This window comes from Thermobia domestica, chromosome 8 (assembly GCF_964235325.1).
Source record: "Thermobia domestica chromosome 8, izTheDome1.hap1.1, whole genome shotgun sequence".
Classification (NCBI taxonomy): Eukaryota; Metazoa; Arthropoda; class Insecta; order Zygentoma; family Lepismatidae; genus Thermobia; species Thermobia domestica.
Genome location: NC_137461.1, coordinates 273,259,562 through 274,076,757, shown reverse-complemented (window position 1 = coordinate 274,076,757; position 817,196 = coordinate 273,259,562). Strand labels below are relative to the sequence as shown.

The following is an 817,196-nucleotide window of genomic DNA, read 5'->3' as shown; positions in this document are numbered from 1 at the left end:
GTTCCAAATGGAAGAAAGTTGTCACAATGGATGAATCATGTCCATCTCACGGCTGGTGGTCACGTTCGGGCGATCACATATCGTGACATTGAAGACAAGGAGCGCAGCAACTTTGTTCGCCAGTGCAGGGAAAGTTTCCCTCGTGACCTTATCATTGTTACTGGATTCTGATATGAGAGTAAGTTGCTAATAGGCAAGGTGGACGAAAACGTGAAGGTGAATGCAAGATACTTCCAATAATCCATTCTGACACCTATCTATCGGAGAGACATCCCACAATTGTATGGAATGGACGCGAACCAGGTGGTGATCCATATGAACAAGGCTTCGATTTACATCGCCAAAACATCACTACGTTTTTTTAAAGTCAGGAAATGGCAAAGAAATTAGGAATTCATGTAATTCCTTTTGAAGACGTCCCTATGAAAAGCTCAAATGCCAGTCCAATGGATTTTGAACAGTACCACACCCGGACACCCTGCATTGCCTATGGAAAGCGTGCAGAGAGGAGTGGGACATAATTCTCATGCCTGTTCTGCGCCGGAGCTTGCTGCAATGGAAAATGGGATGCCGTTTGAGAGTCCACAATGCTGGGGGTGGCGGCGGCGCGGTATCTCTTAAGGTCAGTAGCCGTCGAAAATGGTTGGATATAAAGCGAACAACCTACTGTATTGCCAATCTACTTGTGATTCAAATATTGTTGTTGCAGCCACTTCGAGAACCGGTAAATAGTTAGCTTCTGTAATAGTTACATTTTTTTCCACTTTGCAGGTTTGACTCAATTAGTAAGGGGATGAATCGCAGCTGCTTTGAACAAAGGAAGACCTCCAGATTGCTGATCACTGAACCACTTTTTCCTTTTCTTTTTTTTGTAAGAATTATAAGGTATGTGTTGAAGGTATCACAGATAAGTACTTAGCAAAGTACTGTGCTAACAAGACCGATTCTATCATCCTGATTCAGGAGGAATAAGACGAAATTTCTAAGCCAAGGGCATTAGTACCCATTGCAAATACTTTTATCTTTCTCCTTTGTCTTTTTCATTCTACTGCAGGGGCGTCATTTAGGGGGAGCAGAGACGGGCATTTGCCCCCCCTGAGTTTGAGATTTATATAGATTTTATCAATAGAATAGTAATGAATCAGTGAAAAACGCGAAATTTTACTTATATCAAGGGGTCTTGCCCCCCCCAAGCAAAATCTGAAATGACGCTCCTGTTCTACTGAAATATTGAGGTAAAATCAGCCATTAAGAAAAATCAAATGAAATATTTAAGTTTTACCTCTAACAGTTATGCCGGGTAGGCTAAAGGAGACGGTGATGATATGACAATGTATGAAATGGTGGAATGAAGAAGGTGGAAGGAAAGAGGAGAACCCCGAGAAAACCCACGCACATAGTATTTGTCCCCCACAAAGCTCTCTTTGCGGGAGCTGTGTTTGTGTGTTTGTTTCAAAGAGCGCTCTATCTCTGAAACAACCATAAAGAAAACGCTTAAACTTTTTGGAACAGGGTCAAGCATTAAATTCACAAAACTTCAGTAATAATAATAATAATAATAATAATAATAATAATAATAATAATAATAATAATAATAATAATAATAATAATAATAATAATAATAATAATAATAATAAACTTTTAAAGTTGCCTTAAAATTAGGTAAAACTTAAAGGTAAAGTCGGGATTTTGTGGAGGGGTCTGAACCTTAAGGACTCACTCTGATTACGTTCCTGCAACTACCCAAATATTAAACGAAAGCGTTCCACGAAATATATATATACACCGTGGTTCCAATCCGAGAACCTCCAGATTACTGGTCAAGCGCCTTGACCACCGAACCACTTTCAATACGCGCTAAATGATTCGTATATGTAATATGGCAAACCATGTATATTAAATACCAGACGTAATAGAGCAACCATGGAATAGGCCCCCTTCTAGAAAATTTCCTTCGGGCGCCCCTGTCTCCATACCAAACTACAGATATGACAGATTTAATTTTCATACTCTGCATTTGGTTTCAAAACAATCGCCATTAACTGGTAAAGTAATTTTGTCCGCCACGATACATGTGTTTTGCTTTCATATACGTATTGAAGGAAAAATATTCAGATTCTAGACAACCCAAGGAAACTTTGAGAGGGCTCGACCCCCCTAGAATCGGCGTCTACGGCTACATATGTTAACCATAGTCAATCATTGTCAAGCCACTTCTGGATGAAGATCCGTCCAACGCTTCTCTACATCCAACTATCTCGGTCAATTCTCTTCCACGTTACACTACAGTGCATTTTGATTTCGTCACATCACTGTAAAGAAAGTTTCCTAGGTCACTTCTTGTATCTTGGTCTCTAGTCAAGAATTGCTTTCGTCCTCTGATCATCATATATTCCCAAAATATCTGCAGTCCATAACCACTTTAATGCTTTTATTGCCCCGTGATAATATCGTGTTTTCATCTTTATGATTCATGCTATTCTTTTCCTACCCTTGTGTGTGATTCCTAGCATATTTGTTTCTGTTTATTATTATTATTATTATTATGTCGTTTTCAGACAAAGTATTTCTGATTTTGTTCGTGTTAGTATCTCCAATCCACGTATCAAAACAGGTGGAAAACATTCAATGAAAATTTTACTCTTTAAATGCACTGGTATTTACTTTTCAAAATGAAGCTGTTCCTTCCGAATACGCTCCAAACTTCGTTATTATTATTATTATTATTATTATTATTATTATTATTCGGAATATTATTACAGCCCGTAACCTCGTTTCTGATTGCGATCTTGGCTGAAGATGCATTTTGTTACCGGAAATTTCCCCTACTGCACGTAAATATAACTATTCATATATCATATTATCGCACAAATAAAATCCTATTTATATTGCATTATTTTCTTTTTCTTCTTTTTTTCAAAACGTCTTCTTAATCTGCCAGTATTAAGTAGTAAACAGCAAACATTGCACTAAAATTAGTGAACTTCAAAGGAAGTGAGATCCATATTTTTGCCCTTTTTTAATTCAAATAAAACACGTCAAAACGAAAGAGTGAAATATAGACTAGACTATAAACTTTTATTTCCCCAAACGATGCCAAGAGTTATATAGAGCGCATGCACTATCTGATTTGATTTGCACTGTGTCACCATCTAGCGAGACATTTCGGAACTTAGTAGTTGATGTGTATCGGCTGCAAGTCCACTCAATTTGACGAGTGCGGCAAATTCTACTTGACAAAGGTAAGTACCATGATATATCTTTGAGTAACTAGCTAGATGCAATGTTGCATAATTCTAGATTTAGATACGAATGTGAAATCCACTGGAAATAACTCACAAAAAAGGAAAGAAGTACTTGAACATCACGTTTCATCCCCATTTCACACGTGCTTGCTGTCTGCTGCCGGGGTTGAAAAAAAAATGTCATGGTTGCCAAATCATGTATTGTGAGACCAACTTGTCTCACATTTTCTCTGTTAATTTTTCTTTCTTTATAAGCATCAGCATTTTTAAAGACCAGAAGTCTTGCTTCATTAATGATTGAGTTCAGTAGCGATAATCTAAACTAACTTATGGTGGATTTTTTTGAAATAACAATATATTTTAGGATATCAGCTGATTGAAGCGGACTATTTATAGTATCCATGACCTACTTTTATTTAAGCTCGAAAACATTGTAATTGCAACACTGATAATTAAGCGGAAATAGCTCGCATTAAAAGAAAAATAAGCTTTGTTGACAATATTAAGGTGACAGCAAGTTGACAGTTATAAACAATTGGTTAATTGATATGATAGATCAACGGAAATGGGATAATTAGTAATAATAGGAGCGGAGATTATAACCGGAACATGAAAGAATAGGACATGGGTGACAGACAGTGATGCTTTTATATTTCCCCGGGAGGAGGTAAACCATGGGTGAATGTAGTAGTAACATCATTTCAGATTTTGTCAGGGGGCTAGATTGTGTACTGATATAAGAGATTTACATTTTTTTTATTAGTATATTAGTAGAAAATTTATTAAAAAAGCATGTGATCCTCAAATTCAAAGGAGGTCGCGGTGGCGCAGTGGTAGACTGTTTACCTTTGATAGGTAGGATCTTTCGTTCGATCTCAGCTTGCCCAAGTGAGCTTTGTGGTGGATAAAGACCGTGTGAGTAAGTTTTCTCGCGGTTCTCCCGTTGGTTATAGTTAAGGAGCCGTACTTCCCATTTAGGGAAGGACGAGAAACGCCATATTTTCAGGAATTATTCATTGACTATCTAGGATGTTAAAAAGTAGGTAATAGAGTGAGTTCTTGCCCTTGTACTTAGGGTGTTTAGGTAGTGCAACAGTAAGATGTATCCTCGTGCACGGGAGATGAGAAGTAGCTGTTCTTAACTATTACCCTCCCGTTTCCTCCCACTTGCCATTCCACTATTTCATTAACTTATCATCACTGTCTCCTTTAGCCTAAACAGTGTAAAACTTAAATATTTCGTTTATTCTTTAAACTCCTGCCAGGGATTTTAACAAAATCGTAGATTCTCATGTTGGGGGGCTCTGGTGCTTCCCTACTTATCATAGAGTCACGATTTATACATCGGTGGAAAGCTAAGAAATTTTCTTTTGATCTGATGTGAATTACTGATATTATTGCAGATTTTTCTCTTGGAGAATAAGAACTCAGGGGCTACCAGATAATGACGATTAATATAATGCTTTTTAGTTCTAATAGTGGCGTACGCAAAGGGGATTCTGGGTTTTAATTGCCCCTCTCAAGATATGAAATATAAATATTTACCATATTAAAATATTGTGGTAACCACGATTTGTGTATATACCTAATACCATCAGGGATGTACGCTGACGCAGTGACGTGGCTATGAGGGAAATCAGGGCTTGTGTCCCGGGTGCCGGACTGGGAGGCCGCAAAATTGGGAAAATATTTAAGGAACGTCTTGATTTGGTTGGTCAAGGGGGTCCTAAGGCGAGTTTTTGCCCGGGCGACAACTAGCCTAGTAATTTCGCTGTTCAGACGGGGTCCTGGATATTCGGACCTAGCCTCCGAAGTCCCCCCCCCCTTTTTTTTTTTTTTTAATATTTAGTCTATAATTTATCTTCATGTTGAATTTGTTTATCTCCAAAAGCTTTAGACACCTCCCGAAATAAGTTCCTGCGTACGTGCCTGCTAACCACCGCACGTACTTTGGAGATTGGCACTCCACCCGTTTATAAAATTCCGTGTGCATAACGGGTCTTATTATTTTGTTAGCAGCTTCGTACCAAGTGCGTACAGATTTATGATATGGGTGCAAACATGGAATGACAAATAAATGCCATTAAAACAATTACTCGAATGTCTTCTTAATTCATTTTCACTAGGTTTGCTTGCACGAGATTTGTTTGCGGACATACCAGGAAATGTGGGAGCGGTAAAAGTAGAAGCATGTGAGTAGTCTTTATTTCAGAAAAGATGTTCCGGGGGCCACACTTAGTATTCGGAGGGGGATTGCTGGTACTATTCTATTCATTATTATATTATAGACGGAACAAAGTTAACATTTGAAAATCTAACTACTGTAGTTAATTGTACATAAAAGTGAATTTTAGTTAAATAATAATAATAATAATAATAATAATAATAATAATAATAATAATACATTTTAAAGAAAAATCCTTGTGGCAGCCTGGGTTCTCCGGCAGCGTGTCTTCAGTTCTATGCAGGCAAGTATCCACGGGGGTGGGGGTAGGGGCCGAGCTCCCCTACATTTTTGGGCTTGCTACGGGCCTCGTTCTGTGTTTTGTGAAATTATTATTACTGTTTTTTTAATGATTTGGTTTAGTGAAAATCAGATGTACATGTTTTGTATATATTCCAATTAGTTCTGGAGGCACTGTGCTTTATCTATTGTACGAGGGCTGTCTAAAAGGTATCCGACCTTTGGCCAGAAAAATAGTTGCGAATACCTGACAGATTTGGGACCCTAATCCCCTTCAAAGTAGGCCCCTTGTGCTTCCACACACTTAGCCCACCGATCCTTCCACTGCTGGAAACACCGCTGGAAGTCTTCTTTTGGAATGTTGTTCAGCTCCGTCGTCGTGTTCCGCATTATGTCTTCTCTACTCTCAAAATGGGATCCCTTCAGAGGCGTCTTCAATTTTGGAAACAACCAGAAGTCACAAGGAGCCAGGTCTGGAGAGTAGGGAGGTTGGCGAACGGTTGTAATTCCATGTTTGGCTAAGAACGTGTGGATCAATTGGGATGAATGTGCTGGGGCCTTGTCATGATGGACGTGCCAGTTCTTCGCTGTCCACATGTCTGGTCTTTTGCGCCGGACTGCGTCACGGAGTCGCCTGAGAACATCTTGATAGTACTCCTTTGTCACTGTTTGTCCTTCCGGTGCGTACTCGTGATGCACAATTCCACGGGCATCGAAGAAAACAGTCAGCAACACCTTGATTTTGCTTCGCACCTGCCGCGCTTTCTTCGGCCTTGGAGAATCGGGATGCTTCCATTGAGACGATTGTTGTTTTGTTTCTGGGTCGTACCCATACACCCATGACTGATCTCCAGTTATCACGGAATTCAGATACCCAGGATCAGTGTTGGTGGTGTCCAGAAGGTCCTGTGCAACGTCAAAACGGGTGTCTTTTTGTTCCTGAGACAACAACTTGGGTACAAATTTAGCAGCCACTCGTTTCATGTTCAAATCGTCACGCAAAATTGCATGTGCAGAATCTTTACTCACTCCAACATCTTCTGCAATCTCCCGCACTGTCAAACGGCGATCTGCCATCACCAAATTTCGCACCCGCTCAACAACAGCTGCATTCCGAGCAGTTTGGGGCCTGCCGCTACGCTGCTCACTCTCGACTGATGTGCGGCCATCTTTGAATGGGTTGAACCATTGTTTAATTTGTGTTACACCCATCGCATCTTCTCCAAACACCTGCTGAATCTTACGAATTGTTTGGCTTTGAGAATCACCCAGCCTTTGACAGAATTTGATGCAGTATCTTTGCTCAATTCGTTCAGTCATCTTGCGAGAAACACTAAATCCGACGAACACTACCAACAGCACCTCACTTCGCGACCACCAGCTCACGACTGGCACACGCGAACGCGGTGAAAAAATTCAAGCATGCGCATTAAGGTTCCTCCTTGCACCGTGCACGGTGGCGCCGCCTGAGAATCACTACTTTGCGTGGAAAAAATTAAGGTTGGATACTTTTTAGACAGGCCTCGTATATTATGTAGCATTAATTAATGACTTTGTGTCACCCTAGGATGGAGTAATAATCTTATTGATATTTACATAAAACAACAGGTTGTCTTAAAAGAATGAAACCTTTAGAGCTCAAAATTCGGAATACATTTATGTGAAAATAATATATGAACGTTTTACTCTACGACCTTCTATTGTTACGGTGTCATCATTTTGCCTATAGAACTTCTGTGCTTTCTGGTAAAAAAAAAAAAAAAGAAAAAGAAAAAAAGAAAAAGAAAAAGAAAAAATGTAAAAAGTTATTTTCACAGACCTCTTTTAAAGCTAACTTAACACCATTCAGAGAGTTCTGCAGAGACCGAAACAAATGACAGTTTGACGGTACCAGGTCCGGGTTGTATGGTAGATTCATTAAAACCTAACGGGCCGCAGTGGCTCAGTGGTTGAGCGTTCACTTCTGGTGCTTGCGGGTCCCGGGTTCGATCCCAGCCTCCGTCAAGTGAACTTTGTGGTGGACAAACACCGTGGGCGTGGGTTTCCTCGGGGTTCTCCCGTTTCCTCCCACTTTCTTCATTCCACCATTTCATTCATTATTCATCATCATCGTCTCCTTTAGCCTAACCGGCATAACCGTGGGACGTAAGACTCAAAGATTACATTTCATTTCATTAAAACCTGCCAGTCAAGTTCTCTTAGTTTCTGGCGGGTCCTTAAAGATATATGCGGTCTACCATTGTCAGCTTAGAATACGGCTCTTTTTCTGTTGACCAGTTCCGGTTGTTTCTTAATTGCTCGTAGACTCACTGTCGCTAATTATCAAGAGTACAGGTCTGAGTTATCGTCGTTCTTCCCGATGGCAGCAGCTCGTCATGCACGATGATCTTCCAGTCCCATCAAACGCGCAACATCATCTACTTGGACGTCAGAATATGCTTTGTTAGAGACTGTGGAGCTTCTCGCTTCCATTACGATCCTTTTCCGCACGTTGTTGTAAGTTATCCACTTTCCATCACTGATGATCAACCGCTTCAGAAGTGGCTGGAATTTGTTACGTTTCAGTAGAGATTCTCAGATAGAAATTCGATCGAGTAAACGTTTTTGAGTCAGATCATGTTGCACTAAAACGTGTAGCGTCTTTTCTTAGCCAGCTTTCTCCAAATGTTCTAACACACTTCGGATAGCTATGATTGCTTAGAGCAGCGTTTCCCAACCGGTGTGCCGCGAGGAAATCGAAATAAAATTATTAATTATATAGCAACCAGATTGCAAGACATAGGAAAAAAATGTGTATTTTTGTATTTCACATTACTATGAATTTCTAGCATGAGAAAAATACTGTAATTGTAATACATTATTCTACATCTATTACTGTGTACCAGACAGTATTTCGGCTCGTACACATTTCCACGGTTAGCTGCTATGTTACGCTTCAATTGAGAGTCATACTAACACCGAGAAATGGAAGCATTTGTACGGTACGCGTCAAATGAACGTTCGTAGAACACTCATTCGCACATGAATGACAGAACAACACTTTGTTCAACAGCTGTGTTTTGACTTCGACGCATCGCAAACTGTGTGATTGCAATAATATGCACCCGTTTTGGTTAAAACAGCAAAGTTAAAAGTACAGGACATTTGTTTGTGCGTTCGTTATTTAGTGATCTTCGTTCTTACTGAAAGGTTGGATACAGTTTTCGAAGAAGAAAGCGTATTTTTAAAAATCTGAGTCCTATATTTCATTGCAATTGTTTTCTATTTTAAAATTAGAATAAAAAAATAAGCATAATGAATTAGCATAGAGGAAAACCAGTGATCGAGCTTTCATCTCTGTGAGAAGGAAATCAGTAATCACAGAAAAAAATTTCCATGGTATTTTATATTCGCAAATAATAATAATAATAATAATAATAATAATAATAATAATAATAATAATATCTATGAGTGTGCCGCGAAAATTCAAGTTACACCCGTAGTGTACCGCAAGTTGAAAAAGGTTGGGAAACGCTGGCTTAGAGTATTGGCGACATCATGATTACTTACGTGCCGGTCTTCCTCGACTTTTGTCAGAATATCATCCACTTTTGCTTTGATTGGTTTCAAAATTTCCAGAACGAAAACAACTGAATTACAGTATCTTTCAGCTGTTGATTTTGATAACGTAGCTTGTCTATAAACAGCACAAATTTCTTCACTGCTCTGTGCAGCATGTGCGCCTCTGATTATAAGAATACCATCATTTTTTGCACATTCACTATCTTCAACCGTAAACTCTTAAATAACATTAACACCATCTCATGCAGAGAAGGCTCACTACTTTTTAGACTACCTGACATGATATAGGTATGTCAGATACTTAGATTTTCAAATTTTAATCATCTTAAACCGTAATATAACTGACAGAACAACTACAACACTGTTTTTCTGTCGACAACTTGACATAAATATTCATAAAACTATATCAGAATACTTTGAACATTAAAGTAGAATTTATGTTAAATGAGTAAACTCCATTTAAATTACTTGAAACACTTTAAAGACATTTCGCCTTACTGTGCAGAATGACTCAGTTTGAATCTGTAAAGAAAAAAAAAACTTGCAGTTGTGTTCTCCATGATGCACTTTCATATCCTATTCAACAACTCACTACCTCTTTCTTGACTATCTGGATATGCCAGCCTGTTTGCAAAACGTGCACAGAGTTTGTGACATTTGACGCATGACCTTTTTTTAGTCCATCCCTGTGTTATGTTTCTGATGTGAGTTTCCTAGCAAACATCTCGTTCGCACCAATCTAACAAGATATGTACGCAAAAGTCCTGAAACTACAGGAATTTGGGGCCTTCAACCCTCCACCTTGGTGAAAAGTTCTGTCTGCCTAAATCAAGAGACCAAGAATGTATATCATTGTTAGCTCTCATCTATTGAAACCGGAAGTGGTTGAAATCTCAATAGCTTCCGGTTTCAATACTGATCCCCGTAGAGCAGAAGTGGTAATACTGGAAAGTAGCTTAACAAGGTTTTTAATATCAATTTTGCGGCTTAAGAACAAGTTTGATTTTATTCGTCTGTTTAAACCGGAAGTGGGACCTGCTGTCACTTCCGGTTCCAATATTGAGTTTTCCGTGGTTCTTAAGTAATTTAGTTTACCAAATACTTCTTTTATGTATTTACACTGTCCGTGTGTCAGTTCGTCTGGGAAACAAAAAATCCGAAGAATTACTTGATGCATCACCATTAGTTTTACAGTATATTGTGTAATGACTAGGGTATCTTTAAATGCTGGTAAATGTTCTTCAGCATATTGGTACAACCCGCGGCAAAAAACCTGCAACATGAGGATGTAAGTTTATTGTAAAACTACGCCTAACAGCACAGGGAATGAACATAACGTCTAAGTGGAACGAATCACGCCAGGATAAACCTCGGCCTCCTCCCGTGCATACTTATTTTGGAGCAAAAGACTTCATCACTTCACAATAAACTTATATGCTCATGTTGCAGGTTTTTTGCCGCGGATTGTACAATAAAGGGCGCCCATCAGGGGGGTCAAGGTGGGGCACTCGACCCTCCTCCCTACAAAAAATTGTACTTCAGAATATCGAAAACCCAATAGAATTTTTACATTAGTTACAGCAAAATTTGAAACTATTTTTGAAATGTCGCTTATACTTGCCCCCCCCCCCCTTGGAAACCACAACATGGGCGTCCTTGGGTACAATCAGTTTTATCAATTTACACTTTTTATAAATGAATTACATAACACCAAAACAGTGTTTCTGAGGTTCAAGACTTCGGTGAACTAATGTTTTCCACAAGACTTGTAAAATTTTTAATCTCGTCCCGAATTAAAAAAAAAAAAAAAAAAAAAAAAGTATTTCTCGTCTTAAATCTCGTTTCGTTTTCGAGACCAGAATCGAGACGAAACGAGAATTTTATCGTGTCGTATGTAACAGTATTCATGAATTAATGAAACTGTTCAAACAAAGGGGCGCGGTGGCTCTGGTAGAGCGTTCACCTCTGATACATGAAGTCCCTGGTTCGATTCCAGCTCGCAAAAAGTGAACTTTGTGACAGACAAACAACGTGTGCGTTGGTTTTTCTCGGGGTTCTCCCCACTTTCTTCATTCCACCATTTCATTCATTTCTTATTACCTGTAGCCTAGCCAGAATAACCATAGGACGTAAAACTTAAAGATTTTATTTTCATTTCATTTCATTTCAAACAGTGCTGCCATCTGTATGAATGTACAAATGTTGGAAACCCACAATCTCGTAGAAATTCTGTCCTAAAAGCATCATTTTTTTTAAATGAGTAATTTAAAAGATACGTTGCTCTTGTATAAAGAATTTCTCTCGTAATTTTTCGGTGCAAACCAGGTTCAAAGGAAATTTATCGCCGTTAACATTTATGGATAAGATTTGTTAGTTATGTGTATAAGTGCCATTGTTGGTCCAAATCTCCTTTTCTTTCAACTCAATTCCGGTTTCTTCGTTCTGTGATTTGACATATATTCTTTTTTCCACCGTTAACGTTTTGTATAAACTTTTTATATCTGGAAATGGAAAATTTGGAATCGCATAAATGCTGGGATAGTTCCGTTATTGATAAACATTACCTTATTACGTTCCACTCTTATGCTCTATAGTAGTGATCCGCAACCTTTTGCTCCTCGCGGCACACCATAAATTATTTATGACCCAATATTGCAGACCAAAAAATGTAATTTCGCTCATGTAATGTTGATATTGGCACAGCTAATACAAACATGTAATATAATCATTATTTAGATTATATTATTATTATTATTATTATTATTATTATTATTATTATTATTATTATTATTATAAACAGAATTGTAGTTCTGAATTTATTAATAATTTATGAACTTTAATTTACTGTAGATGGAGTGTAAAAATATAAGAAAGCACACTTTTCTATTCGACCTGCTATTAAAATAAATAATTGTATTCATACTTTACACAGTAATGGAATAAAAATTAAATAAAATTTAGTTATGAAAAATTTGCGTCATACCTTTCACGTTGTACTGACACTCCGTTGTACCGCGGCACACCGGTTGCAGATCACTGCCCTACAGGATAAAAGAGGTGGATGAATAATGGAAAGGAATGCTTATGAAAGAATTGGTGGAATGAGAATATTAGAGAAAATGGAAGAAACCCGATAAAAAGCCATGGACACGGTGTTGTCGACCACTAACTTAGGTAATGAGGAATGAAAACGAGGATCTCTTTCATCATAACTGAGCGGTCTACCATGGAGCCACCGCCCTCTGTTGTTTTTAGCGTCCCTTATGTGTTCTTGTGTTCTGGTTTCTGCGTTTCTTTTAATCATAAAGCTATAAGTTCGTAATAAAAGGTTTTTCCAGACCAGCTATCCTATATGAGGTTTTCCTGGTTTTTCCTCATTCATACCAGACAAATGCTGGGATGATACCTAACATACAGATCCCAGGTCGCTTCCTTTCTTCCCTTTCCTTGGGTAGTATGATCACCGAGGGACGTCATCCCTCATACTCAGTGGTCGAAGTGAGACGGTATGCGGTGGTAGCTATGCCATACCATCTCAAGTTTTTCAATGATTAAAACATACCGTCACTGGAAAGTAGATGCTAAATATCTTTAACAAATCCATTTTTATACACAGTAATTAAGAAATAGCTTTGCACGTAGAAAGATTGTATTTCTTATGTAGAAATAATTGCTAAGTTGACAACACCGATATTTGTGTTATCTTTCTCCTATCTTTTGTTTTTAAAATGAAATGTCTTCAAAGAAGTTCATCTAGTTTATAGTTTGATGTGCAATATTGAATTGTTTCTTTCTTATGAATGTGTATTCTTGTCTGAATGCATATAAATGCCATGTTTTGGGCATGGGCAGATTTATGGGCTGTCTGGTATGGGGACGAGCCTTCCGGGAATTTGGAATACCTCAGTCAAATGAGGGACTTGAAGTTTTCCCACAGAAAATTGTTAATATCCTCATTCGGTTTTTGAGCATTTTCGTGTATAATTCGCTATAATACAACATAAGGGAATATATATATATATATATTTTTCCAGAAAGTTGTTGGGTGATCAAAGTCTCTGCATACTCCCCCCCCCCCCCGTTATTACAGAGAAGCTCTCCAATGGTTTTCAGTCGTTATGTAAATAGAAATGCAATGTTTTAGGCAAACTATCCTCACTGCATTTCAACATTTGGATACCCGGTATGTCGAGTCAAAATCGTAATAAAACATACCACCTCTGGGGTTTTTTCCACTTCGAACACTGCTCATACTTGACAGTCTAAAATGGCCATAGATGCCGAGAGCCTACAAATCTAAATCCCTTATACTAATCCTAACGAAGGCCTGTAATATCTGTATTAAAGCAATATGCATACAGCATCGAACCCTGACTTTAGGAAAGAAAACTCTTATTTCTAGAAATATGTTCATTATTTTTGGGAAACATCATGAAACAAATATGTTGATAAATTAGTACTTCCCTCGCACCTTCCCCTTACTGATATGACTTAATATATCATGTAATGCGTACATAACCACGTGCACTGTAAATCAAATGTGAGCCAAATTTTGTTTACGTCCGTTACGCACTTGGCACTTAGTTTAGTTTAAATTTGTCCAGGTTGGTGTGGTACTTAAAACGGATGTTTCCTTTAATTTTTAAAACGCAAAGAAAGGAAGAAAAGGAATGAAGGAAAAAATGCATGAATTCACTTTCTAATTCAAGACAGGCCATAGCTTCCAACTTACTGACAGAACAAGATGGAATATATAACTTATGCACAGTTTCAAATGAACTATTAATTTCCAGATAGAAGACCTCGGTTTCAAATGAACTATTTATCTCCAGATGGAATAACTTAGTTTCAAATGAACTATTTATTTCGTTATAATAGCTTGGTCTCAGATTAGCTATTTATTTCCAGATAGAATAGCTTGCTTTTGAATGAACAATTACTTTTAGATAGAATCGCTTGGTTTCAAGTTAACTATGTGTTTCTGGATAGAATAGTACAAAAGAACTATTTATTTCCAGATGAAGTGGGTTGGTTTCAAATGAACTGTTTATTTCCAGATGGAATAGCTTGGTTTCAAATGAACTATTTATTTCCAGATAGAGCAGCTTCTGCATTATATTAAAGTGGGTTTAATGAGTTGAGTTTATTATAATTTAGCTTCCTTTTCGGCAGCGAGGCTATATGAGACGTGGACCTACTGATTAACGTGGAATCCGAACCACATGAGCTCCCGCCAGAAATCGAACCCGCGTCTCCCACGCCATAGGCACGTGCGCTAACCGCTTAGCCACGAAGGAGCTCTAAAATCAGTTTAAAGTAACGCTAATTACAACAGATGGCAGCATATATTCCCTATATTTCCCATATATTTTATAGAGAGCGGCAATATTCACAATAGTTGAACCACCTTAAAGAGATAAATATTCAGATTTTGTTTCAAGACAAATTAAGTCAATAATTAGAGAATAACACGTGCACTTTTGTTCTATTTTATGCATCTCGATCTAGGACACTTTACTGTTAAAAACATACTTTTGAAAAGTAAAATTAAGTGCTCTGTACAACTTTCCACACGTCTTGTCAACCATTTTAATAAGTGTCTACCTTCTGTTTTGATCTCCTTTGATATTGAACGAGCATTTGATACTGTTTGGATGAGGGGTTAATTTATAAACTCAAGCTTCTGCTTCCTCAGAGCTCTGTCGGATTAATAGCCAATCTTCTCCATCAGTGCCAGGCTTTTGTTCAGATCAACCTGGCAGAGTTACACACCCTTGAACTCCGCGCCGGTGTGTCCCAAGGATCTGTTCTATATCCTCTAGGATATATTCTTTATGTAGCTGACATGCCTCAACCTCAGCTTCCACTATATGCCTTACAATTTGCTGATGATACCGCTTATACAGCGTTGGGATCTTTTGTTTATCGCATTAATCAACTTCTACAACCACTTTTGGACAAACTCGTTATATGGTGCCTGTAATGGAGGCTCGAGCTGAATTCAAATAAGACTCAAATGACTCTCTTTGGGCTCAAACGCAATAAATACTGTATCAGTCGCAATCCAGAACGTCTATATTTAACTCTTGTTGACTCTCCAATACCAATTCAAAACAGTCTCAAATATCTGGGTGTAATGTTCGACAAACATCTTACTTGGAAGCCTCATCTGAATCAACTGGAAGCTAATATCCAGCGCCGTTTGAACCTTTTACGAAACCTTAAAAGTACTACGTGGGGTTCTTTGCACGTCCAGCAATCATGTGTGCACATCTCGCCTGGTTATCGGCAGCACGAAGTTTCTATGAGCGCCTAAAAGTCCTCGAAAGACACGCCTTACGTCTGGCCTACTCTCTTGCTTTCGATATTCCCACTGCTGAAATATATCATCGTGCGCAATTTCCCACCTCTACCATCTACGCCAACGCTACATAACGATACGACTCCAATTAGCACATCCAATTGTCCTTGAGCCTGTTAGACAAGACCAAAACCCAGCTGACCAAGCCAGACCTAGTTCCTGCTGTACCACGCTATGCCTACCCACCCACCACTGGATCATCTCTTAGCTAAGCCATAGGCCAATATAATCCAGACCGCCATATCTACCACTGAAATCCACATATATATTGCACATAACCTCTGTGCTTGTACTCAAGAAGCATTTGATCACAATAGTCGGCAGAGCCGTGCCGAGGGGGAAGGGGGCGAGGGGGACAACGGCCCTGGGCGCCGAAGTAAGGGGGGCGAAAAAACCGGAGAAAAAGGGGTAAAAGAAAGGAAAAATTACTTGGAATATATGTATGGGGGCGCCGTCGTATACTCTCGCCCCGGGCGTTGATTTTCCACGGCACGGCACTGATAGTCAGCTCTGACACATTATCATCAATTTGATTTTGTCATTAGTTTTCCTACTTCAACCCATATTATCATATAGCCTGAAACCATTCTCCATGTCTCATAATCCATAAAGTTGAAAATATCTCTGGCCACAGAGAAGGTGTTGCCTTCTACGACCTGCCTATGCATTGGATGGGAATGAAACTCTTGTTTATAAAGTGCTCTGTACGAGGAATAAAACAAAGTAATCCAAAAGTGCACAGATTATTCTCTTAATTGTTGATTAAATTTGTCTTTGGACCAAAATTTGGAAGTTTATGTCTTGAAATTGGTTCAATTATTCTGAGATTGTCACTCCCAACAAAATACTTTGAAAAGATAAGTGCTGCCATGTGTTTGCCAATAGTTGAACCTTTACACTTACCTTTAAAAATGTGCAAAAGAATTTTATTTTATTTTATTTATTTATTTTTGCACTCGTTACTGAGCTAGTAGCTAACGTGCCTTCCTTTCATGCATAAAGTCCCGGGTTTGATTCCCGATGGAACGATATCGCTCTGAAGTAGTTCAAATTCACTTAAGGTATTGTTCTATTAAGACCTCCCTGCTAATAAGTAAATACAAATCAATCGATGAATCAACATTCTTTATGAGCGCTCTTTATTCAGTGATAGAGCGCTCAAATCTATTTCGATCTCAGGTCATCACAAGCGCTAACTACATTCAAAAATTCATTTTAAACAATTTAATAGTTTTTGGACGTTTGTCATTTCATGAATACAAAGTGGAAAAGAATTTTACAATATTATAATTCATCACCATATTATAGTTCATTTGCAAGCCTACCGTGAAAATTTTAAGGGGCCCAGTAAAAATTTAGGGGGGCCTGGCCCGCTAGACCCCCTTGGATACGCTGTTGGACCCGCTTGGATCCGTTTATGTTCAATGAGTAGTTCATATTCTGCGTTTCATCTTTCTAACCTTAACGACTTGTGACATTTCCCTTCTTCCTTCCTTTAGGATACATATTTTAATCTCCCTCCCAAAAATGAAATTTAATTTTTAAGTTTTACGTCCCACAATTATGCCGGCTACGCTAAAGGACACGGTAATGATGAGAAATGAGTGAAATGGTAGAATGAAGAAACAAAACAAAAAAACACGGGAGAACCCCGAGAAAACCCTCGCGCACGGTGTTTATTCACCTAAAGTTCACTTGACACGAACTGGAATCGAACTAAGGACCCATGCACCAGAGGTGAACGCTTTACCACTGAGCTACCGCGGCCCCCGTAATTTAATCAAACTATAACATGACAGATACCTAGTTCGAAGTCGGTATGCTTAAAACTTTATTTTAAACGGTTTAAGTTACCCCTTATAATGATAATGAGTAATATAGCCGATAGCCTCAAAATTTTCATCGGCAAGAAATGTATTAAAAATTTATTCAATCATATTTTCTTTATCGACTTAACATTCACTTTAGTTTCATAGTGAAAATTTAGCTTTTGCAAAACAGTAACTCTGGCGCCGCTTCAATTAGATAAAGCCCAGAATATCTTTATTTAAAACAATAGTTGTTAAGTATATGAGCTCATAATGTGACATAGCATTAGTATAGTTTCGCATATCATTAATAAATATTCCAATCATTTTATTTCGTCCATTATTTTTTTCTTTATGGTAAACATTCAACTTCCTGTTCATTGTCCCAGCAGCCAACCGGAAGGGGAGTGTTTATGATTGGAAGTTGCCCCTATTGGAAAATGTTGGGATGATTAAATAAAAATATTGGTAGAAGAGAGAGAGTACTTTTTTCTATATAAAAAAATCAATTAATTCTTCGCTTAGACAGAAAAGTTGCAATGGTCGGTGACATGAGATGTGACGTCAATTTTGAATGTCGACAAACAACTATGGAAGTTGCCCCCGTACCCTTCCCTTTAAAAGCTAAGTTTTCGAAAACGTTCTTAATGAGAAACCGAGTTTCATATTCCTAATTATCTCTTGCCGTTTTGGTTCTATGGGGATTAAATATAGTACAGAATATATACTAGGGGGCCGCGGTGGCTCAGTGGTAGAGCGTTCACCTTTGGTGCTTGGGGTCCCGGGTTCGATCCCAGCGAACTTTGTGGTGGACAAACACCGTGTGCGTTGGTTCTCTGGGGATTCTCCCGTTTCCTCCCACTTTCTTCATTCCACCATTTCATTCATTTCTCATAATCACCGTTTCCTTTAGCCTAACCAGCATAACCGTGGGACGTAAAACTCAAAGATTTCATTTCATTTCAGAATATATACTACTTCCGGTTTGTATAGAGAAAATGGTGGGGATAGAAGCTATTCGGGACACTGAATCCACATTAAAGAAACATTTCTCGCTATCTCATAACTTTGCTGTAAAGGAAAACGATGTACCGAAACCAGAATTGTACACTTATTATTATATAAAAATAGCCTTAATGAAATAACATGTATATACAGGTGATCCATTTACATCATGCGCGACGACTATGTGGGTTTCGGGGTTTCGGCATCTACAAGATTTTTAGTTTGGACCCAAGTTTGAACCCGTTTCTCTTGCGTTTAAGTCAGCCGTGTTACCGACTGAGCTAGGGCAGCTCCAACTTATCGTTATAGTACCGGCATATTTTAGTTAATCACAGCACAGGCCTTTATGACGGTGTTCATAAAAGATTTTAACTAAAAATAAATGAGTCAAACGTCGAGACTTCCCTGAAAACTTTTAGGATAACACGACCCGCAATTGAAAAATGAAATGAAATCTTTGAGTTTTACGTCCCACGGTTATGTCGGTTAGGCTAAAGGAGACGGTGATGATGAGTAATGAATGAAAATGGTGGAATGAATAAAGTAGGAGGAAACGGGAAAACCCCGAGAAAACCCACGCACACGGTGTTTATCCACCACAAAGTTCACTTGGTGGGGGCTGGGATCGAACCCACGACCCCAAACACCAGAGGTGAACGCTCTACCACTGAGCCACGTTCCGCAATTGATATGCACTCACATAAATTTTGGAAAGTCGGCGCCGTTGTTTACAATGATAGTGGTTAAATATCTCAGAAAACAAAATTTCTGTGCCTTTAGGGCAGAGAAGCGAAATTTTGCGCCAAGAATCTGTAGGGAGAGGGACAACGTCCTAGGTATTTTTAACATTACCGGGTGAACAGTGTAGCCAACCTAATGTGTAAACTTATGTGTTTCAAATGACACTACGTCAGATTATTACGTATTTCAAATCAACATGTCAAACGAAAACTTAAAATACCATTTATTATGCAGTGTTGCAAACTTAGGATGTTATAGTATCATAAACATCCAAAGGTTGGAAGCCTCTATCACACATATAGCACAAAGAAGATGGACAGAATAATGTACATCGAAAGTACCTTAGCGTTGGATACCATGGTCATGATATGACTTGTTTCGAATGAATAAGAAGGAAGTTACAAGGGCTTGGAAATTTGAATTTTTTAAAAGGGTTTATTTCGAAAAAAAAATGCTTAGGTAAGTGTAATATCTAGTTACTTGTATCGTTTGCAATTGGCAAACAAATCATTTTGCCGTTTACAGCATTTCGATATCTCAAACCGTTCCGGAGATATGATAAACATTGATGAAGTTTGCAACACTGCTTAAATCATGTAATTGCAAGAACTTTTAATTACAGCTACTAAAAGTTATTTCTGTAATGCTGTAAAAGAGAAAGAGAACAATAATCATTTTAAATATTTTGCACAAATACACCATTTTCAGCAGTGTTGCTAACTTTACCAATGTTTGTCATGTCTCCGGAACGGTTTGAGATACCGAAGTGCTGTAAACGGCAAAATGATTGGTCATGGACAATTTTGCCCCCTCAGTTAACGAAGGATAATTTTTCTCCGCAGTCAATGAAGGACGATTTCCTCCCTTCAGTCAATGAAGGACAATTTTCCCCCATTTGCACTTTACCGTCATTTATTAGTTTAATGTTACAACATATTCTTTCATACCTGACGTACTGACGATGAGTGTGTGTTATTGTCATATTTCTTGATTTAAAAACTAGACAACTTACCATAATTCTAATCGGCGGGCCACTCAATTTTCTTAAATATATTAACCGCACCACTAAGAAGCGTACAGACTGGCGCGTGTATGTAAATAGCATCTGATTCTACGCAAAAAGATGTCAGGATGCTGTGAACGCGTACTCATTCTGAAGGGCACGCGATTTCGAAGAGAAGGTTATTCATAAACGGACCTTACTTACAAAACTACCCTTGAATATTAAAATATTAAAACTTTATTATTCTATTATTATTCCAGTTGTTAAGAAAATGTCATGTTTATATGTGTCATAATCCATCATTATTTCTCTATTACGTCTACTATTGCGTCTGCTAGTATAACCCACACGACTTGTCTGGAAAAGATGCCGAGAAAGTGCTGTCTCGTCTCGAAAAGTTGTTTCTATTGGAAGAGTTGTCTCGTCTCATATGTGATACTGTCTCGTCTCGTGTGCAATAGTATCAATAACATATGCTCAAATCTTTTATACTCCTTTCAATCGTTTTTATTCAATTTTCTAGTTCTTTTCTTTCTTTTTTTAAAAATAATTTTACCCTTTTTTCTGTAATTTTGTCTGGTTATAAGTACGTAATATTTATTATTGTTTGTATTGGTTTGTGATCGGACTTTTCCAGCAAAGTTAATTTAAGAAATCCCATCTAAAAATATAGTAAAACAAACATTATAAACATTTTCATTAACTACTAAAGGGACAGCGACACCGTCTACAGAAAACTGAAAAAATAGAAGTCAAAATTCAGTTATTTTTAATGAAATTAATCTCTGTTCGTACTTCTGAAAGTAAAAATTAACCATTAAAAAAAAAAACATAGGATAGTTCTATTTATAAGCAAACTAATATTAACCGTATAGTAACAAATAGTAGCACGGCTGATTGACAACTGAATTCTGAAAATATAAGTATGGTTCATATCGTGTCTCAAGTAACGTGCACAGAAAGAAATGAATGGGGTGAAGTTGTGATAAGTGTCCTCTTCATAATGTAAATAGCAAAATATAGACTGCTATATAATGAATATGTAGCTAACGAAGATCACCTACATGATGTAAAAGTACATAAGCTATTGTCGTAGAAATGCTTAAGAAGCAAATAGACATACCAATCTGAGATCGTGTCCAAAGTACCGTCTCGAGGGCATTGAGTTGTCTGGTCGTACAAGAAAGAGCACAATATTTGAGTCCCCAATAGGTCTTGACCCCAGATTTCTCCTATATGAGACTGTGGTTTGGAGCAGTATTTCTTAAAAAAAAAAAAAAAAAAAAAAAATGTTCCGGGGAGACAGTGTTCGGTATGTGTTAGTATTCGGAGGGACATACATACAATATGGAATGATTAACAAGACTATTCACATCACCCCAAAATAAGTTAGTCATCTCACCCCACCTCGCCGTCTTTTTTCAAAACTTTTTTTGAAATGAAATCTTTGAGTTTTACGTCCCGCGGTTATGCCGGTTAGGCTAAAAGAGACGGTGATGATGAGTAATGAATGAAATGGTGGAATGAAGAAAGTGGGAGGAAACGGGAGAACCCCGACGAAACCCACGCACGTGGTGTTTGTCCACCACAAAGTTCACTTGGCGAGGGCTGGGATCGAACCCGGGACCCCAAGCACCAGAGGTGAACGCTCTACCACTGAGCCACCGCGGCCCCTAAAACATGTTTTGTAGCTGTATGTTCGCAATATATCGAGACACATCTACATACATGCGTACCTAATAATCGCCTCATGCTGCTATAGAAGTATTGAGTACAACATGATCACTTCAGGAAAGAATTGCCCTAGTTTTTTACTGTTTCATACTACAATACCACAGGCACGTAGCCAGGATTTCGTAATAGGGGGGTCCGTGACATGAAATACTGTGCTTATCGCACCAGGGTTTCGATCATTCTAAACTATTTTACTGGCAACATATATTGGTTCGTTGAGCCAGGATTTCGTAATGAGGTGTGGGGGTCGTGTCTTGAAATACAGTGGTTGCACACCAGGGGCTTGATCAATCTAAACTATTTTACTGGGCAACATACCCATATTAGTTTGTTAGGACAATAAAATAAGAGTATGTTAATATTTTAATAACAAACTATAAAAAAATATCGAGTAAAAGAATATTTTAAAAATATTGAAAAATATATAATCTTCCGAGGTCATTCGAACTCGGTTCTTCTTGTCTTCTTCCTTTTCTTACCTTCGATTAATGCCGTCAAAGATAGCAACGAGATCTCTTTCAGCGGTAAACACATCCTATAAAATGGATTAGTTGTTGCCGCGAAATTGAAAATTAATTTAACAAGTGTAACTGGAATTTATGTTGCTAGGCTCATATTATTGGTGGTTGTGGGGATTTCTTAAGTTTTACCTAAGAATCTATCTGAACAGGTTTATCGATTGTCATTTATAGTCCATAGGATTAGCATGGAGCTAAATGGAATTTGGATTGATCTCTTCCAATAATATCAATTTTTAGATTGAACCCCTTCCGTTTCCTCCACACAAAGTTCCTCATAAGAAAGAGTAACCAAACGTTTGCTGTAGTTTTATATTTTTAACGTTGATTTTTTTCTCGTTTCTTTTTGTTTCATCCTTCCTTAATTTTTTCATTTATGGTTTCGAAGGGGGAAGCCCAGACCACCTGGACCCACCCCTTGGCTACGTGCCTGCAATAGCAACAAAAAAGGCTACAAATCTACTTACCTTCCATGCTACCTATGCTTGCTGCATTCAATAGTTCGTTTCTTTCCTCTGTAAACTACCTTCTTCGTCAGCCACAATAAACTCACATTATGAGAATTAAAAAGGCAATTAATTACCTGTCTTTCTTTCTTTCTTTCCTTTCACCTCATCGGGCGAATTACCTATGAAGCAGTTATTAAGATTGGTTTAAAGGGACAAGTTTGGCCGATAAATGGCACTACTGTTTTCGTATCTCTCCCATGTATTTTTTATCTTTCACGAAAATTCACGATTTCTGTTACAAATTCAACCTACAGACTTCAGATTTTTAGAAAAGGAACTTTATAATCTAGCAAAGGCAATAATCCGTGCCGATTTTTTATTTAGAATTTTCTTCATTGTTGAAATGGCTTGATTGTTGAAATGGATATCCAAACCTTTAACAATGGAATTGTTTCAACAATGAAGAAAATTCTAAATAAAAAAAACCGGCACGGATTGTTCCCTTTAATGGGTTATGAAGTTCCTTCTCTAAAAATTTGAAGTCTCTAGGTTTAAATTTGTAAAAGAAATTGTAAATTTTCGTAAAATATAAAAATTACATGGGAGAGATACGAAGACTGTAGTGACATCTATCGGCAAATCTTGTCCCTTTACACTAACCTTAAACCGATTCCTCTACAATAGCAGAATAGTGAAAGATGAGTAGAAAATTTCCAGTTTTCTGAAGGATACATACAGCTGATCGATAAATTATCTTCCCTTACAATTATAACATAATCCTTCTGTTGTCGCTAACATTAATTGACTTCTACTTATTTTTGCCATAAATACCTCTCAGTTGATTATAATCCGATTTCATAACTTTTTATAAGTTCTCGTGACTATTTCCGTAGTTACCAGATTTATTTTTCTTATTCGAGGTATTTGGGTTGTGTTAGTTAATCATGCCCAAATCAATTTATTAACTGAACTCCAAACAGACTCTGAATACTAAAATGTATACCCTCTTTAGTACAGAGCTAATATGATGCTAATCACATGACTAATGTTAGATTAACGAATTTTCTCCGAATACCGCTCAGTATATTTTAGAAATAAATTATCGAGCGCCTTCTGCTTATGTAATCTAAGGCGCGCAGAAGTTTAGCCGGTTGCAGACGAATAGGCGTTCCTGTTATAAAAATTCAAAAACTGTTTTTTTTAATGTACTAAAAGTTTTTTTTTCTTTTTTTGGTTGAAGTAATTCACTGTTATTGCCTTATAAACAAAAATTTAGAAAACTCGTGCTAGAAAGAAGAAAATAATTATTTTGATGAAGAAATGAGACGACGAATAAAAGAATTTGGGGCGGGCGAACCACTTCCTCAATATCCGTAAAAACTTTAGACCTCAACATCAGGAAGTGCGCCTAATGCTTTCCGTCAGCCTTAGGTGCACTTCTTCGTTTTACTTTGCACAAAATCCTCATTCTAATAAATTTTTTGAACGTTAGTTAATTAGGCAATGACACTGAATTACACTACAATAAAATCTTCTTAAGTGCATTTTATGAAAGCACTCAGGGGCGTACGCAGGGGGTGGTTCCTGGGGATCCGGATCTTCCCCCCCCCCGAAATCCCAACTTTTTTGTAAATGTAGTCTACTTTTAGGGGCAATTTTAGAAATGTTCATATAATTTAGCCTCAAATTGTATTTGGACCCCTCCGAAATGCTTTAGATCCCTCCCGAAATAAATTCCTGTGTACGTCCCTGAAAGCACCGTTTAAAAATTTGTGTGAGTCATTATTTTAATGTATGCCTTGTACAAGTGAGGATACGGTAACATCTCCCCTGATTTCGTTGTCATTTCTGTCCAAACTGTAGCTTCTTTGAAAAGACTAAAATAAATAATGTGCTCGTCCGAAAGCCGAGATAATGCGTACAATAGAACTTCTTTTGGAAATAGTCGTCTTGACTAACGTAATTATCAATATGCAACCTGCTAAGGGGCTATGGTGGCTTACTGGTAGAGTGCTTACCTGTGGTGCATGGGGCCACTAATTCGATCCCGGTCAAGTAAGTTTGTGGTGGACAACGTGTCCGTGGGTTTTGAAGGGTAATCCCCAGGGGCGGATCCAGGACGGACTTCTGGGGGGGGGGGCGGTGGGTTGTAATACTGCTACTTAGAGCTAGTTTCAAGGAGATTCAAACTCTAGGGTGGGTTTTATTTATATATAAAATAAAAAACTTCCCTCTTCTGGGGGCTATCTGGTACTCCCACATTATCATTCCACCGACTCTTCTCCATCCTCATTCACTTCCCTTAAACATCCTTCCCCCTTAAGAGTCTTCATCGCGGCGAAATTAAAATACCGCTAATTTTACAGTAATTATGTGATATCTTCAAATAGATAAAAGATAATCGAAATATGGAACAAGAGCGCCCTAGACAATATTATTTTACATGAGATACCGTTATCACGACTCACTTATCTGCTTTCGATTTCGAGCCATTTTGAAAATCGGCATTTATTTTCGCGTTTCTAAACAGCTGAAAATGGAAAGTGACTTGTGATAACGGTACCTTACGCAAAATAATATTGTCTAGGGCGCTCTTGTTCCATATTTCAATTATCTTTTATCTATTTGAAGATATTACATAATTAATGTAAAATTAGCGGTGTTTTAATTTCGCCGGGATGAAGACTTAACGTAAAGAGCACAATCATAGGTCGTTAAATTGAAATATTTCGTTTTCATTTTGCAAACTGCTTATAACCTCTGTAATGTTTTCCATTTGAACGATGTTGATTTTGGATTTTTTTTTTGTAAGCGGAAGCTCTAAATCATAAGCGGGATCAGATAGCAACACTGCTCCTGAGCTATACCAAGATTTAGTAATAGTTTCCTCATAAGAGTTGGCAACCCTGGTGACGAAGGCCTGTTCCATTGATTCGTCTCGAAAGTTCCAGGAGCGCCACGAAGCAAGCAGTCTCTTTCGAGAAATCGATAATCCGACCAACACACAGTTATTCCGGGCTGATAGAACAGAAGACAAACGATATTACGCGCTGACAGTAGGCGTATTATAACATGTAAAAAAAAGGGAAATAAAAGGTTAAAATATTTTATTAAGTGTGGGTTGAGCGATAACTACTGTAAAACACACTTTGCTTTCTGTAAGCTTCCTCTGGTTAATAGGAACTGTTGGTAATCACTGTCTAATTGTAAAGTAACCTAACGCCTGCACGTGTTAAATGAGAACTGAATGCTTCTGTTCAGGAGCCGTTACGCTACTCACAACTCTTGCCTTCTGAGCATGTGGACACAGAGTGGTTGTGTTTCATACTTGTAACCATATTCTTAAACACATACTGTATGTATAGAGTTCATGTTGGTTAGTAAAAATGAAAATTTTAAGTTTTTACGTCCAACGGTTATGCTGGCTAGGCTAAAGGAGACGGTGATGATGAGAAATGAAAATGGTGGCAAGAAGAAAGTGAGATGAAACTGCAGAACCCCAAGGAAACCCACGCACATGATGTTTGTCCACCATAAAATTTACTTGGTGTGAGCTGGGATCGAACCAAGGACCCATGCACCGGAGGCGAACGCTCTACCACTGAGCCACCACTACATATTGGCTAGTATACTCGGCGAGAAGTCCTGATTTGGTTCCCGGTGGAGCTCGTGTGATTGGATCCCACGTTAAGCTGTAGTTTCATTTCTCATACAGTCTCGGTGCTGAGAAGTACGTTAAAATTCAAAACACACAACGTCGTGGGAGGCTCTAGTTCGATTCTCAGCGGAAGCTCATGTCCTTCGTATTGCACGTTAAGCTGTAAGTCCATGTCTCATATAGCCTCGCTGCTGAAAGGAACGCTAAACAGAAAAATCAAACCAAACAACCAATCAAAAAGCGTATTCGATATTTCTTTGACGCTAATGGTTAGCGTTAAACATTCTTCGGCGCGTAAGACCCTGCTCAGTTTCACAATTGAGGCTCATGTGGTTCTAATTGAGATCCACGTATTATATAGGTTAAAAACTGATATTGCTTGGTATATCTAGGTTTGACGTGGAAGATCGAGAATTCTGGTTCGAATCCCACGTTAAGCTGTAATTCCACTTCTCATGGAAGCTCCATACTGAAATGCAAGTTATAATCTAAAATAAGCAACACCTTAAAAGGCGCATTCGTGAGTACTCTTAGTATACGAAACTTGGGCTGTTTCGCGGTAGCAGCTCATGTGTTTCGGATTCCATGTTAAGCTTTAGATCTACGTATTACATATTGTGTGCCTTCGGTGCTCAAACGAAGCTTAATATGCGTTCCACATACACACACCTACACACACAAATATATACGCAATGTACCACGTATTTGTGTTTACAAACACCTAATATACGTACATGTGTGTATTTATATTATATAAATTATCTATTTTCCCAATTAAGGCTTACTTCAAAGAAAATGCATCGAATAGGCAATATTAGGCACTAAAGCAATTACTTGTAGTAAGGGGCGAAATAGGCAAAATAAAATTGGCCTAAATCGAAACTATAACCCTCCATTTAAACTTTAAACCGTCATCTTTGATCGTATCTTTAAAATTAAAGAATAGGAATTTTGCCTAACATCAGATCTCCAGTTATTAGTTTAGAATGTTAGAAACTTTGAAGAAAAGCTATTAAGGTTGGTTTAAAGGGACAAGTTTTCCCGATATATGGCACCACAGTCTTCGTATCTCTCCCATGTATTTTTTACATGTTAGGAAAATTCACTATTTCTCTTACAAATTTCAACCTACAGACTTCAAACTTTTAGAAAAAGAACTTCATAATGTATCGAAGGCAATAATCCGTGCCGATTCTTTATTTAGAATTTTCTTAATTGTTGAAATGGCTTGATTGTAGAAAGATATCCAAACCTTTAACAATGGAACTGTTTCAACAATGAAGAAAATTCTAAATAAAAAATCGACACGGATTGTTCCCTTTAATAGGTTATGAAGTTCCTTCTCTAAAAAAAAAAAAAAAAATGAAGTCTCTAGGTTGAAATTTGTAAGAGAAATTGTAAATTTTCGTGAATAGTAAAAAATACATGGGAGAGATACGAAAACTGTAGTGACATCTATCGACAAAACTTGTCCCTTTACACTAACCTTAATAATGTGACAGTTGTTAGAAAGGCAAAAGCAATGGTGATAGGAACGGAGAGAGACGGGCAGCTATAGAAGTCAGAGGGGGAAAATGGATCAAGTGAATGTTTTTCGAATGTTTTAAATTTATTCTATACCGGAAATTAAAGCAAGGATAGAAATGACAAAAGAAGCTTCTAGAAAGAAATATACTTTCTGGTTTGCTAGGTAAAGAGTTGAAAAAGAAGTACAGTAAATGTGAGTATTGAGGAGAACGGAAAATATAACTGGAAAGAACGAATATTAAAGAAGTAATAGTAAACTTTTAGGAGAGAAATGCAATACTAGAAATATGAAGAAGAAAAGAAACTGGGTATGACATTTTTTTAAGAAGATTAATGCAATGGAAAGCATGGTAGAAGGTAAAACTGGAAGGGGAATGACCTTGAAATTGATTAACAATATTAAAAAGGCACTTTTTGCATTAAAGCGAAGAGAATAGCGGAAAATCGTAATGCTTGGAAAATTCTCGACTTGCGAGAAGAAACCTATCAATAATAATGAGAGATCATTATGATTATGTAGGCTGAGAGGGGCGGACGATGGAGAAACGTATTAAATGAATGTTATCAGATGAAAAGAAAATACTCTAAGAAACTACGGATGTGCTGTCCAAGGATCGAATCAAGGACCCATCGCAACAGAGGAACGTTTTGTTTTCGGAACCAACATAGTTCGTTATCTTTTTTTTTTTTTTTTTTTTTTTTATCGCGGTAGTTAGTTTCAACACACTTTCCTGTAATTTGAACAACAATGGTGGTCTTTTAACACAAAATACATGAAGGATCAAAATTGTCAAGGGTGTCCCATAAAAAACCCAATTTTTGAAGTGCCCGCCATTTCTATTCTAGTAAGTTGGTAGCACTGAACGTTATATGATTTTCATCTATTGTCTTTGTGGTTTGTAGTCATGGAACGCTGAATACTGCATGATCGTCATTTGTTTTCTATACGGGTAAGAATCTAGCGCTTCACGACGGAACAATGTGTTATCGTATTGACCGGCATACTTGTCTGTCGTGAAGCGTTCAATTCCTACACGTTATTCGGCGTTCCATGACTATTAAACAAAAAGACAGCAGTGAAAATCATGTAACGTTCAGTGCTGCCAACGTACTAGAACTGAAATAGCATGTATTTGAACAGTTGCGTTTCTTTACGGGACACCCTGTACCTTCATTCAGAATGTGCGGTAAAATCTATTAACTTGCCCACTGCTTAGCTGGGTTGCATATCTGAAGAACAATTACTTTCAGAAATACTCTGTACTCATTTTGTGAGGAGTTTGTTCCAGCAAAAGCTCCTTTATATCTGTCGGTCCATCCGGGAGAGAACAAGATTTCAAGGACTACTCGTGATGGATCTCCATCAATTTTGGCCAGGATGCAGACGTAAAATCTTAGGAATTGAGTTCGTTAATGAAGGTAGTCCATCTAGTTGAACCCATGTCCCATCATATGGACAATCAAAAATCGTTTCCCCATGTATTCATATGTATGGGAGTAATTTTGGGTATTATCCTTGCTTGATCGAGTATCAGTAATGTCGCTGATATTAGCGGGTTAGTGTAATCCTTAGAAAGAAAAATACTAATCTGTCCGTAGATCATCATCTTCATAGGTATGCTACTTCTATTGGTAGGATGCAAAATACTAATCTGTCCGTAGATCATCATCTTCATAGGTATGCTACTTCTATTGGTAGGATGCAAAATACTAATCTGTCCGTAGATCATAATCATCGTAGGTATTCTACTTCTATTGGTAGGATGCAAAATACTAATCTGTCCGTAGATCATCATCTTCATAGGTATGCTACTTCTATTGGTAGGATGCAAAATACTAATCTGTCCGTAGATCATCATCTTCATAGGTATGCTACTTCTATTGGTAGGATGCAAAATACTAATCTGTCCGTAGATCATCACCTTCATAGGTATGCTACTTCTATTGGTAGGATGCAAAATACTAATCTGCCCGTAGATCATAATCATCGTAGGTATTCTACTTCTATTGGTAGGATGCAAAATACTAATCTGTCCGTAGATCATCATCTTCATAGGTATGCTACTTCTATTGGTAGGATGCAAAATACTAATCTGTTCGTAGATCATAATCATCGTAGGTATTCTACTTCTATTGGTAGGATGCAAAATACTAATCTGTCCGTAGATCATCATCTTCATAGGTATGCTACTTCTATTGGTAGGATGCAAAATACTAATCTGTTCGTAGATCATAATCATCGTAGGTATTCTACTTCTATTGGTCGGATGCAAAATACTAATCTGTCCGTAGATCATCATCTTCATAGGTATGCTACTTCTATTGGTAGGATGCAAAATACTAATCTGTCCGTAGATCATCATCTTCATAGGTATGCTACTTCTATTGGTAGGATGCAAAATACTAATCTGCCCGTAGATTATAATCATCGTAGGTATTCTACTTCTATTGGTAGGATGCAAAATACTAATCTGTCCGTAGATCATCATCTTCATAGGTGTGCTACTTCTATTGGTAGGATGCAAAATACTAATCTGTCCGTAGATCATAATCATCGTAGGTATTCTACTTCTACTGGTAGGATGCAAAATACTAATCTGTCCGTAGATCATCATCTTCATAGGTATGCTACTTCTATTGGTAGGATGCAAAATACTAATCTGTCCGTAGATCATCATCTTCATAGGTATGCTACTTCTATTGGTAGGATGCAAAATACTAATCTGTCCGTAGATCATAATCATCGTAGGTATTCTACTTCTATTGGTAGGATGCAAAATACTAATCTGTCCATAGATCATCATCTTCATAGGTATGCTACTTCTATTGGTAGGATGCAAAATACTAATCTGTCCGTAGATCATAATCATCGTAGGTATTCTACTTCTATTGGTAGGATGCAAAATACTAATCTGTCCGTAGATCATCATCTTCATAGGTATGCTACTTCTATTGGTAGGATGCAAAATACTAATCTGTCCATAGATCATCATCTTCATAGGTATGCTACTTCTATTGGTAGGATGCAGAATACTAATCTGTCCGTAGATCATAATCATCGTAGGTATTCTACTTCTATTGGTAGGATGCAAAATACTAATCTGTCCGTAGATCATCATCTTCATAGGTATGCTACTTCTATTGGTAGGATGCAAAATACTAATCTGTCCGTAGATCATAATCATCGTAGGTATTCTACTTCTATTGGTAGGATGCAAAATACTAATCTGTCCGTAGATCATCATCTTCATAGGTATGCTACTTCTATTGGTAGGATGCAAAATACTAATCTGTCCGTAGATCATAATCATCGTAGGTATTCTACTTCTATTGGTAGGATGCAAAATACTAATCTGTCCGTAGATCATCATCTTCATAGGTATGCTACTTCTATTGGTAGGATGCAAAATACTAATCTGTCCGTAGATCATCATCTTCATAGGTATGCTACTTCTATTGGTAGGATGCAAAATACTAATCTGTCCGTAGATCATCATCTTCATAGGTATGCTACTTCTATTGGTAGGATGCAAAATACTAATCTGTCCGTAGATCATCATCTTCATAGGTATGCTACTTCTATTGGTAGGATGCAAAATACTAATCTGTCCGTAGATCATCACCTTCATAGGTATGCTACTTCTATTGGTAGGATGCAAAATACTAATCTGCCCGTAGATCATAATCATCGTAGGTATTCTACTTCTATTGGTAGGATGCAAAATACTAATCTGTCCGTAGATCATCATCTTCATAGGTATGCTACTTCTATTGGTAGGATGCAAAATACTAATCTGTTCGTAGATCATAATCATCGTAGGTATTCTACTTCTATTGGTAGGATGCAAAATACTAATCTGTCCGTAGATCATCATCTTCATAGGTATGGTACTTCTATTGGTAGGATGCAAAATACTAATCTGTTCGTAGATCATAATCATCGTAGGTATTCTACTTCTATTGGTCGGATGCAAAATACTAATCTGTCCGTAGATCATCATCTTCATAGGTATGCTACTTCTATTGGTAGGATGCAAAATACTAATCTGTCCGTAGATCATCATCTTCATAGGTATGCTACTTCTATTGGTAGGATGCAAAATACTAATCTGCCCGTAGATTATAATCATCGTAGGTATTCTACTTCTATTGGTAGGATGCAAAATACTAATCTGTCCGTAGATCATCATCTTCATAGGTGTGCTACTTCTATTGGTAGGATGCAAAATACTAATCTGTCCGTAGATCATAACCATCGTAGGTATTCTACTTCTACTGGTAGGATGCAAAATACTAATCTGTCCGTAGATCATCATCTTCATAGGTATGCTACTTCTATTGGTAGGATGCAAAATACTAATCTGTCCGTAGATCATCATCTTCATAGGTATGCTACTTCTATTGGTAGGATGCAAAATACTAATCTGTCCGTAGATCATCATCTTCATAGGTATGCTACTTCTATTGGTAGGATGCAAAATACTAATCTGTCCGTAGATCATAATCATCGTAGGTATTCTACTTCTATTGGTAGGATGCAAAATACTAATCTGTCCATAGATCATCATCTTCATAGGTATGCTACTTCTATTGGTAGGATGCAAAATACTAATCTGTCCGTAGATCATAATCATCGTAGGTATTCTACTTCTATTGGTAGGATGCAAAATACTAATCTGTCCGTAGATCATCATCTTCATAGGTATGCTACTTCTATTGGTAGGATGCAAAATACTAATCTGTCCATAGATCATCATCTTCATAGGTATGCTACTTCTATTGGTAGGATGCAGAATACTAATCTGTCCGTAGATCATAATCATCGTAGGTATTCTACTTCTATTGGTAGGATGCAAAATACTAATCTGTCCGTAGATCATCATCTTCATAGGTATGCTACTTCTATTGGTAGGATGCAAAATACTAATCTGTCCGTAGATCATAATCATCGTAGGTATTCTACTTCTATTGGTAGGATGCAAAATACTAATCTGTCCGTAGATCATCATCTTCATAGGTATGCTACTTCTATTGGTAGGATGCAAAATACTAATCTGTCCGTAGATCATAATCATCGTAGGTATTCTACTTCTATTGGTAGGATGCAAAATACTAATCTGTCCGTAGATCATCACCTTCATAGGTATGCTACTTCTATTGGTAGGATGCAAAATACTAATCTGTCCGTAGATCATCATCTTCATAGGTATGCTACTTCTATTGGTAGGATGCAAAATACTAATCTGTCCGTAGATCATCATCTTCATAGGTATGCTACTTCTATTGGTAGGATGCAAAATACTAATCTGTCCGTAGATCATAATCATCGTAGGTATTCTACTTCTATTGGTAGGATGCAAAATACTAATCTGTCCGTAGATCATCATCTTCATAGGTATGCTACTTCTATTGGTAGGATGCAAAATACTAATCTGTCCGTAGATCATAATCATCGTAGGTATTCTACTTCTATTGGTAGGATGCAAAATACTAATCTGTCCGTAGATCATCATCTTCATAGGTATGCTACTTCTATTGGTAGGATGCAAAATACTAATCTGTCCGTAGATCATAATCATCGTAGGTATTCTACTTCTGTTGGTAGGATGCAAAATACTAATCTGTCCGTAGATCATCATCATCATAGGTATGCTACTTCTATTGGTAGGATGCAAAATACTAATCTGTCCGTAGATCATAATCATCGTAGGTATTCTACTTCTATTGGTAGGATGCAAAATACTAATCTGTCCGTAGATCATCATCTTCATAGGTATGCTACTTCTATTGGTAGGATGCAAAATACTAATCTGTCCGTAGATCATAATCATCGTAGGTATTCTACTTCTATTGGTAGGATGCAAAATACTAATCTGTCCGTAGATCATCATCTTCATAGGTATGCTACTTCTATTGGTAGGATGCAAAATACTAATCTGTCCGTAGATCATCATCTTCATAGGTATGCTACTTCTATTGGTAGGATGCAAAATACTAATCTGTCCGTAGATCATCACCTTCATAGGTATGCTACTTCTATTGGTAGGATGCAAAATACTAATCTGTTCGTAGATCATAATCATCGTAGGTATTCTACTTCTATTGGTAGGATGCAAAATACTAATCTGTCCGTAGATCATCATCTTCATAGGTATGCTACTTCTATTGGTAGGATGCAAAATACTAATCTGTTCGTAGATCATAATCATCGTAGGTATTCTACTTCTATTGGTAGGATGCAAAATACTAATCTGTCCGTAGATCATCATCTTCATAGGTATGCTACTTCTATTGGTAGGATGCAAAATACTAATCTGTTCGTAGATCATAATCATCGTAGGTATTCTACTTCTATTGGTCGGATGCAAAATACTAATCTGTCCGTAGATCATCATCTTCATAGGTATGCTACTTCTATTGGTAGGATGCAAAATACTAATCTGTCCGTAGATCATCATCTTCATAGGTATGCTACTTCTATTGGTAGGATGCAAAATACTAATCTGCCCGTAGATTATAATCATCGTAGGTATTCTACTTCTATTGGTAGGATGCAAAATACTAATCTGTCCGTAGATCATCATCTTCATAGGTGTGCTACTTCTATTGGTAGGATGCAAAATACTAATCTGTCTGTAGATCATAATCATCGTAGGTATTCTACTTCTACTGGTAGGATGCAAAATACTAATCTGTCCGTAGATCATTATCTTCATAGGTATGCTACTTCTATTGGTAGGATGCAAAATACTAATCTGTCCGTAGATCATCATCTTCATAGGTATGCTACTTCTATTGGTAGGATGCAAAATACTAATCTGTCCGTAGATCATCATCTTCATAGGTATGCTACTTCTATTGGTAGGATGCAAAATACTAATCTGTCCGTAGATCATAATCATCGTAGGTATTCTACTTCTATTGGTAGGATGCAAAATACTAATCTGTCCATAGATCATCATCTTCATAGGTATGCTACTTCTATTGGTAGGATGCAAAATACTAATCTGTCCGTAGATCATAATCATCGTAGGTATTCTACTTCTATTGGTAGGATGCAAAATACTAATCTGTCCGTAGATCATCATCTTCATAGGTATGCTACTTCTATTGGTAGGATGCAAAATACTAATCTGTCCGTAGTTCATAATCATCGTAGGTATTCTACTTCTATTGGTAGGATGCAAAATACTAATCTGTCCGTAGATCATCATCTTCATAGGTATTCTACTTCTATTGGTAGGATGCAAAATACTAATCTGCCCGTAGATCATAATCATCGTAGGTATTCTACTTCTATTGGTAGGATGCAAAATACTAATCTGTCCGTAGATCATCATCTTCATAGGTATGCTACTTCTATTGGTAGGATGCAAAATACTAATCTGTCCGTAGATCATCATCTTCATAGGTATGCTACTTCTATTGGTAGGATGCAAAATACTAATCTGTCCGTAGATCATAATCATCGTAGGTATTCTACTTCTATTGGTAGGATGCAAAATACTAATCTGTCCGTAGATCATCATCTTCATAGGTATGCTACTTCTATTGGTAGGATGCAAAATACTAATCTGTCCGTAGATCATAATCATCGTAGGTATTCTACTTCTATTGGTAGGATGCAAAATACTAATCTGTCCGTAGATCATCATCTTCATAGGTATGCTACTTCTATTGGTAGGATGCAAAATACTAATCTGTCCGTAGATCATAATCATCGTAGGTATTCTACTTCTATTGGTAGGATGCAAAATACTAATCTGTCCGTAGATCATCATCATCATAGGTATGCTACTTCTATTGGTAGGATGCAAAATACTAATCTGTCCGTAGATCATAATCATCGTAGGTATTCTACTTCTATTGGTAGGATGCAAAATACTAATCTGTCCGTAGATCATCATCTTCATAGGTATGCTACTTCTATTGGTAGGATGCAAAATACTAATCTGTCCGTAGATCATCATCTTCATAGGTATGCTACTTCTATTGGTAGGATGCAAAATACTAATCTGTCCGTAGATCATCATCTTCATAGGTATGCTACTTCTATTGGTAGGATGCAAAATACTAATCTGTTCGTAGATCATAATCATCGTAGGTATTCTACTTCTATTGGTAGGATGCAAAATACTAATCTGTCCGTAGATCATCATCTTCATAGGTATGCTACTTCTATTGGTAGGATGCAAAATACTAGAAATAATCTGTCCGTAGATCATAATCATCATAGGTATTCTACTTTTATTGGTAGGATGCAAAATACTAATCTGTCCGTAGATCATCATCATCATAGGTATTCTACTTCTATTGGTAGGTTACTTGCCACAGCTGAGAAGCTTCCATGATCCACGGTTTTCCGCTAATCTCTTCGTCTTCACATAGGGTTTTTCTGTTTTCATATCGCCCATTACTTGTAATCTCCTTCGCCCTCTCCCTCTCTTTCCTGTCACCATACCCTCTAGCACGTCCCGCATGATACAGTACCTTCTTGGCAAATGTCCCAATCAGTTTCTCTTCCTCTTCTTAATAATATCTATAATTGTTCTTTTCTCCCCCACCATTTCTAACACCCTCTTATTCGTTTTTCCGCTCGATCCAGCCAATTATCTCTATTCTTCTCCAGACCTACATTTCGAGAGCTTCCAGTTGTTTTTCATTATTTTGCGTGATGTCTATGTGTCGTGGTTCTTCATATGTTCCTACGGGAATAATTATGGATATACTAATCCACGCTTGATTGACTACCCTCGGTGCTGCTGAGATTAGCGGGTTAGTATGATTTTTAGCATACAAAAATACTAATCTGAACGTGAAATATAACGCTAAAAATGAAAAAAGATTACATTTTAGTCAAGAAATCTAAAGACTTAAATATTGTCTATTTTCAAGTATTAATTCGCTTTAAAGTATACTCTATTTAATTTAAGAGCTCCTTCGTGGCTAAGCGGTTAGCGTACGCGCCTTTGGCGTGGGAGGCCCGGGTTCGATTCCCGGCGGGAGCTCATGTGGTTCGGATTCCACGTTAATCAGTAGGTCCACGTCTCATATAGCCTCGCTGCTGAACGGGACGCTAAACAAAAATCAACTCAACTCTATTTAATTTAAGGCAAAATGCTATATTTAAATCTAGGCTTGGTAAAAAGTTAGCTTGTTAAGGAGTTTGGTTACCATAACCAAAACCAAACTCCTTTACGTGGTATACACTGTGACATTGTTGCTTGTTTAAAGAAAAACTAGTTGGAAACGGAGCATTGGATCAAGTATTACTTACAACCCCATAATTGTATACAGTTCAGCATAGTTCACGTTCAATCTTTAGTTTAATTGGCGGTGATGATTTCGGGGAAGGAGGTTGAGAAATTTTCTCACCTTCAAGATCTAAGAAATCTCCCTCGGGGTGTGTATCTTCGATCATGGTCAATGTGGCTATTAGTATTTTCGCAGTCCTACAGTCATCTTCCATGTACTGAAAATCGCCTCGGGGAAAGTGTTCGAAAATCATCATCGCTGCTGATTGGATCATTAAAACAATTATGGCCGTGTGTACCAACGACGTTCAACATTAAGGGGCTGAGTTAAAATCTGAGGGTCGCGGTGGCTTAGTAGTAGAGCGTTCACCTCTGATGCTTGGGGTTCCGGGTTCGATCCCAGCCCCCGCCAAGTGAATTTTGTGGTGGACAAACACCGTGTGCATGGGTTTTCTCGGGGTTCTCCCGTTTCCTCCCACTTTCTTCATTCCACCATTTCATTCATTACTCATCATCACCGTCTCCTTTAGCCTAACCGGCATAAGCGTGGGACGTAAAACTCAAAGATTTCATTTCATTTCCATCATCAGAGGCTTCAGAATCTCCATAAGGTAACATGTAAAATTTAATTCGTAAATATCTTACAAAATACTGCATTTAGAAACTTGTAATTTTCTATACGAATGCCAAAGAACAATACAAAGGAGATGGTTATCTCAGTGTTAAACTTAATGACTTAGATTAATTGTAATAATTACTGGTAATCGCTACTGCAGGTGAAGGACCAAAACACCACTTTCATACCTCATAAATTACTACGGGTCCCGGTCAAGTAGTGGACGAACTAGGCTTAACCTTGAACAACCGATTTTTGGGATTAACTTCGTTAGGCCCGGCACAAACGTTACGATATACCTGTCAGGTAAACCTTACCGGTATACCGGAAAGATATAACTGTGCAGACTAGGGCACACACACACAACGGTAAACCTGAAGATTTTAACTCAGTCGAGAGATGGCGAGCAAACAAGACGACGACGACTGATGCTCCCTATTCAAGGGACTACTCACAACTCACCTAAACACTGTACAGGTGTGCCGGAGTGACTGTCACACACGCTCAGTTCTACACGTCTGTGCAGGTAGTAAGAATTGAATTTCGATTCTTTTCCGGTCGCGTGCACTGGTCGCTACGCCTGTGCTTTTTGGCCAGCAGCGGCTGGCACACACGCTCCGGTTTAAATGTACAGCTGACTTGTACAGGTAAACCTCACCGGTATACTGGAACATGTGTGCCGGGTCTTAGTCTACAGTATTGAACCAAATGTACTGAATTTATATTTTCATGGTGCAACAAAATTCCTTGCAGTACATTCAAGTTATAAAGTTCGATTTTAAACTTGTTTACATGAACGCTCATTTGAATTTCGTTGTGCGCACGGCTGGTAGTGTTGTCCATGAAGACAAAGACAGAATTTTTCGTGACAGAGCTTTTAGAATTTAAGCAGATAGGACAAATTGGGAAGGGGGGAATTGGGAGGTATGTTTTTTTCAATCTTTTTTCTCTCATAGGTTATAGGTGTTTCTCTAGTTTTTAAGAACTGATTGTATGTTGCAGGTTCTTCTGCACGTACTATGATAGTGATAAGCTTTCGGCATCTTTACTTTTGATGCTGAGCTCCTCCGTGGCTAAGTGGTTAGCAAGGCGCGGAGGACCCGGGTTCGATTCCCGGTGGGAGCTCATGTGGTTCAGATTCCACGTTAATCAGTACGTCTACGTCTCATATAACTGAAAAGGGACGTTAAACTCAAAATCAACTCAAGTTTTGATGCTGCAACATTTTTATTGTTGTTTGTCTGATTTCCACCCAATTACCCCCTAGCCCCTAGGAGGTAATTGAGTGCAAAATCATCAAAACCATTGCCGGTGCACATAAACCCGTGACGGTGATTGGGTGTAAATGAAGAAAACTCAAGCTTTCATTTGGTGTATATAACTTGTATTCCACTTAAAAACTAATCGCTTTATGTAGCCTAGAAAAAATATATCTGTGTTTACGCAATATAAGGAGTAACTTATTTCTAAATCTCAAAGATATTTGAATGCCTTTTCAACCCTTGCAGTTATTGTTTATAGCATAGCAGATTGTCCTGTGAATTTAATTCAAAATATATCGCATAGGAAAAAAATATATACAAGAGGTCAAAACTTCGGCCGAAAATGTGAAAAAAAAAAAAATAGAATAACCAAGAGAACAAGCCCTGATATTCAAACAAACATAGGAAAAGGTAATGAGACTAACGCTAAATAACTATAAACTATTACAATAGAACATGTGTTGGAACTCTGGATTGGTAAACAGGTCCTATTTACATTATCAGCACTATTAGCATACGTAACGGCCACTGGAGGCCTAAGTTGAATAAAATAGCTTAATAAACACAATGCACTATGAAACAAAAGTGTACACAACAAAAGATAAAGATAGCACAGATTTTAAATGAATTCTAACAAAAAAAAATGTTCAGTTAAGGCATTCCACCTAATTACCCCCACATCATGCGCCCAATTACCTCCTGGGGGTAATTGGGGGGTACAAATTTTAACAAAATTTTAACTGCCTCACAGTGAGGATTCAAGATGCTGCTCTTCACTGCACCATCCTTATGATGTTTTTAAGCAGCAGCAAAAAATCAAGATCAAAACATTAAGAAATGCGCGATTTATTGTGACAAACCAAAACACACACAAACTTGAAACTCGGTTTCATATATGTCATTTCTCAATCAAATCAATTTTTGTTTTGTCTTTTATTCAGTATTACACTCACTCAAAATTCATCAAATCTTTTTTTTTTTTTTTTCTGATCAACATCTACCCACCCAACATTTGGGTATAACTAAATTCCATAAAAATATACTGAAATGCAAAATATAAATTTTTAAAAAGTTCTCCACCCAATTACCTCCTCCACCCAATTCTCCCCTTGTACTCTATACTTTTTTCGAGACTTTCACCTTTCCGAGACAAGACAGTCTCAAATCACGTCTGAAGTGAAAATAAATCTTTAATTTAACGTCCCACGATTATACCCCGCCCCCGGGCGAAAGAAGACGAGTGATTAATGAAATTGAATAACTATGGGAGAATGGTTGTAACAAAAATGTGGAGGAAACGGGAGAACCCCGAGACAACACATGAACAAAATTGCGAGGGGCGCGATGGCTCGGTGGTAGGGATCCCTGATTCAATCCCAGTCCATGTGAGTTTGTGGTGGAAAACATCGTGTCCGTGGGTTTTCTTGGAGTTCTCCCGTTTCTCCTACTTTCTCATTCCACCAACTTTTCCCCTGAATAATCTCCTTTAGCCTAAAGGTCATAAATGTAGGACCATTAAATTAGAAACTTCGTATCATTTCTATTTGATTCACAAACTCCATGGGATAGAATTGAATCAGGAATACCTAACACCGGAGGTAAGCACTGTATCATGAAGCCACCATGAACAACACTATACAGGGTGTTTCAAAACAACACCGACAACATTTGGGAGATGATTCCTGACACCAAGATAAAACAAAAATTATAGACCAACTTGAGTGCACAAATGCTTCCTTTCGGAGTGGACGAAAACATGAAAAAATGAACTTTAAAGGTCCATAGCTCCAAAACTATGGGAGCTACCGTAGTCGGGTCAAGATTTCACTTAGGAACTAATATGTGTGCTATCCAAAAATACATGTTTCAGAATCCTAAGATACTCACAAAGCAATTTTTACTATACAGTTGGAGTTTGCCTACGGGCATATAATTTGAAGACACGCCAATTACCTCTATAAAAATTGTTGCGGAAGTACCACAGGATTTTGAAACATGAATATTTAGATAGGACACATACTAGTTCCTAAGTGAAGTTTTGACCCGACTACGGTAGGTCCCATAGTTTTTGAGCTATGGACCTTTAAATTTCATTTTTTCATGTTTTCGGCAGCCTATAACTCCGAAAGGAAGCTTTTGTGCACCCAAGTTGGTGTATATACTTATCTTTGTCTTATCTTGGTGAGAGGAATCACCTCCCAAACGTTGTCGGTGTTGTTTTGAAACACCCTGTATTGATAAAAATATATGATTGGAAATATGATCGTGTATAAACGGGATTAAAGAAGTACTTATGAAGAATACGAAAACCATTGTACCGGTATCAAATTTACAGCTTAAAAATAAGTGAATATATTGTTCCAGTAGGCGACCTAATCTCGTACAGAGTTCTATCGTAAATACAGCATATCAACGTACCTCATACAAGATACACAAAGGACCATACAAGTTTGAAAAACAAAATAGTTACGGTCATTAAAAAATAAATGAAAACTGTACGTGAGTCTGCCTGGCGCATAGTTTCTATCGAATTACATTGCAATTTCATTTAATTGGAACGAAGCAGTTTTGCAGCTGATCACGTGTTCTAATCCCGTGAAACACCTGCACACTCAGAGAGACATAACACATGTGTGGTGAAATAGAGTTTGGCAAGCACTCAGTTTTTTTCTTTCCTTTTTTTTTAAATGGCTAAGTAACTTGTGGGGTAACAAACCAGTGAATTCCAGATAGAACTTGTTAATGTGGACCAAACGTCCTCAGTTCCAATGGTGTAGCAAAAGAAAAGGGTAGCAGAGTGTTCAGCCCCAATGAAAACCTTAAAAAGTAATATTGTACAGAGTATGCTGATTAAACCAAATATCGGTAACCTTAAAGGTAGTTTTCTTGTCATAACCTCGTTCCCTGCAAAAGATAAGTTCTGGGTATGGGACTTCTCGGATACTTACAAGTTTTAACTTCGAGGCTATATGAGACGTGGACCTACAGCTTAACGTGGGAATCGAACATAGGTCTCCCACGCCAAAGGGGCATACACTAACCGCTTAAATACGGGAGATCTTAAATAACCACTTTCTATTTGCACAATCAAACGTCCAAAACAGGTTTGTTTTTCATAAGTTGTTCTTGGGTATTTTTGGTCATGTCACAGGTTCCTTTGTTGAGTGTGTCGCGTCACACTAACGTTGGTGTTGGTCACTCTGTGGCAGATTCTCGTTAAGGGTCTTCAATACAGCAAAATTAAGCTACCGCTAATTTTAGAGTTTTTCTGTAATATCTTCAACAAAAAAAAAAAAAAAAAAAAAAAAATCGAAAAGCAGAAACGTAGTGAACTAGACAATACAATTTTGCATGATACCTTTACCACAATTCACCTTTCTGCTTTTGCTATGCCGCTATTTACAGAACCCGCAAAAAATGCTAAATCTGTCTACAGTTGCAAATCTAAAGCTGATAGATGAGTTGTGATAACGGTATCATATGCAAAATCGTATTGTCTAGTTCACCACGTTTCTGTTTTTCGAATATTTTTTATTTGTTTTGAAGATATTACAGAAAAACTCTAAAATTAGCGGTAGTTTATTTTCGCTGTAGTGAAGACCCTTAGCTAGTGTCCACTCTAGAACATTTGTGGAAAATATAGTAGATATTTTTAGGCCTATGAAATATTTTTCTTCTTCCTCTTTTCAAGTTCGTATTGATTTATATTACAGTAAACTCACGATTATCCGCGATCTTCCTTTCTTTTTTAATTTGTCTGCATCGATAAATTGTTTACTGTATCGACAGCAGCTCTACTGTACATTGACGAGGTTACTTAATGTCTGGGAACAAAACGATGTTATCACTTTAGGGCATTTTTTTTTACTAAAAAAAACTTCAATTTCAAATAAAGGAGAGACGTTCTAACACGAAAAAACAAAAAAGCAGTTGACTTTTTTTTGTGAAAGTAAACCAAGAAACTTGTAAGTAGTGGCGGATCTACCCCGGGGCCTCCCAGTTTTTTTTTTTTTTTTAGTAAACAAAAGTAATTCAAGCTATTATTTATACATTTTTAAAAGTTTATAGTAAACTCATTATATACGTATTATAATCTGGGTTTTGCCCCACCCCCACCCCCGTTTTTACCTTTTAGACCCGTCTCTCTTTGTAAGTACAGAAAATAGTGATGCGCACGAGACGAGTCGGGACAGGATTTTCCTGACAAAATTCGAGTCGAGACACGGCTCTTCCAATAGAAAAATATACATTTTTCGAGTCGAGACATCACTTTTAGAGCACATTTTCGAGACGAGACAGCCAGAAATCTTGTCTCGTTCGCATCCCTAACAGAAAACTACTGTTCATTAAATCATAGTTGTATATGTAGTCCCTTCTGTAAATAATACAAAAATAAAAAATATTTTCATGTTCATTTCAGTCCTGTTTCAGTCATTTTGCCGCGACACCCAATTCCGCGGACAATCAGGAAGTTTTATTTATTTCCCGCCTTCACTGTCACATTACACTGATAGTTCCGCGGCACACATACATACCGAATTACGCGGCACACCGATTGTAAATCACTTGCCTAGGACTTTAGGAGTTGACCTAACATCGGGAGGCAATTGAAATGAAATTAAATGAAATCTTTGAGTTTTACGTCCCGCGGTTATGCCGGTTAGGCTAAAGGAGAAGGTGATGATGAATAATGAATGAAATGGTGGAATGAAGAAAATGGGAGGAAACGGGAGAACCCCGAGAAAACCCACGCACGCGGGAGGCAATTGAGCTATTTGAGAAAAGAAACTGACTGTAAGCCAAGAAAGACAGAAATTAGGCTACTGAGAATCGATTCACTGACCAAACAGCTAAACGCACGCTACCTCTATGAACAAGCACTTTATGTGTTTGTTTATTGGGTTATACAATTAATATACAATTAATAAAACGAGTTTCCTATACAAAGAGCGCAGTGGCCCAGTAGGAACTCAACTTCAGCATCACGGATATCTGTACCTAAATCCAGGGAATTAGTTTGTTTCACAAACGGAAGCGAAAATTTTCAAGTTTTGAATCCTTATTAACGTATAAAAGGCCTTCTCCTTATAGTTTGCTACAGTTAATATACTTGTACAATTTCAGTTTACTTGGAGTAAGACCAAACTGCATCTAAGCTTCCAAAATCTTTAATTCAACTATGCTCAGGGACAATGCTTATAAGCGTTTGAAGACAGCGCTCCGAGTTTCCTTTAAACGACGCTGTTAGCAAATAAGATGGCTGCGGTGTTGCCAGAGAACGAGATGTATCTCACTATATGAAAGATGTAGAGGGAGAAAGTATACCTGCAGTAAAGTATTGGGGAATTAGCTATCCTAAGGGACGCCTTTTATGCAGTCTGCGCTCCAAATTCCTTTTAAACGCTGTTAGTAAATGAAAGGCTGTGGTGTTGCCAGAGAACAAAATGCTGTCACTATATGAAAGATGCAGAGGAAGGAAGGATACTCGCATAATGTATAAGGTAATTTGTTAAGCTTAGAAATAGTATTTATGGCGTTTCAAGGTGGCACTCCGAGTTCCCTTTAAACGCGGTTAACAAAGCTGCGGTGTTGCTATATCTTATCCATCTTGTTAAAAGAGAGAATGAAAAATATGTCAGCTGCTCATTTGCTCGCGTTGAAGTGTGTTTCTGTTTAGCCGCATTTCTTTACTGCCTGGCAACTTCGTGTCATTGCTTTCCTTTCATTCGCCTCGTTATGTGCCTTCGACTGCGCTCCACCCACACTTTAAATATGATAAGAATAAGTTATCATTAGACAGTTAAATGGAGCTTAGAAATAAAATAAGTATTCTAGGTTTAATTGAAGCGTTTAGACATTACTCCAGAGCATATGATAATACTTTAACTGCTTGATCTGAATTGGCCTTTCCGATTGTAATGGTCTAAGGCTTAATTATCATAGGTATCTGAATAATTATTGGCTACTCACGGTGATGAATCTCTGCTTTGTTTCCAACGGTGTTAACCTCACAATCTTTAATTCTCAGAGCTAATCTCTTGTACCTACCAAGATATCTCGGTTTGTGGAATCCTTAAACTTCTCTGTTGTTGCATTGTACTTAAGTGAATTACTCTTACGGAAATCCTACGTTACATTTCAGTAAAGAACGAACTCTTTTAAAGACGGTAAAGAGGATAACGCCAAACTTAAATTTATGAATAAATAAGGTTACGCTTATAACGGGAATTAAAAATATCTAAAGGTTTGCAACCCGTAAATGTTTATGCAACCCGTAAGTTTAGATGTTTTTAGGGTTGTATATTAGCATTACGCGAAACTTATATTTATAAATGAATGGCATAGCGTGCGCGCCTTTTTTGTACAGGGTTGTGTATTTCATTCCCAGTGGGAGAATCTTGAGAATTTTGTGCTGAAAAGAGAGACAAAATTTCAAGCAACCAATCAACTAATGATTAAAATATATCTTAAACATATGAAACCCATTACATACAGTTCTTCGCTTGATGATTTGCATATTAATGAATACAAGATGTATGAAACATATGCAACCCATTATACACAGCCCTTCGGTTGTTGAGTTGCATGCCAATAAATAAGATATACCTGAAACATATGCAACCCATTATACACAGTTCTTCGGGTTGTTGGGTTGTATTCTAAATATTAAAAAGATACATGAAAAGTGTGGAACCAATTTTATTTAATAAATTTAAGAGTTCTGATATTTTGAATATTGAATTCCCGTAGTTTGTAAATCTACCGTAATTACACAGTTTTGTTTTATACTTATTATTTTTTTTTCTTGTATCAAGCATGAGAAACTTCGGTGGTAACTTATATTGTCCAGTACCAGGAAATTAACTACGTCTGCCGTTTCGCACTAATTACACTAATGGCTAGCGCATGTTTATAATCATTCACAGAATAATTGATTTAAACACCAATATACTCTAGCTGTAGAGTCTATGTATGTAAAGTGATAATGCAGAAACTCAATTCCGATCATTTCGTATCAATTACGCATTCATATAATCAGTTACGTATGTTAATCAAAATACAGTAAAGCTGGGTTAATACTTAAATAAGTGAGATGAGGAAGGAGTTGATTGGTTGATTAATTAAAAGCTTAACAACCGCTGTGGTTTATGTGCTCCAATAATCTTTAAATTAATCATGAGATCCATCTGAAAGGGTAACAGCACTCTTTATCATTATTAGAACATGGTTAATTCAAAGAAAATGTATACAGAGAGAAAGTACATGCAGTTTTAATCTGACTTTTTTTTTTTTTTTTTTTTTTTTAGCGAATGAAAAATTAACGCAAAGCGCGATGATTAAATATATAACAAAGAAATGGAAGTGACATAGATCACACACATGGTTCAGTGTCTCTCAGCCCTGTGTTTGAACCTGTGTGTCTCTGCATCTAGGTTGCACACACAAAAAAAATCATTAGTTCTTTGAAGCATCCCTGAGAGCATACTGCGAGAGCTGCCCAGAAACTAACAGACGTTTTGAAATAAACAAGTAACAGACGGTTTGAAATAAACAAGTAACAGACGTTTTGAAATTAACAAGTAACAGACGTTTTGAAATAAACAAGTAATAGACGTTTTGAAATAAACAAGTAACAGACGTTTTGAAATAAACAAGTAACAGACGTTTTGAAATAAACAAGTAACAGCCGTTTTCAAATAAACAAGTAATAGACGTTTTGAAATAAACAAGTAATAGACGTTTTGAAATAAACAAGTATCAGACGTTTTGAAATAAACAAGTAACAACCGTTTTGAAATAAACAAGTAACAACCGTTTTGAAATAAACAAGTAATAGACGTTTTGAAATAAACAAGTAACAGCCGTTTTGAAATAAACAAGTAATAGACGTTTTGAAATAAACAAGTAACAGAATGAACAAACCAAATTGTATTATATACATTTGAAAGGTACACTCTTAAGCTATTTTTTCACATAATCGCCATGCAAATTAAGGGACTTATCATTCAATGGCACAAGTTTTTCAATACCGTCACGGTATAAATCTGGTGCCTGCAATTTCAGCCACTGGCTTAGCGTACACCGGCATACAGTCCGGCGTCAGTATCAAAGCGTTGTGTAGCGAGCCGTGTCTTTATCGCTGGGAAGAGGTAGGAGGCGATTGCACGTATTTTGTCGTCGATTTGCCTCACCATTTCATTAGACACAAGGCTAGGCCTACCACTGCTGTCCTCATCATGAACATTTTAGTAGCCATTTTTAACATCAATACACCATAGCCTCATTCGGTCTTCGCACATTATGCCCTATCTGTACACTTCACACAGTTGGCAATTTTTTTTTTTTTTTTACCAACAAAAACCTAAACACAGAACGCACCTCACAAGAGTTTTTCTATTGCAACGCAGATTGAAACGTATTACAGAAAGCACAGTAAGAACGTCATAGTTCTCACCAGGGCCGTAACTTGTGGGGGGCAACTGCCCCCTAGGGAAGCTCCTCGCCATTCGAGGAGGGGGGGCATTTTAAGATAAAATTTTCTTACTCCATACACGATACGAACATGAAATCATAAATGAAGTATCAAACAGGTTCACTACATTACATAAACAAAACAGCACATAAAGGGTAAATAAAACAAAAATGAGTCGTGGGCCCATTTCAGTAAAAAAAAATGCACACTATGAGGGGCCCTAGAAATTACTATGGCTTTGAGATCTGGCAATATTGTCCTCTTAATTAATTTGTCAGGTATGGAACGGGCCCTGGGGCGTAACTAACGGCCCGCAGATCTTGGCGTGCGGAAGGGCCCACAGGTTCCGGGGACCCATAAAGAGTAAGAGAAAGATGGAAAATGGGGCCCAAGAATTAGAAAAACATTTTTTCCAGGGGGCCCAAATACGCGTATTAGTGCTTGTCCTCCCTCTCCCCGGAGAAATATCTAAGTTATGGCGCTGGTTCTCACGCTACCACAGCTGGATGCGTACTGATTGTGGCAACATTCTGACACAAAAATGGCGACTCTTATCACCGCTTATTGCCGCGATAGGTCAAAACGTCTGGGACTTTCTGGATAGCCCTCGTACCTTTGATTAGTGTTACCGACGAGATGAGACAAGAGTAGTAGGGACCGACGTATATGCAGCCGAGTCAGCAAAAATTTTTGTGACGTCATAGGTCAAAGGTCAATGACCTTGGCCCGGGGTCAATGACCTAGGGGTACATAGGACCACCCCCTCTAAATTTTGGCAGGGGTACCTTGGCCCACCCCCTAAATTTTGGCAGGGGTACATAGGACCACCCCCCCTTAAATTTTGGAAATTGCCAAATCTAAAAATTTGGTGTGGTAGCCTAGGACCATAGTATGTACCTCTATCAGTATTGGGTGTCTATGTCGTTCCCTTTTATGGGTAAAAAATTGCCAAAAATTCCAATTTCGGGGGTTTTTGACCTAATTTATCCCCTTTGATGAGGTATTATTACCCTATATAGTTATATGGGCGTATACAGGGGTCCATTACATTTCATAACATATGGGTATATTAATGCACCCCTTGAAAAATTTGGGAGGGGTACCTTGGCCCACCACTTAAATTTTGGAAATTGACCAATTTAAACATTGGGTATTATAGTACAGGACCCTAATATCTATTATGATAAATTTGGGTGGTCCACCTCATTTCCTTCTAGGGGTACAAAATTGCCAAAAATATAAACGTAAGCAATACGTTATACCACGTGTTTGGTTTTTGGCTCAATTTATCCCCTTTGATGAGGTGTTATTACCCTATATGGTTATATGGACGTATACAGGGGTCCATTACCTTTCATAAGACATGGGTATATTTGTGCACCCCTTGAAAAATTTGGGAGGGGTACCATGGCCCACCCCTTAAATTTTGGAAATTGACCAATTTAAACATTGGGTATTATAGTACTGCACCCTAACATGTATTATGATAAATTTGGGTGGTCCACCTTGTTCCCTTCTAGGGGTACAAATTTGCCAAAATATAAATGTAAGCAATACGTTGTACCATGTGTTTGGTATTTTGGCCCAATTTATTTCCTTGGATGAAGTCCTATTACCTTATATGGTTATGTATAGGGGGTCTATTCCATATCATAAGACATAGGTACATTTGTGCACCCCTTTAAAAATTTGGGAGGGGTACCTTGGCCCACCCAAATTGATCATTTTATATATTTGGTATTATAGTACTGGACTCTAACATGTATTATGATAAATTTGGGTGGTCCACCTCGTTTCCTTCTAGGGGTACAAAATTGCCAAAATATAAACGTAAGCAATACGTTATACCGTGTGTTTGGTTTTTGGTCGATTTTATCCCCTTTGATGAGGTGTTATTATCTTATTTAGTTATATGGTCATGTATAGGGGTCCATTACCTTTCATAAGATATGGGTATATTTGTGCACTCCTTTAAAAATTTGGGAGGGGTACTTTGGCCCACCCCTTAAATTTTGGAAATTGCCCAATTTAAACATTTGGTATTATAGTACAAGACCCTAATATGTATTATGATAAATTTAGGTGGTCCACCTCGTTCCCTTTTAGGGGTACAAAATTGACAAAATATAAACGTAAGCATTACGTTGTACCACGTGTTTGGTTTTTGACCTAATTTATTCCTTTGGATGAGGTCCTATTACCTTATATGGTAATGTATAGGTGTTCATTCCCTATCATAAGACATAGGTACATTGATGCACCCCGGGAGGGGATTCGGTATCATAGTACATGCCTCAACATGTATCATGATAAATTTGGGTGGTCCATCTTGTTCCCTTTCATGGGTAAAAATTGCTAAATATAAACATAAGCAATATGTTGTACCATGTGTTTGGTTTTTGGCCCAATTTCTCCCCTTTGATGAGGTTCTATTACCTTATATGGTTATATGGTCATGTATATAGGTTCATTTCCTATCATAAGGTATGGGTACATTGATGCATCCTTTAAAAATTTGGGAGGGGTATTTTGGCTCATCCACTCGGTTTTAGAAATTGTTTAATATAAGCATTTGGTATCATAGTACAGGTCTCCAATATGTACCACTATAAACTTGGAAGGTCCACATCGTTCCCTTTTCATAGGTAAAGAACTACCAAAAATCAAATTTCGGAGGTTATTGACCCCTATTTAACATGTTATATGGTATGTACAGAGGTTTATTACCTTTATATGTTTATGTTCCCTTTTAAATTTTGGAATTATCAAATAACAAAATTCGGTAAACGTTTTCTAGGACCCATTGTAGATGTTGATGTTCCTCTTATGGCCAAATATTCAAAATTTAAATGTTATTGACCGGCTTTATTATTGAATAAGTACAGGATTTATTACTTTTTTTCATAAGACACAGGTGTATTTGTGTACCAATCTTAAATTTTGGAAGGGGTACATTTCTTATTGTCGTATCAATAATTGGTAATTGTTCTTAAAATTGGATAGTATCTCATTCATTGGGTAAATCATTATGATCACGTGATCGGTTATTGACCTATGATGGGATTAGGAGTCCAGGACATTGGTACATTGAAACTTTGTAGGATAAATTGATAATGCGTCATTGGTTTTGATTATTCCCGCCAAATATAAACGTAAGCAAGACGTTGTACCACGTGATTGTCCTTGATGAGGTAGTGTACAGGGATTCATTTCCTTTGTTGTGGTACTTCTTAAGTTTGAGTACACACACACTTCTAGAAAACAGTTGGTTCTACTCAGGTAAACAATTGACGGACATTATTGACCTTATTGAACATATAATGATATGATTAACTCTAAGACTTAGGTATATCAAGAGAAGTATTCTTTAAATTTGGGAATGGTGATAAACAGAATTTTAACATAAGGTGCGAAATTTGAAACAATACATTGAACTTTAGTCACAGCCCATAGTCTAAGATCATTGGTGGTGATTGATTTGAAATCTGATAGCTAACCTTATTGAATCTTATGACTCATAGACGAAAGGCAATACATGCTACAACAGTTTGAAATTTAATCATAAGGTGATGTAATCTGACACTAGCAAAGTTAATGCAATTTGATTGGATGATCACTATCTTTCCTGCAATCTGATTGGTTGATCACTATCTTTCGTGCAATCTGATTGGTTGATGATTTTCAAATCTTTGCTGTATTCAGTTTTAAGTTTTGTTTAACATTTAAAAATCTTGGTTTCGTTCAACATTTTGCACTCACTGATAAATATGATCAAAACCGTTTATTTGTTAATCGAATAGTTAAAAACCGGATAAAGTTTGACGGTTAACCGTGAAACGTAAAAATTTTTTAGTTTGAAATTTTTTTTGCTTGAAATTTTTTTTGTTTTGAAAATTTTTTCGTTTCCAAATTTTTTTGTTTAAAAATTTTTTTTTCGTTTGAAATTTTTGTTTGAAAAATTTTTCGTTTGAAATTTTTAAAAATTTTTTCGTTTCAAAATTTTGTTTAAAATTTTTGTTTGAAATTTTTCGTTTCCAAATTTTTTCGTTTGAAATTTTTTGTTTTGAAATTTTTCGTTTCCAAATTTTTTCGTTTGAAATTTTTTTTGAAAATTTTTGTTCGAAAATTTTGTTTAAAATTTTTTGTTTGAAATTTTTCGTTTCCAAATTTTTTGTTTGAAATTTTTTGTTTCAAAATTTTTTCGTTTGAAATTTTTTGTTTGAATTTTTTTTTCGTTTCAAAATTTTGTTTCAAAGATTTTTGTTTGAAATTTTTTGTTTCAAAGTTTGGTTTGACATTTTTAAAAGTTTGTGCACCCATTAGTAAAGAACCGGAACTGTTTAGAACAAAAACCTCTGGCAACATTGTGGTGCAATAGTACACGTCAGAACATGATAATGCAACGTCATCAGTTTTGCATCATATATAAGTATCGTTTGAGTTAGTATTCATGATAACATCATCATGGCTACTTGTCTGCAGTTTCTAAACACACGTGATGTGATGAAATCATTTACCAAGATTACTGATTTACAACAGAATGTACCTTATAGAATCTTAGCTAGCCAAATGATCCCTACAAAGTTTGGATTAAGAATCGTAGTGAAGCTTGAAAATGATAAGAATATAATTTTACCAGCAAGATATTTACCCATGGAAGCATCAAAACAAGAAGAACTGCTGCGTTTCTTAAATACTGGATCTGTATCTTTATGTTACAAAGGATTCTTGGGTCGAAGTCATCAATTTGAATTTAGTACACAGACAGATTCGTCAGCAATTGTGATGAAATCATGAATCAGCACATTTCTTTCCAATGACGTCAGCCGTAGTTGTATGAATGTGGTTGGTCGGCATGACGTCAGCAACTGTGATGAAATCATGAATTCAAACGTCAGCACATTCCTTACCAATGACGTCAGCAATAACTATAAACCAGCAAATACAGTGTCAGCTCATGAAATCATTTGAGCAAGTGCTTTTCAGGAGGAAAGATGTGTACTTCTAACGATAAAGAATTCATCTTCGCAAGCTATTATCCAATAAATATATTTCAAACGAAACATGTGATGATTGGTATCAGTGCTAGAACATTTGAACCTGTGATTCGATTGGGCAAAGCAGAACAATTTGGTGTACAACTGACCTGTGAAGAATGGCAAATATTATGTTCACGAATCGACCAAATGAACGATTATTTTCATGATGAGCTAAATGTGACCATAGTCAAATCATTAGGCTCAAATCATGAAGTGGTGCTGCGTACAGTCCTCGAAGAGAAGATGGTGCTGTTACGTAAAAAGAGTACATTCCATGTCCCTCGCAACATGGTGTATCTAACGGAAACAGAATGGAACAAATTCATCAGCGTATTTCAGTGTGTGAAACATGCAGTGGAAGTGTGCAACAAAACTAGTATATTCCTGAAAAAGTACTATTTTGAAAAATGTGTTATGCATATTGTACAACATGTATCTAGATATTGTGATGGTTGTCAACATCGTTCGTGGGTGCATACCTGTATTGATAAACAGTTTATTTGTGATCAAATGGACATTGAGTTTCCACCAATTGATATCGCAATAGATCTTAAAAGACTTCAACTGGAATTAAAATTATATGCTAAAGACAAACTAGTGCAAGAAGTTCAAAATACATTGTATCGACAATATCCAGAACCACTATCTGGTATGGATGTATGTGGAGTGTAATAAATGATCCATTTCAATGAATTGTGTTTTTTCATTTCAAGTACAACCCCAGGTTCTGACGTGTACTATTGCACCACAATGTTGTCAAAGGTTTTTGTTCTAAACAGTTCCAGTTCTTTACTAATAAGTGCACAAACTTTTAAAAATGTCAACTCAAACTTTGAAACAAAAATTTCAAACAAAAATCTTTGAAACAAAATTTTGAAACGAAAAAAAAATTCAAACAAAAAAATTTCAAACGAAAAAAATTCAAACAAAATTTTGAAGCGAAAAAAATTTCAAACAAAATTTTGAAACAACAAATTTCAAACAAAAAATTTGGAAACGAAAAATTTTAAACAAAAAATTTTAAACAAAATTTTGAAACGAAAAAATTTCAAACGAAAAAATTTTCAAACAAAAATTTCAAACGAAAAAAATAAACAAAATTTTGAAATAAAATTCGAAACAAAAAAATTTTAAACAAAAAAATTCAAACTAAAAATTTTACGTTTCACGGTTAACCGTCAAACTTTATCCGGTTTTTAACTATTCGATTAACAAATAAACGGTTTTGATCATATTTATCAGTGAGTGCAAAATGTTGAACGAAACCAAGATTTTTAAATGTTAAACAAAACTTAAAACTGAATACAGCAAAGATTTGAAAATCATCAACCAATCAGATTGCACGAAAGATAGTGATCAACCAATCAGATTGCAGGAAAGATAGTGATCATCCAATCAAATTGCATTAACTTTGCTAGTGTCAGATTACATCACCTTATGATTAAATTTCAAACTGTTGTAGCATGTATTGCCTTTCGTCTATGAGTCATAAGATTCAATAAGGTTAGCTATCAGATTTCAAATCAATCACCACCAATGATCTTAGACTATGGGCTGTGACTAAAGTTCAATGTATTGTTTCAAATTTCGCACCTTATGTTAAAATTCTGTTTATCACCATTCCCAAATTTAAAGAATACTTCTCTTGATATACCTAAGTCTTAGAGTTAATCATATCATTATATGTTCAATAAGGTCAATAATGTCCGTCAATTGTTTACCTGAGTAGAACCAACTGTTTTCTAGAAGTGTGTGTGTACTCAAACTTAAGAAGTACCACAACAAAGGAAATGAATCCCTGTACACTACCTCATCAAGGACAATCACGTGGTACAACGTCTTGCTTACGTTTATATTTGGCGGGAATAATCAAAACCAATGACGCATTATCAAATTATCCTACAAAGTTTCAATGTACCAATGTCCTGGACTCCTAATCCCATCATAGGTCAATAACCGATCACGTGATCATAATGATTTACCCAATGAATGAGATACTATCCAATTTTAAGAACAATTACCAATTATTGATACGACAATAAGAAATGTACCCCTTCCAAAATTTAAGATTGGTACACAAATACACCTGTGTCTTATGAAAAAAAGTAATAAATCCTGTACTTATTCAATAATAAAGCCGGTCAATAACATTTAAATTTTGAATATTTGGCCATAAGAGGAACATCAACATCTACAATGGGTCCTAGAAAACGTTTACCGAATTTTGTTATTTGATAATTCCCAAATTTAAAAGGGAACATAAACATATAAAGGTAATAAACCTCTGTACATACCCATATAACATGTTAAATAGGGGTCAATAACCTCCGAAATTTGATTTTTGGTAGTTCTTTACCTATGAAAAGGGAACGATGTGGACCATCCAAGTTTATAGTGGTACATATTGGAGACCTGTACTATGATACCAAATGCTTATATTAAACAATTTCTAAAACCGAGTGGATGAGCCAAAATACCCCTCCCAAATTTTTAAAGGATGCATCAATGTACCCATACCTTATGATAGGAAATGAACCTATATACATGACCATATAACCATATAAGGTAATAGAACCTCATCAAAGGGGAGAAATTGGGCCAAAAACCAAACACATGGTACAACATATTGCTTATGTTTATATTTAGCAATTTTTACCCATGAAAGGGAACAAGATGGACCACCCAAATTTATCATGATACATGTTGAGGCATGTACTATGATACCGAATCCCCTCCCGGGGTGCATCAATGTACCTATGTCTTATGATAGGGAATGAACACCTATACATTACCATATAAGATAATAGGACCTCATCCAAAGGAATAAATTAGGTCAAAAACCAAACACGTGGTACAACGTAATGCTTACGTTTATATTTTGTCAATTTTGTACCCCTAAAAGGGAACGAGGTGGACCACCTAAATTTATCATAATACATATTAGGGTCTTGTACTATAATACCAAATGTTTAAATTGGGCAATTTCCAAAATTTAAGGGGTGGGCCAAAGTACCCCTCCCAAATTTTTAAAGGAGTGCACAAATATACCCATATCTTATGAAAGGTAATGGACCCCTATACATGACCATATAACTAAATAAGATAATAACACCTCATCAAAGGGGATAAAATCGACCAAAAACCAAACACACGGTATAACGTATTGCTTACGTTTATATTTTGGCAATTTTGTACCCCTAGAAGGAAACGAGGTGGACCACCCAAATTTATCATAATACATGTTAGAGTCCAGTACTATAATACCAAATATATAAAATGATCAATTTGGGTGGGCCAAGGTACCCCTCCCAAATTTTTAAAGGGGTGCACAAATGTACCTATGTCTTATGATATGGAATAGACCCCCTATACATAACCATATAAGGTAATAGGACTTCATCCAAGGACATAAATTGGGCCAAAATACCAAACACATGGTACAACGTATTGCTTACATTTATATTTTGGCAAATTTGTACCCCTAGAAGGGAACAAGGTGGACCACCCAAATTTATCATAATACATGTTAGGGTGCAGTACTATAATACCCAATGTTTAAATTGGTCAATTTCCAAAATTTAAGGGATGGGCCATGGTACCCCTCCCAAATTTTTCAAGGGGTGCACAAATATACCCATGTCTTATGAAAGGTAATGGACCCCTGTATACGTCCATATAACCATATAGGGTAATAACACCTCATCAAAGGGGATAAATTGAGCCAAAAACCAAACACGTGGTATAACGTATTGCTTACGTTTATATTTTTGGCAATTTTGTACCCCTAGAAGGAAATGAGGTGGACCACCCAAATTTATCATAATAGATATTAGGGTCCTGTACTATAATACCCAATGTTTAAATTGGTCAATTTCCAAAATTTAAGTGGTGGGCCAAGGTACCCCTCCCAAATTTTTCAAGGGGTGCATTAATATACCCATATGTTATGAAATGTAATGGACCCCTGTATACGCCCATATAACTATATAGGGTAATAATACCTCATCAAAGGGGATAAATTAGGTCAAAAACCCCCGAAATTGGAATTTTTGGCAATTTTTTACCCATGAAAGGGAACGACATAGACACCCAATACTGATAGAGGTACATACTATGGTCCTAGGCTACCACACCAAATTTTTAGATTTGGCAATTTCCAAAATTTAAGGGGGGGTGGTCCTATGTACCCCTGCCAAAATTTAGGGGGTGGGCCAAGGTACCCCTGCCAAAATTTAGAGGGGGTGGTCCTATGTACCCCTAGGTCATTGACCCCGGGCCAAGGTCATTGACCTTTGACCTATGACGACACAAAAATTTTTGCTGACTCGGCTGCATATACGTCGGTCCCTACTACTGACAAGAAATAAGGTTTTATCGTCTCGTCTCAATTCTCGAAGAATACTTTCCCGTCTTGTCTCGATTTGTGAATTTATGTACACTCATATCCAAAATTATTGTTGCATGTCTATAAATATATTGTTTTAGGAATATAATTTGATAACGAATCCTCCAGGTATTTCTTACAATGTTAGTTTGTGTATAATCGGTAAAGACATGTATGTGCCAAATTTCATGTCAAAAGAGCAGTAAATAAGAACAATAAAACGATTTATCAACATTTTGTTTTACTCATTCTAATTTTAGTATTTATAATTCTTTTCCTATTAAATTTACCGCAAATATACCTTTCCCGATTATACACGTAGTATCAGTATTATATGTACCCTGCAAAATCATCATCAAATTATATTCCCACAACAAGACAGTTATAGATATGCGACAATCATTTTGGACATGAGTGTACATACACACTGTGTGCCCTGAATGTTCGAATCAGAATCCTTGTGTGGCACAGAAGTTCACTTAGAGTATGATATAACAACTTTTAAACCATATCTATTGTTGGAATAAACTGTGTAATGACATACAGGGGTGTAGCACGGGGGCCCATCGGGAACAGGCCCACTAAATGATTTCCTTGACCCCCAAATAACCAGCTTTTAAAGCATCATCGTAAGTTTACCTCGTTTCAATCATTTAAAAATAACAAAGTTTATATATAATTAATAATTTACGGTAAATTATTTACCGATCCTTATCGATCGAAAAATAGTATGGTATCTCTTCCGTGTATGACCGAATGCACAGCTTGCTACTGTATCTGCTACAATCGATTGATCTAGTGCTCCTGTGCGGATCATGTCCAATATGAAACATGAAAATATTTTATATAGGTATACTTTTTAAAATAAACTATCTGGTACATAATATTTATGAGGGAAAAGAAAATAAGGTAAAAAAGAAACAGTGTTTTTAGTTTTCCGGACGGAAACAAACATTTCCGTTTTTTTCACGCCTCAAAATCACTAGTTGTACCTTTTTTTGACTTTGTACATTGTGGCTGTCCCCCCTCACAGACGACGAGCCCCTCCTAGATAAACCTGCTGGCTACATCCGTGTTCTTGTATATATTTAAACATTCGTAATGCTCCCTTTCGGTCATCCAGTCATTCGACCATGAAAAGAATGTCCAATTTTAATGAATTTGTTGCAAATGACGCTGGAAGGATAAAAAATTCTATGCACCATTCGTTATGGAGTGTCCGGTACCGTATATGTAAGCAATTATAAGAGTGTATTGGTATACAAGCTTTTCCCTCATATCTGTTCCGTCTATCAGCACCAAACTTGGTGTACGCATTTCTTATCCCCTGTACTATTATTTGAGATACATTGGATTGTGTGCTTTTACCCGAGGCCCTCCAGAGAGGTCCAAAGTTGATGGTAGGGATTTCTGGAGGGAATTTTCCCGACATTCTCCCAATTTCTCAGTTTCAAGTACATTATGGGTCCCAATACATAGCACCTCTGGAAAACTTGTTTCATGCTGAAGAGAATGAACTATAAACCATGACTTTCCAATGAACAGTGTTGATGCAATAGTTATTTCACTGCGAGTCTACGAATTTCTTTATACTAACAAGATTAATCGGCCCCAGGGACTTACTCCGTTGTTCATGCCACGTAATTTTTTTTTGTGCATTAATATATCTTTGCTATGTTTACCGAATTGACTAGGTTTGATTCGGTTGTCCGGATGACATGTTCATTTCCGTTCCTAGTTAGGAAAGAATATGGGGGCCCATATGAGCATTGAGGGGCCCGGGCCCCCGGCTCCCCAGGATTGGCACCCTTGGAAATTGTTAAGATTATTCTAATGTTCTACAACTATGCTAATCTCAAATAGGCTTACTTTTGTTTATGGGTAATCTAGTAGGAAACTATGAATGGAAGGTGAAGTCAAGTATCCTTACCTCTCAAAAAAAAAAAAAAAAAAAAAAAAAAATCGCCCACTTAGCACTGGCTACTGGCCTTGTTGGGACCCAATGATGTACAATATTCTTCATTTATCACGTGTTCCATAGACACATCAACTGGTATTTGCTGTATTAACAGGTGATTAATTTATCTGGATTAAATATCAAGGTAGTTGGGAATGAATAAACGAACAGTGTTGATTCTGAAAAGATGTCCCATCGGCGGCTTCAATTGAAGGCCATTTCTTCCGATCTACAAACAAAACAAGATGGATTGAATAATTGCTAAGCAAGGTCTTTAAACAATAAGATTAAAGTAATTTAAATCAAAACTTTCATTTCTCTTAAACTTTTCTTTGCAAAGCTTTTATCGTGAAATTTTCCGTGGAAATTGAAAAAAAAAAATACTTTGACATTCATTCATTGTCATTTTCTTCTCTAAAAAAATTAAATCAGTCAGAAATATTTAATCTTTGTTTAATTCTTTTGATTTATCTTTAAAAAAAGAAAGGATAATATTGTAAAATTCTTACCTTTTTAGGGATAGGTAGAGTAAATTAGAATCTGGAATCGACTTCCACTACGGGCTTTAACTATAAAAATCTTCTAATAAAATGTAAAAGCATTTATAGAAATACTACTTTCTCTAATGTAAGGTAGAAAAAAGGTGGCCCAAGACCGTGCAACCTTAGGTCAGAATCTCTACATATCTCGGAGCAACATACACAGAGTGGTGTAAGAATCCTCAATGCTCCGAAGCAAGCAGTGAGGGGGTCAAGAATCACAGAGCCCCGAAGCAGGCTAAGCGACTGAGGTTGGGTTCCTCACAGTGTTCCGTACAAGCTAAGGCGGTAGGAAGTTAAGCCTAGAGTTCCGCAGCAAACTAGAGGCTTTTAGGTTAGGATTCCTCTAGAGCTCCAGGCAATCTAGAGGAGGAATGACCAATCGCATACTGGTAGCTGTCCGTTGAATCCTCTTCTTTATATAGGCACTCCGGGCGGCGGTGGCGCTGCTGTTCCATTGTCATGTGACTTGTAGGTGGTGCTGGTGGTCGTCGTCTGCTTGTTGTCGTAATCGAACGTGAGGTGTAGTACTCCATTACAAATACATGTGATTGTTGTTTACAAACAGGAGCACGTGTAATGTTTATAAACACAAGCACATGGTACATTAGAATATACATATACAGAATACCCAAATCGAAACGCCATAATTTTAACTGACTACGGTAGTACTGGGTACATTTAATGCAGTAAGAATTATATATCAATGAATACAGATAGTAATAAAATAACATGTGTGCAATCAGTAAATTTCTATGTGTGCCCTATCAATGACACGTGGGTTGTCTAGTGGATATTTAATTTCTCTCCAGGTTGCTTGAAGCATCTGTGCAAGACCTTTCACCACCTGGAACGATATAACAAAAAAGTATACTGATGTCCAAAACTTAAGCACGGATGTGGTTTCCCCACAAATGTACCCATTTTGATGCTTACGACCAAAACAGTGTCATATACAAAGGAAAGCAATAACAGACCCACCTAGTCTGCCCACGAATGGCATATCGAGTTGAGCAGTAGTCGGTGAGGGTGGTTAGTACAATTGATGTGCGTGTGCATGGTGAGAGGGCATTCGGTTACGGCTGCTTTCTGAAGCACTCCGAAACAGTAAATAAGTGTTAGAGTCCAGTGTACTATGACACAAAAATAGCATTTGAATGAATTTGAGGGTAGTCTCATTATCGGGAAATTGGAAGGAGGACAGACAGCAGCCAGTGTGGCACGAGAATTGGGAATTTACCACTCCATAGTATCAAGGGTGTGGTTGAGGTACCAGTCGACCGGAAATGGTGCTAAACATGTCGGAAGAGATCGTCCACGATATACCATCCCTGGAGAAGACCGTTATTTGGTGTTAAGTGCGGAAGGAAACCACCGCGGTAGTGCTCGGCAACTGATTATTCAACTTTATGCCAGCACAGGGACACACGTGTATTGCGCCAAACTGTAATCAGACGATTATGCGCAGTAAGACTTTATGCTCGCAAACCAGTGAAAGGTATCCCATAAGAATGCTTTGCAAACGGGCTCGTCTACGGCGGTGTCGGACAGGACTGGGATCGAGTGATGTTTTTTGATGAAAGCCGCTTTCGTCTCTCATCTGATTCTGGACGACAGTATATCTGGTATTCGGCACTGCCAAGTACTCGGTACTGGCACTCGGCACATCGTGGAAACGAACAAGCCAGTCCGTGAAATCATGGTCTGGGACTGCATAATGATGGACGAGCGTATTGAGTTGCAATTTATAGAAGGAGGGATACTAACTGGCGCCAGATATTGTAATGATGCTCTTCTCCGTCATGTTCGTTTGTTTCGTGGAGCTGTCAGTTCAGAATCGTTTTATGGACGACAGTGCTCATCCACATCGTACAGCTGCCGTGGCCAGCGTACTCCCCGCATGTCAATCCCATAGAGCATACATGGGATGCTCTAGGAAGACGTGTAGCCGAGCGTATACCTCCACCCAATACTCTTCCAGAACTCCGTCGGGTCCTCAAGGAGAAGTGGCAGGCCATGTCACAGGAACTGCTTGGTAATCTTTTTTCCAGTATGGCATGTCGATGTCAGTCGTGTATTTATGTTCAAGGAGAGCATATTCCATACTGATTCTCTACGTGAATACTCTACTGTACTCTTGTTTGGTGTATTCTAGACGTAAGTTTCGACATTGGATATGTCTGCTTTTCATATTCATCATATACGACACTCCGTTTCTATACTAGATACTCCATGAATACAATAACTATAATGTTACCTTCTGTATTGTATTTCTAACCCCAACCGACACTCATACAATCTCATATATTCAGGTCTTAGGTCACCTTATAGTTCGTGCTTAAGTTTTGGACATCAGTGTAAATAAATAAATAACAGAATCTTTAGTATTCATGATATATTTAAAGTTTCTACAGTTTAGCTACCATCTGCCAATTAACAAACTGTTCCATGTTTATTATGAATATTTGAAATTACAACGTTTCAATGCAGACACTAGGTATATCGCACTCTGTCATCTAATCTTGACCACACTTGGCTTTGTGGTATGTCTTGGCAAGCTTAATAGGCATGTAAAATATTATACTGTGCCAGCCTGTAGTTACCACGAAATGGATAATCGAAGTTGGGTTTCGATAGAGCAAAATACGTGGAAAGAAGTTGCAATTAAACGCTTATTTGAAGCACAAGAGAGTAAGTACATGATGAGGCGATTAATTAGCATTAGTAGTAATTGTGGCACTTGAGGCATATTTTGTGCCCCTGGGTCCCTGGTTCAGGGGTGCACAGGACCACTGCCTCATTTTTGACAGGGGTACCTTGACGCACCCCCTAAATTTTGTTAGGAGTACCTAGGACTACCCTATTAAATTTTGGAAATTGCTAAAACTAAAAATTTGATATGGTAGTATAGGACCAGGGTATGTACCTTTGTAGGTTTGGGAGGTGCATCACGTTCCCTTTCACGGGTTAAAAATTACCAAAAATTCAAATTTCGGAGGTTTTCTACCTAATTTTTTCCCTTTGACGAGGCCTTATTACCTTATATGGTTTTAAGTTATGGTCCTATGCTACCATACCAAATTTTTAGTTTTGTCAATTTCCAGTTTGATAAGAGTAGTCCTAGTTATCTTTGTCAAAATTTAGGGATAGGCCAAGGTACCCTGACCGTCCAAAGAATTAGAGGGATGTTGCTATGCATCATTGGGCAGGGACCATGGTCCCTGGATCAGGGACACAAATTTTGCCTCAGTTGCTGCAATCACTACTGCCTTGTTGTAAATGCCAGTTTACCGGTAGGAGCAGTATCTCCGGGCATAGAGAAGTAACGTTCGTAGGAGCTCACGTTGAACGAAAATGTAATTAGCAACAATATTGCGAAAGTTGAATAATATAGTAATAATAATGAACAAAATTGCAGAAAGATAAAGAATAGTTATCGTAAAAATAAACCATAATGTTACTTGCTGTAGTAGTAACCAAGAATGAACACATATAGGCATATATATATATATATATATATATATATATATATATATATATATATATATATATATATATATATATATAAAGATAAAACACCACGTGAATCAAATTAATATTTCAGCTTCTTAGCAATAACAACAAAAAATATTACTTCTATAGCATGTGATTTGGCGCGAAACGTATGTAGGTAACCTAGTTTGTTGAAGAGTTAAATTGGAGCGCGACACATTTCAGTTACACATAAGATGATTATTTTTTTGACAGTTCTGTGTTGAAACTGAAGAAAATTTACAAGATTTATGGCATCACTTAAAATATGTTTGTGAATCTATGTTGCTTGAAGTGTTACTCCTCGAATATCTATTGGCAAAAGCTCATACACACGCATGCTTTGAAACTAAGTCTCTTTTTCAAACAGCTGAAAATGTTTACTTAATAAGACATCGTGTGTCGTCTCGGAGAATATTTGTGGATCATAAAGTATAGTTTTTTTAATTCCTTGCCGAAGTATACTCAAGTTTATTTTTGTAATAAATAAATGAGACAGAGGGGTAACTTGTCATCTTTGCATTTAGAAAATACGAAAGTGGCGATGAAACTTTTTTTTTTTTCAAAACAAAAATCCAAAGAAAATTAGCATTTTTTTTTCTCTTTCCCAATTTTTGCGCCACATATTAAAGGCTTCAAAATTATCTCTATAAAAAAAATGTATAATCGTTGCCTCCATGTTCGTATACCCATAACTTCCCAATAAAAGACTAATTTTTGTTCATTATCATCACTAGATGTTGAACACACCCAAGCCTTCTATAGGGTCTAGGTTAAAATTGTGCTTTTTAAAGGCTCTAATTGTTTAAATGTAAGAAATTGATTTTATATTTATTATTGAGCTGAGCGAAGCGAAGCTCTTATACTTGGGTTAGCCGTTTGGTTGTCCGCGAACTCCTCCTAGACCGTTTGGCCGATCTCAACCAAACTTAGCACGCTGATAGAGTATGTCGTGCTGAGTGACAACATAGGTCGAAATCAAAAATCCGATGTACCATCGAGGAATAATCACCGAAAAACGCTTCCTCCTAGACCGTTTGGCCGATCTCAACCAAACTTAGCACGCTGATAGAGTATGTCGTGCTGAGTGACAACATAGGTCGAAATCAAAAATCCGATGTACCATCGAGGAATAATGACCGAAAAACGCTTCCTCCTAGACCGTTTGGCCGATCTCAAGAAAACTTAGCACGCCGATAGAGTATGTCGTGCTGAGTGAGAACATAGGTCGAAATCAAAAATCCGATGTACCATCTAGGAATAATCACCGAAAAACGCTTCCTGATTACGTAGTTTAAGCTCGCTCAGCTCATTTCATTGCAATCGGGTATATACATTGCATTCCTAGTTATAATCTTATTATTATTATTATCTTGAGTTTGTCGGTGCACACGAATAGAAAAATCAAGGGTTTAGGAAAAAATCTGTAGATTTCAGCTTTCCTGCTGTTGATCCTTCCACGGCAAAAGAACTACAATTTTTGTTGTACTGCAGATTTTCTCTACTGCGTTCAAAAATGATTTTTTTTTTTAAAAAGTTTAGTTTATGCCCTTTAAGTTAAAGAAGATGAGTAATTAATTAATGAAAGTGTATCACCTGAAATTATTTTTCCTTCACCGGAAATCGAACTTTAGCGTCAAAGGCATACATGCTAGCCACTAAATCAGCGGTAAAGTCGTACTGCGTTTTAACCACGTCAGCCTGAAAAAAAAAAAAAATACAGATCTTTTGAGTAAAGTCAAAGTGACGAATTATTTAAAGTGCAATTATTAATTAGAATAAGTGCAATGCCTCCGATACAATCGTGGGTAGTAAGTTTAGAAGCTTTAACAACACTTAGAGTATTTCGTTTAAAAAAAAAAAACAGAGGTTGTGGAAGCGGAAAAGAAAGAACCCAACTTAAAATTTATTTTATTTATTTATTTTTATTTGACAACTCTGTTATCGTGGAGGCTTCTGTCGTGTTGACTTGACAACCATTCCTTACACCGCTGAAAAAGGAACAGACTTTTTTTTTTTTTTTTTTTTTTAAGAAATTACAAGAAGAAGTTTGTTACGAACAGAAGTTTTTAATCGTAAACATGAATGTCCGCACACAACCAAATCATGTTTATCAAAAGTACACAACCATTGTTTTATGTATTCTGTACGTGTCGATGGAGGATACACATCATTTCCATCTATTTAAGGTTGTACAGACTGGTCCTTGCTAAGCAACAAAACTGTACGTAGCCTGGTACAGAAAAATCTTGTGTCCAATACAGAATCCTGCTAAATTTTCCTCCCAGGATTTTCTAGACTAAAAGTCAGCACTTTTCTTCTAAGTGCAACTATTCGAAACTCCCATACCACATTTTTAAAGCAATTACTCAAACACTTGGTTATACACAACGATCCTACCGGTAGCGACATCTATTAGCGTCAGGCAGACAAATGATAGCACACTTGGTGACATCTATTAGCATTAGTGTTTATTATTAGGAATTTGAAAATTTAAGACGTTTGTTCGTTGTTACTTTATTAGTGAGGAATTCTCATTGTACCCCTTGTTTTATACAACCAGCATTACATATCTGTTGAGCAGAGTTGTGTAACATTCCAGGATAATATGATTAACATGTTTCCGTTTTATAATTACGATAGATATTCTGACATTATTGACAAGTTATTTTCAGCAAATTGAGATGCTTCCATGCATCAAAGTCCTCAGTTAACCTCTTTGTCTTCACGTGTGATTTTCTGTTTTAACAATTTGAGTGTTAACCCATTTGACATTATTTTAATACTGAGTTATTAATGTTTTGAAATAAAAATTTATCCATCATTCCTCCCCACCTTAGCAAACATTACCAAAATATGTAAAACACTTTTTGTATAATAGTTTTAATATAAAGGGTGTTCCATAAAGAACACTACTTTGGAGTACATAATAACATAAATTATGAAAATAAGTAATTTCCATATTACATATTTAAATATATTTTTTGCAGTGTATGCTACTTGTATAATTATGTATGAAATATGATATTAATCAAATGCGCTCCACGACTCTGCGGACATACTCTCGTTCTTTCGATGAAAATTTCCACAAATTTGTATACTTGCAACTCTAGTTTTGAAATTCTCGGTTTTGATCTCTAGAAATGATCGTGGCTTGTTGGCGTACATACGAGATTTTAAATACCCCCACTGAACGAAATCACATAGTGTCAAATCACAACATCAGGGTGGCCAGGGAACCTCTATCGTAACAAGTTCATATATGTATATATATATATATATGGCGTGACGCGGGGCACTCCACTTTCTTTAACATTCTTGTTGTTATTGTTAATAATTCGAGTGTAAATCAAGCTGGCAGGCTGTACCTGGGAACAGTGGCGGATCTAGGATATGATTAAAGAAGGGGCTAAACCATAGTTTGCAGCGTAAAGCAGGAATCAGGCCCATTTTAACCAGTGTGTACCTGAGCGTCAAGGGGAGGCTATAGTCCCTATGGATCCCCTTGGATCCACACCTGCCTGGGAATTTGTTAAATACATAGCTTCTAAGGATTATTTATTCCCCAGCTTCCTAGGTTAGTTTACATAATTGTTATTTCATCAGTTTCAAGGAGCATTTTTTTATGTTACTTGGTTTGATTCCAAGCACAACAAAACCTGTACGAACCTTCAAAACAAAATGCTGGTTCCAAAAAGGACGTTACTCTCTGAAGAAACTCGGAATATAATTTACGAGATTTCAACACTACAAATTCTCTACAGATGCCATCTACCACATCTTGGATCCATTGTCTTTCTTTTGACTTGGTGAGTTGTGTCAGTGTGTTTGTATGGGTTATATACATATCTACCCAAGGTTAACGGCGTTAGCTCTTCAGCTGGATGGTTCGGTTCAGTTCAGAGAGTTGCATAAGCTTCATACCTTAGGCAGCTCAATAATTCTTGGAGAGATTTCTTGTCAGAGCTCTTTCGAAGGAGAAGAAGACAATTCCTTTTTTTAATGTATTCAAAAACCTTATTAGCCAAACTTCTATTTTTTCAATATTGTTAGAGTTTAGAGAAATAAATAAATAAATAATAAAGACGAGACATTTACCAATTGATAAATCTCATTCGGCTAAACAAAATGACATGAATGAATGTAAATCTTCATGAGTAGTTTTCGAGAAAATTTACAAAAACGAAGTGTTGGTAAATCTAAGAATTTATACTGTGGGACCCATTTGTTAAGACGAAACTGGTACTCAAATATCCCTCATCAAATTTTTCATTATGACATTAGCAAGCGGGTTACGTGTGCGTGTGTGTGTGTGGGGAGGGGGGTACTTGGGGTTTTATCATTTCCTCCCACTTTCAACGTTCCACCATTTCATTCATTCTCATTATGACAGTCATTTTCCAGGGGCAGCGATCATCGAATAATGAGTTCTTATAAAATTAACAAACGATTTTGTCCGAAAATACAAAGTTTTTCGTCATTATATGGTGTCGTTCAGATTCTTAATCCGCACTGTTTTAGTACACGCACATGACTACACTGAGAAAAATCCGTTCTCCGGACAGCGGTATATTGTACAAATATACGGAATCCTTATGTTTACTACAGAAATAAGTACGGAGCATACATTATCCGTAAGCTACATAAGCACTGCCCTTAGATGTTACATCATGCCGTTGCAGGATGGCTGATATCTAACAATCTTCCTTGTATTAGATACGTGCAGGTATATGTATGTTAAATGTTACCTTCGTCAGCTATATGTTATATACGACCATTTGTATGTGAGATCCTGACCGCCTATATTGTTTCATACGGAAAGTAGATAGATGGAACACTTATACAAAAAAACATCATAAAACATGCGTTTTCAGTTATACGTCTGCTATACCTTAAATGTAACATATGATTTTACGTACACCACATACATTTTTTTTCTCAGTGTAGTAGTGATAAAAGGTATCTTTTTCCTTTATTTAGTTTTACGCAGATGATTACACCATCTTTTTTTTTTTTAATAAAATTTTTATATTGTGGATTTTATAATATTTAAGTCATTCCGCTAAGCTCGTCCCCATTTTTTAAGTTATAGTCAGGGAAAAAAAGTGAAGTGGAACGCGGGGGAACGTCCCACTCCTCCCAGTTCCAACAGCTATCTATGGCGTCCCTCCATTTCCTAAAAAAAATACGTTGGGCAAAGAAAGAGACAGAGGACGGCGTGACATTTTCAGATCCACTTTTATCCCTATTTATAGTGAACAACTTTAAGACGATGAATAACATAAAAAATGTGGAAAACAAGGGAGATTGGATCTATAAAGTGCAATTACTTGAACTATTAATTGTTTTTAAAAACCTTTCGTATCAATTTTGGTGGTCATCCAATAATTATGACGTTATAAAATTTCCACACCCAAATTTCAACCTGATAGACTTTTTATATTTCTAGATCAAAAAAACTGGGACGCCCTATGAAAATTAACAGTAAATTATATTAGTAGTTATGTACTTAATATTTTCTTTAAATGTCACAAATGAATCGGGACGTTTGGAAGCCCTATACTAGGGATGGCCTATTCCGGAATTGTTACTTTCGGGAATCCGGAAAGTAAAATCGGAAAAATTCCGGATTTCGAAAATTTTTTCGGAATTCTTCATTTCCAGAATTTTTTTTCCGAGATCCAGAAAGTGAAATTTCCGATCCCGAAAATCTAGTGGCTCTATACCTATCTCACTTTTTATATTTTTTTATTTCCAAGTGACGCAAGGAGAGAAGATATGACAAGTGTGAAAGAAAGAAAATCGAACTCCAGATGTCAACGGATTAACACGTTTCATGGGCCCTCTGTATGCCGAAAAAGTAATATTTGAATGTCTGTCCCGATGTAAATGTGTTCACTCGCCTAGAAACCGTACCGACCAACGTATAACCAGAACCCAAACTATGATATGTATATCATGAGTTTACTATAAATTTCCAAAAATATATAAATAATAGCTTAAATTATTTTTGTCATTCCAAAATCTTGGGGGCTAGGCCACCCATCCCCGGTCTAGATCCACCTCTGCCGAAATCCTAGAAATTTCATTCCTAATCCTGATAACCAAGTCCATTATTTGTAACATGAAGCTGATATACAGTCAAAGCCCCTTATTCGTGGGGATTACGTTCCTTAAATGCGCTGCGCATAAGGAAACCGTGAATAGGGAATAGGAAATTGTATGAGATAAGTCCAAATTTATGAAATTACAAATTGATAATGATAAAAACAGTGTTAATTACAGCTTTTTAGTAATATTAACATAAGCAATTAACCGTCTTAGAGCTGCCTTAAAGATTTTTTTTTTTCTTGTTTCGCAGCTTTTAAAGGATCTTGTGATTTAGACTGGTATTCCGCAGTGGCTTAATCAATTTTTCTTTAGAAAAGACTTCTCCTCTCCATAGATGGGTCAATTGTTATGAATAAGTCACAGAGATCATTAGCCATTCGTGCTCCTCCACTCAAACTTGTTAAGGTCAATGTTATCTTTTCAATACTGGTTGTAGGTTCTTCTTCAGTAAAATCAATGTTTTTTTCCAATTCCATTTCATTTGAGTCTATCTTGAGAACTGTAGTGGTTCAGTGGTAGAGCGTTAACATCTGGTGGTGGGGTCCCTGGTTCAATCCAAGCTAGTGCCAAGTGAATTTTGTGGTGGTCGAACACCGTCTGGGTGGGTTTTCTCGGAGTTCTCCCGTTTCTTTATTCCACCATTTCATTTATTTCTCATTATCACCATATCCTTCAGCCTACACGGCATAATCGTGGGACGTAAAACTTAAAAGATTTCATTTTCTTCATTTTGCGATTCGAACCACTCTTGAATGTCATTTGGTTCCAACTGTTCGAAACCATCTCGAGCTGTTGTTTGTAATTTCAACCATGTTTTCAAGCAGTTTGTATAGTATGTATAAAATTATTATTATTTTCAGAATCAAAATGTGTCATTGATTTTTCCAACATACTGACAATGTGAACTGCTTCAACACATGCAATGACTCTTTGCGTACATTTTGCGATGTCAATTTCTTTCCTCCAGGATTTCATTATATTTATGTTAATTTACCTAACAAGAATTTTGAGAAACCTAAAAATGCTTCAAAAGATTGCGATTTTGGCCAATAATTGGTTTTCGAATCAGAAGCCAGAAAATTTTTGAACGGCCCCTAAATCGAGTTTTCTGTATTTACTACGGGATAAGCACATCATACTGAATTAAGTGATAGTTTGGGTTCGGTTACACTGTATGGAGTTCTCCAGATATAAGGCGTACAAGAAGATTTTTGATTAAAATTTATTGGGTCTTTTGTCCAATAATAATAATAATAATAATAATAATAATAATAATAATAATAATAATAATAATAATAATAATATAAGCCGTATATGTACAGTCAACGACAAAAGTTCTTTCCGTTTCAAAAAATTAGTTTTGTAAATAACTTCACAATGGAAGGACAATTTGAGTACACTTTTCAGTAAATTAAAAAGAACGTAATTTTCTATACGATCCAGCTGTACCACCGTAGTACGTTCCAGCCATACAATCGTTATTCCCAAAATAAATTTTACCAAACGGAAAGTCGTTGCCTGTACTTATGCATCAATAGGAATGAATTAATTTGAGATAGTTTTGTGATCCGCGAGTAATGATATTCTTTTCCGGGAGTGAAGAAATTGGTCACTATTATTTTCACTTCGAATCGCGAAACCTTCGTAACACAACTTACTCAAGAAGTATTCATTCATTTCCAGTGTTTGGCAATCCTGCTTTAGATAAGATCAATAGATTTATTTTTGTTTGTTAGTTATCCATCTTGACCTCTAACTTCATTCATTAGTTTGTCAAGTCACACAACCAACACAGAAGATAGTACAGCCTTCTATTGCGCCATTTGCATTGCATATACGCACGTGGCGCCTTCCGCTTTTGGAGCAATATAATAATAATAATAAAAAAAACTGGAACGAGAATAGAAAACAAAACACGCTACGCTCTTAAAGGAAGAAAAAAATACAATGGCCTCGTCCATTCAGGATTTCAACAGTCTGCTATTAAGCAAACACCCACAAAATATCATTTTACATCCATTTATAGAGAACAAAAAGATAACTGCCAAGGAAAGTCCAACTGCCTTGTGCGACACGTGTGCGATTGAGGTTGCATAACGTAAAGGATAATATTTTACTTCAAAATGAGAGAAATACTTTTTTTGGTAATAATTTGAAATAAATTCTTGAGTTAACTCTTTGAGTTACTAAAGAAAAGGAAACAATTGCTTTTATAGAAGCGAGATTATAGTATTTATTCGTACAAAAGAGCTCTGCTCGTATTTTGTAGGGGTTATGGTAGAGTGGTGGAATTTCATTAATACACAGTATGTCAGAAAAATAACGGAACTTTTTAAATTAAAAAAAAAGAATTAGGTATTTTACAAACTGTAGCTCTTTTTATTCAAAATACACCCCTTCCGCATCAATACACCGCTAGGTATGTTCAACCAATGCTAATATATTAGGTGATTTACCAACTGTAGTTCTTTTAATTCAAAATACATCCCTTCCGCATCAATACACCGCTAGGTATGTTCAACCAATGCTAATATATTAGGTAATTTACCAACTGTAGTTCTTCTTATTCAAAATACATCACTTCCGCATCAATACACCGCTGGGCACGTTCAACCAATGCTAATATATTAGGTGATTTACCAACTGTAGTTCTTTTTATTCAAAATACGTCACTTCCGCATCAATACACCGCTAGGTATGTTCAACCAATGCTAGCGTAATTTTGAATGTCTTTTTCCGTAATCATCTCAGTGATCTTCGTTATGGCACATTGGACGTGGGTAACATTGTCATAAAATGTTCCTTTCATGTCCAATTTTAATTTTGGGAATAGGAAATAGTCACATGGCGATAAATCAGGCGAATACAGAGGATTTGCAAACACACAGATTTGTTTTTTAGCCAAAAAGTCACGAACTGCGACGATTGTGTGACATGGTGCATTCCGTTTCTTTAAATCCTTTGTCAAAATTTCGTGAATCATGTCTTTAGTCGTATTTAATTCCTCCGCCGTCCACGTCACAAGGTGAGCGATGATTTCACGAACTTGTTCCACCAACAACTCATAGCCATTTTTGTTTTTCGATCTGTCTGGCTGTGGGTCCTCTTCCAAGGTCTCTCGACCGTCCCGGAATCGCATAGACCATATACCACTCGAACACACGAGGTACGAGATAAGCACTTATCACCATTAACTTATTTCATCATTTCCAATGTTTGTGTAAATGTTTTACCTAGCATGAAACAAAATTTAATATTGACTCTTTGCTCCATCGTGTTTTTGCGACAAGGTGATACCAAATACACTCACGTTTCTTGCTCTAACTTGACACTCCGTTAATCGGTTCTCACGATTGTGGTCTAATTTTGTTGAACAGATATTCAGCTTTCCGATAATAATCGCGTCAATAGATGGAACTGGTGGTTATCTGTAAAGAAAAAAATTCCGTTGTTTTTCCGACATACTGTGTAAGAACCTACGTTCAGAACTCCATAGTTTGACTATACAATCATATTTGTAAACAATTAATACATTCTGCATGGTTTTTACCGACGAATTATTTCATAGTAGTCTATTTGCATTTTATCATTGGACATTACTGTGGGACAAGTATAAGGGTTTCTTCATTATTGTACCTTGGAGCGATCGATAGGAGAGGAGGAAAAATAATAGAATTTAAGATTTCAACGCATTTAAACGTTTCATGGCCTGTGCATGCCGAAAAAGTAGGTTATTTCTGTCTGTTTGTTCCAATAGTGTATATACACTCATCTAAGCCAGTGATCCGCAACCGGTATGTCGCGGTACACCTGAGTGCCAGCATAAGATGAAAGGTGTGACGCAAATTGTTCATAATTATATTGTATAAAAGATGGATTTTATTTCATTTTTATTCCATTACTATGTAAAATATGAATACGATTACTTATTTTAATAGTAGGTCTAATAGAAAAGTGTATTTTCTTATATTTTTTACACTCCATTAACAGTGAATCAAAGTTCATAAATTATTAATAAATTCGGAAGTCTATTTCCATTTAATAATAATAATAATAATAATAATAATAATATAATACATGCTTGTATTACCTGTGCCAATATCAATATTACATGAGCGAAATTACATTTTGGTCTGCCGTATTGAGTTATAAATAATTTATGGTTTGGCGCGAGGAGAAAAATGTTGCGGAACACTGATTTAGACCATACCATTCAATGTAGCTTATCTGGATCAAATTTTAAAACTAAGGTTTTTAGAAGATTCTTCAGGGAAGTTTTCAAAAATTTCATTCTATCCTCCCAAATAAAGGTAGTTTACTGAAGAGTCAAAATAAAAAAAAAATCTATTTTCTCGAAAACCGGCCTAATGATTTCGTTTATTTCAACATTTTATTAACAAGTCTAGAATATGATATAAGTAATTTTTATGGGGAAAAAATTTGACATAAATAAATATTTCATTAACAGCTCTAACGCAACTTCTCGTGAAAAACTACTGCAATATACAATTAAATTTTGCGGTCACAGTTCGATTAAACTTAGTTTAATAACCACCAAAATTTACTAAGAGAATTATTTCCATAAATTAAACTTTTTTGTTACTTGTAAACTTTGTTTTTCCTTAATACTTATCATTCACTTTGCAGAAATTAAAAATACACTTCCATCACTTATAGCTTCCTCACTTATTATATCCAGTGTTCGTAGGTTGCCTTAAGAAAATTTCTCTCGACTGACGAAAAATTTTCTCTATTCTTACAAAATTTTCCTTTGTTTGTTTAGTGTCCAATTCCTATAACAGAAATTATGTAATAAGATTAAAAGTAAAATAGTACCAATCACATTTGCTTTATTCATTTGTTTCTATTTTTAAATTTTTCCTTCACTTGTTTTAAACAAAAAATGCACCGAAATACACGTACCCAACAATAAGTACAAATTATGCTACTTTAAACATTCTCTCTCTCTCTCTCTCTCTCTCTCTCTCACACACACACACACACACACACACACAATTACTATTATATTGGTTCATTTCTAAAGAACAAAGAAAAATTTAAGCATTTATATTGGTCAGTCAGTCAGCGCGAGAAATTTCCCTGGATTTTCAAGTTTTATCGTAGAAATTCCCTTTTCCCTTTTTGCTAACATTTACCTATGAAATTTCCCTAGATTAGGGAAATTTCCCTCAAACTATGAACACTGATTATAAAGAAAACAAGCATAAAGAAAACAAGTTTAAACAAGTCTGGGCACAACATTTGTTATCATAAGGTACCGGACTATTGTCTTTGTTGACCTATAACTAAATATACATAAACTTTATCGTTGCACTCCACAAGGAATAGTTCACTTTTATAGTGAATTTTTCCGGACAAAATTGTTCGAAAACCCCTTCTAATTTTGTTCATAGTTCATAAATATATTTTCAGTAATAACTTCTGCATGACATGGTTTAAATTAGGAAATTGAAGCGAGAAAGGTTTGGGGCGTAGCCCGTACTTTTTAAAATTCTTCTTTGAGAGAATGCAAATCTGGAAATAATAATCTGAAGTTATAGGAGAGGCTGTTACTAGAAACCAAGTTCATGAGAACAAATGGGAAATATTCCAAACGTTGCTATTGATTCTTGGTGGTGGGTTAGCGTGCTCAAGGTCGTCGAAGAACTGGGCCAGAAATGGGAGGTTCACGTACCCACTTATTACCGGTTCAAATCCAGTTTGCAGAAGTTATTTTGGTTTGTGTAGGAAGTCAGGAAAAGAAATCATAGAAACCATTTGCACGAAACAGGAAGAAGAGTAGTGGTTCGTTACTTACAAATAACAATCAAACTAGAATTATGTTTTGGAGACGAGTTATGATACGTGTAAAGATAATCAAGGTCAGGCCCATAGCCAACTTGATTTCTTAGGGGTAGGGGGCAGAAATGAATACTGAGGGGGCAAAGTCAAAGACATCAAAGAACACAAAATTGTATATTTATTTATATATTTATTATTTACAAAATCTGTAACAGCTTTAGCGTCTTTTATACACAATATCCTATATTGACAATATTACAGTACACAAATTCAAGATTAAAAACAGTGATCATTAACATATAAGGATTAAAAAAAGATGCTATAAAATTGAGGTGCCTGGGGCGAAATAGTGCTATACCACATTTTTTTTTAAAAAAATGAGATTTCACTATTTTTAGGATCCTTGGATATCTTATGGCCCGTTGCTGTTGACAAGTTCTGCAAAAATTGAGATTAGATGTTAGTAAATATCATCAGCTATTTAATAATGAAAATTGAAGTATTTATTTTTTAAACATTAGAACAAAATTATATTACAGCAATTTTAGATTATATCAATACAAAAGAGAAGTATGTATGTGTTTTTATTCAACGTTTGTACTCAATTTTCTACCTTCCAAAATAAGCGAGACACTACAGTTTATTTATATTCACAACTAACATTGTGGACTATGACACTGTTTGGAAGTGCACCTGGTATCCTTGGATGCTTGTCATAGTTGCCGGAATTAGGAATGCGCACGAGACGAGTCGAGACAGGATTTTCCTGACAAAATTCGAGTCGAGACACGGCTCTTCCAATAGAAAACTATACATTTTTCGAGTTAAGACATCACTTTTACAGCACATTTTCGAGACGAGACATCCACAAATCTTGTCTCGTGTGCATCCCTAGCCGGAACAGGGTACAGTTTGAAATTCTTGAAATGGGTAAAGGAAATGGAAGATGTTTGGTGCATCTAACAAGAGAGATATAATTTTACACAGAAATGAGTAGAATTCGCAAAGTGAAGTTGAATTTGGTAAATATAATTGCAAGAATTTCACTGGTTTTGAGTCAGTTTGAAAATTCTCTTCAGAGCTATTTTTTAGATGGGGCAAAAATAATTAGGGGGCAGAGCTCCCTCTAGCACCTCCCTGGCTACGGGTCTGATCAAGGTGAAACATTGCTCCTAAAATGTCCGTCCGTCTGACTAACGTACATCCGCCTAGAGGCCATACTGTTCAACTTACCTGGATCATTTTTTTTTTTTTACAACATTCTCAAGGGAAGGAGAAAGGTTAGAATTTTAATTCTACCCAAAAAAGTAAGTATAGTTTCCGAACAATGAAAATTTAATATAGTGAGTTTCATTCTAAGGATTTTGTTTATATTTCATAAATCAACATTTCATTATTCAACCCCATAATATGGTTTACGTAAATTATTTTTCTCGGAGAAATCCAAAAAGTAGTTTACTCTTGGATGTAAACGAACTTTTACAAGCAATGCTTTTATGAAATGCACTAAAAAGAAGAAAGTTCTTTTAGTGTGGAAAAATGAAGAAATGGAACCAAGGTTAAAAGCATTGGGTGCTTTTCCTGAGGTTGAAAGCTCACACCCAATGCTTTTAGTCGTAGTTTCTTCATTTGCTTTTATTTTAGCCTCAATTTTTTCCGGAGGTTGAAGGCTCGTATCCAATGCTTTCAGTCTTATTTCCTTCATTTTGCCCACTAAAAAAGTTATTTTCTCCTTTTTAGTGCAATTTCTAAAAGCATGTATTTTTGTTCTTTTTCCTTAATCCTATGAGTGTGGAAAGCTCCATCGTGGCTAAGCGGTTAGCATAGATACATTTGGCGTGGGATACCTGGGTTCGATTCCCGACGGGAGCTCATATGGTTCGGATCCCACGTTAAGCTGTAGGTCCACATCTCATAGCCTCGCTGTTGACAGGAACATTATGCTGAAAATCAAATCAAATCAAATCCTATCCAAATATTGTGTTTATGTACCACATCTGTTTCCAAGGGAACGATCGGCTGTGTTTATATGCCATGCCCATTTGTAAAACGTTAAAAAATATTTTGTAATCAAAAAAAAATTCTATGAGCATATTGTGGTAAAATGTAATCGTTTTAATATTCTCTTTCTTGTGCCGGTCTTGAGGTTAAGTAGATATACCGAACTTTCTGAATAATCCTCATATATTTAGTAATATACTTTCTCTCTCTCTCTCTTGTAGAGCTGGGAAGCAACAGCCCAAAAATGAAATATATATATATATATATATATATATATATATTGGCTTTAATCCGTGTTGATATACCTAGAAGGTGTATGGTCTGGTTATCTGGAGGAAAACACCTTGCGTGAAAGCAGGTTACTGGGTCCAAACAGCTCGAAATCAATACATCTCCTAAAACCAGACAACGCACTTTCTCTTAAGAGAGGTTTTTACGGATGGTGGGTTTTTAAATTTGGGCGATAAGACCACTTCTTTTCTATTTTCCAGACACCCGTGAAACAAACTTGTTGTAGACAGTTGTGTTATCCAGTCTATAAAGATAGTTTTAATATATTGAAGCACTTAGAAGACAGGAAGAGAAAAGAAAAAAAATCAGCTTCTATTGAGGGAAGGTATTAAAAAATAGGTCTGGAGGATGTCAACAGGAGAGCTTGTCTCCTAGTGTTATGTCATAATTGCATGTTTTACGTAACACAAATCATCTTTTGAAGTCTTGGTCAGTTGCTGAGCTGCCTTTTGTAAATATCTGCATAATCGTTACAAAGCAAAAAGAATTGACTGAAGTAAAAACACCTAGGAATCATAAGAGGAAAAATGGCTCCTCGAACCCACAAGATAACTTAAAAAAAAAAAAAAATGTTATCATCCAGTTGTTCTTTTTTAGTTATTTGTTACTTGCGGCTACAATTTGCCATAGGGGTCTCTGGTTTTCAGGTGATAATCGTTGTGTATATTTAATCTACGAGCCGCTGTGGTTCAGTGGTAGAGCGTTCACATCTGTTACATGGGATCCTTGGTTCGATCCCAGCTCGCGCCAAGTGAACTTTGTGGTAAACAAACACCGGGTGCGTGGGTTTTCTCGGAGTTCTCCCGTTTCCAGCCACTTTCTTTATTCCACCATTGCATTCATTTCTCATTATTACTGTCTCCTTTTAACCTAGCCGACATAACCTTGGGAAGTGAAACTTAAAGATTTCATTTAATTTTCATACTTGGTGACTCTAACAATGTTTGGTAATCGGTATAAACTATGGAGTTTTAGGGGTGATTTTTACAAATTTGAATATAATTCTTCTTATATTGAATTTGGACCCCTCGAAAAACTTTGAACCCACCCTCCCTCCCGAAATAAATCCCTTCGTACGTGCCTGGTCGTGAATATACTAACGTGTGTAGTTTTGGAAGGAGGACGACAAACATTTGTGGCGCTAAAATATTTATCTTGGGAGTATTGTGGCTCAGTAGTAGAGCTCCTATCCTATCTCTGGTACTTGGGGTTCGATCCCCAGCCAAGTAAGTTTTGGAAGACAACATGTGTTCATGAGTTTTCTCGGTGTATTTCCAATTTCCTCCCACTTTCTCATTCCACCAAATCTTCCATCATCAATCATTTACTTTAATCATCGCGTCCTTTAGCCTAAAGAGCATAATCGTTGGACGTTACACTGAAAGACTTCATTTCAACAGTATATTGTTCATTCCCAATAATAATTTGACAGTTTTTATTTTGCCGGAAGAAATTGTAATATGTGTACTGTACAGAGTGGCCCAAAAGTAGGTATACAGACCTGCATCGATCAGGTATGACGTTTTAATTGATTAAGTTAATGAATTTATTTGCTTTGGTTTGTTCCGAGTTTAAGGTATAAATGAAAATACATTAAGAATAGATATGGAAGAAATTAAGTCAATTATTGTATGGATAACAATAAGTAAATGATATAAAATGCCATGAGCCGATTAGTACGGGACTGTATACCTGCTTTTGGGCCGCCCTGTATATGTAGCAAAGACACTGTTAACTAATACATTGAAGATATTGTCTTGTTGTAATGGTGACACTCATACTCCTTGTAATAATAATAATAATAATAATAATAATAATAATAATAATAATAATAATAATAATAATAATAATAATAATAATAATTTCCTTCAATTTCTTATTCATTGTTACAAAATCGAAATCATCTTTTTGCGCAGTCACGTCCCGGGTTTAGAATCTGTGACCTCTCGACTACGATACAAACCGCGTGATGATGGTTCAGCTACAGCTCTCTGATTTACGAGAAAAGCCTTCCATTACGAGAAGAAAACACACCCAGAAGGAAGCAGAGATTAATGTGTTTACGCCACACGCAATCTCACCCTCTCATCAAAACACCACATCTTCTATGTTACGCCACCAAAAACCCTTCTTCGTCATTAATCCTGTCGCCTTGACCCCATTCCACATAACATTTTATTATACATTGGACATACGTTCCTCACCCCCACATGAAGAACGTTCCAGGGAGACCTGGCATCGCGTGACATTCCTTTCCAGCGTTTTGGTGTTATCTTTGTCACTGTTGTTCTCCATTACATCACCTGTATAACATAAGGTCTTTTTGCCATACCATTCTGAATAGCGAAAGAATTTACACTTGTTATAATAAGGTTTATGTTAATAACATATTTCAGAGATTCTTTGAATCTTGAGTGACATTTAAAAAGCACCAAGATGTTGCTTAGGGTGGCTATTAAGTTACTCGTTGCTTCTCTTAATGTATTTCCCATAGAAACATGACAAGGCTCTTACTGTGTGATACATATATAATGGATATAGGAAACTATTTGTCAATAGCTACATATTTTTTCCCCACTTTGCCAAAGTTCTTGTGTTGAAGTCACTGGTGTAGCCAAAGACATCTTAAGGAGTCCCTACAAAGTTCAGACTAAGTAGAAGGAAGTAGTAGGAAATGAAGTGAAATCTGTCAGTTTAACGTCCCACAATTACGCCCTTTAGATTAAGGGAGACGGCAATGAGTAAGGTCAGTGAATGACGATGGAAGAACTAGTGGAAAGCGAATGTGGTAGGAAACGGGGGTGCCCTAAGAAAACCCACGATCACGATGTTGTCCACCACAAACTCACATAGCCGGGGATCGAAACCAGGGATCCCACACACACCGGAGGTAAGCGTCCTACCACTGAGGCACCATGCCTCCCCCCCAACAAATAATATGCACTTATTGCACTCAGCAGCATCATTTCAGATTTTGCTTACTGAAGGGGGATTCATTATCTCAGTAGATTTTCAGATTTTTCATTGGTATTATGGATAAAAATGTATATAAATATCAAATTCAGGGCCGCAATTGCCCTCCTTTGGAGCCTGAAAGTACGCCTTTGTAAGCACTATACAAGATGTTTGGAAACAACAATACAAAGCTTTAAAAATATATATAAACCAAGATGATGCACAACTGAGCAATTTCGGATCAATATCCCGCTGACAATTGCTCGGAACGATAAAATGAAGTATCATAAGTCTAGTATTATAGAACCACATGTCGCATGAAGGTTAGGTTAAAGAACGCGATTATTTTAAGTCTGTTAAGCTTATTTGAGCCTAATGAATCTATTAATAAGGTATCAGTGGATCCGGAAGAGGAGTAGCGACATGGTTAGCCTCAAATCATAGATGATTCATGAGGTTATCTAAATGCAAAAACTCATGGATCAGGAACTGGAAACCGTCTTACTTTCCATATCAATTGGCACACTAATAGAATCTATCTAGGCAGGCACAAAATGAGTATGGACAACTTTTTCACCTTAGAGATTGCATGGAGCCGCCGAACCCCAGTGTGATACCATGTAATGCCTAACTCCACTGCAAGGGCACGAACACTTTTCCGAGCGTCCACTTCCACGGTGTTCCTGAGAAGAAGCTGTTCCGAACATGATTTTCGTCTATGCAAACTGGGCACATTTTGCAAAACTGTTACAGGAATTAAATTTGACAAACCAACGTCAAATGGTGCATTGGTATCCATTCCTGGCCCAAATACACTGCTATCTAATTATTTATTACTTACTGTACAGTGTGTTCCAGTTCGAAGTCGTAAATTAAACTAAGTGTGCTCTCTTCCAAGTGTGTGCTCTTCATGCTGCACTTCCGTACGAACGTCAACAACGCACTTTCTCGCCTCCTGACTGTCTGGGTACCAAGTTTGTGACGTTAGACATGTGACCTTAGTAATCTATCACTGTGCTGTGTATCTGAGGTAAGTTCTCTCCCCAGATTTCAAACTGTACATTTAATTCACACGAGCCTAATAAAATGATAAACAAGAATTTTAGGAATGATCAAAAAATTACATCAAAAGATTGCAATATTAGCTAATAATTAGTTTTTGGATCAGGGCCCGCAAAATTTTTGAACAGCCCCTAAATCGAGTTTTCTTATTTTCTCCGGAATAAGCACATCATACTAAGTTAACTGATAGTTTGGGTTTGGATACACTATATGTAGTTCTCCAGATATAATGCCTACAAGAAAACTTTTGGTTTAAATATATTGAAGCTTTTGATCCAACAAAAAATAACAATGATAAAGAACGCATAGACCAGTCATTTTCCAACTGAATAGACTGTGATGTCACCATTTGCTGCTCTTCTTCTGGGTAAACTACATGGAGGGGGAAGGAGCTGGCAGGTACACTGACGTTTAAAATACAGAGGTGACATAAATAACAATATCGATAGTACAGTCGATAGTGTTGAAGACATGCTACAGATTTGATTTGATTTGATTTTGAGTTTAGCGTACCTTTCAGCAGCGAGACTATATAAGACTCTAATTAACATAGAATCTGAACCACATGAGCGCCTATCGCGAATCGAACCCAGATCTCCCACCAAAAGGCGCGTACGCTAACCACCTAGCCACAAAGGAGCTCTAATATGCTACTTATCTATCCATGACTGCGCTAGCACTGGCAACACTTGTTCTCCTACGTCATCACTCCCCTCTTTATTCATTGTATTTCTCTTTGCGTTTTCTCTTATTATAAAACCGCACTTCTACGCCATACGTCACCCATTTGGAAATTAATGCCTCAGGCTTTACTGCTGTTTTCATGAATATGATTACATCCAAAACATTGTATTACCGAGAATCAAGCATTTTGGAACACTCTGTATGATGGAGATGTATGACAAACTGTCGCCCTAGGACATAGGGCACTTTTGTATGTGTTCAATAATATCCATTCTCCTTCTCTTGTAAATAACAGCATTTTCTCCTGCAAACTTATATAAATGGAAACACACACACACACACACACAAATACAAGACAACACTGTGTCACGCATCTTCAACCGGAGATAACATTTCTACGCTCTTTTCCTTCAGGAGAAGAGGATCCCTTCGAAAGAAATGCCGCAGAAAAACCTTGTCGTATTTTCTACCTTGAGACGCACAAACTAATCTCAAAACAGCCTATCTTGCCACTCCATCAAACAACGTGGATTTTTTTCTGGTGCCAAAGTTTTTTTTTTTTTTTTTACTTGTTTCTTTTTTAGGCCAACAGAGAGGAAATGGGAGATAGAAAAATGTCAAGGTCACGTGTCCGTATCTTTGGAAAAAAGGATGCACGTATGAGTTTTTGGGTTTACGCTTGGAAATTTTTGTGTTCAAGGTAAATCTTCAAGTTTGTTATACGTCTTCATTTTATTTATTGACTTGAAACAAAAACAAAAATAATCTTTATTTGAATGTATTGTCCGGTCCGTGCTGCCACGGTGGCTTAGTGCTAGAGCAATCACCTCTGGTATATGGGCTTCTGGTTCGATTCCATCTCGTACCTAGTGGGCTTTGTGGTAGACATACAGTACATTACTTGGAATTTTCTCGGGGTTCTCCCGTTTCCTTCCAGTTTTTTTAATTGCATAGTTTTATCATCATCATCTCCTTTAACCCCGGAGCAGCCGTAAATTATGTGAGGGGGGGGATGTCGTACCCAACTGCCCAAAAAATATTTATGGCGTCCCTCCACTTTCTATAAATTGTCTCCGGGCAAAGATAGGCACGGGGGACAGAGTGACGTGATGCGCCCCCCTACCTTTTCAAATCCACTTTTACCCCTGTCTGTCCCGAGGCATAATCGTTTGACGTTAAACTAAAAGAAATGTCTGTCCTTATGATATCATACTTTTTCTAGTTTCAGTTGACGACAAATTGATTGGTTTAGTGTAATTTCCTTTTTCGTCTCTAAGAATAGAAGAGACAAGGACTTACAACTTACAGTCCATTTAATACAACTTGTCCTTTCTGACATGCTTTCTTCTATTTTTTCCTTTCTGTACGTGGTCATAATCAGGCAAGAAAAACTGCTTCTAGGGCAACAGCACGTTCAGCCAATTATAGTGGTTCATTTCTGCCGTTCTCCAATGGTAAACATTCCACCCTTTCCACACGTTGCCAATTTGAATATAAACAAATGCACATTGTTTTAGCCGAATGTCCACTTGAGTAGTGAACCTGCTGGTTATTGAGAGCATTCTTTTTAGACCTCTTTTGTGCCATTTAGTTTTATAAAACTGATATTTACTTGCAGTGAATAATTTCGTGTTTCAATACCCGATGCAAAAGCTGGCAACACAGCATTGAGCACCATGTGGACGCTGCGAGCTGTCAGAAAGGACAAGTTGCATCAATTGCAGTATAATATGAGCTCCGGACTTTCGCATCATTTGTATCAAGTTCGAAATTCTTACTCCCAACAGTTTCGGAGATCTCGTATTTCACTCTTTTCCTCCCCAAGGGTCGCAATTCCCAATGTTTTGTCTTAGCGGTAGTTTAGGGTCATGTATAGCATTTGTACAAACTTTCAATTTTGTACATTTAACAATTTTGGTGAAATAGTGAACGGGTATGAAATATTGAGCGCCAGTTTCCACGCGCTGAAACATCGAATTTTGCAAAACTTTGTCTTATCCAGAAATTAGGACTAAAGACAAATAATGTACAAAATTTCATATCCTACTTCGAAAAGCTATAAATGCCTGGAGAATTTCTACACTGCCTATCCCTTTAAAGGTCGAATTTTGCGAAATCCCGTTTCTTTTTTTGTAACTTGGAGTTGAAGGAGGACATTCGTAGAAAATTTCAGATCACTAGGCTTAAGAGCTTCAGAGATAAGGTGATGAGTGAATCAGTAAATCAACGAATTTCGTATTTTAAACTGTGGAAAAATAGACACACATAGATTGCAGACCTTAGTAATCTGACTTTCTAAATAACTAACGATCATGCCACTGCTTAAAAATAGTGCCCACTTTTGGATTTTTTATTTTATTTTTTTTAGTTACGCTTTTCTACAAACTTGACAATTCTGAATCAATGGAACTACTTTTAAACATACTCGATCATGGGATCGCGAGAAAAGTAATCTCAAAGCTGTAATATAAATACATATAATCATTCCAACTTCTAGATAATTTTTCTTATAATCCCATGGAAATATGCTTTAGTTCTGTTCGGATTCGCCATTTTCAAATTAATATAGGGGGCGCGATGGCTCAGTGGTAGAGCGTTCGCCTCCGGTGCTTGGGGTCCCTGGTTCGATACCAGCTCGCGCCGTGTGGACTTTGTAGTGGACAAACACTGTGCTCGTGGGTTTTCTAAGGGTTCTCCCGTTTCTCCCACTTTCTTCATTCCACCATTTCATTCATTTCTCATCATCACAGTCTCCTTTAGCCTAACCAGCATAACCGTGGGACGTAAAACTCAAAGATTTCATTTCATTTCAAATTAATATAGACAGCACAACTAAAAATGTATCCAAGCATGAGGACTTTTACCATTGGCAGAAGAGGTAGTTCAAATATCTGAACTTTGAGGTCATTTTTTTTTTCTCCTGGCCCCATTGATAGATAGGTTTGAATTCCACATGCTCAAATTAATGTAAAAAGTTCAACTAGAAACGTATCCAAACGTGGGCGTTTTCTCACAGGCGCATGAGCGTTGGTGCTTTATAGGTTCGATGTATGTCAGTAAAGTGAGAGGAACATTAATTTAAACGACTTCACCTAATCGCAGACACAATATCAATTTCACTGTTCATATTTTATCACCTTTTCCAATTGATTACATGAACAAGAAAGATATAGATCAAAATAGATCATCTGATGGAAGAAGTGGAAAAACTCTGTTACTTAGGCAGTAAAGTAACGAGCGATAACAGTTGTAAACAAGATGTAAGATGCAGAATAATTCAGGCAAAGAAGACATTTGAAGAAAAACAGAAGCTTCTAACCGGAAGCATTGGCATAGAACTGAAGAAATGGTTGATGATAGTACAGTAGTGTGGCACTGAATGGATGTGACACATGGACACTAGGAGAAAAGGTAAAACGGAGAATGAAAAGCTTTGAAATGTGGTTCTATAGAAGAAGAATAAAAATTAGATGGACGTACAAAGTATCAAATGACAGATTATTGGAAATAGTTGGAGAAAAAGGGAATATCGTGAAGAGTATTTCGAAAGGATGAAATAGGATGATTGGATACATTATAAGACATGGAGGAATCTCGTTATTAGCTATGGAGGGAATTGCAGAAGAAAAAATATCTTAGGGGAACATTGAAATATACTTACCAAATAATGCAAGATATTGGGAAATGAAAAGTCTCTCCCAGGATACGATTCACGTTATATAAAAAAAAATCCCTTTTTACTAAATTTAGCTACGAAATTTCCCTAGGTTGCGGGAAGTTTCTCTCAAACTACGAACACTGATTATATCTCTGTGTGAAACGCTCATATCTAATAGTCCACTGTTACCCTAATAGGTGTCTCTTTTTGCACTGGCTTCCGTGTCTGATGTCAATAGATGGCGCGAGCATCCAGGCAATTTGCACATTTAATTGCTACTGAAAATTTGCATTGTTCTTCAATATAATTATTTTAGAGTAGTACAAAACGCATATTTTCGAAATACACTGAACTCTAGCCAGAAGGCATTGTGAACGGGGTTACGCTTGGCAACAATGTAGGAAAAATGAATGACGTTTATATCGCGATCACGAGTCATGACCTACATATACCACAAAGTAAACGCCAGCTGGTGTCGTTCCTGGTACCCGAGTGGGTTAGCGCAACATACTAGTAAGGGAAATCGTTGTTGGCGTGGGTTCAAGTCCTGCTTTAGGAGAGTTTTTTTTACTACTTTAAAAATTTTTTTATAATACTTCTTTCGTTAAAATAAGATTAAAATAATATTGAAAAAGTGATTTAACGATTATTTTTTAAAATTTTCATTAAACTTCTTTCCTTAAAATAAGTTTACCCTTGTACTTATACAGATCCATAGTAAAAGTAGTAGTAGTAGTAGTAGTAGTAGTAGTAGTAGTAATAATAGTAGTAGTAGGAGGAGGAACTGGTTAGAATGCAATTGAGCATTCGTTTCCGTGCGATGTTGCCAAACCTAATGCCTTCTGGCTAGAGCTGAGTGTATTTCGAAAATATGCGTACAAAACACGATTTTATCTTATAGCGTTCAGCGAGACGGAGGCTAGGGACGAAACAACTAGTTGTTATATAGAGATAATACATTTATTTATATACGAGTTTTCGTTTATTCGGAAGTTATTAATACTGCGTGGATGATTTGTGTAGGAACATGAACAACAGTACAATTGTCCATTAAAATGTTTAATTTAAATCCAATAGTCATTGAGTTCTCTTGCGGAACAAAAGAGCATCCCACATCGAATAATCTCATCAGCTCTTTTCTACACTTTTTTTTTTCGAAAGCGAATCATTTAACTCTGATATCAATATATCGTTATATAACTCATTATGACTGTTTAATATAAAACCAAAAGCATTTGCTTACTCTGAATCAGTTTTTTTTTTAAAGCGATAATAATGTTAGAAATGTAATATTAATTCAGTTGCGTCACAGACAAATTTACTAACATAACGACAGTTTCAAATACTTATTATATAACCATATGATATTAACAAGAATATATTAAATGATATATTGTGTTTATAAGTAAATTGGATTGTAGGCTTGTCAATAAATAGACTCCAATATTGTCATGGGCTGTCTTTGACATTTCTTAATTGCAGTTCACAAATATTGGTGATATGTGAGATTTCCGGTTCGATTCGCAGCAAAGTGGTAATCGCATTTCCTCCCATATTTTCATTCTACCAGTTATTCTATCATCATTCACTTGCCTTAATCATCATGTCCCTTAGCCTAAAGGGCATACTTATGAGACATTAAACTGAAAAAAAAAATATTTACATGGCTGTTACAAATATTCTATAAGTTACCTTTTCGTGGGGCCATATTTAGATATTTTATGCCTCGAGCACCCAAAAACGTTTGCACCCCTTCCAATTTATTTGTTTGTATTCTCTGCTAGTCTTGGACTACACGAACACCGTAAACGCGGCGTTAGCATCGCGGAAAAGTGGTCGTTATTTTATGCAACTATACGGGCGCTAAATACGCAGCGTTGGTAACGCGACGCTAGCGCCGTAACAATACTATACGGCAGGGGCGGATCTAGGGGGAGGGCAATCGCCCCCCAGAAGAGGAAACTTTCTTATTTTGTATATAAATAAAACCCATTCCAGAGTTTGGAGCTCTTAAAAATAGCTCAAAGTAGCAATATTATAGAAGTCCGTCCTGGATCCGTCCCTGCACGGAGCGTGTTACAAGCGTTGGCGGTACATTTTTGCAACAAAATTAGTTTTCCTTTCTCAGTGGTGAATGTGGACACGATGGAAATAGTAACCGAATATTTAAAAAGTGAACGTGACCGGGAAATTAAAAGATAGGGAACTCATCCTTTGTTGACAAATCAACTTTCAACTGGCCAGTGTCATTTAATGTTCGCGAAGCCCCGGAAGTACAAAGGTAAATTCTTCCAGTGCTACCGTATGTAAGTGAAATCCGTTGATTAATTGTTGGGGTCGGTTGGTGGAAGGTTTGCTTAGAAGGAAACAAATATAAAAGTCGCGTTGTTAGCGCGCCCATACACATGGAGTACGCTCAACGCTTAGTTAACGCGTCCTCGCTCCGCGATGAAAGCGTTCGTTTAGTCAGCCATTGCCCCAATTAGCCGGTGTTAAGGTGCATTGTTAACGCCGCGTTTACAACGTTCTTACAGTTCAGGCTCTATGTGTAAGCAAAAGCAACACACACACTATTGACAAGAGGAAAAAAGCACTATAGTGAGCCTCTCGGGTACAAAATAAAAGCAATAATTATAAATTACTAAATACTAATCTGTAGAAAAGGCAACACAATATTGTCAATAAGTTTCCAAATACACTCAACCAGTTTAACTATAACTCAACAACCTGTTTTCCCACACACCACACACCATCTTTTCCTTAAATATATCTCTCCTGGAAATTTTTCGGCCTGGGCTCGATCTCCAGTGACCGATGCGTACGGTTGCCATGATTTTGTTGATACAAAATACGGACAAGCCTTAAACTGACGATCCATCAAAGATACTGTGCCCAAATTCGGAACAAATATTTTGAAATTTCTTACCTAAAAATCTTTTTAGGTTATCAGACAATTGTTTACTCTAATACTTAAAACACTATTGGAAACTAACATGTTTTATTATTTTTTTTTTTCAATAACACAAATATAATAAATCATGCCATTAAATTGCATATATTAAATGTTACCAAAAGAATCATGGAATGGAAAAATGAGACATTTTAAAAAAAAAAAAAACATAACCTACTTTATTAATAGTAACTAAAATATAAGCTATATGATGAAAACACAATTCTTTTCGCCCGAAATATTAGTGATTCCCGACTCGGAAATTTTCGGGCAGCTCCAAAAGCTGTCAAATAGGGACATTTTCCTATTTCATGCTTTGTACGATACGAACACAGACCCCAAAATACAAACAGTCCGTACAAAATATGGATATATGGCAACCCTACCCATGCGTAAATACGAGCCTATCGTTTTGTAGCGAGACAGAGATGTCAATGTGATAATACAATCTTCCAAATCTTTCAAGATCATCCATTTAATAAGAGAGAAGAGAGTTACTAAGAACTTTTGCCCTACAATGTCTAATGGGGACAAAAGTTGCCCGCGACATTGTATTCCTTGTGCCGTAAGCTCAACTATTTCAGCTGCAACACTATTTGGACGCAAAACTTGGATGTCTAAACTATGTAAAACAAATTATTTTATGTTCAGTTGTCTCTTCGTTTGGGAAATACGCGACATTTTCAAATCCTGCGAAACTTACAAGATACCAATGTATTCGGAAGCAATAGCAACAAAACTTTGGGACATATTTCTCATATGGCTCAAAATAATCACTATGTTCTTTTACCCGACCTTGATCCCATATTTAATTCTTGAGTTATGTACACTCATGTCCAAAATTATTGTCGCATGTTTATAAAATGTTGTAGGAATATAATTTGATCATGAATTCGTCCGGTATTTCTTACAATGTTAGTATGTGTATAATCGGTGAAGACATATATGTGACAAATTTCATGTCAAAAGAGTAGTAAATAAGAACAATAAAACGAAAATAAAACTTTCTTGTCCATTTAGCAACTTTTTTTTTTTACTCTTTCTAATTTTCGTATTTATAATTCTTTTCCTATGAAATTTACAACAAATATACATTTCTCGATTATACACATAGTATCAGTATTAGAAGTACCCTGCAAAATCATTATCAAATCATATTCCTACAAGAAGACAGTTATAGATATGCGATAATCATTTTGGACATGAGTGTACCTTGTTTGCATCGTTTTGTCCAGATGCCCCTAACTTCGAACTGGTGTATTTGTTCACTCATGCGCTTAACGCTCCTTTCAGCAGCAAGGCTATGTAAGACGTGGACCTACAGCTTAACGTGGTATTCGAACTACATGAACTCCTAAGCTCCCTCGTGACTATGTGAATAACGAACTCGCTTTTGGCACGGGGACCCGGTTTCGATTCCCAGTGGAAGCTCATCTGGTTTGTAGGCCCACGTCTCATATAACCTTGCTGCTAAAAGGAACGCTAAATACAAATCAAACCTAATAAAAATACTCAATGAACTCCTACCGGGAATAAAACTCGGGTGTCCGCCTTGAAGACACACAAACTAACGACGTAGCCAAAAGGGATCTTTTGAGTCATTTAAGTCATCAATGATTTCCAGAGAGATATTTAACCATTCCGTATGCAGCGCAGTACTGAATTCTGTATTGTTTGAAACTCAGAGAGATTTTGTATTTTGCATCATCACTGACTGCTAGTTTCAACACCTTCCCCGGTTCTATTCCGCCTAACGTACTACATACTATTTGGTCTAGGAATTAATTCGTGCGGTTGGTACGCACACATTGAAGCTGTAGTACAAACACAAAATACATAAATACCTTAAGAAAAATATTGTCCATCGCTAGCCACCACTTTCGCCCATCTGTCAGGCAATGTACGGATTCCGTGGCGAAAGAAGTCCTCATCCTTGGAAGCGATCCAGTCAGAGACCCATGTTTCGATATCTTCTGAAGAAGTAAACCGCTGTCCAATCAAATCGTTGTTCATGCAATCGAACAAGTAGTAGTCCGAAGGAGCAACGTCTGGTGAATACGGCGGGTGGGGTAAAACTTCCCATCCGACATTTTCTAAATAGGTTTTGACCGGTTTTGCGACATGTGGGCGAGCGTTATCATGTTGAACAATAAGTTTATCATGTCTGTTCTCCCATTCTGGTCGTGTTCTGGCCAGAGCTTGCTTCAAACGCATTAATTGTCGTCAATAACGTTCTCCATTCATAGTTTCACCCGGTTGCAGCAGCTCATAGTACACCACACCTTTCATATCCCACCATATGCACAGCATAACCTTTGCACAGTGAATATCTCGTTTTGGTTGTGATGGACCTAGTTCACCTGGTTTCACCCAGGCCTTTTTTCGTTTAGGGTTCTCGTAATGGATCCACTTCTCATCACCCGTAATAATTCGATGCAGAAACCCCTTTCTGCTCTGTCGTTGAAGCAGCAATTCGCAAATGGTTTTTCGTCTTTCAACATCTCTGTCTTTCAATTCATGTGGAACCCAATGTGACATCTTTTGAATCATTCCCATGGCTTTCAAGCGTTTGGAGACTGTTGTTTGATCAACGCCTAATGCTGCTGCAAGTTGTTCCTGCGTTTGACACGAATCCTGCTCGAGCAATGCTGTCAATTCTTCGTCTTGAAATTTTTTTGACTGTCCAGCTCGCTCTTGGTCTGCCAAGCCGAAATCACCACTTCTAAACCGTGCAAACCACTTCTGACACGTTCGCTCAGCTAGAGCATGGTCACCATACATTTCCACCAAAATACGATGACTTTCAGTCGCACTTTTCTGCATGTTAAAGTAATGCAGCAGGACACCCCGCAAAAACACTTTATCAGGCACAAATTGCGCCATGTTCACTTAACTACAAACTGGTGTTGTTGACGCTTTAATCCACTGCCCTATACTACGAACGATACGCGATGACAGGGGTTTGCAACACATGTGTGGATACACGGAACTGTGGTACGCTCCGTTCGTTGCGCCATCTCTTGTCCACCCGCACGAATTAATTCCTAGACCAAATATTACCTAGCATTTCACTAACAACGGCCAGGCAGTGCACACGTTGTAAACCACAAGCGTTTTCATTATTTTGATGATAATCTGTATATATATGTGTTTATGTTTAAAATAAACTATATCTTATTGAAACACGTGTTAAAGGTATGGGTGTAGCTTTAGCAGCTTTGTAACTTAACGCTATTTTAAATATCTAAACATGTGTTAAAGGTATGGGTGTAGCTTTAGCAGCTTTGTAATTAACGTCATTTTAAATATTTAAACACGTGTTAAAGGTATGGATGTAGCTTTAGCAGCTTTGTACTCGTGACTTATTGTCACTTTACTCACTAACAATAAAACTTTTTTAGAAAATATATTTTACACATGTAACTGTCATTTTCACAATATATTGAAATATATGTTGTGTGACCTTTTTAATCATCCTGTTCTATATATGTATATATAAACTTTGAGTATCGTACAACTGTTAATATCGGACTGATCCCTTTTGTCCAAAAGAATGATTTTAACACCAAATCGTCTGTGTGCTAAAGGATGTGATTGCAGAAATCAGACGACTTGATTTGATTACTCAAAAATCTGTTTTGACAGGATATCGTTCGCTAGAATAAATCGATGTCCCTTGGGGTGAGCGAAAGGGGCAACTCGTGTGAAAAGTTGAAAAAGTCTAGTCTGTTCCAGTTGCACAATGACCTTTGACCTTTTGCCAAATATTGATTTGGATACGGAAGTTGTCAGAGACAGACGTCCTGGTAGTAACTTTATTTTTCTTTCTTTCTTTCTTTCTTTCTTTTAAATTTATTCTAGTCTGCAATTCGTCCGTCAGTTCTAAGTGCTTGTTTAACGGGGAAGGAGAAATGGTTTTTGTATCTTTCTCTCTCGCTCACCATATTTTCTCAGTTCAATCGTTCTTTCCGTAACGTCACAATTTGGGTCTCATGATCTTGGCCTACTGCATGACAACGCTATGGCGCAACTACGAAAAGTATCTGTCTCTCTATCTTTCGCTGGTCGATAATGCTTTCCTAGGGAAAAAAAAAAAAGAAAATTAGTCAGTAAAGAGATAACGAATAGCAAGCATAATATCTAACGTAGGGTACCTCAAATTATTTGGAAACTAGAAATATTTTCGGGCATCGTACTTGCTGGCATATGAACCACTTCAGACAATATACAGGGTGAACCTGAAAGATTTGCATAAACGTCGGGAGATGATTCGTGACATCAAAAGAAGACCAAAAAAAAAAAAAAAATCCTCTTGTATGTTTGCGAAGTCTGCGTCGTGTACGAGTGACAGGGGTGCCAACTTGGAATCGATAATCGAATTCTGAGAATTGGAATGGAACAGAAACTATCTTTGTCTGAGCAACTGCCTAATGTACCATTTTGCTGATATTCATAGCCACATTTAACTAGTTTTGATGTTACAAATCACTTCCCGCAGTTTGTGCATATCTTTCTGTTCCGTTCCAACTGTCAGGATTCGATTGTTGATTCCAAGTTAGCACCCCCTGTCATTCGTACACGACGCGGACTTCGACAATATGCAAGAGGACTTTTTCTCTTCTTTTGATGTCACGAATCACCTCCTGAGGTTCCTGCAAATCTTTCAGGTTCACCCTGTATAATTTTGGTGAAGCGAGGGGAATATGACTACAAGTCACTACTGAATTTTAGAAGTGTTTTTCGAGGAGGACGAGTTGATGTCAAAATACAGTTTTATTTATTTATTTATTCACAAAGTTTCGTACAGCATTAAGCCAGTTGACTAAAGCTGAACAACATAAAAATAACATTATATAAAATAAAAACAAACAATAAAAAAAATACAAAGAAGTTTCACCTCTAAATTTACAACGTTCTCTTTAGCTGAGTTCTAAAGTTTTCTTCAGAAGTAACAATATTTCATCCTGTTAGCAACGTACTGTAATCATTTGCTATTCTATAAAACAAGAAGCGTTTTACAATTGATAAATCTAGGTGTCTTGTAAGTTAGCAAATTAAGAGAACGAGTTCGCCGGGGAGTAACTCGCAAGTTAATCTGTGATAGTAAAAATTCACAATTAATTTTAGCATTGATATTCTTATATAGGTAAAATAGGTCTGTAGCTCGGCGTCGTTTGTCTGGGGTACATAAGTTCATTAAAGATATTATTTCTTGTGTAGTGTGATCACGTAACTCGGGAATTCTAAATCTAACTATGACTATAAAGAAGTTTAAGACCGAGCCAATGCGAGACAGATTAGTAGGTACTGCCATATTCCATACAGGTGAACAATAATCAATGATCGGAGAAACATAAGCCTTATAAAACATTGTAAGGGCATGGAGACTTTGTATTTCAGGAAATCTAAAAAGTAGACCAAGTAGTTTCATAGCTCTGGATGAGATCGATAAGATGTGATACATAAAGGAGAGTTTTTTCATCAGACAGCACCTAGATCTTTTTGAGATGACATACGTTTAATAGGTATATTAATAGGCAGGGCCGGATCCAGGATTCTCTGAGGGAGGGGGTGCACCAATAACTACCAGGACATTTGAATTAAATTTGAGTTGTTTAAACACTTTTAGTTATCTGTGGTGCGAATGAGGAATTCCTTTGGAAATGGTAGGTGTTCCTTCAACCTTCAGAAAATTGACTTAAACTACTGATTTTGCAAAACTCACTGCTAGCTTCTCACTTTAGGTAGTGTATCTTTACAACGAAGGGGGTGGGGGTGCATGTGCACCTTTGTCCCCCCGCTAAATCCGGCCCTGTTAATAGCTATTGTATGATACATGAGATCATAATAAAATAGCGGAATATAGTATTCGAAGTAAGGCTGTTCTTTCATTTCCATTTATACCGAAGTATAATTCCGCACAATTGAAAAGAACAAAAATCAGTATGTTAATTTAGGGTTAACACCCGTCCTGATTTTGTCGGGGCAGTCCTAATTTCAGAGATGTTTCGCGTCTCGAGGTGGCTCAATCGGGACATGAAAATTTTCCGACTTTCGTGTTTACTGACTGAGTTGGTAATTTTTATGATGATTATTATTATTATTATTATTATTATTATTATTATTATTATTATTATTATTATTATTATTATTATTATTATTATTATTATTATTATTATTATTATTATTGGAATCCACATTACTACACAGAATCTTCAAAATAACAATAAACCTCAGAAGAGACAGCACACACACAACAGAGTGCTCAGCAACAGAATCTAAACTTCTGAACCAAATTTCCGTTACCTCCATAGGCAGAGGGCGGGAAACGTTCGTTGTGCCAGCAACAAAATACTGAAGCGGTTGGACATGCAGCGTTTTCCCGGTAATTCGTGCGCCGCGCTAGCGCTGTTGTATAGTTCGGGGTATCGAAATGTTGCTTACCTAAAATTTTTAACTGAGCAAAAAGAAATACCAATGGATGCGTTCAATTCACTTCTGTTCTACGTTCAGTTTAAATGGTTCAAAAATAACGCAATTTAAATGGCTCAACTGGGGTATTATTATTTAAATTGTGTCTTTCCTTTTGTCAATTAAATAAATGATTCGTTTTTTTATATAATGGCTTGCAGATATTACATTATTACGGAAAAAAGGACACCTGGTACATTTCTGTCCTTATTAGGTACATGAAGCGTCCCTTCATTTTGTTTTGGACAGGTGGAAACCCTACGGTAAACTGTAACTTTAAAATCTAGAGGAATATTGCTCCCCCAATTCAAGCACTTTTATGTGGAACCACCGTGTATAGTACCTTCAAAATGATAGAGATACGTACATGTCGGTTTCAAAATCTTACAACGTCAAATGCGTGTACAATTTGTAGGAAACTCGATTGAACAGCCCAGATCGCGTCAAGTGAACTTTGTGGTGGACAAACACCGTGTGCGTGGGTTTCTTCGGGGTTCTCCCACTTTCTTCATTTCACCATTACATTAATTTCTCATCATCACTGTCTCGTTTACCCTAGCCGGCATAATTGTAGGACGTAAAACAAAAAATTCATTTCGATTGAACAGGTATTAGTTAGGAGGGAGACATGTAGGTCTTATGATGATCACAAAACCAATTAAGCTTAGAAAGAAATGGGTAGCCTTTGGAAAGGGGTGTCGCCGCTACTGCCCTCCCCATGAATCCGCCATTGTTACCAATGACGTATGTAAGAGAAGTCAGATAGATAAATATTACAGACTGAAAGGGAAACAGCTTACCTAATTTACGTCTTCTTCGTCTTCTTTAAGTTTCCTTCTCTTAGCCTCTACTGATAAAATTGATTCTTTTTATCGATGTGACTTTCTACTGGTAGATTATGGTTAAGGAGTGAAAGTTCATGACCTACAAAATATAGATAAGTTATATGACCTATTATATGCCCTTAACAAGAATTTTAGGAGATCCTAAAAATGGATCAAAAGATTGCGATCTTAGGTTTTGGATCAGGGGCCACAAAATTTTTGAATGGCCCCTATTTTTTTTTTTTTTTTTTTAACAGAATAAGCACATCATAGTGAGTTAAATGATAGTTTGGATTTGGCTAGATAAGTAGTTCTCCAGATATAAGGCGTACAAGAAAATGTTTGATTGAAATATAATGGGTATTTTGATTCAAAAATATGGAAGAATGATCTAAAAATTGTAAAAAAATGACGACTAAATTTGTAACTCCAACAGAATACAACAAACATACCAAATGATGGACATCGTGTTCGCGATACCAGATGAAAATAAGGTAGCTTCTTCAGTTGAAATATGTAAATTTAATTTTAAATGAAAATAACCAAATAAAATATAAATTTAAATAATCTAATAATTAAGACAAATACCGGAAATTATTCAGCGTAAGAATGCACTTACTTCCCGCATCTCGGTCTATTATGTAGCATGGTGTGTTTCCATGCCCTGCGCGTTATTGCAAAGATAAAGAAATAATGTCTCCACGTAAATTGTTTAAAATTAACAAAGTGTATATGAAAAATCGGACAAAACCAGGGACACTCCGGAGAGGGGGAACTTCCTAGACACGCTGCCTCTTTCCGCCAAGATCCAGACCGTCGAACAAATAACAAATTTTAACAGAAATGATTTTTTTTTTTTTTTAATATTACACACACACTAATTTTGGAAATATTTAATGAAGATTAAAACTCTGAGTTTTTCCATTTACCTTACATGTTGTTTGCAGAAGGCGTACAGCACCTTTGTCTTGATGGCATTAAAAAATAATTTTAAAAAAGAGGACTAATACGGTATTTGTATTCAGATGCTCTTTTTTCTTTTTTTTTTTTCTTTCTTGGCTTGTAAATTGTCATCTTATGAGAAAATGTGTTTACCTCGGTGCAAAGTCTTGAGCATGTTGCCAAAATCAAAAGAAGAACAAAAATACTAATAAAATTACCGAAACGTACCAAAAATAACGAAAAAAAATCACCGAAACTTGGGACAAATTTTAAAAAATGACCTAAATGCTGGAAATTGGCAAAATATACAATAATATGTGCTTTAAAATTACCGTTATGTTTCTGTTTCAGAACGAACTTTAATATAATGTGTATTTCATGGGTATTGTGTCCGCGATATCAGAAAAGAGATGACATTTCATGAACTTCCGTCTCGTAGCCATGGTAAATACCTGAAATCTGGAAAGCCAATTTTACACGTTGCTGGAATACTAATTTTTTAGTTACCGCAAATCGATTAAATTTAGGTCAGAGGTAGAATGTTGGATTCCCAATAAAAGCAGATGTGTCGTGGGTTCAAATCCTGGTCGAAAAACGTGTTTTTTTTCTGATTTCAAGTCTTGAAGGGGAGATTTTTCTATAGATTTCTTTTTTTATTTTGTATAGTCATTCAGGGGAAGATCAACTATTGGGGAATACCGACACTTCTAAGCTTAAAACACTATCAATTCTACCTAGAAGTGAAGATCTTGACAATCAGTACTAAGTGACAGGCCCGTAGCCAGCCCTAAAACTTAGGGGGGGGGCGGCTGAAGTTAGGGGGGCCCGATCCAACCATATGATAGTTCATCACCATATTATAGTTCTTTTGGAAACCTACTGTAAAACTTTTAGGGGGGCAGCAAAAATTTAGGGGGGGCCCGGCCCCCTAGACCCCTCTGGACACGGGCCTGCTAAGTGAAACTGTAGGGTGTATGAAATGTATATCTGTAAACGTTTAAAAATAAGTAGAATAATTTGACGAGAAATGTGTAAATTTATAAAATAAGGTGTAAGAGATATGTGACAAGTCAAGGGTCATTGCAAAGTTTGTGTGTATTTTGTTAAGCTCTTGTTTCTTATTCGAAGTAAAAATTGTATTGTTGAGTACTCATGGTGGACAGCATACAGCTGAAAGTTGTGCAATCACAGGTAGTTGGTTCATCAGTGTGCAGTGTTTCTAACTTGCATAAAATATAGTTAAGTGCAACATATACATTTGGTGTACTTTCCACATTAACATTTAGGGCACGTAAAACACATGCTTTTCCCCCCTTTTGTTATGATTTTTAATAACTATTTATCAAAAATACTACATTAGTGTTAACATACAGATAATAGAATGTCTACATCCTTTTTCCATTGCATGAGATACTCCTGGAATTTGAACAAAATGTCAGTAGCCATAGAGCCCTTAAGTAATGCAGTGCTACTTGCTACTGCTTCAAGAGCTTTTCAAGTCCCTCGGATACATTATGTGACAGGTTATTAAAAGTTAAATGCAAGAAACATTTTGGTGAACATACAACATTTGCTAAAGAAGACGAACACGTACTAGAAGAAAAGTTAATTATCTTAGACGGGTATGGGTTCAACCAAGAAAATAAGATGTGGTAATGTAAAGCGAAGGACAATAGTACCAAACTTTTAACATCAGCATAAAAAAAGTAGGAAAATCAATAGGTAGTGACACACAAAAGAATGTACAGATACATAAAAATGTTGCAAAACACACTAACAAAATGAGAAAACTCAAAAAGAAAATTGATGTGCTATCTTCCGAGGTTGGTTTTACTACAAAAACAATTCCGCTGATTGATTTCAATGTACAAAATATTTTCATCGGTTAAACGAGGACTGTGTTCTTCATCCAGACGATCCCTTCTTTGTGTGTCGACAGTGTGAAATCTCAGACATATATGAGTATAATGTTTGCTCTTTCCTGTATATGAAGCTAATACTAATACTAATAAATTACTAATACTAATACTAATACTATACTAATACTAATTAAAATATACTAATATTTTAATCTATAACCATACTTTTGGTAACACATTATTAACATAAATTAACAAATTACTTTTTCATGAAGTACAGAATTTTTGTGCTCTCTGCACTAGCTCACATTTAGCATGTTATTTTAAAAAGAAATTCGTGTTTCATATATTTCTTGTAACTGAACAAATATTGTGATTATTTTTTCCCTCATTTGTAAGTCAGTGACATTTTTAATATTTTTTGTAGCTATAAATAAAGATATTCTACATCCCTAAACTTATAGATTCCCATGTTTGTTCAAAGCTCATGAACTACTTTACGAACGGTAATGTGCGTTGTGGAATTATTAATTACACTATCATAGTGTATAAGATTTTAACGTTGATGTCGGTATTACCCCAACAACCTGTCGGTCTTCCCCATAGAGTTGGGGAAGTCCGACACTTCTTCATTGTTCATTTCAATTGTGGCTCCAGAGCCACAGTTTGCTTTTGTGTAACAAGTATTCTATTTGTCAACTAGTTGAAATAGTATACTTGACCATTGGTTATAATTCGTTTCCTTAATAGTTCATTACAATCTTGTAGTGGTGCTAATGTCCTTAGGGTGTCGGTATTGCCACAAATGACTATAATACTGTAATTAAGAGGCAAAGAACATTAATCTGTATGAGAAAAGGGAAGTAAATGAGATTATTATAGTGGGAATTTTTAATCATACAGTAAAATCTGTCTTTAGCGGAATCGAACCGGGCCTGCAAAAATGTGTTAGTTCTTTTTTTAAGTTTAATTTGTATTTATTACGAAAGTACATGGAAAATAAATCATGAAATGGTTAATTAGCTACGTTGTAAATGCAGTGCATACTTATAGTACAGATATGTTCTAAAATCACTGAACAACTTTTTTTTTTTTTTTCCCCGCAATAGGAATGCTTACTAGTTCTAGACAAATTATAACTTCCGTTGTGTGTTCTATCTGTGGAAGCATCCCCTTGAAATTCCAGATGAATTTGGCAGCATTAAAATCTGCGGCACAACAATAATATTATATGTCTGACACGACCCGCATTTTTAAAGGAAACAGGACATTGAGAGAGAGAGGGAAAGACAGAGATGAGTAGTCGGGGAGGACAAAGAATCCCTGGAAACAGATGACTGAGGTCTCTTATCGATCAGCTGTTCACTCCGTCCGTTGCTACTGCAGTGTAGAGGAAGGTCACTGCGTTGTGTTTCCCTGTCTCCAGCCACTGTTTCCCGGATGCTTACAGGTGGTCGATTGCTTTTCTTCTTCAGTGGCGTAGCGTGAATGTTAACCATTAGATGCTCAGCTAACCGCAAATCTATAACTTCCGCTCTGCGAACTAATTTTAATGAGTGAAGCCCTATTATTAGTCGGTAAAATTGTAAATATTTAGAATGAAACTGTTCTTTGTAACAAGAGAGGTTGGAATATAGATAATTCAAGAGCTGGATTCTATGAAGGTTAGATGTTCGTATATGAGTCATAAGAATCACATTTATTCATATTTATTTTCTAAATTTAAAATCCGTACTATGGGTCATAATTCATAGTATGAGTATTTTTAGTACCAGAGGTGGCCATATGGAGTTAGAGCTCGCTCGGGCTCGTGCGAGCTCAGACTTATTGTCTTCAAAGGAGCTCGCACTCGTACTTGCTAGAGCTCATTAACCTAATTAGGGCTGTATTCAGTCGAATTTAGGCTTGCCGATTGAGTCCGAGTGCTGGGGCGTGATGGCTCAATGGTAGAATGTTTTGATGCATGGGGTCCTTGTTCGATCCCAACTTGCGCCAAGCGAGCTTTGTGGTGGACAAACACTGTGTGCGTGGGTTTTCTCGGGGTTCTTCCATTTCCTCGCACATTCTTCAATCCATCATTTTCATTCATTTCTCATCATCATCGACTCCTTTAGCCTAGCCAGCATAACCATGGGACTAAAACTTAAAGATTTCATTTCATTTTCATTTTTGTTTCATGAGCCCGAGTGCTGGGTTTGCAAGTTTGGACGTATCTGGTATTAAGCCTGCCATACGTCCCATAAAAAAAGGTACGGATTGAGTATAGCCCGCTCCCCCCAGTGATATTTAACGAATCATAGTGATTCTAACGATTCATACTAGTCCATAAGCCAACTGGACAGTCCCGGTTTTGCACCAGAGTGTCCCGTGTCCCCATAAATTTAGTCGGGACATGCAAATGTTCCGTATTTTAGTCTTGTCCCATTTCTGTTGTCAATATCAGCTTATCTACTGGGAACCTTGTTATTAGTAAACGAACAATAAGTTGTAACATGAAACAGCTTGGAGCACGTTATCACTACACCACTCTCTCCGATTTCATAGCGAGCAAACCAATAGACTAGACTCGCAGCACAGAATTGCAGTTGACCGTTAGCAGTCAAGCGGATCTACAATCTTTGATAAAGTGCACGAGCTGAGCTGTTCTTGATAATACATCACAAGTAAAGTGTTCTAGTTTTGTATCAACAAGAATGCTTAAACGAAAATGCACTTTTTCTTCAAATTTGAAGCGTATTCAGGTGAAAAAATCTCATGTAAATGCAACAGCTCATAGCAGGAGTTCTCCAGAAACATAAAATTTCTTGAAGAACAGATTGTACTACAGATTGTTCGTTGCTTCTTTGTATCCATGTCAAATAATGCAGGGAAATTGTTATACTTCACCAATGTTAAAAATTGATGGCATTACTCGAGCAGACGGCTCTACCAAATTTTCACACATCTATTGCATTTTCCGGTTTCTTCTTGCACAGCATGCACTAAATGAGGAGCTAATGCATAAACCACGACAATATTACGCTCTTTATCGCACAGTTCTTTGTAATAGAATCGTATATTGCATTACATGCATCGCAAACGTCCATTGCTAACACGAACAGAATCTTCCCGCCGTTTATTTCCACCTTTTTCGCGCCCTTGTACCCTTCCGCTTCAGTAAATAGTTACACTTAGAATACGTTCATTACCATTCAAAATATATTTCAATATGATACCCACTGACTGAAATTACTTATATTCACACTCCTCTTCTTCTACGAAAAGTGTTTGACATCGTATTTTACCTATAAATTTTGTTTTTGGTAGAGCCGTCTGCTCGAGTGAACCCAGATTGATAATCTAAATATCGTTTAAAAGCAACGTTTCGATTTTTACTATATATTTAACTATTAATCATTATTACAGGTTATATCTTGAACATAAATTTCATTCCGTGATCCGATTACGTATCACAAATCATAATTTACACATTTCTAACAAGTCAAGCATTCTTCAATTTTCTTCTTTTTTATAACAACGGCATGTGCACTAATTTAAAACAGAATCTGTTCCGATTCTGCCCCTAACAGAAATATTTCCCAAAAATTCATGTGTTGGGAAGTTTGGGGGGGGGGGAGATCGAAGATGTCTCGTATTCTCATGAAAAAAAAATATATATGGCAGGCTTATCTGGTATGTACTATGAATAAACAACAGATTGTTTTGTATTTTTGTTTATTAAAAACACAGAAATAAATTTATTCTAAAAATTGGTTATTTATCAGATCGATAGTTTCATCATTTCGAAACTTAACACAAACTTACTTTGGATAAATGTTACAATACTCGCTCCAGCTGCACGTCGGTAAGTAAGACCGCTTTAAAAGAATAGTAGAGTAGGCTACAATAAAGTAAGGTAAGGATAAGTAGGGTAGGGTAGGGTGGGATAGAGTAAGGTTGGGGAAGTTTGGACCCAATTTGTTAAAATTATTAAGGTGTAATTTCTCGTCTCTGCGTAAGAGAATACCAACTGGAGCGGGCGTCGTAAAGTTAACCCTTTATTTCTCTTCAATCTCACTAAAAGTTGTGCTTCAAAGTGTAGAGATGTCAAGAAAACAATTAATTGAAGCCCTCTCCGCTGGTGTAGTAGCTAGAGTGTACCTTTCGTGTACGGGATCCTGGGTTCCATTCCAGTGATAGAATCTTAAAATTTGAACGCATTATGGTGGTTTGTATTTTGAGGTCCACCAACCGCCTTAAGCTGAGGTCCTCCCCTCATATAACCTCGGTGTTCAAATAGTGCGTTTTCTAACCTAATTCTGTCATTTAAAATCAAATATAGCAGAGTTTTTTTAAATTCAAAGTTCAAGGAGGAACGGGAATAGGGAATGGAGGAAACTTCATAACGAGGATCTGCATAATTTATACCGTTTACCAAACATTGTTATGGTCGTCAAGTCTAGGAGGTAAAGATGAGCAGGTCATATAGCCAGAATGGAGGAATTAGGAACGTTTTTAACTTGGAAATGCAATCGGAAAACTACTTTTTTTTTCGTCTCCCAAACGGACATAAAACAGACAAGATAAGTATATATAGAGGAGTGTTGGTGAACTTAGCTCCTTAAATTTGGGTTTTAATAAAATAAAGTGCTTGCGTAATTGCTGTCGAGAACGCACCCTAAAATCAACAGATACCAATTACTAGTAGCTTCGTACTGATTAATGTATAGTATGGTTTCCTGGTGGAGAAATTTGTGGAGTTTAACTTATTAAAATGTGTAAATCGATTTTTTTTCCTGATGTTCGAATATTAGAATTTTTATTCAATATTCTAAAAATTGTTTTAATAATTATTCATGATTCGAACAATTATAACAACTAATTTTATTCGCGTAATGAATTATTTTAATTTTAGAAGAAATTTGACTGAATATCAACAAATTTTCTCAGAACTACTGATGCATATCTAAAGGTAATAAATAATCCATCTTAAAGTAAAGTGCTTTGTTGTTTAGATGTCAAATTGACTATAAATTCAGTTAAGAATTAGACATTCCTCTTACTTTCTATATGTATAGAACTACTACCACCTTATCATAATGTCTCCGTTTAGAATATTATCAGTCTCGAATTCATATCTATGACGCAAATGGTATTCTTGAAATTATAACTTACTAGCATTGCTTCAATAATGTTATCGACAAGATTATTAATGATGTAGTGTTTAGATCCATTACCTTTTGTCGACAATATACGTGTGTAATGCTACGTTTCCGATTGCACGTTTCACCTACTCTGAAAACAGTCTTAGATACTTATCTTGTGTCAAATATTCATAAGATGAACACATGTTATAATAAGTGTGATATTCATACAAATATTGTTATTGACATCTCTCTTTTTTTTAGCTCCCAATGGAGTTTAACTCTAGGTGAATGTATAAGTGTGTATTTGGTACTTTCTCGGTAACTACGAAGTGTGATCAAAAAATACGGTGAATAATTTTATTATAAACTGAGTAATAAGCTAATCTGGCCTTTGTTAGCAATACGCTTATCCCACCGTTGAATCCATGGCTGGAAATATTTCCGTAAGGCTTCCTTTGGAAGGGTGTTCGTCTGCTTTGTCGTGACCTTATCAAAGTCAATTAATGTTACAGTTTTAATGTTTGGGAAGAGGCAGAACTTGCATGGTGCTATATCTGGAAAGCACAGCGAATGTGGACAGACAAGAACAATTTTTCGGCCAAAAACTCGCTGATCAAAAGCAACATGTGGCACGGCGCGTTTTCGTGGTGAAGACGGAAGCCATTTGCCCATTTAATCGACGGTTAAAATGTTTTTCACGGACCCCTTACAAGATGTTTAGTTCTTCGGAAAGGTCACAAATAGTCATTCACCTGTTTGAATAAATAATTTATGTCATTTTCTGCACTTTTTAATATGTTTTTGACATCGAAGAACGACTCGATCGTTGCTAGTTTTCAACCGACTCCATGCCGCTTTTGAATCGCTCATACCCTCTGTGAACAGTCTTCAGTGCCACCGTTTCCTCGCCATACACTGACTTTAACATTTTGTGAGCTTCTTTGGCACTCTTTTCTCAGCTTAGAACAATACTTAATGTCAATACGCGCGACAGAAACTCTTAACACGTCCTCACTCTTCTGACTGTGGAAGCCAACTAACGTGTCACAGCTCTCTCAAACTAGAGTATGAAGGTTTAGACTACCTAAGGTTTAGACTACCGAACTTACTAGTTGAAATGGATACAACATCGATAAATGACATTGCACAACTACATTCACCATACCAGCATAACCGTGGGACGTAAAACAAAGATTTCATTTAATTTCTCTAATCAACGAACAGGCCCGCAAGTGGGTATGTGTTAAAGACTTCGGGCCGTATGCAGAGTCGTTCTGATGCGTGATTAGTGCCATACTAAAGGAGTTTGACTAACATATATTTCCTGCAGTAGACAAGTCCTTAGTGTGATGCTAATCATACTTCAAAACGACTCTGCATAAGGCGGTTCATTTTTGGTACTTTAAATGGTATTAGAAGTAGAACTACATGCCATGTGGAGATTGTATTCCTATTGGGAATCGAACTAAACCCGTACTGAATGGATGGATGAATTTTGCGTCTCTTTTAGCACCGTGGCTATATGAAATGTAGATCTACAGCTTAAGGTGGAATCCGAGCCACCGGAGTGCTTTTAAATTTCAAGGCTTTCTCACTGGGAATCAAATCCGGAACTCCGTGAACCGAAGCGCGGATGCTAGCCACCAGACATAGAGGGCTAGAGAGTCAGGGCTAGGTGTGCTAAAGATAGCCATGCTAATTACTAAGCTTCTAGAACCCTGTATTATTGTTATCAGTAATACTGGGTAATAAATTTCATGTAAATTTAAACAAAACCCATTATCAGTGAGTACAGTTTAATTGACCTTGAGTATATTAAACGTACGCTTACAAATGTATATCGCGTAAACGCGACTCACTACAAATTTTCAGTTGTGTGGTAAATGTTTAACATACGAGCATAAATACTCTTAGTTTTTTTTAACGTGTTAACAAGTGTTTAAAGAGACCACCGCTGGAAATTACTTTAGTGTATGAGTAATAATGAGGATCTTTTGCATACTACGACACAGGAGTCTGTTGAGGAGCAATTTACCAATCCTCGTTGTGGAGTCAGTTCCTCTTTTATACATATGCCTAATTTGAATTTAAGATTTAAAAAAAAAAAAAATGAATTTCGTTTCGCGTCGTACGGAAGACTTGAAAACTGTGGGGATCAACTAAAATATTAGTATACTAAAATAACGAATCCTTTGGGATCTCCGAAATAATATTATTTAGTGAAATAAGTTAATTCTCAAGAACTTATCTTTCTTATGTTCACTGCAGGATTTACATGACTTCAACAAGAATTTACAGACAAGAAGTATGAAATGTATAATTAAACTATGAAAGCGTGTGAGTGTAGTCGCTCAGCATTTATTCATCCATTCATTGAGTTAAAATATGAAGTCCTAACAACAAAATGTACTTACTTTCGTCACAGAGTTCTCAAGAAGGGAGTGTTACGTTTAAAAAAAAAAAAAAAATGGCTTTCTCCAGGCACTAACCTAGAAATATTTGTTGGGACGTGGCCAAGCTTTGAAGGGATGGGACCTATGATATTTGTAAAAAAGAACTACAGGTTCCTTTGGATATTGCAAGGATCCCCACATCACAACAGACGCACTTGTCAGCTCAACACGTGCTAATGATTATAAACAACCTAGCAGACAACAAGCCGACACGAAAGACACCGAGGAACACCGAAAGAAGACGGACCCCACGGAAGGACCCGAAGAGGACAAATAAAAGGAGGACCACCGAGAGACCCAGCATCAGTCGTCCAACTGATCGAATCACCTACACCGCCCTGAGGTCGCACTGGATGGACTAGGGGTACACCTATCCTTTCCGAGGTCGCACTGGGCTAGGGTTCCTTTCTACAACCAAGCCTCGCCAAGCTGCCTTGAGCTGAGGGGGCTATCCTTCCAGACTCACCGAACCGGCAGGTGCCTTGGAGACTGCCTTGAGAGAAGGTGCATCAGGCAAAACACCTATTCTCCTGTACTTGGACCAGGGGCGGATCCAGGACCGACTTCTGGGGGGGGGGTTGTCATACTGCTACTTTTAAGGGCACCAAACTTTGGAATGGGTTTTATTTATATATATAAAATAAGAAAGTTTTCCTCTTCTGGGGGGGGCGATCGCCCCCCCTGGATCCGCCCCTGACTTGGACATTAACGAGGAAACTGTATTGTGCTCTTTGTAATCAAAGATGTTTTGTATTTATCAAATTTTATAGTAAATTGGTGAAGGGGATAAATCTCGGTCTCTACCAAAATCATTATTGACTCTACCAAAATCATTACAATATTAATATTTATGGCTTTCAGGAAAGTCGAATTTTACTTTTTTGTCCTACTTTGCCTTGATTTGATACTTTCACATATCATCCTATTTTCCACTGAAAAGTATCTGTAATTCAACTAATTAAAATTGAAATTCATCGTAAATTTGGCCTATGACAAATACTTTACCATTTTATATCATAAAGGTCAGATCCACTGGTATTACAACAGAGCGGTGCTTGAACGATTCGCCGCAGAACTTGAAACTCCGATTTAGTACTGATGATTTCACAGCCTTGTTTAATTACAAGTGTTAACTCTTTAGTCAGTGAGAGGAGGGCGTGGCTCAGAGTTCATGACGATAGGTTTTGGTGAGTGGTAGACCATGGTGGATCATGGGTCAGAGTGAGTCACGGTTGGTCGTGGATCCATTGGGTCACGGTTGGTGGTGAGTCAGGGATGAAGTTTTCATTGACCCATATTCAAACAAATTAATACTTCATAAACATTATCAAAACTGATTTTGTTAGATATTAGTTTGGCTTGGCAGAGATTTCAGTTTTTATAGATATAGTAATGAATGAATTTATGCTTTCAAGTGCTTTATTGTTATTTTCTGCTTTTAAAGCTTTTATTATTTTCGCGCTTTTTTTTAGCACTTTCATTATTTCCTATTTTTAGCTTTTATTATTTTTTTTTGTTTTTAAAGCTTTTATTATTTTCTACTTTTGGTCTTTTTATTTTCTGTTATTTAGCGCTTTTATTATTTTCTACTTTTTAGCGCTTTTGTTTAAGTTGATTAATATTGATTTTTTAAAAGTATTTTATAATATACAGTTTTTGTTGTATTTGTATTTTAATATGCATTTTTTCACTAATTTCGTTCCGTCCTTATTCCAGTAGTTTGTAAAAAGCAATTCTTTAATAATATTAAAATTTTGCTTAATATGTTTTGCTATGATTGCCAGTGAGGATGAACATAAATATTGTATAACAAAATCAGAAAATAAAAGTAATCTTTAAAAAATTATAGTTTTCCTTTACTAGATTCTAATTACATTCATCAGTTTTCACTTCCGTTCGCGACCCTCAGATTGAGAAACGGTACCTTAAAATGAGCAGATGCATAATCGAAACAAATCCTTAATGATTGCAGTTGTTTTTATAGTATTTTATAATAAGAGAAAACCTATCTTGATTTCTTATTTCTTGCATTGGAAGATGAGCAAGGTTTATTTAATGGAATAACGACGCTCATTGGTTATTTTCTAGTCACTCTTATGGTTGAGCGATTGAGTACATGTAAGATAAATATGGCTATTATATCATCCGAATAATAAAATAATGTTATAATAAAAACATTTATGTTATAAAACGAGGTAAATTTCAATTATGTTCTTTAAAAAAGTTAAATATAGGCAAAAAGACAAAATTTTTATTGGTTATTGAAAGTTCAAAATTCTTTAAAATGGAATGTTTGAATACATATTGTGCGAGCGGTCCCGGGTTCTATTTCCGGTGGGGACACTTGCTCGAAACAGTGTAAAAAAATATCTTTTTCAGGACAGCCATCCTGAATGATGTTTTGCTGGATTTTCCTCATTCACACCAGGTAAATGCCGATGTGGCACCTAGAATACAGGTCCCAGGCCGCTTCCTTCCTTCCCCTACCCTTTCTTCTTTCCCTTTCCCCGGGTAGTGTGCTCGCCGAGGTACGTCATCCCTCAAACGCGACAGCCTAACATGGCCATAAATACCGAAAGCCCAGAATTCTAAATTCTAAATCTGTTGAACACATATTAAACAGGATAAACGGAAGGAGCCTAAAACAATTTCATCATTTGAAACTTTCGCTGTACTGGTATTTGATACAGTAACATTTTACTGTATTAATGATGGTGAATATTATGCGTTGTATTTAATAATCAAATAACATAATAATTAAATCGAATTATAGAAAAATCAAGTTACACATTTAAAAAAGAAAGAAAATATTCCATTAGCTGATTCAAGCTAATTACAGCGTTTATTTAGCTTTATTGTTTACAAATAAAATGCGAACTTTTACATATCTTGTGAACCTTGGTCTGTTGATTTAATATCATTTCTAATAATGTCCAAGTTTTTCATATTTTTACAGCATAAAACCAAAGTCTAAAGTTCTTTTTCTATTTTTGAAATGCAAATTATCTCGTCACCTTCTTTTCGTTTTATATATATATATATATATATATATATATATATATATATATATATATATATATACTTGAGCTGTTTATATTTCCTATTTTCTTTTGTAGAGAGACAAAGGGAATTCGTATTTTACTTGTCCTTATGCATGTTCTACTCAGAAGGATTTTCAAAATGGTGCAGTTGTTGAAGGGGAGGGAGGGGGTAGGTCATGGTTAGGGTTGGCTACTAGACATGAGTTGAGGCTGTCTCGTCTACAAAAGATATAAAAGTGGTGTCCCGTCTCCGAAACTGTGTCTCTTTTTATTGGAAAAAGATCTAGGTTCTATCGTGTCCCGTCTCAAGAGGAACCTAACTCATAGCCAAGGGAAAGTATTGTGGCGTGGCTATGAATTTAATTTGTTTTAGCTTAACGTCCCACATTATGCTTCGAGGTTAAGAGACATAGTGATTATATTAATGATAATGAAGGAAGCAAGGGGAAAGGGAGAAGCCCGAGAAAACTCATCAACACGGTATTTGTACATCATAAAGCCTACTTGATGCCAGATGGAATTGAAACAGGAACTCCATGCACTAAAGGTGGGCGCTGTACCACTAAGCCATTGCAGCTCCGAATTTAGCATTAGCACTTCAGTAGTATTATTGTTATTGGCTGTTTATTACTGCACTAGATTCACCTTTCAGATTAGTTTGGTAGTTTCTGACAACAAGACTTTAAAAAGTCCCTTCATATGAATTTATTTTACAATTCTTAGTCATGGACAGTGCCGATTCTTGCGGTAACTCACATGGAAAGCTGGGGCCGCGGTGGCTCAGTGGTAGAGCGTTCACCTCTGGTGCTTGGGGTCCCGGGTTCGATCCCAGCCCCCGCCAAGTGAACTTTGTGGTGGACAAACACCGTGTGCGTGGGTTTTCTCGGGGTTCTCCCGTTTCCTCCCACTTTCTTCATTCCACCATTTCATTCATTACTCATAATCACCGTCTCCTTTAGCCTAACCGGCATAACCGTGGGACGTAAAACTCAAAGATTTCATTTCATTTCACATGGAAAGCTAAGGAAAGAAAATATACCTAATATCGTAATTTACCTGAATCAGTACATTAGGTAAGATTTCGTAATAGCTTGTAACGATAAAATTTTAATTTTTATTCGTGTGATTTCCATGAAGAGAAGCCTCTCGTTACAATGGGGGCCGCGGTGACTCAGTGGTAGAGCGCTCACTTGTGGGCATGGGGTTCTTGGTTCGATGCCAGTTCGCGTCAAGTGAGTTTTGTGGTGGACAAACACCGTGTTCGTGGATTTACTCGGGGTTCTCCCGTTTCCTCCCACTTTCTTCATTCCACCATTTCATTCATTACTCATAATCACCGTCTCCTTTAGCCTAACCGGCATAACCGTGGGACGTAAAACTCAAAGATTTCATTTCATTTCACATGGAAAGCTAAGGAAAGAAAATATACCTAATATCGTAATTTACCTGAATCAGTACATTAGGTAAGATTTCGTAATAGCTTGTAACGATAAAATTTTAATTTTTATTCGTGTGATTTCCATGAAGAGAAGCCTCTCGTTACAATGGGGGCCGCGGTGACTCAGTGGTAGAGCGCTCACTTGTGGGCATGGGGTTCTTGGTTCGATGCCAGTTCGCGTCAAGTGAGTTTTGTGGTGGACAAACACCGTGTTCGTGGATTTACTCGGGGTTCTCCCGTTTCCTCCCACTTTCTTCATTCCACCATTTCATTCATTACTCATAATCACCGTCTCCTTTAGCCTAACCGGCATAACCGTGGGACGTAAAACTCAAAGATTTCATTTCATTTCACATGGAAAGCTAAGGAAAGAAAATATACCTAATATCGTAATTTACCTGAATCAGTACATTAGGTAAGATTTCGTAATAGCTTGTAACGATAAAATTTTAATTTTTATTCGTGTGATTTCCATGAAGAGAAGCCTCTCGTTACAATGGGGGCCGCGGTGACTCAGTGGTAGAGCGCTCACTTGTGGGCATGGGGTTCTTGGTTCGATGCCAGTTCGCGTCAAGTGAGTTTTGTGGTGGACAAACACCGTGTTCGTGGATTTACTCGGGGTTCTCCCGTTTCCTCCCACTTTCTTCATTCCACCATTTCATTCATTACTCATAATCACCGTCTCCTTTAGCCTAACCGGCATAACCGTGGGACGTAAAACTCAAAGATTTCATTTCATTTCACATGGAAAGCTAAGGAAAGAAAATATACCTAATATCGTAATTTACCTGAATCAGTACATTAGGTAAGATTTCGTAATAGCTTGTAACGATAAAATTTTAATTTTTATTCGTGTGATTTCCATGAAGAGAAGCCTCTCGTTACAATGGGGGCCGCGGTGACTCAGTGGTAGAGCGCTCACTTGTGGGCATGGGGTTCTTGGTTCGATGCCAGTTCGCGTCAAGTGAGTTTTGTGGTGGACAAACACCGTGTTCGTGGATTTACTCGGGGTTCTCTCGTTTCCTCCCACTTTCTTCATTCCACTGTTTCATTCATTTCTCATCATCACTGGCTATTCGGCATAACCGTGGGACGTAAAACTCAAAGATTTCATTTCATTTCATTTTGAATCTCAGAGAAAGAATTTAAGCCCTCCTTGCTGGTCTTAGTACCTAGCGCGCTTGCCTTTTGTAACGTAATCCTAGGTTCGAATCATTCATTGAGATCGGAACACAGTATAGTGATTCGGACTCCACACTTAAACTGTAGCTCCCCGTCTCATATAGCCTCGGTGCTAAAAGAAACGTTAAACTCAAATTCAACCAGTCAATCTATATATATAAAAGAGAACGTACAATTTTTTGTCCGCTCATCACGCTAATACGGCTGAACCAATTTCTTTCATTTTTGGGGGGTTGTTAGGATTTGGACCCTAGATGGTTTTTATCATATCACTTTAATTTTTAATTACCAGTGTCTTGAGATAATTGACCATTCAGGTGTCCACAAATCCTTTGTTATTAGTTCATCATAGGTAAAAATAAACGTATTTATATGCAACCCGCATGATCTTATCACTCGGCGGGTTAACATAAATGACAGGCGATATACAGCGGAAAATAGCTTGAATCTTCTGTTTAAAATTTTTTAATTGATTTGCTTATTTTTACAGACACTTTTACAATATGCCAGCACCGGGATGACCGCAGCGAAGCGGGGCGGGTTAACATAAATGACAGGCGATATAATGTTAAGATTTACTGCAATCTTCTATGGTTTTTATCATATCACTTGAAAGCGAAAAAGTAAAAAATATCTAAGTAACAAAGTTTATTGCGTTCCGGGGTGACCGCAGCGAAGCGGGGTGAACGCTGCTAGTTTTAAATAATACAATAGCTACGATAGTATTTTATTATAGATCTCGCATATATTTCATTTTTTTAAAAGACGTTCCGATAATTATTTCAGATATCAAAATAGTGAACATTAACTTTTGGAAATCCAACATAGAACAGCAAATAGTATTCTTAAAATAAGTTTGACGAAATATATTTCTCTATCCATCATGTATCAATTTCATAACTATTTCTTTTAATGTCCAGATTGTTGTCAGATTGTGATATTTCTCAATAAATTCACTTTCAAATTCAAACCTGTCACTTTTAATTAAGATATGTTACTATATTCTTTTTATCATACTTTTCGTGTCGTTTTGTGTGCTATCGATAAATCATTTGAAATGATAATATTTATTAAAATTACTGAATTCATGAGCAATTTTTGTCTTCACAGAATGTAGGTCAATGTCTTAATTTTGACTTCATTTCCTACAGAATTCTCAAAACAGTGGCGTAGCTATCTATTCTATAAGTTGTTTTGGTCATTTTCTTTTATGGCTGTACCCTCTTCAATTGTGCAAACATTCTAATCGTACTGGTCAACCGGTTTCCATGAGATCGTCGAAGTAAAGCAGTTTCGGATCGGGTCAGTTCTGTTGTTGGCCACGATCAAGGGTAAAAGTGGATCTCAAAAGGTAGTGGGGACGCATGACGTCACACCGTTCCCCGTGCCTATCTTTGCCCATTGTATTTCTTTAGAAAGTGGAGGGACGCCATATATATTTTCTGGAAGTGGTGGGATTGCGTCCTCCTGCGTTCCCCCGCACTTTTACCTCTGACCATGATACTAGATTTGTATGTGTTGTCTCGAAAATGTATAGTGAAAGTACTTTCTCGTTTCGGAAAGTCTCGTCTCGACTCGTGGATAACACTATAGTGAACGTGGCGACTCGTGAAGCCTGGACTCTACACGAATCATAAAACTGTTTTCCCCTCACGTGTGATGCATCGCAAGAATTCGGGACGATTCGTGAAGCTACCTTTCAAACGCACACTTGAGAAAAAGTGACACAACAGATGTGGATCAACAATGTTGTCAAACTTACAAGTCATGGCGAATGAGCGACAAAAATAGCACATAAAGAACTATAACACGAACTTTAACGATTATTCGAGTTGAACGGTAATAATAATAGCAAAAGTATAAAATAATAACAACAACAAAACGAAACTTAGCAGCAATCTGTCAACACTGGATCTTCAGGAGATATTCTCCGTATAGCGCGAGAGAGGACACTGTCAAAATTTCATGGGTGGAGGTTGACGACCGGGACACACCCTGGTGTTCTATTGGGTACTGAAATTAGTAAATCTAGATCAAGCTTCACGACTCGTTGCGATCACTATAGTCTGACTTACTTTTAGATGAGTGCCGCTGAGGAAGATATCCCATTGTTGTAAATTTACAGCGACATGTAACACGAGAAATGTGGTTGATATTAAAATAACTGCCAGTAGCAATAATAGTTAATCATTATTTATGTTCATTTCGGCACTATTCCTTGTTTTAAACATAACTGTACTTAAACTTCAAACATAATCTATTTGTATTTAAGAAATTTCATATATTAGGGTTGATACACACACCATCCCTTTTTTATTAGGATTGATTCGATGATTCAATATCATGCCTCAATTCGGGTCGTGATGGCTATAAGAGTTCTTTGTCAGTAATTCTTTGTATTTAAGAAATTTCATGCATATGGATTGATATTCTAGACACGCTTTTCTGTCCTACTCGTGGAGGCTTGCTGCTGAATTAACCCACTAGCAACTAAAGTGGTAGTCATTTTGAGTTTTTTTCAACACATCATTTTTTACAGTGCTCCCACCAACTGAGAACCTTTTATGTAGCATGGTCTTCAGCTAATGTCTTCGTCTTCATGTAGCAATTCGCTCGAATAACTAACACTTTCTGATCAGAAGTTATTTATTAAAATTAAAATAAGGTGTTGCATTTTCGACTTATTAAAATTAAAATAAGGTGTTACATTTTCGACTTATTAAAATTAAAATAAGGTGTTACATTTTCGACTTATTAAAATTAAAATAAGGTGTTACATTTTCAACTTATTAAAATTAAAATAAGGTGTTACATTTTCGACTTACTAAAATTAAAATAAGGTGTTACATTTTCGACAACTTATTGTTGTCTTCATCAGATACACAGTAAAATAGACATCTTCTTAAGAACACATATTACGTATAACCTTTGTTCTTTCAACCGAAGTGCAGTTTGAATATAAAGAATGCCACCTTCTACATGTGGTGGTTCGTGCCATAAATAAGTAATCGTCGGAGGGATCTTACACCCCGATAACTAAATGGCCAACCAAAACCTTCGTTTCAAGCAACTGACAGTCGTTTGTCAACTCCACGTGGAGTCTTAGTTGCCACAGTTCTAAATACCGTTCTTTAAGTTAGTACTGCTCAATTTCCTGTTCCCAAAACCAGCTTCTTTGTTCTTAAATTGCCTGATATCTGTTTCATATTAGCCATAGTATGGGGAAGAAAGAACAGACACAATGGATGTTAAGACGTTGCATCCCTGCAAATGCGGTCAAAAGAGAGAGAAAGGGATGTTGTTATAAAAATCAGCATGGGAACTTGAATGGCCGAGCTGCACTTCTGTTGAGTAAACGCACTATATATCAATATATATATATATATATATATATATATATATATGTTTTTAAGATGTTTCTTTCATTGAGTATCTGATAAAGATAACGATAAGTTGTCGAAACTGTTACATTTTATTTAAGTTTTAATAAATAAATGTATTTAAGTTCTAGTCAGAAAGTGTTTGTTATTCGTGTAGTAAGTTCCAGAGTCGTGATGATAATGGAGCTACAAGCCATTTTCTGAATTAATATTGTTCAAGAACTGGCAACCTCTTTCGCCCCATTCCTCTTTCCTCCTGTTATTATACTTTCTAGTACCTCCCTAATGATACAGTCTCTTTTCAAAAATAAATCACAAGATCTCTTCATGTCTTCCGATTCTCTTAAGGGGGCAGACTACTAAATATTTTTCCAAAGCTAACAATTTTTCTTTTGTTAGTTTTTCGTAAGTGAAAAGAGATAATGAAATGTTACTTACCTCAGTAATAGATAATGTTATTCTACACCCGAAAATACGAATCGGAAGAATTTTCAATGTTGCAATCCATAGAAATTACACTGTGGCCAGAATTTGAATTACCCAAAAATCTAGGTCATGACAGCGACTAGAAAAATGAACTCAACGGCAATTGATGACTTATGCTGACTGTGTTCCTTGTTAACTACTTTTTAAATAATATTTGTATTTTAGTTCTACTGATAATAAAAATTATTTATATTTTGTACTCTTAATTACAAAATAAATACAAATATTATTTAAAAAGTAGTTAACAAACAACACAAATAAGTCATCAATTGCCGTTGAGTTAATTTTTCTAGTCGCTGCCATAACCTAGATTTTTGGGTAATCCAAATTCTGGCCATACTGTAATTTGTATGAATGGCAACACTAAAAATTCTCCCGATTCGTATTTTCGGGTGAAGAATAACATTATCTATTACTGAGGTGAGTTACATTTCATTATCTCTTTTCACTTGTGAATAACTGACAAAAGATTAAATTGTTAGCTTTTGAAAAATATTTAGTAGTCTGCCCCCTTAAGTATTTGTCTCGTCTTTGGTGCTAGCGCTCCCAGGTTCGATTCCCGGAGGAGACACTTGATCTAAAAAAAAATGTAAAAGCTTTTTCAGGTCATCGATCCTGAGTGAGGTTTTTCTGGATTTTCCACATTCACAACAGGCAAATATCGGGATAATACTTAACATACAGGTCCCAGGCCGCTTCCTTCCTTCCCTTTTCCTGGGATAGGTGGTCGCCAAGGGAGATCATCCCTCATACGTGATGGGATAACACGACTATAGATGCCGAAAACCCAGAAATCCTAGTCCTAATCTCTCAACCATTTACTGGCAGAGTCTCTTACTTAAGTCCGGACAGAAGCGGATTTTGGGGGGTGGCCAATATATCATAGATAAATTTTGAACTCGCACGTTCGGTGATTTTTACCACTACTCTGGTCCTGCGGAGTCATTAATGGCACTAGCCCCCCTCGCATCTAACGCCGCCTTTGATTGATGTGTAGTTTTTGATAACTTGAAGAAAGTAATTTGTCTTCCTTTAATTTTTGTAAACACACTCTTTCTGATCTATCAATCTATTCTATCTCAATCTCTTTCTCTCTCTCTCTCTCTCTTTTTTTTTTTTTTTTTTTCATCAAGCATTATGATAAGTATATCAGCATAATTGAAAGTAATATACTAATCAACATAAACAAAAAAATCGCGACTTTGATGTAATGCATACTTAAAAAAAAAGAGAAAAAAGTGAGATTATTTTCCTGATTCATCAAAACTTTCGGTGACATCTGATCGTCGATAAGCAAGACAGATAGATCTATTGAAAAATAATCTTAATAAGTTGACATTTTCCTTCAGTTTAAAAAAAAAAAAAGTGTTATGAATTAATTTTTAATCCTAAAATCAGATATCCACAAACTGTACGCATTTTTTTTTATGGTAGTCTTTCGAGTCTTGACAATTCAGCCACAAAGGGTGACACACGAGTGACTCCGCAATTATTGTGGTTGCATCTGCTGTAGGTATGTTCAATTTTGGTTTCTATATAATACTTCTCTTACTTTAAAATTATTGTAATGTAATTTACTGGTTTGGGGGTCAAATTTAGCATTAGTTCAAATGGAAGCACGGGTACTAGTAGGGAATTTTTCTTGTTATGATGGTGTTAAGATTCAGTTCCATATCACGTCAATTTGTGTGTTGACATAATCTGTCCTTGTTTCGTCCCTAAATTCTGTTTTTATTTTTATTATTATTATTATTATTATTATCATTATTATTATTATTATTTTACAATCTTCTTCTCGCCTACACGAAATACCCGTGGTTAGATTGTTCATTTACAGTTTAACACTTTCACGACCAAGGAGTATATTTGTCCCATTTCTTTAAACTGCGGGGGGGGGGGGTCACGGTGGCTTACCTCTGGTGCGTGGGGCTCCTGGTTTGATAACCTTGTGTCCATAGGTTTTCCGTGTTCCCTCCCCCATTCTCATTCCACCAATTCTTCCATAACCATTCACTTGCTTTAATCATCGTCTCCCATACCCAAAAGGGCATAACGTGGGACGTTTAATTTTTTCTTCTTCAAACTGCCCTAAAATTGTGCTGGATCATTTAAAATGTTTCTATGTTCGTGTGTGGGATGTTAAAGATATAAGAATGACCTACATCAATTTGGATAGAAATTAATATATATAAATATAAATTGCTCTATAATAGTTTTGTAATCAGCCCCTGGTTTCGTATTTGGTCTAGGAATTAATTCGTGCGGTTGGTACGCATACATTGAAGCTGTAGTACAAACACAAAATACATAAATACCTTAAGAAAAATATTGTCCATCGCTAGCCACCACTTTCGCCCATCTGTCAGGCAATGTACGGATTCCGTGGCGAAAGAAGTCCTCATCCTTGGAAGCGATCCAGTCAGAGACCCATGTTTCGATATCTTCTGAAGAAGTAAACCGCTGTCCAATCAAATCGTTGTTCATGCAATCGAACAAGTAGTAGTCCGAAGGAGCAACGTCTGGTGAATACGGCGGGTGGGGTAAAACTTCCCATCCGACATTTTCTAAATAGGTTTTGACCGGTTTTGCGACATGTGGGCGAGCGTTATCATGTTGAACAATAAGTTTATCATGTCTGTTCTCCCATTCTGGTCGTGTTCTGGCCAGAGCTTGCTTCAAACGCATTAATTGTCGTCGATAACGTTCTCCATTCATAGTTTCACCCGGTTGCAGCAGCTCATAGTACACCACACCTTTCATATCCCACCATATGCACAGCATAACCTTTGCACAGTGAATATCTTGTTTTGGTTGTGATGGACCTGGTTCACCTGGTTTCACCCAGGCCTTATTTCGTTTAGGGCTCTCGTAATGGATCCACTTCTCATCACCCGTAATAATTCGATGCAGAATCCCCTTTCTGCTCTGTCGTTGAAGCAGCAATTCGCAAATGGTTTTTCGTCTTTCAACGTCTCTGTCTTTCAATTCATGTGGAACCCAATGTGACATCTTTTGAATCATTCCCATGGCTTTCAAGCGTTTGGAGACTGTTGTTTGATCAACGCCTAATGCTGCTGCAAGTTGTTCCTGCGTTTGACACGAATCCTGTTCGAGCAATGCTGTCAATTCTTCGTCTTGAAATTTTTTTGGCTGTACAGCTCGCTCTTGGTCTGCCAAGCCGAAATCACCACTTCTAAACCGTGCAAACCACTTCTGACACGTTCGCTTAGCTAGAGCATGGTCACCATACACTTCCACCAAAATACGATGACTTTCAGTCGCACTTTTCTGCATGTTAAAGTAATGCAGCAGGACACCCCGCAAAAACACTTTATCAAGCACAAATTGCGCCATGTTCACTTAACTACAAACTGGTGTTGTTGACGCTTTAATCCACTGCCCTATACTACGAACGATACGCGATGACAGGGGTTTGCAACATATGTGTGGATACACGGAACTGTTGGACGCTCCGTTCGTTGCGCCATCTCTTGTCCACCCGCACGAATTAATTCCTAGACCAAATATAATAATTATCAGCTGGCTACGGATGACATACACAAACATTATAATTGCTAAACACTATGCAGAGGAATAAGAATTAAAAAATATATATATATATATCATAGGCAGAACTGTTTATGCTTATTTGTTTCAAAAATCAGTTATTGACTATAGGGACATAACTAAATAACCTAACCATAATTAGGTAACAGTTGAAATGCTCAACTCACAATGATGATCTTTGGAATCTACCTAGGTACACACGGAAAAGAAAACATTCTTCAGTTGACAAATTTTCTTTTCCCAATAACTCGGGAACAAATGAATTAATTTGGATCTTTTTGTCGTTATCCTTAGAATAGTTATAGTTTGATAACTTGCCAAAACCGGTACTCTAATAGGTTAATTTATTCTTGAGTCATTAGAATAAGAAATTTTGTCAACTGAAGAATACTTTCTTTCCCGACTGTACATGTCAACTGCAACCTAAATAGGCAATTTGTTTACACTTCTTACGGCCCTGAATGGGTTAACGCAGGGGTAAAAGTGAATCTGAAAAAGTAGGGGGACGCCGTCCTCCCAGGTTCCTTCTCACTTTTACCTCTGAATTAACGTCCTTTCCCAGCACCGAGACAATAGAAATAAGGCGTCTACCGCGAGTTGAATCATTGACTCACAGACCAAAGGCAGGAACACTAGAAGTTTAGTTAATAGGGAGTTTCAGGGAAACTGAACTAAATATTTCATTAATTCATTTACTGATAACAACTAAGAACATACACCAAGCAAAAAGTATTTACTGTAAGTACAATGTAAAGAAAAAATACCTTTTGTTGTGGCCCAAGATGAGCAATGTTTCTTTAAAAGGACAAAAATGTTAAATATAATTGTAAACATAAGTACGATTCTGGACACAAATGTAAGAATATAACTGTATAATTCTAAACACACAAAAATATAAAATATAACTGTGAATACAAATGCAAGAATACAACTGAGTTCAATTCTGTACGCAAATGAAAGGAAATAACTGTGAGTAGAATTCTAAACGTTCATGCAATAGTATAGCTACAAGTGATGAATTCTGGCCACAAACGTAAGATTATAACTGTGAATTCTTAATTTGGAACACAAATGCAAGAGTACAACTGTGAATGTTAAATTCTGGACAAAAAGCAAGAATGTAGCTGCAAGTATACAATCGCGGACACACATGCAAGAATATAACTGTGAGTACTATTCTAGACAAACATGCAATACTATATCTGCAAGTGCGTAATTCTGGCCACAAACGTAAACATTCATGTCCTGGAACACAAATACAAGAATACAACTGTGAATGTTAAATTCTGGACAAAAAACAAGAATGTAGCTGCGAGTATACAATCGCAGACACAAATGCAAGAATATAACTGTAAGTACAGTTCTGGGGACAAGGAGCGAGAGACCACCAATTTCCGTCGATACAGTTGCAAAGGTTGCGCAAACCAGTGACTGTAGCAGTTGGTTCGTAAGTTGGGAAGAACATTTGGCCGAAACACGCTTTAGCAACGACGACGAGGTAGAAGATAAAAGTTCAACGCTTCCTCAAACACATGGCGGCAGGTTAGCAGCGGCGAGTATCCGACTTTCTTTGTTTTGGGGAAAGACTACATGGTTTAGGTTTGCTAAAATTTGCGTCATGGAAGATGTATCCATGATGTGCAGGTGGTGTTACTTTCATTTGCATACTCTGTTGTAGAGGAGTAATTATGTTAAGTGTTCTTCTGTGATCTCGGCGCGGCTAAATTAGTAAAGACATGGGTATATGGATAGGAGAAGAGAACGAAGTCACAATTGACTCCTTAGATGCAACCGACTTTGCCAAGGGTTGACAAAGTTCGCGAAGACCTAGAGAAGATTGCCAGCTGTGCAGCAAAATGAAACCAATGTTGATTGTTCCTCGATTACTGAAGCAATGTGCAACATGAATGGGTACAAGAAGAACGTACAGATGACTTTTCTTCAGACGTTTCCCGTCGTCTACATGATGCTCTTTGTACGAAATGACCAGATCTGTGGAGTTTAAAGCCCCGAAAACTGCGCGATTATGATTCCTTTCATGCTGCTCATGTGGTTGTCATTTTTACAACACGTGATTCCGATGTTTCGTCAAGCTCCCTAGTCCCGGGTATAGCCTCGTTTGACTTTGCTTCTTCCCCAAAACAAAAGGTGCCGGAAAGAAACTCGCTTTCGCACCTTAGAGGAGATCTAGTGCAACGCAACGGCTGCTCTCATACTACTTCCCGATCAGAGGTTCCAGGCTTGTTTCCTGCAGAGGGTATCAAACTCTGTGCGTGGAAGCAGGGGCGTCATTTAGGGGGGCAGGGAGGTGCATTTCCCCCCTGAGGTTGAGATTTTTATAGATTTTATCAATAGAATAGTAGTAAGTCAGTGAAAAACACGAAATTTTACTTATATCAAGGGGTCTGCCCCCCCAAGCCTAATCTGAAATGATGCTACTGCGTGGAAGCAAGAGAAAACGAGTTTAAAGGGAGATCAGGACGAGGAAAACGTCCAGTGAATGTATTGATTTTCCAGGAGGGGGATCAGGACGAGGAAAACGTCAAAATGTATTGATTTTCCAGGAGGAAGATCAGGACGAGGAAAACGTCAAGTGAATGTATTGATTTTCCAGGAGGGAGATCAGGACGAGGAAAACGTCAAGTGAATGTTTTGATTTTCCAGGACCATGGTCGGATACTTTTCCGATAGGCCTCGTATATCCTTGACCTGGCTTCTTGTTGTCTTTGAGATTTCCTACTAAGTTGACCTAAGTTAAAGGTGATATACAGTAATTATAAAATCATAGTAAGATTAATTATATACTATCCGGAAATAATCCCTTTGATATGGTAGACCTTTGTAAAGCTAGGTTGCTATGCTACAAGAATCTTGTAGCTGTCATTAAAAATATCCTGCAACCCTACAATACGTATTTCTCCATGTAAACATAGTCTTGAAAGGGAAATACATTTTTTTCATCTTGCAAGGAGTCAAACCATGTTCAACTTTCTCGGTCGTCTTGCTTTTTATCTGCTATCGCCTTCCCACTGAAAAAAAAAAAAAAAAAAAACAGTTCTCGCCTCTTCCGAAACGACGGATTGTTTTAGACGAGGAGGGAAAGCATGCCAAAATACACGCATTTGTCCACTAGAGTGCAGTGCTGCACGGGTGAAGATATCCTTCTTGCTTTCAGAAAGTTCTAGAGTGTAAACAGTAAATAGAAAGATGGGATTGCAAGATTTTGTAACGATAGCTACAAGATACTTGCAGCATGGCAACCTAGCTTAACGAATTAAGTTCTTGCTCCTAAAACTTGTCAACCGCAAGTTTGAATCCTCTCCTATTCGTTTTATTTCCTTCTGACTGCATATTTAAGTGTAAAAGGCAGAACTGGTGAATATAAAACTAAAATAGCCTACATAAATAACACCCTGAAGTGCATGTCAGGGGACTCTCGATTCAGCTTTTCTGCTCTAATTTTTCCCAGGATACTTTGCGTTTGGTGACATCACGTGGAGGTATCTTCAAGGATGTTATAAAATACAGGATCTGTCCATACCACAAAATCGTATTGTAACTACATGTCTCTACATATGAAGATCGCAGCGTTTTGAGCCAACATATATGGGTGTCATTCAGTTACCTAATAGGATGAATATCGTCTATTTTATAACATCCTTGGGTATCGTTCAAGATAACAAGTGAAATACTGCATATGCAATTACGCTAGTTGGTATACTGTTTAAAGGTTTGCAAAAGTTCCTCGACAAGACGTCACGGACAGAGAGCCAATCAGAACGCTGAACGCAAACTGGGGCTACCTGTTATTTTATATACCTTGGACCTTGGTGCATGTGTTCTGATATTTAAAAGTGTTTCTTGCTCGTAATATGTTCGTCAGAATGAAAATGCCTTTAAATAAAGTATAAAGTGACATTTTTGCTAAAAGGAAGAACTCTATTGCAACATGACAGCCTGCATTTTACTGCAAGAAAAGCTTAACGTAGAAGCCATGAAGTTAGTGTACGAACCATTCAGACCTAGAGCAACGTCAAGCGCCCTGCTGACTGAATGCTCAATTGAATCTCGTATGTGCTCTATTTAACACATCGTCTGCGCCAAAACAAATGGTGCAGACTCTATATAGGTAACGCTAGTTGAAAATATCTCTTTTACCCACTTTCCTCTCTGTACGCCTACAGTTTGTGCTCTTAGCCGTTGTGTCAAACGATGACATTTTAACACGATTTAACGTAATGTAACCATTAACCGATATTAAATCACAATAAATAAAGGAGGGCTTAGGAGGTAAATTCAATTTTTTAAAAAATCTATGTAAATATCTCGAACAATAATAGGAAAAGAAGCCTGTGAATTGCTATTTAAAAATAGCAATGCGGGAAATATGGGTGGCATGGTTGCTTAGTGGTAGACCGTCCATCTTGGGTGCGAGGGCTCGTTGGTTCGATTCCAGGCTGTTACAGACATCATCATATCCATTCCAGGTTTCTCTCGTTTTCTCCCACATTCTCATCGCACTGGTTCTTTCATAATCATTCACTTTTATTAATCATTGTGTCCTTTAGCCTGGAGGGCTTTATGCGTGGGACGTAAAACTGCATATTTCATTTCATTCCCGGGTTTCATTCTCGTTGCAAGCTAATATGGTCTGTATTCAATGTTAACTGTGTAGCCGAGAACTCCAAAACAATAATCATCAAATGTGTAGCTTGTATGACTTTCGTGCACAAGGCCCTTGGTTCGATTTCCTGTGGTGGTATAAAAACCAGAGTAATAGACAAACTGAGCCGAGGTGGCTCAGTGGTAGAAGGTTTATCTTTGGTAAATGGGGTCCCTGGTTCAATCCCAGCTCGCGCAAAGTGGACTTTGTGGTAGACAAACATCTTGTGCATGAGTATTCTCGGGGTTCTCCTGTTTCCTCCCGCTTTCCACATTCCATCATTTTCATTTATGGTCATCATCGTCATTTAGATACAAAACCACACACGGATTGAAAAACGTAACAAAAATTTCACTAATGACAGATCCGGCATATAGTCCTGACCTTGCCCCTTCTTCGATTCATTGTATACTTTCTGAAATCTGATGTTCACTAACCAGAACGGGAAGGAAACAACGGTGACTGACTTCTTTGCCTATAAGAAATAAGGAGGACAAGACGTGGAATGAAGGAGCTGCCAGAAAGTTGGTTGGAGACAATACAACATAAGGGGCTATACTTTGAATGTTAACCTGTTTTCACTGTACTGTAATAAATACAGGTATATTGTGTACCAGAATATTGCAAGACTTATGACGTATCCTTGTATTATTAGATTAATTAGGTAGTCGAGAAATATGCAACACACTTTACGCTTCGAACATTTGGACTATCTAACACTACAGGATACAGATAGGTCATATCCCAAACATGTAAGTTTCGTGTAACTGTTTTCTCTTTAGAAGAGGTTATTGTAAAATGTTCCTGATAGCCTTCAATTATTAAAATTCTAACATTTATCATATATCTTTCTAGTTGGCTGATTGATTAAAGTTCGGCGACTCGTTCAGCAGCGAGTCTATACGAGACATGGCTCTACAGGTTAACGTGGGATCCGAACCGTGGACGCCCGGGACCCCCCGCTCACAAAAATGTATACGTAATATAGCAAACCACGTATATTAAATATCAGACGTAATATAGGAACCATGGAGATGGCTCCTTCTAAAAAAAATTCTTCGGGCACCCATGATTCGAACCAGGAGTAAAAGTTTATCTGAAAAGGTAGGGGGACGCATAACATCAAGCCTTCCCCTGTGCCTACCGTTGCCCATTGTAATTTTGTTAGAAAGTGGGAGGACGCCACGGATATCTTCTGGAAGCGGGCGTTCTCCCACAGTCTTATCCCTAATTCGAACCACATCATCTCTCACCGAGTTCTTATAGGCCTACTAACACGAATAGAAAATAAGAATAATTTCATAAATACTATTTTAAAATTTTAATTATGTTGATGTATACTCAAAACATACAAAAAAACAGGAATTTGCTTTCGGAGGGGACAAGAATAGGGTCCGTAGAACATTTTAATAAAAGTGGTCCACCATTTGAAAAAGTTTGAGAAACGCTGTATTAAGTTATTCATATTTTCCCTTCCATTCAGTTATATTTCACTGAAACCACGTTAATTTTACTGCTTCCGAAAACAGTAGGCCTAACTGCTTGCAAATGGTACGCAATACTGCTTGTGACTTGTTTCAATTGCGAACGCACCCAGCGCCACCTTGTTTTAATTTTTAAAGGAATTGTAACGCAGGCGCATAAGAGAATATAGAAGCGAGAAGTTCTTGCACCATATGCAGGCAACGAGACAATCTTTGGTCAGATCAGATCAATAGACTTTCAAGTGGATAGGTAGATATCCCACTGTGATTAAATATTGTACAGTGTTACGTCATCATAGCCTATATCACCATCATTACAAAATTATGATTATTATTACGGAATGCAAAATAACTAATGGCGTCATGAGTTTTTTTTTTTTTAAAGTTAGGATTATTCATTTTCTAGTCACTGTGATATATAACTTTTCCATCCGTCACAGATTATTTTCTTGCACGCATCATGTATGAAACCACACACAGCACTTCAAACATTCGATACATTCTTCTTCTTGGAGAGATCACATAAATCCCGTGTTTTAAGCCTCTTCATTTAACATCATTCAATATGAGTAGTTTTACTTGACATGGGTGAGTTTAGCGAAATCCTACCACTTTCTTCTACAAATATGCAACAGAAATTCGTTTATTAGGAACAGTAGTTAATTCCTTACTCATTTTTCTACGTAGGCCGTATAGGCCCATATAAATATACCCTGTTATAGATTTATAAATTTCTTTTACATTTTACTGGTACAGTCAGCTTACTTTATAAAATTCTGGTTTATTTTACTATATTCTAGCTGGGACCTGTTTCTTAAAACTCCTATTCTTCTACTTCACAAGTTAGAAGTTACGAGTCTGGATTTCAGAAGTTCTTGTAATTCCTGTTTCTCAAAAATTTGACAAAAACTTGTGAACAAGACAGTGTTTTTCACTAATCAAAAATCTACAAATCAGCTTATAAAACATAGAAAACCAAAAATTATATGAAATGATTCTGGTTTGGCATTTTTTTTTTTTTTTGGTACTGTTAGTTAATTCATTCCCAAATAATGACAGAATTGAAGTTAAATATTTTGAATATGATAAGAGAGTCAAAAATATGTAGTTTGGCACGTTATTTACTAATTTGACACAGAAAGCCAAAGTAAATAAATGGACTAAAATATTGTAGGCATATCAGGCCCATGGGCTCGTTGCAACGCGTAAAGATAATCATAGTTTACATGTTCGGGACATGTATTAGTCTGAGATTACATTATATCAAACGTATATAATTTATCATAGCAAGCAAATAAAGAATAATGCTCAATGTTTTAACTAACTTTCTCAAGTTGAATTCCAATTACTTCGTCATATCAATGATTATCCAGTCACCTGTAATATTTAGGAAATACATGTTACGAAATTGTTTCAAATCTTCATTTATTTATTTATTTATTTTTCATCTTGCCCAAAAGTAAGTTTAAAACCGAGAGGATCTGAAAATTTTAAACGTAAAATTGAGCATTTGGTTTTGATATGAAGTACAAATTTTTTGTAGATGTCAGAAATAAACATTCTCACATAGGGGACACCATAGTCTAATAGTTGGATCGTTGGACTTACATCCACGTGATTCCAAGTTCGATTCCCGGCTGGTGTTTCCCAATTTTCGGCGTCCACCCAGCGTCGTGAGGCTGAGCTGGACGTAGTTAACAGATGGCGTTGAAGTGACTCAGGTCCACAAAGGGTTGTCACCAAATGGTTTGAGTTGGTTTTTATTATCTCGCATATTAATACGCAGCAACTACATGTGATTACCCCAATTAATACAGATGAAGCTAAGGGGAGACACGAAAGATATGCCTATAAATTATATCCTTTTTGCAGATTGAGAATATCCCAGCACTATAGAGGGTGTTTCAAAACAACACAGAACGTTTGGGAGGTGATTCTTGACACCAAGATAAGACAAAAACTATAGACCATCGTGGGTGCACAAATGCTTCCTTTCGGAGTGATTGGTTGTCGAAAACATGAAATTTAATGGTCCATAGCTCCAAAACTATGAGACCTACAGTAGTCGGGTCAAGATTTTACTTTGTACCCTATCCCAATAACCAAGTTTCATAATCCTGTGGTACTTCCGCAACATTTTTTAAATAAAGGTAGTTGGTGAGTACGGTACTTCAAATTATGTCTGATTCTGAAAAACGTAGTTTTGGATAGTGAATATGAGAGTTCGTAAGTGAAGTCTTGACCCGACTAAGGTAGGTATACTTATTGGAGCTATGAAACTTCAAAGTTTATTTATTTATTTATTTTTATATATTTTCAGCAGCCTGTAACTCCGAAAGGAAGCATTTGTGCACCCAGGTTGTTCTATATTTTTTGTCTTATCTTGGTGTCAGGAATCATCTCTCAAACGTTGTCGGTGTTGTTTTGAAACATCCTGTATATGAAACCATATGTTTGCACCATTTTGATTTATGAAGGTGTACAGGTTTTCTGAAGCTTTCCCACAATTCCTACAGCTTGGGGGTTAGAACCAGTCAATAATGATGAGCGACCCCCACTTCTCTACGATTTAAAAAAGCATGTTCCTTGAAAATTGAAAATACAAAAAAAAAAAAAAAAGTTTCTGAAATATAGGGATGTCGTTAAAGTGATGAAAATTTCCAATTTAAATGTCTTTTTCTTAAAAAAAAACAAAACAAAACAAAAAAAACTATTCTATGATGTACGTATTTACTGCCTCACAAGTTTAGATTCCAGATTCGCAACAAAGCTGAAATGAAATATCTCGTACATCAGAGATTTTGTTCCAATATTGTCACTTGCTTCCAGACTGCGGATTCCAGTATCCTGCACATAAAAAAACCTGTTGCGCCAGACATTCCTTTAGCTGCCTTCCAGATGGAATTCACATCCAAACTATCTAGTCACCTTTTAAGCTATTCCCTTATAGATTTATGGAGTGCACCTTCAACGTGAGTGAAGATAAATTTTATCCGTTGCCTAGACACATTTTTTTTTTTTTTTTTAAAGGTTGTTTCATTGTTTTCTACATTTTTTGTTCCTTCACGGCAAATTAAGTTTAAATATTCTCTGTCTGATAGAATCTGTAATAATACTTTCACCACTCTATGACTTTCAAAAAGGCTCTTAAAAATGAGCTAAACAAGTAAGGCAGAGTCCTGTCTTCTATTCCCTCCAGTTTCCCTCGCCCTATATTGTAGATTGGCCCTTCAGTATTTCCTTCGCCCTATATTGTAGATTGGCCCTTCAGTATTTCCTTCGCCCTATATTGTAGATTAACCCTTCAGTATTTCCCTCGCCCTATATTGTAGATTGGCCCTTCAGTATTTCCTTCGCCCTATATTGTAGATTGGCCCTTCAGTATTTCCTTCGCCCTATATTGTAGATTGGCCCTTCAGTATTTCCTTCGCCCTATATTGTAGATTGGCCCTTCAGTATTTCCTTCGCCCTATATTGTAGATTGGCCCTTCAGTATTTCCTTCGCCCTATATTGTAGATTGGCCCTTCAGTATTTCCTTCGCCCTATATTGTAGATTAACCCTTCAGTATTTCCCTCGCCCTATATTGTAGATTGGCCCTTCAGTATTTCCTTCGCCCTATATTGTAGATTGGCCCTTCAGTATTTCCTTCGCCCTATATTGTAGATTGGCCCTTCAGTATTTCCTTCGCCCTATATTGTAGATTAACCCTTCAGTATTTCCCTCGCCCTATATTGTAGATTGGCACTTCAGTATTTCCTTCGCCCTATATTGTAGATTGGCCCTTCAGTATTTCCTTCGCCCTATATTGTAGATTAACCCTTCAGTATTTCCCTCGCCCTATATTGTAGATTGGCACTTCAGTATTTCCTTCGCCCTATATTGTAGATTGGCCCTTCAGTATTTCCTTCGCCCTATATTGTAGATTGGCCCTTCAGTATTTCCTTCGCCCTATATTGTAGATTGGCCCTTCAGTATTTCCTTCGCCCTATATTGTAGATTAACCCTTCAGTATTTCCCTCGCCCTATATTGTAGATTGGCCCTTCAGTATTTCCTTCGCCCTATATTGTAGATTGGCCCTTCAGTATTTCCTTCGCCCTATATTGTAGATTGGCCCTTCAGTATTTCCTTCGCCCTATATTGTAGATTGGCCCTTCAGTATTTCCTTCGCCCTATATTGTAGATTGGCCCTTCAGTATTTCCTTCGCCCTATATTGTAGATTAACCCTTCAGTATTTCCCTCGCCCTATATTGTAGATTGGCCCTTCAGTATTTCCTTCGCCCTATATTCTAGATTGGCCCTTCAGTATTTCCTTCGCCCTATATTGTAGATTGGCCCTTCAGTATTTCCTTCGCCCTATATTGTAGATTAACCCTTCAGTATTTCCCTCGCCCTATATTGTAGATTGGCCCTTCAGTATTTCCTTCGCCCTATATTGTAGATTGGCCCTTCAGTATTTCCTTCGCCCTATATTGTAGATTGGCCCTTCAGTATTTCCTTCGCCCTATATTGTAGATTAACCCTTCAGTATTTCCCTCGCCCTATATTGTAGATTGGCACTTCAGTATTTCCTTCGCCCTATATTGTAGATTGGCCCTTCAGTATTTCCTTCGCCCTATATTGTAGATTGGCCCTTCAGTATTTCCTTCGCCCTATATTGTAGATTGGCCCTTCAGTATTTCCTTCGCCCTATATTGTAGATTAACCCTTCAGTATTTCCCTCGCCCTATATTGTAGATTGGCACTTCAGTATTTCCTTCGCCCTATATTGTAGATTGGCCCTTCAGTATTTCCTTCGCCCTATATTGTAGATTAACCCTTCAGTATTTCCCTCGCCCTATATTGTAGATTGGCACTTCAGTATTTCCTTCGCCCTATATTGTAGATTGGCCCTTCAGTATTTCCTTCGCCCTATATTGTAGATTGGCCCTTCAGTATTTCCTTCGCCCTATATTGTAGATTAACCCTTCAGTATTTCCCTCGCCCTATATTGTAGATTGGCACTTCAGTATTTCCTTCGCCCTATATTGTAGATTGGCCCTTCAGTATTTCCTTCGCCCTATATTGTAGATTAACCCTTCAGTATTTCCCTCGCCCTATATTGTAGATTGGCACTTCAGTATTTCCTTCGCCCTATATTGTAGATTGGCCCTTCAGTATTTCCTTCGCCCTATATTGTAGATTGGCCCTTCAGTATTTCCTTCGCCCTATATTGTAGATTAACCCTTCAGTATTTCCCTCGCCCTATATTGTAGATTGGCACTTCAGTATTTCCTTCGCCCTATATTGTAGATTGGCCCTTCAGTATTTCCTTCGCCCTATATTGTAGATTAACCCTTCAGTATTTCCCTCGCCCTATATTGTAGATTGGCACTTCAGTATTTCCTTCGCCCTATATTGTAGATTGGCCCTTCAGTATTTCCTTCGCCCTATATTGTAGATTGGCCCTTCAGTATTTCCTTCGCCCTATATTGTAGATTAACCCTTCAGTATTTCCCTCGCCCTATATTGTAGATTGGCACTTCAGTATTTCCTTCGCCCTATATTGTAGATTGGCCCTTCAGTATTTCCTTCGCCCTATATTGTAGATTGGCCCTTCAGTATTTCCTTCGCCCTATATTGTAGATTAACCCTTCAGTATTTCCCTCGCCCTATATTGTAGATTGGCCCTTCAGTATTTCCTTCGCCCTATATTGTAGATTGGCCCTCTTCAGTATTTCCTTCGCCCTATATTGTAGATTGGCCCTTCAGTATTTCCTTCGCCCTATATTGTAGATTAACCCTTCAGTATTTCCCTCGCCCTATATTGTAGATTGGCACTTCAGTATTTCTCTCGCCCTATATTGTAGATTGGTCCTTCAATTTTTCCCTTGCCCTATATTGTAGATTGGCCCTTCAGTATTTCCCTCGCCCTATATTGTAGATTGGTCCTTCAATTTTTCCCTTGCCCTATATTGTAGATTGGCCCTTCAGTATTTCCTTCGCCCTATATTGTAGATCCACAATTCGCACAGCTTTGTGTTGCACGATCAAAATGCCCGTCTCATCAACGTTGAACACTTTGACCGGGTTAAATTGCACTTTTTCCAGTTCTGGCTTTAACAGAGCAAAAAACTGTTCAACACTTTGAGGGGTGAATCCTTGAATCCGATCAAGTGACAGAGATTGTGGTTTTCGAAATGAGTTTTCGGGATGTCTTTTGAAGAATAGACGCATCCACTTACGTCCAGCTGTTTTATTTTCTACTGAAAACGGGTGTGGAATATGGTTCCGAATAGCAAGTTGATAGGCCATGCGTCGTAAATCTTTCAGTGTTACACCTTAAAAGTGCTTCTCCATGACCATGCAGTATTCAACAAGTTGTCTCTCCAAGTCGGGGGTCAGCACTGGTTTCCTGCCAATTGTCTTCGCTACCAACTCTTCTCCACTTAAATGTCCACCTTTCTTCACATAGTCTTTCAATGTCGCCCTAGGAACATTATACATCTTACTGGCTGCTTTGTATCCCAACTCTTTCTTCCGCACTGCAGCAATCGCAGTCCTCATAGCATCTTTATTCCATTGTTTCCGGGGACCCATCTGAAACAAATGGAATGCATGTGTGAGTTCCTAATTTCGTCCCCTGGGAATAAGGGGACGAAATTCGGAACATACAGGGGGACGAAATTAGGAACAACTTTCACGCTCACATGGCTCCTCCTACCTTCCTAACAAAAATACCTTGTGACACGTAAACACATACAAATATTGCTATTGTCATCTACTTACACCACTGACATGTGGACAGTACCAAACCAATACTTTCAACAAATACAATAGAATAATATGAACAACACTGCAAGAACTCACCTTCGCAAAAATCACACGTTTCCTCGTCAAACAACAGCACACGCGTCCTTGACCGCTACACTCTCACAACTGCCCCCGCTTGCCTTCCCCTGCACAAATGTTGCTGCACCGACAGCGCTCCTACCATCAACAACGTGAAACTGAAGGGGACGAAATTAGGCACGTGGACGAAATTTGGGCCCCCTACCTTATATATATATATATATATATATATATATATATATATATATATATATATATATATATATATATATATGTGTGTGTGTGTGTGTGTGTGTGTAAGTAAGTAAGTAAGTAAGTAAGTAAGTAAAGTGAATGTTTTCATCTTTGTTGTTCATGATTTTACTCTTTTATGATGAAAATTAAAGACTTTACTACTTCAAACAACTAGGGTACATTAATACAATTGATTTCTAATATAAGTAAGTACTTATTTAATCGCTGGGTTTAAAATACAGTATGTGTGTCTGGTTGATTTAAGTGGAAGCAAAGAAATACACTTTTACAGGTCAAGAAAATAACTTATAGGTTCATGTCTCTACTTAAAAGAGGATCTTTCTATTCTTGTGGGCAGCAGCAAACTTATGAACAACTTCTTCAAGATCTAACGATTTAGCAATTTTCTTCAATATAAAGTAATCCTAAGTTTTTCAACCTATCATCAGTCATAGAATTGCCTATATGTCTTTAATCTTTTCAAACATGAAAATGACCTTTCACATGTAGCACTAGAAACTGATATAGTCACAGAGATGATATCTAGCTTGTAGGTTTCTAGGAATGCGTTTTTGTAGACGCAAAGATCAACGAAATTCATAAAGAAATTAACTTTGGTTTTCTCTCGTCTTCATACAATTTAATTGTGTTTGGGATGATTTTGAGTTCACATTTGAATATTTCCAGATCACTTCCATAATACTGGGCCATAGACTCCACAATGTTGTAATTAAGAAAGTTTTCACTTTTTGGATGCGGAGTGGTGATTCATCTAATGATTTTGCTACGTGATCCAAAGCGTTTTTCCGTTTCAGTGATTGTCTTATCAATAGTAGGCAGAAAAATGTCTCTTAGTATATTATCTTTAAAAAATTCATTTTCTGCCTCCAATGAAGGAAGAGATTCACCCAAAATGAATTTGTGATATTTCGATGGCAAACGTCTAGTTCGTTTCCACGAGGAACCCCTCTATTCTATCTGTTTCTCGCTCTGGAATTTCAAGACCATTTTTTTCTTTTTAGCATACCCACAATTATTCTTGATAAATCTGATCGAATGTTGCTCGTTGAGTCATATTCTCCAGACCTCATCTTCGACAGCGTTTGAACTAGTGAATCCATAAAAATCAAATCTTCCGACATGTCTACATCTACTTACGATAAGGCGAAGCTCAAAGTTACAGCATGGTAGCAGTCATCTCAAATTTTACCAGTCCGAAAACATTCCCTCTCGTACAGATCACACTAATTTGCCGGATGGAATGATGGAAATAAATAAGTATCACAAGTTCCAGATTTGGCTTGATACTGCATAATAATATAAATAGTTGATTGGTAGATAAACTGTATTATTAATAATAATAATAATAATAATAATAATAATAATAATAATAATAAAATAAAAAGTGATGTACAAGGACAAAAGTTCTTACGAGACAAACGTCGCACAGAAGCAGGACTGAACTCTAACAGGACACTGATTTATCGTTCCAGCCCATTTTAAATTATAAGCCTTGCTCTTGAAGCTTAAGTTTCACTTTAAAGTAAACTGTCAATAATTATCATGTATTCTTAATATTTCAGGAAAATGTCCCGATTTCACGCTCTAAAAATATGGTACCCTAATCAGTGATGAAACTAGACATTTGATACCCAGGGCAAATTTTGCGATAAATGCACAGATTAGTTTGCTGGCGCCCGGGGCAACTGCCCCGATTGCAGCATCTTGTTTTGGTCTGGCCGTCGTTCAATTATTTTTGGTTACTTTTACCCTTGAGCTCTAAAACTGAGTAATGAATGTGCCTTTACTTTATTAAGATGATGAAGTGAGCACTCTTTGAAGCAAAAGGAGGAAATGTGTTTTTCTTTCCCTAATATCAGTGTTAAAACAGACGTTTCAATCGGGACTCCTTACAGCAAAAGAAGTATACGTGGCCTTTATCTTTCTTTCGTTTGTTCACCTTCACTAGTTTTTAGAATTTGATGTGAATTCATGTACACAAACACTTCACACCCACACCGAATGGTTAAAGATCAGAGGTAGAACATCAGCTTAAGATTCGGAAGGTGGTGTGATTGATCCCTCGTGGATAAATATTTCAACTGATGAGACTACCATGATTCTTCCTTGGTGTCACTAAGGAAATTTTTATGGACCTACTTACTTGTTTCCCTTATTTCTATCCTCTGAGTCTCGGATGTTTCAAAGCCTTAAAATAAATTCAAATGTAGTTGAAATAACGCTACTATCCTGTAGTCGATGCTAAATTAATATTGTTAGTTTTAAGATTAGATTTGAAGAAGGGGTATTAATTAGTACATCTTGTTGAAAATTCATGTCACCACTGATTTACTGTTCTGCCTAATTCCTACAATGTAATTTTCTCAGAAATGCTTAATGCTTAATTTTCTCAGAAATGCATATTTTGACGGAGAACTAATATAAATCTATGATAAAAATGGATATTCACTGACTGAACTTACTGAATGGAATATCTGTGGACCAGTCCACAAACTCCTTATATATATCTCTGATTACTAAACATCAGATGACAGGATGATACAACCTGGTCATGGGAGTAATTACCACTCTTACACAAAATAGCATTACTGCCGCGACCAAGTTGTATCATCTCGGTATATTACCTGATGATTAGTAATCAGGATATTGTAGCACTGAGTCTGTGATAAATTTCGGAATTTCTCAAATAGTAGCAGTTTTGGGATTAACCTACAGTTAAAATCGTTTAAAAGAAAATACTTTTGAACGATTTATTTATAAAGAACCACTGATTTTAGTTAGTCTCATTTCCCCCCAGACTTTAGTTAGTCCACCAAGAGCTGACTCCATTTTCCTTGGAGATCGCTAGTATCGCTCATTAGCATCGCAGCAGAAGGTTTCTACCTAGTTGCCACGGCCAAGAGCGTTAGGAAACTAGACGTACTAGAGACAAGACCAGAAGGTAGTCGAAACGTAGAACTAGTATCAGTAGCAAATAGTAGGTGTTGGTAGTATTCAGTATTTAAATTTTCTCGAACGATTGGCATACGAATAGCAGAGAGAATGACAGAAATAATAAAAACTTCCGCTCTCTTCTTTCACTGTATATTAAATAAGACGGCTCGATATTATTTGATAGAAATAATAATAATAGCAGATTATCTAATGGATGCTATGCATTTGTTCTATGTCACCATAATCGATAGAAATTAATTACTTAGTGTACGAAGACTTCTTTCGTCCAACACGAGTATACTGTTTTACTGCAGTGTATGAGCTATTTATAAGTAAGCATCTCTTATTTTAGTATGACTTTCAACATCGAAGCGAATGAGAATGCCGACTGATTTTGCTTTTTTATCTGGTTCTTTGTTGGAAACAAAGGAGATAACCAGATAAGGGACAGAGATTAAAAGAAACGTTCAGATGGTGAGGTCAGTGCAAGCACCTTACAGATTTCGAATTAGATCTTGCTGTACTACAAACAAAAACGAGCCTGGAGATTTTTTCTCGGAACGCAGACTATTGCGACATACGGTATTCTGCAATTGGTAACTGTTGTCGAGAGATGTTTCGGTAGTAGTTTCACTTGTGGCCACTATCAACTCACCGTTTGTCGACCTATAGCAGTATCACTCTGTGCGTGGGGGGAGCACTAGGGGGGCCAAGATTTTGAGCAAGGGGGCCTTTCTTTTTTGTATCCACAGTCTACGTTGTTGCGGGTTCGACTCCCTGACGAAGAAACTTGTTTTAGGTGTCAAGAAAACAAAAATTCAGATCGTGTTTTGGTGATAATTTTGATTGTGATCTTTATACCTATGATTTGATAATTCTATGCACAAAGTTACCTTAATTTGCTGAAAACCAAAAATACGTGACGATTCATAGTTTTGGTTCAAGACATGGTTTTACTTATTGATCTGTCCTTGAATAATTCCGTTAACAGATCTTAGTCCTTGTCGTGACAATATAATAATGAGCTTCTTACAATTTTATAGGCATTGTCCTTTTGTCTTGGAGTTCCAAGTAATTTGCACTCTTAATTGCTTTTTCTAATAAGAACAGGTTTTAATCAGTGTTGCCAGGAATACGTAAGTTTTTGGTCTTTATTTATCTTGGATTTGAGGTCGTATTATACAGAGCTTTCAAATAATAATAAAAATGGTTAATCCATAAAAGAACCCTTAAAGGAATAATATTTCGTTAAGCCCTTAAAAGTACCACCCCCACGAAAAACACGTTTGGTTAGTCCGTGAAAGTAGTTCCCAAGAAAGAAACAAAAGATAATTTGGTTGACATCCATAAACGTACCCTCAAAAGAAAGAAAGATGTGGTTAAATCCATTAAGATAACCCTCAAAGAAAAAAGATTTGATTAATTCCATAAAATTAGCCCCATCCCTCAAAAGAAAAGTTTGTGTGAAGTCCGTAAAAGTAATTTGTCCCAATATGTGGTATACCATTTTAGTGGTGACACCAGGAATTTGCTTTGAAGGAGTCTTCCCTTAGATTGGTTGTGGGCTAAGTGAGAACCCATTTTTCGGTTTGTAAATGTGATTATTTGTGTACAGGGCCGCACCCACAGAGTGGGCTCCACTGGATCCGGACTCCCCTTCCAAACTTCGTAACTCAATGTACACTCATGTCTAAAATGATTGTCCCATATCTATAACTGTCTTCTTGTAAGGATATAATTTGATAATGATTTTACAGGGTACTTTTAATACTGGTACTATGTGTATAATCTGGAAATGTGTATTTTTGGTAAATTTCATAGGAAAAGAATTATAAATACGAAAATTAGAATGAGTAAAACAAAATGTTGCTAAATGGACAAGGCGGCTTTATTTTCGTTTTATTGTTCTTATTTACTGCTCTTTTGACATGAAATTTTCCACATATATGTCTTTGCCGATTATACACGTACTAACATTATAAGAAATATCGGGCGAATTCGTTATCAAGTTATATTTCTACAACAACATATTTATAGACATGCGACAATAATTTTGGACATGAGTGTACATTTCTACACTTTCTTAAAATTACACTTGTTTAACGGGGAAATGATTGATGTAGCATAAAATTTTCCTTGGAGATATAGGTGGAAGTGTTTTAGAATTACTTATCGTCTTTTTTAGGGGGTACACCCTAGTCTACTGATTAAAGCGTTAGACTGACGTTCGCGTGGTCCTAGGTTCGATTTCCGGCCGGTGCTTCCTAATTTTAGGCGTCCATCCGTCGTGAGGCAAACTGAGAAGGAAAACAAGACGTGACAGGGTGTGACGCGCCTGTTAGGAAGGGCATCGCAACGCACTGATCACGTGCTCGCCGCTAGGCTAGATGTAGTTCAGCTGGTCGCTAGCAGATGGCGCTGGAGCAGGCTTAGGCTCACAAAATGGGCTGTTACGGCAACTGGTTTGGTTTATCGTCTTTTCGGATGCAGAATAATATCCGTTCAATACTACATAGACGTTAGTGGGTTGTAGCATTTGGAGCTTGGACCCCTTGCAACAAAAAAAAATTCTGAGTGCGCGCCTGTTTGTGTGCGTAGTAACGCTGCTAACTTGAGGTAAATAAATAAATAAATAAAAAGAAAGAAAGAAAGAAAGAAAGAAAATGTGAAAAACTTAACAGGAGACGAAATGCGTTACGTTGCCAATTTACTTCATTTCCATCTACTCTGGTGGTATCTTTCTGTCTATAAATTGTAAAATTTTGAAAAAATGAAATCTTTAAGATTAACGTCCCACGGTTATGCCGGTTAGGTGATAATGAGAAATGAGTGAAATGGTGGAATGAAGAAAGTGGGAGGAAACGGGAGAACCCCGAGAAAACCCACGCACACGGTGTTTGTCCACCACAAAGTTCACTTGGCGGGGGCTGGGATTGAACCCGGGACCCCAAACACCAGAGGTGAACGCTCTACCACTGAGCCACCGCGGCTCCTGTAAAATTTTGAGTTTTTGTGTTGTAGTATACCGGTATGTCTTTATTTAGCACCTAGGTTATGAAGGAGAGAACCTACCGTTGATGTGCGCTCCACGCCATGACCAGGTGTGAATGCAGTCAAGTTACCAGATGCACCTACCATCTTTGCATGATCAACCGTCATAGCATAGTCCGTTTCCTGTCACACTACAAGCATGACATCTTTATAAAAAAAAAAAAAAAAAAAAAAGGAAGTATTTACATAGAATAGTTTATTCTAGGAAGAAATTTTCTGAAAGAAGACTCAGAAATCTTCAATATAACATGGTTTAGTTTAAGAATGGTAGCGAGATCGTTTAGTGCGGTGACCCTTACCTTTTATTTAAAAGTCCAATTTTCCTAAATATAACGTGCATTTAAAACGAATTGAAAATGAAATCCTTCAGGCTAAGGGGGACGATGATTAGGGCAAGTGAATTATCATAGGAGAATTGGTAGAGTGATAGTGTGGGAGGAAACAGATGCTGTCCACCATAAACTTGCTTGGCCGGGGATCGAACTAAGGACTCCATGCACTAGAAGTAAGCATACTACCACTGAGCCACCGTGACGAACATTTAAGACTTAACTCCTATTGGTTGGGTCCCTTTCCGCTGGTGTAGTGACTAGCACGCGCATCTTTGTGCGGAGTGCTGGGTCACATTTCCGGTGGGGAAGTGCCTTGAAATTTGAGTGCGTTACAGTGGTTTCGATTGTACGTTAAGCTATAAGTCCACATCTCGTATAGTCTCGGTCCTGAAATGGAACGCGCAACTCCAATTCAACTGCGTTGGGTGTGTAAAGTTGATTTTGTTCGGTCGTTTGTTTTCAAAATATATCGTTCCTTTGCAGTACTGAAGCTATATGGGACATGGAACTATAGTTTAATTCGCAATCCGTTCAATACTGTCCCATTAAGAATCGAATCCGGGACCCCTTGCACCAAAGGCATGTATGCTAGTCATTAGACCAGAGGTGAGGGGTTCGAACAGGGGTTGAAATTCGTCAAAGGTAAAAATGGAGACATCCCCAATCTGCAAAGCACGGTTGATAAATATAATATATACAGTTGGTCCCCGATATCTCGAATTGCGAGAAATCTCGAATTTTTTCACATTCCCTTGAACTCTGCACAACACTCAATATTAAAGTAATCTCTGTAAGTCGAATGTTTAAAATTACAACTTCGATAAGTAGAATTTTAAGGGTTTCATAATGATATTTTACAACCTCGGTAAGTCGAACTTTCGTATCTGCGAATCTCTACAAATCGAAGTTTAACTCTAGAACTCGAATTTCTTTTGATCTGACCTCGATATCTCGAAGCTATAGCTATATGCTTTTACATAATTGTCATTGTTGCTAATGTTTATTGTAATTTTTATTTCTACTAATCGTCTTATTTTATTTAAGGAACTTTCACAACTTCGAGCTATAAAACTGAGTTATAGAGGTTATACAGGGTGTTTCAAAACAACACTGACAACGTTTGGGAGATGATTCCTAACACCAAAATAAGACGAAAAGTATAGACCAACCTGGATGCATAAATGCTTCCTTTCGGAGTTTTAAGCTGCCGAAAACATGAAAAAACGAACATGAAAGATTCATAGCTCTAAAACTATGGAACCTGCCGCAGTCGCGTCAGAACTTCCCTTAGGAACCAGTATGTGCCCTATCCAAATGTCCATATTTGAGAATCCTGTGGTACTTCCGCAACAATTTTTATGGAAGAAGTTGGTGAGTCCTGCAAATTATATGCCTGTAGCTAAACTCCCTCTATAAAAATTGTTGCGTGAGTACCGCAGGATTCTGAAACATGTATTTTTGGATAGCTCACACATTAGTTCTTAAGTGAAGTCTTGACCGGACTATGGTAGGTCCCATACTTTTGGAGCTATGGACCTTTAAAGTTAATTTTTTTCATGTTTTAGGTTGCCTATAACTCCGAAAGGAAGCATTGTGCACCCAGTTTGGTCTATACTTTTGTCTTATCTTGGTGCCAGGAATCATCTCCCAAATATTATGGGTGTTGTTTTGAAACACTCTATAGGCTACACTTTACATGAGGAATGCGGAACCTTGGTATCTCGAATTTTGGTTGTAGTTACCTTGATAACTCAAACCTTGATTGCTATCGAGGTCCCACTGTATTTAAAATGTCAGTGCAACTCTACTAGCACTGGCAACTCTGTAAGATATACTTCTGCTGTCATAGCTGTCTGCTTACGTCAGCATCAATGTAATTTGCATATCTCACTGTGATCTGATGAGGTAAGATGAAGTAAGGTGGGAGGGGGGAAGGTAACAAAGCTCATGCCTTGACCATCGCATCCTACTCATTCCAAAGAAGCATGAAAAGCTGGATTCATCCAACACGTGAAATGCACGTGACCTCTTGTCTCGTAATATACATAGCGTTCTAATGCAGAGTACAGCTGCATATTGGTATGTATGTATTCACCGTTTCTTTTTCAATGACATGAGCATGGGTGTGAGGAAGACTGGCCTTCCACTGATCATGAATGGCACGTGGTTATTCTTATGAGGACGCGCACGTAAATGCCCTTACAAGAGTCGATCAGAGAACTTTGACCCAAGTTATCTCCTTTTTTTCCTTCTTTTTTTATTACTCTTTTCTAACCCATAAAACGAGTTATCATGTATTTTTATTCAATGACATCAGTTTTCTACACAGCATGTGCTTCGCTGTTTTTCTCCCTTTAATTCCTGATCCTTGCTGTTGCTCGCATTTGGCATTGTAAACAGACATTGTCTTCTATACTTCTAGCTATCATTCGTTCTGATACACGATGGACGTCGTTTCTTTTCGTGTTCTAGCAATACATTATTTTTTTAGGACAGTAAAGAGGATCACGCCAAGGTTACATCTATTAAACTGATACCAAAGCAAGAATAGGAATGGCGAAAGAAGCCTGTAAAGTCTGTTTTGTGAGGCAGAAGTAAGGAAAGTCTGTTTTGTGGGAAGGATAGGAGCAAAGAATATGTTTTGTGGGAAGGATAGGAGCAAGAAAGTCTGTTTTATGGGTCCTTGAATAAAGGGTTGAGAAAAAGACTCACAAAGTGCTTCGTATGGAGTATTGTGCTTTATAATGGTAGAAACATGGACATTATTCAGAAAAGATTAAAAACAATTGGAAGCCTTCGAAATGTGGGTGTGGAGAAGAAAGGAAAGAATTAGCTGTGTCGAGCTGAAGACGAATGAGAGGGTGTTAGAAATGGTGGGGCAGAAAAGAACAATTTTGGATATTATTAAGAAGAGGAAAAGAAACTGGGTGGAACGTTGGCTAAGAAGAAATTCTATCATGAGGGGCGTGCTAGAAGGTATGGTGGTAGGAAAGAGAGGGAGAGGGAAAAGGAGGCTACAGTTGATGGACGGTATCAAAACGGAAAAATCATGCGTTAAGACGAAGATGTTAGCTAAAGATTGTGAAGCATGGAATCTTGCCAGTTACGGCAAAACAAAGACCTGTCAATAATGGCAGAATACCTATGATGATGATCAAACATGACTCTAGGCTAGTGGTTCCCAATTGATTCACAATTACGGATCCTCTTCTATTTTAGCTCAAGTCACAAACCCCATATACCTTCACATGTTGGTATATATGTAGTAATAGTAGTTGAGAAGTAGCAATATTAACAACTAAAATACAAACCTTTATTTTACTTCGACGCATACAGCATACAGTACATATTAGCAGGGGATCCATGACACATTTAATTTCTCTTTTATAATATGAGATGTAATAGACGGTAAGCCACTAGATCAGCGATTCCCAACCTTTTTCAACTTGCGGCACACTATGGGTTTTACTTGGATTCTCGCAGCACACTTATAGATATTATTATTTGTAAATATAAAATACAGTGGTATTTTTTCTGCGATTATTAATCTCCTTCTCACAGAGAAGAAAGCTAGACCACTGTTTTTTCCCCGTGGGAAATCATTATGCTTCTTTTTCATTCTAATTTAAAAATAGAAAACAATTGCAATGAAATATTGGACTCAGGTTTTTAAAAATACGCTTTCTTTTTAAAAACTGTATCCAACCTTTTACTAAGAAGAAAGATCACTAAATAACGAACGAACAAACAAATCTCTTTTACTCTTAAAAGCACAAATGTAGGTAATTTGTCGAAAGGATTGAATGATATTTTAAATTTTCAACTTACGAAATCTGCAACAATAAAGAAGCAACAATGGTCATAACAATGATAACTATGATAACTATTTTTTTCAACATTAAAAATGTAGAGAACAGTAACCTGGTATGAGACTTAAAATTGTAGATTCATAGTAGAGGTTCATAGTAGGGGTGTTCGATAAGGCTGAGGACCTATCGAAATTCGGGAGTGAAAATTCATCGAGTTGTCATCGGTTACTCGAAACCGTTCAGTATTTGAAATTATCGAAGTTTCGGTTATTATCGAAATTTCGAGTATTATCGAAGTTTCGGGTATTACGACATTTCGAGTATTATCGAAGTTTCGGGTATTATCAACATCTCGAGTATCATCGAAGTTTCGGGTATTATCGACATTTCGAGTATTATCGAAGTTTCGGGTATTATCAAAAGTAGTGATGAACAGTTCGGTTCCTTCACCTCTCCAATGATTTCTTCTTGCAGCCAAACTAGTCAAACATCTTTTTTCATCTGATAAGTTATTGCAAAGTTGTATTTGTCGAAATCATATGTAAAATTATTTTTCTGCCTGCCCCGTTATTGGCGCAATCGGCAAAGTGACTATTAATAGTCTAATATTGTCTTGGATTCCAATTCCATTCGGGTGATGCATGTTTTCTCTTCCTCTTTCTCTCTTCTGACAGACTGCTTAAACCTTGTACAGATCTGTGGGGAAAAAAATTTTCCTTCACTACATTGCTAAGGAGAGAAGTTTTAAAATGAACACTCTGCATATATGTAATACATATTATATACAACTATGATAACCTCGAATACATCGTTTCTTTCGAATACTCCGATAATCCCGAACTTTTCTAAATATTCAAGCGACTCGACAAATGCGATCATATTGATATATTTCTGTATTTGCTGCTTTCAAACAATTCGAGATTCTCGAACAGTTCAAGTGTCTCGAAGTTGTCTAATGTTTCTTACATTTCGAGTGCCTCGAACACTTCGAGAGTCTTGATCATTTCGAGAGTCTCGATTATTTCGGGAGTCTCGAACATTTCGAGAGTCTCGGTCATTTCGAGTCTCGAACATTTCGAGAGTCTCAAACATTTCGGGAGTCTCGAAAGTTCGATAATTCGATAATATTAAAATTCTTTATCGATGAAACGGTTTTGAAATTTTATCGAATTGTTATCGATTACTCGATTATCGGAACAGCCCGAGTTCATAGTAATGTGAAATACAAATATACATTTTTCCCTATGTTTTATTTATTTATTTATTTATTTATTTATTTATTTATTTATTTATTTGCGAAAGTTCCAGATACAGCAAGGCAGCCATTTTACACTGAAACTATATAACATAGAATATAAAATTAACAATAACAAGTATAAACAAAAAGCTATATAAAGGTCCATAAGTGTAGCAATAACAAATTGAAATAAAACTAAGGTTCCATAAGTGTAGCAATAATTTCCTGTCGGAAAACATTCTCAGGTTTAAAAATATCCACATCAGAAGCAATGGAGTTAAATGCAGAAGCCAGTCTATAGAACAAAGAACGCTGAATAATTGATAATCGAGGCGTGTTGCAATGAAGTAGTTCACTATTTCTAGTTCTTCTTGCAGGTACCCGAATATTAAATTTAGAGATTAGTTCTTCAGTTCTAAGTTTCCCATTTAGAATTCTATGAAGAAACATCATATCAAATAGCATGCGACGAGATGAAGGTGTATGGATGCCAAGAACAGTCAACAATTCAGGTTTACTTAAACAGCGTACAGAAGGTATTCTTTTCCTGACAATGGCAAGAAAGAAATTTAGAACTGAGTCAATGCGAGAGAGAGTTCATACGCTAGCCATACTCCAAATGGTGGAACAGTACTCTATTTTGGTTGAAATGAACGTTTTATAGAATATACTTAAGGCTGTAATATCCCTAATCTCAGTAAACGTGTACAGGAGACCTAATAATCGCATAGCACTCTTGGTCATGGCAGCAATGTGATCAGCAAACAGAAGTCTTTCGTCGAACACAACCCCGAGATCCTTCTGAGATGAGACGTTAGCAATAGGATCATCTCCAATGAAGTAGGTAGAAGGGATTTTGTTTTTCTTTAATGAAAATGTAATGGTAGAAGGTTTTAAGGGATTTACTTTTAGATTCCACATGCTACACCAGTCCAGAAGATCGGAGAGGTTTCTTTGCAGTTCAATCACATCTTGAGCTGTCCTAATTTCCCGAAATAATTTGCAGTCGTCAGCAAAGAGAAGAATTTTGGTATCAGATAACTTAATATAAGACGGGAGATGATCTATGAGGAGAAGGAAAAGAAGTGTGCCCAGAACACTACCCTGGGGAACACCAGAGAGAACAGGAACAAAATTCGAAGCAGATCCAGAGAGAACAACACGTTGTTCACGTTCGGTGAGATAGCCTCGTAATAATGAGAAGAAGTTGCCGTGAATATTAAATCTATGTGCTAGTTTATGAAGAAGAAGCTTAGTGTCAATACGATCAAAAGCTTTAGTTAGGTCTAGATAGATTACGTAAAGTTGTGTATTATTGGACAGAGATTTAGTTGCTTCCTAAAGTAATAAAGATAAATTTGTGATAGTAGAACTGCCAGGAAGAAAGCCATGTTGAGCAGAATCTAAGTAGGGTGAAACAAACTTATGCATTCTATCTTTGATTATTTTCTCGCACACCACAGAAAGGATGGGCAAGAGAGAAATGGGTCTGTATGATGAAACATTGTTCGCGCTGCCAGATTTCAAAATAGGTACAATATTAGCCTGTTTCCACGATCTAGGAAAAACACCTTCACTAAAGCATCTATTTAAAAATCGTGATAAAGGGTTGGCCAGAGATTCTGTAGTATTACGTAAGAAGATTGAACTGATATTGTCAGGACCAGGAGAAAGATTCAAAGGTAAAGAAGAAAGATGATGCCTTACCTCATCAGGAGAAGTACTGAGTGAAGACAACGAGTGTGAACAAACTTGCTGAACAGGGGGAAGCGGCGTAGGAGTAGTCTGAACACAAAAATTCTTGTAGAAATAATCACTAAAAATATGAACTCTATTTTCACCAGTTGCTACAATCGAGTCGTGAAAAATTTGCTATTTGATTGCCATAAAATTAATAATTTTGTTTCTATTCCTCACGGCACACCGGTTGGGAAACGCTGCACTAGATAAACGTTCCTTATTGGGGGGAAGACACTACCACTTGGTACACTGACAGAGAAAGATTGGCAGAGGAAAAAAAATGTCTGTTGGCAAACATGAAGGTGCATCCTTTGCCACAAAAGACCCTATGACGTCATCAGGATACTATTTTTGGCGAAAACAGAACCAAATTTGAATTACCGTAAAATTCACCGATTCAACTTTTTTCATTTCTTTTTAAGCTTAAATTTTTCAAATCAGAAAACCAATAGTGACCATTAGAATGGTTTACCACTCACCTGGAAGTAGCTGTTCATATGTTATATGACGTAAACACAGAAAACTTGTAGTGAAAAGTAGCACTCGCGTTAAACTGTCACTAAATTTACCGAGCCACGTAAACTTTTCTCAAACCCAAAGACCAACATTAGAATGCTTTACCACTCCATTACATAGGAACCCTATGACAATGCTTTACCACTCAATTACATAGGAAACCGATGACGTGATCAGCTGTAAACGTTTTGTGAAAAATCTTCCATAAAACCTACCACGAAATTCTCCAAATCGCGTCAATATATACTGTATTATTTTAATCTTAGATTTTACGACACCAAAGCATCAAGAGGTCAGAATTAGAATGGTGTTGGACGGAACTGGCAGTCGATAGCCATGATGTCGCCATCAGCTGCTCTTCCTCTCTGTATTTGTGGCGATGGGAAACGTTTCGACTTATTGAACCTTAGCCTATATGTTTCAAAAAACAAATTATATCTCTTTTTAAATGAGTTTTACTTAGGAACACTAGTCATGAATTTTTCTTTAGCACGTTATTTTAATGTCCCAAGCCTTTGAAAATAACGTCAGTGAATTTATAAAATCTGGTCAGTTATTTGTAATAACCCTGTAGATCAAAAATGTTAAGATCAAAAACGATGTTTAGATATATATTCAGGATATAAAAAAAAGATTTCCACCTTACCTCGTTTCTTTCATAGAAACAAGAAGTGTTAGAAATCTACTTGAATTCCTGGTTTCAACTTAATTACCATAGAGCAAAAACTGAGAGAGATTACGAGAAGCAGCTTTTCGTGTGGATTCAGCGTCCCAAAAGTGGGTTCCAGCTCCGATTTTTAGTTTATAACAGAGTCCACTTATTATTATTATTATTATTATTATTATTATTATTATTATTATTATTATTATTATTATTATTATTATTATTATTATTATTTAGAAAAGAACATTTGCGATCTATATTTTCTCTCGCTGCAATATACATAGCCTACGAAGGCCAATTGCCAGACAGACAGTGTGATTGTGGTATGTTCTCAGCGTTTAGAGTCCCATTGGGGTCGTGCTTGGCTTTCTAGATTCCACTTCTCCACCTCTTAATTTAAATAACTCCACCAATTAACACACGATATTGGGTGAACATCGAACGTTGCATAACCGCGAAAGGGAATTGAAGCGGGGAACACGCACCAAACAGAACGAGCTGAAATCATATTAGAGCTATGGAGGAGCACTCAAGAATTAACAACCCGAAGTAATTAAATTAAGTACTTTCTTTATCGATAAAGAGAAAGGCTAATAATAATAATAATAATAATAATAATAATAATAATAATAATAATAATAATAATAATAATAATATAATAACACGTGTGTTTGGCATCAATGACCATTCTGCATGAAACACTCACTGTTGTATGACCTCGCACTGGAAAGGAAAATAGCGAAAGAAAAGTCAATAGAATTGTGCATATGCAGTTGAGAGCGTGCAGTAGAATTTGCTTTAGTGGTTGTATAGGAGGTCGTTGGGTACGAGCCAACTCTGGAGAAGAGGCTGCAAGAAAACACTACACGCAGCTGCATTTTATTGAAAAATCAAATCAAGCTTTTAATTTAAGAGTTTGAACTAGAATGATTTGGTTTTCAGTTTCACCACGCTGCGTATGTTACAAGAAAAAACAAGCACAATACGTTGCGAGGTAAACTATGATCTCTAATGTTATTACAATGTTCCGTTTTTGCTTTCTTGCACGAAATATTCCATCTAGCATGCATGTTTCATTGGCAAGAGCGAATCCATGATTTGCGCTGTAGATTTTAGCTCCCCGTTAGATCCAATTTTAGATAGCGTTGAATACGAGACACAAATTGCGGCTGTCTCGTCTCAAAAACATGTCCCGTCTCGAAAAGTGCATTTGTTTCTATTGGAAGAACTTATCTCTCGTCATGAAAATTGTTCCTCGGGGGAGGTGCGCACCCACGACGGGTCCACCGTGTCCGGAGCCCTTCCCCTCCAAAAAAAATCGTAACTCAACTAACATTTGTAGACTTTCTTAACAATTATGTTTGTTTAACAGAGAAATGATTGATGTAAGCTAAATTTGAAATTGCTTCTCATCTGTACTCTTCCTTTCTTCTTATAAAATATAGGTGACAGTACTCAATAATTACTTATCTATTTTTGGGGGGGGGGGTGCAGGATAAGACAAGTTTAATATTACATAGACTTGGACCAGGCCCGTAGCCAGCCCAAAAATGTAGGGGGATCCGGTAGAAGTTAGGGGGGCGACCCAAACATATTATAGTTCATCACCATATCATTTGTAAGCCTACTGTGCAAATTTAGGGGGGCAGTGAAATTTTAGGGGGCACCCTAGCCCTCCGTGGATACGGGCCTGACTTGGATCCCCCCCCCTAAATGCCTTGGATTGTACCCCTCCCAGCAAACATTTCTGGGTGCGCGTCTGCTCGTGAGTATCTTTTTACGAGTACTTATTAGGACACTTGATATGACTGTACGATGAATAACATTGACGTGTTTATCCATTTTCCCGCCACCTTTTGACAAATCCTTGTCCCATTGCCTGGTCCTTACAATATTCAAAGTATAGCTTCGATAGTACCGTTATAGGGTATTCATTACCAGTAACACCTCCAGGAATTTTTCTAAGGGGTGCAGGAAAGACCGACACACAAGCGAAGTCGCGAACACACACATACACACACACACACACACACACACACATATATATATATATATATATATATATATATATATATATATATATATATATATATATATATATATATATATATATATATATAAAACGGTAATTTGAAGCTTAAAATATATAAAACAGTAATCATGCCTGTTGTTTTGCATGGCTGCGAAACATGGTCACTTATTCTGAGGGGAAAATGAAATGAAATGAAATCTTTGAGTTTTACGTCCCACGGTTATGCCGGTTAGGCTAAAGGAGACGGTGATTATGAGAAATGAATGAAATGGTGGAATGAAGAAAGTGGGAGGAAACGGGAGAACCCCGAGAAAACCCACGCACACGGTGTTTGTCCACCACAAAGTTCACTTGGCGGGAGCAGGGTTTGAACCCGGGACCCCATGCACCAGAGGTGAACGCTCTACCACTGAGCCACCGCGGCCCCTTATCCTGAGGGAACAACATAGACTGAAAGTATTTGAGAACAAGATCCTAAGACGAATATTCGGATCCAAGAGGAACGGGAATGGGGAATGGCGGAAACTTCATAACGAGGAACTACATAATTTATATGGTTTACCCAACATTGTTAGGGTCGTGAAGTCTAGGAGGCTTAGGTGGGCGGGTCATGTAGCTAGAATGGAAGAAAGTAGAAACGCTTTCAAAATCTTGACTGGAAGACCAATCGGAAAACGACCATTAGGAAGACCTAGGCGCAGATGGGAGGACAATATTAAGATGGATCTCGCAGAGATAGGAATACAAAGTAGAAACTGGATGCAGTTAGCTAAGGATAGAAGTCAGTGGAGAGCTTTTGTGAACGCGGCATTGAACTCCGGGTTCCATAGGCCATAGAGTTATATATATAAAATTATGCACGTATTACTTCATGTACAACAATTATTGAAGCACATTGCATAACTTTATTAACTACTAAATACGAGGGTAAGTCAAAAATTATCCCCAATGTAGCTATAACTTTTCTTACATTGTCCATGTGCCTTAGCTTATTTTATTGTTATGCTGTTGTGGTCATGCTATGAAAGTTTGAATCTATTTCCTCCAAGTTTTGTAAGGCAATAAACAAATGTAAGAATATATATTTTTTTAAAAAGCTGTTAGGTCTTTTGTTTGGTAGCTCACAGTGATATTTAAAAACGGTACTGTAGTTCAGAAGCTTCATAAGTTTGGCGACCACTATTCTACACGATCGATTTCAGTTAGAAATTTTGGCAGGTTCGGTTAGTAAGGTTTCACTGTACTACTACTACTACTACTACTATTATTATTATTATTATTATTATTATTATTATTATTATTATTATTATTATTATTATTATTATTATTATTATTAATAATAATAATAATAATAATAATAATAATAATAATAATAATAATAATAATAATAATAAAAGTAGTAGTAGTAGTCTAATAAACGATGACACTATATCCTTGAAAAGTGTAGTGCCTTCTGATGGCTATTTTCTAAAATTGTATGTGAGATCAGCACATGGCTTCTAACGCTGTTTAAAGATCACTATGGCAAAAGAGATTTCTGAATTCTGTTACTGACAATCCCGAAACGAATATGACAGCTTTTAAAAAAAGAAAAGCTTAATTCGCCCCTGACCTCGAATCCTTTTTTTTTTTTTTTTTTTTCTGCAAACCCACGCTATATTCATCATCGTATCAAAATAGCCAAGTTAGTTGGTGCATATGAAACTTATATCATGCTCTATTTTTCATTCAAGTAGAGAGAAAGAAGAAAAAAAAAATAGTTCACGTGTCAAACCATCCAGCACCTACGCTTGCTAGTATTTACAGGTCCTCCCATGTATGCCTTCTTGTTTTAGTGCCAACTGCTGTCATATATGCATCTTCATTAGGTCTCTCTCTCTCTCAATTTGTGGTTCAGTCCTTTCATATACCGTGTGTATCCAATAATTACAAGGGCCTTAACGGATGTCAACTGCAGCCTGGAAAGTGAAATACACACAGGCTATGTCCTCCGTAATCCTTATGATGAGAAGTGCTTATTGTATTCACTCAACCTCACAGAGAGGACTATTGTCCTCCTCAACCAAAGTAAGTGGGTGTGTCATAAGTCAGTGATTCTCAACGTGAGCGTTAGCAACTCCCAGTAGTCGCACACGAGAATTTTTTGTTGCGAGAAGTACAAGCTTTAATGGGGGATATCCAATAGTACAAACCACTACGTCTATGTAATATTGAACGGGTATTATTCTGAACCCCAAAAGACAATAAGTATTTGTAAAATACTTCCACGTATATTAAAATTATAAGATAAAGTGTACAGATGAAGTTTAACATCAAATTTTTATGCTACATTAAGCATTTCCCTGTTAAGAGTCTTCATCTCGGCGAAATTCAAATACCGCTAATTTTACAATAATTATGTGGTATCTTCAAATAGATAAAAGATAATCGAACTGTGGAACAAGAGCGCCCTAGACAATATTATTTTACATGAGAAACCGCTATCACGATTCACTTATCTGCTTTCGATTTCGAGCCATTTTGAAAATCGGCATTTATTTTCGCGTTTCTAAACAGCTGAAAACGGAAAGCCACTAGGTGACTTGTGATAACGGTACCTCACGCAAAATAATATTGTCTAGGGCGCTCTTGTTCCATATTTCAATTATTTTTTATTTATTTGAAGATATCACATAATTACTGTAAAATTAGCGGTATTTTAATTTCGCCGGGGTGAAGACTCTTAAACAAGCGTAGTTTTATTCAGAAAATGTACAAATGTATATTGAGATAGGAAGTTTTCTTGGAATGAGGACTCAGTGGACCCTCTGTGGGTTCACCAAAGTCCCAGAGGGCATTGCCGTTTTCAAAGGAGGCGCTAAAAAATTGCATGAGTAAAAGTGGATCTGAAAAGGTAGGGAAACGCTTGACGTCACACCGTTCCCTGTGCCTATGTTTGCCCATTGTAGTTTTTTTAGAAAGTGGGGCGTCGCCAAAGCTATTTTTTGGAAGTGGAGGAACGACGTCCGCCCGCGTTCTCTCCCACTTTTACCCCTGATTGAGGGGCAATAGACTATGTAGGCGGCGTTGTGAGATTTCAGAATCTTAGAATTTTCCTCATAATTGAACAAAAACCATTGTGTACTTTACAAATTATATAATATAAGTTATAATAATAGGTTGATTGTAATACACATAAAATTTCCTTTAAATTAAATCGGTCAAAGAAACGCTCGTTAGTACCTTTCTTCTGGAAAATAATAGGGCAAGCGTATGTTAAAAATAAATAAAAAAAATAGCGTTTTTTATTTAGAAAATACTAGCAGCGTTCACCCCGCTTCGCTGCGGTCACCCCGGAACGCAATAAACTTTGTTACTTAGATAATTTTTACTTTTTCGCTTTCAAGTGATATGATAAAAACCATAGAAGATTGCAGTAAATCTTAACATTAATCGCCTGTCATTTATGTTAACCCGCCCCGCTTCGCTGCGGTCATCCCGGTGCTGGCATATTGTAAAAGTGTCTGTAAAAATAAGCAAATCAATTAAAAAATTTTAAACAGAAGATTCAAGCTATTTTCCGCTGTATATCGCCTGTCATTTATGTTAACCCGCCGAGTGATAAGATCATGCGGGTTGCATATAAATACGTTTATTTTTACCTATGATGAACTAATAACAAAGGATTTGTGGACACCTGAATGGTCAATTATCTCAAGACACTGGTAATTAAAAATTAAAGTGATATGATAAAAACCATCTAGGGTCCAAATCCTAACAACCCCCCAAAAATGAAAGAAATTGGTTCAGCCGTATTAGCGTGATGAGCGGACAAAAAATTGTACGTTCTCTTTTATATATATAGATTTACTTTATACAGGGTAGCCCAGAAGTAGGTATACAGTACCGTACTGATCAGCTAATTGCATTTTATATAATTTCTTATTGTTATCCAACAGGTAGCCTTGGTTTCTTTATTATTTGTTCTTAATGTGTTTTTACTTACATCTTAAGCTCGGAAGAGCTGAAGCAAATAAATCCATAAACAAGAATTTTATACTTGATCAATACAGGGGTGTAGACCTACTTTTGGTCCACCCTGTATATATAAGGGTAAGTGTTGGAGGCGAGTAATGCTGGAGATAGCTCAAAAGCAACGAAAGAAAGTAATTTGTGTGTTGCTTGTGAAGTTGTCTTATTAACCATCTGATAAAGAAATAAAAAATAATAATAATAATAATAATAATAATAATAATAATAATAATAATAATAATATAGTCTATATATTAAAATGTTAGGTTTATATGTTTGTGGTCAAGAAAAGTTTGTTTGTAGCCAAGCCTTTAGAAATTTTGTTCTCGGTAACCATAGGCTCTAGAAAGATGCCGTTTTCACTGATCGATTGCAAATTTTGTGTAGATTGTTCAGTACTAATTGAATATTTAAAAAATAACCGTTATTTCTTTATTAATTTTTTAGGTGTGCACTGGAAGTACTGAAATTTTAAAAAGTAAAGCATCATATCCTACGAGTTATACATTCCAACACCACATATTGTGTATATAGGGATTGTATATCTCTCAGGTGTTTGTTTAATGGCCAAATGATAAGAAAAACAAAGGATAACCATTTCTCCAGGCTAAGATGAATCTTTATTGCTTGGAGTGTTTTGCCCAATGAACACTATTGACATCATAATTAATTGTGTGTGTAATGTATTTGCTTATTAGATATTGCGTTTGCACGTTTACAGGAAGAAAGAAAACATTGATCATATATGAATTAGAAACTCCAACCGGAAGTAGGCCCAAATCTTGCAAACGTGCGAAATATTGAAAAAAAATAATCGAAAAAAATCTCTTTATGGCACCCCTTGCCGATTTTTATCAAGTCGTCTTTCACGTGTATCCCTCAAGGGACATGTACAGATGTTCTGACGAATGGCAAGGAGATTCATTGTCATATGATACGCAGTGTAGAGAGCGCAGGTTCAGCTAATAATAATAATAATAATAATAATAATAATAATAATAATAATAATAATAATAATATAAGAAAGGGAAGAAGAAACTTCTTATTCCAAAACAAAAAGGTAAACTAAAGAATGATACAGAATCATTTTCAAATTAATGACAAGTGGACTGCGTTTCATGACTGAATATTTGAAATAGCTCCTTGCTAATACTTTCTTTGCTGTAGTGTCACACAGTACATTAGATAAGATGTAAAATTAGGAATAGTTATTCGGTTTTGAAACTTTCTTTTTTTCTGTCTTTGATTGTTGATTAGGAAACTATTCATGTAATTGCGTCATATTCCAAGGGTTGGTTGGTTTCGTCACCAGGATGCCTGATAGTTTAGTGCAGCTATTTCAAAGATTAAGAAAGAGTGAGCAAGCGAACGCGCGCGACAGAATGACTACAGTATATACCAACGATTTTTTCTTCCTTTCTTCGCTGCTTTGCTTCTGTCTTTCTCGGCTGTCGTTCTCGAGTTCTAATTCTTAACGAAGTACTTCACACTTAACCTACCCACGTTGTTTTAAATTTAGTCGAACTGCTGTTCTGAAAATTTGGCAACGATGTGTTTCTCAGTAATAGGGTATAGAGGCCAACTTTTTTTCTCTGATCTTTCTTTCTTTCTTTCTTTCTTAAAAGAACTTTCAACTTCTCTTTTTGACGTATTCCTCTTCATACGCCGACACATATAAGAGTATATACCTATCTTTTTCTTTGCCCATCTATCAATCTTGTCCGTTTGTGGAACACACTTAATTCTTCTTTCATTCTCGATCCATAAACAATTACAATTACGACCTGTTTATGTAATCGCACCTACACATACTTTCATATATATAATACAGGGTGATTCGGGAGAAATGTCACATAATTTGTGAGGTGATTCTACGTGTGAAAATAAACCGAAAAAGTCGTGTGAACATGTGTTCGATTTTCGATCATTACGGAACTGGAGCAGGTTGAAAACTACATAATCCGAGAGTGATTATGAAGACAGTTCTGAATATTACTTACCTCATCTGTATAGGCGCTGTGGTGGACAGAATAATGGTGGGGCAGATGACTGATCCATCCTACAACAGATCGCAGCAGTGTGATCAGGAGAGGCTTTAGGATTTTAATTTTGGGTAGGCCCGCTCACTTGCTTATCGATACATATACACAATTGATTGATTAATGACACTAGGAAATTACTTTTACAGTAGTTGTTGATGCTATTTGTTAAATAATTATCTACCATTAATATAAATAGTGGAAATATATTTACTCTTTATTGTATCTTCTAACGTTTATATATTTTGCAAAATTTTTCGGTAGGTCCGTGCCTACTCAGCCTACCCGCTAAAACCACCACTGAATGTGACTTCGCACCGAGGCGACAGCTGCAAGAGTACCCTGTGTGCAATCATGGGTCGGATCAGTGAGCAATCGTGAGGCAGTGTGCGTGTCGTGCTTGAGTATTGTTTAATTGAGCAAGTCCATTGTGTCCGTGAATAGCAACATGCCATATACGTTCATCCATGCAGAATACGCAGACATGTTGTTCATATATGGGCACTGTAATGACAGTTCCGGCTGTGACAGAATACCGGAGACGTTTCGATGAACTCCCTGAGCCAGGGTATTTCCCAATGTTTTTCCAACATTATCGTGAATCTGGAACACTATCCAGTGTACACGTAACATCAGAACGCGAGGCCATCCAGTCAGTTGAGGAAAAGGAAGACATTATTGCAATGGTACAACGGAGTCCCGCCACCACTACACGGTGCATTAGTCGTCATCTCGAAATTACACAAACGCGAGTGTGGCATACGTTACATTCCGAGGCGTACGTTCATACCCATTCAATGTGCAGCCTGTGGAACATCTGCATATAGGTGACACAATAAGCCGGCAACAATTTCGTGAATGGTTGGCTGTAGGCAGAGACGTGGTGCAATACATTTGATTTACAGATGAGGCTACATTTACACGCAATGGTATCATGAACACCCGCAATTCTCATAAATGGGCGATGGAGAACCCACATGACACTAAGAAAACAAGATTCCAAGTTAGGTTTTCAGTGAGCGTCTGGTGTGGTATGATCGATGAACTGATGGTAGGGCCTGTGTTCCTGCCAAGTCGCACGACAGTCGCAGCATACGCACATTTCCTGATAGAAGACCTACTCGCTCTTTTGAAAGACGTGACATTAGAGCAACGACGTTAAATGTATCTGCAACATGATGGAGCACCGATTCACTGTATCAGACAAGTTTTCCAGTATCTGAATAACACATTTCCTCAACGGTGGATTGGCCGTGGCGGACCCATTAACTAGCCTCCCAGATCACCCGACCTAACACCATTAGACCTGTTTATGGGACTGGTTAAAGGAGGATGTGTACGAAGGTGGATACATGTGAAGAACTTGTTGCTTGCATCACCGACGCTGTTGCCCGCATTAAAGCCTGCCGAGATTATGTTCAATGTGTAACACAACCCTTTCCCCCAACGCGTTGACAAGTGCATTAAGATGGGTGGGCTACTTTTGGAACACCTCTTGTAGGATGGATCAGTCATCTCTACCAACATTATTCTGTCCACGACAGCGCCTTCACAGCATTTCGGTAAGTAATGTTCACACTTGTCTTCATAATCATTCATGGATTTGTGTAGTTTTCAACCTGCTCCAGTTCCATAACATGTAGAAATAAAGAGTCTCTAGTCTGTTAAAACTGAAGACGTGGTACGGAGGTAGTTCTTTGTGGAAGAATTCTTAGCTGTTGTGTGTTTCATACAAAACAAAAGCGTTATTTAAAAATGGAATGATAATAATTAAAATATTCGAGGAGTTATTGCTGATGACTTTCCTCAACGCTAACAACAGTTATAGACGCTGATTGACTTCCATATAGACGAAATTGATGTAATCATTCATATGTAACAGTGCGTTGTATTCTGTGAGGCACTCAATACTCTTGACAATTGCCCGACAGCGCACTTCCATTGGAGAAGACTTCTTTGCAGAAGTACAAAGAATATTCTTGTTGTAATGCTTTTCAAGGGTCGGAACTTTGCGCAACTTACGAAAAGAGGGCGATGTTCAGAAGTCCAAAGGCATTGGGCTCGTATCGTGACTCCTTACTCGGATATCCTTGAACGAAGTAGCAAAAATTCCGGTCCGCACTTTCATACGTCCGTAGAATGTCAGCGGTGATTTGGTTTTGTGACCAGACTCTGTGTCCTGATAACAGTCTTACCTGGTTGGTGTCTGCTCTATGCAGTGTGAGGATTTCATTGTTGTTGCAGTAAATATACAGCATGGATGAAAATTCAACCACAGCCATGAAAATGCGTAGATGACTTTCAGTGAATGGGTGAAATTACTTCAGTCCTTTGCATTGACATTTCTGTACGGAATTGCTCGAATCCTTCTACATTTGGGGATATACCAAGGTATATTCACTCCTCACCTATTCAGCGACAACAAACTTTACAAATCTCCCATCGGGTGGTGCGCCTATAGCTTTCTGCAGTTGGTTTTCCTTCCCTCGACATGACTGGTTTTCAGTGTATAAACATTCGCCATACGGTCTACCTTGAGATGTTAACTTTTTGTGAGTGGCCAGTTGGATGATTAGTTGGGACACGTGGAACAATAGCACGCTGTGGCGATGGATTCTCTGACGCCGTCAGTGACTCAATGCCTGCAATTCCGTACAACAAGAAGAGTCTGTTTCAGATATGACTTAGTGATACATTGTCTGGGGACAGTCGAGCAGCATATTGTCATACTATGACATTCATAGTGAAGGATGTTTAATTATACAGAAACAATTAAAATGTGCATCGGAAGCTGCTACAACGTATCCTTTCTATAGGACTCACTCTGGGAAGTAATGCTCCCGGAAGTAGGAACCAAATACACGGCTCTAATTGGTTGGTGTTATCCGTTTCTTGCCACGTAGCCTACATATAGAAATCAAACGCTTGCTGCTGTGGACCCTCGCGGCCAAGCGTGCTAGCGTAACATGCTAGTAATGAAAGTCGTTTTTGGCGTGGGTTCAAACCCGACCCAAAATTTTCATAAAATTTTCATAACACTATTTCCATTAAAATAAGGTGAAAATAATACTCAAAAAAGGGATTTACTTACTTTTGTGCAGATAAATAGTAGTAGTAGTAGGAACGGGCTAGAAGCCCCGCAGGGCACGTTTTGTTCCACCTTGACCCCTATGATATGTGACCAAGTTAAGACAGCTGGCTAGGGTAGCGCGCAAAAGAAGTTACTTCCGGGAGTATTACTCTCCCGAGCTGGTAGACTTTCCATTGCTTTGCTAGCTGACACATCACACATTACAACTTCCACATTTCTTTACTGATGCTGCGCAGTACCATGTCCTTTGCATTTCCTCTATATCACTGGTCCCCAACCTTGTTTACCTCGAGCATCCCTACTTGAACCTTCCATACTTCATGCCAATCTTCTTTCTTGTTGGTCCGACCTCTTTTTCGATTTCACATTTTCAGATTTAGCATTGAATTCTCAAATATTTACTACTACTACTACTACTACTACTACTACTTATTATTATTATTATTATTATTATTATTATTATTATTATTATTATTATTATTATTATTATTATTATTATTATTATTATTATTATTATTATTATTATTATTTGCAGAAATTTAGTTCCAACAAAACTTGTCCTTATCATTGTAGTGCAATATTATATTTTACGAGCTTTGTTCTCAATGGAACCATATTTCTTGTTCAATAGTTACTTTGTATTTGTACAGTAATTAATTTAACGTCTCTTCGTTACAATATTCTTAATTACAAATATATTTTATTTGTATCAGCAACTTGCGCGTCCTTACTCACTCTTTATGGGCCTAGATGGTCACGGTGGCTCAGTGGTAGAGCGTTCACCTCTGGTGCATGGGGTCCCTGGTCCCAGCTTGCGCCAAGTGGACTTTGTGGTGGAGAAACACCATGTGCGTGAGTTTTCTCGGGGTTCTTCCGTTTCCTACCACTTTATTTATTCCGCCATTTCATTCATTTCTCATCATCACCATGTTCTTTAGCCTAACCGGCATAACCGTGGGACGTAACACTTAAAGATTTTCATTCATTTCATTAAATACAATTAAGCAAATACGCTGTTTCTGCTACAAACTCAAGTGGCGTGAAATTTGAACCATGGCACATTTGTAGTCACAAGAAAAAATATATTTATATACTCCAGTATTTCTTCCTCAAAATACTTTCAAGCGAATTAAATCAATCAGAATAAAAGTTTCCGACATTATAACTGTTCTTTCTGTGTCAAAAGAAAACTGAATCAAAATTGTTTCGAATTCTTTGAAAGTTATTGATAAAGAACTTACGGAGTGCAGTGACTGATCCAAAACGCACTTCTGGGGGAGGGGGTTGTAATACTGCTACTTAGAGCTACTTTTAAGAGCTCCAAACTCTGGGATGGGTATTCTTTATACATAAAATAAGAAAGTTTCCTCTTCTGGTGGGGGGACGATCGCCCCGAATACCCCTCCTGGATCCGCCCCTGACGGAGTGTATGCCTAATTTTCCTTTTCACTGAGAAGTAACCTCTCTACTGAACAACGCAATTAAAATGCCTGAAAAATAGTAAAACTGTGCTCGTTATTATTTTTTTTATACTTTTGTTTGTATAGTATTTTTAAACAGAAGTTACACATTACTTTTGTGTGATTTTTATAGTTTATTTTTTTAAAAAAATGTTAAAGTTCTTTGTTTCACCGGTATAATTGTTTCCTTTCTTTTCTCCCTAGGTAAGTCTGTAACACGGAATTTTGGAATTATCTTCTGAGTAACACAAAATCGTAAGTAACTGTGAATTGTTTTGTTTTAATTATTAGTTGCAAACATCCCTTACATAATTGTTTTCAATAGAGAATTGAAACTAGCTTTCAAGTACAGAATGTCCATAATCTAAGGTTAGTTTCAAGTGTGTATAAAATTCACTTGTGAAGTGAGAGGCCCGACATGAAGGTTATCTAGCCGATATTTAATTTTTGTTTATAGAACTTATTTAACATAGCTTCATTAGTTGTTTCAATAGTTGCGATCATTCGTATGCTCATTTGTGTACCTTACTTCAGCGGGATACGCAATATCTGTTCCAACAAGATAAAGTCTATGAGTCTTATGCATGGAGAAAGAGAATTTTAAGGAATTTGGTTACCTCGTCCTGTCCAATCTGATCTGGAAAATTTTCAGTTCAAAATTCAGTTTTTTTTTTTTTTTTTGTTCGAAGTATCGGCAAATGAGATTGCAATCGGGGTGCCAGCTCAACTTGGTTTCATATCAAATACAACTGAAAGTAAATAGTGTTTTGTGATTCCTGTTTTCCTTATATAATATCTTTTTAAAGAACGTGTCTCCTTTGAAAAGGAAAATACGTTTTTTTTTTTTTTCGCTTTACCTCCTACGTTTATGCGCCGAGGCTAACAGACAATGACAGTGAACGAAGTAGTGGAATAAGGAAACTGAGAGCAAACAGAAGAATCCCGAGAAAACACAGGCGCATGTTATTTGTCCACCACAAGGATTACGTGGCAAGTGGCATGAGTTGGGATCAAACTAGAAACTCCACGCACCAGAGGTGAGCGCTCTACCACTGAGCAACCGCGGCCCCACGCAAAATAATAGTAAGAATATAATTCAAATTCTTTATATTTAAAAATAAATTAAAGCTTGTTATTTTCTTCCCGCTGTTAGCCAAGAGAGTGGCTCGTTATTATCAGCAACTTCTTATTTTCTTCCCACTGTTAGCCAAGAGAGCTGCCCGGTTATTATCCACAACTTCTTATTTTCTTCCCGCTGTTAGCCAAGAGAGCGGCTCGTTATTATCAGCAACTTCTTATTTTCTTCCCACTGTTAGCCAAGAGAGCTACCCGGTTATTATCCACAACTTCTTATTTTCTTCCCGCTGTTAGCCAAGAGAGCGGCTCGTTATTATTAGCAACTTCTTATTTTCTTCCCACTGTTAGCCAAGAGAGCTGCCCGGTTATTATCCAAAACTTCTTATTTTCTTCCCGCTGTTAGCCAAGAGAGCGGCTCGTTATTATCAGCAACTTCTTATTTTCTTCCCACTGTTAGCCAAGAGAGCTGCCCGGTTATTATCCACAACTTCTTATTTTCTTCTCTCTGTTAACCAAGCGAGCCCCGCGGTTATTATTAACAAACGATACACGTAACCAGTGTGGAAATGTGACGAAGGCTGCATTCTCATCCCCTGAAGAAAATACTCAGTGTGAGATATGTTTCTAAAAGATACAAGTGGTGTTGTTGTTGTTCTCTCGAGTGCAGTTGCGATCAGTGCAGTCATTGAATTAATAAATTGCAAATTGAAAGAAAAAAATAAAGAATATTAATTCATTAACTTTAATCTTAGCTAACAAAGACGATAGTTACGTACTCCAGTTCAGTTGTCTTTTGCTTAATCGGGTTGCTCCCTCGGCCAACTACTGCAGCACTTGCCGATATTGCTTCGCGCTTTCGGCCTCGACTGAAAACAAACACACAATAGTTCGCAATTTGGCGGAGAGCCACCATGTTACTCAGCCCGAAATATTCAAGTTGTACAGTCCGCAGTAAAAAAAAAAAAAAAAAAAAAAAAAAAAAAAAAAAAAAAACTGCAACATGAGCATGTAAGTTTATTGTGAAACTATGCCTAACAGTGCAAAGAATCAACATAACGTCTAAGGTCACGAATCTTCCAGGAAAACCCTCGGCGTCCTCCTCAGCACACTTACTTTGGAGCAAAATACCTCGTCATTTCACAATAAACTTGCATACTCATGTTGCAGGTTTTTTGCTGCGGACTGTACCACAACGTATTCTGTAGGAAAACTATATTTTCTGATAACCAAAATGGACCAATGAGTTAATTGCTTAAACGATCGCATTATATATTGGTCCTCTTACTCTTACATTCCACTTGGTTGAATGGTATGGTGGTTTTCCTAGATCTCAAGTCCTCGCCTTATGCTTCTTAACGTTTCCAGATACATGGAAAACTACCTTGTTCTTAAAAGGAGCGGATCCACTACGTAGTTTGTATCAGTGTCAAGAGAGGTCACCAGCGTACGTCGCTTCTAGCGCCCGTAGTGAACTCAGTTGGTTCTTGCTTCTCAAACTGTTTCCATCTCAACATACCAAATGATTTCGTTTCGTTTCGTTTCATTAAAGTACAGGGTAAATCACCCTGAAATTGGAACAGGCCAGTTTTTTTTTTTTTTTTTTGGCACTTTGTAGATTTTTTCAGATTTATTAACATCGGCGTTATCTACTTTTCCCCCTGTCTTTCGTCGATGACATTTCCAAGTGGCGTCTGTTTATTTTTTTTTTTAATTTATTGTAAAAAATTCGCTTTTAAGTGAAAGGCTTTCATGATATTGAAGTTTTCTGCTCGATTCTAGGCAATAGGTTAAGGAATATGTTTTGTTGCACATATTTTATGTTGATCGCTTCGTTAAGCCCTAAAGAATGTGCATTTATGTCATACTGTTAAAAATTGTACATTTGTCGCATGCTTACAACGGTGCCAGGAACGTAGCTAGGAGAGGACAGGGGGGCCCACGGACCCCCTAAAAGTTGGCTTAGCCCTGCAAATATTTATTTAAAGTTATTTATATGGAGCCCATTTGCTAATATGGCTTCCCAAAATCAGAACTCTAACTACGTTCCTGAACGGTATCAAAAATTAGAATTTCTAATGTACACTCATGTCCAAAATTATTGTCGCATATCTATAAATATGTTGTTCTAGGAATAAAATTTGATAACAAATCCGTCCAGTATTTCTTACAATGTTAGTATGGGTAAATTTCAAATGACATGTGGCAAATTTCATGTCAAAAGAGCAGTAAATAGGAACAGTAAAACGAAAATAAAATTGCCTTGTCCATTTAGCAACATTTTATTTTACTCATTATAATCCTCATATTTATAATTCTTTTCCTATGAAATTTACCACAAACATACATTTCCCGATTATACACATAGTATCAGTATTTAAAGCAACCTGCAAAATCATTATTAAATTATATTCTTAGAAGAAGACAATTATAGATATGCGACAATAATTTTGGACATGAGTGTACATAGACAACCTTTACTTGGCACAAGGATATAAAGCAGTTCTAGAGATGTTAATTTGATACTATTCAAGGTAACAGTCTACTAGAGATTAATTTAAATTAAGGTCTTCTACTTGGTCTAGTATCTAGCACACTTGCCTTCGGAGCTCGCTATCCAGGGTTCAATTCCGGTAAGAGATAGGGTACAGTAGAACAAAAAAATGTTCAGATACCGCTAAAGGCAGTAGATCTCCTGCAGCCACCATAGAATAAGAGTAAAGCGTTAAAATAAAAAAAATACTGATTTTCTTGATTTTTAATTTAAAAAAGATTATCCCAACTGGTCACTAACTGCCTTGTAGAATCTTATGCCTTAGGCGAGCAGAGTTGTCTTCAACATTGGGAGGCGGGCAAATTTGAGGTTTATTCTGAGTGGACATTAATTTCATCTCACTTTCCTTTCTGGCGACCGGACACAAATAATCAAATTTCTCCCCCCAAAACACATTTCAAATCGGATTATTGGGGACAATCCCCCCAGTTCCAAGATAGGAGGGGACATGTCCCCTTCACCCCCCGGGATTTGCGCCAGTGTATGTATGGAGCAATGTAAACCAAAATTACTAATTCGAATCTTATCATTTAATCTACTATGACATTAGTGTTAATTGCATGGAAAACAAAATAATATACATACATACAATATGTAACAGTTTTCAACAAAAATTAAAATTAATATAGTTTGCAATGTACCGCAGCATCAATTCTCATCGAAACGAAAATAATATTTACGACATCTATTTAAAACGGCATTGATCTAAACATGTTTAGGCATAGGCCTATTTTTTCTAAATTTTGTACCGTCCTCCACACCTCCGTCCTGCTAGGAGTAAGATTGTAATTCGTGGAATAAACTAGACGATGGAACATGACAGCTATTGTCACGGTCGAGATGTAAGAATGTAAAAATAGTTCGTGCCGGCAGGGTCAGAAACAAGAGAATGTCATTTTTCCCCCACCTGTTGGGAAGGAGACCGAGGTGTTTGGAATCTTGGCTAAGATAATTGCCGCTAGTCTAAATTGTGAATCAGCTAGTACAAAAAATGTACTGAAAAAGGAAAAGGTATTGTGCTTATAAAATTTCATCCCTTCACTTCAGCTGTTGTTTTTGGCAATGAGATAATATCGAGTTCGCAGAAGGAAGTCTGCAAATGGGAACAGCTCTTCAATCTTCTCTTCCGTGGTCAATAACCCCCCCATTTGCAGTGACCTTCACAAAAGACTATTTCTGCTTCAGAAGAAAAATAATATTGCTTGCTTTGTCCATTCATCTGTGAAAACTTTCAGGAATGTTTCGGAGCTCATTTGGGTGTTTCATATGAACATATTTCGCGAAAAATTCACACAGCCAGGAGTGGAAGCGGAAACTATTGAAAGCCCTGTTGTTGGCGGGAGGTGTTCCCTATCTCCACAGAATGTATACTAACAAAAATTATATTACTTGTGCTCATAAAAGAATGCCAAGTTGAACTTTTGATTTTATGTTTAGCGTCCCTTTGAGCAGCGAGGCTACATGAGACGTAGATATACAACTCCTGAAATCCGAAGATTATCGTTCAATGCACTCCCATCGGGAATCGAACACGGGATCCCATTCACGTCGCGCATAATAGCCATTAGACCAGCAGGGAGGGTCACCCCAAATAGAACATGGATAGCAAACAAAACAATTCATTTCCCATCTTCACAATCATTAGTAGGGTGAAATAACAACTTACAAACATTATTTTAAAAAGAATGTGGTTAGTTGAATATATAGATATATTCGTCGGCTTCACCCCTAGATCTCCCAGTTTGCTCGGTTTACGGCCTCTCAGTTCATGAACCTAGAACCATATTTAATTTCATTTGGGGCTTTCCTTTGGGGCTTCGTCCTCAGCCTCCCTTATCCCTTTTGCTCGGCCAACGGCCTTGCATCCGATAAACTTGCAAGCACACCGAATTTCATTTCAGATCCGGAAATTCGCTCCGTGTACGGCCTCGCATCTCATTAGGCGTTTACTCGACCTCATAATCCTGCAAGCATATTGAATTTCAGTTGTAGTTGCCAAAGGATTAGCTTCAACCCAGGTTTTGCAGGTTGAGTCAGATTGAGTACGTGGGGGCTTCGCCCTCAGATCCAGGGGCGTAAATAAGGGCCCCGTAGACCCTGCATTGCGGGCGGTCTCAAGCCATCAGGGGCCCCCAAATCGCGAAGTGGGAAGTAGGGAAGGGCCCACTCCACCCTGTCTGCGGGAGGGCCCTCAAGCCTTTAGTTACGCCACTGCTCAGATCCCCTTCCCATATCACTGCCCATAACTTCTTTTGCTCCACCCTCCGTCCACATATACAGTTATCCATGGTATACCATCTGGATCTACATGGCCCTTTTCAATCGCTAATCTTCTTTCTTCCTCTCCAGCTTCTTTCATCTGACTCCAAAGAGAATCCCACACCTACAAAAGATATACAATGTTTTAGAATACATGACATATCGTTATTTTGTTCTAATTTTAATTCATTACAAATCTCATTACCTTTCTACTTTGAGTGATATCAATAACGAACAAAATAAATTTCCCTAGTCATCGAGAATGTGACTCAATTTCTCTACGATTGTGCAGAAACTATACGGATAAATAGTTATTTTTTGTCTCTGTATGCTTTGTCTGGTATGTATTGTAAAGACTAGCAACGCTAAGAAAATTTCAGTTTGAATTTTACTTTGTATAAAATGTAGATAGCGATTGAGGCTTCACCTCTTGACTCCCACATATGCTCACTCTACGATCTCGCATCTAATAAACATAAAATCATCGATGTTTGGTTAGCCTACGGCCCTGCACCTTATGTCCCTGCAAGAGTGCTGAATTGCAGTCGAAATACCGGGTGGCCAAATAGCGTTCTCGCTTGCTGCGTGGGAGATTCGGGTAATATTTCGTGAAAGATCAATGTTTTAGATTTCACGTTAATTTAGATTAAAGTCTCGTATGGCTCCGGTGCGCAACCATCTCATCATACACACTATAAAGTATTCTTGACAACATCAATATGAAAATTCCACTAGAGCAGCAAAACGAGTGTGATCCACAATTCGTTATATGGCGGTTTACGTAGGTTGAGGATCATAACGAGACTATGCTATGGTCGCAGAGTGGTGCAAACTCCGAAAACGTAATCAAAAACTCCTAAATCGAAGTTTCAACTTTGATACTTCTCCAAATGGATAGGTTAGATTAGTATTTTAACCATTAGGAACCCGTTTTTTTTTGTTTTTTTTTTTTGGGGGGGGGGGTCAGATGCATTATACTGAAACTCCACCCTCCGTCCACTCTAAATATTTTCCTTCCACTTCCTTCATTCCACCATTATCGCTTATTTCATCATTACCGCCTTCCTTAGTCGCGGTGCAGAAGAAGAAGAAAAATAAGATTTTCTCAAAAGCAAAAGTAATTTATTATAAATTCGTCATATTTGATCGCTATCAAAGCTGAAATCACCGATTTATGTGCAAGTTTTTTCTTTTTCTTTTTAACGATTAATTTACGTTTTCGAGTTTTTCACATTTTTGGCAATTGAAACTACTACGTTGCCCTTGTAACCAGGTCAGCAACTAGAAGGGGGCAATGGGGCCAGACCTCCCTAAATTTTTCATGGCTCGCAGATCTCAATGCATCATATACTATATTAACACAACAAATCATGAATTTATATATTTGTAACAATTATTTTAAGACTTGGGACCCCCTAACATTTTTATGGCACCCCCAGACTTCTATGGCTGGTTGCGGGCCTGCTTGTAACTAAGATTACTTTCATTGCGCAATTGCTATTATGATAAAATCTTCTATACAGAATTATATCAATGCAACTATTATATTAGCTACTTGTGATATTGTTGATAAGTAGGAAAGTCTATTTTTCAGGTTTTTTATTTTCCGGGAAGACCAAACGGATTTGTCAATTATTACTTCCAGATCTTGTTCAATCTTGTTGAATAGTTTGAAGCTCATACATGGGATATCCATAATACTGAGGAATTCCTCTAGATGAGAATACCCACTTCCAATGGAAACAGTGCCCCAAACAGCCCCAGTATTGATTACAGATCTTTTAGACTGTTGTTCCTCCTCCGTAGAGTGACATACTTCGCGTTTGCACACGCGGCACTTGAAATAGAGGTAAGACACTACTCCTGAACGTCTCTCTCTATGAAAATCCATTTTTCCTAAAACACATATCTTTCTGTGGTTTTCTTGGAGCTTTATGGACCACTTGAGAATGTGTCCCAAATTCGATAGCCATTTGGAAAGTCATTGCGACTAACAATCTCTGTTTCGGGCTCCACTACAAGAGATAGTAGAGACTCAGTGTCAGAGCTGAAATGACATAAAATAATAATAATAATAATAATAAAAATTTGTAGAAATGAAAATGAAATTTATAGAAATTTAGTGCTTATATGTTGAACGATATGGCTTATATGAATAGGGTGAATAAATGAAGGACAGATGGTCAAAAATTACTTTTTTCCTGTATGTAGGACTAGAAATGTGTTTATCTTTTTAAAAATTCGAATTAGATTTTCTTCTCTATGACTATTAAATTATCTCCTATTGTCGCTCGAAAATTAAACCAGAAAAGTAACTTATATATGAAGTTCAAATGTGAAACTGGTTTTGTTCTTTCGTTTGCAATTTAGATAGATTAAAACAGTGCAATTTTAGACTCGGTTTCATGACTTTTTGGGGAATAACCAAGAGTAGAAAATCATGTGGAGTAAAAGCCACGACAAAAAAAAAAAAAAAAAAAAAAAAAAAACGTTGAGGGCAAAAATCACGCTGCCGGAATCTTTCATGTAAACAAACAACTGAATGTTGTTGTAGGAGGCTGAGTCCCCTTCAGGGATGAGTTGACCAAGTATTTCTAAAAATTATTTAGTAGGAATAATCTGTAAATTAAGCGTGATTTTTTAAAAAGCTTTCCACTAATAAATTGCGTATAGATATAATTACTTTTTCCTCTAAACCTTCAGTTACAATGAACATTTTAGCAGGTGATTTTCCTCGAAGTGTACATATTTTAGCAGTAAACCATTATAAAATGTATGATAAAATGAGTCGAGTAAAGTACATTTCTTCAAGTCTGAAATATTAATAGTCCTAAAGTAAAATAATCGTTTAATCCTTATTGTAATTCTATATGTTGTCAGTTAAATTAATTCCTAATTTTTATTTTAGTTGTATATTATAACAAGTATTTGTAAAGCATCTAACTCAGGTGAATTCTAAACAGTATCAAAGAAGATGGGAAGTGTATTAGGGTATATATATTATTGAACCAATAAAAGTAAACACTTAATAAATAAGGTAGAATACATTTCCTAAAATACCTACATATACAAACACATAATATTCAGACATAAGATGCAATATATATATATATATATATATATATATATATATATATATATATATATATATCGCTGGTCTAGTGGCTAACACGTGCGCTTCGCTTCAAGGGGTCCTGGGTTCGAGTCCCGAGAGGAGAGCATAGAACGATTATGGTTCGGATTCCATGTTAACCAGTAGGTCCATGTTTCATATAGCCTCACTGCTGACAAGGGACGCTAAACTAATATATATTTATGATCAGAGAGAAAAGTGAAATTTGCCATTGCTTCATAAAAAAGTAATTTAAACAAGAATACTTATGATATCTACTGACCCTAATTTCGATTTTTGCAAACTTGTCAAGATCAACGGGTTATCAGTGATCGATTTGGAGGGAATACGGAGAACGTCGTTCTCCATTTACCAGAAAATCGAATATCCGTTCCCCTACTTTATTTCGTTCTGGGACGCGTTACCCCGGAATCTTAGATAATAATTTTGTTATTCAATCTATTAGAGCATTTTATATTAATACATAGTGTTCCCCAACTTCCAAATCGACTACTACAGGTCGTAAGATATGCAAGGATCCTAAAAATAGTGATTTTTTTAAATGTGGCATATTGTTCCAAGCCCTTCATATCTAACATTGCGCATAATAGTATTATTATATGTATCGCTGTATAAAATTAAACACGCAAATGTTTCACGTAATTGTATTTTTTTAAAAATAATACACCTAGCAATATTATAATAATCCACTAAAAGATTAGTGAAACATGTTAAGGGTACAGGGAAAGAACAGGGCTAAGTACATTTTTTTCTTCGATTTTGAGATTGCACCCAACCGTAAAAGTATGCGTTGCACACGATGTTTTAGACTACCCAAAATGGTAAAAAAAAAAATTTGATCATTCCTCTGTAAATTGGATGTTAAAAGCAGCTATATACGTAAACAACACGCTCAGTCAGACTACAAAAATAGTTTTGGTATAAAATCAATAAAACTGGATTTACAATGTTCTTTCCCTGTATACATTTAGATAGAATGATAACAATTTTATTAAAGAATAATTTTATGTTGGTTCAAAGTAATTAATAATCAGGATGGAAAGTAAAATAAATCTCACCTTTCTTTATCATCTGATTCATCCCTTGCAATTGGAACCTCCATAGAACTTCCACTTGTTTCTTCCAAAGATACACAAACAGAAGTGTCACACTTGGAGCTATCTTCTATTTCACGCCTTTTTATCCAAGATAAACGAATAGCCTTAGAAAGCTTATTTCTCTTCCTACTTCTGGAAGGACATCGCCGCGTTCGACCCATTTCTAAAACACTAGCTGAATAAAACTGTGCGTTGGCAACTCTGTCAAGACTTATCCAGACTGCAAGAAGTTCCGAAAAAAAACGTCGCCTGAAGTGGGAGGCGCCACCTCACAAACCAAGAGGGTGGCATTTTGCATATAACGAAATTATTTCATGTCTTTTTTTGAAATGCATATGTCTATATCCAAAACTGTGGTACCAATCAAAAGATAAATATATAGGGATTTGCCTGATATGCAATATATAGGTATAAATAAAGTATTTTCCACAAAAATAGTGCTCAAAACTGAAAGTTTGCTCCTCATACGGAATTCAGTAGTATCAGCAATGCACTTTTCCATTTTCAATTAATAATAATTTAACATCTGTCACGATATTGACGCGTATTATTATTTTATGTCAATGAGAAATGTGTAAAGAATCATATACTTTTTTAAAAAAATGTTTCTGACAATTGATTACAGAGAAAGACACGTAATAAATATGCATAATTAATAATTAATTATGCAGTAATTAATTATCTAATTTTGTATAAAATCACTTTTAATCATACATATAGTCAATGTAATTGTGTTTTCATGCAGACAGAACATGAGTAATGCATTAATATTAGTAAATCTCAAAATGGCAAATGTCCCCTTAAAAACAAGTGTGGTTAAGAAAGAGATCATCATTGATTATCAGCAGAACCAGCCACAGAGGTTTAGGGGGGGGGTCATGAATATGTTAGGGGGGTCAAGTCATCAAAAATTCTCTTACAAATATCTAAATTGTGTTTTTTGTATTGAGGTCTGGAGGAGCCACGAAAAGTTTAGGGGAGATCAGGCCCCTTAACCCTACTCTAGTTGCGGGCCTGTGCAGAACAAGAACAGCTAAATCTCTTTATTGTTGTTTACTATTCGTTCAAATTCTTTGCAATAATTAAATTATATGCACCTAAAACTAAACTCCTGGAGAAACAGCCTTTACGAGACCAGGGCTTTACCAACCAGCTTGTGGGACTCATACCTTTGAAATTATGTTTTGTAGGTAGACCGGCTCTCCTAGCCGTTAATGGCGCTTTTCTAGACTGGAATTCTCGCTACTTCTTTCTTTTGAGTAGCTCCCCAACTGTCCTCATAACGATAGGTGGAACACCGAAATGTCCCTATCATCTGTCAGCATAAGCAAATACCATCTTTCCTTTGAAGCGATATTACAGTGCTGCTAGGCCTTTTGTGTAATTATACATACATAAAACAGAATAAAATATTCTTCCGAAGAAACTTGTGAGTTATTAATACTGACAATTTTAGGCGAAATGACGCAGTAGCGTGTTCACTTAACTAATTCTAACGAGGTATAGCTTATACCTATGCTCCAACTAGAAAGTATATTATCTTCTAGTTTGGAAAACTCAAGTTCTGCCTTTTCATTACAAGTAAGAATATACTAAAATTTTCCTTAGGCATTATTGGAGCAATGAACATATCCACAAAGTATCTGTGAAATGTAATGGTGCATGCCTCGATTCTTTTCATCTCCAAACCGAGTTTACAAACAGCTAATATCTACAGAGGACTCACTTACTTTTGGAGATAAGCTGTATAGGCCTATACTGTATATCACCTGATGAATATTTCTTTGCTTACGTGACTAAAATAGAGATTAAATTAAGATTTGTAATGATTAATTAAAATTGATATGTTATCTATCAATGTAAATTCTATAAAATCTAATCATTCAGTTGTATGTAGTACTTGGGCAATATGTTTACACTATATACTGTGTAGTTATGTAACAAATGGATGGAATATGTATGAACAGGTGTTGATCCAGTCACACGTTAATCCGATTCTTACTTTCTTCGGGATTAGGCTTTCCCAGTATTAAATTAATTACCGGGAATTTATAGTTTTACGTCTAACAATTATGCACCGAGGCTAAGGAAGACGGTGATGTTGAGAATGAATAAGAATGGTGGAATGAAGAAAGTAGGAAAAAGGAGAGAATCCCGAGAAAACCCAAGCACGGGGTGTCTGTGCACCACAAAGCCCACCAGTGCCTTGCCATGGGACGGGGGGGGGGGGCGAGCGGGTCGACGGCCACGGGCGCTGAAGTAAGGGGGCGCAAAATTCGGGAGGAAAAAAACAAAAGAAGGAAAGAAAAAGAGAGAAAAATTACTAGTACCGTATATACTTAAATTCTCATCTTGCTTTAGGAAGTGGTCCTATAATGTTACTCATATTAGGAAAATCAGGGGCGGATTCAGGACTGACTTCTGGGGGGGCGGTGGATTGTCATACTGCTACTTTTAAGGGCTTCAAAGTTTGGGATGGGTTTTATTTATATATATAAAATAAGAAAGTTTCTTCTTCTGGGGGCGATCGCCCCCCCCCCTGGATCCGCCCCTTAGGAAAATGCATGTGCACATATATAAAATGGAAGGAAACAAGCAATAAAAAGTGCTCAAAATCAAGGGAAAGCAGGGTTTATTTTATTTATTTTATTTTATTTATTTATTTATTTATTTATTTATTTATTTATTTATTTATTTATTTATTTATTTTTACAATTTTCTTAGGATTTGCGCCAACCATGGTGGCGCTTCGCGGCTGATTTGTTGACCTCACTTATACGTAGGTGCACCGTCGTATACTCTCCGTCCCGGGAGCTGATTTTCCACGACACGGCACTGAAGCCCACGTGACTCAATTTGGGAGCGAATTAGGAACCCCATGCTCCAGAGATGAGGACTCTACAACTGAGCTAACGTGGCTCCGCCCCCGCTGTCTCGTATGTCTTGCTTCACTTGGTCCCGTGTTCGATTTCACGGTTATGCCCTTCGTTTAGGCTAAAGGAAACAGGTTATTAATGTAAATGAAGATTGTGAATGGATTAATGGAATGAGATTGTGGGAGGAGTCGGGAGAATCCACTTACATAATGTCCACCATAAACTCACATGGAGTAGGGCCGAACCAGGGACATCTTGCACCAGTAGCCAGCGCTCTACCACTGAGCCATCTTCGCTCAATTTCGGCATCTGCAGTTAGATATGGCGGCATGTGTGTCATGGTGTGAGATTCAATTTAGAAAGGTGATCATAGTAACTTTAAAGAAAGAAAAAAAAAGAGAGAAGCAAATAAGTGTTACAAAAGGCATGGATGTAAACGAAACTAAATTTATAATTCAACATCTAATAGTTATGCCCTTTAGGAAAAAGCACGGATAATTAATGAAAGTGAATGAATATGAAAGATTTTATGGAATGAAAATGTGGGAGTAAACAGGAGGAGAACCCCAGAAAACCCACCGACAGGATGTTCATCACAATCTCACATAGTGTAGAATCCAACCAGGGATCTCTGCATCTCTTGCATTAGAGGCGAGCGCTATACCGTTGAGTCATCTTACTACAATTCCACCATTCTCTGTTGAAATATGGTGGTTGTAGATTCTTAATTATTTTATTTGACATCAGTGCTCCGAAATGCATTTTTGAGGAGTTTGGTTTACCAAAATAATCTACTTTAGGTATTTACCCTGTCGGTTCTTGTGTCCATCCAGAAGGCACAAAATCTCAACTACTTGACGAATCACCAACAATTTTGTCCAAAGTGTAGAGGGTGAAATCTTAGGAATCAAGTTAATTGATGGAGATGATGATCCAGTTGATCCCAAGATATGGACAATCAGGAATTACTTCCCCATATAGTCCTACGGGGATAATTTTGGATATACTAATTCTTGCTTCATAGACTAGCCTTAGTGCTGCTGGGATTAGCGGATCAAAACAATCCTCAGGATTCAAAATACTAATCCGTGAAAATAATGCTAAAATGAAACTCAATGACTGTCCATGGAAGATAATGCTAAAATGATACGAGTTGTCCGTGGAAGATAATGCTAAAATGAAACTCAGTTTGTACTCGACAAATGTAAAGACTTTTAAATATTTATTCGTCTTAAAGTAGACTATACTTCATTTGAGGTAAAATGTTATATTTAAGTCTAAGCTTCCTAAAATTTAGCTTGTTAAGTTTGGTTTACCAAAAATCAAACTTTTTCATGTGGTATACACTGTGACACTGTTTATTATTATTATTATTATTATTATTATTATTATTATTATTATTATTATTATTATTATTATTATTATTATTATTATTATTATTATTATTATTGATAGCCAACTGTCTTTAAATATATTACTTACCTTACTTACCACTTGGTGCTACAGTCCTGGGTGGGCTTTGGTCTCTTCCACTATTTGGCTCCACTCTTCCCAATTTCTACATTTTTCTTTCCATTCTCGAACCTTCAATTTTCTCAAATGACTTTCTACTCCGTGTAGCCATCTGGTTTTTGGCCTTACTTTTCTTTTGCTGGAGTAGAGTCTTTCGTTCATGATTTTGCATGGCATCCTGTCGCTTTCCATTCTTAAGGGAGCAGACTACTAAATATTTTTAAGAAGCTAACAGTTTTTTCTTTTGCCAGTTTTTCCTAAATAAAAAGAGAATGAAATGTAACTTACCACAATAATAGATCATGTTATTCTACACCCAAATATATGAATCGGTAGAATTTTCAGTGTTGCCATCCATAGAAATTACAGTGTGACCAGAATTTGAACTGCTCAAAAATCTAGATTGAGGTAACGACTAGAAAAATTAACTGAACGGTAATTGATGACTTATCATGCCGTCTTTGTTTCTTGTTAACTATTTTTTTTAAATAATATTTGTATTTATTCTGTAATAACTTACATACGTTATTACAAAATAAATAAGTTATTACAAAATAAATAAGTTATTACAAAATAAATATAAACATTATTAAAAAGTAGTTAACAAGGAACACAGATAGCATGATAAGTCATCAATTACCGTTGAGTTCATTTTTCTAGTCGTTACCTTAATCTATATTTTTGAGTAATTCAAATTCTGGTCACACTGTATTTCTATGGATGGCAACACCGAACATTCTTCTGATTCGTATTTTCGGGTGTAGAATTAGATTATCTATTACTGTGGTAAGTTACATTTCACTATCTCTTTTCATTTATGAAAAACTGGCAAAAGAAAATCTGCTAGCTTCTGAAAAATATTTAGTAGTCTGTCGATTCGACTTTATAAACCTGACTGTATCCTGATTCTCTACTATGTCATTTATCTCTTCGTTAGTTCTGATTCTCCAGGTTTCTTGTTCTTTAATTGGTCCGTAAATTTTCCTTACTATTCTCCTTTCGAAAGTTCTGAGATCCAGGCACGTAGCCAAGGGGGGGTCCGGGGGGTCCGGACCGCCCCTTCGAGACCAGAAATGAAAAAAATAGGGAAGGACGAAACAAAATAAAATGAGAAAACGAAGGATCAGTGTTAAAAATAAACTATAGGAAGCTTTTGGTTACTCTTTCTTATGAGGAAATTTGTATTACTTGCAATACATGGTTGCGGGGTGAGCGATTTATCCTGGAGGAGTCAGGGAATTTGAAATTTCTAGAAAAGTTGCAGAATTCTCAGAATTTCTGCTACTAGTCAGGGAGATTTCAAGCTTCTGAAAGCATAGTACCGTTGTGTAACAGCGTGGACATTTTTTATCATAATTTTTCGTTGTCGCATCCTTGCAATATCAAACATGTTATTTCAAAAACAATTTTCTACTGCTCCTTTAACCTGTCATTTGAAACAGACAGTAGTTGACGGAATAATAAAAACAAAAATATATGTGGAAAAAAAGTTCTGTTAACATTTGATTCAACAGAGAAAGGAACGCAGATATTGCAAAATATTTTACAAGACATTATTGAGTATGTACTTTTTATAATAGTGAATATGTACTTTTTATAATAGTTGAGGTCATAATGAAAGGAAAATTGTTATATTTGAATAAACAGAGGAAGGATGTAAATATTGTATAATCGTTTTCAATACTTTTTTTTTATTTATTTTACTCGAGATTTCTTCATAGTTTATTAAAATACTTACAAACATATCCTCACAAAACATTATATGTTGATAGTAAAGTAGTTTAGATTGATCGAGCTCCTGGGCCTTCAGAATTTCATGTCATGCCCCCCCCCCCCTTCCGTTAAAATCCTGGCTAAAACAACCAATGTATGTTCCAGTAAAATTGTTTAGAATGATCGAGCCCCTGGTGTGATGACCACAGTATTTCATGTCACGGACCCCCCCCCCTTCACGAAATCCTGGCTACGTGCCTGTGAGATCTTTCTCAATTTCTTTTGTCAGTGGCCATGTTTCGGAGCCGTATGTTACTGCTGGTCTTATTAACGTTTTTGTATATTCTCATTTTTGTTCCTCTACTTGTGTTTTTACTTTTTAGTAACTTCATGTTTGCGTGGTATGCTTTGTTGCTTAGCTGTATTCCTTCCTTTACTGTATCTTTTATGGAGTTCTTATCTGTGATTGTTAGACCTAAACGGTGTTATTACCATGTACTTTGTTTTCTTTATATTAGTTCGCAGTCCTATTTTGTTAACCTCTTTCTCTAGCTGTGTGTATGTTTTCCTCATGTCTCTCTCTGTGCGTGTTACTATGGCTATATCATCGGCATAGGCGCATATTTGTGTGGTTTTCGTGAATATTGTTCCTCCTTTACATATGTTGTAGATTGCGGCGTGCAGTGCTACTATTATGAACAGTGTTGTGGATAAGCTGTCACCCTGTTTCACTCCTTTATAGTACTTGAATTCTTCGCTTTGACTGTCTTCTATTTTTACTTTTGCTGAGGTCTCCTCTAATGTCATTCGTGTGAGTTTTATCAGTTTCCCAGGTATCTTGAATTCCTTCATGGCTTTTATTAGTTACTTTCTGTTCACGCTGTCAAATGCTTTCTCATAATCTACAAATAGAATATGCAATTTTACTCTGTGTTCATAGTGTTTTTCAATGATCTGCTGCAACGTGAATAATTGGTCTGTTGTGCTTTTATTTGGCCTAAACCCGCATTGATATTCTCCTAGTATTTTCTCAGCGTGTTTCTTTATTCTTTCATTGATTATCCCTGTCAGAACTTTATATGTTGTGTTTATATTAATTACCTTAAAACTTGTGGTTTATATATATATATATATATATATATATATATATATATATATATATATATATATATATATATATATATATATATATATATATATATATATACAGGGGCGGATCCAGGATATGATCAAGGGAGGGGCTAAACCATATTTTGCCGTTTTATCCAGTGTAAAGCAGGAATGAAGTCTATTTTATCCAGGGTATACCTCACCGTCAAGGGAAGTCCCCTTTGGATCCGCCACTGTATATATATATACTTTAAAAGGAAATTAAATTGGACTTTCCTCTTTAATCTTGAATGACTTCCTCTTTCGGTTATCAATTCCAGTGCATATCTAAATTAATTAAGATTTAGTTGATGGTCATTGCAGTTCAAAGTCGTCAATTTGTTGCTTGGACAAGCAGAGACGGGATATCAATGGAGATAAACACAAGTGGTCAATAGCGGTCAAGGTTAACATAATCCATCCATTACTTGAATGAGGTAGGCGTAGCCTCGACGTAAATCGTCAGCAGGTTATGACGAAGCGGTTTCTCAGTGATAATGCATCCAATCTGGCCACTTACAATATTAGATACACGTTATCACACACGAACAGCTGTGCTTCTGCATATAATTTGCTGCGTTTCCCTCCTTAGGTGAGCGCATGATGAAAGACAAGAAGGGGAAGATATCCAGTGGCAGAATCGGGCCGGTAGTAGCGAGTAGAGATGCAAGGGCTCGGGAAAAAACGGCTTTTTTGAAAAAAAAAATCGGTTTTTTCTGCTTCGCTTTTTTGCTTGGGAAATTTTGGGCTTTTTTGAAAATTCTGCTTTAAATTGATAAACCAAATTTTGTTTCGCTTCTCTACAACACAAAAAGTCATTTAGTTAGTGGTTGATGCCGATGATAATATAAAACCTCAAAAATAAACCATGAATTTCGAAAAGATATTTCAAACAGTTTTACTTCTCAACATATTTACATTATGAATTCCAAAGCATGAACCAATGTATATAATAAGATTTTTTTAACCTCCTACATACAAAAGTAAGCAGGGTTGGCAAGAACCATGGTTGTTTTTGAAAATGCCAAAAACCCATTTTTTGGGGGGAGTTTAAACTAGGCTTTTTTGGTTTAAACCAGGTTTTTTTGGGTTTAGATATTTTGCTTTATGTATTTATATTACATATTGACAGAAATAAGTTTGTTTCGCCTTGGTGTTATTATGCGACAACGGGGTTATGCTGGAAGAGGTCACATAAGCTTAAAGAAGTCCGGTCAGCAAATTTCTTAAATTGAGAAACTCCCGCCCTAGCCATCGGGAAAATCCCGCCATTACTCTAAATCCTGTTATTGCTTTGCATGTAAAATTTAAAGGTCAACATATCATAATCAGTACGCTAAAACTGAGGTATTAAATTACAAATTTAGTACGTACATATCATGGAAAGTACAATCCAAGCTAATGTTGGAAGCTACGTAGGCAATCGATAAATTTTGCCAATTTATATCAGTATATTGAAGCAACCTTGGCTTCTTTATAAAACAACAGGCATTCAGGCATGCAGAAATATACAATTTAGTTTCGTTTCGTGTGTTCAGGCTTAACATCCTTACGTAATATCGAGGTTATCAAGAAGAAGACTTTCGCTTAAAGTTACATCCGAACCGCTACTTTGTTTACGCATGAAAGAAGGGTTGTGGTTCGACCGAGAATTGAACATGGGACACCTTGATTAAAAGGTGAAAAGGAAATAAAACTAATGCAGATGGTTTGATGTGTGGAAACGTCACCATGAAGTTCACACGATTCGCATATTTCGTTCTTTTTTCTTTTTTTTCTTTTTAAACCAGTTGTTTATTCAAAAAAGAAGAAAAACAGCTGGTGTAAACCAGCCAACCCTAAAAGTAAATACTTCTTTTAAAAAAAAATACTCAAATAAGTAGCAAAATTCCATGTAGTATTTTTACTTCAAAATATTCCATACCCTCTTTTTGGAACAAAATAAAATTAAAATAAAACATAAGAAAAATACTTAGATTTATATGAGACACTTAAAGGCTGCACATCTAGAGCTTTTGGTTTTGTATATTCTTGAAATTCTACAGTTTTATATTAGCACCATCACGGTTTACTCAGTCCTCAGGTTTTCTGTATTTTTAACAAGAGGTATTCAACATATGAAGGGTGTGAGGTAAGAACATGGTAACCCACAATTTTACTATTTTAAGAAATTAGAAATTTTCTGCTGCACAATCCATTTTGAAAGTCGGAAAACTGATTTTTCACATAAGACTATACATGAGGGATTAAACGAAGCGGTATGCGTTGCTGTCTATCTGGTGCTGCATAACTCAGCAATTCAAAATTTGTTAGTTACCATGTTCTTGGCTCACACCCTTCATATCATTATGGAACTCTTCCCACCCCACCAATAACAAAAAAAAAAAAAAAAAAGGACTACGGAATATATTTAAGTTAAGATAAATACAACTGCACAACAAACATGACTGAGTGGAGCTTTTGCGCTTCTATCGGGAAGTCCGGATTCAATTCAGCATTCGACCATTCTGACAAAACTTTTCTTCATTCCATCTATGAAATAGAAATAGTGCGTGTACTGTGAGTTGGCCGACTTCATTTCTTATTGTTTTTAAATCGTTATTATTACTAATTACCAGCAGTGACGGTTTTGCGAAGGTTAGGGGGGCGGTCTTTCGGACTGAAACCTGTTCCCCAAAATTACGGAATGTCTAAAACAAACGAAATATCTATTAATTATGCCTTTACTCATAAACTTTAAGCTCCCGTCAAATAAAAATTACGAATGTTTAGAAAAACTAAACATTAGTAAGAAAAAAACCTCCCAAAATACTTTTCTAAATCCGCCACTGATTCTCAGTATAAAATGATCTTCAAGGTTGTATCCGGAAGATTATCGCTAAATATATAAACGAAACGAAATACAGTATTAGTTATGCCTGTACTCATAAACTTCAAGCTCCTCCCAAATAAAATTAAGACATTTTAGAAAATGAAACAATCAGAGAAACCCGTCCCAAAGTACGTTTCTAAATCCGCTACTGATTGTATAAATTAGTATTCAAGGTTGTATCCGGAAAATCATTGCTAAATCGTTGCACAGCTACAGTATAACAGAAATGTGGAAGTACGGTTAGACGGATAAATTGAAAAACGTACGCTTTGACGGATATATAGAAAAACGTAAGTTTCTTTTGCGCTAAAAACTAGAGTACTAAGCTCTTAGAAATGAAACACAGACGACAAACTGAAATGATCCCGAGAAGAAAAAAATGTCGATAACTGAAAAGTTAAAATAAAGTTAAATAGCCTCTAAAATTGAGCTCAAATAGTACATTCTTCATGTTAGCTTTAATTCGTAAAACATGTGCTCCATCCATCTTGATGGTGAATTTTAGAGCGAAATATGGCGTTCAAGTCATGGAATTCTTATCTAACTATAGAATATACTATAAGAAAGCTATTTAGATAGAAAAATCATGAAAATGAAAAAAGCCAAAATTTCCAAAATTCTCGTTTTTTTTCCCAAAAAAGCCGGCTTTTTATGTGAAAAAAAGAACATCGATTCAAAAAAGCCGGCTTTTTTGCATCTCTAGTAGCGAGTAATGGCATAGCGGTAGCCTCTGATAGAAGTTACGTCGGTAACAATTTAAATTTTATGGCTGTAAACTAAGGGAAGAAAACGCACCAAATGACTAACGCTTTTATACAGCTTCAGAAAGTTGTATGTACATTTTCTTCTTGGTTTGAAGCGATAAATGTTATTTATTTTTATCAATGTGACTTCCCTCAGGAGCCGCTACTGACTGTTAATAAATGAAGATGCTAAAAGGCATATAAACGGTAAATATTTAACATAGTATGGGGGAGCGGGGCGACGGCCCCGGGCGCCGAAGTAAGGGCGCACAAAATTCAAGAGGAAAAAGGAAATAAAAGAAGAAAAGAAGAAAAAAAGAGAGGAAAATTTTCTTGGGATATTTTAGATTAACAGCAGTATTTTTAAATCTAATATTTAATTTGACCATGGTCAGCTTTCCTAGGAAAATGCATGTGTACAAGCCTGCACATAGGCCCTATATAAAATGGAAGGAAAAAAAGTAATAAAATTTGTTCGAAATCAAGAAAAAGCAGGATTTATTTTTGAAAATTTTCATATGGTTCGCGCCAACCATGGTGGCGCTTTGAGGTTGGTCTGTGGACCTCACTCATATGCACGGGGGCGCCGTCGTATACTCTCGCTCTGGGCGCTGATTTTCACGGCACAGCACTGAAAATACATAGTTTCTACAGTATCTAAGTTAATGTTCAAGTGTACGGTACACTCATTCAAAGTTGATAGTATGTAACATCCGAACGTTACAAGAATTTGTTTAACGTTCTTTTAATTTATTATTTATGATGTGACAAACATTTAAATCATATTTACTACTACAGTGTATTGCGTAATGACTTACGCATTTTTAAATGTTGATAAATGCATTTCATTGTCCTCGTACAATCATTTTATCAGTTTATAGTGTTTATACTATGAACCAGCTAACACAGAAACAGTGTTTGATATCAAAGACTTTGGTGAACTTGTATTGCCCACGACCACGAGACTTAAGAAATGTGTCATCTCGGATATAAATATATTGTAATATTTTGTGTTGTGGGGATCCTTACAATATATATTTTTCATCTCGAGGGAAAGAGTACACAGTACTGTGCTTCAAGCCTCAGTTTAACCTTTAAACTAGGGATGGTATCGAGACGAGACGAGACTTTGTACAGTCTCGGTCTCGTCTCGGATATAAAAAATCCGTCTCGGTCTCGTCTCGGTACCATCCCTACTTTAAACGCCCATTAACACAACTGCTGCGTCGGGGCTTTAAACCTCAATAGCTCAGTCCTTAATTAAGGTACGAAGATGGTTTTGATACCAATGTGTTTCTGAAGGATTCAGCTTTCCGCCTGTGTGCGCTTTACGTACGGTATGTGAGAGGTACCATGGCGGGTCGAGGAGGGTAAAGATCGTGTTTTTTGCGGGGTGGGACATTCCCCCTTGGGGATACAATAATAAAAATTGGTGTGTGAAGCAATAAAGTATCCCATTACATGCTAATATCCTGTATTTGTACTTCTTGCTTATATGGGAGGAGTGGGGAGGGGGCAAGGTTGGCTAATTTTTGGAGATTCAGTTTTTCGACATAAATTACATTTATATTTACGACAAACGCCAATAGCTCAGCCCCTAATTAAGCTAGAAAGATGATTTGGTTCCAATGTATTCCTGAGGAATGAAGCTTTCCGCCAGTATGCGTTTTATGTACGTGGGAGTACCACGGCTGAGGGAGAGAGGGTGAAGTTCATTTAATTTTTCATCAGGGTTTGGGGGCCATTCCTCCCCTCTTTGTGGTACATCCATAAAACTTGGTATGTGAAGCAATGAAGTAGTTTCCTACATGATAATAACCTGTATATGGACTTGTAGGTTGTAGCGTACACATTAGCATCATTTTGTCAGCGTAGGATGACTGCATGGGTTGCCAGGGCCCCACAAAATCATTTTTCATATTGTTTATGATTTTTTGTGTTTCTTCTTCTACGAATATGACGGGAATTGCACGAATTTTACCTCGTTGGAATCTGTGGCCTATAGACTTTCCAACGGTGTATGAATCATGGCTCTGTGATAATTAGGGTGGTCATCAGAGCCCTCAACGCAAGAGTCTATAATTTTGTTAAAATCCCTGGCGGGCGTCTAAAGGTTAAACTCTGCATTTAGTTCTATATAGCCTCCTTGGCGACAAAAAGTTAAGAAAAAAAAATCAACCAAGTTTTTGTGTTTCTTCGTTATATGACGGTTTAATCTGAGCAGAAACAGAATTACTATGTCATTATTACTACTGTGATCCTACACAGAAATGAATCCCAAGAAATTTTGTGCAATTAAACTTACTTAACATCACAGAATAATTGAATAGATCGGTCACAAAAGAGAATTCAAGGTAGAAACAGCAGAAGGTTAGTTACACAACAGAAATATATCTGCATTATATCAGCCTATCTTACGCAAATGTCATTTAACTATCTACAGTACATTATATTCGGAATCAGTGTGTTACGTGTTATATTTATACTGTGAGCTAGCTGTTATGATTAAGTAGGTTAAGGGCAATGGTTTCAGGAAAATAGTTAACTCTTGAGCACTCTCTTCAAACTGCAATAACTAATTACGAAACTACTTAAAATTAAATCAACAGCTGTTCATATTTCCATAATTAATATAGCGTAAACATTAAGTAGCAATTACGTAGATGGCGTTTAATTAATAATCACTCAATATAATGTTTGTGGGTTATGATGTCTCTGAAGCAAAATACATTTTAAAACAAGTGAGTTTCTTTTTACAGTGAGGAATTACGGTAGACTTCCAAGTTACACGAATTGAATACTCAAACTTGAAGTAGTACATGTATAACTACTGGTTTGCAATAGAGGAATAAAATGAAAATGAATCTGTACCTCGGACATTGAATCAATATATATATCAGGGATTTTACTAGCCTACATCCCACAATAGAAATCATTTATTTTGCTTCGGTATGATATTAAATACTCGCTCTCACCCATGAAGCCCCGGGCGAGTGTTTATTTGCATCCCTGATATATATATATATATATATATATATATATATATATATATATATATATATATATATATATATAGATATAGATAGATAGATAGATAGATATAGATATAGATAGATAGATATACAGGGTGCGGCACGTAAAACTGGCCCGTAAAGTGAACACATAAAATGAAATGTAATGTATTGAATATGACTACTCACCTTCACAGCAGCCTTCACAGCAGGTGCTGAAAGTGTCCTCCGACCACTTCAACACACATGTGAGCACGATTGAGGAGATTCATATATACCCTTGTCAGTTCTTGTGTTGTAATGCTATTGGTGACATCCTGAATCCTGGTCTTGAGTTCTTCAATTGTGTGTGGATTTGTTTCGTATACTCTTCCCTTTTACAGTCCCCATAAGTAAAAGTCACACATGGACAAGTCTGGTGACCGAGGAGGCCATAAGCCTTTGCTGATTGTCCTCTCTGGTGTGAACATCTCATGCACAAGGGACAATGATGCAGCTGATGTGTGGCATGTTGCACCGTCCTGCTGAAAGTAACATAACTGACGCTCCTCTTCGGTCAAATGTGTATAAAACTCCTCCAGGATTCCCATATACACGTCAATGTTCACTGTCGTCTCAAAGAATATGGGCCCAATAACGCGTGTGGCGGAAATGGCACACCAAACACCAATCTTCTCATCATGCAAGGGTACCTGGTGGATTGCGTGTGGATTTTCTGTCAACCAATACCGGTTGTTTTGGGAATTTACGTACCCAGACAGGTGGAACCACGCCTCGTCACTCATGATGAGCGTTAGTGGATCCAAGAAACCACTGGCAACATTGCTCAATAGCCATGAACAGAAATGCACCCTCTCCTGCAGGTCAGGCTCCTTCAGTTCTTGCACAACACTTATCCGGTACGGTTTTAACTTCAGTCCCCTTAAAACACGTCTGCAACTTCTCTCACTCGCATGAACCTGTTGACTCAGTCTCCTGGTTGACTTTCGAGGACTTCTTGTTATTATCTCCTCCACCTGCATCTTTAATTCAGGTGTGCAGGCAGATGGTCGTCTGTTCCTGGGAGCATTTTGAACCGATCCTGTACGCCGCCATTTTTCAATCAATTTCTGAATGGTGCTTTTTGCTGGCACAGAACGTCCTGGAAATTTCTCCCGAAACAAATTCTTTGTTTTCACAAAAGATCCAGTGAGAATGAACCCTTCAACAATGGCAACACGCTCGGGTATCGAATACGGCATTATCACACACTGACTCTCACCCGGCTTAACACAACGAGGCCTTTTTCTCAACTGGTTTCGACAAGTTTCACTGGCTGCGGCTGCACGTGACTGCTGCAGGTCACGTAAGTCGACCCGACCTCGACACGCCATCTCTTAGTAGGAAGGTAGATTATTTAAGTGTTGCCAAAAACACAATATACCAGAATATTACGACGGGCCGGTTTTACGTGCCGCACCCTGTATATATATATATATATATATATATATATATATATATATATATATACAGGGTGCGGCACGTAAAACCGGTCAGAGCATATCTTAAAATTCGGTTGATGGAAGGTCTGGGAATTTCACCCTGCAGGAATTCTAAGAAAAAGTAAAGAAAAGAAAGAAAGAAAGAAACTTGAGTTCAAGAGGAGGAGGAGGAGATGTACGAAATTTCGACTTTCTAGCAACTGCTAATACTTTGTACACCCATTGAACATTAATGAAATATGCATTTTTGGATTGCGTATGCATGACTTCCTTTACGCTGATAAGTACCACCATCCACACACAGTCTCTCGAATTCGAAATAGGGCCTCTTGAAATTTGGCATTTTCGAGATTTTGGACAGCCCTAGCTCTGAAAATATGCACTTTTCGCCATAGATCCATATGAACATTTTCTCTTATTTTGATGTGAGGAATCACCTCTTAAAGTTTGTCGGTGTAGTTCATTAACATCCTGTATATTATATATATATATATATATATATATATATATATATATATATATATATATATAATATACATTTTTACTTCCCAACTTGAAATATTAGAAAATTTTCTGGTTCCCGAAAGCTAATTCGAAAATTATAATTTTTGCTGTCTAATTTTCCTCTACAGGAATTGAATTTTATATCCCATTGTGCAGTTAAATATAGTAGAAAATTTTGCACTTAACATCACTATATATAATATCTAAAACTGTCCGGCTTATGAAAATTTTTCCACTTGTTTCTACATCGCAATGAAAATTTTTTGATCCATGAAAATTCCTTTCACTTGTTTTTACAGAGCAATAAAACTTTCCGATTCAAAAAAGCTGTTTCACTTTTTGCTTAAAAATGATGAAAGTTTTTCGACTCTCAAAAAGTTTTTCAATTTTCCCATAGAAGACAGAAAATATTTCGATTCATGAAAAATTGTTTCACTTGTTCCTACATAGTACTGAAAGTAGGGGTGTTCTATAAGGCTGAGGACCTATCGAACTTCGGGAGTGAAAATTTATCGAGTTGTTATCGGTTACTCGACACCGTTCGAGTATTTGAAATTATCGAAGTTTCGGGTATTATCGAAATTTCGAGTATTATCGATATTTCGAGTATTATCGAAGTTTCGGATATTATCTAAAGTTCGAGTACTATCGAAGTTTCGGGTATTATCGACATTTCGAGTATTATCGAAGTTTCGGGTATTATCGACATTTTGAGTATTATCGAAGTTTCGGGTATTATCGACATTTCGAGTATTATCGAAGTTTCGGGTATTATCAAAAGTAGTGATGGACAGTTCTGTTCCTTCACCTCCCCAATGATTCCTTCTTGCAGCCAAACTAGTCAAACAACTTTTTTCATCTGATGAGTTATTGCAAAGTTGTATTTGTCGAAATCATATCTAAAATTATTTATCTGCCTGCCCCGTTATTGGCGCAATCGGCAAAGTGACTATTAGTAGGCTAATGGTGTCTTGGATTCCAATTCAATTTCGGTGATACATGTTTTCTCTTCCTCTTTCTCTCTTCTGACAGACTGCTTAAACCTTGTACAGATCTGTGGGGAAAAAACTTTTCCTTCACTTCATCGCTAAGGAGAGAAGTTTTAAAATGAACACCCTGCATATATTTAAAACATATTATATACAACTATGATAACTTCGAATACATTGTTTCTGCCGAACACTCCGATAATCCCGAACTTTTCAAAATATTGAAGCGACTCGACAAATGCGATCATATTGATATATTTCTGTATTTACTGCTTTCAAACAATTCGAGACTCTCGAACAGTTCGAGTGCCTCGAAGTTGTCTAATGTTTATAACATTTCGAGTGCCTCGAACATTTCGGGAGTGTAGAACATTTCGAGAGTCGATCATTTCGAGAGTCTCGAAAGTTCGATAATTCGATAAAATTAAAATTCTTTATCGATGAAACGGTTTTGAAATTTTATCGAATTCTTATCGATTACTCGATTATCGGAACAGCCCTAACTGAAAGTTGTCTGAGCCATGAAAAGTTTCAGATTCTTTAAACGATCTTTCACTTTTTAACCATTTGTTTAGAACGGAAAATTTTCCGGAAAAATATAGAAGAAAATTTTCCACCTCACATCACGACTAAACAACGATGTAGGAATAAGTGGAGTATGTTTTTATGAATCGGAAAATTTTCATCACTGGTCGTAACGGATATGGACGATTTTAACGGTGTCAATCTATTGAATCCTATACGTGTAAGCATTTTTAAAAAATTTTTGCAATAGGTGGCAAGAGCAATTTGCTCACCCAAGTTCGTTAACGGAGTCAGTCCGTTAACGTATTAACGAATAACGGCCAGTTTAACGGTGGTTATCTATATCCCATACCCCATACATATAAGCGAATTTTTAGTTCTTTCTTTCCAATTGAAAGCTAGGGAAATTATCTCGACCGAGTAAATTAATGGAATTAATCCGTTAACATCTTAACGGATAACGTTGACATTAACGATAGCCACCCATATCCCATACCTATTTCGCGTGATCCCATCTACTGTCTTTACTAGAGTTTTATTTATAGTGTATGTTTGTTTACGGTTTCGAAACAATGTCAAGACTAAAACGTAACTGTTTACTTAATGTGTTTATTGTTGTATGAAAGGCCTATATTCTTGTCGAATATCGAACACTGCTGAGAACGAAAGTTACTTATTTCTTGGAAAATTGACGGTTAATGAGAGGGCGGTTAAAAGAGTCTGTATACTAGTATTTGCTCAAAACAAAAAGTGATTAATTTACTTGCCAAACAGCAGGAAGAGCAGGATGGTCCATAGAACAGTCTGTCCAATACAGTGGTCCCCAATTGAAATAAGTTTGAGAAATGCTAATGTATCACTACAAAACTAAACAGCCCTTTATGGGCCTGAGCGACTCTAACGCCATCTGTTAGCGATCGTCTGAACCAAGGGCGTCGATTTCTCTGTAAATTGGGGTGGGGGCGTTAAGATGCAGAAGGGATATATATATGAGGATTTTAAGACAAATTGCATTCAAATTATGCCAAAATTGGGGGCCCACATGAGTTTTTGGGGGCCCCGGTCACCCAGGATTGGCGCCCTTTGGCTGAACTACGTCCAACGTAACTATCAATACATAATCAGCGCGCTTCGTCGCCCTGTCTCTTAACGGGCATATCAGGAATTTCTAGACCTAGTGACCGTCTCATTTATTCACGTGACTCCTCAGTTTGCCTCAGGACGCTTGATGGAAATTGGAAATTACCGGCTTGGAATCGAATCCGGGATCACACGAACGTGACTCCAATGATCTAAACCACTACACTAGTTTGTCCCACCAGACGAAGGTCCTAGTTGCACGGGAATCATATTAGGACGTGGTTCGAACCTTCAGATGATTGACACTTCGTAAAAGCGTAACACAAAACCAGTCAATTGTCCCATTAACTACATTCTTTTAATATAAAACATTCTATAATACTGTGCTTTACATTGGTATATTGCCTATTATGATAATTTTAATTCAATCGCAAAATACAAAACATTCTACACTTTTTGTATGTAATTAGTGAATTCTAATTATTATTAGTTATTAGAAAGTTAAAGAAGTAATGCCATAAACATTGAATTAAATACATGACACGTGTAAAAGCATGTGCCTCATTGGGCACAGTGAAGTTTTAGTGATTTTTACGCAATATTGGATGATTTATTATAATAAACGTTTCCGCAAACAAAGCTTGCTATAGCAAAATTCTACTGTAACAACAAATAAAAGCAACCCAGGCCTATTTCCTGTTACATCGTCATTTGCGCAATTTAATACCTTGATCCTTAGTTATAGAGCGCAATTATCACAACTGTTCTTATAGGTTCAATGAGATCGTGGAATCAATATCTAAGTGAAAAAAAAAATACTATTTGAAAGGTCTACATGAACAATAGTGTTGCCCACGAAACGGAAAATGTATATTTAAATTCTAGACAAGGGCCGCGGTGATTCAGTGGTAGAGCGTTCTCCTCCGGAACAGGAGGTCCTTGGTTCGATCCCTACTCACGCCAAGTGAGCTTTGTGTGGTGGACAAAGACTGTGTGCGTGGGTTTTCTCGGGATTCTCCCGTTTCCTTCCACTTTCTTCATTCCACCATTTCATTTATTTCTCGGGGCCGCGGTGGCTCAGTGGTAGAGTGTTCACCTCTGGTGCTTGGGGTCCCGGGTTCGATCCCAGCCCCCACCAAGTGAACTTTGTGGTGGACAAACACCTTGTGCGTGGGTTTTCTCGGGGTTCTCCCGTTTCCTCCCATTTTCTTCATTCCACCATTTCATTCATTACTCATCATCACCGTCTCCTTTAGCCTAACCGGTATATTCGTGGGTACGTGAAACGTAAAAATTTCATTTCATTTCGTTTAAATTCGAGATAAGATGAGAAATTTCTCGACTACCGGTGGGCAGCACTAGTTCACACAAATCTTAGATCTCGAACATTGTTTTAGTGTTACACAATTCATAATACAAATTGGTGAAGTGATTGCACAAACATAATGAAGAGAATTTGTCAATGTTTAAAGATACACAGAGAAAAATCCGTTCTCCGGACAGCGGTATATTGTACAAATATACGGAATCCTCTTGCTTACTATAGAAATCAGTACGGAGCATACGTTATTCGTACGCTACATAGGCACTGCCCTTAGGTGTCACATCATGCTGTTGCAGGATGTCTGACATCTAACAGTTTTCCGTATATCACATGCATACTTATGTTATCTTCGTCAGCTATATGTTATATACGTCCATTTGTATGTGAGATCCTGACCGCCTACATTGTTTGATACAGAAAGTACGTATAGATGGAACACTTATACAGAAAATATTATAAAACATGCGTTTTCAGTTATACGTCTGTTGTACGTTAAGTCCAAAAACTACAGGAATTACGCATGTAACCTATCTTTTTAAGTACACCACCTACATTTTTTTTTCTCAGTGTACACGCATCCATTACACAATATACTCCAATGCTAAATGTGGTTTAAATGTTGTTATATCACACGATTCGTGGACCTCTCGTAACACTTCTTCTAAACGTTTTCTCAGCCAACTGAGGTCTGCTTTTCAGATAGCCGCTCTTCACGTGTTTCTATCTTGTGTCATATCCACAATGACACCACACTGCATCATATACTTCGCACGATCTCCAAACTTCTTCTTTGGTCAGCCTCTCACTTGTTACCCATTCTGTTCTGTAGCATGTGCTCGGTGAGCTGCTTACTCCAAAGATCATCTTACATGTCCAAACCATCAAACTCTATTTTCCTGAAGTTTTTCTACTACTGGTTTTAACTTGACTATTCCTTGGATCATTTCATTCTGTCTTTTCGCGTCGCTCCACACCAGCACCTTCATCTACGCAACATGCTACTATTTTTTTTATTCTCTCTGCTTCCTCGTCCAATATTCCACTCCGTATAATACGGCAGGTCTTATTACTTTTTTTTTTTTGTAAACTTTTCTTTTAGGGCGTATTGGTATCCTACGGTTACACAATACTCCTACCGTTTTTCTTTATTTTGTTCAATCACTACTAATTCTGCTGTTTAAATATTCTTCTATATGTTTTGTACTTTCCTGTAATATTGATCTCAAGCATTTCGTCATTACCACTTCTTATTCGTCCAGTCATATTCTTGTATTTTCAATTACGTTTTTGCTGAATGGGCAATGTAAATATTCTGTCTTGGTTTGAGTAATTCTTAAGCCATTTTTTTTATCCAATGCTTCTCCTCAGGTATGTAATTTCTCGTGCAACCTTCTTTACTGCAACTTACCTTCTTGTCACACAGTACCCGCTCATATTTTTTCAGTTTAGCCACGTAGATTGTAATCTGTGTTTATTTTGCATGTAATCCACCATTGTTCTGTATGTTTGCGAAACATGGTCGCTTACTCTGAGGAAAGAACATAGACTGAAAGTATTTGAGAACAAGATCCTGAAAAGAACATTCGGACCCAAGAGGAATGGCGGAAACTTCATAACGAGGAACTACATAATTTATACGGTTTACCCAACATTGTTAGGATTATCAAGTCTAGGAGGCTTAGGTGGGCAGGTCATGTAGCTAGAATGGAAGAAAGTAGAAACGCTTTCAAAGTCTTGATTGGAAGACCCATCGGAAAACGACCATTAGGAAGACCTAGGCGCAGAGGGAGGACAATATTAAGATGGATCTCGCAGAGATAGGAATACAAAGTAGAAACTGGATCCAATTACCTAAGGATAGAAGCCAATGGAGAGCTTTTGTGAACGCGGCATTGAACCTCCGGGTTTCATAGGCCATAGAGTTAGTTAGTTAGTTAATCCACCATCCTGGTCGAGGTACGATCTAAGAGATTTAAATTTGAGGTAGGTAGTAGTCCCTTTCTTTCTCTTGTAGCCGTAAGAAGCTTCCATCTTCTTTGTTGAGTGCCATGTATTCTTTCAACACCCTTATCCATTCCTGCAGTTTCTTCTCTGCCTTATCTTTGGTTGTTTCACACAATGTTTGGTAAGTTACTCGTAAAAATGTAACGTTTTACAAGTTACTTTACTTCCCTTAAAATGTAATGCATTACTAACGCGTTACTTGCTCAAAAAAGTAACTGTTATCTTACTTCGAAAGTAACGTGTTACTATTAGGTCCAAAACTGAATATGTAAAGAAAAATTGTATTACTTCAATTTCCCGTACTACTACTACTGCCATTATTATTATTATTATTATTATTATTATTATTATTATTATTATTATTATTATTATTATTATTATTATTCCACGTTCTGAATCGCTTTATGTAGATGCAAGAACAAATTCTTACTTGACAGCTATAAGAACATTTTCATATAATGTAACACTGACTAAAATGCCATACTGCGTTCAAAAAAAATGGCTGCTTGCTTATTATTATTCTGCTAAACTAATTATATAATAATAACAATATTGTTATGTGAAATTAAAAATACAGGATGTAGAGAAGCATTAGACTACAACTAATAATATGAGAACACATGAACTGGGGGTGAAGCAAAACTTGCCAGTAACTAAAATCGATACATGCTTTTTAAAGCTAGTTGTTCCAAACTCTATAATCAACGGGACTCTAGGATACGCAAACTGATCTGATAGAACTACCATCAACGAACTATTTTCTAGTAATAAAGTAGGCCTGCTCATCAGAACACAGTTTATTCATATTAAGAGTCCCTATCACTGCGAAATTAAAATACCGCTAATTTTACAGAAATTATGTGATATCTTCAAATAGATAAAAGATAATCGAAAAGTGGATCAAGACCTCCCTAGACGACGTTATTTTGCATGAGGCATCGTTGTCACGAGTCACCTAGTAGCTGTGCGTTTACAGTTATTTAGAAACGCGAAAATAAATGCCGATTTTCTAAATGGCTGGAAATCGAAAGCAGATAAGGGAGTCTTGATAACAGTATCTCACGTAAAATAATATTGTCTAGAGAGGTCTTGTTCCACTTTTCGATTATCTTTTTTTCTATTTGAAGATATCACATAATTACTGTAAAATTAGCGGTATTTTAATTTCGCAGTGATGAGGCCTCTTAACACCTTACTGTATATCGTTAATTATGACACCCTACCTGTTGATAAATATTCCCAGTCGGAGCACTTCCGACACTTTACTTTTAAATTCTGTCCACCAAGAACAAGTATTCTTTCAAATGTTCGAACGGTAAAATATTTTCGTTCTCCATCTTCATAAAGACAATACAGACAATCTCTATAAAGACAATCAAAGTAAAATAGACTACCATTGCACTCGTAGTTCATTTACTGAATGAATACATTGATTTGGAGCTGTCAAAATCTATGACAAAATCTTCCAGGTGCTTGCAATCAGTACATGTGATTTCCCTGAGTTTGTCCTCATGTTCCAAAAACAGCAAGCGGCACTAAGATCTTGTCTGTTTTTTTGTGCGCCGGTGACTGACTGTCGGTCACTGACAGTTCATGTTTCATTCCTCAGAAGTTCACTTACAGGAAAGACATTTGTTTCCGAAAAAAATATACATACTGGATATTGTAGTTACTCATCCGAAATGTAACGCAAACTAGGTACGTTACTTAAAAATTTGTAACGCGTTACTAGGAAACGTTACTTAAAAAGTAACGCGTTATTTCCGTTATGTAACTTCCCAACACTGGTTTCACATATAACATCATCATCTGCGAACAACTTACTCCATTGAGCTCTACTTCCTTTTTATGTTCGTCGGCTTTACACCCGTTACCAAAGGGCCTGTGTGACACATCCATAAGGTGTCTGGGCCACCACTGCCAATTTTTGATGAAACTTGGTAGACTAATAGTACACTTTGCGAAACTAATGTAACTAGCAGGAATTTGTAGAAAAAGCTGTAGTTTCTGAGATAGAGTCGATTCATTAAAAATGACATTTGTCGTGATATCCCGGGAACGTCTTCACCGAGAACAAGTAAACTTTGCAAGCCATAGTAGATATATGTTAACTTTAAAACGAAATTAAAACGAATTGTCTGCACCTGCGAGTGTCCGGGGGCAGACCACCCCAACATCTCACCTCAATTGCTTAAAAACGCTCACCTTCGAGTCTAGTTTTTTTTTTCTTGCATTATGTTATACTTATCATGTAGTTCAAACTAAACAAGAGCAAAATATATCGCAGTCTTCACGTTTTCGAGATATGCACATGCGCACAATTATTTCCGCATTATGCGTAGTTCTGCGCAAGTGCAGACAATTCGTTTTAATTCCGTTTTAAATCTATCATGTATCTACTATGGCTTGCAAAGTTTGCTTGTTTTCCGTGGAGCCGTTCCCGAGATATCACGACAAATGTCGTCTTTAATGAATTGACTGTATCTCAGAAACTACAGTTTTTTTCGACAAATTCCTGGTAGTTACATTAGTTTTGCAAAGTGTCCTATTAGTCTACCAAGTTTCATCAAAATCGGTTGTTGTGGCCCAGACACCTTATGGATGTGTCACAGGCCCTTTAACATATGTTACTGAGAGCTGATCCCTGATGTTATATCCATAGGTCTCTCTTCCTTCGTGCATGTGCCCTATCAACCGTATATGTTTCCCAGGAACCTCCTATCTCGTGCATCGCCATGTTTCTTGTTTGGGCACTGTGTCATATGCCTTTTCCAAGTCTATGAAAACGAGATAAAACTCCGCTTGTATTTCCCTATATTGTTCCATCAAGTGCCTCAACGCAAAAATTACGTAAGTTATTTTTCTTCTTGGCCATGAAACCAATCTGTTCCTCTCCAACAGTCATCTGTTGTTGTATGCTTCCTTCAACTATTATTTCCCAGATCTTCATGGCATGAGATATTCATTTAATTCCCCTGTAATTTCCACAGTCTTGCACATAACCTTTCTCTTTACGAATTGGTACTAGTATACTTTTCCCCATCTACCCGGTATTATTTCTGCTTCCACAACTGTTTCGTAAAAATCCCTTATGATATCTATTCCTTATTGGCCCAACTTCTCCAAACCTCTACATGGATTTGATTAACTCCATTGTTTCCCATATTTTATTTTCCAAATTGCACTTCCATCCTGTTTACTTCTTTCATTTCTCTTTCTGTTAACATTTCATCCTCGTATATTTCCCTCCGTTTTCCACAGTTGGTAGCTTCTTAAAATAGTCTCTCCTCTTTCCCTGGGTCATCTTCTGGTCTTGTAGCACTCTGTCCTCATCGTCTGGAGTTTGTGGTACGTCCGGCGTGTTTTTCGTAGTATGAATGAAAATATTGATACACAGTCTTCTGGAAAATGAGGTTGTGTAGCACTCATTACATTCTCATCATATCGATAAATAAAGTAATTGAACTAATTGTATTTTTTGAACCTTACTGCAAACCTGAGAATGGTAAAAGCAACATCCTTGGACTTTGGCATTTGAAAAAATTTTGGAAATGCAATTGACAGCCGACTTTTTCAAATTTGTCACTTTTTGTGGATTTGATTCCAGTTCTTTCTTACTAATGATTTCTAGAATTACATGATTGTGCATTGTTATTTTCTTCGAAGTAAAAAAACATGCGGAAATCGATGGAACAATTTGGAAGTCCTATACACTAAAATCTCTTTAATGAGATCCAGAACTACCAACATGCAAGTATATCGTATTTTATCTTCGCTAATAACAGGAACTCTGTGCCTATTAGGTATTAGGCGGAACTCGAATAGACTCGGTTGGATCAACACCGAAAACTCTGTATCCTACCGAAAATCGAACTCAGGGCCTCGTGCATGTAAGTCACGGAATTTAACCACACGAATACATGGTAATCACATCTTTCTGACATGAAGTAATAAATAGCCATGTGACGAAACAAAAGACAGGTCCATTGAAATCTTCTAGTGGAGAGCTCGCATTGATGGAGGTACCTCTCTAGGATCGAACTCGCAACTTCAGAGGTAAATGAACTGATTAGTACACTGTCGTCGCGTCTGAAATTCCTCTGTGCTTACTTCATACCTAAGTCTATGCTATAATGATTGTACGTTGGAATCTGCTATTCCAAGAAGATCGATTTAAAAGCAATTTCTTGCAATTTTGTGGGTATGTTGTAAGGTCATCAGCTTTGTATTTCGTTCCAGATTTTGTATTCGTGATGCACTTTTGTGGCTGTATGTCAGAAGTTTGGGATTTTGAGGAGTGGGGAACTGAGATAAAAAATGTTGAAGAAAAAACGCGAGGGAAATGTGCGCGCTCGTATTAGTTTCCAAGATTGCGGCTAGATGTCGTAATAGTCGTAGACGAGAATGAGACTGTGCGAGAGGGAAGGGGGGAGAAAAGAAGGTTACTGTCGGAACAGATCGGAAGGAAGCAAAGAGGAAAGAGTAAAGGGGGGCAAAAGTACAGGGTTGGTCGTCGCGCCAAAGTGCAGTTTGTGTAAAAAGGAGTGAGCGACGAATCTGTATTCCGCGGGAGGGGACCGGGACGGAAATCGTTCCCCGCCAAAACGAGGAGCCGAGCGGAACAGCGAATCGCTGAGTGAAGTTCTGCCGGGAGCAAAGCAGATCCGTCCTCGTGTGTGTAAAGTGTACAGTGCTATATAGCAAAACCCGGTGAGTGAATCAGTTTCCCTCACCCACCAATCGATACCTGACATCGTATAATTATCAGTAACAAGGTAAGTACACAGTTTTATTATTCGATACCATTGTGTAAAAAGCACGTATCATAATTCATATATCCTCGAGATGAGCCATCCACACGAGATGTGATGTTCCACTGTTTTCTTGGTATCGGCGGTTCGATGCTGTGCTAAGCGAATGGACCACGTGTCGCAGGAATGTCTGCAGTCGCGAAGTCTTTTGTAAAAGACTACATAGCTTTGCTGTGTTGTAATTATACACAAAGTAACAACGTTATGAATATGTGCACTATTACACAAGAGACAATTAGCTAACCTATGTAGTGTTGTTGTATGTTATTTACTCAAAGCATACAGTTTTCCGTGTTTTGTCGGTGGATAAAATTCTTTTCACGTGTTTCTAAACAGAATATTGTTTAGATACGAGAAGCGTGAATGTACCTAAATGAATACGTTACTGACAAATCTTATGTTGTATGGCATTGGAACATTTGCAAGACAATTTTTAAGACCCATATTCTTCTTCTTTTTGACGTTTCGTAAGCTAAAAGATCCTTCGGGATTAAGATTAGGAATTAGATTTCTGGGCTTTCGGTATCTGTGGTCTTTTTGGCCCGTTACGTAACAGGGATAACGACTGACGTCCTTCGTCAATCGCACTATCCTAGGAAAGGGTAGGAAGGAAGCAGCCTGGAACCTACATGTTAGTTACCACCCCGGCATTTGACTGGCGATCCTTCGGATCAATCAAAGTTAATAATAACGCAAGAATAAGTAGAATGATAAAGTGGGAGAGAAAAAAATGAAATCTTTAAGTTTTACGTCCCACGGATTATGCCGGCTAGGCTAAAGGAGACGACGGTGATGAGAAATGAACGGAATGGTAAAATGAAGAAAGTGGGAGGAAACAGGAGAATCCCGAGAAAAAAACCACTCACACGGTGTTTGTCCACCACAAAGCTCATTTGGCGCGAGCTGGGATCAAACCAAGGACCCCTTGCACCAGAGGTGAAGACTACCACTGAACCTCCGCGGCCCCAAAAGTGGGATAGAAAATTCGAGAAAAAACATTAGATACGTTCAGATACAGAGAATCATGTGAACTGTTATTGAATCAAAGACCCGTCGTATCAAAAGAGCATTTGCACGTGTGTTTCCATTATCGTGAGTCAGAGAGAAAAGTTCTGAGATGCAAGGAATTACGTAATCAGAAGCTCCTAGGTTCGAATTTTGCGAGTAAGAGGTCATGCTGCCAAATATTTTTTTTTCGGTTTGCTAGATAAATGTTGTGATAGTACCTCTCGACTTCGTTTCAGAAATTCTTTTTATCTTCCATTCTTAATTTGTCAGTGTAAAATGTGTTCAGGACCGGAGCCCACAGTAATAGTAGGGTCTATGAGCTGTCATGGGCGCCCGAAGGGGGCCGGGTTCCCTGGCTCACGAAAATATGTTAAATTTCGTAAGATTTTTTAAATACAAATAAAAAAATACCAAACGTAATGTAGAAACTATCGAGATGCCCCCCCTAGAAATTTTTTCGGGCGTCCATGGGTCCTGTCTTTCACAACCATGGTGTTGGATAAGGATGTAAAAAACAACTATTCAGCTCAAAAGATAACCTGAATGTACAGTACAAATGTCTTCGGTGCGAGCGGTCCCGGGTTCGATTCGTGGTGGAGAGACTAGGTCAAAAAAAGTGTAAAGTTTTTTAGGCCAGCCATTCTGAGAAAGGTTTTCGTGGGTTTTCCTCATTCATACCGGGCAAATACCGGGATGATACCTAACATATAGGTCCAAGGCCGCTTCCATCCTTCGCAATCCTTTCTTCCTTCTCTTTCCTCGGATAGTGTGCTCGCCGAGGAACGTCATCCCTCATACGCGACGAGCTAACATGGCCATACATACAGAAAGCCCAGAAATCTAATTCCTAATCCTAGCTTGAAAAATCTAGCTTGTAAGTACTTGCCAGCCAAAAAAATCAACTAGCCAGACCATTTTGCAGCCACAGTGTTTACATAAATAAACAAAAATCACTTTGCATCACAATATATATATATATATATATATATATATATATATATATATATATATATATATATATATATATATATATATATATCAATGCATTTTTTTATTATTATTATTTTGTGTATTGACACGTCTCTTACAAATGCAAAAAAGAGTAATATCTGCTATTTATTCTTGAATGCACGTTTTTGTTCGATCGGATTTTACTCGTCAAATGTAGAAAAGTAATGGCCACTGGCGAGTGGTTTTTTCAAGCTCTGCTAATCCTAATCCCGAATGTACAAGTACGCAGTTTTTCCTTTTTACTGCATCGACACTAATCGGTATAAGATGGATAAATATTCATTAAGGTGAGTCCATGTAATATGCTAAAATGCATCAAGCTAACTCATTCCAAATGAAAATGTATCAAATCTTGGATAACTTAACATTACGGAGAAATATTGTCTAAAATGCGTCCACCTAGTAAATTAAAATGCTCAAAGTATGTCACCACAATAAAAATGCATCAGATTGATACAGTTCCTTTTATTTCATTCTGTTTGTACTTTCCATGTATATGATTTCAATCAATAATCTTTTGTAATTGAGCAGAATAACTCTGTATGGTTATTTCGTAATTCAAATGTCGGTTCTCATGTCACCGAATCATTAGATGTGAGATACAGCAACATTTTTTTCTTCAGGAAAGAATACATGGAAGGGGATCAAAAATCAGCAAGGTTTTCTTTTATTTCTACATAAATAAAAATGAATGAATATAGCGATGTTTGCTCGCTAACTCGCTGGACCGATTTTAATAATTTTTATTATATAAAAATATACCCTAGCCTAACTTAGGTTTTTAATACATTTTCGGAAAGGGATGAAGGAGTCATATATAAAAATAATAAAAAGCGACCGATATTAAATGTCCAGTCTATAGTTTTCAGGGTCGCTGAGATGAACAGTGACACTCCCGATGCCACTTCAATCTAAACTAATCTCCTACCAACACGGAGGAACGGGATGGAGAGGGAAAGTGTTGACATGTAAAATAAAATCGTAAACGATTGATATTAATGTCTAATCCATAGTTTTCGAGGTCACTAAGGTGAATAGTAGTACTGCCATTGGCATTCAAGTCGAAATTAATCGCCTATCAAGTAATAATTACGAGGTGGAGTTGGGAGACGTTGATGTATAAAAAAAACGAAAACGATTGACATTAACGTCTAATCCATAGTTTTCAGTATTGCTGAGATGAACAGTGACACTCCAGATGCGTTTAATGAAATGAAATATTTACTTTACGTTGCACGATATGCTGTGTAGGCGAAAGAAGACAATGTTGGTCAGAATGAATGAAATGGTGGAGTGAAGAAAGTGGAAGAAAACGGGAGAACCCCAAGAAAACCCATTCACAGGTGAATGTCCACCACAAAGCCTACTTAGCGCGAGATGAGATTGAACCAGTAACTCTACGCTCCATAGGTGAGCACTCTGCCACTGAGCCACTGTCCCCCCCCCCCCATGTTGTTCAAGTCCAAATTCATGCCCCACGCGTATCCTAAGGAGGAAGGGGTTCAAACACTTTCCAAAACCAATTCTCCCCATTGAAGAGCATCCATAGGTAGAATGGATGATGGTAGGGTTACCAGTTTAGTCACTTTATGGCTTGATCTGGCAATTTTGAGAACCTAGTTTTTCTGTTTTATTTTTTCATGTCTTGCTTCACTTTTGCGCTCAGTTCCATTGAATTTATCTACGCCCAGTTCCATTGAGTTTATCCATGTTAGTTCCATGGAATTTATGGTTAGTTGGTAGGCTATAATCACCTAGAGATTCGAATATAGATATCAGTGATGGTTTATTGAGATAGGTTCCATTATTTTTTTTCTGTTAAATGAATACATACATTCATCATCTCTAAGAGTTTTATGTTATTTAGTACCTTGTACTTTATCAGTATTCCAATCGGGGCTCATCAATAATGGCTACAGCTTCAAGTGAATCGTTAAAACCAGTTTGCCATGTGACAGCTCTTTCTTTGTGAATGACAGCTTTTTTCTGTTTATTATTCACGCCTTTCTACCTTCTTGTGCAAACACCGATACTCGTCCTCGAACCCGGATGCTGCGTTGATGTCAAGCTTCTTTCAAGTTGGGTTTGTTAGTTTGGGAATAATCTCTTGTTAACTGACAATGGAGGTTATCGGGAACTTTGTGCGTGGGGAAGTGTGTGACCTGCCAGTGGTGAAGGAATAGATAATACGCATAATAGTGTCTCTTTATAGCCAAGTAAGCTATATTGTCGCTAGGGCCGTCTGTGCCCTTGTGCTCGAGATCCCGTATTCCGATTTTCGCGGACGGAGCGTTGAACGGAGTACAGTAAGGACCGTAGAGGCCAAAATAGGCCATGGCCGAGTGGTATGTTTGGAGGACGGAACATTTTATCGAATCATTCTTTTTTATACTTCATTCCTGGAAATTTCAGAAATATATTGCGCATAGATTTGTTATGGTGTTATAGGGTGGCAGGCGCGCATGCAGAATTTTTTGTCGGGGGTTCAAGCTTCGGAATGTGGGTCCATTACTTCAAGCCACTACGTCTTTGTAATATTGAATGGTTATTATTCTGTATCAGATAAGTAATTATAAAATACTTCCACTTATATTTTCAGAAAAAAAAGTTATAGAACTAGATTGTTTTTATGAGAGAAATAGTACAGACGGAGTGTAAAATCCAAGGATGTTATAAAATACAGGATCTGCCCATACAACAAAATCGTGAAGCCATACGTCACAGCTTCGTCACACCTACTCTGCCCACTCAGCGCCACTAAGATCGTAATGTTTTGAGCCTGGCGGAAACGAGAGTAGCCAATCAGACGTGCCGGATCAGACGATGCTCGCTTGTTTTTTTGGCTTCATTGACTTCATATGTTGAAGATACGTATGGGCAGATCCTCTATTTTATAACATCCTTGGTAAAATCAAATGTTCATGCTACATCAATTATTTCCCTTTTAAACAAACATAGTTTTATTAAGCAAGTATGCAAATGTATGTTGAGTTAGGAAGTTTTAGGGAAGGGGGTTCCGAACCCGTTAGACTCCCCAGTGGGTGCACCCCCGGAACATGGTGAAAAATGATAGACTAAAAAACAGGACATATCTGGGAAAAGCAGGACGGATAATAAGCCTTACTACTACTACTATTAAATATCAAATATAACTGAACGCTCTTATACCAGAGGGTAAAAAGTGCGGGGGAACGCGGGAGGAGGCCGTGCCCCCATTTCCCAAAATATGGACGGCGTCCCCCAGTTCCTAAAAAAAAATACAATGGGCAAATATAGGTGGGGGGACGGTGTGACGTTATACCGCTACCTACTGTCCCCCTGCCTTTTCAGATCCACTTTTACCCTTCCCTTACACTATAGCCTCCAAAGTATACTAATTAATGAGATGTATGGGAATAATTAAAGGTTATTCAACACATACATCATGTTCTTATTTTTGATTTTGTTCACTTCGATACTTCTTAGTTCAAATAGAAAAAAAAAAAAAAATAGAATGAAAATCTTTCATTGGCATTCATGTTTGCTTCCGTGAACTAAAAGATGCGAATGATAAAATGTATATTAAGAGTCTTCATCCCGACGAAATTAAAATACCGCCAATTTTACAGTAATTATGTGATATCTTCAAATAGATAAAAGATAATCGAAATGTGGAACAAGAGCGCCCTAGACAATATTATTTTACATGAGAAACCGTTATCACGACTCACTTATCTGCTTTGGATTTCGATCCATTTTCAAAATCGGCACTTATTTTCGCGTTTCTAAACACCTGAAAACGGAAAGCCACTAGGTGGCTTGTGATAACGGTACCTCACGCAAAATAATATTGTCTAGGGCGCTCTTGTTCCATATTTAAATTATCTTTTATCTATTTGAAGATATCACATAAATTACTGTAAAATTAGCGGTATTTTAATTTCGCCGGGATGAAGACTCTTAATGACTACGGAAGAATTGGAGGAATGAAAAAAGGAGGATGGTTATGTGAAAATCACTGGGACATTATCACACACATTGGTTAGAAGCGAACCAGGAACTCTTCACACAAGTCCTGAGCGCTCTGCATGTGCGTTACTGCACAACATGGCTTTAATTCAGCTAACTCTCCGGTTCCTCTTGATGTTCGGTCAATAACAAATATTTTGTTCCTCTTCCGCGAATCGAACCCGGGAATCATTCTCACGCTTCTCTGATTTCAGTCAGTCTGCTAAGGGATAATGATAGTGATAATAATATAAATATGAGTTCGAATATTGCTTTAGAAATACTTTTACATTACATAGCGATAACAGCTAAATCATTCACCTTGGAAGCATAACGTCGAGTTCTATCCAAGGTCATACAATGTGGATGTAATTGTGTGTATATCGTGTGCGTGTTTTGTCGGGCCGTCTTCTCGTACCTCTTTTCATTCCATAAATTCTTCTATTAGAGCCACAGTTGTGCTCGGTCGGTAAGACGCCTACGTACCAAGTAAACGGCCCTGATTTGATGCCCACAAGCTCGGATTTAGGGAAGGGGCATAAGGGGACTTTCAGCCCCAGACATTCACTGGGACAGATCCTCCACTTAGAATGAGGAATGGTTTTGAAAAGATGATTACGAAATTAATATTTCTATTTAAATATTGATGTGATTTAAAAGCATACACAAAGAATTTAAAGAGGGCTGATTTGATTTAGTTGATTTTCAATTAATTTGCATGACGTTTAATTGTACAATTCCGTTTAAATAAATGTTCAAACACTCAATTCAGTCATTTGTGGTCGTGCTTTGCGTAGTCGCCAATGTTCCCGCCGTTGGCGATTCCGGGTTCGATTCTCGGTGGGGTCACTCGGTCGGAAAGGTGTGAAATAGGCCAGCCATTTTTAGTGAGTTTTTTTTTATCTGGGCACACCATGCAAATGCCGAAATGGTACCTAATATGAAGGACCCAGGCTATTTCCTTCCGTCCTGATTCCCTTCTTTCTTCCTTCGCCAATCCAGGGGTGCCCACAAGGGGGGGCTATGACGCAAACTGCGTCATTGAAATATTTGGGGGGGGTTAAAATCTATATAAATATGTTTGATGAGGGGGGTAAAATTAATCGAAAAGATTATTTTTTCATGGAAGAACACCTACGGATAGACAATTGGGGGGGGGGGTGCGTCATAGACATAAGGGGGGGTGGGCACCACTGGCCAATCCCCTGAGTAGTGTGCTAGCCGAGGGACATCAACATCACGAGCTAAATTGGCCATAGATGCCGAAAGCCCAGAAATACTAGAACTTTCCATTCAGTCATATTCTTTCTGAATGTCTCTCTTTCTTTATAAGCTTTTAAATTACGGTACAATATTTTTGTGTACAGGTAAATCTTTGAATGTTGACAAAGTTTAGAACACGCTAAATACAAATATAACGTGGGGAGGGCTGATCATGAGACGAGACGAGACAATTTTTATAGCGAGACCCGAGACGAGGCATCTCTTATGATAAAAATGGATTAATTTTTTCAAGACGACATTACTTGACGACTTACTTTCGATACCAGTGTCTCAGCTCTTCCCAATGCAAATCCATAAACATGGCACAACTTAGGAAACAGCTATTACTACTATTAATATAATTTGAAATATATCTTTAGATAAATTTTATCTGTCCTTACACTGAATAGTGTTACTTTTAGTCAGTAGAGCCCACACAACCTTGTTAGTGCCAGGGCCCCAAATACATAAATCCCAGTCGAGATCCCCGGTGCGGGTGGGGATTAGTTTTCGTTCTATTTTCATTCCAATGCGACTCAGGTATTTACCCAGTCTCTTTAAAAATGGATACTTAGTGGAAACTAGGGTGGTGAAAAAGTAATACATCCAGAGTGTGGTGCTGATTGTATCACCCTCTGTGCAGGGGTTCACCCACGGGGGATCTACCGGGTTCAAACCCTCCCCAAAATTTTCTAACTCAACATACATTTGTACACCTTCTGAATAAAATTATATACCCTAATTGTTTAGCAGGAAAATGATTGATGGAGCATAAAAATTTGATCTTACACTTCATCTGGATTCTTTCTCTTATAAAAACAATCTCGTTCTATCATTTTTTCCCCCTGAAAATACAAGTGGAATGTTTTACAATTATTTATCATCTTTTCGGTTGCAGAATAATACCCGTTCAATAAATAATACAAGTATTGGACTACTTCTTCCCAAGCTTGGACCTCTCGCAACAAGAATTTCTTGGTGCGCTCCTATCACTAGTAAAAAGTCCTCGCGCTTGGATAAATTTGCTCTTTTTATCAAGGATGTTATAAATAGAGGATCTGCCCATATGTATCTTCATCCTATTAAATCGATGAAGCCAAAAACACAACCGAGCATCGGCACGTCTGATTGGCTACTCTCATATCTGCCATCGTCTGATTGGCTACTTTCGTTTCCGCCATGATTGTTGCCTCAAAACATTGCGATCTTATTGGGCGGAGTGGGCAGAGTAGGGATAGCGAAACTGTGACGTATGGCTTCAAGATTTTGTTGTAAGGGCAGATCCTCTATTTTATAAGATCCTTGCTTTTTATACTAATTTGAGGGCATAGCATCCAAAGAAGCTATTTTAAAACTTTTCTGTCCATGATGTCATAAGGAAAATTATCTCAAGTTTCAGATCCTTAATGTACCGTTTATGCCAATAGTGAATCCACGCTTCTTTTGACACGCTTCTAATTGCGTTTTTCATACCAATTTCAAGGTGCTAAATCAAAAGAAACTATTTTTTTTTAAATGTATTCGTTTATGGAGTCGTACGAAAAATGACCTCAAATTCGGAATATTTCAACTATCGTTTATGCCAATGATAGAAAGTGAAAATTTTGGGGACATTTACTCCGAAGTTGGTCGTCCACCTGGTTTTCGACAAAAAGCATAATAACAGCTACGAAAATTTAAAAATCGATTGTAGTGTTGGACACTCTCCCTCTAAGCCTGGACACCTCCCAATAAAAATTTCTGTGTACGAGATCATAAAACTCGTAAGGAGGGGGGGGGGGAGGAATGTAAAAAATAGCTCTTTGCACTGAAATGTTTCGATATAGAGAGTTTCACATGTTTGAATATGCACAATTATTAGTCCATGTGTCAATGAATTAGAAATACATTGTAATTAAAATTTGTAAATTTCTGAAAATAGTGTCGCTACATTTATCCCCAGTAAATTATTGGTGGGGGCAACATCCTTTCAAAATAATATTAAGTGAGGGGAAATTTCCTCTGAACCGCCCAAAATTTCGCATCCTGAGTCTCCTGGCACGGTGGTTCTGTGGTAGAGCGCTTATCTCTGTTGCATGGGGTTCACTGTTTCGATCCCCGACCAAGAAAGTTTGTGATGAACAACATTGTGTCCATGGGTTTTCTCGGGATACTCCTGTTTCCTCCCACTCTCTCATTCCACCAATATTTCCATCATCATTCACTTATCTTAATGATCCTTTTCCTTAGCCTAAAAAAGATAATTGTGGGACGTTAAACTGAAATATTTCGTTGTATTTTTCGAGTCTCCTATTAGAGACCTGCACAGGCCGAATTTTTCGGCCCAAGCCAAACTAATTATCGTTTAACGAAAGTCAATAATTATTAAAGAATTGCAATTAATCGGTCCCAGCCCGGCCCGACCTGAAGAGAAATCAGTGTCGGCCTGGCCCAAAGAAATAACAGAGTCGGTCCACCCAAGCCCGGCCCGTGCAGGTCTCTATCTCCTATACCTCGTATCCGAAGAAGGAGACAGCTATTACGTTTTATAAATTGTCGTATCATCATTCATTTCATCCAGTCATTCTTAACCGCTGTAGTGGTATGAGCTAAACCTAACGCGTGGAATGTACGGTAAATGAATACAAGCATATAATGGTCTCCCCTTAATTTATCTCATTGGTCATTCTATCCAATTATAGAAATAAAGTAATCTTTCACTGTTTCAAAGGAAATGACAGTCATTATCACTTTTCCTGTTAATAGCAAATTAGAGTACACTTCAAATGTTAGAATTTCAAAGGTATTTTTAAAACAGAACAAAGTGTCCTTGCATTATTTTCTTCAAAAACCTATAAATATTATGTATCCTGAAGATATTTCATTAAAAAAAATCTCTTGTTTGACAAGTTCGTTTATAAGCTGTTGAATGCGTGTGCGTATGCCATCTGCTCCTTATGACCTTCATTGAAATGAAAGATAGGAAAGAAAAGAAGGAAAAAAGAAGAGCGGGAAGAGGAAAAACCGCGGTTTTTCTGATTATTATTGCTGTTTAGGGTTGCAAACTGTTAAAAATTTATCTTAGGGTCATTACATTTCATTTTTTTTTTCATTGAATGTAACACAAGGTGACCAGATGTCCCGTTTTAGCCGGGACAGTCCCTTTTTTCCAACCGTTGTCCCGTTTTTTTCTGATTCTCGAACGGGACGCCTAAATGTCCCGTATCAACACTCGTTGCCAAAGTTCAGCCGCGAAAATCTGAGTTTTCAAATGGGAATTGAGTATTCGTGGTTCAAGTGAGAATTGAATGGGAATTCTGAGTGTTCAACTAGTTTAAAGAATTGTTGGGTAGAACTTGCAATCAGTAACCATTATTTGTTGTGTGGTACACGCAAAGTTAGAAACGGTGCAGTGGCGTATTTAGGGGGGTGGCTTCCGGGCTTAAGCCCCCCCCCGAAATCTTACTTAGTATAGTAAAGTAAATGAAATATCTCGCAGAATTTTCACATTTCCAGGCAAAGCCCCCCCCCCCGAAAGTTAGCAAAGCCCCTCCCGAAACAAAATCGTAAATACGCCACTGAAACGGTGTATTATCACTCTTGTATATTTTGTAAATTGAGAACACTGCCGAGTCCCAAAATGGAATCTGGAAGTCAGATATCACCCCCCCCCCCCGTAGCCGATTCTTATGCGTCCCGTTTTCGCAAGTGAAAATTCTGGTCACCTTGATGTAACATCCCTTTCAGTAGCAAGGCTACATGAGACGGGACCTACTGATTAACGTGGAATCCGAACCACATCAGCTCCAACCACATATTGGGCATAAAGAGGGGACACGTGTTGAGCGTTGGAGTCATGTCTGTGTGGTCTCGAGTTCGATTCCCAGCCGGTGCTTCCCAATATTCTGCGTCCACCTAGCGTCATGAGGCAAACTAGGGAGTGACGTGAAAACAAGACGTGATGACCACTAGGTCTAAAAAAAACTCCTGATGCGCCTGTTCGTAGGTTTTCTTAAGAAAATTTCCCTCGACTGACACAAAATTTTCCCTTTTCTTATCAAATTTCCCTTAGTTCGTTGACTGTCCAATTCCTATGATAGATGTGATAAAATGAATTTAGCTATATTAAAGGAAGTGCAAACACATTTGTTTTATTTATTTGCTATTTGCTTGTATTTTTTTTTTTTACTTTTCCCTTTCACTTTTTTTAAACAAAAAATACACAAAAATACACCCGGCCAGCAAGAATTTGCATAATTGGAGCAAATTATAATACTTTGAACACACACACACACAAAACATACACAAACTATTACTATTGTTTTGCTTTATTTCTGAAGGACAAAAAAAAAAAAAAAAAAATGGCGCGAGAACTTCTCTGGATTTTTCGCGTTTTATCGAAAATTTCCCTTTTTGCTAAATTTACCTATGAAATTTCCCTATATTAGGGAAGTTTCCCTCAAACTACGAACACTGGTCGTAGCGCGCTGAACACGTGCTCGGCGCTACCTGGACGTAGTTCAGCTGGTCGGTAGCAGGTGGCGCTGGAGCAGTCTTTGGCTCACAAAATGAGCTGTTACGCCAAGGTTTTTTTTTTTTTGGGGGGGGGTTGTTTTGTTTTGTTATAGGGCATAAAGATAAAATGTCACAAGGTAAATGCAATCAATTAAGGCATCCTTCCTTGCAGATTTATTATTGCTATCTGTAGTCCTACCAAATTCAATATTAAACCCTCATACTGTGCGATATAATATTAAGGGGAACGATGCAAACCATGAAAATATATATCTTAAGGGTCTTCACTACTGCGAAATTAAAGTACCGCTAATTTTAGAGTTTTTCTGTAATCTCTTCAAAACAAATAAAAATATTCGAAAAACAGAAACGTAGTGAAGTAGACAATACGATTTTGCATGTGATACCTTTACCACAATTCACCTATCTGCTTTTGGTATGCCGCTATTTACAGAATCTGCAAAAAATGCTAAATCTATCTACAGCTTCAAATCGAAAGCAGATAGATGAGTTGTGATAACAGTATCGTATGCAAAATCGTATTGTCTAGTTCACTACGTTTCTGCTTTTCGAATATTTTGATATGTTTTGAAGATATTACAGAAAACTCTAAAATTAGCGGTAGTTTAATTTCGCTGTAGTGAAGACCTTTAACTCTGGAATTTCCTTTCTTGCAATCAATGTGCACCGGAATCTAAATGTCTTATGTTCCTGCTCCAGTTGCATGTGATTACAAAGCGTTAACAAGTCTACCGCAATATTTGTTTCTGTTAATTGCAGTTGGCTATCTGTCGGATTTAGATAAATCAAGCCCTAAACGCGTTCGTAGCGTTGGCGCGGAAGAAATGGGTTCTAAGTGATAAGCCAAAGCAAACCAAAAAGTAAGGAAGTAAGATAAGGAAATTCACCTCCTCTGTTATGATTTAAGAAAGAAGGAAAAAAAATCCTCTCCTAGATTTGTCAGAAAAAATTAATAATAATGCCGTTTTGTAAGTTCATAATGACAATTTCATTCATTTATGAAATAGCTATGAACCAGGCCCGTAGCCAGCCCAAAAATGTAGGGTGCCGGTAGAAGTTGGGGGGGGGGGGACATCCAACCATATTATAGTCCATTTGCAAGCGTATCGTGAAAATTTTAGTGAAAGAGGCAGTAAAATTTTGGAGCTGCTCGGACCCCGTTCCCCGCGTGGATACGGGCCTGGTATGAACAAAATCTCATTTTTTTTTATCTCTATCCCCGGCCGAGTAATTTTGTGGTGAACAACATCGTGTCTGTGGAGTGGATTTTCTCGGGGCACTCCTGTTTCCTTCCACATTCTCATTTCGCTGATTCTTTTGTCATCATTCACTTGCCTTGGAACTAATCATCCGTTTTTCTTAGTCTAAAAGGGCGTAATTGTGGGACGTTAAACTGAGAGATTTCATTTTATTTCAAGTTTTGATCGAGTTTTGTTCGTCAATGAACGACAATACTCTAATTTAGAGGAGGAAGCGCGGTGGCTCAGTGGTAGAGCGTTCACCTCTGGTGCTTGGGGTCCTAGGTTCGATCCCAGCTCGCGCCGTGTTGACCTTGTGGTGTACAAACACTGTGCTCGTGGGTTTTCTCGGGGTTCTCCCGTTTACTCCCACTTTCTTCATTCCACCATTTCATCATCTCTCATCATCACCGTCTCCTTTAGCCTAACCGGCATAACCGTGGGACGTAAAACTCAAAGATTTCATTTCATTTTCTAATTTAGAGGAGTATAAAAAAGAAACCGGTGGCGTTCCGCAGAATTTCATCAAGGGGAGCGAGTTCAAACACTATTTTTATATCCTTTCAGCGCAGGCTTAATTATTGTGTACATGTCCTTTGTGTACAGTAAATGTGTTTACTTTTCTATAATAGGCCTATCTTACTCAATGAGAGGTTAAAAGTGCGAAACCTCATTGAGTACGCCACTGAAAAGTACTAACACAGAACTCTATACGCCAGACCGTTATCGCCATATTCGGTCTTAAAATCTTAAGAATATGATTCACTGCTTCCATTCATTCCTTCTCTACTTCCTGGTTACTGATTACAGTAATACAAACAAATAAACAAAACACAATGATTAAAAAGAGTAACGTAATCCTCTTTTACGAAAGTATGTAGTCAACACATTTACATTTTTCTTCTGTTATTTATAACTAAGTGAATATTCTTATGCAGTTAACATCTTTATTTTTGTTTTTTTATACAGGGGGCGAGGAGGGACGACCGCCACCCCAATATTTTTTCTGCCCCTCCTTCGCCCCCATTTTCCTAGTACAACCGGTGAATAATTAATAATAATAATAATAATAATAATAAGAAGAAGAAGAAGAATAAGAATAAGAATAAGAATAAGAATAAGAAGAAGAATACAACCGATAATAATAATATTCAAAGTAAAGCAAGTGTGGCTGCCTCGCCACCCCAAAATTTTTCTTGCCTTCCCTCCTGCCCCCCTACTATTACGACCCTAGCGCCACTACTGCTTAATGGAGGACTTACGTTATGTTTACAGAGATCTAGATGGAAAGAGTTTAGATGAGAGAACTTTGGGTGGTCGTAGAAGGAATTGGAAGATAGCATAAACGAGGACCTTCGGTATATGAGTGTATCAATTTTAACTGGATTAGTGTGTTGCAGGGCAGGATTAGGGATATTGTTATTCTTCTGCAGTGATGAATACTTCGATTGTTAAACTATAGAGTTAGAAGGAATATAAAGCTTTTCCGCCAATCCTCTAAAACCAGCGTTTCTCAACTGGTGTGTCGCGACACATTGGTGTATCGCGAATACATAGGCCCATCAGGTGTGTTGCGAGATTTTTAATGTCTTCTAAAATCTTCCGCAAAGAAATAATCTTTTGAAGAAAGTAAACATTTATGGCCAATCGACTTGATTTCACACTTGTTTTCCAAGTTTTAAACTGAAAAGTTTGTTTTTAACGCTGTTCATTTTCCTTTGGAATGAAACACTGGGCATGGGAGAGTGTCTGTCAAGAGTTCCCCCACGCATAGATATGCTTAGCAAAAATCGCCAGGGGCAAATATTTCATTAGTTTTAAGTTTGATGTCGTCTTATATTTCTGCTGGTAATATCTCTTTCTTGTTTTCCTGCTTAAGAGTCATATGTTATGTTAATTTGTTTCTATTCAAGAGTCTTACGTAAGTTGCATGTGAGATTTGTATATCATACTCGTGCCATTAAAAAAATGTATTGTATGAACTTTTGTGTTTTCTTTTTTGCATCCAGGAAGAAAACACATGCACGGGTGTCGTGAAAGTTTGAAACGTACTTTGGTGTGCTCCAAAGAAAAAAAAAAGGCTTACAAACGCTGCTCTAAAACAAAGTAACAATAACTTCCACAAGCACCACAAAGCCCTCTCCGCTGCTGTAATGCCCAGCATGAGTATCTTTGGTGCACATTGTCATGAGTTTGATTCCCGATAGGAGAGACTTAAAATTTCAACTTACTACGGTGATACTGATGGTTCTGGAAGAGAGAGAAAAATTTAATTTACTCAACCAATAAAGAAACAAACACCAACAGTACTTATTTTTGTTCTAGATTAAACTCCACTCCTCTAAATTATGTAACAGATTTGCATCTAAGGACAACACTACTCTACCAATATTAAAGGAACTTATTAAGTTTATTAAAATATTCGGCCCACCTTTACTCCGAGCATGTTGTATTCAACAAAAATATTTACCACTCATTACAATAATTTTTTAACTTAAAACAATAATTATTCGCAACCATCTAAAATGAAATTCGTCTATGGAAGATGATTTTTTAAGACATTAACATACACTTTTTATAAGTAAATAAATAATAGAAAGGTTAGTAATGTTTCCTAGAAGTCGATCAAGTCCTATATCTGGAGCATTGGACTGTATAGTTCAGAGACTTGGACATTAAAGAAGTTAGAGAAGAAATATTTAGAGCTTCGAAATATGTTGTTGGGGGATGAGAAAATGAAATGGACAGAGAGAGAGAGAGAGAGAGAGAGAGAGAGAGAGAGAGAGAGAAACAAACGAAGATTTTTAAAACGGATGGGAGAGAAGAAGACGCTTCTAGCCAGCATTCTTCATTGGAAGGCCAATTGGATTTTATATATCTTGCGAAGAAATTGTCTTCTTCACACCGCCATAAAGGGAAAGATGGAAGGAAAGCGAGGAATAGGAAGAAGAACACAACTGATCGATGCTTTGAAAAATAGAAGAAAATGTTGGGAATTGGGAGGAAGCTGAAGATCGAGGAACGTGGAAGAAACATTTCTAGGCCGAAAAAAAAAAACTAGTTCCAGGGCCTGCCAAAAGGCAGAATATTCAATAATAATAATAATAATAATAATAATAATAATAATAATAATAATAATAATAATAATAATAATAATAATAATAATAATAATAATAATAATAATTATGACGAACTTACCAAAAAGTAGTCGTCAACCTGGTTCGATCGATGATATATGAATCTCGAGTGGTAGTAATAATTTGCATGTAAAAATATCTTTAATAATTATACATATTATTATTCTCACCTTTTCTATCAAAATTATAAAGTCGATGAACGGTATACAATGGTTTATTAGTTGATACACTTTTATGTATTTTTATTCAAATTGTCATGCAAATTATACAAGATGATTAGGTATCCATAAATAACTACATAGCAACTAATTACATAACACTATCCCATAATAATCTCTTACAGATATTAAAAACATTCTTCTTTTGTTAATACTAAATTAACATTCTATTAAGTATAGTGCACATGTATGAGCACTTTCTGCCCAAGGTACAGGTAATTATTAAACTATCCAAAGTATTTCGTTATATAATAATAATAATAATAATAATAAAGTCTTTCTATGGTGGCATCCACGTTCTTCACTTGTTCTGCTAAGGTGGGAAGTGAAAATGGAAGGTCGCTAATAAAATAAAAAAAGAATTGAAGGCAGTAATGATCATTTATGTATAAAGAATTAACTAATTTGTGCTTATTATGTAATGGCTCCAGATTGATCAACGCTACGAAAAAAAAAAGTGTTTCGCAAAATGGATTCCAAGATGGGTACAGGAATAGCAAATTAAGTAATTCTGAATGAGATTCCCAGATGGCAACAAGAGTGAGCAAGAATCTGCAGCTGCTCAGAACAATATCCTCTTATTCACTGCTGAGTTTCAGTATTTAAATAGATTACAGCATATTAAGGTTAACGTAGAAGGTGATGGCGTTGCTTTTGCGTTTTCGCTACAACCAATTCCACATTTTTATTTGTTAGGTACGCTATTTACACGTGTAGAGTTTGATCTTCGAAATTTAAGGTTACCCGCGAGACTGGATGAGACGAGACAAAACTCCTTCGATAGAAACAGGTACTCGTTCCAAAACAACAATCCAGTTTCGCTACTTCTTTCCGAGACGAGGTACTATCATTATTAGACGTTTACGTGATTGTAAATAATCACGTTTGTATTCGTACTTCATCCGCAGTATCTTTATTCCTATCAACACTGGACCAACTCTATCCGCATCCGCATGGGGGGGGGGCACCTGCCTCCTGTAGCATCGTCACTAATTATTGGACTCTCTGGGAAACTGAATAAAAGTATACGGAATCTTTCATGATTTTTTTTTTTTAAATTAAGGAAAGTTAAATTAAGGAAAGCTTCTGCTGTTCCGAGCTTAAGATATAAGTAAAAATACATTAAGAACAAATAATAAACAAATTAAGTCTACCTGATGGATAACAATAAGAAATTATTTAAAAAGCAAGGAGTTGATCAGTACGGGACTATATACCTACTTTTGGGTCACCCTGTATATTATTTTGTTATATTGTCAGATTTTAAACAACTGTTAATCATAATTCTGTTCACATTTGCCATATAGTATGTGATACTGATAGTACTAAATCAGAGTTTTCAGTCATTATTTAAAATTTAATAACGGACATTAAACAAGGTGGGTGTATTTTAACATTTGATGTAAAACCTTAAAATATATAAATTAATAAAAATCTACAAATCGGGGAAGACCTTTCAGAGGACATGTGGACCAGCTGATTTCACTCTCAGTGTTTCTCATATACTTAATAGTATTTGGTGTATTATTTACCTAATTTCTATTTCTATTTTATTATTATTATTATTATTATTATTATTATTATTATTATTATTATTATTATTATTTCTTAAAGTTTGATTTATTGGAAATCTTAAAAAAAATATAAAAATATTTCTTTTACTCCAGTGTTTCCAATCCGAAAATTAACTCATCACTATTTCCGCTTTGTGCTAAGGTCCTTAACTCATGCGGTTTATAGAATAAAAGGGCGATACCCAATGGCAACGAGCGAGATGTGTTATTACACTATTTTAATCTGTAAGATGCTATGAATTTACCCTCTTTCTTCTGACTAATTTCAACAATAGGACTAAATTTCTAATATTTTATCATATTCTGTGTATACAGGGTGTTTCATAACAACACCGACAACGTTTAGGAGATGATTCCTGACACCAAGATAAGACAAAAAGTATAGACCAACTTGCGAGCACAAATGCTTCCTTTCGGAGTTATAGGTAGCCGAAAACATTAAAAAAAAATGAACTTTAAACGTCCATAGCTCCAAAACCATGGGACTTACCGTACTGGGGTAAGACTTTACGTAAGAATAGTATGTGCCCTATCCAAATATTCGTGTTTCACAATCTTGCGGTACTTTCACAATTTTTATACAGGTAATTCGTGAGTACTTCAAATTATATGCCCGTAGCCAAACTCCCTCTATAAAAATAGTTGCGTCAGTACCGCAGGATTCTGAAAAATGTATTTTTCAGAACATGTATATACTACAAGTCTTGACCCGACCACGGTAGGTCCCATACTATTGGAGCTATGGACCTTTAAAGTTCTTTTTTTTCATGTTTTCGGAAGCCTACAACTCCGAAAGGAAGCATTTATGTAACCAGGTTGGTCTATACTTTTTGTCGTATCTTGGTATCAGGAATCATCTCCTAAACATTGTCGGTGTTGTTTTGAAACACCATATGCATATCAATATGCAAACATGAAACATGAAGTGAATGTTATTTTTACCGCTTACTCTTGAAAAATTTCAACCCCAAATGATAGGCTTATCTTCTAATGTTGGAGAAAGGTATAGATCAAAATTAAAATCGGGTAAGTTTGAGGAAAATCAACGTGTAATAGCTAGTTAGACGAACAGGCAGACAAAAATGCCAGTTAAGTCGAATGGAAGATTCTCACTTCAGTGAATACAGAAATCGTGTTGATTAATTAGTATTATTATTTTATCAAGGGACAGAGAAAAGCATATATTTTTTTTCTTCGTTTCATTTTTCAGTTGTGATTTCTTTTCCATGCATGTGAGAAGGTGTATGGGGAGGGAGAGAAGAAAGCATTGTAGAAAATAGATAGTGGCAATTAGCCAAGACGACGGCTGAGTAACTGTTCCGGTATTTTTAAGTAACAGTGCTCACATTGCATTTAGTGTGTCATAGTTGTGGAGTTGACCCAAGCCTCACGAGCTATACTTTTTGTATCTGAACAGTAAGGGAGGGGGATCTCTTCTTGAGTTACCTGAAAAGTTGCTATGCAATTAATAAAAGTAGTCAGTTTTGGCTTTTAATTCCGCTTGTCTGACCTCCAAACTCATAATACATAATTAGCAATGGAATTAATCCATATACCATGGATTAATTTCATTGTTTATTATCTATTATTAGTGTCTATTCAAGTATCATGTTGTCTAATGATACCTGCAAATACTGAAAATTTGTATAGACACTAAATACTGAAAATATACCAGAAATCATTGTGTAATACTGGAGAAAGGTAAAAATTTTCTCCAAGATGGGATTGCTCTTTCGTGGCTAAGCGGTTAGCGTACGCGTATTTGGCGTGGGAGTCCCGGGTTCGATTCCCGGCGGGAGCTCATGTGGTTCGGATTCCACGTTAATCAGTAGGTCCCCTCGCTGCTGAAAGGGACGTTAAACTCAATATCAACTCAACCTTCAAGATGGCAGTCCCATCATCTGGGTGTAAATGGTGATAGAGGGCTAACTCTCCCCTAAAATCCAGACTTTTCTGTACATTTGGTGTAATTTCAGGGATGATTTTACAAATTTTAATATAATTTATTTCCATATTCAATTTGAATCCGTCTAAAAAAAACTTCCGAAATTAATTCCTATCTATCTTTCATCGTTGCGAATTCTGTCGAGAAATTTGAAGCTTAAAAAAATATAAAACGATAATCATGCCTGTTGTCTTGTGTGGTTGTGAAACATGGGCGCTTACCCTAATGGAAGAATACAGACAAAGTATTTGAGAATAAAATCCTGATACAAATATTCGGACCCAAGAGGAATGGGAATAGGGAATGGCGGAAACTTCATAACGAGGAACTACATAATTTATACCTTTTACCACAAATGGTCAGGGTCTTCAAGTGTAGGAGGCTCAGATGGGTAGGTCATGTTGCCAGAATAGAAGAAAGTAGGAACACTTTCAAAATTTTAACTGGAAATCCAATCGCAAAACGATCATTAAGAAGACCTGGACGCAAATTAGGGGGTCAGCATTATGGTGGATCTCACAGAAATAGGGATACGAAAGTAGAAACTGAATCTAGTTGGCTATGAAGAGCTTTTGTGAACCTTCATATCCAACCTTTTGTGAATAGCCATTTCAACAATGAAGAAAATTCTAAATGAAAAATCGACACGGATTGTTGCCTTCGATAGGTTATGAAGTTCCTTCTCTAAAAATTTGAAGTTTCTCCCCCCAAGTTGAAATTTATAAGAGAAAATGTGCATTTTTGTGAAAGGTAAAAAATACATGAGAGAGATACGAAGAATGTAGTGACATCTATCGGCAAAACTCGTCCCTTTAAACCAACCTTAAATCGAACATGTTAGTTTTAATTAAAGCTATTGTTTGTTGTGAATAGGATAGTGAGCAAACAAAACTTTTATTGTATCATATAAAACTAATAATTTGTGATTTCATGTGTGAAAATAAGGAAGTAGCACATTCTATAAGTGGAGTTAAAGTCTGCAGATAATTAAAAGTAGCCCAAAAGTGGCGTGTCGTCACATTTGAAATTTTGATAGCGGGGTCACTTCAAAAAAAAGTCGCCCAATCCCCTACTTGTAACCAATTTGGCAACACTGAGATCGCCTAGAACCTTATTTTGCTGCATTCTTTGCAAGTACAGAGGGTGACTTTAAAAAAAAATAGATAATCTTATGTCATTCTGTGGTTATGTACTTTCCCAAGTGATCTCAACGTATGCCATACCTTTCATACATTAAACCACCAAGGACGAGTTACGGTTCAATGCGCTGTGAAGAAATACCGCCTTCTTTTTTTTTATCATCTTTCCTGTCCGCCTGAGTAGTAGTCATATTGGGATATGTAACCTTCGTGTGAGGTATTATAGACAATAGATAGCCGACAAACACCATTGTAATCGTAGCAGATGCTTCTTTTGAAGCTGTCACGTATTTTCATCTTTGTGTCAATTAAGGAAGTAACAAAGTGTCAATTTAATGTGACATATGGATGTTGCACAATACTTTAAATGTTGGAAGGCAGAGAAACACGTCAAATAAATTTTAGAAACATGAGAAACATCAAAGAAAAGCTTCTTGTAAGTGTCACGTAATGCCATCATTCTGTCAATTAAGGAAGTAAGAAAGTACGAGTTGAAAGTGAGATATGGGTGTTTGAAAATAGTGTAACAGCAGGACGTGAGAAAGTCATGTAACCTAAGAATGGCATGGGTAGGGAGAGAATTCTTTGATGTGTACTAAAGAAAGAAACATATACACAGGTGTACTGTAATTTTGGGTGGTCCAGTTTTTTGGAGGAGGAGGGCGAACTATGCTCTGGACATGGGTTAATTGGGGGCACTGTAACATGCACCCTATGGAGAGGTACCGCTCATTATACTGAAGGAGAGAGAATGTAAGAAAGAGATAGTTACGTGTGACTTTGTGAGAGTTGTTACATTACCCCATATTGAGAGACGCGGCATAGAAATGCATAGGGAAAGTGTAGTGTCCTTTTGACCAAAGGACCAGTTTAAATTAACGTGGGAATAGTTAAAATTACTACAATAGAAAGCGAAACTTTTTTTTTGTGTGTGGATGAGAAATTGTCATGTTGGTTGCGACACACGTGCATGTGTAACTCTTTTTAGAAAAGAAAGAAAAAAAGATCTTTTAAGTTGTTGGGATATAGAAAGTTATTTGAGAAAATGTATGTGACATTTATTGTTGAGGGATGGGACCCCCTGTAATTTTGAGTTGAACGTAACTTTTTTTAGAAAAGAAAAAAAAAGATTTTTCTGACTTAGACAGAAAAATGTTCCATTTAGCATGCCCTGTTAGAATGAAAAAAGAAAGAAAGAAAAAAAGTCCTTTTTCTGGAAAAGATTCTTGTTAACTTTAAAGAATAGCTTTGTACTTGTTTTTTGTGAAAAAACGAAAGGGCGAAAACAGACAGGTTGTGAGTAAGATTGTTATTATACCAGTGGTTTAACAGAGTGAGAAAAAAAGAAAAAAAAAGTATTGTTGAAGTTAGGGATACTATCATGAATGGATTTTTGTAGTTTTGAAAAGGAGTGTGAGAAACTTACGTGGAAAATAAGATAATATTTGCAATAGAAATTTAGATATTTCGGGGTTATGGATTTGTTTGAAGTTTTAATTTAGTTGAATTTTTATGTTATATAGTTGAAAAGATGCAGATGAGAAGAGACATGATTGATTTGATATTATATTATAGTTGAGAAAAAAAAAATAGAATAAAATATGGGAAAATATATATGCTGTGAGCTGAGGATTGGAACATAGATGTTTGATACATTAAAGATAAATATTTTATTAGTGTTGTGATAATTGGATTAAAATTGATAGGAAGATACATGAAAATTCGAAGGAACACAATATGAATTGAATGGATTTTGACTTGACTTGATGTTAGTTTTGCTTTGGTTTCAACAGCGACGCTACATGAGGCATGAAGTTAGTGAATAATTTGTGTATAATACTGATGCTTACAAACTTATATTTTTTGTAGTTGGAATATTGAAATTGAAATTTTTAAGATTACGTTGCATGGTTATTTGGATTAGGCTAAGGGAGACGATGAGATAGTGGGAGGAAATGGGAGAATTGCGAGAAATTGCAAGATGATAGTATTTAGATGCTTTTTTTATATTGACGTAGTAGCTAGGACGCGCACCTTTGATGCGTGTACGGCTAAGGTGAAGGAGACGATGATTATTTTTTGGTTCGTTTGTTTTTTACAAACTCTGAACAATCTAATGTGTTTGAACTAAATATGGGAGCTAAAATAAGCTCTTAAAAGTATATAGGAAGTGGGAGGAAACGGGAGAATCCCGAAAAAACCCACGAACACGGTGTTTGTTTACCATAAAGTTGAATTGATTGGGTCGGGGATTGAACCTTTGCTACGTTAGATGGGATAATGTATAACGTGAATTATAGATATATTAAAATATGTATGTGGTGTAAAGTGTGACTGAAGCTGAGACTTGAAGCACGAAAACTGAACGCCTTAGTATTGAAGAATTATGTTAACGTATGGTGCGATACTTACAGAGAGAGAGAGAGGGAAAAGAGCTGTTCCAGTGCTGAATAAGATAATAAAACTGAAAAAGGCAACCTTTGGTTTCGTTTTCGTTTTGCAGAACCTACAAAAGTGTATTGTATTTTTTTGGCTATTGTGAATTATGTAGACGCTACAAGCTGTATTTAAGGGAAAGAGTTTCTTTTATGTGTGAATTTATTGTTTGTAGAGAGATAGTTGCGTAAATTTTGTGTTGTATTGAAGGGAAGTTGTAGGGGGTAGTGTTTTAAAAGAATTTTGCTTTAAGACATACAGTAATTGGACGAAAGTGTTTGCAGGGGACGCTAAGATTTTTAAAAAAAAAAGAAAAGAAAAGAAAGCGTAAAATGTTTGGCGTTAGTTTGAATCTTTTATTTGTGAAAAAAATATAAATATGTTGTTTTGGAGAACACGCTTAGTTGTATTTTAGAACTTACTCTGTGCTAGTTCGTCTGTGTTTAATATTTGAGGAAAGGAGTTTTTAGTTGACCGGAAATATCTATATTTGGAAGGTAAGTTGAATTTTGTTTTTTATATTTATTCTATAAAGTAATAACGAAAGAACTTAACTTTTATAGATAATTGAAGTGAGAATATAATATTATTTTTATTTATTGACTTTTAAGAAAAATAAAATGAGAAATATTGAAAAGCTGATGGTGGAATTAATTTTTAAATTTATATAATAGCATAGAACTTAATTCTAAACCACCCAAGTAATTTTTATTAAAGTTTATATATATATATATATATATATATATATATATATATATAGAGAGAGAGAGAGAGAGAGAGAGAGAGAATGATATTGTGTGCTTGTGAAGGATGTGTTGAATTTATACTAATTATTTTTTCTTATTTTTGTTTTAGATTTTTTCCTGGATCGATTTTTTTTTTTATCAGCGTTTTGAAAGAAATTTGGAGATTTGAGGTAAGAAATAAATTATTTTATTTATTTTTAAACTTAAGAGAGGAAAACTGTGGAGCTTATTATGTTTAATTGACTTTTTGGAAAAGATTAGTTTTAGTTGCGAACATTTTGAGTATAGTATGTGTAGCCTAGTTTTATTGAGAGGAAAGCAGGAAACGCTGGAAAGATAAAAGCTTATAAATAACATAGAAAATGCAATATTTGAGTTTATCGTGCCACGATTATGTCCTTTAGGCTAAAACTGATGTGTGATTAAGGCAAGTGAATGATGCTGGAAGAATTGGTGGAATGAGAAAGTAGGAGCAAAAGGAAGTACCCCGAGTAAACTCACGAACACAATGTTGTCCACTAAAAAGTTACATGTCTAGGGATTAAATAAAAGACCTTACGCATGAGAGATACCGTTGAAACATATATAGAGGAAACGATGAAAAGATAGAAAATGAAATTTTTAAGTTTAACGTCCCACGGTTATACCAGTTATGCTAAGACTGACGCGTGATTAAGGCAAATAAATAATAACTCAATAATTGTTGGAATAAGATAGTGAGAGAAAAACGTGAAAACCCAATAAGAGAATGATGTTTAACACAAAGTTAATTTGCGGGGGAATTGAAGGAGGGATTGCACGCACCAGAGGTGTACATTATAACATTGAGGTACCGTTGGAACATATGGAGAAAAAAGCACAAGATGGTGCAAAAATAAAAGTTTATTAATGATATAGAAAATAAAATTTTTAAGTTTGACGTTTTACCCTTATGCAGGTTAGGGTAAAGGGTAATAATGAGAGATGGATGAAATGGTGGAATGAGAGTGTGGGATGAAAGGGAAAAATTGCGAGAAAATGCATGATGAGAGTACTTACATGGTTTTTTACAGTGACGTGGTAGCTAGGGCGCACACCGTTGCTCTGTATTTCTGTTAGGCTAAAGGAGACGGTGATGATGAGTGAAATGTTGGAATGAAGAAAAATGGGAGGAAGCGGGAGAACCCCGACAAAATGTAGGCATACGGTGTTTGCGCAGCATAAATTTGACTTGTTGCGGATTGGGATTGTATGAGAGATTTGAAGCACCGGAGGCGCGCGGTACCGCAAACTGGCTTTAATAAATATTGGAATTTATTATTAGAAAGAGGATATGAAATATAAACTTTTAGTTAATTCATGAATTGGAAAAACAAAAGCAATGTTATGTAAGATAATGTGCAATTGAAATTAGTTGAGTGAATGTGTTGAATTGAACTGAATTGTTTTACGTTTAATGCACCGCTAGCTTAATTGGAAAAGTGTAGTTTGCCATATATTTTTGCGTGTAGATAGAAGGTTACGTAAAAATGCCATGGATTTAAAACAGACTGTTATTAAGTACCAGTTTGGCAATGACAGTTTTTTAATATTGGAAACACACACCAACATTTATGACATGAAAATTGGTAATGTAGGTGCAAGTGTGTCATAATTATTTTGGAAAAGAGATAATTGAATTATATTTGTTAGTTAAAGAATTGGGCAAAACCATGCATGTGTAATATTAGTATAGATTTAACTAATAACGTACAGAGAAATGTTTTAATGCCTAAATTTAATTGAAATTAATACCCATATGGACTTTTTATTGGGAATATCACTATTTCACGGCGTGTGCTTGCGACTTAAATATTATTATTATTTTTGGAATATATATGGCGTTATACCTGTTGTATAGCTTTATGTAACTGGCCTTATGTCCGAAAGAATAAAAAATAAAAATACAGGAAACATAAAAGCATTGCGGGGCTAAAATATTTACTCAGACTGAAAGTAAATTTATGAATTATATTATATTAATATAAGTATGGAAAAATCAAATGACCGTATTTAAAATGTATGTATAAAGAAGATTTCAGTTGAGTTAAGTTGATTTTGAGTTTAGCGTTTCCTTGTGCAGCCATGGAATATGAGACGTGGACCTACAACTTTACGTGCAATGGGCACCACATGAGTTTGCCACGGGAAGCAAACGCTGGTTACCTATGGCAAATGCGCGTACGTTAACCGCTTAGAAATGTAGGAGCTTATGAACGAGAATAGTTTTTTAGGAAAAATGGATTTTGTTTTCTTATAATAATTTATTGAAAATATTGAATTGATTTTATGGCACTTAGCACTTTATATTGCACGGTAATGCGAGTCAGGGTAAAAGAAGATGATCATTAAGGATGTGGAAGGAAACGGAAGCATTCCGAAAAAATTATGATGATAATATTGTTTAGTATAAGATTAGTTAACCAAATCTCTTGTTAAGGAATGTTCTAGAGGGTATATTAACAAGAAAGAAAGGGAGGGGGCAAAGAAGACTACAATTAATGACTGATATTAAAACAGAAAGATTATACGCGAAAACGAGAAGGTCAGCGGAGGACCGTGGTGCATACAAACTTGTTAGCTGTGGCAAGTGACATGGTATTAAAGGTAAAATATTTATAATGATGACTTAAGCAGAAAATAGAACTATGAACCAAATGTACTAGAGGAAATTAATTTAGGATTTGTATGGAAAAAGTAAAATAAAAACGTAATGATAACTGAATATTATCTTGGTAGTATTGTAAATAGAAATGTTTCCTAGGAAAAACTTTTGCTTAATTTTTATGGAATTTCATATAAATGATACGAATATGTTCATACAATGGCAATAAGGACGTATGTTATTTGATATTTTGAATATGTAGGCAAAAAACAGACAGACATTGAAATTTTTTGTTGGGAGGGTTACAAAGTAATTTTGTTAGAATATGTTTCAAACTGGTAATTTTTAAGGTATTGTAGACAGTTATATGTAGGTTACTTTTAAAAGTAAGGTAAAAAAAATTGTAGAAAAAAATAGATTGTTTATGTTTGAAGGAATGAAATATTACTTTTGTTGGAAATATAGGTAAATTGCCTTATAATTATAATTTAGGTAACTTAGATCCCCAGAGTTTTTTACTGATGTAAAATAAATAAATAAAAAATAATTAGAGTCATTATTTGTATTGAAGATCCAACTTTTAAGAACTGATATTTAAATAATGAAATAACTCTGACAGATCAAATTATAGGCGCTAAACGAATAAGTATAAGAGTGATAACTGAGTATTCAATGTACAGTAGCTATTTATTTTGAGAATAGAACAGTGAATTGATTGGATGAATTATTGAGAGATATAAAAAATAAGATGATACCTATTTTGATATATTTTTAATAGAACGTCTGCTTAAATATAACATGTGAAATTTTATAGTATTATTTGATATTTATAAGTGTTTATTTTTGTTTGTTGCAGGATGGCACAACGCAGAGAAATTCAAATTATCGATTTAAGTATTGAAGATATTGATGTGAGGCATTTACATCCCGAAGAAGAGGAGGATGAGGTGCTCATAGTAAATCACGAAAAAGAGGAGGATGAGGTGCTGATATTACATCCCGAAGAAGAGGAGGATGAGGTGCTGATATTAGATCCCGAAGAAGAGGAGGAGGATGAGGTGCTGATATTAGATCCCGAAAAAGAGGAGGATGAGGTGCTGATATTAGATCACGAAGAAGAGGAGGAGAATGAGGTGGCGATAATAAATCACGAAGAAGAGGAGGATGAAATGGTGATAGTAAATCACGAAGAAGAGGAGGATGAAATGGTGATAGTAAATCACGAAGAAGAAGAGGATAATCATTATGATGAAGAGGATAATGATGATCATGATGATGATGAGGTGGGGGAACAAGAGGAAGAAGAAGAAGAAAACAATAGGGTGATTGAAATAAGTGAAGAGTTTTTAAAAACAATGATTAAATTACAAAAATTTTTAAACGTAGCGACGGATGCTAAAGTTTTACATACATTTAATCAATTTTTGAATAATTGTCAAGATTTATATAATGAAGGGAATAAATTGTAAAAAAAAAAAACGAAAAATGTAAAAAAAAAAGAAAAAGAAAAATGTAAATATAAGAAATAAAAAGAAAAAAAAGAAAATTAGATTAGACAATATAATTTGTGTGTTTTATTAATTCCAATATGATTACTTTAGGTAATTTGAACTGAGAAAAATCAGGTTTTAAGGTTACTTGGTTGTTTGGGTGGTTGGAAGGCTTTATAGCGACCACATTTTTATGGTTTTCTCTTTCAGTTTTCTGGTGGATTGTAGGAAGACTTCAGCTAACAAATGGAGTGGAGTAAGGTATTGTATAATTTTTTATGGAAGACCCAGCAAAGAATATTAGTTTCACAGGGATTTAAGATTGTTTTGGTGTTAAAATTACAGGGAAAAAGTCTATAGAAACCTTATAAGAAGAAGAAGAAGAAGACTGTTGAAAATATAATTTTCAGTTACTGACTAAAGATGCTTTTTTGAACTTGATTAAAAGACAAATTTTAGGTAGTGCAAGCTGGAATCCAGCTCAGCTATCTAAATATTTATTATTATTATTATTATTATTATTATTATTATTATTATTATTATTATTATTATTATTATTATTATTATTATTATTATACATTTGACAGACCTGGAAAATAATTTTGACTCTGTTTCTTTAAAATTATGCTTATCTTATTCTTCCTATCCATTACTTTCCTTCTACTTTTTCCTTTTATATTCATATAAAGAAAAAAAGACAATTTTTTCGTAAACTATATGCAATGAAATGGTTGTCACACATAATCTCTTACTCTGAGTGAAGTATTTGAGAACAGAATTCTAGGAAGCTAAGAGGAATAAGAATGGTGATTGGCAAAAGCTTCATATTGAGGAACTACATAGTTTATAGAATTACCCATTATTGTTAGGGTTATCAAGTCTAGGAGGCTTAGGTGAGCATGTCATATAGGTTTAATAGAATGCTTTCAAAGTCTTGACTGGTAGACTTATAGGAAAACGATCGTTAGGAAGACCTATGCACAAATGGGAGGAAATATTAAGATGAATTTCGCAGAAATTGGAATACAAAGTACAAACTGTATACAATTGGGTACGGATAAAAGTTAGTGAAGAGCTTGTGTGAACCTCTGGGTTCCATAGGTCATAGACTTAGTTAGTTAATTTTATATGCAATGAAAATAATAATAATATTAAGAACAAGAAAGATAAATAAAATTCACCTCTTTTCTGCTACCCGTTTTTTAAAATAATTTTGCTTGTTTCCCTTAAAAAACACTATTGAAGCTTTATAACTTATGTATTGGTAACGTATTTTGATCTTGATTGAAGGAACACTGAAAATCAAGACCAAGTTTGTTTCTAAGTGGAAAATTTACTTAAAATTTTGATATATAACTCATAATTTCCATGGGATTATTTTCATATTTCATCGATTGCTGCATTTTAATAGATTAATTTGAAAAATATTTCATAAAAAATCATTATGTGTACAAGACTTCACTGAATATGTATGATATTTAAAAAAGGAAATCCTATGTACATTTTTCACTAGTGAAACTTATAACATAAACGAAAATCAATGGGAATATTAAAATGAATATTGCATAAAGTACAGCATAAATCCAATTGGTTAAGAATAAAGCTGAATTAAAAGTTTTTGTAAGCGTTATTATGAACGAAAAAGAGGTAATAGTTAAGAACAGCTACTTGTCATCTTTCGTGCATGAGGATACATCTTACTGTTGCACTACCTGAACACTCTAAGTACAAGGGTAAGAACTCAGTCTATTACCTACTTTTTAACATCCTAGATAATGAATGAATAATTCCTAAAAGTATGGCGTTTCTTGTCCTTCCCTAAATGGAAAGTATGGCTCCTTAACTATAAGCGAAAATCAATGGGAATATTAAAATGACTTGTGTTTGCTTTTATTTATTGGACAAATGTCAGATAGAACCGTTGTTATGAGACTTATTTGTGAAGATTGAAATACGGAAACCAGAAATGTTGTGCATTTTGTGGATATTTAAAACACCAAGAAGCCCAATAGTGAACGGATAGGTTACCTACCATAAGACAGCGAGAGAGAGAGAGAAATAATATGGGAAGCATGCATATACGCTGAATGCATGCTATGAAGCGAGGGCGGGAGGGGGTGTTTCTAGTTTGAAGGAAACAGCAATAGAGACGGGAAGGGTGTTTTACGGAAAGAGTGTATGCGATAAAGAGAGAGAGAGAGAAAGAGAATGTTTGCAAGGTTGGATAATTGAGTTTGGTGCGTAAGAGGAGAGGAGAGGGTGGGAGGATTTTGGTGCTTGTACTTTGACGAAAAGAGCAATAGTGTGCGTGAACGATAGATGCGGGAAACACACATAAATGCGTTAGTGTGCGTGAGAGGAGAAGAGAGGGGCGGGGGAGAATATGTTTGTAGTTTGACTTGAAGAGTAAGAGCAATATAGACACGAGCAAAAAGATAGGGAGAGAGAGAGAGGTAGAGCGAAGCATGCATACGTGTGCTGCTGAGCGGAAGACAGGGGGAAGGCGCGGGGTTAACCTGCTTCAGGCTTTTTTTTTTTTTTTTTTTATTCCTAGTTGAATGCAATGGAATTTACGGTCTTTTAAAAGGAGGGGAAAAAGCGTGATGTTGAACACAGAAACTGCAAGTTTGTGTAAGCCAAGAGAAAACAAATACATGAACGAAAACGAATAATTTATCTGTTGATATCAGTGGCGTATATGCACGCGTTTATTGAAATTTTAACTGAATATGTAAACGGGTTTGAGTGACTATTTTTTTTCTTTTTAAATATGTAAAGTTAGATTATAATGTTATGATGTGTACTAAAAAACACATGTAAAGTATAGAAATGTTAAAATGATGATACTTACCTAGGATAAACTGTTTTGTTTGATGTTTGAAGCACATACGAAGCACTAATATATGGAGGGAAACGACAAAATGATTTCGTCGGTAAACGTATAAGGCATTTCCGGTTGTTTAAATAAGACGAGACCCATACGATGTGATGCTAACCGCACAAAAGCATGAATGGTACTGACACGTGTTTGTATATAGGTGGCGTTGATGCATAAAGACTAAGATTTTTTTCCGTATAATAACTTTAAATGGGCATAGCTCCTAAACGATTGATTGTACGATAAAATGGACTACAGAAATCGATTTGTCAGGTCGAAATTTATATAGAAAGACACCTTACATGATAAAATTAAACAATTTTTTGTGGGGGGCCAACAGTGGTGGGTGGACATGTAGGGTTCTAACATTACATTTTTTGCTTTTGACGGCCAACTATTGGTTGTAGAAACAAAAGAAAGGTATTTTCTTGAATGTTAGGACCTAACGAACACTAGTATACAGATTAAAACAATGTAACTTGAAAATAATTTTAAATGTGCGTGGCTCCTAAACGGTTCATCGTAGGTGAAAATGGACACCAGAAATCGATTTATCAGGTCAAAATCTATATAGAAAGACACCCTACATGATACATTTGAACAATTTTTATTTTTTTGAAATTTATATACAGTGTGTTTCAAAAGTACAGTTTTTTATTTTTTCGCTTTTTTGGCCAAACTATTGGTCGTAGAAAGAAAAGAAAGATATTTTCTTAATTGTTAGGACCTAAGGAACACGACTATACAGATTAAAACAATGTAACTTGAAAATAATTTTAAATGTGCGTGGCTCCTAAACGGTTCATCGTAGGTGAAAATGGACACCAGAAATCGATTTATCAGGTCAAAATCTATATAGAAAGACACCCTACATGATACATTTGAACAATTTTTATTTTTTTTGAAATTTATATACAGTGTGTTTCAAAAGTACAGTTTTTTATTTTTTCGCTTTTTTGGCCAAACTATTGGTCGTAGAAAGAAAAGAAAGATATTTTCTTAATCGTTAGGACCTAAGGAACATGACTATACAGATTAGAACACTGTAACTTGAAAATAAAAATTTAATGAATTTGCATAAACAATATGGCGTCGAATTTTTTGAAACTTTGGAAATATGTTTATTAAAAGATATATTTTTATATGAATAGGTAAAATGAATAATATTACTAAAATAAATACCATTTTTGCGCGTTTTTTACCGCGACCGGTACGCGCCGCGCGTTTTTTACCGCGACCGGTACGCGCCGCGCGTTTTTTACCGCGACCGGTACGCGCCGCGCGGTATATGCGGCCGAAAAAAGGTTTTCGCGACGCGGGACGCGTAAAATATTGCCGCCCGGAAACTGCGCGGGGTATTGCCGGACAAACAACACTCGGTAACTTGCTATGGCACATGTACACACACGCACAATCTTATACACACTAATGTGAATGTTATGATACAGGTGTCGTTCTTTCAAGAAACAAATATGGCGGATGAATTTTAATGTGCATTAATCTAGTATACATTATTTTTTAAAACAGTAATAATTAAAAATTTAAACAAGTTAACACGAACTTAACCGAAGTTTTACGAACATTGCCGAACATAATCCTAAGAGTTTATTTACAATTTGTGTACATGTATTACACGAATGGTTGCAAACATAAACATAAAAATGTATTATGATTTACCGTACACGTTTTGTATACGTATACTATGCATGAATTATAATTTAATTACCGTCCAAAATAATAATTATAATATTAACACGGAGTATAACACTACTACTTGTATACAATGTAACACAGTTTGTAATCTCGTACCCAAACGCATTTTCGTTTTGTAGTCTCGTACCCAAACGCATTTGGTTTTGTAATATTGTACACAAAGGCATTTCGTTTTGTAATCTCGTACACAGATGCTTTAACATATTTTAAATTTAGTATCAGTAATATTACGCAATATGATGTAATTTGTAAATGCATTATTAAAGTTTGTAACACTTGAAACAATTTTAGATGCTTATCTTTTTAATAGAACACTCATAGAGTGTGATCGTATTTAAATTGAGGTGCAAACTCCTAATTTTTATTGCATCGTTTGCTGTGCAAACTCTTTATTTATTTATCTTCTTGTATTTTTTTATTGTATTGTTTCGTTTGCTTTGCTGCAGGTGTTTAAATCGGTTTAAACTAGTTAATGTTTTTTGTTATGCAATTATTCAGTTTTGCAAAAACTTCGGTGTTAATTTTTTATTGGTTCGTTTGTTGTGCAAACTCCTTATTTATTTAACCTCTCATATATTTTATTTTATCATTTCCTTTGGAATTTTAGTTGCTTATCTTTTTAATAGAACACTCATAGAGTGTGATCGTATTTAAATTGGTAAGCAAGCTCCTTATTTATTTAACCTCTTGTAATAAATTACTCGAACACTTCGTGTGAGCATACTAAAGATGTTCCGAAAAATACTAAAATGTGTGAGCATACCAAAGATGTTACCTCAAAATGTGAGCATACCAAAGATGTTACCTCAAAATGTGAGCATACCAAAGATGTTGTACGGATATTTGAAGCACAAAGGATATCACTGTGTTATAACCCATTTACATATAGATTCTAATTCATTAGAGTATTCATACTTTTAGTTACTTCTAAGATGCTTGTTCACCTTGTAGAAGACATTATGCCATCATTATGGTTTCCAACTTAGAGTTATTTATTGTACGAACATAAAATATGATAAATAACCTTATATGAAGCATACGTATTCTTTCTTTATCTTATATAGAATACAGATACTTCGTATGATATGAATATTTGTTTGGAGAAATAAAACATATTATTATAAATTGTAACGCTTTATTGTATTTATATACTCTACAATATTCTATTTTCCAATATTGATATACATATTTAAATAAGATATATTTAAATAAGATATTTACATGATATATACGTACAAGTACCAACAGATAGGAAAGTTATGGACATATTTGATGATATTATGACATTATAGTACCTTTAGACAGTCTACTATTTACATATATACAGAATACCATTCATTTTATGCACTTAATACTTTGATAACCATATGGTAATGTTCTATAGTCAGTAATACTGTTATGATTTAATCGTCGTCTTTTATTTTGAACTTTCTGATGTGCTTTAGTTTCAGACTTGGATACAATGACAAACCCAGGCTTACGAACAATTCTTCCTGGATTGTGTAACTGTTTTTTGTCAGCTTTATCCCGAACTAGTTGATAAAAATGATCAAAGTTAATTTCTTGTCGTGTACGATAATTTAAAGTAATTCCTCTAATTTTAAATACATAATCTACTTTCCCTGTTTGAACTTCTTTCATCCTATAGGCATAATTTTTTGGTCCTAAGCCTATAAAGACATCAATTTCCCACCCATCAGGAACTTCATTAGTTAACTGACCTAAATAGGAACCCATAGAAAGTGGAGGGTTTTCATTACGTGGTTGTACAAACATAATACTATCAGTGTCGCAATATAATACACGCTCAGGATCTATAACTGTCAATAATTCATAAAGTTTTAGACGTGCCCACGACGTAATAAAGGCTGCAAGGACAACATTGGAAAATTTCCATGGTTTGTTTTTTGTTTTCAATGTTTTTATATGATACAATGAGATGCCGCTCTCCAATAGGCAATACAGTTTGTACCTCATATTGTGGTGCTCAAAAATTTTTCTGGAGTATCTACAATTACAGATTGAGATAAATCTGTTCTTTGTCCCCATTTCCCATACAATGAATTGAGAAATATTTTGGAAATATATCTTAGACCGGGATTTGATTCAATGTTATTTTCCGTTAACTGAATGCATTCATGTTCATAATAGTCTGTAATATATTTTTCTTGATCTTGTTTAGTTTTGCACCAGCTAGGAAATCCTAAAGACTCCTGCTTCATTTTTAAGAAGGAATTGACATAATCTTTAAACAAATTATTTTCTGATCCGGATAATTTGAATTCCCAAATTTCAATAATTTGTAGAATTTTGTATCCGAGATCTAAAGCTACAGTATGTACCAGTAAGGACACGCTCAGCATCATTATGAATGCAATGGTTGTCACTTTGTTCCATAACCCAAACAAAAGACGTTCATTACATGTATATGGTAAAATTGGAAAATATAAGTCTTTGGGAGGTAAGATACTACATTTCACTAATCCATGAATACTTTGCACTTGTGGAAAGTCAGGCCCATTGTATATTATAGGTTTTCCTATAGGCAATGGCTTACGTGCCATTACCCACGGATAAAGACTGGTAACATCATAATATAACACAAACTCTTCGCTGGTACATTCGTGCAAGGCATTAAAACATCCCACCATCAAAACTATCTTTAGGTACCAGATGATTAATACTTTTTTCAGTATTTTTATTAGTGTGTAGTATGCAATTTCAACTTTTTAAGTTGCAGTATTTGTAGTACATGTTTACTAAGAAATCTTTTTTTGTTTTCACTAATGTTATACTTTTAGGGAAATATTAAAATAAACTGTTAACGAAAATATCAATAGCATAAACCAATAACGTTCATAATAATTTCTCGTAAACTTTTTGTAAACGTTGTTTCTTATTTTTTCATTAATAGTTATTCTCTTGCGTAATAAAAAGTCATTCTAAAAACATGTCTTAACAATATTTTCGTGTACTAAAGAACAAACTCGCTGTTAAAATTTCTTATCATATTAAAGTATTAATATAAACAATAGTTCTTTTTTACTTACCTTTGAAAAGTTTTTTTTTCTTTACAAATGTTATTTCATTTTTTATAATTTACCTAATTCGATTTTATGCTCAATTATAAAATAAATTCCAATGCATGCAAAATTACAACTAAATCCGTTTGCACATAACAATGCAAACTATTTGTGCGTACAAAAATTACAAACTAGGTATTTAAAAAAAAACTCAAATAAAAAATAACAAAAATACTTTTATAGAAATAATATTTTTATTTTTCACATAATTTAAAACTGATTACATATAAATAAAAATTTGTTTCAAAGTATATAATATAAATAAATATGTAATGTTATATTCTATTTTAATTTTAAATTCATGTACATGAAAACAATTTCATCATACTAAAATTATAATAAGTATTGTTTTCAAATTTACTATATTTACAATGTATAACTTTTACTTCGTTTACTTATATCATTAACACATCAAACAAATTAAAAAAAATTATAAAAATTGTAAGCAAAATCTTTTTTTAACAAAAGCTCTGTAATTAAATCAACATAATTTTTGTTTAATAAAATATTATATAACATATAAACAAAGGTCCAATCATCTATTTCAATATCATGATATGATGAAAAAATTTCATACAGTTCATCAAAAGTACGACCTCGTACCATAACACACCATGCATTAAAGCACATCATTTCATATTCACAAGTAATACAATCATGGTGTTCTATAATATGAGAGTTTTCGAAACATCCTTCACATACTAGTTTATATTCTGGTTTCCATCTTGAAATACAATCCAACACGCACTGTTCATTCACAAAAAAAGAAGTGCAATTATACAGACACGGTCTGATTCCTGTAGGCATTTTTGTCACTTTTTAAAAACACTTCCACTAACTCAGAAATATAACTATCACAAAATGTGAGTGATTCATATGATAAATTAAATCTATTTAAAAGCGTTTTGTTTTGTTTGTAATTATCGTGTAAACAATGTTTCTTCAAATACAGTTTAAACACTATGTCACGAGTTGTCTTCTTAATTACAAATTCCCACACAGAACGTTTTAATCCATTATTATATGCTAATAAACATAAATGAAGGCGCTCATCTGGTATTCTTAATGAACAAGCAGAACAAAGTAGTGGTTCATTCAGTTTATAATTTTCAAAAAGTTCTTTTATGCACAACTTACTTACTTTAAAGCGATTGCACTTACAGTTTATAATATCTAATTCACGAATTTCAATATCTGTATTAGGATACACTTTTTCAAATTGTATTTCATCATCATTTCGATAAAATCTTCTAAACGAATTACAATGTTCTTCATTAGAATGTAATAATTTCACCTCACAAATAACTTTCTTCCTATTAACAATTTTAAGTTCTTTCTCTCGTGGTGAAATATATTCGGAATGGGATACTTTTCTACTACACATCTTCACAAATACTATACTATTTAAGTATTGTTCCTGTGTATACATAAATAAATTTGCGCATGCGTATGAACTTTTAACAACTGCGCATGCGTGTTACAAACTTATATTTACTTTCCATTGGATACCACAGCTTCCAACTCCAACATGTGTTTTCCTTTTCACAAATAAATTTGCGCATGCGTATAAACTTTTAACAAATGCGCATGCGTGTTATAAGTTAATATTTTACTCTCCATTGGTGAATATAGTTTCCATTGGCTAACAGAGCTTCCAACTGCAACATATGTTTTTTACTTTTCATTATGCAGGTATGTATGTATGTTTACATGTATTTTTCATCAAACAAAATAAAATTGTGTTGTATATCCAAAACAATAAATATTAATATATGTTTTGCACATTTTATTATTAGTTCACACAACATGGTCGTGTAATTTATTACGCAATGTTAAATAAATACTTTTCGTAAAACAGTTATGATAATAATACGTAAGTTTAAAAATAAAAAATTAGTTAGTAAAACAAATTCTCCAAACATTTTTACATAATACAAAAAAAGTTTATTCAAAACAAACAATAAAATATAAATGTAAAGTTTTCTTTGCGATTTCTAACACGGCAATACAAAGTGTTCAAGTAATTTAGTATTTTCAAAAATCATTTGTTTTCAACATAAATTATTTAAGTATTAAACTTTTATTATTATTTCTATTTATCTTTAAATATTTTCTTAAAATGTAAAATAATATTATGAAAAATTAAAAAAATGCAAGCGTGTGAAACAATACTAATTGTAAAATAATATAAGTAAATGCAAAAGAAAATAAATATCAAACAAATGTTAGTTGCAATCATTTTCAAATTTTTCTAATTATTTATTTCATTACTCATTTTAAAAACAAAAACAAGAAAAATTATTATATTGCATAAGTTTATTTCTATATATTTTCATCACAATACAATACAATAAAATTACATTAACAAAAAAACTTGATGTTATTTTCATTCAATACATAAAATAATAATAATTATTATTTCTTCTTTGTATACAATACAATTAATGTTATAAAAATTTTAAATATTACAAAAATATTTTTAATCCATGTGATTTTTTTTTCTACACCTTTACAATAAAAGGTTGCTTCTTGTTTTCTAACAAAAAAAACGTAACATCAAATTCGATGATCACGCATTTTGCGTGTAAAAATTATACTTAAAATTTCAGTATCATGTTCTTCAAATAAATTAATAAAAGTTATATCGTTGGATAAATATCCTACAACAAAATTTCCAATATCATAATAAAATAAACATTGTTCACAAGAAATATTATTATTATTAAAACGTAAGTATGCACTTGTATGATGTTCACTATACGATACACAAAAAATTATTTTCAAAATATGTAATATGTATACATATATAATTAAAAGTTTAAAGTATAATTCTTTCTTTCACTTTTTTTTGTGTCTTTACACAAACACAAACAAACACAAAGTACACTTTTCATCTGTAGTTCAATTCACACATGTTTTCTGTCTTTCATTCTAAAAATTTCAATTACATCACTTAAAAATGTCTTATCCCTTTCTTCAACCAAATCATAGTATAGTTCATAAAACAATTCTTGAGTACAATTAATTCTTTCTTTCACTTTTTTCTGTCTTTACACAAACACCAACATAAGGTTCACTTTTCATCTGTAGTTCAGTTCACACATGTTTTCTGTCTTTCATTCTAAAAATTTCAATTACATCACTTAAAAATGTCTTATCCCTTTCTTCAACCAAATCATAGTATAATTCATAAAACAATTCTTGAGTACATATGCCTATTATATGTGATTTGGCATATGTATAAAACAGTTCTTCAACTTCTATATCTATTAAAGTTGATATGGCACGTTCCTCCAATTCTTCATCAGTCATGAATAAACATTCATCGCCCATTTGATTGTTAACACTTTCATAACATCCGCTACAAATTAACATTTTATCTGTTTCCCACTCTTTAATCGCTTTCACAATACACTTCATGTCCACTTTATAATTACTGCAGCGGCAATTCAACCTCCACAACCTTGATGTCCTCGATAGTAAGGATGGTGATCCTCCCACAAATTCTTCATCTTCTTCAATATCAATATTATTATCATCATCATCATCCGAAGATGATGATAAATAAATAGTTTTTACACTGTCTGGAGACTCTGCTCTGCTATTTACCGATAAAATGCTATTCTCGGTATTCGGGTTATGCTCCACAAATGGCGGAGAAAACAACGTCTCTTCATCCGCGTACACAAAATCTTCTTTCTGTATAGCAGCCATAGCTAAAATACATACAACATTTTCCAAAACTCTCGTATTTAAACAGTTCCAACAAACAAGATGGCGTCCTCTAATACCATCAAGTTCATACAAGTCACCTATTCCTTTTCAAAACAATATTTAAGCATGTTAATAACACAATACAAAAAACATAAAAACTTTTCTTTGCACTAACAAAAAAAAATCCCAAAATTCTTTTCATATATACGTTCAAGGTCCTCTCTTTTACTTCATTTTCAACATTATTACCATCCGCGCCCAACCGTTCGCGCCTCCCGCGTTGCGTTCGCGTTTCCGCCGCCGCCGGGTTAAAAATGTTTTTATAACAATCCACTATTGTTCGTCAGCTACATTATTATTCTTTACACACACCTGCAAGGTTTCTCTTTTATTATTCTTTTCAAACAGCTGCAAGATTTCTCTTTACATACACCTGCAAGGTTTTTCTTTTATTATTCTTTATAACAATCTAGCATTGTTCAACAAGTTTTCCAAGGTTTCTCTTTTATTATTCTTTACATACACCTGCATGTTTTTCTCTTTTATTATTCTTTATAACAAGCTTCACATTGTTCATTCATTTTCCCAAGGTTTCTCTTTATATACATCTGCAAAGTATTCTATAGTTCTATTATTTCTTTATACCCTTGTTCAACGATTTTCCCAAGGTTTCTCTTTTATTATTTTAAAAAAATACAGCTGCAAGGTTTCTCTTTACATACACCTGCAAGGTTTTTCTTTACATACAACTACAAGGTTTCTCTTTTATTATTTCTTTATAACAAGCTAGCATTGTTCAACAAGTTTTCCAAAGTTTTTTTAAAATCATTTATCTTTTCAACTTTGACATCTTTTATTATTCTCTTTTATGTCGCTACTATACATACATTAGTACAACAACCAATACCTGTCATCATATGTCATTTAAACAATAGTGTATTTCTATACAACTATACTCTCTACCCATTGTCTCCGGACGCCCCGCTGGTGCTCCACTATTACGAATACAATAGGTTTCTATTGTGTTTACCACCCCTTGTATTGGTTACATTTCCCAATATGACTACTCGCCTGATATTATTATTATATTTTTTTCGCACTGTTTTGCCAACAAATGCAACAGTTGATTGAAAAATAATTAACATTCTTGATTTTTTTTTATAGCCTTTTCAAGCACTAAGGTTGCATTTCTTTCTTTTGAAATGAGTTTTTCATTAAAGTCGCTTTAATAGTAGAGTATAAGTTCTAATTCAAGGCTCTGTCGTTGTAAATGCAGTTGCTCTGGGAATGCAGTTCTGTTCTCATTTTCTATTAGTTTGCATTTCCTCAATTCTCCTCCTTTATTAAATGTAATCAAGATTCCATTAAGGAAATAATAGCTTTTGATACGCAATGATACGTACACTAAATACTTTTTTTTTTAAAGTTTGTTTTTAGCGTTCAAAACTGCGGGAAAAATGTATAAATTTGCATCGCGATGTGTTAAGTTTTGATTAAAATTTTCGTCAGCGAAGGAGAGGAGCACGGTGGCTCAGTTGTAGAGCGCATGAGGTCCCAGGTTTGATCCCAGTCCAAGTAAGTTTGTGGTGGACAATGGCGTGTCCGTGGATTTTCTCTGGGTACTACAATTTCCTCCCACATTATCATGCCAGTAGTTCTTCCATCATCATTTACTTGTATTATCCATTATCTTGCTTAGCCTAACAGGAATAAGCGTGAGATTTTAAACCGAAAGATTTCGTTGGCTTTTTTTTTTTCGTCAGAGAACGAAAATAGGTATTTAACTCATATTCTACCGAAATGCTACCAGCATCCAGTTAGTTTTTCCATTTTTAAAAAACATTCTGAACTCAACACTAGTCTTCTAGTTTTCTTTCAGCTTTTCACTGAAAAACAAGGAGAGGATTGCAAAATGAAAATTTCTGGACCTACACCATGAGAAAACTTGATGTGTCATTTACGAACTCCTTGTGGAGCTTGAAACAACTGTGAAGAGACACAAATGTAGCAAAGGGTAATTAATACCTGCTACATTCTGGGTTTCTGCTAATGGTGTAGTTTCGATGAGCTGCGTTCTTGCACTTCGATACCATATTTGGGTACGTGCACATTGTCCAATTATCGTCATTCTGCGAAGAGCAATCTGGTTTTCCAGGCATTTATCACTAAACTTAAACGCAATGTAAGATCGGAATAGAGCTGTTATCTCATGCAAGAAATAATAATAATAATAATAATAATAATAATAATAATAATAATAATTTCCTAAAAACCTTTCCGGAGCATTTTTAGGGCCCGAAAGTGAGAACATGTCCAGGTATTAGAGGACATCTGATAACCCTGTATGCTTTATAGTAAATTGATTTCAAAAAGCGGTCCCGGATTCGATTCCCGGTGGAGACACTCGGTCGAAAAAGTGTAAAATCTTTTTCAGGCCAGCCAACCTGAGTGAGGTTTTTCCTCATTCACACCACGGTAGGTCGCATAGTGTTGGAGCTATGGACCTTTACAATTCATTTTTTTCATGTTTTCGACAGCCTATAACTCCGAAAGGAAGCATTTGTGCACCCCAGATTGGTCTATACTTTCCCAAACGTTGTCGGTGGTTTTGAAATACCCTGTATACTACATATACCTATAGGTTTATTATGTAAAATTACCCTATTAGGGCAACTTAGATTGTGTTGCTGTAGTGTTTTTTGACTGGTGTAGCATAATCCGAGAATGAACTAATTACATAAATTACAGCGTACTTTTCAAACTACGTACCATTATAAGATCGTATATAAAAATCTTACACTGAAAAATAGAATACAATATACGATGTCAGTTGTCCAATTTGTTGATCATTCTATTATACCACTTCATATAGCCTATATGCGATTTTTAAAATGACGACTAGTTATGAACGCAATCTAGTAAATGGACTTCCATAAACAGATTTTCTTTTCATATGAATAGTCAATTTGTACATTTTCTATAACCTGAGATACTAACTTTACGCACTGTCAAGACTCATGTTAAAAAAAAAAAAAAAGTAACGTACTAAAATATAATAATATATGCATGTGTAATACGTATATATGTTTGGTGCGTTATTAATACTTTCATAATACTTTCTGAATTAATACTTTCTGAAAGAAGGCTTTTGGTTTGCTTTTACTATTTAAAAAAAATCCCCTGAAAAACTCTGTACGCTTCCTCCAGAAGAAATTGCTCGGTACGCCACTGAGTTACTTAACATTCAAGCTGGATAATCATAGGGACACGCTTCACTGAGCGTACAGTACCTCAGCGTTCGGTCAATATTAGAACACACTTTGAGACCCCAGATCGTGACTTCGATTCTAGCCCGGGCTATGTGGCCGTAGTGGTTGAGTAACGTCATATATGTGTAGGTTTTACCCATGTACTCTGGTCTGCGGCTACTTGGTCATTTCACCAGCTCTTTTGCATTTTTTTCTTTTTCATTAGGATGTAAACTATCCATGCAGCAATGTAGAATATATAGTCACAATGATTAACGAGTTGAGAAAGGAAACAAAAATGCGAATCCATTTTATATCATTAGTTCGTCACATGTAATTTAAGGTACGGAAGATATTTTCTCTGACTTTCGTCGGCATTCTTTCATGCTGGGCTTTTGTGTATTGTAAACAATGTAGAAATTAAAACTGACAAAATGGTGAAGGACACTTACCTGATTGAAGGGGAATCTCTTAATGAATCAAATTATTAAAATTCCTTAATCATGCCACTGAATGGAAGAATACTTTTGGTATTTGCACTATGTGCAATGTTGCCGCCTGCAGCCTCTCATACGTAATTGCGATTCTGTCATGTGAAGACTTTACAACGTACATTCTGACACAACATTTTTTTTTTTTTTTAATTGCTATGAAACGTTGATCTTCAATACGGAACCTCAACGTACTTTTCTGTTTGCTATTAGGACAAAGGCGTTAACCATAGCTGGATTTGAACATTAATGTTTCTGTAACTGTCTGTTGGTTGGTGAGCAAACACAAACATACGTATTAAATAAATAAATAAATTTGTTACATGTAAATAGTTAGGGCTTTTATTTAAGCGCGGTTTTAACCTATAGTGTGATACGAGTCAGTGGCGGTTCTAGCCCGGGTCCAGGGGGCCTACCCCCTAGTTTTTTAGTGCCTAAAATTATTTAAGGCATTATTTATCTATTTTTGAAAGTTAATTGTAAACTCATGAGCTACCTATCATAGTCTGAGTTGTGGCTGCCCCCGCCCCCTTAGTTTTTACCTTCTGGGACCACTATTGAAAGGAGCCAAAGACTTGGGCACAGCAACTAAAAAAATGTATTACATTTAATATATATACTTACATTTAATACATATCATCACTATATTCCAGATTGGCAGTGGTTTTCAACCGGTGATCCGCGGAGCTGCAGTTGTCCGCGAAATTATTTTACCGATCCACATTAGTGTGTGGTCCAGCTTTGGCCTACGACAGGGTGCCATGTTGTTCACAACACTTTATATTTACGTAACTCTGAGCGCTAGATTCAAGAGCCAGTTTCGGCTATCTGTGAGTAACAAACAGGGGTGCACCCACGGGGGGTAGTCCACCAAGTCTGGATTCCCTCCCCCACGAAACTTTGTAAATAGACAGACATTTCTACACTTTTTTTTTTTAAAAAAAAAAAAGAAAACTGTGGTTGCTCTAGAAGAGAGAGATGTTTGATATACCTTAAAAAAGCTTATATTACATCTGTACTGCTTCTTTTCTTATAAAAACATTTTGGTTTTATTATTCTTTGCTGAGAATAGAGGTGGCAATACTTTAAAATTACTTATCGTTTTATCGAGTGCGGAATAATACCAATTCAATACTATCTAGACATAGTGACTACCACTGCTGATCTCCCTCAACATACATTTCTGGGTGACGAAAATGTCGGTCTAAATAAATAAATAAATATAATGCTTTGAAATTTTTAGTGACTCTTTCAAAACGTTTATCTGAAACACCATATTTTACTCTCTGTACAATTAAAATGAAATGAAATGTTGAGTTGTACATCCCACGGTTATGCCGGTTAGGCTAAAGGAGACGGTGATAAAGAATAATGAATAAAATGGTGGAATGAAGAAAGTGGGAGGAAACGGGAGAACCCCGAGAAAACCCACGCACACGGTATTTGTCCACCACAAAGTTCACTTGGCGGGAGCAGGGTTTGAACCCGAGACCCCTAGCACCAGAGGTGAACGCTCTACCACTGAGCCACCGCGGCCCCACCCTGTGCAATTAAGACAAAAAAAAAAAAAAACAGGAAATGATTAAACGTTAATAAAGCTCTACGTCTTGTAGTTTCAACGCTGGATCCACAAATCGAGATTATTGTAGCAAATAAACATCGAAAAAATGTTCCATTAAGTCTATAAAAAAACCTCAGCTGTTCTCGTCAGTGGCGTGTCCACGAGGCGAGACGAAAAATAGTGTCGTCTCGATTCTCGAAGAATTCTTTCTTTCTCGATTCTCAGAATGTTTTTCTTGTCTCGAAATTTTTGTAGTCTTATTCTGTAAATGTATGGACAAAGTTTATGGCTTTATTTATTTTTTCTTATTTTCATCTAGAAGTTATTACAATTATTTAGCGTCACGAGAGGCCCACGAAAGGTATGATACAACAGCATGTAAACCATTTTTACTGGAGTATATAGTATTATGACCAGGGGCGGATCCAGGACCGATTTCTGGGGGGGAGGCAGTGGGTTGTAATACTGCTACTTTTAATGGCTCCAAACTTTGGGATGGGTTATATATATATATATATATATATATATATATATATATATATATATATATATAGGCCTATATATATATATAATAAGAAAGTTTCCTCTTCTGGGGGAGGCGATCGCCCCCCTGGATCCGCCCCTGATTATAACTGTTATATCTTTAATGTTCTTCATTGCGTTCGTACAATCGCCTTATCATTTTTGTACTACGGATCACGTAACACTAAAACAGTGTTTGAGTTTTAACACTTGATTGAACTAATGTTGTTTCACTAGACTCGAGAAATGTCTTGTCTCATGTAGATGACAATTGTCTCATTTTTTTGGTCTCGTCTCGAATTTGAAATTGTATTTCTTGTCTCGTTGGCAACACTTCATACTAACCACATAGGCACGATGGAGTATGGGATATTTTACTGATTCTATTATAGACCACAGGGGGAGGATGGAGAATACTGCACGGTGGGTCGTGGGCAGAGTGGGTCAGAAAGAATCAGTGATGCTATTATATTTTTTAACAACCAGCGTTTATGGAATTACACAGGAACTGGTATACGCTCTATCTAAATATCGATGTTTCAGAATTCACCGGTATCAGCGAAAGGAACGCACTTTCTTTTTACAGTTCCTTTCACCGATAACGGAAGATGGTAAAACATGGATATTTAGATAGAGAGCATACTAGTTCCTGTGTAATTCCTTAAACCGCTTTGGATAGGTCCTATAGTTGCTAAGTTAGGGAGTTTTGAAAAATGATTTTTCGAATTTTCAATGTATCATAACTCTGAAAGGAGGCATTTTTGGGCTCATGTTTATTAGAACTTTTTACTTTCATTTCGTATAAGGAATCGCCTCCCAAAGTTTGTCGGTGGAGTTACCTAATACCCTATATATATATATATATATATATATATATATATAGAGAGAGAGAGAGAGAGAGAGAGAGAACCCTCTTAAGAAAGAAAGAAACAAACCATACTAGGTAAACAAAAGCAAATTTTTCACTGGATACCGGAAGTGACAAGTAATAAACCTACACAGCTTCCTAACACAAGGTGGTGTGACGAAATTAGGTAGCACTGCGAGTATCTTGGAAACGATATCCAAGATAGATGGTTGTCAAAAAGTGTTGAAAAGACCTTAATTCAGCAATGGATCGACAATTTTTGATAAAGGTATACATGCGTTTCAAATATAAATTACCCTCATCCCTACACTCGTGCGATCCCAGTGAAAGAAAACGTTAAAAAAAAAGTAGTAAACGAAGAAGAGCAATGTAGAGGAGTCGCTAAAATTAATTCTCTTTGAACGAGGGCGATTACTAAACAACACCTACTAATTGAAATCATGATTATTTTCCAATAAAGTAAATTTCAATAAACTTTCTTGTTATTGTTCGTCCCTTAATGCATACTCCTCTCATGGTTAATTATCCCATATCGGACTCCCGAAGAAAACTCATCGAAACAACTTATTGACCGTGCCAATAGCGACTACTCTCAGTCATGACTCCGTTTTCTTTCATTCAGAAATAGAAAAGAAAGAGAAGAAAGTAGAAGGGTAAAAGAAGGAGGTAGGAAAAGGGGAGGAAAAGAAAGAAAAGAAACAAATAGAGTATTTTATTAAGAAATAGATTACTGGATAATTCTGGGAATATAGCGAGAAGTTGAGAAAGTTGTTGAAAGATGAATCATTTTAAATGTTATTAACGACTACTCAATTTTGGAATGCTTCAGAATAGACACATGTTCCCTCATACCATCCAGACCTAGCTCCAGGCACCACGTTTGTAGGGTTGCCCAGATCTAGACCAGGAAACGAGAAAATCGAAATCATTTTTTTTGTAATGTTATTCCAACCGGTAATTGATAACCATCCAGCATCTGAACTCTGTTCTCTAGGATCGACCACACATATGAATTAGCCGAGAAAGAAAGAAAAAAAATCAAACTTATAAACTCAATATAAATTTATGTATCGTATCAATAAGAGTTTCAATTTCCTGGAAGAAAGATGTCGTATTTAGGCTCATCCTGCTATTTTCGTTTCACTCCTAGAGCCGATTTGAACCATTAGTAGCGGTCCTTCATGACCTAGGTTATTTACCTTACCACATATATTAAAACATGACACATATATTATAGATGTTAATATAACAAATGATATAACTAAAATTACTTAAATTAAATCTATCATGCATTCACACGCTCACTCACTCAGGACAGTGTATATATGTTTAAAGGAAACCAACTAACTACAAAGATACAAATAATTTATTACATCCATAGTGAAAAGAAAAGAAATAATTATAAAGAAAATATTAAAAGCACAAGTTCTTGGTTATATATCAATAGAATACATAAAGTTATACTTTAGTAAATCTTTATATGTTCAATCCTATTGACAAATGTAAAGAAAAAAAATTACATGTATCATATCTTAGGCATGCTAAAGCAAAATTATGATTTGCGACATACGCAAAGGAGACACTTATTTCACTTTAAAAAAATGGACAAAGAGGAAAGAAAAGAAAAAACTTTTAGGTGTATTAAAACTTATGAGTCTCTACCTCACGTTGAGAAATAAAATATTAATAATTCTGAGCGTTCAAATCACAAATCACGCACTACTCGTAGTGTCCAAAAACATTTCGCTCCATTTAACTTAGTTTGTGTTTATATCTATTGGTTTATAAAAACCATTCATCAACTATATTTAGTTTGTAACTCTTAGCAGTTTATATCTGCACTCGCATACTGCGACATTTATACCCATCTAGGGATTTTGAAAAATCACTTTCCGCCAGAGGATGTTTCTCCTCTTAGTCAGTCCATTTCCAAACTTATTAATTGGATAATTTCAAGTTATTTGTTCAACACTGGGACACGTCACGAAACCTTTCCTTTATCCAGGGTCACTTTTGTATATATGTATACATGGTTCGGATTTAAAACGATCTTCTACAGGTGTACGGAGTATGATGGTTTAAATTGAGGATAAAAAAAACTGTTCAAGTCACAGGATACATATGCAGGTGAGAAGGATTAAAGGTACACTTTCCACAATGGTTTTAGGTTGGTAGTTCAGGGATAATATTCATTATGATGTTGGATATGTTTAGACCTGCCGTTACTTCTTAATACATGCCATTAAATAATTACATAGGTTATCATTTACATCTATTCAGAGGAAAAGGAAAATTATTTGAGTGCACGGCGGTATTCTTGACAAAAATCTATATTCTTATATTCGTCGGAAAACTTACTGGTAAACTATAGCAACCAATACACGTTTGGGGGGACAGACACGAGCGCTCTTACATATATCCATATAATACATTTAATATCATACTTTACTTTAACATCATATTCACATACTAAGCACATGTACATTTCGACGTATTCATTTCTCTCTCTATATATATATTTATAATAAATGCGCACACATTTAAATTAATCACCCCAACAATAATTTTTGAAAAGGTTGCAAGTACAAGAAAACAAATGACTTCCGACGTTACATTAAAAAAAAGAGAATTGATCTTTTTACCTGATACCGCGCGTCTATAAATTTTAACTTTTATATAATCAATTCGTGCTTAAATAATTAAATAAAAAAAAACTTTGTGAGGCAGGCACGTAACACAGAACATTCCTAAAGATATAAATAGATAAACCAAAATACAATTTCTGGGCCCAGATTAACTACAAGATAAACGAAAACCAAAACAGAAAGGAAAGTGACCAATGGATTAAAAAAAACTTAAAGGGACGACGGTGAAAGAACGTAATTGAAGTGTCGTCAAATATGAAGTCGTTATTCATTTTGGCAATAGGTCAAAATGTGATGGAGGACCCAATCACTATCTACTTTATCCATGAATCGTGTCTTGCAACGTCTCAGCTGGTAATTTCAGATCAGAGTTGTACGTTAAATAAATCGTAAGCGACAAGTTCAAAACCGGGGGGGGGAGGTTGAAATTAGAAAAAAAACTCTAGAGAAGAAGTAGAAGAAGTATAGGTAAAAAGAGAGGAGACAAAACACTACAACTACGAAAGATAAGTGGTCGAATTTACGTATACAACATACTATATGTCAAAAAGGGTTCGGCTTACCAAATAAATAGCCGATAAAAGATCTCTGCGAAGATGAGACAAGTCTATGTCCCCGATGGGATTTTCGGAAAGACAAAGGCTTTAGGGAAATCCCACCACTCACCGTATCCTGTCAACACCCTTGCAGATCCCGGAATCCTCCGGAAGGTTAGAGACGGCGTTAATTTAGAATTTCAAAAGAAAAAAAATCATCCGACCTCTTGGAAACTAGAAGATTCCAGAATAGTAATGAAATTAGAGTAATAGCTAAGATATTCCTAATTAGTGATTTGCCAAAATAAGAAAAAAATTAAATAAACTGAATTTTGGAACGGTGATTTCTATTGCCAAACTTCACCGATAGCTCCCCTTCGCAGAATGCGCTAAATTCTGAGGCATCGATTAATTTCCATCACTATCTAGTTTGAAAACTAAGAAAAGAAAACGAAAATATTCAAGGGGGGAGGGGTCGATGCCCGGGTACGGTATAAATAAATTTCAATAACTAATTGTTTTGATTCTGTAACCCTGTCAGAGCTGTCGCCTCCATGAACATTGTAAGCTAGCCCGAGTAAGTAACGTGAACAAAAAAAAAATCTCACGGAGCAGGATATTCTATTTTAAAACCGACCAGAAAATATAACTCACTACAGCCCCGTTGTATAACTATTGTCTTTCCATAATTTATTATTCAATATGTCTAGTCAGCGATTGTACGATGCTACCCATGCTATCAGATGATATTATAGTTGATCATTACTATAACACATTAAACTATAAAGTATTGCCATAGTCCGACTATATATCGCCCTCCTGTCCGCGTGATATTCCAGCGCAGGGGTCAGAACCTGAGATGCTTGTAGCTATACGTATCTATTCAATATATATATATATATATATATATATATATATATATATATATATATATATATATATCAACACGTGGCGAAGTATGCACTGGGCTACTATATATTTAACTATATGGGTGTCCTATCTTCTATATTCATCTACTACAATATTCATATACTTCATATTCATATTCATATTAATATTCATATAATATTCATATCATCATCTTTTTCATTTACTACGACGCTATATTCTACAAACACCCTGTTTCCTCTATCTACGCCCAGCCTATATACACATTTCATCATAATACTTTAAAATCTATAGTCACTACAAACATTTCCCATTCCGATCACTGCACGACAACCTCACTCGAACTCAAGACTCTTTCACCACACACACAATACTATGTAATACCTGGTAGCTTTATTAAGAAAGAAAAAAAATCATACGTATGTTCACTGAAAAATAGAATTATCTCCGATAATATTTAATGTTTATGAAATTCTGACAACAATGAAATTATTCTGCAGCCACAAAAAAATGAACATTTAATATAATTTCAAAGCGAAGAACTAGCATCATATCGCCCGACTTCTGTTAAGAAATTACGTATTGTTTATTTACTTAAATATTTCGATTTCTAGACTAAGCAGAATGTTGTAATTTTCAGAATATATTAATTTTGGGTCACTTAACCTAACGGTACATCCATATGGGCTGGGAATTATACCTTCTAGGTTTTATTTCGAAAAGAAAGGTCAATTCCATGGAAACTAAATCACTAAGAACATCGACATAAGAATGACGGTTAGTACTGACTTTTGACACTAGGGGGCTAGTGACGATATGATCAACCCTTGAACCACTGAATGTGACCTTGTACACGGAATTATTGTACTATATTACGTTCACTTTCAAATATTGTTTATAAGTTCATTTAATGACGGAATAATAAAAAAATTATCGCATAGTAAATACTACACTGTCCATATTTAATTATCTCACACACTCTTTCATCACTTAACTACGACAATTACTACTACTAGAAAATGTTTACTACATTACGAACACATACATGCCACATCCATACTACACACTACATTAATAGATGTTATACTAATAAATATACACAGACAACATTCAGATTTTACCATTTTAAATCGGCTCTATGAAAGGTAACGAAAGGAAAGGGAAAGAAAGGAACAGGGCCAATTGGCCCTTGTATTCACTGAATCACATTCTTAACTCAACCTGTTTAATCAATGCCCCGAGGGGACGTATCAAAGTGTTGACTAACAATAGGACCCCTGCCCTGAAGGGGCAGGAACCCGGAACAAACTACATGTTCAACTCATCCCGCTGGAAGCCGTACTCCCAATTTGGGAGTAGACAGGAGCCCTCTTGAAACTTTACACGTGCATTATGATTACTATCCTAACTACAAAGAAATTAAATACCGCCATGTTACTAATAAATAAATACAAAAAGAAATCACATCCGCTACATACACCAAAACAAACGGCAGTGAGGCAGGCCTTACGTAACTCGAAAAGAAATAGTTTTTAGGATAAGCATATTTTAAGGGAGAAAACACTACTCCTCCGAAACTGTTTGTGGATCCCTAAGAACAACTCGCAAACTGATGCACTTCGCAGAACCTGTCCATCACTAACTATATCTGCACAACATGGCGTCACCGAGTTATGCTTCCTATTTTAGTTCTTCAGTCCGGTTTTTACTATGAAAATCTAGCAAATTATGGCTCCTTAGCTTCCTGGATGGTAGTTATTCAACTGTTATATTAATTTTACCTTTTACTGCAGCTTTTCTAGCTCCTTTTTATCTTTCTGAGCTGGAAGATCCGAGTCTGGCTATTGTCAGCAAAATTTTCAGGCATGAAATGGGAATAATCGCGCTCTAATATCATAGCGTGGGTGAATCCTCCAATCAAAACAAAGCATTTTTGGCGGTGGGGCTTTGAAATGAATAAAATTTGGTAAAATCTGGATTAAACTAGATTTCAGAAGGACCTAGGTATCTAAAAGAGAGGTGAAGGGTGGTCCTGAAAATTCTGTCGAATTTTAGATTGGTTATTTGATCTGAAAAGTTCCGTCCAATGGTGGACCTATATTTTCAGATCGCACTGACACCGTAAGAATTGTAATAATCCATTTACATATCCATATACAAGACTTATAACTAATTTAATATATAAATAAAGATATTGATTCCCAAAACTATAATTCCTAATAAATTTTACAGTTTTCCATGTTAATTTGAAATAGAATAACAAACAACATTACGAATTATATGAACAGCCAGAAATTTTTTGTTAAACGTCAAGTACAGTCGGTGCAAAAAATTTCGGGCACCCTCCTATTAAAACATCATCACATTAGACTGTAATGGCATATTACAGTTCCCCGGCGTCGTTAAAAAAATTTTTGTTTAAATAACAAAATTTTGTTGAACAGAATTAACATGTATTAATACTAATAAACTAACTACTCACTCATACTCTCATACACTCAAATGAGACAGTGTAACATTCACTTTGGGTATTGAGATAGAAGTTCCCGTTTTTTGTCCTCGGTACAGTTGAAAAGCTTAAGATTCTGGAAATTGTGAGTTCACCTTTTAGGTCGCAGGAAAACACGAGGTAGTCCGTTAGCAATGTTCCCATCGAAAGTGGGAAAATGTTCAATATCCCGGAGGAAAACTTTAGAGCTCATACTAACATAAGTAGGGGAATAGCTAGTGGGATTTAACATATTATCCTGCACAGTCGGAGTAGTCACCGGATTTACCACCGACGACGTCGTAGCGGTGTTATAATTACCCATGTAATTAAAAGGGATTCTGTTGGTCGTATTGAATATGTTGGGCTCCATCTCCGGACCAACCGCACCCGTGAACAACGACTCAGAGTGGTACCCATCTCCTCTTCCCGGCAACACGCTATGTGATTGTAAACCTCCATGTAAGGAGGGAGCACTCACGCTAGTGACCGTAGTCGTCACAACACTCGACTGATTCGGCACACTATTGGAATTAAACCACGACTTTAGTTCTGACCGATTCATGGGGTAGTGCGTCGCAATATCCCGTGCATCAACTGACATTGAATTTTCTTTTCCTGCACTACAGGTAGTTGTTATAGCAGGTAATATTTCCGAGGAATCGCTACCGGGGAAAGGATAGGTTACCTCTGATTTTTCGCGACTAGGTTTCGTTATTTCTTTTTGAATATTCACTATTTCGTCCTGAATTTTCAAAATTTTTTGGTCAGTTACTTCCAGTTTGGTTTCTAGTGATAAATCTGACAAAGTTTACTTTAAATTATCAATTTCGGCCTGCTGTGTTTCTAGTTTTTTGTTGACCTTATGTAATTTGGTATCTATTCGTTCAAACTCTGAATTTACATGATCAAATTTACTCTCAGTCTCCTGCTGAAGTTGCTTTATAGATTGCTGAGCCTCGCATCTGACCAAGTCAATTTCATTAGACATTTGCTCCCTCAATGTGGTTATTGAAGAAGCAAAGTCCGAACATATGTTGTCTATTTTCTGGGTTAGTACCTCGAATCGAGATTCTGTTTCTCGGTTCGAGGTGTCTATTTTCTCATTTATTTCGCGTCTCATTTCCAGGCTATTCTTATCTATTTTCTCATCTATTTTTTGTAACATTTGTTGTAATGAAAGGAGGAGAGTGTCATTATTAGATGACACAGTCTTCCTTTGCTCTTCTTTGGTTTTATCACCAATTGAATCCCCATTTCTTTCATCATCATCGAGGTCAGATATCTCCACTGGAGATATTTGGCCTAGGTTCTTCGGGGTACTATACCCTCGCTCACCGTCTGAATCGGGATGTTCATTTTCTTTCTCAGAGGATAGACTCATGGGTTCACGCGACTGGTGGAGCTTTCCCTCACATTCTTTACAGTATTTAATTATCTCACCAGTCCGGACCTTTTCTGCATTTTCAGCAGTATCCTCTAAATTGGTACAACTGAAATGAATCCATTTCAGCCCACACTCGTGACACTTCACTAGCCTACGGGAGACGCGAGCTCTTTTCTCATTACTTTCTAACGTACATTGTGTACATGAGACTTCCGCGTTCTCGTGTGATACAACTTCTCTATTGGTTGCCATAGCTTCCGTACAAAAAAGACACAATATAAACACACATGCAATTATATACTTACAGACTAACAGAACTTACTATCCAGATACTGTTCATAAATTAAAGGACTCCTATCTAATTCCCTCCTTGGGTCAACTTCCAGCATTTTCAAATTTTAGAATTCACTTTGACAAATTCCTTCATTTCCCCCTTTCTACAGAGAGAGACAAAGATAGCAGAACAGCCAATGACTATAATTATTTAATCTCACTGTGACTTTTTTTTTAATTATTCACCCTTCTGTGGCCAAGTCAATATGTGCTCGATCCTAAACAGTGTTAGTAAATAATTTCAGATCCGTTACCAGGGAAAACAATTGTTTCCATGGTAACTGTCCAAAGTCAACGGTCGCCAATTGTAAAAAAAACGTTGTCCGTTGCCATAGAAACCGCCGTTTCCAGGGCAACAGATCCTGACACGGTTAGCCAAATGTAAGAAAACGGTAAAAATAAAAAAGTAGTAAACGAAGAAGAGCAATGTAGAGGAGTCGCTAAAATTAATTCTCTTTGAACGAGGGCGATTACTAAACAACACCTACTAATTGAAATCATGATTATTTTCCAATAAAGTAAATTTCAATAAACTTTCTTGTTATTGTTCGTCCCTTAATGCATACTCCTCTCATGGTTAATTATCCCATATCGGACTCCCGAAGAAAACTCATCGAAACAACTTATTGACCGTGCCAATAGCGACTACTCTCAGTCATGACTCCGTTTTCTTTCATTCAGAAATAGAAAAGAAAGAGAAGAAAGTAGAAGGGTAAAAGAAGGAGGTAGGAAAAGGGGAGGAAAAGAAAGAAAAGAAACAAATAGAGTATTTTATTAAGAAATAGATTACTGGATAATTCTGGGAATATAGCGAGAAGTTGAGAAAGTTGTTGAAAGATGAATCATTTTAAATGTTATTAACGACTACTCAATTTTGGAATGCTTCGGAATAGACACATGTTCCCTCATACCATCCAGACCTAGCTCCAGGCACCACGTTTGTAGGGTTGCCCAGATCTAGACCAGGAAACGAGAAAATCGAAATCATTTTTTTTTGTAATGTTATTCCAACCGGTAATTGATAACCATCCAGCATCTGAACTCTGTTCTCTAGGATCGACCACACATATGAATTAGCCGAGAAAGAAAGAAAAAAATCAAACTTATAAACTCAATATAAATTTATGTATCGTATCAATAAGAGTTTCAACTTCCTGGAAGAAAGATGTCGTATTTAGGCTCATCCTGCTATTTTCGTTTCACTCCTAGAGCCGATTTGAACCATTAGTAGCGGTCCTTCATGACCTAGGTTATTTACCTTACCACATATATTAAAACATGACACATATATTATAGATGTTAATATAACAAATGATATAACTAAAATTACTTAAATTAAATCTATCATGCATTCACACGCTCACTCACTCAGGACAGTGTATATATGTTTAAAGGAAACCAACTAACTACAAAGATACAAATAATTTATTACATCCATAGTGAAAAGAAAAGAAATAATTATAAAGAAAATATTAAAAGCACAAGTTCTTGGTTATATATCAATAGAATACATAAAGTTATACTTTAGTAAATCTTTATATGTTCAATCATATTGACAAATGGAAAGAAAAAAAATAATTACATGTATCATATCTTAGGCATGCTAAAGCAAAATTATGATTTACGACATACGCAAAGGAGATACTTATTTCACTTAAAAAATGGACAAAGAGGAAAGAAAAGAAAAAAAAATTTTAGGTGTATTAAAACTTATGAGTCTCTACCTCACGTTGAGAAATAAAATAATAATTCTGAGCGTTCAAATCACAAATCACGCACTACTCGTAGTGTCCAAAAACATTTCGCTCCATTTAACTTAGTTTGTGTTTATATCTATTGGTTTATAAAAACCATTCATCAACTATATTTAGTTTGTAACTCTTAGCAGTTTGTATCTGCACTCGCATACTGCGACGTTTATACCCATCTAGGGATTTTGAAAAATCACTTTCCGCCAGAGGATGTTTCTCCTCTTAGTCAGTCCATTTCCAAACTTATTAATTGGATAATTTCAAGTTATTTGTTCAACACTGGGACACGTCACGAAACCTTTCCTTTATCCAGGGTCACTTTTGTATATATGTATACATGGTTCGGATTTAAAACGATCTTCTACAGGTGTACGGAGTATGATGGTTTAAATTGAGGATAAAAAAAACTGTTCAAGTCACAGGATACATATGCAGGTGAGAAGGATTAAAGGTACACTTTCCACAATGGTTTTAGGTTGGTAGTTCAGGGATAATATTCATTATGATGTGGGTTACGTTTAGACCTGCCGTTACTTCTTAATACATGCCATTAAATAATTACATAGGTTATCATTTACATCTATTCAGAGGAAAAGGAAAATTATTTGAGTGCACGGCGGTATTCTTGACAAAAATCTATATTCTTATATTCGTCGGAAAACTTACTGGTAAACTATAGCAACCAATACACGTTTGGGGGGACAGACACGAGCGCTCTTACATATATCCATATAATACATTTAATATCGTACTTTACTTTAACATCATATTCACATACTAAGCACATGTACATTTCGACGTATTCATTTCTCTCTCTATATATATATTTATAATAAATGCGCACACATTTAAATTAATCACCCCAACAATAATTTTTGAAAAGGTTGCAAGTACAAGAAAACAAATGACTTCCGACGTTACATTAAAAAAAAGAGAATTGATCTTTTTACCTGATACCGCGCGTCTATAAATTTTAACTTTTATATAATCAATTCGTGCTTAAATAATTAAATAAAAAAACTTTGTAAGGCAGGCACGTAACACAGAACATTCCTAAAGATATAAATAGATAAACCAAAATACAATTTCTGGGCCCAGATTAACTACAAGATAAACGAAAACCAAAACAGAAAGGAAAGTGACCAATGGATTAAAAAAAACTTAAAGGGACGACGGTGAAAGAACGTAATTGAAGTGTCGTCAAATATGAAGTCGTTATTCATTTTGGCAATAGGTCAAAATGTGATGGAGGACCCAATCACTATCTACTTTATCCATGAATCGTGTCTTGCAACGTCTCAGCTGGTAATTTCAGATCAGAGTTGTACTTAAATAAATCGTAAGCGACAAGTTCAAAACCGGAGGGGGGAAGGTTGAAATTAAAAAAACTCTAGAGAAGAAGTAGAAGAAGTATAGGTAAAAAGAGAGGAGACAGAACACTACAACTACGAAAGATAAGTGGTCGAATTTACGTATACAACATACTATAACCAAATATTCTCTTTTATGTCAAAAAGGGTTCGGCTTACCAAATAAATAGCCGATAAAAGATCTCTGCGAAGATGAGACAAGTCTGTGTCCCCGATGGGATTTTCGGAAAGACAAAGGCTTTAGGGAAATCCCACCACTCACCGTATCCGGTCAACACCCTTGCAGATCCCGGAATCCTCCGGAAGGTTAGAGACGGCGTTAATTTAGAATTTCAAAAGAAAAAAATCATCCGACCTCTTGGAAACTAGAAGATTCCAGAATAGTAATGAAATTAGAGTAATAGCTAAGATATCCCTAATTAGTGATTTGCCAAAATAAAAAAAATTTAAATAAACTGAATTTTGGATCGGTGATTTCTATTGCCAAACTTCACCGATAGCTCCCCTTCGCAGAATGCGCTAAATTCTGAGGCATCGATTAATTTCCATCACTATCTAGTTTGAAAACTAAGAAAAGAAAACGAAAATATTCAAGGGGGGAGGGGTCGATGCCCGGGTACGGTATAAATAAATTTCAATAACTAATTGTTTTGATTCTGTAACCCTGTCAGAGCTGTCGCCTCCATGAACATTGTAAGCTAGCCCGAGTAGGTAACGTGAAGAAAAAAAAATCTCACGGAGCAGGATATTCTATTTTAAAACCGACCAGAAAATATAACTCACTACAGCCCCGTTGTATAACTATTGTCTTTCCATAATTTATTATTCAATATGTCTAGTCAGCGATTGTACGATGCTACCCATGCTATCAGATGATATTATAGTTGATCATTACTATAACACATTAAACTACAAAGTATTGCCATAGTCCGACTATATATCGCCCTCCTGTCCGCGTGATATTCCAGCGCAGGGGTCAGAACCTGAGATGCTTGTAGCTATACGTATCTATTCAATATATATATATATATATATATATATATATATATATATATATATATATATATATATCAACACGTGGCGAAGTATGCACTGGGCTACTATATATTTAACTATATGGGTGTCCTATCTTCTATATTCATCTACTACAATATTCATATACTTCATATTCATATTCATATTAATATTCATATAATATTCATATCATCTTTTTCATTTACTACGACGCTATATTCTACAAACACCCTGTTTCCTCTATCTACGCCCAGCCTATATACACATTTCATCATAATACTTTAAAATCTATAGTCACTACAAACATTTCCCATTCCGATCACTGCACGACAACCTCACTCGAACTCAAGACTCTTTCACCACACACACAATACTATGTAATACCTGGTAGCTTTATTAAGAAAGAAAAAAAATCATACGTATGTTCACTGAAAAATAGAATTATCTCCGATAATATTTAATGTTTATGAAATTCTGACAACAATGAAATTATTCTGCAGCCACAAAAAAATGAACATTTAATATAATTTCAAAGCGAAGAACTAGCATCATATCGCCCGACTTCTGTTAAGAAATTACGTATTGTTTATTTACTTAAATATTTCGATTTCTAGACTAAGCAGAATGTTGTAATTTTCAGAATATATTAATTTTGGGTCACTTAACCTAACGGTACATCCATATGGGCTGGGAATTATACCTTCTAGGTTTTATTTCGAAAAGAAAGGTCAATTCCATGGAAACTAAATCACTAAGAACATCGACATAAGAATGACGGTTAGTACTGACTTTTGACACTAGGGGGCTAGCGACGATATGATCAACCCTTGAACCACTGAATGTGACCTTGTACACGGAATTATTGTACTATATTACGTTCACTTTCAAATATTGTTTATAAGTTCATTTAATGACGGAATAATAAAAAAAATTATCGCATAGTAAATACTACACTGTCCATATTTAATTATCTCACACACTCTTTCATCACTTAACTACCACAATTACTACTACTAGAAAATGTTTACTACATTACGAACACATACATGCCACATCCATACTACACACTACATTAATAGATGTTATACTAATAAATATACACAGACAACATTCAGATTTTACCATTTTAAATCGGCTCTATGAAAGGTAACGAAAGGAAAGGGAAAGAAAGGAACAGGGCCAATTGGCCCTTGTATTCACTGAATCACATTCTTAACTCAACCTGTTTAATCAATGCCCCGAGGGGACGTATCAAAGTGTTGACTAACAATAGGACCCCTGCCCTGAAGGGGCAGGAACCCGGAACAAACTACATGTTCAACTCATCCCGCTGGAAGCCGTACTCCCAATTTGGGAGTAGACAGGAGCCCTCTTGAAACTTTACACGTGCATTATGATTACTATCCTAACTACAAAGAAATTAAATACCGCCATGTTACTAATAAATAAATACAAAAAGAAATCACATCCGCTACATACACCAAAACAAACGGCAGTGAGGCAGGCCTTACGTAACTCGAAAAGAAATAGTTTTTAGGATAAGAATATTTTAAGGGAGAAAACACTACTCCTCCGAAACTGTTTGTGGATCCCTAAGAACAACTCGCAAACTGATGCACTTCGCAGAACCTGTCCATCACTAACTATATCTGCACAACATGGCGTCACCGAGTTATGCTTCCTATTTTAGTTCTTCAGTCCGGTTTTTACTATGAAAATCTAGCAAATTATGGCTCCTTAGCTTCCTGGATGGTAGTTATTCAACTGTTATATTAATTTTACCTTTTACTGCAGCTTTTCTAGCTCCTTTTTACCTTTCTGTGCTGGAAGATCCGAGTCTGGCTGTTGTCAGCAAAATTTTCAGGCATGAAATGGGAATAATCGCGCTCTAATATCATAGCGTGGGTGAATCCTCCAATCAAAACAAAGCATTTTTGGCGGTGGGGCTTTGAAACGAATAAAATTTGGTAAAATCTGGATTAAACTAGATTTCAGAAGGACCTAGGTATCTAAAAGAGAGGTGAAGGGTGGTCCTGAAAATTCTGTCGAATTTTAGATTGGTTATTTGATCTGAAAAGTTCCGTCCAATGGTGGACCTATATTTTCAGATCGCACTGACACCGTAAGAATTGTAATAATCCATTTACATATCCATATACAAGACTTATAACTAATTTAATATATAAATAAAGATATTGATTCCCAAAACTATAATTCCTAATAAATTTTACAGTTTTCCATGTTAATTTGAAATAGAATAACAAACAACATTACGAATTATATGAACAGCCAGAAATTTTTTGTTAAACGTCAAGTACAGTCGGTGCAAAAAATTTCGGGCACCCTCCTATTAAAACATCATCACATTAGACTGTAATGGCATATTACACCAGTTCTTATTCTTGATATGTGAGCATTTCAGATTAACAATTAAACGCTTATATCTTCTTCTGAGAGGTCATATGTTTAACCCTGTAGCTGTAACAGTTTCGGAAAGCAAAGTTAGTTAAACTAAACTTTACTGTTCCTAGGTAAAATTTACTATTATGTCTAGGTATAACAAACGGTTCTGCAAACACGAAATATTTTAGCAACCGGTTCTAGCGAACCGGTTCGAATCGGCTGAATAGCACCACTAGTCGGAATACTGTAGGTTTCTCTAAATCAAGGGTCAGAGTGGGTCTTATTGAGTGATGGTTTCAGTGGGTCGAAGGTCCAAGGTGAGTGGTAAGTCAGTGTGTTGTGGAGCAAGTTTTGAGTGACCTACCCCATCCCCGCACCACTGGTATTGATGCAACAAGACAATAGATACACCAAATACTTGCAGTAGGTAAATATAGCAACTTTAAGACTGCTTAGTTAACCATGTTTTTTTTTTCGAAAGTATTTCCGGCCTACGAAACATAATAAGACAGTGAAATGTTTACAGAGTATACACGTATCTTTTTTTCCATTGCGAAACATGCTATAATTATTTCCTTTTAATACATCGTGCTGGTTTATATTTAATTTATAATGCTTCTTTGTGAACAGCAGATAAATATTGGATGCAGAGTTCACAAAGGCTTAAATAATAGACTGAAGACTTCACGAACATTACAACATGGCTAATATATGTACTTTTTTGTTTCCTTTGCGTTACGTAACGGTTTGTGTATTGAAACTATACTTGCCCTTGGAATCAAAAGAAGCAACTAATAGATCATTAAGTAGAATCTTTAGTGCCAAGTTTTTTCTTTCTTTCTTTCTTTCTCTCTTGCTCGAGAAATAAATGCCCAGTTCTACCTATATTATTTAAAACAAGTATGTTGTAATGATTGGATAGTTCTTGTTCATGAACTCGAAAAAGGAAACGGGAGAACAACTTAAAATATTTTATTGTAAGTGTGTGGTACGGTGACGCATAGTGATTTGGGACATCATTTTCTGGTACCAAAAGTGGTCCTATACTATGCAAGTTTGTGGTAGATATATTGATTGATTTTTAGTTTACCGTCCCTTTCAGCAGTGAGGCTATATGAGACGTGGACCTATTGATTAACGTGGAATCCCAACCACATGAGCTCCCGCCGGGAATTGAACCCGGGTGTTCCACGCCAAAGGCGCGTACGCTAACCGCTTAGTCACGAAGGAGCTACTTGATAAGATAGGCAACCAAAACAACGTTTGGGGAGTGGTGGTTGCATAGCATATACTTGCTGGCAATAAATTCAATGCCACTTCGAAAACCTATCAGGACAATTAAGTTTGAACTGAACATAGGACTCACAAGTATTGGATGATGTAAACGCACTTTTTTAATTGAAGAATCCACTACAGAGAAATAAAAGTGGTATTTGACAAAGTCATAATAAGTTAAAAAGAGCGAAAATTTCAAATTCCCCCCAAAAGTGCTGGTTTTATATATATAAAGCTCCGTCCCAAACGAAAAAAGCTGGCGTTTTTGCATCTCTACTAAAAACATAATTTAGACTTTCTAACCCGGAGTTGGACATATATTAATAAGTCTTTGGTGTTTGTGTTCAATACCAATATCTTAAGAAACTGACTCAATTACACAAGCTTTACTAATGTTTGAAAATACTTCGTATTTCCTTGTTGTGTATGTCGCAAAAATTCATAAGCAAGCCTATTATTTATAATAGTTATGCAGCTGTTAGATTAGCTTCTAATGCTAGTTTCATTGAATCAGAATTTCCATCACTCGTCCAGCTGCACATTGACCTAACATTTAACCCATATCAACAGTTGATACAATATCTAAGAAAAGAGCTTACGCACCTCGGTCAATGTGCTATGAAATATGTTTTTAACTGGATCATCAATATAGGCACAATGCCAATATATTTAACAAACATTAAAATCAAAATAATACGAAATTCTTCGTGCCACATAATCCAGAAGGGCTTAAGTCAACCAGTATGGAATTTTTAGTTGTGGAGAATATATGGTTAGCTCATCTCGAATTCTGTTTTGTGGTTATTGCTGCTTTTCTTAGCCGGAATCCGGTATTTCTTTCGTTCAAGTAGATCTTGTAGTAGCGTCTCACAGGGTACGTAATAGTTGAAGAGTTGGTTTACTAACTTGAACTACTTTCTGTGTCCGTGTGTCCGTCCGTCCGTCCGAGAGACAAAATACAGTTGGAACTCGATAACTTGAATTCCATGAAAATTCTAATTTTTTCGCATTCACTTGAACTCTCCATAACACTCAATGTTAAAATAACCCCTGTAAGTCGAATAATTAAAAATTACAACCTAGATAAGTCGAATTTTAAGGGATTTATAATCATATGTAACAAAGTCGGTAACTCGAACTTTCGTATCTGCGTACTTCTACAAGTCGAAGTTTATCTCTATAAGTCGAATTTCTCTTGATCTGACCTCGACATCTCGAAGCTGTAGCTCTATGCTTTTACATAATTGTCATTGTTGCTAATGTGTACTGTAATTGTGTTTTACTCATGTCTAGATATGAAAGCCCTACTCCACCTGTTTCTAGGCCAGTAACTACTCTTCTTCCTTCCGCAAATTAACCCAAGCTTGTCTATTACGCTGTCATCTTGTTTAATTTAAGGAGCTTACAGAACGTCGAGTTATAGAGGTTGTATGAATACAATTTCAAGTTACAGGGGTTGTATGAATAAAACTTCGTGTTATAGGGGTTGTATGAATAAAACTTCGTGTTATAGAGGTTGTATGAATAAAACTTCGAGCTATAGAGTTTGTATGAATAAAACTTCGAGCTATAGAGTTTGTATGAATAAAACTTCGAGTTATAGAGGTTGTATGAATAAAACTTCGAGCTATAGAGTTGGTATGAATAAAACTTCGTGTTATAGAGGTTGTATGAAAAAAACTTCGAGCTATAGAGTTTGTATGAATAAAACTTCGAGTTATAGAGGTTGTATGAATAAAACTTCGAGCTATAGAGGTTGTATGAATAAAACTTCGAGCTATAGAGGTTGTATGAATAAAACTTCGAGCTATAGAGGTTGTATGAATACAACTTCGAGCTATAGAGGTTGTATGAATAAAACTTCGAGTTATAGAGGTTGTATGAATAAAACTTCGAGCTTTAGAGGTTGTATGAATAAAACTTCGAGTTATAGAGGTTGTATGAATAAAACTTCGAGCTATAGAGTTTGTATGAATAAAACTTCGAGCTATAGAGTTTGTATGAATAAAACTTTGAGTTATAGAGATTATATAGCCACTTTTAATGAGAAACGCTGAATCTCGATATCTCGAATTTTTGTTGTAACCATTGCGATAACTCGAACCTTGACTATTCGAAAACCTCTATAACTCGAATTTTTATCTATTCCCTTCAGCTTTGAGTTATCGCATTCCCACTGTATCTCAATAACTACTGTGCTCGATGGATCGCCATCAGTTTTAGGCAGGATTTTCAGTAAAAAATTAGGAATAGTTTGTTAATGGGGGTGATATTCAAAATGGAAGTGACATAAATCAACCATTTCCGGTTTTAATGCTGTTCACTATAGAACAAAGACGGTAATAGATACGGAGAAGCCATTTTGTGCAATCTATTAAGCGTCCCAAAATATATTGCTTCTCGATTACAACTTCCGGTTCTCGACTGCAAATCGACTACCACTTCCGGTTTCAGTGTTAATTTAGAAGATATCACGCCATACAAACCCAACTCCTTCACGTGCTATTACTACTTGTTATTTATATACGAGGTGCATACCAAAAATTCATGCCGTTTTCTTATAATTCAACAACTAATCTCTATATAACTGAAAAATCACTTAACTGACTGATCTACGCGCAAGCCAAACCGTTTAATAGAAATTTCAAATTTAGACATGATGTAGACTTTGTGATGTAAAGTCCCACTAAGGAAAACCTTTGGAAGTTTGAGTGGAAAGGGTGAGCAAGAAGAGTAACAGTTATTATCTTGAAATTACCATATCTCGGAAACTCTTAACCCCTTACCGCATGCCGTGCCATATATGACACATACCCTTTTTTCACTTTAGCTTTTTTGTCATTTATCAAAGGCATCAAATGACCGTTTTGTCTGCTGTGTGAGATATTTACGTGTATGAATAAGAGATTTTGGTGTCATCTGGCATGTTCTTTGTAAGTTTCAAGTGTGTCGTATATGACACTTCCTTATTTCTCGTCGGGATTAAGTGAAAAATCTAAAAATTCAAGTTTTAATTCATTTTTCAAGTTCTCATATGAGGATTTCCAATACTGATTATTTTTTTCGCTAAAAGAAACAAATCATGAAGAAAGGGGTTAAGGCTAGAGACATAAAATTCAGTATTTGGATATCTCATTTAAAATTAAAATAATTAGGGGCGTGTTTTACATTTTTTTTTATATTTGACTAGAAAGGAATGAAAAAAAATAAGGAAAAAGTGCGCTGTTTTAAGTGTTATAATTGAATAGCCATATCTCGAAATTCGTACATGTTAGAGACATGAAGTTTGGTATTTAGACTTTTCATTTATAGTAATTAAAGATGTGTTTCAGCGTTGTTTGATGTTCCCCATACAAGGCAAGATAAAAGGCTAGGATTAAAAGAAAAGAGTTTGGTTTGCATTTGTTAAAATAACATGGCCGTATTTCGAAATTCCTTAAGGTTAAAGGCATGAAAGTTAGTATTTAGGCTTTTAATTTAAAATTATCAAAGAAGTGTCTCAGCGCTTTTAGATATTTTCCTTAGAAGGGAAAAAAGCAGGAAGAAGAAAAGGTTAGAGATTCAAAGTCAATACTATTGAAAATCGACGTGAAGCTTTAGAGCAGCCATTTTAACCTCTTCGATTATGATGTAGTAGCACCAACGGAAAAGCGACAGAGAGAAACGGATAGAGCAAAGGAAGAGAGTAAGCGAAATATTTCAGTTTTACGTTCCACAGTTATGCCGGCTAGGCTAAAGGAGACTGTGATGATGAGAAATGAATGAAATGGTGGAATGATTAAAGTGAGAGGAAACAGGAGAACCCCGAGAAAATCCACGCACACGGTGTTTGTTCACCACAAAGTTCACTTGGCGCGAGGTGGGATCGAACCAGGGACCCCATGCACAGAGGTGAACGCTCTACCACTGAGCGACCATGGTCCTTAAGGGAGTAAGCGAAGAGGGAGAATGTAGTAGAAGAGGGTTGGCACTGTATTATAAATAGTAATTATGAGTTTGCGATTGGAGTATCTGCAAAACCAACGATTCTGCTATCGATGTCATTGTGTGACGTCACTAGTGCTTTTGTTAACATTAGGTTTCTCCTTTTGTTTGTCTGTCCAAATTAGTGATATGGGAGAGAGAAACCTGTGACGTCACAGAATACATAATTGAAAACGTGTTTTGTTAGTCCATAACACCTCATATATCCTCGGCACTGAAGAGAGAGAGAAAAAAAACACACACACACACACACAGTCAGCTATCCTTAATAATTCCAAGAACATGGATAATTTCATTACTCAAATACACACCTGCTTTTCCTTGTAGTCATTCTAGGAAATGCGTTAAAGAGAAATATATATGTAAATAATATTAATGATGATGAACGTCTGTAAAATATATTTATGTTGAGAATACTTTTGTAACGTAATATTTCTTCTCTACCACTCAGCCACTGAGTTCTTCCCCCCCCCCCTTTCACTCTAAAACTACGGTAAACTTTCAAATTATCTGAATCCAATATTGAAACATATGTAATAGTTTCATCAATTCCGGTTTCAATATAAGGATAAAGACGGATGTGGTCTCTATTTTTGGGACTCTGAGTCCATGTGAAATAATATCTCACTATATCTTACTGTTTTTGCACTATGGAGATTGAAAGCTACAAGGGGAGATCTCATCCACTTCCAGTTTTGATAATTGAACAAAGGAGAAGGTAACATCTGTTTTTGGAATATTGAATTCGTACAAAAAAAAATTTCTCGCTATATCTTAGCATGTTTTCTCTATGGGGATATATTGAAACAAAAAGTGATTTTGTTTTAAACCACTACTTTCGGGTTGAATAAAGTGATAAGGGCGAATATAGAAAATATTCTTGGTACTCTGAATCCATATATATGAGGATATTTTCAAAAGTTTCCAGCCTCAGACGGAAATATCTTACCACTTGTAATGAGTCGTTCCTGGCGTATAGTGCTATCTTTAAAAGACATAATGTATCAGTTTCAACCGTCAAGCCGGTCAGTTCGTTGGAGGCAGTTATTTGAATCAGTCACATGCGTTGAGCTCGCCTAGTGCATGACAATATTCCAGTCCATCCGGCTGTTGTTGCAGTGTTGCACGGATGTTGAAATGAAAGATTGTCGCTTCGAGGAGATTTAGCACTCACCTTACAGCCCAGATTTAGCTCTTAGCAACGACATTCAGCACCCACCCTGAAGCCCAGATTTAGCACTTAGCAACGACATTCAGCACCCACCCTGAAGCCCAGATTTAGCACTTAGCAACGAGATTTAGCACCCACTTTTCAGCCAGATCTAGCACTCAACAAAGAACAACCTTGTGGATTGTTGCATCATCCAGTGATACAGCGAGTCACCCGTGACCCAGAAGATCCAGAGGCTGTAACCATAACCCACCAAACATGGAGGCCCAAATAGACCCATTATCCAGAATGATCCGTCTTCCTGGTCGCCGTATGAGTTGAGTCACCGGGAGTGTCTGGATCATGGGTCTGTTTGAATTGCGGGTCCGAGTCACGTATCTGTCTGGATCTCTGGATCTATCTGTCTGGGTCACGGGTCCGATCCACGAATCTGTCTGGGTCACGTGTTCGATTCACGGATCTGTCTGAATCTCACTGGGCATATATGTCTGGGTCACGGGGCTGTCTGGATCTGTGTGGCATTGTGATGCATTTTGCGACCTCAACACAGAGCTACTGCATCAAATAACTGCTTCCATAGCGAACTCACAGTCCTAAACAGTTGAAGTCGATCCTGGCACTACGGATGCTATGTATAAACGGCTTATTACCGGTGACGCGATATTTCAGTATCAGGACGGAACTTTTAGAAAAACCCTCGTATATAAACCATATTTTGCTATTTTTTTTTTACTTCTTTATTTTCATAAATACTCAGAGAAAGACAGGGAGATGGACGGATTCGTTCTACAAGAGTACACATTTTATTCCTAGAATAGTTTAGAGGTCTAAACAATTAATCCATATAGCAGTAACTATTAATCATTTGAGAGGACTGTTTTTTCTATCATTATGTTCTGGACATTACTCTTAAATCTTTTCTATTTGACATCTTTGCCTTTAAACTGTTAAGCTACTCCGAGATAGTAGTGTGACGTCATGATGACGTAAAACAGCAACATCAGCAAAATTGTAAATAGAAAAAAAAAGAAGGAAAAAATCACCGGAAAAGCTAGGCTTTGAGTATTTTCGATTTTGTTCTTTTCTTTCTTTCTGAAGTCTCTCTTGGCGTCAGTAAACTTCCTGGTTGTGCGAAAGAGCATTATCAGCACCTTTTTACTGTTTTTAGTTTTGCCTGTTTAGTATCAAGGTGAAGATTTAAAAAAACTATAATAAAACCTGCTGTTTTATATTAGTTCATTGCTTTTGAAGAAAATAAACTTACATTGTATTCGTTTTCCGCATGATATGGATCTTTGAAATGAATATAAATGAAAAATTTCAATTTTACGTCCCACGAATATGCACTGTAGAATAAAGGAGGGTGATTAATGGAACTGAAAGGGTGGTGTAGAAAGATTGTGAAAGGAAACGACAGATCCCCGAAATATTCACGATATAGTCTACACTCACATTAGCTGGGATCGAACCAGGGACCTCTAGCACCAGCTGTGAGCGCTCTAGCAGTGAGCCAGCGTGCTAGACCTAACCGTTCTATAATATAGCTAATTCTGCTGTACAGGATGATTTGGAGGTTAGGAGCCTGACACACTACAAATAATACAAAATTTACAATTTTTCTTTTGCTTGTTTTTCATAAGTGAAAGGAGATAATGAAATGTAACTTACCACAATCATAGATAATGTTATTCTTCAACAGAAAATATGAATGTGAAGAATTTCTAGTGTTGCCATCGATAGAAATTACAGTGTTGCTAGAATAGCATTTACTCCAATATCTAAGTTAAAGCCGCGACTAAAAGAACAAACTCGACTGTATTTGATTACGTATCATTTTGTCTTAATATCCTGAGAACTACTTTTTTTTAAAAAAATAATAGTTGTATTTAGTTTGTAATTAACAAAAAAGGTTTTAACATACGGTTATTAAAGTTAAATAATAATGTTATTTAAAAAGCAGTTCACAGGATAACGAAACAACATGATGCGTAATCAAATGCACTTGAATTCATTACTCTAGTTGCTGCCTTAACTTAGATTTTGGAGAAAATGTTATTCTGGCAACACTGAAAATTCTTTAGGTTCATATTTTCTGTTGTAGAATAACATTATCTATGATTGTGGTAAGTTGCATTTCATTACCTCCTTTCACTTATGAAAAACAAGGAAAAGAAAAGTAGTAGAAATTTTTAAATTATATTTAGTGTGTCAGGCTCTTAATTATTGTAACTGATAATGTATGTTTCCTCTAAGCCATAAGAATTACCTCCGTTGGTTGGGGTTGGGGTTGGGATTGGGATTAAAATCAGTCCAGGATAAGTGGTGGTGTAATCCCTCAACTTAAAAGAAAGAGCTTCTGAAGTAAACAGCAGCAGTAGTAATGTTTTGCTAAAAGACAATAAAGAGAATAACGTTCGGTGGCACGAAAACACGTTTATGAATGAATAGCCAAGCGTCTACATTAAGTATTAAGAATATTTAAATATTTCCCTCTAGATGTTATGGAACCCCGTAAGTCTTTAATGCTTTTAGCTTTCACATAATTCCGTATCCTTTGATTATAGGCAACCAACATTTCTTTGCTAGTGTTCAGGTTGCATGGAAGCTAGGGTTTGTTAAAGAATTTTTAACGGAATATTTATAGTCATCGTTAAAGTCGTCTTTGTCCGTGAATATTTTAACGGATTAACTCCATTAACGAAATCAACGGACATAACTGAAGTATAACTAAAGCAACATATTCTTTCATAGTAGGCAACCAACATTTCTTTGCTACTGTGCAGGTTGCATAGAAGCTAGAGAATGCTGTAGACTGTAAAGTGTAAACACGATGTGGATAGCCAGGAACATCTTGGCTCCATTAACGAACTCAGCCGAGATGCTTGCTCTAGGGCTATCTATTGCAGAAACCAGTATTCAAAAATTGGGGTTCGTTCAAGAGTTATTGTGTCGACGAACTTGCGTACATCTTACATTACGATTACGTACTAACATTACGATCTTAAAAGACCCACTAGCGAGATTCCTCATATTAACGTGCACTGATATACAGGGTGTTTCAAAACAACACCGACAGCGTTTTTGAGGTGATTCCTGACACCAAGATAAGACGAAAAATATAACCAACCTTAGTGCACAAAATGCTTCTTTTCGGATTTATAGGCTGCCGGAAACATGAAAAAATGAACTTTAAAGGTAAATAGCTTCAATACTATGGGACCTACCGTAATCGAATCAAGACTTCACTTAGAAACTAGCATGTGTCCTATCCAAATATCCAAGTTTCAGGATCCTACGGTACTTCCATAACAATTTATATAGAGGTAGTTGGAGGGTACTTCAAATTATATGCCCGTAGTCAAACTCCATCTATAAAAATTGCTTCGTGAGTACCTTAGGATTCTGAAACATGTATTTTTGGATAGCGTACACATTAATTCCTAAGTGACGTCTTGACCCAACTACGTCCTGTTGTAGAATAGTCCCAAGTCTTCATGTTCAATTTTTGATGTTTTCGACAACCTATAAATCCGAAAGGAAGCATTTTTGTACCCAGGTTGGTTTCATAATTTTGTGTTATCTTGGTTTCAGGAATCACCTCCCAAACGTTGTCGGTGTTGTTTTGACATACTCTGTATGTCGTACCATTATTCTTTGTTCTAGAGAAGTTGTAGAAAGTCCTAGAAAATGTATGATAATTTTTAGTTCGAACCCTGTCTTTGATTTTGCTCAATTGAATTCACGTCCGTTTCTCTCTGCGTCTGTCTGTCTTGTGTTCAAAGAAGAATTACTTACACTCACCTGTCTTTTGTCAACTTAGTTATAATTGGAAGATACTTCATTTGTTGCAGACTTCATATTACAGCAGCGTTGTAAAGCGTATATATTCATCGTTACAAGATTTATAGACATCATCTCGCTTAAAGAGATATTGGCTGGAGCAAACGTAAAATGATTCGCGAACTATAAAATATAATTATCCTCCGTTTGGGTATGGCATAACTATAAATTTTACTACTAACTCAGACCTTGAGAATTTGGCCTTGAAACTTTTTTCAGTGAATATTAAATACAATTTAAAGATCATATATGTATAGTTTTAAAGCTTTTGAAAGAACTAAAATCATTTCCTTGCTCTTTAAAGTACCGCATATTGATGCTTGGGGTTTCACGTTTCAATTACACAACCATTTCGGATGTCTTCAAGGGGCCGCGGTGGCTCAGTGGTAGAGCGTTCACCTCTGGTGCTTGGGGTCCCGGGTTCGATCCCAGCCCCCGCCAAGTGAACTTTGTGGTGGACAAACACCGTGTGCGTGGGTTTTCTCGGGGTTCTCCCGTTTCCTCCCACTTTCCTCATTCCACCATTTCATTCATTACTCATCATCACCGTCTCCTTTAGCCTAACCGGCATAACCGTGGGACGTAAAACTTAAAGATTTTTTCGGATGTCTTCAAGTTCAAAAGACCTAGGTACTACCGTCGGTGTGCTATGCTTCGATTCATATTTTAATTGTAGTAGCGTTGCCCAGGAGAATAGACGAGACAAATTTTGTTATGCGACAGAGGTCTTCCAATAGAAAGATATAGAGGGTATTTCAAAAATTTTCTGGCTAAAGCTGAAATATTGCAGCACTGGTAATGAGCTGTCCATGACACACAGTGCCATCTATGGAAGAAATTATGTATCATGTTCAAGTGTCTAGCGTCGTCAAGTCAGTTCGTTGGAAGCAGTCATTTGAATAAGTCGCTATCCGTTGAGCGCGCATACTGCATGGCAATGTTCTGCAGACGGTAATTGTTGCCAAGGCAGCAGGGTTAAATCTCAGCCTGTAGGGTGAGTACTGAATGTCCTCGAAGCCACAGTCTTTCACTGAATCCTTGGCAACAACAGTCGTGTGGACTGGAGCATCGTCATGCAGAATACGAGTTCATCACACAGTGACTGATTCAAATGACTGCCTCCAACGAAATGACGCAGCTAGACAGTCAAAACTGATACATAATTTCTTTCATAGATGACACTACATGACATTGACGGCTTGGCGCGATATCTAAATGTCAGGTAGAAAACTTTTGGAAATTCCCTCGTATGCTTTCCAAGACGAGATATCCTCAGTCTTGTCTCATAAAGAACTCTATTTAGGTCCACGTCTTACGTATCCTTGAAGCTGAAAAGTAAAGGTAAACGACAAGCTTAAATGATAGGTCCAGAAGTTTCTTTTTATAATTTATTTATTGTTTATTAGCAAAGTTTCGGATAAATATGCAGTCATCTTGCACTGAAAATGATTATCAAAGAAACTAAAGAAGGGATTCGGAAGAAAATCCATGTTTTGAAAGGCATATTTAAGCAAAGTAGGTAGGAATTTTCGGAAAGAATACTTGATGAGATTGACGAAAATTTCTAGAAAAATCTCTCTTAAAATGGCCGATCACATAAAGATAGCGCTAAGGGTACAGGCCTTGGTTGACCGTGGCGCACCCAAAATTACGTTAGTCTACCCATTCTCCCATTGTGATCCTGATCTTTCCAAAGTTAAATCTGACGGCATAATTTAAGAATATTATATTAAACTGTGCGTGCATTAATGTGATTATAACATGTTGATTTTGTACCCAATAATATGTAAAATTATGTGTATGGCGTATTCTGAAGTTATCTTATTGTTGAGGTAATTAGTATGCGTTTTTTTTTTTTTTTTTTTTTTTTATTATCCAGAAAGAGAAACTGCTTATAAATGATCGAATTTAGCTTCTTTACCAACGTTTTTAGAAACTTGTTTCTCAAGGGGTTTTTAGGTTTACGGTAGCACAGAAGGTTGGTCGTGTTCTATTCGACCGATTTTGAAGTCTTTACAAAAAAATCCGTGTTGCCACCACCGTTGTGTTCTATCGACCGCTACCATTATGGACATCGCAGTTTTACGCAACAAACTATTTTGGACCACATAAGACCTTTTTGGATTGTCCATTGATCAGTAAGGGCGAAGTCATAGAGGTTGCTTTAACAATCTAAATGCGCAAAAATCTATTGGGTTGGCGTCAGGGTTTTTGATAGAAATGTCATGAAAAGGGAATAACATGGATTCCACATTTCCTGTCCCTTGTCATGATAAAACCGGAGGGATGATCGGGCGATATGTCTAGAGGCTTTATCCTTGTGGATTCATATCTAGTTCTTGTTGGCTTCGTACAACCGAGGAATGTCGCCCTAGATTAGGATTGGACGACAATAAGTGCGACACAATTTGTCTGTACTACTGACAAAACCTCGGTATGTCCCTTGCAAGAAATGTCACGGTATGTAATTGCTCGAATGTTACCATTACAAGTGAGATAAATGTAGAATTTAGTTTTTTATTTTGAACCCACCAATATCTTGCGTGCAGATATTCTTCAGCAATGTGACGCGGGAGAAGGCTATTTGAACGCTTATATACGCACCGGTGAAGACAGCAAAAATTGACGCGACTGACAGTGGACTGTGCCAGATTTAATCAAGGGAGCCATGTCACATTGGAGTTGTGGATTCTCCTGGCCTCGCAGTCGACGAATTCCATGAAACAGACAGGCGACACCTTTGGTGATAACCTCAAACAGGACTTTTGATGGCGAGTATTTCTGCATGTGTTCCATTTGTGTTTCCCTGGTCAGAATATATTTATCTGTATTCCTTCCGAGGATTGAAGCATTTTCCCGACTGTTTCACTATTCAGAAAAAAAGTGGAGAAGAGCCAAGATTTACCTTTCCCAATAATGACTTCCTTTCAGTGGCCTTTCACTATAACCACCAACACGATATTCTGTCACCTGCAAGCTGAAACGTACTGATAACGTTGACAGTTTTGTGACTTTAGATACTTATAACGTTCACTGTTTTATGATTTTGGATACTGAACATTGTCTATTTTATGATTTTGGATACTGAACGTTGTCTATTTTATGATTTTGGATACTGAACGTTGTCTGTTTTATGATTTTGGATATTGATCATTGTCTATTTTATGATTTTGGATACTGAACGTTGTCTGTTTTATGATTTTGGATACTGATAACGTTTTTTTTTTTTTTTATTTTATTTTAGCTAAGCTACACAGGTGACAATAGCGTTGTTCTTCTACCTTTTTAAAAACATTTTCCACATTAAGTATTGGGAATGACTACCGTTTGTTCTTCACACACCATACGTCAATCCTCTGAGAATTCAGTGGCAACTCCTTCTGTACATGTGGACTGTCAGTGGCCCATAATCAAGAATTTTGGACATTACTATATCCATCAAGGTGGAACCATGCTTCATCAGTCTAGTACCAGTCATACAGTTCCATCTCTTCTGATGATAGATGGTATGAATCAATGAGAGTAGTCTTTTCGGGTATGCAAATGTCTTCAGACAAAAGTTACTGGACCGCTTTACAGGGATACAATTTCAAACAGTTGCACAAGGCCATGTGTGCATTGCCAATGGAGTACCCGGACTGGCTCGAAAGTCGTTGCGCATTTTGCACGTTAATCAACTGTCTTCTATTAACATCCTTAGTTGACCACTTCTCAGTGTGTCCATTACACTACCTGTCTTCTGGAACTTGGCGTAGGATTTGTTTGGAGCCATTTGATGAAGGATTTGTTTGGAACATCTGTTCTGTATCTCTCTGGAGCATTGTTCCGTATCTCTCTGGAACATCTCTTCCGTATCTCTCTGGAGCATCTGTTCCGTACTTCTTCTGTGTAGGCCCTCTGGGTCAAAGCATAACTGCTGCATGGTACGATGTAGGATTAGGATTTAGATTTTTGGGCTTTCGGCATCTAAGGCCATTTAGCCCGTCACATTTGAGGGATGACGTCCGTCGGCGAGCACACAATCCGGGGAAAGGGAAGGAAGAAAGGATTGGGAAGGAAGGAAGCTGCCTAGGACCTATAAGTTAGGTACCACCCCGGCATTTGCCTGCTGTGAATGAGGAAAACTCAGGAAAAACCTCATTCAGGTTGGCTGGCCTTAATAAACGTTTTACACTTTTTCGACCGAGTGCCCCCACTGGGAATCGAACCCGGGATCGGTCGCACCGAAGGCGAGATGGTGCGATGTACTCTGTCACAATGAATATGCGCTGTTGCAACGTATAGCCCATGGCTACTGATTTATTCAAAACCTATAACGACACAGAAATAATTCATGAGATTTCCCCCTCAAGGTGGCGTAACTTTTTAAACACGCTGTGCAGGAAACAGACTTTCGAAGTTATAGCAACTCATAAGTACGACCAGAAGAAATAATATTTTGAACTTGATGATCACCTTTACTTATCATTGCGACTAAAGGAGGTCAGTACTTGTACCCAAGCAAAGACGTAGCAGAGAGTGAATATTTGGCTTAGTCACGTAGCACTTCAGAAATGCGTTAAATTGTTTCTAGATTAAAATTCTTAGTGTGGGTATCCTGAAGGGACTGAGGTCTTACCTCAAGTGCAGTCACATCATTGCTACTAATAAGATTAAGTGACAATGAGGAACCAAAATGTGGTGTGTCTGGTTCCGGAGATAGAAGATTGAGTGCAGTTTGGGAAAAATGTTCAGTATTGATTACAATTGGCAGAGCTGTTGGTAACAAATCAACACCAATGATCAGTAATTGTATGTTCTTATTTAATTGACTGTGTTTTGTTATTTGTTTCTTTTTCTATAATGACACAGCAGTTTGCCTTAAGCAATAAATTATTTTGGTCACCTGTAATTCCTTTATACTAATGTTCTTCGATTTCGTTGTTTCGTCTGGTTTCATTATTCTTTACCTTGAGGAATAGTCGCAAAGAGTTCTTTTTGTTTCACTTTTGCTTAGCTGTTGTTGTCTAGTCTCCAACTGGCCCAGTTGGAATTAAGAGGAATCTAAAGAACGGAATCAGTGTTTCTTTGTGTGTGTGTGTGTGTGTATGTATGTGTGTGATTGGCAGTTCTCCATGGATGTTCAAGTCTTTGCTGTTTGACCATCAGGGTCAATCTCTTTCAATGCGTCTCTGCTTGTACTTCTTTTGGAAGTGGTTCACGAAAAGGAGACACGGTTATCAATTCAAGATGTCGGTGCAAAAACGAGACATCTGCACTTTTGAGGTTTATGAACATATTTTTCGATATTATTGTAACAATTTATAGATATCATTCTACGTAAAGTTATATGATGTTGAAATCTGGAGGTAATGGAATTTTCTCTGGAGGTTTCTTGTAAACTCGGCATCTTGAAGTTGTAATGTATTACGTTACTAATAGATTTTCTTATGGAGATTTTGATTGTTAATATAATATATTCTAACTGTAACATTCGTACGTCCATGAAACTTCTATTGTTGTAGTTGCATCATGTATTTGTTGGTCATATTGAACATTCGTGTCATATCTTCCCCCAAAAAATCAGACCTGAGATACGAGGGTTGATCAAAAAGTTACAAAGTATAAAACATTTATGTTATTGACTGTAACTTAACGAGTCTCTCTTAGTGTAGGTTTGAAGACTTCAGGTTCTGATCATGTATATTCGAGAAACGGACATTAAAAAATGATGACTCGTCTGGAAAATTGGTCAAAAGTAGAAGTGAAGCGGTGCGGTTCCTGTGGGCCAAAAACACTACACCTGCTGATATTCATAGGCAGATTGTAGAGGTTTATGGGGAGGGATAAATATCAGAGCAACATGTAGGGAAGTGGTGTCGTGCCTTCAAAGAAAGACGGACCAATATTGTTAATAACAACCATGGACACAGCGATAGATCCAGTACTTCAACGCTGACGTTACGCTTGGAACAACTAGAGCACCCCTTTTACAGCACTGACCTAGCTTCAGTGACTCACCTTTACCCTGTTCTAAAGCCCAAAAAAAAAAAAAAAAAAAAAGGCTGGTCACCATTATCTGGCATGTGATTATGTCAAAACTGCTGCCTTACGGTGACTACGAGAATTTGACGCGGATTTCAATGCAAATTGTTGAGAACTTTATTGCCGTTGTAATAAGCGGTTGAACAAAAGCTGTGATTACATCGAGCACTTGTTGAGTGCCGTCTATCATCAGGTGTGTTGACCTTCCAGCTGTCTCACACATACGCCATGACGGCAGGCTTTGTAACCTTTTTTTTTCTCATCATTCCTCGCATATAACGAAAATTGTTTATATCTAACGCCTAGGGTCCCTGGATCGATCTCAGCTTCCGCCAAGTGGGGTTTGTGATGGACAGACATTGTGTATATGGGTTTTCTCGGAGTTTTCCCATGTCGTCCCACTTTCTTCATTCCACCATTTCGTTTATCATCATCACTGGTTCCATTAGCATCAGAGCATACATAAACTAAGAATCTCGAGGAAACTCACAGACACGACCACAAATTCACATGGCCTGAGGCTTGAAATCCTCACCTCATGAACCTTTCGCATTACTTTGTTATGAGCCATCGTTGTCATAGTCGTGGGCCAGAATCATGTAGCTCCATGAAAAATAATGTGAATTCTCCTATATAATGTCACAAAAAAATTGCGGAAAATAGCGTTAGAATTATTATTTTTAAAAATTAAACTTGATTACAGGTTAATTTTGAGTTTTCTTTGTTCTGGTAAACAAATTACATTTATTTTTCAATTGCGAATGATTGAGATTAACGCAGAAGACCGATCCTGATCGAGTTAGCCAGTGGTGCCCACCCTCCTCATATCCATGACGCACCCCCCTCAATTCTCTATCCGTGGGTGTTCTTCCATGAAAAAAATCTTTTCGATTAATTTTTACACCCCCTCAAACATATTTATATAGATTTTTAACCCCCCAAATATTTCAACGACGCAGTTTGCGTCATAGACCCCCTTTGTGGGCACCCCTGAATTAGCTACGAAGAAGTTAACATCTGTTTTACAATGCAGAGTGGTCTCTTTGACTTAGCTGTCAACAGGAACGTATCCTAGAGGAAGGGAGTCCAGAGAGTCCAGGCATCCCTCAAAATACCGACTTTTCTGTAAATTTAGTCTAATTTTAGGAGCTTTTTTCTTTTCTTTTCTTTTCTTTTCTTTTTTTTTTTTTTTTTTTTTTTTTTTTTTACAGATTTTAATGTAACTTACCCTCTTATTGAATTTGGACACCCCGAAGTGTATTCCTGCGTACATCCCTGCCTGTCAGCGTAATTTTGAAGCTCGATTGGAGTCTCGCAAAATTTGATAGGAGTACCTATACCTAGTGTTGGAAAATTTCATGAAAAGTTCAAACTTGAAAAGTTCGGCTCATTTTTTTAAATTGTCCATTTAAAAAATCTCTGTAAAATTACAAACATTTTGGTATATAACATGGCTATATTAAAAATCGAAGTAAATTTATTTTAGTTTTCTTTCTCTTTCTAATAGTACATAATTTTCACATTTTTTCAAAAGACGTTACGGAGCGTTACAACTATGTATTTGAAATTTCAAGCCTATATCATAAAACAGTATGTTTTCGGCAGAAACCTTCAATTTTACATGATGCTGACAACCTAAAACTTAAATTTGACTTGCACAAACAAGTTTATATCACAAACTCACGCATTACTAATACTAAATTAATTATTTTATTTAATATTTTTTTTCTTTGTGGAAAGCACTGCTTCAGTTACAATAATGTGTTTTACGTGTTTATCCATATCATGTGTAATGTCAATGTGTGTCAGTCCATCTTGTATCATTGTGGTGCAAATAACTATCCTGCAAATAACATAGCTAGCTCACAGTTATCACACTATGTTCAGAATAAGTTATTATATAAAAATGAGTGTCGCTAATTAGTAAATAAAAGAAAGCGAAAGTTCGGGAAAAGTTGCTTATGAAAAGTTCGAAAACGAACTTTCGAAAATGAAAGTTCGCCTGAAAAGTTCGCTCATTTACATCTCTACCTATACCACTATTGCTCACTGTTGTTTCCAAGAGTATCTTTCTCACACAAGTGTCAGGTTTACTTGTTATCTAGGATGCAAGAGTGGGGCACTTTTCACATGTTTTTCAAGAAAAATTAAGTGTCACAAATAGCATATTATTTTTAGATTTTCTTCTACAAATGTACTGAAAGTTATTTATTTAAGACTATTAGAATACCCACTCTTCGCACAGGGGGGGGGGAGTACATTTCATTTTGGACGTAAAGGAGTGAACTTGGATTTAAACCGGATCGGAAGTGTCACCGTTCGTCTCAACGGTCCCGAAAACTATGGATTCAACACTAATATTGGCCATTTTCTATCATTTTTAAAAATCTCCCCTCTCCCTCTCCTAAGTTGCACCGTCAAAGTGAAATGGTAAAAAAACATTCCAGGACCGAACCTCATTTATGCTGAAAATGTGATGGAGATCGGTCGTGGGGTTCAAGATATTTGAAGTCACAAATACAGTCACTTTCAATTTTACCTAGGTACAGTGGCGTGTTTACGATTTTGTTTCGGGGGGGGGAGGGAGCTTTGCCTGAAAATGTGAAAATTCCGCAAGATATTTCATATACTTTACTATAGGAAGAAAGATTTCGGGGGGGCTTAAACCCGGAACCCCCCCTAAATACGCCACTGCCTAGGTGGCATATTATAGATTACAAAGCCATCGTCACTTCTACATACAATTCTTTGAAAGGAAACATTAAGGGTCTTCACTACAGCGAAATTAAATTACCGCTAATTTTAGAGCTTTTTCGGTCATATCTCCAAAACAAATGAAAATATTCGAAAAGCAGAAACATAGTGAACTAAACAATACGATTTTGCATGTGATACCGTTATCACAACTCATCTAGGTATCTGCTTTGAATTTGCAACTGTAGATAGATTTAGCATTTTTTGCGGGTTCTGTAAATAGCGGCATACCAAAAGCTGATAGGTAAATTATGGCAAAGGTATCACATGCAAAATCGTATTATCTAGTTCACTACGTTTCTGCTTTTCGAATATTTTCTATTTGTTTTGAAGATATCACAGAAAAACTCTAAAAATAGCGGTAGTTTAATTTCGCTGTAGTGAAGACCCTTAAGTTGGCTTGTCCCATGATTTTGCAATTGCTTTCGATTACGATGTCTTTTTCTTCTGAAAGTTCTTTTATCTCATAAATGTTTGTTCTTGCATTCTCTTCAGTAGCACAAAAGCACCTTGTACTCCTGTGATAATGAAGTAAAATGTATGAAAGAAAAGAGACACATTTCCATACTACTGTGTTAGTGATTGCGTAACACGAAGATATCATATGGATGCGTCGGACCTTTGTACCGCATTACCTCAAATCTAAATCAGAAGTCGCTTTAACACCACGTGTTGTTCTGTTCAACTTTACCATACGAAAAAGCTACTTTCAAACGTCGTCGCCAGAGGGATTTCATATTCTTCTTCCAAGTTCTCACATTTTTACACACGATTGAAGTTTTGCCAACTTTTGAATAGTACAAGGTACAGTCTTAAAATAATGCATCCACGCATTTTCTGTTGTTGGAAGGTGCTTGGTGCAAGCCCCGATTCCAGTTGTTCCAAGTGTTCTTTTGCTGGTTCTAGAATAATGCCGCCGTATTAATCGTTTTTATTAATAGAGTAGAATGTGTGCTGTTTCTATGGCTTTGTACAGAGATGAGAAATGTTTGCATGTGTCATTAAAAATATCATGAACATCTGTTCTTTGCGAGTTTTGCGTTGAAAGTCAAGACAGGGGCTGTTTTACTACATGATAAACAATGTTGAATCATTAGGTCTTGGCTTCCTGTTTGTAACCATTATGTTCGTTGAAGTTGTCCCTTTTCAGCACAAAAGCTACATGTCTACAGTATAAAGTTTTAATAACAACAGCAATGCGTTCAATTTTTTAAAAATCGAACCCGGGATTATGAGCGCCAAAAATGCGCGGGCGTAGCCACTAGACCAAGGGAAAAATAATTACACGTACGACTAAGTAAATCTCGGATTCGATACCCAGGATGAGCAACAGACTTTTTGGTGTGACCTACTGTTGCAGAGAGACCTAATTTTTAGGGTAGGGAACTTCAGCCACAGGAGAGACGAGAAATTTCCACGAGACGACAGAAATTTCATCGTAAGAAATACGAGACGAGACACACTTCTTCCAAATGAAACATATATACTTTTCGAGACGAGACAGTACTGAACCTCGTCTCATGGGCACCCCTATGCAAGAGGTCCCGGTGGGAACACTCGGCCGAAAAAGTGTAAAACGCTTTTTCAGGCCAGCCACCCTAAATGAGGTTTTCCTGGGTTTTCCTCATTCACACCAGACAAATGCTGGGATGGTACCTAGCATTCAAATCCCAGGCCGCTTCCTTCCTTTTTTTCCGAAATTCGGAATTTTCTAAATTCCGGAATTTTTCTGAAAACTAGAATTTTTTCGATTTTACTTTCCGAATTACGGAAAGTAAAAATTCTGGAATTAGTCATTCCTAGTATGTACGGTAAGATGACAAGATGTCTCGTTTTAGCCTGGATAGCCCCCTTTTTTTTATCAACCGTTGTCCCGTATTTTTCTGATTCTCGAATGGGACTTGTTAATGTCCCGTTTTGTGCAAATATGAACAAATTGTCCCATAATTTCTATCCAAAATATAAATGGCCATAGCAAATTCTACATTCCTTTATTAAAATAACTGTCTATAGAGCTTTTCTTGTGCCAACACTTCCTGGGAATTTTTAGGCCGTGCCTGGAACTGACAATTATTGTGTATTACTTAAGAACCGCTGCGGTATCATCTTTACTTGTGTATTTTGTAACTTCAGAACACTGTTGGCGCCCAAAATGCAATCTGGGAATTTTACCGCCCCGTCTCTGTGATTCCGTTTTTGCAAGTTAAAATTCTGGTCATCTTAACGTATGGTCTTTCCCGCTAAAGACTGACTCTGTTACTTTCTGTACAGGTTCATACTGGAGTTTGTTCCTGCATCTACTTATGGCATGATACTCTTAAACGGTTTGACTAATGTGGAATATGCTTTTGCTTTCTCTTGTGTTGTACTTATTGAAAACAGAAGAAATATTTCTGTCGTGCAAGCCGAGTCATGTTGATACAGTCCGTCAGACACTTGGGTTAAAAATAACCCATAGAATGGCAGCCAAAAGTCATGCCAGGAATTTCGTCTTTTTTTTTCCTTCTTAGATGAAAGTAGTAGTAAGAATATGGCTTTGCATTCCATCGTTACAGAAAATAAAAACTGAAATTTGATGTTTGGCTCTGGTAATATTTATTGTGTTTAGACTTACAATCGAAAATAAAAGAAGTCGTCTTTTGTGAGTCAGTGGTGGAACCAGAACTTGATTTGAATGGAGCTGTGACTTTATGTTCTTATGGCTGAAAACTTAATAATAATTTTTATCCTAAGCAACTTTTATAATCGTCCGTCTTGCGCAGCCAATACATTATTATTGGCCTCCCTGAGGGTACTTTTACTTTTTTTTTTCATTCCCTCCATAGGCATGAAACGTAATTTTCCGACTCTTGTAATCTGTCCAATGATTATCTCTGTTCCTCTTGAAATATCCTTCGGTATAGTCCTTTTTAAGGAGTTTTATTAACCAAGGCACCTCCATATATTTACCTTATCTGTCGTGTGCCCGTCCAGGAGAGACAAATTCTCAAGAACTACTTGATGGATTAACATGAATTTTGGCCAAGATGCAGAGGGTCAGGAGTTAGGAATAGAGTTTGTTGGTGAAGGTAAATTTCAAACTTGAATTTGGTAGAAATTAACCATTTTTCAGTTTTAACGTTGATTGTTGCAAGGTGAAAACGGTAATAGATAGCGAAAAGCGGATTCCTGCAATCGATTAAGTGTTCTAAGGACTCATTTCATCTCCATCCTTAAGTCGATACTAAAATCAGAAGTACTACAACTTTCGGCTAAGAATAATTCCTGTCCGTTATAAAAAGGTTACTAAAAGTCTGGGGATAACAAAGACTTTCCGTGTCCGTATCTGAGTGTGTCCATAAGAGAGAGGTTTCTTTCCATAATAATTCATATATTTTTGGCGTGACAAAAATATATTATGGAGATGTGGTTATGGAAAATTACTCTATACTTTGTAAGCGTAGCGTGTAGATATACTTCATTCAATCTGTCCTGTTAGCGTTTCATCCATGCAAACGTTTGGACCTTGAAGATGGAGATGACCATTGTACAATCGGCCTCTAGCTTCCTCGTGACCATATGATTAGCATACGAGTTTTCCGGAGCGGAAGACCCGGCTTCGATTCCTGGTGGTTAAGCCAGGGAACTCACCCACGGGGGTTCCACCTCGTCCTAATATAACCCCCCCCCCAAAAAAAAGCTTCGTAACACAACATACACATTTGCACACTTTCTCAATAAAATTACACTTTCTTAACAGGAAAATGACTGAGGTATCATGGAAATTTGATCTTTCATCTGTACTCTTTCCCTTATAAAAACAATTTCGTTCTATCAATTTTTCTGAAAATATAGGAAGTACTTTACAATTACTTACCGTCTTTTCGGGTGCAGAATAATACCCGTTCAATACTGCAGATACATAGTGGCTTGCATAAAGGTAACCAAGAAAGTTCTGTATATTTTTGTGGAGGTCTGTGTTCAATTGCCCCTCACACCGTGAGTTAAATGTGAATTGAGATAAGGCGAAGGTCAGTTGTTGGTGTGGGTATATCCAACATACTACCTGGTTGTGGCAGTTCGGTTACACTGTGAACTTCCGTAAGGACAGAGTGAACTAGGGATGGCCACAAAGTTCCGGTTCCTCGAGGAACCGGTTCTTGAAGATCCGGTTTTCAGAACCGATTCCAGATTTGGATCCAAAAAACCCGGTTCCGGAACCCGATCTTAGGAGCCGGTTCCAGACGTGGATCCGAAAACCCGGATCCAGAACCGGATCTTAGGAACCGGTTCTAGATCTGGATCTGAAAACCCGGTTCTGGAACCAGACCATAGAAACCGGTTCCATACCTGGATCCAAAAGTCCCCTTAAAGGCCTGTAAAGGAGGTACAAAATTCACTTCAAAACACTGCAAAGTGGACCACGCGCTTGTGCCCTTCCCGCCCAGACCTACTTATGCCCCCCAGAAAAATGTTTTGGTCCACCAGTGGGTGTTTAGCCAGATGAGTTTGACAGTTTGCCTGTTTAGCCAATGAATTTGCCAGTTACCCAGTTTGTTTAGCCAAATGAGACAAGTGGCCGCCGCCTGCCTTTCGCTTCCACCTTTTCATCTAGCACACTATTCACAGCCTGCCAGCAGCTCGGGTTTAGCGTAGGGATTGACACGAAGATCCGGTTCCAGGGGATCCGGTTTTCAGAGCAGGTTCCATACCTGGGTCCGAAAAACCCGGTTCTGGAGCAGTCATAAGAGCGTGTATGCTGTACGAGTTCAAACTGGGGTCAAACGCCGCTGCAGCGGGACGGAAGATACGCTAGGCCTTCGGTCAAGGTGTCGTCGTGACTACGCGGACAGTCCAGAGGTGGTTTAACAAGTTTAACGATGGTGACAAAACACTCGAAGACGCACCACGTGCCGGAACACCAACACATGACCAAAATGAAGATCTTCAAGCAGCAATTGAGGCGAACAGTGGCCAGACATGTGAGGAACTGGGACTACAATTCAGTGTGAGTGGAGAAACTATTCGACATTAGAAGTGGGGTCTATGAGTCCCACTGATTTGACTGCAGGCCAGAAGGCAATGGGAGCAGACACCTGTGTTTCTTTGCTGTCTCGTCTGAGGAAGGAGGCAATTCTGGACAGGATGTTGACATGTGATGAGAAGTGGTCCTGTACGAAGCTTCACAGTGCCGTCATCATTGGTTAGCAGCCCATGAATCAGCACTACACCAGAAGAAGGTCCTCCTATGTGGTTGGTGGTTTGCTCGCGACATCGTGCATCAGGAACTGCTACCAGCTGGTCAGAGGACCAAATTGCAACTGCGTATTGTTAGCAGTTGAGCTGTGTTCAAGAGAAACTCAAAACTCTGGAACCAGCACTTCTGAATCGCAAAGGTGTCCTCCTGTTACAGGAGAACGCTAAGCCCCACGTGGCTGGGATGACCCGGAACACCATTCTGCGCCTTGAATGGGAAACACTATTGCATCCGCCATATTTCACAGACACTTCACCGTCCAATTATCACCTGTTCCATTCCTTGGACAATCACATTAGAGAACGCCAGTTCAAATCCCTAGTAGAGGTACAAAATGCAATACCAAATTCTATCGTGATGGAACAGAAGGTCGTCGATGCTGATGGGGACTATTTTTGATCTTCTAGGTTCGTTTTAGGCAGTGGCGAAGGGTGATAGTTTCAAGAGGGTAGGCCCAATATTCTAATAATAATAATAATAATAATAATAATAATAATAATAAAATGAAACAAATTAGACAAATATTTTACTACAGAAATACATGAAGGCGAATTCACATAAATTTAATACAGTTGTAGTTCATCGACAGCACTTATTCGATCCGGAACTCAATTTTCGTAATGAAACTGAGTATGTGCCTCATAGATGATTTTAATTCGCCGTAATGTAATTTAATTCTTTTAATTGGCGTGATCGGGTGGGGAAGATGGACTATCACATTATCTGCGCTGCACAAGAAACATATGTTGTTTAGCCTACATGTACTGAAACAAACTCTGCTTGTAAAATTTTGTCTTTAATTATATTGTTCAAAACACATGACAAGCATTCAATCAAGATATTTTGTGTGTCACTTAATTCCCCTTTAAAAACAGAATCAGACTTAAATATTTTTATACGCTGCTCTTTATTTCAACAACTACAAATATATATAATATATATAATACACATTAATTTTCAAAACACCACTGACATAGAAGGTTCTTTAATACGAATTATATTACGTATATTCATATTCTCCACTTACTGACATTTTCTCTCATTCACTTTTGCAAGTGTAAGAAAAAATATCACTCACAATATCTCAAAAACACACACTCTTTCAATGAACTCAACGAGTCTGATTTCGTAAAGGTTTGCGCCAACGCAACGGAATTAAGAGCCATTAGTTTGCGATAATAAGCGTAGCGCCTTTGGAATTGTTTGTTCCAGTTTTTGCGTTGCGTTAGAGTCCGCAAAATTAAGCAAAGTTGGAACGGAATGGAGCCTACGTTATCTTGCTATTTATTTGTTTGATATATCGAATCGAAATCGAAGGTCTCGAGAGAAACTACTAGGTAGAAACAAAAGTCGATAAACGCTGAGGCCGGTCTCTTTCGCAGGTTATACGCTGGCGAAGAAAACGTGATTTCCAACCGTTCTCTCGCGGGATTTTCTGAGTTGCTTGGCGGTAGTTCTACTGCCGCCTGAGACACTGCAAGGTGAGCCTCCCAGCAGTGGTGCCAACCAGATTTCATTATCGAACTTTTTTTTTTTTTTCAAATTAGAAAATATAATGCATTCTGTGCAAGGAAAATGAATTAATTATAAATTATAATTTCTGAAAGTAAATGGGTAGGCCGGGCCTCAGGGCCTCTTATCACCCTTCGCCACTGGTTTTAGGTGACATACCGCTGTTCGAAGGTGGTGAACGAAAGAGCGACAGAATTTTCTTGGTTACCTTTGTAGTATTGGCGCACCACCCCAAAGCTTGGACCTCCCCCAAGAAAAAAATCTGTGTGCGCGTCTGTGTTAAGCTGCACATGTGACTTCGCTGCTGAAAGGGACACTAAGTCCCAAATCATGCTCGTGCTCACTATACTCAATGTGCTTTTGCTTGCTCAAACTTGCATTCGATCGAGCGCAGGCTCGCTCATTAATCTTATCACTGACTCCTCTAGGCTTACTGCACTCATTGGGGCTCGCGCTCGCTCGGATTACGGCTCTAGCTTACCCACTACTGGTGGACTCAAAAACCAGGTTTCCCGCGAAAATAAGCTTTTGAAAACTTCCACACTTTTCCCCTTCAAAACTGGTTCAGTTTTCCAAAACCGTTTTGGTTTTCTATCAAAGCTTGTTTTCGCCTCGTTGAACTACATGAACAAAAGCAGATGATTTCGGCGAAAATAAGAACACTGCTTTCAGTAAAGCTTCAAAACTCTCTTGAAGAAAACCGAAACTGGTATTGGTTAAAAAAAAGTTTTTTTAAAAAAGAAAACCGAAACTGATTTCGGTGAAAAATCGATTTTTTGTAGAAAACCAAACAGGTATCGGTGAATAACCGAATCTGTTTTGAAGAAGACAGCAGAGCCTAGCAACCTGTTTCCAGCTTTTATAAAAACCCATCTGAATTTCCAGATGATCAAAATCCCAGTGATGATGTGTGATAAGGTTAAGTAAAGGTGAGATCCAAATGGAGTCAACGTGAGGTTGAGTGAGCGTGATGTTGGATTATTGTGAGGTGAGTTCGAGTGAGCGGGATGTCGAGATGATGTGAGTGTGAGGTTAAATGAGCGTAATGTTCGGTTTGCGATGTGAGCGTGGTGTCGAAATGATATTGTGAATGTGAAGTCGAGTGAGTGTGATGTTGGTTTGACAATCTGAGCATTAGGTCGAGTGAGGGTGAGGTAGAAATGATGGAGCGTGAGTTTGAGTGAGATTAGTCCAAAGTGGACATCTATGATCACTATCCACTTACAGGGCAAGTGCTCAGGGGTTTGTTCCAATTACTGACGTGATCTTCAGGCATGTCCAGAAACCAAAGGAAGAAGGCTTCATAAAGTTGTATACAGTAATTAGTAGATGAACTTTTTTAATTTAGTCTGTAAAGATTATTATTATTATTTTACAGATATGACTTCTCTCAAAAGTCGTCACATCAGTGTTATCTTTCATCCAACTTCGGTAAATATTTGTGCTTTCTGCCGAGCAATCCAGTGCAATGAATATGTACACTCATGTCGAAAATGATTGTCGCATATCTATAACTGTCTTCTTGTAAGAATATAATTTGATAATGATTTCGCAGGGTACTCTTAATACTGATACTGTGTGTATAATCGAGAAATGTATATTTGTGGTAAATTTCATAGGAAAAGAATTATAAATACAAAAATTAGAATGAGTAAAACAAAATGTTGCTAAATGGACAAAAAAGTTTTATTTTTGTTTTATTGTTCTTATTTAGTGCTCTTTTGACATGAAATTTTGCCACATACATGTCTTTGCCGATTGTACACATACTAACATTATAAGACATACCGGGCGAATTCGTTATCAAATTATATTCCTACAACAACATATTTATAGGCATGCGACAATAATTTTGGACATGAGTGTACGTACGTACCTGGTATTCGTGTATAAAGAAAAAGGAATGTGAAAAAGTATAGCAGAGTCCTGTGTTCTCTTCTTGATAAAGGCACAAAATTGACCTCAATACAGTGAAGGGATTAGAGAGTACTTGAATCAAGGGATGGAGAACTTTGCTTACAAAGCAGAGATTAGCTGTAGTACGAACAGATGTGCTCACCAAACGTTAACAAACTGCCATGTCAAGACTCAAGCGCTTAGCATTATGGAGTTCATTGTTCTTATTCACAATATCAGCTTATCCAGATGATACAATGTCTTATCTTTTATATCATATCCAGGTGTGGCGTTCAATTTGATTCCCGTATCCAAGCAACAAGTATTAGCTTCTTATCTCGCGCTGGTCTTGTGTAATCAGATAAAAATACCCAGTTAATGGAAGTGCGAAGAGCGTTATGTAGGAAACAAGAGAAAACTTCCGAAATCTACAGTGTTGCCAATCCCTATGATTATTATGGATCATTCAGTCGTCAGCAAAAAGTGCAAATCCTTACTTTCTCTTTTCAGTAATTTCTGAATGAATTTGCGTGATCTTTACTGGCCATGTTACAAGCCTTTTGTTCTTTTTTAATGCAGAAGTTCCAGATGTATCTGTTTCTTTCGGTATTAGTAACAAAGAAACAATTTAGTAAGTTGCTGTCGAATATACAGTTGTGAGCTTAATAGGCACTGTTAGTTGCATAATGTCAGTATAACGCAGGCTACGTTTGAGACACGCTCGGAGCGTTAGGAGAACTAAACATGATGTAGAATGAGACACGCAAGTGACTTGTACAGTCCGCAGCAAAAACCCTGCAACATGAGCATGTAAGTTTATTGTGAAACTACGCCTAACCGCAAGGAATCAACATAACGTCTTAGTGGCACGAATCACGCCAGAAGAAACCTCGGCATCCTCCCCTGCACACGTATTTTGAAGCAAAAGACTTGGTGTCGTTTCACAATAAACTTACACGCTCATGTTGCAGGCTTTTTTGCTGCGGACTGTACAAAAGTGGCCCGCGTCCGTAGTCGCGCGTTAGCGAATTTGTGCACGAAGTTGTGTACCGTTCAGTTTAATGTTCCATAATTATGTCCATTAGGCTAAGGGAGACGGATGATTAAGGCAAGTGAATGATAATGGAAGAAATGATGGAATGAGAATGTCTGAGGAAACAGGAATACCCCGAGAAAACCCACGGCAACTATGTTGTCCATCGAAAAATTACCTTCCCGGGGATCGAACCAAGGACCGCACGTACCAGAGGTAAGGGCTCTGTCACTGAGCTACTGTGCCCTTCAGTGTATTGTCTTTGCATATTATTGAATAGGCATGAGGTTTTCTCTTATGGTTACCTGAACACTTTTAGTTACAATAAGTTTTTTTTTTTTAATATGTCATTTTATTCTCATTTATCTTCTAAACTATTCATTTTCATAACAAATTTAGTACAGTTCAATTTTGTACTCGAATTCTTTTCTCTTAGTCCCTATAGTTTTGAGATATTTAAGGAAAAAAAAGGAAAACATATAAAAAAAATACCTTATACTTCCCTCCACCGCCCACTGACACCGCATCTTTGAAGGCTTTTAGGTTAGTGTGTCGTTTAGGGTACTCTCCCTCCAACAATGCCAAATTTCAAAATTACAGATTTTTTTTTCTATTTTTCTTTCGTTGACAGGGTTAGTGATTCACATTCTGAAACTATAATAGGCTTTAAGAACTGATTGAATGTGAAATCATCTTATAATAATAATAATAATAGTAACGTAAAATAACTTAAAAACAATGGTTTTTATAATACCAAAGTACACTTTCCTTACATAGCAGATCTATTATTTGGACCGAAAATGTCAGTTTTGGAAGCTTGCACTTAGATGGAAAGCGGAAGTGACGAAATTACTTCACTCATCCATAAGGATACTTGCTAATTGCTGTCAGCATATGCATTATACAGTATCTCATGTTATTCGTATAACCATACGTAATAGTGCATTCTAGCTCGCTGTTTCCGTTTCTTTCACTTGATTTTGTCCTTTTCGTACGTACATTATATTCATGAATTACAATCGTAGTCTTCCTCGTTGGTCTAGTAGCTAGTGCGTTTGCCTTTGGTGCTTGTGGCGTTGGTTCGATTCCCGGTGAGGAAACCACAAGAAATTTAATTTCTCAATCATTCACTTCCATTAATCAACCGTCTCATTTAGCCTAAAGGTCGTAACATGGGACGTTAAACTTAAGAAAAATGTCACTTCATTTTCATGAATATAGTGCTAATTCTAAAATGGAAACATGTTATCTGCGCGTCACAATATCCTAGACTGTTATACTACCCTGCTCAAGAGGTTTGTAATGTTGGTTGTATAAACATCAGGCGTTGTATTGTTGGTTGTATAAACACCAGGGGCATAATGAAAATGCTATATAATAAACGGCAAACGTCTCAGTGCATCACGCTAATTCGTAAGACTTAACAGTCATAGTAATAGATGTCGTTAGTGCTCTATCACTTGCCTGCCTGATGCTAATAGGTGTCGCTACCTGTTCTCTGCCTTCGAGATTGCTGTGTATAACGAACTCCTGGAATAATTACATAAAAGAATATTGGATGGAGTTTGGGGTGGTGGTTGATTGGCAAACTCAATAAATACGAGAAATGGATACATTTATTAAATGTGAAATAATTATATCTTTTAATTGAGCACAATTTTAACCGAAGGCTTGATCAAAACTAATAAATAAATAAATAAATTGGAAATGACAATTGATCTTCAGAAACTGAGAAAAAGAAAACTGATTTGGCTCTATAATATTCCTTGAAGTCGTTGGCAACCCTGATCGTCCCGTGTTCTTGGCTTGTTACGTGATTGGTAGAATAATAGGGCTGCGTCTTTTGGTTGCTCACATCACATGTCAGTTGACACAATCCCATCAAGACGTACACTCATTTAAATTAGGTGTTCATGTGACTGCTGCGTGACATTGTGCACTCTCGTGCAGAACGTGCCAACGTAACGTTGTTCTCGTCGCGATTTGCTTAGGAGGAAGAAAAAAAAACACGCGGCCACAAAAGTAAGCAAACGGATCCCGTTTCAGTACTGACACAGTAAAAATATCACGTGCGAATTGTTCGGCAGCCTGAGCTTAGTATACACATACAGTGCATTGTTTTTATTTTTTAAATCCTGCTGTTTATACAGAGGTGGAGACCTGAAAGGTCATGAACTTACATGAAAATTTGTGATTTATTATGAAACTAAGATTTAAAAACAACCTAACAGATGTCAACCACGTACGTATACTTAGCGTTGTAAAAACCACTGTTATCACATGTTGAGCACACGTGACAAAGTGCGGATGTAAAGGAAAATCAATTTCTTTTGTTTACATTTTACGTACATTTAGTTTAGAAATGTGCCAGCATCCTGTGCTACTTTCAAGGTAGGAAGCGCATGTAGTAACCTAAATCAGGGGCGGACATTTAGATAGATGATTGATTTGGAGTTTATGAACGTCTCTTTCAGAATCGAGTTCGTACCTATGAGACATGAACTCAAGGATTGTTCCCATTTCCTCCAAGTTCTTGGTCGCAATACCCGCCAAAAAAGTAATAGATGAGACCAGAATTGCTTGTGACAAAATCAAAATATCCTGGTTCAATGGTAGAGCGTTCACCTCTGGTGCGTGCAGTCCCTGGTTTGATCCCAGCTCGCGCCTAGTGAACTTTGTGGTTGACGAAAACCGTGTGTGCGTTTTCTTTTTCGAGGATCTCTTCGTTTCCTACCACTTCCTTCCTTCCACTATTTCATCCATTTCTCATCATCACCGTCTCCTTTAGCCTTGCCGGCATAATAATTGGGGCCGCGGTGGCTCAGTGGTAGAGCGTTCACCTCTGGTGCTTGGGGTCCCGGGTTCGATCCCACCCCCGCCAAGTAAACTTTGTGGTGGACAAACACCGTGTGCGTGGGTTTTCTCGAGGTTCTCCCGTTTCCTCCCACTTTCTTCATTCCAGCATTTCATTCATTAATCATCAGCACCGTCTCCTTTAGCCTAACCGGCATAACCGTGGGACATAAAACTCAAAGGTTTCATTTTTTTTGCCGGCATAATCGTGGGACGTAAAACTTAAAGATTTCATTTCACTTCATTTTTCAAATTATCTTGGGAGACTAAATGTTTTCAATTTCAGTGTGACTTACCCGCCGTAACCGTAACTTTAATTTACCCAATTTACTGAAGAAAAGCTTTTAAAAAAAAAAAAAAATTCTAAGGCAATATGAGAGACAGACTTATCTATAGATTCGTACTGTTACTCCTATGTATATGAACTCAGGACATAATGATGTGATGTGTGAAAATCTCATATAGGCTACTTTTTCTTTTTTTAAATGTAAAATTGATATTTTGTATCTAGGCTAGAATTAGCGCTAGGCTGAATAGGCTAAAAAAAGAAAGGTGTTTAAAAACCGGATCTTACGTCTATGTACGCTACTGGGTGGCTTTAAATAAGTGATGTGGTGTGTCCTAAGTACATGATCTTTCAATATCGTTACTCTTCACTTTGTATAAAGAAGTTCTTACGAACAATTAGAATAAAATTCAAATTTAATGCCTCTTGCCTGGAGTTGAACCAAGTATAAAATAGTCTTTGAACGGAATAAGCTTCCAGGAAAAACTTGAATGTCCGGGCGCGGATTTAATTAACAAAAATCGTGCCTAAGTAAAACCAAACAAACCAATTATTATATTTAAATTTGATGCGTTAAAAATATTCCTAAGCTTTAAAATTGTGCTTTCCGTTAAAAAAAAAAGCACATCTAACGACACTGAAGAGAAGTAGGGTATATATTAAGTACCAAAACCATACATCACGTAAAGAACCGATCAATATTGTTCAGGTATAATTTTCATTCATATTCCAAGGTCGTAGAAAAGCTTCCGTGAAGGCTTATTATTTTGATACATCTCGTGACATCTAGTAGTAAAATCTATAACTACTTGTAGAATTACTCTGCACAGAGTGCAGTATGTAGGTTACATTTTGTTTCATCGTTTATAGTGACAGATCTAAAGCAGGGGCAACCAGATGAATAACGTTTATTTTGGACAGCTAGACACATATTACAAATAATTTATAATAATTGAGGGTCAGGTGACACTAGCGTAAATACAACAAAACGGCTACTAATTGCATTTTTGAGAAGAAATATTTATAACATTTACTCAGGAAAAATTCTTTGTTTCAATTTTTTTTTTTTTTTTTTTTTAAACCAATACAAGGGAGTTACATAAGTTTCCGGGTTCGGAATGAAAACGTGACGTCACGTACTAGTGGGGCATTTGCGTAGGGCGAACCGAGCAACCACCCGGAGCCACTTGCATGGAAAAGCCCTGCACTTCAGAACAATACTTCCGATTCTGAAAAACATTTATGGACAACAAATTATACATCATTTAAGAAAATTTTAGTATTCCAATTATTCTTCACATCTCAATGTATTAGTGAGTCCCGTCGGCCTTCAATTCACTCTAGTACTTCTGTATTAGCACCTATCAGGGAAGTGCTTTGTGACGTCATAACTCCGAAGAAGCTTTGAAGTTTAGTATGAGCATTCAACTTTTGGGAGAATCGGATATGAGACTAAACAAAACGTGTTACCATTTGAATGGGGGGGGGGATTATTTCAAAATAATTACAACTTTATGTACTAAGCAAAAGGCTTTATACAGTGTACACGTTCCCAGGCCGGTAGCCAGCCCAAAAATGTATGGGGGGCTGGTAGAAGTTAGGGGAACCCGATCCAACCATATTATAGTTCATCACCATATTGTAGTTCATTTGCAAGCCTACCGTGAAAATTTTAGGTGGGCGCCCCCCTAGATCCCCCTTGAATACGGGCCTGCATGTTCCTATGTTTCTTGAGTAATATCATTGCCAAAATCTTCGTGCATTACATTCTTAACTTTGACAATCCACAACGTTCTTAGTATTAAACGCAGGCCAGCGAACGCAAGGCAAAATCTCGAGTATTGCGGTTAGGTTTGATTTTGTTTGTGGGGTTGATTGATTGATTGATTTGAATTTAGTGTCTCTTTCAGCAGCGAGGCTATATGAAACGTGGATCTACAACTTAACGTGGGACCCGAACCACGTGAGCCGAAAATCTAATCCTAGTTTCCTGTGCCGAAGGCACGTTACAATATAGCTCTGCTTGCTAGGGAAGGGGTATTTGTCTAACATGATGTTATATTGACTATCATTTATCACAATTGTTTCTGATTTTCCGATTTATCTGACAAAACTCCTCCATCGCTATATTGGTTAGCGCGGGAGACTGGATTCGATTCCCAGGGAGCTTATGTGGCTTGGGTCCCACATTAAGCTGTCGGTCCACGTTTCATATAGCCTCGCTGCTGAAAGGGATATAAACTTCAATTAAACAATCTATTTACCCTATAAAGGCGAGATGTTAACAGAAAGAGTCAACTAATAATTCCGAATAGACTGATTTTGTCAAATACTGGAAATTGTGTAGCGACTTAAAGCATATCGTTATATTCTGAAAACAAGTTGTATTTATCATAGTAAACCATTGTCAATCTACTGTTAGGTGAATGTTTCTTGAACTCTATTCCGCTATCATCTTTGACAATTCTTATCCACGCTACTCCAATGCTTCTTGATTTCATTACACCCACCTCATATAAAGGACATTTCTTAGTTCTCTCCTGGTCCCTTGGTATCTTATCAAGTACTGCTTTTGTCTACCAATCATCATTTTTTTTTCTTGCAATATGATCTACTCGCTGTCACGCCTTTTTTTTTTTTTAATGATAATATCCGGGCCACTCTCGTCTACTGAGGATTAGGTGCTAGAGCAGAAATATGCTGAATCTCACCCGCTTGAATAAAGCCTTTTCAATTCAATTCAATACTTGATGCGTGCAATTGATTTCTTATATTTCTTATAATCTTATATTGATTGGCGTGTACATCTTCCCATGCTTCGTTTGAGTTTGCAGACGATGAATGTCTAATATTGTTATTTTTTTAAATTTCATGTTGTTTGTTGGAGTTGAGTTGATTTAAATTTCCCTTTTCAGCAGCGAGACTATATGAGATGTGGACCTACTGATTAACACGAAATCCGAAACACATGAGCTTCCGCCGGGAATCGAACCCGGGTCTCTGACGCCAAAGCGCGTATGGTAACAGCTTACCCACGGGGAAGCTGAATTGTTTGTTGGAGTTTAGCGTTCAACATCAAGGCTATATGAGAGTCGACCTACACTTTAAGGTAGAATCCGAAGGATCGTAATACCTTCAAATAATGTTCTCTCACCGGGAACCGAATCCATGACCAATGGTGCACAGACTAGTGCATAAACGTCACAAAGACTGTTGGTTTGACGTCTAAAAGACTGAAACAATGGAAAAACTATCGATGACGTACCCTATACATAAACATTCGAGCGAAACAACAGCTCTGAAAATATATTTTAGATAAATTATTTATTAGTCATTGTTCAGTTTCTAGCTTCATACAATTTAGAATTCAGGAGTTATCTTACAAGAAGTACTCAAATGAATTTTAGAAGAACCAAGTACTACTCCAGTATTCTTGATTGTACACGAGATAATGCTGCTATTCTCTGTAATATTTGCCGTTTTTAAACAGACACTGCTAAAATCGAGTGATCGAATCTGTCAATTGTCACCGGGTCACTTGAAACATGACTTCCATGCGGGTCATCTGGGTCAGGGTCTCGTTTCTCAGACCCGGTCTGACCTTTTTGATTCGGACAGACTCAGTCATCCAGTCAGACCCGATGACAGACATATCCGATCACCCAGTCTAACCCGGTGACTCGGACACCCAGACAGAAGACAAGGTGGCCCAAACTTAGTGACCTAGTCAAGCCCGCTGACTCGAACACCCAGACATATCAGGTGAACCAGTAAAACCGGATGAATCGGTCACCCAGACATAATGTGACTCAGACAAACCCGGTGACTCGGATACTCAGACAGATTCCTGATCCGAACAGACTGAAACAATCGAAATATCACCTGTTCAGCATTATTTCAGAATTTTCTAGTTGATTAATGATGTCCACGACTCGAGCACGGACATTTATTTATTTATTTGATTCTCAGTGTGGTATTTTATAAATCAAGATACTATATTTTGAATTTTTCATATTTTTCATAAATATAATTTCATGTTTATTCCTTTCCCCATACGTGGTTTTTCAACATAGTCTATATAAAAACAATTATCAAAACACAGCTTGGGGTCAGCGGTATATTTTATACTCTAAAGGACAAGTTTTACAGGTCGAATAAACTTCGGTAATCCCTCATATGCGAAATATGTAGGTTTTTTGTGACTAACGCGTTTGTATTCTGATAAATCATGTAGTTATCTTTCAGTGCAAAAAATTTCCTACTCCGATACTTGTAGTCCAATCTGGCAACACTGGGTCGTAGTACATATAGTTTCGAATGACAATATTTTGTTTCTGTGGCGATGAACCTTCGACATTCTTGAAAATGCTTGGTGACGTCACTGGTCACGTCACAGCTCATAGACTTCATTCAGATCAGAATGTACACTACCAAGGGCACCCAGTGTTGTCTTAAGCCCGTGAAGAAGATATTAATGTATTCACGTGGTAAAGTGAAGTTCTAAGACCCTGTAAGACGTGAAGGAAACAGGTAATCCTAAGAAGAAGCTGCGTAAAAAAATAAATAGATCTTACGAAATAAGTGTTGAAAATGATGCAACGTAACTAAACTGACATGCAATACAAATTATCACTTCCCCCCCTCTGCCTGCATACTTTGTTCCCGTTTTAAAAATACCCAGTCATCTTACGTTCGTAGTATACAGTTAGCGAAACTTGATAAATCGTTCTTGGGAACAAACGACGAGTGGGTGCATTTGCGAATTCTGTCATTGGCAACACGTGCGTGCGAGAAGTGTATCTGAAGTGATACGACATCTGTGAATCAACTCCTGAAGTATTAGACGTGAGTACTGTAGTTCTGTATTGGATATGTAGATATACGGCCGGTAATATGTTGATAATTTTAATATTTCACTATTTTTCGATGTTTTGATATGTCACTATTTAGATATTTTGCATTTGATGTTTCGATATTTAACATTGTCATTTGACGTTTCGATAATTTTCGATATATCGATCAAATTTCAATATTATATCGATAGCGACTTTCGATATCCAGTTATCCAAATCTGGATATTTCAACCCGGACCGTTAAGTTTATATGCAACCCCTAATGTATATGTAACTCACTATACATGTATCGAGGGTTGTATACCTTGTAGGCAAGGATGTTATAGAATAGAGGATCTGTCCATACGTCACAACTTCGTCACACTACTCCGCCTGCTCCGTGCCAGTAAGATCGCAATGTTTCCAGCCAACAATCATGGCGGAAGCGAGAATAGCCAATCAGATGTGCCGGCTCAGACGATGCTTGGTTGTTTTTTTGGCTGCAGCTTCATTGAGTTCATATGATGAAGATGCGTAATTATGAACAGATCCTCTATTTTATAACATCCTTGCTTTTAGGCGCTGCGTACGCAGAAAATTAAATTAAACGTTTTAGTATCCCACGTTTTCTTCTTTTCAATTAAATAAAGAACTATCCACTTCTAAATCTTTCTATCTCTAATTCTCTCTAAATCTTTCACCTAGATCAGTGTTTCTCAAAGCGTGGGTCGGGAAAAGTTTTTCCTTTTAATTGTGAAAATTTTATTTTGATGCAGAAACATATGTTGTAAAGTAAGTGCCATTCAGGAAATGAAAATTGAAAGCGTTTGTTAATGGGGTGAAGAGTAAGTGGTTACTCAGAACTCTGCCCTGCTGTACAGTCAGTAGAGATGCTGGGTTAAGATGAAAAGAGAATGGCTGAGTCAAAATCTGTCACGGGGTAGGGTATTGCGTTGAAAATAGTGTTAGCTCTGTGTTACCTTTATATGAAAAAATTAGAAATATGATTTACATTTAATTCGTTTGAAATACCACCATAAAAGTAGGTGGGCCACAAAGTACTTTTTAATATTTAATGTGGGTCACGGTAACGACAAGTTTGAGAACCACTGACCTAGATTGTTGGCGAATGGGAATGGTGAACCTTTTGTAAAATAGCTTTTTTTTTTCTTTTCTTCTGGGAACTTCATGCGATGCAAAACACAAAATCATTGTTAAGTCAAGTATGAAGTAATTAGGACTAGGGTTAAGAATTAGATTTCTGGGCTTTTGGCATCTCTTAGCCCGTCACATATGAGTGATGACGTCCCTTGACGATAACAGTATCCGAGGAAAAGGAAGCGGCCTGGGACTTGTGTGTTAGATACGATCCCGACATTTGCCAAGGATCTTAATATTTCATAATACGTCGAAAACGTGAATGGGAAAAACTCAGTCAGGATGGCTGACCTGGAAGAAACTTTTACACTTTTTCGACCGAGTGTCCCCACTGGGAATCGAATTCAGGACCGCTCGCATCGAAGACGAGAGCGTTAGCGACTACGCTATGCGTGGCCACACGAAGTAATACCAGCTCGCTTAGTTCCAGTGTTTGGTAGTAAGACGAAAGCATATGCTAACTCTATAAGATAAACATAATTCAAGTCGTAACTATTATGAACAACTTAAATGTATTTTTAAGTCATTTTTAAAAATAAATTTATCATCTTCATTATATAAAATAAATTTCACTATGATATAATTTTGATAACGATATAGACGTCCCAAAATATGTTCTATTTTCCTGTTATTCCACTATTGAAACTGGTATCCGTATACTGAAAGCAACAGACAGAGAAATAGTGAGAAATGTTTCTGATATGGATGCGGCGTCCCGAAAACAGGTTTTTCGTTTCCTGCCCTTATCTCTCCATCTATAGAAACCGGAAGCGGTAAATCTCTGCCAATTCCGGTTTTAGTTTTACAATGTTTTCACGAAACTTTTTTTTTTTTTCGCATAGTGAAGTTCGCAAGCACTGAACCAGATTTTTTTTATTTTTTTTGGGTGAGGGAGTGATTTTTGATTGTTTCAAACTCAAGGGGTTGAAAACATTCTAATTTTGAATTTGAGTATTTGTGCTTTGTGTTCTTATAGAACATCGAGCCTATAGAGTAAACATGCGTTTCAAACCAAGACTGGAATTCTAGTTGGCGAGTACACAGGCCATCGTGCAAAATCTATTTCCGCAGCATAGGTTCCTCCTCACCACACTTTCTCACCTTCAAGAGAATTGGATGAGAAGCCCTTGCTATCTAAGGGAAGGGGCATGGTGGCTCAGTGGTAGAGCGTTCACCTCTGGCGCGTGGGATTCCTAGTTCGATCCCAGCTTACACCAAATGGGCTTTATGATGGACAAACACATCCTGTTCGTGAGTTTTCTCAAGGTTCTCCCGTTTCCTCCCACTTTCTTCATTCCACCATTTCATTCATTTCTCATCATCACCGTCTCCTTTAGCCTAGCCGGGATAACGTGGGATGTAAAACTGAAAGATTTGATTAATTTTTTTCAAGACCTTGCTACCAGCTCTAGCTTTTAGTCATTGTAATAATAAATGTTATGATTTTATTCTGTGAGAGTTTTATTTGGTATATATACAGTATACAATTTTCATGTTAAATTAATGACGTTTTCTTGGCAGACGGGGGAGGGGGAGCAAAATACTAAATATAAAATTGGAATTCCTCACTGCAACGAAACACGGATCTTCCCACTGCCCCTTCCCAGTGCAGATCTAAAAGGTAAAAAGTTGGGAGTGGGCTAACCAGAACCCAGACTATAATAGGTATATCATGAGTTTACATTTTTTTTTTATTTTTTTTTTATATATATATAGATCCTGCAGAAGTTTCTGACTTAACTCTCTCCTGGTGTTTATTATGGCTAGGTTGGACATTGACATTGTGGACCTCAAGTATTGTTTTACACAGTGCATAACAGAAAAAAAATGCAACTGAAACTGGGATACGGACAAAATCTCGCGGCCGAAACATCGCCGCCCAAAATCTCGCCTGCCAAAACCTCGCGTGGGCAAAACCTCGCCGCCCAAAATATCGCTTGGCAAAAACCTCGCTGCCCAAAACCTCGCTTGGTCAAAACCTCGCCGCCTAGTGATGAGCAAATGCAAGACCAAGACCAAGACCCGGGTGGTCTTGGTCTTGGTCTTGGTCTTGCACATGCAGTCTTGGTCTTGGTCTTGCACTGTAACAGTCGGTCTTGGTCTTGGTCTTGGTCTTGCACACCTAGTCTTGGTCTTGGTCTTGGTCTTGGTCTTGCACACCCAGTCTTGGTCTTGCTTGCAAGAGTCTTGCAAGTTTTGCTTTTAAGAAATCTATGATTTTCATAAGTAAATTTTACTCTGGATATAAGGGATAATAAATCCTACATTGCGTCAATAGTGAGGGAATTGCAATGTATGTTTCTAAATGTAATATATTTTACCTTCGTGTAAGTGTGATGATACTGTACAACATAGGCGATGACCTTTACTTTTTTTTCAATGGGTGATCACGCTTCACTACTTATAAGATAAATCACAACATTTCGTAATATTTTTATATGTTTTAACAGATCCAATACTCCACTGGTTCCCAAACTGGGGAGGCTACCCCTGACAGTAAGACGCATGAAAGAAAACCAAGACGGCACAGATTACTGAAATACCATAAATTGCAAAATTATTTTTTACACTCTAAAGGCGTCAGATTTTTTTCTTTCCAACCACGACTAGCTCATCTTTGTATTGAACAAACTCCCAATTAAATATCAAAATTTTGTTTTACTGATTCTAATATGTACTGCACGGGGCAGAAACAAGGTCATTACGCAAAAACGATGAAACAGTTAGACTTTCGAAATGTGGGCATGGAGAAAAAAGAAGAGTCTCAGCTGGGTTGAACGGAAAACGAATGCAAAGGTTTTAGAAATAGTAGCAGTAGGGGAGAAAAGAAGAATTTTAGATGTAATTAAGAGGAGGACATTAGCTAAGGAGGAACTGTATTATGAGGGACGTGCTAGAGGGAGGGGGCGAAGGAGATTGTAGTTGAAATGAAATGAAATCTGTTGTTTTACGTCCCACGGTTATGCCGGTTAGGCTAAAGGAGACGGTGATGATGAAAGATGAGTGAAATGGTGGAATGAAGAAAGTGGGAGGAAACGGGAGAACCCCGAGAAAACCCACGAGCACGGTGTTTGTCCACCACAAAGTTCACTTGGCAGGAGCAGGGTTTGAACCCGGAACCCCAAACACCAGAGGTGAACGCTCTACCACTGAGCCACCGCGCCCCCCTGAGATTGTAGTTGAAGCTGCCAATAATGGCAGAATAGCTATTATTATGACGATGATGATATGTTTTGCAATATTGACCAAAAAAGAGAGAAAAAATTAAAATAATAATAATTAAACCTCTTAATATTTTAGAATATAAATGAAATTAAATTTGTAAGTTTTATGTCCCACGATTATGCCGGCTAGGCTAAAGGAGACGGTGATGATGAAAAATGAATGAAAATGGTGGAAAGAAGAAAGTGGGAGGAAACGGGAGAACCCCGAGGAAACCCTCGCACACGGTGTTTGTCCACCACAAAGTTCACTTGGTGGGGGCTGGGATCGAACGCGGGACCCCAAACACCAGAGCTGAACGCTCTACCACTGAGCCCCAATATTTTAGAATAATTTGGGTGAAAACTGAAAACGACTCAACTGTCTGTGTCTTTTGTGTAAACTCAATTTATATAAAAACTTTTGACCTACATTAGAAATACATAATAACGGCATCAAGTTATTTGCCATAAGTGCGAAATCAATTTCAGTTGTGAATATAGATTATTTATTGTTGTATAATGTTATATCGTTGAATCCTAGATATGCCGTATACCTAAGGGGGCTATAAGTTATATTGATAAACAATTATTCAACGTATAAGCATCCACCTATGAAATCAAACTTGCGGTCACATGCGCTGTTTTTGTCAATGCCATGAAAATGTTATTTCAATATTAATTTTATAAGTACACATTAAAAATTTCCAACGGATGCTTGAACCTCAGAGCCAAGGCCATACCCATGTAGTCGGCACCTATGGTGTACGGAATTGCCGATGTTCAATACTACATTTCTTTAGTTTTGGAACGTCCCACGATTATTACACTGAGGCTAAGGGAAACAGTGATGATGAGAAATGGTGGAATGAAGAAAGTACGAGGAAACGGGAAAACCCACGCACAGGGTGTTTGTTCACCAAAGAAGCTCACATAGCGCAAGCTGCGATCGAACCAGAGCCACTGAGCTACCGTGTCCATAACATGTTCTAGTTTATTTTTGCTTATCCACTTCTTATGGACACAACTATTCTTCGTATGATTTCCCAAAATCCAATGATGGGCCGTCTGAATGATCAAGTGATGACCAAAGTAAATCAGACACTGAAGTTATTATAGCTATATAATGATGCTGTTGATCGTCTCGTGAACAACCGATTCGAAAAACGATATACTGTAGCTATATGTTACAGGAGCAGATCGACTCACATGGATTGCATAAACTACTGGGAACACATTCACTCCGGCGGTATTTTTACTGGAGCCAAGAAATTCACGTGAAAGATATAATGATTTTTCCCCTTCCTTTTTACATTCTATAAAAAATCAAGTAGTACCATACTTGTGCAAGACTCTTGCGCAAGAGTCTTGGTCTTGGTCTTGGTCTTGCAGGTATGGTCTTGGTCTTGGTCTTGGTCTTGCACCCCTTGGTCTTGGTCTTGGTCTTGCATCGGGATTCCTGGTCTTGGTCTTGGTCTTGGTCTTGGTCTTGCATGCAAGACTCTTGCAAAAACTGCAAGACCAAGACTCTTACGCTCATCACTATCGCCGCCCAAAACCTCGCGGGTCAAAATCTTGGCCAGGTTTTGGCCACGCGATGTTTTGGGTGGCGAGGTTTTGGCCAGGCGAGGTTGTCGCCGCGAGGTTTTGTACCCAAACCCTGAAACTATCTAATGTTTCAAAAATTTTCTAAAGACAACACTTCCTATAAACGTTCAAAAATATATAAATAATAATTTCAAATAGTTTTGACAAATAGGTTTGACCCGAGTTAGATCCGCCGCTGCTTCTTCCATTTTGAAAATGGTCGCTTATTTTGAAATGTGAATGAAGTCAATATCTCGAAAGATCAAGCACTACTGTATATCTTTCTTTCTCTGTTTAGTGTAAACAACATTAAAATTTTAGATTTTTCAAGGTTGTAAAGGACATCTCTAATAACAGTATTCACGTTATTAGAGATGCGTGAAAACATCGTCTGTAACAGGTCATTGCATCTTCCTAAGAAAGAATTTAATACTTAACTTGTTTCCTATAATTGAATAGTCGTAAGATGCGCTAATTTGATATGAAAAGGAGTCTAATGCACTTGAGTGTTAATTTTTATTTAAGTGCTAGAATATTTTTTTTTTTTTTTGATTCGTTCGTTACCCTTTAGGGTTTCCCATAATCCACACGAGGGCGAAGTAATGTCCATGTCTATCTATGTAGCAAATAGTTCTTTCGCTTCGTTGGAAAAGGACGTATTATAAGGTACGGAAATACGCGGAAGTTAGGAAACAGCTGTGTTCTGTAGAGGATTTTTTTTTCGTTCTTTAAGTGGCTGCCAGATGCAATCCATGTTTCCTTTCTTTTCCAAGCAAAAAAATTAGAAAAATCAAAGAATGAAAAAAGGAAGATGTATCGCGAAAATTTATAGACAAGAGTTGTAAGAAGTCCAAAAATAAAAATGGCAACACTTTTTTTTTTTTCGTTTATACCTTCAAAGGGTCAAAGAACTGTTTTCGACATTTTATATATTTCTTCGACTTTTTCTTCTTTCTTCCAGAAAAATCTCTTCCATAAATCATTAAACTTTTAATCAGAAAATTTGTACTTTAGACAAATAAATGTGTTATACCTTCTATTTTTTACCTAAAAAATTGTCATAACATTAAAATCTATTTTTATTGTCTTGTTATTTGAAAGCTGTCAGAATTTTTTTATGTATGAATTTCTTAAAAATAGAACAGACACTACATTTGATAACGAACCTTATTCGCCGTGTACTTTTTCATCCTTTTGGGGGGGGGGAAGGGGAGATAGATAGAACACCACGATGGTGTTGATTCTGCACAGATGTCATTGACATTGAAAATGTTTAAGTTGAGAATTTTTATATTACCGGTATTTTGGCAAATGTGTGTGTTTTCTCATGTGCCTGTGTACACATAAAAAAAGCCTTTTTAGCCCCGAAAAACATATAAAGTATTTTTGCTCAATACATAAATCTTCTATATTGAAGAACTTCTCAGTGTTTGACCTTGTGAAAGATTCTTATACTCTCAGATGAATAATATCCACAGTATATGCACAAATAAAGGTCTCCGTTATTTGGGGAATGATTGATTTATTTGTTCAAATTTGTTTTCGTTTTACAGTCCATATGTCATAGAGCTGTTCGCTCCTTGGAGTTGAGTTCTTCAGTTTTTCCAGTTTGTATTTCTTAAAGGTCTTTAACTCCCCCACTAGTTTTTGCACTAAAGTATCCAAATTTAAATTCATGGAACAAAGTGATCTGTATATCACTTGGACCCAACATGGTGCACAGGTTTGTATATGAGGTTTTCTTGAAGAATTACTTGAATTTGAGTTTAACGTCTCTTTGAGCAGCGAGGCTATATGAGACGGAACCCACTGATTAACGTGGAATCCGAACCACATGAGCTCCGGATCTCCCACGCCAAAGGCGCGTACGCTAACCGCTTAGCCACGAAGGAGCTATTTCTTTAAGAAAATTTTGTCAAGGGGCAAGGGCAAAATCGAGAAAAATATGAATTCAAACAACTTGTTATATTTTAATATTTCACCATTTTTCGATGTTTTGGTATGTCACTGTTTTAGATATTTTTCATTTAATGTTAATGAAAAATATATCGATCAAGTTTCGATATTTTATCAATGTCGACTTTCGATATTCAGTTATTCAAATTCGAATATCACAACCCACAGTGTTAGGTTTAATACAACTCCTGATGTATATGTAACCCATTATACATCTATATCGACGAGTGCAATAATATTTCTGTAAAATTGTACGTGGAGCTCTAGTAGGAAAATTAGGAAATGAGGGATTCCACATACTGAATTATAGTTAAATATATGTTGAAAATTCGTAAATGCATATTTTAACATGTGATTGCTTCCTAATACAAATTCCCACCAATATGTCTTTTAAGGTTGGTTTAAAGAGACAAGTTTTGCCGATAGATGTCACTACAGTCTTCGTATCTCTCTCATGTATTTTTTACCTTTCACGAAAATTCACGATTTCTCGTACAAGTTTCAACCTAGAGACTTCAAATTTATAGAGAAGGAACTTCATAACCCTATCGAAAGCAACAATCCGTGCCGACTTTTTATTTAGAATTTTCTTCATGGTTGAAATGGATATCCAAACCTTTAACAATGTAACTGTTTCAACAACGAAGAAAATTCTAAATAAAAAAATCGGCACGGATTGTTGCCTTCAATAGGTTATAAAGTTCCTTCTCTAAAAATGTGAAGTCTCTAGATTGAAATTTGTAAGAGAAATCGTGAATTTTCGCGAAAGGTAAAAAAATACATGAGAGAGATACGAAGACTGTAGTGACATCTATCGGCAAAACTTGTCGCTTTACACCAACCTTAAGCCAAAGGAGACGGGTGATTAACGGAAGTGAGTGATCATTTAAAAAATGTAGAATGAGAATGTGGGAGAAAACGGGATAATCCACTGACACGATGAACTGGAATTGAAACAGGAACCTCCTCACACCAACACGAAGTAAAAAGTGTAGTTACATGTTCAGATATCTTGAACATGCGTCTTCTTCTGTTAATTTTCCACATTTAGCTTTTTTCTTTTTTCATATGGAAGTAAGGAAGAGTTCAGTACGTCAAAGAACTTGCAAGAAATTCTCAAGCAAAAATTGAAGACGAACTTTTCTTTCCAGAAGCATTCAAGAAAAGCCAGTAGACCAGTTAACTAGTTGCCTGGCTAAGATAGCTTTTTCAATTCCCTTCAGAATTGTGTTGCATACGAGCCGAGACGAGAAATAAGACGTTTGTCCTCTCGTCTCGAAATTTTTTTCCTAGTCCCGTTTTCTAAACGAGTATATGGGCATAAGTTGTACGTACATTTAAAACCCGAAATTTCAGGTCATATTTTTCTCGTGAGCCATGGACAGATACGTTTTAAAATAGTTTCTTCGGAGTTGAGTTGATTTTGCGTCAGTTTTAGCAGCGAGGCTAGATGAGACGTAGACCTACAGCTTAACGTAGGATCAGAACCACATGAGCTTCCGCTGGGAATCGAACCCGGGAATAATTTATTAGGATTCAGTGCTCTCAAATTAGTATAAAAAGCGCAATTAGAAATTTATCCAAACGTGGGGACTTTTCACTAGTGACATGATCGGGTGTTCTTAGTATTTCTTTTTAAATCTTGAACACACTTTCTTTTGAACGGTATGTGCTATTCAAATACGATTAGCTATTTTCTGGTTAAAAAAATGAAATCTGATAAAGACTTTAGAGAAACCTTGTACTTTGTTCTATCTAGTGTATTTCTTCTTAATTCGTGCCATATTAGTAGCCATTTCCCGTCAGCGATAACTGTTCTCATTCTTGCTTTACGGAAAATGTTGTTCGGGTAGAAAGCAAAAACAAATTGTGAGGGGGTTGTAGTTGTTTGGGACACTACGTAGATATTTGCTAAAGGATGTACCATGGTCAAAAGTGACATAACACAGTATTTTATCCAGACATGGTAAGACGAGGGAAGAGAAATTCCTTCAGATTTTGAAGATACAAATGTAGCATGTAGCTGATGTATATGGGCACCGTTAGAGCTGTAGATTCCCTCTTTCCCCATCCCAAAACATTGGTGACTTGTAATTGCAATGTAATTTATTTTACTACTGGGGAACTGCTTGGTGAACTCCGGGGTACTTTACCCTCTCCGAAAGCAGTGGCGCCGATTTTTATGTACATTTTGGGAGGGGGTGTTTTTTTTATTAAATACAATCTACAAAATGAAATAAAGTTAAATCTTTATAAGTTTAATGTCGAATGAGTCCAGTGAATGATGATGGAAGAATTGGTGGAATAAGAATGTAGAAGGGAATTGAGTGCCCTGAGTAAACCTATGGACACAATGTCCACTACAAATTTACTTGGTCAGGATAGGGGTCGAACCAGGGACCCCACCTACCACGGAGTCACCGTGACCTCCTTACAGTCTACAAAATATCAATGAACATTTTAATCCAAGTAAACTTTGCGGGAGCCCAACTCCCCTTTACCACCCCATTCCAGGATCGGTGCGAGTGTCTGAAAAAAAAAATGTTTACTATAATTAAAACTTTCCAGCTACGAGGTGTGTCTAATTAAACTGGTTAATAATTTCCTTCCGAGGATTCTGCCTGCCAGCAAAAAATATGTAGAAAAAAGTGAAAACCAGCTTGAAACAGTGAAATTTCCTTATGACAAAATTTCCGGAGCACAAAGATTAGGTTCTAAGAAACCCATATAAGCTCGCTCATATGGTAGAACAGTGCTTATTTATGCTAAGTGCATGAGGATGTTAAGTTTATAACTGGTGCTTCGTTATTCCTTATGACAAGGTCTGTCAAATATAGATTCTTATGATTCTTCTCATAAACGTCTAAAAATATATTAGCGAAAGGAAATCTGCATAATCGCAACGGATATTTCAAGACAGTCGTCTGCTCTGTGCTTCTACATTATATTCACTTAACAACAGCAACGCCGCGTTGTGACAGGTGTACGAACTATCTCTAAACATTTTCTCAAATGTGCAGATTTTCGCTCCGCTTCGTCCGGAACGTTGTCCAAATTCGCTTTCGTCTGAATCAAAGGATTTGATGTAATGTCATAATGACGTAAGCTTTGAGATTCTGAAGAATCGGTGTTAGTAAATGTTGAAAGAAAGTTTGGAAAACAAGAACAACACGTATAGAGATTAGTTGATAGACACACACAGTTTAGAATCGAAGTTTTTAGCATGCATTTTCCCCATAACTCGTAGTGATTGAACTATTATAAGTGCTAAGAGTTATCAGGAAAACATCTACTATTACAAGCAGTGTCGTACACAGAATTTTATTAACGGGGGTTTAAGCTCTGAAGTTCATATCGGGACTTTCTGCACAAAGGGTTAGGGCTTTTAAAAGAAAATATAGAAGTTTTAAGGAGAACTTGTTGGACGTTTTGAAACGTAAACTATCGTTATTGCAAGAGACACTATTTTTTTTTTAAGTTATAAGTTTACAAGAAAAACTAAAATTGAAATGGAAGTGTTATATATATATAAAAGGAAGTGTTAGAACTCCTAACATGAAAGGTTGTAACTTTTAAATACGATTATAAATTTAGCACTTGTAGTGAAAAACCTTTCGGGTCCTCGTTTGGAGACCCGAATTGCACTATGTGGCAACGTCACGGGTAAAAAACATAGTAGAATACTAATGTATCAGTTACATCGATTTTCTACAGATGACAGTTGAAATCGATAGACGATGATACTTGCACCACGCATTAGCGTAACAATCGATGTAATTGCTTGATGGATTCGTAGAGCAATGCTAATAGTTAAAAGTTAATCTGCGACGTTGCCACATAGTGAAACATTTGATGGCTGAAGGAGGCTTCGGAGGATATACCAGTATACAGCATTTTCGCTTTTTTTTTTTTTTTTTTGACACGAAGAATGACACTCTAACCATTGAAATCTCTATCTTTTGTCTTAATACCGTAAGTTCATTTCTAATACTTTCAGCCTTTCCTTAAAAGAATAGTCAAAATTCTTCTTTAACTTCTAAGTTTTCACATACTCGTACATATACATATACACAACAAAGTTTTAGAAAATAAAATTTTAAAGGAAAACTTAGAAGTTAAAGAAAAACTAGGACCATATTTTTAAGGAAAGGTTGAAAGTATTAGAAATGAACTTATGATATTAAAACAAAAGATAGAGATTTCAATGGATACTTAAAACTTGAAGACAATTACCGTACGTTTAGTAAATCACAGAATAGGAGATTTTAGAAAAGTAAATAAATAAATAAATTAAATAAAGAAAAGACATTTTAGAATTTAAAAACATAAATTGAAACTATTATAACGAAAAGTAGAAAAAAATTTACTAAAATATTAGCACTTGAAGACAACTTTTTTTTTTTTTAATTGTAAAAGAAAACTTCCAATAAATACTAAGACAATATTAGGAGATTATTATTTTTTTTTTTAAGTTACGTAGCCCTTAAAAGAAAATATGGATTTACGAAAAAATTAAGATAAGAATTAGTGCTAAATTTACAGAAAAAGTGGAACACTTTAGTGAAAGCTATATCTATCTATCTATCTATCTATCTATCTATCTATCTATCTATCTATATATATATATATATATATATATATATATATATATATATATATATATATATATATATAAAATAAAGGTAAAACTTTCAGAACAAATTAAAACTTTAAATAAAGTTACGAGGATTGGAAGAAATGTTAGGATTTACGTAAAGATTAGAATTTAAGAAAAAAGAGAGTTTAAGATTATTAACCAGAAAGGATTCATAAGTTAAAACATTAATAATAAAATTCCAAGCTTTTATTCTTAAATCTATAGATACTAAATGAAAATAACTCAGTTTAGTACCATTTAGATCGAAAAGCACTGCAATATACATAAGTTAATATGCAATTGAGTAGATGCAAGTATAGTGTTACATTATGTAATCCTGCTAATGCACTGGACGAGAATATATAATTACAGCAATTGTCCTGCCATTTTATGAGTCATGCTTTCAATTACTGTCCCTTTATTTATGCATGTTGACGTGTAACGTCAAGTGGATGCGTCATGTATCATTTAATATAAATGGATTCTAGTTGTTTCATACCATAATTTAACAATAATGACTGTTATGTGGTCTAGAATATAGGATAATTGAGATTTAGTTTAATATTATATGTATCTGTGTTGCATTGTTTCGAAAATTGATTTTGTGTAAATGGCCATACCGGATTGTAGTGTGGGTAATTGTAAAGTATATTATATGTTTATTTGTATGTACATACACTGCTGTTTGTTAAAATTACAATTCAAAGTAATAGACGTAGGCTATGATTGGAATTAAGAATTGTTTCTGGGCATTACGGCATATGATTGGAATTAGGAATTATGTTTCTGGGCATTATGGTACCGGTATATGATTGAAATTAGAAATTATGTTTCTGGGCATTATGGTATATGATTGGAATGTTTCTGGGTACTACGGCATATGATTGGAATTAGGAATTATGTTTCTGGGCATTACGGTATATGATTGGAATTAGGAATTATGTTTCTGGGCATTATGGTATATGACTGGAATTAGGAATTATGTTTTTGAGCATTACGGCATATGACTGGAATTAGGAATTATGTTTCTGGGCATTATGATATATGATTGGAATTAGGAATTATGTTTCTGGGCATTATTGTATATGATTGGAATTAGGAATTATGTTTCTGGGCATTACGACATATGATTGGAATTAGGAATTATGTTTCTGGGCATTATAGTATATGATTGGAATTAGGAATTATGTTTCTGGGCATTACGGCATATTATTGGAATTAAGAATTGTTTCTGGGCATTATGGTATATGATTAGGAATTATGTTTCTGGGTATTATGGTATATGATTGGAATTAGGAATTATGTTTCTGGGCATTATGGTATATGATTAGTAATTATGTTTCTGGGCATTATAGTATATGATTGGAATTAGGAATTATGTTTCTGGGCATTACGGCATATGATTGGAATTAAAAATTGTTTCTGGGCATTACGGCATATGATTGGAATTAGGACTTGTTTCTGGGCATTATGGTATATGATTGGAATTAGGAATTGTTTCTGGGCATTATGGTATATGATTGAAATTACGAATTATGTTTCTGGGCATTACGGTATTAATGGCATTTCAAGCCTGGCTTTTACACCTTTTCGACTGAGTGTCCTTATTGGGAATCGAACTCGGAACCACTCGAATCGTTGGTTATGATTGGATTGGAGCTCAGCGTCCTTCTCAGCACCGAGGTGATGTGAGACGTTGACATACAGTTTAAATTGGAATCCGAAACACCGTTCAAATCTCAAGGTCCTACTAGCGGGAGACCAACGGGAGAGCAAAAGTGGATAACTGAAAGAAATTATCGAAATTTAAAACTGTACAACTTTAACTATGATAAATCAAAATGATGAGAAGCTGTTCTTTGCTGCATAATCTGAGCCTTTATACGTCGTGCATTCAAATCAAACATGCGTTGGATGTCTTCCTGATAAATTGTATGTCTGTTATGTCTCCTGTAGAACCGTGACGAGCAAGCTACTCACCAACATATACATATGTACGATGGGGGATGTAGAGGGAGTTCGGCTACGGGCGTACAATTTGAAGTACGCACCAACTACCTCTATAAAAATTGTTAAGGAAGTACCGCAGATTCTGAAACGGATATTTGGATAGGGCACATACTAGTTCCTAAGGGAAGTCTTGACCCGACTACGGTAGGTCTCATAGTTTTGGAGCTATGAACCTTTAAAGTTCATTTTTTCTTGTTTTCGGTAGCTTATAACTCCGAAAGGAAGCATTTGTGTACCCAAGGTGGTCTATATTTTTTTGTCTTATCTTGATGTTAGGAATCACCTCCCAAACGTTGCCGGTATTGTTTTGAAACCACCCTGTATAACTTCAGTTAGTATATAAATTTTCAGTATCACTTCCCACGATTATTATGCACTTTGGACTAAAGGAGACGTATAATTAATGAACGTAAATGATTATGAAAGGGGTTGATGGAATGCGAATGTAGGAGGAAATGAGAGAACTCTGTGAAGATCTATTGGCAGGATGTACACTCATGTCCAAAATTCTTGTCGCATGTCTATAAATATGTTGTTGTAGGAATATAATTTGATAACGAATTCGTCTGGTATTTCTTATAATGTTAGTATGTGTATAATCGGCAAAGACGTGTATATGGAAAATTTCATGTCAAAAGAGCAGTTAAGAACGATAAAACGAAAATAAAACTTTCTTGTCCATTGAGCAACATTTTGTTTTATTCATTCTAATTTTCGTATTTATAATTCTTTTCCTATGAAATTTACCACAAATATTCTTTTCTCAATTATACACATGGTATTAGTATTAAAAGTACCTTGCAAAATCATTATCAAATTATATTCTTACAAGAAGACGGTTATAAATATGCGACAATCCTTTTGGACATGAGTGTACCCACAAGCTTGCGAGGACTGGATCGAATCCGGCGCCTCTCACACTGAGGGTGAGCGCCCTTTTACTGAATCATTGTGGAAACAGACATAAATTGAAATATTCAGAATGTCGGTTAATCATATCATTGGCTTTCTCCCTATCCTTTTCTTCTCGAATCTAGAGAACAACACGAGAGTAAACCAAATCCTAGAAGGTTCCTTCCCTTCTTTTTCTCTACTGTAGAAGTAGTAAAGAACAAAATTGAAAATAATGAGATGAAAAGGAAATGAGATACAATGGAGGAGGATAATTTCATATACAGAGCCTTTGTATTTTTCCGGTACAAGGAGTATCTATTATAGGGTGACAAGCAGTAAAGATTACTATATTGTTACCATAATTAAACGATAACAAATCTACAAGGATAGAGTACGTACTGACTTACGTAACATCCTGCTTTTACTGACATGAGAGGCAAGTAGTTCATTCATCTGTCGGCAGATGGCAGTGTCATGCACATTACTAGTGTGTATATCCCGTGTTCTTGGTGCTTTCAAAGGATGTCGATCACATTTCTTGTGAGATCAGAAACAGTTTTTTTTTTTTAATTCCATGGTAAATCCATGGTATTCATTTCGTCACACCATGTTGTGAGGTCCCTTCTTCTCTATTGAATATGTAGGTTTCAACAGGGGCATCATGTCAATTTATGGGGCCTGGTCAGCAGGGCTGGATTAACCATCTGTAGGGCCGGGGCTAGAAAAAATATGTGGCCCCTTCTGACTTCACCTAATACATTACCGTAAAAGTACAGTAGAAAAGTTAAGGAAATATGTTTCATATATTTGGTTATACCTTATTGTATGCTGTTAATTATTGTATTCTCATGATTCTTTTTAGATTTTTATCAGAGTGGAGGCCCGGGGCTATAGTCCCCCTAAGCCCCCCTTAATCCGTCCTTGCTGGTTAGGCCCATAGATAGGGATTGGCCAGGGGTGGGTAAACCCCCCTGCAATAATCTTCAGTCCCTCGTAAATTTTTAGTTATTTCTAAGCATTTATTTGGAATGTAAGGTGAATTCAAGTTAGCTCCCTCAGCAATGATCCTTCACTCCCTGCCGTATTTTTTTGGCTACAGGCCTGGTCCCATATATTGGTTTGGTTGAAGAACGAGATAAAATGCAATAGGAACAAACCTGCAAATTATAGTGCAAAATTGAGATTTAACCTTTAATTTCTTTTACCATTTTACGAAGGGCATTTTTTAAAAAAAAAAATCCGATTTGTGTATCCTGGGTTCTTTGTAAAGTACGCAATCAACAAAATCCATGTGATCTCCTTTAAAGTTGGTATGGTGGTAGACTTTGATGAGTTTAGTGATCTCCTTTAAAGTTGGTATGGTGGTAGACTTTGACGAGTTTAGTGATCTCCTTTAAAGTTGGTATGGTGGTAGACTTTGATGAGTTTAGTGATGTGACAGTTGCATCATTACCATTTTTTATTTAATTTTTAAATAAATCTTTTAAACCCAATTTTGCGTATAATTATGAACATTAGTGAATATAATTTTCATTTTCATTTTTGTTTGTTTAAAGAGGAAAAGGACATTCTCTATTTTCCCTTACTATCCGAGAAGTAAGATGTTTTATTTTTTTCTGTATACCTGTCCGTGCGGCGAGGACAGTTGGAAGACCCTTCCATTGTCTCTCAATACCACTGCCTAAGCCACACACGTAGAAAACCACACACAGCAGAGTTCCCGGCGTGAACGCAAGAAAGAAGAACAAAACAGCTTTTAGCATCTTTTTTGTGAAATTGAGAAAAATAATAAAGTCCTAACACGTTGAATAGAATCCAAGTAGAAATATAATCTCTGCGAATTTGTCAAAATCACAGCATAGACCATACGTCGCCACTCAGAACCAAGATAAAATTTTAACATAGAACTGTGAAATGGTCCAAAACCACGCATGAGACGACTAGGTGCCAAATCAACTCTCATAAAAATTTTCGATATAACATGTGAAATTTGAAGGAAGCACGTACGTTAGAGAAACGACGCCCGAACACCGTAAATAGGCGGAGACCAAGAGAATCAAAATTTAGGACACCAAAATGACTTAACGAATAAGAGAGCAGAGACGAAATCGAAGACACCGTTAGAGGCGTATCCAAAAAGTTCGGCAGGTTAAAAATTCAAAAACTCCAAGTCAGTCGTAAAATAATTCTTCACCGGGAAACAGCGTACCACCGCAACACAAAAACATACCCGGAACTTACACACACACTACATTCATAATCAAAAGTTAAGTTCACAATAACAATGTGCGGCTAAACTTACCGAAGCCGAGTGTACGAAATTACAATCTTTCCTTAGCATAGTAACCTACACATTGATCTTCTTCAAAATATATTTATATATATAAACATATATATATAAACTTTGTAACGCTGCTAATATATATATATATATATATATATATAGATCGCGAAACGCCTACAAACATTGTTTTTGAGTGACAGAGTTTCGTACTTATAAACGTAATCACGAGCTATTACAGACAATTAGAATAACCTACATACACACCGAAAGCACTTGAACTAGTTTTTAATCATACATAATCAGTTTTGAAGTATTATACACAATGCTTAAAAACAATAAACACTGTTTATCCGTGTAACACTACACTTTTAACACCGAGAGTGATGTTGGTGCAGTGTGACGTCTGAAAGTGCTTTTAGTGAGAGTGCATCCTATCAGAAATGGACCAACAGAAGCCCCACCTTGATGGATCAGGAGACGCCCAAGAGCGACGCCCCTTCCAGTTTGAGAGGAGGACGCAGCGGGAATCGAAGAGAGGAACTCCGAATCCAGGACACTTCTCACGAAAGAAGGAAGCCAGTAAACGCAGGGACATCTGTATGTGTGTTGTGAGCTTGGTGGTGAGAGCAGTGTGTACGGCGAAAGGTAGGACCCATCCAAATTATTTTTTGTTGATTCCAAAAGGGAAATTTTCGTCATTGAATAGAATGCAAGACGTTCGCGATATAAAGTCGGAACTATTTGAAAACTGTTAATGTATTTACACCGCGTGGAGAAAAGATTTTCCAACTCGAACTGTAATTGCTAAACAATTAGAACTCTTTTTTTTTCTTTCTTTTTGAGCAAGGCTTATTAAAAATAGAGATACTTTTTACAATGATACTTATATATATATATATATTCTGTGACTTTAGTGAATATGTCGTTGTTTTTATTAAGGAGATAGTAGTTTAGGCCATCACTCTATTTGTCACTTAGATTTTTTTGATAACATATAAAGAAAGTTAATTTAAAAGTAGATCGAATGACGGGTTGTAGACCTTTAACGATGAAAGAAGTATTTCCTTTAACATATGGAAATTTGTATGAAGTAAAAATGCATCATCTGCGCTATGTACATGTAATATGAGAACTTTAAGATAATTTTGAACAAGACATAATAGATATTCCTAGAAAATATATTCAAGACATTGCTTCAATTGTCCAAAGATTATAGTGTTTGTAAAGTAATTTTGCATAGAAGTGAACGTACTAAATGAGTCTATTTCGATCTATATACTAGTAAAACTCTAATAAATAATATTGTAATGAATCATCAAATGTATGTTACGTAAGAGAGCTAAAGGATTAATTAGTAACTATGATGTATATGCGACTAGTCTCGCAATTAATCATTTTCTTGGTTGGAGATACGTAATCCATAAATAAAGCGGAACCGACATTAGTACAGTCAGGTAGAATACAGATGAAAAATACGAAGTAGGCTAAGTAAAGCCGCAATTATTACGTCAGTCTGATCCTCTAACAATCGAGCGATCAGACGTTTATGCGCATAAACTAGACGAACAAACATAGAGGAATACATGAAAATGTCCGGCCGTATACCAATCCTATTAATGATAAAGAGAAAATCACGAAAAACTCAATATATTCAGATTAAAGAAATCTCGAGAGACGTCTTGACATTTATTTATATTCATGTGTTATTTGATTTTTTATGTATGTATGCATGTATTTACTTATGATTTTACATATATATATATATATCGATATATGTTTGTGTCTATTAATTTTCTACTTGTGTTAATATGAGTACATATATGTAGCCTTTATGCATAACGAAATGGTAATGCTACGCTCATTGATTTTATGTATTTGATAGTGTATGCTTGTTAGGTAAATCTCAAAGTGCATATTTAGTGCACTTATTCTCATTCTCAGTTATTAATTTAAATAATTAGAAATGGTTAGCAGTCAGGCAGTAGGTTTATTTAACTCCTTTAGATCATTCTATGTTTCTTGCATACTTCCCACAAATCTCAAATCAAAGTCATGACTTGTTTCTCAATTTATTTTATTTTAGTTCAAGTTACTTCAACTCATTTCCACTTACTTCAACTAGTTTAACTCATTTTAAATCATTTCAATACTTAGTTTTCACCCGAATAAAATATAGGTTATTATATTCAAAATTCCGTCTAGCTATGTAATATCTTAATCTCGTAAATATTAAAAAGGTTATAGTCAAAGCATATCAGCTAATCAACGTAAACTATATACTTAGCATGCGATGTCAAATAATTAGGTATTTTTCAAATGCAAAATTGTAATTTAACCAGTTTGGTATGATATCTATGTAAATCAGGAAAGCCATATATATAAAATGTAAACAATGTAAGATTGCATCTAGCACTGGTTATAAACATCAATTCCACAGATTGTTTATTATTATCAGGTTAATGATAACAATTCATTCACTACATAGTTCAATGTAATTTGCTTAAATTGATTTTTTTTTGTGTTAAGGCCTTATGCCTTATTCTGAACATTTGTTGTCAGAAAACCCAAAATTCAATATTAACCTTCAGCTTGCTTAATTTTTTTTAGAAAACATTTTTTTGTTATTGTTTTCATTTGCTCATTAAAACTTTTATTACATTGTTAATCAAATTCGTAAGCTTTTTCTTTCATAAACAAGTTGTATCCCTAACCTTAAGCATATCATTAGTTTCTAAAGGATCTGTTAGGCAAATTAGGCAATATAAGCATTTCTCGATTATAGTGGGGATTAGACTGATTTTCAGAATTTCCAATTAAAATTCTAAATTCTAGATATTCGTTTATTTTCTGGTTTTATTCTTATTACTACTATTATTGTTCAGTCCACTTGGAAAGTGAGAGTCAGTCTAGTTCGTCCACACAAACCAAACATTAGAGCAAAATTCTCTTTCAGCGTTGCAGCATGTGAATTCAGGATATGTATGCGAATAATATCAAGTTTCATTTGCTTACACGGTTTTAGAGGGATCTTGTTTCCCTAAAGCCCTGGGACACCGCGGGGAGATAGGATTTCCAAACCGTGAGACCAATCCTTATCGAGTCACAAACCATCTTAGTTCGGGGAACGGAGACCGTAACGGTGGTGCACAGGGAATAAATAGTGACAGACGGAATGTGAACCCAAAACCCGCTGTCTAATTTTTTTTTACTTTTATTATTACAAAAATCTGGCGCTACAAACGAACACCACCGGGATCTTTCTCTTTTCATTTTTCAAATTTTACAAATATGGCGCATCCGAACAGGAACTCGATAGTTAATTTTTTTAACTCGATAGTTAATTTTTTAACTCGATTGTTAACTTTCGAACTCGATAGTTAATTTTTAGACTCGATAATTTATTTTAAACTCGACAATTTACGCTTAGACCCGATAATTAATTTTTAAACCCGATAATTAACTTTCAGATTCGATAACTTATTTTTAGATGCGATAATTAATTGTCAGACACGATAATTACTTTACAGTCTCGACGAATACACTTCAAAGAACTCGATTACCATTGAAGGGTTAAAAAAAAAAAAAAAAAAAGTAACTGCTAAGATTATTATCAGCTACATAATGAGCCTTGGAATCGAACTAAATTCAACGGAAGTTGAACAGTACTTCCAGGAACGATCAACGTTCTTTTCTCCTCCAATTTCATTTCTTTTTCAGCCAGAAGAATGTAAGTTACGTTTACGTTGAGCTAGCAATAGAGAATATTCAGTTTGCAGAATTCATTTGTATTGAAAATGGGTGATTGAACAAGAAAAAGAAGAAAAAGAAGAAAAATAAGGTAACCAGGTGAGGAAAATAGGAAATAGGGTAATAACTACAAGTTGCTAAAATCAAATCGAACCTGTTACCATCCATATATTTATAAAATAGTCATTTATATATATATTTACATAGAAATAACTTTTCTTCTATTAGTTTATATTTAAGGTGTGCATATATTCGTTTATCATTTGATTTTTCAGTATGTATAGGATTAAGCTAGAAATGTATCAACATTAATGTAGATTAAGTATAGCATTTAGTAAAATTTAAGATAAGATGATTTAAAGTGTGAATTACTATGCTTTGGAATTATTGCAAAAGATCGTACACTCAGGCTTATTTCATGAATAAGTAAATAAATAACGTAAAACGTGTTGTGTGTGTGAACAATTATAAGCGACGAAACTAAACATTTTATTAGTATGCCTCAAGAGTACTGTTTTTAAAAAAAATTAAATTAGTAATTAATAAATCTATTTTTGTGTGTGTGCAAAAATAATTTGGCACCAAAGCCGTATATTTTTAGTTGCAGATGCAGAAACTTTTTGCATAGACGCCAGAGATAAGGAGCAAAATGGCGACTGAAAAACGGACGGACGCTCCCAATAGAAGCCCTACAAAGAATAATCTGTTCGCCATGCTCCAGACAATGAGAGAAGAAATAAGAAAACTTAACAAAAAGATTGACGAGAACATTCAAGAAATGAGAAGAGAACGAGAAGAGCGAGAAAGGCTCCGAGACAAACAGAATGAGACAGATGAGATTCGAGAAGAACCACTTCAGGGGGAAAATCTGCAAGACGCTGAGGTCATTCCGGAACGAGAACAGCACAGTCAAATGGTAGAAAGGAGCGAACCGGAAGAAGTGGTACTGGAGGAACCTCCATCAGAAGAAATTGTGCAAGATACACACCAGGAGGTCAAACAGACTGACCCACCTGCAGAGATAAGTACAAGTGTTTCCAACGCTGTGAACGCTCCGAAATTCAAGATTAAACGCAAAATGCGTGGAAGAATGGTCCCTGGGAAGACAAGAATACAGCCAATACGGCATAAGGATGCAAGAATAAAAGGCTTCTACGACAAACGTCCAGGATGGCAACGCAGCCATAACTTCTGCCGGAGGAATAATCACCCGAAGCCATGGAGAAAACCGGCAGAAGACTCCAGACATACGGAAGGAAAAAGAATACTTGAGTTCGAAGACCAAGATGCATGGATAAATTACAACGGCCCGAGAAGTCCATGTGACCGGCAAGATACACACAGTCAGGCCAGAGCAGTTGAAACGCAGGAGATGAGCGATGATAACTGGGAGAACGAAGCAAATCCGCAATGTATTACCGTGCAGGATGAAGGTACCAGGGGAGGAGAACACAAGTTAGACGCACGATGTAAAGATGGCCGAGACGATACAATGATTGCCCCTATCAAAGTGGTGAGAACTCAAGAAGTGAGTAATGACAATTGGAGGTACCCAGATGATAGAGAGGAAAACGCCGAAAATGACAAGAATGGTATCGGCATTGTCACCATTCACCCGGCTATGACATTTGTTTACTAAAAATTGACTTGCAACGGTCCAGGTTCGAGTCAAGGTCACGTGACAGCTTGCTAGAAAACAACCTCAAATACACAATGGCATGAAAAGAAATGGAAGCCCAGTAATAGAATGATTGCATGCAAGAAGTAAAGAAGAAGAATTGCAAGAAGATAATGAAAGAAAAGAAGAATGGAAAACTGAAATATAAGCGCGGAGAAGAAAATTTAGCAGAAAGCTGATGAAGGAGATATAAGAGAATTTTGTCTATGGCACAGCGCATTTGAATGTAACTGCATCTCTTATCCAAGTGGCTAACTCTAGAAGATAAACATAAAGAATAAGAAGATGAATTATATGGACGCATAATGCCCAGAAGTGAATTTGTTTACCAGCGTATTTACTTTAACTTGATTTCAGATACCGGATGTGAGACAAACCAAATTACAGAGGAAGATTGGAAAAAGATATTCGCCAATGTGCGCAACCCAGCATTAAAACCGGCCCAGGAGATATAATTTTTGTTATGCACGAAGAAGTGCCTATATACAGAGCAATCGGTAGAGAAGGATTCCCGATTTGAGCTCTCTGAAGTGGAGTTTTGCGTTTAGAGCAGAGACTCAACGCACCCCTTCCCCTTGGTGATGATACCTGCGAAAACGCGCCGAGCCAAAGAATAGTGAGCTACGAGCTGCGAGCAGATGACAATTCCACCAAGATGTTTGCAAGTTCCCACAATTGAATGGTTGCGACATGGAACTTTGCCTTAATCATTTTACTCTCCTTATATTTTAAAGTTGTGTTACTGAAGAAGAATCATGGCCGAAGGATAAAAGCAGAAGTGCGAGCAGTGGCTTTGCCCTCGCACATGGAGGAATTGAAGCTCCATGCCACCCTCTGTAACCAATGCTCTCTTTCCCGATGATCCCAGACGCTGAAGATGATATAATATTATTGTTTTGTTGTTTTGTTACCTAGGGCAGCCAGCACTTTGGAAGAAAAGTAAGAAGTCGTATCCCGCGCAGATAAAATAACGAAGAGTTCCAATTATTACACCTGCGATGATGCAGACCAGAAGGAAGAAAATTAAAGAAGAACTCCAAGAGACAATTAAAAATAATGTCATATATTATTTAAAACATGCCTCATAAGCTTGTGTCCAGCAGCTTGAACTGACCACAAACTCGATACCTGAGACCTATAATCCAGATTGAAGATTAGAGCACACGAGGTAAAAACCATTCGGGTTCGGATTTTTTATGTATTTCAACTTTTCTATGAAGGATTTTCATGTACTTCAGAATATTTTTGTGAACTTTGAAATTTCTGATTAGGGTTCGGATTTTTATGTAATGTTCAATTTGCACTTAGAATTCATGATGCAATGTCAATCACAAAGTTTCTCTTAGGATGGAGATCTGCTTCAACTAAGTTGCATCATCTGCTCCATCTTAGGAGGGGGATAACTGTGACAGTTGCATCATTACCATTTTTTATTTAATTTTTAAATAAATCTTTTAAACCCAATTTTGCGTATAATTATGAACATTAGTGAATATAATTTTCATTTTCATTTTTGTTTGTTTAAAGAGGAAAAGGACATTCTCTATTTTCCCTTACTATCCGAGAAGTAAGATGTTTTATTTTTTTCTGTATACCTGTCCGTGCGGCGAGGACAGTTGGAAGACCCTTCCATTGTCTCTCAATACCACTGCCTAAGCCACACACGTAGAAAACCACACACAGCAGAGTTCCCGGCGTGAACGCAAGAAAGAAGAACAAAACAGCTTTTAGCATCTTTTTTGTGAAATTGAGAAAAATAATAAAGTCCTAACACGTTGAATAGAATCCAAGTAGAAATATAATCTCTGCGAATTTGTCAAAATCACAGCATAGACCATACGTCGCCACTCAGAACCAAGATAAAATTTTAACATAGAACTGTGAAATGGTCCAAAACCACGCATGAGACGACTAGGTGCCAAATCAACTCTCATAAAAATTTTCGATATAACATGTGAAATTTGAAGGAAGCACGTACGTTAGAGAAACGACGCCCGAACACCGTAAATAGGCGGAGACCAAGAGAATCAAAATTTAGGACACCAAAATGACTTAACGAATAAGAGAGCAGAGACGAAATCGAAGACACCGTTAGAGGCGTATCCAAAAAGTTCGGCAGGTTAAAAATTCAAAAACTCCAAGTCAGTCGTAAAATAATTCTTCACCGGGAAACAGCGTACCACCGCAACACAAAAACATACCCGGAACTTACACACACACTACATTCATAATCAAAAGTTAAGTTCACAATAACAATGTGCGGCTAAACTTACCGAAGCCGAGTGTACGAAATTACAATCTTTCCTTAGCATAGTAACCTACACATTGATCTTCTTCAAAATATATTTATATATATAAACATATATATATAAACTTTGTAACGCTGCTAATATATATATATATATATATATATATATAGATCGCGAAACGCCTACAAACATTGTTTTTGAGTGACAGAGTTTCGTACTTATAAACGTAATCACGAGCTATTACAGACAATTAGAATAACCTACATACACACCGAAAGCACTTGAACTAGTTTTTAATCATACATAATCAGTTTTGAAGTATTATACACAATGCTTAAAAACAATAAACACTGTTTATCCGTGTAACACTACACTTTTAACACCGAGAGTGATGTTGGTGCAGTGTGACGTCTGAAAGTGCTTTTAGTGAGAGTGCATCCTATCAGAAATGGACCAACAGAAGCCCCACCTTGATGGATCAGGAGACGCCCAAGAGCGACGCCCCTTCCAGTTTGAGAGGAGGACGCAGCGGGAATCGAAGAGAGGAACTCCGAATCCAGGACACTTCTCACGAAAGAAGGAAGCCAGTAAACGCAGGGACATCTGTATGTGTGTTGTGAGCTTGGTGGTGAGAGCAGTGTGTACGGCGAAAGGTAGGACCCATCCAAATTATTTTTTGTTGATTCCAAAAGGGAAATTTTCGTCATTGAATAGAATGCAAGACGTTCGCGATATAAAGTCGGAACTATTTGAAAACTGTTAATGTATTTACACCGCGTGGAGAAAAGATTTTCCAACTCGAACTGTAATTGCTAAACAATTAGAACTCTTTTTTTTTCTTTCTTTTTGAGCAAGGCTTATTAAAAATAGAGATACTTTTTACAATGATACTTATATATATATATATATTCTGTGACTTTAGTGAATATGTCGTTGTTTTTATTAAGGAGATAGTAGTTTAGGCCATCACTCTATTTGTCACTTAGATTTTTTTGATAACATATAAAGAAAGTTAATTTAAAAGTAGATCGAATGACGGGTTGTAGACCTTTAACGATGAAAGAAGTATTTCCTTTAACATATGGAAATTTGTATGAAGTAAAAATGCATCATCTGCGCTATGTACATGTAATATGAGAACTTTAAGATAATTTTGAACAAGACATAATAGATATTCCTAGAAAATATATTCAAGACATTGCTTCAATTGTCCAAAGATTATAGTGTTTGTAAAGTAATTTTGCATAGAAGTGAACGTACTAAATGAGTCTATTTCGATCTATATACTAGTAAAACTCTAATAAATAATATTGTAATGAATCATCAAATGTATGTTACGTAAGAGAGCTAAAGGATTAATTAGTAACTATGATGTATATGCGACTAGTCTCGCAATTAATCATTTTCTTGGTTGGAGATACGTAATCCATAAATAAAGCGGAACCGACATTAGTACAGTCAGGTAGAATACAGATGAAAAATACGAAGTAGGCTAAGTAAAGCCGCAATTATTACGTCAGTCTGATCCTCTAACAATCGAGCGATCAGACGTTTATGCGCATAAACTAGACGAACAAACATAGAGGAATACATGAAAATGTCCGGCCGTATACCAATCCTATTAATGATAAAGAGAAAATCACGAAAAACTCAATATATTCAGATTAAAGAAATCTCGAGAGACGTCTTGACATTTATTTATATTCATGTGTTATTTGATTTTTTATGTATGTATGCATGTATTTACTTATGATTTTACATATATATATATATATATCGATATATGTTTGTGTCTATTAATTTTCTACTTGTGTTAATATGAGTACATATATGTAGCCTTTATGCATAACGAAATGGTAATGCTACGCTCATTGATTTTATGTATTTGATAGTGTATGCTTGTTAGGTAAATCTCAAAGTGCATATTTAGTGCACTTATTCTCATTCTCAGTTATTAATTTAAATAATTAGAAATGGTTAGCAGTCAGGCAGTAGGTTTATTTAACTCCTTTAGATCATTCTATGTTTCTTGCATACTTCCCACAAATCTCAAATCAAAGTCATGACTTGTTTCTCAATTTATTTTATTTTAGTTCAAGTTACTTCAACTCATTTCCACTTACTTCAACTAGTTTAACTCATTTTAAATCATTTCAATACTTAGTTTTCACCCGAATAAAATATAGGTTATTATATTCAAAATTCCGTCTAGCTATGTAATATCTTAATCTCGTAAATATTAAAAAGGTTATAGTCAAAGCATATCAGCTAATCAACGTAAACTATATACTTAGCATGCGATGTCAAATAATTAGGTATTTTTCAAATGCAAAATTGTAATTTAACCAGTTTGGTATGATATCTATGTAAATCAGGAAAGCCATATATATAAAATGTAAACAATGTAAGATTGCATCTAGCACTGGTTATAAACATCAATTCCACAGATTGTTTATTATTATCAGGTTAATGATAACAATTCATTCACTACATAGTTCAATGTAATTTGCTTAAATTGATTTTTTTTTGTGTTAAGGCCTTATGCCTTATTCTGAACATTTGTTGTCAGAAAACCCAAAATTCAATATTAACCTTCAGCTTGCTTAATTTTTTTTAGAAAACATTTTTTTGTTATTGTTTTCATTTGCTCATTAAAACTTTTATTACATTGTTAATCAAATTCGTAAGCTTTTTCTTTCATAAACAAGTTGTATCCCTAACCTTAAGCATATCATTAGTTTCTAAAGGATCTGTTAGGCAAATTAGGCAATATAAGCATTTCTCGATTATAGTGGGGATTAGACTGATTTTCAGAATTTCCAATTAAAATTCTAAATTCTAGATATTCGTTTATTTTCTGGTTTTATTCTTATTACTACTATTATTGTTCAGTCCACTTGGAAAGTGAGAGTCAGTCTAGTTCGTCCACACAAACCAAACATTAGAGCAAAATTCTCTTTCAGCGTTGCAGCATGTGAATTCAGGATATGTATGCGAATAATATCAAGTTTCATTTGCTTACACGGTTTTAGAGGGATCTTGTTTCCCTAAAGCCCTGGGACACCGCGGGGAGATAGGATTTCCAAACCGTGAGACCAATCCTTATCGAGTCACAAACCATCTTAGTTCGGGGAACGGAGACCGTAACGGTGGTGCACAGGGAATAAATAGTGACAGACGGAATGTGAACCCAAAACCCGCTGTCTAATTTTTTTTTACTTTTATTATTACAAAAATCTGGCGCTACAAACGAACACCACCGGGATCTTTCTCTTTTCATTTTTCAAATTTTACAGTGATCTCCTTTAAAGTTGGTATGGTGGTAGACTTTGATGAGTTTAGTGATCTCCTTTAAAGTTGGCATGGTGGTAGACTTTGACGAGTTTAGTGATCTCCTTTAAAGTTGGCATGGTGGTAGACTTTGATGAGTTTAGTGATCTCCTTTAAAGTTGGTATGGTGGTAGACTTTGACGAGTTTAGTGATCTCCTTTAAAGTTGGCATGGTGGTAGACTTTGATGAGTTTAGTGATCTCCTTTAAAGTTGGCATGGTGGTAGATTTTGACGAGTTTAGTGATCTCCTTTAAAGTTGGCATGATGGTAGACTTTGACGAGTTTAGTGATCTCCTTTAAAGTTGGCATGATGGTAGACTTTGACGAGTTTAGTGATCTCCTTTAAAGTTGGCATGGGGGTAGACTTTGACGAGTTTAGTAAGTAAATGAAATAGTATGTTGTGTGGGCCTTTTGGCTCCTGAGTTATGGGGCATCAAAGTTAGGGTTTGAACTTCTGTCAAGTGTTCAAAAAAAGAAAAATCTCTACGCGATCGATGAAACTTATCCAATCTTGACCAAACTTGGCAAAATGGTAGACCTTGACGAGTTTAGTACGCATGTGAAGTATTATGGTGCTCAGGCCTTTGATTCCCGAGTTATCGGCTATTAGAGTTTGAACGTACCCAAATTTTCGTGCAAATATATTCAGGGCAAAAATATTATACATGAAGAAACAAATCTGTCATCAAAAATTAACTTGAGGCATAAGGAAGTAATGATGAGGTAGTTGATAAAAGGCGTTATAAAATACAGAGCGTATTCAGAATAAAGATGTACGAACTAAAAAAAATCAATGAGGACTAATTTCTTCTGCACTGTATTGACCGCGACGACTCGTAAAGTCTAGGCCATGGCGCAAAATTTCCGGTCGCCAGCTCGCCATTGGCGACTAGAAATTTAAAGCTGGCGACCAGTGTTCAGTAGGAATGGTTTCTGCCTAAACTTACAGGGATGCGCAGTGTCTGTTTCGCACATAAATAATTGTCACTGAGTGAGGGGGAAAAAAAACCGGAATTTGAAGTCTTCATAATGGACATGGAAAGTGAAGTCTTCAGAACGTTGTAATTCGCCCCTCCTTTCCCACCCTCAATCGAAATGGTTTTTCCTCATAATTTGCACGTGTGAGATAGTGTCGACCATGATTTTTGAATTGGCGAGTGCATCTGACTGAAATTTTGCGCCCTAGTCTAGGCTCTACACCGTACTAGTGCTGTTGAATTTTTGTGACATTTGCGGTTTTCGGTTTTTGAGAAAACCGATTTTCTGAAAACCGAAAACCGCAAATGCGGTTTTCAAAACCGAAACCGCAAATGCGGTTTTCAAAACCGAAACCGCAAATGCGGTTTTCCAAACTGAAACCGAAAAAGCTCTTTTCGAAAGCGAAAGCCGCCCGAAACCGTGTTTGCGGTTTTATAAGGGATTGTCCTTTTCAAAGTAGAAACAATGTTTGCTGTTTTTAATTACACCTTTTAACAATTGTGAAAGCATCTATCGATCGAGACAAATGTATTGATTTATATGTGTGTTTTAACTTTTTTTATTTGCTCCAAGACTATTATGGTAATATGTGCAGCACAGTGCGAAAGGGATAATTCGATGGTTGTACAAGTCACAGCTAAATTAGGGTGACAAATACTGACGTTCGATCCTTAGCTTTTTTTTTTTTTTTAGTTATTTCTTTGACGACTATTCAATGTACTTTTCGGCTGCAGGGAAGCAAACTGGACCCCACCTGATTTTCATATATGTTGTAAATTAGACCACCAGGAACACGAATCTCAAGGAATTTTGACATTTCGAATGTCGGAACTCGAGATATTCGAACATAAATTCACCATGGAAGCAAACTGGACCCCAGCTGATTTTTATATATTTTGTAAAGTAGACCACAAGGAACACGTATCTGAAGGAATTTTGACATTCCGAATTCCGGAACTCGAGATATTCGAACATCAAGTGAAAACGGAAGCAAACTAGACCCCAACTGATTTTTATATATTTTGTAAACTAAACAACGAGAAACACGAATCTGAAGGAATTTTGACATTCCGAATTTCGGAACTCGAGATATTCAAACATAAAGTAACCAGGAAGCAAAAAGGACACTATTTGATTTTTATATATTTTGTAAACTGGACCAAAATTAGCAATTATCTGAACGAATTTTGACATTCCGATTTCCCGATCTCGAGATACTAGAACTTATAGTTTTATGTAATATGTATAAAAGTAACGAAGAAAGTTCTGTCGCTTTTTGACCTATCACTTAGAGCATAGATATGTCACCAAAGACGTACCTGGAAGATCAAAAATAGTACCCATCAGTATCAATGACCTTCTGCCAACGTTCGGGATGGGCATGGATTCCTTCGCGGTAGAACTTGGTTTGCCGTGAAGCGAAGAAGGTATCAAGTGCATTTAGCACCTCTACTACGGAGTTGAACTGGAGTCCTCTAAAGTGAGTGTCCAAGGAAAGGAACAGGTGATAACCGGACGGTATAATGTCCGGACAGTATGGCGGATGCAATAGTGTTTCCCATTCAAGGTGTAGGATGGTGTTCCGGCTCATTCTAGTTATGTGGGGCAAAGCGTTGTCCCGTAATGGGGGAACCCCTTAGCGATTGAGAAGTGTTGGCTCCAGGGTATTGAGTTTTTCTTGAACACGGCTCAACTGCTGACAGTAGACAGTTGGATTGATGTTCTTCTCTGACCGCCCAGTAGCAGTTCCCGATGCACGATGTCGTGAGCAGTTCACCAAACACACAGGAGGACTTTCTGGCCCGGAAACAAATCATCTGGGACACATAGACCCAACTTGTAGTGCTTCCCAAATTGATGGAGGTGCTGGCGAATGGTTTCTCGACTAACATTGAATGTTAGCACCAGTTCCTCACATGTCTGTTCGGCTCAATTGCTACCTGAAGATCCTCATTTTGTACATGTGTTGGTCTTCCGGCACGTGTGGTGCGTCTTTCGTGAGTGTTTCGTCACCGTTCTTAAACTTGCTAAACCACCCTTGCACTGTCTGCGTAATCACGACACCCTCACCAAAGGCCTGAGGTATCTTCCGCCCCGCTACAGTGGCGTTTGATCCAAGTTGGAACTCGTACAGCATACACGCCCCTATGACGCTCTGTGAAGGTTCCATATTCACTCCGTCCTTACATACGTTTACGTTGTAACTGAACTTCCACAACCAGGTAGAATGTCGGATATACCCACACCAACAACTGACCTTCGCCTTATCTCCATTCGCATTAAACTCACGGTATGAGGGTCAATTTTACACAGAATTCCACAAAAAGCGACAGAACTTTCTTCGTTACCTTTATATATCTCTCAGGACATAATATGTTTCGTATAGAGAATATTGTGTTTTTTTCATATAGCGTCTATATTAAACTTTAAGTTTTAATATCTCGAGTTTCGGAGGTCGGAATGTCAAAACGCCTTCAGATTCGTGTTCCTCGTGATCTAGTTTACAAAATGTATAAAAATCAGGGGAGGTCCAATTTGCTTCCCTGCATCCTACTTTTCAAACGAAACAGTTTTCCAGATTGTACATTTTGCTTCAAACTGAGTTCTGCCCTGGCTAAGAAACGTAAATTCGCTTCTATAAGAGTCTTTAAAGTTACACTTGAAATTGTCGTTCGGCATTCTTGTAGCTTGTGAAGGTATGAATAATTCAAGTATGTTTGTTACAACATCTACAAACGAATATTCATTCGTATAGAACCTCCAATGCATTACATAGAAAACACATGAACTATACAAAGAAAACCATTGTGCATTAGAGCAGATCTCTTATTAGCAAATGATTCTGCACACGCGCACTGCTCAGATAGCCCAGAGCTTGAGCCTGAGCGCGAGTCCAAATTTAACTCAATCGCGATTGAGATTGTCAAAGGTGTAGCGGTTTACGGGGAATATATCATACCAACACTTTATCAACTAAGTTTTCTTAGATTTTTCTCCAATCCCAAAAAGCGGGTGGTTTTTCGTGATTAAGATAAGTTTAAGCGGGGGACGAATATATAACCTGAAAATCGGGTGGTACCCGCTAAAATAGGGTAATAAGCCAACACTCAATAGAAATAAGGTATATCCCTATTTAAGATCACTACACATGCAACTCATGAAATTCAATTTGAAATATCATCCACTTAGACATCTTTTATATTATTATTACTCTCTCCCCATATTTTTAAAAATAGTACTGCCACTCTTTCTTTTGTTAACAAAAAGGCACCACCTCCCTTTCTTAATATAAAGAAAGAGAAAAGAAAGAAAGAAAATCTCTATCGCAATACACAATTTTATTGTTGATTTGTTGCCACTCCGATAAATGTGAATGTTGTGGTTTTGCATGTGTCGACTGGCTTCTTATCGCAAGTCCCAGACACCTGCAATAGTTTATACTAGACGGAAACACGGATCATATTTTATTCTGTATCTTTTTACTTCCCAATAACGATAGCCGTGCCTCTTTGAGAAATTGCAGCTTTTTTTTTTTTTTTAATTCTGCCAATTGTAAAAGTATAGAATTTCCCTACACTTTAGGACATTTTAAGAAAAAATACCTTCTTTTCCTTCTGCAAATTTTGATCATTTTTCCCTAAGCCGCCGAGGGAAATTTCCCTCAATCTGGCAACTGAGAGCCGGTGTGGGGAAAGATTCTTTGCTGTTTTCTCGTCGTTACTTGATATTAGTGCTGTAGAATTTTTGTGACATTTGCGGTTTTCGGTTTTTCGGAAAACCGATTTTCTGAAAACCGAAACCGCAAAAGCGGTTTTCAAAACCGAAACCGCAAAAGCGGTTTTCAAAAGCGAATCCGCAAATGCGGTTTTCAGAACCGAAACCGCAAAAGCGGTTTTCGAAACCGAAACCGCAAAAGCGGTTTTCAAAACCGAAACCGCAAAAGCGGTTTTCAAAACCGAAACCGCAAATGCGGTTTTCAAAACCGACATTTCGGTTTTATGAAATTTCACTTTTTGCAAAAACCGGTTTTCGGTTTTTTCAAAAACCGATTTCGACAGCACTACACCGTACTTTGTCTCACGTGTCATGCATCGGAAGAATTCGGTATTATTCGTGGAGCCACCTTCCGAACACACGCTTGAGAAAACGTGAAACATCGGAAGTTCACAAACAACGTTGCCAAACTTAAAAGATATGATGGATGAGCAAAAAAAAAAAACACTTAAAGAACTATAGCACGAACACTAACAATTATTGGAATCAAATAATAACAATAATAATAGCAAAAATATAAAACAATGACATCACCAATAATTACAAAACGTAATTTAGCGTCAATCCGACAACACTGTACTCTCAGAAAATGTTTTCTGTATAGCGTGAAAGACAACACCAGTAAAATTTAATGGATGGAGGTTGACGACTGGGACACATCTTTGCGTTCTATTGGCTGGTGAAACCCGTAGATCTAGGTCAAGACTCACGACTCCTTGCGATCACTTACAGAGAAACTTTCCTCAATAGAACGGAATAATTGGAGCACTATAATGCAAATTGATTGGTTGATTAATTAGAATGTAACGTCTCTTTTTCAGCAGTGAGGTCATATGAGACGGGATCTTGTTGGGAGCGAATCATTAGTTGGGTTTTTAATTTCGCTTTTCTTTTTCTATCCGGGACGATGCATACAAGACGTACCTAAGTTAGCAATTTGATCACGAAGAAGGTATGATTTCAGCTTATGGACAGGACATATAAGACTCTCAACTGTTATACACTCTCTGTTCAGATACAATTCCTTGTTCTGATCATGAACCAACTCCTGGTCTGCATCTTTGGGGTTGTTTACGACAAATCTTGATTGTCCCTGAACTCTTGGGGTCTTTAAATGCCGTCAGAAGATGGTGTCAAATAACACGTAAGCATTATTTCTACCTCTGGATTTTCAGTGGAAAAGTGAATGCGTAATTTATGATAAGGTTTCAAATCAAAAGTGATTGTTACCCGGAAAGGACTAAAGAGAAATAAAATATGTGTAATCAACTCTGTGTTGCTTGTTTTTGTTTATTTGTATGTTGATTTGATGATGTATCGAAGTCATTTTTATTGCCTCGTGTTTCTAAGTAAGTGATTAGCAAAGAAATGGAGGTTATTTGTTTTGCTCCTGGCGTAAAGTCCGTTTCTTTCTTTGCCTTGAAGATAATAATTATGAACTACTGACGTTTGAAGAATAAAATGGATCAAAGGATAATCCACTTTTCAAAACGCTTAAGCAGCTTCACAGATTCTTTCATGAAAATTCAGATATCAGAACAAAATGTTTTGAATATAGCCTGCCTAATCACACTATTAATAAGATTTAATCAAACGTACTACAAAAAATTAATATTGCTAGGCAGGGAAGTACGCAGGAATTTATTTCGGGAGGGGTCAAAAGCGCTTTGGAGGGTCCAAATACATTTTGAGGCTAAATTATATGAAAATTTCTAAAATTGCCCCTAAAACTAGACTACATTTACAAAAAATTCGGGATTTCTGGAGGGGTCCGGACCCCCAGGACCCACCCCCTGCGTACGCCCCTGTTGCTAAGTCCTTCTAGTAAATTTATACGAGGTGTAAACGTTCATGCAGCTCCAGTATGCAACTAACTCAGTTACCGTTCGTTTAGCAATCGACTCTGATTGACAGGCAGATAACATTTGTCAGTTTTTGATTTAAAAATCCTAGTCAGCGACTATTCGGTGACTGATTCTTGGAACGAAATTCTTGATAAGCAGATTATTAAACCAGTTGTCAGATTCTACTTTCTTTATCTGTGATTAGAAATAAACTAACTACAGTACAAAACATGTGTAAACACTAAACTTTGCATTGCATTTAAAAGCAAATTATTAGTTCCGATTATAGAAACAAGTTTTAACTGGTTTCGTGAATTGTTTCAAAGTTCATTTAAGGAACTAATCACCGATTCATCGCAAACTGGAATTTTTCATCATAGTCATAAATGTTACCAGCCCGTCAATCAAAGTTGGTTGCTACACGAACGATAATAATCTTCCATCACAAACTGGAAATGACCGCAAACCATACGAGATGGACGCAGCAAAAAGTATGAACCAACGTACTTTATGCACCAGGCCCGAAACCAGCCACAGATTTTTTTTTGGGGGGGGGGGGCAAGCCATTAAAAATTCTCTCACAATATTCAGTTCAGAATAGTGCCCAAGGTATTTTCGATGTTGATACAGTACTTCAAAATTATTTAAAATAACTTGTTAACTAGATAGAATATTTTGTAAAACTTTTTTCACCAACAGGTTTTCTCTTTAAATTCTTTGTTTTCACTCTATAAAGATCAACGGATGTAGTTTATTTTTACCACTTCTGGTGTTGGTAGAGAGATTAGAATGGATATGAAATATATCATTGAGACGCTTAATCGATTACAGAAAACTGCTTCTTGCTACTTGTTGCCGTTTTCACTTTATAACGATCAATGTTAAAACTGGAAATGATTCATTTATGCCATTTCCATTTTTTTAAAGTACAAAGATTGGAGTGGAGATGGTATATATTCTTGGGACGCATATGGCTAGCTAGAAAAAGCTCTTATACTTTTTCGACCGAGTGTCCCACCTGGAATCAAACCCAGAACTGCTTGCACCAAACGCGAGAGCATTAGCAACTACGCTATGCAGGACCACACTTCTAGTTTCAGTAAAGACATTACTGTGGAGATGGAATATATTTCTTGGACACCTGATTAATTGCTCTCTTATCTATTGCTGTTTTTATTCTATGGCGATCAATGTTAAAACCGGAAGTGGTTAACTTCTGTCACCTCTGGTTTTAATACAGGGTTAATAGAGAAAATGGTACATACTCTTAGGATGTTAAATCGATTACAAAAGACCGCTTCTCCCTATCTGTTATTGTTTCTGCTCTATGCACATCAATATTGGAACCAGAAGTTGAAATTAGTAGATATCAGCCACTTCCGGTTTTAGTAGAATCTTGAGGATGGATACGTAACGTACTCTTGGGATTCGCTTGTTGAATACCGCATCTCACTCTATCTATTACCGTTTCACTCGAGCGATCACCATTAAAACCGGAAATGGTTAATTTTATATCACTTCCGGTTTGAGTATCGGGTAAAAAAGCGAACTCGGTTCCTAATTTTTGGCTCTACATTCTGAGCAAATTTGATGATCATTGCTCAAGTGATTCTCGAGATTTCTTGTTTTTGTCTTCCGGACAGGCTAAATATAAAGAAGTTTTGGTAAACCAAATTCCTTAAAAAGTAAGTGAGGGTAGCTTGGTGTTTGCAGCGGAAATGTAAACATCGGTTTAGTGAAGTACGGCGTGGAAGAAGGGTAAATAGTGAAACATCTTACACTTTACGCTACACAAATACCTTCTTATAATTCATAAACATATGCACATATATTCACGTTCTTTTTATTTCTGTTCTTTTCACAAAATTTTAATTTTCTACAACTTTTCTGTCCCAACCATCTGGCCAACTGGCCCTCTTTCAACAGTAGAATCCTTTCCCGATTTCGACATTTTACCTTCCTTTGACAATTCATATTTTACTCGATTTTGACATCTTTTATCCCTAATTATGACTTAATTGCATTACACGTTTATTTTTTCAGCAGGTCATGTTAGTAATTAGGCAATTCGACATTTTATTCGGTTATAAGATGCAGAAGGCGTTGACCGCCATTTGCAATATATATTTATATAATATATATAATTACTATTTATATAATATATATAAATAATTCAAACTAACACATTTTTAGCACACAGGAACTCTATGTCCGGCGCACCAAATAACACCGTTAAAGGTGATGAAGATAAGACAAAGACAAAGTAGATGAAATGATGTAAGGAAACTGTAAACCCAATTTCCTTGAGATATTCCGCATAGCAAATGGAGTGTGCTTGAGGGGAGTTAAGATGGCGGCCATTCTGTTAACTATATGGGAGCTTTGATCTGCTTATTATTATAATTATTATTATTATTATTATTATTATTATTATTATTATTATTATTATTATTATTATTATTATTATTATTATTATTATTATTATTATTAAATTTTAACTTTTAAACAATTTTTACTTTAGAACATCTCTTGTCTGGTACAATCTTAAATGTTTAACAGATATTTTTTATATATGTTTGGAGCCACTTTTCTCCCTCTAATAGCTTAAAACAACCTCACTTTTAACCGGCCGATCGTCCATATTGGATGGGTCATTTTGTAATACAAATATTATTATATGACCATTTTCAGCGACATAATCGAACGTGGCTTGATGAAGCTGCGACTTTCAAACCTTAGTCCTCCCAAGAGGACGAAACGGTACGAAATGATATTCCGCATGATAATAGAAATAACATCACGATTTCCTATCAAGAAGCAGATTGAGAATCCCAGCATGAAAATTGAAATCTTACAGGTTATATAATTTCACAAAAAAGTGTATATAATGTTTAAGGAATATATGTATGGAAACGATGATCAGTAATTATAATAATAAAATGCAGATAACATAAATATATATTGTAAATGCCAATTTACCTCTGTGAGAGAATCACGATATAAAATGCTTAAGATATTTTGAAGTTCAGTGACTAAATAATACCACTCTTGCACATACAGGGTCGTCTTAACTATAAGTGCTATTCGCCTACTTTGCTCCTACAAGTACTTTGCACTTCCCAGTGGGTTAGAAATGAAGCTTCTTATGTAAGCATACCTAACAAAATATGGAAGTCTCCTAGGTTCAGTTTTACTATACGAATCCATAGATTTAAAATGTACAGAAAAATTTGGGCACGTCTTTAATTTGCCCATTTGGACAAGTCTTGAGAACATAACCCAACCAACCCCTGCGGGGCTTCTAACCCGTTCCTACTACAACTACTACTCCTACTCCTACTTCGACGATATTTTCCATAAGTAGAAGCTTTGCTTTGTGTATACTTAAACACAAACAAACTATTTGCTGAGCAAAACAATATATTCACATAAAAAACTACATGCGTGTTACAGTTTCGCAAACTAACATTTTGGCTTCATCAGACACTATCTGATGTCTGATGAAGCCAAAATGTTAGTTGGCGAAACTGTAACACGCATGTAGTTTTTTATGTGAATATATTGTTTTGCTCAGCAAATAGTTTGTTTGTGTTTAAGTACTTTGACGACTATTACTACTTATACTATGGATCCGTATAGTAAAACTGCACGATCTTCTAATAATATAATCGCACTTCAACGTTTAAAGGCGAGTTTTGTAGTAACCAAATAAATAATTTAAAAAAATGCTTTTATATCCATAAAATATATGCTGAGTATTGTTAATCTGCATGCTTTCTAAAAGTAAGAATTAATACTTATTTTACATGGTACTTATATAATAATCCATAGTATGTGCGTTTCATATACATACAACGAAATAACAATTATAATCCTGTCTAGATCTTGATCTCAAAATTGAGTAATTCTTTCAAGGAGAATGCTCCATCCTATTTATATACATCTCTGGTATAAGATAATGTTCATTATTTGAGTGCGTTGGGTGTAGCTTAAATCAGGGAACCATTGTGTTTGGGCAATGTGTAGATAGTATCAAAATAATTATCTAACTTAAAATTATATCTGAAATGTTTATCACAGTTGAGTAACTCGTGGTTACGATATTAGGTATAAACTTTTTGATCTTCAAATACAATAGAAAGTGCCTGTTGAAGCTGAAGCATTATACCTACATACTGGTACAGGTTTAGTTTGTGGGAGCCACATTTGTAAAATTTTAAGGATAAAGTTTAGAGTTGCCCTCTGCTTTTTTAAAATAGGAAAATTTACAGGAGAAATGAAGTAATAAATTATGATTTGGAGCTATTACGTGATGTTTAGGTGTAAGCTTGGCAGTAAAGTTATGTTAACGTAAAAAGGCATGTAGAAGTGAGTGGCTACTATTTACAAGACGCGGAAGGTTTTGGTTCTTTCAGCAGCATGATACTCGTATAGGATAGCGAATTGGTGCGTTGAATGTGATATTTCCGTGTTGAGTTTTACAGAATTATATAAGAATAATGAGGAGACTGTATCAATTTTTTATGAGAACCACGGATTACTGAATTTAAGAGAGAATTGAAACTTCTATGAGAACCGGTTCCAGTCACTGATCTAGTGTAACTAAAGTCTTACCGGGTAACCTAACCTAACCTAATTAACCAAGCCTAACTTAACAATTTTTAATGTTTTAACTGCTTTTTTTTTTTTGTAGGTTTGAAACTGGAGAGACACCTCTAAACTTGTATATCTATCGTATGATTAAACGTTCGTTCCAGGTTCTATAAAATCCTGGCAACTGACGATGAAAGAACTTCGTCAACGTTCCAATGCAGATAGTGTTAGAATCTTTGAAAATAAACCTGGCGTTATCGTACTTCATTCAAAATTTACATAACAAAAGTGTTCTATGGAAAGGAATAAACTTTTGTCGATGATTGTACACCAAATTCTGGACATCCACCTTATTTTAAAAACTTTTGTATTAACGTTAGTAGAAGAGTTTGTTCCAGAGGTACATTTTTGTTGTCTTTTAGATTCTTCTTACGAGCCTAATTCATAAAGTACCATGATGAATTTCTTAAAATAGATATTCGTTAATCGGCAAGATGTTGTTATAATTGTCAAGAATTTAACTTTCTAGTCACATGCAATTTTACGATGCTCTCGTTATAGTTTTTAAGCAACATGAAGTTTTTTATATGGGTAAAATTTTATTTATTACTAAGGAATATAACATATTTTAAAATCACAAGATTATTCACTTTTAGGACTCACTCGGGGAAGTAATGCTTCCGGAAGTAGGAACTAAATACACGGTTCTGATTGGTTGGCGTTATCCGTTTCTTGGCACGTGGCCTACATATAGCAGAAATCAAACACTTGCTAGTGTCGGCCGTCGCGGCCGAGCATATTAGTGCAACATGTTAGTGCATGTTAGGCTAGTATTAGAAATCTCTTTTTGGCGTGGGTTCAAACCCTGCCCAAAGAAAGTTTTTTTAAAATAAATTTTCATAATACTTTTTCCATTAAAATAAAATGAAAATAATACTCAAAGAAGGATTTACTTATTTTTGTGCTGATAAATAGTAGTAGTAGTAGTAATAATAGGAACGGGTTAGAAGCCCTGCAGAGCTCGTTTTGTTCCACCTTGACCCGCATGATATAAATTTTGTGATCAACTTAAAACAACTGACTAGGATAGCGCGCGAAAAAAGTTACTTCCTGGAGTATTACCCTCCCGAGCGGGCCGTCTTTTAGGAAGACATAATTCACAGAAAGCAAATACCAAACATTAATAAAGAGCTTATTTGCTTATAATCATATGATTAATTAAAGAATAATGTTACGACTGTCACGAAGACCGGTTGGTTTAGAATTTAACATCCCTTTTATCATCAAGGCCACATGAGATGTGGCCGATATCTTAACGTGAGATTCGATCCATAAGTTCCAACGAAAATCGAGAGCTCCCTAGTGGCTAAGCGATTAGCCTATGTGTCTTTTTGCGTCAAGACATGGGATATGATGACGTCATAACAAAGGATTTTTAGGCCTATTTTTATCATTTTTGGCGATCATACTTTTGCACCTAGAAAGACTGACATTTTGCACATATATTCGGTGGTGCACCCTTAGTATTTTCCAGATTTTTCAAACCTGTGTTTAAACAGTGGGGGGGGGGGTCCAGAGGGGCAAAAAGGTAAAAAAAAAAAGAAATATTTTTAACAAACATCCTTTTCTTATTGATCTTCCCGCCTCAGATACACGATGGAGACATGTGAATGGTACCGTTTGAAAGGGTTTTCCATTCTGAAGAGAATCATGTACGAACCATGATCATAGAATAAATAGGGATATCTCAGGAAATATTTATATTACATCCGGGTCTTTTGCAGTAATCTGGAACATTGTGGGGCTCATTGGTAAATATTTTTTCCCTGCTCTTACTATTCAAGATAGAAGCTTGAAATTTTGGATACACATAGTGGTCAATCAAATTAATTTTACGTCTTAGCAATCTTGCTACTTCTAGTGAGCGTTACTTCTTCTTCATAAGAAAGTATCTCTGATCCTGGGAGCGGCTGTCTATTCTCGGAGCACTAATTTGACATGCATGTGTACGCAAGGGCGCCCATGTTGTGCTTTCCAAGGGGGGGCAAGTATAAGCGAGTTCAAATTTCCAAGGAGGGGCAAGTTTCAAATATAGTTTCAAATTTTGCAGTAACTAATGTAAAAATTCTGTTGAGTTTTCAGTATTCCCAAGTACAATTTCCTCTTAGGTGGGAAGCAAGCGTCCCACTTTGCACCCCTGATGGGCGCCCTTCTGTGTACGTACAATCAAGTTCCAAAACACTGGAAACCGACCTGTTTTTAAAGTGCTATATTCTTGCAGCCTTGCGTACGAAATTTGTAACGTTTTAGCTTGAAATAATTACCTTAATACACGATACAAATATGATTAGTTCTATTTGAGTTAATGGATAAGAATTCAGATTCTGTATAGAAATTAGAGTGGATAAGTTTTTTTTTTTTTTTTTTTTTAACAATATTATACATTTTAAAAACAATGTTTACGAATTCGTTTCTACCATTTAGATTTCATACTTTTAATTTACGATCACAGTAGATTAAATTTGAAAAGATATATGTTGATGAACTCTTAAGTAATAGAAATTTTATTTCTCTTTCTTTCCAGATGATTGGATTCAATCAAAAGCGTTGTACCACCACCTCGGACAGCCAATCCGTCTCTTAGCAACGGCCAATCATAAGGCAGGAATCAGCGACCAGAACTGAAATTTTGCGAGACTTAGACGAGGAAGAACAACATACTCGAAAAGATCTACACCTGCCATTCTTCGACTTTTGCTTACCTTCTTTTACCAACCACTTTGGTCAGGAAAATAAAATTTTTGGTCAAAAGTTTCGGAAAAGAGAGTCATTCATTGTCAATTGTAAGTAACAACAACTTTTTAATTTTTTTTATTTGCATTTATATATTACATTTAAGATTTGTTCCTAGGGTTGTGCGAACCCCGAATTTGGATATTAATGTGGATAAAATATGGATAATTGGTCCAAATACCTACTTATATAAATATTTGGAAAATACTGAATACCGAAAATTCAAACAAACATCTATATATTGTATGTCCAAATATTGAAGATACCTAAAAAAAGGTTAGGTCTACTGTATCAATATATTGATCAGTAATATTTTTACTTTGGAGCTAAGGTAGGAGTGAAGAAAGTATCATTGTCATTATCATAGGTATTCTGCCATTATTGGCAACACACAAAGCATTTTATGGGGTTTTTCTCAACTTTTTATTCCGAGTCCCACAAAATTGTATTTTCTTCCTTCGAAAGGCTTCTTTCGCCATTCCTCCTTGCTTTTATTTCCCGTTCACACTTTATATTACCACTAATAATACTACCCAGGTATCGAAAAGTAGTCACCTGTTCTATTTCCCCCTTCTCCTACTTCTATATTTGACACCGACCTCTTCGTTCCAGTCACCATGGCTTTTGTCTTTCTAACATTGTATTTTCATCCCGTATTCTTCACAGACCTTCCTCAAGTTTTCTAAAATCTTATTGATTTTCTCTTATCTTTCTATCTATCTATCTATCTATCTATCTATCTATCTATCTATCTATCTATCTATCTATCTATATATATATATATATATATATATATATATATATATATATATATATATATATTATATAAATTTTCTCTCAAACTGTTGAGAAGATTTTGTTTATATTTCATAAAGCAATATTCCATCAATGGCCCTATAATCTATATATAGAACAAGAATATTAGGAACGATTCAAAAAATCCATGAAAAGATTGTGATCTTGGCCAATAATTAGTTTTTGGCTCAGGGCCCACAAAAATTTTTGAACGGCCCCTAAATTGAGTTTTCGTTTTTTTTTTTGTTTTTTTTTTTTCGGAATGAGCACATCATACTGAGTTAGGTGTTAGGTTTGGTTTGGCTACACTGTATGTAGTTCTCTGGATATAAGGCCTATAAGAAAATTTTTGGTTGAAATATATTGGATCTTTTGATCCAAAAAGAAGTCCTGACTGATCAGCCACTACGCTAAAAATGCTTTAAAAATTAAAATTTGAACAATTCATACGTTTAGTAACTGATAGTATCAGTAAAGAATGGTTTTTGGTAAATTCGACGTTGAAAGGGTGAAATTAGACGCAATAATATCTTGCATTCCCTTAAGGCTAGACACATGTAATTCGGTATTTGCACTTTTCATTTAATAGTTAAACAGGTATGTAACTATTTTTTTTTTTTTATTTTGAACCGGAGGAAAGAAAATGGCCGGGAAGAAAAAGAGGTAGCGTGTTTCACTAATCTAGGACAAATATAAGAAGAAAAAAAACACTAAAACATGTGTTTACTTGAAATTAAAAAGTCCAAATACCAGATTTCATGTCAACAGAATAAGAGATTAGAGATATGGACATATTATTATTGGAAATTTAACTTGCAAAAGGGTGAAATGGGAGTTGTAAGATATGCATTTTATAATAATATTACAATTATAATGTTAATGGTTTCTCACTTTAAAAATCCACAAGGGATAATTTTCTCTTCAGAATAATTCTTCACCTCAGATATTTAAAAAAAAAAAGAAAAGAAAAGAAAGAAAGAAAGAAAGAAAGAAAGAAAGAAGAAAATAAAAATAATAAAGACAGGTAATTTTGTTCACAATCCCTAAATAACGTATTTTTTCCTAACTATATAGATTTAATTAATAAAACTACATTGTGGCTTAAGTGATTTTTGACGAAAAGATCCACAAGGGATAGTTTATTGTTGGGGTTAGTTTTCTTCGAAGCTTTTCGAGAATTATTATAATTTTGTTCGAATTATATTTAAAAGAATTAGTAATAGCTGCAGCATGACTTGATTTCATTTAAAGAATGAGAGTGAGAAAGTTCAGTACGATGGCCCTTATCTTTTTATTGATATCGGTATTTGAAATTATCGCACAGCTCTAGTTTCACCTAAGTTATTATTATTATTGAGTAAAAACTTAAACACAAGGAAAAATATTAAACATAAGCGAGCCAGATATGGCCTATCCACAATGACTTGATGACTTGAAATAACTTTAAATAATAAGGCAACAGCTCATTTTACGAGGGGAAATTAGAAAGTAAAGTTCCCACCTCATGCATAGTCTTGGTTCTGGATATAAACAGAAATATTTACATGTAGAATGAAGATACGTCCTCCCCCTATATTTCGACATAGTCACCTTCTATGTTGAGGCACTTGTCTAGGCGGAAAAGCCATTTGTCAAAACCCTTCATCGATAAAAGATGGGATACTGAGCACGAAGCCATGTTTGGAGTACATGGTTGACGTCAACATGTGATTGATGTGAACTATTTCCCACGCAGATGTTCTTCCATTTTGGGTAAAAGATAGAAATCTGACGGGGTGAAATCCGTGCTGTACGGTGGAGACGAAATAATTCCTCAGCCTCACCGCTGCAAAAGATTGACTGTAGCATGAGCTGTATGCGGGAGCGCATTGTTGTGGAGCAAGTGCACCGTCTTGCCTGATAGTTGAGGCCTTTTGTGTTGACTCATACGCAACAGTTCATTTAGAATAAATAATTTCCGGTTTTTGCTTCAATGACAATTTTCAGGGAAATGGTATCTAAAGACCATATTCGTTGGTACTTGCTTTTTCAATGCTCAACTTTACAGTCACTGGTTTATATTCTGTGCTTGTTAGATATGTTCTCGAGTATTCCAGGACTTGCGGTTCTCCTTTTATCTCAGTGAAGTAGATCAAAGTAGAACAGTATTCAAAATTATTAATAAAGTACTTTTGCCTATAAAGCAGTATTAAGTACCATTTATGTCCATGTAAAAGATTCAGTGTAAGAACACTGAATTGAAGAATAAAAACCCAGCAGAAAACTTAAATCCCAAACCAACTATTCCTGATTGTTGGAGAGAATATGTTCTCATGGACCAATCTGAAAGCACAACAAATTCTTCCTACCCACCAGCTTCAAGAGTTAACATCTGGAAATATTCACATGAAAAAAAGAAGAAAGAAAGAAAGAAAGGAAGAAAGAAAGAAAGGAAGAAAGAAAAAGAAAAGAAGAAAAGTGTAACGTGTTTTTAATTCTACGCAGGCCCGAAATCAACCTCAGAGGTTGGGGGGAAGGGGGGCATGAATATGTTAGGAGGGCCAAATCATTAAAAATTGTCTTACAAATGTTTTTTTTTTTTTGGTATTAATAATAGTATTTTGTATTGAGGTCTGGAGGGACCACGAAAAGTTTAGGGGGCCCAGGGTCCTCTAGCCTCCCTCTGATTGTGGGCCTGATTCTGCGTATTGTTCGTGATGGTAATTAAACCTGCTCTCTAACTCGGAATATAAACTGAAAAGGAAAGTTTCCGAACGTGTCAAATCAAAATAAGTTTTCTTGTTTTCTCGTTAAGTTATATCTAGTGGTGGCAATAATAGCTCTGCAGACTTCGAGGTGCGAGGTCTCAATAAGTTATGAAACTCAATTCGTGCAGGGCTTGCTTTTAAGGAGTTAGGTTTACCAAAATTCGTTTATATATTTACTCTGTCCGTGGGTCTATCCGTGAGACAAAAAAGTTTCAAGAGTTACGTTATATATCACCATCAAATTCTTGGGTATAGAGCAGCGTTTCCCAACCGGTGTGCCGCGGCGCACTGGTGTGCCGTGAATGGGCCGCCGGTGTGCCGCAAGGAAATCGAAACAAATTATTAATTCTATAGCAATGAAATTGCAAGACAAGACAAATATAGAAAAATGTATATTGTATTTCACATTTACTATGAATCTACAACTTAAAGTTTCATACCGTGTTACTTTTCTGTACATTTTTAATGTTTAAAAAAGTATTTGTTATCATTGTTATGACTACTATTGCTTCTTTATTGTTGCAGACTATTTCGCAACTTGTAATTTTAAAATATCATTCTATCCTTTCGACAAAGCAAACATGCATACAAATTACCTGCATTTGTGTTTTAAAACTAAAAGAGATTTGTTTGTTCGTTCGTTATTTAGTGACCTTTCTTAGTGAAACGTTGGATATAATTTTCGAAAAAAAAGCATAGTTTTAAAATCCTGAGTCCAATATTTCATTGCAATTGTTTTCTATTTTTAAATTAGAATGTAAAATAAGCGTAATGATTTACCACGGGGAGAAACCAATGATCGAGCTTTCTTCTCTGTGAGAAGGAGAACAATAATATCATAGAAAAAATACCACTGTGTTTTATATTTACAAATAATAATAATATCTATAAGTGTGCCGCGTGAATCCAAGTAACACCCGTAGTGTGCCGCAAGTTGAAAAAGGTCGGGAAACGCTGGTATAGAGGGTGAAAAGTAGGTATAGGTTTCGTTGATGGAGGCAGTTCAAAGTGAAAGTGGTATAAGTCATTCATTTCCGGTTTACACGTTGAATACTATGGAACAAAAACGTTAATAGATGTCTAGAAGCGGTTTTCTGCAATCCATAAAGCCTTCCCAGAATATATTTAATGTCCATCCTTAACTTTACTAACACCAGAAGTGCCACTACAATGTCCAGTTTCAATATTGATCTCTTTAGAGCAAAAACGATAAGAAATAATGAGATACTTCTTTTTTGTAATCGATTGAGGGTTTTAAGAAAAGCTTCTCTCTCAACTCCATTTGAACCGGAAGTGGAAGAATTAAGCATTTCCGGTTTTAACGTTGATAGTTTTAGAGTAAAAAACGGTAACAGATAGATAGTTGTTTTCTGCAACCAATTAAGCGTCCCAAAAATAAACTTAATAATCACTCTAGTATCTCTGTTAAAACCGGAAGTGGCAGAAAATGAACCATTTCCGGTTGTAACAATGATTATTATAGAGCAAATAGGCGACGAAAAGGGGCTCTCTGCAATGAATTAAACGTCCCACTCCAATGTCCCTATTAAAATCAAAGGTGGTAGAAATCTACCACCACTTCCGGTCTCAGTATTGAGAAAATTTCAGACCACACAAACCAAACTCTTTCATGTGGTGCATACATGACACCGCTACTTGTTTAGTTCTGCGGGATACGGAGGCAGAACCTGTTTTGCCGCCACTAGTTGTACCAATAGTCAGGGCCGACCTGAAGCCAATTGGATTGATTGCCCGCGCTAACTCACAGCTTGTCAACTACAAGCTACAGCACATTATCAGTTGACTGCGATCGTGGGGCCGACCAAAATTTTTCCCAATTGGGCGTTGAAAAAGGTCGGCCCTGCCAACAGTAACATTTTTAGTTGTGTGTATACGGATTTGTATTAGTTTGTATTATTATACTGTATTGTATCGTATTAGTAAATATTATAATTTATAGTGTCTAACCCAAGGATGTTATAAATAGAGGATCTGCCCATATGTATCGTCATCCTATTAAATCGATGATGCCAAAAAACAACCGAGCATCGGCACGTCGGATTGGCAACTCTCCTTTCCACCATCGTCTGATTGGCTACTTTCGTTTCCGCCATGATTGTTGGCTCAAAACATTGCGATCCTATTGGGCGGAGTGGGCAGAGTAGGGGTGGCGAAACTGTGACGTATGTCTTCAAGATTTTGTTGTAAGGGAAGATCCTCTATTTTATAAGATCCTTGGTCTAACCCACTTTGGTCCATACTTCAAAATCACCTTTGGTTTGCTTGTATCATTACATGTATGTTAAACATGTCTTTCTTAATAAGTGTAAAAGTACCAGAAGCTCAAGGATTGTGTGTTGTGTTGTTTTATATTATTGTTGTTATTTAATACAGTAGACTCTCGCTAATCCGGCCATTCCTGGCACATATGGGTACCGAATTAGCGGAAGTGCCGGTTATTAAGTGTCTGACATTTGTTTGATTTATTTATTTATCTTGGTGTTTATTTATTTTGAAAACATAGGGGATATAGTGTACTGAACTTTATTAAAGCGAAGGATATAATTTTAAAACGTAGAGGATATACTTTATTAAATCCAAATATATATATTAATTTTCCAAGAAAACTTAGTTCTTGAGTAGTATCACTCACTATGAAACACGTCTCTAATATTTAACTGTCCCAAATTGGAATACCGAGAAAGCTAATTAGATTAATTAAGATATGTTTAAATGAATCCCAAAGCAAAGTCCGGGTAGGAAAATTTTTGTCCACGAGCTTTCACGTCGAAAATGGCCTGAAACAAGGAGATGCGTTATCGCCATTATTATTTAACTTCGTTCTGGAATACGCTATAAGGAAAATCAAAGATAGCAACCAGGGCCTAGAATTGAACGGTATTCACCAGGTTATGGCATATGCTGATGATGTAAATTTAATAGGGGATGACAGGAGAACAATAGAAAGAAATGCAGAGATCTTATTAAACGCTTGCATGGACATGGGTTTAGAAGTAAATGCAGAGAAAACTAAATACATGGAAGTGCGTCGGGACCGGAATACAGCAAATTATGGATGCGTTAAAATATTAAATAATACTTTTGATAAAGTGGGTAGTTTCAAATATCTGGGATCAATATTAACAGATGAAAATCATATTCACGAAGAAATTAAATGTCGACTAAAAGCAGGGAATTCGTGTTACTATTTTTTTTTCAAAATCTCTTGTTGTCGCGAATTCTATCGAGGAATTCGAAGCTTAAAATATACAAAACGATAATCATGCCTATTGTTCTGTATGGCTGCGAAACATGGTCACTTACTCTGAGGGAAGAACATAGACTGAAAGTATTTGAGAACAAGATCCTGAGACGAATATTCGGACCCAAGAGGAACGGGAATGGAGAATGGCGGAAACTTCATAACGAGGAACTACATAATTTATATGGTTTACCCAACATTGTTAGGGTCGTCAAGTCTAGGAGGCTTAGGTGGGCGGGTCATGTAGCTAGAATGGAAGAAAGTAGAAACGCTTTCAAAGTCTTGACTGGAAGACCAATCGAAAAACGACCGTTAGGAAGACTTAGGCACAGATGGGAGGACAATATTAAGATGGATCTCGCAGAGACTGGAATACAAAGTAGAAACTGGATGCAGTTAGCTAAGGATAGAAGTCAGTGGAGAGCTTTTGTGAACGCGGCATTGAACCTCCGGGTTCCATAGGCCATAGAGTTACTTAGTTAATGATGATATGCGACGATGGCATGCTTTATCACGTAACCGAACTGTAAAGCAGAGATGGGCACCCTCACTCATTTTTGCCTTCAAGAGGGCCGCTCTCACCCTCACTCGCCCTCATTTTGGTAGATGAGGGTGGCTGAGGGTGAAGGAATCGACTGAGAGTGAGGGAGTCGATTGAGGGTGAGGGTGGCTGAAAGTGAGGGTGTCAATTGAGGGTGAGGGAATCGACTGAGGGAGGGTAAGGGTGGATGAGGATGAGGGAGTCAACTGAGGGTGAGGATGGCTGAGGGTGAGGGTAAGGGAGTTGATTGAGGGTGACTGTGAGGGAGTCAACTGATGGTGAGGGTGAGTGAGGGTTAGCAAAAATGCCCATCTCTGCTGTAAAGAATGCTACAATTTCGAATACGTACAGTATATGAAGGATTGTTTAACTTAGTCTTGTTGCGCATGCGCACGATAATTCATTGTGCACTTGTTTTTGGTTGGATGTGCGCCGGATTAGCAAGAGTCTAGTGTACAATATTATGATTTCTAGTTTCTAGCAGAACGAAACTTAATTTGTACGTGCTATACCCATGCGAGCTTGATATGGGTTTTTAATCAATTTTATGGTAATTTACTAATGAAAAATGTGAAATATCCCGTGCTGCTCGAGTTTCAAAGACACGATATTCATTATGGGTTTTAATAGATGGCAAAGTTCTTTTGCTCCAGCTTCAGGGCTTAATGTAGCTGTAGAGTGAGTACTGAATCTCCTCTCAAGCCACAACGTTTCACTGCACCCTTAACAACAACAGTTGTGTGGACTGGAGCATTGTCATGCAGTAAACGAGCTCAACGCACAGTGACAGATTCGAACATTTGCCTTTTACGAACTGACGCAGCTAGACATTTGAACGGTTTGTTACAAGTGGTGCAAACTTCTGAAAATATCCTCGTATCTTCAACCTTCACTTTAGTTAAATCCACATTTTTTTACAAACCAAAGTTGCTACTTACAAATAATTATACAGTCATTTCTAACTAAGTGCTCTGTCACGTCACTGTTTACTAGAGAAAGGAGCGACGGGAAACATGGCATTAAGAAAAATTAGTGGTTACATGCATTCAAGAACATTAATAGTGTAGTCGATGGTTTTTCTGGCTAAGTCGTTATACTGCCAATAGTCGCTTACTGCGTTCCTCTACCTGTTCCCTCTCTTTCTTTCGTATTGGGGAGGCGAGTTCCCTTATTTTTTTAAACCAATGTTCAAAGTATTTGTGAATTTGAAAAACAAAGCTATGGAAGATCAGGGGAGCAGAGTTATCTTCAGCATTGGGAGGGGACAGATGTGAGGCTTATTCTGGGAAGGGGGAGATGAGGCTCATATTATGGTAGATGAATCTGATTACTGAGGTGAACCTGTTGTATATTATATATCAGGCGATGTAGATGAAATAGTCGTACATATCAAATCGGATTATTGAGGGGAGTCCCCCAGTTCGAATATTGGGGAACATGTCCCACCATTTCCCTGGGATTTGTGTGCGTATCTACAGCTGAGACAATTTTCCAGCATAAGGGGAGGGACATATCCTCCTCTGCCACTTATTGCAATTTGTGTCTAAGTAGCGGAAGCGAAATTAATACTGATTGATGTGACCTAAATGCGCAAGGACACGAAGTTCAGTTTGAAATATTAAAGAATACGATTCGTTTTTTTTAAAAAAATGAAACAAGTCGAGGAACATCAATTTTATCTCGCTTCTCTTTATGGCAGTCGGATACAAATAATCACATTTCTCCCCAGAAAACACATTTCAAATCAGATTATTGGGGGGACAATCCTCTCAGTTCCAAGATTGGAGGACATGTCCCCCTCTTCCCCGTGGGATTTGCGCTAGAGATTATAGTTCGTGGTATAAACCAGCGAAATTTACTTGTTTGTTTTGTTGTGCGCTTCTTTTCGATCAGCCGGTATACGTACAATAAATAAATTGAGGTCTAGTTTGAAATTTATGTTGTTTTTGTAATATGGTTGAGTCGCAGCTACTGTGTTGTCAGGGAGAGAAAAAGTGCCGTATTGTTTTATTTTGCGTTCTTGAATAGAAAAGAGAAGAGGGAAAAATTTCTTAGAAATAACACTGAAAGGTTACGTGAGGTAGATGGGGTGGTTACCTTGGTAACGCTCTTCGGAAAGTTCCAATGGTGCAATTTTTGCCGCCAATAATGTTCTGGTAGCAGATTTATAGGATACTTTACTCTTAGACATTTAATTAGATCTCTCTCTCCCTATCTCACATTTTCACCTAGATCAAAGTTAAAAGAAATATATATAATTTTCTGGCAATTTGAGAACGTTTGAAAGAAGGCTGTTTGAAAGAAGGCTACACAACATTGAGCAAATAGATGAAATTCTTTGGAAATACATTAATTAACACTGAAGTGGTCTTTTCACTGTTTTATTAGATAACGCTTTGACAATCAATAATTACAATTTCAAGTAGGGATCTATGATAAGCTATACTGTATTATAGACTCTCATGTGCATTTTCCCCTATAATTGTAGAAAAATAAAACATACGAGGGTTGTTACATAAATCCTAAGCCTAAGCAAGAAACATTAGAACTAGAAATGTAAGACTTTTTAGCCCAGGCGTGGATTTGTGCCTAGGTTGAGCAGGCTCAAACCTAGAGCGACATATTTGGCTTTCTTTGCTCCTCACATATTACAAATGAATTGAAATTTGTCAGTTTTACGTCACACGATTATGCCGGCTGAGCTAAAGCAGACGGTATAATAAGAAATAAATGAAATGGTGGAATAAATAAAGTGGGAGGAAACGGGAGAACCCCGAAGAAACCCACGTCCGTGGTGGTTGTCCACCACAAAGCCCACTTGGCGCGAGCTGGGATCGAACCAGGGATCCCACACACCAGAGGTGAACGTTACCACTGAGCCACGTGCCCCCTTCACATATTACAGAATAACAATTTATTGTACTAGAATTTTCCAAAGTGAGCATTTCTGTACTATATATCATAAATGGTTTTCCCTTTTTGATCGATCTTGCCAGATAAATTTGTGTTGAACAATAATTCTTTGTGTAGCCGCGACTTTGTGTCTGATCAGTTATTGACGGCAATTTAGTCGTTGTAAGATCTGGACTGAACGGGCGCTGTTAACGCCGGCCGATTGGAGCAGTGGCTAAGATCTGGACAATACGGACGCTATAAACGCAGCGTTATCGCCAGCCGATTGGGGCAGTGGCTAAGATCTGGACTATACGGACCCTATAAACGCAGCATTATCGCCAGCCGATTGGGGGAGTGGCTAAGATCTGGACTATACGGACCCTATAAACGCAGCGTTATCGCCAGCCGATTGGGGGAGTGGCTAAGATCTGGACTATACGGACGCTATAAACGCAGCGTTATCGCCAGCCGATTGGGGCAGTGGTGAAGATCTGGACTATAGAGACGCTGCAACCCTGAAACCAGGCTCAGGTCAAGTATTGTGATGTTAGTAAGTTGCTTTATTACGTAGAAATACTGAGAAGACAACGCGTCACTGAGTGTGTGGGATGGAGAAAAGAAAATGGCAGTTAATATGTATTTAATTAGTAGGAGACGAATTTCTAAATAGCGATAAAATCAATTATCCTAAGCTAAATAGAAAAGATTACATTGCATCGTGTTTTTATATCATGATTCTAAAACTTTTTTTTTCTGTGTTGAGTAGCGTTTTAACTTTTTAATTCTTTGCGAACTTTACGAAGACCTTTCCTTTTTTGGATGATGATACGCGCTGTACATTTGTTACCATGTTAAGCTTCTTTTATGCAAGCTGTTGCGGTAACGTTTGCTTGTGCCACGGATCCGCTAGTGCCCTTTTCATCGCGGTTGTGTTTGCGGATGCTACTGGAGATGACGGGGGAGCAGAACTTCAAATACAGCTCTACTGAGCTACGTAGGCCTATATATACTTATATTATTCTGTACTAAAATTGAAATAAACATCGAGAAAATTTTAGCTATGTCTGTCTTCTGCTTAGGTTACAAACCATCAAAACCTCGATGAAATATGTACTTCTACCAATTGTTGCTTCTTCAGACTATTCTAAGTGTACGGTCTCACTTCGATTTCTTTAATAAACTGTCCTTTATTGAAGTCACTCATGCTTAGGTTCGTCTACTTCAGACAAGAAGCTGTTACTGTGGAGACTGGCAGCACTGTGGGTAGTCGGCAAACCGAACCGCTGTGGGTAAAAAGTCTCATATGACAATGTAAATTGAAACCGCCCAACCGCCGCGGTTGGATTTTCAGACCGCAGCGTGTGGATATCGTGCCAGTATGGATAAGAAGAGTCATTCGACTCAAATGTAATTAGAGAACGTGTTAGTTGAGCAATTGGTACTAGAACCACTGCATAAAAAGTATAAATATAAGTTTATATGTAATTAATTTCAATATCTCGTTTATTAAGAATTAATGCGTAGCATCTCAGTGTGACCTGATTGTTTCTAAGAACAATCTCAAGGTTAATTACTATCCGTTTAGAATCTGTCGTCATCTATTTACCAAAGATCATCTTTATTGAAGGTCAAATCTTGAGTCTCAGGGAGATTTTTTTTTTTTTTTTGCGTTCTTTATGTATGGATTAAGATTATTTCTAAAAGCAAGTACCTTTGTTCTTGTGAGAGAGGGGTCAACGAAAGTTCTAGATTTGATAACATGGAAGTTGATAATAGATAATTGAAGACATACGTCATGCGTGGCCTACTTTCTAGAGATTTATCTTGTTGCAGAATAATGTAAAGCCTCATGCATCAAGTACGATGAAAAAAAAAATATATTGGTTGTTGAGTTTGTCTCGTCCATCATATTTCGCAAATCTTGGTCCTACTATTATGTGTATAATGGTGTAGCATATCAAGATATTAAGGGAGGGACTCAGTGGTAGAGCGTTTACCTCTCTTGCAACGGGTCCCTCCCTGGCCATATAGATTTGTGGGGAACAACATCGTGTCCGTGGGTTTTCTCGGAGTTCTCCATTTCTTTCCACACCCTCATTCCACTAACTCTTTCGTTATCATTCTCTCTCATTAATCAGTGAGGCCGCGGTGGCTCAGTGGTAGAGAGTTCACCTCTGGTGCCTGGGGTATTTGGTTTGATCCCAGCTCGCGCCAAATGAGCTTTGTGATGGACAAACACCTTGTGCGTGAATTTTCTTAGGATTCTCCCGTTTCCTCCCACTTTATTTATTCCAATATTTTATTAATTTTTCATCATCACCGTTTCCTTTAGCCTAGCCGGCATAACCGTGGGACGTGAAACTTAAATATTTCATTTTCTCTCATTAATCACCTCACAGGATTTAAATAAGTGACGTAAACTAGGTGATTTTTTTAAAACAACAAAATGGTGATTCTATTCTTTAGAGATGGCCTTTTCCGAATAATCTGTTTTTCGATGTTCGAAAATTTTCGTTTTTTTTTTTTTTTTTGAAAAATCAATTTGAAAATTTTTTCGTTTTCTAAAAATTCATTTTTCGAAAAGATATTTTGCGATAAAACAAGGTCATCCTTAGTCTTAAATTTTTTTTGTTTGTTTGTTTCTAAAGCGGGGAAGATAAGGAAACATTCCTTTCAAGACCAAGATAACGTAACTTTCCTCTTATCTGCATATTTTTGTACATTATTCAATGTGTATACAGTGCATATAACCCGAGTGTTGGCCGCGACGTCGTGGACTCCAGTGGAAACACATAGTTCTTACCTTTGCCAGGACTGCGCCACAAACGGTGACACCCTTCCGCCATCTACACATCTATATGCTAACTACTTGTTAAACAATAGACAAGTTGTTTAGATCAGGATTCCTCTGTATAATGTCGTTATTATCGATTAACATAATTAAAATAGTTTTAAATACACTTCACTCAAAAGTTTCCTATTATAATTTAAAATTGAGTTAATATTTGGACTGCGGGTTCTGTAGTTTTGCATTCGTTGAAGAATTAGATTCTTTAAATTGTGTTAGTTACAATAACAAATGAAAATAAATTTAAATAGTTTCCCGCCTAGTGTTGGATGAATTACACATGAGCGCAGATTCTCAGATTTACACTGCCTACTTGTCTTGCTTCCAGACATACTTCCGGTCAACTCATCCTAGGAATTGGCCAACCGCCTCCCCCGGAGGCAAGATAAATTAAATTATAACTATATGAAAAAAATATATGAAACCTGTCAGTTTTAGGTTTCAGGTATATGCACTGAGATTTTTCAGTTTTATATCTCAGGCATATGCACGGAAATCTTCCAGTTTTATGTCTCAGGCATATGCACTGGAATCTATTTTTTGTCTCAGGAATATGCACTGAAATCTTTCAGTTTTGCGTTTCAGGCATATGCACTAAAATCTTCCACTTTCATGTCTCAGGCATATGTACTAAATTTTTCCTGTTTTATATCTCAGGCATATGCACTGAAATCATCTAGTTTTTGTCTCAGGTATATGTAATGAAATTTTCCAGTTTTATGTCTCAGGCATATGCACTGAAATCTTCTAGTTTTATGTCTCAGTCATATGCACTAAAATTTTCCAGTTTTATGTCTCAGGAATATGCACTAAAATCTTCCAATTTTATGTCTCAGGCATATGCACTGGCTAAAGGAGTCGGGTGATTATTGAAAACGAATGATTATGACATAGTAATTGGTGACATGAGCATGTGGAAGAGAACGAGACTATCTCAAGAAAAGCATCGGACATTGTGTTGTAAATCACGAACTCACATGGGCTGATATTGAACCAGGGACCCCATCACACCAGAGGTTAAAGCTCTATCACTGCACTATCGTTTCCCCTACGGACGTTTGGATAACAGGTATTTGTCAAATGAGTGACATATGAATCACATGTTACATCCAAATCTGGGACACCTGAACACACCAGAAAGTATGTGGATGATTACCTGGTGACAGCTAACATTCGCTTACTAATTATTCGATACCTATGATTCAGATAAAGTCTGATGTATACAATTCGTTCGGACGCGTGGTATTTGTTTCCAGCTAGTAGGATGTCAGATGAAACGTTTTGGACAATAATGCCCCAGATCAACAAATCAGCTATCTCACTTTATTCTGGACACTCTGTGTCTGAAGCGTGCATTACATTAAATATAAATAATAATATTTAAAAGTGTGTCAGTTTTATTATTTTACTAGCAGAATACCCGTTCCTCCCACGGAGATAACACGTTTCATTTTTGACAATGAAGGACTGAATTTGGTTTTACAGTTCAACGGAAGTGTCACTATTCGTCTCAGCGACACCGAAAACTATGGATTCAGCACGAATATCGGTCATTTTTGATAACTTTTATGTATCTCCCCCTCCCACTTTCCCAAGTTGAGAAAGTGGGAGGGGTTAGATAAAAATGATCGAAAACGACCGATATTAGAGGGGGCTGAATTTGGATGGAAAGGGCATCTGAAGTGTCACTATTCGTCTCAGCGACACCGAAACCTATGGATTCAGCACTAATATCGGTCATTTTTGATCATTTTTACTTCCCCTCCCCTAAGTTGTACCGTCAAAGTAAAATGATACAAAAAAAAACCCAGACCTGAACCTCAGTCGAGTGATTCAAGACGAATGAAGTCACTAACATAGCCACTTTCATATATATTTCATATATATATATGAAGGAATAGTATAAACCAGGGGCAATCACCCCGCCCCCCCAGAAGAGGAAACTTTCTTATTTTATATATAAATAAAACCCATCCCAAAGTTCGGAGCTCTTAAAAGTAGCTCTAAGTAGCAGTTGTTGAGTTGAGTTGATTTTGAGTTTAACGTCTCTTTCAGCAGCGAGACTATATGAGACGGGACCTACTGATTAACGTGCAATCCGAACTACATGAGCTCTCGCCGGGAATCGAACCGGGATCTCTAAGTAGCAGTATTACAACCCACCGCCCCCCTGGATCCGCCCCTGGTATAAACAGAGCTTTACCCTTTTGAAAATGGATATTGTATATTTTATTAGCTATATATTTTGGCCTTTGCTAGTGTAGAACTCAAATATGAATTCTGTTTTTGATTAAGCCGTAAGAAAACATACGGTAGAGTTTCCTTTTAAAACTTTTTTTGTTATTGCAAACAAAATGCGCATATAGTTGATGACAGGAAACTAATTAATCAAAATGATATTAATTATATCTTCTCTTTTTTGATTGTTTACAGAAGACATCACTATGATAATACATAGTACGCTTTACTGATAAACACGTTATGACTCAATTTTATCTAGATATACAGTACACACACAAATGTCAATAAATACGTAACCGCAAGAATCTTCCGTAACTTTCTTTCGTATTATCTCTTTAGACTTTTATAGAAAAGGTATTTGGGAAATCGTAATGGATCGGATTTACTTGGACTGTGTTTCGTGGAACAGAATAGGCGCGTGACGGGGATGACATTGGTAACCTCTTCGTTGCTGATACTGAGAAATGAAACTTTGCCCTGTGATATTTTTCACAAAACGTTGCATCAAATAAAATTATTAAGGTGCCCTTAACTTTCATATTCGTTTGTTCTGGAATTTATGAAGGAGATTTTACTTCCTGATAAGCAATGTGTTAGGCACATGAGCAGTTACCAAGGAATATGCAATTCCAGTGACAGCGCCAGCTTTAATTTCTTGGGGGGTGGGGTAACAAACGGAGGAGTAGGCTTTTTTGGGGGGGAAGGAAGCTTTTTATTGTACAGTAGAGCGTCGATTATCCGAACGTCGGTCAACCGAACGACCGCTTAACCGAACTGTGTACTCGCTCGCACCTGTTACTCTCCCACCCTACCGTCCATCATCCCCCTCACTCCCAAACCAAGTTTTCCACAGTAGTCGCCGCACTGAGCCACCGCTGGCGGAACATTGCTTCTAATGGGGCCTTCATAAGGCGCTGCTGACCGGCCAAGCCGCCAGTCGCTGTGTTTCAACAATCAGCACACTTCTGTCGGTTTGGCACTGGCTGTAGAAGTCCAGTCCAGTCCAGTCCAGTACAGTACAGTCCAGTACAGTACAGTTCGATTATCCGAACAAACCAGTTTTCCGAACACCCATGTCCCCCAATTACTTCGGATAATCGACGCTCTACTGTAGTTGTATATTACTTAACCAACATTTCAATACAACATACCTGGAGAGCAATCGAAGGCTGATGCAGCCCTATGGGACGCCCGCCTTCCTTCTGGCGTCGTCATTGTTCAGTTCACATCATTTAGATTTTAACATGTCTTGTAACCTTTAACAAAAATATTATTTTTACTCATTAATGTTTCTCATCGATTATTTATGAGTGTGTGTCACCATCATTAGAAGTATTCTGCAATGCCGTGCCGTCGGGAGGGCAAGCGGGGCGACGGCCCCGGGCGCGGAAGTAAGGGGGCGCAAAATTCGGGAGGAGAAAAGATCTGTCGACCTCTCATATGTACGAGGCGCTGTCTTTATACTCTCTCTCAGGGCGCTGATTTTTCCACGGCGCGGCACTGGTATTCTGTCATTTGTACGTAGAAATATGTCTCATTATTGTTGAAAGCATTCTGTCAATAGTGGAAACATAATCACCAGCGTTACTAAAACTATTTGTGGAAGTGTGTCTGATCATTATGAACATTCTACTATTTATGGAAGTTTCCTCAACATCATTGGAAGTATTCTGCCATTTATAGAAGTACAGTATTTCATTAGTATCATAAGTATTCTGTCATTTGTAGAATTGTCTCTCTTCATCGTTACAAATATTCTGCCATTTGTGGAAGCCTCATCATCATTAGAAGTATTCTGCCATTGTGGAGGTGTATCTTCTGATCATCATAAGAAGAATTCTATAATTTGTGGATGTGTGTCTCATCATCATTCTGCCATTTATGGAAGCTTTCTCAACATCATTGGAAGTATTCTGCCATTTATAGAAGTATTTCATTATTATCATAAGTATTCTGTCATTTGTAGAATTATGTCTCATCATCGTTAGAAATATTTTGCCATTGTGGAGCTCTTTTTATCTATTCTTCTCCATATCTACATTTGCAGGGAATCATTTTTGTTGCCTTTTGATATTTGCTACACTTTGACGTTGATCAATAGACAGACTGTAGTTAAATCAACGAATTAGTGATGTCTTTTAGGGGGTAGTTTGGAGAAAGGTGATTGTTTTGTCAGCGTTGATAAATGAATTGTATACTTAGTTTGTTTCGCTGTGAGAGCCAGAATTCCTGATATCTTTCTCTGGATATTACGCGTGCCTTGATCAAAATCTTGTGCATTTTCCTTTGGTACGCGGGGTCCCGTGTTCGATTACCTTTGGAACAGCGTTGGACGCATCACGGTGGTTCTGGTTCTACTTGAAACTGTAGGTACTCGTTTCATATAGCCTCGATACTGAAAGGGGACGCTAATCATCCATAAACAAACAAACAAACAAAAACAGTTGATCGAATCTTATGCAAAGACAACTTCAGTAGCGCTGTTGCTTGCTATTTTACAGGATGGGCAGTTGTCCCCCCTCATTTTATTTCCTCCATTTTGCTTACGAAGAACAGAAAATTGTCAAAAAGGATTTGTGAGAAAAAATGAGATGATAAAATTTCCCTTTCATTCCTCAAAAACAGTAAACATTAATTTTTACTGCGATTGGGCGAACTGGCTTTCTTCAATGATTAGTTAATGCGCATATTCTTTATTTTAATAGCTTTACGTAGGATCTATTAATCAAATATGATAAAACACCAATTACTGAAAAAATGTTATAAAACAATATATGATTGATTAATTTGTTTATTCGCGCAAAATTTATATGGTAACCAAACCAAACATTTACTCCCATCAATGCTTCACACAGAAATTTTGTATGTTAGCGGAAATTAATACACCTATACATGTTTTACTTATAATTTTATTAAACATAGCATGTTAAGGAACACGTGTAATGTTCTTTCAACAAGAATTCTAGCTTTGCGTCCTTGATGGGCTCTGAGACCGCCTGTGATTTATCATAACGGTTCGGTTGCCATAGCACCAACTTACTTTTAATGTTTCAGAAACAAGGTTCAATCAATAAGGAGTATTTGCAAAGTGGGATTTTTTGAGGTGGTATTTCCGCAGTCTCTTTGGTGGAAAATATTTAAAACTATGAATTTTTAATGTACTTGATTCAGTGTAAGGAATTATATGATAATATTTATCGGAAAATTAATACTCGTTATTACAAATGATTAATCTTTTATTAAAATAGTTCTGACCGACTGGCTGACTAGCGCCTAGATCGAAGTACTTACGTTAGGATCTCGAAATTTGGACCGTACATAGGGTACATAGCACTAAGGAAAGATTTTTTTTTTCTTTTGGACATTCAACGTGGAAAGAGAGTGGGTTACGGGTAACAACTATAAGTTGTCCTTATCTCGGAATCCTCTCAGGTTAGATACATGAAATTCGGTATTAGGACTTTTTTATTTTAAATATTTTAAACACGTAGTTAAGGATCTTTTTTTTAAAAAAAAAAATATTTGACCTAGAAGAAAAGGGTGGGGGTTGGTTCGTTAAGATTTCCATATCTTGGAATTTCTTACGTTTGGAGAAATTAAATTTGGTATTTAGAATTTTTATTTAAAACACTTATATTAAGAACGCATTTTTACGCTTGTTGATACTTGACTTACAAGGGAAGAAAAGGGAATAGAGACTGTTACAAGGGAAGAAAGAGAAATGGTGACGTTACAAGGGAAGAAAAATAGCGGAGACGGTTATAAGTGGAGAAAAAGTAGTGTAGACTGTTACAAGGGAAGAAAAAGGAGTGGAGATGGTTACAAAGGAAGAAAAAGAAATGGTGACATTCCAAGGGAAGAAAAAGGAGTGGAGATAGTTACAAAGGAAGAAACAGGAGTGGAGATGGATACAACGGAAGAAAAAGAAATTGTAACGTTACAAGGAAAGAAAAAGGAGCGGAGATGGTTACAAGGGAAGAAAAATAGCAGAGACAGTTACAAGGGGAGAAAAAGTAGTGGAGACTGTTACAAGGGAAGGAAAAGGAATGGAGATGGTTACAAGGGAAGAAAAAAAGTAAAGATAGTTACAAGGGAAGGAAAAGGAGTGGAGACTCTTCACTAACATACTTATAGAAGCGTTCGAGTGTACGAGACTTCAAGTTCGTACGAATTCTACCGTGAAATATACAACAGGAGGAACACGAAATATTACATGTAGAATTACGTCAGGTAACTTGATAATAATAATAATAATAATAATAATAATAATAATAATAATAATAATAATAATAATAATAATAATAAAAAATCCTTGCCTCGATCCCAGGCATATTTTTGTCATTCCATTTGTTTCGTAATCATCCAGTGGCCATACTTAAAAAAAAAAAGAAGTTTGATGTATACATGCGAGAAACAGTCCTACATGTATAAACAATATGGTATGGAAATATTACATTTAAATATTGTAATATTAACAGTAATCCTTTTACATTTTATTTCGTAAGATTGATGTGCCCAGTCTTGGAATACCCATAACCTACCCCGTAAAATGTATCTACGTTTAATTTTTTCTAATGGTTTCAAACTCCAACCCCACCCTTCCCCTCCTTTATCATGGTGTAGCTTTGAGTAAGCGTCATTCTTGTATAAACTAACCTTTTTCCATACATTTTTGCTTTCCTCTCGGTTCTAGAGTGTTAGGGCGTGCATCTTCGGTTAACGTAACATTGAGTTCGATTCCCGATAGTAGAGTTTTTTTTTTTTTGCACACATTACATTGGTTCGGATTCCACTTTAAACAGTAAATCTACGTCCCAAATAGTTTGGTCCTAAGAAGAGACGCTGAGTTTCAACAAATAAACAAATAAATTATTGTTGCTGTTTAGGTATCCCTATTCTCCCCTAAAATTTCAATGGCATATTTTTGTCATGTCGCCCCCTCTCCAAGGGCTTAGGCGCAATGCCCCTTAATATTTACATTCTTCCTCTCAATATATACTATTCCCCCCGCAATTTTACAATTGTACCCTCAAATTTACAGTTTTGCCCACAAAAATTACCATTCTGCCCCCCAAATCTACAATTTTGCCCCCAAATAACTTCATAAAGCAACCTCTGCGCCTTAAAGCCCTCTGTGGACATCCCTGTTCCTCTGATCATGGGGCACCCATGCTATAGATTTGTATAATATGTAAAAAAAAAAAAAAAAAAAAAACGATCAATTCATTTCCTAAAACCAATGTCTGTCGAAGGAAATGGAAAATAGTGTTTCACGGTCATACTCCTCACTCAGATTAATATTAATACGGTCTTCTTTCGTGTATGCTATACGCTTAAACAAACGATATTGTAACATCCCTTTAATGTATTTAAAAGTACGAATCAGAAGAGGAAGAAAGTTGTGCGACATTGAATGGAACTTTGTAGCCTTTCCGATAGATGGAGTCGCTAAACGTTTAAGAGACGACACTTATCTAAGACCTCACTCACGTCTTTATATGCTATTGCGCACCGTGAAACTTCCTAGTATACAATTAATCGCTCGTGGAAACGGACCGTGAAAGTTCGTAATTCGGCGTGTACCGGTAACGTGTTTACGAGTATTGGAACGCATTTTCGGATCCGTATGGAGAAACTAGGAAACTTGTCGGTCGAGTTCGTGGTTAATTTCGCGCGGAAAATCGTTTAACGTTTCCAACAGTATTACTTTATAAATTTGTGTACCGGAGAGCGCGTGTATTGTATTTAAAGAACTATTCTATTTATTAAAACCAGGAGGACTTGTAAAATAAAAAATACGTCATAATGTTTGTGTTAAAACAGAAACTGTCTGTAGTGTACGTTTTGATAGTATTCATTATATGTATTGCAAACATTTTAGAAATAAGTGCACAGGATGTGATAGAAATTACAGCGCCACCGCCGTTGCCAGGTACGGATAAATGGCGCCAAACAGTTTTGTGGATTTTGATCGTAGGATTTTTAGCTGCTTTCTTCCTGGCTTTTGGAACTGGTGCTAATGACGTAGCAAATGCTTTTGGGACCAGTGTAGGGTCCAAAGTTATAACACTTAGAAATGCCTGTATAATTGCAACCATCTTTGAGCTTCTGGGCTGTAGTTTGATTGGTAAGTCTGTCAATTTTTAGTGACTGTGTTTTTTCTTTTTTTGCTTTACAGATTGTAGTTAAAAAGTTCCGGAAAGAAGAACGAAGAAACTATTTTGTGGTATACAGATTCTAAATTAAAAACAACAACAAAAATCGATCATACAAATCGTGATAGAATACTTTCTACGTACACAAAACACTAAATTCATTTTATCTGATAACCAAAACAAGGCAAACAATTTTTGTTCGTCGAGAAAAACAGAAATTGGCTGAAAATTTGGAATCAGCATTTATTGTTATTCTTTTGTTTCTTTCTCAAAATCGATTAAAAAAAAAGCAATCGAAAATTCTTAACGCTGTTGCCAGCACAATCCAATAGGTTAGTTAATACGATTCGTACAACTCCAAAAAGTATCAACTGAAAATATCACGATAAAAAAAGATAGTAACCAAGTAATTTAGATCAATCAATAAATATACACATCGGATACTATCAAAACAATCGGAAAATACAGGGGTACTTAAGGGAAGAAATATATATATATATAAATAAATAAATTTATATATATAATCGTATATATATACGTATATATAATTTTTAAAATAATATATAATTTATTTTTATAACTTATTCTCCTACGATTTAGACAGTATATACACATCACATTAGGAAGGCGTTGAACGTCATATTGTGAAAAGTGCGTGAGTTTTGTGTGTGAGTGCGTGGTACATTTAAAGTACTTTTGAAAGCGAGAGAAAAACATTATTTGTGAATTATGTAAGGATGTCGATTTTCCTGGATAAATACTAAAAACTTTAATCTGTGATATTTGGTTTCTCTTCAGCTTCGCTTTCAAAACTTTTTTTTGGGTCCTTGTTACTTAAGAAAAAGGATAAAATAATTTATTTAAAAAAAAGAATATCGTACAGAACTGTCAAGGAAGCGTGATCTCAAAACAGAACCAAAGCATTTTTTTTAAAAGAAAGAAAGAAAAGAAGTTTGTTTATACTGTTTCACATTCGCTCCAGTACTTGTGTTATTTTTTATTAATTAAAAAGAAAACAACGAACAATATACTATTGAGGAAATTTATTATTATTATTATTTGCTGTTTATATATATAAAATACAAAATAGGCAGGCCTATTATAGGGGCAGCAGATAAGTCTGAAATATTGTAAACAAACCAATTTACACATTTATACATACACACATAATATATATACATATATATACACACACACACACTTAAATTAACAAGAGGAGCACAATGCTTGATCCTATGTCCGCCGACGTATTATGGGTTGTGATAAGTGGATTTCTGGTGTCCTTCATCTTGGCTTTTGGAATTGGAGCGAATGATGTTGCTAATTCTTTCGGAACGTCCGTTGGGTCCAAAGTACTGACGCTCCGAAGCGCGTGCATATTGGCAACAATTTTTGAAATTGCTGGAGCTATACTAATTGGTAAGTATCTTATTTATGATAGAAGTTGTTACTATTTTTGTCAGTCATGCAGGGGCGGATCTCGAAGGTAAAAACTGGGGGGGGGAGCCACAACCCAGATTATGATAGGTATATCAGTAATTTATTATAAATTTTCAAAAATATATAAATAATAGCTTAACTTATTTTAGTTACTCAAAAAACTGGGGGCCCTAGTCCCTCGGCCCCGGGCTAGATCCGCCTGTGCAATCATGTTACAAGAAATACTGTTATTTTGTGTTATGTTTAAGGATAAGTAACTTATTTCCACAGGATGTTGAGAGAGCTAGAGAGAATAAAAATCAGAAAACAAAAACATATCCTTATTTTTCGATACTACAGGCCCTGTGGTATGAGTTGAACCAATCATAAACAGAGATGGTATCCAGGTTTGTCAGTTTAGTGATTTTGCCACAAAGTATGTGGTTTTATATACCCAGTTCCGTGCTGTGAAAAATCAGCGCCCAGGACGAGAGTATACGACGGCGCCCCCATACATATCAGTGAGGTCGACAGGTCAGTCGCGAAGCGCCACCATCTCACCATGGTTGGCGCGAAGCGTATGAAAATTTTCAAAAATAAATCCTGCTTTTCCTGGATTTTGAGCACTTATTATTACTTTTTTTCCTTCCATTTTATATATGGCCACATGCATTTTCCTAACATGATAACATTACAGGACCATTTCCTAAAGCAGGAAGAGGATTTAAGTACGTATTAGTTTGTACTGATGTGTTGACAAAACTAGTTAAATTAATACCTTTATGTGCAAATTACAAATGACAGGTTGATTTATTAATTAAAAGCTATCAAGATTTGTATATGTACCGATAACATAATCTGCAATAAATCCTAGATCTTCATATGGCAAACTATTGTCAGTAAATGCCTCTGCTGTGGTAGAAGAGATTCAATTGCTCCCCCTTCCCAGTGATTGGGTTGTAAATAGACGGGTGGAGCGCTTTGAGCAAGTGTCTGGGGACGCAAAAGATATAAATCGGACCCTGGTCAATTTAAATATTAGGTTGATAAATACTGCTGTTGATCTAAAATATTCTAAGTAATTTTTCCTCTCTCTTTTTCCTTCCTTCCTTTTCTTTTTTCCTCCTGAATTTGGCGCCCCCTTGCTTCGGCGCTCAGGGCCATTGCCCCCTTCCCCACGACACGGCATATACTGTTCACAGGGAGAATTTTCCATGAAATGTTTAGTGGGTGGTGTGATGGGCTAGGATCAAACTACAGGCTTTATTCTTAATTAACCCTTTCACTGTGGAAGGCGACGGAAAAAATTTCCCTAACCTGCGAATGTCGATTATAGTCGACGTGTTAAAATTTGTCTGTATCTTGGTTTTGTCGATTGTAGTCGCCAAAGGTTTTCTGTGTGATTTCTATTGTTTATCGAAAACAATAGAACACACACAAAAAAAAAAAAAAAATGAACGGTACAACTTTGGCGACTACTCTCGACAAAGCCAAGATACGGACAAACAAATTTTAACACGTCGACTATAGTCGACATTCGCATGTTAAGGAAATTTTGTTTCTGTCGACAAAAGTCGACTTCCTCTGTGCAAGGGTTAAAGTAAATTCAGATTGGGGTTAGGCAATAAATGGTTATGATTTTCATCTAGTGGGATTGTGGTGAGTTTTGAACTCTGATATGGTGGAGAATTAACATAGTATGTTAATAACACTGATAATTGCATATGATTTCTATTACATCATTTCATTTATCTTGAAGCTTGACTTTTGAACTTTTCATAAAGTATGGCTCTCATTGAATTCCTTTGTCGTCTCGAGGGGCATGGTGACTTAATGGCAGAGCACTTACCTCTGGTGCGTAAGGGTCCCTGGTTCGTCCCCGGCCAACCATGTTTGTGGTGGACAACATCGTGTCCGTGAGTTTTCTCGGGGTACTGCCATTTCTTCCCACTTTCTCATTCCACCAAATTTTCCATCATCGTTCACTTGCTTTACTCATCGTATCCTTTAGCCTAAAGAGCATAAACGTGGGACGTTAAGCTAAAGATTTCATTTTCCTTCGCCGTCCTCCAGTAGCTTTGGGTGTTTTCTAGTAGGATTATGTCAATACGTTCGTCAACTCAGGAATATTCTTCAATGGAATCTAGAAAGTTTTGTGTGTATGTGTTTTTCTGTGTCTATTCCCTGTTCAGCGTAAGCTCTAAACTCCGATAAACAAAATATTTGTATCCTTCCGCGTGTCACAAATACGATTGGCTAGTGATGTATCAATCCCACACCCCACGGGGAGGAGCAAATTATACACGTGCATTTTGACAATACTGTCTCGTGTTGTCCAGATACAGCAGCAGCAGAACAGAAAGAAAGAAACCCAAAAGATAAAAAAAAAAATCGCTGATAAACAATTGTTGCTTAGTGAGTAAAGGTTTTCTTTGTTTGTTTCACAACAACACTCGCGGAACCGGGATTCATGCCAGCCGTCTTTCAGGCTTGAAAGCAGAACACGCGCCCACAGTTGAATTGGCGCCATAATTACTGCGCATTCTTACTGTTTATTTCTATTGTTTCATTAACTACACTCGATTTCAGTTTTATTAGACAACTCGTATTATATTTTTGTCGTTTATAATAATGTAGCAGTTTTATATGTAGCTTCATAGTAAAAGTAATAATCAAATCATATAAACTATTTTGCGGAGAAACAAAAGCGTCGGTAGGCCAACAGCAAATCAGCGAGATTGGGTTTCACATGGCTTTGTTTATCGCAGTTAAAGCTTAGGGCGAACAGGGTTTAGAACTTGCTCGTTGCTTGAAAATGATGATAAAAAAAAAAAAAAAAAAAAAGCGATTGCTCATACCAGTGATTGAACGGGGGCTATACATGAGTGCATAATAATATATGAAAAAGTATTTATATCTATTCTCTTGTAGTGTTCCGTCAGATACTATAAAGTCATTGAGTCAATCAATCTTTGTGTTTCTTTTCTTTCTTTCTTTAGTTAGTCTCTCTTTTCTTTCTTCTTCTTCTTTTCTTTCGTTGAGGTAAGAGGACCTTGACGTTTCATGTCAGAATATCCAGTATTAGAATTTCAAGAACAGCTCTCCTGTTGTTTTTCAGGGTGTTTCCTTTATCCGAAAATGGGAATGCTAGCAAGGGCGCCGATTCTGGAGGGCCGGGGACGCGACCCCCAACACTAATGTGAGCTCCATATGCTTTTATGAATATGTATTTTATATGTACTTTTATTGTTATATTATTTTTTATGAATATACAATATTTAGCATAATTTGAATTCAATTTCGTCACATATATCTTCTTAGACCCTTGTCTGCAACCAAACACACATCTGAATTCGGCCCCCTAAAATTACAGAGAAATCGGCGCCGTTGAATGCTAGCCTTTAATATACGGGATATGAACGACTTCCTTCTAAATTTTCCTTTTCTATTTGTTGGGGATGTTTCAACGTAATGTTCAATGTAAAATACTTTATTGATTGCGTCAGAAGTTTTGAGAAAAAGATAAAAACTTTGTTTTACGTCCCACTGTTATCACCTGTAGGCTGAAAGAGACGAGTGACTAATGAAGGTGAGGGGCGAAAGGGGAAGAACCAGGGACACTTGCCCACCACAGACTTACGTGCCTGGACTGGAAGCGGACCTGTTGAGGGATCCACTGCACTGAGCCTTCGTGCCACCATTGTGTCTGAAGTTTCATGATATAATTCAGGGTTAAGGTCACTGGTTATTCTTAAAGTTGCATTTTTTTTTCTCAGACAATCTGCAATATGATTCAGACGATTGTGTTATTTCATGAATTAGTATTTCATTATCTGTGTTGTAATGTGTGGTAACTCATTTCTCATTTAAAAAAAAAAAAAATCAATAAGGGGTAGTTTGCTCTTGAGGCTCCGTTTTCTTCGGACGAAGTTCTTCGAAAATGCCTATTATAAATTTGTTTATATTTCGTAGAGAAATATTTCCGTAATAACTGGAGCAGGGTCGGATCCAGGACCGACCTCGGGGAAGGGGGTTGTCATACTGTTACTTTTAAGGGCTCCAAACTTTAGAATGGGTTTTATTTACATATACAAAACAAGAAAGTTTTACTCTTCTGGGGGGGGGGAAGCGATCGCCCCCCCCCCTGGATCCGCTCCTGAACTGGAGCATGACATGATTCCGTTTAAGAAATGAGAGAAAGAAAATTTAGTGTGGTGGTCTGTACCTTTTATTCCGTTCAGGAAACGTGAGATGGAAGAAATTGTAAAATATTTAATTAATTAAATTGTTAAACACGTGTTATCTTACACTCTGTCAATCCTTTTAGCAGTAGTTTCTATAATAGAGATTGGGAAGGGATAAACATATACATTTATCAACAACACTTGAACGTATTTTATACAAAAGAGTAAAGGAGGCCATGCAAATAAAATAAGTGACAAAATAAAAACAAAGTATAGAATAAAGCTGTTATCATTTGTTGTTGTTATTTTATTATCTATTGGGTAATAGGTCATTGAACTTTCTTTGTTCATCAATAGTCATACCAGTTCTTCTTTTAACTTCTCTTGTGGTTCCTTTCTGGCTGGTATATATCAGTGGAACGTGTTTATGCACGACGATTATTCAGATTTATGGAAGTTATGGTTAGGTTGATATTATAACACAATTGAAGGGATAATTTGGATAAGGGCGTATCGACCTATTTCCGGTAAAATGAAATATACATATTTTCTGCAAGTTTGAGCACCTCCGCAAATGTCTAGGTGGTATTAATGTAATATCTCTGCTCCATACCAAACGCCTGTCTCCAAAAATAGTGTGTGAATACGTTGGTTAGTTGGATAAGGGTGTTTGTTTTTGTGCTCTCCTGAAAAATTGAAGAATTGCTAGTTAGGCCCTTATCCAAATTTACCCCTCAATTATACTTCCGCCGCTGTTACTACCGGCCTCGCCCAACCCATGTAGAGTTAATCCTGTGTTGCAATTTAGCGAACACCTCCTGAATTTACCCAATCAGTTACGGGGATACAGCTGTTGGTTATTGGTGTGACGTGTCAACAGCCAAGGGCTTTCAAGGACATGAACTCATCAAGGAGCCAAGGGCAAGCGCGCTGTCTCCTGGTTTAGACCGTATAGTGCTACGTGATTGGAGGACGGTACATTCGTACATAGAGCAGCGCGACATTAGACCAGTGTTCGTAGTTTGAGAGAAATTACCCTAATCTAGGGAAATTTCAAAGGTAAATTTATCAAAAGGGAATTTTTCGATAAAACTTCCAGGGAAATTTTCGTCCTGACTAATTGACAAATATAAATCCTTAAACTTTTCTTTGTATTTCAAAAATAAACCAATAGAATATCAATAATGTGTGTGTTCAAAATAACATAATTTTGCACCTATTGTTGGTTGGATGTATTTGTGTGTATTTTTTTTTTGTTAAAAAGTCAAGGAGAAAGTAAAAAAAGGAAGAAGCTAAAAACAAATGAAGAAAACAAACGTGGTTGGCACTTCCTTTAATATAGCTAAATTAATTTTGTCACATAACTTCTATCATTGGAATTGGATTTTTAGCAAACTAAGGAAAATCTGATGACGAAAGGGAAAAATTTGTCAGTCGAGGGAAATTTTCTCAGGGAAACTTACGAACACTGCATTAGATGCCATTAGGGAAACTTTCATTTATTGGGAGGCTTCAAAATTAAACTTTCAAAACTGTATTTTAGACGAGCAACTCCGTACGATCAGATACAGGAGAAAGATAACATACTGAACACCAAAGTGGTAGGGAACGAAGTAGGTGGGATGGGATAAGACAACGTAGGCAGTGTTCGATTAGTCGTGAATCTACGACACAAAACCATAGTTACGCCTTATTTGTCTGCCACCACTGTCTTGTATCAAGACTAGCTATACTGTCTTATTTTGTGTGTGTGGTGGGGGGTGGGGCTTAAGCCGGAGGCATATTGACCAGAGAAAGGCCAGTATAGCCGAGGCAGAGGGAGGCAGTGACTACATGTTTCATTCACAACGTTGGAGAAGCCTTTGTGGTAGAATATGTGGAGTGAATATTTGGCTTTTTTGCATTGCCCACAGTACTGATCTTCGGCTTGGTTGTCCTGTCCTCTCCTGGTCAATATACGACCGGCCTTAGTGAGAAAACTGTGACGTCACAGATTATCCATTTGGAAATGACTGATTTAAGGAGCAAAGGAACAGAGTGACTACATGTCTCAGTTGCAATGTTTGAGAAGGCTTTGTTGCATTACTCATAGTACTGAACTTCGGCGTGGCTATCCTGTCCTCTCCTGGTCAATGTAGAACCGGTCTTAGTAAAAAAAAAAAAAGCGAGCAGAACTGTGACGTCACAGATCATCCAGTTCAAAATGACTGAGTTAAGCAAGTTAAGAAATGTATATGACTATTTTTATCATGAAAAGTCTAGAAAAGCGTGAGATAACTTCAGACGAACTGTAAAATAAATACCTACTGAAAGAGGAGTTTAGAAAAGAAACCAGCAATCCCTAAGAGCCAGTGCCTCTTTTCTGTGTGCATGATACCGCGTTCGATTCCTGGTTGGGATAGATTGTAGTGGATTGGACTCCATTTTAAGCATTCGATCACGTTTTCGGCAGCCTCAGTGCTCAAAAGGGACATAATTTCAATCAACCAACCAAAAATCACAAATGTACATAAGATATATTTAATCCCATCTTTCCTAACGGCTTACCAGCTATTGATTTCTCTAACAAGGCAGGGTACCCGGTGTAACACTCCGATTGTGATAAGATTGCACACACACAGAGAACATCGAAAAAGATGTGACACGTATTTTTTATATCGGCCAACAAGCGCATTGAAAGGGTCAAATAGAGGCATAAAAATGGGTCAAAATGAGATTATGTGGAATATAGTGAGAACGAGAAGAGATATCGGAAAAGGTTAAATGTACGAAATACTACCCGTAGTCGATGCAAGGCAATGATTTAGAACACATCCATGCGAAGAAAGTAGAACATCCGGAAATGCACCAATCACGTGTCCAAAATTGTCACAATGTGTTACGGAAATGAGCGAAAAGGGTGGTAAGAAGCAGGAAGAAAGAAGAAACGAAAACAGAAAATATGTTGTTGCTTTGGTCCATACGTCGCCCGTATGCGAAAGAGACTCAGATTCATCTCAATGCAAGAAGATATGAGAACATCGCAGGAAGGATGCTAACGCCGTTAGTATCGACAGCCAACGGGACAGCACTGCGCAGTGGGTTGCATATATTACGTAATGGAAACAACGATGAGATGCATGCTGGAATAGAAAATGTGTGTAGGCAGTATTAACACAAAACAAAAATGTTACTATTACTGCTATATTGCATGCGTATTTTTGTAGTAATGTAATGTTGATACTCATGCGTGGTATACTGTTGCTGTTTATCGTACATATGTGGACCACTTGTATTCTTCTGTGCTGTGCATTTTTGTTCCCATTACACGATATATGTAACCCATTGCAATACTGTCCCGCTGGCTGTCTATACGAACGGCGTTTGCATACTTCCTGCGTGTTCTCATATCATCGTGCATTAAGATGAATCTGCGTCTCTTTCACATACGGGCGACATGTGCACTCAAAGCAAAAACATATTCTGTTTTCGTTTCTTCTTTCTTCTTGTTCCTTACCACCCTTTTCGCTCATTTGTGTAACACATTGTGACAATATTATACACATGATTGGTCCATTTCCGGATGTTCTGCTTTCTTCGCATGGATGTGTTCTACCTCATTGCCTTGCGTCGACTATGGGTAGTGTTTCGTACATTTAACCTTTTCCGATATCTCTTCTCGCTCTCGTTATATTCCACATAATCTCATTTTGACCCCATTTTTATGCTCCTATTTGACACTTTCAATGCGCTTGTTGGCCGATTTAAAAAATACTTGTCGCATCTTTTTCGGTGTTCTCTATGTCTGTGCAATCTTATCACAATCTATAAAAATAATTAAAATATCAGAAATCTATAAAAATAATTAAAACTTAATAACTCTTGAACCACCCGACCGATGTCGATCAAACTTTCAACATAGATAAGGTTCGGACTTGGGATTTTTCTTCTTTTCACTTTTACAGTGCAACGAAGGGGAGGGGGAGATATATGTAAAAATAAAAGTGACTGTCTTTGTGACTTCATCACGCTTAAACCACCCGACCGATCTTTTTTAAAAAAAATCAACAGATAGGTTCGGACCTGAGGTGGTTTTTATCATATCACTTTAACGGTTGAACTTAGAAGAGGGGAGGAGGAGGGGAGAAATCTATAAAAATAAGTGAAACTTAATAACTCTTGAGCCACTAGACCTATCTTGATCAAATTTTCAACATAACTAAGGTTTGGGCCTGGGATGTTTTCATTAGTTCACTTTTACGGTGAAACCTAGGGAGGGGGAGGGGATGATATATGTAAAAAGAATAAAAATAAATGTGACCGTATTTGTGACCATCGCGCTTTAACCTCAAAACCGATCTTAATCAAAATTTCAATATGGAAAAAGTTCGGACCTGGGGTGGTTTTTATCATATCACTTTGACGGTAGCCCTTTCGGAAGGGGGAGAGAGGGGACAAATATATAAAAATAAATAAAATTTAATCTCTTGAACCACCCAACCGATCTCGATCAAATTTTCAACATAGATGACGTTCGGGCTTGGGATAATTTTGATCATTTAACTTTGACGGTGCAACGTAGGAGAGGGGGAGGCGGAGATATATATGTAAAAAATAAAAATGAAAGTGACTGTTTATGTGACTTAACTCTTGAACCACCGGACCGATCTCGATCAAATTTTCAACCTAGATTAAGTTCGAACATGAGATGATTTTTGGCATACCACTTTGACGATGTAACTTAAAGGAGGGAAAAGACATTTACAAATGATCGAAAATGACCGATATTAGTGTCGAATCTATAGTTTTTGAGGTCGCCGAGATGAACAGTGACACTTCTGATGCCATTTAAATCCAAATTGAGCCCTGCAAAAATTGTGAGAGGGGAGGGAAAGTGTCGAATTCATACTTTTCGGAGTCACTGAGATGAACAATGACACTTCCGATGCCGTAACCCACAACATGGGGAGGAGAGGGGATATATAAAAATAATAAAAAATGACCAATATCAAGGAGCGCTTTAGTAATAGAAAAAATGATTTATTAAAGAAACATGTTACTTTTTTCTTAATTTAACCTAGCGAAACGGATAATTGATGCTAGTATATATATATATATATATATATATATATATATATATAATATTACGAAAGCTATCGAGGAACATATTCCTATGTCGCTAGGGGGAGTGGTAAAATTCTCTGTCATTCTTGATTGATTTTAAGCCCAAGCAGTATCATCGAAGACCCTAAAAGAAAAAGCTATATAAAAATACCTAGGTAATCGAATTTTTTTATTGACGAAAGTTATCGTGGAATATATTTCTTAAGAGGACCCATAGACGATCCACAAGTGTTTGCGCAAACACTCGACAATACACGATTCAACTATTTGCACAAACTTCAGTTCAATTTTGCGTTTGATCGCATAAACATATCCACTGAAGCAGCTTGTTTAGCGATAGTAATTGCTTGTGCTTTGGAAGGGGAAAGACCCGCGAAACCAAAACGGAAGTAGAGGGTGTGGATGAAAGCAGTGGCGGCGATTGGACGTTAAAAGTGGGGGGGGGCAAGACATGATCTGAATATTCCTATATCAATCTTAGTTTTCCTGGTGGTTTCTAACACTTTGTTTCACGAAAGGTTGTATAACTAATAGGATACTATATTTTTAAGTTAAAATACTGTATATCGTATTTCATATTTTATTAAGTAAATTGACAAAACCAACGCAAGTTGGTACTAGACGTTTGTATTCTGAAATAACGAAAATGTAAGAAGAGATTTGATTCCTTGCTCATGAACATCTTAAAATTCTGTCTGGAAAATTGTATAATCAGATTATTTAATAACAAATTTGAAAACCAAATAAATAGAAATAATAATATTAATCATAGTAATGAATGAGTTTTGCTTTGTATATGCTATACTGAAACTGATGATAATTGAACAACTTAATCTTTAATTCCACACATGCTATTAAATGCATGTTATTACTCTTAGAAAATGAAAGACAGTAAATACTACAAGCATATGCTACGACATTTAAAGCAATATTTGCTTTTGAAGCTTCCCGAAACATGTTCGTTGCCATTAAGTGCAGTTTTCACTTTCTTGGAACACATCAAAAGACAACAATACTTAGAATCACTCTACACTCCAGCTATACAAAATAATCCTAAAACCTAGAATTACGTTGAATTCACTGTATATACAGTTACATTAATGTATATACAGTTACACCCCTAAACACACACCATTTCACTCGTATATTACATTACAAAACAATTTAAAAGGTAGAAGTTGTTTCTTATTACGCTCTTTTTAATCAATATTCCTTACTTTAGAAAAAAGATAAGACATTTTAGGAATTGTCAATTTTTGTGCAATTAAAGAATAACTTGTGAAATACTTTTTTTTTTTTTTTTTTTTTTTTTTTGCTTGCGAAATGTTTTCTCAATTAGTTTCAAAGCGGCTGACTAACATATCGAGCCCTTGTAAGAAAGGGTTATAGAAGCAAAACCTGCTAAATCCATTTTTGAATTTTGTCTGGGAACGAAGAAAAAGTGACGCCCTCATGTTTTCAGAATTGTTGAACAACTTATTTTGTTTAATAGTTGATTTCACTCATTTGTATTAAGTAGGGACCTCTAAACAAGAAAATTGTTAAACAATTCTGAAACATAACCAGGGGTGCCCACAAGGGGGGGCTATGACGCAAACTGCGTCATTGAAATATTTGGGGGGGGTTAAAAATCTATATAAATATGTTTGATGGGGGGGGTAAAATTAATCGAAAAGAAGATTTTTTCATGAAAGAACACCTACGGATAGACAATTGGGGGGGGGTGCGTCATGGACATAAGGGGGGGTGGGCACCACTGACATAACGACATCACTTCTTCGTTTCCTGACAAAACTGAAAATGGATTTAGCAGGTTTGGCTTCTATACCTCTGGATTGAAAGTATGCTCGAATTGTTGTGCTCCAATGGGTTAATTTTTGAGTTGTTTTCCGTCGCACTTAAAACGCAATTCCTGTAGCTTTCTTAACTTCACGGGAAGACATCACGCAACGGCAAATGTTACATAGCACCATTTTTCTTATGAAACAGTAATACATACATAAACTTTATATTTCCAAATGAAACTACGGTATATACATTAATGGGTTGCTTCAAAAAAGTGGGGGGGCAACTGCCCCCCTTTGCCCCCCCTAATCGCCGCCCGTGGATGAAAGGGTGGTTCAAGAAACAGTCTAGTTTAGTCATCAAAATTTAATAGCCGAGCTTGAGATAAGTTCGACTATGGACTTATTTACGAATGATTCAAGTATATTTGGTGAAATATTGGAAATGGTTACGTCTCTTATTCAAAAACAGGATACAAATATGAGAGATGCGATACCTCCCGATCAGAGGTTGTTCGCTACTTTGCGTTATCTTGTGTGCGGAAACACGTATGAGGACTTAAATTTGAAACAGCCATTACACCCCAAACGCTTGGACAAATTATTATAGAAACATGTGGGGCCGCAATTTTCAGATTCCTGTTTATATAATCTTCACTCTTTACCTTCCACAGTTCAGGTAAATTTCGAAAAAGTTCAATAAATTCTCTCCAGAATTCTTGAATCCTATTCATTGACGCCACAACGCAAGAAATAAGCGTTTGTATGCTAGGCCTCCTACTCGGAAATAAATGTCGTGTTTGCACAAACATGCCCATACACGATCTATGTGATTGCGCAAACAGCATGCTCATGTAAACAATTTTCGAATTCGATGTGGAAAATGTTTGCACAAACGTTTGCGCAAACAGTTCATACAGCAGCATACACGGTCAAACTGTTTGCACAAACAGCCTTGTTTGCACAAACCGTGGACCGTGTATGAACGGACGGATGATAAATTTACAACTTAATTCTCCACTGATAGTTAACTTTATGCAATTGAAATCGTTGGGAAGCTTCAAAGAAAACATGCGTTATATTGCATCAAAATAGAATAATTTTCATGAAAGTATAGACGAAAATTATTTTATTATATTATTTAAATAAAACACTTTGAAATTTGGGAGAGCTTACTACCTTGTCCGAATTTATCCTTGAACGATTTCAACAGCAGCCAATGAGCTTCTGTTAGTATAAGTTGGTATTATAAAGCTATAAACCTTTATTAATATGTCCAACTGTAATTATTTCCTTCAACCGTATTCAATTTAAACTGTAATTTGAAATATATGTTTCTTCTGGCTATATCAATAACGTTTCTTTTTGTATGTTGTGAATATGCTATATTCACTTGTTTCTTATGCATGCTACTGCAAAGGCTAGTTCCCTAAAGGGTTATGCCCTTCGTTTGTGGTACTTACTTGTGGTCTGTGGAATGTTTGAAGATCAGTGACGAAATATTGTGATTTCGTAGTGCTGATGGTTAATAATCTAGAGCATAACTTCCCTCTTTAGTACAGAAATTCCCTAGTTATCACTTTAGGCGAAATACGAGGCATCAGTGGTTGTTAAGACGTTAGGCGAAATGGGTGAACAGCATAGAATATTGTGTAGGTTTTACCGAAAGCCAGGGTTGGGCAATGTATTGCACAAACGGGAATAATTATGGATATTTTGCATACGGTAATTAGTAATAGAGCTAAAGAATAATAACATTCTTAAAGCTATTTCTCTTTTGTATTCGCATAAATTTCAGTAACATGATCAAAACTAAGGAAAGTATGTGAGAAATACTAGTTTTGGAATAAAGAAAAAGAATCAGCACTAACATTGTAAAGGTTATTATTATCATTGCCGTTCCAGACTAATGGACAGTTTGTGTGAGAAAGTTATTTCTAAATATTGAGACGTAATCTTAATAGTATTAGGATGCCTCAGTACAGTTATAGTTTTTGCTAATTTGTTATTAGTTATTCAAGTGGTAACTAATATTAAGTTATTAGTTATTATTGAAAGTTATGACTAATATTAAGCTATTACCTATTAAAAGTTATGATTAATATTTTGTTATTAAAAGTTTCTAATTATTATTTTTTGCAATCTTTTCCAGGGTATAAGGTGTCGGATACTATGCGAAAAGGTATCCTCAGTGTAGAACAGTATGCTGGCAACGAAAAGGAATTAATGCTGGGTTGTTTATCGTCATTAGGTGAGTATCGTTTAATGTAATTGCATTAACTCTAATGTTTTCTTTAAAGGTAAATATTTATTAATACGTGAGGTTGCATTATTTGTATTATGTATATAATCAGCTTAATTAACGTCTTACAAACGTAAAGACCTACGAGGGAGTAACATATACCTGTATAGATGTTTTCATTACGTTGGTGTAACAAATTTAAATAATTTGTGTGTATCAAATTAATTATTATTAATCTGGCAGTTAATTTGCATTTATCAAGTTAATTCTGATTACTGTGGTAGATAATTTGCATATATTAATGAATTTCTCATCTTGGTAGACAATTTGCATATATCAAATTAATTCTGATTACTTTGGAAGAAAATTTGCATATACTGTATGAAATTACTTCTCGTTACTTTCTAAGAAAAATTGCATTTTTCAAATTAATTCTCATTACTTTGGTAGATAATTTGCGTATATCAATTAATTTAATTACTTTGGTAGAAAACTTGTATTTAACAAATAAATTCTTATTACTTTGGTTAATAATTTGCATACGTTGACTCAATGCTCATGCTCATTACTTTAGTAGTTAATTTGAATATATCAAATTAATTGTTATTGCTTTTGTAGATGATTTGCATACATTAAATTAATTCGTATTCACTTGGTAAATCATTTATGGATATCGGAGCTCTTATTTCGTTGGCAGATTATTTGTTTAGATCAAATTTATTGCAAGTATTTTGGGAGAGGATTTGTAGACTGAAAGTAAGATCCGTGCCTAGTGCCATTGGCGTCTCTGGCATGTAAAATTAGGGGGGGACATCAAAGGAAATTATCTAACTGCTAGTATCTTAGCGGAATGTTAGATTATGTCACTTCAAAATATTGGGGGGGGACGCGCCCCCCCCCGTCCCCCCCGCCAGAGACGCCCATGCCTAGTGCCAAAAATGGGAAAATTCAGTTTAATATGAAAATGTGGGCTATGTGATTAACACTGCTCAGTTAAAATTGGGCTATCTAGTGGAAGTAGTTCAAATGATCGCCACCTCTTAAACCTACAATTCTACCAAATTTTAAGTTTCTTTTCTTATTTCAATATCTAAAAGATAAAATTTTGTATATATATATATATATATATATATATATATATATATATATATATATATATATATATATATATATATATATATATATATATATATATAAAACGAACATTTAAATAACATGAGGAATTTCTTCATCTCCCCTTAGACCACCTAAAAATTTTTAAAAAATTAACTTTTGGCAATTTTCCTATGGGTTAGTCCCGAAAAGCTACAATCGTGTCAAATTTAATCATTGCAACCCTACAGGAAGTACCCAATAATTTTGGGGTGTAAAAGGTGTCCCATACAAATAACATGGGAAAGAGTTTTCAGTTCCCTATAAAACCACTCTAAAGTTGGAAATTTTTATTTTTACTGATTTACTTAGGTAATGCTAACGAAAACGTATAAGTATACCGAATTTCAAGTTTTTATTCCAATTCCAAATACCTAAAGCATGAGATTATAGGCCCCCCCCAAAAAAAGACCCATGTAAATAACATGGGGAAATTGTTCATCCCCTTTTTAGACCCCCTAAAAATTTAAAATATTCACTTTCGGCAATTTTCCTGTCGGTTAGTCCGACCGACCGATTTTGTGAATTTTTCAATTTTTTGAGCCCTTCATTATCAGCATATGTCTTCGTGAAACTACATGTCGAAGAACGTTTCAACAGAACTCTTAAACAAAACATGTGGGGAAAAAAATTAGTACTCAAGGGTATTATAAATGGATAGATAAATTGTATGAATTGTTTAATGAGTATAATAATAAACTGCATAGAACCATTGGTATGAAGCCTGTAGAACTTAATAGGAAAAACTAATTGTTTTAAAGTTCGTTTTCGCCATGCTCTTGGAGTATTCTCAACTGGTTATTTATTTATTTACTTATTTATTTATTTATTTATTTGTGTATCTATATTTGGGGTACTGATAGTAATTGAGGCATTTGATGCAATAAGGGCGTAAGTCTGAAACATGCAGGTGGAGAAACACGGTGTTGAAAATTTAAGTAGTGTTTTTTTTTTCTTACATAAAACAATGTAATATGCAGCATTTTATTCCGATATTGAATTGAAATGTTACCAAGAGGCTAAACAAGAATGGCAACGTCCTCATTACATCAAACTCCCCTATTTGTTTCCAATTCGAGATCAGCGCTTTTAACAAGAAATCTTTATGACTGTAACACTATTTGCTGTCAGTGAATGCATTCCCAACAAATATATTTAATGCTGATTTTAAAAGGTTAAGGGTGGAAACTTTTTGATCTTCGAGCCTCCTTCACTATCAAATCTTTTTTTTTTAATTCTATTTTCTGTCTCTGTCTCTGCCTCTATCCTCTTTCGCCTTTTATACTCGTATTATCAATTGGAACGGTATATAACATTTCACAGGATAGATCGAGATTCTGATTGGACTTTGAGCTGCCTCTTGCAACTGATTTCTTTCATCTGTAAATGCTAAAAGAAGCTTCTTTGGTGAAACGCTTTACGGGAACTATTTTTAGAATCGAGAGCGTTAACTTTCTGCAATGTTGTTAATTCGTTTTCTCAATGTATGAAGAATCGTTACGTAAGATAGCGTTGATAAACAAGAATGATCTTACTTCCCTTCGGTATTACATTGTTTTGGACATACACCGTGTGCGTGAGTTTTCTCGGTATTCACCCGTTTCCTCCTCTTTATTCATTCCATTCATTTCTCATCATCACCATCTTCTTTAGCCTACCGAGCATAAACGTGGGACGTAAAACTGAATGATTTATTTTTTTTTTCGGTTTTACACTGTGCAAATTATTAGTGCGGATATAGACGAAATCGATCAATTACCAACCAGATATTTGCCATTCAGCAAATACTCGAAAAACATGGTCTCTTTCTCTGAGGGAGGAACGCATACTGAAATTGTTTGAGAATAAAATTCTGAGACGAATATTCGGACCCAAGAGGAACGGGAATGGGGAATGGCGGAAACTTTATAACGAGGAACTACATAATTTGTACGGTTTACCAAACATTGTTAGGATTATCAAGTCTAGGAGGCTAAGGTGGGCGGGTGATGTGGCCAGAATGGAAAAGTAGGAACGGTTTTAAAATTTTAATTGTAAATCCAATAGGAAAACGACCATTATGAAACCTAGGCGCAGATGGGAGGACAATTTTAAGATTGATCTCGCAGAAATACTAATACGAAGTACAAACTGGATCCAGTTAACTAAGGACAGAATTCAATGGACGCGACATTGAACCTCCGGGTTCCATGGGCCCAGGGCCGTGCCTCGGGGGGGCGAGCAGGGCTACGGTCCCGGGCGCCGAAGTAAGGGGGGCGAAAAATTCGGGAGAAAAAAGGAAAAAAGATAGGAAAAATTACTTGGAATATATGTATGGGGCGCCGTCGCATACTCTCGCCCCCGGGCGCTGATTTTCCACGGCACGGCCCATGATGCGCCATAGAGTGAGTTAGTTAATTATAGTGTCCAATGTTGGTGTAATAAGTATGCACATTAGTGATCATATTTTATTAAGTATACCTATGTATTTCCGTTGTCATAGCCAAGGCATTATTGTGTGGAACAAATGAGTGACAAGCAGGACTGGATATGCTTGGCATTATCTTCTGGAAACTTATACCATTTCCTTATCTTAAATCTCACGTTATCTTATCGTGTACACTGTCCCACTTAAGTGCATTAGATTTTGATTTCTGCTGATATCGGAGTTCTGTCAATCAGTGATTGTATGTAATTATAATAATGTGAATACTACATGACTTGGTATTAATGAGGTGATAAATGCCTGTGTCAAACAAACTAACTTTCAGTTCTGCGAGACAGAATCTGTAAGTATGATTAATGGTTGGAAGATACTTTGTGTAAATGTAATAGACTTTAAAAACAAAATGACTATGATTGTATAGCAGCGATTTGTTGATTTTATACTTTGACATAAACGGAAATTTGAAGTTGATGTCTTCGACTAACAAGGTAATGATTCAGTGGCATTACTTAAATAAGATGAAATGATTTCTTTCAGTTTCACATTCCACAATTATGCCGTGTAGGGTGAAGGAGAAGGTGATGAGAATGGATGAAAGAGTGGAATGAAAAAAACTGATAGAAAATGGGAGAAAACTTACGTACACGGTCTTCGACCACTATGCTTGAAGAATAATATAATATGACAAATGAATTGCAAATGGTAGAGTCATTGTGATAAAAGTTCAGATGAGTTAAAATGTTACTGTCGTGAATTGTTAGTGCTTGTACAGTCCACAGCAAAAAAAAAAAAAAAAAAAAAAAAAAAAAAAAACCTGCAACAATGAGCATGTAAGTTTATTGTGAAACGACAGTTTTTTGCTCCGAAATAAGTGTGTAGGGAAGAACGCCGAGGTTTCTCCTGGCGTGATTCGTGCCACTTAGTAGACGTTATGTTGATTCCCTGCGCTGATAGGCGTAGTTTCACAATAAACTTACATGCTCATGGTGCAGGTTGTTTTTGCTGCGCATTGTACATCGAAACAAATGTTTAAAGCTTATTCCAGTTGTTATTGCTATAGTTAATAATAATAATAATAATAATAATAATAATAATAATAATAATAATAATAATAATAATAATAATAATAATAAAGCCCATCGTTGTTACTTGTGGTCTGTGATAGGGATGTACTCAAGGAGATCATGGGTACTTAGGGCCGGACCTCGCCCGAAACCTCTGTAAATTTAGTGTAATTTTTGCGGTGATATTACAAATTTTAATATTTATCCTGATATTGAATTTAGACCCCTCCACAGAAGCCGCCGAAATGAATTTCTGCGTACGTGCCTGATCTGTGATATACTGATCAGAATTGCTTACGGACGCGCACACAATATTTCACAACTTGTTTGAACTGCCTAACTTTACAAGTTTGTACTTTATGTTGATTTGTTGAGAAAGGAGTTATATTCGGCTTCACTCCGTATATCGTCAATGAATTGGTGTTCGAAGAATGGAACGAGATGATCAATGAAATTGCTTGCTCTTAAAATAAGTTTCGTTATTCTGGAAATATTATTCAACAGTAGGAACAGAAGTATTATTATTATTGTATTCCGTAAAAGAGTTTCAGCATACCTATACTGAATTCATAAATCCTAAATACTAAATTCATAAATCAGTTCTCTAGTTCACAGCAACATTTTAATATTCGTACATACGGGGGTTCGTTCATATGTATTAGGCAGGTTTGACAAAAAACATGGTTTTTATTGAAAACAAAATCCCGGTTGTTTGGTTTAAACCTGATTTTTTTTGTTTAAACCAGGTTTTTTTTTTGTTTAAATAATTTGTTCTATGTATTTATATCACATATGGACAGAAATAAGTTTGTTTCGACTTGGTGTTATTATGCAACAACGGGATTATGCTGGAAGGGATCACATAAGCTTAAAGCGGAATCCAAATTACTTCTCGGCTTACATCCGAGAGAAACCGAGACTCCATTTGAACTAGAAACGGAGACTTAATTGGCCACAAATGCGATACGTCTGCCTACTTACTCACGAAGGACTTCTGATAAAAATACGTTGTACAGATCTTTACATATTTGTTAATATAGTTGTCAAGAGGCATTTCAGGACAAAAAGATTTACAGTTGCAAAAGTGAAACCATTATACAGAATTACATATTGACAATATCAAAATACTGCAGAGACAGACGAACTAATTTAGTCCAAGTTAGTTCACTATGACTTTTATTAGTCCAAGTTAAAGAAATGCGATGACTTAATTTGTATATCAGTAAGAAGAGTGAATAAAGATACGAACTATTTTAGTCCACTTTGGCTCTGACCCATTTATACATAAATAAATACCAAAAATACTTCCGATTCCAATAAATGCCTTTCGTGGGGTTTGTATGACCCCCCAAAGTACGGCATTTCGATGTATTTTATCAATAGTAAACATTATTAAAACGAAACAATATTTAAAATTTTACTTTGATTGCAATTGCATAATAATAACAAACTATAAAAAATCACAAAACAAACATTCATAAACTTTCACACAAAAAAAGTTGCTTTGTAGTAGATCTATCTATCTATAATCTATTTGAGTAATGAATGGGGAATTTAGGTCTGAATATAATACGAATAATATACGGGAGTGAAACGTGATAACCTACAATTGTGTGTTCATCAAGATTTTACGAATACTTACACTTTTACCAACATATTTCGTTTTTTGGTTTAAACCAGTTTTTTTTTCTTAACAGCTGGTTTAAACCACCTTGGTTTAAACGAGCCAACCCTGGTATTAGGGATGCTTATAATTCTTGAAAGAAAGAAAAAAAGAACTGAAACCTCAGCCATTGTCCTCTTCATTCGTTAAGTTTAACGTCCCTTTCAGCAGCGAGGCTATATGAGTCGTGAACATTAACGTGGAGTTCGAACCACGTGAACTCCTTCCCACACCAAAGGCGCGTACGTTAACCGTTTAGCCACGAAGGAGTTTCTCTCCCCTTTCATTCGTATCTGACAGTGAAGGCCCATAGCATCAGTGTAGGTTTTTCGCCAAACTTCGATCTTCGTATTGACTTTCTACGTCAAATCTTGTTTTATTCGGACCATACGATTCTTCTACAATTTCGATTGTCTTTTCTACAAGGTCCCATGTTTGATTCCCGGTAGGAGAGCATCGAAGACACTGTGGTGGTACTAGTGGTGGGTACAAAAATTGGGTTTTCGTTTTTTTTTAGAAAAACCGGTTCGGTTTTTCACCGGATCCGGTTTTCTTCAAAACCGGTTCCGTTTTTTCCCAAAATTTGTTCTATTTCTGACCAGAATAATGTTTCGTTGTTCTCCGGAAACCGAATCCGTTTCCACAGAAATAGTTTTATGTGTTTTCCAAAAGTTTTCACCGAAACCAGTTCCGGTTAAATCCCGTGAAAAACCGAACCGGTTTTGGAGAAAACGGAAACCGGTTTCGGTGAAAAAACCTAACCGGTTTTGGAGAAAACCGAAATGCTGGTTTTTCGGGTTTCGGTTTTTCTAGAAACTGTTTTTTGGTTTTTATAAAACCCGGTTTTGCCCATCCCTAGGTGGTACTGATCTCATTTCAAACTGTAGGTCTCGTACCATATAGCCACGCTGTTGTCAAATAACGTAATCACAAATCAATCTCATCCCCTCCATATCTGTATGGATTGTTATTAGGTTAACGCAGCAAAGCTTATAAGTAGAAGCACGAGTTTTTCGCAATGTGCGATAAAACGAAATGCGTCAGAATTAAGTAATTTTCAGTTTTTTTGACGTTTTATGATATTCTATGTGCATTTTCTGCGTGATAAAACGCGAAATTGGCAGTTTTGCGCGAAATTTCTAACAATACACAAAATAACACGAAATTTTCAAAATACGTTTCCATTAATTTAAAAACGCTAGTTTTCCGCTGACGGAACGGTAGAACGTGGCATGAACGATGTACTTTTCTGTGATTCGGACACGTCTGTAGAGAATATGTTCCGCGTTAGCTATTTCCATCGCAATTGGATGGGGAGCTCCGAAGTGATGATTGTTTGAAGTTTGTTGTAAATGCACTTACATATGTGTGGCTTCCAAGAAGCAATGTTAGTTTTTTTTTATGTGGAAATATGTAACATGCTTATGTTTAATGCTTAAATGTAACTTGTGCCTATATGTTTCCAGAAGACAGCAAAATGATTTTCCGTAAAATTCACAATGTCAAGTGAAATTTGTAGTGTATTTTATTTCTAACTTTTAGGTAATTAATGGTTTCTTTCCGTAGTGATCTATGAATAAAAGGAACGATTGTAAAAATGTCAAGAAATATATTTTCCACAAGAGCTACAAAATGCGAAACTTTATTTGAGAAATGCGACAAAACGCGAAACATGAATAACGAAACGCGAAAATTTCAAATTCTTACTGCGAAAAACTCATGACACTACTTATAAGACTATGTAGTACGTCACCCGTTCGTTACTTGACACGATAACTCTTGAACGAGAGCGAACTTATTCTTTTCTTTTCTTTTCTTTTCTTTTCTTTTCTTTTCTTTTCTTTTCTTTTCTTTTCTTTTCTTTCTTTCTTTCTTTTTTTTTTGCGATAGATAGCTAGAACAATTATCTGGTCGGAGTTCGTTAATGAACTGATTCGTTAACATCTTAACAGCTAACAGTGACTTTACGAGCAGTGGCTATATATAGTTCATATTCCATACATGTAAACCAATTTTTGAATTCTATTTTTTTACAATAGATAGCTAGAGCAATTATTGTGCGCGAGTTCGTTAACGGAGACAGTCTGTTAACGTATTAACGGATAACGGTGGCTATCTATATCCTATACATATAAGTTTTCGCGTGATCCTCTTTACTGTGCTTATATATTATGATGCACTCTTTTTGATCCTCTGTTCTATTCTTTTGTTCGATTGCAGGTGGCAGCGCAGTATGGTTAATTGTGGCCACTTTCTTCAAACTCCCAATATCCGGGACGCACAGTATTGTTGGGGCCACCATTGGTTTCTCGTTGGTGGCTCGAGGCAGCGAAGGACTGAACTGGAGCATGCTGGGAACAATCAGTAAGTAACTGCATTTGGCTCTTCTTTTTCTCTCTCTCTTATCTGTTGTAAAACTGAAATGAAATCTTAAAGTTTTACGTTCCACGCTTATGCCGGCTAGGCTAAAGAGACGTGATTATGAGAAATGAATGAAATGGTGGAATCAAAAAAAAGTGGGAGGGAACGGGATAACCCGTAGAAAGCCCACGCACACGGTGCTTCAAGAAAGGCTTGTCCAGCACAGAGCTTATTTGGCCCGAGTGTCGTTACAAGAGAAAAAAAATATATTATCTGTTTTAAGTGCTGGTGTTTGTTGTAGCCATCTTTTCAAGCTAGTGTGGGTAAGTTGTTATTCGCCGGGCGAGACAACCAAGTGCTCAAACCAATGATCCACAAGTAACCATGAACAGTCACAGTGACACGCTTGGCGTTGAATATTCAGAGCAAGTTGTCAAAAGCAAAATCTACAATTTCGAATTGGATTACACAGATCTTAGATACGAAATACCTGCTGAGCCTAATCTGCATGAGTGGCTTAAATCAATGTTCGGTGAAAAAGAATGCAATTTCCAAATTCAGTGTTATTACACAAGGCCTTGATTAGAATATTCTGTTTTAAGAGACTAGGCGTTCTACTATTCTTACAGGAAGCTTATAGGACTATTCTTATAGGAACAGTCTACGGGATCAGACTTTTACTATGACAGTGTTCAGCGTTGGAGCACAGGAAGAAACCACGTAGAAACAATTCAAATTTGGGAGGAACTTCAAATTAAGACAGTGCAGGGGAAAAGATGTTAAAATAATTCCTAGGTGCGAAACAGATATAGTGTTAAGTGTATAGCTGAGGTGGTGAATTTTCTCGCAGTAAATGAGCTGTCATATCGTGGGGATTGAAGATGTGGACTCAAAGACATGGGCGCCGATTTCTCTGTAACTTTGGGGACGGGGGGCATTCAGATGTATGTTTGGTTGCAGACAAGGATCTAACAAGTAAGAAGGCATATATAAGGATTTTAAGACAAATTGAATTGAAATTTTGCCAAATGTTGTATATTCATAAAAAAAAATACTTATAAAAATCATATTCATAGGAATATATGGGGGCCTGCGCCCCCCAGGATCGGCGCCCTTGCTCAAAGATCTACAAAAATTAAATCCTTATGAATTAAGTTCTACTGGACTTTTTACAGCATTGTTCAAGTACACAATGGAAAATTATTCGAAACTGAAGTCCATAGTTATGCATATTCCACAGAACGAAATAGTAGATGTATTGGTAGTGATAGTACTGGGCAAAATCAGAACAGAATATGGTGAAAATGAATCACAGTTTCTTTGCTTGAAACCATATGAAACATGGGACTCCATTGGTGTGGGAAATTTGTTATTGGTTGTGAGATTTGTGAAAGAAGGAAATATGCATGAACATTTATTTAGGCGTTTTCAGTTATCGGATTTATTTTCTAAAGCCATACCACAAGAAAACTATTGAAGCTCTTTCCAAAACAGAATTTCGAAAAGAAGAAATAATTTACCAATGTTATGATGGTGCTAGTTTGATCGCAAGATATAAGCAAGGTGTTCGAAAACTACTGCAAGAAGAACTTCAAGAACTAGTCTCTTACATTCATTGCTGTAATCATCAGCTTTATATTGTAACTAGCCTTTGGCTTCGCCCCCAGACCCCCGTGTTTGCTCGGCCTACGGCCTCGCATATCATATGTTCGTGCATTTATTCTTAATGTTTCCTTAAATCGGCCCAACATCCCCACATCTCATATTTATCAACCTTTGCTCCTTAATACTCTGCTTAATAACTCAGTTTATTTTTTTATAGCAACCTTTGTTTTGTCAACCACAATTTATCGACTTATTATATAATGAATGATGATGTTGGATTCTCATTTTCAGAGGTTTTTTTTTTTCTTATTTATAATTTTCAAAAAAGAAATCTGGGATTTTTGTTCGACCATAACTCTTGCATATTTGTAAGACAAAGGTCGATTCTTTTTCTTGTAACTTTGTAGTATTTCCACACCACCCCTGTGGTATCCTGCTACACGCATACTCCTTTGAATGAAAGCTTTTGCTTCGTCATGTCTTTCGTATACTAAAAAAACTGGAACGTAAGTGGTATTTGTGTCTGGGAAGGTTCGTATCATAGTGTGAAAATGAAGTTCTATATGATTTGTATTTGGACAGGCACCAAGCATTCTCCATAAAGAAGCTTAAAGGGATTTCTTTTTGCGTAGACTCTTATGTTACTATCAACTATAACTGAAAAGGAATTTTTGCAGCAGACATGTATCATACTCCGAAATGAAAGTCCAATGGTGTTTTTCCCTGGGTAATTCCATAGCTATCACTCACTAAAAGGAACTATCGTAGAAGTTGTGGGTATACAACATTCTTTACAAAAGCGGTTCCTTCAATTATTCTTTCAGACTGAACCAGTAACACAACTGAATCCCTTGACCGGTCACGCCCAAGTGGGACATACAGTTGGCCGTGAGCGAATACATCACTAAAAATCCCCTAAAAACTAAAAATATTCACTTTTGGCAATTTTTCTTTGACATGCCAAATTTAATCATTGTCATCCTAAAGAAATTGCCCAATAATTTTGAGATATAAAAGGAGTTCCTATAAATAAACCCCACCAAAGTTGGAATTTTTTATTTCTGTTAATTTATAAAGGTAAGCAAGAAAGTTCTGTCCCTTTTGTGGAGGTCTGTGTTCAATTGGACCTTCCACCGTGAGTTGAATGCGAATGAGGATAAGACGAAGGCCAGCTGTTGTTCTGCGTATATGCAGCATACTACCTGGTTATGGTAGTTCAGTTACATTGTGAACTTGCGTAAGAACAGAGTGAATGAGACCTCCACCGAGCGTCATAAGGGCGTGTATGCAATACGACTTCAAAGTGGGGACAAAGGCAGCTGCAGCGGAGCGGAATTCTACCGACTTTCTTTTTTTTCCTATCTCAACTATCTGAAAGATAAGATTTTGTATCCCAAGAAAACGCCCATTTAAATAGCATAGGAATTTCTTCATCCCCTTTCGACCCTTGAAAAATTCACTTTTGGCAATTTTTTCACGGTTAGTTCTCAAAGGCTACAATCATGCCAAATTTCATCATTCTAATCATACCGAAAGTGCCTAAACATTTTAGGGTGTAGAAGACATCCCACATAAATAACATGCGAAAGTTTTTTTCAGTTCTCCATAAAACCAATCTACGGTTGCAAATTTTCATTTCTGATGATTCACTTAGGTAAAGCTAACGAAAACGTAGAAGCATACCGAATTTGAAATTTTTATTCCAATTCTAAGTACCTAAAACATGAGATTATAGGTCCAGAAAAAGTCTCATTTAAATAACATGGGGAAATTCTTCATCCCCTCTTTAGACCCCCTAAAAATTAAAAATATTCACTTTTGGCAATTTTCCTGTAGGTTTGTTCCGAAAAGCTATAATCATGTCAAATTTAATCGTTGTAGCCCTGCAGGAAGTGCTCAATAATTTGAGGGTGTAAAAGGTGTCCCATATAAATAACATGGGAAAGATTTTTCAGTTCCCTATAAAACCACTCTAAAGTTGGAATTTTTTACTTTTGGAAATTTTTTCTGTCGGTTAGTTCTGGAAGGCTATAATCATGCCAAATTTTATCATTATAATCTTGCCGGAAGTGCCTAAACATTTTGGGATATAGAAGACGTCCCATATAAATAACATTGGAAAGATTTTTTCAGTTCCCCATAAAACCACTTTACGTTTAGAAATTTTTATTTGTGATGATCCACTTAGGTAAAGCTACCGAAAACGTACAAGCATGCCGAATTTGAAATTTTTATTCCAATTCTAAGTACCTAAAACATGAGATTATAGGTCCAGAAAAAGTCTCATTTAAATAACATGGGGAAATTCTTCATCCCCTCTTTAGACCCCCTAAAAATTAAAAATATTCACTTTTGGCAATTTTCCTGTGGGTTAGTTCCGGAAAGCTACAATCATGCCAAATTTAATCATTGTAGCCCTACAGGAAGTGCTCAATAATTTATGTCAGCTCATGTAGTTTTATATATAGTTAGGATAATCCATACTTGTTCAGCGATCCCTCGTGTAAAAGAGTATTTTAATTTAGTCAAGTTGCTATACAGGTTTTTCACAAAACATTGGATGTCACAGATGTACAAAAGCCAGAAGCTTAGAGGTTGATGGATCAATGATGGACTTGGAAACAGCGAAAACTATTTTTAAAAATTCTGATGATATAGTATCTATTTTGGAGTTTTGTTTCAAAGGAAATAGGCCATGTAGATACTGAGTTATCTGTTAAAGCTACTGAACCTTTAAGAAAGTGTTACACATTAGAATTTTATTTCATGTCCCCCTTTAATGTTACACATTCTATCAACATGTGAGTCAGCTAAGAGACAAATGCATCTCGGAAAAGATCAAGTTGTGAGCTCTTGTCTGTTAGTATTGGAGCAGAAAAACAGTTTTGATTTGACAACATGCTTACTACGCACAAAGACAAATTATAGAATGATTTGCACTTGAATATCAGATCATGAGTTTTCTCCGTTAAAGCGAATTCAGAAGATCCACCCTTCTTCAAAGTTTTTTGTTGTTAATGAATCTCTCAACTCAATATGACTTTAAGATGAAGCAGTTCACCTAAAACAAATCGTTAATGAGGCATTCGACCATATAAGATTAGAAATTAAAAGAAAGATTTGCAAAGCATAATGAACAGTATTTGAAATCCTTCGATTGGTTGCCACAGTCAGGAACATTTGTGAAGAGTTCCGAAGTATTGCCACTGTTGAATCCGCAGGCTGTCTGCAACAAGCAACCTTTCGATTTAGAAGTTGAAATAGTTTAAATATATATATATATATATATATATATATATATATATATATATATATATATATTCAACAAGAGCGACATAATATTTTTAAAATCTTAGATACGTTGTATCCCTATAAAAATGTTTTTCCCATTGTGTATAAATTACATGCAGGAGCTGCAACAATTGGTGTTTCAACAGCAACATGCGAGAACACATTTTCTTGCCTTAAAAGAGTTCATACGTTACAAAGAGAATCAATACTTCACGATAGAAAATCTAACCTTGCTCTGTTGGCATTGGAAAAACAGTACTTGAGCATTTTTTATATGGAGCGCTTTCTCGACAAATTTCGAAGGCGCTCTCAATGATGACAACTGTGGAAGGTTTATGTCGTAACAAAAGTAGTTAGTATTCGGTTTACAGCTTCTAAAAAAAATGGAAGAAAGATCTTAATCCGGGTAGCATTTGACCACAATATGAGTCAGAAAAATAACACTTGTGCGAATTAAGTTATTGTGTTTTTGCCACTATAATAAAGGTACGTAATGCCAACTCTCAATTTCTTGACGATGTTACGAATTCAGAAAAAAAAAAATCTGAGCACATTCTAACCAGCTATCATCTTAGAGAATCTGTAGATACATTTTTACAAATAAAAAAATGTTTATACGGAGTGGCGCGATAGCTGGGAGTGGGTTGCGGCTGGGATATGGACAGTGGATAGGATGGCATTTCATAAGAACAGTGCAACAATTACAATGAACCTTTTGCGTAACGTAACCACTACACTTTAATGACTGACTTTGTTTCGTAGTAATAACGAACACAGAAAACACATTGTACAACGCTCCAACGATATCTATTGTAACTGTTATGGTATTCCTATAAAATGGCACCCTATTCTTACAATCTCCCACCTGTAATCCACTCCAAGCTATCGCGCCGGCGCAATATTCAACTTTGAAATTTGTCAGTCCCTCTCCTGCGCGCCACCACGTATTTGTTCTTTCGTGTTCACATAAAACAGTAACATACTGAAGTACTGAAATAGATAATTTTCTTCATACAATATATAATCATGATGATAATTTTTAGTAGGTCCCCAACAAGAAGGTATGCCTCCAATAAAATAATCATGGTTACGGACCTGATATCTGGGGGACAGTCGGGGGACGGACGATGATTGGAGGACGCTCACCCCCTTGTCCTCTCTAGCGTCGTCACTGCCTAGAACTAGTATTGTCCAAGAGACTTAATTTCAATAATATGAAATTTATGTGTGATGCTAAATCCATTTTGGAAATATCAAGGGATATATAACTAGATTAGAAGGAGATAACAGTAAAAATGGCGTTTTACTCAACATGTATACGAACCACACGTGATCTGACACCCAAGGGTCGAAACGCATATATGAAGAAAGCATGCATGCTGGCCACGGTTACTCGGAAGCCGGTTACCCATGTATGTTGTACGTGAAAAAAAAAAAAAAATACGTATATTTATAACCAGTCCTTTCATGTTGCCGCTGATTGTTTTTCTTACGAGGAACTGTGACTACATTTGGGTGAAAAGGTCAGGTGATAAAAATAGGGAAGAATTTATAGTTCTTGCTTTGATTTATTTCTTTGCAAAGAACAGTGTTGGGAAGTAACGTAACGCAAGTAACGCGTTACTTGTAACGCGTTACTTTTTAAGTAACGTTTCCTAGTAACGCGTTACATTTTTTCCAAAGTAACTGTAACGGTAACGCGTTAGAAATTTTTAAGTAACGTACCTAGTTTGCGTTACTTTTTTCACGTTACATTTCGAATGAGTAACTAAAATATATATGTATATTTTTTTTTTTCGGAAACAAATTTTTCTTTCCTGTAAGTGAATTTCCTGTAGTAGTCTATTTTAATTTGATTGGTGTTGTTTATATAAAGATGGAGAACGAAAATATTTTACCGTTCGAACATTTGAAAGAATACTTTTTTCTTAAGAGCTGAGGATGATGGTGGACAGAACGTAAAAGTAAAGTGTCTGAAGTGCCCCGGCGGAAAATATTTATCAACAACTAGGGTGCCATAATTAACGATTTAGAGTAAGGGGTTAATATGAATAAACTGTGTTTTGATGAGCAGCCCTACTTTATTACTAGAAAATAGTTTGCTGATGGTATGTAATATTGGAGTTCTTTCAGATCAGTTTGCTTATCCTAGAGTCCCGTTGATTATAGAGTAGTGTAATGTTTCTCTACATTCTTTATTTTTAATTTTACATAACAACATTGTTATTATTATACAATTAGTTTAGCAGAATAATAATAAGCAACCATTTTTTCTAACGCATAGGAATGAACACGAGTCAAGTTAAAACTTGACTCGACTCGAATTCAAGTCGAGCTTCGAGTCAAGTCAAGGGTAATATCCTCGAGTCGAGCTCCGAGCCGATTCAGTTTTTCGCGTCGAGTTTCGAGTCCAGTCGAGTTTGATAAATGGCTCGTTCGTTTTAAGTCGTCTTGAAATCGTGGCCTGATTACACTGGAAAACGAAAGCCATGGAATATTTTGAGTGCTGTTCACGAGAGGGGACACTGCTCGCATTTCGTCTCGTCTCGATAACGAGACCACAAGAGATATTTTTTATAACAAGCTCAGCTCGGCTCGGCTCAACTGAGAAGATGGCTCAAGCCGGCTCACTTGGGGTGAACCATCGGCTCGAGCTGGCTTGGTAGGGATGAGCCATTTCCTCGGTTCGGCTCAACTGAGCCGAGGGCTCTAGGCGAGTCGGTTGGATGAGCTGTTGGCTCGGCTCACTTCTCGGTTCCGTTCGATAGTGAATGAGTTGTGAACCGAGCTGCTCGAGTCGTTGACAATTCTAAACGTGGGACGAGCAGTTTTGAAGATATTTGGCCAGTGCCCTATAACTTTTAACAGTGTTTGGCTCGAGCTCGAAAACTCAACCTAGACCCTCAACCCAAATTCAGAAGCTCGTGAACAATATCCTTGTTCCTAGACCTCACGACTACCGAGGTTGGCAATCAATTAGTTTTTTAGTATTCAAATACAAACCGCCTATCTTTCTTTTTATATACAGTGTTGTTATAATTAATAATAATAATAATAATAATAATAATAATAATAATAATAATATAAGTTGTAGTAGTAGTAGTACTGTAATTGATAATAGTTATACTGTCTATGTAATATACTTGAAAAATGTACTCGAAACTACACACAGGATTTGGCTCGAGTCGACTCGGAACTCGACCCCAATTCGAGTCGAGTTGGAGGAAGTTTTTCGAGTCGAGTTCTCGAGTTGAGCTCAAAGATATCTGTTTCTAGTCGAATCGAGTGTCAAAGAAAACTCGCTCGAACTCGCTCGTGTCCATCCCTACGAGTAACGCAGTAGGTCTATGGCATTTTATCAATGTTACATTACATGAAAATGTTCATATATCAAGTAAAAATTTGTCCTTGCATTTACATAAACCGATTCAGAACGTGCAATAATAATAATAATAATAATAATAATAATAATAATAATAATAATAATAATAATAATAATAATAATAATTGCGGTAGTAATAGTAGTACAAATTGGTCATATTGTTTTCACAGTTTTTAAAGTTTCGGACCTAAAAGTAACGCGTTAGTAACGCGTTACTTTCGAAGTAAAGTAACAGTTACTTTTTTGGGGCAAGTAACGCGTTACTAACGCGTTACATTTTAAGAGAAAGTAAAGTAACTTGTAACGCGTTACATTTTTACAAGTAACTTACCCAACACTGGCAAAGAACACGCAAATGCACTTGCTGAGATCCAGATACAACAAATGTTCATTACTCCTTAAAGCAGAAGTACCGACGACAAGGGAAATTTACAAAAAACACAAACAACTTGTTTTCCTAGAATACACAAAATAAATATTATTATGTAAAACTGTTTGTGATTTTTTTCAACGAAAGTTAAGTGGTTATCGGAAAAAGATGAAATCTTTAAGTTTTACGTTTCATGATTATGCCAGCTAGGCTAAATTAGACTGTGATCATGAGAAATGAATGAAATGGTGGAACAAAGAAAGTGGGAGGAAACGGGAGAATCCCGAGAAGACCAACGTACACGGTGTTTGCCCACCACAAAACTCGCTTTGGCGCGATCTGGGATTGAACCATAGACCCCATGCACCAGAGGTGAATGCTCTGCCACTGAAATGGTTATTGGAGTTTATATTTGTTTAAATATTTCTTTTTACCTTATTATTGATATTTTAGTCGGCGGGTTAAGGAGACCTTCGCGATGGATTTGATTTACATAAGAATTAAAGAATTTGTTCAGTAAATTGGTTGCATATGATAACGCTCACTGTGCTCTTTCTTTTTATGATGAGTCGTAAAGCGTGGACTCTACACCAATTATAGAAATGTTTTGCTTCACGTGTGATACATTGGATGATTTCCGTGCGATTTCTTCCGAACATCCACTTGAGAAAACGTCAAACATAAAAATGCGCCAACAATGTTGCCAAACCCTGAAGACATGTGAACACGCGACAGAAAAAGACTCCCCAAAAGGGCTATAACACGAACGATAACAATTATTTGAATTGAACAATAACAGCAAAAATATAAATCAACAATAAATAAATAAAACTGAACTTAGAGGCAATTTGACAACACTGTACCCTCGGCAGATGTTCTCCGTTTAGCGTGAGACGACTGACAAAATTTCATCAATGTTGACAAAACTTGACACAAAAATTCGCTTTAAACTAGAGATGAAATTACTCCAATTTGGGGTAAGAAGTCGCTAAAAATAAAAATAAAAAAAAAATAAAAATAAAATAAAAAAGTCATAATACTTCTGACCCAACTATAAAGTACTTTACTTTAACGCTGTAAGTGCTTAATTTGCAGTGCAGAGAAAATTAAATACACGGGAGTTCGCCGGGATCGTAATACTGCAAATTACGGAAGGGTCAAAATATCAAATAAAACTTTCAACAAAGTAGATACGGCTGATTTAAATTATTCGTTATTGAGGAATTACTATTGGCATAGCAAAACTATATAGAATCTACTGATGCAAATATAAAAATGTAAAAGCTTATAAAATATTTCTCTAGAAAAAGATGGGGGGTAAAGCTTGTCAAACAGATGATGCCATCAATAGCAAAATAACTCACCGACGGCAATTTTGCTTCGTCAATGCATGCTTACAATCGTTTAATAGATTATATTCAAACTTCTTGATTTTTAATGTAAATTTTATTTGTTAATGTAAACATTATTGCAATCTAATCGCATATTGAGGATATGCAAATATTTAGCACGTTGTATACTTGCTTAAAAAAGTATTTTGAAATTTGTAGGTTACTTGTATCTTGTATTTGACAGATTGTCTTAAGTACAAAACAAAGATTTTAGGAAAACTAAAAATGGATTAGGGTCCACAAAATTTTTGAACGGTCCCTAGATCGTATTTTTTACGAATTGGGTTTGGCTACACCATATGTAGTTCTCCAGATATAAAGCTGGCATATAATCATAGTCATACGTCTTGCAAATAAAATCAGAAAAATGAAAACAGTGCTGAACAAGACTGCACTTATTTAATATAAAAACACATTTATACGTGACGTTTCGATCTTCTAGCCAAGATCCTCATCAGACGTACACTGTGTACACAGAGTGTACGTGTATAAATGTGTTTTTATATTAAATAACTGCAGTCATGTTCAGCAGTGTTTTTATTTTTCCAGATATAAGGCCTACAAGAAAATTTCTTATTGAAATATATTGAAGCTTTTGATCCAATAATTCTAATACAATGGGAAATGAATTGATGGGGAAAATCAGTGAATTAAACGAGCAAATTGAGTGAAAAATACTTTTATTTCTAATATCAGGAGCAAGAGAAAGTGTTGTCTCCATTTTGTAAAAATTTAGGCTGCATTTGCATGTGGCTACAAAATAAAAATTATACAACTTTTATGAATACAGGTAAAACACTTGACAATATAATACAATTAAGAAAACAGAAATAGCATTTAAAAAAAAAAAGTACGAACGTAAAAGCAAGCAACATGATAAATAAAATAATTCAGAAAGTAATCAGTTTGAATGCTAATTGTATCTTTAAAAAAAAAAGAAAAGAAAAGAAAGAAAGAAAGAAAAATTACAGAGAGATTTTTAAAAGTGAAATTATAAAACAAATTAACAGAGTGAAGCGTAATCTCATAATATAAGTTCAAGTATTATAAAAACAGTATTGTTTGTTTATAGTAACAAATCATGGTTATATTAATAATCTTTTGTAAATTATCACATTATTGCTAGAGTAATGCGTAAATATGATCTATTAAGCCTCAAAATCTAACTTAATAAGACTTGCTTCTTTTGTTCGTCAAGGACCAAAAATAACATAATTTAACTTGTACAGATCAGCAATAAAACTATGTCCATAAATACATAAGATGGCGTCGTAGACCTTGAACAAATTAATTTATCGTTTTTTAAGTACAGTTTACGATATTATAATGTGAATTCATTTCTTCAGTTCATTCTTTTATAAGTGTTCCAACATTTTCAAGAGCAATATTTACGATTCTGATTCTTCTTCTTTGTGTCAATAATTAATACTATTGTTAGCACTGTCACGATCATTGTTGGCTACCCAGTCGTTTTAATTCACTTTGAGATTGCTTCTCCTTTATGTTTAATTGCGCATGCTCCCCTAAACAGTACCCCAATTGCTTTTGCCAAATACCGCGTGATTTCGTGCACTGTGATTAGTTAAGAAAACGTGGCCACGTGATAAGCCAATGGTTGCACTCGTGAAGGTTTTCCTGTCATCAAAAATAACGAATTGACGTCATATAAAATTGATGATCCGATGGCAAACGCCTACAGAAGCAAAATATATTAATGACTTTATAAAAAAAAATAGTAGAAAAGAAAATATTTTCAAGGTCAGTTAATACAAAAATGAAGTCGTTCCAATTTTTATTAGTGTTTAAATTACTTGAAAAAGTAAATGTCTTCAGATGAAATTAGAAAGGAAATTCCTTTGGTATGGCGGTTTCTAATGGACATTCATTCTGTTTGCCTGTATGTGCTTTCTGTTAAGAAAGGCAAATTTTCTACAGGGCACAATGAAAAAATTAAAAAGAGGACATGAAAACAACATTCAGTTTAATAGGAGCTGAATTTTCGATGTGCAAAAATAACTTCCAGGCTCTGTGCTACTACTTGCTGTCTTAATGTAAAAGAAGTGAATTTCGTTTCACAGTCGTAAAAGTATTTATTTATTTATTCACAAAATTTCATACAGCACTAGGCCAATTAGATGAAACTGTACAACATAAAGATAAAAAGAAAGTAAAAAACACACACAGAGAGAAAAAATACAGAAATAGGTTCATGTCTCAATATACAAGGTTCTCATCAATTGAGTTCTAAATTGTCTCTCAGTGATAGAAATGTTCCATTCTCTTGACAATGTTTTGTAATCGTGCGCTAGGCTGTAGAACAAGGAGCGTTTTACAATCGATAACTTAGGTGTCTCATAAGTTAGCAAATTGAGAGAGCGAGTTCGCTTCCGAGGAACGCGAAAGTTAATCTGCGACAGTAAAAAATCAGAATTAATCTTTGTCATTGATGATCTTACACAGGTAAAGTAAATCAGCTCCGCGGCGTCGTTTGTCAGGAGAACATAAGTTCATTAAAGACATTAGTTCTTGTTTCGAGTAATTACGTAACTCGGGAATTCTAATTCTAACAATGGCAAGGAAGAAGATGAGAGATGAATTACTATAGGTACTGTATATTCCATACAGGTTAACAATATTCAATGACCGAAGAAGAAAAGAACTTATAAAACATTGTAAGGGCGGAAGACTTTGTATTTCCGGAAATCTATAGAGTAGACCAAGTAGTTTCATAGCTCTAGATGAGATCCAACTGATATGATCCGCAAAAGAGAGTTTTTCATCAAAGACAACACATAATTCTTTTTGAGATGAGACGCGTTTGATACGTACATTGTTAACATTATATATCTCCGAAGAACAGTCTTTGTTAAGGAAATAGAGATCGTGACACATTTTTTTTTTATTGGAGTTTAGAGACAGATTCTAGTTACATCAACAATTACGTAGCATATCTATGCTTGCAGTGAAGAAGCATCGTCTACAGTGTTAACTACTCTGAAGAGTTTACAATCAGCAGCGAAAAGTGATGATGAAGAGGTTGAGAAGATGCTAGGCCAGTCGTCCATATACAATAAAAACAAAAGTGGACTCCGCACGCTCCCTTGAGGCACTCCGAATAATAGGAAACTTCCGAACTATGGAATTTATGATGAAACAGAGATGAAACGTGTTAAGTGGAAAATTTCTAGCAACTTCGGTTTAAATAAAGGTTTAATGGGAAAGATGAAATTAATTCGCTTCTCGATATTCGCTTTGCAAAAAACCGCTTCTCGATATCTCTTGCCATTTTGCTCTATGGGATTTCCACTTCCACTTCCGGTTTTAGTATAATGTTACTGATGGAGATGATAGGCCTTATGCAGAGTCATTTTGACGTATGATTAACGTCATGCTAAAGGACTGACTGACTACTGCAGGAAATGTGTGTTAGTCGAACTCTTTAATGTGGCACTAATCACGCGTCAGAACGTTTCTGCATATGGCCCGTTGTCTTGTTGAAACGCTGAATCGATTCAAAGTGATCTCTTGACGCGTTATTTATTACTATTTTGGTCATACTGGATCCACGTTTAAACTGGAAATACTAGTAAATCTTTATCACGTCATGTTTTAGTAGAGTACAGCAGGTAACTTTTTGTAGAAAACTTTTTGATATCTCTGACCGTTTTTGCCCTATGGAGATTGATATTGAAACAGCAAGCACTAATAATTGTTTGCCACTTCAGGTTTAACAGAGTGTTACGGGTGGAGATGGTATTTTTTCTTAACACACTGGATCGAATTTCAGAAAACCATTTATCGCTCTATTACAGTTTGTATGGTGCTCAACGTTACAACTGGAAGTTCTTCTACATATCTACCACGTCCAGTTTTAGTATAATAATACGGATTGAGATGAATCCTTTCTTAAGACATTGAATCGATTTTAAGAAACCTCTTGTCGCAGTCTACTACGATTTTTATTCTATAGCGTTCAACGTTGAAACCGGAAACGGTGATTCCTATCACTTCCGGTTTGAATAGAGGGTTAACGGAGGAGATGAAACCTTTTTTGGGTCGCTGAATCCCGATTTTAAAAAAATCTCAATTTCTTTAACCGTTTTTGTCCTGATACCTGTCAACAGACAGACGGACGGACGGACATGGCTGTTCTAAAACTTCCGACCCTTATGCATAGCATAGATTGGAAGTCTAAAATTCCTGTACTTGTGGAAGAGAAAAACGGTGAATAATATGGGTATCAAAGTCTAGTCTGGGTCGGTTTTCTTTTTACTATTAATAGTTAGGCCTGCCATACACTATAGAATAGATTCTAGGAAATTCTTTCGATTTTTCCTACATTCAAAATCTTACCGTGCATGGCATCGATCGCATGTCATTTCCTATGCTTTGAACGATCTTGTGAGATTTCTTTTGTTTAGAGTACGCTCTATTTCGGAAAGAAAATTCGTAAGATTTCGATTTAAGCGATACCAGGCGAGAGAAAGTGAAAATAAATTTGTTTGCTCCCCGCCAGTCGCCATATTTGTTCACAATACAAAGTGATCTGTGCACGATATTTAAGAGAAAATCAGGAGCTGGAGCAAAGATGCAAGCACTACCAATGGCTTAATTAACTGTATGCGGCGCCATTTTTTCCATAGCGCATCCATAATGCACTATGGATCAACATCTCGCAAGTCATTCGGACAGACAGGAAAGATCTTTGCATATATGGCACAAAAGGGTAGGATTTCTTACGAGATATGTCGTAACATTTGTCCTAAGATATTTCCTAGGATTTATCTCATAGTGTAGTGTATGCAGGCCTTAGTGTCTTTTGCAGTAGTGTATATATAAATTACAGGAATGCCTTGCGTAACGCTGTTAATTCACTGCAGAAAAGATTGTATTGCATTCAAACTATAGTTGACAGTTCGCTTTAATATTCAGCGTGACCCGTTATTGGTGGTTTTCGTCCGTCCCTCACGATAAACACAACAAAGTTATCACTTTGGACACGCTCGCGCTACGTAAGCGAGAGCCAACAATTTGCTCTCTGGAAATGAGAGAGGTGGATAATTTTACACTATCACCGTGTGCTCAGGTCACCGTACACTGCCGTTCTACCACTCCTGGCGTAGTACGGAGTTTACCCTAATACATGCGCTAACCCGGCGCTACCGCCACCTGACCGTTGCAACCCAAATATCTTATGTGTTTCTGACTCCAGGAGCTTGCATTAAAATTGATAAGTATAATATATAAATAGCAACATTTTGAAGACAAGGAATGAAATAATGAATGTTCTTATGAACTTAGAGGAGAGAGAACTTCGATCATATTCGTATGTTATGACGTCTTAACAGCAGACACATATGGTCTAATTAAGAATTAATCTTACAGACCATAGCAACATGTGTTCCAGAACGATTAATATCAGATTCTATTTCTTAACAGACCTGATACATCATTAGTAGCTGATGTTCTGCTTTTTCCGAGTTCTTAGTGAAGCCATAAAGCGTATTTTTCCTGTTATATGTGACAACATGTTTTGGGATTACAGAAAATCCTGATATTAGCTGGTCATTGAAGACTTGTGAAGTTTTCCTGGTCCATGAGTTGTTAAACCGATTGAGTACTATATTTCCAAGCTTAAAGAATCGTGTTTTATGCACATGAATGATATAGAGGGAATATATGGATGTAGTTTCAGTTTCAATTTCTCAACAATATTTTTACTCATTTCCTTACACTCAACTATAACACTGAATATTCGCAATATGAACGTTCCGTGCACCTCTGTACCTACACCTTGTACCAGGGTGGTATTCTAATTGTTTAACAACCGGTTCTGTATAATTGAATATAGAAGGAGAGAGAGAGAGAGAATAGATTGATAGATATAATTGTCTTAGGAATCAAACCATAAAAAGCAAAATTTTTACTGGATACCACAAGTGACAAGTAGGGATCTACGCATCCTAATACAAGATGGTATGGCGAAATCAGATATCACTTCTAATATCTTGAAAACAAATTATTCAAGATAGATAGTTGTCAAAAAGTATTGGGGAGACTGGATTAGGGATGCGCACGAGGCGAGTCGAAACAGGATTTTCCTCACAAAATTCGAGTCGAGACACGGCTCTTCCAATAGAGAAATATACATTTTTCGAGTCGAGACATCACTTTTACAGCACATTTTCGAGACGCGACAGCCACAAATCTTGTCTCGTGCGCATCCCTAGACTGGATCGACAATTGTTGATAATGGTATGTATGGTTTCAAATATAAATAACCCTCACTACTACACTCAAGTTAACCCAATTCTCATTCTTGATATCTGGGCATTGGAGATTAAGAAATAAACGCTTATACCTTATTCTAAGAGATAATGGGCGTTATGCAGAGTCGTTCTGACACGTGATTAGTGCCATACTCAAGAGTTCGACTAAAATGTGTTTTCTGCAGTAGTCAGGCATTTAGTATGACGCTAATCACATGTCCAAACAACTCTGCATAAGACGGAATATGTTTAACTCTGTAGCTGTAAGAATTTGTAAACATTTTAAAGAATTGTAAGAATTTTTACTGTTCTGGGTATAACTGAGTAAAATTTACTGTTTCGTGTGGGTGGGTATAACAAACGGTTCTACGAACTCGAAGTATAACAACCGGCTGAATAGCCACTGCCTTGTAGACATTTATGTCCAATGCACGTTAATATACACATGAAAATGTCACTAGATATGGATATTTTATGGATTTCTTGCAGATGTTCATTGTAGCTATGCGATAAAGCATCCCGAGTCTTTTTTATTGAATGTTTATACAGTGTTCGTTACAGGGGGTAAAAGTAGATATAAAAAGGTAGGGGGACGCATGACGTCACGGCGTTTCTCGTGCATATGTTTGTTCATTGTAATTTTTTAGAAAGTGGGGAACGCCACATATATTTTCTCGAAGTGGAGGAGACGGCGTTCCCCGCGTTCCCCCACACTTTTATCCCTGGTTCTTTCGCATAATTTGGTAAAGCACTCACCTCTTATGTGAGATTCATTTTTCGATCGCAGGTCATATAAGTTTGTGATGGACAACCCCATATACGTGGGTTTTCTGGGTCTGTCCTATTCCTTTTCACTTTCTCATCCCACCAATTATGTCATAACTAAACTGCCTCCTTTATCCTAAAGCACTGGCTCCCAACATTTCTTAACTAACAACACACGTTACTGAACGCGAATGACAGTGCTGTGCCGTTGAAAATCAGCGCCCGGGGCCAGAGTATACGACGGCGCCCCTGTACATATGAGTGAGGTCGACAAGCCAGCCATGAAGTGCCACCATGGTTGGCGCGAAGCATAAGGAAGTTTTCAAAAATAAACCCTGTTTTTCCTTGATTTTGAGCACTTTTTATTACTTTTTTCTATTTATTTTATGTACGTGCACGTTCAATTTTCTGACCCTGGTCAAATTAAATATTAGATTGAGAAATTTTGCTGTTAATCTAAAATATTCCGAGTAATTTTTCCTCTCTCTTTTTTCCTCCTGAATTTTGCGCCCCCTTACTTTGGATCTCGGGGCTGTCGCTCTGCTCGCCCCCTCTACGTCACGGCATTGACCATTGACGTAGCGACACGTTTGTTTGATATTCTTTTTATCAATAATAATATAGTAGTGTAAGACCAGGCCAGTAGCCAGTCCAAAAATGTAGAGGGGGCGGTAGAATTTAGGAGGGGCCGATCCAACCATATTATAGTTCATTACCATATTACAGTTCATTTACAAGCCTACTGTGAAAATTTTAGGGGCTAGTAAAATTTAGGGGGGGGCCAGTTCCCCTAGACCCCCTTGGATACAGGCCTGTGTAAGACGAGAAATTTCTACAAAGTAGAGACTCTTTGTTGGACATACTGAGCACTATGACTGCTGTTGGACGCGTTGGCTGGTACAATCTGTTTCAAAATTATTTTTAACTAAGTATTAAATACTTTTAAACTTTCTCGTGGCTAAACGCCTTGCGTATGCGCCTTTGGCGTGGGAGACCCTCGTTCGATTCCCAGCGGGAGCTGTTTCGAATCCCACGTTAAGCTGTAGGTCCACGCGTCATATAGCCTCGCTGCTGAAAGGAACGTTAAATCTGAAAATCAAATCAACTTTTAAATTCTAAAATTTCGAGACACACCGGTTGGGAACCACTAACCTAAAGAACATTAAGGTTACCCACGAGATAAGACGAGACAGCGAGAGGTCTTCTCATAAATGCTGGTATACTTACCGATACGAAACATCCTTTCACGACATATTTTCGAGACGAGAGATAATCTCTTGTCTCCTAGACAATTGTAAAGGGCATAACTGTGGGATGTTAAAGATTTAACCCTTTACGGTTCACTATCTTTTCTGTCTGTTTCCGGCACTGCTTGCAAAATAATATATCAACAGACTACCTTCCGTGTAAAATTTACCAGAGTTGTCACCAGGAGGCAATAGCTTCTCTAGATCGCGGAAAGCATGTACACAAATAACCACAAGTAACAATACCTAAAAATAATAGTCTTCAAACGCAATAGGCAAGATCAAAACATGTGTAAACATATGGTAACAAAAACTCGTTAAGGGTTAATTCATTTTCTTCGAATGTATTTCGTCGTCTTTAATCCATCCATACAGCTCATGAAACTATTGCATGTATCAAACCATTGCCACGTTCCATTATTTTCAGCTCTCGCCTTTGGTGCGAGCGGTTCTGGGTTCAATTTCCCGTGAAGACACTCGGTGGAAAAAATGTAACAGCTTTTTCAGACCATCCATCCTGAGTAAGATTTTCAGGGGTTTTCTTCATTCACATCAGGTAAATGCCAGGATGAAACGTAAGGTAATGGCCCCAGGCTACTTCCTCCCTTCCCCATTTCTTTCTTCTTCCCACCTTTTTCGGGTAGTGTGATCGCCGACGGACGCCATCCCTCATACGTAACGGGATAACATGGCCGTAGCTGCCGAAAGCTAATTCATGATCCTAATCCATTATTTTCAGTTGTACAATTACGATGGGCGTTCGGAAAGTAATCTCCAATTACTCACAGAGCGTGAAGTAGTGGGCCTGCGCTACCATCGTTGCACAGACGTGCGCGGTAGATCAGTCTGCGTCCGGCCGTGGTAAAGTGAAGGCTGTCAGATCACTAGTTCCACTTGTGTAGCTCTTAAAATGTATGCTGCAATAGAAAACCGCGCCAAGTACGAGGTGCGAGCTGTTATACGTTTTCTTACAACAATACAAATTCGGCAGCGGCTATTCATCGGGAACTTTGTGCTTGCTATGGTGTATGGACCAAGTGTGTTGGGGTGAAGCAGTTGTTCGTGAATGGATTCCTTCATTTAAAAGTGGACAAAGAAACATTCATGACGAAAAGAGGAGTGGTAGGCCATCAGTGGTCACTGATAAACTCGTTCAGCAAATTGATGGAAAAGTTCGTGAAAATCGACGTTTCACCCAGCGATTATCATCTCTTCATGCATATGAAGAAGTGGTTTGTATTTCAGCGCTTTTTTGATGATGAGGAGCTGAAAGGTCACAGGCTGGCTCAAAGCACAGGCGGGGTATTTTTATGTTGATGGAATTTCTAAGCTAGTACAGATAAATAGTTTAAGTAGTTTTCACATGTATATAATACATTCTTCTGATTTACTTTGCTGTTTTTTCTTAACCAATCGGAGGTTACTTTCCGAACATCCCTCGTATTTTATTCACAATTCTCGCTGCTGTTTTTTCTTAACCAGTCGGAGGTTACTTTCCGAACATCCCTCGTATTTTATTCACAATCCTCGCTGCTGTTTCTTCTTAACCAGTCGGAGGTTACTTTCCGAACATCCCTCGTATTTTGTTCACAATCCTCGCTGCTGTTTTTTCTTAACCAATCGGAGGTTACTTTCCGAACATCCCTCGTATTTTATTCACAATCCTCGCTGCTGTGTTTTCGTAACCAGTCGGAGGTTACTTTCCGAACATTCCTCGTATTTTATTCACAATCCTCGCTGCTGTTTTTTTCTTAACCAATCGGAGGTTATTTTCGGAACATCCCTCGTATTTTATTCACAATCCTCGCAGTTATATTTAAACTCAGTTTGTCACGACTTAAGAATCTGTTGAAATTTGTAGAAATTCGATCATTTTTCAGAGGAATATTCAATAAACAACCTGTGGACGTCGAAAACACTTTCACAAACTCGTTTCGTGTTTTCGTTGTCGTAGGAAATTGATATGAATTCAGATTAATTGGGATCTAAGAATCGTAACCCAACAGAACAGGGACAATGATGTTTTTATAGAGTGTACAAATCGAAATATTTCTGATACACAGAGTAATCGCTATTCCATTGCTCTCATAACTCTGACATCATTTTAAATATCTATGACGGGAGAGTTTGTGTACCATAGGAAACTCCAGATAACGATTTCTAGAAGAAACTCACACAGTTTTCGACTTCTGGCCAACAAAGTCATAGATTGCGTCATCAAATTTAGCTTTGGAAACCTAGTAGTGTTTCGTAGATAAAAAAAGGGGGGAAGGTGAAATCAACCATTTCTCTCTCATACTTTATCGCAGGTATGCGTTGTTTCGTAAAGAACTTCCTAGAATGGACTGGGTAAATTCAACATATATAGATATCCTCAGATCCTCACTTGTGTTACTTACGTAAAAATAAATATATAAATATTTCTTTTCTATGCTTAATATATATGTATAAAAATGAAAATGACTATGTTCGTGACCTCATACCCCTTGAGCCACCCGACTGATCTCGATTAAATTTTCAACATGGATGAGGTCCGGGCCTGGGATGGTTTTTATCATTTCCCTTTCACGATACAACGTAGGGAAGAGGGAGGGGTATGTGGTGTGTATATATATATATACACGGAGAAAAATGCATAATCCAGTCGGCATGTAAATGCTGTTTTTACCAGGTTACGCGCGTCACCACATTAAGTAATGTTGTTTCATCAGTAGTACGATCTACACCACCGTCCAGCGAAAATTTTGGATTTTGGGACCACCATTTCAGATCTAGAATTAACGCCATACCCATTCCGACGGTGGTAACTTAGGTATATAATGTTGTTACTACCTTCCTACGAGTGTCCCCTCTTGGTTCTTTCTAAATCTGTGATTCCCTACCTTACGAGAGTAATAGTTTTTAACACGCAATCAATCATGTGAATAAAATTATCCAATCACAGCGAGTCTAGTTCGACGCCGAACTCCAGACTTGGCATGGCGTTCCTACCTGCTGTACTTTTATGTAAATACGATGTATCCACACGGAAATCCTAGTCCTTTTTCTCCCAGTATATATATATATATATATATATATATATATATATATATATATATATATGGCATGTTTTTTTTTTAATCATTTAACTTTGATGGTGCCACTTGAGGGAGGGGAAGATATTTAATGATGATCGTAAATGACCGGTATTAGTGTCGAATCCATAGTTTTCGGAATCGCTGAGATGAACAGTGGCACTTCCGATGACATTTAAATCGAAATTAAGCCCCATAACTTGAGGGGGGTATATAAAAATGATCGAAAATGACCGATATTAGTGTCGAATCCGTAGTTTTCGGGATCGCGGAGAAGAACAGTGACACTTCCGGTGCAGTTTAAATCTAAAGTTATCTCTTTGGGCCTTATGCAGAGTCGTTCTGACGCGTGATTAGTGCAATACTAAAGCATTCGACTAATATGTTGCCTGCAGTAGTCAGACGTTTGGTATGACGCTAATCATACGTCAAAACGACTCTGCATAAGGCCCTTTACATCCAAAATGAAACGTAGAAAAACAGGTAGTCTGCTAGTACACGAATATACGGTAATAAGGTATTAACAATCAATTACAAAAAAATAAACAAATGAAAATGGAAAGAATGAAGTAAGTGTAGGACTATTTTAATATGATTCAAATAAATGTTCTAGAAGGAAATAGATCTAATGGCATGGAACTGTAAAACATCTCGTACAGATTTTAGGAAATAGAATATACTAGCATATATTACCCGCTTCGCTGGGTTGAAATGAAAATTTAAGTGCACAACTCCGTATCTCATGTGTTTAGTACCCCTGAAATATGCTCTTTTCGTTTTTAATGGCATCAATTTAAACAGCTCCGGAAGATCGTTAATCATCTCGGCGACCGCGAAAACCATGGATTCGACACTAATATTGGTCTCGATCATTCATTCATATATATATATATATATATATATATATATATATATATATATAGATAGATAGATAGATAGATAGATATCCCACCCCCATGTTGCGGGTCATGGCATCGGAAGTGACACCGTTCATCTCAGCGACCCCCAAAAATGTGGATTTAGCACTAATATCGGTCATTTTCGATCATTTTTAATTCTCTCTTCCTCCCCTCCCCCTACTGGCAGGGCTGATTTGGGATTTAAACCATATCGGAAATGTCACTGTTCATCTGAATGATCCCGAAAACTATGGATTAGACACTAATATTGGTCATTTTCTGTTATATATAGCTCCGCCTCCTTGTTGCGGCACACGGCATCAGAATTGTCACTGTTATTCTCATCTACTCCTAACATTATAGATTCGACACTAATATTAGTCATTTTCGATCATTTTTAAATGTTTATCCGTTGTACCCTCCCCTTCCCCAATTATCAGGGCTGAACTTAGATTGAAACAGCATCAGAAGTGTCAATGTTTGTATCATCGACCCCAAAAACGATGGATTCAACACTAATATCAGTCATTTTTGATCATTTTTAAATTTCTCTCGCTCTCCCCTACGGTATATATAGCTCCCCTTCCCCTCCTCCGTGCTGCGGCACACGGCATCAGAATTGTCACTGTTAATCTCAGTTACTCCTAAAACTATGGATTCGACGCTAATATTAGTCATATTCGATCATTTTTAAGTGTTATCCTCCTCCCCTACGCTGTACCCTCCCCTCCCCAACTATCAGGACTATATTTGGATTGAAACAGCATCCGAAGTGTCACTGTTTCTCTGATCGACCCCGAAAACTATGAATTCAACACTAGTATCGGTCATTTTGATCATTTTTAAATTTCTCTCCCCCTCCCCCTCGCCTACGTTGCATCGTCAAAGTAAATAGCGTAAAGCAATCCCTGTCCTTAAACTCATGTGTGTTGAAAATTTGATTGAGATCGGTCGGGTGGTTCAAGAGTGATGAAGTCACAAAGGCAGTCATTTTAATTTTAATTTTTTTACATATATCTCTCCCCTCCCCCTCCCCTAGGTTGGCTCGTCAAAGTGAAACGATAAAAAAAAAAACACTTAAGGCCCGACTGTCATATATGTTGAAAATTTGATCGAGATTGGTTGGGTGGTTCAAAACTTATTAGATTTTGTTAGTTTTTATTTATACGTCCTCCCTCCCCCTCCCCTAGGATCTACCGTTAAAATGGAATTACAAAAATATTTCCAGATCCGAACCTGATATATCTTGAAAATTTGATTGAGATCGGTCGGATAGTTCAAGAGTTATTAAGTTACAAAAATAGTCACTTTCAGTTTTATACAAATTGATTTTTATATATCTCCCCCTCCTTCTCTTCCTCTACGTTGCTCCGTCAAATTTAAATCATAAAAATGATGCCAGCCTGAACCCCATCTATGTTGAAAATTTGATCAAGATCGGTCGAGTAGTTCAGGAGGTAAGTTTTATGTATTTTTAATACCCCTCCTCCTCAAGTTTTATGTATTTTTAATACTCCTCCTCCTGAAGTTTTATGTATATTTAATACCCCTCCTCCTCCCCCCACCCCTCAGTTCTAACATCAAAGTGAATAGACTAAAACCAGTCCAGCCTCAAACCTCATCCATGTTACAAATTTGATCAAGATCGGTCGGGCGCTTCAGGAGATTTAGTCACAAACATAGTGATTTTCAATTTTATATATATAGATTTTTAAAACTTTGCCATCTTTACCATAAATATTGAAATGTTGTCTTGAAACTTGGTGTGTTATGTCAGAAATGTAACTCCATATGGTGCCAAGTCGCGTGGCAGTTATTGGTAGTTTTATACTTCTCTGTGAGCTCTAAATAGAAAGTTGCAGTTTCCACCTACTCCTAGGCTGCATATAAATTCACTCGTTGGATTTTTTTTTTTTTAAATAAATAAAATTGTCAACTAAAGCTTGAATATGCAGGCACGCACGGAGAAAGGAGGTGAAGGGTTTGACACATGCGACAGCCCCGAAAAGAAGATACGTCTAATAATAGAACAAGGTTACTCAAGTATTACTGCATATGCTTTCATTATTTTTTTTCTTTCTTCGGTGGGAGGAATTTAGATTTTGCCCCCTCATTCTTAATATAACTAGCAATGCTTAGCGCAAATAGAACGTAGCAACCGCAATTAGATTGAGTACAATAGACGCGTCTAGTGCTTTTGTTCTGAAAACCATTACACAAATTCTTCGCATATATAGTCGCTTGGTGACCTTGTGGTATAACCGTGTGGGTTGGGCAGTGGTGTGTGCAAGTGGCACTGGGCGGTCAAGAGCTTCGTTAATTCATGCTGATTCCTGATTTGTGGAATAAGATCAAATATTTTATTTTTAGAGAGAGGGAAAAAATGAAGATAGTTCTTGATTGTTTCATCTTTTCCTTTCCTTGTCTTTGGAACTAAGTTGGTCTTGACAGTAAAGAGCAAAAGAGACAGAAACTGGCCGTCCTACCCGTAGAGATGCAGACAATAACTCCAATAAAAACTTGAAATCATGGGGTGAGATCAGTGGGAGGTTCTAGATGCAGAGAAGATAGTACATTGTACAAAATTTGGCAGTCATATAATACTTCTCATACACATATGTGAAGATAGGAAGTCACATATGAGCTAAAAAAAAAATGGTTTGTACAGGGTTGTTATAAAGTCCTTGCTATAAAACAAATGCTTATAACTTCCTTTTTTTTAAAGAAAATAATGATATTGCAGTGAAATAAATGATAAGATTTTTATTGAGACTTAAATTTTGTATCATCATCCATAGATACATCGCCGCCATCATCGCCACACCTTCAGCTGGCCTAGATTGACATCCATACATTCCTGCAGTGTCCAGCGAAATCCGTAAATGCTATTCCGTCTGGCGTCGTTAGAAATGCCATAGATCACTTCACTAATCTTAACCTTACAAGCCCTTTCGTTTTTCCCCAAACACCTCTGTCTTAACATGACTCCACAACCAAAAATCACAAACTTTCAAATTGAGAGACTTGGGAGGCCAGCGGTAGGGTCCTCTGCGCCCAAACCATCTGCCAGGTAGCTCACAGTCAAGGTAGCCCTGACGACTTGTGGGAAATGTTGGGGCTCCATCTTGCTGGTAGTGGATGCGATCCTTGATTCTCAATCTCGTCTGAATTTTTGCTGCACCAACACACCTGATTTCAGTTCTGCATACCAACACACACACACTGTGCTTCCTCTTGTACCGTCACCATTTTCATGACGTTTGTTGTTATCAGTATTGCCAACCTCATCGTTGTGATAGTCTTGCCACCAAAAATTTACATATCCAGGGGTGCCCACAGAGGGGGGCTATGACGCAAACTGCGTCATTGAAATATTTGGGGGGGGATTAAAAATCCATATAAATATGTTTGAGAGGGTGTAAAAATTAATCGAAAAGAAGATTGTTTCATGGAAGAACACCTACGGATAGACAATTGGGGGGGGGTGCGTCATGGACATAAGGGGGGGGTGGGCACCACTGACATATCATCGCACAATTTAAAATGTATTTCACTGCAGTATCTTTATAATAATGGTATCTTGTATAGCAAAGATAATGGTGTTAATACAACTACTCAGTTTTAACACAGACGTAGTGGCCGCAACATGATTACCATTTTAGCGTGTTATTTTAACACCAAGAACCCGGTGTTACTTTTAACACAGACCTGATGTTACCGGTTTGACATAGAGCTTATGTGAAAATAGTACCGCGGTAGTGATATAAAACTAGCTGAATGAACGAAGGAACGCGGAGATAAGAACAGTATTATGATCGGTGCTCTTTCAATATACAATAACCCTGTGTTGATATTAATGCCCCAGATTGCATAGTGAGCACGAGTGTATATACCGTACTTACACATTCGTCAGCGATCAACGAAACCTTTCATTTGCTAAGAACAACGACTTAACTAAGTATGCATTAAATGTAAATTTGGAGCGAAGCGATCTACCTTTATTGATTATTCGGAGAATTTTTTGTATTATTCGGAGAATTTTTTGATTATTCGGAGAATTTTTTTGATTATCGGAGAATTTTTTGATTATGCGGAGAATTTTTTTGATTATTCGGAGATTTTTTTAAAGATTATTCGGAGAATTTTTTTTAGCGCATCAATTTTTTCGTGAAGGAACACGAAATGCAAATAGTTGAGTTTGACATCTCAGCGAAAAGCATAATAGTTTTGAAAAATTGTGTTCGCAGAACAAAACGAAATTGGCAGCGCCCTATTTCTAATGCTGAAAATTCTATTTTCCATTGTTTACAATGAGAATTCGCAAGCCAAGATTAAATTTATGGGTATTCCCTTATTCGGTGATTATCGGTGATTATTCCTCAGTGGTAGTCCTTTCAGGACACATGACCTTTTACGACACTCAGCGCGTGCTCTCGTATCACCATGTCAAATTTGGTTACAAAACGGTTCAGACGTCTTGGGAGGGGTATCCGAATAAACGAACGCCTAACTCGAGTATAGACGAGCTTTGCTACAACAAAGTATCACAGCCACTTCAAAATTATGTGTTCCAGATAAATACATATATACCGTAAATTTTAGTGCGCACATTGTTTTGCAAGAATATACGTGTATCGAAGTAACTGACGTTGAAAATTTATACTAGTTTCTATTCTTAGCTAGGTCTCTAACGTAAGAACGAACTCATTATTGTTGGTAGTCTTCCGTGAGTATTCGTGGAACCTATCTTTGGCACACCTTCCAATATTGCACCTTTTCCGCCTAAATCCTGTGAATGGTGCTTCGGGAAACCTCAGAAACCAGCAAGTTGAGATACAAGACTGAGCGTCCCGTCCCGATGAGATGCGCTCACAAGCTTGTTTGGGAGTGGAGAAAACCCATGCAAGAGTGTTGCCAACAGCCATACAAACAGTTTCCACGTGTCCCTACAGCTTTGGAAACCTTACTTTTGGAATTACCCTCGTATAAATGCATAGATAATTATAGACAATGTAATATTTTTAGTTCCTTGGCCCATAGACTCCTAAAATGTATTTCAAGCTTAGGCGGTGCCTAGAAATCATTTCCATGAAATGGAATCACCATCCCTGGTAAATAATAATAATCCATTTGATTTTACGGATTACAATTTAAAATCATTACAGTTTTAATAATTTTGCAGATGTGTGCAACAATTTTTTCCAAGCTTTAATATGTTTGCACTACAATTAATACAACGATAAAATTACAAGCTCTCTTAAATTAGCTTCAGCTATCTACTTTCCAATCTGACAGATATTTTGGCGATACAAATAGATAATTGTTTAAAGGACTCTAATTATAATGGAGGATTATTTTCTGCTATTTATAGTTTCGAATATATTTATCTTATCTTCTTTAAGTACAGAAACAGAAATAGCATATCATTCAATTTCTAACTGCAACGAATGTGTATAGTTGTATAGTTACACATGATTGGTGAGGTTGTATTCAGTTCATTTGCACGTGCTACATGTATTAATTAAATTTTTAATGTTCAGGATATTTGTGGTAATGAAGTAATAAATAGTTTCTCTTAAAAGCTAAAAATTGACCTTTTCTTACTTGATTTTAATGCATACATATTCCAATAACTTAATAGCATGTGTGGATATGATTAAGTTTTATTTATCTTTATTGTAAAGTTCATTAGGGTTTGGAAGTTATCAATTGGACGAAATTCAAGCGAGAGAAATTTTTCCGTGGAGGCGGAAAGACGAAGTTCATGGACATTCTCAATCATGCATTAGTGCAAACAACTTTTTGATTGGAATTGTACTTGGAATATGATGTTATCGAACACATGTACTCGTGCTGAGTTTTCTCATTGTTAACACAATTTTGGGGGTGCGGTGGCTCAGTGGTAGAGCGTTCACCTCCGGTGTTTGGGGTCCCTGGTTCGCTCCCAGCTCGCGCCGTGTGGACTTTGTGGTGGACAAACACCGTGCTCGTGGATTTTCTCGGGGTTCTCCCGTTTCCTCCCATTTTCTTCATTCCACCATTTCACTCATCTCTCATCATCACCGTCTCCTTTAACCTAACCGGCATAACCGTGGGACGTAAAACTTATAGATTTCATTTTTTGTTAACACAATTTTGCATTTACAGTGTACTTTCGATTTACGAACCCCTCGGTTCGCGAACAGTACGGTGTGCGAACAAGTTTTGTGAACATTTTGACGGCGCGAGTATGCCTCGGTTTATGAACAGTATTTTTCGAGATATGCCTGTATGATCGACAATTCCACGCGCCCAGTACTGCTTTCCAGTATTTGCCGTAAATTACCTCTCGGAGTATTGTGTCCGGAAAAATACAGTTATTTGTTGCACGTTTTGTGTTTTTAGCCCCCATACTGTTTTGTTTAAATAAGTGTTACATATTTGTGTTTTAAAAGGATAATATTATTTTCATTTTATATTGATTATCACAGAAAACACTTACATGTAATAATAATAATAATAATAATAATAATAATAATAATAATAATAATAATAATAATAATAAACTATATAATGCTATGTAATCTGTGGCTAGAACATTAATAATCATTTCCATTAAGGGGGCAGACTACTAAAAGTGACACAAAAGCTAACCATTTTTTCTTTTGCCAAAGAGATCAGGTCAAGTATAGCCATAGCGAAAGAAGCATTCAACAAGAAAAGATCACTCTTAACTAGCAGGCTCAATATTGGACTTAGGAAGAAGTTGGTCAGATGCTATATCTGAAGCATTGTACTGTATGGTTCAGAGACTTGGACACTAGGGAAGTTAGAGAAGAAATATTTAGAGAGCTTCGAAATGTGATATTGGAGGAGGATGGAGAAGATAAAATGGACAAAGAGAGCTACAAACGAAGATGTTATAAAACGGATAGGAGAGAAAAGGACACTTGTAGGAAGGCCAAATGGATTGGATACATCTTACGAAGAAATAGTCTTCTTCGTACCGTCATAGAAGGAAAGATGGAAGGAAAGCGAGGAGTAGGAAGAAGAAGAACACAACTGATAGATGATCTGAGAAACAGAAGAAAATATTGGGAGTTAAAAAGAGGAAGCTGAATATCGGAAAACATGGAAAAAACATTTCCAGGCCTAAATCTTAACTTAAACAAACAAACAAACAAACAAAAAAACTCTTTAGTCCCAGGACCTGCGAAAGACAGAATACTTAATAATAATAATAATAATAATAATAATAATAATAATAATAATAATAATAATAATAATAATAATAATAATAATAAATACGGCAATCGTAATATTTTAAGTTTCTGAAATAATGGTCTACTTGGTGTATGAAACGGAACTGATAGTGTTATTCCTAGTACTTTCTTCTGCATACTTTCATCGCATGACAGATATTACCCCAGAAAATGATTCCATACGATAGAATCGACTGGATCAAGCGGAAATATGTTGTTTTCAATGTATGTAGTTAGAATTTTACTAAGTTTACGTACTCAAATGCCGAGCATTTAATTTATTGCCAACTGTTCTGCCACAATAACTTTTATTAGAATTTATATAATATGCACATACTGAGATGCCAGACGATTGTTATCCGCTTTACAATAGTTTCCGTCAGAGTTTCTGCGGTTTTAAAAAACGTAACATGTCTTTTCTGTGATGCATATGAATCACTTCTATTGCAGTGATATCAACCTGAAATGTTATAAAATCCTATTTCGAGAGACATAAATTCCCATTTTGCTCTTGAATTTTCCACGATATACTAATAGCAAAATTTTCTACACTTAGAAAACAAGAATAGTGAAATTAGTGTATATCAATAATTTTCTTCAATATATGAGTGAATTATTCAAAAAATTCCGATCGTCTACGTTTATTAAATACTTTATGAACAAGTATTTTCTTTCATTGACAGAGAGAACTGAAAATGCGAATGAAAATAAGTAAATTTTGTTGAGAGTTTAGTGTTTCCATCACCATAATGGCTTTGTGCCATAATCTTCTACTGAACTTAATAAAACTACATAAACTTCATTCTTCAATCATTTCGAATGGAACGATTTGGAAGTTCAACTTTCGTCGTTTTATTTTCTTCCGTTAATTCTGTTCTTTCATTTCTCTCTCTTTTTTTAAATACCAGAGTACAATTACCGTTCTTTGGCACTTGTTTTTTGGGATTTACAAGTCACTGCGTAAATCACTTTAACACTGACATGCATTCTACAATAACAACATTTGACAATTAGCATTAATTTCAAGTGTATTGGAGATTCGTTTGTCTACTCCTCGTCCATAAACAATTTTATTGGTGTCAATGGAAGATATATGAAAAATGCCATATGTCATTTCGAGGAATTACTGTCAAAAACTCGCACAATATAGGAGTTTTTTCCACTGGTTGGCATCACTGGTTCGAATAGTGCTGTTACGATAATCGAGTAATCAATAACAATTCGATAAAATTTCAAAACTTTTGTCGATAAAGAATTTTCATTTTATCGAATTATCGAACTTTCAAGATTCTCAAAATGTTCGGGGCACTTGACATGATCGAGACTCTCGAAATGTTCGAGGCACTCAAAATGATCGAGACCTCAAAGTATTCGAGACATTCGAAATGCTAGAAATATTCGAAGAGTTCGAGACAAAAAAAAAAAAAAAAAAGGAAATCATGGTTGGCAAAATTGGTGAATTCGAAAACTTTTGAATACTCGATGAACGAAACTTTGTAATAAGTCGACAAATAACCGAAATGTCAGTAATATATAAAGTTTGGATAATACCCAAAGTTTCAATAACACCAGAATGCCAGAAATTTTCTTAATATTCGAAGTTCCGAGTATACGCGAAATTTCCTAATAACAACATTATCAATATTACCTGAAATTTTGAAACTAGAACCTTCAAGTATCCGAAATTTCGATAATACCCGAAAGTAAGATAATATTCAAACTTTCGATAGTACCCGAAAGTTCGATAATATTCGAAAGTTCGATAATTTCAAATACTCTTTAACAGTTTCGAGTAATCTATGACATCGATAATTTTTTACATCCGAAGTTCGATAGGTTCTCAGCCTTATCGAACACCTCTAGGTTCGAATTGGTCAAGGAAACATGGAAAGATGAATTTAAGTCTGTCTTATAAGTTTATGCATACTGAAATGAGATGTCAGGCGAATTGGTTCATTATGGTAATTAATTAAAATATCCTTGGTTTGATTCTACTATGAATAGTGTGCTTAGTAATAGATTTTCCCTTCATGAAATCGGTGTTGCTAAAGTCGTAGACCATAATCACAAATCACTTGACATTGTAAAAATTATCGGATTAATAAAAGACGTAATTATATTTATATATATATATATATATATATATATATATATATATATATATATATATATATATATATATATATATATATATATATATATAAGCAATGTTTCTAAGGAAATATGATAAAGCATTCTGTTTCTTTGTAATAAGAACTACCATTTCTCTATAGAGGCCAAAGATACACCAAGGTGAAATGTCTAATCAGGTGATTAGGATTTCACATAATGATAATAACAGTTTAATCTCTTTTGAATATTTACTTCATTGTCAATCTCACTTCCAAAAGGGTTATCAATGTCATCAAAGAGCTTAAAAACCGGTGTATACTGGCTGAAGTACAAGAAAAGAAAGATTTACTACGCTGATAAAAAAGCAGGTCATTGCGAACATGCGGAACAACGTAATACTATCATAGAATTGATTTCACAATTAGTATGAATTGAGAATCAAAATCGGTGGGAAAAAATACAATGATAGTTTTAGGTATTTAATTACAATGATTATATTACTTTTGGATCCAAATTGTAAGCAAAGCACATTGAGAATACATGGGTGCCCTACGAAAACTGATAACATGGAACAGTAGTTCATGGTTTTACAGTGTAAATAAGGAGAATTTCGTTCGTTAGTAAAATGTGATCAATTATAGTCGCAAAATTGCAATTTGAAACATTTGTGATTCAAAAATTATTGTGATGGTAGTATTTATTATCATTTGTTGTTTTAACCCTCGTAGCCCCAAAGGGGGTGCACGTGCACCCCAAACTCAATTTTTTATGCACAATTCCTTTGTGTGTTTTAGCAGAAATGTATGCGTTTAGGACATTGCTTTTGTAAGTGTCACGTTTCTTTGAGAAAATTTTCAGAACATTTCAGCAAATAATTATACGTGGAATATTTAGTTTTGTTAGTGGGGTGCAGCTGCACCCCCCGTTGGTGCTTAACGTTTGTTGTTTTTATTTCTTCACTTTCGAGATTTCTGAGTTGCAAACACTGATTGCAATTCTGATTTTGTGAACACTATTATATAGTAACGCTTGGCGATAGTTTTGTTCGATTTTGATCTAAGTTCAATTGTTTTAGCCATAGATGTCACTCCTGTGTAATGTTTTTTTGTCTTTTGCCGCATTTGAAGAAGTTGTATTCTTTTGCTGTTTAGTGCTCAGTGCTGAAGGTTAGTACTTGACTTTGAACGGTGCGTTGTGATGTCTCAGAAACGAAAACGAAGCCCAGTTGCTTCAACTTCTCGTGCATCGGATTGTAGTCTCACAGAAAATGAAATCGTGAGATACCTTGACGAGGAGGACTACGACGATCCAGTGTTTGCACTTTCAGAATCAGATATTGAAGAAGACTATTTGCAAAGTGAAGAAGAATGTGCTGACATGCTTTGTGGATCATCTAGTGACAGTGAAGGTGAAAATACAGCCCATATTAGCAGTTTTAGGGCAGCAAAATCTGATGAGAAGTGGTTTAGGGAGCCGTTTACACAGAAAAGATATAAAGCGCATAACGTATTACACCAGAAACGTGGCCTTACACAACACAGTGCTTCCGTGACTCAAATGGACGAATCATTCAAGCTTTTTATTTCAGATCAAATTATTGATATTATTGTGATTGAGACAAACAGAAAGGCAGTTTCAGTATTTGATAAATGGAACGAACATCACCCTGAAAACATTCGTACCTGACAACCAACAGATAGGACAGAAATAACTGCTTACATTGGTTTGTTGATTACTGCAGGAGCTTTGAAAGCTAACAAAGAAGCAGTCAAAATGTTGTGGACGAGTGATCTTGCATATTGTCGACCGATATTTCCAGGGACAATGTCAAAGAACAGATTTGTAGCTTTGACATCTTTCCTTCGTTTTGACAATTTACAAACAAGGGAAGAACGACGAGCTGTAGACAAAACAGCTCCCGTAAAGGACATTTTTGAAATATTTGCTGAGAATTGCAGGAAAAACATGAATCCGGGACCACATCTGTGTGTTGATGAACAACTTGTAGGGTTTAGGGGGAAGGCTTCGTTTAGAGTGTATATGAAGAATAAGCCAGATAAATATGGCCTAAAATACTGGGTGCTTGCTGAGAACGAAATCCCGTATGTACACAATATACAACTTTATGCTGGGAAGATAGCAGAGAAGGCAGAGAAAGATCAAGGGAAACGAGTAGTTCTAGACCTTGTAAGCCATCTGCAAGGTGGTTATGGTATAACAACAGATAATTTCTTTACAAGCAAGCAATTGGAGAAGAACCTCACATTGTGTGGAACCATAAGAAAAAACAAAACTGACATTCCGTCGGAGTTTTTACCAAACACACGACGAGAAATATACTCAAGTGTATTTGGCTTCACTGAGAAACATACACTTGTGTCGTATGTACCAGCTAAGAATCGAGCTGCTGTTCTTCTATCAACGGAACATCACGACGCGAAGATATCTGAAGGTTTAGAAAGGAAGCCCGAAATAATCCTCCATTACAATGATACAAAGGGAGGCGTCGATACAATCGACAAAATGTGCAAAGAATTTTCTACCAAAAGGAAAACCAAGCAGTGGCCTATGACAATATTCTCCAATATGTTAGACATTGGCGCTATAAATGCTTTCGCAGTTTGGGTGACAAAATTCCCCGAGTGGGAGTTACAGAGAAAGGACAGACGCAGAATATTCCTCTTGTCGTTAGGGAAAATGTTGCTTTTGCCTCAAATTGAAAAACGGAAACAAAATCCTGTGGGTCTCAATTACACAGTGTTGAGCTTCATGAAATACTTGGATCCAACTGTTCAACTAAAGAGGTCTGGAGAAGAGGACATTCCAAGAACGTCTGCTTCCCAGGGGAGATGTCACTTCTGCCCGAGAAAGAAAGACAGAAAAGTTCGCACAACATGTACAAAATATATGAAGTTTGTTTGCACAGAACACAGTACTGTGGTATCGAAAAAAACTTGCAACATATGTACGGAGGGTGAAGAAAGATGTACGTAATTCTTCAGAAAGACAACCAACTTTTTTGACTCAAATTATAAGTTGTTTTCATTACTTGTGTATTATAACTAAGGACATAGGTGCATTTTTACCAATCAAGGAACATTTTTGCAAACTCTGAATTCAATCAAGTTGCAAGGAAAGCAACATCATTGTATTGGTATTGTTATTCGAGGTGAATAACATGTTGAAACAGTCAATATTTTCTCCGGTTTCTTTTTCTGTGTACAAGGGTCAAATTTATAGTACTGTGTATTAGCCCTTGTACAAAGGAATCACAGGAGAAAATTGTATGGTTTGCCTTTGTATAAAACGAAACACAGAAAAAAAATATTGACCATTTTACCAGGTTATTCAACGACCCAAAAGATTCAAGAGAGTGAGTACGCACTATAATACAAGAGATGACAAGGTTTTATGACAAGTTTGTCGGAGAAATACAATAAAAATATACTAAATATGTTAAATGATTGTGTTAGTTAATTTCAAATAAAAATATGGCCATATGTCGGACAGAAGGGGGCCAGAATTTATTGCCAAAAAATGTTATTTTTTTAAAGCAAATATTGGCTAATTTTGGTTAGATTTCGTTAGTTGAGGTTATTTATGTTAGCCTTGAGTAGATTAGGTTAGTTAAGATAAGGTTAGGTTAAGTTTGTTTTACCAAAGACCATTGATATGATATTCGCAACGAAATATGCACGTATTTTAATGTCTTAAGTTATTTTAATTACATATAACATATAACATATGTGTTTTTAACAATTGTACTTCACAAATTACTCACAAATCAATTACGCTTTCATGATATGAACTCATTCTTTCTGTAAACATTCTGTTTTTTACTAGTTTTGGCCCCCTTCTGTCCGACATAACCCAAAATATGAAGCTTGGACACTGCGTTAAATAAGAAATAAATATTTTAATATGGGGTGCGCTTGCACCCCACCTTGGTGCTTAACGTAATTTTTTAACCTTGGGGCTACGAGGGTTAAAAGCAGATTTCTCTTTGAAACTGGGACATAGAATAATGATAGGGATATAGAATGATTGCTCGGATTCGAGTATTTGAAATAAAGTCAACCTGAAAACAATAAATACCTCTTAATGACAGCTCTTCAGAGTTTTATAAGACGGAAATCACATTGGAAAATTAAATCTGTAAGTTTTATGGCCCACAGTTATGTCAGCTAGGCTAAAGGAGACGGTGATGATAAGAAATGAATGAAATGGTGGAATGAACAAAGTGGAAGGAAACGGGAGAACTAAAAAAAACACTTACACGGTATTTGTCCACCACAAAGTTCACTTGGTGCGAGCTAGGATCGAACCAAGGACTCCATGTACCAGAGGTGAATGCTTCAGCACTGAGCCACCGCGGCCCCGGAAGTCATATTGGAAACGGTGGTGAAACCAGGTTTGCATCTCTCCGCTGCAAAATCAACCCCTAGCTCGGGGGGCTTCAATGATTTTTCACTTACAAGACATTCTTTAATTTCTGATGTAAGCAGTGGCGTACGCAAGTGTATATACGTGTTTTGAAAAAAATGAGATTGACTGTTTGAATCCCCTTGCTGAAATTTTGCTTACGCCACTGGATGGAAGACAAATATTACAGGAAAAATAATAACTCATTTGTCATTGCATAATCATATATTTAGTATATACCCTACATACATGATTATTTAACTTAATTTTACGCATTTTACTTAACATAAGGAATTCAATCTATTTAAGAAATGAAAAATAAATGGGTGTTGCCAACATCGCTCAAACAATTTCTTCAATTTGAATTTCCCAACCTATTCTGTAAAAAAAAAAAAAAAAGTTGGTTACATATCCGTTGGCGTACATACTTACGTACTACAGTGTAATTTGAAACGGATACAGAAAAACTAAATAATGATTGAAAAGTTTAATAGCTTCATTTATAATATTGGTTATAATATTTATTAATAAGGCCAGGATGATGTTTCCATAAAGCATTGAAATTCAAGAATACATTTGATTTTTTTCGTTTCTAAAGCAAATGAGATTTCATTCGACCAGTCATTTTCAGTACCTATACGCTAGACCTACTGTTTAACGGAAATCGGAATCACAGGTGTTCCCACTGGAAATCGAACCCTGGTATCCCATGCGGAAGACGAGTTTGATAATCACATATTTACGAGGAAATCCAAAATATGCATGCAATTCCACAAGTCTAGCGAAGATCGAATTTACTAAGCACAACATGAGCTTTCTCTGTCTTAAATCAACTCTATATGATTTGACATTTGACTATTCCCTACTTAACGGTGTTTTATTATTATACAATATAATACGTGTTTGTCTGTGCCTTCGCATAGCGCTTCCACAGTAATGTTTCAGTGGTAAATCAAATTACAATGTAGCTCAAGAATGTTTATTCGTTCCCTTGCAAAGAAAGTATGCCGAAATTGTGAAGTACAGTAATAATGTATTCCAAGGTCGACGAACCTCGAAAGTATTCTGTTTTTCCCTCCATAATATGTATATGAGCGCCATATGGGAATGCATCGAAAATGACTGCGGAGTCGTCTTGCCCTTGAAACGATATGAGTCAGTCTTTCCCTCAACAGCCAGGTTTCTCCTTCCATTTTCATCGTGTATAGCGCGCTAAAGCAGCACAGGTTGAGAGGGTCCAGGTCCACCTGCTTTCCTATAGAAAAGAATTTCTTCAGTCACGTTAGAAGCGTGATTATATTATACGCAAGGGTAGACGTTTAAAGGGCTACTCTGTGAGGCAGCCTAACGCGAGAAAGAGCCAAGCCAGAGCACGTGAACAGTAGATAACAACAAGCATTCAACTTACGCTGTTGACAAACGTCTGCTGGACTTTAATAGGGTTGTATACTCTATATTAAAATAACTAAAATTTTTGTTCGGTCGTTCCTCATTCCCATACAGGCATAAATGTCCATAATTATTAATCATTATTCTTCGCATTAATTGGAAACGCATGTGACTTCGTGACTACATTACAGAACCGCCCCTGCTCGTAAGTCTTCATTTACTCTTAAAGATTGTAAACTTGTTATTTTTAGTTTAGTGATAATTAGTTGATACAGTTTAAATGGTTCGTTGACTACTGTCAAGTTCATGAAGTAATAACAATATTTACACAATTACGTTCATTTATTTCCTCTGGTGTACATTCTCTTCTTCGGAAAGTTGCGCAAAATCCTAAAATCCCTGATCACACTTCTATGATAAAGGCAATGTCAAAAGTACAAGGACATCTTATTTTGCTGAATGAAGAATGTTTCCACACATTTCACATACGTTTACTATTTATCGACACGTGTAACTATTTATTCCTAGACAAGCTAATCATTTATCTAAAAGAGATCATAGAAAACATTTGACAGTTAATAGTAAGATTGTATGGTTGATTCCCTCACTTGCCTTATTTAAATTAATGATTCATTCAGGTTTTAAATTGATTTTTCCGCATCTTCAGCAGATTCAGTAAATAAGGCATATGGAAGTTTGAGGGTTGCAAACAGGAGCACACCCAGAAATTTTTTGTTGGGGGAGGTCCAAGCTTTGGGACTCGAATACTATGTACAAGCTACTACGTCTATGTAGTATTGAATGGGTATTATTCCGGACACGAAACTGAGAGCAACAATCTTCAGCTTTTTTCTTGATTTGCTGAAACATGCACTGAGAAAAAAAAATGTAGGTGGCGTAGGTGGCCTTAAAAAGACAGGTTACATGCTTAATTCCTGTAGTTTTTGGATTTAACGTACAGCAGACGTATAACTGACAACGCATGTTTTATAATACTTTCTGTATAAGTGTTCCATCGATACGTACTTTCCGTATGAAACAATGTAGGTGGTCAGGATCTCACATATAAATGGACGTATATAACATATAGCTGACGTAGGTAACAAGTATATGCATGTGATATACGGAAGACTGTTAGATGTCAGACATCCTGCAACGGCATGATGTAACATCTAAGGGCAGTGCCTATGTAGCATACAGATAACGTGTGCTCCGTACTGATTTCTACAGTACGCAAGAGGATACCGTATATTTGTACAATGTACCGCTGTCCGAAGAACGGATTTTTCTCTGTGTGGGTGTGTACAATGACTCATTTTTGCTTTGCAATAAGCAGAAAAGGAGTAGAAAAAATGTCCAAAATACTTTCCGCGCAATGTATATAACTATGAAAATAGACGTGGACAAATTCTGAGTGTTCCATCCATCACTATCTTTTCGTTCCTTTCATTTTACAGAAATTTCCTTTCACTTTACGGTGCCGCAGTGTGCTGATATACCAGCCATCTTGACTTTCTCAATAATTTATGAAATAATTTGTTTGTTACTTGAAACTTGTATATGTGATTACAATATTACGATGGAATAAATTTCTCAACATGTAATATCGGCGTACTTCTGGTGCAGTACAGGCTTTCCACAAACTTATGTAAACAATAAAATCCCATATTCTACGAAACAGGAACATAACGCATTGGATTATTTTTCCTGTTCCTCAAAACATGGCAACGCTAAGCAATGAAAACCAATTTGAACCCTTTTCTGCGAAACAGAAACACACGGCTTCCTTGTGTTTTTTCTTTTCCTAACTGTAAGACAATCCTTTACGCACCTATTATTTGTAAGACATGTGAAGAATTTAGTTACAAGCACGTTACAAAACCAAAGACTCAATTTAAAATTCACGATAAAATTAGGTTAGCATGTTTATCTAGGGACATTTTTTTTCTTTGTTTCTTTCTTCAAGACGACTTGCAAACCAAATTGTCTTTTATCATGTATTAATCTATTTTATTTTATTTTACTTTATTTTCACTGTAAGATTAAAAAAAGGGGGGAGTATGGAATATTAATCAATAATCACTATTCAATGTACTTGTTATTATTCTGTTATCTCACAGACAGAAATACCATTACATTACTACTTTCATATTTTAAGTATGTGTTAAATACTTTAAAGAAGATAGAATATAACTTAATGCATTCTAGTGATCAATTAACTGTATTATGATAACCATGTGATTCATGGAATACTTTCCGCTTTCATTTTGAGGATTTTAGATTTTTTTTGTGATAACCTCTATATACTTATCAAAATATCGTATGTTCTCTCATTCCATTGTTTATTTTCTATCGGTACCTATCTACAGATAAACAAATTATCTTTTCAGTTTTTTTTCGTCTATTCATTTGTTTTCTAATATTTTATGTAATTATCAAATACAGGACGTGTGCAGATGTGATCAAACATATTTTAATATGCATCAATATAAAACAAATGAACATACACTTAAAAAAATATGTACAAGGTGAACCTGAAAGATGTGCACAAACTCCTGGGGTGTGATTCGCGACATCAAAAGAAGACGAAAAGTCTTCTTGCATGCTGTCGAAGTCCACGTTCTGTACGAGTGACAGATGTGCCAATTTGGAATCGACAGTCAAATCCTGACAATTGGAACATCAGCAAAATGGTATATTAGACAGTTGCGCAGACAGAGATAAGAGTTTGTGCACATCTTTTTGTTCCGTCCCAATTGTCAGGATTCGATTGTCGATTCCAAATTGGCGCACGTGCCACTCGTACACGACGCGAAATTCGTCAATATGCAACAGAATACTTTGTCTTCTTTTGATGTCACGAATCACTTCCCGGAGTTCGTGCACATCTTTCTGTTCCTTCCGAAATGTCAGAATTAGACTGTCAATTCCAAGTTGGCACCCCTGTCACTCGTACACGTCGCAGGCTTCGACAACATCCAAGAGGACTTTTCGTCTTCTTTTGATGTCACGGATCACCTCCTGGAGTTTGTGCACATCTTCCAGGTTCACCCTGTATATTAGCATAGGTACAACCAGAAAGCAATCATCCACCATTTCTAATACATGTTTTGTTTCCAAATACAAATATCAACCCTATAAGTATAAATGTTTTGCAAGGGAATTCATATTCGACAATTAGAGTAAAGGAAACCGTCACGAATTCGCAACGCGATTTAAGGGAAGATCGCGAAGTTTTTAATACACAATAATCTTACCATTAGAATACAAAATACTAAAAGTATAAAGACCTAAAAAAAAATTGAACACATTTTTATTTCTGTATGAGTTTATCTCATATTTCTCTCGAAATGTTGTCTACATTGTCATTGTAAAAATCATTGTTGGTTTTTGGATTCATAAAAATTAGAGAATTTGATTTAATGAGTTTTCGTAATATTTTCAGCTCCGGTAGTGTTTAACATGAGATCCAACTGGGAATCAAACTTGGTTTTCTGTACCAAAAGTGTGAATTCAAACCACTAAGTCATAAGAATTCACGTTGCAAATTTTGTGTAAACAAAACTGTTTCCAACAGAGTCACAATGAACCTGAAAGAAAATTTGCAATGCTTGTCCTGGCAACTTACCATACGCGTACAATTCACACAAAGTAGACCATAGTTCAAGGTAAAACTACCCATAAATTATTATAAAACAAGATGCTAGAAATTGTGACAACTTCTTCGTATGTTAACAGGACGTGTGCATTGTTATTTGAATTTTGGAAGCTTCGTAATATATTATGTAACTGTTGGGATTTGGCAAAACATGAATTCATGACTGCAGTTTTGTTCTGCTTGACAAACTATATTCGAGAAACTACAACCATCTAAATGCCTTAAGCACTTAGATGCAACTATTGTATGTCTAAAAATGTTATAAAATGCGAAGATAAAGTTGCTTTTTGCAAAATTTACTCAATTTTAATGATGATTGGTACTAATTAACTGCCCTTTGCTTCTAAAATTATTTTGATATGTATCATTGTTTAGGAATTCATGCTTCAGACATAATTGGTATAGAATTATTGAAATCTACAATATTAGTAATGTTTAAGTAAGATGTCAAAAATAGGAGACGTACCAATCGATATTTCTTATTCAGTTGAATAAAATTGTTGTATTCTACTTATTAATATGAAACTTACATTCAAGTACATCCTGATTAGGGATGGCCAGAATTGGTTCCTGAAATACCCAGGTTCCGAGTAATAAAGCTAAAAATTGCTTCTGTATGATAAGCACACCACCTGTTAACACTGGAGTAGTCGCGTGGAGGACAATAGTCCTCCAGACGTTTTTCTTACCATTTCAGTAAATTCTGTTTTATTTATTATTTTTTATCATCTTAATAGATTCTATTTCATTTAAAAGTAGTTAAATAATCCTTGACATGGAATTCATACACAATAAACGTTAACTGTATAAAATACAGTAATTACAGTAAATTTTAAATGGAGTACTATTGTCCTCCACGCGACTAATGCCGTTCTAGTGGGCTATGCGACCACTGCAGTGTTAAGGGAAAACTTATAATAAAGTGTATCCTGACTAGACATAACCAGAACTGGTTCCTGAAATACTTGGGTGTCGGATAATAATTCATCTAGGTGCTCGATTCTCTGTTCCGGATCTGAGTACCCGATTCTCACTGGATCTGGAACCGGGTAATTTTGGAACCAGATAGCTCGAAGCCGACGTTTCCTTGAAATCTCTAATCCTGACCAAGATTTTCATTGTTACATTAGGAAGATGACAGTATATAGTATGCTTAATGAATATATAACCCAAAATCATGATTTTTTCTTAATCTTTTAATTTTTGATGAACTATAACATTTTCCAAAGATGAGATTATGTCAATCGGTAGATCACAACGAGATGCTAGAGAGGGTAAATTCTGATGCGCAGTTTACGATAAAATCGACAAGAAAAACTAATTTCTTATGGCGCTGAAAAGTGTGTTCGTCCCTGGTTCAATCGTAGCTTGCACCAAGTAACAGTCGTGTGTGGAGAGCTCTCTCGTGACTAAGAAGTTAGCGTACGCGCCTTTCATGTGGGAGATCCGGGTTCGATTCCCGGCGGGAGCCCACGTGATTCGGAATACATGTTAAGCTGTAGGTCTATGTCACATATAGCCTCGCTGCTGAAAGGGACGATAAACTGAAAATCAAAACAAATCAACCGTGTGCGGAAGTTTTTTCTCGTGGTTCTTCCGTTTCCTCTTACTTTGTTCATTCCACCATTCCGTTCATTTTCATCCTCAGCGTCTCCTTTAGTGCAAGCAGAATAATCGTGGGACGTAAAAATTGGAAGATTTCATTCCATTTCATATATTGTTCGTTCCCAATAATAATAATAAATTATTTTCTTTCTCCTGGCACAAATTGCTTGTTTATTTAGACACTGTATATGTACATATGTACTGTTAAGTAGCGTACTGTGTGTTGTTGTATCATCCTAACAGTAACACACACACAGTCTAAACAATGATACACAAACACTACATGTAATCAGTGTTTGCCAATTTGGCTATGTTATGGCTAAATTTAACCATTTTCATTTGCTAATTAGCTAGAAAAATGTGGTTTCGCTAATAGCTATAATTTTGGCCAATCACACACACACAATTGGCAGTTTCTAGTCATTTGTGCTCAGCAAAATTGAATATCCTTTCCAATTAAAAAAAAGGTAAAAAAGAAAAAAATATGAATTTAAATGAAGTCTTGCTTGCAATTTTCTAACCCATCTTTGTGCAATACCATTTACATTGCCACACCAGTAAAGATATCTTGTTTACTCATAATTAATTTGTGTATTGTTTGTTCACAATGTATTTTAACTTGGGTCCTGCTACTTTTATTGAGGTAAATCATAATATCACCAAAATAAAGCCAGCATTACCACAAAAATTGGAAATGAAAAAATCATGGGATTTTAGTACTTCTAGTCAATAAGGAAGAAAAAATGATTAAACATATTTTAAGGGTAAACGGTGAGAGTGTTTAAGAGTATCAGAAAACTATTACAGTATATTTTAAGTTAGTACACTAAAACTAGGAACTTTTTTCTTCACTGTATTGTTAAATTATATTAACTATAAATTTAGCTATAATTTTAGATAAGTTCAACAATTTTCAGCTAGATTGTTTGGTCATTTAGTTATTTTTTGAAGGAACCTATTGGCAACACTGCTTGTAACATTGTAATCTAATGTATAACAATTGTATAAAATACCTGTGAAGAAACTTGTGTATACCTATATGACCATGTTTTTCTTTCTTTTGTTCATTTCAGTTGCCTCCTGGTTTATTTCACCAGTTCTCTCCGGTGTCGTTTCTGTTTCAATCTACCTCCTTATCAGAAGATTCATCCTCAGACACACTCAACCGTTAAAACCGGGGTTGCGAGCGCTTCCGTTCTTTTACGGGATTACCGTACTTATTAATATCTTCTCCATCGTCCACGATGGACCAAGATGTAAGTACTAGTTTTATATTACTATTCTTTTTTACTTCTGTGATTGTTTTGTAAAGTTTTTCAGACGTTTCAGGTACAGATCAGAGTCAGTTTTACGTTAAAACAATGTAATATAAAATATATAAGAAACAACATAACAAGTAAGACAAAATTACAAGGAAAAAATACAAAAAATACAAGTTGTACAGCATGTCCATAAAAAACACTCCGTGATTTTAATTGGTTAATGAAAACCTTTTAGAATTGTGTGTTCATTTTTTCTTTCTTTTTTTTTCCTAAAAGTATGTTCAACAGACAAAGTTTCAGATGGAAGCTTGCTATATCACTGAAAATAATCTTAGACATCAGGTTATCATCATTTTCGAGTAATTGCTGGAGATCTGAATAGAACTGTAGTCGCTTTGGATGCAGGGGCGTCATTTAGGAGGAGGCAATTGCCCACCCAAGACATTGAGGAATACATATACTTTAATCGATAGTCTACTAATATACTAGTACAAAATGTAAAAGTCTTATGACGGTGGTGCTCTTGCCTCCCTCAAGCAAAGTCTGAAATGACGCCCCTGTTTGGATGGTCTTCAGATTTCAACTTCTCCAACAGTTGCAGTTTATACGGAATGAAAGTGCAAACGTTTGCGTAAGATCTTGCTAACCGTGCTTCTTGGGATTTGTGTAGTTCTTGACTAACTTTGTGCGCAGATTTCTTGGGGCCCCGCACAATGGTTTCTTTCACATCAACAACTTCCTGCGGCACTGGTGGTCGGCTGGAATACCCTTTACGCTTGTTTCAGATACACTCTTCTACGAAATCGTTGTTGGTACTTCCAAATGAAGGAGGTTGTGCCTAAACGCACGTTGCACAGACACAACACTTTGTTGAGTGAAATCCCAAAACACACTAGATGCGTTGCTGTTTGACGAGCGCCATCTTCAATATACTGTCTCCTAGTGGAACGAGGAATGAATGTTAGAACCTGTAGGGAAGAAACAAAAATGTTTTGAGTTAATGCTTTTTTTGACATCTTATTTATAAAGATATTGTAAAAAGTTTTCATTTTATACTCAATTGAAAATGTGTTTTTGTGGACACACTGACAGTGAGACATTAATTTTAGTCTGAAATGTTTCTCAGAGTCAAAAATATCGATATCTGATGGTAAACTATTGTGCAATGATGCCAGCCTGAAGTACAAACAACGTTTTACAGTAGAAAGTACGGGCGTTGCATATGTTAGTAACGAGTAAGTACATATAAGGCGAGAGGATACAGGAAAATTGAGATCGGAAATGAAGAGTTCAGAGTTATTTTTTTTCATTAATAATCTTGTGAAAGAGCAACAAGTCTTCCACCATGCGTAGTGTCTAGGAAGTCTGTATTTTAAATTTATTAATGAGTTTAGCTCTATTAAATATTCGCACCGAAGGAACGCTTTGTCTAACAATGGCAAGAAAAAATTTAAGAACAGAATCAAAACGGGATAAGTTAGAAAAAGAAGCCATATTCCATATCGGTGAACAATATTTAATTTTAGATGATACAAAAGCTTTGAAGAAAATATTGAGAGATTTCAGAACACGAATTTCAGTAAACCTGTACAAAATACCCAGCATTCTCATAACACTCTTCACAGTAGCAGTAATGTGATAAGCGAAAGTTTCTCAATTTGATTTGAACAAATATATGCGCATAATTCTGTATCTTATATGTGATTAATAGTAGATTTGTTAAATTAGATTGGGACGTAACTACCTTTGGGAAATCAATGTTTGCCTTTGTGGATATATTTTCTTTTCTTTTTCATATATATTTGCACGAATAAACGACTGAAAAGTTTAAAATGACTTTGTGAATATAGTTTCTACATAAATTGAGATGGGTTTCCTATTACTTATTTCACTTTGATTGATTTTTTTTATTTATGTTTTTACGACGAATTGAGTAGGCCCCGAATTTAAGAATATGTAATTCGATAAAAAAAAAAAAAAAAAAAAGTGAATACGCGTTCCACAGTTACGAGAATTCCGTTTTTAAGCGGACAATTTCTATAGGTATAATATTCTAATTTCCAATAATATATTCATAAAATTCCAATGTAAGGATTTTTTTTTAAGTTTGGGTAACTTGAAGTTTTTTTGTTACAAGTATAAATAATAAATTAAATTATTATTCCAACATTTCATATTCATGGTGTAACAAAGTATTGTGTGTTTGCATCATATTTTCGTCAAATATAGAATTTTTGAATGCTTTAAAAATCTTGTTTACGTTATTTTATATTTTATAGTATGTTTATTTCACTTTTATTTATTCTACAAAGTTAATTATGTAATATTTTGTCTGGAAATAAATGATCATGTATTAGAGCTTAGATATAAGTTATTGTCGAGAGCTTTCTATGACTTTATCTACTTTTTTATCTCAGTTATTACTTTGAATAATAATAATAATAATAATAACACAATATAGTATTAATATTAAACTGCTGTTTGATGTACAAGGATTTATATCTGGATAATCTTCAGAGTAGAAATTTTATTTTATGATGCATATATAAAACAGTGAAATTTGTTTTGAGCTATATTAAGAAGTAATATTCTCAAAATTTTACATGTATCTAGGTTAGAATGTTGTGGTTAAAGGTGAGAAGAAAATAAACCTGGAAATTCGCGGAAGTTGTCCACTTTTCCTCTGCTCACCACAATCACTTCATACCCAAGAGAAGGAATTTTCGACAAAGATACTAATATTCCAAGCATTCACAAGTATTGTTTAAACTAACTTTAAATGAATATAAATATATGTTACATCGATTTCAATGAACGTTAATTAGACGTATGATATTAACTTACTATTTTCGATTTTGGAGTGGCACTTTGAACTTGTGAAACAAAATGAAATGCGTAGTTTAATGTATGAGGGCTAGAGGAGATGGATATTAAATACAAATTAATAAATGATTAAGGTAATTGGTAGATTGAGGGAGAGAAGCTCTAGGAGAGCCCCAAGCACAATATGGCTGACTTCAAACACATATGGCCAAGAATCGAATAACAAATCCTTCGTATCATAGACGAGTGTTCTACTATTATACTATTGTACTACCTCCCTTGTTAGATATTGGCTTTACGTCTATATCATCTACAAAGTCCGAAAGAAAAGTATACGTACTTTCACGATATGATGTATGTTAGTGCTGAACTTAGTTATACATCATAAGTTGAATGCATTTTACAAGTGCTGAACTTAATTATACACTACAAGCTGAATACATGTTACAAGTGCTGAATTTAATTATACATCAAAAGTGGAATAATATTACAAGTACTGAATTTAATTATACAGTTGAATACATATTGCAAGTATTCAGTACTCAACTTAATTATACATTACAAGTTGAATACATATTACAGGAGCTGAACTTCATGATACATTACGTGCTGAATACATGTCACAAGGATTGAGCTTAGTTATATATCACAGGTTGGATACATATTACGATTATTGAACTTCATTATACAGTACGTCACAAGTGAAATAAATATTACAAGTGTTGAACGTAATTATACACCACAAGTTAAATATATATTACAAGTGCTGAACTTCATTATACATTACAAGTTGAATACATGTTATAAGGATTGAGCTTAATTATATATTACAGGTTGAATACATATTACAATTGTTGAATTTAATTATATGTTACAAGTAGAATACATATTACAAGTGCTGAATTTCATTATACATTACAAGTTGAATACATATTAAAAGGTTGAGCTTAATTATACATCACAAGTCACATACATATTACCTAGATACAATGAAGCACAGTACAGGTTTCCTGCACCTGCACATTAACTGTGGCTCAAAATACTCGAACTTTTCTAAAACCATAATCGAAGAAGCATAACTTGTAGCTGTACGAGGTATTTCGAGACATCCCTTGTGCATATCACAAACCATACCATGCAACTCAAACTTGTCACAAAGCCGTGTAAGTGCTAAGCGTGTACGAGCTTCTGTTTCAAACTCACGTCTCCACAGACGTTAAACTTCAGCGACATTTTCAAACTCAAAGTACTACTTTAAAATAAGGTGTCCAGGTTTAGAAAATAATAATAATTATTATAAAACTGGACAAACTGACATAATTTGACAATCCATCTAGCGGATCTACGCGTATCCTTAGATTCGGCCCATGAAATCTTATCGAATATCAAAACGTGGAGTTACTGTGGAGTCATTATTAAAAAAAAATATGAAACTACTCTACAAAATTTCGAAATTTTTCCAAACGAAGACTCAACTATAGTTTAAGAAGATATAAACATTATACTAACTACAAGCCAAAATCGGGAGTCTTGTTTTAAAAAGAAGCGACATTTTATATCTCGTTTTTATTTTTATTTATTTATTTTTTTTCTGGACATTGGACGGCTTTCTGAAAAATGGGACGTTTGGTCATCCTACTTTATAATGGATTTCCTCAAATGTCAAGCGTGCATCAGTTGTGTTGCGTCACTATCACACGTCATACGACCTCTGTTGAGAAAACCCCAAACTATCTGTTGTAATGATAATTCATTTCAACGTCGACAACAATACTCATATACATATACATATATATATATATATATATATATATATATATATATATATATATATATATATATATATATATATATATATATATATATATATATATATATATATATATATATATATATATATATATATGGAGTCCTAGGAAGTTTATAATACTTAATAAAGATATTTAATATTTGTAAAGATACGCTGCGCAATCTTATTTAACAAATTGTTTACATTGTAAACGAACAAATGACAAGTAGTAACTAACCACTACGTACATTCTTAAGTGCACTGGGCACAAACGTGGACGCAACCCGTGTCTGCAGTTGCCAGCTATTTTTCATGGAGGGATGGAAGAATGTTTGCTAGTAAAGGATGTACCTGGACTTGAACGGGAGAATCCAAATAAAAATAAAAAAAATAAATAATAAAAAAAAAAATACTGAATAGTAGTAATCGGCGGGCACAGAAACAGTGGTGTTAATCATTCTCATGCTCCAGACGCCATTTTCCTATACGGGCATTGAGAGTAACAGAGAGGTACTGAGACAGGAATCATTATATTAAGGACCAAAATACACATTCAATCGTCGAGGCGACGATGATACAAGTAAAGAGACAGAATATGGAAGAATTTGTAAATACGTCATTATGTTTCTATACTAACGTGTAAGTGAGAAAGAGTGGGTTTAGACCTCAAAATGACCTCAAATTAGATGTGGGATTCCAAGTGTTTAAATAATGAGATAGGTAAGGTTTAACATTTTGAATTAGCTAAGAGAGGTAAACATTTGATGGACAAGTATTTTTGCCTGTCATTAATTGAATTACACGTAACGTAAAATTAAAAGACTAACGTTTTGTTTATTTTTTACAAAATACAAAGCTTTATTTATATACAATTATGAGTTTTTTTTAAGACAAACGATATAAAAAAGGATAGATAAAAAATAACAGCTTTCTGCCATTACACGGGAAACCAAACGTTAAGATTAGGACATTAAAGCGACATCATTTGATATACAAGAATGAAAAATACAACTTACATCACGATTAAGAGAGGTTGTGTAGGTTTTCTTTGTCCACCGATGCCCGAGTCAGGATTTGAATTCGAGTGTGAGTCTGAATCTGAAATTTGAATGAATGCCTGGTCTCTCGCGTACCTTTTTATATTTGATAATTTACATTATTTTGAACCCTGAGGATTTTCTAGAATGGCTGTTTTTTCTTTTTCTTCTAATGACTTCCAAGGATACATGAGAATACGTGATCGCCTGAGAACCTCATTAACTAACAAGACATTTAAACTGTTTGTCTAAAAATTCTTTTTGTTTCATTTAGATTCCCATCATCTAATTAAGAAAGTATTTTCAGATTTTTAACAATAGCTATTTCCAAAAATAATATTGATTACTTAAGTGACCTTTTTAACATTAAAATAAAACTTCTTAGTATGTTTTATAAAATATGATTTTTTTATTTTTATAACTGTTCTTAAGATTTCATTACACAAGGAAATGGTCGAAGCATAGTGGAAGTGTAGTATGCACATTTGACAGTCGCTACGGACTCATAGTCAGAGTCTGCAGTGTAACAGTTCAATGTCAAATCTACATTAATGACATTATCAAATGATGATGTGGCTGAACCGTTGTCGTACCCGGCCTTTCGCCAAACATACTGCAGCATAGGCTAGCAGATTAGTGCTAAAAGTTGATTCTAGATCACAGAGTGCAGCTTAATAATGAAATAGTGATCACATAAATTCACCTAAGGTTTCTCTTATTGAAACCGTACCAAATCAGAGATTTTATTAGCGAAAGAACCAAACTTCAAGACTTCGGCAATATTTCATTGTTTTGGGTGTCTATCTTTTACTCCAAGGACGTTGGCGTATTTGACAGGTCGTAACTTTGACTATTTCGACGTTCATGGAATTAGTGAGCCCCATCGTGCCCCTTTACTCTGTTATCACTATTGCCCACAACAGAACTCTCCATGGAATGGGATCCTTCTGCTAGTACACTGCGCACAGATTTGTATTATTTTGCGATGTATTTTTCACATACCACCGTTAGATGATGACACTTATGCATAGGAATGACTAACACCACTGTGTCTGTGCTTGCCGATTTCAACTGTCCATTTGTTTTCATTTGGAAATATCTTGGAGTACACGTGTTTGTTGTTTCCATTTGGATCCTCCTGTTCGAGTCCAGGTACACTCATGTCTAAAATGATTGTCGTATATCTATAACTGTCTTCGTGTAAGAATATAATTTGATAATGATTTTGCAGGGTACTTTTAATACTGATACTATGTGTATAGTCGGGAAATGTATATTTGTAATAAATTTCATAGGAAAAGAATTATAAATACGAAAATTAGAATGAGTAAAACAAAATGTTGCTAAATGGACAAGAACATTTTATTTTCGTTTTATTGTTCTTATTTACTGCTCTTTTGACATGAAATTTGCCACATGCCTGTCTTTGCCGATTATACACATACTAACATTATAAGAAATACCGGGCGAATTTGTTATCAAATTATATTCCTACAACAACATATTTATAGACATGCTACAATAATTTTGGACATGAGTGTACATCCCTTGTATGACTATCAGAAGATTCTTTAAAAGTACGCTCCTGATAATTTGCATTGGAAATACATACGACGAGAAGTCCAAAAATAAGTTTCCCTTTTCGTTTCCTTCGCAAAACCGAACAGCAATGAAGGAAACAAGACAGCAATGGGAAGGGGGGGGGGGGGGGGAGTCCTGATCTCGCATCAAGTGAATTCCATTTATTTCCGGCTTTTAAGAAAGCTCTCGGTGGCAGGCGCTTTGGAAGCAATGCTGAAGTCACAGAAACTGTTTGACGTTTTTTCCGTATGCAGAGCCATGAATTTTTCCTGGAAGGGTTTTTGAAGCTAAGCTTATAGACCGATATGACAAATGTTTCAGTATACGTGGTACTTATGTGGAAAAATAAAGGTACGTCTGATCGTTAATGTCGCATGGTATTTTTGGTCTTGCATCCTCACCTTTATCCACAGTCGTCTGGAGAAACTTATTTTTCGGATTCCTTCTCGTAAATCAGAGTGATATAATGAAGGAAAACTATGTTAAATTAATATATGTATTATATTAAGAAAATGATATATAATAATAATAACGGGAGACAGTTAAAAAGAGAAAGAAAATTAAAAATTTGTTTCGTAGTTAATAATTTATCGAATATTAATTAGAGATATCATATCATATTTATTTATTTATTCTTGAACAGTGCTCTATTTCCATTACATTCCATGGTGGGGTGCTATCATCGCGAGTGTGGGAGTTGGTATCATTGTAGCAGTAGTTGTGCAACTATTCGTTGTTCCATGGCTCAGGAGGAAAATATTAGGTAAGTGTAAAACATTTTCTTCACATAATTAGTTTTGAGATTTATATGTATAATGAAGAGAGTAAATTGAGTGCTTTGATTTATGAAGAACTTCAATTGTTTGTGGGGATTTTAATGTTTTAATGTGTGCATTAATGGTTTTGTTTTATACTTATATTGTTATGGTTAACAACTTATCCTTTTGTCCAAGACGTATGTATTTAATTTTACGCACATAAAAATGTTTTAAAATAAAATTGTACGGTGTTTAGAAACTATTTTTTTAATCAGTGGTGTCTCTTAAGGCAAGTCATGTCTGTAAAAATTACAGTTTTTTTTTTTTTTTATCGTTATGAGCTAAGGGATACACAGATTAGTACATTAGATTACTTTCCTTCCCTTAGTTTGTTCTGTATGATTGTGAAACATTGTTACTTACTTTAAGAGCCTGGCTTACTAAAAATAATACAAAATTTACAATTGTTTCTTCGCTTGTTTTCATAAGTGAAAGAAGATAATGAAATGCAACGTACCACAATCATAAATAATGTTATTCTACAACAGAAAATATGAACCCGAAGAATTTACAATGTTGCTAGAATAACAATTCCACCAAAATCTAAGTCAAGGCAGAGACTAGAGGAACGAACTCAACTGCATTTGATTACGTATCATGTTGTTTTGGTATCCTGTGAACTACTTTTCAAATAACGTTATTATTTAATTCTAATAACTCTATATTAATACTATTTTGTTTATTACAAACTAAATACAACTATTATTTAAAATGTAGTTCACAGGATACCAAAACAGCATGATACGTAATCAAATGCAGTTGAGTTCGTTCCTCTAGTCGCTGCCTTAACTTAGATTTTGGTGGAATTGTTATTCTGGCAACATTGTAATTTCTTTGGATGGCAACACTGAAAAGTCTTCAGATTCATATTTTCTGTTATAGAATAACATTATCTATAATTTTGGTAAGTTGCATTTCATTATCTCTTTTTACTTATATAAAGAAAAAAGAAAAAAGAAAAAAGAAAAAAAGAAAAATGATAAATTTTGTATTATTTTTAATAATGCAGGCTCTTAAGGAAAGAACGCAGACTGAAAGTATTTGAAAATAATATCCTAAGCGAATAGAATGGGGAACGGTGGAAACTGCATTATTTATATGGTGTACCTAACATTGTTAGGGTCATAAAGTCTAGGAGGCTCAGGTGGGTAGATCATGTAGCCAGAATGGGAAAAAGTAGGAATGCTTTCAAAATTTTAACTGGAAAGCCAATCGGCGAAAGATCTTTGGGAAGACCTAGGTGCATATGGGAAGATAATATTAAGAGGAATATGAAGCACAACTGGATTCAGCTGGGTAAGGAGGGAACTTCTGTGAATGTGGCATTGAACCTCCGAAGTCCATAGGCCATATAGTTAGTTAAGTTTGTTTTGATAAAATTTTAACTATTACCGCTGTGACTTCCTGCAAGAACCACCATTGATTTTTATAGAGTGAATGTATGTTTGTATTTGAGGAAGAAAGTGCTTTCCTTTTTCTTTCTTTCTTGCTCATATAATTGGTTTATGTCTCTAAGAAATTACGTTGAAGATTGTTGAGGGTGCAAATTACTATCCTACGTTGTACTTGTGTCTGTGTTTGCTTTATAATTAAAAATAAATATATTTCGTCCTTTGAAATTGTTGATCTATGTAATTCTAAATTAACTGAATGAGTGTATAATATTTGTTTGCAGGTATAAGGTTCCGCTTATAATTGTGTTAACCTACTGTTCCACTAGCGGCAGTATTAACAATTGACTATTTGAATATTCTATAAAACGATGTCATTCCATATAGACAGACATTTTGGATTTTAGCTATACCACACACGCCAATACTGTATTTGAATTTTTATTGATTTTCACATTTAAAATATAGGTTGATTCGTACCATATTCTCATAATATCGTCATAGGTATTCAATGCCATAAAATAGGCACTGGTTTGTCTAAACTCAACAAGATTTACAAGCTATGTGATCTGAATATATGCACAACGATCTCAAGAGTGAAAAATGTGTAGCTGGAGAAAGAATTGAATTTTTCCTGGCGACGTGATTTTAGTAAGTCTCCTCGGGCTATCAGCCAGGCGAAGGTATTGACATCCGACGTTTCGAATGCAGACATCGCATTCATCTTCAGGGATTGTAATAAGTCTTCCAGGGCTATTAGCCAGGTGAAGGTATTGACATCCGACGTTTCGAATGCAGGTATCGCATTCATCTTCAGGGATTGTAATAAATCTTCCAGGGCTATCAGCCAGGTGAAGGTATTGGCATCCGATGTTTCGAATGCAGACATCGCATTCATCTTCAGGGATTGTAATAATCTTCCAGGGCTATCAGCCAGGTGAAGGTATTGACATCCGACGTTTCGAATGCAGACATCGCATTCATCTTCGGGGATTGTAATGAAGAAATCGGACATGTGAGCATGTATATATGGTGACTACTTAGGGGCAGAGCTGTGAATGGGGGCTTGTAATTGGCTGAGGGAAATGCTAGCTTCTGATTGACTGAGGGATGCTGGCTCCTGATTAACTATTGTGGCTACGAGGGAAAAAAAAATCAACAAAGTCATATCTCGTAGCTACAACAACAACCATTATCACAAGCCCGTATTCATAGCTCTGCCCCTAAGTAGTCACCATATATACATGCTCACATCTCCGGTTTCTTCATCACTATCGCTGGAGATAAATGCATTATCAGCATTTGAAACATCGGATGCCAATACTTTCACCTGGCTGATAGCTCGAGGAGACATTCTAAGAAATGTGTAACTGTTTAGGAAGCGAATTGGTTATCAGAATGGTAAACCGGAGAACCGGGTTCAATTCCCGTGTCAGCCCCTCACTTTTTCGCTCTTTGACTTTTCTGCTACTTATACTTCTTTCGTAAAATATATTTTAAAAATTAACTTTTAATATAGTATTAAGTCACTAATAATAAATCACAGTTTATACTTATCGATAAACTAATTTGATACAACTTAAGGAATTAAATTAACTCATGATTACGAGTATTAACTTTGATTAACTTTGATATACATCTACCGTGTAGTAATTGCGGAATTTTTTATTCAGAACTCTCATCTTCCTCAGCGGAGTTTTCTTAAAGCATCGACTGCAGACTTATAATCATATCACAAGGCATCAGTTGTTATGGTATAGAAGAATCAAACAGTTTTTTTTTTTAATTCTAGAAACAAAAACGGAGTGCAACTTACTGATAATATTGAGATATTTATAAGTATTTCTCTTTCTAGAAGAAAGGTTTTTGTTTGATACTTCTACACTTAACATTTTACTTACCATTACAGGCAGGGCCGGCTCTACGATATGTGCAACACATACATTTGCACGGAGCAGCAATTTTCGAGGGGCGTCAAATCAGTCATAACTATATTATTTAAAATAAATATATTTTGTTGGAAACGACTTCATGATTATGGTGATTAAATTTACTAAGCTGACCTTCTATTTGAATACTACATTCATAAATCATGATTAGGTCGCCTTAGTTTAAGGTCACATGGACAATGCTAAAGCAAATGGTCAAACAAATCCAAGCATGAATTGCTTGATTGTTGTCAAATATAAGAATTAAATTCTCGAACATCAGCGAACACCTGTTCCATTTAGTTAATTATTACAGTTTTGGTATGAACATTAGTCTTGTCTTTGTCATAAACAAGTTCGTTATCTCTGAAGGTAGAAACATTTTTAAAAAAACTTTAACATATTTAGAAGAAATAAAAATAAAAGAGGTAGTTCCACTGGAATTGCAAACTGAAATATTGAGACTGAAGCTCGATATTGAAATTTGTAGAAAGGATCATCATTTTTTCTCTACAGGTGTGTTTGTTTTATTTTTCATTACTATTTAAAGCAGGGTGTCTATCGGTCACGAAAGTCACGAAATCAGAAAACGGTAATGAAAGTCACGAAAAAGTCACGAAATTTAGCTTTTGGGTCACGATTTTTTTTAACTGTACCAATGTAAGTACAGATTGGAAAATTTCGTTCTATAAAACGTCAAAATTCACCACCAAAAATGTCCATGGTCGGCTTTAGACGCTACCAAATCGCAAGCAAAGTACGTTTCTATCGCATGGATGAAAATTCGGCCTAATTCGCACCCAAATTTGCTCTTGAAAATGTTAGGAAATTGTATGATTTGGTGAAGAAAATGTCACGAAAAAGTCACGAAATTTCATTTTGGAATTTTAGTAGACACTCTGTAAAGGAAAAAACAAACAGAACGCAATTGTATTTATAGTGTTGAAGACTTTCTGAGTGCAAGTGCACTTTCCCTCCGTTTGTCGTTCATAATAGGTAGCATACCTAAAATCGTGGCTTTTAAGATTCATTCTTTCTGGAGAAAGGGGGCGGCAAATGATACCACTGCACGGAGCGGCAAATTGCCTAGAGCCGGCCCTGATTACAGGAAACTTATACGTCTCAAATACACAAGCGGAAAAGGAAAAACGTTATCCACCACAAATAATAATAATAATAATAAAAAAATCTAACAGAATTACACACCAATAGTTTTTATAAGTAAATCATTGATTTCTCACTTGTGCAATATCTACGAATGATACAAGAACTTCAACAAGAGAACAGACCCGGAAGACCAAGCAAATCCCACAGACAACCGAACTCCACAATTACTACACTTCAGAAAGCTTCGAAAATAGGTGCGCATCATGTTATTAGGAAAAAAAAAAATCCAAAATCAACTAAAATAGAACTTTGGGTAAAATATCGAAAATGCTAGACATCCTTACAACCGTCTGCGAGGGTAGGAAACTGACATTTCTTAAATTGACTTGAAGATGATGCTTTAAGGAAACGCCACTGATGAAGATGGGAGTCTCATTGAAAATTGTGTTAATTATTAAGTGATAGACGTATGCAAGGTTAGTTCAGATTAATACTTGTAATTATGGTACACTTTTTATTGTTCAGATAAGAATTGTATTTTTCTTTGTGAGCCTAAAAGTAAGTTACGAAGGAAACATTCATTAAACATTGGTAAAGATGTTCCTAAATGCTTTAAAGTTTTATATCGTAATATTTCTTTATAATAATAATACAGCCACACATACAGATAATAATAATAATAATAATAATAATAATAATAATAATAATAATAATAATAATAATAATAATAATAATAATAATAATAATAATAATAATAATAATAATATAAAATAAAAAATAAATAAAAAATATAAGTTCTGTTCCAGATCCCACTGTGTGGATGCGATGTATTTTGTTACGCAGAATCCAAATTTTGAAACCCTAAGACGATCGATCGTGTCAATTCTTTTTATATGGGCGAAAAACTGTAGCAATTTTGCATAGGGAGAATACACGTAGTACAACACATATGTGTCTCGCCCATAAAACTAAAATTGACACGGTCAATCGCCCTGGGGTTTCGAAATTTGGATTCTGTGTAACAAAATTCATCGAATTCATACCCTGGGATCCGGAGCACAGAACTTTTATTTTCATTTTTTTCTTTTCTTTTATTTTTATTTTTTATTTTCTATTTTATTTTATTTTATTTTATTTAATTTTTTGTGGCTGTGTGATAATTATTCTTTTCCTAAATATTCATTAACTTTTGGTTTCAGCAGCGCAAGATATAATTCTCTTTCTTTCTTGGAAGAGATGCCAATCTTCAATCTTGGTAATAATAATAATAATAATAATAATAATAATAATAATAATAATAATAATAATAATAATAATAATAATGTGAAACAAGTCCATGATGATGATGATAATAATAATAATCATAAAGTTGTGATTAAATTTGCAAAAGATAATTGGAAAAATTTTTATTTTTTGTCTTTATTTCCTGTAAAAATGCTGAAGCTCCAAAAATTTGTTTAATCTCTTGCACATTAAATGATAGCAATAAAATAAACAATTAATATATACTTTAATTATGACTTCAGTAATAATTAGTACAAAAATTTACACAGAGAACAAAAATTTACACACAGAATGATTTGAGTATCCAGATTTTTGTAACTTTGGGAGCGAGAAGGCTTATAATAAAGTAAGTGTAAGGAGGAAAAAAATAGAATTTAAAAGTAATTTTTTGCAGATTGGTACTTTTCTTTTTTTTTTTTTTTTTTTCTACACCTAGATCATCTCAGTTGCTTTTTAAGTATAAAATTTTGTCCCTTGGAGTAAAGCCAGACCTCCCAAGAAAGTTTTTTCACTCTTTGGACAAGCGCCAGTTGTATTTACTGAGTATAAACTTTGGTCCAAGGTTTATATAAATAACATGTTCTGGTAGGAGAGCATTCTGACGGACAATCTATCAAAATTGCTTGGCAGAATACTTAACAGCGTGTTGTTTGTGTAAACTTTAGACTCAAATTTTATATATTTAATCTCAGTATCTACTTGTGAACTCTGAAGTCTCATTTTATAACAGTAAATTTGCCTTAAACTTTCTGGATGTAGTTGTAAAGAAAAAAGAATTACGACATTAATCTTAGAAATGGACATAAATAAGGAGCTAATTACTTTTGCTATCACTATATAAGGAAGAACAAACTTGTGACGTCATTTTTTCCCCTGATAGTTAGTATTGTTTACTTCTTTCTTTGACAGAACTTCCGTATAATCTGTTTCTTTTCATAGTTTAAGAAATTAATATTTGCAACATTCCATAATAAAAAATTGTATTTGAAAGCTTAGATAAACGAGTTTCCGTTTTCCTTAATATATATATATATATATAATATCTTTATTAATTTTAGATGCTTTCCTAAAGTTCAAATGTTTTTGCTCTGGCGTACCAGGGTTAAATAAACTCACGTTTTTAAGATACTAAGCTTTGTTTTCAAGCTTATAAATATATGAGAATATTATTTTCAGCTTAAGTTGATAAAAACTAACAGGACTTATGAGCTTACTCTATCAGAATATAAGGGGCCACAGTGACTCAGTGGTAGAACGTTCACCTCTGGTTCATGAGATTCTTGGTTCGATCCCAGCTTGCACCAAGTGAACTTTGTGGTGAGCAAATACCATGTGCGTGTGTTTTCTCAAGGTTCTCCCATTTTCTTCATCCAACATTTCATTCATTTCTTATCATCGCCGTCTCCTTTAGCCTAGCGAGCATAGCCGTGGGATGTAAAACTTAAAAGATTTCATTTCATTTCAAGGACAAATGGACTTGAAAATTATGTTAGTTGTATCCTTAAGAATTTAAGATTGAAATCTGACTCTCATTTTAAAACAAAATAAATTCTTTAATAGTCTCTTAACTGTGGAGCATTCATACACAGCAAACGTTTGCTAAGACAATCGTAGATAAATAATATACCGGTTTAAAATAATTCTAAATTACAAAAAAAAGATAGCTGAAGTCTAATGTGGAAAATTATTCTTAATGTTTAAATTCAATGTAAAGTCTACATACAAGAAGTTAAAACAAATTTTCTGTTAATGAATTGTTAAAATATACCTAGCATTCATCTGATTATGGGTTTTGTTAATTTGTTTTTAATGTTTGAAAAAAATGTAATATTTTCAGTTTGAATGTAATTAGAAATCTTGTATAAAATGCACATCGGATGATGATGAATACTCTACAACACAAAATGTTACGAAAGTTGGTAAGATTTTTTTTCCTCTCTCTCTCTCCCTCCAAAATTACAATTTTGTTTTCAAACATTTTTATTATAATTGTTATTAAACAACAATAATAATAAAAGATTTCTTTTGTCGGTCATTACGTTTAGTATTTAGTGCTTCCAGTAAATCAGCACAAGTAGATGAACATTTAAATTGCATTAGAGAAAACGAGAGCGCTGTACGGCAAAGTACTTTTCTTCTATACTGCTAGAGTAGAATAAGTAAGCTATTAACTACACTAAATATTGTAGGTACATCATCAAAATTTTGTATACCGTCTAGCATGTTTACACATATCATATACAGGGTGTTTCAAAACAACACCAACAGCTTCTGGGAGGTGATTCCTGACACAAAGATAAGACAAAAAGTGTAGACCAACCTGGGTGCAGAAAATCCGTAATTTCGGAGTTATAGGCTGCCGAAAACATGAAAATATGAACTTTCAAGGTCCATAGCTTCATACGGGACCTACCGTAGTCGGGTCAAGACTTCACTTAGAAACTAATACGTGCATTATCCAAATATACATGTTTCAGAGTCCTGCGGTACTCACGCAATATTTTTTGTAGAGGGATTTCGCCATGGGCATAATTCAAAGTACTTATTAACTATTTCTATAAAAATTGTTGCGGAAGTACCATAGGATTCTGAAACATGGATATTTGAATAGGGCATATACTAGTTCCTAAGTGAAGTCTTGACCCGACTACGGTAAATCCCATAGTATTGAAACTATGGATGTTTAAAGTTCATTTTTTCAGGTTATCGGCAACCTATAACTCCGAAATGACGGATTTCGTCAACTAAGTTGGTCTATACCTTTTGTCTTATGTTGGTGTCAGGAATCACCTCCCAAACATTGTTGGTATTGTTTTGAAACACGCTGTATTTTTATTAGTATTTCACATCGGTAGTTGTAGATAGAGTAGTACAATAATTTTGCACAACGCTATTCTATTTATACTACACCCTAGATTTGAATTTCAACGTTAGCTCAAGTATTGTCGATTAAAAGAGAAATAAACTGTAGGTTGAACAAATACAATAACTGAAAGGTTTGCAATACTTCCTACAGGATACTTGTTTTTGTTTTTCAACTTAACTAAACCATTGGTAGATTGCCGTTAATTTCCATATTTTCTTTCTCGAATAAATAAAGCAGTTATACAGGGTGTTTCAAAAAGAATAATTTGATTTTAAAAGTCCATATGTATTGATAAAAACATACTACAAAAATGGGATAAATTGCAAAAACACCCACAAAATCTTCAAGTTTTAGCTATGATATTACAAATGCTCTATGTGTCTATCAGCAGCAGCACGAACAACATCTAGACGATAGCTAAATTCGTCATACACTTTACACAATACATATATATATATGCGTTTACAGCAGTTATGGCGTCTGTTATTCTGTTCTTCACTTCTATATCAGGAGGTAAAGAGGGGATGAACATACTATCCCTCACATATCCCTACGAGAAAAAATCGCATGGACATGCCTGTCGATCTTGGAGGCCAAGAATGTAGGACAGTGTCTCGGAGTCCCTGCACCCTATCCAGCATAGAGGCAGAGTGTGATTGAGAAACTGACGTACATTATTGTGCCAGTGTAGTGGAGCTCCATCCTATTGTAAAATAAAGTCATTGGAGTCCTCCTGAAGTTGTGGAAATAGCGAATTCTGCAGCATTTGAAGATAGCTCATTCCAGTCACTGTTTTTGCCGAATTGTTTATACAATTTCATCGGAAACCTTTGCACAAGCATCCTGTCTCTTCAAATTGGCGATACCAAGGACGATTGTTTTTATATGCAGGTGGATCAATGCAAAAACGCCGACGAAAAGCACGCTGGACCGAAATCAGTGATTCAGTCTTTGCAAACTGCAGCACATAAAACGCCTTCTGTTGAGCGGACGCCATCTTACTTCTGACTGAGTGTTAATTGAGAAGATACATTAACTGACATCTAACGGCGATTTTCTGAAACTAGGCCACGCCCATTCAAACAATTTTTCATTTCCTTGCCGGTACTTCCCTGTTCTGTAATTATTACCGTCCAAAATCAGGTCATTGTTTTTGAAACATGGTGTAGGTGTATGTTTTTGAAACATGGTGTAGGTGTATTTTTACTTCATAAGGGTTGAAAGGATTAAGATGTAAGGGACGACAAATAGTCTATCTCCGTTTCGATATTACAGCAAATGCTACTCAGAGAAATTAATTATCAAAAGAATGAAACTCCTGAGTAATGTCTTGAAGCTCGTGTTTTGTAATTCGTTTTACAACAGAAGCTGATTTAACTTACCGTATGTAACTGTGATAAATAAATAAATAAATAAATAAATAGAGAATTTCAGAAATGTTGGAAATGTATTTAGAAGAACAGGTAAATTTATGACTTAAAGTAAGCCATGTGAATTAATCGAGACTTATCCTTACTGATACTTAAAACTCTGGGCGTCCAATGTGTAAAGTACGAGTGTGTTAACCACCCGAACTATTCATAGCCGTAGATGAATTGTAAGGAACTTCAGTTAGTATAAACATACATGAAGTTATTTACATTATTTTTAGCTAGGGAACTACGGTTATCACTGTTCATAAAATAAATTTATGTGAAATTTTTTTTTTATCTTCTTAATCGTTTCTAATCAAATAAAAGAAGCTATATACATATGGATATGTATCAGCTGATAAGGTTCATCTTTGATACTAAATATACAATCTTTGTTTAATTCGCCTTTAATAATGCATTATAAGGCAAGATTTCGTAGTGATATTATTTTTATCACATTATTTGACATTGCCACAAGACAGTCGATCCCAGCATGTACCAAGTGGGCTTTCATGGGATGCGTGGACAAACAACGTGAGCATGGGTTTCTCGGGGTTCTTCTATTTCCTCCTACTTTCGTCATTCCCCATTATTATCTATCTCACACCACTTCTCTCTTAACTATAGTACATAATTATGGACTTCAAACAAGAAAAAAAAAGTACATTTTTTCAGCTTTGCGTAATAGATTGCTTTAAGCGTACGAAAAAAATATAAATTTACGTGATACGTTCATTGTATGTTAAAAGTAAATATATAAGTGTCAGATAGCTGAACGTTAGGGATTCTATATTTTTGAAAACTTCGGTTTGACTTTCTTGATTGCCAAAGGATATAAATTAACGGGGGCTCAGTGAAAGTAAATGAATTGTGATGAATTCGTGAATGATAAAATCATAGATTACCTACAATTATCATGTTTATCGGCCTGAATCAAATAAAACAATTACGGACACGAATTTTGGTATGATATATACATATATCGGTGCAGTGATTCCAAAAAGGTATGACGTGGAACGTTACATGTCTGTCTATATATAAGTTTCCTAACTATTACAGAAAGATATGGATTCTACATTTTTATATCCTCACCACTAATCTCTGTAGATTTGCTACAGCAAGATTTTGTTTGTGTACGTTTTTTGTCACATTTGTTGACTTCTGTCTAACTGCCCAATCACGTAACATAACAAGCATGCCTTTTAAATATTGGCTTGTTTCTTTACCAGTGTTAATATTGCATATATTTTGTTGATAAATGGGCGCTTCTTTTGTTGAAGGGTGTTTACCGCACTTCATTCACACTGTTTATACAAGAATTTAGCACATAACGTACTCGAAATTGTGTTAATATATGTGAATTCAAATATCTACATTTACAATTCTTCTATGGGTAGGTACAAAGTAAAAGTAGACTCTATTAACTGTGTAAGATACGTTAGAAATAATTGGCCTTGTACTAAATTCTTGTGTAAAATAAATTGAAATGAAAATTGAACAGCATACACATTTTCTTAAATTGCCATATTGGATTTTTGCCACGGGATTTAATCCGCGATGCTAACTAATTTTACGGGATTTAATTAATAAACTGATGTAAGCTATTTGAATTAGTACAGACTAACAAATATTGTGTATTTGTTGATGATTTAAAAAAAAAAAAGTTGTTATAATGTCTATAAACAGAAGCTAAATAAGTTACGTTTATATATTACTTTTCGTTCAGTATGAATTCCCAAAAAGGACTAAATCGCATTTTTTGTTGTCGCAATTGCCGTGAAGTATGTTAAAGAGTAGACACCGCCTGTTAATCAAGTGCTCATTGAGTTTTCTTTCACATCTCAATGGTTAACATGGATAAGTAATCTTATGTTTAAAATTCAAGTATCAGTTCAAAAACTTGGAGAAAATAGGACCGATTGCTAGTCACCCTCCAAAGCCAATTTTTAATTTGTTTCTCAAGGATTAATTAAAACAAGAATTTGCTGCAGTTAATAACAGACACAGACGTTCAATTTTTTTTTTCAAACATTCTTTTATTGTATTCTTTACAACGTGTTTTCAATGGATTTTCAATTTCAGATTCCGCTCATGTTAGGATTCAGATTAAAGAGAAAATATACATGATAGTATGCACCTTTATTCTGACTACAACTTTCCGCGTCCTGAACAAGCAGTGCGTGTACTTTTGCTATGATTTGAAGGTTGGTCTAAAGGGACAAGTTTTGCCGATAGATATACAGTCTTCATTTTTTTAACCTTTCATGAAAACTCGCAATTTCTCTTACAAATTTCAACCTACAGACTTCAAATTTTTTACAGAAGAAACTTTATAACCTATCGAAGGCAAGAATTCGTGTCAATTTTTTATTTAGAATTTTCTTCATTGTTAAAATGGATATTCAAACTTTTAACAACGGAACTGTTTCAACAATTAAGAAAATTCTAAATAAAAAATTGACACGGGTTGTTGCCTTCGATAGGTTATAAAGTTCCTTCTCTAAAAAATTGAAGTCTGTAGATTGAAATTTGTAAGAGAAATTGTAAATTAATGAGAGAGATACGAAGACTGCAGTGACATCTATCAGCAAAACTTGTCCGTTTACACCAACCTTAAATGTTTATTATTATTATTATTATTATTATTATTATTATTATTATTATTATTATTATTATTATTATTATTATTATTATTATTATTATTATTATTTTGGCTCAACTACAATTTCCATCAAATGCTTACCAATCCAACATTTGGGCATGGGAAGCACGTGCCTTTTAAATTGACATTCGTGACTTGAACTCTGGTAATTTTCGGAATCTCTAATACGGATTCTAATAGAGATCGCACTATTTAATTAAAGAAAACGGGAAAAATCTTATTACGAGATATATTGTGCATATGTTCTATATTTATATAGGCAAAACTATCTGATCAAACTACAAGTCATAAAAAGAGTTCAGTAGCGCGTCTCCGTTTATTTTAACGATTTCGATATGAAAAGATATTTAGGTATATTAACAACATGATTTTCTTGAACAGTTATTCTAAATACCCTTTCCGTACGAAGTACGTCAGATCTAAAAGTTGGAGATAAAGCAAATAAATCCAGCATTTATTTTTTAGAATTCAAATTAAGTTGGGTGTTTTATATATAGATCAGATATATTAATATTAAAACTTTAAATGCGTTCGTAGGAAACTTTTGCTGTAGTATTTTTTTTTTTTTTTTAATTGTAAAATTCGTGTATATTTTAGTGTTGGAGTATAAATTCAGCTACCGAACGCAAATAAGAGGACGGATTTTATCTTTTACACTTGTTATAATTATACATCCGAAATATTGTTTTTATTTTAAAGTCAACAGAGGAATTAATCTGGAGAAAGTGTTTTAAATCGAAAATTTTATTTTAGTATTTTTAACAAATGATTTAATAATTTTCCGGTTTTGCTTGGATATAATTGGTTTTAATATAACAAATGTAATTTTAGGAAATAAATGTGTATGTTGATAATTGGGACCTAATGTGTATACTTCACTGTAAGCCAATGCACTCTCTTTCTTGTAGTAGTAATAGTAGTACTTGTAATTATGTGATAATTGCTAGTGTTTCCCTTTATCATAGTAGTTGTCTTTAACATTGTAGTATTATTGAGGAAACTATACAGTAAATTGTGGCGCGATTAGAAACTATTTCGTTATACAGTGAATTTTGTTACAGAACACTGAATGATAAATATACATCATGAAGGTAGATTGATAATGAAAATATCTGTATAATGTAAACGACATACAATTTCTATATGTGACAGATAATGTGATTTTTAGTATTAGCACACTGAATTCAAATTAGATGATTTTTTTTTTTTTCGGATTTTTGTTCGGTATAGCTATCTTCCATTGTAAGTATAATACTAAAGCTGTTATTTGGAAATGTTCTTTAAAGTCATGATCAAATGCATTGTGAAAGAATCAATTACAGTGTGTTTGGAAACAACACTAGCACACTTTGGACAATGATTCCTCAAACAAATATATATATATATATTACCAACGTAGGTGCACAAATGCATCGTTTTAGAGCTACAACCCGTGAAATTGCGAGGATAGATAAGAAACTTGGTCATAAGTCGTGAACGAAATATCAGAGCAAGATTGGGTAATAGAACATAGTGTTTATTTTAATTTTTTATTCCACTTGTGCGTCAAATCCCTGGTTCGATCCCCGATCAAGTAAGTTTGTGGTAGTTTCGATAACAGTCCAATAGTGGACTGACAATAAGTAATCTCTGTTAGTGTTTTATATATACATATGTTAGTGTATTATATGTATTAATATAGCTAAATTTTCTTACATTGCCACAATCTACTGTATAGTTTCTATTTAAGAAGAGAACACATAACTACAATAATACTATTGTGTTAATTGTTGCAGCTGTTTCCTTGTCCTAGAACTTGTCTGGGTTACACAAATTACAATTCATGATTGCTGTCTAGCTTTGTTGTGACTTTTGTTTGTGGGCTTGTGTTTATTTTCTCGCTCCTGGTATCATCTCATTTTATTTTTTGTCACTTATTTTTGCAGAACTGACCACAAAAGAAAGTGCTGCAGATGTTCATTTTACATTCGGTGGCTCAGCAGGTAAATGATGAATTTAATCAAAGAAAAACAAACGAACACAATCACATAAGAGGCTGCTTTTTTTTTTTTTCAAAGGGCTATTTTCTGTCTTTTCTTCAGCAGTCCTCTGCTAACTACTATTGTCGTGTCTTGTTTATACGCCAGTCTACAAGTTTTCGCATTTTTCTAAAGTTTTTTTTTTTTTTTTTTTTTTTTTTTTTAAACTGTCTTTAATATGTGTCGAGAGTGTGGGTTTGAAATTTAACCTAATTTTCTAGCAAGAATACTGGCAGACTGGATATCGCCAACTGGATGGTAAGCTCGTGTTATAAAATATACAGCATCTTTATTTATACAATAAACTTCAGGGTAGAATGTTTTGAAGATTACTTCTGACTTTCGTTCATACATTTGCCGCACTTCAAAGTAACTATGTAGTGTATTTCTTATGTAACACGATTAAAAGTGGCCCTTACTCTAAGTACAAAATATTCTATTAATGTTATATTTTTAGTAAACAAAAGCATTAGTAGAAGGCAATCACCCAAACATTTAATAAACAATGTAATTTAACAACTTTGCTTCCTTCTATAAAGGCTTTCCCATTGAAAAGAAGAATAAAGAAAGCTACTAAATACATACAGGGTGTATTAAAAAGTACTTTACAAATTTGAAAACTCATATTGATATATTTTGCTACAAATGGCACCAAAACCATGTCTGTAAGCTAAATAAATAAATAAATAAATATATATATATATATATATATATATATATATATATATATATATATATATATATATATATATATATATATATATATATATATATATTTTTTAATAAACCTTATATCTAAAGAGGTTCAATGTGGCTTCCATTTGTGATGTGGGACACGTCTCATCTGAAGTCGATGTAGCATTTCCACACAAAATCCAATCAGTGTCTTTTAATTCTTGCATCATTTGTAATTTGTATGGTTTGAGATGCAATCGTCTTCTCAACACACGATAAACTATCATATGTGAGGTGCCCAGCTGTCGAGATGCACGCGGGGTTAATTTTGTAGGACTGTGTTCACAAAGCTTTGTCTCACTTGCTTTACAACGTCTTCAAGCGTACCAGGACGATCTGAAGATTTGTTGTGTCTTACCGAACATCCAATTTTAATAAAACACTTATGTCACTGATAAATAGTAGGCCTACTGGGAGGATCTTTATACCATACTTTAAACAAAGATTAAGTGCACAATTGTCACAGACTTAGGATTCTTCAAACCAAAACATACAACTTGCACGCTCAGAACCAGTAAAGGAACCCATCTTTGGTACAACTGCCACTAGCGCTTGCGGTGGCTTGTTTCTGAACTAGTGTACTACGTGAGTCAAAATTTGATGTATTTTGCTACAAAATGACACCAAAACCATGTCTGTAAGATAGATGAATAAATGAATATGAGTTTTCAAAGTTGTAAAGTTCTTTTTGATACACCCTGTACAAGGAAACCTACATACAAATACATAAAATAGTTGTACAAACTTCACATGTAAACAAGGGTACAAATACTATTATTATTAATACTAAAAATAAATACAATTAATTCATAATATAAATATTACTTAAAGGCTGCAAATAAAATCTCAATGCTACACAAATTATGCTTTATTACTGATAAAAAGCGCTGCCTAATAGTCATTTTAATCTTCTTGTTATAAGTGTATTTTTTAATATTTAATTATATCTTAACTTGTCATTTAATTGTGGTATTTGTGAATAGGGAACATATTAATCTATACTAAAGAGATGATATATCTATAAACGTACATATAATTATTAACGTTAAAATACACATATGAATTTACAAGGATAAAATTGACAAATTTTTGTTAAATAAGATACTTGCCTAGCTAGATAAAATATGTTATAAGACATTTAAAACTTCTTCAATTTTGTTAAATATAAACTAATTATTTGCTGAGTAAAACTATATATTTTCATTAAAATTCAACACGTCTGATGAAGCCAAAGAGTTAGTTGGCGAAACTGTAACACGTGTTGAATTTTAATGAAAATATATAGTTTTGCTTAGCAAATAATTAGTTTATATTTAATTATAACAAAGCAAAATCTTCTACTTATGGAAAATATTTCAATTTTGTTACTTAAGCATTAGCTTAAGTTAAATTAACATATTATTAGGAAAGTTATAGAATAATGGCAAACTTTTCTATTGTTTTGACACGTAAATAGTACTAAAAGTCCTATAGGTTAGAGACGAGAAACTTAAAATTCTGTTGTTCAGGTAAACAAAAATATTATCTTTTATTTTACACAATAAAGAGGACATGTAATAATCACATGAATATGGAATATACAGGGTATTTGTTACAAAAGTTTGAGAATAGATTTCTCACATCAAAATAAGAAAGAAAAAAAAAAAGTTCATATGGACCTGTGGTTCAAGGTTCATAGTTTCGCAGTTATAGGGTGCCGAAAACGTGAAAAAATGAACTTTAAAGATCCATAATTCTACTACTATAGACCAATCGTAGTCGGATCAAGAAATTACTGAGGAACTAATACGTGAACTATCCAAATATCCATCTTTCAGAACCTCCGGTACTTGCACAATCATTTTTAGAAAGGCTGTGTGGGAGTACTTGATCACTCTCCACCTACCTCTCTCAAAATTGGTGTCCAATTACTGGGGCATTCTTAAACATGGATATTTGAATAGTTCTACATACCAGTTCCTCAGTGATGTCTTGACCCGACTACGATAGGTCCCATAGTAGTGGAGCTGTAAAATTTTAAAGTTCACTTGTTTCACGTTTTCGGCACTCAATGACTCCGAAACTATCCATTTTTGAGCACAGGTCCATATAAACTTTTTTTTTTTCATTATTTTGATGTGAGGTTTGTAACACCCTGTATATGCCGGGAAATAATTTGAAATATAGAAATTACTTCTAAAATACAAGCTAAAGCCTTTTATGTACAAAATTAGATCGACAGTTTTCAGATCCACAGTTTATGATTCGCAAAGCCAATACAAAAGTAACTAAATGTAGTTTAATACATTGATTTATAACTATGTACATATTCTTTCCTTGTTTTACGAAATCAATGCCAATTTATCGTTTTATACCTTGTGCTTAAATTAAGAAATTTTGTTTAATGATTATTAAAAACAACTTAATGAGAAATATTCATAAAGATTTGGAAATGTATTATATATTTTGTCACATAAAGAATATATAAGTGCATGAGATTAAACTGTTAAGAACTTGCTTGCATTACAATAAAATCATACAATATAAAATATTTTCTAATCATGAAAAAAAACATCTTTCGCAAATTGAGAACAGGGAAGATTTGATATAAAATATTAAGGTAATCACGTATATTTAATATTCTGAGCATTATAATTTTTACTGTACGTAGTATGGGCTTCATTGTCAGAATTGTACAGAAGAAAGTGCATAAAATGAATGCATGTTAGATATTTATCTTGGTATTATGAGCATGTGTGCATTTGTTTGCCATTACTTAATAAGAATGATGCTTAATAACAGAGTTGCAAGATAACTAACATAACACTTTGTTTTTTCTTAATTGATTACTGATAAATTCTGACCAGAGTTTCGTATTTTATAACAGTTTTTAATGTGTGCGTTGAATATGACAACTTTGTTTTACGTTGTTCTGTCTGTTGTAATTCGTGAAATTTCTTCGTTTCAAGGCTTTCAGTCAGAAATCTAGGCAGTTATGCTAACTATTCTTAGACAGGGTGTCTATCGGTCACGAATGTCACGAAAAAGTTACGAAATGAGAAAACGATCATGAAAGCCAAGAAATAGTCACGAAATTTAGCTTTTGGGTCTGTTTTTTATTTTTTATATTTTTTCATCTGTACAAATATACGTGCAGGCTGGAAAATTTTGTTCTAGAAAACATCAAAATTCACCACCAAAGATGTCTATGGTCGGCTTTACACGCTACAAACTCGTTACCAAATTGCATGCATGAAAATTCGGCCTAATTAGCATCCAACGTCGCTTTTGAGAATATTCCGAAATTTTATGGTTTGATAAAGAAAAGGTCACGAAAAATTCACGAACTTTCATTTTGGTATTTTAGTAGACACCCTGTTAGAGTTGGGGCATTGTAACTCAGTGGTAGAGTGCCTACTTCTGGTATGTTGGGTCCCTTGTTCGATCTCCGGATCAGTAAATTTGTGGTGGACAACATCGTGTCCGTGGGTTTTCTCGTGGAACCCCCGTTTTCTCTCACTTGTCATTCCAGCAAATCTTCCATCATCATTCACTTGCCTTAATCATCGTCTCCCTTAGCCTAATGGACATAATCGTGGGACGTGAAACTGAAATATTTTATTTCATTTCGCGTTCTTAGGGTTTTCACTTAATCCTAGAAAGTGAAAACTGGCATAGTAAGCCTGGCTGCTTTCCTTCGAAAAATGGACTCTCATGTACCGTCAGCGCTGTGAATATAAAGTGACATACATATATACGCGGAACTTTGTAAATGAATAAGTAACAATTATGAAGTAGGATGGGATTCCGTTCAATCTAAATATTAATTTTAAAAAATAATTATTAAAAAAAAAAAAGTTTGCTTCTACACTGCTCCTTGACGCCTTATTGCGAACTGTCTTCAAGCGAGAATGAAAGCAATTTACAGATTGTGATGTATCTAAATGGATTGGAGATGAAACAATAATTAGTAACCAGCATGATGGCTAGCTGATCTCTGCTGTGAAAGATCCCTGGTTCGATCCCAGGCAATGTGTTTTCTCGAGTTTTCCCTTTTTCACACATTCTTATTCCACCAATTGGTTCATGATCACACACTTTATTTATTTATTCACTAACTTTCATACAGTACAAGGCCATTTGGCTGAAACTGTACACCATCAACATGGAACACAAATATAAAAAGAAAAAAAAGAAAAAGATAAAAACAAATACAAATAAAAGAAAGTTCACCTCTAAATTTAGAATATTCTCTTCAGTTGATTTCTAAAGTTTCGTTCAGTAGTAAGAATGCTGAAACTGTTGAAACTATGTTATAATCTTGCGTTAGTCTGTGAAACAAGGAACACTTAACAACTGATAACATAGGAGTCTCGTAAGTTTGTAAATTTAGGGAGCGAGTTCGCCTTGGAGGAACACGAAGGTTAATCTGTGGTAATGAGAATTCAGAATTAACTTTACCATTGATGATCTTATATAGGTAAAGTAAATCAACTGCGCGACGTCGTTTATCAGGGGGTACATAAGTTAATTCAAGACATTAGTTCTTGTCTCGAATGATCATGTAGGAATTCTAAACCTAACTATGGAAAGAAAGAAGTTTAAAATCGAGTCAATGCGAGTTAGATTAGTAGGCAGGGCCGTGCCGTGGGAAGGGAGGCGAGCGGGGCGACGGCCCCGGGCGCCGAAGTAAGGGGGCAAAAAAATCCATAGAAAAAAGGAAAAAAGATATGAAAAATTGCTTGAAATATATGTTTGGGGGCGCCGTCGTATACTTTCGCCCCGGGCGCTCATTTTCCACGGTACGGCCCTGTTAGTAGGTACAGCCATATTCCATACAGGTGAACAAGATTCAATGATTGAACAAGCAAAAGCCTTGTAAAATATCCTAAGGGCTGGGAGACTTTGTATTTCGGGCAATCTAAAAAGTAGACCAAGTAGTTTCATGGCTCTGATGAGGTCAATGTGATGTGATCTGCAAAGGAGAGTTTTTCGTCAAAGACAACACCTACATCTTTTTTGAAATTAAACCCGTTCAATATTACTTCGTAACTTTCATTAATCATGATCTCTTGTAGCATAAAGGACATAATCATGAAACGTTAACATAAATATTCTACAAACACAGATAACCGCTTTGAAAAATCCTTCTTTCCTTTTTTTCTTTTTCTTTTCTCCTTTTTAGAAAGAAAAAAATGAACTTGTCAAAGTGTCTATTTCTGTATCAATTCACAATTTATTGGAAGATTTGGTGTGTAACTTTCTAAACATAGATTATGTTTACGTTCATTAGTATCTTCTGATTATTCATTACTGTTCCCCTGAAAGGTAAGTCATAATTAAAGCCATGACGGAGAGACATGCTACACTATTCGGAAGCAAATCCGTTTAGTACTCCTATTTCTTTGTGAGTGTGAATATATGTATTATATATCGGGTGTTCTAAAAATGGCGCCCATGGGCTACAGAGCACTGTTTTAGAAGTCAAACATATATATACAGGGTGGCCCAAAAGTAGATATACATCCTTGCATTGATCAAGTATAACATTCTAGTTTATAGATTTATTTGCTTCGACTGTACCGGGCTTAAGTTATAAGTAAAAAGACGTTAATAACGAATAATAAACAAACTAGGTCTACCTGTTTGATAACAATAAAAACACAGTGAGGTAATAAGTACGGGACTGTATACCTACTTTTGGGCCACCCTCTATATATATACCTTTCAGATCCTCGTCTGGAGACGCGAATTGCACTATGTGGCAACGTCGCAGATAAAGAGCCATAGATTAGATCTACCAATCCATCTAATAATTACATCGATTGTTGCCAGATGACAGTTAAAGTCAATAGTCGTTGACACTAGTACCACTTATTACCTCATCAAACTATGTAACTGTTTGATGGATTTGTAGAGCAGTGGTAAGGTTCCAAGTTAATATGCGATGTTGCTACAGAGTGAAATTTTGATTCTCCATAGCGCCTGAAGGAGGTCTCGTTGTTTATGATGGAGAACATTCTATCATACAACGTTGTCGCTCTATTTTGACCTGTAGAATAGTGCTCCGTGGTCTGTTGGCGCCATTTTTAGAACAACCGATATATAGATATAGATATAGATAGAGAAAAATTGCTTCATCCTGATTATTGATTCAAAATAAAATAAAATCGAACAAGAATAGAATCGTTGCTTTAGACTTCATACACTTGCAAGTTTCCCGTTCTTGTTCGATTTTATTTTATTGTGAATCAATAATTATGAAATATTAATTCTGCTATTAGAGGTGTACTTATTTTTTTAAATTTTAGATAAATGTAGGTTTTGTTTAGTGTATGTATATATATATTGGATCTAAATTAAGTTTATTATATTAATAATACCTGGTATGTGGACGCCAGTGGCGTATTTACGATTTTGTTTCGGGGGGGGGGGGCTTTGCTAACTTTATTCCTGGAAATGTGGTAATTGTGCAAAATATTTCATTTACTTTAATATAGTAAATAAAATTTCGGGGGGCTTAAGCCCGGAAGCCCCCTAAATACGCTACTGGTGGACACACTAAATCTATTTTAAGATTATTAATTTTACAAAAAAAGAACTCGCCTTGCACGCGTTGCTATTTCGTTTTATTTAACAAATTATATCTTCGATATTTTAGCCTGCTCTGTAGCTTTAGTCACAATCAATCCGTCCGTTAACTAGAGGACAGTAATTGCTTTTTGTCCTGGAAAAAATCTGAAAAGTACTAATATATAGTTTAACACTTAAAGGCTGGAATTGAGTCCATTCACTCTTAAGAAATTAAGATAATCTCAATAAGGTTTATTTTGTTATGTAACAAAAACACTTCCATATGAATACTTTACACTGCATGTAATTTTATTACGTAAGGTTCATTAAATTTTGTCTGTTCTCACTATGTACAAAACAACTGATTTGTGATTAATTTAAGTAATATTGCTTGCATGTCCGTTATAGAAATTGTCACTAAACCAACTGCAGATGTTCAATCGGATATATGTGCAAGTCATTCTTGCCAGAAGATGGTGATAAAGAGATATTTTGCAAAGGGGCTTATCTGGTTGCAATGTTGTGAACACACTTTTGAGATGATGGCTGAAATTTAGCTCAAATGTAGAAGCGAGTACGTAGATTCTATATTCCAAAAGCAAATAGTCCTAAAATGGATGGAACATAGTCAAAAAACCGGAAACATTAACATTAATGTCAATGGAACATCAATGAAAAACAAATAATTCCTCCATTTATCTCAAAAGCCAAAAGAGGGAGATGGCTGAAATTCAACTCAAGTATAAAAAGGACTATGCAGATTCTACATTCAAAAAAGAAATTGTTCTAAAAAGAATGAAATATAATCAAAAACGTACTAAACATTAACATTAATGTCAATTGTAAATCAATGAAAAACAAATAATTCCTCCACTAACTCAAAAACCAAAAGAGAGAGATAGCTTGAATTCAGCCTAAATACAAGACAGACTATGTAGATTCTACATTCAAAAAAGAAATTGTCGTAAAATGGATGGAACAAGTTAAAAAAAAAAAAAAAAATCACGAAACATGAACATTAAAATCAATGGAAAATCAAGGAAAAAATTAAGTCGTCCACATATCTTAAAAACTATAATAAGGAGATGGCTAATTGAAAACTTACTGCAAAGACATAATGAAGAGTTTAAGAACGGTGTATAGCACGTAAAGTAAATATGGATAGAACATTGTCAAAAGTCAAGTTGCTTGAGTAAAATCAATAATAATGATAAAGTATATGAAGCTTCTCCGAATTACCAAGGGCGTCCCACGCGGAGGTTACGTGCTTAAAATATATCACATCTTGATTTGGAATCTCCAGACTCGATTTAGCACACAACGTGACTTTTGACTTGATCATGTGACATAGTCTGGTCCTTATGCCAAACCGGGTAGGTCCTTTCATTAGAAGCACGAACTCTAAATCTGTAATGGACATCAAGAAATAGCATTACTTCAGTTAATCACAAAACAGTTTTTGTTCATAACAAAAACAGACAAAATTAAATGAATTTTATATGACAAAATTTCATGCAATATTGTAAAGCGTTTAGTGGATAGGAAGTGATTTTATTACATAAAAAGAACAAGTCACGCTATTGAGATTATTCTAATTTCTTAAGAGTGAATAAACATAATTCCAGCCTTCAAGTGTTACGGCATACATTAGTGCTTTGTTTTTTCTTTTGTAATAGGACAAAAAACAATAACGAATGTATTATTAGTGTCTTCAGGTTTACAGACAGACTGATTGTGACCAAAACCCCAGCGCGGGCTGAAATATCGCAAATATGATTTCTTAAATTAAATGCAACAGGAGCGGGTGAAAACGATATACACGGTGTACTAACATTGTTATCGGTACAAACTTTGCTTAAATTCCTTTCGTGGACAGCCTTTTTCACCAGTATACCGAACTTCAATCTTGATTTTTTAAAATATGCCGCCCCTGAAAATTTACCACCCTGGGCCTGAACCCCTATGGCTCGTGCATAGATATGGCCCTGGATGTATCGGAATATCTATTTAAGACTTTCATATTCATGTAAATATAAACTTTTTCCTTCTTTTCACTTTTTGTGCTTAAGGTTACTGTAATATCTTGATTTGGTACTAATTAATGCAGAGGAATGTGTTACATAAGAGCTAATTCATTTGCTTTGCTAATGTACTTAAACTTGTCCTCTGGTTATTGCGTTGTCATTTTATTTTCTGCCCAGTATTTCACTTTCGTTTACTGCTGTAAGCTTTGATGACGAACGAATTTTCTGAGATCAAATCTTGAACTTCCTCTTCCTCCTTCCTTGCAGCCTTGTTTTATTTTTCTATATGCAGGTAAGTATGAATAATTCTCTTCAGTTCTAAATTTGTATAAAATAAGTTTTGGTTTAGAAAAGTATCGTAAAAAATAACACTCACGATCGCGTACGAACGGCCATAAAGAATATGCTTATACTGATCAAGCTTGTACGTTGTCTAAGCACCCAACAGATAGACAACAGTAATCTTGAGCATATATATACAGGGTGGCCCATAATTGTATATATGATGTTTGACTGACTGTAATATTTGTAAATCTGGACAAAAGGTTTTGATATGGCAACACTGTGTAGCTAGAAAGTTGGGATAACGGGTCACTGGACTTCGAACTGTTAGTATATTCCAGACAGGATGGTGGGGCTGTACGAAACATTACCGAACCTCTGGATCGGTCGACGTTGGTCTGCGGAGTGGCCAGCTCGATCTTCCGAATTAACCCCACCTGACTTTTTCTTGTGGGGATGTTTTAAGGATAAAGTATATCAACATGACATAATTTGGCCGAACTACGGGAAGCTGATGGGTTAATCAAGCGTTGTTTCAGAACAATGTGTTGCTTCCTCTCCACCTGTGTTCTGAGTTTGAACAGAGGTGGAGAGAAAGCTACACATTGTTCTGAAACGACGCTTGATTAACCCATCCAGTGTTTTTTTTTTTTTCCTACAGTAAACAAGTAAATTCATATTTAACAGAAAAATAGATCAACGTTATATTGTTTCTACAGTGTAGAAAAGTTATCAATTAATGTAAGTCTTCAAGCAACGTTGATTTCTTAAGGAGTTTTACTAATAAAGATGTCAAATTGTCATCGAAAGATCTGCGGTCAAGAATACCATTGCCTAACAGTCGGCTACTTAGGTGAGTATAAGTTTGATTAATATTACATGCACATCCTATGAATTTATTAAGTAATATGTACTTATATTCACGTCGACTAATCTTGGTATATACCTTAGGAAATTCATCTCCCGTCAAAGCTTACAGTAGTAAACGTGAGTGAAATTTTGTGCAGAAAATAAAACGACAACGTAACAAACAGGTAAAATATTTATTTATAACATATTTGCGTAAAATGTGAATTCCTTAATATATTACCTTTCGTGTTTTCCATGGATTTTTTTTTTTTTTTTTTACTGGTAAGTGAAATCTTTTCGTTCTAGGTTTTTATATTTTTTTCCTTTATTCTTGTTGCTTTTTTTTTTTTTTTTTTTTGCCATAAGAGCATTGTAATCGCTAGAAAGGTGAAAGGCGACAAAAAAAACTAATTACGTGTAGTCTTAAAGTAGTCACGTTATAAGTATTTCTCTGTGCATCAGTATGTATGATCAATATAAACTCAATTCAACTAATTGGGTATGTTTCAATAATTTGGTGTCTCTTTCTTCAGTGTAATCGTAAGCACCCAAGAGGGGGGGGGGGGGCAGGGGGACCCGGGCTTCCCTGGCTCACGAAAATGTATACGTAATATAGCAAACCACGTATATTAAATAGCAGACGTAATATAGCAACCATGGAGATGCCCCCCTAGAAAATTTTCTTCGGGCGCTCCTAAATGTAATGGTATATTTTATTCTTTATTGAAGTAGGTAACAAACTCAGCAGTCATCCAGATATCTTTTAAAAGTTATCAAGAATGGAATTTATATAACATTCCTTGATTTCAAAAATTATATTCAAGTGAAGCGCTTGCGTCCTTAGCATAAAGTTTAGAACATAATGTAGATTTTGATGAAAACGGATGGATATTTTCTAATAGTATGATTAGTAAGATTAATACTTTTTTTGCTCTATCTCTATGATTTTGTGAGCCTCTCGGATTTTAGCTAAATAAAACCAATGCCATGCCCTGAGGGGGAAGAGCGGGACGACAGCCCTGGACGCCAAAGTAAGGGAGCGCAAAATTCGGTAGGAAAAAAAAGAAAGGATATATATAAAATGGAAGGAAAAAAGTAATAAAAAGTGCTCAAAATTAAGCAAAAGCAGGGTTTATTATTGAAAATTTTCTTATGCTTCGCGCCAACCATGGTAGCGCTTCGCGGCTACTCTTCGACCTCACTTGTATGTACGAAGGCGCCGTCGTATACTGTCACCCTGGGCGCTGATTTTCCGCGCACGGCACTGGCTAAAAACAGAACTTTTTTTTGTTGTTTTATTTGTTTACTACTGTCTTGTTCTGTATCTTTGCTGATATGAGGTTTTAAAAGTATTGTTTAACTTTGCGGTGTACATTTCCACTGCTAAATGTATGTTAAATATAAAATTGCTTTGTTCTGGCTATATATATAAGTAGATATAGCCCTTTCCATTGGTGTAGCAGCTAATGCGTGCGCCTTTGGTGCATAGGATCCCGAGATTGATTCCTGAAGGGATGACTTTGAAACTTGAATGCTACAATGATTCGGATTCCAGGTTAAATTGTAGGTTTACGTCTAGCGTCGGTGCTGAAAAGGGCGCTGAACTCCAATCTAACCAACCATATATACAGGGTGTTTCAAAAATGTGGTACAGTATTTTGGGAACAGATTGCTCACATCAAAATAAGGAAAAAAAAAAAAGTTGATATGGACCTGTGCTCAAAAGTGGATAGTTTCGGAGCTATAGGGTGCCGAAAACGTGAAATAAATGAACTTTAAAAGTTCATAGGTCCACTACTATGGGACCTATCGTAGTCTGGTCAAGACATCACTGAGGAACTGGTATATGAACTATCCAAATATCCATGTTTAAGAATTCTCCAGTACTTGCACACCAATTTTTAGAGAGGTAGATGGAGAGTAATCAAGTACCCACTCTAAAAATGTGATTGTGCAACTACCGGAGGTTCTGAAAGATGAATATTTGGATAGTTTACATACTAGTTCCTCAGTCGTGTCTTGACCCGACAACGATCGATCCTATAAGTAGTGGAACTATGGACCTTTAAAGTTTTTTACGTTTTCGGGTCTTTATAACTACGAAACTGTGCACTTCCGACCACAGGTCCATATGAACTTTTTTATTTTGATGTAAAAAATCTATTCCCAAAATATTGACATTTTTTTGTAACACCCTGTATATAAGGTGCTAATTGCACATCTTTGGCAGAAACGCCGACTGTTGGAGAAAGAAATTTTATTTAGTTTCTGGCATAGAAAGTGTTAACATTTGAAATAAATAAATAAATAAATAAATAAATGTAGAAGAAACTGTTCCTTTCTCGTATAATGGAAATTGAATTCGTCTCAGTAGTATGTCATGGTTCCATAAATTACTAGAATTTTTACGTATGTAATATTTTTTCTTTCCAGAATCTTCCAGAGATCCAAGTCCACATGATTCTAAAAATATATCTACAGAAGATGTGAGGAAAATGCACTCTGAAATGATCGAATTCTCGAGGATAAACGAGAAGGAGACTCCGCTTAACAATCTAAGTGTTCCAGCTCATACTTATCGATTCACCCAGGCAAATGGTACTTTGCAGACGAATGGATATCTGCTAGCTGAAACAGCGTTGAATGGAAAGGTAAGAATATTTGAAATACATCACGAAATGATCTTTTCTCTTAAATACAATGTATTTTTTTCTTGTGTATTAGAAGAAATTATTTCCTATTCTGTTTAGCTCTATAGATTATGTAGAAGAATATATTTAAGATTAAGATATTTATTGATTTAGGAACTATGTATTGTGTGAGTATTATGTTGATTCGCTTGTAGTGCTATTTTTCATTAGTGTTGGTGTAAGAATTTTTCTTCAGCTTGTTTTTAGCAAGTTGAGGGTTAATATTGAGGTAATTAGGAAATGTAAACAGCTGGAAAGTTTACAGTTTTCAGGCCAAGGTAACATATAAGAGAAGACGACTAAAGTAAGGTAAGAGACATGAGCTTTCTCTAACGACACGTTTGCCTAAAATTTGCACATGTATGTGTACGGGACATTTTACATTATCTGTACCTTATCAGACTAACATTATGCATGTCAATTTTAAGTAGTATTTTTTGTGTACTTAACGTGCACAGATTAGTTCAGTGCGAATGCTGGTTCGTCCATTGTTTGGTATATTGATTTGAAGGATTATTTTGTTAAGTACTTGATTTGAGTTCAACATAAAATTCTTCGTTAAAAGTGAATACAGCTAGTATGGATTAAATGCTCGAATTTAACATGGGTCATGATCACTTAGGTATAGCTCAGACCTATGAAGATTTTTGATAGAAAACGTCACAATAATTCAATAAAAAACGTTAAGGCGGCTGTATCGATGGACATTCCTTGAGCATATTCAAGTTTTAACATTATATTAATAATCTCTACGCCGTGTTTCAAAAAGTGACCTGATTTTGGACGGTAATAATTACAGAACATGGGACTTGCCGACAAGGAAATGAGTGTTGTCTGAATGGGCATGGCCTAGGGTTTCAGAAAATCGCCGTTAGATGTCAGTCACATCTTCTCAGTTTGCAGTCAGTCAGAAGTAAGATGGCGTCCGCTCACAGAAGGCGTTCTGTGTGCTACAGTTTGCAATGACTGAGTCAGTGATTTCGGTCCAATATGCTTTTCGTCGGCGTTTTGGCATTGATCCGCCTGCACCCAAAAACATTCGTTGGTATCGCCAGTTTGAAGAAACGGGATGCTAATGCAAAAGTAAAAGTCCAGGTCGGCCTCGCCTCCGATGAATTAGTGGAAACAATTCGGAAATGTGTGCTGCTACTGGTGCACACACAAAGCATTTGTAATAGTATAGCTAAAACTTGAAGATTTAGTAAGCATTTTGCAATTTATCACATTTTTGTAGTATGCTTTTATCAATACTTATAAATTTTTAAAATCAGGTTATTCTTTTTGAAACACCCTTTATAATAAATTACAATTAAAATATACTCATGAATAATTACTAATAGGTACAATAGGGTACATTTTAACAAAAAATTAAACTTATATTTGTACCCAGTACCTCTTTTTTTTCTTTATGAGTTTTATGTTTCAACCGTCTTGAGGGTCATGGACATGACTTTTTTTAGGCTAAGAAACACAAATTCTCACATCGTCTACTATTTTCTTGTTCCATATAAAAACAATGGCTCCAGATATTGCCCCCCCCCCAAAAAAAAAACTTTAAGAATGTGTTGTATCTATTAAAATTCTAGGTAGTTCCATCACACAATTTTGTTTAATACCTTAGACGCTTCTCACTAAAAGTTCACTCTAAATTATTCTTTTTCACATATAATTATTTTAATATTTGTCTGTTTTAATTATGTACAAACTAGCTGAAACCGCGCTGTCTACTTAGCGCATCGTCCTGTTATGACCATGAATCTCTTTTCCACTGTGCATGTCTCCTTACTCTCACAAGTAAAGGATAAGAGGCTCACAAAGGAAGTGGATTGCTATATATAGGTATTGCAGTGAGTTTGTAGCAAATTTGTAGAAGTAACACGATTTCAAGTGGAAATATTTTTTTCTAATAAATCCACATCCATCCGAGTACGATTCATTGCATCTCTTGAGGCCTTTGAAGTTGCCAGCACGCAATAGGTTTTGCCATTCAGGTTTAAGCAAAGCGCCTGCAATGTCCGTCGACATTGTACTTTCGGCCTACAACAATGTTAATCTTATGGGCTCAAAACGGTCCCTAAAATGTTGAATAGAACAATAGCGATTCGTTTTTTAAAAATTTGAATGAAAACTGGACAATCTACACAAAATTTGGAATCGACCAGTGAAAACAGCACGTTTTTAGCACTTGTGGTTTTCGAGATCGCATTGTCGAAAGGATTGTGGACAAACATATAAACCTAGCATTTTAATACATAGATTACTTCAAGAATTTTTTTTCTGTGAATTATAAGTAGGAATTTGTACCTAGTTGAAACAAATATTAAAATAATATCTGACAAACAATCATTCAGAGTGAATTTTACTGAGAAGCATCTAAGTTATTAAACAAAATTATTTAATGGAACTACCTTCAATTTTCTCAGATAGTGTATTGACACAACCAGCTTTAATGTGGAAAATTATAGTTTTTTCGCAATATTTGGATCCATTTGTTTTTATAGTACAGAATACCAAATTAATGTTTGTAAGTTTTTTTTTTTAATTGTTTAAGATGCCCGAGAGAGTTAAATGTAGAGGAAAATGAACACATAAAGAAATACCGGGTACAAAAGCAAACTTAATTTTTTTATATTGAAATATACTCTATAGCATCCATTAGTAGTTTTGCATGGATATATTTTACTTGTAATTTATAACATTAATAAACGAAAACTCCATAAGGAAAGCAGTTATTAATATAATAAATTAAAACTTCCATTGGTACAGCTATATTAACGTGTCTGTTCCTCACATTCTGCTACTGTGCCATTTTAGACTACTTCTCTGCGCATAAGTGCTAGAAGTCTTATACGAGGGTAATTCGAAAAGTAAGGTCTCCAAAGCGCTGGAGACACAAGGATACTGTTCTTGCGGCTGTTGGCAACATTATTGTGTTTATTGGTTTCTCCACTCCCAAATAAGCTTGCGGACACCTCGCCGGAACGTTCAGTCTTTATAATGCAGCTGTTTATAATGGAGCTCCCGTTTGGCGCTAACACCAAGTGCGAAGTTCTCGCATTTTCAACGCAAAAGACCCTAAACCGATTAAAATTCAGCACCAATTGACAGGAGAGTATGGCAAGTTGTGCATACGTGTCCAAAACGTCTACAGATGTTGTAGAGAGCTTGCAGGTGGTCGTACTGATATTTCTCATTTCATCAATTCTTTCATCGTCTCCCTTAGCCCAAAAGGGCATAAACGTGGGACGTTAAGGTTGGAAGATTTTTCAATAAACTTCATAGATTGGAGATATATTGTTAAAGATGTTCATTGCCCAGGTTGAATTGTAGCTTATAAGCAATGTTAGCTGTATCCACTCCTGATTCCTGCTGATAAATAATACTTCATTTAAGCAATACTATTATAAAAGATTTGTGCTTGATTAGAAACAATGCATGAATTACCTCTTAATCAGACATTTTCCTTTTTCGCGTATTAAGTTTCTTTTAATAATTTTTATTTCAGTATTATTTACGTAGAATAAATTAAGACAAGTTCTAGATTTCTTCTTTGTTTCTAAAGCAACACACTGCATGCTGTAATTTCCAGACATATTTTCTTGTTTGTATTAATAGTAATCATGAATCCACACTAATAACTCACATATATCCACTAGTCCTTGATACTGGGTTTCTAATATTTTAAATACTTATCTTTATTGTCACATGTCACGACTTGTAACTGAATCAATGGAAAAATAATATATATTAGAAATCGTGGGACGTTAAACTTAAAGATTTCATCGACAGTGTAAAAGAATGAAATGAAATCTTTAAGTTTAACGTCCCACGCTTATGCCAGTTAGGCTAGAGGAGACGGTGATAATGAGAAATGAGAGAATTGGTGGAATGAAGAAAGTGAGAGGAAACGGGAGAACCCCGAGAAAACCCACGAGCACGGTGTTTGTCCATCGCAAAGTTCACACGGCGCGAGCTGGACTTTGTAGACCCCAAGCACCGGAGGTAAACGCTCTACCACTGAGCCACCTCGCCCCCCTATCGACAGTGTAATTTTATACTTGCCCCGAAGTTGAGAAGTTGAGTAGATTTGAAATTTGAGACTTTTTAATTCATCGTAATGAATCCGTAATTTTCTTTTACAAATATCGGGTTAGTGGATATTTTATTTTTACTTATTTAACAATCACCAGATACAGCTCAGAGGCTATTTTATACTGGATAACTAACAACAACAATAACAATGGAAAGAATTTGGGAAAGTATCGGCCAGGAGCCTATTTAGTAGGTACCATCCTGGCATTTGGCTGGTAGGACTGAGGAAAATACCAGTCAGGATGGTAGATAGCGGGAATCGAACCCACAACCTCCTGAATGCGAATCCAAAACTCTACCACTTGAGCTAGTTCGCTCGGTATTAGTCAGCTATGGACTTTTAATTTGCTTCTCACTGCTGAATAACATAAAGCTAATATTGCAAGGCATTGTAAATATTCTAAATCCTCACGAAAGTACATCCTTTTTACTTGTCATTATTTCCTAATAGTCCGATGTTAGAACAAATTATTTTCTTAAAAAGGAAAAGCTGTAAATAATGAAGTAATATTCTTTTAACATTGAAAATATACGTCTAAACATATAGTTATTTTCTACTGCCCTTACATTACCAAAAATGAGAGCTGGATTGCTACTGCTATTTTAGAATACTCGACATTGATACCGATCTCTTAATACTTTTATTTTTCCGTAATGCAAAATAGTGAGTTATTACTATAATTATTAAAACAAAAGTTTTATTTTGTCTAATGTCCGTAATGGTTTCTTTCTTTGACTGTGTACACTTAAGAATTAACAGTGTAGTAATTTTCTTTGTTTTGGTTTTCTGTTCTAGTAGCTTAAGAAGAAATTATCTTTACTTTCTTCTAAGAAGTATTACTAACACATCTGTAGGGTGTTTCAAAAATACAAGGCATAACTTTAGGCGCGGATAAAGCATTCTTAAACATGTAGATAACAAAATGAGGCGTCAGTATAGGCTTGGAAGTGAGATACTAAGTTTGTTGTCAAACACTTTTTCGGGGGTATATTTTAAAGAAATTACTGACGTACTTGTAACACGATGCTTTAAATCGTAAAATAATTGTATTGAAATGAGCTATGCCTCGTCTAAAATTTTCCATAGCCCATATATTTAATATATATTTATATTACACATGTTCTTCACTTTGTGATGAGAAAACAAGAATTTCAGAAATGATCCCAAAAAATGCATGAAAAGATAACGATCTTGGCCAATAATTAGTTTTTGCATCAGGAGCCACAAAATTTTTGAACGGCCCCTAAATCGAGTTTTGTTATTTTTTTATGGAATAAGCACATCATACTGAGTTAGGTGATAGTTTGGATTTGGCTACACTATATGTAGTTCTCCAGATTTAAGGCCTAAAAGAAAATATTTGACTGAAATATATTGGATCTTTTGATTTAAAAAAAAAGAAAAGAAAGAAAAAATTAAAAAAAGAAAATGAAAATATTACAACTAAACAAAATAAATTAATCTAAATACACACTTTCCTTTTGAAATACCGTCAGACACGCAAACTACAAAATATAATATATTAAAATCTTTAACCTGTAACTCAAATATATGTGAATTTTATTTATTTCAACAAAGTACAAAGAGAAAACTTTACTAATAAGTCGTATAATGGAGCGTATTTAAGAAATCCAATTATTCACGTATGGTTTCATTATTCGCCCTACTACATTTGGTCCATTAGATACATTTGTAATCGATATTCTGATTGTGAGCTATAAGCTTTTACATGACGTGTAAGCCACACCGATACAATTAGGGATTATAGGATCGTGTCCAAGAATTATAAGTTTTCTTTTTTGAAATATTATAACGTAAAAGCATGTAACAAAAAACACATAACACAAGACTTTCCTGATCTAGTGATCAGTTAACTTATTTTTCTTATTTACTTGTCAGGAATGTATTCCTGAAGTTTTGCCGAGTATTTTTAAAATCCCCTGTGTATTCTTCACTCAAAATCCTTCTTTTGCTTTCATTTTAAAACTGTTAATTTCGAACTAACTAATGAAGGAAAATGCGGATACGCTCAGAAGCCTTGTTTTAAGTGCTGTTACAAACAGGTACGTACTTAGGTGTAGAAAGACACTTGTTGTCTGTATAAAACAGAAACCTTTTCCTGTTTACTGCAGGAATCAGCTCCGATTGACTCTGAAAACGGTCATGTGACCCAACTGTCTGCCAATGGCAATAGTCTTCTTGCACCTCAAGGTACTCCTAGTGGCCAGGTTTCCCCTGCATGTGGTATGTATTTCACAAGTGCATTTTCAGGTTATAGTAGATGTTTTGCGTTTACATATATACTATTTATTTGGTTTGTCAGTGATACTGCAATACTTTCGTAATATGGGAGGTGGCGATACTAAATACCAGGATTAAAGGGCACAGTAACTCAGTGGTTAGAGCACTGTCCTCTGATGTGAAGAATCACTGGTTCGTGGGTTTTTCTCCCTTCCCTGCACATTGTCATTCCACTATTTTTTTCATAATGATTCATTTTCATCCGTCTCCTTCAGTCTCAAGAGCATAATTGTGGGACGATAAGTTGAGAAAATATATATATATGCATGATTTTTATTACGTTATTGCTATTTCCTGTTAGTTTATTATTCCAGTATATTTGTTTCTCATTGCCTAAATAGCTGTATAGCAAATATATGTTTGTGGCTCTGAACTATTACGTAATAAAGCATACATTATATGGGGATCATAGTAGAAGAAAATACAAGTTTATATTTGGTCTAGGAATTAATTCGTGCGGTTGGTACGCACACATTGAAGCTGTAGTACAAACACAAAATACATAAATACCTTAAGAAAAATATTGTCCAACGCTAGCCACCACTTTCGCCCATCTGTCAGGCAATGTACGGATTCCGTGGCGAAAGAAGTCCTCATCCTTGGAAGCGATCCAGTCAGAGACCCATGTTTCGATATCTTCTGAAGAAGTAAACCGCTGTCCAATCAAATCGTTGTTCATGCAATCGAACAAGTAGTAGTCCGAAGGAGCAACGTCTGGTGAATACGGCGGGTGGGGTAAAACTTCCCATCCGACATTTTCTAAATAGGTTTTCACCGGCTTTGCGACATGTGGGCGAGCGTTATCATGTTGAACAATAAGTTTATCATGTCTGTTCTCCCATTCTGGTCGTGTTCTGGCCAGAGCTTGCTTCAAACGCATTAATTGTCGTCGATAACGTTCTCCATTCATAGTTTCATCCGGTTGCAGCAGCTCATAGTACACCACACCTTTCATATCCCACCATATGCACAGCATAACCTTTGCACAGTGAATATCTCGTTTTGGTTGTGATGGACCTGGTTCACCTGGTTTCACCCAGGCCTTTTTTCGTTTAGGGTTCTCGTAATGGATCCACTTCTCATCACCCGTAATAATTCGATGCAGAAACCCCTTTCTGCTCTGTCGTTGAAGCAGCAATTCGCAAATGGTTTTTCGTCTTTCAACGTCTCTGTCTTTCAATTCGTGTGGAACCCAATGTGACATCTTTTGAATCATTCCCATGGCTTTCAAGCGTTTGGAGACTGCTGTTTGATCAACGCCTAATGCTGCTGCAAGTTGTTCCTGCGTTTGACACGAATCCTGCTCGAGCAATGCTGTCAATTCTTCGTCTTGAAATTTTTTTGGCTGTCCAGCTCGCTCTTGGTCTGCCAAGCCGAAATCACCACTTCTAAACCGTGCAAACCACTTCTGACACGTTCGCTCAGCTAGAGCATGGTCACCATACACTTCCACCAAAATACGATGGCTTTCAGTCACACTTTTCTGCATGTTAAAGTAATGCAGCAGGACACCCCGCAAAAACACTTTATCAGGCACAAATTGCGCCATGTTCACTTAACTACAAACTGGTGTTGTTGACGCTTTAATCCACTGCCCTATACTACGAACGATACGCGATGACAGGGGTTTGCAACACATGTGTGGATACACGGAACTGTGGGACGCTCCGTTCGTTGCGCCATCTCTTGTCCACCCGCACGAATTAATTCCTAGACCAAATATATATATATATGTATAGTGCGAGGTGTGCTCAAAAAGTATCAAACCTTATTTTTCTTCCCGCGTAAACAAATGAAGCACAGGAGACTTTCTTCAGTGTAGATGTAGAGGGGACACTCATGCGTAGTCGTGATTTTTTTTTCCCGACCACAGAAGGCATCAGTCGCTGGCAATCGGCCATCGAATGAAGACGTATAGTGAGCGGTCGTCCGCTTTCAATTCTTTTTGTAAAATGACAGAAAAACTTGAGCAGCGATGTTGCATCAAATTTGGACAAAAGCTTGGTGATACCCAAGCGGAAATTATTCAACCGGATCGGTACATTCAATTTTGAACGAGAATTTGAGCATAAAAAGAGTCTCCGCAAAATTTGATTCAGGCCTTTATAGCCAAATACAACATTCCTGTAAGTCGTCAGTCTCCCTACTCACCCGACATGGCTCCGTGTGACTTTCGATTATTTCCGAAGCTGCCAATGCCACTAAAAGGGACCCGATTTGAGTCAAGAGAAGACATCATGCGGAATGCAACGGCACCACGGTTGCTCAACGTTCCAAAAACTACGTTCCAGAAGTGTTTCCAACAATGACGGGTGCGCTTGGAGAAGTGTGTGCATTACCAAGTGGACTACTTTAAAGGGGATCAATGTTTCGGATTTCCCAATCAATAAATGTATTTTTACCAACTAAAGGTTCGATACTTTTTGAATACACCTCGTATATCAGAGCTAAATAAATAAATAAAATCCTATGTGGACGAGTATCAATTTGTATGCGTAGTTTTCGAGATAATGGAGAAAAACGATTTTTTTTTTTGTAAGTCTAAAAATTGATGATGTACGACAAATACGCCACATATTAAGATAAAAGTGCTACTGACGTCTACCGTCTTCAACCCTTATATTATGCCATTAGCAAAGACGAAAGGAGATACTATGATTAATGAGATATAGTCCAAACGTTATAATTATCTTTAAAATTGTATTTTTTGTGTAACTATAACATTGTCTAAAGATGAAACATGTATCAATCGATAGGTCACATCCAGCTGAACAAAATGACATACTTGAGGGTAAATTTTCATGCGTAGTTTTCGAGAAAATCGAAAAAAACTACTTTTATAGGGCTTAGAAGTGTGTCATTCGTTGCCAATAACAAATGATAGTTTTTTTTTATTCTACTGATACAAATTTTACTTATTTATGTCATGCACATGTAACGAAAACACTCTGTAAAGTAGTGTGGGGGGGGAGGGGAGGAAGTATCTATTGCCTTCTGTCTTCTATCAGTGAAATTTTATTCCTAACAGTGGGACACACATGCTTCTAACAATGACATATATTCCTAACAATTACACACAGTCATAACAATGACACATACTGCTAACAGTGACAAATACTCCTAAATATGACACATTCGTAATAATGGCACATAATTCTAACAATGATACACACTCGAAAAAAGTGACACATTCATAACAATGGCACGTAATTCTAACAATGACACACACTCGAAAAAAGTGACACATTCATAACAATGGCGCATAATTCTAATAATGACACACACTCCTAATTGTTGAAAGATATTGCAGTTATAAGTGTCAGCTCATGACAATGTAAAATTGTTGTTAAAAGAAGAAAAAGAAGTGTATATATACTATTCTTTAATATATTGTGTTTTTGATAGATTTTGCAGCGTTAGTTTTTATATTTAAATTTTATATATACGTTATATCAGTTTATATGAGAATACAAAATGGTATTAAAGTGCACGTCTGGTATTTGCTAATTGGTGTTAAATTATTTGGTACACATTATTTATATAAAATAAAGTTTAGGTGTTGTTAGGCCTAAAAAATAAGCCTAATGTTATAAGTGGATGATACTGCATAAATAGCATTTAGGAGCAGTAACCCATGAAATTTTATACATGTTAACACTAATAATGGTAAATACTCTCAAAAATTACGCACATTCATAACAAGGACACATCATTCTAACAATGATATACACTCCTAATAATGGCACATATTCCTAACAATTACATATACTCCTATCAATGACACGTGTTTTAATAATAACATATTCTCCTAACTATGAGACATGCTCTTAACAATGGCTTATAACCCCAACAATGACACATACTTGTAAAAATGATACATATTCCTAACAATGGTACATAACACTAACAATGACACATACTCCTAACAATGGCATATTTCTAACAATGTCATCATCTCCTTATAATGACATAATTTGTGGCATATAATCTTAACATAGATACACACTCTTAATGACACATACTGCTAACAATGCCACACTCTTAACAATGAAATACTCCTAACAGTGACACACTCCTAACAATGCCCCATACTCCTAACAATGACGTATAGTTCTAACAGTGAAGGATATACCATTTGCAAGTATTTGAATTCTGATAAACAAAACAAATTTGCAGTTTAAGAAAGAAATTAATGTTATAGTACAAAAATTTTGATACATTGAAGACTACCTTGAAGCAGATGTTTGTGTAAAACAAACAAGTATAAAGTTCTCCAGTGATAGTGCACTTCATACTAGAAGTGAATATTGAAGTGTATTTATGGAGTGTTACATTCCGTGGTTCTTCTTGATATAAATTAGCAAATTCGGGATTTAGCTAAAGGATAACGTAAGACTTATAAAGATTGCTTATCATGGAGAGAAAATATTAAGCACACACAAATATATAAAAGACAAAACGTTTAACGACTATCGGCTAGCATGATTGAGCAATATAAGGCATTACGCTGATGATCGTAAGACATGTCAGTTGTGGTGTTGAATCCCGTTTAGGGCATGGTTATTTTGTGTTGTTCTTTTACAGTCCATTTCTCATCATTTCCTTTAGCCTGAAGGATAGAACCATGGGACATAGAATTGAAAAGTACGCATAGTATAAACTTTGGTAAAGACAGTAAAGAGAATCACGCGCAAAGTTTACATTTATGAATGAATCTGCGCTGGTAGTCGAAGCGGTCAGTATTGCATTCCCTCTCGTACTCCAAATATATGAGGTTTCAACCTCATCAATTTTTGAAGTTTAACCAAAAACTCTAGTTGAGTTAAAAAAAAGTAATCTCAAGAAATATTTTACCTTGTAATCTCAAAAAATAAATAAGTAAATAAAATAAATAAATAAAAATAAATAAATAAATAAATCTAATGTCAGCACGTATTTCTGTGTATTGGGTATGGATGGCCACCATTAAAGTCACCATGACTTTTGAACAGATTAACGGATTGACTCAATTAATTGCCTTGGTCGAAATAATCGATCTAGCTGTCTATTGTAGGAAACAGAACTCAAAAATTAGCTTTTGTTGAAGAGTTATTATGTAGAGTAACGGACGGACGCCTCCCATTTGAATCTTATAAGGACCATTAGCAGATTGCCCATTCTTCGCACGGGGAGAATACGTTTTATTTTGTACATAAAGTACTAATGGGGCCTAAATTTAAGTTAAACGTACCGGAAGTGTCACTGTTCATCTCAGCGACACCGAAAACAATGGATTTGACACTAATATCGCTTGTTTTCGAATCACTTTTAAATATCTCCCCCACCTCTACGTTGTACCGTCAAAGTGGAATGACAAAAACCATCCCAGGCCTGAACCTCATGTATGTAGAAAATTAGATTGAGATCGGGCGGGTGCTTGAAGAGTTATCAAGTCACAAACAAGTCACTTTTATTTTCATATATATGCATTAATAATCTTAATAATATTTCATAATTGACTTGCCTTTATTTAATTATAGATGGGGTCATCACATATAAAGATTAATTGATCAAACAATAAGTCCTTTCAGAAACAAATTGCATATGTTAAAATTTATTGAACTACCCTTTCAATCTTATGAACGAAATTTCTTTTAAAAGATTATATATATATATATATATATATATATATATATATATATATATATATATATATATATATATATATATATATATATATATATGTATATATGTATATATGTAAATGAAAGTCTCTATGTTTGTGACTTCATGTCTCTTAAACTACCCAACCGGTCTCGATCAAATTTTCAACATAGGTTAGGTTCTGGCCTCTTTTTTTTTATCATTTCACTTTTACGCTGCAACTTACGGGAAGGTGAAGGGTGAGGTATTTAAGAATGATCGAAAATGACTGGTATTAGTGTCGAATCCATATTTTTCTGGGCCACTGAGAAGAACAGTGACATTTCAAAAGCCTTTTAAATCCAAATTCAACCCCTCAACTTGAGAGAGAGAGAGACATAAAAATGATCGAAAATGACCGATATTAGTGTCGAATACATATTTTTTCTGGGTCACTGAGATGAACAGTAACAGTTCCGATACCATTTAAATCCAAATTCAGGCCCGAAAGTTGGGAGAGGGGGAGATATATATATAAAAATGATCAAAAATGACCGATATTAGTGTCAAATCATAGTTTTCGAAGTCATTGAAATAAACAGTGACATTTCCGATGCCGTTTAAATCAAATCCAGCCTCACAACTTGGGGAAGGAGGAGGAATATATATATAGAATGATCAAAATGACGGATATTAGCGTCGAGTCCATAGTTTTCGGAGCCACTGAGACCAACAGTAACACTTCAGATGCCGTTTAAATCCACATTCAGCGCTTTATGTCCAAAATGAAACATATTTTTCCCGTGCGAGAAACGGGTATTCTGCTAGTATAAGTCTAAAATTATATCAATGTTTCTAAATTGTAATGAAGTTTAATGATTAAACTTCAAATAGCACTTCATAGATACTTTATGATAACTTCCGTATTAAATAATATTAATTTGAATAGTAATAGTGCTCGATACATACGTATAATAAGAAAGTATTGCAGATGATCATTGACTACTACTGGAATTTAATTTCAGTGCTTACTCTTTGCAATAGTGGATAATTGATAATTGCAGAGTAGAAATTCATTGCTTTTATTCGTTTTATAGAATAAAATACCTATGAGATTCTAGGAAATAAAACTCAATTATTTTTTACTAATGTAAATACACTTCTGCGTAGATTAATAGTTATTATATTATATACATATATTCTTTGGTACCTAGTAATTATATTTAGTAAACTATAAGTTATATTGCGAGATACTAATATTATAGTCATTACGAACTACTAAATTTAAAACTATTTCCTTGTTTTGTTTGTGTGTGTGTTTTTAATTAATTGTAATATTATATATTATTTGGTATATCTTTTACTTTATTCGCTATAAAATACGCAATGTATCTAAACATTGAGGAAGAGAATGATTTCTCCAGGTGAAAATTGGAGACAATGTTTGCATTCGAGGTTATAGACAATAACAGTTCTTAATATTCGATTGTACTTAAGAAATTTGAATACCACTGTATAACATGATGTTTTATAAAATAAACATCAAGATTAGAGACATCATTTGTTAAGAAGCCAGAGCACAGTTTGGAGTGAGTACCCTGCAGGTTTTGCTGAAACTTAACAAAATGTTATTTACCTACTAACTTGGGAACAAAACCGTTCTCGATACCTTATTGAGAAATGTAAGGAAATTTAAGGGTATCGAACAACTGCGCCATCCTTACTTATTGACGAGTGTAAGGAAATTTAACGATATCGAACAACTCGATTATCTCTACTTATTGACGGATGTAGGGAAATTTAACGATATCGAACTGCGTCATCTTTACTTATTGACGAATGTAGAAATTTAACGATACCGAACTGCGCCATCTTTGCTTATTGACGAATGTAAGGAAATTTAACGATATCGAACTGCGCCATCTTTACTTATTGACGAGTGTAAGGAAATTTAACGATATCAAACAACTGTATTATCTCTACTTATTGACGAACGTAAGGAAATTTAACGATATCGAACTGCGTCATCTTTATTTATTGACGAATGTAAGGAAATTTAACGATACCGAACTGCGCCATCTTTACTTATTGACGAATGTAAGGAAATTTAACGATACCGAACTGCGCCATCTTTGCTTATTGACGAATGTAAGGAAATTTAACGATATCGAACTGCGCCATCTTTACTTAATGACGAGTGTAAGGAAATTTAACGATATCGAACAACTCGATTATCTCTACTTATTGACGAATGTAGGGAAGTTTAACGATATCGAACTGCGTCATCTTTACTTATTGCCGAATGTAAGGAAATTTAACGATACCGAACTTCGCCATCTTTGCTTATTGACGAATGTAAGGAAGTTTAACGATATCGAACTGCGCCATCTTTACTTATTGACGAGTGTAAGGAAATTTAACGATATCAAACAACTGTATTATCTCTACTTATTGACGAACGTAAGGAAATTTAACGATGTGAAACAACTGCCCCATCTTTACTTTTTAGACAATAGGTTTAAATGGGGAATTATTTCTTCTGTTTTCTTTAAAATTAATGAGACATTTAACGGTTTGATTTTACTTCTTCTTGTTCTTTCTTTATGTTTTCCCCACTTATGTGGGGTGGGTCTTCTTCATAACGCCATGTCCCGAGATTCTTTCCATGTTAGACCTGTATCCGTGATGGCATTCTTAACTGTAGCCATCCATTTCCTTCTTGGTTTCCCTCTACCTCTCTTTCCATGCATTTCCAATTACTATCACTTTTCTGACCACATAGTGGTTTACTTTTCCCATTAGAAGTCTATACCATTGCAGTTTTCTTTCTTGGATCTTCTTAGATGTCTACAATATTGGTTCCTCTTCTTACTCTCGCTTATTCCTCACTGTTTCTTCTTTTTATCCCACATACCCAACGCAGCGTTCTTATTTCGGTACTACTCATTCCTTTTTTTCTGTGCTTCCTTTATTGGCCGTGTTTTTGCTCCGTACGTCATTGCTGGCTTAACCACTGTTTTATGAATCACGTTTATTCTTTACTGTGATTCTGCGATCACACAAAACAGCACACACTTTCTTTCAGTTTCGTTCCTTGCATTCTGTGTGCTATTTCTATGTCCAAATCACCATTCTTGGCAACAGATAAACTTAAATATTTGTAACTTTTCACTTCATTCAGCCATTTTTCTTGTAAACCTGCTTCTGATTTCCTTCTTCATTGAATAGGGAGAGGGAACGGTGGCTTAGTGGTTGAGTGCTTACCTCTGGTGCGTGGGTTCCTGATTCGATCCCCGACCAAGTAAGCTTGCGGTGGACAAATCATGTCTTTTTTTTTAAGTACTCCTGTTTCCTCTCACACTATAATTCCACCTATTATTCCATCAGCATTCATTTGCCTAAATCATCCGTCCACCTGAGGCTAAAAGACATAATCGTGGGACTTTATAAACTGAAAGATTTCATTTCATTTTTCCTTCTTCGTTGAACTCGAGATATGCCCGTTTCTTTCTACTAATTTTTCCAAAGACTTCCTCGAGCTCTTTATTTTCCTTTCAGTTTCTTCCCTGTTTCTATTACATAGGACCATATCATCGAAAAACATCATACACCAGAGGGCTTGATACATAACATTTTGAATTATTACATCCACGATAAATGTTGAAGAACTACAAGCTTACGGGTGGCTGAGCCTTGGTCTTCGCCTTTTAAATTCATTACAAAAAAAAAAAAAAAAAAAAAAAAATTAGTAAAATCACATACAATAAAGCCCCGAATATTCACAGGTGCCGCAAAAATGTTTTAACCTTGCTGCAGCCGCGCTCAATTATTTTTCGTAAGTAGTCACTGCGAACTGACAATGTGCATGCAAATAAGTACTGTATGTTCTGAAACAAAAATAAATTGCATTGTAAAAAATCAGTATTTCCAACAATAGTGCACGTTTCGAAGTGCAACTATACTCTGATAAGCAGAAGCCAATTGTTATAAGGTATGAAAAAAAAACAGTTATTTGCGTGGTAGTAAATTACATTCATTGTTTACTGCGGAATGAGAGTCTGCGGGGCGACCACTGGAGGGTTAATTACGAACATCAAAAATTGAAATTTTAATTACAATATAACCGGGAAAATACAATAGGCTGTACAGTATGAAGGTCGAAAATTACTGACAAGTTTATTGTTCATCGTAATCCTATAGGCCTTCTCGGAATTTGTGGGTGAGTGACAAGCTCTTGGTTTTTGTTTTGGCCATGGAATTCACATTCTTTAATCACTGATCTTGACGGTCCGAGCAGCGAAACAATAAAACATAGTTTTAATGCTGAAATACTGTATTTTTTTTTTCGTGTTTACCCTCATTGTTAGTCTTTTTTCGGGTTATCCGCGGTACTCTTAACATCCAATTTCGTGGATAATTCTGGCTTTAAAACTCATTCATTTCAAACAGAACAAGAAAATAACTTCCCGTATAAATAAGTGCGCTAGAAAAATTTAAGATTACATTTATCAATGAATTATTTAACAAATTACTTAACAGAATTACAACAATTTAACATAGCACTCAAAAAAAAAAAAAAAATACAAAAGGCACTTTCGCTGAATGCTTCATCGGATAAGGAAGGGAAGAGTACAAATAATAGCTATTAAGTTTCCAGATTGGGCGCCATATCGTGAGACGATTTTCCCGTCACTTTGATAGGCATATGATAATATATTTCTCTACTGGTATTATATTATAGAGGCTTATCATTGAGTCAAGTATAAAATGTTCTTATTTACCACACTAATTCGAAATCTGAAGGAAGTTAGATAAAATAGTTAGCAATATCGGCTCGTGAAGGAGGTCACAATCGGTAAAAATTACAATTTTGTCTCTAAAAGCTAAAGGACTTTCCTCGGTGTGACTTTCCTCGCGAAACGCTACAACAGCTGGGGATTAGAATTTGGACCCACATCATTCCAAATTTGCATAAAGTTGAATCTTTACTCAATAAATCAGTGTTAGTTAGTAGGATTTGGGGAGCTTCTAAAAACAGTGATCGCATTTGTGAAGAATCTAGACTGATTAAGAATGCGAAGAAAGAAAAATAAAACTTCTTGTGGGTTGGATGGCCTTTGGGTAAGAAAGAACAGACCTACAGTGTCGTGAACTATAATATAAAGGGATTTGATGTAACTAGTAGCTCTGTGCATTTCATAATTTTAAAGAGAAATGAAAAAATTTACAGTGTGTTCAAAAATGTGTAACAACATTTTGGATATAGATTCCTCCCATCAAAATAAGAAAAAAAAAGTTCATATCGACCTGTGGTCGGAAGTGCATAGTTTCATAGTATAAGATGCCAAAAAAGTGAAAAAAATAATAATAATTTTAAAGGTTCATAGCTCCACTACTATATGACCGATCGTAGTGAGGTGAAGACATCACTGAGGAACTAGTATGTGAACTATTCAAATATTCATCTTTCAGGATCTCCAGTACTTGCCCAATCAGTTTTAGAGAGGCTTGTTTGGGAGTACTCTCTCCGTCTACTTCTCTGAACATTGGCGAACAAGTACAAGAGCATTATTAAACATGGATATTTGGATACTTCACATACCGTTCCTCAGTGGTCTCGACCCGGCTACGATAGGTCCCATAGTAGTGGAGCTATGAGCTTTTAGAGTTTACTTATTTTACGTTTTCGGCATCCTATAACTGCAAAACTATCCACTTTTGAGCACAGGTCCATATGAACTTTTTTTCTTATTTTGATGTCAAGAATCTGTTCTCAAAATATTATAACATAATTTTGTAACACCCTGTATATTGTGACGAATTCAAAATGTTAGATACACTGTGTTTTGTAGAGAATTTATTTTAATAATTTTTACTCATGACAGGGTTCTATAAATTATTATACAGAATGCTATAATGTAAATTTATAATTTTTACAGGTTTGTCTCCCAACAGCAGTGCAGTTCCATTAATCAAGGAAAAAGCAACGGAGGGAATGGTATATATTCTTCTTCTATCTTAGTTTTACCTTAGACTTTCTAATGAATATGTAAAGACGTTGGAAGTGTTTAACTGAAGAAAGGTTAATATTTTGAATTAAATCGTCATATAAAGTTCATTATGTACGAGAAAATCTCTGCCCTAAAAGGGACTGAAACAATGAAATGAACAATGTGGCGATAAAGTTGCCATCTAGCGCTTCTTATGATAAACAATATATTGGAAATACGGCGGGAAGAAGAAGAAATAAATTATTATTCTTATTATTTCAGGATCTGTGAATTTAGCAGGATGATATTCTGTAATATGCGTTGTGCAAAACTTATTGAACACACTTTGTATTTTGGTTTATTGGTCGAGTTGGCATTTAACGTCCTTTTCAGCACCGAAGCTAAATGAGACGTGGACCTATAGCTTAACGTGAGATCCAAACCACATGAACTCTGGGCTGGAATTGAAGCTAGGTCTCCCGCGCGGAAAGCGCGTATGCTAACCACATAGCCATGAGGGAATTTGTATCGTAACTTGCGTACTTTGACATGTATCATATCAGGGGCGGATCCGAGGGGGGTGATCGGGGCTCTCGGACCCCCCCCCCCCCAAGAAGGAAACTTTCTTATTTTATATATATAAATAAAACTCATCTCAAAGTTTGGAGCCCTTAAAAAGTAGCAGTATGACAACCCACCGCCCCCTTCCCCAGAAGTTGGTCCTGGATCCGCCCCTGGTTCATATCAATCAGAGTAAATACTCTCTTCGTATTTAAATACTTAAAGTCCTTTCCTTTCTGTGTGTCGATCGACATATTGGCAGTTGAAATTTTCAGTTCTTCTGAAATCACAATTTTCATTTTAAAATGTAATATTTGCTATGTAAATCTTAATACAGAGTAGAACAGATTTCTAGATTGCTAATAGATCCTATTGCTTTCACATAGTATTTATCTAATATTTGTATCTGTTGTACTAAAAACTCTCATAAATTAAAAGAATCCTTTATAGAATCCACAGTAAATTTTTACCGGAGATTTGATATAGTTTCGAATGTGTTATCATGTTCAAAAAGTTTAAATGCCTACCACTTTACAGAAATTTATATCGTTAGCCGTAAGATGGGTCAAAGCAAACTTAACCAAATATTTTAGAAATTGATAACAACGAACACATTTCAATAATTCAGTAAACTAGGGATATGGCAATATTTTAAGACCTTGACTGATCCATTGGTCCTTACGGTGCTTAAAGGTAAATGGAATGTCACCTTACGTAGTTACATCTTATCAAATAACTACTACGCCTTTACTTCAAACTTTTGAGAATTGCATTTTAAGTGACTTTAGACTGTGAAGTTTTATAGTTGAGTTAATAGCAACTTGCTGAAATCAGTGCCGTGCCGTAGTAGGGGCGAGCGGGGCGACGGTCACAGGGCCGAAGTAAGGGGGCGCAAAATTCAGGAGGAAAAAAGAAAAGAAAAGAAGGAAACAAAAAAAGAGAGTGGGAAATTACTTGGAATATTACTAGTATGTACTTAAATCCTCTTCGTGCTTTAGGAACTGGTCCTATAATGTTACTCATGTTAGAAAAATGCATGTCCACTCGTATATAAAATGGAAGGAAAAAGTAATAAAAAATGCTCAAAATCAAAGAAGAGCAGAGTTTATTTTTGAAAATCTTATTATGCTTCGCGCCAACCGTGGTGGCGCTTTGCGGCTGCTCTGTCGACCTCATTCATATGTACAGAGGCGCCGTCGTATACTCGCGCCCCGGGCGCTGATTTTCAACGGTACGGTACTGGCTGAAATCAATATTGCAGTGGTAGACAATTTAATTTTAGTTTCCAATGTGTACTCTTTAATGGAAGAGGTGTACCATAAGATGTAATTACATTAGAAGACACATATTTCAACTTTGGTCTTCATGATCAAATGGTCAGTCAGAATCGTGAAATATTTACGCGTTTTATGCAATTTGGATATTTTGATGCAGCTACACTTACCAAACAAGATACCTTCGGATATGAGTCAACCGCTTTTTTTTAAGTGAATTTACATATTAATAATAATGAGTGTGGAATGATAAAGGAAGTTCTTCCAGTCTCTTTTGAGTAATTCCCGCAAACAAATAGATTCACTATGAAACAATACAAAAATATAAATTGAACATGTAAATGAATGTGAAATAGTAACTACTTAGGTTATAGAAAGGTATTTTCCTGATAGTGTATCATTGTCATTATTCATAACGCAATTCTTGATGAACGCAATTCTTATTCGATTTATTTTTTCCTGTCCGTGAAATCTTTCTGAGAATCTCATCTTCGTTATTATTTATGCTTCCTTAGCATAGGTTAGTATGGATACATACAGGATGATTATAAATGATTCATCTGGTTTTAGAGTGAAATATGTCAGAAACTATTAATACAATACGTTTGCGCTAATTATGAAACGAAAGAACGTATTTGAAGGTTTAATTTTTCATATTCGTAATCTTGGCTTTTGGTGACAGATGGCAGCTCAATATGCCGTTTTAAAATGGCGTCTGTGCAGCAGAAGGCATAAAATACCGCTTTTCCCATGGCCTTCTAGATCTTCCAGTCTGACGGTTTTTGTGATTTTTTTTTTTTTTTCGGGGACATGTGAAAGACACAATGTATGTGCCCCCACAACCAACAACTGTCGATGAGTTCCAAGATCGGATTACAGCTGCATTTACTATTATTAGTAAGGATATAATAGAATGAGTATCAAGCGAACTAGATTACTGCATAGATGTGTGTCCTGTGATGGAAGGAAGCCACATTGAACTTTTGTAACAGTACGTATAAAACTTGGATAGTTTCTGTATAATTTAGTGTATCATTCGTTATTGTATATGTTATGCAGTTTTTATATTGACCTTTCAAACACGATTAATCATTTATAATCACCCTGCACATATTTCTGTAGTAGCATTTAGCGTTCCTAGATATGTACCAATCCCATATATCAGGCACAATACTTACCTAACAACATCCGGGTCTAACAACTACTCTCTACTAACTCTTGTTGTAAGTGTTTCAGAGATAAATTCCCCATTTTCAGTCCCTTCTGTAAGTGAAATTTTACATTGCCTGAAGAACTAAATTTTCTAAGAATTTTCCTACCTGGGAACACTGATAAAAAATTATTCCAGCATTCTAAACCTATGAAGTATTTTCACTATTTGAGAAAATGTTTGAAGTAGAGAAACGTCAACAAATTGTAAATCAATGCACAAAGACCTCAAATCATTTTCCACCACTTCCAGTGTAGCGTTTTTTCTTAAAGTTTAATGTCACACGATTATGCTCTTTAGACTAAAGGAGACAAATGATCCTTATATTCAATGTTTTCTGTGTTCTCCCACCGGGAATCGAACTCGGGACTACGTACACAAAAGACATGCGCTAGCCACTAAACCAGCGGGGAAGGCGTATGACGTGTTAATATTATTGAGATGTATTCTTGGTTTCATTAAGTAATTACCCACATTAGATATTCTACTTTTAGTTAAAAATCGTTGTCCTTGCTTCTAGTAATTTCTTGACTAATTTACTGTATACTCTCTGAACTTTGATGTTTAAAAATTCCTGTAGTCAGGGCCGGCTCTACAATATATGCAACACGTGCATTTGCACGGAGCGGCAACTTTCGAGGGGCGGTAAATCTGTCATAATTATATTATTTAAAATAATTATTTCTTGTTGAAAACAAACTTCATGATGATGGTAGTTAAATTCACTAAACTGTCCTTCTATTTGAATACTATATTCACAAATCATGTTTAGATCGCGTTAGTTTAAGGCCGCATGGATAGTGCTAAAGCAAATGGTCAAACAAATCCTAGCATGAATTGCTTGATTGTTGTCAAATACAAGAACTCAATTCTCCAACAGTAGCATACACCTGTTCCATTTAGTTAGTTATCACAATTTTGTTATGAAAACTAGCCTTGTTCTTGCCACAAACAAGTTCCTTATCATTGAAGGTGGAAACAGGTTTTATTATTATTATTTTTTAACACGTAGAAAGAAAATCAAGAAATAAAGATAAAAGAGCTAGTTGTACTGGAATTGCAAACTGATGTATTGATTGAAACTCGATATTTAATTCTATAAAAATCACAATCTTTCCTCTGCAGGTGTGTTTGCTTTATCATCGCCGGCTACGATCTCTTAGCGCCTTCCCAAACAGCACAGACAAGCGAACACAGCCTAGTTCCTTTAGGAGCCGCTGTGGCGCTAGTTACGTGCACCAATATTTTCTCTGTGTAGCAGGCAAATGAAACGGCTAGCTATAACAGGAAAAGAATTCGTAAGTCCCCCCATATAGTCTCACAAAAACTAAACTGTTTTTAAAATTGAATACAATTAGTATCGATTAATTAAGAATAAAAGATAATACAAACACACCGGCAAGAAATCCTTTACAAATTACAAACGAGGCACTTCCCCAGATAATGGCTTGGCATTTAGAAATTTTGCATGTTCAAAACATCCTGTTTCAACATCTGCTATGTTCTTCAGCAACACTGGAACTATTACATCGCAAATTTTTACACTTAATTTGAATGAATGATTGTCCGAAAAGAGGCACTGCAAATACTAAACGTGTTGCAGAAAGGAAACAATATAGGCGGAAAGAGTTTCCGAAATTCGGGTGTTCACAAACCGATTGGCCTTTTCAACAACGTGAATCACCCATACTAGTTCTTTTGTAGGATAGCGCATTACGTTTCTACTATATTGTTTATATATCAAGTTCATAAGCGTGGATTTGCATTTGTCCTGACTGATAAGTTTGTGACATGAGGCACAATCTATACTTTGAATAATTGTCCGATCTACAAAACTTCCTAAGAAAGCAATAGAAGCTAATTTCACTGTTCCTGATAAAATGTCTGAAAAGAAAACCATAAATGGGAACATTAAAGGATTATACAAATTGTGACAATAGTAGTGAACAATAGGCTAAAATGTTATGAATTGACTAATTTCTTAAAAATGTTTTGAGTTGACTAATTTCTTATTGTGTATATAGTGTGTACAGTCTGAATTAAGGATTGGGTTTCATTTGCGTTATGATTTAACTGAATTTCACTTTTAGTTTACACTTTAATGAGTCTATTTTTCTCCTAGTGCAAAATGGTTATTTTTTCCCTCTCATTATTGTATTAGTAGGTTTCATATGGTAGATTGTCAGAAATACATAAATATCTTTCTACAACATGGGATCTTTGTATATTATCTGTTTTAGTAAGATGTAAATAGGAGTCTACTAATATATTACTACGATATTTCACAAAAGTAAATAAAATCATTTTATCTAGATAAGTATTACGGAAATTTGAGGTTACTACTGGCACACCAAATACTGGGATAGTATCTGAAATAAAGGCTCTGGGTTCTTCTTCTATTCCATTAGCAAGGGCATCAATCTTGGGAAGCTTTGGAGGCCAGGCCCCCCGAAGTTGAAATTGGCTTCCCTAATTGGCTCCCCTAAGTTGAAGTAAGTTCTCCAATTTCTACAGTATATGGTAATTCGTTTTCCTGTTATACTAAAGCGTATCTGCCATAGGGCTCCTCCAAAGTTACACAGAAATCGGCACTCTTGCCCATAAGCTAAGGTTTTAGATCTATTTTTTCTTTAGAAAAGAACCAACCTACGCATAGATCCCATTACTACTCAGAAACATAAATAAATAAAATTAATTACACAAGCAAAAAACAACAGTTACTAGGATCAGTATGAAGACCAGTCAACAATTCTGTAACTGTATCTGGTATGGGGATATATGTTTCGGAATCAGGAAAGTGACTGAGAATATGTATTTTCCTTTGAAATATTAGTAGAATTTGCGGTGGAAGGCAGACATAGTAATCCAGTTTTTAAAATTGGAGTACATACAATGTCTCTGCTAACCTATATATCACTGCTCCCAGACAAAATGATACACAACAATATACCACAGTTAAAACAATAAAAGAATACTTTTTGTGCAGTTAATTTTAGTACATATACTGCAAGTATTATGCAACTATAGTGCCTACACACGCCACGTGACTTCTTTTTCTTTTTAGCAAGGAGAAAAATCACGTAAAACACCACACTCAGGGTTCCCAAATGTCCCGGAATTTAAGGGACAGTCCCTTATTTTATGATTTTGTCCCGCGTCCCAGGGAGCTTCGATACGGGGCAGCAAAAGTCCCGTATTTTGCCCAAATGACGAATTTACCTCAATGACCTCAATGCCCAAATGACAATGACTTTAAAGCCCGCAATTTTTAATGAGTCGTCATGAGCCTGGCCAGTAAATGGCAAATGTTATTTCAGAAAAGCTCCGATTTGCCAAATTTATTTAAAGTCGTCCCCTTTCGCCTAAGGATCCCACCGTCAAATTAATTTGTGGAAAGAGTTTTCTCACATATAGATTTGAAATGGACTGACACAGAAATGTGTGTTTCTCCCAGTTAATGACAGCTAAGTTTTTCAACAGCCTTAAAAAAAAAAAAAAAAAAAAAAAAAAAAAAAAAAAAAAAAAAAAAAATCCAAACGAAAAATTTTATCAGTACAGTTAAGTCAAGCGTGAAGTAGGATTTTTGAAATAGTTTAGATTACGTAAATTCAATGTTTTAAAAGTAAGATTTACCTATTTTTGTCTTAGATCTATATTAACTCTTTGTATTAGTTCATACTTTTGTATTTCTTTCAGTCTAAAATGATTACTTTTTATGTGATGCCTGGCTCATTTTCTACCACTAGATTATGTTTATTAAAACCCTTCTTGTTAATACTCATTGAAACTCGTCAACCCATCCCTTATTTAGACTATTTTTCTTTGGCAATCCTGACCACACTACACTTGTCTAAATCCACTCAGACTTATGTGACAGGCAACCTGTCCTTCTGTTTAGTGCACGTTAGTAGCGCCACAACGGCCGAAAGGTCAACTATCCCCTGTTCGCTAAATCTCATGTTACGAGAGGGATATGGTAAGGCGCTAAGGGATCGTAGCCGGCGATGGCTTTATCTTTCACTGAGATACATTATAACATAATAGATTATTATTTAAAGGAAAACGACTCAATGCGATTGTATTTGTAGTGTTTAAGTCTTTCTGAGTCCGAATGCTTTTCCCTACCCTTCGTTATTCATGATGGGGTAGCACAGTTAAAATCGTGATTTTTAAGATTTGTTCTTTCTAGAGAAAGGGGGCGGGAAAATGTCTAGGGCCTGCCCTGCCTGCAATCTTTAGTGGTTTCTTTTATAATTCTTATTTGTTTATCTTGTTGGTTTTGTTTCTTGATATCATAGGGGCTTCAGTTTTTCTTGCCCTGTGCAGAAGCTTAACTCATGTGCAACTTTATCTTACACATTCCGAAGATAGGTGATTATAGTTTCACACAGATTATAGATTATATGCTGTTGTCTCTCCTATACCATTTGTTCTCTCTTCTGCGCAACTTTATTTTAGTATTTCCATTTATTTTCTAAATATGCTTCTTCTGATTACGGCAGTTAATTTACTGTACTTGTGTCTTCAAGGATGTTGAGTTTTTATTTTTTTTATTTTTTTAATACTTTGTGAGAAGAACATGGTAATAAATAATACCATGTGTCATTAAAATATTTATGTATCAAATGACCTTAAAATTGCCTGTTGAATAATGATAATAATTTCTTATAAACAAATATTATAATTTTCAGCCTCCAGCAGTGAAATTAGAAGATTCAAAGGATTCAGCTGAGGTGGCAAAGCTGTTTTCTTTCCTCCAAGTACTCACGGCAACTTTCGGTTCTTTTGCCCATGGTGGAAATGATGTTAGGTGAGCTTTTACTTTTTATTTATTTATTTATTTATATATTGAGCTTTATTGGTTTTCGAACTACGAACTGCCTCATGAGTTTGAGCTGAGACACGAACGACATAAACTACAAAATGGACCCAGCTATACATCATCTTATCGCAATAGTATTAGACTCTTGATGCATTATAAAAACTAAACGAAACTCCTGATCCAACAGCCCCTAGGGACCCAGGGCCTATAGGCTGACTTGTGGCACTACTATCTTTGGGATGATGTATGGTCAGCATATCGGTTCCTCTTGCTGTTAATGTTGACTTTTTAGAACAAAATTCGCTACTTATTTGTTTCAAGTAGCTCTCCAATTGTCCTTCTTACATTGGATGGACGACGCAATGCCACCTATCTTTCCTCTAACCAGACCTGGCACTGCTTGACTTTGCTGATCTTACAAGAAACAGTATCCAGTATAGCTAGGGCATTGGCATTGTTGATAAAATATTATAAAATTCGGTTTCAATTATGTTTGCTATTGCGTTTATGATACTTAAAATTCATTGCAACAAAATTGTTTTAATTTTCCCTCCCCATATAGTATTATTTTCAATTAAATTTCATTATAAATATTAACAATATGTAGCATGGATTTTAATTTTCACAAAGGGATGGGCATTTAAATAGACTTGAAGAAGCCATTAGTGAAATTGAACCATTAAAATCTTTGTTCATTTTAGAGAAAGAAAGAATACTCAAAGAATACTTACCTATATAAATCAATGACCAGAGTGCTTATTTTAAAGAAAAAAAAAAAATACTTTTCCATATAAATCAATGGGATGAGGAAAATAGAATACTTCTCAGTCAGTAGACTGAGAAACTAAAATGGCGTAAATACTCAATCCTCTTACAATAATACTTAAAATAAATAGAAAAATAAAAAGATTATTGGATTTATAATAAAATTATTGAGCCCTTGAGAGGACAGAAGTTTTGGTGATGTACGTAAAAAAAAAAAAAAAAAAAAAAAATCTAAAGAAAATTCTTTGTATTTTCAGCAATGCAATTGGTCCGTTGATAGGATTGTATTTGATATACGTCGAAGGCTCTGTGCAGCAAAAAGCTGAGACTCCGTGGTACATTCTGGTGTATGGTGGTGTAGGAATAGCGCTTGGCCTTTGGATCTGGGGCAGAAGAGTCATCAAGACTATTGGTGAAGATCTCACGAAAATAACTCCCTCCACGTAAGTATTCACGAATGGATTTATATATATATATATATATATATTGTAAAATATGCTCAATCCGAGAATTGATGTTTCACACATTTTAGCAGGAAAAGTAGAAATGCTATGGTGCAGTTGATAGTCAGAATATGTACAAGATGTTCTCTTCATTCAGTTAATTTGTACTAATTGTCCCTTGGGTATCGACATTATAATGCATTTTAAACATGCTGAGTGAAATTCGTAATCGATAGTTTAAAACGATTCCAATGATTGCAGATCCATAATCGACGTCCATATAGGGGCAAGAGAGGGCAATCTCTCACCTTGACATTCCAATTTTTTTTTTTTGTTTTTTAATGAAAGAAAAATACCTGGGAACACGAGTAATTACTTTATTACCCCTGTTTATATTTGTAAATTCTGTATTAGTTTCAACTGTCTCTGTCCCATGATATGTAAAATAACACGAAACATACAAATTAACGAAACGAATGTACGAATATAAGTTGTACAAAGTTGCTCTTTTTTTAAAATACTTTTAGTTTTCACAATATAAGTGACAATAAAGTAGTTGTTTCTACGAATTTCAAGAAACCGAATTCACTATTGTGTTTCTGAGCAAATGCTAGCCTTTCTTCGTGTATCGCACTTGTAATTATCCATTTAAGAAATTCGAGCTAAATCCAATATGGTGGATACCAAGAGATCAGCCGTGGTTGATAATCAGCCCGATTGTTCATGTATTCTCAAACTAATGCTATTTGGTGCACTTTTCTCAAAAGTAGCCCGGTATGACTTTTGGGACACCCTGTATTACTTGATCCATGTTTCAGATTCCCGGTACCGACGTAACGAGTCATATATTGTACGTTACGGTACGGGGATGCATAACAAAATGTAATGAGAACATTTGCAGAGTACAGAAGAAATACAATTAATGTTATTTATTAAGATATTCTGTGTTTCTGGAGCATGTGAAATCAGCACATTTATATGCATATCAATGACTTAAAGTATTTTATTCAATCCTCTTTGTGTTTCGTCCAAAGCCAAATATTTGTTCGTGCTCAAATTTTATACCGTAGCAACAAGATATTCTCTCCTCTTGTACTTTTTAATTTAAAAAAATGCATAATAAATAATAATAATAATAATAAAAACACCTTCCAATATCTCAATATAAGTTACTTGTAGAATAGAGGACAAGTTTGGAGATTGAATAATGAGTGATGATGCCATAACTCTGATTGATTCAGGTATTGTAAAAGTAAAACAAATACCACTATCATGTGCAGTAGCGTAGCCAGGACTTTTGTTTTGGGGGGGGGAAGCTCAGTGTTGGGAGGCATATTATATATATATATGCGTTTGTTGTGCCAGAATGTTTAGTTTTAATAATAATAATAATAATAATAATAATAAAGACCCCAAAATGTTGACATTTTTAAAGAACAAAAACGATGTTGGCGAACGCAGTAGGCCTTATGCACATTCGTTCTGATCGGTGATTAGTGCCATATTAAAGAGTTCGACTAACATATTTTTCCTGCAGTAGTCAGGTATTTAGTATGACACTAATCATACTTCAAAACGACTCTGCATAAGACCTAGTTTGTCTAGGAACTGTTTAGTGACATATTTTATTTTCAAATATAGTACATGAAAGGCAATTGCTGTTTCTTCCGAAAAAATAAAATTGCGAACATCAAAGTACCAAAGTGAAGTGTCAGAACTCTTTGGGAGGGGGCGGCCCCCCTGGTCCCACCCCTTCCCTACGCCACTGATCACGTATACACGACACACACCACTATCACGTGAAGTTTGGTTTGCATGGTGTGCTATTTTCTCAATTATTTTTTAAAGCGGAGATGGTAGTAGATTTATACTGCTTCTGGGTTTAGTAGGAAGTTTAGAGTGAAGATAGAATATATTCTTCGGACGCTTAATCGATTACAGAAAACCGCTTCTCGCTATCCACTATCGTTTTCACTCTATAGCGATCGAAGTTAAAACCGGAAGTGGTTGATTTTCTGCCACTTCTGGTTTCAATAGAGAGATTAGAGTAGAGTTGGAATATACTTTTGGAAAGCTTAATTGATTGCAGAGAATCACTTCTTGCTGTCTATTACGGTTTTTATTCTAAGATGATCAACCCCCGTTAAAACCCGAAATGATTAATTTCTACCACTTCCGGTTTAAGTATCGGTCCTAAAAAGGAACTCGATTCCTAACTCTTGACCCTCTACCAAATTTGAGGATGATTGGTCAAGTAATTCTTGAGATTTTTTGTATCCCGGACGCACGGACAGGGTAAATATACAGGGTGTATCAAAAAGAACTTTACAACTTTGAAAACTCATATTGATTTTTTCATTTATCTTACACACTGGCGCAAATCCCTGGGTGTGGGGGGAACATGTCCCCTCCAGTCTTGGAACTGAGGGGACTGTCCTCTCAATAATCCGATTTGAAATATGTTTTTTTTTTGGGGGGGGGGAGAAATGTGATGATTTGTGTCCGATTGCCGCAAAGAAAAGTGATATGAAATTGATGTCCCCTCTAGAATAAGTCTCAAATCTACCCGCTTCCCAATGTTGAAGACAATTCTGCTTCCCTGATCCTTGACAGCATTGTTTTTCAACTTCATATTTTGAACATCGCTTAAAAAAATGCGAGAATGGTCTTAAACGTCCTCTCAATAGACAGATTTGATCTTACAGACATGGTTTTGGTGTCGCTTTGTAGCAAAATACATCAAGTTTTGACTCACGTAGTACACTAGTTCAGAAACAAGCCACCGCAAGCGCTAGCGGCAGTTGGAGCAAAGATGGCTGCCTTTACTGGTCCCGAGCGTCCTAGCTGTGTGGTTTGGTTTGAAGAATTTAAGTCTGCGACAACTGTGCAACATAATTTTCGTACAAAGTATAGTAAAGATCCTCCCAGTAGACCGACTTATTTATCAGGTTGTTCCCGTACTTCTGAAGACGTTGTAGGGCAAGTAAGACTTCAGATGGTATGTATGCACCATCAACAATGGAAGCAGCATTGAGCCTTTTTAAATATAAGGTTTTAAAAAAAAACGATGTATTTTGCTACTAAATGACACCGAAACCATGTTTGTAAGGTAAATAAATCAATCAATATGACGTTTCAAAGTTGTATAGTCCTTGTTGATACACTTCGTATAAAAGAGTTTTGTCAAACCACACTCGTTAATGAGTGATCCATTGGTGGAAAATGAACATGCACTTATTTTAAGTAACCACCACCATCTCACTTTTTTCAAATGTATTATATAGCTTGTTTTCACAGTAATTGATTCAGTTCTCTTTTGCTGACGTGTAACATTACAAATTCATCAATTTTGTATTGAAAACAATAGTTTTGTCGGCGCTGTAACACATTGCAACTTGATTTTTCAACCCTGTCCTCCTTCCCCCCCCCCTCCCAAAAAATCTAAAATTAACAATGTAGTGCTACTTGTCTATTTAATATTTTGTTGTTATACAATTTGTAATATAAAAAAAAATATTTTGTAAATTTAACAGAGTAAATTTATAAGGCATTGTTGTTCTTTGTTTCCACAGTGGCTTTACCATAGAAATTGGTGCTGCGTTTACTGTGTTGCTAGCATCCAAAATTGGACTACCAATCAGTACGACACATTGTAAAGTGGGATCTGTCGTGTTTGTTGGGTGGGCAAGCTCTTCCAAACAAGGCGTGGACTGGAAACTTTTCAGGTGAGGAAAACAGGTTAATTAAAATTATTTAGTTTGTATTGTAATAAACAGTTTCAGAAATTCATCATATGATCCAATTGATGGATCCAAGACGGTTCTCCAGAAAGTTCTAAGTATTTGTAATATGTATGCATGGGCTTGAATAAGTATTGGGGTGTTGCAATTGAAATATCCGGATGACATGTGTCTTTTTCAAAGGAAAGGCAAAAACAATGAAAATGGAACTACAATCCCTGGTTAGTCACTCCGACTGCAGCCTTAGAATTTTGACATCATTCAGCCAGCCAATTGGATTCTATGATCAAAGAAGTATATAGTCTGCATTCGAAGAAGTCCTCAACCATCTATTGCACCATCCGGTTATCAGAAAAATTCTTCCCTCTAACAAATTATAGTGATGCCGGAGGAGATGGTAATCGATGGAAGAGATACATTCGGTAAGGGATGGTTTCATCGAGATTCATGTGAGAATGAATTTTCGTGCAGCATGATTGTCGACCATTCCTAGATGTTTGCAGACAGGTTTATCGTGCATTTCATGGAGCGATGGTTACATTGCATTCATGAGTAACAGTCCGCACTGATGGTTCTGTCTCGACGGAGAAAGACTTGCTTGATCACTTCCACCATAAACCAGTGGTGCCCACCCCGCCCTCATGTCCATGACGCACCCCCCTCAGTTGTCTATCCGTAAGTGTTCTTCCATGAAAAAAAAATCTTTTCGATTAATTTTTACACTCCCTCAAACATATTTATATAGATTTTTAGCCCCCGCAAATATTTCAATGACGCAGTTTGCGTCATAGCCCCCCTTTGTGGGCACCCCTGCCATAAACCACCATACCAACACCTTCTGTGCTTGGAGGAGTGGTTTTGGAAACTGCCCTGGACGTTGATCACATTCCAACCACCGGATTGATCCATTGTATATCGGAAGTGTCAATCCGATGCAGGGAGTCTTCCTGGCTATTCTGCGAACTCAGACAACAGCGCACCTCCAGACAGCGATCCTTGTTGGCCGCTGTCAAAACTCATGTGGTATCTATTACTTAAACTTTTTCAGTTTATCGATTGCGTAGAGGCACTGAAGGAAAGTAGTATGGTGTATGTCTAACTCATCTGCAATTGCGCAAACATTTTCCCGAGGGTTCGCTTTCACGTTGTTCCTGAGGAGCTGCTCAGAACACGCTTACAGTCGGTAGCCGCAGGGCTTATTCTTTAGTATTGCCGGAAGGAAATTTCACATACTAACAGCATATGGTGAGTTCAGTCACAATTCCTAGCCCAAATGCGTTGTTGCTGTTTCTCGCAGCTAGATATACAGAATATTCCAGTTTGAACTTGTAAAGGAAAGTCATTCGCAATTTGTGTGCTCCCCATGATTAACTTTCAAAAGATCCCGTTGAACAACAGTACCGCCTAACTAAATAAGTACTCCATGCTATTTTCTGAACATTGACAGAGTGTCTGACATCATACGCGTTACCTTGATTCATCCATTGGTTTGGTTAGAGGAGGTGGTTTTCCACCAGACGTAAACGGACATTTCAGTCACACCAACCCAATACTTATGCTTGGTTTATAATATAGACTTAAGCATTGGTTTGTAATAAAGATATTGGTTTTAGTAAAGAGTAGGTGTTTACTTGTAATGAAGACGTAGGCGTTTGCTTTTAATAAAGAGTTAAACGTTGGGTTTAAATAAAGACTTCCAGACTTTGACTTCTATTAATGATTTATGCTTTGGTGTGTAAAAGGCTTAGACGTCGGCTTTTAATACTTTCGCTCCTAGACTTATATAGCATAGGCATTAGTTTTAATACAGATTTAGGCACTAGCCTATAATAAATATTTAGACGTTCACTTGTAGTAGAGGAGTAGACATTAGCTTGTACAGTTTGTAACGACGTACGCATGACATTACTTCATTCATTGATTGCATTATAGAGGATAATTTCCCTCCAGACGTAAAATTTGACATTTCAATCACACACACATCCATACTTACGCGTTGATTTATAGTGTCGACTTGACGTTGACTTGTATAAAAGCTTAGGGGAAGATGTTGTACCTTTGAAACAATGTACCTTTGAACACCTGTGCTTTTCTCGAATTCAGAGCTATCTAGGTGCAGTGATTAAAATTCGTTTGAAAGAGTACATGAAAAAATGCACTACAAACGCGTTTGGCTGTTGTTTACTGAGTATTGTGCCGAGTAATGTTCCTATTAATTTTTTTCACCCCCAAAACGAAGATTTTTTTTGTAGTTACCTTTTGAGTTTTGTGCTCCTCGGTTTTCGCAGCTTGTGATATTTATTTGTCCAAACTTGGGGTAGAATCATTGGTGAATACAGTAATATTTTTAGTTTTAACTTCTGTTCAATATTTAAGGTAGTGAAGCACTTTTTTTTTCTTAATGGTGGCTCTCTTGTACCTATGAACATTAATGCACCGTGTACCTTTGAACGATAAATAATACTGTTTAAAGCTACACAATGTAAGTAGTTAAAACAATTGATATATTTTATATAGGTTAGGTTAGGATATAAAGTTATTAATTATAATTTTAATTAGTTTCTAAATATTCGTTTATTGTATAACATATAAGGTTATGTTAAAAAGTTGTATATGCTCAACTTTATTGTTCACAAGTTTTTGTTAGAACTTCTTTCAATATTTAATTTAATCAATAAAATTTCAGTTCTGGTTAACTTTTTATAGCTAAATCTTTTATTGTAATTTATAACTATTATTATTTGTGGCTTCTTTTTTATATTATTGCCTCAGAAACGTTGTAATTATCAGCTTGTTCAAAGGTACAAGAGGGTCTGTTCAATGGTACATGACCATAATGTACCTGTGAACTAAACGGATGGTTTTCTTATTATATCCTATAAAAGCTACTGTAATTATGTAACACGTTTAAAAATCATCCTATCTGATAGCAAAGAGATGGCACTTCAAATATACGACAAAAATTGGGGGGAAAGTGCTGAATATTAGCACCAAAATTTCGAAGACTCTAAAAGTGTTCACAGTTACAACGCCTTCCCCTATGCATTGATTTGCAATAAAGATTTGGGCTTGTCTTGTAATAAAAACAGGCATTGCTTTGTAATAGAAACGTAGATGTTGGTTTAATAAAGACGTTGGCGTTGACTTGTAACGATGACGTAGGCATTTTTTTTTTTTTTTTTTAAATAAATAGTTAGACGTTGGCTCTAAGTAAATACTTCTAAATGTTGACTTCTATTAATGGCTTACGCATTGACTTGTGACAAAGACTCGGGAGTTAGTTTGTGATAAAGATCCAGCCATTCGTTTGTAATTGGCTATTAGATGTTGGCTTTTAATAGAGACTTAGGTGTTAACTTGTAATACAGTAGAGATGTAGACATTAGCTTGTACAGGGTTTTTGACGACGTATGTATGACATCGGTCGTTCTATTAGTTGTGTAACAGAGGGTGGTTTCTCACCCGATGTAAAATCATACATTTTAATTACACAAGCTCATACTTATGCGTTGACTTATAATACAGACATTGGGTTGTAATAAAGACGTATAGACGTTAGTTTATAATAAAGGCTTAGACGTTGGATTTTCATAAAAACTTAGGCTTTGCTTATAATAAAAACTTAGAATTGACTTGTAATAAAAGACATAAGCGTTGCATTTTTTAATTAAAGTCTTAGACATTAGGTTGTAATAAATACTTAAGCATTGGGTTCTAATAAACACTTAGGCACTGGCTTGTAAAAAAGCTTAATGCTAACTAACGGCTGAGAAAGATATAAGATTTGCTGTCATCTGTCTTTTCTCAATGTCTGATGAAGAGGACGTTAGGTCCTTGAAACTGAAAAAAAAAAAGTATAACATTATTAAATAATTCATTTTGTTCTGGTCAGAACTGTGTTTTAAATGTTATTGTGATTATCCAGAACCATGGAGTTTATATATATATAAATCTCTCCTAGCAATAGAGGGGGAGAGGGAAATCAAGTCATAGAGTATCGTATCTTTAAATCGGAAAAATTTGCACTGATTTTTTGTTCGAAGTTATTGTTAAGTTTAAGCATAAAGCCAGAGGCCACAACGGTTAATAATAGTTAGCTTGGCTTTTTACTCTACTTTCTAATGTGAGTAAAATCTTACTTGAAATATTGTATTTTCTCCCTCCTTTACGAAAATATCATTTACATTATAAATATTAATGTATTTTCTCTGCCCTGTGCAGAAATATCATTTACATTGTAAACATTAATGTATTTGTTTCTCTCCATTGCAGAAATATTTAGATTGTAAAAATTAGCGCATTTTTTCCCTCCCTTGCAGAAATATCATTTACATTATAAGTATTGGTGCATTTTCTCCCTCCCTTGCAGAAATGTCATTTACATTATAAGTATTGGTGCATTTTCTCCCTCCCTTGCAAAAATGTCATTTACATTATAAGTATTAGTGCATTTTCTCCCTCCCTTGCAAAAATGTCATTTACATTATAAGTATTGATGCATTTTCTCTTCTTTGCAGAAATATCATATTCGCGTGGGTGGTAACAGTTCCTGTAGCTGGGGGACTAAGTGCAGCTTCGATGGCCATATTACGAGCAGTAGCTCTTTAATTATAAAGAGAAAAAGAAGAACAAAATTGCAGAAGATGTCATCAATTTATATAATCGACATTGCATGTTGCGTCTTACAGCAAATTGTTAATGCAGAGGATTTACAGCAAAAGAATGTATTGTTATGCATAAAAGCATTTTCGCTGAAAGTTAAACAGCATGTGTGTGGGTATTTCATTTTGTAAAACAAAACAATAAGTTTAAGATGTAAATATTGCCAGAAGTATATATATATATTATACATGCATATATAAACAAATAATGATAAATGTGACGTTATTGCATAGACTTGTTAAAAAAAAAAAGTGTTAAAAGGATACTGTGTGAGTGATTTGTGAATTGACAGATATGGACAATGTTGCCATGTAAAATATGTAAAGGAAGAAGACAATATCTGTCTGAATAGAAAAATACAGACTTACACATCCAAAACTATACATGAATTTGCGCGTATGATGTGACTGTATGTATTGAACGACAATTGAAAATTTTTGACAAATGTGGTGAGAGATAGTGACGTAATGAGAGTTTTAAATACATATGAACTTGAGAAAATATGTACAAAGTTTTTTTTTTTTTTTAAAAAAAAAAAGAATTATGAAATGTATTGTAATAGAAGTACATTTCCATAGTCTGATTTTTCCCCCCTTTAATGTGCTTATTTTATACATTATGTGAAGAAAGTGAAAATTCTTTTTACTTAATTAAGAAAGGAATATGATCTTTATGATGTTTTCTTGAGTTATTTTTTTTAAAAAAAAACAAGCTGTTGTTTTAGTTTATATATATATGTATGCATATTGTAGATAAATAGGTAAATATATGTATATGTTAGTTTTTTTTTCCTAATTTATAGACGAAAATAAATTGGCACATATGAACAAAGTACAAAAAAATAATACATACACACAAAAAGTACAGTTTGCTCTTTTTGTTTTAAAAACAAATAATTTCTTGTATGAAATTGCCAAATTTTTATTTATTATTTTTAAAAAGCATGTAGACATAGCAGATATGTGCACAAGCAATACTACGGAACTCATAACTCATCTTGAGTGTGGTTATATATAAATATATATATATATATATATATACACATACATACATTGTTAGTTGCTCATTGATTTGTGACGAAAGTTAAACACGTTGTTATTTATGTTTGTAATAGTTATCAGCTGTTGTGCACTAGAGTTTATCGGATTTGAATTTGTCTTAGTGCTCAGCAAACTGTACCATAGAACGAGTTGCATAATAATGATGATAATAATAATAATAAGCATAATAATACGTATGTGTTGTTCATGCATAAATTGAAAAAAAAATAAATAAATTAATTCTACTCATGTCAAATGTTAATTTGAAAGAAAGAAAAAATGAAATGAAATTGTTTATTACGCTTGCTTCATATATAAGTAATGTGTATAATGTTGTACACAAAATCTTGTTTAAGTGCTTTCATATGTGAATAATAAATTAATTTAATTGAAAAGAAAGAAAGAAAGAAAAAAAATATTTCAACCGAAGTGCATTTTTTGCATTGAGAATTCAAAAGAGGAAAACAAGAAAAAAAAAAAATGCTCTTTCGAAAGACTGTGTAAATTGTTGCTTTTTTATAGGAAAGATAAAAAAACAAAAAGGAAATGTGAAAAATTGTAGTAATAATTTAAAAAAATAAAGATGAAAACGAATTTTGTTTTGTTTCATTTGTAATGTAATAATTTCTGTTATGACCAAGTTTGTAGAACTCAATGAAAATTTTAATATGATTCAACTTGCTGTGTTGGTTATTGGAACAAATAATTTCTGTTTCAAAAGTTATTATTACCTTCACATCAAGACTCGTTCCATTACCATATTATGAACTTCCTTCTTCTTTCTCACCTCAACCATAGGTTGGTGGGCAATATAGAAATTTTTAAACTTTTCTCTCTCTTCGGAGAGGTCTTTTATACTTTGAGAAGGCCTCTTCTTCATAACTGCATCTAAATATTCTATCCTTGGTCTTTCTCTTCCTGGTTTTCCTTCAGTCTTTCCCTTTATCAGCACGGTGATCCAATCGGAGTGCCGAATAAGATGGCCAAGCATGCTGTTTCTTCTTTTTCCTATTATCTTCATGATCTGTCCCCCTCTTACTTTGATCTTTTCACGGGGTTCTTGGAATAACAATTTTTCACTTGGCGAAAGGTAGTCCAACGCGATACTTATTTGGTAAGTTGCACTTTTTTCAGGATCTGTATATATATATGAAACGTTGTCAATTGTTAATGTCATTGGTTGGGAACGAGTCTTATTGTTCTAACACTCAGTTATAGCTTAAGGTTGGTGTAAAGGGACAAGTTTTACCAATAGATGTCACTGCAGGCTTCGTATCTCTTTCGTGTATTTTTTATCTTTCACGAAAATTTACAATTTCTCTTACAATTTTCAACCTAGAGACTTCAAATTTTTGGAGAATGAACTTCATAACCTCTATCGAAGGCAACAATCCGTGTCAATTTCTTATTTAGAATTTTCTTCATTGTTGAAACAGTTATATTGTTAAAGGTTTCGATATCCATTTCAACAAACAAGCAATTTCAACAATGAAGAAAATTCTAAATAAAAAATCGTTGTCGATTGTTGTTTTCAATAGGTTATGAAGTTCCTTCTCTAAAAATTAGAAATCTCTAGGTTAAATTTGTACGAGAAATCGTGAATTTTCGTGAAAGGTAAAAAATACATGAGAGATATACGAAGACTGTAGTGACATCTATCGGCAAAACTTGTCCCTTTAAACTAACCTTAATTGTAATAAACAACGAAACATACTTGATGGAGCTTTTTGGATCAAAAGATCCAATATATTTCAATCAAAAATTTTCTTGTAGGCCTTATATCTGGAGATCTGCATGTAGTTTAGCCAAACACAAACTATCACTTAACTCAGTATGATGTGATTATTCCGTAGAAAATACGAAAACACGATTTAGGGGCCGTTCAAAAATTCTGTGGCCTCTGATCCAAAAATTAATTATTGACCAAGATCGCAATCTTTTGATGCATTTTTTTTTATCATTACTAAAATTCTTGTTAGGAGCCGTAGGAGTTTAAGCTTCCGCAATTTGGAGGATGAGCCTTGTTGGTAGGCTGTCTTACTCCTTAAATTCTAATAACTTGAATTTTGAAGAGTAACGCCTTCGGCACACAATATCCCAAGTTCAAGCCTTCCGACATCTATGGCGTCCAAACCTCCGGATTTAGTCTTCCTTTAGAAAATCCAAATGTCACCATTCTGTAGCTCAACTCAATACGAAAGGGAGAAAGGAGACGCAGTGTGTTGCCCGCGTAACACTTAGGCTCCTGACGTGGGAGACCCGGGTTCGATTCTCGGTCTTTGTATGTACTAACATTGGGATTTCTCCTAAAGTATATATATAATATTTCATTGCGATCTTCCTTGTTGTTACATGGTAAGTGTACGAGACTTTGGCGCGGGAGATAGTGTTCAATTCCCGATGGGAATTTGTACGGTTCGGACTCCACATTAAGCTGTAGGTTCATGTCTCATGTAACCTTGGTGGTAAAAAGGGACTTTAAACTGTAAATCAAGAAATCAACCATTTGGTTATGTTATATATAAAAGTTTGATAATAAAATTCCATGCCTGATGTTGAAACTCGAAAAGTTAGCAAATCGCGGAGGGAATTATTCAAAGTAGTCTCTATTTTTTCTCAATGAACAGATTTACCTTCTTTACGAGATCTCTAAAACCGGTTTGAACTCGTTCTCTGGAGTCATGTCGTTACAGATATCTGAATATCCTGAACAATCATGAGCTTTAGTACCAGTTTAAATTTGGGGAATAGAAGAAGTGTGCGGTAACCAAATCCGAGGAATGAGGAGGATGGAGGAAGTTGAAGATTCTATACTTGTCTGCTCTAAATACAAGGGACGTATGCGAAACGTGACAGCTAGATGTTTATGAAAATTGGTACCCTGACTAATTGTGGATCACTAATCATCTTGATGATATTTACTCGGTGCGGAAATGCCTTGTTTACCCGCTACGTATAATAAATATATCAAGCAGTGATCGGGTGAGGCTGTGCCGAGTTATACCTCAAAAACGCCGGAAAAAGGCAGAAAGTGAAAAATGTGTACGTACGGGAGGGGGACACGTGACCAAGAACACAGCAGTACTGTCACACAAGCAGTATTGCCATCCCAACACTATCTTACAGCTTTTCAAATAGAACGTATATCATTTTATGGCATTATAACAATTGGCATAAAATGTGAAAGAAAATAAGCAAAAAGGGGGTTATCAGTGTTGCCAAATAAGGGAGATATGAGGCTCTGAAGTTGAGAAATTATGGGGTCCGTGCAATGAAACGAACAAATGTATAACAAGAAGACTGCAGAAGGACCAAATGTATAGTAGGGAGTAAACCACAGCATCCGGTGACTACAAGGCTTGATACGTCATGTCGAGTGTGCGGCTAGGGCGAGAAGTGTACGTATTTTCCCATAATATCTGTGGCTTTTCTGTTGTATGCATTGGTGTATTATACAGTGTATTAAAATATTTTGCACTTGTATATTACTGGTAACTTAAATGCAATGTATTTTATCTTCATCATTGTCTCACATGCTAACTATACGTTTCCCATACTGTCGGCTGACACCTATCACAGTTCATTAATCTTTGCGAATCGATTCTGACGTACTTTCTTGTCATATATTTGTTACATATCGTGTCACAGCTTTTCTGTACTCTTTTTCAGGCGCTACGCCTTCGTTTCTGTGGTTTGGAAGCCATGCAACCCCAAGACAGTTCGTTTTATAGCTCTCGGGAACGGGTCAAGATATCGATTCCTCATCGGAGTTGCTGCGGTACAGGAAGATTTGTTGTTCAGATTTTCGCATAATGTCTCATGGAACTTCTTTCTACGGCAATTCTATTATGTGCTCTTTTTGGGTGAATTCTGTATCAAGCTCGTTAGTTACTGGATGCTGTAGTTTACTCTCTACTGTACATTTGGTTCTTCTCAAGTCTTCTTCTTGTACATTGTTCATTTCCCTGTACGAACCCCATAATTTCTCAACTTCAGAGCCTCATATCTCCCTTATTTGACAACAATGATAGCACACTTTTTTCTTATTTTCTTTCACGTCTTATGCCAATTGTTTTAATAACATAAAATGGTATAGGTTCTATCTGAAAAACTATAAATTTGTATTGGGATGGCAACACTGTTTGTGTGACACTACTGCCGTGTTCTTGGTCACGTGTCCCGCTCCCGTAGGTATCAGCTTACCTGCATACATTTTTCATTTTATGTCTTTTTCTGGCCTTTTTGGATTATAACTCGGCACAGCCTCACCCGGTCACTGCTTAATATATGTATTATAGCGGGTAAACAAGGCATTTCCGCACCGAGTGACTAGTCAGGGTACCAATTTTCATAAATATCTAGCTCTCACAGTTCGCATACGTCCCTTGTTAGCTAAGAATTGTCTCAATTACAGCTGGGTGAGGACTCGCATTATCATCGAGAAGGAACCAGTTGTCGCATTCTTCCACATGATGAACTCGCTTCAGCAAGTATGGAGATCGTCGCGAAAGAAAAGATCGTTGATTGTGCATCCTCAGGAATTCCTTATGAATGATGCCTTGACTGTCAAAAAAAAAGATGGAAATCTACAGGATTGAGTACTCCGCGTTCTATAGGTTCTGAACTACTGGGAATGAATTCTGCACCACCAAGCGAAGCTTGGAAATATAGACAGAGAACATTAAAGTCAATTAAATAAAACATAAATGATACGGTTCCCAATTTCTAGCACTAAGTAAGTCTGGTAGAGACGTGACCTGTAAGCATGAAATAACGTGAGATGTACTCAGAATTGATAGAAGTCAACTAGAAATAAGGCTTTCATGATAAACAAAGCAATTCGATAATAACAAGGAATATGCATGTAGTAGCAAAGAGTAAAGCAGTGCCGGAATGGCTACGTTGGCTACTTGGCGATTGCCATGGGCCCGAGGCCTGAGGGGCCCCGTCAGGGATCACAAGACGCAGTACCTGTAGGCCTTGATCGAATTTTTGCGATCGCAAATGCTTTCTTAAATCTTCCTACCAAAAAGGTTGCGGAAGCCTAAGTTCGCCTTTCCGAAAGAAGTTTTCTGGAGCCCCTTGTTCATATCAGTACGGCCCTGTGAGCCAGTAAAACTTCTCACAGTAAAACTTAGCAAAGGACCCCTCTAGTCCGAAACGGCCTCTTACACTTATTCGCTTTCACCTGTTGTCTCATACGTGCATCGTTCATATATACTACCCAACTCCCTAAGATCTACGGTAAGTCAAAATCATTTGTCTGCTTTGCTTTTTATGTTTAGATAAAGATTTATTCCAGAATGTAGATAAAGAAAAAGTAATTGATTTGATTGCCTCATGAAGTGAAGAACTGCGTAAAAAACTGTCAAAGTAACTGAAATAACTTCACGATTACGTTTGATAGTATTATTGAATTTTTTTTTCGATCTGTTTTGTACTACATATTTACTCAATACAGAAAATATGATTCTGTCACTTATCATATTTTGCAACTGACGTGTTAAGTTTATACATATATGTAAGGGGACCTTTAAGGACTTGGCCAGTCCAATACTGGGGTACACTAAAATATTTTAGCAACTACCTTAGTTTGTCTTCATGTTGCAAATACTCCTTGCTACACGCACACACACTGTCACTGTTTATTTACGGTACACACACACACATCTGTCCTAAGACTAATACCACCTCTTGGTATCGAACTGTGATTTCCGACCAAAACTCACGTAAACAAGAGTTCCTTTAAAGTTTGTTGGTGACGTGATATCCACACACGTGGTGGTTATTACCATGAGTCGATGTCGTTCTCGGAGGTCCTGTGACGACCTCAGCTTTGCTGATTTTAACGTACGTTGTCCTCGCTCGAACCCTGAGCTGTCGATGGCACTTTGTGACCTGGTCACACGCAGCTAATACAAAAACAACTAATTTATTCTTGGGTTGATATGGGCATTCTCGTTCACTGCTTCTGTTTTGTCGTCTAGTTGTTGACGTCGAATGCTGTGTCATTTTCTGTCAGTGGCAAAGCATTCGATGGCCTGTGTTTTGTTGGACCTGCAAGTCAGTGTTTCAGAACAGATTAGAGGAAAAAAGAATCTGCTGTCGACTTTATTTCGTAGCTTTACAATTTTTGTGTTGCTATATACATCACGGCTGAGCGTTGCTACAATTAAGCGTACATGTCAACCTCCTGAATGGTATACATATCAACCTCCTTGAATAAAAATTGCTAATTATTGGGAACAAACGATCTACTTTTTACCGCCATAAAAATGTTTTTTTAAAAACATATTTTCGAATACCACGCATGGGTATTTACCCATACCCATTTTGTTGAATTTGATGTCACCTATTCATTGATATACGAGGTATGTTCAAAAATATGGAACTTTTAGTTGGCAAAAATACATTTATTGATTTGGAAATCCAAAGCACTATTCCCCTTCAAAGTAGTTTCCTTGGTAACGCACACACTTCTTCCAGTGCGGCTGCCATTCTTGAAAACACTTCTGGAACACAGTTTCTGGAATGGTGAGCAACCGTGTCGTCGCGTCGCATTCCGCATGATGTCTTCTCTTGACTCAAATAGAGTCCCTTTTAATGGCATTTTCAGCTTGGGAAATAACCAAAAGTCATGCATAGCCATGTCGGGTAAGTAGAAAGCCTGACGACACACAGGAATGTTGTGTTTGGCGATGAAAGCCTGAATCAAATTTCGTGGACATTCTCCTCGTGTCCAAGTTCTTGTTCAAAATTGAATGTACCGTTCCGATCGAATGGTTTCCGCTTAAGTTTTGCCAAGCTGTTTCGCAAAATTTGATGCAATATTGCTGCTGAAATGTTTCTGAGATTTAAAAATCTGACTGCTCACTACACGTCTTCTCTCGTTGGCCGACTGCCAGCGACTGGAAGCTTTGTGCGGGCGGGAAAAAAAAATTCACGGCTGCACATGAATGTCCCCTCTACATATACGCTGAGGAAAGTCTTCCGCGTTTCCTTGGTTTACGCGGGAAAAAATAAATTTCGATAGTTTTTGAACACACTTCATATGTATCAATTTTGAGACATTATTTTAGTTACACAGAAGTTAAAATTTAAGGATAAATTATGACTTTTGATTTTGACTATATCTCATTAACGATACTATGTTCCGCCATCTTGCTAGTGTCATAAGGAAGGAGTTACTGAAAATACACTATTGTGTCTGTTTCACATTAATAGGTGGCCTGATTGTTACATGTAACAGATAGTACATTAAGAAAGTTTCCTAAGATATATATATATATAAGGACCGTTTCTTCAATACTCGATAGAGCAAATTTTGAGAAACGGAGGTATGCTTTTTAAGCTACCAATAGAGCTGTGAATTCAGAATTTAGAAATATCGAAATGTGCCATGTGCATAGAATACTAAATCATGAACGTTTTGTGCTTGGGGTCCCGGGTTCGATCCCGACCCCCGCCAAGTGAACTTTGTGGTGGACAAACACTGTGTGCGTGGGTTTTCTCGGGATTCTCCCGTTTCCTCCCACTTTCTTCATTCCACCATTTCATTCATTACTCATCATCACCGTCTCCTTTAGCCTAACCGGTATAACCGTGGGACTTAAAACTCAAAAATTTCATTTCATTTTCATGAACGTTTTGTCAGAACTCGATAGAGGTTATGTACTGTACAATAAAAACAAAAATGCGATTGTTGTAAAAAAAAAAAAAAATGTTTTGTGCTCTATCGAGTTTTGAAAATAAATGAATGTGAAAGCTTATGCGTTGTTTGAGATATATATATCATCTTTCGACAATTATTTTTCCGTTAAACCAGAGGCGGCTCGTCAGGGATTTCACACTGGGTTAAAGGAAACTTTCTTAATGTACTATTTGTTACATACAACAATTAATATATTAGATGACCCTATTCTCTTAATTTCAGGCGATAGAAGTTTAATTATAAGCAGAGTAACTTCCTCAGGAGGCGCCTCTGATTACAACTCATAATATAATTTGGTTGCACAAAATAGTTTATTTTTTTCTGAAGATTTTCTCTTACAGTTACACAAAAATCCATATGAAGATGTATACAATAAAAATGGAAGTTTATAAAACGTTAGTATGTTCATCTTAAAATACACTAAATCGACTTTTTGCAATATACTTTTCTTAAAATATGAACATGCATTTAGTATGACATAATTAGCCAAAAGTATTGTATTTAAAATAAACAACATATGTACATAAATTTCTAAAAATAAAATGTTACGGTGTTTAGAAATCTACACACGTTTACAGCTTAAGTAATTCTAAAATACCATATATACACGATGAAAAAAGACATATTAAATATATATGTTGAAATATATGTATAAATTTACAGAAGGAAATCCTATCTTTTGAGCCATATTGATGATTTTCATCTCGAAGAAAATTCTTCAATGCAATGCACAACTTTTCTGACGTCAAAATATTAATATAAAAAATAAATTCCTTAAATATTGATGGAGATAAAAAAAAAAAAAAAAATCAAACGAAAATGTTACCTATGCATCGATACGACCTTCGGGACAAAGCTCCGGACAACCTTTGAGATCTTCTTTCTGATACAAAGATGGCTTTTCTTGTCTTGATAAATCACACAGTTGTGGTTCTTGCATGACATCCTGAATGTCTTTGTCACATAGCACTGGAGGACTAGGCTCATCTTCGACGCCTCTGCCACAAATGTACGGCTTCTTCTGTTTGTCTGCAATGTCATCACCCAACAAACCCTCGCGAGCTAAGTAATTTCTTGCACTCTCCATGATCTCTGGAGTAAACTTCTCAGGGTTAGCTTGCATGTAGCGATACGAATATAAGTCGATCCCAGTGATGATAAATGGTTGGTGGAATATTTCGATCACAGCACCTACAATTGCAGATACACATTAATAGACAAGTAGACATACAATAATACAATGTTTCAAAAAAAAAAAAAAAAAAAAAAAAAAAAAACTAAGTGACAACACTAAGAAATGGATTCCTAATACTAGATACGAAGAACAAGATTCATCATCAAGTTTACGTATCGTACAGTGGCGGCTCTGGAGTGATGGGATGGTATCTAGGTGTGCATTCTATAAGTTGTTATTTGCAGCTAGTAAGTTGCATGTTGACGAAAAGTATCCAGAAAAATACAACTGAACCCTCCTACGATTTGATATTGTTTATGGTTGCGATGTTTGTGTTCTATCAAAGAATTAACATCGTTGTCGTAGTTTTAGTACCTACTTCTGAGGTACATATATGAAGTTCTAAAAATGGCACCCACGGAGCACAGAACATTATTCTACAGGTCAAAATAAATAGAAATGTATATGATAGAATGCCCTACGGGGCTTTCTTCAGCCGCTATGGGGAATCAAATTTCACTACTTGGCAACATCGCATATTAACTTGGAACCTTACCACTGCTCCACAAATCCATCAAACAGTTACTTGACTTTACCTGTCATCTGGCAAGAATCGATGTAATTATTTGATGGATTCTAATCTATGTTTTTTTATCTGCGACGTTGTCACATAGCGCAATTAGCGTCCAGAGTATACAAAACTAAGTCGGATATATATAAACATGCGCGCCGACTACATGGGTGCTCCGGGGCTCCGGCACCCACACAAATAATGTTGTGAGTGCGCCGCAACCACAAGATTTTTAGTTTAAACCAGATTTCAACCCGTTTCTCTTGCATTTAAGTCAGCAGTGTTACAGACTGAGCTAGGACGGACCCAACTTATAGTACCGGTGTATTTTACGTTATCACAGCACAGGCCTTTATGACAGTGTTCTAAAAAGATTTTAACTAAAAATAAATCATATTCCCTGAAAACCTAACACGTCCCGCCCTTGACATGCACCCACATAAATTTTGGAAAGTCGACGCAGTTGCATATAGGTTTATTTTGACTTCTAGAATAGTGCTCTGTGGTCCGCGGGTGTCTTTTTAGAACACGCGATATGTATAACTCTAACTTTAAAGGTCCATAGTTAAAAAGTTCCAATACTGTAGGACCTATCGTAGCCGGGTCAAGACTTCGCTTAGGGACTAGTATATGCCGTGTCCAAATATGAATGTTTCAGAATCCTGCGGTACTTCCACAACAATTTTTATGGAGACCGTTGTTGAGTTCTTCCAAATTATATGTCAAACTTTCTCTATCAAAAATGTTGCGTGAGTGCCGCAGGATTCCGAAACATGTAGTTTTGGATAGCGCACATATTATTTCCTAAGTGAAATCTTGACTCGACTACGATAGGTCCCACAGTATTGGAACTATGGACCTTTAAAGTTATTTTTTTCATGTGTTCGGCTGCCAATAACTCCGAAATAACTAGATATCTGCACAAAGGTTGGTCTATACTTTTTGTGTTATCTTGGTGTCAGGAATCATTTCCTAAACGTTGTCGGTGTTGTTTTGAAACACTCTGTATATACAACAGTAAGTAAAATATATCGTGGATTGTCAATTATGGGACAGATTCTTCTGAATACTGTAGAATATCGTCAAATCTTTTGATTTTCAAGAACATAACTATTACTATTCAGGTATTCCAATTTACATTACAAATAATAGGTATCCAATCCTAGCCTAACTAATAATTTTATAGTTCAAGCAAAGAACCATAATATTAAATAATAATTTCACCTTAGACAAAGAAATAAAGTCCCCTTAAGCATAAATGTAACTACATCTTAATTATTAGGTATTAATTATTAATTTTGAGCATCTTTTAAGAATACATTATGGCTAAGGTTTAGGTTTAAGCAGCATTGGTAATTGCGATATAATGAAATGTGATTTGGACAAATATTGAAGAAATTATAACTTAGTTTTAACATTAACTCCATTTGTGCTGGGTACCATAAACTAATAATTAATTCTTCAGTACGTGTAAACAGCATACCTAAATATCCCACATTGAAGAAGTCATATCGGTAAAAATTAATTTTATCATTACAAGCTAAGGGAAGAAAAGTTACCTAATGCCATCTTGTATACAATTGGGTAACTTTTGTTCCCTCAGCTTATATACAAGAATTAGGTAACTTTTGTTCCATTAGCTTACATACAAGAATTATGACATTAGGCAAGTTTTCTTCGCTTAGCATATGTACAAGACTTAAGAGATTAGGTAACTTTTCTTCCTTAGCTCGTACACAAGAACTATGACATTAGGTAACTTTTGTTCCCTTAGCTTACATACAAGAATTATGACATTAGGTAAGTTTTCTTCGCTTAGCATGTGAACAAGACTTAAGAGCTTACGTAACTTTTCTTCCCTTAGCTTGTATACAAGAACTATGACATTGTGAGCGTGTGGCCCCCCTCACTCCCATTCCATTTTAAATTTCCCAGTTACTCTTGGCTGAATTGGAATGAGGCTTCATGTACTGTTCGTCGACGCAAACTGTGTTTTGGTTTTATCTTTGTATAAGTTGGCAATTCTGTGAGTGATGACTCGTGCTTCCTGTCCACCGAATAAAGGAGGTGTAAAGTGGTTATGACAATCGAAAATATAGTCCCTTGAATTCAAATGCCATCGTAATATACCTTCACTGTTTTTAACACTTTAATTGTTTTGTGTTAATTGCAAACTTATTTAACGCTCTTTGATATTTGTATTTCTGATGAAGGATATTTATTATGAATATTTATAAAATCTTTTCTGGTGTGCTCAGCGTAAAGATATTGACGCTGAGGCAAAAAAGCCGCGAAAGGTACTCTAAGTGGTTATGGTGGTCTAGATTGGTTCTACTACAGTGATGCCCGAGAAAAATATCAAAGTTTTGCCTCGCAATCATTGAAGATTTATTAAGTTTGATAATAAAAAGAGTAAGCTAAATCTGCGCAGGTATATAAATATAAATTTAACACAAAAAATATGTTCGTATACCAAGACAACGTTTAATATGTGAAATCACGTAAGTAACGAGGCATGAGCAAAGAACTCGTACAAGGAAAAGGGTGAATTCCGCTTGGAATTGAAAAGTAATTATTTCCATGGAAGCTAAATAATGACTGATCAACGAGGAACAAGAAGCATGAAGAAATCTTCTTCGTAAGAATAATTACATGATTCCCCCCCCCCAAAATCCATCAATTTATAGTGTGGTTAAGTGTGATGCCGAAATAGCGTGTGTTTAATACTGGTGCATCGCGTAATATAAAATTTAGCCGGCATTCGTAGTGCGTCTTCTTCCTTAAAGAAAGAAAGAGAATAACATAAAAATATATAATAATTTCTTCGCATAAATTACACATTAATAAAGTTTTGGGCTTATGGTGTGTTGGTACATGTTAAATGAATCACTAATAAAATGCTGTAATGTTGTAAACGTAAGTATTATAAACCTGTGTTAAGCGAATAAAATTTACACACTATTTATTTCTTTATGTGCAATTACCTTTACAGTATTTCTGCACAATCACTACAGAGTGGCTGGATGATATGTCTAATGACTTGCACTTATTCCGCCGATACTAGCAGGCGTGGTAAGGATGGTGGGCACTCGCAGTCGCAACCTCAATGAAATAGTATTTTGGTTCGAGATCCAACTTGGAGGTTTGCGCACTTTCTGTTGTAGTATCATTATTTGTATTGCGAATGTCTTCTTCACGCCAATTGCTAAAAGCCACCACAGGTAAGCCGTATTGAACAGAAGTCGTTTCCAGCGGAGTTATAAAAATTGGTTATCCCGAATGGGATCAGGTAAGAATCAGACTCTTCCAGTCACAAAAATGGTTAGCTCGAACAAGAATTAAACTCTTCCGGTCATAAGAATAACTGCCCTGAACAGGAACCGAACCCAACACGATCCAATCGTGTTACAAAAATGGCTAGCCCGAACAGGAACCGAACCAATTGTGTTACAAAAATGGCGCTCCGAAACAGGAACAGAACTCCTTTACCGTACATGTAAAAAGTAGTGATTTATGTGTAGAAACGTAAAGGTATAAAGTATCTGACTCGTACTTAGAAATTTTTTTTGCAATTGTGAAAAATGGATGCAAGTAACGTTAAGTCACTTTTAGAAGCAATTAAAGCTGAAATGCAAACTTTGCACGAGTCGTTAGAAACTAAAAGTGTTGCTTCTAATAAAGAAATGCAAAATTTACGTGAATCTTTAGAAAACAAAATTGAAAAAGTTAATGAGTCTTTAGAAAGCAAAATTGTTGAGATCAATGATTCCTTAGAAAACAAGATGTTAGAAATTTCAGAGGCAACAAAACAGCAGATCGACGATAAACTTGAGGTGCAATTAGAAATATTCAAAAAAGAATGCGTAGGTAGATATGAACAAATATCTAAAGAAATAGATGAGAAATATGAAAAAGTTAATGATAAATGTGAGAAAATATGGGGAAAAACAGTTCAGAATTATCAGGAACTCGAGAACATTACGGTCGATTTGGGTAAATGTGAAGAAAAGGCGGACCGAGCTTTTGAGAAAATTGAAGCAATCGAGGGGTCAGTAAATAAGATTGAAGATAATTTAGAAAATAAAGAAAAAATGCTAGTGGGATTAAGTGATACGACCCACAAGTTAGAAAGAAATGTTGTTGTATTGCACAGTAGGGTTGACACTTTGTCACAGAACACTATCCCTCCCGGTATTGATATCATTAGCATGAACCAAAATATTGCTTTGATAGGTGACAGGTTGTCAGGGTTAGAAATCAAGGTAGATGAAACCCAAACGAAGTTAACCTCACTGACTGAACATGCTAGCAGAGAGGGGAGTGAACGTAACTGGCGTAGATTAAGTACATCCGGTGATGATAGGAGTAGCCATAAGTCAAAATACAGCAGTAAGGAAGAAATTAGTAGTGACAACCAAACAGATTGTAGTTCTTCGACAGCTAGTGAGACAACAAAACTAAAGAAGCGTATTAAAGTAAGAAAATCAGATAGGGGTGACGTAAAAAGGGCTAAACGACGAATATTGCGTCACGGTGACATCGAAATGTTCCCGAAATTTTCTGGTTTAGAAGATGATGAGTCACCAACTTCGTTTTTAGAGCAGTTTAAGATCGCAGCGCACGCTGTAGACGTACCTGAATCACAATATTTAGATGTATTAGGGTTTATTTTTACCGGTAACGCTCGTGAGTGGTACAAGTCAAAACTAGGTACATTTCGTTCATTTAAAGATTTCACTAAAGAATTCAAAGCTCAATTTGGTTCTGAACAAGTCATCGCAAGCAAACTCTCAGTGTTGCAATCGCAAGCGTTCAATCCGAAAACTGATGGTACGGTTACGGATTTCGTTCACAAAAGGTTCAATAAGATACGGGGTTTGTCACCTAATATACCGGATACTTTCATCGTAAATACGATTAAACAGTTGATCCCTATTTCTTACCGACGACAATTAGCGTTGTTCCCAAATTTAGATTTCAGTTCATTTTTAACAGCCATACAAAATCTTGAAGCACTATATTATGACAGCAGAAATACTAACGATAGAAACAACTTTCATGGTAGAACTGTACGTGTCAATCAGGTAGACGAAGTGCAAGGGAATTACGAGAATTTTAATAAGAGGGGAAATTATGGTAATGAAAACCACAAAAACTCAGGTAAAGGTAAGTTTGACGGATCCAGAAGAAAGGGAACTCCGAACAAGAGAAAGTTCCATTGGAACAAAGGTAAGAATAATTACAGAAGGAATAATGATCGCAATGAAGGTCAGGGTAATAATCGTAGTAATTACGAAGATGATCACGAGTATGAAAATTCAAATCAAAACGAAAGAGTGAGTTTTGTAAATAGTAACCATGATGAAGGTATGAACCGAACACAGCCAATGTCTACATATACTCAATCTGCACCACAATTTCCGTATTATGGCCCAAGAGTTATGTTTCCACAAAACAAAGATCAACATTTAAACTAAAGTTGCTCTCCAACGCGAGTGCGGTTGGCAGAGTTGGTAATGTAAATGGTAAGTTTGGTACTGAAAGTCAAAATGCACTCAATGATTCGCAATGCGAGCTTATTGTAATTGGAAAAAATGTAGTAAATGTAGTAAGCTGGGACACTGATTCATCTGAAAGTAGTGATGAAGAACAGAAATTTAATAGCCAAGCTAGGTCAGCTGAAATAAAAGTACATATTTTAAATCAACCAGTAGTAGCCTTGTGTGACTCTGGAGCTTCGGTTAGTATTTTGTCGTTAGAGACATGGAAACGTATAGCGTCAATAATATCACACCCTCACTTGCGACCAGCTCCACATATTTTGTTGGTGGATTTTTCAGGTAAGAAAAAGAAACAGGTGCAAGGTGAAACAATATTGTGTATTGAAATAGGGAAAGTTAGTTTTGACGTACGTGTGCTAGTTGTCTCTGATTTGAATACTGAATGCTTATTGGGTAGAAATTTTCTCACACAATCCAAGGCAAAGATAGATTTTGGTGATAATTCTATTACGGTTGAAAAGGAAGGAGAAATTGTTAACGTACCTATGCTAGGTGGTCAAGCTGACAACATGAAAGTTACAAAAATTCTGACTAAAGGTGATGTACAGAAGAAGGTAAATTTTGTATCTCAAGTGGGTATTGAAGCTAAAATGAATGTTACTAGCGACAGCGATGATGAATCAGAAATTTTATTTGAGATTGGAAAAGTTAATGTAGAGTGTCCCATAGTAAATAATTTGGTCAGTGAAAAACAAAAATTAGAAAAAGAATGGGTTAATCACGTTGTTCTTTCTGATCAAGCTTATAATAAAGTTCGTAATTCTTGTAGTAATGAAAAAGAAATGAAAGTGTTAAATCTAGAAGTTGCTAACGAAGATAAATTTTTGTTTGATTACTATTCACAGCAAATTTCAGAAATAGATTGTGAGATCGAAAAATCGCATTGTAAATCGTTAGATAGAGCTGCAGTTTGTAATACATTTGATAGTAAAATTGAAAGTGAATTTGTTCCAATTTCAGAAATACGGGAAAGGGTTATGGAAGCACAATTGTCTGATTTTGAGAAAGAGAAATTGTTCAAATTGTTGTTGAAACATAGAAAAATTTTTAAAAATATTCCCGGACGTTGTACCAAATTTGAATATGAAATTAAGGTAGACACTGATCAACCTTTGGTTAAAAGGCAGTATACATTACCATATAAATTCAAAGAACATATTGATTCGCAAATCGATGAGTGGTTACAATGTGGCGTAATAGAATCTTGTGTGTCAATCCACTCACACCCAATCTTTTGCGTCCCAAAGAAAAACACTAGTAAAATGCGAGTAGTGGTAGATTTAACTGTTTTGAACAAGCATGTAAAAATAAAACAATTAAAGGTAAATAAAATTGATGATCTGTTGTTAAAATTTCAGGGTGCTAAATACGTATCAAACATTGATTTAGTAGGAAGTTATACACAAGTTCCAATTTCTGAAAATTGTAGAGATTATACGGCATTCTCATGGAATGGGAAAATGTATAGATTTACATCTATCCCTTTTGGATATGCAAATGGAGGTGTAGGATTAATGGCTTGTCTTTTGGTTGTTTTAGGTCATGCATTGTTTGATAAATTAGTTACGTACATCGATGATATTTCTGTACCAACATTTTCTTTTGATGAACAGTTAGAAATTTTAAATTTGTTGTTTACAAAATTAGAAGAAGCCAATATGACTGTAAATTTAAAGAAATCTTCATTTTGCAATACGAGTTTTCAATTTCTTGGTTTCGTAGTCACACCTGAAGGCGTGAAAAAGGATCCGTCGTATGTAGAAACAATTCGAACATTGCCTCGTCCCAAAAATGTAAAAGAACTTAAGCGAGTGTTAGGTTTGTTCGAGTGGTGTTCTAAATTTGTATATCATTTCGCTCATTTAGCCAATCCATTGTTTGAACTTCTGAAAAAGAATAAAAAATGGGTTTGGACGGACGAATGTGAGCAAAGTTTTACTCAGTTAAAAGCATCGTTAGCTGAAGAAGTGTTGTTAAATCATCCGCTGTTAGATCACGATTTTTGTCTAGTGACAGACAGTTCCTTGGTAGCAGTGGGGAGTATATTATTTCAAGAAGTTAACGGTGAAAAACACATACTTGGTTTCTACAGTAAAACTTTGAATAGTGCACAGCGAAATTTCACTATCACAGAATTAGAGGCGTATGCAATCGTTACAGCCGTACGTAAATGGGGACATTTATTATATGGCCATCACGTGAATGTTTACACAGACCATAACTCATTAGTGTTTTTGAATAAAATTCGCCATTGGAACTCTCGTTTGGCTCGGTGGAGTCTTGAACTACAGGGATTTGATTTAGAAATAACGCACATTTCAGGTAGTGAAAATGTGGCTAGTGATGCATTGTCCAGGATAGTTTTAGCTCCTCCTAGTGAAATTTTGGACATAAACAATTTGGAAGTACTTCCATCATTCTTCAGAAATCTCACACCAGGAGAGTTAACCGAAAAACAAAAGGAACATCCTGAGTACAGTAAAATCATTAAATTCCTAGAGAAACCAAATGATCCCTATAGTAAGATGCAAAACAGAAATGTAGAAAAATTTTACAAACTAGAAAATGGTATATTGTTGTATAAGAACTTTCACTTTCCTAATAGTTGGAGAATTTGCATCCCACCATCTTTAGTAAATCTGGTTATTGAAGAAATGCATAATAACCGTGGACATTTCGGGTGCGAAAGAACAGTAAGCTTCATCAGCGAGATCTGTTATTGGAAATCTATGCGGCGAGACGTGATGAACTATATTAACGATTGTCTCGAGTGTAAACGAACTAAAGTCGATACTCGACCCCCGGCGAGACCTTTAGAAACCATACAGGTGAAAGGCCCTAGGAGATTAATTTCGATTGACATTATCGGACCTCTTGTGCCATCTCCCTCAAAGTGTAAATTTATACTCTCAGTTTTGGATGTCTTTACTCGTTACCTTGTTCTTTATCCGATCCGGAACGCTACTACGAAGTGCGTAGTTAAATGTTTGGAGACATTGTACTTTGTGCACTTGGGAATACCTTCAGCTATATTGGCGGACAATGGTAGTTGTTTTATCTCTAAAAACTTCAAACAGAAAATGGAGGAATATGGTGTTAAGATATTTTATTCAACGCCTTACCATCCGGCGTCGAACGCAGTGGAGAGAATCCATCGGGAGACGAACAGGCTGTTTAGACTATTTTGTAAAGATGATCATGGTTCTTGGGAGAAATTTATACCACAAGTCGTTGTGTTGCTGAACTATTCTATATCTAGCAGTCTTGGCGCGAGTCCAGCTAGTTTACATTTGAACATACAGGCTGAAAAACCTATCTTCGAACATTTTGGCATTTTTACGAATGATACGAACGAAAACGATAATGAAAGTTGGGACAATAAATTGGTAATGGCAGATTTTAAGAGAAAAGAAGTGATCCGAAAGCGAAATGAAAGGTATAACTCACAACAGGAGAGTAAACACAAAATACAGGTGAATGATTTGGTTTTTTTGAAACAGACAAACTTAAGTTCCGCAACAGACAAGAAAATTTCCAAGTTTTTCAATGTGTTCAAAGGACCCTATCTTTGTGTTAACAAACCCTCCAATTCAGAAAAGGTGTTCGAATTGTTAGATCCTTTAACTGGTAAATCAATTGGTTCACATTCAGTGGATAGACTTAAGGTGTGGAAACCTACGAAACAAACTCGTAAAATCTGGTTAGATTTAGCAGTAAAACATAGTTCTGAGAAGTACCATGATGTAATTTCAAACGAATTTAAAAATTCAGACCTAGAAAGTAGTGTTGAAACCGTTCTTTGCAATGCATTAACTACAACACCAGTATGTTTATCTCAAAGTGTTCAATCCAGAAGTAATAACCAACGAATACATAAAATATTGGAGAAATTGCTAGATATTGATAAGTATTTGAATTTTCTGTACTGTAAAAATTTGTGTTCATCCGATGTGTTGGAATTTGCGTTAGTAAATCTACAGAATCCTTATGTGGCACTAAATGAACAAGTGCAAGGAATGTAAAAAAAAAAAAAAAAAAAGTCGTTTCATATGATATATGCAGGCATCTGTGACCCGCTATGCGACTTCCAGATGGCCGTTGATATTTCTTTTCCAAAGCAATGGAAAAACCAGCAAAGAAATATGCCAAGTCATGGAGATGAGGTCCCCCCCCCCTTATGTATATTGGGTAATGTAACATGTTTTTAACGCTCGGAGTAAGCTATTTTGGTAAATCCCATTCTTTATTATTTTAAGTTTTTAACCTTGTATTCTTTAATTCGGCCTCATCTCGGGGAGGTAGAACAAATAATTCATTGTGGGTAGGTTCCTTCGAAATTTAGCCAGGCAGATCCCGTCGAGTGATCAGAGAGAGTCATAACTAAATTATTACGTTGTAAAAATTTAGCTGTGAATCTTTAAGGCGCCGATAAATTTAATTAAATCTCGACAAAACGTATATTACTCAATAGTGTGTGAAATAAAGTTTTTAATATGTAATATGTTTTAAATATTTGTTTACGAATGAGAGATTTCATTTCATATATTCGTGTTATTGTATTATTGTATTGTGTTTAAAGTTAATTAACTAATTAATAGTGCTGTTTAAATGTTATATTTTAAAGGTTTGAAGAATGGAAATATTACATTATTAGGAGTTATTCTGAGAATTAGTTATAAGGAAGCATATATTGATGAAAAGGTTATTTTTGCATTTCGTGTGTTATTTTTCTCAAAATATTGAAAATTTTATGTGTTTAGTATGATAAGAATATTTAGTGTAAGGAGTAATACTACGAGTCAGATACTTACAAAAAAAAAAAAGATTGAAATCTTATAATTTAAGTAATGGTGTAAGAAATATATTAGTTGATGTTAGTAAATAGAATATGAATAGTATATAATATAAAATGAAAATATAATAGATAATCAATATTATTCAACTTATATTGAAATCTTGTCTTATAAAAACAAATGTAATTTTATATTTTCGCATATACACACACACAAAAAAAAAGAGAAAGAAAGCCCATTTAAAATAAATAGCCCATAAAATAAAAGCCCATCTACGTTTGTGGAAAGTGTTAGTGAATCATAATGAATCAAATGTTAATAATGGAAGAAACAAGAGGAATAATAACCGGAAAAATAAATTTAAGAAGAGGAAACGCAAGATCCCAGGGTTCTGATAATCTTCAAAGAAGATCATCGTCCATATCGCACGCCATATGTGAGCGTGTGGCCCCCCTCACTCCCATTCCATTTTAAATTTCCCAGTTACTCTTGGCTGAATTGGAATGAGGCTTCATGTACTGTTCGTCGACGCAAACTGTGTTTTGGTTTTATCTTTGTATAAGTTGGCAATTCTGTGAGTGATGACTCGTGCTTCCTGTCCACCGAATAAAGGAGGTGTAAAGTGGTTATGACAATCGAAAATATAGTCCCTTGAATTCAAATGCCATCGTAATATACCTTCACTGTTTTTAACACTTTAATTGTTTTGTGTTAATTGCAAACTTATTTAACGCTCTTTGATATTTGTATTTCTGATGAAGGATATTTATTATGAATATTTATAAAATCTTTTCTGGTGTGCTCAGCGTAAAGATATTGACGCTGAGGCAAAAAAGCCGCGAAAGGTACTCTAAGTGGTTATGGTGGTCTAGATTGGTTCTACTACAGTGATGCCCGAGAAAAATATCAAAGTTTTGCCTCGCAATCATTGAAGATTTATTAAGTTTGATAATAAAAAGAGTAAGCTAAATCTGCGCAGGTATATAAATATAAATTTAACACAAAAAATATGTTCGTATACCAAGACAACGTTTAATATGTGAAATCACGTAAGTAACGAGGCATGAGCAAAGAACTCGTACAAGGAAAAGGGTGAATTCCGCTTGGAATTGAAAAGTAATTATTTCCATGGAAGCTAAATAATGACTGATCAACGAGGAACAAGAAGCATGAAGAAATCTTCTTCGTAAGAATAATTACATGATTCCCCCCCCCCCAAAATCCATCAATTTATAGTGTGGTTAAGTGTGATGCCGAAATAGCGTGTGTTTAATACTGGTGCATCGCGTAATATAAAATTTAGCCGGCATTCGTAGTGCGTCTTCTTCCTTAAAGAAAGAAAGAGAATAACATAAAAATATATAATAATTTCTTCGCATAAATTACACATTAATAAAGTTTTGGGCTTATGGTGTGTTGGTACATGTTAAATGAATCACTAATAAAATGCTGTAATGTTGTAAACGTAAGTATTATAAACCTGTGTTAAGCGAATAAAATTTACACACTATTTATTTCTTTATGTGCAATTACCTTTACAGTATTTCTGCACAATCACTACAGAGTGGCTGGATGATATGTCTAATGACTTGCACTTATTCCGCCGATACTAGCAGGCGTGGTAAGGATGGTGGGCACTCGCAGTCGCAACCTCAATGAAATAGTATTTTGGTTCGAGATCCAACTTGGAGGTTTGCGCACTTTCTGTTGTAGTATCATTATTTGTATTGCGAATGTCTTCTTCACGCCAATTGCTAAAAGCCACCACAGGTAAGCCGTATTGAACAGAAGTCGTTTCCAGCGGAGTTATAAAAATTGGTTATCCCGAATGGGATCAGGTAAGAATCAGACTCTTCCAGTCACAAAAATGGTTAGCTCGAACAAGAATTAAACTCTTCCGGTCATAAGAATAACTGCCCTGAACAGGAACCGAACCCAACACGATCCAATCGTGTTACAAAAATGGCTAGCCCGAACAGGAACCGAACCAATTGTGTTACAACATTAGGTGACTTTCCTTCCCTTAGATTTTATACAAGACTTAGGATATTACGTAAGTTTCCTCCCCTTCGCTTGTATACAAGAATTATGACGTTAGGTAAGTTTTCATCGCTTGGCATGTATACAAGAAGAATGACATTAGGTAAGTTTCCTTCGCTTAGCATGTATGATATACAAGACTTACGAGATTAGGTAACTTTTCTTCCCTTAACTTGGAGCAATAAAATTGTAATTTTTACCGATATGATTTCCTTAAAGAGCTGCATCTGGTATCGTATACATGACTCATCGTATTGTGAGTCGATTCGTACACATAAACTTAAATAGGGATCAAAGTTATTGTATATCAAAACAAACTACACAAAGCTTAAAGTACAATTAACGTTTAACTGTAGATTTAAGATTGTAACAGTATTTTCACAAAGTGACTGTTATCAGGAATCTGAAAAGGTAGGGAGATGGATGACGTCGCGCTGTTCCCCGTGCTTATCTTTGCCCATTGTATTTTTTAGGAAGTGGAGGGACGCCATAGATACTTTTTGGAAGTGGGGTAACGGCGTCTTCCTGCACTCCCCCTCACTTTTACATCTGCCTGTTATCAATAAGCAAAATTTCCACAAACTAGCACAAAACTATAAGTTTTCACGAAAATCTTGTGTTTTTCTTCAGCAACATGACTTTCAAAAGAAGAAGTCTTGATTACAATATCAAATTAACCCGTCAACGCCCAATGTCACCCACAGGTGACACTACTTTAAAGGCGTCTTCTTGTTCACCAATCGTCCACCAGAGTCCTAGTGAACCACAGTAGCACCAGCTACTTACCTATATATGTTGCATCACCACACAAAAAAGTTTCGAAGTCGACGTAGTGTACAAGGAAGAAGACGCCTTTAAAGTACTGTCACCTGTAGGTGACTGGGTGTTGACGGGCCGAGAAATTTAATGTTCTATGATTATGCCTCAATGAACGATATGGTGCAACGAAGAAAGTAGGACACCAAAGAACTCCGAGAAAATCCACGCACACGGTATTTGTCCACCATAAAGCCCACTTAGAGTGAGGTGGGATCGAACCAGGACCTCCCACCCAGAGATGAACGTTCTACTACGGAACCACTGCGGCCACTATTGTGTATTTACAAGTGTTTTTTTTTTTTTACTTTATCATTGTTTACAGTGCACACGAAAAAGTGCAGGATGAAATTCTAAAAGTGAGATGAATTGCCAAGATTGAGAGGACGGTGTCAGAGATAACCAAAACTTACAATTAACAAGTAGTAAATAGAAGAGTGTAGTTGACTTTGAGTTTTAAGTCCCGTTCAGCAGCGAGGCTATATGAGACGTGGACCTACTGATTAACGTGGAATCCGAACCACATGAGTAGTAAATAGAAGAGTACGTTTACAAATTCAGATAGGCTATGTCGTCATTGTTAACACGACCCTGTACAATTCAAATTGTCGTACCGAAATAAATTTAAAAGCCTATAGTTCTTAAATTCAAACTATACATTGCACATGTTCCTTACATGCTTATCTAGGACAATAGCAAAACGAAACGTACAAATTAAACTATTAAAAATCAAACAAAATCTATGTTTTAGATACTAACCTCTGGAAACTGTCAATATTATTAAATACACCATACACAACTAAATCAGTACAGAATTACATGTTTTTCCCAGGTGGGATGGATTTCCCATCCATATACACACCTACCCATCACACACACACACACACACACACACATATATATATATATATATATATATATAATTGGTACACTGACATATATGCAAGGAGAGACATCTCATGTCAGATGTCTAAGTTGGCAACGGTCAGGTGGCGACCGAAGTGCCGGGTTGTTGGTGGTGATGTATTAGAGCAAACTCCGTACTATATGAGGAGCAATGGAATGTCAGTGTGAAGTGAGTTGAGCAGACGGTGACAGTGTAAAATAGACAATCTTTCTGATTTCTAGTGTCTACGCCTAACCATGAAACATAGCGGCGGCTATGAGTCGCAACATCCTAGTTTTCAGTGTGCCTTGTGCTGACGTTTACCACTCGCGTCACCGCCTGTGACTATGTAGCCATTTTGATGATTATGTTTATTCTATGGTCCAGATGTTGTTTCCGGGTAATGACGTCATATTCCAGGATGATTATTCGGCCATTCACAAAGCTAAAACTGTTGCAGTGTGGTCTGAGAAATATCGAGTTGAACACCTTTCCTGGTCCGCCTAATTTTCGGATTTGAATATAACTGAACATCTGTGGTCCGTTCTGTAGGCAAGAATTCAGTGCAGATTTCTGCCTCCATCTAATATCATGAAACTGAATGACATACTGCATGCGAAATGGAGTAATATTCTCCATGCCATAAACGTCGCCAACACCTAGTGGTCCATTTGCCGGTAAATGTCGATATAGCGGCGCGTCGAAGGATTGCCGCATGTGTGCCACTGGTGGCGGGGGTTTCGTCGAGTCGAAACAGATATCTAGAGTCTGGGTGTTGAAGTTACCATCGCGTAGCAGCGAGGACTTCATTTTGGTTCACGTCCTTTCGATTCGTCGCCGAAAATCGCGAAGAGACCAATATGAACTATCACCAGTCATGTGCATGCGATTATTATTATCTTGAGATGAGTGCGTAATTGTATGAATTTAGGTGGCAACTGTCGCCGATCATTATAAAGTGAATATGGGAGAACTATGAAATAAAGTAGATAGACTCGTGCCATTTTGTAATAAAATTACATGGCGAATACATTTTATCTGATCCCAAATGGTTATCGTCGCATATACACGGTTAAAGGAGCTCTGATGGACCAAAATTGGAAAGACCGATTTATCCCTCAACGATTTATCCCTCTACAAGCGAGGTTTTCTTTATCGTTTCCGTGGCGAAGTTGGAAGAACACGCGCTTAGTAATTATATCGTTGGTGGTTCGCACCCATCCCGGGGTACTTGCTTTCATTTTTTTTTTCATTCGTCTTAATGTAAAGGGTGCGTTCACAAAGTTTCAAGGCTGGTGTGAGAATAACAAAAATGTACTACACATTTTCGTACACCGAAGTAAAAGTCTTCGAAATATGACCCTTGGACATCAACACACAAATGCCTGCGTGTTTTCCATTGCTCATAGGCTTCCTGAAAGTCTTCGCGCGCAAGGCTGTGAAGGGATCTTGTCGAAGCTGCCTGGATCGCTGGAATCGTGTCCAGAAAATGGGGATCATCTTGCAAACGATCAAGCATTTCTTCGCAAACAGCCAGGCGCCGCACCTTCTGTTCATCCGTCAGAACTTTGGGAACACGTTTGGCACACACTTTTCTCATCTTCAAATCTTCTGTCACTAACTTGAACACTGTAGTCAATCCCAATCACAGTTCATTTGCAATTAATCTAACACTAAGACGACGATCAGTGTTTAAGAGTTCAAGCACTTTCACAAGATTTCCTCAGTTCGGCCTGTTGCAGGTCTCCCAAAGCGGTCATCGTCTTCAACATCCTCGCGGTCCTCTTTGAACCTCTTGTGCCACACATATATATATATATATATATATATATAAACATTGTACATGACATGGCGTCTTCTTTGTGGGTCTCTTGAATCATACGAAAAGTCTCTGTAGCTGTTTGGTTCAGTTTCGCACAGACGTTTACAGCATAATGCTGTTCCAAATGCCGCTGCATTTTCCACTCACTCAGGTTTCGACGGGAGTCACTGACACACACTCACGCCACTAGCGATCTACTCACTCTCGCGTCTCGGAGACGACTGACCAGTGTTCGCAGGTTTCCTTAAGAAAATTTCCCTCGACTGACATAACATTTTCACTTTTCTTAACAAATTTTCCCTAGTTTGTAGAGTATCCAATTCCTATGACAGAAATTGTTATAAGATTAATGTAGCTATAATAAAGAAAATGCCAACCATATTTGTTTTATTAATTTGTTTTTTGCTTCTATTTTTTACTTTTCTCCTCACTTTTTTAAATAAAAAATACACACAGAACAATCGGTGCAAATTATGGCACTTTGAACAAAAAAATAAACAAACACACACACAAACTATTGCTATTATATTGATTCATTTCTAAAGAACAAAGAAAAATTTAAGCATCTTTGTTGGTCGGTCAGTCAGCGCGAGAATGTCCCTGGATTTTCACGTTTTATCGCAAAAATTCCCCTTTTCCCTTTATGCTAAATTTACCTATGTAATTTCCCTAGATTCGGGAAATTTCTCTCAATCTACGAACACTGCAACTGACGCTCGTGCGGTCGGTTAGCTGACACCCTCCACTACCGCACCCTGTCGGTAGAACGGGTCTGCGCGCACGCTCCTACTCAGAGAACACTCAGTCTTGAAACTTTGTGAACGCACCCTGTAAACAAATCACACATATAGGCGATTTTGGGAAAGTAATTTTATGATTCATTGGCGTTTCGTTGTTTCCCTGCCGCTGGTGGCATAATTTTCAAAACGGTAGTGGGGCAACCGCGGATCGTCGCTATGGGGCCGCCAAGTTTTGACGAGATATCGCTAGTTGCCCATCGGTGGTCCACCGACGCTTACGGCGTGGGGTTCCACTTCCTACCTACCACTCACGACCTCTATAACTCCATTCTACGTCGCACCAAAGTTGTTCTGAGAGAGAAAGTGGTCCAACGCCACATTATTCTGATAAGATACACTTTTTCAGATGTTCTCATGAAATTGATTAGAATGTGTATATACACTGTAGATTGCATGCCTATTTTTCTTTGGTTCGCTTAGAATTAAAGAACTACGTACATACCTATATAAAAATCCAGTGGTGTGTAGAACTGTGGATTATCAGGATCTGTACCAGGTTTTGGAACAAGGGTAGGCCTTAGATACTTTCCTGTCTTGAATCCAGAATTCCTTTTGGCAATTTCATAGATGATAATTGTATCATTTGCTAATGAGTATTTGAGTAGAAAGTCCCGTATTTCATCTTCTGGATGGACCCACTTCATCTTTAAGGTGTAACGCAAAAACTGTGGATAGAATATGAAAGCTTTAAGATTATTTTCGCATAATAATAAAGAAGTAGAATTTCCACTAGTATGATCGTAAGGTATACAACGAGAGTGGTTAACCCTTTAGGGGTGGCTTATTTAAATCAGTTTTTCTTCCGAGACGAAAACAGATTCAAATTGACATTTTATTATACTGCAATACATATTACTTCTTTGAAAAAATAAACCCAAACGAGGTTTATAAACCATACGTCCTTTTCGTCCTGATTGTGTTTATATACTACAACTCTTATCAATGGAATTATGTTGTGTGTTTATATGCCACGTGTGTCTCTAAAGGGGTTATTTGCTTTATTCCGTAATGGTTTTGAAAAGCAACTATATTGTAAACATAGAGACAGTCGTCGTCCGTCAAAGCTAATTAAAATAAAATATAATTTTAAAATTAAACGAATAGTTTTAAATTCTGATATATTTAAAAGAATAAATTATATTTTTGGGTTTACCATCTGAGAAAAAAATGACTCGATATCCCTCCTAAACTTGGACTTACTTAATGTATGATTTGAATACATATATCGACTAAAAATCACATTGTACTGTTTCTTAACATTTTCTTCACTTCTAAAAAAACAATCAATTCACAACTTACTTATCTAAAATGCAATTCATAGCATAGCGTTTCTTAACATTTTCTTCACTTAAAAAAAAAAAAAAAAAAAATCAATTCACCATATACTTATTTAAAACGCAATTCATATCAGTATTAACACACATTTTCACTTAATGTCGAATTTATAGTTTCTTCAATGTTCTTTTATTTTTCAAAGGACAAAATTGTCAATATTTCTACATTTTCTTCTTTTAAGATTTTGCCTCCTTACTGTAACTACGGAGTTGTATTCTGAAAAAATATCTTTCAGAATCAACATTGGAAGCTGGCAAAGATATTGCTTGAAGAGCATAGGCAGCAAAATCTCAGGGGCAAACTTTCACTGACCAACTGGTCTAAAAATATAATTCTGTGAATTATATTTTGTTATAAAGGTCTTCTGTGAATTACATCTTGTTATAAAGGAAACTTGTGTTGTTTTACTAGTATTACCGGCCAACATGGAGATTTCGTGAATCTATCACTTTATGTAGTGGTTTTGGTGTTATTTTGAATAAAGTACCCAATTTGCGTTATTTCGCGATTTATAAACACCAAAAACGGCCTTCTATCATATATTTAGGTATATCTATATACTTTACTTTGCCTCTTTCAAGTTTTCGATGTTATCGTTAAAACGAAAACTTCACGTCCCTAATTATGTATAAATTTTATTGAATAATTAAACACAGTGCAAATTCTTATCCTTGTTTTTCCCTTATTTGCTGTTTTAATAATGCAACGCGTGTCTATTGATATTCTCTTCTATATCAGCTATACTTTTGTAATGTTATTTTGTTAAGTCAATATTTTATTGTTGACCAACTTGTCAGCTAGTGATTTGTCCAGGATGATGTTGTTGCACGTTCGCCTACATACACATTTTCTCTTGCCAAATCTGACTTTTCTACTTCAATTCAACTGAATTGGAAATTCCACGCTGAACGATTGCATTCCAAGTGAAGTTGCTTTTGGTCAATGCTTGAGGTCCACAACATCGGAGGTACATTCATGTCCAAAATTATTGTCGCATATCTATAAATATGTTGTTATAGGAATACAATTTGATAACAAATTTGCTCAGTATTTCTTACAATGTCAGTATGTGTATAATCGGCAAAGACATGTATGTGGCAAATTTCATGTCAAAAGAGCAGTAAATAAGAACAAGAAAACGAAAATAAAACTTTCTTGTCCATTTAGCAACATTTTGTTTTACTCATTCTAATTTTCCTATTTATAATTCTTTTCCTATGAAATTTACCACAAATATACATTTCCCGATTATACACATAGTATCAGTACTAAAAGTATCCTTCAAAATCATTAGCAAATTATATTATTACAAGAAAACAGTTATAGATATGCGACAATCATTTTGGACATGAGTGTACATGTCATGTGCTTTCTAGATCTTTCGAATTTACGTCATGACAAGGTGATTGTTGATATTCCTGAAAACCCCAGTCTCTTATCTTTCATGGCGAGGAGGAGAAAAAGGGATAGATTTTGTGTAAACAGGCCCGGAACAAAACTTCGATCATCGAGTTGGACGAGAGAGTATGTGTTAGATTTATGGAAGAGAGGCTTCGAGCTACGACGAGAACTCATGGATCTTCAGCTAAAAACTGAGGTATTGTGTTGTTGGCTGACATATTAGAAACACTTTATAAAATCAAATAATATTAGTTATAGACCATATTTCACCTTCCTTTGTTCTGCTCAACTTTTAAATGAAAATGCATTTTGTTTATTTCACTAATAAATCTATTTATCTTTTACAACTAAAGCTACGTCCTTAGTCTGAAACTTTATGAATTTGTTTGTAACTGTAGAACGATTTTATCATGCATATTTCCAGAATTTAACTGCTGGTGATGGAGAAAAACATCTCCAACACACTGGAGCCACTGATAATTTACATTTTGAGGCTGCCTTTAGTATATCTAAACGTTACTATAAATAGCAACATAATAGTATATTAATGTATTTCCAGGACAAAGCACACAATTAGGCAATAAAAGAATTCATATTTACACGAATCTACCTTACCTTGCAATCGTTAAGGATATACTTCACTTCGTCCTTCTTTGGTGGTTTTGGTATTACACGCAAGCAATTTTGCAACGAGTCTTCAGGTGCACCGATTCCATTATGTGGTGGAACTTGCTATAGAGAAAATAATATACTTTATAAAATATGTCAAAATTCCTTTTTACTAATATAAGAAGCCATTTAAACACCAAAAATAAATAGATAGCTGAATATAGAAGCATTAACAATTTAAATGTATCTGTACTAGAATAGCAGTTGTAGGAATATATCCAAAGTTACAAAATTTTTGTTTTAATATAGTTTCGATCTTTCTTTCAAAAAACCCATACTCTCACGCTAGATAAGGTTATATGAACTAACGATTTCTGTAAATATGAAACGAAACAATATAGCATTCATTATTACAATCACATTTACATTTTGCCTAAAAGTCTAGATATTCACAGGTCTTTGAAGACTTGAAAGAGAAAAATACATTCAAGTTTTATACACAGAATTAAGTGTAAACGTAATTGCCAAGCACTATGTTTATTAAGGTGATCTTTAAATCTTTAATATTTTTAATGATTCTCTGCGGCGGAGTGTTAGCATATCTAACAAAACTGTGACACACACAACATGACGTGACTGATTTTTCGTATCATATGTCTGGACAAACTATGTAGTTAGTTTCTATGTTTTAAATGTTTAGTTTATGCATAACTCTAAATATTATTTGAATAATAAGATTAATGCGTAACTTCCAGATATCATAGGAATAATAAAATCAACAGGAAACTTCTAGATGTCATATATATAATAAGATTAATACCTAATTTCTAAGAAGTAACTTTTAGATATAATATGAATAATAGATGAATTCCCAACTTCTAGTAATACGTATATGAATAATAAAATCAATACATAACTTTTAGATATAATAAAATGAATTCGCAACTTCTAGATATAATATGAATCGTAAGATCAGTTTCGTAACTTCTAAATATCAAATGAATAATAAGATCAATACGTAACTTTTAGATATAATAAAATGAATTCGAAACTTCTAAATATCATATGAATAATAAAACCCATTCGTAACTCTAGATATTAACTTCTAAATATGAATCATAAAATCAATTCGTAACTTATAGATATAACATGAATAATAAGATCAATACATAACTTTTAGATTTAACGTGAATAATAAAGTGAATATCATGTGAATAATAAAACCAATTCGTAATCCTATATATTATAAGAAAAATAAGGTCAATACGTAACTCTATATTTTCTAAATATCATATAAATAGTAAAATGTAGTAAAATTAGTATGTTGAAGTTAGTAAGATAGTAGAAATAGGATGTTGAAGAACTAGGTAACAATAATCCTGATACATTTGGTTTGGGAGATGATAAGATCCAATTAATAGCTTCTGTTTCTGCGCCGAAGACCCCCCTCAAGTTTCTTATGCCATGGAACTATAAATGATTACAAAGTTCATTTATAAGCATCTTATAACATTACACACAGCAACATTCATTAGCGAATAATTTTTGTACAAGTCCGAGATTGATCAGATGGACACATTATTGTTGTCAGATCTCCAGGCGTCGCCTCGAGAGCCCATGTTTGAAGTACATTCTATACTACGGATCAATGAACTAAATCTACGGGTTCCAATATTAAATTACCTATAATATAATATCTATGCCATTTATGCTTTATAGTATATTTTGTAATTAATTGTTGTTAGTTATTTGAAAGATTATTCTAACTGTATATTGTAACAAAAGGCTAGGTTTAAATTCTTTTGATTGTTGCACTTATGTTATCGCGTGGCACCAACAGTTTTCGTTTGATGATATGACAGATGTTGGAATGAAAATTCAAACAGTTTCAATGAAAATACATTTAAAATGAGTTCTTTGTTCTAAAATCCATAGTACTAACACTTAATAGAAAGGATAATAACAAGTAAAATTATGAAGTTCGTTTTGAGAGAAAGCAGATACGTCAAACTGTATTTAAAAAATGCACTATATCCTCGCTATACCAGTCAGTAATACACATGTCGAACTCGTGGTTAATGTAATAAAAGCTTTATGATCAGATGACAGAAGCAGAATACCAACATAACTCGTGATGGCCAAAACTGTGTTCATATGAACTTGAAAATGACCCCTTAATTTCTTCCACAAAACTGTTTTGGAAAATATGATTCTTCTTCAGCAGCGAGAAGCTCAAAAAATATAAATAATAAGGTAGGTCTATAATCATTAACGTTTTTTATTTTCACTTAGTTTAGTACAGTATAAATTTTGTTTAATAGGAATACATATAGGAATATATATACAAAATTTAATAACTCTTCAACCACGAGACCAATCTCGATAAAATTTGCCACATAAATGAGGTTAGGGCCTGAAATGATTTTTATTATTTCACTTTGACGGTGCCACCTACAGGAGGGGCAGGAGGAGATGATCGAAAATGACTGATATTAATGTCGAATCTACAGTTTTCGGAGTCGTTGGAATGAACAGTGACACGTCCGATGTCGTTTAAATCCAAATTCAGCCCCGCAACTTGGGGGAGGGGTAGATATATAAATGATCAAAATTGACCGATATTAGTATTAAATCCATAGTTTTTGGGGTCGCTGAGATGAACAGTAACACTTTTGATGCTGTTTAAATCCAAATTTTTCAGCTCCTCATTAGTACTTTATGTCCAAAATGTATTCTCCCCGTGCGAAGAACGGGTATTCTGCTAGTAAATAAATAAAAAGTTCAGTTTCACATTTGTGTCTCCAGCTGCAACAGAGGCTGCTGGTCTCCGGGCTTCTCATCAATTCAATCTGGCAAGCCTAGGTCATATTTTCTCTTCAGTCAAGGAATCCAGAACGTAACAACCTATATACAGTGTGTTCATGAAAGCATCCGTTTCATCTGTATATACTTTTCTATCATCTATGAGTTGAATGCAATCTCATAGTCTGAAGTTTTCAGTAGGTTAAGGTTTCTTTTTCTTTTTTAATCACACTAACGAAGACGATGTTGGTTCATTGAAACAGCTTATTGCTATCTACAATATTGTAAAGCGCTTAGAACTGAGTTCTTTAAAAGTTTGAATGAACCCAATATTATGTTTCAGCTATGTTCATAAATCTCTTAAATGGTCCAATCGTTTGAAATAAATTTTTGAACATAGTAACTATCTCGAACTAGATTATCATGTCACTCTGACTAAAATGTGTATTCTAAGGAAAAGGAGGAGGGATTGCCAAAAATAGAGAATCTTACGAGCCCCTCAACCTAGGGAGATGAAAGTCGGTACACAAACTCCTCATTAAAAAATTAGATGTGTGACCTACCGTTTTCGAGAATTACGTTTCTAAGAGGAGAGAAGGGGGAAATTTATGTACTATTTTCCTCCATATTTAAATCAACGTTGTCTGTCTTATTGCCACAAGAAAACAGCTCAATCATTCGAAATGATTCTACTTACAGATTTCTGTAATTCCTGAATATTCTTTATATTTCTGAGCTTTCGACTCTTCCCTAAAGTCTTGGTCACGGAGGTTAAAAACAGGAAGAAGAAAAATAAAAACATCAAGGGATAAAAGTGGAATGGACGACGTGCAAGGGACAGGTGGTTTTCAAATGGTAATGATGCAACCTGCAATATAGTGGAGTCTATTTGTGTACTATTTTGTTCTTTGTTGGAAGGTTGCCAGCTGATGTTATTATTTTTGTTTCTGTGCCAATGCTATGAGAATTTTGTAATCACCGCGCCCCATTCGTCGCTTAACCATCCCTTGTCCAAATTTAATTTTGGCTTTTTAAAATCATACATAAATTTTCAAAAACAATTCTCTTTACTTCATTTCTAGCACTCAATAAAATGTTTGAATCTTCTACCTTTTATTTTATTTTTTTTTTTTTTAAATAAGTTTCGATAAACCTGACACCGGGTTTCCCGCTGTTAAATCTCTAATATGTTCCTCTACTCGAACTTTCAGATTTCTTTTCGTTTTACCTGTGTAACTCTCATGGTAACTGAATTTTATTTCGTAAATGCAAGATTTTTCATTGAAGTCCGTGTAGTAACTCTTTAATCCGGACAGAAAGACGTCCGAACCATTTGAAATTAATTCTTGAACGTTTCTTTTTCTTTTCTTTTTCTTTTTTTTTAAATTACACTTTGACTGAAATGCCTCTTCTAAGGGGTCAAAAGGGGGTGAACTTTTGAATATAATTAGCACCTGTGTTGAGCTGGATTATTACCATTTCATTCGATCCTAATACGTATTCAGGAGAAAGGGAGTTCAAATATATTCCATAAACCTATTTTGCCCGCGCAGAGAACGGACAATTCAGCTGGTCTTTATATATATGCAAACGAAAAGTTGTATCGCGAAATGAGATACATCTATGATAATAATTTATTATTGAAGTGGGCTATTTTTGTAATAGAAAACAGTTTATCATTTTTTTTTTCTTTATGACAGAATGATTCTCTTTCGATCTTACATACAGTTAAAGCTCAGTGATTAGTCTTCGTGGAAACCTGATGTTTACCTTTAGGTGTCTGTTGGTTCTCAAGAACACAATCTACATCTCACTACTAAGCAAATTATTGGAAACAGGCCGTAGCAACTGATGACAGAGACCATACCCTCCTCGACACTTTATTCTATCTGTAAAGAAAGTGGCTCAATCGACTCTGTGAATCCAAGACTCGAGCTTACTTTTCAAAAAAATAAGGTTATTAGCTAAAATACGGGATCTCAGCAGTAGTCTTTTCTGTCCTTCTATTTTGTTCATATTTGTTTCATAGTATTGGCCTGCAATATCTGTTTTGCTATGCTCGCTTATTTTACACTGAAGTTACGAAATAAAAGTGCTCGATTTTAAAATGTTTAAAATATGGAAAACGAATTGGATCCGAGTAGCAGTTAATTACAATTAGAAACTGAACTTTATGTGAAATAAGTTATTTTGTTTTATCGTAAAAAATGACGTTCACTTAGTAGTGTGTAATTCCAATTACCCATTTTTTCAAATCACTACGGATTCAAAACTTAACAACGGATTATTATTACACGTATCATTAGTCTTTGGCAAAACTTATCTTTGCGGATTGTATTGTAGGATATTGGAACATTCAATTACAAATATTAAATTGTTAAATATATCAAATACAATGGTAAAAACTTATCTATACGGATTGTATTGTAGATTATTGGAACATTCAATTACAAATATTAAATTATTAAATATATCAAATACAATGACAAAAACTTATCTATAGGGATTGTATTGTAGGATATTGGAACATTCAATTACAAATATTAAATTATTAAATATATCAAATACAATGACAAAAACTTATCTATAGGGATTGTATTGTAGGATATTGGAACATTCAATTACAAATATTAAATTATTAAATATATCAAATACAATGACAAAAACTTATCTATACGGATTGTATTGTAGGATACGGGAACATTCATTTGCAAGTATCAAATTATTAAATATATCAAATACAATGACAAAAACTTGTCTATACGAATTGTATTGTAGGATACGGGAACATTCATTTGCAAATATATCAAACACAATGACAAAAACTTATCTATACGGATTGTATTGTAGGATATTGGAACATTCAATTACAAATATTAAATTATTAAATATATCAAATACAAAGACAAAAACTTATCTATACTGATTGTATTGTAGGATATTGGAACATTCAATTACAAATATTAAATTATTAAATATATCAAATACAAAGACAAAAACTTATCTATACGGATTGTATTGTAGGATATTGGAACATTCAATTACAAATATTAAATTATTAAATATATCAAATACAATGACAAAAACTTATCTATAGGGATTGTATTGTAGGATATTGGAACATTCAATTACAAATATTAAATTATTAAATATATCAAATACAATGACAAAAACTTATCTATACGGATTGTATTGTAGGATATTGGAACATTCAATTACAAATATTAAATTATTAAATATATCAAATACAATGACAAAAACTTATCTATAGGGATTGTATTGTAGGATATTGGAACATTCAATTACAAATATTAAATTATTAAATATATCAAATACAATGACAAAAACTTATCTATAGGGATTGTATTGTAGGATATTGGAACATTCATTTGCAAGTATTAAATTATTAAATATATCAAATACAATGACAAAAACTTGTCTATACGAATTGTATTGTAGGATACGGGAACATTCATTTGCAAATATATCAAATACAATGACAAAAACTTATCTATACTGATTGTATTGTAGGATATTGGAACATTCAATTACAAATATTAAATTATTAAATATATCAAATACAATGACAAAAACTTATCTATAGGGACTGTATTGTAGGATATTGGAACATTCAATTACAAATATTAAATTATTAAATATATCAAATACAATGACAAAAACTTACCTATAGGGATTGTATTGTAGGATATTGAAACATTCAATTACAAATATTAAATTATTAAATATATCAAATACAATGACAAAAACTTATCTATAGGGATTGTATTGTAGGATATTGAAACATTCAATTACAAATATTAAATTATTAAATATATCAAATACAATGACAAAAACTTATGTATACGGATTGTATTGTAGGGTATTGGAGCATTCAATTACAAATATTAAATTATTAAATATATCAAATACAATGACAAAAACTTATCTATACGGATTGTATTGTAGGATATTGGAATATTCAATTACAAATATTAAATTATTAAATATATCAAATACAATAACAAAAACTTATCTATACGGATTGTATTGTAGGATATTGGAACATTCAATTACAAATATTAAATTATTAAATATATCAAATACAACGACAAAAACTTATCTATACGGATTGTATTGTAGGATATTGGAACATTCAATTACAAATATTAAATTATTAAATATATCAAATACAATGACAAAAACTTATCTATACGGATTGTATTGTAGGATATTGGAACATTCAATTACAAATATTAAATTATTAAATATATCAAATACAATGACAAAAACTTATCTATACGGATTGTATTGTAGGGTATTGGAGCATTCAATTACAAATATTAAATTATTAAATATATCAAATACAATGGCAAAAACTTATCTATAGGGATTGTATTGTAGGATATTGGAACATTCAATTACAAATATTAAATTGTTAAATATATCAAATACAATGACAAAAACTTATCTATACGGATTGTATTGTAGGATATTGGAACATTCAATTACAAATATTAAATTGTTGAATATATCAAATACAATGACAAAAACTTATCTATACGGATTGTATTGTAGGATATTGGAACATTCAATTGCAAATATTAAATTGTCAAATATATCAAATACAATGGCAAAAACTTATCTATACGGATTGTATTGTAGGATATTGGAACATTCAATTACAAATATTAAATTATTAAATATATCAAATACAATGACAAAAACTTATCTATACGAATTGTGTTGTAGGATACGGGAACATTCATTTGCAAGTATTAAATTATTAAATATATCAAATACAATGACAAAAACTTATCTATACGGATTGTATTGTAGGACATTGGAACATTCAATTACAAATATTAAATTATTAAATATATCAAATACAATGACAAAAACTTATCTATACTGATTGTATTGTAGGATATTGGAACATTCAATTACAAATATTAAATTATTAAATATATCAAATACAATGACAAAAACTTATCTATAGGGATTGTATTGTAGGATATTGGAACATTCAATTACAAATATTAAATTATTAAATATATCAAATACAATGACAAAAACTTATCTATGCGGATTGTATTGTAGGATATTGGAACATTCAATTACAAATATTAAATTATTAAATATATCAAATACAATGACAAAAACTTATCTATACGAATTCTATTGTAGGATACGGGAACATTCAATTACAAATATTAAATTATTAAATATATCAAATACAATGGCAAAAACTTATCCATATGTATTGTGTTGTAGGATACGGGAACATTCATTTGCAAGTATTAAATTATTAAATATATCAAATACAATGACAAAAACTTATCCATATGTATTGTGTTGTAGGATACGGGAACATTCAATTACAAATATTAAATTATTAAATATATCAAATACAATGACAAAAACTTATCTATACGGATTGTATTGTAGGATATTGGAACATTCAATTACAAATATTAAATTATTAAATATATCAAATACAATGACAAAAACGTATCTGTACGGATTGTATTGTAGGATATTGGAACATTCAATTACAAATATTAAATTATTAAATATATCAAATACAATGACAAAAACTTATCTATACGGATTGTATTGTAGGGTATTGGAGCATTCAATTACAAATATTAAATTATTAAATATATCAAATACAATGACAAAAACTTATCTATAGGGATTGTATTGTAGGGTATTGGAGCATTCAATTACAAATATTAAATTATTAAATATATCAAATACAATGACAAAAACTTATCTATACGGATTGTATTGTAGGATATTGGAGCATTCAATTACAAATATTAAATTATTAAATATATCAAATACAATGACAAAAACTTATCTATACGGATTGTATTGTAGGGTATTGGAACATTCAATTACAAATATTAAATTATTAAATATATCAAATACAGTGACAAAAACTTATCTATACGGATTGTATTGTAGGATATTGGAACATTCAATTACAAATATTAAATTATTAAATATATCAAATACAATGACAAAAACTTATCTATACGGATTGTATTGTAGGATATTGGAACATTCAATTACAAATATTAAATTATTAAATATATCAAATACAATGACAAAAACTTATCTATAGGGATTGTATTGTAGGATATTGGAACATTCAATTACAAATATTAAATTATTAAATATATCAAATACAACGACAAAAACTTATCTATAGGGATTGTATTGTAGGATATTGGAACATTCAATTACAAATATTAAATTATTAAATATATCAAATACAATGACAAAAACTTATCTATACGGATTGTATTGTAGGATATTGGAACATTCAATTACAAATATTAAATTATTAAATATATCAAATACAATGGCAAAAACTTATCTATACGGATTGTATTGTAGGATATTGGAACACTCAATTACAAATATTAAATTGTTAAATATATCAAATACAATGACAAAAACTTATCTATAGGGATTGTATTGTAGGATATTGGAACATTCAATTACAAATATTAAATTGTTAAATATATCAAATACAATGACAAAAACTTATCTATACGGATTGTATTGTAGGATATTGGAACATTCAATTACAAATATTAAATTGTCAAATATATCAAATACAATGGCAAAAACTTATCTATACGGATTGTATTGTAGGATATTGGAACATTCAATTACAAATATTAAATTATTAAATATATCAAATACAATGACAAAAACTTATCTATACGGATTGTATTGTAGGATATTAGGACATTCAATTACAAGTATTAAATTGTTAAATATATCAAGTACAATGGTAAAACTTAACTATGTGTATTGTTTGTAGGATATTGGAACATTCAATTACAAGTATTAAATTATTAAATATTTATATTACAAATCTTTATGAGGTTCAAATAGTGGAAACGCAACAAATAGTGCAACGTTGTTAGATCTGAGTAAGGCTTTCGATACAGTGTGTGAGCGTGTGGCCCCCCTCACTCCCATTCCATTTTAAATTTTCCCAGTTTTTCTTGGCTGAATTGGAATGAGGCTGCATGGATTATACGTTGACGCAAACTTTGTGTTAGTTTTATCCTTTTTATGAGTTGGCAGTGCTGTGAGCAGTAACTTGTATTTTCGGTTGACCGAACAAAAAGGACGTGATATGGTGATGTTCCGAAAAATAGTACCACAGTTTCAAAAGCCATCCTAAGATGTTTTTATTGATTTCAGTATTTTAAGTATAATATGTTAATGGCAAGATTGTTTAACACCCATGATCCCTATTTCTTGTTAACAATACTGCTTATGGATATTTTTTTTAAAAATAATCCTTTGGTGTGATTGGAGTAAGCTAACCGACGCTAGAGTAAGAAGGCGGGAAGTGTGCGCGAAAATGGATGCCGTAATGAAGAGAAGAGGTACATGGCACAGCATCAAAATCTTAAGTTAATTTACTAATCCTTTGTGAAATCGCATCAATATAAGTAAGAGTGAACTGCAGAAGTTGTGTTATTTTATAATTCACGTAAGTTACACTGAAGTTCTACGAAAATAATACAAAATGCTTCAAATCAGCTCAAACTAAGTACGAGCACACCTTTTCAGTTTTGTGACAGCGTTGTTGTTCAGACCTAAATAACAAGTCTAATGTTGAGTTTCACTCGTGTTTATGATAAAGGAACGTAGGTAAAACAAGAGATCAATATATTTTGTAAATTGTCAATCAGTGGAAACATAAGCAAGTACATTGCCAACTACACAGCTGAATAATGAAAATAGAAACTAACGTGGAAAACAGGACATCCCTTCGAAGAAAAATGAAAAGAAGATTCTAAAAAAAACTGCCCTCCAATACATCTATTGCCCCCCCCCTCTTTTTTTTCAAAATCTCCAAAACCCTAGTGCGTGTGTGAATTGGTGATTTGTTAAGTAATTTGCCGGCTTCGTCGTTATAGTTTAAAATTCAAATTCAAGTGTTCAAAATCCTTTTTTTATTTTTTTTAATTTTCCAATAAAATTCATGGGCTTGTATTCAATATGGTAAATGACAAAAGAAAATCCTAAAATATAAAAATTACAGAGGTATCAAACTAAAACGTTGAAGTAAGTATGTATGCTGTATGTATAATACTTGTGTTTAAGTAAATCAATATCATCCATGTATTATGTTTCAGTTGCTCCATACCAGTTTCTCACGCAAACCACTACTGGAACGGTAAGAATATTTGGTTGGTGTAGAAATTGTACGGATGTGTATCGGGCGTGTCACTGAGCGTGGGTACGCGCATAAACTGACTTGGATCGAACCCATCTTAATTAATGACTATGTACAATTCATCCCACAATCTCTAACCACCACTGCACAAAAAAGAATCTTATACTCCGTTCCATCATTCAAATTCATTACAAATGGAAACTCTCAGTGTCTAAATAAAATAATTATACTTAGTGAAATCATAATACAGGCGTACCGATCAAGACACGAGCCCTACGGTCGTAAGAATGCCTGCCCCAAACCGGAACCGAATCCAACACAAACCAATTGTGTTATAAAAATGGCGCTCCGAAACAGGAACAGAACTCCTTCACCGTACATGTAAAAAGTAGTGATTTATGTGTAGAAACGTAAAGGTATAAAGTATCTGACTCGTACTGAGAAATTTTCTGTAATTGTAAAAATGGATGAAAGTAATGTTAAGTTAGTGCTGGATGCACTTAAAGCAAATAAAGAGGAACTCATTGAACAAACTAATATGGTACGCGAATCATTAGAAAATAAAGTTGAAAAAGTTAATGAGTCTTTAGAAAGCAAAATTGAAAAAATCAACGAATCTTTAGAGAATAAAATAGAAAAAAGTAATATATCTTTAGAACACAAAATTGAAAGGGTTAGCGAGCAAACTAATAGTGTACGTGAGTCTTTAGAAAGCAAAATTGTTGAGATCAATGATTCCTTAGAAAACAAGATGTTAGAAATCTCAGAGGCAACAAAACAACAGATCGACGATAAACTCCAGGCACAAATAGAAGTTGCAAAAAAAGAAATTTGGGGTAAAAGTGAAGAAAAAGGGGTCCAAGAAAAAATTAAATCAATTGAAGCTCCAATTGAAAAGGCTAGTTGTGCAGATGTAGAACAAGGGTGCCAAAAGGTAGTAAATGAATCAGTTTTTGTTAGCGCTTGCAATGGTAAAGAAACAAGTAGTCAGCCAGTGTCATACAAATGTAAAGGTTTTGTTAGCCAAACCGTTACGTCATGTAGGCCTAGTGTTCGTTCGAAGTTTAAACAGAAAGTAGATGCGTTGAACGTAAAATATTTGTCATTTTACGGAGGAAAATGCACTGATAGGTTTTGTACGTGTAATTGTACTAATGTAGTAATATTAATGAATGGAGGCAAGAGAATGCGCTCTTTACTCATTAGTCATATGTTGAATTTAATGGAGCTAGGATGCGTCCAAAGCACGTCACAAACAGATAAGTTTGCATGTATTCCAAGTAATGACATATGTTCGTACTTCGTGAACATAGTTAGGGTTCAGATTGACAAAAAGGAAAACGGTGGTAACAGTTCTCACTTGGTTGTGATAAATGTGTATGTTGCAAGTTTCAAGCGCATAAGGTTTTATTGTTTTCTATGCACCCAAATATGTGTAATGAATGATGAAATCAGTTCAGGCACTAGTAGCATCAATGACAATAATGTTAGTGGAATATCATGGCGCAAACAAGTTGAAAGTTGTCGAAATAATTTTAGTAAGTTGCAGTACATTTTGAGTAAATCCGTCAGTAAGTATAAATATTGGTCACAGCGTAGTAAGCACACGTCCGATAAGAAACGAAAATTGTGCAAACTGAAACGAAAAATAAAAGGCATGCACAAAATATTGCGATCTTTTGAAAGAATGTCAAAATTTGTCCGTAGGAATTTTAAGAAAACCCAATGTCAGCGCAAAGGTAACTCCATGGTAGCTAATTTTAGTGAAAAAAGCAATGTAGTCGCTTCAGAGAAAGCACAATCAGAAAATGTAAGTGAAAAGCGAAATGAAAAGTTGAAATCTAGTAAATCTTGTAAGTTGTTCAAAAGGTCAAAAGTCAATGCAAAAGGAAACGATATGCAGGAATTAGTCGTTAAAAATCATGATGGTGTCCGTGAAAAATGTGGAAATCAGGTGAGAAAACCGTGTCGTAGCCAAGCGTCGAAAATTCAAAACAAACGCGAGAAAAAGGCAAAAGTTAGGTTAGTCCAACGAACTTGTGCTAGGTGGCACGAGCATTCAGTAACAGCACCTACGCGTAAGCACACAGAGAAAATGAAAAACTGGGTTGATCATAAAAGCAAATTCGATATTTCATACAAAATTGGGCAGAAAATTTCACGCAACAAAATTTTGAACGAAAATAAGTGCAGTAAACATAATTACAAAACACGTGAAAATTGCAAGTTCGTGAAGCAATGTGGTAAGTTGAAAGTCAAAATTTCTGTCAATATACGATTTGTTGTTGCTACTGACAGTGAAAAATCATACGCGTATGGAAAGCCAGTGTTTATCAAAGTAAATATTTGCTGCAAAAAACATACAAGCAATTACGAAGATGTGTTTATTAAACGTTTTGGAATAAAATTCAAAATTCTTGTTGTACTTGAAAAACCAAGAGTAGGAATTGGATAAAAATGTGCTTGCGAGAAAACTGGATTGTGTACATTTTGAAAATTTGACCGTAGCAATGTTTAATATACTTGAATATTACAAAAAAAAAAAAAAAAAAAAATGAATGCATAATATTGATGAATGCAAAATTAAATATTTCCTTTTTGAATCGTATGAAAATTAGAAATTGAGAAGATTGGTAAATTGTTAGATCCTTTAACTGGTAAATCAATTGGTTCACATTCAGTGGATAAACTTAAGGTGTGGAAACCTACGAAACAAACTCGTAAAATCTGGTTAGAGCTCGCAGTAAAACATAGTTCTGAAAAATACCATGATGTAATTTCAAGCGAATTTAAAAATTCAAATCTAGAAAGCAGTGTTGAAACTGTTCTTTGCAATGCATTAACCACAACACCAGTGTGTTTATCTCAAAGTGTTCAATCCAGAAGTAATAACCAACGAATACATAAAATATTGGAGAAATTGCTAGATATTGATAAGTATTTGAATTTTCTGTACTGTAAAAATTTGTGTTCATCTGATGTGTTGGAATTTGCGTTAGTAAATCTACAGAATCCTTATGTGGCACTAAATAAACAAGTACAAGGAATGTAAAAAAAAAAAAAAAAAAAAAAAAAGTCGTTTCATATGATATGCAGGCATCTGTGACCAGCTATGCGACTTCCAGATGGCCGTTGATATTTCTTTTCCAAAGCAATGGAAAAACCAGCAAAGAAATATGCCAAGTCATGGAGATGAGGTCCCCCCCCCCTTATGTGTATTGGGTAATGTAACATGTTTTTAACGTTCGGAGTAAGCTATTTTGGTAAATCCCATTCTTTATTATTTTAAGTTTTTAACCTTGTATTCTTTAATTCGGCCTTATCTCGGGGTGGTAGAACAGATTATTCATTGTGGGTAGGTTCCTTCGAAATTTAGCCAGGCAGATCCCGTCGAGTGATCAGAGAGAGTCATAACTGAATTATTACGTTGTAAAAATTTAGCTGTGAATCTTTAAGGCGCCGATAAATTTTATTAAATCTCGACAAAACATATATTACTCAATAGTGTGTGAAATAAAGTTTTTAATATGTAATATGTTTTAAAAATTTGTTTACGAATGAAAGATTTCATTTCATATATTTGTGTTATTGTATTATTGCATTGTGTTTGAAGTTAATTAACTAATTAATAGTGCTATTTAAATGTTGTATTTTAAAGGTTTGAAGAATGAAAATGTTACATTATTAGGAGTTATTTTGAGAATTAGTTATAAGGAAGCATATATTGATGAAAAGGTTATTTTTGCATTTCATGTGTCATTTTTCGCAAAATATTGAAAATTTTATGTGTTTAGTACGATAAGAATATTTAGTGTAAGATGTAAAAACACGAGTCAGATACTTACAAAAAAAAAAAAAAATTGAAAATTATGATTTAAGTAATAGTGTAAGAAATATATTGGTTTGATGTTAATAAATAAAATATGAATAAGATATAATATAAAATGAAAATGTAATAGATAATTAATATTATTCAACTTATATTGAAATATTGTATAATGAAAACACATGTAATCTTATATTTACACATACCAAAGGAGAGCCCATTAAAGTATATAGCCCATAAAATAAAAAGCCCATCTACGTTTGTGTAAAGTGTTAATGAACCATAATGGATCAAATGTTAATAATGGAAGAAAGAAGAGGAATAATAACCGGAAAAATAACTCTAAGAAGAGGAAACCCAAGGTCCCAGGGTTCTGATAATCTTCAAAGAAGATCATCGTCCGTGTCGCACGCCATTTGTGAGCGTGTGGCCCCCCTCACTCCCATTCCATTTTAAATTTTCCCAGTTTTTCTTGGCTGAATTGGAATGAGGCTGCATGGATTATACGTTGACGCAAACTTTGTGTTAGTTTTATCCTTTTTATGAGTTGGCAGTGCTGTGAGCAGTAACTTGTATTTCCGGTTGACCGAACAAAAAGGACGTGATATGGTGATGTTCCGAAAAATAGTACCACAGTTTCAAAAGCCATCCTAAGATGTTTTTATTGATTTCAGTATTTTAAGTATAATATGTTAATGGCAAGATTGTTTAACACCCATGATCCCTATTTCTTGTTAACAATACTGCTTATGGATATTTTTTTTTAAAATAATCCTTTGGTGTGATTGGAGTAAGCTAACCGACGCTAGAGTAAGAAGGCGGGAAGTGTGCGCGAAAATGGATGCCGTAATGAAGAGAAGAGGTACATGGCACAGCATCAAAATCTTAAGTTAATTTACTAATCCTTTGTGAAATCGCATCAATATAAGTAAGAGTGAACTGCAGAAGTTGTGTTATTTTATAATTCACGTAAGTTACACTGAAGTTCTACGAAAATAATACAAAATGCTTCAAATCAGCTCAAACTAAGTACGAGCACACCTTTTCAGTTTTGTGACAGCGTTGTTGTTCAGACCTAAATAACAAGTCTAATGTTGAGTTTCACTCGTGTTTATGATAAAGGAACGTAGGTAAAACAAGAGATCAATATATTTTGTAAATTGTCAATCAGTGGAAACATAAGCAAGTACATTGCCAACTACACAGCTGAATAATGAAAATAGAAACTAACTTGGAAAACAGGACATCCCTTCGAAGAAAAATGAAAAGAAGATTCTAAAAAAAACTGCCCTCCAATACATCTATTGCCCCCCCCCCTCTTTTTTTTCAAAATCTCCAAAACCCTAGTGCGTGTGTGAATTGGTGATTTGTTAAGTAATTTGCCGGCTTCGTCGTTATAGTTTAAAATTCAAATTCAAGTGTTCAAAATCCTTTTTTTATTTTTTTTAATTTTCCAATAAAATTCATGGGCTTGTATTCAATATGGTAAATGACAAAAGAAAATCCTAAAATATAAAAATTACAGAGGTATCAAACTAAAACGTTGAAGTAAGTATGTATGCTGTATGTATAATACTTGTGTTTAAGTAAATCAATATCATCCATGTATTATGTTTCAGTTGCTCCATACCAGTTTCTCACGCAAACCACTACTGGAACGGTAAGAATATTTGGTTGGTGTAGAAATTGTACGGATGTGTATCGGGCGTGTCACTGAGCGTGGGTACGCGCATAAACTGACTTGGATCGAACCCATCTTAATTAATGACTATGTGCAATTCATCCCACAATCTCTAACCACCACTGCACAAAAAAGAATCTTATACTCCGTTCCATCATTCAAATTCATTACAAATGGAAACTCTCAGTGTCTAAATAAAATAATTATACTTAGTGAAATCATAATACAGGCGTACCGATCAAGACACGAGCCCTACGGTCGTAAGAATGCCTGCCCCAAACCGGAACCGAACCCAACACAAACCAATTGTGTTATAAGTGCCACATGATATGTTGCTTACAAGATTATTTTAATATGGTGTTAGATAATTTGAGGTGTCATTAATTAAGTTCTATCTTAGTAATAGACGTCAAGGTAATCGTATTGCAAATGAAAGGTCAAGACTTTACATCAGGCGTGCCACATGAGAGTGTTAGGACCTTTACTCTTTCTTATCTATTAAATGTCTCTCGAAGTTTTCTACCTTACAAACCTGTTTAGTATGCTGACGACACAACACTTAGTACAGATAAGAATTTAATGTCATTGTAATTTGTTAAAATTACAAATATGGAAATATTACGAAGTTAATAATATGGCTAAAATATAACAAACTTTATTTCAGTGAATCGAAGAAGAAACCATTTAGTTTTATCTTAGTAGTCATGTGACTGATGTAGATGTGGGCCATTTTGTGAAACTTTTGTGAATCTATCTACATCCAAAGCTAACCATGGGTATTCGACTCCTCTTTACATGCTTTCCACAGCCCGGTGACAGCGCGAACTCGACGATGGGACAAGCGCCGCTTGAGGAGTCGAAAGCACAACTGTCCATTGGGCTGGCATCTGGACTCTTGACAGGGATATCAGAGAAAGGCATTGTATAACAGTTTCCTGTTTCAAATAGCGATAGAATTTCAGTGATGTTTTCGCTGTGTGGCTGGATGCCTTGTCTTGGTGTAATTCGACCTGGTTCACATCTTGATCGTACAATGCTAGGATTTCATGCTGGTAATTTCAATCAAAGCATGAATCTGGTAGTACGAAGCATTGAGTTTGACATTTAGCTCCACCTTTCGGAGACGCAGTTTTCCCTTGTACGAGAGACCGACCACAATCATGAACCCTTTTGGGAAATGGTTCTAGCTGCTCGCCTCGGTGTGGTAGACCCAGGCTTCTGTGCCGTATCCCTTTCAACACGGGGAAACACAATTGTGCGGGTTGGTTAAAATCGATATAGAAGTGCTCCTTATTACTTTTGTGCTTCGAAACAGCGTGGAGTGATTGTGTAAGTTTCGTTCAACGATTTGCAGTTGTTTTGATTTGTGATAGGTCATTTTCGGCGCGCACAAGAAGAAAGAAAAGCAGTGTTCTCAGCGAAGCCACGACTGTGGCCGTGTTGAAAGAGGTATATTTCCATACAATATGATTCCCAGTGGCAAGACCTACATAAAACTTACGTACTTGATACATTTATACGACGCGCGATGCCGTGAGCATATCGTCGGGTAGGGCCACAATTAACTCCTCCCAGAATATGTTCAGTTTCGGATACGTGACTAATGAGATACTGTTGCTTACCTCGTGGAAATTTCACAGCGATAGGTTGCGCGTGCGGTACAGTTGCACCTTGACTTCGGCTCAATCTAAATGGATGAACCTCTATACTTACCTTTCTTTTCTTCCTTTTTATCCCAAACATTCTTTCTTGTATCAAATATTATGTCATTGTTTGAAATCTACTTACGGGTTTGGGATAACTTCTTTTCGGCACTGCAACATCCAAAGGAGGTGGCTGTTCTATTCCAAGAACATTCTTGTAATATTTTCTAGTAAATGGATCACAATCGTACAGCAAAAATCTATAAAATAAAAGATGAAAATAAATGGAGGAAGTAGAAATTTATAAGTTGTGTTTGAAAACTTGATAAGTTCGTACATATGAGACAAATACCCATATCAATCTTATCTTTTTCAAATTCTGTGAGTTGAAAGGCCTTGGTGTATAAATATCTCTGGATTTAATAGATAAAAGTAGCATAAACATTTAGCATACGAGGGACAGTCAAAAACTTCCCGGAATTTTATTGTAGTTCTTTATTACCACAATACTTAGTCGCCCTCAAAGTAGGCACCTTCGGAACACACACACACAGACTTGTTCTACCGCTCTTGTGATTACTACAAACACCGACGGAAGGCCTCTTTCTAGTATATTCCGAAGTTCAGCCGTCGCGTTGGTTTTGATGTCTTCTGCTGTGACGAAACGGGTTACCGATGCTGTTTTCCTTAAAGCATTTTCACCATAAACCGACTTTAAAACTAGCAACGCAGGTATGCGAAGCAAATTACCCCAATTTGCAGAAAAACTAGATGTTAACACGTTGCTCGAACTGCGACAATGCACCAACTGATCACTACATACCCGTCCGGTTAGGAACAGTACTTGTAAACTGACTGTTATGACCTGTTCACATTTGTCATATTCATAATTAAGGACTGTATTGTATAAGATTTGTGATTGGATCACAAATACCAAAACTACTACAACATTCCGGGAGCTTTTCGACTGCTCTTCGTATATATATAATGAAATACTAACTAGCTTCTGATTTAGTTTTATACTGTTAGTTCAATTGTTCTAGTTACGCGAATTAAAGCAAATGTATACAGGAAGTACATGTACATAATAATTTACCTTCTCCCTAGAACAAATACTGTTTTTCCAATTACTAAGTCTTCTGGGCTATAAAACTCGTGTACCTCATTCTCCGGTAGTTCCAAATAACAGGTTGGAAAATTAACTGTAAAGAGATGCAAATAAAGGCTTAACACACCATACACTTGTAGTGTAATTTCAGTGTTTGTGTGTCAGTGGTTCCAGGTATTATTGAAAGTGTAGTCAAGAAAAATAGTGAATAAATGGTTAAGAGCTACACTGTAGAAACATTTACAGTGCAAAAGAACCGATAAAATATATCCATAAGTATAAGGTTGTGACTGAGTGTTGCTTTATTAACCATGTGGTTTAGAGTAATAGAATATAAGTAGAAATTTCTCATTCACATTATTACAATATTTACTTAGAATAGCAGCACAATTGAACAAAGTATCAAATAAAAAAAAAGAAAAGAAAAGAAATCAAAAGTCCTGATGAATGACGGTTTCTGTAAATATCAAACTCAAAATGATCAATCAATGACTGTAACATTTACAACACAAAATCAGAAGAAAATATTAAAATACTGTAATTTGCAAGTTCCATCAGAATTTCGTAATTGTATTTTTTTTAAAAAAAAGAGAGAATAGATCTCCTTATTTAAAAACGTCCAATATTTCGCAATACTTGCATACAGTTTCGGAGTATTGCTAACTACTTCGTCAAAGTTAGTGGAGAAAAGGTACACAGCTCAACAAGTGACATGGTGAAGAAATATCCTATCCGGATGATTCTGTCAACCATTAGGAGGGGGAACTTTCGTTTTTTATACTCCTCAAATTTCGTGATTAAAAACTAACAGACAGTGCATATTCTTCTCGGTTAAGTGCCGCGTCAGACCACGTTGATCTCACATAAAATATTTCCTTACGGCCACGTGGTGCTGCTCACACAGTCTCTTGTTAGTTTATGGCTTGTGGTGACTCACTGATCTTACTTTTTACCTTAAAACTTATCATAGTGTATAGGGTCGGTCTGGTAATACGATAAACAGCTTTCGCCTATAGAATTGTGAGTCCAACGTGGTCTCACATAGTTCTAGCCAAAGTGGCAAACATAGATCGCGCTTTCCACATTACCCAAAGATCTAATGTTTATTCAAGTCACTCAAAACTGAAGGGAGGGCCTAAGTTTAAAGTTGTCCCTCCAGATTCATACCTACAAAAAAGCAGTAAAAACATTTAAACGTGCAGTTTTACTATACGGATCCATGGTATATGAAGTAGGAGTAGGAACGGGTTGAAGCCCCGCAGGGGTTCATTGGGTTCTGTTCTCGACATAAAATGGGCATGCTGCTCAATAATCGAACTTTCCTCGTCTTGCAAATAGTACCAACTTCCAAATATCTTTTCTCGCATTAAACATAACTTTACTGGCAAACTTACACATCTAAACATCACATAAGAACTCCAAATCATCATTTGTTACCTCATTTCTCCTGTAAATTTTCCTATTTTTTTTTTAAATATAAAAACGGAGGGGCAACTCTAAACTTAACCCGAAGGGAGACAACAATCACGTGGAGTGAAAGTGCAACAAAGCATGCAGAAGTTGCCGCTATACTAAAATTGTCCCGAGAAAATCCGGACACAATTGGCTAAAATTTATGTGGTGACGTATTGATCTCACTCGGCCACTTAAACGTATTCCGGGCGTCGGTCTATATGGGGCAGCTTGAGACTAACGTATCATCACAAGAAAGTACCAATATTACATAGTACCGATACTACAGAATTACCTAAAATGTTTAAATTACTACTTAGAATACACAGAAACTAGAAATGATGAAAATAAATTTTCGTCATAGGAGATGTTTCTGTTGAGGTATAGGTGGCACTTAATCTGTTAAGCTACAGAAATTTGTATTGAAATCAATTCATCTATTCGGAAGTTGTTGGGGAAACAAACCCATATCTAAGAAAAATCAAGTTTTGTAGTTAATTATGCAAAAATCATTCAACAGAACTAATTAAAATCTAACACTAATTGTTCTCTAGTGGTGTGTAAACTGCACTATAAATCTATATGATAATATTAGAAGAATTTTGATAAGACTACAAACATGAAAATGAAATAAAAATAAAATAAAACAGGCACATACACATATACACATGCAAAAATTAGAATACCTGGCACATCCTTCCAATTCTTTGGTAATTTGATCTTTTTTAAGAAACATGGGAAAGGATCCCTTCCTTCATTGCGGACATGAACTTCCTTAATGGATATTGTATCATCAACCAAAAAGTAATTCAATTTGTAATTCCGGCGTTCTCCGAATTCCGAGTCATCATCCCATACACAGTCAAAGCTATTGGAAAAAAGAACAAGCTCACTTTTGTTAAGTAGAACAGCGGAATATTTAAAAGTCAAATTAATAGAGCTAAAATTACCATTGCATTTACTTCAAACCTGTATCGTAAACTAACTGTATACATATAGCTTTTTATAAATATTATTTACTAATATTTATATAGTCGTGCTCAGTATGTGAAGTCAACAGGAAGGAATGAGAGGCAAAATTATAGTTCTTCTTCTTCTTCTTCTTCTTCTTATTATTATTATTATTATTATTATTATTATTATTATTATTATTATTATTATTATTATTATTATTATTATTTATTGTAATATATGTTCCCTTTGCAGTTTTGTTAGAAGTAGACCATATGTTACATCTGCAATGGGCATAATTATTATTCATTAGAAATAATCTGATAGAAGATAAAAACAAGTTTTTTCGCCCAGCACAATTACGCACCTTGTCCAACAAACGTGAATTTTGGTGCTCCTCTCTCCACTATCTGTCCACACGTACGGAAGTATAAATTGTATCTAAATATATTTATAATATAATACACCTTTGTCTGTAAGTAATGGTAATTTCTAGTAGTTAACAATCGCCGCTCTGCTATGTTCGCTGCCTGCCTACCCGTCTGCTTTCATTTGAAAATTTATAGTGACGATGCTGAACACGAACGTGCTTTGCTGTTTATTATTAACGCTGCCTGCCTACCCGTCTGCCTTCATTTGAAAATTTATACTGACGATGCTGAACAGGAACGTGCTTTGCTGTTTATTATTAACGCTGCCTGCCTACCCGTCTGCCTTCATTTGAAAATTTATACTGACGATGTTGAACAGGAACGTGCTTTGCTGTTTATTATTAACGCTGTCTGCCTACCCTCTGCCTTAATTTGAAAATTTATACTGACGATGCTGAACAGGAACGTGCTTTGCTGTTTATTATTAACGCTGCCTGCCTACCCGTCTGCCTTCATTTGAAAATTTATACTGACGATGCTGAACAGGAACGTGCTTTGCTGTTTATTATTACCCAAAATCTTGCTGCACAATACATGTTAAAATCGTGCTTAATTAAAGTTCTTATTGTTTACCTTTTTTCTAGTTTGCCCACCAATTAACTTGCGGTTATACAAATATTAATGCTCGAATATAAACATGGGTACCTCGTCTTAGCTCTTTGTGTTCAGTACCATCACTACCTATTTTATAATAACTGAACTGAAAGAATATAGTTAAGTGGCAATTAAGTTGTCACAATATATAACTGTAGAAATACACAGTTAAATGTCTTCGCGAATTCTGTCGAGCAATTGGAAACTTAAAATATATAAAATGATAATTATGCCTGTTGTTCTGTATGGTTGCGAAACATGGTCGCTTACTCGGAAGGAAGAATGTAAACCTAAAGTATTTGAGAACAAGATCCTGAGACGAATATTCGGACCCAAGAGAAACTTCGTAACGAGGAACTGCATAATTTATATCGTTTACCAAACATTATTACGGTCATCAAATCTCGAAAGCTCCAGTGGGCAGGTCATGTAGACAGAATGGAAGACAGTAAGAACAAGAAAGTAGGAACGTTTTCAAAGTTTTAACTGGAAATCCAATCGGAAAACGTCCATTAGGAAAACCTAGGCGCAGATGGGAGGACAATATTAAGATGGATCTCGTAGAAATAGGAATACAAAGTAGAAACTGGATCCAGTTGGTTAAGAACAGAAGTCAACGGAGAGCTTCTGTAAACGCGGCATTGAACGAGGCTCCGGGTTCCATAGGCCATAGTGTTAGTTAGTTAGAAATATACAATCATTAATGCTGAAATCTAAATATGGTTACAGTTCTTGTACCTTGCAGTAGAGCACATGTAGTGTAACTTTCTACTAATTCGATAAAAATTATAATTTCATGACAATGGGAAAGAACAGGACAGTTTTTTGCAAAACTTATTTTCGAAAGTTAAAGACGGTTCCTTTACAGCAGTCCGTGTAGTACAACATTTTTTTTTTTATCGATGTAGAACAATAAAGTTTATGTTATAGATATAGAACAATAAAAGTTCGTATTATCGATGTAGAAGAATAAAAGTTTGTTTGTGTTATTGATGTAGAACAATAAAAGTTCGTATTATCGATGTAGAAGAATAAAAGTTTGTTTGTGTTATTGATGTAGAACAATAAAAGTTTGTATTATCGATGTAGAAGAATAAAAGTTTGTTTGTGTTATTGATGTAGAACAATAAAAGTTTGTATTATCGATGTAGAAGAATAAAAGTTTGTTTGTGTTATTGATGTAGAACAATAAAAGTTCGTATTATCGATGTAGAAGAATAAAAGTTTGTTTGTGTTATTGATGTAGAACAATAAAAGTTCGTATTATCGATGTAGAAGAATAAAAGTTTGTTTGTGTTATTGATGTAGAACAATAAAAGTTTGTATTATCGATGTAGAAGAATAAAAGTTTGTTTGTGTTATTGATGTAGAACAATAAAAGTTTGTGTTATTGATGTAGATCAATAAAAGTTTGTGTTATCGATATAGAACAATAAAGGTTTGTGTTATCGATGTAGAACAATGAAAATTTGTTGTTGATCTAGAACAATAAAGGTTTGTGTTATCGATATAGAACAATAAAAGTTAGTGTTAATGAATCTGCATTGTACTTTAGCTGAGACCAGTAACATATGCATAAAAGGAACCAGTGATACAATGTATACACAGAAAAGAACGAACGTTAATAAAATGATCTTTCATTGTAATGTCCCACGATTAGGCTATGTCCCTTAGGCTAAAGAAGACGGATGATTAAGGCAAGTGAATGATAATGGAAGAATCGGTGGAATGAGAGTGTGGGAAAAAACCGGAGTACCCGAAAAAACGTACGGACACAATGTTGTCCACCATAAACTTATTAGACCAGGAATCGAATCAGGGACCCCACGCACCAGAGATAAGCGTTCTACCACTGAGCCATCGTGCCTCCATGAATGTAAATAAAAAAGTTATAAGTAAATACAAAAACAAAAAATGAAAACTTCGTAACCGAAAAAAGCAAGCAAAAATTGGAGCCTGTCTAGTATAATACTCAATAACTTACAGACACAACAATATATTATCAAACATTAAAAAAATTAAAAAAAAAAAAAAAAAAAAAGCGAAATCATACTTCAGAATGAGACCATCAAACTCGAGGAACATCCTTTGCTTGTCTCTGAGAACTTTAGTGGTTGCGCAACTTTTTGGCTGTTCCTTTAGTTTGCGGTTAAGAATGTAAGGATCATGGGGCATTTCTTCCGGATCATTCAGCTCTATGCCTTGACTTGCCAAATATTCCTGCAAGAAAGATTAGTTTACATTGATACCAGATCTCTTACTCTTATTCTCTATGTCAATTCTGTGTAGGTTGAATACATAACAGAAGGCAATAAAATCACAACATATTATACGCTATATTACATTATCAATCTAGAAAATTATTCATGCGAACACTCTTTTTCATTGAGAATACGTATATATGTAACTGCTACCAAGAAGACCACGGCTTAAGGAATCTTTTCACACCGAAAAGTTTCAAACTACCAATGAAAGAGACAAATCTTTGTATATTTAAAGCTTCTATAGTAGTTACAAAGTATTCATTGTGGTAATGATTTTTCTATTTACGGTTTTCAGCATGTTGCAAACTATTCCCTAAGGTAATATCTTTTACTATTTAGTTTTCTTTCTTTCCTTCTTTTTTCCCAACATATTAGCTGTAAGCATGATATTATCGGTAAAATTTTTCCCAATATAATTGAAACTATAATCAGTGATTGGAACATGAACTTATTTAGTTTGGGAAACTACAATTAGTGATTGAAACAGGAACTTATTTAGTTTAGGAATATAATTAAAACTACAATTAGTGATTGGAACAGGAACTTATTTAATTTAGGAATATAATTGAAACTATAATCAGTGATTGGACCAGGAACTTACTTAATTTTTTTAGCATGTTATCTGTAAGCATAATTTTATCGGTAAAATTTTCCCAATATAATTGAAGCTATAATAAGTGATTCGAACCAGAGATTATTTTTTTCTCTTGTAAGCATACAGTAATTTTAACGGTAATTTTTCCCAATATAATTAGAGCTATAACAAGTGATTATAGCAGGGACTGAATATATTTGAAGCTGCGAGTTGAATTTTGTTTTCAGGATGTTATAAGTAAGCATAAACATACCTAAAATATTTCGTCATTATGTAGTTGGACCACAATAACTCGAACCTTGGTAAATCGACTTTTTCACATTTCCTTGAACTCTTCATAATACTCAATGTTAAAATAACCTCTGAAAGTCGAATGTTTAAAAATTACAACCTCGATACATCGTATTTTAAGGCTTTCATAATGATATTTAAAAATCTCGGTAACTAGAACTTCCGTATCTGTGAACCTCTACAAGTTAAAGTTTACCTCTATAAGACGAATTTCTCTTCATGTGACCTCGATAACTCGAAGCTATAGCTCTATGCTTTTACATAATTATCGTTGTTGTTAGTCCGGTAAATTGTTGCTAAATTATATAGTCACCTTAATGAGGAAAACGAAACCTTGGTATCTCGAATTTTTGTTGCGTTCATCTTAATTAACTCGAACCTTGATTACACGAAAAACTCGATAACTCGAATTTTTATATATTCTCTTCAGCTTCGGGTTATCGAGGTCCTGCCGTATGACGGAAGGCATCAGGTATGATTAAAACATCAGTGTGTGTATTTATATTTAAACAAACAAAGTGTTGACGAAGGTGAGAGTTCCGATTGAACATTTGGGCATCCATAAATATTGACTTATTCCTGAGCTTGACTTAATAGTTATATACATAAGTATATTTGGACTAATGATAAATTAAAATACTGATTCACCACACACACACACAAAAGTACATATGAAAAATCACAGAAATTATAGCGAATTAGAATAATATATACGGTATACCGGTATATTCAAAACTAGATCAGAGGTATGGAATGGAAAACAAAGTTTGGCATTAGATATTGGAGAACGCCCAATACATTTCGAAGAATCAATAACGCCTGTTGCATCTGTTACCCTAAGAAATAAAGGCTTCACTGTTTCTGCCTCCTTTGCGAAAGAGGGTATGGGTCTAGTCGCACCGGATCTATCATCAGTGATCCTTCATTTAGAGCAGTATGAAACTTTGTTTCAGCTCTATAAGCAAGCAAATATAAGTTTATTTAATCTAAGTATAAGTAAAGAGACGCGTATATGGTTTTAGTGTACAAGTTTGATGAGCTTAAGAAATTCAAATTAGAACAAAGAACAAGAAATGTGGGATAGAAAATTTTTGTAATCAAGTATTCGCTATAGTCTAAAACCAGCTCACGAAACGGCAAAACAATACTTAAATTGGTGAATACACGTAGATTAGAAATATTGATGTAAAGGAATGTACCTAATAACAAAACAAACTAATCCTTTCTAAAGAACACTAGGGATTTAGGACTTAGATTTCTGAGCTTTTGGCATCTATGGCCATTTAGCTTTGTCACATATGAAGAATGATGTCCCTCAGCGAGCACGCTATCTGGGGAAAGGGAAGAAAGAAAGCAACCTGGGACCTATAAGGTACCATCCCGGAATTTTCCTAGTGTGAATGAGGAAAATCCAGGAAAACCTTATTCGGGATGGCTGGCCTGAAAAAAGCTTTTTACACTTTTTCGACCGAATGCCCCCACCAGGAATCGAATCCGGGACCGCTCGCACTGAAGGCGAGAGTGTTAACGACTACACTACACGGGGCCACCACGGTAGTACTAGTTGTTTTAAATTGCATAGAACTTTACATATATTCGAACATATACCTTCGTATGCAATAAATGTACTTTATATGATTATTCTTTTTTCTTCAAAACGCACAGAAAAAAAGATTAAGATATACTTAAAAGCTCATTCAATTTTATTGTAATATTTATCTCTGACTCTCTTGAAATCACGTATACGAACACTTGTACATCATTAAAATCTGAATATTAAGTAATAATAATAATAATAATAATAATAATAATAAGGATGATGATGATGATCGGAATATATTGCTCTCAACAAGTTTGAAAATTAGCTTCCTTTCCTATTTTATAAATACACATTTTACTATCTACTCTACACTACGATGTAAGTAATTTTCCTTGGGAAAATCAGGAGAATTAGTTTAATAATAGGTGTAAGTTCTCATTTGACCACGTCATTCTTCATCAGTTCGGCAAGTTAGGGACCGGGGATTATAGAGTGCAATCGTCAGTTGGGTTAAGTGTAGTAGTGGTCACCAGGTGGCAGCAGAAGAGACCAACGTGTTTCTCTGGAAATCCAAGCAGAACTCTCTTTTATGTTGTGTTCTTTGAGCAGCCATGATTTGTCAAGGACCAGTATTAACTACTGAGTACGAGACTATATGGAAACAGTTAATGAAGGCGACCAGACTGAAAACTAGGGATGAAAGCAAAAGGAAGCTCTGGAATGACCTGCAGCAACCCGAACTGTCACTGGCCAGAATTGTGAATTTTTCTTTTTTGCTTTCTCCAACAAAGACTAGAACCCTTGGCTCTTTGTGATTTTCAGATTGTAAATAACACTTTTAGTATTGTTTTATAGAAATCATTCTTTCACACTGGTATTTGTTTCCCTTTGCCCTTACTGATCATAGTGATTGTGTGTGACACGTAACAGATTGTGCAAATGCCTCTCACTACTGGGGCAGGTGTTATCCTCATATTCACAAAAATACGACGGATACACGAAGTGGAACAAATCATTTTTCTTAAAACAAATAACAGTAGTAGTTTACTGATAGTAGGATGAGCTTATTTTTCTTCGATAGATTTTCTCAAAAATAACCAACGTGATTTTGTTTGAAATATCTGCTGAAATCTTTAGAATTTTCACTTGTCTATTGAGCTACATCAAGCCGACCTTCTTGCAGTACAAAATAGTTTGATCTGCTGAAATCCCCTGATTCCTCCTTGTCTATTGAGCTATATCAAGCTGACTTCTCTCAGTGCACAATATTTTGCTCTGCTGAAATCTCCAGAATTTCACCTTAGTTATTGAGCTACATCTAGCCGGCTTTCTCCAGTGCACAATCTTCTGATCTGCTGAAATCCTCAGAATACACCCTTGTCTATTAAGCTACACCAAGATGACTTTCCCTCATTGCATAATATTGTGGTCTGCTGAAGTCCCCAGAACACACTTTTATCTATTGAGCTATATCAAGCTAGCTTTCCTCCAGTATACAATCTTCTGGTGGATCGTGACAATAAAACTTTGTTGTTAAGAATCGTTAGAGAGGTTTCTTCTTCTTCTTCTTCTTCTTCTTCTTCTTCTTCTTCTTCTTATTATTATTATTATTATTATTATTATTATTATTATTATTATTATTATTATTATTATTATTATTATTATTATCTAGTTGTGAGTAACTCTTATTCCTCCAAGTTCCAATAAAGAAGTAAAATATTTACCTTAGTAAATCTGTCACAATCCACAATGTGAAAAACTCTCCCAAAGAATGCCACATCTATTCCGATATTGAGTTCTTTCCAATGCCAGAAATCTCCTTGGTCATTTCGTGGAATCTTGCAGCGACTTAACATTTTCCCTTGTGGAAAACCAGCATTCTGGGGAAAGAAAAAAAAAGATGGAATAAAATACAGAATTCAGCATAAATAAAATCATACAAATAAGTTGCAATTAATGTACTGTTATAATCGGATCGAAATTAGAAAGGAATTGACAGTTCAAAATCACGTGGAGATTTGGGTTGAAAAGGGGAGCTACGTCATGGGCAGGGGCGGCGGTTAGGGGAGGGGACAAGAGGAGCCAATTGCCCTCACTCACTTTTTTGAAGTGACCCCTTAATATATATAGTCTCATTTGAAAATGTACAGTTTTTGTATGTATTACTCGTTCATAGAAAAAAATGGTGCCATATAATATTTGTCGTTGTGTCAGTACGTATTGGTTATTTGTCTTTCCGTGGAGTTAAGAAAGCTACATTCAAAGCAACTAATATTGCAATATTATTTAACTCAGTTTTTAATTTTCTCTTTTCCTATATCTTTAGTTTCTGTTGTTCGCAGGGTTGTCCCCGATACTCGTTTTCCGAAGTTCAGCCAATCTATGGGATTTGTGGCCTAGGCGAAAAACTCCTTCTACATCCATCTGAAATTGAACACGGATCACTGGATTGGCAATCGGACACTTTACTGATTGATCTACAATTCAATCCATTATATTTTAGTTAGTAATTGTAAAATACTGCATTTTTAAAATGCATCTTCTACTTACTAGCAGCCAGCTGTAGCCTAATCTAGTTTCTCAATTCGTAAGAGTTGGGGTGGCTCAGTGGTAGAGCGTTCACCTCTGGTGCATGGGGTCCTTGGTTCGATCCCAGCTCGCGCCAAGTGAACTTTGTAGTGGACAAACACCGTGTGCGTGGCTTTCTTCGGGGTTCTCCCGTTTCCTCCCACTTTCTTCATTCCACCATTTCATTCATTTCTCATCATCACCGTCTGCTTTAGCCTGACCAGCATAATCGTCAGACGTAAAATTTGAAGATTTCATTTTCATTTTTTATTCGTAAGACACACATTTGGTAAATTTCCTTGACTACTTGTATGTTTTCCTGACCAAATGCCATTTCCCTGATTCTCGCTAACTTTCCCAGTCTGTAGAAATCCTGTTGTAACGATTTAACGAACATTAAATCATTAACACCATTTTAAGTTAATGACGAGAAGAAAGAGAGAAAAAAAAAGTTTTACCTCTACTCTTGGTTCCATAATTTTGATAGTGTCATCTTCAAGGTAGTAAAGTATGTTGACATGACGAACCCTATAGTTTTCATCTGGAGACTCTGGTACACTTTCCTTTGTAAAAGCCATGAAAGTTAACATTTTGTTTCCCATCGCCACATATTTTGGTATAATAATAGGAGGCGGTTTGGTTTTTACACGTCCGTAAGTCAATGTTGGATCAAATCTAAAACGCATAAAAGATGGTCAACATTTTACAATATATATATTAGATAAAATTTCAGCACATAACTCCTACACACAGCACACCATTCATTAACTTTAAACTTAGACTATAACTGCTAAAATAGTGGGATAGTTCACCATTTTGAAGTGAAATATTAAAGTAATTTAGAGAAATATTGATGTTAAATCTTATACAAGCAGATACGAGGTGTTTTCAAAAAGTATCGAACTTTTGGTCAGCAAAAATGCATTTGGAAATCTGAAAAACTAATCACCTTCAAAGTAGTCTCCTTGCTAATGCACACATTTCTCCCTGCGCTAGCGCCATTGTCGGAAACACTTCTGGAACGCAGTTTTTGGAATGGCGATTAACCGTGCCGTCGCATTCAGCATAATGTCTTCTCTTGACTGAAATCGGGTCCCCATTAGTGGCATTTTCAGCTTGGGAAATAACCAAAAGTCACACGGAGCCATGTCAGGTGAGTAAGAAGCCTATCGACACACAGGAATGTTGTGTTTGGCAATGAAAGCCTGAATCAAATTTCGCGGACACTCTCCTCATGCCCAAATTTTCGTTCAAAATTGAATGTACCAATCCGATTGAATGGTTTTTGCTTGGGTATCACCAAGCTTTTGTCAAAATTTGATGCAACATCGCTGCTCAAGTTTTTCTGTCATTTAAAAAAAAATGAAAGCCGACGATCGCTCACTACGCGTCTTCACTCGTTGGCCGACTGCCAGGGACTGACGCTTTCTGCGAGCGAGAAAAAAAAATTACGACTGCACATGAGTGTCCCCTCTACATTTACACTGAAGAAAGTGCCCCGTGCTTCATTGGTTTAGGCGGGGGGAAGGTAAGGTTTAATACTTTTTGAATATACCTCGTATATTCAATACAGCTTAACAGATAGAGTAGACCAAATTCTCTTTCAGTGCTCGTTACTATAATCAATATTCCTTCATCATTTCAGATCATCCACAATCATAAACTGATCGTGAGTATTATATTCACCGAGCTATAGTAGATCTCATTCAAATAAAGCAATAATCTTCCAAATGTGTTAAACAATATTAACTGGGGCAGAAAAATGTCTAGTGAATTTAGCATAGTAGTTACAATGTTTTGGTTCATTTTGTTTATAGGTTAGTCAAGAATGATGTAAATAATTCTTGGCTTAAAATAGAATATTTTCCATAAGTAGAAGCTTTGCTTTGTATATACTTAAATACAAAGAAACAATTTGCTGAGCAAAACAATATATTCACATAAAAAACTACATACGTGTTACAGTTACAGACAGATTTCTCAGATAGTGTCTGATGAAGCCAAAGTGTTAGTTGACGAAACTGTAACATGTATGTAGTTTTTTATGTGAATATATTGTTTTGCGCAGTAAATTGTTTATTTGTACTTAACATAGAAAGATTCAGTGCAAAAACAATCGAAAGTAATTTGACGTTTGCAACTGGAAAAAGTAAGTGTTAAGAACATAATGTGTGGATCCAAGTGAAGAGTGAATGAAAATTTGTATGAACCCTCCATAGCACGCGTGGTCAATTGTAACATCAAGGCACGCGCGTGGAGTCTCACTCCGCAATATTTATTTATCTTATTTTAATGTGTATTTTGTTTTGAAGCGATATTAAATTGTTTCATATTTTCTTTGCAATGTTTCTGACAATTCACCACGTATATTTGACAGCACAAACTACTTTAACATTTCTAAGAAAACTAAAATTTCTCTAGCCGCGGAGTATGATTCCGCGGCGCGTGCTACGGCGGGTTAAGATACAATCAGACTTAACTGTTGTAGAGTGAAAGAAAAAGTGAAAAGGAACACGGCAAAAATGTGTTTATTCGCAGATTATATCTGCACATGGAACAAGGATGGGGGAAAAGTACAGAGGTTACTAGACGAATGCGTCAAGAAAGTAAAGGAGTACGGAGTGAAAGAAGATAGATAAAGATAAGCCATTTTTTTGCCTATGATGCTCACAAAAAATAAGTATGTTCATAAAAACCAATACGAGGGGCAGTCAAAATGTTCGAGGAATTTTATTGTAGCTCTTTATTACCACAATATAAGTACTCACTTAATCGCCTTCAAAGTAGGCACCTTCGGAATACACACAATTCCTCCACCGTTCCTTCCATAGCTGGAAACACTGACTATAGTCTTTTATCTATATCTTCTGAAGTTCAGCCGTGGCGTTGTTTTTGATGTCTTCTACGATGACGAAACGAGTACAGGTGCTGTTTCTTTAAAGCATTATCACCGTAAACTGACTTTAAGGCTATCAGAGTATCTGAGGGTATCTGTAGCAGATTTCTCCAATTAGCACTAAAACTAGATGTTTTTTCACGTTGCTAGAACAGCAACAATGCACCAACTGATTACCACATACTCGTCCGTTTAGATACAGTACTTGTAAACTGACTGTCATGACCTGTTCACATTTGTCATCTATATATTAATAGCGGAGTCTGTGAACAAAAAACTTCAGATCCAAATTGAAAGTGACTATGTTTGTGACTCTTAATTTCTTGAACCGCCCGACCGATCTCGATCAAATTTTTGAAGTAGCAGCAGTTCTGGCCTGGGAGTGTTTTAGCTATTCACTTTGACTGTAGAACTTAGGGGAAGTGGAGGAGGGGGGAATTATAAAGAAATAAATAAAACTTAATAACTATTGAACCAAACAACCACTCTCGATCAAATTTTCAACATAGATGACGTTCGTGCCTGGGATGGATTTTACCATTTCACTTTGACGGAACAACGTATGAGATGGAGAGGAGGGGGAGAAATACAAAAATCAATAAATATAAAAATAAAAGTGACCATGTTCGTAAGTTAATAACTCTTGAATCACCCGATCGATCTCAATCAAATTTTCAACATAGATGAAGTTCGAACCTGGGAAGTTTTTTTATTATTTAATTTTGATGATGGAACTTCAGAGAGGAGAGGAGAGGAGAGTAAATATATGAAAATGAATAAAACTTAATAACCCTTGAACCACCCGATCGATCTTAATCAAACTTTCAACATAGATAAAGTTCGGACCTGGAGTGTTTTCGTCATTTTACTTTGATGGTACAATGTAGGGGAGGGGAAGGGGGGATATATGTAAAAAAATAAAAATAAAAGTGACTGTTTTTGTGAGTTCATCACGCTTAAACCACCGAACCGATCTTAATCAAATTACCAACATAGATGAGGTTCGGGTCTGGGGTGGTTTTTATCATATCCCTTTGACGGTAGAACTTAGGGTAGGAGAAGGGGAGGAGATATATACTGTATATATATATATATATATATATATATATATATAAAACTTATAACTCTTGAACCGCCCAATCGATCTCGATCAAATTTTCAACATGCATGACATTTGGGACTGGGATAATTTTTATCATCCCGTGCCCTAACATGGGGAGGAGAGAGGGATGTATTAAAATCACCGAAAATGGCCAATATCAAAGAGAGCTTTAGTAATAGTAAAAAGTGACTGACTAACGGAATATATTACTACTTTTTCTTAATTTAACCAAGCGAATCAGATTATTGATGCATAAAAAAAACTTAATATAACATAATAGAGAATCTCTATTGTGATTCCGAGAATTCATTGACATCAGAGTTGCAGCAATTGTTCTGAAAAGCAGAAAAATACACTACCCAGTTTAAGAATAGATTAGAATTGGATTTCCATTATATTCATATAGATTCGAGGAGGTCTTAAATTCGAGTAATTATCGAGAAATTCTTAATTGAGGATATTATTAACGTGTTATTAAAACTACTTTGCTAGCCATAAATATTTTAAATCTTGTATCATATTCAATCATTCAGACAACAATAGTGTCCTGCGCTTGCATAGGACGTGCGGGTTTGCTACTATTTATAATAGGAAATTTAAGGACTGTACTGTGTAACATTCATTGTAATTGTATCACAAATGTCAAAACTATAACAACATTTCAGAAACTTTGCGACTGGCCCTCGTATATTATATGAACATGAAATTCAAACAGTAGATGTTACATCTCTGTAAGATGCACATTAAAAAGCATAGCAAGTCACATCAAGAACCCCGCAAATAATGTATGGTTGTTGATTTTCTGCCAGTTTATACTTTTTTTTGAACTTCTAGAATAATAAGTTTAGCATGAGGCGCTTAATGAACCACACTATATGAATGCTTGTTGATAAGCTTATAACTCTAGCCTTCACAAAAACAAGAAATATAATCGTCTTGAAGCTGTTCATGTTAAAATTATTACAAGTTCGGAAAAACATCACAGCCATTCGACAACTAGCTGAAGATGTCAAGATAAAGGCAGGTGAGTGAAAAAAAATCCATGAGTATATGTACATGCATAAGGTGTCTGTTCGATGGGTTCTCCGGCTACTGACATCTTTCCCAAAGCAGGAACGATCACTTGCTCCCAGGAACTATTGACCCTGTACCACCAGGACCGGCTCGTCCATATAGACAAGCTAGGCGGCTGCCTAGGGCGGAAACATTTAAAGGCGGGCATTTTTTTTTTTTTTTTTAACGTGCGGTTTATCAACATAAGCCAAAACGTACGTGCGATAGTGCCCTACACATTTAGGAAGAGGAAGTCAATGAAAAGCGGGATCATCCAAGATCGATTACTGGTCACCTATATGGAGCTGAGGAACATCTATCTGGTCATAGTACGTCTCTGTGTTTCCACTGTTCATTACATGACTAAAGAAGATCTGCATTACCTGAATATCCAGACTTCGGATGCTCGCAGAAATGGCTTTGACCTAAAATTTCTACATAAGGTAATCAATGGAAACTGAAGGTCTGAAGCCCTACTTCAAAAATTATCCCTTCAGATTCCTACCTGTGTAGCACCAAATACCCATATCTTCCGCCTTTCCCGCCCTAGATTGTCGATTATTCAAAGGTCCTTCTTTCACAGAGCATCAAATTTATATAATCAGATAACAACTGTCATGCACATTTTTTAAGTTACTCAGCTTTTGACAGAAAAATTACACAAATTCAAAATAACTAAAAATGAATTAAGAAAATTCATCTTTGCTTTATCTTAATCATCTTTTGTTTTATATTTACAATGGACATCGACATGGGTTACACTATAATCAAACTTTAATTTCCTGTTGCCCGTGATTATATTAGTAAAATTTCATACGAATGCCACAACTATAAAAATGTTTTTTATTTTTTTAAAAAAATAATTGGCTTATAGATTACTTATTAATACCATAGAGAGAGGCATTGGGAGTAAGTTTTATTTTATTTAATGCTTAAACAAATGGTAACAATGTGATGATGTGGTGAAAATATGAAGGGTGACAAGTCTCCACTTTGGTTTGAGTTTGGGAATAAGAAGATTATGGGAGCGCAGACATGTTTATTGACCTAGGATATAAAATATCCTAGAGCCGCCCCTGTGTACCACAAAAACTACGAAGACGTTTTTTATAAACCAAATAACTCAGGATGAAATGTGAACCCATCGCTATGACCCAGGGGCTAAGGTCCAGACAAAGCAATGGCTACTCACCAACTCCAACGGAAGTCCGTGATCAACTCTCAGCGGGTAAGATCATGCTGACAGTAATTTTGGGGGGAGGGGATTAGTATGGAGTAGTGATTATGGATTTCCTGGAGAAAAGTACCACAATTACAGGAACATACTACGCTTCACTGCTGCAGAAATTACGGGATTCCATCAGAACCACGAGGCGTGGAATGCTGACCAAAGATGTCCGTATCCTTCAAGACAACGTTTCAGTTCAGAACTTGCACCTGATCCACACAGAAACATGAAACTACGGGTATGCAATCCTACCCTAATTCCTGTACTTACCTGACTTTATACCATCTGATTTTCATTTTCCTAACCACGTAGTCAATTTTTGAAGGGAAAGCATTACAAAGACAATGTAAAGTTTATTTCCAAGGTCAAGTCATGATTTCTGCAACAATCTGCGGACTTCTACAAACAAGGTCTCCACAAGTGCATAAAGTGATAAGAAAACAGCGTTGCTATTGGAGGTTTTTATGTAGAGAAAGACTAATGTTTGTACCAAATTTCGTCTACTTCAGTCAACGGTAAGTGAATCAGGGAAAATCTTTACTGAACATCCCACGTATTTGGAATGTATTTCACCTTCTCAATGCTCTTCGCGACTTGTAAAGTTTGACATATAGAGGATAATTGTTCGCATTGCTATTGCGGTATATTTTAATGCTTCTCTTATCCGCTAGCAGGTGCTACTGTTCTCTGTCTCGGACTGAAGCGCAGATGATACCATGAAAGAAAGAGTAGCATATTAAAGATATGCTCTGAGGAAGTTTCCGTACTTGATTATATTTTAATTTTATCAGCGACAAACGCGGCAACATCAAGAAATCGGCACCGGATCACAACAGAATAATAAAAGATCAGAAAATATTCCACATTCTTCTTTTTATTGTTTACGACTTTGCTGCTTTTTTCCTTCAGAGCCACCTACCGGCGAAACAGACTATTCCGAATATATATATCATTATACAGAATTTTATTACATATATAGTATGAAAACATCATTCAAGAAAGGACAAAACTAATAAAATCAAAATTAATAAAATCACTAAACACTAGAAAATGATCTTGTTAGCTTCAGTGTTCATTTAATACGGTAAGCAGAAGTAATACTTAAAAAAAAATGTAAGTTATGGTCAAAAAAGAAAACTGAAACGAAAAATGAGGAAAACAAGAATGGGTTATACATAGCGCCAAAAAGGGGATCAAAATCAGTCAGCACCAAGTGATCTTTTTATATAAAAATAAAATAAATAATATTATGTATATCATAAAACTACCAAAAGTGAACATTAATTCAAACAAACAATGTAAAAGATTACTTAGAAAACAATTTATCATCTAAAAAATTGAAAACTGAATGTGCAGCAAAGTTTACCCTTCCCTTCTTAGTATTTCTTGGGTTAATATTGTAATAACTGACCTTAAAGGTTCGAGGGTACATCCAGAGCTTTTCTGCTGTACCGCTGCTGGAAGAGGTTTTCCTCCAACACTTGTCTCAACCTGTCGAGGGATAGGGACTCCATTCCAGAAGTCAAACAGTTGATGGCGGTGAAACCTAGTTTGCTGAAAATAAATAAATAAATAAATAAATAAACAACAAGAATTTATGCATTATATATATCAGATAGTATCTAATACAGTACTTTTCAACCCCTTTTCTTTAAACCTTTTTGCTTAGAACTTTTTTTTTTTTTGTATGTGTGTGTTACGGGTATCCTCTCTATCCAAAATCGCTAGTTTTTTGCCCATAAAAAAATTTAAAAAAATTGACACGATCGATCTTTCTGGGGTTTCGAAATTTGGATTCTGTGGAACAAAATACATCGAACTATCTAAAATCACTGAAGTTTTTCGCCTATAACAAAAAATTGACACGATCGATCTTTCTGGGGTTTCGAAATTTGGATTCTGTGGAACAAAATACATCGAACTATCTAAAATCACTGAAGTTTTTCGCCTATAACAAAAAATTGACACGATCGATCTTTCTGGGGTTTCGAAATTTGGATTTTGTGCAACAAAATACATCGAATCCATTACCCTGGGGTCCGCTGTACAGAAATTTTGTTTATTGTATGGCTATGTTACATGAATTATTCTTATCCAAAATCGTTTAAGTTTTTCACCCATAAAAATGAATTGAGACGGTCAATCATTTTGGGGTTCCGAAATTTGGATTCTGTGGAACAAAATACATCGAACTATCCAAAATCACTGAAGTTTTTCGCCTATAACAAAAAATTGACACGATCGATCTTTCTGGGGTTTCGAAATTTGGATTTTGTGCAACAAAATACATCGAATCCATTACCCTGGGGTTCGGTGTGCAGAGCTTTTATTGTGTGTTTGTGTGTGTGTGTGTGGCTCTGTAATTGGGGAGGAAGAGTGGAAGATCATCACATCCACCTATGTTACATATCATACGCGTCAAGTAATTTTGTCATGTAAGTTTCATTATGAAATAAAACAAAACATTTAGTAACTTTTCTATCAAACAATCAAATCTCACTTATTTCGTATGAAAGTCTGGAGAATAATTAGTACAGGGTAGAGTTTTAATAATGAACACTCAAAGACAACGTGAGGTGAGAAGGTACTTAAATGGGAGTATGTAAGACACGAACTAGAATTTGGCGAGCTGCGTATCTTAACTAAAATTCTCTCTTACAGTTCGCAGCTATTCTTTATATTACGGTTGTTTTGTTAAGACATTTTGTTTAAAGAGAGCATTATTACGTATTCGGTTATAATACTGTGCTCATATCTCTGCAACATACATTTGTGCTTTTGATCTTCTGTCATTACTTCAATGGTATCTTGTATAATAACATTCTCAAGCCAGGCAGCGGAGGGCTTGCGGGAAAAAAGTTTGCCACTTTGTGTGTGGGATTCTGAAAGACACCTTCTTTTGTCATACAGTTGAAAAGCTGAATTTCCCTATATTTTATTTCATATTCATAAAATCACCCTTTTTCCTTCTTTAAAAAATTCTTTGCTAAATCACCCTACGCTGCGAGAAATTTCCCTCAAACTAGCATCAGTGCTATGCCCTCGGAAAGTATGCGAACTATACTTCGGCCCCATCCCCGCCATCCTCTGACGGAGGAAATTCTCCCTTTGCTTACGGAAAAGAAGTGAATGACCTCAGCTGTATTGCCAATTTCTCATTCAATCGTTTGGTCGTGGGCTATTTAGAATGGCTAACAAGATAGAGGACAATGAAGTCCGTGAAATAATTCATTGTGGCAACGCTTCCGCATCTAACAATTGAAAGATCTCAGCCCTAACAACTTCTCCCTTCTCTTTTGAGTGAGGTACGAGAAAGCACACATCGACTGCAGCGCCAGAAGAGGCACATATCAAATAGAAAGGCTCTAGTCAGTCATCATTTTGTAGTTGTACTTTTTGTATTATTTACTTTAATAATGTATTAATTTCTATATTTTTCTTTTTTCTTTTTTTCTTTCTTTTTTTTAATGTGCTGTTTGATATAATCTGTAAGCAAACTTAAGTTTCGGTAAAAGCATCTTTTTAGTGATTTAAAAAAAAATCAAAGTGTCTTCCTTTTTGATTTTACAAATCTGGCAACCCTAAACGCCGACTCAGAAATTCTTGTTGGTGGGGAGTCCAAAGTCGAAAATCCGGACTTGATAGACCCTCTCGTGAGCGCGCCTCAGGTGCAGGTAAAACACAAGTACCGTATATTATTTAAAAATAATTTCGAATCTTTTTGATGGATTCGTACCTGGTAGACCCCGTTAGTGCGTCTATGTCACTATATTAACATTATTATTAATAATAATCCCTTAATTAAATATTTACTGGGGTATTATTATCAGGATCAGCTCTAGGCATTTTGATACACTAGGCCAGAAATATTTCTGCGCCCCCTATCCCCCTCACATTTTATCCCAATCAGATAAAGTGATGAGGCAAAAAAAGAAAAAGAAAGGGAGTAGAATCCAATCAATCTGTGAGACTGTGAAGCTGATATTACTTTTTTTCTTTTCTGTTTAGGTAAAGAACGTTTACCTAAACAATAAATACTATCCTGACCAGGGGTAAAAGTAGATCTGAAAAGGTAGGTAGCACCATGACGTCACACCGTTCTCCCTGCCTATCTTTGCCCGTTGTAATTTTCTTTTTAGTAACTGGAGGGACGGCGTACATATTTTTCGAGGTGGGACGGCATACCCCCGCGTTCCCCCTCACTTTTACCCCTGCACCTGACCTGAACATATATTAATGTGATTTCGATTCCGGATCAAGTACACGGTAAAGTATTTCACGGTAAAGTAGTATCATTACAAAAGAAATAAGTGATTATGCAGTATTAATACATATTGTTAATATTTAGTAATGTAAATCGCATTAAGAAAGCATTTATTTATTGCTGACTTGATTTATTTATTTATAGTTTGTGTATAGGACAGTGGTTCTCAACCTTTTTTTACTAACGGCACACACTACTGAATGTCCAGAACATTTCAATACAGTTGTTTGATATTTTAATGTAAATAATAATAATAATAATAATAATAATAATAATAATAATAATAATAATAATAATAATAATATCTATTATAATAATGAAACCAATTAGTTTTAGTAATGAATCTATATAGCACTGACTATTATTGCTATCCTAAAGTGCTGACTGGTACAGACTGTCTCGATTTTAACTAATTATTGTTAAATCTTCATGATTTTCAAAATCTAAAATTTCGCGACACCTTAGGCGATTGTGTGACACACTATAGTGTGTCGTGACATCGGTTGAGAACCAGTGGTATGAGAGATAGTTGCGACTACAAAATTACGAAAGAAAAAAAATGTTATGTTTGCGTTTTATCTTCAACATCTCACCTGTTTCATGATGATAATGTCACGCAAAGCGAGGAATAAAGCGTCTCCACTTATAGCTCAACCTTTCTCTCTAGTAACCTTGATTTCGTCTTGTATCTCAACACGAACAATCTGCTTCATGGGCAAGTCGAGAGCCCTCCCCCCATATTTTCTTCGCGCCTGCGCTTATCTATTGTATATCAATATGGCAAAGTAATACCAGGATTTTTTTTTAACGAAAATGATATACTAATTAACATTTATAAAGTAACAGTGTAAAATTTACAATGCCCGCTGCAGTTTGTATCGTTATGCAGACACGAGGAATTATAAAGGTAACCAAGAAAGTTCTGTCCCTTGTTATGAAGGTCACTGTCCAATTGACCCTCACACCGTGGATTGAATGCGAATGGAGATAAGGCGAAGGTTAGTTGTTGGTGTGGGTATATCCAACATACCACCTGATTGTGGCAGTTCAGTTACACCGTGAATTTGCGTAAGGACAAAGTGAAAATGGGACCTGCATAGAGCGTCATAAGGGCATGAATGCTGTGTGAGTTCAAACTGGGGTCAAACACTGCTACAGCGGGGCGGAAGATATGCCAGACCTTTGGTGAGGGTATTGTAACTTCGCGGACAGTGCAACGGTGGTTTAAAAAGTCAAAGGACGATGACGAAACACTCGAAGACGCACCACGTGCCGGGAGACCAACACATGTATAAAACGAAGATCTTAGGCGAACAGTAGCCAAACATGTGGGGAAGGAACTGGGACTACAATTCAGTGCGAGTGGAGAAACCATTCGACAGCACCTCCATCAACTTGGGAAGCACTACAAGTTGGGGCGATCGCGATAGGTCCCACATGATATGTCTCCGGGCCAGAAGGCAATGCGAGCAGACACCTGTGTTTCTTTGCTATCTCGTCTAAGGAACCATTTCTGGACAGGCTGTTGACATGAGATGAGAAGTGGGTCCTGTACGAAGCTCCACGGCGCCGTCATCATTGGTTAGCATCCCATGAACTGAACTGAAATGAAATGAAATCTTTGAGTTTTACGTCCCGCGCTTATGCCGGTTAGGCTAAAGGAGACGGTGATGATGAGTAAGAAATGAAATGGTGGAATGAAGTAAGTGGGAGGAAACGGGAGAACCACGAGAAAATCCACGCACACGGTGTTTGTCCACCACAAAGCATCCCATGAACTGGCTGCAAAACATTCGAAACCAGCACTGCACTAGAAGAAGGTCCTCCTGTGTGTTTGGTGGAGTGCTCGCGGCATCATGGATCGAGAACTGCTACCAACTGGTCAGATCATCAATGAAACTGTGTACTGTCAGCAGTTGAGCCGTGTTCAAGAAAAACTCAAAACTCTGGAGCCAGCAATTCTGAATCGGAACGGGGTCCACCTATTAGACAACGCTAAGCCCCATGTGGCTAGGATGACCCGGGACATCATTCTACGCCTTGGACGGAAAACACTATTGGATCCTGACATTGCACCGTCCGATTATTACCTGTTCCATTCCTTGGAGGACGCCAGTCCAAATTTCTAGTAGAGGTCAAAATGCACTTTCTTCGTATCACGGCCGACCAAATTCTACCGCGATGGAATCCATAGCATTCCAGATCGTTGGCAGTAGGTCGTTGATGCTGATGTGGATAATTTTTGATCGTCCAGGTACGTCTTAGGTAACAAAGCGATGTTCGAAGGTAGTGAGTGACAAAGCAACAAAACTTTCTTAGTTACCTTTATAACTCGGTTAATTTCAACAAAATGTGTCGAAACTTCCCTAAACTAACCGCACTCTATTATATCCTCTACCTCTTATAACAGCTCTACTTGCAGATGCGCAGCTGCAGCGTGTATTGTAATGTTTACCCAACCACAGTATTAACACAAGTGTTGTTACATTAGTAAAATAATATATATCTTATTTAAAATAAACACAAAACTAGTGCGTTATCATTTGAAACTACTTCCAAATTAAGTTAAGTATACTTCATAATCATAAGTGAAAAATATTAAACACATTTTCTTTCTTACTGTTAAGTCTTTAAATTCGTATCCTGGCAAAAAAGGAAGACCTTCCATCAGAAAATAGTTAATTCACAACAAAGCTTTAGGAAACGCAGACACTTTTAGGTTCAGGTGTAATTTACATGCACATTCGTTTGATAACTTGACTACTCGCGCTACTTCAAAACTGTTTACTTATTGGTTTCCAAGCAACGTCAAACACCTCACTTCACAGCGTTAAGTGTCTAATGAAAGTATGAGAAATTTTGTTGGAACAGTATTTATAAACGTTTCTTTCATTATATTTAAAAATTATGAATAAACTTTTAAGAAATATAATAGTTATATACAATAGCTACGTAAATATAAAGAACTTATTGAAGATTATTTAGTGAAGAAATACTTTAGTAACAAATTAATTATGAAAAGATTCCAGTACTCTCTAATAGCTATGGCAATCGTGGAAACAACTGACTACGTTGATGCGTTTTCCTTTCCGTCGTTCAATTTTGGTTGTGTTCGTGAATCGAAGTGTGTGCGGGATTGTTAAAATTTTTATTAATAAAGTGCTTGATCTTTATGTACAAAACGCGGTGTACGTATTCGGTGAGTATCGTTGCGTGGGGTGAAAGAATACTGTATATCATTTAACAATGAGAGAATAATTATTTTAATGTTTAATTATTCATAATATAATTAGCCGTAAGAATAATACATGAGGAGTTTTCATGACATTAAACGGGCGATTTTGGTAATCGAAGAAAAGTACGAAAATTCGGTTAGATTAGATTAAGTTACGTTAAATTACGTTACAGTAAGTTAGGGACAAGAAACAAACCAACCTGTGCTAGGTGGTCACTATAAAGCACGAATGCTAACCGTGCGAGGGCAGGGCGACGCTGGTGGGCTGTTACGGTAGCACGGTGCGTCCGAAGGAAGCAGGCGCGTCAGTGACGGTGGGTATATGCATAAGTGAGGGTAGTGAGAACATGTGGGCTTTGCAAATCAAAAATTTCAATAGCATTTGTCATGGTTTCATACTAATAACGCTTAACTTGTAAACATAAACTACAACTTCTGTATACTGTACAGAAATACATTGCTGTTAGAAGTCACTTGCCTTCAAAATTGAGGTTTGTAATTTGAAGATGAAAATCGTGTACATGAGTTTCTTAACTGTCGCTAGTTAATTTTTAATAGTTCTATGTAACTCACACATGATATGTCACACCCTTGACATACACGCACCATTTCCACACTGCCTTTCGCGTCACTATATCTTAACAAGTGTATCTCTCCGTGAAACATGCCATCCAGATCCACAGTGCCGCTTACAACATCACTTTCTTAGCTTTTACTATTCCCTTTATCTGACTTCTACTCATTCTTCCTCACAAATAAATTCTTCAGTTGACCTGGGTAAATTTCCTAAAATTGGCCCATTTTTTCATCGAATAGTTGGATCAAAATAAATTAACACATATCAAATGTATAATAGTAATATTTCAAATGATGCACAGGAAGTTTCATGCTGTCCCATTTTTAAGGTGTCATACATGAAATATGACTATATTATATTTCACTGGAATATGAAATTCTTGAAACAGAAAATGCATTCCTACTATCGTAGAAAATGTTAAGGAATGAGTTGCAGTAATCTGTGCAGATTCAATTCTGGAGGGCTGAGTATAAATACAGGGTGTGTACATATGGCATAAAGGCTACAGTGCATAAGACTAATTAATGTTAACACTCAAACCAACTCGTGCTAGGTCTCCACTGAAAAGCACGAATGGTATCTAACGAGGTCATTGGAGGGACGCAGCAGAGGGTCCCAAGCTTTAGCAACGGGTGTGTCTGTAGGGAGCAGACGGTACATCTAGGATAGGTATACGCCTAAACGAGGATAATTGCAGGTCAATTTATATGGTATAAAAACAAATGCTTTGCGTATAGCACAACTTTGTGACATTTCTTCGATTATTTTTTACTGCCTTCACAGCCCTCCATCATGGCTTTTTTTATAGAGCTAGCTTTGCATTTCGTATTTCTACCTTATTGTAGATGTAAGAGATCCTTAAAATTCTAACGTTTTATGCGTTCCAATGTCCGGTAATTCAAACTTCTGCTTAAATTTTCGCTGATATTTGAAGACAACACTAAAAATCAAAATTCATATTTCTTTCGTAAATTTCACAAAAGTGTGCCACCATACCACCGGAAGTTCTTTTTTAACTGCACATTGAAAAAAGGGCTATAATGTATCACCAGTATGGTTCAGCTTCTAAATAGGGCTACCAATACAAAATTACGGTGCAGGTGCAGAATATGCCGTCAGATTTCTTTTTAAAAAATCACTTTTCTTGCTACAATGATATGTCGTTTTGAACAGTTATTACCCTGGCACATGCTCAAATAATTGCGTACAGATTCATAAAATACGTGCAAACTGATGTACTTTCCGTTAGGATGTCAATTCGAGTCATGACACACGCCATAAAAACGCAGAAAACAAAACAACTTGTGCTAAGTGGCCACTAGAAGAGAGTCAGGGCAGGAGCGCAACTGGGGTCCCGCGCAAGGGTGCGTCCATAGGAAGCAGGCGCGTCACCGTTGTAGTGAATGCATTGAAACGAGGATAGTGTAAAAGCATCTTATATCGCATAAAGTAACTAGAGCACTTGTAACAGTTTCACACTAGTATTTTTATACTTGTAAACATAAAATACAGGCTTCCCACGCCGTGCAGAAATACTTCGCTGGAGGAAATTAGTATGTTATTCATGTTCAATATACACTCAGTCTTTTCACCTTTAGTATGGCTCTTGTGATAGTTTAACATTAGTAATATTAGACTCGTAAACATAAAATACTGGTTTCTAGCATTATGCAAAAATGCTCTAACAAAAAAAATAATATCTTAGACAATTCTCTTTGATATCCACTCACTCATTTTAGCCGTAAAATTACCATTTTTATGGCTGGTTATTGTGCAGCAGTACCAAAACTGTTATTTGAATTCGATTAAATCTGTTATTAATATCTCCCAAAATTGTATTATACGCCTATATACAAGGTTCCAGTCCTCAGTGCTGGCTTCGACATAAGCATAATGCGGTAAAGGCGGTTTCTGTGCAAAAACTGTTATCTATTTTTCTAGGATGCGTGCAGGAGAGGGTTTGCTAAGTGACCCATTGGGGAGAATAGAATCCTGAAGGCTGTATATACGAGGGTACATCCAAAAAAAAGTTTTTAAAGCTGAGGGAGAAGAAATACAAACGGGAAAGAAGCGACATATGTCCCGATCAGTTTTCCACGTAACCACCAAACAGATTCAGACATTTATCAGAACACTGGACCAGCCTTTCTAAGCCTACTTGTAGAAATCACGTCTCTGCCCATTCAGTCAGTTCTCAGCAGGTGTTTTCTCATACCAGTCTGTGAAGCGAACCTCGTTTCGGAGAGGGTCTCCTTCTTCAATGCCGGAAAAAGGAAATAGTCACTAGGGGCCAAATCTGGGCTATAGGGGGGTTCTGCACTTCTCAGTTACAGCAGTGTTTGAGTGTGGCGAACAGCATAGAGCCTGGCATTGCTATGCAGGAAGTTAACACCTTCACTTAGTTTAGCCAGGGCGTTTTCGTCGGATAGGTTCACGTAACCTGATCAGCGATGGGAAGTTACAGAATGGCCACGTTTCAAATACTCGATCAAGATCAAACCACGTGAATCCTATAATATGGTTGCTGTAACAAAAGCAAGAAATTATAAATTTCAATACTGCAACAAGGCAATACTATTACAGTTACCCACGTTAAAAATACCCGGCTCCTCCATCGCCCAGTTCTTCGAAACTGCAATCAGACACTGGTCCTTTAGGTTGGGAGTTGCGTCGGGGCGCTCACCCAGCATTTAAAACCTGCAATTGAGCAAAGTACAAAAAATAAGCCTCGGATGTGGACTACTTTCTTTTGATGCCAACCTCGCTATGGCCTGTTTCCAATAATTGGATTTATGATTTGGGAGACGTATAGAGTGGTGCCCTAAATGGTTGGTGGGAGTCTTGAGAAGTAGATGGTCCGTGGACGTCTTTCTACATCCGGGGTTGACGTCCATCCATCCCGGTTGGCTGTTGTGTGCGTCCAGTGTTCGTGTTGTCTAGTGTCCAAGTCTTTATATATATATATATATATATATATATATATATATATATATATATATATATATATATATATATACTATTAAAACGTAAAAAAAAGTTAAAAATAGTAAAAGCACAGAAAGATAAGCAATCCGCACACTTTGTTCTGTTGTGGGCTAATGGTTGTTTCTTTTAGTTCCAATTTATTTTTTCCGGGGCCATGGGGCAGAATTGTCGATGGAAATTGTATTCCTGCACCCCCATTCCCCTTGACCACATCGTCCCCACGCTGATCGTACAGTGAGGGCGTGGTTATGGGATAGCTAGGGGAGTAGCGCAAACGCCCCGGTTGAAGTTGCGGTGTTCGCACACATTTTCTCGATATAAATGTATATTTAGTTCCAACTTACTATGGGTACTGTCACTAAAACTTTAAAATCAAGTCCGGGCTGATCCTCTCGTAAAAAGCCTAAACCAAATGAGAGTGAGACAAACTCTTATGGAGTAGATAGTGTGGAAAAGACAAGTATTGTGATGCATGTAGTCCGATATCATGTAATTAAAGATGCTGATAGTACCAATGCTGAAGTTAACCGTCTAAGTGCTATTAAGAGCTTATCCCCTTTACTCATTAATAAAGTTATTACTTATAACACCGGACAGGTTAGAGATATCAAGATGTTGCGGAATGGCACTTTATTGGTGCAAACTGTCGACCAGAAGTAACAGCGAAGCTACTCAAATTGACTAATAGTGGACCAGTATGAACGTGTCGGTGGTCTCTCTCGGTGTAAATATCATGTTAGGATTTCTTAAACGCCACCGAGAAGGACATTAAATCAGAGCTGGCTGACCAACATGTTGTAGAGGTAGCTCGCGTCAAAACTAAAAGAAGTCAGATAAACTCGTTGCTACTCAGTCGCTAATTCTTACTTTCAGTTTTCCTGCACTTTCGGAATAGGTGCCTGGTTATTATGGACATATGGTCCGTCCCTATATTTCCAGTTCCCTGCGTTTTAAATGTCAAACCTTCGGGCACACCAGGACGTCGTGTAATGCGAGTGCTGCTCTTTGTGGCTACATAGTCATGGTGTAGAGCCCTGCACCCTTGGATTCGTCTCGTATTACACTGGGAAGTGTGGAAATCGGAGTGAGTAGATTAGTTGATTTGGAGTTCAACGCCTGTTTCTGCATCGAGAATACGTGTAAATGGACCTCGGCTTTACGTAGAATCTGAACCACTTATTTTTTCAGTGGGAATCAATCCAGGACGATGTATTGCAATTATGTGAGACAGAAACGAAATTTGGCAAACCAACGGCGAATGGTGCGTGTATTTGTCATTCTTGACTTAAATGCACTGTTGATAATTTTGCGACTTGCTATACAGAAAATCCCAGTTTGAGTTCGTTGAAAAAAAAAAAAAAAAAATTGCAATTTTGTGTTTTCCGTGGTATATTTTCGTACAACAACACATTGTCATCTTACTGACTGGGTACCCGAGCGTGTTCGCTTGACGTGTTTAAAGTTCGTAATGTTAGACACGTGACCTTAATGCATATTTGTGTTGTGTTGCTGAGGTGAGTTTCCCACGAGATATCGAAACCGAGATTTCATAACATTAGGTAGGAAATGTGCAAATGTGAGGAATTTTCAAGATACAACGAGCGCTTAAAATGAGGAATATATTTGTTATTAAAATTTCACGTAGTAATATATGATTTTTAAATGGTAACATATCTCACAGTATTAGAAGTTCGAAAATCTGCAATAATCAACGAGTATTGGGACACAAGACTCACGTTTCTAAGTGCAGTAGTTCAGATTCTACAATAATTTTTGTTCAAGCAGTTGCTGAACAATGTAATTATGGCCTATGCCACTTAAATTTTGTATTTTATAACAGTTGCTTCACAAAAACAGTACATACGTGAAATATTTATATGGTATTCACAGTTTGAGTAAAGAAACATATTCACCGAAACTTTGTTTAAAAATACATTGGTTGAGTTCATATGGAATGACCCGGCTGAGAAATGTCAAGTGTGAATTTTGGTAACTTCTGCACTGAATGCTTGAGCACTTACCTCCAGAGTGCAGAATGTGGCTGGTCGAAGAACGGACTGGATAGTCTAGTGGCTACCGCCCCGGCATGAATCCGAAGACACGGGTTCGCTTCCTGGCTTAGTTACCCTTTGAATTTTTAGATATACACTACCCCCGAAAAGTTTCCGTACAAAGTAGGTTTATGTGTACTTTACGTGTATTCGAGAAAAAGCAAAGACATATCAATGGAATTGATTTTTATCTGGAATCTACAATATGTATTTGAAAAGAAAATACAAAAAAATAACAGAAATGGACCTTTGTTTTGTCAAAAATTTAAATCTTTGATTCATCAAAGTAGCCTCCACGTGCTGTGATAACAGCTTCACAGACTTTGGGCATTCGCCGTATTAGTTTCTGTAGAGTTTCGGGCTTGATTGCTACCCAGGCTTTGCGAAGACACTTAAATAACTATTTCTCGCTAGAGGGACGCATCTTTCGAACTGCCCTATCAAGCTCATCCCACAGTAGCGCAACTGGATTACAATCCGGTGATTGTGGGGGCCACACCATATTCTTGAGATCTCCCTGTTGCTCTTTTGCTGACAAATACCCTCTACAAAGTCGAGATGTGTGTTTTGGGTCTTGCTGCATGATGAACCCACGACCAATGAGCCTCTTCCCAGAAGGCACTGCGTGTCTGATCAAAGTCTGATGGCACTGTTCTTTCTGCATTGCACCCTGTATTTGCACTAAATCGCCCACTTGATTGTTACCAAAGCAACCCCACACCATCACAGAACCAAGCCCGTGTTTTACCGTTGGCAAAATACACGACGGAAGCAGTCTTTCGCCCTTGGAGCGACGCACGAAAACCCTGCGTCTATGACTGAAGAGCTCAAACTTTGATTCATCAGTAAATAAGCACTTGTTCCACTGCTCCGGTCCCCAGCTTGCAAATTTTCTTGCCCACAACAATCTCTTCTTTTTTGTTTTGAGGGCATAAGAGCGGTTTCCTAGTTGCTACACGACCGTTTAGTCCCCCATTAACTAACCTCATTCGAACAGTTTCATAGCTGATCGGTTTTTCGCGAGTATCGTGCATTTCAGCTTGTATTTTGGGCACTGTTTTCAACCTGTTGCGTTTGCTTGTCACTATAATGTACTTATCCTCTCTTGCAGTAGTAGCTCTAAGTCTTCCAGATCTTGTTCGAGAGCGATTTTCCCCTGCTCAGCAAATCGGTTTAAAGTATCATTAACTGTAGTATGGGGTATTTTCACTTTTGCGGCTATTTCCCGTATTGTATAGCTTTCTTCTCGTAAAGTAACTGTTTTTGCTTTCGTTTCAATACCCAATTCCCTTTTCGTACGGGGCATTATGCTGACTAATAGGGAACACTTTACATCTCACTTCAACACACACAACAATTAGCGTGCAATAGACAACTCCCAACAGTGAGATCTGAGAGAGAAGTAAAGTAGACAGAGCAGCTTGAGAGACACCTATGAGGCATTTATTGTGTGTTCGACCTTCAATTTGCAGTGTAATGGCCGTTTTGTATCGCACGCGTACGTAATGCACCATCACAACGGCGGGATATTTAAGTTTATTTTTCTTAATTCATCCACAACAGGCTAAGACATTTCCTCCGGTCGGATTCTAAATCGTTTCACCTTTCATTTGTGAGCAAATTGTAATGCATTCTTACGTTACATTTTGAAATTTTCTTTATTTCGTGTTTGTCCGGAAACTTTTCGGGGGTAGTGTATGTAGATCATCATCTTGGTATTTTTGATCAGAAACATTCGTGTGATGATGATAAGTAAGTTAGTTTTGCGAGTTTTAGTTACATTTTGTCGTGCAGAAAAGATATCACATTGGCTGGTGTGGTATGTTCTCTGTTTCCTGGAGATCCTAAATGAAACATAATGTAGAAAATATAGTATAGAGTAGATCTCGAAGGGCTCTTTCGTGGCTAAGCGATTAGTGTACACACATCTTTGGCGTGGGAAATCCGGGTTCAATTCCAGACAGGAGCTCATATGGTTCGGATTCCACATTAATCAGTAGGTCCACGTCTCATATAATCTCGCTGCTGAACGGAACGCTAAACTCAAAATCAACTCAATTCAATAGATCTCGAAATATACCAGGTGACTGGAAATACAAGTCAGGCATGTAGCTTTTTTTTTTTTTTTTTTTTTTTTTTTTTTGTCGTTAGTATTCGCGATTTCTACTTTTTGATTTTTCTGTTCTTCGATAGGTTACAAACAAATTATAATAAATTCTTTATAAAGTACAAAGTTTCCAATTTTCATTTGACGTTAACATGAATGGCCCTTCATCAGGGAATTTTGATTTATTCACAACAGTGGACAGTTAGTATTTTTGCACTCAGCTGTAGACTTAAAGCACGTACTGCTGCTTTGTAAAACTTCATTTATACTAACTTCAATTACTCTTATCTTTGAAGGATAACCTATAGACTGAGCAATGCCTGTACTTTTTATATCAGTTATTATAATTAAATGCTAAAATATGTAGGCTTATGTATCAAATTAAATTTGTATTGTTTAGCAGCCTGGTTTTTAGAACTAGCTCCTAGATCCTAGTTTTCGAACCCTGATATGGACTAATAGATGTGAAGAAAATAGTACTAAAACAGGGTGTCTATCGGTCACGAAAGTCACGAATGTCACGAAAAAGTCACGAAATCAGAAAATGGCCATGAAAGTCACGAAATTTAGCTTTTAGGTCACGATTTTTTTTAAAACTGAACAAATGTAAGTACAGATTGGAAAATTTTGTTCTATAAAACGTCAAAATTCACTACTAAAAATGTCTATGGTCGGCTTTAGACGCTACCAAATCGCAAGCAAACTACGTTTCTGTCGCATGGATGAAAATTCGGCCTAATTCGCACGCAAATTCGCTCTTGAAAACGTTAGGAAATTTTGTGATTTGGTAAAGAAAAGGTCACGAAAAAGTTACGAAATTTCATTTTGGAATTTTAGTAGACACCCTGTAAAATGCTGCATTTAAATAATAGTACTATTGTAATGCTTTTAATTTTCAGTGTTGGAGTAGTAAGATGCCATCCAAACTGCTGAAATTCATCAGACGACCCGTAAGTCTCCTGTCTAAAAGATACCTGGTCAGCAACTGCATTGATGTCCTGCCAGTAGTAGCTGATGCTTTGAAATGTAAGAAACCTGTTGTAGCTTTGGAATCAACAATTATAACTCATGGAATGCCTTACCCTAAAAACTTACAAACTGCGTTGGAAGTTGAAGATACAGTGAGGAACCAGGTAAACTATATTGAAATTATAGTTTCTTTGTAGCTTGTTACGAGAGTTCGGCAAAATCTATATTATAAAATTGTAAGTGACTATGTTTGTGACTCCTAATCTCTTGAACCACCCTACCGATCTCGATCAAATTTTCAACATTGATAAGGTTCCGGCCTGGGAGTGTTTTTATCTATTCATTTTGATGGTGTAACTTAGGGGAGGGGGAGGTGGGTGAGATAAAAAATAAATGAGACTTAATAACTCTTCAACCACTGGACCGATCTCAATCAAACTTTCAACATAGATAAGGTTCGGGCCTAGGACGATTTCTATCATGTCATTTTGATGGAGCAATGTAGGGAGGGAGAGGAGGGGGAGATATACAAAAATCAATGTAAATAAAAATAAAAGTGACTATGTTCATGAGTTAATAAATCTTGAACCACCCGACCGATCTCAATCAGATTTTTAACATAGATGAGGTTTGGGACTGGAAAGTCTATATATATATATATAATTTCACCTTGACGGCAGAACCTAGGGGTAAGGGGAGAGGAGGGGGTGATATAAATAAATCTTAATAAATTTTGAACCACCTAACCGATCTCGATCAGATTTTCAACATAGATGAGGTTCGAGCCTGGCACGATTTTTGTCATTTTACTTGACGGTACAATATAGGGGAGGGGGAGGGGAGAGATATATGTGCAAAAAATGAAAATGAAAGCAACTGTCTTTGTGACTTCATCACTCTTGAACCACCCGACCGATCTCAATCAAATTTTCAACATAGATGAGGTTCGGAGATGAGATGTTTTTTTGTGATATTAGTTTTACGGTAAATAGTAGAGAGGGAAAGGAGGGATATATATATATATATAAATTAAACTTAATAACTCTTGAACCACCCGACCGATCTCGATCAAGTTTTCAACATAGATGAGGTTTGGGCCTGGAATGACTTTTATTATTTTACTTTGACGGTACAACGTATGGGAGTTGGAGAAGGAGGGACATTTATAAATGACAGAAAATAACCGATATTAGTGTGGAATATATAGTTTTCGGGGTCGCTGAGATAAACAATGACACTTCCGATGCTGTTTAAATCCAAATTCAACACCCCAACTTGGGGGAGGAGGAGGAGGATATATATATATATATAATAAAAATACGACCAATATTAGTGTCGAATCCATAGTTTTCAGTATCACTGACATGAACAATGACACTTCCGATGCCTTGCCTCTTACCATGGGGCAGGGGAGGGAGGAGAAATATAAAAATAATCTAAAATGACCGATATTTGTGCCAAATTCATCGTTTACGGGATCGCTATGATGAACAGTGATACTTCCGATGCCGTTTACATCTAAATTAAGCCACACAATATGGAAGGGAGGGGAGAGAAATAAAAATCATCGAAAATAACCGATATCAGAGAGTGTTTTAGTAATAGCAAAAAGTGACTAACTAACGGAACATAGAACATATTACTATTTTTTGTTGATTTAACCAAGCGAAGCGGGAAATTGGTGCTAGTGTATAATATTTGTAAATAGAAAAAAAAAGTTTCGTTTCACTTTGTGAAACTACGGTTGACTTCCAAATTGTAGGGTTCCGACATCCTGATCAGAAGTGATAGATTTATCAGTTCTGGTTTCAATAGCGGATAAGGGGCTGCGGTGACTCAGTGGTAGAGCGTTCACCTCTGGTGCTTGGGGTCCCGGGTTTGATCCCAGCCCCCGCCAAGTGAACTTTATGGTGGACAAACACCGTGTGCGTGGGTTTTCTCGGGGTTCTCCCGTTTCCTCCCACTTTCTTCATTCCACCATTTCATTCATTACTCATTATCACCGTCTCCTTTAGCCTAACCGGCATAACCGTGGGACGTAAAACTCAAAGATTTCCTTTCATTTTTCATTTCATTCATTTCTTGTTATTATCGTCTCTTTTAGCCTAGCCGGCATAACTATGTAACGTGAAACTTAAAGATTTCATTTGATTTTCAATAGCGGATAGGTGAAACCTTCAATATTCATACCGGAAGTGTAGATTTATTAGTTCCGGTTTCAGTAGCGGGTTTGGTAGTTGCTGTTTTTCAATATTCATACCGGAAGTGGTAGATTTATAAGTCCCGGTTTCATTAGCGTATAAGGTGGGAGATGGAACCTTCAATATTCATATCAGCAGTGATAGATTTATCAGTTTCGGTTTCAATTGGCGGATTAGGTGGGAGATGTAGCCTCCAATATTCTTACTAGAAGTGATAGATGGACACCCACCAAATGGACATGACAGAATAAATTATTCCTGTTGAGTATTGATATTTTTTTTTTAATTGCATAAATGTTGTTAGCTTTTTGAAAAAAAAAAAAAAAAAGGGACAGGGACATCTGGAGTTTTGAACATTTTGGGAGGTCGGGGTGGGGAATGATGTAAATCCGGGACTGTTACGGCTAAACCGAAATGTCTGGAAACCAGATAATGTATGAAAGCTTCTAATTTTGCGGGACATGGCCTGCTACTAATGGCAGATTTATTATTATTAAATTGTTTACGTATACGGGCAAAGACATTATAATCTTCATTTAAACCAGTAAGCTTAAATCTCTTACGAGCATTTTCTGTAGCTTTGATTAATGAAATCAAATTCTTTTAATGCCAAGAAGGATATTTCCTAGATTTAGGTCTATTTAAAGGTATATTCTTATACATGCTGGATTTTATTAAATTTTCTACAGCAGTGACAGCAGAATTAAGATCTGAATTCAACAAAATATTAGTCCAATCAGCTTCAGGAAGTTCTCGATATAGGGCTAAATAATCGGCCTTATGAAATGCATAATGAGGATTAATAACAATTGGAGTATTAAGATAAAAAGGAAACGTAATTTCAATAGGGTAATGAAAACTATTAGGCACGACATTCGTAGAAGTATATAAATTAAAATGAGATATTACCAAATCTAAGTCAGATACATTATAGTCTATATCAGTGGTTCTCAAACTAGGGATGGCCAGATCCGGATATTTTTGGATCCGGATCCACTTGGGTCCGGATATCCGGACACTGGATCCGGATCCGAGATTTCGAATCTTGGATCCGGATCCGAAAAACGGATCTTGGATCCGGATCCGAAAAACGGATCTTGGATCCGGATCCGAAAAACGGATCTTGGATCCGGATCCTAAAAACCGGATCTTGGATCCGGATCCGAAAAAACGGATCTTGGATCCGGATCCGAAATTTCGGGTCTTGGATCCGGATCCGAAATTTCGGATCTTGGATCTGGACCCGAAAAACCGGATCTTGGATCCGGATTCGAAACTCCGTGTCAGAAAATTCGGGTGTTCCGAATCAGCAAAATTTTCGAAATTATTGACAAAGTGATTTTCATTCCTATGCTTAAAATAAGATTTTAAGACACTTTTGGTATCTGATCGTGTGACAGCCTTGCGTTCCCTTCATTCTGTTGATATTTGGTTTTCGTGCCTTAATATGTCACAATTACTCCAAATTTGATTGAGTAAAACTGTCGAGTTAGGTGAGAGCAATCTCATTGTCAGATTAGATTCTAGTGGAAATACTTGACCAAAAAGGTAGTAAATCTTTTTTAAAGCTGTCGTCCTGGTGGAAATTTGTCCTTTGTTTTCTGTAACACTAGTCAAATGCTGGGATGAAACCTTAGTCTCAAGCCCAAGCTTCTTCATTAGATTCTGGCTGCTTACTTTTCTAATTCTTTCTGAGTTATTGTGGTCACTGAATGAGGCCATTTCCTAGTCGTGATGGGCTAGGCCATTGCTAATAGAACAGCCCATAAAATATAGATCAAATCAAATTAAGGAGCAACTTCCTTTTCTTGCTCTTGATGAGCATTTTTTTCTTTCTTTAAAAATACGTTTCTCTGTGACCGTACCACTCCAGTTAGAATTAAGAATTGTAGTAGAGATGAAGTTCTAAATGGCAATTAATGTATCAAAATCAATGTATTAATGTACTGTATGTGTATACAAAATACCATATGGAGCCTCGAGCAGTAACACGTATCTTTGTAATTAGTAATCCACTACTATTAACTCTGCATAGGTTGTATAAGGAGCTATATCATTCATGTAAACACATAGGCGGATGCAGGGGGAGGGCGAAAAGTCGTTTGCCCCTACCCAGCGCCACCATTAACAGTGTACTTTAGTAGTAATTTGTGGCAATTTCAGATCATCTAAGTAATTTTTCACTGCTAGCATCCCCAACCGCCCCCTAAGTCCGGTTACTATGCCGTTACTAGGGCCTCGCACCACAAAAGCCTCTAATCATAATCAATTTAAAAAGAAATGTCTGGGGATTTGCCCTTAGACCCTCTAATATCTCATTTGATCGGCCTATGACCTCGTACCTCGTAAACCTACAACCATACCGAATCTCAGTTCAAATATCAAATTGTATGTAATAACATTCCGGTATCCCGAGACATACCGAATTTCAGTGCGAGTACATGGGGGCTTTCCCCCCAGCCCACACATTTGCTCGGTCTACGGCCTCGCACATCATACGCCTGCAAACATAACGAATTTTTAAGGGGCCGCGGTGGCTCAGTGGTAGAGCGTTCACCTCCGGTGCTTGGGGTCCCTGTTTCGATCCCAGCTTGCACCGTGTGGACTTTGTGGTGGACAAACACCGTGCTCGTGGGTTTTCTCGGGATTTTCCCGTTTCCGCCTACTTTCTTCATTTCATTTATTTCTCATAATCACCGTCTCCTTTAGCCTAACCGGCATAAACGTGGGATGTAAAACACAAGCATTTCATTTCACAAGATAACGAATTTTTGTTCAAATAACAAGTTTCATTTCTCTAACATTCCAGGATTCCGAGATATAAAAGTCTTTTCTCCCCGCCCCTTTACTTCCCCTCTAAGACATACATAAAAAAAACGCTTAAGTACATACCTAATTATTTCAAATGTAAAGTCCAAATACCAAATTCTATGCTCCTAACCTTCAGAGGTTCCCAGATATCGACGTTATTATAATAATTACAATCCCCACCCTCTTTCCTTTCCATCTCTTTTCTTTTCCTTTTTACTAAAACGTCAAAAAACACTGAAACACATGTCAAATTATTTTCAATGAGAAGTGCAAATACCAAATTTCAAGTCTCTAACCTTAAAGGATATAACATATTAATACAATAATTGTAATCCCCACTTATTTTTTTTCTCGCCCCTTTTCTTCCCTTCTAGGCCACACATAAAAAAAAATAAAAAACGTTCAAATACGTATCTAATTATTTTAAGTGAGAAGTCCAAATACCAAATTCCATGTTTCTAACCCTTTAAGTTTCCGAGATATAGGCATATTATTATACTAATTGCAATAATTGCAATTACCACCCGTTCTTTTACTTTCTACATCTTCCCTGCCCCTTCTAATTTAAATATCAAAAAGCACTTTAACAAGTATCAAATTATTTTCAATGAGAAACCCAAATACCAAATTTGAAGTATCTAACGTCAAGAATCATCAATATTTTCCACCCCATTTCCCCCCTTCCTCGTCGAATTTCCCAAAGTCCTTCCTTAGTGGTATCCTACGTCATAAACCCTATAAACTGTCCAAATTTCAAGTTTGTAGCTTAAGCGATTTGGTCTGTACGGTGATCTGTCACTCACTCACTCAGTCACTCAGGACTTTGCCCTTTTTATAAAGAGATATTTAAGATTTTATGGGAAATCCATGGATTTTGTCTTAAGGCCGCCAGTGTCTTAGAAATGTAATAGCTTTGCTATAAATTTTAAGCAATCAACTGACTTATCTGCGTCTATATGTATTATGTAAAATACCGCTTATGATATTTATTTTGCTCGTAATGAAAAAAAATAGAAATGATGATGAAAATTCAAAGACATCCATGATTTTAGCGTAATGCTGCAGGAGTTCAGATCATTGAATTAATCATAAGAGCCGATTGTATAAGATAGACTACATTAAATTCCAATGTGGCACAAAGAAAATATGCAAGATTACTATGCAGTTTTTCAACGTTATAACTCATTCTGAAAATATTATCATAGGGCTCACAAACAATCGAATTTTAATCCTAACTCGATTAATATATAACAAAAGGCAGATCTATACAACTACTGACTTCAGATCTGAACTTCGAAATTTCGGGTGTGGATCCAGGAACCGGATATCCGGATCCGGATCCAATATTCAAAACTTCGGATCCGGATCCAAGATACAAAACTTCGGATCCGGGTCCAAGATCCGAAATTCCGGATCCGGATCCAAGATCCGAAACTTCGGATCCGGATCCAAGATCCGAAATTTCGGATCCGGATCCAGGAACCGGATATCCGGATCCGGATCCAAGATCCGAAATTCCGGATCCGGATCCAAGATCCGAAATTTCGGATCCGGATCCGAGATCCGGATCTTATAGGATCCGGATATCCGAGATCCGGATCCGTCTGGCCATCCCTATCTCAAACTTGTTGTTACCGCGGCCCACATTAAATATCAAAAAGTACTTTGTGGCCCACCTACTTTTATTCAATTACACATTGTCATTCTATGTAATGGTGGTGTATTTCAAACCTATTAAATTCTGTAAATCATATTTCTAATTTTTCCATAGAAAAGTAACACAGAACTAATACTATTCCCAACGCAATGCCCTACCTTGTGACCGATTTTGACTCACCCATTCTCTTTCCGTCCTAACCGAACATCTCTACTGATTATACAACAGGGCAGGGCTCTGAGTAACCACTTACTCTTCATTTCATTAACAAACGCTTCCAATGTTCATTTCCTGAATGATACTTACTTTATAGTATATGTTTCTGCATCAAAATAAAATTTTCATAATTAAAAGGTAAAACTTCTCACGACCCAGCAAAAAACGGCCCTGAGAAACACTGGTCTAAATTAAGATTAAGATCATCTAGGAATGAAGGCAAAATTTTGGCTTTACATTTAGAATAATAATGAATACTTGTTAAGAATTGTTTCGTAGCCCAATCCATTTAAGATACATTATAATCACCACTCATTAAAATGTCATAATGTAAAATATTTATTCTATTAGAAAAGGCCTCAAAAGATTAACTAAATACATTAAGGTGCAAGTTAGGATGAAAGTATACACAAAATAGTAAGATTTTTCCAACTTTTCTCGGAAATTCTAGACAAGCCCTTTCTTTAAAAAGTCAAAATCAGTTAGCCGTACTACCTTAAGATTTTTTTCATTGTACAGAGAACACCGCCACCTCTCTCACATATGTGAGGTTCATAATGTCTATCCGATCTAAAGCAGGAGTAGGTGTCGGGAAAATAACCATCATTATTATAAATATCACTTAACCAAGTCTCAGTGACAGCAACGACATCATATTTGTAATTTGCCACAGAACTATAAAACTGTTGATTTTTAGTTCGTAATCCACGTACATTTTGATACCATAACTCAGTGTTTTCCATGATGAGTCTCTGTGCTTTCATTCATTTCTTCCATATTATTTGTAACAGTTAATTTCTTTAGTTTTCCATAGAACGATCCAACTAAAATACCTTTAGGCCATATTTCTGGATCATTTATAACATTATAATCAAACTCAGCGACCTTAATGTGAAAGGAGGTTTTAAGGTTAGTACATCTGACAGGTTTTAGATGTTCATTTAATATTTTTTTTCAATATTCTTAACGGAAGTGGATGGGCTGAATCTTGTAACAAACAAAGCTTGTTATGAACCAAGACGTTCGACTTATGATAGATGATGCTTATGTATTTGATCCCAAAACTTGGGTTAAATTTATGGGCTCAATTATTTGAAACTATATATCAAAAATGTCCTTCTCTTCATAATATTGACTTATTAAGTTCAGCTGGTAATAAGTCCTTCTATCCTATTATTACAATTGAGCAAGTGATTAAGGCCATAAACAGTCTCAATACCAAATCTTCCTGTGGTTTAGATGGTATACCTGTTTTCATACTGAAAGGCATTGTGTCCATCACTGCGCCTGTTTTAACATCCTTGTTTAATTGCTTACTTCTGTTTATCTTGATCATTGGAAAACAGTTGTTGTTGTTCCTATCCCTAAAACGAATGGGAAAATTTTTAACTGACTATAGACCAATTTCTCTGTTGAGTGTTACACCTAAGGTTTTTGATAAATTGATGTATAATTATTTGTACAATCATGTTTGTCCTAGCATTACTATGTATCAACATGATTTTATAAAAAATAGATCAACCACAACCAACTTGACATGTTTTATGGCTGATGTTCTTCCTACTCGCAAGAGTAATGGGCAGACTGATGTAATTTACTTCAACCTCTCTAAAGCCTTTGATAAGCTACCACATGACATTTTAATTTATACATTAAAATCATATCTTTCTATTTTATTTATTCCCTGGTTAGCATCATATTTGTCTCAAAGAAAGTTTGTTGTTAGGTATAAAGATAGCCTGTCTAATGTATACAACATTTACTCCGGTGTTCCGCAAGGATCAAACCTCGAACCACTTATGTTCCTTATGCTTATTAATGATATAACTGAAAATTTAGTTTGTAAATTTTTAATGTATGCAGATGTCCTAAAAATCTACAAATCCATTACAAATTTGGATGATTGTTTGGTGGTCCAAAACAATGTTAATAAAATACTACATTGGTCTAAAAACAACGTATTACCTTTCAATTGTACTCTATTACTTCAATGTCAGGAGTCAACTCGAATATTCTTCAAATATTTGGAATAGAAGTGCATGTTACATATCAAATACTTTGGAGACGATTCAAAATCTTTTTCTTGTCTGGCTACGTTGGAAATTTAACTGTTATAAAGGTATGTCTTTGGATGAAGTTAGGTTATCGTTGGATATGATTATGGTGTATCTTAAAATGTTGCATTCAATTCTTCATCGTATTTATTGCCAGTGATAACTTTGCATGCAACTAGCTATCACACAAGAAATTCTAAAATTTTTAAACCTATTCACTTGCTTAATGATCTACCCATATATAAAACTTTGTCAATGATCAATGATTTTGCCAATATTATTGATGTTTTTGAATATGATTTTAGTATTATTCAAAGACAGTTGTATAATTATTTCATAAGCAGCTGAGTGTATTACCTTCTTTTATATAAGACTAGCAGCGTTCACCCCGCTTCGCTGCGGTCACCCCGGAACGCAATAAACTTTGTTACTTAGATAATTTTTACTTTTTCGCTTTCAAATTGCAGTAAATGTTAACATTATAGCGCCTGTCATTTATGTTAACCCGCCGAGTGACACGGTCATGCGGGTTGCATATAAATACGTTTATTTTTATACCTATGATGAACTAACAAAGGATTTGTACGTTATGGACACTTGAATGGTCAATTATCTCAAGACACTGGTAATTAAAAATTAAAGTGATATGATAAAAACCATCTAGGGTCCAAATCCTAATAACCCCCCAAAAATGAAAGAAATTGGTTCAGCCGTATTAGCGTGATGAGCTAACAAAGGATTTGTGCGTTCTCTTTTATATAATAGATTATGTGTGTTTTATATGTGTTTTTTGTGCATGTGTTACTTGTACTCAATTTTACATTATGTTTATTTTCATCATTTGCATGTTTTTATTCCTATTTGACGAAAATTGTAATTGGGTAGATTAGTCCGTAATTTCCAGTATATATATATTAAAAAAAAAAAAAAAAAAAACTGTCATTGCAGACTGGCTTAGTTATTACTAGATATCGGATTTTTGTGCCCTTAAAATTCGTGAGATATGCATGCAACTATGCTGTCAAATATGTTAAAATATGCACTAACACAATGCAATAAAAGAGAACATTTTCAAACATGCAGCAAAGTTGTGATAAAGTTTTGTAGGTAAAGTATAAAATGGAAAGTGTACTTTACCTTTCAGGGACTCCACTTCAGAACTTATTTTGATAGTATTTACAGTTTTTATGACTTTTTAAACAGATTGTGAGATTAATGAACACAATGATATGAGAACACGATCTGTAGGTTCTCTTCACGATCGTATTTTAGAGTGTATTTACTTTGTAATTTAGAGTGTATTTACTTTACACGAAATAATACAAACCTCATTTTTCTACATGTTTTCACTGTACAGAAAAAAACAGTCGTTTTTAATAATTTACTCCTTCCCATAATTAGTCTTACGATATCATGAGATGTTTCACTAAATTTTTTATTGTCAGTTTGTAGCCAGAAAATGCCCTCTGAACGTCAACAGATGTTATTGAGCAATATTTATAAACAGAAGGAAGTGTAGTATCTATATTTTCTGGCAATCTGACTCCTGAAGGTATTTTCCGATTGCTTCAATTGTTTTGTAGTCGGAGTTTCTGACAAGAACATCCATCAATTTCTTTTCCACAGCACATTCGAATTTACCAGGAACTGACTGCAGCTCGTGCTGAACTTAATCAACTAGAGCTAAGTTTTCACTAAGCAGCATTCCTCGCATCTCGTGTTTCTGAATTGATGTTGACACGATATTGCAATGAGTCTTTATTATAGGATTTATCTTAACGTCTTAGCTATTGTAAGTGTCGTTGCTTTGCTGTTCGGTTGCTAATAATATTGGTCCTCCACAAACTAGGCATTCTTCCATTCTCCCACGGAAGAAACCATCCTGCTGCATAGACATTTAAATGCATTGAAAATACAAACCAAAACTGGATTTATTGCCATCCTATAAGCATATGTCTGACATAAAACTTATAGAATATGCTATTAAGCAGTAATATTACAATAACCTCTGAAATATGCATGTATATGCACTATAAAACTTCAAATTCGTGCTGTATTATTGTTGTTAGAAACCCCTACAAAATTTAAGAGAGATGCATATAAGTAAACAAAATATACATTTGCATAAAAATCCCGATTTTTAGTTTAAGAAACGCCAGTAAAAGATAGGTGAGGGGATGAGGGAGTAGAATGAAATAAACAAACATTGGCAATGTACGAGTAAACTTCACTGTACAGTAAACGTATGTTTCACTGTAGGTATTGTATTAAGTTTTAATTTTCTTTCTTGCTAGGGAGCTGTTCCTGCTACTATTGCAATAATGAGAGGAAGGATTAAGGTTGGTCTTGAGAAAGAGCAGTTGTCAGAACTGGCGGAATTGAGAACTGAAACGGTGAAAACGTCTAGAAGAGACTTTCCCTTTGTTCTCAGTAAGGTATCATTTTATTTTTGTGAATTATTTTAGAATGTAATTACTAATGTGTACTATTCTATTTCAGATTCTTTTCAAATTCAAACTGATTTTCCAACATATAAAAAGTGTTAAAAACTAAACCTACCTTCTTACTCAGTTTAGTTCTTATTTTTTTAACACCTTGACTGCTACCATATCTGTTGACCGTTATCTCTGTGCGCCACTCCCAACAGTTTTTTACATAAAAAAATAAAATAAATAGTAACTTTACATAATGTAAATAAATAAAATAAAATAATGGTGGAACTAATAAAATAATGAGGAATGATGTTCGCTTTTCTTAGGACTGTGGACTGTGTAAATGTATCACTGACTGGTGGTCGCGAACCTAATGGGCCCCGTGCAGGTATGCCATCAACAATCACCGATCCATTCACCAAGCCAATTGTCCCTGGAAAATGGAACTCGAATTCAGCCCGAAGAAGATAATTCCAGAGTATCTTGCATCACAACTCGAAGTTCGGCATCTAGGTCAGCAGTCTGCTATCCGCAACCCGTCGTGAGAAAGGTTGCGAACCACAAACTACCAAAACAGGGTGTCAACCTCCCAGTTGAGTTGGCAATGATGACTACTGAAACTGAGATTTGTGTGTGTAACGGCCCTACCAGAGAAAAATAATCACAATAATTTCCAAACAGAATTTAGCGCGACGGAAAAAAAAAAAATCCAAACTGAAAATTTTGAGAAAACTGAAAGAGTGAATTTCACCTCAGAATTCGGTTATTCCAGTTCCCGGTCACACTAAGAAAACCTTTTGCATCCATTCACAGCGGTAATCTTCATTTTTACCAGTGGGAGTATTTTTCATTTACTGCTCTGTACCTAATCAGTATATCACACACATTATAAACATGACTATATACTTGATTACTTAAAACTAAGCGGAAATTTTCCTTTTGTTTGAAAGAAAATATTCAATTCACGGCTTGTACACTTTATTTACATAATAAATTAAAATTTTAACATGAAATTTGCAGGAAACCTTTTTTTTTTTTTTTTTAATGTAAGATTTTCGTAAACTAGTATTCCCATTGGAATCCAATTTCAATAGTAATAATAAAAAGGTTTACAGTAAAGTTTTCTTTGGTTTGAACAGTCTTATTCAACATATAAATTGTTTGTATATTTCAATTTAAAAATAAAAATTACTTGATTCATTATATTAATACATATTTTCAGTATCTCTTAGGTGGATAATGAGGATTTAAAAAAAAAAAAAAATAAAATAAAAACAAATGAAAATAAAACAGACTGGTTGCACAACACTATAATAATATTCAAATTACATTATTTTACTTTTCAATCTGTGGTGAGCTAGTTTTCTTTTGTTTACCTTTTTATTTTCTTGCTGTGCGTGGACATCAGTTTGACATGGTGATGACTGGCTGGAGGGTTTATGCATTTTCAGATACCTTACACATGTAGCACGGTCCTCTCATTCTACCATTTTTTTTTTTTTTTTTTACTGACCCTTTTTCATATCAGACACAGGAAAACATACAAGAAAAAGCACATGAACTATCCCTAACCTAACATACCTAACCTATCCTAACCTAACTAACTAAACTAACTTAACCTAAAGAAACAGCACATACATTGACATTTTTTTTTTTCACTTTAAAATAAAATAATATCTTCCTAGCTACCACATTTTTTTCCCCAAGAACGCTTTGCTATCAGATCAGCTGTCTTATTGCCATTAAAAATTTCTGATTTAAATATTCTAAATTATTCCACTAATACTATAAATTACGATGGGTCGTTAGAATATAGTAGTCAAGGTACGAGCAATTAACGAAAATCTCACCTTACCGGTAATTTAAAAAAAAAAAAAAAAAAAAAAAAACTGCACCCATATACCTCACTTAAGCCTGGTATAGTAAATTAATACAATAGAATTTCACTTAAATCTGTTCTAATTGTTTTCAAAACATGTTTTCTAAATAATCCTTTCTTGGAATGTAAGCAAAGAAAAGAAATGAAAATTAAATAGTGAGCAGTACTTTTAGGTCTCCCAAACAACAATTTCTACAAGTTTTAAGGTCTAAAATTTTTAATTTTGGGTAAACGTAGGTACGTGTAGTACACACATTTGTTATTATTAAGAGAATCGATACCATTAACACTCAATCCCCCCATTGAGTGTGTTCTGACACTAACATTATGAATCCGTATATGTGTAATTTCGAGGGAAACTTCCAAGCTTAGTGCATCATAATGACTTCAATTTCTCGTGCAGAAAACACTATTTTCACTGTCATAACACTAAAATTTTGAAGATTTTCTACCAAACTGTCGAAGGTTAGCTACCAAACTGAATTTTCTATCCCTGTCGAATTGTTAACACTACCACACTTACTTGGTCAATCTTCTCCAAGAAAAGGTCAAAATTGGATACCTCTAAAGCTCCAGTCACTGTGCGGGGCCTCCAATATTTAGAATTTACACCACCTCTCGGTCCTGAGAGGTTGGAACAGTGTTTCGAAAATAATTTACCATGACCTTAACTATACGGCCATGCACTTCTAAAATATGTAATATGGCTGACCCCCAACCACTCTCGTTCTGACGTGGAAAGACTTGCTTGCGCCTCTAAATCCAATGTCCATTGAGCATATCAACGTTTCTCACTGCACTACGCCAATTTTTTGAAGATGTGAAAGACCAAAATATCACTTTAACTTGTTGCCATTCTTCAAATTTTCACCTTTTCTTACGTTTTTATAGACGAGAATAACTTTACGTCTAACTCTTAACACTGCTTCAGGTAAAAGACAAAAGATAATGGAAAGAAGATCCTTAATTGGATATTATTGATGACGTAACTATAAGACGAGATTTTCTCTACTGAACATCAAAAGTGCCGCAAACTTCAAACGCAGCTGTGATTGCTGATGATCCAATAGCAGACAATTTTTACCGAAACAAGGGATGTATCAAGAAGACATTATGGCTGACTTTTCTAAACTTAAAATTTTTTTTAAAAATTTCGAAATAAGATTTTGAGGTTTTCTTAAGAAGATTCCCTACATCAAAATTCCATTGGAAATAAAGTAAAAACAACTGAAAACTACAAAATATACTCTTATTTCCTAAAATAATTCAATATTTTTGATTAAATAAACAAAATTCTGAAATAAGATTACTACATATATTTTTCAATGAATCTATACTTGAATATTGTCATTTTGACGAAATTATGAAAATTTTGCGACTTACTCCTACAATACCACAATAAATTTCTACATATTTCAAAAATCTCTACCAAACAAAAAAATTGTGAATATATATAGGATGTTCAAAAATTCTCGGACCATATTACATTATACCAAGGTATAAGGTAACAAGTTCGTCAGTAATATTTTGTTTTCAGTTTGTTTTAGGCTCACAAATGTATGATTTTCTCCGTGTACTGTATGGTTTTACATATACTCTGTGTGGACATCAAATTTTGACTTTTGCGCCATATGTATGTAATTGCATTCACACCTATAAAACGAACAGGACAGAAGTGCAATATATTGTTTGTGTATGGAAAATTATACACGCGGCGCTACACGGAAAAGCCATGTGTGTATTGAAATTCCATACAAGGGCAATCTACGTCTTAAATGTACCCTATAGCATCTATTACTAATTATGAAAATAGTATTTACGAAAAAGAAAATAATGCGATTGTTCGAGAGAAAATCAAAATAACGTAGTGTGTTTCGGGCATGCCAAATACATAGCAGGCAAAGGAATCGCTCTTGTTCATACTAACGCAATATGCTTACTGACCTGGAAAAACTAGAATTAGTCACAACTTAATTTTGGTCCTGGAAGACCTGGAAAAAACAAAATTTAACCAGATTGCCATTAAGTTTTTGAAGTCATTTTTAGAGCGAGCGAGTAAAGAGGTTTTTAGAGCGTACATTTTTGATGTCTTAAATGTCTACTGAAACGTTTGAAGGGAATTTATTTATAAAGAAAATAACCTCTTTTGGACTGATAAATGTAAAGCCATTAAATACAAAAAGACCCAATTTATTCTCAGTGGTGAAAGCGAGATTATTAAAGAAGTTAAATTTCCTGAGAAATCTAAAGTTAAGTAAAATACCTTGAACTTGTATAATTTTTCAACTGTATATTTAAGTTGTTGTGTCTTCAAGTGTTTATTTTTGTATATTTTTATGGCTTTCTTTTAAAAATTATTTTAAAGAACTGCTGTTTTTTGGGCGGATAATTTTATAGAATTTGCTGATACAGTTTCCATATATGAAAGAGAAATACGTGCACATTCAAATGTATTTAAGAATATTTCCTTTTGCTTTGATCAAAATTACGTCTGATAATTAATTTATTCTGTTTTTCCGCTTTTTTACTGCAATATCTGTCGTTGGTACTGTACTTGTTTCACTAGTCATGTCGATGTCAAAACATAATTTTCCCATTATAAAAGTAAATAAAAGAGGAAAAAAAGCTATGCTAGTTTCAACCTAAAAGCGACTATAAATAAAGTACAAACAAAAATGTGTCAATCTTATTTTGATGGCTCATAGCACTCTTGGATATAGGTTAAACTTTCTAAAAACACAGTATTGAAATAGATTTGGATATAGTATTCCCTTATGCCATAAGTTGGATAATTTGGCTTGATGGATAATTTAATGGGGATGTAAACATCGAGGCTATTTGCCCACTTCACAACAGAGGCTAAAGACTCGATTGATTGATCAAAGTGTGCTTTATGGTGAACAAACATCGTGTGCGTGGGTTTTCGTGGGATTCTCCCGTTTTCTTCCACTTTCTTTATTCCACAGTTTTATTCATCCTCATCATCACCGTCTCCTTTAGCCTAACTGGCATAAACGTGGGACGTAAAACTAAAAGATTTCATTTTCCATATAAACAAGTACTGCCCTCGTAGACAGTGAAAATTTGGAAGTATTTCTTACCTTTATTATATAACATTAAACATCTATTCCCATATACTGGGAACGATAATTTTTTCCCCTTAGATCTCCAAAGCGAACAGTTCCACTTAGTTTCTCTTCCCTTTATGCTATATGGTTTCTCATCCTGTCTCTCTTCTGTGCCTTGTTAAGCATCTTGACCAACGATAGCTCTCCTCTTTGTCTTCTAATCTCACTGGAACATGCTTTCGTTTCCTTTGAACATTGTTTAGGTCTAAGTTACATCTGATCTCTTACAATGATCGATCTTAAACTGCTTCAGTTTTACATAAGTAACAAGAAGATGACACAGAAGGACCAGACAAATTTGACTTTTAACTTGCTGTTTAAGAACTGATAGAATGAATAGTTTCACATTTAATAGAATGTAGAATACTACAACTCGAGAATAATACTAACCTTTTAGTATTCCTAGAAGCTGAAATAGTTTCCAGTATTTCGGTTACATAAGCGAGAGTCCGTTTTCAAGGACCATAGAGGCTTCAAACATATCATGCAGTAAGATCTTCACATGGTTATATCTTCAATGTCAGCTATTTCTATGTACAGGCTGAAGGCAGTATTGTTATAGGGGGGTCACTGAAACGTAATAAAATAAAATTTGTGTTTGAAATAAAATGTTAAAAAAAAAAAAAAATATCCTAAGATTGGAGTTATGTCCATTAATTTTAGAAACTAACATAATTTCAACCTCACAGTGTTAATCATACACAATGTTTATTTTTTAAAATTTTTTAAAATACTTTGTATCAATTCTATTTTGTGTCAGGATTTTGTATCAAACATTGTAAAAATAATGTTTAATTAGTGCTTCTAGTTCTAGCTTCCGAAGTGACAATTCGTAAACATGGTCCTACAACACCGAAATATAGAAGAATAGATTCTTAGGCAAAACCCAATAGCCATGGGTGAAAAAAAAAAAGTGATTTTTTCTTATTAAATAAGCATCCAAGAGCATCAATTAGTAATTATACTTGAAGTGTTATCTTTGTCTTTTTTTTTTTTTTTTTTTTTTTTTTTAATTCTGCGTGGCCCTTGATCTATCCACCTATTAAACAAACAAACAAAAAAGTGTCGGAAAGTTCTTGATAAACTGTTGCATATGTTTATTAGCAGTTAGTAAAGATTGTAATATGTTGAAACATTCAAGGCACAAAATATGCGAACAGTTTCGAGGTATTTTTTCGCCTCTTTCTCAGCGCACCTAACGAAAACTTGTCACTACAGAAAGGATATGATGTGTGAACTTCCCTGCTTGTCCATTCTGAAGATTAAAAGAAAAAAGTTTTTAGTTTGATAGTAAGCTTTCCTTCTCTTCTTAATTTATGAGAATTTTTATTTACTGTTAGTAGATATCCATCCATCATATCAATTAGTAATAACATAAGTTTGTTTCTCTTTCTCTCTGTTTCGTGCTTATATATTTTCTTCAGGCACTCCTATGCAAACGATATTAAACGTTTTTATTTTCTTTCAGAAATTACATGGTGGAACAACAGTATCAGGAACCATGATCGTCGCAGAGAAAGTAGGAATACAAATTTTTGCAACAGGTACATTGTTAAATATATATATACTTCTGTTTTGTCAAAGATATTAAAATATATTGGTTTTTATTTAATTATTAGACTGTCATTGTAAATACGAATAATATTGAACACTTAAGATTTACAGCATATAAACACATACTATTCCAAAGATAAAAACATGTGTGTTACTAGCACACACAGAAAATAATAACAATGTGAACTTTCCTACGACACTAAAACGCATTGAATTTCTTGTCTGTATTTGTCAAATATACGAATGTTAAACTAGCAGATCAGTGTTAGAGCGTTCACCTCTGGTGCTTGGAGTCCCGGGTTCGATCCCAGCCCCTGCCAAGTGAACTTTGTGGTGGACAAACATCGTGTGCGTGGGTTTTCTCGGGGTTCTCCCGTTTCCAACCACTTTCTTCATTCCACCATTTCATTCATTACTCATCATCACCGTCTCCTTTAGCCTAACCGGCATAACCGTGGGACGTAAAACTCAAAGATTTCATTTCATTTTCATTTTTAAACTAGCAGAAGCTCATTTATGGAATAATAATAGTTATTCTTTATTGTTTAATTGTTCTTGATATATGTTTAATTGTATTAACTCTCTATTTTCTTAATACTCAATGTAAGAGTAATTAAAATATCAGCTGATAATCAACTCTTATCTCTCAGTTCTATCAGAAACTCAGTAGGTTCAGATATACAGGACAAGTCAAAATGATGGACCCGATTTCAGAAACTTATTATGTGAAATCTAATAAAACATATGTTACTGTGAGACATGTGGTAAGAGAGGTAAACTGTTGAAGGTGTTGTATGTGAGCACCTGGCGTGATACGGCACACATCAAACCGTAGTCTATCTCCTACCAAACCTTTTGTAACATGTTCCGTCAATATCAGCAGTGGCCAGGATTTGCAAAAAGCCAACCCACCTAGACCCATATCTTTTTTTGGGTTTGAGTTTTTTTTTTTTTTTAATCAATATCTTTGGGGTATAAGTGTTAAAATGTAATTTATATTTCAAGAGTGTCATTGTCACAACTTGCAACAATTTTCTATTCACTGCTGTTTTGAATAAAAATGGCCGCCATTTTGAAATTTTACATTGGATTTTCGAAGAAGTCTATACAGCAAATTTAGAATATCTCATGCTCCTACCCTCAAAATTTCAATTTAAAAGTCCGAAAGTTGTACCTTGTAGCGTGGATATACCGCTATTTTGAAAAGTGGCTGCAATTTTGAAATTTTTTCATTGGATCGCCGCCAAAATATCTTATATACAGGTGATTTAGAGTGTCTCGTGCTTGTACTCTGAAAAATTAAAAGACCGAAAGTTGTACCCTGCAGTGTGTGTGTGGTACAGGCAGACAAACGAACAAATGTAGATCGAGTCATCCTATGAGCCTGAGTGACGTTCGCCAAATATGAATACCAAATATATTAATTTAAAACAAAAGTATAATTCATGTTTTACAAAATACAAAATAAATTTCAAAATGTCTTATATGAAATAAATATCTTCCAGCGTAAAATAAATGGTTTTATTGATGAAGTTCACTTCCGATATTTTATGTGTTCAATTACGAGAATTTCCCGAGAACTTGTTGCAAGACGGTTCTTTCCCGAAAATTAATTTAAAACAATTAACAAAGATATAATTCATATTTTATAAGGTAAATGTTTTAAAATGTCTTAAATGAAATTAAAATATCTTCCAGCGTAAAATAAATAGTTTTATTGTTGAAGTATTCACTTCCGATGCTTTGTATGTTGTCACGGGAATTTCTCGAGTAATTCTTTCAGTACTTTTTTTTTCCTTTTACGAAAATGCAGCTTTCTTTAGTGTACATCGAAACTTCCACTAGTACGGAAGTTTGAATTCAGCATTTAAATTACTAAGTGTTACTTAGTTACTTAGTCTTCAGATATCCGAGTATTACTGCTTAAATTCGACAAGAATTTTTACGCTATTCTGGTGTTGATTCTACAGGATGGTTATTTAAAGAGTAGCAACAAATGACTGAATTAAACTGTTGTTATTGGAAAACCAAATTTTACTGAAGAATACTTGTGTTAACATCAAAGTTAAAAAGTAATACTAATAGTTTTACTAATGTATTTACATATTTACTGATAGTACCGGCACCTATAGCCTTAATCACGTCAAATGTATGAGAAATAACGTTCCTCAGCATCGCCAACTCGGCGAGCACTCTTCACGGAAAATATTTCGTAAAGTATAAAATTGTATATTTTACTTCAAATAGGTTATAAACATAATCCATACATTAATTTGTTCTATAATTATCTCAAGCTAAGGTAAGTTTTTATTTATATTTATTCAGTGCATTCAGAACTTTATAAAGGTCTTATGTTGAATGTTGTTGTATGCCTTAACGTGAAAGTATCTAATTCGCCCAAGGAAAGTCCAAAATCTGATAAAAATCACTTTCAGTGTGATCATCTTAGTTGTACCAATAATATACTAACAAAAGGCTCAAAAGCCCAGGTGGGTTTTTTCAGGTGGGTCCAACCCGACGGGCTGGGACCACTTGGGAAAACCCTGGCAATGGCTGCTGTGATGCGGACACGCAGGTCATCAACATTGTTGGAAGTGGTGGACGTAAACATGATTCTTTACGAAACCTTTACACACGAAGAAGTCACATGGAGTCAAGTCATGTACACAGTAAATCACAAACTTATTTACGTGATAATCAAGCACACAGAAAGATCTCTGTTCTCCAGTCAACGCCATTTTCTTTAACTGCTCGCTACTGACTCTTAGCTGTAGAAAGTGTATACATCGTATGGAAAGTAAACTTCGAAAGTTAACTTTTCGAAGTGCATACCACAATAACATATGTTTTATTAGATTTCACAGGATAATTTTCTGAAATTGACTCCATCATTTTAACTCGCCATCAGTTTCCTCCTTAAATATAAAAGTATTAAGAAATCATTTAACAAAGTATGCAGTCACGAATAATTAAAGACCAGCAGTTGTGGCAAAATAAAATCCCGAGACTGGCAGGCAAAATGCCAAAGTAATTTTAAAAATAGCAGTGTATATTGCAAAATTATACTGTATTTTCATGTCAATAATTTATCAAAAGCTCATATTAATCACCATTAATTACCACCATTATGCATTAATCACCATTATGCATTAATAACCATTAAGAATTATGAATAGCACTAATTAATGAATAGGGCTGAAAATGTCAATAAGCAGAACACCTCAAAACGAAGAGAGAAAAATAAAATTATAGATCATAGAAATATTAGTTTCAAACATAAAACTGCAGAGAAAGTACGGTAGTGAAAGCTGAAACCAAAAACGACGTAAGTAATTCCCAGTTCAATTTAGGTACACCCTAAATTAGCATTACCTAGTTCACTTGTACACAATGTATCAGAAGCATTTTCTTTAAATTGCCTGCATACAAGTTATGTCGTCTGTCTGTTGAGATGTGTTTCAGGCCTGAAACGGTCGTTCATTGTGATATAACACTATTATGTTTTGAAGCCCCTTGCAATCTTGTATCAATAAGGAGAGATACATTTTATATTTCACAAGCGATCTGCATTCCACGATAATGGTTGAGTAATGTGACTTGCATTTCGGGTAGAAAGGATGGATAATAGTTAATTTCAATGGTGAACTTATCAGACAGAGCCTTAAGGTTCACTAAAGTTTAAAAAAGTGGGGTGAGCTTAGGGAAGAGCCTTAAGGTTCACTAAAGTTCAAAAAAGTGGGGTGAGCTTAGGGAAGAGCCTTAAGGTTCACTAAAGTTCAAAAAAGTGGGGTGAGCTTAGGGAAGAGCCTTAAGGTTCACTAAAGATAAAAAAGTGTGGCTGAGCTTAGGAAAGAGCCTTGGGGTTCACTAAAATTTTTTAAAAATGTGGAGGTAAGCGTAGGAAAGAGCCTTAACCCCGTACACTGAAATGACGAGTCTAGCTCATCATTTCCTCCCGGTGCCAAATCGCACAATGATGAGCTACACTCGTCATAAAATTTAAACTATTGTAGCATCACGTACTGTTACTATATAGATGTTTTGAAAGATACATAACGATAAACCATCTATAGTATACTTTTATACTTTCATTATCAGAATTCAGAAAATAAATCGTAGTGGAAGGGGTTTATGTTTACTAATTTAAAAAAAAAAAAAAAAAAGTGGCGGTAATCTTAGGAAAGAGCCTTAAGGTTAACTAAAATTAAAAAAAAACCTAAAGGTAAGCGTAGGGAAGAACCTTTAGGTTCACTAAAATTAAAAAAAAAAAAAATGTGGAGTTAAGCTTATGGAAGTGCCTTAAGGTACACTATTTTAAAAAAAAAAAAAAGTGGAGGTAAGCTTAGGGAAGAGCCTTAAGGTTCACTAATTTTTTTAAAAAAAAAAGTGGAGGTAAGCTTAGGGAAGAGCCTTTAAGGTTCACTAAATTTTTTTAAAAAAAGTGGAGGTAAGCTTAGGGAAGAGCCTTAAGGTTCACTATTTTTTTTTTTTAAAAAGTGGAGGCAACCTTAGGGAAGAGCCTTAAGGTAAACTAAAAATTTTTGAAAAATGGAGGTAAGCATAGGGAAGAGCCTTAACCCCTTGTACTGAAATGACGAGTCTAGTTCGTCATGGCCTCCCGGTGCCAAATCGCACAATGACAAGCTACACTCATAAAATTTAAACTATTGTGGCATCACGTATTGTTACTATATTGATGTTTTAAAAGTTATATAATGATAAATTATCCATAATATACTTCTATACTTCAATTTTCAGAATTCAGAAAATAAAACGTAGTGGAAGGAGTTAATGTTCACTAAAATTTAAAAAAGAGTGGAGGTAAGCTTAGAAAAGAGCCTTAAGGTTCACTAAAATTTAAAAAAAAAGTGAAGGTAAGCTTAGGAAAGAGCCTTAACGTTCACTATTTTTTTTTTTTTAATGTGAAGGTAAGCTTAGGGAAGAGCCTTAACGTTCACTAAAATTTAAGAAAAAAGTGGAGGTAAGCTTAGGGAAGTGCCTTAAGGTTCACTAAATTTTTTAAAAAAAAAAGTGGATGTAAGCTTAGGAAAGAGTCTTAAGGTTCACTAAAATAAAAAAAAAGAAACCCTGAACGTGAACTTGGGGAAGAGCCTTAAACATGGAGATTAAATGGATATCTTTAGGATATGTAATCGATTACAGGAAACGCTTATTGGTACCTATTACTGTTTTTGCTTTATAGTGTCATACGTGAAAACTGGAAATGATTGTTCTACCAATTCCGATCTATCAAGTATTTTTTGAGATTTTGTCTCCCAAACAGGCACAGAGACAGACAGAAAAATATATAAAGGAATTTTTGGTACCAAACTCCTTAAAAATCTGCCGAATCCTCCTAATTTTATAGTTTTATAGTTCATATGTAGAACACTGGCGTATGCTTAAAGCATGCCATGTAAGTACTCTATTTGAGAATATAATAACCAAACTTTAATATTTACAGAAGCGAAACAATTATGTATATGGCATTCCAGTTATCGTTATCTTCGGCTGTTTCTCAAAAAAAGTAGCCAAACGGTCAGTGATGGGTTTTTGTGTCCATTAAGATTTTCTCCCAGGATCACAATATCTGCAACATATCACGGTTTCAGTCATTTTCACCGAAATCTAGCATATCGTTATCTTCGGCTGTTTTCAGTAAAGGAGCCCTGTAGTGGCCAAACGGTCAGCGAAGGGTGATTGTGACCATTGAGACTTTTTCTCAGGATCTCAATATGTACAACATATCACGGTTTCAAGCAATTCCACCAAAATCCAATTTCCATAAGGATTGTACGGTGTCCTTTATAACACAATTTGGTATAGACTAGAATTTATTATGTTATAATGAAGTTTATTATTGTTTATTACTGTTTATAACGAAGTTTATTTTGTACTGTTTCACAAATCAATGCATTGCGTATATTTACGTTTTGTAGCTTTAGTAAATTTCATCTTCGATTATAGCCATCGAGCTCCCTTCTTATATTTCTTTCATGTCGGTGTCTGTAATTGCAGGTGGAATAGGTGGTGTGCATAGAGGTGCAGAGACCACAATGGATGTCAGTGCAGATCTAACAGAATTGGGGCGTACACAAGTAGTGGTTGTGTCAAGCGGAGTGAAATCAATATTAGATATAGAAAAGACTCTAGAATATTTGGTAAGTTTAAATTTTTGGTTATTGTCTTAGTAAAACGGTCAAAGGATTCACATACAATGAAATGTCTGTTACAGGCTTATGCTAAATCTATCAAATCTAAAACTATACTGCACAGTCATATCACTAATAATTAAGGGAGGTCCCACGTGTGTTTACCTATTGTTGAGCTGCCCTGGCAGAGAAGATAACATATCTTTGTGTTTTAACCAGTCTTTTGATGTGTGTTGAGTTTGCACATTTCTCAAATGTTACGATATTTTTCTCCGAAATGAAATGACCCCTCTTTGTTATGATATAGCCTGGACTCATTTTCCAAGGATATTGTGCTTTTATTTATTTCTTTTCCTTTCTTGTTTTATAATGTGTCACAGAAGGGTGCAAAAGACCTCACTGTCGACGCACCTAGCCACACTCTTTCAATCAATCTAAAACTATATAAAAATTCATCTCTCATGCATTTGGTTTGCTTTTAATCTTAAAAGAAAGGAACAGATTTTTAACCACACTGTACACCAATAATATTCTGACAATGCAAGACGGAAGTGCCTGCATTATTGCTGTTTTATTAATAAAAATCTTGAAAATGGAATGTCCTCAATACTTACTTCGTAAGCTCACACATCGGTCAAATATTCATTTTTATGTGAGTCGTAACAGTAAAGAAAATTACTATCAAGATACGTACTGAAACAAGTAGAGAGACATTTCTCTATATCGTGGACAAGGGCATGAAGATAATGAAGATCAACAATCACTTAACGCCTTTAAAAGCACTTTAAAAGTTTAGTTATTCAATGACCAGCGATTATCCTATAACAGGCATGATATGTACAGGGTGTTTCGAAACAACACCGATAACGTTTGGGAGGTGATTCCTGACACCAAGATAAGGGAAAAAGTACATACCAACATGGGTGCAGAAATCCGTTATATTTCGGAGTTATAGGGTGCCGAAAACATGAAAAAATGAACTTTAAATATCCATAGCTCCAATACTATGCGACCTACCGTAGTCGGGTCAAGACTTTACTTAGAAACAGGTATGTGCCCTATCCAAATATTCATGTTTCAGAATCTTGCGGTACTCACGCAACAATTTTTATAGTGGTAGTTGATGAGTACTTCAAATTATATGGCCGTAGAAAAACTCCCTCTTTAAAAATTGTTGCGTGAGTACTGCAGATTCTGAAGCATGGATTTTTGGATACTGCAGATAGTAGTTCCTAAGTAAAGTCTTAACCCGACTACGGTAGATCTCATAGTATTGGAGCTATGGATCTTTAAACTTTTCGGCGGCCTATAATTCTAAAATGACAGATTTCTGCACCCAAGTTGGTGTATATTTTTTGTCTCATCTTGGTGTCAGGAATCACCTTCCAAACGTTGTCAGTGTTTTGAAACACCCTGTATAATTTGGTGTGACGCCATATCGTTTTTCTGTTTTTCTTTCTTTTCTTTAATCCTACTATGTAATAAGTTTCTTTATTTTACTTGGTTTAAATCTATCGCATATTTAGATTACTTTTAATAATTTTTACTTTAGAACTTTATTTACTTATATAGTATTCTATATAACTTTCTATTTTTAGTGTGATTATTATTTAATATTGTGATTATTTTGAACTTCTTTTTATTATTACTATTCTTTGTTTTACTTTTATTTCTTGGTGTTTAAAAGGATTAGGTAGTGTAAAAGCCTTGGCTGAATCTCAGCCGCTTTAATAAAGGCATTTGAATTTGAATTATGTCCTTTAGACTAAAGAAGACGGACGAGTAATGAAAATGAATGATTCTGAAAATATTTGGTGGAATGAGAACATGGGAGGAAACGAGAAAACGAAAGGTACGATATTGTCATTACAAATCAAGAACCTGTCGCACTAGAGGTGGGGGCTGTACTACTGAGCCACTAAAATGAGTAATTATATTAACAATTCGTAAAGTTGCTGAGTGTGTATGTACAACCATATTGTATATCTATTTTGTAATTTCTTCTATTTTTGTATCTTGGTTTTGGGCAACGGCGCATAAAAGTACATGATCTGTCGCGTAGAAGAAGAAGAAGAAGAAAAGAATATATATGTTGTTGATTCTAAATAGAAAGAAATAAGATTTAATCTTAGTAGCTGAAGATATATGTTCATTTTATGTGTATAATCGTTACATTTAGTTTCCTTAACATCAGATAGTTGCTTGTTTAAAACGTTGCCATGACAACAACAACAACAACAACAACAACAAAAAAAAAATATATATATATATATATAATTAATGGAGTTTGGAGAATAAAGGCAATAGTAATATGAGTTGTCGTGCCTGATTTAATGTATTTTTGACCGTGTTAACGTAACTAAAAATTACACGAACTGTGGGCTGAAATGTAACGTAAAATATATATATATATATATATATATATATATATATATATATATATATATAATATAAATTAATCATTACATTTTAAATGGTGGTCTCAATATACGTTACATATGATCATAACTAATCAGCAGTTAGTCAAATGATTCATCAAAATGCGAGGAGTGATCGGAAAGTAAGGTTACAAAGCCTACACTGAAACGTGCATACAACCAATACAGCCAACAGATAGGACATACATTTTTCGATACAGTCTCCTTATCGGTTGAGGCACTTGTCGTATCGTGGGATGAGTTTGATTCCCTCCTGGTAAAAATCCTGCCCTTGCGTGTTCAGCTACGTTGTCACGAAGTGTTTCACTTCCTCGTTTGAAGCGAAGCGACCGCCTTCCAGGTGCTCCTTCAAGTGGAGGAACAGGCGAAAGTCGCTTGGAGCGAGGTCCGGAGTGTAGGGACGGTAGTCAATGATGTCCCAGCGAAACTGCTTTAACAATGTGCTGGTTTTCTGGGTTTTTAGATACCATTCTGCGACATGATGAGACAGTACTGTCTCTCCGTAAACCTCTGTCAGCTGCCGGTGAATTTCAGGTGCCGTGACATGTTTCTTCGCGAGACACAGAAGCACAGTTAGTTCTTCGCGAGACAGGTTTTCCAAAAATTCGCCATTGGTATTTACTTACAACTAGCGCATAGGTGGCGATTGGCTGAAACTCCGCACAATTGCCAACTCCATGTATTAAAATTCCCACAAACCCTTCATTCCTCAATAATAGACGAAACTCCAGAAATATCGGCCTTGTAAGCTTAGTTTCTGATCCTTCTTCGTATAAAAAAACAACATAGATATTAAAAACGGCCTCACTAGAAGCTGTTAAGGTTAGTGTGAAGGGACAAGTTTTGCCGATAGATGTCACTACAATCTTCGTATTTCTCCCATGTGTTTTTTACCTTTCACGAAAATTTACAATTTCTTTTACAAATTTCAACCTAGAGAGTTCAGATTTTTAGAGAAGGAACTTCATAACCTATCAAAGGGAACAATCCGTGTCGATTTTTTATTTAGAATTTTCTTTATTGTTGAAACAGTTCCATTGTTAAAGATTTAGATACCCATTTCAACAATCAAGCAAGTTCAACAATGAACAAAATTCTAAATAAAAAATCGGCACGGATTATTGCCTTCGATAGATTATGAAGTTCCTTTTCTAAAAATTTGAAATCTTTAGGTTAAAATTTGTAAGAGAAATCGTGAATTTTCGTGAAAGATAAAAAGTATATGGGAGAGATACGAAGACTGTAGTGCCATCTATCTGCAAAACTTGTCCCTTTAAACCAACCTTAATGCAAATTAGTGAATACATGTGAACTTTTCGCATGCAGTGAGATGACTTTTGGGTATCATATTTGTTTGCGATATGAACGTCACATTTCAGAAAAAAATCGTGTTAAGTAATAATTTAGGAATCGTTTGTGTGTATCGATGTAGCATATTTTAGGAATCGTTCATGTGTGTGTGTAATATATTTTAGAAATCGTTTATATGTGTGTGTCCATATATTTTGTCGCTAGATATATAATTTATTCCTTATGCAAGATTAGGACTAGGTTCTTAATAATATTAGCGTAGAATTTACATAGTTTAATGGTATGATGTGTTTGTCGCTCAACATTAATTAGTTTTATTATGATAGGGTACGCTAATATGTTATATATGTATGTATATTTAAAATATTTGTATTCGCACAGGAAACTCAAGGTGTGTGTGTCTCAACGTTCGGAAATACAACAGACTTTCCTGCCTTTTTCACATCATCAAGCGGATTTCATTCTCCCTATCATGTGAAAAATGCAACTGAAGCAGCATCCTTGATCCGTTACTTGTTCGAACTTAACTTAGGTAGTGGCCTCCTGCTAGCAGTGCCCATCCCTAGAAGTGATGAGGCAGACGGAGAACTCGTTGAAAATGCTATTAAAGAATCAGTAGAAAAAGCAAATCGAGAAGGCATCAGAGGAAAAAATGTGACGCCGTTTATTTTAAAAGAAGTGAACAATTTAACCAGAGGAAAATCTCTTCAAAGCAGTATCCTTTAATTTGACAATTGAAATTAAGTATTCTCTATTTTTATATTGCGTGTTCTTATTGAATATTTCGATTTAGTTGCTGTGTGAATTGCAGGTAAGTAATGTGTTAGATTGAATTCTTTTGTGTTAAAGCCTACAAAGGCGAGGCGGTGCAGGTTATGTTGGATGATGCACAGCTTATCGGCTGTGAATGCTGTTCTTAAACCGGAATTTGTCACATCGTATTTGAAGTAGAATTCCAAATGTCTTACGATTCCACATAAGTAGCGAATATTCTTTGCACCTATCAGTATACTATGCACACGAAAGGCAGGCACGTCAACACTACAAGGAAACACTAGGTAAGTTATCATCATCATCATAATCACTGTCCCAACCAGTTTCTCTGTTCTCTTGTTAATAATGTCTAAACTGGTTCTTTTCTCCCCCACCATTTCTAGACCTCGTTTGTTTTCCGCTCGACCCAGCTAATTCGCTCAATTCTTCTCCACACCCACATTTTGAATGCTTCCACTCGTTTTTCATGATTTTTGCGTAATGTCCATGTTTCTGTCCCATACAGCACAATACTCCACACGAAGCATTTTATGAGTCTTTTTCTCAACTCTTTATTCAAGGTTCCACAAAATAGTGTTTTCTACCTCCTAAAGGCTTCTTTCGCCATTCCTATCCCTGCTTTTATTTCACGTTCACACTTCATATCATCACTAATAATACTAGCCAGGTATCGAAAACTTGTTTCCTATTCTATCTTCTTTCCTACTTCTATATTTGACACCAACCGCTTCGTTCCAGTCACCATCGCTTTTGTCTTTTTAACATTTATTTTCATCTCATATTCTTCACAGCCCTTCCTTAAGTTTTCTAATACGCTTTTGATTTTCTCCTCAGATTCCGCAACAAGCGCCATATCATCTGCAAATGGTATACGCCTAATCATTCTACCTCCTACTGAAATACCATCTTCATTATGTAGACTCTTTTTCACTATCTCTTCTAGATAGATATTAAATAATGGTGAGAGACAGCATTCCTATCGAACTTCCCTTCCAGTTGCACTCTTTGTCATTTCCTCCCCTATTCTAACCTTTACTTGTTGGTTAATAAATAAGCACTAGGTAAGTAATAGAATGAAAATAAAAAGGCACGAACATATAAGTCCAAGAGTGTAGACTGAGCTCTTCTCACGATTATTTAAAAGTCTTTCTATTCTTTTCATGTTACTAGCATGTGAAGTGAGAAATAGGTAAAAAGACCTCCCCTATTCGAGTCAAACCGAGCTGGTTCATATGTGATCTAACTACGTTTTCTTGACTTCGACTTTTATTGGAAATGAAGTCAGTACCACGTTCCCTTTGTATTTATCCTCCAGATTTCTTCTCAGATATCCATTTGACAGTCTGGGTAAATCCCTGAGCTGCGTTGAAATACTGCTTCCACTGGGAATTGAATCCAGGCTACCAGGTTAGTACGAAATGGCTTACCGAATACGCCAACGCTGCTCTAGCATATAATAAGTAAATAATTATCCTAGTTATCCTCTGGATTTGCCAGTTTTATACATTTTATATCTCATCCATTTATAGATGTCTCCAACGTATGAAGATAATCAACGGGGATTTCGGCCAGAAAACTGAAGACATTACTTTCTTGGCAGAAGGCTGTACACAAGCCTTTTTGGGTAAGGGGTAGTGAAAATGCTTCCACTGTTTATTGTTAAATTACCTTGGTAAGGGAAAAGATATACACACGGGAATCGTTATTTTTTCCCACAACCTTTTATTACAAAAGGTCTATTATAAAACAATATAACACAGGATCACTAATACAAAATCCACTAATTAATTAGGGTAAATAGGAGTTTCAAGGCCCAGGCAACCTAGGGAAGGATTCTCACAAAATTCTAGGCAAGTTGAGTGAGTGCGGGTTAGGATTCTTCGTGCTCCACGCAAGCAAAGAGAGGTTGGAAGCCCGCAAAGCTCCAGGCAAGCTGGGTAGTTGCGATTTAAAATGTCTCAAAGTTTCACGCAAGTTAAGAGAGCGGTTAAGTTCCCTCAATGCTCCAGGCAAGGTAATAGAGGGTTTGAGTTTCCACAGAGCTCCAGGTAAGCTAGGAGACTTGGGTTAGTTTAGATATCTCTGAACTCCAGGTAAGCTAGGAGACTTGGGTTAGTTTAGATATCTCTGAACTCCAGGCAAGCTAAGAGGGTTGGGTTAGGTTAGATATCTCAGAACTCCAGGAAAGCTAGAGGCTTGGGTTAGGTTATATCTCTCAGAGCTTCAGGCAAGCTAAGAGGCTTAGGTTAGGTGTCTCAGAGCTCCAGGCAAGCTAAGAGGGTTGGGTTAGGTTAGATATTTCATAACTCAAGGCAAGCTAGATGCTTGGGTTAGGTTAGATCTCTCAGAACTCCAGGCAAGCTAAGAGAGGGGAGTTGATTAGCCGATACTGATGTAGGCTGTGGCGATGCTTGGAATTTTATACCTTCAAGCAGCAATGTCACTGTGTTCCTCTTTTATCACGAAGATTCCTTTCGTCTGCTTCATGTAGTAATTTGTAATAGAAGAGCACATATTGGTATTTACACGTACAATCATGTGTTGTATATTACATTATTCATACCGATAGTATCGTATAACCGTAAAAGTCGTTCTTATTGGATACACAGTGGGCCAACGCTTCGAATGAATAATTAACTCGTTACTATTTCTGGAAAGAGTTCAACCCTTTCACTCATTCCAGACGTCATACCTTCAAACCTCTTGTGCCTGGAAACATAAAAGTTTTACATTAGTGTCTGAAGACATGGAAATATATACTCAATCAGTTTCATACATATAATACAACACTTTCCATACATGGACAAAGACTTATTGATCGTTGCACGTATAAAGACTAGTATAAAGGAACACATCAGGGACACCAAAGACAATGAGCGAGTCTAAGCATTCCAAAAGGAAAAGGAAAACAGTAAAAACTCTGATTTTCAATAAAACTATATATTCACTATTTGTATTTTCAAAGTTTCTCATCAACCTCCTTTTAAGACAGAAAAGGAAATATTCCCTTCTCATAAAAAGATGCCGGTACGTCATACCCTTGTGTACCGCCAGAAATAAAACTATATATATATATATACTCTCTGAATTATAATTGTTTATCCATTTTTTGTGCACGAAGTATAGTAAAAATAAACTTCCATTTGAAAACAGTAAAGGTAGTTGAAGTAACCTGATTTAGTCCATCATTGTTAAACGTGTTGAGTTTATATGTGTGTGTATCTATTTGTATCAAAAATTGAAGATTAGATGACCGTAGTAAAAAGACCATATGTTTCCTTCTCTGTCTTAATTCGGTGTCTGAGAAACATAAACGAATGTTGTAGTATTGAAATAGAAAATTGACAGGACTCGTTTGCTTCTATCGAATATTCAAAAGAATTTTTCACTTAGAATAAACCAATTTTTTTCTAGAGAAAAGTCATTAGTAAAGAGACTTTCGGAAATAGAGATAAAGAGAAAAAATTAAAATAATAGCAAAATAATTAAGAATAATTAAGATATAGATATGAAATAAATAAGTCGTTTGGATAAGTTATTTTAAGAGTAAATAATACTCTTGTATTCCCAAAAGGCCGCGGTGGCTCAGTGGTAGAGCGTTCGTCTATAGTGCATGGGATTCTTGGTTCGATCCCAGCTCGCGCCAAATGAGCTTTGTGGTGAACAAACACCATGTGCGTGAGTTTTCTCGGGCTTCTTCCGTTTCCTACCACTTTCTTTCTTTGGCCATTTCATTCATTTTTCATCATCACCGTCTCCTTTCGCCTAGCCGGAATAACCGTGGGACATAAAACTTAAGGATTTCATTTAATTTTTTTCTTGTATCCCGAAAGACTTGTGTAAATGTTAAATATGTATACCTTTTGATTCAAAAAACGGAGTATCTATGGAATCCAGCAACATAGCTAGTAGGTTGTCCTATTTAGATATATGATTGATTGATTGATTTTGAGCTTTAACTTTCCGTTCAATAGCGTCTTTAGATGTACGGATACTTTTTGCCTTTATTTTCTCGACCCTTCTTTTAGTGAAACTTTTTTTCTTTTTCTTTTTTTTTTTTTTATTTTTTAGAAGAACGCAGTAGTAAACAAATATATTATAATTGATAAATTTTGCGAAGATATCTTTTCCTTCAGTTTTTTTCTGCATATTTTAGAACAAAGGTAACCAATATTTCAAACAATCAGTGACGGGAGAATTTTTTGCTGTCGCAAAAGCCATGCCACGGTCTTAACCGACCTACTAAGATCATTATGAACTGAGACAGCCTGTAACGAAGTTTCGCCACTATTTCTGATATTCTTGTAGCCTCTTGTATAAATAAGCATATCGTGTTGTCGAACAATTTTACATTTATTATTATATTAATCTATGCATGTTCTGTATTGCATGTGTAAAAATTGTGGTATGTTATGGTATGCATTATCATTATATGTTTATTAACATTAGATCTAATACTAACCTAGATAATTCTTTCTTGTGAATAGCATGGGATACGCTATAATCTATTTTTTCTAACAGCATGTAACTTCGGCACAAGAACCTTTCTCATTAATCTCAAAATTTGGTAAATATCTGAATATAGTAAAGAAATTATGGTTTTCGATATTTCACTTATTTATAAATTGTCAAGAGCAAAAGGGCCGGCCTCCGGGCCAGTTCCAGCCCATTGAACCCGTTTATGGAGGCCCACCTGACTCATTATTGAAAATGTATTTCTTACGTAATTTCTTAAAGTGAACTGATTTTTTTTTCTGGATAACTGATGCCCACCTTGAGAATATTCTCCGCATTGGAACATCCAGTGTACCACCGAACATCAGAAGACTAGTCCAGAACATAAAGGGTCAATTATCCCATTAAGATGGTAAATAAATCGATTTTTGTGCTTTGTTTAGTAAGTAAGTATGTTGGTTGCCGTTATAACAGATTTTGTATCCCTGTGATAGTGTACAATGAGTGAGTTTCTCCTCTGATAACGTACGGCCCTCGATGCCACCAAGTTCTCTGTGATTATCCCACCCCCTATTCCAATTTGCACATGCGTGGGTTAAGGAATAGGTTATTATTAATATATTTTTTTTTTAAAAAAGAAATCCTTGTTATTAAAATATGTAAAATATATGTGAGAGACAACTCAATTATCACTTCCCTTTTCCTAGTATTGTGAATACAAGTAAGAAAAACGTTGCTACTACCTCAGATATATATTTGATTAGTTAACAACATTTCAGAGTTGGTTGCGTTAAATGTTAAATCTAATTGTTTTCAGCAGAACTCTGAATAGGGTTGCCAGATTTTTCAGAGAGGAAAAAAGAAAGATTTTACAATTTTTAGGAAATAAAAAAGATATGTGATATTCAGAATTTACACATGACAAACACATATATGGTTTTGTATATAGTTTAGATTAATTTAATTGGACACTGGGTCAGTTTCATTTAAAACAAAAAATTGCATCTGGTAACACGAAAAAGTATATTATAATTCTAGGTGGGAGCATAGATGGTTCGAATCCTCTTTCAAGAAGTAGGTCCTTGTCTCATATAGCCTCGGTGCTGAAAGAGAGGTTAAACTGAAATCCAACCAACTTAATACATTACACAAATCTCTGATGCCTTCTAATTGTATTTTAATGAAGACTTTGCATCTCGTAATAGTCCCATATCCTTTTTTGTACGTTCAGAAACTCCTCACAGGATATCGAAATTCACAACTACTTGGAGCTTTGGTTTCTTATTAGTTCACAGCAGCTTCTGTTCTTGACATCAGAATATCACGATAGATCAAAACAGCGATATGATCGAGATGGTGGTAACAGACGAAGGCTAAGATGCTAAAAGAAAATTACTCTTAAATAGAAGATTGGGGTGCCGGTTAGATAGGAGATATATCGGCAACATGTTGCATTTTCTGTCTGAATAGTAGAGACCTGCACGGGCCGAATTTTTCGGCCCGAGCCCAATCCAGCCCGAATGGGTCTAGGCCCGGCCCAGCCCGGGCCCGAAAAGTTTTGGAGATTTTCGGCCCGAGCCCGGCCCGGCCCGATAGGTTTTTTTTAAATTCTTGGCCCAAGCCCGGCCCGGGCCCGATAAATTTTAAAAGTTTCATTTTGCAACATTTTTCATGGGCACATTTCTTCAACGTTTGCCTTTATTCTAATTATCGTTTAATGAAAGTCAATAATTATTGCAATTAATCGGCCCCAGCCCGGCCCGACCTGAAGAGAAATCAGTGTCGGCCCGCCCAATCCCGGCCCGGCCTAAAGAAATAACAGAGTCGGCCCGCCCAAGCCCGGCCCGTGCAGGTCTCTACTGAATAGAATATTCAATTACGTCGTTGGATTAAGTTGTTAACAGTGCCTGAGAAATCAGTTTTTATAATTATTTTTTCTCTTTTTGCTAACTTATTAAAACATTCGAGCACTACCATTTCTTTTATGTATTAAAAAGCAGATGAAATCTTCGTACGGGAAAATTTAAAATATACTGTATAACGTAAAGTGTGACGGAAAAACTTAAGACTTACGGGAAAAGCCCTACTCTGGTAACCCTACCCTGAAGTTAGTAAATCAACAGTGGTGATGACCTCTGTTATAGAGTCAAAAGTACCACTGTCTGTGCTTTCATCACTGAATACCACTTCGCCTTGGCAATGTAATCTTTCCAGACACCACGGAAGACGTTCTCGGCGATGAGCAGGTGCCAGGGCAACGCGGAAACATAGACTAGCCTCGAACAATACTTCAGTATCCAAGGGTGATTTTTGCCTTTACCGGTGATAAAGTGCTATAATCAAAATATCCTTCACCATTCAGGAAATTCTGAAGAATAATGGGGCCAATCAGCCTGAGAGCATGTTACACATGCTTTTAAATATAAAACGTGCTGTATTTACCTTAATAGTAAGTAATCATCCCGAGAAACCACACGAACAACTGTTCGCACAGATGCTGAATGTTCGTCTGGATTGTGGTATTTTACGCGTGTTGTAGATTTTGGTGTAGGTGAGCAAATGTCTGGATAGCGGTCAACTGCCGTCTACCCATGTTCCACACTACTCGATAGGGCTTAGGTGTAGAGGAAAATTGTGAAGGCCAGGATAGAAGATGTACCCAATTGAGCACACTGAGTAGTACTGTTGGTGTGGGGAGCGTGTTATCCTGCTGGAAGGTTGGTTCCCACAAACTGTGTAAATATGGTCCAAGGACTTTGACAATACACTATTGACACTCCCCGTAATGAAGATAAGAAACGAGTGGGATGTGTAACTTATTCCCCTCTATGCTAAAAAGAGAAATGTGGGTTCTGTACGGCGAGTGCGAAAACAAGTTGAATTTTCCTGCTTACCTAAGTGTCCCCACATACAGCCGTTACTGTGTTCGAAACAGGAACAACCTCTTATCGTTGAATATCACTACACTTCGGTCTCCTCAACAATATAATCTCTTCCTACACCTCTAAAACTTCTCGGCGATAAGCAGGTGTTAAGAGTACGAGCAGGGTGCGGTAACCTACACCTGTCTCCTGCAGCCGATTGTTTAGTATTTGTATGCTCACATAGAAAGCCACAGTAACTTTTTATTACACTGGAGTCGTCGTCTTTTAAGGCGACCCAAAAGATCCTTGTGTCCAAAGTTTTCGCAGGGGCACATCTACTGTGGGAACCCTATATCGCAATCGTGTACATCACTGAGATGTTACGACACTTTTAGACGATGCTCATACAGACTTTCACAACTCTATATACAGGATGTCTCAGGAGGAAATCGCGTCCTTTTGAGAGCTACTAGCTGAAGTCAGTGTAAGCAAAAAAAGTTCTATGTAGCTCTCTACGGTTTGAGAACTACAAGTTGTTAACCATTTTGAATGAAAGTTTTACTTTTTCGTCCTGTCGTTATTCTACAGAGGTGAAACAGCGCATTTGAATTCTGATGGAATGGCTTTTCCAATAGCATGCAGAATATGGCAGTAGTGTCTGGAAAATTATTGAGAGAAATTTGGAGTATTGGGCAATAGTACTGTCAACTAAAATCTGTTGAACGTCAGAAACAAGGGACATTTTGGGATTCTTTTTTAAAATCTCTCCAATACTTTCCGTTTGTTCACAATAGTACCATATGCTGGATACCGTTGAAAGCTATTCCATCACTATTCAATTGCACTAAGGCTCACTTCTATAGAATAATTACAGGACTAGCAATAAATACTTTAATTCAACATGAAGTCAAAAATGGCCGTTGAGGATAGGACAAGTGAATATAGGAACTTCGTTTTGCTTGGAATGATGTCCCATAGGGACATGATTTTTTCCTGACACACACAGATACTGTCACACTCGAAGTCATAATAGGTGTTTGTTGGTGTTCTGACATTGCAGACACCGGAGACTGATCTAAGCATAATTATATTCATCAAACTATTACCAGCAAGGCCTCTACGGATACTATGATAAGCCAGTGTGCTAGAACCTTCAAACTAAAACTTAACATGTTGCAAAATACGCCATTCGCTTTCCGTCCGTTTTTACGTAGTACATACTATACGGTTTTCCTATTTGTTCCTGAATTATATAATTATACGGTCAGGAACGAAAGTGAATACATTTTTGTTGATTAATAATTCCAGAATGAATTGGCTAATTTGAGTATAGTTTAACGTCGAATTTTCAGCTGTAATTTACTCATAGTTACCCTCGAATTACCCTGAAGTTATTGATTAGAGAAAAAAAGTAAGAGGAGATATGCAGGATTGCTGATAGCTGTACGTCTTACATCTAAAATGAATGACCATTTCTTAAAATATTTTGTTATATTAATTGAGTTTAATTAAATTATTTTACGTTGTATACGGATTTGAAATTCGTTTTTAATCGAAAAACAGCAAAATCGTAGTGCGATATAGTGGTTAGTGCTATATCGCAACAAAGTATATTATTTTCTGACAGTAGAATGGTTCTTGTGCAGCTTTTCTAACCTAGCTAACACTTTGCTATGTCCATTGTAACTAAATATTAAATCGGTTCGAAAATTATTTAATTATTCTTGCTTGGTGATATAAATTGTTTGTCTATGAATAACAGTGAATGATAATTATTGTTTAGCAGATTCTCTTCGGCGTTGGGTGTGAAACCATATGCATTTTGAAACTAATTTATGTTTATGTTCAATTGTAATATTGTGATGTTTTGTGATTCTTGAGCAAACTAACATGATGTTTGATTTGTGAAAATAAAGAAGACTTAACAATGTGAACTGTGTTTTTAGTTTCCGATCATTAACCTAACAAGTTTACAATCAATTACCTAGAGAAAATAAGACGTTAACCCTATATCTTATTTAATCTGTGCTCAGTTGTAATGTGGTGATTTTTTGGGCCAACTGATATGTTGTTCGATTTGTTGAAATTAAGATTTAGTTATATCAACTGTGCTGTTAGTTTTCTGTATTAACTCAGAAGTATATCATATAATTGAATCGCTTGGGTGTGTGGTAACCTATATTTTTGTCATTCAGTTACATAAGCACCGCACAATAAATTAGTCATCCACTTCACAGTCGCCTAGAAAAATAAAGCTAGACGTTATATTCATATTAAGTTTCTCTCTTGGTTAACTTGTGCGTATAAAATGAGAAGACACACAATGAGTCTAATGTAGCAGTTTAAGAAGTTATTGCAGAGAATAGCAGAAACTGCTGAAATCATCAAACATAGATTTTTTTTCACGGATACAAGGTTAATAATTTCTATTTCTGCTGGTTCATGTTCCCACATCCACCTGTATCAGGAAGCCCAAATCATGATTCGGAAAAGACCTAACACCCTCACATTATCACAGGACCTTCTCCATCGTAAATTGTACGTGATATGTTTCATTAGGTTTTCAGTGCACTCGGTGCCTTGCATCATTGGAATACAGACAAAAACACGATTGGTCGAACCGCATTACACGTTTCAAGTTTGCTACAGTCCAATGTGCGTGTGTTTGAGTCAATTGAATATATAGCTTTATATGCTCTTGTCAGAAGTGGCTCCTTTCGTATATTAAGACTTCAAACGATCATTTCAGTTTCGGATATTGATTAGGACAAACCGTTATTCACGAACTGCAACAATTCCTGTTAGGTTTGAAAACTACGTGGTCTGTCCAATAAATACGCGGACTGAGCTAGTAGGGTAACCTTGAGTTGAAGTTAATCCACGTGCACTTGCTGCTCTGTTGGCAGGGGACCTACTGGAGTGATAGTAACCGCCAAACTATGTAGGCGAGCGTATAGCTACAGGTAGCACTGGTTTTATGGTGTCCTGTTTTTGTTCGTGTCGACGATGAATATTAATGAACAGATGTTACAACGAATCAACATCACCGTTTTAGTGAAACTGGTAACAGACTCTCGGTAAATTCATAAAATGTTGAGGGCTGTGTATGGAAATAACGCACTGAAGAAAACAGCTCTTTTCAAGTGGATCAAGTGTTTCCGTGAGGACCGTGAAGACTGCAAGGATGAGGCAAGGCCAGGACGACGCGAGTTTCTGGCGCGTAATTGGATCACAATGCTAGAGTACCCTCTTCACCAGATTTAGCCCCCTGCGATTTCTGTTTGTTTCTGAAATGTCAAGGGGGGGCGGCACTGAAAAGACGTGGAGACAATAAAACGTGAAACGACACGGCACCTGAAGAGCCCGACTTCTGAAGCCTTCTACGGATGTTTTCAATAATGGACACGGAGGTGGGATAAGTGTATTGCTACAAATGGCGAGTACGAGGGTCACTACGAAAGTTTTGAGACGTGAAATAACTTACATACTTAAAATCAATGTAACACCTTTTCTCAAAGTATTCACCATTACACTGTACACACGTTTGCATCCTCGAAAACCACTTTTGAAAGCAGTGTTGCCAGTCTTTTTCTTCAAGTGTTGAAAGTTAATTCTCGTAAGCCACTACAGCTTCTTCAGGGCTGCAAAATCTCTTCCCACGCATGCGATCTTTGATCATGGGGAACCAAAAATCACACGGGGCCAGGTCTGGGCTATACGGCGGATGAGTCATAAGTTTGACCTCGTAGATTCTAAAAACTGAATTGTGATGGCCGTGTGTGCGGACGCGTTGTCATGATGGAGCAGGATCCCACGCAACCCAGTTCTTGGACGCCGTTCCCGAAGCTTCTGGAACACTTTTGTTAGGCAAACAGTGGTGTATCACTGAGCAGTAACAGTCCTTTGTTCTGCAAGTGGAACAGTTGCAACATGGCCAGATTTGGAGAAGAAATTTGCGACCATCTTCTTTCCCACACTTCGCGGTCGCTTCACTTTCGTGGGTGGATTTTCGTCTGGAAAGATCCAAACTGTAGACTGGCGTTTATTTTCAGGATCAAATTGATAGATCCAAGTCTCATCACCAGTAACAATGTCAGAGACGCGTCAAGAATTGCCTCCATCAAATCTTGCAAGCATTTCTTCACACCATTCCACACGCATGCGCTTCTGCTGTTCAGTCAAAGTGTGAGGCAACCAACGAGATGAAACCTTCCTGAGCCGAAGATGATCATGAAGAATTTTTGTTACTGCTGGCGATCAATGTCCTTGAAAGTTGTTCGAGGATTTTCTTGAATCATTTGTTCCATAGCGGCAATGTTTTCATCTGACACAGCTGTTGCCAGACGTCCAGCTCTCTCTTCATCTGTAAGCGATGTTCGGCCTCTTCTGAATTCACCAAACCACCGAAAAATTGTAGCACGGGAAGGAGCAAGGTATCCAAATGCCCCCTGCAAACGGTCAAGGCTTTGAAATCGTAAAGTATCATTGCCCGAAAATGTTTCCTTTCGAGCTGCATTCTAGACAGCCGAATACTGCTCACATCAACAAACAAGTGAAGGCGATACGGCCACGCCGATAAGCGAGGCGAGTTTAAACTTGCTTTGCTTCTTCGCTCTGGATACCACTACCGAACGCAATTGTTGGAATTCAAATACTATGCCACAACAATGCGTATCTCAAAACTTTCGCAGTGACCCTCGCATTTTAAAGGGAATAAGATAAAATACAGTGTTTATGACATCAGTTCGCGTATTTATTGGAGAGTATTTATTGCATCTTTTTTGCAATAACAGTTCTGACAACGTTTTGGGTTCACACGCGTGTTACATAATTTCTTGTACCATTAGCGTTTAACATACATGAATAAATTCATTTACTATGTGCAAATGACTTGCTTGTAAGGAGTTTGGTTTACCGAAATTCCTTTATGTATTTACCCTGTCTACCCGTGTGTCCAAATGGGGGGACAAAAGTCCTCAAGAACTATTTGATTTATCAGCATCAATTTTGGCCAAGTCAAGAGGTAGGAAAATCGAGATTGTTGATATAGATGATTCATCCATTGGAAGTGGTAAAAAAATCAACCATTTCCGGTTTTAATGTTGATCACCAGGGCCCGGATGTTGTTGACCTAAAATTTTCTAAAAAGTGACCTATAAAATGACACTAAAATTTCTGTAAAATGACCCTAAAATCACTAACATTGACCTTAAAACTTGCGTTTTCTTAAATGTTTATTTCGTTAAACATTGACATTTTTTAATATCCATTGGATTTTTAACATTTCTCACTCATATTCAAAAAATATTGTTTCACTTAGTTGCAACCCATTGATCATTTATTTGTATTGATCAGTCCATTGTACGGCATTGTAAGTATTGAAAGCGTCAATTCACTCCCGAGTTGAACAATAAAAGTTCGCAAGTGTAGACTACATGAAAATAATAGATAGAAACCTGTTTAAAATCCTTGTACGCCTTCTAATGCATTTTTAGTTATTCACGTGATCACATCCTTTGTGGTCAACAACCCAAAACTATCTGTTTGGCCACCTACCAACCCCCACCTTTCGTTAACCAGCTATAGCTTAGTTTTCATTAGCTTGTTAAGAATGCAGTTTTTCCACTCCAATAGTCAAGAAGCAAGAAAAGAGATTATTCAACTTCGTCTTTTCCACATTCGTAAACCGTGTTCATTTAAAGATTTTCTTATGTAGAAGAAAAAGAATAAAAAGCCTAAACGGTTCGTCCGATTTTAAAAATTCCTTCACTGAAGACATCATATTTGGAGACGGTTTCCCCCTCTTACATTTTGTTGTAACTCTAATAGTAACGGAGTTACCCTGTCAAGGAACTTTTGAGACACCCTGTAAATGAATAATACATTATACAAATTCTAATAGTTTACATAAAGATATTATTATAAAATATTCTTGATAAAATATTCAATTAGTAAGATAAAATACTAATATCTATTTTCTTCTGTAACACTTTGTCTGCCATGGGGGTCATCTGGGACCGGCACAGAGCTTTCCGCTTGAGCCGCGTCGGTCATATGTGACCGGCGTTTGAAGGTTTCATTTGGAGACATAAAGATAACCGGCACGGCGCCCTGAAGCAATAAACTATTTACCACGCCGCGCCGGTCACATAGGACCGGCACTATAAATTTGCACTTTCCAAAATAACCGATGTTCAGTTTTCAAAATGATTATAACAGTCCTTCATATTAATGTAACCACAAGTGTATAACATGCATGGCGTGAATGGCAAAATTTCAAAATTAGGAACGCGGTCAAACACCAATATACAGGGTGATTCTTTATAGAGTTTACAGCTTCAATCAGTTATAATTCTTTATTGGAACTACATACAGACTTGGTTTATATGTCATTATACTGCAAAACACTTCGTTTTTTTTTTTTTTTTTTTTTTTTTTGTGACAAATCCATTAATGTGTGCACCTGAGGTCATCCTGGACACATCCCAACGAAAGTCGATTTCCTGCCAAACAGTAGCCAGCATTTCGGGGGTAACGTTCGCGATGGCTGTTGTGATGCGATGATTCAGTTCATTAACTTTATCAGGCAGGGGAAGGGTGTACACCTTATCTTCCACAAACCCCCACAGAAAGGAGTCAAGTGGCGTGTAGTCTGGGGACCGTGGCGGAAAGACAATTGGTTCACCACGATCTATCCACTTAACTGGAAAACGCTGATCAAGAAATTCCCTTACGTCTATCAGATAGTGCGGCGGGGTGCCATCTTGTTGCCACCATAAGTGGCTATCGTGGTCATCTTCATCTAACTGTGGAACAAGGATGTTCTGGAGCATATCAAGATAGGCGATGCCTGTGATGGTGCTCTCAGCAAAGAAGAATGGTTCATACACCTTTGCTCTGGAAACAGCGCAAAACACGTTCACTCTGGGGCTGTCACGAACCAGCTCCACGTGCGCATGTGGATTTTCCATGCCCCAAATACAATTGTGTGCGTTGATTCGGCCGGAAAGGTGAGAAGTTGATTCGTTACGAATACCACATTGTTCAAGAATGACTTATCATCATTAATGCCATCCAATATAGTAACAAAGAATTCATGTCGGGTATGTTTATCCCTTCACTCAGTGCTTGAACCAAGGACAGTCTGTATGGCTTCATGGACAAACGTCTATGCAATACACGCCAAACATTGGTCTGAGGGATACCAGTTTCTTGTGATGCAAGTCTTGTAGATTTTCGAGGACTGCGGACAGAACTCTCCCTAACTGCTTCCACCACATCGTCGGTCACAGATGGGTGCCCTGGAGCCTTTGTGTGTTGCACAGGACAACCTGCTGGGTGGTTCCTTGCCCTATTGTGCGCGAAACTTACGCTGTACACTCGTTGCTGACTTCATTTCTTCAAACCAAAACACGCACTTAGCTCTTTTCACACTAGTGAAAGTATCCATTTCGACTGATCGGTGGCGCCGCGTGTGGTCAACTCCGCAACTACTCACTACGCGAGTCAAACTTGATGTGTTTGTCAGTAACGACATATAAACCAAGTCTGTATGTGGTTCCAATAAAGAATTATAACTGATTAAAGTTGTAAACCCTATAAAGAATCATCCTGTATAAGGGAATTTTATTTAAGAGTACAACAAAACCTGAATAACTGAGAAAACTGTATTACTGGGAATCTTGTCATTTAGCACTGCATCTATAAGCGTACGTCGTCTTTTTCAACCTGGTAAGAAACTCGATAAATGAGGCGGCCCCTTCTGATTTCATTTATCTAGGTTTGACTGTATTTTAAAGATACAGTGTGGACATAAAATCGCTCCCTGATAAACATTAATATATATATATATATATATATATATATATATATATATATATATATATATATATATATATATATATATATATATATAAACTAAGAATAATAGAAGCATGAGGTTTGCGGCAAATAATGGGAAAACTCAAAAAGTATTTTTTTTAATGATTTAGAGAATTTTCACATGTATTCCATTAGTTGTCCATGTAATGTCACATGTGAACCTTGCGCGTCAGTGGCGGTCTTCTTGTGTTAACGCATGAAAAATTTGTATCTTACAAGGTGTAACATTTTTAACAGTTGACTTCGGGATGTCCAGTGTTCATGTGATGCGCAACGCAAGGATTTCCGTGGGCTGCTTCGGGTTAAAAAGCAACACGAACAGCTTTCACACGTTCCTCACTAACATTCTTCTATCACGATCTAAAACACTTCCTCTTGCAATAAACTTGCTATACCGTTCCTTTATGCTCTTAACATCTGGTGGCTGCTGTCCATACTCACTCCTGAATGTTCGTTGAACTGTGACGGGAGATTTTGTTTCATGATATTTCGCTTTCTACTTTGCTGACGCCATTTTTAAACAAATGACTGTCGCGCTGCAGTCAGGTGGAATAGATGGCAGCACAAACTATGGCAAAATCTTGAAGTATCATACAAGCGATGTTTTAAGACCGCATGCTTCTGTCTTTTTTTTTTTTTATTGTTATTAGGGAGAGACGTGCACGCTGTATAGGCATACTGATATTAACATATGCTCAAAACATTTTTTAAAGAAAGATATGTATTTGCTTTTGAAGGGGGACAAGAATAATGTGATCCGTAGAATATTCTAATAGAAGTAGGCTTCCACATGAAAAAGCGTTTGAGAAACGCTACATTAGTGCACTAACTAAAAAATGTATGTGAGAGTGCAAGAGAGTCGCATGTTGATAGTACGAAAATAACATACGAAATAAGACAGTAAAATTGAATATGATAGAAAAGTAGGTTCAGAGCTGTATTCAGTTTACATTTTACTCCACCAAATAGTTCCACAACTGATTCTTGAAAGAAAATCAAAATACTGTGATAAGAAAACATACGTTTTCCACCCAGGATCCGTCGAGGTACTATGGAACTTCAACATTACTGTCTAATAATAAACAGTCCAAAAGTTTATCATCATAATCCTATAGACGCTGTTTTCGCCACGGATGTCTGTATCCCTCCACCCCAAATAAGATGAAACAGCTCAAGGCTGATTATAATTACATAGCAGAAATAGGTAGATAGGAAGAACAAATGAATGTTTTATCAGTTGTTAAGTAATATATATTAATTGCATTGATTAGCTACATGAAAAATCATATACAGGGTGGCCCAAAAGTAGATATACAGTACCGTACTGATCAGTTCATTGTATTTTATATCACTATTATGTTCCATCAAGTAAACTTATTTTCTTTATTATTTGTTCCTAATGTGTTTTTACTTACATCTTAAGCTCGGAAGAGCCGAAGCAAATAAACCCATAAACTACAATGTTATACTTGATCAATGCAAAGGTGTATACCTACCTTTGGTCCACCCTGTATTTTAAACATAATATAAACGTAACAAATGTGAAATTTTCCTAATTACGCTACTTTAATCCATTTCCTTTAATCTTGACATGTATTATGTAATTATTTGTTTGTTATTATCTTTAAAATATATCAAAATAGTAGTGAAATATTATTACAAGAAAATACTAGAAATTATAAGTAGAAAAGGGGAAAGCGCATAATTTTAATGGACGATGTGAATCCTTTGTGGTGCGGGGAAACAAAAACTATTAGTAGGTAGAGAAACTTTAAGTAAAATAAGAAAAAAGAGGGAAATTCTGTAATTGTTACCAACAGATTTCCCTGCTTGATAAAAATATGATTCCATGAACGCAACACAAGATTGAAGTGTCCATTCCATGAGTAGAGATGTCAAATACAGGGTGGCGCACGAAATGTCATACCATTTGTTTTGTTCATTACACAAGTAATATGAATGGAATATTGTAGATTCGTATTCATATAATTTGGTTTATAGAATATTCGGTAGATGTCACGAGAAGTTAGTATCGAATAATTACTTGGCGCCAAACAACTGTTTTCAAGATGGCGCATAAGAGCAGATTGAGTGTTAAACAGAAGGTAAAAGTTTTACTGTTTCGTACAAAATGGGCTCCATGTAAACAGACTATTCATAGATTGAATCGAAATGGCTCTGTGGTGGATGAGAATCGATGGCGCGAATCAAGTATCCGCACCCCTGAGGACAAGAAGCAGTTCGCGTTGCTTTGACACGACAGTGGCAAAGGGTGGTAAGAGTGCAACGACATCTTGTATTTTCAGTATAATTTTAAATATCGGGCAATGTATGATTTTAAAATATGCACTAACCAGTTAGAAGAAGAAGAAGAAATATACGAAAAAGGAAAGACAAAATTGATTGATTATATGATGATGATTTTTGACGAGTTTTTGTCTTTGTGTTCATAACAACGTTTTGTAATTAATCGATATAATTCCCGAACCATCTCATTAAATAATGTGTGCATAATTATAAAGGTGTATTTATTTCAGTAATAGTGTGCCACAATAAAAAGAGGGGAAGTAAAATGTAATATAAACTGTTTTATGTGATTTTTTGTAGTATAATCTGGACTGAGAACCTGTGTGCAGATGAATACATGATAATCATTTGTTATTACAAAGTCCACAAACAGTAGTTTGTTTTTGAGGCTGGGTTTTTCTTCGAACGAAGTTTTGCGAAAACATAATTTTGTTTGTATTTTATAAATAAATGTTTCAGTAATAACTGCAGCATAATATGATTTAATCACGAAATGTGAGCGAGAAAGTAAAGTGGCGGCATATTTTTTTTTTTATTTACATACATAAAGACAAATTCGTACAAATGGGCTTCGAAAATATTTTTTTCTTTTTTTATGAACACTTTATTGGCATATTTCCTATAACTTGTGATTCTAATTCTTCACAGTGTCAAAACCCATATTTCAACAGAAAATAATGATAATGTGTAATGTATACCTAGTCTATATGTGGTCCAAAGATGGAGTGGGTCATGGGTCAACAGTTCGTTTACGTCTTGCTTTTAAGGTCTGTCCTTTTCATTTGTTTTCTATTTACTTATCTAAGTGAAAAAAAAAAACTTTAGGCAATTTTGGATATTGATATTTGTAATTGTAATCAGGGGTAAAAGTGCGGGGGAACGCGTTGGGACGCCGCCTCCTCACCTCGAAAAAATGTGTACGCCGTCCCAGTTTCTAAAAATTACAATGGGCAAAGATAGGCAGGGGAACGGTGTGACGTCATGCCGCTACCTACCGTCCCCCTACCTTTTCAGATGCACTTTTGCCTCTGATTGTAATAATAACAATACTACTTGGCTTCTGAGATAGCCTGTGCGTTTTTAGAGGAGCTGACTACTGGTAAAACATATTTTTCAACAAAGAAATTATTATATATGATAATTATATTGGAATTCATGGTAATGCGATCCATGATGAACACTTTACCATCTTATATCGTAAAGGTGACTTTCACCGGTATTGTAACAGAGCAATGTTTGAGCGATTGACCATAGAAATTCAAACTCTGATTAGTGATAATTTCACAGCCTCGTTTTATTACAAGAGTAAACTCTTTCGTCAGTGGAGAGAAGGTCGATGATTATGGGTCAAATTTTATTGACTCACGCCATCTCTGACGTGGTGTTTATTAATCCTTTCACATTCTGAAGCAGGACTTTCGGTTCGCTTTTAGTACGTAAAAATTCGGCCTCTGAAAAACCCTCGCCTCCCGCAAGGAAAACTTGCTGGTTACAACCCTGTTCTGCCTTCTCCCAGGCACGTAGCCAAGGGGGGGTCCGGACCCCCCTTCGAGATCAGAAATGAAAAAAAATTAAGGAAGGATGAAACAAAATGAAATGAGAAAAAGAAGGATCAGCGTTAAAAATAAACTACAGAAAGCTTTTGGTTACTCTTTCTTATGAGGAAATTTGTATTACTTGCAATACATGGTTGCGAGGTGAGCGATATATCCTGGAAGAGTCAGGGAATTTGAAATTTCTAGGAAAGTTGCGGAATTCTCAGACTTTCTGCTACTAGTCAGGGAGATTTCAAGCTTTCGAAAGCATAGTGCCGTTGTGTAACAGCGTGGACATTTTTTATCATAATTTTTCGTCATCGCATCCTTGAAATATCGAACGTTATTTCAAAAACAATTTTCTACTGCTCCTTTAACCTGTCATTTGAAACAGACAGTAGTTGACGGAATAATAAAAACAAAACTATATGTGGACAGAAAGTTCTGTTAACATTTGATTCAACAGAAAAAGGAACGCAGATATTGCAAAATATTTTACAAGACATTATTGAGTGTGTACTTTTTATAATAGTTGAGGTCATAATGAAAGGAAAATTGTTATATTTGATAATCGGATATATCTATTGTATAATCTTTTTCAATACGTTTTTTTTTAAAATTTTACTCGAAATTTCTTCATAGTTTATTAAAATACTTACCAACATATCCTCATAAACAAATATATGTTGATAGTAAAGTAGTTTAGATTGATCGAGCTCCTGGGCCTTCAGAATTTCATATACACTCCTTCCTTTACGAAATCCTGGCTAAACGAACCAATGTATGTTCTAGTAAAATTGTTTAAAATGATCGAGCCCCTGGTGTGATGGCCGCAGTATTTCATGTCACGGACCCTCCCCCCTTCACGCAATCCTGGGTACGTGCCTGCTTCTCCTCAGTGTGTTTCGGAAATGTGACATTATCTGGTCACTCCAGGGGCGGATCCAGGACCGACTTCTGGGGGGGGGGGGGCGGTGGGTTGTCATACTGCTACTTTTAAGGGCTCCAAACTTTGGGATGGGTTTTATTTATATATATAAAATAAGTAAGTTTCATCTTCTGGGGGGAGGGCGATTGCCGCCCCTGGATCACTCCAGACAATACTGCAGGGTTGTTTGGGCTTTGCTAAGGTACTATTTTCTGCAAAATTTTTAACATTCATTGATTTGGCACGGATTTCCTAGAATAGTAAAGTAAAGGCTTCATCTTAGCTCATACGCTACTCACATTTCAAACAAAGGTTGTATACCACGCACTTTTATTCGTATTCAAACAGGACGTAGGACCAAGTTGAGTTTATTCCACAGCGGGGGTGTACCGAGGTAACACTGTATTTGGATAATATTTTAGGTAAACGAAATTAAAATTTCGAGTTAATATTAGTTTCAAGCAATGTTTCGTTAACCATATTGTGTACTGTTGTCTTGCTAGTATCATAATGAAGAGCTTAGTGAGAGTGTAAGTGGGGCACGTAGCTCAATGGTAGAGCGTTTACTTCTAGTGCGTGAGGTCTCTGGTTCGATCTCCGGCCAAGTAAATTTGTGGTGGACATCATCGTGTCCGTAGTTTTTCGTGGGTTTTGGTCCTACATTCCTACATTTTCATTCTACTTCCATCACCATTTATTTGCCGTAATCATGCGTCGTCTCGAGCCTAACAAGCATATACGTGCAGAAACGAATTTTGTGGGTGGCCAATGGGGCAAATGCTCCAGGCCCCGCGTTTTGAGCATTTTCGTCCAAGAAGTAGATACAAAAACACTCCCCCTCTCTCTCTCTCTCTCACACACACACACACACACCTACCTACCTACCTACCTATATATATAACAATAAAGGTGCCGATACGCTAGACCTCATGTTCATAATGGTTAAAAAGTTGCATCACTGTCACTGTATTATTATTATTATTATTATTAACAATAAAAATAATATCCAGTATCATATCACTGCAGTCTTGTAACTAAAAACTCTTACGTGCATATATATAAAGATGCTTTAAACATATCTGATTCTTACATCTTAATTTTATACTGGTAATACAATAAACGTAATGATCAATATTTGTTAGTGATTTGTTTCTTGCTTTTTTCTCTTTTGGTAATCGGGCGAAAATGAGGTGCTATTGTTTATTTTCAAAAGGCATCAAGAGTTCCACAAATATACTGAATTTCGATAACAACACACATGGAGTATATTTTTCACATAATGGGTTCTTCAGAATACTAATCATGCTTCCAAAATGTTCTACAAACCTCTACTAAATTAATGGATAAACTATGCAAAAAAAAAAAAAAATGTGGGGGATGTTTTCACGTAAATCTCTTCCCAATAATGAATAAAAACAGTTAATTAAATATGGTACTTGTACCGATTATGGCCCGGGTCCCTAATATAGCCCACCCACCATATTTCTGCAGATTTACGTTGGTGCTACTAGATGGCAATATAAACTATGTTCTCTGAGCCGCGCAAATATGTTTACGATTGTCATGAGGACATAGTTTATATTGTCATCTAGCAGCACCATCGTAAATTGTCTGTGGGCCATATTAGGGACCCGGGTCATAATCGGTACAAGTACCATACATTAAAGGGTCGTACTGAGTTTACCCGCCACTTTCATTACTGAAAATCGTGAAAAATTAACGTTATTGTACAAGACTGAAATTTTGCCTTATATTAGCTTATGATTCAAAGAAACAAGTGCACTATATGATTCCATGAAATATCTCGTACGTCGCTGGGTATACGCACGTCTTTGTGTGCTTGTTTTGAAAAGTGTAACGGAGGTCACACTTTCATGATCGAATTAATTTCCAATAAAAAAATGGATAATAATTATGATCCATTTTTGTCAATATTTTTTTGATTTCTTTTGAGCATTTAATCCAAATTTATATAAAAAATTGATGTAGATTGTCAATAAAATGTAAAAATCCATTGTTTTTTAGAAAAAAGAGAAATTTAATAGTGAATTAGATTACTTACTGCAGTTAATATCGTTGCTAGTGGACCGATTGCATTTTTTTACAGTAAAGCTTTGCAAACCAATTAACTAAAACAGTAGAACATTATTAGAAATGTAAAAGCCCAATTTATATTAATTATATTTCTTGTGTGACCTCCCGTTACAACGTGACCGCTGTTACAATGCTTGTGACATCCTGTTACTTACCTGTGACCGCTGTTACTTCGACAGTGGCATTGACACATATCCATGATTATCGTAACTATCAGGGGAGTAGGTCTGTTCACAATAAGTATTTTACTACCTAATAAAATGTTGAGCTATATATGTTAAGTATTTTCTGCATATATTTTTCTCATTAGTTACAAAGTGAAGTACTACAAATTAGTTTTTCAAAATATTGCTCTCCAAAGTTAGTGATGCATTAAGAGATTAAAATGAAAGGCTACTTGTTTCTTAAATAAAATAAAATAAGTTTAAACAGAATACCAAAAAAACTTTGTTCTGAACACTTTTGCAGCTAATGGGGCGTTTACACTTAGTCGATTTGCGTTCGACTCAGTTAAATTGACGTCACTTTCAACTTAATCGACCGTGTAAACGGGACTTCAACTTAATCGCTTGTTGATCGAAGGCGACTAATCGACTGGCAACTGAATTGAAAGACGTTCTATTTTCTGTGGTTGAAATGATTGAACACATCCATTGATCTGATTCGGCCTAGTTGCTTCGATTTAGTGGCAAATGCAGCGAGTCGATTTAGTCGTGCGACTAAATCGATTTAGTCATGCGACTAAATCGACCAAGTGTAAACGCCCCATTACATGGCAACTTCATCTTTTTACCGTCCTTTAGTCTAACTTAGAAGAATTACAAAGCAGAACACATTTAGGAAATGCATAATGAAATATTCGCTTCTTTGGTGTCATGACTTTCACTGGGAGATCTATTATAGCATTCACATCACTTAAGCGATAAGGAGGTGTATCCCTTTTCTTAGGCCAACTGAACTGTCCGGATCCTGAATAGTGCATTACATTTACATGTATCACATTACAGCCAGGGGTGTAGCCAGCAGGTTTGTGTAGGGGGGGCCCGTCGTTTTTGAGGGGGGGCAGCTACAATGTACAAAGCAAAAAAAAAAGTGTTGCTGCTAGTGTTTTTGAGGCCTCAAAGAAAGGAAAATTTTGGTTTTCTTCTGGAAAACTAAAAGCAATATTTTAGCTTATTATTATTATTATTATTATTATTATTATTATTATTATTATTATTATTATTATTATTATCCACAAATTATATTCAAGATAGTTTTTATTATGCTTAATCAAGAACTACTGCCCGGGACCAAACGCTATACTTTTGTGCATAACTATAAAGGTAACCAAGAAAGTTCTGTCCCTTTTCGTGGAAGTCTGTGTTCAATTGGACCTCACACCGTGAGTTGAAAGCGAGTGGAGATAAGGCTAACGTCAGTTGTTGGTGTGGGTATATCCAACATACTACCTGGTTGTGGCAATTCAGACACACCGTGAACTTGCGTAAAGGCAGAGGGAACATGGGATATCCACAGAGCGTCATAAGAACATGCATGCTGAACGAGTTCAAATGGAGGTCAAACGCCGCTGTAGCGGGACAGAAGATATGCCAGGCCTTTGGTGAGGGTGTCGTGACGACGCGGACATTGCAGCGTTGGTTTAACAAGTTTAAGGACGATGACGAAACACCCGAAAACATCACGTGCCGGAAGACCAACACATGTACAAAGAAGAACTGGGACTACAATTCAGTGTGTGGAGAAACCATTCGGCAGCACATCCATCAACTTGTGAAGCACTACAAGTTGGGTCAATTTGTCTCACATATTTTGACTCCGGGCCAGAAGGAAACGCGGCAGTCGCCTGTGTTTATTTACTATTTCGGAGCCATTTCTGGACAGGGCGTTGACATGTGATAAAAAGTGTGTCCTATACGAAGCTCATTGGTTAGCCGTCATCATTGGTTAGCATCCCATGAACCGATTTCAAAACAGCCGACACCAGCACTGTACCAGAATAAGGTCCTCCTGTGTGTTTGGTGCATCGTGCATCGGGAACTGCTACCAGCTGGTCAGAGTATCAATGCAACTGTGTAGTGTCAGCAGTTGAGCTGTGCTCAACAAAAACTCAAATTTCTGGAGCCGTCGTTTCTGAATTGCAAATGGGTCTTCGTTTACGTTACATCGCTAAGTCCCCCGTGGTTAAGATGACTCAGGACACCATTTGCCGCCTTGGATGGGAAACAATATTGCAACAACTATATTCCCCGGGTATTGCACCTTCCGATTATCACCTGTTCCATTCTTTGAACAATCACCTTAGAGGACGCCAGTTCAAATCCCTAGTAAAAGTCCAAAATGCACCTGATACTTTCTTCGTTTCACGGTCCACCAAGTTCTACCGCGATGGATTCCATGGCCTTCCAAAACGTTTTCAGAAGGTCGTCGATGCTCATGGGGACTATTTTTGATCTTCCAGGTTAGGTGACATATCAATGTTCGAAGGTGGTGGGTGAAAAAGCAACAAAACTTTTCTTGGTTATCTTTAAATTTAAGACCTTGTATACAGAACCTATCTACTCAAGATTGATTTTCTTTGAAATTTCAGTTAACTTCTTTACGGTTTCCTGACAAAAATATTTATTATTCGTGACTTTAAAAAAAAGAAAAAAATATTACACTGAATAGAAATAAAAGAGAGAGCGAATGAAATCCAAATTGAATAAAAGCATTGTTTCTCACCAAATTTTCCATCCTCTATGTCTTTTAAAACACTTGTTAAAGCATATAAAAATATACTTGTTAAAGCATATAAATCGCAGTAAATTGTGTAATCTGCTGTCACAAAAAAAAAGTATCCTATTTTTCGATCGGTATAAGGAAGAGATACTATACTATTTTTCGGTATAGTATAGTATAGTATAGTATAGTATACTATATCGGTATGGAAAAAAACAACATTTCTCCTTACTATTTTACCATAAATTATTAATTGTCAATAAAATTTGTTACTTTTAAATGAATGAAGCGAGATAATTTTACTATGATGTTTTAAAAGCTGGTCATTTGGGGGGGCCAGGAAACCATTTGGGGGGGCCCGGCCCCGATGGGCCCCCCCTTGGCTACACCCCTGATTACAGCTGTCCAATTTAGTAATAGTCCCAGGGTACAATATTCCATCGAGCTTCACAATTACCCATTGTCCAATGACTAGCTTTTCTTTTGTCGTACTCTCTTTTCAACTTCATCTTCTGTCATTTTTGCACATCTTCTACGTTGCCTCTCTCAATCCTTCCTTGTTTTTTCTTCAAGTGCCGAACCACTAAGCTTCCTTCTTTGCCTGACTTTCTTCTGTGAAAGAAGATTTTCATTTCGATTGTGTAAATACCTCCGTAGGGTGGATTCTGATTTTGAAGATGTTGGAGTCTGAACATCCATCGCTACATAGGAAGTAAAAAGAAACAAATACCTGTAAAGCAGTGGTTTCAAATTTTAACTTATAAAACGTATTCGTTTAAAAATACTGATCATCGTCTGAAAAGATCTACAAAATCTCGTAGCGTAATCAGTATTTTGCAGAATAATTCCAGCAAACTAGAAGCAGGCCCCTTTTTCCTACCATACACTGTAGGACAAAATAAAATAAAAGATCAAACTGAACGCAGCGTCTTGATTCTTTGTTTAGGAAAATTATGGAAAATCTTCATACCATTCTGTAATAGTAAAATACTACGAACTCTAATGTGTTAATAAATTATACTTTCAATTAATATTACATGCACTCACAATAAAATATTAAAAGTGCTATTCTTAGAAGGACCTAAATCAGTTTTCAGTGACCTCCGCTTCTGTCTGTATTTCACTCCACAAAAGGCCCAATGGTTTCCTAAACTTATTTGTATTTAAAAGAAAGTAAAGCAATCAGTAAGATTCTAAAACATGCTGAGCAATAAACACAAGCCTCTAATCCATCTCGTATCTCAAATATTTCTAAGAGACTTTTCATTACTCTTTGCAATCCTTAATTCTGTAGTTTTATATAACTTGATCATTAGAAAGAATCTTCTAATTGAAACAGTAAGTATCGGCGGTCACGCATGTAACAGCGGTCATTTTTTGTATCGTCGGTCACGCAAAAAATTAGCCAATTCGTGACCGCTGTTACAGTGACCGCCGTTTCATTTTCGGGCTATAGATTCAGCTATCGTTCGCACGTGAGCTTAATCGTGCTGGCCTCTTAAGTAACGTTAGGATTGTGAATGTGATTTAAAAAATAGTAGTTTATTTTACATACAGGAATCAACTTATTCTTTGAATCAGGTGACCGTTGTTACGTTTTCAAAAGTCATGCCTGAAATTTTTAATATATTTTGCACTTACCTGCGTAATTGATTGCTTATCTGCTCGATTCAGCTGCAGTCACTAATCACACGCGCCATCTTCCTTCACTAGAAAGTATTGCCAGTTCTGAACAGGTTTCGTGCGGTGAGTAACGACATCGCTTGATGGTATGACCTCCGTTACACAGAAATATCGAGACATGACTTTGGAGGTCTGTGCTATCCACATAAATTGCTTGTGGAGATTAAATGGTACATAAGTTTATATTTCTATATGTTTAGTAAACTGTAACATCAAAAGAATATATTTTCAATTTAATGTTTAATGGTGCAGAATATCCTATTTTGTGTATCGGGACACGTGACCTCCGTTACATTTCTTAGGTTTATAGCTTCATAATATAGAGTTCGAAAATATTATTCGTCATTCACTTGTCTGTAAAGATAAGGACAACAATGGGGATTGCCAATCAACGCAAATCTACTTTACTTTACAATTCAGTAATCCTATGGAAGCCTAGGACTGAAAGTGGCGGGTTAACTTAGTACGACCCTAAAATAGGTACTGAGTAAAGGGTCCTCTGCGCAGAAAGTACAGAGGTGGGGTCCCAACAGATTTTTTGTACTAGCTTTTAGTTTAGTGAAACTTCAGCGCCAGATAAATTTGTTGGGATTATTCCATTATGGAAGGTCAGTCTTTTCAGAAAAATAAAATCTAGTTGGTTCAAAGCCTTGATGGTTTATATTACCGAGCGAAAAAGGAATGACAAAAGGGAAGCAAGAAACAGAAGGGCCCAAATATTTCTATATTTCATAAAGGAAAAGGAAAGTAATAAAAACTGTGATTTTCAATAAAACTATATATTTACTATTTGATTTTTTTCGAAGTTTCTCCTCAACTCCTTTTCGAAACAGGAGAGGAAATAATTTCGTTCTTATTAAAAGGTTCCTCTACACCATACCGTTGCGTCCCGCTAAAAATAAAATTATATATAAATATAAAATTATATTCAAATTATAAAATTATATATATAGTGGCGGATCCAGGATATGATCAAAGGAGAGGCTAAACCATAGTTTGCCGCTTTATCCAGTATAAAGCAAGAGAGAAGCCCATTTTATCCAGTGTATCCCTGAGCGTCAAGGGAGGGGCTATAGCTCTGTATATGTGGAAACATTAAATTGAATTTTAATGAGAGTATATTTCAATATCATTTTCACCTTAATAAGTGGGATGGTTCTCATAAAGCGGCAATGTGTAGTTTTCAAATTAACGGGGTTTTCTCCATTTTTCAAAAGTTACGTATGAAGTTTTCATTTTGTTCAGGACAATAAGATTTACCAATTGGTATATGTCTCATCTTTCGCCATTTTTTTCCGTTTAATAATATCGTACGTGATTGGCTGTAAACAACTTCAGACGACAACCACAAAGAAGACATTGTGAACGATCGACAAATAACGAAGATCAACGAAGTCAGCCGATATTTCTAGATCAGCGTTTCCCAACCGGTGTGCCGCTGGTGTGCCGCGAGGAAAAATGAAATGAAATGATTAATTCTATAGCAATCAAATTGCAAGACAAAGGGAAAAATGTGTATGTGTATTTCATATTATTGTGAACTTCTACAATGAATGAATTTTAAGTTTCGTACTGTGTTACTTTTCTGTACATTTTTAATGTTGAAAAAAGTATTTGTTATCATTATTGCTTCTTTATTGTTGCAGACTGTTTCATAACCTGAAATTTTAAAATATCATTCAATCCTTTCGACAAAGTAAACATGCATACAAATTAACTACATTTGTGTTTTAAAAGTAAAAGAGATTTCTTTGTTCTTCCGTTATTTAATGATCTTCCTTCTTAGTGAAAGGTTAGATACAGTTTTCGAAAAAGAAGGTGTACTTTGAAAAACCTGATTCCTATATTTCATTGCAATAGTTTTCTGTTTATAAATTTAGAATGAAAAATAAGCATATCTAATGATTTACCACGGAGGAAAACCAGTGTTCGAACTTTCTTCTCTGTGAGAAGGAGATCGTAATCACAGAAAAGAATTACCATGGTATTTTACATTTACAAATAATATCTATATGTGTGTGCCGCGAGAATTCAAGTTACATCTGTAGTGTGCCGCAAGTTGAAAAAGGTTGGGAAACGCTGTTCTAGGTAAAAGGAACCGCAACAACTCAGAAGGCAACAAACTCCACTGATTGATCTTCACGCCCACTCTCTAAGACACCTGATCTAGGAGTTTTATCCTCCTCTCTAGAACACCTCTCTCTGAGAGGCACCTACTAGAAGTCTGCAACGGCCGGAATTTTTAGCCCAGCCCGTGAATTTATAATGTAAAGCCCGACCCAAGTCCGAAATATGTTTTAGCATTTAGACCCGAGCCCGGCCTGAGCTTGTGTGGTAATCAAGTGAGATCGAAATAAGCCGGAATTACAGAAGCTTAATAATTAACGCGAAATTTAGAGCAATTAGAGGTTAAATTTTGCAGTTGTGCTTTAAAAGTTCTCCAGAAAGGACAGTGCAATAAATATCGTTGTATAGTATATTTACAAAATTAAGCCCGAGAAATATGGCTGTATATTTAAAAATTTACGGCCAGGACCCGAAGTGATATATGCTTTGTAGGCCCGAGTCCGTCCTGCGGGCTGGGTCGGGCTTGAGCCTGTGCAGACCTCTAGCGCCTACACAGAATTGTTGGCCACTAAAAAACTAGGACACTTGGCAGTGGCGTAACTAAGGGCTTGGGGGGCCACCCCGCAGACAATATGAAATGGAGCCCCTTCTCTACGTCCTACATTACGATTTGGGGCCCCGTGATGGCTTGGGCCCCCCGCAATGCGGGGTCCTTATTTATGCTCCTAACACTTGGTCTCTGGATTCCTACAAACTCAGCAACAAAGCACCAAATATCTGAGAACTTAATATTTGAACTGTATTTATTTATTACTGTACATAAAAGATTATTAAGAAAGTCCAAAATTTCCATATACCATTTTATAATCTACCCTAAAAAGACAGAATTTGACATTTTATCACTAATTTCCAACTATAAGCAAGGTGACCAGACGTCCCGTTTTAGCCGTGACAGTCCCTTATTTTCAACCGTTGTCCCGTTTTTTTCTGATTATCAAACGGGACGCCTAGATGTCCCGTTTTTAAGCAAACATGACCCAGGTGTCCCATAATTATTATTCAAAATATAAATGGTCAATGCTAATTCTTCACTTTTCCGTACCTACACTTATTGGGAAGGTTCAGTCGTGCCTAGAACTTCTGAATATTCAAATCAGAATTGAGTGTTATGTGGTTCAAGCGGGAATTGAGTGGGAATTCTGAGTGTTGTAATTAAAAGTATTCTTGGGTAGTACTTAAGTTAGAAACGCTGTGTTATCATTCTTACTTGTGTATTTTGTAAATTGAAAACACTGCTGAGTCCCAAAATGCAATGTGGAAGTCACCCCTCCCCCCCCCCCGTCGCCGATTCGTATGCGTCCCGTTTTTGAAACTAAAAGTTCTGGTCACCTTGACTATAAGTAAATTTTCACAATGCGCCACGACATGCTCCGTAGGAAGCATTTGTATCTCTTAAAAATACGCTATTACTTACAATACTTCGCAATTGGTGACAGCAATGTTGTAGTGTTTTCAACTAATCGATAATCTCTCACAGGTAAGTACAATATACAGTATATGCGGTCGACCAAAAGCTTTCTTGTAATTATGACAATTTTTCAATGTGTCTTTTTTATTTTATTGGAGTACTGACTTCATTCCTGGCTGCGTTCTTCTTTCGGTTTTCTCCAATTCTATCCCTTCTCCATCTGAACCAATACTTCATTTCATCTTTAATTTGCAACGATAACATGTATATATAGGGCAACCAGGATAACAGTCCGGTACCTTATGATAACAAAAGCTTGTGGCCAAACTTGTTTAAACTTGTTTTCTTTATGCTGTTAAAAGTATAAGTGACGAAGAAGCCATAGTTAATGAAGGTGTCTCTTTAATTTCTGCGAAACGAGTGATAAATATTAAGGAAATACAACGTGTAAAAGGAACAAAAATAGTTTAATTTATTTAAATAATTATCGTGGTAAGTTTTGGTCGTTATTAAAGTAATATTAAACGAACTGGAACAGCAATATTTAATTGTGTATATGTGTGTTAAAAATTTTAACTGTTCGTTGCAGCTTTTCTTTCCTTTTCTTTCTTTCTTTCTTTCTCTCTTTTTTTGAAAACAAAAAGCATAATCACTGAAAGTGGAATACGCTAATAGCATTGACAACGAGAAATTTCGTGGGTAAGGCACACTAACGAAAGTATGTACGTAATAAAACAATGACCTTTATTAACATATATAAGTAGCTTTATTCTGATTTTAAGATAATGCTTTATTGATTCTCGTGCCACATTTTGTATCAACAAAGAGGTTATGTGCACTGTCATTCATAAAAAAAATAAAATAAAATAAAACGTAATTCAAAATATTTGTGATAGTGAGCTCATAAGGGAAAATATAGGATGTCGAAGTTCCGAGAAGGTTATCTTCCAGAAAATTTTGTTTGGGCGATCAAAATGAAAATGTCAGGGACTTCACTGAAACACTATTTTGGTACATTGGTAATAACAATTTAATTTATGTTAGTTCCGGGAAGGGGGAGGGGGAGTGAGCGGACAGGGCAAAGCACCCCGAAAGTATGCCTGGCAAAAACATTGGTCCCGGAGTCTGTGGTTGGAAGTAAGCGTGCATCATGTAACCAAATGCTCTATAGCCAGTATTTATAAGATACTGTATATTACGATAGATATTTCGTTATTACCCATTACGTAATATATATAATGACAATAATGAAAGTTATGATAATGAAGATAACAACTGAAAAATTAAACTTGCGTAATTAATACGTTACCTCATTCCGTAGCGGTTTGCGTTAACGCAGTGCACTTTGGTTTTGAGTATTAGTTTGCGATAGTCGGCATACCAGTATAATTACTTGTTGCATCTTTGGCATCCGCAAATTCTGAGAATACGGTAGCGGAATGAAGATCACGGTATGAAACCATCGTTAACGTACAGAACAGCTCTGATTCGACGCAGGGGCGGGTCCAGGACGGACTTCTGGAGGGGGGGTGTAATACTGCTACTTAGAGCTACTGATTCGACGTGGAATGACTAGAGAAATATTGTACAGTTTCTTCTGCAGAGGAGCACTGAGTTTCATCAGTGAGCATAGAGAATGATAACTGCTCAAAGTCTAGGCTTCAGAATTGTCCATACATTTTCAATAACGTTGAGGTTTGGGACTTGTGCGGACCAAAGGAGGTGGTGTAGTTCCTTCCGATGTTGTTGAAGCCATTCCTTAACAACTCCAATTCAACAGATGAATTTGCATATCGTCATTTTGAAAATTTCCTCATTACATTGGCGGGAAACATCTGTACCACGCAATGTACGTGGTCACCAAGATTGTCCACGTCATCACTGAGAATAATGTGTCTTGTGAGCGTAACCAAAGGCCCCACTGAACAAAAGTAATTGTGGTCCACGTCAGTACAGTGACCCCGTCAGGTTTTCATTATAGCGAGATGAAAATGCAGAACGTAAGAAGCTTGTTTAGGTGTCCGCCATTCCTAAATATTACCTTGTATTTACAGTAAACAAAGATACAAAACGACTCAATCGGATTATAACAGGTTTTCCAATCATTGACCGTAAACGTTGCATATTCTCGGCACCACTTTCGTCGCGCTGCAATATTATGAGTGATACTCTGTGGTTTGGAAGTTGCAACCAGATTGCGAAACTCGTGTAGAAGCATAAATTGCTGTAATTGACTGTTCGTGCTGCTGATTGATTTCCTCGTTTGATCTATGATCCTTTGTCAAATTCCCTTCGATCTCCTGTGATCCCTGAGTTGAGGCTTCTCTTTCGTCCATTATTACTCTCCGCCGATGTTGTTTTGTTATCAGTTCTATGGACCTTGAACACTGTTCCTCACGACAGATTTAAACACTATAGGCCTTATGCAGAGTCGTTCTGACGCGTGATTAGTGCCATACTGAAGAGTTCGACTAACGTTTCCTGCAGTAGTCAGACGTTTAGTATGACGCTAATCATATTTCAAAAGAACTCTGCGTAAGGCCCTATCTATCTTAAATACACTTGCATCAATACAATTTCACCCTAAACTGGCTTCTCTGAAACTCAAAGAGGCCTCCGATTTTGTATATGCCCGCTTCAACACATCTTCATTCTATTCTGCGTAAGTGCTATAGACATTTACTAACAAACCACTGACAATGTTCAGAAAATGTACACACACATTCTCAGTAGTGCTATAACGTCATATATATATATATATATATATATATATATATATATATATATATATATATATATATATATATATATATATATATATATATATATATATATATATATATATATGAGATATCGCAAGTTACAAATGTTCCCATTATTAAATAAAGATCTTCTTCGTATATTCTTCCTATTAGCCAAAATTTATTGTTTTCGATAGATTAAAATCAGGTTCATAGAACTTTAGGCTTACAGGTCTTTACTTCATAAAATGAAGTAACTTTCTGAACAAAACCTCTACCTAATACTATGTATAAAGAAACGGTGATTATAATAAATTATAATTTGTTACTTGGCTCTAACAATTTCACTGTAATATTCACAAATAATCTCAAGTTAGCTTCAATCCTAGAACAGCAATGGGTGGAGAGAGAAGTTCATCTCACGCCCTTTATGTTAAAGCATACGGATGGTTAACAATAATAAATCATTATGAAAGAATTGATTGGATGTATGAATGATGATGATAAATGATAATGTCTACCACACACTCACGTGATCTGGTATCGAACCAGAGTCCGTTCCACCAGAACTGAGCGCTCTACCACTGTGCAATTGTATCCACAAAATTCAAATTTGAGATGGAATGTGTTGTAAAAATCCTTATAATCAACACTATAAATGAGGATAGTTTTCCTTGACATTTACTAGATGTGGCTCTTGTAAAAAATAATGCCAAAGTAGCAGCTCAGGTGGCAGTGGAGTTGCAGAAATTAAGAAATGGTTCATCCAGGTAAGTGTGAGAGACCCGAGTCAGTATGTCATCTTAAAACTGAGTTCAGATCAACAATAACAACAATGTTATACACAATTGTCTGAAATATACGCATTCTTGAGTATATAAGCAGCACTCCATCACTCTTCCAATTACCAAAAACTAAGAGTGTTACTTATACACGCAAATCATTGGGGTTTAACGTGATAAAATTACCTCTAGTTGGTATCCTTCTAGACGTGAACAATAGCTCGACTTTTCGGCCACAAGATCACCAGTCATCTCAGCAAGTGTTCAAACAAAGAATTCTTTCTGTATGTCCATACTCACCTTTCTATCTGCTTCGCCTGCTTGACGCAGATTATAGGTCTATTAAATACTAGGTTGTAGGACCAGTTTAGCACAGGTTAACGGATACTTTACCGACAATTGCACCGTACATGTCTTTACTGTAAAGACATAGCTCCGTCTGTCGCAGAACATTTCTAAATTAGTCCTACTTTTCGTGTATGCGTAAGACTACGAACTAGAGAGTGTAATGTAAAACTAACCCGTGTGTAGGAGTACATCCGAAACACACTTACCATGTATAAGTATACTTGAAGTATCAGTCACCATTATTGGTGGGATAGTTGTGTGTCATAGTACCGGTACCAGTGGTGTATTTACGATTTTTTTCGGGAGGGGCTTTGCTAACTTTCGGGGAAGGGGCTTTGCCTGAAAATGTAAAAATTCTGCAAGATATTTCATATACTTTACTATAGTAAGTAAGATGTCGGGGGGGGGGCTTAAGCCCGGAAGCCCCCCCTAAATACGCCACTGACCGGTACTGTTGTTTTTTAAAGGAAGGATATACGATTTGTTAAACAAAATGCCATGCGATTGCAGTTTATAATGCAATTCTTTTTTCTGAAATTCCAGGTATAAATTAAAGGTATGTCTTGTACAGTGAAATATTTTAATCTGAAATTGCATCTCAAATTAAATTTGCAGCTGATACATAAAGAATACACGTTGACATTTGCTTGGGACTTTCGTGTGTATGTGTATTGTTTGATTGTAACCTGTCGTAAAGTTTTGTCAGCAATATTACAACACATACATGCATAGATATGTCACTTGAAAGACGGCAAAGATGAAAAGATGTAAATGAAAAATAAACTTTTGCTGTTATATTATTCTCTTTCTGGACAACTTGGTAGTGCGCCTATATTCTGAGAGTGTGATTTCAGTCGTTCCCAGTTGGCGATATTAAGCATAGGATAAAATGTTAAGTTTTGATTTGGGTTCCGTTTCAAGTAAGTTTTCTTGTTATTTGCCTTCGACTCTGAACACTACGGTTAAATTCCAATCAAAACAACATTCAATTTGGATATAAAAGATTGAGAAATACTTCTGTTTCCAAGCGAAACACCAACTTTTTTTTTTTTTTTTTAAACAGCGTTTTGACCATATTTTGTCATCTGAACAATGCTTATCTTGCCATATTTTATTGTCTGTACAAAGCGTAAGAAATTGTCGTCTAAACAAGGTTTAAGAAAAATTGTCAAAGTATTTTGTTGTCTGAACAAGACTGAAGAGGAATAAATGTTCACGCCATGTTTTGCTGTCTCAGAACGAGGCGTCAGAGATTATTCTCACTATATGTTACAGTCAGGGGTAAGAGTGGACCTGAAAAGGTAGGGGGACGCTAGGTAGCGGCATGACGTCACGGCGTCCCCATGCCTATATTTGCACATTGCAATTTTTAGAAACGGGGGGACTCAGTACATATTTTCTGGAGATGGGGGGACGGCGTCCTGTGCGTTCCCCCGCATTTTTACCCCTGGTTGTATGTGAACAAGGCTTACGAGAAATGTTTTTCATCATGTTTATTCGTTTGAATAAGGCTTAAGAGACGTTGTTGTCACCATATTCTGTTAACTGAACACATCACGAGAAGTTCTCACTTTGTTTTTGTTATCTGAACAAAGCTTAAGATAAATAACGAGGGTCAGTTAATTGTTTTGTTTAATTAATATTATATTTGTTAATAAATATTCTTAAAAGAAATAATTTTAAAGGTGTGTGTTCTTGCTTTTTACTTCCTAGATGAAACTAAATGTTAATATTAGTTTATTGATAGTCAGGCCCGTAGCCAACCCAAAAATGTAGGGAGGGGCCGGCTGAAGTTAGGGAGGCCCGATCCAACCACATTATAGTTTATTTGCAAGTCTACCGTGAAAATTTTAGGGGGCAGCAAAAATTTAGGGAGGGCCCGGCCCCCTAGACCCCCTGGATACGGGCCTGTTGATAGTCTAAACCATTTATGACAGGGGTGCCCACGAAGGGGGGCTATGACGCAAACTGCGTCATTGAAATATTGGGGGAGAGGGTAAAATCTATATAAATATGTTTGAGGGGGTGTAAAAATTAATAGAAAAGTTTTTTTTTTCATGGAAGAACACCTACGGACAGACAATTGAGGGGGTATGCGTCATGGACATGAGGGGGGGCACCACTGTTTATGAGATATATTATTTTGTAAAAATTGTAAAATGCTCTGTAGTTCCAATAGTAACAAAGTTTATTATTATCAAATGATTCTTAAATAGAAGATATTATGAACCAAAATGCGTCGTAGAGTTCTTATGGAAAGTAGAGAGAGAATTTATCATGAACTAGCGCAACTTTTGCACCCTTATCGAAATAAAGTTCTGCGAGGTGTGTTCAAATGTATCGAACTTTTGGTTGGCAAAATATATTTATAAATCCAAAACACTAAATCCCTAATGTCTTGGTAATGCACACACTTCTCCCAGCACACCTGTCATTGTTGGAAACACTTGTAGGGCGCAGTTTTTGAAATGGGAAGCAACCGTGCTGTCGTATTCTACATGATGTCTTCTCTTGACTCAATTCGGATCCCTTTTAGTAGCATTTTCAGCTTAGAAAGTAATCAAAAGTTATAATACGGAGCCATGTTGGGCAACTAGGGAGCCTGATGACACACAGGAATGTTGTATTTGGCGATGAAAGCCTGAATCAAATTTCGCGGACACTCTCTTCAGGCCCAAATTCTCGTTCAAAATTGAATGGTTACCGCTTGGGTATCACCAAGCATTTGGCAAAATTTGATGGTGTATCGCTGCTCAAGTTTTTCTATCGTTTTGAAAAAAAAAGAAAAAGAAAGAAAAAAGAAAAACTGAAATCCGACGACCGCTCATTACACGTCTTTACTCGTTGGCCGACTGCCAGTGATTGACTGACTCCGCAGGCGGGAAAAATTAACGACTCCGCATTAGTGTTCCTTTTACTGGAAAAAATAAGGTTCGATACTTTCTGAACACATCTCGAAAAGTTCATTCATCTTTCCGATACAATACCTTATCTCTGAGGTTAAGAATTTCAACACTCTTTGCACATTTAATAGCTTTCAGTGTGAGCTGACCAATGACGTTAGATTTGAATTGCTGCAACTCATATGCTTAGATTTGTGACACTGACGCCATCTTGTGCGTAAAAAGGCTCAATACTTTATAGACTACCTGATATATCGGTATTAAGAAATTGAAATGTCTGTCTGTGAGTAATGGCAATTCCTAATAGCTAATAGTCGTCGTTCTACAATGTTCGCTGCCTGCTTACTTTTATTTGAAAACTGATAGTGTTAATGCTAGACACGAACTTGCGTTGCTGTTTATTGTTGAGACAAAAGCAAGGTGACCAGACGTCCCTTTTAGCCGGGACAGTCCCTTATTTTCAACCGTTGTCCCGTTTTTTCTAATTCTCAAACGGGACGCCTAAATGTCTCGTTTTTAAGCCAACGACTCAGGTGTCCCGTAATTATTATTCAAAATATAAATGGTCAATGCTAACTCTACACTCTTCCGTACCAGCGCTCATTGGGAAGGATTAGCCGTTACTAGAACTTCTGAATATTCAAATGAGAATTGAGTGTTCTGTGGCTCAAGTGGAAATTGAGTGGGAATTCTGTGTTCAAGTAGTTAAAGGTATTGTTGGGCAGTACTTAAGTTAGAAACGCTGTGCTATTATTCTTACTTGTGTATTTTGTAAATTGAAAACACTGCTGAGTCCCAAAATGCAATGTGGAAGTCACCCCCACCCCCGTCGCCGATTCGTATGCGTCCCGTTTTTGAAAGTAAAAGTTCTGGTCACCTTGGACAAAAGGTATTAAATGTAAATGAAGTTGTGATTACTTACATTAAATAAATAAGTATTTATTCCATGTCAAACACATTACAATCAAGAACAGCTACAGACAGCTGGTACTGTTCACATTAAGAAGTGAAATATTTAACAAGCTTTTCGCCAATTTATATATAGCGTACTACCATTAACAGGCCATAACCATATTTAGACCTGAGTATTAATATTTGTGTAACTGCAACTTACGTAGTCGGTGGGAAAAAAAACAAAAAAACAAAAAAAAAATGAAGAAGAATCTTTGAATTAAGAATGCAAACAACTTTTAATTAATTACGATTTTAATGTATAGCGTACAGCAAGCCGAAGGTTTGATGGAGCGACTAATAGATCATAAAATCCTCCACATACGATAACACTGTTCTGCTATAGGGATTACAACATACAGTTCCAATACAGTTGTTGGCCCTCGTGATAGTTTAGGTGAACCGTTTTGTCTTGTAAATGTAGCAGGTGACGTGAGTTAATTAAACACTGTAGAACAGTGCTATTCAACTTTTTTTTTTCTCGCGTACCCCTAGACACAGTTCGCTATCCAATTATGTACCCCTGAAGCTGTTTAAAAGAGACTAAATCGAAATGAACCTATTAAACTGAATATAGACATTTTCTGTTGATTAAAAAGGTGGATAAGTGGAGACCCAATAAAAGATCAATCAGTGTGCCCGTCAAAAGACTATTTACAAGAGGATAAAGTTCACATCCGAAAAATTAACATGGAAAATTTCAAAACATGGGATACATCCAGTTCTAATGAGAGGGATTTTCCCCTCATCCTCCCTGATAAATTCGCTCACTGAGGACAATGTTGAAAATTCAAAAACTAAAACCAACTTTAGAACTAACCTGTTAATGAGATGATTGAGCTTGTTTCCAGGATGCCAACTCCTCGATTCTTGGTCGAATATTGGAAAAAGGGTCTACTTATTTTAGGATTACCTAGCCCAGAAACATTTTTGCGTACCCCCGGTTGAATAGCACTGCTGTAGAGCATAGCTTTTGAAGCCGCTAACCCGGTTGACCGTACGCTGCTACTTCGTCAGATGTGGATCCTAGGTATGTCGATGGTTCAATGATTGGTTCGTCTGGTTTCTGGGTAAAGACTAAGAAATCTGTGTCGAAATATAGCGAGAGCTCACGGGAATCTTACTCTGACATTAATATTTCCAATGTGCTCTAATTGTGTGAATTATTGTGTATGTGCATGGAAGACACCTTTACGTATGTTTTTGATACACATTGCGCGCTACGCACTGCAAATGTCCCATATTATATCTAAGAAGAATTTTGAACAGTACTGCAAATGACGTTGAAAAACCGCTTTTTGTCGATATACCGCAAACGCCCTGACACTGTTGCCTAATTTAGTGCTTAAAAACCGCTCTCATTTACTGAGGTCTGTACACTTGCTATATTAAAAAACTGTTGTTTTTTTTTTTAACCAAATACTTTTCTCTTATTCTTAACAGCTCAAAAGAAACATATGGTACTAGCCATGTTTCACATTTGTTGGGGTGAGGAGATGAAAATTCCCAAGTTCATTATAGTAAATCGTTGGAAAATGAAGTAATTAAAGTGGTATAAATTAATCAGGTTCATGACACAATAGGTATTACTTCAAGAAACTTCTGTTTCTATGTGGTTATTTATTTAGTTTAATGAGTTTCTAGGGACAGAAATCTGTAGAAACTGTAAATGGCTGTCGGCGATACTTCTGAGTTTATATTAGTAATTACGTCACAATAATAAAGTTTACAAGATTTCTAGTTCTACTTACGCAACAGTTGCAATACTGGTTAAATAGGTATTTTTGACACGTTGATGACGAGGAAATAGAATCTTCTTCAATAATATAATACAATACCAGAAGCAAGTTCCAGTATATGAAAAGGTACACTCATGTCCAAAATTATTGTCACATGTCTATAAATATGTTGTTGGAGGAATATAACTTGATAACGAATTCGCCCGTATTTCTTATAATATTAGTATGTGTATAATCGGCAGACATGTATGTGGCAAATTTCATGTCAAAACAGCAGCAAATAAGAACAATAAAGCGAAAATAAAATTTTCTTGTCCATTTAGCAAGATTTTGTTTTACTTATTCTAATTTTTACTTATTATAATTCTTTTCCTATGAAATTTACCACAAATATACATTTCCCGATTATACAAATAGTATCAGTATTAAAAGTACCCTGCAAAATCATTATCAAATTATATTCGTACAAGAAGACAGTTATAGATAAGACTTACGCGACAATCATTTTGGACATGAGTGTACATTACTTTGAGGAGTTTGAGCCGCAAAAAAATTATATTGAAGCATACATATAGAGATATTGGAGCAAAATTGCTACGTTATTGACTTAAGAGATAAGAAAAAAGTTGCAGTGTTGATATCCGTGTGATGATAGGATATGTGTTAAGACAAATTGTAGCACCAAAGAAAGTACCGGAAACTAAATATTCCAACTTAGTGAAACTACTGCAGAAGTAATTTAGCCAGATCACACGAACGTTATAGTGAAGATATACAAGTTTCATTCTTTGAGACAAGAGAGTGAACAGTAATTTCAAGAGCGTGGTGAAAGTCAAGAGCCAAGCAAATAGATGTGCGTTTTGCTAATACGTTACAAGAGGCGATAAAAGAGACCAATTGGTGATGTAGCAGGCGAAGGGAGGATAAATTACGTCAATATCCAACCACGTGATGATGACGCGTTAATTTGAATAATTTGACATTTTTTTTACCCACAGAAGGGGATATGCATGACCTCCCAAATTTACAGAGATATACAGTATATTCAAGTACTAGGGAACATTTATGAATTTTGATTATATTTTCTTTTTACAATTCCTAAATTTAAGGGATGAGCTAGTACACCCTTCTCAAAGTTTGACAAGAAAGTATAGATGTACCTATGTCGTGGAAAAGAGAATAAACTTTTGTATCCAACCATATAACGATATATCTTGATAAAGCCTCATCAAAGAAGATAAATTTGGCCAATAATACCACGTGGTAGTACGATATTTTGGCAATTTATTACCCATAGAAGGAAATAAGCAGTGGCATCCAAATTTATAGAGATATTCAATATATTTGAGCGATAGAGAGCATTTACCAACTATATGTTTTTTGACAATTCCCAAATTTAAGAGGTGGGTCAATGAACTTCTTGAAAATTTTGAAATAAGTCACCAAAATATCTATGTCTTATGAAAGGGAATGGATCCCTTTACTCTTCTTTATAACCGTATAAGGTAACAAAGCCTAATCAAAGAGAATAAAATAAAGTCAAAAACCTCCGAAATTTGTATTTTTGGCATCTTTTTACTCATACAAGGGAACAGGATGCAGGATGAACCACTCGAACTTACAGAGATACGGTATATATATATATATATATATATATATATATATATATATATATATATATATATATATATATATATATATATATATATCGGTCCGATAGTATCATACTTAATATTTAGTTTTGGCAATTTCCAAAAATTAAGGGGTTGTCCTACGTACTCCTAGGTCATTGACTGTGGGTCCTGAGCCAGGAGCCATTAAGCCATAATGACGGCACACTTCTGACGCATTATTTGCCCGAATGCGAAGTTAACTCAAAACACTTACATAATATGCGACACTACTTTTGTCAATTTCAACCTAGGATGTGTATATACTACTACTACTAAGAAATCGATACGATTCTATCGTTATAATTTTTCGTGTTACCTGCAGTTAAATTTCTGTCAATGATGTGATTCTTTGACAGTTTCCATGATTTTGCCGTCAGCAAGCTAACGCTACGACTTTTCTGTTTTGTGGGTTTTTATTTTTTTTTTAAATCATGGGATATATGTACAGTATTTCTCTTTATTATTCTTAACAGTAGCGTCTTCTCTGGGTGTGCAAGTCGTGTGTTATCGCCCAACGAAAAATGAAGAAAAGAGTATTTTAATTTAATTAAACTGATCGTCAGAACTATGGATTTTTTTTAACGATGCAGAATCAACCGTTGAAGTGCAAAAGAACCGAGCAGTACTGTGCGATCCCCGTCATGTTTTGAGAAGGCTCCTCTGCGAGTAGGTCGTTGGCAACGCTTTGGTTGCATTTTCACTGCTTTAGAAGACTCATGTTGCGCATGCGCTTCGTGTTTCTCACTTCTTGCTTCTGTAATCCAAGGCGTTGTTTAGGGAATCAACGTCTTGAGATTTCTGCTTCTCTCAAGCGTTGCCTAGTCTATAGATTTATCAGTGGATGTAGAGATATTTTATAGCAATACGGATTTTTTTTTGGGGGGGGGGGGGTTATGATCTACGCACTTTTTTTTATTGTTAAACATATCATTCAATTCATAAGTTAAGGGTGTAATCGACTTCTTGCTAAAATACATGTAAGGAATACGGTGAAAAGAAATACAATAAATTTTCTCTCCTTCCAATAAAGTTGCGTTCCCAGGGTCAATAGATGTTTTAAAAAAGCCTGGACGTTAAGCTACAGAACGGTTTTCCATTCTGCCTTTTTCATTCCCTAATTTTTCGTAATTTTAGTCCTCAAGACTTACGGTTTCGGGCCCCCTATTACTGTTTTTTAAACAGTAATCCAGAGGTTTCTACGCAAAGAAAGACGAGCCGAGCTGGAATTCAAGTAATTGTAAGTAAATAATTGCTTGTTTTCAATTTTCAGTTCCTATTTTGAGGTTACATCCTAACTATACATAACACTACATGAACTGACATAAATTAAAGGGGTACTTCCAGTTGACATACAAAGTTGAAATTCGGCATGATTATAGGTTTCCAAGACAAACTCTCAGGAAAATTGCCAAAAGTGAATATTTTTAATTTTTAGGGGTCTAAAGGAAGGACGAAGAAATTCCCCATGTTATTTAAATAAACCTATAATCTCATGTTTTAGATACTTGGAATAAAAACTTCAAAATTTACTTATATAATTATTATAATAAAATTATTCCTTACGTAATAACATTCTCTTTGATTCATCTTTATAATTTGCATACTAAATTGTTAGAAGAAAATCGCTATTTATAGGTTGGCGTATTATGGAGGAACGGTCATGGTTCTTTACTTCCGAAAATTGAGAGATATTTCAGGCACAGATTATATTCAAGAAATCGATGGGTGGGCAAAGTATAGCCACTATTAAATATTCATATGTCGAATGCAAATGCCACTAGAATAGTTATGCGCAAATTGATGTGAATTTATCACATTTTCGATCAGTAAAATAAATGTGGATGGGCTCATCATCGCTCTTGGGGAGAGGGGGTCCTTCTCTAGTTTCGTCTATGGTTGGGAGGGTTAATATATTTTTCCTTTCTTGTCAACGCCCGAACATGAACGTCAGAAGACGCCACTGATTCTTAATACATGTTCCATGTGTAATTTTAGATATACAATTGCTGAATGTTTCACTGAGGCCGGTTCAGTATTTTTAAGCTATTTACAGACAGACATGTAATACATACATACCCCACTCGTTAAGAGTTGTATTTCATATTAATATAAGACGGTAAGTCAATGAGTATCTGCAATCAATTTTTATTATTTATTACCAGAAGAGTACAATGGTTTTATTCATATAATTTTTAACATAATCACCCTGTTTTTCAAAGTACCCGGTCCACCATTGCAAAAGCTTTCCGATATCCTCTGCACAGAAGGATTTTAGTTGCACAGCAAACCACGAATGCATCACTTCCTTCACCTGTTGATCGGAGCTGAATCGACGGCCTCTGGAAGCATCTGGACCAAACAGATGGTAACTGTGTGCAGAATGCTCCAACCCCTCGAAATGCAGCGTCTAAAGAGTATGAGCGGTGTGGGCGGTGGTATGTGGACGCGCATTGTCATGCAACACAAGAATGCCTTCCGACAATCGGCCTCTGCGTTTATTACGAATTGCAGGCTTTTTATCATATCACTGTGGCTTGACTGTTTATTGTTGACCCCTTTTCCAGTTATGCTCCAGGGTTGGACCTTATGAGTCCCAAAAGACTGTGAGCATCATTTTTTCTGCAGAAGGTTGGTTCTTGAATTTCTTCTTGACGGGTGCTTCCATTCCATACTCTGGCTTGACTTGACGAGTTTAACGTCCCGTTCAGCAGCGAGGCTATATGAGACGTGGACCTACTGATTAACGTGGAATCCGAACCACATGGGCTCCCGCCGGGAATTGAACCCGGGCCTCCCACGCCAAAGGCGCGTACGCTAACCGCTTAGCCACTCCATACTCTGGCGTTTACTCCCTGGTTCAAAGTGATGAATCCACGTTTCATCTCCAGTGATGATTCGCCTGAGAAATGCTTCACCTTCATTAGCATAACGGCACAGTAGGTACTGACAGGTTGTGCTTTTCATCGACTTTTTTTTAAGGAACCCATCTCGCACACACTTCATAAAAGTTGAACCTGTTATACATGATGTCATATGCAGCATCATGTCTAAATCTGCATATGGGTTGCCACTTCATCAATAGTCAGCCATCTGTTATTTAGAATCAAGGATCGAAGTCGTTCGGTAATGTCATCAGTTGTTTCTGTAGCTGGACGCCTTGCTCTTTCCTCATCTTCACGTTCGCTCAACCACTTTTGAACTGTTCATTCCACTGATAAACGTTTCGCTGTGGCTGAAAGTCATCTATGAATTTCCGCTCCGGATACACCTTCGGACTACAAAAACGAATGACAGAACTCTGTTCTTCTTTGGTGCACACAGAGAGTAGCCCGACCATCTTTACTTCCCAATAGCGCAAAGCGGATTAATGTGATAACGCTGGAATCTACCACGGGCGAACCCAACAGCAACACCTAGCGTCTGGTGAGCACACAATATCGTAGAGCTTATCTGAAAAGAAATAGAAAAATATTGCAGTTACTACTTATTGACTCACCCTCATATACCAGCTTGTATGAGCTTTAGAATCCGCAGACAACAGTGAAGGGGGAACATTTTTGGGCTACGATATTAGGACGTGAAATAGATATGGGTTCGCCTGAGGTGTTATGCAACACGCTGTTCATAAAGTACGTTCCGGGTGCATAATATCTTCACCGCAAAAATTACAGAATTTTATACATTCGTAGCAGTAAAGCATGGCTGAAGTGAGAGAATAAATACATTTGCTAAGATCGGCAATATGGAAAGAAGTAAAGGCGCCAGACGTGTGGAAGGTAGGAGCGTTAAGTCCAATGCATAAGAAAGAATAATAGAAGAATAACTTTATTAAACAAAATAATTTTTAGGAATTCTATAATTAATTAAGAATTTCGTAGATCATAGATAGGAGAAGATCAATGTGGCTTCAAATCAGGAAAGAGTACAATAGACCATCTGTTTTTCGTTATAAATAATTGAAAAAAAATCATTATCACGATGTACACTCATGTCCAAAATTATTTTCGCATGTCTATAAATATGTTGTTATAGAAATATAATTTGCTAAGGAATTAGCTTGGTATTACTTATAATGTTAGTATGTGTATAATCGCCAAAGACATGTATATGGCAAATTTCATATCAAAAAAGCAGCAAATAAGAACTATAGAACGAAAATAAAACTTTCTTGTCCATTTAGCAACATTTTGTTTTACTCATTCTAATTTTTGTATTTATAACTCTTTTGCTATGAAATTTACCACAAATATGCATTTCCCGATTATACACATAATATCAGTATTAAAAGTACCCTGCAAAATCATTTCATATTATATTGTTACAAGAAGACAGTTATAGATATGCGAGAATCATTTTGGACATGAGTGTACCTGTTATTCTTCGATTAAAAGAGTGCATTTGATAGCGTAAATAGGAAAAGGCTAATACAGATACAGAAATACCGACTAAACTGATCACGCTGGCAATAATGACACTCAAAGAAACTGGATCGAAAGCTGAAGTATCCAATATAATATAATTTAATATATATATATATATATATATATATATATATATATATATATATATATATATATATATACAATAGAAGATGTATAATCAAAGAGTAAGGAAGGAGATGGATTGTCAATGGTCCTTTTTGAATATTGCACTATATAAGCTTATTAGTGTTGTAAATAGAAAAAGAACCGTTCGTATTTTTTCAGAAATGTACGTTTTTTTTAGAAAAAAAACATTGCCTCTCGTTTTTTTTTAAATTTCGTTTTTTTTCAAATAGTCATTTGTAATGCATCTTACGTCTATTTAAGTATGAAATATTTTTATGTAGGTGTAATCACCGTAAAATGCAACATAAATTAAACGCTAGATACTGATACGCTACAAATATTTTACAATTTACATGAATACCATAACTATTAACAATTCGGGTCTCAGCAGTTTTCATGAATATCAACTAAGAAATAAAAAGTAGAAATGAAATTTTGTTTTTTCGTGAAAGCAGGCCTCTAATAAGTACGAAAATAATATCACGAACAGTATAAAATTCAAATAACTTGTCTAAAGGTAAAAAGTAATACTAATTTGCCTACTAGTATTTTTCTAAATATATATAAATAATTTGTCGAGTAGATATATATGATATGCAGAGCCTTCTCTACCATATATGAAACACGTGCATTTGCATGGAGCAGCAAGTTTGGAGGGTTCGGCAAAATCTGTCTTAAGTATATTATTTAAATTAAATATTTCTTGTTGCAAACAGACTTCATGATGATGGTAGTTACATTTACTACGCTGGCCTATTTGAGTACTACATTCATAAAATATGTTTAGGTTGCATTAGTTTAAGATCACATGGACAATGCTAAAGCAAATGGTCGAATAAATCCGAGCACAAATTGCTTGATTGTTGTCAAATGCAAGAATTCAATTCTTGAATATAGCGAATATATCTTCCATTTAGTAAGTTATCACAATTTTGATATGACAACTAGTCTTGTTTTTGTCAGAATCAAGTTCCTTATCATTGAAAATAGAAACAAGTTTTTAAAGAAATGTTAACAGATGTAGAAGAAAAATCAAGAAATAAAGATAAAATAGCTAGTTGCACTGGAATTGCAAACTGATACATTGAGATTGAAGCTCGATATTGAATTCTATAAAAAGGATTACCATCTTTCCTCTGCACGTGTGTTTCCTTTATCTTTCACTAACATAATACGTAGATCAATATTTAAAGAAAAAAACAGACACAGCGGAATTGCATTTTTAGTAAGTATTTAAGCATTTCTGAGTGCGACTGTACTCACCCTCCCCTTCGTTGTTTATGCTGGAGTAGCATACTTAAAATCATGACTTTCAAGATTTGTTCTTTCTGGTGGAAGGGAGAGGCGGCAATTTATGCCATTGCACGAGGCGACAAATTGCCTAGGGCCGGCCCTGATGATATGTATATACAAGACATGAATATAGGATGACACAATTTGAAGTAATGCAGAGTGTTTCAAAATTAATATTAGGGTTTTGAAACTTTGTAGTATCTATTACAATTAAGTTACAATTATAAATATTATATGAAATGAAAGAGCAACTCAAGTAGTTTTGTACGCACGCATGTACATGCATTGTTTCTTCTATCTGCCGTTAGAAAGAGCAAGTAGCAAAGATAGAGACTAGAGAGCAGAAAGCTTTTTGTGTTTTAATCAAGACTGAATCTGTACAGTGCAACTATCTGTGTAAAGAATAGTAAGGAGACGCTTGCAACTACGTCCTTATCGTTTGCAGTTGCTACAGGTCTAACGCCTACAGACTACGGTTTACGTGCCAATTTCGCAAGTGAAATATTGCTGCATAACAATAAAGATTTTCTGGATCGTGTCGTCTTCAGTGATAAATCGACATTTCACCTAAGAGCTAATGTGAACACTCATAATATTTGCATCTGGCCGTCAGCAAATCCTCACGAGATGGTACAGTTGAAACGAGACCCCCCTAAATTGAATGTGTTTTGTGCCATATGGCGGAAAGTTTATGGGCCTTTCTCGCCTATCGACTAGATGTGTGCCGTGTGACGAATGAATCTCACATCGAAAACTTGTAGCAAATGCTGTTTGAGGTGCTCTTTTACTTGATGCATTGCTTATAATTGAACGTAAAATGTAATAAGTACTACGAAGACTTAAAATCCCGATATTCATTTTGAAACACCTTGCATTTCTCACCAACAGTGTTGGAACTAAGATGTAAAAAGGAGAGAAAATTTTCCTTATAAAGTTATTGTTTACAACAACGATATTATTATTAGTCGAGACTAGAACTACAACAACAACAAGGGGTACTAGCAAAAAAAATGTAATCAAATGTACACTCGGTGGCCCAGGTAGCCAAAGTGGCACACACGGGTGTGTCACTTTTTTAATCCGCTCCTGTGTGGACACTAATTTAAGATATCGGGATATTATTCCTGCCAAATATGGTTGGACCATAGTTTATCATATTAATTTCTTTTTCTTCTGGGTGTCGAATTTCCTTCTCAAATTTCACCCCAGTCAAAAATTCGAGAATTTTCGAATTTCGAATTTCCTTTACTCCTTTTTTTCCCTGTAGCTTCCTTCGTTGTAGAGAAACCTTAAGACTTGCCAGCCAGATACCACGGATGGATACCTAATTGTTGACATCAATTGGACGGGCCTGTGCGCAGTGTTGCCAATTAGGGAAATAATAATTCCCTAAATTTGGGCAAAAAATTCGAAATTTTTATTTATAAATCCGTACCTATACGTCCGAGTGCAAGTAAACTTACACCAGTCGAACATTTGTCCTTACTGAACAAACGCGGATACAGATCGTTACAATGGGGTAATTAGGGGGAGCACGAAAAATTCGTATTTAGGTTCTAACCCTTGGTTTTTCTAGATTTTCCCTACTTTTCTGTTTACCGTAATATATTTTTGATAATTAAAAGCTTTGTTACTTAAATATCGCCATAATACTTGTAGGATATATTAGTGGAGTACCAATGTTCAATTAAAGACAGTTAACGTCTGTCTGGAAAATTTTAATTCCAAATTTCAGGGGAAAATTATCTGTTTTGTCTCTATTATTTCACTGTTGTTGGCTACATCGGAACAAACGTACCAATATCTGGAAGTCTCGTCTTTGCCCTACACAAAGCACTATAGAAAGTTTCAATAGGATAATTAGGGGAAGTAGAGTTGAGGTTTACAGTAGACCTTGTTCTCTACTTTGAAAGATAACTGAGATTTTTTAAACGTAGAATGAGGTATTTTTTTTTATCGACATGCTTACTTTATTAGATATCGTCACAATACTTGTAGGAAATATTAGAGGGATACCAAATCTTATTTTAAGATAGTTTGTGTGTATCTCATAGCAGTGTTGCCAGCTACAGAAAATTTCAATTCCAGATTTTAGGGGCAAATTTTGGGAAAAAATCCCATTTTTGTTTCTATTATTTCCCTTTTGTTGGCTACACTCAAACAAACTACCAGTGTCTAAAAGCCTCGTCCTTAGCCTACACAGCGCACCATAAAAAGTTTCACTAGAATAATTAGGGGAAGTACAGTTGAGGTTTATAATAAACCATGTTCTGGAAATGGTAAGAAAATGGTGAATTTCTGAGGTAGATTGAGATATATTTTTTTAAAATTTCATGTTTACTTTGTTAGATATCGCCATGATACTTGTAGGATATATTCTTGGAGTACTAAGGTTTATTTTTAGACAGATTTCGTCTGATGTCAGTGTTTCCAGCCAAAACAGTTAATTTCCGATTTTAGCTGAAAAATTCAAAAAAATCCCTTTTCCTCTCTATTATTACCCTCTTGTTGGCTACATTGAAACAAGCGTACCGCTACCTGAAAGCTCCCTCTTTGCCCTACACAACGCACCATAAAAAGTTTCAATAGGATAATTAGAGAAGCTGTAGCCCCGGCATATCTGTTGATTTTTGCTTCTGAGGCGTAAAAAGTGTCCAAATTTCATATGTATGATGACATAGAATTTTTTCTTTCCCTCTTTGAATGGAGGCCAGCGACTTAAGGATTTCACTATACCTTGTCAACACACCAAAGAATTTTTTTGGTGACTTGAACCCATATAGCAGCAGTGGTACTAGATACAAAAAAAATTGAAATTCGGTTAGGGATTTTTTAAAAAAAATTTCACCCCTACACTTCCCTTAATAATTTCCCACCCGCTGGCAACACTGCAATGCAACTTACACCAAAAATAGACACATCCATTTTCTATAAAACAAGGCCTTAACCATGTCAATCGAATGAATGGTTTTTGAGCAATAAGTCACTAACTGAAACTGTAGGAAAACTCCAAAAAGGACCTGGGTCCGAAAGGAATAATCACACAATTTTGTTCGTATAGGTACAAAGAAACGAACGATTTGTAAGTTACGAGGGCTTCGACTCAAGTTCTGTTGATTATTTCAATAATCTTCAACATAAATCAATAAATAATAGTTGCCAGAAAAAAAACAGACATTTGAAAAAAAAACATGAAAACGAACGACGTTTTTTATTGAAAAAAAACTTCACAGAAAAAAAACCGTTTTTTTACAATACTAAAGCTTATTAAGGAGGTTGATAAGGAGTATTAACAGTTAATAAATTGAATCAAATCCTTGCATATGCTAGTGGTGGATCGCAATTCCTAGTTTCCATAATGTGGAGGAACACCATGATGTTAGTAGAAGACAAGGAATATCTCATCTTCCAACATTCGACGATAATCGATTGAAGGACGCTCGACATGGGTTCCTTACACACCACACCATTACTTTTCTAGGAATGCCAACAGATGCTCCACATCAATAGGAATTGGTGTCCGACCTGTAGTAAACAGTCTGTTCACCTTACCACACGTAAAAGTTGACCTCATCTGTGAATAAGAAGTCGTAGACGAAACAGGGATATTGGTTTATTTGCTCTGTTGCACATTCCATGAATTTCAAAGGCCCATCGGATTCGGGTGCTGATGCACTTGTAGCTTGTAGAGATGCCACTTATGCAGGGACAAAACACGCATGGTGTGGATGTGCGACTAACATACTTTCCTGGGACATACGACGAGTGCTTCGATTCGTATTCTTGCTAAATGCTGCTAGCGCAGTTGATAGTTTTGTCAGTCGCGTGCATGGTCTGCTTGATTTTGGTTTGTTGGCTACGAATCCTGTTTTCCTGGATTTCTTGATCAACTTGATTACTGTTGTATGGTTAATGGTTGCTATATCTGAATGATGGGTGTTAAAATTATTAGCAACGACTCTTGTGCTTCGCTTTCCTGACATCAAAATGATCTCAATTTATTCTCTTTTCATCACAGCCATGTTATCTTAGTGACCTGAAACAGTACCAAGAAAACAACAACAACAACAACAAAAAGTCATAACTTCATTATGGTAAGTGAGAAAGCAAAAACAAACACAGCATTAAATTCCTGAGAAATTTCATACGAGAACTAACCATTTTAATCTTTCCACGGAAAAACCTCGAAAATGGTTAAACATAAATAAACCGAACAAAAACTCAAATAGGAAATGCCATAGGGCACATCGAATGGTGTTGTTGCGGTGCCCCCAGGGCCACCCTTCTTGGGGGCCCAGGGCCCAACTTTAAAATTTTAAATGGAAACATGAGGCAAGTGATACCTCGTTCGATAGATCTCCAAACACTAAACAGCGTTGTGGCATAAGATTTTTCATATCGGTCACCGTATTAAAAATGGCTGCCAAGACATGGTGCCTGTATCAGCTGAAACGTCCAGTACCACTAATATGAAAACGATTGGAAATAAATGAGCAGAATAAAACTCGTATAGGAAATCACAGAGGGGTTTTATCATTCCATGGCTCGAGAATGATGCAACAGAGAAAAAGATGATTAAAGTAAAAAAGACATAATGCAAAGGAGGAAATTTAATTCTTAGAAAATCGTTTTTCCGAACTCCCTCCGTAATTGGGTGAAGCGGAAATGAGTGGGGCAATCTCAAATGAGAACTCCACTTATACTTGCAATAAGTATGGTTTGTCTGAAACATTTGTTTGTACAATTGCCTGGTACTGTAATGAATAAAAATAGTTGAAATTCAGTTTGGGGATTACACTCATTTTTATTACAAAGTGTGATTTGATGGGAAAAAGGAAGCAACTCAAATGCGAAGCAAAGGTTGTAATAATACCGATTTGGAACTTCCAAACATTTTGTTCGCCCCTGAAAATTTAACGCAATGCGTGCAAGATGTTTGGAAGGCATATGCATAAGTATGAACCGTTTCGTTACGAGGTTCACAACTGAAATTACCGCTGAAAGTTAATCGGAATGTAACTGTGGACAATATCTCAGTAACCCTCATATTCTATTTCCTAAATGTCCCGTGCAGGTGGTATTGGGTAAGTTGAAAATGGACATGCATCCTGCTTCGCCCGTTATAACTCAAATTGTCCTTGTCTTTCTGTTCCGCTAAATGGATGTCGGGATAGTACCTTGTGTACTGCCACGGCCATTGACTTTCCACATCTTTGCCCACTAATCTGTGATCTGTACATTAGACAATTGTACGTCATAAAATAAAGTTATGTCACGTCAACTCACGTTCCTGAACTTTACGCACGGAAACTAAAGCTCCAAGCGAAGCCCTCAAACGTTTATCCATCTGAAATATTCACTGTTAAAGAATGAAAATAATTAAAACAGTGTTGTTCGAATTATCAAATAACAATGTACTAATACTTTGTACACAAAAATGTTAGAAACTCTCGTCAAATAAACGTTTTATCTGATACAGGTGCCATGCCTTGGTGGTTATTTTAAAAACGGCGACCCGTATGAACAAGCTTTTCCACGTGTACTTTAGATTTTATAGATCTTTTGAACGAGATATCAGTCGCCCCATGTTTCTATTTAAAATTTTGAAGTTGGGCCTTGAGCCCCCATGAAGGGGACCCTGGGGGGGGGCACCGCGACATCATTCGATGTGCCTCATGGTATTTTCTATTTGAGTTTTAGTTTCGTTCATTTATGTTCAACCGTTTTCATATTAGTGGTACTGGAAGTTTTATCTGATACAGACACTAAGTCTTGGTGGCCATTTTGAAAACGGTGACCCGTATGAAAAATATTTTGCTACAACACTTTTTAGTTTTCAAAGATCTATCGAACAAAGTATCACTCGACCCATGTTTCCATTTAAAATTTTAAAGTTGGGTCCTGGGCCTCCATGAAGGACGGCCCTGGCGGGCACCGCAACAACATCATTTGACGTGCCCCATGGAAATTTCCTGTTTCACTTTTTGTTTTGTTCATTATCCCCAACTATTTTCATATTAGTGGCAGAGGACGTTTCAACTGATACAGGCACCATGTCTTGGCGGCCATTTTTAATACGGTGACCGATATGAAAAATCTTTTGCTACAACACTGTTTAGGCATCACTCGCCCCATGTTTCCGTTTAAAATTTTAAAGTTATGCCCTGGGCTCTATGAAGGGTGGCACTGGGGGGCACCGCGACAATACCATTCGATGTGCCCTATGGCATTTCGTATTTGAGTTTTTGTTTGATTCAATTATTTTCAACCGTTTTCGAGATTTTTTTTTTGCGGAAGGATTAAAATGGGCCACCCTGTATAGTTTCTATTCCAGAAAATGAAAGTGAATTCAAGATGGCGACGATCGACATCACATGTCCTAGAAAATTTTCCCTCACCTGTGCTACTACCTACAGTCGTAGTTTAATATCGTGCCTTTTATTTCTGTGTTTCTATACTTTTGGACCAACCTATACATTAAAATTAATGATTTGCTCGTCATTTGGCCTAATTCCCATTTTGCGTAACACTTTATCAGCTATCAATCACGGACAAAAATCACACTCGCCATTTTAGGTGAAATGCCAATTCCCATTTGGCCTAATATCCATTACGCCTAAAGATCTTATCAGGATGGAAATACCTCTTACATAGATCTGACAGTGTTTCCATACTTATACATAAATAAGTGACAGAAACTTACATACAAAAGCCACATTTATTTCAAATAACTATAACATAAAATATTTCAAATATACAAAAATGATTTACATCAAAGAAATTACTACAATCATATTAACAACTTATCACAATGAACTTTTCAACTTATCACAATGAAAAGCCTAACACGTCACAAGAATGCCGTGGATGTTTATCCTTGAAGTACTCATTTTAGCATTTAATATGCTTGTTCAATTAATTACACAAACTACTAACAAGTGTACGTGTGAATGAAGTCTTGCAATGCTGATGAAGAAGATCGACGATATGTTTCATGATCCCTCCAACTTAAGTCAATCGAGAGTCTAGTTATAACGAATCGCAGATGAAAACCCACAGGATAAAAATTTAAAATTCAAAGGATATTTAGTTTAGTTAGTATAATTACTACATCACATTGTACTGTATGTAGTAATACAGTTAATATACATAAGCCAAAATGAAACAAAGAAAGGAGAAAGAACAATTCAATAAGTAACATTGACGTCTGGTGTGATATGAAGGGTGTGAGGCAAGGACATGGTAACCCACAATTTTCTATTTTAAGAAATTAGAGGTTTCCTGCTGCACAATTCATTTTAAAAGTTAGAAAGCTGATTTTGCAAATAAGACCAGGGGTAAAAGTGTTGAGGAACGCGAGGGGATGGCGTCCCCCTACTTTACGCCATTTTTACCAAGAGGCCGGAGACACGGGGGAACGTCGTCCCCCTTCACTCCGATTTTATTGTCTTGAAGGGGAGAAAAGCGCACTGTGCACGCGACGCTCAGAAAATTTTGTCTCCGTTGTATTATCTGCACCCACCCTCGAAAATAGATTTGTCCGTTCCAAGGCCACCCCTTATGTTACGAGAGTCCAACTGCCAAAATCAGACAATGACAAACAATAAGCTAGTTCTGCCAAAGTACTATAATTCGGATATTATGATAAAAAGTGCTTGTGTCCATCTTAAACACAAACTAAACACACTTTCTTACAAGGCTGTCTATAATCTTTATTATAAATTAACTACAAAATGTTACAGTTTCGGAAGTATATCACTTCCTTCTTCAGACTGCTACCTCTGAAGAAGGAGGTAGTAGTCTGAAGAAAGAAGTGATATACGTCCGAAACTAACATTTCTAGTTAATTTATAATAAAGATTATAGACAGCCGTGTAAGAAAGTGTGTTTAGTTTGTACTATAATTTGTGTTTAGTCTTCACGTAGTTTTAACAACCCAGTTTATAAAATTTTTAATATCTGTGACACCTGAAGTATAAGGTAAGTTTCCTTCTTCGTTAGCAATGTACTGAACACTTTTATGTTTAGAGCAAAAGGGGAAAGTTCGAAGAATTAGCGAGTCAGCATGATGGACAATATGATGATAAACAGAGCACGCAATGTTTCAAAACATCGTTAGAATCTGAAGAAAATGACAACAACACAGCGGACTTCCTGGAGTGTTGGACACAAGACCAGTATATGGAGAAAAAGAAGGATTATCCATGGCTAACATCCAGAAACAAGAAATTGGGATGCCTAACCTGTAATCATGTCAATTCTCTAGGCCAGCGTTTCCCAACCGGTGTGCCGCGAATGGGCCGCTGGTGTGCCGCGAAAAAATCGAAACAAATTATTAATTCTATACGAACCAAATTGCAAGACAGGGGAAAATGTATATTTATATTTCACATTACTATGAACCTCTACTATAAATCTACAATTTTAAATTTCATACTGTGTTACTTTTCTGTGCATTTTTAATGTTGAAAAACGTATTTATCATTGTCATGACCATTATTACTTCTTTGTTGTTGCAGACTGTTTCGTAACTTGAAATTTTAACATATCATTCAATAAATTCAACAAAGCAAGCATGCATACAAATGACCTACATTTGTGTTTTAAAAGTATAGGAGATTTGTTTATTTGTTCGTTATTTAGTGATCTTCCCTTTTAGTTAGAGGTTAGATACAGTTTTCGAAAGAGAAAGTGGATTTTTAAAAACCCGAGTCCTATATTTCATTGCTATTGTTTTCTATTTTAAAATTAGAATGAAAAATAAGTATAATGATTTAGCACGGGGAAAAATCAGTGATCGAGCTTTCTTCTCTGTAAGAAGGAAATTAGTAATCACATTAAAATACCACGGTAATTATATATATATATATATATATATATATATATATATATATATATATATATATATATATATATATATATATATATATGGGTGTGCCGCGAGAATTCAAGTTACACCTGTAGTGTGCCGCAAGTTGAAAAAGGTTGGGAAACGCTGCTCTAGGCCTATACAAATCCAAAGGAGCACAATTGTCAAAGGGGTGGATGTCGTTTCTTGTGACAGCTTCTAGGATAGACCAGGAAAAGTAATGTACGTACGTCTCTCCACAAGAAAATCTTCAAGCACAAGAATTCAAGTGCCCACTATAGTGCAGAGAAGATTCAGGAAGAAGCAGGAATGGAGTCACTCAAAGCATGTCTGGAGAACAAAACTTATGAATACTTCAAGACAACATTGAGTACTTTTAGGGCTGCGTACAAGAATGCGAAATGTGATAGCCCCTTCATAAGCTTTCAGGAAGACATAGATCTGCAGAAGCTAAATAGACTGAACATGGATCGCATACTGCAGTCGCCTTTCATCTGCACATATATCACCATGCGTATTTCGACCAAAGTGCAGAAAATCTGCAGAAGCACCATCTCCAATGACAGGAAACTAGCGTTGCTAGTAGACGAGTCAACGTTAGTTGGAAGCACGACGTGTCTGGTTGTGTGTATGACAACCGTTCTTGGAGATACAAATAATCCTGTTGCGTTCTTTCTGGACTTGATCGAACTCACCAGAACCACTTCAGCAGCAATCTACGACTACTTGATTACTTGTCTCAAGAAGCACGGTTTCATAGAAGATTTCGTGAGAACCAACCTGGTGAGCTTCGCAACAGATGGTGCATTAAACATGATTAGACGAAACTCAGGTATGGCGGTTCTTCTGAAGCAACTGGCCCCTGATCTGATTGTTTGGGATTGCTCCAATCACCGCCTTGAGTTGGCAATATTAGACGCCAACTCAGACAATACAGGTATCCAGCACATGCAGTCTTTCTTTGATCTGCTGTACTCGACGTACCACAGTTCACCCAAGAATATAAATGAACTCCGCCAAGCAGCTACCGAACTGGAAGACCAGCTTCTGCGTGTAGGCAAACTTCTGGGGGTGAGCTGGGTCGCATCGAGCGAGAGATCGGTGGGAGCAGATTGAAAGTCTTTTTCTATTCTTGCTTAACATTTCGGGAAAGCATCTATGGATGAGACAAGGCCAACAATTGATCGGAGGAAATACAATGGATTGCTGGAAAGGCTTACATCATCTGCATTTGTGAAGAAACTGGTGGTAACTTACGATGCCCTCATCGAGCTTGCCAACTCAGTTGCAGAGAAGAGAGATGAGCATGTACGAAGCGGATACATTCATAAGAAGGCAGATTCGGGTGCTTGACTCTTTGGTTGATGAACCTGGAAAGCACTTACAGGACTCTGGAAGCCATGGAACAAGGAGAATTCTGTGGGGTCAAACTGTACAAAGGTAGTAAGCACAACCTGAAGATAAACAGTGAGCAGTTTTATCGTTCTCTCTCAGATAACCTGAAAGAAAGAATTCTGACGACAGCTTCCTGTGGTTCCTCGGTATCTACAATGATAGATAGCAACAAAAAAGTTACGAGATACTTCTCCAAACCCTAAAGGTTCTCGATCCGACAACCTGGTCTGCAACTTCAGTGGAGGATGGCCTCAGCATTAGGTATGGAGAGAGCGAAATTCGCAGACTATGCAAGAAACTCCACATTCCAGAAGAAAGGTCAATGCATTCCATCCGAAAGTTCAAGGAGAAGCCTATTTTGCCACCCGAAGGTCTCGAGGAGCTGAAAGCTTCAGTGTTCACACTCGTGACGAGTACTGCTGAATGTGAGAGATGCTTTAGTGTGATAAATAACATTTTCACTCCAACCAGATCACATCTCAAACTGGAGCCAGAAGACAGTGCATGGAATGCTAATTTTTACAAGCGCGGCATACAGGCTCTGGTTCATCGCTGGCAAAAGTGCGTAATGGTGGGAATTATGTGGAAAAATGACAGTCTGTAGCTGAAATATATCTCTGTTTAACTGTGCTGTTGTTATTTGTGTATTTCCATTAGTTTCCATGAAAAAAATAGGAGGCATTACTTTCGGAAAGACCCTCGTACATTTCATTTAGGTTACTTTTCATACTTAGACTTTATCTATATTCCAATTATTTCCCTAACGCATGGATATTGAATAATTGAGAAAAATATGTTAGTTTTATTGAAACTTTAAAAAAGAAAAGGTCGGTCACTACCTTGAGAAAAGTGAGAAGGATTTGTTTTCGTTGTCAAGTTGTCATGGATAAAAAACGAAAAAGAAAAGGGCAGAGGTTGTTTCTTCCTTATCCCGCTAGCGTCCCCCCACCTTTCCAGAGCCACTTTTACCCTTGCATAAGACTATACATAAAGGATTAAAATAATTATATCAAATCAATATAGCGAATTTCTAATTTTGTATGCTGCTCTATGGGTTACCATGTTTTAATATTTAAGCCACAATTTATACAAACATTATTTTTTGAAGCGTGTATGTTTACTTAGCGCCATGGCTTACATTTTGTATTGGATTTTCACATGAGGAAACAACATTTGTTGACTCATTAATACAAAACATGAGTAATACAAAAATCTGCCTAACGACATAAAGAAAACTCAAACGAGTGGAGTTTTAATTCAGCTAATGCAAATATTACAAACTTTGTGAAAAAACCTTATTATCTAAAGAAATCGATTCTAAATTAAGAAGAAAATCTATCATAAGAACAAATTGTTTTCACAATATCCAAACGGAAGTTTACACAAAAATGAATCTAGGAAATCTTTAAGTTTTACGTCCCACGCTTATGCTGGCGAGGCTGAAGGAGGCGGAAATGAATCTTGGGGTATATGGCTTTTACTCCATGACGTGTTGGCCCTCCTCTGTATCCTCTAGTTCTCCATGTCAATTTGATACACACGTTAGAATATTATATTGGTGCTATTTCCGTTTTTCACCCCAGAGAGCCATTTCTAACCTAACCTAACTCAACCCTAACGGTAATCCAGTTTCACTCCGCCGGCCTTGAGTATTTGTCACATTTAGGTTCGTTTTCTACATCAAACGAAAACTATAGTTACTTAGGATTCGAAAAGTGGGATGTAGGCAGAGATAAAAATATTCCGGAAAATTTTGAAACGGAAAATTTTCCGATTCTGAAAAACATACTCCACTTATTCCTACATCGTTGCTTAGCCGTAAAATTTATTTGGTAAAGAATAGTGATGTGAGGTGGAAAATTTTCTGCTATATTTTTTCGAAAAATTTTCCGTTCTAAACAAATATCAGTGATCAAGTAACAATTCCTCATTAATCATAAAATTGATTGAATTCATATACAGAAATGTTAAAAAGTGAAAGATTGTTTAAAGAATCCGAAAATTATCATGGTTCAGACAATCACCAGTACTATGTAGGAACAAGTGAAACAATTTGTCATGAATCGAAATATTTTCTGTCCTATATGGAAAAGTTGAACTTATTATGAATCGGAAAATTTTCATCATTTTGAAGCAAAAAGTAAAATAACTGTTTGTGAATCGGGAAGTTTCATTACTCTGTAGAAACAAGTGAAAGGAATTTTCACGGATCGGAAATTTTTCATTACGATGTAGAAACAACTGGAAAAACTTTTCATAAGCGGAACAATTTTGGATGTTATGTATTGTGATGTTAGATGGAACATTTTCCACTATATTTGCACATTGAGCCATAAAATTGAATTTCTGAATAGGAAAGTTAGACAGCAACAAATTATAATTTACCATTTAGCTTTTGGGAACCGGAAAATTTTCTAATATTTCAAGTTGGGAAGTAAAAATTTACACAGTGTTTCTCTGTCTGTCTGTCTGTCTGTCTCTCTCTCTCTCTCTCTCTCTCTCTGTGTGTGTGTGTGTTCGTGTGTGTAAAGTGGAGGGAACAATATCGAGTTCGTAGAGAACAAATATCCCATTCCAATATTTAAAATGTAACAAGAAATAGAAAAGAAACCTTTGTGAATTTATCAGTTATTGAGGAAACGGTTAGAGGGTTTAGGATTTAGATTTCTCGGCTTCGGCATCGATGGCCATTTAGCCCTTCACGTGTGAGGGATGACGTCCCCTGGCGAGCACACTATCCAGGGAAAGAGAAGGAAGCGGTCTGGGACCTATAAGTTAGGTACCATCCCGACATTTGCCGGTGTGGATGGGGAAAACACAGGAAAACCACATTCAGGGTGTCTGGCTTGAAAAAGCGTTTTACATTTTTTTGACCGAGTGTCCCCACTGGGAATCAAAAAATGGTTAGAGATCGTGAAGCTTGGAACGTGAGGTGAAGGGGACTAAAGCTGATCCAGAGCTGTAGTGACAGTTGGTAAAGTAAGTAAGAAGTGTCAGTTCGTCGTACGGGAAGTATAAAATTTACTGAATTTAAAACGTAACAGTTTATATTCCCTTACCTTTTCTTTTAGGAGCGGAATTTCCGAAGACTACCACATGTATTCATTTATTTTTCACAAAGAGTTTAAATACCGAATTTTACACTTCTAAATTGAATGCTCACATTTTATTTTGTTCTGAATAAAGAATTGGAAATGTCAATATTATAGAAACAACCCGTTTTCTTCTCTTTTAGGAGCGGAACTTTTCAAAGCGCGGAAACACGTGTCGAGTCATTTTTAATAAGCTTATTTGCCTAGTTTCATCTTCCTGGCTTTAGGAATTCGTAATCTACTGTATTCTTGGTAAGAAGAAAGAAAAAAAAACTTAAGTTCCGTATTACGCGTATTTCAAAAAGTCTTTTCTTAATCCTTGCATTTGTGACTAAATGACTTCTCAAATTTCACGTTTATATCTATAAGAACTAGGGTCTGAAGGTTGGTGAGTGATTCAGTGTTACTCTTTTATATAATAGTATGAATTTATTTTACTCGTATAGGTAATTATGTTTGCTTCTACTTTCTGCTTTCCAGGAAGAAGTCTAGTTTGACCTCGGAAGAAACGTCTACGCAGCTTGGTCCAGTAAGTAGATACATGAAGATATCAATTAAAATGTATCGTAGTATTTATCTGTCTTGTATGGGCATTCTTTACGTGTGTTGTGTAGGCATTCTTTACGTGTTTTATGTGGGCATTCTTTGCGTGTCCAAGTCTTTACTGTCTTGTATGAACATTTTCTACGTGTCCCAGTTTTTACGTGTGTTGTATGGCCATTTTCTAAGTGTCCCAGTCTCTACATGTCTTGTATGGGCATTCTTTACGTGTCCCAGTATTTATTACTGTCTTGTATGAACATTTTCTACGTGTTCCAGTTTTTACGTGTGTTGTATGGCCATTTTCTAAGTGTCCCAGTATTTACTTGTCTTGTATGGGCATTCTTTACGTGTCCCAGCCCTTATGTGCCTTGTATGGACATTCTCTACTGGTCCCGGTCTTTACCTGTCTTATATGGGCGTTCTTTACGTGTCTTGTATGGGCTGTCCCAGTTCTTACGTGTTTTTGTATGGGCATTCTCTGTGTGTTCCAGTCTTTTCATGTCTTGTATAAACGTTTTCTAGTGTCCCAGTTTATAGTGTCTTGTATGGGCATTCTTTACGTGTCTTGTATGGACATTCTTTGCAAAGCCAGGTTCTAACTATTTTACCATGATAGCTTAACAAATACTGTGCCTGGAGTTCAGAACTGAGATGGATATTTCGTTTCCTCAGTGATTTAAGACGGTAGTTGAAATGGAGGAATAATTCCAGTGATGGAACGGATCACAAAGATCCCTGACCTGGAAGACCCAGAGATAGTAAGATTCACGACCCACCAGTACAAACTAGGGTGGGCCGAATTTTTTTTTTTAATTTCGATTGGCCGGATTGCGGAAAAGTTACCTCGTGTTAGTGGTAGTCAGCACAGAAAATTTGGATTTTAGTGGTCAACCCCTCCTTTTGCCTCATGGGATTTGAATATTTTTATAGCTGAGGCTATGCAACCCGCATGACACTACGAAAAAAATGTGGTGCACAGCTATAACCTTTGGTTCTTTTTCACACTGAAGCATTCACAGGCTGAAAATAAACGCAAGATTAAAGTGAGATGCGATATCGTTCCTATGCCGTTAAAAAATATAATCCATTAGACGAATCCATTGAATTGATGTTTCCAAAACACATTATAAATATACAGCAAGCCATGAAAAATTGTTGATATACAGTACTTTCCCTTGCAGCTCTTAGTTCGTTTCGGCACATACACTCCAAATCTCCCAAGAACCCACCACGAGAAGGTGGCTGCAAATCGAGTTCCACCCGCCAACCCATTTGCTTCCATTTTTTTTTTTTTTTTTTTGGCTCGTTTACATTTGATAATCCTGCTGGGAGTCAAACTTTTGCATTTTTATTCGATATTCTAATTTTACCCTGATAAAGCATCTCTTCAATGCACTTCATACACTGATGCTGACGCTTCTGTAACAACTTTTTATCATTATCTCCATCACTTGCGTATGGCACTAAAAGCAGCAAATTTCCGCAGAACCTGCAGCCGCGGTTCTAATTATTTCTTCTATCTGACTCGAAGAAAATTCTCTTGATAATGGTGGTTCGGTAACGTTCGTTGAGAACCAGTAGATCATTTCATGATATTTACTTGCGTCTAAGTTTACTTTTGGACCAACAAATTGACGTAAACTTGACCTCTTCCTCTACCGTCACTTTTCTACTCTTCTCCATCCTAAAACTCGGATGTCCTGGTTCCTGTCGGTGATCATTGGCAACAAGTGTTCCGGATGGGCAAAGTAAGCATTGGAACTAATCACACACGATTCTTCTTAATTCCTCTGGAAGAAAGGATGCAGATCGAGCGAAAAGCCACAAGTGTCGCGTCCAGTTGGCGAGAGAAGAATTTCGCTTTCTTTCAAACCAAACGCATGCATATAGTTTGCTGACATTCCATACATGCCAACGAAGTGCTTCTGTGGGATTTTCGGTGAAAATGTATGATAGGAGAATGCGAGAAGCTGTTGTCAACCAACGGGACATCACAATTGGTCCAGATTTTTTTCTTCAGAATGTCAGCTGGCGGACACAAACCTTCTGAAAGGCTCAGCGAATGTACAAAAGGTATTACTGATCGTCAGATTGAACCGGCCTGGGCTGTGTATAAAATTACAATGTTTCCAACTTCTTATAAAACATTGCTTTACGTATTATTATTGTCGTGTACAATGTTGATGTAAATATATATTTTTCTATTATTTCACAGCCGATGTCAAAATTACTTAATATCAGATTACATTATTAAAATTTTCTTTATAATATAAACCTTGTAGTTATCTCCCAGTGTGCAATATTTTACACTGGGAGATAACTACAAGGTTTATCAGGGTATAAGCGTATGAGAATCACAAAAGAAGATAAGCTACATGCTTTTCTTGTGATGGATCGTTAAAATTTACTCGAACGAGGCAGTAAAACTTGTTTAGAATATGAAAGATGTTGCGGAGCTCAAACAGTGTTTTATTAATATTTCTTTTATAGTCTGTGTTCAAACGTTGCTGTATTATTTTTCAGTGTAGGAAGACGAGTAAACATGAAACTCGTATATTTGAAAATATTCAAGATATGGTATCAAAGACTAAGAAATGTCACAATGGTAATCAAAGAAATGAATGTCTTGTCTCGAGTAGTAAACATTTATAAAATTATAAAATCAATTATAAAATTTCGGCTGCTTCCTAGTCACCAAATCTATCTGATTGCCCGGAAAAACGGGAAACCCAGACCCGTATGATCCGAAAAAAATTCATGACCCGGTGACCTATGACCTATTCAATCACTACAGTGTACAACATGAAATTTAATCTTTTACATGAAATGTATGTGTTGGTGGTGTATTTTTGCACGAAATAAGAAAAATGGTAATATGAGATTTCGTGTCATATATCATTCATCCAAAAACGCCTCTCTCATTCTTACAAAATGGACTAAACGCCTTTACAGTTTGTACTGTTCACGATGTTGTTTACAACTTACATTGTCAACCCCCATATTTGGATGAGTGTAGTTCCATAATGATGTTTGATTTGAACCACATAGATATGTTAGGACTTCTGCTTCATTTGATGGAAAGAATCACTTCTATGAATGTTTAAACATATTTTTGCAAGACTTTATGGATTTTGCATCTCCGTAACCTTAGTGAGAGTTAAGATGATTGAGCATCCCATTCATGCATTACCTCCCATGTATTATTATTCCTAGACATATGTCATTTCTTTTGTTTACCATCCTAATAGTGTTTGTTTTCCATCATTCTGTTCCACTTCCCTGACCCAGAACAACGTTATACTCTACGCACTTTGAATGTGAAATGTAAGTGCGTGACTCTCATTTATATTCCGCCTTCCGATGTTTATATTTTCCCTTTTTTTTTAAGGATTCGGTAACGCTATTTTGATAGAAATTCAAAACACGTAGTGCGATAGAAGTGAAAAATATAATATACATATGTATATAAGACCATTGTTATGTATATATGAATATTGTAGTAGAAAAATAGTAGAAAATATGTATTAATAAGTACATGACAAGAATTGTTTCTCGGAAGAAACACTGTATTCGCTTCGGGAATTTTTTTGTAACGCACACAGCACAGAAATGTCCGTTAGATGTCCTATATCTGAGTATCCCGAGACTGTCCAAGGAACATCAGTCTCGAAATATTAAGATCATTAGCGTTATTATGATATTTACTAGTGGGAAAAGAGGGCCTTGCGTTTAAGAATTGCAAGGATTGACCAGTTTCACTCTGAAGTTCAACGTTATTCCAGAGAGGCCAATGATGTTCTAGGAGACTTCTCTCCTTCTAATTAGGCCTATGATTAGTTTATCCATGTATATCCAAATTCAAATGTCCACTTATGTTCCGTGGGACATTTTTGGACTCTTTGCGGGGTAATCTTAAGTAGACTTTTTTTTTTTGAGGGGGGAGTCATACATTGTGCTAGGGATCTAGTTACACCTATGATTAGGATGTCCAAGTCTAGGTATCAGGTTATGTCCCAGAAATAAGCCCGCTTGTGTCCTGTGAGACTTTGGAGGAACATTTCTGAGCTTTACGGGATAATCATAAGATAACATTTGGACAGTTAAATTTGTCCCGTGACAGATATTAAAATCCAAGAGAAATCCCAAAGATCAATCCTTCCCAATTATTTTAGTGATGCGGGCCCCATTTTTATTTTTAAGGCTGGTAATGAACCTCATACCTTAAAATTTTTAAATTTTGGTATTTAAATTTTGGCAGTAGTGGAAAGGTAGGTAACAAACAATTAAAATACAAAACCTTTATTTCTTTTGTAGTTTAACGTCCTTCGATTATACACCGAAGCTAAGGGAGGCTGTGACGATGACATGGATGATAATGATGGAAAGACGAAACTGTGAGGAAACGGGATAGCCCCGAAAAAAAAATCACGCATAAAATTTTTCTCCACCACAAACCCCGCCTGGCGGGAGCTGGGATCGAACCAGGGTCCCACGCGCCAAAGATCAACACTGTACCATTGAGCTACTTGCGACCTCTTATTTATGTTATAAGTATACAACGTACAATACATATACAGGGATCTATGATGTTATTTACTTCTTTTATATTATGAGTTGTAAATAATGTGACGGATCCTTAGGGGTCCGTGGACCACTAATTGGGAAACACTGCCGTAGATATTTCCATTACCCTTAAAGTTACCATTACGAGCTCCTGCTTAGCTAAATCGTAAGAGCGGGTGGTCCAGAGTTCGATTTTCACTTAAACATTTTCAGATATATGGTGGTAAGTACATTTAAGCCCTTATACCTATCTCGAGAGAAAAACTAGATGTAATGGTATCGAACCCACTGTACCTTACTTAAAAAAAAAGATATATTTTTATGATGAGTAGCAGCTGCTGAATTAGGCGTACTTTTCCTTAATGGACAGTTATCTTTCGTACTCGCATTGACATTCTAAGTATATGTTCTGGGTCAATAATCAAGAATTAAACGGAATTTAAAAAGTACAAGCGTTATTGCGAAAGCCATAATAAATATTTGCTTTTACGGAAATATTTATTTATTTATTTGTATTTGTACCCTCAACAGAGTATAAAACCCCAGTTACAGAAGGTTAACATTAGTGTTTATGTCCAGTTAACCACTAAGAGTAATGATGATAAATAAGTTTAAATGCATACATAAATAAATACATAATAACAGGACAAGACAAATAAAATACATTAAGTACAAATAAGCCATGAGTCATAGGATTTCCAAAACTTGGTTCCTGAAGTGACGCTCTTTGTTACTGAATATATCCAAAAACACATTCTCTTTACTTATTGCATTGTAAGCAGCACTAATTCTCCAAGTAGGTGACATATACAGTATATTTGTTCTTGCTTTCCGGCAAAAGAATATGTTATTATTTTTTGCACGCGTTTTGAGGGACGGGGCTTGAATAAACAGATTTTGTAACAGCGCTGGACAGTCAATTTTATTATGCAGAAGCCGAAAGGGAAAAATTAAGTCAGTTAGTGTTCTTCTTTGTTCTAACGTCCTGAACTTAAAATCATCAATAAGATTGGTATAGTGCTCAAATTTTGGATAAAGACCGGTCTTTTTGTAGATAAAATATCTCAAGAATTTACTTTGTAATTGCTCAACTTTCTGGCATTCAGATTTTAAGTATGGATTCCAGATAACTGATACATATTCTAATTTAACCCTAACATACGAAAAGTAAAGAGTCTTCAACGTCATCTCATTTTTAAGCTCATTACTCATTCGAATTATGAATCCGAGGTTCCTGTAGGCTCCATTAGTTATTTTATCTACATGTTGGTTGAATGTTAACCTATGATGAAATATTACTCCCAAATCTTTCACTGAGTTCGATTTATTTAAATTTGTCCCACCAATGAAATACGTAATATTCGCAAGGAAACTCTTTTCTACTGAACGTCACAGACACACATTTATCTACATTCATCTGAAGTTTGTTTACCTTACACCAATTCATTACCTTATTTAGGTCTTGTTGTAATAAATAACAGTCTTCTTGTGTTTTGATTTTGGCATATATTTTGAGATCATCTGCAAACAGTAGTTTTTCAGAATTTGTAATACAACACGGAAGATCATTGATAAAAAGTAAAAAGAGAAGAGGCCCAAAGTTCAATCCCTGCGGAACTCCTGAAATCATGTCGATTTCTTTAGAAAGAAATTCTTTAGAATAGAATAGGAACGAAGCTAGAAATTCTTATGTATGCATTGGATTGGATTAGATTTGAGCTTAGTGCCCCTTTCAGCAATGCTGTTATATGATTCATGAACCTACAGCTTAATGTCGGATCCGAACCACATGAGCTCCTGCCGAGAATTGAACCCGGGTCTTCCACGCTAAAGGAGCGTACTCTATCCACATAGTCACGAGGGGGCTCTTCTGAAATATACAAATAAAAGGTTAATACATGTGTTAACTTACAAGAAGGTTGGATGAACATACGCATTCTCATCTGGATATAGCCCGCGAGAAAAATGAGTACAACGAATCGTTTCATACGTGTTTTACTTTGTATTACAACACTACAAACCATTACAACTACAATTATGTGTAAACTGCAGAAGGCATATACAGTCCTTCACAGTAGTATCTTAAAAATCCACTAGATGGCAGGATAATGACACCACAGTAACAGTGAGTGTGCAGCATCTTCTCACGCGATGGGGATGGGAAGTATCCGAGTTCCCACCATATTCGCCAGACTTATTACTTTGCGATTTCGACCTTATAGAAGAATTGAAAGAATTATTGCATGGAACACGCTTTCAAACACGTGAAGAATTACCATAGCAATGAGTGGTGAAATCAGAAGATTCGTTGATGGTGAGACCACGGGTATTCGGCGGCCTGTACGTCGTTGGTAGTGTATAGTGGATTCTTTGGGTGACTATCTCGAAGGACCCTACATATCACCGGTATATGTTTCTGAATTTTACGCATTGTATTCATTGTTTTAGTGTCATAATTAGGGATAAAACATGTATGAAACGAATGATAGTTTGCACTCATTTTTCACGTACTAATCCTGATGGGAATATATATGTTCATTCAACTCCTTGCAACATTTACATATGTATTAACCTTCCATTTGCGTATTTCAGACTTTCTTATCTCGTTCCCATTTTCGTATTTAAAAAAAGGGTTGCCATGACTTTTGTGGTAATCCTCGTACATCGCATTCCTTCTTACATTCACCAATCAGAAGGAATTTGGAATATCTAAGTGCGACTATTACGGGTGTATGTTTTGTAATAGGTGTATAGACCTATAGGAGTTGCAAGGGACTTCGTATGGATATACATATATTGTGCTTTGTGGAAAAAATAATAATTAACAACAAAATTCATGTTTTCAACTTATTTACTTATAACACTTTAAGAAAATCTTAATCAACTCCACACACTTAACTCATTACAATGTATTGTGTAAATATTCCGAAACTTTGCAGTACAACTCCTGTCCTAGTATGCAACCATAATCACGCTAAAGAATGTATGGTTGCCTATAAGCATATTACTTTGCAGTAGGGGCCTCGGTAGCTCAGTGGTAGAGCGTTCACCTCTGAGGCATGGGATCCTTGGTTCGATTCCAGCTCGCGGCAAGTGAGTTTTGGGGTGGGCAAACATCGTGTGTGAGGGTTTTCTCGGGATTCTTTCCGTGTCCTTCCACTTTCTTCATTCCACCATTTCATTCATTTGTCATCATCACCATCTCCTTTAGACTAACCGGTAATCGTGTGACGTAAAACTTAGATTTCATTTCATTTTCATTACTTTGCAGTAATTAGGTCTCTTATCCATTGAGGAATTTCATAGGCTAGCTACAAAGATTATTATCAGATACCAAAGAGATTTGTATGGGACCACTGGGTAATATACTAACAAACAAACAAAAATAATATTAATCAGTATCAATGAACATTTGTCAAAGTTCTGTGTGAACATACGAACAACACACTGTTTGCCGAGAAGAAAAATAGTTAAAGCTACTTTTATTTAATGTATTACCGAAATCTGTCAGCCTGTGCGCACATACTCTTTCCGTCTCTAGAACAAAATTTTCGACAAACTTTTTTTTTTTAAAAAAAAAAAGGTTATAATAAATTATATTCAGGCTCGTATCTTGAAACAAAATAAGTAATGTCTGAGTAATTAACTTAGTCAACAGGTTTATAACTCAGGATCTTATCTACATATGAAATCATAACACATGAGTTACCTCTATTAAAGTTTATTTAGAAAAAATGATAATTCTATGAAATATCTTCCTTTAAAAGTGCATGAGATATACCTGTTGGGCATTCTCTTCTCTAATTCCTTAATTTTCTCTAGTTTTAGTAAACTCTGTTAAGCTAAGGTTTCTCTAATTACACTAGTCAACAAATTTAAACTTTTTGTTTGTTACATGAGAAAAATCACCTTATCTTAAAGGAACTTTTTGCGTTGAATTCGAATATACACTCGGTTTCTCTCCATCACGTACAGTTTTCCCTAACAGAGGGATTTTCGGGAAATTCCCTCAAAAATTTCCCTTTTCAGATATTTTATTCCCCTAGCTCCTGTCCCCTTACATATAGTAACATAGAAATTATACCTAAGTATACCTTGATTTATATTTAATAAACCCTAAAAGTTTCGTAAAAATCGCTTTGTTCTTTCTAGAGAAATAAATATATTTGTATGTATACTGTGTGCACTGTTTATTGCACCTGATAGTAATGCTTTCATCAGTTTGTGATCAGTACAATGGCGTCAAGAGGACGGCGTTCGTGTGTTAACTCACCAAATAGTTTTTGTTATGTGTGTGGCCAGTTTGTAGTTAAAGGACAGTGTAGATCCATTACGCCATCGGTGAAACTAGCATATTATATATATTTCGGATGTCGTGTGGGAGATCAGGACAAAACTTGGGCACCCAACATAATTTGTGCGTCGTGCTACGTCACTTTACTTGCATGGGCCAAAGGGAAACGGAGGTTCATGAAATTTGCTGTACCAATGGTGTGGAGAGAACCCACCAACCATCTGGATGATTGTTATTTTTGTCTCACAGTAGTTAAGGGACATTCTAAAAAAAGCAAATACACAATAAGTTATCCCAACGTTAAATCCTCAATTAGACCTATTCCGCACGGGGATGAACTTCCACTTCCCGAGCCCCCTACCAACTGGGAAGAGATATGGCCAAAAGACTCTGATGATCATGATCTTGATGAAGCATCGACATCAACATGTACATCCAAGGATCCAACGTTCATCCCTGACTGTTCGCGAGCCACATTTCATCCGGCAATGTGAACTTAATGACCTAGTCCGTGATTTGCACCTGACAAAACAAGAGGCGGAACTTCTGGGATCAAGGCTCCAGCAGTGGAACTTATCGGATGCAGAAACGAACATATCAGTGTACAGGAAAAGGCATGTTCAATTTTCAAGCTATTTCTCAATGCAAGATAATGTGTGCGTATGTACGGATATAAATGGGTTGATGGCGGAGCTAGGAATTCCTTACGTTCCAGAAGAATGGAGGTTATTTATCGACGCGTCAAAGGTCAGCCTTAAAGCTGTCCTTTTACATAATGGAAATAAAAAACCTTCTATACCACTTGCGCACTCAGTGAAGATTAAGGAATCCTATGACACCATGTCAACTTTGCTAAATCTTATAAATTACAAGGACCATTGTTGGCAAATATGTTGTGATCTCAAGGTAGTTGGTATTTTATTAGGACTGCAGTGCGGTTACACGAAGTACCAATGTCTTTTATGTTTATGGGATAGCCGAGCTGATGACAAACATTATGAAGTGAAGGAATGGGAACCTAGAGTGAATTACGTACCTGGAGAATGCAACGTCAAATACGCTCCTTTGGTAGATCCTAATAAGATATTACTACCGCCACTTCATATCAAGTTAGGACTTATGAAAAACTTTGTCAAAGCCATGGACACATCTGGTGAAGGTTTCAAGTATTTGCGAGATAAGTTCCCTAACCTGAGTGATGCTAAGATTTCAGCGGGAGTGTTTATTGGTCCCCAAATTAGGAAATTAATGCTTGATGATAGCTTTGACAGTAAGTTAAACAGTGCTGAGCTAGCTGCCTGGACAGCATTTAAGTGTGTTGTGCGCAACTTTCTGGGCAATAACAAAGCTGAGAGTTACACAGAAATCGTACAGGACATGATACAGAAATACAGAGAGTTGTGTTGTAGGATGTCTTTAAAAATCCACTTTTTGCACTCCCACCGCAGCTTCTTTCCTGCTAACCTAGGTGCTCTCAGCGACGAACAGGGGGAAAGATTCCACCAAGATATAATGGCAATGGAGAAAAGGTACCAGGGACGATGGGATCCTTCAATGATGGGGGACTATTGTTGGGGTCTTGTTAGAGAATGCAACATTTCTTACAAAAGAAGGAAGTAGTGTACGTTTTTGTAACCCAATGGAAGTTTCATATATTGTGATAGTTTTGATTGTCTTTTCATGACCTTTTGGTACATTTGTATTATTGTTTATTGTAAATTGTCACACTTGTAAATTATATTGTATTATATTTTATATATGTGTTTGTGGTAATAAAGCAAAACGTTTTACCTCAACTTAAGAGATCTGAAAGCATTACTATAAGGTGCAATAAACAGTACACACAGTATACATACAAACATATTTATTTCTCTAGAAAGAATAAAGCGATTATTACGAAACTTGGAGGGTTTGTTAAATATGAATGAAAGTATACTTAGGTATAATTTCTATGTTAGTATATGCAAGGGGACAAGATCTTGGGGTGTAAAATAAACGAAAAGGGGAAATTTTTGAGGGATTTTCCCGAAAATCCCTCTGTTACGGGAAAATCGTACGTGATGGAGAAAAACCGAGTGCATATTCGAATTCAGCGCCAAAAGATCCTTTAAGAACAGGTATTTCCTTTTATGTAACAAAACCTTTGTTAACTAGTGTTATGTGCCTGTGGCAGACAGAAGGGTTAGCCCTCACTAAAAGCGTCCTCTGTCAACCTTAACTTATAAAGGGCATTGACTCACTACATCAAAAACCCTGGCCTACGACCCTATTTCGTGTATTCCCTTAAATTGGAGATGCACTAGAAGGATATCTATCTAAATACTTATTATAGGGATAGGTAGGTAATGAGTTCGACTTATAGTAGCGAAAGATCCTTAAATAGATCTGACAGGTAAAGGTTAGATAAGAACCATACTCCCTGAAATAGGAGATGTGATTAAAAAAAATCTAAAAACTCTATCAGAAGCCTCTCACGAGTCTACTTCGAGGGATCGAACCCAGGAATCTGAGTTCAGAGTATTCATAAAAACCTAATGTGTCCTGCAAGAGGAAAAATTTCTTTATAACCAACCAAAGCTGTATGCAGCTTCAGTTTTGAACACGTACTCAAAAATTCTAATATCAGGGAATTGTTGATCTAAATGCCATATCCACCTAAATATGGAATGTAGCATTTCAAGGATCAAATCCTGTCCCTATTCTACAGGGCCTCATTCCCTAGCAAAAATCTGTTTCGTGAATTAATATAAGAATTATTTTTCTATATCCCTTCTTCTCACAGGACCCCATTTTAGTCCAAGAAAGAAGTCCCTTAAAAATGAAAACCTACTAGAAGGTAGAACCTAATATAGCTCATACCTTCTGCCCTATTTAAGACTCGGAGAACGTAACGAGTCCAAGCAAGACCTCTGTAATACTCCCCCTCTCTTTACTTGAAGTCATAATATTCTCTTACGGGGAGAAAAAAAGCTCCCACTCGGCTCACCGTGCCGAGTCCGTCCTATAGACTACATTTTTGGAGACTGTCCGAAGTCTCCCCCAAGATTGACGGTCAACTGCCCCCTTCCCTGTAAAAATCTTCTATTTATATAGAAAATCTGACGTATCATAAGCTATGTAGAAAAAACGAGTGGTGGAGAGGATGGTTCTCCCACCTCCAAGATGCTTTCTCTTAATGCTTTGAAACTGTTATTCTCTGAAACAGAGTTGCTATCTAACTATTCTTTTTACTAGAGGTATTTTTATGTCATAGCTGAAAATAGAAATAATATAAAGATACATAGTAAATACAATTACATTTACATACAATTAATAATAATAATAATTAATCACCCAATGACCAGATCTGGATTTCTTAACCTAATAATAATAATAAGTTAAAATATAAATCAATACCAATATACTGATATAAAACAATATTTAAATTTAAAGCATTATTTAAACATAAAAACCAGCAAGTGACCCAAAAGTGTCACTTGCAACACACATCGATATATATAAATCGATTAAACTGATAACCTCCTCCTTTTCTTTCAAAGTTGATTGAAAACAGCAGGTCTTCCATAGAAAGGGGCTACCGAAAACATCGTCTCGAGGAGCTGGAATTTGAAATGATGAGTTCATTTCAGGCTTTACTACGGTGGGTATCGCTTATGTTCACACTGCTACCCATTCGTGGGTAACGTGGATAATCAGAATAGTCCTGATGAGCGGAAGATTAATTTCCCCCTACAAGTTAATCACTTCTTGGAACGATTGTTGGGCGCTCACTACCATTGCCCAGCAAGTCTCACAATCATTTATATGGCATTGGTAACACATTTTCAAATAGAGCTAATTGGGATACGCTCTAGGTCTTGCAGTTACGTCCTGATGGAGAGAGCTATAATGGGTAGGAGTCTACCGTATATCCAGTGACAACACTTTAGCTTCCAAATAGAGCTAATGAGATATACTCTCGGGCTTTCAGTTATATCTCCTGGTGGAGAGAATTCTTGGAAATACGGGTCTACCGGAATAGATGCAATGGTAGCATCACAAGATATTTTATTAGGACTTCTACCATGTACGAGTTCTGGCGTTTAGCGCTGGCACATCTAGATGATTTTTTAAAATTATTTTAGCGATTTAGGACTAGTATACGTAGATGACTTATAGGATTTATGCGTTTTAGGGCTTTTACGTTGATTTTTAGAACTTTTACATTTTAAAACTAATGCATGTGAGATTCAACACAGTTTAGATATTGTGCTATTTAGAACTTGTGAACTTTAGAACCAGTACCAAGTCCCCGATGAAACATATTCTTCCAACCAGTGATGCCAACCTGTGGGAAAAATCCCATATCGTGGGAGTTTTTGACCTTATTTTCCAGGAAAGGGATAATCCGCAGCATATATGGGATTTTTCGAGAAGATCAAAATTTACAGCTTATTATTTTGGATATTGTAAAAAGTGACTAACACAGAGAAATTTAATATTATACCTTACTTTTAATTAGTATAACGTGGGAAATTCACACGTAAAATGGGATTTTTTTGCCTCTCGATATGGGATTCCATATTGTTTCAGGTTGGCATCACTGCTTCCAACGCCACATCGATTTCCAGGAGTCGTTTCTTTGTTTATTTTACGTTTTGGCTCTGATATTTATCGATTTACAGGCGGAAGGATATAGCCTCTATAAGCCAGTAATAAATAACATTTGAAAATGTAAAAAGCAATGACCTTGACATGGCGTTAGGCCCGCAACCAGGCACAAAAGTTTAGGGGATCATACATATGCTAGAGGGGCCAAAGTCGTAACAATTCGTAAGCTCTCTATTCAATACAATTACTCATATCTGATATCCGTTATTCTCGTCCTACCCCTCCATTCTAACTTCCTAATATCGTTTTTATATAATCTTTTTAACCAGAAGGGAAACCAATCTATCCCCTAAACTACAAATTTACTGGTATAATTGACATGCATTAGATGAAGAGCAAAATAGAATAATTCATGTTACGGTCAGGTTACGCTAAGTTAAATTAAATGTTGACGTCACGTAGATCACTTTATGGGAAACTTTACTTTTGTATGAATTAAATTCATAGAAATATTCTCAAAATGATTTTAAAAAAAAAAACATTGCCTGTATTTGCTAATATCCGTAAATTTACAAAATAGCTGATACCCGAAACCAAACAAATCCCCTTATTATTGATCCCCTTATTAATAATCACAAACATCTTTCTAGGATAGTTTTCGAAGGAACTTTCACTTTCTTCATTACCTTAAAAAAATATGTCGCATGTATATCACTAAATCAAGCATTAATATCTTATAGAATACACTAAATAAATTGCATTTCACACACACATATGATATCAAACACACTGCAAACATATATGATGCACTGTGGTTTGGGGGAGAGAAGTCCTCACTAGCCCCCTCTAGTTGCGGGTCTGCTTGGCACTAGTTACAAACTACTCACAATAAACAGAAGGAAGTTGATATCGCGCTCTTCCCTACTTAGAACCAATTGGAGCATTCGCAGAAATAGAGAGCACGAAGAAATTGAATTTTCCTGTCTGTTGTGGAGCAAGAAGCTGAAAGCAAACAAGACAAGCTGAAATTAGTAAAGAGCAGTGAGAAGAAAGTCGGATGGAACATAACAAAAGAAGGAGAAAAGAAAATATCTTTGTTCACTTTCGCCCGCATCTTCAGCTGAAGTGGATGTTGAAAACGAAAAAAAAAAAAAAAAAAACTCTTGTGGACGCTACTTTATGTATTATGGTATACATCTCCGGCCTCCTGTGGTAATCGTTGACAAGAATATGAAGAACGAAGTAGCTTTTAAACTCCAGTCTCCTGGGAAATCAGAGTCTCAGAGAAACTTTCTTTTTAACAGTCAATACTCGCATATACTCACACATATACATAGGCGCGCGCAAACGTGTTACGAACAAAAGAAGTACTTTTTTTAATATCAAACATTGAGAAGAACAGAAGTGTAAGGTTCCATCCTATAGCAGTTGAAAACTTAAGGAAAAGGGAACAAAATGCTTCGAGTTCAACAAAGTAGCTAATTAGAGGATTTAAGACTTAAGATGGAGATAAAAAGTAAAGGAAAATATTTTTTCCCCCCATAACGTTTTATGTTGTTACAATTAAAACTCCTGCCAAATGCAGATGCACATTGGAGAAGAATGGAAGATTGCGTACAGGACAAGAACAGGATATTGCGTACGAATTAAGAAGAGAATATTCTGTCCAGAACATGAATGCAACAAAATATTATTTGCAGAAGATGAAAGAAAGAAATATTTAGCATAAAAACAAAAATGAAATATTGCATCAAAAACAAGAATAGTAAAGTCGGAATATAACCTTCTCCGCTGGTCTAGAGGCTAACACGTGGCCTTTGATGCTAGTGATCGCGGGTTTGATTCCAAGTGGGCAGTAGCATAGAGGGAGTAGTACATGGGTGTTATCAGTACTCCTATCAGTTACCACTGCTCACAGAATAATTTATTGCTAGCTTAATTAGAAATCACAATACTAATAACCCTAAAATAATATCTACACTCATGTCCAAAATGATTGTCGCATATCTATAACTGTCTTCCTGTAAGAATATAATTTAAAAATGATTTTGCAGGGTATTTTTAATACTGATAGTATGTGTATAATCGGGAAATGTATATTTGTGGTAAATTTCATAGGAAAAGAATTATAAATACGGAAATTAGAATGAGTAAAACAAAATGTTGCTAAATGAACAAGAAAGTTTTGTTTTCGTTTTATTATTCTTATTTACTGTTCTTTTGACATGAAATTTTCCACATACATACCTTTGCCGATTATACACATACTAACATTGGAAGAAATACCGGTCGAATTCGTTATCAAATTATATTCCTACAATAAGATATTTATAGACATGCGACAATAATGTTGGACATGAGTGTACGTGTAGAGTTACCTCTTCACTGTAGGCTACTTTTATTGTGATTCTAGCCGTCGATTCTTCTGAAGAATAGATCTATCCCAGTGTCGTTGAAAGTCGTAGCACAAGCAGAAACGAGCCACTACACAGAACGTATGCCAGAATATGAAGTCAACGAGGATGCACAAAGAAAGATGTGAAAGCTGGGGGTCCGCATTTACAACAAATCGGGAGTTTCCTGTCCAGCTGAGTGGTAATGCAGTCTCTGAGTGGGCGTTATGTTTTGACCTGTGACAATTCCATGGAATCACACGAGTGAATGTCCTCTATCGGATTTGCAGTTACAATTCCCTTTGCCAGTTCCATTGCATCTGGAAGGGTTCTGTGATCTTGTCACGGTCTCCTCGAGGTAGGTGGAACACGTAAACTGCCACGCCTACTAGTGGAGGTAAGGTAGCTTCCCACCAACCTCCGAAATGGGCAAATAGGTTGTGCCTTTAGTTCCTGGAGACAAGACTACGCGATATTCCAATGCATATGAAAGAAGGGTAGTTGGCGTGCTCAGTGAGGCAAATGGAACTCCCTACAAGCAGGAGAAAATTGCAACTGTCTTCAAAGAGCGATTAATGCGTTCTCTTCAGTCCAGGATGGCATACCTGTATCCTAATGCACTTTCGTACCTCTAGGTTAAGAGACGTAGTGGGATTTACTTTCGATCCAGGATTTTTTAAAGGTTTACTGGGTGTAGGTCCATGCCCCTACCAGGAAAGTAGCTACTCCGAAATTGACATGTCTTTAAAAGTAGAAAGTCTGCACCAACTATTGGGTCCGGTAGTGTACGGTTTACCTCTACATTAAATAGAGGAAGTCCCGTATTCTTGGACGGCTATACCGAGGGAGGGTGTGGTGATCCCTTGCAAATGGTGGCCTAAAAGTACCATTGGGTTTGGAAGGTAGCATTGCAACATCGTGTACATGGTACCTCAATATGTAAAAGAGGAGTAGTCCCGTATTGCTTGGACGGGCCTATCAGTGGATGATGCTTAGACATTCTGAAATTAGCATGTTTGCGCAAGCAGATGGTCTACATCAGTCATTGGCTCTGGTAATATGTAATGTATCTCTTCCGTAAATAGAGGAAATCCCGTATTGCGTGGACGATCCTACTGGGGGAAGGTTGGTACACTGCCTGTATAGAGATTGATCTTCGGCTGGAAAATGGTGTCGACCCTAAGAATATGAGTAAAGGTTTCCGATTCCAGCGGAAGGTAGGAAACTTTGTCAGGGGCGAAACTCAAACCCAAATGGTGACCTGACAGTGATACCGGGACCAAATGGTGGTCCGAGCTATGGCAGTATCCCGATATGTTGTGGTACCTGTGCGCGGAAGGCGATTGCCATTGAACAATAAAGGTAGGCAGAGTCGGGAATGATCAAGCCCCTTCGGGATCGCCTGGAGCTTCCGAACTGGATTGAAGTCTGCCGGGATGTAGTCAAATTATGGGATTCGGTAACTTGTGTTTTCACTGGTAGGGGGTGAGCTTGCATTGCAATGTTCGGTGCCATGCCTGTAGAGCATAGAAGGACGTGACTCACTAACAGTACCCACTCGACCAGTAGGATAAACTGGTAGGCACTAAGGACTTCGGTTTACCGGCGTAGTGAGAGTATCCCGCTCCCTGAGTGTAGATCGGGGTTATTCGATAATGTAAAATCTAGGTCGAGGGACAAACCTTGAAGGTACAATTCGTGAACGAGAACTCAAAAATCCAATGATTGTATAACTACGAGCCGGATGGTTAACAATACCGATCCATAATATAAGCAGGCACGTTGAGACTCCTCGCTACTGATGAGTAAAAGCCTGGAGGTAGCCCTCTCCATCTTTTCGTCCTTGCCGATATACTTCCTTTTATATAAAGCAAAACTTAGTGAAGTACAACAAAAAATGGAAAGAATATATAATAATAATAAAACGTGTCCGAGGGGTAAACAGTTTTCCCTATTCGTCGTAGTGACTGATTTTCTTGAAAGGACGACATCTAAAGTTTCCTTACTGCTGTCACTCATACACGCCAAGTCAATGGCATCACTCTGAAAGATTCAGAATTGTGCCAAACTTTTTGTTTTTAGAATCCTTGTAGTTAGTTGTGTTTAACATAGAAGTTATGGTTTTCTCTTCATTCTTGTTTCAGATAGTTATTGGGGGATCTAATTTGGACTGCATAATGAAAGTGAAAGAGGAGAACGTAAAGGTAAGTACATGTTAATTGCCTTAATATTCAGCGACGCAAATATGCTAGTTGTCGCCCAGAACAAGAATTCGCCTTAGCGCCCCACTTACCAACCAAACCAAAACGTTTCCCCAAATATTTGCCCAATTTTGCGCCCCTCCAAATACAGCGCCCGGGCCACAAGCCCCGTGTGCCTCCCTAGTTACGCCACTGTTAATATTTCTCCCTTTTGTACCGAATTATGACGGTATCCTGATGGTATACTATTACAGTATTTTTTCCTGTGTTACTACTTCTCCGAAGTTGCACCTCGATTTTGTTCGTATTTCTATCTTTTTTTTTACAGTATTCACCAACTTTTGCTGGCGAGTGTACAAGTACTGTCTAAATATTCATGTTTATGAATCGTACAGTTACTACACAATACGCACATTAGAATATACAAAATCAGCAGATAAATTTCCGTCAGTTACTCAAGAGAAAGTGTATTTTATAGTAGTACAGAACTATTCTAACTTTAATCAATATAACTTTATTAGATCTCAGTATACGAAACTTGACCAAAGCGTATTCTCATGCCGTTATTATTGTAAATATTCAAGGAACCTCGCCTTAACGGTATCTTGAGTACGGTAACTTTACTTTTAGTCTACTTATAACGATATCTTGACTAGTGTACCTTTACTTATAGCCTACTTATAACGATATCTTGACTAGGGTAACTTTATTGTTAGCCTACTTATAACGATATCCTGAATAGGGTAACTTTGCTTTTAGTCTACCTACGTTACAATAGTCTATCTAAAGCAGTGGTTTCCAGTGTTGTTTACATAGTGCTTCGATCTTTAAATAAGTGATTTTCAATCTTTCTGAGAATCAATTTAACTGTTAACTTTGGCTATTGAATGATAAATTCAGTTTAAAGAAAATATGATTTATTAATGGTACCAAAATTAACAAATAGTATTGTGGTAACAAATAGAATAGATTGTCCCCTCAAGGGATACCAATTTTTACTACCTTATCCACAGCTCAAGATGCGACAAAATGTAAAATAACTTACACCACAATCTCCAGTCCCATCCTTCAGAAATAGCCTGATTTTTGTTAGCTCGTCTGGTGTAAGTTGAAGTAATGATCCCCACTGCTTCTACCCACCTTTTTTTAAATTTGAAAGTTTATCTTTGTCGTTTAGCTTTTATCTTCTTAAAATTCACTTTAATATTTATTTATCTAGAAACTGAGTGTTAGCATTCGGAGTCAGGTTTAGCTGTTTAAATCTGGTTTTTATTTATTGCTATTTAGTGTTTAGTGCTATTTAGTCTTTAGTCATCTACTATCTTAAAAATGTTTTAAGCACTTAAAGACAATTTTTTTCTTCGTCCTTCCTGATGGGTATGTAACAATAGGAAACAAGACATTTGTAAACCTTGCATACCTCACACTTCCCTTCCTCTCGTTGGCCATACTTACTTTTTGTCTGGTCGCTACTGCGTTTCAAAATGCAGTGTTGAAATCTTAAATCTTCATATTACGAGGGCCAGACCCCAGTTTGCCCTTGATTTTACATATCGAACTAGAAAATTATCCAAACTATTCGTGTTCTCTCGGTGCAATTTCCAAAATTTTGGTATCATTGTGTTTGTCTTGTGTCACATACTACAAGAATCAAGAAAAAAAAAGATGGGGCCCAGTCTGCTCATCCTCTTGATTTTGCATATCGAACTAGAAAATTATCCAAATTATCCGTTTTCCCGGTGTAGTTTCCAAAATTTTGGTACCATTGTGTTTGTCTTGCGTCACAAACTACAAGAATCAAGCGGAAAAAAAACATGGGGTCCAGTCTGCTCACCTCCTTGATTTTGCATATCGAACTAGAAAATTATGCAAATTATCCGCGTTCTCCCGGTACAATTTCCAAAATTTTGGTACCATTGTGTTTGTCTTGTGTCACATACTACAAGAATCAAGCAAAATAAGATGGGGCCCAGTCTGCTCACTTCCTTGATTTTACATGTCGAACTAGAAAATTACCCAAATTACCCATGTTCCCCCGGTGCGATTTCCAAAATTTTGCTACCATCGTGTTTGTCTTGTCACATATTACAAGAATCAAGCGAAAACAATGGTGGAACCTAGTAGGCTTTCCTCTAATCACTCTTTTCATTGTAAACACAGAAATGCTGCTTTTGAAAGACATTTCGACTGTGTACGTGCAATAACTTCCCGTCTAAACCATAATGATGACTAAATACGGGTGAACGATGAACCCTCAATTACCCTCACCCTTTCACTGATAGCGCTACAGCCGATTAGAAAATGGGACAGAAAGTTTTATTGGGTGTTATTGACAATAATTGTACAATATTGTCAATTGCTCAGTGGTAGTGTGTTCACCTCTGGTGCTTGGGGTCGCAGGTTCGATCCCAGCCCCCGCTAAGTGAACTTTGTGGTGGACAAACACCGTGTGCGTCTGTTTTCTCGGGGTTCTCCCGTTTCCTCCCACTTTCTTCATTCCACCATTTCATTCATTACTCATCACCACCGTCTCCTTTAGCCTAACCGGCATAACCGTGGAACGTAAGATTTCATTTCATTTACAATATTGTCAATTGTTGTGTCGTTCCCACAGAACAAAACAGAGAAATTCAAATCAGAACAAAATAATTACAGATTGTTTTCAATGCCATTTTATATTTTTTTAATATAAAAAAGAAAAGTTTCTGTGTGCAATACTTTTTGTTTTATTAACCTTTAAAACATGGTAGGTTTTATTGGACCACCCTATAAAATGTACTGTTCGCTAATTTTTAACACTACTGCGGCATTACAAAGAATCTTTTTCTTCTATGGTTGATATCTTTATTCAAACAGTGTACCGATACAACTTTACTATCAGTATAGGTTGTATTGAAAATTGAACAGGCTGGACCGTGTTTGAATGTTAGTTATTCAACCGATCCCGTTGAACTTCTAAATCAACGTTATAAATCCGTCAGTTTTTCGGTGATTTATTCTCATTTTTATTTCTTCCTTCTCAGCTTTTAATGCATCATCCTAAAAGATTTCAAGTGTAAGTAATGATGAAGGCGTTTTAAAGATGTTATGCTTGGGAATAACTTCAGCAGACGCAATGTGGGAACGTGTCCAAATCTTCCTCTTTCTATTTGCGTAGTAATACTACACAGTGTTGCTAATGTTGTACCTTTTTTTTAAGGTATTTTGCAATGTTCAGAAAACATATATGTACCCAATACCGGTTATAATATATAGTATTTGAAAATAACGGTAGACACCACTTTGAGCAGAATATGTGCCACAAAATGTACTTTAATTGTGGCAACAACTTCAATTGGTTTCGATGCAGACGGGTCAGTCTTGATATACTTCTCAAACTGAACACACTTCATACACTATCTCATAAACTGACACCTTAAAATCTTGCTTTGATCCACCTTTCTTGATTTACACTAGAAATCATGAAGACTCGGATTTTCACTAGTCTAGCATAACACAGTCTAGCATAACTCGCATAACACAGTCTCAGAAATTAAATTTCAGTACATAGAACAACGACAGTGAGTTACTTGTAATCATCTTTATGAGAAGGATCGACACCATTGTTTGAATCACTTCGAGGTTTATGCAACAGTAAAACAGAACCTAATGCATTTTAATTCCAAATTACTGCCAAATCTATCATGGGGGATACGGTTGGCATTAAAAATAATTATTAGTCGTTATTTTAATTGCAACGTTAGTGTTAGATTTCCAAACTGGAATTGTAGAGATATAGAGTGCTAACCGACAAATCGGTGGTCGTACCGGTGGACGTATCATCAAACGAAGAAGCAACTGAACTCTTTAGTTATATAAAGCATTCAACTTGTCTGGGGAATTTCCGTTATTTAAACTAATTTAACTTGATAAAAGTAAAAACGATCCGAAAAGTTTCCCTTCCCAAAGCACTTTACCCCACTTCCTTGTTTTAATCAGAATTGTACTTTCTAAATGTTCTCTTATTTCAGTACGATTGACAGAAAGCGACACCAGGACACGTGCTGGGAGGTGTTGACGACATCGCACAATGTATATGTAAGGGAAATTTTTCTTCCGTCCTTCTGTCTGTCTTTTACAAGTATGAGGACAAACGAAAATAGCGAGAATTGATTTTTGGTATGGATTTAGAGTCTGAAAATAGGTTTCATCAGCGCTTTTATGCCTATGTTGAAACCAAAAGAGGCAGATTTTGCCAATTTTGCCAATGGAGTTGTCATTGAGAAGTAAACGTTAAAATATAACGAGAAATGTGTTTTGATGTGTTCAGCTTCTTACCCTACAATTTAGTTTTTTTTTTTTTTTTTTTTTTTTTAATACTAGCTGAAGCTGCGCTCTTTGCACAGCACATCATTCACATATGAGCATAAACCTCCTTGCCATTCCTCACAACATCTGTACATTTTCCTTTACAAACACAAGTGAAAGACGTCTTGATAAAAATCTGCAAGGGGTACCATAAAGAGAGATTTTTTCAATATCTCGCACCGTTTGGAAGATTTGAGCCTACTTCCGGTTGGAATTTCTAATTCGTGTATGATTAATGTTTTCTTTCTTCTTTCACGCAGTATGTACCTAGGTAATAACCAATACATTACACAGATAATTAATTATAATGTCAGTGATATATAGTGTTCATTGGGGAAAACACTCCTAACAATAAACATTCATCTTAGACTGGAGAAATTGTTATTCTTCGTTTTTCATTATCATTTGACCATGAACAAAAGCCGGAGAGATAATACTAACCCTGTATACAAATGTCTGGTGTTGGAATATACTGTATATAACTCGTAGGATATAATGCTTTTACTTTTTTTAAAAAAAAAATTCAACATTTCCAGTGTATTTCTATAAAATGTAATAAAGAAATAACAGCCATCTTTAAAAAAAATATATTCAATTAGAACTGAACAACGTACACAAACTTTGCAATCGATCAGTGAAAACAGCATCTTTCTAGAACGTATGGTTCCCGAGAACTCATTGTCGAAAGGATTGGCCACAAACATATAAACTTTTCTTGACCACAAACATATATAAACCTAGCATTTTAATGTATGAATGTTTAAATCCATTAGGGGATTTGGAATTCAGAACCAAATTATTGAATAAGTTTAAAATTGTACTGCTTGCTTTTCATAAGCGTATTTTAGAAGTTGTGAGAGTGAGTCGATTAGCATGGGCGAATATACATCCCTGCTCAAATATAAAATGATCTGACATCTGAAGCTTCAGTAGTAGTAAACAACAGCATAACATTCTACGTTTTGCATGGAAAGTAAGTATTAAACTAGTAATACGTATTAGCCCTTGTACGTATATCTAGCGTTTGAAGGCAATTGATCACTTCTGGGTTCAATTAAGAAAAGAAGGCAAAGATGGGATCTCTAGGGATGACAAGATCATTTGCCAGGGCCGGGGGCTTAGCCCCCCCAGTTTTTGAGTGACAAAAATATTATAAGCTATTATTTATATATTTTTGAAAGTTTATAGTAAATTCATGATATAACTATCATAGTCTGGGTTCTGACTGGACTCCTCAGTTTTTACCTTCCAGATCCGCCACTGTCATCTGTCCTCAAGGCGGAGCGTTTTGAGTGTGTTGCATCGTTTGAAGCGAATGTGACGAAAGGTACTAAGCTGCATTCCAGTCGACGGCGTTCCTAGGGCACTCAACAGCCTCTACAAACAGTGTTATCAGATGAAAAAGTATGAAGATGGAAAAGTAGCGAGGTTTTGCATCAAAAGTAACGAATTTGAACCATTTTAGCACAAATATAAAAATGTTAGACGTCTGGGTTGACAATGGTCAGGCGATTACAGTTTTTGACAATTGAAGATGATGTGTTACGGCAAACTCAACACTTATCAACTGCTGTGTGCAATGAACTGGGCAGACGGTGATAGTTTAAAATAGGCGACTTTTTTCAAGATGATATATTTGCGTAACTCAGTTTAGTGGGCCCTGAAATACACTTTACAACGTTTACAATAGGTCCTCATTGTTATTCATTGTTATTCCTCACTTTGCTAAATTCGTTATCTGGGAGCCATGAACTTTCGAAGATTTATAGTAACTCCATTTACGCATTAACATGAATAACAAAGCAACACAATTAAATTTACGATGTTAATGTTTACATAGCTCGGTACAACTATTAGGCAAGGCTTTATCAGAAACAGCAACACGGTCAGTAAAACTGCAATAGAGCAAACTTAAGAAAAACGGTTGCCAGATCTGAAGATTAAAAAGTACTAAGACAAGAAGTGAACTAGAATCGATGTTGGTTTTAGTAAAACTATTGATCATCGTGAATAGAATATTCAACAAACAAAACTTTTATTGATTATAGAAAACTAATAATTCACGATTTCATATATAAAAATAAAAAAGTAGCACAATCTTAAGAGTTATAGCATGCAGATAATTAAAAGTAGCCCCATAAGTAGTGTGTCTGCCAATTTGAAATGTTGGTAACTAGGGCATTCTAATAACCGCCCAATTCGTTAGTTGTAGCCCAATCTGGCAACACTGTCTTCGACAGGGCCTGGGACTCTGTGGCACGAGGAGGGATGAATGTACAAAACTAATGAGCTAATAAATTTATCTGGCATCGGTAAAGTGTACTATTTCAAGGTAGTCCTGGAATTTACTGAACACTTGTGTAAATAAACAAATATTTTTCTCACTATCTGTTACTATTTTTGTTGTGATTGCTGTCGACAGACAGACAGACGGATGTACTAAATATATTCGTTGTATAAATTTTAGCAATAACATAGCATAGTATAACATACTTATAGCACAATTTAGAATTCATAAAAATAACATTGTTCGCACACGAATATTAACTGGAACCCACTGATGGCTAGTGAGAGGAGTCACATTTTACGTGTCCATAACTAGAGATTAGCTAGAGAGGATTCAACCTGTCTTTAATGTGCAGTTGTTTTCTGGTATGGCTAGATGGATGTATGAATCTAAAGGTGGACTCAAGTTAGTTTCCACAAAAATTATCCCGGCACCACCTGTCTTAGTGTTCTGGTTACAGGCCTGCATCGGTAAAAAAAAGATCACTTTATCATTACAATCTAAAAGAATTAGCATACATTTTATCGCAACAAGCTGTTTATAAGAATTAGTACATATTTTATGCTTGTTCCCTTTAGTTTGTAGCGATAAAATGTTAATTTTTACTAACACACATTTTATCGCTACAAGCTGAATATGACAGTTAGTATTTATTTGAGGTTTCCTTCGTTTAGCGTGCAGCGATAAAATGTTAATTTTTACTAACGCACATTTTATCGCTACAAGCTAAATATAAGAATTAGTACATATTTTATGTTTGCTTCCTTTAGCTTGTAGCGATAAACTGTTAATTTTTACTAACACTTTTATAGCAAAAGCTGTATATAAGACTAGTACATATTTTATGTTTGCTTCTTTTAGGTTGTGGGGGTAAAGTGTTAATTTTTACTAACATTTTATCGCTACAAGCTAAATATAAGAATTAGTACATATTTTATGTTTGCTTCCTTTAGCTTGTAGCGATAAACTGTTAATTTTTACTAACACTTTTATAGCAAAAGCTGTATATAAGACTAGTACATATTTTATGTTTGCTTCTTTTAGGTTGTGGGAGTAAAGTGTTAATTTTTACTAACATTTTATCGCTACAAGCTAAATATAAGAATTAGTACATATTTTATGTTTGCTTCCTTTAGCTTGTAACGATAAAATGTTAATTTTTACTAACACACATTTTATCGCAGCAAGCTGTATATAAGAATTAGTACATATTTTATGTTTGCTTCCTTTAGGTTGTAGGGGTAAAATGTTAATTTTTACTACAAGTTTTTTTTTTTTTTCGCTTTTGCTTCCTTTAGCTTGTAGGGATAAAATGTTAATTTTTAGTAACACACATTTTATCATTACAAGTTGTACACAAGAATTAGTACAACTGTTTATTATTTATTTAGTAATTATTTTATGTTTGCTTGCTTTAGGTTGTAGCGATAAAATGATAATTTTTACTGATGCTATTTCCGTCAATACCTGCCACTGCAGAAACGTAAAATACGCACCAATTAAAAGCCAAGAACATGTTTTGATTAAAAGCACTACAGAACAAATCTCTTTTTGATTACGAAAAAGAAATTACAGGGTCCTGAAGATCGAAGAAAGTAGTTCATATAATTTTTTAATAAAACATTTCTCTCCCCTTTTTTTTTTTTTTAAAAAAAAAGAAAAGTGTGCATTATTGGTCTTTACCTAAGTTAAAACTTGCATTAATTTTTTCTTTATTTTATTGGTTGTTGTCATGGCAACTACTTTTTTTTTTGTATTCCAGTCGCTTTGACTGACGTCATAGAGTAAAGGGAAGCTTTCTGTTTTTTTCTCTTATTAAAAAAATAATAGAAACAGAATCTTTCTTCTTAACTCTTGTAGATAGGAGAGGTGGAGAAGCTAAAAACTTGGTGAATTCACTAACCGTAATAAGTCCGATAGAGGAAAAGCTCTTGTGTTGCTTAAGAAACTAAATAACGAAGTTTCAACATCAACAAGGGATAGTGGAATGGGAGGGACTTATCACTAATTCATTTTATTTTCATTTTGCCCTCTACGAGAACACTTGAACTTTTCAGCAACTCAGTTACTCTCTTTCTTCGTGCATGCACCGTAAGATTTTTTAAAAAGTAGAGTAATGGCATCACATTTCGTAGTTAAATAAGAATCCCGCGAAGAGCGAGCGAAATGGGTTGATGATAAAACAAATGAGCTTTATGTCCCTTGACGCAAATACGATACATTTCTAAATTATGAGGTTCAACACTGAAACCAGGATTAGTGAGGGTAAAGGTGAACGATACTTTTTTTTTAAAAAATTATGGGGTCCAATCTTGAAACTAGGACTGGCAATCTATCGCTTGTGGTTCAATAGGAGGACAAGGGTGGACGATACTTCTCTAAATTATGAGGTCCAGTATCGAAACCAGGACTGGTGAGGACAAAGGTGAACGATACTTTTCTAAATTACGGGGTCCAATCTTGAAACTAGGACTGGCAATCTATCGCTTGTGGTTCAATAGGAGGACAAGGGTGGACGATACTTCTCTAAATTATGAGATCCAATATCGAAACCAGAACTGGTGAGGGCAAAGGTGAACGATACTTTTCTAAATTACGGGGTCCAATCTTGAAACTAGGACTGGCAATCTATCGCTTGTGGTTCAATAGGAGGACAAGGGTGGACGATACTTCTCTAAATTATGAGGTCCAGTATCGAAACCAGGACTGGTGAGGACAAAGGTGAACGATACTTTTCTAAATTACGGGGTCCAATCTTGAAACTAGGACTGGCAATCTATCGCTTGTGGTTCAATAGGATGACAAAGGTGGACGATACTTCTCTTAATTATGGGGTCCAATATCGAAACCCGGACTGTTGAGGACAAAGGTGAACGATACTTTTCTAAATTATGGGGTCCAATCTTGAAACTAGAGCTGGTAATCTATCGGTTCTGGATTCAATAAGAACTGAACGCAAATCAAACATCCTTTTCTTGCTTTCGCTTATCGTTTTCAATCTACGAGGATCCGATACTGAAACTGGATACTTCTAGTTTCAATAATAAATAAATAATAAGATCAGAGACAATCAGTTGCCTATGGATGCTCAATTCATATCACAAAGCACTTCTTGCTATTTCCTACAGCTTTTCCTCTATAAGGATTTAATATTGAAACCGGAAGTGGCTAAATCTAGTTACTTTATGGTTTGAAAGTTTGAATGAACTTCTTTATACTTCCTAAAATTTTGATGATGTGTTATATTATCGTAAGCCGCATAATTAAGTTTGGATACAATTTCAGAAAACATGTTTGCGTGTTTAAGCCACTTGCACGTATAACTTGCATAGTTAAGTTTGATAGCTTGCATAAGCTGCGTGCATGTTTAAGCCGATAATTAAGTTTGCGTGAAAATGTACTGATAACGTATACTAAAATTTTGAGAAGTTGTACTTGAATATGGCTCCAGATAGTGCATCCGAAAAGCTATGTCATAAAATGATTTTGATCTCCCTAATATAGTTACAAAATTTTGGAAGAGGCACCTATGTTTTTAATAACAATACATTCGAGGACTTAGCGTTCAAATTAAGACACTGTTACCAAATTATTACTTTCAGTTAAATCAAACTTTCAAATTTATATCTGTATAATTTGGTTCCGAAAATTTGAGAAAGATACGTAGAAGCAGGGAAGCATATCCTCCCAGGAACCTATCCATATCTTCACAATTCAATATGGAGCTATAATACAGTTTAGATTAATCATAACGTTCTTTTTTTCTTTCTTTCTTATGAATGCTCCAAAATAATATTTCTTGGCATAGCTTCAATAGAACTATAATGGCTTAGCATAGGCATATCCTCCATATTTTTAACAGTGTACTGCTTTCCTATGTGTCGATAGCAATAACTGAGTTTAAGATAGTTTAGATTCATTAGTAATAAATGACATTCTTATCCACGAGTACAGAATTGGTCACAATCGTTTTCACTGTGAATGTTGAAACTGCGAATCGATCTAAAGTTATTACATATGTCAGACTTTCCAGCACTTTGGTTAGTAATAAATTAAAATTTGCAAGTACTGAGGAGTCTTATAATCGTAACAATTTAATCTGCAAGGCAATTCATGGCGTCTCTGGAAGTGAACAAACACAGTGTGCGTGTTTTTTTTTTGGGGGGGGGGTTCTCCCGTTTCCTTTCACTTCCTCGATTCCACTACTTCATCCATTATCATCATCATCGTTTTCCGTAGCGTCAGTGCATAATTGTGGGACGTTAAACAAGAAATTTAATTTCATTTCAGGTTGCCTTGACTGCATCACAAACAGTACTAAACGAATGAAATAAGTTGACAACTATGATTCATCATGCTTTTAGTAACTGTGACATTGCTTTTCCGCTTGTATTACAAGATCTATTCAATAAATAACCGGAAAAGTTATATAAAACACAAAACTTCGACAAAGTTTGTGCTTTTTTGATGTTTTATGTTGGTGTCCTGGAACTATTATTATCAGATGAGCCTGGCACGCCTACCACGCAAACGGGATACTGGGAATCGATGAAACAAAATGGTGATACCATTTTAGGTTTGCACCAACGTGGAGCAGCAAAAAGTCATTAGATTTCTGTTAGCTGAAGGGTTGAAACCAATAGATATTCACCGTCGGATGGCAGTGCAATATGATGAAAGTGGTTTGAGTGGATCACAAGTGTAGAAGTGGGCAGATAAGTTCAAACTGGGCGTAACAATTGGTAAAGGTTCGCCACGCTTAGGACGCTCTGTCTGTGCAGTTACGGAGAACATTGCGAGAGTTGATACAGGAAAACAGGTGTATTACGGTGCGTGATATTGCAGCAAAGATGAAGAATGTCGCCACTCCATTGATATTCATTGCTGTTGCTTTCACTTTCAACCCTTCAGCTAACAGAAATCTAATGACACTCCGCTACTCCACGTTGGTTGCAAACCTGCAAGGTTGCCGCCACTTGTTTCACTGATTCCCAGTATCCCATACGCGAGGCAGGCGTGCCAGGCCAATCTGATAATAGTTTTAAGACACCACAAAGAAAAGCACAAACTATGTCGAAGTTTCGTATTCTTCATACAACTTTTCCGGTTATTTATTGAATGGACCTTGTACAAATCATACCAACAATTTGCATATATCGTACATATTTACGTCTGAGTTTCGGGATCAAGTAAGAAAATATTATGCTGGTCAGTTGAACGTAGTTCTTTTTTTAAATAAAAAAAAATATTGCCACGAACACTGCTTCCGATGAAATATTGCATTAGTTTTTTTCTGTTGCAATCGAAGACGATAGTAGTCACATCCTATAGTCTCTTAACTTTCGGAAAACTCTCTAAAGTAAAGCGGTCTCCACTCTTGTTACGTAAACTTAGCGTGTTCTAAATCTTTTTTTCTTTCTTTTTATATACGTATATATGTATCGTATGACGTCAATTTTTGTTATTGATGTTTCTCCGAGGATTGAGGGAATGGAGGACGTAAAATACATTTCAGAGTTGTGTATATTTGATAAGATAAGACAATTTTCATCTCGAAATAAACTTTCCCTAAAACATATTTTCATTCAATCTGCGAATAGCGAGATTTGCAAAAAGAAAAAAAAATGGTTGCGTTATAACTCTAAAATAAATAGTTAGTATTTTTAAAAATAGAATGATATGTTTAATTTAAAGTGAAGGTTTCCAATCTTTCTTTACGTAATACCTCCTGCGTAAATACTTCACACCCCTCTCTTTCCCGCTTATTGGTGATACATGCTTCTTGTTTGATACTTTTGGTAATTCCAGCTCCAGGATTAAAATGAAATGAAATGAAATCTTTTAAGATTTTTGTCCCACGTTTATGCTGGCTAGGCTAAAGAAGATGATGATGATGAGAAATTAATGGAATGATGGAATGAAGAAAGAAAATGGGAGGAAACGAGAGAACACCGAGAAAGCTCACGGACATGGTGTTTGTTCACCACAAAGCTCACTTTGGCGCGAGCTGGAATTGAACCAATTACCCCGCGCACCAGAGGTAAACGCTCTACCACTGAGTCACCGCGGTCCCCAGCTGCAGCATTAAATTCTCAAATTTTACAGTAATAATAATAACCAAGGTCTCACCACTTTATATAGTTCCAGCACAATGGGGGATCTAGAAGTTACAAACTGGGGAGGGGACGCAGCCAGAACCCAAACTATCATAGTTATATCATAAGTTAACTATAAACTTTCAAAAAATTTATAAATAATTGCTTAAATTATTTAAATCACTCAAAAAACTGGGCGGCCCTAAGCCCCCCGATAAATCCGCCACTGCTTCAGCAAGATTTCAGCGTACCATAGTGTTCCAGAATTACTTTTTACCAGATTTTTTCTTAATGAAACCACAATTTTTATCCAATGGTCATTAGCGTGGCAAGAATTCATATGTAAATTCGTTCTTTTGGTTTGACAAATTATCACTGAAATTTTGTAAAATCTTTAGGATAGGAATAGTTTGCGGTGATTTAAGATACATTTGATTGTCCATATTTTTACGTATTTTCACATATTTAAGGAAAAACTACCTAATTTTACATATATTAGCAGGTTTATCTCACATATTGTACACATTTTTATTGCGTTAAAGTTGTTCACAAAAGAAGAATAAAGAATATGTGACTAGATGAGCATTTCAATTGTCGGCTCTGGCATGCGTTCTTAGGAATTATGTAAAAGTTGCTTTTATCTTTGCCGTGTAGTGCCATGTACACATTATTTTCTTCGTTAAAATTTCGATGTTCTGATGGGCAGCCGCTCAAAACAAAAGGAGTCAAATCGTGTCTTGTTATCTGGCGGCTGTTGAATTATTGCGTGACGTAACAGTAAAGGCAGTTGATAGATAATAAGGATAGATAATAACTTGATTTAAAAAATAGAGTTGTAGTCTAATTTTCAAGACACAATCACTTTCAAATTTCAATTCAAAACCCAAGCCAATCATTTGTTATTGATTATTTTGAAGAAAAATCCTTTGTTTCGATTAAATAAAGAGATATTTAGAAAATAAAGTTGGGATCGATTTTCACACTAGCTTCACTTTTAAATCAAAATCGAAGCCAGTTGTTTGTTTTTCGTTTATTATTGATTGTTTTGAAGAAAAAAATGCTTGTTTGGAAAATCATACAGATACTTATAAATATAGTTTGGTGGTCAACTTCACACTGGTCTTCGCTTTCAAATTTCGATTGAAAACAAGCCAATCGCTTGTTTATTGTGTCAGAGAAGGACTTGTTTAGTTTTAAAAAATGTAAAGAGATATTCGTAAAATAAAGTTGGGGCCAACTTTACGTTGGACACTTACTTTCAGATTTCGTTTCAAAATCTTAGCAATACATTATTTCTGGAGAGTTTCGAAGAAAAAATAATTCGTTTCGGAAAATGCAAAAGATATTTACAAAATAATGTTGGGATGTGGTCAACTTCACACTGGTTCCTCAAATTTCAATTCAAAGCCAAAACCAATAACTTGTTTTCTGTTCAGTATTGATTGTTTTGAAGAACAAACGGTTTGTTTCAGAAAAGAAAATATCTCCAAAATAAAATTGGTGGATAACTTAATACTGGCTTCACACCGACTTGTTTCTCAAAACTTTTTTTCTTTAAAACAATCAATAAGAAACGAAAAAAATATTTTGGTTCTGAATCAAAATTTGAAATTGGAATTAATGTGAAGTTCGTCTTTAAATTTTTATCCCTTAATGTTTTTAAAACAGTTTTCCCTTCGAAACATTAAACCAGGGTGCGAATTGGCGGGGGGATGCCAGGGATTTCCCCCCCCTGACAAAAATCTTTCCCACCCTGGGGAAGAAAAATTTTATCCCTGGCAGGGATAACTTTTTCCCCCTCTGGAGTATTTTTAAGTGGACATAAAGATAAGATAGAAAAAGGGAACAATTCTTACTTTGCGTAGCTAACCTAAATATTACTTGAGTGAAAATTTATGAAAGATCTCACATCTCAACTGTTTTGTACTTGTTAGTATATATATATATATATATATATATATATATATATATATATATATATATGTGTGTGTGTGTGTGTGTGTGTGTGTGTGTGAGGACTGGGTGCGCATATGGGTGAAATTCATCCCCCCCTGGGAAAATTTTTCAATTCGCACACTGTAAACTATAAAAGGTAACAAACGTTGACGTGGGTTTCGAATATAATTTGAAAATAGTGGAACAAGTGTGAAGTTGGCTACACTTCAACTTAAATTTATGAATTTTATTTACCTTTTAAGAAACAAACAATTTTTTTTCAAGACAATCAATAACAAATTGAACACAAACGATTAATTTTGATTTTGGATCAAAATTTGAAATTCAAGGGGCCAGTGTGAAGTTAGCAACACTCCAACGTAATTGTCTCAATATCTTTTTACGTTTTTCAAAACAAAAAGAATCTTCAAAATAATCAGTAACAAATGAAAAATAAATCATTAGGTTGTGTTTTGAATAGAAATTTGGAAGTAGGAGGAGTTGCCCACACCTCGACTTAATTTTCTAAATATACTTTTATGTTTTACGAAACGAACGTTTTTTTTTTCTTCAAAACAACCAATAACAAACGACTGGCTTGTGTTTTAATCCAAATTTGAAAATAGCGAGGCCAGTGTGAAGCTGGCCTTCCACCAACATAACTTTTTAAATACTTCGTTACCTTATTCAAAACAAACATTTTTTCTTGAAAACAGATATGAAAATCAAACGATTTGCTTTGGTTTTGAACCGAATTTTCAAAGTGAGGGGCTAGTTTGATGACCCCAACTTACTTTTGTAAATATCTCTTTTTGTTTTTCGAAACAAATTATTTTTTCTTCAAAACGATCAACATTAAACACAAAAACAAATGGTTGCTTTAGGTTTGAAATTTGAAATTTGTGGAACCAGTGAGAACTTAATTTTCTAAATATCCATTTACGTTTTTCGAAACGAAATATTTTTTCTTCAAAACATCAATAACGAACTATTGCTTTGGTTTTTGAATCGAGATTTGAAAGTGAGGGGCTAGCGTGAAGTTTGCTGTCCAACCTTGTTTTGTAAATATCTATTTACTTTTTTTTTTTAAAGAAATAAACGATTTTTCGAAACAATCAATAACAAAAAGTTGGCTTGGTTTTTAAATCGAAATTTGGAAATTGGGACCAGCGTGACGTTGTTTCACAATTTTATTTTGCAAATATCACTTTTTGTTTTTTTGAAACGAACTCTTCAAAACAGCCAACAATAAACGATTGGCTTGGGTTTTCAAACGTAATTTGAAAGTGGCGGCCAGTGTGAAGTTGCCCATCAAACTTTACTTTGTAAATATCTCTATGTTTTTCGAAACAAACTATTTTTTTTCTTCAAAACAATCAAACTGATTGTCATAGGTTTTGAATCGAAATTAGAAAGTATGTATGTGTGTGTGTGTGTGTGTGTGTGGTTAGGGGTAAACTTGACATACGTTTCAGTTTTTTTTTTTAATCAAGTGGCATTGTCACTGCTTGTAGTTGCAATTTAGAGTCTTACCGAATACTGTAGTTCTTAAAAAATAGAAGGAACGTAAGAAAATTCAGGTAGTAAATGGAAACCTACTGTTTCCTTCCCAACACCTGACATTTTTGACCTGCAACCAGCTTTCGGATGTCTGTAGACTGGTGCTTGCAGGAGCGAGTGATTTTTTCAGAAAAGAGTTAAGGTGAATGTCGGTTAATATGACTCCCACTGGGGACTTGCTTCTTTTAAGAAGTGAGCAGTTTACATTGACACGTACTACCGAATATAGAAATTGCGTAACATTAAAAAGAGCCTTTCCTAGTAAGATAGCGAAATCAGCTCTTGATCCAAATTGAATCGTTATTGACCCAAAATGCTAGTTTTGACATAAATCCCCCCAAAAAGTTCCGATCCCTACCCCCTCCCATTACTGAATTATTGTATCATACGATTCCTTCCTGTATTACCTATTCCTGTTTCGCATACTTGCCTTCCAGCAATATTTGCCAACATTTCAAAGTTAGGCGAAACAGGAATTCATGTTTTGCCTATTCCTGTTTCTTCTACTGTTAAGACAAAGGGAAATTTTTGAGTTGGGGATTTTAGCTTTATATCAATCCAGGATATTGGTTTAATGCAAGTCACCAAAAGAAAGTAAGAACGTTTTAGCATGAAATAAAACTAAGTGATCAGGATTAAAAGAAATTAAAAATAGAGAAGAGCTATGTTATTGTTCATGTTCATTTATTTGTACTTTTTTTTCTGTCGTACACTCATACTCAGTTTTCCAAATGTATGCAATAGGATACAGTATCAATGTAATCCATTAACCTATCGCTCTAGATTATAAATTCTCCTTCAAAGTATTAATTCGCTGATCTAAGCGTTTGTACTTAAATTTCTTAACTTTTGGCCGGTTCCCTATCTCAAGCAACAACATTAGACTTTCATTCTCCTGCTGTTCTTGCTTCAATAACCCCAACAATGTATATAAGTATATTGGGATGAGCGTAAGGCAATTTTTTATTCAGTTTTGAATGTCATCTTTCAACACTGTTAGTAGTTCTTCCCCATTTGTTAATATTTCGTACAATTCATTAAAAATAAATGGGTGAGTAGGGTGAGAATGAAAGTTTCTTCACACATCTACTTGGCTATTCCACTGTTCATTGGTGAAATCTGACAAACCAACTCTATGTTTATTATACCACGAAAGTCTGTGGCTTGCGCTACGATAGCAATAACCCCCTAAATAATAATAATAATAATAATAATAATAATAATAATAATAATAATAATAATAATAATAATAATAATAATAATAATAATAATAATAATAAACTAAATGCCACTATGTTGTGCCTTACAAAAAGAAATGAACGCCACCGAAATCTGTAAATCTTTGCAAGTGGTTGAATTGGATGCTCGATTATCCTGTTCGTCATTTTATCCACAAAACGTCTGGCTTCAATTGACGTTCCTTGCTGCTCGTGCGAATGTATAGGCCTACCTGACGATTCTATGGGCTATTCTTGAAGAAGAACAACAGTGGCTTTGCATCCGAGTGTACATTTTATATAAGTCTTCTCATCATCACGCCTGTTAATTCGATATAAATAATCGTCATATTCAAACAGTTTGCTTCCACACTTAATATTTAAAAAGTTCGACATATCTGTGAGAATACTCGTAAAGACACTTGTTACAAAAATATTCTCACAAAACACTCAGAAGATAATTCAATCTATAATTTTAAAAGATATGCGACACGGGCCCAGGCAAAAGCCTAGGAGCTTTTATGCGTACCTTGGTTACATATCTAAATGAATGCTGTCCGGAAAAGGTTAAGAGAACTATCATAAGAAAGTAAATGCATTGAAATACAACCTTTAACTTACCGCCGGCCAGCAGGCTGTAATCTTCCCCATACCACGTGTCATTCCCTTTTAGGATAAAGAAATAATAAACCCTTCTGACCAGAGTATATACACTTGTTTATTAAAACATTGACGATTAATATTTATTTATTTATTAGTTGCTTTTACTTATAAAAACTTATTTGGTTTCTCACCTGTTTTAGATTCATCAACAAATTTTTTGTTACTTACGGGACCTATTTGGTTTCACCTGTATTATATAGCTTGTAAGTCAATGACTTCATAATTACTTTCATGACGGTCCGTTTCTATTTAATATAGTTTGTTCTGTTAAATTTGGACTTCCAATCCTGTTGCTACTAACTAAGTGGTCCTCCACTAATTTCGAATGTTAACTTTACTCTCCTTTTCAAGATAATACACTAGACACAAGTACACTACACTGAACTAACCACTAACATAAACACTATTTGTAACTTGAGTACCGTTATTATTATACAGCTTTCTGTTCATTGTGGAACGTTCCAATTTTTCACTTAATTATGTCTTCTTCACGTTAGATCTAAACTTATTTGTGCTTTATTTATTTGTGATATTTTAGTGCAAATTTTGTTTAAACCTTTTCTATAGTCCTCTTTACGTATCAGTTCTATTATTCCGTGTTGTTCCTGAATATTCCGTAGATTGACTCTTAAATCTTAATTTTCATCTGATAGGATCACATTCTGGCAGTAGAAAACCAAGTGATCTGGATTTTGAATATCTCCACAATCGCATTCGTCGGAGTCTAATAGGCCGATTTTTGTAAAAGTTGTACGATAAGGTCCGTGTCCTGAAAGGAACTGTATTGTATGTCTATTTAGCTCAAGATCTCCTAGCTCTACTCTTTGTTTTATGTTTGGTAACATTTCATAGACTCTCCTGGCTTTCGTACTATTGTTCCAATTTTCTTGACATTTTTCTTTTAAAATTCTCTCTAAGTCGTCAGGTGTTAAAATTAGAGCATTAACGAGTCTTCCCACTTTAGCGTTTTCACCCTTTTTTCAACCAGTAGTTACCAACTGACCTTAAAACTGCTAAATGCAATGGTTCGATACCTAAAATTATCTGTAAGGCTTCTACCGGTGTAGTGCCATTGCTCTTGTCATACGTAATAAAACTGCTCTTTGAGTACTGTCAATTTTTTGACGGCACTTAATATTTTTCGTTAATCTGTGTCCCCAAGCACTTAATCCGTACGAAGCGATTACCACAAAGATCATCTTATAATATAACTGGAAATGTCTAGCGGAAAGTTGATATTCTTTCGCCATTATGTAAAATATCTTGTTTGCTACACTAATTACTTTTTCTTTTTGACGCTGGAGGTGTGTTTCAAGCTTGAAAGCTTCGTTCAACCATACTCCTAGGTGTTTAAAGACCTCAACCCTTGAAATTGATTTTGAATCTATCTTGATTATCGGATTCCTTTCCAGTCTTCCACATATCAGGATATATTCTGTTTTCTCGGAAGAAATGCTCAATTTAACTGACTTGCACCAATCAAGTAAATTATTCATTACTGTATTTGCTTTATTTTCTATTTTCGCTCTTGTTCTTGCATTCACAATTATGGCGATATCATCAGCATATGTTACCACTCCTGCTGTAAATTTCTCCTTCTTTGTATATTTTTAGATGCCTTATCCACGTTAGAGAAAATCAGGATAGTATTGGTTATCGCAATAATGTTCACTCATATAATACAAGACATAAAGATGATTTAAATACTTCACATGTTAGACTAAATATAAACCAAAGAAGCTATAAATATACCAGCATAAAACAGTACAATGTATTACCAATATACTGTATATTCGAAGGATGTGTAATGTCGATTTCGAAAACCAATGTAAAGTATTTCTAGTAAATAATGTCATTTATAGTATTAATGAATGTGAAGATAAATCTAAATTATGACAGTCTGATTTTTGTATATTATTGACGCTGTCTATTACAACGTTCGTTGTTTAATGACAATAAAAACAATCTATTCTATTCTAATTATATGACACACACGAAGTTCAACACAAGACTAAAACATACGTTATATTCGCGGTGACTCACTAAAAGTTTCGTTCAAAGGTAGACATATTCTGAAATTCTGATTTGGTCTCTCCCCAATGAAACGCCAATCAGAGCACAGTATTTGTTTCGACTAGCTAATATGATTTTTGGTAAAAGTGAAAAGACGTACATCTACTTCCCCCTTGGTTTTTCGTATGGTAGTTGTTTTCAAAATCACTACTATTGATGCATTTTCGTTAATTTTAAATTATTTTGCGAAATAACTGAATTCACATTAAAACTAAAATTCCCAAGAAAAATCCTAAACTCAAAAATATCCCTTGATCCTAACAGTAGGCAAAACAAGAATAGGTAAAACAGGAATTCCTGTTTCGCCTACACTCTTGATAGCGTAGAAAACTCGATAAATATTGCTGGGAGGCTACTAGGCGGAAAGTTTCCTGATTCAACGCATAAGCATAGCCATTCAACGTGGGAACGTGTCGGCTATAATGAGAACGTTACCCACTAGTAAAGAGCTAGAAGAAGTCTTTCTTCTGTAATTGCGAAGAAGGGAGGTTAGGAGTAAAAACAGACATCATTGGTGCATCAATTTATGTAGCAACCGAGCAAGGAGTATGGAAAGACAACTCACAGTCCATAAGTTTATATGTAAAATTACGGCATGAATGCTGTACCGTACGTCAAGACAATGACATAACATGACAGGTTGGAGCAGAAGATTTTAGTACTACCTGCCGAACATTATGGGAACAAAGTTCCGAAGAATAGATATTTACTGTTTCATTTCAAATTTTCATTATAACAGTTTTTTTTTAAATAATCATTGTTATTTTAAAAATGTAAAAATGTATAACAATATTAATTGATTGTTATAAAGATATTTCTGCTAGTTAACGTCTGACTAGATAATGTTAAGTTATTGAAACTCAGTTTTAATAAATAAGCATATACTCTGGTCAGAAAAGTATTAATTATTTAAGTAATAGTTCCAGAGTCAAGGTGGATGAAGTTATTGAAACTGTTACGACTCAGTTTTAATAAATAAGCATATACTCTGGTCAGAAAAGTATTAATTATTTAAGTAATAGTTCCAGAGTCAAGGTGGATGAAGTTATTGAAACTGTTACGACTCAGTTTTAATAAATAAGCATATACTCTGGTCAGAAAAGTATTAATTATTTAAGTAATAGTTCCAGAGTCAAGGTGGATGAAGTTATTGAAACTGTTACGACTCAGTTTTAATAAATAAGCATATACTCTGGTCAGAAAAGTATTAATTATTTAAGTAATAGTTCCAGAGTCAAGGTGGATGAAGTTAAATGTAATAATGTATTGGAAAGGCTCGATTAACAAGTTTAACGTCATTTTTTTGGCACCGAATTTCTGCCGCATTTAGACCTTCAGCTTTAATCGTTGATCCAAATCACATGAGGTTTTCTCACCAGGAATCGAATCGATGTCCTTCTCTCCAAAGATACGTGTGTTAACCATATAGTGACGAGAGAACTAGAGAAAGATTAAAGTACCAAAATTGGAGAGATGTATAAATTAATAGGCTGAAGGCAGTCTCAAGGAACTTTAGGTGAATGCGTTAGAATGCAACTTTCCTTTAAGAAATATTTGTAAATCCTTTAAATGCGTTTTTCTGAATTCTCTGCAAGACTAAGAAGCGACATTTATAACTTTCGTGACCAAGTTCGTGTTTCACAATGTTTTTTCTTTTTTTTCAGTCTGCTTGTGATCGATGTGGTCGGATGAGTAAAATGAAAGCGACATTTGCGTGTAAATGTCTGCTATGTTCGTTTTATTCCCCCCTTTTTTCTTTTACTGAATTCTTTGTTTTAAATCTTTCCCTATGAACAATGATAATATATTTTCGTTCCTCTTAAAAAGTCACTGTCATCTTTTCATATGAACATTGACATTTTCGTGAAAAAAAGTTTTATATTTTATGAATCATTGTAGAACAGGTGCGGCTGCTTCCTTAGTCTACATGGTTACGTAACTTCCTTTTTTTTTACAATCTCACAAATGTTAATGTCTAGTTTCATGTCTCTCGACTATTCCCTTTAGGCTAAATAAGACGGTTGTGTAATGAAAGTGATAGTAAATTTTTTGTGCTCCCCACCGGGAATCAAACACGGGACCACGTGCACCAAAGACTCACACCTTAGCCACTAGACAAGCGGGTAGAGCTACCCTCCCAAATATGTATAAAATGTTCTATCACTTGAGTAAAATAGTACTATAGGTCATCGAGAGAATAATCTCGATGCATCTTTCAAAAAAAATCTATTTTGAGACGAAAGAAAGACAGATTTTTGTATGTGGATACAGAAACATCACAATCGGACTTAATGACATTGAACATATTATGGTAGGAAATGTTTATTCGTTAACACAGAAATGCACAATTTTATCTACATCACTTCTATCTTCTCGTATTATCGGCAACAGGTTCGTGTCACTTGGACAATCGAAAGTTTACCAGATTTCTTCACATAGCAACGCTTGACTCAATCAATTCTTGCCCAGAGTAAAAGGCTCTGCTACTCCTTGCACCTTTGGTACAAATAACTGAAACCGCGAACCGTAAACACTTTGGAGGAAATAGGATAATACGTCATATAACATAAACATGCTTCGTGAACAGAAATAATTGACGCATGGTGCTGATACATACAATTGAATTTGTTGCTTTTAATATAGCAGAACCTGCCCGTGTTCTTTTTTTTTTTTAATTTTTAATTCTTTTGAATCATGTATCTTCTATTTGGCTACAGTTTCATAATATCTGTGTGTTAGTATTGTATGAAAATTAAAAGAATAAAAACTTTTAACATTGAGCAGTAATTATTTATTATGTCGAAAACTAAATAGTAAATTAATATTGTATCAATAAATATAAATAGAAAGGAGGAAGACGCCTTAGTGACCTATTTTCTAAATATTAAGAGCCTGCCTTACTAAAAATAACACAAAATTTACCATTTTTCTTTTGCTTGTTTTTCATAAGTGAAAGGAGATAATGATATGGAACTTACCACAATCATAGATAATATTGTACTACAACAGAAAATATGAACCTGAAGAATTTTCAGTGTTGCCATCCATAGAAATTACAGTGTTGCCAGAATAACAATTTCCCTAAAATCTAAGTTAAGGCAGCGACTAGAGGAACGAACTCAACTGCATTTGATTACGTATCATGTTGTTTTGGTTTCCTGTGAATTACTTTTTAAATAATAGTTGTATTTAGTTTGTAATAAACAAAATAGTTTTAATATACAGTTATTAAAACTAAATAATAATGCTATTTAAAAAGTAGTTCACAGCAAACCAAAACAACACAATACGTAACCAAGTGCAGCTGAGATCGTTCCTCTAGTTGCTGCCTTAACTTAGATTTTAGGGAAATTATTATTCTGGCAACACTGTAATTTCTATGGATGGCAACACTGAAAATTCTTCAGGTTAATATTTTCTGTTGTAGAACAACATTATCTATCATTGTGGTAAGTTCCATATCATTATCTCCTTTCACTTATGAATAAACAAGCAAAAGAAAAATGGTAAATTTTACATTACTTTTAGTAAGGCAGGCTCTTAAGTAATAGGGGTAGAGGTGGTATTATGAACCGTTCATATATTATGAGCCTTCTCAATATCTTTCCATACAACCATTAACCTGGCGGTGACGACTGGAATTGCTAGTTTGATACAGCCTTTTGTCACTAGAGTGTTATTGTTCAGTTGTTGCTAACAGTTTGTGAGTAAACGTGTAGATTTTGTTTTCTCAAAGCTGAAAAACTTAGAAAGGTTAATGTTTTGCTAAGGTTAGTGTTTTGTTTTAGTTACAATGTTTGTTTACTTAAATATGTCCTATCATATTATTGCAATAGATAAAACGAACTTAAAAGATTGTTTTTTATGTAGATATTATGTAATTTTGCAATTTACGAAGGTTCGTTATGAATGTTTCTACTTCAATATGGTGAGTGTTGTAATATGAGCTCCATAAACTGACTGGTGGAGATAAAAGATCAAGCTCGGCTGAAGGTGGAGAAAATCTGAATTATAAAAAATGATCAACAACCTACTAAGAAGACACAAAACAAAGGAATGCCTGCAGTAAAAAGAAACCTTATTAAAACTGCAGATAAGGAATTATGCGAATACATATATATTCTTTGGAATCTATCGTAGAAGCACCAATCGAAGCAGAAAATCTCTGTGATGAATCAGTTTAACTGTTCTACTTAGGTCTATTCTTGGCAGAGATACCCAAGGAGAACCTTGAAATGCAATGTGTTATCTGTGCAATGTGGGTCCACAACGACTGCGCTGGTTGAGAGATGTATGTTTACGTTTGTATGTTTTGCAAATAGACATCACAGGAAATTCTATGAAACATTTTCAATGAATGGTCTTTCAATTTAATTTTAGTGATCTTTTCCATTATAATTCCCTTTCAGTGGTTTTGTAATGAATGAATTGTTCTAATGGTTCTTCACTTCATAATACCGTGCTTCTTTTTTTTATTTTTTTAAAAAAAGTTCTGTAATATAGAAAATGATTCTATGAATACATTTGTGTTACACTTTTCTAACCATTTTTAATTATTTTTATTTATTTATTTTATTAAATCTTATAGTAACAGCACAAAACTTTTTTCCTACAAAATGACTTGCTTCGATTTTATTTTTTTCTATCCTTAAAGTTGGCCAAACTGTTTTCATATTTGAACAGTAATTTTATGAAATGTTTTATTAAAGTACCCATAATAATTGAACAAACCATAAAATTTAAAATATGAAAAGTAAAATGGGGGCTCATAAATATATGTATCTTTATTCTACTCAGAAGCAGAGAGAACACATATGCATGCACAGAATATATTTGACATTGTAACCACTGCATCCACAGACCATTAAATACTACTAGAACATAAGTAATTTGTATATTTCAAGGTAAATTCTGCTCCTAGGATTTTCTTTCGTAAATTCTATCGTGTATCTTGTAAATGTTGGTGTCATTCTCTATTGTTGTAAGTAGAGTATTTTAAGTTATATATTTTAATCAAGTTATATGCCTCGGTGGAACAAAAATTCGGTTAAACCGTAATAAAGGCTGCTTCATGTACATTATTAATATTTTATGTATTTTCAGTTTAAAAGACGTTGTCAACATCTGTTGCTCTAAAAATTCAACATTGCCTAACTAAAGCCGTAAAATTAAAACAATAAAATTGAATTCGGGTTGTGAAAAACTTAACAGAACCTTTTTACTGTTTTTTTCAAATTCAAGGTTGTTTTTAGTGATTCGGTTTACCCGAAAATTCTCGGAACTTCGATGTACTACTAGTAACTGCAGTTTTGCCGATTTCTAAACGTATCTTGTCTTAAGAGCTATCCAAGCCCGATTCTCAATAGAGTGTAGATTTTTGGGGGTTTGGTTAATAAAATAAGGAATTAAGGATTTAACTTACCTTCTCATATGAAATTAATAGGTAGCAGCCTCTGATCTATCAAGGTAGAGCCAATACTTCAGGACTAGAATGGTAGAGATAATATTTTAGGACTAGAAAGGTATAGATAATACTTCAGTACTAGAAAGATAGAGCTAATACTTCAGCACTAGAAAGGTAGAGATAATACTTCAGGATTAGGAGCGTAGAGCTAATACCTCAGCACTAGAAAAGTAGAGATAATACTTCAGTACTAGAAAGGTAGAGCTAATACTTCCGCACTAGAAAGGTGGAGATAATACTTCAGGACTAGAAAGGTAGAGATAATACTTCAGGACTAGAAACGTAGAGATAATACTTTAGGACTAGAAATATAGAGATAATACTTTAGGACTAGAAATATAGAGATAATACTTTAGGACTAGAAAGGTAGAGATAATATTTTAGGACTAGAAAGGTAGATATAATACTTCAGTACTAGAAAGATAGAGCTAATACTTCAGCACTAGAAAGGTAGAGATAATACTTCAGGATTAGGAAGTAGAGCTAATACTTCAGCACTAGAAAAGTAAAGATAATACTTCAGTACTAGAAAGGTAGAGCTAATACTTCAGCACTAGAAAGGTAGAGATAATACTTCAGTACTAGAAAGGTAGAGATAATATTTTAGGACTAGAAATATAGAGATAATACTTTAATACTAGAAAGGTAGAGATAATATTTTAGAGCTAGAAAGGTATAGATAATACTTCAGTACTAGAAAGATAGAGCTAATACTTCAGCACTAGAAAGGTAGAGCTAATACTTCAGCACTAGATAAGTAGAGATAATACTTCAGTACTAGAAAGGTAGAGCTAATACTTCATTACTAGAAATATAGAGATAATACTTCAGGATTAGAAATATGGAGATAATACTTCAGTACTAGAAAGGTAGAGCTAATACTTCAGCACTAGAAAAGTAGAGATAATACTTCAGCACTAGAAAGGTAGAGATAATACTTCAGGACTAGAAAGGTAGAGATAATACTTCAGGACTAGAAAGGCATAGATAATACTTCAGGACTAGAAACGTAGAGCTAATACTTCAGTACTAGAAAGGTAGAGATAATATTTAGGACCAGAAATATAGAGATAATACTTCAGAACTAGAAAGGGTAGAGATAATACAAGACTAGAAAGGTAAAGATAATAGTTTAGAACTAGAAAATAGGATAATACTTCAGCTCTAGAATGGTATAGACAATATTTTAGGACTAAAAGAGTATAGATAGTACTTCAGCACTAGAAAGGTAGATATAATACTTCAGGACTAGAATGGTAGAGATAATATTTAGGACCAGAAATATAGAGATTATACTTCAGAACTAGAAAGGGTAGAGATAATACAAGACTAGAAAGGTAAAGATAATAGTTTAAAACTAGAAAATAGAGATAATAGTTTAGAACTAGAAAATAGAGATAGTACTTTACGATTAGAACGGTGGAGATAATACAGTACTTTAGGACCAGAAAGGTAAAGATAATGGTTTAGAACTAGAAAGGTCGAGATAATACTTCAGCTTTAGAAAGGTAGAGGTAATACTTTCGGAGTAGAAATATAGAGATAATACTTCAGGACTAGAAAGGCAGAGATAATACTTTAGGACTAGAAACGTAGAGCTAATACTTCAATACTAGAAAGGTAGAGATAATATTTTAGGACTAGGAATATAGAGATAATACTTTAGGACTAGAAAGATAGAGACAATACTTTAGGACTAGAAAGGTAGAGCTAATACTTCAGGACTAGAAATATAGAGATGATACTTCATTACTAGAAATATAGAGATAATACTTCAGTCTAGAAAAATAGAGATAATACTTCAGGACTATAAAAGTATAGATAATAGTTTAGAACTAGAAAATAGAGATAATACTTCAACTCTAGAATGGTATAGACAATATTTTAGGACTAAAAAATATATATAGTACTTCAGCACTAGAAAGGTAGAGATAATACTTCAGTACTAGAAAAGTAGAGCTAATACTTCAGCACTAGAAAAGTAGAGATAATACTTCAGTACTAGAAAGGTAGAACTAATACTTCAGCACTAGAAAGGTAGAGATAATACTTCAGAACTAGAAAGGTATAGATAATACTTCAGGACTAGAAACGTAGAGCTAATACTTCAGTACTAGAAAGGTAGAGATAATATTTAGGACCAGAAATATAGAGATAATACTTCAGAACTAGAAAGGGTAGAGATAATACAAGACTAGAAAGGTAAAGATAATAGTTTAGAACTAGAAAATAGAGATAATAGTTTAAAACTAGAAAATAGGATAATACTTCAGCTCTAGAATGGTATAGACAATATTTTAGGACTAAAAGAGTATAGATAGTACTTCAGCACTAGAAAGGTAGATATAATACTTCAGGACTAGAATGGTAGATATAATATTTAGGACCAGAAATATAGAGATAATACTTCAGAACTAGAAAAGGTAGAGATAATACAAGACTAGAAAGGTAAAGATAATAGTTTAAAACTAGAAAATAGAGATAATAGTTTAGAACTAGCAAATAGAGATAATACTTCAGGATTAGAATGGTGGAGATAATACAGTACTTTAGGACCAGAAAGGTAAAGATAATGGTTTAGAACTAGAAAGGTCGAGATAATACTTCAGCTTTAGAAAGGTAGAGATAATACTTCCGGAGTAGAAATATAGTGATAATACTTCAGGACTAGAAAGATAGAGATAATACTTTAGGACTAGAAAGGTAGAGATATTATTAAGCACTAGAAAGGTAGAGATAATACTTCAGCGCTAAAAAGATAGAGATAATATCTAGGGACTAGAAATATAGAGATAATACTTCATTACTACAAAGGTAGAGTTAATAGTCAGGACTAGAAAGGTAGAGATAATACTTCAAGAAAGGAAGGTAGAATACTTCAGGACTAGAAAGGTAGAAATAATGGCTCTAATCTAGAAAAATAGGTAGAGATTATGAATCTGGTCTAGAAAGATAGGTAGAGGTAATGGTTCTGATATACAAATATATATATAATTGTTCTGGTGTAGAAAGATACACGTAATGACTTGAGTCTACAAAGGTAGAAGTAGTGGCTCTGGTCGTGAAAGATAGAAATAGTGTCTCTGGAACTTGAAGGGTTCGATATTTTATGGATGTTAAATTTGATATCGTAGTCCAGATGACGTGCAGCCCTGAGTACGGTCTTCATGACCCTGTAAGTAATGTACCTAAAGACTTATCGACTATGGCGACGATACTCTCGTGGATCGAGAGATGTTCTTGTTTCCTTATTATCACTGTCTATGTGAACATCAGGTCTCCTAATCTGCTCGTTGTGCCTATCTGTTAGGTTGACTGAGGATGAGAAAATGCAAGCAATGGTGTCAAAGACAATCTAGTTGGAAGAAACTTATCTATAGGTTTACTGATAATGATAGAAGGTAACTCTAACGTCATAGAAAATCGAATTGGAAATTATTCATCTATAGCTTTACTAAGAATGATAAAAGAAAACGATTACGTCACAAGGGGATCGAGTTGGAAATGACTGATCTTTGGGTTTACTGAGAATGAGAGGACCAAACTATAACGTCATAGAAAATCGAATTGAAAATAACTGATCTATGCGTTTACTAAGGTCATAGAAAGTCGAATTGGATATGACTGATCTATGCGTTTACTAAGAATGATAGAATCAAACTATTAAATCACAGAGCACTAATTTGGTAATGATTGATCTATAAGTTTACTGAAAAGAAGTGAAGTAAATTATGATGTTACAGAATATCGAGCTAAAATACTTCAGGACTAGAAAGGTAGAGCTAATACTTCAGAACTAGAAACGTAGAGCTAATACTTCAGCACTAGAAAGGTAGAGATAGTACTTCAACACTAGAAAGGTAGAGATAATACTTCAACACTAGAAAGGTAGAGCTAATACTTCAGAACTAGAAACGTAGAGCTAATACTTCAGCACTAGAAAGTTAGAGATAATACTTCAGGACTAGAAAGGTAGAGATAATACTTAAGGACTAGAAAGGTAGAGATAATACGTTAGGAGTAGAAACTATTGCATCACAGAGCACTAATTTGGAAATGATTGATCTATAAGTTTACTGAAAAGAAGTGAAGTAAATTATGATGTTACAGAATATCGAGCTAAAATAACCATAGTTATGCTGTATTGATGTGTGGCACGAGACAAATCCCAGATTCACAACGGCTATTTGGAATGGACAATGATGTACAGTTCTCAAGCATTTCTAAGAACTGTCGTACAGATGACACTACTAGCACAGAACTGGCCAGTAGTATTATTATTCTAGTAGTATTATTCTAAAAAGGAAAAGGAACTGTTAAAATTTTGTTTCTGCGTTTAGATAGTAACACCATCTGTGTTAATTTCTATAACATATTGGAAGCCTGAACACTTATGTCCAAATACATCGCAAGGTTATTCGTCTGATTATGATGACATAAATTTTGGTGTTTATGTCAAGAGAGAGTGAGAGTGAGTATGAGTGAGTGAAAAGGAAAGTGAGAGAGTGTATGAGTCTGTGAAAGAGAGTTAGGAGAGAGAGAGAGAGAGACAGTGGGTGAATGCGAGAGAGAGTTTGTGTGTGTGTGTGTGTGTGAGAGAGAGAGAGAGGGAAGGAGGAGAGAGTTTTGTGTGTGTTAGAGACAGAGTAAGAGAGATAGAAAAAGTCTGGGAGAGTTTACGTGTGAGCAGTGCCTTGGCGGGAAAAAGAGAACGAGCGGGGCGACAGCCCGGGCGCCGAAGTAACGGGGGCGCAAAATTCTGGAGAGAAAAAAGAAACGAAAAGAAGGAAAGAAATAATAGAGAAAAAATTATATCAACATAGCAGTACAAATTAGTGTGTGCTTAAAGCCTCTTTCTGTCTTAGGAAGTCGTCTTATAATGTTACTCGTGTTAGGAAAATGTGTGTGCGCATATATAAAATGAAAGGAAAAATGTAATAAAAAGTGCTCAAAATCAAGGAAAAGCTGGGCTTCTTTTTAAAATTTTCTTCTGCTTCGCACCAACCATGGTGGTGCTTAGCGCCTAGTCTGTCGAACCTCACTCATATGTACAGCGCACCATCGTATACTCTCGCCCTGGGCGCTAATATTCCACGGCACGGTACTGTGAGTGTAAGAGAAAGTGAGAAAGTGAGTGAGAAACGGAAGGAGTATATGTTTGTGTGTCAGAGATAGAGAGCTTTTATGTATGTGTGTGTGTGAGAGAGAGTGAGGCACAGAAGTGGAGGTACAACGAAAAGGAACTTCATACAATACTCGAACAAGTAAGAAATTCTTAAGAGCAAGGTCGGCCTAGGAGCAAGTAAATAATCAATTCGAACAATTTCATTGAATGAGGTCGGAGCAACTTCCAAGATATCTTCTTGAGTGGTTCAACTGCTTAAGAGACTCAGCGTATGTAGAGTAAATTCATGTTTGTGTTGAAGTCGGAAAGAAGAAAGAGAACCAACTCCGCACTGAACATTGGACTTACTTCCTTAGAAATAGAGTCGACTTGTACTTTACTGAAGAGAGTTGTTTGCAGGTCAAGACTCAAGAGTGGAGCAGTTGGAAGCTTTGTTTCGGATCTTCTGGACAACTCCCCAACTCCCTGAGCAGGCGCCTAATATTAACTCAAACCTTTTCTCTGTATCTTTCACATTTTGATTAAGTTTATTCCCGTTTTGCATTATGTCAATGTTTGAGTCTGTGTGTATGCGGAACTGCCTTGCTGCACTGTCATACCAATGCAATTGAACGGAATACAGAAATACTCAGCATTTAATTCCTTATACATTCGAAGAAATACTTTGAGTAATGATATACGCTCAAAGAAATAGATATTTTCCATTTGGCATAGATGTTTTCCATGTCTACTAGGAATAGTAAATCCGTGTGTTCATGTTTCGCAGAAAGGGAAATTTTACTTTTTATATACGTTTGTTGAAAGCCTGTACTGCGCAAGAAATACGCCGATATTTGTAATAGATGTTGAGAAATTGAAATGAAAATGAAATTAAATCTTTAAGTTTAACGTCCCACGGTTATGCCGGTTAGGCTAAAGGAGACGGTGATAATGAGAAATGAGTGAAATGGTGGAATGAAGAAAGTGGGAGGAAACGGGAAAACACCGAGAAAATCCACGAACACGGTGTTTGTCCACCACAAAGTCCACACGGCGCGAGCTGGAATCGAACCAGGGACCCCAAGCACCGGTGGTGAACGCTCTATCACTGAGCCACCGCGCCCCTTTGTTGAGAAATTGATTCCGTCGTAATATTGTAATCACATATACAAATTGTAACAAAAAATTATTTCATAAATTATTGTGAAAGTCAAGATGGCTGGTATATCAGCACATCTTAAAGTGAAAGGAACAAAAAGATAGTGCCAATGGAACATTTAAAAAATTTGTTCACGTCTATTTTCATAGTTATATACATTGCACGGAAAGTATTTCGGACTTTTTTTTTCAACTCCTCTTCTGCTTATTGCAAAGCAAAACTCAGTCGCTGTACACACTCATGCTTCAGCAAATTAAGAAAAAAGCTGAAGATTGTTGCTTCCAGTTTCGTGTGCAACAATTTATGACTGAGTTTGAACAAGCGGCAATAAACGCTACAGGAGAAACATTCCAGCAAGCGACATTACGCGTTTGCTTGTTTCATTTTACCAAATCCATATGGAGAAAAGTAGAAAATATTGGATTGGCTCTACTTTACAAGGCTGATAATAATATGAGGAAGTAGTTAGGAGAGCAGATGCACTTCCACTCGCTCCTCTTGAAGACATTCCTGATGCATTTCCATATATACAAGACGATGCATCCGACATCCCAGAAGCACAGGTTTTCCTAGACTATTTCTGCCGTGTCGTGACAAAACGCTGTAACTTTGGCGGAGCAGTTTTGCGAAAAAGAGCCGTAAAGTTTTCATCAGAAAATGTGATCTGTATCGTTTTAACCAGTGTATCTTGACTTTGGAAACACGTGGTTACATGTAATGTTATGTAAATGCATGTTGTGTGATTAAATTTGGTGAAAATTGATTGGTTGACCATGATTGCCTAGTTACACTGGTTCTACACGATACAGATCACATTTTCGGATGAAAACTTTACGGCTCATTGTCGCAAAACTTCTCCGCCAAAGTTACAGCGTTTTGTCACGACACGGCAGATTTGGCGGACATCTTTTATATCCCTTTGGAGTTTTAGTACCTATTTTTAGGAACTAAACTAGTGTGTTCATTATTTGATTTAAAAAAGAAAACAATAAATCTTTTACTTCTGTTTTTTTCTCAAGTCTAGAGACACTGTAGAACACGTTACGTGTGGTTTCATGCGTTTCTGCGTTGAGACATAGGAGATGATGACGTCATAACTTTAAAAAATATTTTTTGTTAGGCCTGTTTTTATTAATTTTTTTTTGGCGGGCTTACTTTTGCACCTAGAAGATTGAAATTTTGCACAAACATTCAGTCCACCGAGTAGTATTTATCAATTTTTTTTTAGTTCTCTGCGTTAACACAAGGGAATCTAGAGGGGCAAAAAGGTAAGAAAGGGGATTTTTTTTACCAAAAATATCTTTTTTCGCGACTTTCACGCCTTAGATACATGATGGAGATATGTGAATGGTACCTTTTGAAAGGCAGTTCTAATCTGAGAAGAATGATGTACGAACCATGATCCTAGCATAAGTTGTGATGCCTCAGGAAATTTCTACCCAAGATCCTGTTTTATACGAGAATCTGTGATATTGTAGGTATATTATTATTTGGGCGGGCTTACTTTTGCACCTAGAAGATTGAAATTTTGCACAAACATTCACTCTGCCGAGTATATTTATCAGATTTTTCAGATCTCTGTGTCAACACAGAGAGGGTCTAGAGGGGCAAAAAGTTTTAAAAAGGGATACTTTAACCAAAAAAAAAAAAAAAACCTTTCTTCGCGATTTTCCCGCCTCAGATACATGGTGGAGACATGTGAATGGTACCGTTTGAAAGGCAGTTCTATTCTGAAGAGAGTGATGGACGAACCATGATTCTTGGATAAATACGGATGTCTCAGAATTTTTTTTTACCTGGTATCTTTTGCGGTAATCTGGGGCATTGTGGGGAATATTGATAAATATTTTCCCCGTCCTTACTGTTCAAGATAGAAGCTTGAAATTTTCTACACATATTTAGTACACCCCGTAGTATTTTTCAGTTGATTTTCAGGTATCTGCGTTAACACAGATGGGTCCAGGGGGCTCAAAATTAAAAAAAAATCAGACAAAAAATCGATTTCTCTGAAAATCCCCCGCCTCAGGGACATGATAGGGAAATTTGAATGATACCATTTGAAAGGTTACTCTATTGTAAAAGAACGAGGTATAAACTATGATCCTAAGATAAATAGGGATGATGTTGTAGCCGCTTGACTGAAAGTCTATAATTTACCTAAATGCAACCTCTAAGAGGGGAATGGAGCGTGGATTTTTCTATTCGTCAAATCTCTGAAACTATTAGGGACATAACCTCGAAATTATGTATAAAAATCTCTGTACAGCGAACCACAAAAGATCTCCCCCTTAAGTGTTCTAATTCCATTACTTGGGTCCAGGTCATTTGCAGTTGTGAGAACGCCTAGACAGATGTAACCCAACTTACACGTAACGTTTCTCGCCATTGACAGCAGTTGGTAGCACTCAGTCAGGTCTTTATGCAAGTAAAATTGTGAGTAGATGACGCACAAAACCTTTCTCCAATCTGAGATGAATCGCTGTGGTTCGGATCGTGTTTTCCAAAGAACACAATATATTAATCTCAATATTGCTGTGTATGTAATGTATTATTTCTTTATATACTGTATGTTTGAAGAAATAAAAATACTGACCACGTACGAATCAGGAAATGCTTGAAAGTAGCTGAAAATATCAAATCTAGAACAACTGCTGGAAATAAATTTGTAAATAGTGGCCTCCATTGAGAGATCTTCTCCTCATTCCAACATAGTTTTTTTCTTTCTGGAGGAGAGAAGATGTTGCTTGTCACACTGAGTATGTATGGACATTGAAATTGAAACATTTGAAAAAGTTTCAACCTGGCCGGGATTTGAACCTGGGTCCGCCGAATAGAAGTTCAATACGCTAACCACTTATCTACCGTGTCACTTCATCTTTCATCTAAACTATTAGCTAGTTAAAATCGTTGCATGTAAGACTATACAAAATACTAATGCTTATATAAGGAGACGTTCCTTAGGAGTGGCACAATGGCTTATTCGAGACTTCCTTCTTTAACTCAAAAACAAGTTATATAGACCTTCGTAAATGAGGAAAATATCACGAAACATTTTACAAGTTGAGGCTAACTCATCGTTTTTAACTCCTCCCGATTTACACTACTACTATTCTTCCTCATCATAACTTCAAATTTCCAAAGAAGAAAAGCCGGCAGCATTTACGCCGATCCCAAGAGTTTCAGTATTCCTGCGCTACCCTGTATTATTTTTCGCGCGCTACTCTAGTCAACTGTTTGAAGTTGGTCATGTAAAATGTACAGAAAAAATCGGCCAAGAGAACAGAATCTAACCAACCCCTGCGGGGCTTCTAACCTATACCTACTACTACTACTATTACTACATTACTACTACTACTTTTACTATGGATCCATATAGTAAAACTACAAGCTTATTTTAATGAAAAGAGTGTTATAAATTTTTTTTAAAAAAACGGTAAATCACTTTTTCGAGTATTATTTTTAACCTTATTTTAATGAAAAAACTGTTATGAAAATTTAAAAAATAAAAAATTTCCCTTGACCAGGGTTTGAACCCACGCGAAAAACGATATTCATTACTAGCATGTTGCGCTAGCATGCTCAGCTACCAGTTCCGAGTTTTTACTCTTGATGCCCTATCTGTATCGGCCAATAAGATCAGAGGATATCTGAAACTCTTGGGATCCGCGAAAATGCAAGCCGGCAGACATTATTTTCGCATTCTTTGAATTGCATTAACACGTGTAGAAAAAGGAAGTTCTAAATTTAAATAGCTTTTTCCAACATCATTCATTTAGTTTTAATTTACTAATTTTTTCTTCAAATTAATTAAGTTTTCGTCCTTTAAAAAAAGTTTTTTCATAGCGTTTCAGGCATTTTTTAAAACCCTTTCCGGCCCAGTGGTTTCAGTGTGAAACCACAGTTTTAACTCTTTCCTCCGTGCAGCCTAGTGGATTTAGAAGGAAACCATCTTTCAATATGAACTTTGCAAGCCATCTAAGGACAGGAGTTTAAATTATTTCCAGGATTTTCGTTCGCGCTGAAACTGTATAGCCATAGGCGCCGACTTGAAGAAAATATTGGGAGGGGGGGCAAACGATGAACAAATATATCATCATATTCAGTTGTTTTCTATCAACTGCTTGATGAAGGTCCCCTTTCCTCCCTCAGATCTCGGTCCGCTACTCCGCTGCGAAATTCACGATCTAAGTCAAATTCGCTTAAAGGCATTACAGCAAATTCAAGTTCAAAATTTGAGAACTTCACTGCAACTTTGAACGCCACATTGATCTTTACTTTTCATATCAGTGCTGCCAGAGTGTTGGTTGAAGCCTCATTGCTCTATTAAAAGCACCGTTTTGAAAACGGCATTTTCTATAGAATAAAAAGGCTGTTCCTAATATTGATTTAAAGCCGCGACAAAGTTTACGATAGAAATTATTGCTGCTCTTTGCTAATTCTCCTCGGCTGGATTATATTGGAGGGGCGAGGACCACAACTTTAAATATTGGGGGAGCCAAAAGTGCCCTGCACCCCCAAGTCGGCGCCTATGTGTATAGCCAATTGACGTTGAAAGTTTGTCGTTTTCTTTCTCTTCATAAATTCATTCTTTGGGAAACAAAGGGCTAAATCTACAACCGCGAAATTAACGTGTGAATTTGGGAAAAATTAGAATTATATACTTATCCTATGTCCCATATGTTTAAATGGGCTTTTGAAGTGATGCCACATCTCAAGATTATAAAGTAGTGAGGTTGTGCTCGAAAAGTAGGGGATTTGAACTATTTGTGTTTCAAATATAAAAATGATTTTTTTTGCAACTATACACTTTTACTAATTATATATACAACATACCTACAATAAATAGTTAGATATAGATATATCCTTATCGATTTAATAGACAAATTTGCACTGAGATGTTCGGGTTGGCAACGGTCAGGCGGCGATTGAGTTTTGCACTGTTATCGTTGGTAAGTTAGATCGAACTCAATACTACGTTGGGATCAGTAGAAGTGCAGTGCGCAATGAAGTAGCAGTGAAAGTATAAAATAGGCAACCTTTCTGATTTCCAAGGAGAAATATTGCTTAAGTAGGTTTTGTGGGCTCTGAAATATACTTTATATACAACGTTTATAGTATGCTTCTTCACTGTTATTCCTCACTTCTTTAATTCATTTGCTAAATTCCTTATCTGGTAGTTATGAATTTAGGAAGTTTTTATCGTAACTCTACTTACTCATTATGTTAGTATGGATAATACAGTAACATAATTAAGGTTAGTGTAAAGGGACAAGTTTTGCCGATAGATGTCACTACAGTCTTCGTATCTTTCCCATGTATTTTTTACTTTGCACGAAAATTTACAATTTCTTTTATAAATTTCAACCTAGAGACTTCAAATTTTTAGAGAAGGAACTTCATAACCTATTACAGGGAACAATCCGTGCCGATTTTTTATTTACAATTTTCTGCATTGTTGAAACAGTTCCATTGTTAAAGGTTTGGATAACCATTTCAACAATCAAGCCATTTCAACAATGAAGAAAATTCTAAATAAAGTGAAGTCTGTAGGTTGAAATTTATAAGAGAAATCATGAATTTTCGTAAAAGATAAAAAAAAATACATGGCAGAGATACGAAGACTAGTGCCATCTATCGGCGAAACTTGTCGCTTTAAACCAACCTTAAATTTCGGATGTTCACATTTACACAGCTCCATATTAACTATTAAACGTGGCATTAGCCGAGACAGCAACACGGTCAGTGATACTTACTACAGCTTAAATTCAACAAAAGTCTAGTGTTGTCAGATCAGGAAATTAAAAAAGTACTAAAACAGAAATTGAACTAGTATCAAACATGTTACTTTCAGTAAAGTTCATTGTGAATAGAATACTCAACAAATAAAACTTATTGTGTGATACAAAACAAATAATTTGTGATTTCATATATGAAAATAAAAAAGTAGCTCATTCTTAAAAGCTATAGCCTGTAGAAAATCATTGGCGTAACTAGGATAATTTCCTTGGGGGTCATGGCCCCTTAGTCTTTTTTTAGAAGACCTTGTTATGATGATCTGAGTCCCCCTCACACCACACTCATTATCAACTCTTCAAGTTATTTAGTTCTCCTAACACAACACTGTCATGTAAATGAGCTGAGTTGATTTTAAAGTTTAACGTCCTGTTTAGCAGCGAGGCTATATGAGACGTGGACCTACTGATTAACGTGGAATCCGAACCACATGAGCTCCCGCCGGGAATCGAACCCGGGTCTCCCACGCCAAAGGCGCGTACTGTCATGTAAAGTACAATGAAAATCTATTATATCAGAAATTTGCTTAAAATTGTATATATTCCCTATATTCTGTTGCTACTAAATAACTACCTAAAATCTACTCTAGTTATGAAAACTTATAATTTTCTATTACTGTTTTACTCGCGCAATTCTGAGCGAAAATATGTTATTCGTAAACGTTAACCGTCATGCTCTCAGTTTACTTTTACACAGGGGTAAAAGTGGATCTGAAAGGGTAGGGGACGGATGACGTCATGTCGTTCCCAATGCCTATCTTTGCCCATTGTATTTTTTAGGAAGTGGAGGGACGCCGTAAATAGTTTTGGACGTGGGACAACAGTGTCCTCCCGCGTTCCCCTTTACTTTTATCCCTGCTCTTACATATAGTAGAAACACAAAGAAATATACAAGCTATGACCTAATTTAATATTATAACTTTTTAAAAACCAGTCATGGGCTAATATTTATTCACTGTATTTAAAGTAAAGTAAAATCTTTTCATTTTCAGTTTTACAATAAATCATTGTCCTTTACTAGTGTTGCAGCTTAATTACACAAATCTTTGCGAACAAAGATATGCAATCAGTTGTTATACGCAAAACATTTTTAACTAAAAAAACAAGGTATATAAAACTACCGAATCGGAGAAATATAGTTGGCTAACTTCCCGTAAATGTTATATATATATATATATATATATATATATATATATATATATATATATATATATATATATATATATATATATATACAGAGTGTTGATTAATTCGTGTGTCAATTTCATTTGTTCACTGTACAAAAGTGGTATGAGGTAAAGCCGTGGAATTTGGTGTAACTTTAGACAAAGAACATAAGTTTTGTTTCGCCATAGATGCATGTCACTTGTACTGAAGGTTGAAGAGATATAGGGTCAAAAATCAAATTTCGATTTTTTTCCTTATGGGATTTCAATGTTAAATTCTGAAAGAGCCTGAAAAAACGTGAATCGAAGTGATAACAAAGAAAAAAGCTGTATGGTATGATTCTATGCCGCAAGCCGACCAAATATACGTCAATCAAGTGTCAAGGTCAGAGGTCACGGTCAGATCAAGGTCACAGGTCATCTTGAGAACCCATTTGAATACACTGGAAACAACGCAATGTCCGTACCTCATCATGCCAAATGGGTTCTCAAGGTGACCTGTGACCTTGATCTGACCGTGACCTCTGAACTTGACACTTGATTGACACATATTTGGTCGGCTTGCGACATACAATCATACCATACAGCTTTTTTCTTTGTTATCACTTCGATTCACGTTTTTTCAGGCTCTTTCAGAATTTAACATTGAAATCCCATAAGGAAAAAATCGAAATTTGATTTTTGACCCTATATCTCTTCAACCTTCAGTACAAGTGACATGCATCTATGGCGAAACAAAACTTATGTCCTTCGTCTAAAGTTACACCAAATTCCGCGGCTTTACCTCATACCACTTTTGCACAGTGAACAAATGAAATTGACACACGAATTAATCAACACTCTGTATATATATATATATATATATATATATATATATATATATATATATATATATATATATATATATATATATATATATATAAAACAGAAAAAAGGGGAAAAGGAAAAAGAAAGAAAGAATACTAAGCTCGCTCTGTAACAATATGTGATGCATAGAATAAGTCGTGAGTGGGAACCCTTCACCCCTGGTGGGGATATTCATGAAGCTATCAGCTTATGTCTAATTATATTGGAATATAATATCCATTTCTTAATTTCGAACATACTAGGTTCGATCGAAATGAGAAAACTTTTTATCGGACTTCTGAAGAAAATAAAATAAAATAAATACATGACCGTGTTTATTACATATAGAATTCCCAGTCACGACCACCTTTTCAGTTTTATTAAAAATAGAAGAAGAAGAAGATGAAGAAAGGAAAAGGAAGATAGAAGAGAAAAGAGGTAAAGTAAGAAGGTGATAAAGAGGAAACTGTTACTGGATATTTTGAGAAATATGGTAAAGGAAAGTGAATAATTATCGAATTGGGATCATTTCCAATAGCTATTAGGATTCATGTTTGGGCAGTATTGATAAACCGAAAAGTTGGAAAAGCAGAAGATTCGAACATAAAAAACAGGAGAAAGCAGTAGACACATGTTAACCCATACATCCCAGACCTAGATCCATTTAACCCCAACTACCGAATTATCACAATCTAGCTCTGAGATAGATGAGAAAGTTTAATTTAACCGTTTATTCAATATTTTCAGAAGTTCTAGACTAATATCCAATATTTGAAAAACAAACGACGAAGTTGATGGCATGTTAGAATCGACCACAGGAGAAAAAAAATCAGAGTAACCCATCTATTTGTTGAAGATTTTGACTTTCACAGTTCTCCCATGATGATCATTCGTTCAGGCTACTTCGGTCCTTTTTACTTCCTTCATAGAGCCAACTTAAGTTAGTATTGACATTCAATGACTTTAATTGCCAACTACCATTAATTATAATAAGTCACACATATATGTCAAAATAATTGGTGCACTTAATACTAAACCTACATTTCACTCACACACACATTCATACAGGACAGTGTATACTTCAGGTTACATTTAGTTGAATTAAACTAACCTAACTACATTTCTATAGACATTTATTACATTTCAATAAAAGAAAACTTAGTTTGACATAACAGGAAAAATTTGATACATGAAAAAAGAATGTTTCATAAGCATGCATAGAAATCTGCTACTTTCAACAATATCAAATAACACATTTCTCTTTCTAGAGATATTAAAAGTTGGATTACATTAAAAAAAATAATATTCGACAAAAGACGAAAGACAAGAAATAAAGGAAAAAAATCAAAGTCAACATATTTAAGATTCAGTGCAATGAATACATATCATTGTGAAAAAAGAAAGAAAAAAATATAATTGGTTAATCATTCTTAAAAAAAACACTTTAGTAGCATTTTATTGAGTCTCGGTGCCAAGAGGAGGAATTTCGACAATTTTATGAGTCTTTGTTCTCACGTCGATAATAACTCCTTTTTCAACTCTCTTTATTCACTATAATTGGTGTCCATGAGAGTATTTAATCGTTTGTCTTAACTACAGACAAATAAATTAGTTTCTTCATATTATATATATATATATAAATTTCTCATTTCGTCACTTGACGCACTTGATATAAACTTTCAAAGTTAATTCAGATTAAAGAAAATTTATTGAATCCAGTCACATACATTGGGAATATATTTCCATAATACTATATGTCTCAATGGAGCTAGGTCTCTGGACCTATCTAGGTCCTGTATTTACATTCCTAAATTATTACCAAAATCAGTTCATCGATTTTTTTTCTGGTCTAGATCGTGTAGTCAAAAGATTCTAGTCACTGAACTGACGAACGACAAATAGTTAGGTTTCCAGTCGTAGGGGAGGATTTGTTTCATAGATTACTGATAGAAGGATTCGTTGGTGGGGCACACTGTTTCGTAGCTTACTGATTTCACTATGATCTCGCAAAATAAATTAGGATAAGGATTAGGGTTTTGTTTTCTTACGACCTGCTACTAGTTCCATGCAACATTTGACATAGTATTAAAAAAATGAATAGTTACAAACATTACTAACAAATCGATAAGGTGTCATTAATTATAAGTTACGCGGTAATACTTTACATCACAAATAATTGGTCAATGTCGGGTGTCAAAATCTATGGCAACCTAAAACAACCAGGGTAAATACCGAGCCCTTTACATACATACTCGTATATATATATATATTTATTCATATTCCTCAATATAATCAATTTCACTCTAATATCAATCTCAGTATTTCGTCGACGTTTAAATTCTACATAACCCTTTTATATTCAACAAGTATTCACGCTTGCTTGGCTCAAAATAAACAAAAACCCTGACTATCAAAATTCTTTTTTTTCATAAGGTTGCAACATTGTACTTTATATGTAAACCCGATAATCAATAATAATTCTCAATTTACTAAATTTCGCGTATAAAGAAATAGTTGGTGTTATTTAATAAATTGACATAAAAGGTGGAAATACAACAAATAGAGCAGGCACGTAACTTTTCAGAATATGTAAGTACATATATATAGATGTATATACAGAGAAAGAAAAAAAATCAAGGTTATTCGAAACTAGTGGGCCCAAACTACTAATACATACACACTATATGACCAATCAATAGAAAGAAAACCAGAAATCAGTCGTCAATGGGTATAATTTGTACGATCGATGAATAACAAGTAAGTTTCTAGGAATCTGAAAGCATAGTGTACATTCTCGTCAGCCCCTCCCAGGGTGGGTTGAATATCGCGAAAATGGTCCTGAGTTGTGCTGAAACACCTCCACGAATTGTATCCCTCGATGTCTCATTTAGTACATACGATCGAAATAAGTGATATGAATATTGTATGTTTTCATGAGTTTCAGAAAACGGGGGGGGGGAGAGGTTGAAATTTAAAAAAAACTTTAGAGAAGAAGTAGAAGAAGTATAAGTAAAAAGAGAGGAGACAGAACACTACAACTACGAAAGATAAGTGGTCGAATTTACGTATAGAACATACTATAACCAAATATTCTCTTTTATGCCAAAAGGGGGTGGTTTACTTAAATACGTAAACTCAAAAGTTATCTCCAAACACACAACTAGTCCGTGCCCGCAAGGGAATTTTTAGAAAGACGAAAGCTTTAAGGAAATTCCCCTCCTCGCTGTATCCGGTTGAGTCCTTGGAGATCCCGGAATCCACCGGAAGGTTAGAGAAGGCGCTAATTTAGAATTTCAAAAAGAAAAAAAAATCATCCGACCTCTAAGAAACTAGGAGAGTCCAGAATAGTAATGAAACTAGAGTAATAGATAAGATATCCCTAATAAGAATTTGCCAAAATAAAAAAAAAATAAATAAACTGAATTTTGGATCGGTGATTTCAATGACCAAACATCACCGATGGCTACCCTGCGCAGACATGCCAAAGTCTGGGATGTCGTTAATTTCCCTCATCTAATTAAACTAAGAAAAGAAATGAAAATACTTAAGGGGACTAGGGGTCGACATCCGGGTACGCTAATGACATAAATATTAATTTAGTAGCAGTTGATTTAATCGGATAGTCCGAACTGAGCTGTCAGCTATATGAACACTGCACAATAAATAAATAAGGTAAGCAACGAAAAAAAATCTTGAAGAGTCAATGAATGTTAAAGGTACAAATGACCAAACCTGTACTTTTCAATGATTACAGGATATAGCAGTTAGTTTTCTTAATTATCATTTCTGTCAACCTTTAGAAGTAATTCCCACATTATGCTACCCTATCTGATGAAAGGCTTAAGAATCCGGGGCTGTTACTATGAGGTACTTAAATGCGAAGTAACACACAATATCCAACTACACTTTACTATCCAAATAGCAAACTCGGTTGGATGAATGTACTGGTGTAGAAGTCAAAACGCGAGATTTTTTTTAGTAAACATATTCATATTCTCACTATATAATATACACTAGGCCTATCCATTTAAATATAGGTGTCATATCATCTCATTCATATTTTATATCATATTACTAATATATCGTTACATTCATTCATTATTTACTCATTTTCGCGCGAAGTAATATTTTATAGACACCCTATTTCATACATTTTACACGCAGGCCATACACATATTTATATTACACACTAATAAATATATAATTATCACAATCTATCACGCTCAAACTACTACACGATAACATTCATTGAACCACGTACTCTTTGTTTCGAAGCACCCAAACTTCGCAGTAACAAAAAAAATCATACGTGTATTTACTGAAAGTTAAATTGTCAACGATGATTTTATTTCTGATTTGCTGATAAAACTAAAACAACAATGGAAATTTCTACAGCCATGGGAAAAGAGAATTTAAAACTACATTTTGAAACAAATAGTAGCAGCATATGGACTTTACCTCTATTAAGAAAATAGGCGTTCTTGATTTCAGTGGATATTTCGATTGCTAATTGACCTAGCAAGCTGTAATTTTCAGAACAGTAAGATCTCATGCTATCTTATATGAATGTATACTCATCTGAACCGAAAACCATGTCCACGGGATGTAATTTGAGAATAAATGGCCAAAATGAAACAACTTAGATCACTAAGTCATGCGATGTCGTAATGTCAACAAACAATTGACCACCGAAAACGGGCACGATGGCGCTGTAGTGGAGGCATAATTTACCGTGTACTGAAATATATACTTGTACTTATTACTCAAAACTCTAATATTTACTCTGGTTTATTTGTGTTTAGTTAGAAAAATGGTACTAAATTGACGCATATTTAATACACTGTCCTTATGGTAAAATCATGCACTCACACAGAACTACCAACTACACACAACTATAAATACTACACATAAATACTACTAACTAAACAAACACCATTTAATTACATTCGTATTAAAGGCAAGCACCTTTAAACATATTACTCCTTGTCAGTATATAGAGTTGGCTCTATTGAACTTTATGGGGGGCAAAATGAGAAGGGTAACCCTAGGTCCAACTGACCTGACCAATTACTTGAAACAGGTTTACAAAGTGATTACTAAAGATTGATGCCCTGGAGGCACCTTAACGAGGTTTATTGAGGGACCCTTCCCCTGAAAGGGGAAAAGGCCCTAAAACAAACAATAACTAACCCATCCCCCGCTAGAAATGGTTCAATTTCGAAAAGGGATAGGAGCCCCTTTTACGCTAGCTTAAGCTGCCATTATGATTATTGATGTTACAGCTAGGAAACCTACTAGGTAAATGCACTTACTAAATAATAAAAAAAATCACATCTACCTAATACACGAACAAAATGCACTAAACAGGTCGTATTTTCCCTTATCCCTAACTGAATTTGAAAGAAAAAGAAAGTAAAGTCACTATTTCACTCTGTCTATTCTAACTTGATTGGATGACGAGCAATATGGCGTCTGTAAAAACAAATCCTGTATTTCACTGAATTGCCGCTTCTTTACCAAAAATTGTGGATTTTCCGGGCTCCTATGCCGTTGTAAATCTTTAACTATTAAGTTACATTATATGTTACCTTAGTTTTCCTTGAAAATTCGAGACCTTCCCGAAAAATATGTGGCACGAAAATGCTGCGCCTGCTAATGTGTCTTCGATTATTATGATAACATTGCGCCGAAAACGCCAGGGATTGGAGAATTCCACCAATCAGGGCGTTTTCTAACAGCCGCGGAAATTACAAAGCGAATAGAATTTTGGTGAAATCTAGATATAACCGGATCTGAAAGTGACTATGGACTAGTGCGAGGGGGTGAGGGAAAAATTAGGTACCTGACTAAATTCTACATTGGTCTGAAATTAAGAAAATTTATATCCAATGACGGAACTATTTTTTGGTATGACGTCAGCCTGATAAATCTTGTTACTATTCAACTTGTATATGCGAAAATGGGATTTACACTTAATCAAAATATAAATAAATATATTATTCAATGGGAATATGGTTACTAATGAACCCTTTCGATTCATTACATTTAATTTGAAGTAAAGAGAGTAAATAAATTGTGTAATTAAACCGAAATCGAATAAAAAAAATTACTAGGTACAGGGTGCGTAAAAAAAGTTGCCATTACTTTCAACTGTAATGGTACATTACATATATATATATATAATACAATTAGGGAGAAGCAGGTCAACAATACGGGAGGAGAAGACTTGTAGACGGACTTGAGGGACTCGTTTTCCTATAAAAGACGTTTCCCATTATCTTATCAATGAAATATTAAATTACACAGCTTGCAATTTAAAATTTACGGGAGGACATGTGATAAGTGGTTAGGGGTGTAGCCAGCAGGTTTATGTAGGAGGGGCCCGTCGTTTTTGAAGGGGGGCCAGTACAATGTACAAAAAGAACGTGTTGCAGTTAGTGTTTTTGAGGCTTGAAAAAAAACGGAAAATTTTGGTTTCCTTCCGGAAAAATAAAAACTTGCTTTTTAGCTTCTTCTTCTTCTTCTTCTTCTTCTTATTATTATTATTATTATTATTATTATTATTATTAAATATTATTATTATTATTATTATTATTATTATTATTATTATTATTATTATTATTATTATTATATTTTTGCTTTTTCCCCATAAATTAGATTTCCGGCAGCTTTTTATCATATCCAGACCAAACATTATACCTTTGTGCATAACTATTTCAATTTAAGTTCTTGTACACAGAACCTATCTATAAAGGAAACCAAGGAAGTTATATCTTTTTCTCACCCACCACCTTCGAACATCGATATGTTACCTAGGGGCTAAGACGTACCTAAATGATCAAAAGTAGTCCCCGTCAGCATCGACGATCTGCTAACGTTGGATTCCATCGCGGTAGAACTTGTTGGACCGTGAAGCGAAGGTCTCAAGTGCATTTTGCACCTCTACTAGGGATTTGAATTGGCGTCCTCTAGTGTGACTGTCCAAAGAATGGAACAGGTAATAAAAGGACGGTACAATGTCCGTGAAGTATGGCGAATGCAATACTGTTTCCCATCCAAGGCGTAGAATGGTGTCCAGGGTCATCCTAGCTACGTGGGGCTTAGTGTTGTCTTGTAACAGGATGATCCTTTTGCGATTCAGAAGTGTTGGCTCCAGAGTTTCGAGTTTTTCTTGAATACGGCTCAACTGCTGACAGAACACAGGTACATTGATGCTCTGACCAGTTGGTGGCAGTTCCTGATGCACGATGCCGCGAGCAATCCACCAAACACACAGGAGGACCTTCTGGTGCGGTCAGGACAGTGCGACAGGAGGACAGTGCTAGTTTCGGCTGTTTTGGAAACTGTTCATGGGATGCTAACTAATGATGACGGGGCCGTGGAGGTTCGTACAGGACCAGTTCTTATCATATGTCAAACCTTGTCCAGAAATAGCTCCTTCCTCAGACGAATCAGCAAAGAAACACAGGTGTTTGCTCGCGTTGCCTTCTGGCCAGGAGTCAAGTCATGTTAGACTCATCGACAAAACTTGTAGTGTTTCCCAAGTTGATGGAGGTGCTGTCGAATGGTTTCTCCACTCTCACTGAATTGTAGTCTCAATTCCTCATATGTCTGGCCACTGTTAGCTTCAATTGGTGTCTGGAGATCTTTATTTTGCACATGTGTTTGTCTTCCGGCACGCGGTGCCTCTTCGAGTGTTTCATCACCGTCCTTAAACTTGTTAAACCACCGCTGCACTGTCCACGTAGTCATGACACCCTCGCCAAAGGCTTGGCATATCTTCCGCCCCGCTGCACGGCTTTTGATCCCAGCGGTGGTTTAATAAGTTTAAGGACCATGACGAAACACTCGAAGACGCACCACGTCCAGGACGACCAACACATATACAAATTAAGATCTTCAGGCAGTAATTGAGGTGAACAGTGGGCAGACATGTGAGGAATTGGGACTACAATTCAGTATGAGTGGAGAAACCATTCGGCAGTACCTCCATCAACTTGGGAAGCACTACAAGTTGGGTCGATGTGTCTGACATGATTTGACTCCGGGCCAGAATACAACGCGAGCCGACACCTGTGCTTCTTTGCTGTTTCGTCTGAGGGAGGAGCTATTTCTGGACAGGGCGTTGAATGCGATGAGAAGTGGGTCCTGTACGAAGCTCTAGGGTCCCTCCATCATTGGTTAGCATCTTATGAGCAGTTTCCAAAACAGCCAAAACTAGCACTGCACCAGAAGGTCCTCCTGTGTGTTTGGTGGACTGTTCGCGGCATCGTGCATCGAGAACTGCTACCAGCTGGTCAGAGCATCAATGCGTCTGTGTACTGTCAGCAGTTGAGCCGTGTTCGAGAAAAAACTAAAAACTCTGAAGTCAGCACTTCTGAATCGCAAAAGTGTCCTCCTATTACATGACAACGCTAGGCCTCACGTGGCTAGGATGACTTGGGTCACCATTCTACGCCTTGGATGGGAAACACTATTGTAGCATCCGATTATCATCTGTTCCATTCATTGGAGAATCACCTCAGAGGACGCCAGTTCAAATCCCTAGTAGAAGTGCAATAAATGCACTTGGTATCTTGTTCGCTATACGGCCCACCAAAGTCTACGGCGATGTAATCCATGGCCTTCCAGAAGTTGGAAGAAGGTGTTCTATGCTGATGGGGACTATTTTTGATCTTCCAGGTACGACTTAAGTGGCATATTGATGTTCGAAGGTGGTGGATGAAAAGGCGACAGAACTTTCTTGGTTAGTTTTATATTCATAGTACCTTGTTAAAATGTTTGTCGTCAAACTGCCAAATATAAATCGCATTGAATTGTGTGATCTGCTGTCACAAAAAGTATACCATACTATTTTCCGATTAGTATAGGGAAGATATATACCATACTATTTTTCGATCGGTATGGTAAAATAGTATTTTTCCATGCTATTTTACCGTAAATTATTAATTATATGTAAACTTTGTTATTTCTAAATGACTGAAGCGAAATAATCTTACGATGATATTTCAAAAGCTAGTCATCTGGGGGGCCACGAAATCATTTGGGGGGGTGTTTTTTCTTCTGCCTTTCTGTTTTTTTTAGTGTACTTTAAAAATTTGCTCTGAGAATCTTAACTATTCAAACATTACTATGCTATAAATAAAAGAATGACAATAAGACTGGTTTATCGTACATATGTAAACAAGAAAAACTTACTACGTCAATACAAAAATAATTTACATAATAAAGCTATCAAATTTTAAAATAAAAACGCATATAGTGTAAATTGAGAGGTCGCTATAGTTAATATGTGCCCACTATCATATTGGTCCAGGGATTTTATCACATCCATTCACCAGACCATATGAAGGGTAAGGGAAAAAAAGAAGGAATGTCACAAAACTGGATTTTCGAGAAAACGGCATTTTAATATTGAAAGCCGCGTAATAAAGAATAGGATTAGTCAAAACTTTTGCCCCTTTATACATGGATGGTCTTACATCTACGAATGCTTACATATACAGTCAAATAGTACCAAGAGTCACCAACAGATAGGACAAAGTACCCGATAAAGCACACACATTGACATTCCTGTTTTTTTCCCTTACCCTTCATATTTAAAAAAAAATCGATTGGCGGAGGGGTATAGACACTATTAAACATGTCGAATGGCGAAACATCATTAAAATTGTTATGCGTAAATTGAGGTAAATTAATAACATTATTTTCGTCCAGTGGAAAAATTCTGGGGAGGGCCAGCTTTGTTTCTGGAGGGCCGGCACCCCCTGGTCACCCTCTAGTTCCGCCTATGTAGAAAATTAAAAGTAGGCCTAGCCCAAAAAGTAGTGTGTCGCTCGATATGAATTTTTGGCAGCGAGGTATTTAAAAATCACCCAATCTGGCAACAGTGGACATTTGTCCTGTTAATGTGTAACTCCCTCTGGCGAGTGAAAAAGGAAGCAAATACCTTTGCAGGAGTACGTAGTATTTGCAAGGAATCAAAAACAGATATATAAGCTTTTATAGTGCCACAAAAATTCGATATTTCCATGTTTCATTAATCTACTTTCATATTGACTAACAATTCAAGTGATTTAATAAGTTATTTTCAGAATTTATGATATTAATTAATTATTTGAACAATATTATGAATGAAATTCAGTGGATGTGGTTTGGTACTGTATGCAAGTTTGAACTTGTTTGAGAGCAGTAGAAACCAATTAATATTGAAATCATACCGTTTTTGATGTTACCGTTCGTTAACAGAAGTCTTGAATATGAAGAGTGCATTTTCGGTAAGTTTTACTGACAGCTGTTTATCGCAGCCTTCTACTTCCATAGCCAATGCCATTATCTGTACAATTCATGATAATGCCTTATAACAGGTTTTCAACATCGAATGTTGCAATCAAATCTGTTGACTTTCACTTGACTTAATCTAAAAGGAAGCAATAAAGTCTTGGAAACTAATAAATTTACGGTAAAGCATATTGTAAAGCAAAATACATTTAGGAATTGAAATTTGCATGCCGTTGTATTTTGATCTAAATATTGTATTTCAGACTATTTGACGGCAGTGAAGTAAAGCCAGACAATCACTTCTGCTTGCAAATCTCTCTTATTTAATAATAATCCATTTTGCACTGAGAAAGATCCGTTATCCGGACAGCGGTATATTGTACAAATATACGGAACCCTTATGTTTACTACGGAAATCAGTACGGAGCATACGTTATCCATTGCTACATACATACTGCCCTTTTTTCTCGCACAAATGTTACATCATGCCTTTGCAGAATGTCGTGACATCTAACAGTCTTCCGTATATTACATACGTCAGCTATATGTTACATGCGTCCATCTGTATGCGAAAACCTGACCGCCTATATACAGTTCTTTCATTTGTACGGAAAGTACGTTTATTCGAAACACTTATACGGAAAGTACGTATAAAATACAGGGTGGCCCAAAATTAGGTATACAATAACATACTGATCAGCTAATTTCATTTTATATAGTTTCTTATTGTTATCCATCAGGTAGACTTAGTTTCTTCATTATTTGTTCTTAATGTCTTTTTACTTACATCTTAAGCTCGGAAGAGCCGAAGTAAATAAACATACAAACTAGAATGTTATACTTGATTAATGCAGGGATGTATACCTACTTTTGGGACACTCTGTACACTTTTCAGTTATATATTTGCTGTAGGTTAAGTCCAAAAACTACAGGGTTTACACACGTAGCCTACGTTTTTATGTAAGACACATAGTTTTTTCCCCTCAGTATGATAAAATTCACAACAGAAGATTTTCCTTTAGTGGAAAATAGTTACTTCAATTTTTGACTAGTTAATATAACATTCCTTTGCAAAGAAAGTGGCCTATGGCTGTTTTATATGTGTAAATGTATTTATTAAAGCAACGTGGATACATAATTTATTTCTCCGTGATGATAAAAAATGTATGTGTTTTTAATGTTGGTGAAAAATAGTAGATAATTTGTTTAATAAATGAATTACGCTTTTAATTCAGTGATGCGTAGTAATGTTTTCGTCAAAGTATATATAAATAATTTATAATTTATTTATTAGGCTAATGGCGACTGCAAAGTACTCTGAGTACTTCCGATTATTAGCCTACAGAGTTTCATATCTTATGCATTCCGATTTTCTACAGAATTGGATTACAAATGAATTTAATGAATTTTAAGAATAACAACATAAAAAATAAACGTTTTGTATTTCAGCCGAATTATTTTGCAGCAATTTACGGTATTTTGTAAGAGGATTATTTAAGTTGATAGAGTTTCTTTACTGAAAATTACGAAAATTACCAGATAATAATTTCCTACCATTATTTACAGAATAATTCCATTTGAAATGGATTATTGCTTTCCTTATGAGATACTGAATTAGCTTTAGTTATATATACAGAATGAGCACAAAAATAGCCCCTGATTTGAAAGTGATATAACTTTAGTACTATTCTGCTCAAACTTTCGCAGTAGTTACTTAAACTCTAAAGGCCTTATGCAGTCATTTTGATGTATGATTAGCGTCGTACTAAAGCCCTGACTACTGCAGGAAATATGTTAGTCGAACTCTTTAGTATGGCACTAATCACACGTCAGAACGACTCTGTATAAGGCCCTGAAAGATGTTGGTGCTGTAGATTGGAATTACAAATAAACGGTGTATGCGCGATCTGTTACACGGGAACCATTGAGGCTATAATCCAGCTCCAGCCAAATTTTCTGAAGTATAACCGATGTAATGGAGTATATAGCTGCACTAGTGCGTTCCTGAAGATTTGATTGACATACGCTGCCCAAAAGTCTGAGTGATTTTCAGGAACGATAAATTCCATTACATCCGTTACGCTTCACAAGATTTGACTGGAGCTGGATTATCGTCTCGACAGCTCTCGCGTAACAAATGGCACACACATCACGTGTTTGTAATTCCAATCAACACCATCAAAAACTTTTTTGAGTTTATGTAACTACTACAAAAGTTTGAGCAGAATAGTACATTTGATATTCAAGTTATATCCTTTTCAAATTAGGGACTGGTTTTGTGCTCGCCCTGTATTTTCATTTCCAGCAATCGAGAGCTCACAGAACTATGAGCAGGGATGTTCCAAAAGCTCATAAGGTGGGTGTATGGGGGCAATGTAATGGGTTAATGTGCCAAATGGATAAGTATGATATACCGAATAGTGAGATTCATTACCAGATAGTTTATCTTATAATAGGAAGATCACGGTTTTGATCTTCAGTTTAGCCTTTCTTAAGTATTCTCCGCTTGCCTGTAGTTACATCAATAGTCCTTTGTTAACTTTAGTATTTAATAAACTTTGGCAAATACAGTAAAAAGAACCACACGTAGTATTTTCATGTATAATATATAGATGGATAGACAGCGTCAGTCACCGTTACCCGTTATGATTTTAACAGATTGCAATAACGAACTCGATTGAGATAATCGCTCTAGCTAAAAAAAAAAAAACTCAATTAAAATTTCACTTACATGTATGCGATATGAAATACAGATAGCCATAGTTAAAGTCGCCGTTACCATTTAAGATGTTAACGGATTGATCCCATTAGCGAATTCGGCTGATGTAATTGCTCTAGCTGTTTTTTTTTTGCAAAAAAAATGGCTTACATGCATAGGATATGGGCTACAGGTAGGCACCGTGAGAGCGATTATCTCATCCGAGTTTGTTAATGGATTAACTGATGACGTCGACTGGAGTAAATCATATTAACTGATGACGTCGTCGACTTTAACGGTTGCTACCTATAGCCTATATTCCATGTATGTAAGCGAATTTTTGATTTCTGTTCTTTTGCAATAGGCAGATTGACCAGTTACTGTAGCCGTGTTCGCTAATGGAGTTTATCCATTAACATCTTAACGGGTAACGGCGACTTTAACGATAGCTATCTGTGTCCCATATCACATACATGTAAGTAAAATTTTAATTCAGTTTTTTTTTTAGCTATAGCGATTATTTTGACTGAGTTCATTAATGAAGTCAATTAGTAAACATCTTAACGGCTAACGGTAACTTTAACGGTTACTATCTGTATTCCGTATCCTATACATAGAAGCGAAGTTTTGAATTCAGTTTTCTTGCAACAGATAGATAGAGTCATTATCTCTGCCGAATTCGTTAATAGAGTCAATCCGTTAAGATATTAACGGGTGGCGGTGACTTTAACAGTGACCACCTATAGCCCATTTCCCATGTATGTAAACGATGTTTTTAATTCTGTTTTTTTTTGTAATAGATAGCTAGAATAATTGCTTCAGCCGAGGTCATTTATGGAGTCAATCCATTAAAATCTTAACAGGTAACGGTGACTTTAACTGTGGATATCTGTACCCCGTATCGTATATATATATATATATCGGGTGTTCTAAAAATGGCGCTCACGGACCAGAGAGCATTATTCTACAGGCCAAAATAAAGCGAAAATGTTATATGATGGTTTACCCTCCGAGGCCTCCTTCAGTCACTATGGGGAATCAAAATTTCACAATGTGGCAATGTCGCAGATTAATTTGGAACCATTAGCATCACTTTACAAATATATCAAGCGGTTATATCGATTGTTTCACTAATAAGTAATGCTAGTATCAACCTATTACGACTTTAGCTGTCATCTGGAAAGAATCGATGCAACTATTTGATAGATTAGTAGAACTACTCTATGGTCCTTTATTTGCGACGTTGCCACATAGTGCAATTCATGTCTCTCGACAAGGACCTGAAAAGTATACATATATATAGCTTTATTATGACGTGCAGAATAGTGCTCTGTAGTCCGTGGGCGCCATTTTTAGAACACCCGATATATATATATATATATATATATATATATATATATATATATATATATATATATATATATATATATATATATATATATAAAGCGAAATTTAATATTCAGTTTTTTGCAACAGAGTGATTATCTCTACCAAAATCGTTACACGAATCTATCCATTACCATGTTAACGGGTAAAGTTGTAACGCTGTCTATCCATATTTCATACATGGAAATAGGTCAGGTGATCATTTTTACTATCTTTACCAGAGTTTATATCATTTTAAACATATTTTAACGCCACAAAATATCCAGGGTTTCTTTATCTTGTAGAAACTTAATTTTAACACTGAGAATTTTAAAGAAAAAGCAAGATTATTCATTTTCCGAATTGACTCTAAAATAACGATTCATCAGTCTTCTTTTTGATTGCTATGCTACAGATATAGAGAGATATTTAACAAATGCAAATTAAAGATTCCGATTCGAGTTCAACTATCGGATTTAGTTTTATTTTATTGTCCTATTTGTTTCAGTAATACAGAAGTTATATTGATCATGGCCTAATAAATCTAGCTGAATGTTTCACACTGTATATTAACGAAATGAAACTGTTCATAACATGTAATATTCATTTGCCGAATTGGTAATAAATTTGACGAGTAACATCTCTGTGCAGCTGTACCAAAACGATAGCTTTAATCATTCTTGATTATTATCAATTTGATTTAGATGAAACGTAAAACCGCAAAGTAATCCATTTTCCAAAGTTTCAATGTAAAATTCCTCAAAAACCAGAAATTACCGAATGAATTTTGAGTGAGGGTGTTATAAATCCCCCCCCCCTCACACACCCTTTAGGTTCACTTCTGGCTATGAGTGTACCAGGTATCTAAATACCAAGTGTACCTAAATAATTATATTTGATACATTGAAGTTTGGTTTTGCGAAAATAATTTCGGGTTCTGCTAACTTAAGTAGGAACAGTACTATTTTATTATACGCGTATTGTAGGCTTGTTGGTGGTGCGTTGACTCGACATTCCATATTATATTTTATTAGGATCATGCTAGTTGGTCCTGTAAGATTGTAATGTTATTAGGGCCACGCTAGGGGGATTATAAGATTGAAATGCTATTAGAATCACGCTAGTGGGAATTATAAGGTCGTAATGTTATTAGGATCACTAGTGGACCTTATAAGATTGTAATGTTATTAGAATCACGCTAGTGGGAATTATAAGATCGTAATGTTATTAGGACCACATTAGTGGCCTTTAAAAGATTGTAATGTTATTAGGGTGACGCTAGTGGGTCTTATAAGTTCATAATGTTATTAGAATCACTGTTGGGGCTTTTATGATGGTAATGTTATTAGGATCCCTAGTGAGCCTTATAAGATTGTAATGTTATTAGGATCACTAATGGGCCTTATAAGATTGCAATGTTATTAGGATCACTAGTGGGCCTATGTTATTAGGATCACTAGTAAGCCTTATAAGATTGTAATGTTATTAGGATCACTAATGGGTCTTATAAGATTGCAATGTTATTTGGATCATGCTTGTTGGCTTTATAAGATTGTAATGTTAACACCCACGTCCGTTACTCCACACGATAACTCTTGAATGAAAACGAATTTTTAAGTTCTGTTTTCTATAATAAACAGCTAGAGCGATTATCTCAGTCGAGTTCAGTAACGGAGTAAATCCGTTAACACATGCATGGGTAACGGTGACTTTAACTGTGGCTATGAATATCCTATATCCCGTACATGTAAATATGGTTAAGATTTTTTTGTGGTTAAAAGGAGAGTTTATTTTTTTAAAAAAAAAACTTAATTCATTCAAATTATAGTAATGAGGTTCAGGTGCGTACTCAGAAATTTTTGTTGGGAAAGGTTCAAAGCTTGAGAAGCGGAGTCCAATACTATTAGACACTATATCCATGTAGTATCGAAACTGTTCTCCAAATTCAAGGACGATAAACACTACCAACTATATTCTCATAAAAATAATAGAAGTAGAGATTGTTTTTATAAGAAAAGAAAGAGTATACAGACAGGGCCGGATTTAGGGGGGTTGCACCGGAGCACATGAACCCCCCTTCCATTCTGAATATACACTATCTAAATTGAGAAACTGGCAGTGGAAATAGCAATACTTTCCTAAAATTTCATGTCATGTTTCCGTTTCGGGCTTAAAAGAAACCGGTTTTGCTAAACACAATAGTTTAAGTCAGTTCCTCATACACATCACAGATGCCTAAATGCATTTTAAAAAAAATTAAATTTCATTCAAATGTACTGATAGTTATTGGTGCACCCCCCTCAGAAAATTCTGGATCCGGTCCTGTATACAGATTAAAAGTAAGATCAAATCTTTAGGCTGCATCAGTCATTTCTCAGTTAAACAAGTATATGTCGAATTACAAAGTCTTTGGGGTGGGTAGGTTTCGGGCTCGGTGGACTGAGGTTGAAATTTCACTGAAGTGATGCTGAAGAGATATGCTTCCCAGAGTTTAAAAGATTGTTTTTGGTTAAACCTCATAAAATATTGGTGAGTTAAAACCAGTGGCGGATCTAGCTCGGGGCTGGGAGGCCTAGGCCCCCCACAGGTTTTTCGACTGACAAAAATTGTTAAAACTGTTATTGATATATTTTTGAAAGTTAATAGTAAACTCGTGATATATCTGTCATAGTTTGAGTTCTGACTCCCTCCCCCCCAGTTTTTACCTTCTAGATCCGCCACTGGTTGAAACGTCACATACTTAAGATATGAGAGGTGCTTCAACTATCAGCATAAATTCACTCATAAATGTAAGTTTCGCGTGATCCTCTTTACTGTGTTTACCAGAGTTCATTATTTTTTAATGAGTGAAAACGTTATGGAGAAGTCAAACATTTTGAGAATTTATAGATTTTTTCTGGTAAGTCATGTAAGTCTGCAATGTAGTTTTTTTTCTGGTAAGTTATGTATGGTAAATTTATAAGGTCACTGAGGATAAAAAAGATAAAAATAAAACGCAAAGGAGAATTTCAAATGTAATGATAGTGTCTTCTCCCGCACATCATCTTCATATATATAACCGTTTTGAGATGTGTTTGAGGCAGACGCCGATCTCCTAATCAATGCAGGAGTAAATAGACTCGTGGCGATCGATTCCGTGAGATGAAGGTCATAGAGGGGAGAGAGGAAGGGAAGAGCGATGCATATGATATTTCTGCATGATAAGAAGATTGAAAAAAATAATAAAAAAATGAAAGAGAAGCGGTCAAAGTGAAGAAAAAGTAGGCCATTTTTACTGCGACCGTAATTCATATGTGGAAAAATTTCATACATTTTTCAGTAGTTGTTCCGCTGAGTTAAGACATCATAGAGAGGGCTGGAAGTTATTGGTTCAGGCCTCTGTTCGGTAATTTATAGCTGTCTCTTTTCTTTTCGTTTTTTTTTTATTGGAACCATTCTGAAGGTGTTCGAATTGAAATTAGAAAAGGAAAAAAAAAAGCTCAAGAAAGCCATAACATGATTCTGGTTTCCTCTTGTACTCGACGCCATCTTTTTACTTGAAATTATGGGCTTGACTTCACGATAGGTGTCGCCTTATTATTTATCCGTATTTTAAGAAGAACACGGAAACTCTCTTACTAGAAAACGGTCGTATGGTTTACTGTATTCTTTTCCCAATCTTATTTACCTAGTAGTAAGTGTGACGGGTGACCGGAACTACACTTAAAAACAAAGAAATCGTCTTTTGAATGATATGCAGAGATATTTAGCGCTTTGTTTACAGAGACACATGTAGTAATCTTGAAAAAATCATAAAGATGTCTTGAGATGGATTGATATCGTTTCCTTGTTATTTAGAGCCTGACACTAAAAATAATCCAAAATTTACCATTTTTCTTTTGCTTGTTTATACATAACTGAAAGGAGATAATGAAATGCAACTTGCCACAATCATAGATAATGTTATTCTACAACAGGAAATATGAACCTAAAGAATTTGCAGTGTTGTCATTCATAGAAATTACAGTGTTGCCAGAATAACTCCCCCAAAATCTAAGTTACGGCTGCGACTAGAAGAACAAACTTAACTGCATTTTATTACGTATTATGTTGTCTTGGTATCCTGTGAAGTACCTTTTAAATAACATTATTATTTAATCCTAATAACTATATTAAAACTATTTTGTTTATTACAAACTAAATACAAAGTATTATTTAAAAAGTCGTTCATAGGATTCCAAGACGACATGATATGTAATCAAGTGCAGTTGAATTCGTTCTTCTAGTCGCTGCCGAAACTTAGATTTTTGGAGAGTTGTTATTCTGGCAACACTGTAATTTCTATGAATGGTAACACTGAAAATTCTTCAGGTTCATTTTTTTTTTGTTGTTGTTGTAGAATATCATTAGCTATGATTGGTAAGTTGTATTTCATTATCTTCTTTCACTTACGAAAAACAAACAAAAGAAAAATGGTAAACTTTGTATTACTTTTAGTAAATCAGGTTCTTAACCTTCCAGTCTGTGCTGTGTATATGTATAGATAGAACGATATATTTCGGAGCTACTGTGGCTCAGTGGTAGCCCTCTCCGCTGGTCTAGTGGCTAGCACGTGCGCCTGTAGTGTATGATTCCCGGTGGGAGAGCCTTTGTGATTTTAACTGTCCTCGATGTTTCTGTGTTCGTATCCCTGTCGTTCAAGGTTATTGGAGAAAAGGTCAAATAAACGAGTAAAGCAAGTAAAATTAAATGGGTGGGCCACTCACAAAAAATGTGCCGAGCGATCCCCAGATGCATCAAATGTGAGGACACATCTAATAACTACCAAAGGTGCCCAACACTCAAAGCAGCCAAGACAAGAAGACAGCTGCAAAGGAAAACGGAACCACCACGCCAAAATTAAGAAGCCACCAGACAGAACAAAGGAAACAAGAGATTCACACGACAAAGCAACAACTACACATCAGTCGCCTCCAACCGGACAGACTCCAACAAAGTGCCCAGGTACAACAAACCCCAAGACAACGTACCACAACAAGCAGAAGCCCAACAGAAACCACAACAGACCGCCAGGACTGACACAACCCCAGCAGACCACCAAGATAGCAGCGGTACCACCTCCATCCTACCACTAGTTAAGGACATCAAGAGCACCTTCCAGGGACTGAATCTCAAGACGTTCCTGGAAAAGATCAAGAGTGGCCTACGAAAGATAACAGTCGCAGAGGATCCAGTATTCCGCATAACTACGATGTTTGAAGTGGTCGCCTCACTATTCGATGATGGCACAGACTAGAACTTCAATCTCCCGTGACTTCGGTTAGTCCACTGGAATGCTAATGGGATTCGTACCCGATAACTAATCCTCGAAGACTTCCTTCGGCGAGAGTGAGTCGACATAGCTCTTGTCACAGAAACCAATCTAAAACCACCCATCTCCTTTCGCATCCCCAATTACAAGATCCACAGGAACGATCTCCCCGGCGTCATCTCCCTAGGCGGCACAGCTATATTTATCAAAAGCTCCTTACCTCACGACCCATTTCCCTATTATCCAACTCCAGTCCCTCGAGATCACAGGCATCACACTCCACTCGCCGGATGTACCAATATAAATACTGGCAGCTTATCGACCACCAAGCAAGAACTGGGACCCTGAAGATCTTCGGATCCTGCGACGACTCGGCCACCATGTCCAGATTGGAGACGACCTCGACAGTAAGCACCACGAATGGAAGTCCAGAGTGTCAAATGAAAACGGAAGCATTCTCCATCGAGTACTGGGGACTATTGATTTCATTCCGTCGACCCCAACAGAACCGACGCCCTACCCCCGTAACAGTGGTAGACCTGATGTATTGGGCATGGGGTTAGCCCTGAATCTCGCCGTGCTTGATGGCCCAACTGGAATCCATACCCTGAATTCAGACCACATTCACGATATTCAGACCGTTGCTATCAGACACCACATCCAATCTTCAAATCCCTCCAAGCTCATCACCACGGACTGAGGATACTACAGGCAGATGCTGGCGCAAATGGTGAACCCACGACTTCCAGTTGCAAACGGTGAACCCACGACTTGCCAAAGCACCTGGATACTACGGTGGAAACTCTCACTGCACAAATGCAATCAGCTCTCCGACTGGCTACATCAACCGCACCAACAGAAACAAGACCCACAAGTGCAGCACAACACCACACAACGGTACTGGTAAACATGAAAAGATGGGTCACAAAGCAGTGGCAGAGAACAGGACACCAAGCATACAAAACTCTCTGGAACAAGCTCACTTCCAGAGTGCGTAAGAGAATGCTGCTCTTAAAGCTAGCATCATGGAACCAACGACTCTAAGAGTTGCACAAACAGAACATAAATTTTTGAAAACTGGTCCAAGTGCTTATAAAACCTCTTTCGGTCAAGGAACTACCCACTACAAGGCCTCCAAGGCCTGTTCTACGAGCGAGAGGAACAAGCGGAACAATTCACTGACACCCTGGAGAATAACTTTCAACCAACCGACACCCAGGAAGCGGTCCGCCAGACCACTGAAAACACATTGTTTGAAGATCCACCCCCTGCAAAAGCACTAACAACTCCAATAGAAGTACAGTAAGTGATCTGAAGACAATCACTTCATCGCGCTCCGGTTCCGGACCGAATCACCCCTGAACCTCTCCGGATCATCCAGAGAAAGGCTCTGATCTTGCTCTGTATGATATTGAATGATATACTACTTCATGGCTACTTCCCGGTTCCTGGAAACAAGCAAGAATATGCATGATCCCAAAACCTGGTACTACTCGGACGAATCCTTCAAACTACCGTTCCTTAAGTCTCCTTTGAAACACCAGCAAAGTGTTTGAAAGAATATTTCAACGCAGACTACTACAGTTCGTAGATGAGCATTACCTGCTACCAGACCACCAGTACGGCTTCCGCAGCGGACAGAGTGCCAAGATGCAACTTGTACGAGTAGTATAGCTCATAACAGCCAGGTTCAACGACGGCGGCCACACCTTGGGAGTTTTCCTCGACATTGAGAAAGCCTTTGACAAGGTGAGACACGAGGGGATCATACACAAACTCCATCTCCTGGACTTCCCACACTACCAAATCCGAGTGGTAGCATCCTACCTATATGACAGATCATTTTTCATCTCCCATGCAGGACACAGCATCAACCCACGACTCATCCAGGCAGAAGTCCTGCAAGGTTCCTGCATCTCACCTCTCCTTTACGCGTAGTACGCAAGCGATTCCTACCACTCCTCACTCCACCCTTGCAACCTTTGCCGATTACACGGCGATCTTTGCAACCCACGGCAACCAACGTTACGCCACGGTCTACCTTAGGCGCCATCTTCAGCTACTGGACGACTGAACCCAGCGGTGGAGGATCCCCGCAAAACAGCTGTGGTGAACTTCACCAAGTGGACTTTGGCACCTTCAGAATTCCAACTGACAGGAACACAACTCCCAGAAGAAACCCAAGCGAAATACCTTGGAGTACAGCTAGACCACAAGTTGATGTTTGATACCTACCTCGCAACGGTCACTAAGAAAGCGACACAAAGGTTCAAGCCATTACTATCCCTCTCCACATCCCTAGCTCACAAGATACTCAAACATGTCTATGAAATGAGCATCCGTCCCATCATCCTATACGCCCATATTGCGTGGCAACACACCTGCAAGACACCGGCGAAGACCACTACAAGTACTACAGAAGAGAATAGCCAGGGCCATCACAGGACATTCGATGGACACGACTTCCACAACTCCACGAGGACCTCGACCTCCCCTTCCTAGAGGAAGTGAGAAGATGAAGAGCCGTCAACTTCTGGAGAGCCATTAGGTATTCAACACATCAACACGTAACAACCATCGGAGGAACGGAACTCCGCAGATAAATATACAAGATACCAGGACCACAATCCTGAAACTCAGCCAACTCTGCCAAGGGATGCACGTTAGCTGTGGTCTCTGCAGCAGAATACTACGTCCACAACAGTAACAATTGTAAAAGAAGCATGAAGGCAAGGGCTCCGGCCCAAACAAGGTGAAAAGACACCAGCCAAGAAACGGATGAACGAACGAACTGATCATTAACCTACCAACACCTTCTCCGGGGGGCACATTGGGCTAAGGAGAAGTCCTTTAAACCTTGTCTTTGAAGGCTGCATTGTGCGAAAGAGATATCCCAAAATTACCTTCCTTCAGAGGCTGCATTGAGATACGGAAAAGTCATAACAATCTTCCGAGGTCGTATTGGACAAAAGAGATTCCTTCTAATTACCTGTCCCGAAGGCTGCATTGAGCGAAGAGGTTCCTAAATTAACCTAAGCTAAATTGGACGTATATCTCCGAAGTCAAGATTGTGCACTGAGAATTTCTGGATCCTAAAAGCATTTATTATATTACAAAGAAACTTTCTAAATTCATTATAAAAAATTACTTTTGTAAATAAATAGGTGAAGGGCATAAAACCCAGACAAGCTCGTTGGAATCAACCAGTAAACATCTTCACAAGTAACAGCGAATTTAACAGTATATATCCATTTCTCATACTCCATGGATGTATCTGCGTACCTTAGGATCATACTAATTGAGTTCAGTATTTTGCAATAGATAGGCAGAGAGATTATATCGACCAAATTCGTTGGAATCAACCTGTTAACATCTTTACAAGTAACAGCAAATTTAACAGTCCATTTCTCATACTCCCTGGATGTATCTGCGTTCCTTAGGATCACGCTAGTTGAATTTAGTATTTTGCAATAGATAGGTAGAGAGATTATCTCGGCCAAGTTCGTTCGAATCTACCCGTTAACATCTTTACAAGTAACAGCGAATTTAACTTTATACATCCATTTCTCATACTCCATGCAAATATCTGCGTTCCTTAGAATCACGCTAGTTGAATTCAGTATTTTGCAATAGATAGCTAGAGATATTATCTCGACCAAGTTTATTGGAATTAACCCGTTAACATCTTTACAAGTAACAGCGAATTTAACTCTATACATCCATTTCTCATACTCCATGGAAATATCTGCGTTCCTTAGGATCACGCTAGTTGAATTCAGTATTTTGCAATAGATAGCTAGAGAGATTATCTCGACCAAATTCGTTGGAATCAACCTGTTAACATCTTTACAAGTAACAGCAAATTTAACAGTATATATCCATTTCTCATACTTCCTGGATGTATCTGCGTTCCTTAGGATCACGCTAGTCGAATTCAGTATTTTGCAATAGATAGGTAGAGAGATTATCTCGGCCAAGTTCGTTGGAATCTACCCGTTAACATCTTTACAAGTAACAGCGAATTTAACTTTATACATCCATTTCTCATACTCCATGTAAATATCTGCGTTCCTTAGAATCACGCTAGTTGAATTCAGTATTTTGCAATAGATAGCTAGAGATATTATCTCGACCAAATTCGTTGGAATCAACCTGTTAACATCTTTACAAGTAACAGCAAATTTAACAGTATATATCCATTTCTCATACTTCCTGGATGTATCTGCGTTTCTTAGGATCACGCTAGTCGAATTCAGTATTTTGCAATAGATAGGCAGAGAGATTATCTCGGCCAAGTTCGCTGGAATCAATCCGTTATCATATTTACAACTAACAGCGAATTTAAATCTATACATCCATTTCTCATACTCCATGAAATTATCTCCGTTCCTTAGAATCACGCTAGTTGAATTCAGTATTTTGCAATACATAGCTAGAGATATTATCTCGGCCAAGTTCGTTGGAATCATCCCGTTAACATCTTTACAAGTAACAGTGAATTTAACTCTATACATCCATTTCTCATACTCCATGCAAATATCTGCGTTCCTTAGAATCACGCTAGTTGAATTCAGTATTTTGCAATAGATAGCTAGAGATATTATCTCGACCAAGTTTATTGGAATTAACCCGTTAACATCTTTACAAGTAACAGCGAATTTAACTCTATACATCCATTTCTCATACTCCATGGAAATATCTGCGTTCCTTAGGATCACGCTAGTTGAATTCAGTATTTTGCAATAGATAGCTAGAGAGATTATCTCGACCAAATTCGTTGGAATCAACCTGTTAACATCTTTACAAGTAACAGCAAATTTAACAGTATATATCCATTTCTCATACTTCCTGGATGTATCTGCGTTCCTTAGGATCACGCTAGTCGAATTCAGTATTTTGCAATAGATAGGCAGAGAGATTATCTCGGCCACGTTCTTTGGAATCAACCCGTTAACATCTTTACAAGTAACAGTAAATTTAACGGTATATATCCGTTCCTCTTACTCCATGGAAATATCTGCGCTCCTTAGGATCACGCTAGTCGAATTCAGTATTTTGCAATAGATAGGTAGAGAGATTATCTCGGCCAAGTTCGTTGGAATCTACCCGTTAACATCTTTACAAGTAACAGCGAATTTAACTTTATACATCCATTTCTCATACTCCATGTAAATATCTGCGTTCCTTAGAATCACGCTAGTTGAATTCAGTATTTTGCAATAGATAGCTAGAGATATTATCTCGGCCAAGTTCGTTCGAATCTACCCGTTAACATCTTTACAAGTAACAGTGAATTTAACTTTATACATCCATTTCTCATACTCCATGGAAATATCTGCGTTCCTTAGGATCACGCTAGTTGAATTCAGTATTTTGCAATAGATAGCTAGAGAGATTATCTCGACCAAGTTCGTTGGAATCATCCCGTTAACATCTTTACAAGTAAAAGGTGAATTTAACTCTATACATCCATTTCTCATACTCCATGCAAATATCTGCGTTCCTTAGAATCACGCTAGTTGAATTCAGTATTTTGCAATAGATAGCTAGAGATATTATCTCGACCAAATTCGTTGGAATCAACCTGTTAACATCTTTACAAGTAGCAGCAAATTTAACAGTATATATCCATTTCTCATACTTCCTGGATGTATCTGCGTTTCTTAGGATCACGCTAGTCGAATTCAGTATTTTGCAATAGATAGGCAGAGAGATTATCTCGGCCAAGTTCGCTGGAATCAATCCGTTATCATATTTACAACTAACAGCGAATTTAAATCTATACATCCATTTCTCATACTCCATGAAAATATCTCCGTTCCTTAGAATCACGCTAGTTGAATTCAGTATTTTGCAATACATAGCTAGAGATATTATCTCGGCCAAGTTCGTTGGAATCATCCCGTTAACATCTTTACAAGTAACAGTGAATTTAACGGTATATATCCATTCCTCATACTCCATGAAATTATCTGCTTTCCTTAGGAACATGGTAGTCGAATTCAGTATTTTGCAATAGATAGGTAGAGAGATTATCTCGGCAAAGTTCGTTTGAATCAACCCGTTAACGTCTTTACAAATACCAGCGAATTTAACTTTATACATCGATTTCTCATACTCCATGGAAATATCTGCTTTCCTTAGAATCACGCTAGTTGAATTCAGTATTTTGCAATAGATAGCTAGAGAGATTATCTCAGCCAAGTTTGTTGGAATCAACCCGTTAACAAATTTACAAGTAACAGTGAATTTAACGATATATATCCATTCCTCATACTCCATGGAAGTATCTGCTTTCCTTAGAATCACGCTAGTTGAATTCAGTATTTTGCAATAGATAGCTAGAGAGATTATCTCGGCTGAGTTTGCTAATGAAGAGAATCCGTTGACATCGGGTAAAGGCGAATTTAACGATGGCTGTCCATATCCCATGTCCCATACATGGAAATGGTGAGTGTTGCGTGATTCTCTTTACTGTCTTTAACAGAATTTATATTATTAAATATTTTTAGTGTATTAAATTTGTATTATGCACGGAAAGAAAACTAATGCCCCCCTTTTTGAATCAAAAGATCCAATATATTTCAGGCAAAATTTTTCTTGTACGGTTTATATCTGGAGAACTACATACAGCGTAGCCAAACCCTAACTATGACTTAACTGAGTATGATATGCTTATTGCGTAAAAAAAAAAAAAAAAAAAAAAAAAACGGTTTTGAGACCTTTCAAAAATTTGATGGCATTTGATCCAAAAAATCCAATATATTTCATTCAATCAGAATTTTTCTTGTGGGCTTTATATCTGGAGAACTACATATAGTGTAGCCAAACCCAAATTATCCCTTGAGCTCCTCTGTGGCTAAGCGGTTAGCGTACGCGCCTTTGGCGCGGGAGACCCGGGTTCGATTCCCGGCGGGAGCTCATGTGGTTCGGATTCCACGTTAATCAGTAGGTCCACGTCTCATATAGCCTCGCTGCTGAAAAGGGACGCTAAACTGAAATTCAACTCAACCAAATTATCCCTTAACTCGGTATGATGGGCTTGTTCCATACATAATATGAAAACTTGGTTTGGGTCTGTTCAAAACTTTTGTGATTCCAGATCCAGAAACTAATTATTGACCAAGATCGTAATCTTTTGATCCATTTTTTGATCATTCCTAAATCTCTTGTTGATTGACTATATATAACACGAAATAATCCATCTCTAAATCGTTTCAGCCTAAACTAAGGGAACATAATATTTCGATTTTTCATCTTCCTCTGTTCAAGCTGTCAGAGATAAAAATGCAAGACTTTATTATTATTATTATTATTATTATTATTATTATTATTATTATTATTATTATTATTATTATTATTATTATAGAACAACGTCTTTCCTGTTTTAAATAAAGATAGAAGAATTGAATTCTATTAAAATATGTATCTTTCCCTTTTTCATGTTACAATAGGTTTTATTGCATTATAATGTTCATTGATGTTGGGCATCATGACTTTGTATAGATATGCAATTCATAAAGCTGATTGGATTAACGTAAATACTATGTAAGGTACAATAAATTTATAAAATTTTATTCTTACTAATTCATCCAAGTTAAAGTACATACGGGAAATTATTCATACATGTATGGACTTTTTGTACTGATATGTATTCGTAGTCTGAAATTTATCTTTAGATTTATCAAACGCACTAACGAATCATACAACAGAGTATGCTCAGCGAGCATGCAACAAGTAAAATGTTTATTGTAAGCAGTGGTGCTATTCAGGCTAGAGATGCAAAAAAAAGCCGGCTTTTTTGAATCGATGGTTTTTTTCACATAAAAAGCCGGCTTTTTTGGAAAAAAAACGAGAATTTTGGAAATTTTGGCTTTTTTCATTTTCGTGATTTTTCTATCTAAATTGCTTTCTTATAGTATATTCTATAGTTAGATAAGAATTCCATGACCTAAATGCCATATTTCGCTCTGAAATTCACCATCAAGATGGATGGAGCACATGTTTTACGAATTGAAGCTAACATAAAGAATGTAGTATTTGAGGGCAATTTCATAGGCTATTTAACTTTTGAGTTATCGACATTTTTTTCTTCTAGATCATTATAGTTTGTCATCCGTGTTTCATTTCTAAGAGCTTAGTACTCTAGCTTCTAGCGCAAAAGTTAAACTTAAGTTTCTCTATATACCCGTCAAAGCGTACGTTTTTCAATATATCCGTCAAACCGTACTTCCTTATTTCTGTTATACTGTAGCTGTGCAACGATTTAGCAATAATTTTCCGGATACAATCTTGAATACTAATTTATACAAATAATCAGTAGCGTATTGAAAAAAGTACTTTGGGAGGGGTTTCTCTGATTGTTTCGTTTTCTAAAATGTCCTAATTTTATTTGGGAGGAGCTTGAAGTTTATGAGTACAGGCATAACTAATACAGTATTTCGTTTCGTTTATATATTTAGTGATAATCTTCTGAATACAATCTTGAAGATCATTTTATGCTGAGAATCAGTGGCGGATTTTGAAGAGTATTTTGGAAGGGGTTTTTCTTACTAATGTTTAGTTTTTCTAAATATTCGTAATTTTTATTTGACGGGAGCTTAAAGTTTATGAGTAAAGGCATAACTAATAGATATTTCCTTTGTTTTAGACATTCTGTAATTTTGGGGAACAGGCTTCAGTCCGAAAGACCGTCCCTCTAACCTTCGCAAAACCGTCACTGCTGGTAATTAGTAATAATAACGATTTAAAAACAATAAGAAAGGAAGTCGGCCAACTCACAGTACACGCACTATTTCTACTTCACAAATGGAATGAAGAAAAGCTTTGTCAGAATGGTCGAATGCTGGGTTGAATCCCGAACTTCCCGATAGAAGAGCAAAAGCTCCACTCAGTCATGTTTGTTGTGCAGTTGTATTTATCTTAACTTAAATATATTCCGTAGTCCTTTTTTTGGTGGTGGTGGGGTGGGAGAGTTTGGTAATGATATGAAGCAGAGTTGGCTGATTTAAACCAAGGTGGTTTAAACCGGCTGTTTAAAAAAGAAACTGGTTTAAACAAAAAAAAAAAAAAACGAAAAATGCTTTAAATCGTGTGAATTTCATGGTGACGTTTTCACATATCATACCATCCGCATTACGTTTATCTACTTTTCACCTTTTAATCAAGGGGTCCCGTGTTCAATTCTCGGTCGAACCACAACTCATCTTTCAAGTGTAAACCAAGTAGCGATTCGAGGCGTCCCTTTAAGCGAAAGTCTTCTCCGTGATAATCTTGGTATTTCATAAGGATGTTAAGCCTAAACATACGAAATGAAACCAAATTATATATTTCTACTTGAGTGAATGCCTGTTGTATAAAGAAGCCAAGGTTACTTAAATATATTGATAGAAATTGGCAAAATTTATCAACTGCCTACGTAGCTTCCAACATCAGCTTGAATTTGATTTGGTTTTTATTTTATTGAATGATATCTACATACCAAGTTTGTAATTTAATACCTCAGTTCTGACGTAGTAATTATGATACGTTGACCTTAAAATTGGGAATGGGGAATGGCGGAAACTTCATAATGAGGAACTACATAAGTTATATGGTTTACCCAACATTGTTAGGGTCGTCAAGTCTAGAAGGCTTAGGTGGGCGGGTCATGTAGCTAGAATGGAAGAAAGTAGAAACGCTTTCAAAGTCTTGACTGGAAGACCAATCGGAAAACGACCATTAGGAAGACCTAGGCGCAGATGGGAGGACAATATTAAGGGTCTTCAATACAGCGAAATTAAACTACCGCTAATTTTAGAGTTTTTCTGTAATATCTCCAAAACAAATAAAAATATTCGAAAAGCAGAAACGTAGTGAACTAGACAATACGATTTTGCATATGATACCTTTACCACGATTCACCTATCTGCTTTTGGTATGCCGCTATTTACAGAATGCGCAAAAAATACTAAATCTATCTACTGTTGCAAATCGAAAGTAGATAGATGACTTGTGATTGAAGTATCACATGCAAAATCATATCGTCTAGTTCGCTACGTTTCTGCTTTTCGAATATATTTATTTGTTTTCAAATTATTACAGAAAATCTCTAAAATTAGCGGTAGTTTAATTTCGCAGTAGTGAAGACCCTTAAGATGGATCTCGCAGATATTGGAATACAAAGTAGAAACTGGATCCAATTGGCTAAGGATAGAAGTCAGTGGAGAGCTTTTGTGAACGCGGCATTGAACCTCCGGGTTCCATAGGCCATAGAGTTAGAGTTAGTTAGTTGACCTTAAAATTTTACATACAAATACATTTAAAGTAATAGCAGGGTTTTCCCAATGGCTAAGGCGGGAGTTTCCCGATTTGTATATAATTCTGTATAATGATTTTTCCTTGTGTAACTGTTTATCTTTTTGTCCTGAACATAGATGTTCATTTTACTTCGACCTCACTCACCCTCGCCCTCGCAGTAGCAGTTGGCCCTCGCCCTCGTTCACCCTCGCCCTTGCGAATGATATTGTCCGTCGCCCTCGCGCGCCCTCACCCTCGCTGTTGAAACTTGTCCTCGCCCTCGCGCACCCTCGCCCTCGCAGCCAAAACTTGTCGTCGCCCTCGCGCACCCTCACCCTCGCCATCGAAGCTTGTCCTCGCCCTCGCGCACCCTCACCCTCGCTATCGAAGCTTGTCCTCGTCCTCGCGCACCCGCGCCCTCGCTGCCGAAACTTGTCCTCGCCCTCGCGCACCCTCGCCCTCGCCGTCGAAGCTTTTCCTCGTCCTCTCGCACCCTCACCCTCGCCATCGAAGCTTGTCCTCGTTCTCGCGCACCCTCACCCTCGGTGTCGAAGCTTTTCCTCGCCCTCGCACATCCTCGCCCTTTTCGTCGAAGCTTTTCCTCGCCCTCGCGCACCCTCCCCCTCGCCATCGAAGCTTGTCCTCGCCCTCGCGCACCCTCGCCCTCGGGATAGGAGTTGTCCATTATCCTCGCTCGACCTCGCCTTCGTGCTCAAAACTTTTCCTCGCCCTCGCGCACCCTCGCCCTCATATCATTGAGGGCGAGGGTAATTGAGGGTGAAGAGGCCTCGAGAGGGCCTCCTTCGTGAGGATCAGAGCATCAATTATTCAACCTATTTGTTGAATTATTTCCTTATCGTCAGTGGCAGATCCGGGGGGGTGATCGGGGCGATCGCTTCCCCCCAGAAGAGGAAACTTCTTTATTTTATATATACAAATAAAACGCATCCCAGAGTTTGGAGCTCTTAAAAGTAGCTCTAAGTAGCAGTATTACAACCCACCACCCCCACCAGAAGTCCGTCCTGGATCCGCCCTTGCTTAACATACGTTCTAAAGAAAGGAAACTAAACATATCATCGTATAACTTACTGTGGAACACCTAAAATGGAACAACTGTTACAATAGAGATCTCGGTCGATAGTGACGTTTACATCATTTATCAACAGTATCCAATGCCTTTACTTCAAAATGTTCCTTGAACTACGATGCAAGCATAAGTATTCAGCCACACAAGGGCGGCTCTCATGAGGGTGAGGGTGAAATCAAGGTTTGATGAGTGGCGGCATAGTGACTGCCGCGGAATATCTGTCAGAATTTGACGGTCAACACGTTGGCCATCCCTGATGTATGTAGCGTAACTGAGGAATTTGAACAAATTCAAAGGGAAAGATCTAAAGAGCTTAATTTTGAAACTCCGTCAGCAAACAAATAAAATACTTCAGAACACTATTGTTGAATTATCACTCGGAAATATATACCCACTCTAACCCTTAACATGAATGACTTCATTGATTTGAATGTGAATCTAAGTTAATTGGTATTTTAAAATATAAACTGAAATCTGTCAATGTGCTTGTAAGGTTAATTTCGATGCTCAAATATTGTTAATATTAACCACTAATAGAGATACATTTGTCCTACCTTAACAATGTTAACATTTTTAATTATTTTCAATAATTACCATAAATATGAAACTTTGTCTCAAGAAACTACCCTAGGGGCTAATTTGTGCACTTTATCACTTTGGTTTTGGTTCATTTTTGGCAGCTATCATTGCTGGAAAGTTTATTTTCAGTAATTCCCACAATTATGAAATTATACTTTCAAACGTTGTCTCAAGGATTCCTTACACTACAAATACTTAAAGGCAAATAAAAAATGAAATCTTTAGTTTAAGATCCCACTATTATGCAAGCTAAATGCTAAAGGAGACAGAAGTGAATGATGAAAGAAATAGTTGAATGAAAATGTGGTAGGAAACTGGAGAATCCCCAGAAAACCCACGAACACGATGTCCTCCACCACGAACTTACTTGGACGGGAATCGAACATGCGACCCTTCGAACAAAGGTAATTTCTCTATCGCTGAGCCACCGTTCCTCCCTAAATGGCACGCTCAGAGCTTTGCACCTCCAGGGGCCTTGGAAAGATTATCGAGCCTAAAATGATTTAGCACTGACTTTTATAAATCCACCAATTTAACAATTAATAATGTCGTGCAAACTTTAATACGTGCAAACTTTAAGATTGTAGTAATGAAAGAAAAGATGAAATCTTTAGTTTAGCGCCCCAGAGTTATGTAACTGCTAAAGGAGATGGATGAAATTGCAAGTGAATGATGATGAAAGAAATGGTGGAACGGGAAAGTAAGATAACAAACCTTTATTTTCTTTAGCACAAATAATTAAATGTGTAGATTAATTGATTTCCAGAAATTTTATTATAATTAGCAATTAAAAACTGAAAGGGCGATCACAAACTTTTCTTGCCCAGGACATCGCAACAATTTGTTACACGCTGCCATACATCATTAAAACAGGAGTAGAGTGACTGGATTATTTTGCTCTGTGGTTGAAAAGTAATAACGCAAAACAGACAATTATTGACTTGAAGAGATAGGATAGTTTAAAAATTCTGACTGGGGAATAAAATCTTCATTTTTACGTCCTACGATTATCGCAGTCTTGTAGCCAACCTGGAACGAAAGAGATTCAGCCCACTGAAGATTCTTTGCGAATATCATTTCAATGTGAATTTCGCACAAAGATCTAAGCTTACCTTCATGCTTACGTTACGTCAAACAACTAACATATAAGGTGGAAATTATTCAACTTTTTTCATAAGATGTAATCCAGCTGACTAATTAAAATTTTATAAGCTTTATATGTTATATGTTGATTGATTAAATGTTGCACCTGATAATATTTAAATATGTAGTCGTTACTGCTTGTTACATAGTATTAGCGTGTGTAATAGTTGTATGGGGGAGAAGAGTATTTAAACGCTAATATTCTAAAGTGAAATATTTACATAAAAATTAGGATAATTAAACATTTTCAATAACTCCCTCTTAGACTTCGACTCTGGTTATAGGTCGATTATCGGTGATTACTGAAAGTTAATGATATTGAAATATACAAAGGAAGTTAGTATAGCGTCTAGCAAGCATGTCTGCTTTGCAGCAAAAGTCTCAGGTTCGATTCCCTTGAGTGAAGTTTGAACGCATTATGGTGGTTCGGATCCTACCATAAACTATAGATTCACGTACCATTTAGCATCGGCATCGGTGATGAATTATAAAGGGACATTAACTCTATTACGTCAGAATACAGACAGATCGACTGATTCCCAGATATTCATAAGTAAAACTTATATTTTCCAAAACAGCAAATTACGTTAGTAGAGTGCTATTTTTTTCTAAATATAGATCATGAACGGTTTGAAATTATGTTTATTCTGTTGTGTGAGAACGTTTCTCTATAGTTAGAATTGAGGACATCTTCGAAAGTTCCCCTTCGGGAGGATGAACACGAAGAATCATGAAATTATAGGTGTAAACCTGAATGCAGTTTTACCCACTTATCTCAATAGTAATCTATGTAAATGTAAGGTCACTTGACAGGTCCAAATGTAAGGTCACTTGACCAAAGGCTTAGATAATGTCCCCACAACCTCCACGATGCGGGGCCACCAACTCCAGGGATGTAAAATATATAGAAAATGTTTAGAAAGTAGAGGCGAATAACTAGGGGCTGCAGCGGGCAGGGGCTGTGTTGCAATAATAGACTATCAAAAACTTCCTACTCAAGTCCTAAAATTTCACACGGCGTACACCATAGTCTTAAAATTTTCACAGAGTATACGCTAGTCTTAAAAATTTCACAGGTTATATATGCTAGTTTTGAATATAGTACTACACGCCTTGAAGCAGAAAATATGCGCAAATGACTAAGATTGAGCAATACACCTTCGTATACTCTCGACTACACCCCTGAATATATGCTTTTATTTTCTTAGTTTGCTTACATACGTGTGACGAAAATCTGGGAGGAACGCGACCACCCAAGCCCCTCGTTACGACGCCCATGATTAGATGAACCATAGCCGAATACTTCAGGCAGTTTTGTTTCTTTATTTCTAAGTTTTCCTATGCTTTGCTGACTAAATATCAGTTGTCAGGGAGCTTTAAAACTTGCGATATAGAACCAAATCATTCTATTTTAATATCCTATTTAGCGAAATAATAATAATAATAATAATAATAATAATAAAAACGTCGATAATGAAGGGTAACAGATCACAGAAAGAAGCCTACTGGACGCCCAAAATAGTCTCCCTTTTCAAGACTGTGCGCTGCATATTCTTACACTATATTAAAAACACTTTCAAAGATACCAATCTTTGAAAAAAATAAATAAATAAATAAAAAAATAAAAAAATAAATCTTTAGTTTAACATCCAACGGTTATGCCATCGATGGCTAAAGGAGACTGATGGAATTGCAAGTGAATTATGATGAAAGAATAGGTGGAATGAGAAAACTGGAGGAAACGGGAAAATCCCAAGAAAACCCAAGTATACGCTATCGTCCTCCACGAACTCACTTGGCCTGGGATCGAACGAGTGACCCCTGAAACCAGAGATTGGCTGTAGCACTGAGCCAACGTACTCACGTCCAACAATACCAATCGTGTTAATCGTTTAATTGCAATAAATATTTTCGTTTTTAGTTTTCTATGGCCATCTATGAACCAAAGTCATTCCATCAAGTCTTTTTCCATCTGATCTACTGCATTCTGATGGTTCTCTCATTGATTGTTTGTTCAGATATCAGCGCTCTTGTCATTTACTGCTGAATGACGTGAGTGACTGTCTGTCTGTCTACCAACACTCTTTAAACATGACAGTGTAGTGGACACTTCTTATCTAAAACGTCTCCAGCACAGGGAGGGCAACAATGAGGCACACTTACTTCTTAATGTAGCGCTATTTCTACCTGGAAACTTTCATGGGAAAAATCAAATATTATTCTTATTTGCATTATTATTTTTAATAATTATGTATGTACACACGAGAAATTGTCTACTGCAATTAATTGAAAGAAAAAATACGAGTAATGTATAACCTTGCTATGACACTAACTTTTCATCTAGGGGACATGGCAGATAATATTTTAAATTTTGCCTCTCTCCAAAAGAGGTCAAACAGCAAACTCCAAAACAGTTGCTTTTAAGGAAACTTGTCCTCCTCCCTCGCGTGCCCTCGTTCTCCTGAAGGAAGTTGTCTCTAGCCATCGTGCACCCTCGCTCCCGCAGTAACACTTGGCCCTCACCCTCGTTCACCCTCGCCCTCTTCGTCGAAGCTTTTCCTCGCCCTCGCGCACCCTCACCTCCGCCATCGAAGCTTATCCTCGCCCTCGCGCATCCTCACCCTCTCTGCCGAAACTTGTCCTCGCCCTCGCGCACCCTCGCCCTCTTCGTCGAAGCTTTTCCTCGCCCTCGCGCACCCTCACCCTCGCCATCGAAGCTTGTCCTCGCCCTCGCTGCCGAAACTTGTCCTCGCCCTCGCGCACCCTCGCCCTCTTCGTCGAAACTTTTCCTCGCCCTCGCGCACCCTCACCCTCACCCTCGCCATCGAAGCTTGTCCTCGCCCTCGCGCACCCTCGCCCTCGCTGCCGAAACTTGTCCTCGCCCTCGCGCACCCTCACCCTCTTCGTCGAAGCTTTTCCTCGCCCTCGCGCACCCTCACCCTCGCCATCGAAGCTTGTCCTCGCCCTCGCGCACCCTCGCCCTCGCGGCCAAAACTTGTCCTCGCCCTCGCGCTCCCTCGCCCTCGCGTCACTGTAGGCGAGGGAACTTGAGGGTGAGGATGCCCTCGAGAGGGCCACCCTCGCGAGGGTGAACATCTCTGGTCCTGAAATGACTCTTGACAATTATATTAACAAATAGGCCTATGTAAAGATAAGTACAATGTATTTTTATCAGGAATCCTTCGTGAGTGAGTCGGCAATAGCATTTGTGACCAATTAGTTCCGGTTCCGTGTCCAAATGGACAATTTCTTTTGGATGTAAGCCGAGAAACGGTTTGGTTTCCGCTTTACCTTGTGTGACCACTTCCAGCATAACCTTGTTGTTGCATAATAACACCAAGGCGAAACAAGCACATTTCTGTCCATATCTAATATAAATACGTAGAGTAAATTATTTAAACCAAAAAAAAACTTTAAAAAAAAAATAATAAAAACCATGGTTTTTGCCAACCCTATGAAGGGTGTGAGCCAAGAACATGGTAACCAAGAAATTTTCAATTGCTGAGTCATGCAGCAGATAGACAGCAACGCATACCGCTTCGTTTCGTCCTTCATGTATAATCTTATGTGAAAAATCAGCTTTCCGACTTTCAAAATGGATTGTGCAGCAGAAAATCTCTAATTTCTTAAAATAGTAAAATTGTGGGTTACTATGTTCTTGCCTCACACCCTTCATATGTTGAATCCCTCTTGTTAAAAAATCAGAAAAGTTGAGGACTGAATAAACCGTGATGGTGGTTATATAAAACTATAGAATTTCAAGAATATACAGAACCAAAAGCTCTAGATGTGCAGCCTGTAAGTGTATTATATAAATCTAAGTATTTCTCTTATGTTTTATTTTAATTTTATTTTGTTCCAAAAAGAGGGTATGGAATATTTTGAAGTAAAAACACTACATAGAATTTTGCTAGTTATTTGCGTATTTTATTTAAAGAAGTATTTACTTTTAGGGTTGGCTGGTTTACACCAGCTGTTTTTTTTTTAAATAAACAACTGGTTTAAACCAAAAAAATAAAAAGAACGAAAAATGCGAATCGTGTGAACTTCATGGTAACGTTTCCACACATCAAACAATCTGCATTAGTTTTATTTCCTTTTCACCTTTTGATCAAGGTGTCCCATATTCAATTCTCGGTTGAACCACAATCCTTCTTTAATGCGTAAACAAAGTAGAGGTTCGGATGTAACTTTAGGCGAAAGTATTTTCCTTGACAACCTCGGTATTACGTAAGGATGTTAAGCCTGAACATATGAAACGAAACCAAATTGTGTAGTTCTGCATGCCTGAATGCCTGTTGTTTTATAAAGCAGCCAAGGTTGCTTAAATATATTGATAGAAATTGGCATAATTTATCGATTACCTACGTAGCTTCCAACATTAGCTTGGATTGGACTTTCAATGATATGTACATACTAAATTTGTAATTTAATACCTCCGTTTTAGCGCACTAATTATGATACGTTGACCTTTAAATTTAACATGCAAAACAATAACAGGATTTTTCCGTTATTGTTTTACATTTAGAGTAATGACGGGATTTTCCCGATGGCTAGGGCGGAAGTTTCCGAATTTAAGAAATTTACTGACCGGACTTCTTTAAGCTTATGTGACCTCTTCCAGCATAACCCCGTTGTTGCATAATAACACCAAGGCGAAATAAACTTATTTCTGTCAATATGTAATATAAATACATAAAGCAAAATATCTAAACCCAAAAAAACCTGGTTTAAGCCCAAAAAAGCCTAGTTTAAACTCCCCCCCAAAAAACGAGTTTTTCGCATTTTCAAAAACAACCATGGTTCTTCCCAACCCTGCTTACCTTTGTATATAGGAGGTTAAAAAATCTTATTATATGCATTGGTTAATCCCTTGGAATTCATAATGTAAATATGTTGAGAAGTAAAATTGTTTGAAATATCTTTTCGAAATTCGTGGTTTATTTTCGAGGTTTTATATTATTATCGGCATCAACCGCTAATTAAATGACTTTTTGTGTTATAGAGAAGCGAAACAAAATCTGATTTATCAATTTAAAGCAGAATTTTGAAAAAAGCCCAAAATTTCCCAAGCAGAAAAAACCGAGTTTTTTTTCCAAAAAAGCCGTTTTTTTTTCGAGCCCTTGCATCTCTAATTCAGGCGGTTGGCACCTGTTCACTAGAACCGGTTGTTAAAATATTTCGAGTTCGCAGAACCGATTGTTATACTCAGTTATGCTATAATATTAGCTGAAATGCCCGCACTTCGTACGGGCCAGATAAAATATCGATGTAAACAAACTGAACAACGCAATATAAAAATCTCTTGTTTTACTAATGGATTTGACACTAGTGTCAGTCATCTTGGATTATTTTTTACATGTCACGGAATTGAGCATAACGTTTACATAACAAAGGTATAACTTACAGGATTGAGGTTGACAAGGCCTGGTTTTTGAACACCATCCTAACTCGTTCCAAGCCAGAAGTTCCTACAGTATGAGCCTCTGTGAATTTCTAAAGACCGATATACCAATACTTACCAAGACCGATATACCAACGTACCGACTACTTCTAGAAGAAGAAAGACTCCTTTGTCCATTTTGGAATGAGTTTATGCACTCATCGATCTTGGTTTTCACCTATTTACTTCCTATTTTCATAGTTTATTTTGAGTTTTTTTTTTTTGCTAGTTGTTTATACCTTTTATATTTCTGGCTTTCCAGGAAACGAGCTTGACTCTTTTTTTCTTTTTTTGAAATACAAAATATAAATTTACAGAAAAAGATATAAAATTTTATATTCATAAGCTTGAATTATGTTACACTAGCTGAAATACCCATTATTCACATGGGTTAAACAGAATATCTATGTAAACAAACTGAACAACGAAAGGAAAAAAATATCGGCTATTTTCTACTACTTTTACATATCCCGGTAATCGTTCCCTGAGACCCCTGGTTCGAATTTTGAAAAAGAAAACGCTTCTGGCCCCCAACCGATGAAGGCTATATTTGGAAGTCAACGAATGTGGAAGTATTACCATTCATCTCAGCGACCACGAAAACTATGGACCCCCCGGTGACCCCCGGCCCGCAGCCGAATGGAATGAATTTGGAAGTTAATGCGATCGGAGCTTCACCATAGTTCTCACCGACAAAGGAAACTATCAATTTGACACTAATATCGGTCACTTTCTACTACTTGTACATGTCCCGGTAAAGGCCCTCCTGAGTCCCCTCCCCTGGTTCGAATATAAGAAAAAACGCTTCGTCTTGGTCTGGGGCCTGGACCAAGATACCCGTGACCTAAATTTGGTAACTCTCGGTCCACTCGTCTGGTCCCCAAACCACACACAATCAGACAGACAGACAGATTCATTTTATTTGAGCTCCATCGTGGCTAAGTAGGCCAGTGGGTGTAGTCGAGCCGGTCTGAGGCGTTAGGCTGATGATCGTGAAGTGAAACCCATTGGGGGTTCGTGTCTTTCTGTAGTAGCAAAGATGGAATTTTAACTGTCCTCGATGATTCTGTGTTCGTGTCCCTGTCGTGTCTAGTAGTCCTGTAAAGTGGTTGAAGTAGAAGATAGGTCAGGAAGTATAAAAAAAAGTAGTTAGCGTACGCGCCGTTGGCGTGGGATACTCGGGTTCGATTCCTGGTGGGAGCTCATGTGGTTCGGATTCTACGTTAATCAGTAGGTCCCGTCTCTTATAGCCTTGCTGCTGAAAGGGACGTTAAACTCAAAATCCAGTCCGATCCAGTCTTCATTTTATTTATATTAGAATAGAATAGGATCTCGCCCCTTAAGGGCTGTTGAACCAGGAGTTTAGTTTTTCTTTGTTCTGTTTTTTTTTTTTCATTGAAAGAAATTCCTAAATTTTATATTTGGCCGTGCTTTGTTCTTGGTGCAGCTTGTTTTCTTGCAACTTCTGTTCCTTTTTCTGCGTTCTTCGAGTTAGCCCTTATCACATCACGTCCGATCAAGCGAGCACCATCTTCATGAAAGAACGTGACAAGAGAAAAATCCCTCATCAAAATATAATAAGGTGGGTTTATTTCCATTTTTCTTTTTTACCCCATTTCGAAGCTAGGGTGTACCCAAGAAATTTATCTTGGACCAGTTCTCGCATCCGAGTTTTTCGTAGGCTGGGATGCTTCCAATGCTATTGGTGTGGTAATGCGAGTTAGAGCATTCTAGTCATGCACGAAGGATTTTCAATTAGTGAATAATCCATCACTTCCAGGCGTACTTAAGCGATGAAAGACTTCGTTGAATACATTCAGCAGACCTACTCTCTGTGGATCTGTTCTTGTCTATATGTAGTTCTCTACATGTTTTAAATTTCTGACACATGCTTTCGATGATAGTTCTCTTTACAAAAATAAACTGAAGAAGCTATGAAAAATAAATCGAAACAGGTTTCGTCTACGAATTGAAAACTACATAAAGATAATCTTTGAAACTATGCGAATTGTTAACCTTAAAACGCCCATTGACGCACTGTTGCGCCAAGGCTTTAACTCTCAATAGCTCAGCCCTTTTATTAAGCTAGTAGATAATTTTGGTATCAATGTGTTTCTGAAAGATGAAGCTTTTCGTCGATATGCATTTTATGTGTGTGGGGGGTACCACGGCGGAGCGGGAGGGTAAAGTTTGTGTGTTTTTTTTTTTTTGCATCAAGTTCTTAGGGGACAATTCCGCCCTTTGGGGTACACCAAGGACGTACGCAGGGGATGGATCCTGGGGGTTCGGACCCCCTCCTGAAATTTCGACTTTTGTGTTAATTTAGTCTAATTTTAGGGGTAATTTTAGGAATTTTAATATAAAATACCCCTCGGGAGAAGGGCGAATGTCAAATTCAATTAATTTTTCTTCTACGTATAACTTTTTTTTTTAAAAAAATCCTATATGAAATTAATTCATCATTACGCTTTTTTTTTTTTTTGTAAAACACAAACATTCTATTTTCTATTATATAGGGGTCTCTCTATCTATCTATCTATATATATATATATATCACAATAGTTTTTGTAGGAAGAAAATAGTAACTACATAGGATGACTGAAAGAGTTGCTAGGGTCCCTCAGATTCTATTTTTCAATATATTTTCCATATGTTTCTTCTTCTTCTTCTTCTAGGGCGGGAATTGCACAAATGTTACCTTGTTGGAATCTGTGTTCCCTAAGCTTCCCAACGATGTATCGATCATGAATGTGATAATTAGGTAGTTCACCAGGGGTACCAACGCAAAGGTCTGTAACAGCCCTCTGAAAATGATATAAGGGCGTTTTTTTTTTTTTTTTTTTTTAAATACGAATTTCGTTCTGAATTTTTATCTCGCTTTGTATTACAGCAATGGCTACAATTTTTTTAAATATTATTGTCACAAGTGTGTTGCCTACACATCAACATCATTTTGTGAGCGTAGGATGACCGCAAGGGTTGTCAGGGCCCTCTAAATTCTATTTTTTCAAATTTTTAAGACTTTGTTTCTTCTTCTTGTTCTACAAATAGGGTAGGAATTACACAAATGTTCCCTTCTTGGAATATGTGTTCCATAAGCTTTCCAACGATGTATCAATCATCACTGTTGTGAGTAGGGACCCTTTTATATATATATATATATATATATATATATATATATATATATATATATATATATATATATATATATATATATATATATATATATATATATTAGGGCGGAGCGAAAAATCACTTTTTTATAAATCGAAAACGCAATAGTGCGGAAAAGTTGTCAATTGATGTTGATAAAATACTATAAAAATTTCGTCGCTGAAATCGAATATCTTCGGGTGGCGAATCGCCAAAAAAGGTTTTGTGTATTTATAGGGTATGCAAACCCGCCGTACATATAACTCTTTTGTGTTTTTACGGTAAATGAATAAAAGTATTACCTATATTTCTTAACTTAAGTAATATATGAAATTTAAGAAATATTTTGTGCATGATTTAGGCAGATTTGTAATCACACAATAGTCGATGTGATCAAAATAACAATCTACTTAATACAAAATACATATTTTTTTCTGTATCTATCTGCTTGTTTCAGTGAAACGACCCAGGACCCACGACGAGAACGGGGGTGCAGGTCGGATCCCTCCCATGCCCACCCTACCATCCATACACCTGTGTTCAAAATTAGATCTTTGATTCTTTGGAGAGCATAGTTTGCCTTTACTTCTACTTTTGGGTTTACAGATTGGGATTTAGTTTAAGTCTGATAAAACTATCTCTGCCACAAACTGATGCAGATGATTCTGTTGCAAGTTTTACGCATTTGAATGTGACAGGAATATTTCAAAGTTCTTTTTATGAATGGATGTTCGTGGTTATTACTGTAGATTTGTCTATTGGAAAACAACACAGCGCTGGAGGATGCGTCACTTCAACTGATTCTCAGTTAATAAAAGTCAGTGTAATCGTTTGCATTGAAATTGCGCGTTGGTAGCATATTTCTTATTTACATATGACTCATTGTCTACTTTAGAAGGTCTTCCTCGTTTCGTCTTCCTACTGTTGCTACTATCATTATCTCTATTTTTCTCGTTCCTAGCCTTTCCCCTTTGCGTTGACATCTTTCTCCATGCCTTTTTTCTGACTTGAAGTCTTTGATTGTCAACCATAGAAAGCAATATATTCTCCGGATTAGCGAAATAACAGTTATTTTGGATTACTTCCTGAACCAATTGCCGCTTCTTTTGTGGTATGTATCTTATGTGGTATGTGGTAAGTTCTCATTAGTCATGCGTGTTTAGCTCTCCATCTTTACAAGTAGGGTATCTTTCTACTAAAATCCAGCGACCTCCAGTCTTTTTGATGCACAGAGTTTGATCTTTAAGACCATCAAAGTTTAAGCCTCTAAGAACCTTTCCTTTGGCGATTAGCACTTCCTTTTGTCGTATCTTTTCCCTTTCTCGCCGGTTTTTTGAGCGGTCTATCACCTTTGGATCAATCATTCCAAAACTTTGCATTGCAGCTGTTGCTATCAAAGCAGTTGCACGATTAGATATTCCAGATCGGTCTACCAGCACAACAAGAGGTCTAAGGACATGTCGTTACTCCTTGCTTCTTTTTTCTCTAATATCCTATTATTTCGCAAATTATCAACATTTGACTCATCGCCATCAGAAGATGATGTATGGAATTCATTAGAAGTACTCGTTTGTGATATGTGAGAAGACTGTTGGAGAATGGTCTCTCCTGATTTCCTTTTAGTGCGTACGATTAGTTTTATAGGCTCCTCGTAGTCAACTCCCTCTATTCTGCCTACTCGTGTTGTTCTCTGATCTTGCAGAAATGCCCACTCCTTCTTAGGTACTTACTTTCTCAATTCATATGAGCACATGGGAAGTTCATGACATTTACAGGAACATATATCAAAGAACTTAGTGTAATATTGTTTAAATATATCCATTTTTTCTGGAAATTAGCAGAAGCTTTCGTTTTCTTGTCAGATTTACCAAACTTCTTGTATACTTTCCGTGCAAGCGAAGTAGAAGCTGAACTATACGTTCTAACGACACAGTAGGGATGGAAGCCTTGTCCTAAACAGATTTCAAACACTGAGCAACGTCTCTCGCCACCATCTTTACAGATCAATCATACCCTTTCTCACACTTGTCAAGCTCTACCAATTAAAAATAATGTTTTATTACATCTGATTTTGTGGTTAACTGTACACCTGAAAGCTTAGCTGAATGTTCAAACACGGGGTAAGTCATTCGTAATCTTGTTCTTATCTTTGGCATGGTTAGAGTTTCAATATTGATGCAAAGTACGAATCTCACAATTACATAAAGTTTAATTTACAGTACATAAACAAACTGTTTATATACTTACAATGCTAACACCGCAAAATATCTTGAAAAGATCGTCTTCCACACTCGAACAAAGTTATCGAATACTAACGTTGTTTCTTTTTAATACTGCTACTATGAATTGGACTAGTCCAAGTTACATTCTTACGCAGGGAAGCAAAGTAAGCTGTATAAAACAGTACGAGAATTTTTTTTTTTTTAAAGGAAAAGGAGTGTTGAAGGATAAGTTGTAATGAACAATGAACACATTTATCGGCGTATTAAATGGGACCACAAGTACAATGTATGGTATAGAATAATTTGTTTTGCTAAAAGGGACTATTTTATGGTTCCAAATCTGCCTAAATCATCTAGAAATTATTTCTTCAATTTTACAGACTGCTTAAGATAAGAAATATAGGTAATACTTTTAATCATTTACCGTAGAAACACAAAAGAGTTATATGTACGGCGGGTTTGCATACCCTATAAATACACAAAATCTTTTTTGGCGATTCGCCACCCGAAGATATTTGATTTCAGCGACGAAATTTTTACAGTATTTTATCAACATCAATTGACAACTTTTCCGCACTATTGCGTTTTCGATTTATAAAAAAGTGATTTTTCGCTCCGCCCTAATATATATATATATATATATATATATATATATATATATATATATTTGGTCTAGGAATTAATTCGTGCGGTTTTTAATAAAAATTGAAGCTTTATTTCAAAAACAAAGTAAATGAATACGTTAACAAAAATATTGTCCATCGCTAGCCACTACTTTCTCCCATCTTTCAGGCAATTTACGGATTCCGTGTCGAAAGAATTCCTCATCTTTTGACGCAATCTAATCAAACATCCATTTTTCGATATTTTCTGAAGAAGTGAACCGCTGTCCAATCAAATCGTTATTCATGCAATCGATCAAGTAGTAGTCAGACGGAGCAGTGTCTGGTGAATATCGCGGGTGGAGTAACACTTTCCATCCGACATTTTCCAAATAGGTTTTGACCGGTTTTGCGACATGTGGTCGAGCGTTATCATCTTGATAAATAAGTTTATTATGCCTGTTATTCCATTCTGGTCGTTTTCAGGCCAGAGCTTGCTTCAAACGCATTAATTATTGTCGATAGCGGTGTCCATTAATAGTTTCACCAAGTTTCAGAAGTTCATAGTACACCACACGTTTCAAATCCCACCATATATACAGCATAACCTTTGCACAATGAATATCTCGTTTCGGTTGTGAAGGACCTGGTTCACCTTGCTTCACCCAGGCCTTTTTTCGTTTAGGATTCTCGTAATGAATCCACTTCTCATCACCAGTTACAATTCGATGCAAAAATCCCTTCCTTTTCTGTCTTTGAAGCAGCAATTCGCAAACGGTTTTTCTTCTTTCAACGTCTTTCTTTTCAATTCATGTGAAACCCAATAAGACATCTTTTGAATCATTCCTATGGCTTTGAGACGTTTGGAAACTGTTGTTTGCTCAACTCCAAATGCTTCTGCAAGTTCGTCCTGCGTTTAACACGAATCCTGATCAAGCAATGCTCTCAATTCTTCATCTTCAAATTCTTTTGGCTGTCCAAATTGCTTTTGGTCTTCCAAGCTGAAATCACCACCTTTAAACCGTGCAAACCACTTCTGACACGTTCGCTCAGCTAGAGCATGGTCACCAAACACTTCCACTAAAATATGATGACTTGCGGTAGCACTTTTCTTCATGTTAAAGCAATGAAGAATAACTCCCCGCAAAAACACTTTATCAGGCACAAAATGCGCCATTTTCAGTTGAAGAAAAAATGTTGTTGTTTCCGCTTCAAGCAACTGACATATACTAAACAAGATGCTCAATGACAGTAGTTTTCAACGCATGTTTGGATCAACGAAACTATGGGACAATAAGCTAGTTACGCCATCTTTTGTGAAACCGCACGAATTAATTCCTAGACCAAATATATATATACATAGTTCTCACTTAGGATGTTCATTAGTATATTTTCTCTGCAGTTTATATTTATGATCCTTATAATTCTAAGATTCGTATTTTTTCTTCATCTTGATGCATTCTGGTTATTAATATTTTCAAAGTTATTCTTATTAAGAGAGAGTTCTATTGGTAAATTTGTAATGCTGTTGGATTGATGAGAATAACATAAGAACGAGTCTTTGACATAAAGGAAGAGTTGCGTTTGTGTTTTATTGACTGGTAAAAGGCTTTTGACTGGGTTAATTGGACCAAATTTGTGAAAATATTTAAAGAAATCGGAGTTAACTGGAGGGATTGTCGATTCATTTGCAACTTTTGTACACAGGACAAAGAATGAAGTTGCGCTTCAATCAAATAAAAACTAATAGTGTGGAGATTGAGAGGAGTCAGAGAAGAATGTAGTATATCACCTTAATTATTCAACGTCTGCAATGAATGCTTAATCAAGGATAGATTAATGGAGGTTGGAGTTTTCAAAATTTGAAGTGCTGATCATTAACGAAGTCAGGTACTGTATGCAGATGACACGGTTATCTTAACTAGAGCTACAGGAGGACTATTTTAGGACTACAGAAGATTATGAATATAGTAGTTGACACTGGAAAACAATATGAAATGGGAAATCAACATCGAAAAGTCAGAAGTCATGAGAATATCCCGTGGAAACACGACCTTAGGAATCACAATAGAACAAAGAGAGCTTGAAGAGATCGATCAGTTAAAATATTTGCGAAGTCTTGACGAGAGACGCTTACTTCATCAAAGAGATCACATTGCATTGTGTGGTTCGGAAACTTGGGCATTCCGGAAGTTAGAAAAGAAATATTTAGAGAGCTTCGAATTGTAATGTTGGAGAAAGATGGAGAAGGTAAAATGAAGGAGTTTTGAGTAGAGGAGAAGAGGAGGAGAATCAACCAGCATTCTTTATAGAAATTCCATTTGAATTGGACACATCTTGCAAAGAAATTATCTTCTTCATAACGCCAAAAAGGGAAGCTGGAAGGAAAGTAAGCCATAGGAAAATAAGGAAAGTAGGATCGATGATTTGAAGAACAGAAAAACAAAATATTGGAAGTTAAAAGAGAAAGTTAGAAACCGAGAAACGTGGAAGAAACATTTCCAGATCCGAATCTAAAAAAGAAAGAAAGAAAGAAAAATCCACGAGCTTCAGGACTTACCGACAGGCAGAATATTTAATAATATTGTAGTAATAATAATTGGTAAAACCGGACTCGGAAGCTCCTGGCATGAAAACGTGGAACACAGCTTCTGTTGCAAAGTGAGTAAAGGCTCTTCTGCGGAGAAAGTACAGAGGTGGAGTCAAAACAGAATTTTCGTACTGGCTTTCAGTTTAGTCGAACTTCAGCGGCAGACAAATTTGTACGGATTATTTCGTTGTGAGAGGTCAATCTTTTGAGAAAATAAAATCTGGTCGTTTTGGAGCCTTTATGATCTATATTACCGTGCGAAAAAAAAGAAAAAAAAAGAGGCACGAGGACGTGCCAGCGAGCAAGAGAGAGAAGAGCCCAAATATTCCTAGTCCCTGAATACAATTAACTGACTTCAAGAAGGAACAAAGATTCGCAACTCTTTCTCTAGAAAGAAAAAAGGAAAAGGAAAACAATCACAACTCTGAGTTTCAATAAAGCAACATGTTTACTATTTGGTACTTTTGAAGTTTCTCGTCAACCCATTTTTAAGATAGAAGAGGAAATAGCCAGTTCTTATTAAAAAGGTGCCGGCACCTTGTACCGTTGCGTACCACCAGATATATATATATATATATATATATATATATATATATATATATATATATATATATAGAGAGAGAGAGAGAGAGAGAGAGTCCCAAAAGTCTCCCGACATAGGGTAAGTCCCCCGACATAAAGTAAATGGGTGCATGTTTGAAGTGGGAGATGGCCATCGATACGTTAGTGTAGAAGACAGTCACTTCATTCACTTATGTTGTGGATGCAGGATAATGCCAACGTCTCATTTTCATTCAACATTGGGCGCATAATGAGTGTACATCCCAAACGGCTCGTCTAATTTAAAAAAATCCTTCACTTTAGATTGAGAACATCATATTTGGAGACAGTTTTCCCTCTTATATTTTGTTGTAACTCAGATAATAACAGAGTTACCCTTTTTGATGCATTTGTTTATTTTGTTTATTGCAGATAAATGACCTTTTTCAGCGTTGATTCTACGATTATATCAGATTTGTTCTGCAATTTAATATGATTTCCGAATCACGTTTCCTAAAACCGGCAATGAGACCCTGGAATAAATATCCAATGCATGTTTAATATGCATCTGGCTACTTGAGAGTCATTAATGATTAAACATTATTTTGATCTGTTTGGAGGTCGACGTCTATCTAGCACATCTGACGGCGTTTGTTAAATTTTCTAATATTTCTTTTAAAACAGGGTGTAACACTCTAATATTGAATTTATATAGTGCATTGTTTTATACGAGCATTTCGGTGCTTACTTTATTGTAAAGGCACCTTGTAATAATAAAACATTTTTAAAAGATTTCTGTAATAAATTGTCTATCTTAGTTGGCAATGTTTATATACTTAATTGAGATGTGAGGATTGTATGATAGAACTTTAGTCTTATATTTTATGCAGCAAAAATTTTACTAGAAATTCTGAACAGAAGGTTATATGGAAGAACAAATGAAAAAATTGAGGAGGAACAGTTTAAGTTCAGGAGAGGTAAGGGTACAAGAGATGCAATTAGATTATTAAGAATGATCAGTGAAAGGTTTATAGAAAAAGGGAAAGAGATGTATGTGGTATTTATTGATCTAGAAAAGGCTTTTGACTGTATGAATTGGGAATTGTGTTGGAAGTTGTAAAGAAAGTTGGGTTGGAATGGAAAAATCCAAGACTCATAAGGAACTTGTAAATGAACCAACAAGTAAGTGTTAAAATAGGGAATGGAACGACAGAGGAGAGTGCAATTGGAGGGGAAATTCAACAGGGATGCTGTCTTTCGCCTACATTATTTAATATCTATATAGAAGGGATAATGAAAAAAGAGCCTACAAAATGAAGATGGCATTTCGGTAGAAGGTAAAATGGTTAGGTGTATACGGTTTGTAGAGATATGGCGCTTATTGCAGAATCTGAGGATAAAATCGATAAGATGTTAAAAAGCTTGAGGAAGGCTGTGAAGAATATGGGATGAAAATAAATGTTAGAAAGACAAAAACAATGGTGATTGGAACGAAGGGATTAGGGATGAGCACGAGACGAGTCGAGACAGGATTTTTCTGACAAAATTCGAGTCGAGACAGGATTTTTCTGACAAAATTCGAGTCGAGACACGGCTCTTCCAATACAAAAATATATATATTTCGAGTCGAGACATCACTTTTACAGCACATTTTCGAGACGAGACAGCCACAAATCTTGTCTCGTGCGCATCCCTAGAAGGGATCGGTGTCAAATATAGAAGTAGGAGGGGAGAAAATAGAGCAGGTGACTAGTTTTCGATACCTTGGTAATATTATTAGTAATTATATGAAATCTGAGCGTGAAATAAAAGCAAGGATAGGAATGGCGGAAGAAGCCTAGGAGGAAAAAAAGCACTATTTTGTGGGACCTTGAATAAGGAGTTGAGCTTCATGTGGACCATTGTACTGTATGGGTCAGAGACATGGACACTGCGCAAAAATGATGAGAAACGACTGGAAGCTTTCGAAATGTGGGTGTGGAGAAGAATGGAACGAATTAGCTGGGTCGAACTGAAAACGAGTGAGAGGATGTTAGAAATGGTGGGGGAAAGAAGAACAATTTTGGATATTATTAAGAAGAGGAAGAGAACCTGGTTGAGACATTGAATGAGAAGGAACTAAATCATGAGGGACAGTTTAGAGGGTATGGTTGCAGGGAAGAGAGGGAGAGGGCAAAGGAGACCACAATTAATGGACGATATCAAAACAGAGAAATGGTACGTGAAGACGAAGAGGTTAGCTGAAGGCTGTGGAGTATGGAAGCTTCTCAGCTGCAGGAAGTGACCTGCCAATAACGGCAGAATATCTAATGATGATGATACTTAATGAGAAAAGAAGAAATAAATGTAATTGAATAACAGTGTAAAATTGTTAGGAGATTTCAGGAAGTACGTCTTTGCTTATCATTGATTGTAATTTTTCATCAACCTTATGTCACCTCACTCATACTAATCGCACAATACAATTATTTTTCAGTCTCACATCTTACTACTGACTATGTAGATTATGAAATTGAGATCTAACTTCATTAGGCTGTCCACCAGTAGTGAAGACTCATAAAACAATCTTTAAGCGAACATAACAATTTTTAATTATCTATTTTACTGCCTAGAGTGCGCTCTGGAGTATATGCTGAAATCCATTTTACAGTATTCACCTTGAATGCATACCAGTTTCTGTCGCACAGATGATTACTTTGCGTAATATTTAATACAAATCTCTTCTGGAACCCATATCTCAAGGACTCGCCTAAGCACGACTTGATTTAATCTACGTAAACGGTTTATTTCTTTTTAAGTTATCGCCTAGCAATTAAGTCTGACCAAATCAAACATATATTGATAATCTGGGGTACAGTGTTGACGATATATTATGGCCTTCATCACGCAAACGTCACATAAGTTAATGTGCTTGATTAAGGTAATTATATATTGTCGAAAAAGTAGCACAGATTATTAATATGTGTTTGGTTTGATCAGATTTTACTTTTATTTATATGTGTATTCAAAGCTAGAATTAGCAGTATTCACATGTTAAAACATAATATGAGGAATCCAGACCTTCTATATAGTGTGCATGCTCGGCTGCTGACCTATTTACTATACATTCCATCAGAAACTTACCGTCATGAAACGCTGTGGTGTAAGAATAGTGTGCTAGATCCACGCAGCACTATTATGATTCCATCGTCGACTTTTCCACCTGTGTCTAGTTTAGCCATAATGGACAACTTTTAATATCTTATTTTACAAATCAATTTTGACATTAACACTTTACGATATTACAGATTATTTAACAGTGCTAAAAAAGATAACGACAAGCCTTTAACTTATATTAGGCACTTGGTATTAGCATTTACTCTCTTTGAGTTGTATACACTTAAAAATCTCTTAAAGAAAAGTGAGATCTGATCAAAGCTAAAAACATAATATTAATAATGTGTGTTACAGTATCGGTAAAATATCATTGTCTTTATCAGACACATTATCTTGTCGTGTTTTCTCATTAAATCCTGTTGCAAACTATCTCTGTACTTTCTTCATCAAGTGCGTACGTCTCCGTGTTACACAGTTTATTGTTTTCTTCATTGTTCTCAGCCATTTTGATCTGTTTTCCTTCAAAAACTTTCTTAAGAAAACTACCTTCTGGTCTTGTAGCTTCTTCTTTCTCCTGTTCTTCCAATAGTTCACCATCATTTTCAGACTGGGAAGTAATTCTATATCAATATTGCGTATTCTAGGGTTTTGGACTACGTATAAATTAAATCTGATCAAAACAGACATAAGACCATGTAAGTTGCACTTATAATATTGCAATGTTAGGACGTCCATTAGGATCACGCAAGTTGAACTTATTGTAATGTTAGGACGTCCATTAGAATTACGCAAGTTGAACTTACAATATTGTAATGTTAGTACATAAATTATGATTACGCAAGTTGAACTTACAATATTGTAGTGTTAGGATCTCCATTAGGATCACTCAAGTTGAAATTATAATGTTGTAATGTTAGGATGTCCATTTGGATCACGCTAGTTGAACTTATAATATTGTTACGTTAGAACGTACATTAGGATCACGTCAGTTGAATTTGTAATGTTAGTACGTTGATTACTCCACACGATAACTGTTGAACGGAAGTGAAATTTTTAATTCTTTCTCGCAATAGGTAGCTTGAGCAATTATCTCAGACGAATTCGTTAACAGAGTCAATTCCTTAATATCGTAATGAGTAACGGCGATTTACATCCGTCCGTTAGCGCACAAGGTAACTTGAACAAAAGCGAATTTTTGAATTATGTTTTTCTTTTCAATAAAAGTTAGAGTGAATATCTCGGCCGAGTTAATGGAATCAATCCGTTAACATCTTAACGGATAACAATGTATGTTCGTTACTTCATACGATAACTTGAACGAAAGCTTATTTTTCAATTCTGTTTTCAATTGTTCAAGATTTGCTTTTAGTATACGTAAATTTGATCCAGTTGCGATGAGTGTGATATGTGCTATGTTGGAGAAACGGGAAAGAACAAATTATAGAACAAGGACGATGGACAGAGACAGAAAAGCAGTCTACAAGCACTTAAGAGACATGGAACATTCAGTTAATTGGGGTGAAGTGAAAGTGCTGGACCAAAAGGAGAGAAAGTTAACCAAAAATGGAAACTAGCAAGGTTTATTGAAATAGAAGGCGATAAAGTTGTGAACTGGAATTCTGAACTTAAAATTGATTGAAGACTGAAATAAGTTATTAAGGGTCTTAAAGATTAATCAGTTAATTGTACAAGCCTAATTTTGTAAATTTAGTATTCTTTACTTTTATTTATTTACAATTTGTTCTACATTATTAGTATCTATCTATTAAAATGTTACAACAGCAATTAAAACGCTTTTGTTTTAATTGCTAGCCGAATGCTAGCTCCCTTGCGAGGGTTACGCCCTCTATCCGGGGTGAGAGGTACAGAGACTGGGGAAGGAAGGATATTGAAGGTGGTCTATGGGAAGTAAGGTTAAGTGGGAAAAATCATTTACTGTATTTTAGATCATAATGACAGTTTGACTTTTATTACATTTTATTCAATTGCAACGGACATTATGAACTTTGTTCATAATCATGAGGACAGGAGAAAATATAATGACATTGAAATGCATATCACAGAACAACACAAGGAAATGTTAGTTAGACGAATGCAGATTATCTCCTTGTCCAGGGGCTGCTCTGGACAGTGATGTAGACAAGTGGAGCCCTGTAGCGCAATAGGTTACAGTGCAGCGCATGTAGGTGATATGTGAAGTGGGAAGTGATCAGAAGAATAAGCTGAAGCGACAAAATGATCTGGATGGTCTGGTGGAATGGTTTTGAGATATAAAGAGAAGAGTAGGGATAGAGGGCAAGTAGAAAATTTATATCCTAAATCATAGTGGCGGTCGGCGTCCATAGTATCCAGAAGTAATTTATGACGTCGCTGAAACAAGTTAGTAATGAACTTTACTCGTAACTGTTCAAGATGTCAGGGAATGGTAGGAAAAGTGATAAAATCATAAAGCTCCTGCGTCGGACTGAGAAGCTTGATTCTATAAGCCAAACAAAATGCATGTCTTTCAAGAACTTGTAATTTCTGATAGAAAAAAGGTAGTGCAGCAATCTTAGCGGGATGACCATATGTCAGAACTGGGCGTAAGAATACCTTATACGTATTAAGGATTGTAGTGGGTTGCAATCCCCAGGTGGTACCAACTATACGTTTTAGTAAATTGAGCCGAGCATACGCTTTGCGAATGATTGCTTGAAGATATGGCCGCCAAGTCAAGTGATGATCGATCATGATACCAAGATAGATGACCTGTTTTGTAGGTGATATTCGTGTGCCGTGAACCTCGAGATTGAATAGATTGGGTTGTTTCTGAACTCGAGAACGTTTTCGAGGCGATATGAAGACTATAGCTTGAATCTTAGTTGAGTTTATATGAAGGCGCCACTTAATGCACCAGCGGAGAAAAGAATCTATTGCTAGGCGGAGAGCAGAATTGATTTGTTGACTAGTTCTGGCCGTGCAAAGAAAGACAGTGTCATCTGCATATTGAAAAATATGAACATTGGGAGGAAGGTTTGGCATATCAGCTAAAACAGAAGGTAGAGAAGAGGCGAGAGAGCGGAGCCTTGAGGTACACCAAAATGTATAAAAATCGGATGAGATGAGGAGTTATTGATAGTAACATAAGACAAGCGTTAGAAAGAAAATGAAACATGAAGCGGAGGTAGGAGAGTGGTAGCCTAAGACGGTGAAGTTTGAACATGAGAGCTAAATGCCACACTTTATCAAAAACTTTCTCTAGGTCAAAAAGAATAAGGCATGAAGGCCGAATAGTGTTATAATGATTCGTGATGAGATTGAGAAGTTTGAGCAATTGATAATTGGCACTGAAATTAGGTCTGAAACCAGCTTGGTGCACAGGCAAGAGATTATGTTGAGAAAGATGGTGATACAGTCTGATGACAATTATGCGCTCAAGAATTTTGATAAATACGGAGGTTAATTGTATCGGACGGTAAGAAGCAACAGAATCTGGAGGTTTGTTGGGTTTAAGAAACATAAGAGTGGTGGGGTCTTCCTGTCACAAGGGATGTAGCTGGTCCGGAGAATAAAAGAGTAGATGTATGAAAGAAGCAGAAGAAGACAATAAGGAGCCTCTTTGATATGACGATAAGTTATGCGGTCGATGCCAGGAGTTGTGTGCGCTTGCGGTTTACGACGGTAGCCGTATCAGATGTAGAAATTGGAGCTGTGAGAGGATTGTCGTCTGAAAGAATGTGTGCTGCACTGAGTTGTAGATATGGAGATGATAAATTCAAGCGATCAATAGGATGTCTTTGAACAAAATCAGATGAGAACGAGGTGAAGGTAGTCTGCAGGTGGTCTGCTAAGGCGTTTGCTTTCTCTTCATCTATGTGTAATGGTAATGGTTGGTTATTAACTAACAGCGGATATGGTGTGCGAGTAAGCTTCCCAGTTAACATATGAAATCGCTTTCATTGCTTAGTGGGGTGTGAAGTTTCGGCTAAATTGTTACACGTCTTCACCCAGTTGCGAAGCTTATGTGCCTGGACGTAGTTACGCACAGTGCACTGGAGTTGGCGATGATGATAAAGAGCTTCTAGGTTACCAGTGCGCTGATATTCGCGAGAACGATGTACGAGAGGTAGGTAGTTTGGCGGTAGACGTGGTTGGTACCTGGAGATTTCAGTTCTGGGTATATGAAGATCAGAAGCGTGATGAATGGAGTGAGTGATTTCAGAGACCCGTGCGTAGAGATCATCTTCGGTAGTAGGAGGCTCGATGGTAACCAAATCTTCAGCAATATTAGCGCGATAGTCATCCCACTTTGCTTGATCAAATCGTGGAATACGACGAGGTTCAGGTAGCAAACGAAGAGTAGGAGCCTGTGGTTGATCGATATGAAGTTTGATGGGAAGGTGATCACTACCTATGGAATCCCCGAGCATTTCGTGAGTGCAGTGCTGGAAGAGATTGCCAGAAATAACTACGTCAGGTGTGGTATTCGTGATGGGTCTGGTTGCTTTAGGTATATCAAAAATAAGACCGGTGGTATGAGTAGTAATGAAGTCAAGGAAGTTTTGTTTCTGATTATCCGGACGGCTGTGAATATTGTAGCCCATAATGATATAGTATTTAAAGTTATTGGGGATGTATAGAAAGAATGAGCGTGGGATGGAGTGTCCAGGGTGTACATATATGGTAGCGATGGTAACGTGAAGGGAGTGGAAGTACAACGTAGTAATAAGATGCTCTCGAACATTAGTCAATGCAGGATGATATTGACGGTGACTAATCGAAGGATGGAAGCCAATGGCCACTCCCCCGTTTGCTCGGCGTGCTGCGATGGTAGAATCAGAACGGAGTAGGGTGTATCGAGGTATCCTGAACGTCATAGACGGAGTAAGGAGAGTTTCGTTCAGAAGGAAGGCCTGAATAGTTTCTTTTAGAAGTAGCTTTTCGAAGAGAGCGTACTGGGAAGTAAGTGATCGAATATTAAGAAACAGTAATGAAATACCCATGACTAGGGTGCAGGAGTAGTGTTGGAAGTAGCGGAGGGTACATGTAATTCCTCAAGAGGGGTGGCGTGAAAATAAACATGAGGTCCAGAGTAAGTAGCTTGGAAAGAATATTTAAAGATAATGTGGGCTGCATGATTGACCACCTGGAGTATATGCTGACATAGAAACGGGTGAATGTTTCGCAATGCGATGGTAAAGAATGAAAGGAGTTGCTGTACGGAAATTGCTTCACCAATAGGTTGTGGTGCTACATTTTGTTGAACTTCTGGTAGGATGGGTCGCAGCGGAACAGTGAGCTCCGGATTTAAAGGTTCGGCCGTTGGCCTTGCTTTGCGACGATAACTATATGTGGGGTGTTGTTCCAGGCACGTAGAGCATTGAGGTGGCTTCGTCAGGTTAGTGCAAGCTTTCGTTTCGTGGTTTCCGCTGCAGTACCCACACTTGCTGGGCTGGGTGCATTTCGATGTTGGATGCGAATTGTATGCTTGGCAGCGCTCACACCTCAATGGTAAAGGTGGCAGCGACTTTGATAGCTCAATGAAAATATCTGAACTTCAACCTCTAACTTTCAATCCTTTGATTTACGGTTATTTGTGATTTCACGTTTAACAAAGACAAATATTTTAAAGTATATGTACTGTCAATAAATCACTTAGATACATCTTTTCTATAAAGTTTATGGTTTAAAATTATTGTTCAAAGCTTTGTATATTAATATGCCTTCTCCAAAATCAATGCAAATGAATTGTGCTGCCATCTTTGGAATTCCTTTAAACTATATGTTTGTGGACGTTTATATGTTTGTGCTAATCCATTCGACAATGAGATCTTGGAAACTATAGGCTCTAGAAAGATGACGTTTTCACTGATCGATTGCAAATTTTGCATAGATTGTCCAGTTGTAATTGAATATTCTTTATTACATTTTACGGGTACACTGGAAGTGTTGAAATTTAAAAGAAAAAACTAAAGCATCATATCCTACGCATTATACATTTCAACACTATATAGTTGTATATAGAGGTTGTATATGTCTCAGGCGTTTCTTTCATGGCCAAATAATAATGAAAAAGGAAGGATAACCATTTCTCCAGTCTAAAATGAATCTTTATTTTTGGAGTATTTTGCCCAATCAACACCATATATAACTGGCATTATAATTAATTGTTTGTATAATATATTTGCTTATTACATACTGCATGCAAGAAGAAAGAAAACACTGATCATACATGAATTAGAAACTCCAACCGGAAGTAGGCTCAAATCTTGCAAACGGTGCGAGATATTGAAAAAAATAATCGAAAAAATCTGCCCTTTATAGTATCCTTTGCTGATTTTTATCACGACGTCTTTAACTTTTGTCTGTAAAGGGACATGTACAGATGTGAGGAATGGCAAGGAGATTCATGCTCATATGCGAATGATGCGCTGTGTAGAGAGCGCAGGTTCACCTAGTCTATATATTAAAATGCTAAGTTTATATGTTTGTGGCCAACTCTTTTGATAATGATATCTCGGAAACCACAAGCTCTAGAAAGATGCCATTTTCCCTGATAGATTACAAATTTTGTGTAGATTGTTCATTTCTAATTGAATATTTTCTAAAATATGGCCATTATTTCTTTATTACATTTTTAGCGACACACTGGAAGTATTGAAATTTTAAAAAAGTGAAGCATCGTATCCTACGAGTTATACATTTCGACACCACAAACTTCTATGCTGGGGTTTATATCTCTCAGGCGTTTGTTTCATAGACTAATGGTAATGAAAAACGAAGGATAACCATTTCTCCAGTCAGAGATGAATCTTTATTGTTTGGAGTATTATTTTACCCAATATAACTGACATTATAATTAATTGTGTATGTAATATACTTGCTTATTACATACTGCATGCGAGAGGGAAGAAAATACTGATCATATATGAATTAGAAACTCCAATGGGGAAGTAGGTTTATACCTTGGAAACGGTGCGAGATATTGAAAAAATAATGGAAAAAATCCCCTTGCCGATTTTTATCAATAAATCTATCACTTGTGTCTGTAAAGGGATATGTAGAGATGTTGTGCAAAATGACAAGAAGAATCATACTTCTATATGAATAATGCGCTGTGTAGAGAGCGAAGGTTCAGCTACCATATTTAAGAATTTAATTGTAAAGCTTATTTTCTTAATTAGGTTGGGCCTAGTTTTTAGAAATTAAATTTTTGAAGTGAAGTTAAATGTTTGAGTTTTACGTCCCACAATTATGCCGGCTATGCTCAAGGAGACGGTGATGATGAGAAATGAATAAAATGGTGGAATGAAGAAAGTGTGGGGAAACGGGAAAACCCCGAGGAAACCCACGCACACGGTGTTTGTCCACCACAAAGTTCACTTGGCGGGTAGTTTTTAGAAATGAATGTATTCATCAGAGGTGAGAGGAGGGATTTTACAAAAAGAAAAATAACGAGTTTTGTTACTGTTTTTACTGTTTGGTGTGTGGTGTAAGGAGATTGACTGCTGTAGATTCGAATAACCAATCAGGATTCGTGGATTTTTCTCTCTGCCTCTTATAGATTAATTCTGTCACTACTTGTATATTCAGAGTGTCTGATGAAGCCAAAGTGGAGAGTTGATGAGAATTTTTACAATAAACGTATTGCTTTGCTGAGTGAGTAGTTTAAATTATATTTTCAATTCTGTTTTTTGCAATAAGAAGATAGATCCATTATTTCCATTAACATCTTAATGGGTAATGGTGACTTTCACGGAAGGTGTCCATATCCCATTTTCTACTATTGAAACAAAGGTAGTAGAAGTTGCACATTCCTTCCGTTAGATGGTGACAAATATCCTCCAAGTGGTTGACATCTACCGGACAAAATTGAAACTTCTAGTGCGTGATCCTTTTTATTGTTTACCAGGGCTTATTTTTAATAATATGTGCTACAGTTTCAGCAACATACTTTCACCAGGCATGTTGAAGGTACTACATCTGATCAATTCAAGGATATATGTCGAAACTGTAATACAAACCTACAAACCTTTATATATATATATATATATATATATATATATATATACGTACTGTGTCTAACATGTAATGAACTACTAACTGTACTGTTTCGGTGTTCATTTTACACCTTCCTAAGTAGATCCGAGCAAGTCCCCGCAACCCATCTTTCTTCTCAGAATTTGTGCGCGAGTTGCTCGGATCTGCTGAGGAAGGTGTCAGAGAACACTGAAACGGTGCAATTACTAGTTCGTTAATATATTTTATTTAATTTAACGTTCTACGATTATGCACCGAAACTAAGGGAGACGGTGATGATAAGATGGGTGATGATGGTAGTGGGAGGAGACAGGAGAAACCCTAGAAAATCCACACGCACTTTATTTGTTCACCACTTGGCAAGAGCTGAATTCGAACCATGAGCCATTATGGCCCCAAAAATTAATAATAAAAGAATAACTTTAAAATTATGTGTTACAGTTACGGCAACACAGAATCATTGCCTTCATCAGACATATTATCTTGAAATGTCTCTGCTGATGGTAACTCAAATTGTTAAAAATTAATGTCTGTTTTGACCAGATTCTACATTTATTTAACTTATAGGTAGTTCGCAAGCTATAATCAGCAATATTATTAACCTCGTTTATCTTTAATTTGTTATAGAAAAAAACTAGAGAGTATGAAAATGTTTTCACAATTTATATATATATATATATATATATATATATATATATATATATATATATATATATATATATATATATATATAGGGTATTTTAAAATAACAGTGACAACTTTTGGGAGATGATTCCTGACTCCAATATAAGACCAAAAGTATAGACTAACCTGGGAGCAGAAATCCGTCGTTTTGCAGTTATACGCTGCCGAAAACATGGAAAAATAAACTTTAAAGGTCCGTAGCTCCAACACCATGGTACCTTTCGTAGTCGGATCAAGACTTCACTTAGGAACTAATATGTGTCCTATCCAAATATCCTTGTTTCAGAATCCTGCGGTACTTCCGCAACAATTTTTATACAGGCAATTGATGCGTAGTTTAAATTATATGCCTGTAGCCAAACTCCTTTTATTAAAATTGTTGCGTGAGTATCGCAAGATTCTGAAATATATATTTTTTGATATCGCACATATTAGTTCCTAAGTGAAGTCTTAACCTTACTACGGTAGGTCCCATAATATTGGAGCTATGGACCTTTAAAGTTCATTTTTTCTTGTTTCCGGTAGCCTACAGCTCCGAAATGGCAGATTTCTACATCCAGGTGGTCTAAGCTTCTGGTCTTGTTTTAAAGAAATTTACAAACAGTAACAGCTAGAATACATGAATATATATAACTATTTTGGGGGGAAGGAATAAAGGTATGTGTATTATATATAAAAAGTACACAAAAGTATATACGTATATATTATGTCAATTTATATTTATTGTTTAAATCTTGTTGTTCTTAATAACCGAGTACATCAAATCGTTGTAAAGATAAAATGAATATACCAGGAGGTGAGTGTTTGCTCTTTTCAGAAAAAAACGAGGGAGGGATTGGAATATTTTTTGCTTTTGTATGTACATATATTTATATATTGAAAGCAGAATGTGTTATATTGGTTATTTTTTTACAAAATACAAATGGGAAGAAATTTCTTTTCTTTTTTAAAAAAAGTAAACATACATTTAACATTACATAAGAACAATTCATTTGAATTAATATCTGCCACAAAGAGTAACAGTTTATATCCATTTAGTAGATTTTTTGTTGTAATTTTTTAAAATCATTCACGAGGCACTCAGAAGCTCATCCGAAAAAAGAAGCAGATACTGTTTCTCTTTTTGAGTTAATTCTCAGTACCTTTTGAGAAGTAGCTTAAATTAATAAAACGAGGCTTTTTTTGTTCTCAACAAGTGTTTTTCATCAATATATATATCTTTATATATATTATATGTATGTATGTACACGTATATATAGCACCTATTTATATAACACTCGGACGAAACTGTAACTAATATCACAATCCCCCTTTTTTTCTTCAAGAAATAATTATACATGGATATCATACAGGTATATACACACATCTTGATTGATAAAATGGGATGGGGTAGGTATTATTTATTACACCTTTTTTTTACCTTATACGTAATAATACAGGTAATAATAAGAAGTAAAGGAACAACATAGTAATATCAACAAAAAAATATAAATGGTTTTGGGTTTTCCTTTTTCTTGTTTTATTGTTATTAAACCTTACTTTTACAGCACTAGTCAAAAGACCAATTTACTGTTCTTGTAATTTATTGTTTGCCTAGCTTCAGGTACTAACTAGAGAATTTCTATATATTAATATATTAGTTTGAAAATATGTAATTTTTATTCTTTTTTTAAATTTATTTAATATCTAAGGTACTTTCTTATATAATTTATGTGTACTCTATATAGTTCCACATAAACTGTGGATTATATATTAGCTTCCCAATGGAAAGTATATAGTGTGCGGTATATATATATAATAATAATATTATGTATATATATAAATATCTAGCATATATATATGTTTAAAGTACTGTACATAGTCTTCTTTAATAGGAGGCATCCAGATTCATGAAACCTGGTATTTTTTTGTGTTCCAAATAGTGCTTAAGTTTAATAGTACATGTGTTAGTTAACAGTGTAATATATATATATTCTTATTATTTTACAAAAAGAGAAATTCTATCAGTCATAATTTTAGAGTGATAATCACGTTTTTTCAATCCTAACTGTTAGAAACTTGGTCGCTTCAGTCGCTATATATAATCTATTTCTATTTTTTTAAGTAGAAATTAAATTAACGTGTAATAAACCTACAATTTACACGTTAATAACAGGCATAGTGTACAAAGGCAGCGATATGTTTTATGAATGCAAGCGTACTAGAAGTTGTTTATCTGTCGTCTGGCTTCAGTATTTTCATACAAAGTACACGTGAAAATCTAAAATCATATTTAATCAAGAAAACATCAGTGTAACAGACTAGTGAACCTAGCTGATGAAGTTAAGAAAAAGGCACCGGTAAATATGAAGGATGTACAAGGGATTAAATAATATTAAAGTGAACATTTCGAATGAATTCGTGGTTGTTGGATCATCATCGTAGTCTCAAAATCATACTTAAATGGGGAAGAATATAGTTACAGCAAATTAAAGAATTTAGCTTAAGAAGTTCTGAGAAAGATGTTCGTCATTATGAAATCTGACAATATTTATTAAGAAATTGAAAAGATAGGCATAGATTTGTAAGTACGTTCATAGTAAGATTGTTCTTCTAGGTTTTGTTCGTAGGTTCTTAATAATTTCTGTTCTGTATTTTGAGGTCTTCTTTCTAATTTTCACTATGTTCTGTATTTAACTATTGTAACATTTTAAACTATGCTACAATTTTTAAATATTAGAGGTGCAAACATAGGGTTATAATTAAGCACTTGTTAATTTATTGTGAATTACACTTTTACGCCTGTGTATATTTACACCATTCTCTTTTGAAATCTGTTTATTTTTTATCACTAGAATATTACAATATACTGTTTCGTAATTTGTTGTCTACTTAGTTGGAAGTACTACCTGTAAGCTTTAATGACATTGTTTTTTTTTTTTTTTTTTTTTTTTTTTGCATGGCGTAGTCTTTTATTATTTTAATTAATTTACTTATCCCTTATTTTAATGTTAATTTTGTATTTCACTTCAATATTCAATCATGGTTTAATAAAAACAAGTTGAAATACTATATTCAAATTGTATGAAAAACTTTAATTTTTACATGACTTATTTCTTATATCCCATAAATTAAAATATACAACTAATCCTTTTGTTGGCGAATCGCTTATTATTACCAATCCTTTGTCACTATAACAACAGTTGATTTATATATTCCGCATGATTTTCATGGAGACGTTTATAATTCAATAAATAAGGCGTTTAGTATTTCATCCGTATTTAATTTATTTAACTAACGTTTCAAATGTATAGACTGTGTTCATCTTCAGAGTTATACTAGTTTAATTTATTTAACTGACGTCTCAAGTGCATATACTGCATTCGTCTTCAGAGTTATACTAGTTTAATTTATTTAACTGATGTCTCAAATGTATAGACTGCGTTCATCTTCAGAGTTATACTAATTTAATTTACTTAACTGACGTTTCAAATGCACAGATTGCGTTCATCGTCACAGTTGTACGTATTAATTCGGAGACCTATTATACATTTATTGTGTTGTTATACAATCAATGCAACTCTTTGAAGATAAACACAGTCAGTGGATTTGAAATGTCAGTTAAATAAATTAAACCCGGATATAATATCAAAAGCCTTATTTATTGAACAGTTGATTTGTCCCAAGATTCTAGCTACTTACTTTTCAATTAAAATATAATATTGACTTCTTGTTTCAACTATAAAATAAAGATTTAATACTTAAGAATCAGTAACCAAAGTAGACACAAATTTTAATTACAGAGCAAAGAGAAGTGTTTTTTGAGTAACTAATATCAGAGGAAGTACTGTATGTCTAACAATAAGATCAAGCTACGAAAATAAGCAGAGAAAATAGAAAAGAAGAAATTTCTTTTAATATTTCTAGGTTGTTTTCACATACCCATTTTGACTTTCTCATTCTCAAGATGTAAGAACTATATGTACAGCCATCTTTTATTGACGATACACTTTGATTTTCTTCATACTTACAAGAAGACTTACGGAAGTGTCAATCACCGATTTGAATGAAACTTTGCACTCTTGTAGAACATGGAAAAATAATCGACACATATTTTTTTGTTTCGGCAAAGGTGAAGATTTAAGGGTGGAAACAACCCTTTGAACTTTAGGGGTGGTCTCTAAGCATAGACCGAAAACAATCATTTAATTGAGAAGAAACATACTGCCAAGGGTTTTTAGGACAGTTGCTTCAGAATCTGCCGTCAAAATTACAAAATTCAAAATGGCGGATCCGATATAGTGATTACAATTACAAAATGTTTTCTGGTTTGAAATTCTCTGCAGTTAGCGAAGAACAATTATAGTTGGCAGGGATTACTGCGAGGAGATTGCAGACCAATTTGAAACTTTTATGTACTTATTTTAATGGGATGCTTGATTAAAGTGAGTCTCTGCATCTCTCACTATAACTTTTATAGGAACAGAAACAGTAGAAAGTGTGGCACAGTCAATATCTCTATGACTGACTCGCCTTTAATTTCTGAAAATGGTGTTGTTATCACCGTTGTTAATTATTTTGCAGGAAAAGAATGGAACATTTGACTTTATAGTCCAAAACAACCTCTTTTAATCTGAAAATGTCCTTGTGAAAGCATCAAATTCGGGAAAATTAACATCAAGTCTTCTGAGATCATGGTTTCAAAAGGTTTTTCTCCCAATGTCTAGTGTAAAGTCAATTTTATTATTAAATTCGTGGTGTGGTCACAATTCATAAACTTTTCAACCTATTTTACGAACAAAAGAAAACCTCAAAATAGAAACCATTCTGTACTAACAACTGGTAGGATTCAGCCTCTTGATGTGTTTGTCTTTCGGCCGTGGAAAATATTCGTAAGACATTTTACTGATATTGTCCTCTACAGCTGTAACATAACATCTCAGAGTAATGTAATTTAGATCCAAATCACTGATTCATAATCAGTTTTCTTCTTCCAGATTTGCAAATCTTATTAGATATGCATAATACAAAAGCAGTTATTTGGAAGTAGATTGTGCTGCATTTTGGGATTTGTCACAGTTATTGCTATAATAAGGTAAGTTCGGTGTAAACAATGATTATGTATCACACAGTTTTTTTTTTTTTTTTTTTTTTTTACGAAATATCATTACTGTGAAACGTTTTCTCAATAAATTCTTAATTATAACAATTGAGGATATATGAAGTTCTGCCATAGTGAGAGGCGAGGGGTATCACTGTACATAAACACTCCGAATACTGAGAGGTGCAGAGACTCACTTTAATCAAGCATTCCGTTAAAATAAAGGAGTTTCAAATCAATAGAAAGGTGTTTCAAATCGGTCTGCAACCTTCTCGTAGTAACCCCTGCCAACTATAATTGTTTTTAGCTAACTGCAGAGAATTTCAAACCAGAAGATATTTTGCAATTGTATTCACTAAATTGAATCCGCCATTTTGAATTTTTAATTTTGACGTCAGGTTCTGAATCAGCTGTCCAAAAACCCCTCTGGTAGTTTGTTTTCTTCTATATTAAATGAATGTTACTGTCTGTGCTTGGAGACTACCCCTAAGGTTCAAAGGGTGGTTTCTACCCTTAAATCTTCACCATTGCCGAAACAAAAACAAACAAACAAACAAAAAAAAAAAAAACGGGTCGCTTATTTTTCGATGCTCTACAAGTGTGCAATGTTTCATTCAGATCGGTGAGTGACACTTCCGTAAGTCTCCTTGTTAGAATAATGCTATTTTTACCTGAATTTAATATTTCTTTCTTACATTTACCCTTTTTACATCATTATAGTCTTTAAATATGTAAAGTAACTTTGGGTTTTTATTAATTCCTTATGTCATTTGGAAAGTGAGTATTAAAGAAAGTAAAATATTTAACCAATATAAACGTAAACAATAATACTTATGAAAATTTATCATTATAGTCATAAAGCATCAAATCGTATCAAATTCAAAATTGCCATAAATTTTTAGTTTTATTTCAAGTAACATTGCATCAATAATATGTTTTTATGGCTAACTGTAGAGCAAAATGACAATTTAAGAAACATCATGTTATCGAACTTAGAAAATATTAAAAATATGGAATTATGTGTTCAGGAAAGTACTATGGAATTATGAGTTCCAGATGTTACTTACAGATTGCAAATATATCTTGATCATATTAGGACGTATTTTGCAACTTCAAATAATATAACCACAATTTCTCTAATTTCTAGTAACAATAGTACGTTTTGCAAACATTAATTTTGCTGGAGTCAGTCAAAGTTAATTTCTTGATGTTTTGAAGCCTAAAATGATATTTAAATTAATATTCTGATAAATTCAATGAGGAAAAATTTTCTTTTGTCCCTAGTTAACGAACAAAACACATTGAACTTGAAATTTACTTACTTCAAAAACAATATTTTAAACTTACTGGATAATAGAAATTCAAAAGTTTATCAATAGTAAAAATTCAATTCATAGTTTATTCTTAATACCTCAATAATTGTTTTGACATAAAATGTTAAATGTATAGTAAATATATATTACTTTGGAATGTGGTTTTTATATGAAATTAAATCTTTATTGTACAAATACCGGTTTTGTTCTGCTTCGTAGTTCAAACCACACATTTATTGACTAAAACTACAGAACAATATTACCGTCCCTAGACAATTTTCTTAAACAACACAGACCATTAAATTGAATAATATAGAAACTATTTTTTATATATAATTTGCATTGAAAGTATTACTTCTTCTCTGTATCTTCAAATTTTTAGTTAAACAAAACATTAAGATATTCCCAAAGAAACTTAGTAACTAACTTAACTAGGAAGATGATGAAAGTCTACTATATTAATTTGTCTTAATTATATTCTCAGCACTATATTGTAAAATTGAATTCTTCCCATTAGCACAAGCTATGCAAAAAATATTTTTTTAGAACGACAAATATTGAATCGTCAATTTAATTATGATAATTTAATAGTTTTTATTTAGGCAGTATCAAGTTCAAAAAAAAAAAAAAATGGTGAAGTTGTAGTATTAATATTTCTTACGTCGTTCGGAACAAAATAAGTATATATTTTTTATTTGCATATGTTACCTACTGTAAATATAATTTAGACAAGGTGAGAAATAAGAGGAAGTATGCAATTAAAAGCCGTACACACTGTTTAGACATGTTTGTTTTGTAATATTTTTTAAATGATTATAAATATTGCAAATTGGTATTTAAAAACTAGATTTTAAGCATTTAATTGAATAAATTGAGAAACAGGTTGAAGAAAAGAAAATATTAATATTATAATAAAAAGTGATAACAAAGAAAGTAAATTAATTATAAATTTAAAAATAGTTTATTTCACTATTTGTCTAATTTTCTGATTCTTTTACATGACGAAGGGGTATGAGCTATTCTAAACGTTACCAAGTAATCTAAATCTAATATTTACGTTGCTGTATAATTGATTATTACTGACTTATATCAGGATAATTAAATTGTAAACAATATCAAAATTATAAAATGTCATTTGCACATGCTGATACAATATATTTCATTTCTAGTTTGTGTCTAACTTATTTCAACGTGATGAAGAAAATTTAAGGAGTCGAAATGTCAAATATATAGTCATTGTATAAAAAATTACTACTACCATTGTAAAATAAATGTAGTTAAAAATTAAGAACATTGGTGCAAATTAAGTGCAAGCTACTTGCTACTTAAGAATCATATTATACAATTTTGAGAAATTCAACTATACAGGGTGTTTCAAAACAACACTGACAACATTTGGGAGATGATTGCTGACACCAAGATAAGAGAAAAGTATAGACCAATCTGCGTGCATAAATGCATCCTTTCGCATTTATAGGCTGCCGAAAACATGAAAAAATGAACTTTAAAGGTCCATAGCTCCAAAACTATGGGATCTACCATAGTCAGGTCAATACTTCACTTAGGAACTAGTATGTGCTCAATCTAAATATCCAAGTTCCACAATCCTGTAGCTCTTCGCAACACTTTCTATAGAGGTAGTACTTCAAATTATATGCTCATAGCATACCCTCTCTGTAAAAATTGTTGCGTGAGTACTGCAGGATTCTAAAACATGTATTTTTGGATAGAACACATACTAGTTCCTAAGTGAGGTCTTGATCTGACTACGGTAGGTCCCATAGTATCGGAGCTATAACCTCTAAACTTAATTTTTTCATGTCTTCGGCAGCCTATAACTCCGAAAGGAAGCATTTGTGCACCCAGGTTGGTCTGTACTTTTTGTGTTGTCTTTGTGTCAGGAATCACCTCCCAAACGTTGTCGGTGTTGTTTTGAAACACTCTGTATATGCACATTGATTTTAATTTAGTTGCTTGATAAGGAAGTATTAAATATAAATAATATTAGGTAGTAGAAAAGATCTTTAAATATTGGTTTTCTTTTCGCAGAAGGGTTCAAAATTTACTATTAAAAAGTACTTGAAGAAGTCATATAGAATTAGCAAGTGGAAGAGAAACTGATATTGAGTACTATTTTTTTTTGAAAAGTTTGCTTTAACATAAATATGCATCAGAATTATAATAATATAATAAATAAAATAATAATAATCTTTTTTTGTTAATAATAAACAGTTACACTTGTGTAAATAACGACATTGACTCGATGATGTCCAGTGAACCACATTTTTATATTACATTACGAGAAAAAAATAGCTTAAATAGTATATATTAGAATAGCTAAAATACATTAAAGCCATTTGTATTTTTTTAATCTTTCTACTCAAGTGGAGTTCGGCTGTGTTGTGACGTATCTCATTATTTTTAGAGAGCACCCCAATGAACGTCAGCGAAGTTAACTTGTAATCTCATTCAAAATAAGTTTTAATGGAATTGATGGAAGATATCAACCTAAGACAAAAGAGTTTTTAAAAAAGTTGTTATGAAGATGAGATGATTTTTATGGTTTGCTAAGGAAAGATATAGTCAAGGAAAGGATTCAACTTATCGGTTGAAACTTTCGTTTTTGATTCTGTAATCTTTTCATGCTTAAAATGTTTGTTTAAATTTCCTTACATTTTTAACTTTGAACGAATCAAGAACCGGTAAAAATGAACACAAGTTATGTATTTTCGTGTTCTTTTCTTTGTATAATCTTATTATGAAAACAAATTTAATAAACAATAGCAGGAAAAACGAATTTGATCTTAAATTTGTGTAACATTTCATGTGCTTATAGTGAATGTATTATGACATCATCTGTTTCTGACTTTTGTTCTGCATATGTATAATTATGATGTGTGCTCGATAACATTAAAGACTTTTTGTATTGTTTTTTAAAGTATTTTATAAAGATTTTTTTTCAAATTTATTTTTTATACTTTCCTCTCAGGCTTCTGCATTAATATCATACATATCTACGGTACATATCAAACAGCAAGCATTCGTTCACATAACTAAATAAATATAGGAACGAAATAAACTTAACAATTATGTTTTTTTTTATTTCAACACTGTACATGGACGACATCTTTAGTTTGTTTCATGGAGGCGGGGAAAGGCAGATGACAAGTCACAAAGTATATTTTGTTTCACTTCAGTTTTGGTGTCACTTTTAGAAACTCGACATGATATTTATTTTACACTTCATTACTCACATGTATCTTAACGTTAATTTATATTTTGCTTTTATTATTAACCAAAGAAAATTGTTCAGAGTGCGTTACATTTCCTGTGGCAAATACCAAAAATGTTTTTTTTTTTTTTTTTTTTAATATATAATAAACACTGTAAGGACAGGTAAAACGGTCTTACAGTTTTTAATTTCTTTTCCACAAATGGGATCTTGGAAAATCTATTTTTCTAACTTGGAGGAAATGGGATCTCTTTCTTGTGACAATCAACTGACATGAGAACTACGTTTGTTTTGCTATTTTCCATACATGTTAAACTGATTAAAATTAAACTTTGTGAATTTAAATTAGACGAAAGACACGCGGCACAATTGTATCATATGCGTCGATTTCTTTATATCTAATGTTTAGAACATACTGTTTTTTCTGTCATCACTTCGTTGCTTTATAATTAACAAATCTCAAGAAACTATAATACTTGAGTTTCTCTATTAAACATTCTCTGCACACTGTATTGTTTCTGCGTATATCGCAGTTTTCTTTCATTTTATAAGAACATATCGTTCTTTTTTTATAATTTCACTAAGTCACACTAACTATATACACACATATAATTTATTATCTGTTATTTGGTCAATTATATGTATATGCATATATGTATGTGTATTATATATATATAGTGGAATTGTGCCCTGGCGGCCCTTAAAAATGCATACCATTTTTTTCCTTGATCCAGTCCATAGTAAAAGCAGAAGAAGTAAAGTTGACTGGAAGAAAGGTGTGTAAAATTGTTGTTTAGAAAAAAGATAGAAAGAATGATAGTATATAAAGTCCTGTCTGCTTCAGAAGATGCCTTTTCCATTTGGTACTTAATAAATTAGGTTAATTTCTTGAGATTGTTTCATAGAAAATTAGTTCCTTTGTCATTCACATGCGTTGAAAATACTTAGCCAAGAGTCTATAGTGCTACAGTATATGTCGGTCTATTTTGGTAATAAAAAAACAATTATAAGAAGAAACCATCTAAAGAAAAAATACGGTATTTTTTTTTCAACGAGGATCACATTGAACAGTGGACCATTGAATGATAGTTGAGGAACACAGATCACATAAATGATTAAAGATTCTTTACCGCTTAATTGTATTCACGAGAAATAAATAATTTTTGTAAACTTAGATCACTTTCGACACTGTATTTATCAAATGACATGGACGTAATTGGGAAGAAATTGGAGAAGTAAGAAAATCGACAAGGAATTTTAACGGTCATTGGGAGCATCGGATAGAGTAGAAGTTGGAGAATGAATAGCAGGTGGTGGAGACGAAGAAAAAGAAGCAGAAAGACAGGCCGCCAGCCACTGCTGTAGTCAGATTTGAGTCTGTCTGGCAATGTGCTTTAATTCTTGCAGTTCGTGAATTTCATTATTGTTCCCGTTAGAGCCAGGTTTATCTATAATGAGTGCACAATTGCTGTTTGTGTCTGAGTCTGTTCCGTCATTTAAATGATTTAACTTTGCGTGATGCAACGGTGTATTCTGAAGACTGTCAGAAACTACCGTAGTCACTGACGGTTTTGCGTGGTGATGATGGTGATCGGCATTGGGAGTCGGCGGAGAATTCATCCCACTAAGTCCTAACGCTTGTGCCAACTCTGGGAACGGCTGACGAGTCTCACCTTGAAGCACTTTGATCTTTTGAATCATTTCCCGGATCTCATACCGGAGAATTCCGAGAAAACACAATTTAAGGAAGGCTATGACACAATAACCAATCACAAAAAGCACGTCCGCATTTTGGCGTAGCCAAAATAAGAGTCTTTCGTCACACCCTGTAGTGTACACATCACTTATTGTGGAAAAACATATTTCAGATTTACTTGTACTCGCTACTGCACTTAACGCATCGTAAGTCCTGGTTTCGGACCCATTAACCGATGCAGGTGAGTTTCTCATTTCTGCATTCCTTCTGAGAGACGATTTGCTTGAAGGATAGCAGCAAGATGCTGGAAGTATTCCTTTCAAGTTAATACCGTGAAGAAGTTTAATTTCCTTATCGTACCACTGAGTACTATTGAAGTCTTCAGGTCTCTCGACACCGCAACATTGGTTGTCTCTTTGTAGAGCATTCCACAAGTCTGTAAAAGCAGTATCAACGCCATATTCTGTGGCTAACCTCTGTTTGAGACCAGGTCGAAGTTCGGAACAAATCTTGTCAAACCTAAATATCCACACTAAACCTATAATGGCATCCCCGCACAGAAGGCCTAACAAGAGCAGCCAGTATATATTCAGTAATCGTTCATTTAGTCTTAAAGCACCAACACAACCAATTACTTGCAAGATGCTGCTCTGCGTCGCCAAAGCTAGGTAGGCGTATATAAAAGTTGGATGATACAATTTTATACCTGGGATGAGGCTTCGCCTACTATCACTAATCACATGACCCGCAACACACATGAATCCAACAACACTAACAAGAAGAACGGCATTGCAGGTATAGATCCACAGGCGGTAGTAACGCATTGCCTTCTGCAGAAGCATCACAGAAATGACGTTGCAGGGAATGAGGTCAAAAGATGCACAATATTTAAATATTTTATATAAATGTCAACGGCTTTGAACAGAGAAGTTTTTTTTTGTAAAGGAAGATTTCTCTTGGCAGTTTTTTTAAACTGTTCGGAAGCGCTTCACTTGAACATGTTGAAAAATAAACTTGTACATATTGACATACCGTATGACTATGGAACACCGTCTTTAATTTGTTTTTTGTGGAAGATTACTACTTTATGTATGTACAGAAATACTACAATAAAACAGTTAAATATTCACTCCACTAATTTTGAATTGTTTTATATTAGGAAATGCTCAAAAATTTTCCTTGTACTAAATAGTATCAGTATTTGCTCCCTTGTTTAAGATATTACCAATGTTTACACCCTTGTACTGTTTTACGTAATGGAAGAAGCGTAAGAATGATTTGCATTGAACAGCAAGAAGCCAATAGCATCTTCGTCGTCAGGCATTGTTCACTAGCTTTCGCAAATTGAATTTTGTTTAACAAAGGCACAGATATGAAGACGATATACAATCAAATTTAACTATGTTCACATTGATGATACGGCGGGAGAAGAAATTTATCTACTGTCAATTTCAGCAACATTTTGCACTACAAGTGCGTAACGAAAACACTGAAAATGAGGAAGTACAATGATCGAAACGTTCAACAAATAAAAGCACCGCAACTGGTAGCACACTTATTGCTTCTTTGATGATGTACGTACACAGAGCCGAGAAAATTTACTGGAAGAAACGTGTGTTGTTGGTAATTTGCTTGTATTTTTTTTGTTGTTGTTTTACAGTTTATTTTTTGATACACTACACATCCAGTTTGGCTGGAAGCAGGGAATGTTTGTGGGTGGGAATTGGCAACGTTGTGGAGTCGCTCCTTACTGATCACTTGCCAAAAGACGACGATATTGGAGGTTGCTGCCAATTTTTTTTCCCCTTCAAATTTCTTTTTTGTTCGTAATCTTCTTTAATATTATAACCGACGACCCAGACGGAAGGTCAGGGAATAAGATGTTATGAATATATCATTCCTTTTACACCTGAGTACAGCTGTGATTCTCTTTGGTTTCCTCACTGTTAGAGGAACTTTGCTTACTTGCTTTGAAGTCCATGGAGTCGTGGTCCACGTCACTTCTCAAGCTTTGCCAACAGCAATCTGCAACGAGAAAAAAAGAAAAGAAACGCACTTAAAAACTTGTGTACTATCAACATACCTACGATAAAGCATTGAGAATGAGTTTTCAGTTCGCTTAGAGTGAGTCATTATCTTTAAATACTTATGAGTGACTTGCCTATAAGCATAAAATATCTCAGCTTCAAGTTAAGTACATTACTACATACTTCTAATTATTTCCAGTAAGGTAGAAGTTTATTTCAGTTAGAGCTGAAGTTATACATTAATTAAAACGAGCGTAGCGAAGCTTCTACCTTCCTATTCCATCGGAATCTGTGTGTCCGTCTGTTCATTTGTTCTACGATATCTCCCATAAAACTTATTCGATTTTAATGAAACTTGGTATGTGGTTTTCTTCATCTTAAAGAAATAACCCTATTAAAGATCCATCCCAGGTTGCAAAAATTATATTAAATTAAATCTTTAAGTTTCACGTCCCACAGTTATGCCGGCTAGGCTAAAGGAGACGGTAATGATGGGAAATGAATAAAATGGTGGAATGGATAAAGCAGGAGGAAACGGGAGAACGCCGAGATTAACCATACACATGGTATTTGTCCACCACAAAGCTCACTTTGCGCGAGATCGGATCGAACTAAGGACCCCATGCACCAGAGGTGAAGGCTCTACTACTGAGCTACGGCGGCTCAACCCATGCTGCAAGTTAGCACACATACATACACAATCATTTTTCACTACAAACTTCATAAAAATTATTCGAAAAAATAAAATGATATCTTTTGAGTATTACGTCCCACGATTATGCCGGCTATAGGCTAAAGGAGACGGTGATGATGAGAAAAGAAATAAATGGAATTAAGAAAGTGAAAGGAAACGGGAGAATTCTGAGAAAACCAACACACATGGTGTTTGTCCACCACAAAATTCACTTGGTCCGAGCTGGGATCGAACCAAAGACCCCATGAACCAGAGGTGAAGGCTCTACAACTGAGCCACCGCGGCCTACCCCCTGCTGTAAGTTTGCACACACAGATACAAAATAGTTCCTCACTATAACCTTCATAAAAATTATTCGATTTTGATGAAACATAACGTATATTTTTAATGGTATTCCAACCATCTCCGTTGGTTGAATTTGAAATCAGTAAAGTATTAGCGGGCAAAAGAGGGTAAGCACCATCAGCTTTGGAGTTAACCAAAGGAACTTGATTTTAATCCAATGTAACGTATTTATTTGAGACTTCACAATCATCCGTACTGCATGGAGTTAAAATCGGTCAAGAGCGAGGGATTAAATGTGCACCTCCGTGTTATTTTAGAAAATATGTTCCATGATAAGTTTTCTGTTAATTATTCAACTTTTATGTAATATGGAAGAGGGGATGAATTTATCGTCATGGGTATTAGTAGGAAGAAAAGCCGGCCGTTTTGGGATGAAGGTTTTTCCATAAAAAGTCGGTTCTTTTAAGGGGAAAAAAAGGAAATGTTCGCGTTCTGGGCTGTTTGTTTCCCTTTTGTGGATTCTACAATTGAAAAGGTTCCTTTCAACATTCCCTACGTGTGAATTCTATGTTCCGTCAGGAGCTGGCTATCTTGATTTGGTTTCAATCTGACATTTCGCCGGTTGTCAGGAAGTGTAAGTTATATAATCTAACATAATCCGTGACGTCAATTTGGTTGCCTAGGCACCTATTCCAGAGCCTAGAAAAATTATATATCTTGTAATATGTTTTTATGGATTTGCCTAAATTCAAAGCGATAGGCAAGAAAGAAGCTATCATAAACCTAAAAAACAGATATAACATCATTAGGTTTTTGGTGTAAAATTTCACTCTGTTTTCTACCACTTGGGTATTGTGCGTTTTTTATATTTTATTAGAATCTGATATAAGTTCATTTCACAAAATTAGATATTAATTACAATTTTAGATATTATGTTAGTAATAAAACTTCATTATTCACGGAACCACTTCGTTCATTACTGTTACGTCATGTCAATGAAAATAAAATCTCAGTCAAGTTTTACGTCCCACGATTATGCCGTAGCATTCATCCGAATTGTCTGCTAGCGCTGTGATAACGCCATCTGCAGGATTTTGGTCGTACGTCATCAAATGGGGCATGGATTGCTCTTGCAATATCTCACTTGTCCCATTCTTTAACGATTTCCCAAAATATATAAAAAAAGGAACTTATACATTGAACACTTGAAAAAGTGGCGTAACTAAAGGCTTGCGATCGCCCTGTAGACAGCCTGGATTGGGCCCCTTCTCTACGTCCCACTTGGAGAATTTGGGGCCCCTGATGTCTTGGGCTACTCGCAATGAGAGGTCTGCAGGGCCCTTATTTACGCCCCTGATGTGAAGTTAAAGTATACAGGTGTTTACAAACTGTTTGCCAAGTTCTACAATTTGATGTATAGAACGTGACGTCATTTATTAACTGTACTTGTAACTACAGAATTACAGGTATGCTTCTATAAAGTTTGCTTGTTATGTCGTTCATTATGGCTCTGGGAATATTTGACACAAAGTTATGAAATATCAATTCAAGAACAACAACATAAATATAAACAAGGTCAAAAAAAGAACATACCCACAAAATGTTATTAATATAGGGTATGTGTTTTGTGCTTTGGTCAATTTTGTTTTATTTCTAAAGTCTGCTTCATTTAATAAATAATAGGCATAAAGATATTCAAAGATTTTGAACAATTATTTAAATCACCTTTAAGCAACTTTCTTATGTGTATCTATATTCAAATTTAAAGTAGTGTATATGATTTGGTTCAAGTATAGTCATGTCCAAAATGATTGTCGCATGTCTATAAATATGTTGCTGTAGGAATATAATTTGATAACGAATTCGCCTGGTATTTCTTATAATGTTAGTATGCGTATAATCGGCAAAGACATGTATGTGGCAAATTTCATGTCAAAAGAGCAGTAAATAAGAACAATAAAACGAAAATAAAACTTTCTTGTTCATTTAGCAACATTTTGTTTTACTCATTTTAATTTTCGTATTTATATTTTTTTCCTATAAAATTTACAACAAATATACATTTCCCGATTATACACATAGTAACAGTATTAAAAGTACTCTGCAAAATCATTATCAAATTATATTCCAACAATAAAACAGTTACATTCCCACAATAGATATGCGAAATTATTTTTTTTACATAACTGCACATAATGCACTCATGCGAAGGATAGAATTTGCCCGGGCTGTCTCTCTTTACTATGGCTCCGAATGTAGATATAGCCTAAAGATATCGCAAAAAAAAAAAAAAAAAAAAAAAAAAACGTAGTTTTTTGCAATTCATATACAGTGAAACCTTTAAATAACGGACACCAATGGGATATGAATTTCTGTCCGTTACAGAGAGATTACAGAAATGTAATTTCTCACAACGGTAATTGTAATCAGTAATCAGTAAATGCATTATGTATGAGCGTAAATACGTAAAATGCAATATGAAAATGCTCTATGTAGTACATATTTGAATTACTGGGAGGGATGAAGGAGAAATTCATTCCTGTTAAATATTATTATTGCTGGGGGATGTGCTGGGGGATATATTCGTATACTGCAGAAGATAATGCGTGTATGGTAGCGCCGGACTGGCTACGTTGGCTACTTGCCGATCGCCCAAGGTCCAAGGGGCCCCGCAGGGATCACGAAGTGCAGGACCTGTAGAGCTTAGTCGAATTTTCGCCATCGTAAATGCTTTCTTGAGTCCTCGTACCAAAAAGGTTGCAGAAACCTACGTTCGTCTTTCCGAAAGAAGTCTTCTCGAGCTCCCTATGTTCATATCAGTACGGCCGGTCAGCCAGTAAAACTTTGCACTTATCAAACTTCGTATTCAGTACAGAAAATGATTTTGTCACTTATATTTTGCACCTGGTGTGTTAAATTCATATATAATGGGGGGTCTTTAAGGACCTGTGCCGAGGGCACTCAACTTGGCCAGTCCGACACTGGATGGTAATTTTCTTAACTACGTGTCATCACCCTGTAAGCGTTTTTTCATTTATTTCAAATTCTCAGAATCTTCTCAAAAGATGCGTTAGGAACCAACTACTGGCTAAACTTTTTTGTTTGGCGAAAAAGGAATGATTTTTTCTCTACAACCAAGTGTCCATGCTAAAATTCATTGCAAGTGTTCTTCGAGAATCCTCAGTACGGTTGCGGAAGAAACATGTGTGTGTGTTTTTGTACTGGCGCAGTATCTTCGTTGGCGGAATGGATGAAAAAAGGAAGTTATTGAGAGTGCATTTTATTGACTCTGACTTGTTCCAGCATCATAAGTACAAGAAAAATGTTGCTTCTTCCCCCCCAAAAAAGAGGAAACATTGCTCATTGAAAATGTTATTGTAAAACGAACAATTTTTGTTCTGTTATCTATGAAATTTTCGGGAAAGATGCAAGGTCCAGAGGAAAAATGACTAAATTTGTTAGGGAAGAAAAGATCTTTCGCATAGAATTCTTGGCCATACGACTGCCCCTGCATAAGTGTTATTGCCTATTGAAGGTTTTCTAGGATTTCCACCAGAAAGCAGTTTATTGTGGGCAGAAAGAAAGAATAATTTCAAGTTCACCTTGAAGCTGTTCTGTTTGATAGTTCATTAGGTCTAGACTCATGATAGATACACTTGTTGGCAACGGCGCCGACTTTCCAAAATTTATGTGGGTGCTTAGCAATGGCGGGTCGTGTTATATGTTTTCAGGAGATTCTCGATATTTTTTGATTGATTTCCTTTTAGTTAAAATTTTCTATGAAAACTAACTGGGGTCGGGGCTAAGTTGCTCAGTCGTTAACACGGCTGATATAAACGCATGAGAAACGGTTTCAAACCCGAGTCCAAGATTAAGGATAAGTTACTGTTACGAATATTCTCAACATACGTAATCGTAACATTAAGTGTATACTTTAAACAACTTACATGATGTACAATGATTGCAAGAGTCAATGATATTATGAACACGTTACTGAAAGAAAGTACCACATTCATACAAATTAAAATGACAAAATCTTCATAAAAGCAAATAATTTTAATGGTATTGCAGAAAAAAACTTGCAAGGATTTTGTTGTGAACATAAACTACTAAGTGACTAACTTATAGTAAGTGTGTTGTTTGGTTGCCTTTGCACAAACATATTTGAAACAAACAATTATGTTTTAGATGTTACGAATTTTAACTGCCTTCTCAATATTTTAATTGCTTATTAGTTTTGATAATGGCAAATGAGTAATATTTATTCTGTTTCTATCAAACTAAAAATCTTTTGGCTGCAGCGCACCCACAAGATTAGTTGTGTGGGTGCTGGAGCTCCGAAGCACCCACGTAGTCGGCGCGCATGCTTGCGAGGAAAAAACTTTTCTGTCTACTGTAATACCATATATCGCAGAACCGAGAATACTTCCTGTCCGTTATGAAGAGGTTATTGAACGTTTGGGGGGGGGGGTAGCTGTCCGTGTCCGTATCTGAGAGTTTAAGGGAGGATTTTGTTCCGTAAGAGAACAGGGAGGTTTCACTGTATATGGTAAAAATCGAATTTTCGGTTACCAGGAGGTATCTTTTTCAAAACCGAAATCAAATTAATGTCTTTTCCATTACTTTTCAACAAAAGCTTCTCGATTTATGACACAGTAACATGGGGTTACAGAAAAATCATAATTCTGTAAAAGAAGATATCATTTTAAAAAATATACGCTATTAATAATGTAAAATATTTGCTGGCAATGTCATGAAACCTCTACGGAAACTTAATTTCTGTGTGTGTGTGTGTGTAATTTGGTATCGTTTTGCATAAGCAATTTGGACTCCGTCCGCGTATTTCTTGACCAACGTAACAGTATAATGTAATGTTAAAGATTGCATAACAAGCAAAAGGCTTCTCCAAATATATTTATTTTTTCTCTCCGAGCCCCTGCAAAGAACCATCTCATAATAGATCAGCTTAAGAAATCTTTCCACCGCTTAGAGTGTTTCGACAACATCCGCAGGAGAGAGAGAGAGAGAGAGAGGGGGGGGGAGTCCAAGAGTGAATGCCGTAGTTTTAATTGGATCATTTCCGATAGCTTATGACAAAGTCCAACAAGAGCTGATTGCGTTAATTAAAATGGGCTTAACAAAGAACCATCTGTTATTGAAGAAGTAAAAACAAAGGACGAAACATTTTCTAATTGCAATAATTGTTTCTACCTCTGAAGTCCCGTTTTATCCGACATTTTTATTTCCTTTAGTCTAGCCGTATTTGTCTTTGTCGTAGGAAACACCATCATTTGTATTGGTTTTGTTTACAGGGTCAAAGAAAGAAAAAAAAAGAAAAAAGAGAGAAATAATTACTTCTAACAGTAATAGCTTACAACTGTAATTATTTCGTCTAAAAGAAATGGATAACGTTATCAGTATTTCATTAGAAAATATATACAGGGCTAGCATAAATGATTCATTCATTTCGGAAAGGCTATATTTTCAAAAGTACTACACATATATACATGAAAGACATATGAAAAAACCACAAACTCATCACGTTTATACATCCTCTACAAATGTTCACCAATATGCAGGGCCGGATTAAGGGAGGGGTGTAGGGAGCTATAACCAAGGGCCTTTAGGTGGACAGGGGTTTCCACTGTGATCAAAATTCAACTGGCTATCTAAAAAGAATCTTGAAGTCTCAATCATCATAAAATAAAATAAAATATGACCAAAAATATGAAACATATGACCAAAAATATGAAAAATATGACCAAAAATATGAAAAATATGAAAAATATGACCAAAAATATGAAAAATGTGCAAAATATGACCAAAAATATGAAACCCATCTGGATGCCCTTAATTTTCCTATTGTACTTTCACAGAAATGTATTAGGTGAAGTCAGCAGGGGCCACATATTTTTTGTAGCTCCGGACCTCCAGATGAGTTAATCCAGCCCTGAAAATATGTGCCCTTTTGGTGACACGACACACGTTCAGACGAGACTCGACATCTTTTTTTTTCTTGCTTTTCCTTCATTTTCGATAGGTATTAACCTCGTACTGCCCCACATTGCCACACCCGATCGGAAAGATGATGGACTCGTTCTGCCGCACAATACAAATTTGGTGAGTTTGTGGTTCCTTTCATATATCTTTCATATGTGTACGTGTAAAACTTTTGCAAATATAGCCTTTTTGAAAACGAGCGAATCATTTATGCTAACCCTGTATATATAATATACAGTTTTTTTTTGTTAACTTGAGACAACCTTGTAACTTCTAAACTAACAGACAAAAAAGGGTGAAACTTTATACAAAGCAAATATCTACAGCGGAAAATAGTACGACGTACTCTGAAATATCAACAAATAAACAGTGTTGCCAACCTAACATAATATTATTTCTTTTTAAAAAAACGGGATTACGTCAGTTTATTACTTGTTTTAAAATCTACATGTTAAACGAAAATTTATAATACGAAATTTGTTGTTCATCGTTTTCAAGTAAGGACGCTACAGATGGCAACAATTCTCATTTTCCACTATTGAAAACAAAGGCAGTTGGCAACAATTCCCATTATCCACTATTGAAAACAAAGACAGTACAAGTTAGATTATAGCAAAATCCCCAGTGATTGATATCTACCAGATGGCATTGGAACTCCAAGTTTCTGATACATTTTTAGTGCCTATCTAAGTTTATTGTCTCATTTTATTTAAAACTAGCTGAATATACCCATTCTTCACATGGGGGCTGTATTTGGAAGTCAACGCCTGTGGAATTATCACTATTCATTTCAGCGACCGCGAAAACTATGGATTTGACACTAATATCGGTCATTTTAGGCTATTTTTACATGTCTCGGTATCCCCCCCCTTCCGGTGACCTCGGCCTCGCAGAGGAATAGGATGAATTTGGAAGTTAATGCGATCAGAGTATTGATCTCAGCGACCACGGAAACTATGAATTCGACACTAATATCGGTCATTTTCTACTTCTTTTACATGTCCAGGTAAACGCCCCCCTTGATACCCCCCTGGTTCGAATTTTAAAAAAATGCTCCGCCTTTGTCTGGTTTTTATCAAGGTATCCGTGACCAAAATTTGGTAACTCTCGATCAACTTGTCTGGTCCCCAGGTCGGTCCCGGTAAATGCCCCCCTTGAGATCCCCCTGGTTAGAAATTTTAAAAAACGCTTCGTCTTGGTCTGGGGCCTGGACCAAGGTACCTGTGACCCAAATTTGGTAACTCTCTGTGCACTCGTCTGGTCCCCAGGCTGCACACAGACACACACAGAGACACATACACAAACAACTTTTTATTTTATTTATGTTAGATTTATAACCTCGACATATATGGCACTCACGGACAACAGAGTGTTAGTGCGTTTGCACACGGCAACGATAATATCGGTGGAGCCACCGATAATGTCGGCGGTGAAATCGACTTCAATGTATTCAAATCGTAGCTTGCACACGCCACCGATATTATCGGCCGATCCTCCGACACGCAGATGCTGTCGGCCAAGCCCCCGATACTGTCGGCGGTATCGCCGACACCGATTTTGTCGGGGGCATTGTTTTCTTATGATTGGATGCACACGCCACCGATAATGTCGGCCGGCCAGCGGGTTGGATGAAGAGAGTGAGTGACAAGGCGCTGTGTATTTTTGTTTCGTTTCTTGTCTTTGGAATTTTGTTGTTTCCATTTTTTCTATTACAATTGTATAATATTATTATTATTATCTTGTCCTATAAACAACTTCGGAACAGCTTATTATTATTATTATTATTATTATTATTATTATTATTATTATTATTATTATTATTATTTTACAGTCTCTGTTTTGGAGTAGCTAATTTCCTTTATTAAATAAATATAAAACGTGGGAAGTCTGAAGAGTACTGGTTTCCCTCTAAATAGCTATTACCAAATAGAATATAGGAAATTTAGAGAACTAATTTCTTGATTATTTTCCACTCCTTTTTTTATTTTTGTTCTTTCTCTCTCTCTCACACACACACACTCTTTGAAGGTATATTTTTTAATCTATTAATGCTTTTAAATTTTAATACATTCTGGAAATTAATTTAAGCGTAATTTTCAAAGTTTGATACACTGTGAACATAAGCATATGGAAAAAATCCTGATTATTATTACTTTCTTTTATTTTCATCAGAATTGTGTGCAGATCACTTTTCCCGGTTCCACTCAATAAGCAATGATTGAATAGAATATTTGTTGACAAGTCAAAGTAGAATTATTATTATTTTGAAACGAAACCAGCACAATCAAACACTCCAAAGCTCCAAGGACAAGTTACTCATTTGGCATTTTCTTGATTGTGATCTCAACAATAGGGATGTGACTTCATGCTTCACTTGTTGCAGATTTTTTCTCTCATTTCCAAAACTATTCCAAATCCCCCCTTTTTAAAAATAATTTGTGGAATGGCAATTGAAAACAAAGACCAAAGCTATGTATCCAAGTTTTCCCTCTCCCCTTTGTACCGGGATCGACCCCCTGATAGAGTTCTGCAGTTTAGCTACAGTGACTGAATGAAAAGGTTGTGTATTATTTCATTCGTATCTTTCTAGTTTTGCTTAGATTTTTAGAGATGACAGGAATTTTTTCATTCGATATTTTAACCCTTATTGAACTTGTGGAATGTAGACCTTGCATATGGGATAACACTCTTTCAAGGACAGAATTGAAAAACAAAAAGCATGACGAAAAGTTTATGCAAGCCTTCCCAGGATTTTGAGTTCATGGACAAAAAGAAACGAGAAACGACAGGTATGTATGCAACAGCGCAAATCTGTCTTCAACATTGGGGGCGGGGGCGGGTAAGATCGTTCCCATATTATATATATAGCAATGTTCAAACTATTTCTGTAGTCGAGAAACAATGCTGTGGAGGATCAGGGGAGCAGAGTTGTCTTCAACATTGGGAGGCAGGCAGATTTGAGGCTTATTCTGAGTGGACATTAATTTCATCTCACTTTCCTTTCTGGCGATCGGAACAATCAAATTTCTCTCCCAAAAACACATTTCAAATCGGATTATTTAGGGGGGGGGGGAACAATCTCCCCAGTTCCAAGATTGGAGGGGACGTGTCCCCTTCATCCCCCCGGGATTTGCGCCAGTGTATGTATGGAGCAATGTAAAACAGAATTACTAATTCGAATCTTATCATTTAATCTACTATGACATTAATGTTAATTGCATGGAAAACAAAATAATATACATACAATATGTAACAGTGTTCCAACAAAAATTAAAACTAATATAGTTTGCAATGTACAGCAGCATCAATTCTCATCGAAACGAAAATAATATGTTTACAGCATCTATTTAAAACTGCACTGTTAAATCTAAACATGTTTAGGCATAGGGCTATTCTTTCTAAGTTTTGTACCGTCCTCCACACCTCTTCAGAACAGTTTTTGTAATCCTTGTTTTAAAAAATAATTTTCCCAATTATTATTTTTTTATTTGTTTTCATATATGGAGGAGATTTTTTTGTGTGTCGCTTACTTCGCTCATCACGGGCAACGATATTGTCGGCGACGTGTGCAAAGTACGCCGACACCGACACCGATATTATCGGGGCTTCCACCGATATTATCGTTGCCGTGTGCAAACGCACTTATCCTACACGTCAAAATAAAGCTATAATGCTATATGATGGTATACCCTCCGGAGCCTTCTTCAGTCACTATAAGGAATCAAACATTTCACTATGGGGCAACGTCATAGATTAATTTGGAACCATTTCCATTGCTCTACGAATCCATCAAGCGGTTACATCGATTGTTACGCTAATAGGTGGTTAGTGTCAGCGTATATCGGCTTTAACTACCATCTGGCAGGCCCGAAACCAGCCACAGAGGTTAGGGGGGTGTGTGAAGACGTTAGGGGGGACCAAGTCATTAAAAATTATCTTACAAATATCTAAATTGCGTTTTTTGTATTGAGGTCTGGAGGAGCCACGAAAAGTTTAGGGAGCAGGCCCCCCTAGCCCCCCCTCTGGTTGCGGGCCTGCCATCTGGTACGAATCGATGCACAAAGTAATTATTTACTGGATTGGTAGTTCTAGCTTATGGTTCTTTCTTTATATCTGGGACGATGCCACATAGTGCAATTCGCGTCTCCAGAGGAGGGCCCAAAAGGTATTCGAATATATTTATTTCTCGCTTTATTTTTATTTGTAGAATAGTGTTCTGTAGTCCGTGGGCGTCGTTTTTTGAGCACCTGATAAATATAAAAACTGCGTATAGTTCATGTGTAATCGAAACTCTTAATTCATATTACCTGTATACAGTGGCGTATTTACGACTTTATTTCGGGGGAGGGCTTTGCTAACTTTCGAGGGAGCTTTGCCTGAAAATGTGAAAATTCTGCAAGATATTTCATATACTTTAGGCCTACTATAGCAAGTAAGATTTCGGGGGGCTTAAGCCCGGAAGCCCCCCTAAATACGCCACTGCCTGTATAGATACAACAGAAGAACTATTGTCATCTCCGTGTATGGCTATTGACAAATGGTCTTTGCTTAGATACATTGTTCTTGTTCTGTCTCTTTACTTATAGATTATTACTTTTTTTATTTTTAAATTTTTTAAATCACTTTTATAACATTATCCATTTTGTCTGACAACTTTTGACTAATGAGATTCCGTATTATCGTGAAATTTGCACTTGTTCAAATGGTTTGTCTTAAAAAGCTGCTAACACTGTTTCTAACCTTGGGCACGTGCAACGTTATAAATAGGAACTTGAGAAATCCATTTTATACGCTGTTCTGTACCACAGAATTTTGAAAAAGGGTGCAAATAAGAGGCCTATCTTTCATCGTTGTTCATTTTGTTTGACGCGGTTCAACTTTCGGTGCCAAAATGCGAAACAGTAGATATTCTTCGTATGTTTTTCATTATTTGTTCTTTCTCTCCTTCTCTTCTTTTTTTTTTTGGAAAATTAACCAAAGCCAAATGGAATTTGCGTAAAAGATAACGTGTTTGTAACATAATGCAGAAAATAGCATAAGGCAAAGAGAAAAAGGAATAAGTATAAGATATTAATAGAGTAGTTATAACGTGCATCTTTCGCCAAAGCCTTATAACTCTGATTTTTACCCTTTTCAAAATGGAGCATAAAAGCATTCCAGGGTCAACAAGTAAAAAAAGAAAAAGAGAACATGAGAATACACGACCTCGACCACGAGAAGTACGCAAAAATTTTGGGAAAAAAAAAATAAGATGGAGGAGATAAATGTCTGGAAAGGGTCCAGACAGCTCAAAAAAAAAAAAAAAAAGATGGGGGGTGTCAAGAGATGGGATACTGTTGCGCTGTCCATCTTCTAGCATAATCATTAATATGTGTCTGTGATGTGGTGTTTTCTTTCCGGGGAGATAAGTTTCTCTTTGTTAGTTTAGTACTTTACATAACATTCGTGTCAAAGCCAGGAACCAAATGGAGCTGTCGCTGGTGGATATTCATCCAAGTATACAGAATAAACATTGAAAGGCGCAGATGAATATGAGCATAATGGATTGTATGTAAATTTAGTATATTGTTAGCTGCAATTTTCTAAAGAAATTTTCCAATCTCTAAAATACTTTATTTCTCTAATGTTCCTTTTTTTAAAGAAAAAATCATTATTCCTTCCCAGAATTCTTTTTTTTCCCTTTCTTTAATTTTGACGATGTGAGAAATTGATGCATTTGTGCTAAGGGACAGTGTTATATGCTGGTTGAAGGCGGTGCTCCGAGTTCCCTGCTAGCAAATGAAAGAGTTGCGGTGTTGCCACGTTTATCTACCTTGTTGAAACAGATAACGAGATGTGTCTATTACGCTTTAAACACTGTTATGAGGGAACTGCAGTATTGCCACGTCTTTTGTACGTTCTTAAAATAGATAAAGAGATGAATGTGTTACCATTTAAACGCTGGTAGCAAATGGGAGATTTACGATGTTGCCATGTCTTGTCTGTCTTGTTAAAACAGATAACGCTATGTGTCTGTTACCCTTTAAACGCTGTTAGCAAAGGCGAGAGCTGCTGTGTTGTCACATCTTGTTTGTTTCGTGCTGTAGTGCCTTTGCTTAGCCACATCCGTTTACCACACAGCAGCGTCGCATCACAACCTTCGTTCCATTCGCTTTGTCCATATGCCATCGGTTGTGTTCTACGTTAACAGTGGTGACTACTTACGCCATTTTACTAGCAGAATGTACGGTATGTGTCACTGCTAAAAGTATGTGTGTCAACGTGAGAAGAAGTCAAAGAAGCAACAGATACAACCTGGTGCTTAACGAAGTATTTTTTAAAAATAAAACATTATGCAATAAATGAATATTCTGTTCCAGCAGAAGAATGGTCGTAAGGATCTGTGAAGCTTAACCTTGATCTACCAATTTCCGAAGTGTGTCCGGTCATCAATTCCTGCTCATGAATTATTGTCAATGCCGTCTCTCACGCTATACGAAGAACATCTCCTGAGGGTGTAGTGTTGTCGGATTGTTGCTAAGATTCATTTTGTTTATTTTTGCTGTTATCCTTATTTTCTTCGGTTCCCGCGTCTCCTATAGGAGACATAACCATAGTAGGAGACATCTTTGATTCACTGAGTCCCAATGTCGCCTACAAGAGACATGGAGCCCCAACACTGACAACACTGTAATCCGTTTCTTCTCATCGCGCCAAAGCTATTGATGGAAACAAATACACAATTACATGCAATTCACTCCAAAAAGATGCTTAGGACCGAAGAGGGTATAGCCTACTTTTGCTATATAATCATTGTTATAATTTAATTCGAATAATTGTTTGCTTTCGCGTTATCGTTCTTTAACTTTTTTTTGAGCTCGTTCACCATGTTTGGCAACATCGTTTCTGCACTTCTGTTCCTTCTAAAGTGTGCGTTTGGAAAGCAGCTTCAACAATCATACCGAATTCTTTCGATGCATCACACGTGAGGCAAACCAGTTTTATGAATGGTGTAGAGCCCAGGATTTAGCAGTTGTCGCAGTCACTATAGGCGTGAGAATTTATCCTCAAATATATCATTTTGTTCAGCTTGACTTGATTTATCAATATATATATATATATATATATATATATATATATATATATATATATATATATATATATATATATATAATTTTTGAACGATATTATATTGAAACAAAAATAAATAAAGCTTAAAACTTAATTATATTTAGTTTTAGGTTATATCTTATTAACCATATAGTGAACTCTCATCTTGCTACTGTGTTAATAAATGATTTGATGACGTATACTAAGAAGGAACATGTTTCGGTTCGAACACGAGGATCAATATAAAACTTGGTAGACATATACAGGACTAAGTACTGACCACTGTAGGAGGAGTCATTCCCGTGTAAAATTCGTTTTCTGCCGACAGCGCCACCTATCTTTCGAAACACTAGCAGTTAGATTCTGCGTTATAGGCGCTGAGTGAAGATCAGTTAGGTGCGTCAGTGTGTGGTAGTAAACTCCAATTAATATTAGATATGGTAGTCAGTGTGGAAAAATGGGGCGGGCTGTTGGCATTAACTCCTTTCCTGTAGTTGAACTGCTAAAAACGCAAACTAAGGCTCAAAATTATGGATCAAACGTCAGTTGGAGCGGAAGATGAGTCATTTGAGACATTTTGTATCAGTGAGTACGAAAATGAATTAGAAATGATACACAAATCGACACTCTACAAATATTATGAAGAAAATGGCAGGGCGCAGGAAGACATCTATGATAGCAGTTCAGAACGGGAATAAGACAGTATTCCATAGCAGGAACAAGACAGTAGTCAATGCGAATACGACGTATCTCCAGCACGAAAACTGAAAAGTACATATGTTTTCTGCAATTTACGGAAGAGAAAATCCGAAGTATCTACAAAAATTATCATGAAGGAGGATACAACTCATATAGCAAGCTTCTGGAATGACATAAGAAACTTATTTCGTTAAATAACTGCAAAAATATTTGGATTATGGATACGCGCTGTCTACGAACTTTGCTTCATTCAAAGGGAATCGGGAAATGAAACTCCAAACAATGAAATGTGAAGTCATCAGAGAGCATGGTGTACCAGTACATTACTGGCATTTACAGTGCTCGGCTTTCCAAACGGCAAAAGAAGTTGGCTTATCAGAGTTCAAAATGTCGCCGACTTTCATTGGAAATCTTTAGAAACAAGCAAGAATTATATCACCAACAATTCATAATATCTGTAGAGTGTCGATGTATGTATCATTTCTAATTCATTTTCGTACTCACTGATAATTACATTGCAGAAGAATGTCGCAAATGACTCATCTTTCACTCCAACTGACGTCTGATCCTTAAATTTGCGCTTTAGTTTAACTTTTAACAGCTCGACTACATGAAGGCGGTTAATGCCAACAGCCCATCCCATTTTGCACATTGTCTACCATACCTAACACTAATTGGAGCTTACTACCACACACTAACACACATGACTGATTTTCACTCAGCGCCTATAACGCAGAATCTAATTGCTAGTGTTTCGAAAGATAGGTGGCGCTGTCGGCGGAAAACGAATTTTACACGAGAATGACTCCTCCTACAGTGGTCAGTACTTAGTCCTGTATATGTCTACCAAGTTTTATATTGATCCTCGTGTTCGAACCGAAACATGTCCCTTGTAAGTTTCATCTTAATAGGTGACATGGTTATCAGATTATACTTCAGTATGAGTTACATGTTAGTAGGTAGTATGGTTATCAGAGTCAAGTTTCATCTTAATAGATAGCATGGTTATCAGAGTATACTTTAGTATATGTTTCATCTTAATAGGTGGTATAGTTATCATACTATACTTCAGTATAAGCTTCATCTTAATGGTATGGTTATCAGAGTATACTTCAGCATAAGTTTCATCTTAATAGGTGACATGGTTATCAGAGTATACTTTAGTAAAAGTTTCATCTTGAAAGGTGACATGGGTATCAGAGCATACTTTAGTAAAAGTTTCCTCTTAATGGGTGACATTGTTATCAGAGTATACTTTAGTAAAAGTTCCCTCTTAATGGGTGACATTGTTATCAGAGCATACTTTAGTAAAAGTTTCCTCTTAATAGGTGACATGGTTATCATAGTATACTTCAGCATAAGTTTCATCTTAATAGGTGACATGGTTATCGGAGCATACTTTAGTAAAAGTTTCCTCTTAATAGGTGACATGGTTATCAGAGCATACTTTAGTAAAAGTTTCCTCTTAATGGGTGACAATTTTTATCAGAGTATACTTTAGTAAAAGTTTCCTCTTAATGGGTGACATTGTGATCAGATCACACTTTAGTAAAAGTTTCCTCTTAATAGGTGACCCTGTTATCAGAGCATACTTTAGTAAAAGTTTCATCTTAAAAGGTAACATTGTTATCAGAGTATACTTTAGTAAAAGTTTCCTCTTAATGGGTGACATTATCAGAGCATACTTTAGTAAAAGTTTCATCTTAATAGGTGACATGGTTATCAGAGCATACTTCAGCATAAGTTTCATCTTAATAGGTGACATGGTTATCAGAGTATACTTCAGTATGAGTTACATGTTAATAGGTAGTGTGGTTATGAGAGTCAAGTTTCATCTTAATAGATAGCATGGTTATCAGAGTATACTTTAGTATATGTTTCATCTTAATAGGTGGTATATTTATCATACTATACTTCAGTATAAGCTTCATCTTAATGGTATGGTTATCAGAGTATACTTCAGGATAAGTTTCATCTTAATAGGTGACATGGTTATCAGAGTATACTTTAGTAAAAGTTTCATCTTGAAAGGTGACATGGTTATCAGAGCATACTTTAGTAAAAGTTTCCTCTTAATGGGTGACAATTTTTATCAGAGTATACTTTAGTAAAAGTTTCCTCTTAATGGGTGACATTGTGATAAGATCACACTTTAGTAAAAGTTTCCTCTTAATAGGTGACATGGTTATCAGAGCATACTTCAGCATAAGTTTCATCTTAATAGGTGACATGGTTATCAGATTATACTTCAGTATGAGTTACATGTTAATAGGTAGTATGGTTATCAGAGTCAAGTTTCATCTTAATAGATAGCATGGTTATCAGAGTATACTTTAGTATATGTTTCATCTTAATAGGTGGTATATTTATCATACTATACTTCAGTATAAGCTTCATCTTAATGGTATGGTTATCAGAGTATACTTTAGTAAAATTTCCCTCTTAATGGGTGACATGGTTATCGGAGCATACTTTAGTAAAAGTTTCCTCTTAATAGGTGACATGGTTATCAGAGCATACTTTAGTAAAAGTTTCCTCTTAATGGGTGACAATTTTTATCAGAGTATACTTTAGTAAAAGTTTCCTCTTAATGGGTGACATTGTGATCAGATCACACTTTAGTAAAAGTTTCCTCTTAATAGGTGACACTGTTATCAGAGCATACTTTAGTAAAAGTTTCATCTTAAAAGGTAACA

The 817,196-nt window shown here is 36.0% G+C and overlaps 4 protein-coding genes and 1 non-coding gene across 9 annotated transcripts in view; 3 read left to right on the top strand and 2 right to left on the bottom strand.

Annotated features, from left to right (window-relative positions):
- Positions 1-3,107: 3,107 nt before the first annotated feature.
- Positions 3,108-498,729, top strand: NaPi-III (Na[+]-dependent inorganic phosphate cotransporter type III). 5 transcript variants are annotated; one of them, XM_081769823.1, is made up of 15 exons: positions 3,108-3,242; positions 336,697-336,955; positions 358,413-359,808; positions 373,032-373,130; positions 381,646-381,789; positions 425,580-425,762; positions 433,642-433,761; positions 448,392-448,448; positions 461,360-461,577; positions 467,842-467,953; positions 479,572-479,630; positions 487,359-487,477; positions 488,512-488,697; positions 492,270-492,422; positions 496,955-498,729. In XM_081769823.1, the coding sequence occupies exons 3-15, from the start codon at positions 359,613-359,615 to the stop codon at positions 497,043-497,045; spliced, it is 1,737 nt and encodes a 578-aa protein (XP_081625949.1). In that variant the 5' UTR covers positions 3,108-3,242; positions 336,697-336,955; positions 358,413-359,612; the 3' UTR covers positions 497,046-498,729. The 5 variants fall into 5 exon arrangements, with proteins under 5 accessions (XP_081625949.1, XP_081625948.1, XP_081625950.1 ...); XM_081769822.1 differs by lacking the exon at positions 3,108-3,242 and adding an exon at positions 195,931-196,237; XM_081769824.1 differs by lacking the exon at positions 3,108-3,242 and adding an exon at positions 333,526-333,598.
- Positions 84,607-84,678, top strand: TRNAR-CCG (transfer RNA arginine (anticodon CCG)). The gene has a single exon. It is a non-coding gene; the product is annotated as a tRNA-Arg (tRNA).
- A 7,583-nt stretch (positions 498,730-506,312) lies between the features above and the next one.
- On the bottom strand, positions 506,313-570,959 carry LOC145693638 (EF-hand domain-containing protein 1-like). Its single transcript, XM_081769819.1, has 11 exons — positions 570,777-570,959; positions 565,304-565,446; positions 558,072-558,288; positions 556,770-556,925; positions 552,409-552,575; positions 549,066-549,247; positions 546,916-547,021; positions 545,965-546,079; positions 527,665-527,781; positions 524,756-524,978; positions 506,313-507,041 (listed from the first exon to the last, which is right to left on the bottom strand). The coding sequence occupies exons 1-11, from the start codon at positions 570,822-570,824 to the stop codon at positions 506,677-506,679; spliced, it is 1,839 nt and encodes a 612-aa protein (XP_081625945.1). The 5' UTR covers positions 570,825-570,959; the 3' UTR covers positions 506,313-506,676.
- A 276-nt stretch (positions 570,960-571,235) lies between these two features.
- Positions 571,236-687,680, top strand: LOC145693637 (pseudouridine-5'-phosphate glycosidase-like). The gene is made up of 9 exons (XM_081769818.1): positions 571,236-571,355; positions 580,011-580,244; positions 591,314-591,454; positions 597,927-598,002; positions 604,031-604,173; positions 608,295-608,628; positions 642,120-642,201; positions 669,504-669,552; positions 687,551-687,680. Exons 1-9 carry the CDS (start codon positions 571,329-571,331, stop codon positions 687,623-687,625), a joined length of 1,161 nt encoding a protein of 386 aa, XP_081625944.1. The 5' UTR covers positions 571,236-571,328; the 3' UTR covers positions 687,626-687,680.
- A 104,347-nt stretch (positions 687,681-792,027) lies between these two features.
- LOC145693635 (uncharacterized) overlaps positions 792,028-817,196 on the bottom strand; it is a 1,111,198-nt gene continuing 1,086,029 nt past the window's right edge. Inside the window, exon 4 of the mRNA XM_081769815.1 lies at positions 792,028-799,731. Within this exon, the coding sequence (XP_081625941.1) occupies positions 797,376-798,548 (1,173 nt within the window). The 5' untranslated portion in view covers positions 798,549-799,731 and the 3' untranslated portion in view covers positions 792,028-797,375. The remainder of the gene's footprint in view (positions 799,732-817,196) is intronic.

Coding starts and splice junctions, on each gene's coding strand:
- NaPi-III (XM_081769820.1), top strand. CDS start 358,040: ATGTTTGTGTTAAAACAGAAACTGTCTGTAGTGTACGTTTTGATAGTA. Junction 358,362..373,031: donor TCTGGGCTGTAGTTTGATTG/GTAAGTCTGTCA, acceptor AATCTTTTCCAG/GGTATAAGGTGTCGGATACT. Junction 492,423..496,954: donor GTGGACTGGAAACTTTTCAG/GTGAGGAAAACA, acceptor TCTTCTTTGCAG/AAATATCATATTCGCGTGGG.
- LOC145693638 (XM_081769819.1), bottom strand. CDS start 570,824: ATGGAAGGTCTTCCTTTTTTGCCAGGATACGAATTTAAAGACTTAACA. Junction 549,248..552,408: donor TTTGATGGTCTCATTCTGAA/GTATGATTTCGC, acceptor TTTTTCCAATAG/CTTTGACTGTGTATGGGATG. Junction 507,042..524,755: donor ACCACTGGATTTTTATATAG/GTATGTACGTAG, acceptor CTGCAATTGTAG/GTGCTGTGATCGAAATATTC.
- LOC145693637 (XM_081769818.1), top strand. CDS start 571,329: ATGTACAAAACGCGGTGTACGTATTCG. Junction 591,455..597,926: donor TTCCCTTTGTTCTCAGTAAG/GTATCATTTTAT, acceptor ATTTTCTTTCAG/AAATTACATGGTGGAACAAC. Junction 642,202..669,503: donor TTAAGAAATGGTTCATCCAG/GTAAGTGTGAGA, acceptor TCTGCTTTCCAG/GAAGAAGTCTAGTTTGACCT.